The sequence below is a fragment of the Ochotona curzoniae genome, unplaced genomic scaffold, assembly GCF_017591425.1.
Source record: "Ochotona curzoniae isolate NIBS_2020 unplaced genomic scaffold, NIBS_Ocur_1.0 contig_832, whole genome shotgun sequence".
Lineage (NCBI taxonomy): Eukaryota > Metazoa > Chordata > Mammalia > Lagomorpha > Ochotonidae > Ochotona > Ochotona curzoniae.
Genome location: NW_024466580.1, coordinates 7,334,558 through 8,477,066, shown reverse-complemented (window position 1 = coordinate 8,477,066; position 1,142,509 = coordinate 7,334,558). Strand labels below are relative to the sequence as shown.

Here is a 1,142,509-nt window from a genome sequence, read left to right as displayed (position 1 = left end):
GGCAGCCAGGGGTAGTGGTACACTAAACCCACACTTCAGGACGATTCTTCCTTCAATGCTGCAAAAAATCTGAGACGACTTAACCCAACATGTCTGGCAGGAGGGCTGCTAGATAAGCCCTAACTTGAGAATAACTTAATTCTTAAGTTAAGGTGTTTTCTTTAGGCCTTCCCTTCACTTGTACCCAGAAAGCAATTTGTCGTGTGTAACAGAATGTAATTGATATGTAATCAATGTGTAATCAACGTGCAATCCCAGGTTTAACAGCATTTCAGTGGGCAAAGGGAGTGAAAGGCATGCCTCATCATAGAAGGAGAGAGGAAATACTTCTCTAATGTTTACTTAACTTACTGTTCAGGTTGTGAACTTGTTGCTTTCATAACCCCTTCCCAACACACTGCCAGAACAATCCTTTGGGGAAAGTCTTTCCTGAATTTCTAGATTTCATGACTTTGTTTTTGAAGCAACGCCTCTGCTTCGATAAAGATGATCAAGGCTGTCTTTCTGAATTACCTCTCCCTGGGCTCTGATGTCATACTTCCTTCTAGTTTTCTAGTAAGCTTTGGGAATAACTGGGATTAATTTGTGCACAAAAGCTTGCCTTTGGGATCAGTACAGTTCTTCAGAATAGGAAATTCTTTCAGTTAGTTTACACTTTAGATGAATTTTATTCTGCATAAAACACAGTGATTCCCTTCTTTGAAAAGACTGATCCCATTCTCAAACAATTTAAAGCAAAACATGTTCCTTATCAGCCACTAAGGAAAAAAGAAGGGCCTTTTTTTTTTTCTTTTTTGCAGTAACCAAAAACTAAAATGTACCTACTTAAAACTAATTTAAGCACTATTAAGATTAATTCAATATTTTTAAAAATTTTATTAAAAGAAGAGAGAGAGAAGAGAGAGATAGGCACAGAGCTCCCATCCCTTGGTTAACCCCCCAGACGCCTACAACAGCCAGGCCTGGGCCAGGTCAAAGCCAGGAGCCCAGAACTCAATCCAGATCTCGCACACGGGCTGTACAAGGACTCACACCTGCTGTCTCTCAGAACATGAAAATCAGAAGCAAAGCCCCGACTCAAACCTAGATACTCAAACAGTTATCCCAAGTGGTATCTTCACCATTGTGATAAATGTCTCCACCTGCTAAAACCCTGGCCTTAACTTCCATTTTCCAACAACTTTTTGAAATGCTCTCATAAAACATTTGCTTTGGGCAAAACCTTGTGCAGGGTACAAAGACAAGAAAGCTATAATCCCTGTACTAAAGGAATTGAAGCTGAGCTAGAAAAAGAGGAACAGAACATAACTGACTAATAAAGAAAAAAGTCCAAAGTATAATGAGAGTAAAAAATGCTGTAAGAGTTGCAAGCAGAGGAATTCACCTTGTATTCAACATAGACTCAGGGAAGGCCTACTCTCCGTCAGTTACTGTCATACCTTGTGTACTCAGCCATGAACAAGAGACATGAACAAGAGGCAGCATCCCTCACAATGAACCTTACAGCCACATGAGAGGCAAGTAAAATACAGACTTACCTACTATTATAGTCACTATTCAGATGGCATCTTTTTGCTATAGTGGCTCATCCCTCTTGAGGCCGGTGTGACAACTCAACTGGCTGATCTTCCAAAGGGGAATCATATGGGCATCAGTTCATGTCCCACCTCCCACCAGTTCCCTGCTTGGGTCCTGGGAAAGCAGTAGAGGATAGTCTAAAGTCTTGGGACCTTGCACCCATGTGGAAGACTTGGGAGAAGCTCCTGTCTTCAGATCAGCTCAGCTCTGGCTATTCTTGCCATTTGTGGAGTGAACCAGTAGAAGGAAGATCTTTCTGTAAATCTGCCTTTCCAATAAAAATAAATGTGAAAGAAAAGAAAGACAGAAAACAGAGAAAATTGGCTAACTAAATTGTGATGCAGTACATTATGATTCTACTCCATCAAAACCAACAGATGGGGTTGGTGTGATGGCCCAATATCTAAGCATCTGCCTATAAGTGTAGGCATCCCATTCAGGCAACGATTTGTGTCCTGGATACTCCACTTCTGATTCAGTCCCCAAGGTCTTGGAACCCTGTACCCATGTAGGAGACTCAGAAGAAGTTCCTAGCTTCAGATCAGCTCAGCTGTAGCCATTGTGACATTTGTAGAGTGAACCAGCGGTTGGAAGATCTTCTGTCTTTACTCCTCTTTGTAAATCTGCCTTTCCCATAAAAAGAGATAAATCTTAAAAAAAAAAAAATGGACACTGCTTTCACTAAGGGGCATAATTTCAAGGAAATAAAGATTCCCAGGGATTAATGGAGTTTGATGAGGGAGAGGCAAACCAGCTACAGATTAAGCCAGGTACAGATGTTACAGGAAATCCTCAAAGGCTCATCTCAGAGATGTGGGGCACTGTGGCCTTCTGTGAGGAAATGAGGACTAGGTGTCATCAAATGGACAAGCTTTGGGAAGCAGAAAGAGGGACGTGAAGGGAAGGATTCTAAGCAGAAAGAATGCTGAATTTGCAGAATCAAAGGCAGAAAGAGTAAGGCAGTATCTGCTGCAGAACAGGTAAGAACAGGAGGGCAAACTTGCAATGAGAGGGAAGGCTACATAAGCAAGTAGAGATCAGAGCCCAAAGAACAAAAGAAATTCTGCTAATATGTCTGGTTTGTATCCTGAAATGAGTTCTTCAAAATCTTGGTTAAGCCAACACACAGCCAAATCCGTACCTCTGAAGAAAACTGCTTGCTGGACCATGTGGAGAAGGGCTGAAGAGAGGGTAAGTCAGAATGCTGTTGTGAGAGATCCCTGTACCAGGGATCAGGTTATCAATCAGAAGATTGAAATGATTCTAAGATGTGAACAGATCTAAACACAGCAGAACTGGCAGGACTAGAAGAGTGAGTGACTTTGGAATCCATTTACCCACTGGTTTGCATCTCAGCTTCCTCACACATTGACCGTAAGGAACCGAGGCCAGTGTCCAGGCTTCTGACCGGGACGATGCACACGTTCTGAGAAAGGAAGCATGTCTGCAGCAGCAGCTCGCCGTGTGGCTCCTTGCAGCTGTTTGGAGGGCAGTGGAGGGATTGGAAAGATGATACATACAAGACGTGGCGCTGATGGGCTTACGGAACTCTAAGAACAAAATCCAGCCAACAAGCATAAAGAAGCCTGGAGTTACACATCAGGGTGACAGAACTGAGGGCGAGGGGGTACAAGATGTGGAAAGCAACAGCAGACAGAGGGAGTCTCAAATGGGGAAGGCACTTCCAGCTGAATTAAAAGAAAAAACAAACAAAAAGAACATTTGAAAAAGTAAGAAATACTGATTAACGAATTCATTTTCCTTGAAAGGTAGAGAAATAGAGACGGATAAAGAGGCACAGCGCTACCACCCACTGGGTCCTCCTTCCACCTCCCCACTAGCACCAGGCTGGAGCCAGAGGAGCCCAGTACTCAACCTGGATCTCCAAGCAGGTGGCAAGCACCAGCTACTTAAGCCATCAGGTCGTGCGTCTCAGAGTGCACATTAGCAGGAAGCTGGAGTTAGACCCAGGCTATAAGATGGGAACATCCTAAGCAGTAGCTTAACTGCTGTGTCAAGTGCCCATCTCAAAAACTCGGCAAGAACTCTGCATCCCAGATAACAAACACCATCAGTACACTTAGGGAGAAAAATGGTTTTCAGAAAAGGAAAAGATAATCAGAGTTCATGAATGGAATCAAGCCCTCAGACGTTTTACAAATGAATTTTTGAGAGCCTGGCACAGTAGCCTAGAGGCTAAAATCCTCTCCTGGAACATGCCAGGATCCCATATGGGCACCAGTTCTAACCTCAGCGGTCCCACTTCCCATCCAGCTCCCTGCTTGTGGCCTGGGAAAGCACCTGACGATGGCCTAAAGCCTTGGGACCCTGCATCCGCGTGGGAGACCTGGAAGAGGCTCCTGACTCCTGGCCTTGGCTCAGCTCAGCTCTGGCCGTTGCGGCCACTTGGGAAGTGAATCATTGCACTAAAGCTATCACTCTCTGTCTCTCCTCCTTTCTCCTCTCTGTATATCTGACTTTGCAATAAAAATAAATAAATCTTTTTTAAAAATAAGTTTGAAAGTCACTCATTTTTCAAAGTGTTAGACCTTTCAAAGATGTGACACTCTGGGGGGAACAGCATGTTCCTTAACTCTTCACTCCTTCATGATTCTAGAAGAGTGTCAGTGTCCTGGCTACCCACCTGGGGTCTCCCAAAATGAGAGCAACAGCTGGCATCCATCCCTCAGGAATTCACAGGAGGGCAGAGGTGGGGGCAAGGAAAGGAGAGGCAATGAAAGTGTTGTGCAAGTTTAGCAGCAAAAACACAGAACTTAATAGTTTGCATGTTAATCTCTGGGGGCTCTGTGGGTTCTTTTAGCAACTAAAGAATCCCTTGAAACAGTCATGTGCAATTGACAATGATGTTTTCTCTGACCTGCCATAGGGCTTGGAGTCAGAGGAGAAACATATAAATCTTCTACAAATACAGCAGCAGGGTAACCAACACCTAGGTCCACGGTCAGTAAGAGGCAGCACACTTTTCTTGCCAGAGGGAAGCCTTTCCTCTTAAAATTTAGCTGATCACAAAATCCATCTTTTGAGCATGTACTAATAATCGTGCAATCATCCCAACTTTCATTTAAAATAGAAGAAGAAAAAAAACAAGGTTGACACCTCCAGACTTCACAGCCCTTCCCCCGCCCCGTCCAGGCTGGCAGAGTCAGCCAAGCATGCAAAGGATCCTGCTGCTGCGAAAGCATTTCCTTTCACTGTGCAACGCCAAAAGTGGGCAAGAAAATGGAAGTGACTTGGAGTTATGGCACCGAAAAGGCCAAATGAGCAAAGAAATAATCAACTCCACATGAACCACTTCAGCTCCAACACAATGAAAAGGGCCTAGGACTAACCCCAGGAAAGGGCACTGGGTTCAAAGGTCACAGCAGAAAAAGGCAATAGTGGAGGGGCGGCCAGCTGCAATGCAATCAATGTGTTCCCAATTACACACTGAGAACAGGAGGCTGGGGGCAGCAAGCGAGGCTTTATGCACAATATTTGTGTGGGTGGTTTTTTTTTTTTTTTAAGTCAAGTGTTCCTGTTCTACTCTCTTTCTGAGCAACTATTTCTTCCTGCTTCTAGAGCACAGGAAGCCAAGAATTGCAGAGATAAGATAACTGCAGCGTCCATAGGTAGACTGTCCAGGAGTACAGCTGCATACAAATGGCAACAGCCTAAGAAAGTGAAGTTTTTCAAAAATAGTCTTTAAAAAAAAAGACAAAATGCAGCAAGATGCAAGAGGATTACTCTGCAAGGACTGTGGAGTTGGCACTTGTCCCTATTCCAACACTCCTTAGATTTTCAAGTCTGTCCCTGGAGTCAGCTCACGGGGAAAAAATAACAGATGTTATGGTAACCACAAAACAAATGCTAAGAGCAGAATTCTGAAATTTGCTTAAAAAAAAAAAACTGGCTAAGCTTGGACACACTAATATTGTGAAACTGCAGACTTGGGCAGCCTACTTCAGTGGAGGATGAGAAGGGAAAATATGGAAACACTTGATGAAGTGCTCTATATAAGAGTTAGGTCATATTAGTAAGAGATCTGTTTTGGCCTTGCCAGATGATGCACTGTACTATTGTTGAATATGGGATTTTCCCTGGCAGTTACAAACCTTACTCTCATGGGGTTTGGTTTAGATTCCATTTTAATAACCAAGCGAAAACAACCTCAAGGAGCTTAACATGTGACATCTACATTCAAGCATTCAACAAACGAGAAAACATTACAAATCTTGGGAAAGTCTCCTTGCTGCAAATAAACTTGGAAAAGCAGCTGGCTGAATGCTGGATCACGGCTTCTACATTATGTCACCTGTTGAGTGATGTGTTTCCTAGAAACCTGGAACATTTTGATTGTAGGTTCCAAGTACATGATTCCATCTTTAAACTTGGCTGCATAAAACAACTAAAGGAGACTGGATGTATCAACATGCCCCTGCTTTGTTCAAACTGGTGCTGGAAATTAGGCCAGACACAGCTTCAAGCCTGCCATCCGACCATGGAAGAGTGGCTGTGCGCTGACAATAGGACTCTCCAAGTACATTCTTAAGTTGACATACAAGTCAATCACAGATCACTATGTGGTCAGTACCTACTTGGCACAAACTGGGAATTCTAAATGAAAGTAAAAATACACATTGGCCTGTAACAAAGAAAACTGCACCCTAAAAAGCTTTTAATCAGTGATGGGTAACTAAAAGCCAAGTAACAATCAGGAAACAAAGCCCCTGTGAATTAGAAAATAGAAGAACAATTAAGAGCACAGGATCTTTGCAAAGGTAGCACAGCATGGCATGAGGTTTTAGTGCAATCAGAACAGCTCAAGAAATTGCCGTCAACACTAGAGCCAGCCTGCCTACTAGAAAAAGAAGTTTGTTGCACTGACAATGCTAGGAAATGCCATGACACTGAGGAATGGTGAACAGGACAAATAAAACCATTCAGGGACATTCATGGAGCAGAGAGACACAACGAAAACAATCATCTTATTCCAATTACACTTGTCTCTGAGAAACTTCTCAAGCCTTTCACGAACCATAACATAAAAAGCAAGCATAAAAACCACTTGCATCCCATCTGATTTTTAACTTCCCATGGTCTTTACCCCAACAGTAAGACTCGATTTATTCACTAATGGTTAGTCAAAAAGAAAAAAAAAAAAAAAAAAAAGAGGGCCCAGCGGAAGGCCTAGTGGCTAAAGTCCTCGCCTTGAACGCACCAGGATCCCATATGGGCCGGTTCTAATCCCAGCGGCTCCACTTCTCCTCCAGCTCCCTGCTTGTGGCCTGGGAAGGCAGTCAAGAATGGCTCAATGCTTTAGGATCCTGCACCTGCATGGGAGACCCGGAAGAAGTTCCTGGATCCTGGCTCCGGATAGGCAAAGCACCAGCCGTTGCGCTCACCTGGGGAATGAATCATCAGACAGAAGATCCTCCTCTCTATCGCTCCTCCTCTGTATATCTGACTTTGTAATAAAAATAAATAAATCTTTTTAAAAAAGAGAGAAGAAAGAAAGAAAACTGTTTTTAAAAAAAAAGGAAATGGCCCAGAGCAGTAGCCTGCAGTAGTCATGCATCCACCAGGATCATACACAGATGCTGGTTTATGTCCCAGCTGCTCCACTTTCCATCAAGCTCCCAGCTTGTGGCCTAGGAAAGCAGCAGAGGATGGTCCAAAGCCTTGGGACCCTGTATGCAAGTGTGAGACCCAGAAGAAGCTCCTGGCTTCGGATCGGCTCAGCTCTGGTCATTACAATCACTTGGGGAGTGAACCAACAGATGGAAGATATTTCCGTTTTGCCTTCTCTCTGTAAGCCTGCCTTTCAATAAAAAAATTAATAATTCCTTTTTTTAAAAGTGTGCCAAAACAGAAGACAATTCTAAAAGAACACAATATCTTGGCATAGTAATAGCATTATGAGATTAAACAGTTTCCATTGGGCCCGGCGCAGTAGCCTAATGGCTGAAGTTCTTGCCTTGCATGATCCTATAAGGGCGCTGGTTCTAACCCTGACAGCCCTACTTCTCATCCAGCTCCTGCTTGTGGTCTGAGAAGGCAGCTGAGGACAGCCCAAAGTTGGGACCCTGCACCTGCATGGGAGACCCAGAAGAAGCTCCTGGCTTCTGGCTTCAGATCAGCTCAGCTCAGCTCAGCTCAGCTCCGGCCCCTGTGGCCACATGGGGAGTGAACCAGCAGATGGAGGCTCATTCTCTCTGTATCTCCTTCTCTCTGTATATCTGACTTTCCAATAAAAATAAATAAATCTTTAAAAAAAAGTTTCCAAGGTAACATACCCTCTAAATACATAATTCCTATGTGTGTGTTTATAAGCTCTAGTTCTTAAAATGGCAGTACCCTCATCACTTATGGTTATACAACAAGAACCATGACTCACACATGTAGAACACTCTTTTCCATGGTGATACAACTGTGTATACTTGCAGGCTGGGATTCTCTTTGAAAGCTTTGTCACTGCTGACATCTATGCACAACAGGAAGATTTTCTGCTTGGCTTTTTTTAGTGAGATTTTCAAAACCATTGCAACTTTTTTCTTTATATAACATCCTATGCCTACTCTGGGTCTGACAATCAGGGTCCAACCCACAACATTCTTCCCTAAGTTTAATTTCCTAAAATCTTTTCACTCAACCCACTTCCATGAAGAGATGATGAGCAAGGTTGCCGCCTGTAGCCCAAGACCACAAAGAGCAGGTTGTCATTCATCTACCCAGTCCAAATGCGCTGCATGCCAGACCAGAATACTCACACGACCGGGCAATTTAGAAAGGACAGACTCGCTGGCCCGCAGCCCTGAAAGAGCAGGGCACTGCCTCAGGCGAGGGCCTCCTGCTCCGTCACTCATGATGCGAGGGCAAGGAGGCAGCAGGCCAAGAAACCCAACTCCCCCTAATCAGAAACCCACTCCCTCTATAACCACACTCCCGAGACCCTGTGCTAACCCATTAGGGAGGGCATAGGGCAGACTCTGCTCCACAGCCCCACCTCCCAACACTGCGAGTGAAGTTTCCAAACATGAACTCTGGGGGAAAATACTCAAACCACTGCTAGACCTACAGTCAAGGCTGAAGAGAAATAAAGAGGTGCTGGGAGGAGAAGCGGTAGGATCTGGCAACAGACATCTTGACGTCATGTCCCAAAACACTGAATCGTCCACATTTTTGTAAGAAATACAATTAAAACTTTTTTTTGGAATTACACTACAATGTCAGGAACCCTAATTTTTCAGTAAGACATTTAAAGCAAGATCACTAGCCGGTGGTCTACACTGATCTATTTCCTTCCTCAGAGAATGTCAGGACATTTACCAACAGTATGGCTTTGGGTCTGTCGGCAAGAGGGCAAAGGAAAAATCCCAGGCTTTTTACCTAGTTTGGGAACTCTCCGATGAGCATTTTACAACTGCTGTGTTAAAACGAAAAAATGCCTCATACGCTGCAGTTTCGCCTCATCTACGGCACACTCCTAACACAACTGCAGGAATGAAAGAGGAAACTGGGGTAGGGGCAGCAAAGGTGTCCAAAACCAACAAAATTCAGCTTCCAAAAATTAAGTTCAGCACTTCAGTTTGCAAGCAAAAAGGAGTGTTTGTGTTCGCCCCAAAGAAAACAGAGCTACGTTTTAAAGAGAAGAAACAAATCAGGTACAGATCTGAAGTTCATGCTTTCATTGTACGAACATGGGATTTGAGACACAGTCCTTATGCTTCGTAATTGTGGCAAAGGCAGGGGGACGCTTGTCAAAGACTCGTTTGCTTTCTGAAAGCAACAGCCAACTATGCAGGAGGTGGGGACAGAAATCTGCATAGGACACCGTGGAAAAGGTAAGGTCATGTGAGAACTACAGGTCTTCCAAGAATTTATGAAACAATTAAAACACTTCCTACTCCATGTACTCATCTCCTTTTCTCATTCTCACTTCCCTACCCAGCTGAAAGGTCCAGAAGGCAGGTGTGGGTATTTCAAAACATCAGATACTATTTTGTTTATTTGAATGACATTCTTTGAGTGAACAGCCTCCAGGTGCTAATAAAACACAGGACTAATTAAACTAGCCAAGAGCAGTGCTAATAAAACATGCAGAAAGAAGCTTTTAGTCAAGGGAGGCTTTTCAGGTACTTGACTCCTGAGGTCTATGCAACAATGGACATACCCTTAAAACACAGTGACAGACGCAGGCACTGTGGCACAGAGGGTGAAGCTACCGCCTATGGGGCCAGCCTCTCAAAGCAGGCACTGATTGACTCTAGTCCAGGCTGCTCCACTTCCAATCCAACACCTTACTAATGCACTTGGAAAATCAGAGGAAGATGCTCAAGTCCGGAGGCGGGGGAGGAGAGGAGAGGGGGCTGCATCCCTGTAGAAAACTAGAGGAAGCTCCTGACTCCTGGCCTTGGACTTCACACCCACTCAGGCCCGGCCACTGTAGTCATTTGGAGAGTGAACCAGGAGCATCTTCCTCGTCTCCCTGCACAGGGGCAGGGTCCCAAGGCTTTGGGCCATCCTCTACTGCTTTCCCAGGCCACAAGCAGGGAGTTGGATGGGAAGTGACTAGCTGGGACATGAATTGGTGCCCATATGGGATTCCAGTGTGTGCAAGGTGAGGATTTAGCCAGAGTCATTGCATTCACAAGTCCAACTCTAGAAAGCAACTCCACAGGCCGTTTAGTAGGTATTTCCTATTTTACTCCATACAAACAGAAAACCAAAGAAAGACATTGTTTGATTCAAACACCAACATTAAGAAACAACTAAATACAAGTAAGTTTATTTATTTTTAATTTTTCTAGAGGGCCTAGACTAACCACTGGTTTATCATTTCCATGAGAGGAAAAATCACATCTATTTCACTCCTCATTTACAACCAACATCTGGGAAGCACCTTACACAAAAAATAAATGCTGAAACATTTTGATAAATTAATAGAGTCATACTATGAGAAACCCAGCATTATTTTCTGGGAGTGTGAAGCTATTTAACAAACTACTTATTTAATATACATAAAAGTATTCTGGAGCTATTGACCCTCAGTCACAGTCCATGTGTGTTATTATCAGCTCTGTGCACCAAGCCCATTGCTGCAGGACAGCGAACAAGTAGCTCCAGTGAACAGGGACTTAGAAGATAAAAAGTGTGACAGAGACCCCCCACAGAAAGAGGTAATGCTCTTGTCTCTAGAATTTCCTGATGGATCTCTCGAAAAACTACGGGTTCCCCTATGGCTCAGCTGGCCTCAGAAGTGCAGCAGCAGTTCCCTTGAATAGAACACTGCCCCTGGAGAAGATGGAATCCCCAGTGGAACTGCCTCAAAGAACGGAAAAGCTTGACTGAACTACAGATAAGAATGTTCATGGCTGAGGGTTGCTAAACTAACATTCTTTTTATTCCATGACAAGTCAGGGGTGCCCTCTATCTCTCCACCTCTCTGTCTCTCTCCCTGTTATTTTGCCTTTCAAGTCAATAAATCTTTAAAACAAAAAAAAGGGGGGGGGGGAGAAAATGTATACAAATATTCTGATAAACTAATACAGAAATTGTAAGAACAGTCTAACACTAACAGAATCAGCACTTATGTTCTACAAGCTGGCCACTGATTTCATTTGGTCTTGACCAAATAAATTTTTTAAAAATTAACTGCCAATGGTTATACAGATAATTTGAGAACTGAAGTCAAGATGACAAACAGAATGATGAAATATTATTTAAAAAAATGAAAAGAGTTTATTTACAAAAAGAAAAAAGAGGACTCCACAAGTGTTACCAAAGGCACTGTCACTTGGCTCATAGCTGCTAAAGGCTCAGCAGCTACAGAACAGGCCTCATGATCTTAGCAGCTCTGCAGGCATCCATCAGCCACGTATGGAAGCTTCTATGCTTAGGATTTCCCTAAGCATTTATGCCAAATTAATACAAGAGCCCACCTTCACATGCCTCAGGTGCAGATCAGCATTACAGCCTAAAGCACCAAGTGCTTCTTGTATGGAGTCATGTTCTCTGCAACATGATATGAACTCGTGTGGAGTTAAAAAAATCATGTAATAGCAAATAGCATTAAATCCAAATTCCACATTACGCTAGTAAGAATATTTTGAATGTAATTTAGGCATACTGGACAAATTAACTAAGTCAAACCGCAAAGAGTTTTGTAAACCTTCTTAAAATCATCAGGTCAATCTCTGGCCTACCTTTTGCCAATTCTTTTTTATAAGTCTTAAATATGGTAGATAAATATCTAAGGCAAATCAAGCACATTCTTTTAGTAATCTGCCACAATGCTAACTTAATTTATAGACATACGAAGTGGAGCATTGCTGCCAATACCAATCAAAATCAATTTGGTATTTACATAAATAAATGATTTCACCTTCACAAAAACTAAAGTTATATATGGGCCAGTGTTGCAGCACAACATGTTAGGCCACAACTTGCAACACTAGCACCCCATACTGGAGCTGGATAGAGTCCCAGGCACTCCATTTTCCATCGAATGTTCCACTAATATATCTGGGAAAGGTAAGGAAGTACTTGAACCTCTGACACCAATAGAGAAAGCCAGAAGAAGATCCTGGCTCCTGGCTACTGGCTCCTGGTTTTAGCCTGGCCCAGTCCAGACCATTGAGGTCATTTGGGGAATGAAGCAGTGGACTGAAAATCTCTTTCTTTCCATCTCTCCCTGTCATTTTGATTTGTAAATAAATATCATAGTATACGTAAATATATTTTACAGCTATTTAAATCAGTCATCAGAGGAAGATTCAACTGTATGATCAAAAGCTCTGTCACTTGGGCCCAGCACAGTAGCCTATCGGCTAAAATCCTTGCCTTGAACGCACCGGGATCCCATATGGGCGCTGCTTCTAATCTTGGCAGCCCCGCTTGCCATGCAGCTCCCTGTTCGTAGCCTGGGAAAGCAGTCAAGGATGGCCCAAAGTCTTAGGAACCTGGGAGACCTGGAAGACGATCTGAGCTTCTGGCTTTGGATCGGCTCAGCTCCAGCCATCACAGCCATATGCGGAGTTAATCAAATGGACGGAAGATCTTCCTCTCTGTCTCTCCTCCTCTCTATATTGCAAAAAAATAATCTTTTTTAAAAAAGCTTTATTTTATTTTTATTGGAAAGGCAGATATACAGAGAGGAGAGACAGAGAGGAAGATCTTCCGTCCGATGATTCATTCCCCAAGTGAGTGCAACAGCCGATGCTATGCCGATCCGAAGCCAGGAGCCTCTTCCGGGTCTCCCACGCGGGTGCAGGGTCCCAAAGCTTTGGGCTGTCCTCGACTGCTTTCCTGGGGCCACAGGCAGGGAGCTGGATGGAAAGCGGGGCTGCCGGGATTAGAACCAGCACCCATATGGGATCCCGGGTGTGCAAGGCGAGGACCTTAACCACTGCGCCACTTGCGCCGGGCCCGCAATAAAAATAATCTTAAAAAAAAAGTTTTGTCACTCTCCTGCCTCAGCACGGGAGTATGAAAACACACCCCCAGTGGTGACTATGGTCACTTACACAGGATTGGAACGGATAGGACCCTAAAGAAAAAAAGAGTTTTCATCCTGCACCTAAGGATTTATTTGAAAAGCAGAGTGACAGAAAATGAGAGAGACAGAGTGAAAGAGAGATGTTGCATCCTCCCAAATGTCCACAACAGTCAGTGCTGGAGGAGGCCAAAGAAAGGAATTCAGAACGTCCTGTGGTCTCCCATGTGTGTGGCAGGGACCCTGCATCCGGGCCATCCTCCACAGCTTTCCAGGTGTACTTGCAGAAATGCAGTAGCCATGACTCAAAGTGGCATTCCATGTGGGATGCAGGCATCTCAATCAGCAGCTTAGTGCACTGCACCACAACACCTGTCCCAGGATGAAAAACCTTGCCCAATAATGATGATCATCTATGGCAATCCTGTCTCCTGCTTCCACTAGACAGAGACTAATTGCTTTGTGTACGTATATATATATATATATATATATATATATACACACACATATGTGTATATACATAAATACACTTGTGTATTTATGCACCTACGTTTGACCTTATCCCAACCAATAATAATAGCTGCCACTTCATAAGTCTGGGGGCTAATAGGTCTACATATATTATTACTAACTCTCAGAAACTACCTTAGGAAGAGATATTTTTTGCATTTTACTAAGGAGGAAACTGAAATGCAGAAAACTCAGATAACCATGCCTAGTGTCAAGAGCTAATAAGTGACAGGGGCAAGACTAGAGACCATGACCACCCCAGGCCCAAGTCTGCCCAGCCTACATGCATCAGCTGTGGTGCCCTGTATGTTACACTTCCGTGAGAATTTACAGTCACTTCTTACCCTGGAAAGATGCTCCTCAACCTTATCATGTATCTCTCTAATTAGCAGCTGGAGTTTGGGGAAGTATAAAATTCAATGGGAAAAATTTTTTTCATTGTGTTTCTGCATGGCTGACAAATTACTGTGATTATTTCATCCGGCATATTCATCTGTAATATCAGCCAAAGACATACCTTTGTATTTTTAGATAATATTAACAATGAAGGCCAAGCATGACAGAATATTATACAAAGAGATCTGAAATACATAAGCATGGAAGACATGAATTCTCTTGTAGCTGGTGGCAGCACTGGCAAGCCAAACTCAAAATGCACAGAACAGCTGCCTTGAATATTTGGAAGTTAGGACACATATATTACACAGAACCCATATTAATTTGCTTATCAACAGTGAGAAATATTAATACACAAAGAAATTTTTCACTGGAGAGTTTTATGTCTTTGGCACTACCCACATGGGGGTGTACTTTTAAAGTGACTGGCAATGGATTAGGGGCTAAAACAAGTTCAGGGCTTAGCATTCTGGCACAGAGGATTAAGAGTGCTGGTTCACAGGACAGGGGCAGTGGTGGGTAGAGAAAAGGGCACCCAACAGCATGTGTGTGGGCCGGAAAGTGGAGCTGGTTGGGTTGAACGAGGCTTCAATGCCCACTGACATGTATGAGAGTTGAATGGGATGTGGGACAGACTGGACTAGTCTGCTGCACATAATTGGCAAGCACAGGAACCAGGACAGGGAGCGGGCCTCGTGGGGGTTATTGCGGGTCGCTCTGACTAGGCTGCAGCTCCCACTGGCTTATGTGGGCCAAGTGTGTGCTGGGCAGAATCAGGCTGGACTGCAACACCTATTGGTTCCAGTGGAAGACAGGGATGGAAACAGAACCAACCCAGCAATTGCAACCGCCAGCTGATTGGGGCGATGGACTGTACTGGGCCCCGTACTTACAAGTACACACAAGAACCTGGTCTGGGATCACCTCAGACAAAATTTCTTTAGGGATCCCCTCAATCAAACTACCGGACTCAAATCCCTAACCATGAAAAGACAGATGACAGAACAAATCAATCAACTACCTGAGCCATATGTTGGCAGTGAAAAGCTGGGCAAACAGAGACTCTAAGGTGGACTAAGTCAATCAGAGGATTCCTCAGTGACCTCATTGTACTTGGAATAGCGAGATTGGCAGCAATTCATAACTGTTGAACTATCAAAACCACTTGAGCAAGACCCTCGGAGCATGCCCCACATCGGGGATCTGGGATGGGTGGGAGACTGGGTGGGGCTTCTCCCTTTACCTCCCCCCTTTACCCCAGATGTAGAAAAAAAAATGTGGAAATCATAGTCTTACATACTTCATCACTGGCCTTTAACACTACCTGTCTCAGTTAAGTGTTTACATAGTCTGATCATATGTAATCCTAGTGTATGCAATTTAAAAGGGCAGAAAAAAATACTCAGACCTTAAATACAAATTTAAAAATATCTACAAGGCACTAGGATTTTACACAGGTAAACAATGTACTTAGAGCAAGTCTTTACAGTAGTTCCCTCCTTATTTGTGGTTTCATTGTCCAGTTTTTAGTTACCCATGCATGGTCAAACACAGTCCAAAATTATCAAATGGAAAATTCCAGAAATAAATAATCCACAAATTTTAAATCACATGCTCATTTATGAATAGCATGATGTACTCTCTTGTCTTCCACTTCATCCTGCCCCAGAGGTGACCCATCCCCTTAGTTCAGGGTATCCACACTGCATACCCTACCTGCTTAAGGCACCGATCAGCCACCTTGGTTACGAGCTCAAACAACCAGTACTTGGGATCGAGTAATCCTTATTTGATTGTATAATGGTCTCAGAGCACAGTTACAGCAATGCCTGCAATCTGGATTGCCAAAGGAGCCATAAAGAGCTTCCTGTAAGTGAAAGAGCTCTTAATTTGATAAGAAAAAAAGTCATAGGCTCTTCAGACAGATCATACGCCCATCATTTATTAAAGTCTACTGCTGTAATTGTTCTATTTTGATTAGCTATTGGTGTTACTCTCTTACTGTAACTAGTTTATAAGTTATCATAACTACTTATGCATGGAGGGAAAGGCACCCATAGGGTTTGGCACTCTGTATGGTTTCAGACACCTACTGTGAGTCTTGGAATGTATTCCCCCAAAATAAAGAGGTATGCCCCTAATAACAGAAATGTTAGCAAAAGAATCCAACAACAATCTCTTGTTTTTAACAATATGTCAATAAGGACTGGTACTATGGCATAGCTAGCTAGACCTTTGCCTGTGGTTCTGGCATTCCATATGGGCACAGGTTCGAATCCCAGCTGCTCCACTTCCCATCCAGCTGCCTGCTTATATAGCCTGAGAAGACAGTAGAGGATGACCCAAAGTCTTGTGACACTGCACCTGCAGGGGAGACCCAGAAGAACTTTCTGGCTCCTGGCCACTAATCAGCTCAACTCTGGCCATTGCAGCCACATGGGGAGTGAACCAGTGGATGGAAGGTATCTCCCCGTCTGTCTCTCCTTCTCTCTGTTATTCTGCCTTTCCAATAAAAATAAATAAACCTTTTTTTTAAAAAAGTAATATGTATCTCCTACAAAATAATTTTATTTCCCTAGTACTAAATTGAAGTATATTTATATTAAATGTGGGAAGATAAAAAAAAAAAAACCCAGAAGGGAGAGAGTAACAAAAGTCATGGTACTGTCTAGGAATGAGGGAATTTGTCCAAATGTCACTGTATCACAGCGCCCACCAACTGCCCCCTTGGCTAGGAGTCACGTCCTAAACAATCCAAAAAAGATGTCACCAATTCTAGTTTACTCCCACACGTATGACTCTCCAAATTTCAATCCCTAATCTATTTTGTTTCATTAGTCTCTAACTAAGCTCTTACAATAACTAGATCACATTTTTATAAGCATCCTATTTTAAATACAACTATTCAATTATTTATTACAACAAGAGTAGCAATAACTGCTCACATCCAATGAAGCACCCTGCAAACAGCAATCGCTTGCCCAAGGCAACAGTGAGGATAAATATGAAGACCCAACACCTCCAGGAGCCACTATTCCCACTACCGAAGGTCCCCTACTTAGGATGCTTCAATTAATTATTTTTTTACTTTACACTGTGTAGTTAGTGGAAACCATGTCTGAAATTTCAAGTTGAGTCTTTTCCCAAGCTAGTGCCATGGGTCAGATCCTCTCTGTGCAGCTACCCATCCATGATCATAAGGGATCAGGCACTGGCCAGTGTGCTGAGCTGTTGAAAAACTACCACGTGTGGAGAATTCAGTGGAAGTTTAGAGTCTGCCACAATAGCCTAGTGGCTAACTCCTTGCCTTGCAACCTCCAGGATTCCATATGGGCACCAGTTCTAATCCCAGCGGTCCCACTTCTCCTCCAGCCCCCTGCTTGTGGCCTGGGAGAGCAGTCAAGGATGGCCCAAAGCCTTGAGACCCTGCATCCACATGGGAGACCCAGAAGAGGCTCCTGGCTCCTGGCTTCAGATTGACCACTGCAGCCACTTGGGGAGTGAACCAACGGATGGAAGATCTTTTTCTCTGTCTCTCTTTCTCTCTGTATATCTGACTTTCCAATAAAAACAAATAAATCTTTAAAAAGACGGAAAAAAATAAAGTTCAACTCACAATGCTTCCAACTGACAATGTTGTAGGGGGAAGAGGACCACAGCCTTACTATAAATGGAGGTACATCAGGAGTGGGTATTGTAAGTATCATAAGTTAAGCCACCTGCAACTTTGGTCTCCCATACCGGTGGTCAGTCCAAGTCCCAGCTGCTCCATTTCCGATCCTGCTCCCTGCTGGTGCACCTGGGAAAGCAGTAGAGGATAGCCCAAGTGCCTGGACCTCTGCACTTAAGTGGGAGACCTGGATGAAGCTCCTGGCTACTGCAGCTATTTGGGGAGTAATGGATGATTCTTCTCTCCCTGTCTCTCCTTCTGGTCCTCTATTTTTCAAATAAATAAACACATTTTTTAAAAAAGACAAAAAAATTTACAGGCAAACTGCAATTGAGTTCCTAGGGAGCAATAATCCTAATAAATGAGAGTAAAGTCAGAAAAAGGCATCAAAAAAATTGAGGAGCAGTGCTAAGCACAGAGAGCTCCCACCACTGGACTACAGAGGACTCTACTTTTAAGCCGAAGCCTCTGTCTCCACATCCCACCCTGACCTCAACCGTGATAACCTACCACCTGGAAACCCCAATCTAGAATGCCACTTCTACAGAAAGCCTACATTTTTGATTCAACCATTTCATTCAGTTAGAAATTCTGTATGCTAAATTTTCTTAAATTAGAGAATGTCTTCAAATTTTATAGCCACTTTTACCACACAGTCCATCATAATTTTTTTTAAAGCAATGATCATGAGTTGGACTCAATACTCCATGTAATGATTTAAGGTGCTGCCAAGAACATTTAGCACATTCCAGTCACATACTGCATCAACCTGTTGGTAATGAGATAAGGGACAATAAATCCAACAGAAAGGTCAGCAGTAATGCTCAATGGCCCAGATATGCTATTATGATTGTCCAAACCACTTTCTTCAAGTCAGAAAGTGGGGGAGGTTTATGTTAAACTACAGTTAAAACTTCCAAATAATTCAACTTCATTAGAGAATGAAGAAGAAATTTTTTTTTTCTTATGAGTTTGAAAAAAAAAAAAAACCCTCTATTCCAAAGGCTATAGAACTGTGCTCGCTATAGAACTGTGCTCGGCAGCACATATACCAAAGGCTATAGAACCTCAGAAAAAGTCATGTTAAGAAAGATATTAACATATGAAACAAGATCTTTAAAATAGCAAGTGTAATCATTGAAAAGCCAAGTTAATCTGCAAACCTGAAAGTATTATTATTTTTAAATCACTTAATTATACCCTAAAACTAACATACAAATGAAACCTATTGTTCCCTATACAAAAACTAAGTTGCAGAGTTGGTTTATACTTGGTATCAGAGCTTTGAATAGGGATTCATTCTTGTTCACTTTTTTCTCTTTTCAAATTGAAAAAAAAAAAAACCTACAGACAAGCCTCATCAATCATTAAGAGGGTCTGGTTCTGATATTATACGAGTTCTGTCAACCTTAATCAAATTGCTTGCCAGATTGTAGATAAGTAATGACTTGCTTGGGTTCAGCAAGGCCAGAGTTTTCCTTGTGAAGTATATACATCTCCAGAGTGAAAATAAACAGCCTCACACCTCTTGCTGGGAGCTGCTCTCCGCTGCTATTACAACGTAGTTCATGCCAACAAACTTCAGCTTTACCAGTATCTATTTTCTTTCCTTTCTTTCTGTCCTTCTCAATCTCATTATCAAAACCATTTTTGAACTATGTATCAGGCAGTTGAAATCATTAGTTTATACCAAAATAATGTAACTCTTTCTACTGCTTTAGAGGTTACATTGGTCTAGCCAGCGTTACACATTGATTTAAAAAAAAAAAAAAAAGCTAAGGATAGATGAAAGCAGTACTTGAATTACATTTGCAAAGTTTGAATTCATATTCAGACATAGTCAAGAAGTAAAAAAATCAATTTTTATGCCAGCATCCTGGGTCACATAAGGAAAGTACGGGTCCCCTGGAACATCACAACCCAAAGCTCAGATGTAAAAAGAGCTTTGTGTCTAAAATGTACTCTCTGCTAATTTCCTCACTTCACATATAATTAGTTCGGGCTTTCACACTTCATACTCAGCTGTTAGACAATTTCTAAGCACTCAAGTATTCTTGCGGTTTTAAAGAAAGGGTTGAAAGCAAGAGGCCTAGTGGCTACGACAAGAATGAAAATGTTTTAAAATTTAGGATACCATGGAGTCAACTCCATCCTATGCAAAATTGATTTGAACATTTTCCACGAGGTCAATACAACACAGAATGCAGCTTTTGTCGTTTAGAAATATCAAAGGTTAAATCAACCATCTAAGAATGCAACTATTTTATAACCTAAAACACCTCAATAGCAAAACCCTTCCAAGCAACACACTTCTCCAACAGTCAACTGATTTAAAGCGCACCTGACTTTGAGCCGGACAGCTGATACAAATGTTCATTCATTATCTCATGAACATGCTACCACATCATACACTGCTTGGACAAAAAAAAAAAAGGTGAAAATACCCAAGAAAGTAAAAGCTATTTAGGAAATGATAATGGACAGAAACAAAAGGGAAGGAGAAAAATGATCCTGCACTCGGCATAAAAAGGTGTAGGAAAGAAGCCCTGTCATGGTCAGTTACTCCTCTGCAGGGGCGCAGGGCTGGGTGTGCTCCGCTGCTTCCCAGCCTGTCCGCACTCGCAAGGCCCGGCCTAGGTCAGGACTTGGCTTTCCAATCCCCCGGAGGCGCCATTCTTACGAGTCTGCAGGGCACTCAGACAGACAACAGCCTTGCTGGGCAAGAGCAATCCCTGCTCTTTTGTCACCATGTTATTTATTGTTAAACTGCCCAAGTACACACGCAGCACACATTCACTATAGGTGAATCAGACACAAAAGGTGCCAACATTTCTCAGTGGATTCTAAAGAACCTCTACAAACAAATGGGGACTTTGTTTGCCCACTAAATGTCAAGAGATTCTTTTTTCCAGAAAATTCACATTTCAACATTTAAAAAAAAAATCCTTACATGTACATATGAAAAACTGCAAACACGATTTCTCATTCTTGGTAGCCGAGGCCTGTAGCGTTTGATTTGGGAAGTCTGTTGAGTAGTCTCCACCACCAGAAAAGGCCACACTCACATTTGGAGTACCCTGTACACATGTGCAACCGGCAAATCTGGCAAAGTGCTATAGTTTCTGTGCTACAGGGCAAATCACGGTCTTATCTTTTCCCTAATCTGGGAAGAGAAACTTGAAAAATTGTTTTCAAAGAAGTGGGATGCATCAGCCTGGACTTGCTAGGGTTCACATTTAGAAACTCCCTCTGGGGGTTAGCTGCAAGTCTCTCAGAACATCAGTAATAAACACACAGTAAAACCCCTGGGGCTAAAATTGTTCTAATGCCACAAAACACTGATATCAACTCCCTGCACAAGCTGCATTGTATGATTAAAACCCCAGTGCGGCTGCTGTCATAGGAACAAAAATGAAATTATTGTGAGACTAACCACCATGAAAACAGCTCTTTTAAAACATATCCCCAAACACAAAAGAACGAACAAATAACGACAATTATGCTTGGTGAGCTAACAGGCCACAGTTAATAACCAATCTCTAATGATTCAATTTTGGCTTTGGTTAGCTACTGGATTATTTAAAAAAATAAATAAATAAATAAACTTAGCTATAAAATACATGATGAAAGTTACATAAAAGACCTTATAGGTCTACAGTCAAAACATGACCATTGAAATTTCTCTTAGAAAGGAAATTGAACTAAAATGCAAAACAATTTATAACAAAGAGCTTAGAATAGGCACTTGGAGTAGAAAGTTAATTTGTTTTATTCCAAGTTCAAAAAGGACTTGTACAATAAAAAAGGAAATATGCCTAATTTTTATTAAATTGGGGTTGGGGACAATTAAGATACCAGACAGCAGGTGTCTGGTCCCTTCGCCCCCGACGGGGAAGACCTGGACTGAGTTTCTTGCTCCTGGCTCAGAAACCAGCCAGACCCAGCAGGTGTGAACATCTGGGGAGTGAACCAGCCGAGGCAAGCTCATGATCTCTAACTTGCTCTCTTTTTCTTTCTCTCAAATGTTTTAAATACTGGAGAAAGTAAAATAGGAATCAGAGGTAAGTTTAAAAATCGAAACAATTCTATTCAAATTATAATGACTTAAAAATATGCTGTTCAGTAGAGGAATATATTAGAATTAGATTTAAAATCTACTTGAACCCATCAGAACCATCATTGTACAGCATTACTACAACTCTCCTCAATGTAGAGCAAAACCTGTTATTTCGTTTTAGATGAACATCCAAGGTTTAACGGAAGAAGCACCAGAATGGCCTCATTTTAAAATAAAGCATAAATCACACACAGGGTTAAATCACAGGCAGAACAAAAATGCAGGACTGCAAGGCAGGTCTACACTGAAATTCAATCATCCAACAAGAACTGGTAAAACTGTCTCCTCGGGATCTAGGGCCCCAAGGTCTAGTCAGGGACACCACACCAGACCGAAGCCTCCGTAGATGAGCTGTTACTTCACTGTCACCTTCAGAAACGCACCAACAGGAAACGGGATGACACGAGGACAGCCCAACTCCAGCAAGGCGTTCTGATCCGCAATCTAACATTTCCTTTACTGGCGTTTTAGACAAAGCACCTAATAACCTGTGATCATTTTCATAGCCAATCAATTATCAGACGTTTTCAGTATGTCCCAAGCTATGAGTTATCAAGTTGAATAATGAGGCTTAATCCCACTTCCTCGCTGATTCCCCTCACCCAAACTCACCCTCTCAGTCACTGGGAGAGAGGAACAGTTTGAGTTCCTGGAACAGACGTGAGTGATAAACAGTTTCCAGGGGAAAACCCGTTCCTTGTCCAATTCCCACTGCCTGTTATTCACTGTGTTGTTATTTTGTTATAAAACAGCCTTGAGGCCAAAACCATGAGAAGAAGTCAAAAACATCTCTTATCCCCAGCTTATGTGGCTATTTTTCTTTTTATTGCAATTAAAGAAACTGCCAAGTTCTGATGTCACTACAGTAATTTCATAGCCTGATAAAAGTAGCATTTTATCCATTAAAAACATTCGTTCCCCTTGCCAATTTTACTTCCAACCAGACAATGTGTACAATTACTCACTGAATAAATATCAAATTATAGTAAAAGAGAGAATACTAATTATTTTGTTTTGATACCATAAAAAAGCCAGTAGCTGTCAGAAATTTCCATCATGAGACAGAAGCCAGCATGCACACTGCACTCCCTATGTTCCAAGTCCCTATAACACTGCGTATCTAAAACACAGAGAATACATGACATCAGTACCAAATGACATTGCACAGAAAATAGACATTTTAAACATACTGAATTGCTAAAATATTCAAAACAGTTGGCAAGCATTTCAATAATAGTGTGAAAATGGGTGCCCTAGAATCTCCAGCATCAAACTTTTTTTCTTTCAAGCTTTCCTTGGTTTTCTCTCCCAGAACTTGACACTGAGAGCCACTGATCTCTGTGTGAAGTCATTCTCAGATCTGGAGAAGACAGAGACACTTGAACATCCTACTATCCAGATGCTCCACGCAGCGCTCAACATCACTTCAGAACTTGCTAGGGAGAGTCTTCACTTCAGACCCACTTAATCCGAACCTGCGATGGGAGCATGACCATCCCACACCCTCATCCTTGCCAAGAATTTCGAATACATCTTAAAGCAGTTCAGGACATCTGACCCTTTAGTGTGTGAGGCAGAGCGCAGCATGCAGTGCGGAATCCCACATGGGGGAAATCATGGAGCCTGTTCTAGGACAGGAAGAATGATGCATACAATTGTGACTCTGATGATGCCATGAAAGATGTAATCCCAGGCTGCAAGAGACTCGATGTGGAATATTCAGGAATGCAGAGTGGCTAAGGAAGGAGAATGACCCTGTAGACACCGTGAAAAATCAAGGCTCCTCCTCAGTGAACAGCTGAGGAATTCGAAGTGCTTTGAAAGCTGCTGTGAGATAACCAAATGTATGTTTCAGAAAGCGGATTACTCTGGCAAAACACACAAAACTCAATGATGAAGCTCAGGGATGCAGTGTGAGTGGGGAGTGGCTAAGGAAGTCTCATCAGGTATCTCTGGGTTCAGATCTCTTATATCCCAACTGTTGAAAAGAACCGTGGAGGGTAAGGTAACGAGAGACAAGAGGCAAGGGACCTGCTGCTGAGGACTCAGGTGCACACCTAAACATACAGCAGTAAGAACTCGGCAGACTTAAAATAAGACTTCAATGATTCAGGAGTCTACAGTCGCTTTGGTGATTGCCAATAAAGTCATTGACAGAAAGCACTATACAGAGAAATGTATGAAGTGTACACCATTGGATTATCTGTGGATCCCAGAAAAATCTCCTGAACATGATTTTGTTGTTTGGCTAACTCAATGATATCAGCCTTCTCCTCTAAGCTATTTCTCTCCCTGTTCACAATTAGAAAAGTTTAGGTAAAGCAGAGAGAAGCAGGGCACTGGTCAATTTGTATTAGATGTCTAATTTGGTATAGTAATGAATACATATAATTGGGCCAAGAGGCAGCTTCAAGCAGTGGGAACAGTTAGCAAACACCATACTTACATAGCATCGTCATTTCTGATACTGATACGCTTAGACTATTGGGAAAGTTTCAGCATTCTCTTTAAGTAAGAGGGAAAGAACACCAGACATTGACTTCTTCGTGATATACTAAGAATTACATTTAAAGTGAAAGAGGCCAGCAAGCAGAGACAGGATCCACTCTCAACTGGGACTGCTTTGGAAACGTGTATTTCTCCAAAAGTTATGTTGAACTACAACATATCTTCTCTCTCCTAAATTCCATGTGTGATGGAGGAGCCTTAATCCTGCGAGGCCTTTCAGGGTCATGTGACCTAACACCTCTCTGACAGAAGAGAATGTCCGCACACCATCCTTTGCAAACCTCACAAAGGCCAGTACAGTGGCCAGAGCTAACAGGCTCTGGGCCACTCAAAACGGCCTTTTCTCTCACTCTTTTGAAACATAATCTATGTCTTTGAGTGCCCCTCCAGGACAAAAGGTTAATGGGGTATTTCTATTTCAGCTCATCCCCACGCCCTCCTCTGGCAGCTCGGAGAGACCATCCCTATGTGCGGCTGGCGGTGAAGAACGACCCTGTCAGGGAGTACTGCGCACAGCAGGATGAACTAAAGCGGCAAATACTGACAACTGCAATGTCTCTCCAAGCCAAATGGCTGGCAGTGAAGCCCATCACCCGGAACGTCCTGAGTAGGTCCTCCCATCACAGAGGCTCCACCACAGCTTCCTTCAAATCAGAGACGTCTGACTCACCTGTACCATCTCGTGTTTGTGTCTTACTGCCTGTGGAATCAACTGTATTTAGCAAATTAGGAGTTGCAGCAAGGCAAACAGAAACTCTCAATGCATAAGGCACAGGCCGGCAGCAACTGTGATAAAGGTTTATAACCAGCATTCTTCTTCCTGACTGAAGCGTGCAGTCCTATTTTCCAAAATCTTCCTGCAGAAGACACCCTAGCTCCATTTTCTTCCATTTTTAGTGAATGGTTATTTCCAAGAAAAACATTGCGTTGCTCCTTTATACTCAAAAAAAAGAATGCTTAGCTGGTGGTCTCATCAACACAGTTGCAAGTGCTGATGACACATTTAATTATTTAATTTTAAACATGAAGAATACAGGCTACCTTAGGTAAGCCCTTGCCCATACTTTGGAGGAAAAACATGTAAAATATGAATGCCTTTATCACAGGATTCAGTTTATGGAGGTGCAACTGGAATTGACTATATTACTTTCAATCCAATATAACATATAAGTCATGAAGTCATGGCCATTTTTGTAAGATAGCCACTGGGATCTCATTTGCTATAATTTAGGAAGAAGTATTATTTCCTTTCTTCCCACAACGATAAACATGCCAATAAAATGAACTGTGAATTACAAACACACAAGACTCCATAACAACTGAAAAAGCTTGAGTTTGTACCATATACAATAACACAAATAAATCTGGCAAACAATGAGCAGGACAAGAGAGCAGACATAAACGCACACACCATATGGGCTCATTTGTATAAAATCTGAGTATAGGTGAAACTGGTCTATGGCAAGCCCTGTCCCCCCAGGGTTACTGCAAGGAGAGTAGGCTCCTTGGGAAAGGCATCTCGGACACCTCCCAGGTGCAGGAAATGCACCCTCCTCCTGCCTCATTATTACCGCAGGTATGTGCAATTTCAACAATTCACTCAGCTGTTCGCTCCATGCACTTAGTGCATACATTACATTATGCCTCCCTTGAGGAAAATATGCAAAATTGCTTCCAAGTGTCTTCCACATTGCAAAGCTAAGAACACTGTAACATGCTGAGAGTACAACAGCCACATTTAGCTACACTAAACATGGCAAGAATCCTTCACTTTTTAGCACTCCAAACAGATAACTTGAAGTAACACACAAACATGGATACCAAAATTAATAATAGTTTTTAAAACAGCTAACAGGCATAGAGAAATTTACTATGTGCCAAGTGCTCTACTTTCATTATCTCATTGATCCCCACAACAAGATACTATTGTTATCAGCTGTTCTTTACAGATAAAGAATCCAAGGTTTAGGTCAAGATTATTTGTCTCAACTCACTTGAATAACAAGAGGTAAGCCAGTCTATAACAGGCACAGACAAAAAGCATGCTCTTCTCAAATTCTCCCTTTATAAATCAGGGAAATATAAAAACAAAATCAACCACACGGTTCTTGGCATCAAAACACCAGCTGAAGATGTTAACTGAAGCTCAGTAACAGACCCAGTATTTTTTTTTTCTATTAAGATTAAAAGGCTTCTCACCAACTCTGAAGAACTGAGGTTCCTACTCATATTCCAACTGATACACAGCAGACTGCAATGTTGTTCTGGGAAGTGTTTTATTATCTCTGCTCATCAAAATACATCACATTGCAAAGTTACTAAACAACTGTGAACCCAGACAGGCACAATGCTAACTTGTGTGTTTACAACAATTCATTCAAGAGCTCTTTCAATCCGGCCATGCTAGTCAGAGGCACGCCTAGCATGAAGATGGAAAAGAATTCAATCCATTATCAAAAAGGCTGCTCTATTTGCTAAACACATTGTATTGGGAGAAGAATTGGACACAGGGACTATGTGGAATGAAAGGAACTGCGCACTCAACACAACACAATTTTATCAGGGATAAAATCTATGAAATTAACTATTTAAGCATGCTGCTGTGCTGCTCTGCACTAGGTGAAAACCACTGGCGCTCCCACCACGGGAAGATGAAAACCAATCGCCAACCTCAGCCTCAAATCAGAACCAGTCTTCTTGAAAAGTAAGCAAGAGACGACGGAGCTAACATTCAGAAAAAAAGGTGCATATCCCAAAACCGGAGCAGGCGAAGAAGGGCGGTCATGCCTCCCGGAGAGCTCTGCACCAAAGATTTTACAATATGTTTTTAGCAGAGGCATTTTCATTTACTTGGGCAAAGCCCCAAGAGCACAAGAAATCAGAGAGAATTCTTCAAAAAGACAACAGAAAAGGGAGATACACCCTAACTGAATTAAAATGCTATCATAATGTAACAAAAACACGATAAAATCATATCAAAACAAAGGCATAAACCAAAACATGCCTATCCAAACAAGCATTTCATCTCCGCAAAACAATTTGCTCCACATAAAAGTCTTGACTTTCACTCTCACTTCATAAAGTTATTAAAACAATACATGAGCCCTTCCAGGCAAGACCAAACCGTAACACCATTTTACACATTTATCAGAAGATCTTCCAGAGAGAACTCACCGAGTCTGCAACGTGTACGTGCTTGTGTCTGGGAGGGAGAGCAGCGAAGCAGCTCTGTGATGACACTGGAGTTCACTGCAGAGCCTGCAAACGCGTCCCCACACTGCTGCTGGTAACAAAGTCTGGACCAGCGAGCCGCCCTGGGCTTGGGTTTTCTCTTACAAGATAAGCTGTTAAGTCACGCCTTGATTTTAGATCTGCTAACATATGGAGTCTTCTAATACAGCCCTCTCCCCGCCTCCCAACCCCCTCCCCAATCACCACTCAGCTCACTCCCTACACACTCACAGACACACACACACACACACATACTCTCACGCACCCTCATACAAAAAAGGCACTGCAGGGCAGAAATTCCTCAGGTGCTCGCTAATGGAATTCCCAGGGTCTTGGAGCCGCTTCGGGGATCAAGAGATCTCACAGCCCCTGCTGGGGTAAGGAGCAGTGAGTCTGTTCCATTTAATCAAATACAGAATGAATTTTCAGCTCTATTCACTAGCTTGTCTCCAGGGCTCTCAAAAGGCACCAGGCAGCTAGAATCACACACATGTGGCTCTTTTAGGCAAGTATAATTAGTTTGATTTTAAAAAGCCACATTAATAATATCACCTCAGGACCATTATTCAGGGGACAGATGACAATGATACTGTATGTTTTAAGCCTGACAATGGGGAACAGAGCACAAACAATGAGGGGAAACCTGAAGGATTAAAAGAAAGAAAAACCAACAAACCAGCTTTTCCTTTCATCGCAGTCCCTTAGTTTCAAAGTGATATTAAGTACAATCGACACACCATTCCTTAATTTTAATAAGAAGCCAATAGCAACAAAAGCTCTCTACATACTCTCGTGAATTTGTGCCGCACAACAAAGACCTCTCACATGGAATGTTCACATACAAGATAAAAATTTAAGTAAAGCGTTCTCTAATTCAAGCCAAGCTAGCAAAACTGCTTGAGAAAAATGCCAAAGGAGAGGTGGGAATACTGTAAAAGCAATCCTCCCAAACAATACATGTAGCGACCAGACCCCAAGTTCCATTTCTAGTGTAATTAGTTTGTATGAACTACAAAGAGCATTTATCCAAAGAAAGGCTGCGTGGTGGGCAGTTCATCTATAGTTCTATGTGTTATCTGTACATTATAGTCCCATCGTTAATCACAGGTGTCTACACAGTAAAACAGCAATTTCTCAGTTCACTATTTTTTTTTTCATTTTTCTCCCTAATTTCAATGTATCATTCCTGCAATCACTTCCCCAGCATCTTATGAAGAAGAATCACCAAATTTTAGTCGAAATATGCACCCAAGAAACACTGCTAGAGAAGAAAGTCTACTTTCACTTCCATTTGGCAAACCCACAAATGATGTCATTTAGAGTCAGGAAAGTGCCAGAATGTGGGGGAAAAAAAGAGAGAGAGAGAGAGAATTAGCACCTTGAACTGTGCAGCTGCTCAGAAGTCCCTGTCCTACACCTTGATGCAGGGGAAGGGGTGGTCCTAGCTTGAAGTGCCCCAAATTCCTTCCATGCAAAATCAAAGCACCTGCCAAGAAACCAAAGAGTTGGGAAGCTAACCAACGCCAAGCTGGAAGGGCTGCTGCAACTGCTTGGGGTGCTGGAGAGTCAGGGCTGTTGAAGTACTTTACACAGACGAGGTGGAAGAGAACCACAGCCATCAATCAAAGCATCCCAAGGGGGTTACTACGCAAACAATAGCACAGGACCTCTAGGAACTGATTTTCCTGATTGACTAAACTATTCAAACAAAGACAGATTTCCCAAATACTATATCCGAGTTTTTGCATGAAAGTTAAACAATGTACATTAGCGGGCTTTTTTTTTAATAGAAATATAAATGTTTCTGCTCCACATGCTGCCAAACACACACCCAGGGCACGTCTTTACAAAATGAAACAGGTTTTCTCCATCCTTCTCTTATAACTTCAAGTATGTGGCAGTTTACTTCAACATGTGTGCAACAGAAACTCCAGGATCCAATGCGTCGCTGAGCACTTTTCTAGTTAAGCGCTCATTTTTAAATTTCCAGAAATTTTTGGCAGGTTTTCTTTTCATCTTATTCTACTACTTCAACTACGCTCACTGTACATTTTCAACTACAAATGAGACTCCCACGAAAAAGAAAAGGCTAGGAAATGTAGCCCAGTGTCTAGAATGATTGCTAAGAATACAACCATTTTCCCTCCCCAGCCAGGTCCCACTTCTCGCAGGCACTGCCCCAGCGCCATGCCAAACGTCAGATGGAAACCAGGGCTGTGGTGTCACGGAAGCAAGGAGCCAGAATTCCCCGACTTTCATCTCGACTGCCACTGGCCTGAGAACAAAGTGTCATTTTACCTTAGTCCAACCTCTATGTTTTCCAAGGTGTCTGATTGGGGAGACAAAGGCTGGCTTTCTGTTCATGCTGTTTCCCCCAAACGCTGGATCCCAAGGGGAAAGCAGCCCGCCCGAGCACCTGCCACCCTCTGCGGTCGCCAGCAGGAAAGGCAGGCATTCCACCTGATTTGGTGGGGAGAGGGAGAACAATGCAGGGAAGGGCACGGGAGCCTATCTCCCCTCCGCGGGTGATTTATTACTGAAATTCCTAGATGTGGAGAGAAAGCAACAAAGGTCTGGAAGTTGCAGTCTGCAATAAATAGCGGGCGGTAATGTATTTAGCAAATGATAATGCAATCCACAGAAAGCTTTACAGAGGAGAAGGAAAAATATACTCCCTGGGGCTGGGAAGTCTCAGCGTCTGAGAAGGCAGAGAAAGATACATTGTGCAGGAAATTTCCCTGGCTTCTCCCCACACATAAATCACCGTCTCCCGCGGGCGCTCTGCGGGGATGGAGGTGGGGAGCGACGAGGGACCCCGCTCCCTTGGGAAAACGCGCCGGCGGCGCCCCTGCTCCCCCGCCACGCCGCGGCTCACCTGCCAGGGCAGATCACACCGTGTGCCACTGCAGCACCGTGTCACTGACACCTCACCCAGCCTCCTCCCCACACCAGGTGGCTCCCAGTCCCCGGGACGCGGACCGCCAGAGCCCCCCGTCGGGCGGGCATCCGTCAGCTGCGGAGCCAGGGGACCCCCGCGCTCCCCGGGGCCCGCCCGCCCGCCCGCCCGCCTCCGGGACCACCAGCTCTCCAGCCGCGTGGCCCCCAAGCCCCATCTCGCCCTCCCTCCGACGCAGCTGCGGGATCCCCACCCCCGCACCTTTCCGCGGGGCTGCCTAAGCCCCCAGACCTCCTGCGCGGCAGCCGGCTCCGAAAGCCAGCCCCAGGTCATGCCCCCCCCGCGCGCTGGCGGCGGCTACGGCGGCGGCGGCTGCGATCCGAACGGGCCCCTCCATGCACCGGGCAGCGCGGCCGGAGGGCGCGGCGCCTCGCACGCCGGGGCGGGGGTGCTGGGGCCGGCGCCGGCTCCCCGAACTCGTCGCTCCGAGCCGCACGAGCCGGGCTCCCGGGCTCAGGGGGACAGGAGCCGGGGGCGGAGTCTCGCCGCGCGCCCCCGAGCCGCGCTCCTCCTCAGCCGGGCGCGCGCTCGCCGGGGCCGGCGGCCAACACGCGAGCGGCCGGAGGCGGGCCGAGGAGGGTGCGCGCGCAGCCTGCCAGATCAGCGGCGGGGGATGGGCCGTACCAACCTGCCCGGGGGGCGAGGGGCCGCCGCGCCGAGCAGCGCCCGCTCTCCGCCGCCCACCCGCCTGCTCACACCAGCGTTCCACCCCCCCACGGGGAGCGCAGGAGGAGCCGTCCTTTGGTTCGGGGCGGGTGAGGATGAGTTGGCTGAGCCGGGCACGGGGATTCTCCTGACGCGTGCACTCGCTCCCCCCTGAGATGCGGCGTTTGGGCTGGTGCGCGAGTGGCCCTCGGGAAGGGCGGCCGGCTGGTGTCCCGGCTCGCGGCGCTCACCTGGTGTCGGTGTGTCTGCGGCCTTCCTGACGCCCTCCTCACCGCTTCGCCGAGTTTCCAGGTCGCGCGTCCTCTGCATCCGCAGCCCACCCTCTCCCTCGCTCCATGCGGGTTAGCCAGTCTGCTCGAGGCCGGCGAGGTCCCTGTCCGCTGCAGCCTGGCCTTTGGCCCAGGATCTTTGCAAGGAGTTCGTTGGCGCTGGCCAGGTGATTCTATCTCACTGGACTGAAACTCAAAGGGAAAAAAGAGAAAATTGCTTCTATTTAAACGGTGACTGTGAAGCATGAATACAGTACTTGTTGAAAAACATCTACCACCTTGGGCATTTGAGGATCACATCTTCTATATAATTATTATTAATTATTATTATTACCAGCTCATTATTTTATGGCCGTGATCATTACAATTTGTTTAACTATAAAAGGAGCTCTAATAACACTTGAAGTTCAAAAACACACCGTTACTGAACTTAAGGAGAAATGTGCCAGCTTCTCCCCTTTCCTTCTTGTTCCTTTTTTTTTTTTTTTAGATTTACTTATTTTTATTTGAAAGGCAGAGTCGCAGAGAGAGAGAGAGAGAGATCTCCCGTCTCCACTGGTTAACTCTCCAGATGGCCGCAGTGGCTGGGGCTGAGCCACTGACCAGCCGGAGCCAGGAGCTTCCTCCAGTCTCCTGCCAGGGTGCAGGGAACCAAGCACTTGGGCCATTCCCCACTGCCTTCCTAAGCCATTAGCAGGAAGACAGATCTGAAGTGGAGCAGCCAGCACCAAACTGGGCCCAGGTGGGATGCTGGGGCCATTTGCTTGCAGTTTACTCTTGATCTTAGCCAAAAAGCTGAGAAGCGATTCTTGGTTGCATTTTAGTGAGAAATGCTTTACAAGTGTGGTAGTCCCAAGCCTTGGGACCCTGCACCCGTGTGGGAGACCCTGAAGAGGCCCCTGGCTCCTGGCTTCAAACCAACATCTCTGGCCATTGCGGCTGCTTGGGGAGTGAATCAACAGACAGAAGATCTTCCTCTCTGTCTCTCTTTGTCTCTGTATATTTGACTTCAAATAAAAATAAATCTTTAATAAATAAATAAATATTTATTTACTTTTATTGGAAAGGCAGAGTAACAGAGAGAAGGAGAGACAGAGAGAACAATCTTCCATCTGCCCGTTAGCTCCCCAGATCAAACCCAAGTGGCCACTATGGCTAGAGCTGAACTGATCCAAAGTGTGGTATTCTAGTTCAGCTTTCTGCTTTACATAGATTGGAAAGACAGTCTGAATAGAGGGGGAGAAATTGTCCCCCATGTTTTGCTTTTTTAACTTGTTTAGACCAAGAGTCTATATTCCCTACCTAAGGTGTAATAAATGATTTTTCTTGGGGCCTGTGCCATGGTGTAGTAGACTAAGCTTCTACCTGCCACACAGACTCCCCATAGAGATGCCAATTTGAGTCCCAGCTGTTCCACTTCCTCATATGGCCTAGGAAAGCAGGGGGAAATGGCTCATGTCCTAGGGCCCCTGCACGCACGTGGGACACCCAGAGAACTCTCCTGGCTCCTGGGTTCCAACTTAGGATCGACCCCGCTCTGGCCATTGTAGACACTTGGGGAGAAAACGAGCAGATGACACATCTCTCTGTGTCACTACCCCATCTGTCTGTGACATTAAAGTAAAACAAATGAATCTTTTTTAAAAATGATTTTAATGTCACCAAATAAGACCTTATAAAAACAGAGAAAGCTTGACTGAAATGAGAGCTTTGTGTGAGTGGAATGAAGATGCAGGTTTCTCAAGGCATGGAAAGAATCTTCACAGATCCAGTAGAGAGATTTCCCGTCTCTGTAGACTCTGTGCCTTGCCGCTCTGTTAGTCTCTCTGTGCTTACTGTTAACTCCAAATCAAACCTGGTAAGAAGTCAACGTCTGCTGGTAATAGTTATTCCAGCAAAGAAATCATTTCAGGTGCCAACCCATCTTCGCCTGGTACCCAGTCTATTGCATGTCCAGGCCCAGTGCATGGTCCCAAGCTTCCAGGGGCCACAATCTGATCGTGGAACAGACACAACAATGGATACACACATGAAGATTTCCTTGGTGTGGTGTGTTAGTGGAGCCAGGTAAAAGTGAAGCAGTAAAAAGATGGGCTAGGCAAAGGAGAAATTCTTAATAAAGGCAAAGCAAGAACCAAGATGACTTAAGGGAACTGCGAATTCTTTTTCCTGACTGAAGTGTCAGGGGCCAGGTATTAGTACAGGCAGGCATTTGCAGAAAAAAAAAAAAAACTGAACTTAGGTCCAAGATGCCCAGCTGTGTCCTTGTAACACTGGGATCTGACACTGGTTATCAGTGTTTTAAGTAGGAGTATGATATTGTCAGATTGGTGTTTTAAAATCACAATAAGGATTGATGAGAAGGAGCCATGACTGAGGTCAAAATATATGGAAGCCCCTTAAACATCAACAAATACAATTAAACAAATACAATCAAGAGACTGAAGTAAGACAGTAGAAAAAATGAGAGAAAGAATGACATAAATTCCTGAGATAAGAGGAAACTTTGTCAGGACTTGAAAACTGATCGCGTGTGGAAAGTCAAAAAGAAAACAGGTGTGGCCTGAGCAGACGCCAGTCCCTTGCGTGGCCTGCTCTCTTAAGAAGGGTCATGCCTTGCGGCAGACAGAGGGAAGCGATGATGTGACCAATTTTGAGCCTTTTAAATTTGGAACATCAAGCACGTGTCTACTAAGCTAGATCCATCCAAAGTGAAAATATGAGTGTGCAAGTCTTCAGCATGCACGCGGTGGTATTTCCCTCATGCAAGCTGAAGTGACTTCCCCAAGAAATAATGTGGAACTCCACAAAGCTATTGCCAAGGATAGATTTCTACCACTGCAGCAACTAAAGCTCCCAGTGACTGTGATGTGTTTGGAGGAAAGGCTGCTTACCACATTCAAGATGGAGAGCCCACGTAGGTGGGACTAGCTGGCGCCTGCAAGACTGGCATTCCATAGGGGTGTCCATTTTTGTCCTGACTGCTCCATTTCCAGTCAGTTCCCTGTTAATTTTCTAGGAAAAGCAGCAAAAAGTGGCTCAAGTGGTGTTTGTGTCCCTGAAGAAGCTCCAGGCTCCTTGCTTCTGCCTAGCCCAGACCCCACCACCATTGTAGCTGTCTGCAGAATGAACTAGCAAATGGGAAATCTCTCTGTGACTCTGTAACTCTGCCTTTCACATATGTAAATAAACCTTAAACGAGAGAAATAAAACAAATACTGTGAACAAAGTACCCAAATCTTCAGTGACTAAGTGGGAAGGTCGTTAGCTGCTAAATAACAAGGATGGACATTCAGTGCATTCTAGGCCTAAAAATAGCAAGTTTTATAATGCAAAATAAAGGTTAAAACTAGTTCTCTAAGAATGTGAGAGAATAGCTAGAGTCAAATAAGCCTGTATCAAATGCTGGCTGTATCTCTTTGACCTTGGTGAAGTTACTTGAACTTTCGAAGGTCTTGGTTTCATCATTTATAAAGCAGGGGATATGGGACTATCTCACATAGGTTTTTAATGCAGCATATCTCAAAGAGCTGCAGGGAAGATGAATTAGATGACACACATCAGGCATCTCACATGGTGCTTGGCACATAGCAAACTGATAACGCTTGATTCTTACACAGTTCTTGATAGGTGCCAAGTATTATCTTAGGCATTTGTCCCATATTACAGATGAAGCACAGGAATATGAAATGCCTGACTAGGTCACACAGCCGGTTGCATCAGAGCAGGTAGGTATCCAGACCCAGGGAATCTGGGCTCTTAGTTGCTGTATATTAATACAGCCCCACAATAAGAATATAGATTTTTACTAATATCACCTCAAATGCATGATCAGTTAATAATCTCTTTCAGTAGTGGACTCTTGACCGACTGATAAAGATACCTGTGTCCTACATTGGAGTGCCCAGATTCAAAACCTGTCTCAAGCTGCTGCGTCTGGCTTCCTGCTCATGCAGCCCTGGCAGATGGTGCTGGTGGTCCAGGGACTTGGGTTGCTGCCGCCCACCAGGAACCCTGGGTGAGTTCTCTATTCCTGACTTCAACTCCAACCAGCATAGTCCTACTTGTAGGCACCTGGAGACCGTTCAGATCTCAATCTCTCTTCTCAAAAGTTTTGTTTAACTTTTAGAAAGTTTTGGCACATGTTTTAGGTATAAATCACTGTACCTTTCTCATTGCTTTGGAGCAATTAAAAGAAATGCCTGCATAAAGTATATGTTACAGGTATCCACAGATTCTTTGGGCTCACCTGCGGTGCTCTTGACTGCAGCTATACACGCTAACATGTATCATTTCTGACCACTAACAAAGCTCAGATTCTGTTCCCCAGCCTCTACTCAGAGAGCCAAGTCAGGTGTCCATGTTTCATCTCCCCTGTGAGAAGGACCCAGAGGAGGACAATAGAAAGGTTCCTTCTCTTCTGCTTGCATCCATGGATGGTCCAGAAGCTTTATTCCTGGCCAGTTCTGTAGGGCTAACTTCCCAGAATGTCAACCAGCAGAGTTGTAATATAGCCTTGAGTTTGTTCTCAAACCTTTCTTCCTGCTTTTGCCATGTTAAGAAAACAACACTATTTACTATAGGTTAAAATTACTTAGGAGTAATTTAAAGCATAGAAGTGAATGATCTATATACTGAAAGTTATACACGTTGGTCAAATAAACTGAACAAAACGCAAATAAATATACTCCAGGTTCATGGGTTAGAAGTGATATTGTTAAAATGTTCATAATAATCAAAGTGGTCAATAGATCCAATGTAATCCCTGTCAAAATCCCAATGCCTTTTTTTCACAAGGAAAAAAAAGCAATCCTAAAATAACCATGCAACCAGAAAAGACTTCAAACAGCACAATCTTGAGCAGAAAGAACATAGCTTGTACCGTCCCACTCTCTGATTTCAAAACATTAAATGGTTGTGATCAGCAGCATGGTCCTGGCACAATAGACACAGTTACCAGTGGAACAGAGGAGCCCAGAAACAAATCCACACATTAATGGCCAATTGATTTTTGACAAAGGAGTCAAAATACTCACTGGGGAAAGGACAGCCTTCAACAAATAGTGGTGAGAGAACTAGATATGCACATGTACAGAATGAAATTGATCCCTATTTCACACTAAGACCTGAAACAAGGGACTTGTGCAGTGGCTAATCGTCTGCCTGCCAGCACCAGCATCCCAAACAGGCACCTGTTTATGTCCCATCTACTCCACTTCCCAAACAGCTTGCTGCTTGTGGCCTGGGAAAGCAGTGAAGGAAGGCCTTGAAATCTTGCATGTATGTGAGAAATCTGGAAGAAGCTGCTGGCTCCTAGCTTCAGATATGTTCAGCTCTGGCAATTGCGGTCGTGGGAAGTGAACTAGTAGATGAAAGATTTTTTTCTCTGTCCCTCATTCTCTGTAGATCTGTCATTTTAATAAAAATAAGTAAATAAATAAACCTCTTAAAAATAGAGAAAGATGAAGGACCTAAAATTAAACAAACTGAAAGAAAACATAAGGGAAAATCTCCATGACATGGTTCTAGGCTGTGATTCAGTGATTTCTTGGTTAGGACTTTTAAAAGACAGCCAAGCAAGGCAAAAAGAGACAAATGGAAGGGCCAGATTGTAGCACAGTGATTTAGGCCCCGGCTCACAACACCAGCATCCTATACTACAGTGCTGGCTCGAGTCCCGGCTGCTCCACCTCCAATCTAGTTGCCTGTTAACGTTCCTAGAAAGGCAGCAGCAGGTGTTTGTCACATGCTTGGGTCCTTGTCATTCATGTGGTAGGCCAGGATGGAGTTCTTGGTTCTAGACAGTGGCTGGGCCTTGATCTTTTGGGAAGTGAACAAGCAGAAGATCTCTTTATTTCTCCCTCTCATTCTATTTCTGCCTATCTTCCTTAAAAGGAAATGAAAACAAATGCTTTTTAAAAACATGAACAATGAGATTATAGCCCATTGAAAAGCATCTACACGGCACAGGAAATGAGAGCTATGAGAGAACCCACAAAGTGGAAGAAAATGTTTTCAAACCATACATCTGATTAGGTGACAATATTCAAAATATACACAGAACTCAAAAGGAAGAAAAAAAGCAACCTAATTTTAAAATGCACAAAGGATTTAAGCAGACATTCCTTAAGATGCGTGACTGGCTAACAGCTGTGTAAAAATAATGTTTAACATCTCCGACTGAGGGGGAAGTCCAAATGAAGACTATACTGAGATACCACCTCACATCTGTCAGAATGTCTGTTATCAGAAGTATGAATGACAAGGCTGGCATTGCAGTGTAGTGGGTAAAGCTGCCACTTACAGGTCCAGCAGCATGGCCTAGTGGCTAAAGTCCTCGCCTAGAACCCCCCAGGATCCCATATGGGCACCGGTTCTAATCCCGGCAGCTCACTTCCCATCCAGGTCCCTGCTTGTGGCCTGGGAAAGCAGTCAAGGACGGCCCAATGTTTTGGAACCCTGCACCTGTGTGGGAGACCTGCAGGAGGTTCCTGGCTCCTGACTTCGGATCGGCACAGCACCAGCCATTGCGCTCACTTGGGGAGTGAATCATGGGATGGAGGATCTTCCTCTCTGTCTCTCCTCCTCTCTGTATATCTGACTTTGTAATAAAAATAAATAAATCTTTAAAAAAAAAAAAGCTGCCACTTATGATGCTGGCATTCCATATGGGTCCTGCCTGAGCTCCATGCAAATAGCCTGGAGAAAGCATCAGAAAACAGATTAAGTATCTGAGCCCTTGCCACCCGTGTGGGAGTCCTGATGAGCCTCCTGGCTCCTGGCTTCTGCCTAGCCCAGTTGTGGCCATCTAGGAAGTAAACCAGTAAATGGAAATCTCCATATATTCCTCTTTCTCTTGGTAATTCTGACTTTCAAAATAAGTAAATAAATCTTTAAAAGTAAAACCATGAATAACAACAAGCGTTGGTGAAGATACAAAGGACACCCCATATACTGTTGATGAGAGTGTGAATTAGTAAAACCTTCATGACAAACAGTGTAGAAATTCCTGAAAAAACTACAAAAGGAATCACCATTTGACTCAGCCATCCCAGGTATACACACAAAAGAACAAACTTCAGTAAATAAAACAGATATCTAGGAGGAGGTAGTTGGCCTGGAGTGAAGCCCCATCCCATATGGTATTCCTGGGCTCAGTTCCCATAATGAAGCTTCCTGCCAGCGCAGCCCTGGGATGCCTTGGGTGTTAGGTCAAGTGGCTGAATCCCACCTGGGAGCCCTGGATGGCCTTCCTGGTTCCTGACCATCCTGCCTCAGTCCTGACTGGCTAATGCTTTGGAGGAAGGAACCAGAAGGTGGGAGCACTCTTTATATGTCTGTCTGTCTCCCTTTCTCTCAAGTAAATAAATAAATAAGAGAAACTAAGCAAGGAATTGAGAACATATTTTTAAAGGAGAGCTCTCACTGCTATGCTCATGTCTCAGTGTTATTCACAACAGCCAAGACATGAAAGTGACGCAGGTGCCCGTAGGGACGAATGGACAAAGACCTGATAGGTATTCACAGCAGAACACCTTATAACCTTTTCAAAAAGGGAATTTTTGCCATTCAGAACAAGGAATTAGAGGATATTATACTAAATTAAATAAGCCAGGCACAAGAATACAAATATTATATGACCGAACTTACATGGGGAGTCTAAAAGTTGACTTCAGAGAAATACAAAATCGAAAGAAAAATGATTGCCAGAGACTGGTGGGGATGGGAAAAAGAAAGTGTTGATAAAAACATACAGTTTCAGTTAGACTGGAGAAATAGTTTTTAGTGATTTATTGCTCCGCGTGGTAATCAAAGTTAACAGTGTAAATAAAGGTAAACAAAGTTAACTACACATTCAAAAATGATGTTGGTGAAATCTAAGTGTACACAGATCAAAGCATCTTTTTGAACATTACATATATGCACATATATAATTATTATTTGTTACTTAAAAATAAATTGTAGGGCCTTGTGTGGTAGCCTAGCAGCGAAAGTACTCACTTTGCACATGCTAGGATCCCATAGGTGCACTGGTTCTAATCCCAGTGGCCCCACTTCCAATCCAGCTCTCTGCTTGTGGCCTGGGAAAGCAGTTGAGGATGGCCCAAAGCTTTGGGATCCTGCACCGGTGTGGGAGACTCAGAAAAGGCTCCTGGCTCCTGGCTCCCAGCTTCGGATAAGCTCAGCTCCGGCCATTGTGGCTGCTTAGGGAGTGAATTAGCAGACGGACTATCTTCTTCTCTCCTCTCTGTAAATCTGACTTTCCAATAAAAATAAATTTAAAAAAAAAATTAAATAAAAATTTTAAATGGACCAGTATTGGGCCCAATGTGGTAGCCTAGTGGCTAAAGTCTTTACCTGACATGAACGCGCCGGGATCCCATATGGGCACTGGTGCATATCTTGGCTGCTCCACTTCCTTTCCAGCTCCCTGTTTGTGGCCTGGGAAAGCTGCAGAGGATGGGCCAAAGCCTTGAAACCCTGCACCTGCATGGGAGACCTGGAAGAAGCTCCTGGCTCCCGGCTTCAGATCGGCACAGCTCTGGCATTTATGGGCACTTGGGGAGTAAACCAATAGATGGTAGATCTTCCTCTCTGTCTCTCCTTTTCTCTGCAAATCTGACTTTGCAATAAAAATAAATGAATCTTTTTAAAAAAATGGACCAGCAATGTGGCATAGTATGTAAAGCACCAACATCCCACATGGATGCCAATTCAATCCCAGCTACTCCACTTCCAACCCATTTCCAGAGGATCGCCTAACAGTTTGGGCTCCTGCACCCAGGTGGAAGACTGGGCGACCCTGAAGAAGCTCTTGATTCCTGTCTCACGCCTTGTCCAGGCATTGTGACCATCTGGGGAGTAAACCAACAGATGGAAAATTACCCTTCTCCTCTCTCTCTCTCTCACTGTAATTCTTCTCTTCAAATACATAAATATGTCTTTTTAAAAAATATAGAAAAAACTATGCCATACAGTGGAATACTATGCAGCTGGGAAAAGGGAAAGGATGCTTTTAGGGAACTCCTGTGGAAAGGACATACTGCTAAACAACAAAGATGACAAGAAGACAGAGAGAGCAGGAATGAGAGGGCATCTGGGCAGGACAGTGTTTGTGGCATTATGCGCTCTTTTCTTTTGTTTTTTAAAGATTTATTTTTATTATTTTTTCATTGGAAAGGCAGGTATACAGAGAGGAGAGACAGAGAGGAAGATCTTCTGTCCGATGATTCACTCCCCAAGTGAGTGCAACGGGCCGATACTATGCCGATCCAAAACCAGGAGCCTCTTCCGGGTCTCCCACACGGGTGCAGGTTCCCAAAGCTTTGGGCCGTCCTCGACTGCCTTCCCAGGCCACAGGCAGGGAGCTGGAAGGGAAGCGGGGCTGCCGGGATTAGAACCGGCGCCCATATGGGATCCCGGGTGTGCAAGGCGAGGACCTTTAACCACTGTGCCACCGCGCTGGGCCCTATGCTCTCTTTTCTAATTGGAAGAAATACACTTTCAATTGTGTTTATTAATTTTTTACATAAAGAGCCAGGATACCAGGGTATCTTTAAAACTGATTACCAGTGATGAAAGGTGAATAATAAGATTGACCAAAATGCGAACAAAATTGATACTATCAAAAAAGATGTATTTTTAAAATTTGTTTGAAAGGCAGAATTACAGAGAGAGAGAGAGAGATCTTTCATGCACTGGCTTACTATCCAAATGGGCACAACAGCTGGAGCTGGACCTGCCCAAAGACCGGAGCCAGTTAGTTCTTCTGGGTCTCCCAAATGAGAACAGGAGCCTGAGGACTGGGCCATTTTCAGCTTTCCCAGGTACATCAGCAGGAAGCTGGATCAGAAGTGGAGTAGCCCAGACTCCAACTGGAGTTTGTGTAGGATGTGGGTACTGCAGGTGGTGGCTTTAGCCAGGTGCTGGTGCTGGCCCCGGAACTGATACTGTGAATGTATAGCTTTTGAAGCTATTTTTATTTATAAACTGTGTAAATGAGTTATTTATTTGAAAAAAAAACATAAAAATTAGCACGCAAAATAATATCTACCTTTTCAGGCTTAAGTGAGATAATACATGTTCAATTCCTGACAGAATTCCTGACACAGAACAAGGCCTACACAAATGCTGACCTCAGAATAACTTAATTGAAGTGGAAAAAGGGGAAGAAAGGATTCAACCCAAGTCTGGAAACTAAGTAAGACTTAGACAAAAGTAGAGGAATGAGCAGGAGTGGGAAGAGGGAGGGAAACCAAGACATGAAGGCAGGATAGCAGGTGAAGGCTCAGGGCAGATGGCTGCCTGGTAGGGGCTGTGCAGAGAAGGGGTTGAACTGTGTGGATGTGAAGCAGAGTTTTTCCTTTGGGTAGTGATCTTTAACCTTTACATTTGTGTTGTATGTTGTTTTCTACGGAAACCTGAGGCCGAAATCTCATTCTATAGAAACTCAAACCCTATTGTCTGCAGTTGACAGCAACTCAAGTTGATGCTTCAGTCTTTCAGAATATTCTCAGATTGGGCCCAGTATAGTAGCCTAGTGGCTAAAGTCCATACCTTGCACACGCCAGGATCCCATATGGGCGCTGGTTTGTATCCTGGATGCTCCACTTCCCATCCAGCTCCCTGCTTGTCGAGGACAGCCCAATGCTTGGAACCCTGCATGCAAGTGGGAGACCTGAAAGAAGCTCCTGACTCCTGGCTTCAGATTGACTCAGCTCTGGCCATTGCGGCCACTTGGGAAATGAACCAATAGGTGGAAGATCTTTCTTTTGTCTCTCCTTCTTTCTGTAAATCTGACTTCTAATAAAAGTAAATAAATCTTTTAAAAAATTTAAAAAGGAATGTTCTCGGGTGAAGCAATGACTGAGAGATGTGGCACCAGTCAGAAACCATCCCAACGGACAAGGGTGAGCACAGCTGATCACCATTGCACACAGTCTACTAAACATTTGCAAACTAAATAGCAGCACTGAGATTTGCCCGTGGTCAGGGCTTTGGACTCTATTTGCTATGACTAATGCATGAATCAAGTTAAAGCTGAAAAAGCAAAGGGAAAACAATCATAAAAAGTTCAGAGACTCTCTTGCTACTCTCAGCAAAGGAACCCAAGTTCAAACAGCGACTAAAGCCCACAAGGAGTTGAATCTCAAGGGCTAAACAATAACCAAAGTCACTCTGCTTGGATGACTTCCAGATTTACTCAGCAAAGTTCCCATTAATTATGCAGGAAGTTCCGATCATTTATGATGCAATTTAATGTTGACATGCTATTCAAAGAACCAACCTTTTGGAAGCTTATGTGTACTGACTAAGGGTAACTCTCCTACCCAGGCGAAAGGGTCGGCAATCAACCATTTTCCTCTGGAATCTGTTTTTGCCTTCAAACAGAAATCCCGACAGGTTGACTGTATTCCCATTGTCTTGTACATTTCCTGAATTGCGTGCAAGAGGATTTCACGGGGAAAGGGATTTCTAAGGCCTTTTTGTGTTGAATGGGCTAAGCTGCAGAGACTCACTGCCTAAACCTATTACACACAGATCACCTAACTCGGTTCCTGGTTTTGTGATGTTAGATTAATTTACTCCTACAGCAGGTCAGGCAGGAGAAAATGACTTTCCGTATCTTCTTTGCACTAACAAAGGATCATTTTACAGGAAAGAGAAAAGCGCGTCCACAATGGAGCCCAGGGCTGGATAAACACGGTTGCCACCTTGCACGTCATTCAGTTGCGTGCGGCATAACTGAGACAGGAAAGCAAGCCTTAGGGCTTGGAAGAGAATGACAGGGACTTGGGGATATTTGCAAAGGGCAGGCAGCTAACGAAGCTGTTATGTGAGGCTGGATAGTCTCACAGAAAACGCTGTGAACTGGGAAACCTGTCCAGTCCATTTATTCCCGTCTCCTTCATTATCCTCCTGTCTGTTGTGTGGATTTGGGCCAATCATTTACGCTTTGTGCTAAGATTTCCCTTCTTTGTCTCCCGGAGGAAAAAAAAAATGAGCTATGGCATGTCAAGGTCCCTGAACACTGGCATAGTTGGAGCAAATTCTGGCAACTTAGAATGCGCTAGCATTAGTGGCACCAACATCTTAGAATGGCTTGGCTGCTGCTTGAAAGGGTTTGATTTTAAGTCCCCTCAGGACATCTAACTTCCTAGGTAACTTTGGCCAAGCTGTTCGTGGAGGGACTAGAGGTTTTCTTTTGGGTCCATTGTCCAGAAAAGCTATAAGAACTCAAGCAAGTTTCCTTGTGATGAAACAGGCCCAAACACAGCACAGTTGCCAGGTCGTTTTGGGGATTCAAGGTGCTTGATGCGCTTGGTAGAGTGCCTGGTGTGTGGTAGCCATTCCATCCTCAGTCATTCACTTTCATCAGCTTTGTCTGTATAACCATGATTGCTTATCCACTGTGAATGTGTCTACTATCAGAAAGCAAAGAATGCTATTAAAACTCACTTGCATCTTGGACAAATCACTTGATAGGCTTTATGTAACAGTTTTCTCACCTATGAAACAAAGGTGATATTTATTTTCTGCAATTGTTGTGAGGATTCAGTGTTGTAAAGTTGATTTCTGTCGATTATGTTTCTACAATCCGAACATAATCTGTTAAAAATTAACTAATGCTATTTTATCTGCACCATTATCTTCATTGCAAATTTTCCTACAGACCGAAGCTTTCTCTTATTTTCTCAATTGTGAGCAATCTTTCATTTCCTGAGAAATGAAATATGTATATATGTACATTTTATATACATATGCTTAATATTTCTCATTTTCATTTTTCAGGAAATGAAAGATTAAACATACATGTATTACTGCTTTATAATTCCATATTTTACATATTAGTAATGCATATAATATTTGTGCTACATATTGATGTTTGCCCATAAATGACATAAATTTAGAGTGACAGAATCATGAAGATTAAGTAAGCTTCGCACGGGGCAAGCATTGCATAAGTAAGTAAGTGCTTGTTCATAAAGAAAACACCTATATCCATATAACACTTTAGAAAGTTCCAGGAAGATGGAACTGAAAGATGTCTATTGACTGCAAAAAGTTCTAAAGCCCATGCATAGAAGGGCCTTCAAAAACTTTCCCAAAAAATGTGTATTATTTTTAAACTATACATGATTCAAACTTTTTCATCAAAATAAACCTACCTCTTGATTTCATTTTCTGCCAACTTTTTGAAGTACCTTCATATATGTGTGTAAAAAGACCAGGATATCTCATTATCATTGGTTTTGTTTTTTTATGTTAGCACCTGGTTACCAGGTGTTTCTTCTTCTCCAGGACAGTTTGAAAGTGCATAGGAATATCATCACAAGTGTTTCAGTATGTTCTCAGACTGAAGAGGACTGAGTGGACGAATCAAGGCCCGGGTCTGGGCAACTAGCAGCAGCTTTGTGACCCAGGATCCACGAAGATCTCTGCACAGGAGAAAACTTCCAGTCCCTGTGGTGGACACCTTCCCAAATTCCCCGGATGAAGGCAGTGCAGCTTGCCACTGAAGGAAGAAAGGGGAGTAGGGATGTAAAGAATTAAGTTCCCCCAAACTAAGCCAACATAAAATGTTGGGTCAGTGGGACTTCTTGCAAAGCGAGATGATACTTCTTTTTTGGTTTTTGTTTTTGTTAACCATCAGGAGCCATGAACTTGGGGTCCAGTCCTCACCTCCATGCAGATACATGGTTCCTGCATGGGGGCTTCTCTGTTTCTCCATTTTTAAGATCACCAGCGTCCTAAGATGCAGGTGTATCAACAATTCTTTATCAAGTTTCTCCTATTTCTTTATCACTCATTCAGCAACTGGGGAAGGAAACCATCTGGTCTCTGCCCATGAGGTGCTGTGTTTTTAGGGTGATAGATTATGTGCATGAACTAACATAATTCCTAGTAGGAGCCAGTGAATTCTCACTTATTATTCCTATAAAGGAGGTATAATTATTATCATCAGTTTATTGACAAGAAGCCCAAAACTCAGAGGGATTTGATAATTTGTCCAAGGAAACAGAGTTTGATTTGAACTTAAACCCAAGCATTGAGTTTCAGAATCCACACACCTAACCACAATGTATCACTGAAACAATTAGCAAAGCAGCACATTAAACAAGCACGGGTTCATCACGGTACAGAATGAGACTATGAGGGCCTGGCACAGTAGCTTACTGGCTAAAGTCCTCACCTTGCATGTGCCAGAATCCCATATGGATGCCGGTTCTAATCCCAGCAGCCCCACTGTCTATCCAGCTCCCTATTGTGACCTGGGAAAGTAAAGACGGCCCAAAGCCTTAGTACCCTGCACCTGCATGGGAGACCCAGAAGAGGCTCCTGGCTCTTGCTTCGGATTGGTGCAGCTCTGGCCATTGCAGCAACTTAGGGAATGATTCAACGGATGAAAGATCTTTCCTCTCTATGTCTCCTCCTCTCTATATATCCGACTTTCCAATAAAAACAAATAAATCTTTTTTTTAAAAAGAGAAGAATGAAGCTAAGGGCTTCAAGAGCAAAAATGAAAACCATAAAAAAGCTGATTTAAGCTGTCTCTCAGCTAATACAAGCGATCTTCATAAAGTTCATGTAAAATGTACATCATGGGGCCCGGCAGAGTGGCCTAGCAGCTGAAGTCTTCCCCTTGAACGCGTTGGGATCCCATATGGACACCGGTTCTAATCCCGGCAGCCCCACTTCCCAGCCAGCTCCCTGCTTGTGGCCTGGGAAAGCAGTCGAGGACGGCCCAAAGCTTTGGAACCCTGCCCCTGTGTGGGAGACCCAGAAGAAGTTCCTGGCTCCTGGTTTTGGATCGGCATAGCATCGGCCGTTGCGCTAACTTGGGGAGTGAATCATCGGACAGAAGATCTTCCTCTCTGTCTCTCCTCCTCTCTTTGTACCTGACTTTCCAATAAATAAAATAAATAAATCTTTAAAAAAAATGTACATCATGAAACACACTATATGTGGGTTTTATTTTTCTTCACTAAAATAAAATTCCATGGAATTTTTGACAACCCAGTTCATGAGCAGAATGGGGAGGACAACTTGAGATCCAAAGAGAAGCTCAGAGTGTTGATGGGAGCGTTACCTTGGGTACAAATAAGGAAGCTGGGAAAGTTGCTCTGCATGAAATGACAGCAACGGCCGCACCTACTTCATAGCTGCTGTGAGAGCTAGAACAGCGACTGGCCCGTAGGAAATTCCATGTCAGTGTTGCCTATACAGTTACTATTGTTGTTTTTGGATGACTTGTTTTACTTCAGACCAGCTGGAGCTGGGGAGGGGAGCCTGGCTTATATTATGGTGTCTTAGGTTAGTGACTGAAATACACTGAAAATCTTTGTTCCTGGCAAAGCAACACCATGCTCTCATTTCAGTCCCACTTATAAATTCTGCAATGGAAAAAACGAGGCTGGCCCTTAGGGAACTCGCTGTAAGGGCTCAGACTTGGGCCACACTCTCGCTAAAGCCTCTGGCGGAAGACCTCTGGGCCACCCAGCCCCACCTGGAGGTGGAAGGCGATTAAGTGGATGATCTCACCCGTCCCTTTCGTCCTTTTCGGCTGAAGAGAAGGTCTGAGTCTGTGATTCTGTAAACAGACTCCTATGCATTGCACACCATGAGCGTTTTTGTGGATTGTTCTTTGCTCAGAAAAAGTCAGAGCCATTCTGAGCCGCCTGCAGAATGTTAGAGCTGTCACTTCTAAAGTAATATAACCCTGCCTGTTACCCCACCGATCAGCAAAGCAAAGCAAGGTATATGTCTCCATGAGTCAGGGTTTATTTAATATTCACAACCCTGGCAGTTTTTTGACTGATGAAAATGTTTTGCAAACAGAGCCTGGTCCTGTTTTTCTCCACACTCCCTCCTCCTGCCAAGTGGAGAGTGAGAGGTTGGCAGAGGCAGCACTGAACCAGTAGGGCTGACGAGATACTATCTCCATCTCCTTGTAACACAAAACATTTGTTTTGCAGCGAGTGCACACAAAATTGAAAGGGCTCCAAGATTTCTGGGAAGAGGAGGCTTGGTTTTCTCTCCTTAGCTGGGCCGCCTTGTTTGTTATCTTTCTCCCTCTGACACTCCAAGCAGGGCACCAGCTCCACCTAAGGCATAGTCCATTCTGGAAGCCCTGAAGCATCACCACCTCACTCTCAGAGGATGAGAACTCTGCTGCTGGAGGGTACTCTGATGGGCAGAGCAGGTGTAGTAATTTGGTTCCCTGCTCCTGCTCCTTCCCCTCCCTTTGTCTGGGGTCCCATAGTTGAGTGGCACCTGCCTCATAAGGAAACATAGCTCAGGCTGATACAGCAGACAGATGTGGGGCCTAACTTTAGGGATTATTTATAAGTTAGGTACAATACCAACAAAAGAGAACAACTATAAATTGTAGTTAAAGCTACATGAATGTGTTCTTGTTCTTAAAGTAGCTTACTCACCCTCTTTGAGTTGCTGTGAGATAATACAGTGCCCAAATGATAAGATGAAGTGAGGCGAGTGATACAGGCAACGCGGCATAGGATGAGGCTGTCATGTGGAGGCTACTGAGCCCAACACTACAATAGTGACACTTGATCTGACATCCTAGATAGCTATTAACTGGTTAGCATATACAAGGTTGATGGGGTTGGACAAAGGGATGATTCCCATCTGGGGCAGGAAGGAAGAAGACAAGACAGCCTGAGATTTCAACATACTACTCAGAACAGTGTGCAATGTGAAACTTATAAAATGGTTGTTCCTGGAATTTCCCACTTAGTATTTGCAGACTGTGGTTGCGCTCACGTAGCCAAGACCACTGATAAGAGGAGACAAGTCTGGTTTCAGACAGCCTCAGCTGAAGTTTGGTAGATAGGTATCCTTGGACAAGTTAAGTTGTCTCAATTTCCTTATCTGCAAAATGGAAATGATAAGAGTTCTTCCTCCTTGACAGATGTGAGAGTTAGAACAGCAGGAGTAGATGTTAGGCAAGTGCTGTTCTTCTCAAAGGCAACCGATGGGCAGAGCTTCCTCTTGACAATGTCAAGTCCAAGAATGGTGGATACTTGCTTTTGACCACTTTGCTGTGACATTGGCCAGGCCCTGGTACCTTCTCCAGGGCTCTCATCTCATGAATCACCTTTCTCTAACACCAAAGCTGCCCCCAGAAACTTCTCAGATTTGACACTAGGTTAGAGCTTCCCAACGTGCTCTTGGGTCTTACTCCCTGTGTGCCGCCCTCACCATCAGTCCGTGTGATCCGTCGTCCACTTGTACAGTCATCTGAGACCCAACTGCTGTCCAAGTGATGGTGTTAGGTGTGGGATGGGAGTAGCGATGTCAGCAGTGGTAAGTTTATGACAATAACACTAGACTAGCAGACAGCCAGCAGACTCCCTGGGCATTTTCATTTAACAGGGGCTCTGCCACAGTGTTAATCTGGGGTGTCCAGGCGGTTTTGGAGGCAGCCTCGGGGGAGGGTGTGCTCACATGTTTCTTCCAGTTTTGTTCTGATTCCTGACCATCTCCCTGCCTTTCTTGTTCCCGGAGGGAGTGGAGAACAACACTACTACAGGCCTGTAACAGAAAACATGCCAAGTACTTTGAAGGGTTTTTTTTTTTCCGCTATGTAATTCAGGTTTGTTAAGTATTGCTTAGGTCTCAGTTTTTCAACTTTAACACTGCCAGTAAAAAGAGTTATTTATTTGAAAGAGTGATGGAAAGAGAAGAGGAGGAGAAGTAAGAGGAGGGAGAAAGGAGAAAGATCTTCAATCTCCTGGTTCACTTTCAATGACCCCGTGTCAGGGTTTAATCAGGCTGAAGCTAGGAGCCTAGAACTCTATCCGGGTCTCCCTCACGGGTGACAGGAATCTTTCATTGCCTTCCCAGGCACATTTCCAGGGAGCTGGGTTGGAAGTGGAGCAGCTAGGACTCGAACAAGATTTCTACTGTGGGATGCCAGCGCTGCAAGTGGAGATTTCATTTGCTGCACCACCATGCCAGATCCAGTTGAGGTTTTGGAGCTGATGATTTTTTGCCATGGTTTTGTCTTGTTCATGCTTAGCAGCAGGCTAGATAGTGTCCATGTCCCCTGTTAGATTTAGCAATAAAAATATTTTAAAATACATTTTTATTTGCTATTTTTACCTCCTCTGTGGGCAAAAGCAGCCCCTGTAAAAGGCCGCAGATGTGAGTGGTGCATTCAGATCTGCTCATAGGCAAGAGACCTGTAAACGGTGACTGTCAGCAGTCCACGCCCTTACCAGGTGGATGACTCATTTCAGGGCCGTTTCCTTCCTTTTCAGCACTCAATGGAGTCCATTGAGCTGCCACGTTAGGAGCATTGAGGAGCCCTCCGTTCCCACCCCTTCTGTGCCGATGCTCTGGTAATTGGGACACTGATTGTGCGGTGGGCCAATCTAGACATTGTCCGGCCAACCTCTCCATCCCACGCAGCTCTGAAAGCGGCTCTGGGAGAGGAGGGGAAGGAGCAGCAGGGGGGTGCAGGGTCCCCGGCCCCCACCGCTCGGCCGCCGCCGCCTGGAGAGACAAAAGGCAGCAGGCGCCGGGTGAGGATTTCCCCTGCTCTCTCACCCGGCTCAGTGGGGCGTTCTGGATCCCTGCCCTCGGAGCTCGGGCCTTAGTAATAGACCTCAGGGCTTGGCCAGAGCCCTTACCTCACCCAAGAGGGCTCAATTTGCATAAGAATGCCCTCTTTGGGGGAATTATTGCTTAATTAAAGAACAGCAATCACTTTAATTAGCATGTCTCCTTGCTCCCTGGTACTTTGCATGGATTCAAATGAGCTCCTCATTAGGTATTGGCACTCGGACAAATCTGGGGCCTCTAGCTGGGAAGGGAGGCTCCTGGGGCAGGCGGCCCCGGCCAGGCCCTCAGTGGCAGGGAGGCCCAGCCCTGCCAAGAGCACAACCCAGGCTTTGTGAGGAGAGCGGCTGACGGGGGCCTGGGCCAGGGCCCTCCGGGGGCCGGCAGCCCAGCACGCAGGGGAGGACCAGGCTCTGGTGGGTGGCGGCTGCAGGCACCAGCCGACACTGTCCATCTCTCCACGCTGGGCTGTGTCTTTCCTTTGCCTCCTCTGGGCCTTAGAACTTAGCCAGCTCATGCCATCCGCCTCCTTCCATTGGAACGTTCTGTCCTGTGTGATTGACTCACAGTAAGCATATATACCTACGGGGCACAGTGTGACAATTCATCGCATGTATTCCAGGTGAACTGTTGCAATCAGGGCAGTTGGCATTTCCATCTCCTATCCTTGCCCTGTGTTTGGAGCCTTTGAACCCTCTCTTATAACAGTTTTGTTATAGACAAGAGCTGGATAAGTCACACCTTACCCCTTAAGATCACCTGTAAAACTCTCTCACTGTCAGTGCCAAAACCCCTGCCCCGACTGAAAATATCCAATTTGTCTGTCAGCTGCATTCCTGCATGACTATTAGAATATACTAGAATTTCCATGACTGACATTCTTACTCCCATCATGCCCCTGGCATTCATGGCACTTCCAGGATTTATTGTAAAGGCCAGTAAATATCCTGGAAGTCCCACTCCTTGCCAGAAAACTCCACGCAAAGAACCAGCCCCCCTCAGTGCTTCTGAGTCATGTCAGGAATGACCTTGAACCTCAGGGGATACAGCTCACTCTTGAATTCTTAATCTTGCCTGAACTCCATCTTCAATGTGCAGTTTAATAGATCTTTTCCCCCTGCCAAACTTTGCCCCTCATCCTCAAATGCCTTCAAGTCAGAGATGAGAACCTGGCCTCACACACACACTCACACCCCTGAATTGCTTTAATCACACGGATTGTTCACTCCCAGTTTCAGAACGTGGTTTTCTCTCCTAGCTTGTAGTGTAAGAGGATAGCAAGTCAAGCAAAACAAACCAACCAATCCCAGAGGTGTGTCTTTGGCCCTGGGGAAGCCTGTTACATCTCTTCCCTGACATCCAGCAAGCCGGCTGGAACCCACCGCACCCAGACAGGCCCTTGAGTCAAATTTCCAGACACTTGGGCCCCTGTGCACTTGCTCAGGCACAGCTTGTCCTCCCTGGTGCTGCCAAGACCCAGGTGATTTTCAGGTCCCCTGTGCATAGCCCGGGCATCTTCTTGGCTAATTCTCTTTTAGAGGTCTCTTGTTCTTTCCTAAGAGAAGGGCAAAGCCTCCTGACCAGCCTGGACATCAGTGTCCCTTAAAGGCACCTGACCTTGTTCCTCCTTCCTACGTCTCACCCATAGGCATGCACCTGTACAATCCAGGCCTGCATCTGCAATGCTTCCTATTCCACTTAACACATAGTAATAGAGCAGCAGCCCTAGGTTTGCAACCGAGAGATCTGGCTGCCAGTCTGAGCATGGTGTTTAAGACAGAAGCATCTTTCCCCTACATTTTGTAGCGTTTTCAAGGAAAGAGTATCCCAGGGTTTCTACCCGGAGACCAACACACCCAGCCTTTCCCTGAGTTCACCACTCTTTCACCTGTGTTGTCAGGTGCTGATCTGTTCCTTTCCCTTAGCCCCAGCTGGCCCACCTTGCCTCTGCTCTCCAGAGTGGGACGGGCTGGTGCGCAGTTCCCCTATCTTTAGATTTTCCACTTTTGCCCGTGCAGGTGGACAAGGCAGCACAGACACAGGCCCTGAAAGAGAAGGGCAGGGAGGAGGGGAGGGTTGGAGGGGAGAAACAGACGGGCTGTCCATGGCATCATCTGGCGGGAGAGTAACAACAAATCGGAGGTAAATCCACTTCCTGGCAGGAAGCTGAGCCTGAAACCAGATGAAGCCACGGTGCTTCAAAGGCGGAGTGACACCCAAACAAGAGAGCAGCCCTTAATCCCCCATAGAAAGACGAGAATGGAGCACTCCGGCCCGGGAGGGAGACTGCTGGGCTTTGTTTAACCACGATTGAAAACACAGCCCTATTGAGAGGCTGAAACTTTGAGACACAGAGCCTGAGGGGCAGTTGCCAAGTTGAAGGCAGCCAGGGGCTGCCAGCTTTCACCTCTTTAGTTCTGGGCTTGGCAGTAATGAGGCGAAGGGCCAGGACTTTTAACTGGCTGGGTCGAAAAGGTTTCCTTATTAGACAAACATGTAGGGGTGGGGGTGCAGCTGCTAGGGTCTCCACTTGGGACTGGCACTTCCAGAAAAGAGGCAGAGTCAAAACCCCCAGAGCAGATGCTGGGGTCCCTCCGTCTCTGCCCCAACCACAACCCAGCAGGGAAACTTGAGGAAGCATCCAGGGGCAGTGGGTGTCTGGACAGACAATGGAGGGACAAGCAGATGTCTGGGAGGGTCGGGGCCTGTCCTGGACTTGTAGGTCTACATGCTGTAGGTGATTGTGGTAAGAGCAGCCAACCTGCTAGAGAGCTCTCTGTTCTTTCCTGGGTGGCGGTGAACCCCATGCCCATCCCCAACCCTCACTAGCTGCTTGGAGAACAGAGCTGCCCACATCTGGTGGCTGCTTCTGAAGCTCTTTGTCATCCTGTGCTCTGCCAACACCTCAGGTTTAGCTGTGCCTGCAGTGAAGGCAGGTAGAGAGGGGCCCAATGGCCCAAACTGAGCCAGCGGTCTCCTTCTTTCTTTACCCACACATCTCCAGATCAGCTTCTTTTCAGTGACTTGCTGCATCTTCCATTTCAGCTTTTATTTGGAAACACAACTGCAGAAGCCAGAAAGTTTGGAATGCATTGGCTTCCAGGATAAAAAGATGTTCAGTGGGATTTTCATAACAGTATCTCTTAGAGTTGACACCCAAGTGTAATTCATTCCGTAGATGCTTATTATACTCCTTGATTCTTGCCCACTAGATCCATGGAAAGTTTGAGGCAGTGTTTGATGGGAAGCCCTCCCTAAAACAGGGTGAGTAAAAATGAAAATGAATAATCAGTGCCAGAGAAGATAACACCCATACGTGAATAAAATTAAGGCCAGGAAGAGACATTCACACACACCAGGGGCAAATTCTAGATATTTACCATCATCAGACTCCAAAGTGGCAACTGAACCTCTGAGAAGCCAAATCTGGGGTTAGGTGTTGGGTAGGGAGAGATTGAGTATCTAGTTCTTCTCACCAGAATGGAGGAAATATATTAGTTTTGCAGGTTAAGCAACATTTTTTTTTTCCTGCTAGAAATTTCGCACAACAGCCTTCACACAGGAAGTGCTAGGAAACAGAATTAAAGATGTCTTTAACTGTCTCCCTGTAGTAGCAAAATTATGGATGATTTCAGGGTTAGTAAACACAAACTAAAGGCATTAACATTAAAAATACAGCTCAGTGAAAACAGATTTACAAAAGCACAAGATAAAACAACCCAGAAGAGCAGCCTTGAGTTGCTTTAGTTTGGTCCAAGCATAACTCATCAGTCTTCATTTGGGTGACCCCAGATACAGCTCTTGAGAAAAGGATTCAAATGTAAGTCATTTGGGAGATCATCCCAGTAAACACTTCTACAAGGATGGACAAATGAGAAAGAAAAGGAAAAAAGACCCAACAGATGTGCTATCTAGTACTTACTTCTAGAGGAATTAAGCCTGATCTTTTGAAGAACTCTGGAAATGAGGACAAGCCACTCTGTGTCATCCCACCTAAGGCGGGAAGAGAACTGGAGTATTTATACATCAAGTCCTGGAGTATTTATATATCACTGATTGAGAGCTGAACAATTCCTTTTGGTCATTGGTTGATGGCTGAGTAATTTTTATCAGTTATTGGTTGAAGACTGACAAACTACATCAGACTTAAGAACTGACCACTTCCCATCGGTCATGAGTTGAAGATGGACAATTTCTTACTAGTCTTGGGTTGTAGACTGCTTTCCTAGTACTTCTCACCAGCAGATAAAGAAAGCCCTCAGATTAAGCGATAAAGGTGCAGGAAACTGATGTGTCATCCAGCATGTCCCCAATGGTACAGGCCAAGAACAGTTGGCTGGGGTCCTGGTGGCATCTGCCACACTGTCCTGCTCTGGTCACATCAACCTTGGGGGTGGCAAATCCTTTCAGTAACAGTCCCCATAGTCTTCACTCTCTAGTGGGGAGATTCTGAACAGGATTTTTAGTTCTTTACCATATCTCCCCCAGTTATACCTAGGAGAACCCAGGGAGTATCCCACCCATCCAATCAGCTCTCACAAACCCATCCAGTCAGCTCTCCCGTGGCATGCGTTGGACCCTGCCATCTGGGCTGAGAACAACTAGTATGGACTCCCAGGTCAGTGTCTTTTCTTCTGGGCATTGTCAACGTCACAGAGGAACAAGAGTCTGCTCAGCATCATGTCCTGGCTGGATACTGTCATCCTTCTCATTAGAGTTCAGAGTGAGACAAGGTTCTCAGAAAACCTCGAAACAATCCAGTGATATTCACTGAAAGAGAACAAATGTCTTTTTCTCCACTTGAATTAGAGTCCACCAAACTAACACAGTCCTAAGTCCGGACAGCAATCCAAATTTTAAGGAAAACAACTCTTTGGGGTTTATGTAAGATGCCCCTCCCCCTTTACTGCTAGGTAAGGCAGAGATAAACTTACAGTCTGCTGCGCATAAGCTCATACCTCCACTCCAACATGCTGCATTTAGAAATACTCTATCCTCTGCTTTATCTCCAAGCTTTGTTCCTGGATCCAGCTGCTCTCTCTACAGCCTAGGAGGAACCATAGCCCCTCATGAAAATGGATCTCCAGAGGGCTTACCCCACCCAGCAGGTCTCATTTACTCTGACCTCTCCAAGTCCCAACAGTAGGTACAGCTTACACCAGAACTGTGAGCCTTGCTTCAAGAAAAAGACAGGGTAAGTATCATGTTTTTCCGATAGTTAGTCATATGTGCAGCTTTTGATAGATGCTGCATGGCGAATGGTTCAATAAACGGATCCTGAAATATTGATGTTCTCTTGTGATGAAAGAGAATGGTTCGTATGCTGAAGACCTGCAGACAGTTAGCAACTGTGGCAGAAGGTACATCTGAGCTACGCGGTTATTCTGCTCCCTCCCCATCCTCCCCCACACCGCCCAGCAGAGAGATAGCTGTGAGGAGCATCTGCAAGAAATATGGAATTTTTCCAAGAAACTCATCTTATTTTTAAATACATTTAAAATAAATATTTTTAAAAGATTTATTTATTTTTATTACAAAGTCAGATATACAGGGAGGAGAAGAGACAGAGGAAGATCTTCCATCCATGATTCACTCCCCAAATAGGCGTAATGGCCAGTGCTGTACCAATCTGGAGCCAGGAGCCAGGAACTTCCTTCAGGTCTCCCATGCAGGTGCAGGGTCCCAAGGCTTTGGACAGTTCTCAACTGCTTTCCCAGGCCACAAGCAAGGAGCTGGATGGGAAGTAGAGCTGCCAGGGTTAGAACCGGCATCCACTACGTGGGTCCCGGCCCATTCAAGGCGAGGACTTCAGCTGCTAGGCCACCACGCCCAGCCCTAAAATAAATATTTTTTAAAGAGCAGAGGATAACCAAGAAAAAAAAATAGATCACTGTTTGATTCTGGTTTACAGCATCAAAATTATGGTTTGGGGGGCTGGTACTTGGGCACTGTGAGTTAAGTTGCTGTCTGCTGCACCTGCATCCCATATGGTGCTGGTTTAAGCACTGGCTGCTCTGCTTCCAATTCTGCTCCCTCCTGATGCACCCGAGAAAGCAGGAAAAGATGGCCCAAGTGCTTGAGCCCTTGTTTTCCCAAATGGGAGGCCTGGAAGAAATTCCTGGCTCCTGGCTTTAGCCCAGCCCAGACCTGGCTGCTGCAGTCATTTTGAGAGCGAACTACTAGATAGAAGATCTCTTTCTCTCTGCATCTCTCCTTCTCTGTAACTTTGCCTTTCAAACAAATAAATTGAACAACAAAAAAACCGTTTTTTATAATGTATTTGTAACAAAACACTTGAGATTTGTTAATTTAGTTTGAAAGGCAGAGCAACAGATACAATGGCAGAGACATCAAAATTTTCCATCTATTGGTTCATTTCCAAATGGACTGGCCGGGACTGGTCCAGGTTGAGGACAAGAACCAGGAATTTCATTGTGGTCTCCAACCCAGGCAACATGGGCCCAAGTATTTGGGCTATCCTTCTCCTGTGGCTTTCCCAGAAGCAGTAACCGGGAGGAGAACAGATAGGACTCAAATCAGCACTTGTAAGAAATGCTCATGTTGCTATCAGCAGCTTTACTTGCTGCACCACAGCATTAGCCTCAAGAAAAGACAATGACGTTTCTATCAAGGCATCATTCCTTTGGATAAGGATTCTCATTGTGGTACCCAAACTGCAGGTTTTATATGAATACCAGCAACTAGGGTTCTACATTCTTCTCACTGTGGTACTTTACCTGTCCACTGAGTCAAGGCCAATGAAGGGCTAGCAAAAACCCTTGGTTTCCAAAGATTCCTTTACTGTAGAAAATAAATCAGTAAGCAGTAACAAGGTCACTGTGCTTGGAAATACCAGTTACTGCTCTCATAGAAACATTGGTTTAGGAAAATATAAAAGTATAACGAATTAGAAGACAGTGTGCACAATTTTATTAAATATAATTTATGCATTTTGATTTCTCTAACAGAAAGGACATTTCATATCTTCAGATGCTTAAACCAGACTACGATTTTTTTAAAAGGCAAAAACCAGGTAAGATAAACGCTCATATAAGTGGTAGTGTCTTCTTGAGTCTCTGAGCTTTCAACATTCACTTAGGGTCTAAACCTTGGGCTACCTGGAGTTGAGTTCTTCTCCAACTGCTTGAGATGGTTGGGCTTTGGAGAGAAAAGTTGGGGTGAGGCCGGGCAGGGCAGTGTTGGTTACCATTAAAGCTTATGCAATGTAGAGTCTAAGGTAGTCTGGGTTAGTGGAAAACATGTTGTTGGCAAACTCATTTAACTGTTCTGTTCTCTCACTAGCAAAAAGAATAAATAAGCCCGTGCTTAGAAGTGCATGAACTTCAGCAGTAACATAATGGCTGCTCCTCTTGCCCGTTCCGCACCCCAAGGTGAGCTTCAGTATTTAATCAACTCTTTACCTTCTTAGTGAGCTTAAGTTACCCCTCTTGCCTCTCCAGTGTTAGCCACTTCATAGGATTCCTTCTTAGGTTTCTCCGTTTCCCATCATGGAAGGAGAGGGAGAGGATTTGTATTTCTCTTGCCAAAACTGCTGTGCTCACTGTGTACTTGCACAACTGCCCCACCCATCCCCGTTATATCTGGAGCATAATTTTCATTGAATCAGCATTTAATACTTACCCTTATCATGAACATATAAGATTAAGTATTCACAATCAAGTCATGTATATATAATGGCCACCTTTCTTTTCCTGTCAATTTTTCCTCCTAGAGTTAAAACTCATTTTGGTTTTGCTTATGTTTAGTTTTCTGTGTATGCGTCACCAATTTTCAGATTCTCCCCACGTGGGGTCATCTCCTCTCCATCATCTCAGACACTGAGGTGCCTTCGGTGTCTTCGTGTCATGATGTGGAGCAGCTCATTCCTGGGTCTTGTGGCTGGATCACTAGGATTGCTTGCTCTCCTGGCTTGCAGCACAGCTGTTGCCTCATAATCCACCTTCATCCTTCTGTCAGTTTTTCTCCACTCTCTTGTATGGAATCCTCTTTCTGCTAGGATCTGCATCTTCCTTTTTTTTTTAAATTTTTGAAGGACAAAATCACAGAGAGAGAAAGAGGGGAAGGAGGGAGGTCTTTAATCTGCTAGTTCACTCCCAAACGGTAGCAATAGTCAGGGTTGGGGCAGGCCAAAGCCAGGAACCAGGAACTTTCTCTGACTCTCCCATGTCAGTCCAGGGGTCCAAGCATCCGGACTACACCCTGACACCCTGCACCAAAGGTGCACCAGAAGTATCTCCTGTCTGTGTTCACCTTTGATTGAGAGCTCAAGGAAGCAGATAATTCTTGGCTGGTAGTAGTCGGCACTTCTCCACCATCTTCTAGCATCCGGTGTTGGAAGGTCTTCTGCCTTTCTAATTCTTTTGTGTGAAATTTGTTTATCTTCCCTAGAATCTTTTTTTTTTTTTTTAAGATTCATTTTTATTGGAAAGATTTACAGAGAGCAAAGACAGAGAGGAAGATCTTCTGTCCGATGATTCACTGCCCAACTGACTGCAACGGCCAGAGCTGAGCCAATCCGAAGCCAGGAGCTTTTTCCAGGTCTCCCACGCGGGTGCAAGATCCCAAAGCTTTGGACTGTCCTCAGTTGCTTTCCCAGGCCACATGCAGGGAGCTGGATGGGAAGCGGGGTTGCTGGCGCCCATATGGGATCCCGGCACATTCAAGGTGAAGACTTTAACTACTACGCTATCGCGCTGGGCCCTTCCCTAGAATCTGGTAGGATCTTCTCTAATGTGTTAAATCTGCTAATGTGCTAAAAAATGGCATGACAAAATAAACCTTCTTTCCTTTTTTTGATTTCATTTGCTTTTCTTCATAGGTTATTTTAGATATTCAGGGGGCTCTTTTGATATGGAAATTCATGTCTGTAAAATGGAAGAGAATTTCTTGAACTATTCTATAGATTTTGATATGTTTTGTTTTGTTTTGTTTTAAAGAAGGGAGAGAGACAGACAGAGAAAGGAGATTTGCCTTCTGTTATTTTACTCCCCAAATGCCTGCAAGAGCCAGGTCTAGGCCAGGCTGAAGCCAGGACCTGGAAGCTCATCTGAGGTTTCCCATGTGAGCCGCAGGGCCCCAAACATGTGCGGCCCATCGTCTGCTGCCTCCCAGGATACACATTATCAGGGAGCGGGAATGCAGAGCAGAGCTGGAATTCAGTCACTCTGACGTAAGCGTGGAAGCCCCGAACAGCAGCATAATTGCTGTGCTGCACACCTGCCCCTGATGTTTTTGTAACATAATTTTTTTTCTGCTCTCTGTTTTTTAAAATCCTGTAAGCGTTACACTTTTTTTAATCCATCAGCTAAAGTTCTGTTTGTCTTCTAATTTTCCCCTCTACTTTCCGAGTGATTTCTCCCACTTGTTTTTCAATTATCTATTTTTTAAGAAAGATTTAGTTACTTTTATTGCAAAGTCAGATATACAGAGAGGAGAAGAAACAGAGGAAGATCTTCCATTCACTGATTCACTCCCCAAATGGCCACAATGGCCAGAGCTGAGCCAATCCAAAACCAGGAGCCAGGAACTTCCTCTAGGTCTCCCAAAAGGGTGCAGGGTCTCAAAGCTCTGGGCCGTCCTTGACTGTTTTCCCAGGCCACGAGCAGGGAGCTGGATGGGAAACGGGGCTGCCAGGGTTAGAAGCAGCGCCCATATGGGATCCTGATGCATTCAAGGGGAGGACTTTAGCTGCTAGGCCGCCGTGCTGGGCCCCAATTAATGATTTTTTTTTTAATTTTTCTCCTATCATAAACTTAATTCTCAAGAGCTGTTTTTGGTCTTCTGGGAATTATAATTTTCCATTTCTGTTGTTGATTTTTAGATGCAATTGTACATCTTTCAAGTATCAAGAGTTTGAGTCTCCACGTACAATCCGTGTTTTATTTAAGATCTCTTGTCTGCCCTTTGTTCTCTGGGCCTTTGGTCTTCATATTTAAGCTTTCTGAAAATATCTTACGCTCCCTGGCTAACTGATGACCAGTTGGCTACTAAAAAGCCATGTGATGGTTCTTATTCACAGAGCAGGGGCTGGAAATCGGTCAGTTTTTCTATAGAGTGGTCCAACTGGACAGTTCCTCTAGGAAACCCTTGACGCCACTAGGTACAGTGACTTTATCTGTGGGGGCTTGTGCTGTGGCATAGCAAGGAAAGCTGCTACTTACAACTCCAGTGTTCCATATGCATGCCAGTTTAAGTCCTGGCTGCTCCATTTCCCACCCAGTCCATGACGATGCACCTGGGAAATCAGTGAAAGATGAAACAAATGCTTGGTCCCTACCACCCTCATGAGAAACTCTGATGGAGCTAGCTTCAGCCTGGTCTAGCCCTGGTTACTGTGGCCATTTTGGAAATGAGTCAATGGATGGATGATCTCTGTCTCTTTGTGTCTCTCTAACTCTGTCTTCCAAATAAATAAGTCACTCTGCAGGAGAAAAAAAAAGACTATCTACTCGGAGAACATCAACTTAAGCTTTCATCATTCAGAGGAAGAAGGTGGCTATATCAACATTTGGCGGCTATATCAACATTTGGCATTGTTCTGCTGTTTTCTTGTGCCTTTAGTTATATACCTTGAACTCGAAACTGTGCTTACCAATAGAGAACATTTAGAAAGATGAAACCCATGGGCCAATGTGGTGTCTCAACAGACTAATCCTCTACCTGCATGCGCATTCATCACATATGGGTACTGATTTGTGTCCCAGCTACTCTACTTCCAACTCAGCACCCTGCTGATGGGCCTGGGACAGTAGCTGAAGATGGTTCAAGTCCTTGGGATCTCACACTCACGTGGAAGACCTGGAAAATATCTTGGCTCCTGGCTTCAGATTAGCTTAGCTCTGGCCACTGTAACCATTTGTGGAGCGAACCAGTGGATGAAAGATCTTTCTTTGTCTCTACTTTTCTGTAAATCTGCCTTCAAAATAAAAATAAATTAATTAAAAAAAGAGGAAGAAGAAAAGAAAGACAGAAAGGATGGGCTACCTAGAGGACAAGGCCTATCTTTCACAGACAGTCCCGTGTGAGCCCTGGGATGAGGGGCTGTGCTGGAGACAGGCCTGCAGTGTTGATGTGCCTTCACCTGCCCCTGTGGTTCCCTCATCCTGGAAGCTGACCCCTCTCTTGTCCCTCCTGGCCTCTGATTTTATCCTTTTCTTATTTAAAAAATGAATGTATTTTATTTTTTATTTGAAAAGCAGAATGACAGAGAGAGGAAGAGAGATAAAGAAAGAGACCATCCATTTGTGATTCATGTCACAAATACCCAAAAAGGCCAGGGCAGGGCCAGACCAGCACCAGGAACTGGAACTCTATCCTTGTCTCCCATGGAGGCGGCAGGTTCCCAAGCACTCGGGCCACTCTCCGTTGTCTCCCCAGACACATTAACAAGGGGATAGATTAAAAGCAGAGTGATTGGGGCTTGAAACAGGGCACCCATATGGGATGCTGACATTGCAGCTGGCTGTTTGCCCCCCTGTGCTGCAATACCGGCCTCATTTACTTTTTCTCTTGACCAAGCCTTTTCTGTGTCCTAAGCTCTCTCTGTATTTCTTATGGTGTCTGCCTCTGGGTGTCTTTGCCAGCTTAATTCACGGCAAGCTCTGGAGGGACAGCAATTTTATTTCCCTGTACAACTGAGGAAGCTGGGTGCAGAAAGGACCAACCACGGCCGGACTGCTGCAGCTGGGGCTTAGGACAAAAGATCTCCAGAACCTCTGTGCTTCTCCTGCCTCAGCCCCCTTGTCCACCAGCATTTTGTGTCATAGCTGCCTGTCTTATGGGACACATTCTCTTCCCCACCAATCACAAGGCCTTTTCAAATTACTTTTACTACTTGCCTTTCTTCCTCATGAGCCCTTTCCTGCACCAACCTACTGTCTCACTGCTCAGCTTTGCTCCCAGCGCCCAATGGGGCCATCCTACACATTTTGGTTTCAGAAACCTCATTTATAGAAGCCGTGTCAGGACTGATTTTGGTACTGTTGTAAGATGCCATTTGAGACACCCATATCCCATGCTTGGATTTGTGTCCCAACTCAGCTTCTGGCTCCGGCTTCCTGTCAGTGTCCCCCTGGGAGGCAGCAGATGACAGCTCAAGTACTTGGGTCCCTGCCACCCATGTGGGAGACCCAGATGGAGCTCCTGGTTTCAGTCTAACCCAACTGAGGTGGTTGTAAGCATTTGGCTGATAGAAAAGCTCTCTCTCTCTCTTTTTCTCTGTTGCTCTGCCTTTAAAATAAAAGTGAATATAGGGCCTGGCATGGTGGCCTAGCAGCTAAAGTTCTCACCTTGTATGCACCAGGATCCTATATGGACGCTGGTTCTAATCCCAGCAGCCCTGCTTCCCATCCAACTCCCTGCTTGTGGCCTGGGAAAACACTCGAGGACAGCCCAAAGCCTTGGGACCCTATACCCATGTGGAAACCTGGAAGATACTCCTGACTCCTGGCTTCGGATTGGCTCAGCTCTGGCCATTGTGGCCATTTGGGGAGTGAATCATCAGATGGAAGATCTTCCTCTGTCTCTTCTCTTCTCTGTATATCTGATTTTGCAATAAAAATAAATAAATCTTTTTTTAAGTGAATATAAATAAATAAAATTGTTAAGGATGTTGAATGCTGACTAGATACTAGGAAGCCTTTGGGGTATAGTTCTGAATGAATATATAAATATATGGAACTAATCACTATTAACTTTGTGGCATATAGCTCCTCAAGTTTTTGTAAAATTTATTCATTAATTTGAAAGGTAGCATCTCACAGAGACAGAGCGAGAAAGTCACAGAGGCACACACACCATACACACAGAGACAAAGAAGTCTTCCATCTGGTCCACTTTCCAAAAGGCCACAGTGGACCAGAACTGGGCAATTTCGAAGCCAGGAGCTTCTTCTGAGTCTCCCATGTAGGTACAGGATCCCAAAGGTCCCAAGTAGATGGGCCATTTTCTGCTGATTTCCCCGATGCATTAGCAAGGAGTTGGATTGGAAGTGGAACCAGAACGAAGATGAAACTCTATGCACTGGCAATGCAAGTAGCAGCTTTACTCACTACATCATAGCATTGGTCCCAGCTTTTCAAATTTTTAAAGAATGAGTTTCAAGTGCTTGTATCTATAAATACTATGATCTTTTTTGTTTTGTCTTATATTGAAGACATCATGCATGTCGTATGTTCTGAATCATGCTTTTTCCACCTCATAGAGTATATGGACATTTCCCATCTAGAGACATAACAGCTGCCCACACTTCCCTCAGAGGTACCATAACTTATTCACCTGTTTCCCCTTTGATAAGCTTCGAACATTGTGATGAGCTTGCTTTGTGGTAGACGTAATGTGCTATAGTTGCCAGTTAATGACCCACCAAGGGGCCATGTCTGTGATCCTCCTGCTCTTGGGGAGTCCTCCCCTCCTACAGCATCCTTTAATCTGTAGCAGTACCAACCCGAATGTTCACAGGATCATCCTGTTTCTAGGGCCATCAGGACTAATCGCATGATGGCAGCACCGCTCAAACGGGGTCAATGCCAAAACTTTCCCCAGGAACTTTCCCATTTGATCCATGAAAGGGATCCATTTTATTTCTGGTTAGGAATCAGGGATGACAAAATTAGGGGCTGCCAGAGGGCCTATGAGAGCGAAGCCAACACCAAAAGTAGCAGAAACAAGAGCCCATCCCTGTGTCACAAGAAGTCTAGACTATTTCTCAGCCCCCTTGCTTCTGAGGTTTTAAGATTCCGGCAGAAGTCAGAGCATACCCCCGGGGCTCTCTGCCCATCATATTCACCTTCTTGTGAACTTTGGCTGGGACCCTTTGAACTCTTGGAAGACCAGCAACCGTTCTAAGCCTCTTGTCCTTACCTGGCTCCTCCAGTCCTAGAGATTTCTTATACCTCCTTGTTGAAATTGCACTTGCAATGTAAGACTTGACTTATTTAAAAGTTATCAATTGTTATACACAGCTTTTGTCATTTATATTTCAATATGGCTTTCATTCATGCTATCAAGGAACTTTGGTGAAATGCCCCCACTTGAGACTGGGGTAGGAAGATGAGCAAGACGCTTCCCAGCTGCTGGCCTGTGTGTTGTGAACTGCTTTAGCGCTGGCATCCGGCCATCTCCACTGCAGTATTTTGAGACCACAGTATCCTGTTGAATAGCCATCCAGGACCTTTCACTACACTCTGCCTTCCTCTCTTCCTGAGTGCAGGGAGGGGCTTCAGAGTGCAGAGGCCTGGCTTCACAGGCTTTTAGAAGGATCAGTGAGAATATACATGGAATGGCGCCTTGTAACCCGTAATGCAATATCATATGAACACCCCAGAGTACAGCAAGAGCAGGGAGCACCCAGGAAGGAGGAGGAAAGGGGTAGTGGATAACGAGGGCATGCCCGGGAGACCCCACACTGAGTGAACTGCCACTGGGAATGGACGCTGAGACTGTGGAAGGAGACCCAGGAACTGTGGAATGCAAAAGCATTCAGAGGTCCACACCAGAGTCAGAGCCTACAACTTCAACAGTATTCATCTTCCTGGAGGGGGTGGTCCCAAGAGGTTTTCCTGACCTGGTCAAAGCAGAGACTGCCTGAGACCTGTCAGCCTCTTCTGTGGTACAGCTGTCTGTCCATCCATCTATCTCTTCCAAGCCCCAAGGAACAACAAGGGGGCTCAGCAGCTGCCTCCTGCCTGTTTCTCAGTCTTCCAGAGATGGACAAGGAGATACTGGCGCCTAGGAATATTGATGGATTCTTTCTGTTGGTGGGAGGGTGGATGGATTTGTGTTCTTCTATTCCCACCCCACCACCACCTCAAGGGCCACAGCAGGGCAGTCGGGGGCCAGACAGCTTGGGGATGTGTGGCTCCCCCAAGGCGGGGCTGGGATATCAAAGTTGTAAGCACAGGGGCATGTCAGCCTGGCTTTGTGAGCCGGCCTCCCATCAATGCATGAAAGCCTGGCTGTACAAACCGCATTCGCTGCGCTCCCAACCTGCATTCCCGATTGGTCACAGCCTGGCCCCCAGCTGCATTCCTGGGCTAGAGGAGGCAGAGGGGCCTGGCCTCTTTGTTCTTCCCAAATCGGGGCTCAGAACCATGACAGGCTGATCACATTACCCAGCTGAGGTCAGCCTGGCAGGAATGACCCCCCTCTGCTCCTCCCCCACCTCGGGAACAGAGCTGCCCACCCCACCCCATCACATTCTCCTCACCTGTGCTGGCCCCCTATCAACAGGCTACACGGGGTCATTGTGGAGGAAGAGAACTGGGCAAGTCACAACTCTACTTCTGCCTTCCAGAGTCAGGGGCTGGCAGCAGTGCCCAGGCCCTCATTACGGGGCTTGTTCAATGGCAGGCCAGCTCCAAGGGCGTGCCTGCACTTTGGGGTATACCCAACTGCCCTGCTTGTTGTGGGACCCCTCAGAACTCACATGGCATGTTGCTGGCATCCCAGATCTGAGCTGGGTCTCAGTGAGGTCAGCCTTGAAGATGCTTCTCTGTGCCGCTGCTTAATAATTTCCTCTCCTGTGCCTAGTGACAAGAGGGGAAGCTTGACATTTAACCTTCTTGCTCCGACTCCTGGCTCTGCCTCTCACTTGCTGTGTGATCTTTAGTGATTTACCTCACTTGCCTAGTTCTCGGTTTCCTCGCATGTAAAACTAGAATAGCCGTGGAGATTCTGGAAGATTGTAGATCTTAGGCCCATTGCAAGCCCTGGAATCAGTGGCCTCATGCAGTCTTCACTAGGGGGTTCACATCCCTCCCTCCTTTCTCCAGACTCCTAAAGCTCTGGGAGCGAGGGCCACATGATCTGGAGACAGCAGCACATGGAGTTTGATGTGTCCGTGTTTGTATGCCCCAGCGAAAAGCCTGGGCTTGGTTGTCCGTTCAGCACTGAAGGGAGCATGGGGGCTTGTCAGGCGTTCAACGGTGGGGAAAGCAGTCCAGTTCCTGCATTAATGACACCCTCAGCCATGCAGGTGGACAAACGCTGTTCAATCCTGCGCTGAGGTGCAGTGAGATCTTCCCAGGGACGAGGGTCTTGTGACGAAAAAGTCTAGGCCACCAAGAGCACACGGCTGAGAGCTCTGAGAAGCCACCTCTGAGTAATGACCTCTGAGCTGAGACCTGAAGCGCTGGGGAGAGCGAGTGGGAGGCCTTGGCCGAGAGGCCTGGGGGGCTTTACAGCCTGACCAGGACCCTGGCTTGTCATCACAGCCATTGTGTGGATTTGAGCAGGAGCGTGGTGTGATCCAGTGACACTGTTGTCAGGGCAGGCTGCAGCATGATGTGATGGTGAGGGCTCTGTTAGAGCAGAGCTGCCCAGAACAGGCCAGCCCCTGGGGAGGACCATGCAGGAGTCTGCTCCGAGTTACCTAAGAATTGCAAACACCCATGGATGGGCCGGGCTCGCGACAGATGAGCCTTGTCTAGAGTTTCACCACTGAATACTCCTCTCACTGTTCTCACTCTCCCTCGGTGGGGTTGTATTGATGAGTTTTCATCTAATCCATGAAGTTATTCATTTACTTTGTGGCCTAGTGTTTCACAACTCGGGCTACAGTTTTGTTCTTCTGAGCCCCTGATTGCAGGAGATAACTACTGTTTCCACATGGAGATGATTCCAGTCCAGCCCAAGCGAAGAACTGTGGTGCCTCGGTGGGTCTGTGGGGCCTTGTTTACTTACCCCAGCGCAGTTTCCTCAGTGTGTGTGAGCCAACCACCACACCTGCCTTGGATGAGATTGACATTCAGAAGGAGCTGCACTCCAGGCCATAGGCAACTAGAGTCCCCGACTTAAAATGGCTCAGCTTAAGGTCTTTCAGTTTTATGATGGTGCCAGAGGAATATACATTTGATAAAAACCTTGCTTAGAATTTCCAAACTGGATCGTTCCCTGGACTAATGTTATGCTGTCTAATCCTTCCTCACAGAGAAGGAGAGGAGCAGCAAGTGCAAGTTCAGGAAGGGAGGTGAGGGGCCAGTGTTGCGGTGTAGGAGGCAAAGCTGCCACCTGCTACGTCAGCATCCCATATGGGTGCCGGTTCAAATCCCAGTTGCTCCTCTTCTCATCCAACTCCCTGATAATGGGTTATGAAAAGCAGTAGATGACCCAATAAGTATTTGGTTCCCTACCACACACAAGGGAGATCTAGAAATCTCTGACTCCTGGTTTCATTTTGGTCCAGTCTTGGCCAGTGTGGCCATCTGGGGAGTGAATCAGCAGATGGGAGTGTTTTCTCTCTCTCTGTTTCACTCTCTCTGTAAATATTTCAAACAGACACATTTTTTTTTTAAAGGAGGAGGGAACTGGAACCATTGATCCTCTACAGTATGCTGAAGCTAGGATCTGCTGTGGGTTAGGAGTAGTCAATACATTTTCTTTCTCTTTTTTTGCCACATAGGAGAGCTTCATTGCAGTAAGACAGGTGGCCACAGAGAGTGGGAGAGAACATAGGGCGAGGAAGATGGCTGCAGGAAGGGAGGGGAGACAGAAACAGAGAGAGAGTTCTCCTGCCATAGTGGCAGGAGGGGGGGTCAATGTATTTTCAACATACAGATGAGTTCATCAGGATGTAACCTCATCATAACTTGGAGAACATCTGTGCAGGTGAGCTCACAAACTGGATGCTCATCTATCCCACTCGAGAGCTGCATGCAGTGAGTTCTGACTCTAAGGAGTGCACAAACAGGGCTTCTCTAGCCTCACTTTAGCTGGGTTTCTGCCAGTGAGACTCTTGGCAGGAGGAGAGTAATGTCAGCTCCTTCCTGCATAAGCCATCAGGAGTCCGGGTCTGCTGCAGCTGCTTCTCCAGAATGCCGCTGTGCCTGCTCCCCTTCTTACAGCCGTAGGTCTCAAGGCTGTTGTTCCTCTCCCCTTCCCTTGCCCCTGTAGGCCAGGGGTAGATAGGTTTTGCTATGGTTCTTTCCTCGCTGACAATGTGCCTTAATCCTGACAATGGCACTGCCAATGGTCCCACCCTAAGATTCCTGCTGGGAACCTGGCAGATGCAAGAGGTCAAGAAAAGTTTCCCACTTTTTTGGAGGATGGTGAGTCAGTCTGAGGATGCCTCCCCAGGACCAGAGCTCTCATTAATCTCCTTCTTTTCACATGCTAGCCAATAAAGATCATTTAAAAAAAAAAAGTTTCCCAAAGAGTAGACATTTAAAGTGGGCATATCTGAAGGATGAGGAGACATCTGCCTTCTAGAAATAACATGATTACTATGAGAATTTTTTCAAGATTTATTTTAAAATTTTTATTTGAGAGGCAGAGTTACAGAGAGAAGGGGAGATAGAGACTGAGAAAGATCTTCCATCTGCTGGTTCACTTCCCAAATAGCTGTAATGGCTGTAGCTGAGCTGATCCAAACCCAGGAGCCAGGAGCTTCTTCTGGATCTCCCATGTCTGTAGAAGGGTCCAAGAACTTCAGGCATCTTCCACTATTTTCCCAGACCACAAGAAGGTAACTTGATCAGAAGTGGAGCTGTCTGCAGTCGAATCATCATATATATGGGCCACTGGAGCCACAGGTGGAAGCTTAGTTTACTATGCCATAGTGCTGGCTCTGAAAATTTTTAAAAACACTAAAAAATTTCCCAGCCTCCCTTGCCACCTCCAAGGACACTTAAGGATTTGCTGCGTCCAGGTTGGGAATCACTGGCCCAGAGCTTTAAAAGAAGGCACAGAGCCCAGCACGGGAGCCTAAGCATTCTCCTCTGGGCCACCCAGTTATGAGTGGAGATTCTGCTATTTCCAGTCCTTTCCCTGACCCAACTCCTCTGGTAGAGCCAGCCTGTCCTGCCTGCGAGATGTGGGAGCAGGAGCGATGCCTTGGGAAGGAATGTCCTGAGGCCCATCAGGCTGAGAGGGACAGCTGCCTGAAGGATCAGGTTTCAGGAAAAACAGGCCTACCTCTTCCTGCATAGCCAGCCTGGGCTCTTGGCGCCTGGACACCTGCCGGGGGCCACCCCCAGACACCTCCCTCTCCGGAATGGGAAAGAGCTGTGGGTCTGTCATGCTCCTCTTCTCCCACCCTCCCATTATTCCCTCTCCCCCTCCCTGTCACCTCCAATTAGACAACTTGCATTCATGCTTTTCTGAATCCGGCCTTCCCACCAAACTTCATTCAGCACCTGCCCAGGCCCTCCCCTCTCCCCCAGCTTCTGGGCTTCCGTTTGAGATTTCATGCTGACCTCACCCTGGGTCTCTTTGTGGTGCACACACTGCACTCATTCTTGCCTGGTCCCATCCTCCAAAACCCCCTTCTTCTGTCCTCCTAACACTCCAGATTGGAAATCAGCCCATCTCCCTTCCCAACTGTAGGCACCTGTCACCTGCACCCTGGTTAGGAGTACCATGCTCTCTTATTGTCATTTAAATATCTCCAGCTACTATTTTTTTCTCAGTGTCTTCCTTGTGCCAGACACCCTCTAGGGAGCCAGCCCTCACAATAACCTCATCAGGCAGCCATTACCATGGGAGCCTCAGTAACTTGCTAGGCAAGGAAGTGCAATCAGGTAGACTCAAGTGTTTTTACACTGGCTCTTAACCACTACTCCACACAGTTTCTTCTCCCCTTGCAAGTTCTTGGTGCTTTTCACCTCAGGCTGGATCCTGCCTCTTTCTCCATTGAATCCTCCCTTCTTTCTTCTCCTCCTCCCCGCAAACACCAAGGCACCCTTCACATACACGCCAATTCCGATGATCTTATATGCCAGAGAGGAGCTGGAACTCACAGTTCAGCAGCTGGAAATTAATCCTATTCTCTTCTACCAGGGGAAAAGAGGCTTTCAAGAAGCCTACCCAATACCCACAAACACAAGTTGTAAAAAATCCTAACGTAGGTTCTAAATTGGAACCCATCATAAAAATTTCAGGGGCGTGGAGTGATGGCTCAATGGTTAAATCCTCACCTTGCAATTTACAAGTGCCAGGATACCATATGGTCACCAGTTTGTGTCCCACCTGCTCCACTTCCCATCCAGCTCCCTGCTTGTGGCTTGGGAAAGCAGTAAAGGAGAACCCAAAGTCTTGAGACACTACACCTGCATGGGAGGCCTGGAAGAAGTTCCTAGCTTCTAGCTTAAGATTGGCTCAGCTTTGGCTGTTGTGGCCATTTGGAGAGTGAACTAGTGGATGGAACATCTTTCTGTCTCTCCTTCTCTCCATAAATCTGATTTGCCTTCCTAATGAAAATAAGTAAGTAAATAAATAAATAAATAAATAATGTTTTTAAGAGAGCATTTCAGGAATTTGTGAACTTTAATGTGAAAGAGGTTAAAGGTTGTTTTTCACAACCCTCTGAGATATTTCCTTTCCCACACTGGACTGAGTGGATGCTCTGATTCAGCACCTGCTAACGCACATCCTGGAAGGCAGTCGCTAACTGTTCAGGCACCTGGTGAAAGACATGGATTGTGTTTGGGGCTGCTGATATTGGTTTGATCCCGTCTTGACCGTTGTTGAGCAGTTGGAAAAAATGAACCCGTGAATGGAAGAGTTCTATTAATCTCTCTCTTTCTATACACACACGTGCATATACCATTCAAATATATAAAAATTCTAACCAAAAAAAGTGGACACGGGGGTAGACCATTTTCACAATGGTGGAGACACCGTTTGGGATGCCCATATCCCGCATCAAAATGCTTAGAGTTTAGTCCTTACCACACTTCCAACTCCAGCTACCTCCTGATATGTACCTTGGAAAACAGCAGGTTATGGCTCCCTCCCACCTCTGTGGGAGATCTAGATGGAATTTCAGGTTTCTTATTTCACTCTGGCCTAGTCCCAGATGTTGGGAGCTTTGGGGAAGTGAACCAGTAGGAGCTCTCTTGAGCTTTTTATCTTGGGCACTCAGATAAGATAAAAATAAATTTATTAAAATAGAAATTTTAAAGAAAACAAATAAATACTTCTAAGAGTACTGCTGGGCAGGCATTGTAGCATACTGGTAGAGCCACTGCCTATGATGGTGGCATTCCACATGGGTGCCAGTTTGAATTCCAGTGGCTCTACTTCTGATCCAGCTCCCTGCTAATGGCCTGGTAAAGCAACAGAAGAAGGCCCAAGTCTTTGGGTCCCAGCACCCATGTGGAGACTTGGATGAAACTTCTGATTCCTCGGGTCTAACGTGGTCCAGTCCTAGTCATTGTAGCCACCTGGCAAGTCAACCATAGATGGAGGACTTCTCATTCTCTCCCTCTGTACTCTGACTTTCAAATAAATAAATGAATTTTTTAAATTAAAATGAAATAAAGTAAAAGGGTACTTGTATGATCAGTACCTATTGATACCTGTGGCTTTGTCACCAATAGTAGCCACATTACAGTTCTTGCCAATATCACAAAATAATTATTTTCATCACTATTTTAGAATCATGGCAGTTATTAGATCTTGTGATTAATGTACTAATATATATGTAATTTTGTAACAATTTAGTATATTGATAACTGTATTTCAATATAATTGGATTGTCTTGTAAACCTAATGTCTTTTTTAAAAAAGTCTAAGAAAAGGTCCTATCCCTTCCACCAAACTGTGTCTGTGGGATAAAAATGGTTAAGAACCAGGTGCTGGTGTTCAGGCATAGCAAGTTAAACTGCCACTTACTTGTTCACACCAACATCCTGCATCAAAGCTGTGGTTTGAGTCCCAGCTGCTCCAATTTCCTGACAATGAGCCTGGGAAAGCAACAGCAGATAGCACAAGTGCTTGCGTCTCTGCACCCACAGAGGAGACCCCAAAAGAGCCCTGGACTCCTGGCTTTGACCCAGTCCAGCTCAACTGTGGTTTTGGGTACTTGGGGAATGAATGAGTGGCTGGAATCTCTCTCTCTCTCTCTCTCTCTCTCTCTGTATCTCTCTCTCTCTTTTTTCTTTTTCTGTCACTCTGCAAAAAGTTCATGGAAAAGATTCTATATATATATAAAGATTCATTTGTTTTTATTGGAAAGTCAGATTTACCAACTGAGACAAGGAGAGACACAGAGAGAAAGATCTGTCCACTGGTTCACAGCCCAAGTGACCGTAATAGTCCGAGCCAAGCTGGACCAGGAGCTCTTCCGGGTCCCCCACAAGGCATGTCTCTGGGGCCTCTTTTCTAAGGGCACAGGCCCCATTCCTGAGGGCTCATCCTCGCAGCCTCATCACCTCCTCACATCGTCACACAGCCAATTGGCTCTTGACAAAGGAACTGGAGGAGGAGGTGACTCAAGCATCAGGAGTGCCGAACCTGCCGCTATGACTGGAGCTGTGCCACTCTACCTCATTCTTGAAAGTCCCTTCCCTTGATCTCTATAGCCTCCAGAGCCCAGAGGGTCCTGTCTTACTCACCAGACTGACACCCAAAGCCATGTTGTGTCAGTCCCTTCCTTGTCACTTTGTCCTGCCAAGGAGATTGGACCCAAAACAAAGTTGATTTGTTGTACCCTCCCTGAAGCTAGTATTGGGGTTCTAGAATGCTGCTCTGGGGACTCAGCTGCCTGCCTCCAGCCTCTCCCTTCCCACTCCAGGCCCCAGAGAGCTTTGGAGCCACTGTCTGTGAACACTTGTGAGGTCCCCAGTCCCAGTTCTTTGTTCTGTTTCTCCTCCAAGCAGACCCCTGTAGGTGCCAGTGCTACCTGGAAGCCTGGTCCATTTCACTTCTAGATCTACCTTGCCTGGAGTGGGGGGTGGGGTCAGACAAGTTAAGATAGGCCAAGCACAGAGGAGGCACCTCCTCTTGGGTGCAGGCGAACCTCAATGGGAAGTGGCTGGTAGGAGCTGTTCAGACCTGAGCTTCCTGGGTCTAAAAGGAAGCAACACCTGCAGGTGGACAGAGGCTGGGAGCCACCTGGAGTTGCCTGTCAGATGAGGTCTGCTCTGAGCCTTTTCCAGGCTTCTGGTCCCATCCTCTTGCATACTGTTACATCAGTCCCCTCCCTATCGCCTGGTGTCCTATGGAGCCACACTGCTATCTGCCCTGGCTGTGCCACAGCCCTCAGCCTTGGGAGGAAGGGCTTGGATGGGGAAGGCCCACAAGCAGCCCAGAGGACTTGAGAACTCACAGCCTCTGGCTGCCAAGCTGCTCACTCCTTTGCTTCTCTCCTGCCCTTCTTCCTGTCCTCCCTTTTCTGTCTTCCACCTGGTCTCCTCCAAAGTCTAGAGACTTTCTGGGGCCCTGAGAAGCAGAGACCCAAATGTGTACCAGATGGCCATGGTGCCAGATCCCCAGAACCCAGGTGTGCGCTGTGACCCTGGCCGTGATGAGGAACTCCCAGAGAGCTGGAGTGGGGGCAGGAATGTGTTCTGGATAAACGTTCTTCCTGCAGCCCACACCACCCAGGTGTTCTTGGTTTTGCTGGGAACAAAGCTGACTTGTGTATGGTTGTCTTCTCCAAGAGGCAGTGGCTAGACAGTTCCTAAGGTCACCAGGCCAGGCTCGCTCATCTCCAGGAGTTGGGCAGGTCTCGGCAGATTTTGGCTCAGAAGCAGAAGGTATCTGTCATGCCCTTTCTTTCACTTTTGCCCCCCAAATCTGGAGCTGGGTGGCTTAGCTGGGAAATTCAGCCCCTTTTGGGAGTCACACAGAGGAAGAGGCTGGGGGTTCTTTAGGAGCCTAAAGAAGATCCCAGACTGTCCAGGACTCACAGTGAAGTTGGATCCAAAGATCAGACAATGCATCAGTCCTGATCCCTGGGAGCAGGGTAACCCCCAGGACACTCTTATCCCACTCCTAAAGCCAAGGGCAAGGACTTGCATGAGGAAGAAGAGGGGGAAGGGAGGCAAGAGCTGGGGTCCTGGGCCAGAAGGGGAAGAGGACAACATTTAACCTGACCTGTGAACAAAACTGTGACTCACTCTGGGAGTAGAAGGAGGAAAGGGAGAGTCCAGGGAGAGAGCAGTGCTTCTAGAAAAATCCACCGTCTACCCCTGTACCTCAAAGGATCTGGGGAGCCCAGCTGACAGCAGACATTCAAGCTGATCTTTTCCTGCCTTCCTGAAGATCAATGTTATCTGGGTGCCTGGGTTGCCCCTCTAGTTCATGAGCAGAGAAGAACCCATGGCAGGTGGGGTTGGAGCTGGAGGAATGGACATTGTGGTGCAGTAGGTTAAGCTGCTGGCATCACATACAGGCACGGGCTCAAGTCCTGACTGCTCCTTTTCGGATCCAGGTCCCTGTGAATGCGCTTGAGAAGGCAGTAGAGGATGGCTTGAGTGCTTAGAGTCTTGTCATCTATGTGAAAAACATGAATGGAGTTCTTGGCTGCTGGACCAGTCTGAGTCATTACAACCATTTGAGGAGTGAGCTAGCAGTGGCAGATCTCTCTGTCCCTCTTTTTTTGGTAACTCTACCTTTATTTAATTAAAATAAATGTTTAAGTTTAAAAAATGTTCATGGGAAGCCCAGGATTTTTAATCAGAGAACCAGACATTTGGTATAGCAGTTAGGATGCTGTGTGATCGATGTTCTAGGGTGCTAGTCCTAACTCAGCTTTCAGTCCAGCTTCCTGCTAATGTGTACTTTGGGAGGTGCCTTGGGAGGCAGTAGGTGGAAGGTCCCTTCTGCCCATGTGACAGAGTCAGAATGAGTTCTGGGCTCCTGGCTAGAGCCTGAGCCAGTCCCAACTGTTTACAGGCACCCGAGTTGTAAATCAACAAACGGCAACTCTGTTCATGTGTTTGTGCCTTTCAAGTAAGTTGCTTAAAAAATTCAAAAGACTTGACGTGGGAGTTTCTTTGACCTAGAGGTTGGACAGCATCAGGTGGATCCTGTGGTTTCCCGGGCCTGTGCTCTGGCCTCCCAGGGTGGGGCTTGCCATAGTGCATCCAGCAGGGCTTCTGGGAGGAGTCAGTGGCATGGTGCACATGGGACCACTTGGCACTGCGTGAGGCATCGTGTCCAAGCTGTTGATTGCTGTTGTGACTCCAGGCAGGGAGAGGTTGCAGGCTGGGGGTCATATGAGGAGACTCTGGTTTCTCTAATGACATTACACTGATTTTTCCAATTCAAACAAACAGCTTCAGTTGTGATTTCCCAGTTTGGAAAGTTTCTGGGAAATGATCCGTGATAGAAAGGGGTTTTGGGAATGGTCCACCTGGATGTGGCGGACTCTGCTTGGTTTTTGGAGCTGTTCTCTTGTGAAGGTCAGAGCTGAGCCAAGGCCTGGGCAGACCCGAGGGACAGTGGTTCTCCCTCAATGACCCTTGCTCCCTGAGGGATCCAATGGCAGCGTTTCTAGCGTGCACATGAACCAGGTTTGAGAATGCTGTTTGAATGATCTACTGGGCTCCATGAGGTTCCCCCACCAGCTCCCGCCAACACACACACATGCAAGCCAAATTTGCTTCCTCTGTGCTGGAGGAGTGATATCTGTCCCACCCAGCCCGGCTTCAGAGCCTTGCTTTGGTGTCGCCACACTGCGAAGGCGGAGACACAGTGGAGTCAGGCAGGGGAAAGAAAGATGTGGTGGGATACCAGTGACAGCAAGGGCAGAGACAGGAATCCTATTTCCCAGGCCTGGGACTAGGGCAAGATCACTGGAAGGACCAGGCGCACTGGAGCACTTCTTCCTCACGGGTAGCATGCCAGCTGGGCACTCAGGGAAAAGGCAGCCTGAGGCTGGGCCTGCCCCTCCCCCATCCCCTACCACCCAGCAGACCCTGGGAGGACAGCAGGGGGTCTGCTGGCTGGCCCACCACCTCCCCAGCTGGCTGCTTTCTCTAGATCTAGTTTCATACCCTCCCCATACCCCCAGTTTTTCCACACTGATTTCTCTTTGATCCTGGGATGAATTTTCCTAGTTTTCATCTGGTTGTAGTGGCACCATCAGAAAAAGTAGTTGCAAGAGACACGTGTGTGTGTGTGTGTGTGTGTGTGTGTGTGTGTGTGTGTGTGTGTTCAGGGCAGGCAGTGCAGTGCGAGTGTGATGGGGCAGGAGGAGAGGAATGAGTCAGTGGCGCTGAGCCAGCAAGCCTGGTTATTCCTCCCAACATTCCAACATTGCTGAGACAGGACGAGCAGCAGGAAGAGCTGGAGAAGGCGCCAGCAGCCTCATCTCAGCCCAACTCCCCAGGTTTATTTTCTAAAATATTTATTTATTTAAAACAGTAAGAGAGAGAGAAATAGAAAGAGGGGAGGGTCTTCTAACCATTGATTCACTTCCTGTATTCCTAACAGCTGGGGCAACGCCAGAACTTGGCCAAGCTGCATCCAGAACCCAAAACTCCCTCCTGTCTTCCATGTAGGTGCTGGGAACCCAGGTACTTGGATATTTCCCTGATGTTCTCAGGCACATGTGCCCAGTAGCCAGGACTCAAAGCAAGCAATCTGATGCAGACTGCAGGCCTCCTGAGCAGCAGCTTAGCTCACTGTGCCACAGTGCCTATCCCCTGCCCCCAGCGTTGGTTTTTGTTTTTGTTGTTGTTGTTGTTTTGAGAGGCTGGGGAGTAGACTCCAGACTCCAGAAGAGCCTTAACCAAGAAGGAGGAAGCCATTCTCCCTTCCCTACCCTCAAGGCCCAGCTGGTCCCATGGGGTCTGTTGGCAAAGTATGGAGGCACCTTGGCTGCCCACAAGACTTTGGAGCACCGTGTTCCATGGCCCCCCGGGAGGGGCACAATGCTGGCAACCACTTTTCTCTGTTTGCCAAGGAGCTTTCTCCCAAGGGATTAACAGAGCCTTGCTGCCACCCCATCTGGCTGGTGCGGGAGCCAGAACACCACCCCTGGCTGCCAGCCAGCCTGTGTCTGGGGAGCCAGAGCTCTCTTGGAGACTTGCAGATGCATTGCTGGAGCCTTAGGCAGGGAGGGGAGGGTGGTGGATATAGAGAGTGGAGGCTTCTGGGGAGTCCCTGGGCCACCCAGCTGGGAGGTACTGACCCTGAAACCCCACCAGGGCCCGAGGATCTTTCACTGCTTTCCATTCTGTTCCTCTTTCTCCTAAAGACAAGGGTGTAGAACCCACCTTCTACCTGGAAGACAGGGCACAAGGGTCTTAATGGGGCTGACCTTCAGTCTTGGGAAGATAAATGCAGCTGGCCCAGCAGAAAGGTCAAGCCTAAGGAGTAGGAAATGGGACGCTGAGATCAGGGAACAGGACCTTATCTTCCAGGTCCAGTGGATGCTCAGAGAGGAGGCTGGGAGACACCTGTATTGCTAAGACATGGTCCAGCTCCAAGGGATTGATGTCAACCTCTTTGTCCAGGCGACAGGTGTGAGGTCTGGAGAGGGCAAGCCACCTGCTGGAAGCCACACAGTGATGGACAGTGGAGTCAGCCTTGAACCCAATGGTTCTGTTTCATTTTGCTGCCCTTGCCCCTCTCTTCCCCCTCCTCACAGAGCCCAAAACTCAGAAGCCAGGGAAAACCCTGGCATGTTCTTGGGAGGGAAAAAGTGAATCCAGCCAGCTTGGGAGATGGGTCAGGAAATGCAGCATTGGCTAAAGAGGACAAAACACCATAGCCCCCAGGGGTCAGAGCTGGTCAAAATACTCCCAGCAGGCCCAACTTAGATCCAACAGTGGGGATGTCTGGGTCCCACATCTGAGTTCCTGGGCATGATTCCAGCTCTGCCGATGGCAGCTCTGCTATTACAGACCCTGGGAAGCAGCAGTGAGGGGCTCAGGTAACCAGCTTCTTGCTACCCAGGCAGAGGTTCTGCACTGGGTTCCCCAGCTGTGGCAGACATCTGGAAGTGAACCAGCAGATGAGGGTGCTATTGATTTGTCTGTCTCAGTCTCACATAAGTGAATGATCTTTTTTTTTTTTTTTTTTTTTTAATAATCTTACGTAGTTGATTAGGGCACAAAGGGTCAAGGGCTATAGGAAAGCGGGTAAGACCATTGTTTCCACACTAATATCATCACTTTTTTCCCCCTGTATCTGGGATCAGGGGAGAAAAAAAGGGAGAAGTCCTACCCAGTCTCCCACACATTCCGGGTCCCTGATGTGGGGCATGCTCCGAGGGTCATGCTTATGCAGTTTTGATAGTTCAACAGTCCTGAATTGTTGCCAAGCTCGCCGTTCCAATCGCGATGAAACCTATTTAGAATCCGCTGGCTGACAAAGTCTGTTCGTGGTTGGGGTTCTGAGATCAGCAGTTCAGTTGGAGGGATCTCTAAAGAAACTTTGATCTGATTCTTGTGTGTGCTTGCCAGTACAGAGTCCAGCAGAGTCCGTTGCCCCAATCAGTTTATGCACATGCTGGTGGTTGCAATTGCTGGGTCAGTTCTGTTTCCAGCCCCGTCTTCCATGCGAACTGATGGGTGTTGTAGTCCAGCCCGATCCTGCCCACTTCATACTTGGCTCTCACACAAACTAGTGGGAGCTGCAGCCTAGTTGGGGCAACTCCACATAACCCCCACCAGGCCTGGCCCCCACCCTGGTTCCCATGCTTGCCAGTATGTACCGCAGGCTTGTTCAGTCTGTCCCACATTTAGCTCTCGCACATGTCAATGGACGTTGAAGCCTAGTTCAACCCAGCCAGCCCTGCTATCCAGCCCATACACTTACTGGCAGGTGCCTTTCTGTCTAGCCATCCCTACCCCTGTCCTGGTTTTTGTGTTCTCCAGTGGGAGTGGTAACCCAAGAGGGAGGAGCCTACTATCTCCCTACTAGACCACTCCCACTCCTGGACTATGCACTCTCCAGGTGGTTCTAAAGTTTAACTTGACAGATTAAGCCCCAGAGCCAGCGAATGCTGACTGATGCTGTGGCAAAGCCCAACCAACCCTCACCCACTCTAATTTTTGCTTGCACCAGTTGGAACAGTCAGCCCAACCTGGCTTTTTCCTGATCTAGCTCACACGAGACCCACAGATATTGTAGCCCTGTCTGGTCTGGTCTGCCTGCATCCCAACTCACATTCTCCAGTGGGAATGGTTGTCCAGCAGGGTAGCCCACATTCCCCCTGCCGGTTTTGCCCCCTCACTCCCTGGTTATCACATGTGCTATTTGGGTGCTGCAACTACATCTGGTACAGCTCACCCCACGTTGGAATTCTGTAATGTGTACTGGTTTGTGTCGCGACCAAACCTGGCCCAACCCACACTCTGTTCTGGTGCTCGGATTCGCCAGCAGGTGATGTGCACAGGTTCAGCCCGGTCTGCCTCCACCTACGCCATATGTATGCTGGTGGGTATATTTCTCTGGCCTGGTCTGGGTTGCTCCCTATCATGGTTTTTGTGCTTACCTGTAAGGACTGTGTCCCAACAGAGGAGTTTCCCAAGCTCCTCCATCAGAACCTCCCTATGCCAGATCTTGTGTGTACTCATGGAACCACCAGTTTGTGAATGATTAAGAAAAAAAAAAAAAGATTTACTTTATTATTATTTGAAAGGCAGAGTTACAGAAGGAAAGAGAGAGAGAGAGATCTTTCAACTTCTGGTTCACTCCCCAACTGGCCAAAATGGCTGGAGCTGAGCTGATCTGAAGCCAGAAGTCAGGAACTTCTTCCGGGTGCTGAGTCCCAAGGACTTGGGCCATCCTTAACTGCTTTCCCAGGCCATTAGCAGGGAGTTGGATCAGAAGTGGATCAGCCACGACACAAACCATTGCCCATATGGGATGCCAAACCACAGGCAAAGGATTAGCCATCCTGCCACCGTGTGGACCTCAGGTGAATAGTTTTTTAAGTGGCCCCCATCAAGGCTGACTCACGCTTCATGGACCATAAGAGGGCTGTGGCCTGCACTTGTCTCTGCCCTTGTCCTTCCCTGCACTCTGCTAAGCAAACAAACACAGCAGTCAGGCAGAACTCTGTTGGCAAACACCTCTGATTTAGCAACTGCTTTTGGAATAAATAAACACACAGCACACTTATACTCACACACACAGACACACTTGCTCTGGCTCTTTCCCGGAACCAAGGACCACTCCTTGTCCTGCCAGGAGGCCTGGGATTCCAAGGGAGGGTCTGCCTCCAGCAGGCAGTTAAAAGCTTGTGATCGAGGCTGCCACCTTCTGCCAGGGTGTGGGGACAGCCTGGGCCCTCAGCTGCACACAGCCAGATCCCAGGCCCAAGGCTGGTTCTAGTAGCCCAAGAGCCAAGGCAGAGGAAGGCTTTGTCCTAAGAACCCTGGTTCTGAGACTCTGGGTACTCGATACATTCCTGAAACAGGAACCAATAGAAAATGCAAGAGAAGATGACCTATTCCCAGAGTCAGGGGTTGGCCTCGCAGAACCAGGTCAGACCTTGACCTTGGCTCTTTTGGATTCCCCAGCACGTCCCCTGTGCTCAGGATGGTTATAAGGGACCAGCACAGCGGCAGTCTCAAGGGATGGCAACAAGACAGTGAAGTCTGCTGCCTAGATCCAGAATGGTGCTGTCAGTCGGGCCTACAGCCCTCTGTCCTAGCTTTGGCACTTTCCAGGAGCTGCCCTTGAATTTTCCTTAGGAAGGATGGCATCCCGTGGCATCCGCTCTGCAAAGTGCCAGGTGAGAATCCGCTTAAGCAGAGTCTGCATTAAAAATGGGGAAAGGAGCTGTCTTGTGACATTGTAGGTAAAGTCACCACCTGTGCCAGCATGCCCTACGGGTGCCAGTTCTAGTCCTGGTTGTTCTACTTCTCATCCTGGAAAAGTGGCAGAGGATAGCTGGCTCAAGTGCTTGGGCTCCTCCACCCATGTGGGATGACCCAGAAGAAGTTCCTGGCTCTTGACTCTGAATCATCCCAGTCCAGCTATTCGGGAAGTGAACCAGCAATCAAAGATCTCTCTGTGTCTCTCCCTCTCTCTGTAATAACTCTTTTAAGTCATCTTTTTTTGTTTTTTTTTTTAAGATTTATTCAATTTTTTAATTGCAAGGTCAGATATATAGAGAGAGGAGGGGCGACAGAAAGGAAGATCTTCCGTCCGATGATACACTCCCCAAGTGATTGCAATGGCCAGTGCTGCACCAATCCGGAGCCAGGAGCCAGAAGCCTCCTCCAGGTCTCCTACGTGGCTACAGGGTCCCAAGACTTTGGGCTGTCCCCGACTGCTTTCCCAGGCCACAAGCAGGGAGCTGGCTGGGAAGCAGGGCCGCTGGGATTAGAACCAGCAGCCATATGGGATCCCAGCATGTCCAAGACAAGGACTCTAGCCACTAGGTCACTGTGCTGGGCTCTTTCAAGTAAATTTTTTAAATATTTTTTAAAATGTTTACCACGAGAGAGGCTAAGTGTGCTATCCTCTAACCTTTATAAGATAGATAGATGGCTAGATGATTGATAGATAGATAGATAGATAGATAGATAGATAGATAGATAGATAGATAGATAGAATGAACATGGAAGCAAAATCCTAGTAAATGGAAGGGAATGGAGTTCAACTCCAGGACAATGTATGTCCTGGAGCAGGACTAATGGGGAGGTGGTACCCTTGAACCTTTCACTGAAGCCCAGAGTCTCACAGGAGACCCCTGGAGGCAGTTACAGACCAGACCAGACCTGGCATCAGGCAGAGCAGCCCAGCAGAAGCACGTGCCTGTAGCATCAAGCACACCTGGTGTTCAACTTGAGCTCTGCTCTTACTGCCTGGGAGCACAGGACGATTTTTCCAGCCTCCTCTGTCTCTGTCGTAGGGGAAACTCTTGTCTCTGAGGACTGGTGTAAAGATGGCTGGGATGCTATATAGGAAATCTCGGACACCAGCACAGGCCGCCTTCAGCAGTGATGGATCAGTACATAAGGCACTTCCCTGTGTTGTCCCAGACACAGCCATTAACTGGGCCGAAATAAGACACTACCTATCAAAGTACATGTTAATAAAAGTGACTTGGAAAATTGAGCTCTTACCACTTAAAATGGTTTCACTGCTCAGATTGTCCTGATCTCTGTATGTTTGTCAAGTCTAAGTCTTCTTCATCCACAAGTGCATATTAACAATAGTTCATGTAACAATTAGTTAGACACAAAGCAACCATGAACACAGTAACCGGGGCTGAATCCTGGAGACTCGTCCCATTCAGCAAGATCATGTTACTCTTACTTGCATGGTAGCTTTGCCACAGTGAGAAACAGTGACCAAGAAGGAGGCCTGGGGTGCAGGCTCAGAAACCATGGTGGGGAGGCATTGGTAGGCAAGGTGGCCTGGACCTCCCTGGACTCCCATCTGCAGCATGTTCCTCTCTAAGGGATACTGAAGGTCTTAAAAAAAAAAAAAAAGAAATATTTATTTGTTTATTTGGAATGCAGATTTACAGAGAGAAGAGAAACAGGTGTCTTCCATCCACTGGTTCACTCCCCACCCCCAAACAGCCACGAAGGCAAGAACTGAACCCATTCGAAGCCAGGAACCAGGAGCTTCCTTCACGTCTTGCATGTGAGTTCAGGGACCCAAGAACATGATCTATCCTCCATTGCCCTCCCAGGCCACAAGCAGATGGCTGGATAGGAACTAGAACAGCCATGGTATGAACTGGCACTCACATGGGATGCTGGCAGTGCTATGCTTCTGCGCTGGCCCCCAGTGAGGGCCTTTTCTAAGTGGTCCCTCACCTCTCTGAGTTCTTGGCTGTCGGTCCCTGAGCACAGTCAGTGTGAGCCACAATGGACTCTATACTCAGGCCAGGAGGACCTGGGGCAAGACCAGGACGGCCCCAGGTTGGGGGTCTGGTACCTGACTGTGCTCACCCACATGGGCAGCAGTCAGCTCATTGCTGAGGGTATGGACCAGGGTTCGAGGCGTGAGACCAACTGCTGGCCTTACGAGTCTGAGGAAGCAAGCCTGAGCAGAAGGAATCAGAGACCCAGGCATAAGATCCAGGTCCAGCAGCGCCTGTGGGATCCGAGCAGCAAGAAGAGTGGGGTTACTGACTAGCTGAGCCAGGAACACATAATTTTGCTTGTCAGGCACAGGTTCTGGCTGCTCTACTTCCAATCCAGCTTCCTGTTAATGCACACTGGGGGTTAGCAGATGGTGACTTAAGTAATTAGGTCCCTGCCGACTGGGAGGGAAACTTGGGTGCAGTTTCAGGGTCAGGATTTTCAACTGGCCCAGCCCCAACTATTGCAAGCATTTAGCATATAGAACCTCTCTCTCTCTCTCCCTCTTTTTCTCTTTCAAATAAATAAAATGAAGTAAATAGACGTATTTTTAAAAAAAATTCCATTGTAGAAATAGGACAAAAAGCCTGGTACACTCCTCTTCTGGGCCACTTACTATATAAAGAAGTTGTCTAACTTCATCAAATCAAGTTCAAGTTTGCTTATCTTTAAAGTAGGGATAATGATACCCACCTCCTCGGGTAGCTGTGATTGTGTGAACTAAATGACATAGCGGGTGTTAAAGTGCTTAGCACTTGGACTGACTTTGTGAAAAGTGCTCAATGGAAGCTAGGCATTCGGGCTAACTAAACAGTGCCTGAGTGTCTATGCTATGCCAGAGCCTGCACTTGCACACAAAGTTGAAAAGATACGGACACAGCCCTCAGAAAGTTTAGATTAAAAGGATGGCCAAAGCCTCCCTCCCCGCAACCCCCCAACAGGCAATTATAAGATAGTGTGATCACTCTCGCAGCAGAGGTGGCTGCAAAAGGCACGGGAGAAACAGCACTCAAGAAAAGGCCCCAGGAGAAGGAGGCTTAGGAGCTTTTCCTGACAGACAAGTTCATAAGCTGTGAGTCAGGAGAGCATAAGCAAAGACACACAGGTGTGAGAAAACCTGTGTTCTGGGTGGCAGCACCTTGGGCTGGGCTGAGAATGAGGCTGGACCAACCGTGGGCAGGAGAGCATAAAATGTTTTCAGCTGTGCTGAACAATTTTGATTATATCCAGAGAGTGATGAGACACCATTGAAGAATTTTAAGGAAGAGGGTAGTGGACAAGATTTGTCCGAAAGACCCTGAGCTCTTGCTGCCAGGTGCTGTCTGGATGGGGGAGAGGAAGGCCCAGCTGTAGGAAGGCAATCCCCAAAGCAAGAGACAGGTGCAGAGGAAGGAGACTCGGGGCTAGAGCAGATGGATGGATGCCTCAAGGGCAAAACGAACAAGACTTGGAGGCTGATGGATGCTGGAAATAAGGCAGAGGCCCTGAAGAAGTTTGGGCCACTTGTCCAAGTAGAGGTCCTTGGAGGCCTAAGTCCACTGAAAGGGTACCGGGGGGCCTGTTTAAGAATCCTGCTTTATTCTCCTTGATGAATCTGTGGTAAAGTTCAGAAAAGGGAATCAAAGCTGGGAGGGGGGTGGGTAGACCTGGGAGTGTGCACTGCTGAGCAAGATGTGGGGAATGTGTCAAGTGGGAAGAGAAGCCAGCACTGTGCAGCCATGGCCAGCCAAAGGAAATCCCAACCAATATGCATGGAGGTGGCAGGAAGAAAGAGCACAGAAGATACTGTAGGAAAGTCCCAGGGTAGTAGAAAGAGCAGTTTCATGCAGCCTGGAGGAGAGGAGCGAACCACATCCAACTGGCAGGGACCACAGGGCCAAAGGTGCCACAGAGCAGTGACAGGTCAGGGTGAAAAAAAAGACTGTACATCAGCTAGTGTGGTCACTGATGACTGCAAGGGGTGGTATTTCCATGTGGACAACACATGCCAGACCATGACAGGTGGAAAAGTGGATGGGACACAAAGGGAGAACATACAGCTTACTCTTCAGAGAACCTGGGCCAAAACCTAGAGAAGAACTTCAGGTGGAAGGCAGGCTTCACATTTGTTTTCTAGGATGGGAAAGACTTGAATAGTTGTGTATGCTAAGGGCAGGTGGAGCTTAAAGGTTTAGGGAAAAAAAAGAAGGGCTAATGGAACCAGGGCCCAGGGAGCACAGGGAGACACAGGAGCCAGCGACCCCTGCCTCCTACCTACAGGGCCCTTCTTCAGCTCAAGTCGGGTTCCCCCAGCACACAGACTCTGAGACTTTGATTTTCATGCGGGACAGCTGTTGAGATGTGATCCTCAGAACCCCTGTGAGGCACAGGGCTGGTCAGAGAGAAGCTAGAAAGGGTTGCTGCTAAGGTAGCAGGCAACCCTGCTGCTGGGCTAGGCTTCAGAAGGGACCTGACAGAGGAGGGGGTGGCAGAGGCAAGCAGAGGTGAAGAGAGTGATGGCAAACTGGGGAATCTCTTCTGGAGTCTCCTTTTTCTCCGCAAAGTGGGAGATGATTAGAAAACAACAGGCTCTTGAGAAGAGTGCTGATGGTCCCAATGGCCTTGCGTGATAGGATGTGTTGGCTGAGTGATCTTGTTTGAAGATGTATTGACTGATGTGTTCATTTATTCTATAGGCAAAGTGACGGACAGTGGGAGTGATCTTTCATCCACTGGTTCACTCCCCAAATGTCTGCAAAAGCAGAGCTGAACCAGGCTGAAGCTGGGAGCCAGAAGTTCCATCTGGGTCTTCAGTCATCATCTGTTGCCTTCTCAAGCACTTTAGTAGGAAGTCAGATTGAAAGTAAAGTAGCTGGGACTCAAACCAGGCATTCTGATTTGGGATGCTGGAATTGTAAGTGGTGGCTTAAAACACCATGCCAAATGCCCACTCCCACTGAGTACTCTAAGGGCTGCCCCAAAGGCAAGGTCATAAATCTGTGGATTTATTCCCGCTTTGGAGCTAGGTGATTTTCCCTGGGAGTGCTGAGCCTCCCAGAAATGTGAGCAGCAGAAGAAGTGGGGGCTGCACTGATTGAAGGTGCATCTCTGGGTTTTTGGCAAGCTCCTGCCCTGTTGTGCTGTGCTGTCTATGCTAAGCCAGCCTGAAGGAAGAGCCTGCAGGTCATACCTTTACCTGAAGCTTCTTTCTATCCCTCAGGGTTGCTATTTTATGTCTTGGCCAACTCATCCGTTCAAAAGTTGGAAAAAAAAAAAACCAGAGCACATATCAAATCACTCCCAGCATGAGACTTGAGCCTGATTTACAGATCTGTGAGTCAGATACATGTGGATTACATTTTCCTCCAACTACACACTGAGTTGCAAACCCCACACTGGAACTTGGGATTGATGGACCCTGTTTGGGACACCCAAGTTGTTTTAAGGGGATGAGATGCATGTTCACATCCCAGTCCCTCGATTGTGAAAGCCTGGAAACCTCTGCATAAGATGGCATAAATTCCAAATTTGCAGACCACTGGACAAAACTTGTAGGAGGTAACTCCTGCATAGTTATAACCCAATCCAAGCTGCTGGTGGGGCCAGGCTGGGGCAAAACTGGCCTCTGACATTCTTTACCCATCCTTTCTGAATGAGGGCAGTGTGGAGGCCACCAGGTATGCGCCAAAAGTGGCCTGCAGGATGGTAAGCTCAAGGTTAAGTAAAGATCACTCCTCTAGAGCTAAAAAAGCTCAAAGAAGAAGACCCCAGCTTAGATGGCAGGTGTGTTTCTGGAATAGTAGAGTTTGAAATGAAAATGGAGAGGGGAGACAGTCGGGCAAGAGATTCAAGCCTTCACTCTGGCTTTGGGATTTTAAGGTTGTCACTGGCCCCTTCTGGCATCCTCTGATGATGAAAAAGTAAATATTGGTATTAGATACTGAGTAATCTTTCTGGTCTTATCTAGTTCTTGGTCTCTTATGCTTCAATTAAATGTATCCTTATGTTGCCTCTTCTATATTTATCTTTCTTCTTTCCAAAGGGCCTGAGGGCACTTGGTAAACTAAAAAAATGTTGGCCTTCTCTTTCTCTTTCTTACTCAAACTTCAGTCAGTTCTCTAAGCTGTGATCCATGCAGCCATCAAACAGTACTTCCAGCGGTTTAGCCACCATGACCCTAGTTAAAGCCGGCAATTAGACCCAGGGACACCTTCTGCAGGAGAAGATAAGAAATCTCATGGGGTCTCAGGAGTCAAAGAATTGGACAAATACGAATTAGGCTAGAACCCAGCCAGCTCAGACCCAAACTCCCTCCTAACACTACGAAAGCAGTAGTCTTTTTCCAGTTCTCCCTTTTGCTCCTGGATAAAGGGAAGAAACAGCCCACATCTTGCCCCACAGTGAGGGTGGAGAGAGGAGAGTCAGGCAAGGGGCTGAACCTTTGTCAGGTGGCAATAGCCAGCCACTCTCCACACCTTGATCTTCAGGCCACATGTTCTCAAAGGAACGGCAGTAGGAGAGGAACAGAATGCCAGCAGCTTCCTAGCGCACTGGACGCCACAACAGCTGTCCGGCACATGGGGAAGAGCACTTGAACGTTGAGTTTATATTTCCAGAAGAACCACCCCTTCCCCCTCCTCCTCTCTTTCCACTCACTCTCCTGCTGTATTATGGGGTTTTTGTGAGGTTTAGAAAAATAAACAGGATCTAACCATAACTGTCTGAAAGTGCTAAATTACCAAGAAAGACATAACAGATTAGCAGTGCAAATTAAGCCTGGGTGGGAGAGGACCAGCCCACTGGGGAGCTGGGGGCAGCCTCAAGAGCCATGCTTTCCCTGCTCCTGCCCCTCCTGTGAGAAGAGCCGCCCCCGCGGACACCAGCTTCTCCAGCAGCTCTCAGAAGAGTCTACATCTGGAAAGACCGGATGTAGAAATGGATCCTAAGGCCACTTTAAAACTGGCTGCTCCCCGAGCCTTGAAGAGATGCAGCCAGAGCCATCAAGTCCCCTACTCATTCATCTGCTGCTTCACTTCCCAATTGCCCACAAAAGACAGCAAGGAACCAGCAATTCAATCCAGATCTCCCACAAGAGTGGCAGGATTGCAATCATTGAGCTATACCCACCTTGCCACGCAAGGTCTGCATTAGCAGGGAAATAGAGTCAGGAGTGGATCCAAGACTCAAACCCAGCCACTGGGCTGAATGCCTGTCCCTTCTCTTTCGTTGTGAGAGATGAACACAGAGGACCCAAAGTTGAAATAAACCAGGCACAGAGACAAACACTGCATGGCTTCACTGATACGTGGCCTGTAAGAAGTTACACTCATACAGAAGGCTAGTACGTGGGGGCCCTGGGGGAGATGATGGATGGACAGAGAACCCTAAAAAGGAAGGACATGTTCAAAAGCTGTCTTGTATCTCCTGGCAATTACAACTAATATATTGTCTATTTGAAAATTGCTGACAGAGTGGATTTCAAGTGTTCTCATCTCAGTAAGACAAGTAAGTGGGGAGATACATATGTTAAAAACACTTCAATATAGCTACTCCACAGAGTACACTCACAGGACCATCACACAGGACACCATAAATGTGCACAATTGTCTCTTGCCAATTGGAAGATAAATTAGGGGGCCAAAGTTGTGGTACAGCAGAAGCAGCAATTCAAGGCGCGATTGCTCCCCTTCCTTTCTGGCAGATGAGTGACCGAGCCCTGGGCAGAAGTGCCTCCTGGGACAGTCAGCCCAACATTCCACCTGAGAGCCTTGGGCCACCTCTCCTGCTCCTTGCCAGTAGGCTGTACTCAACAAATGTGTATTCCTCCGGTCAGTGTGTAACTACAGCACATGGTAAGACTATTATGGAAATCAGGTAACATGAGTGAGCTCCCCAGCTGCATGCCAGCACACAGCAGCCCTCCAGGAATGCCATTGGCTTCTCCGCTGCTCTTGTGGGAGATGCCCCCTGTGCCTGGTCCACAGCACAATGCAATCAAAGGGGTTTCTGTGCTGCTTCTCTGAGAGGCTGTTCCAGCACAGAGAAAGGGGCAGATTTGCTGCTTCAATTGTATTGCGTCTTCCTCTCAGGGCTGCCTGCTGTGGGCCTTCAGTTCTTTGCTCACCACTACGTGTCTTTCTGCTGGCTCCACTTCCTCCTAATCCAGCCTTGCAAGGAAGGCCACTCTTGCCCATGCAGCCCACACTCCATGACAGAGGAAAAGTGAGATATCATGGAGGAGACATGTCCCAAAGAAAAAAGAAACATATCCCAGCTGATGTGTTCTGAATGACTCGGGATCTAATGCCCCTTCTCTCAGTGCCATCGCAGCCTCTCTGGGCCTTGGTTTCTGTACCTGAGGGGGAAAAATACAAGCTGCTGTTGTGCTGGATTTTGATATTCCCAGAAAATCATTGAGTCTGAGTCGGTCCTAAGGCGTAAAGGTGGTTTATTCAGGTTAACCTGGGTCTCCCAGTCACCGCCCCCACCCCAGGCAGCAGGGCTGGAGGGGGAGGGGCCACTGCAGCCAAGGCTGCTGCAGGAACAGCAGGGCAGGAAAAAGAGTGAGAAAGAGCCCCCCACCCCCCCTAAACAGCACAGGATTTTTATACATTTCAGGCTATTAATTATACAGTCACGATTTAGCAGGCTTCTGTTGGTGGGTTTGAAGCAAGTAACTTTCAAAAAGTACAGATTGATGAGCTAAAGGGCACTGAATCTTATCCAACACCTGGTACCTCTTTTATGAAGAGTGATCTGCCTACGTGTCCTGCCAGGTGTCCTGCGGGGTGTCACGTAGACTATCAGGCCTGGAGTTCACACAGCCCCCAGCCAAGCCATTAAGGCAGATTCACAAAAGCAGAGAACACCTAGATTCTTCACTGCTTCACTTCTTTAAACTTTCTTGTGAAGTTTAAAACCACTTGAAGCATCGCAGGCAAGAGGAAAGGCACTTCAGCAAACTCTGCCATCATTGTTTCAGTTCCCATGCCCTGGACACAGCACACACAGCACAATCAAGCAGCAGGTCCCGGCCCATCCTCCCCAGCCAGTAACAGCCGGTTGGAGCTGGTCCTCCCCTCCCTACCAGAGCTGGAGAGGCAAGAGGTGAGGGTGGACCCCAGAGCAGGAACACTGAGCTCTCTCCTCCTCCACCTATGGGGGAGAACCCTTGGCAAGGGGAGAGCACTCCAAATGCAAATGCCGGAGGGGAACTCCAAGGCTGGGGCCTGGGACCCAGATCAGATGGGGGAGCGTAAATCACTTAAGGCTCCCTGAGATAAGAAGACACAGCCCTGGGCCTGAGAAATGCAGCTCTCCTGCCAGCTGCCCACTTCTGCTGACTTGAAGCTGAGGGCTGTGCTAGGCAGGAAGGCCCCTAGGCCCAGGTCCCTGCTAGAACAGCGGGAGGAGCCTCTCTCCCTCTTTCACAAGTCCCAGCCAAGAGGAGCAACAGGAATTTTTTTTTATTGAATCCCGCTTAACAACAAAAAAAAAAAAAAAAAAAAAGAGAGAGAGAGAGAGAGAGAAAATCCACCACTGAGACTACCCCAGGGAAGGTCAAAGTTATCAAGGTCAGGCAAATGTGTTTTCCACAGGGACATTAATGTTATTTTGTAGACCAATTTGGAAGACTTAAAACGATCACTTCTGAAGCACGCTTGGTCAAGTGCCTGCTACAGAAAACGCTTAATGAGCAGCAACAGAGACTGGGAAAGCCTTTACCTTTCGCACTTCCTCGGCAGCACTCTCCCCTCTCCTGGCAGCTCTCCGAAGGATTCTCCCACCCAAGAAACCCAGCCGTCTGTCCTGTTTGTGGAACGTTGTTGAGAAGTGGGATTTGGTATGGTCCACCCTTCCCGGGCCTTTGTCATGAGTCTTAGCAGATGTGAGAAAGTCCTCTTCTTTTGCATAGCCCCCCAAAAGGGGTTTTAATGGCCTTGAGCTCTTGCGAAGAGGCCTTTGGACCACAGGCAGGCCAGGAAAGGAGAAAACTGTTAACAGATACTTGCAGGCCACACTGGCTTTCAGATAATGAGGTGACACCCAGGAGAAGCCGGGAGAAGCCAGGTGAGACACGCAGAGCACTGCATCGGAGGAGTGGTTTGTTCACCTGAAAGAGGCCCTGCCTGTCCATAGGAGTCTCCGCCACTCTCCGCTCCCTGTCCCCCACCTTATCACCATCTTATAGTCAATCAAGCCAGGAAGATATTCCTCTGGATTTTGAGAGTGAATTTCACATGTTGATCCTTGATCTGATCAGAGAGGACCCAACAAGCCTGTGAAGTGTCAGGGAGTCAGGGGACCCAGCCTTATACTGCAGAACTCACGGGATAGTGGTATGGGACTGAGGGGCTCAGAAAGGCAGGTAAGAAGCACATGGATACATAATTCCAGTGAGGCAGAGCCTATTGGCTTCTTCCACAGGAAGCTATGATGGGTGTAATGTGTGGAGTCTATGGGCTGAGCCAACAGAGCCAGGGCAAGAGAGAACAGGAGCATGTTGAACCCAAGTTCAAGTTTTAGCACAGCCACTGTCCAGCTGGGCAACAATGCTGGCCAGGCTACTTAACTTCTTTCTCGGGTTTCTCACTTAAAATGAGAAAGTGTCACTTTGGGGGTTATGGCAATGCTACGAGGTGACATAAGCAGGGCCACTTGGTGTCCATGTATGGGGTATGATGACAGGATTGGATGTGCTGGGGAAGTGGAGCATGGAGGGGAAGGAGGCTGCCTGGGGACAAGTGGGGGAAGAGAAAGGAGCCAAGATGAGGGTGGCGGGGAAGAGCATCTGAATAATTTTCCTTCTTTTAAAAAAAGGTTTTGCTATTTTTCTAGCTTCAAAAAAAATTCCTTTGTGTGAGAGAGCGAGAGAGAGACAGAGAGACAGAGCTCCCACCTGCCTTTATTCCCCATGTGCCTTCAGTGGCAGAGGCTGGGCTGGAGCCAGGAGTGAGCCATCACCACGGCTTTGCAGTCTGCTTTGGCTGGAAACCGGATTTAGGAGACAGAGTGAGCATCAAAACTAGGTGCTTCACTGAGGAATGCAGGTGCCCTAGCTGGTGGCTTACCCTCTACGCCAAATGCCCACCCGTCATCTTCCTCTTTGCCATGGTCCTCCTGCTGCCCTTGGTGCTGGAGACTGCCTGGAAAGAGCCCCATGGACTTAAACCCTCTCTTGGCCTAAGACCGACAGTCTGAAGCAGACAGCTGAGAAGATCAGGGAGTGACAGAACATGAGTGGATATACAAATAGACAAGATTAACTATTCCCATTGTATACACAAGAGGCTTTCCTAACACTCAGCCAATTAGAAAACTAATCTAAACAGCCACCGTCTCCTGGGTTCTTTCTAACAGCTGTTCTCTGTGCACTTGCTACTGCTCCTGGCAAGTGCCGCGGCCCCGCGTGATGGCTCCTGCTGCCCACTTGAGCTTCAAGGGCTCCTCAAGAGCAGAGGATTGTGCCGCTTCCATTCCCTGAACTGCCTCTTGGGTCCTGCGGCTGTTCTATCCGAGTCACCACCTCTGAGAAGCTCTCCCCAGCAACCGCAAATGAAGGGAGCAGCCAGCATTTCCATGTTGTAATCTGTGTATCCAGGAGGCACACCATGAAGTGGAGAGAGTGAAGAAGCCTTTGAAGGCTAACAGATTGGACTCTGGGACCTCATAGAAGCTTCACTATTATTTTATCAATAACAATTAGTGTCTACTTAATAGGGATTAGAAGCATGTGTGTGTGCATACATATCAGAATACAAACATAAATGCACGCGCACACACATGCACAGTTCCTAACACACTTGAGATTCCAGCCTTGGCCAAACTCGTTTCAGTCCTGTGAGAGTTCCTAAAGCAGAGGACTCAGATGAGCTGTGCCCCCAGGCTCCTGGTCCACAGAAACTACCAGATGATAAAGGGGTGTGCTATGACAACCTGCAGCAGGAAACAAGTGGTTAATACAGCTTCTTTGGGCCCGGCGTGATGGCGCAAGTGGTTAAGGTCCTTCCCTTGCACACCCGGGATCCCATATGGGCGCCGGTTCTATCCCGGCAGCCCTGCTTCCCTTCCAGCTCCCTGCCTGTGGCCCGGGAAAGCAGTCGAGGATGGCCCAAAGCTTTGGGACCCTGCACCCGCGCGGGAGGCCTGGAAGAGGCTCCTGGCTTCAGATCGGCATAGCATCGCCCATTGTGCTCACTTGGGGGGCGAATCATCGGACCGAAAATCTTCCTCTCTGTCTCTCCTCCTCTCTGTACATCTGCCTTTCCAATAAAAATAAAATAAATCTTTAAAAAAAAATTACAGCTTCTTTGTGATCCAGCACAGCATTTGGCATCAGAGTAACAGATAGGTGTGAATCAGGTGAGTGAATGGGAACGAGGAAGCCCATCAGGGCTAGATCTGAGAGAGGGCCCTTTCCAGCACCCACTACCTGAACCCTTTGTCCCCTTCCTCCCTCACTTACCCTCCCAGGCCTTTTCTCCCTTCTCTGGCCCTCAGAACACTGCAGTATTCCTGGCTTCTGCATTCAGTCATCCTTTCTGAATTTTTATTTTCCTCCTTTAAAAAAAAAAGAAAAAAAAAAAAAGAAGTATAGTTTTCTTTCAGATATCTGACCCTAGTGGATTGGAATAATTTCTGATGGAAAGCAGTCTTGTCCAGAAAGACTCTTACCCACCCTGCTCAGGAATGTGGTTGCTGCAGATATGAAAACAGACCTGCAAGCGTCTGCAGGGCGTGGGGCGTCCATGCCAACAATGACCTCACCTGCCCAGCAGGGCTGGCACCTAGGAAAAGCGGCTGCTCTAGGCTGGATCACAACAGGACCCTCCCTTCTCCAAATCCTGCCCCCTCTAGGGACCCCATGCTGCACCAGCTATTTTATTTATTGATAGTTTTTGTTCATTTGAAAGGGGGAAAGGGAGAAAAGAGATGGAGAGAGATTTTCCATCCACAAACTCAGTTCTCCAAATGGCCACAGCAGCCAGGACTGAGCCAGGCCAAAGCTAGGCCAAAACCAGGAGCCTGGAATTCACTACCAGCTCTCCCAGGTAGGTGACAGGAACCCAAGTACCTGAGCCACCACCTACTGCTTCCAGGATGCACAGTTAGCAAGAAGCACAGCCAATCCCAGACACTCTCCCATGCAATGTTGATGTCCCGAGTGATAACTTACTGCCCTATAACCCTTGCACTTCATCCTCTAGTTTAAGCCTGACTCACAGCTTCCTAGCCAAGCCTGGTACTGAGAGTGGAGAGGGCAGTGCCGTGAGGTCTGTGTGCAGGCCCAAAAGAATGTGGGCTCCACCCCCGACCCTACCCATAGGTGGCTCAGGGGCTCCCCTTCAGGCTGAAAGGCATCAGGCTTCCTCTCTCCTGCAGGAAGCACCCTTCCAGGGAAGGCCGGGGCTCCCGGGGCAGACCTGGAGCCTGTGGAGCCTCAGCAGGAAGGCTCTTCACCCCGTAGCTCAATTTCCATCTGGGCCTTGGATTTTGTCCTAGTTCATTTGGCTCCTCTTGCTCAATCTGAGCACTTCTAAGTTTTTGGATTTCCCTCTTCCATTGGGAGGCTCCAAGAATTGGGAGGATCCCAACTCTAATCTATTCCAGCCCCAAGTCAACAACCGAGGCCTGATAATCCCAGTAATCGCAGCAGACATTTCACACAGCATTTGTTTGGCCCATTCCTGCTTACAAAGTATTTTTACATATGCTATTTTTCTCACAAGAATCTTTCAGTTCTTCTAGTCCCCATTTAACAGACGACTACACTGTGGCTCAGGGGGATTTTGTCAAGCTTTCCCGTTTTATGGGGAGCAAGTGATACAGCAGCAACCCAAACTAAGGGTGTCATGCTCTTTGCCCTGCCTTTTGTTTACTTTGTCTGCAATGCTCTTTTGCCTCTCATCTCACATCTCATTCTCACGTTGGTTATTTTATGCTGACATGTCCAGACTACCCTGTCCATTTCCCACTCTTATGGCCTGAATGTTCCCCCTAGGCTAGCCAGATTGAGTTGCCTCACACACATCAGCAATGGCTTGACCAAGTGGTCTTCATGTCTGGTTCCATTTTTTTCCACCAATGAAGGGGCAGAGGCCTCTGTTGATTTCCTAGGCACTGCACCAGAGAAATTGGAGTCACTTTTGGATCTGTGATACTTAGGTGCAGTTCTGCTTTGGACTCTCTTGGGGATGAACAGTTTCCTGCTTCTGTGAGAGACAGTTTTGTCTGTTGCACTGTTAAAGCCATCTGGAGTCTAGGCTGGGCTTAGGGACACATATAAAGATAGCAAGAAGGGTCTGGCCTCCAACCCTGGCCTATTAGATCTCTTCTTGGTTCCTGTTCCCCAGCCAGAGGTCTATTGTGTCCTCTTTTAGATAAGATTATGAGACCCCTGCCTTGGATTCTCATTGACCAATAATCGCTCGGTTAGGTACCAGCCCAGACTGGCTGGCACTTTCCTGATCTCATCAGGATGTCTTTGAGCCCAGAGTGAAGGTTATCCGAAATCCCATCGCTCGGGGAGACCCTGGGGGCCCTGCAGCTGCTGCCAGCTGTCCAGCAACAATGCAGAATCTGTCAGGTCTCTGAGCCCTCTTGTAGCAGGGTATTTGGATTGCAGCATTAATGGAAGGCATCTCAGCTGCTTCCCGCTGTCTGGGTCTCTGCATGGATTCTGCAGCAAAGACAGTCGGTGAGGCCCTGCCTTGACCAGAGCCCTCAGCACCTAGCAAAGGGAGTGGGTTTCACTGTCCTCTCAGGAATCAACCTTCCCAGACTAGACAGGTTCCCAAGGACCACATATCAGGGTCTCAGCTTCCACATGTCAGCCAAACAGAGAGAATGGAGTATCCTCATTTCCTGAGAAGTCCAGATGGGGGACGGTGTGGCCTCCTACATTACCTGTCACTGTGCTTAATGCTCAGACCAGGACCGTCTCACCACTCTCTGGCCACAAAACACTGGTACTCCAGTGAGCAGTGCACTTCAGCGAGCAGGTTCCAAGTGCCTCCATCGCCAAGTGAGCAGCGAGTGCTGTCCTCTGAGGACCTGTGGCCTCCTTTCCTGGGCCAGGATTGATCCTATGAGGCTCTCACAAGCCCCTTCATTCTCACTCACCTTTTTCCCCAGATCCCTGAAGACTAAGTCTTTCCTTGTTTTTTTGTTTTGTTTCGTTTCAGTTTATTATTTTTTTTTTGTTTTGTTTTGGCCAATGTACTTGCCTTTGTGGATATTTTCTTACACTCCTTTTCTCCCCTCTTTTTAATGTCTCTCCAAGCACACTCCGTGAGCTGGGAACTCCTGCAGTGTATGGGGCCAGATCAGCCCCTTTCTTCCGAACTGTGTTGATGCTTGCTTTCTGATGCCTGTCAGGAAGTCCCACCTGAGATCTACCCCTCCAGCTATAGTCGGAGCCCATTTCCTGTTTGGCTGTGATAAGACTTTGGCCAGCTGCCAACATGTTGCTGGTGCCCAAGCCCAGTTTGGGGATGGGAAAAGGGAAAATGGCTCCCTCCCCCAATATTCATAGAGTGTCGGAAGGTCTTTGGGTGGAAACCATCACCCTGGCTGCACTCAAGCATGCTCTTCCACGCCGACCTTCTCTTTGCATGCTGAGGCCCCCACATCCCCACTGGAAAGGCAAGGCAGGGTGGTGAATGCGGCAGTAGGGCAGGCAGGCACAGACACACGTGGGAGGAACGTGACCGCGCAGGGGAACCAGAGATTAACAAAGGCCAGAGCTGAGCCAGGTGTCCAGCTCTGTCCCTGCCACGACCCGCAGGCAGGCTGGTTTCTGTAACATCTTCCTTTAGTTCTAATGAGAAATCCTCGGAGCCCTGAGTAGGCGCAGAGCTGTGAGGCAGCACTTATAAACGCTTGCACTTTCTTAACAGCTCCCTCCTCACACATTCCTCTGCATTTTCCCCTTTTTATTAACGTGGCCTCTTTCCCAGGACACTTTATGGGGCTGTGTGTGTTTTCACTTAGGCTCCGCTTCGATCTAATCAGCTCTCTCTCTACTAAAGACCCTCAGACCTTGCTCAAGGCCTGGTCCCCTCCCTACCTCTGCCGTGGTCTCTCTGGGACTCCTGAGCCACACTTGGAGCATCTCTGCATCAGAGCCATGCTGCTTGCAGATCCCCATGAGACACCCCACTTTGATGACTCACCCCCTCAACCCAGCATGACTATTGGCACTTACTCAAAAATCCAGTCTGCCCCCAGAGAATGAGAGGGAAGATTTGCCACAACTGAAGGTTTTCAAAGGAATGTGCTGTGAGCTCTGAAGGCTCTTGCCAAAGAGAAGCTTGGAAAATGTTTGGCGCCATAGAAGCTCTAAGGGCGCATGGCTTTCTTCCGGGATTGCTTTCAAAGGCTGGGCGGGCGGTTTGGGAGCCTCAAGCTTTGGTGCATTTAGTTAAAAAAAAAAAAACAAAATGTTTGTGTGGTCATCAGGAACTCTTTGCCCTTCTATCTTCAGCTCACGGCAGAGAGGGCCAGGACCAAGTTCTGGAGCTCACTGGCTTTCTCTGAGCTAATATCTGTCTCCTGTTACCTGCTGGATGGCCCTGTGCTGCCCAGAGAGGAAGCAGCAGGTTTTTAAAGGTGGCAACCCTGTCACCTTTGAAAAACACACCTTATAGGAGCTGTGGTTTCTCCTGTGAAATGAGGGCCTTTCCACAAGGGTCTAGAAAATGGAATTTTATGGCATGTGTTTGATGCGATGGTACCCCACATCATGGTACCGGGCTCAAGTCTTACCTACTCTGTTTCCGCTCCAGCTCCCTTCTATTGCCCCCACCACCACACACCCCTGGGAAACAGCACGTGGTGGTTCAGGCACTTGAGTCACTGCTTACATGTAGTTCCAGCCTCCTGGTTTCAAGCTGGCTCAGCCCTGGCCTGCATAGACATTTGGAAAGTGAACCAGCACATAGATTTCTTTGTGTTTTTCTTTTTCTCTCCATCTCACTGTTTCCTTTTCAAGTAAAAATAAAAGCCAGGAAGGGGCTCCTGGCTTCGGATCGGCTCAGCTCTGGTGGTTGTGGCTGCTTGGGGAGTGAATCATTGGATGGAAGATCTTCCTCTCTGTCTCTCCTCTTCTCTGTATATATCTGCCTTTCCAATAAAAATAAAATAAATCTTAAAAAAATAAAAAAATAAATTAAAAAAGAAATAATTTTAATTCTATTTTTAATATTGCTTACATAGTTGAGAGGGATGCATATCCATTTGGGCCTCCAATTAGGGCGGAAAGGGTCAGATATAGAAGAAGGTGGCGGGACAAATATTTTATTTATTTATTTTCTTTAAACCATGGAGGGGAATGGGAAAGGGCTTCTCCTTGCTGACAGTCTACATCAGCACTCAGGCATACGGAATGGTCATTTGATGACGCCATAGCGGCGTAATGTGGGGAAGAATGTTCCAACAGTGTTACTTGAACTGACTGGAGGAAGTTGAGTGGTTTTGATAGTTCTGAGAAGTTGTTGGTTTCGTTGTTTCAGGGCTGAGAAAATACTCCCAAGGTCTATTGACTGACAAAGTCCACCTGAGTGCATCCACAGTCTCAGACACTTGCTGCACAGCTTGGCTAGGGGAGTTGTCCAACCTGTTCTGTTTTCCAGTCTCTAATGAGGCACTCAGTGTCCTCTACTGGCCTAAAAGAGCTGGCTATCATTCCCCATGTACATCTGGGTGTGCTATCCGCTGCATGGGCATCAGCAACTGAGGAGGCCCAGATCTAATACAAGCAATCCAAGGTCAGATCACATACTTTGAGAGTTTTCCTGTGGCCAGAATTTGAGTTCACTGATATAGTTGAGAAGTCCCCCAAGAAACCTTTCCTGTGGGAACCTCAGACTTGACTCCTGCGTGTGCCAGCTAGTTCAAGGTCAGGTTTGGTCTGTCACCTGCATCAACCAATGTACATACTGGTAGATGCAACTGCCCAGTCAGTTCTCCCCTAACCGTGTCTCTCGTGCAAACCAGTGGTGCTATGGCAAATGTTTTTTAAGAAACAAGTTGATTTGGGGGCCAGCACCGTAGTGTAGTGCACACGAGTTAAAGTCCCAGTTGTTCTACTTCCAACCCAGCTCCACATGTGAGAGACCCTGGTGAAGCTTTTGGCTCCTGGCTTGGGTCTAGCCCAGACTTGGCCATTGTGGCCACTGAAGGAATAAACCAGTGGATGGATAGAAGACCTCTCTCTGTTTCTCTCTCTCTCTGTAACTCTGTCTTTCAAATAAATAAAGTAAGTATTTTTTTTTATTTTTTTAAAGATTTATTTATTTTTGTTGCAAAGTCAGAGGAGGAGAGACAGAGAGGAAGATCTTCCATCTGATGATTCACCCCCATGTGACCTCAATGGCTGGAGCTGAGCCAATCTGAAGCCAGGAGCCAGGAACTTCTTCCAGGTTTCCTATGCAGGTGCAGGGTCCCAAGGCTTTGGGCCATCCTTGACTGCTTTCCCAGGCCACAAGCAGGGAGCTGGATGAGAGGCGGGGCCGCTAGGATTAGAACCAGCACCCATATGGGATCCTGGTGCATTCAAGGTGAGGATTTTAGCTGCTAAGTCACCGTGCTGGGTCTGGTAAGTCCTTTTTTAAAAAAACAAGTTTGCTTTGGCATAAAAACAAAAAAAAAAAATAGAAATCCACTCATAGCTTTTTCAGAATATGAGTTTTCCATGAACTTTTTGAATAACCCTCCCTCAGTTTGGATTTCAAATAAATCAGCTTATGTTTTCAATTTATTTTCTATAAACTTCTCAAAGTCACTTTGTGCATATTCTGCAGGGATGTAAGAATTAAATTATGACTGCAAGAGGCCTGGCATCCTAGAAGTCTCACATTCCTCCACGAACACCAGAGATTTTTGTTACTAACATTGAGCAACCAGCCAATCTGGATTGACTTCTCTGAGAATCTGTTTTGCTGTCCTGACCCCCCTCACCTTGTTCACGCTGGCCCACTCCATGGCAGCCATTCCCTTCTGAACATGTGTGGACAGCATCAGACTCCAGGGCAAGCACCCCTGAATCCTTTGGGAAGTGTGGTTCCGGACCGTTGTTTTGTTGTCTGAAGGTTCTGGAAGAGGCATTGGCCCCACGAGGCTCAATGTGGGCAGCTTTGCAGGTACTGCTCATCTGGTGGACAGATGTAGCTCTGCAGCAAGAGACGGCTCTGTCTTCCAGATGGGAGGGGCCCAGAAGTCCTGAGGTTGGGATGGTTTCCCTGCTGGGAGGCAGGGTGGGTATACGCAGGGGGCTGCCCCTCCTCCCTACACCCACTGATCCTCCAGCTAAACTAGGTGTGCCTCTAGCCCCCAGGACTCACATCCTGACAATTAACTGCCCTTCACTCTCTCCGGTCTCTCACACACACATTTACATACTTACATGCATATACTTGCACATGCTCTCACACACTCACACATGCAAAACCGTGCACTGCGTCACACACCCAAGCACACACACCCTGGCAGTCTCACTCACACAGGCCTCCCCTGGTCAGCAGCAATGCATATGCAGCCTTTCCCCAACAGGTGAGAAGTGCAGCTACGCCTGTGTTCTCAGGCAGCTGAGTGGTCCATAGCACCTGAGCATCGCGGAGGGAGGCACCAGCAGCTGCCCCCAGCAGAGCTCTCCTCCCTGGCGACGTCACCTTGCAAGGGGGTGTTCTGTTTCCCAGAGGTCCATCTCGGCATGGATGCAACTGGCATGAACTTGCCCTTCAGAGTGGTTGTCCAACCCTGTCTGAGTTGAGTTTATTTAAGGAATTAAGGTAAAACCCTCTCCTCTTCCCTTACAGGCAAAGTGCCTTTGTTCTTGAGAGAAGGAACTCCATCCATAGAAGCACAAGTAAAAAAAAAAATAGACTACAAGATGACTATTTTAAGGATGAAAAGGTTTCAAATACACGGAAATACCAGGCCTTGCAGTTCTTTCTCCTCTTGAGCTAGAGTCTCTTGGCTTGGCTTTTCTCTGCGCATAATTTGGGTTTGCTTATGGTTGCATAATATGGCCCTAACTCAAGTCCCCGTTGGTCATAAAACTAGTCTCACTCCCTATAACTAAATGGCTACAGAGTCTGTGCTTTTTCTTTTATTACAAAGAGAGAGACGCCGAATGGCTATTTCTATCCAATACATTGGCTGGCCTTGGATGTCTACCCCATGTCAAATTAGCTGTGACCGAGGGGTAGAACATGCGAGACAGAACACGTTCAAGGCAACAGAGGCTAGAAAGTGAAAACACATTCTTGGGAAAGCAGCTTGAGCTGGGAGCCCCTCCTCCAGGGGTATCTACCTGGGGTGTTGTGGGTCCCTGGACTGCGGTCGGGGGGGGGGACAGGCACTATTTTATCTGCAGTGAATCAATGGTCTCAGCAGAGACTGGGGTGGGAGCCCGAATCCTGTGACAGCACAGCAGCTGCCACCTCCATAGCATCCTGGGGTAGCGACAACCACACCCAGTACACATGGCCCTGGACAGGGAGACAGGCAGCCTGGGTGCTGCTCCAGTCCCGCCACTACCCTTAGGACGACCTCAGGAATCTGCTCTTCTTCCTCGAGGCCTCAGAGTCTCCATAAATTATTTTTAAAGAAACAAACAATAATAAACGGGGTAGAATTAAATATTCTCTGAGGTCCTTTCCAATCCCAAAGTTCATGTATCATGCCCCACCCCTGCCCCTACTTGGGCAATTTCCCAGAATGCACTAGAGCAGAGTTTCATGACCCCTAATTCGGAAGGTGTCTCCACCTGCCGCCTCTCTCTCCCAGTACAGCCAGCCCCAGCACTTCGACCTTGTTGGAGGCTTCCCCACAGGATCCTGCAGCCAGCCAATACCCAGGCTCGATTTTCCCAGGGCGCAGAGGCAGGGAATCCAGTTTTCCACTGGTGACTTTTATCTTTGCACTCCACAGAGTACAGGGCAGGGACAAAGCACTGTGGGCTGACCACACTTATGGGCAGGTGGGCAACTGCCCAAATGGGGGACTTTCAGGTGGTCCAGTGAGGCCTGTGAAGACAGGTCCCCGGGTACAGGCCAGTGGGGAGCAACAGTCTCAGAGAGGCAAACAATGCATTGGCTGGAGTTGGAGAGGGAGAGTGGAAAAATGCTGTGGGTTCTCAGGCAAGGACGGCGAGAGCAGGGGAAGAGGATTGTGTCTTTTGGCAAGAAATGAATAACATTCAAGGAATATGCAGAATGCCATACTAATCGGCACCTGTTCGCTTTGGAGCCAGCCGCTCAAGCCCATTGGCGTCTGAGGTTGGGGCTGCTTTGGGTCTCTCCCAGGGAGGAAATGCAACATGTTGAGATCCACTGGGCTGTTGAAAGAGGCTCCGGTGCTAAGTGGGCTTGGGAGAATGAAGCGGGCCTCAACCTCCACTGCTTCTTGCTGGCCCCAAAGGCTCTAGCAGCCCCCCTGCTGAACCCCTGGCAGATGGCTGCAAATTCTGCAGGGGCCTCTGAGCCTTCCCTTGGCTAATAGCCACATTCCAGAGCAGCATATGTTTCATCTCAAGCCCACAAGGTTTGCAAGTGGAGCCAATGAGAAAACCTTGGCCCAGGCTGCAAATGTCTTAGCAGAGGTAGGGGGGTCAAGGGAGGCCCTCTAGGGGGCTGAAGCCGCCGAGCTGAGGTGCACTGGAATTAGTGCAAAGCTGGGAGCAAGATCTGTAACACATTCATTCCTAATTCCAAACTCTTTCAAGAGGCTAGCCAGGAGATGGAGGGAGCAGAGTTGCTGCTTCCCCTGAGCCCTGCAGTGTGTCCTTCCAGCACCCTTCCTGCCTCCCCAAACCGGTGCTGGCACCTTTGCTCCAGTCAATGGTTGCTACTCTAGGACTGCAGGGAACCTGTGGACAGATGGGTGACCCCTGACCTCTCTCTGCCTCCAAAATAACACCTGACATAGCTCCCAGCATCCATCTGACTGCTGGGAGACACTGAGTCAGAGTTGGGAAGGACAGGGCAGCCACAGGGGGAGGAAGAAACGGGAGAGAAGGCAGGAAAAGGTGGGATGGAACTGGCCTGCAGAGGCGGCTGCCTAAGGGTCCGGCTGGGAAAGGCAGAGGCAGGGTCTCTCCTGGCGGGCAGGGACTGGGGGGCCGGTGGGAGCCCCAGTCCTCTGGGAGCTCTGCTCTGTGGCAAGCTAAGGGATTTCTGACAGCAAAGTAAACCGTGGCGCGCTGAGTTTACCCAGCTCCAATAAGCAGTTTGGCGTGTTTAATGTTTCCTTCCCGCTGCACTAGCTGACAGGCTCTGAACCGCAGCCAGCTCCCGCTGCTTTTTGGGGAGGTAGGGGGTGGAGAGGTAAGTAGGGGGCTGTCAGGAATGCCGGCCTCACTGACCCCAACCCAGGATGTGGAGAGCTGGACGGGAGCTGGGAGCGCAGCTCACAGAGGCCCATGTCCCCAAGGAGGGAGAAGCGCCTGAAAGACACAAGGCACCTCCTCCAGTCCCTCACCCCGACCATGCGGTACACGCCAGGCCCGGCCTAGATCAGAGCCTGCTCTCGCACAGTGCCTGCCTCCAGGGGCACAGTCACCAGCCACCACGCCTGGGTGGAGGGGTGCAGAGGACAGCCATACAGACCACCCCATAAATCAGAAAGACACTGGAGCTCAGCACCCAAGGACCAAGTAAACTAAGCTTGGCAGGCTGCCCGACTCCATGCACTGGTGGTATGTCAGGATGAATGGGTTAGGATATGGCGGAGAGTACTTTCCTTTCCTTCTATCTGGGGAGACTTCTGGTGAGAGACTGGCATGTGAAAAGCCTTGAGACCCAGTGGAGGACAAAGCTGGCCAGAAAGGAATTTGGGGAGCAGAGGAGACACAGGCCCAGGTCAGGGATGCATCTTGACAGAGAGTACGTGGAGGGGCAGAGGCCAGCTGGGGAAGGGGAAGTGATGGAAAGTCTTTGGGTACAGGGCCAGCAACTCTCCAGTGGAAGGCTGAAGCCTGGGGCATGCACCTCCAGCAGTGGGGAGCCAGGCCCCAGCATCATCCAGGCTGAGGACTGGGCCTGGGGACCCGCTTGAACAGTGGACGTGGAGCAGGAAAGGAAAGCAGCAATGTTATAAGCATGAGCACAGCTAAATAAATAGTAAACAAAATATATAAAATATTAAAAAAAATCTATACAATTTTAAAAAGTAAAATAAAAAGAAACTTAGGGGTCAATTGCTGCTTGGAAGTGAACAAGGAACAAGAGATGTTTGGGGACACTGGCCACGGTGCCTGGGGTACAGCCAGATACAGGAGGCGTGCCTGCTACAATATTGGTGTCTTTAACCTAGCTGTGTTCTTCTGGGCCTCAGTTCTGTCATTTCTACACAAGTAGCTAAAAATGGCCCTATTTGCCCAGAGAGGTAGGATGGTTCAGCAGTTCTCACAGGCTCCAAGGAGCTCCTCCTCAGCCAGCACAGGGGGAGACAGGAAGGGAGCAGCAGGTGTAGGAAAGCTCACAGCAGGCACAGCCTTGTGCCCAAGGCCCACCCCTGCCCGAGCACCTTAGCTTCACCTGTGTACTCATTTGACATGCACTCCTGTAAAAGGACAGTCTGAAAACCACTCAGGGATCATTTCTCCTGGAAGTTTCCAGAAGCTCTGAGAATGGACATTATGAAAGGGGGCCCGGGGCAAACATTTGCACTGTGGCTAAAACTCTGCTTGGGATTGCCACATCTCCTACTGGTGGAGTGCCTGAATGGAGTCCTGGCTCCACTTCTCATTCCAACCTCCTGCTAATGTATACCAGAAGAGGCAACATGTGGGAGACCGACAGAGGTGTGGACTCCTGGCCCCGTGTCCCGCTGTTGAACATCTGGAAATAGAACCAGTGGGTGGACAATTTCTCTTTCTCTATGCCTTCAAATAAAATAAATAAAAGACTTGCACTGAACACACAAGTTCATTTTAAAACATTCATGGCAAAAGTGGAATTTAAGGCTAATTTTTAAAAAATCAATGCACAGGTTTTTCATAATGTGCACTTCCCGTGAACTTTTTGAAATCTCCCTGTATGTATGTATTTGAAAAAGTTTTGCACTAAAATAAAGGTATCTTTTAATTCTATTTTTCCACAGACTCATTAAAGACCCCTCGTATATAACAACTTTCGGGCACAATTCCCAAATCCAAATATTCTGGCCCGTTGTCAAATGATTTGTTCTCAGTTTTCAGATTCCAGGAAAAAAAATTAAATAAATGGCCAGCCTAGGTATATGTAACTCTGCCCTCTTTGGTTTCACAAAGTAGCGGCGGGGAACATAGTAACATCAACTCCACAGCCCTGAGAGATTTCTAAACAAAGAACCCGGAAGCTACCCCCAATCAGGAAGAATCTGCACGGAATCAGCGCCCATCATCACCATCCACCCAATATCCCGGGACAAGGTGCTAGGCAGATTTCCAATGCAGGCCCCCCGGGTCTGGCTCCAGAGCCACCTAGGGCACCCCGCCAGTTCTCACACCTTGCAATCCCAAGGCTCAGGGCTGTTACCATATATGACTCTGAACTCTAGCTTTATATCTTCATACTGTCCCCATCTGTTTATTCTCCGCAGTTGCTGAGAAAAAGATTCTTAGGAAAAGCTTTAAAGGACTTTGAACTTGTTTAAAGGGGAAGACATAAAGAGGCGGGGTGGAGGGCAGAGATCAAGCCGGACTGCAAAGTCAGAGCTGGCTTGGGAAAGAGCATTCTCCTCCCCCAGGTCCCAGTGATGGGTGCAGCGAGGGGGAGTCTGCTAGTGTCCAGAAGGGGCATAAAAATGAAACAAAACCAAACAGATTAAAGCCTTCACTTGTGTGGTGTGTGAGTGTGTGTGTGTGTGTGGAGGTAAACTGGGCTGATAATTCTCAACACTGTTTTAGCATTACTTTTAAAAATTATTTGAAAGAGAGAGAGAGAAAGAGAGAGAGAAAGCTTCCCTCCACTGCTTTCTCAGGAGCATTAGCAGGGAGTCAGATCAGAAGTGGAACAGCTGGGATTTGAAATACAACACAGAAAAGATTGCCAGCATCTTGGGTGGAAGATTGACTTGCTGTGCCACAAGGTCAACCCGAGTGTTTAAGGTCAGCAGGTTTATCTTTTCAAAAGGACTCTCACTGAGATACTGAGATCTAGCAGGATATATACATCCATGGAAAGCTGCCCTTGTCCAGGGCGGAGAACACGCCTGCCCCTTGGCCCCCAGATTCCAGCTGGGGGCAGGTAGCTCAGCCAGGCTTAGAACTCACTGACTGCCGACTACCGAGTAATGCCTCCCGGCAGCCAAATCCACTGCGTTGTTCATTCAGCCTGTAGGACGATGGCTGACTTGTCCAAGGGTACCCCAAAAAGTTTGTGAAAGAATGGAATCTAAAGACACATCTAGTTCGGTGCAAGAATGGTTGGAAATCCACACACATTTTTCCATAATGCACATTTTCCACAAACTTCTTACAGACTCATCCCAGAAAATCACGTACCCTAACTGCCTTGATTCTAAGCCTCAGGCTCACAGAGCTCTCTTGCAGACGTTTTCAATGCGAAACAGCCTGCTCCCTGCTTTGTGGGTGCTGTCCCATGTGGACCAGCTCCTGGAGAGGATGTGGGGTGGTGGGGGCAGGAGGACACACTGAGCGATGGCTGGTGTGATGTCCTACCTCTCTGCTTCCCAAGGGTTCTGCCCTGTGACTTCCCTGAAGGGCCTCATTCCTGCCCTTACTTGGTCACTGAGCTGCGGATCCAGCCCAGAGACCCCCTCGGTCCTTTGCTCCTCCCTTGCTGCTCTGTGTACCTAGAGCGCAAACACTGGGGACAGCTCTGGAAAACACACCCCCAGAGGAAGCAGAGGGTGCCCTGTGCAAGCGCCTAAGAAGAGAAGGTCCCCCCACCCCACACCCTGGCCCCCAGGCCTCTCTCAGAAGGCCTCTCTTCTGGAAAAAAAAAAACAGGAGCAGATCTACCCCAGGCAGAACGTCAGGACCCCAGCCCGGTGCACAGGCCTGCCAAGGTTGGACCCGAGAACGGTCCAGGTCTCCGATGGCAAGGGAGGGGGTTGTCTGTAGGAGCTAGGCCTGGCTGGGCCTCCAGGATGGCCTGCCCTAGCCCCAGGGTTTAATAAACTCCAAGAAAGGTTTTCAAAGGCCACTTGATCTCCCCCATCAGGCAGCCCCTGTCTCCCTTTCAGAGCCCTGGGACTGGGAAGAAAAAAACCGACTCAATGAGCAAGGCGGCCAGAGAAAGCCGAGCCGCAGGGCACCTTCTATGAATTTCTGATGAGCGCACGGCCCTGACTCCTGGGTCCCAGCCCAGTGCAGTTGGGGATGTTAGTTTAAGTCATTTCGCACGGTTCACTGGCTCTCTGAGAGCAGCTTGTCTCCAGCCCGGCCTCTCTAACAAGCTCTTTTGACTAGGGGCTTCTCTGAGCAGAGACCCAGAACAATAGCAGCTTTCAGGCCTTCCTCTGGCTTCGCTCTCTCACCCCAGCCTCCCTCGGCTCACCCACCTGAAACCTCAGCCTGGAGCTGCACCCACAGCAGCATCAGGAACGATGGTTCTTCCCTCTCTCCTTCTCTCTTCCTCCCCTCTTTCGCTCCCTCTTTTCTTCCTTCCCTCGCTCCTTCCCTCTCTCTCTGTCTCTTTTCAAGATTTATTTATTTTTATTGGAAAAGCAGATTCACAGAGAGAAGGAGAGACATCTGCTGGTTCACTCTCCAATGGCCAGAGCTGAGCCCATCCGAAGCCAGGACCCAGGAGCTTCTTCCAGGTCTTCCACACTCGGACCATCCTTTACTGATACCCCAGACCACAAGCAGGGAACTAGCAGAGAAGTGGAGCAGTCAGAGCACGAACCAGTGCCCATATCGGATCCCAGCAGATGCAAGGCTAGGATTTAGATACTAGGCTATCGCCCCAGGGCCCCTCTTTCCTTCCTTTCTGTGTTCCTTCCATCCCTTCCTCCCACCCCATATCTCTCCAGAAAACGTGAGGAACCCGCCCTCCCCCCCAACAAGCCATCATTTCCTTGCACCCCTATGTGACACGGTGCCCCAGTCAACAGGAACTCAGACTGACTCTAAGTCAAGGAGGCTCCCCTGCCTTCTGAACAGATTGAGAACTCCCTCCTCCCTCTAACGTGAGGCGGGGGCTCTGGAGCCAGGCGTGGTGGGAGGATGGAGGAGCCTTAAGCAAGGGGCCAGCACAGAGGATGCACAGAGACTGAGCGCAGGTAAGGGCTCTGTGTCTTCCTGCCCCCTCGTTTGTTTCCGTTCTCCCTTCAGTCCCTCGGAGTAGTGAGGAGACACATGGTCTGGTCCTCTCTATCTACCTTTGGGCTGCGGGGGCAGTGATGGGCCATTCCTGGGGAGACGTTGATTCACAAGCAGACTACCGTGACTGGCATATTTAGATTAAACCTCTGGCCAAAGCCAACCAACAAACAAGCAAAGTTCCTACAGAGACAGGTCCCTGTAACCACTTAATGAGACATTGGGATCCTTTGATGCTGACCTTTGACCTGGGGAGCTCGGAAGGCCTTTGAGCTGCCACTCTGTGGACATTCCACTCCGGGAGGAGCCGCAGCCCTGTGGCTCAGGCACCTGCCAGCAATTAAAGGTCCATTCTGCTGCAACCTAGGCCTCTGGGGCCAAGGAGTCTCACCTTTCAGTAGCCCAAAGCAATGCTGTCCCCTCACACATCTCCTTGCCATTCTCACCTGCCCCTGTGTCAACATGCTGTCTTCTGCGGGAAACAGTCCCATCCAAAGCAACCATGCCCACTGAGAGAATGGGCACCTGGGAGCAGGAGCTCGGGGCCAACCGGCTCTGTGACCATGCTCTGTAGCATCATTTCCACACAACGGTGCTGCCCCAGCCCTACACTGCTGAAGCATTTAGTCCCCAGGTACCCACCCAGCTTCAGAAATAGGGGCAAAACCTTCACTCCGCAACATGTGCTGATGCAAGGTCTCTGGTGATTAAGCCCAGTTGGCACCCAACACTGCCCAGGGGAGTGTCAGGCCCACCATGGCTGAGAACCGACCCTAATCTGCTCTAAAAAGCAGCTTTAGTAAGAATCCAAAGGTACGCATGCTCTCGGTTTCAGTTTCTTTGGGCTTGTATTCGTGGATTCTTTGACTAACACAGTGGCCTCACCCATAATAGCACCACATTACAAAAGCGGAGGCCCCAAGCCTGGGCCTCGGTTGGTGATTTTTCCTGGAGTCCTTGGCCACTCCTGCCCCTCTGGTGATGAGCTCATCTTCGGTTTCTCTTGCATCTGCTTTCCTTGTTGAGTCTAGCTTTCTTCACACAGTGAAAGCTATACCAGCACCTTCAACAAGCGCAATGGTAATCCAAGGGGTTGAATTTTGATGACCTGTGGTTTCCAGGAGTAAAAACACTTCCAGAAACAGACATATGTGTCCCTTAAACCACCAAGTCTCCAAGCACAGGCTCTGGGAAAAAAGCCTTGTTCAGGGGCTAGCGGTGTAGAAAAGTAGATTTTAGTCCTGGTTGCTTCTGACCCAGCTCCCTGCGATGCCCTTGGAAAGCTGCAGGGATTGACCCAAGTCATTAAGCCCTTGCACCTATTGGGGGACCTGGAAGAAGCTCCTTCTTCCTGGCTTCAGCCCAGCCCAGCTCTGGTCATTGTGGCTATTTGAGAAGTGGACAGTAAATGAAAGATCTCCCCCTCTCTCTACATCTGCCTTTCCAGTAAGTACATCTTACCCTCCGACCCCAAAGCAAAGGCTCATCCCAGCCATTGGAACAAATTGGCAAGTCTAGAAAGTAGGGGCCATCACCTGTGCGGTGGGTGGTGGGGTCCGTGAGCCTTGGGGACAGGAGGTCCTTGGTTTGCCTGTGCAGTGGGTGCTGGGTCCATAAGTCCCATGGGTATGGGTCCCGTGGGGCCTGGGTTGACTGGCTCAGGTCCTTGGCCCACCTGTGAACATTGATCCACCTCAGCGGAAAAGACGGAGTAGTAGACGTTGGGTCAGATCCGCATAGAGGCTATGACAGCCCACTGAGCCCTGCAGGGGACATCTGTACCGTCCCAGAGAAAGGAGAACAGAACAAATTGGACAACTATCACAGCCAACAGATGACGGCAAATGCCTGGGTGAATTGGACACCCAGGTTGACTATGTCAGCCAATGGGCCCTAAAGGGTTCTCTAATCCTTTGTTCAGCAAGATCAGCAACATTCCAAAACCATCAAAACCACCTGAGCAGAACCCTCGAAGCACAGGCCATATTGGGACCCTGAGTTGATATCAGGTGGCCATTCCTCATCCCTGGGTATTGGGGCAGTTGGGACGCTGGATATGGCTTCTCCCCTTATCCCCCCTGCACACTGCCCCCGCTCCACGAAACAAGAAGGAGAAATAGAAAAGTTGGAAATTATCACACTCACTTTTCCCTAATTCTTGATCCATCTCACTCAGATCAACTATGTTAACATCATCTAAAATAAAATAATAATAAGGAAACATTAAAACACACACATAAAAATAGGGCTCAGTTTGAAGCTAACTGGCCATTCTTCACATCAAACCAGATTAGAGTTCAAATCTTTTTTTTATTTAAAAATTTATTTTATTTTATTTTTATTGCAAAATCATACATACAGAGGGGAGGAGAGACAGAGGAAGATCTTCCATCCTATGGTTCACTCCCCAAGTGGGCGCAATGGCCGGAGCTGAGCCAATCCGAAGCCAGGAGCCTGGAGCCTCTTCTGGGTCTCCCACGCGGGTGCAGGGTCCTAAGGCTTTGGGCCATCCTTGTCTGCTTTCCCAGGCCACAAGCAGGGAGCTGGATGGAAAATGGGGCCACCAGGATTAGAACAAGCACTCATATGCAATCTTGGTGCATGGAAAGCGAGGACTTTAGCTTCTAAATTCAAATCTTTAGCTGGCCCTTTATCAGTCAACTGATGGGGGGCTCAGATGCATCTATCATGAAGAAGTCACAGACCTGTAGCTCAGCTCTGTGGTGCAAGTGACTGAAGCTCAGTGCCTGGGTCTCTGCTAACCACTTGGAGCAGACAAAGAGATGTGAAAGTGAGACGTGATTGTTTGGGCAGTGTGTGGGCAACCGGGGCCTAAGCACTTGAGCCATCATTGGCTGCCTCCAGGGATGCATGAGCAGGAAGTTGGATCAGAAGCAGAGGAACCAGGACTTGAAGGGATTCGGGTGGCAGGTTAACCCTCTGCACCATGATACCTGCCCCAGGAGACAATTATTCTGAATTGTCCACCACCCATCATCACTGGCACAGAACAGGGGCTCTGTCTAATCTCCCCCTCTCCTCCTGTGAGGAAACTGTAGAGCAGGGCAGGGAAGCCAAGGGGAAAGAGAACGGATAGGGTGGAGAAAACTCCTCACTTACCCCCTGCAGCCCTTGGCAGTTCAGGGGGAGGAGGAGGAAATGGCATCTGGTTTGAGTGAGGCTCCCAGCAGGGAGTGCAGCCCCTGTAATGAGGGGGAGGGGAAAAGAGGGGGAGCAAGGAGCTGGGATGGGGGCAGGGGAAGCTAGGAGGCAGGCAGGGGACTAGAGCAGACCAGGAGAGCATAGGGAAAATGGTTGGGGTTCAAGAAAAGCAAATAAACAGAGCAGCGGAGACCATAATAATAAAGAGGAGATCATCAAAGTGAGGAATGGAGATGGTGTCACACCCAAGATAAACAGAAAATAAACGGCCAGTAGATCCCACTCTACAGATGTTTGGCACCGACTGAAGACAGATTAAAGATGTGTGGAAGATGCTGAATTTGCCCAAGGCCCCTTTAGCAACAGCTGGAGAGCAGGTGGATGGAAGCCCCAGTTATAGGGGCCTCTACAGCTGAATGAAACCAAGCCTGGAGGCACTGGTCCTGGCCTGATGATGGCCTCTGCTGGCCTGGCCTGATGATGGACGCATTGGGAGAAGCCAAGGAAGGACAGAGCCCTCCCTGGACCAGGCACAGCTCCTCTGTCTGCTGTCGCCTTGGTCTCTCCTAGAACTCCAAGAGGCCTGACAAGAAGACACATAACTTCTTGTATTTTTTTTTTAAGATTTATTTATTTTTATTGCAAAGTCATATAAACAGAGAGGAGGAGAAAGAGAGAGGAAGATTTTCTGTCCAGTGGTTCATTTCCCAAGTGACCACAATGGCTGGAGCTGAGCCAATCCGAAGCCAGGAGCATCTTTCAGGTCTCCCAGGTGGGTGCCGGGTCCCAAGGCTTTGGGCTGTGCTGTACTGCATTCCCAGGCCACAGGCAGGGAGCTGGATGGGAAGTGGGCCGCTGGGATTAGAACCGGTGCCCATATGGGATCTGGTGCGTTCAAGGCCAGGACTTTAATTGCTACGTTATCGCGCTGGGTCTGAGACACATAACTTCTTTGCTAGTTGGGCAATGGCTGGCCACTGGGCCCATTTCCATGGCTCTTCAGTACTCAGTCTTTTTCCTTCCTCATGTCTTTGTTTCTCATCTGCACTATGCCAGTGTGCGGGGCTGGGGATATTCTAGAGAGTTTCTGCTCCCTAAACATCTCACAGCTTACACTCTGTGCCTGGCACCATTTTGGGCAGCTTGGGGTTTAAAGGATAAGATGCCATTCTTTCCCTAGAAATTTCTGCAACTTAGCAGAAAAAAAATTCAACGTTTTTGAGTGTTCACTTTGTCGGATGCCTTCCGATCATCTACTTCATTTAACCTTCACAGTAACCCTGCTTGGGCAGAATTCTTCCCTGTTGTCCTTATAGAGGAGAAGGCTTGAGAACCAGAGATCAGGTGCTTTCTCTGAGGTCACAAAGTTAGCAAAAATGATAAAGCATACAGTGTTCCATGCCCAGTCACCACACTCCTCTTCCAACACCATAAACAATGAAGAGGTAAAGCAAAAGCAAATAACTGCCAAGAAAATAGTACGCTCGTAAGAGATACCAGAAAGGGCTCCCGGATCTGTCCTTGCTCCTTGCCCCCTTAATTAGAAGCAAACTTCATCCTTGTGTTCTGCACTCCAGCAGGGAGGAGCCAACACATCCCTTGCCCTGGCAGGGCCAAGCGCCTGCAGGTGTCTGAGGAATGCTAATGGCCATGAACTGGGGGAGGGGGTGCCCAGCCTCTTCCACACCATTTGCTTCCCATTAAATCCTCTCCCCTTCCTCTCTAGACCGCCCCCTACCCCAGCCACATGTAGCTTTCATGAGCCAATTACCATGCCCAGGTTCTTCTGTTCCTCTGAAGCCACTGACACTGCTAACAAGACACAGATGGGGCAGGGCATGCCCCTGCCATCCACTTCAGAGCAAGGCCTCAGGTCGGAAGGAAGGTTGCATGGTCCAGTTTCAATTCAGTCCCCAGAATAGGTGGAGGGGAGGCCTCAAAGGGGGATTATGGGCAAGTTTATGAGTGGATTCGGCAGGATCATCTGGGTGACTCATACTCTGCCCAGGCTGGGACAGGGCAAAGGACCTGCATAGGAAGGGTAAAACTCAGGTGAACGTGAAGGTGCAGGCCAGGGTAGGATCTTGCTGTAGCTTAAAGGCAGGTGTCACTTCATTGGGTTTGGGTCACTTCATTGAAAACGAATGATGCTAAAACATTCAGACATGAATCATACAAACTGGGTTCACAGATTTTCCTCCTGTTTCTGAGATCTCACCATCAGCCTTACTTTGTTCATAATTCCTTAATATTTTACTCAGCCTTAAAGTTCCAGTTTAGGGAACTTTTCCACGTATTTCTGGACTAGAACAGTATCTCTTTTCATACCTCAATGACACACTTGTATTTCTTGGACTCTAGACTCACCGAGTGTCTCTCCTTGTCCTTCTAAGAACCCTGAGTGTTTCTTTCCTCTGAGGTTGGGTGTTTTCTATCAATTCTGGATCATATTCTTCAACTGCTTGTAAAGGAGGCATGAGCCTCTTGTCTCGTCCTCTATGCCTCTTGGCTTCTCTTTCCTGTCTCCGCTCTCCTTATCTTCCTGTGGCGTGTTATTTTCCCTGATCTATTTTTGGTTCACTAATTTTCTGTTCAGCTTTGTCTAATCTGCTGACAGATCTACGGAGATTTGATTTCCATGACTAGCCTAGCATGCTCATTTCTAGAAGACTATTTGGTCCTCTTATCAAATTTAGTTGCTTTCTCTCAAAATATCTTAATTGTCCTTTAAGGTTTCTATTTCTTTCCTCACCTTTCCAGTCGTTTTAGACATAGTTATTTTATGTTGCTGGAATGCTAAACTACTTTGATATGTTTTGCTGACTTTCCCTGAAGGCATATCATTTCCTTATGTGGTTTGTAACTTTTTTTTTTTTTTTTTACGGCACAGGCAACTTCAAAGGACTTATTTTTGCTGTGAGAATGCTGTTGCTCTGGGCACATTCTTCCAGAAGAGTCTTGCATTTCCTTCTCTTGATACCCTAGGAGTTTTACTGGTCTGGAATCTATTTCTTACATTAACTTCTCAGCGTGGCAATTCCAGCAGTGGAAATTCAGACTCTGTTGTCACATGTGGCTCAGGCCTGTTTCTTGCAGGAGACACTTTTCAGAGAGCAGTAAGAACAAACTTCATTCTCACCACGCTAAGCCTGTGGGTGAAGCCTTTCTAGCACTGATTTTCCTGAGTGTGTATCCTTCAGGATGACAATTTTTTAAAGGTCTTGATTTTAGTTATTTGCTACTCATGGCCCAGACCTGCCACCTGCAGCCCCCATGTGGCTGGCAACTGTGGCTGCCTCTAGTCTGATGACCCCCTTAGCATCACCCCATGTGTTCAAACGTGGAACTTCCCTCTTAGACTTTCACTGATTTTGCATTCTAGTTCCTATATTTTGGCCCTATCTCATAGGAAAAGCTGTCTAATTCGTGCTTATTTTTGCCACTATCCCGAGGCACCATGAAGGACTCCTTCACGGATGCAGAATTGCATAGGACTGGGTGAGGGGGAGACATGCAAAGTGATGGAAGGGGTACAAGGAAATAGGGAAGAGGAGGAAGGGAATAAATGAGCATGTGCCCAAAGCAGGACATTTTCCCACTTCTTCAAAGGTGTCATTTCTCTGCTAGAAGAATGTGCAGGTCATTAGATGAGGTTGGTGCCAAGATCTAAGTCTGTTTCTGATCTGATCGCAAGCATGCATACTCTGGGTGAACTTGGGAAAGTCACTTCACCCTTCTCAGGCATCTAACTGTACAACTGTAAAAGGGAGATGTGGAGACTACTGGCCTAGGTTCTGTCTAAGATTTACCACCACCACCCCCAGCCCCTGCCTTTGGATCTATAAGACAAGAACACAACAACTGGATGCACCTGGCCAGGCCCTCATTGAGCTGTCCCCATCTTTTCCCCACCCCCGACTCCTCCTCACCTCTCTTTCCTCTGTGGCACCTGTGCCTCCTTTCCACCTGCCACCTGTTCCTGTTTCCTGCTGTCCTCCACGCCTGCTTCTGCTGGCCTCTGTCTGTGTCCTGGGGAAAGGAGTTGTGCCAGTAATTGCTGTCCACTGCCGAGGAGGAGCCATGATCCTTGTGGGGGTTCAGAAGAGAAACCAGAGGACACAGCCACCCAGAACCTGGGCATACAGAAGTCTTATCTGCGTCCAACTTCAGGGGTTGTCTGAGCCTTGGATGAGAGACCCTGTGTCTTAATGAGCCTCTTGAGCCAGTTCAGAAACAATGAATCAAAACCAGCTGGAAGCTGCCCTCCGACCCAGCTAATGACTTGTTTATTGTCAGAGCAGCAGTGCGTCATATAAGAGAATTTCAAAGTGTCACTCACTGGCAGAGGGCCAGTAAATAGCACCATATAAATCTGAGTGTTCTTCCACCAGGGCTCAGGATCATGGACCAGACAGAGATAAAGCTGTGGGTAGACAGGAATTGCCAGGCTACGGTGGTGGGTGCCAAGTGTTGTACCCTTACACATTGCTGCCCCCCTCCGCCCTGGCTCTCCATGGCTCTGGCCCCTGTGGATGCTGCAGAGTTTGTTCTGGGACCAGGGGAGAAAAGCAAAGCCCTAGGGAGGTCCTAGTGCCATCCGCCCTTGGTGACGTTTCCCAAGGGACCTCCCTCCTAAGACGGGAGAAGTAATGTCCAGCACCGAGTTAAGGGAGAAGATGTCCTCTTTCTGAGGAAAGCATTCAGCAGCTCCCTTGAATAGCGTGCATGGATTCTGTAAAGCCCCTGAATGCTTTCACTGAAATGTGCCTCTTGGGAAGAACTTTGGTGAGCTCTTAGTCCAGCAGGCCTCTTAGGAACAAAGCTAGGAGAGCCAGGAAGCAATGCCTGATGGGATAGAAAGCAGATCCTTCTTGCTCAGGGTCAACCTTGAGCCCCTTCCAGGACAGCGCCAGAGGATGGACTGCGAGGGGGTGAGCAGAAGAAACAGAGCTCATCCTTGCCCATCTCAACCCCTTTCACATGCGCTGTTTTGCTCTCTACCTCTCATGCAACCAAAGTTTTTATTGGGAAGGCAAATTGACAGAGAGAAGCAAAGGCAGAGATCTTCCCTCCACTGCTTCACTCCCCAGATAGCTGCAACAGCCAGAGCTGAGTTGATCCGGGAGCCAGAAGTCAAGAGCTTCTTCCAGGTCTCCCAAGCAGGAAGGCTTTGCACTATTTTCCACTGCTTTCCCAGGCCTTAAGTAGGGAGGTGAATTGGAAGTGAAGCAGCAGGAACATGAACCAATGCCCACATGGGATGCTGGCACTTACAAGTGGAGGATTAGCCAGTTGAGCCATTGCATCAGCCCCAGAATCCTTAGTTTCAACTCACAGGTAGCTCAGAGAAGAGGAAGAGCAGACCACTAAAAGAGAAAAAGCATACAGTGGAAAAATGAAAGAGGGGTTAGAAAGGAAGCCATGAGGTTGACATTTCAAGTTGCACTAATATAGTGCTTCCCAAAGGCATCCATGCCATCCTTTCAGCCCACACCTCCCGGTTCCATTCCATCCCAAAGCTAAAATGTAGGGGCAGGTCCAGAGAACTGTGCTACAGGTATACACCAGGGCTTCACACTCTGGAGAGTGCAGAGATGGGAAAGGCAAGTGAGGGTCGCTTGCTTGGATTTGATCAGGCTGTATCGAACATGCATAAGCCTGAGGTTAGGACAAGCCTACACTGGCCAGCTTGTAGCCAATGGCATCACCAAGCCAGAGAGAAAGGCAAGAAGGCAAGGGCCAACTTCATTATTGCTCACAGGAAGGTCAAGAACAGCCTGGGCCCCAAAGTGAAGCTAGCATGGAGAGTGCATCAGTCGGTGCCAATAGTGCAGCAGAGGCTCCTAGCACAACCTAGCAATGGCCCACAGGTCAGTTCTGCTAGTGCAAGCCTGCATTACAGATGAAACTCTGAGGTTCAAAGGAGGACAGGGGGACATCTGGCATAGTAGTGAATCTGACACTCAGGACACCTGCTCCCATAAAGTACATGGGCTCAAGTACCAGTTCTCTCCATACCAACTTACTGCGAATGCACATCATGGCAGGAAGCAGTGACGGCTCAAGTCATTGAGTTTTCTGCTTCTGGCTTCAGACCCAGCCCAGTTCCAGTTATTTCAGACACTTAGAGAGTGAACCAGTGGATAGGAACTCTCTAGAGCTCCTTGTTTCTTATATAAATAAAATGAATAAACCCTGAGAGAGAGAGGGATCTTCCATCTGCTGGTTCACTCCTCAAATGCCTTCAACAGCTGGGGCTGAGCTAGACCAAAGGCAGAAGCTAGGAACTCCATCCAAGTCTCCCACGTGCATAGCAGGGGCCCAAGTACCTGAACTGTCACCCACTGCCTCTTAGGTGCACTAGCAGGCAACTGAATCAGAAGTGTGAAAGAGGACTCGTTTGAGCAATCAGATATGGGATGCAGATCTCCCAAACAGCAGCTTAACCTACTGTTCCACAACAGCCGGGGTTGGGGGGCGGGTGGACCAGAGAGAGAGAGAATACCTTTCCCCACTACTGAAACAAACTTGCTGGTCTGCTTGGGAACTTCCCTATGTCAGAGCAAAAAAGAGAAATACATAACCTCTGCTCCACCCTACGACTTGAGATACCAGTGTACAGTGTTTGTCTTAGGAGAGCGGCAGTTAACGCCATGTGCCATAAATGCAGCCTGTCCTGTAATGCTCACAGCGCCCTCCTGGTCAGTCCAGGCATGGGGGCTTCAAAAAGCTATTTTGAAAATAAAATTAAAAGATAAGTTCATGTTGGTGTCAAAAAAAATGTTAAAATCCGCACATGGTGTTTTCATAACACGTGTTTCCCACGAACTTTATGCGTACAAGGGGGCTTCCCAAAAAATGCTCTTGGGGGAATATAGGTTATGAAAACACTATGTGTGGATTTCAAAAATTTCAGTACCAAAATAAACTTATCTTTTAATCCCATTTCCCACAAACTTTGTGAAGTGGTCCCATTTCACTATCACCATCTCTACTCCCCAGATACAGAAACTGAGGTTTGGAAACTTTCTCCTGTCACCAGGTCAACACTGGGATTCAAACCCAGGTCTTTCTGATTGTACCCTGTTGAGTCTTAATCATTACCTGGAAACCAACTGCTTCCAGCAAGAGGCAATGGCAAGTACTTTAGTTGTGGCCAATTGAAGTCCACATAGGACAGAGGAAGGCATGGAGAACCTCTCTCAGTTCTTGCATGCCCAGGGAGAAATACCCACCAGTCAAAAATATGGCAAATTCCTCTCCCTCCCCCCTGCCCCCGAGGAAATCTTTCTTTCTCTCCCAGATCAGAATTCACACTGAATTGGAGGGAAGGAGAGAGCCATTCCAGGCAGGAGAACCCAGGGCACACAGAGAAATTCCTTCCAGGCAGCCTGAGCCCACAGGCCCCTGTGAGCAAGTGTACCCAGGGAAAAGCAGCTCCGTGCAAAGGTGTGAGCTGTGCCTGGGTCTGTCCACCAGTGGCTGCCCTGAGAAGACTTTTATAACTCCTATGTCCATGGCCACTTTGTGCTGTTGCTCATGGGGAGGGGGTCCAGCTGACTGTGAGGAAGGAGGTCAGTGTGTTCCAGCCGCCCACCCGGGAGGGGACTGTGGGCAGACAGGCTTTCTTGGTGTAGCTGGGCCATCACGCCCCGTGGAAATGATTGCGCTAATAAGGAGCGAGGTAGCTGGCTAGAGCCTTGTCTTGGCCCCAAAATTCCCGGTTAATGAGACTTCACAGGGAGCAAGTGCCTCTTGGGGGAGTGGGGGTGGCGGTGGCAGAACAGCTGGAGACCAGCAACTCTGGAGCCTGTTTATTAGGAGACAAAGAAAGAACTTTGCTCCCTGCACTAGGGTCAAACTCAAGGTATCCCAGGGAAGTGGCAGGGGAATTTATGAAATGAGGAGTCAGCCAGCTTGAGCTGTCGACTGGGCCCAGCCTCCATGCTGGTCCTTACCCCACCCCACTCCCACAAAGTCCTAGGAAGCATTCACCTGGGGGGAACAAGAATCCCCCAGCATGTGGGTAAGGGTCCTGGATTCCAGGCGCTTGGGAGACCTCTGGGAAGATGCCCACTGGGCACCGGCAGGCTTTACCTGGGCTGGGCCCTCCCCCAGGTATGTGGACATCCACCCGAGGGAGCATGAGGCAGACTCTGCCACCGAGAACAGGAGCCAGGTCCCAGGCTGAGAACCACGACACAGAAATAAGCAGGACTGTTCTCTCCTCCATTCCCATCAGGAAGTGGCTCGTAACCCAGGAGGTGTGGAGCGTGTCTGGTGGACAGCAGCCTTTGTGGGACTCTGAGCAGGGAAAGTGGAGGCTGTGTGTCTCGGGACACCAGAGAAAGAGGAGGGAGAAGGGACATGGTATTGTGATATCATGTTGCTTATAGAAAGCAAATTGACATTTCAGTTACTAAATGGCCAGGTGTCCATGGAAATTAGTTCCCAATTTTTTTTCAAGATTTTAAACTTTTTTCTAATTTATTCTAATTTTTAAAAAAGATTTATTTATTTATTGGCAAGTCAGATATACAGAGAGGAGGAGAGACAGAGAGGAAGATCTTCCGTCCGATGATTCACTCCCCAAGTGAGCGCAACAGCCGATGCTATGCCAATCCGAAGTCAGGATCCAGGAACTTCTTCTGGGTCTCCCACACGGGTGCAGGGTCCCAAGGCTTTGGGCCGTCCTTGACTGCTTTCCCAGGCCACAAGCAGGGAGCTGGCTGCGAAGTGGAGCTGCCGGGATTAGAACCAGCACCCATATGGGATCCTGGTGTGTTCAAGGCGAGGACTTTAGCTGCTAGGCCACTGTGCTGGGCCCTAATTTATTTTAATTTTAAAAAAGATTTATTTTTTTATTGTAAAGTCAGATATACAGAGAGGAGGAGAGACAGAGATGAAGACCTTCTCTCTGATGATTCACTCCCAAGTGACCACAAAAGTCAGTACTGCACCAATCTGAAGCCAGGAGCCTGGAGCTTCTTCTGGATCTCCCAAGCGGGTGCAGGGTCCCGAGGCTTTGGGCCATCCTCGATTTGCCTTCCTAGGCCACAAGCAGGGAGCTGGATGGGAATTGGGGCCGCTAGGATTAGAACTAGCACCATTATGGGATCCCGGCACGTTCAAGGCAAGTACTTTTAGCTGCTAGGCCACCACATCAGGCCCTATAATTTAAAAGGCAGTTACAGAGAAAGCAGACAGAGAGAGAGATCTTCCTTCCATTGGTTCACTCCCCAAATGGTCACAATGACCAGAGCTGAACTGATGCAAAAACCAAGAGTCAGGAACGTCTTCTGGGTCTCCCACATGGGTACATGGGCCTAAGTTATCCCTGCTGCCTTCCCAGGCCAAGAGCAGAGAGCTGGATTGGAAGTGGAGCAGTGGGGCACGAACTGGTGCATATATGGGATGCTGGCACCACAGGGGGAAGCCTAGCTTACCACGTCAAAGTGCCAGCCCCTCTAATTTGTTTAAGTTTTAAAATTGTTATTATTTGAATGGTAGAGAGGCAGACAGAAGCTCCCATCTTCTGCTTCACTCACCCAAATGCCTGCAACAGATGGGGCTGAGCCAGGTTGAAGCCAGGAGTCCAGAATTTTATACAGATCTCCCACAAAAGGGAACAAGGATCCAAGCACTTGAGCCACCATCTGTTGACACCCAGGGTGTGCCTTAGCAGGAAGCTGGAATGGGAACTCACACCCAGGCACTTTGACACAGGATCTGAGTGCTCTAAGCAGCGTCATAACCACTGTGTCAAACAGCCACCTCCAATGTTTAACGAAGGGAAGAGACATGCACAGGAGAGCACGGGTGTGTGCATGGGAGAGTGTGAGCGTGGAGAGTGTGACTGTGTGCCTTCAGGGTCGGGCAGAGGTGACAACAGGAAAGGCACCGTCTGCTTTGCTTGTAACTCTCATTTAGATGCCATGGCGCCTCAACGCAGGCCCCCAGAAATGCATATGCAAGGCCCTTTGGGAAGATAGGACACACTGCAAGCCGGGCCTGTTGGGCTCTAAGCTCCATCGGGGAACTGCAAGCTGGAAACACCCTGACACCTACCTCTCCCGCGCAGCCACTCCCCTGTCCCCACGCAGCCAACAGTTCTCTGCGCCCCGAGCCTGACCCTGCCCTGTACAGTCTGGGCCTCTGACCCCCAGCAGGATGGCTAAGGCTGCCGCCAGGGCCCATCCATCAGGCGCAGCACAGGCGCCCCCCTGCCGCCCCCCTACTCCTGGCTTGAAATGTCAGAGCGCCCACGGAGAGGACTCCCAGGGTCTATCTGCCGCCACCCCCCTCAGCAGCCGTCTCGGCAGACAGAGATGATTCCTCCACTTCCCATCCTGCTTCTAAGTCTGCCGGCCTCTCCCTCCCACCTGGTGACCCGCTGGGATCCGCTGGGACTGAGGCAGCCCTGTCAAAGATTAAAAAAAAAAAAAAAAAATAGCCTGCTGGCCCTTGACACAGTATGGGCCAACGTGCAACCTGCACATTGTTCACATAACCGGCCAAAAGGACCAGCACCCTACCCACTGCAGCTTTCCTCTGGGCTGACCTTGCTCCCCAGCCTACCCCATCTTCTTCCGACAGCCCAACAGGGACTTAGGGGTCTGCTCTCTGCCCAGTCGTAGTACGTGGCAAGCAGCCCAGAACGCTTCCATGTCCACGTCCCGCGCACATTTTCACAGCACCCTGAGAAAGTCCAAAGCCCAGCTCGCTACCCCACCCCCCCAGCCGCTGCTGGCCCCAGAGCTGTGTTTGGGCAGGAGCAGGGACCTAATGAGAGGCTGATGTTCTGCAGCTGGGCTGTGTCTGAGTTCAGCTCGGGTGTGGGAAGGGCAGCGGGGCAGGTCTAGGGAGCAGAGAGAGGGCACGGGGTTGGAGGTTGGGGGCTGCAGCATGCATGGGCCCGGCAGTCCTGGCTCACACATGACTCTTCTCCCCATAATGTGTCTGCTCCAAGCCAGTGGGCCCCCGAGTCGGAAGCCTCCAGGACTGTAACAAGCTTTAGTTTATATACAAACAGCTGCAATTTCCTACTACTGTTGGCTCGGAGGGGAGCCTCCCAGCTCTGCCTGCCTCAGCAGCCTGCTCAAGCTGGGACAGGGTAGTCCTGGGACTGCGTGCACAGCTTAGACCAGGGGCATCACAGGCAGGCCCTGAGCTCCTGGGTCTGTGATCCGGCCTCCTGCTTGGCTTCCCAGCCTTCTGTGCTTCAGGCTCTGCTCCTTGCCACCTCCTGCTCCTCATCCAGCTGGAAACACAAGAGAGAAGGATGAAGAGTGGGAGAAAGGGACACCAGTGACTCAAGGGAAGCCATCTGATTTGCTTATGGCATCCTCCAGGGTGCAGGGAACAACCCTGGATCTGGGCCCATCCTAGCCCCTCCCACACGCTGCAGTGGGCACTGCTACTCCCAGGATGGCTACACTGAGGAAGCGGCTCCCTGGGAGGCAGGCGTGGAGGGGGAAGGCGGTCAGGCAGGAGCTGCACCAGCACAGCTGAGAGGAGGACGCTCACAGGGCTGCCCTGGCTGAATTACTTGGCCTAATCTAAGGAAGCTGGCTCCCAGCCCCGAGGCTGCTGTGAGGTAGCCAGACTTGATGTCCTTGGGATCTCAGAGCCTGGAATCCCCAACATTCTCCCCCTGCCGCTACCAGGTCTGCACAGCTGCTTAAAGAGGAAGATGCCTCCTGTTTGAAATATATATTTCAAAGGCAGAGTTATAAAGAAAGAGAGAGAGGGACATCTGTTAGTTCATTCTCCAATGGCTGCAATGGCTTGAGCATCGCCAATCCAAAATCAGGAGCCACAAGCTTCCTTTAGGTCTTCAAGATGGCTTCTAGAGCCCAATTCCTTGGGTCATCCTCCCCTGCTTGCCCAGACCATTGGCAGAGAGCTGGATTAAGAAATGGAGCAACTGGGAGATAAACTGGTACCTATATGATATGTCGGCACTGCAGATAGAGGATTAGCATACTAAGCCACAAGGCAGGCCCCTGAGCTTGCCTTTTCTGATCCAGGGTCCAGTTCCTCCTACCCCCTCCAACCATAATTACGTCCTTGTGGAGCAGCAGTGTGTGGGGCAGGGCTCGTGCAAGGCTGTGTCCACTCAGCAGTGAGTGCCAGGACATTAGAGGCTGACATGGGATCCCCTGGTGAAGTGAATACGTTTTCCTCTTAGACGTGGAACAAAGAACTCCAGTGACACATGCAGTAGACGCTCAGTCATGGTTGCTACTGAGATCTGCAGGTCGGGGTAGGAGGTCCTGGGGCATCAGAAGCAGACATGTGGCTGCAGTCTCTATGTACGGGACAACTGATGCAGGTGCGAAGGCTGGTGGCCCTCTTGGTGATCTTTATTCAGAAAAAAGCCAGAGGAAATCCAAGGTCCTTGTTGTCCCTGTGGTCCTCTTCTCTGTCTCTGCCCCTAAATTGTGCTCCCCAGCTGGGCAGAGGAGGTGGGGACTAAAGGAGGCCCAGTTCAAACTCACTTTTCCTGCAACAGGCTGTGTGGCCTTGAGCGAGTGACTCACAGGATGCAGCATCTGTCCCCAGCGCCAGCAGCAGCTGCTGAACCTGCTGTACAACCTGGCAAGGCCTTGCCTCTAAGCGCACTTTAGAGCCAGCAGGCCCTCGGGGTGGGGGACTTAGGGGCCTGGGACAAGCCACTGAGCCTCTCCTGGCTCCACTCAAATGAAAAGCAAAAATGTTTCTGGAGCCTCAGGGCAAGGGCCAGGAAGCCAGGACACCAGCATTGCTGCAGCTTCCACCCAGAGAGCACGCACAGCAGAGCCCTGGCAAGTCCCTGCTTCCAGGCAGACACTTCCCAGGGTGGGCCAGGCTGAGAAACAGCTGGGCCCTGCCGCCAGCGAGTGGGTTGGGAGCAAGGAGCAGCTAACCAGAATGGCATCTGTGGCCTGCAAGGAGAGACAGGTTGACACTTTTCAGGTCTTAATAAATCACACACACATGGCCAGCCCAGCCACCTGGTGGCAGGTGGCCCTCCGCAAAAAGGGAGGGAGCCAGAGCCATTGCATGTCCCCAACCACAGCAACTTTCACACATGCAGAGGCACACACACCAAGGGCCATCCACAGAGGCATGTGTACACACACACACACACACACACACACACACACACACACACACACACACCCCTATCTAAGGTTGGGCAGGATTGCAGGCCGCCTCCCACTCCTGTGGCCCCTGGGGCTGAAGCTAAGATAGACAGACTCCTTGGCCCATCCTCCCTAAATCCTCCCCTGCAGGGAGGGTGGGAGGAGGGAGAGGCAGCCAGAGAAGGAAAACAAACTTTACTCATGATCCCCTAGCCTGGGCTCTGTACACAATTCAAAAGGCCTCTAATCCAGAATGAACAGCAAACACACTTCTTATCCCTGGCTTATTCTAACTAGGGCCTTGGGCCCTGGCTCCTATTTTCAATACAGAGATTCATTGAGACTTTCCTGCAGGTTCCAGTAACTGGGTCCCAAACAAAGAGGAGCAGGCGAGCCCAAACGATGAGACCCACAAGGCATAGACACACCAGGCAACACGAGGCACCAGGTGGATGGGGAAGCCCCAAGGTGCTCCAGAGTGGCCCTGACCACCCAGAAACTTTTTGCTGGGACGCTGAGCCACAGAACTTGAGCCTCAGGAGGAAATGTCTAGAGTACAAATCTTGTCACAGACTGTGCCCATATGTCCTGTCAGCCCTGAGCCACCCGCGGCCAGCTGCCTCCCCCTGAGGCATTGCCCCATCCAAATCAAAGCCCCTAAAAATGGACACCCCGAGCAGATAGACAAGAGCTCTAAGGTCCCCCTGAATGGGACCAGTTCCTGAGCCCTCCGTGTTACTGATGCTCAGCCCAGTCCAGGCTGGGAAAGGAACACGCTGCTCTAGCAAGTCCAGAGACAGCAGTTTCCTCCATAAGAAAAGTCTGCTAATCCTGAGGGCCTTGAAATTCAGGAAGTGCCAAGACAGCGACAGGTGTCTTCCGAACCCAGGGAGGAGGTCGGGGCTAGAGCTCATTCACCGCTCCTGCCCCACCCCCACCCCTTCCCTCTTACTCCCTCTCCCCTCATTCCCTCCTTCACTTTCTCTCCTTCTTCCCTTGCTTCGGACTTAACAAGTGCAGTTGCAAGCCAAGCTGGGGGTGGGGTGAGGGGCTGCAGAAGGAGCCCAGCTGGACCTCCTAATTACCAGCCCCAAAGCTCTCTTGACAGATCTGCCTGACAGTGTGGAATTGACTCCGCTGGCCCAGTACGGGCTGCACCTGGAGGTCTCTGCCCATGACCTCACAATGAAGGACAAGGGTGACTGGAAAAGGAAGAGAAAGGAGGGGCAAGAGGCCCCTTCTCAGAGTGAAAGATAGTTGCCTGGGCAGCTGGATGAAGCTGAAAAAGGATCAACACCCCTGGATGGGACCTCAGGATGATAAGGAGGGCTCCAAAAGTTGGGGCCTTCACTGAAGGAAATGGATCTGCCGGTAGCATTCAACTGAGCTTTCCCTCCCTTGCAAACTGTACTGGTTAGATAAATGGCTGTCTGGGTCCTCAGAAATACAACCTGTATTGGTTGGAGAGTTGACTATCTGGGTTGTCTCCTGGCAGACCTTCTCCAGAACATTGAGTCAACATCTCTGGACCAAACAATGACAAGTTTCCAAAGGAGCTAAGGGCTATGGTTCAGTTCCAAGATGCTTGTCCAGCATGAAACCCAGGCTAGGAGCAGGGGTGGCTTGACAGAAAGGCACCTGCCAGTGGGTGTATGGGCTGGATAATAGGTTGGTTGGGTTGAACCAGGCTTCAATGTCCATTGACGTGTGCGAGAGCTACTTGGGATGTGGGACAGACTGGACAAGCCTGCAGTGCATACTGGCAAGCATGGGAACCAGGGTAGGGGGCAGAACTGGTAGGGGTTTTGGGGAGTCGCCTCAACTAGGCTGCAGCTCCAACTGGTTTGCATGAAGACCGAGTATGAAGTGGGTAGAATCGAGCTGGACTACAACACCCATTGGTTCACAAGGAAGACAGGGCTGGAAGCCGAACGGACCCAGTAATCGCAACGACCAGCATATGCATAAGCTGATTGGTGTGACGAACAGTGTTGGAGTCTGTACTAGCAAACTCACTCAAGAATCAGATCTGGGATCAACTCAGATGAAGTTTCTTTGGATATTTCTCCAACTGAACTGCTGATCTTGGAACCCCAACCATCAAGAGACTGTCAGCCAGTGGACTCTGAATAGGTTTCATTACGGTTGGGACGGAGAGATTGGCAGCAATCCAGAACTGATGAACTATCAAAACTGTATGAGCAGGACCCTTGGAGCGCGCCTCATGTTGGGGATGGGGGATGGGTGGGAGGTAGGGTGGGGCTTTCCCCTTTGTTACTCCCCTAACCCTACATACAGGGCAAAATGATTATATTAGTGTGGAAACAATGATATTACCCACTTTCACCCTGTAGCCCGTGACCCTTTGTACCCTAATAAACTAAGATTATTAAAAAAAAAAAATGAAAGAAGATAATGCAGCATCAAGTATATAAAATATATTACAATAAACTTGTGAACATCAGAATAGACAAAAAAAAAAAAAAAAAAGATGCTTGTCCATAGGAGCCCAAGCAGAGAGAGGTTCCCCAGCCAGGCAGGGCAAAGGCTGCCCCACTGCAGCTGTGGTACCATGTGTGGAGCCCCACTGGTGGGGGGAGGGCAGTTTGGAAGATGCTCCTCATGGCAGAGGCCCAGGAGATGAGAGCAGAGCCAAGAGCTTCCAAGGGAGTCTGGACTTGAGATTTACGAGTCTCTTGTTCCATTAAAAACAAAACCAAAAAGACTCAAGGCCTCAAGTGCTTTGAGAGGACTGTCTTATGGAGCCAAGACACAAGGTAGGAGGGAAGATAGCCTCATTGGCAGGCACCATCTTTTCCCCCCGAGGCCAGCTTGGGTGCTCCCCAACTCCCTTGTTGTGAGCAAGAGCTTGGAACTTCTCTTCCTGTGATTTAGGACTGAGCAAGTCAAGCAGAGAAGGGAATGTCTCTATTTTCCTTGATCAAGGAGACCAAGGAGGAGCTGCAAGTCCTTGGGAAGTGATAGTTCCAGCCAAATGTGCCACTATTCTCATGTCATCAGTTCAGGATTGGAACATCACTTTGTGTAATTATAAAATCTTTTCAGAAAGACTTCTCTCAGTGGTTCCAGAAGTGTCTCCACTGTGACCCCAATTGTGTTGGCAATGCCTCTCCTCCAAGTCCCTGTAGGATTTGGGTCTCATGTAAGTTTTTGGTCTTGATCCCATGTATGAGTCCTGATTTGGGCACTGGATTGCCAGACAAAGCGGATATTGAGCTTTGCGTGGTATCTAGTGCAGACTGTGAACAGGTAGATACCAATGGCCACCGTTGCTGCTCCTAATGATTTATCTGCACTTGTTGTAGAAATAGTTTTGAACTATCCACCCTGCCTACAGACAATCCCAGGTTAACTGTCCCATAGAACAAATGAGAAGTGGTCTCACAGATTCATCCCATCAGTAAACAAGCTAAGTTGGTGAGGGGAAAAGATCAATCCTGGGTGACTATAGAGCAAAAGTTAGATGAACAAAACAGGAGTCAAGTTCTGGGAGCAGGGAAAGGAACAAGAAAGACAAATGAGGTGGAGAGATACACTGGTTCCCAACTGTGGTCTGTTGGAGAATGGACAAACCCACCAAAAGGGGGCCAGAGCCGTTGCTGAAGATTGTTTTGCATGAAAAGAAAACTCTCTGGAGGTGTTTGAAATCCCTAGGCTAGTCAGGCATTACCAAATGCAAGATATATATAAGCATCTTTTCCTCCATAACAGACCAAACCAATTGTAGGAAGAAGTATGTGGATCTGCAGCAGCGCATGGAACCCCACACCTTTGCACATTCAGCTCTGTGTCGAGTGCCCCTGATGTGTTGAATTTCCTGATGTACCTGCTTTGTGCTTCCCACTCCCTACTAAGTTAGGTGGAGCTTCTCCAGGCACTAAGGGTGGGGCAGGGGAGTATGATGAGAATTGAGTTAACTCATGTACAATCAAGACTCAGGCAGAGCCTGGGCCAAAAGCTCTTGGTACGCATTAGCTGGGGTTGTTTCCACCTATCCACAGTTCATGTGAGTTTGCAGTCCTATGCTTGCCTAGCCCATCCACCTGCCGTGAATTCTTAGCTGGCAGGCACTGTTTGTTAAAAGCTCTGTGTCCTTAACAAGGTGTAGGTTATGGCAAGGGGTTATGAGGTAGTTCAGAGGCTGGGATATATAAGCCAGGTTATCAATAAATGCTGAATGAGCATATAAATGAAAAAGGAATGTCTAGGCACTCCTACGATGGATGTGTATTATGAACAAAACATGTGCCTGCCACCAGAGGTGGTCATGTTCCCTTGGACATGTGTTCCTGCACCCTCACCCATGGATTGGGGCACCAGGCCAGCAGTCTGTGGTCCACTCTCTTTGGAGGGAGTTCATTTTGCTTGGCTTGGAGGCAGCCAACATCAACAACAATGCGGAGATGGAAAACAGACAAGGACCAATGAAAGTTTCTCCTTCTCCAACTGAGGTTCCACCCGTTTTAAATCTGTTAATGAGACCCAGCTCAGAGTCATCAGGAAATGCCTAAAATTAGCTCCTTCCATTTGAGCACGAGAGCAAGGGGCTGACTCAGAGAGGGCTACAGTCTCTCGTGGAGAGGGCTACAGTCTCTCGTGGAGAGAGCAGCATCCGACATGCCCACACCCAAGACAATGACCAGAGTGGACAAGTTAAAACAACTTAACAGCTTTTTGTCCCAGAACCAGAGGCCATGGCTGCCCCCAGGACATTCACTGCAGAGCTCTGCACAGAAGGTGGTTTAGGCTGAAGCATCCCAATCAGCTGCCTGTCTGGCTCCATGAAGTTGTAGGACCTCCTCCTTTTGAACGATTCAAACCCAGGATGGTCTAGAGCTGTTCCTCCCTGCCTTCCGTAGCTCCGTCCATCTGGGCTCAGCCCCTCTCCAACCTCATCCCTGTCATTCTCCCTCCACAGCAGCCACTCTGAACCTCCCATCATCTTCCAGACTCAACAGGTGCTTCGCAAGCCAGTGCCCTCACACATGCTGGGGACACACCTTTTCTTTTTCTGCGAGCAGCTGCTTGTCTTTTAAAAACCAGCATTCCCTGACCTCTTCCAGCCCCACAGGGAGAATGAGGCTCTCAGTGCTCTCACCCACCGTCTCATTTTATTTATATCTAAGTTGTGATGATTGCCACACTGTGATGTAAACAACTCAGTTGGACAATTTGACCTGAAAAGCCAAAAACAAGCTGGATTTTTATGCCTGGAAAACCTCCCGGGCATGACTGAGCCCACACATGACACTTAAAAGGATTCATGGAAGTATTGAATTAGAAGATAAGTTTATTGTGGTGCAAAGTAAATTGACCAAATTCGTGTATAGTATTTTTTTTTTTATGATATGTGTTTTCCATTAAAATTTTGATACATGGAATTAAACTTTATTTTTGCACCACAGGAAATCTCTTTTTAATTCCACTTCTCCATGTACATTTTGAAGTACTCTTATATTGAGACAGAAGCTCAGGCTCTTGGTGAAGCAGTGATCCTAGATCCCTTCTCTGGGAGCCTCCACAACCCCCTTCCCTGGCCTCTCATCCTCATCTCCTCTCCTTTCCCTCTTCTAGCATGCAATCAACACGCAATCTACAAGTCAACATCTAAGGAGTTCTCTAATCTGTCCTCTAATCCCTATTCATTTGCTGCCACTCTAGCTCCCACCCACACCTGCTTCAGCTGCCACCGCCTCTGCCTCAGTGGTTCTCAGCCACAAGTCCACATTACCTGGAGAATTTAAAAACCTTCCAGTGGCACTTGGGTTGGCCCCTGTCCTGTCTTCCACCAACTGACCTTTCTGTCCCTCACCTGTGCCCTGCCCTTTCCTTCTGAGGACCTTCTCAGATGTTCTTTCCTCTGCCTAAGGGATTTTTCCTCTACTCCTGCCTGGGTAACCCTGCCTGGGTATCTCCTATAGGCTGTAGAGATCAAAACCATGAGCCCTAGGGGTCAGTGCCATAGCATAGCAGGCTGTCTCTGCCTGTTGCACTGGCATCCCATATGGTGCCAATATAAGTCCCAGCTGTTCTGCCTCCAATTCAGCTCCCTGCTAATGGCCTGGGAAAGCAGCAAAGGCTGACCAAGTTCTTGGGCCCCTGAACCCACCTGGGAGACCTGGGAGAAGTTCTAGGGTTCTGGCTTCAGACTGGCCCAGCTCTGACCATTGCAGACATTTGGGGAGTAACCCAGCATATGGAAGATCTCTCTCTCTCTCTCTCTATCTATCTATCTTTCTGTTAACTCTGCCTTTCAAATAAATAAATCAGTAAACAAACAAATCAATAAATATTACACACATACACCACACACCACTCCATGGGGCCCAGGGCAAGATGCAGATACACAGGGCAACAGCTACTGTGAGAGTGCCTTCCTACATGTTAACCACTCTAAGTCACACTCTTGAGGGTGGTGCCACTCAAGGTGGCAGTGCCTGGAGAGATATGGCAGCAGAGTCACCTGCAGGTAAAGAGCATTACTCTTTATTGTCCCACCTGCCTTCTCCACTGCCTGCGACTCCTCCAAGAAGAGTAACCTTCACTGTGTTTACCTGGAACTATTACCATGCTGGACACCAAGTGCTCTGTGTACATCTTGCTGAGCCAGCAGAAATGTTCTTGTCTGTGCCCCTAAGGCGCACACTGCCTGGAGCGTCCTACTGACCTCTAACATTTGGGGAATTGGGTCTCTCTAACTTTCTCAAACCTGGGCAATTTATGGCCTAAGAATCGCACCTTCCTTTCTTTCCCCTCCATGAAAAAAAAAAAATGCAGAAAGCAAGTTGAACATCAAAAGCCTCTTTAAAACCAACATTTTCATGACTTAAGAGTAAATGAATGAGAAACATACGGCATACATTTCCTTTATGATACACAAGGGTTCTTTCTGCACTCACTTTCCATGCTGCCAAGCTAACGATGAGAGTGGAAGTTGCCCAATTCTCACATCATCAACAGATGGCTCCCCTTATTTGGAAAGTTTTCACGTGGCAGCAGAAGGAAACTGCCAGCTTCCCAGATGAGTACGTGCCTGGTGGCTCTTTTGCCTCCTTCCATACCTCATCTGGACCACAAAGGAAATTCCGTGCCCAGGGTCCCCAGGGCCATAGTGCTTGTCTCCCTGGGGCTGGCAGCAGCACCAAGCAGAGGTCCCACTGGCGTAAGTGCTAGTCCAGAACTTGCTACAAGCCAGGCCATGTGTTCTCCCCTGGGCTTTAGTTTTCTCATTGGCAGATATGTTCCTCATTCTGTCTCAGAATTGTAAGGATAAATGAGATGACTGGAAATACTGAGAATGCAATGTCGGGCACATAGCACACAGTTGGCATTAATCAACTCTGAAAACAAGGCAAAATGCAAAGTCAGTGTTGGGTCTCCCACATTTACTGACTCTGCAAGCCAGGAGCTGACTTCTCTCATTTCCTTCTAGGTGGGGACTCAAGACTGCTTCATTGGGATGGAAAATGCAGGAGACTCAGCCTTTGGTTTTCGTGCTGTGACACTATTGGGGGAAGCCTGTAAGAGAGGGGCTAACTCCCAGGGCACCTTTGACCTCAGAGCAGAGATCATCCCCATTCCTCCTAGGCCCATTCTCATGGTCAATGTCATTGCTGAACGTGTGTCATTTTAAAAACCTTCCTGACATGGACTTGATTTGGCAGACCAAAGCATGCTGGCAGAACTGGCAGCACCAAGCACTTGTTATAAAGCAGAAGGAAAACCTGGCTGCATTGCCAGATTTGTGCCCAGAGGGCACCAGTCTGAACCATGCAGAGCTGCCTTTGCCTTTTCTATGGTGAAAATCAGTCCAAGAATGTGGGGTGAGCAGGGTTGGGGCCTGGAGACAGAAGGCAGAAAAGGATGAGAAGCTGGGAGTGTGCTGGTGGGCAGTCAACTGCCTTTATTAAGAAAGGCATGGGGCCCGGCACGGTGGCGCAAGTGGTTAAGGTCCTCGCCTTGCACGCCTGGGATCCCATATGGGTGCCGGTTCTATCCTGACAGCCCTGCTTCCCTTCCAGCTCCCTGCCTGTGGCCCGGGAAAGCAGTCGAGGACGGCCCAAAGCTTTGGGACCCTGCACCCACATGGGAGACCTGGAAGAGGCTCCTGGCTTCGGATCGGCATAGCATCGACCGTTGTGCTCACTTGGGTAGTGAATCATCGGACGGAAGATCTTCCTCTCTGTCTCTCCTCTCTGTATATCTGCCTTTCCAATAAAAAAAAAAAAAGAAAGGCATGGATTTGCCCTTCTTTTTTCTGCCTCCACCTACTGCTTTCAAAATCTATTCATTGACGATCTGTTGAGAGCATGCTCTGTAGTGTAGTGGATTAAGCTGCCACTTGGGATACCCTGATCCCATGTCAGAAGACTAGTTGAAATCCCAGTTCCTCTGTTTCCAGTCCAACTTCTTGCTAATGCATCCTGGAGGCAGTAGATGGTGGGCTCAAGTACTTGAATTCCCACTACTCACATTGCAGACCAAGATGGAGTTTCTGACTCCTGGTCTCATCCTATTCTAGCCTCAACTGTTGCAGCCACCTGGGAAGTGAACTAGTGTGTGGAAGATCTTTCCTCTGTCACTCTGCCTTTCAAACAAATTATCTTAGCGCAAGCAAGCAGACATAGTGAACTGCTTTGGACAAGGCCAGGACACACCAGGTCCCTACTCTCACTGATCTTAGAGTAGAAACCCGACGAGGAGTGAAACACTACAAATGTGTCAAGCATTTTCTGGACAGGCAAGGTGCTCCAGGGACACAGAACAACCAGGCCTCACTGGTCTGGATAATCAAGTGACTCCTAAGCTAATACTGAAGGATCAATAAGAGTTTGCTAGGCAGAGAGAGATGCAAGTTGGGGCTGGGAAGAGTGAATGGAAAGCTTACAGGGAGGGAAACTGCTTATCATTTGCTTTGAGTGATCCTTTCTCAGGTGCTCTTTTGTGCCCCAACCATGTTTATGGACTTACCGATGAACACACACATACACACATCCAAGTTCTTTCCCATGAGGTTCCCATGCAAACTGGAGTAGGTGGAAGGATGCAGTTGGGACAGACAATGTCACCTTCCTTCACATGCTAGGATATTGGAATTTTCTCTGTGAGATCCCCATTTGCATAAGCATTCTCATACAAAGTCAGTCCTTTCCATTAACCTGAGGAATGAGCTGAATGGGAACAAGGGAGACTATATATAGTAGTGTTTAGGACCATGTGCTGGAGCCAGACTTAGATTCAGACCGTTGCTCCACAATTGGATTCTTGCAACCTTGGGGCAATCAGCCCATTTCTCTAATTCTCAGTTTCTTTATCTGTAAAACAAGGCTGATGAAAACGTTTATTCCAGACAGATGTTGGCTATTTTTCAGAGACTGATGGGCATGAGGCTGAAAGCTACCACAAACTCTAAATGGGAAAACACAGATCTCAGAGGCTTAGGCCCATTGCTCAAGTCAGCCGAGGTACAATGCTATAAGAGTAAATGCTGAAGTAGGTATCCGGGCTAACAGGACACCACTGAGACACCTGCCCCTGCAGAAGGAATGGGATATAGGCAGGGGAAGGCATGCTCTGGGAAGATGGCAGATTTCCCCCTTCTTCTTTCTTGTTTCTTATGCTTTCCCATTTCACACACTTACCAGGACCTGAATAGTCACGTTACCTTCTGTGCTTGGGAAGCACAGTGAACTGCTAGACCCCTCTAACCCCAATTCCTTCAGGATACCAGCCCAAGTGGCAGTGGCCCCACACCCTGTGTCCAGGCTGTCACACCAGGTGACATGGACAAAGGGAAAGTTAGATCACATGTTAAATACTGAAGGAACTGGGGCAGGTGAAAATATAAGGAAAGTCCTGATTATTCCATATATTGATGGTAGGCATCTAAAAGGGCAAAGCAGGACCAGTGGGGTGGGACATCAGGCTAATCTGCCTGGGGTTCGAGCATCACCAGTAGGGACCAGCTTGTGTCCCAACTGCTCCACTTCCCATCCAACTTCCTACTTAAGGCCTGGGAAAACAACAGAGAATGGCTCAAATACTTGGATTCCTGTACCCATGTGAATTGGCCCAGCTTCAGCAGTTATGGCCAATTGAGGAGTGAACCAGCAGATAGAATATCTGTCTCTGTGTATATGTATGTCTCTCCTTTCTGTAACTCTACCTTTCAAATAACATTTTAAAAAAAGAGACTGAAAGATCCACTTCCCCAGTGGACATTCAGCACTAGATGTCCGCTGCACTAGAGTCTCTTCTCCATGTGTTGCTATCAGGAGATCCTGTTGCTGCATTCTCCCATTTGTCTTTGTTCACTGGCTTCCTAGTAAAGTGCTCTCATTTAGCAACGTGGACTCTCCTTATTTCTATACTGAAAGAAATCAATGACCAGGTGGGATTCTCCACCATTACGCACGCATGTTGGAGTGCCTGCATTTGATGCCCAGTGCTGGTTCCTGCTAATGCACACCCTAAAAGGCAGAGGTGATGACTTCAGTAGTTGGGTTCCTGCCGCCTATGTGGGAGACCGAATTCAGTTCTTGGTTTACTTCAAGTAGGACCTGCTGTAGGTATTAGAAGAATAGGTCAGTGGATGGGAGCTTTCTTTTTTTAAAACAATTTATTTATTATTATTATTTTATGATATAGTTCCATAGACTCTGTGCTTTCGCTTCCCCCTCCCCAAGTTCCCTTCCTTCCACCTCAGTGATTTCTCCTCTAGTATTACAATGGGTGGTTCTTCGAGAACAGTCTTAAGTCCATCATTCCACTATTAAAGTGTTTCCCGACATTGTAGGCATGGACAATGGCAGAGACCAACAATGGGATAAGAGCTTTCTATAAATAAGTAAGTAAATAAATAAATAATGTTCCTAAACTCAGATAAATATCCAAGTTCTCTGTTCTTGCTAAAAACCTCAAGTTACTTTACAGAAAAACACTGCTGAGATTCAGGTATGTGGAGTGGCTCTGATGAAACCACAGTGGGGCAAACTACACTGAATACCACACTGAACTGTGCTGTCAGATCTTAGAGCTAGCAACTCGTGGTAGACCAGAAGCCAGGATGACACCAGCTCTGAGAATCATGAAGTTTGAGGAGTGTATGTAGGGCCTGGTGCTTTTGCTTCAGAGGGAAAAGGGTTTCAACATTGCTGTGTTCCATGCAGACATTCAAATATTTCTGGAATGCCTATCTAGGATCAGGTAATGCACTAGGGGTTACTACAGCTATCAAAATGTCTCCTCTTGAAAGCGTTGGTGGTGGATTCCATGGTGCTCAGCCCCCAGCCCTCTGCAAACAGACCCATCCCCCAGCTGCTGGCAATGTCACCGTGTCCCTTGCTGGGAATGGCTTGCCTGAGGTCCTGCTTCCTCGCAGGGTGTGGCGTGCTGCAGGGAGACAAAGGCCTGACCAATGCCAAGGACCTTCCCCACACTGGGGCTCCTTGAGGAGCGAGAAGGGACCTCACTTACAAACACAGTGGACAGGGCTCGCCCCTGCGCCTAGCACCACCCATCTCATCTTCTTACAGGGACGTCCCTAGCAAGGTCTGGCTGCAGAGGGGAGGACACAGGCAAGCGAGCAGGCTACGCAGTGGAGGGAGTATGCGGCACTCTGGATACACCCAGAAGGGGAGTCTAATTCAAACTTGGGTACTGCTGCTGCTGTCACAAGACACCTAAGGCTAGACAGTTGATAAAGAATAGGGATTCAATTACCAGCTGGGTCAGGAAGTCTTCAAGAGTGGGGCTCCCCATGAGGACCCTCTTGTTGCATCACAATACAGCATAGGACACGTTGGGGCCAAGCAGAGCATGCATGCTCATTTGAATCTGCCTCCCATTGCTTAAAAAAACACCAACGCCATCATGGGGCTCCTCATAACCTCATGCAATCACAGTTGCCTTGCAAAGAATCCACCCCCATTAAGGGATGGGGCTTCAGGGATTCAGGACCTCCAATCAGACCCGAAATGAGGCCCAACAGGAGGTGGAAGGCTGAGCAGGAAGGAAGACCCGAGCATTTTGTTACAAGCCCCAGGCTGCTCTGACAGGGCCTCCAGGGTGGGGCTCTGCTCACTCCAGTCCTTCCCAGCTTCCTGGGTCTCTGCCCAGAGCCTGCACAGACCGGACCCTGTCGTCTACAACTGCTGGACTCCACTCACCCAATGGAGGGATCCAGGGAAGGGAGAAACAAGGAGAAAAGGCTCCACTTGGGGGATCGGTTTTCCTGCCTGCAACCTCCACCCCATCCATAGGGAGGTTGAGCTCAGAGATTAAAAACTCATTCCCTTACAGGAAATGAAGAGCTGTTGCCAGGACCGCCCAGTGGAGAAAATATGAACAAGATGCCTCGTGCCTCTGAGCAACTCCCAACTCTCAGTGCCTCCAGGGAAGGCGGGGAGATGGGCCACTCTCCCAGGCACTCCCATGTTTGTTCTCAGCTCCAGAGTGTGGGAAGTCCCCGGCTGCTGTGGCCTCCCTGGCTCTCTTGCTTGTAAGTGCCCCCACAGAAGGGGCAGCAGGATGGTAGAATGACATGGAAACCAATCAACCATGTGATGTTGGGTGAGTCTATTCCCCTACCTGGCCTTCATTTCTCAGTGCCATGAGCCTGCAGGACTGGGGGTGTCTAGGCCAGTTTCCACCGACCTCTAATGTGTGAGGAAGAAAACAGAAATATTCGCCGAGATGACCCAACAACAGAACTCTTCTTCCTCAGCTACCCAGGACTCATGGTGCAGGTGGAAGCTGTTGGAAGCATGAGACGGAGAGGGCAGAGATTATCCTTGTAGGTTTGGGAGCCAGCTAAGGTTGGTATCCATGGAGAACCTCCTGCCCAAACCCCTCTGTGTTCTGAGATCCACAAGCCCTCTCTAAAAGCACGACCCTGCCTGACTCCATAATGCCAGATAAGCTACTCTCAGGTTTAGACGCAGCCTCTTGGTGGTTTCTGCAGTCCTTCATCAGCCCTACTCTTTCTTCTTTTCTTCTTCTTCTTCTTTTTTAAAGATTTATTTATTTTTATTGGAAAGCCAGATACACAGAGAGGAGGAGAGACAGAGAGGAAGATCTTCCATCCTATGGTTCACTTCCCAAGTGGCCACAATGACTAGAGCTGAGCCAATCTGAAGCCAGGAGCCAGGAGCTTCTTCTGGGTCTCACACATGGACGCAGGTCCCAAAGCTTTGGGCTGTCCTCGACTGCTTTTTACAGGCTACAAGCAGGGAGCTGGCTGGGAAGTGGAGCTGCTGGGATCAGAACCGGTGCCCATATGGGATCCCAGTGCATTCAAGGCGAGGACTTTAACCACTATGGTATCATGCTGGGCCATTCTTCTGCTTCTTCTTCTTTTTTAAGTTTGATTTTTGTGGCCAGCACAATGGATCAATTGGCTAATCCTCTGTCTACAAGCTCCAAGATCTCCAAGATCCAAGGCACCAGTTCATGTCACAGCTGCTCTGCTTCCCATGCACTTCCCTGCTTGTAGTCAGGGAAAGCAGTGAAGAATGGTCCAAGTCTTTGAAACCCTGCATGTATGTGGGAGACGCAGAAGAAGCTCATGGCTCATCACCAGTGGTCAATTCCTCAGTGTTGTGCCCTCAGCTAGGGTGGCTCAGGAGACTACGGTTTTCCGGATGGATCAGGCTCTTTCTGACAGCTGTTCCTAAACCAGGGTGTATACATCTGCAGATGATCCTGACAGCCACGCAACTGCTGGTACTGAGGGAACATGTTCCAGTAGCAGCTGGAAAGGACATCCTTTTTTTCAACAGTGATTCCATGCCAAGAAGGACTAACCAGGAGATGCGGGGATCACCCAGGGCTGTGTAACAAATCACAGGGGAGGGTTCAAGAGGACACACAGTGATTGTCTACTGGTTTCTAGTTGGGTTCCTTTACACGGTTGCATTCAAGTTGCTGCCGGGGACAGGGCTCATCAGAGACTCGAAGCAGGGAAGTATTTACCTCTATGAAAGACTGGTGTGGTTTGGTTTCTGGAGGGCAGATTGAGACAACCTTGTGTTCTGGGTCATATAGGTCTCGCCCATGTGTCACTTGTTTCATCAAAGTATGCAATCCAAGAAAGCAATAGAGGGAGTCTGCTGGCAGGGCAGTCATTATCATATACAGCATATGCAAAGAAGTGACTGAGACATGGGTGATTTGGCTAAAGTCTCATGCCAATCATTGTTTAGAAAAAACTATGTGTAAACTCTGGGCTCTTGCATTAAACAACTTAAAAAAAAAAATAAGACACTAAATGCATAAGCAAATAGGAAGAGATAAATTGAACATCACCAAAATTTAAAACTCTGTGTTTCAAAGAACACCATCAAGAAAGGGAAAACACAAACCATATGTCTGGCTGGTGATGGAGTCACAGACACTGAGCTCACAGGTCAATAGGAAAAGTCAAGCAGTTCAGTGTAACCATGAGCAAAGGATCAGAATAGAAAGTGCTCCAATGAGGAGACTACAAACAGCCCATACACACACTAAAAAAAACAAAAAAACAAAAAAAAAATCAGCATCATTGGCAATCATGGAAATTTCAGTTAAAACCACAGACTAGCACTTTCATATCCACTGGGATGTCAAGGAGGTTGTATTTAAACATGACTAGACTTTTGTCATTGAAATGACATTATGACTGTGCCCTCCCCTTTTTAAAGATGTATTTATTTGAAAGGAAGAACATCAGAGAGAGGGGCTGGGATAGAGAGCAATAGAAAATAAGATCATAGAGGAGAATCAAGACGGCAGGATAGGGTAAGGACACGTTTAAACAGATAGAGAAATATTAGCTAGTATGAAGTAGAGAGGGGCACATTCCAGGAAATAGGAAAGGACAGAACAACAGCAGAGGGGTACCAGGAGACCAACAGACACAGGAAAGCAGCGTACACAATGGTGTGGTGTTGCAGTGACTGATACCCCAGCGGAATTTAGCAAGTGGCGAATCGAATCACACTGGCAGATGGAACTACACCAGCAACCAGGTGGGAAGGGATTTTCACCAGGAGCTCCAGAGGTGAACCCAAGCAAAGTACTGCCTGTCCTGCTGGTCTGTTTGATTTGGCCAGGAGCAGTGACAGAGGAGCAGATCCCAGACGGGCAGTGTTGGAACAGGGTGGATTTCAGTCGGCCCCCCGGAGCCATATTGGGTGCCATTTTGTTTAAGGAGGCAAGGGCAATGGACAGTACTGTGCATACACTGAACTCATTAATGGCTCAGTGAAAGGCAACAACGTGGCATTCTACAGGTTCCACCCAAGATAGATTCAAGTAGCCCTCAGACCTGACTGCCAGTAGATCAAGAACTCTAGTAGTGGCACATCAGGTGCCATTTCGTACAATGTGGCAAAGAATTTAAGACCACAGGGACAGCAGTGAGCTGCACATGCACTGAGCTTGACGAGAACTCCCTGAGCTCAGTGCATTTCATTGGTCCCACAGGAAAATAATATCGATTATGCCATCATATTGGTCAAAATAGGTCCGTGTGGCCCTCAGAACAAACAACCAACAGGATATGGCAAGATAACCACCAACAATAACCTAGCTATATAGGACACCTGGTGTCTCCATAATCCTGGGACCCACTCCAACCAGAAGAGGGAGAAAGGTTGCAGAGACAACAGTGCAGCCTCAGCACAGCATCACAGGAGGTGGAGAGTGGTGAGCCAGGAGCTGGGGCTACAGAGACCATGGTGGAAATCTAACATAAGAACCCAGACCTGGAACTAACTGGAGAGAGTGGCACAACTGACTTCCAACAAAGAGCCATGTACCAACTGCAGTAAGTAAAATCACATTGTAGACCTGTGGGTGACAGAGCTTAGAAACCTGCCCAAGAAGACTCTGCTAACCAGAAGTACAATGACCAAGAGCAAAAGAAGAGACAGAGGCATAATGAATATTACTGAAGACTCTCTGCAAAGGAGCAAAACCCTTTGCCAACCTCAGAGTTAACTGAGGAAGACATCGAGAAAATGGGGATGCAGAATTCAAAACACTTGTTATAAAACTTCTTATCAACAACAAGAAGCACGTAGAGCAGGAATTCAAGGAATTTGAGGAATATGTCACACTGGAAATGAATCAAATGAAAGCTGATATAAAAGAAATGAAAAAATATGGCGGAGCAAATTAAAAATACAATGGAGAGTCTCCAAAATGGAATGAAGGAGGCAGAAGAATCTCAAAATTAGAAGATATTTCCAATCATCAGAGAGAAACAAACAAAAAGCTGGAAGCAGATTTCACCTGACCCCCAGCATGGGGCGCCTAGCTTCCCCACGGCAGGACACCTGACTTTGGACTTTGCCTTCTCGCCCCCTCAGGAGGATGGCGGCAATGGCCCAAGAGGGCGGACCCTCGAGCCTGGCTGAGCTTCCAAGGCCCTACCGGTGGGCGTGCCAATTGGCTGGCAGTTGGGCTGGGCTTGGAGCTATGGGGGCTTTCCAAGTGCCCCCTGCCGTACGACTTCTGCAGAGCCATGGCACACTGCACACCACAGCTTGCTGTGGGCCTCGAGGCAGCCTGGCCAGCTCTCAGCCTGAGGGTGAGGCAGGGGCCAGCGTGGGGAGCATCTCTGAGGGGACCTGCCTGGAGCCCCGTGCTGCCTCACCTGGTGACGTAAAGATCGAAAAGAAGAAGCTGGAGCAAAACCCTGAGGAGTCGCAGGACATCAAGGCTCTCCAGAAAGAGCGGGAGCAGTTGACTAAGCTTCTGAAGCAGAAAAGGAACACTCTGGGGGTACACACAGGCCGATGTGGGGTTCACCCTGGGAGTTCTCTTTGGAAAGGTATTCAGCCAAGCGACTATCTGCCGATTTGAAGCCCTGCAGCTCAGCTTCCAGAACATGTGTAAGCTGCGGCCCCTGCTGCAGAAGTGGGTGGAGGAAGCTGACAACAAGAGAACCTTCAGGAGATTTGCAAAGCTGAGACCCTGGTGCAGGTCCGGAAGAGAAAGCAAACACGTATGGAGAACAAAGTGAGAGGCAACTCGGAGAGCATGTTTCTGCAGTGCCCGAAACCCTCGCTGCAGCAGATGAGCCACATCGCCCAGCAGCTGGGGGCTGGAGAAGGACGTGGTCCAAGTGTGGTTCTGTAACTGACGCCAGAAGGCAAGCGATGAAGCAGTGACTGTTACCAATGAGAGGAGTTTGAGGCTGCTGGATCTCCCTTCCTAGGGGCACCTGTTGCTTTTCATCATGCTCTGGTGCCCCACTTTGGTAGCCCAGGCTATGGCAGCCCTCACTTCACCACTGTACTCCTCTGTCCCTTTTCCTGAGGGGGAAGCCTTCCCTGCAGTGCCTGTTGCTGCTCTGGGCTCTCCCATGCATTCAAACTCAGCTGCCTGCCTTCTCTCCCAGGAATGGGGTCGGGCAGAGAACAGAGAAGATACTAGGGAAAGAGCACCTGGTCTGCAGCTGGGGCTTTGGGGATCCAAAGTTCTTCATTCACTAAGTCAGGAATTGGAAACGTGAAGGTTGGCGTAAGGAGTTTTTAGGAGGAAACTGGTTGGAGACAAGGTGAAGTTCAATGATGCACTTGATTTTAATCTCCACATCACTTTGATTTTAAGTAAAGAAGCCTGAAACACCAAAAAAAAAAAAAAAGAAAAGAAAAGAAAAGAAAAGAAAGAAAAAGAAAAAGCTGGAAGCAGAGCTGGATCGAGCTAAAAAAAAAAAAGTATTCAAGAATTGAAACTAAAAGATCAAATATAAGAGTTATGGGGAGTCAAATGTCAGAGTTATGGGAGTCCCAGAAAGTGCAGAAAGAGAAGCTGGGTTTACAAATGTATTTAATGAAATAAATAAGGGAAATTTTCCCTAATCTAGAGAAAGATTTGGGAAACAACATCCACGAGGGGCATAGAACTCCCAACAGGCTTGACCAAAAGTGATCTTCACCACAACACATGATAATCAGCTCTCTTCAGTTGAACATAAGGAAAAGATCCTTAAATGTGCACAGGAAAAAAAATCAACTGACGTATAAAGGAATGCCAATTAAACTCACAGGAGACCTCTCACAGGAAACTCTACAGGCCAGAAGAGAATGGAGTGACATATTCCAGATTCTGAAAGCTAAAAATTGTCAACCCAGGATAACATGCCCAGCAAAACTTTCCTTTGTCTTTGAAAATGAAATAAAATTCTTCCACAGTAAAGAAAAGTTAAAAGAATATGCCTCTTCCAAACCTGCCCTACAAATGATACTTCAAGATGTTCTCTTGACAGAGAAGAGGAATAGCACCCACCAAAACCAAAGGCGAATGGGAAGAATAGCCCAGTAAAATAACAACAGAAGACTAAGTCAATGAACAACCCATTGCTAAAATGACAGGACAAAATTACCACCCATTCATATTAACCCTGAATGTAAACTGCTTAAACTCATCAATCAAACGTCACAGATGAGTGGACTGATTTTAAAAAGAAAACCATTTATTTGTTGCCTACAGGAGACACACTTCACCAACAAAGATCACCAGAAACTGTATCTCATGGATTTTGATTTTTTTTTGTTAGTTTCACCTCTTCAAAACACTTTATTCTCATTAAATTCTTCAATGGCTCATGGATCGTACAGTAGCATCATTTTCTGCAAGAAGGCTCTTGATTTTCTTATTTCTTCAGTGACACATTAGTCACTGAGAAGCATGCTATTTAACTTCATGATGTTGTTAATTTCTTTTTTTTTTCTTCCTGTTGCTGATTTTGTTTTGTGGATTTTCATTTAAGGGGATGTATAGTGACTGTGTAATAGAGACTATCATATGTAGCAGCATATAATTTGACTTCATGGCATTGTAAATTTCTGTTTTTATTCATGTTGTTGATTTTGTGTTGTGGCTTCTCATTTAAGGGGATGTATAGTAACTGTGTAATGGAGACTATCATATCCAGATGTGAGAGGATACAATGCAGTATGCAGCTCTACTTCCAGGCAATGATGACTCCCAATGAAACTGTTTATTATATCTTGATAATAGAATGCTGGACTCTCTGCCATTGTCCATGCCCACAATGATGGACATATGACTGTGTATGAGGAACTATACGATAGTAATGATATAGGGAAATTCAGTGAGGAGGTAGGGAATTGAAGAAGGAATAAGGGAAATCCCAGAGCCTATGGAACTGTATCATAAAATGATAATAATAGAAAGAAGTAAAAAAAAAAAAAAAGAACAAGAGATCATAGACAGATAAAGAGAGATCATCCATTTACTGGTTCACTCTCTAAATGGCCTCAACAAGCAGAGCTGGGCAAGACTAAAGCCAGAAGTCAGGAACGCCATCCTGCTCTCCCTTGGTGGGTGGCAGGGATCCAACTACTTGGGCTATCTTCTGCTGCCTCCTTAGGCACCTTAGCAGGAATCTGGATCAAAAGCAGAGCAGCTGGCACTTGACATGGCACTCTGATACATGTGGCTTTAAAAGCAATGCAAATAGGGCCCGGAGGCATGGCCTAGTGGCTAAAGTCCTTGCCTTGAACGCACCGGGATCCCATATGGGTGCCGGTTCTAATCCCAGCAGCTCCAATTCCCATCCAGCTCCCTGCTTGTGGCCTGGGAAAGCAGTCGAGGACGGCTCAAAGCTTTGGGACCCTGCACCCATGTGGGATATCCGGAAGAAGTTCCTGGATCCTGGCTTCGGATCAGCATAGCATCAGCCGTTGCTCTCACTTGGGGAGTGAATCATCGGACAGAAGATCTTCCTCCCTGTCTCTCCTCCTCTCTGTATATCTGACTTGCCAATAAATAAAATAAATCTTTAAAAAAAAACAATGCAAATACCATATCATAACATCCACCCCCCTCCCCTTGTCAAGGATTTCCCAAAAGGCAGATAATAACAAGTGTTGGTAAGGATGTAAAGAAATTAGCACCTAATAAACTGCTGGCACAAAGATAAAATGGCACATCCTTTTTACAAAACACCCTGACTATTCTTCATAGACAAAGCATGGGGTTACCCTATGTCTCAGAAACTCTACATTTCGACATACACCCAGGAGAAATGATAAGGTATGTCCACAGAAAACCTAGTATATGAATATTGAAAGCAACATTACTCATTGAATCCCAAAAGTAGAAGCAAAGCAAATGTCCACCAATTGAAGAATGAATTTTAAAAAATTGTTTTCCAAAGGAACACCATTTCACAGTGAAAGAAATGAAGCACTAATAGATGCTACAACCTGGGCAAGCCTTGAACACGTGCAAAATGAAAGAAGCCAGTCAAAAAGAACCACATACACTGTGATCCCATTCACACAAAATATCCTGAAGAGGACACAAAACAAAAGCAGAGAACAAGTAACTTCACAGTGTCTTGGACTGGAGGCCAAAAGGGACTGGGAAGGGTGGCAAACAGGGTATGGGGTTGGCGGTTGCTGAAAAATGTTTGAAAGTTTGCTGTGGTGGTGGTTGCACAATCCTGTGAATCTGCTGAAAACCACTAAAAGCACACTTTAAATAAGTGAATTGCAGGGTGCTGCAAAAATTTAATAAAGCTGGGAGCCGGGAGACCTCATTGCCTGAGATAGCAGTACTACAAACAATCCTGGGGAGCACTAGAGTGTTTTCCAAGATGCCCTGCAGCTTTGCTCAGATTCTCCAGAGACCATGTCCCTGCCTGCGGGCTGACCCAGCGCTCTCATGCTCAAGGCAGAGTCAGTTCCCCATCCCACCGCATCCACCTGGGCTGCTGGTGTGGGGGTGGTGGGGCCCAGCCCGGCTCCATGTCAGGGCCTGTTCCCAAATGTTTATTGCGTCTTCATTCATCTGTGTGGAGTCGAGTTAGCCACAGCTCACCCGGAACAGCCACTCTGACCACAGCCCAGAGCCCCAGGCTCTAGCTCTTTCCAGCCCCATCCCTTCTGGAATGTTCTTCCTCCCATCTGTTGCCCCTCCTAGGCCGTTCCTTGCTAGCCTTACCCAGAGATGGACAGCCACTCCAGTCCCTGCCATTGTCCACACCGTGAAGCTTTCCCCGGGAATGGGGACCCCTGACTCCTAAATGTCAATGTCAGAGTGACTCCAGAGCTCAGGTGACAATACTGCCCCTGTTACCTGCTAATAGCTTGCACCTGTTGTCCAGTCGTGATCATTGAATGCCACATGGCTCCTGGCTTGCATGCTGCATTCATTTGTCTTCATTCCTACAGGGAAAGTGCCTGGCTTCCCAGGAGTGTGTAGCACTACAGCTGTCTGGTGTTTGGGGCCCTGGCCGCAGAAAAGGCTGTGGCCACCTCTTGGTGCTCAGTGGCCTCTGCAAGAACACATGGCCACACCTCCATCAAGGTAATCTGTGGTGACCAGCCTTGAGTCTCTGCCCCATGCATGAAATCCCAGTCCCTCAACCCCGGTCCCCTTGGACTCTCAAACTCCCAAATCCCCTGCATTTCATTCTTCTTACCCTCTGTCAGTTCCCACTGACAAAGAGTAGGTGTTCAACAAGTAATCCTTTTCGTTAAAGGAATTCACCATGAATGTATCCCTGGTGAGATTAGGCTGAACCACTGAGGCCTGCACAAGGCCCAGGGCCCTGCAGAGCCCAGGCTTCTAGGCAGGCAGCTTCTGAAACCACCCTGTTGGGCTGGCACCGAGAAGGGCAACCCTTGCTTTGTGGATGCAAGCAGGAGGGCACAGTGTAGAAGGAAGGGGGCGTCTCCTTCTGTCCTCAGAGCTGTGCCTGTGCCCAGCTCAGGCCCAAGGCCCCTCTGCAGAGTCACATGCCTTTTAGCCAGAGGTTTCCTCAGCTCAAAAGAAAAAGGGAACAATCTAGCTGCACCCAGAGGTGTGCCGTCCAGGAGGGGCCTTTACACTGGGTGCCTAGGGCCCTGCTAATTCTGCTCTTTCTGATAGCATTTGCTACCCATCTGATAAGTACTGACTAAGCCCTTCCTAGGTACCAGGTCTGTGCCAGGTGTAAGAGATGCTACGCTAACAAGACAGACATCTCTGGCCCTTCAGGGCTGTCTTCCATGTTCACATGTGACCCAGGACTCTACCAGAAAGGAATGAGATGGGGCCAGTGACTGGCACAGTGGATGGAATTGTGTTCAGGATGAGCACAGTGCATGTCAGCACTCCTGGGTTTGTGTTCCAGGTTCCTGCTAATGGGCACTCTGGGATGGCAGCAGGTTGTAGCTCATATGGTTGTGGTCCTGCCAACCAGGGGGGAAACCCAGATTGAGTTCCTCGCTCCTGGCTTTGGCCCAGCCCAGTTCTGGCTGCCATGGGCATTTGAGAAGTAAAGTAGTGGGTGGAGGAACCATGCCTTTTTTGAAAATAATATTTTTTTTTAAGAAGCAATGGGACAGTGATTTCTTGGCTCCTGGACACAGGGCATTTTCATGCTAATGGTCACGGCTGGCCCTGGAAGCCTCTGTTTGACTTGAGCTCTCTGCTGTTTAATGGAACTCATTTTAAGTCAATCTCAAATGCAAGGTCTCCCCACCTGCCCCATGGCCATTTGTGAAGTGTCGAAGGTGGAGGCCCAATGGGGTGATGGCTGTGAGTCACCTTGCGCTATGTCCAGCACCTGGAAATTTGCCATCTGTGGGCACCACCCATTATTTTTCAAAAACTCTTGGTGGGATAAGGGAGGAGAGGGCAGGGGCTCAGCTGCATCCTGGCTGCATGGCTCACTCAGCTCTTCATTCCGAGCCCAGCATCCCTGTGCATTGCTGCTGCGGTGTCCCTCAGAGTGGGACATCTGCTCATCAAGCTCCCGATGAAAGATGAGATGGACAGGGAGGTCAGAGTTCACACAGACTGCTCCAGCTTGGGTTTCACTCACAAGGGGCAGCCACCTCACTACACCTGGTCTCCCTCCACCCACACCCCTACTCTTGCCCCACAGCCCACCCCTCAAATGCCCACATGTGGTCCTCCCTCATCCAGGGTAGCTGCCACACAGAGACTGGGTTGCAGAGCAAGGGATCCAGAGATAGACGGGTAACCCCCTAGGGATGTCCACCCACACCCCCTTTAGCATATCCATTCCCATAACTCCATACCAGGCATAGAGAATGTACTCGGTGAGGTTTGTTAAACCAAGACCTTCCTAAAGGTAGAGAACTGGCATTTTAATGGCCATATGGGACTTGTCCCAGGGAATTGGTGCTGCCCCCTACTGCAGGTTGGGAAGGCAGGGAAAGCATGCATTCACAGCAGATCCTGGCAGTGCCAACATCCACACCGACGGGACGTGACACTGAGCAGCTTCCACAATAACACTCATCGCTGGGGAACCCCATCAGAGGACGTGGAGCCCCCGGAGGGATGGAAGATAGAGCCCTGAGTAGAGTAATGGAACCTAAGACCCAACGCACACATAGGGACCACTGTGGGGCAGATGGACACGTGCACGCTGGGGAAAGCCTTGAGTGGAAGGGGCTGCCATGCCATAGGACTGGTGACTCTCCTGAGAGGGGGAGCGGGAGAGATGACAGCTGGCCACAGAGCGGCCTCTGAGGCCAGGGTTTGGAGTCTAGACCCTGGTTGTTTGCTCTGAGCGGTGAGGACACCACTGCACTTTTCTCTCCCCCAAGCACTGAGAGCCTCCCAGCCTTAAGGTCCTCCTCAGAACTCTGGCAGGCAGAAATCCATGTCTCTTCCAGAGTCCCCCTCTACTCTCCCACCCCAGAAAAGGTCTGTCCTGCCTCTTGGGACTTGGGACAGGGCTGAGCCCCCTAGGGGAGGGGCAACCTTCTCTCCTGGAGGGCTCCAGCGGGAGGTTGAGGGACCAGCAAGATTTATTTTGGAGATCACATGAACACTGACAGGGCAGCTCCATGGTCAGGGACAGTCCAGGGACCCCAGTCCTAGGACTCCCCTCACCTCTCCTGCCATCACAGCTTGGACACACCAGAGCAAAGCCAGCACTGTTCCCTCTGCAGTGTCCTCAGGCTGGGACAGGGTGAGGGGAATGAGGCTTTAGCTCCTTGCCTCTGCCTGTCGCCCAGCCTGCTCACACAAGATTGGGGGTCTCAGTGGACCCCTCTGTGAGCACCCCAGCCATTGGTCTTCCCCAGTGAAAATGAGGGGTCTGGGGAGAGCATGGAACTGAAGCGGCCACCCAGATGAACACAGTGGAGAATCCCATAGGGCTGTCCAGGGCAGGTAAGAGAAGCTGAATAGAGGGGAGTAGCATATATATATATAGAGAGAGAGAGAGAGCAGGAGAGCAGAGAAGCTGAGAACCTAAACGGAAAGGAGACAGGCATAGGGCACATGTGCTGAGTGAAGACCTATAGGCATTGAGACAGGGACGCCATGCAAGAAAGGATGACGTCGACCAGTGGTCAATGCTTGTAACTTTGTCCCTCAGGCCCTGCAAAATTTCCAACTTGAAAATGAACCTGCTGTACATTTATTGCACATTTGGCCTTTGGCAGGGCCAAACCAAACGACGCCATGGGCTTTCTAGGACCTGCGGACCAGACGTTCCCCACCCTGGCGTAGACGGAGACTTTAACTGGTTACCTTGGAGCTTGATCCTGAGATGAGAATTTTTGACCTCCTTTCATCTGGGATTAGGAGTGAGGAATGAACTGCCCCCTCCCAGATGTTCCTGTACTCGCTGAGGACCCAGGTGCAGACAATGACCTTGAGGCCAGCCCAGCCGGGGAGGCCCAGGAGGTTGTCTATGGAGTGCCAGGCACAAGGGGACCCTGAGACCCAGCCAGTCAAACTAACTCTCTCTGCCCCTTCCAGGGGGCTCAGATGCAAGAAGAGCCAGTGGGAGGGGGTTTCTGGGAGCTTTGGAGCTGAGGAGTGGCTTCCCTCCTGCCTGGCAGCTGTAATCCCATCAGTCGCCAGCCCAGGGTGGCACCTGTGCCCAGGGTGGCACAGGTCTCTGGGGTCCTGTAGCTCTAAGCTCCCTGAGTACCTGTCTCCATGCAGCTGACAGTACAAGCTCCCTTGCCTGCCCATCTCCAATATCATCCTTCGGGTCCAAACCTCTACTCTGTGACAACTCTAAACTCACCCGCAGGAGCCATCCATAAGCCACACTGCTGGCTCCGTGGACAGCCCTCTTCTGCCCTCCACCCAGAAAACTCAGGCATCCTTTGAGCTCCCCTCCCTCTCCCCTCCAGGTTGAACTGGGTTTCCTTGGGGGTCTTGTGGCCATCTGGATGCATTCCCTCTTTATGTACCTGCCACATGGACTCGCTGCCATGTAGTCCAAATGTCCACCTAAACCCAGCCTAGAACCTGGAGCCCTGAGCAAAGGATGAGTGAGTGAAGTGACCCCAAGCCAGGCCTCACCTGACTCCTCGCTCCATTTTCATCCCCCAGATGGCAAACCCATATCCTCTGTTCCTAACTTCAGATGATATCAGGCACAATAGACACGTGCTGGCTGGAGAGGGTTCTCTATCTCGCCGGGTCTCAAAGCACCAACAAGGTAAGGGCCGAGGTTCATGCAAAGCTCCCCTTGTGAATTAGGGGCTTCATGGTTGGAGCACTAGCAACCCAGCCCGGGGCCCAGAGTTTATACCAGATGATGTTAGGACAAGCCAGAGGCAGAGCTGGAGTTGGTTAGGTGGGAGGATCTGGGCTCCAGGGAAATAACGAGGCAATTAGAGGAGGTAGAGAGAGCTATGGATGAGGATTTTACCGCCAGGACAGGACCCACGGGCTGCTAACAAGGCAGCGGTTGGGAGGAGGAGGTGCCTGCTGTTGGCACAGCCACATGTGGCCCCATGCTGCTGCAGTACCTGGCCTAATGATCTGGGAATGAGCGGGCTGTGGTCCAGGCAGGGCTCTGTTTGATTGGGGGCGGGACAGGAGTAGTCAGGCTGTGTGGCCCAGGGAGGCTCTGGGCCAGGGAAGGTCAGGTCTTCCATAATTTTCACTCCTCTCTGATTGGGGCAGGCACCCACTGGTGCTAGGAGATCTGCTTCTGCTTGTCACCTGTGACACTGTGAAGCTCGCTCCTGTCCTCTATGAACTTCCTGGAACCCCTTCCAGGATGCGCCTTCTAGAGATGCTCAGTATCCAGCCCAGAGCAGGTGCTAGGGCAGGGGTGAGGGTGGGGGTGCTTACTATGCACTTCAGAGGTGCGGCTCTAGACTCCCAGGGAGGCGGGAGAAGCTCGGACCCCTCTGCCCTGCCACAGGAAGCAGCCCGGAGCAGGAGGAATCAGGTGCACAAAGGTGCTTGTGTTCCCACTGCCCCCTCCCCCAAGCGGGCCTGGACCCCCGCTCTCTTTCCCAGGCATCCTGAGCAGCCTGCCTTTTCAACGATTCCTGGGACAGGATAGCAGCCCTGACAGCTCTTGTCACAGCCCCCCAGGCCGTCATTCATGCTGGGGAGGCGAGGACAGCTTAATTCCTTGCCTCAACCCAAGGCTGCCTGCCAGATAGGTTGTGAGGCACACTGCCCCTCCCTTGTGGGAGGCAGGCGCCAGAAACAAAGCCTCCCGTGTCCCCTCTGCCCGCCCTCCTGCTCTGATCTCCCCTTCCCATATCTCTGTGCCAAATAGCAGGCCCTGATGGCAGCTAAATTGCCCAGGGATGAGTGACATTGGGCGCTTCAGAGGACGGGGAAAGAGCTTCTTCCCCTTCCCCCCTGAAACCTCAACCCTCCCCTTTTCTTCCCACTCCAATTGCCTTAGGGAAAGGAACAATGTCAGAACAGGGAGACAGGGCTAGAGGGGCAGCTAGCTTCAAACCAGGAGCCAAAGAGCTTGGCTTCCTGCTAGCAGCCTCAAACCATCCGCAAGTGCTCGAGGACCTGCAGCCTCAGGAGCAGTGGGTGATGCCACTTGCCCCTGGCATCTTCCTGCTTCCAGGCTGCAGTCTTGGGGCTGCCAGTTGGTTCCCTGCCCAGGGCCTCTCTCTCTCTCTCTGCAGCTCCATCCCTGCAGGACAATCCTGCTGCGAGGAATACCTGTATTCCTCCCTATTCTTGAGACTATTCCCGAAGCAACTCTGGCTGCTACTCAACAGCCTCTCCCAAGGCTCAGGTACGACCTGATGACTCCCAAGTCAAGGCTTGCAGGTACCTGGCTGGGACTCTGCTCTCAGCACACAGCGGGAAGAGTTCATCCCCTTTCCTTCACATTTCCTCTTCTGTTTGCCCCCAAACTGCAATCCAAGTGATACTGTTAGACATGGCTGGTCTTCACTCCCCTTGGGACTCTTCAGAAACAGACTCTGTGGCCCGCAAGGGGAGAACCCTGCCACCTCTCTTCACCAGAAAACTTGGTAGGAATCTAAGTCTGCTTTTCTAATCAGTGGCAACAGCATGCCTACGCAAGAAGGTGGGCTCACCACAGCCTGGCTGTGTGAGCCTCTGGCAATGTCCCCCACAATCTCATGTGAAATCCTGGCCCTTAGAATGTGACTTTTTTCAGAGACAAGGTGGCAGCAGGGAAAGCTCCCACCTGTGATGCAGGCATCTCAGATGGGCCCCAGGTGGAATCCTGGCTGCTACGCTTCTGATCCAGCTACCTTCTAATGTACCTGGGAAAGTAGCAGATGACCCAAGTGCCTGGAAAATCTGCATTCACATGAGAGATCTGGAAGAAACTCCTTCTGGCTCCTGGCTCCTGGCTCCTGGCTCCTGGCTCTTAGCTCTTGACTCCTAGCTCCTAGCTCCTAGCTCCTAGCTCCTGGCTTTGGCCTGGCCCAGCCTTGGCTGTTGTGACTGAGAGTGTGTCAGTGAATTGCTCTCTCTTCTCTCTGCCTTTCAAATATACAAATAAATCTTAAAAGCACAGCAAAATAAAAACAAACAGGAGCCAGGCCCTTTAATGCTGAAGTTGGGTTGAAATGAGGCCGCTAGGATGGGCCTTTACCCTCTCTGATTGGGTTATTTATAAGAAGAGAGCTTCAGGCACAGAACCCAAGAGGGGCAACCATGGAATGCCATAGGGAATGTGTACCCCTGAGCCAGCTAAAGAGAGGGGCTGGAGACAGGGTGACCCTGTCCACAGCTGAGTCTGACTTCAGAGGTACCACTTGAGGCTCAGGGTGAGAAGGAGAGGCCCTCCCAGCCCAAGCATTGGCAGAACGATGTGGGCTCCACACCCCAGTGCCTTCTAGGAAGCCTTGTTTCCAAGCCGCATCCAAATATTGAGTCAGTCTCCTTCTCAAACAAATGATTAAGAAGGTAGCTCCCTTATACCTCCAACTTTGCAACAGATGCTCAGCTTGCCATCAAGACTTACTCCCACTTGGTGGCTTTGTGCATGGAACTGCTGCCCATCCTGGCCTGGATCTGAGCTGGGGAGGCTGGAAAGACGACAGCTAGGATTTCTTTGTTGACCTGTAAGACACCTGGCCCACTGGAGAAAATGTAGGTACAGAGACGCCACACCTCCTACCCTGTGCAGGGCTCCAAAGCTGGACAGACTTGGGTTCCAAGCTGCTTCTGCCAAGTCCAGGTGTGACCTCAGGACATCAACAGACACCATCAGGAGCCAGGAGCAAAAGGCTGTGACACGGAAGTGAAAATGAGAAGGAGTTGGATATTGTTCATCAAGCTGTAAACAAGCAAGTACGTTGAAGAGGCTCCACGTAGCAGCCAATGTTGGATGCTGTGAGTACTGTCCTGAGGTCTCGGGGTTTCTCCTAGGAGGAAGTGTAGGAGGAGCTGGCATTGGCTAAGATCTCAGGCCCTCAGGTCTCTCTGCCTCCTCCCCTGGACTTATCTCCCTAGGCCAAAGAAGGAAGACAACAGGGGGTAAATATGGTTTAGAACTCCAGAAAATAATTCAACAAAACTTTTGGAAAATCCTGTAACCTTAGACAGGAAAAAGGCCAGACTCCCTGACTCTGGCCAGGATGAACTGGCAGCCTTTCAGGCCCGACTTGGAGGAGGCTGTGCGTGTGTGTGTGTGTGTGTGTGTGTGTGTGTGTGTGAGAGAGAGAGAGAGAGAGAGAGAGTGAGCAAGATCTGCAGGGAACTTGAGGCAGCAATGATGCTTGTCGTCCCCACCTGCTTCCGTCTCCCTCCCTTTCTGGTCTTATTCCGTCTTCCTCATCCTTGAGGCCAGAAGCCCTTAGTCGTTGGGAAGTTCCTTGAAACTGCAGGTGGGTAAGGCCATCCTCGGGCCTCCCTGATTCCCAGGGGAACGTTCTATGCAACTCAGAGAAGAGGCTATCTGGTGCATGAAGTCATGACCACCTGCCTTGTAAAGCTCCTCCACTGATGACGTGGGCAGAGGGAGGCGCTTGGCTACCGAGAACCATTTAGGACATTGGCTGGAGGCTTGGGATGCGGAGTCCAAAGGGGCCTCCCAGGGCATGCTAGGGCCAGGGTGGAGGAGGATGAGTCCGAGTGCAGCGAGAGGAGAGGGGTCAGGAAGCAAAGCTGGTAGATTCCCAGCAACCTGTGATGGCAGAGGAGATTGTGCCCACCCCATCCGTCCCCCTGCACTGACCTCATGCCCCACATCATAGGTAACAAGGATTCCTGTACTTGCTCCACAACCTGGATGGTCCTTGATCATCATTCGTGCTCCATGGAGCTGCTGATGGGCAGTCGGTAATAGCAACACGGGTTCTGGGAGAAAGGAACATGACACTGGGATGCAGGAGGCGGGAGGTGCGCAGGGATGCAGTACCTGAGGGCTCTAAGATCCATGTCAGGCAGGCCGTGGGCGCCACAGAAGGTCCTGCAGGGAGACAAGGCAGGAAGCCAGCCCAGGCAGGGTCACTCAAGACCCAGGGAGGAGACAAGGAAGGACCTCGCAAACATGCCGCCCAGACTTCCGAGCAATCGTCCTGATTTCCCCTCTACTACGCTGTAAACAAGGATGCGTCGGTCTGTGTTCAATTTAGGCAAAAAATAAAATGTAGACATGCACAGTGAGTGAGCCCAGTCACACTTGACACTCAGCCCAAGGCTCTGAGCCACAGGAGATAGCAACTCTCCCACTCCAGACTAATGATGTTCTCGCTGAGCGAGGGTGGATGTGTGTGTGCGTGCTCCCACCGGGCTTTTGATCCTTGCAGCTTGTTTGCTTACACTCCCCACAGTTTAATAACAAGAAGCCTAATTACTTTATAACTCTGTGTGTGTGTGTGTGTGTCTGTCTGTCTGTCTGTCTGTGAATCAGGTCCAATTTCAAGTTCACTTGAGAAGTTCCAGGCACAACCTGCTACTTCACTCCTCCCCGAGAAGACAAGAATATCTGGATTTCGGTGAGTCAAATATGTGGGAGAGCAAGATTTACAATGCCAGAGAAGCTGAAGTTAGGGTTATCGGGAGGTTAGAGAAAGACAGAGAACAGCTCTGGTAGAGGGTGTTTGATTAAAATCTGCAGTCACTTTTTTGAGTCAGGAGTGGGACAAAGTCTGGGTGACTGCTCCCCTCTGGTGGTCAAAAGAGAAAATGCATTTCACCGTGTTCCCCTTAACACAACTGAGCCCTAGGACATTCTAAATAATTGTGTTTAAGCCAATGCAACCTGTGAACATGGAAATCTGTCAAAATCATTCCACCTGTAGGGGCCACCACAGTAGCCTAGCAGCTAAAGTCCTTGCCTTGCACACGTTGGGATCTCATTTGGGCAGCAGTTCGTTTCCTGGAGGCCCTACTTCCCATCCAGCTCTCTGCTTGTAGCCTGGAAAAGCAGTCAAGAACAGCTGAAAGCCTTGAAACCCTGAACCCGCATGGGAGACCTGGAAGAAACTCCTGGTGCTGGCTTCAGATCAGCACAGCTGCAGCCACTTGGGGATTGAATCAGTGGATGGAAGATCTTTCTCTCCGTCTCTCCTCCTCTGTGTATATCTGACTTTCCAATAAAAGTAAAATAAAATCTTAAAACACACACACACAAGTCCACCTGTGAAAGAAAGAGCAATTTCATCAGACGATGCATGGAATGGCTGGCTACTCCCGTTGATATCTTCATTACACTGTACCCAGAAATTAACACAAGTGGACTCAAGATCTAAACAGAATAAAATAAAAAAAAAAAAACTCAGTGTAAAATATTTTCCAATTTTACATTTATTTATTTGTTATTTAACGGAAAGAGAGAGAGAGAATGGGAAAGATGCATCATCCAGCTGCTGTGGCCCTCCATAGTGCCTACAGCATTCAGGCGTGGGCCAGAGAGAAGCCAGAAGCCAGGAACTCCTTTCATGTCGCCCACTCAGGTAGCAGGAACTTGAGCTTGGATCGGAATCTGCCACCGCCCAGGTAGCTGAGGCAGGACTTAATCCCAAGCACTGCAATATGAGCACCTTAACTCATTATAAAGCCACAACGCCTACTCCTAGAAAATGCTTACAAGAAAATCTAAAAGTGAATCGCCACGATGTGGGATTGGGTGATAGTTTCTCACTCATGTCATCAAAAGCAAAAGGAAAATAAACTGGACTACGCTGAATTACGTGACTTTCAGGGAGGAAATTGTAGCATCAAAAAAGTGTGGAGTGCGACCATCTGCAGAAAATATTAGCAAATAAGGCATTGTCCTGTCCAGCAGGACAGTCAACGGGGGTCGCAACCACCTAGGAGAGATTGGGAGACAAGAGACACGAAGAATGGACAGCAAGACAGGATGTCTGATCAAGCTGTCAGTTTATTGATTTTAATTGAGGGTTTTTATATTCTTCAGTAACTAAGGCTCAGGGAGGAAAGGAGAAACTAGGACGCAAGCCATGGTCTCCAGACCGATTGTTCTTGAGCAGCCACCATATCCACAATAGTAACCAGCATATCAACAATAGCATAGGTAATCAGTAACAAGATGTCAGCAGGTATAGCATAAATCACATTCTAAAACAGTTGCTAAAAACAATGGAAGCTAAGCGTGTGATTAGTTTCATAACTTCTTTCCCAAGCATCTAGCCAGCTGAGGGTTTTCCACTGGCCCACAGTTCTATATTCAAAATGGCTTCAGTGTGGCTATAGTACACGGCTCCTGACAAGGCATCTAGGATATGATTGGTATCCAGAATGCATATAGAGCTCTTTTAACCTAAGAAAAAAAGACCAATAACCGAATTTGCACTTGGGCAAAATATGCAAATAAACATTTCTCCAAACAATGTACACAATTGGCCAAAAAAAAAAAAAAAAACCAGAAAGATGTTCAGCACCATTCACTGGAGAAATGCAAGTCAAAACCACATTGATAATCCATTTCACACACTGGATAGTTCCAATCAGAAAGATGGGCTGGGGCTGGCGCTGTGGTTCAACAAGCTAATCTTCCACCTTCAAGCACTGGTATCCCAAATGGGCACGGTGTCCTGGCTGCTCCACTTCTGATTCATCTCCCTGCTTGTGGCCTGGGAAAGCAGTGGAGGATGACCCAAGTACTTGGGGATCCTGCACCCACATGGGAGATGCAGAGGAGGCTCCTGGCTCCCAGCTTCCAATCAGCTCAGCTCTGGCTATTGCGGCCATATGGGGAGTGATCCAGAGAATGGAAGACCTTTTCCCTCTGTAAATCTGCCCTTCAAATAAAAATAGTTAAAACTGGAGAAATGAAGGAAAGAAAAAAAGAAAGAAGATGAAAGGAAAGAAGAAAACAGAAGAAAGGAAAAAGAAAAAGAAAAGCAAAATGGGCCAGAATCAGGAACTCACAATTGTCTGCAACATCTGGGGGTAGGCCAGAAAGAAGCCAGTAGCCAGGAACTCCATCTGGGTCTCCCCTGCAGGTGGCAAGGCCCTGACTGCTTGGATCCTGATCTGCTGCCTCCCAGGTGTGGTAGCAGGAAGCTGGATTCTAAGTGGAAGCAGAACTTCATCCCAGGCACCCTGATGTGGGTCCATTTCTTGGCAATTGTGAATAGTGCCAGAATGAACATGGGAGTGTAGGTTTCCTCTTCAATGTGCTGATTTCATTTCCTGTAGATGCATTCACAGAAGTGGGATATCTGAATTTTGTAATAGATCTAATTTGTTTTTTTGGAGGATCTTCCATCCCAGACTTTAAAATGGTTGTTTTTAGTATTTTTTTTTTTAAGATTTATCTATTTTCATTGGAAAGGTGGATATACAGAGAGGAGGAGAGACAGAAAGATCCTTTGTTTGATGGTTCACTCCCCAAGTGGCCACAATGACTGGAGCTGCACCAAACCGAAGCAAGGAGCTAGGAGCTCCTCTGGGTCTCCTGCGTGGGTGCAGGGTCCCAAGATCTTGGGCCATCCTCGACTGCATTCCCAGGACACAAGCAGGAAGCTGGATGGGAAGCACGGCCACCAGGATTAGAACCGGTGCCCATATGGGATCCTGGCACGTGCAAGGCAAGGACTTTAACCATTATGCTATCGTGCCGGGCCCATTAATATTTTTTTCAACAGTCGAAGCAGGTTTCCTCTTTACTTTCATCACGTGTATTTACTATGATTTTATAAAAGATTAGTTTCATTTATTTGAAAAGCAGAGTTGCAGAGCGAGAGAAGGAAAAACAGAGAGAGGTCTTCCAGCTGCTTGCTCACTCCCTAAAAGGCTGCAATGACTCAGGGATGGTTAAGGCCAGAGCCACAAAGCCACAAGCCAGACACTTCATCTGGGTCTCCCATGTGGGTGCAGGAGTCCATCCACTTGATTCCTCTCCCACTGCTTCCCCAGGTGCATCAGCAGAGAGCTGCATTGGCAGTAGGTCGGCTCTGCAGGCTAACTCCCACCTCTAACACCTGCCGAGTTGTTTGCCTTCTCCCATCTCACGTTTGTGGAGATGCACAGAATGTTGCTGTTGTTCGTAGATTCGTTTACTTGAAAGGCAGAGTTTACAGGGAGAAGGAAAGACAGAGGCAGAGATCGCCTATTAGAGCTGGGCTGGGCTAAAGCCAAGAGCCAGGAGTTTCTCCCAGATCGTCCACGTAGGTACAGGTGCCTTAGCACTTGGGTGATCCTCTGCTGCTTTCTCAGGCATGTTAGCAGCAGAGCAGCAGCTGCATCAGATCTGAAGGAGCCAGGAAATGAACCGGCACACACAGGAGATGCTCGCATTGCAGGCAGCAGCTTAAGACGCTGCTCCACAATGCTGGCCCTATAGTTTTGTTATTGTTGTAACAGTCATTCTGTTTGCATGGCTGTAATTTGCATAGAGTCTCTTCCCATCCTTTCACTCTCAGCCTGTGTATCTTTATTGGAGCAGTGAGTTTCCTGTAGGCAGTATGTTGTTGGGCCTTGCATTTTTTTTTATTCCATTCTGTGCTTTTAACTAATGAATTTAGTCCATTTGCATTCACGGTTTTTATGGATAAGTAAAGATCTCATCCTGTCATTCTGTTTGACTTTGAATACCCTTTGTTCTTCTATTATCATTCTTCTTTGTGGCCTGGTGGTTTCTGGACTGTTAATAGTGGAACTGGCATTGTGCCACTGCCTGTGACACTGGCATCCCATATGAACTCATGTTCCAGTCCTGGTTGTGTCACTTTCCGTCGAGCTGATAAGCAGCAGTACATGACCCAAGTACATGATTCCTAGGGTGCCTCCCATGGGAGACCTGGATGAAGCTCCTGGTTTCAGCCAGGCCCAACCCTGACTGTTAGGGCCACATGAGGAATGAACCAGAGGATGGAAGAATTCTGTCTCCCCTTCTCTCCCTCTCTCTAGTTCTGCCTTTCAAATAAACAAGTAAATCTTTTTAAATGTTTATTTATTTTTATTGGAAAGTCAGATTCACAAAGAAGGAGAGACACAGAGAAACATCTTTCAGCCATTAGTTCACTCCCCATGCGACTGCAACAAGTAGAACTGAGCTGATTTGAAGCCAGGAGCTTCTTCTAAGGTATCCCACGTGGGTGCAGAGTCCCAAAGCTTTAGGCCATTCTTGACTGCTTTCCCAGGCCACAGGCAAGGAGCTGGAAGGAAAATGAAGCAGCCAGGACACAAACTGGCGCCCATATAGGATCCTGGCACATGCAAGCCTAGGACTTTAGCCACCAGCTACTGCACTGGGCCCTCTGGTGAATTTAAACTGTCCATGTTTTCATAGCAGTATAGTAATTGTCTTTCTTCTATTTCTGGGTGTTATTTCTTTAAATATCTCTTGCAAGGTGAACCAGTAGGGATGAATTTCTTAGTTTCTGCTTATTTTGAAAAGTCTTTATCTCTCCATTTCTGAAAGACAGTTTGGCTGGGGAGAGTGTTCATGGTGGATGGTTCTTTCTTTCAGAGCTGACCTTTGGTTATTCCATTCCCTCCTGGCTTGTAAGGTGTCTGCTTAAAAAAAGAAAAAAATTTCTCCAATGGGACTCCCTCCCTCCAAACTTGAATAGCTGTTCTTTTAATAGTGTCCCAACAACTCTATGCTTGGTATACATTTGCAATGAAAGAATCTTGACTGAATTTGAAATGTAATACAGTGACAAGGTGGAGGAATCCACCATAGGGGGAGGGTGCGGGGAGGGGTTGGGGAATCCCAGAGCCTATGAAACTGTGTCACATAATGCAATGTAATATATATATTAAAAAAAAAACTATTGTTCAATCTCCAGCTCTAAAATATTTGCAAAACAAAACTAGTGTCCCAAAGATCTTAGAGCCTGTCTTCATTGCTTTATTTTTCATTCTGCTCCGGGGTACGTCGTAAGATCTGTCTTCAAATCCAGACTTTTCCTTATGTGCTGCGTGATAATCTGTGATTGAGACTTTCAACTGTGTATTTTAGTTCCTCATTTCCAAGATTTCTAAAACATCTCTATCCCTTTGTTGAAAAGTATACACAGAATGTTTCACCTGTTTGCATGCCATGTTTGCACAAAAACCATGCGAATCTCTGTACCCTTCTATGTAGAAATCTTGCCGCTATGTAAGCACACATTGCTTGCTATTATAGAGGTTTTGTAGAGATTTTAGTAGTTATATAATTGTGTCCTTGTTTTAATTTTTATGTCTTGATTGTTAATGATGTTTAGTTTTCCCCCCGTGTTCAATAATTATATTCTGTGTGGGCAAAGTGTCTATTTATGCTCCTTCCAACTCCTCTTAAATCTTCCAACATTAACAGGATTCTTCATTTAAAATAGTAACAAAATAGTTGCTTGGGAACGTACAAAGTGTTAAAGTTGTCATGTGCTGCAGCAATTCTACTCTTAGACATGCATCTAAACAAAGTTAAAGCATACAATTAATAAATGGGAAAAGTCACAAACACTATATTATATGCTTCTACTTATATGCAATACCCAAATAGACAAATCTATGAATACAGACAGATAGAAGATAGATTAATGTAATGCCAAATGGGTTTGAGGTTTCTGTTTGTGGAGATGAAAATATTCTAAAATTAGGTCTTAGTATATAGGTTGAGTATCCTAACCCCAAATCTTGAGACTGGCATGGTGATGCAGCAAATTTAAGCTGCTGCCTGTGCAAAATTGGCATCCAACATGGGAGTGCTGGTTTGAGTCCTGATTGCTTTGCTTCTGATCCTGCAAATGCACCTGGGAAGGCAGCAGAAAATGACCCAGGTGCTTAGACACCTGACTCATGTGGAGATCTAAATGCAGTTTTAGGTTCCTGGTTTCAGCCTGGCACAACTCATGGCCAACCTGGGGGATCTCTCTCTCTCTCTCTAACTGTGCCTTTCAAATAAATAAATCCTAAAAAAAATTAATTACACATTTTATTTATTTTTTTAAAGATTTATTTTTATTATTTTTTTATTGGAAAGGTGGATATACAGAGAGGAGAGACAGAGAGGAAGATCTTCCGTCCGATGATTCACTCCCCAAGTGAGCACAACGGCCGATGCTATGCCAATCCGAAGCCAGGAGCCTCTTCCGGGTCTCCCACGCAGGTGCAGGGTCCCAAAGCTTTGGGCCTTCCTTGACTGCTTTCCTGGGCCACAGGCAGGGAGCTGGAAGGGAAGCAGGGCTGCCAGGATAGAACCGGCGCCCATATGGGATCCCGGGAGTGCAAGGCAAGGACCTTAACCACTGCGCCACCGCGCCGGGCCCAACTTTAATATTTTTAAAGGTTTTTTCATTGGTCCTTAAAATAAATGTCTGCTATAGATAACATTATTATACTCATTTTAGAGATGAGGCTCTGAATTCAGTGAGTGACCCACAGCCATAGCAAAGAGTTGACAGAACTGTGACTTGAACCCAAGTCTGTCTGGCTCCAGAATATGAGCATTTCTCCTTAGGCCACCCAGTACTGGGGATCTTTGAGGGCTCATGAGTGGAGGGATTGGTGGCAGAAGGCACAAAGATGAAAGTCTGGGTGCTTGCCTGCCCAAAACCCACAGTCCCGGAGAAGGCAATATTAAGATGCGCTATAGTGGGGACAGTGCTGTGGTGTAGCTAGTCAAGCACTACCTGTAGTGTTGGCATTCCATATGGATGGTGGTTCAAGTTCTGGATGCTCCACTTCTAATCTAGCTTCCTGCTGATGTGCCTGAGAAGGCAGTGAAGGGTGGCCCAGATGCTTAGATACCTGCACCTGCATGGGAGACCCAGAAGAAGCTCCTAACTCCTGGCTGCAGCCTAACCCAGCTCTAACAGATGAAAGATCTTGATCTCTCTGATTCTGCCTCTAAAAATAAATAATCTTTTAACAACATTCTGCGTATATCCTCTAAGTGAGTTAGGTGTGGCTAAAGAGCTCAGTAGATGTTATAGGCAGGAGTTAGTCTGCAGGGGCTGTGGAGAGGTGACATGAATAGTGTGGGGATTCTGATGTATTTAAACATGTCTGGGATGTATATAGACATCCATGCATATAGACGTACTGAGACGGGCTAGGAGGCATGAGTCAGCTGCGCATTTAGGGTGTGTCTGGGTGTAAATCATGTGAAAGTACTTGCAAGAGCTTCACAGTACTATGTAAGCATTACTGATTAAGATCATATTCTCAGGGCCAGTGCCATGGCATTGTATGTTAAGCCTCCACCTGTAACACCAGCAGCCCACATGGGCACTAGTTCATGTCTCAGCTGCTTCAGTTCTGATTCAGCTCCCTGCTAATGGCCTGGGAGAGCAGCAGAGGATGGCCCAAGTCCTTGGGCCCTGCACATACATGGGAGACCTGGAAGAGGCTCCAGCTTCAGATTAGCTCAGCTCTGGCCATTGCAGCCATTTGGGGTGTGAGCCAGCAGATAGAAGAGCCCTTTTGTCCTTACTTTTCCCTGTAAATCTGCCTTAAGGACATGAGGGAGATAAAGACGGGGGGGGGGGGGGGGGGGAGGGCAGAGAGAGAGAGAGAGAGAGAGAGAGAGAGAGAATGAACTGTGCTCTGGCTCTGCAAGCAGAAAACATGGTGGCTTCGTGTTTGGGACTCTCTCAGACCTCATCCTGGCTTCTCCTTTTTGGCTCTTAATATATATCCTTCTATTGATATAATAAAACAATAATTGTAAGTATAGAACTTTATTGAGTTTGGGGACTCATTCCAGGGAATAGGCCAATCTGTGAGGTCTGTGGGAACTCCTGAACTTGCAGCCAGCTGGCATCTGAAGGCACCTGTGGTGCCCTGTATCCTGGATGGCATTGCCCTGACTGCTTTGACTTGCTCTGAGCCTGCAAACCTTTCCCCAACTGGGGGAAACCTGTCTGCATGCCCACATGACATGATTCACACAGCACCAGTGGAAGGCCATGTTTCTGTCTTTGCTACTAAGCATCTTGGCTAAGAGCACCCAGACAGCCAAGAGTAGCAGGTTTAGAAAACACTTGAGGGACCAGTGCAGTAGCCTAGTGGCTAAAGTCCTCATCTTGCATGTGCCGGAATCCCATACGGACATCAGTTCATGTCCTGACTGCTCCAATTTCCTTCCAGATCCCTGCCTGTAGCCTGGGAAAGCAGCAGAGGATGGCTCATAGCCTTGGGATCCTGTATCCACATGGGTGACCCGGAAGAAGCTCCTGGCTTGTGGCTTCAGATCAGCTCAGCCCCAGTGGATGGAAGACCCTTCTTTCTGTCTCTCCTTCTCTCTACAATCCTGACTTTCCAATAAAAAAAAATCTTGAAAGAAAAAAAAAAAAAGACTTCTCAGGAAAAAAAAAAAAAGAAATGAAATGAATACACTGGAAAGGGTGAGTGGTGACACCATCTGTCTGTTCAGTTCAAGCAGTTCTCCACTGCTCTGATGCCGGAACCTAAGACAGCCTGCACACTCGCTTTGGAGTCTGCTGTCTGGTGGCACGAGCAGTTGCCCAGGACCCTATTCTCAGGCAGGCCTCTCCATTGTCCAGATCTAGCCCGTCATAGTCGGAGGGTGCTCGGGAGAGGTGGTATGATTAAAGTGGAAAGGCCATTCTCCAGGTTTTAGAAGGAATAATGTGGGGAGCAAGTCAGAGACAGACTTCCACTGCTGCGACACACAGCAGCAGTTTCCCAAGTCAGCCCCTCTCCGCTGCTAGGTCCCTTGGGAGAGGGGCAGGCTAAACAGATGGAGCTGGGAGTGAGGAGCACAAGGTTGGAATCCTTCAAAGGAGCTTTGGGAATTCAGATAAGCAGGCTTGAGGACCCCGGATTAGAAGAGATCCAGTTGTGGGTGCCGGTCTGAGTCTTGGCTGCTCCACCTCCATCTAGCTTCCTGTTAAAGGCCTGAAAAAAGCAATGGAAGATGGTTTAGAGTTTTGGACCCAGCGCTCAAGTGGGAAACTTGGAGGAAGTTCCAGGCTCCTGACTTTGAACTGGCACACTCTGGCGGTTAAGAACACTGAGGAGTGAATTAGGTGGATGCAAGATCTCATTCTCTTGTATATCTGCTTCATTGTCCAATGCAGCCCTCTCCTAATGACGTGGGAAAAGCAACAGAGGATGGCCCCTGCCATCCACATGGGAGACTCAAGTGAAGCCTCTGGCTCCTGTCTTGGGCCTGGCCCAGCCCTGGCCATTGTGGCTATTTTGTGGGGTGGTGGAGAAGGAGGAATTCCCCACAAATGGATGATGTGTACACCTGTTTCCCTGTAATTCTTTCAAATAAAGAAATATTGAATACATGTAGATACATCCTATAAGATTTTTATAGATATTTCTTTGAAAGGCAGAGCAAGACAGAAGGGACCAAGGAAGGAGCTTTTCCATCTGCTGCCTTGTTCCTCAAATGCTCACAGTATTCGGGGCTGCACAGGGTCAAAGCCGGAAGCTAGGAATTCCAGCTAGGTTTCCCAGGTGGGCAGCAGGGAGCTGAGTACTTCAGCCATCATCAGCTGCCTCCCAGACGCATTAACAGGAAGCTGAGTCGGAGTACTCTGGCACTCTAATGTGGACGTCATCATTTTAAACAGCAGCTTAACGCCAGGCCACAGTGCTGGCCCCGAGAATCAATTTCCTGAAACGAACAGGTCAGGTTCATTTTAGGCATGTTCAGTTGCTGCATAAGCCTACCTTGTCAGGCCATGCAAACCTCAGGCAAAATTCCTCCTCCACAGCCATGGTGCTGAGGGACACTGCTCAGGCAGAGAACGCCCCCTGAAAAATGCTTAATCCTTTTGTAGGGCCTAAGAGCACACAAAAAAGGAAGAACTTCAACCTTCACCACTGCCCCAACCACCGTAGCAGTGCTGAACATTGCAAGGTTTCTTTGGATCTCCGCAGCTGTCCCCAGCTGCCGTCTGCAGTCCTGGTCTGCTACAGGACCAGACTGCAGCATCAGTGCCACTGCCTGGGCCCCGGGGATGCTTCATTCCCCCCTCCCACGCCCAACACCCACAGGCTTATGGATCTTCTTCATCTCTCATCCTGAATCAAACCTCATTATCATTATTTCCTGTGTCACATTCTTTTCCCTTTAAGGAAGCCTGGTTTACTAGAAACAGTAAGAGCCAAACTACAGCCAGCAGGTCAAATGCAGCCCACCACATGCAGGATGCATAAAATTATGCTTTTTACATTTCTCAACAGTTGGAGAAAAGCATCTGAATGATAATGTTGTTTAGCAACTGATTTATACTCCCTACCCAATTCCTGTGCCCAAGTCCTGACTCCCAGTGAGACTGCATGGAGCCAGAACCTTCAAGAAGTGATTAAGGTCAGATGAAGTCAGGGCAGTGAGGACTTGATGTAATTTGGGAAAGAGATGCCGGGGATGTGTGTGTACAGAGAAAGGGCCATGTGCGGGCCCAGGGCAACTCTCTGCAAACCCAGGAGAAAGTCAACCCGACAACACCTGAGTCTGTACTTCCATCCAAGCACTAACAGGCCTGACCCTGCTTAGCTTCCGAGACCAGACGAGACCGAGCGTACTCTGACAGTGTCACGGTGGTATGACCATAGACCTTGATTCTGTACCTCCTGCCCCCGGATCTGTGGGAAACACGTCTGTTGTGTGGTTTTGTTACAGCAATCTAACCAGACTATTCTATATTTCATGGCATGTGAAATCTGCCTGTAGTTCAAGTTCCACAGCCTATTCAAACTGGAACAGTCTTGTTCATTCGTTCACATGATCTCTGGCTGCTTTCATGTTACAAGGGCTGACTTGAGTCTCTTCCAACAGAGTGCATATGATCTACAAAGTCTCAAGTATTTACTACCTGGACCTTTGTTGAACAACTTTAAGGAGTGTTCATTTTTGGACACAGAAGTGGCTTCCTCATACCTGCTGCCAAAAGCTGTACGCCCATTCCTCTACCCTCGGCCTCGCAACAAGACTCCAAACTCACGGGGGTTGGGTTCTAGCTCTGTTGCCTGACAGCAGATCCTACACCGATCCGTCCCTGAGGATCCAGAGCATTTGTTCACAGGCCAGATCACTCTTGGAAGCCCTGACAGAACACCTGGTCACGTGCTGCAGTTTCCTTGAGAGATGGGGAGAGTGAGTCCCTGAGCTGGTTCACCCCCTCAAATGCTCACTTTGGCTGGGGCAGGACACAGCCTGACTCTGGGAAATGGAACTTAATCCAGTACGCTCAGAGTGGCAGGAACCCCATTCCTTGAACAATCAGCACTGTTTCCTCATGGGTCTATATTAACAGCTGGAATCAGGAGCTAAAACCAGGGAATCGAACTCAGATATTCCAACGTGGGCTGAGGGCATCACAATTGTTACAATAAATCTAGTATCTACTCTGCTGCCACACTTCTTTTATTTATTTGTTTGACTACCAGAGAAATCCTTTAAAGAAAAAAAAGATTTATTTATTTTTATTGGAAAGTCAGATATACAGAGAGGAGGAGAGAGAGAGGAAGATCCTCTGATGATTCACTCCCCAAGTGGCCACACCAGCTGGAGCTGAGCCAATCCAAAGCCAAGAGCCAGGAGCTTCTTTCCAGGTCTCCCATGAGGGTGCAGGGTCCCAAAGCTTTGGGCTGTCCTCGACTGCTTTCCCAGGCCCCAAGCAGGGAGCTGGATGGGAAGCAGGGCCACCGGGATTAGAACCAGCGACCATATGGGACCCCAGGCGTGCAAGGCTAGGACCTTAACCACTATGCTATTGCACCAGGTCCGAGATCCTTTTTTAAACAATTTTAAATACTGTTTACATACTTGAGAGGGATGCATGGCTAGTTGGGAGGATCAAGTATTGAGGAAGATGGGTGGGACACATGGTTCACGTTTGCTTTTATATCCTGTGCCTGCAGCGGAGGGTGAGGCTGCTCCTTACTGTCAAACCACATCAGCATCCGGGGATAGGGGATGGTCCTTTGACACCTCAGAGACCCCGAGTGGGTTAGAGTGTTCTGAGGGTGCTACTGGAGTGGTGTTAATAGTTCTGAGAAGTTGTTAGTTTTGTAGCTCCACTGATGAGAAAATCTGTTCTGCTTTCCCTCCTCTGAAAAGGCAGTCAACAACCCCCTAGATGAGCTGGGATATCATGTCCCCTGTGTGCATCTGGACATGCTGTCCACCACACAGACATTAGGAACCGAGGAGGCCCAATCAGGTCAGAACACACAGCCTATGATTTTCCCTGTGGCTGCGGTCTGAGTTCAGCTGGGGAGTCCTCCAAGAAACCTCACCTGGGGTGACCTGACTTGACTTTTGTGTGTGTCAGTCAATGCAGGATCAGGTTTGATCTGTCTCACCTGCACCAGCCACTACACATACTGGCGAATGTAGCTGCCTGGTCAGCTCTACCAGGACCCTATCTCACACAAACTAATGTTTTCTGTGGCCCAGCCCACCCAGTCTGCCACAGATCTGGTCCTCAGGCATACCAGTGGAGGCCATGACCTAGTTGGGGCAATTCCCAATAACCCCCACCAGGCCTGCCAACAACCCATTTGTGTGTGTGCCAGCCTCTGCTATGGCTTAGCCTGATTCAGCTTGCATTCCATCCAGCTCCCAGGCTCAATGATAGGTGCTGTGGCTTAGCTGAGACGGACCCACGCACAGACATGGCCCACATGCATGCTAACAGTGCCACTGCCTTATCGGGCCTGGTCCACCCCCAGCCCTGGTTCTCATGCTCACCAGTAGGAGGTATAACCTAATAGTAGAGTGCCCACAGTTCCTCTGCCAAGCATATTCCCAGCTCCAGATCTTGCACCTGCCAGGGAGTATTGTAGTCCAGTTGACATGGCTCACACCCAGTCCTGGCACTTACTGGCTGGTGTTATAGCCTACTTGGCTGGTGCGCACCCATGTTGGCTCTCATGCATACAAGCAAGTGCAGCAGCCCAGCCCAGCCCAGCCTAGCCCAGCCTATCCCTGCACCCCCAGTGCCAGCTGTCACCTGTGGAAGAGGCAGCCCATCTGGGGTAATGAACTGGTGGGTGCTATGGACTGACCCTGCCCAACAAGCCTCCAGACTCAGCTAATACACATGCCAATGGGTGTTATAGCCCAGCCTGGTGTGGCCTGCTCCCAGTCCCACCTCCCATACTCACCAGTAGGAGCTGTGTCCTAACAGGCCTCTCCCAGCAACAGATTTCACGTGTGCCAGTAGGTATTGCTGCCAAGACTGACTTGGTCAGTCCCCCCATTCCTGGCACTCATTGGTGGGTATTGCAGTGTTCGCTGTCTGGCAGCAATGGACTTAGTGCATAGAGCCACTAATCATACATGTGGACTACAGACTGATGATCAATAGCTGAAATTTATTAATGGCATCAGGTTTTTATAGACTGAGGCTCACATTGGATGAGGGGACTTTGAGGAGTTTACATATCAACAACAGGGAGTTGACTTGAGATTATGGGAGTTCCCATAAGCCTGTCTATGGAACCCCTCAATTGTTTTCACACCCTTGCCTGGATGTTATCTCTTTGTTTTGTATATCCAATCAACTGCCTCCTACAAACATTATCCAAATCAATTGTTCTACACTGCAGCCTAGTCCAACTGGCATGTACTCATTCCAGCTCTCATCAATGGATGCTACAGTCTATTCCAGCTTGGCCCACCACCAGACCTGGCTGCAATGTGACCTGGTCCATTCTGGCTCTCGTGAACATCAGTGGATGCTGGAGCCTAGCCCAGTTTGCCCCACCCTCCACCCTCCACCCCAGACCCAGCGCCCACACATGCTGTTGGATGCTGCAGCCTTGCCCAGACAGGTCTGTCACAGCCTGAGCTCTTGCACTCACCAATGGGATTTGCAGCACAGCAGGGGAATCCCCTGTTTCCCTACTAGGCCAGTCCTCAGCCCCAGCCCCTGCATGACCTGGCATGGCCCACCTGCAGTATCATCCCTTGCTGGCAGGTGTTGCAGCCTATCCCAGCTGGGTGCAGCTCACACCCTGTCTTGGCTGTCATATATGCCAGCAGGTGCTAATGCCTGGCCCAGCCTGGCCTGTCCCCAGAACTGGCCCACACCAATGTTGACAAGTGCTACAGCCTTACCTGGCATGGCCTGCCCCTGGCCCCAGCTCTTGTTCTCCCCAGTGGGAGCTGTGACCTAGAAAGGGAGTTCCCTGATTTCCTATACTAGGCCTGCTCCCAACCCTGGATCTCATGCGTACTGGCAAGTACAGCAGCCCTGCATGGCACGTTTTGCCCTCAGTACCAGTCTTTTCATGTGCTATTGGGTGCTGCAGTCTAACCCGGCCGGGCCTTCTCCTTATCCCAGTTCTCGCAAGTGTCAGGTAGGTTCCTGTCAAGTGAGTTGCCTGGCTTGGCCCATCACCACTCCAACTCTCCATGTAAACTGGTGGGTGTTGCAGTCCCACAGAGGTGAGCCCACAATTCCCCTGGAGAATCTGTCCTCAGATCAGCTATCTTGCATACTGGTGGGTGCTACCGCCCACCCTTGCTCCAACAATTTATAGTGGGCACTACAGCCCAGCCCAGCCAGGCATGCCCCCACCACAGCCCCTGTATGTGCCAGCAGGTGGCACATGATGCCATTTAGCCTAGTCCAGGTCTCCCATGTGGCCAGGAGCCTTGGCCTGACCCAGACATGTTCTCCAGTTTTTCCTCCTCTAAACTACGTCTCAGCTCCGCTGCCTACTTGCAAATGCAGTGGTCAGGTTTGTGGAAGACACAAGAAGTGATTCCTCCCCATCAAACATGCCCTCAGCCACTCCCACTCCAATACTTCTCAGACCCTCCTCCCAGGGCAATCTGCAGCACCCCTGTCTGGGGGCTAGGGTGACATGTCCTGACGTGGTGTTCCCCATCTTCCCCATTTATTTAAACAAACAAACAAAAAAATGCAGCGGGGCTGGGAGCAGCGCAGTGGCCCAGTGGCTAAATCCTTGCCTAGCATGTGCCAGGATCCCATATGGGCACTAGTTTATGTCCCGGCTGTTTCACTTCCCATCCAGCTCCCTGCTTATGGCCTGGAAAAGCAATCGAGGATGGCCCCAAACCTTAGGAGACCTGGAAGAAACTCCTGGCTCCTGGCTTTGGATCAGCTCAGCTCTGTCCAATGGGGAGTGAACCAGCAGATGGAAGATATTTCTCTGTGTCTTTCCTTCTCTCTATAAATCTGCCTTTCTAATGAAAATAAATCAATTTGAAAAATAATAAGAAAAATTTTAAAAAAACAAGAAGCAACTATACTGGTATACTGGCATAATTAACACAAATTTGGCATTAACCACATTCGGAATGCCCACTAGCTACTGGCTGCTTTTTCTCCCAGCAGAGTTTAACACTTGCCTAAGTATAAGGCAACAAGCAGTGTAACACTTACGCAGGTACAAGGGCAGAGAGAAGATATTTTCTATCCACTGGTTCATTTGCCAATTGCTCACAGCGCCAAGGTGGGGCCAAGCTGAAGACAGGAGTCAGGAACTCAATCTGAATACAGATTCCAACCTGGTAATGTGTAGACAAGATTTACCTCACAAATACTACATCTTTTTCAAATTTTTATTTAGTTGACAATATACTAGGAGATGTAACCAAGTAGATATCTGGGTTTCATGATTCTCCTAAAAAATGAAAATCTTTGTCGTGACATAGTGACAACTAATGGATCTAGTATTGTTACTGTGCATGTTGCTCGGTTTATGGTCCCTATGCTGTCTCAGACCCTGCCACTCACATCTGCTTCCCTTGCTCATCAAACACTCCACCTCCACCCCGGCCAATTACCCCTCACAGGTTCCAGAGTCGCCGGTGCAGGAGGTACGCAGGCAGCAGCTGGACAGAATTCCCGGGTTCCTTGACATGTGTTCAGCCACTCCATTCTTTCCAACCAGAGAACTCTTGACAGGCTGATGAGCTTCCCTGTTGGCTGACCACAGTTTCTTCCTCATAGATTTCCTCTTTGAATCCTTTTGTTCCTGGGCTGTCTCCCATCCCAACAAGGAGCCCCTCGGACAAGCAGCCTTGCAACAAGCTTCAGGTTTTTCCATAGCACAGCCAAGCCACCAGTGAACAAACTGTTCTCTACTGAAAGCCACAAAGCAGCTGAGTTCCTTCAACTTACCCCACCTGGCTCTTCTGGCATCTTTTTACAAGTGAGAAGTTAACAGAGCCCACTAAACAAAACAGAGTTTTTCACTGTGCTCCTGGAAGCCCGGCTTCACTTCTATCATTTTGATCCTGATTTGGCATCTCTAAGCCCAGGCGGCTCAACGAACGCATGAAGAAACGAGGAAGCTTGCAGGTCAAATTGAGTTCCTCCTTCCTGGACCCGAGGGCAGGCAGGATCAGCTGCCGGGCATGCAAGTGAAGCGGGATGTGGCGGGCCTTCGACTGTTCCAGCCCCAGCTTCTTCAGGATGCCAACAGGCAGCTTCTGCAGGGAGACAGCACAAACCCTTGAGAGCTAGGCCAAGGTCAAAACTTGGCCTAACGCTCGCTCCCTAGAAGACTTCAGGGAGAAGTCCAGAAAGGGCTTAAGACCTAGAAAGGAGGTGAAAAACAACCACACCAAGGAAGTTCTTACTGGCCAGTGCGCATCCAAGAGGATGAGGTGTGCCTTAGGCAGGAGGAAGAGTCCATCACAGCCATGGGAAAGGCTGCTTTCAGCCTTCAGGAAGACTCCTCCCTCTCCCCACAGCCTCCCAACAAAACCTGATGCCAAAGCAAAGAGACAATAAGGCTCTGCTAACAGCTTCTGCAGCCCCTGAGGACACTGCCTAAAACATTTCTGTAGAAGCTGGACAGCCAGTACACCATCAGGCCTGAAGACAGTCAGAATGTTCTCGCAGTGAATCACGGTGGGATTTGAACAAAGAGGAAATGCAAGTTCTCTCCCTTTTACTGCACAGTGGATTAAACCAATATTACCTGGGGAGCCAACCTATTCCAGTCTGAGTACTTGTGATCACCAAGGATTGCACAATCCAAACCAAAAGACAGGTGAACTCGAAGCTGATGTTTTACTCCTTGGAGGAAAAAGAAAAGAGTGAGCTCCTGGGGGAGGGGGGGTGTTGGTTCACAGGAATGATCCACTGCTGGCACTTGCTTCAAATCATATTAAATCAAAGCATATTAAACTAGCCAATCAGGTATGAAGAGTAGCATAGCATAACAAGTATTAGCTCTCTGGTGCTAGCCAACTTAAGAAGTAAACAGGAATACTCTAAGTATGCTTCCCCATCACTGTTCCCTCTCTCCATCCTAGATAACCACTATCATAAACCTCACATCTTTTTCTTCTTTTTTTTTACAGTTGTAGCAAATGATAATAAATAGTACTGCTTTGTAAATTTTTAAATTACAGTAAAATGTGCAGAAAATCCCTCACCTTAACTATTTTAAAGCATATAGTTCAGAGGTATTCAATAATCATGCAGTTTTGTAATTTTCACTACCAATCCACCTCTAGAACTTTCTCATCTTTCCAGTGGCTATCTGTACTCAGGGAACAGCAATTTCTCACTCCTCCCCTCCTGTACTCCCTACCCTCTGCCTCCACGCTGTGGCAACACCATTCTACTTGGTATTTCTAGGGTTTTGATTATTTTGATTTACTTCCTACCAGTGGAATCATCGAGCATTAATCCTTTCGTATCTGGCTTCTCTTCTGAACGTCCTCAAGGTTTACCTGTCTCACAGCACGTGCCATTTGTTTGCTTTACTTCTTTTTCTTTTAATATTTATTTTTATTGGAAAGGCAGAGTTACAGAGAGGAGAGAAAAGGAGAAAGATCTTTCATTCATTGGTTCACACCCCAAATGACCACAACAGCCATAGCTAAGCTGATCTAAAGATAGGAGCCATGAAATTCATCCAGGTCTCCCATGCAGGTGTAGGGTTTCAAAGCTTTGGGCCATCTTCTGCTGCCATCCTGGGACACAAGCAGGGAGCTGGATGGGAAGTGGAGCAGCCAGACCTGAACTGGTGCCCATATGGAATACCAGCCCTTGGAGGTGGATTATTAGCCAACTGGGCCATCACATTTGCCCCTCCTTTAGGGTTGAAAATAATATTCTACTGTATGCATATGCTACTCACTTTTCCATTCATTCCTCAATGGATATGGTTGTCTATGCCTTTTGGCTCTCCGTACTAATGCAACTTAGGAACTATTCTTCTTGTCTTCTTTTTATTTATCATTGTTTACTTGAAAGGCACAGCAACACAAAAATAGTGAGAAATAGAGACATCCCTCATGTTCTGCTTCACTCCCCAGACACTTCCAGCAGTCAGGGATAGACCAGATAAAAGCTAGAAACTCCATCTATGTCTCCCAGAAGGGTAGCAAGGACCCACGCACCTGAGCCATCATCTGCTGCCTCCCAGAACACATATTACCAGAAAGTTGTATAAGAAGTAGAGGTGGGGGCAGGCATGGTGGCTTTACAGGCTAGTCCTCCATCTTGAGGTACCACCAATCCTTATGGGTGTTGGTTCTAGTCCCTGTTGCTCCACTTCCTATCCAGTTCCCTGTTTATGGCCTGGGAGGGTATCCCAAATCTGGGAGGATGGCCTAAGTCCTTGAACTCCTGCATCTGCAAGGGAGGCCCAGAAGAAGTTTCTGGCTCCTGGCTTCTGACTGGCTTGGCCCTGACCAGTGTGGGCATTTGGGGAGTGAACCAATGAATGATCTCCGTCTCTCCTCTATAAATCTGCCGTTAAAATAAAAATAAACAAATCATAAAAAAAAAAAAGAGTAGAGGTGGGACTGGATCCCAGGTTCCCCAGCATTGGGATGCAGGTGTCCCCAACAGGGGCTTTACTTGCTGTACCACACTGCCTGCGACATACCCAAAAGTGGAACCGCTGATACATACAGTAATTCAGAGTCACTTTTTACACAACCTCCTGACTTACTCTGACTGTACTCTTTGGCTATACACATCCTGTCTAGCCAGCCTTGGGTTAGCACCATAAGTACATTCTCACACAAGTCAGCTGCATCTACTCAGGCATGGGCAGTGCCCCACTGAGGCCCTGCACAAGGCTTGGCAGCATGGGGTTTTACCATCGCACTGCAGGATGGTGACACTCTCACCGGTAATGGGCTGCAGCTCCACGAGGGCAGCAGACAGCGTGCTGCTGAGCACCTGGTACTGAGTCACAGCCACGTGCGCGTTCCGGCTACTCCGCACTCTTACCATCTTCCCCATATCCATGCGATAGCTGGGGGACAGTGTCATCTAAAGGTCAAGAAACCAAGTTAGGGCTCGCAACAAACAGTAGATCCCAAGCCCCGGTGAGCAGCTCACCCACCTTGTGGTGTTGCTGCTGGCCTTGTACTTCCTTCTCGACGATGGGAATATCCACAACTCCTGCTGAGGGCACGGGGACGCTTGTTGTGATGGCCCTGGGGGTGACACACAGGTCGTGCTATGCTGGGGTCCGCGCAGTGGGTGTGGATGACACGAGGGTGTGATGAGAACAGCTCCCCTGTGCGGCAAGGCCCGGGGGAGTTTCCAGCTGTGTGGCAAGGCCCGGCGGAAGTCTCTCCGACCACCTTGATACTGTTTTACCCCCTGGCTGCATGGACACTCAAGCACCCCACTAAGAATTTTGCAATCTATTGAGGCAGTGTTTGCCCCTGTGGGATGGCTTTTATCACCAACGTGAGCTTGAGAGTTAGTGTCACTGATAATATCTTGGTGAGTGGGCCTTTGACAATTTACACACAGGAACACAATTAAACCCATGCCATTTCTGGACACCTTATTGTGTACCTACCCATTGCCCTGAAATCGGGCCCAGACATATAGCACACCTTCTGGGAAGGGGCTTGAAAATATCCTAAATATTAATACAAGTGATGGGAGTGAGAGCTGAAACTGCTATGGCAATAAATATAGTTATTGTTATCTCAAAGGCTAGCCTGTCTTTGCAATTTTTTTGGAATATAGAAAATGTAACTGTTTTAGCCGCTTTTATAATTTTTAACTAGAGGATTAAGGATGCTTTTATTAAAGAAAAATGCTTTTGATTATTGTCTTATTGTTTATGGGGTTGTAGGGGTCTATAGTTATAGGGAGATTTAACATTTGAAGTTTCTATTTTAGATTTTAGGTTTTTTCCCTTATAACCTATTTTCCCATTAAATGATGGGTAAATTGTAGAAGTAAAAATGTGGTGGGAAAGTACTACTGATTAGCAGATAATCGCATGTGCCTTGGCCTTGGAGTCCTGGCTGTTGCTCCATGGCTACTGTTGAAGGATAAACAATAACTTGCTTTGAAGAATATGAATACAGTATTTTGCAAAATTATCTTTAGGAGCACCTGCTTAGCCTTGAAGTACAGACAGAGTGACCAAATGTCTGTACATGCCCCCTTAATTTTGAAAAGAAAAAAAAAATAGAATAGTTGCTTGTGTAGAAGCTTGAGAAGGGTTTTGAGTAAATAAAAAGGACAGTTTTTTCCTGAGCGGTTGGGAGAATGCACCAAATGTCTGTGTCTGTGTCTTTCTTTATCGCCGACTCCACGCACCCTTCCCGAGCTCCGAACTCGGCTGGAGCTGGACTCCGGCAGTGCTACAACCAGAGAAGGCAGGAAGAGGCTCCTGGGACTTGGCTATTGGAGCTTCAGCATTAAGATGGTCTTTTCTCTTTTTCAAAAAGATTTATTTTTATTAGAAAGGAAGATTTACAGATAGAACAGACAAAATGATCTTCCATCTGCTGGTTCACTCCCCAAATAGCCACAATGGCCGGAGCTGAACTGATCTGAAGCCAAGAGCTTCTTCCGGTCTCCCACGCAGGTGCAGGATCCCAAGGCTTTGGGCCATCCTCGACTGCTTTCCCAGGCCACAAACAAGAAGCTGAATGGGAAGTGGAGCATCCAGGACACGAACTGCCACATGGGATCCTGGCACTTTGCAAGGCAAGGGTTTAGACACCAGGCTACCACGGTGGGTGCCATGGTCATGTTTTATGACTGGAGATCCCATGTGGTTCTTTTGCTAGAGTGTTTAGCTTGAACACTGGCTATTTTTCTTAAAGTATTATTTTTCATTTATTTGAAATGCAGAGTTACAGAAAGAGGAGGAGACAGACAGAAAGATCTTCCATCTACTGGTTCATTCTTCAAGTGGCTGCAAAGGCCAAAGCTGAGTTGATCCAAAGCCGGGAGTCAGTAACATCTTTCTGGTCTCCTATGTGGATGTAGGCACCCAAAGCTTTGGGCCATCCTCCACTGCTGTCCCAGTTGTATTATCAGATAGCTGGATCAGAAGTGGAGCAGTCAAGTTTTAAACTGGTACTCTTGAGGGATGCTGACATTACAGGAAGCAGTTTAACTTGAAATACCCCACAACGCCAGTTCCAGCTGGCTACTTCCTCAAGCATATCTTTTCTACTTTCAAAGTCACGTGTGAATTTTGAATATTTGGGAGAAAAGACAAAAATACAACAATATCATAGTCGAACATCCTAATTTTTAAAAGTAACCAGTTAAGGGCTTGGCGCAGTAGCCTAGTCCTTGCCTTGCACACACTGGGATTCCATACGGACACCAGTTCATGTCCCAGCTATCCTACTTTCCATCGAGCTCCCTGCTTGTAGCCTAGGAAAGCAGCTGAGGATGGCCAAAAGCTTTGGAACCCTGCACCTGCATAGGAGACCCAGAAAAAGCTCCTGGATCCTGGTTTCGGACTGGCATAGATCCAGCCGTTGCAGTCACGTGGGGAGTGAATCAGCAGATGGAAGATCTTCCTTTCTGCCCCTCTTCCTCTCTGTAGATCTGACTTTCTAATACATAAATCTTCAAAAAAAAAAAAAAACACATTTAAAGTAAAATCATGGAAACAGTTTTATATATTATCTTTTTTACTAATAAAAGATGGCATTTTCTGACTGCATGCTAAATGAACAAATAAAGGAACACACAAATGAATGAAGCTGATGAAAAAATTCATAAGATTATTCCTGCCCTATCTAGAAGGCAGGTAAAACAGGAAGAGACAGTGCCCAAAGATGTCACAGGAACTGTAACTCAGTAACTCATGCAAAATTACTTCCTGACAGGTGGAGGACTCAGTGTAATCTGTTCTTCTCCTGGGTACCTAGGCCCTACTGCAGAATCAATGAGACGTCAAAAACCCACTCAGATTGGGCCCGGTGCGGTGGCACAGTGGTTAAGGTCCTCACCTTGCACGCCCAGGATACCATATGGGTGCTGGTTCTAATCCCGGCGGTCCCGCTTCCCATTCAGCTCCCTGCCTGTGGCCTGGGAAGGCAGTCGAGGACATCCCAAAGCTTTGGGACCCTGCACCCGCACGGGAGACCCGGAAGAGGCTCCTGGCTTCGGATCGGCATAGTATCGGCTGTTGCGCTCACTTGGGGAGTGAATCATCGGACAGAGGATCTTCCTTTCTGTCTTTCCTCCTCTCTGTATATCCGCCTTTCCAATAAAAATAAAATAAATCTTTAAAAACAAAACAAAACAAAATAATCCACTCAGATCAAACACACCACTTTACATGCTGTACACATGTTTCTAGTTGGTGACAGTTTGTCTAGTACCCAATCCAGTTTATCCTATTTAAATGAACTAGGGGCCAGCACTGCAGCACAGTAGGCTAAGCTTCTACCTTTGGTTCCAGCGTCACATATAGGTGTTAGCTTGAGGACTGGCTGCTCCACTTTTGATGCAACTTTCCCTGCTTATGGCCTGGAAAAGTAGTGGAGGATGGCTCAGGTATGTGGGCCCCTACAAGCACCTGGGAGACCCAGAAGAGGCTCCTGGTTTCAGACCGGCTCAGCTCCAGCCAATGCAGCCATCTGGGGAATGAACCAGCAGATGGAAAACCCGTTAACTTTGCCTTTCAAATACAAGAAGAAAAATCTTTGGGTAGGGGCCTACCTTTCCGGCGTTACCTCCCTTACCCCTACCCCAAAGTGGACCGCAAGGTATACTCCTTTGTGCAAGTTATTCCCACAATCTAGAACACGTTTCTCCAACTCCCCTATCAAATCCTACTCATTCATCAAGATCTAATTCATTGATGTTAAATCCTCTAGAAGATTGATAAAAAGAATGGTCACCAAGCCTTACCTTCACAGATTACTGAGAACAGAACACAGACCTTCACGGACTTTAAGCTACTTCAATGAATTCCTCCATTATCAATAAGCTCTTATTACAGGTGTTCTTTAATTTCACATCAGAGTATTCTGTCGAGTTTTTAAAGAAAAATCAGGGGCCAGTGTTGTGTTGTAATGGATGGGTAAGGCTGCCACTGGTGGTACTGGCTTCCCATATGGGCACAGGTTTGAATTCCAGCTCCTCCACTTCTGATCCAGCTTCCTGCTAATGCATCAGGGAAGATAGTAAATTTTGGGGGTCTCCCACATGAGAGACTTGGAAGAAGCTCCAAGTTGCTGGCATTTGCCTGGCCCAGACTCTGCTGTCGTAACCACTAGGGGAGTAAGCCAGATGATTCTCTCTGCCTCTCCTCTTCTGTCAACTCTGCTTTTCAAAATAAATTAAAAAAAAAAAAAGGAAGAAAAATCAATGTCAATTTTACTTACGTTAAAGCTGTTGCATGCGATAACAATATGGGTGCTGGTTCTTGTCCTGGATGTTCTAATTCCAAAACAGTTCCTTGTTAACATGCCTGGGAAAGCAGCAGAGGATGGCCCAAGCACTCGGGACCTTGCACCCATGTGCAAGTACCAAAAGGAGCTCCTGGCTTCTGCACAGCCCCATCCTGACCATTGTGGCCATTTGGAGAATAAATCAGTGGACAGATCTTTGTCTCTCTGTCTTTAAACAAATATAGCATAGCTTTAAGATTTATTTAAAAGGCAGAGTTACAGAGAGGTATACAGAGAGGAAGGAAGAGACAGAGATCTCCATCCACTGGTTCACAACCCACATGACTGTGATGGCCAGGGCTGGGTCAGGATGAAGCCAAGTTAGGAGCTCCACCCAAGGCTCCCAAGGACTTAGGCCAACTTCCACGGATATTCCAATTATGTTAGCAAGAAGCTAGCTCAGAACTGGCACTCCGGAACTCAATCTAGCACTCATATGGGATACTGGTGTTATAGGTGGCAGTTTGCTAACTGTATCACAGTGTCAGTCTCACACACAGCCTTTTTTTTTGTGGCCCTTTGATCCATCAATTCCATTTCTAGAAATTTAAAGATACAGTCACATAAAATAATTTTTTTTTTAAAAAAGGATATATTCACATGTTGTTTGCCATAGGCTCTGGAAAGGTCAGAAATCAACTAACTATCCATCCACATATTGAAATACCAAAGACCCATTAGGAAGGAGATAGTTTCTATGGGGTAGGCATTTACTCTAATGGTCAAGAATGGGCAGAGACACGCCCACAGCCCTGGCTGCAGTCTGGACTCTAGCATCCACTCGCATGGACCCTCAGAGGCAGAAGTGATGGCTCAAGTAACTGAGTTCCTGCCACCCATGAGACCCCGACTGCTCTGCTGGCCACAGCCAGGACCCCAGCCCAGCTTGTCATTAACACACATTTGGGGCATGATCTAGCAGACAAGAACTTTCTCTCAATGCTTCTCAGACAATTAACAAAGCAATGAAGGAGAGCTTTTTATATCACATGGGAAAGATCCCCAACACACAGAGTTAAGCCAACAGCCTAAGCTGTCTGATATATGTACATATGTGACAGAAACACACAGTAAATAGCTGCAAGAATGAAACCCAAACTGATCACAGGCGTGCCATGTCAAGGAAAGGAACTGTAGTGGCAGAGTGGACGGGTTTTCTAGGGTTTCATGTTTTTGCTTTATCTTTGTAAGTTTAACTATTTTGCCACAGGAACGAAACCATGAGTATACTTACATAATTAATTTTTGGTGATTTTTATGTATAGCCAGAATTAAGAACTACTATTCTACCAGGCTCTTAATTTTCTAAATACCAAAGTTGTGTCACCAACTTTTTATATTCTCACTAAGATATGGTGCCTTCTCATATTACAGGAGTTCCTCGCACATAGCGAGAATGTATGCAAGGGCTGCCTTCACTAATACCCCTCCTACCTCATCTGTGGGCCACCTACCAGTACTTCTTTGTCACCTGACGCGTTCTGAACAACTCTTGGACTTGATGTGCCATTTCCTTCTCCCAAGTCAACACCATCACACCCGTGGTTTCTTTGTCCAGCCGATGGCACAGATGCAAGGGCTCAGCCTTGTGGCCACGAAGTATCTTTGCCAAGATAGGCAGTACATCACTGATACACAGCCGGACCCCGGGGCCACCTGAAGAGGGGAAAGCCAGGAGGGGTCCTCACGTAACAATTCTTGAGAAAAAAAGTCCTCCCCAGATGAACAGTTCATGTTTCCTTAGTACTATTAGTGCAGTTTAGAGATTAGCACCACAGCTGTGTGCAGGGAGCTTGGAAATGGAGATCTCAGGCTTCCAATCCAGATTCAAACCTGCACGTTATCAAGTGTCCAGATGATTGAAAAGCGCATTAAACTGGGGGAAGCACTGTCCCAGAGCATGTGCTATTTTCAAACACACTTGGCAAGCCCATATGGACCAGCTTAGAAGTCAGACATTCCTGCGTTCTACTTTACGCTCGCTTGTCATTTGATCGTGAACAGATTATTTTCCCAACTGTTTTCTTATCTATAAAATGTAACTATCTAGGGGGCTGGTTCAATGGCTCAACTAGCTAATCCTCCACCTCCAAGTACACATGGGCACTGGTTCGTGTCCCAGCTGCTCCACTTCCCATCTTTGTGGCCTGGAAAAGCAGTTGAGGACGGCCTAAAGCTTTGGGATCCTGCACCCACGTGGGAGATCAGGCAGAAGTTCCTGGCTCCTGGCTTCGGATCAGCTCAGCTCTATACTTTTCCCAGAAGCAACATTTTCCTGTAGCTAAAATATACCTCTCTCTCTGCAATACTCTTTCACAAATCCATTTTTTTTCCTAAAAGTTTTCTCCATACATTCAACACTTATTCAAGCACATCTCAGTATCCATTCACTTTCAAGCACTCTGGGGTTTTTACATTTAGGTATACACTAACCCACAAATACTTCTTTATATATTGTTTCCTCTTAACCAGTTAGGTTGGAAATTAACCTGGAGGCCATCTTAGCGATACCTGTGGGGGGAATACAACGTGGGCATCCTGGGAATTCACTGCTGTCATTGTGTGGAAGGTGAGAGCTGTTTTACTTATCTACAGTGTCTTCAGCGGGATAATATTATGCAAAGTCTTCATCACAAGTGACAGGGCAGTTTCCCCCAACAGCCGAAAGCAGCAACGACTCCCTCTCCCCTTTGTACATGGCCCTTACCATGCACAGGGAGCCCATAGGGCTTATTGATGACTACAAGGTCCTTGTCCTGGTAGAGAATCCCTCGGCTCAGTGCCTTGGCCAGCACGTTTGGGTGGACTCGCTGTAGCTGCTTTGTGAACCGCAGGAATTCCTGCACTCTTCGCTGAACCCGGTTTGTGGGCACCTGAGAGCCAAGAGGCAGGGAGAACATCTGGTGAGAAAAGCTTTTAACAAGGTCTGGGAAAGGCGTGTCCATCTTTGCCTCGCACCTGGCTGGGCAATCAGAATGGAGGCAACTTCGGTCTTACCTGCGTGGCCGCCTGGTGGTTAGGGCTGACTCTGGCAGAGGCACGGAGGACGCCGCGCCCCTGCCTACCTCTCTCCTCGAGGTGTCCAACACGAACTTACTGTCAGAAGACCCTCCTGCAAGCCTCTCTCCCCGCCAAAGAAACCGGCAAGCGAACTGCCTCTTGGGAGTTGTGGTCCTTACCCGCTCCTTCTTTTCTTCTTCCCGTTTCTGGGCTCGGAGTCTCTCTGCTAATTGTTGAGCATCCAGAGGCTTAGACGCAGCAGTAGCCGAACAAAATGACTTTGAAGTGATAGTGAAGAAGCATCCCAAACGCAGACCAATCCCCTTACCCCAGAGCCCCGGCATGCTACGGCTGCGCGCCGCCATCTTGCCCCAGAGGGAGGGGCGGGCCGAGACGCGTGAAGAACAGTGACGTCAGGAAGGCGTGTCCACGGGTCATGTGGGAGGGGCGGTCTGGGCAGTCACGTGGGGCGGGGCGCGCTCCAGTGCGGCTGCGCCAGCCGGTAGCTGCAGCTGGAGCGGTGGCGTTTGGAGGAGACGCGGTGAGTGTGTCGGCAAGCCGGACTGGGGATGGGAAATGCTGGTCCCGCAACCGCTTAACGCTTCTCGCATCCTCAGGACTTCTCTTTCCGAAGAGCACTGCCCTGGGAAACGTTTATCCTTTTGGGACACGATCCTACTCAGGAACACCTCCCCGCCCCCGCGCCCCTGGAGAAGCTGGACCCCATAAACGCTCGCCCCAGAGCCGTCCTGGCCGCTCACTTCGTCCCACTTGGCAACCGCATCTCCCGAGGCACGCGTCGGGTCCCTTCTCGTTCCCTCGCCGCTAGACCTGTGGAGATGCCCGGATCTCGGTATGCTCTCTCCACCTCACCTTCCGACTCGCGGCGTCTTTGTTTGACGTGGAAGCTGCCTCCCTTCCCAGGGTTGGCGGCCCCGTCCTTGTCCGTGCTTCCTCCCCGGGGAGACCGCGGCTGTCCTTCTGTCCATCCCCGGGGGGGGGGGGATCCGTTCCCCGTGTGCTCGCCCAGCGCCTTCCCTTCTTCTTTGGCTTGTTCCCCTCCATAGTTTACGACCTCCCTGAACCCTCTCTTCCTCTCACAAGATATGCGATGTTGGGACTCCTATGCCCGAACTGCAGGCTACTTCCCTGATTGCAGTAAGGGTGGTTGGGAAGAGGAACATGTTTGCTATGGTAATATCAAAAGTACCCTGGGAAACTGCCCCGTGTTGAGAAGGCGAAGGCAGGGTCTGAAAGGATGTCTTGAGGAGGAAGGGGCCTGTGTTGACAGAGAACAGCTTTTAGAGGAGTAGGAAGTTGAGCTAGGTATGCGTCCGGATTTTGCCCCATCTGAAAGAGATTCACAGAAGAGAGCCATATTGAACACAAAACAAGGTGGAACCGTGGTAAGCCGACCTATAGAGGATTTGTGGAAGAGCTTGAATGGGCAGGGGTCTTTGAAGCCTGTCGGGTGGAGACAGACTTCTTGAAATGGGAATTGTGAAATGCAAGAAGGGGTTTGTAGCAGGGACACCAGCTAGGATGCTGTGAGCTAGGTGAGTCTTGAGGTCATGGGCGTTCCCTCGTCGCCCCCCTGCCCCAGCCCTGTACTCGACATTGTTCTATGATTCCTTGAGACTTTTTTGGGCTGGGGGGGGGGTAGGGGTGCGACACTTGATAGCCCCACAAATATTTGTTAAGTGGCTGAAAAGACTCCCGGATGTGTGGTGACTGAGTCTTGGCAAGTTCTCTCATTTCTGTCCACCTAAGACCTGAAGAATGGAGGTAGGGGCGAATCTGTAAGGAGTGGGGAAGGTTTTGTAAATGCTGCTTAGTGAGTCCGGTGACCTGGTGGGCCGAGAATTCCCAGGGAGACTTGAGAAGCAGCCTGTGTTGCTCTTGGTTTATTACTGCCATTTCACGGGTGGGACATGGATTCTGCAGAAATACGGAAATTCCACCTTAAATGAGTTACCCTTTTCTAATATGCCCCAGTTGGACATCACTTGTTCTGTAGGTGCCTGGAGCTCCCTCATCTAAGGGTTCATCCTTGAAAATCCAGGTCGTGGCAGTTGTTGCAGACCTATTTGGGGTCCAGGACTTTTCGTGGTTTTGGAGAGGTGTGGATGCTTGTTACGAAGCAGTACTGTGCAGAGTGAGCCTTTTTTGTTTGTTTGTTTGGTTTTTTTCCTGGAGAAGGAATGTTTATATTTTTTTTCTTGTTGAAACTTGGTGAGAGAAATGTAAGGAAGGCAGAGATTTTGTTTGATAGGATAATTCAGTTTCCTCCATGAGTCTTGGCACTTTGATTAGAGATGCTTTGTGAATCTGAAGAGTTTATGCAAATATCTTGTCCGCCTGTTTGTTTTATCTCTTTTGCCTTCCACTTCTTCCTTCAGCTGGTGCTATTTCAGCCTGTTCCTATATTTACTGCTGCACCAGTCTCCCATCTTCTTTGAAGTTTCAGACTGCTCTGTCTAGTTTGTTTGTACAAGGAAGGGAATTCTGGTGGTGGTGTTGCTCATTCTTACGTAGAGTACATTTCACACATGGCTGATTTATATAGATTTTGATCAAGCACAGTGTGTGTCCCCTTCTGCCAGATACTCATATAATGAGCTTCATAGCTTGTTTTGAAGGTATGTCTTCATTTGTGCAAGATCAAAAGCGTTGCCTTGTTATTTCACAAATGTGAGCAAGCTCTAATAAAGGAACGTGTATTTAAGTGTTACAAATTAAGATTAAATAGTGAGATGAAGTGAAATTACAGGTCCTCAAATAGTGATCTTCTAGTTGCAGATTAACAAGAGTCCATTTCCCTGGAGAGCAGGAAGTACTTGGACGTTGCTTTATGGTTTTAGAAAGATTAAATGGCAGAGTTAGGAGGGGCTGTCTGAAAGTGTCCTGAAGGTCAGTCTGGGAGCCAGAAGAGCCAGTTCAGCTGAAATAAAGCTGGAGAAATAATTTGGGCTTTAGGTGTTTTTGGTTTTTGCCATTTAAAAGATGAACTTTATACCTCTGAGCTTGCATTAATATTTTCCATTCCTAACTTTAGCAAATTTATCTCAGATTTATCTTGAATACTTGTAGCATTGGAATGTAGAGTCCAGTTGTATTTCTGTCTCCAGAGTTTAGCTTTGTGCCATCAAGCTAACAATTATATTTAGGGGTTACTTCATTGAGTGCTATTAGAATGTATCTGGAGATTTCCTAAGTAGAGTATAAAACGGATACAAATTATATATAGCAGAAGTAAGAAACTATAAAACCCCTAGGTGGGACTCAAAATTCAATACATCTGTGTCACTGTCCCGCAGTGATGGACTTGGTGCACGGAGCCGATAATAACATGCATGGACCCTGACTGATGGCCAAAGCTGAGGTTTATTAGTGGCATCAGACTTTATACACTGAGGCTCGTATGGGTTAAGGGAGGAAGTGTTGAGCTCATCAACAAAACCCAGTAACAGTTTCTATGCTTTTGCTTGGAACTCCTTTTGTCTTATATATTCTACCAAGTGTTTTCACACACATACTATCCACTCAACTGGTCTTATATAAATGATATCCAGTCGGGTATACAAAAGGTAGCCATTCAGTTGTTCTCATGCAAATGTTATCCAATCAACGGTAATCCTGTGCTCACTGATCCTCTTTGGTCACAGTGTCCTCCTACACATCTATAGCAAGCTAATTTTTAAGTTGATACTTTGTATGGCTCCCAAATGATGTTACAGATATCTGTATGGGCCCTAACCAAAAGAGAAGCCACCCATCTTTGATATCTGATACAAACCTATAATATAAGTATTACTTCTTTTTTCCACACCAGTGTTTTTGACTGCATTGTAATATTTATCACCTCTGAGTATCCTTGATTAAGCCTCTGAATAATGATGAACAAGGTAGGTCTAGTTTAAACTAGCACTTCCCAAACCTGTTTCATACGGTTTATTTGGAAGTCATTGTTTTGTCACTGGTGAACACTGGAGGTTGTCCCCAGAAGACCACTGGCCACGGGAGCTCTGGTCATCTGTGGTCCTGGAGGCTGCAGAGATGAATGTATCACACTACCCACACTACCCCCACCCCCACCCCCTGTCCTGATCTGTCTCAGTATTAGGAAGGTCAGCTTTACACTTTCGAGATCTTTCACCCAAGCTCTGCCAACTGTGAAGAGGATCTGTGTCATTGGTTTGTTGCCTGCTTTGCACTTTCATGCCTGTGTGCTCTTGGGCAGGTTTTATTTTAAGTCCACACTTGTTCTTACAGAGAAGCCTTTTTTTTTAAGATATTGAATTTCTTTTATGATTTATTTAATTTTATTGCAAAGTCAGATACACAGAGAGGAGGAGAGAAAAACATTCATCCGATGATTCACTCCCCAAGTGGCCAAAATGGCCCACAACTGAGCTGATCCGCATTTGGGAGCTACGAGCTTCTTCTGGGTCTCCCACATGGGTGCAGGGTCCCACGGCTTTGGGCTGTCCTTGACTGCTTTCCCAGGCCACAGGCAGGGAGCTGGATGGAAAGTGGAGCAGCTGGGATACAAACCAGCGGCCATATGGGATCCTGGCGCATGCAAGGCGAGGACTTTAGCCACTAGGCTGCCATGCTGGGCCCACTGAACAGTCTTTAAGAGCATGAACAGTAGTTACACTGAAGATGGGGTAAGCATTGACCATGATGTTTTGACCCTGTTAGGTCAAGTATATTTGTTCAGAAAACATAGAGGAAGATCAGCATGCAAGGAACATGTGAATTTCTTTATACGGTATGCATTTTCCAAAATAAAAATAATACTGATTTTAAAAATGTGAAAAAAGCAGAATGAGGAGGGTAACTGTTTAGCCGAGCAGTTCAGATGCCTTCATCTCAGATGCCCTCCTCCTGGATTCAGTGCTGAGGTCCTGCTGATGGAGGGCTTGAGGGAGTGATAGTGGCCCACGTAGTTGGGTTCCTGCTGCTCAGGTGGGAGACCCCTGGGATTCCTGTCTTTGATCTAGCCCGGCTTTGGTGCTTGTGGACCTTTGCAGGGTGAACCAGCAGTTGGGAGCTTTCACTTTCCCTCCTCCTAATTCTTAAAAAGTAGAATGGGATTAAAAAGTTATTTTTATTGTAAAGTCAGATCTACAGAGAAGAGAAACCAAGAGGAAGATCTTCTGTCTATTGATTCACTCCCCCAGTGATCACAACTGCCAGAGCTGATCCAATCCAAATCCAGAAGCCAGGAGTTTTTTCCAGGTCTCCCACGTGGTTCAGAGTCCCAAGGCTTTGGGCCTCCTTCAACTGTTTTTCCAGGCCACAATCTGGGAGCTGGATGAGAAACAGGGCTGCCGGGATTAGAACCGGCAACCATAGGGGACCCTACCACGTGCAAGACGAGGACTTTAGCCACTAGGCTACCGCTCTGAGCCCAAGTTGTGAAAAATGTTAAACACTTATAGGAATAGAGAAAAATGCTATGATAAGCCCTGTTGTACTGTCAGGCAGCAGCTGCCGTCCTGCCGCAGGGGCTCCGTCCTGTCCTGCAGTACCAGTCAGCCTGTTCTGACCTCCCAGGTGGCTGTGAAACACATCCCACACATCACCTCATTTGTGAAGGAAGAGGATTTACTGGGTTATTTTTTCTTAATCATTATCTTCATTTACTTGAAACACAATGTAATGGAGAGAGAGGGGGAGGGAGAGATCTATCCTGTAGCAGCCAGGGCTGGGCCAGGCGAAATCAGGAGCCTAGGACTCCATGTGGATCTCTCATGTGGAATAGAGGAGCCCGGGCAAACATCCACTGCCCCCAGGACGCATTAGCAGGAACTGGATTGGAAACTGACCCTGACTGCATGCTGGTATGGAGTAGGGGTGTCCTAAGCAGTAGAGTAACTCACTGGGCCACAGTGCCCACCTCAGGGACTTTTTTTTTATGTAGATGTTAAAAAAAATGTTTAAGGATTTATTTATTTGAAAGGCAAAGTTATGAAGAGATACAGATTCAGCCATCTTCCATTTGCTGGTTCACTCTCCAAATGGCTGTTGAGGTCAGGCCTAGGCCAGGCTGAAGCCAGGAACCTGGAACTCCATCCAGGTCTCCCACGAGGGTGGCATCGGCCCAAGCATTTGGGCCCTCTTCCCATTGTTTTCTCAGGAGCATTAACAGGGAGCTGGATTGGAAGTGGAACAACTGGGACTCAAACCCGTGCTTGTATGGGGTGCCAGCCAGTGGCTTAACTTAGTTTTAATTTGGACAGCAAAGTTCAGAGAGGAGAGGCAGAGAGAGACAGTCTTCCATCTGCTGTTTGATTCCTCAAATGGCCACAATGGGCTGGGCCAGACTGAAGCCAGGAGTTGGGCACTCCCAGAGTTCCCACATGGTTGCAGGGGCACTTGGCCATCTTCTGGTTCTTTCCAGGGCCATTAGCAGGGAGCTGGATCACAAGTGGAGCAGCCAGGACTAACTGGCACCCGTATAGGATGCTGGCACAGTAAGCAGTGATTTGACTGGCTGTGCTGCAGTGGCATGCTCCTTGCTCACCAATCCCAAATTGAGTTTAGGCCCAGGAGTCACACTTTCTTGCCTGTCTTCCAGCTGTCCCAACAAGCACTCTAGGGGCTTAGACCAGATGATCCTTCGATTGTGGATATACTACACAAAACGAGAGTTATTGAATAGGTAGAGATGAATGAAAAATGATTTAAAATTGTAAATGCTGCTGCTTTTCCCCTTGAATTAGAGTAATTTGCCAGTATGATGTAAACTGTTAAATAGTCCAAGAGTTGGAGTGAGGAAAGGTAGCTTCCCTCCACTCTGCCTTCTTTATTGTTAAGCCCAATAGGGCGCCACTCAGTTTGTGTCTTCTTTCCTCTGAGGTTATCCTGCTATTCCTACCTCATTTGCTATATTATTTCTTCTTCTGTCACCTCCCCACTGTGCCTACTGGCTTTCTGCTAGTTCTTCCACCCTGCCATTTCCCTGTCTTTCTGCACTCATGGGCCCTGACTTACAGTGTACCCTGGCTCATACAGACTACTTGCATGCAGTTACATCTCTGCCAAATACTGCTCCTGTTGAGCCAGGTGATCTGCCCTACACTCCTTGTATTTACATTGGCCTTGCCTGTAGTTTTAATGTAGCTACTGCTGATTTTTCTCCAAATGTGCCAATGTGTTTGTCACACCCTTACCAATAACATTTTTTTTTTTTATGAACACAAATGTATCACCTAGATTTGTTTATTGGATCCCTGCCTCTTCCTGCTCCTACACTGTGTGTTCCTCCTGGGAACAACTCCCCAGGTATTACTGCCCAGTGCTTGTCTTGAACCTGTCTTCCTCCTTCTGGGCGTATGTCTTTTATTTTCTTAATACACATACTCCAGCTGTTTCCTAAGAAATATTTAAATGCCTTTGATTTGCCCACATGCTGGTTTGGTGGTTTGGCATGTTGAAGAAGTCTAGGTTGGCACTAATTTTCCCCCAGAATGTGCAAGGCATTATTGTGTTGTTTTCTGGTACTTGAATTGCTCTAGCAGCCTAGTGATTCAAAGCTCTTCTGCATGATCTTGCTTTCTTCGTTTTGCCTCTCCCCGAAAGCTCTGACAGTATTGTGGTGTACTCAGCTTTGTTTTTCTCTGGGAGCATTTATTCCCACCACACATGCCACATGCCTTGTTTGCTTGTCTCCCTCACTCCAGCAGTATAAATTCCATGAGCCCAGGGGTTTGGTTTTGTTAGCTACCATAATTCCAGCTTGTAGAACAGTTCCTGGCGCTTAGTGATGTTTAATAATTTCTTGAAGGAGGAAGCAGATTTTTTTTTTTTGTCTTGAGATTTCTTAAATGTCTAATGCCCCTTGCTGGGTTTTGTTGTTGTTGTTAGAAATGAAACACCAGGCTGTGCCTTCTTGGTTGGTGGGGTGTGTGTGTTTATTCGCTGGCCTTGGCAGATGCTGGGACAAGGATGAGGGTTTAGGGAAGCCACCTTTCAGAGTGTATCTTATGACTTAATTCTTACTTCCAGTTTTTCTTTGTTCCTGCTGATGTATTTGATTCTGGAGCCATTTCAGATTTCATTTCGATTATCTCTAAACCTCTAGATTCGGAAGTAGAGAAAGCAAATGAGATTAGGAGGAGATTAAAAGAATTTGTGCATTGAAGAGACTTTATACCAGTCCACATTTCCAGGTCTGTGTTTAAGGCTGGCTTTTCATCCACAAACATTCTCTGGAGATTCTCTCATGTGTTGAGGTCATCACTTAGAAAATTCTTCCCATGTCATTTGAATGCTGTGCTTGGAAAGAGTAAGAGGCCAGCACTGAAGAACAGAGCCATTAACACTTTTCTATTCCTTTTTAGTTATTTGTTTTCCTTTACTCGCCAAGTCTTACGCAGCAAAATACTACCTGTATTAAAAGAAGGATGCAGATTTCTGTGAATTTTCCCATTTTCAGAAATGTATCCTTTGACCCAATTTTATTTGTAGCTAAGTCCCTTAAAAGTCAGCCTTGTGCTGGAGTCACTGTTTTTAACTCTATGGCTAAAGAGCAAATGTGAAAAAAAAAGTTTTAAACACAACAAGTGGGCCAGAGCCAAGGCTAACAGGCGAAGCCTCTACTTGCAGCATCAGAATCCCATATGGGCACCACCAACCAGTCCTTGTCCTGGTTGCTCTGTGCTAATGGCCAGGGAGGCAGCGGAGGGTGACTCAAGTCCTTTGACCCCTACACTCCTGAGGGAGGCCCAGAAGAAGCTTCTAGCTTTTGGCTTCAGATTGGCCCAGCTCCAACTGTAATGGCTGTGTATGAAAGTGATGCAGCATATGAAAGATATCCCGTGTGTCCTTCTCTCTGTAAATGAACATGCAAATGAATAAATAAATAGCAATTGTGATATCTGTTGCCAGCATTTGGAGCTACTTTTTTTTTTTTTTTTAATTCAGTAGGAGTCCTGTCCGTGGGACCCCGAAGGTCAGGTGCTTGCTTCTTCACTGTGCCTTGCTGCCCTCCACTGTTAGAAAGGTGCTTCCCTGTGCCCCTATGGAACCACAAACACAAGTTGCTCTAGTGATTTTATCTTGTTTACTAGGCCGCTGAGGTAAATGAAGGAAAAAGACTGGAAAAGAAACCCTGGTGATGTGGCACAATATATTAGATTACCACCTGAGATACTGCCGTCCCCTATAGGTGCTGGTTCAGATCCAGGCTACTCTTTCCAATCTACTTCCCTGCTAACGTGATGGTCCAGGTGCTCCAGCCTCTGCACCCGCATGGGAGAGAGACCTGGATGAAGTTCCTGGCTCCTGGCGTTGACCTGTGCCAGCCCTGGCTGTTTTGTTTGTAAGCAAACCAGCAGTCAAAAGAGTCTCTCTCTCTCTCTAATATAATGCTACCTTTCAAATAAAATAAGTATTTTTTTTAACAAAAAGATCTACCTTGGTGCCCAATGCCAGTTGCTAAAGTCCTCGCATGTGCCAGGATCCCATATGGGCGCCAGTGTTTGTGTATAATTCTCTTTCCCGTAAAGGTATAGCTGTTTTAATGGTAGGGACCCTATCTTACTCGTCTTAGTGTTGCCAATAGTGTGGACTCTGGAGTTGCATTCCATGTCTATTGTGTAATAACTATGTGACCTTTAGCAAGATGCATAGCTTGTATATGCCTCAGTACCATGATCTGTGGTATTTATGATATATGGTGGCAGTAGTTTCTGCTTTGCTGAAGAGTGAATGTTAATGGCTTATTCTAAGTGCTGTGTAGTGTTTGGTGGAGGTGAGCTGCAAGCAATAATAATAATCTTTTTAGCACAGTGCTTGGCATTCAACAAATGTTGAACATGAAAACTCAACAGTTTGTGACTAACAGAATTCCTATCATTTTAAATTCTATGAGCATATACAGAAACTGTGTGATCAGAATTTCTTTCCATGTGAGTTCCTCTTAGGATAAAACTGGAAGATAAAAACTCCTCCAGAGCATATGAAAATGTAGATGTGTTGAGGTGTAGTAATAAACATTAGCCTAAAACAGGGAACGATAGAACTCAGCCATTTGCTTTGTGTAAAAGAGAATGTTACAGTTGTATTCATTTATCCTGGCTTTCACAGCCCAGAAAATTAGGAGTGATGATCTCTCTTAGACTTTGCATAGTAGGTACACACTTATTGAATCAGCAAATGTCTGAACTGCTGGGGTTGGAATGGTAAGCCAGACAGACTCTACTCCTGCCCAAGGAGCTGCTGTTGTGGGAGAGCCCAGTAAGCACTCATGAGTGGTAAGGGATGCAGATAAGGAGTTGAAGCATAATGGTGAAGTTAAGGTGAAGGGGGTCGAAAAACAGGCTGCAGATGGTTGCATTTTAACTGAGAGTTAAGGGTGTGTATGTGTGATGAATGTTACTTGTAGAATCTGTTGCACTGAGCAGAGGCTGTGAGCAGGACACATGGCTTGTGCAGACACCAGAGAGCCCTGCAGCGGCCAAGGAGCCCTCTGGGTGCAGGAGAGGCTCACGGAAGGCTGAGCGGATCATGCCAGGTCTTGTAACCACAATGAGGATTAAGCACAATGAGAAGCCTTGGAATGGTTTTAAACCATGGCTTAACCCAATTTGTGATTTGAAATCCCTTTTGCTGCTACATAAGCTTTCCTTTTTCTCTAATTGTAAAATACTTGCGAAGGGTGGTAAACAGGCTCTGTAACAAGGTTAATGGAAAGTTTATTGGAGCAGAGTATGAGTAACCTAGGCCCGACAGACTCAAACCCATGACTTAATGAGTCCTGGGCAGTGTTCCAGAGTGGTCAGATTCTATTTGGGAATTCTATTCAGTTATTATCATACAGTAAATATACCTTGGCTTGGTCAGCTGGGGCAAATTCCTCAGTGGTTGACCGTTGCTTTCTTTTAAGGACATGATTGGTTGGGTCTTCAAGAGACATAGTATGCCAAAAAGAAGGCTGATGTTTAACTTAATAAGAGCACTTCTGGGAATGGTTAAGGAATGTATGGATAAAGAACAAAGGGTTGCTCAAGGTTGTTCTTTCCAGATGGGTAAAATGAAGCAGACACTGTGTGTGTGTCAGTCACATCAGAGTGGCCTGAGTGTAGATCAATGGCACCTCTCAGACAGGTTGTAGGGCTTTCTGCTGAATGCTTTGCAGACTTTCGTTTTCTAAATAGTAGTTTATTATCTTACTTGATAGATTTAGTATATAAAACAAGAAAAAACAGTTTCTTAGGCCAACATTTGATAGCTTGTCAGTTACTAGAAAGTTCTTCCCTTAAAAATCTGCTGCAGAAATCAACTTACTTTTTTGGTATCAGAAACTTGAATTATAAAACTGAAGTGATTTATCTATAAAGTGTTGTGTTAGTGCCTGACTTTTTAAGATTTTTCAAGTCTTAACTTTGAAATTCTTCTTTTGCCTGCTATAATCCAGTTTCCATTACTTGTGTTGTAACTGTTGGCTTATCTGAAACAATGGCAATCTGAGTGTTGATTTACTGGTGTATATGGTTTTCTTTCTTGCTCAGTTTAAAAACTAAAATGACTCTCTGGTCCTCCTTGCTTTAAAGGCAGTAATGGGGTGTTTCTCCTAATTGAAAATGCATTACCTGGTTCACGGAAAACTATTTCTTGTGATTTGGATCATGAACATGTTTCCTGAGTGAGTTGACCTACTGTGTGCCAGACAGTACTCCTCGGACAAAAGCTCTGTCTTTGGGATGCCTCCATGTCAGTGGGAGGAGGCAGATGACTAATGACTATAATTGGGGTGTTAGGGGGTGATGTGTGCTATGAAATAAGAAAAGGAGTTGATAGTTTTAAGCTGTGTGGCTAGAATAGCAGGCACTGAAAGAACATGACTTGAGCAAAGGCTTGGGAACTCGTGCACATCATAGAGCAAGCATCAGATGGATGAGGTAACCACTCAAGGCCACAGAGTACCTGGCTTCCTGAGGATATCTGTAAGGGTTGTGAGACCGAGGGAACGGGAGTGTCTCCGTTTTTACGAATTAATTTCTCCTCAGTCAGTTTCAAGAAGTTTGTATGCCCAAACGAACGAACAGGCAGAGAACTTCATCCTGTGAATGTTCGATGGTAATCTGTAAATACCTGGACAGCTATCTTAACTTGAATTAGGTAATTCCCAAGTCATGCCAAGGCTTCTTAAATTCAGTTCACAGGGTAGCTGATACCCTGCTCACAGGGTAGAGGTGATTAAGGATTTTACCATTCCAGTCTCCCCCATCTCCAGAGTAGAAGAGCAGGGCTCATTCAGAGGAAATTGTCCTTAGAAAGGCAGGTTTCAACAAGCTCCTCATTTCTTTCCAGCTCAACAGTATCACATCCTTGTACATTTTTAAATGTATGTTTAAAGATTTATTTGTTTTTATTTGAAAGAGTTACAACTAAGAGGGAAGGAGAGACAGAAAGGGAGATCTTCCATCTACTGGTTCACTCACCAAAATGGCCACAGCAGCTAGAGTTCAGCCAGTCAGAAGCCAGGAGCCTGGATCTTTCTCCAGATCTCCCATGTGGGTACAGGGTCCTAAGGAGTTGGACTGTCCTCCACTGCTTTTTCAGGCTGTAAGAAGGCAGCTGGCTTAGAAGTGGAACAGCTGGAACTCAAACCAGCACTCATGTGGGATGCTGACAGCACAGGCAGAGGCTTAATCTGTCACACCATGGAACCAACCTCTTCTATTTTTATTTTCACTTTACTTGAAAGATAAACACAGAGAGTTTCTCTCCTGATTCGATCTCTAAATAGCCACAACAGCAGGCAGGGCCAGGCCAAACCCAGGAGCTCAGAATTCCTTGTACGTCTCGCAGGGTCTCTCGCACTTAAGCCATTATTTGCAACCTTCCAGGCTGGGCATTGCAGGAACTGCAGTCAGGGAGCAGAGCTGAGACTCAAGGTCCTCCAGTATGGGATGTGGGCATTCCAAACTCTTTCTAAGTTTTTATTTAGTAGTCCACATGCTTTGTTCTTTGTCTCAGTAAAATTTTCCATATATTCCTTAGATTTTCAGTTTTAAATAGGGCGTGCTACTTTTGCAAAGTCTTAACCAGTGACCAAGATAGAAGAACGTTGCCCAAGTGATGTGCGTCGTGCCCATTGTGTCCTATGGACTTGAACATTCAGGGTCAGCTTAGTTTTAGGCACGTAATGCTCTTCATGAAGATGCATGCTCAGTTTAGCCAGTGAAGAACTGCTGTAGCCATACTAGCCCACAGCTGGTTTTTCCCCCATGTTGTTTCTGGATTTTGTTTTTCATACGTGGAGTATGTATTTGTAATGTCTTAAAACTTCTGCCCTGGTTTGTCATAGTCTTTTTACATTTGAATCCTCCTCTCTGATTTGCTGCTTGTTGTTTCTTGTGTTAGTTTCCCATGAGGTTGAAGTTGACATAAGATTACAGAAGAAAATGTGCAGAAACATTGGTCTTTGACCTCCTGGGACTAGACATTCCACCAGTAAAAAAGGACAGTGACACAAGTTCATATAACTACAAGTTGAGTGGCTCCTAAGAAGTTTAACAGACCCTTTTCCTTCTAGGCAGTAATATAGACTTTGAAGACTGCTTCAAAATTATGTTTTTTAATTTATTTGAAAGGCAGAGACAGAGGTAGGCAGATAGAATCTTCAATCCATTGGTTCACTCCCCAGATGCCCCCAACAGCCAGGGCTGGACCAAGCCAAAGTCCAGGTCTCCCATGTGGGTGGTAGGGACTGACTGCTTGAATCATCACCTGTTCCCTCCCCGTGTGTGCACAACAGAAAGCTGGAACTGGAAGCAGAGTCGAGCTTTGAACCTACCTAAGCCTGCGGGTATAGACCAGGCATCCCCAGAGGTATCTTAACTGCTGCATTGTAGGCCTGAACCTCGAAACTAGATTTTAAATATAGTGAAGAACCTATGATAGATATTTTTTCAGTTTTGCTTTGTTTTGTTTTTTTGCCATTGTGTATCTGTTTAAAGTATGATGCCTTTGAACTTGAAAGTAATCTTAATCAGTACATTAGACTTCATGCTGATTTTTGGTATATGTTAATGTTGTGGAACACTTTTTTTGTTTTCGTTTTACTTGATTCTAAGAGAAAATGAAAAATAAATCTGCTTTGTTTCTTGTTTATACTTTGTCCTTTGTTTGGCTTTTGATGGGATTTGAATTCCAGGCTAACAGTAGGGGGCACTCCCCAGCATTTGTCCTGCTGTGCTGCTGGGTTCACCTGACCACCTGATCATCTGTGCTTTGCTGCCTTGAGAGACAATCTGCCAAGCTTCCTGATGTCAAAATAGGACTTTCTAGTTTCAAGGCCATTTTTTATTTTAAAATTTTTAATTTAGAGTGCCCTAGGTGAGAAAACATGAAGGAGGTAGACATTAGACAAGATGTATTGATTAAATATTTTCATTTTTATTATAACAGAAAAGTCTTCCCTTCGTTAAGATTAGTCAAATATCAGCTTACAGTTACCCTGGTAATAATAGCATCTTCTGGGATTTCCCAGATTTGGAAGAATCTTCACCTGTACACAGCATTGTTATTTATATTTTAACTTCAGAAGTGGCGTGACACTGAGGGAAATCTCCCACCTGCTGTTTTACTGCCCAGATGCCCACAACTGCTTGGACTGGGCCAAACTCATCCCAGGTCTCCTGTGTGGATGTTAGGGACCCACCTGCGACCTCCCCAAGTCTGTATCAGCAGGAGGCTGGAATGGAGAGCAGAGCTGAGACCCAAACCCAGAAGCTCGTGTGGGATAGAGGTGTCCCAACCGCTAAATCAAATGCCTGCCCCTGTCCGTAACTTTTTTTTTTTAGATTGTTTTATTTTACTTGAAAGTCAGAGTTGAAGAGAAGGGAGTAGGAAAACAGGTCTTCCATCAGCTGGTTTACTGCAGTGGCCACAGTAGCTAGAGCTGACCTGAACGTAGGGGGCAAGAGCTTCTTCCCCTGCTCCCACATGGGTTCATGGACCCAGTGACTTGGGCCACTCATCCTCTGCTATTTGCCCAGGCCATAAGCAGAGAATAGAGGTGGGGCAGGCAGGACATGAACAAGTTCCCATATGGTATGCCGGCACTAGGAGGTGAAAGATTACAGTGCTATGCCACCATGCCATCCCTTGAATGTAACATTTTTGTGCATACTAGGTTGGCATGAAGAGTGACTAGGTGGCAATAGGATCATACATCACTCACTATTTTAATAGCAGGAATTTAATTCTCAAAGGGCATACTGGAAATCTTGTATTTATGTGATTTCATTTTTAATGAATAGCCTGTCATTTCTGATGGAATTATTTGTAAGATTGTACTAAGTACTTAGGAAATGCTTTTATTAAATGTTTTTGAAACCCCTCCCCCCTTAGCAGCGTATGTCATTATTTTCAGGATAGGACTTCCCAGAGGCTTCAAAGGCGGGAAAAACACTGAGACATTGTTATTCATTTCACAGTAAAATTCTCATGTCCAGCCACCAACTTCTAGTTCATATCAGATCTTAATTTGGTGTTCCATTATTCCTTCCTTAAATGATGTGTTGTTTCAGCTTTATAATTGGGAAATCACTCATAAAAACATCTGCTCTCTTGAGCCTGGATACCAGTAGGGTCTATTTGGGGACATGAATCTCAAATGAGCTTTTAGAGTTTGGAGTGATCCATCTCAGTCCTAAAGGTCTCCTGGAAACCCTATGTGTGATGAGCCCGTTCTGACATTGTTTGGAGAGAAAGTGTCAGGACTGAATAGCACTGCTGTCATGTGTGCAAGCAGATATTCAGGAGGTGACTGTGATAAAGATGTCACCCAGCAGAAGAACCAGGCTGTCAGTCCCGTCTGGGAACTGAAGTAGGAGTACCCTGACTGAGCCATGGAGGGGAGACATGCTTCATGACAGGGTGTGTAGAGGAATGGAGTCCGTGCACAGGCAGGCCTAATTCCTGCCTCTTGTGTACACTTGGGAGCAGAAATGACACCTTGGCTTTGTACATGGAAAAGGTAAGCTGCAGGCTTACACTGGGCAACTATAAACACATCAGCTCCAGCAGCAACATTTTTATTCGTTTTGTTCGTTGTTAGCAGGCTTCTTGAGTGTTCTTTTGTAGAGCTTCATACTGGGTATCTTTTCCTTCCTGTAATTCCTCACAGTTGCTAGAAAACAGATGCATTGGAAGGAGGCCAAGAGCCACAATGAGAGGGGTTTGGTTTCTTCTCAAGTCAGAAGATGACTATCTTTTTCCCTTAGAAAGTGAAGCCAACCCTTGTCTATGTTTACACAGAAGAAATAAATTATTTTTTGTTCCAGTTGTTGCTTGCCCTATTGAAACCAGTGCAGGGAAACTTGCTATAATTACAGTGTATCCTTTTCAGGCATGAAGTATGCATCCTTCTCAAGCTAGTATTTTGGGGATCCTTCCACCCCCTACAAAAAAAAAATAGGAAAAAGGAAGCAAAAACTTTCTCTTCCTTTTATTTATTCCATTTGCCATTCTACCAATGTATGTTGTTATGAGTTCATAAAGGCACCACTTGTTACAACTCAGCAGTGTCTACTTGCAGCATTTTAGCATTCACAGCCGTGAAGGGAGGCTGGGGGCTTCAGCATGGTTCTCCAGTGGAGGCAGGGTTTTGCTGTTTCGGCCAGCACCAGGACTCTAGAAGCAGAAGCCTCTGAATGCTTTGCAAGCCACAGGTCCTCTAGCATGGACTCACTGATACATTTTTCCTTTCAGAATGACAGGTTTCAAAACGGAAGTGATATCTCATGTGAAGACTTTGGCCTTCACATTTTTTTTAAGTGGCTGTCAATTACTTTTCTCAGTGCTTACCAAGAGTCTTACTTTTATTTTGCTGGATTAGGTTGGCATTGAAGGATTTCTCAGTGCTTAGCAGTAATTGGAGTAATGAAGATCCTGCTACGGGTCACTTCCTTCGTTGTGGCAGGAAAACATTTCCGAATCCCGTGTACATAGCAAGTCCTACTGAAACAAATACTCGGCTAGTGCCCATGTGAAGAAATTATTGAGCCAGCATTTTGATGAAACATGTTAAGCTACCACCTGTGATGCCATGTGGGCTCTGATTTGTGTCCCAGATACTTCACTTCTGATCCAGTTCCCTACAAACATGCCTGGAAAAGCAGCCCAGGTGCTTGAGCCACTGCCACTGAGTGGAAGACCCAGATAAAGCTTCTGGCTTCAACCTGGCCAACCCTAGCTGGTGTTGCCAAATGTGAAGTAAACCAGCTGATGGAAGACCTTACTCTCTGCCTTTACAATAAGGAAATAAATCTGGGGAAAAATTTTTATGTGATCTACTTGACACATGTTACGAACTCCAGGTCAGACATTTCACAGTTAGCTTTAGCAGTAGCTACCTACTGTTTAGGGTAAACATGAAAATGGATTTTTCCCTGCCCTGCCCACTCCCTCGGACAGTGCTCCAGAAGGAGTGTGCTGTTGCTTACCTGTGTATACTACTGGGATGTCCTTGTGAAGTCACATCATGTAAGATGGATGACGATAGGATCAGGTACCATGTGGCATGCTGACCTGTTCAGAGCAAGCAGTCAGGAGCTCTTGGCTATGCTTAAATTCCTTAAATGATGGTCAGTGGAGTAGACCTGCAGAAAAATTGACTCAAATATTTGCTTTCTAAAACATACATGATTCCTTTTTGATGGTTTTGGAGTTCTAGTATTTTTTTTTTCTGAAAAGTGAATGCTTGGAGAACTTAGTAATGATGTAGTTTGAGCATGAACTTGGGAGGCAGTGTCGCTATGTTTGAATTCTGAGGCTGTCGAGTACAAACCTTTGTGTGCTCCGTTTTCTGCCTGCAAAATAGGAAAATAATTCAGGTTGAATGTCTCTTACTTGAAATGCTTGTAACAGAAGCATTTCAGGTTTCCTATGTTTGGGGATTTTGGAGTATTTGAGTTATCTTGGGGGTGAAACTCGTCTGAATATGAAATTCATCTATGTTTCATATGCACTGTACATGAATGAGACAAATTTTGTGGCGTGCAATTTGCAGCTTACGGTGTTATGATCTGAAGGTAGCTATCTTCAAAACTTAATGAACAAGAAATTTTCTCTACATTTTACATTAGTGTTGTGCAATACACATTGTTAGGGTGTAATTTGGTCAAGAGATGATAGAACTGTTTTGAAGGAAGAAGGGTGAGCATACTTTTCTTTGTGTACCTTTTAAAACTGTCCTCAATTGAAATGGAAAATGGTTTCACATGAATTAAAACTTGTAAGTATTTTGATGGCAATTATATCCCGCCTGGTGGTACTTGCAAACTGGAAGACATGGATTGGAATAAATTATATGTGCACTTCTGTACATTTTGCATTTAGCAAAATAGTTGGATTTTGGAAAAATTAATTTAAGTGTTTTCTATTTGTCCTACTATCAGAATCCCTCAAAAATTCTGATTCAGTAGGACTCAGAAACATACACCATTTTGTAATTAATTGACTTTAATTTTTAGAATAGCTACCTAATTTATTTTTAAATTTTTAATTAGTTAGTTTCTTTTGAGAGGTAGAAGAGAAAGAAGGCTAGGCCACGCAGAAGCCAGGATCAGAAAGTCATCCCAGGTGTCCCGTGTGGGTAGTAGGGTCTGAGGACTGAGTCATCAGTGGCCGCCTGCTTAGATGTCCTTAGGACTCTAGCCATCTGGAAAGTCTGAATAAAATTTAAAAGAAAGGAAGGGAGGGAGGGAGGGAGGAAGGAAGGAAGGAGAAGAAAAGAAACAACAGGTGCCGCAGATGGTTAAGTTAGGCAGAGTGTGCTAGATTGGGTTGCACTCTTTGTCTGTCTTCTCACCCCCAATTTTTCACCAGTAGATCAAAGATTTGACTAGATTTTCCTAGCTCATGTCAGTCACTTTATGGTTTCTGATTTTCCTAATAGTTATACAATTGAAGAACTATGCATGATGGAAAATGGATTAAAGATTGGAACTTTCTATTTATCAGAAAAATGGATTCAGCAAACTTTGAAATGTTTTATTAAAGGAAAACATGCTGATAAGACATTAAATTTCTAATAATTATTAGTAATTCACTTTTTCTAATTATTGACAGTGGAATATGAAAAAACTGGCAGAAGTATATTATTCTCTGTGTAGTGTTTAAACTACTATTGTTTTTATCAAATGAGTAATGACCATTAGCTTAAGGTTTACTTTAAAGTTTATTGAAGTTTAAAAAAAAAAAAAGTTTATTGAAGTTTTAAGCAACTGAGACTTTTCTCGGGACCGACTTCGTGGCACAGCACATTAAGCTGCTGGCATGCTACATCGTAGTGCGGATTCAAGTCCTGCCTGCTCCACTTCCAGTCCTTCTCACCTGGAAAGGCAGCAGAAGATGGTCCGTGTACTTGGGTCCCTGTCACCCATGAGGGGAACCTGGGTTTGAGAAGTGAACCATGGGATAGACCATCTCCCTCTCTATACTCTGTATAACTGCCTTTCAAAAAAAAAAAAAAAAATTTGGCAAACTCTTTTCTTTATGGTTATAATTCTAATCTGTGGTAACCCTTTACTTTGACTATTCTCAACACCTGAATATAATTAGTCAATGTTTGTCTTTGCCTAATAATCCCTCTCTACGTTTATATGGGCATGATTTGAAAGTGTTCAGACAGAAAGACATGATTTGTTGCTTGTCCAGCAACATGGAATGTCTAACAATCAGCAAGTTGGTATTGATTGTTCTATTCTTACCCTATGCTTGCTTCTGCTGAGAGATATGGGTCATTTTTATCCTATTTCCCCAAACCTGTCTCATGCAGCAGAATAGCAGGTGCTTGCTGAGCTCTGAGGAGTGCTAGTCACCTGGGGACAGCAGCGTGTTTTGGTGGGTGGAGGAACAGGATACAGTGTGAATGCCAAAGTCTGTGATTTTTTTTTTTACTTCCTTCTTTTAGAGTAATTTAATTCCTTCAGTTTGGAATGTGTGTTAATAAATCTCTGTTAAGCAGGGGGACACCTCCAAAACATCATTAAGGGGGTACAGCTTATGAAAACTGTTTAATGTATATGCTCTTGTGAATGGTGTACTTTACAGATCTAATCATGGTCCATGGTGTTTAATCTATTTTAGAAACTGGATGGCTTCTACAGGGAGCCAGGCCTCTGATATAGACGAGATTTTTGGATTCTTCAGTGATGGCGCACCCCCCTCCAAAAAGCCCAGGTAAACAAGAGAAGGGAATGAGAGGAACCGAGTAAATTTCCATTAGTGGGAGATTTAAAAAATAGTAATGCTGAACTCTGTTCACTTGTTTTCGCTCATGTGCTGCTATCCAGCTGATATATGTAGTTATAAAGTCAGCACTGCAGGGCTCACAGTACCCTGTCCCTCTCCGGAGATGGTCACTTGCAGTTTGTGTCTTCTAATAATGATGTCTGTGTAATGTTGTAATATATGTATGGCTACTTTGTATTTGCTTTAGCTTTATTTATTTTCAGTTAATGACTTAAAGATTGTTTGCTTTCATGGCTGCTCCCCTCACCCACGCACCCTTCTTATACCCTGCCAGTATTGTTATGACAATTTAATATTTGCATTGTGATGACTGCAAATTATAATCATAGCTGAAACTAATAATACATATGATTATATTTCTTGCCTACTTACTGCTCTAGATTAAAGATTTTCTCATTTGTTTGGTTGTTGTGTCCCTTTCCTTTCGATTTATACCCAGAGACACTGGGACATAAGAGTAAATGCTTGTCTGTTAAAACATGGTAACGCTGGTTGCTTCTGTTTCTGGATTCTGCCCTGTACTGTTGTTCCCAGTCCTGCTTGCATGGCTCACAGGGTGCCACAAGAATTCCCCCATCCAGCTGCCGTTGGATGACTGCTGTTTCTGGGCCTCAAGTCTTAGATCTCTGATGCTGAAGCACATCCTTGTGTGTCTTCCTTAGTAAAGATAGGAGAAAAAACTTTGAAGATGTTTAAAGGTGTCTTTATCTTACATGTATTTGATGGTTTGAGCATAGAACTTTAGGTAGGAAATTTTCTTAGTGTTTTGCGGGCACCATTTGTTTTCTGCTAATACCCGTGTGTTCCTTCCAACATGGCCACAGTGTTTTTATTCCCAGTCCTTTGAGCTCCAAATCCCTTCCTTCTCAGAGCTTGTAAGAGCTCATGCTCCACTCATTCTCAGAACCTGAAATTTCCTAATGATAGACCTTAAAACAAAGTATAGCTCTCTCAAACTGGCCACCAGTGTACCTTCATGGAGAAGCTGTCTTGTAGGACACTGCCTTTGTAGAACTTACTTACATTTTAAATCTGGGTGGGGAAGATGTCATGGGTTTAAATTTTCCTCTTCCTTCCTGTGTTGTCTCTTATTCCTCCCTATCTGCTACTGTGCTTTGGTTAATTCTGGAATCTGGGGCTTTCCTCAAAATGTAAGTGGTCTGTTCATGTTTAGCAAAAGCACTAGAAAGCCACTTGGAGAATCTGGGTGTGCACTGGGCAGGGCCTAAGTTGCTGATGAGCCTCCCTGGGAGTGTTGGGCATGGTGTAGGCTCTGCTGCCAAGGGTCTCACACCTAGTAGAGGCTGTGGATCTTTTCCCTAAAGAGGAATAAGAGGAATCCTCCTTCTCCTAACTGGATGTAGGGTGTGAGTGTGGCAGGTATAAAAATGCCTCCCGGGAACCTTCTCCTGTAGGCAGAGGATTGGGAGAAGTTTAATACGAGGCTACCTGAAGTTAGTGAAAGGCCATGTTGTTGCACATTTGATAGGGTCACTGCTTGCAAGTTCATCTGGGACTTTGGTTCAAGTTCTGGCTATTCCACTTCCCATTTAGCTCCCTGCTAATCCATGTAGGGAGGTAGCAGGTGATGGTCCAAATACTTTGGCTGCATCACCATTCACAGGAGACCTGGATGTAGTCTGGATCCTGGCTTCATTCCTGTATCCGACCTGGCTTTTATGGCCATTTGGGAAGTGAACCAGTGGATGAAGGCCTATCTCTTTCAACCTCTCTGTGACTTTGCCTTTCAAATAAATTATTTATAAATCTTTTTTTTTTTTTTTACCTAGTGGAAAATGAAATTAAAAGCACATATTCCGTAAACTTGCATTCTGTCTTATCCTTACTTATACTTGATCCCGAGTTCTCTTGCCACAGTTGCTCGAGAAGGCAAGTCCCGAGACAGCAGTGTAACGGCTTCTGATCTGGGAGCTCCTCCTTTGTCAAGTGTCCCTGAACAGTTCCAAGGTCCTGGAAAGGGAATTGGCCTTCATAAATTCTAAGATTTGTTGCTTGTCTTCTGTCGTCTTACCCTACTTTTTATGCATGTATCTCTTCAAAACAATTGCAACCACTCAGTTTCTAGGAAGGATGGCAAATAATACAAAACTGATAATATCCTTTTTGAACTGCAAGTTTTAGTTAGTAAGAATTCTAGCTCAGATGTATATGTGAAAACTTGAGGTAGAACAGCAGTGTAAGGATGAAGTCCTCCCCGCCCTTCCAGAGCCCCTGATGGCTGCCAACTCACAATTCCTCTGGCTCCTTTGTGTGTATCCATGTTGGTCTGTCTTGATTCTTCTGGATCAAAGCTCATTTTGTGTCCTTTGCATCTAGTATCTGTCATCAGTCTTCTCAAGGAGCCTGAGCTTTTGCAGTAACCACTAGAACTTGCCTTCGTGACTGGTATGGGGTTTTGTTTTGTTTTGTTTTGTCTTGTTTTGTTTTGTTTTTGTTGAGTGACTGAATACAGGAGCTCTGGGCATCCGGAAGGCAAGCTTAAACATGATTTCTCCAAAATTCAATCTCCCATGCTTTAAAAATACATTCCTTCCTTGGTTTATGCCACAATGTGATCTTGTTTTCTGTTCATGTTATTATTTGGACAGAAAGCAATGTTGGAGCCAAAAGGGCATGCCATTAGCAAAAATTAAAGTGAAGGGGCATATTTCAAATAGTAGCTTTAACCCATTCTTGGAGAATCAAAGAGGGGTACTAGATTACATATAAGCCTCAAAAGAGAAACCTGTTCTGTACCCATCGTGGTAAGCTTTCTGTCAAGTTTATTGAGTAGTCTTGTGCTTTGTTTGTTTGGATGTCTGAGGCTCCTGTGTTGCAGAATTCTGCTAGCTGATGGGAGGAGGGAGACACCTGGAGCGCTGAGAATATTGGCAATAATCAAAGCTAGATTTGTCCTCATTTTTCACTGTCTCATGCTCATTTTTATATTAACATTTGTAAAATTTGAGATTAAAATTTTTGTTGACTTTGTTTCATCTGCTATTATATATGTCTCAGTAATAGAAATTTAATTTGTATGGCATTCTTTTCTGTCTTTTGGGAGTGCAAATCAAACATATCCTTTTGAAATTTAATTTTGCTATGAAATGTAATTTAGATAGCAGAGTTCAGCTGAGCTGTGAAATGCTCCTATTTGGACCTTTTTCTGGTATTTGTGGGTTTTCTTAGCTCACAGGCCTATGGAGGAGAAAACATGTTTTAAGGTTGATTTATAGGCTTCTTGGAATGGGTTTATACTTTGCTTTTCAAAAAGCAGAAGCACAGTATTCGAGTGTTTTTGATTACGCTACTCTGTGGAGTGTCAGCAATTGGTACTTTGTCATCTTTCCAGCTCTGCAGGTTGCCTCTGACATCCCTGGTTTCAAGCAGACTGTTGTCTTACGTACTTCCAGCCTGCAGAGTGTTCTGATGCTCTGGTTTCTTTTGCTTTCCAGGAAGCTGCTTCCAAGTCTGAAAACCAAGAAGCCCCGAGAACTCGTGCTGGTCATTGGCACAGGCATCAGTGCTGCTGTTGCGCCTCAGGTCCCAGCGCTCAAGTCCTGGAAGGGGCTGATTCAGGCCTTACTGGACGCGGCTATTGATTTTGACCTTCTAGAAGATGAGGAGAGCAAAAAGTTTCAGAAATGTCTTCATGAAGATAAGAACCTTGTGCATTTGGCACATGACCTCATCCAGAAACTCTCTCCTGTAAGTACCTTCGGTGACGTGGCATTGGAAGTGCCCAAAAGCCAGGATCAGCGTGCTGAGTGTTACAGAGATATCCTCTGGTAGCCTCTGAATTTGTGTAACATTTGCCTTTCTGCAAAATGTCTATTTTTACAATTAACGTAATTGTCTTGACCCCATTTCACAGGGTGTGCTTTGAGAGAGTGTATGATGATGCTGAAACCTTTGTACCAAAATGAGACTTCTGTCCCATTATCACTGGGATTTTTATTTAGTTTTTCCACACTCGCAACTAGAAGAGCTGTGTTACAGTGATCCCTGCCTATAAGGAACCTCAGGGAAAATTGGAGATAATCATTAACATTTTGTGGGTGAATCAAAACCAATTTTTAATGTTCTTTTTAGAGTTAATAATCTTTAGAAATTTGTTAAAAATCAAGATTGACTTTTTATATTTGAAATTAATAATACCAAAGCATATTTTAAGTTTTATAAAGTCAATATACCTTCAAACATAACAATAAAAAAAAAAACTCTTTAGAAAGTCAGCTATTGGGGGCCCGGTGTGATGGATGGTTCAATAGCTGAATCCTTCACCAGTATGTGCCGGGATCCCATGTGGATGCTAATTCATGTCCTCATTGCTCCACTTGCCATCCGACTTCCTGCTTATAGCCTGGGAAAGCAGTAGAGGATGGTGCAAAGTGTGAGACCCAGAAGAAGCTCCTGGCTCCTGGCTCTGGATTAGCCTAGCTGTGGCCATTGGGGCCTTTTGGGGAGTAAGCCAATGGATGGAGGATCTTTCTGTCTGTCTATCCTCTCTGTAAATCTGATCCGCCTTTCCAATGAAAATAAAAATCTTAGGGGGGAGGAAAAAAGTCAGTTGTTGGAACCAATGCGGTGGGATAGTAACAAGCAAATCCTAAGCCTGTGATGTCAGCATCCTAGTGGGCACTGGCTGATCCACTTCTGATCCAGCTCTCTTGCGTAAGCCTGGGGAGCAGTGGAAGGAAGCCCAAGGCCTTGGTTCCCTGCACCTACTGTGGGAGCCTGAAAGAAGGTCCTGCCTGCTGGCTTCAGATCAGCTGAGCTCCAGGCAGTTCAGTCGTTTGGGGTATGAACCAGCAGATGAAAGCTCTCTCTCCCCGACTCTCCTTCTCTCTGTTAACTCTTCCATTCTGGTAAAAATAAAATCTTTGCAAAAACAGAACAAAACAAAAAACTGAAAAAGAAGTGCCAATAAGAATCTAAAAGACATCAACATAAAGGAAAGTTCTGTTGATTTATGTGTCATTGCAGAGCCTTGTGGGTTTTCTGTGTTTTTAAATATTTTACTGTTTGAACATATTTATTTGAAAGTTAGCGAGAAATCCTGCATCTGCTGGCTCATTCCCTACATGCTCACAGCAGCCAGAACAAGCCAGGGTGAAGTGTAGAGCCCACAGTGCAATCAGTTTCCCACATGGAAACTGGGTAGCAGGGACACCAGTATTTGAACTATACCTGCTGCCTGCCCAGGTGCACATTAGCAGAAAACTGAAATTGAAAACAAAGCTGGGACCAGAACCCATGTTATCTGCTGTGGAATACAGCATCTTACCCACTGCACCAAGTAGCATCCCAGAGCATTGTGGTTTCTTACATCCTATAATCTCCATTTAATACCATTCACCAGAAATTAGCTCAAAAGTGGATCAAAGCCCTAAATATCATAGCTAAAATTGGAATCAGTTTCCATGCTGATGTTTGTAGTAATTGACAAGCTGGTATAAAAATTCATAGGGAATTGGGCCTGGCACGATAGCATAATTGTTGAAGTCCTCACCTTGAACGCGCCGGAATTCCATAAGGGGTGCCGGTTCTAATCCCGGCAGCTCCGTTTCCCAGCCAGCTTCCTGCCTGTGGCCTGGGAAAGCAGTCGAGGACAACCCAAAGCCTTGGGTCCCTGCACCCATGTGGGAGACCCAGAAAGAAGTTCCTGGCTCCTGGTTTTGGATCAGCATAGCACTGGCCATTGTGGTCACTTGGGGAGTTAATCATCGGGTGGAAGATTTTCCTCTCTGTCTCTCCTCCTTTCTGTGCATCTGCCTTTCCAATAAAATAAATAAACCTTTAAAAAAAATTATAGGGAATTACAAAGGACACAGAATAACCAAGACATTGTGAAAAAACAGCCAAGGAGAAGTTACATGTTATGATTTCAAGCTTACCTCAGAGCAACAGTAACAAGATAGCAAGGAAAGGCATGCTTGGATAAAAAGATAGAAACCTAAGGAACAAAGTAAAAATCAATAACTTTGCATGTTATCTGAATCTGAAACTTTTTGCTTTAATTGTTGCCATTAAGATGGCATCCAAAACCAGGAGCCAGGAACATTTTTCCAGGTCTTCCACATGGGTGCAGGGTCCCAATGCTCTGGGCCGTCCTTGACTGCTTTCCCAGGCCACAGGCAGGGAGCTGGCTGGGAAGTGGAGCTGCAGGGATTAGAACCAGCACCCATATGGGATCCCGGTGGTGAGGACCTTAACCTTTATGCTATCGCGCCAGGCCTTATCTCATGGAGTTTTGAGAGGAATTGATGATATAACAGATAGTGAGCAACTGGTACATAGTAAATGTACAAAAAACAGTAGTTATACCATTGGAGAAAAAGAGGGTGTGTGTGTTGTTTTCACACTACCTGGAACTAAAAAAACCTAAAGAGTTAAAGGGAATGAAATAGCAATAGATGGGGGAAGGGGTAGGAATGTTCTTTGAAGTTGTGTGGGAGTTTGACATTTCCTTTTGACTGTTGAACCCCCTGTTTGTGTTTTCATTCCTTTGTCTTTTTTTCTAAGAAGCTACTGGTGGGAAATTTAGTTATACGGACATGTGCTTAAAGAAACATAAAAGGCTTTATTTGAAATCTGAGTTCAGCTATAAAAGTCCGTTTCCTTCCTAGCTGTGTTGACATAGAAGATTTAATAACCTGGAAAAATAGAAGTAAAAGATGTTTAACCAGAATAAGGGAGTCCAAATTTATTTCTAGGGTGTATATATATATATATATATATATTCCCCCCTCCCAGGGTTTAATCCCTTGTGCTTCTTGTCTTAGAAGCTAGAAAATATATTCCACACTATGATTACATGATTGTTTACCCAGGCCTTTTTGTCTGTGCATAATAACTGAACTGGTGTTAGAATGCAAGGGGATGGGCCCAACGCTATGGCCTAACAGCTAAAGTCCTTGCCTTGAACACACCGTGATCTCATATGGGCACTGGTTCTAATCCCACCAGCCCCACTTCCCATCCAGCTCCCTGCTTATGGCCTGGGAAAGCAGTCAAGGATGACCTAAAGCCTTGGGACCCTGCACCCATGTGGGAGATCGATCGGGAAGACACTCCTGGCTTTGAATCAGCACAACTCAGCCATTGAGGCTGCTTGAGGAGTGAATGTTACTATTTCTTTTAGGATTCATTTATATATATATAATTATTATTAATTTGGAAAAAGCAGACTTACAGAGAGGAGAGAGGAGCAGAGAAAGATCCTCTGTCTGCTGGTTCTTTTTTTTTAAGATTTACTTATTTTTATTGCAAAGTCAGATATACAGAGAGGAGGAAAGACAGAGAGGAAGATCTTCCGTCCAATGGTTCACTCCCCAAGTGACCTCAACGGCCGGTGCTGTGCCGATCTAAAGCCAGGAGCCAGGAACTTCCTCGGGGTCTTCCACACAGGTGCAGGGTCCCTAAGCTTTGGGCTGTCCTCAACTGCTTTCCCAGGCCACAAGCAGGGAGCTGGATGGGAAGTAGAGTTGTTGGGATTACAACCAGCGCCCATATGGGATCCTGGGTGCGTTCAAGGAAAGGACTTTAGCTCCTAGGCCACGTCACCGGGCCCCTGTCTGCTGGTTCTTTCCCCAAATGGTTGGCAACGGCTGGCACTGAACTGATCCAAAGCCACAAGCTTCTCCCAGATCTCCCTTGTGGATACAGAGTTCCAAGGCTTTGGGTCATCCTCTACTGCTTTCCCAGGCCACAAGCAGGGAGCTGGAAGGGAAGTGGAGCAGCTGGCACACAAATCAGCATCTCTATGGGACCCTGGAGCTTGCAAAGGAAGGCGTAACCAGTTGAGCCATTGTGCCAGGCATGAATGTTACTGTTCTTCCAGAAAGTCAACAAACAAAATTCCTTCAACGCCCCAAAAAACTGTTGCTGTGACATACGCTCTTGACTGATCTGTTTCTGCTTTGATCAAACCACTTCTAGTCTTGGTAGCTATTGCTTTGACAGAAACTGTGTTTTGTCATCAGAATCATATTGGAAAGTCATGGCTGAACAGAATAGTGTATTTCAGAATCATATATAAAATTTCCATCGGGAGAGGGGACAGATGGCTGGTGTTGTGGCATCATGGATTAAGCCAATGCTTATAATGCCAGGGTCCCATATTGAAGCACTAGTTTGGGTCCCAGCAGCTCTGCTTCCAATCCAGCTCCATTAATATATCTGGGAAAACAGTAGAGGATGGCTCACGTAGAAGACCTAGCTGGAGTTCTAGGCTTCTAGCTTTGCCCTGGACCAGCCCTGCTTTTAGCAACCATTTGGCGAGTGAGCAATCAGATGGAATATCTCTATCTTTACCACTTTCTGTGTTACTCTGCCTTTCAAATAAATAAAATCACTTGTTAAAATTCCACTGGAAAGCTCTATTGTTGTGAGGCTGACCTGGTTGCATCAGTTGTGGCATCCACTGAGCAGCAAGTTAGCTCAGCTTTAGCCTGTAAACTGCTGGTTTCTGTGGGAACTTCATGTGACGTGTCAGTAACTTGACCACTCTTCCGCCCAGGCTTCACTGTACATTAGCTTCTTGCCTCGGTGCCAGCCGAATTCATGCCGGGAATGATAAGGGAGCCTTTTTAAATGTCTTAGTCCCTCAAAATAAATTCTGTTCGGATTTATTAGAGCAAGTTGGTAGGAGTTTGTTTTTGTTTTTTGCTGGAGATACTACAGTGGATTTTCACAGTACGCATTTCTATGAACTTTTTGATGGTCCCTTTGTGTGGGCGCTTGGCAGTATTACACTCCTCTATATGGTATTTGGCTTACTCCAGGATTCTGCTGCTATGTGATGGAGCACTGATCACGTTGTATGTGTTGTTTCATTTGTTTGCACTTGAATTGGTGTGTATCTTCCCAGAAGTAGAATTGCTGGGTCATAGCAATGGGTTGTAATTTTGATAGACAATAAAGGAAACAACATTTTTTTTTTTTTTTTTACAAACAGAAAAGTTTATTTGCGAAGGGACCAGGGAGCAGGGAAGGGAAGGAAAGGGAAGCACCTCCGGAAGAGAAGCCAGGAGGTGGGGTGCTCTCAAAAGAGGAGGGAGAGAGAGACACCAAAGGTTTGAGGAAGGGTCTAGGGGTTTTAAGCCTTCCTTGACCTCTCCTTGGAAACAACATATTTTTAACAAATCCAGAAAAATCCCTCTAGCTTGTAATGAAACTCACTAAAGTTAGAATTTTTTTTTTGGTAAGTTTTATTTATTTTTATTTGAATAGCAGATTTACAGAGAGAAAGAGAGACCCAGAGAGCTTTCAGTCTGCTGGCTCACTGCAAAAGACTGCAGCAGCTGAAGCTGAGCTAATCCAAAGTCAGAGCCAGGAGCTGATTCCAGGTCGCCCATGTGGGGTCCGGGGCCTAAGTACTTGAGCTGCCTTCTGTTGCTTTCCTAGTTCATGAGCAGGAACCTGGATGGCAAGTAGAGCAGCCAGGTTCATGAATTGTTACCCATATGGGATGTGTGTGCCACAGCTCAGGACCCAAGAAAATTCTTCACTGTTTGTTTGTAACGAGACATTCGTCTGATTATATTGTATTACAGATCCTAGTTGGTTGTATGTGCCTTCTTAAAATTTAATGTAGTTATACCATTAAGTTATGAGAAAGTAACATGATGATATAAAAAGGTGTTTAAACCATGTAAGTTACAGAGTAACCCATCTGTGCACACTAAGGAAGCTTTTTTCTTTTTAAGATTTATTTTTATTATTTTTTTATTGGAAAGGCGGATATACAGAGAGGAGAGACAGAAAGGAAGATCTTCCGTCCGATGATTCACTCCCCAAGTGAGCACAACGGGCCGATACTATGCCGATCCGAAGCCAGGAGCTTCTTCCGGGTCTCCCACACGGGTGCAGGGTCCCAAAGCTTTGGGCCGTCCTCGACTGCTTTCCCAGACCACAGGCAGGGAGCTGGAAGGGAAGCGGGGCTGCCGGGATAGAACCGGTGCCCATATGGGATCCCGGGTGTGCAAGGCGAGGACCTTAACCACTTGCGCCACCGCGCCGGGCCCACTAAGGAAGCTTTTTATTAAAAAAAAAAAAAAAAGAGTTATTTTTATTTGAAGGACAGAGTTACATAGAGGGGTAATGGGAAGAGAGAAAGAGCATTTCCATCTGCTGGTTCCAAATGGCTACAGTAGCTGAAGCTGAACCAATCTGAAGCCAAGTAAGCAGTACTTGGGCTGGTACCCACATGGGAAACCTGGATGAAGCTCCTTGCTTTAGTCTAGGCCAGCCATGGCCATTGTAGGCATTTGGGGAGTGATCCATCAGATGGAAGGTCAGTCTGTTTTTCCCTCTCCTTCTAGTGCTGCCTTTCAATAAAAATAATTAGGAAAAAATGTATATATAAATGCTATGGAAGTGGGGACAGCAGGGTCCAATCTGAAGGAAAGCAGGAGGAGCTAAAAATCCACCCCCTGACAACTACAAGCAGCTGTTTGTAGCTTCCCTGGGAAATAGCAGTGCCTGTGGTGACTGATTCTTGCTCTGCTTTTATCTAATGAAATGATGGTTCTGGAAGCAGATACTCATTGCATTACATTGCGTGGTTACTTTCCCATTTCAAATTATTTGTCAGTGGTCACTTTGCTTTATGTCATAAAGCTAGCTTCCCGGCTGAGGTTAGGCCAATTACTTCCTCAGCATTCTTCAGGGATGCAGTCAGGCACCACTTAACAGCAGGGCCCTAGTCTGAGAAATGTGTCACTAGGTGATCTTGTTGTCCTGTGAACATAGAGCCAACGTACACGAATCTTAGGAAACTATCATGTATGCGTTGGCTGTCATCCATCAAAACAAGTGCGTACGTAACTATACTCGAATGTGAGAATGAACCTGGAAGAGCAGTTATTTAAATATTAACTGGGAAGTGGGAGATCTGTTCAGAGTGATGAGTGTTTGGTGTTTTTTAACTATTGCAAAAGTCACATTTACATTGACAAAATTTACGAAATTTTTTCTGATGACCATATACACATACACACAAGATACTCTTCATAGCAAATTTGGAACAATATTGATTTGGGCCAGGATGAAACAATAGGAGGAAGTCACGTGTTTTTTTCCCCTAAATCCATAAGCAGTTGTATAAAACGCATAGGATTAGAAAAAGAGACATCAAAGCACATTCAGATATTTAAGATGGGGGAGATGTAAAGGAGACTTATTTATTTACTATTTATTTTTTAAAGATTTATTTATTTTCACTGGAAAGGCAGATGTACAGAGAGGATGAGAGACAGAGAGGAAGATCTTCTGTCCATTGATTCACTCTGCAAGGGGCCGCAACAGCTGGAGCTGAGCCAATCCAAAGCCAGGAGCCAGGAGCTTTTTCTGGGTCTCCCACTCGGGCGCAGGGTCCCAAGGCTTTGGGCCATCCTCAACTGCTTGTCACAGGCCACAGGCAGGGAGCTGGCTGGAAATGGAGCTGCCAGGATTAGAACCGGCGCCAAATGGGATCCCAGCACATTCAAGGCGAGGACTTTTAACCACTACACTATCACACCAGTCCCAAGATTTATTTTTGTTGAGAGATTTACAGGAAGAAGGAGATACAGAGAAAGATCTTCCACCTACTGGTTCCCAAATGGCTGTGATGGCCAGAGCTGAGCCAATCCAAAACCAGGAGTCTCTTCTGGATCTCCCACGTGGGTGCAGGGTCCTAAGGCTTTGATCTGTCATTCTCTACTGCCTTCCCAGACCACAAGCAAAGAACTGGATGGGAAGTAGAGCTGCCAGGATTAGAACCAGCGGCCATATGGGATCTTGGCACTTGTAAGGCAAGGATTTAGTTACTAGGCTACCTGTACCAGGCCAGGGGGATTTTTTTTTTATCATAATTACATGCTAGGCATTGTGTTCAGCCCATGGCATGTGTCTTCCAGTTTTTCTCATTACAACCCCACTAAAGAATATTTTAGGCTTCTGGTACAATAGCCTAATAGCTAAATCCTCACCTTGCATGCTCCGGGACCCCATATGGGCACTAGTTTGTATTCTAGTTTCTTCACTTCCCATCCAGCTCCCTGCTTGTGGCCTGGGAAAGCAATCGAGGACAGCCAAAAGCCTTGGGACCCCACATCTGCATGGGAGACTCCGGAGGAAGCTCCTGGCTCCTGGCTTCGAATAGCTTCGCACTGGCCGTTGCTGTCATGTGGGAAATGGACTAATGAATGGAAGATTTTTCGGTTTCTCCTTCTCTCTAGAAATCTTCCTTTGCAATAAAATAAACAAAACATTGGGGGGGGGGGAGGATTTTAGCCCTATCTTAAATGTAATGAAAACAAATGACCTGCCCAGATACCACGGAGTTAATTTTCCTCTTTGACTTCCCTCCCAGCGTACCAGTAATGTTCGATCTACATTCTTCAAGGACTGTTTATATGAAGTGTTTGACGACCTGGAGTCGAAGATGGAAGATTCTGGGAAACAGCTTCTTCAGTCAGTTCTGCACTTGATGGAAAATGGAGCCCTGGTGTTAACTACAAATTTTGATAATCTCCTGGAACTGTATGCAGCCGATCAAGGAAAACAGCTTGAATCCCTCGACCTTACTGATGAGAAAAAGGTAGAATGTACAGAGTAGTCAGATTTTCTATAGGCTAGAGGCTTGTGTCTTCATTAGGAGAGCCTTTTCCTATCTGAGATGTTGGTAATTATGTGCCATTTAAAGGGAAGATTGTTTGCCCTGAGTGTTTTTCGGTGTTTAGAAAAGTGTCTCACTCTGAGCTCTGACAGTTTCTTTGGCCCAGTTTGAAAAGCAGCATAGAGGAAGTGATTTGAAGCGGAGGTCTCTAATAGGTGCTATAATAGAGTTCTCGCCCCAGGATTCAGTGTCTACTGTAAATAGGCGGTAGCTGTTTTAGAGGAAGAACTTCCAGGCCAGGTCATTGCTAGGTGGAGGTTAATATACCAGGAAACTTGAGCCGACTTTCTTTTCTTTCCCACATCTGTCTGTCATATATTGAGTTCAATATTTCAGTCTGACATATCTGAGTGCTTAAGGCCTCTTTTGTCCTTCTCCAGTTTTGTAATTTTCATTTCCTATTTTGTTTTCCTTGGGAATGTGCCTTTGTGGTGGACTTGGAGTCCAGCTGAGCCAAGCTGGGATAAGGGATCAGCCACAGGCATTCATTGCTCCTCTTGCCTCTGCCAGAGACAGAAGGGGCAGGCACAGCAGGGGGCTCTGGTGGTTCTGCTGATCTAGAATCAGATTTTCAAAGGGAGTGGAAATTAGAGAAGTGGTGCCTTGAAAGCTGGCTTTCTCTGGCAGGCGTGTGTAATGCCTCCCCCGTCAACTTTGTGTGGCTAGCAGCTTCTTCACTGATTACTCAGCCCGTGTTCCATCGAGTTTAAATTGAGACTCATTTTTTAGTCCATTCCTTTGTCCATGTCCTTCAGAGCACTTGTTGTAACTTGTAGTTATTTTAAGATTTATTCCTTTTTGAAAGGAAAATTTTACAAAGAGCGACAGAAGGAGAGGTCTTCCATTGCTGGTTCACCCCCCAAATGGTCACAACAGCCAGAGCTGAACCAATCTGAAGTCAGAAGCCAGGAGTCTCCTACATGGGTTCAGGGTCCCAAGAACTAAGTCGTCCTCTGCTGCTTTCCCAGCCTGCAAGATCAGAAGTAGAGCAGCCAGGACACAAACCAGTGCCCACGTGGGACACTAGCACTTGCATACAGAGGATTAGCTGGCTATGCCACCATGCTGGCCTTGGAGCTTGCAGTTTTTACTTGGGCTGTTTCTTCTATTTATTTCTTCTATTTACTTATTTATTTATTTATTTATTTATTTACTTATTTGTTCCATAGGATTAAAAACTTTATTTGGACCATGTCAGCCTTTCAGACTTGTGACTCAGCACCTGACATGTAGTAGGTGCTTAGTATTTTTAAATTAGTGAATAATGAAGTTAAATTTAAAGCTTGGTATCTTGTGCAACTTCCATGCAGTTTATATCACCAAAGATCACAGCAAAGTGGTTGTGGGCATCAGAAGCTGCCAGGGACCTTTTCAGGTGAGGGCTCTGTCAGTCTTGACTTTAGCCTTGAGATTTGCTTTGTGGTTTTAGCAACAATGAGACATATTGAAGTCTCATGAATGAAGCTATTGAGTGGTAGAAATGGTGCGTAGTAATACAATTCCAAATCTCCATGCCTCTGGGCTGTTTCTTAATCCATATCCATGTCTCCCAAAATGTGATAACATGATGACAATCAAGTCTTTTTGAAGACACTCATGTGCAGGTGGCTGTTGTAATTGCCACCCAAGTGATGGCGCCTCGTAGATGGCTCCAGAGTTCCTCAGAGATGACTAAAGTGCTTCTTCTGTTGCTGTCCTATTGTATGGGAAACCACCCTGAAGTTTCATGACTTAGAACAATAAATACCTCATGTTCCCTGGGTAGAATGAATCGGCAATGGGTGCTGGCTCAGCCACCCACTGGGCACTCCTGCTGGTTTCGTGGCTCACTCTCATAGCAGAACTCATCTTCTGACTAGAGTGGGGCTGTATGCTAGGAGATACCCTCTTCCTCAACGCCAGGTGACTGGGCCATGTCTCCAGCAGTCTGGCCTAGGCTTCACTAGGCAGCTAGGTTCCAGAAACAATAGCAGGCTCATCAGACCAGCACTTCTGAAGTTGCTGCTGGGTCATTTACTCGTGCCCCATTGGCCACCAGCCTGGAGACCCTGTGACAAGTGACTGTTCAGGGGCCTGGATTTAGGGAGGCATGATTTCTGGGGACCATCCCTAAAAAAACCATCTTTAGCTCCCTGTTTATTCCACCAATGGAAGTGCCCCTGTTACTTCTGAAAAGTTTGTTAATTTTAATATTTTGATCATTGCTTTCAAAGAGCTATCAGCAGGAATGCTGTCAGCTTTTCTGACACTCATACCTGAAATGGAACTTTAGGCCGTGGCTGATTGTGCAGAAAGGAAAGTTACGTCAGCTGCCTTGTCCTCAGACAGCTTCGTGGGGACACTGTGACCTGAAGCAGGGCTCTCCCTGTCAGTTGGATGAGCTGTGTGTATGTTGTGCAGGTCCTGGAGTGGGCGCAGGAGAAGCGGAAGCTGAGCGTGTTACACATCCATGGCGTCTACACCAACCCCAGTGGCATTGTCCTTCATCCAGCTGGATATCAGAACGTGCTCAGGAACACTGAAGTTATGGTGAGTGCTGCCATCCTGCCTGAGAGGCCCCCTGGAGGTACACAGGTCCTGCAGGGGCTTTGCTCTCCTCATGTTCATAAACGGGAGGACATTGTTGCATGTGCTTCTGAGGCCTTGGCACACATACTGCCCTAGGACATGCCACACTGTGGGTGTCACCCATGGACTCTTTATCTGTGCTCAGTTGTGAAGAAGCTGCTGGCACGCCACTGCTGACAGCATCTTCACATGCAAGAAATATATTACTAGCCTCCTCCTTCGCTTGGTTTATTAATATCCCTCTGTGCACCAAAAATAATTTAGGCAGCTTTTTGCAAACCAATCACTCCGACGGCGCACATTGTAAACAGATTTCTGTTGAAGTAGCAGCAGTCTTATACTAAATTAGCCACACTAATTCACATTACCTGGTCACTGGACAAAAATGGAGGGCAGGGATTCAGCCAGAGGGATGAGATGGAAGCTACCTCCTTTTTGAAAACTCAGTTTGGGATGGATGTAAGTTTTGAACTTGTTGATAATTACTGTATTCCAGCCAGAAGCACTTCCTCACCAGCGGGTATATAGGGGAATTCACTGGTCCCCAACCCTCAGAGACCTATGCACTGGCTTTTAGCAGGACTGGGTCACAGATCTACACATGATGGCACAAAATAAAAGGGGGCAAGAAAAGATGGTGCTTTCTAAAGCCTCAGGAGCTTTCTCCCATGCTTTTCCCCTCACATTTTGCCATTCCTGGGTCCATCAGCTAACCCCATTCCAAAATTTTTTTTTTTTTTAAAGATTTATTTTTATTATTTTTTTATTGGAAAGGCGGATATACAGAGAGGAGAGACAGAGAGGAAGATCTTCCGTCCGTTGATTCACTCCCCAAGTGAGCGGCAACGGGCGATACTTTGCCGATCCGAAGCCAGGAGCCCTCTGCGGGTGCGCCCAAGCGGGGGGTGCAGGTTCCCAAGATTGGGCTGTCCTCGACAGCTTTCCCAGGCACAGGCCGGGAGCATGGAAGGAAGCGGGGCTGCGGGATTAGGAACCGGCGCCCATATGGGATCCGGGCCGATGCAAGGCGAGGACGTTTAACCACTTGAGCCACCGGCCGGGCCAAAATTTTTTGTTAAGTGTTTTTTACTTATTATTATATTATTATTTACTATTTTTTTTAATTACATGACATCATGAGGCACAGTTTTACAGGCACTTGGATTCCCCCCTCCCTGCCCAAAAACCCGCTCCCCCCATGGTTGGATTCTTCCATCTCGTTTTTTTCCCAGAATTCAAATTCAGTGAGATTTTTTTTCTTGCAAAGCATCTACAAAACACTAGATGTCCAGCATCTTTTGTGCTGATAAGTCTCATACAGTTTCGTGGGAGACAGTTTCTGGTCTGAAGTCAGCCGAAAAGAGTATATCCTAATCAATTGAAAGCCCCGACATTACATCAGTAACAATTTATTAAAAAAAAAAAAAAAATCCCTCCTGGGCCCAGGGCCACGGACTCAGTGGCTAAAATCCTCACCTTGAATGCTCTGGGATCCCATGTGGGTGCCAGTTTATGCCCTGAATGCTCTGTTTCCCCACAAGCTCCCTGCTTATGACCTGGGAAAACAGTCAAGGATGGCCTCTTGGGACCCTGCACCCAAGTGGAATGCCAAGGAAAGATACAGTCTATGGACCAGCTCTTATCAAGTTAGAGTAGTAAGAGGAGCTCAGGCTCCATCATAGAACGTATCTGTGCTCTTAAAACTTGGTCCTCACTGTCAGTATGAACCTGCTACTTCAGACACATCTGTGTATGTTCATAATGTCATTAATAAGTTCTTTCTTTTCCTTCAAGAGAGAGATTCAGAAGCTCTACGAAAACAAGTCATTTCTTTTCCTGGGTTGTGGCTGGACTGTGGATGACACCACATTCCAGGCCCTTTTCCTGGAGGCTGTCAAGCATAAATCGGACCTCGAACATTTCATGCTGGTCAGGAGAGGAGATGTTGATGAGTTCAAGAAGCTTCGAGAAAATATGCTAGATAAAGGGATTAAAGTCATCTCCTATGGAAATGACTATGCCGACCTTCCAGAATATTTCAAGCGACTGACATGTGAAATCTCCACGAGGGGTAAATCAGGTAAGAGGCATTGATGACAGGAGGGGAGACAGCTGCTCAGCTTTGTGTGTGATGGGTAAAGCCATTACCAGGTTGAGAAATGCCATCCCTGATTGTGTTGGGTGGGAAGTTGGTAGCCTTCACGTTACTCTAGAGTGCCATTTGGAAAACAAAATTCTGCCAAAAAAAAAAAAAATACCTTCCAGTGTTCTGTTATAGAAGCAGGGAGAATGAACAAGTAACTTTTGAGACCTACAGCCATACTGTCAAAGTACAGAAGACCGATTACTTAAGTTTTGACTAAGGCTGGGAGGAAACAGCCATGTGGTATAGTGGTGGGGAGATAAAGTTAATGTAATTTTTATGAGAATAGGTTTTAGAATATCTGCCAAGAATTTGAAAACCTTTGACCAAGAGATTCCATGAATACAGTTAATCCTAGTGGACATCAGTTTACTTGCTGATGAAATATAATGAAACCATCAAAGGGAAAATGCTTTCATTTCCATAAACAAATCACAAACACGTGTGAAGAAAAAAAGTAAGCTGAAGAAGCCTGCATTATGGCTTAGCATAAAAGCTACCACCTGCAATGCTAGCATCCCATATGGGTGTTGGTTCCTGTCCTCGCTGCTCCACTTCAGATCTAATGCTAATGCACCTGGGAAAGCCTTGGAAGATGGCCCAAGTCATTGGGACCCTTGTACCCATTTGGAAACCTTGACAAAGCTCCTAAATCCCGGCTGTGGTCTGCTCAGTTCCGGCTGTTGCTGCTGTCTAGGGAATGAACCAGCAAATGGAAAATTGTTCTTTCCAAAAAAAAAGAAGTGAGCTGTTAATACCATATGGTCAATCCCATTCAAACATAATTTGTTCTGACCCAAAAGGTTTTGAAATCCACACATAATTTTTCTTAACACACACTCCCCATGAACATTTTATAAACTTTTTATAGAAAGGCATAGCTGTATTTTATAGGTGTGTATGTGGAAAATATCTGGAGTAATGCTTAATTTTTGTAATATACTTAAACAAAACTTTTAAACTTACTTGAAAAGTAAGTCATTACTATATTAATGCTATATATTAAAGTCAGAGGTTGGCATTTATCTCCAGACAAGCAGTACAGGGGAAAATCACAGTGAACTTTGGGCTTGTTATTGACTGCAGGCAGATTCCCAGGGACTAAAAAATGTGAAAGTTTATAGTGCTAGCACCAATGCATGATTTTAAAAACATCCCATGGAGTAAAGCTGTTCTAAAGGCATGACCATTCTTTTACCCACCTGGCCCCACAGAAGCCTGCTGACACAGAGTATATTAATAAATGCTTCACTGCCAATCCAACTGTTTTGGGGGGGCCTGTTGAAGTTCAGCTAATCTATAGCACCGTTTTCCTAAACCTAACTACTCCCAGATTTTCAGATGATTTCCTGGTGAAATTCTCTTGTAATGAAGAAGTTATACAAACTCTTAACGAAAGTTAGTCTCCTAACTAACCGTGGCAGTCAAGATCTACCTCATATCCAGAAGGTGTGGACAAACCAAGCTTGTCTCTTTTATAAAGGCGATTGGCTGTTTTTGTTGGGATCAGTTTATCTAGCATCTTACAGTCCTGGGTCCTTCATTCTCCACATCTGTGACCAGGATTAGGCTTTGCCATTGCTCATGTTCTGCTTTCATTAAAGAGATCCACACCCACACTCTACATCTATTATTTTATCTATTATTCTGAGATTCTTTGGGAAATATGCTAGCATTTACAAATTTTCAATAGCAAATTCCTGCTGGACAGCTGTTTCTATTGAACCAAGTCACAGAAATGTATACATTTTGTTATGTGCTATGTAAGCTTCCTACCCAAGCTACCAGTCATTAAAGTGCTCTGTACTTTTTAAATGATGGATTATCAAGATGGCCCCGGAGCTTTATTAAAATGGTCAGTTAAGTTTCCAATGTAAAATCTGACAGAGCAGTTTTGAAACATTTTTTTCATTTTGAGGTATGTCAGCTTATCTACAATGCTGGGCTGTGTTTTGAGTCTGAGTAACTAGTAAGGTTTCTTGGTGCTTCATCTTTCAGCACTGCTGTGTGCCTTGCAATTGGTGTGTACTCTATTTCACATGGTAAAAATCTTGTTAAAAGACTGTGGAGGATTTAATCACAGGTATTTCAGGAGAAATAAAGCAATGAGAAAAAAGATTTCTCTCACAGTTCATTACCACATAAGTAGTTGTGTGTGAAGATTTTCCTTATGTATTTTCTCAGTTTTAAACAAAGTGTATACTTAAAATTTGGGCACTTTTATTTAGTGGCACATTATATACTTTCCCACATTGTCACAATCCCTGTAATCACTATTTGAGTTGTGTTCTAGTGTGGATCCTAAAACTAATTAACCCCATTGGGTAATTTCTTAAGTTTTCTTCCATTAACATTGCAATGAATCACATCTTCATCCATAGGTGTTTTCTTCCATTGGTAATAGCTTTGACATGTATTCTCAGAGGTTCAAGAACATAATCCCAGTGTGCAGCACCACAGCCGATAGTCACATGAGCTAGCAGGACCATGGGCTTCAGTGCAGATCTTGCCCATTTTGTAGCACAGTAGTGTCTGCTGCTTTTCAATCTTCTGCATGGTTGGGTTTGCTCAGCTCGGCGCTGCTCTCCACCTGCACTTGGCTTCTGATCTACCCAGGAATAGCAGATACCCTTTGCCTGTGTGACATACTCTGCTCATAAGCAGTGTTAGTGCACTAAGAGACCTTTCTGCTGTAGCAGCTAATTGAACAGTCTGAGGACTCATCTAGGTAATCTAACCTTGGTCCCATCCATGTGCACTCCATTTACGTAGTTTTCTTTTGCTGTTGATGGCTTTGGTCTTTCAAGCTAATGTGATCTTCATCCACTTTTCAGCAGGAATGGTGAGAGAAGGTCAGCTAAATGGCTCCTCCGCCGTACACAGTGAACTAAGAGGTATGCTATCCTAATAGTTACTTACCTGCAGACTCTGCCTGAAATTTAGTCAATAATGTTTTACCTACACCACCTATTAAAGTGTGACCAGTCAAGAATCCTAGAATCTCCTGTCTCCTCAAGAGTTAAGATTGACTTGAGTATCTAAAGCTTAAACCCATTTTTGGAAACAATTTCATTCTCTACCTTTTCTTTTCCTTCTCTTCACAGGCTGCAGTACATGAGCAAGCTAGAGAAACTACCACTACTAGACCAAGCTGTAAGACCCTACTATGGACGGTGTTTAACAAGTAAATCTGCAAGAATCCAACAAAGCTCCCAGAAGTACCAATACGGAGGTTGAAGGTTGGGGGTAGAATAGGGGAGGAAACATTCTAAATCCTAATGCTTTACACCTGCTGGTTTCTTGACATTCTGCTGCCTGTTCAAGAATACCCAAGTGACAACAGGACCCAAATGAAACCCCTGCCCCACTCCATGGGCCGGCCATGCGCGTGTCCACCCAGAAGTGTGTGATCCTCCACAGGTCGTGGCTGCAGCTCTGCATGAAGGACTTGAGGCATCTAAAAGCCATGGCATCCTCATGGCTCTTGTTGCAGTTTTGTACTCCATACTTGGTTTTTCAATTAAGCTTAATGGCTTTTTTAAAACATGACTTGAAGCTCTAGTTTTCTAGATCTTTTACAGTGTACAGTATTTTACATTAAAAAAAAAAGCTTGTTCATTTACTTGCCAGGGATCTGGCTCTGCTTGCATCAAGATATACTAATAAGCTTGATTTTTTTTTTATAACTCAATGTGGCAGTTCTGTTCTTTCAGCTTAATGTGGGGTAGGCGTGTTTTTTGCTGTTTGCTTCCTCAGCATTACTGCCTTTCTACCATAAATAAGCCCTACAACCAGTCAGTGTGATATGGGATTTCAGTTTTGAGCCCTGTATAAATAATTCCAAGACCTAAGAGGCAGTTTATTTATGAAATTTATTTTCTTATATAAATTATGTATTTCTCTGGGCAGACAGCCTTTACCTTATTGCACTAATAGCACATCTGTAATACCAAGCTACAGGACAGGTCTTAACAGAGGTTTGTATTCTTCAATGTAGCACTTGTCTACCAGGCACTGTGGAGAGGGATGGGAAAGAGCCAGGACTTGGTCAGGAGGTGAAGGATGGAGCTGGGGAGGGAACAACTGATAGCCTCTGACAGCTTTTTTCCTGGGAAGAACATGCAAAGGTTACACCTGGATCTTAGTTGTGGGATCCAGTTGGAAGGCAACACTGCAGCTTGGCTCCCTTTGTTTCTCAGTTCTGAGGGAAGTGGAGACTCATTATCCATTTAATTTTAAGAAATCACTGTGGCCTCTCTGTTGCTTTGGGGACAACAATGGGATAAGAGTCTTCAGAATTAGAATTAGCAGCAATTAAAAACAGGCCATACACTGCCATAGTGAGGTGGGTGTCACCCTGTGTGTCCTAGGAAGAGGTACCATTTCAAGACCCAGCACTGCTGCCACAAGCCTCTAACCTAAATGTGCTAGCACTGCAGCCTGCTCATTAGGCCCAGGTGATCCATGACCACGCTGAGGAACAAAGTTCTAATGTTTCTGATGTTGGGTCTTCCAACCATTGGTCAAAGCTGTAGTGAGACAGTCTGTCAGCAGAGTGTAAGGGGGCTGCCTGAATAGGACAGGGGAGTCGGTGGGCAGTGATTGTAACATGATTAGGCCCTCCTAGCAGATGGAGGCTGGGTTGGACAAGGCATAGGGTTAGAAGGAGCTGCAAGCCCCTGGAAGTCCCCTTACTCTGCCCTTGTACTACACTGAAGATAAGTTGCTCACATACTCTAAAGCACATTCTTGACACAGGATGAGGGGCTTGGGGAAAGTGGCGATTTGGTATTGAACAAGAGCCATATTAAGCCTTCATGAGGGCAGCCACCACAGCCTTGGCGTTGAGACTGCGTAGGTCACAGTAGGTCTGGCCAGTGCCCACAAAGACGATGGGTTTACTTGTGATGTACGTCATAGAAATAGCAGCTCCAACCTGGAGTAGAGAAAAGGGCAGCCAATCAGTTCAGGCCTGTTTTCACTCCTTCAGAGTCAATGTATCCTGTCTCTGCTCTCTTGAAGGATGCCCACCCCTCTCCAGTCCCACAGTTCTGGGCCTTCCACATTTACCTTGTCGTCAATGGTGTCAAATTTGGTGAGGACAATGCCATCAATTAGCCGAGGTGTTTGAGCCATTGAATGGTCAGCCAAAGCTCTGTTAAACTTCACCTGGAAATAAAAAAGATGATGTAGAACCATGCAGCTGGTCCCCAGCTCAAGGTGTAAAGGGAACTAGGCCAAGCCCTCACCAGCTGGTCCACGGCTTCATTGCCTACTAAGGCCTCCCCCACAAACAGCACCAGGTCAGGTGTATTGACAGTTATGAGTTTGGCCAGGGCAGTCATCAGAGGGGCATTGTCTTGCATGCGGCCAGCCGTGTCCACCAGCACCACATCAAAGCCTTGGTTACGTGCTAGAGAGAGAGAGAAAGTGGTCAACTCCAAGCACCTGCACTGACAAGGCTAGCTTCCTGTCACTTCTCAACAAGTTTGGATCTAACCATATTCACAGCCCATTCATTTCTTGGATTATGGATTTGATTATAAGGTAATAGGAAGGAAAAAAAGGCCACTTGGTGCCTATTACTACCAGGCTTATTTGGGAACAAGTAAAGAACAAGGTAAAGCTGACCCAAATCTAATTTCTTTGGTTAGGATATAATACATATATTAACTACCAAAAAGCAGAGCATGGCAATTAATCCTTTATCCTGTTTTTGAGCAGTGACTTTGTAACAGGGTAAGCCTGATCCTCTTTGCAAATTCCGAGGAAACCAAGGAAGGACAAGGGGCCCCCCGATGTTTCCCATGCACTATATATACCAAAGGCAATGGCCTCCATGGCAATGCCAGCAGCGTCCTTGCCATAACCCTTTTCAAACAACTGCACCATAGTGCGACCACCATGCTTCTCCGGGGGATGTAGGGCACTCAGACGCCGAGTATGTGTACGCAGCTGCTCTACAGCCCCAGCACGAAATGTGTCACAGGCAGCTATAAGCACACTGAAGCCATTTTCTAATAGCCAGAAAGAAATCTGCAAAAGAGTTCAGAAAAATGTTATCTAGAGCAAGGGTTTTAAAACAATAGTAAAAAACATCAGCATCAGACTGGAGAACCACACTGACCTTGGCAAGATTGGTAGACTTCCCCACTCCATTCACACCACAGAAAGTCACAACATAAGGGCGCTGGCGACGCTGGGCATCCATGATATCCCTCAGCATGTCCACACGGCGCTGTGGCTGCAGAATCTGCACCAGGGACTCCTGCAATGCTTGCTTTACTGTGGAAGTCACCGCTGAAAGCACAGGTGGAGGAAGGCACAGCCATGAGTCCCCAGAAACATACCCAAAATATCCAACTCTTGATCTGAGAGGCTGGGATGGTGCTACCACAGGAATCCAAACGATACTGTACTGAGCACAAGTATTTTACCCTCATAATTCTTTAAGGTTCTATTAGAGGTTTAGAAGTCAAGGACATGTGCCAGCTGTCATGTACCTATAAGATGGAGGGCTGCTGTACTGCCTGTTACATGGAAGCATGTTCTGGCTTATGGAGTACTTACTGCTGAATGTTCCCATCACCTTCCCTTCCAGCTTGTTGGCAACAGATTCACAGAGCTGGACAGCAATGTCTGCAGCCACATTCTTAGCTGAGAGAAGGGGAAAGGCTGTGTAAGTTTTATCTCAGCATCTTGATGGTACAGCTGAGAAAACTGTAGGTGCTGTTTGAAACCAGTCCACCCCAAGAACATGAGCAGCCCAGTTCTCAGCGCTTACCAATAAGATGGTCACGCATCTTGTCCAGCACAGATTCCATGTCTTCGCGACTCAAGCTCTTGGAACCCACAAGGCCCTTCAGCATCCCAAACATGCCACCCAGAGTCCCCTTGGTAGCACTGCAGGCACAGATCACAAATACACACAAAGCCAGCAGGCAGAAGTTACAGCTTGCCAGCTCTGCAGTGGTACACACCACTCCCACCTGAAATCGCCCTACCTCGGTTTGGTGGAGTTCTGAGCGGCCCCTTCATCATCCGAGCTGCTGCAGTCCAGATCCTGAAGCTGCCCCCCAGGCCCAGTCCCTCGAATCTGGAGGACATGGGGAAAGGCTTGAGAGGGGATCAGGAACACTACAGGGTTCTGAGAGGGGATCAGGAACACCACAGGGTTCTGAGAGGAAGGAGTCCCAGATTCACAGGGGCTGTGTCCACAGTGGGGGCAGGCTTCCGCTCTAGCTCTGTATCCCTTTACTAGCCTCTGCATCCTTCCCAATTCTTGCTTATAGTAACTCAAGATACCTGTTGCCTCTTACCAAGTTGATGTCCTCAGACAGGGGGGCAGCCTCAGGGGTTCCGTTGGTGGTAGGAGTACTGTAATCCAGGACTTCCTTGTTAGCACAGCCACCAAGTTCCCACACCCGGGGTGCCTTTTTGCCCTTCTCCTTCGGAGCATCTGACTTGGACTTGCTACAGATGGTTACGTGGAAAAGGGAAAAGGATACATGAGTCAGAGATGAGGTGCCTTGCCCCCACCATGCCTCAATTACAGCTTTGGAAGAGTACCAGAGGAAACTAGAACACTCACCTTGACTTCTCCATACCCCTCCCGTGCTTCTGGATGAACTCCTCTCGCTTCCTGCGTATCAGTTCCTCTTTGGAAAGTTCCGCTCCATTCTCTGGCCCCACTGGGAGACCCGACTTGTCTGCTGGAACTGCTTTATTGGTGGTCAAAGGGCCATCAGAACCTGTTCAAGAGAAATCTCATTGGAGAGAAATCCAGTCCCCAAGCAACTGGACAATGGGCAAGGCCTTCCCAATCCTTCAGCTGAACAAATGTGGACCATATGACCTGAGGAATGGTAACATGGTGACTGAAGTGGCCAGCCTCGACCACAGGACAGACCACCTCCACGGGTCAGGTGCTAACTCACCTTCCTTTTTGGTCCCCTTTTTTTTGTTGTTCTTTGCTTTCTCTTTGGGCTTCTCCCCCCGTGTCTCAATCATGGATCTCACAGGTTTTTTGGCCTTTTCAGAATCTTCAAATTTCTTCATGGTAGCAGGAACGCGGATCTTACTGCTCTCCTCCGCTTCCCTAAAGAACAAAAGGCATGGCTGGTATCTCTGCCCTGTGCAGAGCTCAGTGGAAGTCCAGAGGACCCTCCCACCAAGAGCACGGACAGAACCGGGCGGCAAGCAAGCAGTGTCTTTGAACACACAGTTTTCTATCCTTGAAGCACCTTCAAGGGGGGAGCTCATTGAGGCAGGGCAAAGCAATTGATTTGGAGGAGGAAGCCTCTCACCGAAGGAGCCGCAGAAAGTCATTCTGGAAATCAAAGGTGCCATTTAGTAGACTCAGGGCACTGTGCTGCTGGATCTCCGTGCGGTACTTGTCTCGGAAAAGCCGGTGCACATCATCAATCAGTTTGTCTACATACGTCAGTGTTAGGATCTTCTGAAAACCAACCTGTTTTGGGAAACACACAGAGCCAAGAGATCTGCTTACACGCCAGCCCAGGCCTCCAGAGGCAGGCTCGGGCACCTGGCAGGTTTCCCTAGCTGACAGGTGGCCAAGCGCTGCCTGTGCCCAGGAGCTGCCTCCATGATCCTCTCCACCGTGCTAATTTTCTCAACAACTTCATCATTTACCCCGTGTGCAGTTCACCAAGATTCTCTTAATAACCAGAACTACACTCAGAATGTAATCATTCTTCACAAAACACCATCTGCTCCCCCCCCCCCCCGACTTACCACAAACACCAGCTCAAACTGGTTGTCCAGTTTATACTTCAGAGTGAGTGCCTCATGGGTGAAGGAATTGTTACCTCCCCGTTCCTGGGGGGGAAAAAAGAGGAGTAGCCTTGGGGTTCAGGCACTCGGTGGACCAGGGCACCTCCCGCCAGCATTTAACCAGGGACAAACGGAGACAGCAGGCTGGGAGGGAGCAAGATGAGGACCACACGACACGTGGGAGCCAAAAGTCAAGTGGACACATAAACAGCCAGATCTCTGGGCAGCGAAGTGGACAGAAACAGCCAGGCCTCTGGGCAGCGAAGCGGACACATAAGCAGCCAGGAGTACTGGCAGCAGGAGTACTGTTTCTCCAGATGTCGTCCCGGCCATAAGCTCCCCCAGCTTCCACCTAACACAGCCAGGCTGCTGGGGCAGGGGTGAGCGGTGGGGCGCTCAGGGAGGGAAGGAAGCCCCAAAAGGCCCAGGATGCGGCTTCAGCCACAGACACCAGGGCGGACAGAAGGGTCGTAAAGTTGCGGGGCGGCCCACGGAGGGCAGAAACCAAGTCGCCGTTCCGGGACAGAGGACGGCCTCTGTCGGGCACGGACGACCAGCCGAAAGGGGATCGGGTGACAGGGACTTGACCGGGGGTCGGGGAGGGAAGAGCGGGAGTTCTGATCCCGCGGGGGCGGTACCTGCAGCAGGACCGAGCGAATCAGCGCGTTCACGGGTCCGGTGCATGAGTCGCTCACGCCCTGGAAGCACCAGAGCACAAGCCCGCCCTTGGAGAAGATAGTGAAGAAGTCGAGCATGGCGGCGACGGGCAGGCAGCCGGGGCCGGCGTCGGGAACTCGGGCCGCGAACACCGCCGCTTCCTGCTGCGCCAGGCGCGGGACACGTCACACCAGAGGCCCGGAAACCGGCCCTCCGCACTTCCGCTCGGAGCCGGGCTCCGCCCCTGGGCGCGCAGGGCCTACGTAACTGCCAGGCCGGCCAATAGCTGCTGGGGGCGTGTCTGGGCGGGGCTACAGCGACGGTCAGGAGGGGATGGCTTGGAGGGAATGGCATGGAGGGGCGGGCCCCGGCGAGGCCGCTGGCCAATGGGTGCGCTGCTCTGCGATGTTCTGGGCAGCCCTGGGCGCGAAGCCGCAGCTCCCGGGAGTGCGGCTTTAGTGCGGCTTTGCAGCAGCCATGCTCCGGAGGGTGCTGCAGCTGGGGCTGGGCCGGGGCCCTGGGATTCGGCGCCTGGGCACGCGCAGAGGAGGCTCCGCTCAAGGTAAAGTGGCTCCGGACGCCCCAACTCCGCCCCTGTGACCTTTATGATACGGGAGCCCAGTCCATGCTGGCAGGACCTCCTGTCCGCTGTGCGCAGGGTGACAGGCCGCCTGCCAGAGCCTGTAGGGCCTGGGAAGGCGTGTGGATCCCAAGACAGTCCCCTCTCAAGTGACAAACACCACGTAAATGTCAACTCGATGCTGGTAGTGGATAGCCAGGACTGGGCGGCTGCAGCTTGCCCCATCCTTGGATGCCTGGTGGAGGAGCAGGGCGGGGGACGGGCTAGTGGAGATGTTGCCAAGGTAGAGAGAGCTCTGCAAAATGCATGTGTAGTGTCTAACTCGGAGAGTGGAAAGTGTTGACTCCAGATTGGCGAGGCTTGCAGTATGGGGCTGGATGCAGGCAGAGGAAACTGATGGCTTGTTATAAACCACATGGCACGCACTTCTGAGTGCAAGTGGATCCCTATGGGAAGGCATGACAGCAAGGACTGCCAACTCGAATGTCTGTGTACCCCCAGCCCCTCACCATATGGAAAGGGCAAGGCGGGTCATCTGACCATAAACGTGTCCCACAGACTGGGACGAGAAGCTGTCGGAGTTTAAGAAGAAGATCAGATCAGCGCTGCCTGGAGAGGCCTGTAATGTACTGTATAACACCAGCCACCTGCCCCCCGAGCACGCGGACGTGGTGATCGTGGGAGGTGGGGTGCTCGGCCTGTCTGTGGCCTTTTGGCTGAAGAAGCTGGAGAGACCCCAAGGTGCCATCCGGGTGCTGGTGGTGGAACGCGACCACACGGTGAGGTCTGGGGCGGCATGGAGTCACGAGTGAGGCAAGGAAGGTGACCCATGCTTTATGAAGGGCTCTGGGGATGAGGGTTGGGGGAGAAGGGAGACCCAGAGCTGTGCCTTGACCCTTGAATAGTCCCTGGTCCTTAACAGCTTAAAGCAGAGGCCCTGGCAATCAAGCTTTTGCTTCTGAAAGCAGATTCTGCAGGATTGGGTCTTTGGAGGCCTCAAAGCTCTAGCCATGAGATCCCACATTCAAACTAATAATTGTTTTCAGTTTATTCTATTTTTATTGGAAATTCAGATATGCAGAGAGGAGGACAGACAGAGAGGAAGATCTTCCGTCCAATGATTCACTCCCCAAGTGGTCACAACGGCTGGAGCTGAGCCAGTCTGAAGCCAGGAACCAGGAGCCTCTCCCGGGTCTCCCATGTGGTTGCAGGGTCCCAAAGCTTTGGACCATTCCTAAACTGCTTTCCCAGACCACAAGCAGGGAGCCGGATGGGAAGCAGGGCTGTCGGGATTAGAATCAGCAACCATATGGGATCTTGGTGCGTGCAAGACAAAGCCTTTAGCTGCTAGGCTACCATGCCTGGTCCTCAAACTAGTAATGCAAGCAGCTGTCTTGGTCTTCTTTTAGGCCCCGTGACTTGTGGGTTTCCACGTATTAGTTGCTTCTGTTAGCCATTGCCAGCCGGCCTTGAGTCATACTTCTGTGGTCCCTTTCTAACAAGTGGACCTTTGGAGGTGGCTCGTCCTGTCTGCCCTGCAGGTTTACTAGTATTGATGTCAAGTAGCACTATCCGCGGGACCCTGACACCTCTCCTAGAGCCACCATCAGGACTCAGCTTATGACTGCCAGCGTCGCTGCCAGCATTCGGATCGCACGAGGCGGGCTGCACCTGAACTTGTCTCGTCTTTCCCCAGTATTCACGGGCCTCCACAGGGCTCTCCGTGGGCGGGATTCGGCAGCAGTTCTCCTTGCCCGAGAACGTCCAGCTCTCCCTCTTCTCCATCAACTTTCTTCGCAACATCAATGTGCGTGGCAGTAAGTTTTGAGAGGTTGGGTGCTGACCCCTGCTTCAGCCTGTTCAGGCAACAGGGGCACTGGGAGTCTGTTTTCCCAGGGGTGGTGCCTGGAGGAAGGTTCCTCTGGCTGGGACAGAGCTCAGATGCTGTAGATGAGGGTAAGGGGTCTCTCTCTTCTTTGGGATGGCCTCTTTGAGCAGCTTTCCTTTGCACACAGGACTACCTGGCTGTGGTGGATGCCCCGCCCCTGGACCTCCAGTTCAACCCCTCGGGCTATCTTCTGCTGGCTTCTGACAAGGGCGCTTCCACCTTAGAAAACAACGTGAAAGTGCAGAGGTGGGTACCCAGCACGGGCTCTGGAATGGCTGCTTGACTCAGCACCACGTCAGGACCTGGGAGGGCAAGAGTTGATGGGACAGGCCCCTGCTCTAGAACAGCTCAGTCTGTCAGGAAAGGCAGTGCGTAAGACCTTCCATACTCCAGCCCGAGAGCTGTGGCAGATATGGCCTAAACATAGCCATATGTTCCTGCATGTACCCAGTCAGACGGATCATATGCAGAGCCTAGGTCACAGGTCAACATGCTTCCCCTGTAAAGGACCCAACAGCCAGTATTTTAGGCTTTGCTGGCCGTGTGGGTTGTCCACAAGAAGGCAGCAAGTCAGTAGTGGCAGTCCCTGCCCTAAAGTGCCTTGTGACCCATCAGGAGTGGGCATCTGTGGTTATGTTATGGCAGGAGGTTTTTTTTTTTTTCTGTTCCTTTCACAAATATGCTCCAAGTCCTGCTGGTAACATCTGTGGGATACAGATCTTAACTCATTGTAAGTGGGGAAAGTGAGACATAGCGGCTACTAACTGGTGACAGCGGGATTCAGGTGGTCCTGGCTTCTAAGCCATTCTGGGCAGAGGAGTCACTCGCAGTCACTCACCATGCACAACTTGATATGGGGCAGATGGGCCGGGGTATAGAGACAGTGTGTCGAGAAGGAAAGGAGGAGGGCTGTTCCCTGGAGGCTGGGTGGTCCTTGCCCCCTCGGCAGTGAGGCAGCCTCGGGGCGTGTAGGGCAGAAAGGCGATGGGAATGAGCTCGGTGCCCTCCTGTGCAATGGTGGCCTGTCCATGTCTCCACATCCCGTCCGCACACTTGGCCGTCTCTGACTCATCAACCCAGGCCCACACATCTCCCGCAGGCAGGAAGGAGCCAAAATTTGTCTGATGTCACCTGAGCAGCTTCGGAACAAGTTTCCTTGGATAAACACAGAGGGAGTGGCTTTGGCATCATATGGTGAGGCTTGCTTGCCAGGTGGGCTGGGTGTTGGCGGGCTTGGCACCCACCAGCCAAGCTACAAGCAGGAGGGCCTGGCCAACCCTGCTGGTTCTTTGTTCTTCAGTTGTTCTCTGCTCTTGACTGCCAGCTAGGCAGTCATCGCTTAAGTTTACCTTCCTTATAAGCTCCAGGGAAGAGCAGGGGGGATGGGCAGAGAAAACAGGGCCGAGGAAAGCCGGGCCTAGTTTCTTATCCAGAATTCTTTCTCAGGGATGGAAGATGAAGGTTGGTTTGACCCCTGGTCCCTGCTGCAGGGCCTCCGGCGGAAAGCCCAGTCCATGGGTGTCCTGTTCTGCCAGGGCGAGGTGACACGTGAGTCTGATGCCCCTTGTTAGCCTGGGCAGGACCCCAGGGTGGGGCTAAGCAAGGTTGGTTGGGGAACGGCTTGTTCTGGACTGCTCTGTAACTTCAGATCTATGGGACAATTTCGTCACCGTCCTGACCCAGCTGGGGCCAGATTCTTCCCACTTACCTCATCTCTGCCTGCTTCAGTGTCAGGAGGAAAACTCCTGGGATCCCAGCTTTCTCTCCTGGAGAAACTAGAAAGAATCCCCATGTCCTTCCTCTTCAAAGCCTCAAGGTTGTTTTTAAAAATTGTGGGGCCTGGGGCCCGGTGTCTAATGTCCTTGCCTTGAACGTGCTGGGATCCCATATGGGTGCCGGATCTCATCCAGGCAGCCCCGCTTCCCATCCAGCTCCCTGCTTGTGGCCTGGGAAAGCGGTCAAGGATGGCCCAAAACCTTGGGACCCTGTATGCATGTGGGAGACATGGAAGAAACTCCAGGCTCCTGGCTCTGGGTCAGCTCAGCTCTAGCCAGTGGGGCCATTTGGGGAGTGAACTAGCAGATGGAAGCTCTTTTTGTCTGTCTCTCCTTTTCTCTGTAAATCTGCCCTCCCAATAAAAATAAATTTTTAAAAACTTTTGTTTTTGTTTTCTTCCCTGCAGGTTTTGTCTCTTCCTCCAACCGCATGGAGACCACAAGTGGGGAAGAGATGATCCTGAGAAGGATCCACGAAGTCCATGTAAGTTCCCAGTGCAGGCATCTTCCTTCGGGAGTGAGGGACCAAGGACAGAGAGGAGTGTCCTCACTGTGGTCTTGTGGCACCTGCAGGTGAAGATGGACCACAGCCTGGAGTACCAGCCTGTGGAGTGCGCCATAGTGATCAATGCGGCAGGAGCCTGGTCTGGACAGATCGCAGAGCTGGCTGGGATTGGGGATGGGCCACCCGGCACCCTGCAGGGCACCAAGCTACCTGTGGAACCCAGGAAAAGGTAGCACCCCTCGGGACAGTGAGGAGGTCGGTGAGAGGAGGAAAGAAGCACCATGGAAGTTGGTCATGTGTGTTCCGCTGGCTGTGCTAGTCTTGTGATGCCCTAACCTGTGGTCGTGGCAGGTATGTGTATTTATGGCACTGCCCCCAGGGACCAGGCCTGGAGACTCCGCTTGTTGCAGACACCAATGGAGTCTACTTCCGGCGGGAAGGCCTAGGCCACAACTACCTTGGTGGCCGTAGCCCCTCGGAGGTGAGCCATGTGGGCTAGGGGTGCCAGGAACAAGACACAGGCTATCTGCTAGTAGAGAGTCTGGCGTCCAGGGTGGAGTGGGGATCCTTACACTGTTGTGAGTGGGTGGTGTACCCCTTCCATGTTTGAACTGACATCCTTTCTCCCCCGCCTCCTGCTAAGGGGATTGACAGGGTTCAGTGAGATCTGGATCTCTTCTTGGCTCCAGAGCAATATAACCCTTGTCTCCACCTCTCACTCCAGGAGGAAGAGCCAGACCCAGGCAACCTGGAAGTGGACCATGACTTCTTTCAGGACAGAGTATGGCCCCATCTGGCTCAGAGGGTACCAACTTTTGAGAATCTGAAGGTAACTAGCAGCAGATGCTTTTGCACCAAGGACACTGCCATATCCCCCCCCAACCTCACAGCTGCTAAGAAATCTCATAGGCTCACCCCATCCCATCCCATGGGCCCCTAGCCACTGGTAGAGGGTACTCTGAACTGATCCATGACCAAGATAGAGCTGAGCAAGCCAGGCACCTTCCCTAGGACTCTAGCATCTTGTACACCCACAGGTTCGGAGTGCCTGGGCTGGCTACTACGACTACAACACCTTCGACCAGAACGGCGTGGTAGGCCCCCACCCCTTGGTGGTCAACATGTACTTTGCTACAGGCTTCAGTGGCCATGGGCTGCAGCATGCCCCTGCTGTGGGGCGAGCCGTGGCCGAGATGGTGCTGGAGGGCCACTTCCGGACCATCGACTTGAGCCCCTTCCTCTTCACCCGCTTTCACCTGGGAGAGAAGGTTCTGGAGCAGAATATTTTCTGAGCTCATATGGGCAAGGCCAGCACCCTGGTCACAGTCCTCTGAACTGCCCACATCCTTCCCAGCCCTGGACCAGGGCCTCAGCCTTGCTCCCACTGGACAGGACATTCTGCCCCTGTATTGGCTAAGCAGGTGGTTGGGCACAAGCGCTGAAGTCCAGGCCAGCAGTAGCTGAACGTACTGATCTGTAGCCCCGGCTAGTCCCACTGATGAAGGCCACCAGGCTGTAATCCTGAGGAGTCTGCCCAGGCCTGGCTGCTTCATGGTACTAGGCCAGAAACACTCCCTCTGGCCCTCTTGGCAGGGCTGGGAGGAGCCCAGGCCCAGCAGCAGCTTGGCCCAGACTGACTGACTTGAGTCTTTTTTGGCATCACTCAATAAATGTGATTAAATCTTTTCCATAGTCTCTGCCCCTTCTGTTTCTCACTGTAGCAGCTGCTGCCTCCCCTTCCTCCTTCCCCCCTTCCATGGAGCTTTCTGAGACCCCAGCTGGAGTCTCATTTGCATGCTGTTGCCTCCTGGCTCCAAGTCCCTGCAAGGAGTGTGCTTGTAGAGGTGGTGGACGCATCCATCTACTGGCCAGTTGGAGTGCACCAAGATGCAAGGTCTTCACTGGAATTTTCATATCTCTGCTCTCCACCCACCTCCCATGCCCCATTCACACAGGGTCACCTCTGCCGTGCTAGAATAAGCAGGCAACACAGACGCCCCTTCCAGCTCACAGAGTGGAGTCAGGCCTGAATGGAGTTCATCCATGAAGCTTCCCAGGGAAGGAGTTGACCTCTGAGCTGAATTTATAAAAGAATGAACAGATTAGCATTGCAGCTGCAAGAGGGGGTATAGGGAGGGTCCAAGTGGAGGGAAAATCATACACAAGGAGACGTCATAAGCCTTGTGAAATATGGAACTTAAAGTCTTTTTTTTTTTTAAAGCCGAATAGTATTCCATAGAGTAGATGAACCATAATACAATATCAAACATAAAAATTGTACCTGTAAATTGTATCTTATTGCACTTCCAAGCCATCTGTACTATATGCAATAAGATCTTGTGATGTAACCTATTAATCAACAATTCATGAGTGGCTGATTGCAAAAAAGAAAAGAAAAAGAAATATACCCCTTAAAAAAAAGGCACTGATGAAATTATGACTCCTTATGAAGGCCTACACTGTTGTAACAATATGGGAAGAATCTGACGGGGGGGTGGGAGTTTGAGGGGATGAATCCCAGCCTATTCAAAATTATAAAAATAATAATAATAATTAAAAAATAATAAAATAAAGTATTTTTCAGTGCCAGAAACTTTGAAAGCCATGCATAGTTTTTTTTCTAAAATGCATTTTCCATGAACTTTATGAAGATCCCCTTCAACAAAGGCAAGATCTAACTAGACTCTGGGGACTTGTCTTAGCCATTTGGGCTCCGAGAACAAAGTGCCAGAGACGGGCTTTGTGATCAGTGCTGGAGGTGTACTGCTTGGCCTAAAGGGCCAGGGAGTCCAGGAAGGGCTTGCTCTCTGCTCAGGATGGTACTGCTTCATTGCCTCATCACAGGGCTAACAGGGAGGCAGCTCCCTCCAGCCTCTACATGGGCACTCCACCAAAGTGGAGCCTTCCAGGAGACCCTGCCTCTAAATATATCACACTAGCTGTTATCTTCTAACCTAACAGCCCAAAACAGAACTAAAGAAGAGGGACCAAAGGCTGAAGACCCATGCTAAAGAGCTTGAATTGGGAGGCCAGTACTGTGGCATTAGGAGGCTAAGCCTCCACCTGTGGCAGGTTCGAGTCCCAGATGCTCTATTTCCAATCCAGCTCCCCGTGAATAGCCTGGGAAGGCAGTGGAAGATGGCCCAAGTGTTTAGGCCCCTGCACCCATGCAGGAGACCTAGAAAACGCTCCTGGCTTCTGAGACCATTCACTATGGAGAGTGAACCAGAAGGAAGGAAAATCCATTTCTTTCTTTCTGTAGCTCTGCCTTTCAAACTAAATTTTAAAACTTTTTTATTTGAAAGGCAGAGTTAAGAGACAGAGCATGATCTTCCATCTGCTAGTTCACTGCCCAAATGGCAACAGCAACCCGGAGTGGGCCAGACCAAAGCCAGGAGCTTCTTCTGGGTTCCCCACACAGGTGCAAGGACCCAAGCACTTGAGCCAATCTGCAATGCTGTCCCAGCCCATAGGAAGTAGAGAAGTCAAGACAGAAGCCAGTACCACAGGCAGTGTCTTTAGCCTACTATAAATAAAAAGACATATCCTCTTTGTGGAGGTGGTGATTTATTTAGGGGGAAAAATAGTGAATTGTATTAATGGGCAGGTACCACTGTAGGATTCTACCTGTCTCCCTCAAGGGTGGCAGGAAGCCAGATACTTAGGCCATCACACTGCCTCTCAGGGTTTGCAGGAACTGGGACTTAGTCAATGATAACGGCATGCAGGTATGCTAACTGCCAGGCCAAACATCACCCCCCCCTCCAACTGTCAAGTTTTGAATAAGATAGTGACCCCAATCAGGTTTTCCTTTAAGGAAGCCTGTGGCAAATGGGCTGGGACGTCAGAGCAGGGGACAAGGATCCCAGAGAGAGGGCCCTGCTGCTATCCAGCTGGCAGAGCCAGCATGGGCCAGCACAGTGAGAAACTGAGGGTCCAAGAGGTGGCAGTAGCAGCAACAAGAACTAGGGTGAAAGAAGAACTAAGGCTTCTGCCTGGGCAACTAGACGGAGCAATGGCTCTCTGAGATGTACAGGCAGGCAGCACAGGAGGGGCCAAAACCAAGGGGGCGATTCTGGGCGTGCTGCATGAGGGGCATCTGGGCAGTCAGTGTTCAGGGACCTTCCTTACAAGACACTGGGGTCATTGGCATGGCCCTAGGGGCACAGTCTGAGCTGTGGACAAGAGACATTGTGCAGCAGCATGGCATCACTTCAGGAAGAAAGAAAAACAGGAAGCTATGCAAGGAAGCTAGAGGGACGCTACTGACATGTGACAGGTGAAAGAGGATGCTGAAGAGGTGCCCAGACAAGCAGAAGAAAAGCCAGAGTGAGGCTTACGCTAAGGAGGAAGTGGTCAGTGGTACAGAATGCCTTCTGGATTCAGCAGCAAGTGTGGGTCGGCAGTGACCTCAGCGAGAGCAGCTACAGGAAGGGGGAAGTTGAGTGGGGATAGAGACAGCAGGTCAGGGGAGCTGAGCCTCTGGTCAGAGTGCCAAGTGGAGGACTAAACAGGTGAGTGGGTGGCACTGGCACTGTTGTGCGGTAGGTAAAACGGCTGGCTGCAGCCCTCGAATCCCATGTTGGCTCCGATTGGAGTCCTGGCTACTCCGCTTGTGATCCAGCTCCCTGTTAATGTGCCTTTGGAAAGCAGCAGAGGATGGCCCAAAAGCCAGGGCCCCTACACCCACGACAGAGACCCAGAGGGGGCTCCTGACTCCTGGCTTCCAACTAGCCCAGTTCCAATTGCTGTGGCCATTTGGGAAGTGAATCAGCAGAGAGAAGATTTCTTTATCTTTCCCCCTTTCTCTGCAACTTTGACTTTCAAATACATAGAAAAAAAAAAAACATATATTTTTAAAAGGAAGCTGAGGGGCCAGCACTGTGGCACAGAGGGTTAAAGACATGAGTCGAAGAGGAAGAGACCCTGGGAAGCAGTGCTGAAGGGCCTGAAGGAGCCTGCCAGGGGCCCGAGGGTAGGGATGGTCAGGCCAAACCAACAGCCCATGAACCTTGTCAGGTGTTCAGAGTGCTGGCAGCCATGCAGCTTCCCTTCCGTGTGGACACAACCAAGGTGAGGTCAGAGGGGCCTGCGCTACTCACACAGAAGTTTCTCTCCTTAAGACCAAAAACACTGCATGTATTAAGGACACATGGGGTCGGAGGCATTGCCATAGGCTGCATCCCATACCCAGAGCACCTGGTTCAAGTCCCAGCTCCAGCTCCAACCCCAATTCCAGCTTCCTGCTAATGTGCACCCTTGGAGGCAGTGGTGATGATTCAAGTAATCAGATCTCTGCTGCCCACAGCACTGACATGCACTGAGGGCCTGATTCCTGGCTTCAGCCCAGCCTTTTGAGAATGCACCAGCAAGTGGGAGAACTGTCCAGAAATCCTGTGGACACCCTGAGGGTTTCCTCCAGGAACCATGAAACTGTGTGAGGGGCAGGGTTGGTCCAGTTAAACTACCCTCAGCCACCATCACTGCCAGAACACTGCGTGAGAACTGTGTTTGCCCAATGGCAGGCCTCAGGACATAGCAAGATCCACTGTTCTCTGGCCACACTAGCGAGGGAAATGTGGTCAGCTGACTTCTCCAGCATGCTAGGACCTGGCAGCCACAGGAGCCAATCTCATGTGTGGAATTCAGGTCCTAGACTTGTGCCCATTTTGTACTTTCTTTCTTTTTAAGATTTATTTATTTATTGGCAAGTCAGATATACAGAGGAGGAGAGACAGAGGAAGACCTTCTGTCCGATGATTCATTCCCCAAGTGAGAGCAATGGCTGATGCTATGCCGATCCAAAGCCAGGAGCCAGGAGCCTCTTCCGGGTCTCCCACGCAGGTGCAGGGTCCCAAAGCTTTGGGCCATCCTCGACTGCTTTCCCAGGCCACAAGCAGGGAACTGGATGGGAAGTGGAGCTGCCGGGATTAGAACCGGCGACCATATGGGATCCTGGGCGCGTTCAAGGCGAGGACTTTAGCCGCTAGGCCACGCCATTGGGCCACCACTTTGTACTTTTCGTTTGCGTCCTGAAGAACTCTTCGCCAAGTGCCCATTTGGAGTCACCGCCCAGCGGAGCACAACCACAGCCACACCCGGCCACCTCTGTTCCACCACTCAGGGTGTGAGTCCTTAGGGTAAGGAGTTTCACCCCACTCCGTCTTACTTTTCTCAATCGAATAAAAACAGGAACAAGGACAGTTCGCTTGCAAGGTGTGAGAGAGGACGAAATGAATGAACTAAAGATGTTTGTCGTACTTCCTCACCTAGGACAAAGTCGGGGTTCAGCTGTCCATCCGGCTCCCTGCCGAGGGGACACCGTGCCTGTCCAGGCCTCGCGGTGACCTAGCGCCTTCTAGGGTCGAGACTCGGAGCCTGCAGCTCGGAGGAGGGCGGCGCCGGGTCCCCAGAGCGCTTCCGGGAGCCCTGCCTGCGCGCCACTTCCCGGGGAGCCCGCGCAGTGCGCCCCTCGCCGCCCGGGCCGGCGCGCAGGGGAGCCCGGAGCCCGCGGGGGCCGGGAAGGGCTCGGCGGGGCTCGGCGGGGGCACCCCTGCCGCCCTGCGGACGGACGTCGGACTCCAGGGATCCCCAGGCGGCCCATCACGGCCTTGCCCCAGCCTGGGCGCATCTGCCCCACCGACCACCCCGAGGGACCGCCTCCCGCCCGCGCCGACCCAGCAAGTCCCGTCGCCGGGAAGCTCGTCCGCAGAGCCCCAGCTGGGGCCGGCTGGTGGGGGTGCTGCCATCTCACCGTAGGTATGGTTTTTCCTGATTTCCTGCTCTCCCTGGCCGCAGCCTGTACCTCTTACTCTCGACGTTCTCCGTTTTTGTTTTTTGTTTTTTGTTTTTTTTTTTATTAACCTGGGGTGAGGGACCGGTGGCGAGCTTCTGCACCCGAGTCCCGTTGACCTCGTGGAGACAGGTAAATTGAACAGCACGGCAGCGGCGGCGGACAGAGCAGAATTCTAGAGCGGTGCAGACAAGTGCCACACCTAACTCAGTGGACTCAGAGGGAGCCACATCTGATTACTATTATTACTTTTAGTCCTTAGAAAACCGTTCAATATGTGACAGACACATGGGAAAGTGCACCAATCCTGAGTGTCCAGTGTAACCGCTGTCCACGAGGCCTTCTCCGTGCAGCCTGCCCTCAGACACCCAATAATGTAGTCAGCATCCCTCGGGCCCGGTGCACCAACCAACCCAGGATCCAAGGAATAGTAGTGACTTGTTCTGGCTGTAAAAGGTCTCTGCCGGTTTTTAGACTTTTAAGTCCATGAAATCAAATACCATGCCCTCTTGTGCAGCAGGCATCTTCTACCCAGTACCTTTGTAAGGTTCACCTGGGCTTCGGTTGGCAAGAATACATTTATTCTCCTTGGTGTGTGACAGTTCCCAAGTGGCTAGACCCTAAGAAGTTGTTTATCAGTCCACATGGATGGTTGAGCTGATGGACAAGGTTGGTGAGGTTAGTTCCAGTTTAGGTTCCAGTTTAGGGTTATTTTGAGTAGGGGGCTGTCTTTTGGTGTTCGTAGGGGAGCACTTCCACCCTGGGTAGATGTGTGTTCAGCTTCAGTGCAGAATGGCAAACAGCTCGAGTAGTGGTCCTCATGCCATCAAGCTCCCAACAGCCGTGCCTGTTTTCTGCTAGGTTATTTCTCTTTCACTTGCTGGTGTTTAGGGGTTCCTGACATGGATGGGTAAGAGACATTTATGGGACATGTCTTTTTTCAGCTTTACTCTTTCTTGATAGCTTGCCTTATAACTCCCTGAATGATGTGTTTTGAGAAACTCTTCATTTTTATCTTTTCCAGTTTTTCATCGTTCTCCCTTTACACATGTATACACGGTGTCTGTCTTGCAAGCATCTTTGCCTTCCCCAAAGTCAGAAAAGAAAGGTTCTGGTGTTTCCTTCTAACATCTCAATTGCTTCACCCTTCAGCTCGCAGTCCTACCTCGGTATCAGTGGGGGATTGCTCCCAGGGACTTCCTCCCTGAAAGGACACACAAGTTCCTTATATGTAATGCTGGGGTATTTGCATGTAACCTGCACACATCCTCCCATATACTTTATTTGAGCCACAGAGACACGGAAAGACACACACAGGCAGAGAGCACCGTCCATTAGTTAACTCCCCGAGTGTCCACAGTGGCCCAGGGCAGGAATCGGGAGCCAGGGAGTCAGTCTAGGTTTTCCCATGGGATTGGGCAGAGACAACTTTTTGAGACATCCCTTGCTTCCTCCCAGGATCTGTACTGGGTGGAAGCTGGAATTGGAAGACAGCTGGGACTCAGTTCCAGGTACGAGACCTGGGTGCCTTACCTGCTGGGCCAGCTGCCTTCCTTCTCACATATACCTTAAATCATCTTTAGGTTCCTTGTACTATCTAGCACAATGTAAATGCAATAGCAGTAGTTATTATTCTGTATTATTTTTTAGGGATAAAAATGACAATGCATTTTTTTCACCCATGGTTGGTTAAATCTAACAATGCAAAATCCAGGCCCAGGACAATGGCTCAATGGCTAAATCCTCAGCTTGCAAGTTCCAGCATCCCGAATGGGTGCCGGTCCATGTCCTGGCTGCTTCTGGCCTAGGAAAGCAGTAGAGGATGTCCGAAAGCTTTGGAACCCTGTGCCTGAATGGGAGACCTGGAAGAAGCTCCTGGCTCCTGACTTTGGATCAGCTTAGTTCCAGCCATTGCAACCATTTGGGAGACAACAGTGGATGGAATACCTTTCTCTCTCTCCTCTCAATCTTAAAAAAAAAAAAAAAATGCAAAATCCACAAATATGAGGAGCTGACTTTGGGAATTAAGCTGTTCATTGGGATTTAATTTTTAGATGATGCGGAATATGGGTCAAGACTAGTTTTTCTCCAGAAGACCATGGAATTTGCCCTAATGCGAGTTATGGAAACATCATCTCCCCTGCTGTACTTCAGGCTACCGTACTTATAAATAGGGAGAGTGTGCAGGTGTGGCTGTGCTTCTCAACATCCTATGATTCCATCGATGTGTGTGTCTACCCTTGCCTACCAATATCACTCTGCCTTCATTGCTGTTGACTTGCTAGTTGGTGCAGCAAGTTAAGCCTCTCCCGTTACTGGAGTCCCCATTTGAGTGCTGGATGCTCTGCTGCAGATCTAGCTCCCTTCCAGTGTGCCTGGGAAAGCAACAGCAGATGGTCAGACTGCATGGACCCCTACCACGCCCATGGGAGACCTGGATGGACTTCTGGCCTTCCCTCTTTACTTTGGACCAAACCTAGCTGTTGTAGCCATCCAGGGAGTAGACCTGCCAATGAAAGAGCTTTCTTCCTCTCTCTCTCACTGTCTTTCAAATAAATAAAAGTAAATATTAAAAAGCACTTAAATAATGTTACCTTATAATAAATGCTTACTCTGATAGTGCATAGTTCATAGTTTTTTTAAAGATTCATTTATTTTTATTGTGGAAAATCAGATGTACAGAGAGGAGGAGAGACAGAGAGGAAGATCTTCCATCTATTGATTCACCCCCCAAGTGGCCGCAACAGCTGGATCCGAGCCAATCCATAGCCAGGAGCCAGGAGCTACCTCTGGGTCTCCCACATAGGCACAGGGTCCCAAGGCTTTGAATCATCCCCAACTGCCCTCCCAGGTCACAAGCAGGGAGCTGGATGGGAAGTGGGACCACCAAGACATGAACTGCCCCTGAAACAGGATCCCAACGCTTGCAAGGTGAGGACTTTAGCCACTAGGCCACTGCACCAGGCCCCAACATTATTCTTTAAGATCATAAATATTTTTCCCTGAAAAGCCTAGTTGCTAAATCCTTTCATCAGCCAGGATCCCCTATGGGTACCAGTTTGTGTCACAGCTACTCCACTTCCCATCCAACTCTCTGCTTGTGACCTGGGAAAGCAGTCGATGATGGCCCAAAGCCTTGGGACCCTGCACCCATGTGGGAGACCCAGAGGAAGTTCCTGGATCCTGGCTTCAGATCCACTCGACCTTGTGTCGCTGTAGCCACTTGAGTGAACCAACAGATAGAAGATCTTTGTCTCTCCTTCTCTGTGTATATATGCCTTTCCAATAAAAAATGAAAATAAATCTTTAAAAAAATGTATATATATATAGGTAAAATAGTCATTTTGTACATTTAAAGGAGATGAACATATAAGACAAAATGAACATAATTTTTTAACATTTTTCTTTTCTTTTTGATGATGTTTGCATCGTTGAGAAGGACGGGACCTTGAGAAGGATGTGGACCACTGATTAGGGTAGGAAGGACTGAAGAATAGGGGAAAGAGGATGAAACTATTATTTCCATTTGTTTTTTTCTTTCTGTATCTGGAGGGCTGGAGGAGAGAAGGGGATGGAGGGATGGAGGAGAGAAGGGAGAGAAACTGCTCTGGAGCATGTTTCGAGGGCACTGCTTAAGTGGTTTCGAAGGTTCTAAGGTGTTGTTGATTTCATTTTTCCAAGTCTGAGGAAATCTTTCTAAGGTCCATTGGTTGACGTAATTCATCTTAGAGTCTCCACTCACCCACCTTGAACAGGATTGCTGTCCAATTTGTTCTGCCCTCCATGGTACTAGACGTCCTCTGTAGGTCTCAATGATCTGTGATGTCCCACATGTGCATCTGGGTATGCCATGTTGGAGATCAGCAGTCCAATTGGAAGGGTCTCCAAAGAAACTTTGCCAGAGGTGACCCCAGACCTGACTCCTGTTGTGCCAGGAGTCCAGCTCAGTCCATCACCCACATCTGCCTACGTACCCACTGGTGGCTGTAGTTGCCTCGTCGGGTCTATTTCTAGTCCCATCTCATTTGCAAGCCAGTGAATACTATGGCCTAGCCCAACTTTGCCCACAACACACTAGACCCTCAGGCACACCAGCAGGAAATACAGCCTAGTTGGAGCAGCCCCCCAAGACCCCCACCAGGCCCACTCCCAGCTTTAGTTCATATGCATACCAGTATGTACAGAAGACTGGTCCAGTTGATTCTGCATCCCGTTTAGTTCTTGTACACATAAGGTATATATCTATATTTCTTTGAAGGTCAGAATTACAGAGAGAGACAGACAAAGAGAACTTCCATCTGCTGGTTCACTCCTTAATGGCTGCAACAGCTAGGACACCTCTTCCAGATCCCCCACATGGATGCATGGGTTAAAACAGTTGGGTCATCCTCTGCTGCTTTCCCCAGGCTATTATCGGGGAGCTAGATTGGAAGTAGAGCAGCTGGTGCCCATATAGGATGTCAAATTTGAGGGTGATGGCTTTACACATTGTGCCACAGTGTCTTTTGGAGAATAGACTCTCTGATATTGGTGAGGTGATATCTCACTGTGGTTTTGATTTGTGTATTGCCTGATGGCTAGTGAAATTGAACTTTTTTGTCTTCCATGTATTTGTTGGACCATTTGGTTTTTAAAATTATTTTATTTTTGACATTGTTTACAAAGTTGAAAGAGATGCACCTATGTGGGCATCTGATTAAGGTGGAAAGGGTTGAGGCACGGAGGAAGGTAGATGGGACAAATTTTTCAGTTCTCTTTTTCCTATTTTTTTTCTCTTGTGTCCACAGAGAGGAGCGGGCCACTCCTCACTGCCAAGTTACATTGGCACCCTGGGATGGGAATGCCCTAGAAACCCCGACATAGGGAAGAATGTTCCGAAAGTACCACTTGATTAGCTGTGATAGCTGTGATATGTCAGCCTTGGCATCAAGGTGGAGAAAATCTTTCCAAGTCTATTGGCAGACCAAGTCCACAGATACAGACCATTGTGTCAAAGCTTGGCTTGGAGAGCCGTACAACCCGCTTTGCTTTCCACCCTCTGACGAGCCACTTGACATCCTCTGCTGGGCCAGATGAGCTGGCTGTCATGTCCCCTGTGGGCATCCGGGCATGCTGTCCACTGCACAGGCATTGGCAACTGAGGAAGCCCAGTCACAATACATGTACTCCAAGGCTGGACCACACACATTGTGATTTTGCCTATGGCCAGATTCCTACTCCAGCGATTTAGTTGGGGAGTCCCCCAAGAAACCTTGCCTGGGGTGACCTCAGACTTGACTCTTGTGTGCACCAGCTAATTCAATCCCTCAACCACAACAGCCAGTGGACTGCAGCCCCAGCTCACCAGTGGGAGCTACAACCTAGCAGGGGATTCCCTAAAGTTCCCCATACCAGGCTCATTCCCAGGCCAATCTCGTATGTGCCACTGGTTGCTTTGGCCCAGCCTGGCATGGCTCACCTCCAGTCTCAGCTCTTATTGGCTGTGTCGCAGCCTAGCCCTGTCCAGCATGGTCCACATCCCATCCTGGTTTTGCACATGCCAGCGGGTGCTGTAGCCTTGCTTGGCTTGGCCCTCCCCAGCTCTGGCACTGTGCTCCCCAGCAGGAGTTACAGTTTGGTGGGGGAGTTCTCCAAATTCCCCTGCCAGGCCCGCCCCCAGCCCCAGATCTCATGTGTGTTAGTAGGTGCCATGGCCCTGCTTGGCATGCGCTTCCCTCAGTGCTGGCCTTTGCATGTGCTGCCATGTACCGCACTTCCCTGCCTCCTCCCACCGCCAGTTCCGACGAGTGTTGGTAAGTTCCACAGTCCAGGCTGACTTAGCCCGTCTCCACCCCCGACAGAGGCAAGCACGAATCCCCTGTAAAATCTGCCCCAGATCCAGTTCTCTTGCATTCCAGTGGGTGCTGCAGCCCAGCCTGACGTGGCTCACACCCTTGGGGGCAGACACTGTGGCATAGCCCAGCCAGACATGCTTCCCAACCTCAGATTTTGGGTGTGCAAGTAGGTGGCAGATGATGTTACTTAGCACAGCTCATGTCTGCCACATGGGCGGATGCTTTGGCCTGACCCAGACATTCCCTTCATGGTTTCCCTCCTCTAAATCACTCCCTCTCAGCTCCCTGGCCTACCTGAGAGTTCAATGGCCTAGTCCGTGGAGTCCTCCAGAAGTCACTCCACTGTCAAACAGGCCCTCAGCAGACTCCACTCCAACATGTCTCCAGATTGCCTTGCCCAGGCAATCTGTAGCCCCACCACGCAGAAACACAGCGTTCCTAGTGGCCAGAGTAGCATGTCCTGGCCCAGAACTCCCCACCCTTCCGCGCATGTCTTTAAAAACAAAATAAGAGTAGATGACTATGTTGGCACACTGATATAGTTAATACAGATTTGTCATTAACCAGGCCCAGAATGCCTACCAGCTATTGCCTACTTTTCTCCCAGCAGTGTAACACTTGCCTGGATACAAGGCAGCCTTGTCGGCCCATTTGTAATGCTGCTTTTGAAAACTATCTAGTCAGAATTTTGGGGGAGGTGGGTGGGGAAGACAGAGAGACAGAAGGAGCTCCCAGCTTTCCAAGTACTGATTCCCTCTCAGATACCCATGATGGCTGTGACTGGACTGGGTCAGAGCCTGCAGAAAGAAACCCGATCCAGGTCTCCCAGATGGGTACGAACCCAGGCACTAAGCTACGGGAAGCAGAAAGCCTAGTGGGCATGTTAACCCCCAGGCCAAATGCCTCACATACAGCCAGAGACTGTACCTTTGTTTCCTGTTACATCCTATGGGGAACATCACCAAACCTACCCAGCTTCATACAGCGTGCACTTGTCTTGCCATGCTGGGGGCTGTCAGGCTAAGATGGCCTGGCGGGGCTGCATGCCTTCAGGAACTCTAGTTCCGCATTCGGAGGCCTCACACCTACCCCTGCTCACAGCCTCTCTGCATCTGTGGACACAGCTCCTTTTTGCTCTACTTCTCTTTCCTTCCCTTTGTGACAGTCCTCATGACTACACTGGATAAACCAGCATATCCCATCTCCAGTTCCTTAACTACAGGTGCAAAACCCCCTTTGCCATGTAACACAACATGGACATAGTCCCAGGAACTGGGATGTGGACATATTTGAGAGGCCGTAATTCTGTCTGCCACAGGCAGCAACTCCTGCCCAACAGAACTCTACTATGAAGCATAGAAAATGCATATTCTCCTCATATCCTTTTATAGGTTTGGGTACATTTCCTATAAAACAAATTGGAGAAAAGTAAGAAACCAGATAAAACTTAATATACTTGGGATTCTTTTTTAAAAGATGTATTTGTTTTTATTGGAAAGTCAGATTTACAGAGAGAAAAAGAGAGATAGAAACCACCTGCTGCTTCACTCCCCAAGTGGCTGCAATGGCCAAAGCTGAGCCCATCTGAAGCCAGGATTCAGGAGCTTCTTCTGGGTCTCCCACACAAGTGCTGGGTCCCAAGGCCACAGGTCATCCTCCACTGGATTCCCAGGTCACAAGTGGGGAACTGGAGGGGAAATGGAGCAGGTGGGACATGAACTGGTGCTCATGTGGGATCCCAGCACATCCAAGGCAAGGATTTAGCCACTAGGCTAGTGCCATGGGCCCTGCACTTTGCATTTTATGCAGTGAAAATTCTTTCTCTTTTTTAAAAAGATAGTTAAGGCAGAGGGAGGTGGAAGAGAAAGGTCTGCCATCTGCTGGTTCACTCCCCAAATGACTACAATAGCTACATCTGGGTTGATCTGAAGCCAGGACCTTCTTCTTGGCCTCACATGTGTGTGCAGGGGCCTAAGCACTGAGTCATTCTCTGCTACTTTCCCAGGTTATAAGCAGAGAGCTGGATGGCAAAGGGAGGAGTGTGGGCATGAAACAGTCGTGCCCAAGCAGGTGGCAGCTTATCCCAGTAAGCCACAACCTCGACTCCATATCATATGAACTTTTTTTTTAATTTTTAAAGATTTACTTATTTTGGATGTAAGGGTGATCTTGCTGCGACATCTGTCACCCCATTGATCGCCAGGGTTGATTCAGCTGATCTGGCAGGCTAGACGGGTGTCCCCTTCCTCCTCACTGCTCCATGTACGTCCCTCCCGAAGCTGCACACTCGGTCAAAGAGGACGACCATCCCCGCTAGAGGAGGACCGGTCTTAGGTCAAGGTATACGAGTAGCTGCGCTCCCCTGCTAGAACCTCCAAACAAACTCTCAAGATTTACTTATTTTCACTTGATCAAGTATCTCAGAGCATGCCCCACATCCGGGACTTAGGGTGGGTGGGAAACTGGGTGGGGCTTCTTCCTCTATATCCCCCTTTAGGCCTTGAACCTTTTTCACCCCAATTAAATTTGTAAGGATTGTCAAAAAAAGAAATAAATAAATAAAAATAAATGAGAAACTAAAAGCCAAAAAAAAAAAAAAAAGATTTACTTATTTTTATTGCAAAGTCAGGTATATAGAGAGAGGAGGAGCGACAGAAGGGAAGATCTTCCATCCAATGATTCACGCCCCAAGTGATCCCAACGGCTGGTGCTGTGCCGATCCTAAGCCAGGAGCCAGGAACTTCTTCTAGCTCTCCCACGTGGGTACAGGGTCCCAAGGCCTTGGGCCATCTTCCACTGCTTTCCCAGGCCACAAGCTGGGAGCTGGATGGGAAGCAGGGCCTCTGGGATTAGAACCAGTGTCCATATGGGCTCCCAGCACATACAAGGCAAGGACTTTGGCCAGTTGGCTACTGCACCGGGCCCTTGTATGAACTTTTAAAAAATGTAATGAAAAGGAAGTATTTTCAAACCACACAGCAAATCGATGACTAAAATAGGACTAATCAATAGACCCTCCAGCTGGAGATAAGCACTCACTGTCTTATCTGTTTGACACCTACACCTTGATATAGGACAACTATCACTAAGACTTGGAAAGATTAAAGCATGTTTATGGGGTTGTTCCACAGCCCTGGCTGCACAAGAACTATGATGTAATAAGGAAGATGGTTGGGGTTTAAAACTCTAGGAAGTAACTGTGTTTGCGATTACTACCTACTTTCTTGCTCAATGGTCCTGCCAGAGACAGAGTTGGTTCCTGTTTAAACCTTTGCATAACTTTACTCACAAGGGCTTGTCCCACCCCACTTCCAGGGGCATGTGCTATTTATTGAACAGTTGGCTTTCTTCTTCCCCAACAGTGAAAAAGGCAATTACTCAAAATCAGCCTCTGTCGCCAAAAGGGAAAATTATTTTACAAAATGAGAACTGCTAACATGTTACATGTTAATCTTCATGTTAAATTATTTTTTTTTACTTGGATTTTATTTTTAAAAAATCTAGTAGCAGCCGTCCTTCTCCCCTCAGCATTTACACTAGAAAGCCAGCTGCCCTTCCCCAGCTCCAAATGCCCTCCTGGCTGCTAAGCATGACCAGTGGGTACTCTGATGGTCATGCCCAGCCATCCCCTTTGCAGGTGTGACCCAGTCCCAGAGGTATGTGTCCCGTCCCCAGAGGCATCCGGAGGGAACCAGAAGTTGAGGTGCCTACACTGGGCCTTGAGAGTAGCCAGGTTAGCACAGTTTTTGTGACACCCTGTCTCTGTGTCTGCCATAGGATGGCTGCTCCACGGGGTCCAGACTCGTTCTCCTCCCGTCTCCCATTTTCCTGATGCCTCCTGGTCTCACAGGCATGGTAGTGAGCCCCACGTGATGGCATCATCAACCTCCCTTCCAGGTCCTCGCACCCGGCCCAAGAAGCCTCTGGGCAAGATGGCTGGTGAGTAAAACTGCACTGCTGCCAGCAGTGTAGCCCAAAGCCTCTGTGTGGGCTGGAAAGGAGGCTGTCCTGCTTGCAACAATGGCAGTGGGGGGGGGGCGGGTGGACAGGAAGGCCGAGGAGGCCTTAGGCTCCTGGCTTAGTATCCTGCCAGATGCTTTGTGCAGAGGAAGGAGTGAGGCGTGCTTCAGTCACATCTTCAGTCCTGGAGGCACACAAGTATTCCAGGTCTGCTCAGCTAATTGTCCTCGCCTGGGAAGCCTGCTGCCAAGGGCTGAGTTGTGGTTCTTGTCATCTCTATCCTTATTCCAGAACCATTCAGAAGAATGGCCAGAGAAAGAGAAAACCAGTCCCCATAATACCAAACTGTCCTTAGCACAAGCTGTAGAGGTGGAGGGGTCTGCGTTTTTAATGAACTTATTTGCATTTTGTTTGAAAGGCAGAGAGAGGAAGAGATGAAAAAGAGAGGTCTCCCATCTGCTAGTTCATGTCCCCAAATACCCCCACCAGCCAGGGCTGAGCCAAACTGAAGCCAGGAACCTGAAACTCCATCTGGGTCTCTCATATGGGTGGCAAAGATCCAAACACTTGGGCCCGGCGGCGTGGCCTAGCAGCTAAAGTCCTCGCTTTGAACGCACCCAGGATCCCATATGGGCGCCGGTTCTAATCCCGGCAGCTCCACTTCCCATCCAGCTCCCTGCTTGTGGCCTGGGAAGGCAGCCGAAGATGGCCCAAAGCTTTGGGACCCTGCACCTGGTTCCTGGCTTCGGATCGGCGCAGTATCAGCCATTGTGGTCACTTGGGGAGTGAATCATCGGACAGAAGATCTTCCTCTCTGTCTCTTCTCTCTGTATATCTGACTTTGTAATAAAAATAAATAAATCTTTTCAAAAAAAAAAAAAAAGATCCAAGCACTTTAGCCACGGCCTGCTGCCTCTTCGGGTGTGCACTAGCAGGAAACTGGATTGGGAGTGAAGAAGCTGGGACTGGGACCAGGCTCTCCGATGAGAGCTGTGGGCATTCCATATCCCAAGGTTGAGTTTTTGTGCCATTCTAGAATGTTTCCACTACAAGTACCCTGCATTCTCTTGGTTAGCCTGCCACAGCAGCTACAATGAACACATCATACGGAGAAAGGAATGCATACCTAGACGGTGGTGGTGCAGAGAGCAAGCAGCAGGACCAGGTCATTTCATCAGGCAGGGAAAACACTGACAGAATTCCAGAAGTCTCACCTGTTCCCAAAACCTTGAAAAATACCAGGAGCTTTTAGACAGGACCCTGCTGATGTACAAGAATAGCAGAGCCGAGCAGGCTGCCTGCATCCTGTAGCAGAACTCCTGTTTGAGTCCAGGTTCTGCTCCACTCCCAGCTTCCTGCCAGTGCACACCCAGGGAGGCCGCAGGTGATGGCTTAAGTACTTGGGGCGCTGCGATGCACAGATGGGAGACCTGGGCCCAGTTTGGAACTCCTGATTTAAGCCTGGCCCACCCTCGGCTTTTGTTATCTAGGGGAGTAAACCAACAAATAGTAGATCTCTCTGCCTTTCAAGTAAAATTAGTTTCAAAACTGAGTTTCGTTTTTTTTTTTTTAAAGGGGATGGAAAAAAAGTCCCGGTGCAATAGCATAAAGCTTAAAGTCCTCGCCTTGCACATGCCGGGATCCCAGATGGTCGCTGGTTCTAATCCCAGTGGCCCCGCTTCCCATCCAGCTCCCTGTTTGTGGCCTGGGACAACAGTTGGGGTGGGAAATCCTTGGGACCTGCACCCACGTGGGAGAGCTGGAAGAGCTCCAGGCTCCTGGCTTTGGATTGGCTCAGCTCTAGCTGTTGTGGCCACTTGGGGAGTGAACCATCGGACGGAAGATCTTCCTCTCTGTCTCTCCTCTCTGTATATCTGCCTTTCCAATAAAAATAAATAAATCTTTAAAAAAAAAAAAAAGAGAGAGGACAGGTAATGGGTCTTTGTGAGCAGAGGGGAGAGGCCTGGGGGTATCGGGAAGGAACATCAGCTGCTTTTCTCCCCACAGACTGGTTCAGGCAGGCCCTGCAGAAGAAGCGCTCGAAGATACCTGGCTCCCCGGAGGGCTCTTCCAGCGACACCCCGCGAGTCTCCTCCGGGTCAGAGCCTGTTAGCTCGAGCCTCAGCGCCACAGCCTCACCATCAGCCACCTCACCGTCAGCCGCCCCGCCGTCGGAGCACCAGGGCGCCCGCAGCGACACTGGCCGCTGGAGCAGGGACTATGATGTCTGTGTGTGTCACAGCGAGGAGGACCTGACGGCTGCACAGCAGCTAGTCTCCTACCTGGAGGACAGCGCTGCCAGCCTGCGCTGCTTCCTGCAGCTGCGCGATGCTGCCCCAGGCGGTGCCATCGTGTCCGAGCTGTGCCAGGCCCTGAGCAGCAGTCACTGCCGCGTGTTGCTCATCACCCCGGGGTTCCTTCGCGACCCGTGGTGCAGGTACCAGATGCTACAAGCCCTCTCCGAGGCCCCAGGCGCCGAGGGCCGCACCATCCCCCTGCTGTCGGGCCTTTCCAGAGCTGCCTACCCACCCGAGCTCCGATTCATGTACTATGTGGATGGCAGAGGCCCTGATGGAGGCTTTCGCCAAGTCAGGGATGCCGTCTTGCACTGTAAGTGTCGTGGGGAAGGGGTCGGGGGGCTCCTGAGTGCCCTGGTTTGCAGAGCAGGGCTCCAGAGAAGATTGGGTTTGAGTCCTGGCCGCTCATTAACACCATGGGAAGACGTTTAGTTACTTAGCCTCATCATCACCCACCAGGCTCTCACTGCTGTAAGATGAGAGTGGCAGAGCAATAGGTGTCCAGGTCACAGCCTGGCAGGTGGCAGTTATGGACAAGCAGGTGCAGCCTCGGCCCTCAGCAGGTGTCAATGAGCAGGGGTCTGGAATGGGGTTGCATTTCTCGCACTGTGGTGGGAGAGAGGAATGTGGATTTATAAGAGAGAATGGCATCCAGCCATGGGACAGCATTGAGGCCAATGAATGGGACTGGGCTAGGAGAACTGTGTTCTTGTAGAAGTAACAGAAGAGAGGGAAAGATGGATGAGTGCAGGGCATGGGGAGGGCTGCGGAGGAGCGAAGATGCTGCGGAGGGTGACAAGCCGTGTGATCTGTTCTCTTCCAGATCTGCGGACGCTCAGCTGACTCACGCCATTGTGGGGCCCAGCAGGCCCGGGCTGTGCTGGATCTAGAGGCCCCTGCAGGGTCTTGGGTCTAGCAGATACACTAAGAGACCTCAGGAGCCAGGACCTCGTTGGTACATGACCATCAGGCCTCCCTTACTGCGGGCTCCCAGGAAGGCCAAGGGGAAGTCAGGGACTCCCCCGAGGAAAGTGGTGAGGAAGATGGGGCTTCCCCCATCCCCAGGAAGGTCATGGGGAGGCTGGGGACTCCCCAAGGAAGGCCATGAGAAAGCTAGAAGTTGGAGGTGGTAGGGTTGCTTGCGGAGTTTGGCAGCGTTTTTGCCTCCTGGCTCATGGGACAGGAAGCTGGACACATGCCTGTTTTTCTTCCCCTGCAAGTAGGCATTGGTTTAAACAGGCACATCCTCCCAGAGTGATGAGCGGGCTGCCCAAACTGCAGGCCGCAGTGCCAAGGTCTTCCCGTGTCCTGGGGGTCCCTTGAACAGGTGCCGGTCCTCAGGTCCTTCCTAACCACACTACCACTGCTCTCTTTTGAGACACAGGCCCACTCTGAGAGTGGATGTACCATGTCTTATTGCACACGTGTCGCAAAAGACGCAGATCTAAAAGCTATTCTGAATTATAGGAGAGGGGACTCGGTCCCTTCAGTGGGGGATCCAAAGGCCTCCACTCCAGCCTGTGCAGCCCGGGGACCTTCCTCGGAGGCCTGGGTAGAGCTGGAGCTTTCCCCGTAGCCACGTGCACCTTCCGACTAAGGGATCCACGGTCTCTCCTGGCAGTGCCATGCTCCTGACAGGACAGGCACGGCTTCACTTGACAGTTCTCAGCAGGTTTTTTAACTGAAGAGGATTTTATTGTTCGATACCTCTTCTCTCCCTTCCGACCTCCTGTCCGCTCTTTGAGCACACTTGAAGAGTACATGTGATGATGTAAAGAAGGACTAAGGAAGGATACTCACTCCTTAGTGCCTCCCCCACCAGCTTAGGAAGCAAGACCTCATCATTGCCAAGGTGCTCTTTCCTGCCCCGATGACATCTCCTTGCTTTCACCACTGGGAATAGCCACTCCTCTAGATGTTCTCAGCTTTTCTCTAGAATGTTCCTCCATCTGTTTTCATCTAGCCCAGCATCTGGGCTAGGTTAAAGAGTTTTGCAGTGTGTCAGCAGCATTGAGTCTGTGCTCTGTAGGAGCCCTGACTTGGTTTGTCCTGTGTTTCTGGGACCTAGCTACCTGATGGGGTGGCTCCAGCTGGTTCCATTTCAATGTACTAGAAACACACAGATTGCAGTTGACTCACATATTTTCCTACAAATGGATTCTCAGTTGTCTCCAGTGTTGTGCTATTAAAAACAATGGGCCTGTGAACCTCTTTGTACCTGTTTTATAGAAAGATTTTCTAGGTTTAGCCTATCTGGGAAACAGCTGGGTGGTAAAGAATATGCACGCTGTGTTCCACCAGAAGGTGATAAAGTGCTTCCAAACTGGTTGTGCCAATTTATGCTTCTGTATAGTGTTCTCAGATTTTCATGTTCTTGCCTGCAGAATTGTCAGGCTTTCAAATGTTATGATTTCGGGGGGGGGGGGTCAGAACTGGTACCCCTCCATCATAGTCTTCCTCTTAACCATTTTTATGAAAAACTGATTGTACATGCTCATGAGTGCATATTGTATACCAAAAAGGAAAAGGGTTGTTGAGTCACCAAATGCCCACCCCCTGCTTGAACAATTCTCAGTTCATTTGTGCATCTCAGCAAAAATAAGCCACCTGTTTCCCCACTCCCAGCAAATCTTTAGGCATTATTTTGTTTTAAAAATATTTAAGTGCATATCTCAAATTGCTAGAAGTTGTTTTAAAAGAATAATAATATAATATTACCTTTTAAAGAGTAAGAGTTTGTTTAATAATAAGTAGTGTACCTTGTTACAATGGTCTCGTGTGTGTGTGTGTGTGTGTGTGTGTGTGTGTGTGTGTGTGTGTGCGCGCGCGCCTGATGTCCTTTTCTACTCTTGAATTTTCTTCTAAAATATTTCCTTTCCCATGTAAGTCTTCCTTCCGCCTGGGTTCTTTTGGTTTAGACTTGTTTTTGTTCTTGGTATTCCATTTGAATACCAAGCAGTTCATCCGTTCCTCCACTGGCTGTGATGACACCACTGGGCTGTCTTGGCAGTTTTTGTCCCTGGAGTCTCCATCCTCATTCACTTCTCTGTTCATGTATCTCTGCATGCCAACTGGAATATTCCTGGTTTTTTTTTTTAATTTTTAAATAAAGTCAGGGAATGTGCAGAGTGACAGAGATAGAGAGATCTTCATCATAGGTTCACTCCCCAAATGGCTGCATCAGTTACAGCTTGCAGCAGGCTGGAGCCAGGAGCCAGGAAGTCTGTCTGGGTCTTCCACGTGCTTGGCAGGGGTCTAGGTCCTTGGGCCATCTTTGCTACCTTCTCAGACACATTAGCAGGAAGGTAGATAGAAGCAGAACAGCTGAGACTTGAGCCATCATGCCCCTGTACAGGAAGCTGGCATTTCAAGCTGAGGCTGATCCCTACTGATATTTTTTAAATTAGCCTTTATAGCTTTTAGGTCAATTCTCACTTATTCTTCAAAATCACTCTGATGTCTTTGTTCTTAGCTGTTTCATATAAATTGATTATTCCGTTTCGCAGGTTCCAGGGAAAAGTCTGTTAGTGTTTTCATTGCACATACATTAAGGTTGTAAATTTATTAGAGGAGAGAGGTTGTTTTTAGGATGGATGCTTCCTAGCTGTAAAATTGGTGTGCCTCCACTTAGTTATGTTTGTAAAAGCATACGAACAAGGCTTGATAATCTTTTCAATATTGATCAGCATCATCTTTTATCAAACTTAGCACTTAGTGTTTCATATTTTTGGTTATTGCTGAAAAAGGTATTTTAGGGCCCAGCGTGATAACTTAGTGGCTGAAGTCCTCACTCTGCATACACCAGGATCACATATTGGTGCTGGTTCATATCATAACTGCTCCACTTCCCATCCAGCTCCCTGCTTGTAGCCTGGGAAAGCAGTAGAGGATGGCCCAAAGCCTTGGGAACCTGCACCCATATAGAAGACCCAGAAGAAGCTCCTGGCTCCTGGCTTTGGATCGGCTCAGTTCTGGTCATTGCAACCACTTGGGGAGTGAATCAGCAGATGGAAGATCTTTCTCTCTGTCTCCTCTGTATACATCTGACTTTCTAATAAGAAATAAATAAATCTTAAAGGGAAAAAAAGGATTTTAAAAATTATAATACTTTATCTATTCCTTGTATAAAATATTGTAATTTATTTTGCATATTGATCTAATAATACACAATATGCTGTTATTTTTTTTAAGACTATAGATTTCCTTTTATTATTGGAGAGTCAGATGTACAGAGAAGAGGAAAGACAGAGAGGAAGATCTTCCATCCCAAATGGCCACAGTGGTCAAAGCTGTGCCAATCCAAAGCCAGGAACATTTTCCGGGTCTCCCACAGGGGTGTAGGAACCCAAGGCTTTGGGCCATCCTCAACTGCTTTCCCAGGCCACAAGCAGGGTGCTGGATGGGAAAGTGGGGCTGCCGGGATTAGAACCAGCACCCATATGGGATCCTAGCACATGCAAGGCGAGGACTTTAACTGGTAGGTTACTGCACCAGGCCCTAAGACTATAGATTTTATTAGGTTTTCTATAAATAGTCATAATTTGCAAAACCAAACATTTCATTGCTATTTTTTGTCCAATGCTTTGTAGGTCCCCAGTAAAATATGAAAAGTGAGGATATTACTGTGGGTGATCATTTGACACAGTGGGCGAGACACCACTCGGAAGACCTTCATCCCTCGTCGCAGGACCTGGGTTTGTGTGCTGGTTTTGCACCGAGTCCAGGTTCCTGCTAATGTGCACAAAGGGAGGCAGTAGGTGATGAGTCAGGCACTGCATCTCTGCCACCATGGGCAGATCTGGATTGAGTACTGAGCTGTCTGGCACACCTCCGGTTTGGAGGGCATTGTGGAGGTGAACCCGCAGATAGGACATCTCTGTTTGGTCTCTCTGTCTTCCAAGCAAATGCCTTAAGTTATTCTATTTAAACCTTTTATTTTAAAAGCAGAATGACAAAGAGAGAGAAACAGAGAGAGAGAGAAAGAGATCTTCCATTGGCTGGTTCAATCCCCAAGTGTCCACAATGGCGTAGGCTAGACCAGCCAGACATGAGGAGCCAGGAACTCCATCTAGGTCTCCTATGTGAGTAGCAGGAACTCAACCACGTGGGCCCAGAGTCTCCCAGGGACATTAGCAGCGTGCTGAGTCAGAAGTGCGAAATGATCAAGACTTGAACCAGGCACTGGATATGGGAGATGGGCATCCCAAGCAGCAGTTTGGGATGCTGTGCCACCAACATTCCTAAGACACGTGTTTTTTGTTTGTTTGTTTGTTTTGTTAATTTTTTTAAAGATTTATTTATTTTTATTACAAAGTCTGATAAACAGAGAGGAGAGACAGAGAGAAAGATCTTCCGTCCAATGATTCACTCCCCAAGTGACCACAACAGCCGGTGCTGCGCCGGTCCGAAGCCAGGAACCAGGAACCTCTTCCAGGTCTACCATGTGGGTGCAGGGTCCTAAGCTTTGGGCCGTCCTCGACTGCTTTCCCAGGCCACAGGCAGGGAGCTGGATGGGAAGTGGAGCTGCCAAGATTAGAACCGGCGGCCATATGGGATCGCGGAGCGTACAAGGTGAGGACTTTAGCCGCTAGGCCACGTCGCTGGGCCCTTTTTTCATTTTTTAATTATATTTTTGACAATCTTTACATAGTTAATTAGGGTTAAAAGGTTCAAGGGCTACAGGAAAGTGGGCAAGACTATTATTTCCACATTGTTTCTGTTAGATGATGGCCACCGACCGCCCGCCCGCTTGGTGAAATAATATCGGCAAGTTGTTCAGAGTTGAGATGGAAGCTTTATTGGAAAATCCGCTCCTGGGCCCCCTTCGCGCAGAGGGGAAGGAAGAGGGAAGCGAAAAGGGCGTCTGAGATACGTGTGGAGGAGTTTTATACCCCTCTAGACACGTGGGGAGGCAAAGGGGCTGTCTGTGCCCCAACTATGCAAGGAATGTCCATTCAGGTGTGCCATTGGTCAACTGGAATCCCGCCAGGTAGGTGACGTAACTGGCTCCTGTGGCCCCTCCTCCTGTTCCAGGCTGGAGCCTAGGAGATGTGGGGGGCGGGGCAGACCAGACCCTAGTCTCCAGTGCCGTGGGCAGCCATCAGTTTCCTTCATGTATCTGAGGTAAAGGGGGACTTTAAGGGAGAAACCCCACCCAGTCTCCCACCCACCCCAGGTCCCTCATGTGTGGCATGCTCCGAGGGTCTTGCTCAAGTGGTTTTGATGGTTCAACAGTTATGAACCGCTGCCAGTCTCGCCATTCTAAGCATGATGAGGTTGTTGAAGAACCCATTGATTGACATAGTCCATCTTAGAGTCTCTGTTTGCCCAGTTTTTCACTGCTAACATGTGGCTGAGGTGGTTGATCGACTTGTTCTGTCTTCTCTCTGTTCATGGTTAGGATTCTGAGTCCAGCAGTTCGATTGGGGAGATCCCCAAAGAGACTTTGTCTGAGGTGTTCCCAGACCAGATTCTTGTATGTACCAGCTAGTACAGGGCCTGGCACAGTCTAACACCCTAATCATCTGGTGGTTGCAATTGCTGGGTCGGTTCTGTTTCCAACGCTGTCTTCCACTTGAACCAATGGGTTTTACAGTCCAGCCTGGTTCTGCCTAGCACACACTCGGCCTTCACATAAACCAGTGGGAACTGCAGCCTAGTCAGAACGACCCACAATAACCCCCACCAGGCCCGCCTCCTATCCTGGTTTGCCAGTATGTGCAGCAAACTAGTCCAGTCTGTCCCACCTCCTATTCAGCTCTCATACATGTCAATGGACCTTGAAGCCTAGTTCAACCCAACTAGCCTGACTATCCAGCCCACACACATGCTGTTGGGTGCCTTTCTGTCTAGCCACCATAGCCCCTGTCCTGGTTTTTGTGCCCTCCAGTAGGGGTGGTAACCCAAGAAGGAGGAACCCACTATTTCCCTCCTAGGCCACTCCCTCTCCCGGATCATGTACTCTACAGGTGGTTCTGCAGTTTAACTTGACAGAATTAGCCCCTAGTGCCAGCTTCTGCCAGTTGACACTGTGGCAAGGCCCAACCAACCCTCACCCACTCTGATTTATGCTTGTACCAGTTGGAACAGTCAGCCCAGCCTGGCTTTTCCCTGATCTAGGCCACATGAGACGCACAGGTGTTGTAGCCCTGCCTAGTCTGGTCTGCACCCATCCCAGTTTACACTGTCCAGTGGGAGTAGCTGTCCAGCAGGGGAGCACCCCCAATTACCCCTGCCGGCTCTGCCCTCTCACTTCCTGGTTCTCACGTGTACTGGTTGGGCACTGCGGTCACATCCAGTACAGGTAACCTCACCTTGACATTCCATAATGTGCACTTGGTTTTTTTGTTATGACCGAACCTGGCCCGACCCACACTCTGTTATGGTGGTCAGATTCACCAGTTTATGATGTGAACTGATTTAGCCTGGTCTGCCCCAACCCATGCCAAATGTATGCCAGTGGGAAAGTTTCCATTGTCTGTTCTGGGCTGTTTCCTATCAGGCTTCTTGAACTTACCTGCAGGGACTGTGTCCTGCCAGAAGAGTTGCCCAAGCTCCTCCATCAGAACCTCTCCCAATGCCAGATTTTGCGCATACCAGAGGGTGCATGAGCCAGCCCTACTCAGTTCACCTACTGTCCTAGCAATGACTGGCCTTCAACCCAATCTGGTTTTTACTGTTGGATCTTTCAGCCCAGCCACTGCTCATCCATACCCACATACAGCTCACACATGGCTCAGTAGGGGTTGAGACCTAGCCTAGTCCATCCCACATCTACCCTGGTCCTCCAGAGCACCAGATGGTGTTGGAGTCTAGCCTGGTTTGGTGCATCCAGTCCCAGTCCACACTTGTGCTAAGTGAGACTACAACCGTATCCTGATCAGAACACAGCCCCCAGCTGCTTGAGTCATCACCACCTTTCATGGTGTGGAAGGAATGGAGAATCAGGAGCCAGAATTGACACTCAAGCCCAGTACTCTGATAAGCACACAGGTATTCCAACCAGTGCAGAGCACCCACCACTAATGCTTATTGTTCAGATCTATTTAAAAGGTCAAGAGAGAGCCTGAATGTTCTGTCTTCTGGCTCACTCACCACATGGTCCCTCAACAGCCTGGGCTGTGCTAGGCTGAAGTCAGGAGCCAGGAGCTCCATCAAGTCTTCCTTGTGGGAGGCCCAAACACTCAAGCCATCGTATGCTGCCTCCCTCCAGGCTGTGTGAAGCAGGGGCAAGACTTAAGTCCAGGTACTCTGACAGGACTTGAGGCTGTCCAAGTGTGGCATCACTACATGCACCCCAATGGCTTATTTAAAATTTTTTAAATAATAAATTTAATTTTAATCATTTAAACCACATACCATTTCTTCTACTCTCTTCGTTCAGCTTTCTGTATCCTTTGGTTTTATTTATATCATTCCTTCCACTAGTCATTAGCCTTAAAATAGAAATATTTTCTTCAATGAAACACAACATCCTACATGTCATGTAACCTTCATCACCAAAAATACACACTATTTTTCTCATACAATTTGCACATATAATTGTTTTAGTTCTAACTTCATAAGTTAATTACCAGTAATCTCTATTTGCTTATTTGAAAGGCAGAGAAACAGAGAGGGAAAGAGCTTCATCTGCTGGGTCATTCCTCCAATGGGCACAACACACAAGATGGTAAATGATTCTTCCTGGGATCAAAACAGGGACAGTAGTGTGGAGAAGTTTGCTCAGACGTGTTGGCTGAGGTCAGACTTTCCCCTGTGTGTGAGCTTGGCTGCTGGGCGCCCAGGGATGGGACCACAGGTCACTGCTACTGCTTGGGAATGTCTGGACTGCAGGCAGGCAAGGGAACTGCCGAAAACTGCTTTCTGCCCTGGAGGTGGGTGAGGGTAAGACCATTAGAGGCCCTTGCATTCCGAGGCTGCTTTAAAGTCCTGATTTTTAATTGTTTGTTTGATAGAGTTACAGAGAGAGAACAAGAGGGAGTGACAGTGAGGTTTCCCATCCATTGGTTCATGCCCCAAATGACTACGACTGCCAGAGGTGAGACAATCTAAAGCCAGGAGCAGGTGCTTCTTTCCAGGACTCCCACATAGGTGTAGGGCCCTGAGGACTTGGGCCATCCTCCACTGCCTTCCCAAGAGATTGCAGAGAGCTGGATTGAAAATGGAATAGCAGGAACACGAACTGATGCTAATACGGGATGCTGACGCCACGAGTGGAGGATTCACTGGCTATACCACTGTGCTGGCCCCTCTCCCTGCCATTCAAATAATTAAAAAGAAAAGATCCTAGCTGTAGTTAACTGCCTAGGTTCCTTGTACCTAAGCCAAGTGTTACACTACTAGGAGAAAAGCAGTCAATAGCTGGCAAGCATTCTAGGCCTGGTTAATGACAAATTTGCTTTAACTATGCCAGTATGCCATCATAGTAACATTTTTTTTTTTTTAAAGATATGTGGGAAATGCAGGGAACACTTGGTTGGGACACACCACCCTGACCCCCAGGCTGGGGAGGCTGCACACAGCCCAGGTTGGGGTTCTGAGAGCGTGTTAGACAGACACTGAGTGACTTCTGGAGGCTTCCATGGACCTGACCGCTGCATTAGCAGCTGGCAAGCTTGCAGAGACAGAGTGGTTTAGAGGGAGAAACCAGAGGACATGGGTTAGACCAAGGCACTTATCCATGTGGGAGACCTGGGCTTGGCTAAATAGCATTACCTGCTGCATTCCTGGTCCTAGGGGGCATGCCTGGCTGGGCTAGGTGGCAGTACCCATCTACAAGTGTCAGAGCAGAGAGTGGCCCACGTCAAGCTTTGCTGCCAGCAGCCACCAGAATGTGAGAGAACCAGATCTGGGGCAGATTCTGTGGGGAACTTTTGGGCTCACTTCTGTGGAATTGCTGGGGGCTGGAATTTAGACTGAACAATGCTGAATCACAGTACTCACCTGTCAGGAAACCACCTGACACGGGACCTGGGACTTGGAGGACAGCAGGCCTAGCCAGGTCACAGCACCTGCTAGTACATGCAAAGGCCAGAACTGAGGGCAGATCATGCCAGGCACGGTCACTGCCTCCACTGGAATGCATGAGATCCTATGATGTGTGCAGGTCTAGTAGGGGAACTTAGGAAACTCCCCTGAGAGAATGCACCTCTTGCTGGGGAGCACAATAGCTGAGACTGCGGGCAGGGCAGGCCAGGCACAACACCCATTAGCATTGGTGTGGTCTGGGTCTGGGGGCAGGGTGGGCTAGCCTGCAACACCCACCAGTGAGAGCTGAGACTGCAAGTGGGCCATGCAAGGTTGGGTTGAAGCACCCACCAGTGTACACAGGATCTGGAGCTAGGAATAGGCCAGGTAGGAGAACTTTGGGGACTCTGCTAGGCTGCAGCTTCCACTGGTGAGTGCAAGAGACAGATCTGGGGGCATACTGGGCTGAACAAGGCAGCAGCAGCACTCAGCAAGTGTGAGGACTGGGTCTGGGGGCAGGTTGGGTTGGACTGAACTGTAGCATCCAAGGATGCACATGAACACCAGAAGGGATGCAGATGAACTGGGTTGGGCCACACAAAAACTAGGACTGGGTGCAGGCCTGGTGGGAGCTACTGGGATTTGCCCTAATAGGCTGTGCAGCATCTGCTGGTATGTGTGAAGACCAGGCCTGTGGTGGGCTGGATGGGCTGGGCTGCAGCACCTGTCAGTTTGCATTAGAGATGGGGCTGAGTCGAACTGACCAAGCCGCTGCATCCACTACATCATTGGCTGGTGCCAAATGATGGATCAACCCTGACCCTGCACTGGCTGGAGCCCATGACAGTTAAGTCTAAGGTCACCCCAGGCGGAGTTTCTTGGGAGACTCGAACTTCAACCACAGGGAAAGGTCACAATAGATATGATGCCCATGTGGTAGATACCACGCCCAGATGCCCATGGGGCACATGATAGCCAGCTCATCTAGGCCAGCAGAGGATGCCAAGTGCCTCATTAGAGGGTGCAAAGCAGAATAGGCTGGACCACTGTCCTGCCCAAGATTTGTACCATGTTCCTGGGCCTGCGGATACACTAAGGTGCACCTGGTCAGCCAACAGACTTGGCAAGATTTTCTCAACCCTGGAGTAAGGAGGTCAGCGACATCTCAGAGCTAGCAGAGCCATTCAAATAACACCCCAGGAACATTCTCCATATCAGGGTCTCCAGGGTGTCACTGAATGGCTTCCCCATCCCCAGGTGCTGATGGAGTTTGACAGCAAGAAGCGACCACCTCCTTTTCCTTTCCTGAGGACACAAGAAAAAAAAAATCAAAATTTGTCCCACCTACCTTCCTGCATACCTAGAGCCCCCCACCCACATGCGCATACACCCTCTCAACTATGTAAATAACATTAAAAATGAAATGAAAAATGAGCAAAAAACATTTATTTGAAGGTAGGATTATACAGAGAAGAGATAGATCTTTATTCACTGGTTCACTCCCCAAATGGCCACAATGTGCAGACCTTGGCAGTCCGAAGCTGGGAGCCTGGAGTCTCTTTCAGGTCTCCCATGCAGGTGCAGGGTCCCAAGACTTTGGGCTGTTCTCAACTGCTTTCCCAGGCCATTAAGGAGCTAGAAGGGAAGTGGAGCAGCCTGGACACAAACCAGTGGCCATATGTGATGCTGGCCCATGAATGGAGGATTAGCCTGGTTAATGCCCTATCCAGGGACATATCCAGGAAGCCTATGACTATGTAACTGACTTTTTTTTTTTTTTTAAGATTTATTTTTATTACAAAGCCAGATATACAGAGAGGAGGAGAGACAGAGAGGAAGCTCCTCCATCCGATGATTCACTCCCCAAGTGACCGCAACGGCCAATCCGAAGCCAGGAACCAGGAAACTCTTCCGGGTCTCCCACACGGGCGCAGAGTCCCAGGGTTGTGGGCCATCCTCCACTGCTTTCCCAGGCCACAAGCAGGGAGCTGGATGGGAAGTGGAGCTGCCGGGATTAGAACTGGTGCCCATATGGGAGTCCGGGGCGTGGCGCATTTAAGGCGAGGACTTTAGCCGCTAGGCCATGCCGTTGGGCCCGACTTTTTTTTTTTTTTTTTAAGACTTTATTTCAGATCCTAAGTCTCCCCTGAAAATATGCTGTTTCCCTCCTTCCCATCACAATCAGGCTTTTGTTCAAGGCATAACATTATGCTTCTGATAAAAGTAATGCCTCAACTTGATACTGAAAACTTCATCTTGTTTGTAATGTTCAAAATCAAACTGGCCAAAAATCGTGGCCACAAAGGGAGCTTATTGAAACAACTAAAAACAAGAAAAGTAATTAAATGGATGGTAGCACTGGGCCTACCATCACTTTCTCAGCGAAAAGCACCTATTTTGGAGGTCAGGAAAGGCATCAATTGCTTCGGAAATGTAAATAGAAAAGGGTTTAAGTACGCTTTTTTTTTTAAAAATCAATAACGAAAAGGGGCTCCATGGTTTCAAAAACATCCTTCCACAATAACCAGTCAACACTGGCACAAAAAGAATTTAAAATGTCAGCATCGCAACACGGGGTCGGGTGTGCAGTCGTTTCGGACCCCTGCGGTAGGGATGCGACGGGTCAAAGCTCCCCACACACCCGGGGGGGGGGCTCTCCAGGACACCCCCGGGTTCCCACACGCCCTGGAGTCTGCACAAGCCCGGGGTCCTCACACTCCTGGGGCCCCCACCAGCACATCCAGGGTCTCCATACACCCGGGGCCCCCTACACACCGGGGTCCCCCAACATGCCCAGGGTCCTCACACTCCTGGGAGTCTCCACACGCCCGGGACCCCAACATGCCCGGGTCCCCACAGCCCCGGGACCCCAACACCCCCGGGTCCCCTACACACCCAGGGTCTCCACACCCCTGGATCCCCCAACACCCCCGGGTCCCCACACCCCCGTGACCCCAACACGCCCAGGTCCCCACAGCTCCGGGACCCCAACACGCCCGGGTCCCCACATTCCCGGATCCCCCAATACCCCCGGGTCCCCCCACAGCTCCGGATCCCCCAACACCCCCGGGTCCCCACAGCCCCGGGTCCCCACATCCCCGTGACCCCATCACGCCCGGGTCCCCACACCCCCGTGACCCCAACACGCCCGGGTCCCACACCCCCGTGACCCCAACACGCCCAGGTCCCCACAGCCCCGGGACCCAACACCCCCGTGACCCCAACACGCCCGGGTCCCCACACCCCCGTGACCCCAACACCCCCGTGACCCCAACACGCCCGGGTCCCCACAGCCCCGGGTCCCCCCACAGTCCCGGATTTCGCAACACCCCCGGGTCCCCACACGCCCGGGTCCCCACAGCCCCGGGTCCCCCCACAGTCCCGGATCTCGCAACACCCCCGGGTCCCCACACGCCCGGGTCCCCCTACATGTCCGGGGTCCCCACTCCCAGCCCCCTTTTTTCGGCCCTCCCCGGCCGGGTCCCGCGCGAAGCACGCCGGGAGGCGGCGGGCGGGGCGCGCAGGCGCACAGCTCCTCGCGGGCAGCATGGCGGACGCAAAGCCCCAAGCCATCAAGAGGAAGCGTGACTGGGACGCGGAGGAGGCGCAAGCCCCCAGTCCCGAGCAGAAGGAAGGCGGCGTTGGAAACGGCACTTCTGCTCCCGCCAGCTTACCGTTCTCCGGCTTTAGAGTTCAGAAAGTGCTGCGGGAGTCTGCGCGGGACAAAATCATTGTCTTACATGGGAAGGTACCATTGGGCAGACTCTGGGTGGGACGCGGGCTGGAGGGAGCCAATCGTCGCTTTGCAAGGAGGATTCTGTTTGTTTATTTATTTATTTTTGTAGATCTTGGCGGGACAACACCAATCTCGGCTCCCGGGGGAGGCGGGGTTCGCCGCTAGCCTGCAAGGGCGCTGTGGTGTACTTTTACGAATTCCTCTGAAACTAGAAGCATGCTCTAGTAGTTGCAAAGGGAATGGCACCCCAAAAGCCACGCATTAGGGCCCGCCTGAGACGTCGGCCTCACCCAGGGGCACGGGTTCGTGTCCCGAGGGCCCCGTTTCTGTCCCAGCGCCCTGCTAACAGCCTGAGAAAGCAGCATGCCCACTTGGGAGACCCGGAGGACGCTCGTGGCGCCTGTCTGCACCAGGCCGGAACGCGGTGACCGTCTGGGTAGTGATTTAACAGTGGATAGAAGATGAGTGTCTCCTCTCCCCCACATCTAACTATGGCTTAAAAAAACAGAACAAACCCACACTCGTTAAATTCCCCAAGGTATTCATTCACATTGTCTCAGTAACGGTAATTGTTGCTGGATGTCTTGCTAGGTCCTGCTCTAGATGTTACACTATTTCAGCCATGACAAGTCTTATTAAATTTTACTGAAGTCCATATAGTCACTTTTTAAAACTTATTTTTAAAGAAGTATTTAGTTTTGTTTGAAAGGCACAGATTTTTTTTTTTTTTTAACTTGAAAGGGAGATTCACAGAGAAAGTTGTCTGTCAGCTGATTGGCTGACAGTGGCTGCAGTGACCCGGGGCGAACCAATCCGAAGCCAGGACCAGGAGCCTCTTCCTCCTCTCTCATGCACATGCAGGGTCCTGAGGCTTTGGGCGGTCCTCGACTGCTTTTCCAGGCTATAAGCAGGGAGCTGGATGGGAAGTGGAACAGCTGGGACATGAACCAGTGCCCATGTGAGATGTTGGTGCTGGCAGACAGGATAAGCCAATTGAACATCATGCTGGCCCATTTCTATTCTTTTTTAGAAAATATTTATTTATCTGAAAGGAGAGAAATAGATTCTTTTCCATGCACTGGTTGGTTCACTCCCCAAACGCTTACAATAGCTGCACCTGAGTCAGTTCCACATCAGGAGCCTGGATCTGCCATGTTTCCCGTGTAAGTGGCAGAGACTCAAATCCTCGGATCAGCACCTGCTGCCCCCAGGGTGTGCCTGGGCCGATGCTGGGTGATGTGGGTGACATAGCCCTTTGCCGTGTGCTGGCTGGCGCTGTGACGTTGTGAGCCCGGCTTTCAGGATTACAGAGTGTGTCTCAGGAGGCAGGTGCGCACAGCTGCTCAGGTTCTCAGCTCTCCAGCCGACACTGAGAAGGCCCGGCGGAAGACAGGTCCGGGGGCTTCCCACACTGCCTGCAGGAGCTCGCTGTTGTCTGTGGAAGACCTGTGTGTGACTGCTGTTCTGTGAGGGCCTGCTGGGTTTTCTCAGCCCCGCTGATCTTCAGTGTGAATCGCCTGCTGAAGATGGGTGCCCTGAGAGCCTTCGAGTTGGCTGCTGGTTGGTAGACCCAGATCCTGTTTCTGTGTCACCGCTGACCATTTTTGTGACCTTGAAGAAGCCGCTCAATTTCTCTAGATCTCAGCTTCTTCATCTCCTAAAATGGGAAATTTGATAGAGGTCTCGTAAGCGAAAGCTTAAAGTCTTTGATTCTTTCAGAAGGAAGGTGTGAGGGGGCCACAAGGATGTACGGTGAAGGACCTTCCCTGAGAGAAAGGTGTGGGTGCCACTGACTAGAAAAGTTGCAATAGAGGAGATCTCGTAGCATGCCGCTGGGGCCACTCACGGTATCTCTGCCCACAGGTGAATGAGGCTTCTGGTCCAGGCGATGGAGAAGATGCTGTTGTCATCATGGAGAAGACGCCATTTCAAGTGGACCAGGTGGCCCAGCTGCTGACGGGCAGCCCTGAGCTCCAGCTGCAGTTCTCCAATGACATTTACAGCACCTACCACCTGTTCCCTCCAAGGCAGCTGAGTGGTGAGCCAGTGGTGGGTGAGGTGGCTGCGTGTGCACAGAGTGGGATGGTGGGCAATGAGGGGTGTGGTCATCAGGGTACGCGGATCTGATTTGCATAGCACAGTAGCTCTCAGTGAAAGAGCCGGGTTTAACCCTGTGGGATATTTGCGATCTCAGAAGACATTGCTGAGCTGTCCAGACTGATGAGAAAAGTGCTGCTGGCATCTAGTGGGCAGGGGTCAGAGACGCTGCCAGGACAGCCCCGCATGAAGAGAAGTCCATTGTGTCGGAGCTGAGTGACGCGATTTTGGTGTAGAGGAAGTTGGGAGAGGAAAGTATGATCCATGGGCTAGAAAGAACAAATTCATCTATCAGTTGAGCAATAATAACTGTCAACAGTTCAGAACCCTCACTCTTGTACAAGCCAAGATTCCAGCTAGTCTGTGTGGGCCAACGCATATAATCCTCCAAATAGCTGTGCTGTGAGGAAACTGCGCAAGTGGGAAAACGGGTTTCAGAAGGTTAAGTAACTGTATCCAAAATCACACAGCCAGCAGGTGGCAGGAAATACTAAGGGCTCCGAGTACCGGTCCAGTAGTGCTCTGGGTCAGATCAGACCCTCGCTTGTTCATCTCCTGTTAGGGGAGGTAGTAGTGTGGTTGAGTGGGGGCTGGTCTGGGTGAAGGGCAGAGACTCATGGTTGACAAGCAGAGGCGGTTTTTGATTGAGAACATTTTTGTGGTTCATTGGAATAAAGCATATTCCATGTCCAAACGCAGGCGTACTATGCATGCATGCTGTCCTGCACCAGATGGTCGGATTCTGTAGGCGCTACACTGCAGACATGAAGGACACTGCCTAACTTTAAAGTTTCCTTTTAACCAAGAAATTCCGGAATATGTTTTGCAACACACAGCAGCTTTGTTGCCTCCCCCTGTCTTCTCTTTGCCTCCTAGCATGTAAGATCAGTTTGGCTCTACAGATATCCTGCCCCACAGGCTTCTCCACAGTCTTTCTGCACTCCCATGAAAGGGTGCCATTGTCGGCCGTTGGAAATACATGTGAACACTTGATGTCGGACAAGCAAACCTTTCACAGTGGAGGTCAAAACAGCCTGATCCAGTGTTGAAAGAGAGCCAGATTCGTTGGTCAAGTTGATGGAAATGGACAGCTCTATTTACCTTCTCAGGCACTGACATTGCAGCAAATGTGTTCTTGGACCGAGGGGGCAGAAGCATGCCCGGGGTGGCCCCCATGTGGGGCTCGGAGGCCATTGTTTTGTTGCCTGGCTCTTTGCTTGCCCTTCCACACCCTCTCCACCAATCTGCCTCCCCCTCACTCAGATCTCAGCAGCAACAACCTGCGGATTCGCAGACTTGGCTTTGTGCTTTGTTTCCCCTCAGCACTGCCCACATGTGGTGTTGATCACCACCTGTCCCCATCACTCTCTTCCAGGGTCAAGGTAAGCAGGAAAAGAGGCAGTTGATCAGTGGCCTCTGGCCCTCTTCCCTGTTCACAGCCCCACCTGTCCCCACTTGTCCCCAGGCTCACTCCTGCCCACCGGGGAGTCTGGGTTGGTTCGTTGTTTCCTGCCTTCTTAGCACTTCATGCTGAGTGTCCCTTCCCAGACTAGGCCTGGGCATCTGGAAGTCACACAGTTTCTTGAGAGCCTGTACCTCGTCTGTTCAGCTGGAACTTCATCCCAGGGTGATATTCCTGATTGAGAGTCGGTGGCAGTGTGGGTTCGGCTGCCATGTGGGACGCTGGCATCCCGGATCTGAATGCCTGCCATCAGCTCCTGCCTCTGCTTCCAGCCCAGCTTCCTACTGACGTGTACTCTGGGAGGCGGCAGGCAGTGGTTCCAACCCTGGGATCCCCGTCACTCGTGGGGGCCACAGATGGCGCTTTCTGACCCCTGCTGACTTCACCCTGGTTCAGCCTTGGCTACTGCAGCATTTGAGAAGTGAACCAGCAGGTGGAAAACATCTCTCTCTCTCTCTGTTGCCTTAGAGGTAAGTCACCTCGGGATGAAAGAGAGACAGCAAATCTCTTTTATTATTATTATTATTATTTACATAGTTGGGACAGCAGGTCTTTTAAGCTTTGTGATACACAGATGGTCTGCCTTCCCGAGTGAGTGTGTCGCTCTTAGCTTACCATTCATGTCAAGGCCAGGTTTGACTTGCTGCCCGTGCTTCCACCACCCTTGTTGCAGAGTTTTGCCATTCCCTATGTGGTGTGTGGGTATGCTGCATTAACCCTGTCTGGTAGCTTGTTAGAACCAAACTAAGTCCCTATCTTGGACTCCAGAATGAAAATCTGCATTTTAGCCAGGTCCTCTGGCAAGTCACACACACATCCAACTTTAATGGACAGCAGTCTTTAAAAAAACACCAGCCTTGGGGCAGGTGACGTCTGCCTTCATTTCTCTAGACTGACCTCCCCGAGGACTCCAGGTTCCCAGTGAGATGCGTGCCTGCTTGCGTCTCACAAGGGAGAAGCAGGAATCCAGTGCTGGGGGAGGCTGTGGGTGTCGCTAGGCTTCTAAAGCTGTATCGTGAAACATATGAGATTTATCCACTTTATATAGATAAGGAAAATTGACGTTAAAAATATTCAGTGCTGTAACCTCTTTAAAAGCACTAAGTCCATAGTACATGGCAGTGACTACTGTTATTCTGATATGCTGGGCTGAGTGCTGACTGTAGCTTCAGAATAAGTGAGATACTGTCCCTGCCCTTGCCGTGTTGTTTGGGGAGTGGTGGGATGCACAAATGATCACAACGAGAATCGAGTTAAAGTAGGCGGGTTTGGTTGCTGTGTGGACCCAGGGATCAGAGGTCCTTGGAAGTCGGAGCTACATCAAACCCCTTTCTAGTTCCCAATGGCCAGATCCCTGTTAGGACTCTCCAAGGGATCACTGAAGAACGATCCCCAGTAGGAACCTATCTCCCGTTTTTTTTCCAGCGGGCCAGGCATCTCACAGCCATCCACCAGGGGGCAGCATTGTCAAACTTTTCCTACCGCCTGCTTGACCTCAGGAGGAATCAGCCGGTATCTGTCCCCTCAGGCTCAGTCTTGGCCTCATCACCTCAACGTGCACTTCCTGCGTCTCAGTGCCCTGCACATTTGCCACGTTGAGCTTGTCTGCTGTCGCTGGCAGCTCTGCCTACCCCTCTTTCTCAGCATACTGTTTGTCCCTAGGAGTCCCCGCTCCTCATTTCTGAGTTGGCAGCTGTCCTGGGCTAAGCAAACCTTGTGTATTCAGCTAAATTCTTTGATATTTCTCTGGCCATTAGCAAATTTCTTATCCTCTTCCAGTCTGAAGATGTTGCAGTCTCCTCATTGATATGTTCCTTCCAGTGTCTCGGCTGCTCCGGGAGCCACTTGTGACCCCTGCCCTGTGACCTAATGGAGAGACTACGACTTGGGGAGCCAAGTGCAGTGCGTGCTGGAGCAATGCTATGGTTTCTGAGCCTGAGTCGAGTCTGGAGATCAGACAGAGCTAGGCTGGAAGCCTGGCTGTGCAGTTTACCAAGCAGGAGGACTTGGGCAGTTTCTTGATTCACTTAGCAAATCCCTTCAGATGCTAGACCTGCATTTGTGAGCACAGCAGGTGTTTTCTTTCTTTCTCTTTTAAAGATTTATTTATTTATTTATTTTTATTGGAAAGTCAGATTTACAGAGAGAGACAGAGAGGAAGATTTTCCATCTGTTGGTTCACTCCCCAAATGGCCGCAGGCAGCCAGAACTGAGCCGATCGGAAGCCAGGAGACAGGAACTTCTTTCAGGTCTCCCATGTGGGTGCAGAGTCCCAAGGCTTTGGGCCGTCCTCGACTGCTTTCCAAGGTCACAGGCAGGGAGCTGGATGGAAAGCGGGGCTGCCAGGACACAAACTGGCGCCGATATGGGAATCCCGTTGTGTACAAGGCATGAACATAAACCACGAGGCTACTGCGTCAGGCCCATGGTTGGTGTTTTCTCCATCTTTGGAGTTCCAGTCGGGCACATGTCTGCAAGGAACCGAGTGTGAGAGGGGCTTCTCGGAGAGGAACACCGTGCAACACGGCAGGCCCCACGCCAAGGCCTGAGGATGGAAGTGAGCCAGCTGTGCCGGGGAGGGTCATGGGAGCGTTCCGGACTGCGGGAGTGGCACTTGTCCCAGGGAGAGAAAGAGGAACAGAGAGAAGACGGATGTGTCAGGAGCACCAGTAGGTAGCCCGAGAGAGCAGCACAGAAGGTTGGAAACGGAACTTGTCTTGTTTTCTCCGTTAGGTTCCTAGCAGGTCAGCCCTCAGTGGGCGGCTCATGAAATAGATGGGGAAGTGTTTTGCAACGTTTCTGAGCCACAGCGAGGGATGTATTTTACCTTGGAACCTAGTATGAAAAATACACGGGTACATGCATGAGTGAAACAAGTTTCACGAAACAAGGCTTGCCCTTATTTGATGGGCTGCTATCTGGCGTTTTTCAGTTCCATTCCTGTGTGTTTCCTTCTTAAAATGCTCTACTCTGACTTTGTGGCTACAGTTAGGGGTTGCGACCTCTTGAGATAAGACACATAGAGCACTCAGCACAGCAGGTGGCATGGCAGCTGTCTCTGATAAGTGCCCTTGCTGTGAAACCATCACTGTTTTTTTTTTTTTTTTCTACCTTTACAATTATTTGCACCTGAGCCAATTGAGGGGAGATTGGGGGAAAGTCTCAGGCCCTGACCAGGTGAGCTGTCCTTTCCTCAGCCTGGCTGCAGGCCGTCTTTTTGTTGTTGTTTTCTTGTGTGTTTGCTTTCATCTCAGAGAGTGATAAAGAAATCGGGGCTTCACTCCCCAAATGTGCACAACCAGCAAGGACTAGATGAGACCAGAGCCGGGAGCTAGGAGCTCCAGCTGGGTCTCCCACGTGGGTCGTGGGACCCAAGAACTTGAGTCAGTCATCTGTTGCCTCCTGGAAGTACGTCAGTTGGAAGCTGGGTTGGAAGCAGTGATCTGGGACCCACGATGGGGGTTGCAGGCGTCATAAATGGCTGCTGAACTTGCTGCCGCTCCTGCCCGGGCCACACCACACCTTAATGCTTCCTCTGGCATGTGGGCAGGTGGGGGCTGCACCCACCCCTCCTGCTGCCGCAGTTCTCACGCCTGTGGGCTGTCAATGAGGCCCTTTCATTGAGAGCTGGCTCCCTGTTACCTGGGCACGGGGTGCGGCGGTAGTTGGGAGGGAGTAGGCTGTGACTCAAACACAGACTGTCTGTTAAAGACTGATTGTTTTCCTGGACGGAAAACAGGGGCTGAGATGTCAGGTTCAGAGCAGGAGACGGATGCCTGGCAGAGAGGCCGGGATCCTGGGAACCACAGGGTCTTTCCGCTTCAGGGAACTCCCAGGACTTTCGCCACCGGCCAGGGATTTCCTGCACTGACTTTGTGAGAGGCACAGCTGGGACCTCTAGAGGGGAGGTGACCGTGACTCTGCTGGGCTGTGGCGGGGGGAGGAGGCACGGCAGCTGCGTTTGTGTGGCCCTGAAAATGGACTAGAGCTAGCCAGATGTGTGCAGCAGCAGAAGCCAGCTGCCGCACACAGCGCAGGTGACGCTGTGAGGGCAGGAAGGAACCGACGAACCCCGGATCCAGATCCCTGTTCCTGGTGGCTCTGCGACTGTGCGCCCCGCGTGCGGGTGGGTGTTCTCTTTGTCTTGTTCTAGGTGCATAAGCAGCAGTGCATGGCTTATTTTACACACACACACTCTCATTTTATTTGTACAACAGATTTCCCAGTAAGTGTTAAAGGCCAGCAGCTTTCCGGATAGCGGAAACATGTGCTGTTGGTTTGAAGGTTCCATCCCCATCCTCAGTTTGATGTTTGGTCAGTGTGGCTGAAAGTGAAAGTGTTCTGTTTTGGCCTCCTCCTGCTGGACTTCCGGAGTTAGGAGACTTCCCTTTGTGTCTGCTGCCTCTTTCTGCTGGGCAGAGGTGTGGCCAGGTCCCGTTTCTCCCCAGCAGATGGAGGGGGCACTGCAGGGCAGAACGAGGCAGTGTATGCAGGTGCTGTGGCGACTGGAGGGGCCCGGGTACCAGGCTCTGCATGTTCCTCTCAGCACAGCCTGGCACTGGCCTCTTGGCTCGGCCCCCCTGCAGGGCTGCTGAGCCAAGGGTCGGGAGATCTTAGAACACGGCTGGCTGGCTGATCAGGTCTTGGTGGGACAGGCCTAGTGCCACAGTGATTGACGTGAGAAGTCCTGCAGGCTTCCAGCTGGTGGGCTGTCCCTGGGGGAGGCACACAACTCTGAAAGCCAAACCCATCAAAGACAGACTTTATCCTGTGAGAACCTAGAATCCCTGGATCAGAGGTCGGAAGGAAGGCAGCATAAAAACCCCAGTTTTTGTTAGTAAATAAGTAGCTCTGGGCTAGAGTGTTGTGTCAGAATTACTTAAAGAGCTCTCTTTATGTAAACACAAAGTGTAGAATTGAGTAAGTCTCTGGAACAGGGTGGTGCAACTGATCAGTCACATGGTCACATGATCAGCCAGCACTTCGGGCTCCTGGGTGAACCACAACAGGTGCTGGAGCCGCTCCGCCTGCCCCGCTGCCACTTCCGAGAAGCGGCCGCTGTTAAGAATGATCTGAGGTTAGCGCTTCTGGCGGCTTCCTTCACATACTGAATAATGTGCTTAGACAACTCTTTATTTATTAAATTTCAACTTTATCAGTTCCCTCACAGGAAGCACACTTCCTTCCCTTCCCCTTCCTCTCAGTTTTTAAAAACAAGTGAACATCATCAAAGATTTTTTTCCCTAAAGTTGATTTATTCAGGCTCGGCATGGTAGCATAGTGGTTAAAGTCCTCGCCTTGAACATGCCTGGGATCCCATATGGGCGCTGATTCTAATCCCAGCGGCCCCGCTTCCCATCCAGTTCCCTACTTGTGGCCCGGGAAAGCAGTCGAGGATGGCCCAAAGCTTTGAGATCCTGCACCTGCATGGGAGACCCGGAAGAAGCTCCTGGCTTCAGATTGGCTTAGCTCCAGCCGTTGAGGCTGCTTGGGGAGTAAACCAACAGACGCAAGATCTTCCTCTCTGTATATCTGCCTTTCCAAGAAAAGAAAAAACTTTTAAAAATTGATTTATTCATTCTTTTTATTTATTAATTTGAAAGAGAGAAGTATCTTGCATTCACTGGTTCACTCCACAAATGCCTACAATAGCCAGGGATGGGCCAGGCTAAATCAGGGGCCTGGAATTCAGTCTGGGTTTCCTACATAGGCTGCAGGGATTCCCATACTTGAACCATCATTTGCTTCCTCCCTGAGCACATATGATTAGCAGGAAGCTAGATCAGAAGTGGAGTAGCTGGGACTCAAACCCAGGTGCCTTGATGAGGGATACTGGTGTCCCGAATGGTGGCTGAACCACTACAGCCACAATACCCACCACCCTTTTTCTGAATTTTTAAAAAATAAAAACAATGACATATTTCATGTGCATGTTATCAGATTTAAGTACCAGTGTACAAAATACAGCTTTCCAACACGTCCTATTAACAAGACCTACTTGATAAATTCCTGAAGAGCACACACGCCCTTCCTGTCACCCTCGGGAGGCATGTGGGTGCCTGCGCTGGCCTGATGGACTGGACACAGGCACCAGGCCTACATCTGCCCAGAGACCTCCATATAGCCCCATGGGGTGCGCCGCAAAGGCTAGAAGAAATTGAACTTAAATTCTTCCTCAGACGTGCCTATGGTGGCCTTGGCTCTCGGGTCTCGGCACTGGACGGAGCCTGCAGACCTTCTGGCTCTTCCTGACGGCCCCTGCGACAGGCTGCACCTGCGCAGCCCCGAGGGACCACGGGGCCTCCAGGGACTCGGCTTCCATGCGGGCGCGGTAGTCTCCAGACAGATTGTGCATCAGCTGTCACTTGTGTGGCAGGGGCGTCAGCTCACTGCTCAGGCTCTGCAGGGCGCCGGCGACCTACTCCCTCTGCCTCTCCATGGCTCTCCGCGTCCACAGGCCCAGCTCCAGCTGCTCCACGCACCAGGCCAGCTCCTGGGCCAGCTACTCGGCCTGGGCTTAGGCGCTCGGCGGGGCTTACTCCACGGGTGGGTCACTGCAGTCCCCCACGCACGCCGTGCTCCGGACCTTCACTGCCCGCCAGCTGCGCTGCACCCTGCACCGGCTGCGTCCCTGGCAGGGCGTGCTGGGGCGCCATGTTCCGCAGTTGCTGCTGGAACCCTGAGTTCTTGGTACATAGTTTGTAATTGCCTTTGGAATCTGCATCCTGCCCCTCGGGTGAGAATGTTAGTGTCGGCAGACCATTGCCATTGGCTGTTTCGTCGACTGTGGCCGCCCTTTCGTCTCACCTTGTCAGTGATGTGCGCTGGTGTGTAACAGAAGTGGCACCTTACTCTTGGTCTGTCAGGTGGATTCTCAGTTAGAAGCCTGTCAGCAATACTGAAGTTGTTGTGGCCGAGTGGACATTTGCTACATATTCAAGCAGCGTTCTGTTAGTAATGTTTCCAGTTGCCAAAGTACAGGGGTACCTTGAGAAGTTGATGGAAGGTGCAGTTAAGCAATATTGGAACAAAATGGTAATGGAATCTAAGGCACGTGTTTGGTGTAGCAATTAAGGCCTGGGACACCGAGTCCTGTATCAGGATGCCTGGGTTTCAGTCCCAGCTGACTTGTAAGTCGGAGCGTCCCCTGCTGTGTTCCTGGGTGGCAGCAGGTGGTGGCTGTGGTGCTGGACTCCCAGTCACATGGGGGACCCAGGCTGAAGTTTTTAGTGTCTATCGTGGTTCAAGCCTGTTGTGGTCTTTAGGGAGTGAAATTAGCAGAAGAAAGACCTAAGTTTATTAAGAAAAAAAAAAAAAGGACAACCCATTGATAGAGGTGTGTGCAAACGTTTCGTGGAAAATGAGCAAGTTAAGACTGAATAGAATCCAACCTATTTTTGAACCAAAATAACTTTTAAAAATGTATTTACTTATTTGAAAGTCTGAAAGAGATTTTCTTTTCTCTGGTTCACTCTCCAGGTGGCCGCATGGTCTGGGCGGGCCAGTCCAAAGCCAGGAGCCAGGATTGCATCTTGGTCTTCCATGTGGGTAGCAGAGTCCCCAACACTTGAAGCATCCTCTGCTGCCTTCCCAGGCCAGTATCAGAAAGCTCGATAGGAAGTGGAGCAGCCAGGACTTGAACTGGCTCCCACTGGGATGTTGCTGTTTCGTAATGCTGGCTCCCAAAATAAGTTTTTAATTCCATTTTTCTAGGACTTTCTGAAGTACTCTTGTGTAATCTCCTTGCCACTCATAGGAGAATACTTCTGATGCCTAGGCTCGCTCCTTGTTTTTTCTTGCATTCCAGCAATTCCTCTGGTTGTGCTGTGTTGGTTTGTCTCAGAGCTGAACCATTTTTCTCTCAGCTTTTAGTTCCACTTTGGAGTTTCTAGTGACCTGTCCTTTCATTATGATTGAAAGAATGAGGTCCTTCTGTTCTGGGCCCTTGAAGTTGCCCAGCCACTTAGTTAGAGCCTTCCTTACGGGCACTCTCTGTCTTGGTGACGTTGTTGGCACAGTTCTGTTTCCGGCTTCTCCTGTCTGCACAGCCATCCCACAGAGCCACTGGATTCGGGATTTTATGTCTTTTTTTTTTTCTTTCTTATCTGAATCTCTTGATCAGCTCCAGTACATTCTTAAGTAATTCCTCAGAAAGAATATGTGGGAGGTAATCTTTGAATCCCTTATTTTGCTGTCACTTTTGATTGATAGTTTAACTGAATACAGAATTTAAATTTATTTTCCCCCAAAACAGTAAAAGCATTGATCTCTTAGCTTCCAGCATCTGTTGTGTTAATGAGCTATCTGATGCCAGTTCCATTCTTTCCTCTGCACAGGTAATGGGATTTTCCTTTGCATGTGTTTCTTTGTTTCCTTCTTCTGGAGCAGTTGTAGTACACTCTCCTTCACCTCTGGTGTTCGGAAAGGCGATAAGCCTGTGTCTAGGCTTTGTGTGGGATTGTGCCCCTCTGTCGTCGCTGTGGGTACTCCTGGATTCTTTCAGTTTGGTCTTATGGTGGAGGTGGTATGTAGCCCCTCAGTTAAAATTCTGGGGGCCCAGTGCAATAATGGTTCAGTGGCTAAATCCTCACCTTGCACACACCAGGATCCCTATGTACCCTGGTTGCTCCATTTCCCATCCAGCTTCCTGCTTGTGGCCTGGGGAAGCAATTGAGGTCAGCCCAAAGCCTTAGGACCCTGAACTTGCGTGGGAGACCTGGTAGTAGCTCCTCTCTCCTGACTTTGGATCAGCTCAGCTCCAACCCTTGTGGTCACTTGGGAAGTGAACCAATGGGTGAAAGATCTTTGTCTCTCCTTCTCTCTGTATATCTGTCTTTCCAATAAAAATAATAAATCTTTTTTTTTTAAGATTTATTTTTATTATGTTTTTATTGGAAAGGCGGATATACAGAGAGGAGAGACAGAGAGGAAGATCTTCCGTCCGATGATTCACTCCCCAAGTGAGCGCAACGGCTGATACTATGCCGATCTGAAGCCAGGAGCCTCTTCTGGGTCTCCCACGCGGGTGCAGGTTCCCAAAGCTTTGGGCCGTCCTCGACTGCTTTCCCGGGTCACAGGCAGGGAGCTGGAAGGGAAGTGGGGCTGCCCGGATAGAGCCGGAGCCCATATGGGATCCCGGGCATGCGAGGCGAGGACCTTAACCACTTGCGCCACCGCGCCAGGCCCAAAAATAAATAAATCTTAAAAAAAAAAGATGCCATTTAGAATGCAAATGCGCATGGTCGGCAATGGCACTGCAAGCTAATTCTATGCCCTGTGGTGCAAGCATCCAATATGGATGCCAGTTTATGGCCCAGCTGCTCCCTTCTTATGAACTGAGAAAGCAACAGAGGATGGCTCAAGCATTGAGACCCTGCACCCATGTGGGAGAGTGGGAAGAAAGCACCCGACTCCCAGCTTAGAGCAGCTCAACTCTGGCCATTGTAGCCATTTGGGGAGTGAACCAATGGGATGAAACACTTACTCTTTCTCTTCCCTTCTCTCTCTGTAAAATTTGACTTTCAAATAAGAATAATTTTTTCTAATCAAAAAAAAAAAAAGGAAAGAAAAGTAAAAGCTCCACATGTTGCATGCTGGACTGCCATAGTTCAGCGCTAGTCTCTGGTTCCTGGCGCCAGTGTCTGCCCCGGCTGCTCTGGGAGACAGAGGTACGACTCCCGCGTATTCCTGCTACCCCCTTTGGGCCTGGATTGAGCCTGCCTGGCCTGGCCCTGACCATTGCAGGCATTTGGGGAGCAGATGGAACTCATTTTCTCTGACTCTTCAACAGTTGGTTTTTTTTTTTTTTTTTAGTCTTTATATAATTTTTGTACTTACGTATTTCTGCTGCTGCTGCTTTGGTAATTTTCTTCCCTCTGTTTAGCTTGTTCCCTCTCTCTGGAAACCCGTATAGCGGGTAGAGTTTCTGGACTGATCCTGTGTGTGCCTCTGTGTTTTGTCTGTCTATGTCTGGAGGACCCAAAGTATTTCATAACTTGCAGCGTCTTGTTCTTGTTTTACAAGAGGCCAGATAGGGTTGAATCTCTTCGACACACTAATTAGAATTATTTGTAAAATTATCTAGTGACCCTGAAATGCTCTCCTTTGCTCTGGGGTCTGTTGCTGGTTGTTTGTCTTGGTCATTTTTTTTCAGGCTGTTGGTTTTCCCTCGTTGTCTGGGGAAACACAGCAGTGTATTTATACCAAAACCATGAAGCACTGTACCCCGACAGATCGTTTCTCTCTGAGCCCTCGCCTTGACTTGCAGCGCAGTGACATCCACTTGTTACACTGCTGTGTCATCTACCAGGCTTCTGCCCCGGTGTTGGGGCTGTGGGTTGGGGCTTACTGACTGCAAAGCTTGGCTTCCTGTGTGCGCTGTGACACTCTAGGGCCACCAAATTTCCCCTCTCCCCAGCTTGAAGCTCCCTTGTGGCCTGCAGAGCTTGAAATATTTGCTCTCAGGCTCTTTACAAAAAGGTTTGCCAGGCTCTGCTGCGATCCATTGGTTTAATATTTTTGGAGACTGGCCCTTCAGTCTTGTCTTTACCAGGGGTTGCCCCTGGGATGAGGGGGTGACAGCAGACGGAATCGGCACAGTTGTTCTGTAGACAGCCCTTTTGCTGATGCCAGTTTTCAGGTTCGTTTCCTTTACTATCCTTTAGCTGTTATTTTAAGCTCCAGAGTTCCTTGGCCAGTATGGCCATCACCTCCTGGTGGGCCAGTGACTGTAGGCTGCAGCTTGCTCCAGTGCTGTCCATGCATTTGCATTCTGCTGCCTGCCATGTCCATTTGCTACCTTAGGGAAGTGAATGGCTGCCTCTTAATTTATTTTTGCCTCCCCACTCTAGGTCTCCTTATTACTATTTTACTGTCATTGCAGTGGGCTTTTATTTTAATATGTGTTTTGTGTCTTTCTGTTTTATGTATTTGCCATACACAGAGTGTGTGAGAGTACATGTGCTGTGGTCTGCTGGTTCACTCCCCGAATGCCCACAAGGGCCCAGAATTAGGCTGAAGCTAAGAGCTGGGAAGTTAGGCCAAGTCTCCCACGAGACTCAGTTATCTGAGCCACCACTGCTACCTGCTAGGGAATGAGGAGCTGGAGCTGGAAGTGGAATCCAATAATGATGTGCAATTCAGGGGTCTTCACTGGCATCTTGGCCTCGGGGCTGTAATAAGCTAAGCTTCTGCCAACAGACCACCATCCCATATGGGCACTCATTTGAGTCTTGGTTGCTTCACTTCTGATCCAGTTCTCTGTTTATGGCCTGGGAGAGCAGCAGAGGATGACCCAAATCCTTGAACCCTTACACCCACGTGGGAGACCTGGAAGAGGCTCCTGACTCTAGGCTTTGATCAGCTCAGCTCTGGCTGTTGTGGCCATTTCGGGAGTTGAGCCAGTGGATGGACAATCTCTGTCTCTCCTCTCTGTGAATATGCCTTTCCAAAAAATTAAATAAATCTTAAAAATATTGTTTATTTAAAAGACAGAGTCACAGAGTGGGAGGAACAGAGAGAGATGGAGATCTTCTGTCTGCTGACTCATTCCTCAAATGGCTACAATGGCTGTGTTGGGCGAAGCTGCAGCCAGGAGACTGAACTCTATCTGGGTGTCCCACACAGGTGACAGGGGTTCAAGTACTGGGGCTATCTTCTGTTGCTTTCCCAGGCACATTAGCAGTGAGCTGGATCGGAAGCAGAACAGCCTGATCTAGAACCAGTCTTCTGATATGGGGATGCCATTTTGCAGATGGTGGCTTAATGTGCTGTGCCACACACTAGTTCCATAAAGGCAGATTTCGCTTCTGCTTTCCCCCCCTGGTGCTTTAGAACTCCTGACCCCAATGAGCTGGGGCCTCCCATGGTTCTTGGAAGGATGCCGGGAGAATAGACAGAAGGAGAATATCTGCGTGGAAAGATCCCTGGCAGCTGGGACAATTTTTTCTTAGAAGTAGCTATATTTTTTATCTACTTAGAACAACAGAGGGAGTGAGAGAGCTGTCTTGTATCCACTGGTTTACTCCTAAATGGCCACAATAGCCAGGGCTTGAGCAGGCTGAAGCTAGGAGTCCAGAATTCTATCTGGTTCACCCCTCGTAATGCAACCCGATGGTCCCCCGCTCCTGGGAGATCACCATATTGATGCCGAACTTGGTGCGGACACCTGATCGGCATAGCGCACTACAGCTCAAACTCCCGGACTCAAGTGATCCTTTGGCCTCAGCCTCCCGAGTAGCTGGGACTATATGCATGCGCCACCTGGCTAGAATTCCTTCTGGTTCTTCCACATAGATGCTAAGGACCCCAGCACTTGAGCCATTGTCCAGTGCTGCTTGGGATGTATAAGCAGAAAGCTGGATCAACAGTGGAGTAGCTGTGGGGCCTGTGTTTGTGGCATAGCACATGAAGCTGTCATCTGTGATCCCAGCATCCCATATGGGTACCAGGACTATCTCATCTCTCCTTTTCTTGGTGTAACTGTGACCTTCAGAGAAATCAATGCATCTTCAGAAATGGAAAAATGAAGTAGCTGGGATTTGGTCTTAGGTGTGGAGCATGGCATGTAGGATTCAGGTGACACTAGTTGTGCCACAGCACGCACCCCGAGTCAATTTTTGTTTTTAAGGATTTATGTATTTACTTGAGGGGCAGAGTTACAGAGAGAGAGACAGAGATCTTCCTTCTGCTGGTTGATCCCCCCCAGATGGCTGTAACCACTGAAGCCAGGGTAAAGCCAGGAACCCGGAACTCCATCAGAGTCCTGCACGTAGATGGCAGGGGGCCATGGATATGGGCCATCAACTGCTGCTTTCCTAGGCCTAGGCCCACCAGCAGGGAGCTGGACCAAAAGCAGAACAGCTGGGACTCCAATTGGTGCTCCTTTGGGATGCCAACATCACTGGCAGCAGCGTACCTGATTGTGCTACAGGGCCTGGCTCATGAGTTGAATTCTTGACCCAGATCTGTACCTCTCTCGTTGTCTAGTTGGTTCACATCCCTCTTCTCCTGCCCCCTAAGCTCACAGCACCCTGAGTGCTGTCTTTGCTGTGCCCCCAAGTGTCTGCACCAACCAGCCAAGAGCTGGCTGAGGTCCTCTGTGTAGCCCCCATGAAACCTATGATTTCCCCTGGGGTTGGGGGAAAAGCCATTGTGTTTACAGCCTGTTTAGAAATAAATAGTTCTGGCTGCTGAGATGTAGCCACCACCACAAGACTAGTATTTGCTTTCCTACTGCGTCTCAGATGGGGGCAAGATTCCCAGCCTTCGTGGCAGAGTTAAGGGCTGAATCAGCAGAAAAGCCTGCTTACTCAGGACCAGTGGGCACCGGCAGGTTGCCCACAGGAAGGCGGTCCACCTTACCGCTTGGCTCTGGCTGCATGGCAGCCCAGTCTGTTGCCTGCCCCTGAGCCAGAATTCTTTACAAGTGTGCACTGAGAATTCCGCTAGCCCTGGGCTACTCGCAGTAGGGGATTTACCCTGGGGCTCCCTCCCCCTCCTCCTGTCATCCCCCTATACACACACAATATGGCAGTGTCTGCTGATGCGCGTTGAGATGTGGACTGGCACTCCATTCAGAGGGAGTTAAGGAAATGCCTTTAAGCATTTTTAGAGTGGGGCTTTATTTCTGAGTGCTCTAACAGTCTGTTTTTGTAGACTGCTCCAGTCAAGGCCAGAGAGGTTTCTTCCTGCATGTGTGGGAGATGGGGGGGTGGGTCTCAGCTTTGAGGCCAAGATGCCCTCCAGCTGCACCACAGTCTCCTTCCATGCTGGTTTTTGTTGGAGTGGGGCTATTGCAGGATGCCCTGAGCCACCCTCCAGCAGCAGCTCTCCAGCCTAAGGGGCCTTCATGGGACCCAAGCCCACCTGCATCCCAGTTTTGTGGGTATGTTCAGAGTTAGCAGATTTGCTTGGGGTCTCAGAGACCCTGGATTTTTGCCATCAGGTCCTCTTCTCCTGACTGCACTCCTGTCCCAGGAGAGGGAGGACAGGACTTGCCCAAGGAGTCCATCGGCTTCCAGGTCTTGCTAAAGTCAGCGTCTACCTCGAGGAACATCTCTGTTCCCACAAATACAGGTAATAAGTGGGCAGAAGTTTGCTCTGAATTGGTCGAGGCTTTCAGCAGGATGCTGCCCACACATATCCGGTGGGTTCACCCTTGACATGGAGTTCTCCTCAGCCTTTTCACTCTGTAGTATGGGATCGGGAGCATTCCAGCCTGGCCTGATGTTTGAGGATAAACCTCCAGTCTGCTACCACCAGCCTCTTGCACCCCTTGGCCTGGCCTCTCAATACCATGAGATCAGAGGCCAGGGTAAGAATAGAATCACCTAGCCTGGAGGGATTCCCAGAGGAGGCGAGAAAATGCAGATCTGGGAGAGTCTACAGCCAGCCTCTCTACAGCAATCCAGCTCTGGAAGTCCTTGGGGAATGAGCCGCACCCATCCAGCCCATGCCCTGCTACCTCCATCCAGCCCTCGAGGGGCTGTGGGAACGGGTGTCCCGTGGGCAGCCTGCCTCGCTGTTGCATCTCCTTGCTGTTCTGAGCCTGCACATCTGGGTCAAATAAGTGGAAACTGGCTCATCAAGTAAAGGAGAGCAAAAGCCACAGCCTGAGCATGGACATGACCTCATCCTGTAGCAGGCATTGGTCCTGGCTGGGAAGCAGTCCTGTTTGAACATGTGTATGGGAAGGAGAGCAGACTGTCTGTGGTTTGCATTTTCATGTTTAAGGCGCAGCAGCATTTTCCTGGGGATTTGGCTAAGCTAGCTTGGCAGGGAGCAGAGAGCCAGCTGCTTTTAACTCTCCTCTGGACAGCCCTGCCTCCTGCCTCAGAAAGCAGCTGGGCTTTGGGGTCCTGTTGGGGAATAAAGGGTGACCAATTATTGAAGAAGACTTTGTAGGGGCTCCTCAGGGCCCAACTAGGGGCCCAGTGTCTGCTGGCCTGAGCTGCAGAGACAAGGAACATGTGTTTACCAAGCTACTGTTTTGCTGAGCTGCATCACCAGTGTGACCATGCCCACTGCCGGAACATTCCTGTGGATAAAGAACTGTGGCCCTGAGCCCCACAAGACCCTGTTCTGGGATCCTGCACCCCGTCTCATGCCTCGCTGCCCATGATCCTACACTGGTCCAGGGGTTGTGCCACAAGCATGAGTCAGAAGTTGTTGTTTGTGCCATTTAGCCTGGAGCAGGGTCTCCTTCCTTCTCTGTGCCTCCTCCTGTTCTGCTGTGTTCTGCAGTGTCACCCAGTGAGGCCATCCTCACGCAGCCCCCCAGAACTGAGAGGAGCGGGGCTCCGCTTCCGTTTCCTTCCCCCGAGGCACGGCGAGCAGGGCCAGGGGAGAGCGCTGTAGTTACCACCTCTGAGCTCCTACCCCCGCACGCCCAGCCTGTGGTGTCTCTTACTCTGACCCCTCATTATGCCCCTGGGTTTTGCTGACAGCTATTGGAGTGTGTCTCCTGTCTCAGTGCTACATTTGGAAAACATGGCTGCAACATGTGGGCAGGGTGGGGGGCAGGGAGAGGCCCTGTGGAATAGGAAAAGATGGAGTGAACAGAAGACTTGATTGGTTCATTGTTACCAGAAATGCCCGGTAGGTTCTTTCCTCAGCTTAGTATAGAGGTAAAAAGCCGGGAATCTGTTGCAAACAGAAAAGTTTATTTGCGAAGGGACCAGGGGAGCAGGGAAGGGAAGGAAGGGGAAGCATCCCTGGAAAGGAAGCCAGGAGGTGGGGTGCCTCTAGAAAGAGGAGGGAGAGACACCAAAGGTTTGAGGAAGGGTCTTGGGGTTTTAAGCCTTTCTTGACCCCTCCTTGTTGGGCGGGGAACCTACAGGTAAGATGTTTCCCATTGGTGGTCTCTTAATTAGGAAATGGGTGGACAGTGCTGGTGCCGCCCACCTGAAGGTGTGGCCAAGACCTCAGCAGGCCTGGATGGTCTCATTCATGGTCTTCAGCAACTCACTTCTTAACCCCTTGCAGGGAGTGGGGGACTCAGTCATAAGGAGTGACTTATTTTTGTCTTAATTTTTAAATTTTTATTTTTTTAAAAAAGATTTATTTATTTTTGTTGGAAAAGCAGATTTACTGCCAGAAAGACAGACAGAGAGAAAGATCTTCCATCTGCTGGCTTACTCCCCAAATGACTACAGCAGCTGGAGCTAAGCCGATCTGAAACTGTATCTGCCACATGGATGCAGGGTCCCAAGGCCTTGGGCAGTCCTGCTTTCCCAGGCCACAAGCAGGGAGCTGGTTGGGAAGTGAAACAGTAAGGAGATGAATCGGCGCCTATATGGAAGCCTGTTGCTTACAAGGGGAGGATTAGCCAATTGAGCCATTGGACCAAACTCATTGGTGAGACAGAGCTTCCATGTACTGTTCACTCATCAAATGTCTGTGGTGGGCAGTGCTGGGCTGGCGCTGGGGCTAAAGCTAGGTGCACAGTCCAGATCTCCCTGCAGTATGGCAGGAAATTTGCATGGGCAGGAAGGAGTTAGAGCTGGGTATCAAACGCAGACACTCTAATGGTGGGGGAGGGGTCTTCACCTTTAGGCTAAATACCTGTTCCTCTGTGTGTGGGTCTGTGTGTGTGTGTGTGTGTTTGTTTGACTTACTTATGTATTTGAAAGGCAGAGTGACAGGAGAGGGAGCAACAGAGATCTTCCATGTATTGATCCACTTCTCAAATGGCCACACATCCCAGTCTATCCCAGGATGAAGTCAGGAGCTAGGAACTGCATCCTGGTCTTCCACAGGGATGGCACGGGCCAGGCACTTGGGCCGTTACCCATTGCCTTCCTAGAAGCATTAGCAGGAATCTGGACTGGAAGCAAGTATCCAGGTCTCAAACAGGCACTCTAATGTGGGATGCCACTGTCACAAAAGGCAGTGTGACCTGCTGCACCACAATGCCCAGGCCCCTTTTTCAGTATCTTCATTACACAAGTGTTTTATGTTTGTTTTAGGAAACATATGTATGCACACACACACACACACACACACACACACACACACACAGATTCCTTTTAAAATTTGTTTTCACTCACTTAAAAGGTAGAGAAACAGAGATCTACCATCTACTGGTTCACTCTCCAAGTGTCCTCAGCGTCTAAACCAGACACCTGGATTTCAGTTTATTGAATATTGGTGTCAAGAGCCCAAATCCTAAAGTCATTACCCACTGCCTCTCAGGGTGCACATTAGCAGGAAACTGATCAGGAGTACAGCAGTGACTGCAGAGGGGTTGTGTGTATCCCAAACAACAGCTGTGTGTGATGAATATTTATTCATGGAGACAGTGTAGTACCTTAACAGGCTAATCTCCTGCCTGCAGTGCTGGCATCCCCTATGGGTACCGGTTCTACTCCCAGCTGCTCCACTTCTGATCCAGCTCTCTTTTACGGCCTGGGAAAACAGCAGAGGCTGGCTCAAGTTCTTGGCCCCCTGTACCCACTTGGGGGACTGAGAGGAAATTCCTGGCTCCTAGCTTCAACCTGGCTGTTGTAGCCATTTAGGGAATGAACCAATGGCTAGACCTCTCTCTGTCTGTACTTCTGACTTTCAAGTACAATAAATAGTCTTTAAAAAACAGACCTACAATTTGCATGTAACTCCCCCATCCAAAGGTACTGTTTCTGACCTGCGGAGTGTATCCCTTCAGACTTAGTCTGCATGTATTTATGTGCACGTGTCTGCACCTGCACTTCTTTACAAATGAGGTGGCAGATGTCTATGTTGACCATTATCTGCGAGCCTTGTAGAACTCAGCTCTGAAATGAGAGTGAGTGGACAGGCACAGGCCACCTGCTGCTCAGTGAAGCCTCACTTGTCAAAGGAAAAAAGGGACGAGAAAGCGAAGAAGAGGGAAAGGGAGCAAAGGGGAACAGAGGGAAGAGACTTTGAAGAAACAGAAATTCTGTGGAGAGAATGTAATTTTTTTTTTTTAAAGATTTATTTTTTTATTATTTTCTCATTGGAAAGGCGGATATACAGAGAGGAGAGACAGAGAGGAAGATCTTCCGTCCGATGATTCACTCCCCAAGTGAGCGCAACGGGCCGATGCTATGCCAATCCGAAGCCAGGAGCCTCTTCCGGGTCTCCCACGTGGGTGCAGGGTCCCAAAGCTTTGGGCCGTCCTCGACTGCTTTCCCGGGCGACAGGCAGGGAGCTGGAAGGGAAGCGGGGCTGCCGGATAGAACCGGCGCCCATATGGGATCCCGGGCGTGCAAGGCAAGGACCTTAACTACTGCGCCACCGCGCCGGGCCCGAGAGAATGTAATTTTAAAAGATGTTATTGGGCCTGGCTTGATGGCCTAGCGGTTAAAGTCCTCGTTGCCTTGATTGCACCAGGATCCCATATGGGCACCATTCTAATCCTGGCAGCCCCGCTTTCCATCCAGCTCCCTGCTTGTGGCCTGGGAAAACAGTCAAGGATGGCCCAAAGCCTTGGGACCCTGCATCCACGTGGGAGACCCTGAAGAAGCTTCAGGTTCCTGGCTTCAGATTGGCTCAGCTCCAGCCATTGCAGCTGTGGCCGCTTGGGGAGTGAATCATCAGACAGAAGATCTTCCTCTCTGTCTCTTCTCCTCTCTGTATATCTGCCTTTCCTATTAAAAAAAGCTGTTATTGTTAACGCTTCTGAGAGAAAAGCAGCTAATAGCTGGTGGGCATTCTGGGCCTGGTTAATGCCAAATTTGTATTAACTATGCCAGTGTGCCATCATAGTTACCTGTTCTATTTATTATTATTTTTAAAGATATGTGAGGGGCAGATGCTGGCATGTTGGCAGACGGGTTCTGGGAATGAGTGTGCATGGGACCAGGACAGGTGGGAAGGGCCCCAGGCCAGTATGCCACACCACTGGAAGAATGGGCTGGGGGCCTGCATGCACATGGCTGAGGATCTGTAGCTGGAAAGATATAACTAGAAGGCCTGCCTTGCAGGGCTGGGCCACAGCACCCACCAAATGAGTGTTGGAACGGGATGGTCACATTGACACTAACCAGGATGTGAGAAAAATGGGTCTTGAGGCATATTCTGTGGGGAATATGTGGACTTCACCCCTGTGTGGCTGCAATACCCACTGGTTTGCTCAAGAGCTGGGGGTGGTTATGGGCCAAACTAGTCATGACCATGGAACTCACTGACACACATGGGAACTGGGGTTGGGAATAGGCCTGGGTGATCCAGGCTGCAGTACCTGCAGACACACCCAAGAATTGGGTGTAGGGCAGGCTTGGCCATAGCATCCACCAGCACACATAAGAGCTAAGACTGAGGGTGCACTGTGTCAAGTGAGGGTCTAGCATGTGCTGACACTCATGAGATCTGGGTCAGGGAGTGGGCCTGGTAGGAAACGGGCAAATCCCCTGGTGGGCTATATCTCCTACTGGTGAGAACATGAGTCAGGGCTGGGTGTTGGTCAGGCCAGATAAAGTTGCTCCACTTGTTGGCAAGTGTGTTGATTGGCTCAGGCAGCAGACCAGGTAGGGCCAGGCCAAACTATAGCACACTGGCAAACGTAGGAGCCAGATTGGGGTGCAAGCCATGCATGGGTAGGCTATCACACCTAATGGTTTGCATGAAAGTCAGGGATGGGGGAAGGCTGGGCAGAGCCAGGCTCAGCACCCACCAGCAAGAGTTGGGATTGGGCAGGGAGCAGGCCAGGGCAGGCCAGGCTACAAGCATCTGAAGACAAAGGCCAAGATGGGTGATGCACTATGCTGGGCTGGGTTAGAGCAACCACTGGCATGTGCACAATCTGGCCTCAAGTGGACCTGGTTGGGGAGCTAAGAGAATGCCTCAGCTGGGCTGCAGTTCCCACTGGTGAGTGCAAAAGCCAGCATAGAGGTGACAAACTTGGATGGACATAGCTATAGCATCCCTTGGCATGGGTGTGGACTGGGTCTGGCGTGTGCCAGACTGGGATAGGTTCCAGCACCAAGAGCCAGAGTGTATGGAAGCCAGGCTGGGCTAAGACTCAGTAGCTGCTGAACCACGTGAGAGCTGGGTCCGGGGGTGAGCCAAGCAGTGCTGGGCTGTAGCACCCAATGGAAAAGCTGGAATTAGTGTGGGCCAGTCAGGCAAGGCTGCTGTACCTGCAGTTAATGCCAAGACAAAAAGTGGGTCAAGTCAGGCTGGGCCAAGCATCCACCAGTGTGCATGTGATCTGTGACTAGGAGGTGACCTGATAGAGGAGCTTGGGGAACACCTCTGTCAGGGCACATTCCCTGAAGGTGAGCACAAGAACCAAGGCTGGGAGCAGCTCAGACCAGGCCAGGTTACAGTACCTGCCAGCATATGTGTGGCTTAGGTCTGGGGGCAGGCTAGGCTGGGCCAGTTCTTAGCATCCACTGGCAAATATGAGAACCAGGACGGGATGTGGGATAGGCTGGGTTGGGCTGCAACATCAGCCAGTTCACATTAGGGCCAGGACTGGGGGCTACATGGGCTGAACTAGGCTGTGGTACCTGCCAGTATAAGCTGGAACTGGGGACAGGTTGGATCGAGCCAATTTGCAGTACCTGCTAGTGAATGCTGAGGTGAGGAGGGCCATGCCAGACTGGGCCACAGCACCCATCAGCACACATAAGACCCCTTGGCATGAGGTGAGTCTGTTGGGCCACTGCTTTCCCTGGTGAGCATAAAAGCTGGAACTTGGATCAGACCAGGTTGGGCAGTGTTATAAAACCCATTAACCTACATGTGAGCTCATTTAGGGGAGAGACAGACTGGGCTAAATGACCATATCCACTGGTGCATGCATGAGCCAGAGTAAGTGCAGGCTGTTTACACCCTGCTGCAACATCAGCTGGCAAGTGCCAGGATTGGGGGCAAGTTCTGTCAGGCTAGACTGTAGTACCACCTGGAACGTACAAGATCCAGAGCTGGGAATAGGCCTAATAAAGGAACTGTGCATGCCCTTCTGATGAGCTGTAGCTCCCACCACTGAGCATGGGAACCAGGGCTTGAGCCAGGACTGGCTGGACAGGCCAGCATAAGTGTGAGCTAGGTGATTGGGTGACTTGAACTGAGCTAGGCTGAAGCAACCACTGGTGTGTACAAGAGCCGAATAGAATGTGGGTGGATTGGATTGGACCTGTCTGCTGCACATACTGGTATGTGCAGGAACCAGGCTGAGGGTGGGCTTAGTGGGCATTATTGGTTGTCACTCTGACTAAGCTGCAGCTCCTGCTAATGTGTATGAGGGCCGAGTGTGTGGTGGGCAGGGTTAGGCTGGGCTCCAGCATCCATTGGTTTGCATATGAGATGGTGCTAGGCACAAAACTGACTGGACAATTACAACTACCAGTGTATGTGTGTAGGCTGATGTGGATGATGGACTGAGCTGGACCACACACTGAAGACATACACAGTAGTCAGGTCTGGGGTCACCTCAGTTGAAATTTCTTTGGAGACTGACCCCCCAACCCCGACTGGACCACTGAACTCAAAACTCTAGCCATGAGGAAAATCACAGAATCTGTGGTCTGACTGTGGAGTGCACATGTCAGAATGGGCCTCCTTGATTGCTGAAGCCTGTGCAGTAGACAGCATGCCCAGATGCTCCTGGGAAACATGACAACTGGTTCATTGAGCCCTGCAGAGGACATCTAGTACCGTGGTGTAGAGGATGAAGGGCAGAACAGATTGGACAACTCTCCCGGCCAAGCTTTGACAGCATATATCTGGGCAAATGGAGTCTCAGAGGTGGACCATGTGAGCCAATGATCTTGGAAGGATTTCCTCAACCTTGGAGCAATGAAATCAACAGCATCTCAGAACCTTCTAAACCATATAAGCAGGTTTTCATAATGTAGTGGTTCTCAAGTTTGCCTCATACCACTTAAGTAGGACCCTTGGAACATGCTCCACATCAGGGATCCTGGTATGGTATTGAGTGGCTGACCCCTATCCTCCCTGGTATTGATGCTGGGAGTTGCCCTCCCTCCTTCTCTCCCTTGTTCTCCCCGACACAGGAAGAAAAAAAGTGAAGCAATTGTCTCAGCCATTTTCCCCAATGCCTTGACCTTGATCAGTGTATGCATGCATCCTTCTCAACTATATAAACACCATCTAAGGGTCTGGCTCTGTAGCCTAGTGGCTAAAGTCCTCACCTTGCACTCGCCAGGATCCCATATGGCCACCAGTTCTAATCCAGGAGGCCCCACTTCCCATCCAGCTCCCTGCTTGTGGCCTGGGAAAGCAGTCAAGAAAAGCCCAAAGCCTTGAGACTCTGCATCCATGTGGGAGACCCAGAAGAGGCTCCTGTCTCCTGGCTTTAGATTGGTGCAGTACTGGCCGTTGCGGCCACTTGGGGAGTGAATCATCGGACAGAAGATCTTCCTCTCTGTCTCTCCTCCTTTCTGTGCATCTGCCTTTCCAATAAAATAAATAAATCTTTTTTTAAAAAAGTCATAGAGAATTAACAAAGGACACAGAATAACCAAGGCATTGTGGAAAAACAGCCAAGGAGAAGTTATATGTTATGATTTCAAGCTTCCCTCAGAGCAACAGTAACAAGATAGCAAGGAAAGGCATGCTTGGATAAAAAGATAGAAACCTAAGGAACAAAGTAAAAATTGGTAACTTTGTATGTTATCCTACGTGGGAGACCTGGAGGAAGAGGCTCCAGGCTCCTGGCTTCTGATTGGCGCAGCACCAGCCATTGTGGTCACTTAGAGAATGAATCATCGGACAGAGGATCTTCCTTTCTGTCTCTCTTCCTTTCTGTATATCTGACTTTGCAATAAACATAAATAAATCTTTAAAAAAAAAAAATAGCAGCAGCCATGATGGCTCAGTAAGGTTCCTGCTACCCAAGGATGGTGTTTCTGCTCCTGCAGATGGGAGCTTTCTCTTCTTGTCTCTCTGACTCAAATACATCTATCTAAAATATAATAAGAAGATGTCACTCAAGACAGTTTCCCAGGATTGAAGGTAGAATTTGGTTTTTGAGATTAAAAGAACCCAACAATTACTCTGCGTTATAAATGATAATGAGCTCAAAGAGACCAATAGTATGTCCAGGGCATGTGGATGGAATGAAAAGGATCATATAAGGACTGGGAATTAGGGTCACATTCACCAGCTTGGCATTAGCATTTGGCTGTCCAGGATCATTGCTGTCTAGCGTGGAATTCTTCAGCCAAATTCTCAAGTGTGAGTGTAAAATAAAGACATTTGCAGGTATTCCAGAAATCTTGAGTTACCTCCTTTGCAACTTGGGTTTGTGTTTCACTTCAGTGGTTCTGTGTTTTATTGTTTGTTTTAACATTTATGTTATTTATTTCAAAGGTAGAGTTACAGAGAAGGGGACCAGAAAGATCGTTCATCTGCTGGTTTACGCTCCAGATGGCCTCAATGGTCAAAACTTGGCCAGACCCAAGCCAGGAGTGAGCCGCTTCCTCTGGGTCTCCCACGTGGGTACAGGGACCCAGGGTTTGGTTTGTTCACTGTCTTCTCAGGTGTATTAGCAGGGAACTAGACAGGAAGTGGAATAGCCAGGACATGAATCAATGTTTGTAAAGGAAGCTAGCATCACTGGTGGCGGTTACAATGGCTGGCCCCACCCCAATGGCAGTTATTGAGAGGAGGTCCCTGGAGCAAGCAGCAACAATGTCATTTGATGTTGTGAGCAATGCGGTTTCCCTGGCACTACTGCAGGCCCACTGAGTCAGGTGACTGGTGCACACTGGGGTTCTTTGCTGATAAATAGTCTTTATATTGAACATGTTTATTTAAATTCTTAACCTTTACATCTAGAAAATAGAAGTATAAGATAATTTCTAAATTTGATTAATTATATTCAGTTATCCTTATTTGTAAGAGACTTTTTAATCCGGAGTAGCTCTGTTTCAAAATGGCCTTGAGTGGTAGAAAGTTCAGTTTTGAATGTGCTGTTTTAATTTCCACTTTAACGTTGTATTCAAGCTGACACATTTATTTCTCAAAACAGATATACTTTAACAATAAAGTATACATGTGACGCAAATTCACAGACCTGGGCTTCCAGTGGGGTTATGCTGTGATAAACACAATGGAAAATATGCTAAGTCACAAACAGACTTACTCTGGGTAACTTGCCAGTTACCCCACTATAGCCACACAGCATGCTGTTGTAGGGTCCTGGCCGTTTGCCCTCAGGATCACAGGGCTTAACTGGCGCAATGCTCATTGCTACCACTGCTGCCTGTGCTGGCCACCAGCCGGGGCAAAAAGCAAAACTCATCCTGGAAGACTGGTTTCCATTGAATCTGTGTGTACTGCTTTCGTGCCATCGTAAACGAAAGGAAAAACAACAACAACAAAACCCAGCTTAAACCATGGGATATCATTGATGGTTTATTAGTTCCTTTCCTGGGCAAGATTTTTAAAGACTAAATGTATTAAAGTTGCACTCTCATTAAATTTTAGCCACAAAAGTATTTCACTTTTATGTGCTGGTGAAACTTGGAATGCCTATTAATCTGTTTGTCTGGCTAGTGAATTATTTTCATGAAATGGAAATATTTGCATGATTTACAAATGAAATTAAATTCTGGTAATAATTCCAAACTGAAGTTTGAAGGTTACTGCTTCAATCAAATAAGGATATAATTATGCAAATGGAAATATGGATCAGGAGACTAGGTGCCCAGTTTAAGAGAAAGGGGAAGGAAATCCCAGGATGATACTGTATTGAGGTTGGGTACTGGGTGGAGGTTTCTGGAAGGCACGTTGCTCATGTGTCTGATGAGTTGGGTTTTTTTTTGGGGGGGGGGGGTGGGGATTCGAAAACCGGAATTACACAGAGAGAAAGAAAGACAGAAAGATCTTCTGAGCTGATTTGAAGCCAGGAGCCATGACTCCTCTGGGTCTCTCACATGGGTACAGGGGCCCAAGAACCTGAGCCATCCTCTGCTGCTTTCCTAGTCTGTAAGCAGGGAGCTGTAGCAGAAGTGGAACAGCCAGGACACAAACTGGTGCTCATATGGGCTATCAGCTCTGCAGGTGAACTCTTAGCCTATCACACCACAGCGCAGGCCCTGAGTTTGTTTTGTTTATAAAGTTTATTTCAAGAGTGAGGTGATCATGGACATACATGGGCTAGGTTCAGAAATGGAGTGGGCTTAGACGGGACAAGTAGAAGACAGAGAAACTTTGCCTTCCATCCTGTATTCACAGGAAGAGAGAGCACGCCTCTTTGTTCCCTGGCTACATATGTGCCTGGGAAGTAGAGAGGTTCCATGGTGTGCCCCCATATGCCCTGTGGGGGAAGTGTGTCCTGGTGTAGGGTCATTTGATTGATGGGTGGGTCAGAGATGCACAGAGCTGGGGAGGCAGTATTTCTGACTCGTGGCCCTAAGTTAGCTACCTAGCTTCCCATTTCATTCCCTCCTCAGGGATGAATAGGTAAATTAATGACAAGTTTACAGAAAATTAAGAGTTTTGTATATCCCAGATCATATTGAAAGGTAAAATACTCAGTGTAAGCCTGAGCAGTTTTGAATTTACAACATTAACATCATTATAATATGCTGTTTTTTCCAAACGTGTGATGTGATCACAGAGATGGGACATGTCCACATGCCCTTGTGCATGTGTGTGCACCTGCCCACCCATGCAAGCATGGAAGAGGACAGGTGAAAAGAGCAAAATGTGTATCCACTAGAATGGGTTGTCAGATTAAGTCCACCAGGTGTAAAACTGAAAAGTCCTGGAGGAACAAAATAAAAATTAGAGACTGTCACTGACCGAAACCAGTGAAATGTCCAGAGGAATTGATAGCGATACCTCTGAGAAACTGGAAGTTGGGAGCATTGAGGAGTAGAAAAGTTTTAACGTAGGTGTCATTTAACTCTTTAACTTATTGCAAATAAATACACCTTGCTTTAAAAATATAAACAAATGTAAGTGTGACAGGTTGAGCATATGGCAACTAAGGTGCTGCATCCCATCTAGGAGTGGCCGAGTTTTATTCCTGGCTCAGTTTCTGATTCTAGCTTCTACTTGGGGACAGCAGTAATGGCTCAAATACTTGGGTCCCTGTTACCACAAGGGAGATGGAACTCCCGGCTGCTGGCCTTGGTCTTGTCCAGCCATGGGTATTTTTTGACATTTGGGAAGTGAACCAATGTAAGATTCTGACCTACCCCCTATGCTGTCTTTCTCTCTGCCTTTGAAATAAAATGAAATGAAAACTTATAAAAGCATGGCGAGTAGGTTTGTCAAGAGAATCAGGCAAGTTCCTTTAACACATTGCAAAATTAAAATTTTGTTTTGTTTTGTTTTCAAATTTGCTATTCTTGTTTCTAGAGGAAGGAGAGAGAGACAGGGGAAGCCACACCCAGCCTCCCAAATGTGCCAATACCCAGGAATGGGGAACTGCCACACAATATCAACCCGAGGTTCCAATGTGTGCATGTTCTGAGGGTTCTGCCCAGGTGGTTTGGATAGTTCTGAAATGCTATCAGTATCGCCAGTCCAGAGATGATGCAGCCCTCCCAATGTGCATTGGCTGACAGTCAACCTCAAGTCTCCATTCACCCAGATTTTTGCTGTCATAAGAATTTTTTTTTAGCTTATACAAAGTAAATATAGTACAGATTTAGTTGCCATACCCTCTATCCTACCCATGTTCCCCACCCAGGAGATGAGTTTTTGAGATTTAGGATTCTCCTGACCTGCTAGGCTAAGAAATCAATAGGAGGATGGAGCTGGGGAATTACCTTTGCTTCTGTAACCACAGAGGGAATGGAGTTGCGGATGTTGCAGCCATCACTTGTTCTGAACGAGGCACCCTCAGAAACATGAAACAGAGCTTGGCTCAGAAAGAACCTGAGTTCATTGGCCTCATCTGCTTGATCTGCTGGGGTAGAGGAAGGATGGCTGCTACACTGATGCAGAGGGAGCAGGATGTTGCTTCACCACACAGCACTGTGGGGCCTTGGAAGCCACTCTGTGCATGTCAAATAGGATCATGATAAAAAGGCAAATTGGTCCTGAGGCATAAGCAACTTGCAAGCTAAGGTTCCAAAGGTACCCCATAATAAGCCCTTGGAGCTATTAAGGTTTGGCCAGGCTTGCTTTTCCTCTTTCCACATGCACACAGAAGAATAATTATTGTAGAAATGGATAGGGGAAAAAAAGACATGGTGATCAGTTTTAGGGGAGATTGTATTTACACAAAACTGTTATGTAACGTAGCATCCGTTAGTAAATGGTGCCAGCGGTCCCAATGCTGCTTTAAAAGCACGACTCCTCCCGGATCCAGGATCTACTCCAATCCCATTAGTCACGTTTCCTTAGTCTCCTTTGATCTGAGTAATTCCTCGGCCTGACTTTGTCTTCCCTAACCTTGACCCTTTAAAAAGACATTGTTTATTTATTTGAGAGACTAATCAAGAGAGAGAGAGAGATCCCCATCTGCTTTCTCACTCCCCAAATACTGGCAGTAGCTGGAGCTAGGCCAGGTCAGACCCAGGAGCTCGGAACTCAGTCCGGGTCTCCCACTTGGATGGCAAAGACCCAAGTGCTTTGAGCCGTCACATGCTGCCTGCCAGGGTGCTCATTATCAAGAAAGTAGACTTGGAAATGGAGTTGAGACTTGAACCCAGACTCTCCCATATCCTGTGGGGGTGTCCTCACCAGTATTTTATAGCTACGGTGCCCAAATCCTGCTCTGTATTGGCCACTTTGAAAGAGCAATAAGGCTACTTTCTTTTACAGAATGCCCCTGTTGTTTCCTTATGACTGAGTTCAGGTTATACATTTTTTAGCCAGAATATCACAGTCTGTCAGGGAGACAGATCATGTCGGTTTGTCTGATTTGGAGTGATCTTAGCTTGTCTCACGTAGTGGAGGTACAACTTGTTTTCCCTTTGTGGTTAATAAACAATCTCAGGGGAGGGCCTTTTGGAACTCTGTGTGTGTGTGTGTGTGTGTGTCCTGTCCCCCAGCATATTTTAAAGCAACAGTTTGAGTGTTGATCTATTGTGGACTCTTGACCAGGCTCCCCCTCAAGGTCAGCTGCAGCCCAGCAACTATGGATTGGCATTAAGGTAAACACCAGGGTTTATTTGGGGGCTGCCAGTGATAAACTTAGTGTTGGGAAATGGATTGATTTTTATCAAAAGGGTTGTATTCCACGTGGGACAAAAATGTTCTTCTAGGTTTAAAGTTTGACTTATGTGTTGAGTGAGAGTTTGCTGAGTGCTTACTCAGTGTTATGTGCTATTCCAGATGTTGGGATAAATGATTTAAACACCAAATTTTTGTCTCCCTGGAAGTTATTCTGATGGGGAGGTGCTTAGATGCTAAAGCTGTACTTTACTGTCAGGTAGTGACAACAGAAGGAAAAGCTAGCAGAAAGTCAGGTCATGAGCTAGAGTGCTGTTTTAGCCTCAGCTGCTTGAGCTCTGAGGATCTGACCTCAGACACCCGGAGTAACAGTGATGTGTTTTCCCCATTAGGTGGGACTGCAGGGCAACGGGAACTACTCCCACAGAGCCTGCACCTTGGGGTGGGCAGGTGCAGGATGTGAGGTAGTAAAACTGTGGAGTTAGCACAGCCATAGTGACGGATGCAAGGGGGTAACAGCGTTCTGAACACAGTTGGAGAGAGGACAGGGCAAGGAGACCAAGGGCCTTGCAGACCATGGTGGAAAACTCCTGGAGGGGTTGATGGTTTGAGAGGGTAGCTCTTCCCAGGGTGGTCTGAGGAAAAGGGAGTCACGAGGTGCAATGGGCTCCAGGAAAGCCCTAGGAGTGTGTAGTGGGGTTCCTAGGTGCAGGTGGGGGTCTTAGGGAAGTAGGAAAGGCGGCAGGAAACAAACTGTTGTAAAATCAGGCCTCTGCATTTTCTCCTGGCTGCTGAGGGTGCAAGGAGTGGGGGTGGCTTGGAGGAGTACCTGTTTCCCCTGCACCCTGGGTGGTTGAGGCAGGTCTTTGACAAGCCCGGGCAGACAGGAGAGCTTGCGCATCAGTCCTGTGGCTTTCTGATGTGGAAAGCCTGGAGCCCCCAGCGGCCTCCCAGGGCTGCGTATCCACTGCCAGCAGAGTTAGGCTGTTCTGATGCGCATGTGCCGTTGTTCCCAGCCGCCTCCCCACTCTGGAGCAGTCCATTGCTGCAGCTGTGCTTTCTCCCACAGCCCAGCCTAAGCGACTAAAATCAAGAGAGTAACAGCATTTGCAGAGCACTCTGCCTTGTGTGGGACTTTTCTCAGCACTTTCCATCTTCTGCCAACCTTGCAGGATAGGTGCCGTTAATACACCCAGGTCTATAGGTGAGGAGGTGAGCAACAGGGAGGGTTAGTCACTAGGCCAGAGTTACACAATTTGTAAGTGTATGGCTGGGGTCACACCCAGACCAATGGACTCCAAGCTGCCTGTGCTCATCTGTGCTCATCCACCAAGCAAATAGCATGGGATTTTCCTCATGTCCACTGCAGTGATCCTACTCCATCTGTTTTAGGCAATCTAACCCTCTTGAGGTCTTATTGTGCCTGGCCTCTAACCTGGGCTGTTAGGAAGCAATGGAGAGCGAGAGGCTGCTGCTGGGAGGATTATGACCTGGCCCTCAAGTCATTGGCAAGGTTGCATCCAGGAATTCCCAGGGCTTGGTGGATGTTTATTTAGCACCTCTGCGGATTCAAACATGTTTTAGTTAACGTTTAACAATCAGGTGAAGCAGATTGCATGATGACCCTCTAACAGGAGAGGAAACTCAGACCCTGAGAAGGGCTCACACAATAGAAGTGTGGGGAAGTCACGACCATCTTGGGGCCAGAGCCTCTGTGATCTCACTGGGCTGCCTTGTCCCAAAGGCTGACAGGCTGGGATGCTGCACACACACCAAATCCTGTGCTTGCTGTGTCACCTTGGTGCAGCCCCACTGGGCTCTGGAAGTGAGGGAGCACCAACTAAATGGCAAGAAGGCCTGAGCTCCAGTCTTGCATCTGCCGCACCCCATAGCATGGGGCTAGAAAATGCATCCTTTTCAGTGACTGCAAAAGTGGGATTAAACCATCTGCATCCTCAGACTAAATCTGAAAGCATAGGCAGGAAGGTCTTTGCCAGATCTTGAGCTGTATCAGTGAAGATGAGAATTCCCTGGGCTGTGAATCAGAGCTTTCAGGGTCTCCCCTCACGGAGTTCCCTGGGGGAGCAGATCTGCATCCCAGTGAGGGTGCCGCAGGAAGAGTGGATCTTTCAAGAAACATCCCCACTGACTTTGAAGTACCATTTTTCTTTCTTGCCATAAGATTTGTGTTGAAGCCCTAAATAAATGTTAGAGTAATATACCAGATGTTATTTAAAACAGGGGCAAGGAGTTAACCAAAACCAGGTGGTGTTGGACCAAGACATTAACACAGAATCTGAGACCGACTCCCAGCTGGGGACAGTTTTTTTTTTTCCCCTCCATAGGGGATGTTTGGCAAGGTTTGGAGGCATGTTTGGTTGTCACAGTTCTGGGGAACATGTTTATGTTCAACATCCTGCCTGCTCAGGGTGACCTCCTCATCAAAGAGTAATCCAGGCCAGCATGGCAGTGATAAGAAAGTTGAGAAACCCTGGTCAAACTTGCTGGCACTTAGATAGCACTTATTGTGCACCAGACATTGTTACCAGTGCTTCACGGATAATTAACTCACTTAATCCTCCCAGCCTTACGGCATAAGAATTATGACTATCCTTGGCAACAAGGAAGCCGGGGCACAGAGAAGCTGAATAACCGGACCTAGCTATCGTTCAAGACCATGCGTTCAACCTGAGGTGAATGAAGAGCAGAGCCGGTGCTTGAACTCAGAAGCTGCCTGTGCTCTGATTCCAGAGTCCACAGCTTGAGCCCCTGGTCTGTGCTGCCCCTTAGGAAGGGTTGGACCACTAGGTTTCCAATCACATTTTCACCTTTGAGTCCAGAAAGCTGTGCTCCTAGCTGTGTGCCACGTGGGAAGAAGTAAGGCTCTTCCTTCCTGTGCCTGGAAGATGGAAGGTGAAGGGGTGGGGTTGGAGTGATGAGGGGTCTGTGATGCCTCCTTGGTAAGCCTGGCATTCCAGGTCACGTGCGTGGTTCAGCTCATGAATTTCATGGCATAGGGTTCTTACGGGAGTGGCTCCTCCGTGAAGAAACCTTTTGGCCTTGGGCTCCTTCTGTCAAGGGTCACAGTCAGGGTGAGGGTCAGAAGGGAGTGTAAGAGACTGCAGTAAATGGGCTTTGCTTTCCAGTCATGGTCTATATTGTTGTCATTGCAGAAATAAAGACGACCGTGGTCTACCCTGCCACAGAGAAACACCTGCAGAAGTACCTGCACCAGGACCTCCACCTGGTCCGGGAGACAGGCGATGACTATAAGAATGTTACCTTGCCCTACCTGAAGTCCCAGAGTCTCAGCATCCAGGTGACTGATTGCCGTAGCTCAGATGCAAAGTGATGTGCCCATGGCTAGTTGCCCTTCTTATAAGCATCTGCTGAGGTATTAGCAGCCAAGGTGCTGTGCCAGGCAGTAGGGGCACTGCAGAGGGTACAGTGGACTAAGCTCCTACCTTGTGGTGCCTCTGTGGCACAGTTGGTACAAAAGGGATCTAAGGAGCTCTACGGTAGGTGCAAGTGTGAGTGCATGGGCCGGAGTGGACAGAGTCAGAGCAGTGGAGAGTCCTGGGCTGGGCTGGATGCCATGGGGTGGCTGGAGAGGACCTCAGGGAGAAAGTGATCGCTCTGGTCCTAGGCCACACCTGAAGGTACATGCATTTATTATGTATGTTCTCCGAGAATTCTGCAGTATCCTTTGCCAGGGGTAAAGAGAGGTGCTGGGTTGGGTCCACCCCAGTACTGACTTTGCTAAGTAAAGGCAGAGCAGGCTGCAGCAGCTGAGTGTCAGGGTAAAAGAGGCAGCCCTCCTGTCCCTGTTGGCTTCTTTGGAGCAGGGCCTCCATTTCTAGGCTGGCAGCACCTTCCAGCTGGGCCAGAGGCAAGGCTATTTAGCTCAGAGATCCTGACTCCTTCTTGGGCCCAGGCCCAGTGCCAGTCAGGGCCTCTGCCTAGAATTGGCCCCATGTGCATACTCAGAGTTAAATAGGATTGTTGCTTATCGATGAGCCATTTTCTTGCCCTCTTGCTGGCTCTCAGTGGCTCTCACTGGTCCCATCCCTTTGTCACTCATCTGACTCTTTCCTGCTTACTCTCCCCAAGTTGGCTCTCCCTGCTGGGAAGTGTCTAGGCAGGGAGATCGTAGCTGTTTCTCCCTGGCGCAGAAGAGGGAGGACTGAGCGTGAGGGTACTACAGCATGACTTGTACTCAAAGGAGGAAAGAGACGGAGGTTGGCAGGGCCTGGGAGAAAACTGTTTCTCTGGGAGGCCAGTGTTCCAACAGTCCCCTTCCCCGTGGGTAAGGCCAGCCTGATTATTAGCAAGGGACCCCCAGGTAGCATTTGCACAAACTTCTTCTGCCTCAGGCAGGCAGAAAAGAAATATGAGGGTACTTCAAAAAGTGGAATTAAAAGGTGACTATTTTGGTACCAAGCAATTTTGAAATCTGGGTATTTGAGGTGGTTTTTGACAGGTTTGTAGAAAGAATACAAGTTAAAAAAAAAAACTGTAGATTCAGAATTTTTTGCACCAAAATAAACTTTTCATTCAGTTTTCCATGAAGTTTGAATTGGCATTTACTTAATTTTACTTATCTGAGAGAGGAATCTCCCACTTGCTGGTTCACTGGTTCACTCCGCAAAGGTCAGCCATGGCTAGGAGTGGATCATATTAAAGGCAGGAGCCAATACCAAGGACCAACCTTTGCCTCAGGTTTTCTGAAGTGCTCGTGTGTGTATCCACCTTGCTAGGTAGTGTGCGCTGTTTGGGGTCCTAGAGAAACATCCCAGAACATATGATATGCTGTGGTGTTTGCACTGAGCCATTGTACCAGCTTCTTCTCTCTTCTCTTCTCTTCTCTTCTCTTCTCTTCTCTTCTCTTCTCTTCTCTTCTCTTCTCCTCTCTTTTCCTCTCTTCTCTTCTCTTCTCTTCTCTTCTCTTCTCTTCTCTTTTTTCTTCTTTTCCTTTCCTTTCCTTTCCTTTCCTTTCCTTTCCTTTCCTTTCCTTTCCTTTCCTTTCCTTTCCTTTCCTTTCCTTTCCTTTCCTTTCCTTTCCTTTCCTTTCCTTTCTTTTCCTTTCCTTTCTTTTCCTTTTTTCTCTCCCCTTCCCTCTGCTCCTCTCCCCTTTTCTTTTTAAAGATTTATTTATTTTTGCCCTGACACGATAGACAGGTGGCTAAATCCTTGCCTTGTATCCCTCAGGATTCCATGTGGGTGCTGGTTCATATTCCAGTTGCTCTATCTCCCATCCAGCTCCCTGCATGTGGCCTGGGAAAGCAGCAGAGGACGGCCCAAAGCCTTGGGACCCTGCACCCACATAGGAGACTCAGAAGAAGCTCCTGGCTCCTGGCTTCAGATCAGCTCAGCTCCAACTCTTGTGTCCACTTGGGAAGTGAACCAGTGGATAGAAGATCTTTCTCTCTGTCTCTCCTTCTCTCTGTCCATTTGCCTTTCCAATAATAATAATAATAATAATAAAGATTTATTTATTTTTATTGGAAAGACAGATATACAAAGAAAAGGAGAGACAGAGAGAAAGATCTTCTGTCTGCAGGTTCATTCCTTAAGTAGCTGCAACAGCCAGAGCTAAGCCAATGCAGAGCTGGTAATCTCTTCCAGGTCTTCTGCATGAGTGCAGGGGCCCAAAGCCTCGACCATCTTCCATTGCTTTCCCAGGACATAAGTAGGGAGTTGGACCAAAGATGGAGCAGCCAGAACATGAACCAGTACCCATATGGGATGCTAGCATTTGGAGGTAAAGGATTAGCCTGTTGAGCCATGGTGTCGGCCCCTCCCATGTGTGTCTTACTAAAGCAATCATGCAGTTCTAGTTGGAGAAGGAAAACTCTACTGTTTGACCAGCAGCTGACAGAAGCATTCCTAGGTTCCTTCTTGGCTGTTTCTAGCAAGCACACGAGTCTCTTTATTTCCTGAGAAACTATAGTATAGGCCCTATGCTGGGCTCTGCAGGGTCGCCTGGGTGTGGCACCCGTGGTGATGCCCACACAGTGTTTGTGGGTCTGATGGACATGCAGGCAGACAGTGGCAGCACTGGCCTTAGCACTCTGGTGTGTTGTGGGAGCCACAGTGCAATGCAGAGGGATGTGAGCAGCTCAGTGAGTGGAGGTTTCCCAGGCAGAGGACCATTGCCCAGGGGCTTTAGGGGTCCCAGTTGGTTAGCTGGAAGAAGCCAAAGGGAGAGCAAGTGTAGAAGCAGAGAGCCAGAGTCCTCTGACTTGCTTGGGGAACTGCAAGGAATGTGTGTGACTGGGGCCCGGCCTGCCATGGGACCAGGGAAGATGGGACTGAGGGGACCAGCAGGGACTGGGAAGAGGCCTGTAGACCCTGGCCAGGAGGCCAGGAATGCCTGGACTTTGCTGATCAGGATAGCCTGAGAAGATTCCTAAAGACGCAGAGCCTTCAGCAACCTATCCTGTTGTCACCCACTTTCCGAGCACCTGCACCACGCAGGTCCCTGTGCTGGGCTCTGTGCCAGGTGTGCTCCCATACATACATATGCCCCTGAAAAGCCTTGCCATAGCCCCTTGCCATGCGGTCTAATCAACCTTGTTTGCTGGGTGAGGATTTAGCCATTTGCCTGAGGTGACAGCTCATCATGGTGGGGCTGTGAGAAGAGAACAATCATTGGGTCCCAGAGTCTGTTCACTTGCTCCCTATGCCACCCACTGCTCCCTGTCCTAGGCCTTGCTCCTCTGTGGGCAGGAATTCACTGGGTGCCACCATCACCCTCCCTCCCTGCAGTTTCTATGAGGCTGCAGGTCAGCTTCCTGCTCTTCTGCTTCCTCCCCACCTTCCCCCATAGCACAGTGCAGGAGGGAGCCGTGCAGGTCAGGCAGGCAGGAAATGCCTCTGTGGACCTGTCACAGCCTGCCAGCTGTGTGTGGTCCTGCCCCCTGCGGCTGTGGGAAGGGGCTCAGCCAGGCTCCTTTCAGGAAAGACTCCAGCAGTGGGCTGGAGGCCCTAAGTTCTAGGAAGATGCCCTGGCCCCTTCCTCTCCATTCCAGCAGATGGCTGAGGATGCAGTGCCATGTCTCTGACTTCCAGCCCCAGAGCAGGATGCATACGAACCCCAAGCCAGAGTCCAGGAAAGAGGACCATTGCAGTCCGGTTATGTTTTTATGCATTATCTCCCTGGTCCCTGAGCTTGGAGGCCTCTGACTTGGAGGAAGAAGGGGAACAGTGGGACTCCAGCCACACTCCTCTCTGGCTTCCTGGCAGGTTCCTCTGTTGGAAGTGGGCAGAGAGACTGCCATCTGGGAAGGAATTTACCCTTGCCGAGGGCTCTCCGAGCTGGGAAGGGGCACACACCCAGAGCAGCTCTGCAAGCCCGGAGCCCTGCCCAGCCTCCCTGCCCTGCAGTCTGTCTCCTCAGAAAGATTGCTCAGGACCCTGATTGCTCCGTGCTATCCTCAAGGGTACCCAATGGGCCTGGGCCAAAGGGTGGGGTGAAGGCCACAAGCCCGGTTGCCACAAAGGTGTCCAGGAGATCTCCCTCTCTTCCTGGCTGTTGGTTCTGCTTTGTGGTGCCAGCTAAGACCATTGATGGTGGGTGTCCCATGTGGGCGAGAAATTCACATTCCTTAATGCCAACAACCCAAGGCTTTCGCTGCCCCAGTGGGTCACTGGCTTCCTTTGCAGGAAGAAACTCCAAGCTCTCTTTCCAACCTGTCTTTGTACCTTGGTTCTGAATCTAGTGGATGGAGACAGCTCTGCCCAAGTGGGTAGTGGAGAGGCAGACCAGGCTGTAAGCACAGAGTGAAGTGTGTATGTGCCATGCCGATCAGTGTGGGCCTACAGAGCCCAGCTCACTCCAAGCAGCAGGAGCCCATGACAGCTGGGCTGGTCAGGTGTCAGCTGGGGGCAAAAATAGGGTGGAGTCTCTTCTGGACCCCCCAGTGGCAGATGCTTGGGACCAGGAGTGCCTGACTAAATGCACTGAGTTTGGTGGCCTTCTCTGACTCTCTTGCCATTTCTGGACAGAGGGCCAGAGAGCTTCCCTCAACCAGACTGGATGTGTGTGGCGGCGGGGGGGTGGGGAGGAGTGGTTCTCCCAAGAGCTGGTGAGTGGATTTGTGAACCATCTCTTCCCTCCTGCCAGTGGGTGTATAACATTCTCGACAAGAAAGCTGAAGCTGACCGGATTGTTTTCGAGAACCCAGATCCCTCAGATGGTTTTGTCCTCATCCCCGACCTCAAGTGGAACCAACAGCAGGTAAAGTTGGCCCGCTGGAGCCTCCTCCCCCTCCCCCTCCCCCCAGCCTGCCCTTCTTTCTCACATTGACCCTTCTCTCTAAGCGGATTATAGTTACCCAGCAGGTGCCGCTTGAGCCCCTGGGAGATAGTGAGTACCCTTTCTACACAGGCTGCTGTGCTCTAATGAGTCAGTGACAAGCTCCCTGAGGCTCTGGTCCCCTAACGGGTAAAGCAAGTGCCGTTCGCTCCAGCTGGCTGGAGCTGCCACGTGGTTCCGGCAGCACCCAGCCTGCGTTCTCTCTGTTGCCCCTAGACACCTGCAAATCTCGGCAGGCCCTTGTTCTGAAGCACTGGCAGGTGAGACTGTGGCTGCTGACTCTAGGAATACCCTGCCAGCCTTAGCCTGGCCTGCAGGCACCTCAGCGTCTCCTAACCTTAGTCTGAGGAGTGGGTTTTAGAGGCACCCTAGACAGCTACTGTCTCCCATACAGGCCAAAGCTGAGACTTCGCATGGGCTGTCTGATGCCCCAAGAGTGTCAGAGTATAACAGGGAGGGGCTCAGCAGGCAGCCGTGAAGAGCTGGGAGTAAGTATTGTCCCCTCTCCCCTGATCATGCTCTCAGAGTAATCTGGGCTGGGCTAATGTGCTGTTTGACCCAGGAAGGCCTGCTTGTCCCTGGAGGACCCCCTGCTCTCCCTCCTGGGGCCCACCCTGAGGCCTTTGGGTCCTGAATGGGCCCACCTGCAGTTTGTTTAGTTTTAAACTGCTGCTTCCTGGCAATGCCATGCCGCTGCCCTTGCACAGTGGTCTGGGTCCGAATCACCAGGGGAGTGGGTATTGTCTCATTCTCAGCAAGAGGTGCCTGGGCGTTCTGCACACTGCTGGAGGAGGGCAGGTTGCTGAAGGGAGTTTCCAGAAGTGCAGCGTGGAGCGATTATTTATTTGAGCCAAGTGAGATCAAAGATCTGTGTGAGGGAGACTGAGCAAACACCTGCGTGTTCCTTTCCCTACAGCATGAGTCTCTGCCCAGGCATCTGGAAGCAGGCCCCCTGATGGCTCTGCAGACCTCCTGTGTCCCTGGCACTCTGTGCCCTGGGAGGTGGGGAGTGGGTAGGAAGAACTTGTGATTGCAGGGGGTTGTGGTCTGAGGGCTGTGAAGGACTGCAGAAAGGAACTTCTGTGCCATTTAGGAAGTCCTCGATACACTGAGAAGGGAAATTCTGGCCCTCTGACCCAGTTGTGGTGGGGACCTGCTCACTTTCTCTCTCTCTCTCTCTCTCTGTCTCCCCTCTTTAAGACAGGAAGGGCTTCAGGGGCTGTGGCTTTAGCCACCTAGCTGATGGCACTTCCCCTCAAGGCTTGAGCTGAGCACTTAAATGTCAGATGTGGTGTCTTTACACAGTACTGATGTAAGAGTGATCCTTCTTAACCTTTGCTTAATTCCTGCTTGTCTTTTGATGGTACCAGATTTCAGTGCCTCAAATCCTTGCCCTGTGACAGCCGTCATCTCAAAAGCTCCTTCAGATCTGGCAGCAGGAGACACAGCACGCCCACATTTCTGTGCTTTGTCCTTGAGAGGTGCTCTGGCCTGTGCTCTGAGTCCCCACTTGCCAACTTCTCCCACAAGGATGATCTTGCCGCCCTGAAACTGACGGACCTGCGTACCTGCGTAGAGAGCCTGCTTGTCTGTGTAGCCGTTCAACGAGCTGTTATCCAAGGCCTGTGCTGATGCTGATACTGGCTCCTCCTCTGGCCTCACAGATCTCCTGTGTGCCCCCTTTTCCCCTTTGTTCTGTCCTGGTTAATACATACACTTGGCAAAGTGAAAATCATACAGGAAGTTGGTGGTAAAATTGTTTCTTGCACCCCACTGTCCTCCAAACTCCCCACAAAGCAGCCGTCTTTGCTATTTCTTTGTTTCTCCTTCCACAGGTCACTTTTCTGTCTGTCTCACATATACGAGAAGCCTTCAGAAATCCATAGGAAAAGTGTATTATGAAAGTGCTGTGTATGGGCTTTAAAATGTTTGTACTAGGATGAACTTGTTAAGGACACTCATATGAGCATATGCCTCTGAGTGTACATTGGCACGTACACAGAGTTGAAGCTGTGAGGCTTAAGGTTCTCAGACCGGGGAACTCTGCCTGTGTGTTGCTCCAGAGGTCAAGGGTAGCTCTGCAACACTAGCCATTTTCTGTCTGTAACCTTGATTTTACTGAATTTCCTTGAAAAAAGAGTGATGGGTCACCTTTTGGGATGCCATCAGAGATACCCTTGTCTGTCCCCTTGTTTCAACTTTTCTCCGATGATCACAGTGGACCATGAGGCCCCTAGGCCTCTTGCAGGAAGTCTTGGGTTGTGTCTAATAGGAAAGAATAGTTTATCTCCCTAACCCAGCCTGACCCCAATACCAGAAGCTGTCATGCCTCATTCCAGCCAATGGAAGAGAGGTGTTTTTATTTATTTATAGATATATTTATTTGAAAGGCAGAGTTACAGAGACAAGAAGAGGAAGGGTGGGGATTGGAGGGGGAGAGAGCTCTTCCATCTGCTGGGTCACTCCTCAGATTGCCACAATGGCCAGGACTGGGCCAGACTGAAACCAGAGGTGGGAACTTTACTGGGTCTTCCAAGTGGACTCAAGGACCCAAGGATTTGGGTCATTTTCCATTTCTTTCCCAGGCTCATTAACAGAAACCTGGATCAGAAATGGAGCATTTGGGACTCAAACGGGTGCCCAGGTTGGAGCTCTTTTATTTCCCGGTTCTCTTTAGACTCCTGGCTGGTGAGAGAGTAAATTTCTTGAGCACAGACCTTGAGAAGGGAGCGTGCAGAAAGAACTTGGGGGCAGAATAGAGGCCTTTTGGTGCAGCCTAGCCACATGCTGGGTCTGTCTGTGGGTTCCACTGCAGCGTGGAGCTCAGATTCCTAGAGCTCAGGCAGAGAAGGGTTTCTGTGGCAAGAAGAGACCGACCTGGGGCTATTAGCAGTGATGCAGACAACCTCAGGCTGAGTCATCAAGTTGAGACCCATGGGGATTTGACTGGGTGACTCAGGTTCACAAGGAAGCCAGCCACTGCAAATTCCCTGGCTTCTCCTGTATCTTGTCTCCTTGGAGCCCTGGAGTCTTGGGTCTTCCTGGCACAAGGTGGTGACAGCCAGGTCAAGCTGGAGTTTAGGTGAGCGGAGAGGGTGTGGGAGCATTTTCTGGGCAAGAGGAAGAGCTCATTTGCTATCTGGCACAGAATCCTGTTGATTCTGGCTCTTTGCATTATCATGACCTCCAGGTTCTCAGCCAGGCTCCATTTGCAGGAAGGACAGCAGGAAGGACTGCCCATGACCTCTTTGAGAGATGGATGAACATACCGGGTGGAGCTCACTGCTGACCGGCCCCACATCCCATCCTCCCATTCACGTGCACATCCCTTCCACCCCTTCACGTGTCTTCAACTCAAGACAGGTCCTGTTACTTCCTCCTTTACTGCCCTCCACATTCTTGCCTCTGAGCCTTTATACTCACTATTCCCTCTACCAAATGTCTTTTTTTTTAATTCTATCTCTTTTAAGACCCAGAACCTCTGTCTTCTCCCCCAGGAGCCTCTGTTAATAGCCATAGCTAGCCAGAGCCTTTTCTTCTTTCTCAACTTTTTCTTTCTTTTTAAGATTTGTTTTCATTTTATTTGAATTTTTCATCCACTGGTTCACTCCCCAAATGGTTGCAACAGACAGAGTTGAGCTGATCTGAAATCAGGAGCCAGGAACTTCCGTTCGGATTTCCCAAGGCTACAGCAGGCCTTGGGCCATCCTCCACTGCCTTCCCAGGCCATAAGCAGAGAGCTGGATCAGAAGCAGGATGCTGGCACTTAGCAGGTGGTTGATGAGCCTGTTGAGCCTTCACACTGGCTTGCTCCTGGAACTTAGATCAGTCTATGTCTAATGGCCCAGTTTCTTACAGGCATGGGACTGGACTGCAAACTCGTGAGGAAGGAGTTGTCCTTAGCTCTTTCTCAAAGTTCCCTGCTCCCTCCATCAGTCCCATGGAGTGAAGTGTCTTGGCCATTCTGTCTCCCATGGAAAGTAACAGATGTCCTGTTCCTTAGACTGCCCTCCTCTTCTTGGGTTCACGGACACCTCTGTAGCTTGGGGGTCTCCTGGACCAGCCACAGCCTAGCACAGGGGCTCCCAGGGTTGGCAGCTTCCTTGGGCCTGGCCCTGCCCTCTGCTGAACTGGGCACTACTCTCTGGTTTCTGCTCTCTCTCCATGCAGCTTGATGACCTGTACTTGATTGCCATCTGCCATCGCCGGGACATCAAATCACTCCGGGACCTGACCCCAGAGCACCTGCCGCTGCTCAGGAACATCCTCCGTGAGGGCCAGGTGAGCTGCTTCTCCAAGCCAGGCTGAGGCCCACAGCAGTCATGTCAGGCTTCCAGGGTGTTCCCTGGCCCACTCTCCTTCCCTCTCAGAGTCCACCTTACAAAGGGGCTTCTTGGTGGGAGCAATTCAGGCCTCCCCTCCCCGCCCCCCCCCAACCCCCTGCCAAAGCTTGCCATCTCCTGGTCCTGCCTTACCCAGCAGCTCTACTTCCAGACACCTTTGTTTGCCCCCAGCTTGGTCCTTCCAGTCCTTTGCTGCATGTGGCATCTCAGAGGCCCTGCCACACTCCATCCCAGAGGTTCTCATGCTTAAGTTCTGACCCACACCCACCCCCTATACTTTTTCCCTGACAACCTATGACACAGTAGAGCACCCTAGAGGAAGGGTGTATGACTTGGCTTTGTACAGCATGGGCCTCATCTAGATTGTGGGCAGGCACTTCTGCCAGCCTGAAGTGCCGGAATGATTTTTATCTAGGATACATGTTAAATTGATTGAGATTATAAGAGCATTAAAAGAAGCCCCAGGGGCGGGGATTAAGTACCCAGAATCTCGGGTTGAGGACCTGGCCTGCCATGTTGGCCCCAAGCAGCTGAATGGCTGGGGCAGGCCACTTCCCTACTTGAGTGTAGAGGGATTCTCCTGTAAATCCATCATTCTATAGGCAGGATTGTAAAGCTCTGTTGTCATGCCAGGCCCAGAAGGCAGGGGAGGCCCAGCCAGCTCAGAAGCCTGTTCCTCTCTGAGCTCAGCATAGTACAGACCTAGGGGGACTCACCTGCAGGCCAGCTCCCCCGCCACTGGCTCTGCTCCATCTTTTGTCCTGGCAGTTCTGGCAGCCACCCCCTTGTGGGTCCACCCTGCTTCCCCCAGGAGGCACTTTGGGTATCTTGGTCCTGCTTTCCTCCTGCTGCAGAGGTCCCCAGGGTGAGCTCCAGTGCAGAGTGCAATTCTGAGCCCAATGGACCCTGATCTGATTCCCTTCACCCCTGGTCTCCATGGTGGAGACCAGAGGCTCCTGAAGAGGGGTGGGAGGTGGGCAAAGGGAGCCCAACTGAGTCATCTCAGGTCTGCCTGGGGAAGCCCTTTCCTGCCCTTGCCCCTTTCTCCCTCACCAAGTTCCTCATGCCCCACCTCTGTTTCCAAGCCCCACCCTGTACTGTGCTGAATGAACCATTTCTCCTTGGGCTTATGCACCATACTAGGGGCAGGCTAGTACCATAGTCTTAGGAGGCACTGGGCCTCCCCTGGGTGGGGAACCTGAAGCAAGGTCCCTGGCGCTTCTACAGGGAGGAAGAGTCGGAGGCTTGTCTGCTGTATTTGTTGATTTCCTGGAGAACTGTAGAGCAGACCATGGGTGGAGACCTGTTTGGAAGGATTTTGTTAGGCTAGTCTGGGATTAGGTCAGGAGGAGGGGTCTAAGTAGGGGTGACACTGCTTTGTGTGCAGCCCATGATGCCTCTCCCGACTTCTCTTCCTCTCCAGGCAGCCATCCTGCAGCGCTACCAGGTGAAGGGGGACCGGCTCCGTGTGTACCTGCACTACCTGCCCTCCTATTACCATCTGCACGTGCACTTCACCGCCCTGGGCTTCGAAGCCCCTGGGTCTGGGGTAGAACGAGCGCACCTGCTGGCCGAGGTGATCGAGAACCTGGAGTGCAACCCCTCACACTACCAGCAGCGCACACTCACCTTCGCCCTCAGGGCTGACGACCCCCTGCTCAAGCTCCTGCAGGAGGCTCAGCAGCGCTGAGTGCACGTCAGGAGAGGCACAGATGTGCAAGAGGCTGGGCCCGGGGGAGTGTGCATTTTTATCTCCATTTTTTTAAAATGTGTTTTGTACTAGCTTGTTCTGTGTGTGTGTGAATAAAGACCCATACTCATTCAGTGAGGAGAGGGCTAGCTGCAGCTGGGATGACAGGTGGTGAGGGGAAGGCCCTGAGGAGGCAGGAGCCTCCGCAGGGGCTCCAGGCTGCCCTGAGCAGGTGCATACCACCAGCTGCTGTCTTTATTTTGAGCTCGTCTCTTCCTGTTCCCACCCCTTCTCATTCCACTGCCACGTGCCTCCCTCCATCCCCAACAAGGCTCTTTTGAGGAGTTCTCCCAAGCAACAAGACTCAAAACCTTTCCAGAAATAGCCTGTGGGGTCCTGACATTGCTTCTCCCTCCCCTGCCCAGTGCTGAGGTCATACCTCCCACATGTGAATAAACCCTGCTGATAAACCTCTTGCTGACGAGGGCACAAGGAGTCATGCCTTGACGTGGGAGGGTTTTAATAGAAATCAGGTGATGCAAGAACAGAATGCCTGCCTTTGCTCCTGCTGTTTGGTCAGCGAGCCCCTGGCCTTGGGTTTGTTATCTAAGCAGAAAGACAAAACAGACTTAGATGGAGCAGCCAGAAGATCAAGTATGAAACAGTGTTATCAACAAGGGCAAAATGATGCAGCTGCAAAGCTTTGAAGGGGCTCAGGTTTATCCACTCTTGAGGCTGAGAAGGGACTGGTATGTGTCGGAAGGTGTTGGCTAGTAGAAGAACCATAAGGGATCCACCTGGGAAGGGTGAGGTGTGCCACGGCACCACCACAGCAGGGACACGGGCATGGTTGTGAGGGTACACTGTTAGACACGTGAGGCCCCCTTGCAGCATAGGACAGTGGCATCATGGTGCCAGAGAACCTGGCATATGCATGTTATCAAGGGAGGGCAGAGGATGCTGTGGTTCTCTGGTGTAGCCCTCAGGGAAGCAGGCTGGGGAGCACTCTCACTCTGCATCCCCTGGCCTGGCTGCCTGGAGACTTGCATTCAGATCCAAGTCCCTCAGTGGTGGCCCCAGAGCAGCCACCTGCTTCAGGCCCCCGCTGCCTACTGCAGAAAGCTGCACTTGGCACTGTGCCCCCAGGAAGAAAATGCCAGGAAGAGCAAGTATGTGACAGGAGTGGTCCAGAAGACAGCAAATGTGCTCCAGCCTCCCTGAGTCCCAAGGAACCCAGTCTTTCTGCAGTCAAGGAGGTTGCAGGTGGCATGTTGGCCTCTCAGACAAGTCGTCAGGATGGACTTGTGGCCACCACACATTGACTGACTCCTAGGCTAGCAGCACACCCTCATGGGCAGTGCCACTGGTACCGCTTAGGGGTCAGGTTGCTCCCTGAGTGTCAGCTGCTCTCCTGATAGGCACTGTCGGTCTGCAGCAGGGCAGAGGAGCAAGGAGAAGCCTCCTGTTGAATCAGTCCTTGTCTTTGCCCCAACCTGCTCTTCTCCCTGCTCCAACTGCTGCCTGAGGGTCCAGGTCAACAGCTTTGGGGGACCTTTGCTCCTACCCATCATCTAGGGGGTCCAGGCCAATGGAGGAAGGTTGGTAGGGATCTGAAGCTGGTAAGGAAGGAGGAGAAAAGCGACAGAGCTCACCCACAGGGGTCTCCACAGAGGGCAAGGAATGGAGTGATGCAGTGGAAAAGCCTCCTGGGGCTCTGTTCAGGACTCCCCCTACCCTCCCTGGGACAGCAGGCCCCTGACCAATCCCTAACCTCAGTTACCTTAAAGACTGCTCACAAAAGGTAGTCTCCCCACAGAAATACAAGCCCTGCTTGAGCCCCTTCAGAGCCACAGAACATGTGGGCTCCCAGAGCTGACTCCCCTGGGCTCTCCCTTTGGTCTCAGCACCCCAGCTGGCTGATGGCTCCTACCAGGCCCACACTGGAGGTACACTGGGCCAGCCACTTGCTGAGTACTGTCAGGATCCCCAAAGCATGCCTTTTGTGTCTTAGGGGACCTTAGCCAGCTGTGGGGAGTTTCATATTGCCTCTTCTGCTTGTCATTGCTGGTATGTCTGTCTTCCCTGCCTGGCTGCTGGGAGCCTTGATAGCAGGAGCTCTGTGTTAGTCATGGCTGTAGTCCCCAGTATCTCAGATGCTGTCTGCCTCACAAGTCCCAAGTGTAACAGTCATGTTAACATGCATTTCTTTTTTTTTTTTTTTTTTTTTTAAATATTTTTTATTTTAACAATCTTTACATGGTTAATTTGGGTAAAAAGGGTCAAGGGCTACAGGCAAGTGGATAAGACTATTATTTCCATACTGTTTCCTTCATATATCTGAGGTAGAGGGGGATATTGAGGGAGAAGCCCCCCCTGATTTCCCACCCACCCCAAGTCCCGCATGTGGGGCATGCTCCGAGATACTCATTGAAGTGGTTTCAATAGGTCACCAGTTTTGGAATTACCGCTAATCTTGCCTCTCCAAACACGATGAGGTTGTTGAAAAATCCATTAATTGACATTGTCCATCATAGCGTCTCTATTTGCCCCGTATTTTGTTGCTGAGGTGGTTGATTAACTTGTTCCATCTTCTGTCCCTTCATGGTTTGTGTTCTGAGTCTGGCATTTCAATTGGGCAGATCACCAAAGAAACTTCGTCTGAGGTGTTCCCAGGCCAGATACTCGTATGCACCAGCAAGCACAGGGCCCAGCACAGTCCATCACCCGGTCAGCTGGTAGTTGCAAGTGCTAGGTTGCTTCTGTTTTCAGCCCCGCCTTCTACTGGAACCAATGGGTGTTGCAGTCCAGCCTGGTTCTGCACAGCACATACTTGGTCTTCACCTAAACCAGTGGGAGCTGCATCCTGATGAGAGCGGCCCACAATAACCCCCACCAGGCCAACCCCCTACCCTGGTTTGCCAATATGTGTGGCAGACCAGTCCAATCTGACCCACATCCCCCTGGTTGTCGTACATGGCAAATGGCATTGAAGCTTGGATCCATCTACCCAGCTCAACAGTCCAGCCTTCACGGGTGTGGTTGGGTGCCTCTCTGTCTAGCTACCCCAGCCCCTGTCCTAGTTCTCGTGCCTTCCCGTGGCAGTGATAACCCAAGAGGGGGGAACCCACTATTTCCCTCCCAGGTCTCTCACTCCCGGATTGTGCACTTTCCAGGTGGTTCTGCAGTTTAACTTGACAGGATTAGCCCTCAGTGCCAGTTTCTGCCAGCTGATGCTACGGCTATAACCAAACAGCCCTCTCCCATTCTAATTGTAGGTTGCACCCAAGGAACAATCAACCCATCCTGGCTTTTCCCTGGTCTAGTCCACATGAGGCGCACAGGTGTTGTAGCCCTGCTTAGTCCGGTCTGCCCCCATCCCAGTTCACGCTCTCCAGTGGGAGTAGCTGTCCAGCAGGGGAACCTCCCCTTATTCCCCCGCTGGCTCTGTCCCCTCCCCTCCTGTTTCTCACATGTGCTGGATGGGCACTGCAGTCACATCCGGCACAGTCAACCTCCTCCTGGCATTCTGTAGTGTGGACTGGTTTTTATCGCAACCAAACCTGGTAACATGCATTTCTGTAGCAGATGGTTCCACAGGGCACTCACCCTGACTCCATTGTAGGTAAGAAATGGTCTCACAATACCTTGTCCCAAGTTCAAGTCAGCTCCAGGAAACAGAGCTGTGCCATCTATTCACCATTTACTCAGGATTGAGGGCAGTGCCTGGCCTGTAGGAGGTATTCTGAAAATTTGGTGAATGGGAGAGTGGAGCTGGGCTCTGAACCCAGACCTCCTTGTTTCTGGGCCAGGCAGTGCAGTGTGCGTGCCCCACAATAACCCATGTTTCTCTCCTGCTTTCATTTCTGAGACCAGGAGAGCTTTCCCAGCAAGACACAGTACCCTTAGCTCTCCCCTGACAAAACTGCAAACACCAGCCCCTGTCTGGCAACTGTCATGCAGTTGTGCACTGCAGAGGGTGCCTTCCAGGTTTAACTGTGTCCTCACACCCATGCCTATGTCCCCCTGTCACCCCCTGAGCAGTGGCACACAACTTGCTTTCTGGGGAAATCCTGCCCGGTGCTGTGCTGGGTTTTAGCACTTGGCCTACTTTTCTTCCTGGCCTGGTTGGAAGCATGACTGCTATTGTTCCTTGGTTTCATTCTGTTTGCTCTGAAGTTTCCTAATGGAGCAAATTGCTGAGTGGTCTCCATTTGAGAACATGAAACTGAGAACAAGAATGTATTCAAGCTCTACTTTGCATGTTCCTCTTGAATACAGATCCCCAAACTGAGAAGCAGTTACCTACAGAGTAAAGTTGAAAAGGTTACCCTGGTAATAATACTTCTGTGTCCAGAACCTTTAAATGTATCTTTTTCTTTTCTTTTTTTTTTTTTTTTTTTACTTTTCCAAACAAGATGTTTATTTGCTATATCAAACTATCAGGCCACTGGCGTGAAAGACAGACACTGCAGTCTTACTGTGCTGTGTTGTTTCCTTGGCTACACAGGGCCTGGGGGACTAGAATATTCAGTTCTTCTCATCTCCATGCTCCTGATCCACTACCCAGAACTTTCAGGAATCCAGTGCTTTGTTGTCGATTTGCTAACTTTTCAAATAGGACTACCTTTATTTCAGACTGGTGTAGAAGGAGGCAAATGCAACTAAAAGATAAGTTTGGGACTGGTGCAGTGGCTGTACTGGCTAATCCTCCACATGCGAGTGCCAGTATCTCATACGGGCACCAGCTCCCCTACTTGTGGACTGGAAAAGCAGCAGAGGATGGCTCACGTGGGAGACCCGGAAGAAGCTGCTGTTTCCGAGTTTCAGACTAGTTCAATGCCGGTCATTGCAGCCATTTAGAGAGTGAACCCCAGCAGATGGAAGGTCTCTCTCCCTCTCTCTCTCTGACTCTCTTCTCCCTGTAAGTCTGCCTTTCCAACAAAAATAAATAAATCTTAAGGAAAAAAGATCAGTTAATTTTGAAGCAAAAAATTTAAAAATTTTGAAATCCTTGTAAAGGAGAGTCTTCAAAAAGTTCATATGAAATTCATACTCGAAGGACCTATGCATGGTTTTCCAAGTTTTTAATTGCATTTTCCACAAATCCTTTTTACTCTGGTATAATGGCAAATATCTTTTATTTCTTTATATCAGAAAATGGTGATTAATGGTAGCTTCTTAAATAGTCTCAACAAATGAATGTGGCAGCTCTAAATTTGTTGTTAGTGCAGCTAACATCATATTAGAGGCCAAAGTCCATATCAACTTGAAGTTACAGAGAAAACATTGTCAGAAAATAAGCAGGAAATTAATGTCTTCCAATTCAGTTCAATAGGATGGGCAGGTTTTGGGCACCCATCTTGCTGCTTTTGTTTGCTTTTCAGAGAACGGGAGTAAATAGAGTTCATGTGGCGCTTATGAGGGACACAGGCATTAATTATCGAGTAATTGTAGAATTACAGGATGGATGATTGTGCCTTGCAGAAGGAGAAAGGGCTACAGGGGCTTAAGCCAAGGGGAACAAAACCTATAGGCTAAAACTTTCTTTTAATGAACGAATTTATTTTAACTGACAAAAATTGTATAAACTGGGGGCCAGTGTAGTGATACAATGAGTGAAGCCCATTTCCCATAGTGGATGCCAGTTGGCTATTCTGCTTCCAATGCAGCTACCTGTTAATGCCCCTGGGAAGGCAGCAGATGATGACCTAAGTGTTTGGATCCCTGCCATCCACATGGGAGACGTGGTGGGAGTTCCAGGTTCTTGGCTTTGGTCCTGGCACAGCCCTGAACTTTGTGTCCATTTGTGAGAGCGGAAACTTTGGATAGAAGAGCGAGGTCACCTCTTTCTCCCTCTATCACTCTGCCTTTCAAATAAATGAAATCTTAAGAATTGTACAAATAAAATGGCATACAACCTGATGCTTTGTTATATACATGTTATGCAATTGCTAAATGAAGCCAACATGCTACCTCATAGACTTTTTTTTAATAGTGAGAACCTTTTAAGCTCTCTTAACAAATTTTCCAGCATAGAATACATTGTTGTTAACAGTGTTGCACAATAGATGTGCTGAACTTACTGCTCCAGTCTACCTGAAAGTTTGTATCCTTTATACCCTCTCCATTCCCACCTCCTGGTGACCACCATTCTGCTCTCTGCTTCTATTGCTCGACTTTTTTAGATTTCAATTTTAAGTGAGCTCCTGCAGTGTCTGTCTTTTTGGTGCTCTAGGCTAAAACCTGCTGATTGTCAGCCAAAACGGCAAGCACCAGCAAAGACCCAGAAATTAGGGGGCTGGGGCTCAACGTGGCTGGGACTTGGCTAAGAGGAAATTTCACAGCGTTCTTTTGTTCCTCCCATGCTAGCAAAGCAGTCTGATGGCCCCAGCTGCCCCAGTATAGCTTCTGCCATAGCCAAGCATGATCTTGGGCAAGTTACAGAAGCACTGCTAACACAGGCATGATAAGACTACCTCTCCCAGAGGAATTTCACGAGGCTTGCCTAAGAGGATTTTGTGGGACACAGCAATCATTCAGAAAATGTTAGCTGCTACTTTAATGCTGTGAGAATGACCAACAGTGATGCTAGCAGACAACCCCTGGCTGGATACTTGCTATGATCTGAATGTTGGTGTCCTCCTGAGGTTCACACCTTGGGATCCTTCCTTCCATGGTGACTGTCTTTGGGGAGTGATGGGGCCATGAGAGCAGAGTCCTCGTGAATGGGACTAGAGCTTCGTTATAAGCGGTCCCAGACAGCAGCTTGCCCTTCCCACCACCAGGGAGAGGGGTAAAGATGGCCATGTTTGAACTGGAACCAGGTCCTATTAGACACCAAGTTTGCTAGTGTCTTGAACTTCAACTTCCAGCCTCCAGAACTGCAGGAAATTATGTCAATTTTACAGCAGCCAGAGTGGACGAAGATGGTACTAAAAATAGTTTGCTGATTAGAAGGGCTATGACATCCTGGGCCACATAGTAGAGGCAAAACAGCTGGCTGCAAGTGTCCTTTGGTCCATCGAGCGTGACCCTCAACAGAGGCAGGCACGGCCTGCAGTGACTTCTCAGGACCTCTTCCAGTCTAAATGTTCCTGGAATGCACATTGTCCTTGAGTTACCGGCCAGTTCCTAACACAACATGATTTCTGTTGCAATTGAGAAGTCTGGGAACTGCTGTGCTCTATGGTCCAGCCATATAAATCTGATAGAAATAGGAGCTGAAATACTAGCCTGGAGTTGCTATTTTAAAAGCGTCCATGTTGGACTGGGTTTATTCCTCACTCTTCTAATGATATCTTGCTGTTCCCTCCTCCTGCTTGCCAGGATGCTAGCATGGCACACGTGGGGGACAGGAGCCAGAAGCCTGGGAGGCAAATTTGTCAAGCAGCTCCATGGTTTGCTGCCCACACTGCCCCAGGGACAGGGCTTCCCAGGTCTTGAGGTCCCTGTTCCCTCCCTTGTCCCTGTTGTCGCTGTCTCTCATAGACCTCTGGTGACCCTGACACAGGGAAATTATGGGCGAGGTGACAGGGAAGTAGAGGAAGTGGAAATGAAGAAGCAGAGACCTGGACCCGTTACTACTCAAGTTATCTTCAGCCACCCTGAGCACAGTTAACCTCCAGAAACCACAGTCCCCGTGACCTACTGTCCTGCTTGCCCCATCACTGTGCCTTTTGCAGAACAACTTGTAATGTCTTACAGTTGGGCCAGCAGGGCACAGTGGAGTTGGGAGAGGCTGGGAACCTACACCACAGATATGGTTTCTGGGCAGTAAGTTAAGCTTCTGGCTGTGTGGTTAAGAAACTGGAAGGAAGAGGCCATGAGTAAGTACCCCATGGCCTGAAGGGAAATCAGAACTATGGTCAACCCCTGAGCACCTAGGAACTGGACCTAGAGTAACTGGGGTGTGTGTATGTGTGTGTAAGTGTGAATGCAGTCTATGGGAAAGGAGAGATGTTTTCCACAATATGCAAACATTTACACCATTGCCTGATATCATACCAACAGTAATTCTTTGTGAAAATCAGTTACTTCAATTTTGTTTTCCCAGTAAGAAAACTAAACCTTTTTAATGGCAGGGGAAAAACTGAAACTCAGATCTCCAGGAGCAAAAGCTGGTTCTGTTCTGTTTTTTTTTTTTTTTCTTTCCAAGATTTATTTATTTACTATCCATTTGAAAGATGGAGCAATGGGCCTGGTGCGACAGTGTAGTAGTTAGGATCCCATGTGGTCACTGGTTTTAATCCCAGTGGCCCTGTTTCCCATCCAGCTCCCTGTTTGTGGCCTGAGAAAGCAGTCGAGGACGGCCCAAAGCTTTGGGACCCTGCACCCGCGTGGGAGAGCTCCTGGCTCCTGGCTTCGGATTGGCTCAGCTCTAGTCGTTGTGGCCACTTGGGGAGTGAACCATTGGATGGAAGATCTTCCTCTCTGTCTCTCCTCTCTGTTTATCCGCCTTTCCAATAAAATAACAATAATAATAATAATAAATCTTTAAAAAAAAAGATGGAGCAAGAAGAGAGAGAGAGAGAGGGAGGTCTTCCATCTGCTGGTTCACTTCCCCAATGGCTATAAGGACCCAGACTGAAAACAGGACTCAGGAACTCCACACCTGATCTCCCATGTGGATAGACCATGTTTTCTTGCCTTCCCAGGCACATTAGCAGGGAGCTACACGGGAAGGGGAGCAGCCAGAACTCTAGTAATCTAATATGGATGCCAGCATTGATGGTGGTGATTTAACTGGCTGCAGTACAATACTTCTGGACCCAATAGCTGGTTTTTAATTTCAACTTTCTGAAAAGTTTCTTAGCAAGAATTGCAAAGTGTGTTAAGATCCAGTTCATTTAAGAATTGGCCAAGTTGAAAGCCCGAGCTGATTCTTGGGTCAGTGTCGCTGTTCTGCAGTGATGGACTTGGTGCATGGAGCCGACAGTAACATGTGGGGACCCTGACTGATGGCCAAAGCCGAAGTTTATTAGTGGCATCAAACTTTATACACTGAGGGTTATGTGGGTTAAGAGAGGAGGTATTGAGCTTAGCAACAAAACCCATCGACTGTTTCCATACTCTTGTTTGGAACTCCTTTTGTGTTGTATATTCCACCAAGTGTTCTCACACACATACTGTCCACTCAACTGTTCTTATACAAATGATATCCAATCAGGGATACAAAAGGTAGCCATTCGGTTGTTCTCATGCAAATATTATCCAATCAACTGCAATCCTGTGCTCAGTGACCCTATAGGGTCACAATGTCCTCCTACAGGTCAGCTTCACCAGACTCTCGGAGTCCCCTGGGGCCACTGCTTACTCTCTCAGAACCTGTGTCCTAGGTGTGAGACAGGGTGCTCCCCCTCTTCCTCTTGGTTCGCCCAGATTAAGGATTTGGTCATTGTGTCCTTTATGCCAGCTTAGGCCAAGGCCCAAACATGATCCGCAAGAAGTATTTGTTCAATGAATGCTTGACTGAAAAAAAATCAAAGACACCATGCAAACCAAGCAAGATGCCTGAAGCCTTGCCAGGAGTGACTGGAGGTGGGCTCCTCCCCTTGGCATTGGTTGAGTAATGGGTTTTTAACAGATAAGCCCCCAGCTCCAGTTCCAGCCCACTGTGGCCACTTTTCTGACCCTCCTTGCACTTACTGTTCGTTACTCACTCTGCACTTAGTCACATCCTGCTCTGCCTTATTCTTCAATGGAATCCACTGTGAGTCTTCTGCAGCTGAAACATCGACTCCCCAGGGGGACTACCACTGTCATCTTCCTTAGAACACAGGATGCCCCAGCACTCTGCTGTTCATACGAGGGTCCCAGGTTGATCTATGAAAGCTATAACCTGGGTGGGGGTGGGGTAGCTGGTCTAGCTTGGTGACCTCAGCCTATTTTTCCGATTGTTCAGCACCCAAGTTTTCAGGGAGGTTGCCAGTGCCAGGGATCTGATGGGCTCTTCCAGGGGAGACCTTCGGGGAGACGCCTGTACCAAGGTCTGGAAACCAGAGGTCTGCAAAGGAAGTGAGTGGGGAAGGAGCAGCTAGGCGGTGGCCGATGTGGGCTGGGCTGGAGGTGCGTGTAGGATCAGAAGGACCGCTCCGGGAGCAGGGCCCCTCCCTCCTCCCTGCCTTGGTTTCCCCAGGGAGGCCAGGATGCAGGTCAGGGCGTGGGAACGCAGGGAATCCTTTCTTGGGTCTCATTGTTCCCGGGAGAGTAAGGGAGGCTGCGCTGGGCACATGCATCCCGGCGCCACTCGCTAGCAGCGCCCACCCCGGCTCTCCTCTCACCCCAACCGGCTCCCCTTCCACCGCCCGCCGCTTTTCTCACCCCGAGCCTCCGAAGCGTCCGCACCTTCCCGAGCCTGCGGCGGGCGTCCCGCCCACCCGCGAGCAGCTTCACCCCCGCCCTTCCTCCTCTTCTACCCCGCCCTTCCTCCTCCTCCTCCTCCCCGCCGCTCCGGGAGTCGGCTCCCCGGCCGTGTGCGCAAGCGTGTCCGGCCCCTTCCCCGCCCCCCGCCCGGGCCCGGGCCCCGGCCCCCGCTTCCCTCGCAGGCGGACTTGCCCCCTCCCAGGCCGGCTCCGCGCCCGGGACAGGGACCCGGCGGAGCGGAGCGGTTGCGCCAGCGCTGCGCCGCGGGTCGGTGCGCCTAGCGGATCGGAGCTGTGCACTGAACTGTCCTGCCCCGCCCCGCTCCACCCGCCTGGGTGAGTACGCCGCGACCGAGGCGCCTGGGCCCCCGGGAGGAGGACGGGGAGCCGCTCGGCCCCAGCCTTGCGCCGCCGCTCGGGGCGGTGTCGGACCCGGCACGTGGGCGCGCCGCGGCTCAGGCTGGGGTGGGGCGGCCCCAGTCCCGCAGAGCAGCTTCTGGGGTCACTTTCCCTGGACCAGGTTTTCGCGGGAAGCTGGGTTCCCTTTGCTCCTTTGGAGTCCGCGGGCAGGACAGTCCTCTTCGGAAAGTTTCTGTCCCCACCCTGTGCCTGGGCTGGAGAGGCATCCTCTGAACCCGGGTCGCTGGCTGCTCTCACCACTACCCCATGGAGTGCGGCACACGTGAGCCCTCCTTGCTGGCGGTAATGGGTTTTGCAGGGCATGCCTGTGCAAGCGTTGCAAGGTCCCTGAAGCCCAAAGGTCAAGAGTAGCAGCGGGGGCTGGCTGTGCCTGGGCACCAGGACCACCTTGTGTGAGTCTTTGGGCCCAGGCCGCCGCGTTTTCAGCTGAGCTGCCTGTGTGGTGGATAGCTGTAAGGGACAGCGTTCAGAGGCACTTGGCTGGTGTTGGGTGCCCGGCACCTTAGTCTCAGCGGGATGCCTGGGGCTCCTGCTGGCACTGAGGTCCTGGCCAGCCCAGAGCTGCCAACATGTCTGCCAGCACTGCCCTCTCCATGCTAGCCTGAGGGACAGTCCCCTAAATCTGTCCCCTGCTGCTGCTTTTCTTCTCCAGCCTGGGTCCCAAGGGCTTGGCACAGACAGCTGGGGGTGGGGGGTAACACAGGCAGCATTCAGGGGCCCAGCTGTGCCCTGTCTGACCTCATGGCCACCCACAGGCTGGCACCCTCCACGGGCTTCCAAGCCGGTGCTTTCCGCCGCTGGAGGGAGGCACAGCATGGAAACCAAGTTCAGGTTGACGTACTCTTGTGGAACCTTGGAAATGGTCATACCAGGGGCCAGGTTGTCACAAGAGGCACAGACCCATGCCATGATCTCCTGAGCTATATGGGACCAACCCTTCTGCCCTCTTTCCTCCCCCAACCCCAAGCTCTTGCCTCCTCCTGGCCCAGGCCCTGACATCTGCAAGGCAGGTTTGAAATGAGTTGTTAAGTGTTAAGTGCTCTGAAAGGTGTTGGCACAGAGGAAGAAGCCGGTTAAATGTTTGCATTCAGTAATATTCTCCCACACTCTGGCTCCCCAGAGCTGCCCTGGAGAGCTTGCCTGGGAGGCACCAGCAGTTTGGGGATTAGAAAGTCTTGGCATTGCTGCTAGCTGGTCTGGGGCCACTTTTTGCCCAGGCGCAGGTGGCCGGGGCAGCCCAGGATTCTCTGACCTGTTTCTTGCCCTGCTGCATACGCATCTGTCCACAGAGGATGCCCTGTGCTGGGTGGGAGATCTTAGGCTGTTCATTGGGCCCTTGGCTGCAAAGTGACAGCTGAGGCTAGGAGAGGGTATGGATGGAGGGAGTGTGAGAGTTCAAATCCCCTGCTAGGGCTTGAGCTGAGCGGGCATCTGTGGCTTGGGAGCAGGCTGCTACTGCCTTCCCCAAGTATGAGGGCCCAGGAAGCCCGCGGCGCCTTCTGGGCTGCCCTCCCTTCCTTCCCTCACCCCGCTCCCTGCCCCAAGCCGTGACTCATTCCCAACTCCTCAGAAACATTGCCATGGGCTCTGTGCTGGAGCCCCACTCCCCTGGGCCCCCACCAAGCTTTTGAGACTATGTATTTCTGCATAGAATCAGCAACCTGCTCCTTTCTAGGGTGGTCACAAGTCCTGGAGACCAGCCCCCATGGAGAGGGCAGGCTAGCAGGGTGAGCAGGGTGATGCTTACTCTGAAGTGACCCCACACTGGCCTGGCATCCACCCTTGTCTTAGGTGCCACCTCAGGATCCCTGTGGCGCAGCCACCCCAGATCTTGTCCCAGTGGCATTGCGAACTCCTCTCCGAGTGGCTTGCCAGTTGCAGGAAAGGGAGTGTTCCATCTCTGACGAACCAGGTGGGGCATGCTGCCAGGGAGTGAGAAGGCACAGGGAGTCTGCGGGGCATGCATAGAGAGCTTGCACCTCTTGGAATTTTTGAAAATCAAGATTGCTGATTGTGACCCAGTAAGCTTCTGGAGTCCAGCCCCACTCTTGGCCCTCCAAGATAGACCTTGGATTGCAGAGAGCAGGCCAGTAAGGTAATGGGCAGGGATTGCCCTGGGCACCAGAATTTGCTGCCCTGTGTTAGCCATTTCCTGGAAATGAGTGAGTGTCAGTGGCATAGCTCCTGCTGTTTGTCATCTTTGCCCTTGCTTGGAAGCCTGGAGTCTCCATGGGGGAAATGGCTCAGGCAGGCTGCTTTTGGGTAGCCATTGCCTGGAGTTCCCCTCTCCTTTGCTTCTCCTTCCTGCACAAATGTCCTAAGGGCACCCCTGGCTCTAGAGTCACTGCAGTCCTTCACCCTCATTGCCACTACATTCACCCTGGGGGTGGGTGGAGGGGAGGAAGTGGTTAACTGTCACATCCAGCACAGGGCACCCAGGGCCCAGCCTGGTACCCTGCGACTTCCCATTGACCTTGAACCCAGTAGAAGGCTCAACTTGAGTTGTTGTTTTTCAGGAGGGTGTGATTATCCAGAACTATGGTTTTGTCTTGGCCAGTCACTCACCTGGGACTAGGAGCCCAACAGCCAAACCACAGCCTCCTGTCTTCCCACCCCGCTGCCCAAACTGCTATGTGGAACAGGATCGTTGCAGACTCTGCAGCCCTGGGTGCTGGTGCTACTTGGACTGACTGGAGGTGGGGTCAGGCTAGGTCTGGGGCAAGGGGGGAGGCCTGGCTGCAGCCCCGGCACACTTGGCATTGGATAAAGTCTCTTTTCCTGCCTGCAGCTTAGTTCAGTATCATGTGTGGGGATCGGTGGGAGACGCCAGGATCTTGCTTTCGTTTGGAGGCAGGCAACTAGAAGAGTCCTGCCTGCAGTGTGGGAGGCACTGCTTTTCTTCCTTGGGTCTAGACTGTCCTCTGGGATCAGAGTTTAAAGGCCAGCGGTGATGCTCACAACCTGCCCTGGTTCCTCTGCCTGCTGCGCTGTGGCTGAACTTCTGTTGTACTAAAAAGGGACTTAGCAAATCACACCAAGTTACCATTGATCAATCAAGCATTTATGAAGAGTCTGGTCCACTAAACTTAAAGTGCTAGACACTTGCATTTACCTCATGTGAGCCTCACACAACTGTGTTATTAAGCTCATTTGTAAATGAAGAGAAACCGGCTCAGAAAGATTAAGCTACTTGGCCAAGGTCACACAGCTCATAAGCAGCTGGGAACTGAGCTGGGCCTGGGATCCAGGCCTGTAGCCAGAACCTGCACTTTGCAGTCCAGTTCTTGACGGCTCCCCTGAGCTGCTCTCACTCAGCCCCTCCTGATAGGAGCCAGGGGAGGCCTGGATGCAGAAGTGTGAAGGGGCTTGTGCCAGGCCACAGCGTGTCAGTGACAAAGGCGGTAGAGCCTAAAGCTGATCCTCTGTGTGCTGCTGTGCACCCGGTTCTCTCCCACTGTCCTCTAGCCGAGGCGTTGAGCTGGGTAGAACAAGGTTTTCCCGGTCCGTCCTTCCCTCTTTCCCTGCCGGCCCCTCCCAGCCCCCACTTCTCCCGCTTTCCCGCCGGTAATTGCTTCCATCTGGCCCGCCTGTGTGCAGGCTCCTATTCCTTTGGAAATGCGGCTCCTGGCCGCCCACAGGGCTGTGAGGCCTCCTCCAGCAACCGCAGGCAGGGCGACACGTGGGGAATGGGCGGGGCCCTGCCGGGATCCGCGCATAAGGATCCCAGCCAAGGTGGTCACTTGGGCGTCGCACCTGGCATGCCTAGATCCTGCACCTTTGCTGCCGTGGTACCATCCCATGCTGGGCTGGCAAAAGGTCGGAGGGGCTTCTGCAAAGCCTGAATGTCTGCCCAGCATGGTGGGTGCTCCTGCCTTTGTGCCCTGCAGTGGGTTCCTCATTTCCTTTACTGGTTGTGAGAAAGAGGTTACCTGGCAGGAAGGAAGCAGGGGCACACCTGACTTCTGCCGGGCATGGAGGGGAAGGGGCCCTAGGGGTTCCACGCCTGTGAGGAAGAAGCGGTTTCATTTGGTCTTGGGCAATTGACTCCAAACCAGAGATGGAGCAGTTGTATATTTTGTCTTCATAAAAAGCAGAATGTGCATATTTCTTTTAAAAAGTTAATTATTTTAAAACGATTTATTTATTTTTATTGGAAAGGCAGATCAGATTTATGAAAAGAAGCAGAGACAGAGACAAAGATCTTCCATCCACTGATTCTTTCTCCAAATGTCTGCATTGGTCAGAGCTAAGCCGATCCAAAGTCAGAAGCCAGGGGCTTCTTCCAGGTCTCCTATGTGAGTGCAGGGTCCTAGGCAAGGTCACAGGCATGGAGCTGGAAGGGAAGTGGAGCGGCCGGGACATGAACCAGTACCCGTATGGGATCCTGGCACTTGCAAGGTGAGAATTTAGCCAGCTAAGCCACTGCTCTGGGCCTTGTGCCCGTTCTAATAGTATTTTGTTGCAAAGTCAGATATATATATATATAGAGAGAGAGAGAGAGAGGAAGAGACACAGAGAGGAAGATCTTCTGTCCAATCATTCACTCCTCAAGTGACCACAATGACCGGAGCTTTACCCATCCGAAGCCAGGAGCTCTTCTGGGTCTCCCATGTGGATGCAGGGTCCCAAGCTTTGGGCTGTCCTCTACTGTTTTCCCAGGCCACAAGCAGGGAGCTGGATGGGAAGCAGGGCTACCAGGACATGAACCGGTGCCCATATGGGATCCCGGGCATGTTCTAAGTGAGAACTTTAGCTGCTAGGCCACGCCGCCGGGACCTTTTAACAGTGCCGACTGCTGAGCCTGATTGCACAGGATGGGCAGGGGGAGTGTGGCAGGGTCCTCTGATGCCTGTCTGCAAACCTCAGGAGCCCAGACAGTAACCTGGATAGGGACAGTCCAGAAGAACCTACTGCAGCCATGGACTGCTCTGTGTTTGTGGTGGGGAATGGGTTTGGCCATTTTTACTAAGGTGTGTTCTTCCTGAGATTTTAGAATTTTATTATTATTTTTATTTTTTATGAGAGGGAAAAAGAAGGCGCCTCCAGTTACTTTTTAAGTCCTCAGATGCCTTAAATGACCAGGGGCTGAGGTTGGGAGTCAGGAACTCTGTCTAGGTTTCCTGTGTGTGGGTGGCAAAACCCAGCCACTTGAGTCTGCTGCTTCCCAGGAAACTAAATGGAAGCCAGAGCTGGGAGTCAAACCAGGCATGCCAGTGTGAACGCTGACATCAAACTCCTAGGCGAAAACACCTGTCCCAGCTCTTAAACTTTCACTCTTAAGTTCTAGGAACCTGTCTATCTTGTTCCCTGGCATATTAATGATGACTAGCAAATAAGTGCTCAGTAACCATTTGATGAATGAGTAAAAACATAGTTCCAGTATTTTTTTTTTAAAGAATTTCTTTATATGCTTTAGCAGAGTTACAGAGAGGTGGGGGAGAGACAGAAATGTGCTGTCCATTGAGGTACTCCCCAAATGGCCACACTTGTCATAGCTTGACAGTTTGGAAGCCAGGAATCAGAAGCTACCTCCACGTCTCCCAGTTGCATGCAGGGGCCCAAGACCTTGAGCCATCCTCCACTGCTTTTTCAGGCTCCTTAGTAGGGAGCAGGATTGGAAGTGGAGCAGCTGGAACTCAAAACTGGTACCCATATGGGATACCGACACCACAGGTCCCAGTTTTCCAGTTTGGTCTTTAACGTGCCTCTACTCTGATTGCTCCTTTTCCCAGGACAGAGGGAGAAGAATTTTCCTTCTGCTAGGTGAACTATTTGCCAGAAAAGAGCCTGGGCCCTGCCTTGTGCTGTCACCTCAGAAAGGAGTCTCCCTGTCCCCGGAGAGGGCACTCCCCCTTCCGCCATCCCAGGGACAACTGCTCTCATCTCTACACCCGTCACCTCTTCTCAGGTACCTGCAGCTCACTGCACAGGCTGGTCCTCACCTTACCTCCTGCCCCTCTAGTAGTCTGCTGCTTATTCAGAGTCCAAGAGAGGCAGCCCAGTGGTGGGAGCCCCACCTGGTGGGAGGAGGGCTCAGGAGGAAGCTTAACCCTCATTTGCTTCAACCCAGGGAACTCCACTTCTACTTATTGGCCGGTTCCTTGGCTTTAAGAGGGTCTTGCAAGCTCCCATGTGGCAAAAATTCCCAGGGTCAGGTCACTTCCTTGCAGTTACCCCACTGATGGCAGTGACCTTTGACCTTGTGAGTATCCATCAGCATCATCAGCTCATGCCCTTGTTCTGATAATCCGCCCAGCACGCCCAGCATTGCCCTCTATACTGCACTCCTACGTCACAGTGTTCACTCCTCCTAGATCTGGCTCCGATGATGTGGAGGAGATCGTGTGCCCAAGATGAATCCAGAGTGGAGCTTGGTGGGGTGCAAGCTGTAGCAGAGGCAGGTGGCTATGGGGTGGTGCCCCTGGGTGTCAGTGTGGGGCCAGGAGGCTGTGTTCCTAGCGGTAGAGAAAAGGTAGATAAAAGGCTATCCTAACTTCTTTACAAGCCCACAGCTGTTAACTTGGTTTTTTTCTGAGAAATGAGTGGCTCTTGATGAGGTCGCATCCCAACTAAACTCAGTGTGTGGATGCTCATACTATGTCATGCCAACTGCAACTCCAGAGTGGGACTCTGGGCGCAGGGGCCAAAGGACAGTTGGCTGGGCAGCAGGGGCTCCTGGAACTGTGCTCACGTCCTCTCTGCGCAGTCCCTGGTCATGTGATCTTGGTCAGGTCTCAGATGTGACTGGTTCTGTCGTCACATCTGTTAATTGAGGTACACATCACAGCATCTACGCCAATCACAGGCCTGTGATACATCCATGAGATAGGTGGCTTTCAAGCTGAAGAGACGTCAGAGGTTGACTGATCCTCATTCCACAAGAGGGCAGGACTCATGGCTGACTGGTTCATTGCCCTGATATGCACTAGCTGCTCCACATTTAATTCCTTCAACAAATGAGGAAGTGGAAACTCAGAAATTTACTTATTTGTATAGTGACACAATGTCTCTCTCTCACCAGGTGAGGGGGCAGGGGCCCCTTGCCTCACTGAGCTAAGCCTCAGGAATGACCCTGGTTCTCTATGTCCCTCCATGCCACCCCATGCATTTCTCCTTCATCCTACCTGTTCTGCAGACCTCAAGATTTAGAACTTAGAAATCAAGATTCTCCTGGGGATATGCTGAACCTTAGGACTGGGTGGGCTGTAAATGTCCAACTAGATGGACCAGACTGTGTCCAGCGGACCAAGCCTGGGGCAAGGACTAGGGAGTGGCATGTGCTGATGGAGTTGTGACAGGGACCTGTCTCTCAGACTCACTGTCCTTCCTCCTTTTGTTCTCCTTGGTGCTTCCCTGCTTCCTTCCTTCCATCCTGTCTTGCTCTTTCTCTGTTTCCCCTGTAGGGTTTGCACACTTGCTCCGACCTCCCTACTTGCTTCACTTTTGCCTTCTTTTCTCCCCATCTCCTTGTGCTTCTCTTTCATCCCACCCCCAGGTCCCAGCACAGAGGGTGGCTGGGTTAGGCTTCCAGGAGGGCCAGGAGTACTCAGGAGAGGGCCTGCATTTAGAGCTCAAGGGGACTGTGAACGCTGGAAGCCTTCTGCAGTTGGGTTGGTGGCGGGATGGTGTGAGCTGAGCTTTCACACACTGTGATGCTAAGCCCCACTCCCTGGGCCTTCTCTTGCCTTGATGAACATCGTTTGGGGCATGCAGTCAGGATCTTGTCCTCCTGGACAGGGTTTCCCTGGCCTCTGACCTGCCGCCCTCTACCCTCCTTGTTGCAGAGTTGGAGCTCTTTCCCACGGTGGTGCCTGCTAGGATGGAGGCAGCCGGCCAGAGTGGAGAGGCTCTTTCTGCTCAGACCCTTTGCAGGTGAGCACATGATGTCCTGCTGTGCCTGGGCTGGTGCGTGGGTGTGTCCACGCACATGCCTGGAAGCATGCAGGGGAATGTGGACATGGGGGAGGTGTGTGAAAGAGCAAATCCGGGGTGCACTCTCCCTGCATCTGGGCCTGGTAATGCCCCTGGCCTGGAGCATGCCTCTCTGATAACTGTGACCCTGGCTTTGTATTGTGGCTGTGTTTGCCTCAGGACCAGTTGGTCCCTTGCTGTGATTCCCATTCTCCCATCCTCCCACCCCCTGCAGTAATGACTGGTCCCTGGCCACCCATTCAGCTGCCTGGGGCTTAGGGACAGTATTTGTCCCCCAACTCCCAAATGGAGGCATGTAGGGGCTTCCTGCCCGGAGCCTCAGTCCCGCCAAGGCAGAGGGAATGGGGAACAGCTGCCTTGGCCGAGTCGGCTCCGTATGGATTTGGTTTGACAACAAAGCTCCCTCTGTGTGTTCTCAGGCCCCTTACATAACCCGGGGTGGGCAGGCAGCAGAAGGGGGTGGAGATGGGGACCTGGAGATACCAAGATGGAATGACTGGAAAGAGAGAGCCAGAGAGACTCCAGGGAGGAGAGTTGGGCTGGACCTCACAGTTCTACATCCTGCCTCCCAAGAGGGAAAGGGCAGGAGTCGGAGGGCTTGTGAGGGCTGACTTTCTCTCCTGGGTCCTTCCCTTCCCACCCGGCCTGGGGGAGCCCAGGAGAGGGCTGTGGGACCTGTTTGGGAGTAAGGCATTCTCAGGATTGAGGCTGGGCTTCAGAGGTCAGTTCTTGGCCTCACCTTTAACTGAGCAAATTCCATATAAGCAGACGTCATTTTCCTGCCTTGCCCTTGGGCTCCTGTTCCCTTCTGGGCCACCCCATGGCACAGCGCCCAGCGGGCCAGCCCCCAGCCCTTTTCCCAGCACTGGCAGCCAGCCTGCCCTCCAGGGCCCCCAGTGATCCGCCTTCTCCTCTCATCCTCACGACCCCTGCAGCTGTCCAAATAGAGCAAGAGGAAAGTGTTCTCCTTCCAGAACAGCTGGGCTGACGGTCCAGCAAGGCCAGGTGAGCTGACAAGGCCTGGGTGTGCCCCGTGGCTGGGTGAGGAAGCCCTGACCCTTTCTGCTTCTCCCAGGCTGAAGATTGGTCGGGCCTGTGGTGTCTCCTGCCTTCCGTTGGGTCCACCCACTCTGGCTGTTACTTTCCTGGGTTTTGGCAGAGTCTGCCGCTTTCTGTGCTTGGGTTTCTCCAGCGTCTTTTTCTGGCGCTGACTGGTTGCAGGGGCCCTCAGGGGTCATGCTTATCTGCAGTCTGCTGTGGATGATCAGCCATGCTCTTCTGCTTGAGAACAAAGGGTCCGCAAGACACAGGGTGCAAGAGGCACGGATGATCTGGCGCATGGGCTGGGGGCTGCACAGGTGACAGAGAACTGGGGTTCTGGGATTGGAGGGCTTGAATGTTGGCACCAGTTTCTTGGATTTGGGTCTCTGGCCTTGGGCTGTTCCATGGAACTCTGGGTTGTTGCTCTGGGGTGTGTGTGTGTGTGTGTGTGAGAGAGAGAGAGAGAGAGAGAGAGAGAGAGAGTGAGTGAGTATGGGAGAGAGTGGAAACTGCCCAGACCTGCTGAACAAACCCGGGATTCTAGAATCTCAGTCCCCAGGCCCTTGCTGGCCTGTGGCTAGGCCACTCATCCCTTCCCCCAGGTCTGGGTGCTATGATGATTCTGAAATTGTTGAAGCCTCAGGGCATGAGTGCTGAAAGTCTGGGCTGGCTGGCAGGTGAGCTGGAGAAGAGTTTCCTGGAGGTGGCTGCTTAGTGGATAAAGAGGTCCATCCCTGTGACTGGGAGTAGACCCGGGTTCGGAGACTGAATCAGGCACAGAGGATGGTGACTGTGAGTCCTTTGGGAATGGGGAAGGGAATGTCCTTGGCTGGGTGGTTGGGCACCCTGGCTGGGTGTATGTCCTCTCCCTAGCCACCGCCCAGGACACTCTCAGCCTTGTTGGGCCCATCTGTGTGGCTGGGGTTCCTGTCCAGGGCCTCTGCCAAGTGTCCTCCTGTCTGCTGTCCTGCAGCCTCAAACCTCAGGGACCCTCTGAGCATGACAGGAGCTGGATTCTTTTCCTGGGGGCTGGCTTGACCCACCAGAGGGCAGGGAGCTTGGGGCTTCTCTCTATCCAACTTTTAAAGCCCTACAGTTTCCCCAGAGGGCTGGTGTAAGCCACTCCCCAGGCCTCTTGCAGCTCCAAGCTCCCTGGTCGAGGTCTCCAGGGACCTGCAGCCTGACAAACAAACTCAGTCAGAGCCAGGGCTCAAGTTGGATCCCACAGGGGTGGAGGGGAGGCAGGATCCTGCAGCTGCAGTGCCCTCTTGCCCATGCCGCTGCCAGCAATGGAGGAAGAGGACGTCCTGGCTGAGGGGTCCCCGGAGACCCCAGAAGCTGTATGTGAGGTGGGGAGGGGAGATGGGAAGAAGGAAGAGAGCTGAATGTGTGTGTGTGTGTGTGCTGGGGCTGCCATGTGTCTTTGGTTCTGAGTAGGGGCAAGTGTTTGTGCACAGAGGAGGGTGTACAGGTTACTGACCAGGGAGCAATGTTATTGCAAGTGGTCACTGCCTTGGCAAGGGACTCCCTGTGCATTCTAGGGGTAAGGCAATGGCTGTGAGCACTCCTCACCTGCATATTTGCCTCCTGCCGGGGCTGGCCAAACCCTTGGGCCAGAGGCAGCTTCAGTTATCTCTGACCATTTGAGCATCAGCCAGGCCTTCTCAGCATCCCCCCCCCCCCAGCTTACCCAGTGGGGGGGCCATTACTCAGAAGCTGCAGAGGTGGATCTTCCCCAGCAGCGCCTACAACAACGGTAGCCACCACCCAACCCCTTCCTTTCCTCACCGCCTTCTTTTACTTTAAGGAGAGTGTCATAGATGAGGGGACATCAGAAATTTTGTCCATAACCTGAAGTTAAAAGATAAGTGCATTTGGATGCATAAAATATTGAGACCCAGGCCTGTGTGGGAACTTTAAGAAATTTACAGACAACGAGTGTGATGAAAACATTATGCATGAATTCCAGGTTTTTAATTAACCTTTAAAATATTTTTGTCTATTTACTTGTTTTCATTTTATTTGAGAAGTAGAAAGAGAGATTCCTGTTTGCTGATTTACTCCTCATAACAGCCATCCCAAACGAGCACGCCAGAACTCAATGTGGACCCCTGTCCCCCATGTGTGTGACAGGGACCCAAATACCTGAGCCATCACCTGCTGTCTCCCAGGATGTGCATCATCAGGAAACTAGATCAGAAGCAGAGGAACAAGGACTCAAACCCAGGCAACAACTTAGCAGTTGCATCAAATGCCTATGGCAGTTAGATTGTAGTTTCCATTTTCCCACAGCGTTTTATAAGTTCCTTCCTACACCTGACAGCTTTTAAAGTCTTGGTGATAGGAGGCCACCTCAGAAGACCTTCGTATCTCCTTCTCTGTTCCGCCATGGCAGGCTGCTGCAGGAAGAGGAGGGCTTGCCTTTTCTTCACTTTTTTCCCAGGGTCTCCACCCTCAGATCTCACTCCAACAGCCACTATATCCCTCTTGGACCCAGCCTTTTCCAGTTCTGGCGCACTTAGCTCCTGTCCCTCGACTGAGCTCCACTTGGGAACTGGGCAGCTAACCCTCCCTTTCCAGTACCCAGAAACAGCCTTGTTGCTGACTCACCCACCCAGCTCCATGCTGACCAGGTATTTGGGAAGTGGGGTAAAACTAGGGGCGACCGAGAGAGCCTGCTATACTGGGATCCTTGCTGCTCCCAGAGATTCTGCATTGCAGCTGCTAGCCAGCCTACATGGGGTACCACTTCTATGGGCATCCCAGCTCCTTGCACAGCCTAGCAGAAGGGCTTTGAGAGTGTCTACTGCCTTGGGTTTTGAGAGACCACCTATGGGCAGCAGGTGCATGGCAGAGAACGCTGGCCCTGGCCATGAGGATCTGTGGCAGACCCCGTTGGGATGACTGGGTTAGGTGAAACAGGCCAAGGACCTGGGCACTGGCTCTGGGAGGTGCTGCCCCAAGGAAGAGAGGGAGTCAGAGTGTTGTCCTGGGGAATTTTCCAGTGGGACCTCTTGTCATCCAGCAGGGCTGGGTGGGCTGGTCAGGCTTGGGTTGTGTTCTGGATGAGAGGTGAAGGAATGGTATTTCAGTTTTTCGTTTTGTAGCTCTTTGATCTTCCCAGTTCTCTCTAGGTAGGAGGAAGCAGTGCTCGTCTGTAAGTAGTATTTTTCTTTATTGCCACATAAAACAGTTTAAAAATGAAACAAGATTATATACAGAAGCTGCAGAATGCTGCCAGTGATATTTGTGGCTTTTACAATTTGTATTATTATGTTTTTTATTTGAAAGGCAGTGCACATGTGGAGGCAAGAGAGACAAAGTAAAAACAAGATAGGTAAATTTTCCATTCTCTGGTTCACTGCCCAAATGCCCACAACAGCGAGGACTGGGCCATGCCAGAGCCAGGAGCCTGGAACTCAGCCCGGGTCTCCCATGTGGGTAACACTACCACTTCTCAGGCTGTATACTTGCAGGAAGCTGGAACTGAGAACATTTTTACTTTAAAGATTTATTTATTTAATAGAAAGGCAGAGTTGCAGAGTGATGGTGAGACAGAGAAATCTTCTACCCATTGGTTCACTTCCCAATGGCCCAACAGCTAGGGTAGGACAAGACCAAAACCAGGAATCAGGAAGTTCATCTGGGTCTCCCAAAAGGGTGGCTGGGACCCAAGTAGTTGGGCCATCTTTCACTGTTTTCCCAGGTGCCTCTAAATCAGTGGCACTTGCTAGGTAGACTAGCTAAGGCTTGAACTGGTGCCCCTATGAGATGCCCATGTTGCAGGCAGTGACTAAACCTGCTATGCTGCTGTGCTGGATGCCATTCCCCAGGTGACATCTTCATCACTGTGCCAAATGCTCATCATTCTAGGGATCATTTTATTTAATTACTCACTATTTATTCAAGAAGCCGAGAGACAGAAAGAGCTCCCATCTGCTGGATCACCCCTCAAATGCCCACAGCAGCCAGGACTGGGGTGTGCTGGGTTGGAGCTGGGAACTCAACTCAGGTTTCTCCAAAGGATGGCAGCTGCTGCCTCACAGTTTGCCACAGCAGAAAGCTGAGATCAGTAGCTGGAGCTACGTATCTGACCTAAGCACTCTGATATGGGATACAGGCATCTTAACCATTAGGCTAGATGCCTGCATCCCATAGCATGTATTAAAATAAATCCAGGCCTTTATCTGGCACAGTAGATGAAGCCACTGCTAGTGATCACTGCAGTCCATGTCAGGGTCCTGGCTACTGTGATTCCAGTCCAGCTTGGTATTAAACTGAACAGAATTCCCTGGCTTCTAGCTTAGGCCTGGCCCAGACCCACTTCCTGGACCATTTGTGGAGTGAATCAGTGGAAAGATTGAAGGTTTCTCTGTGTCACTCCCTCTTCTTTGCTGTTTATGACACCTAGACCAAGATCCAGGCTCCCAGGTGAGAGGTGGCTGGTAATGTGCAGCACCACCCACAATCATTGTGGTACCTCCTTCAGCAATCATATCACTCAATCTGTCCGTGACAAACAGGAGGCCTTTATGCTCCTCTCAGGCTGCCATCCTCTCCCTTCATATGTCTGCCATCTGCTACGAAGGATGGTCAGAGCCATGTGGTCACCAAGGGGTAGCCCCATCTCTCTGCCCACTGCCCTGTGCTGTTGTCCAAACAGGATGTATAATGGTAGCATCATCTTGTTTGCCATGTATCTGCCCCTCCTAGGCGTGAGTTCCCTGTGGGCTTCTAGTTCAATGCCCATTCTCACCATTGTCCTTGGAGGCCTTGCAATCTGAAGCTTTTATTGGGACGGGACAGGTATCATGGTAGAGCCACCATTCTGAGGAGCAAGTGGGGGAAGAAAGGAGACACCCTTGGTGATTGCACACATGGGGAAAGCCCGCTGGATGACTTCACTTGGGAGTGCTGGGAAATTTCCTGAGAATTAAAAAGTAGGTATGGCTGACCATAGGTGGCAGAGGCCATTCCATAGACACCACACCTGTATATGACAAGGACATCCTTGTGAGCATGGGGAATTGAAGCATAGAAGGGTAAATACATGTTAGCTGGCTCTGCTTGCTTCTTCAGGGGTAATTCTGGCAAGCCCCCATTCTGGACACACCCAGATCTTGGCCTGAGGCTGTTTGTGAAGTAGAGAGGAGACCAAACTGCTCTAAATGGTGGTGTTGCTGCTTGTCTGTACAAAGCTTGTGTGTAACTTAGGAAAAAGAACCGCCTTAGGGATGGACCCAGCCTTGCACTGAGATGTGTAGGCAGAGGGAGAGTCGGGCAGCTCCACTCACCTACCTGGCCAGGGTTTTTGTTCTTTTTTTTTTTTTTTTTTAACGATTTCTTTATTTTTATTGCAAAGTCAGATATATACAGAGAGGAGAAGAGACAGAGAGAAATATCTTCTGTCCGATGATTCACTCCCCAAGTGACCGCAACAACCGGAGCTGGGCCCCTTGGCCAGGTTGATGAACCCAACGTGCATGCTGTGTGATGGGAACTCAAGGAAGTCCACAAGTGCGTGTCTATGAGAGGGCCAGGTGGTTTGTGTTCTGACATTTGAGATCAGCTGCTTTCACTTCTCTGATAATATCTGGAGTTATTATCACTCAGCATCCAGCATATGGATTGTGTTGATTTTCATTTTTATTTACTTATCTGTAAAGCACATGGAAAGACAAAGCTCCTGTCTCTGGTTCACTTCTCAAAGCCCACCATGGCTGGAACTGAAGTGGACCAAACCTAGGACCCAGGAGCTCAATGTAGGTTTCCCACGTGGGTGAAGGGAACCGCGTACTGGAGCTGGCACCTTCAAAGCTGTGCACTAACCGGAAGCTTGATTTGGAGGAGTTGTGTCTTGCACCCAGGCACCCTGACAGGGGATACAGGAATGCCTACTGGTGGCTAAGCCCTTGGATCAGACACCTGTCCTGATAGTGCCACGTTTCTCAGTAATCAACGGAAAAGCTGAGACCTTCAGAACTGGCTTGGCCATACTTACCCATCTGATGCCTGATTTTGAATCCAGTTCCCGGTGTGTGAGACTCTAGTCTATATCCCTCATTTTTCCTTCTTCTTCTCTTGTTTTCATCACTTTTTAGTTGCACATGTACCACATTCACTAGTTTAAAAAGTTGAGTAGTACAAAAATCTATATAAGGGTGTTCACCATCTGGGAGCAATGGACTTGGTATATGGACTATTGATTGATGATCAACAGCCAAATTCTGTTAACAGCATCAGACTTGAAAAGACTGAAGGTCAGGTAGGCATACAGGCTTAAGGAATTTGCTTATCAACCGTAAGAGGGGGTAGACTAGAGACTATGGGAATTCCGGCACCCCTGTCTAGAAGTACCTCTCTCTGTTTTGTGAACTGGATGTGAGGATTAGGGAGTTCCTTACCTATGCATTTCCATATCAACTGCTCCCAGAGCCTATTGTAGCTGGCTATGGATCTACACTGGCAATGTTTCCCAATATCCTCTTTTTTTAAATGATTTATTTATTTATAAAAATAAATTTATTTATTATAAAAATAAATTTATTTATTATTTATTTTTATTGTAAAGGCAGATATACAGAGAGGAGGAGAGACAGAAAGGAAGATCTTCCATCCGATGGTTCACTTCCTAAGTGGCCACAACAACTGGAGCTGAGCCAATCTGAAGCCTGGAGCCCGGAGCTTCCCCCAGGTGTCCCAGGTGGGTACAGGGTCCCAAGACTTTGGGCCGTTCTTGACTGCTTTCCCAGGCCACAAGCAGGGAGCTGGATGGGAGGTGGGGCCACAGGGATCAGAACCAGCACCCATGTGGGATCCTGTTGCGTTCAAGGCAAGGACTTTAAGCTTTACGCTATTGCGCGCAGGGCCACCTCCTTTTTAATTATCTTTCTACAGATTTCAATCAATTGTCCTCCTACAAATCCCCTTTCTTTGTTTTGTAAGCTAGGTCTGAGGGATGAAGCTAGGGAGATATTGGAAGGGTAATGCCGGAGACCAACCAGCTCCAGCAGAGTTCGGGAGAGCTTGGGAAGGGAGCTCAGGAAGGGTGTGTGGAGTCGGGGATAAAGAAAGACACGACACTTGGTGCCCCTCTTGCAACAGCTCAAGAAGCTGTCCTTTTTTATTTTCTCAGACACATTACAAACTTCTACACAAACAACTAATTGTTCTATTTTTACTCCAAGACTAAGGGGGCATGCACAGACATTTGGTCATTCTGTCTGTACTTCAGGGCTAAGCAGGTGCCCCTAAAGATAATTCTGCAAAATAATGTATTCATATTCTTCAAAGCCAGCCATTGTTCGTTCTTCAGTAGTAGCCATGGAGTGACAGCCAGGACTCCAAGGCCATAGCATATGTGATTACCTTCTAATCAGTAATACATTCCTACCACATTTCTATTTTCTACAATTTACCCATCATTTAATGTGAAAAAAATGTCACAAGGAAAAGACATAAAATTCCAAGACAAAAGTTTCGAATGTTAAATTCCCCCTACAACTATAGGCTCTACAACCCCATGAACAATCAATAATTAAAAGCATATTTCTTTAATAAAAGCATCCTTAATTTTTCTAGCTAAGAATTATGAAAGTGGCTCCAAAGAAATTGCAAAGACAGGCTAGCCTTTAAGATTACAGTAACTATATTTGTTGCTATAACAGTTTCAGCTCTTACTCCCATAGCTTGCATTAATATTTAGGATATTTATCCTATCCTTTCCCAGAAGGTGTGCTACATGTCTGGGCCAGATTCTGAGGCAATGTTTAAATACCCAATAAGGTGTCCAGAAATGGCATGTGCTTAATTGTGCTCCAATATGTAAATTGTCAAAGTCTCACTCACCAAGACATTATCAGTGACATTAACTCTCAAGCTCCAATCGGTTGCAAAAACCATCTCACAGGGGCAAACAACAATGTCCCAATAGATTATAGAATTCTTAGTGGGGTGCTTGAGTGTGCATGCAAACGGGGTAAAACCACATCAAGGTGGTCAGAGAGACATCCGCCCGGCCCTGCCAAACAGGGGAGCTGTTCTCTTCACAACTTCGTGTCTTCCACACTTACTGCATGGACCTCAGCAGGGTAAGAAATGAGGAGAAGCAAAACTTTGTATTTTACAAAGATAATTTCACCAGGGACCAGAAACCCTAACTGCCTATTATCCCATTAGATTTAAATCTTTGTCAGAGTAAACGTTAGACCCAGGCTCTTTAGTTTAAGATTTATGAACAATTAACTCAATAAAGGCAATAGAACACATGATGCTTCCCTGAGCTGCACAAAATTGTAAGCTAGATCAGTTAAAAGGCACAGGCTCTTTACCCATCACATAGGACAGTTAAATACAAGTTTAACTTCAAGGTTTCCATGGAGTCACATCTTGCCTAGCATTGTCAGTTCTGTATTAAGAAAAATCTTTTGGGAGAATGGATAGAATTTTAGCCCATAATCATTTGAACTTACTTGAACTTTAGGAAGGTTAAAGCCATTTTTTGCATCTAGGCTAGCAACAGGCAAGTGTTAGATTCTCTAAAACAATTATACTTTACCCTAAGAGTCTCAGGAAGACATGTAGCCTAGCACATGAAGCACAACAACAAAAATATAGTTACAAAACTTATATGAATCATGTTATAGAGGGCAAAGAATTTAAGTTAGTTGTGATTTACAGTAACCTAGCAGTTTATAGCATTCTGGGAATTTTTTACAGAACTTTATACACTTCAGGATAATCAAATGGTTCTGTAGTTCTAACGAGCCTTATATTGACAAGTGGAGAACCAACGTCTTAAGCAGACAAGGAGAGCTATCCAAACTTTTGTGGTTTTCATCTGAATTGATTTGGGGCTCCTGAGAGACCCCAGTTGTCACTGCAAGAAAGGAAAGGGGGCCGAAGCTAGAGCCAAGAACAGAGAAAGTTACTCTTCTATGTTCAGAAGGGAATTAGGGCTTCTCTTTACCATGGGAGCATCCTGGGTTTCCTGGGTGCTGATCTGATGTGTCACCAGAGCCTGTGGAGGACACTGGCTGCCTCAGTGCCGTGTGGCTGACCCCTAAGTTCCTCGAGGGCAGTCAGATATCCAGTGCTGTACTTGGCAGGTGGGATATGACCTTAGCTGTCCTTTCTGACAATCCTTGGAGAAGCGTCACTGCTTCTTCTCCAGTGTAGGCACTTGGGAAGCCCCTGCGAGTCTCATTGGGACCAGGAATACATACCTCCTTTTATCCTCATGTTCTGCTATGGGATCCCTTCTGGGTTTGTGATAAAAGACAATGACGCCACCTTTAAAAGGTTGTCATTGGTGCTTTCAGGTCCTGCTGCAAGTCCCTGGAGTTTTTTTTCCGAATGTCCAGGGCAGTTAAGAATCTGTCATTTATCTTAATGGGATATGCTTAAAGTTTTCCTCAAACATTCTAAAAAGGTGGGGGATTTTCTGAGGTCGTGACCTGTCAGAGATTTGTTCTGGTTGCTTGAACCAAAAAGAATGTTAGCTTAGCAGTTTTCATTTATGAATATCCTTACCTGTAAGTCAAGTTCTCCCACCCTTTGAGGAACTTCCGCTGCAGGTTCCATTTTCTGCAGGGGCAGCATTATATTCAAGGGAGCTGCTGCACTTCCAAGGCCAGAGGAGCCGTAGGGAAAAACTGTAGCTTTCGGGAGGATCCACCAGGAAGCTCTGAAGACACAAGAACATAACCTTTGCCATGGGTTATTAGTGTTCCAGAATACCAACTATTCAGCTGTTTCACCCAGACAGAGATTTGTAAGGCCATGTTAGAGAATGTAAATGTAGAAAAATGTTTGTGAGCAGGAGTGTTAAAATCTCCTTAATGTAATTTTTTAACAGTAAGCATTAAAAATGTTGGAGATAAAGTGTCTCTGGAGAACATGCCCCTTTTTTGTTTTTCAGCAGTTGGCTCTTTAAGTGTGATGTGCACATTCAGTAACTCTGAGCCACCAGATTACTCACTCTCAGGGACAATATCAAGTGAAAACTATCGACACTTTTAGAAAACATTTAACCAAAGGTCGAATGCCTGCTATAAAATTGAGACAAGAGCGCATGTTAAAAATTAAACTAAATTATAAACTTGTTTGATTAGCAAACTTGAACACAAATACATCAGTGGTTTAAAATAGTTTAAAAACAGACTATCACAAATTTAAGTTACATGTACCGAAGAATTTGGTGCTGATTTGGCAATCTTAGTTCAGGACAGAACAGTAAGTCAGTTTTAGCAATAGTTTAAGATATTTAGTCACTTTTAAAAATTATAACCAACTGATTAGAATTCACTTCCTATTCTTAGTAACATAAGTTGGCCGTTTTTTGAAATGAAAGTTATTTATTTTGATTGGAAAGTTAGATTTACAGAGAGAAGGTGAGACAGAAAGAAAGATATTCCATCCACTGGTTCATTCTCCAAGTGGCCAGAATGGCCAGGGCTGAGCTGATCTGAAGCCAGGAGCCAGAAACTTCTTCCAGGTCTCCCACGTGGGTGCAGGGTCCCAAGGCTTTGGGCTGTCCTCTACTGCTTTCCCAGGCAACAAGCAGGGAGCTGGAAGGAAAGTGGAACATGAACTAGTGCCCATATGGGATCCAAATGCATTCAAAGAGTGGATGAGACATTGAGCCACCATGCCATGCCTCCCAACAAGCATCTCTACTATGCCAAATGCAGGCCCCATACCAATAGCTAGATCTCTTTCTGTCTCTTCTCTCTTCTGTGTAACTACCTTTTAAATAGTATTAAAAAGAAAAGAAATAAAACATTACAAGTATAGAATGAAAAACTTATCCTAAAACCTGTTTTGTTTTCCACATCTACCCAGAATATAATTCTAACTTGAAGTTATATATATGCCTCTCTTTTGTTCTTCTGTCATGCACATGAGCAAATACACTCTTTATACACATATAGTACATAGGATTGCTTTTGGATCTGTAGCTAATGTTTCCTTTTGCAATACCTTAACAAACTATCATCATGCTTTCAGGTTTACATAGATTAATTCCTTCAGCCGTGTAATTTGGAGTCTGTGACTATCCCCTAGTTTTTTTTTTTCCAGCTATCATTGGTGTTTCAGTTCCTTGCATTTGTCTGTCAACTGTGTTTACTTGATTTCTTCAAACGGGGTGTACCACACAACCCAAGTTTGCTCTGAGCCATACCTAGGAGGCAACTGCGGTGTTGGTAGGGGTGAGATGCTGCACTGGCTTGTGGTGACACTTGATACTCCTGTCGGTCAGGTGTGAAACAGTATTTGCTTTTAGTCTGCATTCCCTCAGACTAAAATGTCTGTTGGGTGTTTGGATTTGATCTGTGAATTGTCTTTTTTGTGTCCTGTGTCTTTTTATTTATTGATTTTTTTAAAACGTTTTGTGTGTTGGGCTTGACACGGTAGCTCAGCAGCTGAAGTCCTCGCCTTGCATGTGCTGGGATCCCATTTATGTGCCGGTTCTAAGGTGGCCCTGCTTCCCGTCCAGCTCCCTGCTTGTGGCCTGGGAAAGCAGTCGAGGATGGCCCAGGGCCTTGGGATTTTGCACCCGCATGGGAGACCTAGAAGAAGCTCCTGGCTCCGGGCTTCAGATTGGCTCAGCTCCAGCTGTTGCAACCACTTGGGGGAGTGAATCACCGGACAAAAGATTTTCCTCTCTGTGATTCCTCCTCTTTGTATATCTGACTTTCTAATTAAAAAAAAAAAGTTTTATTTGTTTGTTTGAAAGGCAGAGTTAGAGGGATGGGGAGACAGAGACCATCCACTAGTTCACTACCCAGATGACTGCAATGGCTGGAGCTGGGCCCATCAGGAGGCAGGAGCTTGTTCTAGGTCTCCCACATGAGCACAAAGACCCAAGGACTTGCGCCATCCTCCGCTGCTTTTCCAGGCACAGTAGCAGGGAGCTGGATTGAAAGTGTAGTAGCCAGGAATCAAATCAGTACTCATATGGGGTGCTAGCATCACAGGCGGTGACTTAATGTGCTACACCACAGCACCGGCCCTGATTTTTTTTATGGGGAAATAAACATAATGCAATCTTTGCCTCTTAATCATGTTTTATATGTGTAGTCAGTGGCATAGAGTGCATTCATCATGTGCTACAACCCAGAACTCTTCTTATAAAACTGAAACTCTGGACCCTTTAAAAGCTAACGTCCCATTTTCTTCTCCATCATTCTACTTCCTGTTTCTATACTTAGGATGACTCTGGGTACCTCATAGAGGTGGAATTGTACAGTGCAAAGGTACTTCCAAAGGCTAGCATGAAAAAAAAAGGGGTAAAAAAAGAAGTTTAGTGGGAAAAAAATTAGTTTTGAAATTTCTGCATGCAAGGGATCACCAAAAAGTTTGTGAAAATTGCATATTTTGGAAAAACTGCATGTGAGTGGCTTATGCCACTTAGTGCAGTGTCCTCACGTTTCTTTGGTGCTGTGGCATGTGACAGAATGTCCTTGCCTTTTAAGGCTGCGTAGTGTGCACCTCTGTGCATCCTTGGAACTTTGATGGGCACTTGGGTTACTTCTCCATGTGAGCTGTCGCAGGCGCTGCGAGAAATGCAGGTGTGAAAATGTCTCTCTCTCTCTCTCTTTTTTTTTTTTTTTTGAGATCCCTATTTCAATTCTTTGGGGTGAATGCCCGAAAGAAGACTTGCTGGATCCTAGTGTGTCCTGGGCCTTTCTTGTAGGTTCGCTCTTGCTGTGTGGCAGCCATGATGTGTTTAGTGTTTGTAGATCACAAGCATTGATGACTTGTTCAGAGGCTGGACTCACTGAGCCTGTTGAGTAGGGAGCTGCTGTGGAGGGCCTGCTTTGGAGGAGGTCACTGCTTGGGAGAGGGATTTGGTTGGGGCAGGGTGGGGGTGGCTGGGTACCGAGGCTAGAGGTGGCGCATAGAAAGAGAGAAACCTACAAACAGACTTCACCTTCTGTTGTCCTCCCTACCTCCTGCTCCACCCAATCCCAGCCAGGACACTCTTGCATCTGAGTCAGTAGGTGGGTCCTGATTTAATGCTGGGCAGAGTCTAGGAAGCAGTGCTCCTCCCTATTTATCTAGACAGTTTCAGGGTCCTGTTATGACCAGTCGAGTAGACGCAGCATCTGGAGGTCAGGTGAGTGTGGCTGGCAGGCAGACAGGCAGGAGTGGTGGCAGGGATGGGGCAGATTTGGGGTAGAGAGGGGCTGAGGGAGGCTGGAGCCGGGTGTCTGTCCCCTTCCAGGTGCTGACTTCTTGCTCTGTGCCAGGCCTGTATGGAGGCTATGCACTGTAAATACTGGCATCTGTCTTGAGACACGGGGTCTGGAAACTTGCTCTCACTTCTCCTGGATAGCACAGGAGGACTCCGAAGCTCTAAGAGGGTATAAGTGCCTTGTTGCAGTCACCGTCTGTGACTGCAGAGGCTGTATAGGACCTCAGGTATCTCTTTAATTTTTTTAAAAAAATTTATTTATTTTTATTACAAAGTCAGATATACAGAGAGGAGGAGGAGAGAGAGAGGAAGATCTTCCGTCCGATGATTCACTCCCCAAGTCACTGCAGCGACCAGAGCTGAGCCTGTCTAACACCAGGCGTCTCTTTCGGGTCTCCCACACTGGTGCTGGGCTCCAAGATTTTGGGCCATCCTCTACTGCCTTCCCAGGCTACAAGCTGGGAGTAACATCAGAAGTGGAGCAGCCAGGATACCATCTGGCACCCATATAGGATGCTGACACTTGCACTGTGAGAATTTAGCCAACTGAGCCATTGTGCCAGGCCCACCTAAAAGACTTTATCTTTCTAGAAAATCGCTTACTTATTTAATTGGAGATACACAGAAATTAAGGAATCTCCCATCTACTGGTTTGCTCCCAGATGTCTACAACAGCTGGGGCTGGGCATGGCAGGAACCTAAACACTTGACCGTCACCTGTTGCGTCCCTGGATGTGCCTTAGCTGGAAGCCAGAATCAGGAGCAAAGCCAGAATTCAAACCCCGCTACTCCAGTAAGAGATGTGGGCATCCCAAACAGGTGCCTTAAGCACTGTACCCATTTTTTTTTTCTGTTCACAGCTGTTAAGCTTATTTGCTCATTCATTGCAACTTCCATTCATGTAAATACTTTTCACCTACCAAGTACCAGGCATTCAGATTGGTGTTGGAGGGGCTGTGTAGAGGGTCCTGGAGACAGTGGCATGGTGTAAGTGTCATGCAGAATACAAAGCAGGGTGGTGTGGAGATGGAGTTGAGCATGGAGGGGTGAGAAGACTCCTATCTTGGCAGTCAAGGCCTCGTGCAGGGAGGAAGCTGTGGCCAAGACGATGGGGAGTTTGGGAGGGAAGTTGATCTTAGACCCCAACCACAGATTCCAGATTCCTCAACATTTAACACAGTGAACTCTTGCCCTCACATGGACTCAATAATGATACCTTAGACTCTGCATATCACCATGCCCAAATTGTGTGAGTGTGTGTGTGTGTGTGTCTGGGGCAGGTGACAGGAGCAGATCGAAGATGGTTGCATGCAAACTAAGATCCTTACCTTTGGGAGGGGGCAGGTGTGTTTAGGAAATACTGCCAAGGTCTGGGTGAGTTCATGGATGGCTGCTTGTGCATAGGCTGAGTCACCATCTGTTTCTGTGCTTTTTCTCACAGATGGACAGGCAGTGTTTTTGAGAATATTTTCATTCACCCCACACTTGACACATGTAGTTTTGGGATTGCACTTTGTGTGTGTGGGTAGAGTACTGCTAACAGTTACAGTTCACTGAGCATTCCGGGGTTGTCCTGCATGTGTTCTCAATTCACTGCCATGTACCTCTGTGCTAGGGGCAACCTCTGTTTTACACACCAGGTGACCGAGGTTTAGGAAAGCTAAATTAAATCATCCACAAGTGGAGACCAGAGAGAAGCCAGGGTTCCAGTGGGTGCCCACCTAGATGGGCTCTGGGAAGGTTCATGAGGGAGCTGTGGGGCTCGGCCCCAGAGGCTGGCACTGAGGTGAGTTGCAAGGTCAGAAAGAGGCAGGGTATATGGACAGAGCGAAAGCTGGGGCAGAGAGCCAGGGCAGCATCACCTTGAACTGTACTTCCCCAGGCAGGGCCCGCCAGCCTGGGAGGAGAGGAGCTGAGGTTGGAGGGGAATGGTCTGCTGTGCTTCCCTTGGCTGTGAATCAGGATGACCTATGTCCCTCCTCAAGGTCTCAGTGCCCTTGACTGGGTTTTCCCAAAGTGGAACCTGGACAGAGAGTGAGGCTCCAGTTGGCACTCAGGGGTGTTCACCTCTGCCTCCTGCTCATCGAAAGCTGGAGTTGGAGGACTCATGGGAACGGTTTAGCCCAGGGCTGTGCAATAGAAATAGAATGGGAGTCACACATGCAAGTCATGTAGATAATTTTCAGTTTAAAAACATTTCAAGTTGATCACGTTTTAAAACATAAAGAGGCAATTAAAAGTATTTTAACTATGTAACTAAAATATTTCAATGTGTGATCAGATATGACAATGATTAAGGTGACAGGTGATATTATTTGTTTATTATTTATTTATTTGATACTGGCTTTGAAATCCAGTGCACTTCGTTTTGCACTTAGAGCACCTGTCAGTGTGGGTTGTCTCATTGCTACTGCTCAATAGCAATCTGGGATTTGGGGCCACCGTGTGGGTTAGGGCAAGGCAGGTGCAGCCCACTGCTTGCAAGAGAGCTATCTGGGGCCAGAGGAGGCTGGGAGCTGGTCGTGCTGGAGATTTGGAAAGGAGGGAGAGAGCTACTGCCCATGACAGTGAACTCCTAGTAGGTCAGTGTGTCCTGGAGACCCTAAACCCAGCCTGGACAGGTCCACACTACTACTTCATTTCTCCTGGACTTGACATTAGGGTCCCCACCCTTCACACCAGCCTCAGTTTTCTCGCCCTGAAATGGAATTCACAGAGGCTAACCCTCCCAGGCAGATACCAGGAATGTGATGTTCAAGTGACTCTTTGGAGTCTTGTGACTGGCAGCTGACTGGGTGGATGATACGGTGCTTCTGTGCAGGAGTTTGCAGTGTCCAGCTAGGGGAAGCTGCGGAGCCCAAGAGTGGGGAGCAGGCTGCTTGTACACTGTAGAGGGAGGGAAGCCTGTGTGATCGCTTTCCTCTGACCTTGGAAGGCTTGGGAGGTGCACCTGCCCTGAAGCGGCTGCTCAATGACTTTGCCATCTGTGGTCTGTGTAATGAGCCTGGGAGACAGAGCTGTCCCTCCCAGACCTCCTGTGATCAGTGTTCAGTGACGGCAGGAGGCTGCTCTGTGCAGTCAGGGACTGCACCAGAAGGGCTGGAAGGGGGATCTGGCTTATTGTCACTGCCTCTTGCACTGTTGTTCCATCTGCACTGTGCCGGTGATTCCCCAACAAATAGATCCCTTGATTAACTCAACAGGTTGTATTGTGAGCTGACCATGTGCCAGGAACATTGTTGATACAGAGACTGGGAAGGCAACGACAAAGCCTTTTTATTTTGCCAGCTGGGGAGGGGATCTGCTGGGTTGGGTATGTGTTGAATTGCTACCAGGAAGCAGAGAAAATGACTAAAGAGCTGGGTGAATGCATATCCAGTCCAGAGAGAAACACTTCAGACAGAGCTAACAGTAGGTGCTAGGGCCCTTGATGTTCCTGACTAGCCAAGGAGAAGTAATGAGATAATAGATCCATTCTGCACCATTGCATTGCGTCAACCATCTCTCAGTTGAGCTGAATTATTAGCCTGTGGAAGAATCCCCAAGATCTCTGACCTTCTCTTGGCAGAACCTAGCAAGTAGGATTCTTTCCATCCAAGTTGTAGTCCAGCTTGAGTTTTCTCTGGAGTACTGACAGTGGACACGAAACTTGGGACATGAAAGGAATTGCTGTGAGTGAGCTGACACCGTTGAGTCAGCATGTCTTGATGGACTAGTAAAATGTGTGAACACAGCTACGGTGAGGTGGACCACCTCACCATGTGAGAGGACCTGTTCATTTGGAAGGGCAGCCATGCTCCTGGCACCTAGGACAGCAGACCTGGCTTACCCATAGGAGTAAGTGCTCAGTGCCATGCCCTTATGCAAGTCTGTTGTCCAGCTGGTTTTTGTGGATCATCCCATGACTGCAGCCATGTGTACTGAAAACATGCTAAAGAGCTCCCAGAGGAGCGCCAGGGCTGGGGGCCACAGACTGTGTCTCAGGAGCAAACTGGTCCAGAAGGGGCTCCCATGGCTAAGGTGCTGGGGAACAGTAGAGGGCTTTGATGTGCCAGCAGCACCATTTCCACAGTCACTTCAAAAGCCAGCAAGCGAACATTTCACGGGTTTGGGAGCTTAGGGAGCCACTCTTTCATGGGGTAGTTTTATTGAGGCAATAGGGCATGGAGGTTAAACAGCTGACTCAGAGCAATATGGATCCCCTCCCCAGCTGGCAAAATAAAAAGGCTTTGTCGTTGCCTTCCCAGTCTCTGTATCAACAATGTTCCTGGCACATGGTCAGCTCACAATACAACCTGTTGAGTTAATCAAGGGATTTATTTGTTGGGGAATCACCGGCACAGTGCAGATGGAACAACAGTGCAAGAGGCAGTGACAATAAGCCAGATCCCCCTTCAATGTGGGTAGAGTTCCAGTTCATCTCTAGATGTACCACATGGATACGGAGCATACCCTTATCACACTTGAGGGTCATGCTCTGCGATGGAGGTAATTATCAAGACAGTATTTGTACAGCCCTTTGAGAGTGTCTAGCACAGTATCCTCGACGCTTGGTGTTGTCCGAAGACACTCTGTTTGTCACACATGCATTGATGCTGCTACTGCTGTCTAGAGGATGGAGGCTAAAGATGCAGCTAAGTATCCTATCACCTACAAGGAGAACTCACAGCGATGAACTGTGTGCCCCCAACCACCCAAATCAGAGGGGCAGAGGTAAGAGCTGCTGGGCTTACACACAGTAGAGTGCAGTAGATTTTGCTTTACTTTAATTTATTTATTTGAGGAAAGTGGGTAAGAACAGTGTTTCCACATTCTCCTTTTTCATTTCTGTATCTGGGGAAAGGGAGAGATAAAGGGAGAAGCCACATCCAGCCTCCCAAACATCCCAGGGTCCTGGCTGTGGGGCATGTCCTGAGGGTTCTGCTCAAGTGATTTTGAAAGTGCAACAGTTCTGAATTCCTGCCAGTCTCACCACTCCAAGCATGATGAAATCTCTCCAGAATCCACTGGCTGACACAATCCAACTTAGAGGCTCCGTTTGCCCAGATATTCACTGCCAACGCTTGGCTGGGGTAGTTGATCAATTTGTTCTGTCTTCCATCCTCTGTTATGGCCCAGGTGTTCTCTGCAGGTCCTAATGTACTGTCATATCCTCCATGTGCAACTGGCCATACTGTCCACTGTTTTGTCTAAGGCACTGAGGAGACCCGGCTCTGACACATGCATTCCACCACTGGACCATGGACCATGCAATTTTCTCCATGGTTGGAGTTCTGAGTCCAGTGGTTCAGTTGGGGGATCCCCAAAGAAGCCTCATCTGAGGTGATCCCAGACCTGATTTTTCTGAGTGCCTGCCAATATAGGGTCAGGCACAGTCTGACGCCCCAATCAGCCTACACACAATGGTGGTTGCAATTGCTGGGTCATTTCTGTCTCCAGCCCTATCCTCTATGCAAACCAATGTGTGTTGCAGCCCAGCCTGATCCTGCCCACCACACATTCGGCCTTTACACAAACCAGTAGGAACTGCAGCCTAGTTGGGGCGACCCGCAATACCCCCCACCAGGCCCACCCTGCTCTGGTTCCTATGCTTGCCAGTATGTACAGCAGACTGGTCTGATCCAGTCTGTCCCATGTCCCATTCAGCTCTTGTACATGTCAGTGGGCGTTGACATGTACAACCAGCCCCACTATGTAGTACATAGGTCACAGCAGGTGTTACCATCTGTCTATCCATGCCTGCCCCTAGTCCTGGTTCACATGCTCACCAATAGGAATGGCAACCCAAGAGGGAGGTGCCTATTGTTTCCTTAATGGGCCCACTCTTAGTTCTGGATCTTGCACTCTCCAGATGGTTCTTCAGCTTAACTTGACAGAATTAGTCCTGCATGCCAGCTTCTACCAGCTGATGCTGTGGCAAAGTCCAACCCATTTGTACCCACTCTGGCTTGTGCATGCACCAGAAGAAACAGTCAGTCCAGCCTGGCTTTTCTCTGATCCAGCTCACATGAGGCCAACAAGTGTTGTAGCCCTGCCTGGCCTGGTTGCCCCCAATCCCAGCTCTCACGCTCACCAATGGGAGTGGTGGTCCAGCAGGGGAGGCCCCAACAGCCCCCCTTCTGGGTTTACTCCCACCCTTCCCCCTGGTCTGACTTATGCTGGTTGGGTACTGTGGCTCAGTCTGGCATGGCTTGCCTCACCTCGGCATTTGCCAGTGGGTGCTGTAGCCTGGCCCAACCCACCCCCAGTTTTAGCTCACATTGGTGGGCCCCCAGTCTTGGCCCTAATGTGTACTGGCTGGTATTGTGGTCCAACCCGACCTGGCCTGACTCACATTCTATTCTGGCTCTCGGATTTACCAGTGGGTGATATGAACTGGCCTAGCCTGGCTCGCCCCAGACTGGAGCCAAACATATGCCAGTGGGTACTATATACTGGTTTGGTCTGGGCTGATCCCTGTCTGGGTTCTTGCACTCACCTGCAGGGATATGTCCCAACAGAGGAATTCCCCAAGTTCCTCCATCAGAACCTCTTCCAATGCCAGATCTCATACACACCAGTGGGTCCATGGGCCAGCCCTACTTAGTCTACCTCCTGTCCTAGCAGGAATCTTAAAAAAAAAAAAAAAAAAGATTTATTTATTTTTATTGGAAGGTTAGATTTACAGAGAGGAGAGACAGAGAGGATGATCTTCCATCTGTTGATTCACTCCCCAAGTGGCTGTATTGGTTAGAGCTGAGCTGATCTGAAGCCAGGAGCAGGAATCTCTTCCAGGTCTCCCACATGGGTGCATGTGGGAGATGGCTTTGGACCATCCTTGACTGCTTTCCCAGGTCATAAGCAGGGAGCTGGATGAGAAGTGGAGCAGGTGGGACATGAACCAGCAGCACCCACGTGGGATCTTAATGGATACAAGGCGAGGACTTCAGCTACTAGACTACCACACCGGTCCACATTTCACTTTTTAATGAAAAATATGATAACTTGCTTATCTCATGTTATTGCTTTTCAGACATTTATAAAAACATACCTAATCTCATATTACTACTTGCTTGTTAAGCATTTGTAAAGATATCTAAATTACAGGTACTATAATGCAAGCTTGGATTTCTGAAGAAGTCATAACTTCAAAGGTCATGATCGCTTTGGCAAGAAAAGAAAGCACAATGTAATTACATCATATCTTATGCAATAAAGTGTGGTCTGTAGTGCAGCTTCTCTAACAGACCTTGCTTGGAGTAAGTCTCTGATTGCAGAGGCCGTGACATCATGAGCAAGATGAGCAAGCCAGTAATCACATTATATATATATAAATCACATATATACATTATATATTACATTATATGTATTATATATACACACATGTATATATACATATATATATGTATATATGTATATATACAGTTCTGTTACCTGTTACATGCTGAAATCAGGTTATCAGCAACATTTTGTGGGAGCAAAAATGTTGTTGAGAAATATCAGATAATCTTTCCTTGGATGGGCATTTGTGCAGCGGTGAAGACACTTGGGATGCGTTCATCCCGTATTGGAGGGCTCGTTTGAATCCTAGCTCTTCTGCTTCCAATTCAGTTTCCAGCTCATGGGGACTCGGAGAGGCAGGAGCTCATGGCTCAAGGACTGGGGTCCCAGCTACCAGCTTGGGAGAACTGGGTTGCTTTTCTGACCCTTATCCGTGGCTATTACAAGCATCTGGAGAGTGAACCAGTGGATGGGCGATCTCTGCTTTGTCTCTGACACTTGGCCTCTCAAAGAAAGCAAACAAAAAAGACTGTAGAGCAGGAGCCATGAAGGTGGATGCTCCAGGAGTGGGACCATGGGGGTGAACATGGTGCTGTGTAGGAAGGGCTCTGCCTTAATCTGTTTTGTGTTGCTGTGACTAAGTGTCTTGAACTGGATAATTCGTAATAGGAATTTACCAACTCATAGTTCTGGAGGCAAAGAAAGAAGTCCATGGTCAGTGTGCCCCTTCTGGTAAGAGCCTTTTGGCTCTGTCATCCCAGGGTAGAAGGTAGAAAGGGGAGACAGGGAGAGAGAAAGGAACTTGTATCCCTCCCTTTTTTTTTTTTTTTTTTTTACTTTTTTAGAAAAAGATTTACTTATTTTATTGGAAAGTCAGACTTACAGAGAGGAGAGACAGAAAGAAAGATCTTCCATCTGCTGGTTTACTCCCCAAGTGATCGCAATGGTGAAAGCTGAGCCAATCCAAATCCAGGAGCCAGGAGCTTCCTCGGGGTCTCTTATGTGGGTCCTGGGTCCTGAGGCTTTGGGCTGTCCTTGACTGCTTTCCCAGGCCACAGGCAGGGAGGTGGAGCAGCTGGGATTCTAACCAGCGCCCATATGGGATTCCAGCACCCATATGGGATTCCAGCGCCCACATGGGATTCTAAAGTCCTTGGACTTGAGTCATTAGGCTACCACGCCAGACCCAGAATTTGTCCCTTTTTAAAGAGCACCCCCCGCACCCCGATAAGGGTATTAGTTCATTCACAATGTAAACAGCTCTTTCTGGTCCCACCTGCCAACACTGCCACATTAGGGATGAAGCTTCCAAATGCAGGAACATCTTCCAACTGTACCATTCTATGCCAGACCTCCTAAGTTTTTGCCTTTGCAATGCAATGTGCATTTACTCCATCAAATGGTTTCAAAGTCCAGAGCCTCATCTAAATCAGATATGGACGAAGCTCAACCCACAGCTGGTTCTCAGGTAAATACCCCAGTAGCCATGAACTTGCGAAATCGAACATGTTAGCTAGTCCTGTTTCAGGAGGAGTAGCCGGTGAGAAGGAAAGAATATCTGATCCCAAGCTAGTCAAACCCTAACAGGATGATCAGAACTGAATTCTAAATCTTGAGAACTATTTTCTTGGACTTGATGTCTCACCTTGCAGATGTACTGGGGTGGATGTTAAGCCCCCAAGGCCTTGTGTGACCTTGTCCTTGTTGCTTTGCTAGACTCAGCCCGCATAGCAGCTCTCCCACATGGAAGCTACATTCCAGTGTCTGCAGTGCTGATGGCTTACCCTACTGTATCCTTCTTGGCAGCTCTGACCCCACAGGTCTGGTGGGCATGGCTCTGCCTCACACACGAGTCTGTGACTGGGCCCCCACCATCAGAGTTGTCCTTGGAAGTCCAGATAGAGGAAACAGGGCCTCCACAGACTTTGTATTTGCTGCACCTGCAGAAATAGCATGGTAAGGGTGCTACCCAGGTTTACTGCATGACCTGAGAAGAGATAGCTCTTGGGCTAACCCCAAGATTCTTAAGGGTGTTATAGGGTTTTTTTTTTCTTTCCTTTTCCTTTTTAAAAAATATTGTTGTATTTGTTTTATTTATTTGAAAGGCAGAGTTACAGAGACATAGGGAGAAAGAGAGAGATTTCCCCAGCCACTAGTTCACTCCACAGATGGCTACAACAGCCACTGAAACCAGGAGCTAGGAGCTACTTCTGAGTTTCTCACATGGGTGCAAGAGCCTGAGCACGTGAGGCATCCTCTGCTCCTTTCCTAGGTGCAATAGCAGGAAGCAGGAAGCAGAGCAGCTGGGACTGGAACCAATGCCCATTTGGGATAGTGATGCCACAGGATGTCACAGGTGGCAGCTTTACCCACTAGGGCACTGTGCTGGCTTCACCCTGGGTTTCTGTGACAATCTTTCAGGGCTTGCATTCCAGCCCTGCCTTGGGAGGAGCACACCAGAAATCTCCCAGAGGACTTCAGGTTCATCGCACCCTGGCTTAGTCATGACCAAAGTAGTCTCATCCCACTGCTTCACTTCCCATCCAGCTCCCTGCCTTGGAGACGGAGGACGGCCTAAAGCCTAGGGACCCTGCACCCATAGGGAAGATCTGGAAGAAGCTCCTGCTCCTGATCAACTCAGTGTTGGCTGTTATGACCATCTGGGGAGTGATCCAACGGATGGAAGATATTTCTGTTTCTCCTTCTGTCTGAAAATCTTCTCCTTGCATTTTCCATTGTGTAGTTAAAAGAAGCCAGGCAGGAACCTCTGATGCTCAGAGATTTCTTCTGTAAGATATACTAGTTAATTGTTCTTCTGTTCTGCCTTCCATAAACTCTTAGGATACAGACACACTTCAGCTGAGAAGTATGTCCTGTTTGTTGGATTACTCCCCACATGGCTGGAACAGCTGGAGCTGGGTCAGGTCAAAGCCAGGAGCCCCACATCCCATCCAGATTTCCCATATGGGTAGCAGGGATTCAAGTCCTTGAGCCATCGTCTGCTGCCCTCTATGGTGTGCATTAGCTGGGAGGTAGAATCAGAGTGGGAGGCAGGGGCTGGTGCTGTGGCATAATGGGGAAAACCATTGCCTGCAATGCCAACATTCCCATATGGATACTGATCTGTGTCCAGACTACTCCACTTCTGATGCAGCTCCCTGCTAATAGCACCTGGGAAAGCAGCAGATGACTGGCCCAAGTGCTTGGGAGCCTGTGCTCATGTAGGAGACCAAATGGAATTCTGCCTACTCTTGTGCACATTTGGGGAGTGATCAAGCAGGTAGAAGATCCCTTTTTCACTCTGTGTCTCCTCACTACCCGAACTCTCTGCCTTTCAAATAAATAAAGCTTTAAAAAAGGGGGGACACGATGGGAGCTGTAGTCTTTCTGAGGGTCTAGGCTACGGCCTTTATAAAGCTGGATATTCTTTGTGCCCTGTGGTGGCAGAAAAGGACAGATATTTGCTGGAATCAGCAAATGGGGGGAAAGAATCAACAATATTTGAGAACCAGTTGAGAGGGGCTGTGAAGCAAGAGGGGAGGTTTTGGAAGACCCAGTTATTTATGATGGGGTCTTGGGAGAGCAAGAAGAGATAAGTCTAGTGTTGGACATGTATAGATTGAAAAATTCAAAATCACCAAGGCAGAAAATTAGAAATACCAAAATGGGGTCTAGGAGAAAAATTAAAGGTGGAAAGAAAGAACCCGAATCCTCGGTGTATGAATGGCAGTTAAGTCTCTGAGAGTGAATGAATTGAACGTGTGAGGTTGTATGGCCAGGTCAAGGACAGCTCCTGGAGAACACCAGCATTGAAAGGGTGGGCAAGGGGCAAGGGCAGTGAGGAGACTAGAGGTCAGGAGAAAACCTGCAGGACCTGGACATGAGGCCATAGACAGGGCACAGCTCATGGCATCAAAGATCTCCAAGCATGTGGAGATAGGAAATAGACCCCCCACCCCTGTGCGTGGCAGGTAGGAGGTCACTGGTGCTCTCAGTAAGAGCAACTGCAGCAGAATAGCAATAAGGGACTGATGGAGGGGCAGAGGGCAGGGAGGAGGACAGAGGGCACTGCAAAGCAGGAAGTTTGACTGTTGGAAGTGAGGGGGTGGTGGGAGGGAGAGGATGCAGGTGTGTTTATAGTCAGTAGGAAGGAAAGGACAGGTGGAAGACACAGGACGAAGGGCAGGGGGAGGTCACAGGTTGGGAGTGAGTCCGGATGGCACAGGTGTATCTGATGGAGGTGAGTGTTGGATAAGATTCAGGGTGGCACAACTTCAAGTTCATCACACCTGCTGTGGTCTCTGAGAGGCTCACGATCTGGGGGAGAGGGGGTTGTCCCTAGCCAGGGCAGCCCTGCAGGCACTCCTGAGGGAAGGACTTTTCAAACTGATTTCAAAGCACAGGTGATTTATGCCAGAAATACTAAGGATGGAGATGTGCCAGCTACTAGTGAAGATGCATGAACGGGTCCAATGAATTGCACATTTGGAAAAATAAAGCCTTATTAAGAAAAAAAAAAGGAGTGGCAGACAGCTTTAGGTTTGCCCTGTGGAAGTGGGGGCAGTAAGATACAGTGATTTGCTCAGGATCACAGAACCAACCAGGACACCTGGGGCTTCTGTCCCTTCCGCCTGCCCAGACCCTGGAACCTTGAGTTGGACCCCCTCGTGAGTTCAGGGGCTGAGGCATCCTGCTGCTCCCCAGGGGGCATCTAACTGTGTCTCTCTTGATTTCGTGGGCACCTGCTGAGCTGTGGTACAGAATGGGGCTGTGCTCCCACTCCCTAGAGGCCTCATTTCTTCACCCCGTGTCCCCAGTTCTGCCCCTGGGTGAGCTCCCTGGCAGGAATTCACTAGCTCACTTCATGCAGGGATGCCTCAGTTTTTGGCAGAGCACCAAGGGGGCAGACTACTTTCCTGCCTGGGCTCAGCTTTGCCCAGCAGGCAGGAGGAGGCTGGTGCACTTAAGCAAGCATCAGCTGCGTCTGTGCTATCCAGGTTATACTCCTGTGACCCTTCTCACCTGTTTATATACCCAAAGGCTAGGTCCACTAGAAGGCTACACATCGCCCCAGTGGGCAGATAACCTAGTAAGACTGAGCTCCCGGAGTGCCTGGGGCCATTAAGCAGTCACCCTTGGTCTGCCTGACCAGCAGAGGAGTAGGTTCCAGTATCTTGGCACACACCCTGGGCCTGGCTGGTGTGGAGAGAACAGCAGTCATACTGTTTTGGAATAAAGATGTGCCAATGCAGAACTTTCCTTAGAAACCCTAGCTGTGCTGTGACTTGGGGCTGCTCACAGGTGCATGTCATAGTCTGCTCTTCCACCTGGTGCAGCCTGCAGTGGTTGTATTTCTCTGTGCTGTGCAGCAGGCTCTGGGAGTGGTAGCTGCCATCTGGCTGCGTATCGGCAAAGAGAGGGTGTTTTTGTGTTTGTTTCACTGGTTTCTGTTCATGCCTAAGCCCCTCTCCTAACTACTCAAATGAAAATCTTGGGGCCTAGGCACCTGTAGAAGAGGCTACTTGAAGAAAACTTGTGGAAATGGAATGCAAAGGTCAGAAGGAGGGTGGTGCGGGCATTTGGAACAGCAGTTAAAACATCTGCTAACCTGCTAAAGCAGACCCTGGCAGGCAGCAGGTGATGAATCAGGGGCCTGCCACCCAAGGGCTGGGGAGAAGTCCAGATCAATTTCTGGTCTCCTGGTTTCCGCCTGGCCCAACCCTGGCTGTTTCTGACTTTTGAGGACTAAATCAGGGGATGGAAATCTCTTTCATTCTGTTTACCTGTCTGACTTAAAGAAAGACCCCTTAGCTTTCTGCACTGGTGTGCAGCCAGTATTGATGTCACTGCTGGCCACCTTCCATCCCCTCTGGGATGTGGGCTGCTGCTAACTGACCCTCCTGAGGAAGTCTGACTGCTTTGCTGGTATTCCTACCCCTCAATCAAGTATCTTTCAGTGTTCAAGATCTCTAGGTGGAGCCTGGGGGATGCCCAGTGTGGGGAGGAGTGCAGAGCGTTGGTGCCACATCAGCACACTGTACCAGAACACCACCACATTATGGCTGATCAGAACAGGCCTCCTTGAGATGTTGCCCTCCCCTCTGAGAATTAGTTTTCCCTGCATCCTCTGGGGTGACCACAAGCCCAGGCACCTCAGTCCCTCCCCTGTTCAGTCATGACGTCACCTTGTGGACAGCTTGTGACATCTCCATCATGGATCCCTCCAGGCTGACCCAGGCTGGCCGGCCCTTGGCCAGGGCTGTGCAGTGTAGAGGAAGGCCCAGTGAAGGTCAAGGAAATGCAAGTCCTTGGTGTCCTGTGCCTCTTCCTGTGGCTGTGCATGCCACAGCTTTCCTCTGCCGGGATGCAGCCAGGTGGCCCCCGATGAGCTGCTGGCTCTGGGCACTGAGCAGCTGCCCACTTCTCCTTGCCCAATCCCAACCTTGCATGCCTTTACCCTCACTGGAGGATGTCCAAATCCTTTTGGCTTTCCAGACTCTCATGGCTCCCTGCACCCTCCATTCTAGCACCTCTCTTCACTGAGTTTGCCGTGCATCCTTGGTGGTGTGGTTCAGATGTCAGTGTCTAGAAGGCTGGGGGTGGGCCCTGGAGAATCAGCCACCATGTGGCACCCTTGGGCCTAACCTCTGATCTGAGCAGATAAGCTGAGCTGGAGTTCTGGGAGATTGATAACACAGACGGGTGTTGTGAGCTGGCCAAGGAAGGTTGCAGATAGTGGAGCCGTTGTACTTCACTGCAGCAACTAACTTGACTTGTATCACAAGTGGGAGGAGATGTCCATCTGTCAGGCCTCCTGGAGCTGGCCCTGCACCATCGCAATGCAGAAGAGGTCAGCAGTGGGGACCACGCTGAGGAGGAGGGAGTGGGCCAGTCTGGCAAGGACCTGGTCCCTGAGGGCTGGGACCTTTATTTGCCTCTCTCATGGGGGAGGGGGGGCAACTGGATGCCTGATGTTGCCCTTTGATGTGCAAGGGAAGAAAGGCACTTTCCAGGTGCCACTCCACGGAGTAGCTTTGTGGGAAGGGACTGGAGGGGGTGTGTCCTGGTCCTCTAAGAAGGACTGCTTGTAGAGCCAACCAGAGCCTTGTGACTCCTACCTCCTAGGTGGCCCGAGGCAGCCGGGATGACAGCTCTCCCCAGGAACCCCACCTGCTAAGAAACATGATCAGCAAGTCCCGTGAGTGCCACCAGGAGCACCAGCCCCGCACTGCACGCTGGGCCTGCAGAAGCCGTCCTCAGTGGCATCCAGGAGTGGTGGGGGCACAGATTGGGAGCCAGGGACTCATAAGGAATTTGGGGGAACCTGGAGACCCTCGGCCTGTTGTAGAACCAGGAGAGGACCGGGGACAGGAATTGCTTGAGCTGGGGGTGGGAGCGTCCAGGCTGGGGCAGGGGAGAAGCAGACTGTAGCTGTACCTGCCTCTTTCTGCCTCCAGCTCCTCTGTGCATGTGCCCTGCAGGCTGGAGGCTCCTGGCCATGCTGGCTCTGGTCCTGGTCGTCATGGTGTGGTATTCCATCTCGCGAGAAGACAGGTACATTGAGCTGTGAGTGCCCTTCCATTGGTTCCTGTCGGGGGTCAGGGCTCGGGGCAGGAGGGCTCCAAGAGCCTCTCCCTTCTGTGAGGATGGATGTGAGTGGGTGTAAGGGGTCTTGAATGATTCACCTTGTCTAGGGAGTGCAGGGATGAGAAGAGCTGGACCCTCCCTGATTGGGATTGGAAGTAGAACTTGAGTTGGAATGATGCCACCCTGCAAGTGCCCCTCCATTACCTTGGACCTGGGTGCCAGAGGGGCAGCGGGAGGCCCCCTGGGATGTTGGCCCCAGGGCTCTGTGCTCTAACTGGGGCTCCTGCCTCCTGTCCTTTTTTGTCTGCAGTTTCTACTTTCCAATCCCAGAGAAGGAGCCATGCCTGCAGGGTGAGGCAGAGCGGAAGGCCTCTAAGATCTTTGGCAAGTGAGTTCAGGGGACCGGAGGCGGTGGAGTGTCGGGCTGGCTAGGATGGAGAGGGTCACAGATTGTGGGCCTTTGCCTGGCTGGTAGGGGTGGGCAGGGTTGTTGCTGCTGCCAGTCATGGGCTCAGTGAAGCCAGTGAGGGCAAGAGGGGCCTTTTGGAATGAGTCAGAGGGCCTGACCCTGGTTCTGGCATTAGGATTAATTCCTATCTCACCCCACCTATGCAGTTCCTCCCGCGATCAGCCCATCTTCCTGCGGCTTAAGGATTACTTTTGGGTCAAGACACCATCTGCCTATGAGCTGCCCTATGGGACCAAGGGGAGTGGTAAGTCCCGCCAGCCTGGTAGGAGTGGTGGACCACCCTGGACACACTGCTTCCTGTTCCATGTTGTTAGGGGAGGAGCAGTGGGGGTGAGGGCGCAAGCTACAGGCTCAGGCTCTTGCTTCCACTCTTCCTGTAGAAGACCTCCTGCTCCGGGTCCTGGCCATCACCAGCTACTCCATACCTGAGAGCATCCAAAGGTGAGGAGGCTCCCCTCCTTCTCTGAAGGTCTGGCCTTTCCCCTTCCCTGCCCCTGTGTGAAATCTTCTTAGCCTGTCACTATCCCTAGGAGCCTTCCAGAGCCAGACGCTGCTCTCTTGGGGCCAATTTGATCTCCCTCCCAGCATGCCTTTCTTCAGGGGATACAGGTGTAGCAATCCCCACGGCAACCTGGCCTGGGCTTCCGGGTGCCTGAGCAGGCAAGGATTGCCATGGCAACAGGCAGGCAGCCGGCAAGGGGGCTGGACAGTGGGGTTTCTGATTGGTCTTCCTCTCCCTTCGGGCTCTTCTCCATCTTCTCTCCTTTTAAGGCTCAGGGCTACAAAGTCAACACAGCCACATGGCCACAGCACCTGGCCTGCTCCATGGGGGTGGGGCCTGGGGGGAGCCTAGGAAGCCATCCTGAGATGGGTCCAGGCAGGTGCAGGCAGCGAGGGTCCAATGACCGCCTCTCTCCCTGTGACAGTCTCAAGTGTCGCCGCTGCGTGGTGGTGGGGAACGGCAGCCGGTTGCGCAATAGCTCACTGGGAGACACCATCGACAAGTATGACGTGGTCATCAGGTGTGTGAGACTGGCATCTGCTGTCCCAGTTACAGCCCTTGCAGAGAGCCCCGGGGGCTCTAGTGATGGCATCTTCCTTTCTACCAGACTGAACAACGCCCCAGTGGCTGGCTATGAGGATGATGTCGGCTCCAAGACCACCATGCGTCTCTTCTACCCCGAATCTGCCCACTTTGACCCCAAAGTGCAGAACAACCCGGACACACTCCTGGTCCTTGTAGCTTTCAAGGCGATGGACTTCCATTGGATAGAAACCATCCTCAGCGATAAGAAGCGGGTAGGTGGGAAGGTGGGTGAGGTGACAAGGTCTGGGCGCAAGGACCCTGTGGAGTCAGGACCTCAGACCCCACAGTGTGTGCCTGCAGTTCTATAGGGCCAACAGGTGAGAGGAGGATATACATTTGGTTTCCATCAGTCAGCCCCACCTACAGGTTTCCCCCAAGGTCAGTGTCCTACAGAACTTCTGCTAAGCAGCCCAGCCACCAGACAGTCTATGTCCTCCCAGACAGTCCTCAGGAGTTCCCCTCTCTCATTTTGCCATGAGGTCGGAGACGGAACTGTCTGATCTGGCATGTTTTCCAAGTGTTTAGGCCACCTAAAACTCAAGCTCCTTATACCTGGTTGGGTATCCTTGGGATTGGGCAACCCCATCCTAAATGCCCTGTCACCCGGTTTCCCTGCAGGGCTGCCCCATCTCCAGCCCTCTGCTATAGGCTCCACTACCCTCACACCCTATACTCCCGGAGGCATCTACCACCCCTTGGGTTCTCCTTCCTGGCTGAGGGCCACAGAACTGGTGGACTGGAGAGGCAGGTCTTCACCCACTCTGATCTCCGTCCTCCTAGGTGCGGAAAGGTTTCTGGAAACAGCCCCCTCTCATCTGGGACGTCAACCCAAAACAAGTCCGAATTCTCAACCCCTTCTTCATGGAGATTACTGCAGACAAACTGTTGAGCCTGTCTGTGCAGCAGCCACGCAGGATCAAGCAGGTGACTGCTGTTGAAGCCTGGCCTGCGGGCAGGGGTCCTGGGGGTGGGAAGCCATGGAGGACTTCTCTCCTGAGTGGGGAGAATAAAGCAGGCCCAGTGGCTCATGGTTGGTTTCTGGGAGCACCCCTGTAATCTTGCTTAGGCTTATCTGTGGCGAGAACACGCTTGCCCTGGCGAGAAGCAGGGGCGTTCCTATCATGGGTGGTAAACAAGTTTCTGTGCTGAGCTCAGGGGCTGGAGTTACAGGATGAAGTTAGGAGGGGTTGGGCAGAATTTTGTAAACTGAAGAGTTGCTGAAACAACCCGAGCCTGTATAGGATTGTCAGACACTGGGAACACCTTTGTCTGATTGAATTAAAGAGTTTCCCCCTGAGCGGTTGGCATTGCATAGTTTGGTGCAGTGCATTGATCTGGGGAGTCAGGGTGCAGGTCTGGGAGTTATAGTTTTGACTTCAGCTCTCAATGCCCTGGTGGTCTTCCAGTGGTAGGCTTCATCCCACCTTATAATTTCTCAAGCTTCCTGTGTTGGGAAGCCCTCAGGTGCTAGTAGGGCATGCAAAGGAGGAAAGCCAGCAGACTTAGCCAGGACTGTGGGCTGTATTCCTCACTGCGTGGCACTGGCAGGATGTTCACTTGGATCTTGTTCCTGTGGCAGGGATAATTTCATACTGACCTTTTGAGGCCATTGCAAGACCTTAAAAAGGTAATTTTGTAATATGCATATCACAGAGATCAGTATGCAGTGTGTGCTCAATAAATATTTGTCAAATTTAGAATAGATGATTTTATTCTCTGCTCTGTCTATTGTTTTTCCACTTCCTATGTTGAATGCCCGCTTTTGTAGTTGTCCATATCTGCATGCTTGGTGAGTAAGACGTATGCTTTGAGTTTAGGAAACTCAGTCCAGCAGTATAAACATGCAGGTTGCCCTGCAGAGGATTAAAATGCCACAATAGAGGGTTCTTGCGAATGCTCTGAGTTGTCAGAGAAGGTGGCACAGTTCTGCTGATGGCTGTCTGGAAGGCTCCCTGGGGGAAGAGGACCAGAGGGTCCATGAGGCAGAGGACTGGGCCAATAGCATGCCCTTGCTGGGTCAAAGAGCTGTCCGTGCTGAGTTGTCCTGCTGAGACTAGAGTTGGGAACAACAAGCAGTTGTGTGCACTAGGGTGTTAATGAAAAAGCTGGGAAAGAAGGCAAGAGAAGTTAAGGACTTGCACCCACCCAGTCCTAGTATTGGGAAAGACTTCACATGCACCTGACATGTTGTAATAGCTTCCATTGCTGTCCCACCCAACTACTACAAGCTTAGAGGCAGAAAACAATACCCAAGGGCCTGAAGGTTCTTCACAGTATCATGAGGCTGATTACAAGAACTGAGTCTTCTTCTGAAAAGCAGCAGATGCAAGGGAAAGCTCAGGCTTTATACACACACACACATATATATTTATGTGTCTCCTCCTGGGAGTCTTCTACTGGGAGTCAGCCTGGGCTAGGTAGGGACCCTCAGTACTGGAAGCTGCCTGCCCTGCCTTGCCACACTAGCCCTCTTTGTCTTCAAGCCAAGGAGAGGGTAATGAATCCTTCTTGTACCTCAACTCTGTCTGGCTCGTCCCATCTCTGAACTTGACACCAGCCTTAAAGAATTCAGGTGACTGGGTCCAGCTTGTCATGAGTCTCTCCTCTGTTATCATGACATGATGCAATGTAATGGGCCTCATCCTTTTCATAGTTGCCACACTATGCAGGGAAGAGACCATACAAGGGCAACATGCCATTGGCAACCCTCTTAGAACTCTGCCTGCTGTCACCTGTATTGTAAAGGTGGAGCTGGGATGGATGACCAGTTCTAGGTTTTCAGACTGGACAGCTGGCTGGATAGTAACATGGCTAATGCTCACATACAGCACAGGGTGGAAGGGAAGTCTGATGTGGGTGAGGGGCTTGTGTTGGCGCAGAGTGGAGCAGAAGGTGATGTAGTTCATTGCAGTACAGATGGGATGAGAGGACCCAGGGTGGTTGGAAGCAGTCAGCATGGGAAGAAGGCCAGACAGGGAGTGGACACTGAGAAGACAGCTGAGCTCCAAAGAGACACTAGGAGAAGGCTGGCATCAAGAGGCCTGCGCTGCCCAGAAAGTGGTTTACAGGATGGAAGGTGAGATTGGTGAGATCAGAATGTGAGACTACCCATCCGTGTGGAGGATGAGGGCCAGGCTGTAAGGGGGCATAGGAAAGGCACCACTGTTTCTGCTTTGAAGGAGGAGCGACCCAGAGGGTGCTGGAGGATCCTGGTCGTCCAGCTGGAGGGGAGACGGGGAGAGGCCTCCCCTTCCAAGGGGGAGTTGTTTCACCTTGGTCAGCCTCAGTTTTCTCATCTGTAAAATGGGGCTAACAACAGTACCTCCATGCAGGTGCGTTTGTAAGGACTGAGTGATCATATAAGGTCAGGTATTTTATAGAAACCTTCTGAGCACAGTTAAGTTCTCCAGATGTTATTGTAACTATTGTCATCTCCGTCTAAATTGCCATTGCCCTCCTGCCTGGAGACCCAAACTGTACCCCAGACCCAGATGTGTATAGCTATATTATCCGGAATGGTAGCCACTGGCCACTAGCCCCATATGACCTCTTAAACTTAAAACTAGTTCCTTAAAGTGTAATGGAAGGAACAGTCCAGTTGCTTGGTGCAGCATTTCCAGGGCCACTGGACGCTCCCTGCTGGCAGAGCTCCAGCCCTGAAGATAAGGGAGGAGCAAGGCCGCCCTGACGCCTTTCTGCCTCCGTCCTTCAGAAGCCCACCACGGGTCTGCTGGCCATCACCATGGCCCTCCACCTCTGCGACCTGGTGCACATCGCTGGCTTTGGCTACCCGGAGGCCTACAACAAGAAGCAGACCATCCATTACTATGAGCAGATCACACTCAAGTCCATGGCAGTAAGTGGTCCCATCCATGCGATCTGGGTGGAGGGACACGGGGTGACAACAAAGTGTGTGCCAGTGGCCTTGAGGCACTCCCAGCTAGGCCACTGAGTCAGGACTGGACTCTATATTAGGTCACTTGGGTTCTTTCTTCCCCAGAGCCATCACAGGGAAGGGAAGGGCCAAGGGGAAGGGCAGAGGGGCCAGTCCCCTCCTCTCTCAACCCCAGCATCCCTCAGTTTGCCTCCTTGGCTGTCTCCACAGGGATCAGGCCACAATGTGTCCCGAGAAGCTGTGGCTATCAAACGAATGCTGGAAATTGGCGCTGTCAAGAACCTCACGTACTTCTGACCTGGACAAGGACTGTGACCTGTCAGTGTGGCCCACTCTGCTCCTAGGGGGGACTCCCCCTGTCCATGCCTGTGGGGTGCCCAGTTGCCAGCAGGACCACTTGGACTCAGCTTCTCTGTATGGGGGAGGGAGTCCCGAGCCTGGCCGGCCCTGCTGTGAGGCCACACTTCTGACTGTTGCTATGGAGCTCACACCCAGCTGGTGTGGTAGCCCTGTGGCCTTCGGAGGCTGGCCAAGGCAGGGGGCTTGCTGCTGTGGCAGCCTTTCTCTGCCAGTACCATGAGATTATTTAATGGGCTATTTAAGTATGGGGTAGGAGAGTGCCGGGGGCTGGTCCCACGGCATCAGCAGAGGGGCACAGCATGGTGCTCCACCCACTTTTTATAAAAACTTCAGCAATGAGCCCACTGAAGCCTGCCCAGATCCAGCCTCCCTTGAGAGTGGGGGCGTCCAGGGTGGGCTGGTTTCCCCCACAGCGGCTGCTACCTCCCAGCAGGCTTGGGAAAAGCGCTGGTGTGGGGGTTCTGTCCAAAAGGGACCTCGCCAAGAAAAGAGGTTTCAAACCTGTCATTAAACTATTTTTCCTAAAACTATTTTTCCTATTTTTCCCTGTATCCTTTTCAGTTGTGGATGAGGCGATCTCTGATTGGGGTGTGGCCCTGGCGGGCTTGTGGGAGCCAGGCAAGGCCACTCAGGAAGACTTCCTATCAGGCGTGATGCCTAGTGTCCAGCCACCCTTGACCTCCCTAACACAGCACGCATGCAGTATCAAGCACACCCTGTCTGCAGGACCCAGTCTGGCGTCCTGCCTCCTGGTTTCCTTCCCAGAGGGAGGCTGGGAGCTGGAGGATGCTCACTGGGTGTGGCAGAATCCCCTCCCGCTTTCCTTCCTGGTTTCCCAAGCTTTGGTTATCACAGTCTCAGGCTGGGAGGTGTGTGTTTCAAGGACAGGGGTGGGGACAGACAAGGAAAGCCAAATTTCCCTTCTCAGACCAAGCGGGAATCAGAATGGAGTTCACGGAAGGTCCTGCTGGCGGCCCAAGCTGCCAGCACTGGGGTGGGTAGGGCTGGAGGGAGGTGATGAACAAGATTCGGCAGGGTTCATCAGCTAGTGGCCAGGCTGCGGGATGGAGCAGGTTCCCTCCCAGGTTCTCGAGAATCGGAACAGCCCTGTCTTTTGTCTGCCCCTCCCGCCTCTGTCTTCCCAGGCCCTGCTTAGCTGCCAACTGGGCCTCCTGCCACCCCCACAGCTGTTCCTTTACATCTGGGGCCAGGAGGGAGAGCTGGAAGTCCCCTATGGAGATTGGAACTCACAGCTGTGTTCCTGGCTTTCTCGGAAAGAGTCACAGCCTTGAGGTTTTGAGACAAGCCAGGCTGGGACAGGGTGGATAGAGAAGGCGACAGTGATTTGGGAGGGACAGCGCAGGGGGACAGACTGGTTTAAACACATGCACTCCGTCCTGTAGGGTGCTGAGGATGCTTACAGAGAAGGCTGCCTGTGCTTGGCTGGCTGCTGAACCCTGGGAAGGCAGCTAGGGCCTGGCCTCGGCAGCCCCGGGACACCTCCACTCGGCGTGGGCAGGCTTTGTGTCAACAGAGGTGGGAGTGCGTGTTGGGAGTTGGGCTCAACTCTGCTTGTTCTTAGCAGGGCATGCGAGGGAGTGTGTCCATCTCCTCTTGCAGGGCTTTTCAAAGTGGCTGTCTGCATACACGATCCAGCTGTCTTGGATCAAGGCCATTGTCTGTTAAATAAACGTGCCTAAAGTTGAGTTAGAATCCAACACAAAGGCATGGGCTGGCCCCCCCAACTCCAAACACACACACACACACACGTGCACGCGCACACACACACACCTGAGCATCTCACATCTTTCTGTGGTGCTGTGTGATTCTACAGGCAGACTGCCACCCAGGATCAAGCGCACAATGTGTGTGTGTGTGTGAGTGTGGCCAGCAGTGCGGGCAGCTTGGTTCTCTCCTGTGTGTCCCAGTCTGAGGCCATACTGGTGCACAGTCAGAGCTGGGAGTGGAGCTATGGTGTGGAATTGTTGGATGGGGTTCTTTGGTGTTCTGGGAAAAGAGACAGTTTTCAGTGTGCGCCCAACCAACATGCAGGAGCTGCCTGCCAGCCTGCCTGGTACTGATTAAGCCCTGCCCTGAGAAGGAGACAGGATGGGCAGAAGCCCGCAGTGCAAGCAAGCCCAATTATACACTAGGCATGGACACTGAATTCTGTACCTTCCTGGGCCAACGATTCTCTGACAGCCTCCCTTCCTGCATTTCCTGATACCAGATGGTGGCTCCAGCCAAGGTGGACCACTTATCTGAGAATTGAGAATGATTGGGGGGTGGGAAGCGCGGGGGGGGGGCGGTGATTTCATAATGCAGACTCCTGGCTCCAACTCCAGCCCCGGGACATTTTGGAATTTTAACAAGCACCCAGAACTGGCTGCTCTTGCCGTCTAGACGCTAGGATGAGTTCAGGAGGCCCCCCTGCACGCCGCGCGTCAAGGCCGTCATCTGCGCGTGCCCTTGCGCCTTGCTGGTGAGGCGCGCGCGGCTTCCTGGATGAGCTGAGAACCCCGCGCGCTCGGCGCGGCTCAGGCGGACGCACTCGGCAACATGCGCCACGCCGGCTGGAGTCGCTGGCTGCAAGGAAGCAGCCAGGGACGCACTCCCACTGGGGCGTCTGGGGACAGCAGCGGCAGCGCCTCCCTTGGCAACCGGCTCGGAGCTTAGCGACGGCTGCCGAGGGAGGCCGGGCGCCGGGGTCTTGCAGGCGCTGTGTGCAGCCTTCTCCGACTGGCGGGAGTGTCCTTGGAGCGGGTGGGGTGCAGGAGGCAGCTGCTCCTTCTTACTTGCTTGGGGAAAACTGAGACCTGGAAACGTGAGGGTACCCGCCCCGTCTGGGACCACCTGCTGGCCAAAGCCAGAACTGAGGTCTTTTCTCTAGTCCAGCAACGCGTTTAAATGCCATCCTGTATGCCTGTCACATGGTATGCCTTAATTTGGGACACTGTAGGCTTTTATTTACACTTACAGGGGATATAAGTACATTCAGTTGCTTTCCCCGCCGGAGACTGTGCAGAACTTGGAGCTTACAAGCCGTTCTGTCTGGGAGGCAGCAAGGTGTGGGGCACACAAAATGTGGACCACTGGGTCATATTAGTTCTACTAATTGGGCTAACCATCTCTGTTACTCTATCTGGAAAAGGTGGCGATACATGCCTATCTCACTTTGAGGATTTAAGGGTCCGATAGGAATATGATTGGGCAGACATTTTGTAGATTGTACAATAGGATACCCTGGGATAAAAGTTGCCAGTGTGGGGTGGGAAGCTACGGAAGAGCCAACCACACAAGATATAACAGGTACGGAGTCACGGGGCAGGCCACAGGGAAAGTCTTTGCTTTCAGATCACCCATAGAACTACACAGGGGAAGGTAAAACAGCAAAATGACTCCAACTCAACATTGCCTAATCAAGTAAGGGACGGTGAGTTCAAGCTGCTGCTGTCCCACAGTTGTTTTTAAGCTGAAATCAGACATTTTAAGGGATTCTCGGAGAAGAAGGTCTCTTGGGCGACATTATCCATTTCAGTGGCATGTAGCGTACTGTTGTAACTTCCTAAACAAAGGTTGAGAGAGAAACCCTCTGATCTTACTGAAGTCTTAATCACTGCCCAAGCAAAGGGTTAGTCTTGAGCATGCCAGCACTACATTCGCACATCCAGGACTTCAGAACTTGCAACTTCAAAACTGAAGGAGGGATATGCAGGTGGTTTCCCCATTATGAAGATTTGATTGGGAGTTTTTAACTTGATGATGACACAGAAGCAGTGTGCATTCAGCTAAAACTAGATTTTGAATTTTGGATGCTCATCTTTCCCAGGCTGGCGATATAGGATGTGTTGCTGTCTGATGCTGGTGGGGCCATGAGCTGCAGTTCTCATCAGCCACAGTGTCTTAAGACCAATAACCCACACTCCACAGCAACTGGAGTGTGCGAGTCAATCTCAAGATTCTACCTCCTAGGGCTCAGCCTGATGGCCTAGAGGCTAAAGTCCTCGCCTTGAATGCACCAGGATCCCATATGGGCACCGGTTCTAATCCCAGCAGCTCCACTTCCCATCCAGCTCCCTGTTTAAGGTCTGGGAAAGTAGTCGAGGATGGCCCAAAGACTTGGGTCCCTGCACCTGTGTGGGAGATCCAGAGGAAGCTCTGGGATCCTGGCCATTGGTGCAGCACTGGCCATTGCGGTTGTTTGGGGAATGACTCATTGGACAGAAGATCTTCCTCTCTGCCTCTTCTTCTCTCTGTGTATCTGACTTTCCAATAAAAATCAATAAATCTTAAAAAAAAAAAAAAAGACTACTCCAGGGCCTGCAGAATGGGAACAGCAGGTGGGAGAGATGACAGTTTGCTCATGTGGAAGGGTGTGACAAAAATCTTCCGGGCAAAAGTGGACCTGAGGGGAGGGGAGACTTGCCACCCACCAGGGTGCAGTAAGCTAAGGCCCCATCTGCATTCCATATGGGTGCTGGTGTGAGTCCTGGCTGCTCCACTTCTGATCTAGCTCTCTGCTGTTGTCCGTGGGAAAACAGCAACAGATGGCCCAAGTACTTGGGCTCCCGCACCCATGTGGGAGTCCCAGAAGAAACTCTCTGCTTGTGGTTTTGTATTGGCCCAGTTCCAGCTGATGTGACTATTTGGGGAGTGAATCAGAGGATGGGAGATCGATCTCTCTCTTTGTATCCTTCTCTGTCTATGAATCTGCGTTTCGGAAGTGAGACCTGTTTCTTGCCCTACTTCAGGTTCCTAGGGAAGACACAATTTGGAGCACAGCAGCCTCTCAGAGGCTTCGTTCCTCTACAGAAGCTTTGCAAGACTTGAGAGGGTGGAGTCGGGTGGAAAGAATGAGGGAAGGCTCAGATGTTGAAACACACCCTAGGGGATTGGAGTTGGAATTACTGAACTAAACTATTCCAGAACCCTCTATTATTCTGAGCCATCTCAAAATACTGTTTACACTTGTCTCTAGCTTTAACACTTGCCTAACATCTTCACTCACTAAAAATGTGTCTCTCTTCTTAAGGAGGAAAAAAAAAATCTCAGAGTTGGAGAGTCCCTCTGGTTGTGGGCTCTTTCCTCTGGGATTAGTGTGGCATGGGTCTAGCCCTCACAAGGTAGGCGAGCAGGAGGAGGAGAAGGAGGCTAGGGAGTCCTTATCTGAACATCCCGATTCCAAGAGTCCCACGTCTGTTATCTATGTCCCTCCATCTCTGTTCACTTTCTTCTAGGATTTCTGGATGCTGCAGTGCCTGTTGACATCAGGACTAGACTTCCAAGTCCTCCAGCAGAGCCCTGGTGCCTGTATTTCCTTGTGGAGATAGTAGAGGGAATGTTTTTGCTTAGTCCGCCTCAACCTGCTGTTGACCTACCTGGGGGTGATCTTCAATGGCATGGGTCACTTCAAAGTCCCCTTAATGAAGACCCCAGTTTTTCCACTGAAGACCTGAACTTGCTGAGACTTGCTTTCTGTTTTGCTTGTCACACTTTGTATTCACCACAAAGAAGGCAATTGTAAAGGCACATACTTTGAGTGTTCTCACAGAATTCCAACATCTCACCAAGGGCCATGAGTTTGGGGAGCTGCAGAAGCAGACACTTTGGCTCACCTGGTGTCACCCGTCAGGGAACACAAGTCAAGCTCCTGGGCCAAAGGCTGAAGGTGTCCCAGCCCTGTGGGTTGGTGCAGTGTGCTATCTCCTGGAAGAGCTTGGGGAACATGAAGTGATGAGCAAATGTAGGAGAAACATAAATGGAGATTACAGTTGGCTCAGCTTGGCTCATGCATGAATGTATGTTTACTTTGGAGAGCAAGGCTGGGGCTGGTGTCATGGCACAGCAAGCTAAGCTACACTTGTGCCACCTGCATCCCATATAAGCATCAGTTTGGGTTTCAGTTGCTCCACTTCTGATCCAGCTCCCTGCTGCAGTGGAAGATGGCCCAGCTAGGATAGAGTTCCTGGCTTTTACCTTGCCTAGCTCTGTATGTTGCAGCTGGTCGGGGAAATAAACTAGTGGATAGAAGAACTTTTTCTTCTCTAACTCTGCCTTGCAAGTGAATAACATGCATCTTAACAAATAAAGTGCAGGGCTGTGGTGGGAGTCAAACAACAGGGCTGTAGTAATGAGGGCTTTGGGTGTGTGTCAGAGACTAGCTGTGGAAAGGGAAGGGGGTACACCGAGGAGGAAGAGCAGTTAGAAAAGGAAGGAATTGTTGGCCCTGCAGCAGACATGTATTCATCCAGAAAAACAAATCCTTATTTTTAGAAAGACGACATTTTCGTGCCCTCCTGCCCCCCACATAGTTTATGACCTGGTTAGGAGGATGGGAACATAGGGGGTTGGGGAAAAAAGACTTGGAGCCTTACTGGAAATGAGAAAGCCACTATCAGCCAGAGAGAGCCCTTTTATCAGCGACTCCCAGAGACTGCTGTTAGTTTTGATGCTAGCAGTGGCTGGTATGTGGTTACAGCTCCTAAAAACAACTTAGATAAGGGCCTTTTAAAGAATTTCTTTCAGAGAGGAAGGAAAATTCAAGACTTGGTCACTATCTCTAAATGTTTCTTTAAATAGACAATACCCAAAGTTATTTCGAATAAAAATGCATATGACTTTTTAAGATTTTTTTTTAAAGATTTACAGAAATGAGAGAGAGAGAAAACCCCTCTATCTGCTGGTACACTCCCCAAATGACAACAATGACTGAAGCTGAACCTTTTTGAAGCCAGGAGCCAGGAGCCTCCCCCAGGTCTCCCACGCAGGTGCAGGGTCTCAAGGCTTTGGGCCATCCTTGACTGCTTTCCCAGGCCACAAGCAGAGAGCTGGAAGGGAAGTGGAGTAGGTAGGACACAAACTGGTGCCCATATGGGATCCTGGCACTTGGCAGTGGAAGATTAGCCAATTGAGCATTGAGCCAGGCCCAATCTGTAGACTTTTAATAAAGAGTTGGTTCCAATAGGGCATGTTCCTGGAAAAGACTTCTTTGGATCTTCTTTTGTGGTGTCAGCACCAACTGTGCCTGTGTTTCTAGAAACGGATAATGAAGCTATGGATGTGTACTTCATGGTTTCAGTCCGGGACCCTTAACAGCAAATGCCATACAGCAGGAGAGGGTAGTGGTGTTCCTGTTGGCTCCATATCTCCTGTCCTGTCCTTAAATAGGCTTTGTCAGAAATAGATTTGGGGTGGTCTTTTAGCTCTTCTTGCCAGAGTTTGTACTCGGTGGCAGCTCGAGTGATGGAAATAGCCCTGTCATCCGCACACTGCTAGTGGGTCTGAGAATTAGAAAATGGGCTCGCATCCAATGACTTGAGCCAGTAGTGAAGTCTAAAGCTATCAGAAAACTGGATCCTGGCCTTGGAGAGTGGAGGAGGGTGGGGTGTGTTGACATACAGAACTGCTTTGTTTCCCAGCCAGCTGTGGGCTTTCCAGTCATCTGGGGATTTAAATCCCATCTTCCTGGTGGGACTTCTCCTTACCCAGGCAGCCCCTGAGCCAGTACAAATTCAGGGGGCTTTCGTGTGAACAAGTGTCCTCCACATTGGGGGATAACTATTGTGGGGGTAGGCAGCTAGTTCAGGGTCACAAGCTTGAAAGTCACTCCCCTACTACCGTCACCTAGGTGTTCCCTACCTGCCTACCTGATGCTCACCTATCATCACCTGGAACCTGGGAGAGAGGTGGTACTGCATTGTTGAATAACCACTGCCCTCAGAAGCCCCCATAAGAGTAGGGAGGGGCTCTCTGCCTTGGTTTTTGCTTCCATTGCTTTGGAACTCTGACTCTTGGCCTCCTCAGGACCTGCTTGCTCCTTGGCTTCCTGTGGAGGTAGCCCCTTGAGCATGGCCCCTGTGTGTCTGTGTTTTTTACACTCTGTTCACTGCTAGATCAAGACAGTAAACATGTTAATGCTAAGATGCTTTGTATTTCTAATGTGTGTACTTTTACGAGTTTTAGGAGAGGTGAGTCCTAGCAGTAATGGAATGTGGACAGAGAAGCCAGAAAAAGGTGAATGCCTACAGCCTCCTGTGTCCAGGTTGGTCACTGTATGTCCCTTATTTATTTATATTGCTGGGAAAAGTGGAACATAGGTCTTCAATGTAAAGGATGGGCTTCAGGGTAATGACCATTTGTTCCTCTTAGGGTTTTGATTCAGACTGTATTGCTATATGGAGCTGTCATTTACTAATTTCTAGCGGGCCCTATTATCACTAAGCTTGATTAATTAATATACCCTAGACTTGTCTGGTGTGATTTTGCTCACACCCTGCAACATAACATGACCTTGAGTTTGCACTCTAGGCTGGGAATCCTATGTATTTAAATCTGTGCTTGCCACTGGTAAGCTCTGTGATCTTGGGAAAGCCTTTTGGCTTGTTCAACTTTCATCCCCACACCTGTAGAAAATGGTGACACTTTCTAGAATGAAGGTGAAACAAAATCACAAAGGTAGACCCCTCGTTTCAAGAGAGGAGGATTTTACAGCTTCCTGCTAATTTTTTTTAATATTTATTTTTAATTTTTATTGGAAAATCAGATATACAGAGAGGAGGAGACACAGAGAGGAAGATCTTCTGTCTGATGACCCACTCTCTTAAGTGGCCACAACAGCTGGAGCTGCACTGATTCAAAGCCAGGATCCAGAAGCCTCCTCCAGTTCTCCCACATGGGTGCAGGGTCCCAAGGCTTTGGGCCATCCTCAAGGACTTTCCCAGGCCACAAGCAGCAGGGAGCTGGATGGGATTAGAACCGGCACCAGTATGGGATCCCAGCGCGTGTAAGGCGAGGACTTCAGCTGCTAGGCCATCATGCCAGGCCCTGCTGTCTGCTTTTAAAACTCTCCCTCTGCTGTTGTTTCTGACTCCTCTGCAAGGAATGAATAGAGCTCCCCACACCTGGTTCACCTGAGGGTGTGCTACCTGCTCCTTTGTTTTGCCAAGCTCATGCAGACCTGCTGTCTGTCTAGCGCTTCTTTGATGACTTTGTGCATTGGAGGAAACTCAGGGAATAGGGCACGGTCTTGGGCGTTTCTCTGATGCTTCCTTCCAATCCCTAGTATGCCCACATTCTCACCCTGAGGAGTGCCCAGGACAAATAGGAGAGGGGTTCATGTGTTTCCTGTTCAACAGGGTAAGTCCCATTGCCACTCTGCAGTTACTCAGTCCTAACCTTGAACTCAGGCAGAACAGCTACCTCCACCCTCCTAGCTCTGCGTGTGTGTTTGCGTCACGGTCAATGAATATCAGGGGACAGATGGTCCACCCACCTCCAAGGTGAGGAAGATCAGGAGAAATTAATGGACAAATTCCCTTAAGCCATTCTCTTCCTTATTCTGCCCCAGCAGGGCTCTTATTCTGCCATATTTGCATAGGCTCTTGGGTCTGTGTTTCCTCTTGGCAAAGGGAAAGCTTCAGGCCAGCAGTCTGGTGTCCATGCCAGGCTGAAACAGTACCAGGAGCAGAACTGGAGGGCTGGGGTATGGTTTTGTGCTCAGTTTTTCCTCCGTCCTGTGGATCAGGGGACCAAGGCACTGGGAAGCAGGATGGTAGTGCAGACGTTGACCAAGCGGGAAAGCTACAGAAGCACGAATGTGGCCACCTCAGGAGGAAGTCATGGTCTGGATGGAAGTGCTGTCTGCCGCAGCCCAGGTGCCCACAGCGGGTAAGGAGCACAGAGCAGGAAAGACCCCTCACGCTCAGAGTTCTGCCTGAATCTGCTGCTGTACCGGCACTCTGCCTTGTTTCCCTGGGTCTGTCCTGACTGCCGTGACTGCCTCACACATCCTACCACACAAGCCTGCTCTCTGGTTTTCTGAATCTCGCTATAGTAGCAGGGTGCTTGGTGTCTGGACTCCTTGAGAAGGCCTACTCCCCTGACCCACCCAGGAGAGGAAATTTTCCCTGCTGCCCCCTATCCGCAAGTACACTGCAGCGAAGAAAGGCTGAGCATGAGCTGGCCACGGGGCTGAATGGCCACTTGGCCTGGGAACTGTATCTGCTTATTGAATTCTGGCCAGGCTTGTCCTCTGAGTCGGGCACATCACCAAGGAGAGGGCACCCCTCCATGGTTTGAAGTTCCCAAGCCATTCAGGACAGTTCTTACTGTCTTCAGTGCCAGCACTAGCAGACAGGAGGAGGGCAGGTGGCCTTGGGTTCTTCCTAGCCCACGGCCTCTTTCTGCGGGTGTGCAAGAAGCAAAAGAACAGGACAAAGGAGCAGCTGGTGTGTTGGCCCTCGGACTTATTCTTGCCGGGTAGGGGGTGGTGTGAATAGGAGGAGTGAGGTGCAGTTAGGCACGTACTGCCTGGGAGTCTTACAGAGAACCTGGCTGTGTTCCCGTGTGTGGGTCACCTGAGAACATGAGTCTCATTATCTTTAGGACCTGAGCACCAGCCTCTGAGGTCAGCACCTCCCAGCCAATACCCTCTGCAATGAGCATCCACAGAACCCTGGCTGGAGAAGCCCTCACACTCTTTATATTCACGCCAGTTGTGCTGCGGGTTAGGAGCAGTACACAAAGCAGGGGCTAGGGTGGCTGCAGAGATGTTGGGTCGGGGGGAGGCAGGGTTTGGGCAAGATGTTCCTGAAACGCGCACACTCTCCCCTCCCCTCTGGCTCACGCCGAGGACACCGGGCTGTGAGGGGGCCAGTCCCACTGCAGACATCAGAGGCTTCAAGTTCAAGGACAAATTGCGAGAGTATGGACACAGAACACCAAACAAATTGGGAGTGGGCTCTGGCCAGGCCAGTGTGGTGGGAGGGATGCTTCTTCTTCAAGCCAGGGCCGTTGTGGGCTTCTCAGCCTCCAAGGAATGGGCTCTGAACTGAGGGGTAAGCTGGGGGTCTCTGAGGGCCCTCAGCACTGGAGAAACTGCCCCCCTCCCCTTTCTCCCCAGGGCTGTACAGGAGCACAGGCACAGGGGCAGAACTTAGGACAGTGAGGGGTAGAGGCCAGGAGAGACCGGTGAGTGGCCGGAAGATCCGTGAAAGCGAGTTTTCCAGCTGTCTCTAGTGCCTGTGGGAGGAACAGGTGAGAAGCTTGCTGTCCAGGAAAGGGCAGGGTGGGGTGGGGGCGTGTGTCCAGTCTCTGCTGCATCCTCTGTCTGGCTCCCACCCACCCTCCTGCTTCTGGCGCGCTGCAGCTGGGACCCAGATTTGTGCTTGATCAGAGCTTCGGAGGAGGGAGGAGGCAGAGGTGCTCAGAGGCTGTCTTGGAAGCGGCTGGTTCTGGGGTCCTCCGGAAGTACCCTCGGTCACTGCAGAGCCAGCCCCAGCTCCCCTTACATCCCCACCCTAGATGCCACGTGTTTCATCCTCAGACATGAGTCTGCATCCGCCGCTGCAGGGGTCGGCTGGGATCGGAGTTCTGGGAGGACGACTGGGAGTGGTGGGAAGAGGAGGCGGAAGCCTTGCTGGCCTTGTCGAACTGCACGTAGCCGTCCTGCTTGCCGCTGCTGCTGACGCTGCTGTCGCACTGCGTGTCCAGGAAGGAGCTGCTGTCGCTGAGTGAGCCCCGCTGGAACTCACGCTCACACAGCTCGATGGATGAGCTGCCCATGCCCAATACGAACCTCTGTCCGTAGTCGTAGAGGCGGCCCTGGCCGCTCAGGGTGCTGTAGATGTTGGTGAAGGACATGCCTGTGGGCACGCGCTGCTTGCCCGCTGCAGGGCGCAGGTCTGGCTGGCAGCTGGACAGGGAGATGGTGGGCGTCGAGTGGTGCTCTTTGAAGGTATTGACACTGTAGTAGCCGTTGGTGGGGTCCTATGGGGACAGCCAGGCACACATCATCAGTGGGTGGAGCAGGGTTTTCAGTTACAAAAGGTGGGGTGAGCGAGCAGGGAACGAGCAAGTGGGATGAGTGGGAGGGCTGCAGGGAGAAGGGGCAGGGGGCCGAGGGAGGGTTAGCGGTGGGGGAACCAGGAGGAGAGGGGCACGGAGGTGGGGAGGCAGTGTTAGACTCTAGGGAGAGGCTCCGCCCCAGGTTTGCGTTGGAGGGAATGCAAAATCATTTGGAAACCAGACTCTGTGTTTGTTAATCATTCTGAATGTAAGTATTAATTAATTTCTAAATTCATTTACTTTTCAGAGGCTGTGGGAGAGGAACCTGATGGGAAGAGGGCCTCCACTCTCTCCGAACCCTCTCTGTGTTGGGTGGGGAGTGGCCCAGCTCAGGGAGTGGGCAGGTGCTTGTCCCACGCTGGCCAAGGACCCTTCTTCTCTGCATGCTGTCATTCTTCCCAAGGATTCGCGGCCTGGGTAGGGGGCACGGAAGAGCCTGCCCCGGGGCTCTATGCCACCCTCCTCCCCATTGCCTGGACTGCTCTCACCTTCAGGTTCTGGAACTCCTTCTCTTCTTCTTTGAGGACTTCTAGCTGCTTCAGTACTGAGTCTTGTTGGAACTCTCCCCGATCCATCTACAACCCAAAGATGCTGCTCAATGGGGAGGAGATGGTCAGGTCTCCCTTGCCTCCAAGGACCAGACCAGAGGAAACATCCTCAAAGGAAGGGCTCACATGCCTCCTGCCCCTGGGCTACCCAAGGCAGGTCAACGGTCCCTGTGAGATTCCAGATCGCGTCCGTGCTGCTGTCCCCCACCCCCGCTTCCCCAGAGATAGAGCCAGGAGGTGTGTATGTTGGAGCTGGGAGGGATGCTGAGTCTGGGGTGAGTTTCTAAAGGCCATACTTCCTGCACACAGGCCAGGACACCACCTCCAGGGATTTCATGTGGCCGATTCCATTCAAGTCACTTGGTGCACTTTGCAAAGTTCTGGCCAGGAATACACAGATTAAGATATGTGAGGGTACAGCCCTACTTAGGAGCAAGATGGACCCAGAGATAAACGGGGTAGAGTGCTGACCTCAGGGCACAGGTTGGACTCCTCCCAGGCTTGTGTCACCCAGGGATAGGGTTCAGTGAAGGAATCATGACGCGTGACATAGGCCACACCTGTCACTCCCAGCAGTGACTTAGACCCCTGGCAGGTTGCTTTTTTTAAATAGATGCCAATGAGCACCAGAGTGAAGATCACTTCCTACTTCTATTTGGGTCCCGACCACACCTGGTCTGGTGCCCAGCAGAGTGTGTCATTGTCCAGAAGACTTTAGGAATGGGTTTTACTGTTTCCATGGTCTGCTAGGACCCAGCCCGGTGCCTGTCAGACAGTGGGGCTCTCCCAAATGTGATGGTTATGTGGGAGGAAGGGATGAAATGACAAGTGCCTGAAGGCGAGAGTGACAATGAGGGGATAAGCCTGGCACAGACACACAGTGGGTGTGTGGACCGTGCTGGTGAGGCTGTGAGCCCTACGATGGGCGTCATGGGGCTAGGTTCCTGTCTCTGGGAGGAGATGCTTCTCCTCCCTGTGAGTCACTCTCCTGGTCTCCTTATGGAGCTCCTCCTCTGGCTCCCAAATCAGCCAAGGTGTACCCCCACCGCTTGCTTCCTCACTAATAGGATCGCTGCATTTCATTTTGCAACACCTGCCCTTGCCCTGTCTGATCAGACTTATTTTCTCCCTCAGATTTCAATTCTAAGCATGCTTATCTGAGGATGGGGTTGTGTCAGGGCCAGAGGGCACGTAGATGCCTCCAGGGGAGGCCAGCCACAGGGCCAGCAGGCAGAGAGCAAGTACTGTCCTGCTCTCAGCTGACTCCCAGTGGTTTGGGTCCAGGTCAGGGTGAGGTTGTGGGGATAGCCTGGGCCATTAAAATATCCCAAAGGGAGGGACTGACTCCAAGGTCCCATTGGAGGTGAAGGACAAGCCTGATGTACTCGGGGGCAGAGACACACTTCCCTTCTTGGGTCTGGGTTGTGGTTTCATCCACCCGATACTAATCAGACTTTGTGTTAGACCTGGGGTGTGGGAGCAGACAGATAAGGCTGGTGTGGGGGAGGCTAGTCCGTGATGAGGGTCATGTACTGTCAGAGAGGCCCGTGCAAAGAATTTGTGGAGAGCAGCAAGTGCAGGGGAATTGTGGAGTAGATGGCATGAGATGACGTTCAAGACGATCCTTAGAGGAGGGTGTGGAATTCAACAGGCAGAGGGAGAGGTCTCTGCACGGGTCTTCAAGGGAAGGTAAGACCAAAGACCAGGAATGTCAAGCTCCTGGATGTGTTGGGGAGACCAGATGGCTCTGGCTGGCTGGCAGGTGGCATTGGAAGACCTACCTGGCAGCTACCTGGCAATCATGGGCCCAATGGGCTTGATGCAGCAGTGATGACAGGATCAGTGCTGCTCTGGGAAAGGATCAGTGCTACTCTGTGGAGTGTAGACTGAGAAAGGTGGCCAAGGTCTAAAGTGTGAAGCCACTGAGGGGGCTGCTGTTGTCCAAGGCAGTAAGCAGGTGACAGTGGAGAAGAGCTGGGGGCCCCTAGTTGAAGCACTGTTCAAAGGGGAATTGGCTGGCCTTGAAATTCAACTGCATAGGGGTTATTGCTGTGCCACAGTGGTAAAACCGCAGCTGCGTTGGTGGTATTCCTTGAGGGCTCCACTTCCCATCCAGCTCCCTGCTTAAGGCCTAGGAAGGCAGCAGAGGGTAACCCAAGTCCTCGGGCCCCTGTACCCATGCGGGAGAACCGGAAGAAACTTCTGGCTCCTGGTTTCACACCAGCCCAGCTCTGGCCATTGCAGCCATTTGGGGAGTGAAGCGATGGATGATAGATAGAAGCTCTCTTTTTTTGTCTCTTCTTCACTGTGTACCCTGCCTTTCAAATAAATAAATATATTTTTTAAAAAGCTCATATGCATGCATATAGATATATAGGTATAAAGAAAAGCAGTTGGATGGATAAAGAACAGCAGGGGGAGAGGCAGCTCAATTCAGCCTTCTCTGTGACTCCTGGGGGCTACGCATGGCGGTGGCCGCTCACCATCTAGTGGGGGATTTCAGAGCAGCAGGAACGGCTAGCATTTTTGAGCAACCACTGTGTTTTTTTGCAAGCTCCAGGGTCTTCAGGGTTTTGCCCCATTCACCCTCACTGTGACCCTATGTGCTGTTACTTTCTTTTTCTTTTTAAATTTTTACTTTTTTTTTGTGCTGTTACTTTCATGTCCATTTTATAGATGACTGCACCGAAGCTCTGAGAAGGCCAGGCTCTTCACTCCCTGAGCTGGGGCCCCTGCTGCAACATCACCACACACGGCAGGCGCAAGAAGTTCCCAACATAGGTGTCTAGGTTTCTGCTGGGACAGAGCAATGAGTTAAGCCCATGGAGGGGTCATGAGGAAGATTGGGCACTGGAGGATGTGGGGGAGCCCATCGCCATTGGCAGAGCCATGTGTTGAAATGCTCTAACCTCCATGGGGGTGTGTGCGTAGGGCCATATTGCTGAATGGCAACACGGCATGGCCGTAGTGCACCTGCCTCCTCTTTGGACTGGATGGTCAGGTTCCCTGAAGCCTGGAATTACAACCCAAGTGCCATCTCCCAGAATATCACGCCTGATGCAGCAGACACACAGGGGTTGGGCAGGTGTGCAAGGCTCCGCTTGTTGGGAGCATAGAGTGTCAAGAAGGCTCTAGTCCCAGGGCTCTGCAGGCGCAGGGGTTCGGGGCAGGCTGGTGCAGTGGGCAGCATTCTCACCATCAGCTGTTTGATGGTGGGGTGCTCTTCAGCCTCCCGGCCAGAGGCAGGCTCCTTGTGGACAATCTCCACTCGGATATCATTTTTAGCCGACACAACACCTTTGAGATCTGGACATAAAACAGGAATGTATGGGCCAACAGGTCAGTTGTCACCTTCAGGCATCGGAGCCTAAGATGTTGATGTTCAGTTTCCCAGCAGCTCCCTGTCCCCAACCCCATGCCATCACCCCAAGTTGGACCCACCACCGTACCCCACCAGTAGGTCTCCCACTTGGATGGCCTGGACTGATAGGGCCTAAGAGAGGCTGACATGTGGGCTGCTTGGCTTATCCTTGGCTGGAGAGGTTGTCCTCACTCAAGTACCCCCAGTGGGGACCTACATCCTTCTTATCCTACAAAATTCTCCCTTCCTTCTAGAAGTCTCTTCTGACTCTACTCGCAGGCTCTGGGCTCTCCATCTGTGAAACCAGAATGTTGGTGCTTGAAAGGACCTCACAGTTCCCTCATGGTCCCCATGACCAGCCCTTTCCCTGCACCCCCTACCCTGGGCACACAGGGGCCCAGCCACACTTGTTTGTGGGTACAGCAGGAGGCCCATTTCCTGTTGGAGAGCCTGGCAGAAAAACGTTGCTAAAACATGAGTGAGGTCTGGAGACCACATCCTTGGGGGGGTGGGCACAGAAGCAGAGGCTGCCTCACTCACAGTGCAGGAACTGCACCACTGAGCCCACAGAGGGGGTTCATCAAAGCCCTGTTGCTCCACCCCTTGATGGTGCAATCTGGTAGAACTGTGGCTTGCCCAGGGTCACGGAGGCTGGAACACCCTGTCTGTACTGTCTTTACCTCCTCTCTGCTCTCCTAACCCGGACACTTGCAAGTGGAGTCCTGGCTACCCACATTCAAGGGTACACAAATCCCAGGGGATTACTGCCCATGACTAATGGCCTTGACAGATTTGCTCAGAGCATTTTCTTGAGTGCTTCTCCTCCAACCCCCACCCACCCACCCTCTGTGTGGGTGACCTGCCTTTCTGGTTAGACCAGCAGCTCTTGAAGCGCATGAGGGTCAAGCCCATTCTTTTCCCTCCCCTGGGTTTCTGTACAATTCCCGAGCAATAGTGCATGCTTAATCCAAAACTGGCTGGCTGCCCTGCAAGGTGAAGGTCAGTGTGGTCCAGTTCAGCATGTGCTGGGTGCCCACTCAGTGCCGGATGCCCAGCGCATCAGCCCCATCCCTGCCCCCGGAGCTCACAGCGCTGTCAGGACCCCTGGTCTCCGTGCTCCTGCTTACTTGCTCTCCGGGGCAGTCTAAGCCTGGCCTTTTTCTCTGTCCCCCTCCCTGAGATCCCGGGTCTCCCTTCCGTACTTCTCTGGGAACGGGCACAGCAGAAGGCCACAATGGTTGCCATCAGGACGAGGAAGGCCACACCGGCTCCCACGGCCACCCCGATGATGACGGCCATCGGCACGGACTCTGCGGGAGAGACACACATGCACTGGTGAGGGACAGGCACAGCTTGCCCGGGTCCCTCTGGTTCAGCCCCTGCTGCATGGGTCCCCCTCCTGGAAGATGGCTGGGTGGGGCCTGGGCAAGCACAGAGTCCAACAGGGGGGTCAGGTCTAGTGGGACTGCAGAGATGGGAGTGGAGGACACGAAGTGGAGGAGAGGATGGTGAGGAACTGGGGGAAGGGACAGACATAGAGAAGGGAGGGCCAGGGGACAGGAATGTTGCAGATGAGGGGGAGGTTGACACAATTGGGCCATCTTCGGCGTTAAACAAGCTGCTCGCACACGGTGGCTGGAGAGTCACACACCTTAGCTTTTCTTTGAGAAATGGCTGTGGTCCCTGCCCTGTCTGCTGGGTTTGCACCTTTCTTCTTTTGCCTTTCCCAGGTACCTATGGATACATGTGGACTCGGTGCTGGAAGAGTCCTCAGTCTGGGACAGCTCCTGCTTGGACCTGCTGAGCATCGGGGGCTGTGGCCAAAGGGTGTCCACTTCTTAAGGGCTGCTGACATCTGTCTAAGGAGAAGCCTCCCTTTCCCCTGGCTGCCACTAGCCCACTCTGTTCCTCTTCCTTCCAGGCCAGCTCTCAGAACATCCTGGCACCACTACCCCTCAACCTGTCCGTGCTGAGCGAGGAGCAGAGAGGGAGTGGAGCTGCAGCCCCGCAAGCCCTCACTGCTTACTGAGTTTCAATCTCTTGTCCCACCTGAGCAAAGGTGGACATGGGAGTGTGTTGGTGGTGGTAGGGAGGTTAGACAGCCCTGGTGCTCCTATGACTGCACAGGGGGGCCTGAGCACAAGATTTGGGGCTTGGGGACAGAACTAGAAAGATGAGAAAAGGGTGACTTTGAGGTTTCCTGAGTCCAAGGCTCTTATCTCACAGATGGGATGGAGCTCAGATAAGGCAAAACAAGAACTTTGCTCAAGGACACAGAGCTGCAGTCAGGGCAAACCTGGATTTCTGCTACTCCGCCCATCCTTCAGCTCACCCACTCCCAGCTCCCCCAAGTCCTGCCTGCTGCATCCCACAGCATCCCGCAGAGCTTTCACGCAGCCCAGGCTGCTGGCTGCGTCACTTCCTTTACCTCTTATCTGTAACACAGGGATTGAAATGGGTGTCTTCCGCAGAGGGCTGCAGTCGGTACAGGCCCTGGAGGTGACCCTGTACCCAGGGTACCCAGCCCTGTGTAAGTGTAAGCTCTGGGTATCCCATGAGAAGGGGCAACTGTGTCAGGTGAATTTCTTAAAGGGAAGCTTTTCTGAGTGACTGTGGGCATGTGCCACGTAGGGGCATTTGTTCTGCTGCTTGCTTCAATCCCTGGCACCTGGAAGTGCTGCTGGAAGGAGGTGCCAAGAGCTGGTGCCCCCTGCCATTGGTTATCTGTGGTGACATTAGGTGGCTCATCTGCCATCCGAGGACAGGAACTTATCCATTTGCTTGCTGGTGGCCAAGGTCACCTTAGAGGTGACAGAGGTGACATTAGGGGGCTGGGAGGGGAGGTGTTGGGCTGGTCTTGGCAGCTAGCACTGGGCAGAGGGACCTGCTGTCAGAACCACTTCCTTTGATGGAGGAGATTCTGTCTTCAGGTTCCCATGGCAGAGAGGAAGGAAGCTGTTCCGGAAGCTCATCGGCCTCAGCTTTTGGATGGTCACAAGGCAGATTTCATTCAATTTCTCTTTGGTTCCTTGGAAGTTCTGTGGGATGAGTCGGATCTGGTCTCAGCTGAATTCAGGGCCAAATGGTGACCGTAGATGGTTGCTAACTGTCTCCAGCCAGGCCTCATTGTGAAGCACAGAGCAGGGGCAGCTGCACGTGGCCGAGGTGCCTAGCAATCCTCGGCATTCTGAAGCACATGTCCTGGAGTTGTTCATTGCTGGCAGGAGGGACATTGTCCCAGCTGGAGACTGTTCCCAAGCAGGTGGGCAGGGGCAGGGGGAAGCTGTCTGGGCAGGTGGCTCCTTCCTGGACACAGCCTCCTTGATGTCTCCTGGGCAGCACTGCAGGGAGGGCTGCTCTCACTCAGCCACCTTGCCACCCAAGGAGGGTACTGGGCACAGGGGTCAGGGGGAGGGGGAGGCAGGTGGCAGAGAACACTGGATGAATGCAGAAAGATACAGGTGACATGCAGACAGGAGGAATAAGCCACCCCTCAGCACCAGGTGGCCCGGAGGCCAGACACAGCAGGAGGCTGACCGCTGTCTGGGCTGCCCTGCAGGGGCTCCACCAGCCAGTCCCACCCTGCGCTGCTGCTGGGCTTGTTAAAGGGCACAGCCTGACAGGAGAATCCACCCAGAGGATGCCCACATCTTCAGTTTGGCCTTGGTGTGCCCTAGGAATCCCACTGGCTTTGGCCCGAATCTCTTTTCTGGGCCTTCTGCTGGGAGGCTGAGGCAACAGGGGACAGAACAACTCAAACGCTGTGCCTATGTCTAGGGACAGAGGCAGTGCCAGTACTCCCAGTCTAGGGGGAGACGTGAGGCCGGGAATTGGGACAGGGCGGGCCAAGGGATCCAGCAGGCAACATCCTGAGAGCTTATGGCCACGCTGGTTATGATGCTGAGAAGCAGGGAGAGTCCAGAAGCAGATTGAGACCAGGCCAGGGCCAGGATGCAGGGCTCCTGGAGAGAAAGACGCAGCGTCCCAGGGAGGAGGGTGGTTGTGGCCATGGCGGTTGACAGTAGCCGGGTCTCTGGGGTTCGCAGACCCCGGCCGGCCGCAGCACGGCGCCTGGCTGCTCTGACTGCTCTAAGCCCTCATTCTGGACATGGGGGGATGTAAAGATGCTGGAGGCGTCATGGCCTCCCTGCCCCGGCTCGGTCCCCTCCCGCACTATCCAAGAAGCCCCTCCCCTCCCCCCTCCGGGGGCAGTTCTCATCAACTCCTTCCGTACCTGCTTCCAGCCCGGCTCCCGATTTCATTTCCGAACCTGTTTGGAAATAAAGCAAGCGTCCACAGCCAGGGCCTGGCTGGCTGGGGTGGGGCGGGACGGATTGGGGATCAGCCCCTGGAGGGAATGGGGGTGGTGCGTGGTGGTGGGGCTCCCTCCTGGGTCCTGTCTCTGGAAGAACCCTGTCGATCCCAGCTGTACTTGGAGTTTGTTCAGACTCACTCAGACTCCAGCAGGGCGGTGGCGACTAGAGAGAGAAGTTAAGTGTAGGGGTGCGGAGAGAACACCGAGGGGAGGGCACGGGGAAGACAGGAAGGTTAGGCAGCAGGGGCCGGGGGGTCGGGATGAGGTGTGGATGATGTTATGCAAATTAGGTGCAAAGCATTATGCAAAGCAGCAGCTATGGTGTGTGGAGGGGGAAGAGGTGTTGGGAGATACCCTTCACGGTGGGCTGCAGGACAGCGTCCGAGGGGCCCAGTGGGACCCTCCCCTCAGCCCCCCAACCTCGGGCCCTGCTGAACACGAATCCTTGGTCCCTGGAGGCTGAGCATTGTCTGCCAAGGGCAAGATCTGCAGCCAGTTTCAGACAGAGCAGTTGCATCCTCCCCACGCGTACATCTCCTGGGGAACCAGCTCCACACCCTCGGCCTGCTTCCAAGGAGCCATGCACTGTGCCGAATCTTGGGGCTCCCAGTCTGTGCCCAAGAACTCTTGGACAGAGTCTGGCATCACTTGGGCTTAGGAGCTGGGCAGCAGACCCTTGGGGGTAATGTGTGTGCTTTCTCCTCTTCTGTTCACCCACCTGTGCTCTTCCTGGCGCTGCCTTCTGGCCTGGGGCTCCTGGAGAGCCCAAGCCCCCACCCCAGGGTGCGAGACAGGTTAGCACCCTCCTTCGCTCTAGTCTGTGTATTTTCCCAGAGACTTCTAGGTGACTGGTCAGGCCAGGATCCCCACACAGCCATGCCAAGGTGTCCCTGTTCTGCTTGGGCAGACACCTGCTCAGGGAACTGGGCACCAGGCCAGGATCCATAGGGGAGGGCAGTGGGTAGAGAAGTCAGGGTGTGTGCAATCTGTGCTGTGAGCTGGGCTGGGCCTGAAGTATTGTCATAGTGCCCAGCATTCCAGCAATGGTCTCTGTCCCGTTCTCATTTCCTGGTGGAGCCCAGTGGCCCTTCCTTTGGTGGCCTGTGTAGCCAGCCAGGCAGACTAGCGTGGCTTCCCTGGGGACTTGTGATGGGTACTTTTGGCACTCAGCGTTCCTGGGGCTGACCTGAGTCAGGAGGGGCCCTGCGATCGCCTAATGCCTCTGCAGCCCTGCAGCCCGCACCTTGCTCCTTGAGCCGGATGATCTCGGTATCAGAGCCGAAGCTGTTCCAGGCAGTGCAGTTGTAGATGGTCTGGAAGTCAGCCCGCACGATGTTGCTGATGGTCAGCGTGGAGATGACGCCCTCCTCTGTGCTGACCGTCTCCACTGTGTAGCGCCCCGAAGTCCCCGACTCCAGCACATTTTCCTTCCAGGACCAGGCCTGCGGGGTGCGGATGCAGATCAGGAAGCATACCCCTGACCATGGTGCCGCCACCCATGTGCCTCGCCGCTCAGGGCCAGCTCCCGCCACTGCCGTGTGCCACCACCAATCCGCATGCCCATAGAGCTGGCACAGCACACGCCTCCCACCCGCAAGGGCACACTCATGGGCACGTACTCATACCACAGGCTGCCAGGGCAGATACCACGTGAGGAAGTCACACATCCACACGTGGGTGCACACACAGAGGTAGAGCCTGCCACCGAGGGTATTGGCTTCCCAGAAGGGACGGCACATGGAGTCTGCCCTGTGAACTTGGTTTCAGGCCAAGCGAACTATCCTGGAGTCAGCAGGAGCAAGTCGCAGGTGCTCCTGTGGTGAGTACTGTTGCCCCACGCAGCACCTGGTACTGAGCCTCCTCTGCATACCTGAGCAGAACCAGGGGCCATGGGGCTGTGTCTGGGTTTGTTCCTGTGTGTAGGGAGCATATCACCAGCTGTGTTTGCCATCACCTTCCTAGGTTTTGTCCAGCCAGCTGACACCATGCCTGGTTTTCGGAGTTGTCCCATACTCATTCCTGCACCCCACCCTGGCTGGCCATGCAGGTAGGGGCTAGGGACTTCCCTGAGCGGGTACCACCTGTGCCCTGGAGGAAATTGGTGGCGCCCCTGGCCTCTGCTGATTGTGAACCCAGGGAGCGCTGCCTGCCCCAATCCAAAGTGTCCCCAAACTCTGCTAAGCACCCCCTGGCAGAGGGCCGCTGGCTCCAGGTGAATGCAGCCCTTCGGTAAAGAGTAGGGAGGAGGCTGGCACCACGACATGGTAGTGTTTAGCTTCCACCCGTGGGGCTGGTATTCCATATGGGCACAGGTTCAAATCCTGGCTCCTCCACTTCCCCCTCCAGCTCCCTGCTTGTGAAGGATGGCCCAAACCTTGGGACCCTGCACCCATGTGGGAGACCTGGAGGAAGCTCTGGGCTCCTGGCTTCAGATGTGGTCATTTGGCAATATAAATAAACAGATGGAAGATCTCTCCTTTTGTCTTTCAGATAAAAATAAATCTTTTAAAAAGAAGAACAAGGAGGGCTAGGCGTTGTATGGGTGGCTACTTGCGATTTTGCTGTGGATCTCTAAGAGAGGGAATAACCAGAATGCCCAAAAACAAGCGGTGCCCGGCCCCAGCCTCCAGGGCCTGGGCAGCTGACCACTGGCAGTCTCCAGCAGGAATTTGGTTTTTTCCACAGTCAGTGTGACAAATGTCCGTTCTCTCGGTTTCCATGCCTGAGCTGCTGCTGGTGTCAAACAGACTTGCGTACAAAGCATCCATTTCAAAAAACACAAAACCGCACAGCTGCGTGGGCCACACGATGGGAATGAATGTTGTGAGGAAGCAGAATTGGGGGTTGGGGGGCAGGGGGCGATCGTTTTGAAGGAGAAGCTCCACGAGGCAGGGTCGGCCTGCGCCCTCTGCGGCCCTCACCACTGCTGCAGAGCTGTGGGTGTCTGAGCCACACGGCACACGGGTGCTGGGGGAGCACAGCCTGTCCTGGGCACCGGAGCTGTGCAGATTCACAGGCCTTTCCCAGAGAGGCACGGCTGGTGTGCCCCTCCCCACAGAGGAAACGGAGAGGCCAGGCATGGCCACCACCCACCCACCACACAGCCTCGCTCTCGGCAGAGGTGACCCTGGGGCCACTTCCCCTCCCTGGGAACTCACGATGCGGTCAGGTGGTGGCGTGCTCCGGATGAAGCACTTGATCTGGCCTTTCTCACCGTGCAAAGCGTGCTGAGTCTGGGTGCTGGAGATGATGGGGGGTCCTGTTGGAGAAGACAGCCTCACATCAGGAGATCCCGGGAAGCTGGGCCCCAGCGGGTGCCCGCTTAGTGTGGGGATTCAGACTGTTTATTTATGAATGCAAGCCTTCAGTCAACATTTACGCAAGGCCTGTGTATACGCAAGGGAAGTACAAAGTGGGAGGACTCCAAGATGAATGAGGCATTCAGCTGTAGACCTCTCCAGGGACCGTGAGTGAAACGCTTCCAAGTCGGAATGCCCAGAAGACGTACCTAACGGTAATAAAAGGCGGTGAGTGTTAGCACCGCAGGGCGGTGCAGGGAGGATGTTAAAAGACTTCAGAGCGGACTGAATCATTTTACATGGCGCACCTGGAAGCTTCACGACGGAGATGGGAAGCCTTGATAGGGGGTGGGAGGGCAAAACAGCACTGAAGGTCACCTGTGCCTTAGACTCCTGTGGCATCACGCGTCATCTCCAAGATGGCCAGTAGATGGCACTCGAACCTAACAAACTGCGTGTCCCCGGCTGCGTGAGACCAACCGGAGAGAAGGTCCCCCTTAAGCCCGCTTGTGTCAGATCTCAGAGTTGGTTCACCACTTGGTCCGTACACACACACCTATTAGATGGCCCAGATGAGACCACAGCTGCAGCACCGACACTGACCCATTTGACGTGAGATGTGGTTTCGGTGGCGAGTATGCCTGAGTATCTCACCACGTCTGGCAGCCCGGAGTCCACCTGAAGTGAACCCTGCCCACGTCTGCCGGTTTCCTCAAGTCTTCCCTGGTGATGAAAAGGGGCAGGTGGAGCTGCTGGCTTAGTCCAGAGGAGGGGGAGCAAGCGGTTTGGAGAAGATGAGATAGAACGCATTGCAGACATCCTCATTGCTGTGGACGGGCCATCTTCCCTGAAGTCGAGCTGCAGCTCTGTTGGAAGCTCCAGGTCCCCAGGGAAAAGGGGTCCTGGGAGAAGAGTGCTGAGTGACAGCCAAGCAAGGGGGCAGCCACTGCCTGCAGAGGGTGCCAGGAGTGGACTGAAGCCAGCTTCCTCCCTGGAGCCCCTGGGCCCAGAGCCCAGGGCTTGAGGCAGGAGGACTGCGCTGCGTTCAAGGGACCACAGCTCCAAACTTTTCCCGAAAGCTGTCAGCCAGTGCTCACGTGTCTGTAGGCCTCTTACAGCAAAAAGCCAGGACAAAAGGAGATGGTGAGGGACGTGCATTCCTGGTCCAAGCCAGCTCCGACGGGAGCTTTGTCCGCTAGCACCGCTAGAAGGCCCCGCTGGGCGGCTTTTCTTGTTCTAGAAGGGGCCGCATTTACCCAGAGGCGGACTGTTGTCCACTGCTCTCCCAAAGTGGAGACACCTGGTCGGGGCTGGTGGGCTACCTTCCCTAGGACCACAGCATCCAGACCCCGGCCTCAGGGTCGGACCGCCCTAGTACAGCACCGGTAACAGCGTCCTGACTTTGTTCCGATCCTGCCAGCTTTTCTTTGCTTGGCAACCCTAGGGGAGCTCCTGCAGCGAGCGTGGAGGCAGAGGAGGATATGTGAGCCCCTGCGGGAGCACCGATTAAACCCCAGGAAGACACCAGAGCTCAGGCTGTCCCTGCCTTTCAGGAGAAATGTCCCTGCTAGTGTTTCCCTGGGACTGGGGAATTCTTACCTTAAGAAACCTCTTCAGATCTCAGCTGGGAAACTGCTGGAATGTCTAAAGTGACAGCACCTTGGCATCCCTCCCCTTACCCACCCCTCACTCCACCAAGGAGGATGCTGGGGATGCTGGAGGGCAGGGGTCCGTGAGTGTAAGTGAGCTGGCCCCGGTTGGTGGCCGCAGACAAGGGCAGGGGCGGGCAGGGAGGGCCGGCTCCCCAGCGGGCAGCGGGGGCCTGGCGGCTGAGCCGAGTGTCAGACAGCGGCGGCTCGGCAGGGAAAGGCTGCAGCCGCGTTGCCATGGATATACGGAGGCGCGATCAGATGCTGTTATTTTTAGTCCTGCGGTGCCAATTTATTGGTGGCGTCCTGGGGACACACAGGAAAGGCAGGAGGGCTTCAAGTCAGGCTTCTTGCCTGAGACAGACAGGTGCCCCAAGGCCTGGTGGATGCCTCGCCCTTGGGCTGCCACACCTGGTGGGAGGTACAGCAGAGGAGAAAGGCTGGGGTGGCATCCACTGCTGGTCTTGCACAGGCTGTTGTGGGCAGCTTTGCCAGGGGAGATGAGGCCGGAAGGGATCCTTGTGAGACTAGGGAGGGGGACCCTGCTAGGGCCCATAGTGGGCCAGGATCTGGAGGGCCCCCCAGACAGGGCTGAGGGCTGAGCTGAGGTGAGCTGCGGTGGTTGGGGATCGCTCATCCTCTCCGAGCTGCAGCTGTAGTCTCTTTGGGGGTGGATTTCTGTCCTGGCGCTGCAGCCTTCTTAGGTCAGCTGCCACCAAGATGGCTTCACCCATGCCACTGTAGGGGACTGTCCTGCCTCTCAGTGTTTCCTGGAGCAGTCAGCTGTCAGCCCCCAAGAGAACCCCCTCCTGCCGCAGTCAGCTTTATGACCTGTGATGGGATGTGTTTCCTGCCCTCGAGGGAACCTGCACTCCGGGTCTCATGTGGATGGTGACAGGTGTCCCCCAGTGTGTGGCTTCATGCATCCACCCATGGCTGCTGTCACCGTGGGTATTCGCAGGGTACGTATGCGGCCTGTGTTGGTCACCCAGTGCCTTGGGCCCTTTTCTCCAGGCCAGGATGAGATTGTTTGGCTACCATTTCATGGGGGACAAGGAAGGAAGGAGGTGACCTGCAAGCGAGGCAGGCCTTTGTCCTTGCCAACCTAGGCCTGATGGGGCCTCTGAGAGGTGGCCATAACTGTCGCTGGCCCAGAGTTGAAGGTGGCCACAAGGCCCAGGAACGATGACAGCTCCCTTGGTCCTCTCCCAGCCTCCCCCAGCTCTGGCTCCCGCCGTGGGGGCCTCACCGTTGACAGTTAGTGTCACTTCACGCTCCCCAGCTCCCACGCGGGGCACCACCGCCCGACACACGTATTTCCCTGCGTCCTCCTGGCGGACAGACTTGAGGGTCAGGGTCTTTTCATTGCTCAGGACCTAGGAGAACAGAGAGGGTTAGCAGCAAAGATGCATGGATGGCTCACCCTACCTAGGAGCCGGAGGGTTGAGGGGCAGCCACTGCAGTCAAGGCCAAGACAGGGAAAGGGTGCCTGGTGCACAGTTAGGTCACGGCCTGTACCACTTGGACCAGCGCCTGGGTCCAGCCCCTGATCCAGCATGGACGATGGGCTCCTGCCATCAACTTCACAGACCCGGGTGGAGCTCCAGGCTCCCGGCTTCAGCCTGGCTCAGCCCTGGCTGTTGTGGGTACTTGGGGAATGGCCCAGTAGATGGAAGATTCCTGTCTGCCTCTCTGATTCTCTGGCTTTGACAAAAGGAAAAGTGGGCAGCAGAAGGTCGGATGCAGAATGTGCCCTGTGGGCTGCACAGGGGTTCTGCCCCAGCTTTGGGGGGTGCTGAAGTCCCCAGAGGCCAGCCTCCCCAGCCTGGCCGTGGCAAGGCCGTGGAAGGGCAGGTGCTTCCCGTTTGCCCACAGGATGCCATGAGCTTCAGACTCACCACACCAGAGCCGCGCTTCATCCAGACGATGGTTAGGGATGGGTTGCCGGTCCAGGCGCAGCTGAAGACAGCATCCGAGCCAAGGTCCACGAGCAGAGACTGGGGTTCCGAGGTGATCCGGGGCCCGACTGTGGTGGGGAGGAAAGAGCTCAAGGGGGGCTGGGGAGCTTGGGGCTTCTCCTGGCTCCAGCCTCCCCTGGCTTGAACAGGATGAAGAGAGGCAGCAGGGCACTCATGCCCCCTCCATTGTCTTCATCCCTTCTGCCCAGGTGGGCTGGGATCTGGGTGTAGGGTGTGGGAAGTAAGGAGGGGACCCTGTTCTCCTTAGCCCACGGGGGCGGCAGGCAGCCCCTGCCGTAGGAACAAGGTGCTGGGATCCAGTTTATGCTTGAGTTTGTCCCCAGGGCGCCTCCATCCTCTCTCTTCTGCCCTGGTAGGCTTTGCCAGCATGTGGGCAGGGGGGCTTTTCTGCCCTCAGGACTTGGAGTTAGCAACCCAGCTACCCAACACCCCTGGCTTCGCTCCCCCAGCCTTCCCAGCAGCCTTGGCAAGGAGGCTGTGGGGTATGCTGACGGAAGTAGGGCGCTCGCTGCCTGGGCCCCTCCCTCTGGGCTTCCCACATGCCTCCAACCATGTCCTGTTTTGAAACCTAACCTCTTGTAGGGACTGTGGTGAGGCCACCAGGTGGAGCCCTAGAGATGGACTCGTGAGAACTCTCGAGCAGCAGCTGCCAGCACTCCGACTTCCCTTGTTCAAGCCACCTTGCACGGTTGTGCTGCAGTAGCTGGAGCTAAGACACCGCCTCCCTCGGTCCTGATAGCAACCCCCCAAACACGAGAAACTACACAAGGAAGCCTTCCCTAAGTGGGCAGCATTCTAGACCTCTGACACGGCATGGCTACACAGTACATAATGGGTCCAGCCGTGTTCTGTGCAGCCCTCCACGCAGGCCACACCGTGCCTGCTCACCCAGGGCAGCCTGCCCAGCCCAGAACTCACAATAGACATCCACAGTGCGGCTGAGGTTGGTGCTGCCCAGGGCGTTGGTCACCTCGCAAGACACAGGCTCTGAGAAGTACGTGTAGTCCACAGTGGTCCTGTACACCTCCCCGGATGCCTCCTTGATGATCTGGCCTCGCTTGGCCCACCTGTAATGGGAGGCCCAAGGACTGCTGTGTGGGCCTCGGGTGCCAAGGCTGTGCCCCTGGGAGCCCGGTGTGTCCACCCCACCGGGAGGCGAGCCCTGGTATGAGGCAGCAGGTGTCTCAGGGAGTCCCACCCGGGGACTCTGCAGGAGGTGGCTCGGGTCATGGTGGCACCTCCTGGGTTATGTGGCTTGTCAGTCCATCTGCCCCCAGACAGCTGTGTGCACACACACACACACACTTACACACCCAGAAGGGAGGTGCCGGGAAGCAGGGGTTATAGACAAGGCAGGCAGCTATAGGAGAGGTTTAGTGAGAAGTCCCACTTGCCCTTGTCCTCCCACTCACCTCTGTGTCCTGCCCCCACTGCCAGGCTGGTCCCCCATGGTGCCCTCTTACCTCCTGGAATCTGGACACCCGCCTTTCCTGGGCATGGCTTTCATTTCTGCCCACCCTTTGCCCTCCCACCCTGACCTTGGTCCTCAGGCCACAGCTCTACTGGTCCTGGTTTAGGTGGGCGGCAGGCTTTTCCTCAACCGATCAGTGCTGCCCAGCCTTGGAGGGACCTGGCCGTGAGGTGTGGTCACTGCGCTTGGAGCAGTGCCCAGGTTTGCTGCGGTGTGCAGGCAGCACTGAGGCCCTGCACCGGGGTGTGTGTGTGTGTGTATCTGGGTGCACTCTGTGTGTACATGTGTGAGGGCACACGTGTGTGTGAGCATGAGCATGCGTGAAGGTGAGTACCTGTGTGTATGTGTGTGGAAGAGCGGGATTTTCTTACACACCCATGAGGAGACAGAGTTTTCAGCATTCCCCTGGTTGAGTCATGGGGGTGGGTAACACAAAATCAGAAAATTGGGTGTGGTGTGATGGCTCAGTGACTAAATCCTCACTTTGCAAGTGCCAGGGTGCCATGTGGGCACTGGTTCGTGTCCTAGCTGCTCTATTTCCCTTCCAGCTCCCTGCTTGTGGCCTAGAAAAATGGTGGAGGATGGCCCAAAGTCTTGGGGCCCTGTATTTGCCTGGGAGATCTGGAAGAAGTCTGGGCTCCTGGCTTCAGATCAGATCAGCTCAGCTCCGGCCGTTGCGGCCACTGAGGGAGTGAGCCAGTGGACGGAGAATCTTTGTCTCTCCTTCTCTCTGTAAATCTGCCTTTGCAATAAAAATAAATATTTAAAAATATATCAGAGAATTGCCAGCCAGGTGCCCCAATCAAGTCCAGCCTGTTTGAGGTGTCTGCAGAGCTGGGGTACTTCCTTTTCCCGCCCCGCCCCCGCCACCAAGCCCCTCTCCCTGTAACGACAGCTCCCCGGGCCACTGCTGTCTCCCACCCTGCCCTTCCTTCCCTTCTGGCTCAGCCCAGCTCAGGCGGGACCCCCCAAGAGACAATGGCTTCCCTGCGTCCTATGGAACACCTGGGCTGGCCCCATGTGGTTGGTATCAAGAATTAATATCGGGGAACGATTAAGAACACGATTAATAATAACAATTATGGTTTCACAACAGAAGCAACCATAGCTCACTATAGCTCCCCGAGAGCTTAAGAAGCTTCTCTGCAAACCATTATGAGTTATTCATGAGTTGTTTCCATTTCTAACTTTAATTTAATGACCAGACTTAATAGTCAGGCACAGCCCCCGCCTGAGGCATAGGGATTTGGTTCCAAATACACAGCTGGGGATCTACATCCAGCCCCATGCCTTCCACTTGCTGAAGCTGGAGCTGGCGGAGAGGGCGGGCCAGCGCTGGGGCTTGGGAAGCGATACAGGGATACAGGGAGCCGGCTGGGCCCAAGTGCGCTGCGTGTGATGGGCTAGGGTTGAGGGAGCAGGGGTGCCCCACCGGGAGCCCCTCAGTGGCCAGGAGAACTCGGGGGCTCTCCCTGCAGGCCTGGAAACTTCCTCCTGAACCCGGGCTGCCCTCTCCTGAGCCCGGGCTGCCCTCTCCTGAGCCCGGGCTGCCCTCTCCTCTCTTCTTGAGTGAGCTTGAGAACTCCCCTGGTCTGGCAGGAGGGGGGCCTTCACTGATACCGTTTCCCAGGTGCCTCTGGACACCCCACCTGCCAGCCCCCTGCTGGCACCTGGCTCAGCTTCTGTTTCTCCTCTCTAGTCCTCTGTCACACCAAGGACACGCTCAGAGGGATCCCTTCTAGAGAACCCACTCACAGCACCGCACCCAAGTTTTACCCCTACCCCACCTCACTTCCCCAAAACCCAGAGCCCAGGAGTGAATCCTGTCCCCTCTCTTCCCTCTGGGTCCCTGGCCTCCCCCGCCCCCACCTTGCTGCCAAACAGTTGGCTTATGCTGTTCCCAATCGATGTCTAATTTGGTCTGAACAAATGTAAGAGGATTAATTATTTATGTCACAGAATCAGGAGCCTGCGGGGTTGGCATGTCCCAAGGCCACACAATTGTCCGTGTTCCGCTGTTTGCTGGGGGATGCTGAGAATCCTTCCGAGATAGGAACCCAGAAGCACCTGGTACTATTCCTGGAGCCTCTTCTGCTGGTCTGGACTCCTGTCCCTGGAAAGAGCTGAAGTGCCAGGGCATGCACGCTGCCCACTATGGCCCCTGGTTGGGTGTGGGGCTAGCCAAGGGCAGGAGGGTGGTACAACACGAGAGCCATTGGGATGAGCAAGAGAGAAGAAACAGACAGGTCAAAACTGGTGGGGGAAACTGACCTCCTTAAGGGGTGACATTTGCTGGAGGCTTTTCCTTCAGTTCTTGAGGCAGCATGGAGAAGGAGCAGGGGCACTGAACATAGCCCCGTGAAGGGCTGAGTGGGCGTGCATGGGCTCAGACACCTGCTGCTTCTTCTCTCCCCAGCCTCTGCATTTCTCTCTCTTTCCCAGGTTCCTTCTGCCTTTTTCTGGGGCCCAGAAGGATCCCCCCACCAGGAGTCTCTGGAGACCTGGAGGGAACCCACTGTGGGGCAAGGTGTTTTTAAAGTTACTTGTGGGAGACAAGAGGAACCGGGATAGGCTGTTACTGTGCGCCAGGGCTGACCTTGACTCGTGAGCTTCAGGACAGGCTGGCAAGGAAAGGAGTCCCACAGGACACCTGTGGCCTAGAAGTGGACTTTGTCTTTAGTGTGCACAGTAATTAATTTTGTGGGGTCAAAAAGAAACTCCAGGGGCCTAAGCAAATGTGCTGCTTGTGATGCTGGCATCCCAAATGGGTGTTCGTTCAAGTCCCAGCTGCTTCCCTTCCAATCCAGCTCCCTGTTTGGAAATCAGAGGAAGATGGTCCAAGTGCTTAGGTCCCTGGGAGACATGGCTCCTGATGCCATGGCTTCTGCCTGGTCTAGCTCGGGCCATTGTGGCTATTTGTGGAGTGAACCAGTGGACAGAAGATCTCTCTATCACCTCCTCTCTCTTGCTGTCTCTCTTTCAAATAAGTAATTAAATCTTAAAACAAAAAAAGGAGAAATTCCAAAACGATGGGAAAGTCACAAGTATGGCTTCGGACGTGACGAATTCTTCATCCAAATTCTCCTCCCAGGTCACATGAGTTTCGTCATGATTGGCCCGGGCTGGCTGACACCCTCTCCCTCCTCATGTCTGTTCTGCATTTTGGAGGTGGGTGATCTGGGAATATTTGCTGGGTGTGTGAGTAGGGTGTTAGGCTGTTGTGTGGGGGATGAGCGCTCCTGACTCTCCAGGCCTCAGGTGACCTGGCGCTGGGCAGTGGAGGTAAATGGTGGTTGGAATTTGTGCAGCTGCTCTCTGAGGCCCAGTGGGTTTAAGGGGATGGCTGGGAGGGTGGGGGAGTGGTAGGGGCTGTCTGCCCAGGTGGTCTGTGTTGGAGAGGAGTGGGAAGCAGCTCTGGGAACTGGCATTAGAGGTGTTTTCTGAGCATGTTGTGCCTGCTGTTTAAGGCCCCTGAGCAGGGAGCTGAGGGCAGACAAGGGAGAGAAGCTTGGGCCTGGCAGGTGCAGGGTGGAATTTTCCTTCTGCAGCTTCAGTCACTTCTGATGGAGGCCAGATCCTACACAGACTAGACCTTCCCTGGGCCTCGCCGGGACTCTCAGGGCGTGGAGTCCCCTGCTCAGAAGCAACCCTGCAGAGCGCCTGATCTTCCCTCTGTCTTCAGTTCATGAAATGGTTAAATTGGACAGGGTAAATGGGTTCTCTTCTCATTTTAAAATGCCCTAAGAGATAAAGGCTCAAGTCCCCTGCCTGAGTTTCTGGGCCCTGTGTCGCTTAATTATACACACTGCCAGAAACTACTTGTGTCTAACAGGCTTGCAACTCTGGCCCATTTCCCCGCATTCTGCCTGCTGGGGCCACATGGCCTCTTGTCTTCCCACCTCTCCACTCTCCCCATCCTCCTGCCATCCTAGTCTGGGGCCATTAGCACCCTTGACACTGCTGAGGCTGCAGCTAAGTAACTTGATCCATGACTGCACTGTGGAACCTGGGCGGGAGGAAGGGAATGGAGGCTGTGGAGGGAGGACCTGGGAAGTTCCACGCAGCATCAAGGAGATGAGTAGCTCGAGTCGGCCCTTAAGCACCATCAGGGCCACTCAGTGTCTCAGCATCCAGGCGGGGCAGGAAGGAACCCTTAGGAACAGCCTTGCATGCTTATCCACTGTCAGACACATACAAGGAGCACCTCGTGTCCCGAGCCTTTCTCCCTGTTTTCAGAAGTGCAGGGACATGGAGGGAAGGAGGAGTCCACCTGGCCAGCTGGGGAGTAGACATAGGGAAGGGGGAAGGAGCTATGGAAACCTGCTGGGAGCCACGCACTGTCAGTGGTGCTGAGCTTCTCAAGTGACACCCCATGTGGCAGCGACGTGGTGGAGGTTTGGGTGAGCAGGCAGTGCTCTGTACCCGTGACACTCACCTGTACTGGGTGACAGCCGGGTTGGCCTTGGCAGAGCAATGGAATGTGACCACGTTGTCCTCCAGCACTGGCTGTGGTTCCACGGAAAGGTTAACAAGTGGGGGGTCTGCAAGAGAAGAGATACATTTGCAGACTGCCGTGAGAACAGGGCCGGGAGATCCCTGCAGAGCATGGGAGGAAAGACCAGCGGTCCCAGCACACAGGGACCCTCAGGGCAATCCACTACCCTGGTGCTCCCCAGCACACGGGGCAGGGGCTTCGGGGGGGGGTGCCTGCTCCAGACAGTTGTGCACTGGCATCAAAGCCCCACATGGCTGGCCTGGTGTTGAAGTGCCCCCAGGCACTGCCCAACTTCCAGCAAAACTGTCGTAGGAGAGATGGGGTTGTCAGGGTGGGTGCATGGGCGAGTAGGACCATACAGCTTCAAAACTATGCAAACTTTCTGTCCTTGAGACATCTGTTGGTTATCTCTTTGTGGCAAAGGCTCTGGGGCAACTGTCACATTGAAGGTGGCAGTCCCTCTGACAGGTCCCATCATCTCAGACCTGACTGGCGTCACTTGGCTCCCGAGAGCCTGAGCGGGGCTTAGCTTGTCGTTCATCATGATAGGAAGCCAAGCTCTGAAGTGTTAAATGGTGGAAGGGATAGGAGAGAGAAAGTCAGAGAGAGAGGGAGAAAGACTGGGGATGGAACCAGAGACATGGAGAGAGGTCTGTGCAAGAAAGATCGGGGCAGCAGAAAGCACAGCAAGTGGAGAAGTGGAGATCACAGAGGTGTGTGGGAGAGAGTGGTGGAGAGACAGACATACACACACAGGGCTGAGAAGTGCAGAGCAAGGATAAGCGAGAAGCAGAGAGCAGAGGCTGATGGACACATGGAGGCAGTGCCAGGCAAAGATCTCACAGAGTAGACCCAGCCCGTTAGGGAGCAAGTGGCAGCAAGAGGATGAGGAGTAGAGAAGAGAGAGGAGTGGCAGGTGCTGCTGTGAGGCAGAAAGACGCACACAGAGCCAGAGTCCGACAGAAGAGGCACAGAGCGGATGCCGGCTCTGGGAACAGCCTGGACTTGGTTCAGCGCTGTTGCACACAGGGGCAGCCAGCTCTGGACCGCCTCTGAACACTGGGTCACCTGTGACACTGGGCTCCCTGCTACTCCTGGGGGAGGGGAAGGGACAAACCGGAGGCCCATTCTTCCTTCTCCCCGTGGTGCACAGGTCAGGCTGAAGTGCAACTCCAGGTCAAATTAGGAGGGTGGGGTGGGTGTCCTGGTGTGGGACCCTGTCTGGTGAGCATAGCAAATTGCTGGAAGCCACAGGGGGGTTTTCTAGGGCTCATTTGCAGAAGGTGAGGTGCAGAAGGCAGCCTCTCATAGGAAAATATAGATCCTTTGACACCCTCTGAAGTGGACACAGGTGTGTGTGTGTGTGTGGGGTGGGGGGAATGGTAAGAGTGCAGCCTGCCCAGTCTTGCCCCTGGGTAAGACCCAGGTGAGAAACTCGGAGAGTCACATACACCATCCACAACCATGGGCTGGGCCTACCCTACCTTAGAGAAGCACTCTGGCTACTGGTTGACCATACCCCTGTCCCACGCCTCCTGGGGCTCAGGCTAGGCCCTCCTCTCTGCCCAGTGCTGGGCACAGGGCTGGGCCTGGAAGAAACCCACCAGTACTTCCTAGCCTCCACAGACACTGAGAAACAGCATTGAGCTCTGGGCAGGGAACCACAAATCGGGAAACGGGGAAAGGCTGGAGAATGACCAGAAAAGCGATTCACCTTCTCACCATCCGAGCAGGCCCAGGATGCTGCTCACATGATCAACTTACGAACACCCAACAGGACTTGTCTGTCTCCTCACAGGGGAGCACTGGCCCTCTGCAGCTCCTGGGTCTCTCCCTCACTGCTGCCTGCTGGGCTCAGGCAGGTCTGGATCAGGAGGACAGTCCTTCCATGCAGGGCTGGCTGCTGAGCTGGGCAGCTGTAGGGACCCGGCAGGAGCTGTGCCTTGCTGTGAGCTGGAGGTGTGTGCCCTGGCATATGCTCGGGTTGGTAATCGCCATGTGTACAGCTGGCCCATGTCTTGCTGTTATAAAAGCTAATCCCTGTGTGGAGGACCTCAAACTGACTGTGCCAGGCGAAGGGACTCCAAAACATGGTGCAGAGCTTGGGGGACAAGGGCAGGTATGGTGGCGTGGCGGGTTAGGCTTCCCATATTGGAGTGCCAGTTTGAGTCCAGGTTATTCTGCCTCTAACCCAGCTGCCTGCTCATGGTCCTGGGAGGGAGGGAGATAATGACTCAAGGGTTGAGCCACGTGGGAGACCCAGATGGAATTCCTGGCTCACACCTCTGGCTTAACCAAGCTCCAGTTGTTGCAAACATACTGGGAATAATCAGTGAATGTAAGATAATCTCTCTCCCTTTGCCTTTCAAATAGGTAAATATATAAATCTTAAACAAAAACTCTAGGGGACTGTTCTAGGAGACCCATCCCTCATCGGAGTGTCCTTTGCAAATTGTTGAGCTTTTGGGAGGCACAGTGGCGGAGCACACACCTGTTAAACTGATACTTCTGTTGCCTGATGCTCTTTCACACTCCTGTCACCCTCATGCGACCTCGAGGAGGCCTCTCTCCTGCTCCTTTCTTCCCTTTTTGCAACACTCACATGGTCCATGTTATCCTGAAGGTTCCAAGAGAGTGAGCCCCTGGCCTCTCACACCTGCCAGATCCCCTTGCAGAGCCAACTCTCTCCACGGATGTTGAGGATATGAATTTTCAAGAGTCTGCTGAGCTCCAGAGACATAAATAGTTCATGTCATAGCCAACTATTAAGCATGATTTTAATCCCACTTGTGCTGTCGACTGAATAACATGCAACAGGGCAGCTTTGATGTAGCTGGTGGAGCTAAGATCCCAGGGGACAGATGTTCCAGCTGAGTCAGTTAGAGTCTCCATCAGTAGCCTGTGTGTGCATGAACGTACGTGTGTGTGTGTGTGTGTGTGTGTGTGTGTGTGTGTGTGTGTGTGTGTGCATGCTTGGGGAAGTGTTACATGGAGGAAGGGGTAGGGAAGGAGAAACTTCATGACTCAGTGATTTCCTAGCACATCCATTTGAAGCTTGGCAGCTGGGCCGGGAGTCCAGATGTGGCGAGGCTTCGGGGGCGTTATGCCTTCCCTCCCATTACTCAATCTGGGGGCTTTGTCTTCCGTTGGGTAACATAGAAAGACCAAGAGAAACAAACAACAAATGTGCTTTTGCTGAGTTTGGATGCTTCTCGGTTGACTGAGAAAATGAGCAGGTTTTGCAAAGGCAGCTCTAATCCAGCCCATGGTGTCCGCAGTAAACAGCTGGATGCTCGCTGAATGAGCAAGTGAATACATGGAAGAGGAGCGTGGGGGTGGAGAGGAGGTGTGCTCTGGGGCTGGGTAGGCACAGAGAACTACCCCCCCCCCAGGACAGGGGAGACAGAGGGCCGGGGCAAACGCATGATGAGCCCTCCCCTGCCAGGGAGGGCCATGACACACCTGTGGCATGGCTGGCAGCGGCAGCTTATGGGTATCACCAGGCTGGACAGCGATGACTGACAGTCCTCACTGCAATTTGGGAGGTGAGTGTTATCACCTCCCTGCACAGATGAGGCAACAGAGGCCTGCAGAGGTTAACCAAAAAGGAAGAGCTCCCACCATCAGAAAACAGGGTGCCCAGATTGGATCCTGAACATCGCTCTGGCTTCTGGCCAATGCCTCCCTCCAGGTGTGGCTGAGCTGTGCTTGGAACAAAGCTAGGAAGTGTCTGGAGTCCTGGCAGAGCCTGGGGTCTTCTCTGCATGCAGCTGTGGCCTCGTCACCTGTATACACAGTGAGGGGACACTCCTACTGGGATGCGCCTGGAGCGTGCCTTGGAAGGGCGTCTTGGGCTGGGATTGTGATGACAGCTTTCTTGTGCAGGGAGGGGCTTTCCTGGGCAATAGACCCCATGGGAGCAGAATCAATGCCTCCCCCTACCCTCCAGGACCCAGGCTACTGTCTCAAGGAGCCACTTAAGCTGTGTTTGTTGTTGTTGTTTGTTTTTACATGAGTTTGTATAGTGGGCAGAGAGAGGACAGGAGCCACACGGTGGCCATGAAAAGTGGCTGCGGAGCAGGAGGCTTGCATGTCCTATGTCTCCCACTCTCACTCCTTCTGGATTTGACTTGAGTCTGATTCGTGGTCTGTCCTAGAGCCGGAAGAGGCCTTAGACATTCTTTTATCAAACCAGACAAGGAATTGAAGCTCCTGGTAGCAAAGTGATAACTTTGGCCAATCCAGGCAGAAGCAGGGCCAGGGGAGGGAGGATTAATATAGGATGCTACATTTAATGAGCCTCCTCAGTGCTCCCTCCTCACGCCCCACAGCGTGCAGTCATAGAACCCTCAGGGTGAGCACTTCCTTAAATTCTGCAGCCCATCCTCTCTCCCTTAGCCCTAGTCCTAGCCTTGTTCTCAGTAACTTCCTCCATCTCCCTAGTTCCAGGCTTTCACTGAATGAGAAATCAAAGAAGACTCTTCGGTTCTGTATACGTTGGGGTGAGGGCGGTACATGTGCATGGGGGACAGGGGAGCTTGCTAATGGTCTTCCCCAAGAATTCAGCCATTGTGTATGGGTAGCCAGATCCCACCTGTCTTTACAACCTTTTCTTTTTTCCTCTAGAACCTACACCATGTTAGCCAGGACTCTAGATGGTAGGTGGGAACTTCCACTGTCTGGCTGCCAAGATGGGCTCCCAAAGCCCTCTGGACTCCTGATTTGCAGCTGGAGGCCAGGTCCTAGAGCTGAGGTGAGCTTGGTTTCTTAGGAAATGTTCTTAAATGCACCTACTTGGAGGTGAATGCAATGCTAAGGAGGACATGAAGGACAGCTCCAACCTGGTCATCCCTAGCCTTGTGGTCAAGTGGCTGTGGCAGGGAGGGGACCCAAGGGAAGAGGAGTACTTTGCTGAGTGTGGTACTGGCCAGTAGGGGGAGGCTTCTGAAACCTCCTTATTGAATGTGTCTTTGTTCTCGCCAGCTGCCAGATGCTTAGGGAGACTTTTAGAAGGTCTTTAGGATCTTCTCAGGCTGTGTTTTGGAAGCTCATGCTGGTGAAGCTGTAAATCTTGGTTACAATCAAGTTTTGATTACTATAGCAGTCAAGACAGTACAGCTCTTCAGGTGCCCACACACCAGCCGGCTGAGCCACGGAGCTGCCTTGCCTGTACTTGCTTTCTGACAGCCCAGGTTACAGGCACGGATGCTGGTGGTTCCCGTCCCTGGCCTGGCAGGACCCTTCAGTACTCACGTTGGATGTCGATGGTAACAGAGGTCTCCTTCCCTCCAGGGATGGCTTTGTTGGTGGCCCGGCACACGATGCTCTGCCCATTCTCCACGTCACCAGGGGAGATGAACAGGGTGCTGACGATGCTCTCTCGTTTGCCATCGCGCAGCAGGGTCTAGGGGAGGGGGAAGGGATATAAGATTTTATGTCATTGGCCTGGGAGGGCAAGTGGAGGGCAGGAGGAGGATGAAGGAGAGCCACAGATGGAGGGGGTCAGCTCAGCAGAGCTGGGTGTTACCATGGCTGCCTGGACCTGGCTGAACACCCGGGCTATGCAAGGAGAGAGGAATGAGATTGTTATCCTGTAGACAAAGCAGCTGGACACATACGCCAAGGGCACAAAAGAAACCAGGCTAGACTTGGTAGAGATAGGCTTCAGCAAGCTCCTAGGTAGAAATGAGTGCACATCTGTTCCACCTGTGGGCCTGGGTGAGTCTGGCGGATGGTTGGTAGCAGGCAGGTGCTCAGGGCCTTGAGCAGTGATAGTCTTCTGTCTGGGAGGCGGATGATGGGCAGGCTGAGGCATGTGGGGACAGGGGAGGGTTCAGTGCACACTGGCTTCTCCATCACTTATCTGCATCAACCATCATTCAACCTCTCAGGTCATTTCACTTTCTGACCTCATCAGAACCTCAACCAAGCTATAGGCAGGACAGGTGCCATCATCCTGCATCTGACCAGGGAGGAAACAGGCTGGACCACACTTGCCCGTCACATTGGTGCTAAGATAAGTACAAGAAACCTGGAGCCCCAGTTACTGTTCCTGAGCTCATGTCTCCCCAGAACCTCAGAAGATGACTCGGGTAGGATATAGGTTCTTTGTAGATTAGTTATTTGTCATTCGTTAGAGATCTCAAGACGAGCTCATAGTAAATGTGCAGTGGGTTGCAACTCCAAAGGCTGTGGCCTTTTATGAGAAAGCGTAGAAACAGTGGAGAAGGCTTGTGTGATGGAGGAGGCAGAGTCTGGAGCGATGCTGTCCCAAGCCCAGGGATGCAAGGAATGCCCAGACTCTGAGAGAAGCAGAGAAGCGTGTATGCTCCCTGAGCCAGAACCCCCGTGGGAAAGCGGCCCTACTGGCACCTTTGGGGCAGACATACAACGTCCACACCTGTGAGACAGTGAGCATCTATAGCACATGGGTGTGGTGCTCCATTGTGGAAGGCCTGGGAAACATTGCAAGTCCCAAAGTGAGGGTCCCTGTGCTCCAGGCTCTTTGTTCTTCCCACAGGCCATGACGTTGCCTGCTGGAGCTGCACCTCCAGCTGCAATGGGGACCCCAGATCTGGAGGTGGGGATCCCTCAGTCAGAATGGGTTTCCCAGAGCTAGAGTGGAGTACCCCAGAGCTGGAGCAGCAGCCCCTGGGAGGACACGGGCAGGAGTGATAGGACTGGCTGGGCTGTAGGCCTGTGCCCTGGTTGTCTTGTACTTCTCGTTTCTTGCTGACCCTTTCCACTTTTTAAATTCTTTTTTAAAGAAAATATTTATTTTTATTTGAAAGGCAGAATTACAGACAGGGAGAAGATGAGAGAGAGAGAGAGAGCGAGAGAGAGATATCTAACATGTGCTGGTTCATTCCCCAAATGGCCTCAATGGCCAGAGCTGAGTTGATCCAAAGCCAGGAGGCAGGAGTTATCTCGAGTTCTCCCACGTGGGTGCAGGGGCCCAAGGACTTGAGCCATCCTCTGCTGTTTTCCCAGGCAATGAGCAAGGAACTGGATCACAAGTGGGGCAGCTGAGACTAGAACTCTCTCCTATGGGATGCCAGCCATGGCACCAGTCCCATATTTTTTCTGGTTTCTTTTGCTAGTTTCTCTCTTAACTCCCTCTTGCTGGTCACTTTTATCATATGCAAATAAAACCTTTGAACTTGGTGGCCTTGAAGGCACCATCCAGGTGGAAAGTTCTTCTGTTGGTTGATTCCCATCCAGTCTACTCCTAGTCTCTCCTGGTTCCGTGCCTCTGTCTCCTTCTCCCCCTGTCTCGTCCCTTCGCTGAGCTAGGGCTCAGGGGACAGACATGGGCCCCATATCTTCTGCTTCAGAAACTGTCATTGTCATGCATCTCGATTCTGGGGGGCAGGGGTGAGTTCGCTAGGGCGGGGTTGCAGGTCTCTGGCAGCTCCAACTTGGTGGGCACAGTGCACTGTAGACCCCAGCCGGTGAGTCACGGGCTGGTGTCCTGCGTGCGCAGCAATGAGCGCATCTGGGGAACTCTCTGCCTCTCCCTGTCTGCATGCACCTGCCTCCCAGCCTGTGCCCACTGACAGGCCGTGAGGCCCGGCTCAGCCTGGCTGAGGCTTCCTGCCTGCACACCTCCATCTTGTCCCTGAAAGCAGGAGCTGGTGTTTGTCTCTGGTTTCCCAGCAGTGACTGGGAGGCTGGGCCGGCTCAGGGCAAGCTGCATGCTGGGCAGTGAATGGCCAGGCTGGGCCTGTAGGAGCAAATGCAGTAGGTGGATGCCCCAACCCTGGTGCTAAATCTGAGATGCTCATTGCTATGCAAAGAGCCTGGGAAGGCCTGATTGCCTGGCAACCAGGCCTCCGCTCTCCTCCCTCCGTACTCACCTCCCCCACCTGTATTGTCACTTCCCTTGTTTGTTTATTTTACTCATCCATCTCCAGCAGCCCTAGGGTGGATCTGTGTGGGCCCATCATCCTGGGGTTGTGGGAAGGGTAGAGAGCAGCATGGCACCTCTGCCCCAGTGTCAGGAGCCGTGTACTGTAGCCACACTGAAGCCATTTTGAATATAGACCTGTGGGCCAGTGGAAAATCCCTGGCTGGCTAGATGCTTGGGAAAGAAGTTATGAAACTAATCACACGCTTAGCTTCAATTGTTTCTAGCAACTGTTTTAGAATGTGATTTATGCTATACCTGCTGACATCTTGTTACTGATTACCTATGCTATTGTTGATATGTTGGTTACTATGGTTGATATGGTGGCTGCTCAAGAACAATCGGTCTGGAGACCATGGCTTGTGTCCTAGTTTCTCCTTTCCTCCCTGAGCCTTAGTTACAGAAGAATATAAAAACCCTCAATTAAAGTCAGTAAACTGACAGCTTGATTAGACATCCTGTCTTGCTGTCCATTCTTCGTGTCTCTTGTCTCCCAATCTCTCCTAGGTGGTTGCGACCCCCCGTTGACTGTCCTGCTGGACGGGACACCCCAGACCCTACGCCAAACCCAAGCTGTGGGTGGAAGGCTGCTGCCTCCCGGAGCTAGACAGCTGGGACTGTTTCCAAGGTGGGTGAAGTGGGAAGTGTGGCTGTGGGTGCAGGCACTCATCCATTTCCTAGGGCGTGGGAAGAGGTCCCCAGGGCTGCCCTGAGCAGGGGCGCAAGGGAGGTCACAGGGTAGGCAGCAGCTGGAGGAAGTAGAGAGGTCATGAGCTGGTGGTGGTGTGGAGTATTGCAAGATTCTGTCTGGGCAAGGTCAATCCATCCTCGTGCCCTCTGCAGGCACAGGACTCCAGACCTCCCTCCTCTTCCTGCTCCTCACAGCTGGGGAGGTAGCAGGTTGGGAGGGTGCTAGAAGAACAAGAGAGGAGCTGGCTTGTCCACAGAGGGCCTGGGGTCAGATGTCCAGGAGACCTGTAGCAATATCTTGCCTGGGTTCAGGAATTCTGCAGCTAGACACCTTCTGGAAGCTCCTGGTGGGCCGTGCCAAAGACTCTGCCTGACACTGGGGCTCATGGCAGCCTTCATGTCACCCAGGAAGCATCGCCAGCCTGTGCAGGAAAGGGCTAGTGGGCATTTCAGTTGTCTTTTTTCTTTTCCCCCAGGGTAGGAAAAGGGCCTTGGTCCCACTAGAGATCCAGGGATCAGGCTCACCCTCCCCCTGCTGGCCATGCCATGGAGAAGCAGAAAGAATAGTTGACTGTGTAGACTTTCTATGAAAAGCGAACCAACCAGCCAAGCAACCAGCCAAGCAACCAACCAGACAGGCAACCAACCAACCAACCAACCAGCCAATCAGCCAGAGCTATGGCTTTTGTAGCTGCCATTGTCTTCACAGGGCCAGGAACCTAACCATGGGGGTGGAGGGTTCCAGCAGCTCCATGCTAAGGTCTAGGTGGTCCTTTGTCCTCACCAAATGATAGCCACATTATATACTCTGCAGAATATTACCCCTGGTGGGGCCCAGGCTGGCCCAGCTTCAGAGAGGGGTTGCACAGGCACTTGCCTGGGAGGAGAACCCTCCCTTCTGTTCCACGTTCCTGGAATGGTGACTCTGGCTCAGATGTTTGTATTTCCTAACAATACAGCCTGGCTCCAGGCTCCTAGAACACCTTCCTATCCCTCAAGAACCATGTTCAAACACAGGAGGGCTTCGTCCAGGTCTGGGGGCCAAGTTTTGATTGACAGAAGCCCTGGGGTGGACTCTCCTGACCCCACATGCTCTATGGAGAGCAAAGGCCTGACTCGTCTTTCCAGGTCCTAGTGGAAGAGCCAGAAAGCAGAGTGAGGACTGGGGGGCAGATTGTGCCTTGCCCTGCTCTCTGGGGCCCAGGAGCCATAGTCTCTGCACCCTGGGCCATGGCACAGCTCCTGGGTGGTACCCTCAGAATTCAAGGGGCCGCTGCCCATTGTCTGAGCAGAGTTGGGAGCCTAGGACAGAAACAGGAGGGCAGTCATGAAGCTGCGGGTCCAGCCCCAGTGATGCTCATTAGCAGCTGAGGATGTAGCTGCATCTCTGGCAGGTCTCAGATGCAAAAGGTGGGATGCAAGAGGTCCGTATGAAGACTCTGCTTCCTTGAGGGCAGCCCTGGATGGTGGTGGTGGTGGGGATTGCTTCAAGATGTACCCCCCGACACACTTCCTGGCTTTGGTTTTCATACTCATTGTTCCCCAGAGGAGGGGTTTGCCAGGCCACTGAGGGGCAACCCCAGGAGCAGTTGGAGACAGAGAGCAAGGGAGACAAGGGCAGGGCAGGGGGAAGGAACGGTGAGCAGGGTGGCATCAGTGGGTTGTGGGGTGCTCTGCAGCTGCCTGACTCTAGAGAGATGCAGGGCAGGGGCCAGCGCTGTGGATGGCAGGAGCTCATACAGGTGGGGGAGAGGAGCAGGGCAGGCTCTGGGTTGGGGTTCTGTGTGTCAAAGGTGTGCACTGGAGACACTGTGCCACTGGATTGAACTGACCCTGGGCAGGCAGTCCCTTCCTGGGTCTGAGAGGCCCCAAGATGTGAAAGCCTTGTAAAATGAGAACGTATAAGGTGTGACTCACATGGGGCAAACTCAGGGTACTGCCGGGCACTGTAGGAGTGCTCCTGTGGGTACAGCAGGGTATGGGCTTGGTAAGGGATCATGGATGGGATATGAAAGGCCCAGGCACCCTGGACAGGGCAGAATCACCAGCCTTGCCTGGCACTTCTGCCAAAGCTGCCAGATTCTGTGAAGAGAAACGAAGGTCAGAGGTGGGTGTCTGGTGCAACAGTGGACACTGCTTGACATGCTGGGATCCTATAGGGCTGTGCTTGGGTTCAAGCCCTGACATGCTGCACCCTGCCGTGTGCATCTTGGGGGGGGCAGCTGCAACAGCTTTGTGAGTTGGATCCCTGCTCTCCATGTGGGACACCATGGTTGAGTTGCCAGCCTCTTGTTTCGGCCTTGGCCCAGCCCTGGTGGTTGCAGGCATTTGGGGAGTGAGCACGGGTATGAACGTCTATCTGTCTGCCTCTGAAATAAAGAAACAGTGTTTAGAAACGGATAGTCAGACAAGTGGGAGCACTACTGCAGGAGAGAAAAAGTGACACCAGAAGAAAGATGCCACAAGATCTAGAGTGAGAGAAGCCAAAGGCAACAGGGAGGACTCCCAGGGCACAGAGGAGGACTCCCAGGGCAACAGGGAGGACTCCCAGGGCACAGAGGAGGCGTGGCTATGGAGAGGTGGAGCTGGGGACCCCTACCCACCCTGCCAGTCTCAGCCCTTCCCTGCCCCTCACCTTGGAGTAGGTGGCCCCGTTGATGACCTCGCCCTTTCGCAGCCAGATGATGGAGGCGGCTGGCTTGGCATTGTCGGCGTGGCAGGTGAGGTTGAGGGGGTCGCCTGCCCGCAGGCTGATCACGGGCCCTCCCAAGATGACGGGATCATCCGGTGGCACTGTGGAGAGAGCAGAGGGGTCAGGCTGGGGACGAGCCTCCTATGGGCAGGCTGGACTGAAGGTGACAAACAACAGTGACCATGCTGCTTCCATCAACACGGCATCACAACAGTAATCCCAGGCACACACACGCCCTGTTTGTCTCGGACCATGAAGTCCCAGCTCTTTGGGGCTGGCGCCACCCAGGCTCCCCAGACAAGGAAATGGTCAGGTTCAGTTATGCCGCCCAGATAGGATTTATAGTTTCTCTCTCTCTCTCTCTCTCTCTCTCTCTCTTTTTAAACAAAGCCGTGTTACATCTCACACCTGTTACCTGCTTTAATCTCAGGTAAATATCATTATTGTTCCAATGACAAGCAGAATGAAGTGGTATGCTCACGGTCCTGGAGACAGAGCCAGGCTGGAAGCCAGGGAACCAGAAGGGCTCCTGCCCCACCGGGGGACAGGGCAGCCCTTCAAGGCCACGACAGCCTTATTCTACAGGAGCAGTTCCAGCTGCCTCATCCAGCAGCTGGGACTTCCTGCCTGGGCTTTCCCATGACATTTTCTACCAACATTAGTGACTTGTGGCTCATGCCCAGGGATTTGCAGCACCAGGAGGGCATAGTCCCATACTGGCCAGGGATGTGCACTGGCTCCTGTGGCGTTTCCACTGTGGGCCCTGTGATGATCCTGATGGGCTGAGTTGGGCAGTTAAGACAGTGGATGATCCTCTGTCACAAAGACATCAGAGAGGTTGGGTGACTTGCCTAAAGATGCACAGCTCTATGGTGTTTGTGCTCATGCACATCCTGAGGGACCCATGCCTCTCAAGTTCCCTGGACAAGCCACAGGAGGAGCAGGGCTAGCTGGAGGCCACCTAAGGTGGCTGTCCCCTGAGGCATTCCGGTGGCCCTCCCCTGGGTGAAGGAGCAGTTGGATGACAGGCTGGGGGATACAGCCCAAAGGGTCTTATACAGGGTTGCCCTAGGTAGCCTTCTGTACCTGGGGCTTGGGGGTGAATACAGCTTCCTGGACTTCCAGACAGACCCTCTGGGGCCCAGCTTTGCCTCCTTCCTGGTGATGAGGAGCCCCAGTGGGAGCCAGGAGATAGATCAGTTCTTCTCTTGGGATTCCTTCCCTGGCAGCTAAGCCTCATTGCTGGAGGTGCAACCAGGACACCAGGACTTAATGCTTCAGAAAACACTTATTTGAGAGGGGCCGGTGCTGTGGTGTAACAGGTAAAGTTGTCTCCAGTGAGGGCAGCATCCCATATGGGTGCTGGTGTGAGTCCTGGCTGCTCCACTTCCGATCCAGCTCCCTGCTATTGTACCTGGGAAAGCATGAAAGATGGCCCAAGTGCTTGGGATCTTGTACCCACGTGGGAGACCCGGAAGAAGCTGCTGGCTCCTGGTTTTGGCCTTCTCCAACCACCGAATGTGTTCATTTGGGGAGTGAACCATCAGATGGAAGATCTCTCTGTCTCTCTCTCTCTGTCTCTTCTCTTTGTGTAACTGTGCCTTTCAAACAGATAAATGCATTTAAAAAATTATTTGTGCATGTGTGACGAGAGAAAGAAAGAGAGAGAGACAGTACCATCTGTTGGTGTATTCCCCAAGTGCCTACACCCAGAGGCTGGGGCTTTGCTCTAGGTCTTTCCCATTGGCAGGACCTCGACTTCTTGAGCCCTCCCTGGAGGCCGCCCCTCCTGGGGTCTGCATACAGGAGGTGGATCCATGAATCACGCCCAGGTGCTCCGATGTGGGAGGTGGGTATGTTAAACATCAGGCCAGTTGCCTCCCCTCACATCAGGACTCTGTGTCTGGGGGTGTCCCAATATATTTCATGGTCATGCGATCTGGGTTTCTGGAAAAGAGGGGGCTGGGCTTTGCGGTGTGGGAGTACTCAGGCGCACACACAGCCACACACACAAACATCCACCCTCAGAATGGGCCTGATTACATCTTCCCAAATAAGTGGTTATCACGCTGCTTATTGTAGCCATGCATTATTGATGGGCCTTCGCCTCACTGCACACCAGCTGGGGGTGTGGGTGGGGGATGGGCCGGGGCAGGAGGGAGGATGCTGGGGCTGCAGCCTGAGCAGAAACCAACAGCAGCTTTTGGCAGCTGCTGCTTGGATGGGAGGGGGCAGCCCAGCGCTGGGGCAGCGGGGAGGGAGGGAGCAGTCACTGAGCCTGGAGATGCATTATTCATGCCCCCGCCCCACCCCTGAGGATTGGTCATTACCCTGAACCACTAGAGTTTCGTCTCCTAATTTTTAATCACACGGAAGGTGGAAGCGCTAGCCCTTTTGTGATTAATCCCGGAGATAAAAATAGTTGGGTTTTTTTTGTTGTGCTTGTTGTCAGGAAAAATATCGCATTAACTGTTGGGGGACAGGGGCCCTGGGAGAGACAAGTGGGAGTTAGGCAGTACCTCTCGCCAGAGTGAGAGCTGGCCTGAGAGGCCACAGTCCTGCCTGCCACAGGGAGTGGCATGTGGGAGAAGCCAGGAACAGATCCTGTGAAGGTTCCATGGTCGTGGGGCTGGCTGGTCCTTCAAGTTGAGGTTCCATCTATCTTGATTTAGGTGGCCAGTGGGAGACTCTCCCTGCCGTGCCTCTTCCTGACACTTGCCCAGAAGGGTGGGCAGTGCGGGGCACCTGTCCATCTTCGTGTGTGAGTGGGAGACCTGAGGGTCTTTTGTGAGCCCTGCTGACCAGAGGTGGGGCTGGAGCTGGACTCTATCGGCTCTGCTCTGATAGAGAGGAGACAGGACGGAGAGCACGGGAGCCAGGTCTGGGGGTGGCTACAGCAAAGTTAGCACTGAGTGAAGGCCTTGGGAGGGGCATCCTGGCCTCAGCCAGGGGTCAGCTGGCCATGCTCCTGCCCTCAGATGGCACAGCAGCAAATAGACACCCAGCCCTTTGGAGAGCAGCAGCAGGAGCATACAGCGCATTCTTTACAAAGCATCAGAGGGGTCCCTGCAAATGGGGAGCTGGGAGTGGCCCTGGGTCCGAGAGTTAAAGATGCCAGCTGGGACACCCGCAAGCTATTGCATGACTGGGTTTGAGTCCTGACTCGGCTCCTGATCAGCAACAGCCTGCCGCTGTACTCACTTAGCAAGGCAGCTCAAGTGTTTGAGTCCCGGCCACTCACATGGAAGACCTGGATTGGGTTCCCTACTCCTGGCTCAGTCTGGTTCAGCCCTGAGCATTTACAGGCATTTGGGGAGTGACCCAGCAGACGGGACCTCTGTGTGTATCGCAGAGAGATAAAGACAGCAATAAGGACAGGAAGCCATTGGTGTCCTGGTTGTGCTTCAAGCCCTCTGGAGCCTCCCCAGGTACCAAGGACTCAGTCTGAACCCTGGCTTTCCTGCCAAGTGCACAGCCCTCTGGGAAGCTGCAGAGAAGTTCTTGAGAAACAGAAAACAGCCAGCGTGCAGGTAACCCCAGGCTCTTGTGCAGGACGCGGTGATGGCGCACCCAGGATCAAGTTTCACAGGAACAGCAAAATCAGACGAAGAGAAGTACGCTGAGAGTAAGGAGGGAGATAAGGACGTGCTGCCTGGAACAACTCAGGAAGTTCCCAGGATGGTAACAGTCCCAAAGTTCACCACTGCGATTACCACTCTTGTCCCCACTGGTGCTAAAAATACAGCTCATGCCCTTACTCATGACCCAGACTGGGGCCCTCTGGAGTAAAATCAAGGTGATTTCCTTTCCACAGGTGGCCAGTCTCCCTAATGCTCTCTGCTGGGGACCCTGCACCTGTCTTACAGGGAAGGAACCCGGGCGGGGCAGGGCTTGGGGCAGAGGGTGATTCTCAGCCCGTTTCCTTCAGGGCTCTCCTTAGTGGGCCCGGGACCCCAGCCTGCTGGGTCAGGAACGCTGGCTGGGGAGAAGGGGACAGATCAGAGCTTGGAGGCTCAGCTTGGAGGAAGCAGTTTGTGTTTGGCAGTTCATCTTTCTTTGTTTCTGGCGCTTGGCCTGGAGCCTGGGGGCTGTGGGGAGGGGGCAGGCAGCTGGCTGAATCTGTTAGGAGTTCCAGCACTGACTGCGTGGAGGCAGGAACCCCAGAGCCTTGGACTCATGCCAGGGGCACCTCTCCCACCTCCAGATGCTAATGTGCCCAGGCCCTGGCTTCTGCCTTACGCAGCCTGTGCTGTCCTGGCCCCCTGCCTTTCCCACATCAGTCTCTGCGCCTCCAGCTTCCTGCTGGAGCTGATGCTGAGACCCTGGTCACAGGGAGCCAGTGCCTGGAAGCTCCGGCCTGCAGGGATTAGCATTGTGGGAGAGCTTGTTAGAAACCAGATGTTTGTTTTCCACCTGTGGCCTCAGGGGATCAAGTCTGCACACCAGGAGCTCCCAGATGTCCACATGCACATGCTTATTGGAGGCATGCTGCTCTGGAGGGCCTCAGGTGTGGCCACCAGCTGATGAGCGCTGGGAGAGAAAGACAGGGAGGGCAGCAACAGTATGCATGTGAGGCCCGCGGGCTCGTGGGCATTGCCAGTCCCCTTCCTGGGCTGTGTGGGAGAAGGTGCAGCTTTCTTCCCGTGGTCTCTGCACAGGCCTCTTCTGCAGCTGGGAGGCCGGAGTCATCCTTCTCCGTCTCCCTCCCTCTAGACTTTGAGGTCCCCTCTCCAGGAAGGTGTGGCAGACCCTGCCCGCAGGCTGGGCCACCTCACCACTGCCCTTGCATACAGCTGTGCTTCTGGGACTTACACAACCTCTGTAAATGTGTCCTGCCTCACAGGGCATGATGCGGCAATGACATTTCCTGGGCTGAACTTGGGGCTAATTCATTGCTTTATGACGAGTTGCACATGACTCTGATAAGCATAGCTTTCTTATCTGAGAAGTGGGATTATAAAATCCTTACATTACAGATATGGGGATAGCTTTTATATGAGAAAGACGTGACAGGTTGTAAAAGGGCTTGTAAAAGGGTGACACGGATGTTGATTACCATACCCGATATTCAGTTCTTAAGAATAGAAATAGACTTTATGTGACCGTATAACCCTTGGGCTTGTCTTCTTATTTTCAACCTCCTCTGAAAAAGTAGGAACTACCCAGGTCTCTGTCGGGGTTGTAAACAGTTGCAAGTGGTAGGGTTGGAACTCAGACTCAGGTTATGGACGCTTTGAGACAGATTTTTTTTTTTTTTTTTACAGTGAGAGCCCCTGTACAGCCCTGCCCTGCCGTACCTCCTTCCTGGAGGTTCTCAGCCTCTACTAAGTGGGATGGGTGTAGGGGATGTAAGAGTCAGACCCTCTTCTCCCTGGATTTCAAAGCCTGGCTAGTGGCTGGTGATTTAGCGATGTCTGCTAAGCTAAGAGAACGCACAGACAATTTTTTTCCATGCACATGCCTTTCTTGCTGGCTTTTCATTTCCACCCATTCATTTCCCGGCCCTGTGCAAACCTCAGCCTGCAGCTTCCTCACTTACACAGATCCGCCACCTCGTGGCCAGAATGCAGAACTGCCGGTGTCAAGGTAGGAAGGAAGACTCAATTTTCCAAAGGGCTGGTTCCCAGCCCCTGCTAGCTGCTCATTTGGAAAACTTGCGTTGAGTTTCTCACTACGTGCCAGGCCCTGTCCAGAACACTGGGGAACACAGCACTTTCCGCAATGGAGACTCTATTCTAGTGGGAGAGAGATAGTCTAATGGGGTGTTGGTAAGATGAAAAATGGTAGCACACAGACACGTCCTAATTCAGTCTCCTGGCTTTCTCCCTTCCTCTGTAGTTGTGCTGCTTGCTGTGTGTTACGTGTGGAAGCTTGCTAGGTTTGCCCTTGCTGTGTCTGTCTCATTCTAGACACAAGATAGGAAAAAACCTCCCCTGTCCTGTCTCCACTCCCTTCATCCTGGGTTGCTAAGCCTCACGGTGTCTCCCTGAAATCTTGCAGGTGTGTTTGCCCTTCTCCCTCCCCCTCTTCACCCAGCATGTGCTGCAAATCTCTGCTTAAAAGCCTTTGGACACTGCCTCCAGACAACTTTGAACTTTTTGGTCCTTCCCAACCGCTTCAGCCTCACTTTTTCCCCCCCATCACTTCCTATCGCAAATTCTTCTTGTGGATAAGAACCACCTGTGCTCTAAGTAGTTCTTCCCCAGGGGGTCTGTTTACCTGCTTGGCTAATTTGGAGGCCAGGCAGTTTGGGTTCCAATGCTGGGTCCTACATTGGGTGTGGCTGTGGGCAAGCTGCTTAGTTTAGTTTAGTTTCTTTTGCCCCATTTCCCCATTTGTGAAATAGGGAAGAAAAGAACAAAAGGGGAGGTGGCATGGGAAATGCTTCTGGCAGGATCTGAACAGCTGTGTATGCTCCTGGTGCTCCAAGCAGACTGGAGCATCCCATTGAAGAAGGTAGGCGGGATGTCTGGGGCTTACAGGTGTGCTGCTCCGGCCCCTGAAAAAGTCCAAACTTGTCTTCTTGTCTCCTTTTCTGCCCATTAAGAGCTGAGTGATGAACCTAGCTGCTCCTGGGAGTGGCATTGGGCTGTCCTGCATGGCATGGCTTCTGCTGTGTGGCCCCCCAAAAGCATGTGACAGTGTTGGGACGTAAGGCCTCACAGAGGGTGTTTAGGTCATGAGGGCTCTGCTCACCCAATGGATTGATGCTCATTATAACGGGGCTTCAGGCCACGTGTGCAATCTCTCCCTGCATCCCTCTCGCACCCTCTTGCCATCTGCCACGCGTGACCCAGCCCGAAGGTCTTTGGCAGACCTTGGCACCTTGAAGCTGGAATTCTCAGCCTGCGGAAACGGGGAACAGCAGATGTCTGTACTTAATACCCCAGTTGGTGGAATCCTGTGATAGCACAATATGGTACCGGGGGTGGCCTGCCATCTAGCGGGCTGCACAGGTCCCAACCTTGTGTGGAGCAGAGATGTGTCACCTCAGCTGTGCTGATGATATTGTTCACTCAGATTGGCCTGGTGGTTTGTAATGCAGTATTGTGGCTCCAGGATGCAGCACCTTGGAAATGAGGAAAGCAGCAAAGCCAGAGATGAGGATGCTGGGGTATTAACTGGTCAGTTTACTGGCCCATCGTTTCATAGGTAGTTGGGATGCGTGCAGGGCAGCCAGAGTCAGCTGATGAAGGTACAGGACACCCACGTGAAGGGGGGATTGCAGGTCCAGAAAACACCATTGTATAAATATTGCTCGAGTTTGGACACAGCTGGCGTGTGTTCCCCGAGCTCACGTGTTGGGGACCTGTCATGGGAAGCCATGGAAGTTTAACAGTTGAAACTACTGGAATACCTTCAGGCCACTGGGGTGGAGTTAAGGCAGGTCCTGGGGACCCCTGAGAGTTTGTGAACTGTTACAAGTCCGCTCGAATCACTGTCTGGCTTCTCCCTCAGTGCTCTTACATCCGTCACCCACCGTGGGCTCCTATCAGTTTATGTGGGTGCCATGACTCTGAGCATCCAACACTATGAGTGGAATAAATGTCTTCTCTTCACACGCTTAGCTTGCTTACATGTTGTCATGCTTTGTTGTAGTCATGAAAAATGTCCCCGCACCGTATCCTTCTTTAAAACATAATGAGGCCTCCTGTGTTTTGTCTGGGAGTCCCGTGGATGCGCTCATTACCGGCACGTGACTTCATTAGAATTAGTGTGTTTTCCCTGTTTCAGATCCTTCTGATGCCCATTAGGGCGACTTTGGATTTGAGACAGGAAGCAGGCGGGGATGCTTTAGAAGATTGCATTCCATATATTTTGTGGTTCATCTCTTGGGAGGTCAGGGCAGAGGAGAGGGAAGACTCGGGCTTTGGAAGATGGCCTGTGGCCTGGAGGAAGGCATGCACCTGCTGGGGGCTGACTACTGGCTGTACCTATCACCCAGGTGTGGACTAGCTGGCGTCCAAAGCCGCTCACAGAGGTTCAGCACCCTGGGAAGTCCACTTCCCACTTGGAGCTCCTTTTCCGGGGGGAGGACTCTGAGGTCAGAGTGCCTTGCTGTGTCCTAGCTCCACTGCTCACTGGCTACATGACCGCGGGCTGTCTCTGCTGACCCAGGTCTGTGTCATAGATATCTCAGGATTGGTTTCACAGGCCTGCTGTGCTGATGAAGTGAGTTAATGGAAAATTTAATAAAAACATCTTGTTCCAGAGCTTGGCAACAGAGTGAGACCTCAGTAAAGGTTAGCTGTTGGCATTGTTACTGCCTATTCACTAAGCACCCCCCGTGGAGGTGGAGCGAGAGCCTGCTTCCTCTGTGTGTGCTGTGAGCACCTTGTGCTGTGTCCGGCCCCAGACCCCTCAATACAAGGGTCCTTCCCTCACCCCAAAGCACCTACAAGACCAGCACATGACCACAAGAGGAGGTTGTGGACCCAAAAGTAGCATAGGCAACAACATCAGAAGGGGGAGGCCCTGAGGGAGGAGGTGCTGGGACTGGGGAGGGCAGGAGAGACACGAGCTGCCAGAGGGACAGGCCAAACCCCAAGTTAGGAAGACCGAGTGCTGGGCATTTGTGATTAACCTGCAACAGGATCTCAGCCTGCTCACCGGGGAGGAGTTATGGGTGAGGGGACGGATGTGTTAATGATGAGAAACAGGTGGATGGATCAGGACGGATATGGGCAGAGGTAGGGAAGAGTGATGGGTAATGGGCAGTGCTAGTGCAGCTGTCTCTATGCAAACAGACTTGCCCTTGTATGGCCATGCCCAGGTCTCATCTATGTGCACCTGCCATATGTACATGTGTGTTTGTGTGTACTTGCTGGACCTGGATGACAGAAAAGGAAGGTGTGACTGCTATGTACGCCAGCTAGTCCACACCTGGGCAGAGCTTGAGGGAGCCATAGCCTGGCAGGGGAGGGACAGCATGGAGTATGACAGGAAGGAGGGACAGGGAGGGAAAGAGAGTGTATGGTGGACCTCCTGGCTGCCAGCCACACTCCCAGGCCTGCTGGGAAAAGTCTTGCTCCTTTTTCCAGTTCAGTGCCCATGTCAGGGCTGCAGAACATGGAAGAGCCTTCCCTAAGTCAGCCAACCCTACCCGTGGTTCACAGACTCTCTAGCTGGGTCTGACCTTGACCTGATCTTGCCCCACACAGCCAAGTCTGGGGGCTGCCTGCACTTATTTAAACCCAACAGTAGCCTCACGTGGTGAGCCTTCCTAGAATCCTCATTCTACATATGGGCAAACCAAGGTGTGGACTGGATGATCACTTTGGACAAGCTCCATGACTGGCAAGAAAGGAGAGGCATGGCAGGTGGCACAGGTGCCAAGACCCGCCTCTGTTCCTCTTGGTTGCTGTCACAGCTCCCAGGCAGCCATCCTGATCCTGCGAGGGCCTGATGAGTGCTTGAGAGTGTCCCCGCTGGTCCCATAAATAGAAAGCAGAACTGATACGGTTGGTTTTGCTACAGCTCCCCATCTAGCAAACCTGCCTCCTCCAGGAGCTCGGAGGCTTTCAGTGCCGAGGAAAATGAGGCCAGGCGGAAACCTTCCCTGCCCACCCTGGGGGCCTCAGAAGTCTTCACAGAAAGCAAAGGGCATGGAAAAAAGTCACTTCCTTAAGAAGCTTAAACACCAAGCATATCAAATGCCAGTCATTGTCTTTAAACATGGGAGACCAAGAAAACTGCTTCTGCGCGAGAAAAGTATGTACTTTTAGGAGGCTTGGTACTTTTGCCTGCTACCCCTGGCACCCCATATGGAAGTGCCCTTCTAGTCCCTGCTTCTGCACTTCCAAATCAGCTCCCGCTAAAGCACCTGGAAAAGCACCTGACCTATGGGGATGGGTGTAATCTTCAGGCTCTGCTCAGTTCCTTATTTGACCTCCACTAGACCATGACCAAAGCCCTGTCCATGTGCATCTCAGGGCTCAACAGGGCGGCTGCGAGGGGTGTTGAGCCTGGAAGGCGCCGCCTGCTGTCTGCAGAGCTAACTGCAGGAAGCTCCCTGCTGGCTGTCTGGCTGGCTGCCCCTCACTTGGGTGCAGGCTTCCTGTGTGTCCTGACCCCGTAGTGTGCCTCCCAGTCTGTCCTGGCCTGGCTTAGGCCCTGCACAGAGTAGGAGCTCAGCTGGTGAGTGCTGAGTGAGTGATCAAAGCCCTGGAAGAGGTGTCTGGTGGTGGGGAGTAGAGAGCACCACCATGGGTTGAATAGCTGCTGCCTGTGGTTGATGAGCCCCCTTGGATGGACTCGTAGGCCACTTTCGGGAGATGCTGGGATCTGGGGCACAGAAAGGCATCTCTGAGTTTGAGATTGGTGGTGGTGTTTGCATCATTATAAACGTAGGATCAACATAACCACTGACCCTGGCTTTCCTGAGACCTCAGACAAGCCCCTCACCGGCTGCGTTACCCGCTTTCCAGTGCCCTTTCCCTGGGACCCAGGTAGCACCACTGCCTCCTTCCCTTCTATGTGAAGCTCCCTTCCACCTGCCTTGCATGGAAAGGATTCCTTTGTACAGCAGGTGCTGAGAAGGACAGTGGGGAGATGCTGTGGGTACATGGGTTGGTGAAGGTCAGAATCTATGGGTTTAAGTTAGACTTGACATCAGGGAACTTGGGAATGTAAGTCCTGCTCGGATGGGCTGCTCTGAGAGGTGGGCTGTGAGGGTTCCTGGTCAGAGGTGAGATGCGCTGGTGCAGCCTCACACGCTGCAGGCAGCTGCGCTGATGGCTGTGCGGGCTTGTAGCCACAGGCATGGGCTAATCTGAATCTGGTCTTTGATGGAAAACAGCATTTGTGGCTGTGTGGTCTGTGTGTATGGGGAGGAAAGGCAGCTTCTCTTGCTGAGTGTGTTAATTATTTTTTACTCCCATGACTGACAGTCTGCAGGCACGGGGACCGCAGAAAGGCGAGCAAAGTGCTCCCTGAGTGAAGCATCCATCAGCCTGGCCCTGCCTATGCAGCAGGTCACTGAATGTGGACCGGCCAGGCCTATCACCCGAAGTGCTCAGGGCTGGTGGAGGTTGAGAGACTGCCCTGGGGTCTCTCAGGTTGTGCTTGTGGGCAAACCTGGGATGGAATCCTGGCCTTCCAGGTCCTGGCTATGTGGCTTTGGATAAGTTCACCAGCAAGAAGGGCAGAGGATTGCACTTCCTGGGTGGGGCTGGTGGGATGGCCCACAGAACAGCCCTGGGACTGTCCATTTCCTTTCTTCTCTTCTGCACCTACCCCAGGCCCAAAGAATGCTTCTGCCTCTCGACACTCCTGCCAGCTGACTGACTGGGGGCTCCAAAGGGCCAGGTAAGGCCAGCTGCGGTCCTGCAGGGGGCTGGAGGTCACACAGGAAGACATTGCTGCTTCCTGGCAGAGCTGAAGCCTGGGTGGAGATGACCGCTGTCTCTTACAGAAATACAAGGTGCACAAAGGCTGCAAGCTCCCCTGGAGGGTGGTGGAGGGAGCCCCGGGGGACTCCCCTAGGAGAGTGGGGTGGGGCTTTGTCTGGATTTTGTGTCCATCTAAGATAGTGGGAAGGGGCTGTGATCAGAGAGGAGAGTGGGCTTCAGGTAAGTTTGAAACTGGCATCCAAAGGCAGGACCTGAGGCCTGGTCAGTGTGCTCTGCATGGGGAATTCCACTTGTCTAGGTCTCAGTGTTGGCGTCTGGAAGGTGGGTGTATCAGCAAGTACTGTCAGGGTGTCACCAAGGCTGAGTGCAGGCTGGCAAGCATGGAGCTTTGCGCAGGTGTCAGGATGGGAGGTGAGGGCTAAAGGAAGGGGATGTGGAGCTGGGTCCTGTGTACATGCCTTGGAGGGTTACTGCTTCTTTGCTAGAAGGCTGCTGAAAGGTAATTCAAGGCCACCCAAGTCTTGCTGAAGCCTGCTCAGGGTTCTCTGCCCTCCCCACTGCATTCCCCCCTCGCCCGACCCAGCTGTCCCATTCCTGTACGCTTGCTTGCTTGCTAGTCAAGTGCTGTGGCAGGTGTGGCTGTGTCAGAATACCTGCCTGTGTCTGTCCCGGGAAGACCCAGATGTTCTGTTGTGTTCTAGACTCTGGCTGTTAGCAGATCCTGTGCACCTGCCTCCCCCAACAGCCCTCCCATGCATCTGCCTCCCCACAACTCCACCCTGCCCCAGTTGACAGAAGGGGTGGTTGCCCCAGAGGAGCTGAGTCACATGTCCACAGCAACACAGCAGGTGCACTCTCCCTGGGCTTCAGTGCAGATCTAGGGTACAGAAGGAGTGACTTCCTAACGTGTGTTTTTGTCCTCTCCTTGCATGGCCCTCAACCTTGCTTGCCTGTTTCCTTAGGCTCCCAAAATGCAAGGATACTTTACAGATGGCCCGGCAGGCCTCTACGCACAGTGGGTGGTCTCTGTCATCCCTTTGCTGAAGCTTGAGGGAGTGAGGTAAGACATCAGGAAGAACTCCTGGAGGTGTGGCTGGGCAGCCTGCCGTCAGGACTGCCTTGGATGGGACACAGGGTCTGCCCTCTGAGGCAGGGGGCTGGCTTCCATGGATTCTCAAGGCCCTGTCAACTCAACTCCACTTACACGCTTGCTCATCAGTTTTCCAGAAGTTTCCTCCCTGCTCCCAATTAGCCTCTGCCTGTGCAGACCTCTGGGAGGTGTTTCTGCTTGTGGAAGAGGAATGGTGAGGAGTGTAGGGGTAAGGGGCCGGAGGTGGGGGAGGGGGAGAGGGAACCAGGAGGGAGGGAAGGAAGCTGCTAATTGCCCCGTGTCAGGAAAGCGCAAGCCCACTCAGCTGGTGCATGGGAAGCAGCTGCCAGGCCGTTTTTATGGTTTTCTATCAAACTTTGCTACATCGACTCTGAAAGGTCTTTTCTTGCAAAGGTTTATGCCTCAGTAGCACTTCCTCAGCAATCAAGTCGCCGAAGGGGCTCTGGGGTCCAGGTTGGGCTCTGCAGGGGGAGGCTGCCTTCCTTTCTGCCCTGCACCTGCACCCCAGTTCCTCCCACATTCCTGAAGCACTCCAAGCCAGACAGCAACAAGACTGGCTGTCCAGAAAGGAGCCCGGGGGTGGCAGTGGAGGAGGGACGTTGAACAGGAAGCGGACCCTGCTGCAGCCACCAGACTGTGGGGCCAGAGGGGCTGGGGAAGGGGCCGCGTGCTGAACACCGGCTGCTGCACAAACCCTGCAGTTATCAACCCAGTGGGGAGCAGGCAGCTCCTCCCAGCGCCGCCCTACAGCCAACCCGAGGAAAGGGAGGGCTCTTGGGGACCAGGGACTTGCCCAACATCTGTCACACAGGGAGGGTCTGAGGTGAAACTTAAAACTGTCCGCTCATGGTGATTTCCCTACCCTCACCCTAGAGTCCTGGGTCTCCTTCACCCACTGTCCCTTGTTGCTCAGCCTGGACAAACACACAGTGATCAGTCAGGGATGGAGACTGGCCCCCTTCCAGGGCTTCCTCCTCCCCAGCGTAGCTGAACCCAGACACCCTGTCCTGGCCCAGGATGGGGAGAGGGAGACAGGAGGACAGGTGCTTCCACACCTCTGCTCTTCTGTTCCAACGCAAGGCTGGCAGTAAGGGAGGAGGTGGAGGTGTTTGGCTCAGATGCAACCTTTCAGGGGATATCAACCATTATGGCCATGGGGATGGATGGTTGGCATAGCTTAGCATACTTGTGGCCCATGGTGGCATGTGTGGGTTCCAGTCCCAGCTCTCCTGTCAGTTCCGGCTCCCTGCTAAATGTGCAAGTGGGAAGATGTCAGTGATGGCTCAGGCAGCTGAGTTCCTGCTGCCCACGGGGATGCCTGGGTAGGCTTTCTGCATCCTGGGTTTGGCCTGACCCAGTCCTAGCTATTGTGGGCATTTTAGAGAGTGAAACAGTAGGTACATTTCTGTCTTTCACATAATAATAATAATAGAATTTTCAGGAATGGAGATAATGTGTGAATGTAAACTTAGAAAGAAAACCAGAATGAATTTGGAAAATGTCTGTATGTGGGGCCAGTGTTGTGGCACAGCCGGGAAAGGAGTCACCCGTGGCACCGACATCTCATCTGGACTGCAATTTGAGACATGGCTGCTGCACTTCCCATGCAGGCCCCTGCGAATGCATCTGGAAACGCAGCAAGATGGTCCCCGTATTTGGGTCCTGCACCCATGTAGCAGACTCAGAAGCAGCTCTGGGCTCCTGGTTTGGGCCTGGCCCAGTTCTGACCATTGCCACCAGGTGGAGAGTGAGTCAGTAGGTGGAAAATGTCTCTTCTTGAACTTTCAAATAAATAAAAATAAATCTTTTTTTTTTAATCCATGATAAATACAGTATCACATGTTTAAATAAAGTAAAATATAAAAGCTTTAATTAATTAAAAATTATTTAAGGTGGGCCCAGAGACATGGTCAAATGTGGCAAATCTTTCTATTGCATCCATTAAATTCAGTAAAATTAAGCACATTCTGTTTTTGCTGTAAATGAAGTATGTGAACTTAAAATGTGAGTTTTAATGCATATACTTTTAAATATATCAATATTTCTGACCTACGTTGATGCTCTGGAAAATACTGAACCATTAAAAAAACATAAACCATGTGCAGGGTGGCGTGTATTTCCCTTACCTCAGGGTGTATTATGGCTTGGCTCAGCACGGCTCGGAGTCTTTGCTTAACGTTTTGTTCATCATGGTTATTTTGACATTTGTTTTGATGTTTGAAAAAAAACTATTGCATTAAAAATATTTACGTGGATGACTGGTAGCTGTGCTGTTCCTAAGGAGGAGCTGGCATCCCATGAACTTGGCCACGCTCTGACATCCCCAGAGGTAATTCTGCCCTACTTTCCTGGCTCTTGGACCCATCCGGGGGCACATTCAGACCTGGAGTGAGTAATGGGATGGGGGCAGGCTCCAAGGGAAGGGGGGCGGGCTCCCAAGGCCCTAGGGAGAGGCGCAGCTGGCACTGAGCTCAGGTGCCAAGTGCCAGGGATGATGGTCACTTGCATCAGCCCAAGAGGGGCCTGGGCCTCATGGCTTGGGGAGGTGGGGACAAGCTAGGTGAGCAGAGACTCCTGCAAGCTCTAAGCTGGTGCCAAGAGAGGTATGTGGCTCAGCCAGAGTGGCCAGGCTGTGCCCTGATCAATCCCAGGTATCCCCCTTAGCCCCTAAATTTCAAGCTGACCCCAGATGCTCATGCTCTGAGCTCAGGCTGAGTGGGGAGCTGGGGGCTGGGAGAGACTGCAGGAAGAGATGGGAGCAAGCAAAAGCAGGTGACAGAGGGCAGCTCAGGGGAGAGCTTAAAAACTTGCTCTTGTTTGCCTTCCAGAAGCTTCCAGTGGCTTCTCTCCTGTCTGCAGAATGGAGACTGAACTCTAAGCCCTTTGTCACCCATCTCTAGCCTTTCACACCCTCTGTACCCCTTACGGTCCTTCCTATAAGCCTCTCCAAGGCTTCCCACCTCCAGGCCCTCTGCTCTTTCTGGCGGACCACTGAGTGGTTCATTCTTGACACCCAAGTTCTGCTTCCTCCTGGGAGCCTTCCAGGCATTCTCAAAGGGCCTGGCTATTGCCTAGACCTGGGCTTTGCTCCTCAGAGCCTCACACCTCACTGGCAGCAAGTGACTGAAGGGACTCTGTTGTGTCCTTCCACACCTGTGGCTGCCTTGGGGAGGGCCCCTTTGGTGTCACTGGACCATGGAGCAGAAGGCAGCTGGATCACTCAAGCCCCTCTCTGAGCCTGTCGGGGTGCCCCCTGCTCTCCTCACATAAGATAGTGCTATAAGCCAGACTGGGGCGCACAGGACAATGAGATCCAGTCCTGGCACCTCAGCAAATGGCAGTTCCATGCTGTCAGCAGCTCAGGTGTAACATGGGGTCATCCTTGAAACACCTTTGAAACACACACAGATCCCAGCTCTTCCCAGCACCTGCACGGCTACTGCCCCAGGTTAAGTCATCACCACTCACCACCTGGACCACTGCAGGGGCTCCTGGGTTTCCCACATTCATCCCCTTGGCCCCCATGCCCTCAGCCCAAGACAGCAGTCGGAACACTGCTTCTCACACCGTGTCGCTTCTTTGCACGAAGTGTCCTTCTGGGGGTGGGGGGAGGACACCTGCTCTCACACGGTTACTGCCAGTCATTTTCAGGGTCCACAAAATCTGGTCAGATCTGCTGCCTTTGGCCTCATCTCCATCAGACCCTGCTTTAGTCATGCTGTGTCAGCCATGCAAGCCTCTTTACTGTTGCTGGAAAATAGCAAGCACCTCTGACCTCGGGGCCTTTGCACTGGCTGCTGCCCCGTTTGGAATGCTCTGCCTCCAATGTGTGTTTGGCTTGCATCCTCATCTTCTTCAGGGCCTTGGTTCTATGCTGTTTACTCAATAAGATGACCTCTGGTTATCCATGTGAGGCAGTATCCTGTCATTTCCTATCCCTGCTTACCTGCCCTGCTCTGTTTTGCTTTATGCCACGCAGCCCGTGACAGTATTTGCTGGCTCATTTGCTTGAGAACAGTCACTTTGCCTGTTGTGCACACTGGGGGAATGTTGAGTGTTTATAACAAGCCATAGCACACAGTAGGTATTCAGTACAAATTGCTTGGCCACCACTACCTGCATGTCAAATTGCTTTTGCTCGCTTGGCCTCGATTCTTCCCCTGCACCTGTGTGGTGAACAGCACACTCATGGCCTGTCCGGCTCTCATGCTCTGGCTGAAGGCAACCCCTGTACATGCAGGCTGCCCTTGGCAAGGAGCTGGCACTTGATATTTAGCTCTCATATGCAGCTCTCACCCTCAGCATGATTTCATCTTGGCAATCCCTGGCTGGAGCAGGCAGGACTTTACAGGCTTAAGGGGTAAAGTGAGTTTCTGAGTTCATCGGTGATACACACTCTGTGGGGGCCGGGGCAGCCCCAGGCAGCCCCAGCCATGGGAGGTGGCTGGGCGAATCCTCAGCCTGACGGGTCCAGGCGCAGTTCCAGGGTGAGTCGCCGCTCAGTCCCTGCTCTTGTTTATTTTATGATGAAGGATGACTACCGTAGTGGACATTCATCATGGGCAAGGACAGCCCACACTTGGGGTTTCTCCAGTCTGGCTTTTGTTAAAGAGTTTGGGGCACTTCTGTTTGTGCCCAGTGGCCTCTGGTAAGTACAGACAGCTGAGAGTACTTGCTGGTATTTACTGTTAGGAAAAGAACGGCTCAGAAGGGCATGGTGAGCTGTCTTAGGTGATCCCGGTGGTGACAAGTAACGGGATGTTGTAGGGCAACTCTGGTGGGAGTTTTGTGCAGGTCCTCTTTCAGGCACGAAGCTCCATGTGAGCCTGGAGCTTCCAGGATGACTAAGCCATGGTCTGTGACCCCAGGGAACATGCAGGCCCCTGCTGTTCACCAGCCCCCTCCTCAGATTCCCAGAAGCCCTGCAGACAACTGACTCAGGGACAAACGCATGTCCATTCTACAGATGAGCAAGCTAAGGCATGGTGACTTGCTCTTAACCACACTACCAGGACGGCTACCAGGGCTGCTTATCAGGCCCACTACATTACACCAGCCTGGAGTCAGAGGGGGCCAAGCTGGGGTGTCCCTCAAACCAGAAGGCCCCAGGGGTAGGGAAAAGCAGAGGAGAGCCGAGTGTCTCCCGGGGAAGTGGGGAAGGCTGAGACGCAAGGGAAACTGCACACTCCCCGGCTCTGCGCCTCCCCCTCACTAATTGTAATCTAATTTGCTTGTTGCGCTCCTCAGCAAACCGTGGGCCCCCTTGAATAAATCAGGCTCTTCCCCCCGACCCTAAGATTGTGTCCCTAATCAGCCAGTGTATCAGGAAGGCTCGCACTAATTGTCACGAGGCCCCACCACTCTCCTGTGTGTCAGGTGAGGGATGGCAGGGAGAGATAATTATAATCAGATCTAATTAGTAATTATAACAGATCCTGACTAGAAATTGTTTTCAGTTAAATATTCCCAGAGCCGTGCTAATGGTCTCCAGGGCGTGCCGAGTGTACAGGCGCAGGGCAGGCAGGTGGCTTAGCCCTCTGTGACTCACCCTCGACCTTCCTCACGGGGAGCAAACGAGAGGGCAACATCTGGCTGAGGGACCAGGAGGCAGCTCGGTCTGTGGGGCAGAACTGGTCCAGGCTGGTTCCCTTGGGGTGCACTGTCCCAGTATGCACCTGGGCTTGAGGCCTCTCATTGTCCCTGCCTTGAGTAAATGCCACTTGTTCAATGGCTCAGGACCTTGAACATGGAAACTTTTTAGATCGTTAAAGGAACCATCCATTGCTAAGACAGCATGGAGTGTTTGCTGCTGGATTTGTTGATGAGAGGCATCACCCAGGAGTATCCTGGAGAACAGAAACTGAGGGGAGTGACTCTTCACCCACACTGCCACCCCACCTCAGCTTTTGTGCACCCGCCCCTGGACTGCCTCTTTCTTTCTTGTCACCAGCAAGCACTTGTGAAAACTGTGGACTGCCCTACTTTCTGCTAACTGGGACCTAATTAACCAGCACTTTCTGCCTACAGATCCATGCCCTTCAAGGTCTGTTCTTGGGACATGATAATCAGATATTGAACTTCCTCCAACACCTGCAATCGCTCCTCACGGCCCACAGCCACGTTCAGACTCCTCAGCGCACCCCAAGGTGCTCTGAGCCCCATTCTGGGGATCAGGCACAGACCTGCCACCCGTCCTCAAGTGCTGTGCTATACACGCTCTGCATCCAGGGTGGGGCACCTCGGGTGTTGTGCCTTTGATTGCGTGTTCATCCTTCATCTGCTAAAATCCAGCTCCTTTGCCAACTGAGAGTCCATAACCACTTCCCCTGTGGAAAGCATCACTTTCTCAGTATTTTGTTTGTCTATTCAAGCCTTTCGTTCATCCTTTTTTCTCTTGCTCCCCTGTGATAAACTCCAGAGGTGTTTTACTATTTCTGGCTCTCCTCGTTGGATTTGGTCCAATACTCTCACATGCAGTGGGAATTTCAGGAAGATGTGGATCCTACACACGTGAATGAATCAATGGGAAGTTTATGACCATTGACTGTATGGAATCTATGCGAGGCACCTGGGAAGGTGAGCGCCACTTTTCTGGGCCATGGCCGTGAACCCGCCTCTATTTTTGGGTGCTCTTGGGCTGCTGGAGGCTGCTTACATGGAATTTGGCTAGAGGACCCAAGAACGCCTGAATCTCACCAAGCCAGCCTTCCTGTGGCCAGCAGGACTAGTAGGCGACCAAAATGAGGTGGGTGAGCTTTATTTTATTAGAGCTAATTCCAATTTAAATTTCAGTAATGACTTGTGGCTCATGGCTGCCCAGCTGGCAGGCACAGCTTGGACTCTTGGGAGGCCCTGATCCAGAGTCCAGTGGATGTCAACGAGGTTGGCCATAAGCTATTCCAGTGATTCACATCCATGTGATTCAGAAGGTGAGATGCATTTTTATTGTACTCTTATCTCCCTCTGTGCTGATGTGCAAGGCCGATCTGACAGTACTCTGCTAGGCTAACCGGGTAATACTGTGCCCTGGCCATGGTGGGAGGGTGGCGTGGTTTTACTTTACATGCAGCCTCTTGAATGGCTGCTGCTGACCTGTGGCATTGTGCGCCTGTCTGTATCTGTGTGCAGGGCCCACATGTCGCCTTTCCCCTGCGGCCGCCTGCCGCTGCTGTAGAGATGTCTCCTTCTTGCTTTCCTGGATTGGTGCCTTGCTCAGCCTTCTCTGGGCTTCACTTCTTTGCTGTGAGTCTTGCATTCTGAGCAGGTATTTAGCGTGCAAAGGCACTGCTGGCTTGGCCCTGCCGTGCTTCCCTGGCAGTGCTGGCCTTGAAGAGCCAGGGAGGAGCAGGGCGGATCTGCAGAGCCAGGCCACCCCTGGCCCTGGCACAGAGGCTGCCATGATAGCTCATTTGTCTCCTCCAGGGGTGGGCATTTGGTCTGTGGTTGGCTGACCTTGGGACCCATGCTTCCTGCAGTGGAGTACCTGAGCACCCAAGCCCCAGGTTGGCTTCTGAGTCCAACTTCCTGGTAACATACACCTCGGGAGTCAGTGAGTGATGACTCAAGATAGGAGGGTCCCTGCCACCCATATGGGAGACCTGGATTGAGTTCCAGGCTCCTGGCTTCTCCAGCCGCAACTGTTGAGGAAATCAGGAGTGAACCAGTGGATGGGAGATTTCTATATTTCTCTGGTTTCAGATAAGTAAAAAGGAAGAAATTAAAATTTAAAAGCCCCCTCCTTTCCCCTGTGTTGGCATCTGCATAAGGAGAGGCCGAGCCAGTGTGGGGCCAGGAGCCGCTTGCAGGGGCCGAGGGGCTTGCTCGGCTGTGAAGGTGACCAGGAAAGGACGGCAGAGTGGCTGGCACAGGGAGCCAGGTCCGTCCCAGCTGGTCCTGGGTCCTGCTCAGAGGCTGCAGCCACAAGGAGCGTTTTCTACCAGGTAATGAATGCTGCGGCTGGGCTTTGAATGCAGGCAGCTCAGCTCCAAACTCCTGGCTGTTTAAACTACAACAGCTGTTCTCGGGCGGGCATGTACTACCCACTCATCTGTGACGCATCCACTCATTTGTGCAAATTCCACTCTTGCCTCAGCCCGCCCCGGAGCTTGCCCTAGCTGACTCTCTAGGCACAGCTGGCCTGCACCCACCCTCACTGCCATGCCTCCTTTTCCCACACCCTGGACTCTGCCTGGGCTGGCTGAGATCAAGAGAAGCCATCTAAATGCTGGCAGCCTAAAAGCACCGAGGAACCACAGTGAGGTGTTGTAGGGAGGGATAGGCGAGGCCACGTGTTGCTGGAGACAGCAGCCACCACATGAAACAGGCAGATGAACTCACATAGTCCCATCTTTGCAAGATCCTAATGATTAATATAATCCCCCACCCCACCTAGCCCTGCCTCAAAACTTCAGTCATGAAATAGAAGACAAAAAACTGGAAAGATCCTGTGAGTTCCCCAGAACCCCCTGGTGCCTACTCTGCCCTGTGGTTGGCGGCTATTGCTTGTGAAGCCAAGTGCCACCATTGCAAATGGGCTCTCCTTCAGAAGATCCATGACTGCAGGGAGCACGCACTGGGCCCTACTCACTGGGCCAACACACGGGCTAGGGAAGTGTAGGGCACTGGACCCCACCACACCTGTACTGAGTATGTACTATGGCCATGGTGGGACGAGAGGGCAGCTCCTGCAGTCCAGACCAAGCCAGGAGAAGCTAAAGCCTCTAGTTGGGCACACTGTGGAAGGGAAGCGACTCAATTAATCCCTGGTTCATGACAAGTGCTAAAAACCTCCCTCCAGAGAACCGTTCTCTGCTTCGGATTTCGAAGATGGGCTGAAGAATCACTCTGTCTTTTCTCCTTTGGTGCTCTGTCTCCAGTCAATAAATAAGTCGGAAAGAAAGGATTTGCGAGAAAACAGAAGGCAGTCAAAAGGTAAATTATGGGCTTAACAGCCCCTCGGAGATTGGCACAGACTCGGAAGGGCTTCCTGGTTTGATGATGGCTTCTTCTCTAAGCCAGACTTCCTGGCGCTCCCATTCGCCTCTCCGAAAGGTAATCTTTAAAACTGATTTCCCTTGGTTGTATTTCATTGGTGTAGAAACTAAACAGGCTGTTACATTACAGCAATCACATCAACATTTCACCTACCTTTGCCTTAATTATTTTTCTGTCTTGCCAATGGAACCTGTTTAATAAGATTTATAGGTGGCGAGGAGGTGGGGTGAGCCCATGTGTGGTGCAGATAATGGGGCGGGCTGATTTCCCTTCGTTGTCGGATGTCATTGGTGTAGGAACATGAGCGGAAAGCTTTGCAGCACTTCAGTAATAATAATGTCAGCTTCTCACCTGCCTTCCCCTTAATTATTTTTCTCTCTCACTCTTGCCACCTGAACCTGTTTAGATAAGATTGCCACCCAGATAAAAACCAAGGGCTCTCATTCTCTTAGGCAGATAAGCTGCTTTTTCATGGGTTCAGTGTGAAAAGGGAGCTTGTGTTGGCAGAAAAGCTTTCTCTTAGCTCTTCACGGGGAGGCTTCCCGGCCTGTGGATCCTGCATGGACCAAAAGGCAACGTGGAAGGAGCCATGCAGCTGGATGTGAGTGCTCCCGGGCACCCTGGCCTGGGAGACAGGGAGAAAGCTGGAAGCGGGGGAGCAGTTTTAAAAAAAGATTTATTTCACATTTTTATTGGAAAGGCAGATCTACAGAGAGAAGGAGGGACAGAGAGAAAGATCTTCTGTCCACTTATTCACTCCCCAAGTGGCTGCAACAGCCAGAGCTGGGCCGATCCGAAGCAAGGGGCTTCTTCCGGGTTTCCTACATGGGTGCAGGGTTAGGCTTAGGGCCATCCTCTATTGATTTCCCAGGCCACAAGCAGGGAACTGGAAGGGAAGCAGAGCAGCCAGGACATGAACCAGCATCCATATGTGATCCTGGCGCATGCAAGGCAAGGACTTCAGTCACTAGGCTACCATATGGTGCCCCAACATAAAATAAATCTTTTTTTTTTTTAAAGATTTATTTTATTTTTATTGGAAAGGCGGATATACAGAGAGGAGAGACAGAGAGGAAGATCTTCCGTCCGATGATTCACTCCCCAAGTGAGCGCAATGGCTGATGCTATGCTGATCCAGAGCCAGGAGCCCCTTCCGGGTCTCCCACACAGGTGCAGGGTCCCAAAGCTTTGGGCTGTCCTCGACTGCTTTCCCGGGCCACAGGCAGGGAGCTGGATGGGAAGCAGGGCTGCCGGGATTAGAACTGGCGCCCATATGGGATCCCGGGTGTGCAAGGCGAGAACCTTAACCACTGTGCCACCGTGCTGGGCCCTAAAATAAATCTTTAAAAAATAAATGAAGAGGTGGGTTGTTATGGACTGAGTGTTCATGCTCCCCTACTTGACAGACAGATGTGGCGAAGTCCTACCCCTAGTGTGCTGATAGCTGGAGATGAAGCTTTGGAGGGTGATTAGGGTTCGACCAGATCATGAGGGTGGGATTCTCCTCTCTTGATGTGATTAGCACTCTGTGAAAGCGCAAGAGAGGTCTCTCTCTCTCTCTCTCTCTCTCTCTCTCTCTCTCTCTCTCTCCATGTACCAAGGACAGGAAATGCCAGGGTGTCACCTAGAAGCACTCTAGACTGGTGCCCTGTTTTCAAGCTTCTGGCCTCCAAAGCTACGAGGAGTGACTGTTTTGTGAGCTGCCTGCTCTTTTTCCCATAGCTTCCCAAGCTGACTGAGCTTCTGGTCACCACAGAACTAGAAGTTCTGGACAGTGCAATAAGGAAGAGGAGGCATCAAAGGAAAAAAAAACCCGCCTATTCATAGACAAAATGATCCTTTAAGGAGAAAACCTTAAAGAATTCATTAAAAAACTATTAAATCTAAACAGTGAATTCATCCCAGGTTATAGGATCCAAGATCCATATGCAAAAATCAATTGTGTTTCTCTCTATATTGGAAATATATGTAGTTTGAAAGTAAAATTAAGAGAACAATGACAAAGAAACCAAAAAGGTGGTGCTGTGGCTTAGGGCATAAGGAAGCCTCCTACAACCGGGAATCCCACATGGGTCCTGGAGGCTCATTTGCTCCACTTTCAATCCATCTTCTTGTTAATGTGCCTGAGAAACCAGTGGAGGATGGTACCCTTACTTGGACTCCTGAATGGGAGATTCAGAAGAAGCTCTTGGCTCCTGGCTGCAGACTGGCTCAGCTCTGGCTGTTGTGGCCATTTGAGGAGTGAGCCAGAGGATGGAAGATCCTTCTCTCTCCCTCCCTCCCTGTAATTCTATATAGTAGTAAGGAACTATCTGTAGTAAATAATGTTATTTACTTGAATAAACATTTAAAACAGAAAGCAATTTCATTCACAGTAGTATCACAAAAAGCAAAATAATTAGAAATTAGCTTCATAAAAATGTACAAGATGCACACTGAAACTTACAAAACATTGCTGAGAAAAATTAAAGCTCTAAATAAACATAGACATTCCACATCCACACGGGGGTAGACTCAATCAATGTTAACATGGAAATTCTTTGCAAGTTCATCTCCAGAATTCACACAATTCCTACCCAAATGCTAGGGACTATTTTTTGCTGAAATTGATGAGCTGATCCTACAACATATAATGAAACACAAGAGCCCAGAAATCACGGAAAGTACTTTGAAGAAGAAGAGAGTTGGAGGGTTCACTATTGCTGATTTTAAACCTTTCTCTACAGCTACAGAAATGAGGATGGTGTGGATGTGGTCTAAGAACAGAAGTGTGGGTGATTAAGAGTCACTACATGTAAGAACAGTTTATTTCAGACAAAGATGCAAAGGCAGTTCAGTAGGAGAGAGGAGACTATGTTTCAACAAGTGATATGGGACAATTGGCTAGCCATAAGCAAAAGTGATACACATAGGCCCTTATCTCACAAATTACACAGATACCAACTTAAAATGAATCATGGACTAACTGTAAGCAGCAAAACTATAAAGCTCCTAGAAGAAAATATAACAGTAACTCTTTGTGGTCTTCAGTGTGGCAGAGTCCAATCCAATAAAGAAAAAAAATGTAACAAATTAGACTTGAATAAAAGCTTTTTTGTGATTTAAAAGATACACCTGAGGAAAGGAAAAAGACAAACTACAACCTGAAGAAAAGATTTGCAAATTGAGGCCAGTATGATGGCATAATAGGCTAAGCGTTGCTGGTTCAAGTCCTGGCTGCTCCATTTCTAATCCGGCTCTCTGCTTAAAGGCCTGAGAAGACAGTGGAGAATGGCTCAAGTCCCTGGGTCCTGTACCCACATGCGAGACCTGGAGGAAGTTCCTGGCTCCTGGCTTCAGACTGGCTCAGCTCTGGCCATTGCAGAAATTTGGGGAGTGAACCAGTGGATGGAAGACCTCTCTCTGCCTCACCTTTTCTTTATGGAACTCTGCCTTTCAGATAAAAATAAAATAAATCTTTGCAAATCATGTATATGGTAACAGACTTGTATTCAGAGGATATAAGTTTCTACAACGCAATGAGATAAATGACTAATTAAACATGGACAAAATATGGCTGGTGTTGTGGTGTAGTGAGTTAAACTGCCTGTGACATTGGCATCCCATCTGGGAGTTTGAGTCCTGGCTGCTCCGCTTCTGAACCAGCTCCCTGCTCGTGCACCTGGAAAAGCAACGGGAGATGGCCCCAATCGTTGGGCCACGGAGAGAGCCTAGGATCCTGACTTTGTCCTGGCCCGTCTTTTCCAATTGCAGTCATTCGGGAGGTTGTGCCATCAGATGAAAAATCTCTCTCTCTCTCCCTCGGTATTTTAAATAAATAAATGGTAAATAAATAAGTAAATATCTTAAATATCGAAAGATTTGAGCAGACTTTTCACTCCAGAAGATATAAACATGGAAAATCAAATTTAAAATGCTCAACATCATTATCCAGAGGATTGTAAATTGAAACCGTGATGAGATGTCACTTCCAACCCACTGAAATGACTTTTACAGAAAAGACAATGTCGACTGTTGATAAGGAAGAAGAGAAACTGGAAGGTTCACACATTGCTGGCAGGAGTGGAGTAAATGATGAAGTTGCTTGGGAAGACAGTTTGGCAATTCCTTAAAGCATTAAGCAAAAACTTTCCACGGGACCTAGCTCTTCTACTGGAAATCTACTTATGATCAGTGAGAGCAGATCCCCACACAGGGACTTGTTTGTGTATGCTGATAGTGATATAACTAATAATCACCCCAAACTGGAAATAATTAAAATGTTTATCAATTAGTGGATGGATTAAGCATGGATTAAACAGAATGTGTTATGTCCATACTATGGAATACTATTTAGGAATAAAAATAAGTAAACTGTTGATCCTCGCAACACCATAGAGGGATCTCAAAAACATGCTTAAGTGAAAGAAACTGGATGTGAAGAGCTGCACATGTGTGATTCCTTTTGTGAGATGTGTCTGGCACAGATAAGGCCAGAGTGACAGGAGCAGATCTGTGCTGTCGGAGACTGAGACCGGGAGCAGAAGTTAGCTGAGGATTATTTGAGAGTATGCAAAGATCTCATGCTGCACTACAGTGGTGAACACACAATTCTTTTTTTCTAGTTTTACTGCTTTATGTGTTTCTTTGAAAGCCACTTGATTTTTCTGGACTGCAGTTTCAAGGAAGTCTCATGTTATTTCCCCAGGCCCTTGCTACCCAGAGCAGCCCTACCTTCTATCTATGGAGGAATTCTGCTGCCCACCTTCCTTCTCTCTGTCTGTACCTTCAACCTTAGTTTGCCATTTGAATTTGTGGCTGCACTGCTTTCCTACAAAACCATCAAATTGATGATTTGTTTTGAATACACGGTACTCTTGATAAGTTTCATTCAATTATGTTTATGTTTGAAAAATGTCTTACCTATCTTGCCTCCTTTCCAACGAAAAGAACCCTGAACGCTCTGCTATGGGGGATGAAATCCTGGTCTTGGCCTGAGCCACAGCATGGCTCCAACAGTGAAACACAATTCTTAAATGTACTAAAAATAACCACTTAAAATGGACACATTTAACAAGGTGTGCATTTTATCTCAATGAATCTATTATAGAAAAGAGGAAAGGAGAAAACATCCACATTTTCCAAGAAGCCTACCCTGACCACTCAACTCCCCTCCCAGCAGAACCCAATCTCATATTCTCTGGTCCAGTTTCTTGGATTGCATTTATTGTCTCTTAATACACAACAGGATTTTCTCATTGTATTGAATGCTATTCAGTGCCCTCTGCTGGAATACCAGTAGTATTCACAAAGTTCATGGAAAACGTGCTTTCTGAAAGGACTGCACTGAGTTCACATTTTGTATGTGTGTGTGTATACCCAGATGAACTGGAGGATATGAAGTACCCTCATATAAGCATTGCAAAGGCAGGGGCTTTTAGTTTGTTTTTCTAAGAAATATTCCCAGTGCAGAGGACAGGAAGTTTCCTAAATAAGAAGACTCTTGCTTGGAACCCTTCTAATTCTCTAATTAAAGCCGTCTATGGTGGTTAGTAGAACTATTGTTCACAGCTAATAAATATCTGGGGCTGCCTCTTGGGGGTAGATGAAGTCCTGGGTGACTTTGGCTCAGGACTCGGCTTTGTTGATCTGCAGGAGTCAGAGGACTTGGTCTTCCTTGCTGTGCACTGCCTCTAGACATCCCTGGGGGACTAGTTCCAGAACCAATAGCTTCCTCTCTGGCCTCAGATATCAAAATACACCAATGCTCAAGTCTTTCATATAAAAAAGAATAAGGGTGGGCATTTGGCCTAGCAACATTAGAGTACCTGGGTTCAAGTTTCAGTTTTAATTCCAACCCTAGTTTCCTGCTAATAAATCCTTTGGGAGGCTCAATAGTTAGGCCCCTGTCACCCTCAAGGGATGTCTGAATTGAATTTCTGTTTCCTGAATTCATTCTGGCCCAACCCTGGCCCAACCCTGGCCATGTGGACATCTGGGCAGTGAATTAGTGGATGGGAGCTCTTTCTGTGTACTTCTCTCTCTCTCTCTTTGTTTCTCACAAAAATAAGCAAACCTTGGGCCTATGAAACTGTATCACAAAATGATAATATCATAAAATGATAATAAAAAGAAGTAAAATTAAAAAAAAACAAATAAAGCTATGTTTGCTGATGGTTAAAAAAACCAAGCAAACCAATAAATGACATTGTGTTTGCCTATACGCATCTTTCTGCATGCTTCAAACCATCTCTAGATTGCTCATAGTATCTAATTCAATGTAAATGGTATGTGAGTAGTTGGTGATCTGTGTTGTTTAGGGAAGAATAGCAAGAAAAACATATGTACCTACTCAGGACAGGTACATCCCCCCCCCCCCAATATTTCCATGAATGCAGAACTTGTAGATACAAAGGGTTCCTTCTTTTCCTTGTTGAACTCAGTTGATGCACCTGTAAAACAAGTCCTCTCCAGCATTCTAGCACTGTGTGTGATGGGGGGAGTAGAGGCTGGAAGGAGCCATGCATCTAGGCGTGGAGCTTTGGGATGGTTGTGTGGTCACCACCTTCTTCCTTTCTTGCTTCCATCACCAAAACTACCAGGTGATTTCTCAGCTGCTCACACAGTTCCTGACATATTTACATATGGAGAGCTCTTTCTTTATATAAACATTTACAAACACCTTGATCGACTTGTGAAAATGTGACACATTTTTGGAAGCTAGCTTGCATGGGTTGTGGGGCTCAGCTATTTATTTTTGTGAGATGGAGGCAGCTGTGTCAGGTCCTAAGTACCTGTGAACCTCACACTTGGAAAAGCCCCCTCCTCATGGATGGAGTAATGTAGAGGCCCAGAGTGTTGGGGAAGGAAGGTGTGGACAGGCCCCTGAACAGGAAACATGCTGGGTGGGAAGTGTATGCTGTAGGTTTGGGGGTGTTGGCTCCCAAGGTGGGTCACAGAATTTTCAGAAGCTTTCAGTTCACAGTCCAGGCCATCTCTCTGATGAGTGCACCCTGGGACAGAGTGAGGACGCCGGCAGCCCAAGTCCATGATCTTAATGGGGAGTCAGTTACACAAATCTGAGCAGAGTTGGGAAAAGGGATGGGCCATGACTCAGTAGGTTATGGCTTTCGTGTGTGAGCTTAGGAAAATTAATGAGTCTTTTTGTGTTGAGCTTCCTCATCTGTAAAAGGGCCCCTGGGAAACAGGGTAAATGAAGCAATGCGTGTGGATTTACATGTAGTGTGTGGGGTGGACAAGAGTGCAGGCTCACCGGGGTAGCTATTTCCCACCTCTTTATCTCCATTAGTACCAACAGATGTGCTGCTCTTGCTGTGCACAGAAGATGTGCATGGATTTAGTCCTCTTGTCCCTGCCCAGTGGTACCTTGTCAGGGAACAGCTGCCTTGGACTTGGGGCCATTCCAGTCCCAGGAGGGACAGGTTTCAGGATACATTCCATCTTTGCTCCTATTAGCACCTTGTTTAAAGCTTCCCGTGAGTGAAAGCCAGTCTCCTCAGTCACCCACACATGAGCGTTAGAGATGCAGTCAGCTGCCCTTGCACTGACATCTTGCTGTTATTCTCACACTATCCTGTCCGAACCTTTTGCTCCTGCTGGGAGCCCTGACTTGCAAGGCCACTTCCCACTAGACTGAATCTTGTCCCTTCACCTTATATACCAGCAGGCTCGGGACACCCTCACTTGTCCTTCATACTAAATGACATCTCTGCTGCCTCCAACGGTGGCTTCAAGTGGAATCCTCTCGTTGCCTTTGGCCTTTCAACACTCCCCAAGATCTGAGATTTCACTGTACTTAGCATGCATGTCATGAAGCTGAGGTTAGGAGGAACAAGCAGTTCCTTCTTTGCCTTTTCTCAGCCATCATACTCACGCTCATATGTGTAAAACTCCCCCAGGGTAGCCAGGCTTTCCAAGCATATGTGAAATATGGCTTAACTTTGCACTATCCTTAACAACTTCTAATTATCAGGTATTCTTCTCCTTTGTGACAATTCTAGAACAACTAAGACACCACCATGTGCCTTAATTGACCATGTTGCCTAGGATTCTTCCTGGGGTGGCAGGAGTTCCCATGGCAGTCTATGATATACTGTGTGGGAGTCTCTGTCATGGAGAAGAGACAACTTTAACTGTCCTCTCCTCTGCATCTTCCCCAGCCCCCAATTCCTTGCTTGACTTTGGAATTGGAACATTTGCTAGCCTTCTGATCAGGAACTGCTTTCTTCCTGCTAGAAACAGATATGAGGAAAAACTCAGCCTCTGTTCGAATACTCTGAGAGACTGAGAGCCCGTTTCTCTACCATGCTGCTGTTTTATTTTTTTAATGATAGAGATGAAAACCGTTCTCACTGCCCCCAGTTCTGTACTCCAGAGCTCCACAGAACAAATCTATCTCCCTTCCTTAAATATTTGAGAGGGACCCTATTTCCCTAAGTCTCCCCCTTCAGCAAGCAAAGCCTCCCATTTCTTTTAATTGTGTACACTGTCTTATCTTTAGGTTTTGTTCCAGGGGCTAAGTCTGCACCTGAGTTCAGTGCCTTGCTCTGTCCATGGTGCTGACAAAATACCAGTAACTTGGGTCAAGCATTGGTTTTGGTGGTACCAGAGGGTATACTGGCCACTTGATTTTCTCTATGCTTCATCTTCAGGCTAGAGCTAAATCATGATGGTTGTCCTGGCGTCCCTGGGGCAGTGTGCATAGGGAGAGTGGATGGCAGGTTCCTGGAGATCTGTAGATCTTTCCACCACCCTGTATGCACACACCCGTGCACGTATGTGCTCACCTGTGTGTGTGTGTGTGTGTGTGTGTGTGTGTGTGCGCGCGTGCATGCGTGTTGGGGCAGCACAGAGCTGCTGCTATGTGTGTTCCACACCCAGAGCCTGCAGAGATGTCACTGTGGTGTGGGGGTTATGAGGAGGGCATTTTCAGGAGTCACATAGAGTAATCATCAAGTGATGAGAAGGGGTCTGCAGATGCCTCTCGGCACCTGGTCCCTGACACAGGTCCCATCAGAGCACTAAGACAACAGAAGCATGACATTTCCACTCCTGAAGAGCAGTGCTCAGCTCAGAACTTGTTCTCGACTCCCTGCCAGTGGTCCTCTGGCCTGGGGCAAGAGGGGACCTTCCTTAGGTCTCAGCTCCTGCCACGTCTCTCAGTGTGTCACTCTCCCTCCCTGATTTTAGCCTCTGTAAGTCTGCCTTGAGTTGTGTGACTGTATCTCTATGCTTCCTCCTTCAACTACACTCCTCCCTGGCCTGTTGGCTGTAGGGGGAGGCTTCCATTTAGTGGCATTTTCCTTTCTCATTTCATGCTGTAATGGAGATTCATTGCCAGTTTTAAATCTGTAATTTGCCATGAAACCCTCGTCTCAGGCTCAGTCTGAGGTCACAGCAGAGAAGGAGTGAGCTATTTTTAGTCCTGAGAGGGCTCCCTGTCCAGCTCCAGCCTCTTCAGGCTTGTCCAGGCTGACTCTGGACCAAGACCCAAGGCTGACACCCAGGAGACCTGGAAGCTAGAGTGGGGAAAGTGGTGATTTGTCATGGGGCATGGACTGGCCTGGCCTCCCTCCATCTGCCAGGACTTGTTTCACCTCCATTCCATTTTTCATTAGGGGATCCATAGCCAAGAGAGGCCTCACGCTGGTGACACCACGCTCCAGCTACTCTGTTCCTTCCTGGGGCTGACAGTGGATGGCACTCAATGCTTCGATCAAGTCACCAGGAACTTTTCTAATTCCCAAGAGGCACTGAGTCTTGCATCTTGCTTTCAAGAGGGAATGGTGACTTGGCCTTATCATGTATCATATGGTGTTGTGTGTACGTGTGTGCACGTTAGTGCATTTGTCTTCAAAGTGAAGATGTCTGTGTATGTGACTATGACTGACACATGAATAGGGAGCCTTGCACATAGCCTGTGGCTAGCAGAGCTTCCTGACAGAGGATTTCAGGCATAGGGCACTGATTTTCTGTGCATTTTGGGCCACATAGGGATGTAGGAAGGTGCACCAGGCTGAAAGGGCTAGCCCTGTGGGTGGCACAGAGGAGGGAAGGCTTTTTGTGGTGGTTGTGCACTGAAGGCTGTTGGAAAGCGGCTTGGATTTCATGGGCAGCTCCAGAGCCAATCCATGCCTAATGGCAGACGCCAGTGGATCAAGGCCCTGACTTTTGCGAATCTCCATGGTTAGAGCTCACACTCCTCTTTGCTGAGGAGTTGAGCCTGCTCAGCATCTCCCAGGGTCATGCTTGGTTAAAACATCAGAAGGACACATTATCCTTGCTCTCAGGAGCAGCGGGGAGGGACTCTGGGACCATGAGCCTCACAGCGACCCCCAACCCTGAGTGATTGAGGAAGAATTATAGTCAAACTGTGGAGTGGATTTCTACTCCGTCTTTCTAGCTCCTGGGCTTCTTGGGAGAACACAGGACCAGGGAGGTCATGGATAATCCATGTCTCATGGATGGAGCTGGCAGGATGGAGTGAGAATGGGGCTTCCCAGATTCCTGGTGGGATCCTTCGTTGTGCTTGGATCTGAGGACTTCAGGATTGCCCTGGAGAGCTCCTGTCATTTGGTGATGGGAGAGACATGAGGTCAGAGGAGAAGCAGGAGACACCTTATGTGGGCTCTGAAGACCCTCCCTTTCCTAGGTGGCTGTTGAAAGCCAAGGGGGAAGTGCTGGGCCTGGCATAGCCACTGGGGCACTGCCTCTGGCTCACATGGACAGTGAGCACTTGGGCAGCTGCTGTTGGGCTTATAGCTCACCTGAGAAAGGTCACTTAGCTGGACAGCTTGTTGAGCCAGTGCATCCCAGTCACCCTTGGGGTGGTGGCACACCCTTCTTTCCTCAGGTCTGTTCCTTGATGAGGACCTGTCACTTACCTCCAGCCCCTGTCACTTACTTCCAGGGAGGAGCCGGAAAAGGAGAGGCTGAGTTTGACTCCACCCCAGTGAGCCTCTGCCCCCTCTGGAGCCTTGACAGTGCTTAAATACCTGTTAATACCCCTTCCTCCTGCCTTACTTCCTGTCGTGGTGGATAGACCAGGGCTAAGGATCATGGGCAGACTCCTGGTATTCCATGGAAGCTGAGCTGGAGGCGGGGTGGGAGGAAGGTTGGGAGGCATCATGCCTAACAGGACAGGGATGGGGAGAGCAGCAGAAGGGAGCATTCAGAGCCATGTGGCTAAGAAGTCAGATCATCTCAACCTGAAGGCTGTAGGGACTTCCATGAAGACCCCTGATCGCTCCAGGCCTCCAGCAACAAGTTCTGTGGGCAGCTTCTTAGCATGGCACAGGGTATGGAGTCCATGATGTGGACCTGAGAGCAGGTTCCCCCTACCCCTGGAAGACTGACCATGATTGAGAAGAGAGACACTTGAACTAGCTCATGGCTATTTAATGGCCCCAGCTATGGTCTTCTTCTCACCTGTCCTGCAAGAAAGCAGAGTGAAGCTGAGAGGGTAAGGATGTGCAGTGGCTAAAGGGATGGGGAGAAGAGGAGACTAGGAGTGGGCCTGGCCACCAGGCAGGGCAGAGTAGTGGGTGGGAGTGGAAAGGAGAAGGTGGCAGGGTGGGGTGTGTGTATTGGGGAGGGTGTGGGGAGCTCAGAGGAGGCTTCAGGGCTCCAGCAGATAAGAATGTTTGTTTGCTCTTCTCTCCCATCTCTGGTTGGTTTGCTGCCCCTATTTGGGGGGGTGATTGCAGGGTAATGAATGTGGCAGGAAACAGGCACACAGCGCAAATGAGATACGGCACCTAAGACCAGGCTGGGCCCAGGCAAACCATGCTTAATACGGAGATAAGGAAATCAATTCTGCTTGTCTTCCTGGGCGTGCGGCCGGGAGGGGTCTGCAGGAATTGCGGCTTTCGGCCTCGCTTGCTGTGTGGAAAAGCTTCTCCAGGACCTGGGCTGCACCCCTGGGAAGGGGGAGCTGCTTGCTGGTGTCTGTTAACATTGCTCAGTAATAGCAGGAAGAAGCACAATTGGAATAATGACAACCGCTGCTCATGTGCCTCGCTTCAGAGCAGGGCACTGTTCTGAGATGTGCTTTACCTACAAGGGACTTTAAAGTTCATAGAAAAGTGACATTACAAAATAAGTTTTTTTTTTTTTTGGTGCAAAATAATTTCAAAATCCTTGCATAGCCTTTTCATAATGCACATCTTTTTCATGAACTTTTTGGAGACCTCAATGTATGAGGATTTAAAAATGTTTTTGCACCAAAATAAACCTTAAAACTTTTTAGTTTTTGTATTTATTTATTTGAAAGGCAGAGTGACAGATGGTGAGAGACTGACAAAGAGAAACATGGATAAAGGAAGACACACAGCACGATCTTCCACCCTAGGTTTACTTCCCAAATAACTGCAACCAGCCAGGGATGGGCCAGGTTTAAATAAAGCTAGGAGCTGGGAACTCCATCTGAATCTCCCACTTCGGTGGCAGTAGGAGGTGCAGGTGTCCCAAGCGGTGTTTTAACCACCATACCATGCCATCATCCACTGCCTTTCAGGTGAACGAACAGGAAGCTGAATTGACAATAAAGTCATCTGCGGCTATCAGATACAAGCATCCCAAGGGGTGATTTAATCTGTGGTACAATGCCTTCTCCTCCAAGAGAATTTTTATGTATTTGAAAGGGAGGGAGGAAGGGAGGATGAGATAGATAGATAGATCGATTGATCGATCGATCTCTATGATCTGCTGGCTTATTCCTCAAGTACCCAAGACAACTGGTCTGGGGCCCTGGCTGAAGACAGGAGCCCGGAACTTAATCTAGTCTCCCACTTGGGTGGCAGGGACTCAGGCAGTTGAGCCATCCATCACGGCTGCCTCCCAGAGGGGTACACTGGCAGGAAGTTGGGATTGAAACTAGAGCAACGGCTTAAACCCAGCAACTCCAGTATGAGAGGCAGGTGTTCCAATTGGTATTTCAACCACCATACCCACCTATTTACCTTTTAATTCCATTTTCCATGAACCTTTTGAAATGCCCTCAAGTGTTATTAACTCTTCTTTGTAGTCCTAAGAAGACAGGACGATTGCCCTCATTCTACACATGGAAATAGGCACAGAGTAGGTAAATGACTTGCCCAAGTTCACACCACTATGAAGAGGCACATTCAGGTTTCAAGTGCAGGTTTTTAGTAATCTAGTTTGTAGAATCTGAGTTCTGGACCTTAAAGTCACATTGCCTTTTTCAACCCTGCCCTACCCAATGCAACATGACTTTCAGAGGTGCCTGGGTGTTACTCTTGCCAGGCACTGTTCTTCATGAAAACTCACTCCGGTTTTCTCCTAGGACTTGTTGTTTTGGTCACCATGATGGACATTTCCTGAGCTGCTTCCTAATGTGCTCTCAGGCTGCACAAAACACGCAAATGCCCCAGAGAGACCGGGTGGTGGAAACAGACATGAAAAGAGGTAGTCTCTGCAATGTGCCGAGTGTTGTGATCAAGGTGTTTCCAGAAGGAAAAAGATGGGGAAACCACCAGGCCATGTAAAATTCAGGGAGGACTTCCTGGAGGAGGAACTGCCCAAGATAAGTCTGGAAAGGCAAGCTCATGTTAGCCAAAGGAAGACGCTGGGGAAAGGAATTCCAGACAGGAATGCAGGATGAAGGAGGTCCAGGGGTATGGGGCATTGAGGTTGGCAGGGGAATCAGGGTGCTCAGATTCATGCTGGCCAACTGGCCTTTGTCACAGTGATTGTGGGTGAATTATTTGCAAATACATTCTGTATAAGCAGTTTAGAAGCTGGTGATATTGGGGGTTAAGCTGCCACCTGTGATGCTGGCATCCCATATGGGTTCCAGCTGGAGGCCTGGCTGCTACATTACCGATCCAGCTCCCTGCTAATGTGCTTGGGAAAGTAGGGAAGGATGGCCTAAGGCCTTGGGCCCTTAGATCAACATGAGAGATCCGAAAGAAACTTCTGGTGCCTGGTTTTGGCCTGGCCCAGCCCTGGCTATCGAGGCCACTTGAGGAATGAACCAGTGGATGGAAGATCTATCTCTCTTACTACCTCTCTTGCTGTAATTCTTTCACATAAATAAAATAATAAAACCCTGAAAAAATGAGCTGCGCTCTGGGGCTCTTGTTTCAGCTCTGTCTTCACTTGCTAGTTGGCTTTGATTTAGTCACGTTCTCCTCTGGATCCCTGTATCCAGAAGGCTGGAAGATGGAGAGCAGGGGGATGCTACCAGTGCTGTGGACATGATGGCCCACAGTTCTCCTGGCAGGAATGCGGCCAGAGGCACTTGTGTTTTTGATAAATGAGCATGTTGGGCCTGGTACAGTAGCCTCACCTTGAACACACCGGGATCCTGAACGGGCACCAGTTCTAGATTCTAATCCTGGCAGTCCTGCTTCTCATCCAGCTCCCTACTTGTGGCCTGAGAAAGCCGTGGAGGACGGCCCAAAGCCTTGAGACCCTGAACCTGCATGGGAGACCCAGAAAAAACTCTGGTTTCTGGCTTCGGATCGGTTCAGCTCCAGCCATTGCAGTCACTTGGAGAGTGAATCATCAGACGGAAGATCTTCCTCTCTCTCTCTTCCTCTCTGTATATCTGACTTTGCAATAAAAAAAAAATCTTAAAAAATAATGAGGATGTTAAGGCTGCATAACAGATTAGACTTTATCTGTTGATGCCTCTCAGGATTTGGAGCTTGACATAATTTTAAACAATGCCCTCTTTATTTGAGTCAATGTAGTTTTCATCTTAAATACTTCATGCTGATTCATGAAGTCTTCTTTCTTACATGAGCTACAAGGAAGCACAGTTAATATTAAAATGGACCAGGAGGAAGGGAATGGAGAAAGAGACTGGGGAAATGCTCCTTTTTAATTCTTAAATGCTGTCTGACCCCTCTTCCCTCCACTGCCAGCCTGCCCCAGCCCCCGACCCTGTCTTCACTGTTTGCATTTATGACTGCTTAAAGACACACTCTAAGTGCTGATCACTTATCCACCATTTCGCTCCACCATGGCAGGGATGGTTTCTTTCTCTCTCTTAAAAAAATTATTTATTTTTATTGGAAAGACAGATTTACAGAGAGAAAGGAGATAGAAAGATCTTCCATTCATTGGTTCACTCCCGAAATGGCTGCAATGGCTGGAGATGGATTGATCTGAAGCCAGGAGTCAGGAGCTTCTTCCTGGTCTCCCATGTGGGCTCCACTAGGACCATCCTCCTCCGCTTTCCCAGGTCATAAGCAGGAAGCTGGATTGGAAGTGGGACATTCAGGACATGAACTGGCATCCATATAGGATAACGGTACTTATAGCTGGAGGATCAGTTAATCGAGCCATCGTGCCAGGCCCTGGCTTTCTCTTTCTTTCATTAGTGAACCCCAAGTGCCTAGATCAGTACATTAAAATGGAACTTGGAAACTATTTCTTAATTAAACCCTTGGGCTACTCATTTTCCTTTTCTCTTTGCTTCTGACTGGACAGGTGAAGTGCAATACAATCCTCATAATTCTGATCTTGGGACTGCTGAGATGCTGCATTTCTGATACGACCACCAAGAGACTGCAGAGCTAAAGCCAGCCCCTGGTGCTTCTGTAGGTGAGAACAAGAGCAGTGTATGTGTGTATGTGTGTGTGAGGTGCAGGATTCTTTGTGATGACTATTTTTATTATCACCATCTAATGTGAAGAAACACAAAGCCCATTTACTCATTCAATTAATAAAAATCCAAATATCATTGCATGTTGTGTGTGCCCTGTACGGAATTCTAGTCATGGAACTGGACTGCAATGTCCAGTTTCAGCCCTGGGGCCTTGCCCACGGTCACACAGTGGGTCTGCTGCAGGGGAGTCAGCTCCTTGGTCCGGCAACTCTTCCAATGAGACCTCCACTCTGCCTATGTGCACAGGGGTCCTATGATGCTCAGCTGAGCTGAGCCTGCAGATGGCACAGAGAGCCAGGAAGTTGAACACAGAGGGAGCTGCTAGGGAGCTCCCTGGGGTTAAGGCATCCAGCCAAGTCCAGAACCCAAGGACCGGATGGGCCTCTGATTGGGCCCATCGCCAAGCCTCACAGCGAGACGCTGTCAACATCAGTCGCATCCATTACCCTCTATGCCTCGGTCAGCACACCAGTCCAGGTCTCAGGGGGAATGGCCCATTTTCTTAAAATAGTTGGTGCAGCGTGTTGGCCTCCTTCTTATGGAAGTGATGGCCTCTTGGGAGCCGGCCAGTGTGGAGGGGTCATCTTTATCATCACCTCTCATTCTGTCAGTCAGGTCAGCGAGAGCCAGAGAGGCTGAGTATAAGACCCAAGATCACCCAGCTGGTTAGTGGTGGGACCAAGGCCGTGGCTTGTACATCTGCATCACTGTGATTCCTGAGCTGTTCTGTGACACTGGCTTTGCCACCACCAAGGGAACAGGCCAACTGTGGCCCCGGCCTGGGGCTCCCTAGTCTTGCCTCTTTCAGCTTTGCCAGCTCAACCTTTTCCCCAGCCTTCCCTCCTCAATCCCTGGCCCCCTCTCTTCTTCTGTCTCCCAGGGTAGCAAGAGCTCAGCTATAAGTTGCTCCTTGCCTGATTACATCTGAGAGCTGGAAACACAATGCTAATTAATGTGTCTGTGACTGTGGGCCCAGCTGCCGGGCGAGTGCCCACGCCCTCCCTAGGCCAGCAGGCTGTGTGAACTGGCCCTCCAGCTTCTGCGAGCACGCTGCTGGCAGATGCATATTTTAACAATGCACATCTGCTGGCTATATAATCTCTCATATTTGCCCTCCTCACTTGGCGCTTTGATGGAAGACCCCTGGAGGCCTCCTTGTGTCCCAGCCAAAGTGTTTGCTTTGCAATTCTGCTGGAATACCATCTGATTCTGCTCTTCTGTCTTCTGCAGGTTCTAATCAGACTCTTACTTTATTTAATTAAAAATCTATCTCAGGCAAATACAGACTAAATTAGGAAGCTCTCTTTCCTGGGACACGGGGAAGGCAGCTCTCATGGGGACCTGGCTGGGACATTTTTCTGTGGCTGCCATGTCACTCACAATAAAACAGACGAGGTCTTGGTTGGAGTGGGGGAGGTGGCTGGACTGGGGTGGAGAATATCTCTCTCCCCTCTGCCTACCCAGCCCCTATATTCATCTACTGCCCACAGGTGCCACTCCTGCACCTAGCAAAACTCAGCCAAGCCCTGGGTCTACTGGATTAACTTCAGGGTCAGGAGAACTGGGTAGGGGCCAGTAGCCTGGGAGAACTGGGAGGCAAGCATGGGGCAGCTCTCTCTGAGGCTTAGTTGGCTCAGGTGCCGGCATGTGATGCTGCTGGAAAGGGCTCTCAGTGATCCACAGAGGGCATCTTGTGGGAACTCCTGGAGGTGCTCCTTCTGTCTCTTCAGCTGGAATAAACATCTCCCTCCACCCCTCCCTCTGCAACACCTGGCTTTGTGCCCAGAGGGCAGTGCCAGGCCAGGCCACAGGAGACAGAAGGGAAGAATGAATGTCTCTGTGATGCAGCTACCCAAGACAAAATCAGGTGTGCTCAGACTGGAAGCCAAGGTCCTGCTTCGAGAAGCCTGGCTCCTCACCAGCCAGACAGATGCAACGCTGCTGGCACTGGGGATTGGGAGACTGGGTAAAGGGCATGAGTTTGGTTGAAAACTTGGAGCTGATGGCTTTACGTCTCTGAGACTAAATTTTCTGACCAGCAAGATGTGCTGGCTAATGCACATTTTCAGAGCACTGGCCTTTGCTCTCTTTCAGGGTAGTGGAGAGGAAGGAGGGTAAGTGGCAGGGTATGGCTGCTGAGCGAGATGCACTATAAGGACATGATGCAGATCCGTCTTCAAAAAGCCTATGGAAAATGTACTTGAAAGAGAAGTCTACTTTGGTGCAAAAAAACTTTAGGACTGGGTATAGGAAGGGGGTCTTGAAAAAAGTTCATGCGAATGCATGATATAACAAAACCTTGCATGGACTGCATTTTTTTTTTGAAGAAAAATTCATGTATCTTTTAGCTGCATTTGTTTTTCTCAGGAACTGTGGGGGATACCTGCTACTTCAGCGGGAGGTTGGGGTTATGGATGGCACTGGGGGTCCTTTCCTTGTAGCTTTCCCTGCCCCTGGAGCAGCAGGGGCAGGATCTTCCAAGGCTGGCAGGCATCCTGTACCTTAAGTTCTGATCTGATCTTGAGTTTTGCAGCCCTCAAAATCGGGGTTGGCTCCTATAGGCTCCCTCAGTCCCTATGCTCCCCTCTTGATCCTTTCCCCATTCCAGGAGAAGCTGGAGGGCTGCTGCTCCCTGGAGAGAGCCCCTAGGACACCTTGCCTGGCTTACTTACCTTGCTGCACACATGAGGCAGAATGTGTCAGGCCAGAGGGGATGCCCAGGTCAAGGGAGGGTCTGGTCTCAAGAAAGACAGCTCTGTGTTTGCTAAGCGGTCCTCCGAGGCCGCTTGGCTGCAGCGCACAGCCTCCCGTGCCCTGCTGTGTTTGGCCATGTAGATCTGAAGATAACCTGACACCCTCTTAAATATTTCATCTCCGAGCAGTGTATGCTGTACTGACTGGGCAAGAAGCTACGGCCAGCTTCTGACCTGTTGTCCAAGCTTCCTTGCATCTGTCCCAGGCTTCCGTCTCCAGTGGCCCCTGTGCCACCCCCTCCCTAGGCATGCCAGGGAGAGACTGTGGCTGACAGAGATGGCGGAACAGGGCAAGGAGCTCTTCACTTCTTTGAGTCCCAGTTTCCTGCTCTGCACCAGTTTTGAAAGCTAGGCATCTACTTGGCAAATGGGAGCTGATTACTTATGGACAAGGCCTGGTTTCCAAGGCCCTGCTTTTGGACGTTCACTTGGGAGGAGCCAGCCAGGCAGGGGTGGAGTATAAATCACAACCTGGCACACTAGGAGGTCACTGTGAGCAGGCGTGCTTGCCCAAATGAAAGAGCAGGGACCTCTTTGCATGAGGGCAGACATAGGCTTCTTCCCACAGGACCAAGGTACAGAAAGGTAGAGGGGGAGAAGGCTGATTTGCAAGAAGGGCCTGAAGTGGCACTTCCTAGGGATAACCTGAGAGCCAGGCTTCTTGGAAAGCTGGGAGGGAAGGGAGCTGGTTTGGGTCACAGGTGTCCCTGTGTGTTGTGGGGAGGAGCAAGCTTGAGGTTCCTTATGCAAGGGAGGTAGGCAGAGATGGATCTGGTGCCACCTGGCGAAGGGTCAGTTCAGAAACCAGGGACTCACACACCATGCCCCATCCTCCCTCCTGCCCATTGCCTGGTGCTTCTCTGGCTTCCAGCATACTCTCAGTGCCAGGATAAGCACTCAGGAGGAGTCCTCCTTGTCTCTGTAAGAGGCAGTCACACACAGGGGTTGGATGCCGTTGTAGGTCACTTGGCCTTCGCCTTCTGAGTTACTGGGGTGAGAGCATTCATGTTGAGTAGGAAGAGGGATATGTGCTCCTTAGTGTTCAGGGGAGAGTGTGCCTGGAGCCCTGCGGGACGCTGCCCCATTGCAGTCCCTGTAACCCGGCAGAGAGACCCTTCTTGGGGCCGAGGCTGGCACGTCCTGTGTGTCCCATGCACGTAGATGGCTCTTACCTAGGACAGTGAGACGCGCGGGGCGGGACCGGATGGCAGCCTGGATGGCCTGGCATTCGTACACGGCGTCATCCTGCAGTTCTGCCCGCAGGATCTTCAGGTGGTGCTCCCCCGACAGGTGGTTCCCCACCACCAGGTACTGAGGGTAACCTGAAGAGACAGCAGGCAGATGGAAACATCACCACAAAGACCCGCTTCAGAACACGTCCAGGTGGCTCCTCGGGGCTGCTGCAGACACTGGCTGTGCTCAGTAAGCAGGTGCTGCAAGAGACAGGGGCTGCAACACCTGACCCTGAAGGACATGACCAAGGGGGCCCTTGGTGGCTGTAACCCAGGACACTTGATGTACAATAATAAGACAATTCGCTTGTTTGTTTTCTTCCCGTCTTCCCCTCAGCCACTTGTGTCCACTCCTCCTCAGGCCCCTGGTTCGTCCCTTGGAACAAAGCCACTGTGAAGCCTTGCCTGTCTGGCATCTCACACTTAGCGGATGGCTCCAGTGCTACTGCCTGTTAATTTCTATGCTCGCTTACCCCTGAAAAGGTTTACAGTCTCATTTAATTCATAGACTTAAATTGTTCACTGCTTCAGGAAGATGAGAACTTAAACACTTCTCTATGTGGCTCAGGGAGCTGGGCCAGGGTGGAGGAGATATCTGTGAGGAACAGGTGCAGCATAGGAGACCTGCGCAGTGGCCTGCCCCGAGGCTGGCCAGGTGACCGATGGTTCAGGGCCCCCATCGCAGTGCAGCAAGCACAAAAACAAGATCTCCCCCCGCCCCAGGGTTTGTGGCAGTATGTGTGTATTATGTGTGTATGCTTTTCTTAAACTTGTATTTTCCTAAAAATGTATTTTATTTGTTTGGGATAGAGAGTGGGGATGGGACCCACCTGCCGGGTCACGTGACTACTGCTGGGCCAACCTGAAGCTAGAAGTCAGGAACTCAACCCAGGTCTTCCACGTGGGTGGTGGCAGGAAGTCAACCATTTATTTATTTTATTTATTTTTAAAAATATTTATTTTTTATTATGAAGTCAGATATACAAAGAGGAGGAGAGACAGGAAGAACTGCTATCTGCGGATTCACTCCCCAAGCAGCCGCAACGGCTGAAGCTGAGCCAGTCCGAAGCCAGGAGTCCAGATCCTCTTCTGGGTCTCCCACGCAGTTGCAGGGTCCCAAGGCTTTGGGTCATCCTCGACTGCTTTACCAGGCCAGAAGCAGGGAGCTGGATAGGAAGCAGGGCTGCTGGGATTAGAAGCAGTGGCCATATGAGATCCTGATGTGTTCAAGGCGAGGACTTTAGCCGCTAAGTTACTGCGCTGGGCCCAGAAGTCAACCATTTATTTGAGCTATCACCTGCTGCCTGCCGAGGAGCTGGAATCAGGGAGTGGAGCCAGGACTTTGAAAGCCAGAACTCTGCCATGGGATGCGGATGGCCTAAGCAGTGCCTTCACTGCCAAGTCAGATGCCAGCCCCTGTTGCTTTTATATTTGGGAGAGTTGGAGCAACTTTTATTGGAGAGGAAGCGAGAAGAGACAGAGCTGCTGAGCACGGACCCACTCGGGCGGTGAGTACGCTGGGAGGTGTGTGTCAGCTATGGTTTAGCAGCTGGCCTGTGTGTTGACGCTGTGATCAGTGAAAGTGGGGTGCCTGGGAGGAGGGAGAGGGAAATCCGGGTAGAGTGAGATGCACAGAGAGGAGACAGTAACAGCGGAAAGGAAGAAATGAGAGAGAGAGAAGGGAGAGAGATGGAGAGAGAGAGTAGGGAGAGAGAGAGGAGGGAGAGAGATGGAGAGAGAGAGGAGGGAGAGAGACAGACAGCTGGAGAGATGGTTCTGTTTCAGGGTGGATGGCAAGCAGCAGCCTTGGCCTGCAGACCATATCCAGGAGTCCTGGTCACACTGAACCTGAGGGTGCCTGTTCCAGTCCTTCCCACTGCCGCCCCACGCCCCAGGGCCTGGTTAAGCACTTAGGAGGCGCTTGGGACACTCAGGAACTTTGGGGCCCTCATACCGCTGGCGATGAATAATAGATAACTGGAAGTTTGAGGATGATAAATCATTGATCAGTTTTCCTGCTGCTGTGTAGGGCTGAATATAAATGCTCACTTACGCTGGGGCTGGCGGGCAGGCAGATCCCTCTTTCCTGCATGGCAGGGTTCACCAGCCAGTGGCTGTGTGGGTTTACACCCCACTCCCCGCCCGCCCTGTGCTCCTCCCTGTCGGGCTCCCCTCCCCTCCTCTCAGCCACTCCTCTGCGCCTTGCAGTCTCTGACACTGACCTCTGCAAGCTTCTCCTTCTGAAGTTTCCCACAGGGCAGAAATGAGCCATAGGAACAGAGGAGAAGAAAGATTTGGCCATAGTATAATTTAGAAAACAAAATGATGGGAAATAGTTGGATGGAGAGTTCTCATTTACTGATTCGATCTGCAATAGCAGGACCTGGGCCAGGGCTGGAGCCAGGAGCCAGGAACACACTCCAGGTCTCCCCCATTTGTGGCAGGGACCTCAACTCCTGGCTCAATCCATGATAACTCTCAGGGTGTGCATTAGCAGGAACCTGGAGTCAGGAGGTGGAGCTGGGTATTGAACCCTGATACTCTGATATGGGATGTGGGTGTGTCAATTGGCATGGTAACTGCAGTGCCGCATAACCAAACTGGCCTTTTAAAGAGAGGATGGGGGCTTGTGAGTGAGGCAGAAATATGCAAGACCTGTTTTCTATTATTCCAGTCTCTTAGATGGGTGAGATGTCTTCATATTGAAGCAGCACCAGCACCAACAGGCTGGGATATTATTTCAAAAGGTTCTTGACTATTTTAAGGGTTTAATAAGGACCAGGGCTGCCACAGAGGGTAGTGAGGTCTCCACCACCAGCTGGATTCAAGCAGAGAACAGAGGATCGCCTTACAGAGTTACTGCAGTAGCTGCACTGGATCAAAGAGTGGACTAGGTGAGCTCCAAGATTCCTTTTGCTCTCACAGGCCAGGGTCTTTGAAGATGGCGGGGACAGAGTTTCTACAGGGTGAGCTATGCCAAGTGCCATCAGTGATCCCTGCCAGGCTCCTGGGCCTGGTTTGTGGGTGCCTCCCGGGCAGATGAGCCCTCTAGCCTCACATCTTCCTGGCCATCGTGGTCCTCATGTGGCTGCTTGACTCTGTCACTGCAGCCTCGCAGACTAGCCAGAAATACTCACAAGGAATGGGATGCACACCAGGAGCCCAGGTATGCCGCATCTGCTCCCCGCAAGGCTAAAGCCAGGGGCTGGAAAGGGTCTGAGTCCACTGCCTGTCCTGCTGTGGCTGCTGTTCCCAGCATAGCCCCCTGCCCTTGCAGCCTGGCCTCTGGCTCCCGGAGTCCTGTGATGAGTCCTTGGTTTCCTGCAGACATCTTGGCTGGAGCTGATGTTTTTGTTGTCTTGCAAGTGATCAGCAGCAGGATTTCACTCTCATGAGCTGCTGAAAACATCAGTGATGGGTTTGTTTGTATTTGCCTAATTAGGCGGCGAGCTGGGATGTCATTCCGAGGACTGGCGGCAGCCTGGCGAAGCACAGCCTCAGAAACGGAGATCCAGAGAACGTTCTAGCTCCCTCCCAGGTGTCATGACTCTGACTACTCCGCAGGAAGGCTGCACTATTTGAAATCGTGATTCTTCAACTGAATTAGCTCAGGTCAACGGCCAGCTCTATCACTTCTTTTTTTTTTTAAGATTTATTTTTATTATTTTTTTTTATTGGAAAGCCAGATATACAGAGAGGAGAGAGAGAGGAAGATCTTCCGTCCGATGATTCACTCCCTAAGTGAGCGCAAGGGCCGATGCTATGCGGGTCCGAAGCCAGGAGCCCCTTCCGGGTCTTCCACACAGGTGCAGGGTCCCAAAGCTTCGGGCCGTCCTCAACTGCTTTCCTGGGCCACAGGCAGGGAGCTGGAAGGGAAGCGGGGCTGCCGGGATTAGAACCGGCGCCCATATGGGATCCCGGGCGTGCAAGGCGAGGACCTTAACCACTGCACCACTGCGCCACCGCGCCCGGCCCAACTCTATTACTTCTTACTTCTGTTTTCTTGGGTGAGTTTTTCTTTTTAAAGATTTATTTATTTTTGTTGAAAAGGCAGATTTACAAAGATGTTCCATCTGCTGGTTCACTCCCCAAATGACTGCAATGACCACGGCTGAGCCAATCTGGAACCAGGAGACAGGAGCTTCTTCTGGGTCTCTCATGAAGGTACAGGGTCTCAAGGCTTTGGGCCTTCCTCTTTCTCAAGCCATAAGCAGGGAGCTGGACGAGCAGTGGAGCATCCAGGACAGGTTCTGGTGCCCATACAGGATGCTGGTGCTTATAGGCAGAGGGTTAGATAGTTGAGACCACGTTCTGGTCCCCTTGAGTGAGCTTTTAACCTTGACGGGCCTTGGTTTTCTTATCAGTAAAATGGGGATAACACTTGCACTTCATGGGTTATGGTAAAAGTTAAACAGCTTAATTTATGCAAAACACATGACATAGATTTAGCAACCTATTAACGATGATTTAAGTGAGCAATAAGGCAAAAAAAAAAAAGCCAGAAATATCTCTTTTTTTAAAAAAGTCACTTATTGGGCCTGGCGTGATAGCATAGTGGTTAAAGTCCTCATCTTGCATGCGTTGGGATCCCATATGGTCGCCAGTTCTAATTCCGGTGGCCCACCTTCCCATCCAGCTCCCTGCTTCTGGCCTGGGAAAGCAGTCGAGGACGACCCAAAACCTTGGGACCCTACACCTGCACGGGAGACCTGGAAGAAGCTCCTGGCTCCTGGCTTTGGATTGGCTCAGCTCCAGCCGTTGTGGCCTGTTGTGGAGTGAACCATCGGACGGATGGTTTCCTTTCTGTCTCTCCTCTTCTCTGTGTATCTGCCTTTCCAATAAAACTAAATTTAAAAAATTCACTTATTTATGTTTGGTTTTTGTATTGAAGTATGTGTGTATGTGTGTGTGTGTGTCTGTGTGTGTAAGGGGATAGATAGACATCTCCTATCCCTTGGTTCACTTTCCAGAATTTCTGCAAAATGTGGGACTGGGCCAGCTGAAAGCCAGGGACCCATAAAAACCCATCTGAATTTCCTATGGGGGTGGCAGGGACTCCACCACTTGAGCCTTCGGGTGCCTCTGACGGTGGGTGTTAAGCAGGCAGCTGGACTTTGCAGTGGAGCCAGGACAGTCCGGGTATGCAGGTGCCCCGAATGGCGCCTTTACCAGCGGAGCAGCCTCCAAGTTTACGTCTTTAAAGGGAGAGCAGACAGGGTGTCTGTGCTGCTTGGGGTTAGTGCATTGGGTCTGCTTACACCACTGAGTCCCTTTCAATTGTGACTTTTGTATGCCTATCAAATAAAGGGGAAAATGCTGTTTTTCTTCTCTCTCCAATCACTGTAGACTTATGAGATACTGTTTGAGAATACTTTAGTTTCTTCAAAGAAAATGTTCTATCAATACCAGTGAGTGCATTTATAAATAATTTTCTTTGAATTTTCTGGTGTTGGTGACCAGAAACATTTTTTATTTTTAACCTTTTCAAAGGTTTATTTGAAAGGCAGTACTGGAGAGAGAGAAAATGAGAGAATGAGAGAGAGAGGAAGGAGAGAGAGAACTTCCATCTACTGGTTCACTCCCCAAGTAGGCCAGGCTGGACTCAGGGGCCTAGAACTCCATCCATGTCTCTTCTTATGTCATCCTCTGCTGCTCTCCCAGGCGCATTAGCAGGTTGCTGGATTGGAAGCGGTGCAGCCAGCAATCGACCCAACACCATGTGAGATGAAAACATCTTGGGCAGTGGTCCAATTTGCTGCACTACCACACTGGCCCCCAGAAAGACATTAAGGGTTTCAGCAAGGGTGGGATTCCAACGCAAAAGGCCTCAGCCTCAGGTTTCCTGTAGGAAAAGTTCTCTGTGCTGGAAATACTTGCTGCATTAACTCAAGGTGTGGTGCTCACAAGGACAGAATTGGGCAGGAAAGCAGTGTTAAGGGATACTCTGGTATCTTTCATTTTGCCACACTTTCTCAGGAGTTGGAGTTTATTGGCCCTCTAGGTGGAGAGGACTGATCTTCAAATGGACTCTAACTGGATGCTAAGGAGTCAGTGGCCTTCTTGACCACCAACCCAACAAGTCACAACATGGCAGCAGACCGAAGACTGAAAACCATGGACCAGGAGACAGCCTCCTTCACCAGGAACATGGGTAGAACCACGTTCAGAACTGCCCAGGGCACGAGCTGCTCTAGTCGGGGAAGACTGCGATGTACTCACAGTACTTCCAGTATCTCTGGGGAGCTCAAAGTCTCTGAAATGGCTTGACTGCCAGTATAACAGACTTTACAGCAGCCCGGAATGTTGTGCAGATAACTGTGTATTTTATTCACACTCAGCTGGGCTGCAGCATCCAAATCCTGCCACTGTTATTGACCAATGCTATCATGTTTCAATATACATTTTTGGCAAGACATAACTCACATTTTAAAATATTAATTTCCCAGCCAACACAGTCCTGAGTGCACTTTGATTTTTTTATTTTCCTGCAGCTGTGCACCTCATGAGAGGCAAAGCGGCTTCCCAGCTTAATCTGAGTCCTCCTATCTTCCTCCACCCACAGTCATTCCCAGATCACAGGCAGGAGCGCCCAGCTCCGTCCTGAATCCGACTGTTGATGCCAAGCCTCCCCAGACAATCCTGTGCCTACCTGCTCAGGGGCAGAGGAGTGATGGCAACACGATTCTACTATTGTTCTCCCAGAGGAGGAAACAGATGGGATCGCACCTCTTGATAGTTAACAAAGTACCCAATGCAGCACCTACCTGCCTTGGGTCACACACCAGCCCCTAGCAGCCAGGGAATGCCTGCAACTTAGTTCTATGCTGAAGCCAGCCTGGGGAGGCTGGACTGTTGGGCTATTTTTATTTTTTAAGACACGTTCTGCCTTTTCCTTTCTTTCCATACATGCTGATCGCCCTGTGGTCAGCTGGCTTGCTGTGTGAGTTCTTGGGTTACCCGGCTCTCTTCATTGGAAGGTAAGCCTGGTAGAAGCAGGTGGCAGCTCTGTCTCTTTTACAACTGCACCTTGATACATGGGGGACACATTTTGGGCCAAGAAACAGGCTCACTGGAATTCTGAACATCTGGGTAGACTGTGGGCAGAGCCTCCCCGGCAGCTTGGGGCTGTGCTGTGCTTGTGGCTCACTAACTCCTTACCAGAGGCCCTCGCAATCCTGGGCCGCCTGTGTTCTGGGTTTCCAAGTCTGGGGAAGGGGAGCCCTCTGCAGGGCCTTACACAGCTTGTGGTCTCACATCCCCTTGGCCCTGCCAGGCTGACTCTGTCCAGGCTGCAGCAGTGGTCACCCCAAGCCCCATGCAGATGTGTGGGTGGGAGAGCAGTGACAGATGCCAAGCCTGCTGGAGAGGTCTGGGATACTCACTTGAGAGGTCCCGGCCCACGCCCAGAGCCAAGCCGTCCTTGATCCACAGAACGAAGCCATCGTATTCAGGGATGGCACACAGCAGTGTCACCGGCTGTCCAGACACCACCACCTGGTCCTGGGGCTGCTGGCTGAAGGAGTAGGCTTGGCCTAGGAAAGAGACAAAGCAGGTCGGTCAGTTCTGTGCTGTGGAGGCAGTGGAGCAGGAGGCTGGTAGGAGCCCAGACCTGCCTGTGGACCTGGTTTCCTGCTGTGGCGGTCCTGAGAGGCCCTGCTTTGCATCCCCTCCCTCGCCCCAACCAGGCCTGCTCCTCTGGTCTGTGCTCTGGGTTCTGCTGCCCTACTCAGCTGCACTTGCTTGGCTCAGACTTCCATCTCTAGGTATGGGGTGACAATAGGCACAGTGTTTGGTGGGGTTCCTGACTCAGTAGGGCTGCAGGCTGGGAACTGGCATGGGTCTGCTTAAACCTGAGGATTCCAGACATGACGTGTTTGCGTCAGCGTTTCTTAGCATGGGTCTAGGGTAGAATTGAGCATGGTGGCACAGCGTGGTGGAGGGTGTGGCTGAGGGAACAGGTGGCTGTGATGTCACTCTTCCCTTCTTTTCTGCAGTGTATACCCTCCTGCCACCTTGCCATAGCTTGGAGTAAACTCATCAGTGGCCCCCACGCCTCCCATTCACACTTCTAAACAAGACAGCACGGAACCCGTGAAGCTAATCAGTTCATATTTTATTAAACAAACACATGGCGTGTACAAGATGCCACCCTCTGTTCTAAGGTTTTAAAATATTAGCCTATTAATATTTTCATCCTCACAAGAGGCTAAAAATAGCTGGCCCTATTTTCAGCCCCATTTTCCAGATGAGGAAAAGAGGTGGAGGCTGAGCCCGGGAGCCACATGTGTTAGTTATGGAGCACGCACTGTGGGCGCCTGCTCTCTCCCTGTCACAGTGAAGTGCACACCTCATGGCAGGGGCCGGTGTTGTGGAGTCTCAGGGGTCCACGGGGCTGCCCTGGAGCTGTCCAGCAGTGGGGCCAGGGTGGAGAGTCCATGCCTTTCTGGCTACAAGACCATATTTCCAGCTCCCCCACCTGGCCATGGAGGGAACTGCTTATAACAGGGGACAGTGTTCCCTGGGAGTCCACAGAGTGGATAATGGGGCCTTGACAGTTGCTGACCATCTGGCCCACAGTGTGATCCAGGCTTAACATTCCCCCTTATAAATAGCTGGGTTGCTGTCCCTATTTTACAGAAAACAAGTCAGGATCAGAGGGGCACAGGAGCCTGCCCCCATATCACACAGCTAATGAGTGGTGGAGCTGAGATTCACCTCTTTGCTCTACAGATCCTGACACAGCAGGGGCGAAACTGTAACTGGCAGGCCAGCTGCTCCCCACAGGTTCATTCCACCCACCTGGGAAAGCCTGGGATGGCCACTCAGGTGCTGGGCATGGCTGCTGCCCGCTGTGGGGATGCAAAAGCCCAGGCTTGGACCACATTCTGGGCACAGTTCTCAGCAGCAGAGGCCTCAGCCAAGGAGAGAACTGGGGTGTTGACACTGAGGGGGGCTGGAGGTGGCAGCCGAGTGTGTGTGTGTGGCCTACCAGAGGCAGAGACACACAGCCTGTGCCACAGAACCCATGGCCCCTAAGATGGGGGTGGGTGGGGCTGGGTTGGGTTCTTAGCCTGAGAGCTTGGTTGGATCTCACAAGAATCTTATTAACAATGGAATTGGCCTTGAATGGTGGGGGTAACACTCTTTATTCTGATTTGAGCTTTACAAATTAGATTTCATAGGACATTTTAATCAGCCATGAGCAGTGGCCTTCTTCTTTTCCTCCCCTCCCTCTCTCTCGCTCTGTGCCTCTTCAAATTCTCTGTTGTAATTAGTGTGTTCCTGGCACGGAAACAGGAGAGAAAAGGAGGGAAGAAATGAGGGAAGGGGGAGATGAGGGAAAGATGGGAGGAACAGAAGAAGAGTCAAAGAGGGTTGGGGAGGGAGGAGAGGGGGAGAGAGGCAAAGGGAGGGGAGAGGAGGGGAGAGAGGGGAGGGAAGGGTAGGGGAACGAAGGGTAGGGAAAGGAGGTGGGCTGAGGGGTAGGGAGTGCAGGGAGACAGGGTCGCCAAGGGACCTTACTTCCTACTCTAATGAGGATTTCACAGCTCATTCTTTTATCTCAACATCTTCCTTGCAGGAAGGACTACGTCAGTCAGCTGCAGTAGATGCTATCAGAGAGAATTATCAGGTTGTCAGCTAGGAGCTGAGGAGGTTATAATGAGAGGGCTGTAAACCAGGGGGTGCCCGAGCCCCCCTGGACGTGTCCATCAGTCCTGGGATCCTTCACCCCTGCCTCTCGTGGTCCTTCGCTGTGGAGTTGGGGCCAGGAGAGCTCCCCAGGGAGGAGGCATCTGTCACCGTGGCAACCAGCCTCTGAGGGACCGTGTGGTGCTGGGAGGGGGCTCAGAGTGGAGGTGGTGTGGAGCTGACCTCTCAGGCAGTTGTCACAGTGCCACTCTGGGGAGTTCTCCAGAGCCAGGAGCTGGGGCAGGTATGCGAGTCCCCCTACCCCCATACCACCTGGGATCTGGGAGGGGGCTGAGTAGAGTGTCTTCCCTGCTGTCCCCGCAGCTACCCCCAACAGTTTCAACTGTTTGTTTGGACTCTTTTGGTATTTCTGGGGGAGTTGGCTATACAACATAATCTCAGAAACCCTCCTGAAGGACATGACCTACAAATTACTTTGCTGCGGGACAGCTAATGCCTTCTGGATCATTTTCTTTTGCAATATAATTTTAATTTTTGTGCATTATGTTTAAGCCACTAAAATTTCCTTTTTCTTTTAAGCCAGCGAAATGCCTTTTCAAATGGGTCATATGCCGAGTGTTATCATCAGTGTGGGTAGTGCTGAAGGGCTGTGGAGGAAGAGGAGGTGGAAGGAGGTTGCCACGGAACTCACCCAGAGACCTTTTCTTGGGATTCAAGGACTCCTGGGGGGCACCGAGTATAAGTCAAGGGTATTGGTTTATTGCTAGAAAACTGCTCCTTATATATCCAAAACACCTGTTTCACGACAAACCAACATGCACCCCTATGTTCATAGCAGCACAATCAGTAATTGCAAAAACATGGAAGCAACCAAAATGCCCATCAGCAGAAGATTGGATAAGAAAGCTTTGGTTCATCTACTCCATGGAATACTACTCAGCTATTAAAAAAAACAAAATGCAGTTCTTTTTGGCTAAATGGGCCCAACTGGAAACTATAATGCTAAGGGAAATGAGCGAATCCCAAAAGGTTAGATACCACATGTTTGCCTTGATTTAACCTGTAATTTTTGTTTGGTTGTTTGTTACTTTTTGAACCTGTCATTGATACTGTCTCAACCCAGATGTTTTGAAGAATTGAACTTGCATTATTTTTAACATATTGTTTACTCAATACTATGTCAATTAATTCCATAACATTGTATATTGATGCTGATGTTTTGTTGGGGCTTTTAACTGACTGGAACTTTACTCTGTTAGCTCTACCTTTAACACCTGCCACCATCGTCTGCCCCAGGTTGTCCTCAGGCTCCTATTCCTTGTGATGACAGGGATCTCCTGAAGTCCCACAGCTGGTGCCACCTCCCCCTTCCACGTTTTATTTTTGATAATGGTTTAATTTATATTAGAGAGAGACAGAGAGAACATGCAATTCTATGCACTCATTTACTCCCCAAGTTTCCGCAACAAGGGGATTTTATCCAAGTCTCCCACGTGAGTGACAGGGACCCATGTATTGGAACTGTCATTGCTGCCTCCAGGGTCTATCCTAACAAGAAGCTGATGCTTGGGACTGAACCCAAGTCCTCTTTGTTTTTTGTTTTGTTTGAAAGAAATTAACTAATTTTTGAGAGGCAGGGGGGACTGGGAGAGCTGGCCTGTGCTCTGCTTTGGATGTCTCAGCAGCATGGAGGCTGGCCTGCCTTGCCTCACACTCACTCTCATTCCTGCTGCTACCATAGTTCTTTCAGAGCACTGCACACTCCCGACCTCATGCATGGTAAGGCTGCGTAGGGTGTTGTCTCCCCATCCACTTCTCCTGCTCCAAAGTGGGACTCCCCTTCTCCCAAGTGCTCTGCAGTGCCCCCGTGTGGCTGCTCACATCCTCCATACTCTAGGTGGGTTGTACCCCAAGCCCTGGCTTCCCTGGTACCCCTCCGCACCAGCCAGGTACACAAACTTTGAGTGTAGCTCTGTTGGCTGTGCTTGTGTGCTTGTCATTATGACAGTTTCCTGAGAGCAGGAAAGTTGTTTTCGTGTTCTAAGTACTGAGCAGGTGGATACTGCACTGACCATACCTCTGGGAAGGGAAAGCTGAGACAGAGCAGAAGGGCCGCAGGCTCAAAGAGTCTGGCTTCCAGAGGGAACCACAGCTGAGTTATTTGCCAAGATCCACTTGATGCATGCATTTGTGTGCTTGGCATTGGCTTTGCATGTTGGCCATCACTACCCGTATTTTATAGATAAACTGAGGTTCATAGAAATAAGGAGACTGGCCTGAGGCCACGGGGTGAGCCTAGGCGTCCTTCAAATCCAAGAGTCTAGGGGTACATCGACCCTGTTTCCTCCCCTTGCTGGCTGCTTGCTGGAACTGGATTTTGATTCTGAATACCAGCCAGCCAGAAGCATTTGGTCATCTACAGGAGGAAAAGAGCAGGCCCCTCAACTTTCTACGTCCACCTTTGCAGCTATGTCAAGTGCAAAACCTACCCTGCCACCACCCCAGGAGCAACAGAAAGGAGGTATAGTAGTTACTGCTGCTATTAGTTTCACATTTATGTATTGTGTGTCTTCTGTGAGTAACTGTATACAGGTGATTCTGTAAGTAATGTATACAATGGTTCAAGTTGGAATTTTTGATTTTACAACACATTCTGTTGAAATGGGCCTAGGAGGTTTGAGGTTGGCCCTTTTCCAGGCTGGTGCTGTGTGGCCTGATCTTCCCCAATGTAGCAGTGGGCATAGCGCCTGGGTAGTTTCATACCATGAGAGGAACCCCTGGTGCTCTGTGGAGGCTAGGTAAGTCTGGTCCTGAGCATTTCCCAGCTATGAAGGGCTGGCAGGGATGAGGCTTGTCGGAAGGCAAGTAGCATCCGTGGCATAGCGAGTTTCACTACTACAACATCCACAGTAGCTGGTAGGCACTTTGGGGAATTGGCAGACGCTATTCTCCCAGGGGCCACGTGAAGATGAAGCTGTCAGGTCACAGGTACTGGTGGAGATGAGGGCAGTCAGCCCCTGCAGCCTTGCTCCAGAGTCGTATGTTAAGGTCCTTGTGTGGACCTTGCATGATTTACAACATAGCCCTGGCAACTTGGGAAGTCAGGGAAGACTCCTCCAGTGTTCCCATGCTGCTGCCAGTGACCAGTGTCTGCAAAGTCTCAAGGAAAAGCCTACAGGTGCGTGGGGGCTAACTGCCCTCCCCAGGCTTCTGAGTATTGTTCTCGGGCCCATGATGCTCTGGGCAGCTCTGACTCGGCTGGGCAGCAGGAGAACCCCGTGCCAAGGAGACACCAGCCTACAGGTGCTCTGTCTTGCTCTGTCCCTTACAACTACATGGCCCTAGAGAGACCCCGTCCCTTGCTGTGTGCCCTTTAGGAAAGTGGTAGACAGTGGGGTGGTAAGCAGAGGGGCCTGGGACTCGGACTCGCTGTGGGTTTGAATCCTGGTTCTGCATTAAACGTACCAAACCTCAGTCTTTCTATTTGTTAAATGGGTCAGTCCAGAAAGGGCCTGGCTCACACCAAGTGCTCGTTGGGAATGCTCTTCTTGCTTTCCCAAAGCTACTTCTGTTTTGACTGCCAGGCTGTGGCTGCTGAGCTCTGTAGGAGTAGGGCCTGAGGAGCACTACCTGTGACCTTGATGGCTCTCTCTTGGCATAGAAGAGTGGGCTTTTCATTAATGTCCAATGACACGCTGAGATGAGTTTTTCATCACAGATAGGAACAGGGTCCCCTCTGTAAGAGGCTACAGTTTCTGATGTCCTGGCATTGGAACGGAGAAGCACAGATGTGGTCAGCAACTGGTCAGGTATAGTGAGCACACCCAGGGCCAGGGAGGAGAAGTGAGAAGATAAAAGTGTCCTCCATGCTTTAGGGGGCTGCTGGGCTTAATGAGCTTGGTGGGCTTGCCTTTCCAGTAGCAAGTTTTAGCTTCTGTGTGCAGAGAAAGGCTGCATGTGTCCCTGGCGTCTGTACAGGTATGTAAGCTGGGTCTGGCTGCAATAATCTAGGAATTTGCATGGTTCATGCGCTAGGTGTTATAGGAAAGTGTTTCTGCTTGGGTCCTGTATCATAGAGAGAGGAGCCCTGCAAACCTGGCACCCCAGAGACCCTGGGGCAAAGCTAGACCTGACGCCTGAGATGGCTGTGTTGCTGCTGTGGCCTGGGCAATGCCTGATTGGGGAGGTGGGCATCCTGGGCTTCGGAGCAGAGGCAGAGTCTGGGGAAATGCAAATGGGAGTGGGCTTGGTTCCAACAGTCCCTCTGGTAGTGTGCTGTGTCCCAGCTCAGCAGCTGGAAGGAGCGGGGCCAGGGCTCTCGGGAGCTTTCACTCAGAACTGTAGGGAGCAGCACCGGCTTTGGCGGGTGGGATAAATGGGAAGTGGGCTCCCCTGGACGTGTCCCACACAGCCATGTGTGTACTGAGGCAGTGGGGCTGCGTGAGGCTCTCCAGAGGGCAGCAGGTGCTGGTGAGGTTAGTGGGAGTAACACGGAAGTGACAGCAGGTGGCATTGAAAGGGGCAGGTGCAGCCTGGTCCAGGGAGAGGAATGGGGAGCAGGACACTTGGTGGTGTCCTTACCATCCTCAGTGTCAGCACAGCTGGTGGCTGCTCCTCCTACAACCTGTACAGCCATCCTCAGTGTCAGCACAGCTGGTGGCTGCCGCTCCTACAACCTGTACAGCCATCCTTAGTGTCAGCACAGCTGGTGGTTGCCCCTCCTGCAACCTGTACAGCCATCCTCCTCTGCAAGTGGAAGTTCTCTCTCAGGACCCCTCCAGGCTGCCCCTGTACATTCTTCTCGCTGGCTCATACCTTTGTCTCCATCCCGTCCCCAGACCCCCAGCTTCACCATGCTTCCCTTACCTCTGTCTCTTTTTGGGGACTCACCAGCACTCATTTGCCTTGAAGGGACTCTCACCATCTGGTTGTGGAGGTCCCTGCTGTCTTCTAGACATTTAAGATGCTGAAGAACCCTGGCTCCTCTCCAAGCTCACACATTGCCGGCCCCTGCTCTGAGATCATCCCTCAATCCCCGTGCACTTCCGGGGGAGGGAAGCGGCATCTTGCCATGGAAGACTGAGATTGCCAGGCCCAAATCACCTTGAACGATGGGTTTATAGCAGTACCCAGGCTCTGGTTGCCATGGCAGATGCATAAGTATATTTATTTATTTAATTATTTTTGGCAGGGGCTGGTGGTGGACAGAACTGACTTTTGAATCCCATACTGTTCCAGGCAGATTTTTTTCTCCTTCAATTTCATGCAAACCACTTAAAATATTTGTAAAATCTTATTTATCTGAGAGTGAGAGATATCCATTGGTTCGTTCCCTAAATGCCACAAAAGCTAGATAAAACCAGGAGCCTGAACTCAGTCCAGGTCTCCTATGTGGGAAGCAGAACTCAAAGGTTTGAGCCATCACTGCTGTGCGCCAGGGTCTGCATTCACAGGAAGCTGAATCAAGAATCAGAGTCAGGAGTCAAACCCATGAGCTCCAGTACAGGGTGTGGGCATCTCAGCTGTCAGGCTAAGCTCCCACCGTGAGCAGTTATGATTTTGATTGAACAAATGGTATTCTTACAGAATCCTGGTAAGGTTCAGATTTAGAATTTTAGGAAGAAATGTTTCCTTTCCCTCTTGGGCTAAAACCTAAGCCACAAAGGTCGAGGTGCGGATCTCAGAGGGCTCCCTTCTCCCTCTCCACTTTCCCCTCCACTAACCCCTCCCTTCCCTCTCCCAGAACCCTCACCTATCTCCCCTATATCTCTTACTTCTTAACTGACCCAGGTTAATTTTGGGGGACCTCTGGAAGGGACATTGATCTGGCTGTGTTTAAGGTCCAAGCACTGTGGAATGCTCAGGAAAATGGCCCACAGTCCCTTGGTCCTCAATCACCTGTTTTGAAGACCTGACTGGAGGATACCTGCCACCTCTGCTTGGAATCCCTAGCCAACGTGTGGGTCATCTTCTCGGGCCTGGGTCTGGGCCCCACAGCAGCAGCCTAGGACAGAGCTCTGGCCCTGTGATCAGCAATATGATCTGGGGCAAGTTCTTACTCTCTCTGAGCCTTGGTTTCCATATCTAGAAAAATTGGGTGACCCAGCTACATGCCCTGGTGCATGGAAGTGTCTCATCAAGTTCTCATGATGAATCTCTCCTGAGCTCAGGCCCAGGGCAGTACCTGTTGCAAGGGGTTCTGGAGCTGAGATCTTGCAGATTTTCAGGTGAACTGATGCAGACTGTGTCTTCTCTGAAGTTGTGCAGGTGAGAGGTCCTAAGGCTCTGGTCATCCAGCAGCTGTGCCACTAATGCCACCACCTATCCCATCAGACCCTGGGGGTCTCTGGCAGTGGCTGGCCAGCCAGGCAGAAAGGCCCAAAGGCCACTGTCTGCTCTTCTGTCAGTGGCCAACTGAGGAAGGCTTAGGAACTTTCTCTCCTAGCCTGGAATCCTCAGACTGCCCCTAGTGGGATTCAGGGAAGTCTCCCCTGTCCTCAGAAGGCAGCAAATGGGAGCATGGGAAGAAGAAGGAGCCAGCTCCACAGTGAGGATGATACAGCTCCAACTCCACCTGCAGGTCTAATCATTGGCTTCTGATGTTTTCCTGGGGCTTAGCACAGAGCTCTGAGCTCTGGGAAATTTTGCAGAATGTGCTGTTGTGGCCAGCTTGGGGGAGGGTGACTTATGGACTGATGTTTATGGCAGGTCTAAGGGGCACCAGTGTGGCCTCAGGCAGGGGCAGGAGCCAGTTCAGCAGACTCCAAGGCCCTGGGCTGGCCATGGGCATAGAGGTGCCATTGACATTTCTTCTGCTACCAGGAGCTTTGAGACTGGGGAGAGCAGACATGTGCACAGGCACTAGAACAGCAGGAGGTTCATGGATGGAGGCCCTGATTCTACCTGGTCTGGGCTGATCCCTGGTATTGTCATCACAGCTGTGTGCCCTCGAGACTCTGGGTCCCTCGGAGCCTCAGTTTCCCCTCAGCAGAGCAGCTGTCACCTGTTGGGCTACCTCTGAGAACAGAACACTTTGGGTAAAGTGTACAGACAGAACTCTGCCTGCCCTCGTGATGAGGTCCCCACTGTGACTGGCACTTGGTGCATGTGCGTGTGTGTGTGTGTGTGTGTGTGTATGTATGTGCGCGTGCATGTGGATGTGTTTCAAGGACAAAGCCCTGGGATGAAGTGGTGGGTTTGATGGTGCAGACCCTCCAAGGGGGATGAGATCTTTGTGCTTAGGGAAGAGCTGTCAGGTCTGAGCTTTTAGGAATGTCACTGCAGTAATAGCAAAGAGGGTAGAGGACGGAAGAGTTGGAAGTCACGGAGACTGACGTGGCTGCCATAAGGGTTCAGGCAAAAGTTGTGTTTGTGGAAAGATGGCAGTGGATTCAGATGCCACCCATTTGGATTCCCTGAGCAGGGGAGGAGGGAGCGGTGTAAAAGACCCTCGGGCCTGGCCTGCAGGATGATGGCGTGAACGGGAACAGCAGAGCCTTCTGCTCTCTCAGAGCAGGTGTGAATTTCAGACTGTGGGCTTGTTGTCAGGTGTCGATGGAGAGGGCCCTGGCGTGGCCCAGATGCAGTCGAATCTCCGGGTCTGGAGTGGGAAGGCATGAACAGCTCACACTTGCTGAGCACTCACCATGGGTTAGACTGCAGGAGAAGGCTTTGTGTGCCCTGCCACCAGGTGATGACCTGAGAACTCATCTCATGCCGATGTGGAAAATCACAGATGCCGAAGTGACTACCAAGTGGGGAGAGGTTAGGAGCAGTTGCTTTGAGAGGGCACCTAGCTCCCATCTGGGTGTATACAGGCTTCAGGCCCTGCCGGGATGGCTAGGTATCATCTGGCCCCATTCTCCTCTAGATGGAGAATAGCTGTCCAAATAGAAGAACCAAATAGGGGTAGAAGCCAGAGCTCCATCTGCATTGTCTGCTTCTCTTAGAGAGAGAAACTTGGAAACACTTTCAGCCCCAGCATTGCTGTTGACCATCAATGCTAACCTGCCTGTGATACACAGGCAGGAGAACCTCAGGGTTCAGAGTTTGCTGGGGCTTGCAGAGGAAGAACATGCCTGCCTTTCCCAGGGCTGCAAGGAGGGGCAGAAAGCTCAAAGGTTCATTCTTCCATCCTTACTTCTCCCTCAAGCTGGGCAACCGGCGCAACCTGGGGTCCTCCCGGCTTTCCACTGCTCCCTGCAGGACACACCATCCTCCAAGGTTGTCCTGGGCAGCATGGGCCTTTAATGAAGAGCAATCGGACTGGCCGAGGCAGGGTGAGTCCAAAGTCACTATAAATCCTTCGCCTGCTGATTATCAGCCATGCAGCCCAGCCGGAGTGTGCATGGTGCTCATTAGTGGCATGGGGATGGATCCCTCTATCGATCCTGCCAAGGCCTGGATGCCAAGAAGACGCTGATAAGTGTGGCTGGAAATACTGGCCCTTCAGTGCTGGTGAAGCAGGCCATTTATCCCCGCTGGAGGTCACTCAGAGGTGGACGGGGACTGGTGGAAGCGCAGGGGGTGCTGGGGGAAGATGCTGCAGAGAGGCATGGGGCAGTCAGGGAAGCAAGGGCCCCCGGTGTTGTGTCAGGCTGCTATTGGCTGGTCCCTTTCTTGGTCTAAATCAGAGGCTCATGGATCTTTGGTCTCAGAATACAGCCTCATCATGTCATTGCGTGAGGAGGGTGGAAAACAGGAGGGAGAAAGAGGTGCTGGAGAGCAGGGCTAGGGCTGTCACTATCCCAGGAGACAGCAGCAGGCTCCAAGCATGGCATGGAGAGTCTTCCAGTCCTGTGTCTCAGGGCATCGGGTATGGGTCCCCATGGGATAGATCGTAGGCTGGGTTGCAGACTGGCTGGTGCTACGAGACTCAGCACCTCCTGCTCCCTTGTTCTGGGACTGCTCTAGGGCACATGAAGTCGTGCACTCGCTGTGAGCTCCCAGGCTGGCCAAGCAAGTACACATTCTGTGCTACCTGTGTCAGCTCTTGGCTGGGTGTCCTTGGGCTTGAGTCTTCCCTGCCTTCAGTCTCAGTTTCCTTCAGTATAAAATGCAGAGTCTGCACTATAGGCTCATCTGTTGGGACCCTTCCTGCCAAACCCTGATACTCCAGTGTACCCCAAGTTCCACCAACGGGAACACTGAGGTGGAAACTAATAAAACTGGGGTGCAAGGAAGGAAAAGCAAGCTTCTCCAGGACATTGGATCTGTGAGGGGAAGATCCATGTCCTACAAACCATCTTCCTAAAAAACAAAGTCATCATTTTCTGCTACTGTTGGCTTTGTGATGCACGAGCAGTTCTAAGACTTGCATGTACCACCTGGGGGCCTGGCTGAAGTTTTCCGGGTCTTAACTCAAAGATGCTGTGATCCCGGAGGGTTTGGGCTGGCTGAGGAATCTGCACCGTGACAACCTGCAGGCAGCCCTGCACAGGGTCATCTGGCCCTCATCTACAAGTAGCACTGTTGCATGCAAATGTCCCCGGGGTTCCAGAACCTGGGCTGCTTGCAATTTTGTCTGCCAAGGTCATGGCATGGCCTTGGCCAGGTTGCTGTCTCTCTCTCTCTGGGTGTGCTTGAGCATTCTCAGTGCACAGTGATGGCACTTGGAGGGCAGTAGTTTTAACACCTTTTTAATTGCAAGCAACTGCTTTTGTCAATAAAATCACCCATGGAACCTGAGTACATACACTGGATGGAGGCAGGGCTGAGGCACAGCTGGAGGGATAGAATCCTGTCCTTGGTCCCCTATGGAGGACTCCAAGGTCCCTCCACCATGTTCAGGGATTCACAGAGTGGTTGGTGGTCTCTAGATTTCCAGAAAGGACAATTCCAGTACTGAATGTCCCCCAGGAAGGCGCAATGCGGGTTGAGGACAAAAGGCCAAGGTGACTGGGTCTGCACTGAGACTGACAGCCTAAGCCTGGTACTTCTGGCAAAGTCCTCTCCTAGCCACCGGGGCTCTTCCCAACTAGAAGAGCAACGTCCTGAATTTCTTCCTTCTTGGAGACATAATACAATCTGCTCTTAATTATCTTTGTTAATGGAGAAGGGCAGGAGTGTGAATAATCCAAAATGATGGACATCCTAACACAATGAATAGTCCTAACTAACATTAATTTTGACTTTGGAATGCATTTTGATATTCAGATCTGCATATGGATGTGTTTGATGTTATGGGAATTATTAATAGTTAATAAAAAAAACTCCACAACCCAACGGTTGCACTCCCTCGCTACCTCCCACCCAGCTGTTCATCGGCCTCCCCAGCCTGTGGCTCACATCTTTCCCGGGAGGGACGGAAGATGTTCACCCACTTTTCCTGGGAAGGACTATGATTCCCTTTGGACCTCATGCAAATAACAGCAAAATAAGAAGCTGTGAATTGCTAACAGAGGCCTTCATTAAGCATTCCTGGTGATAGCATGGGCCAGGAATGGGGACAATTTGCCAGCAGATAATTGAGAGCTGACTATATTTGTATCCTAATTACAAAAGGGATCTGTTACTCACTGCCCTGGGATTCTGCACCCGGTCTGCTGGCTGTTGGGGGAGAACTTCAGAAAGTCTTTCGCACACATTCTTACACTGTCTCACCGAGCAGCTTCTGACTGCAGCCCTGGCGTAGTAACATGGATGCCGCACTCACCCTGTTCCGCCTCACTCCGCCTCTTCTGCCCCAACCTGGCAGGGACACAGGCTGTTTGCATCCACCTGAGAATGCAGTCTTCCAGTTTCAAATGGAGATATTTATTTTGTGCTTGCAGGCTTCTAGAGGTGCCCAGGTTGTGGGGAGGGGTTTTCTTCCCTTTTTGGGGGGTGCAGTGGCCTGTGAACCCAGGCAGTGGCGAGGACAGAGCCTGCAGGGGTTCTCCGCATCAAGCCAGCTGTCTTCCAATATTGGCTCTCCTGGGAGGCAAGGAGAACTTTCCAGTTTCTGCAGCTTGGGAAAGTCGAAGAAACCATCAAAGGTGGCAATGTATGGTAGACCTAGGATTTGAACCCTGCCTTGCTCGGCCCTTTGTTTATATCACAGTCCTGGATGGGCAGTGCATGTCTTAGCTGTGTGGCTGCCTTGGTAGAAAGCTCAGCCCGACCACAGGGTTCCCAGTTTCCCTACTATGCTGCTGAAACAGGTCAAGGGCTGCAGGAGCATCGTCTTTATGTCTGTTGGGCACAGCCCCTGCACGACCTGCAGATCTGAGGAACTGCTGAGACTCCCACGGTACCTTTGGGACCGAGCCCAGCTCTGTGAACGAGAACTGAGGTGCAGGTGGTGTGCGTGGAAGCCAAGATGTGGCTATTTTCAGCCTTGTCCTGCTACAAGTCCATCTTCTGTACCAGCCTCTCAGTGGGTTCAGGGCTCCATGAATGATGACTTCCATCCTCTGCATTGCTGGAGACTGCGGGCCTTTGCCACATCTAACCTTGGTACTGAGTGCCTTATTCATTGTGAGGTGACTCAAAAAGGGGGAGTGACTGGTGCCTGGAGATGTCTTTTCCTGTGAGGGTCCCGTGGGATCAGGGGGGCCGTCAGACAGGCACTTCTCGGACCATGTGATACCATCCCCACCTGCCCCTGTAGGATGTCTCCATTTTCCAGCCTGGAGAGGCCGACAGCTCCTCGAGTAGAAGAGTTACTCAGAGTTTTGCTGCAGAGAGCAGAGCAGCTTTCAAACCTCCTCCCTTAAACGCTGCAATATTTGGTAACACCCGGCGTCTTGGGGAGAGAATTCATGTCTGTAATTAGTTACTGTATATCACCGTTAGTACTCTGCTCAGGATTTACTGGGCAAATACCATTTAACTGCACAATAACTACAGGTCCTTGCTGCTTATTGGGTAATTTACTAAGGCTGGGAGAATGGGGCAGGAGGGACTCTGAATAGGAGGTATTGTAACCCCTTGAATCAAACTTTATGAGTTTGGGTTTGGCAGGGAGGCAGCTGCTTGTAGCCAGCTCTCCTTGTTTTGTTTGTGGAGTTGGCTGGTGGAGGGCTTCTTTCCTTTTATTTATTGCAGGAGATGTCTGGGACTGGGGTCTGGGCTGCCTCGGGCTGCCTGTGGCTGCGTGAGCTAAGGAGAGGGGCTTCTGGAGAGCGAGGGTCTTTGGCTGAGAGTCTGTCCACAGCAGGAACCTTAGCGGAGGTGTCCTGGGGGCTCCATCCAGCCCTGCCATTTACTCTTTCCATGGGGGCCTCTTCTCCTATCTGGGCCAGCGGGTGGGGAGAGCAGGGAGTGTATCTTGGCTGGCAACATCAAGATCATTGCTAAAGCTCCCTCTTCTCTCACAAGTGCAAGAGTAGCTTGGGAAGCAGCCATTCCTGGACACTTGGCTGACATTCCCAGCCTTAATCTGCTTGAGCAAAGTCTGTCTTTGTCTGGCCATGCACTGTCTAAACTCCTCTAACCTATTTAGGCCACAGGGAGGGGAAGAGGCACAATAATGAAAAACTCAACGTGCAACATTGCCTTACGCAATCTAATAAATTACTCGGTAGCCGGCTGCCAGCTCAGACTAAAGCCCAATATCGCCTGCAGTAATTATTTGGATCAAACGCAGTTTATCTGCTTCATATTTGTGCTTCTGTGCTCAGTGGTAACTTATAAATGTCATTGTGGTGTTTATTTGTTATAATGAAACTTAATGGCATTGGAAGCCAGGGGCAGAGCTGGTGGGGCGGCAGGTTTAAAACAATCTCTTCATCTCTGGAGAAAGAAGGAGTCAAGATAACGTGAAGCTGCCCTATGGGGAGGAGACCTTCAGAGATGGCCTTGTGCTACGTGGACCAGAGAGGGCCAGCAGTGCCAAGCCGGCGTGGAGGGGAGCACACTTGCCTCCAGGGACATCCATCAGGAGCGGGGAAGACATAGCTGTGGTCAGTCTGGTATTGCCCTGTCTGTCCTTGCTCTGTCTTCTAAGGGTTTCTTACGAGTGGGAGGGGCAAGATGCCTCCTGATGGCTGGCATTGACGAGAGATGCACTTGCTCAGGTGTTGGGAGGCCAAAACCGTGATGAGTGGGAACAGAAATTAGAACCTCATGGTGGCTGTGTTACAGACAGATTGCTCGAGAGAGGCTTGAGATTGACGACAGAGTAGGGGATGAAAAACAAGGGAAGAGGTCTTTGGAGAACGAAAGGAGACTAGCAGGGCTTCCTCCTCTGGATCAGGAGGCACTGCTGGTGGTGGGAACACAGGACATGGACAGAGAAAGTAAGAGACTGAGGGGATTGGTGCCCCCTGGCTCTGCAGGAATTCCAGGGACGATGGGTCACTGAGTGCAGATGGTGATGGCCTCCTACAGCCCTGGGCTCTGTCATGTAGCAGTGACATGGCTTTGAGTGGGTTACATATCCAGACTCTCACGATGGTCATGATGATTCGTGGAGTGGTGTGCATGCAGTGGTGAACATGGTGTTCGGCACACAACAGATGATATGCAAGTGGCTGTGGCAGGGGATTGGCACTTAGTAGATGTTCAGTAAACATCTGTTGAGTGAATAATGGAATAATAACCCTTTTCACTGTACACATTACCAAGTCTGCTTGCAAACAGGTGGACCTGGACCCAGACTGCATTGTGCAGGGTGGATTTGGTCCTTATTTTACAGGGTGGAACAGAGACCTAGCATGGTTACAATAGCATGCCTAAGGCTGCCTTACCAGCACATCAGTTCTTCTGCCTCACAGGGTGGAATACCCTGCCCCACTGCACACTTGACAGCTCCTCCCTTGTGCTGGGAGGCTGAGCTCTTCCCTCCTAGCCAGCTGTCCCTGCTCCCTAGGGACCAGGCACAGAGCTTGTGTTGACCTCCCCAGCACACCTGGAGGCTGAGGCAAGCAGGGCTCTTTTTGTTCATTTCAGCTAAATACTACATTGAGCGTTTGCTCATGAAATATTCATTTCCCCCCCTCAGCGACGTGCTCATACAAGACTCCTAACATCATACATATGGATGCAGATTATTAGTCATTGTTATTTCTCCCACTGGCCATCTCCCTCCCTAACACACATCCTGTTTTGATCTCAGCACACATGGGATTGAATTGGGGGTATTAACCTTGGAGCACTGATGACAATGCCTTGCATTTTACGGTACTTCATATTTCTTTCAAAGCACCGGACAACCATGATGCATATTTTAATCTACAACAAAGACATATCCGAAAGAGGACTATTGAGTATACCCATTTTTCAGATGAGAAGACAGATCAACAGCAATCAAGGTCAAGGTCACATACCTGAACAGGAACAGAACTGATTTCCACCAATCACCTATTTGTTTATTCTGATTTCTAATGAAATGTTCTCTGGGGGAACTGAGTGCTTGCTCCATTTATATAAGAAATACTAGTACTGTCAGATGGGAGCTTCAAAAAGTTCATGGAAAATGGGGTTACAAGGCAAGCTTACATAGGTAAGAAAAATTTGGAATTTGTGCATATGAAGGGTCTCAAAAATGTCATGGAGAAAGCATATTATGAAAAGACTTTGGATTTCACAGTTTTTTTTAAACACCAGAATAAATTCATATTTTAATTCCAGCTTTCTCATGAGGTTTTTGAAGCATCCTTTTATTTCAATAGACCTTCACAGTTTATAAAGAATGTTCGTCTGTGTTCTTTTATTGGCCTCCACAAGGCAGGTGAGATTTATTCTTTAAGTTTTTATAAAATAAATCTGAGAGGCAGAATGCCAGCCACACATACACACACTCACACACACACACTCCCAATGCGAGTGAGCCAGGGAGAAGGAGCAAGTTTCCATCTGCTTGCTGATTCTCTGAATGCCTGTAACAGTTGGGACTGTGCAAAGGTCAGAGATGGATCCGAAATTCAAGCTAGGTCTCCTACCTGAGTGGCAGTGACCCAGGCTCCTGACTGGTCACCACCGTCTCCCAGTCTGCCTTAGCAGGAAGCTGAAGGCAGGAGCTAGGTCTGAGCATTGGATCCAGGTACTCTGATGTGGCTTGTTTTAACTACTGCTCTCAATTCTTGTTTAAAGACAAAGTTCACGCAACTAGTTGGTGGGAAATCGGGCCTTAAACCATGACTTCTCCAAGTAGATTCCAAGGAACATAAGTCCTAACTCATGCTGCAGGAAAAGCGCTTCCTGGTCAAATGAGTTTGGGAAACTGCAAGACTCAGTGGTTCACTGGTGTCTGGGCCTCATTTAAGTCTCCAAGAGACACTTGTTTAATTAGGTCTCACCTGGCTTCTTGCCGCCTTACTTAACAGTGGAGGCTGTATTTCACGGAAAAGCTATTAACATGCCACAGGAATGCCGCTCCAGGGAAGTGTGCAGCAGCCCTCCTTCCCGGTGTTCTCAGTGGCCTGGCTGGGAGAGGAGAGGCAGAGGTGGGGACAGAGGAGAGGGCACCTTGCGGGGGGACCTTGAGAGCAACAGAGCACTCTCCAGCACCCTCCTTTCCATTCTGCATCTCCTGGGCAGCACAGGGCAGGTCTTTCACTCCAAAGTCAGGACAGCCTGCATCCAGGCAGTTCAGGGGGATCTTGGCAGCTGAGTGGGGATTCTGTGGTCAGTGTGTGGAGGGGAGATTTGGGGCACAGCAACCCACATCCGTGGGGAGCAGTGGACAGGATGGCGCATGGCTGTGCAGTCACATCTGTCCTTCCTGGCGCAGTTAGAATCTCTTGCTCTTGTGTCCACCGCACAGGCAGCCTGGGGCAGTAGGAAGGAAGAGGACCAGGGCAGGAGTTCACCTGGGCTTGCTAGAGCTGTCTGCCTGCAGGTACATGGCTCAGTGTCTCTCTGGCCTCAGTTTCTCCATCCTAAACATAGCAACCAGGATTCAATGCCACCTCTGACCCCCTTCTGCTTTCTCTAAAATTCCCCAGTGATATCGTAGTCAGAACATATGGCTCTTCCCTCCCGTGTGCCCCAGCAGCATGCCACCTGTGCCTCTCCTCAGCTCTCCTTCTCTTTGCCTTCTGCTGTTTCATTAAATGATTATTGCTTGCTCTCCAGGGAACCTGAAGTTCTCCCAGGGCTGTCGCTGTCACTGTCAGCTCCACCTGATACAAGACAGACTTGACCCATCAGAGGCCACAGGCCAATGTCCCAGTGGCAGTGTCTGTAGATCTCCCCAGGGCATTCTCCTAGACTGTTAAGAACACTCTGTCCTCACAGAGCTGGCCAGGGTGCTGAGACATCCTCCACCTTTGGTAGCTGTCCACACACCGCCCACCACAGCTGCTATGCAACAAGCTACTCCTAGGGTGGCCCAACCTTTAGATGTGCATTCTCTATCACCCTTCAGGGTTTCCCACTGGGCTAAGAGTGAGGCACCCCCAGAGCAGACAGACCCTGTGGTACTCTCTGTGCTGGGGCCCCTTTTTCCTACATCACTTTCCTCCTCTCCTTACGGACACCTCTGCCCCTCCCAGGTGAGAGACTATCTCTGAGACTTTGCTTGGGATCTGCTTCTAAAGTAGGAGAAACTGGCTTAAGAATGTTTTCCGTGTGTGAATCCTCTCCTGTTCCCCACGAAGCCAGCGCAGAGTAAGTGCTTAATACAAGGAATGAAATGGAAACGTAAGAACAGACACATGAATGCTGGCAACTAGCACGGCAACGTCGGCAGATCGGCCAGCGGCTAGAGGGGGTGCCTGCTACTCTCCACACTGGAGGCTCCCATAGCCTCACTCTCTCCTCTGTACCTACTCCACTTTGCTCCTGGTTAAACCTTGGTGGGTGCAGAGGAGCCACGGTCCAGAGTCCTTCCTTGGCAAGAGGGCAGTAGCTGGGTGTGGTGTTCTGAGATCCTTTCATGAATAATGGGTGGGAAGCACTGCTCTTTAGTGCTAAGAATGGTGGTTATTCCTCGTGCATTTGGCTCAGAGGTAAGACTATTACGTAGCTCTATTTATCCCACACTCCGTGCAGATACTGAAACTGTCACCATGGCCTATATTCCATAGGCCATTATGTGTATTTCAGACCATTATATAAATGGACTTGATTTGGTATTTCTGAATGTCATTAAACTCCTCCCCTACCAGTAACAACACTGTTGCCATAGAAACAAATACATTTCAGGAGGGAAGGCACAGGGGACAAGCTGACGGAGCAGGGGGAGATGTGGCACTGGTGACTACTTTCAGAGCATTGGGCCGGCGCCGTGACCCGGCCTCCCTATACAGGTAGGGTGAGCTCCCTTAGGTATTTATTGGCTGTTCTTTGATGAAAGCCCTGGATAATTCATCTCAGTCTGCACCTGCTTATTCCAGCACACAGCTCTAAAATCTCACAGTAGGCCACGAAGCACCCTCATTTGTTCCCATCCGCTGTGCCCCCCTTCAGGCTCAGGGGAGGGGACAGTGGGCGGCTGTCAGCACTGAATGCATTCCATGAGGTTGACTGAGGATGGAAGGAGAGAGAAGCAGAGGAGAAATGAGGCCTCCTCAGGACACAGCTGGCATTCAGGGAGACCAGAAGTTTGTCAATGGCTGCTGCCCAAGTCACTCTGTCCCCTTGTCATTCTAGTAGTCAGAATGTAGAGACTGTGGGCTCTTGAGGTTGAAGTGGCATTATGTTAGGAACAGAAAAACACGGAGAGCCTGGCTGAGGAACTGGCATGGTCCTCGTGGGCAGGGTGTTTCCTCTGTTTGGAGTTCAAGAACAGCCACTCTACGGGACCAGCTCAGCAGCACTGCCTCCAGAAGCCACCCTGGACAGTGCTCATCTGCTCTACAGTTTGATAAGTTTCTGCCTCTGTTCCTGAAGTTCCTTTAACTCACCTGTTTACAATAACTGTAAAGCCTTGTGATTGCTTATGTGTCTGATGTCCCTGGTGTGGGCACTGGACACAAGCCATGCACCTAACACAACATGGGGCAGGGAGTAGGCAGTGCAACACAGCTAGGGAACAAGGAATTACACACATCTGTAGCAGGCACTGGGTCTTCCTAAGCCCTGGCATCCTCAGCTGAACATCAGAAGAGAGTGGACCTGGCAACCTTGGACTCGTTTAGCCTCTAGAATCTTGAATGATATAACTTCAACTCTGCCTGATGGATTCGAATTCAGATTTCCCCAGCTCCCAAGCTATAGTGCTTCACCGTGAAGTATACCGGACAAAGCATGCGAAGGAAAAGCTCCAACCAACTCAACTGCAAACACAACAGGTATGAAACACTTTGTCTCTTCTCTCTCTGAATGGAGGGAAGCATCGTTGAGGGTGAAGATCATACCTGAAGAGCCTGTACCTGCTGGGTGCTGGGCTCACAGAAAGGGATGACTCATTGTGTGTGCTTGTCCATGTTCATATCCCAACAGTCTACTTCCTTTCCCGTGCTCTAGGACTCCTTGCCTCCTTGAAAACATGGCACTCGAGGCAGGTGGATGTCCCTGATGAACTCATTCCATGACATGACTCACAGGTTTCAAGGACTTAGCATAATGGAGTGGCAATAGAACAAGGCTCATGCTAAGGGTAGGATATGAGGGTCCAAGTCCCAGCTATAATGCCTACTGGATGTGCTACTTCAGGCAAGTTTCCTTCTCTCTAGGGAATGGGTAATCCTTCTTCTAAGACTCTGTGCTCCTCAAATTTCCCATCCTAGTGACTTGGAGTCATTGATCAGAGTCCAAGAGGTTACTCACCTCAGTATTCTGTCAGTGTCCACTCAAACATTGGGCTGCTCGAGTGTCACTGAGACCAAGCAGAGCCTACTGACCAGGAGGGGCGAGGTGAGTAGTTGTAGAGGAGCACCAAGAACGTCTGTGCACAGAGTTAAGCACTCTGAAGAGGGGTGGCGTAACTCTACAAGAGCTAAGCACCCTTGAACTTGGCCCACATGTGTCACTGCAGAAGGTGCCAAGCTGAAACTTGAAGGGTGAGGAATAATGGCTATGCTGATGGTTGGGGCTGGGAAGTGGTGAGGAGTCAGCAGCCCCCACATGGGGACCAGGGCAGACCAAGGTCTTTTGGCAGATGGGGGCTTGTCCTGCATGAGGAACAGAGAGAAGGCCCTAGAGACTGAGGGCTAAGAAGAAGTCAAGGAAATAGGCAAAAAGCAGATCACATGGAACCTTGTAAAACATGCTAAGGATTTCACTATTTTTCTTGAAAGCAATTGAAATATTTTCTAGAGGAACACAACATGACCAAATTTCCATGTTGAAACTCTGCTCGAGCTGAAACATGGGGAATAAACTGGGGGGAGTGGAGTGAGTGGGCCAGTTGGAGAGCCAATGAGAGAGGATGGGGACAGAGACAAGGGTGATAAATTGAGAAGCATCAATTTCTGGGACCTGGTGAGGGTGGGATGTAGATGTGGAAAGCAATCTGATGGGGTCTGCAGCCTGGGAGACTCCTGCCTTAGATGGACAGGTCTCCTTGTAGGAACAGGAGTTGAAAGGATGGGCCTCTGGAAAAAATCCAAAATCTTCCATTCGATCACGGCAGGGGGATGGAAACAGCGGGCCTTTTGTTCCAAGACACAGAGTGAATTAAATAACAATCATAAAGTGCCCTGGAAATCTGAGTCTTGCCATAAATAATAAAGAGGGACGTTATACAAATAACCAGTTTTGTAGCCCCAGTGGAAGGAAACACATCAGTAAGAAAAATGAAACAAGAAAAAAACACACCCCAAAGCCCCAGCTAACAAAATGACAGTATTAGCTAGCATCCCGGGGGCCTGGCAGGCAGTGGAGGGATGGTCTCCGGAAACTGACTGTGGGCCCTTAGCATGAGCCAGGCTGTGGCCACAACAGAGCAAGCAGCTACGTGCCTCTTGGAGGCTTGCCCTTGCTGTCCCTGAGCCTCTGCACTCCTGTTTTCCCTCTGCTCTGGAGGACATGCAGCTCAGTTGGCATGCCTACCTCACCACCCAGGGTATAGCTGACATGGGCCTCAGTTCAACAGGAGAAAGGACACGAATGTGTCTTCAGAGGCTGCTGGACAAAGCCAGCCAACCTCCTAGTTCTGGTTGCTTGGGTGGCCAAGGCCTTTAATGCCGTGGAGTGGGCAGCGAGAATTTGGAGATGGGCAGTGTGTTGAGAGCCAAGAGAGATTTTTGAGTATCTGGTGCCAGAATCTTCTTATTCAATGCTAATCAGTGATGTTTGGTGACTTGGCCAACAACATGCAGGTGGGCATCACTCTTGTCACCTCGGGTAAGGGATAGGTGGAAAACCGAATAAGCTTCAGATTCCTTTTTGTTCCTATTAGGGCTTGTATGCAGAAAGAAAAAAACAGGCTTCATGCCACCACTAAGTGCTTCAGAGGTGCTGAGGATACCAGTTCCCCACCCTTGCAGGGCTCTGTCCCCCTCACAAGGTTAAGGGGTGAGTAAGGGCACCATGGGGAAGGAGCACCAGCACTTAGCCTGGACAATAATGACCTGTGGGCCACTTGCTATAGTGGCTGGCCCTCCATGGAGCTGGCTCTCTCCTTCCTGGGTGCTCTAGCCCCTCCCAAGAGATTTCTGGGCAGCATTTCTTCCTGGGAAGTTGAGAGGCAGGGCTAGGATGCATTCCTGCTTTCCCTCCACTGAGCTGAGATAAGCAATTGGTCACCGTGGCGGTGACTGTGTGGGAAATCCGCTGCCCACCTTAGCCTGCAGTGAAGCGTGCACCCTGTGTGGGAAAACTTGGCTTGGACCTTCAGGGCTTGGTGGGAAAGAGAGGCCAATGCCTGTTGGCTTCTTCTGTCTCCTCTAAGCACCCTTTTCCTCATTGTTCATACTGTGGAGTTCTGTGACTTTCCTGATTCCAAGAGAGCTGTCTTCCCTGGTATGTGTTCCTGGCTCCAGGTCTTTCTTGATTTTCTCCATTATCTTGAGTCTCCTCTCTTCTCCCTGCCTCTGTCATTTTCCTTGTCTTCTCAGCCACCTTGAGATACCAGATGGTGGTAATGCGTTGGGACCTGCTTCTTTGTTTTAGCCACTCTGTTGGAACTCCAACAGTCCTGGTTACCTGAAGGCTGGGGCTGTGGCCCTGGTTCTTCCCACTACCTGCTGGCTAAGTCAGTGCTCACAGGTCCTGCTGAATTACTGGGTTGTGCTGTCATCTCAGGATTGTTTGCAGGTGTGACCAGAGGGATGAGAGCTTTCTGAGGGGCAAACAGAGCCCCTCACCTGGGTGAAAGCCTTTGATTTAGCCTAGAAATAGGATCAGCTCAGGTAAGCAAGGTTCCTGGAGAAGATGAAACGGGTCACCAAGAAGAGCTGGAAAATGGAAGGCAAGGTGTGTTTGTGCAGGTGTGTGCGGGTGCCCTGGGAATGCAGGGACAGGTAGTACTGGGAGTTGTCTAGAGAGGCCGCTAGATCATGCTGGGCAGCTGACTGGGTGAGAAAGGAGAACCAGTGTACAAGGAAGGAGCTCCTTCCTGGGAAGATCTCCTCCACTACCAGTCCTGCTCTGCTGACCTGCCTGAGCCCAGGCTCTCCAGGAAAGAGCTTTGTGCTGACATGGAGGGAAAACATGGGGGTCGGCACCAGGGAGCACATAGAGGAGGGATGAGGGATACATGCTCCATGGAACTGCCTACATGGCTTACTCAAGACCCGTGTGTGTCATTCCTCCTCTATGTGCCAGGGCACCGATTAATCACTTTAGCAAAAAATGGAGCGACCACCCCCTATGTGCAAGACCCTGTACAAAGGCTTAGAGGGAATAAAAGAAAAGGGAAGGGCAGAGTCTAGTGCTCCCACAGTACATAAGCAGTCCCATAAAAACACACACACTAGGTCTCACCAAAACCGTGAACTGGCAGCCATGGCGGAACCTATGAAATAAAAGTTAGGGGGGAGAGGGACGAGTGCTGGGGTCCATGCAGTGGGTGTGGATGACATGAAGGTGTGAAAAGAACAGCTCCCCTGTTTGGCAAGGCTCAGAAGAGTTTCAAGTTGCTTGACAAGACCTGGCAGATGTCTCTCTGACCACCTTGACACAGGACACAGTCTCACCCCCTTTTGCATGGATACTCAACCACCCCAATAAGAATTCTGTAATCTTTTGAGGCATTGTTGTTTGCCCCTGTGAGATGGTTTTTGCAACCAATGTGAGCTTTGGAGTTAATGTTGCTGACAATATCTTGGTGAGTGGGCCTTTAACAATTTATGCATAGGAGTATAATTAAGCCAAACAATTTCTGGACACCTTATTGTGTGCCTAACCATTGCCTCAGAATCTGGCCTGAACTTGTAGCACATCTTCTGAGAAAGGGCTTGATAAGTATCCTAAATATTAATGAAAGTGATGGGAGTATAAGCTGAAATTGCTATGGTGATAAATATAGTTGTTGTGATCTTAAAGGGTAGCCTGTCCCTGCAAATTTTTGAAGCATAGAAAATGTATCTGTTTTAGCTGCTTCTATAATTTTTGGCTATAGGAATTTAAGGATGCTTTTATTAATACTATAAAGATGTGCTTTTAATTATTGTTTGATCACTTATGGGATAGTAGAGCCTGTAGTTGTATGGGAGTTTAATATTTGAAATTTTTATTTTGAATCTTTATGTCCTTTTTCTTGTGACATAGTTTTCTCATTAAGTGATGGGTAAATTGTAGAAACAGAAATGTGGTAGAAATGTATTGCTGATTAGCAGGTAATCGCATGTGCTTTGGCCTTGGAGTCCTGGCTGTCACTCCATGGCTACTACTGAAGAATGAACAATGGCTTGCTTTGAAGAATTTGAATACAGTATTTTGCAGAATTATCTTTAGGGGCACCTGCTTAATCATGAAGTAACAAACAGTATGACCAAATGTCTGTGCATGCCCCCTTAGCCATGAAGTAAAAATAGAACAATTAAATGTTTGTACAGAAGCTTGTTTTGGGGCTGGGTAAACAAAGAAAGACAGCTTCTTGAGCTGTTAACAGAGGGCACCAAGTGGCAATGTCTGTGTCTTTTCTTTTTCCTGGCTCCACACACCCTTCCTGAGCTCTGAACTCATTTGGAGCTGGCCTCTGGAAGTGCAGGGTCATCCAGTTTGCCCAAAGGGCTGCGTGGGACCCCTCTGTGAAGGGACCCCTCTGTGAAGGGACCCCTCTGTGGAGGGATCTTACACTGAGAGGTTCTTACGTGTTTGTATCATGAATTCCATGAGGGCAGGACTGTGTTTTATTGCCTTTGATAGCTCCAGGGCTTACAACAATGCCTGACACTTATTCTGAAAAATGTATGATATTTTTATGGTATTTAATGGATATTTGATGAATAAATAGATAGGCTCCTTCCAGCATTCCCTTAAAGCACCTTGTTTTTAATCACATGAAGACAATTATGTCAGACTAATCTGATATTTTGCCTGGGCTATCTTTATTCCCTTCTTTACCTTTGTTGATTCTTGCTCTTAGCTCTCTTGATGTCTCAGATGTGTTGAGTCCAAATAGGAACACACACACACACACACACACACACACACACACACACACACACCCTCCCCATTCACCACATTACCAACCACCTCCATTCCTGCAACTGCAGCAGATTCCGTCCAAGAAGCTATTAAGACTCTCAAACAGAGCGAACCTCTCGTTGACTATCACATGCCTCCTTAAATGATCTTTGAACAGCATTTTCTTTTTATTGCTTTGTGTAGTTTAACAGCACAAATTGCGATTACTCTAACTTATGATAAACCCCAGATCTGTAAAGTGACTCTTCACTCATTTTCCTCCAGTTCCTCCGGTTCCTTCTCAAGCTGTTCATTTTTCTTTTTTTTTTTTTTTTGAATGTGGCAAGCAAGGCGGAAGAGGGAGAAAAGGGAGAAGGGAATAGAAAGACACCAAATTATCAAGGAAGCAAATAAAATAGGAACCACTTCTCACCAGGTGACAGACACCCTACTAGATATTGTTAAACAGAACAAATATGCTTTCTTATAGCACGAGTAGATCTTTTATGTTTATTCTAAATATGATCACTGCCTCATTGTTCCTAGAAGAAGCAGTTAACTGTTCCAATATCTCAATAATACCAACAAATGGAAAAAATAATTATCTTTCTTTGTGATTTTCCCAGTTGTTCAAGGTGTGCTGTGTAGTACTGACATAAATTTTTTGCTTCATGATCAATGTCATGGCTGCTTTTGTGGTTCAAATTATTAATATATGGGAAGAAATAATTATTTTGAGTGTTATTACAAGATAATTACAAAGCATAAAACAGCTACTCTACTTGCTAATGCCTTTTCTTATCTGCAGAAATGTTGGGGTTTGGGGTAGGAGAACTTTAGAAAGAGGAAAATGTATAATGTGAGTCTTGTTTGGTAAGGTTGGCTGCAACAGAGGCAGAAAAGCCTCCTGGATCCAGGTCCCTCCAGCCCCTTTACCCCAACCCAGAGCCAAAGTTGACCTACTCAGGGTCTCTCCTTCTGTTCCGCTGTTTCAGCTTTACCCCTACCTCATGTCCTCATTGTCAGTGGAGACTTGCAACTCACCACAAATGTTGGGTCAGCCTTTTGTCACACCCTTGTCACCTTGATGAACTACAAGCTGTGACAGACATCAGAGTATGCGGTTTCAAATGCAACCCTGCTCCTTTCTTTTGGGCTTTTCTATTCCCTGTGAATCTCTTTTTGGTTTCTCTAATGAGCATCACCAGTAAGAAGCTGTGTTTATTTAGCACCATGGACAGAGACTTACTGGCTGCTCCCACAAATGAGTTCCTGCCTAGCACTGCTCTTTGTGTTAGGAGGGGGTGGTGAAGAGAGAGGAAATGAGTGAGGGAGAGATGGGCACTGGCAAGAGAAAATGCAATCCCAACCCCTGGCTGTGCTCCTACAAGTGGGAAGTGACTTCTTATTGCTTCTGCCTTTTCACCCAGACAGGTGGCAAATGAAGAAGGCTCACTTCCTGTGCTTAATTGCATTGGCCTAGCTCTTGTCACACTGTCACAAGATGGATTTTGGCAGCAGACCCATACTGGCAAGGCTGAGATCTGGGGCATACATGGAGGTGTGAGGGTCATGGGCGTTAGAGGGAGAAGGAGCCGACAAGCATGGGAATAGGGCACTGGGACTAGGCTGTGGCCTAATTCTGAGACAGCGGTGCTAGGGTTGAACAACTTCCTCCTTCTGGCCTGGAGTGAGAATGGTACTACAGGACCCTTGGGCCTTGAAAAGGGAGGGACTCAGCTCATGGCAAGCTGGGCTGGTGAGAAGCCAAGGCTTCATTTGTCTGACTTTAATGAATAAATGGCATACACAGCCATTGTTTATCTACTTTTGAATCCTGACAAACAGTCTGTGGCATCTGATGGAGAGGGTTATTACTTGCATGGAGACAGATGGCCGGGGATGGAGAGGATTGGTTCTTTATTACAGCAGGCCTGTAAGTGACAGCATGCCTCTTACATGCCAGCCTCCACAGTAATGCCAAGACCTCCCCCCAAGCCTCCTGTGACCCACACAAACCTCGAAGGAAAGACCAAGTGCAAAAGAAAGGCAGAAAGATCTGGGACTAAGAGACAGAGATAATGCTGCTGGAACTGCAAAAGGCAAACTTTCTAACATAAGTTCTTTGGTAAGAAAAACGTGATAGATTCTTCTTCAGTCTTCCCTTAGATTCTCTGTAAGGTGCTATGTATTCACTAGACATTCAAAATAGTGAATGATTGAAGAGACAAGCAGAGGGGACTGGATTAGAAAAGATGAAAGGAACAGATTTAATTGGACCTGGAGGTGGTTAGGGAACAAAAAAGAGGGAAGAGGTAAGAGTAGTCAGAGACGCAGGGAAGAAGAGAGGCAGCACAGGAGAGCGTGCCGTGTCCCAGGCACCTGCTATTCCTTCTGATGCTGTTTGTACTGGGGACTTCACGGGGCTCAAACTGATCAACATTCTTCCTGAGGTGTCCCAGGCTCTGCTTTCCGATTCCTCCACATCACAGTTATAAGGCATAAACTCTTCCCTCCACATACTCCACCCCTAAGAAGGGAGTTGTCACTGACCTTCATTCATTCTCCGAAACTTGTCCTTGCCCATGTAGCCCAGCACCAGACAGCATCCTCTTCTTTGGAGGCCCAGCTCTGAAAGAAAAACACAGGAGAGTGAGTTGGGAGTGGGTCAGGTGTTAGAGTAATACCTCTGTGCAGGGTCTTGTGTTGCTCTTAGAAACAGTTTGCGGTGTATACAAGCATTTGTATAGCGCTTACTATATTTTGGGCATAATCTTAAATCAATAATTATCATTCAACTCTCATGACAATTCTGTCAAATAGGTGCTATTTTCTTCATTGTATATGGTCCCTGTTTAAAGCAACAATAGGTGAGTGACCTTAAATCAAAGAGCTAGCAGGTGGTTGGGTCAAATTTTTGAACCTAGGCAGTCCATGCTCATCATAACCATCACTTTATTCATTTATTTCAAAAGATTAATCTTAAATTAACCTTGAAATTGATCATAAAAGGCAGTATTACAGAGAGAGAGAGAGAGAGAGAGAGAGAGAGAGAGCGAGAGAGAGAGCGCTTACATCCTTTGGTTCATTTCCCAGAAAGCTGCAACAGTCAGGGCTGAGGTAGGAGGAAACCAGGAGCCTGGAACCCCTGTTGGATCTCCCACATGGGTGGCAGGGGCCAAGAATCTGGGCAGTTTTTCTCTGCTTTCCCAGATGCTTTAGCAGGGATCTGAATTTGAAATAGAGCAGCTGGGACTCGTTGGTGCTCATATGGGATGCTGGCATTGAGGTAGTGGCTTAACCCTCTGTGTCACAGCGCCAGATCCCCGCCTAACTACTTCTTTCTATTCCAGGCTTAGAGGCCTTGTCTCCCCTCACTCCCGCTCCCCGCTCCCCACACCTCCTGCCCAGGAATGTGTCCAGGTCTGCTAGATAAGAGGTAGAGTAGCCAGGGGGTCCTGTACAGAACAAGGTAACTGAATACAGTGGGTGACTTCAGAAGGACATAAAAGGGACTGCATGAGTTTGTGGGTAGACCCAGGGATTGAAGTATGGGTAGAAGGACTCTGCCAGCTGGAAGAGCCAGTTTTTGGGACTGCAGCTCCTTTGTCTTGAGGTACAATACCATCATGTAGCACTTCCGAGTTGAAGGCTCAGAGCTCAGGGTTGGGACAGTTAAGAGACACAAGACTCTACAGAGCTCAGACCGTATTGGAAACATGACAGAACGATGAGTTTGGGTGGCAAATGCAAGAGACAGTTTATTTATTTGCTTTCGCATCGTATTTGGTGAATCTGTGGCCATTGTTTGTGAGCATTGGATTGAAGTGAAATGCTTTACAGGATGGCAACTTTTTCTCCTTGGCATTTCTCCTGTAGTCTTGGTTTGTCTCAAGCACTTCATAAGTTCTGAAGCATTTCCACACTGAATTTCTCCACAGCCCCCATGAGGTAGGCAGGTGGGCCAAAACTTATCATGTTGCACAGATGGAAAAGCAAAGGTGCCATGTGGTGAATGACTCCGCCTGATTACTACAGAGTTCCCATGCATCCCTTTGCTTGGAAGTCACACACCTAAGCAGCTGGTATAGAACGAGAATAGTAGGTGAGGGACATAACTTCTGGAAGAGGGTGCATGGGAACAGCTCCTCCCAGGCCCCACCTTACAGGAGGGTGTGTCCCCCAACCCTATCCAGGATATGCCTGCCCTGGATGGGAGACAGGCAGTGTGAGCTCATCTTTCCTCCTCCTCTCCTGTTGCACAGGCCCACCCTCCCAGGGGAACAGGATGAAAGGGAGTGGAGGGTTCGTGAGACACAGATAAGTCAAACTTGGGTGCTTGAGCCCTCGAGAAAAGCAAAGTGTGGCAGGCGATGGCAGAGTGCCAAGGCCCGGGAGGTCGCCTGTTTTGATCTTCCGATTCTGCAAAGGGGCTTATTGACTATCAGTAAAGAGCAGGGAGGCAGATCTGAGGGTACGTTTCCAAAGGCACTCACTTCTCGTCCTTCCCTTCCACGCTGGCTCGCTGGCTCGTGTGCTCGTCTGAAGGCCCTGCCAAGCCGTTCTCGCTTCAAACAGCCTCACATCTCAGGCGCCTAAATTGACGATGTTAAGTTCCCTCATCCAAGGCCTTGGCCCTTTCTTTGGGGGCTCCTGCTCTGTCGAGGGCCGTGTGGATCAAAGCCCCTTTGATGTTTACTTACTATATTTGTGGATTCTTTATAACAACCACCTTCAAGAGACAGGAATGCGGCATGCCAGGAGGGGGCCGGCGGAAGTACAAGCCAGGAGGAGGCACGGAGCTCCTGCCAACAATAGCCTTTGGCTGGAGGCTGTGTTGAAACCTCAATATGACACACATATTGTTCATCATCAGAGCTGTACAATGGCTGAAGGTTCCTATTGTGTTTGCCACCCACTTCTTTTTGTCCACCTTAGCAGTTTTTGTTTGTTTAGTTTTTTTTTTTTTTTTTTTAATGGGAGCGGAAGTCTTGGTTTCTGGAGTGAGTCCAGGAAGGACCCTGGCGGGTGGTAGAGCAGAAGGTATGGGGTGGATCAGACCCACATGCCCATGGGGCTGCTGGACAGTTCCTCAAACTCTCAGGCACAGGGAAGAGGGACTAATTCCCCTCGCAGGTCACCTGCCTCTGGGGGACCACCCCCAGAGAGTTGGCCCGTGCCAACAGACTGTAGGAGAAGTCGCACTGACCATGTTTGATTTTCGCAAATGAACAGGAAAAGAATTCACTTTTTTTTTAAAAGAAAACCTGATTAATAAAAGAAATTGAGGATGAGGCAATTTCTCAAAGTACTTGGCTCATTTAATTTGACACGTGCGGGTTAGTCTTAATTATTTAGGCGGCTACATTACGAGGCGTTAATAAGCACACTGCAGAAATGTATGAAGTGAGAGGGCTCTCTGAGTTTTTGCTGATAAGTGTGGAGAGGCCAGGGGCTTCTTTGCAAAAATGAGCAGCTTGGATTTGTGGTGAAGTGAGAATTAGCTGGTTGTCCATGAATGAAAACTTAGGGCGTTCTTCTGAGAGATTTGTGGAGCTTGGAAGTTAACGAATGCACATAGGGAAGCATGTCTGAGGGGCTGAGGTAGGCGAGGGTTAGAATTTGGAGATCCAGACAGAAAGGTGGGGAGTTTTCAGACACTGACTCCAGAGAGAACCAGGAGGAAGCGGCAAAGGAGTGATTGTCTTGAGGGAAACCCTGCTAAACCAAATGGACTGTGATATAAGTGGGAGGTAATAGAACATGACACAGAGGTACCAGGAGTTTGTCACTTTGGGAGGTAGGCACAATGTTGAACTGTCAGCTTCTTGTCACATGACACTGAGATGAATGGAAGAGTCAGATCACAGAGACCTTCTTGGGAGCTCTTGGGAGCTGTCAGTAGCCTTTCTGCCCAGTCCTAAGTGAGCTCTGGGGTTTTCTTCTTTGGTTTTCTCGGTAGTAGAATCACCCAGATACATTGAAGGTAATCACAGTACATGGCAATAAGAATGAGGCTCTGACTTCACAGGGGAGCTCATGGAAAAGGGCCCAAGGTCACCTGCAGATGTTGTGGGGAGGAGGGCACAAAGGTTTGGGAATTGCTGCATGGGTAGTTTGCAGTTATTAGAACAGGGCAGGTGTCCAAGGTGTGGGATATTATACCGTTTGAAGTTCCTGATCTCTAGACTGTGAGTCAAAAAACTCTACTGTGTTGCAGCACAGAACCCTAGGGCCATGCCCAGTGGTTGGTACCTGCCAAAGGGTCTGTAGAAGTCCACTGGCTTAATGAAAGGGCTGCTGGGAAATACGGGGTGCTCCAAGTCAGTTCTCCCCAGCCCCAATCAGAACAGAAACAGATGTGCTTAGAGATGGTGCATGCATTCTGGCTGGGAAGGCTCACTGGAGAGTGAATACAATTTGTCGGTCCTTGGAGCAGGCGCCCAGGAAATGTGGGCTTTTCTCTTGGGAGGAATCACAAGGGATGACCCCATGAGAGGAGTGACTTTTCTTCCTTCCAGGGTGCAGGCGAGACTAACCCTCAGAATCCTTTTATTTCTTGCCAGTGATGTCAAGACTGCAGCGCTACCATTCTAGGTTTGTGAGATGCTTAGTTTTCATGATGCTGTTATAGTTCCTATTCCATTTGATGCTTACCGTAGCTCTGTGAGGCACGCAAGGCAGACATTATCTCCTCCACGTCGGTTTCAGAATGTGGAGCACAGAGAAGCAAAAGGACAATTCCAGACCCATGCTCCGGCTGCTGCTAGCCTCAGGCTGGAGCCAAGCGCTGGCTTCCAGCTCAGTTCTCAGGGTAAGGTATGTGAGCCAGCCAAGACCCGCAGAGCAGAGACAGGAACCTCTGGTATGGACTGGGACAGTGTTACAAGTTTAGTTGTATCCTCCTTCCCCCAAAGCTCTCTTAAAAATGTTGATTTGGGGCCTGGCATGATAGCCTAGTGGCTGAAGTCCCCACCTCACATGCGCCGGGATCCCATATGGGTGCTGGCTCTAATCCCGGCAGCCTTGCTTGCCATCCAGTTTCCTCTTTGTGGCCTGGAAAAGCAGTAGAGGGTGGCCTAAAACTTTGGGGCCCTGCACCTGTGTGGGAGACCCAGAAAAGGCTCCTGGCTTCTGACTTTGGATTGGCTCAGTTCCAACCATTGTGGATGCTTGGGGAGTGAATCATTGGATTGAAGATCTTCTTCTCTGTCTCTCCTCCTCTCTGTATATCTGACTGCCCAATAAAAATAAATTCTTAAAAAAAAAATGTTGACTTTTAGCGGCCAGTGTGGTGGTATCACAGGCTAATCCTCCCTCTGCTGGTGCCAGTATTCCATATAGGCGCTAGTTTATGTTCTGGCTGCTCCACTTCCCAATCCAGCTCTCTCCTTACTGAGAAAGTAGTGACTGGACTCTCAGGAGCTCCAGATGACAGAGTGCACTGCTCAGCTGGCCCTCACTGACTAGACAGTGACCACCAGGGTTGCTGAGATAGGGCTGTGGGATGAAGCACACAGAGAGCTGTGAGGAGGCAAATTCCATGTATGCCTGACTCAGATGCAGTCCTGGGTGCCTCGAGCATCCCCGCCTCCATCCCTGGCTCCAGTGTGAGTAGCATCTTGGTAAGGATAGCAATTGATTCTGGCCTCATCCAGAAGCCAAGGAGCTCTCAGGCATCTGCGATTGAAGCTGGTGACAGCAGACAGGCATCAGCCTCTATGGCCTACCTACTTCTGAGACTGTCCAGTGCATGTGGACGGCCACTTGTAGGAAGCTTGCCTGTCCTATCCTCAGATCACCTGATCTCAAGAGTTCAGGATGCTTATAATCACCCACCCAAATCTGCTACTGAGCAAGTCTTCCAAACCAATCAGGCAAGAAATTGTATATTAGTGGCTAGTTATTTGGTGTGGCCATAGCAAAGATGAGGGGACTAGAGGGCCAGGGATGGGTTCAATACAGGTGCTGGAGCAACTGAGGCTGGCCTGGGAGCCAGGACTTTCTCTTGCAGGGAGAAGTGGTTTGTAGAGATTGTCAAAGGGGAGAGAGGCCAGACTTTCATGCTTCCTAAAGATCATCTCAGTCCTGGGCATCCATGGATGGAGAAGATAGCATAGATAAAGGGACCTGCTGGGGGTATGGTGCTTCTTCCTGGTGATGGGTGATGAGTTCCCACCTGCTCCCTCTAGCTACTCACTGCTGGCAGCCTGACGGCAGGACACAAGTGAAAGGATCCTAAACTTTCCTTAGGGAACCTTTAGAGCCGGTAGATCTCTGCCAGTTTAACCCAGAGAGCAGCAGAGGAACTGACAACTGCTCAAATGCCCCCAGAAGGTGCACTTAGATCTGGCTGGAGTCACTGGGCGAGCACGGATGCTTCAGAGCCAATAGAGCTGGTGAACGTCAAGTTCCAGCACTCACCCTGGGCAGTCTGTGAGGCTGAGCTTTTGGTTTCTCATGTATAAATCATTGACACTGGTCCTAAGAGTCTCTTACATGTGAACATCAAATGAACCAACACACAGTGCAAAGTGCCTTAAATAAAGCATCCAGAAAGAGTGAATTCAATGCATGCAAGTAACAGGGTGGGGTTTAGACATCATGTTTCTTACAGATGTCAGAGCACAGAGAGGTGCCCCAGGGAGGGGCACTGTCACCCCGGGCCCTGATGGTGGATTGGCTTGGGGTTTGCCTTGTAGAGGTCTGTCCTGAGGACCTTGCACAGGTGATTGTCCTGTGAGAGTTGTCAGTAGCCAGCAATGCAGGGTGCTCAAGTCTCAGGTTTGGAAAGTTCCCGTCTTGAGTCTGTAAAGCTTCTGCTTTCTGTCCTGGTTCTGCCTCGTGCTGTTTTCAGCATAATTACTCACATACCAGGCAATAATGATGCCTATAAATCATGCAGAGATCGGCTTTCTGATCAACCTCTATAGCAAAAGGGCTTGAAGAGAGGGGTAGAAAAGGTTTATTAATCTCGACAACTGCCTAGCTCTGGCCCTTTAGGACGAATAATAAATGTTTAATAGCCCAATATTACCTGTTTCATAATTTTTGAATCTCATTGCTTGCTAATGTAAGTTTATTAAGGAACTATAAACTTTACATTGTTGTAAAGACATAATTGCTATTTCATAGCTTATTTAATATGAGTTAATTATATTAGAACTGAGTTTCTCCCCATTCAGATTAACTATCAATTAGTTGTTTTAAACTATTGATTTGTATTTGGTTAACTATGCTATTACATACCAATTAAATTCTTATAAGAGAAACTTGAAACAGCTGGGGTCTTAAATTAAGGTTTTAAAATAATGAATTATGTAAAAAGCTCATGTTGAGTTATTGTCTTTTAGGAAGAGCTGAGAGTCATTCGTGATTATTCCCTGAAGGTTCTGTGACCAGCAGCCCATCCGCTGCAGCCCCTGAGGGAGTCAGTGGCCCTCAGAATTTACTGACAGGCACCGAGCAGCTTTACCCAACAGTGACCAGTGCTGCCCTCGGCCTTTGCTGGCCCTGCCTGTCTCGGCTGTGCCATGTGCTGGTTGGCCAAGCCACGGAAGGGACTTGGCCAAGGTGGGCAGTGCTGTGAACAGCTTTTTGTAACCACCTTTGAGCTCTGGATTGTCTGTTGTTATTGGCTCAGATTCCACAGGCCTGCAGGAAATCTGGGTGGCCAAGCAGTCACGGATTCTCTGACTTCTCCAAATCTCCACTCCCTTTGGCCTTCATCTATTCATCGTGGGGAGAACAAGGCAGCAGCAGTTTGCTGAACAGCACTGCGACTTCAGCCATCCCTCAGCTTGTTTCACCCTCGCAGCCACCTTATGAAAATAAGATGATTTATAAGGGTCTGACATTTTGGGGGGCTGGGTGTTTGCCCAGTCCTTTGGCTTGTGAGTGGTGAAGCCTGGCACGTTTCTGCCTGCCTGCAGCCTTGGACCATCATGCCGTGCTCCGGCTCTTTTCTCTGCAAGATGTGACTCCTCGCTGACTCTGAGTCTCTGCGCATTGGGCTGGCTCTCTGAGACCTTCCCTGGCTCTTCTTTTCTTCATTGGTCATTCATTTGTTCCTTTCTTCCTTTCCTCCTTCCTTCCCTCCTTCCTTCCTTCCTTTCCTTCTGTTGCAAAACTTACTTATTTGAAAGGCAGAGAGAGAGAGAAGAGAGAATATATACTGGTTCACTCACAATGGCTAGGACAATGGCCAGGCCAAAGACAGGATCCTGGAATTCTAGCCAAGTTTCCTAAATGGGGGTTGAGATCCAAGCCATCGAGTAGGTAGCTAGATGGGAAATAGAGCCTCTGGGAATGAACCAGTGATTTCATATGGGATACTGACATTGCAGGTGCTTGCTTCGCTCACTGTACCATAGCACCAGCCCCCTTGTTTAACTCTTATTATTCTTCTTCGGGAAGGCTAGGATCCTATTTTTTACCTTCACACATTGCCTGTGGCCTTTCTCCCAACCCGCGAACTACCTAAGACTCCAAAATGATCAGCAACTGACTCAGGCTGTAGCTCTCCTCTGGAGCACTTGGCCATCAGGATGACCCAGAGTTGGAGTCCAACACACCCTTCTGCACACTAGCAGATCCCCACCTTGGAGAATGGAGACTTCTCAGCCTTCTCTGGTATCCCTAAGTCTTACTCACTTGGGTTAAGTTCACTTCTCTCACCATTACACTCCGAGTGATCAGGTGCTGACTGCAGGCAATCCACTAAGTCCCTGGAATGGATGCTTTGCCTGTATTATTCCTCTAATCCTCATAAAAGTTGCTGGGGGTAAGTACAATTGTTATTTACATTTGACAGAAGAGGAAAGTGAGGATCCAAAGAGGTTATATAGTGCCGTGCCCATTCAAGCTGATTATAAACTATGTTATTTGTGATATTAATATAGCCACTTTGGGAAGAGACATAGGGAAGCTGAACATGTTGGTTGAAAAATGTGAGGAATGGGCTCATCACATGTGCAGGTACACCCCAGACAATCTCTGGTTCTCCAGTCTAATCCCAGTGGGTTACCTGCTCTGTGGGCGAACGTGGCAGAGAACCAGGCTCATGGAGGACATATTCTCCACCCGCTAGCCTGTCCTGAGCCAATTCCTCCTATGAGGAACAGGGGCTGATGGGGCCATCTTGCCTAGGAGGCTTTCAGACTTTTCGTAAGTTGAAAATCAGTGACTGATTGGGCTTGATGCTCAGCAGCTGGGTACCCTGCCCCAGCTGGGAGGCAGGGCAGGTGGAAGGTACCTCTGTTTTCCTGATAGGAATGACAAAGGCCCATAGAGACCAAGGTTGAGGGCACCAGGGAGGCCCGCCAAGGCCCACACTGCCACCAAGGTCCCTATTGCATCCCCTGCAGCTCTTCTGGGCTCAGATATCCGGGAAGACTGAGGTCCAAGGTGAGCTGACAAATGAAGCATCTGTTTGTGAATTGACTCTTCACCTGGAATGATGGGGATGTTGGGGACCAGCCCATGCTGAAGTAGGGGGGCATGGGGAATTGGAGCAGTTTCCCTGAACCCACCCAAGTGGGAAGTAAAAGAGGATTATAAACCAGGCTCATTTTGTTTCCCAAGCTCATGCCCAGCGGTCCTTCCAGGAGCAATCCGAGCAACCTGGGAAAGAGGCGGTACAGTAGAGAACCCACTGGGAAAGGGCACTGTTAGATGGTGTTGGCAGATGGTCATGGGCATCACTGCCATGGTAGGGGGCAAGGCCCCTGGAGAGCCTGTGCCCCTTGGGCCATGGAGCAGGATTGCGTGCCTCCTGGGACAAGTGGGGATGAGTGGGGGATGGGTACAGGGCTGCTGTTAGCAATGTGCATGCAGACTACCTGTTGACTCACTGAAGGTGCAGATGATATCCCAGACTTGAGGACACACTGAGAGGGACCTCAAAGCTCTGGATGCTGACTTGAAAGGATTTGCCACTACAGGGAGGCAAGGATCCTCTGCTGGGAGGCAAGCTGCTAGAAGATTCTTCTGCCAGCCAAGACACAGTCACAGCCACTGTATTCACTGTCTAGGTTTGCAGAGTGGACCTTGAGTGTTGCATGCATGCAGCGTCTTGGCTCCACCTCCTCCTACTTCAACATTTCCTGAGCTGGCACCATCCACTAGGGTACCTCATTAGGGCTACCCTGGTAGGGCTGAGGCCTGTACTGTGCACGTGGCCTGGGGTTGGTGCAGCAGCATCCTCTAGGGTGCAGCAATTCCTTTGTAGCAGTCTGCCTCCCCATGGCCCCCGGCACACACAGCAAGGGAGGCGCTCAGGCTGCAGAGTTCAGAGGCGACCTAGCAGAAAAGGCAGGGAACCCCGCTGTCCTCCCATTTACCGGAATCCTCCTTGAGCTGCACACACTCCATTACAACTCTGTGTCTTATAATTAAATCGAATCTGCCAGTTACCTCTCAGCACGGCGGCAATTCAGGCTCATTGGAGGCTTTCTTTGTTTATTTTCATTTATTTATTTATATAGTAATTATTTATCTAGCTATCCCTATAGCAAGAAGGAGGCTCTAGTCCAGAGTGGCTTCTGCCTTCAAAATCAAAAGGGCTCACATGCAGCCTCCCTGGCTCTGGGAGTGCAGGGGAGAGTTGGCAGGATTGCCCCACCTGGCACGAGGTGAGGGTCAGGGCTGCAGGGGAAGCTCAGAGCCCTGCTACGCCTGACTCGGGTCCTGCCCTTGATTCTCCCTGCCCTGGGAAGATGCCTCCAGAAGCGCCTGTAATTCCTGAAAGCAGTGAGAGGGCTCAGCCCCAGGGACTGGGAGGAACATGGGTGCGCAAACCTGGGAAGCAGGTCGTGACCAGATATTATCAGACACTCACACGCTCGCGGGCTTGCCCTTTGAAGCAGCATGTGCCAAATACACGTTTTTTTCCTTAACACGCTCACCACCACCCGTGGCACTCATGAAGCATCAGAGGGACTTCGTGCCCTGCCCAAGGGCGCCAGCTGTTAATGGCAGATGTGGGATTTGAACACAAAGCTGGGGAGAAAACCAAGTCCCTCCTGACCTCACAGGTTCTCATCCAAGCTGGCAGACCAGCAGCAAAAAATCAAAGCTCCTGTGTTCTTTTTGGCGATAACTTTCCAGCAGGGAGGGGCGAAGGGCAGACTGATAGTTTTGATTAAAGGAAGCGGCCGAAAACAGGTCTAGGGCAGTGATCTGAACCCCCCAGCTGCAGCTTCCAGAGAACTTGAACTATTACTCAATACAAGGCCAGCCTGATGGGAACTGGCTGCTAACAGGCACACCAGGGACTGTATCGACTTTACAAAGCAATGACTGGGTGCCAGAGAGGTAGCCCTGATTGGGGTCATGCCACCTAGAAGCCCCACTGGAGCAGAAGATAGGGCATCAGGGATGGAGTGCATGTGTGTCTGTGTGTGTTCACGTGTGATAGTGCAGAGTGAGAAGTAACCCCAGACTCAAGTTGATCGTTAGACTTAACTTTCTCCTGGAAAGAGGCATTGCTTGCCCTTCATCCTTGCCCACCAACCCCATCAACCTGTGCATTGGGTCATGCGTGAGCCATCTCACAATGGGATGATGAATGAGTGGCACCCAGAAAGCCATGTCCCCATAGGCTGCTCCTGGACCTGCTTAGAAATAATGGGGCTTGCAGGTACATGTGGAAGGTGGGGTTCAGTGTGCTTCTCTTTGCCCTGACTCAGGTTCTAGTCAGTCCACAGAGATGGTCATGGCAATGGGAAAGTGGTGCCAGAGCCTGGACTACAGGAGAATTTCCACTTCTTGTCTATCTGGAGAAAATGCTCTGGCCAGAGGATACAGCGAGGGAGCCTGGGCTAAAAGGAAGGACATCCAAACCCAGGGGCCTGGTGAGGAGAAGGTCTCACACACGACAGGCTTGCACCGCAGAGCCATGTTTGCTCAGGATTCCCGAGACCAAGAGAAGTGAGGCGGGTGGGGAGAGTTTGTGTCATTGAACCCAACACCCTGGGACTTCTCAATTGAGGCCTGGATCTGGTAACTAGCTCATGACTCTGGTTGGGGTTTCCTCTCTCAGTCCCCTCTGTTTGCAACATGGAAAGAGCCTAGGTTGTTGGGGTGGATTAGGTGACATATGTGAAATCCTGGGAGTCCAGGAGAGGAATCCTGTAGTCCAGGAGAGGGATGCTCTTGTCCAGACGTATGAAACTGTGGCTGTGCACATTGTGAATGTCCTATAAATGGTAAGGCCTCATGCAAATAGCAACACAATGTATTCTTATGAAGAACAAAGGTATGCTAAAGACAGAGCAAGATTAAAATACTCTAAGATTAGCCAGAGGACTCTAATTCTATAGTTTGAACAGAAGTTCCTATCCTATTGTACTTAAGGTTAATAGCCTAGCAGATCAGAGACCCTCTGAGCTTAGATATAGTGAAAGCAATTGGCTGGTAGAGTCCAACTCAGGCCTGCAATTGTTGGCTTGCATTGGTCCCTAATGCCTGCAATAGTCAGGGCTGGGTCAGGCCGAATCCAGGTGTGAAAAATCCCATTGTGTCTCCCCCATGTGTGGCAGGTACCCAGGTACTTAGGTCACTACTTCTGCCTCCCGGGGAGATTAGCAGAAAGCTGGATCAGAAGCAGGAGAGCCAGGTCTGAAACCAGGCACTCTGATGAGTGGGTGACTTCATTGCAAGCCCACATGCTTATGCCAAGGCTTGTGTTTTGTGGTAACGGAGGAGCAGTGGGTCCTGAAAATGGTCACTGCCAGTGTCACCAGCAGTTTTTGAACTGTGAAAGTGAGCACGAGGTACCTAGTGAGCAATCGGGTAGAAGGAAGGTTAAGGCCAACTCTTGGAATCTGATAGTCAAGGAGTTGGAATGAATGCACAGAAAAACTAACAGTAAGCCTCCAGTAACAAACCCAGTTCAAGCAGGCAGTGAAGGGTTCTACCTGACATTGCTCAGACTATGTGGAGGTGGCACCCAGGACCATGCTCAGAGCATCTAGAAGACCTCAGAGCTCTGACCAGAAGAGGCACAGGGAGGGAGCTACAAGTAGCAGAGAAAAGGCTGGCTACCAGATGATAAGGCAAGGGTTAGGACCAGGGTGGTCTGGGACAGGTCTTACTCTTTGCAAGGATCAGGGATGGCAGTATCCTGGCCCATCCTGCTGGGCATGGGTACAAGCTATAGTCAGGGCCATGGTGACCTGGCACCAGGTTGGAGGAGCCTGTGGTTTGCATGTTCTCCCCTCTCTACATGCAGTGATGTCACATACCAAAGCCAGTTTGATCCACTGTGGTGGGAGATCCACACTAAGGAAATTGGCAAGGCCACAGTCAACATTACCTGCCTGCCAAACTTTAACACCTGTGGGGATGGCCATTAGCCATGGTCTTGGCTTCCAGTGCTGTCCTAAGCAGGACCGAGGCCCACTGGAACTGACCACTGAGCTGGTGCTGTGGAGATGTGGCCAGAGAAGGCTGCAGGTGGATGGCCAGAAGAGCTCAGGCAGCTCCTTTCCCAGGTCCCTGTCCAACCATTGCTTAAAGATCATGTTTGGTCTTTGCCTTTGAAGTCTCCAGAGAGGGCAGACTAACAGCTCTGCATGGGTAGCAGCTGTGAAAGACAGTGCATTCACCCAAGGTTGCACTTCTTGCAAGCACTTGGAGGGGCAGAAGACTGATTCTCTCCTATCAAGGTAACAATCAGAAGCCAGACGTGGGATTGTGAGTGAGCACTTGCTGTCTGGCAGTGTGGCAAGACAGCTTGAAATTTGTTGGGTGTTAAGCTCTTTGCATGGATTGTCCCATTTAATTCTGAATACTAGTCCTATAAAGAGGTGCTATGGCCATGCTAATTGCACAGATGAGGAAACCAAGGCTTGGAAAGGCAAATGGTGGAAGCCTACCAGCTAAGCCCAGCTGTGAATCTGGGATGAGTCCTGACTCCCAGGTGTGGAGTTTTGCTACTCACAGATCCACTGCCCTGTTCACTCAGTGGGGATGACAACAGGGGTGGTCCTAAGAGAACCAGCCGGGAGATCCAGTTCCTTGGCTTTCATTAAAGGGAAGGTTCTGTGTGGTGAATGGAGTGAAGCCTGCTGGCTGACCAGGTCCCTGCTGGCTGAGGCTACAGGCAGGTTGGAAGTCATGGACAGAGGTAGCAGTGAGGAGCCGGGCGTGGTCAGTTAACAGAGACAGTATGCCTGGCAGCCAAATCTGGCTGCTCCCAGCCAGAGGCTGAGCTCCTGGTCAGGCCTGGTGACCTGGGGTTTCCCGGACTCCCCCTGTCTGGGCAGATGCTGGCCTACTCTCATTAACAATGACCTCCACCTGCCCCCACACACCCTATGGGATCTCAATGTCCTCTTTTGCACAGTAGAGTTGAAACCTGGGGAGGAGACATACAAAACTGTGTGTGCCCTGTGTTTCCGGGGAGAGGCCTATAGCTTACAGCACATCCTCAGAGTGCCTGCTTCCTTGGTCTCAGTCCACTTGTGCTGCTGTGGCCCAGTATCACAGCCTGTGTGATTCACAGATACAGATGTGTTTTCCCCACCATTCCTCAGGAAAGGAAGTTCAAGACCAAGGCCGATTTGATGTCTGGTGAGGGCTGGCTCTCTGGATCACCATATCCTCAGATTGTGGAAGGGACAGAAAGGCTCCCTGGGCCTCCTTTATTGGGCCATGGCCTCCACCCACGAGGCTCCATCCTCATGACCTATCCATGTCCCAAAGCCACTAACGCCTAACACTATGGGCTTGGGAGGTGGGTCAGAATTTTAGCAGATGGACCTTCAGGCCACAGCAGACCCCTGTCCTCAAATCTGCAATCTCCTTTTGAAGGTTTCTCTAAAAATCCTACAGCTTAGGTTGTTTCTAAGATTCTGCTGTGATTTGGGTGTAGTTCACCCTCTTTGGTCCATAGGGTGGTAGGGAGACATTTAAGGCAGGTTGGTTGGAGGGGGTTAGGTCACAGGGCTCCACCTTTGGGAATGATCTCAGCTGATCTCGGGCCTGGGGGTGGGCTGATTTTGCCAGGAGTGGGCCAGTTCCTGCCAGAGCAGGTGGTTCTGAGAGCCATGCCCTTGCCAGGTGGCTGGTTGCTGTCTGGCCACACTCCCACACATGCTGCTGCCATTGGATGTAACCAGTCAGGTGGCTTCCCCAGAGCCGAGCTGATGCCATATCACACTCTTAAGCCTCCAGAACTCTTGAGCTAAATGCACTTTTTTTTTCTTTTTAAATTACTCAGCTTCAGGTGTAATTGAGTGTCTGGAACCTGGATGCTTTTCCTGCTTGATGACGGAAGCTTAATTACAAAGTTGACCATAGGAAGTGGAGGTCGTGGCAAAGCCTGCTACAGCTTTCCACACAGTGACCTTTTTCGTGAGCACTGGGGTTCTGTGGGGTGAGGTGGATTACAGTTTTGGCCTAGCACAGAGGCAGGGCAGGAGCAGGAGCCTTCCCGCAGGACCGCCTGGCCATACTCTGCTTCCTTGAGGGTTATTTCTGAGTCTTGCCAGTGTAACCACCCTGCTTGGGCCTTATGTGGTTTGCACTGGATTAACCCCTGTTTCTTTGTCTATATCCTTATGTCTCTGGTGTTATGTACAGATCTGATCTGGTACATTAGTCAGAAATGTCACAGGATGTTGGAAGCAGGAAGGAGCTTAGAGGATGCCCCACTCAGTTCTGCTCTAGGCTCGGAGGAACCTCCCTCCTCCTCCCCAGGGGACAGGCCTGTGTTGTTCTGGCCCATGAGGGCCTTGAATAGCAACAGGACTACCTGTCCCACTCTGTAGAGTGTCTGCATGGTGGGAGCTGACACTGAGTCCTGATGATGGCTATACTGCATCTGGGCCTCCCTGTTCCTCCCGTCAGGCATTTGTGTCCCTCTCCATTGAGACTCCTCAGGAACGCACCCCTCACCTTCTGCATTGCCATGCCTCTCTCCGCCCTGCAGACGAGGGTGTATCATACACCCTCACATATATGCATGTCCACACACTCCTTCCTGGGGCAGTCCCACCCTTTGTTCGGAGCTCCCTTGTGCAGGTGGTCACAGTGTCTGGGGTCATTTGTCCCAGCCTCCTAAACTGAGATGGGCACATCTTGAATAACCTTGGCATCTCTGGTATGTATCTCTGAACCTGGCACACAGCAGACTCTTCCCATGGGACGAGGGACAAGGTGGCAGGGACAATCTGTCATGTGACTTAGCATCTGGGCCTCAGGGCCCAGATCCCAGGGTGTCTCAGGGGGTTGGAGGATGGGACACTGAGCATAAGGCCCACCTGACAGCTCCCACTCCACCAGCACTTGCCAGTTGACAGAACTATGCCATCAGTCAGCATCAGCAATGGGCTAGCCTCCCAGGGCTACCCTTCTAGCCATTCAGATTTTTGTCTTTGAGTTTTCCCCCATTTTCAGTCATTCAGCACTCACTATGTGTCAGTTCTGGTTGCCATGGATATTGTGGAACAAGAGATGCAATGATTTTTGCCTCCCTGGGCTGCTGTTTCAGGCAGTATCTATTCAGCTGCCTTCTCTGCAGCGGACCTCAGTGGCGGCACGTTTCACACTGGCTTGGATGGGTCGGAATTGGGCTGCAGCCTGTCCCTGCTCAGTGTCCTCCTTGTGGCCCTCCTCAAGCCGGCAGAGTGTGGTAGCACCACAGCCTGGCCTGCTGGTGGTGCGGGCTCCACACTGCTCATGGCTTGGGACATGGGGTACACTTGTGTGTGTGCTTATTCATTTGCTTCCTATCTTGTCTGGATTTTTTTTTTCTAGGTTGCACACTAGGGGGTTCTTTCAGAAGCAAGAGATTGATTCCTGTCCCATGAGTGGAATGCTGTGTGTGGGATGTAAAAGCCAGAACAAGGGGACTGGCATACACACTAAAACAGACACATGCTCACATAAAACACCTCCCCTACCCACTCAGATTTGTACACAGCTCACAACTTACATATTCACATACACACATTTACTACCCTCACACACATATACCCATGTGCCCTCACACCCACACCCTTACACTCATGCCCCCTCATATCCCAGATTCTCACACATCCTCACACGTGCTCACACACACACTCACACACACTTTCACACACACAAGCTCTCTCTTTCACACACACACACATAGTTATGCCATTCACTCCAGAAAGCCACAGGCTGAGCATCCAGTCCTTCCCTGCTGGGGGGACTCTCCTTCCTTGTTGGTTGGGGCTCCAACAGTGAGGAAGGCAGAGGGGGACTGAGTGACTTGGACTTTGTTTCAATACAGGGCTCGACGACGTGTTTGTCTTGGCAATATTTCCTATCGACCCAGTATGTGGCACATGGATTAAGCATGCAGTTGGGTGGTCTTTAAAGGATGAACATTTTCTCTGGAATCAATAAGCCCAGTGAGTTTAGGTCTAAATTCATCAAAATGTCACCCAGAACAAATTTAGTCTCAGGACTTCCACACTCAGGTCAGGTCGATGGTAGGTGGTGGGACAGAATGCAAGAAGCAGCAGGTCTCTTAGGATGAAAGTGAGGGGGCACCTGTTGTGACAGCACAGGTTCAATAAGTTCTCAAGGAGCAGATTCTGATGTCCTAGGCTGAGGTCCCTGGGTCCTGGCCATCATTCTCGCCTTCAGGGACAACAGCCAAGCCAGAAGCTGGATGGCAAAGTCCAAGTCCAGATTCTTTACAGAGAGAAGGCCCTTCAGGTAACACTGTAGAGTCTCGCTTATACAGTGGCTCTGACAAGTAAGTAGTCCTTCCACAGATTGAGCTCATAGCTTCACAAGTTGTACGGTGCATTTTTGGACAAGTCAGATAATTGTAAATTTCTTCTGTATTGAACATACACACATATCTTCTACTGCTTTGCAACTTGATCTCACAGTCCCAAATCTGCACCCACAGAGTGACACCCCTCTCTCTTCCACCTGAAACCTCAAAAGCTTAGTTGATGACCCCATCTTCTGCACGAGAAACAGCCCTTGGAGTGTCCTGGGCACGGGGTGCTCTCAGCCCAGAAAAGTTTGTGCTGAGCGTTTGAGGCCCTGACTTGCTTCACTGGCCCATCCTTGCCATATCATGGAGAAGGAGGAAAAGGACAAATGTGAAGTTGCTGGAGGAGATTCCTTGGCTCACAGCCTAGGAAAGGCCTGGGGGTGGTCCTGGACTAGCTGTGGATTTCTATGTGGGCATGACACTGGTGTGTCCTGCTGCTAGTCTACAGTGGGAATGTGTATGTGCATACGGGAGAGGACTGGATGAGTCATGGGGGTCGTGTGTGTGTGTGTGTGTGTGTGTGTGTGTGTGTGTGTGTTCGTCCTTGCTTGGGCTAGTCTGTAGGCAGCAGGGCTTGGAACCTGTTCCACCTCCAGGGAGAGGTCTCAGTGTGCGAAAGTGTCTCTGTCTCATAGTGTGCTTGGCCATGCAGGGCCCAGCCTGTTGTATCACAGCTAATTGTGGAAGGGACTTCTGGACCACCCATGGGTCAGCATTACAAACCCTCTCATTTGCTCCTCACTACACTCAGACACAGGAAATTGTCCCCATCTAATTTGTGGACACACCAAGGTCCTGCCTGTAGGCATAGTGATCTGAGGTCACTCAGCCAGAGAGCAGGAGGTACAGGTCATATATTGACCACCAGCCATGAGTGGCTTCTGTACCAGAGCTGGCCAAGGTCTCCCTTCCGCCAATGCCCTGGCCTTCCTGCAGTGGACTATGCTGTGGGCCCTGGGGTGTTCCACTTGAAGGTCTTCCTGGATCTCTGAGTTAAGGCAGTTATTACCCAAAGCACAGGTGAGCGTGAAATCCAATTTCTTAAATTCTAACCAGGGCCAGGGGAATTCAAACTGGTCTGTCCACTGCGACTTCTTCAGGTACCTTGTCATTTTTCTAAATCCTCCTGCTTGTTGTTCGGGCTTTTCTGCTTCTGGTTGACCCATTAGATTTCTCCTGGGCCTTTCCTCAGCAGCGCCATCGACAACTCTGGGTTAGTGAGCAATGTCTTTCATGCATGGAATCTTTTTAGGCTTGGGGTCAAGGAGGAAGCCAGTGGGAGAGAAGAGCTGAGAAGCCAGAGAGCAGAGAGGAGGAGTGGGCAAATCGGGCCAGGACATCTCAGGACATGGAGGTGCTGTGTTCCTGGAAGGAGGGACTGCAGGAGCATGGGGGTGTGCATGTCTTCTTTCCACATCTGTATTTGCACTTGCATCTGGACAATTTACATATTTACATATTATCATTGTTGGCACCAAATTCCTCAAATCACCACCCTCCTTGCCTTTGTGCTGTGTGCCACTGATCTATTTCTGTATCTTTGTGCTCCTGGGATTACAAGATCCTTAAAACCAGGAGTCAAGTCATTTTTTACACCTTGTATTGTCACTGTCTCTGGTGCCCACCAGGAGCTTAACACGTTCTGGCTGGTCACAGAGGTGGGCTGAGAGTATGAAGATGTGTTCCTTTGGAGATTCACAGGAGGAAGGCAGACAGAGCCACCTTGGCTGATCTAGCCCAGAAGGGCTTCCTGGAGGAGGTGGCATGAGACTGGGCTGCACAGCAGCTGGGGACCTGTCACCTAGAGAGGTAGGGCATTACAGGTGGAAGGGATGTCTAGAACACAGGTTCATATTGCCATGTGCTCTGAGTGGCCTTAAGGCAGGTTAAGTAGTGGAGACTAGGAAGGTAGGCTAAGGCACACGGTGGTGGGCTCTGGCTGTGGGAAGTGGAGCCTGAGATTTCTCCTCCTGCAATGACCAGGTCTTCATTCATTTGCTGCAGGGAGGGAGCTGGCATGGATGTGTGCCCACAGGACAGGCCGGCCCTCCTGTGGGGTAGGGCGGCAGAGCCCTGTGTGTTCTTGTGAGTCAGGAAGAGCCAACCCTGCCCCCTGGCCTGAGGGGTATCCTTCTCTTCCTGCCTTCCTGACAGGACAGTTCTTAGACTTATTCCAGCTTCAGTGAGCTCCCTTTTCAGTCTTTGTGTGTGTGCTGGCCAGTGAGTTGTGCAGATCCAGCACCTGTTGTGAAGAGGCCCCTGATATAAACGCTGTGTTAGCTCCTTGGTGAGTGAGTCAGACAGCCATTCTCCGACTGGGCCCCAACAGAGCTGATGGAAAAGGCAGGCAAGACACAGCCACATGAACCACGGCTGGGCGAGGATGACAGGGGCCGGAGAGAGATTCTGCATTCTCTGTTCATGGGATAAATCATTGAATGGAGTTGTCTGTAGTCTGTGGGTTTCACGGCTAGACATGTTAAAGTCACTTTGTAACAGATTTATTTACTTTCAGGTTTAAAAAATTAACTTATTAACTAAAATTTGGGGAACATGGTGGGATATTTGACATCTGCACTTGGAGCTGCTACAGCACTGGCATTCCAGAACAGAGTAGCAACGGGAGTCCCAGCTGCTATAGTGCTGATCCAGTCCTGCCAATGTTCCTAGGAAAAGGGCAGAGGATGATCCTAGAACTTGGATCCCTGTCTCTATGTGGGATACATAGATGAAGTTCCTTGCTCCTGGCTTCATTTTAGGTATAGCCCTAACCATCGTGGCCATTTAGGAAGTGAATCAATAAATGGAAGATTCTCTCTCGTTCTGCCTTTTAAATAAATAAATCTTTTTTTTTTTTTTTAAGAAATCTTTACTTCTAGTAATGTCAAGTGTAGGGTTGTTAATAACCACATCACGACACTGTATAGTCAGGTGCATCTCCCGGTGGCCCACAGGAGGAGACTTAAACTCTGTCACGGAAAGCCTCAGGCATTCTGAGACAGCAGAAAAGGAGAGGGAGATGTGGGCAGATGCATGGGGGAGCCACCATGCCTCCCGATGCCCACCATGCTGTCCTCAGGGGTCCCTGGGTCTATGACAGATGTTCATAGCTCCATTTCACAGACAGGAAAACAGAGCCCTCTGGGACTTAGGCAACCTGCCCACAGTCCATTGCAAGGTTCAGAGAGAATGGTTGGCACCCCAGGCTACCACGCCCCCCCAGCTTGGCTCTTCTCTATAACTTGCTCTTGGTTCTGTCTGTGTGATTGGTTCAGCCTGCCTCGGGGGATCTTGTACAGGTCATCAGATATGTCTGTAATTTTTGTCTCTCAAACAAGCGTGTAGACTTGGAATGGGGCGTCTCAAGCTAACTATCGTCCCATTCAGCCACACCGGGGCCTGCACTTTCCCTCACAGCCACTCAAGGTTGCCTCCACCAGCCTTGCTGAGCTCTGGTTTTTGTCTCCCTTTTGTATTCCACCTGTGCGGGTTGGTATTAGAACATACCCTCCTGTACTGCTAGAAGTGATAATCCTGATGGGTTCTGGAGTTAAGTGAAATTCCCCCTCTAGTGAAGGAAGCAGTAGCTCATTGCCCGTGGGGTACACTGCTGTCTATTCCTGGAGGCCAGACCCTGTCCCTGCTTCCTTAGCAACCCCGACCCCAACAACTACAGGCAGCATGGAAGGTGATGCCACAAGGACAACCTGCCCTCTCCTGTGTATTCCTGGAAGCCCCTCCTCTTTTGAGGTCCCAGGCACTCCTGATTCCTGCGGAATCGGCAGTTCTAGGGCAGCAAAGCTATCTTCTTTGGTGCAGCTGCTTGGCACGGCTGTGAAGTCCCTGCTCAGGAAACCAGCACCCCATGTCTGAGTGCCTGGTTTAAGTTCCAGCTCCTCTGCTTCCAATTCAGCTTCCTGCTAATGCACACCTTGGGTGGTGCCAGCAGGGAACAGCTCAAGCACTTGGGCTCCTGCTGCTCTGGTGGGAGATCTGGATGGGGCTTCTGGCTTCTGGCTTCAGCCTGGCCATTGTAGGTATTTGGGGGCTAGGTGGGGAGCCGGGTGGTGAACCGGTAGATGGAAGATTTCCCGTGTCTTCTTTCAAGTAAAATGAAAATAAGCAAATGGATTTTTTTGAACAAGGTTTCTCTCTCTCTAGCAAGGTTTCCTATTTTAGAGACTTTGAAATATCCAGGTCTGCCAAACTGCTGGTCTCTTTTCCAGCCTGGAATAGCTGGGATCATGGCCAAGGTTGAGCTACTCACAATCCCTCCACCCCCTTCACCAAGCCAGTGATAACAACCTGTCGAGGGCCTCAGTGCTAGGTGCACAGGCCAGCACACACCAGAGCGTCTCTCTTCCCCATTTTCCACGTACATATCCAGATAGCAAACGGATACACAGAGGAGTCTGCCTAATGAGCAGTCTGCATGCGCTGTGGCATTAGACACACCTACGTTCAAATCGCAACTCCATCGCTTATTAACTGAACCACTGTGGGTAAGACACTTAACTCCTGTCCAAGCCTGCTCCCCGCTCTGCAAAAGGGAAATAAGAATCTCACCCACCTTCAGGAGGCACTATGGGGAGCCAGCACTTAGCACCGTGCCTGGCACATGGCAAGAGCGCAGCAAGTGGGGGCTCCTGCCTCTGCTCTGTGCCCCAGGAAATTCCTGTCTACTCCGCTTTGGAGAGTGACAGCTGACGGCAGCCCAAGGCTGCCAGGTGGGGAGGCTGCCTGTGTGCAAGCCTGCCGAGGAAGCTGCTGCTGACTGTAGCCTTTCAGAAGGCATTATGGGCCATTGTTTTAATCAATATGATATTATTTCCTTTGCGGCGTCTATCCCCATGTTTATTATGTGTAAATAGGGTTTTTCAGTGATGGGAATGTGTTAGCTTAATGTAGCTGACATTCAGCGTGTGCAGTCTGGTGGCTGCCCCTCAGGACCTCCAGGAAAATGAGATGATGTATCCGCTACCAAGCCATCCTTGCTAGTGGAATTTGAGAAATAGAATGTGGTGGTGGCCAGCAGGGCACACGGCATGTGCTTGCAGGTGTGGGCTGTGTACCTGAGTGAGAAAACAATGAACTTGAGCCTGGGAGCACAGTCCACTCCTTGGGGTGGGGGGAGAATGCCTGGGGAGCAGGGTGAGGGACTCCGCTGATTTGGCAGGTCCATGTCCTGTGTTATTCCACCTCATCTGCCATTGGCACATTTGTCTCCCACCTGTCCCTGGCATTTGGCACACTTTCCCCTCTCTTTCAGCTGCTTGCCCCTCTCCTGGATTCCAGAATGCTCATCTTCCTCTTGCCCTGGTGAAAACTCATTCCGCTCATGCTTCTCTGGCTTGGGCCCTGACCTGTGTAGGTGTCCGGGCAGGAAGCAGAGGGGTCATTCTGAATATCACAAACCACTTGGGCGCCATTTTCTCTTCGTGGGGCAGGACCCCAGGATAAGCGTCAGCACTGCTGGCTTTTCTCCTTGGACTCCACTGATGGAAATTTTATTTCATATTTAGAGGACACTTTCCCTTCATGGCATCCTTAAAGTTGTAGGTTGGCTATAGGTGGATCACAATCAGCAGGCAGGAACGCTAGTAAGGGGCATTAACTCCTTCAAACCTGATGTTGGACAACTTGGAGGTCTCTATAGTACCTTGGAAAGGAATTAATTCTTTTCCTTGTAGAGGCATTTAAAAAAAAACATTTTTTTTCTGTTTATTTGAAAGGCAGGGTTACAAAGAAAGAGCAAGAGACAGATCTTCTATCCTCTGGTTTGCTTTCTAAATGGTTGTAACAGCCAGGGCTGGGACAGACCAAAACCAGGAGCCAGGAGCTTCACTGAGGTCTCCCATGTGAGTGCAGGGGCCCATTGTTCTCCACTGCTTTCCTAGGTACATTTACAGGGAGCTACTGGGTCAGAAGTGGAGCAGCCAGAGCTTGAAACAGTACCCAAATGGGATGTAAGCAACTGAGGCAGTGGCTTAATTGGCTATGCCACAATACTGCTCACAAGGAACTTATTTCTATCAAGATAGCTTGTGGAGCTCTGTCAACAGGATAAGTGCCCATCTCCTATTTTCTCAAGAGGGTCTGGAAGCAGAAGACTGGTTAGGAAGACCACTTGATTTTCTACCTTTCTACTAAATGGCAAAGAGGGCCCAGGGGAGGCGGCAGTCTACAGAGAAAAGCTGGTGCCTGGCCCTTCTCTCCAGCATGCCTGTCACTCCCAGGGGACTCCAGCGCACTTGAAGTTGCTGTACAAATGTAAGCAGTCACCTGTTGTCATCAGGGTCTGTGTACCTGTCTGGATTCACAGTGCATGGTGGTTGGAGCTGGGCTTGTGCTTCTCTCTGCTGCCCGAGAGGGATGAGGGAGGCGTTTTTCTTGGCAAATAAATATGATATCACCAGCCTTGGCAGGAATCCAGCCTGAGTAATGGCCGTCTGCCTTCCTAATTCCCCCAGCAGCTTGCAACAGGAGCATCATTCTTGACTTCTTCCCATGAAAAACAAACTCTCTTTTAGAGTGCATTACTCAGCTGCAGAGTCCCTCCCCAGCCGGGGCCGCACCCCCATGACGATGAAGGCATATGAGCGATGAGCTCAGGTTACAGCAGCCCTGCATGTGTTTGGGGAAGACACAGTGAGTGGCTGGCCCCCGTGTATGTGAGCAGCCACTCTACGTGTTCAGCAGGCACACAGAGCTGAGATCAATCAGAATCACATTGCAGGGTAACCGGGTAACTGGGTCATCCAAGGCCAGCCAGATTGCTACAACACTGTCTCCTTGGGTCCTTCTTCTAGTATGTGAGCTGGTAGGGGGGAGGCCCATGGCTCCCTGATTCACTCAGGTTGTCTCACCCTGCAGGGGACTTCTAAAAATTCAGGGGCAAAATGGAATTGAAAGAAGGGTTTATTTTGATGTCCCCAAAATTCAAAATCTGTGAATTGCTCTTCATAATGTATCTTTCCCATGAACATTTTGAATCCCCTGCCCACCCTCTTGCTCATCATCATTTCTTGATAGCCACAGTTATAAGGGGAGCCATTGACCCCCCTCTGTTCTAGAAACCTGAAAACAGAAGCTCACAGAGATGAATTAGAAAGCATGTTCAGGGCCACAGGAAACATGTTGCAGAAGTGGGGGCTGAACACATGTATTTTGACTCCAAATCCAACTTTCATGATGATGCCACCTCAAGCCCATAACTTGTCTTGGGCCAAAGGACTTTGTTGCCACCACATGACCACATGGCCATGGCTATTACAAAGTGGCAGAGTGAAGGCATCGAGTCAGGAGCTGGATTGTAGTTTTACCTCCATTAGTCACCAGTCTGTTCAGGGCTAAGGGCCAGTTGCTCAATTGGAATATAGAGTGGAAGGAGATGACCTCTGGCTAGACTCACAGGAAGGTCTGGGGACAGGACTCTGAGAATCTTAGGAGAGGGACAAAGCAGCATGCAAGGATTCAGGGTTGCTGACACTGCCAGTCCACAGTTGCTGGGTACCTACTGTCACGAAGCTTAGAGACACAACGGTAAGTAAGACAGTCTGGTAGCCCAATGGGCCACACAAGTTAGCGTGTACGGATTCCGGGTAGCACAGCCATGTGTAGGGAGAGCCACTAATCATGGCAGATCTTTGAAGATATTCTCAGGGCACATGACATCGAGGCTAGAAGCCAAAGGACCAAGAGGAGACATGCAGATGAAGGTGAGGCTGGGGGTGTTCCAGGATGAGGAAGCAGCACGTGCAAAGGCAAGGAGGTGGGAAACAGGCTCTTATGTGTATGTGATAGCAGGTAGGGTCTGGATTGGAGTGGATAAGGAAAGAACAGTTAGCAGAACCCAGTTGGGTGTCTTGAGAAGAGAGTCCCTGAGACACCAGGTCCCCTTAAGGCACTGGCTTCCCCTGCTCCAAGTCTAGCCTGAAAGTCTTCATTTTGCTCTTGACTCCTTTAGCTTTCAACTTCGCATGAAAGAGGAGCTGACACTGAGCCCAAACTGGAGCAGCAGCACCAACCTTGAATGAAATTTAAAAAAAGAAGAAGTCCGGCTGTACTTTATCTAACCGAAGGACTGTAATCTGTGAGATGTTCATTTAGCATATTTCCGCTTTCTGAACGGCTTTTACTTTTCGCTAAATTGAAACCACAGTACAATATATGTGAATGATTAGGTTGTGTAATACATTCCAGCAAATTTAGATTAGGAATGATTATGACTTAAGTAAAATAGTTGAACACAATTCTTATTGCCATCTATCTTTTCTTTGCTTTTTTTTTTTTTTCCTGTATTCAGGAGGCGACTGAATGTGAGAAATGTGTAATTCCGAGGCAGGCAGGAGTCTGTCTTTGGAAGGCTGCAGTCTTGGGATCTGAAGCATGGGGACAAAAGCCTTGGGCCCTGAGGCAGGTGGTGCTAAGTTCTGGATTAGCCACTGATTAGCTATGTGATCTCAGACAAGTACTTAAGCTGAGTTCTACTTTTCTGACAATGCAATGGGCTTCATTATTGTTAGTTTATAGTTTCATTGTGGGAACAGAATGAAGTCAGGAATGAGCGATAAATGTTCTGTTATGGTGGAAGCTTAGATGGGAAGTGAAGTTCATGGCAAAGTTCTGATTCCACTACCTGAGAAAAGCTACATCACCTTGGCATTCGTAAGCAGCTCAGAGCCTCAGTCTTGTAATCTACAGAATGGGAGTGCTGTGCTTGGCCATGAGCATTCTCAGAGAACAGCGTAAACAGGACTTTCTCCCATATGAAAAGGGCTGCGCTGGCAGGTAGGAGTGGGAACAGGAGCCTGGGGGTCTTTGCTGCTTGGGGAAGAGCAACTTGAAAGGAAGTGGCAGAGTGAGCTGGGGCTCTGGGATTGGAGGGGAAGAAGAGTTCTGGGGTAAGTTTCCCTTCTGAGTCCTAAGGAGTCTTGCACCTGTTCCCGGCAATCCCCATTCTCCTCAAATTCTTTTTTTCAGAGTTTGCCTCCCTGGTTCCCAACCAGTCTACAAGGTCAGGGAGCTGTCTCATCACTTGCTGTTCATTCTCCCAGCACCTAGAGCACAGCCTGGTGATGAGGAGGTGTTCAGAAAACAGCTGCTGAGTGCGTGGACTTAGGAGTGGGGCTAGAATTCCACCTCCTGAGAATAACAGGCGAGATTGGTGAGCCAGGTAAATCTAGAGTATCAGTCACTGCAGCAGGGAGTTGGCTGCAGGGCCATGGAAGCAGCAGCAATTTGGTGAACAGAGCCTGCATCCATCTTTCCAGAGAGACACAGCTCCCAGGATTTTCCTAGGGCCTTGGGGGCACCTGCGCTGTGTTGCATCTCCCCCTTCCTTCCCAGCAACCCATCAGAGTGCCTTCCAACCAGAGCAATTACTGCCGCCCTGGAGCCAGCCAATGTCTCTCCTGGTGCCGGCTTCCTGCAGCTCCGGCTGGAGACAATAATTCTCTTCAGTTTATTCTGATGAGAGGGACAGCACAGAATCCCACAGCTGAGGAAGGGCCAGCCACGCTGCCTGGGGCTGGAGTAGGCTGGGCTGTTGGCAGTGTTAGTGTGGAAGCAATAAAAGTCACAGCTTGCAGAGGCATGGAGCTGGTCTGGGGCTCCTCCTGGATAGGGGGACTGCATGGCTTTGTCCCCACCCAGGGCCACTCTTGGCTAAGGCAGGTAGGGCTGCGGCAGCCACCTGCACGCACTAACAGAGGCCTTGGTGTTACTAACAGAGACACTGAGACTGTCTTGGGAAGGACTCCTCATCCCTGTAATGGAACTACTCTTGTGTTCAAATGCAGGAATGGAGACTTATGGAGTTTGAAGGCAGTGGGAGTGTCCCCCCCCCACCCCATTTGTGTATTCCATATCCAAGGATTTATCCCACAGGAATGGAAACTGTTATGAAAAGAATCGCCTCTGTAGCTAATCTGTACAGTCTTTTTTTTTTTTTCTTGGCCCATTCCCTAGCCAGTGCAATATAACAGCTATGTATGTGGCATTTATGTTACATTAAGCATTATAAGGGACTTGAGCATCTGCAGATTTTGGCATCTTTGGAGCTCCTGAAATAGAAGGCCCATTGGGCTGGGGAGTAGTTTCATAGCTTGTTAAGTGGCACAGCACTGGGATATGCACTCTCACATGGCCGCACTCAGAGCACTCTCCAGCTCACTTGGTCTTCTGTGATGTCGATACACCCCACGGGTAAGGGAATGGCAGTTCCTGACCTCTCAGACTCAGTTTCCCAGCCAGTGTACTAGTTAGGGATACCTGGGTGTGGCACCTACCCTTCAATGCACTTGATCCTATCACCTTGCCTCACCCTCCCATGGTCCTACTCCCTCCCCTGCACTTGTTGCCACAGCTGTCAGCTCCATTTCAAGTCCCTTGTCCTGAAAACTGCTCTTTCTGCTGCTCTCCAGGGCTCACTGGTGGTGGCACCAATACTGCTGCTAATTATACCTCACACGGTTGGGCACGGAGGTGAGCCCAGGACCCATGCATGACCTATCTCTTCCCCCTGGATCTTAACAGGCTGTCCCTGCAAAGCCTGCCCCCGGCCATACTGTGGGTCCCAATGGGTATATAGCTGAGAAAAAAAAGAACATGGTGTGGGGCAGGGAGGGAGTGAACCCACCTGTGCAGGTCACCTGTGTGGGTGCTGAGCCTGCTTTTTCAGCCTTAGTGGGGAGGTGACGGACGGTATAAAGAGCACCTGAGGTGCTCCTGTCAGGGCTGCTGTGGCAGGGTGGGGGAGCACAGTCCCAGCTTTGAGGACCGTCCCCTTGCTGGACACCAGGCCTGTTCTCCCTACTCTTTCTGCTATCACAATTCATTCATCCTGTGTATCTCATTTCACACCATCTCCCCTAGAACTTTATTAGAAAGTGATTGGTCTTAAGGTGAAGATGTTGAAGACCAACAGTTGACTTGATGCTCTCACCCACAGCTGTGAATCCTGGAATAGGAACACTCCTTGACTGAAATCCCACGTTGTGATGGCCAGGCAGTACAGGTCAGGCCCTGGCTGATTCTCATCGCAGGGCATGTCACCTGCACTTCGTTAGCAACAGGATATTGAAGCTCTGAGACCCCATAGCTACTGGGCAGCAGAGCAGGGATTGGGATGTATGTCAATTGCATTGAGTGATATCCTCATCTTGTCCAGCATAGTGCACCACAGCCATACACCACACTACCCCTGCACCTGCGGCCATCAGCTCAGGGGCTCCATCTGGGTAGTAGCTTTACTAACAGATCTGAGGAGCTTGTGATGCGTTTTATCAAGCTCTGTCTTATCTATCAGGAAATGGGCTCAGCAGTTTCAGTCATTTACACATAGTCATCAATTAGGAAGTGCTGGGAGGAGTACAGGCAGTCTTAATTCAGCATTGGGTGCCTCATCACCTTGGAACCTAGGCAGCCCCTACCTCCTCTCATCCCATACTCTCAGGATACCCACTGCTGTTTGGAGGACTGAAGTGCTAGGGCTGGAAGCTTCTGGTCTTTAGACTGTCTGGAGAGGAGTTCCCTTGACAGCTGAGGGTTTCCTGGTGATGAGGGGTTAGGGAAGAAGAATGATAAAATCAAATTCCAAAACCTTCTGTTGGGCCCCAGGATGGGGACATGGGTGTACTGGGTACCTGTGATGTCCCAGATCCTGCTCTAGGAATTTTCCCTTTCAATGCTTGCAACAACACAGTGATGTTGATACTGTCATTCCTTATACACGGGTGAGAAATAGGAAGTTGAGCCAAATTCAACTCCACATAGCTGAGGGGTGGACGGGGCCAAGGTTATGATAGTTCCAAGTGACCCTACCTCACGCTGTTTCTCATACTACAGGTGCCTCCTAAGTAAGACTTGCATCCAGGGCTGGTACAGTTCCTTCATAGAGCCCTGAGATGGGAGAGATCATGGTGCCTCATGGTGCCCACTGCACGAGGGGCAGTGCAGTGAGAGCTGTTCAGTTTGTGCTGGGAGCTCAGGGGGTCTGTCGGGATGGGATAAGTGAGTTTGGCAGTAGTCCCAGGTAGGGACAGCCTTGTTTTATGTGCCCGGGGACATGAGAATTGCAGCACTGTGGCCAGTGCAGGAAGTGGTCTGGAGTGGGAGGCTCAGCTCAGACAGCGGAGGCCTGATTTGAGCACGGCATAGGGCTAGATGCCCAGCACGCCCTCCTGTGAAGGGCACATACAGACTGGGGCTGGGAGGCCTGGTGGAGGAGCAGTTCATCACACACTGTGCTAAGTGGTCAACACACACAGCCCCTCGGCCTGAAGTCCCTGGGCCCACCCGTTTGGCTGATGCAGGCATGGCTGAATTGTTCCAACTGGAAGATGACAGAGACACTGTTATGGGCTTGGCTTCCCATGGAGCTGGGCGCTGACTGCTTTCTGCGGGTCTCCCTTGTATGGATGTGGGCCACGGGTCTCAGAGCCATTCTCCTACAGCTTGTGCAGTAATTGACTGACTTGCTGGTCACTGCTGGTGCGCTCAGCCATTGTTAACCAGTGGCTTGAAAATTACCTTTATTTAGCACCGCTATCGGAGGCTGCAGGGGTGCCAGCATTTCCACTCCACTAGCTCTTCCTGGCTGATGGCGGTAGGCGCTCTTGTCACACAGTGTGCAGCCCTTAGTAGCCCTCGGCTTAGGCATTCCATTTACTGTGGGTGTGAGAGGCAAGGCACTCCAGCTAGTCCTGCTTCCTATCTGCTGGTTCCCATGGCCATGTCATTCTGCTGTGGGAGAGTGTCTAGCCTGGGGCCCTCGGTAAGGACTGGACACGCACCTGGTTTAATTGAGGATGTGCAGGCAAGGGTTGGACAAGAGGACACTCACGTCCCTCAAGCATGCAGCACATTTCCAGTAGGGTTTGTTGGATACTCCAGTTCTGAGTCGGGCTCTCAGACCACCTTTCCCAGAGGCTGCTCCCAATAGCCCATTGCACAGCTGCCAGGGCTGCAGTGACCTAGGAGGGCATCAGGCAGGACAATCTGACTGTCCTCCTCTTTCCAGAGGGCAAGGCCAATCTATACTCTGCCCAGGTGAGGATGCAGGTGGGTGCTTGCTCACGGGCACTTCACAAAGGAGGCTGAAGACACTGGGTATTAGGGGGTCCTCCTGCCCTTTACCTTGTGCCCAATTGGGTTTCCTGGGTCTCCTGGCCCCCTCAACTCCTTGTGGGGGTACCAGGTATGTCCCTCCTACCCACTTCCACTGGCCATAGGTCCTGGTTAGATCCTGCACAGCTCAGCCTACAATGACTAGTGGGTCTGGGCCACTCTCATACTCGCTGGCCTTCAGTGTGGAGGAGCGTCTTAGGGTGCCCTGGAGCAGAAGCAAATACTATCTCTAAGGACTTATCTAAAATTCTTGGAAATTGGCCAACTGTCCTCAGTGCAAGCATAGAGCCTCATGGAATGACTGAGACTCTGAACTGACTGTACAGGATGCCATTGTCCTAAAGACTGCAGCTGGCACCTATGTCCAGGCATCCAGCATCCTCTGTGCCGCTCCCTGGGGAACAAGTGCTGCCCACTGGCACCTGCCCCCTCATAGCCCTCTACCCAGGGACTGTGCCTGAATCAAATGGCTTCCCCTGCTCAAGCAGGCACCACATTTCGGTACAGAGCTGCCCAGGCTGCCCAGGGCTGTTTCCGTGCAGCTGTGGGGGATGATGACAAGGTTTGTGGGCTCTCAGCCCAGCTGGAGGGTCCTCGAGAGACACTTCACAGACTTTCTCTTCTCTTTCCAAGGCTCTCAACCTACTGGAGCAGGGGGAGGGGCTACAGGGGGTTGGCGCCCACTGTGGGAAGACAAAGGAACCTCTTCCCGCTGGGCACTGGAGGTCTGGGGGCAGCAGCAGGGGGCCAAGGATGCTGGCAGGGCCCCTTGGGTAAGACTGAGTCAGCAGGCCTGGGATACGGGAATGGGGGGAGGCTAAGGGAGAGCCTCAGAGGAGGGTACAGGAAAAAGGATGAGCAAGAGCCAGGGGGAGGCATTTGTTCTGGCCTTTTCCTCCTGGTCAGCAGCTCTACTTTCTTCCCCTGGTTTGTAGTCTGAACCTCCCTGTGAGATGTGCATTGTGAGTCTCCCTGTGGCTCAGAGAGGGTGAGTACTTCCCCCAAGGTCACACAGCTAGTCATAGACAAAAACACAACTGGGATGACTGTGTCCTTTACCAAGGAGACCCATTGTACCGTTAGCCAAGCCACATTGCCCTCTCTGGGCAGGGAGAGGAACAACAGGAGTTGATCGGGCCCTGATGGTGGTACCTGATGCCTCCAGGTGACCAGCAGTGATGGAATTTAGCCAGGGCCTCCTTCCAGCACCTTCTTGGCTCTGCTGGCTCAGGCACCCTCTGCATTCCTGAGGTTCCATGTCGTGAGTGTCTGTGCTTGTGAAAATTATAATCAATGATGATCCAAGGGCCGCAACCCTGGGCTGGCACTGTATTTCTGCCTCTGGGAGCCAGCAGGAGTGGCTTAGGTCATGGGCCCCAGAGAGGCAGGGAAGACTACCAGGGCTCCAAGGAAGCCACACCAGCCAAGGTTAGGAAGCACTTCAGAATCCATTTGCCAATCTCAAGAATCACCTGCCTTGAGGAAGCAACCCAGCAAGGACGCTTTGTTCACCACCTTGTTACAGTGGCCGGCATGTAGTGGATGGATGCTCAGAGCATTGTCAAAGGAAGGACTTTGGTGAAAGCAAACCATCATCTGCACACATGCTATTACAACCGTACTTTATGGAGGTGGTGCCTGAGGCCCAGAGAGGCCAGTTAACATGTTCCAGGCTATCTGGAGAGTAGCAGGTAACATACTGGGATATTATTCCATTCCTTCTGAAGGCAGAAATTGTCACATGATGGCCTGGGTCTCAGACCCCAAAGCTGACCTCTGAGATTTGTTTTCTATGTTTCTTAGCTGCACTGGGCCTAGTTACCTGATACAGGTGTGTGAAGAAGACATGGCTTTTACCTGGAAATACTTTGACTCTCTGTGGCGGGTGCATGCAAGTGGGGAAGGTGGGTTTCTAGTACCTTGCACTCTCTCTTGGAAGCACGCAACTCTTCCCAGCTCACCTGCACAGCCCAGCTGTCCTTTTCCAGGAAGGGTGAGGAAAACTCACCATAGGCATGCTCTCTATAATGACATTTCTGTCAATCATAGATGATATATGCAACAGGGGGGCCCAGAAGGATAGTCCTATGAGAGAGTAATGAGCTGGAAGATTCCTAGGGTCTAATGACGGTGAAACTATTCAAAGGCCACGTGTTTGTGATGCTGATAAATGCACCGACTGCTCTCCAGTCTCACAGCACACATAGAGACGCGTAGTATGCAATGCTGATAACAATAAGACACGACCACAGTGCTGGCTTGTGTGGTTACTCGGCCATCGTGTTCACTGAGTTCGCTGAGTTTCCTGTAAAACAGGAGGGTGGGTTCCAGCAGCAGCTGCCTCATGCACTGCATGTTGTCTTACTCATCAGTGCCTTGGAGCACCAGGCTACATGGTAGGCATGCTCGCCAGGTGTCCGTGTGGGGCGTGTAGGCGTGGGTGAGCATCCTATCATATGGCACAGTGGCAGACTCACCCAGTGCCATATTCCCTTGTTAGACCCCTTTGTTAGGCCATGCACGAATGAGCTCATCGAGTAAAACACGCAGGAGCAACTGCCCAGGCTAACCTGCCAGATAAATCTAACGTTCTCTACGGGGGTCTTGGTGGGAGAGACAGCACATAGGCTGTGGTAACCAGGTACAGGGATGGTGCATTAGCCTGCTCCTCTGCCAGCTCCTAGACCCTTGTGGGAGACTGGGAGGAAGAGCAAGCAGCATAAGGTGTTCTGTGAGTTCTGGTGCCTCTGCTACGTCACTCAAAGGAAAGCAAGGGTAGGAGGGAGTTTTGTGGTGCAGCAAGCTGACCTCTGAGAAGACCTTGTTCTAGCCAAGTCATCACCAAAAACCACACAGTCTCCATTCTCTTCATTGGAGGCCTCCTGGCACAGCTGGCTGGGAGCTGCCCTCCCTGGCAGGGCCCCGTGCTCTGTGTAGCTGGGAGCTCTTGGCGCTGGGAGCACCAGGGGTTTCTGGAGCCTGGGCCAAAGCCACCTATCCCTTGGTGGCTTTGCAGTGCTGGGACAGCAAAGGGCAGTGGCAGCAGCCCAGTGTAAGTTGACGAGGCTGAGCTCATGTCAGCGTCGAGGAGTCGACAGGGCCGTCTGAATTAAGTGGCCAAGTTTAGTTTTTAATTAAGCCCCCGTGGTCTTTTTAAAAGGTCGCGGATGACACCATCTTCTTTAAGGCCAATATGAAAAGACATTCAAAGTCAAGGTTCTGAGACAGGAGCCTTGTAACTCGAAATGTCACAGAAAGAAATTTGGGAATGGGGGAAGTGGAAGCACAAGTGGGAAGGACAATCCTGTCACCTGGTCCTGCTGTCAGTGGCAAGGCTTCTAGTCGAAGTGTCCAGAAAAGGTGAGGAGCTCAGCCTAGCTCTCGATCCTGCCTTCTCCCATGCCTGTCCTGGGGTTCCTTGCTTGCTATGCCAATGGAAAATGGGGCGCTTATGTTGCCCAGCATGGAACAAAAGTTGGCATCTGAGGGCCGAATGTGACCACTTGTCCTTGATTCCTGGGGAGGCACTAACGGCAGGTGCAGCAGGCTGCATGCCTCTGCACCCACTGCTGCTGAACTTCTTTGCTTACGGGCTCTGGTTGGAAACGCTGCTCTCCAGAGTACAGCATGGCGGTCCCGCCCCTCCCCGGCAGCCCATAGTGACCCGACAGTGAAAGCAGAGTCCTGGGTTGGCTTGACACAGGCCTTAGGAGGATAAAGACGTCAGCTCATGTACATGGAGCGCACAGCACCATCCAGAGAAGAGATGGGGACTGGCCAAAGGCTAAGATGTGGCAGGCACAAGAAAGTTTTCCTGGCAGCCTTAACTCAACATCGGTGCCTGGGCAGTTGGTCTGAGTGGTGAATATTCCAGCATAGCCAGTGGCTTTGTGCAAGGGTCAGGGGTTATGGGGGAGGCTGGACACCTGGACCACACTGTGCTCTGTTCTGCCAGAACAAACATTGGAATTTCAATTCAGGAAAGTTTGGTCTTATTTTGTTTGCCAACAGAATATACATTTTCTGGTTAATTTATCATGACAACACTTCCATGATCGGGATGGGCATGTAGCGATGTTAACATAGTGTGGATTTTTAAGTATCTTTTGAAAAACTAGAGGTGGCTAGTGAAATCACTGGATGAGACTCTTTAAAGATGGCGATTTTCACCTGGAATGTGTGCCTCTTCTACACGTTCCTTCTTTCTTCTTCCTATCTGAATGTGGCATTGGTGGCTGGAGTCTCAGCAGCCCTCTTATGTCTACGAGACTGGAAGCCCAGTGCTAAGATGGGCTCTCAACCTACTCTTACTCTTTATGATATGTAAAAGAAAAGTTAACCTCTGGCTTATATGTGCCATTATCACTTTGGGACTCCATTACAAACAATTAATTGAATGTCAAATGGATATAGGTTGATTGCTCCTTTGTCATTTACTCCCATGGGTGATTCATTTAATGTCCTTGAGCTTCTCCAATGGGAAGGATAATTCCTGTCCTGCCTTGCAAACGTTGCTTCTGACTTCCAAGGCCCAGGAAAGAAAAGTCCTTCACCCTAGTATAAAGATTGCGTGGCTTTTGTGTCTGAGCGGTGGCTGCCTTCTTCCTATTATTTGGCCAGATAATTGTTGCTGAACTAAGAGATGTGCCTGCCTTCCAACTTCAATGCTTGCTCAGGGCTGTTAGAAAGTCTCTCGAGGGGTCCCACCTTGCAGACACAATGGCCGCTCCTAGCGTGCCAGGCCTCACCTCTCTTGGCTCGGTGCAGACACATGTGCTGTTCCAAGCAGCTGAAAAGGAGGCTTCAAAGAGCCCACGTGGGCCCTGCTTAGGCCCTGTCTCACAGAGACATTTCTGGAAATCCTCAAAAGCCTTATTCATCTGTGAAGACGTCGCAGAAGCAGGCGACCACGTGCTTTCTTCCTGGTGCTTTCCAGCAGGTTCCATTGTCTCAGCCTATTGTCCTTGCCCTGTGTCTTGGCCCCTAATGGACTCTCTCTGAGGCAGGCAGGCTTTTGAATACACCTGCTATTTCATTCTCTGGCTCTTTTCTTCTCCTTCTCCAACTCTCTTCCCTTTAACTATTAAAATGCAAAAGCCCAGCTCCTCGATGACTGCTCCTTCCTCTAACTCCCCCATAAGGCTCTCTACTTCCCACACTCCCTTGTTCTTTCCCAGCAGTTGGCTGGATCTGGGTCAGGCCTGCAAGGGGCTGCAGAGAAGCTGGGGCCTGCTTGGTGTTGCCTTCAGAGAAGAACCCACACTTGCAGGGGCTCTGAGGCAGCCCTGGGCAGCCCTTGACCATCACTGCCTCCAACCAATTCCCAGCTGGTTTCCACTGTCATGGTCTCAACTTGGGGGTCCTGATAGCAATGTCCTGTGGCAGGTGGCTTTCTGAATCTTGTCCTTGGGTTTTGGGCATTCTCCTTGAGCACGGGCTGCACTTAGAGATTTCTAACCAATGGAACCATAGGGAGTGATGTGGCTTCTGTAACTAACCAGAGAACACAATGAGAATGATGTCATCGCCTCTGTAAATAACCAATGGAACACTTGAGAGTGATGTCATCACTTCTGTAACTAATCAATGGGACACAGTGAGAGTAAAGTCAACTTCCGTGATCAAGTTAAAGACTGACCTGTATGTTCTATCTTGCTCTCCCTCTCTCTTTCTCTCTTTTTCTTTCCCTCTCCTACTCAACTGCTTACTTTGATGAAGAAAGCCCCATATTGGAGAAGCCCCTGGGGCAAGAACTGAAGGTGGCCTTTGGCCAATACCCACTGAGTGACCTAGATCTTCAGTCTCACAGCTTGTCAGGAACTGATGGACCAGCCACGTTGTATGTGAACCTGGAAGAATGTCCTGCTCCAGGGAAGCACCCCTGATGGCTACAGTGCTGGCCAACACCTTGATCATGGTGCTAGAGGAGACCCGGAGGCAGAGAACCCAGCTAAGCCATCAACCTTTTGACCAACAGACATCTGGAGACAGCGTGAGGATCATCTTCAGCTGCAGATTTTCAGAGAGCAGTCGCTAACTAAGCAGGATCTTATAAGCCCAAAAGAAATGTTTCTTTGCTTTGCTCCTCTATATTTGTTTCTTAAACTTCTTGAGATTGTCCAGGCCCACTGAAATCTTGTGTCAGGTCCAGGGACATGCCTTGTGAAGCCATTCTGAGCCACCATTCCACCACCACTTGTTGGCACGTACTACTTATGATTAGAAAAACCGGATATTATTTAAATCCCAAGAAGCCAGACACCTCAGTGAGAAGGGAAATTTGCTGTATGTTGGGAAGGCTGTTGTTTCTCCCTCACCAGGTTGTTAAGCTGTCAGGAAAGTCACCATTTGTCCCACACCAGGTGGCCAGGAAAATAACACTGTTCAGGTGAGTGGCTCAGGAATTGCTCAGCCACTTCCTAATTGAATAGAGACTGCCAATGGGGAAGGTCTTCTATAGGTCCGCCCAGGTGGGCATCCAACAGAGGGACCCCTACGCAGTTCATTGACACAAGGAGGGTTTAGGAAGCCCTCATAAACCCAACACACTTCCTGGAACCTGGTGTCTCTCTCCTTTCCCAAGGCACCACATGGGGATTCCCTCCTATGAAGTGATTTCACTAACTTTTTCTTTCACTTACCCATTCATTTTGCAAATAAAACTCCTATGCCTGCAACTGATTCCCAGGTTTTTATTTATTGATTTATTTATTTAAATTGGAAAGGCAGATTTACAGACAGAAGAAGAGACAGAGAAAGAGAGCTTCCATCCTCTGGTTCACTCCCCAAGTGGCCATAATGACCAGAGCTGAGCTGATCGAAGCCAGGAACCAGGAGATTCCTCTGGGTCTTCCACATGGGTCCAGGTTCCCAAGGCTTTGGATTACTACTGCCCTCCAAGGCCACATGCAGGGAGCTGCAAGTGGAGCAGTGGGACATGAACAGGTGCTCATATGGAATCCTGGTGCAAGCAAGGTGAAGATTTAGCCACTGAGCTGTCGTGCTGGGCTCCACTCTTTATTTCTATACGAAGCTGAGGAAAGGACGCATGAAACCTTGTCAATAACACATCCTTAGGTCAGCCACTTTGATGGCACATGTGCACACACATATCTGTACACACACACACACACACACACACACACACACACACACACACACACACATTCTAATCTACAGCCAATCAAGTTATTTCACTCCCCCAAAAATCCAAATTCAGAAAAAAATGGAGGACCTAGCTGAAATATAGCCCCATTAAGGTAACTTCTGGTTTTGATTGGGAATACAAGTCATGTTAGAACTCCTACAAGAACCCAAAGTGACAGAAGGAGCTTGAAACGACAAGGGCTTGGGGGTCCTATGGCCCTCTGATGGTTCATTTCCATGGCATCCCTCCCAAGTCTGGCTCACACGGTCTCTTTTCATTATTTGCATGCTTCTTCTTCGCCTTCTCATGCCTGGCCAGTTCCTACCTCGGGAAACTCAGTGCCGTACAGGAAATCATGCAGGATTTCACAACCTCAGTCAGAAGCAGAATTTAAAACCCTTTGTCCCCTTTCTTTCCCAGCCCCGTGATGTTCCAGGAAGCCAAATCGCAGAGCTATCTCTCCAATCTAGGAAGCAATAAAGAAATGTATTTACGAAGCAGCCTCTGTCTAAGGGAGGGAATTTATGTCTCTTCATGCTCTTGTTGACAATAATAACTGATTGCTGCATCAATGTGATGCAATATAATTTTAAAACCCTCTAGCACAAGGATCAGAAAACAACTGGCAGAGACTGCGCAGCAGCCGTGGGCACCGTCTCACTTGGGCCGCCACCGCAGAGCCAGGGCCTGCTAACGCACTGAGGCAATGGGAACGGGGCTCCTGGAGCATCTGCAGCCTCATCTTGTTTCTTTCCCAGCACCCGGGAAGAAAAGCAATTTGTTTGCTCTCATACTCTAAAGATGAACTTCCCGTGCTCAATCAGACGTTATTATCCCAATGTAAGTCAATTTACCTTTGAATTTGAAGGCTATTTTCTTCCTAAATGGCTAATTATGGGAGATAGATGGCTGTAAACAGAAGCCTGCTACTCCCCCAGGCTTCTAAGAAATCAGAGAAAGGAGGCCTTCACGGGGGCTCTGCCTTTTCCACCTGCCGGCGCCAGCACCCCCTGCATGGTCCATTCTGCTCAGCTATCCTGCCGTACCCTCCTCACCTCCAGGCCTAGACACCTGTGTGGGGTTTCGCTCCTGGGCCTGCAGTTTCTGGCTGTCCTCCATGTCTCAGCTTCCCTGTCTTTTTGGGAGCTACCCTCCCTTGTGCCATCGGCCCTCCCTCTGGAAGGACTCTGTCCCAATGGTGAACATGCAATGTGTGCAGCTGAGCTGTCATGGGACAGCAGGAGCGTCAGACGATGAATGATTCTGTCTGCATCTGCAAGGGACCCTGTACATGCCTGAGATGAACAAGGTTACCCGAGGCTGCCTCTTTGATTCGCCTGGCAGAGCCAGGGGCCCGCTGGATGCAGCAGGGCTACAGGCTGATCAGCAACCAAGCAGAAGCTAATTGAATGGCTAAGTTTGTTTACCGAGAGGAGGAGTAGCTCCCCTCCTTTCTTCACTAAACAAAAGTCCTCCCCCAGGAGCAGAGGCAAAGAGGTCAGCCCCAGCGGCATTTCTGTTTGCCTTTGATGAATGCTGAATCTAGCTTCTGTGAAGCCAGGAGCTCATTGTGTGTGCCCGTCAGAGGGGGCTCTAGCAGGGAGATCTTAACCTGCAGGACTCTTGAGGTCTTGGGGTTATGGAGTCTGGGGTTATCTGGTGGAACAGAGCTTTCCGCTGCCCCTCCCTGAGGCTTGGCCTCGCGCCCCCTGCACACGCAGTCCAGTATTCAGGTGTAGGATGCTTGTGCCCGTTCTTGCTCTACCACATGGCAGGTACAGGAGAGGCTCAGAGAGGTCAAGTGCTTGGTTTGAGGTCACACAGCTAAGGAAGTGACAGAACTGGCCCCTGTGCTCAGATCCTTTAACTTCAAAGTCTCTGGGGCAGTTGTTTGTTCAGAGACCTGTCAGAGAGAGGAGGGGGTGAAGCCTTGCCTTTGTTTGTGTCCTTTGAGCTGGGTTTCCAATCTGGGTTTCTCACCTGGACACTGGGTCACGCTTGATAACCCTATCAGCCCTGAACTTGCTGTTGGGTTCCAGGCAGTTTTTGGCATCATAGCACAGGCAGGCATGAATGTCCTGGGAGAGTTTAGGTTCAGGGCTGAGTCAGCTCAAGGGAGCAAGACCACGGGAGGGCAGGTGCTTCTCTCAGCCATGCCTGCAGCGCTCTCAGGAGCTCATCACTGGAGGAGGGCGGGGAGAGCTGGGTGAGCTTAACCCGGAGAGCCCAGAACCTGTTTTCCCTCCCACCCCAACCACTGCAGGGGCGGGGTCTGCAAGCTGGTGAGGGCACCTGCTGTACACTGGGTGGGCTATCATTCTGAGGGTCCCCCACTGACTACCAGAGCTGTAAATACCAGGGTGGGCAGACAGGGACTCCCTGTTTGCTCAGAGCTTTGGCAGGCTAGTGGGCAGGCAGGTGGAGCTCCTGCCAACTTGGGCTCCCTTGCAGCAAGCCACAGTGTCACAGTAGTGGGTTTGGAGAGAACTCTCTGCCCCCCCTGTGGTGAGGAGGCTATCTTGGGGTGGCCTGTGTGGACCTTGATAACTCAGGGGGGGCATTGAGGGTGAGAGGGGGTGTCGCGGAGACCTCAGTGCTTGGCCTGGCCTGGTCCCTGCCTCTCCATCATCCTTTCCTTGGATACACCATCTGGAGCGGAGGTGCTGGAGCCAGGCAGCCAGCCCCAATGCAGTAGTGGCTGTCTGACAGTCCAAGGCACATGCTCTCTGGGCTCCAGCCGATGCACGGCAACCAGATGCCTGGCAGGTGGGCTGGGACTGTCACCTTTCTGGCGGCTGGCAGCATTGTGTTGTCCAGGCCTGCTGATGAAGGCCTGGCAGGGAGAGAGAGCTCATCCTCCTCCTGTATAAAGGATTTAATTGTGTCCCCTCAAAAACCTGGGTATCGGGCTGGTGCAGTGGTGCCACAGGCAGTCTCTCTCTGCGCTCCATATAAGTACCAGTTTGAGTTTCTGCTCCACATCTACTCCAGCTCCCTGGTAACATCCTGGGAAGATTGTGGAGGATGGTCCGTGGCCTTGGGCCTTGAAGCCATGTGTGAGACCCTGAGGAAGCGCCTGGATCCTGGCTTCTGATTGGACAGCTTCTGCCTTTGTGGCCATTTGGAAAATGAACCAGCAGATGCTCTCCTGTAATTCCGCCTTTGTAATACAAACAAATATCTTAAAAATTACTAGGGTATTTCAGGAAGATTAATGAAAATGGAATAAAAAGATATTCATATATATCTTGATTTCAAAGGAATTTATTTTATTTACTCTTATTTATTTGAGGGGCAGATGAACAGAGAGACAAAAGGAAACAGATGAATCTTCTTTTCAACTGACTCATTTCTGCAACAGCCAGGGCTCGGCCAGGCTGAGGCCAGGGTCTGGAACTCATTTGGGGTCTTGCCTCTCCAGGTGGCAGGAACCCAACCAAGGGCTTGACCTCAGAGGCAGAGTTGGGATGCAAACCCAGGTATTCCCATGTGTGATGCAGGAGTCTGAAGCAGCAACTTAACCACAGCACTGAGTACTCAGGTCAGGTGTTCAAAAGTTTTTTTTTTTTTTTTTTTGCATCAAAATATACTTATCTTGGAGTGGGCATTTAGTACAGTCGTTGACATTTCTTGGGATGCCCCGCAACTCATATTGCATTAGAGTCCCTGGGTTCCAGTTCCAGTTCATGTACATCCCGGGAAGCAGCAGGTAACTGCTCAAAAGTTGTTGGTTCCCTGGCACCTGCATGGGAGACCTCGATTGAGTTCTTTGAGTGAACTACTGAATGGGAAGTCACTATGTCTATCTCTTTCTGTCTCTCAAAAGTTAAGAAAATTGAAAGCCATGTGTGTGTGTGTTTTTTCTATGATGCATTCCATGAGCTTTTTGGAGACCCCTCATAGATTTCCCCTCGCTCTTGCACTGGGATCAACCTCACAGTCCTGTCTTGATGATAAACTTGGTCTGTATGGGGGTGGCCGCACAGCGAATGTAAGCCATGATTCCCCTTCCTCCTGTGTCTCTGCCTTCTACCCACCATCAACATGTGTTCATCACCCTTCATAGAAGTGGGAATAACAAGGTCACTGAGCTACAGCCCCTGTCCTGGTGCTGTCTCCCTAGAGTGCCCAGTGTTACGCCCACTGTATTTCTGACCCAAAAATGAGGACACGGAGCTGACAACACTGAGAGTACATAGGGGGACAGGCAAGCAAACCCACCTCATAATCTCTGATATTCTGCTACCAGGCCAAGATGAAGACATAATGTTCACTAAATCCCAGCTGTGTGGTGTTCAGATCTAGCAGCTTCACTCTTGCACTTAATAGGAAGAGGCATCGTTTGATGAATGAGTGTGATGTGTCAGGACTGCACAAGACAATGTATACATGGCATCTCATTCAGTCTCTATCACAGTCCATTGCACAGATAAGAAACTGAGGCTTGGGTGTTTGTTTCATAGCCACCATCAGCCGGCTGTGACACCTGTACTACTTCAGCAGCTGGAGGCTTCTGGTCCATTTCCTCACAGCTCAGGTGGGTGGATACGATGGTGTCATGATGATGGGTGTGGGGCTGCATAGATTGGCACCTGCCTGCACGTGCATGTGTGGCCTCTGCCAGGTCACTCCCTCTGGAGCATGGCTGAAGAAGTCTTTAGGATTGTGCAGTGGAGGCGCAATGCCAGATGCTTCCTGGAGCCGTAACCCACTGCTCATCAATCAGTGCAAAAGAGAAATCAGGTGACTGCCCTCTATTGCAGGAGGACTTAGGGAAATGGCGTATGTCAAAGTGCACTGCAGATTGCCAAGGGGCTGTTACGCTTGTTATGAACACTTCATGCACCTCCACAAAGACCCACACTCACAAAGTGAGACGGGACTCAGGGTCCGCTCAAGCCCCAGGAACACTCTTGGCCCTGCCCCTGCTACTCAGTCCCTCCCTCCTCTTACTTCTACTGCATCCCTGATCTCCTACCTGCCCCAGCTTGGGCATCCATGGATAATCCTCTCTAATGACAAATCCCGGTGGGCCCAGATTTAATGTGCTGCAGGCTGTGCAGTTGGTCAGGGGCTCAGCGGGCAGTGGTGGTAACGAAGTGCCCTGGATCTGCAGGCCTCAGGCTACCTGGGTCTCTGGGATTTGTGGCTCAGAGGGACTCCAGAGGGAGTGTGTGGTGGTGGACAGGGGGGTGTCTCAGGATGGGGCCACTTCCTGGGAAATGATGGGTAGCTGCAGGGTGACATGCAAGGAAACACAGCCTGCCCTCGGCAGCTCTGAGCAGGCGAGCAGGGGCTCGGCTCGCAGCTTGTGTCAGAGACTTCATTTCCCAGAGACAACCAGCCCGTTTTAATAATGTCTGCTTGGGTTAATGAAAGTTGTCAGTTTCACTTAATAAATACATTGCCATTCTTGGCTGTAGATATCTGTCATGCTGGGCCTAGAGCTGCTCATCCCAGCCTGGGGTGGAGCGGGGGTGCTGGGAGTTGGGGGAGCAGGAGGAGCAGGCATGGGCTCAGCAGAGGAGAGCCAGGGCTGGGAGGACAGACAGTGTGACTGTCATTGCCCCCTTTCTTCAGAGTCAGATCCAAAATGTACAAGGCAGGAAGGAACATCACCACTTCTTCCTGTCCTTCTCTGGCTTTGGAAAGGAGACAGAGATGGGATCTGTCCGAGGGAAGTAGCGAGCTGTGATGGTGCCCGAGGGGACACGGACTATGGACTGGAGGGAATCTCAGGTGCCTCTGCACAATTGCTGCTATTTCCAGCCAGTTACTTAATCCCGCTGAGCTGTCCTGTCTTCCTGGGCCTCGTAGGGCAGTTGCAAGTGTTCCCATGTAAGGTGTGTAAGGCCCTTGGATGCAGCATTCCTTTTATTAAGCCAGCTTTGTGTGATGTTTATGAACCTGGGCGCTAGAGTCAGCTGCCTGCACTTGGGTTTCAGGACTATCACTGGTTAGCTGTGTGACACTTCACAAGGTACTTGATCATTCTGTGTCTCACTTCCCCATTCTAGGATATGGGAGAACAATAGTGCCTGTTTCACATGGTTGCTGAAGGGACTGAGCAAGTGAGGATGTCGACAGCCTCCAGAACACAGCCCGGACATGGTAATGACTAATGAACATTAGGAATCCTGAGTGCCGTCGGGTGTGTTGGGGGATTTTGCGGGGCTGTGTAGAATGGGAGTCCAGGCTACCTGGGAGTCATCTGTTGCCTTGTCGCACCCTAGGGGGTCATGGGGCCGTACCCCAGGTAGCTCTACACATTTTGGGCTGCTGCCAGATAAGCAAGGTGAAGGCTGCCATTGAAGCACTCCTGAGCCACACAGCTTAGTTTGAGCTCAGCTGTGAGGGGAGGGCAGCAGGGTCATGCTTAACATTCCAGGGCCACCCACCGCCCTCGGAGCTGTGTGGAGGCCTTGAAATCTCCCCAAACGGCTTGCCTCTAACTGCTTGCTTTCCTCTGCATTCTCCCCCCTCTCTCTTTTCTTTCCTTCTCCTTCTGAAAACTTAGCCTGATCAAAACTTGGAAGAGCATCCGCGGTGGGGAGTGGAGGGCCCCAGGTGTAAGGAGCAACTTACAGAGGATGGGAGGGGCTTGGGTAGCTGGAAGATAATTTCTAGCTGAAACAAGCAGTTTCGGCCCCTGCCTGTCCTGCGGTCTAGAAACCCAGGGTTTTTAATTGCAGGCCACGTGTTTACCTCATTAAGTAGGTATCTCCTTTCAAGGGGCTGTGTGTGTGTGTGTGTGTGTGTGTGTGTGTGTGTGTGTGTGTGCTCTGTGTGTGTTGTGTGTGCGGGACGGGGCAGCTGTGAGTAGCCAGGGCTCCTATTCTGTAAGCCCAGGAGGTGCCCAGCTGAGACGGCCTCACTTCACCTCATACAGAAGATACTGGGCCGGGAAGCCAGGCCATGCGCTTGCTCTGACACCATGGCGAGGTCCAGGCAGACTGGGTAGCTTGGTGAGGGTTCCAGGTAACACCAGTGCCCTTGGTGGGTGAGGAGAGGCGTGGGGGGGGGGGGGTGATGGGGATGAGAGGCAGCCTTTTGCTGACCGTGACCAGCTCCGTCCACTGGAGGGAGCAGCCTCTCTACAGGTGGGGCTGTCCCCTGGGGAAAAGGAACTCTGCGTGGAGACCGGCATCTCTCTGTGGTCGGAGAGCTATCATCGCTATTATTAATTGCTTGTTTGTTACTATCAGAGACGCATTAAGTGGCTTCCTTTGCCCTTAAAGTGGGAACACGCAGAACAGCTTCTAAGCAAGGTCAAAACAAGGGCACACAGGACGAGGCTGGCTCTGGTCCCCTTGCCTGTGCCTCCTGCTTTCTTCCTCACCAATTTCACAGGCAGTGAAGACTTAATGCCTGCCACAAGGGCTGCATCTGTTCAGGATGGACTACTCCTGTCTTCACCATCAGGGCCTCTAGCTCTTTACCCCATGGGGTGCACAAAGGAGCAGTAGCGAGCACTTGCAGCCAACGGGTGTGGTAAGGCAGGGTTGCTACTGTGCAGCTGTGGAGCTCTGGGAAATGAGCCCTACCCAGGCACCGGGGCGGCCTCTGCATAGTGATATATATATGTCCACTTCAGCTTGTCTCACCACAATGTGGGGCTGCAGAGACTTTTGTTTTTCAATTCGGGAGGCAGGGAACATGCAGTCAAAACCTCACCGTTTGGGACAAGGGCTGGGGCAGGGGCAGGAGGCGGAGTCTGAGCTGGATGCCAATTCCAGGATCGCTGTTAGGAGGGGAGGAATAGGCGGTGGTGCTGGGCTGGAAATGAGCAAAAAGGCCAGAGGCAACTGAATGGGGGTGGTCTCACAAGCTACCACCCAGAGCCGCCCACCAGCCCCTTGGCTAGCCAGCCAAGGTGCTGAATAACAAAGGCGTTTGTAGAAATCTAATTAGTACAGACCTAACTTCTGACTTCCGCATAGGCTCCTCCTCTAGCCCCAGGCTTTCGAGTAGAATTAAGCTGCCTAAGATCACCTCATTAAATTCACTAACCTAGCTTTTCCACTACGTTTAGCCCCTGGTGCCCTTCCTCTGGCTGTGGGAGGTGCTGTCTGGTGTTAACTCCAGTGCCTTAATAGGCAGGCGATGTGGGGGCTCTTCTCCAGGGCCCCTCCCATCCACTCCTCACCTGGCTCCCTGAGTCACAGAGCTTCAACCTTGGCCGTTGGGGCACAGTAGTCTTCAGAGCGAAGCCATCAGCACTCTCTAGGTCTATACCCTTCCCTGGCTAAGGGGACAGTGTTCCCCAGGTACTGGGAATTCGACCTAAAGAAAGGCGAGGAGCCAGGCACAGGTGCCTTACGTTTCCTGGGGCTTGACTGCCTGTAGTGTGCTTTCAGGGCAAGGAGGATCAGGAGGAGGGATGGGGAGGAGTCTGCCTAGGGCAGGAAGGAAGGCTGTGCTGCTTTGCTCTGAGTCTTACTCAGTCTGATCAACCTAGGGGTCACTGTGGATTGGATTCCGTAGATACTGGAAGCATTCAAGCCCAAGGGGTGCTGGCTGGGGAGAGAAACGTAATGCAATCAGTATTCTGGACTGACAGGAAGCATCTAACTTTGAGACAAGGCTAAAGTTGCTGGTAAGGAGAGGGGGCTGGGGTCCTGGAATGGAGGGCAGGAGGTCCTGGCCTCTCTTGTTTAGCCCCAGGCAGATCCCACCGCCTCCTCTCACTTTCAATTTCTCTTTTTCTCTGTCCTCTCTCACCCAGGGCTAGTGCAAGTTTTCTCCCCTGAGGCTGGTGGTTGGGTTAATTGGGTAGTTTATGTCCCATCTATTATTTATGATTTCCTTTTGTCTACCCTGAGTGTGACAAGGGTGGCTAACTGCCAGGAGCTATTCCTGCCTTGGGATGTGTGTGTGAGTACAATTTCTTTCCCTAGTCAACAAGAAGTGAGTTTTGGCACCAGCAGAGGCTTCTGAAAGGCAAGTGGTGGGTGGGTGGATGGTGTGAGGGTGGGGGTGGGGACTGAAGCCAGGGTGAGAGACTGCTCTGCACTTAGTACCTTCTGGCAGGAACCTCTGCTGTTTCTTAGGCAGCTAGTTCAGGGTCAGGAGCTTGAAAACAACACCTCCGTCACCTACATGGTCCTTTCTGCCCACCTGTGACACTCACCTACGGTCAACTGGAACCTGAGAGCGGGCAGGATTGCAATGTTGCATAACCACTCCCTTTTCAAGCCCCCCCAAAGGATTTCAAGCCCCTCCCCCCGTAAAGGCCTGTGATAGGGAGGGACTCCCTGTCTTGGTTACCTGCTTTTGTTGCTCTTGCACTCTGACTTTTGGCTTCCCTAGTACCTGCTTGCTCTCTGGCTTCCTGCGGACAGACTCCTAGGACACATAGCCCCTGAGCATGGCCCCTGTATGTCTGTATTCCTCACCCTCTGTTTTCTGCTTGGGCAAGTCAGAGAAAATGTTAATGCTAAGATGCTTTGTATTTCTTTTTTTTTCTTCTAAAGATTATTTTATTTTTATTGGAAAGACAGATATACAGAGAGGAGGAGAGACAGAGAGGAAGATCTTCCGTCCTATGATTCACTCCCAGTGACCACAACGGATTGTGCCGCACCGATCTGAAGCCAGGAGCCAGGAACTTCCTCCAGGTCTCCCACATGGGTGCAAGGTCCCAAGGCTTTGGGCTGTCCTTGACTGCTTTCTCAGGCCACAATCAGAGAGCTGAATGGGAAGTGGGGTTGCCGGGATTAGAACCAGCGTCCATATGGGATCCTGGAGTGTTCAAGGTGAGGACTTTAGCTGCCAGGCCACCAGTGCTGGGCCCGATGCTTTGTATTTCTCATTTGTGTACTTTAAAAAGTTCCAGGAAGGTGAGGCCTAGCAGTAATGGAATGTGGGTGGAGAAACCAGGAAAAGGTGCATGTTTGCAGCCTTGTGTGTCTAAGGTTGTTGACTGCATGCCTCTTAGAATAATTTGTATTGTTGGGGAAGCTGGGACATCAGTCTTTAGTCTGATGGTCCTCATGGTAGTGATCATTTGTTCTTCTTGGGGTTTAATTCAGATTGGATTGCTATGTGGACTTGTCAGTTGCTAATTTCTATTGGGTCCTGCCATCACAAGCTTGGTTAATAAAGACTCCTTAACACATGGTAGACTTGTCTGGCGTGATCTCTCTCACATCCCATGACAGATGTACACCGCCTTGTATACAGTGGTCTAGAAATAACCAGCGGCTCTCCATGTTGGCTACATAAGGGAGTTATCTGAGAGAGCTTGGGAAAATATTGGCAACTGGTTCCCTCACCAGTGATGATGACGTGATTGGTGTGGGGGAATGACTTTTAGGTTTATTGTCATTATTTACTTATTTGAGATAGAGAGAGGGAAAGAAAGGCATAGAAATAGAGCACTGCTATCTACTGCTCACTCCCCAGATGCTTGTCATGGCCAGGGATGGGTCAGTGCCAAGGCTGGAACCAGGGAATCAATCTGGGTTGTGGGAAGACTCAAAGAATTAGGCCATGACTCTCACCTCCCACCATGTGCATTAGCAGGAAGCTGGACTTGAAAACTAGGGCTCAGTATGGAATCTGGGTACCCCAGTGTGGGTGGGACACTGGTGGCTTCACCAGAATCTTAACTGGTAGGCTGATACCCACCCCTGCCTTTGAGGGTTTAAGCTCCCCAGGTGTTTCTAATATTCAGTAAAGGTTGAGAACCACTCATAGTTCAAGTTCCTTCCTACTGTGAACATTTTTTTCTAGTTAATTATTATTACAATAACAGCTAACACTAATTGAATATTTACCATGTGACAGGCATAGAGATAAGAATTTTATGCAAGTAGCTTAAATGAATTCTCAGAACAGGCCAGTGTTGTCAGAAGATACTATAGTTACTTCCATTTTACAGATGAGAAACTGGAGCTCCAGCCGGTTAGGCTCCCAGGACCAAGGTCACACAGCTGCAAACTCAGCTTGGACCCGAGTCCAAAACCTTGCTATTATTGCTCTACGACACAGACTCTCACTTCAGAAGAACAGGAGAATAATGCAACAGGTCTGGAAGGAATGCATGATGGTATTCCAAGCTATGCTTCCTGGGCATACTGGGCCTAAGGACAAATGAATCCTATGCTAGATGACAAACAAACCCAGGCCAGCCTGTCTCCCTATGATAGGGCATGATGGCCACTGTCCACTTGGCATGTGGAAAGACTTGCAATGGGAATAATCTCTCTGTGGGGTGCAGAGCACTCTACAAATTCAAGGCTCAGGTACTACTGTAAAAAAGAGCATGACGGGGCCATCATGAAAGTCTGGAAGGGGCATAATCTTCTCCCTCAGGTGCCCACATTTTAGATGGTACCAGGTAGGAACATGGAGAGGGTGGTTAGAGAAACCAACTTTTCTCTAAGACCCCTGGCGGGGCTCTCTGTCTGAGAGCAGTTTTCTTGTGGTGCAGGTGAAGCTGTGTCAGTGACTGCCAGGTCAATGCTGGTCTGAGCAGATGCTTCCCACCCAGAGAATGGAGAAGATCAGGTCCTTGCAGAAGTCCAGGTGGGACTCAGACCAACGTGCTTTGGGCCTTAGCACCACGACTTTGGGACCTCTTTTCACACAGAACCACAATCCAGGAGGAAGCTAACCCCCTCTGAAAGCCAGGGAACCCATGATGCCCCAGGTGCTGATGCAGCAGGTACAGGAGTGTGAGCTCTCTTCAGCTAATTCTTCCACCGAAGATACCAAGTCCTGTCTGAGAGTGGGGATGATAATAGGACCTCTTGCAAACTTAAGTGAAATGAAATTAAGTGAGATGACAACCTTAACAGTGCTCCATGAATACCAGATGCCAATACTGTTATTGTCATGGCTGTTGTGTCCTTCTATGACGTTCCCTCCACATCCCACTGTATTTTTGGCTTAATGTCTAGTGCAGAATGAAGTTTCTTTCAAACTTGATGGGTGGTTTTGATTTATTCAAGCATCTGTGTTTACCGTGTACATAGCCTCATCCATTGCAGCTCCATCCTTTCTCCCTGTGTTTCCTTAGCATGATCTTCCTGCATTCCACTCTACTTGCTTTTTACTGGATTGATTTTGTTTTTTTGAGGTGCTCTGGGCAGCCACATGCCTGCATCCAGGTATAGTTGTAACTTAACCTGCCCAAACTTGGTTTCTGTGCCTTTCTCTAACTTTCCCATGGTTGGTTGTTCTCTGGGCCATATGCATTTTGGGGTCATTGATCCCAGGCCCTTGTTTGGTCTTCTTGGTATTTACTGAGGCCTAACCTGCCTGAAGGTCAGGAGCAAATCACACCCCAGCTTGACCCATTGTCAGCTTGGACTCAACATCCAAATCCTTCCCTGGACTGCAGGCTGCCTGACCACTCACTGCCTCACTGCACTGCTCAACGATTCTGCCACACAGATCTTCAATTCTTAAATGTACACGCTTCTTTTCTCTCACAGACTACCTTCTGAAGACCCTGTCCCCCAAACCCTGTCTTCCCCTTACACACTGCCACATCACTGGCTTCTCCAGTACCACACACATCACTGTTGCACCTGCACAATTTGGTGTGTATGGGGTGGGACTATTTCCCTCTGGCTGTAATTTCAGCTTCAAGTGAGCAGGGAGTCTGGTTTGCTCACCATAGTACTGCAGGGGCTGCATACCCCTGGCACATGGTTAATGTTCCATCCATATTTGAGTGGGCATTTGGAAGAGTGTTCAAGAGGCCACTGGTGTGCCTGTATCAAATGTGACAGTGCCTGAGTTCAAGTCCTGGAGTTACTCTGATTAGAGTTAGCTGCTCATGCACATCCGGGGAGGTAGCAGGTGATGAGTTGAGTACTTTGGTTCTGACACCTCTGTGGGAGATCCACACTGAGTTCTGGCCTCTGGTTTTGATTTGGCCCAGCTCTCACTATTATAGGCATTTTGGGGGGGCTGAGTTAGCTGAAGGAAAATCTCTTTCCCTGTCTCTTCTCTCTTCCTCTCTTTTCAAATCATGTGGCATCCATTTGGATGAATTTTCTCCCCTTGTACTTATGTTCATTACGGGTTCTTATTATCTGGCTCTATTACTGTCTTCTGAAATTATAAATTATGGGAGATACTGTTTTCTTTTAAATGCATTCATTTAAAACAATGAGACACAGTTCACCTAACATGATAGTTGCCCTTTTAAAGTGTATAGTTCAGTGCTTTTCAAGTGTATTTTCAACTAAATCCACTGTGGATTTTCAAAGAAATTTCAACATCCTTCACCCCATCCTCAAATAAGCCTTGTACACGCTGGCAGTCACTTCCCCTTCCTGTCTGCTTCCAGCAACCATCCTTGTAATTCCTATCTCGATGAATTTGCCTGTTCCGGGTATTTCATATCGATGTGATCCTATATTCCATGGCCGTTTGTGTCTGCTTTCACTCAGCCTAATGCTGCCAAGAGTCATCTATGTTGTTGCATGTGTTCCTACTTTATTTCTTTTTAGGGGTGAATACTAGTCCAGTGTGTGGATAGCCCACACCTTGTTCACCTGGTCATCATTTGTTCGACACCTGTGTTGTTTCTATGTTTTGGCTATTACAGATAATGCATCTGCGTGAGTAGACATTCTCTCCTGGTTATTCACCCTGTGTTTGATTTATTTATTTTTTATTTTTTCAGGGCTGTCCTGTTGTTTTCTGGGGTTGCTTTAATTTTTATTTTGTAAATTAAGGAGGTGGACCCTTTTAGGGACGCTTCATGTTTAATTTTTATTTATCTTTGATCAAGAAGCACTTTGAAAGCATATTAAAAAACATGGGGGTCTCTGTCCAGATGACTGGCTATGTGTGACTATGCGTTGTTCAGGGGTCTGCCAGCCACCAGAAGCTGGCGCGGGGTCCTGAGCTTCCTTGGCTACAGGCTCGCACACAGCAGCATTTTAAGGGCAGCTTATTTTCTCCAACACAGAACTCCATTTACATTTTTGGCTTTTCCACATGGATATAGGAAATGGATAATTTGACTAATGAGTTCCGACCCATGTTCTGATTTCCATCTGGGATTGGAATGTTCAGCAGCCAATCAGTCGCCTTAATTTTTTCCACCCACTCTGTAATCATCTGATTGATGTGCAATTACCTCCCCCTGCTTAGACACACGCTTCCTCCTTCTCATGTTTCCCATCCAATGCCAGATAACCTTCATTTTTTTCCATTTATTTTGTGTGTATTGGCCACTGTGTGATATAATTATTTTTGCAATCATCTTCTATTAGGTGAAAGAATATTGCAGTAGAGAAAGAATGAAAAAGAAAATAAATGCCTTCCCGACAAGTTCTAATATTTTATGTTCACAAATAATCTCCCAATATCAGAGCAATAATATTATTTTCTCAAAGTGCATTTATTAAAATGTAAAGTAGCTCCATTACATTGGGAACTAAAACCCTTGCGTTACCTTGACAAAAAAAAAAAACTCTCAAAAAACACTTATTTATCTCAGATTCCATTTCTGGAATTTTAATATTGGTGCTGTTTTACTCCCCTCTCCTGTAGCCTTTATCTAGCTGGGGACTGAACTTGACAAGTTTGATTTCTAAAGAGGCATTGCTGAATGCCCAGCACCTTAATTTGGTTTTAAGAATTGCTTTTGCCTTTTGATTTACGATGAGGTTCTTTTCTGTGTAATTCTTTTGGCTGGAAACTGAATAGAAGTCTCCTTTTGTGGCTGGCATTTTGACACTGCGTTTTAAGACAGAGTACAGACGGGAGGACTAGAGAGAAGAGGAGGGGGTTAACATGGTGGAACTTACAAGTTGGAGTTAGAATTAGTATCTGTCGGGTTCCTTGTGGTATTAGCAGCATGTACCTTAGATTCCGATTTGAAGTCAGAATGCTGATTTCCAGTCAGTGCGGTGAAAATTGGACTATATTGGAAGTCTGAAGACAAGAGTGCTAATCCTGTTTTCCCTCTAAGTAACTTTGTGGCCTTGGCCAAATCATGTCTATTCTTGGGGGCTGTTTTCTCAGGTGTGAAAGGAAGTGAATGGAGGTGGATTGGTTTGATTCCTGGCTGTGTGTGAGACCACCTTGGAGAGACTTGAGAGCCATGTTGATGGCCAGGCCTCTTGACCTATGAAGTTAGGACTTGCGATGGTGTCTTTATTAAACGTGGTTCAGGTGACTCAGTTAGGATGTCAGAGCTGAGCACCCCTGGCCACCTGATTTCAAGTGTTCTTCTGGATTTATGGTCACCCAGCCCTATGAGCTGAGCAGTGATCTCTCACAAGGCCAGGTTTGAGAGAGCTGTTTGCAGACTGGTGGACCACAAACCTGCAGCTTGTGGGGGTTGAGGTGTCTCAATGGGGGAAGTCTGGGGAGACTCTGAATGGAATTGAATTTCTCTCAATATCAAGCCTGGATTGGGGCAGGTACATCATTTCTTCTTTGTGGGCCCACGGCGCTGAGAAGACAGATGAGCTGGAGCTGGTAAAATAGCTTTTGTTCCTTGGAGAAAGGCATGTAGAGAGATAAGGCAGGCTTATTATTTTTCAAGTGGAGCTGGAGCTGTTTAGCCCAGAAAAGAGGGGACCGAGGGGGACATGATTGCCGTCTTTAAGAGGCTGAAAGGCTGTCATGTGCAAGAGGGATTGGAGTGACTTCCGATGCTCCAGTGGGTAGAGAGTCAGGGAGGCCGATTACAGAGCTTGGCAAGGAAGCAGCACTGTAACATGAAGCTGGGCTGTTTCCTGGGCATACCTCTTAGCACCTGCTTTGATGACCATCTTCTCTACATGGAGATCAGATCTCTCAAATCTGCCTTCTCAGCACCTTATCCAGTTCTGGACACACTTGCAAGGCATGTTTATCGTTTCTATGGTTATTAATGACTGTCATTAATACCCGCTATGCAAAGGTCTCTTATTGCCTTTCCTCTTTTAACTCTTTCCTTGCTACAGAAGGTATCTGAATTTATTGCTGCACTCTGCAGTTAAGGGAGCTGGAGCTCAGGGAGATTGAACAATGTGAAAAAAAAAATCACAGCTGGCAAGTACCAGAGACTGGGGTTGAACCTGGGCCCACCTGACTCAAAAACCTATGTCCTCAACCACTGTACTTCCACACCTATCTGGACCCTGGCTGGGCTATACAAGAAGACAAAAGACCCCCTCAGCCCTGGAGTCACTCAGATTGAAGAGAGCATTGATTTGCATGGCATCTAGCTCCAGATGACTATGAAACTGGAGGAAAAGTATATTCTTTTAAGTCGTAGGTCCCCTAATCACTGTCCCATCAGCCTCTTACCCCAGGCACCAGCAAGGTGTTAACCTGATGCAGAGGTGCAGCCTAACTGGTTCTCAGGTGGTACTGCTCTATGGCAGGTGTGGTCATCTGTAGGTGATGGGTATGTGGTCTCCTCTGCCACCTGCTTGGATGTCTCATTCAGCCTTCAAGGTCACATGACTGGGAAGCAGACACCTTTGCATGCCTCTTGTGATAAGACAGGATGGAAAGAGAAGTCCTGCATGTGTGTATCTGTACATGTGTGTGCCTGTGAGGGGATGTGACTGTGTGGCCATGAAACACCACGTTAGTGCCTCTGTCTACTCCACACAGGCTCAGTGACCATGTTGCCACTCTTCTCCAAGCACACAGCAGAGGGTTGGATGTGGTTGGGGAAGTTGTGGGTGCTCATAGGAAAGCTTTCATCAAACTGATGGCATAGCTCAAGGCTCAGAAATAACATTACTGAGATGGCCTTGCCAATTAGGGTAGCTGGGGAAGATGGATGGGAGAGGGGGCTACAATGGGTGGTTAGGGCTAGGAAAAGGAATAAGGGAATGAGCAAGTTAGGCTGTGGTGATTCCTTTACAGTGGAGTATGCTGCTTGAAAGTATGTGCCATTCTTCATAATCATGGCCCTAATGAAACCTTAACCTGAAAGAGGGAATTAAGTCAGGCACAATGAGTTTGAGCATTCTCCTGCTAGACTGGGTAGGCAAAGAGATGGCCCAGAAAACCCCAGATGGTTGTGCGGGGCCCAAGGGCTTGGCAGTAGTGGGCAATAGTGGGCTGTATTGGACTGGGCAGGCCAGAGAAAGGAGCAGACATTTGCAAATCAGGTACTTAAAGCTTATTCCCCATTTGTTGCTCATAATGATCATATGGACTAGGTTATAGGATTTCCATTTTATAGATGGGAAAATTGACACTCCTAGACTTTTACATTTTATATTTATGTGAGAGACAGAGGGACACACACACACACACCATCTCTACTAGTTCATTCCAGCTGGAGCTGGACATGTGTTAAAGCTGCGAGCGAGGAACTCAATCCAGATCTCCCACAGCGGTGGCAGGCACCTAGTCCTTGAACCATGACTACTGCCTCACAGGGTCTGCATCGATGGGAAGCTAAAGTCAGGAGCCAGACGTGGCGGGGGAACCTTGGTATTTTCCTACGGGACGTAGGCGTCCTAACTGCTGGGCTAAATGTGAGCCCCCTCACAGGTGCCTTGGAGATTAAATTAGAGACAACCAACGAGTGAGTCTTAACTAACGTGACTCACAAACTTGTGTTCCTGTCCTTATATCACACTGAATTCCAATTTGCCATCAGGCGGGGCCGCTTGGGAGGATGCTAGGCACACAGAGCTTTGCTAAGGGGCTTAGTGAATTCTGGTGGGGTGGGGGCCACCTCAGGTCCTGGAGGTCCTCCTGCCTGGCTCGGATGAGGCTGATGACCCTACCCACCCAACAGATTGTTGGAAGTTGGAAAGGTGTTCCTGTAACTGAATAAATACATTGGGTGGGCGTGCCCAGGAAATGAGACGACAGCCTGCATAGACACGTGACCCCTCCCTTGCTAGAACTACCGCGTTAGGGAGAGATGAGGATCACTAGATCCACTTCAGAGAAGTTCAGGGCTCTACCCAGGCTGTGGGGAAAGTGAAATTCAAAGCTGGACACTGGACACTCATTTTGATTTCCACTTATAGAATATACACTTAGTTTTGAAAAGACTTTGAAGATGCAAACTGTTTTCTGTGGAGAAATAGAAAACCACTTCCTCATTAGTCTTTTTGCTTAAAGATTGCTAGCAAATCGCCTTTCTTTTTTTTTTTTTTAAATCAAAGGTTGGTGGGGGTGAGCAAATGAAGAGCGTGTAACTGTCATGTGTCGGGTCTCTGTAAGGTACTGCTCTGTGGGAGGCCCATTACACGCATCATCTTCACACTAGGAGCTTGCCTTGCAACTTAACAAGATATGCTGATTTCATTCCCATTTTCTCAGATGACAAAACTGAGGTCTGGAGGGGTTCATGGACTTGTCCAGAGAGTCTTTCAAAAAGCACGTGGAAAATAGAATGAAAAGATCATTTTGGTGTAAAAGTAAATCTGTGTACAGCAATGGTCTTCAAAAAGTTTGTGGAAAATGTATAAAAAAAAAACTATGCATGGGTTTAAAAGGTCTTACACCTCAGTTAACCTATCTTTTAATTCCCTTTTCCATAGACTTTTTGAAGCACCATGTATAAAACTCAGCGTTGAACCCACGGCTGTAAGATGGTAGAAGCGGAGTGCTCTTTCTACTCCTTGATATGAGGCTATGAATATGCAAATCTCAAAACAGAGAACCAGAGTTCAGCTCACCTTACCTATTTAATGCAAAAAGCCTTCCTAGAGCATTCCTGAGATAGGCTTGTGATTTGATTAACCCACCTCTATTGATGGAAGACTCCTTAATTGCTCCACAGGGCAGCAGTTCCACTGTTTGATCTTTCATTTGTTCACCTAAGGAATATTTAATAAATGTCTACAATGTGTCAAACACTATTCTAGAAGCTAAAAACCCAAACAAGAGCCTGGCTCTCACGGATCTCAATTTCTAGTTGGAGAAACAAGCGCTAGAAAACAAAGGAAGTAAATACGCAGGAGTTTGAGGTGATGGTGGACATCCTGAAGATGTGGAACACAGCTGCAGGAATACTTGGGTGTGGAGCCCATATCCACTTAACAAGTAGGCGAAATGCTAAACTGGCAGCAATTGGATGAGAACTAAAGGACAGGAGGACAGCATCTTCCACAGACTGAGGGGGAGGGCATTTAAGGCAGAGGAAACAGGAAACAACTAGGCTGGGAGGAGAGACTAGGACTGGCACACTAAATGAGGCGAACAGCCGGGAGTACCACCAGCTAGGAGAGGAAGGGAGGAGAAGTACTCAGGGAGGAGGCCGGAAGCCAGATGGTGCAGGGCCCACCTGCCACAGGGAGGGCTTTGGAGCTTCTCCGGAATGTGGTGGGATGCCGTCAGCGTGGTTTGAATGGGAAAGTGACATAATCTGATTCATATTTTTAAAAGGTTGCCATGTGGAGACTAGATAGCAGGAGGCACTGTAACTGTTGGTGAGCCAATTTTCCCTTCTACTGGTCAAACATGATTCTTTTAACAGGGACCCTTGCACTGAAAGCTAAGTGAATTGAAGAACAAGGCCACTTCCTCCCCTCTTCAGATTTTTAAAATTGGCTTATCAAGCTTCCTTTTAGTTATTTTTAACCTCCTTCATTCTTTCAATTGATCTTTGGAGTTCAGGTCCAAGGTGGATTCTAGACCCACCATCTTAGTTATTCTTCATTATCTGATCTCTTGTTTGCCTATCTTATTAAAATGCATCATCCACCATCAAACATGCCTTTGTTCACCCTGAGATCCAGGAAAGAAGAGCCTCAGTAGGAGTTCTCAGTGTGGGGCTCTTGGGCCTAGAGAATAGTGAACCCCTTCTGCTGCCAACACAATAGTGTGTGTGTGTGTGTGTGTGTGTGTGTGTGTGTGCGTGTGAGAAAGAGAATGAGAGAGAGAGAGAGAAATGGTGTGTGCATGTCTGTATTGTGCATACATTTCTAGGAAAATGCAGACTCATGAAAGTCTCAAACAGAACCTCACCTTTCAAAGTCACTGCCCTGGGACATGGAGCCAAGGCATTTTGATCCTACACAAGCTACTAGCAGTTTCCTCTCTAGCTTCATGTTCATTTTCTTCCTGCCTACTTCAAATCCCTTTGCTGTTGCTTGATTTCTTCTTCCTTCGTCATATCCCACTTTACATATATTCTGTAGCCTCTTATAAATCATTGTAAGTCAGGCAAGACTTGTTCTTTCTTCTCAGAACAGAGACTGGTGTACCCAATCTGGCTGGATGAGAACAGGAGAAGTGGGTATAGTGCTAGAGCGCTTTCCTTGGCATGCCTTTGCAGTGGACTCAGAGCTTTGGAACTGGCCTCTGTGTTCCCTGGGCAGACTTCATTAAAGCAGGGCACAGGCCTGGAGAGCAGTTTGCCTGGGAGCTGAGGCGCAGGACAGAGTCACTTCAGAGAATTATTATTCATTTCCCATTGCAGTTAATTTTGGCACCTTCATCAGGGTTTAAATTCCAGTACCATATCATATCAAAGGGAAAAAAAAGGTTTTGATGTACGTGTTAATTACTGCTAAGATGTAGCTACTTAAATCAAGAGATTAATCCTCATTTGACTATTCAGAACTGCTCTGAGAGTGGGGGTGGAGAGGACCCCCTTTGATTTGGGTTATTTAAATAGGTGATGAGAACTTCAAGCAAAATGGCTTCCTATTTTCCAAACCAGCATTTGGATGTTTTGCAATTAGTACCCTGCTAAAAGAAAAAAAGTTAGCAAAATCTAGCTCATCAGGGCTGGTGCTATGTAACACAGGGGTGCTGGCTAACGTTCTAGGTGTTCCGCTTTAGATCCAGCTCCCTGCTAATGTGCTTGGGAAGGTAGCAGAGGATGGCCCAGACACTTGGGACTTTGCACCTACATGGGAGACCTGGAGGAAGGTTCTGATTTCTACTTGGCCCAGTCCTAGTTTTTGTGGTCATCTGAGGAATGAACCAGCAGACAGAAGATTTTTCTCTCTCTCTTTTTCTGTCTCTGCCTCTCCTTCCTCTAACTCTGTCTTTTAAACAAACAAACAAATAAATAAATTTTAAGGAAAACAAGATCCTCTAGAATTTTCAAGTCTTTATCTGTCTTGGAAAATAGGAGAAGGGTTGGAATAATATAAATTTTTTTTTAAAAAGATTTTATTCTTTATTGGAAAGACAGATATTCAGAGAGAAGGAGATATAGAGAGAAAGATCTATTGTCTGCTTTTTCACTCCTCAGTGGCTGCAATGGCCAGAGCTAAGTCAGTCAGAAGCTAGGTAGCCAGGAGCCAGGTGCTTCCTCAGGATCTCCCACACAGGTGCAGGATCCCAAGTTTTTGGGACCTCCTCTGCTGTTTTCCCAGGCCACAAGCAGGGAGCTGGATGGGAAGTAGAGCAGCTGGGACAGCAACTGGCACTCATATGGGATCCTGCAGTTGTAAGGCAAGGATTCAGCCATTAAGCTGTCACAAGGGACCCTTGAATAATATAAATTTATGTGTTCCAAGTCTTGAGAATTTGCAAAGTGATAGCCTAGTAGCAGGTGATATCTTTGTTTTTAAGATTTATTTATTTTTATTGGAGGAGTCAGATATACAGAGAGGAGGAGAGACAGAGAGGAAAATCCTCCATCTGATGATTCACTCCCCAGTGGCTAGAGTTGATGGTCCAAAGCCAGGAGCAAGAGCTTCTTCCAGGTTGCCCATGTGGATGCAGGGTCCCAAAGCTTTGGGCCATCCTCGACTGTTTTCCCAGGTCACAAACAAGGAGCTGGATGGGAAGCGGGACCACCGGGATTAGAACCGGTGCCTGTATAGGATCCCAGTGTACATAAAGCAAGGACTTTAGCCGCTAGGCTGTCGTGCTGGGCCCATGATATCTTAAAAGCATGTAAGAGGCTTAACAAGTAGATCCATGTAGAAAATAATATACTGTGGTTTAAAAGCACAAACTGTCAAAATGATACCACTTTCGGATACATTCTTTATAAGAACTATCTTGGATGAATCCTAAATGTACCTTTTTTTTTTAATATCAGGAAACTGTAAAACCCATCAAAACACCAAGTTATTTACCAAGTGATTAAATAATAGTCATTTATTATGGTTTTACAAGAACATTGTTTTCTTGCATTTCCAAGGCTTTATTGCCTCAGATAGAACACTTTGCTCCTAATAATCCCTATTGATTTTTACTGTATTACCTTGTATTTTTAGATTTGTTTTACTGCTCTACACTAAATTCTGTCTTAATGTGCTATATAAACTCAGATACATTGTGAGGGTTCTCAGACCTTCTGAAGATAATGAACCTGTCCAACATGGATGAAAAAATAGTCAATTCTGCAGTGCTGAGAGGGGACCAGTGGAGGAAGAAACATGATGGTTTGGGTGACTTGTTTTATTTCTGGACAGTTGAGGTGTAGGGAGGATGTGCTGGGTGGTGGTGGGAGTGGAGCTTCTTTACAGGTGGGAGGAGTCTCTGGGATTACATTGAGGCCACTCTTCTGCTGTGGTTGCTTACCTGTCTTGGGAAGCATGGCTCACATTGCATCCACAAAATACTTGGCATGCAAGAATTGCTCATTTGCAAAACCAGCCAGTGGAGGAGTTGGTGTTCTTGGAGAAAATTATTGTATCTTTGAGTAATATGTCTTTATTTTATTCTTTTACAATTTATCTATTTGAGAGGTAGAAAGATGAGAGATTCTCCATTTGCTGGCTTGTTCTCCAAATGCCCCAGATGGACTGCACAGGGCAGAACCAAAGCCAAGAGGCAGCAACTCAATGTAGTTCTCCCATATGGGCAGCAAGGTCTCAATTCCTTGAGCTGTCACCGATGGGAAGCCGGAGTCAGCAGGCAGACCTGGGCTGGAAACCAAGCCCAGTACTCTAACATGGATTATGGTGGCTCAACTACCAGGTTCCCTAGGTGGTGTTTCATGGTTTTTCAAGGTGCCTTCTGAATGTTGTTGAAAACAGTGATATGTTATGTTGAAAGTTGGACTTGCATTTCAATTCTCTGGACAAAGGTCTTGAGGGTCTGGAGGAAGGAGTGTCAGGGTGCTTCTTGCTTACGAGCGAAGCTGCAGCTAATCCAAGTGAAAAAAGAGCAGCTGTTGACAACCCCTCCCCATGGTAACCAAGGGTTTCTAGAACTACAGCAAGATGGTGCCTCCTCCTCCTGTCTGCATGCCCTAAATGTACTTCTGTACCACTGGACACTTGACTATCTGGAGCTCAGATCCTGAAAAAGAAATAACTACAAGAGCTATAGTTTTTAAGTGTTGACTGCATTTTTATAGTGGCAACTACAGCATTCTACATTAGTTCTTTTCATTCTTAGAATGGATCTTATCAAGCACATACATCAATTCCATTTTACAATGGAGATACTGACGCAATGCTAGGTTAAATATTTTGCCCAAGGTGACACACACAGCTAGTGATTGGGGGCTCCAGAATTCAAATCCTTGAATCCTGACTCCAAGCATCCAAGGTTCCTTCCTAATTACATATGTATATCATATTTATCATTGACAAAGCACTACTCCCTAATTGCCCCCATTTAATTTTCCCAGTAACCTTTGCCTGTCTTTTTGAGATAAGAAAGCAGAAATAGGCAATCATTTATCTACAGTGACACAGCCACAACCCACAATGGAAAGCTTTTCTCCCTCTCTTAAGCACACCTATGTTGACTGGAAGATTTGCCAGCATGTCATGGGGAAGGAGCACCTCGGAGATAAGTCCCTGAGGATCAACCTTCTGAGTGGCAAGTGATCTCAAGCTGGCTGATGAACGTGTGGATAGAGGGAGCCCTCGTAACCCTCCCCGTTGTCTAAGTGTCCCCTCCACATGCTCTTGTCAGCTCATTACTCTTTCACTTGGATCCCAAGTTCTTTGAAAGAAGGGACTGTGTGGGTATCTATGATGTTGTCTCCTTGATGGGCTGATGCGATTTTATAGCCACTGCAATGACCAGAAAAGCATCTGTGTGAGTGCTGAGTGATGAAAGTGGACAGCAGGAAAGAGTGGGCCAGTTGGAAGGTGGGAAGGGCATGCCAGGAGGGAGATGGGGTTCCTGCACTCAGGGCCAGACTACGTGCAGGGATACCCCTTCTGCTTTCTTAAAACAACAGAACAACCTGAGAGAGGTGAGCAGAGAGTCAATGAACAAATATTAATGCAGCAAACAAAGACAAATGTTGAAAATCTGATACTGAAGAAAGTGAACAAACCAGCTGAAAAATTTGCTTTCCTTGTGTTGGAACCCTCTGCTGAACCCAACAGTAACAGTGAATGTTTTACTCATCCCCTGGTTCAGAAGGGGCTGTCCAGTAGGCATTTTATCCCACAGATAAAGCGATAGTGAGTAGTTCTCTGAATTCACCAAATAATGTTGGCACTAGTTAGAATGCAAGGCACAGTAGCTCAGATGAGGAAGGCCCAAGAGCAGCTCTCTGCTTGCCCTACAGCAGCTGTGGTCTGGGAGGGACCATCCAGGCTGGTGATGGATGCTGAGTTAGTGCTTTGAGATCGCTGGAGCACAGGTCAGGCCACTAACAATGAAAATGGCATTTGGGGTCAAATCAATAGAAATGGCGCACCAGGACACCTAGATGGGAAAGCAGGGATGAGCAATGGGAAGGTTAGAGCATGGGATAAGTTTGTACAACTGGGATCATCTGTTCTTTCCCTAAATAAATTATTCTTTTCACTGATTTCCACTAGGAAAAAAATCCCCCTAAACCCAGGGTCTGTCTTAGAAACATGAAGCATAAATCACTTAGAGTAGTAAGATGAGGAAAGCGCCATCAGGTGCTTAAAATGCAGTTATAATTGAAAGAGCAAGAATTACTAGTTCCTTTCTAGTAGATGAACACATATATTTATGCCCAGGTGAAAAGCCAGCCTAGTCTCCCCTTCCCCTTCTGAGTGCCTTTAGAGCGGGAACTCTCCCAGGTTATCCACCTGACAGATTAAGCTCGGCAGAAGCAGGCTGCCTGGGCACGTTGTGTAATTCAGCATTAAGTATCCTATTGATTCACTGAAGTGCCGCCATGGATGTTAATGGAGACAGATATTGTGGCTGTGATTTTTCAAAGGGCTGAGTAATTCCCAAGCATCAATAACATCTGTCATGATGTAATGCAGGGCAACCTCAAGATGCTTGACTTGAGGCCAGCCTTCAAGGGTGGGGCTGCTGAAAGGGGCCCTAGGGTAACAACCCAGGCCTTGGGTTTGTGCTTTCTCAAGAGCTACCAAGCTGAGAATGGTTGGAATTGGAGAGGGGGGTGTGGTAACCATCAACAGCATCCCCTAGTCACTCATCATAAAAGTCATTGATCAGCAGGAAGTAAGGCCAACTCCACCTCCTACCATGGGACCCTTCTGGACCCTGCAGGGTCTGGCTCACCATGTTGTAGAGAATGATATGGATACTATACAAGTCTGATGGTGAGGCAGCGGATCCACTCTAACCCTAGCAGCTCCCAGCCTGTGCCCTGCTGGATTGGAGCACTTGGCCATGTCAATGCTTGATTTCAGTGCTTTCAGAAAGGTTAAGTGACACGTTCAAGGCCACATAGCAGGGTGTTCAGAGACTAGGCTCGATTCCAGATCTTCAGGATTTCTCCTCTAGGTCTGTTCTCCATCACCTTTGGATAGCAGTTCTGGAAACCATTTGAAATTTATGGCCTGAAACAAGTGCTTTTTCCTTCTAAAAGGGCTCCGTAAAAATCTTAGGGTTGGTAATTGTAAGGAATCAATTACTCTCAAGCAAATCCCATTTCAGTCAAATTCTGCAGGCTGTCCAATCTTTCCTACATTCCAATTCATTCTCCATGCTGCTACTCACATTATCTTGCTACAAGACAAATCCGATCTTGTCACTTGCTAGCATGAAGACCTCCATCACCCTCTCTCTGCTGACGGGTTAAACTCACAGACTCAGCCCCTGGCCTGCAGTGCTGTGCTGATCTCTCCTGTTCCCAGCAAGCTGAACACTGTAGAAGTCCCATGCCCTTTTATTCTCTGCCTGTTTTGTACAGGGGATTCTCTGGGTTTGCTGCCTGACCTTCAAGAGCCAGTTCTGCTTTCTGTCCCTGGGATCTCTTCCCCTGCCTCTCCTGGGAAGAGCATCACACAGAACACTGCGCATCCTTGATTTCCTTTTAGATGTGATGGTCTTTTCTTGTACTGTATTCACTCGTTTTCCTGTCTGTCCCTTCCATTGGAATTCGAGTTTCTGTGATCAAGGATGTGCCTTTTAAACTTTGGTAGTTCACTTGTTTGCACACAGCAGGTGCACTCTATCTGCTTGGATTGTGGAATTTGAAATGCATTGGTGTAGGAGCTATCATGTTGGCCCTATGAGATGCATGCTTCTAATGTCATTCTAGAAGTGCCTCTCCTCAGCTGCACGGTGAGGATGTTGGGGAGGGAAGTGATCTGCAAAGCTGGCTGTGTGTTAACCTTCATGCCCCTAGAAAATAGTGGCTCTGAATGTCTGTGTAGCCAGGCACCCACTTGAGAAACCGAGTCTGATGTTTTAATGGAGAAAATGGTTCTTTGGACTTTGTTGGAGTCAGAATGGTGAGCAACACTGACATTCAAATATTCAGTGACTGGCAGGGCATGAACACAGTCCAATGACAATGCACACAAGCCACAAGGTTTGGCAGAGTGATGGGATCCCCTGTGTGATCCTTGCTAGTTGCTGGGTACTACTGAGGGTCTTGGAGGAATATTTGGGACAAGTAGAGATGTAGATTGGATGAAGGAGCTTAATAGTGACTATTGACAAGCCAGTCTGAAAGTGCTTCAGTATTTTAACAATCGGCCCTGGATTCTGCTGACCTGGTACACACTGATCTATTGATAAAAAGCAATCACAATTTTGAATCCTTACGTGTATGTGTGTGCATGCACATGTCCATTTGCATGAAGGGGAATGAGGCTCAGCTTTCATAAGGCAGCCTCTGAGCAGAAACTCTTACTTCATGTACTCAACATGAGGAGGAGAAGGTGAATTTCAGGCTGAGGAATGGAAGGAGCATGGCACAGAAGTATGAACAGGCCTGTTTAGTGTAGGTTGTGTGTGATGCTTGGGATGCTGGGGGAAATGTGTTTTGAGAAACAGAATGGAGCCAGTCTGTGAAGGTTCTTGAGAGCCATGGTGAAGCCTGGTTATTGTGCTGATATTGCTAAGGGCAATCCTATAGCCAAATTTTATGCCTAGGATACACTTTAGGATGGCCCTTGTTGGGACAAAGAATGGCACTGTCTTCACCAAATCTGAGGTTGTCACCTGGCAATGGGATAAGCTTTTCCTTAATTAAGAGTGTCATGGAAGTGTCCCTGGCTCCATAGGGACTGACACAGCCAGTTGGGTTGCCACGCGGCCGACATGTCCCACCATGCTACATCATCTCGTAATTAACACGTCTTGTCAGGTCCAGCAGTTGGCTTCAGTAAACATGCTCTGAGCAGCTGTCACTGGGACCCTGCATGGGGCCTGCTGCCTCATTAGCTTGAGAGAACGGAGATGGAATTGGTAGGAGGAAGGAAAAGACTGTTCCTTGTGGGGGGTGCTGGCAGGATTAGAGTGATGTCAGATGCGCAGAAAGCACTCACAACAGAGGTTAAGATCTCAACTCGGAGTGCCTTAGGCCTTTTCCACTTTGCTGCAGCTAGAGATTAGCATGAAGTTCAGGATGGCTGGAAGCAGCCCAGGAGTCAGGAGACCATTTTCTTATCTTCTGCAACCACCTTACTAGATTCCATGTCCTCATAGACAGTAAGCGTGATCCCATCTCAACTCAACTCTGAGGCTTGTTGACTAGATTGAATGAGAAAATGGCCTGTTACTCTTCTAAGTGATAAAAATCTCTAAGTACTATAGAACTGAGACCAGGGCCTCTCTGACTGGGGGATATCAGGAGGAATTCTTTGCTCAGGCAAGACTAGGTCTGTTCTTCCTCCTCTTGTCTTAGGTTTTCCACCTGCATCCTTCACACACTGCCCATCACTCATTGTGCCAAGCCATGTTCTCTGGTCCCTACTTTTGCTCATAGTCCACCCCTACTCTGAGAGACCATCCCTGATGGGGGTGGGTAGGCACTATCTGAGGTTGTGACTGACTAGACATGATAGAACCCCATCTCCATCTCCAAGAGCTAGATTTGGAGCACATGTCTCAACTTTGTGAGCATCCCATTGGCAGTTGGCAAGTGTCATTCGTTGAGCAGCAAAAGCAGTATACCTCCCTCTCCTAGCTTTCACAGCTATGACTCATGGCCTCCTACTTTCTTCCTGTAACTTGTCCTATGGTCAGCATTTCATGAGCCTTCTCCTGAGTCAAACTCTTGTTTATCTTGGGGGCAGTGCATATCTGTTTCCTCTTTGTTTCAGCAGACAGTGGATGCTTGGTTGCCATTCTCTCTGCCCGAGTTCTAATGTGCACTCCTATCTGTCTTCCCATTTCTCCATATCAGTTAGATTTCCTGAAGTCCAGACTTCTACATGGAACCAGTCCCCTCCAGGCCTGCTCCTCCTGTACAGGGTTTGTGCTGGGTGAATTCTGAGCAGTTGCAGAGGTTGTGGAAGCCTCTGGCAGCAGCAAGGAGGTGGAAATTTCCAGCCCAGTGGAGATGCCAAACCCATACAATTTGTAAATTTTTGATAATGAATAGTTAAAGGGCACATCTGAATCAAGGGGGCTGGGACTAACAGATCATAAAATGCTGACTGAGGATTTTCATTAAAATGGTTCTGTCTTTTAAATTTTCTACTTCCTTCCACCCTCAAGGATGTTTAGGTCTTACTTCTGGACAGGCTTGTGCACAAAAAGTGTGCCTTCTATTTCCCTAAACACACTGTTCCCTGGTGACCCAGGGCCTCTTTAGCCTGGGCACATCCTGGGGGTTGGTTTGACAGGAGGTGTCACATGCAGATGGAGGCGGATCAGTACTGTGCTTCTCATGCCAAGCAGATGTCCAAACCCCAGGAAGCACAGTGGGGTTCTATGAGGGCTCATGATGAGTGGCAGCTGCCAGCCACATGAGCTTCCTGTGGTGAAGGCTGGGGGACCAGCTGAGAGACATGTGGGCCAAAGGGGTGTTCCTTGGGCCTCTCATGTTACTTTCCTTTCCAAGTGGCCCCATGGAGTGGGACGCCAAGGCAGCTGTGAGAGGTCTTTGCACAACATTCCCCATGGATGACTGAGTTTGCTTCTCCAGATCCATGTCCCTCTGTGCTGCATCAGGGAACCTAAGCTGCATAGATTCCATCAGGAGAAGTCTTTGCTTTACATTGGTCATGGCTAGTGAGGAAGCCCTGACAAGGTATTAGGTGGAAAAGGTTGAACTGTTTACTTCCATAGCTCTTTCTCTGTGGGATCATTTTAAGTTTGGTTGTGTCTCTGCTGTTTCTCTGGAAGGAACTCCCTGGTTCTGTTATTTATCCTTCCTACATCCCTATAGCCCCTTGTACTTGGTGGGTGGTACAGTGGGAGCTGTCATTCTTCCAGCCCAGGGTACTGTACTGTTACTCCCTGAACACAACTTTTTACACAGTCCCACAATGAAACACTCCCCACATGACTTGATTTGATTGTGTTGTGTATTTTCTGCTAGGACCCAGAGGCCCAGATAAAGCCACCTGTTCTCTTCTAGGAATGTGATCAGAGAGGGTCCTGTTGGCTTCAGGAGACTCCTTGGAAGCCCAGTATTGTCTTGTGGATGGTAAGGTCCCTGTTTCCACATGGATGTGTTGAGTTGGGAGAAATGATAAATGAGTTTGCCTCCCCGGAACCTGTGTTAGTTCTTGGGCTTATTCAGAGGTCCGCATAGAGTGAACCAGCAGCCCTCCCTGTGTGCAGAGTGGAATGAGCAGCAGTGGGGGCTCCTTCCTCTCCTGGACTATTGTGCTTGTCTCACTCTGTAGCTTAAGTCACTGAGCTGAATAACTTCACCTGGATTTCACAAGCATGTTCTTGTGAAACAGTATTTAGCAAAGTTGTGAAGCAGACACTCTAGCAACTAATGGGAATATCTCCCTCCTTTGTTCCCTGACCCTATGACTATCTAATCCCTGCTTTTTATGAAGACCTGTTTTTCAAGGAAAAAATGAGCTAGATAGACCTTGACCTTGGGCTGGGAGAAACACCATTGAAAAAGAGCCTGCTACCCAGACTTCCAGGCTTACTCTTACCCTTATTTATTTTCATGCTGTTCTGGAGCTGCTTCCTAATTAGGGTTTCTGATCTTGGTCTAGCAGGGTAATTACTTCCTGCTTATGTCTTATTCCAAGTTTCCAAACTTTTAGAAGTATTCTCTACTCTTAATGAGGGAGCTTGTTTTTCACTCCTGATTGGACCGTCTGCTTGGTATTTTGGTTGGTGTTTTCAATCCTGCATGGTACTGGACTCCCATTAGTACTGCCATTCAAAGTAAGGGTCTCCTGAGGGATGCATGAGTCTAAAGAGCATCCCTCTTGGACTGGCACTGAGCCACTGCACTGTGTGCCTGGCTACTCCTCCACAGGTTCTATGCTGTTTCCCTCCTTCCACCCAGCTTCACCCTCAGGGCCCTGGCCAACTGCAGAGACAGGTGGTTTCTTCTAGCCCTGATACCCCCAACACATCAGTTTTCTTCTTTGCCCAGAGTCCTCTGTACCAAGAGCCAGTCCCACCCTCTCACACATAATGACACAGCAGCCACTTGAACTTCACTCAGTTGTCTGTGTCATCGGTCAATATTCATTCATTCATTCCACCATTAATTGAACAGCCTTGAGCTAACTGAATTTTGTAAACATCATCTGATTTCGGCCTCATGGAATTCTAGCAGGAATACTCTATTGTGGTTACCATTTTGCACATGAGGAAACTGAGTTAAAGAGTGATTATGGGGCTTGTCGAGAGTCACACAGCTGGGAAATGTTGGAGCCAGTGTTGGAAGAACTAGCACCCAGAGTTTAAACCCTTGCACCATGTAGTTAGTTATTTATAGGCATCTTTAGTGATTCACATATAAAATTAGAAAGTCCTGAGAAGGGTCCATCTTTCTCCAGCTTATGGTGGCTGTGTGTATGAGAAAGAGATGGAAATAAGGAAAGAAGACTCTGAAGGAGAGGGCAAGTGCAGGCAGAACCGGTTCTGAGATGATTTGCATCTGAGGCAGAATGGAGTAGTGGCAGGCTGTCACAGTCTTCTCCTGTATTGACATAATAACAATCCCCTACTTTTGTTAGCACTTTGTAGTTTTCAAAGCACTTTCAAATCCATTATCTCATTTTATCCCCACAACAATTTTGCAAAGAGCCTGGAATTGTTGTCCTTATTTTGCAGATGAACAGGCTTAGTGAGGCCATGAATGTGTTCTAAGTGGGACATTTATTAAAAAAAAAAAAAAAAAGGAAGACCCAACAAAATACAAACTTGGATCTCTGACTCCTGATGCCATGATCTGGGTGTCAAATTCTGCTCTTCTCATCATTGCTTTCTGATTTGGAGCCAGGTGGTAGGAAGGGATGGCTTCTCAGACTCTCTGAGCTCCCTACCTGTTGGATGCCAGGCTACCTCTAGACTATACCAAGTGGTGATGCTCAGATTTTATTTGGCATCAGTACCCTCTGGGAGACTGTCTTTCAGATTGCTGGGTCCTGCTTCTAGTGTTTTCAAATTAGGAAGACTGGATGGGACCTGAGAATCTGCATTTCTCATGAGTTCCCAGGTGAGGCCGAGGTTGCTCTTCTGAGGACCACGCACTTTGAGAACCGGTGGTACAAAACAATGGCTGATGGGTTTCCCTCACCAGGGCTCATATTCTGAACTAAAGAATCGCTAGACACAGAAAGAGTTGCCTGTGTGGTCTCTCCCTCACGGGAAGCATGCGTGTAGGTTTTGCTTCACTGACTGACTACTGTGTGGCCCAGAGAATGGGAAGAAAACCTTGGGCTTTTTGGTTCAGACACATAAAAAGGAAAAATGTCCACACATGAGATTATTAATTCATTGTTCAATTAAGTTATGATCTCTAAAATTATCACAATATTTGGCTCAGAGGAAAGCAGCATTGAATAGCTTGTTCCACGTAATGTGTGAATAATGTAACTTTATTACTTTTCTCGCTAGTGAGTAATTGTGACTGACACATTGGCAATAACACAGATTACCTTCTTGCCCTCCCCTCTCCCTACTCCCAGCACTGAGCACTCACTTTCCTGTCTCTGCTCTTCCTCAGCCACTGTCCTCCAGAGCCATCCAAGGAAGGAAGGGACAATGAGTGCCAAGGACTGTGGGTGAGCAGCTTTTCTGATTCCCCAGTCAACCTGCTGCTGGTGGTAGTGTGGGGGCTCAAACAGCTGCTTAAACTCCTTTTCCTGTTGGCTCCTTTACCTTCTGCTTCTCCAAGTCCCTGATCTGGTCATGCAGGGACAAGATACCCCTAAGTGTAGATGTGTGCTCACAATAGGTATAATCTAACCTGGACGCATTGTTCTGGCAGTTTCTGGGACAGCATGAGACAGGGGTTATTGTGCCAAAGACAGGAGTTTTTGTGTTTCCTTACTTTGAATTTCTCTCACTTCTGTTTCCAGGCCCTTATTTCTGCTCCCAGGTGCTCTGGGCAGTGAAGCTACAGGCAGCTGCTGTCAGAACCATGGACAGCTCCCTGTCCCTACTTGCCTGCCTCCTCCCACCCTCTTCTCCCTACATGTCTGCTCAACACTTACTGGCCACTAGTGTAAGGACTGATGTTTGGGTTTGTGTCCCGAGGACTTGCCATCAGTCCTTATCTCCCCATACCCAGCACTTTGAGTCTAAATCTTTTTTTTTTAAGTTACCCTTTAGCTATTAGGATGGATTTTAGCACTATTTTATCTTCCTTTGTCGTCATCTATTAGTGTATGTTTCTGAGCCAGAAAATGTGTTTATTCAGGCAGAACTGGGTGCTGACAGTTCTCTACAGGGTAGACATGGAAAGGACAGTGATTTTGTTTCGAATGATTTGGCCATGTTCCTGCTGTAGTGTCCTTGTTTGGATTCCATGTTTTGCCTCCTTTTGCATTTATAAAGAACAGTGTATTCCACATGGATGAGCCCCTCCTTCTTGTTCTGGAGGTATGGTTTGGTGACTTGAATTGGCTCTCACCAAAATCCAGCTGAGGGGGAAGTAGTCTCCTTTACTGGGGTGATCCAGTATCAAAGGCTAATTTACATACAGAACATGTGTGTTGTCTAGAGAAGGAATCATGGCAAATGGAATTAAAAGAGAAGTTTATTTAGATGTAAAGAATTTTCAAGACCCACACATATGACAGGTCTTCAAAAAGTTTATGGAAAAGTGTTGTATGAAAAAATAGATGTGGATCTCAAAGTTGTTTTTTAAAAATACAAACTGTATGTTCCCCAAGTGGTAACAGCAGGTACCTTCAACTGAGCAACCAGTTTGTGTCAGATGCCGTGATAATGCACTTTACATGAATTACTCCAGGTGATTTTCACAGTAATCAAATGTCCCCTGCCTTACATAGATGCCAAGCAACACAGCCAGGAGTCTTGACTCTAGAAGCAGTTCACACAACAGTACCATAGTTGTCAGACCTAGAGTGAACATCTGCCTTCTCTCCTGGTGCCCAGGGTATTTTTGGACCTAATCAAAGTGAAGTAGTATGTGGGCTTGGGAGCTTCAGCTATAAGGGAAAGGGAAGAACAACTCTCTGTGGAGTCTAGAGGAAGGACCCTGAGAGATGGAGGGGTTTGGAGAGCTTTAAGGTGGCGATGAGGCCTAACTCTTGCATTTCCCCGTCCAGGGCTTAAGGTTTGCCCTTTTTCTCAGGAAAGCTTTAAATGCAATCAGATCCCTTTGGTTACTGTTGCCCTGGGCACAGGTGGCAGGGAGAGGACTGGGTGGAACACATGTTACTTTTATAAATCCCTCCTCACACTATACTTTTACTCAGCCAGTACCACTTGTTTGCTGTTCAGCAAGGAATCAGATTTCCTGAAGAGATCACTCTCAGCTCTGGGCTACAAGTTGATGCCTTCCTGGTGGCCCATGATGGGGACCTTCCCAATGTGCCTCACTACTTCCTTGGGTTCTCAAGGGGCTCAATGTACTGGGAAGCAATGGGGAGCAATGGGGGAAGCAATGGGAAAAGAGTATGCGTAGCCTGAAAAGGAGGTCAGTACTGTACCGTATGAGTTCTGAACTGTTCTTGATCCACTCAGGGAGGATGTGAGAGCAATTCCCATTTCTGGGACCTACTTATCCCTAAACTTCTCCTAGATCAGGAGTAATGCTGTTCCTTTTAAAAACAATTTATTTTCCTTTGACTCTTCTGCTCAGCAAGCTGGGTCTTCAATAAAGGGTCCTGAACCTTTAGTAAAGGATCTGCAAAGAAGTTGGCCAAACAGCTGGACCTACAGATAGACACAGCAGGTGCATCACCTGAAAGCCCCTTCTTCTTGTTCTCAGTCCAGTATTTGGACAATCAGGTGCTCCTCTCAGGGGCAAAGGTATTCCCATCCTGGTCCCAATCAAATTTCCATTTCTCACTTTCTCTCTCCCCACCCCAGGTAGGTGAATGGTATATACCAAAGTTAGACTTGGGGGTTACATTACAAGAAGGAGCTTCCTCAGTAAAAGGGATAGTCTGGATGGGCGGCTCCTGAACCTTGGGAGAGTAATTTAGGAGGCTGAATAATAACCAGTGCCCTGGAGGAGGAGACTAGTGGAGTGAAAGAGGTTGGCCTGCACCACCGACCATGAGCACCTGTGCTGAACCAGAATGACCAGAGACCTTGGGTCATCAGTCAGATAAACTTGAACCTGAGTCATGGATTTGATATCAACTGGATACTAGGTAGAGTCATCAAACCTGTTGGGACTGCTGCTTCCTGGCCTACAAAATAGGGGTGTAAACATTTGGGAGTTTGTTTGAAGGCCTTATCAGGTGATGGGTATAAACATTTCTTGCTAAGAGTACAGTGTGGCCCAAATTGAAGAAACCCTGCCCTTCTTCAAGACTTCCTCAATGGGAAAAAAGTATGAAGCAGGTGAAGTTGATAGTTTTTAAATCACAAGAAGGACCAGCAGAGAGTGGAAGAATGGAAGCAAAGGTTGGGATATGACTCCTGTAAGACTCAAATTTCCTCCATTTAAAGTCTGTATGGTGAAGTCTTTCATTTATGTGTATTATTTTTAAGACTTTTGAAAATGCACTGAAAACTCTGAATTTCATCTTCCCGATTTGTGAACATGGGACTGATCATAGCATTAGCATTTTGCTTAGAATTGTGACACTCAGGGTACACCCAAGGCAAGGTGCATTGAGAAATCATTCAGTATGGACCCTTATTGTTTTTGTTCTTGAGATATTTCTCTTTGCTTATGATAGAGAGAAAATAGTGATTTCAAAGAGCTAGGATGGTGAAATAAGGAGATGGGTGAGTTGCATGTGAGGAATGATAGGTGCCTTAGGAATGTGTGTCTTCTTCCTTCTCCCTTTTGGTTCTCTCTAGAGGGCTTTAGGAATGTCCAAATCCTGGAATTAATCCTGATGACAAAGGGCACGAAGCCATTGGGCATATGGGAGCTCTGCCTTCATGTGGGGCTGTTATGACAGAACCCATTTTTCTTTCCAGATCCATTGCTTGGATTCTTACATTAGAGCCTTGGCTTTTGTGCAGCCCACCCACGCCAGGCTTGGGACCCTTGCTTTGTTGCTGTTTTTAGTTCATGGCCTGATGGTCTGCATAGAACCCTTTGTGTCTCCTCAGAGCCCTGCAGGGTACAGGAATAATAGTAGTGGGGAGTCCAGATGGTCCAGGCTGAAATTTGAATCCTGGTTCAGCCACTTGCTGTGTGACCTTAGGCAATCTGCTCAATGTCATAGATCTGTGTCCTCATTAGTAACTGAGAGTGATGCCCATGGAGTTACTGAGGGACACAAAGTAGTGTCCTGGGAAGTACCTGGGAGAGTATCCCCTTTCAGCTGGGCAACCTGCTTCCTTCTTTCTCTCTGTACTCCTCCTGCCCTGGGTCTGTCTGCCCAGGGGGAGGGTGGAGGGTAGGGTGGGAGTTGCCTCCCCTCCAAGATGACTCAGCCCTCATCCCCTACTCTGTCAGCCTTGTCTGCTCATTATATTCTGGAAAACCTAAAGCAGGTTTTTTTAAACCTATTTTTGGGGGTAGAGAACAGAATTTCTTCACTGGTGTGCTGAGTTTTGATCTCCATATGGGCTGATTTCAGAGTGACTAGAAGAATTCAGTAATTAGCAGTAGCAGCGTTAGTGAATCATGTTGCAGCCACCCTCTTGTCACTTCTCACTTTCTGCGTGCTCCAGATGCTATCGCTAACACGACTGTACCCTCTCCTGACCCACATCATATCCCCACAGCAGCTGGCATGATTCCTGTCCAGCACAAGGCTAGCCTCTGGCCACTTGCCATCCTTCCCTTTTCTAGTTCCTGCCCATGGAATTCACTTCATGTAGGAATCTTGGTGAGCAGGTTGTTGCTGTAGGGGGAACTTCCATCTTAAAGAGCCAGGTGGTGACTGATGCATCCAGCACCTGTGCTCCGGAGAGCCCCTTGACAGAAGACTCAGGGTGTGGGTATTGGTAACCCATCCATCTGCTCTTCTAGTCTTTGTGAACTTTTCTTACTACTTTCCCTCCCAGGATTTGGACAGTGCAGTGTTAATGACTTTTGGTTAGATACATTAAGATTCGTGAGTGACAGAAGAGGAGTCTGCTTGTCCTGCCCGTGTCCCTCAGTATCCTGGACTGTGTTACCCAAACCTGCAGTTTCTTCATGACTTGGCCAGCCCCCAGTCGCTCCAAAGCCCACTCAAGAGAAACATTTCTGAGCTGACGGGTCTGCAACTTAAGCTCTGGAGGGCCACTAGTCAGATGAGATTTGCCTTCAAAGGCCACTGGCTCTGACCTTTTGATAACATTTAAAAAAAAGAAACCGTATGTATTGACTGAATCAGTCCTATCGCCAATGAAGCTCTAGGCAGCTGTTTGTGCTTCTATTTGAATTTCCTGGTTCTTTTCGTTTTCTCCTTTTGGATGAACATAAAAGAAGAAAAGTTTCTTTGCTTGACCAAACCTCATTTAAAAGTTGTTTGTATTTTTTTTTAATAGAACCCACTCCCTTAAGCCTTTGAAAGTATCCTCCTCTGAGTTCAATAAACCATTTCCAAAGTGGTAGCTTCTAATCCAGGAGAGTTCAGAAGGCAGCTGCTAAACAACCACCAATTGTGTCCCAGGACATTTGCTGAGAAGTCTCAGGGCTCTGCATGTGGGAGATGGAATCGGCTAATCCTGGCTGCTCTTGGATCCACTCTGCTAGCAGACTTGACTTGTGCAATTAGTATTCTCCCTGGTGTTGATTTTGTTCAAATATATTGGTCCCATCAATCATCCACTTTCCAAGTCATCTGTCTGGATCAGTCAATTACAAAGTTATTTTTGAGCCACCAGGATTCTTGTGAAATAGACACAAGAAGGAGCTAAACTCATTTCAGGTTTGACCTCTGCGGCTGGGATCTGAGGAGGCTTAGTTTGCTTACACTTCATGGCCATCCAATCCAATCTGGCCTGTAGAATAGAAAGGCCACTTGCTTAATTGGGAACACTTTAATATAGATATCCATTAACTTATGCTAAATTACAGTAAAACATCTATGGGGGAACTTGATGTGACATCTGCATGAATACTAAATAACTTCATTATGATCAGTGCTGTGACAATGAATAGGAAATGAACGTGCCCGGCAAAGACAATTAATCTCCCACCTTCCCAAGCCAGTATTATCTTATTTTCCCCTGCACTCTGCTATAGAAATAAGGCACAGGAACTCTACGGCTTTCTGAGTCTGTCACTTGCCTTTAGCAGCTGAGTGGTCCCTGAGAGCTCTTGTCATTTGCAAAGTGGAGATTGGCTTGGGACACTCTGTCCATAGCTATCCTCAGGTCCTGCTTTGCTTTTGGAAAGGAGGCTGTTGAGACTGACTGAAACACACATACACACACACACACACACACACACACACACACACACACAGAGAGAGAATTGGAAGGCATCCTCCTCTGGAGCTAGCAAACAGACTGTCAGTTCAGATTAGCAACATCAAAAGCGTTCCAATCTGCTCCCTGCATACATTACATGCATAGATCTGAGGGAAGAATTTGGCCTCTGAATTAAGTCAGTTTTTTCCTCCTGGGCTGCCTGTACCTGAAAATGGTGGCTGAGGGAGTCCAGCAGTCAGATGAATACACCCCACAGATTTAGTATGGATGGCACAACTCGGTCTTAAAGATACACCCTCTTCTATTACTTGCTGCTATTTCATGTTGGATGTTTCTGGACCTCAGGCTGAACTGTGGGACATCTGAATCCAGGATCCTTCCAAACTCTGAAGAAGGAGAACCCTGATATGGATGCAAGTGTGACAGAACATTCCTGGGATCCCTCTCCACTCTGGTCATTTTCCTTCTAGGTTGTGGATCTCTTGGCTGGCTTGAGGGTAATTGAGTTTGCATATTTCCCCTTATTCTTGGAGCTAGCTTCATTTTCCTATAATGCAGCAATTCTTTTCTCTCTTCCTGATTCTCTGTCCAGAATCCCTACCATATTTCAGTTGTAGAATCCATTTACAGATTAATTTAGAGAACAATTTAGAAGTCAGAGTCCAATTCTACATAGGATCATGTAATATCTACTGAAAACTCCATTGCAATCCCCTTGCCTAATGTTTCATATCCCCAACTTCTACTCCCTGTTCAGGCAGGAGTGTCAAATCTGCAGCTCCAAGTGACAGTTTTAAAAACATTTTCTGTCTAGCATGACAAAAAGCCAGAGTCCAAAGGAAGGGATTTCCCTCTGACCTGTTCAGGAATGGGTAAACGCCAATGGTGCTTCAGATGGAGCCTACATCCCAGTGGGAGGTTGCTGGACTCTTTATGCAATCACAGCCCTTTGTAAAGGGCAGATCTCCATAGCCCATGGGAGAGGAGAGGGCTCAACCAATCGTTTTGTTTCTTAAAGTCAGAGTTAAAGAAGGAGAGACAGAGAGATCTTCAGTCCTCTGATTTACTCCTAAAATGGCCACAATGATTGGAGGCTGGGCCAGGGTGAAGCCAGGAGCTATGAACTTTTTCTAGGTCTTCTACATGGGAAGTGTGGGCCCAAGCTGTGGGCTTTCTCTTGCTGCTTTTCTTAGGCCTTTAGCGGGAAGATGGATCAGAAGTAGAACAGCCAGGATATGAAGTGGTATGTACCTAGTATCATAGGCAGAGTGGATTTATCCACTATGATAGCCCTTCAAACAATCTTGTTAGCCCACTAAATAATAGACCTGTGGCGAATGCTCTATTTCCCCTCCCTGGCCTTCTAGTCCCAATTTCAAATCCTTCCTATGCTGGTCTCATTGACATTGATGATTAGTTCTCACTGTTCCCCCTTCTGAGACCAGCAAGAGGCTCTATCTGTGCCAAGCTGTCTTGTAAATGCTGTGGTTATGCCCACACAAGGCAATGCATTCCTGGGAGATAACATTGCATTTGCTGTAAGACTCCTGCAGGTAACAACAGGAGAATGAAATTCCCTCTCCATGAAAGCGCATTACAGTACGGCCTAACCCAAGCTAGACTCACCATAAGGTTAATACACTTTCCTTTCCTTCACTTTTTCCTAGCAAATCTGTAGTCTAAAAAGACGTTCAGCCCTCTTGGGTGACTACCATCTCCAAGAGAATATTCTAAGAAAAGGACAGAAACAAAGAATGAAGCTTAAAAAGTCACTAGCATCTTAAAAACAGTGGGTATAGACGGATTGGGGTGACACAAAAGAGAAGGCTAGGACCAGAAAGTTGTACTGGAGCAAGCAAAGGAATGGATGAAGTGACATCTTCTATGTTCGTTTCCATTAAGGTTTTGCATATGCAAAATTCTAAACTGTATGTACAGTTCCAGGAACCCAACATTTATTAAGTATCTCTTCTATGACAGATTTGTAATAAAGAATTCAAAGGAGAACAAAGCAGGGTTCCTGAGTTTGACAATCCTACCATCTAAAAGGGCAAAAGAGGCATTTGGGTCTGCTTTCCTCCTTCCTTCCCTCCCTCCTTCCCTCCTTCCTTCCCTTCTCTCTCTCTCTCCCTGTCTTCCATCCTCAGTGCAAAGCATATTCTACTAATTCAGAATCAACTCTGGGCTGATGCTAGAAGTGTTGGAGACAATGTCGAAACTGGTTCTATGCCTTCCCATGTCTGTGATACCAGGCTTCTATTTTTTTATTTTTTAAAACAAGAATAGCAACACTTACTTCATAAAGTTAAAAAGAGGGTTAAGTAATATAATGTATGTCAAAGTTCTGGACACATAGTAGATGTTAATAAATATCAAGTAAGCAAATGAATTGCAGATACAAACATTAGGGAGACACAGATAACTTCAGCAATAGCTGGAGCGATTGAGCTTAATTTTATGAGAGGGACAGTATTCAAGATGGTCTTGAGGGAGGGGAGAGAGTTTTAATGTTTGTAGAAGAAAATTATTTCAGACAGAAGGAAAGGTATGAATATTGAAATGGAGAAGAGAAGGCTGCACTTCTGGGTGGGTTTGAGTAGGAAAATGATTGAAAATGAAGACTTAGGTTGTATCGCTCTAACATTGATTGCTTTGCTAAGGACAGACTTGATCCCTGGGCAAAATGAACCATCAGGAGTTTCAGGGAAAAGTATGTGTGATGTCTAGGAAGATCAGAGTGACATTTAGCTGAATAGGGCTGTACTGGAGATGGCTTTGATATATACAGAGGAGTATGGAGGCAACAGTCATCTCAGAATAAATGAGGATCTTAATAAAGCTGGGGACAGGAGACAGTGAAGAGGAGCTGCTGTCCAGGTGGGATGGAGGCAAGGAAGGAGTGAGAGTGTGCAGGAGGACAGAGAAGAATTTCTGATGTTTGGATGTCAATGTTCAGTACTGAGTTGCGTGAGGTAGAGACAAGGGCCCACCGCTAACAGCTGGGGGACCAAAGAGGTCAGAGGCTTAGGAGGGTCTGGCATCTACAAGGATGACAGATATGCAAAGGTCAGAGTGCAGAGGCTGAGAGCCTGACTTAAACTCCTGGAGGGGAGGTTGTGTTCAGCACACTTGGAGATGAGGAGAGAAGAACAAAAAAACGAAATTGGTGGGACAATGAGCTTAAGTTAAAGTTTGAGGAAAACAATACACAGGATGAACTAATTGATGTCTTCCTAAATTCTCCAAAGTCTTAAGCTGGAGGGACAAAGAAAATCTATGAAAGAAATAATGTCGCTGGGTCATAAAACAAGAAATAATTTTAAGTGCCAACATGCAAGGTGCTGGTCACATAGAGCTGTAGACCAGTCCTCTTGATAAGGCACAAACATTTCATGTCCTAGTAGACAGCACTGCAGATGAGGTGTACTTGGGGTGGACCTTGAGGGAGATAGAAATTCTGAAGGGCAAAATTTCAAGCAATGAGAGAGTAAATAATTAGGCAAAACAAAGCAAAACAAAACAAAAAAACAAAAAGAGAAGAAAAGAACGAATGCAATACAGCATATTCTGAAGTTAGTGTGGGATGGATGTAGTCTGGGTACTAATGAAGGAAGAAGCTGAGGCATACACTGGGCCTTGAGAAAGGAGATATGCTGCCTAATGTGGTGAGAATTCCAAAGCCGCCAAGAAACTTAGACTTGATTTTCAGCACAGGCTAATTGTACTTGTGTGTGTGTGTGTGTGTTTAACCTGGATCTTGCCACAGTTTAAATATGGTCTGTCCCTGAAGTGTTCATGTGCCAATATAAGTTTTGAAACATGGTGGGAGCTTTTCAAGATGGAACCTAGTGGGAGATGTCTTGGTTATTGAGGCACTACCCTTGGAAGGGATTCCTGTTTGTTCTGCGGAATGGGTCAGGTCTCCCAGGATGGGATGAGTTACTTGAGAGTGGGTAGTAAGAGAGCCAGGTTACCCCTGATGTTTCAGCACCTTTGCACAAGGCACTCTGCCATGTTGTGGTGCAGCACGCTTCAAACAGCCGGTCACATGTTGGCACTGTGTGCTTGGGCTTTCACACCTCCAAATAAAATCTTTCCTTTTTAAATCATTCATGTATGTGTTATAACAACACAAAACCAACTTTGAAAGACCTTGTGCATCTCATCTGTGATTTAAAGATACTGAATATGCATTTCTGTCTAGCATTTGCCACATGGTGCCAATATTGATATGCCTGTCTTCCTTATTCTAATGAGCCATTCAGTGGCAGGAGCCAGACTACTCTGGCCATCCCTTCAGGCTATAGGGTGCCAACCAACCAATGAGTGACAGTTGGGCATGAATCAGCAAACATGCATTTGACCTGGGCTACTGTCCTGGCTAGAGGCCTCCTGTATCAGAACAGGAAGCATCATGGCACAAGGTGGAATTCTCAGTTTCTAAAAACTCATGCAAGAAGGATGCTCAAAGCCTTTGTTAATTAAAAACACACACACAGCTCTTCAGGGAACATTCCTTGCCTCTCTTTCTGCACTGAATGGCAGATAAGGTGGTATCTTTACCTGTGCTTGGGACCATATTTAATTAAATGCCTACATTCACTGCTTCCTTGCATACCTTGTTTTATTTCCTTCCCTTCCTTCCATGCTAAAGAGGGCCAGGGCTAATACTAATGCATATGCTGTTAAACCTTTTTAATTAACTTCAACTTCTTCCTGAGATTTATGTTTAAACAGTAAATTTTTTGTTGATACTCAAATACATAGGCGGCACTCGGAATGATGTACGAGGACTCTTGTCCTCCAAATGATTCTTCGTGAGTTACCACCAGAGACGTTTTCATGAGCCTCTTTTATTAAAATAATAATACTCAGCAAGGCAATAATGCTTTACAACCAGCAGCTAATTAACCTGCCCCGCCCGCCCACAGGTCAGCATTAGCATCTGCAGGTTAGCGATATGATCGCCTGGTGGGCCCCCCTCATTCCTTAGAGTCAGCACTGAATCGGTCTGGGTTTCTGCTCCAGCTTCTGTGAGTAATGATTTTCATTTAAAACGCATCTTTGTTCTTGGGCTGCAGCTCCATCTATTATCATCGTTATTTATTTTGTGCTCATTTGGTGCCTTTCCTGCACTGAGTAGCAAGCATATCTGATCTGTGGTTGACCCTTCGAAACAGAATTGAACAATGCCTTGGGAAATCCAATGGATTAAAAACTCTTGTCTAATTGCAAACTCCATTTATTCCCCCCCAAGTCTAAATTGGTGCTTCAAGTGTTTTTAATCAGGACCTGGGCTGTCAGTTGTAACTGTGACATTGCAGCACTTTGCCAACGAAACCCAATCTACCTACTTGAGTAGATTCCCGCACCATTCTTCTTGTGGAGATTACCCCTCCCTATACAAGCTGGAATCGTTATATTCCATGTTGCACCACCGACAAGCCAATTATTTCAATTCTGGCATCGAATTCAGAAGAGAGTTTAATGATTCTCAATAGTATAAACTGGATTTTTATTCCTACAGCAATTTAGCACTGATGATGACACTTAAGCACTTACAAAGTATTACTCAACTTCCAACCACTGACAAACAGGAGGCCAGAGGATCATTCTGGATACTTTTCTGGGCAGGTCTAATGGGAATTTCAGCATCGGTATGATTTTGCAACATTTTGGGAAGCTTGGACTATACTCCTGCCATCCTACCAGAGGCCGTGGCAACAGAATCCTCAGACTCAGTAACTACCTGCTGCTCCTTCTGTTGGAAGTTAGACAAGGTCCCAGGTCTTGCACACACCCATTTTAATTAACTCGTTTATTCACTTATTCAACTGACATTTAATGAGCTTTTTCTAGGTAAGGGAGCTCAGCCCAGGAGAGAGGCTGTGATGGATGAGGCATACATTTTTTTCTCTCTAATCAAATTCAGTCCCAACCCCCTCACCAAGGTCCAAATTATTTGAACACTTCATTTATGCATGGTTGCTCCATTCATCCAGCAGGAGCATATCAGGCACCTCTCAAGCATGGGGGACTCTCCAGGGACCAAAAAAGAAAGAAAGAGAGAAAGAAACAAACCTACAGAGAACTTCTAATGTGTCAGTAAATCCCATTGGCCCTTCCTTCAAAGTAAATCTGAATTTGGTCATTTCTCACCCATCTTCAGCTCCACCCGGCTGACCCTGTGCCCGGCAGTGGCCAGAGCCTCCTAATTGGTCTCCCTGCTTCTGCCCTGGCTTCAGGCTCTCTGGCCTCTGCACTGTAGTCTGAGGGATGCTCTGCAGCACCCAGGTCAGGTGGTGTCATTTCTCTGTTCTGAACCATCCACCAGCTTCCAATCTTAGAGGAAAAGCCAACATTCTCTCTGTGGTGTGCAGCATCTCTGGGGTTCTGTTACCTTTCCAACCTCACCCCCTCTTCTTCCTCACTCATACTTGACATTCTCCTGCCTCAAGGCCTTTGCACGTTGGCAGCTCCCTTGCTGGGCTGTTTTGCCCTCAGTTATCCACATGTCTCTGTTTCTGATTTCCAAGGGCATGGCTTGGTTTTCAATTTCTTGGCGATGATCATCCTTTTAAAGACATGTGCCCCTCCCCTGTGCTAGCTCTCCCTATCCCATCCCTTGCTTTATTTGTCTCTAGAGTGCTAACGCTGTTGGTCATACTATTTATCTTACTGGTTTACGTCTCCTCTGCCAGGAGGTCAACTCCATGAACTCTTATTTGTCTGTTTTATCTACTGATGTATCAATGCCTCACATACAGGTTTTATTATATGGGCATATTTATTTCACCTATACATGTAGATGATGAACACATGTAATAAATTGAGCTGTTATGATCGTTAAGAAAAATGCAGTCAAGTAGGGGTCATATCTAAAATGAACATGGGCCTGTATCTTAAGAAATAACCATTATAGCTCAGAGAGTAGAAAGTTTATTCTCCCTGGTTGCTTGAGCCTGTTATTGTCTGACTCCCAGTGTGCTGGGTTAGAAAAGGACTGCAAGCCATGCTCAAGAGAGGAAACGGTTCCTTGCTACTGGGTGCCTCGATTAGACCAGGAAAGGCTCTTGGGAAACACACTTCAAAAAGTTCACGGGAAAATAGAATTAAAAGATAAGTTTATTCTGGTGCAAAATAAAAATTGAGCTCCATGCACAGCTTTTTCATGTGTGCAGTTTCCACGACTGTTTTGAAGACCCCTCGTGTGCACAACGTGCAGCATTGCCTTGAGCTTTGGCGGCTGTTTCAACCCAGATCTCTCGCCATCCTCCCCACATCGCACAAACAAATGCCAGCAAAAAGTCAACTGCATGCCTCCAGCAGAGACGGTTTCTGAGGACGTGGCTGTCTTTACAGATGTCAGTGGGAACATCCGGGGGATGCAAAGTTGGTGTAATATTTTCTGGCTGATTTTGACAGGAGATGTCAGGTTGGCGCTAGTTATCTTGGAGCCTCACTGGATCTTGAGGATAAATCTCTTATTTTGGTAGCACTTTAAAATAAGTGGCAGCAGTTCATGCATAATTACTTCTGAATTATCTAGGGGATTCATCAGGTTTGGTTATAGATGCATAATGAATTTACGAAATTTGTGGGTATTAGGGAGTTATTAATTCCATATGAAACATCACAATTCATTCATGTGCCATTTGTTTTCATTCCTTTTTTATAATAAGCTAATTAGTTTAAATTATTTGTACTTGTACAAAGTCTTGCAACAAATATAAGGAGTGATGATACCAGAGAACCCAATAAATGAGAAGCTTGGGAGACAGCATTAATTGTGATAAAGGGTTCATAAAGCAGTAGATGTTCAATTTTCCCATTTGGGGTGGTAATAATAGGTCTAATCATGACACCTCCATAAAGTCGTGGGAAGTCCCTAATTAACATTTCTGAATTCAGATACTTAGAAGAAGGTGGGGGAAGTCATTGTGCCTATTGGAGAATGAGGCAGAAATGGGTGTTCGACATAATGCTATCCAAAGACAAGAAGGGATCGTGAGGGCCTGCTGGTTCTGGGTCAGGGAAGACAGCGCGGAGGTCCTCCCATCTGTCTGTGAGAGTCCTTTAAGAAGAATCCAAGGCTGTGGGGTCACCTTCAGCAAGGAAGTTGGGCTTCGTTGTTGCAAGCCGCATCAGTATGCACTGGCCACATGCCGTACCCAAAATGGCACCGGCCGGAGAAGCCACACCTTAGTGCCTGGTGGCTTTCGCAGTACTGCGCAGGTGCCTAGCGCATGCGCAGTGAGCTGCGGTGTGGCCGGCACGTGAACACTGGGGACTGACGAATCCGGTCGCCCAGGACCCTGCGTGATCATGACGCCGACCTATCATCGGCAGAGGCGGGGCCAGTCAGCACATAAGAGCAGGCAGCCTGCCGGGGTCGGGGCCCTTTCCTCTTCCTCATCTTGGTGTGCACAATAAATTTTACCGCAGAAGGCTTCACTCGCGTCTGCCTTTTATCGCTGGGCGATAAGATACGTGGGCGCGACACTTCGTCAGGCTGCTTCTCAGCAGCTCAGAGCATCCTCTGGCCAAGGAGTATGGGCAGGTGAGTCTGGGTTGGTGAACACTAACTACCTTCTTAGGACATGGGGAAGAACCGAGGCCTGAAGGGTGCCATAGTGAAGTTTGTAGTGAAAGCAACAGGAGCTACCATGTGTTGGGCAGGTACTAAATCTGAGGCACTTTCTTTCCCATCGGCTCATCCTCACACAGCCGTATGATGGCCACTGCTATCTCCACAACTCAGGGGATGGTGACCAAGGGGTCAGGCAACTTGTTCAGCACCATCTCTTCAGTCATCAGGTAGCAGAGTTGGAGCGCTCACACTTGCTGCTGGCACTACGGCTTCCTTTATTTTTCATTGTCTTTCAATGCTGCTGCCACTGTTAATATGAACTAACCATTACTACCCTCATCATTATCACTCCAGATGGGGAACTTGGAAGAGTTAGTCTCTTCTAAAATCTTAATCTCAGATTTTCACTCCCTAGGCAATCCCCCAGGCCAGAGACCTTTGGATTTGCTTCCCAAAGGTCCCTCTTCATGGCACAGTGAAACAGCAGCCACCTTGCTGGTGCCTCAGCAGTTTAGAAGCTTCACAGGGGTTAACGTAAAAAAAGTTCTGCTTTGGATGAGAGGATGAGACACCAATTTAATTTATATTTGATTAAAAAAGTCATTCATTCATGCATGCAGCAGCCGGTATTTGTTAAATGTCTCCGACACTCTTAATTGGGTTTTGTTGGAGTGGTGGGGGAGTAGGCAGAAGAGTGGGTATAATAAAGCCAATGCCAGACACCTTGTTTATAATTTTCTGGTGAAGAATATATGTACACACCTGAAAAGTTAAGTAAACAAGAGAGTGATTGAATAACGTTAGGCAACTGAGAGAGGCAGATAGAGGGAGCTTTCACAGTAAAATGGAAGAGATGGCCTGGGCCCTGCTGGGGCCTAGGAAGGTATCAGAGAGAGATCTGCATGCAAGCGACTTAGGGAGGGACACACAGGGACAGGATGGCAGAAAGGGCACCAGCTGGGCCACATCCCTGCCCTGCCTCAGCCGGGAACAAGGTGTGGGACCTTGGGGTAACCTTTCTTCAGGGTCTCACTTCCACCACTGTAAGATGGAGATGATGATATTTCACAGGGTCGTTACAAAATTTAAGGTGGGAAGCCAGCAGAAAATGGCTCTGGGGCGTCGTGCGCATTGAGGGCACGTGACAGCAGAGGAGGCGCTACTCTGCTCAGGTCATCTGGGAGAAGCTTGGGGGAGACGTGACATGAGTTGATGCTCGTGCTCTCCTGAGAGCCCCATGGGTCCAGGCAGTGAGGAACCAGAGGTGTGCATCAAGCGTGGTCTATGCTGTTAAGTGGAAAACAAATTTTGTCCCACCAAAAAGGAGGTTCAGAAAAACTCCCTGTAGATGCTGACAGGTGATGCAGGGGGAAGGCTGTCTGGCTCCTCCCTAGGGGGTCGTCTTTTGGGAGGAAGTGCTGAGCTCTCTGCTATTCCAAGCCTCAGGCCCAGCATACACCCTCAAGCCCCTATGAGGCCACTGCCCTGATTCTAGAACTTGATGTCCCTGAATCTCTGTTCCCCAGGGGAGTCTGGCCACATTAATTTCTACTCTAAGAATCTGTTTGATGTCTGCATTTGGTTTCATGAGGTTGATGAGGTTTGGATATTGGAAAGACCCCCGGGGTACCTTCTTCACTGGGCACACGGATTACAATGCCAAACGTTACTGAGCAAACACATTTTCACTTTAGCACCAAGTCTTTCCGTTCAGGCTAAGAGGAGGGATCCGGGGGTGCCTTAACCGAATGGGATTTTAAGTAAGGAACATGTCCTTTCTTTCTTGCCTCCAGGCAGCTGCCTATAAAATATTGAAGAATGAGATAGGGCTTTTCTGGGAAGACCTCCAAGGCAGCAGCTTCTGCCAAGGAGAAGAAACAAACCATTGTGGCTGCTAAAGAAGAACAGTGTGTGATCTAAGGAGCTCCATTGGTTTGGGATACACTCCTGCCCCATGGCCCTCAGAACACCAGGACCCTAAAGTTCTGGCTGGAAGGGTCTCTAGCCTGGCCACACACTGAGTCCTCTCCAGATAGACAACCACAAGCACTGTGGGAGGTCTGAGCCCCCCAGGCTCTTGAACTTCAATGGAATCTTGCATAGCTGAACCTCCACTCCTTCAATTTCCAACTGAAATGTGCATTTGTCTATTTTTCATTACTATAATGAAATGCCTGGGGCAAGCAAGCTTTATAGAGAAGGGAGGTTTTTTTTTTTTTTTTGGCTCACAGACTTGGAGGCTGATGAGGACCTCATGGTTAATGACATCATAGCGATGGAAGCACAGGTGGGAGTGAGAGATTACCTTGCTGGTCAACACCCAGAGAAGAGCTGAAGTCACCCAGCACCCTTGGAGGGCAGCTTCTTCTCCCGTTGCCTCCCCCCCCACCTCCCGATGACCTAAAGACCTTCCACCCAGCACCACCTTTCAATAATTCATGGCCACCCAGCAGCACAACACACAAAGCTCCCTGCCTTGCCCCCACACAAAGCCTTGGAGGACTTACTCAGAGGTGTTCAAAGCAGAGCAAAAACACGTTTCAATTGTTTTTAAAACCTTAAGTGTTTGATGGATTTACTTATTAAAAGGTTTTGCCTCCTTTTCCTCAATACCATTCCCCTGCTGGGTAATAGGCCAGGAGTCCACATAGGAACCTTTGTGATCCACAGAGGTTACTCCTAGCTCCTTCCTAGCCTTGAAAAGCCAGCTCTGAGTGCTCAGTGCATGGAGAGGAGTGAAGGCACGGAGGGACCTGGCTATCCCAGTCCCAGCTCTGGCTCAACCCCACTCTGGCAGCTGATGCCTGCAGCTGCTCCACCTGGGTTTCTATGTCGGGGGTGGTTTCTGTGTAGGGGGCATATGGATTTGGCAGTTCTATTGCCGATTTGTGACAGGGGAGGGGAAAGGGCTAAAAAGATTGGTCATTGAGTCAGGATGATTTTTTCTGGTGTTGAAGTCTCACCCAGGAGAGCTTTTGCAGTTGCTCACTGTTACCTGGAAAACAACTCCAGCGGCATCTCTCAAAATTAGGTCAGGGCGCAAAGCAGAGGCTGTTGCCGTGCTAACCGCCTCAATTCCCAGGGGGTTTCTCCAGCTCTCTGTGCTGACAAATGTGTCCTTTGTTTCGCGGATAGCTGGGACTTGCTGGAGCCCTCCTCTCTGCTCCCCATCCTCTCCCCTAATACCTGCATTTGGAAGGTTAAACATCACTTCACCTGTGAACTCTCCCACCCCCTTCTCAAGCTATTTCACTTCCTGCTTGGGGAGACAGCTGCTGTGCTCACTCTGGGGACTGGAAGCTACTTTGAGGAGAGTGTGAATGTAGAATTTCACCATGCAATTGTCATGTGGGGAGCAGGTTATACCAATCTGTTCTGTGAGAGTCCTGTGGCAGCAGTGTCCCCATTGGGCTAGAGGGCCACAGAATGAGTCCTGGGGGCTTCATTCCTTGCTGCTCATCTGGGCTCAGGTTTCTACTTGGCAGTAACAAGAAAAAACCTCATCTGCTCTGCTAGAATGGGACAAAACTACCGCAGAGGCTGTAACAGCAAACATCAATTCTTGTTTACATTTTGAGAACAACATGACTTTCTCTTATTCTGTTTGTTCCTGGCATTGTTTGTACTGGCTAAGGGACTCCGATGATAAAGCACTGTAATTCTGAAGGTGGATGGAGCTGGGGAAGAGGCAAGAGGAGGTGTTGGAAGCTAATGAGAATCCTCTAGAAGTTGGCAATGAGAACCTGGGCTAGGAAAGTTTTGTGAATTTACCAGATGCTGGGCCTGCCTTTTAAAAAACATTTATTTTCATTATTTGAAACAAAGATAGGAAGATACATATACATAGATTGAGAAAGAAAGGAAAGAGAAACATGCACACACAAATACACACACACACACACCCCACACCCCCCCCCCACACACACCCCACACACACCACACACACACACACCCCTCACATGATCTACCTGCTGGTTTATTCCTCAATTGCCCTCAACAAGCAGGGTTGAGCCTGGAGGAAAGCAGAAGTCTGGGATGCCATCTAGGTCTCCCCTGTGGCTGGCAGAACCCAGTTACTTGAGCCGTCACCAGCTGCCCAGCGTAAGCTTTATCAAGCAGCTGGAACTGGAAGCAGAGATAGGATTCAAACCCCGCCACTTCCACATGAATCTTAAACGCCTGGGAATTTGCTTTGCTTTATCTATGCAAAGGAATAAAATATGAGACATGTGTCTGTAGCCAGAAACACAAGGGTGCTCCAGGCTTTGTGTCTGAAGGTGAGTGAGGTCAGGGAATGCTACGGAGTTAAGTCTCAGAAGCCAAGACGATGCTGTGGGGTCTGCAGTTTATACCAGTGACATCTCAACCTAGCTCCTTAATCACAGTCTTGAGTTCCATTCCTTCATTTGTAAAATGGCTTCAATAAGACAATGTATTGAAAGCCCTTGACAACCGATACGCCTCCAAAACTCATTATTATGACTGTCTTGTTATGTGTTGAGGAAGACGTAGAATAAATGATTCTGTGTTGGTGCGAATGTGTCCCTCCCAGATTTCAGTGTTGTTAATGTGATCACATTAGGAGGTGGGACCTTTAAGAATTGAGTAGGTTACTGGAGCCTCTGGATGAGATTAGTGGCATTTATAAACAAAACACTTTGGAGGAGTGAGCGTGTTCTTTTTGTTTCTGCTCTTTGCTTTTTGCTGTTTGAGGATGCAGCTGGGACATCTCTTTTCCTGTCAGTCTGCATTTCAAGCAATACAACAGAAAAATTTAAAATGATATCTTACATGGAAATCCCACATACAAAATGAGTAATTGAAATATAAGATAGGGAAGGACAGGTTGGGTCCTGGGCGCTGCTGTATGACCCCTCCACTAACTGACTGTGGAGGCAGCGAGGCCCTCTAAGAAAAGCCAAGGCTCTGAGGATCTCAGTTAGAAACTGCTGGATTGGAATATAAAGAAACAGTGGGTCATTTCCCAGAAGGTAGAACCCCACCTAACATGCAGCCAAGTTTTAATGAACCAAGCAGACAAACACAGAACGAAATGGCTCAGGACGTTCTCTACCCACGCCCTCCTCTGCTTCCCACAGCACTACACTGGAAGGACTGGGAGGCAGTGAGAGTCGGCTGGGCTTTCTGTAGTGAGGCCAGGTGGACCTGAGCCACTTCATTGTGAGCCTGTAGAAACCTATGCTGTGCTGAGTCCTGATTAGGCTTTACTAGTTTCTCTTGTGCTTCCTCTTGGTTTTCAGTAAAATTCTAGTCTGGCTTTGTGATCACTTCGTGGTAAACACACAGAAGTTGTTTGGCCAGGTCAAGGTCAGTGAAGTTGGCATGGACCAATGAATGGCAGGTCAACAAAGCCAAACAAAGCTTGTTCAGTCCCTCTGTGGCTCAGTCACAGCTCTGTGATCCCTGGAGGAATCCAGTCAGGTCCTCCTGCTCCCTTAAGATCTGCTGGCAGGGGTGGGGAGAGGAGGTAGGGGTTGGGGCAGGGGTGAGGTGTGGTAGGTGTCGGGGGATGGAGTATTCTGTAAGACTCACAGCATTCACATCCAAACACTTTTACATCCATAATGGTGATGTCCTGTGCAGGTACTAATGACTCTTTCTTATTCCTCATCCTAGAGCTGGAGGTGATTCAGGCATGTGCCTGGCAGTTTTGAGGATGCACTGGAGTCTCAGTAATGAATCTTCACCACCGTGGTGCCCTCATTTAGCCCAATAACCTCAGTAAGGTAATATTTGATTTGTGCTAAGTATCTGATTAAACAACATAAAGTATTTAACCTATTGATCTCTTTTACCTTGCCAGCCCTGCATTCCTGGATATACTTTAATTACTGACTTGGACAGCTTTTCAGAATGGGATTTGCATCTTGTTAAAGCCTTTTGTCTTGAGGGTTCCATGTCAACAGTTCCCTTTCCTTGTGGCCTCTAGGCCTTTCTTCTATCCTCCTCTCCACCAGTTCCTGCTTCATTCTTGGCATTCTGACATTTGGTTTATCTACTAGTGGTAGGGTCCTTTAAGTGACTGTGAATCCTACTGCTTATTTTAGAAAGTCAATGACCACATCATTTTTGCTTTGTTCACCCTGATCTTCAGGGCATGGGAGCTGGTCAGAGTGACAAGCCCATTTGAGGCTGGTGGTCACAGCTGTTGGATTGACTTGACCCTCACGTCACACAAGGAGAACGCGCCAGTGGGCATCCATCCAGAGGAATCACAGGAACCCATTTACACTGGCCAGTTAGTTACCTAATTGCTCTAGACTAAATCACTCCTTAGAAAACTACAGAAAAATCGTACTTTTCCCTATTGCCTGTAAGGATAGAGGCATGAGTGTTAATAATAATTAGTTGATTTATATGCTGTCTTTCCTTTAAGAATCTCAAACATGCTGAGTTTGTTTATTTTTTCCTGCAATTTTAAAATTAGCTCTACAGAGGCTGAGCTAGCTTCTCTCCCATTCCTCCCAAAATGAGAATAGCACCTCGTCTCATTGGATTAAGAGAATTCCATCAGAAAATGCATATGGGAACTTGCCACGCTTGCCACCTCCTAAGTGCTCCATCAACGAGGGCCATTATCACTGTGTCACCGCAAAGTCTGTGCCTCATGTATGTTGCACAGTGACCTCCAGGGAGGGTCAGGCTGGGAAGGGGGTAGATCAGAACTAAGTATCAGCCTGGCACATCTGGTGAAGATGTTCTCTCCTACATCTTCACATCTTTGGGTTTCTACTAACCCAACTCCAGTCGGTCTTGGATGGAAAATCATGGTTTCTGGAGGAAAATGGGCCTGAAAGGACAAATGTTTATTTTTGACCAAGCCACTGCTCAGATCAGAAGCAGAGCTTCTCAGCTGTCTTCCAAGAGCTGATGAACTTGAGAACAGTGCAAAGGAGAAGATGTGCCCTAGGCACATGAACTGAAATTTCTGTGATAGAACCTTAACAAACATCTTGGTATTTACCACATTTAAAAATGTTGAGATCTACATCCTACTAAATCAATCCCCAAACTTGCAATACACATCCCAGATTGCCTAAAGTATTTTTGGTGCTGAAGGATGTAGTGGAAATTTGTGGTTGCTACCAAGTTGGGGCAAGTGAGCAGCCCATAGCCCTGCTGACACTTGGGCAGACAGTGGACATCGGCTTACTTCAGGGGGACCTTCAGGGCTAAGTGGGACCTCTGGGAATTGGGGGAAAGGACAGTTTGAGACCAGTGATGCCCACAGAACTGCTGAGACAGAGCTTTCTGCTTCTCTGTTGTCTCTGTCAATCCTCTTGGGGTTCATTTTTACTACTCCTGGCTTCCCTCTCCACACAGTGGAGATGCTCACTCCCAGTTCCAAATAATGCTACTCAAGTCGTGCAAACACCTAGGCACATAAAAGCACAGGCAACCCACAGAAGGCATGATGCTGGCGAGACACACTCCCTTACCCACACATTATATGGACTGCATGGCTGTGTTTGTTCCCAAGCAAGTACAAGCGATTTTCAGATAATCTGCTATTTTGGGTTGTCTGCACCACTGCTCACCTCCATTAGCATGACTAATTGAGAGCTGACTGTGTGTCTTGGATCATTTCCAAAAGGGAGCCCATTGCCTGGATGATATAGGATCCCTGGGAGAGCCAAGTAAAGGCTGGAAATATCAGGCTGAGTGTTCATCGGAGGAGGGTCAAGATTTTAAGAATGACCCGGCCATTCCTAGACCAGAGAAGCAAGCTTGTTCAGCATGCCATGTTGATTGCCAGTTCTTCTGGCCATAAGACTGGCCCCCAGCTAGAGTATGCACTGACTCTGAGATGGTTGAGGCTTGGTTAAGAAACAACGAAGCTATTCCAAGACGAATGAAAGACACAAGGTGGTTTCCCTGGGCTGTGCATCAATGCCATCCCAGCAGCCATGGTGCCAGAGGCTTGGTAAACAATAGTGCTTCTGTTTGGATTTCTGCATCATGAGGACAGCACAGTGGTCAGCGGGTCAGGCGGAGACTTGAAAACCTCATTCCTAAATCAGCAGCATTTGTGTGCTCTAGCACTCTCTGTCATAGAACATCCATAAGGTGAAAGATCCCATATAGTTCTCATAATCAAAACACACTAAGAAAAATGACAGAAAGTGAAAAAACAAAAAAAAAGCACTGCCCCCTGGGTACCCATGTTTTGGATGGTGTCATTTTTCTTATGACGTGAGTTCCCAGATGGCTCTGACGCTGTCTCTTAGGATAAATAGCAACTAGCAGAGGGTCATGCCTCATGTGGGATTCCGATAAGTAGTGCTTGGTTGTATGTGGTTTATCACAAAGAGAACAGATACTCTTGTCAGACAGGCTCATGAGCTGCCTTGCACAAGAAGAATGAGAGAAGTCCGTACAACTTTTACAGTTTTGTGTTCTGTCTGTCCCCCTTCCCCACATATACAGAAATGAATGACCTGCACTGAAGGGCAATTAAAGGAGGAGGAGGCACATGATTCAAGAGGGTTAAAAACTCGATGTCCAGGGTTAATCAGTGCTCATAGTGTCTTCTGTGTGTTTTCTGTAAGCCAGAGGGTTTCCTGGTTCTCTTTAATCCTGGCAGACTCTTGGCCCCACTACCTAATAAGAGCTAGAGGATAGGAGCTGGGCACATTGAATGATGATGTTCTGTAGAGTAGCTTTCGCTAGCTTTGGGGCTACACACAGTGGCTAGTGCCATCAGTGGCTCATAAGAACCAAGGCTCTAGGTACCCCAACTTCACTACCAATGATTGTAATTTAATTGTTCTGGGGTGGGACCCTAACCTAGGTCATTAAAAAAGTGTGTGGGAGATTTTATGTGCAAGCAGAGTTAAGAATGATCAAGCAGAGGCCTCTTCTGTGGATGGAGGGACAACAGGAGGCTCTAGCACATCCAATGCACAAAGCTGAGGCTCAAACCCAGCCTTTGATCTTCATTCTTCATCTTTCCAGCATGTCAGGAAATGAAGAGCCATGGGGGACAGGTGTCAATGGCAAAGAAAGATGGGCAGGGAAAAAAAAAAGAAGCCAAAGTGTGGCTTGGAGGAGGGAATGAAGATGGATTGTTGTGCAGTAGCTGTTTTTGCAACCAGGGTTGGAAATATTAGAGTTGTGCTCAGTTTACCTGGGGAAAAGATCAAGCAGAAAAATCTGGTGTTACTGTTTGCAATCACAGAGGAGGCAGGTGAAGACAAGGCTATGACTACAAGCTCATTACCATAGCAACTATAATGACCTAGGGAAAATCTGCTGCTTGACCATGAAAGAAGCCAGAAAGCGTGGGTAGGGACCCCCTTGGAGAACACCAAAGGCCGATGAGAACTGAGCACTGTGAAGTCGGAGGCGGCAAAGCAGAGCCTGTAAGGCTGTCACAGGAAGTGACATGGGGCCAAGAACTAAAGAGACTGAGTGAGTCACCCAGCTTCAGACAGGTTTCCAACATCAGCTTTCTAGAGTCTCATTTTAGTTTGTGCAAAGTCTTTTTTCTTTTTTCTTTTGATACTCTTCCTACTTGTGTGTCTCTACCCAGAACAGGAGCCAGGAACCCATGCCCCTGCCCACTGTCCTCTGCAGCAGAAATACCAGGGAGGCACACATGGGAAGAGAGCAGGGAGCCCCCACACACTGTCCCCATGAAGACAAGGAGGGAGGGGAGAGCACAGAGACCGGGGCAGCTGGAGAGGTTCTTATATCACAGGCCCTGCCTTTAACAAGACAAAGCCATTGAGGCCTGCTCTCTGGCATGGCCTGCTTTTCCCCCCAGGGTGGTGCTGGTTTCTGCTACACGAGATGGATCTGCTTGTCATAATTAAACCTCTCACAGGAGTGGATGCTTCTGATTTCTCTGTTAGATGGACAAGTAGCTTCCCAGGAAAGTGGCACATGACATACCACCACTCCCCGGCAAGAGAGAGGCACAGCAACAAGGCCTTTGGGTTTCTACTCTCTGAGCCCATTGCTTCAAGGTTGTCTGAACACCCAAAGGAGAGTGAGGGACTCGGGTGCTCCCCTTGGAGCTCCCTAGCAATTCTCAATTTCCGAGGGAGGAAGTCAGGGAAGTCAGGGAATGAGGAATCTGGCTTCGTCGAAGTACCACAGAGCCTGCTCCGAGAAGTATGAGAGAGCAACCCCAATCCCACAAAACTCTGCAGCTGGGCCAGCAAGAGGAAGGCAGGAGGCCTGGGGACCTCAGGGATTTGCTTGAGTGTGTGTGTGTCTCCGCTTTGAGCCCAGGCCCTTGTCACAAGGGAAATTAAGTAGATTCTGCATGTTGTGGGAATTTTGCATGGCAACCTAATCAAGGCTTAGTTTTTCATTAAAATTTCCATTAATAGTGGAGTTGTTTAGCACATACTGAGTGGGAATTCCTACAGCTCACTTTGCATTCTGTTGCCATTCTGAGCACCAGAGGGCGGGGCATGCTTTGGCTGGGGCCATTAACGTTTTTTTCCCCACCATGATTATTCTTATCACCAGCACCTGTTCTACTGAACTGGCAAAGTCCAGAGAGGATAACAGAGAAGAGGTGTGTCAGACTAGATATGCATAAAAAGGAGGCATGCACAGGTAGAGAGTGAAGGACCGTGGGAACTCTGGGGTGTGGACTTCACACTTTCAGCTGTGACAAGCTTTCTTCCACTCCACATCCATGCTCGAAATGGGACCTTTCTGATCTGGGACACTGGAGCAATCCCAGAGGGAGGGAAGGCATAATGTTTTCTGCTGTGGCTGCAAGTGTTGGAGGGATGAAGGAGATCAGGCTTCCCCACTGGAGGTTATTTCTATAGCACAGCTCCCCAGATGTAGCCATCCGTTCCTGTCCCACTATCCCTTTCTGCATCATCAAGATCACCAATTTCTTGCAGATGCCCACCGTGGCTTCCTGGGTGGTTTTCACTTCAGAATACTCCAAAGATGGTTCAAAGACACCTCACTGTTTTCTCATCCTGTGCCCTTAGCACTTTGTTTTGAGCCCATGTGTTGGAAACTTAATCCCCAAAGTCATTTGGCCATGGTGATTGGAGAGGCGGCCTTTTGGCGTTCATGAGGATTAGATGAGGTTGTGGCGTTAGTGGTCTTTTAAGAAGAGGAGGAGAAGCTCAAACTGGCACATGTGCTCTTGTTCCCCATGCCGGCTTCCACCACGTTACATTATAATAGGAAAGCCCTTACCAGAGGATGACCTGATGCTCTTGGGTCTTCCAGTCTCTAGAACAGGGAGCCAAATAAAACTCTACATCATCTAAGTCATGTGGGTTCCGGTATTTTTGTTATGGCAGCAGAAAGCAGACTGAGATAGGTAAGGATGCTTTACTCACACTTAAACCAAGCTCATATTTCAATGTCCAGAATGAAAACCACCAGCCTGTTCCTCTGGGAAAAATCAGCTAGGAGCTGGCTTTAGGCTTCTGCAGTCCTTATCATATCGTCCACATTGGTTGGATAGTTTGGGAGCTTGTCTCCCCTGCCCGCCAACAGCAGAAATCTGTCTCAACCCGTGCCTTTTTTGTGTAGTGCAGGGAAAATCATAGAGTAACTCCTTGTAAAGTTTCTGAAAACTATCATGAACATCACCAAATCGGTCTGGTGGGAACCCTATTGCTATTACTGACAAAATCATCACATGCAGAAAAAACAGACCCCACTATCAAGCAAACCTAGATAGAACCAATACAATCTACATGCGGTGTTGATGGAGTTGATGTAATCTGTTTGTGACACGCCTGTGTGTTATCATCTGAGATCGCTAGCTCTGAGGGAAAAATCCTACTTGGGGACTATCTAAAATAAGATTCAGTACTGTGGCTCTTAGCCAGGTATGAGTTTCAGGAAGTATTTTGATGAAAAAAAATTGCTACTTTAGTCTGAATGTCTGCACCCCCTGAAGCCCATGTGTTGAAATCCTAACTTCTAAGATGATGGGATTAAGATGTGGGGTCTTTTGGGGATTTGAGCCTACTGCCCTTCTTAAAGAGACCTCCATGAATGGGGGACTCACTGAGAAGGCAACAACTATGCATTAGGAAGATGGTCTTCACCAGACATGGACTCAGCAGGTCCTTGATCCTACATTTCCCAGCTTCCACAAAGGCCAGGCTTTATTTAAGAGGTACTTATTTAATTGAAATGCAGATTTACAGAAAGAGAAGGACACACACACTCTTCAGTTAAGACACATATCCAGCCCTGGTACTGAGGCACACCCTCTGGAACTATGTTGCCTCAGTAGATGTGTGAACCTGGGAAGAGTTTCTTCTCCAGTGCACATAAATTTCTTCTTCTCCAAAATGAAGGTTGTTACAGAGCCTATCACATCATGCAGTTGTGAGGATTGAATGCAGTGATGCAAATAAAGAGGCTAGAGCCATTGATACTTATACTACATATGCATGCTCCCACAGATGGTGCTATTTCTGGAGGTTCTGATTGGCTTCCTTGGGTTGGCATGAGTGACCTGTTGGGTTGTTTGTATGACATGCAGAAATGGAAGGAGTCATCAATAATAAACAAGTGTTTTCAGGATCTTGGTTAGCCAGGGAGAGCAAGGATTCGTGGAATCCAATTCTCATTTGCCTTGTGATTTCAACACATCTCCTTTCCTACTGTGTGTATGAGGAACCATCTTGGGTTTCGCTTCCTGTCTAGACACCTGCTCCTCTTCTAATTGGGATGCTATTGAGTGAAGAAGTGCTTGAGCGTGAGGGACAGGGGAAAAAAAGAAAGAGTGTGTGTGTGTGTGGTGGTGGGGGTGGTGGTTAAGCCACAGGCTGTGCCATCAGTAAGAACTGAGGGAGGACAGCCTTCTCTTACAGAATTCTGAGGGTTGTGGAGACACAAGGTGGCACAAATCTAATGATAAAAAAGTTACAGCAAAGATTATTGGACAATAACCCATTTCCTTCACTTAGAAATGATGAAGAAACATTTTTCTCACTTCCGTGGCAGGAGGAAAACAATATCAATGATTTGTGCAATCTGGTTGTTGAGTCTCCTTACCAACTCCGCTCATTTTCTTGCTGTGTGATATTAACGCTTAGGGTGGAAGGCAGCTTTCTTTTTCTCACTGGTTTTCCTCTCCATTTTAATTTGTATCAGCTCAGAGATTTTTCCTTGGAAAAATAAAAGACCAGGTTTTTGAGAAGCCAGTCAGTGAACTGACGTGTGGGTTAATTGGCATGGCTGGTGCTGGCTGGTATGTCCACTTAGGGTCTGAAATGGGTAAGTACCTGCTGGAGGATGAGATGGCTCAGCCAAGAGTCTCAGGGTAGAGCATCCTCATCCCACAAGATGCAGACCCCCGTGGGGATCTAAGGAAATGCTCCAGGGACGAGGATATTTTTTTGAACAGGGCGCTTTAATTTGCCAATAGCTCTTCATCTTCCTGTCCAATTTATTTCAGGAAGAGATATCACTGTGAGCTAGAAAACAAAGGAAAAAAGCCCTCGACTACTCCACGATGGAGGATAAAGCGTCTCTAGGAAATAACTTTGAGAGTTGAGAGTTACAGCAAATAAAACAAGTCAGAGAATGTGCCACTAATGAATTCAATCACAGCAAAAGTCCATTTCCATTGCCTTGGATTCTACACAAACAATTTCCAGTTGCAAATATCTTTCAGAAGTACTGTACACACATGGTTGGTTATTAAATTGCTTGACAAACATTTCGGATCAAAACTGCCTGCGTAGAAATGACTGCTGCGACAACGATAATGTGGCTTTAGGCAGAGCTGGGCTGTTTGCCCATAGGTGTAGCCTATGAGTTTAATGGGGTTTTTGCAGAAGGGAATTGCCTGGAAAACAGTGGGATTTTAAGGATGAACTTTTGACTCTCAGTGTGAGGTGGAGGGACGACTGGGGGAGAATAGAGAGAGAAGGGCAGCCTCTGTGTAGCCTGTTTTCCCTGGAGAGCCATGGCTATAATGACTTCTACTTTCTCGTGATGGACTCAAGTAACAATTCGGTCCGTGTTCTGCTCCTAGACACAAGCTCAACTGAAGTCAGTCCCACTGAATGGTCATCCACCTGGATGGGAGACCTGTCTGGGGGGCTCATTTGGGATATTCATGATTTCCATTACTAAGAAGCGGTGTGTGTGTGTGTGTGTGTGTGTGTGTGTGTGTGTGTGTGTGTGTAGCTGCAAACAAGGTTGGTGATGTTTACAGAAGCCTCTTCAAGTGGGGCGGGAGCAGCGTGACCCTGAGGAAGGCTTCACAAAAGGCCTTGGACCTGGCTGGTCTGGAGAAATTGGAGTTTCTAATGTTGGGACAAAGCAGTTGAAAATCTTGGAACGTCTGCATCCTGCAGCTGATAACTCTGGAAGCAGATATGTGTGGTGACACTCTTTATGATCCCTGTATCTATCTGCACAGTTTCAGCACTTCCAGGGGGGCCAACAGAGCAGCCCCTGTGTTTCCGGGCTTTTGGGCTGCTATGAGGAAACACCATGATGGGTGGTGGTTTATAAACAGAAATGTAGTTCTCAAGTTTTGAGGCCAAGGTCAAGGTGCTGTTAGGTTCAGTGACTGGTCAAGTTTTGTGTCCCCAGATACAGGATCTACTGGCTGTGTCCTTATGGGGTTGGGTGGGAGGCAGTGGGAGATCCTTTGTGCCTTTTTCATAAGGGCACTAATGCCATTCATGAAGTCTTTACCCTGAGGATTTAATCACCTCCAAAGGATCCCACTTAGGGTAGAGCTGTGATGACAGCTGAGGCAGAAGCCCTGTTGACCATCTCCCATCAGAAGGGAAAAAAAAGTGTGAACAGTGTGAACAGTGTGAACAGCTCCATAGTCACACTATCACCTTCAGAAGACCTACAGGGATCAGGCAAGAGGCCATAGTGCCTTGTCTTGTTGTAAGAAAAGCCACATTAAAGAAAGCAAGGAGGAGACACGCAGAACACCACTTGCATAGCTTCAAGGAGCATCATGGAGACTCATCTCTCAGTGGTGACAGGGAGAGCAAATGGAATTTTAGTGACAGAGTTCAGAAGAGGCCCCCCTGTATTTTGTCCTGGCTGCACACCTGTGGATGGCCCTTGCCACTCCTCTGACGACCAGCAGCAGAAGGTGAAACTGCAGCTACTGAGGCCAGGGATCATGCTTTGGAGCTCCAGGCTGCTCTGTCATGCTAGACTTGGCACCTAAGCCTGTGCTACCCAGACTGTGCCTACATGCTAAGCCTGTAGATAGGTGTGGTGTCAGACAGTCACCTGCACTATGAGGATTGAACTCATTTTGGTACCTGTCACGGCAAGTCTTGGGTGGACCTGGGGGATGCATTAAGACTTTGTGTTGTTTGTGGACAAACAACAAAGAGTTAGAGGAGTGTTTTGGAACTCGGTATCAAACTGATGCAATACATGCAGTCCTTAAGAGATTCTCAGTGCCCAGGCTGGGGGCCACAGACAGATCCTATGGGCCTGCTTCAATCTGATGGAACAGTCTTGTACCCCAGGCAGCGTCACCAGTGGTTGATGGGTACAGCACTGGGCAGTGAGCCCACCTCAACAGCAGACCACTTAGAATTTCAGGGACATCCACCAACAAATCCAGATGACACAGACTAGTCCTTCAGTGCATAGATGATGTCACACTCCAACAAGCACTGGGAGCTTCCAGGGAATCATGACCTCACCTAAGGCACAAATACGGGGTTAGTGTTGTGGCACAGGGTCAAACTGGCTCTAGTGACACCAGCATTCCATGTTGGGAAGTTACCAGCATTGCATATTGGAATGCCAATTTGAGTCCTAGCTGCTCTGCTTCTGATCTAGCTCTCTGCTAATGTTCTTGGGAAAGCAGTGGAAGACGACTCTAGATGCAGTGCTAGGCTCTTGGTTTCAACCTGGCCCAGCTCTGACCGTTGCACCCACTTGAGGAATAAACCAACAATGGAAGAGCTCTACCTCTGTCCCTACCCACCCCTCACCCTGTCACTCCAATTTACAAATAAATAAATGAATTATAACATTTTTTAAAAAAGTAACCATCTAGGGATTGAAATTTTTTAGGGCTTAGATGATTTCAGAATATCTGTCTTAAGGGAACTTCATAAAATCCAGAAGAACACAAAATAATGGCTTCTAACAGAAATATGACAGATGAAAGTATTAGGTAAAATCAAGACTAAATCATTCAACTAAAAAAATTCACTAGTTGAGATTAAAAATGCAATAGAAGGTACTAATAATGGTTGCATCAAACTGAAGAAGTCAGTGAAATTGAAGATCAGTTATTTGAACATTCATATTCAGGAAGGAAAGGAAAAAAATTGAGAGGAATGAAGCAGGCTTATCGGAAATATCAGGTAGTTTGAAAAGATCAGATATCCAAGTTACTGGAATTTAAGAGGGACTTGAGAATGCCAAAGGGATAAAAAGCATATCCAAAGAGAAATGACAGGGCCCGGCGTGGTGGCCTAGTGGCTAAAGGCCTCTTCTTGAATGTGCTGGGATTCCATATGGGTGCTGGTTCTAATCCCGGCAGCCCTGCTTCCCATTCAGCTCCCCTGTTTGTGGCCTGGGAAAGCAGTCCAAGGACAGCCCAAAGCCTTGGGACCCTATATCCACATGGGAGACCTGGAAGAGATTCCTGGCCTCTGGCTTCAGACCAGTGCAGCACTGTCCATTGCGGTCATCGGGGAGTGAATCATCAGACAGAAGATCTTCCTCTCTGTATACCTGACTTTGCAATAAAAATAAATAAATCTTTAAATAAAAAAGAGAAATGACAGAAAACCTCCCAAACCTAGGGGATGGTACACATATCCTAGTCCAGGAAGGTCAGTGTTCCTCAGCCAGATTCAATCCAACCAAATCTAGTCCAAGACTTATTATTAGTAAGCTGTCCAAAATTAAGAATACAGATTAAGAATAAAGGTTCTCAAATCTGTGAGAGAGAAGCTAAAAGTACAGAGGGGTCTTAATTTTCCTGAATTCAAATTTCTCATTAGATGTAAGTCAGGATGAGTAGGGTGAGACTTTTAAAACACGGAATAAAAAAATCCTATCCAATAACACTGTGTCCAGCAAAGATATCATTTAGCTACGAGAGAGAGATTAAGACATTCTTGAACAAAACGGAGAGAATATGTCGCCATCAGCCTTATGTTACAAGAAATGTTCAAAGGAGTTCTTCAAACGGAGAGATGCTAATAAGAAGGAAAAGCTCAACTGAGAAGAGTAACTATACTCAACAAATCTAGTACTGCAACCATGGTGTGTAAATTGTTTGCATCTTTACTGTGAAGACAAAAGTTATAATTAATGCACTAAAATATACAGAGACAGGCAATATAGAAAGAGGTCAAATGTAATATCAGAAATTCAAAAGGTGGAGAGCACATATGGAGAAGGCTTAATTAGAATTTCTTACCCCCTTGTCTTTTGTCTTTTTTTCCTGTTTTTATAACAATTAAATTGTAATTTTTTTAAGATAGCTTATTACAGTGAACATTTTAAGCCTCAATGTAATCATGAAGTAAAACCTACACATAGATTTACCAAAAAATAAGATAAGAAATCAAGGTATAGCAGTAGAGAAAATCATTTAACCACCAATTAGCTTTGTAAATTAGCAACTTAGAAAGCAAGAAACTACAATAAAAATAACTAGTATTGAAATGGCAGTAGTAAGACCTCACCTGCTTAAAAAAAAAAAAACCTTAATTATCAGTGAACTAAATTTTCCACTTAAAAGGCATTAGAGGGACCAAATAGATGAAAAAACAAAATCCAATTTTATACTGCAAAAAATTCACCTCATCTCATAGGGCATCACAGTCTGAAAGCGAAAGGATTACACAAGATACTCCATACAAGTGGAACACAAAAGCAAGCACAAGTTCTATCAGAGGCAACAAAGTATAAATATAAAGAATTAAAAACAGGAAGGTCATTACATAATGATAATTGGTTCAATTCATAATCCTTCAAGAAATTACATATACTGAACACTGGAGTCTTCCAATACCTAAAGCAAGTATTAATATATATTAAAGGAGAGTTAGAATCTTAGAATCCAACACAATAATATCCAGTGTTCAGAAATGAGCGGGTCATCTAAGCAGAAGAATCAATAAAGAAACAGCAGAGTTAAATTTCATCTTAACAGTCATCTACACAAACTTCCATCCTGCAGCTGTAGGCTGTGCCTTCTCTATAGTATGTGCCACTTTTTCCAGAATGGAATATAGAGTGCATTCCAAAGAAAGATTCAACAAATTTAGAAGATGAGAAATTATATCACGTGTTTTCTGACCACAATGCAAAAAAAGCTAAAAATAAATAAAAAATTAAACACTACATAAATCCATGGAAATTAGACAGTGTAGTCTTAAACAGCCCTGTGAATCTAAGAGGAAACTAAAAAAAATTTTTTTTGAGTGAAAATGGAAAAACAACATACCAAACCTATGGGATCCTGTAAAAGCAGTACTCACACAGAAGTCTCTAGTAATCAATGCCTGTATCAAAAAACATCACAAAAACCAAAAACCAAAAACAGGAATATTTCAAATAAATGGCTTATTGCTGCACCTCAAGGAACTAGAAACACAAGAACAAATCAAATTCAAAATTGGCAAAAAGAAAGCCATAGAACTCAGAGCACAAATAAATAACATAGCGACTAAAAAGAAATATATAAAAAATGACACGAAGTACTTTTCTTTTCCTTTGGAAAAGTAAACAAAATTGATAAACTCGTAGTTTAACCAGGAAAAGAAGAGAAGTGTCAAACAGAATCAAAATGAAAATGGAGACATTACCACTGACACCTGACTACAAAGGGATGTTACAGGTTACAAGAACAATTACATGGTAACAAATTCAATAACCTAGGAGAAATGGAAATATTCAGTCCTTGCAGAGATGGAATCATGAGGAAATGACAAATAAACAGACCAATAATGAGTAGTGAGATTGAAGCAGTAATCAAAGAAAGCTTCACTGCTGAAGACTACCAAACCCTTAAAGAATTATCAATGAGCCAAGTGATTGAAAATAATTTAAAAGGAGGCTGGGCTTCCAAATTCACGAGACCAGCATTACTTTAAATACGAAACCATACAATGTCACAAAATGAAGAAGAAAGCTTCAGGTCAATATTCTGGAGGATCATAGTACTAACAGAATATCAACAAAGTACTAACAAAGAGAATTCCACAGCATAGCCAAAGATCATCATTACGATCAAGAAGGATTCATCCTAGAGATGCAAGGATGGTTTAACACAATCAGAGCAATAAATGTAAAATGTCACATCAACAGAATCAAGGACAAAAATCAGAGTCCTGGCACGGTAGCCTAGCAGCTAAAGTCCTGAGATTCCATATGGATGCCAGTTCTAGTCCCGGCAGCTCCACTTCTCATCCAGCTCCCTGCTTGTGGCCTCTGAAAGCAGTCAAGGACAGCCCAAAGCCTTGGGACCTTGCATCTGCGTGGGAAGAAGCTCCTGGCTTCTGATTGGCTCAGCTTTGGTGGTTGCCGACCACTTAGGGAGTGAGTAATCTGAAGGAAGATCTTCCTCTCTGTCTCTCCTCCTCTCCGTATACCTTACTTTTCAATAAGAATAAATAAGTCTGTTTTTTTTTAAATAATCAAGACAAAAATCAAGTGATCATCTTAATGGATGTAAAAAAGGCATTTGATGAAGTTCAACAGCCCTTTGTGATAAAAACTCTGAACTAATAAAATTAGGTATAGAAGGAATCCACTTCAACATATTAAACATACAACAAGCCAACAGGGAATATCACATTGCATGGGAAAAACTAATGATTTAATAAGACAAGCCAAGAATATCTATTTTCGTCACTTTTACTCAACATAGCAGCGGTGCTCCTAGATAGAATAATTTAGGCAAGAGAAAGTAATAAAGGGCATTGAATTAGGAAAGGAGGAAGTCATACTGAGACTGTTTAGAGATGACATGATGTTATGTATATAAGTACCCCAAAGACCCTCACAAAAGCCTATTAGATTTGATAAATTAAAAAAATTTGCAAGACAGAAACTCAGTGTACAAAATTCAGTAACAATGTTATCTATCAATCAGTTATGGCCTGGGAAAGCAGCATAGGCTGGCCCAAAACCTTGGGACCCTGCACCCACATGGGAGACCCCAAGGAGGCTCTTGCCTTCAGACTTTGGATCTGCTCAGCTTCAGTTGTTGTGGCCATTTGGGGAAATGAAGCAGTGGATAGAAGATCTTTCTGACTCTCCTTCTTTCTGTGAGCCTGTCTTTCCAATAAAAATAAATAAAACTTAAAAAAAAAAGAACATAGGGAATACATTTGCAGACATTGAAATGGACATGAATTTTTTTGCATCAATCCCAAATGCATAGGATATAAACACAAAATAGATAAATGGGATTTCATAAACATGAAGAGCTTTTGTGCAGCAAAGGAAACCATTAACAGTGAAGAGACAACCTGTAGAATGGGAGATAATATTTGCAAGCTACACAATTTGACAAGGGGTTAATATCCAGAATACATAATGAACTCAAGCAACTTAATAGCAAAAAAAACCAAACATCCCATTTAAATAGACTTAAACAAAGATTTCGCAAAGGGAGTCATACAAATGGCTAACACATGCAGAAAACAGTGCTCACATCAAAGTCATTGGAGAAAGACAAATAAAAACCACAATGAGATACTATCTTATTTCATTAAGATAAGCTATTATAAAAAAATGAAAGATAGCAAGTATTAGTGAAGATACGAAGAAATGGGAGCTCTCACACTCACTGTTAGTGGGAATAAAATAGAGACAGTGGTGGATAACAGTATTAAATTAAATTAAAACATTAAATTAAAAATAAAATTATTCTATGATCCAGGAATCCCACTCCTTGGTATGTATTAGACAGAAAAGAAATCCATCTGCGCTCCCATGTTTAATGGAAATATCTTAAATGTGCATTCAGTAATGATTGTGCAAAGAACACACAATGGAATATTACTCAATCATGACAAAGGATAGAATCTTGTTTGCAATAAGAATGAAACTGGAGGTCATTATGTTAGGTGAGGTAAATCAAGCACAGAAAGATACATATCAGATGATGTCATATACATATGGGATCTAAAAATAAAGTGATGTCACAGAAAAAAATGATAATAATTACCAAAGGCAGAGGAGGGAAGTAGGGATGACCAGGCAGGAATAAAAAGTTCTTGGGTCCTGCTGACAGTAGGGTGAGCTAGATAATGTGAAATTGACTGTGCAGCTTTTTCTTTACATGAACTTAGAACATATAATTTTCAGATATTTTTGCTGTAAATAAATATCAGATGCTAGACAGCTTCCTTTGTCCCTATTCTGTCCAAACTTGAGGAGCAGCCCCGGCAATGAAATATTACGTCATAATCCATCATGTGTGCAAGTGTTAGCTGTTAATTTTTTAAAATGAAAGATCATGTTATGGAACTATTATTAGTAATTAAAAAAAACCCTCACTCCTTATATCATAGCTCCTATAACATAAGGATTTCATAGGAACTTGAGCATGCAGCCCAGAGCACCTTGGCTGCAGGGCACACTGCACTTCATCTTCCAGACAGCTTGCTTTGCCCAAAGCTTGGGGAGCAGCCCCTGCCAAGAAGAGTGCTGTCAGCTGGGCTGGGGGTGTGACAGCCTTCCTTCCCGCCCCTCCCTGGTAGCTTCCCACTCTGCAGTGTGACAGCAGGGGTCTTCTCTGTTTTCATGACAGCCGAGAGTCAGCAGATAATGTGCTGTTTGCCATCTCATATCTATAAAGGGCTGCATACAAGTCACTTACTTTATTAAAAAAATTTAATTCCTCTAGCAGCTCACCTGGGCTTTTAATAACGTTCAGCTCCATTTTAAACTCATGTCCTTGAGTGTGATGCCAAGATCGACTCCTATTTTGTTTATCGTAGAATTAAGGAAAATTCCAACCTTTCCTCCCCTACGTAGTCGGGGTGGGAGTGTGCAGAGACTGAGCGAGCAGGATGACGGAGAATATTGCAGGGATGGCCTGTTGTCTAACTCACCTGTTGGTGCTGTCCAGCCAGACTCCTGGCCAAGAGTTAGGCAAGTGTGAAGCTAACCAAAGCGTTTCTCCTTTGTATCTTACCTGCTGCTCCTCTATGTTTTGCCTCTCTGGAATGTCAGGGGAGTTGTTACTCCCACGGTAGGGATGGAGGGAAAAACATCATGTTGGCTCTCAGAATCCCGCTTTGAGGCAAGCTTGCTCACAAATGATGCCCAGGTTTTTCTCATTCCCTGGACCACTGGCCTTTCCTTCAGCTCTTGGACAACTTGCATCTACTTAACCCTATCTGTTTTCAACCCACAAACATTTGCTCCAGTGTTTCCAGAGCCTCGGTTAACTTTTGCAGTATCGGTGTCTTTCAAGCATCTTTGTAGGGACAGGGCTAGCTAGATTGTTAACTCCTACTTTGGGGCTTATACATCTTTTCCAGCACACGGCTAAAGATCTCAGAAATACGCACAGAGTGCTTGCTAACGTTCTTTCTGACTCATTCAAGCCATCCCCTGAGTCAGATTACTCAGTCAGCCAGCAAACGTAGGAGCTCTCCTGGGCTTCCTTTCGGGCTTTCTTCTCTTCTCCATTTACATTGTTTTTTCTCCCAGTGTCATGAAATTCCAAGACTTTAAATACCATTGAGATATAGATAATTATTCAAATTATAAATCCAGCCCTGAGCTCCAAATTTGGAGATTCCATTGATTTCCTGAATCCTTTTCTCGGGGATCTAACAGGTATTGAAAACGGTAGCAGGTTTGTAGTCTCTGCCCCATCTGCCTGCCTCTTTTCCAGTGTTTGGCATGTTACTACTTGACAACACCACCCTTCCAGATGCTGAGGCCTCATCTCTTAGAGTCTGCCTTGGTGCTTCCTTTTCCTTCTCACCAATTCAACTCAGCAAGACCTAATGGTTCTTGTTTCAACTTCACTGCCTGTCTGTTCACTTCCCTGCCACCATTCCACCACCGCAGCTGTGTGAGCACCTCTGTTGATCTTCTTCCTTGATCTTTCTCCCTCCTTTTCTGTTCCCTGAAAACCCACATCTCACACAGCAAGCAGGAATGAATTTTTGAGAAAAGAAGTCAGCATTTTACAAAGTTCAATACCCATTCATGTTATAAGCTATCAAATTCGCTAGAATGAAGGAAGCTTCCTTGCCTTAATCAATGTAATGTAGGAAAATTCCAGAGCTAACATTGCACCTAAAGGTGGGAGACTGAGTGCTTTTGTTGCAGGAGCAGAACAAGTTGAGAATGTCTGTGCTCAGCATTCCTCGTCAACACAGGTATACAAGACTTCCTAGCTATTGCAACAAGTTGCAGGAAAGATATAAAAAGGATATAGATTGAGAAGAAAGAAATCAAACTGTCTTTATTCACAGTAAAATGATGATCTAAGTAGAGAAATCTTAAGGAATCTACAAAAATGCTTTTGAGTAAGGAGCTAATAAGCTAGGACAACGAAAGTCCAGGTCAAAAGTAAACGCACAAGTTAACTGTTTTCAGTAGAAAGGCAGTCATGGCAAGCTTTCTTCCTTGTTCCACCATTGGAGACTGTATTTTAGCTTTTATAACATGGAGCAAATGACCGAATGGAGAGAAGTAAAATTTCATGTCTTTAATAAAGAAAAAAGGTAACTGCTTTCTTATATGCCAACAAATAGCATTTTGAATTTAACAGTAAGAAAACGATAGTGGGCAGGCATTTGGGTGACTGGGGAATGCCAGCATTCTTTATCAGAGTGCCTGATTTGAGTCCCAGTGACTTCAGGTACAGCTTCCTGCTCATGTGCACTGTGGGAGGGAGCAGGTGATGACTCACACACTTGAGATTGTGTCTCCCACTTGGGGAGCTGGAGGCAGCTCTGTGCGCTTGGCTTCAGTCGGACTTAGCCCTGCCTGTCATGACCAGCTGCAGGAGCGGACCGCTCACTGGTGGATGGGGAAGCTCGATTTTTACATCTCTTTCTTTCCAAGTAAAACGACAACCCACCAATCAATAAATTCAAAAGGAAAACAGTATCATTAAAATAATACTTAGGCAGAAACCTAATAAAATAGGTACTGTGTGTGTAAAGCTATAAAACATTAAGGAGAGAAATCAAGGATGATTTAAATAGAAAGATATTTCATATTCATGGACTGAAGGACTCAAAATTATTAAGATGTCAGTTCTTCCCAATTGATCTTTAGATTTAACACAGTCTCAATCAAAATCCCAGCAAGCTACTTTGTAAATATCAGTAAACTGATTTTAATTTTTACAAGGAAAGGCAAAACACTGATAGTCTCCACAATATTAAAAGGAACCAAATGGGAAGACTCACACGTCTTGAAGACTTATTGTAAAGTTGCAACAAAATAAACATCAGGGGAACAGAACAGAAAGCCCATATACACATACTTACATTAGGAAAGGGAACTGGAGGGGGGGTGCTAGAGGCCGGGCTGACTTAGGCAGCCTGCGCACTGCCTGCCTCACAGTGCGGACCTGAGTGGCCCACGAGCCTCCACACTGCCATCAAAGCATGTCCCAGAACTCTAGGTACACCAGGGGTTGGGAAAACTACACCAGGCAAAGAACTTGCCTCGAGATCAGAACTGAAATACATTCATGTGGGTGATTTAGCTAGAGAAAGGGTTATATGATGGCTTTGATGAAGAGTGTGATTGCCCCATGTTAGATGAAGACAGAGTAATAGATGGGTTAGATAGCAGATGAGAGAAGGAGGAGTTATTGTTGATTACCATGGCTGTGATTTCTTTCCTGAACGTTAGTTTCATATAGTTTTTTTGTGCTAAGAGCAGATACCAGTATGTGGTACAAGACAGGAAACAAGGGGTTGTAGAAGAAACTGCAGAAGAAACTAAATCGCAACATTCAGTGTGAGATTTTTAAGTTCCTTGCGAAGAAGCCATGGGGTCATACAAGGAGGAAATTGTGCATAAGTTACCCAGCAATAAACCAGAACTAGAGAATAACCTAGGTCAGATCCTGCAGTGCATCAAGGATTACAACCCTTAACTCACAAATTTGACCACTTCTTATTGCTGTCTGCCCGTGCATAAGCAAAACTTATAAGAGATGATGTGAAGGTTTCTGCCTCAATTTTTTTTCTCCATGAAAAAAACTGAGCAGTCTTAAATATCATGACTATAATATTAAGGATTGAGAATGAAAATTATTAAGTGTTCAGATTGTCCAATAATAAGCAAATATGAACCAATGATTTGGGTAACTTAAGTTTATAACAAGAAAAGTGATCTGTTAATAAAACTAAAGATAAAGCATCAGAAAAAAGAAACAAGGGGAACTGATTTTGTAAATAAAGGAACGAAGGTAATTGAATGGATACAAGAGTGTTTTCAACACTTTTTTAAACAAAAAGGAAAGTTAGAGATCTTTTACCCTACAGAAACGTGAACTCAAAGTTGATTATAAAACATAAAATATAAAGTACACAACTGTAACATTTCCAGAAGAAGAAAGCATAGGGATAGAGTGGAAAATATTTCTAACTTCGATTTTGCTGATGAGTTTCTAGAAATGACACCCGAAACACCAACCGTAAAACTCAAAATTGTTAGTGTAAGATTTTATTGTTAACAAAATTTTGCTCTGCTAAAGACACGTTTCAGAGATTGAAAAAACAAATCATTGACTAAAAAAAAAAACCTTTTCAGATCATATTCTCAGATAAAGGACTTGTCTACAAAATAGAAGATGAACTCTGTTGCCGTGGCACAGTGGCTAAAACCACTGCCTGTGGTGCTAACATCCCAAATGGGCCCCAGTTTGAATCTGGATTGCTCCACTTCTGAACTAGTTCTCTCTTAACGTGCCTGGGAAATCAGCCAAGGATGGTTCAAGTATTGAGGCTCCTGCCATCCATGTGGGAGAACAGCAAGAAGCTCTTGGGCCCTGGTTTTGGACCAGGCTGGCTCTAGATATTGTGGCCATTTGAGGAGTGAACCAGCAGAGGGAAGATCTCTCTGTCTCTCCATCCCTCTGTCTCTATAACTCTGCCATTCAAACAAATAAAAATATATCTTAAAAAGAATTCTTAAATCTCAGCCATATAAAAGCAAATAGTCCAATGAAAAAATGGGCAGATACTGTAACAAATAATGTATGTATATACATGTATATGGAAAATATGAGTATTAAAATATACTCAACATCATCTTCATTTGGGAAATGTAAATTAAAGCAACAATGTGATACTGCTGCATACCTGTTAGATCAGATGCAACCAGGGTAGTGTGATCATAGACCGCACCTGTTGGAATAGCTAAATTCCAAAAGCTGACAACACTGGCAAGAATATGGAGCAGCTAGAACTCTCATTCATTGTTGATGGGAATGAAGAACAGCATGTACATTTTGGGAGACAATATGGGAATTCCTTTAAAGCCAAACAGTCTTACCACACGATTAAGTAATCACACTCCCAGGGTTTTCCTGGTTTGATAACTCACATTCACACAAGAACTTACTTGTGAAGGTTTATAGCAACTTCATTGAAGATTGTCAAAAAACTTGAAGCAATCAAGATGTCCTTCAGGAAGTGAATGCGCAAGTTTGGGTAAACCCTACAACAGTGTAGTATTAATAAATGAAAATGCCATCCATCAACATACGACATGGATGAATCTTAGATATACCTCGCTAATTGAAAGATGCTATTGAAAAGTATAATATGCTTTTTCATTTCATTTATGTGACCCAGGAAATGCTACAACTCCCGAGAATGTAGATGAAGCAGTAGTCACCAGGGGCTGGGGTAGGAAGGAGGTTGAAGTGTTGGGGATTTTGAAGAAAGCAAAACTATTCTGTAGGATCTTGCAATGGTGGTGTGTTATTGTAACAGAAATGCATTTAATCTCTTTTCTTGGTTCCTCGTGCAGAGGTCAAAAAAGAAAAACAACTCCAAGGGAATTGAGGGAATTGGTTTCCTAGTTGGATATCTTCTCTTGTATGTATACTGGGTTCCTCTCTTACATCAATCTACTGAAACCAACACATTGGCTATTTTTTTTCTTTTTTTGTGGATTTTGAAAAAGAATTCTTTTTGTTTGTTAGAGACATAGGGATAGATAGACAGACACACAGGGATCTTTCATCTCTTGATTTACTACTAAATGGCGACAACAGGCAAGGCTAGTCCATTTTGAAGCCAGGAGCCTGGAACTCCATCTGACTCTCCACTATTGGGGCAAAGTCCTAAACACGTGGACCATCTTGTGCTGCCTTCCCAGGCACATTAACAGGGAGCTGGACTGAAAGCAAAGCAGAGAGGTTGAAGCAGCATTCTGACAGGAATGTGGCACAGACAGTGACTTAACTCACTGTGCCAGAGCGCTGTCCTCAGGACTAATCCTAGCATCCCTGCTTTGATTGATGTTTTAATTGCTTCCTGTTAGCCTTAAGTCTCAAACATTTTTTGGTTGGTCAGTTTTCTTTGGTAATCTTTCCTTTGTCAAAAAGTTTGAACATATTTGAGTTTTCTCCCCTTCTGTCTCACCTGGCTTTCCGGGAGAGTGTTACAGACAGAAGCTGTTCTCTGGGACCCAGCCGGAGCCAGAATGTGGGAATGGGGTTGGGGACTTGGCTCATGAAATGAGAACCAGGTCTGGACAGTGGGCAGTTGGTTACATTTAGCTAACTCAGACAGCCCCACCTGCAAAGACAGGGAGCAAAACAGATGATCCAGACAAATAAAGTTCAAGGAAACAAGGCCACATGTGGCTGGGAAGGGCAGGGTATTTGGCGGTTCAGCAAGAGCGCTGTGCTGCGTGTGCAGAATCCGAGCCGGTTCCATCTGTTATCTGGTCAGGACAGGCAGCTTGAAGTCAGAGTTTGGGCTGAGGCGGGAGGTACTACAAGGAAAATTTATGAATAGACCTTGAACTCTGGTCACTCTGGAGCCCAGCAGCTCTGGAAATTAGATCCAGATGGATAGTATTTTGATAGCTTCTCCTGACCAAGGCATTTTTGCTAATTCTCAGGACCCGAGGGGAAGCAGAGTATCTAAAGCCGAGGAATCCATCACTGCTTCTTAAATGTTTCCAAAACTCATCTGTGTTTTCACTCATCACCGCAGTGGGGGCTGAGGGGAGGGAAAAGAGATGGCCGCCCAGGGTCCTCCTCATCACCTAAATGCCTGCTATGAAATGTGCTGGAACAGAACAAAGGAGTTTCTGGAATATTCTCCCAATCCAGGAATCACTCTGGGTCGCATCTGGGAAATTTATACAATGTCCTGCTTGTAGAAGCATTTAACGATATCCTAAACACCAGGGCAGATTTACTCCCTCCACATTTAGTTTTTTGTGAGTTAAGTGATAGGATGGATCAGCAGAGAAAACAAAGTTCTGTCTAAACCAGAGTGGCTTATCCAGGTGAAGGCCTGGCCTGCTTCTGATCACGTGGTGTGTGCTGGGGACCTCCTGTCTTCCTCTGGGCCACTACACCCTCACCCTTTAATGGAGTGGTTCCCTTGAGAGGCCTGCCAGGGCCCCATTTCTCACTGCTCCAGGAGCTCATTCTGATCTGCTGAAGCATTATGGAGGGAGGTGAGGACCGGGCTCATGTTTTGAGGATTGGGCAGCTCTCTCTGTGAGATTTTTGCTCCTGCTTTCATCTCTTTGGGCTGCGATGAAAAACAGAAACCAATTGCTCCATGTTCTGAAGGCTGGGAATCCGGAGGTCAAGGCCCCTGCAGATTCCGTGTTTGGTGATGCCTTGTTCCTCATTGATGGTGCATGTGTGTGCTCTGTGGCAGAGGGATCTCCTTCATAAGGGCACCACAAACACTTACTAAGGCCCCATCCTCATGACTTGATTATCTCTGGAAGGCTCTGTCTTCTACTACCACTACTTTGATGGTTAGGTTTCGCCCTAAGAATTCTGAGGGCCATGAGTATTCAGACTAGAGCAGTTTTCCATTTAGATCTCAAAGGGCTGGGACTTTTAGGGAATAGTGAATAACCTCCACCTGCCTGGGTTATGACAACCTCTATAGGTTGTTACTGAGTGGATAAGATGACCAGACCTTACAATAGTTTTATGTTGATTCTATACTTTGACAACCAGACCAAGAAGTGGAACAGAGAAAGGGCTTGAATTGATTAGGCGGTCAACAATTAGGAGAGGGGTTATGCAAATCCTCCTGAGATAATTTCCAACCCTAACCTGTCCTGTTGCCCTAAGGATCCCAGCACTGGCTCAGTCCAAGCAAGAAATCATCATCTGATGGTTTACGTATAGCCCTTGCATTGCTTGAGGAAATGCAAAGCATCTCAAGGAAATCCTCACCCTCCAAAGAGATCCTTTCCATTGCTCTTGAATGTGGCAGAGCAAGGACACTTGAAGGAGCTGGCTGGGAAGGGTGGTACCGTTGGGGACAAGCTAACGGCTTGCTCCATTAGCCCCTTAAGATCTTTCCATGTTACTTGAATTGTGTTTGTGTGTGTGTGTGTGGGGGGGTCATCTCGAATCTCCAGACATGCACTGAAACCGTGCTCTCACTGCCCCTCACATAGGCTAAGTAAACAGAGACCCATCCTAGCACTCACTTGCCCTCATTGTTCACTTGTTACAGATATTAATGGACTGTTGGCTTTCCTGGATCACTACCCAGGTCAGCGGAAGGCCTTTAGCTGGAGGCTTCCTGTCCGCCCTGGCTCCACATCATGGGTCCTGAACTCCCAGGAGGGGTTGGGGGATGAGATCAGCACCACAGTTTCCTGCTGGCTTCATTTCTCTCTTAACCAAACCATCTCAGTATTGAGGCCTTTGTCTACAGAGTAGTCACATGTAATCAAGTCCAACCTAGCCCATGATCTGACCTTTCATGTTTCAGCTCCTGTTGATGTCTTTAGAAATGGATTTCTCCTCTTTGGTAGCATCCAGCATGCTTGACCTCATGGGCCGGGTCTTCCTTGCTTTGCTCTGTGATTATGTGCTAAGGATGTTGTTAATTATTCTTCAATTCTATGGTTTAAAGGTCTGAAATTTGGGGTTCAAGGCTACAATGAAAACATTTAGCATTGGCTTACATCTGCCTTCATTTGGGGGCTGGTGAAGGATGAGATAGGAGAGTAGGGAGTGAAGATTGATATGGTAGAGCTAAAGCTCGCAAATAGCAGTATTAGATAATTTTCCTCTTGTTGAGGCTGCAGGGATGGTAGGGACAAAGAGGTCAATCACCAGCATGTAATGTGGGGACATCCCCATGCCTCCTGTTTTTGTCACTTCTTAGAACAAAGAGCCTGTTTCCTGGATGACTAGGAACTGGCCACGGTGGAGGCAGAGAGAACAGAGGCAGGCTCATAGGGTCAGCTCATAAAAGGTTTTGTGAGCCAAGCATGGAAGTTTGAACTTTTTTTCTGTAGACAATGGGAAGCCATTTGAAACAGAGGACTGATCACTTCAGCAGCTGATAGGTAACGGATTAATGAGGAGAGTTGGAAGTTTGGAGATAGCTTTCAGGGTGCTGTGCAGCCATCCAAGCAAACAGGACATTATTGATCAGGGAGAATTCAATAAACTTGTTGACTGGGAGATGCAAAGTAAGGGAGGTGCTGATGACTCCATCCATGCTTTTGGTTTGAGAAAATAAGAGGATGATGATGCTAACATCCAAATGAGAAATCCAGTGGGAGCAAATGATTTGAGAGAGGGAAACAATGACAGCTATGACTTGGGCCATCCTGGATTTTTAATTGTTTGGTGGAGTTGTCTAGGAGGTTGTGTGGCCACATAGGTCCAGAGTCCTGGAGGGAGGCCTCACTGGACATTACACACACCAGGACTAAGGTTGCTGTGACCACTGATGTCTGCCACATCATGAACACCAGCGTGGGCCGTGGGACACAGAGAGATGGCCCGTTCCCAGACTCTAGCCTCACGGAGCATCAGAACCCAGGCTCAGCTGCTTCCGCTGCAGGGAACTTATCATCTCATTACAGAGGATAAGGCATATTTTTTTCAGTATGGTTATATGCGGTAATGAAGCATGCAGAAAACTGCACAAGATAGATGACAGCTTTCACTAGTGAAGCCAAAAACTTGGTTAACTTAATAGTCTATTTATTACATTCACTCTTTGAGCTCACAGCACCTGATTAATATCTCCCCTCTTCCCCCATGCTACACAATTAAAACTAGTATATGTGATTGCACAAGCTGACTCGAGCATAGATAGGTACAGCATGGGAGGTTGAGATAAGAAGCAGAGAAGTACTTTCCTTTCTGTATCATGGTGGTCCTTCTAGCTTAAATGTGAATGACTTCCTGCTCAGGAAATGGTGTTAAACAATTAAGTAAGCTTGAGGGAAAAGGACTGTCTGTGGGCTCTCTGCTTCCTGATCCTACTCCTTCCCTTCCTTTGGTACACGTGCTCCTATGGCAGGCTTCCTGGAGGTGGCCATACATGCTTTACTCAGCCAAACACAAGAAGGCTGGGCATATCCTCATCCACCAGCTACCAAAGTGTTGGGTATTTGACCAAGATTTATGAGATATAAGAAGAAATCCACTAGGGGTTTCTGGGGAGAGATGTTTTCTCTTTTGGAAAGAATGGCAATGCACCCTCTGAGAACTTGGTGGTGCCCCTTGATCTTCCTTTCTGGATGTGTATGTGATGCCTGAAGCTTTGGCAGCCATCTTGTGAGTTTGAGGACAAAAAAAGCGATGTATTGTAGATGGCACAAGATTAGTAGCATGAGTCTAGGGTGTTGATAACACGACTTGGGTAACTAAACAACCTTGAGGCCATCAAACCTGAATCATTTTCTGAAGAAAACAAAATATGGCTCTATGGTTTAAAGAACTGTTAGAAGTGGTACAAGTAAAGAGACAATTTGGGAAAGAGTGGAAGGAACTGTGTTACTGCACCCTTCCCCAGGGCTGCCTCTAAAACCCTTCCCATGACCAGCAACCCAAAATAGCTGTTATTGCAGAGCCTCCAGCCAGGGCCAGCACCAGCTGAAAAATACCTGACATGGCTAATGACTCCATTCCTACAATGCCCTATAGCCTATTATAAAATCATTATAAGAGAATTCTTGAGGCTGATACCCCTACTCCCATCATGCACCTGTTTCCAGGATGCTTCTCAGACTTCCCGAAAAAAGCCTAAAATTGCACAGTCACAGATTCCTGGGAATGCAAAGCCTTTCTAGAGAACTCCACCAAGAGCATTGCCCACCCTCCCCGCACCCCCGTGCTTCCACATCATGGAAAGGGATGATCCTTCACCTCATGGGTTGCCATGAGGTAGTAAGTCTTACTGCTCTGCCAACCATTGTCTGTATCTTGCCCTTGAATCATTTTGCGCAAGAACCTGGACTCCCATCTCGCCCCGTAAACGTAAGGATAGTTGCTTGTGTTTGCTCGCAACCGAAAACCTTTCTTCATCAACAAGCGTGGTTCCTACTGATGGAGCCCTGTGTGCCCACCCTTTGTGAAAGGCTGTATGTTTCTTTGGAAACTCTGCAGCATGTCTTGAACACGCAGTTACTACTATTCTTTATAAGAAAGGACACCTGGTTTAAGTGTATAACATCACATATCCATGAACTGGCAGCTCTAAGGTTTGGACCCAAGTCTGTCTGCCTCTAAAGTGTAATCAATGTCGGTCTAATGATACGAACTTTGCAGACAGATCACTCGAGCTCTGAACCTGGGAATGAGTGTTACTAAGAATGTAACTGACTTGATTGTACTCAGTGTAAATCACAATGTTTATTCACTTGTACCACAGAAATAAGGCAAAATTTTATCTAAATGGGGAATTGGACATGGTGTACTACTTTTCACCCCACATCACTACAAATAGCCCCACCTGCAACCACATTTATTACAGGTTGAAATTAGTTAAATTGACCTTATCTTCCCTTATCATGAGATGATCACAGAAGGTGTGGGTGTGAGAAGTCCGTGAGAGAGAGAGAGAGAGAGAGAGAGAGAGAGAGAGAGAGAGAGACCGATTTTGAAGATACCTGAGCTGAACCCACTGGGGCCCATCAGAGTGCGTCTCAGCTTTCAAGCACCCAGTAGTACCTATCTTCTTCCGGGACATTTGACAAAGCTGAGACAGATTAAGAGGGCTTTGAAATCTGGCTCCAGTTCTCCCCACCGCTTTCCTGTGGCTTCCTCTAGCTGGAATCAACCAACCAATTTTCAATTGTCCCTTGATGTGAATTCAGCTCTTCCCCACTGCACCCTCCTCCCCCAATTGTGTGAACTATTTGAGACTGCTTCCGATCTTTGGAGGTGCCTAGCCAGTGCCAGCCACCCAACAGGCACTCAGCAAATACCCGTTGCCTTGGCGACCCAGCCAGGGTAACAGAAGAAAAGATGTTCTCTTAGTGACTATGATTCATCCTTCTACTCTCCAGGGAACAGGCAGAACCAGGCTGCTCTCGGGGTGACATGCCAACTGCTGGTGCCTACTGGGCTGGAGATCACTTGCTGATACTTTCCCATTAGCCCGCTGCCCATCACTTCTTCCCCAGGATCTAAACATGCGTTTGTAGCCAGCAGCCAACAGAGGGACTTGGTCATACAGTAATTCTTTCTCCCCTCCTAGCCCACCCAGACTGTGATTCAGCAGGAGGTAGAGAAGCCCTTCGTTTACTCCCATCCCCTCCCTTCTACCCTCTCCGGGGCAGGAGCTATCTGGAGGGGGAAAAAATAAAAAATCAACATATGCAAGAACTGGGCCTTAAACATCCCATGAAGATTAACTTATCTGCAGTAATTGCCTTAACTAGGGGATTTTTAATGCTTTTCAAAGTTTCTTAGAGGAGGAAAAATCTGCAGAGGGAGTCTTGTAGCAAGCAACAGAAGAGATACTTAGAGCAAAAAATGAAGAAAGGTATCAGCCACAAGAAGCCCATAGCTAGGAAATTTTTAAGGCACTGATTCTAGGGGATTTAATAAGAATGTAATTTGTATAATTAACCATTCATCAATGTCAATTTCATTAAATGAATGCCAGAAATATTACCTTCAGCAGCACGACCTAACAGGATTGGAATATATTATATGAAAAATGAACACTTAGTGGTTTCCCCCCCTGCTCAGTCTGTCACAGCAAGATTTGCAAGGCTGAGAAATAATTTAAAGGGTAGTAAATGAAACTGGCTAAGGCAAATGTGTGCATTTTGGTAACTAACCTCAGCTATGATATATGGGAGTTCATGTCAAAACGTTTTCCTGCAGCAATGACTAAAGGGACTTGTAGCTCCCTCCCAGGTGGCAAAATGGGAAAAATAATATCAGGAGCTTCCCCAGGGTCCTCCTTGTCCTCTGCGCACGGATACAGCTTACCCTTTTCCTAGATGGATTCTCCAGGGTCCAAGATCAAAAGCGCGGTTTTTGGAGTCCAGAATTTGTAGATGTTCCCTAACACCTCTAGGGCAGCCTAGCGCCTGATCCCTTGCCTGTGTGTCTAAGAAAAGCGATGATTGATGATCAGGAGAAAGAAATCATTCTTAGTTTTATTCATGTTATTGCCTGCAGTCATCAGGGGAGCACGGGGCTGGAGGTAGGTGGGCTGATGAAATATTTGTAAATAGGGCTTCTTTCCAAGGTTGTTGCACACAAGGAGGCAGTTTATGGGGATTTCTTCATTTCAGTTCACTGTGGGAAGAGTGGAGGATGGAGGGGACAATGGCCAGCCCCTGCGTGCTGACCTGCGCGCACACACGCATCCCAAAACAGAGCTGTATAACCTGGAGGTCAATGCTTGAGATGTGCAGATTATTGCTGCTGGTGTTGGCACAGTCTGAGCTCAATCAGTGCTTGCTTAATTGAATTTCTCTGAATGCTAACCCCACTCCTGGTCTCTTCTGTCCCAAGACTCTGTGAGGCTAGGCATATCGGATCAGTTATTCCCAAGGAATCTGCTTTTCTGAATTCTGGGTCCTGAGAGGAGTGCAATATTTTGCAAGCAAATCAAATGTACCTTAGGCAGAACGGGATCACTGCAGCAGGCTGATTTTGGCTGTCTTTTTTATGCATTAGATTTTGAAAAGTCACACAGTGCAGAAGGAAGGAAGAACATATTGCTTTGGGAATCGGGAGACCAGATTCAAGATTCGGCTCCACTTTCACAGGGACTTCTAGAGGTAAAATTCCATGCTATCCATTACCTTACGCAAAAACAGCAAGGAAGACCTTCTTCCTTGAACCACAGAGGAGGTCAGAATTAGGAACCCGATGACTGAAGAGCTGATGTGGAAGCAATTTTTTTTTTTGGCTGAATCCTGCACACTGCCTGGCTCAGAATTGCTTGCTTTCCTTCCTGAAGAAACTTACGGATGTGTCCCCTGCTCTTTATCCTGCAGTCACTTTTTTTCTCTGCTTGGACTGGGTATCGCTGGGCCGGCAATTTGTTGTCCCCATTTGTTATTCCCAGGGTGGTTCTGAAGACTAAGATTTGGGCCGGAAGCAGGAGGCGACACGGAGCAAGGGTTCAACCACAGCAGTTTCCCCTCCCACTCCCCTTTCAGGTCCTTTCCCCTAAATAGGCAACACTTGTCAGTCTTCTTCCAGAGGACAGGAGATCTGTCCACTGAATCTGCCCTATCGTGTTAGTAAGGTATGTTGTTACGCTCCAGTGTTAGAATCTCAAGAAAATGAAGCAGGGAGAAGTTAGGACTTAGGATCAGAATAGGACTTCAAAAGTCTTCCTTTGATTTTAGAGATGAGAAGTGATGTTAAGTTCATACCATATAAAGCCTTGGGACATAGGATCCGACAAGAGTTCTTGGGACAACTTCTAAGGGGATGGACTGAGCCTAGGGGGAAGGGGGAGTTTGATTCTGGAGTGCTGCAGACTGGGGCTGGTTTAGAGGCCTGGGCATAAGCAGAAGGGAACACTTCCACACCATACACAGAGAAGCGGGTCTGGAGCATTCATTGTTATTTACATTCCGAGTCTCTGCAGGCCAGTGTCCATGCCTACCGCAGCCTTGGTCCCTGCTGTCTGGAAATGGGAAGGAACCCCAGCCTTGGTCTTTGCTGTCTGCAAATGGAAAGGGCAACAGCTTCCATCTAGAAGGTGTTGGGAGGAGAGCAGGAGATATAATTTCTGATACACAATGAAGGTTCAGCTGATATTAGGAGCTCGCAGAGGAGAAAGAACAAGCAGCCTTGAAACACTGGCCAGCCCTCAGCCTGGAGTCTGCCTATGGTGGGCCTCTAAGTGCTCAGCAATCCAGCTGGGCCCTGGCAGAGGCTGTGGCCTCAGGGAGCCTGCATAGGAGGCTGGGAGTGGAAGCCCAGGATTTGCCTCCAGCTCTTTGGGTCTCTTCATGCTTGTTTTGCAAGTATGCATTTGGCATGGGCTTGTCTGCTGCCCACTCTGGGGTGGGCTATCTGAGTTAGGCTGACCTGACACCTGGCGAGCCCAGCTCAGCTCAGGGCAGCTACTCAGAACCTTGGAACAGGATGCTCCCTGGGCAGGACTGAGTGTAAGGACATGCTATGTGTTGGAAAGAGCCAGGCCAGTCTGCAGCCACAGAGTCTATGGATGGTAGGGTCATTGTAGTGGCATTGTTGGCTAATCTTCCACTGATGGAGCCTGCATCCTATTTAGGCACTGATTCAAGTCCTGGCTGTTCCACTTCTGATCCAGCTCTCTGCTTATGGCCTGGGAGTAGACAATGGTTTAATGCTTTGGGACTCTGCATCCATGTGGGAGACCCGGAATAAGCTCCTGGGTCCTGCTTTCAGACTGGTCCAACTCTGCCCATTGCAGCCATTTGGGGAATGAACCAGTGAATGGAAAATTTTTCTCCCTCTCTATCTTTTTTGAGGAAAGTAAACAAAACCTTTAAAATGTATTTTAAAAATAATATTTGGCTTCTCCTCACCCCAAAGTCATCCTGAGAAAGCTCTACAGAACTCCAGGGCCCTGGGGAACCATAGGGAAGCTGGCAGAGTGCAGTTCAATCCTTTAATGACCTTGTCTGGCTTCAGGATCCAGAAGAAAAGCCCCAACCAGACCCGTCTCACCAGACCAACTGATGATCAGAAAAGAATGATTGCTTTAGCTTGAAATTCATTTCTTCTCCTTTTCTGTTTGCATTTTCCAACAAGGCATTTATGGTGTCAGTGTGACTTATTGTTATCCTGGAAGCTACTGAAGCTTGTAAAGGCCACCTAATCACACTGCACTGATACTCATTAGTCACTTTACACATATAAAGAATGGAAGGAGGAGGCAGGTTTTTTTGGGGGGGAAGTAGGGAGTGGGTTGACTTGGGTGTGGAGCAAGTGGTGCTGGCACCCACAGGTGGAGACGTTGGTGTGCCTGTCACTCACAATTGCCTATAGGACAAGTCATTTATCCCCATCTCACTCCCCACTGAGTCCCCTTCTTCTTTTCCTCTGTTCTCCCCTGGTACAGATGTCATATCAGGCACATATTGCTGTAGATACTGAGAGAGAGTGAAGGACACACGGCATCTTTGCTGGGAGGATCTCATGGGAGGGGCCTTGAATAGCCGTTGGCAGGTGTGCCAGGTGTCCTGAGAGCTCAGCAAGGAACTAAGGGGGCCAGAAGCACACGACAGCATGCTCTGGAGTCCTGGAAACTCACAACACAGCATGAAGCCCGCACAGGGCCTCTCTCGCAGACCATGCTAAGCACATCTCTTGCAGGAGAAGGTCTGGAAGGAGACCTTGGGAGCATGCATTCTACCAGGAGAAGATAGGGCAGCTGTGTGTGGAGGGAGCAGGGTTTTCAGGCACTGCTATTCTGCTTCTGCACAAGCTGGTGAGGCTGGCTTCAGAGAGGGGCCTGCCCCCGTGCATAATAATAGCAGTGACAATTAATAATCTATACTTAATGAGATCAAATTAATAATTATTTTAATTATGACATGTTTTCCTCCTCTCTTCCCAATGCCAGGGCAGGCTTGGCACGTCTCAGGATTACAGTCATAATGGTAACAGATAAACCTTAATTAAAACATCCCCCAATACAATAGCTGAATTAAGATGCTGTGACATGTCGCTTCCATCTCCGTCGAGCTCTTGTTCCTGATGGTGTCTCCCCAAGGCTGGCAACATCCTGACTGCATAGCGTCCATGCCCACACAGACTCCAGTGGTTTGTCCCAAGGTTGTTCTTCATTCTGTCCAGTACAGATGGCAAAGCCGCTGCACCCAGGGCCACTGAAGTCTTCTGCTTCTGCTTGCCTCTTTCTGTGCCTGACAGAAGCCACCTCTACTTGCACAAAGCCTTGGCCCTGCAGGTGCCGCCTTACCTTTGTCTCCTCTGCATGCACTCACTAGCTTGTACTCAGGCCATCACAGACTGCTCTACCTCCTTGGGTGTTATTTGTGGTATTTGAGCAAATTCCCACCAGGGCTCCTTCTCTTATTGGCGGATGCCTCAGTTTTCTGCCTTCATTGTGAGTTTCTCCTGAATGGTCCTTCTAGTTGCAGATGCTTTCTGACTCCTGACTTGAGTCTAAAGGCATATTTTCATGGCCCACAGTGCTTCCCCAAGGCTGTGTCCAAACTGATGGGCTTTGTGCAATGTTTAGCACTCTCGCATTCATTCAGCCATGAGTTTGCACTCAGTGGTGAGTATGTGTGGTCCCTCTAGCAAATGTTGGGCTACAGAGCTGTGCTAGCCTACTAAACCTCACAAGACTTAGAATGGAGAGGGAGACACGTAGAGTGAGGAGGTTCTGGCTGAGTGTTCATTGATGGTTAGTGCTGGTCTGTGTCAACTGCAGAAGTGGGGTGGTGGCCCAACTTGAGAGAAGGTGGGGCAGGAACAGTGTCCTGGCTATGTGGCCCTCTGAAAGATGAGGAGTTACCCTAGGATCACTAGGAACAGAAAGCCATACTCAGAAGTGTGAAGGCTCAAAGGTGCATCCCACTCCTGAAACTAGACACAGGTGTGTCTGGAAGGCAGGATTTAACAGCCTGAGAGATAAGAGGTGGTGTTCAGGGTCAGTGCTGTGAACTCACCGAAGTGCAAGAAGACTCAGGTTCATGAAGGAGTGCACCCAGAGCTGTGCCACAGAAAGAAGCTTAGTACAATGCTGCCACCAAGCCTGATGAGCCTTGTTCGGTGCTAGGCTGGGGGCCTGGCATCAGTGTTGCCCCTGGATTACTTGCTAAAGCTAATTCATCAGTTGCCTTCAGATTTACCTGCATTCCAAGATCTATAGATTGTCATAGAAAGGAAGAATTCACACACACACACACACACACACACACACACACACACACACACACACACACACACACCCTTAGCTTCATATCCCCCCAGTTTGCCCAGCCTGGCTTTTATTTAAAATATTTTAAACATTGAACCATCAAGCCTGGGAAGCAAAGGCAATCTCACCCAGCTAGAAGTCCTCCAGAGGAGAATCCACAGGGAATGCACAGAGCCCTGGGCACTCCCTAGGCCCTTCTGGAGGCACAGTTGGAGGGCTGTTGTTGAGAGCATCAAGGAGGTTTTACGTGCTGTGCCATTTTCCTGCTTGCACACTCTGTTAATTGACTTGATTCATTCATTAATGCTCCATTCCTCCATTTCTTAAAAAAAAAAAAAAGAAAAGAAAAGAAAAAAAGAAACCCACTACTTTGTACCCTTATGTTTTGGACGCTAGAGATAAGAAATGAATATTCCAGGGCCTGAATTGCAAAGCACTCATGTCTAGTGAGAAAGCCAGAAGCCTGTAGAGAAGGACAGGAAAAAAGAGAAGTTATGGAGCAGGTGCTCAACTGGCTTTATCTTCCTCTTGCAAGCACCAGCATCCAGTATGGGTGCTAGTTTGTGTCCTCGCTGCTCCACTTCCCATTTAGGTCCCTGCTGTGGCCTGGAAAAGAAGAGGAGGATGGCCCAAAGCCTTAGGATCCTGGACCTGCATGGGAGGCATGGAAAGCATTCCTGATTCCTGGCTCTGGATTGGCTCAACTCTGGCCATTGCTGCCCCTTAGGGAGAGAACCAGCAGGTGGAAGATCATTCTGTATCTCCTTCTCTCTGTAAAATCTGCCTTCCAATAAAAATGGATGAATCTTAAAAGCGAGAGAGAGAGAGTGGGAGGGAGGGAGTGAGATAGAGTAATGGGATGTCCATGTGCACACAGCCTGAGAGAGGGGCCAAAGGAGAAACAGGCTGCCTGCCAGCAATGGAGACAGTCTTCCATCCACCCACCAAAGAGAGAGGCAAAACATCTAAACAAGGAAATTGAAGGGTTCAGTGCCTATAAAAGTTTCTAGGACACTAGTTAAGTTTCAGAGATAAATAATTTTGTTTATGAAAATGTCAAGGGAAAAGAGAAGTATAACTTTTTTCAGAATAACTGCTGCCTGTGTCAGTGCTCAGGAGCCTAAAGTGATTTGGGCTTGGAGATGACTGAAGCCGGAGCACTCGCTCCTACCGTCAACATGAGAAATGAGCATCAGAGAGAGCTCTGTCTCTAACTGGTCCCCTATATGTTCTCTGGCCACCTCCTCACTCAGCTCAGGCCACGGTCGGGTGACCTCTGATGAGCACATTGAATATCCTTCCTTTTGCATTTGGGACACAATTGTGGGCTTGTTGAACATAAGAGGTATTGATTGCAAATAGGCTGCTGACTGAAGACTCTGAGGCTCAGAGGACGTGTCGGAAAAGGGGAGGGAGAAACAAAATTAAAAAGAGAGTGAGAAACACCTTTGGCCCCCAGTTAAAAACTGCTCACATAGATGAAGCTAACGATGTTTTGGTGGGTTCTAAATGTCAATATTGCATTTACAGCTGAAATAAACTAACATCATAACAAATATAATAAAAGGGGAGCGCCTGCCTCAGCTTTCTGTACAGAATGGTTGGCACTTTGGAATCCTGGTTTGGTTCCGCCTTTGTCTCAGCAATGTCAGCTCATAATTAAACAATAACGGAAAGGATGGTTCCTTGGTCTGAATATAGATGTATATATCCATACACATATAAATGTATTTGTATTTATATGTAGTGTTGTGCAGGGAGGGAGCAGTGTGTGTTTTATGAGTTCTGTTGCTGTCCTAGTTTTCTGGAGGAAGGAACTGTGTTTATCTTATAAAGCCTGGCTTGTCTCTGTCAATGCTGAGAGACTCAGAGAAGACATGATAGCTGTCACAAGGAATTCTTGCTTAACAACCTCCAACACTAACCACCCAGAGCTCTCCAGGCCCTCAAAGCAGAGTAGGAGAATGGCGAGGGAGGAGGAGACACATGTGTGAAAGTGGTTGAATGGGAGATTTGTGATCTGCTTCTAATCTTGTTTTTGTTTGGCTAGCTATGAGGAAGCCATGTAGACTCTGTGTGTGTGTGTGTGTGTGTGTGTGTGTGTGAGAGAGAGAGAGAGAGAGCGAGCGAGCAAGCAAGATTGTGATGATTCATTGAGCACCAGCTGCTTCGTCTTCACCAGGTGATAAACCGACCTCCTGTGATCCTGTAGGAAATGTCTGCAATCTGAGAATTGCTGCGTCTGCAAATGGAAACAGTCCTACAGACAGTTAAGAGGGATGATCTTTCAATGAGCCACGGTGTTCTCATGGCCTTTAGATTCTCATGTGATCCAAGGACTTGCCACACCTAGCTTTGGGAGTGAGTGAGCCGCTGAAGCCAGTGGAGCTACTACTTGGGAATATGGAGGTCCCGGTCTTGCATCTCAGGATCTGCCACGCAACACATGTGTCCACGGAGTGTGTCAGAGATCACAGGGCCAGACCTCCCCAGCGCTTCATGTGCTTCAGAGAAGAGCTTGCCTGTGTTCCAAAGGAGCAGCCTTCTTGTCATTCAGTTTATGTGACCTTGGCCCTTTCCAGGAGAGATACATCTAATCATTTCATTCATACCCTACTGGGAGATTGGAAAAGATCGCTTGCTCACCACCTCTCCTGGGAGGATCCAGCTTTTACTGATTTCACTTCAACTTGGTGCAACTCTCTACCTGTCCACACGTCACTTCTCTGTGGCTGCCTGGGTTTCAGCACAGGCTGTTGTAGGACTGACAGGTCAGTACTGAAGGCATAACTGCTAGTCAGATTTCACACGGCTGTGAAGGGACTAGGTAGACTTGTCAGGAAACAGCTAAATATGGGAAGACGTTTGCTATTAACTGCAGATGGCAAGAAACACCTCAGAGAGCCTATGAGTGAGAGGGGGGACAGGCTGTGCGAGTTGGCTCCTGTTGGGGTCCCTTTTTATCTCTTGCCTGACACTGTCCTCCCAGCTCCTACCTATCCTTTCCGAATGCTCCCAGGCTGCTGGAGAAAGCCCTGCACCAGCTGTGTGGCTAAGATGTTTTCCTGGCGTTATTTCTGAACCTGCTCTGTTTACACTGTGCCACTTCGGAATGATACCTCTTCCGGCTTTGTCTGCAGGGCAGACTACATCCGTCACCATCAGTCTGTGCTGTGCCTCCTCCTTCATTCATGTCTTTGCCCACAGCTTACACTCTGGGTCTTCCTTCCTTACCACCAACCCACACCCATGGCGTGGAAGTTTTTGGGAGCCTGTGTTCTTACCCATTTCTCTGGCTTCTGAGAATGTTCGAGAGGGATTAGCTCTGAGTAGATTATTTGGGAGCAGTTTATAACAAGAAAAATGATCCCCTTTCTTCCACGGACGGACACTGATTGACTGGAGACCTCTGGTTGAGGAAAGACTTTCTCACTCTCTTTGCGATGGATAGTTGTTTCCTTTTCCAAGTTCTAAGGGTTGTCAGAGTGCCTTCCGTCAGCATCTGTATGTCCACCTCCGGATTCGTGGCTTTGTCTCTGAGAACCCCTCATCTGTACTCTGAGAAATTCTCTGTTGGCGGGGTCAGTGTAGCAGGCTAAGGTGATACCTGTGGTGCCAACATCTCACACGACCACCTGTTCAAGATCCCGCTGCCGCATTTCTATGATGATGTGTCTGGGAAAGTGACTGAGCCCTGCCACCCATGTGGAAAACCCAGATGGAGTTCTTTGCTTCTAAGTGTGACCTTGGCCAGTCCCAGTCATTGCATCCATTTGAGGAATTCCATCCAGGGACAGATTTTCTGTCTCTTTTGTTCTTCCTCTTGCTCTCATTCTCTCTTCTTTTTCTCTTTCTAACTCTGTTATTAAAATAAATAAAAAAATATAAATCTTTAAAATTCTCCAGGTGGCAAAGGAGAAGGAGAGAAGGAGTAGTTTTTTTTTCCCCCCCGAGGGACCTCTGAGCCAGCTAAAGACAAAGGCTTTTGAAGGTGCGTCTACATGAGTAGCAGCCCTGATGTGTGGACACTGAGCCTGCAGGACTAACCGATGTCAAGAATACAGACATACCTGTATAGAAATAGCCAGAGGATCCTCAGTGAGATGCGTGCAATGGCTTTTGCTCATTTTCTACTAACTGAACTGCCCTCTTCCTGCATATGCTTTTTAGGTGATTCTTTGTCGGCTGTGTGTGTAGCAAAGGATTCATCTTGGTAGTAATTTATTACCTACTTTGCAAAGTCTGGATGAACAGACACTATACTTAATTTCATTAAAGACACTAATCTGGACAGTAAACATACAAAGGGATATTCAAACTCTCGAATAATGTGGAAAAGGCATGTCAAGGGCAAGAAGGACACAAACCTCATCCATTTGCCTCTTAAGAGAGAAGTGAAACATGCCGAGTATTGGAAAGAATGTGGATTTACAAAACCTTTCCTATGTTGCTGGTATGCATGAAATTGTACAGCCATGTTGGGATCATCTTATAAAGCTGACCATTCAGTAATCTGACAACCTAGAAATTCCACTCCTCAGAACACATGCAAAAACAACTCGATGCGCATCCAGGAAGTTGTGTATGAGACTACTTTGCATTAGTACTATTCATGAGAAAGCAAAACTGGGGATAATCCAAATATACTCTGACAGGAGAATGGATAAATATATTGTGGTGTGTGTATATAATACAATAATAAACTTCAGTCAAAATGAATGAGCAATAGCCACATGCAGCAATATGAATAAACCTCAGGAATAGAATTTGAGTGAAAAAGAAAGTCAAATAAGAATAAATATTGCATTACACCCCGTGAATAAACTTGAAAGTCAATCTAAATTGTAAAAGTCCTTTTTAATAGAACATACGTAGTTATATTAAAGCTTTATTTAAAAAAAGAATAGAATTCAGTTTTGACTATAAGATTTAGCTTAGTGGTTAATTATTTTGCACAGAAGGAAAAAGGGGTATAATACAGGTTGATGTCAATACTCTACCTACTGGTTTGTTGATTTTTAAGAAGATTTATTTATTTTATTGGAAAGTCAGATATAAGGAGAAGAGGAGAGACAGAAGATCTTTCATCTGCTGTTTCACTCTCCAAGTGGCTACAATGGCTGGAGCTGAGCCAATCTGAAGCCAGGAGCTTCCTCCGGGTCTCCCACGTGGGTGCAAGGTCCCAAGGTTTGGGCCATCCTCGACTGCTTTCCCAGGTCAGAAGCAGGGAGCTGGATGGGAGGTGCAGCTGTCAAGTTTAGAACTGGCATCCATATGGGATCCTGGTGTGTACAAAGCAAGGACTTTAGCCGCTAGGCTACTGTGCCTGGCCCTTGTTGGGGATTTGATGATATTTATTGTAGTATTGACCAGAATACATAAATGTAGCCACAAAAAATTAGACAATCTTATTTAAAAGGAGGCAAAGAATTTGAATAGGCATTTCTCAATAAATGTTGTGCAAATGTTCAACAAGCATGTGAAAAGACACATCACTAATCAGAGAGGAATGGAAATCAACACCACCATAAGCTACCACTTCACACTGGGAAAAAAAAAAGCTGATCATTAAGAAAAAAAGAAATGAAATACAAAGTGTAAGTATCTGGAGACATTGTAACCTTTGTGCACTGTTGAAGAGACTCTAAAATGGTGCGACTGTAATAGGAAGCAGGAATGAGCTTCCTCAAGAAATTAAAAGCACAAACTACGTTGCAGCAATTGCGTTTGTGGGTGTGCAGCCACAATGACAGAAGGCAGAGTAGCAGGTAGATATTTGCACATGCACAGAGTCGTGGGTTTATTCATTCAGAGCCAGCACATGAAAGCAGCCCAAGTGTCCATCAGTGATGAATGAATGAAGAAAATGTGACAAACACATGTCATGAAATATAAAGCTTTTCAAAAGATGGAAATCCTGTCACACACTCCAACACGGATGAACCTGGAGAACATGATGCTAAGTCAAGTAGGATCCTCATAAAAGGCTGAATATCGCATGCTCCCACTTGTCTGAGGCCCTAAGGTAGTCCAAACCATAGAAACAGAAAGCAGAAGAGTTGTTTCCAGGGACTGGGGGAGGGTGAACAGGGACTTGTTGTTGTACAAGTACACAGTTCTTTATTTTCAAGATGGGAAAGTTCTGGAGATGTGATTTACAACAATGCGAATATACTTGACATTAGGGAACTGTGCACTTGAGATGGTTAAGAAGGCTAATTTTATGTCTCTCTGTCTCTTTTTCTGTAACCACAACTGAAAAATACATTCACAAAGAGGCAGAAGTTACAGGGACTCACCCAATTGTTGCTGAATGCTCATGAGCATGTCAGGTGCAGTTCAGCAGAGACAACAACAAAAAAAAACACCTTCCCAAACTACAATGTAACAACCTTGCTTCCACCAAACCTTCAGCTAAAATCACAAGAAAGGTAAATTAACAAACAAAAAATTTGTAAGTAAATGAAAATAACTGTTTATGAACCGAAAGTAAGAGTGTGTGGTTAACGGTAATATTAGTCCAAGCATGTCCATCTTGGACATCTAAAAGTGGGCAGGGCCACAGGTAGAAACATCCCAGCCTCTGAGACACAAGGTTATTGAAATTTATCATGGAGCAGATATCCTGGCTAGGAGTCCAAGGCCACAGTCCCTTTATATCTGTCCTCTGGGTGGTGATCATGCCAGCATTTTTGGTCAAAGAAGATATGAAATTTGCTTACTAATAGAAGTCATGAAACTTAGTGGATCTGTATTTAATTCACTCCAATTGTATGATTCATAGGTTGGCTGATCTAACAATGGATGACATTGATCCCTTGATCCTGCTCAGTTGGATGATATACTTGGCAATGGCACCTTTCTTCTCTGAGCTGAACCTGGGAGATGAACCACCACGACCAGACCGGGAAGGGATCAGAACTAGATATTAAAGAAGATGAAATTATAGGGATGGATTTTATTATAACAGAACTGCCTTTTTATTCCTTAGCAAGTGTGGTAGGTTAACTGCAAAGTCATCTTCAATTCTCTAGCCCTGCTGGAATCCACACCCTTTGCATTGTGACATGGTCATTCTTCCTGTTAAGGGGTAGAGATTGCTTCTGCACTCCTTGCGTTTGAGCTGGCTATTACTTGCTCTTATCAACAGAAGTAAGTGTGGTTGTTCTAAGCCTGAATCTCAAAAGACCTCAGGAGCTCCTTGTTCCCTGGGAAACCTGCTGTCCTTGTGTGCCTGTCCTCTGAGCCTGGGACAACGTTGAGTGATGAAAGACATGGGGCTCAGCATCTCTAAGTACACCTCTGGTTGTAATGACAGCCAGACCACTACCACCGGACATGTGAGTGAGACTTTCATAGACCAGCCATCCCCTAGGTGACTACAGGGTGAGTGAGTCCAGCTAAATCCCTCTGGGCGCAGTCTAGACCAGCAACCTTGCATAACTGACACATGCAGAGCTAAGCCATAGGGAACCTTTATTGTTAAGCCACTGAGTTGGACCTTGTTTTTGTTGCAGCAATAGCTAACCAATACTGTGAATGTGGCTGAGAAAAGTCAGTGTGTGTGTGAGCGTATGGTTTGTCTTCAGTTTACTGGAGTGTTAGCCATTAAACACTGGGAAAACATTTGGTGATAATATAAAGTCAAATGTTAGGTAGTGTGACCCCCTGTGACATGGATCTGAAGTGTGAAAATTAACAGAAATCTCACTGTATAGAAACTGCTATGATTCTGTACTCATTGTATTATCTGAAGAAGGACAATGAGCTTGGGGGAAACAAGAAGAATGACTCATTAGCAAAATCAGATTTTGGCTATAGCCTATGTCTGGGTTCAATTATGGCTGGGTTCAAGGTTAGGATCAAGGTCAGAGAGACTCAGTTTATCTGCAGGCCATGATCAGAAGATAGGGTGGATCATGCTGGGGTGGATTGTAGGGAGTCATAGCAGGGAAGACTTCATGTGGAGAGGTAAAGAATGCATTTAAAAGTGAACCAAAAACCAAGGGATTGGGTGGCATTCCATAGACTGAGGGCATCATGACATGGGTACATCACAGGCACCGAAATGCACCTGTGTGTGAAACCATATAAATAAGCACACACAGAGAGATGAACACGCAGTCACAGAGGTCTCAAAGCAGGCTGAGTTTCTAAAGGGAGGAATGTCACCCATTATTGTAAATGGAGGAAGAGTCACATCTGACACTGGAGAAAAAGTGACAAGAGGCAGGCATTTGCGGCCATGCTCCCTCCACTCCATATCCAGATTTACCTTCATTAAACTTCGCTCACTGTAGGGCTCAAACTCCTAGTCCTCTTCCTGTTGCAAGATCCCATCTTGTCTCCCCGGATACTTCAAACTCCAGATAGAAACCTGAGCTGATTGGTAAAGGCAGGGCCACAGTGACCTCAAAGAGGTAGAAGGAGGAGGCCCAGATACTGAGCAGCTCCGGGCCTGTTTGCAAGAAGAATTTGGCAGGTTGCAGTGGGAGAGGGGAGCATGGGCTCCATCCCGAAGGGAGCCACATCGCTTTTTTCCCTCTCAAAGTCATCAGGCAGTAAAAGAAAATTGCAGGGATGGGGAAATAATGAAAAAGGCTCTTTGTTCTCCCCCCAGTCCGAACTCCTAGCTCATCAAACCTTGGAAATGCTCACTGCAAATGGCTGTTCCTGTTTTATTGCTTATTTATGGGAATCTATTTAAAGTGAATTGCACTTTTCCATTGTATCCTAGCGAGCATGTTGCGGGAGTTGTGTCTCCCCTGGCTGTGGGGCTGTCTGGACTGGGGATTCTGTCTGATTGTGTCAGCATCACGCTCTGTGACATTTCGAAGTGGGGAAGGCAAATACTGCAGAGACAGCAAGGAAAGTATGGAGAGTGATAACTCAGGCTTCCAGCAGTTGGGGGTCAGCGCAGAAGAAGCTGCTCGGAGGGCAGGCTTGGGGGTGCTGGCCAGGCCTGGCCATGAAAAGAAATTTGCTTTTTGGATTAGGAATTGGGATGTTCCCCTGGAAATCTCTGTGCTTTTAATCTGCTACGATTCTGAGCCACACGGCTTTAGGGCAGTTATCTAACCTCTGTGAGCCATATTTTGTTTCCTTTTTAAAAAAATCTCCAAAAAGTTATTAATAATGGTGATAGAGATTTATTATATATGTGGGAGAGCTTATTACTTGGTGTATAGTAATTGCTCCCTAAAAGCAAAGTTGTGTTTTAAAGTTGGCAGACATTGGGGTTGGAAGTTGTCCTCATATTCTTGTTTTAACGATTTATTTCTTTTTATTGGAAAGCAGATCAGATTCATAGAATGAGAGACAGAGAGAAAGATTTTCCATCTGCTGACTTGCTCCCTAAGTGGCTGCATGACTGGAGTTGAGCTGATCTGAAACCACGAGCCAGACACTTCTTCTGGGTCTCCCACACGGGTACAGAATCCTAACGCTTTTGGCTGTCCTTGACTGCCTTCCCAGACCATGAGCAGGGAACTGGATGGGAAGTGGTGCAGTGAGGACATAAACTGGTGCTCATATGGAGTCCTGGTGGTTTCATGGTGAGGATTTAGCCATTCAAACATCGTGCCAGGCCTTATGCCCATGTTCTTTTCTATAAAAGATTTGTTTACACTCCCTCTCTCTCTCTCTCTCTCTCTCTCTCTCTCTCTCTCTCACACACACACACACACACACACACACACACACACACACACACACTGGAAGAGATCTTCCATTTGTTAGCTTACTCCTTAGATGGCTGTAGTGCTTAGAGATGAGCCAGACCAAATCCAGGAGCTTCGTTCAGGTCTCTCCCATGGAACAGGGGCCCAAGCACTTGGAGTATCTTCTGTTGTTTTTCCCAAGCCATTAGCAAGGAGTTGGATCAGAGGTGGAATAGCCAAGTACTACACATACAGGGGTGTTGGCATTGCAGGCAGCAGCTATACCTATGGTGTACAACAGTGGCCCTTGTCCTGATGTTCTTAACCCAAGCCTTGGAGTTTTAAAAGGATGAGCCCTCACTCCTTTGCTATGATAAGAAGTTTAGAAGCAAGGCACGCCAACCAGAGTGCTCTATATCATAAGGGGTGGGCAAACAATGACCAAATTTGATCTGTGTTTCTGTAAATAGAGCTTTCTTGGAACATAGCCATGTCTGCTCGTTTGTAAACTGTCTGTTGTTGATTTTTGTGCAACCACAGCAGAGCTGAGTAGTTGTGAAAGACACCGTAGAGCTCACAAAGCCAAAAATACTGTATTGGCCTTCAATGATGTCACCATGCTTGGCTCTAAGGGATTGGTCTTTTGGCTCTCTGTTCTGCGGGATCTGAGGAATCTGTGGCATAATGTCCCAGCAGGAAAGGATCTGAGTCTCACTGAAGGGAAGTGGCTTGTTCCAGACCAGAGTCAGGGTTTAAGTTAGAAATACAATGGGGTTGCCCCACTTGTGATCTAGTATTGTCTCATTATTTCACTACCATTTCACAGGTACCCAAATGCCATTAATGTCAGCTTTGAAAAGAAAGTCTCTAAGTACCCTGGCACCAGGGTTGCATGTGTCTGGCTTGAGCTGTTCCCACATCTCCCACAATCCCACTTTCTGCACCCTCATAGCTGTAAGTCCGTCCCTCCAGGCTGTGTGAGCACTTGATGTCTCCTTGCCCTGGACTCTGTGAGCCAGTCGTTTTGCTCAATGCTCCAGATTGGGGATTGATGGACCTGCTGCTGCTCAGCATTGGGCTCTACTTCTCTTTCATGTCTTTGAAGCACAGCTGTGTTGTAAAGGGAAGCTGGGACAGGATCTTGAAAGGGTAAGGAGGCAATGGGGCTGGGAGACTATGATTCCAGGGGAATCCTTCCTTTTCCACAGAGACCCTCAAGTTAATGCTTGCTGTAGAACTGTACAGCTTACTTTTCTTGCTAAGGAAAGGAGTTAACTTATCTCTAGTTCATGATGACACCCCTGATTTCTGGAGCTGCTGCCTCCTCTGCAGCCTTAGTCAAGGCAGCTTTGATCATTCAAGGCTTTCTTCTTGATTAATTTGCCCTTCTCCCACTTCTTCTGATCCTTCTCCCCTCCACAGTTCCCTATCATGGTCAATGACAGCCTTACCCATTCCTTAGGCTGCAATTTACAAGCTATCCTTGATGCTTACTGTTTTCACACCACAACCACCAATCAGATACAAAGGTCACACATAGGTAGCAAACATCACACTGATTGAAATCCTTAGGAGTGTGGCTGGCACTGTGCCGTAGCATATTGAACTGCCTCTTGCAACACTGGCATCCCATATTGGAGTTCCTGATTGAGTCTGCTGCTCTGCTTCTGATCCAACCCCCCGCTAATGAGCTGGGGAAGATGCTGGAAGTTGGCTCAAGTATTTCAGTTCTTGCTGTCCATGTTAGAGACCTGGAGATTGCCTCTGGTTCCTGCCTTTGGCCTGGCTCAGCCTTGGCTGTTGCAGTTATTTTTTGGGAGGAACAATCCTGCAGCTGGAAGGCATCTCTCACTCACTCTCTCTCAATCTTTCAAATAAATAAACAAATAAATCTCCACCCCCTGCTGTCCAGAAAAAGAATCTCAAAGGGTGCATCATTATCCTGACAGTAGTGCAAACTCCAGTGCATGTTTCATGAGGTTATTTATTTTTAAGATTTAATTTAGTTTTATTGGAAAGTCAGAATTACAGAGAGTAGAAGAGATGAAGAAGAAGATCCTCCATCTGTTTATGCATTCCCTGAGTGGTCGCAATGGCCGGAGTTGAGCTGATCTGAGGCCAGGAGCCAGGAACCTCCTACGGGTCTCCCATGTGGGTGCAGGATCCCAAAGCCTTGGGCCGCCCTCCACTGCCTTCCCAGGCCACAAACAGGAAGCTGGATGGGAAGTGGGACCACCAGAAGTAGAACCGGTGACCATATGGGTTCCGGCACATGCAAGGCGAGGACTCTAGCCTCTAGGCTATCGTGCTGGGCCCTCATGAGGCTCTTGACCTTGAGATGAGACTCCTGTCCCTACTCCAGAGTCCATAGGCACCGGGTCCTGGCACATCAGATAACTCTCATGGTCTGAACACGGCATAACTCTCTCCAGACCAAAGACCTGAGCTACATTCTGGATTGACCAGGGACTTCCCTGTCCTTTCGAAACCTCAGTTGTTCCAGTGTACTTGTGGAGACTCTGTAAGGTCGGCCCTTTGGATTAAATGTGATGGTGCAGTAAGAAGGTCCTTACCAGATGCCTCTGCCATGCTTTGAAGTTTCCAGCTTGCAGATCCATAGCCGGATAAAACCTCTCTTCTGTGTATTTGCCCCTGCTTAGGTTTTGTCTGAGACAGTATGAAAATAAAGTAAGTTGCTTCCTCTTGTTGTTTCCCAAGATCGTTAGCATCTGACTCTGGGCCCTCCTCAGTGAACCCTGTTGACTGTGCGTGTGCTTGTTTATCCAGACAATTATGGGTTCACTGATGACCAGGGACTTCCTGGGTTCCCCAAGGCCCGGGTATTCTGCACACAGCAGTAGCTTTGCAGGGCCACTGAGCAGGGGTGATTCAGCATCTGACACTGTCTCTGACCTGGAAAGGCAGCTTGGCATCTTGGAATCTGTCCCTCATCCAGGTGTGGGGACAGTTCCAACTTGCCAGAGCACCTGCTGATAAGAGGAGACATTCTCCTTTCTGCTTCCAGGGTCATGGCCCCCACTGGCACATGGAAGCTGCTCGGTGAGTCTCTGTTGAATGGAGTGACAAATGACAAGATCTGAGAACTCAGAGCTTTAAATCCACAAGAAATCAGACCAATCCAAACAACTCAGGGAAAATAGGATGGAAAAAAATGTGCCGGCTTTTTCCTCCCATTCCAAGTCACTGTTGCTAGATGTTCTTCCAGCCTTGCTTTCCTGGGGCCTCCAGGGAGGCCCCCAGAGAAGAAGGCCACGTTTTCAATTGCTCTGATCACCTGCCTAGTTTTGCATATTAGCTCATGTCCTACCTGGTAGCCATACACTTGATAGACACCTGAGAATCTGAGCTAGGGACCCTGAGATGGGAGGAGGGGAGGAGGAAAGAAAAAGAGATGGGAAGGCTGAGAGGGGAGAAAAGTCGGAGAGGGGGAGGGAGGGAGAGAAGTGCCAAGAAGAGAGGACGGCAGTCCTGGTGAAGGATGAACCAACGCAAAGTCAAGCACAATAATAATTTGGGCAAAATGGCAAATGGCACAGCTGAGGAGGAAATAGCATTGTGAATGTAAAAACTCCTAAATGGAGCGCAGATGGGAGGGAAAAGTGTAATCTTCTGGAAAAGCCTCTAATTGTCTGCCCACACTAATAATTTCAGCAAACGCTCCCTCTCTCCCTCCTGCGTATAATTACACCATTCCATCTGTCTATCAGCAGGTTTTTTACTGTGCCTTACTGCTACCGCGTTCACAGGCTCACAGAGAGGCGAGGGGCTTTTGAAGATTTAAGAATCCTTCTGACACATATTCCCAAAGAAAGACACTCAGGAGAGACAAATCCCTCTCTTAGGCTCGCTCAGACTTTGCAAAAGTTGTATCATTTCTGCAGTGCCATTGTGGAGTCAAAAGGAGGCAAGTCCACTGGGCACCCTACTTTGGATGCCCTCTGTCACCTTGTTTGCACGGTCTACTCAGAAGGGATGATGGGTCATGGGCTGCCACTAGGAGTCACTGACCTGACATGCTGTAGGGCACACCTGTAGCATGTCTTGGGCAGCAAAACCAGGGTTGTGTTGGGCAAGTGGGAAGAGGAGAGGCAAGTGGGGTGGGACAAGGAGTGTCTGAGGTTCATGCCAGTTCAGCTCAGTGGAACCACGGGACTGTCCCTGCTCTGAGCAACTCCAGCCACACTTGCCTCCTCTCTGCTCTGGCACAGAGAAGACAGATTATCTGCCGCCTGTGGCTCCATAGGAAAAACTCCAGGTTCCCCCTTCCAAGGCCCACCCTGCTGGTGTTCCATGGTGGGAACTTCCATTTTCTGATGCTGGAGGTGTCTGCAAGGGCTTGCTCAGAAATGTTGCTTTCACATGAAGAGGCATACCCTACATCACCCCTCTCTCTCACAATAAATGGGTTTCAGCTAGTTACTGGGAGGGGTGCTGTGGGCAGAGGCAGAGACAGGTGGATGTGGGTATGGAAGCTGATGCCCCAGGGATGTTGGAGAGCTGAAAGGGGTGGTGGTGGTGATGACATGAGGTGTAACTTATTTTTCAGATTGGGGCAGCACAGAGCCAAAGTTCCTCCATCAGCTCATCCTCGCTGTAGCCACAGTCAGACTTCACCCACGACTGCCTAGTGCGCTGAGGAAAGAGCTTACACCACAGATCATTGTACGAATAGTGGAATAGTGATGGTGTTCTCACAAGGTGCTGTAAAAGATGAACATAACTTATTGCTCATCCAACAGAAGCATATTGTGAGTCAGAAGTGCCCTTGTAGATTTTCCAGTAGTCGTATCCAGTGAGTCAAATGCAACCCGTGAAATTTACTTCAATAGTATGTTTTATTTAAGTGACTGTGTCTGAATTACTAATTCTGTAAATGTAACTATAAAATTAGTGATTAGGTAGCTTTTCTTGGGTCCTAAATCTTCAGGGTATGTTCACACTTACAGCATGTCTCAGTTCAGACTGCCTGTAGTTCAAGTGTTCATTGGTCACATGGGGCTAATGGTTGTATTGCACCAGACAGTTCAGATTTAGAGAAGTATGTGTAATTATAATTTTAATATGTGCACAGTAATTATTATAGCTTAACTTCAGGCAATCATTTGCTAAACACTTTCACATACATTATCTCATTTGATCTCAGCAATTTTGCAAGATGACAGTTAATATTGCTACTTTTTAACTGATAAATAAAAATGAGATTCACAAAAATCAAGTGATTTGTGACCTCAGAGAAGGAACTTAATACCCTCCTTTCCTTCTTTCTTAAACACACATGGACATGCACATCTTCCTGGAATGACCCATGACATCTCCTTGAAAGACTTGGGGACAGGTACGAGGTGTTTTTCTTCAGGGACAGGAAGAAGGTAATGAGGAGGTCATTTCTCATTGGAGGAGCTGTCCTGATGGAGGTAATGTAGGCTTTGCTCCATAGGAAGAAGCAATGAGTCAATTCTCTGTAGAGAGGGTGAAGTGTAAAAGAGTAACTGCTGATGGGGCTGAAAAGGTGATCTGGAACTTGGCCGTAGAAAGCCTTAAGTGCAGGGAGAGGGATTTGCGCTTGGCTGGCTGGGCAGCATTGACCCTCAGAGGACTGCCGCATTCATGAAACATTTATTCAGTGTGTATGGTGTGCTGTGTTGGTTTTGGTGGGGAGTGAAGTGGTCAGAGATTTGCCTTAAACTGAATGTCCTCATGGGACCAGGTGGGGTAGACTGCATCGGGTGCGAAGGGAGAAGAGGGAGGCAGAGAAGTCTACAGGTGTCAAACAGCACAGCAGCGGTGGCGATGGGAAGGGAAGGGTATATGTGAGAGCTGTTAGCATTGGCTGTTGGGACTTTCAGGATGCAGGGAGAAAGGAGAAACCAGGAAAGACTCCAAGCAGCTGAGCCAGGAAGTCTCAGAAGGGCTCCCTCCCTGCTGTGTTGCCAGGGAGCAATTCCCTGGGAGCTCTGAATGAAGATGGCTGTAGGTAGGAGGGTGGTTGCAATAACTTCTTAATATTCCCTTTGCTGCTCACAGTTTCCAGGACCTAAGAGAAAACACTTTAAAAAGTTGAAGATTGTCAGGTGGAGTTTATTTCCTTTTTGAATCAATAGAGAGGATATCTGGGCTAACTTCTCTCCCTCACCTTGGCCTTATCCTCTTGAACCCAACCCAGGGGAGAAGAGAAGCTGTAGCTCCCATTCCTGCTGCCTCTTCCCTTAGCACTCTTCTTTGTGAGTTATGCACAGAGGCTCATCACAGATCTGTAGAATGGGGATGGCAGCCACAGATGGTTTTGAGAAGCAGATCAAGTCCTGCATGTGAGCCCCTTGTGGGTGGAGTGCAGTGGTCAGGGTGGCTCTTGCCTGCTGCACTGAATGAACAGCATGTGCTGAGAACACGGCTGTGAACTTGCCTCTCTGGCTTCTTGGCTCTCTCTCATCCCAGGGACTTTGCAAGTACTGTCCCTTGTTTTCAGGAATATCTCCCTTTCCTTTCTTCCTTGACCACTCCTGTTTATCTCTTCTGTGATGATTTCCAGGTCCTCTGTGATCCAACAGTACTTTTTAAAATCATCATCTATTAGAATACAAATTTCCCAAAATGTTATGGAAAATGTATATGATGCTGAAAGCTTGTGTGATTTCAAAATCTTTTGCGCCAAAATAAATATCTTTAAGCTTTCTTTTCTTTTCTTTCTTTTATTTTTTTGGTGGACACTTGTATAATTTGCCGGTTTCTCATACCTTACATGTCCCTAGACAGTGAGCTCCTCAAGGACAGAGCAATGTCTTGTTTGTTCATCAATACAATGTTCACTCCCTAACACGGGGCCAGGTACCGGCTCAGGAAGTGTTTGTAGGATAAAGGAAGAGTAGGGTTAGGAACCAGATGCCCAAAGTGTGGCTCCTAGGGGACTGAGCTGAACCATCTAGAACTCCTTGGTTCCACTGCCAATGTCAACCACCACCCCGTGATGTAATTGAGGAGTATGAGCTTTAACCCTGAGCCCCGCAATCCTCATGTAGCTCAAGGGTTGACAGAGCAGTTCACACTTGTGGGTGGGAAGAGTTGATAAGAGTTAAGCCCATCCTACTTCTTGTTTGGGGCTGTTATGACTTCATCTGACAGATGCCCATGTCCTTAGCTTGCTCACCTCTTGTTTTGCAAAATTTCTTCTTTGTTACAGCATTTCTCTTAAAGAACCTTCTAAGCGACCAAGTCAGAAAGCCACATAAAGTCACCATTTGGAGTCCCATGCCCCATGAGCTCCTTTTTCTCATTTCTTTCACTGTCCCTAGAGCAGCTGAGGCCCCTCCTCTTGCCGGCCCCTGTCCCTCTGATGAATGTCTCTGACTTAAGCTGAAGAGTTGGCTTTAGGGAGCTGCCAGGAACCTTTGGGGCTAAGCATTGCCTGCTCTGTAAGACTCATCCCATTGTTCAGCCTTGCATCTTTTTCTGTAACCTCTTCCTGTTCCCAGCATCCACCGGGTCTGATTTTGTGATGGGCAAATGTTGTTCTGAGATTGTCTTTAATAGGCATGGTATTCACTCCTGTACCATTCCTCAGCAGTATTGGGCTAATGAGCTCAGTTCCTTTAAAACCAGTTCCTGCATCCACCCTTCCCAGCAATGCCATGCTTTGCAACCGGACAAAGCCCAGAATTAAGGCCTCTAGATTCATTTCATTTAATAAGAACCCTCAAAAGCCAGCCCAGCAGCCCATTCATCCCAAAATAGCCTCTGAAAGCCTGGGCATACGTCAGTGTCTCTTTGCGGAAATCACACTGCATTGTCATGAAAGGGCCATTGGAACTGAGGAGCTACAATGAAATGATCTCAGTGCATTGCCATTGCTGTGCAACATTGGGGTTCCTTTCTCAGTCGCAGTGTGGGGTTCATTTCTTAGTCACACAAGTGATGTGTGTGTGCCTGTGTGTGAACCCCTTCACGATGAATCCCTACACATCATAGGGGATTGCTTCCTGCAAGCGTCTCTGCACATAGGTGCCAGGCATCCCCCCCATGACATGGTGAGCAACACTGAGCTCCCTGGGTTCTCCAAGTCCTAATGGGAGAGGCAGTGGGAGCTGAGTTCATGCTGCTTCAAGAGGACATCTAAGGGAAGCAGCGGGAGGGGGTGGGCACAGCACTCCGAGTCCACGGCTCTTTCTCCTTGGTGACTCAGAGCCTGCAGCCGTCAGCCTGAGGCCCATCATCCTGAAACTGAAGACTCTTGTGGAAGTCTTCAGGTTGGGTTCTTTTGAAAAGTGGCTTTCTGTCCTGCTCTGCTTTGTAGCATGCTAAAGAGCAAGGGTGTGTGGAGGCTCACGGGACTCCTTTACTTGGGCATGGAGAAAGTTCAGGAGGTAGAAAAGAGGGGGCGGGGTTCCCTGGGCTGCTTCTGGCAGGAGACCTGCAGAATGCTCCGTGTGTGGTGGGGGAGCCATGATGCCACCACTCACCCCAGGAGTTCTGACAAAGCCTTCTCTGCCTTACACCTCAGGCTCCCATCTGTGCAGGTGGAAGACAGACATCCTGTGATGGTGCCGTGAAAGATTCTTAGGAGTTTTAAGAACTTGCCATATGGAGGTTCCTCAGGAAACTAAAAATATATTTCTCATAGGACCCAAGTAACCCACTTCCGGGGCTGAATGCAAAGAAAATAATATCAGTATGCGAAGCAACTAGTGTTCCCACACACTCCCATGTTCATTGAAGTACTAGTTGTAAGATACAGCATCAAGCTAGACAAGTGGAGAAAGAAAATGTCGAGCATAGACACATAGAATATTATTTAACCACAAGAAAGAATGGAATCCTTTTTCAGAAAAATGGATGAAATCGGAGTTCATTGTGTTGAGTAAAATAAGTCACATATAGAAAGATAAATGCTGCATGCTCTTTGTCATCTGGAGAATCTAAAACAAGTAAGTCTGATTGAGCGTAGTGACTACCAGAGACTGGGAAGGGTGGAGTGAGATTGAATAATAGGTGCCAACACACAATCAGAAATAACAAGTTCTAAGTGTCTGCAGCACAGTGGGGTGTCTAGAGTTCACCATAACACTTTCATACCAAATGAAGAACAGGAAGAAAGGAGCTAGTAGACTCCAAACACAACGAAGTAATGAGATGGGAATGCCAATTGCCTAATTTGATCTGCTTGCACTATATATATATGTGTCGGCATACTGCAGGGTACCTCATAAAAATGTGCAAATATTACATGTTAATTAACGATGTAATAATGAAAAAAAATATGTAACCATATAAAGTGTCCCAGATTAGCCAATGTTAGTGAGGCCTGGGATTCCAGACTTGCCATTAACTTGCTGTGTGGCCTTGGCAAGTTGAGTGGGATTTGTTAGACCTCAGCTTCTTTTTTCATAACAGGGGAATGCCTGCTTCTGTATTTAACTGATAAATAAAGTGCAATGGCTGTGAACATGGTCTTCAAACCAAAGGCACCTCATTTTGAATGTGAGCCCACTACATCGTCATGGGAAGCCTCTCAGGTTATTTTCTCATTCCCAATCCTGTTGTGCAGATGTGGCATAATATCTACCTAGGAGATTTGTGGTGAGAACTAAATGATAATGCATGCAAATGCTTCCCATGGGCCTATCACACAGAGAACTGGCTCACTCCCTTGATGGTTGCAATGCTTAGCTCTGGGACAGGTTGAAGCCAGGAACCAGGAAGTTCATTTGGGTCTCACAAGTGGCCCATCTTGCACTGATTTACTCAGGTTATCAACAGGGTGCAGGATTGAAAATGGAGCAGTGAGATACAGAAACCCATACCTGTATAAGATGTCAGCTCACAGACAGTAGTCCTACCTATTCCATCATAATACCAGTTTCAGTAATTTCGAAATCTATGACACCAGAAGTCCTGGGATCACCTGTGTTTTTTGCACACGTTCATGTCAGATCCCGTGGAAGGCCTTGGCCTCAAGACTTAGCCCCAGAAGCATCCTGGACCAGAGCCTGACCCACTGAGTGGCTGATGTCAGCGAGTGCTGGAGAGAGGCTTGGCTCTAGCCTTTGATCAGCTCCTCTCACAGCAGAGCCCTGGAGCCTCAGCACAAAGTGCAGCAAAACAAATCACCACGGTTGGCTGTCGGATAGAAAACATTTGCGTTCTCCAGATGCTGGCAGATTCCCTGCCTGTCCAGCCCCGACAGCTCTCTGCCTGGCCCCTTCCCCTCCTTCTGTTTGATCACCCTGTCAGTGAATGTTCACCCAGGAGGTGGGTGCAATGCCGAATGCCCATGTCTGATGTGACAAAGAGGCCGATTAGCCCTTGAAGCAAGAGGGGCGGGACTGGAAGCTGTCCTGTGCCCAAACCATCCCCAGGAGAGAAATGAGCCTAGGTTTGTCTCTTTCTGCTGATGGATTATGCCACCTGCCATTCTTCTAGCTGGGCCCTTGACAGATAACTGCTGCTTTTTCCACTGGAGGAGTCTCTTTATCATCAGGGTGTCCAGCAGGATGTTAGTGGAATGTGTGGGACAGAATGAGGATGGTGGGAGGCTGGCATGTCCTCGGAGTGCTGAGTACTGCTCAGGTGGGAGGCACAGTCTTGAGCAAGGCTAGCTGGAGCTTTTCTGGCCATGTTACTTCTTTCTTGTTGACTCTGGCTTACTTTACAGGCTGGGCCACACGCGCAATTGGGCAGGTTGTACAGTACACAACACCAAGGGTCCCATTTGCACAGGCAGCAGATGAATGCTGTACTTTGGAGTTGTTTTATGTAGCAGTTTTTCTCATGGAGGTCTTAGGAGAAAAAGCACCATTGTCATCCTCCTTTTCCTCCTCCCTTTCCTCCTCATTGTCTTTGCAGATTACTGATGCCCTCTGATGCCCCAGACTCTTTATCCTCCCCTGCACATTGAAAGGTAAGTACTGTTCTTATCTCACGCCTGTGTTAAAGATGAGAACATGAGGCTGGAGAGATTAAGCAGCACTTCATAGGTCAGTCACACAGCAAGGGATGGTGCAACTGTCTGGACACAGGGCTGGCTCATGCCAAAGTCCTTTCTTCTAATTGTTTGGTAGGCAGGATCCATGTCTGTTTTCCTGAGCAGTGGAAGTTTATACCACAGGCCCCATGTTTTGGAAGGCAGGAAGGAGAATGGGCAGCCCTTGAGGCTTTCTGATGTCCTTTCCTGGGGTTTCTCCCTAACACAGATGACGAACTGCACTCAGGAGCTGATGTTGGCAGAAGCTGGGCTGGACGCTCCAATGCTCCTAGATATATACCTCTTTCTCCAATGGAAGAAGAAATGGAGCTAACTATTTGTATTAGCTTTATAGAATCACCATGTTTGTGGTTTCAGAGACATATTTTTGGCTTTCTCTCTCATGCTTTCTCATTTACACACACACACACACACACACACACACACACACACACACACACACACATACATGGCTGGATATAGCTCCATACTCACACATTCACCCACTTTACAACTTGAAGTTAACATCTCCCCTTGAAATACAGATCCATGTGGTCCTCCACACACTGTTAGAGTACAAAGAAATTACCCACACATACACATGCCTGCTCACACATGTTCATGCACATGTGTGAGCCATCTCACTACAGAACTAAATGAGCACAGCTGAGCCAGCATTATGGTGCAACTGGCCAAGCCACTGTCTGTGATATCTGCAACCCATGTGAGCCCTACTTCTTGTTAATGCATTTGTGAAAGCAGTGAAAGATGGCCAAAGTGATTGCACTCTCCGCCATTATGTGTGAGACAGGAATGAGACAGACATCCTGGCTACTGAGGGTTCTAGGGGAGTAACCAGCTCTGTGGATATGGTGGAACCACAGGACAGTTTTATAGGCCTGTGTTTAAAGGGCAGATGCTAGATTCAAATTGTAAAGTGGGCATATGTGTGAGTACTGAGTTCTCCCTAGCTCTGTGTGAGAGTAAAAGAGGACAGAAACCACCAGAGAGTGAGAGTAAGGGGATGAGGGGATGACCAGCCGGTAAGAGTTCATCTAAACCAGTCCTGAGGCTTGTGGCAGGACTGATGACAACATGTGCCAGGAATCCTCCAGAAGTCACCATGGTGGACAGCAGGATGACCTTCAAAGGGGAACCATACTGTTCTCTGTACTGTGGGACAACAGCCTCCACCCCTTGGGGTCGGCTACCTTTCCAGCAGCTGTGTGCCAGCTCCTTGGAGGGTAGAGCTGTCTAACAAGGGTGAAAAGAATCCAGGGATAAATACTCTGTGCGGTGCTCCTTGACTTCAGATAGGGTGTGCATCCCGGTAAACCCATCCTAAGGTCAAACTACTCTAAGTCAGAAATACATTGGATTAATTTCATCCACTAACACTGCATGCTGTGGACTGCTTGTCCCCTTGCGATTGTGGGTTCATGGAGCCTGAGCTCACTACATCACAAGCGAGGATGGGACCAGACAGCATTAGCTTGGGCAAAAGCCAGAATCCCAAATGCAAAGTTGGGTTTCTACTGAGTGTTACTTTCACGCTACTGTAAAGTTGAGAAATGAGAAGGTGAGCTGCTGCTGCAGTTTAGGAGCTGCTGGCATGTAAGTGGTAAATTTATAGCTCTTTCATTGAGGGTAGTTTGGCTCAGTAAATGGGTTTGTTTCCTTTAAGAATGATTTTGAAGTGGAAAAAAAAGTGCCTTCACAATAAAAGCAGAGAAGTACTCAGAAGTCAGCCCTTTTCTATTGGTGACAGGTTGATAAGGTTTCTTTTGTGAAATTCCTTTTGTATGTGCACATTTCTACATGGATCATGTGTATGTGTATTTAATGTGCATCTGTGTCTAGTGGTATATTACACACAACCACCAAGACGTTGCTACTTCTCCCACAGACAAGTGATATCTGTTCTTGCAGTAATTTGATGGCCCTGTGATTTGCTGAGTACTAGAACGTGGAAGATGTGACGCTGTGCAATTTCCAAGACGAACTGTTGGGGTACTTGGAATGCTCGCTCTCTGAAACTGCTCACTGTGCTTTGAGAAGACTGCACTACACAGAGAGACACATGGAAGGAAAAAGAGGCTCTGACCCACAGTGCAAGCTGAGCTCCCAGCCAACACCCAGCACTGGCTGCTGGCCCTGTGAGTGAATCATCTGGTGGTGGGCACCCCAGCCCATCCTGGGATGACCGTGGCCCCAGGTTACATCTCACAGAGCAGGCCACAGAACCAGGAAAGAGAGTGCATACATACTGGTTCGGGTTTTAAAGACATGGGGGCGGGAGTGGTTTGTTACATAGAAATAGAGAACTGAAACATTTAAATAACTACCTAGTAATCAACTGATTGTATTGAAAGGTTTTTCTTTGAAAGAAAACAATAAACTTGTTTTGAAACACATGTTGTTTCTGTTGCTTTACAAGTATACAGCAACAAATATTGTGCACATGGATTTCAAACTTTGATGGATATTGCCAAATTATCCTCCAAATTGTCTCTTGCCAAAATGTATGACTGTACCTGATTCCCTGTCTTCTTGCCTGCAAGGGCATAAGAACACAATCAAACTTCCAATCTTTTCTTGTCTAATAGATTTTTAAAAATCATTTATTTTGCTTTTCTTCCACAGTGACTGAACTGATTCATCTCTTGATATGTTTACAATCAAGCTTTTCTTTTTCTGCCAAAGTCCTTTGCCTATTTTTATACTGATTCATAAGAGCTTTTCTTTGTTGATATTTAAGAAGCCTTTTTTTTTCTGTGTGAATTGTGAGAACTCTCAGATGACAAATGAAAGAAATTAATCCTGTCATTTGTGTTATAAGTATTTCTTCATGGGTTATTTTTTTTACCTTTGAATTTGTGTATATACTCAAACACGTGTGCGCACACAAACCTCTATGAAATATTTAATTTCTCTCTTATTTTGTGGCTTTATTTGCTTACCTTTTATCCAGGTAGAATTTGTTTTGTGATAAGGAGTAAAGAAGAGTCCTATTTAGTTTTTTTCTCTCTGTAAATGTCTAGCCAGCTTCTTGTTATTGACTGATCTGTTTCCTTGATTTTGAAACAATAACTTATCCAATGCTATCTTCCAGTGTGTATGTGTGGGTCTGTCTCTGGGCTCTCTGTTAGGGTGCCAAGCTCCTGGGCAGTTCCAGGCTGCATTTCCCCTGGGAGCCCGAGGCTGAGGTCCTGGGCCTCACTGACAACCTGGACACAAAGCCTCCACCCCAATTCTAACCCATCCCACTCTTCTCCACAGACACCCCAGTTCCTTTTCTATAAAGTCTCCCTCCTCTGCCTCATTTCTCCTTGATCAGAGAAGCTCTTCTTCCTCATAGACATTATGACAAGGTTTTCTGCCTTTTGTGGAGTCCACTCCATCCTGGGTCAAAACCTCTCCCATCTTGCCTCCTTGGGGAAGCAAGGCCCCCTGAACAAGGGAACTGTTTCTTTAGGTCCCAGAGCATCTGTGGGTCACTGGACCATCAAGTTCCCCACTGCTGTATGTTTCTCATACAAGAAAAGAATCCCTGGTCAGGGAGTCAGAAAACATTTATGCTGCTGGGGAACTCATCTCATCTGCCTGCGCTGCCTACCTTCCCTCCCTAGCTTTTGGCAATGCTGTGTTGCTATCAAAGCAGGCGAAATGAGTATGTGAAATTGAGCATCTGAGAAGACCCGGCAGTTTGAAATAAACAATACTGGAATAACAATGTCCTACTCACCAAGGACATTTAGCCAGAGAAGTGCTCCTGCTTAGGAATCCTATTTGTTTTCCTCTTGGAAAATGGGAATACAGATCTGTAATTTAGCTATGAATAGTACCCTATTTTCTTTTTAAAGGGAACGGCTGGAGGGGAAGACTGGTAATAGAGTCCTTTATCTCAGATCTCAAAGCCCTGGCCCAGGGCACACAGGCCAGGAGTCATCACCATCAGTAATAACGGCTTAATTAGCAAGTTGTGGTGCCCATTTGGACTCCCTATGGAGATAAAGGAAGGCTCATTGCCCAGGAGCCTCACCAGAGAGCTTCAGAGCCAAGTGTCCAACCTCAGTTAGGCTGATGGGTCTAGCCCTCCTCTTCCACCGCTTCAGAGCCCCAGGGTCTCTGTCCCCCCACATCAGCATGACCTCTGTAGAAGTTGCCAACACCCCTTCTTCCATTCTCCAACTCCTCATTTGTCAAAAGTTCCATTCTCCATTAAACCAGTTCTAAGAGCGTGAGATCAATGGTGATTCTTTTTCATTTTTCTATCCTTGAGCCAGATTTGTTGCTAAACTTTGTATTCCATTGCTTTCCTTAGCATTTCTTCCATTGCTTCTCAGCCTTTTTGGCTAAGATCAAGTGTAACATTTCTTCTTTCAGGGCATTGCTTGCATCTGTTTATTCTCTGTCTCATATTAATCCAACAGTCGCTGCCCACATCTGGGATAGTCTGTACTGTCTTGGCTGAGTGAAACTTTCCATAATACTGAACTGACTGAGACATTAGACTGGTGCTTCCATTGTAAACATTCTGTGCTGTGGCACATTCACATGTAATATACTTCATTATCTTTAAGCAGGAAGATCAAGTAATGGGGCCTGTGATGCAGTTACGATGCTCCACTTTAGGTCCAACTCCCTGCTAATCTACTTGGGAAAGAAGTAGAATATACCCAAGGCCTTGGACTCCTGCACCCACATGATAGGCCAGCAAAAAACTGTGGGCACCTGGCTTCAACTTGGCCCAGACTGGGTTGTTGCAGCTCTTAACGGAGTGAATCAGCAGGTGGAAGATCTCTCTTTTCCCTCTCTCTCTGTAACTCTGCTTTTCAAAGGAAAAAAGAAATAAGTAAATAAGGAAGTTATCAGAAAATGATATGCGAAATTCTCAAACATGGCTCTGAGTTGACTGTTTTGCTGTCCACAGACCCTCCCGTCTATCCCAGGTCAAGAGGATGGTTCTAATCAGGAATAATCAGACTGGCTGCTCCCCTGGGGAGCATCGCAGTGGGCCACACAAGAAGTTCCCATCTGACTGTCTCAAGTGCAGAAAAAAGCTGTTAATGAGTGATTGTGGTGATAGTGGGGAGCTGTCATGGCTGAACTGTGTCCCCTAATCCTCAGTTCCTCAGAAGTGACAGTATTTGGAGATCGAGTGTCTCATTAAGTGAACATTAAGCCATTGTGGCCTGCCCTAATGTAATGCGACCGATGTTCTTACAAAAACAGTGTCTGGAGAGAGAGGTTTAGAGAGACCACACAAAGACCAGGGAAGAGGATGGCTTTCCATAGGCTCAGGAGAGAGGCCTTGGGAAAAATCAACACTGTAGTTAGCTTGAAATTTCTGTTGTTTAAGCTCCACAGTCTGTGGTATTGTGTCCCGGAAGTTTGTACATGCCAAGACAGGAGGTGGAACAGGCATTGTTGAAAGAAGCTGGGAAAATTGGGCCTTGGGGCGGGAGCATGGGTAAGAACTCAGCTGCCTTTATGAAGTGTCTTCTACACACCACGCATCTTGCCGAAGCATTTCCTATTCATTAACCCTGCAAGGGAGCTACTGTCCTAGCTTGTTAGAGACGTGAGATTCAAAGCTCAGAGGGGGATGGCTACTGTCCCCAGGAGACAGCGATGATGAGCATTCAATGTGTAAACCTCAATCTCTTTCCAGCTCAGCTGGCACCCCTTGTGCCATGTAGCATTGTGTCTGTCAGCAGGGGCAATGGTGTCAGTTGACTCCAGATCTGTCCAGCAGGCGAGTTCTAGGAGCAGCTTGTACCCTGCTGTGGATGGCAAGCTCCCCAAGCTCTGAGGTCAGACACACAGGTGTCCATTAAGCCAAATTGCTGTTCTGATTCCTATTCAGCTTGCCTGGTCCTGGAAGTACCTGAGTGGGGAGGCAGTTTTAGCATCTGGAGACACTTCCTGCTTCATCCAGGGACCTGTCCAGGGTGTATTTGGCAGTGTAAGATGAAAGCACAGTTTTTACAGAGCTAACAAGTGTGCAGGCGAGAACTCAGGGGACTATTTCCCCAAATGATGCTCTATGTGAATAACTGTCTTCCTTCATACCCACCGAGCAGGCACCCCTCCTCTGTCCTCAGCTACAAATCCCCTCATCCCATTCAGACCGAGTTCCCGATGCCCTGAGGGGAAGCAAATTAGTCTCGCTTATAATTAAGCGTATCAAATCAAGGTTTGATTCAGGCTTAATAAGAAAAGTGATTCCAAGTCAAATAGATCACAATAGATGATTCAGACTAGAATTACTGAAGTTCAACAACTGCCACAAACACGGATCTTATTTCGGACCTGACAAACCTCAATAAATACCACTTTGATAATTAACCAGGGCCCGGCGCGGTGGCGCAGTGGTTAAGGTCCTCGCCTTGCACGCCCGGGATCCTATATGGACGCCGATTCTAATCCCGGCAGCCCCGCTTCTCATCCAGCTCCCTGCCTGTGGCCCAGGAAAGCAGTCGAGGACAACCCAAAGCTTTGGGACCCTGCACCCGCGTGGGAGACCAAGAAGAGGCTCCTGGCTTCGGATCGGCATAGTATTGGCCATTGCGCCCACTTGGGGGGGGGGCGGAAGATCTTCCTCTCTGTCTCTCCTTTCTGTATATCCGCCTTTCCAATAAAAATAAAAAATAAATCTTTAAAAAAATAATTAACCAAGCCTTACTTAATGAGTGACAGCAGTTGCAGCCCACTTGATTGTTCTCCAATGTGCAGGTTGCACTGGGGGCAGGGGTATGGGAAGATTCATGTCACTGAAGGGGCAAGTGACCTGCTAGGTTCTAGGGGCGATGCCCCCCAGACAAGGAAAACAGCATCTGCCTCTGCTCTACTCAGGAGGACCTGGCTGCATTCACCTTCCCCCAAGAGAAATGTGTGGTCCACGCAAATTCAGCCAGGTCACTGGCAACCCCTCCCACCCCAAAGTGTCCAGTACTCATCTTGAGAGACCATGGAGGGCTCCAGATTCATGGAGAAAATTCCTTTTGAGGATCAGGTGTCAGGCAGGAAGCGTGCAGCTACTGTGGATCTGTGAGCTCCACTGTGCCAAGCACCTGAGCACAGAGCCACTCAAACTCAAGAAAAATCTTTGATGTAATTTATTAAAACAGTGGTCCCCAAATCATTGTCAGGAGTGTCACATTAGCTGTGAACAGGAAAAAGAAAAGTAAGGAAGGAAAGAAGAGAAAAAGGGAAGAGAAGGGAAAAGGAGCAGAGAGGAGGAGGAAAGGAGAGAAGAAGAAGGGGAGAGGAGAGGAGAGGAGAGGAGAGGAGAGGAGAGGAGAGGAGAGGAGAGGAGAGGAGAGGAGAGGAGAGGAGAGGATGTTCCCATCTTATTTCTGGGGCCCCTAGAAATTCTGACTTAATAAGGGTGGCTAAAAGATCTAACTTGGGAAAGTCGAGCAGGCTCAGGAATCTGTCCTTAATGCACCCTCCGCCCCCGAGGCTGCCGTGTCAGCCAAGGCCAGCGCTTCTTCCCATTGCTGTTTCTAAGTGCAGTGGTACCCTGACTTCTGCCATTCTCCCGATGGTCATCTTTGGGCATGAAGGGTGCTCAGGAAGGGAAGAGCAAATCAGGCAGCTGTGGTGTTTCCTACTCCAGCAGAATTTTCTTTCTGAGTGTCTGGTGAGTCAGTTTGTTTGTGAATTATGTGCAGTTGTGGAAGTGGTCTTACAGCTGGCTGCCGGGAGCCCAGAAAAGATATGTGCTGGGTAAGGAGGGAGTTGGGGATTGTGTGAGCGCAGGGGTACACATGCGTGTGTACATTGTGGGAGGCGAGTCTGTCCTCATTTACCATTGTAGTCTCTCCAGGGGCCTGTCTGAGTAAGGCAAGGCTGAAAGGATGAGATCTGTAGAGTTTCCTGTGTCTGTCACAATAGCACTAGACCAGGATTCCATCAGGCTGGAATTGCCACTGTGGCCTGTCCTGTCTTGCCAGGTTGGGTGCCAGTCCCGTCTTCGCTCATCCTCTTATTTGCTAAGTATGGGAAGGACTAAAGCAGTGGAGGAGCTTGCTGTGGTCTCTTAGCCCCTATTATCTGGGTGCTAACAGCACTTTTTAGACAAAAGCCTTTTTCTCCAACCTTGCTCATCCCAGGAAATGAAAGGCCCCAGGACCACTCCCACCCCCATTGGTGAGAAAGCACAGCTCAGGCGTCCTGAAGGCATTTGGCCATTTGCTCGATATTTGCCAAGGGCTTCCTATAACCTGGCATGGCATTAGGGGCTGGCAACCAGTACAAAGTGCTGCTGCCAGGCTCTGGGTGTTGGGTTGCCGGCTCAGAGAGCTCACAGTCTGATGAGAGTGACAGACAGGTAAGTTCCTGTGAGAAACAGGAAATCAGGTAAGTGTGGGGAGTTGTGGAAGCCAGGGTGCTCGTTTCTTTTCAAGCCTGGGGGGAGTTGGGATGTGAGGACAAGTGGAGGCCAAGCCCGGATCTGACCAGGAGAGGTGGCCCTCTCAGTAGAGGCTGCAGGATCTGCAAAGGCCTGGAGTCTGGCAGGCTCTGTGCAATTCACAAAGGTTGGCTGGAAAAGCAACCGGGTTGAGGCTAAGGGAGGTGGCTGAGGCAGAGAGGAATGAGCCCTGGGTTGGCGTGAAGGGCCCTTCACATTGTTCCTAAATGTTTGGGTGCGCGTGACAGGACTAAATATCTTTTTTTAAAAAAGATATTTATTTGAAAGGCAATGTTACAGAAACAAAAGAAGAGACAGATTTTCCATCTGCTGCTCATTCTTTAAATGATTACAGCATCCAGAGCTGGGACAGCTCAAAGCCAGGAGCCAGGAACTGCCTTTGAGTCTCCCATGTGGGTACAGGGGTCCAAGCACTTGGGTCGTCTTCTGCTACTTTCTCAGGTATATTGACAGGGTGCTGGAATTGAAGTGGCACATCTGGGACTCATATGAGATATGAGATTGGATGCTGGCAGACACTGGATGTTTTTAAGGCAAGGTTTGGACATCCAACAAGATTAACCTGGAGGTCATTGCTAAAGCACCAGGAAAGCCTGGAGAAGGAGGTAGTTTTAATAGACCTTGGCAAGTTAGACAGTGCACACGATGGAGAGAGATAGACTTTAACCAACTAATTACACAATTAGTTATATGATTATCACTGTGATAAGTGCTCTGAAGGGGTGTGGAAAAGGAGGGCTGGGGGCAGGAGGGAATCTGACCTGACCAGGGTAGGCAAGGCTTCCTGGAGGAGGTGAGCAGAAATGTCGAGAGGAGGGGAGTAGCAGGGTGAGGGGAAGAGTTCCTAGGAAGTGGGTGAGGAGCAGTGTGGGTCTTTGAGGATGCACGGGAGTGCTCTGGCCAGAGTGCGTCAATGGAAGCTCTTGGCCTGGTGTTCCTGGAGTATAGCTCCAATCACTCCTGGTGGCTTTTATGTCTCCCAGGGCAAGGACCAGTGGTGTCCGGGATAGTGGAAGAAAAACTCACTCCCTGTCGGGGTGCACACGCCAGCCACAGCCTTATAGCTATTGCCTCCCCTGTTCTACAGCAGGCACATGAGACAGCTCCTGGCCCTCCCTACACACTATGGAATCACAGGAGGAGCAACAAGAGAGACCAGCTGGTTGCAAAGCCTCAAATATTTACTGTCTACCTCTTTGTAGAGGTTTGCTGGCCCTGGGCTGATGCAGCATGAAGTTGGTGGTGTGGGAGGAGACTGAGCAGAGATGCAGCCCAGGCTGGGTCCTGATGCCATGGCCATTCTGCCCACAGCCCCTTAATGTCCAGTGTGCAGAGGGCACTGTACTAACATGCTGGGATTCTCTGCGTATGCCAGGGTTCTGCAGCGGGGTGCACCCTGTAACATGTGGAAATGTGCTTAGGACATCCATGGCACATGATGGGGAGTTACTGCCCTGAGGGGGGTGCTGGTGGGGACCAGTGCTCCTGTTTCCTCCCTGCTTGGTGTAAAGGACACCATGTCTCTGATCGGCCCATCAGGCCAGCGTCGCTGGACATGGGGCCAGGCTCGGTGAGGACTCCTTTGCTAGCTTGTGTCGTGCCTTTTCTTGTTCACTTCTCCTCTGCCCCACCGAGGTCTCTTCGGGTCACCCCTGAAACGAACACCTGACATCTGAACCCTCAGTTCAGGATCTGCTCTGAAGGGAGCCCCATCATCCAGGCATGACCAGCAGTTTCATTTGAGAGTCCCCATTCCCAGATCTGAATTCCCAGGGTGAAGACGTGGCTTAATCCTTTGCTCTGATCGATTCTGGATGCACATGCCATCCTCCCTGCTCTGTCTGCCCTATGTGGGGTATTGCATGCCTAGTGACGGAGGATTGAGTTCCCCTGCACATCTGTTGGCCTCTCACCCTGGGAACAAGGCCCAGACAATGAGAATCTCTGTCTTGTCACCTGATGAGCTTGTTTCTTCCCTCCTCACACAGAGCTGTGCAGGGAAAGGAATTGAGAGGAGTGACAGTCCTGGCCTGCTAGTCTACCTCCACAAGCTGCTGTGTGCAGGAAGAAGGCATGGCTGGTCAGTTACTTCCACTGTACTTTCGTTGGTGTGCAATCCCACCTGGTCTGAACCCGGGTGGCTATGCATCCTGTGCCTGCCTCTCAGGGGGGATCCAAATTAAAATGTAAGCTTTAAGTAAGTGCTGTCCTTTCCTGAGGATTGCTGACGGCTGGAGAAGATGCTGCCTCATCGATGGGAACATAAAGAGAGGGGGAATCTGGGCAAACTGCCTCATAGAGAGACACAAAAGCTTGCTTACAGAGACAGGGAAGAGACTGTGCAAGCTGCAGTTTGGGAATACAGGGAACCATGGACCATTCTGCAAATCAAAAACAAGAGGGAAGGAACACAACACAGAGAGAGAAACAAGATGAGATAAGAAAGAGCAGGCAAGCAAAGGGAGGAGGAGGAAGTGTGAGGCTGCTAGCGCAAGGGAGAATTCAAAGGAGTGGGAGGAAGGCTGAGCGCGTATGTTCAAGTATGGCACGGATGATGAAGGGGCAGAGAAAGCCTGTTCCGCAAAGCATGCAGAGCAGCTGTCTGCTGCTGGGGACCATCAGAGTAGCCTGCGGCGTTACCAGCTAGCGGAAAACGGTGCTCTCACTTGGCAAGGGATTTTTGGCTCACTCATGTTGGGAGCGAACCCAGGAGAGGTTGGTCGTGAGAAGGGAGGGGCGAGAGGTGTGGAGCAACAGGTGGGTAAGGACGTGAGAGGGCAGATGGGAGGTGCTAGGACAAAGGAGATGGGAGAAGAAAGAGAAGACAAGGGAGAGAGAGCAAGGGGCGGTGTGGGCCGGGGAGCCAGGAAAGACGCAGCAGGTGGTAACAGGAGGCTGTGTGCAGGATGAGTAGAGGGGAGTCAGGAAGCTGGCAAGAAAGATTTTGAAGCTTATAAGCTAAGAGCAAAGCAGCTGATATTTCTGCAGAACCTGGCAGGTGTCATGCGCTGAACCGGAGGTCATTTGTTATCTTATTTAATCCTAACACCTAGCTGGGATCACCCTTATTACGATAAATGAGGAAATGAGGCTCTGAGGATTTTAATAACTGCGCAAAAATCACACTAGGGAAGCAGAATTTGGAATTGGAACTCAGGAATAAAGGAGGCTTCCAGGTGACCCAGGATTGGCCCCCTCCCAGGAATAACAGTCAGGTGCTTGCCTTCAGGGTCTCTAAACTCCTGGAACGTAAGAGATTCCCGGGATGCTTGAGCAAGTAGAAACTTAGGCCTCCAACCACCAGGGGGAGCTATCTCCCCAGTTGAAACAGGACCCAAATTCATCCAAGGACTAGAGACCACAGTGGGCAAAAACGCATGAATTTGTGCGGGAATTTCCTGAGTACCAGGGAAGGCAAGAGCTGAAGAAGTGGACTTGTATCCATAATTTCCATTTGATCATAGTTGATCCGTTTGCTTCCTTCACCTAGCTGGTGGCTGCGGCCTTGTCTGAGTGCTGCGTATGTCTGTCTGTCTCCCTGGAGAGGGAAGGTGTGCCTACTTCACCTACACCAACAGGACTGGGGCTGGCATAGAGAATGGGCAAAGGGGAGGTACAAAGGGATCTCGAAGAAACACCTTTTCCCATTTGACGCTGCTCAGACAGGAATCTCAAATGCCCCCTGGAAGAACTCCAAAGAGCAAACTGTCTTTGTTTTTCTACAGACCTACACGTTGGCCCTCACCTTCATTACTTAACCTCAAGGGAGGCATTTGGGGCAGTGGTTAAGATGGGGTTTGAACGTCTGCACCCCATAGGGGAATGCCTTGATTAGAATCCTGGTTCAGCTTCGTGTGACATGCACCCTGTGGGAGGCAGCAGACAGGGTGCCTGGCATCGGGGTCCCTGTCAATGACGTGGGAGGTCCGGTGGAATTTGGGGCTGCTGCCTTTGGCGTGGTCCAACTCCCTGGATGTTGCAGGCATTGGGGGTGCAGGGAGAGCGGAAACCAAGATCTGGGTCTGCTTCTGTCTTTCCTGATCTTAAACCCAGTCGTGATCCTTGTGGTGGCTGAGGACAGGGAGTCAGGAGCACGGACAGGCATTCTCTGTGTCCTGGGAATGACAGTAACAAAGGCTGCCTTCCCAGGCTCTCACCATAGTTCCCGAGATTGTGGATGTGTGGTTGGCGTGTGTGAGCTCAACACGGTTTGATGGTAGCTGCTGTTCTTCCAGCAGCTGTGTGCCCCAGCAGCTGTGCAGTGTTCGAGCTGTTGACTGTGTTTCACCCTGGACCTTCCAAGCTGGCATCTCTGAGGTTTTCTTTGGAGAACTGGTCTTGATAAAGCCTCCATGGGCTTGGGCTGGCTGTTCTCACATTCCCATGCAGCCCCACTCATGTCTTTAGACTGTCCAATGACACGAACCTTGTGGTTCCCATTTTCTTGGTGAATTCAGGGTCATTGTCAAAGTAAGAAGTCAATTTTCATCGCTGCTATTCTTCATTTTGAGCCACCACATAAAACACTTTATTGCGATTACTAAGAGCGAAGTTATTTTCTGCCGAGCCTCAGCATCTGAACTTAATAGCATGCTGTAATGCCACCCTGTGCTGATGTGTGGCATATCTAATATCCATCTTTCTTAGAAATAACAGTGTTCAGAAATTAGAAGGGACTTTAGCAGTGAAATAATTAATGTGGATAACCATCATAAATGCCACAAATGGAACAAATTCAGATGGTAGTGAGCCATGATTGCTAATATGCTAACCTGTTTTGACAGAACTTTACGTTTCTTTCCTTGGGAGGTTCATGGATGGACGTTATAATGTCCCTCTCCTTGTGACAAGAGCCCTGGCCTTTTGGGGTCAGAGATTCTGTGATCTCTTCCCTGGGGAAAGCAGCATTACAGAAATATAGACCAAAAGCCAGGGTGGCAACCTGGGACAGGGCCCTTCTCCTGCTCTACCTGCCTAGAGGCTGGGTCAGGATGGAGACACTGCCCCCAGCTCCTGCACGACCTTTTTGCCTTCCTCTACTTGAGGTGCAGGCAGACTGGGCACCCCCTGGAGCTGCAGCCAGATGCCCACCTCTCCAGCTCTGGGCCTGGCAGGGAGGGGCCACGGCTCCCTGGCCTGGTGCCGCTCTGCAGGAAGCAGTTCTTTGAAGCTTCTGGCTGCACACAAGGTGCAGAACCCAGCTCCAAAATGCGCTACGGGAAGCTGACCCTCTCTTGCAACTCCCCCTCACTGAATGCACAGGCCAAGAGCTGAGGGCACAGGATCTAAGGAGGGACTGCTTGGGGGAAGCTTGTGGCTGCCGCTGCTTTCAGGCCAGTGGCTTTGCAAAGCACAGGACAGGAAGGGCTGTCCATGTTTCTGCAGCTGAGAGGCCCCCGGGTAACTGTCGTGGCGCTGACTGTGTGAGGGAGAGCAGCCAGGACCCAGCCCTGACTGCCATGTGGCCTCCACCATATACATTATTTTTTCACTCCTCACAGCCATCTTCTGAGGTGCACATAGTCACCTTGTAGTTTAGAAGAAGAAGCAGCTTTGGACAACAGGTGATTTGCCAGGTCTACCCTGAGCAGGAGGTAGCACCTCGCGCTGTGGCACCAGCCTAGCTGCCATGAAGCTTCAGCCCTCCTTGTCTGTCTTTTACAGAACTCAGAAGAGCCATCTCCATCTCCTTCATTAGGGTGAGTGAATTTCTCTTGCAAACACTTTCCTTCAGGTTCTGGCTCAGATTCTGCACTAGAATGCTTCTTTCCTGTGTAACTGATGGCTGCACGACCCACTCAGCGGCCAATTCCTTGTTGACACGGTTGGCTGGCTCTGCCTACTGGAATACGCTCTCTTCTCTTGGCCCCCAGACAGCCATCTCCTGTGGATCCACTCCTGTCACCTTAGGGCTACTGCTTGTCCAGCCACCTGTCCTGGATCTTCCCATCTCTGTTGATCCCAGAAGCTCCAATCCCCTACATCCCCGCCCTAGGTTATCTGACTCAGTGCCCTGGATTTCAGCTCCACCTGCATGCCTGACACCTTCATGTGGATGTCCCGTGGACATCTGAAATGTAACCCACATTGAAACCCTGACTCCTTTTCCACTTTCCTCTTCTGATGTGTTCCTATTCAAATCATCTGTATCTCAAAGGCAATTTGGTTCTTATTCTGCTCAGGCTCCATCATCAGGAACCATCTCAGTGCCTCTATTTTATCTAGCACTCTCCTTCCACCTTTTCTGTAAAATAACCACCTCTCATCGTCTGTGCTTCTGCTTGACAGCAGCATCATTGCACTGGACATGAGCATTTGCTTTGAAGAGATGCTTACTTCTTATCCTGTCCCTTCTCATCTGTTCTCAACCCAATGCCAAGGCCTCGCCGTACCTTGTAGGTGGGACCGTTGCTGCTCTCCTCTGGCCCTCTGTGGCTCAGGATGGAGATCTCAGCGCCTTCTCAGCTTCACTCTGTTCACTTTGCTTTAGCTCAACTTACCTGCTGGTCATCTCACAAACCCACTCTCACCAACTTCTGCAAGCTCTTGTCCTTGTCATTTTCATTCTTCCTGGTATCCCCTTTATCTTTAACGTCATCGAGCTTCTCACAGTTCAGGTGTTTCCTGTGAACTGTTTGTCTCCATTTACTTGGAAGTGAGCTCTGTGAAGGCAGGAACTGGGTTTGCTTACCCACTACTTCATCCCCACTGCTCAGAACAATAGATGCCTATAGTGAATGCATAGCAAGCATCCATGTAATATTTATTTAGAGGATGGATCTAGAACCAATGTGATTCTAGTCCCTGCCTTTCCCAGCAGGCTCCACGATGCTATTTGCACACAGGGAGCACAAGTGTCTGTCTCTGGTGGTACTGAGTTCTCAAGGCCAGTGAGGCCCCAAATCTCGCAGAAGGATTTTACTATAGTAGTTGAAAATCACACTCTGAAGGAATATGCTAAGTCACACAATGTAGGCAAGGAAATGAAAGTACTGATGCAATAAAAAATGTGACAAACTGAAAATTATTTTTGGTGTAGATGGAAAGAATTTACTCCTAGCCCAGGGTAGGTGAGGCACTTTTGTGAGGGAGGAGGCATTATCAATGATGTTGCCAGGACAACAGAGAGGTGCCACTCTATCCCAGGCAAACCAGCCCTGCACAACTGACTGACATGACTGATGGAGAAGGGCTTGGCTTGTGTCTGCACCAACGCTAGAGAGCTGGAGCTGGGGTTGAGGGAGACTGGGAGAGAAAGAAAGGAGTCAGAGGGAAGCTTGGGATGAGGGCAACCAAGAAAGGAAGAAGGATGGAGGAGATCTGGTGTCCAACATTCAAAGGGCAGGTGGTGGGAAGAGTTGGGGAGAGGGCTCAGCTCTATATGCCAGACAAAGGGAAAAGAACAGGTTCCTCAGGACCCAGGTAGGTGGGGACCAGACGAACAGAGAGGGAGCCATGCAATGACAGCAGTTCTGGCTGAAGGCTGATATTCCCTTGGACATAATGAACAGAAAACACTGTAGTCACCTGGAAGGCAATTTGGGTACAGACTGACTTGTTCTTTTTTTTTTTTTAAGGATTTATTTATTTTTATTGGAAACTCAGATTTACGGAGAGAGAAAGATCTTCCATCTGCTGGTTCATTCCCCAAGCAGCCACAACAGCTGGAGCTGAGCCAATCCAAAGACAAGAACTAGGAGTTAGGAGCTAGGAATTTCTTCCAAGTCTCCCATGCAGGTACAGGGTTCCAAGACCTTAAATTATCTTCTACTGCTCTCCCAGGCCACAAGCAAGGAGCTGGATGGGAAGTGGAGCACCCTGGACATGAACCGACACCCAAACGGGATCCCAGCAAGGGTTTAGGTGTTAGGCTATTGCACTGGGCCCCTGACTTGATCTTGAACCCTGACACTCATTGACTTTGTGGGGCTGTCACTGACTATATTCAACCCCAGTTTTGCCATTTCTATAAGCTTCTTCTTTTAAAAAATTGTGAGGAATAAGCAAAAACATCCATAGAAGATGCCTACCACAATACAAGGCATATAGAGATGCTTCTCTGATAGGAGGCTGTGAGCTCGCTCTGGAAAGGGCAGAGATATAACTGCAGAGAGACGCTTGATCTTGGCTTCCAGTGAGAGGCCAGTGGGAATGAATCTGGAACCCCACCATTATACATCCTGCAGGGGTCCAGCTGGCATGCTGAAGGAGGTAAGGTGGCATGGGGCTTGGAGAGGGGCTCCTGCAGCTCCCTGTGCACAAAGGCTTCCATGCCCTGATAGAAGACAGCTACCTATGAATGGCACTGGGATGGCATCTTGCAGGGGAATGGCTTAAGCTACTTGTACATACTGTGGTAAGAAGACAAAGATTCTGGCAAAGTCCTTCTTTATGATCAAACTCATTGGTTGCACCCACTGGGATGCTGAAGCTCTGCAGCAGTTTCTATTTCCAGCCTCACCTCTGTATAGGATGCTGTTGTGTGTACCTCACACTGCTGACACGCCACTCTACTGGCCTTCTTACTGTCCCTCAAGCACCTGCTATTGCTCTGTGTTCCATGCCAAACCCATCTGCCTGTACACATCCTTCTTCCAGATGTTACCTTTTTGCTGGCATCTGACCGTGGCTCATTCCATCCTCCAGGGCTCTGGGCTTGCTGCTGACTCCCCATGGAAGGCTCCCTCCTGGCTCTCCACCTGCTGCAGGAAGTCCCGCCCACAAACTTGGGGATGTTTTCCCTGCTAAAATTCCTCATCTTTCTACGAGCAATTCTTGCACGTGTTATTCCTTTCCTAATTTAAGCTTTCTCCTTGGCACTGATAACTATCTAACACACACTAGGGCATGCCAGGGCCTAGGGCCAAGCCCAGCCCATCCTTTGCTTCTGTAAATCAAGTTTACTGGAAAACAGTGATGCCTATTCAGTTATGCATTGTTTGTTTGTGGACTGTAGTAACAGTGTTGAGTATTTGAGACAGAGACCATATGGCTCACAAAGTATGGAATATTTAAATGACCGAAGTCTGGTCATTCCCAGGAAAAGTTTGCTGACTCTCACTCTAGCTTTTGCATGTGTGCACGTGTACACACACACACACACACACACACACACACACACACACACACACACACACACAATCTTATGGGAAACCTCACTAGATTGTAAACTCCATGAGAGTGCAATTCTTTCCCCAAGAACTACAGAGTAATAGGGAGAGACATAGAGAAAGAGAGGTAGGGAGAGAGAGAAGGAGAGAGACAGGGAGAGATGCACACTCATTCCACTGGTTCATTCTCAAATGTTCACAACAGCTGAGCTGGGCCAGGCTGAAGCCTGGCAATTGGGAACTCATTCCAGGTCTCCCACATGTTAGATGGGTGCTCCTTGAGCCCTTATTGCTGCCTCCCAGGTTCTGCATCAGTAGGAAGCTGGAGTCAGAAGCCGGGACTGCGTAACCAGCCCAGGTCCTCCAGCGCTGGGTGCAGGTGTATTGATTGGGATATTAACTCCAAGGCCAGATGTCCTCTCCAGAGAGCAAAGATTTCTTCTAAATGATTGCATTTCCTCTAACAACTTGGGAAATATCTACTGAATGAATGAATGTTGGACATTCTACTCCTTGTTGAAGGTCAGCTCAAAGACCATGTGTTAAGGAAATGTTCTCTGTCTTCTAGCCAAGTAGCTTCTTTTTCCTGCCTATTCTCACAGTGCCTTGCTTTCCTTTGTACTGTAATTATTTCTGCCCAAGATATATTCCTCTCACTATAAGGAAAGCTCCACGTGGTATCTCAGTCATTAAACCATCGTGTGTCCCAAGATGGAATTGGTCCTTCTCCCCTAGATTCCTCTCATGGCCTCACATTGCCCGTGGTGCTACAGCACTTAGCACATGTCAGACCACTCCCTTGCCTGAGAGCCACTGAGCAGGAAGTGTGCTTGGCTCGTCTCCATACCAAACATCTAGCTCAGGACCCGCAGCACTGGCACACAATAGGTGCCCTGTGAACTGAGACCTCAGCAGCCCTCCTGGCAGAGGTGGTACAGGTTTAGAACAGGGCAGAAGGCAAAGGGAACAGGGTTGCACTGGGGAGTGCATAGAGCTGAAGGTTGTAGAGAGATGGACAAAGAGGGGAAAGCCCACACTCTGCTCGCCTCTGGCATGGAGAGGTGACGGTGATGAAATCCTCTGCTTGGCCTCCGGTTGTGCATGTACTATGGCACCAGCATGCAGTCCAGGCCAACATTTACCTTGTGCCTCTTTCAGCAGGCAAGTGGGCATCTCTGGGACCCTTTTCTGCATTTCTAATAGCAAAGCCCTACGGATCCCAGTTCAGGCAAATGGTGTCGTGAGATTTTCTATCTTACAATCATGACGATAACTGATTTGTTTATATACATAGTACTTAAGCCAATGATTACATAGTAGATGTTTAGTTAATTCCTTTTAAATTCCATGAATGACATGATATGGAAAAGGAAAGGGGGAGGGAAGGAAGAGAAAAAGGAAGAAAGGGAGTGACACATATGTTGCACTTGGTAAACAAACCCAACAATCAAGAAAATACTCAGAGTATTTTAAAAGAGGGAGTAAAAATCATCATGATTTTCTTCCTGCCTAGAGTTCCTTGGAATTTTCATCTATTCAAGAACATAATTGCAGAAACTAAAGTGATGATCTGATTTCTTTCATAAAGCTCTATGATAATTAAAGAAATAAACAGTCAGTAGGCTACACATGATAGAAGGAGAAATGCTGAGCTGTCCCTTTTGGGCCTGCCTCGTTGTCAAATTCAAGTCTTCTTCTGGAGATGCAGACTATCCCTGTCCCCGACCAGCTCCATGCATGACCCATAAGACAAGTAAGTACAGGGTGGAACATCACTGCCACCTTAGGTGGGCTGCTTATGTCATGCCAGGAGATGATAGCTTTCTGTGTAAGATTTATCAATATAGTCTCATTAAGGTCAGCTCATTCCTGCTGTACTTTAACCATGGGGGTTGTGATACAGTAAGCTGCCATGGGGCCCTGATCCAGCGCATGGGCAGAAGTCACAATACCTACTTTGCATGCACTCAGGCAGACTTCCAGTCATGGCTCATCTTTCTCACATGGACAAGATGCAGAAGGAGCAAGCTGGCAGACAGACACCCTGAAGGTTCTGGGCCATGTCACTCCCCATCATGCCTCTGCACAGATCCTGGCCCCAGCTAGGAAGGGCTACTGATGAGGTGGGCGGGCTTTGTGAGATTCCAGCAGCAGCAAAGCCTTTCACTGCCCAAGTGCTGCAGAAATGTCAGCAGCCCTTCTGTGGATAGGCCAGGCTGGCACTGAGCCCAGGTATGGGCTTCAGCTCCCTTCATTCTTGTGAGCTCTAAGATGGGGATATACAAGGCTGAAACCTGCTTCTGTGCCAGCAATTCTTACTAGACTTTTGTTTGAAAAAGATTTATTTACTTATTTGAATGACAGAGTGACAGTGAGAGAGAGAGAGAGAAAGAACAAGAGAGAGATCTTCCATCTGCTGGTTCACTTTCTAAATGATCACAACAACCAGGCTAGGCCAGGAAGACACAGAAGCCCAGAATTCCAAAACTCCACTAGGGTCTCCTGTGTGGTTGCCAATGACCCAAGTATTTGATTATCTTCCTTTGCTTTTCTAGGCATGTTAGTAGGGAGATGGAGAGTAAACTGAGCAGATGGGACTTGGACTGGAGCTCCCATGTTGGACTGGGTGACTGATGGGCCACCGAGTGGTTACAATGCTCTTGCCTTCCTTCTTGGCACAGATCAGTGGGTCAACTAATCCTCCATTCATCCAACAATGCACCTTGCTGTGCTAAGAGGTAAGCTAGATGTGGAAGCAGCTACTTTCATTTATTTTCTCAGATGAGAAGACTGAAGTTTAGAGAGGGGAGTGGTTTGCCTAATGTAACTCATCTAGGCAATGTGTTGTCTTCTGGCACCTGCCCAGTGGTTTTCCCAACGTGCAGACTAGGTGAGGGGAAGCCAGGAAAGGGAGAACACAGGGACTGTTGCCCAAGCCTGTGGGTGCCCGTGGAGGAGGCAGGCCAGGAGGCTACGTGGCCCAGAGTGACAGATGGGGGAGGACAGTGTAGTGCTGACGGTGCCACAAAGCATTAATCTCAAGGAGATGCCACTGCGCTGCAGAGACTTCCCCTCAGTGCGGGGAGATCAAAGATACTTTGGCAGAGTGTGCTATCAGGAGCGATCAAAGCACAACAAAAGGGTTCATCTCAGGGCCTGTGCATTAGCAGCCTGACTGGCTGAGTGTGGGCGCGAACGACACCTTTGTCCTCAGTCCTGCTTTGGGACCTGGGCTAGCACTTGCCTGCACATGTCATCTGTTTCTGACATCTGCTTGCATCTCACTGTGGCTTGTCCATAGTTAGCCGCTGCTCATTCATGAGCTGGCCAACTTCACACTTTCTTCCCCACGTGTGCTCATGTCACACAAGCGGCGGTTTTTGTGCCTGCTTCTGCATGGGAGCCATGCTTGTCGGGAGAAGATGCTGCGGTCACCTGCCACAGCTCCTGTTGTAGAGATCATGGAAGGGCAGTGAGGGCATGTGCAAGGATGGTGGCCTTCTGTCTCCTCAGGTCAAGCAGGGCCAAGATGGTACGGGGCCATCTCAGGCTGTCTCACCTTCCTCACCTATCACCTTCCCTTTGATAGTGGGAAATTCTTTTTGGTGTTCTCAGTGAGTGAGGAAGGTGAGAAGAAAGGTGCACAACTTCTAAGTACATGAATGTGTTCAAGTCCCCTGGCTTAGTGCTGACCTATCCCTGGAGGCCTGGGTGTCCATGCTAAGTCAGAAAGCTCACAGACCACGGGGCTGCTGGCTGTCCATTGGGCATGTCCTTGTCCCCCTGCCCTTAAGAGTAGCTGGCCATCCAGCCCTCGGGGAGCTTTGTTTTTCTTGTCTTCCTTCTAATCTCTCTGTCTGCCTCACAAGGTAGAGAATTTGATTTTCTCCTCCAAGGAAATCAGATTTGCCTCCATTTGATGCCTTTTCACCATTGCTACTGAGACACACATGGGCTCTGTGAGAACAGGGGCCTAGCAGGGGCTTGCTGAGGGCATGGCCCAGGGACACAGCGGTGCCAAGCACCTGAGGTGGCATCTACGCAGCTGGAAATAGCCACAGGCGGCATGGTTCTGATGCTGGACTTGGGACTGCAGTGATGCGCAGACCCAGAGGGGAGTGAACATATCTCATTATAGCTCCGAGCATTTCTCCACCTGGGAGCCCACCATGAGCCACTCTGGGAAATTCACATTCATGTCGAAGCAGAGCTCTAGAGTCTGTTAGTGGGGTTGGGTGGGAAGAGGGTACCCAAATGGGATTTCAAAAGATCCACAAGGAATGCAGGTTTTAGAAACAGTATGTGTGGATTTCAAATGTTTGTGCACCAAAAAAAAAAATTTTTTTTTTCTACTTCCCCACAAACTTTGCAAGGTATTTGCATATCCCCAGGAAAGATTTCACTGTCCTCAGGATGCTCTTTTTCTTACCAACTTGGCTCCCTCTGAGTCTTCACTAATTGCAGCTGGACTCAGGTTGGACTCAGCAGGCAGCCGCTCTGCTGGCCATGATGGGAAGAAGCCTGGCTTCTGTTGCCAGCAGCTCTGAGAAGAGCATGCAGCCTGCCATACATGGCAGTGGAACACAGCAATCCATTATTGGTTAGAGCCCTGAGCAACAGGGCAATGATTCTGCAAGGTCATGCCTCAGGTGAACAAGTTTTGGCTGTCATAGCCACGACTGCCAGCCCTGGAGAGTCATTAGGACTATAGGGGACACCAAGACAGGTGACTCATAAATAAATTTATAGCACTGGGCTGCTTTTGTGAAGCCACAAACCTCAGTGTTCAATCTGCACAATGGAGAGAAATAGCACCTACCTCTTGTGGGTGCTACGTGGATTAGTGCTGACCGTAGCATGGTGCATGTGTTCTTATGGAACATGCAAGCACATGTCCCATTATGCTAAAGTGCATTGTGCATGGATGTATTTCTGTCACTAGGGTGTAGGCTTTTAGAAGGGGCAGGGACATGTCCTACTACATAAAACAAGTGGCAAGTGTCCTAATCCTTACAGAGCTCAGCGGAGCCCAGAGGAGGAGTGTTAGACTACTGGCTGCTGACTGCAAAATGACTGATAGTTTTAGGCTGACATGAGTACCAGCCTAGGTCCCATGAGAACATGGGCAATCTTGACTCTTTGTAGGGAGGGGAAGAGAGATAGGAGAAGTTCTGAGAGCTTATTGGTGAAGGGAGGCCGTTAAGAAGGCAAGGGGCAGACCTAATGCAGTAAGTACCTTGTTCTCTGTGACTGAAGGCTCTGGACCCCCAGGACCTTCTGCTCGACTGGGTGATTGCAGGGCCTCTCTCCTTCCTGCACCGATATAAACAATGCAAACTAGGTTTACTCCTCGGGACTCTCTGCTTCTGGCAAACGCTGCCCTGTCCTCAGGGAGCTATTTGTAGGGAAGAGGGATGAGATCTGGAACATCCAAGGATAGGGTTGGCAGGGCTGTGAGCTGTCCAGGTGCTGACAAGACACTGGGGGAGGTGCCTTTTGACAGCAGGCCTGGGAAGTTACAGATGCAGAGTGGGCGCAGGTCAGGAGGCAGGAGGTGGGCCTCTCCCTTCAGATGTAGCAGAGTGTCTGCTTCCAAGTCCAACTGACGTCGGGAAGTAGAACTAAAAGATGCTAAGTGGATCAAAGAGGTGACCAGAAAGGAATGTCCAGGGAAGTCTGGCAAAATCTTTCTTGGGAAACAGGAATTTGGAAACTCAAGAGTGCTGGTTTAATCATGGACCTGATAATTCTGGGGGAAGAAGGGTAGTACTTAGAACACATGAGAACAGAGAGAAGAAGAAAGCGAAACAAAAAGAAGATGAAAGCTATCAGCGAGGGTCACTTCTGGGATATCTTGCAGGAAAAGCAGGAAGTCGGACATGGGGCTGTTGCACCAGAGGAGCTGCAGCTGGAGGCCGCACAGAGCTGGAAACACAGAGGGAATCAATGTGCCAGCAGGTGTTTCTCGTCCTCAGCACTGGGGAGTGATTAATCTTAATGTGTCAGGGGATTATCCAGGTAAACCACTGACAGGTGAGATACCAGAAAGCGCCCTGGCATTTTGCTACTGGAGCAGAGATAACAAGGGAGTTCAGGGGTAGGTGTGGGCCTGGACGGCCCTCCCTGGACTTTTCTGGGGCCCAGGACCCTCTCTTAGAGAGGCAGGAGCCCAGGCCCTGCCACACACGCTTGGTGTTCTGTGAGCTCAGGAGGTCATTGCAGTTGGAAGCACAAGGGAGGAACTGCTGATGAACATGAATGATCCTGGTGAACATGTCTTGTGGTATGGCTGGAGCCACCTGCTCTCAAGTCAGTCCTTTGAGGGACTTGACAGACGCCACCCTCCCTTTACTTCCTTGGTGTTTCTGCTAGCCTTAGCTCTGGGTGGCTTCCTTCTTCCAGAAACTCTCTTTTGTTGTCTTTCTTTCAGGACATCCTCTCCTGATTGTCCCTCTTCAGATGCCCATTTTGGCATCTTGTTGAAATCCCTGGATTCTACCACACTTAACCTGCTTCTCTCCATCCCCTTTCCCTGGGGTAGTCTCTTTGCTCTCTGATGTCCCCACCCAGCCCTAGATTCTGACACACATATCTGTGACACCCTCTCCACGGGGTGTCTCTACTCCAGGGCCTAAGACACAATCTAAACCCCCCACAGTTTGCACTGCAAGTCTGACTCACAGGCTCTTCTCACTTTCTCTGCCCCAGGGCCATCCTGTCATGGTCCATCCTCAGCGGCTGCCCTGGACTCTGGGCTCTCCCACCTCATAATATCTATTTCCCATCACCCTGGCTTCTCAGGGTGTCTTCATTCTGGTCCCAGCTTCACATTCCTGTGCACATCCTGCCTTGATGATTTTCCTTAGCTCAGTGGCTCTTGGTTAGGGTGATGTTGCTGCCCAGAGGACATTTGGCAGTGTCAGGGGAAATTTTTGATGTTCGTGACAGAGTGGTTGCCCCTGATCTCAAGTGATTAGAGGCCAGAGCTGCTGGTGGACATGGCACAACACACAGAACAACTCTGCCAGCTGAGCAGGAACAGTCACAAGTGTTGATACCACCAAGAGAAATGAACCCAGGCCTAGAAAATGGACTATTTGCCGACTACTCCCTCTGAGAGCAGGTTCCCCTTTAAGCCATTCTCTCCACTGCCTTCTGAAATAAGCCAAACTGGTCTGCACAGCTTTGTTTCTTAGCCGCTCAGCAGATTTTGCCAAACTCCATTACCTACCTGCCTTTCCACCCTCACCTTTCTCCTCAATCCTATGCCCCAGCAAAACCAGCTAATCTGTAGTTGCTAGAGAAAGTCCTTCTGTCTCATGCTCCTTGACTTTTGCCCAAGTCTCAAATGACCCTCTGGCCAGGGCCCGCCCCACTGTATCCACAGTCTGTTATCTGGCTGGAGCTTGCTCAGGCCTTCAAGACTGAGCCCAGACATCCACTCCAGGGAAAGGACTTCTCCTTGGGTCTACTGTAAGTGGTGAGTCTTCGGGGCTACCTCTCCCATGTCTGCAGTCATCTCGAGGTCATGGAGGAACGTTGATTGTCTATCAGTGCACAGCAAGGGTCCAGCACCATGTTCAGTGAGTGAACTGTATTACAGGAAGGTGGCTTTGCCAGTTTGCACATCTTGTTGCTGGCAGGGCCTGATTTGGCATTTAAGTCTTTCTGTTTCCAAGCTGTACATTGCTCCCAAGCCCTGATGGTTCCAACGAGATCACCTTTGTGTCCTGAGCCACTTGACCATGGAGTCCACAGTTAGAGGAGAACAAGAAACTAATCATCCTTGGCTGCTGCTGCTGCCTCCCTAAGTGTTTCCATTTATTCTCCAGCTGAAAGACAAGAGCCTGGCCCCCCAGCATATGCCGGATCAAAAGCACAAGAACAAAAAGGATTGTAAAAGGAAGATGCTGGAAACAGTAGCTACTTTGATGCAGGCAACTCTTTGAGGAAGCAGCTGAGGACTGTGCCCCCAGCAGCAGGGAGATGGAGAAGTCACTGCTGGAAGGTGAGTGACAGGTGGAAGGAAGGCAGGGGCCGCTTGCTGCACTGGGGGCTTCCGGGAGCCGCAGGAAGGGGTGGGGAAGCCTTACTAACATCATTTCTTTCTGCCCTGCCTCAGGCATTTACAAGGCGGCTCCTCTAGGAGCCTAAGGATTCCTATAGGACTGGCCATTTGAGCCAGAGGCTGGAGAAAGAGGATTATGCACCATAGCTAGAACAATGTAGTAATTAATGAGAAACTACCATTAGCAATCAAATGATTTCATATTATAATGTGATATTTAAGAAATTGTTGTACTGAGACCAGAGATGCAGCAATGTTGAAATCCTATCTGTGAAATAACTACTCCTCCTTGTGAGGCCCCCTGACAAAAGACTGAAACAATGGTCTGTTGCTGCCTGGGCTTGGCCCAAGTCTCTAGAACTCTAAGGTTAGAGAGACTGCGCTCGGTTTTCTATCAGACCAATGAGGACTGCACAACTTCATAACAATAACGAATCCAATGCATCTGTCAGCTCCAGGATAGCTGTGACCAGAGACAACAACAGAATAAATATTTCCCTCTGATTCCTGATCTGCACTTGAACCTGCATAACCTCTGGCCTGGCTGTCATCTCTGGGGACGCACAGAGGAGAAGATGCTGTTACGAAGGTGACCTCCTAGTTCTGGGGAGAAAATTTTCCCCACAGAATGTCATGTGTCCCTGGGGAATGTAGAGCAGAAAAGTCAGCAACAAGAGCCCCTATGTCCCCAGAAAACCAAGCAAAGCAGAAGATGGCATGAGTTTGGGATCTTGTCTCAAGAATAGCACTTAGAGGGTAGGTATTAGGCCTAGCAATTAAGATGTCTGCATCCCTCATGGGGTTTGATTCCCAGCTATGGCTCTTGAATCCGCTTTCTGCTAATGTAGACCATAGGAGGGTCAGAGCTGGTGGGTCAAGTAATTGGCTTCTGCCACACATTTGGGAGACACGATAGGTTTCCTGGTTTCTGAGGTTGGCAGATCCAGTCCTGACTACGGAGAAAAGCATTTCAGGAGTGAGCTGGTAAACAGGACCACTGCTATCTGTCTCTCACAAAACCAAACCAAACCAAAAATACTCATGTGTTTTGTTTTAGACCCTCAATAGCTTACTCATCCATTGTACAGTGCCAAAGACTTTCTGCACAATGCAAGAGGAAGCTTCAAGCTTTGCTGTGGCTCCTGAAGCCCATGGAAGCGTGTTGAGATCTTCTGAGCCTTGCATTTGTGAAGAGGAAAGCCTTCCAACTCCCAGGGGGTAGTTTCTAGAACCTTTGCTGAAAAGTCAGTTAGGCTATTTTACTGTTTCACTTTGGCTTTGGGATGAACTTTCCCAGATGCTTCAAAGCAAGATGGATAAGTCTTTTCAGAGGTGGCAGCAACTCCCGGGGCCATGCACACAGTTGGAACTCGGCAGTGTCTTCGAGGAGAAGGATGAGGGCACAGTGAGGGCTGAGGCACCCTCTCTGAATGGCCTCTCATCGTTCAGCCTCCTAGGAAAGCTGAGACCTCCACTCGGGACACCTTCATCATCTTTCTGGGCCTCCCTCCGCTCCCTGGGGGATGCAGAGTGCTGGGAAGATCAAACGGATCTGCGCGTTCCCAAGGATCTCCATTCTTTTCTTCTCCCTGTGAGCTGTCACTTGCTGTAAAAATGATCATTGATATTCAGCCATTATACTTCCATAATCATTAATATTCCTAAAAGGCTCTTGGAAGCACATTTATACAAGGCTACATGATCAGTTCCTGCATTTACTTTCAATTTAAATAACGGTTTTAGCCAGGGTTTTGATGTGCTGTTTACTTTAATTATGGTTCTGCCCCTATCTGTGTCTTGACACAGTGTCATTTAATATTTTATGAATTTCCCTTAGTCCTTTCCTCTTCTGATATGTGTGATTCTAAGGGGCTGCTGATATAATTTTTTTAAGCTTGCACTTTTAACTCTTCTGAAGCTCGCTGTAAACAAGATGTGGCATGTCCATGAGTTCTCTTCCCCGGTGATAATGGCAAGGAATAAATAAACCAGCAAAACATCTGCCTCACCAAGCTGGCACAGGGATGCCAGGGAGCTCGGTGCCTGCTGGGGCTCAGAGTGACAAGCCAGTACCTCCAGACAAAGTAGCGAGCAACCTAGAGAAATCAGAGGCTGTTTCTCAAGTGTGATGCAGTGGCCCGGACCCTGTGGGCCCCCAGCAGAGAACTTCCAAGCAGAAACCTGCATTTAAAAATATTTTTATTTAGTTCTATTTTACTTGAACGAGAGAGAGAGAGAGTCTTCCATTTTCTGTTTTACTCCCCAAATGCCTGCAAAAACCGGGGCGAGGTTAGGCTAAAGCCAGGCACCCAGAACTCAGTTCAGATCTCCCACGCGAGGCGGCAAGAAACAAATGTTTGGAGCCATCACCTACTGACATTTGGGTGCATTAGCAGGAAACTGGATTGGAAGTGGAGCATCTGTGGCTTGAGTTGGAACTCTGATAAGGGATGCAGGTGCCTCAAGTGGTGACTTGATTCGTTGGCTACAGTACGTGCCACAGCATTTACATCTTAACAAGATGCCCACCTAATTTGCTTGCACATTGCGATTTTAAAATATCTGTACTGAAGGAATTCAGTCAGTGAGTGTGAAGAATGTAGTCTCTTCTGAGCTGCTGTCCCTCAAATCCCTGCCTTTTATGGGGAAAGAGCTTGAGTTCAGAATCTGTGGCAGATTCTTGGGACCATTTCTAAACTGGTGCTTCAAATATTGCCTTCTTTACCTGTCCTGAGAGTCTCCTCCCCCCCTTTTTTATTGCTCCATTCATTCATTGATTCATCATGGTTTGTTTCCTTGACCTGATGCAACAAACTGACCCCCAAGGCCATACAGTAATGGTGCTAAGAGGAATGGTGTTAACAGGGTGAAAACTGAATCTGACTCTGTTGTGTATGATGGAACTCCCATGAATGAATCCTGGCGACTTGATAAGCAGATGATAAAGGATACACAGACCCAAACAGACACACACGCTTCCTGCCCATGGCCCCATGATGCCCTGGGCCACCTCTAGACCATTGTCAGATGAGAATCCTAGACCTTGCATCTCCAGAATTGTGAGTTAAAATAAACCTCTTTTCTTTATCAAGTAGGCTGCCTAAGGTATTCGATTATAAAATAAGAAAGTTGACTCAACAGAGGACCACCATGTTATGGGTGCTATGGACAGGGAGAGCTGGTGTGACATGTGAAACACGCAGAGATATGTCAACGTGCTAAGCATCACATAGCAGTGGATACAGTCAAAGTAGTTGACATTGGAGAGGTCGTTCCTGAACTGATTCTTGGAGGGTGAATAGCTTTTCATTGGGGAAGCAGAAAGGGTGGTAGGAGACAACAAAGCTAATTGAGGCAGCATGGAGTGTCTCCTGGGCCAGCTACGACTAGACCTGGTGGTGAACAGGGCTTCTGGGGGTGCACTATCTGGAGCAATCCCAGTGTTGGAGAGGAGGCTCCGGTTGGAATACTCACCCATGCTTGGGAAGAAGGGGATCATGGTTGACTGCTGTGGGTGAAGGGACTCACAATGGGACTTGGAGTGGTGGGGGTAGGGGTGGTAGAATGGGCATATAAACGTAGTTCTAGTCGCTGCTGGATGTAGCCTTTAATTATGCCTCTTAGTGAATGCTGAGGAATGCATTTCTGGGAAATCTCCATGAGATGAAATAAAAAAGAGCCTGGTGGTTAATAGGTATGCTGTAATGAATCTGAACTTCGTGGGTGGGTTCACTAGTTATGGCAGAAGGCAGGAGAAGAGCCAGGGCAAGTAAGTAGCACTGTTACTCCAGAGCAGCAGGGACTTGAGGATGGCCAACCAGAGAGAGAAGGGGAGACTCTCCATCAGTCCGGTGTCCAGCATCTTCTACCTGTTCCATATTGACAATATAGAAACCAGGCCTGTGACTGGTGCCAGATCAATATTTCTGCTGAAGAATAAAACCTCTCCTGGAGCAGGCCAACCCACCGATGTGATCTGAGTAACGTGCATCAGGGAATTGGGGCTTATTGGAGAAGGTAGCTGTGGAGGCAACAGGCAACTGTCAGGTCCCAGAAAATGGGAAGCAAGAGAAATAGAAATCGAAACCTGTAACTCAGGCTTAAAGACAGATATTATTTCCTTGTCTCTTTCTGTATGAACTGAAGTAAATTGTCCTTTAGGCAGAACCAAGCCAAAGGGAAGACATGAACTTAATGTAAGTGAACAAATCCAGCTCAAAATTACTTTTTCATTGCTTCCTCTCTCATATATGGCATCTGTCATGGGTAACAGTGGATACTCCTAAATTAATGGCAAAAATAAGAGAAATAATTTTTGACACCGTACAAAATATCTAGGGTGCAGGCATTGTGGGATTATGTGTTAAGCCATCAGTTGCAATGCTGGCATCACATATAAGAGTGTGGTTCTAGTTCTGGCTATTCTATTTCTGATCTAGCCTTCCACTAATGTGTATGGGAAAGCAATGGAAAAGATGGCCCAAATACTTGAGTCCTTGTTACCCATATGAAAGAACTGGATGGAGTTAAGGCTCTGGCTTTGGACTGGTAGAACCCCAACTGTTGCAGCTTCCAGCCCCCAAACACATATATGCCACCAGTCACAGTGGGCAGAAAAGAGGCAAAGTAGGACACTCCAAACTCCTGCATGATGGCTTAGGTAGTACCCCCAGACTTGGGAGCTTAGAGAAGAAGGTGGAGGAGAGAGACAGAACTCTTAGGTCACAAATGGGGTCAACTTGAACCCCACTTGAAGGTTTGAACACGGAATGTGGGGCCAACACACAGGATCCACCAATACCTATTCACTTCTTTTCCATCTCTGATTTTCCAATGGATGAGGGCACGTGTGGCCATGCTGGGTTCAGGGAAGTTTCTGTAGGCGGAATATGGGGCAGGGCAGAAAACTTCAAGTGCGGTAACTAATGCCACTGTAACTTCCAGGTGAGAAAGTATGTGAAACCAACAGAAGGAACAAACCCAGCACAGCTTTCATTCACAGGAGAGAAGACTCCAACAGCCCCCATGCTGGGGTGTGCCCCACCCCACCTGTCTTATCTACTCCTTTGCAGGAGAGTTCATTCTGACCTTATCATCCATAGACTCCCAGGGATGACCACAGACACAAGGTAAGTTCTTGGCAGGTTTGGGGGTTGGCGTGATGCTGCCTAAGCCTGACTTGGCTTCTTAGTGTCTGGGGAGACAGCACATCTGATTCAGGTTTTCACAGGGCACTCATGGAGTCCTTTAGTATTCAGGCTGGGTTTCCTGATACTGTTTTTCCTAAGAGTGCAAAATTGCAGTTCAGTATTTGCTGGGTGGTAATTAATAGCACTTAATCTGTAAATTTAGAGCTTGTTTCTCATTTGTTAAGAACTGACTCTACCACAGCTATGCCTTTTGGGGTTCCTTCCTTCCTTTTTTTGGTCTTAGAAATGGCAGCTCTGGCAACTCTTAGGGAGAGAAGGCCAAAAAAAAAAAAAAAAAAAAACCAAACAACAACACTGAGAGGGCCCAGCGCAGTGGCCTATAGGCTAAAGTCCTCACCTTGAACGCGCCGGGATCCCATATGGGTGTCAGTTCTAATCCTGACAGCCCTGCTTCCCATCCAGCTCCCTGCTTGTGACCTGGGATCAGTGGAGGACAGCCCAAAGCCTTGGGACCCTGCACCCGTGTGGGAGACCCAGAAGAGCTGCTGGCTCCCAGCTTTGGATCGGCACAGCATCGACTGTTGCAGCCACTTGGGGAGTGAACCATCTAACAGAAGATCTTTCTCTCTGTCTCTCCTTCTCTCTGTATATCTGACTTTGCAATAAAAATAAACAAATCTTTAAAAAAAACACTGAGAGAGGAGTTTGCTGAAGCATCAGCGATGCAGTGACACACAAAAAAAGGAGCTGGAAGGCCAGCCTTCCCCTGGAGGCCTGATCTGGGGTCAGACAAGAAGAGTGCAGGTGGAGATGTCTCCTAATTCTTTCAGATAATGACGTAAACAGAGAACCCTTGGGATAAAGCTACTATTACCCAAGTACCTACTGTGTTCCAGATGTTCCAATGTGTGTTTCCTTTAGTTCTCTCAGCACAACAGGTGTATGTTGAACTTACTCAAGGCCATACAGCTTGAATGTGGCTTAGTGGGATCCCAAGTACAGATTGGGCTGACTCCAAAGCCGGACACTCCGCACTCTGAATAATGTAGACTCTACTGGCAAGAACTGCCCACCGTCTGCAGGAGGCTTTCTTATGAAGCACAGATGGGCCTTATGACGATACTAACTTGATCTCATAGTGATGGGAAGTCTCCATACATCACACTGTCTTCACCCACACAACTACCTATTGTAGTAGGTAAGGCTTGTAATATTCTCAATTTACAGATAGAGAGATGAACACTCTGAGGCGTTAAGTGATTCAGGCAAGTTCTTGAGTGGTACTTGGTCTGTTGGCCAGGTTTTGGGTAGCACTGGAAGTCCCACCTGGGTCTTGAGAAGCGACAATACACAGGCAGCACATGCTCCCAAGAAGCCTACACTCTCCCAAAGGCCTCTCCTGACTCCAGTACTTTGTGACAGCATGTTAGCAGCATCTATGTTTCAGTCAGAGTACTGAAAAGCACCTGATAGTGAAAAGTGCGTGTATGTATGGTGTGGGCATCTGGCCTAGCAGTTCAGACTCGGATCAGGATGCCCTCACACATGTCAGAGGTTTAATAGTCCTAGGGTGAATAGTTACCTCTGGCTTCTGATTTAAGTTTCTTGTAAATTCAGGAAGCAGTGGTGATGGCTCAGGTAGTTGAATTGGTGCCATCTGTGCAGATAGGTACAGAACCCTGTTATCAGCTTAGGTTGTCCGGCTGTTGTGGGCATTTGGGGTGTGAACCAAGTGGATGGGAATTTCTCTCTCTCTCCACCTACAAATAAGCTATAATTGAATAAATATGCAGTAATGAAATGACAGCATTACTGGGTGCTTGGAAGATGAGTCAATCAACCCCATGTTTTGAAAATGAATGGATCCTGAACTCAAACAAGAGTCCTGAGTTAATGGCACCAAGAGAGTAGTACCACAATCCAATCACAATATTTAGGAAGTGGACCTGATGGAAGGGCTTTGTTCAGCAAGCAGTAGCCCTGGAAGGTAGCTTTGGTGAGAAGGTTGGTTGTAAAAGCCTGAATGGAACTCAAAAAGACCCTCTCTCTACTTTCTACCTCACAACACATCCAGTGCCTGCATCAGATACCAAGCCAACAGGACCACTTGAACCTGAACCTCCAGAGTTGTGAACCACAATGAACTTCTCTTGCTTTCCTAAGTATTTCAATATGGAAATGAAAAGCTGACTAATACAACATCCACAGCAAATGCTTCTGCCAGTAATTCTGATAGTGGCGGACAGTGGAAATGCAATGAACACTGCACATCGGGCAACACGTGTCAGCTCTGACCAAACCTCAGAGAGTTTGGGCAAGAAGGACTACTTAGACTTTTAACACTACACTTTGATCAGTTTGACGGATTTTGCATTATAGAAACACTTCATTGTTTCAACAAAGAGAAGAAAATTTGATCATTTCTCTGAGTGAACTCTGGATTTGTCATGATTCACTGGAGATTGGGGAGGGGGAAGGGAAAAGTGGGGGAGAGAAGATGGGAGGAAGAACATGGGAAGGGTAGAGAGGAAGAATGAAAGGAGGGAAGAGAAAGAGAAAAATTAGGGAAAGGGAGGAAAGAAGCAAGCGCTGATATAAATTTATTTTAACCTGAGATAATTTGCCCCATTAGTTCAAATTGTGTGTTTTTCCTCTATCCTTTTTTTTTTTTATTATTTAAGCCATTGCTCTATTTTCAAGATAATATTTTTTTAAAGTGGCATCTAATTATGTTTTCTTTTCACATTCATTTTGGGTAAGTAATGAAGGCTGCGGTGGGGAGAGAGGTACAGTGATTAATGGAAGCAAATGCAGATGGGGCCGAAGTAAAGCAACAATGTAAAATATGGTTTTATAAAGAGGGTTAAACAAAATTAAAGTGCTCCATTGCTAAGCTTGGTGGAGATGGCATATTCATTTCCTTTTGGTGCTATAGCAAGGAACTGTCTGGAATTTGGAAGAGTTCAGGAAATACCAGACTGGCCTTTGGTGGTCACTATGTGCTCTGACTTGGGAAGCGGGGGCATGACATAAAAGCCTAGCCAGCCTCAACTTGCTGGTCTCTGTGCTACTTGGAAAAGACATTGCTTGTTCTGGTGATTTATTTCTGTGGGAAAAGCTTTGCTGTTTTCCAGGATCCCTTTTTATCTGGGGGTAACAGTTAATATGACACTAACCTCTCTTCCGGCCTGAGGCTTCAGGAACGGGGGTCCCTTAGGATGAACACTCACTGCCATTTAGTGAGTATGAGAGGTGGGGAGAAGACCAGAGGGCAGGAAGAGGGACTGAAAGACAATTCAGTAGTCAAGTTCTCATTTGGGCACATCTGGGCTCTGCCAGGCACCCTCTTCAGCTAGTTCATGGAAAATGCATCTTATGAAAAAAAATTCTGAAGAAATGAAAGTAAAAGCAAACAGTGTGAAAACCCATGAGATGCAGTAAAAACAGTATTGAAAAGGCCATTGATCTGACTCATAGGTCATACACTAGCGTCGTTTGTTTCAAGAAGGTTTTTTATTTTCTTTTCCATTTCTTTAGTGACACATTGGCCATTCAGTGGCATGTTATTTAGCTTCATGTAGTAAATTTCCTATTTTCCTTCCTATTGTTGATTTTGTTTTGTGGATTTCCATTTAAGGGAATGTATAGTAACTATGTCATAGGGCCTATCATATCCAGGTGTGAAGATACAATTCAGTGTGTAACTCTACTTCCAAATCAAAGATGGACTCCCAAAGAAACTGTTAAATATACTTGACAATAGGATGCTGGATACTCTCCCATTGTCTATAGCTATAATGTTAGGATAGACTTAAATAGCAGAATGGCAGACTTAGGACTGTTTAGGAAGGACTATACTATTGGGATAATATGGAGGAAAATCAGTGGTGGGGAGAGGAGATTTGAGGAGGAAAAAGGGAAATCTCAGAGCCTAAAGAATCATATCATAAAATGAAAAATACATAAAAAATTTAAAAAGTGCATTTTATGATAAAACAGGGCAGGAGTTTCAAAAGTTTTGTACTGAAGTCAACATATTTTTAAGTTCTATTTTCCCACAAACTTTCTGATGCATTGTTCTTGGGAGCAGGAAGGTGACCCTTGTGAGATTTACATAGAAATGAAGTCATGCTTCTTGGAAAAAGCCCGCCTCACTGAATGGGAATGTGCATTGTTCCATGAGAGTCCCCTATGGTAGAGCGAGTGATGAAGCTCTTGGAAATATCACCAGACAGTGCTGCCTTTGGGGTTGTATGAGAGTGGGAAGAAGCAGCAGACCGGGGAGAGGGTTTCACTACAAGGAACTTGGGTCCATGGTCCTTGAATGGAAAGGCATCATCCAGCATCATGTGTTTAACCTGGGCCAGCTGGTTCTTCCTGAGAGTAGCAAGAGATAGTTCAGGTCAGAAGCAGGCTGTCCTCCCCTCCATCTGTACCTCCTTGACTAGTATCTTCTTCCCCATTTCTACTTTTCTGTCCTGGGAGCACAGATCCGCATTCTGGTCCAGATCCCCACTCTGCCACTCAGTCACCCCCTATGCAGGCCTACAGATGCCAACATGCATATCAACGTCATGAAACTACATAGCTTCATGCTGGGTCCCCAATTTCTCTGTTAGCTCCCCTTGGATGAGCACAATCATGCTTCCAGGGGTTCCATAATTTGCAGGAAGCCAGATTCAGGGTGTCACACTTCTGGGAGCCATCTTGCCGTGTGAAGAGTGAAGAAGGATGGTTTTATTCCTCCAACTAGCATCCAACAAATCCATCATGAACTTTCAAAGAAATTACCAAGTGTTTACAGCAGGACCATGGCAAAATGAAAACTTGGAGCACATGCAGATTTTTGAGGCAGGGAGGGAAACACAAGTGGAAAGGGAGCATTTGTCACATGCAAAATCTTGACAGTGGGAAACACGTGAACAGCTCAGATCAGGGGCTTTGTCCTTGAAGAGTCTTTACTCAGCAGGTCAGGAGGTCCAGAAGCTGCTCTATATTGCAGAAATACCAAGGCTTCTAGTGAGTCCTCACTGCAATCGGAGCCCAGAAAAATTCAGCTACTCATCCAATACCACACAGCTGGCTAAGAGCGAGTGAATTAGACTCTTGCCATTATCCCTTACTGCCAGCAATGAGTATTTCACTGGTAGAGAAGCTCTGTGGGTCTGGGGGTGCCAGGAGGTTGAATAGAGGGCACTTGGGCTAAGAAGGGAGAGCTATTTAGAACACACGCAAAACCCTATTTACGCTCAACTTTAAATTGAACTTCCCACTTCCCAGCGTCAGCTTGCAGAATGCAACCTTAATCTAGTTCATTTGCATAAGCTTTAAAATAAGCCTTTAGAACAAATGTAAATGGATCTTCAAAGAACAATATTATGATGGGTTCAGTGTAAATGACTCAAAAACATATGGACGGCATTTTTTGAGGATTTCCTGGGGAGTCTTGCTGTCTGTCTGTGTGCAGGGTGGTTTATTACCAAGGCTCAACTGGGGGCCTGGTTCATGCAAAGACAACGCATCCCAACCCCTCAGTGCTTTTCATTTGTTTCTATGAAAGTGAGCAAGATCAATAATTTGGAATGCCCACCAGGCAACCCAACCATTCTCTGCATCACTATGGGCAGAGGGCAAGCACACGTCTCAAGTCAAGGGATACACAGCAGGGCAGGCACGAGCTGGGATGCCTGTGGCTCCCACTGGAGTGGGACGTTTGAGGACCTGGCGTTGGCTCCTGATCCCAGCTTCCTGTCTATGCAGGTGCTGGGAGTCAGCAGTGATGGCTCAGAGACTGGGCTCCTGCTACCCACGTGGGAAACCTAGATTGAGTTTCCAGCTGCTACATTTGGCTTGGCCCTGCCTTTGCCAGTGAGGGCATGTAGGGACAGAATCAGTGGTTAGGAAGTCTGTCTTTGTCTCTTTCTCTCTACCTCTCAAATAAAAAAAAAAAGTAGAAAAAAAAATTGGGATAGGACTGAGGTCAGCAACTTTTTTGATAGTCACAAAGCATACATATTAGACCAGAGATTTCCATAAAGCTTTTCTCCACAGACATGAGGAAACTGAGACTGTCAGTGTTGTCAAAGCATTGTTGTCAATGTTACCCAGTACCACCTGGAGCATCAACCATAATGTGTTTACCTCTAAATCTTCCTTTCTTTTCATTTTATTATTCAGCTGCTAAGTAATCAACAGCTTTCAACTTACTTATTTACTTTCATTTTTATCTGAAAGGTTGAGGGATAGAGAAAAATCTTCTACTCACTGGTTCATTCCCTAAATGTCTGCAACAGCCAGGGCTGGGCTAGATTAAATCTAAGAGCTCAGAATTCAGTCTGAGTCTCCTGTATGGCTGGCAGGAACTCAAGCACTTGACGCATGCAATTCCCAGGGTGCGCCTTAGCAGGAAGCTGGGTCAGAAGTTGGAGAGTTGGACTTTGAAACAGGTGATTTGATGGGGATGTGAGTTTCCCAAGCACCATCTCACTGCTGTGCCTTATGCCTGTTTCCAACAGTGGTTTTTAGAACTGGGCAGGCAAACAGCTTCAGGAAGTGGTGAGAACTTTATTGATCAATAGCTTTGCCACGTCACTGATTCACTGGTTGCTGGGCAACGTGGCTTGTCTCTAAAGAGGATCTACATTAAACAAAACCTAATCACATATCAAAAATGTGATTTGGAGTTTCTAGGTCATCTGTAGAGAGCTTGTCCCCTCCTCAGTTTATCTGTGATGAGGTCATCAGGAAGGACCTACTAAGGGAGCAGAATCAGGAAAACCAACTGAAGATGTCCTTAGCCAGGGTAGATGGAGACCCAAGCTAGCTTTATTCCCAGTGTTCATGTTGTATATTGTGTTACAGTTAGGCTGAAACTCAGAGGAGTTGGCTTTAAAAGGGGTGCCTGGGGTGGGCGGTGGGTGTTGCCGGCCTTTTGCAGATCACTTGATTACTGTGGGTCTCATTTTCATTCTTTATGGACTGGTGGGCTGAGCTGAGTATCAGAATATCGGTTTGTGGACAGGGGCCAGATGACTATATAAGAAGTACTTGGAATATTTGTTAAGGCAGACACATCAACATTGTGGCAACAGGTGTTAAGCTGCAACTTGCAATGTAGGCATCCCATATAGAGAGGTCTGGCGTAAGTGCAGCATCTCTGCTTTTGATTTGGTTTCTTGTTAATGCACTTGGGACAGCTATGGAAGATGGCCTAAGGTACTTCTGCTCCTGCCTGACACCCATGTGGGGGACCTGATAGAGATCCTAGCTTCAGCCTGGCCTGTGGTAGACTGCCTTTCAAATAACTAAATAATTCTAAGACACACTTATATGTATACATACACTTTTTGCTTTTCTGACTTAGGAAGTTTGATGTAATAGTACTTAACCGTAATTGTATTCTGTCTTATAATCACAGGTATTCATGGCATCTACAACATGTTCTGGATTCTGTGGTGGGTATTGGGAATGTAATTACGAAGGCACTATGGTTACAAATCACATGTAATACAACTAGAACCCGTAGTTGTTTTAGGAATTCTTGTGTGTGATGCATGGCTATGTACTATTACATGCATAAGATTTGGTTAAAATTGGATTTGAGTCTTTGTTTTGCCACTTGCTGGCTGCATGAGCTTATTTATGCAATTCACCTAAACTCTTTGATTTCATCTGTAATATGGGGATTTAATTATGGGACCCACATAAAAAAATTGGTGGTGGTGATTATATGAGACCATCTGGGCTGACCTGCTTGGCACAGTTCCTGGAGGATAGCTGGGACTCACAGATGGTGGTGGAACAGAGGTTCATCACTGGCAGACACATACACAGCTTCCCAGGGGTCTTCTGGAGGATTCATGTGTGGCACATGTCTGTGAGTGTGTGGGAAGGACACGGGCATGCATGTGTGTGCAATGTGTGGTTCCAGGTACTAAATTCAGTGCTGACAGAGGCTACTTCTATGCTTCTTCTTGCTTCACCAGGGAGGGCCTCAAGGAAGAGGTGGCATTAGATGTAGACATTGGTGATGGGTGCAATCCTGATGGACAAAAGCACCAAGGGACAGGAAGTGTCTTAGGGAATGGAGTGCAAGTCATGGGGCAGAGGGCCTGGGAAATTAGAATTGTGTTTGAGAAAGTGATGAATGTCTTGGCGTGAACTAGGGAAGCTGACCTAGGGGGAGGGTCTGGATGCCAAGCAGATGAGGTTGGACTTCACAGTAGCAGTCAAGGAACATAAATGCCATTTATTTCTGTTTGCAAACGCACACATTGAGTTTTGACATGAAGGTAACTCTTTTGGTAAGTATTGAATAAGTGACAGGAAGCTCATGTGGAAGCAGTGTATAGGCCAGAGAGGAAGGTAGGAAGGCCAAAGGCAGGGAAGTCGGGCTAGCAGGGACTGGATGGGGGGGCTGGTGGACTGGAGAGGAGGAAGATGGGGAATACATCTCTATCAAAGCAGCAGCAAGCCCTGACAATTGATCAGTGGGAGAAGAAGGAAAGAAGAGACTTCTGATTTTAATGTGTGCCTCCAGAAGAACCATGGGGCTCAAGCAACAGCTAAGCGGGGCTAAGAAAAAGGCCTCGGGGCCTTTGCAGGCCCTCCTGTGTAAGTTGGACCTTCTGTTCTATGTCCTGTGATGCTGTGAATGGTGCCTGGCAGGCATTAAGTACCTGACGAACCAGAGTCCCCAGTCTACATTCTAGGTTTCTGGCCAAGGCCAAGGCCTGAAACCATGAGTGATGCTGAGTCCTACAGAGACTGTTTCTTCCTATGACAAACTTAATCTAAGTATCAGGTGCAGTAAGAGATCAACAGCAACAACTAATACTAAGACAGTAACGCTTATATCCTGCTGGGATGAAGCTTATTTAAAATTTACACTTTGATTGTTTCTAGACTTCTTCATTTAACATTTTCAGACATTGGCTGCCCTTATATTACTAGAACTACAGAAAGGGGTGTTGTATGAATACTGATAACACCCACATGGGTCTCAATCATTGGATGTTGCTCATCCTAGCTAGGGCTTCGTGAAGCAGGTACCGAGTCTGCCTTGTGGCTGGCTGAGCCCTGGCACCTGAAATTGTGCCGTTCACTAAGGAGACCCTAAAGACAGGTGGGAAGTATTACTGAGCAAAGCAGCAGACTCTGCCTGAACTGTGTCAGACTGAGATTGGTGTGGAGGGAACTAAGGTAGTGAGAGTGTCCACGGAGTCATTGTGTATCCTTGGCTACTTGTGCGGTTTCAACAGGGAGATCCTGGGCACTCCTTCCACTTCAGCCATTTCCCTGCCTCTGGCTCTTCCTTTGAGAGCCTCTCAGGGCTTCCCCCTCCCCACCCAACACACACACACACGCGCGTTCAGCCCCCTTCCTTTCTAGGTCCTATGTCCTGGTTTCTCCAGCAGAGACTTTGAATTTGAGCTATGGTGACATCTCTGTGATCCAAGGTAGATTCTATTGCCTAAAGAAAACCACTCTGAAATTGTGGGCTTCCAAATGAAGCTTTGTAGTACATCCTATAGCGATTCAAAAGGAAAGAAAAAGAAAAAGAAATCTGAACAATTTCCTAGCTCATTAAAAACAGCATTTGGTTCACATTTCAACATCTGAAAAAAAGACAAAATGGAACTTAACAATGTGGCCATATGAGCTGAGACTAGTGAAGCAAGATCAAGTCAGGAAGGAGGGGAAAAAGAAAAAAAAAAAAAACTCCAGCAAGAATCCCAGACAACGGGCTGCATTATTGTGGACTTTTGAAATAACTGTTTCTACTGGTTTCCTGTTTTCCCCACCAAATCCCAATAGGCTTGCTTGAAGGCAAGCCAGTGAGGCTGAAGCCGGGGATCACAGAGGTCAGAAAAGGGATCCAGGTGGCCTCAGGTGGTATAACCCTGGACTTCACTTTCCTGGGACATCTAAAAACTTAGCTGCAGTGACTCTCCCAGCTGCCTCAGTTTCTTATTTTCACAACCTTGCCTCATGATGCAAAGCTGACTGGAATCCCATGGAGAGAACCATCTGAATGCGTCTGGGGTTGGGTGTCTACCTCTGAACAGGGGCTAGCCTTGATGGTGAAAGGGCCCCCTCCCCCAGACCTGACCTCTTTGCAGCAATACGTGCTGTCAACTGCCCTGTTGTTCCTGGCAGGTTTTCTGTCTCCTCCCACCTTCATTTCTATTTCCATTTGTGTCTCTTAGTTTTGTCGGCTTTCTTTATTCTCTTTCACTGACTTAGCAACTTTTAAGACAGTCAGCCATTGTCAGCCATTGTCCCGGCCGTTTGGGGGCTCTGACATAAGTGATGCATTCTTGCCCTTCATCAGTTTGTGGTTTAGTGGAAGAGCAGGTACATAAAGCAAATAAATATGTCACAGGGAGGTATTGGTTGTAGGAGGTGTTACAGAAGTGTTACAGAGGAGAAAGGGATTAACGCCTCTTGGTGCTCCAAGATGCATTTGGTGTAGGAAGTTGCAATAAATCAAGAGTTCCCAATTCGTATCTCTAAGGCAAGAACTATCCCATGCATTCTGAGCTCCACTGTTGAGTTCCAGAGAATTTGTCAGACAAATCTGCTGGCACGGCCTGTAGATACATCAACTCCAACTGCTCAGATCATCTCACCCTCTTTGCTCACCCATCATCCAAGCTGAAAAAATCTCAGAATAATCTTGAACCACTCTCCTTCCCTCACACAACATCTGATTCTAATTCTACAGAAATTTTGACTTGCGAACTTCTACATAGCCATGAACTCTGCCCAAGTTCATGAACTTACACCTTTAACCTGGTATTACAAATGTTAAGGCACTTTTCTGATGCATTGGTCTCCAAATCTAGCATATTTCACAAAATCTCCAGTCCCTTCCTTGGAGATTCTGGTTCTGGGGGTCTAGGAAAGGGGGATTGAGGGTGCCCGAAGAGGAGTGGCCCGTGGACCTTGCTGGGGGTGCTGTTTCCTCATCAGTCCTCATGAGTTCCGGAGGACATTCAGAAGCACAAGCATTCTCACATCACACCTTGGCTAAAAAAGCCGTGGGTGCTTCTGGCCTTCTTAATATGACATTGAAAATCTCTCCTAAAATGCCCGCATCCTTTTAGCTGTGGAGTGAACTCATTTTCCTTCCCTACCAAATGTTTCAACAAGTTTCAGTTATAGTACAGAGTGTGGTGTTTGGCTTCACTCCGTCAGCCATCAGCCCTCACAGTCCTGCTCTGCCCAGAGCAGTTCTGACCTTGGCAATGACACGGTCACTGTCTAGAGAGATTGCTGTGTGAGAATTAAACACAATGAGCAAAAGTAGGGCTGTCAGCTTGTTATCCAGCACACAGTCAGGCCTTAATATTGAAAGTTAACAGTGGAGCTGGTGGTGTGGTGTAGCGTGCTAAGCTGCTGCATGTAATACTGGCCTCCTATATCCAAGTGCAAGTTCAAGTCCTGGCTGCTCTGCTTCTGATCTCGCCCGCTGCTCCTGTGCCTGTGAAAGCAGTCAAGGAAAGCTGGAGTGCCTGAGTCCTGACCACACACTTGGGAGCTCTGGGTGGAGTACTTGGCTTCTGGCTTTGGCTTTGTTCAGCCTTGGTCATTGTGGCCACTTAGGGAGTAAACCAGCAGATGGAAGATTTGCTTCTGTGTCTCCCTTCCTTTCGAATAACTAAATATATAGAAGAATGTTAATATTATTGTTTCATGTGCTGCCCCTAGTAGGTACCTTATATCACAATTGTCCTGGACTTTTTACCATGCTCTGATTAAGTCATGTGTTCTCATGACCATTCTCAATGAGAAAACTCCTATTCATCCTTAAAGGCCTGTTCACCTGGCTGCAAAAGACTATTCTCTGCTGTGGCTGCTGTGTTCACAGGGGAGATTTCACATGTCCCTCCCTTGCAGTGTTACCGATCCAGTATGACTGGGAGTCTCCCTTACAACATGAGGCTACGGACCCTTTCATTATTCCGGTCTCTTCAAATGTGGCAGAGTCTGACACAGAGTAGGGAGGGGATCTGGAACAACTGTGGACGAAGTATCCCAGTGCTCTTTCCTCTGCTTCCAGGGCTAGCCTTTGCACCCTCATCCCTTTAAGTCGCGTGGTCACCCCAAAGTCCCCCAGCAAGGCCTTACCCTTTTTGGCTGTCCCTTAGGCCCTGGATGTACACTGTGGTCCCAACATAGGGCCAGTAATTACTGCCTCCCTGGTGGCTGATTGACCTGCTCATTGAATCTGAAGAGGTTGGCTTATTAAGCTGAACATGGCTAGTCACCATAAAGGTTCAGTGTTTCCGTGCTGTCCCAGTTCCTGTGGCTCCAAGGAGGTTGAGGCCCCCTGAGCCCTGGGACAAGATGCCCTTGAAGCAGTCGGCCATGCAGACCAAATCACTGGGCCACTGCCTTTTCCTTCTTCTCCCAGCCAGGCTTCTGTGGTAGAAGACAGTGTAAGCCCCAGGAAGCTGTGAGAGCAATAAAACAGTCCGATGTTTTCTAGGTCACTGCCTGATCAAGCCCCCACTTAAACAATAATCTTGCCATTGCATCTGCAAAGCCCCAGACTCAGGCCCCCAAAGGTTATTTCATCAATAATTCCTGAGCTTGCCTTCGGCGAGAATGATCCCCAGCAGGTGCTTCGGGCCATTTCTAAACAGGCTCTGTGGAGGAGCTGCCAGGCTCCTGGTAAATACTTGGGCTGGAAGCATTAATACTATTGAAGGGAAGGGTGGGTAGGGAAGGGTGGAGGTGTGTGAAGTGGAGAGGGCTAGGGAAAGGAGAGGGAAGACGGCAAAGCCAAAGTGGACCCAACCTTTTAGTCTGGCTCTGCAGAAGCTGTGCATTAACACTTGTGGACTAAATCAGGACAAGTGCATGTGTATGTGTGCCTTCAATGTGATGATCAAAGATGTCACTGACCAGTGACACTGAGCATTAAATCTTTCTGGAATCTGTAGCCTTCAGCCTCCCCTGGCTCTTGTTGTTGGAAGCAGCTTCTTTGATTTACTCAGTGTATTTACCAAGCAATTTGCAAGAGCAAGTAATTACTCCTCAGTTCATTGACTCCTAGGTGGGAGAACCATGTAGGTCCTCCTGTTTGACCTCCACGTAGCCTTCCTCAGGCTGCCTCCGATCGTATTCGTATTAGCATCTTGTCTCTGATCCCCTGGTGTCCCCAGGCAGGGCTGTCTCCCAGAAAGCCTGCTCCTCTGTGCAGTCCTTCTCTCAGCCCTGAGCTTTATTCTCTGCTATGCTTTCCATCTCCGGCCCCAGGTTGACAGCGATTGTACCTTGCCTGTTGGCTTTGGGAGCCGATGATTAATTTCCTTCCTTCATTTATACTGTTTTTGTGGAGGTATTTATAGACTATGATTGTGTTCCCTCTGAGCCGGATCCTTTCTCAACTACATAAATTTGCCTCTCTCAGTCTCTGCTGGTACGACTTATCTGCTAATCCCTGGAACATTTGTTGGTATTTACGTTTTGCTTGGGTTTTTCTACAGTTTTTCTAAATTGCACAGACTAGGGTTGCTCAAGATACATATTCCTCAGAGCTGAGGAAGGCAAGCTCACCTCTCCCTTATCACCGACTCTTTCCCGGGCAGCCCCTGCGCTGGGAACTACAGAGATCACACAATGGGGAAGCAGGTTCACAGATGGCTCATAATTATAATATACACAGGCATCTCCAAAGGACACAGGATCATTTTTTTAGTGTCTTTTTTTTCTCTAAATTTTCACCACCCTACCACCAACCTCAACAGAAAGCCCTTTAAAAAAAACCCTAAAATAGTCAACCCTACTTCCACAAGAATTAGATTGTAAAATGTCCTAAGGAGGACAGGGGAGCAAGTGACATGGAAACAGGCTGCGGTGATCATTTCGGTAACTCTGCCTTTAACAGGGCCACTTGGCTGCTGAAGCCAAGAAACCCAAATTTAGATTCACCAACTTTCTAGGATGAGATCATCCAGCCCTGTTGAGAGGTCTTGGCCATATCTTCAGGTGGGCGGCACAATCATTGCCCATCCATTTCCTAACTGGTTGAGAGACCAACAATGGGGAACATCTTACCTGTAGGTTCCCACCCAACAAGGAGGAGTCAGGAAAGGCCTAAATGCCCCAAAACCCTTCTTCCAACCTTTGGTGATTCTCCCTTCCTCTTTTGAGAAGCAGTCTACCTCCTGGCTTTCTCTTGGGAGGTGCTTTCCCTTCCCACTCCCATCCCTGCTCACCTGGTCCCTTCACAAATAAACTTTTCTGTCTGCAACAGTTTCTCGGCTTTTTATTTCTATAATAAGCTGAGGAAAGAACCCACCGGTGTTTTTTTTTTTTTTTGGTAACATGGGCCACAGAAGATCCTGGAGATTTTAACCTCTACAATAGAAGACCAAGTTCAGTGCTGGGGAGGGAAACAAGTGCGTGGATGGCTTGATGTCACACATTGCTGTGGTTTGATATTGGTTTGGGTATCCCCCAAAGAGTTGCGTGTTATTAAAGGCTTGGTCCTCCAACTCTTATGTTATTGCTGATGAGGCTAAGGTCTTAATCCAATTATGGTGTGTGAATGTGGGGTCTAGGGAATTGATTGTATTGGAAGAGGCTGTTGAGTGAAGCCCTCAAAGTCCAATTGGAGAGACTTCCTAAGGAGAGACCACACAAACCCGGAAAATGAGATGTGGACAGTGAGTGTGGTCTCTGCTTCTTGACACACAGTTGGTCCTTCCTCCACAAGTCTTCCCCCTTACTATTCTCTAGCCTCCCTAGACAGCAGAATCAATGAGGCAGGCCCAATCTTGGACTATGACAAAAACTGTGAGCCACAATGAACCTCCTGTCTTCATAAGGAACACTTGGTCATAGTGACGAAAAGCTAGCACAGTTGTCTTAGGTTTCAACATGTGCTCTTTTGTCTATCCACTATCATTGGTCTTTGATGAAGTCTCCCGATTTGACTGACTCGTGATTCAGTTTTCTCATCTGTAAAACCAGGGTGATACAGCCTGCTCTGGGGTTTCCTGAGGATGTTGGAACTCATGCGTGGAGCAATTCGGTACCTAACACAGATTGGCAGAGAATCATCATTCTTTCTGTTGAAGCACAACATAATGAATGACTTGGTCAACCCAGGGGCTTTATTTATCAGTTCAGGGTTTCTATTCTGTCACATCCACCTCACAATCTGCCTCACGTTCAGAGGAGCAGTCCATGGAAGGGACAATGGTCTCAGTTACAGTGCACTGGCTCAAGGAGTGTGACACTCCTGCATGTATGATCTCACAGCCTGCAGTGAGGCTTCCGGTTAGGTGAGCCAGGCAGCAACACCCTGATCTGCTTTGGAATCGGGGGCCAGGATGGGGGACTTTGGAGGAGAGAGTCGTTGAATGTCATGCAAACGTGTTTATGAATGTAGTAGCTGGACCTTTCCGTGAGAAATTGAGCTGGGATGGAGTCAGCAGCCAGTGTAGGAGCTGAAGAGATTCCTTGGAACTTTCTACCATGGAAGAACCAACCTGCATTGCTAGATAGTCTGTTGTGTAATTTACAAATGCCATCTAATGTACCTGCTTCCCGTACAGTGATAAGACACCATGCTTTTCTTTCTGCAGGGAGAATAAAGTGGAGAGAAGGCACTTCTAAAAAGTTGTAGAAAGGGAATAAAAAGATACATTCCCTTCAGTGCAAAACATTTGAAATCCTTGCATGTTCTTTGTATAACAATCATCTTCCAGAACTATTTGAAAATGCTGGAAATGAAAGGGTTTTAATTTGCGGGGCATGAGGACACAAAAATAAGCTTAGTTTTAAATTTCATTTTCCATGAACATTTTGAAGCCCCCTTGTATATTACCAGAGAGTGTACGAGGCAGGAAATGTACAGCAAATGTACATCACCCAGACTCATCTGTACATGCTATTTTCACGAGTGAGCTAATTTACAGGGCACCTGTTTTATCAACACATTTTTACACTTTGATAAACGTAATTGCGTTTCTTATCTTAGCATGAGGTTGTCTAATCTGGATCCCTTTGACCAGCTACATTTTGTGTCCATCAGTGCTACGACTTTCCCAGGAGACTGAGGGAACTACCTCACCATGTCAACAGTGTAGACAGCCAGTATGAATGTATCCTGTGAAACTGGGGAGCTCACACTGATGTCCAGTCTCATCTCATTGACTCCACTCCCCTTAAAGACCAAATGTCCCAGGAAGCAAAATCTTTTTTTTCTGAAAGGCCTCAAGGACAATCTGCCGGGATGTACCCTTTCCTTGTCTAACAGCCCGTCCCAGCCAGAGAGTTCTCATACATAATCAGAATGTCTATTGCTCTGAGCAAACCACTTTTCCTTCTGTTCCATTCTTGCTGGAGCTGGAGAGCATCTGGGATGCGTTCAGAGTCTCTGTTATAAACTTGAAAGTGGTGTTAAAAACACTGCTCAAGTTTCTCTTCTGCCAGCCAAATAAACTTGATTTTTTTCAGCATTTGTCACACACAGAGAGATGATTTTCTACACATCAAGCCATTTGCTAAGAGAATTAAAATAATTTTGGTATGTGAGTTCTTAGTGGGTAAGAGTGACCATGGGTTAAAAAGCTGTGCAAGGTAATTATCACAATGTCTGCTGCATTGTGGATTCTTAGTAAGTTTGTTTTTGAGTGAAAAGGAGAAAATCAAGACTAAGAATCAGTAGAGTTTAGTGTCTAGGTAAAAAGAGGACAGAAAAAGCCAGAGGAGTAAACAAAAAGGGTTAAATGAAAGAGGATAGAAGCAAAAAAGAAATAAAAGAGAAAACCAGACACAAATTCATGTCCCCCAATTTATGTTTCTCTTTTTAAAGATATATTTTATCTATTCAAAAGGCAGAACATGAGAAAGAGACAGAAAGAGAGCTGGGGGTAGAGGGCGGGGAGGCAGAACTCACTCCCCCAGATGGCTCCAGTGCTCAGGATTGGGTCGGGCTGAGGCCAGGAGACTGGAGCTCATCCTGATCTTCCACCTTGCTGCTAGGGAGCCAAGCTCGGGGGTCATCCTCTGTTGCTCTTAGATACATTAGTTGGAGCTGGGTCCAAATGGAACAACCAGGATTTGAATTGATGCTCTTGTACAGACTGCTGACATCACAGGCAGCTGCTCAACCCACTGTGGCACAACACCAGCCCCTGTTTGTATTTCCCTGAGTGCCTGGACCACAGAGTACTTCCCAAATAAAACAGGTCAATATGAATGCGGGCTCTAGGGGAGGAGAGAGTTGGCTCTGTTTCACCATGTGTCTTCCTTTTGTGTAAAATAGGGACAATGAGACCATCACTGGGTTAAGAAGACGGGTGGAGAGATTGTGTTTAAAATACTCCCCAGGTTTATGGGAGGAGCTCATGGAGCTACCTCTGCATCTTGGCTTTTGAAATCATCTTTAGGCACCTCTTCCTTTTTGGATTTTGCAGTTTCCTTTCCTCAAGAATTAAAAAGATGGCTTTAAAAGCTGTCAGGATTAGTTGAGCATTTAAGAGTTCAAGGGATCCTAGATGCTAACTAGCTGATGAGTTAATTATGTAGCTGTGGAATTAACATTATCATCACTGTGCTAATAATAATGATTGCAGAATAGCATTATCCCTATAGCTGAATATGTCCTCTGGGTGTTGTACCTGAAAGCCAACACAGAACCAGAGAATATTTAACTCTGTCGAGTTTGAGTACAATTTGCAAGCATTCATGGTGTAGGTTACTGTTGGCACTCTCATGGGTACTGAACTCCCCCAAATGAGATTTACATGGGAAAGAATGCAAATTCCATTTCTCCTGTAAAGAAAATAGGAATTCATGGCTCTTCCTAGCTGTACCCCTGGACAAGGAGGACTCTCCAGAAAAGGAGAGCGTGAACAAGAGAACTAGAGCCAGGATGGGTGATATTGGAGGTGATTGGAGGATGTCAATGGAGCTACAGCGCTTGTTCCTCTGAAACCTGTGCCTTTTGGTGATGGAAGCTTCAGTGAGCCCTGTTTTCTGAGTTCTTCCAGTATCTCTTATAGGAAAATTAAGTTCTGTTTTGTCATGGAGGCCTTGGGATTCCCACGTGACAGGTGAGTATGAAAGTGACTGGAGGTATCAGCCTTCCAAAAATAGCTCTCCCATCCTCTAGTCAGTATTTAAGGACATACGCATGATAACTTTCTCTGGAGAACCAGGGGGAAGCAAGGGCCCATGACTATATTTGCTTGCTACTCTCCACATCACAAGTGGTCCCTCAAATCACAGCAGCCTGTCTCAGGACATTCAGGAAATCCCTCTGCTGCACAGCAGTCTTGCAATCTGTCCAGAACCAGATGGAAGGGTTGTCCAGTCACTCTGAAGAGTCACAATCTCTGTCTCTGAACTACTCAACGATAAACAAACCTCATATCTAGATTACTTGGGAAAATTTGCAAGCAAAAAAGGATTCTTGTACTTCATGAAGAAAACTTTTTTGAAAATATTTTTATTTATTTTAAAGACAAAGTGGCAGAGAGAGAGGGAAGAGACAGATAGAAAGAGATTTTTTCCATTTGCCAATTTACTCCCCAGATAACTTTAACAGTAAGGGCTAGGACAGGCTAGAGCCGGAAGCCTGGAATCCCACCCTATTCTCCCATGTTGGTGGCCAAGACCCCAGCACTTAAACCATCTTGTGCTGTTTTCTCAGGCACATCAGCAGATCAGAAGTAGAGTAGCCTGGATTCCCAGTGGCTCGCTGATAAGGCATCCCCATGTTCCAAGCCACAGGCTGATCATCCGCACCACTGAATGATTTTGTTCTGAATGATTTTGATAAAAGACAAATTGTGTGGGCCAGGAATCCTTTGTCCAACTTTTCAAATATTTTGAATGGTACAGATCTAATTCAAGGTATTTTAAAGTCTGGGTAGGGGCTGCAGACTGAGAGCCTGTGGACTTGACCCAAGTGCCTGCCACTGTCCCAGGTTACCTGTGTAATGCTTGCTCCTCTCCTCAATACCCGCCTCTTCATCAATGAAATGAGAATCACCATTTCTGTTCCCCCAGGAGGCTCTCTGTATCTTCATTACATGCATGGAAAAGATCAGATGGAAGGGTGCACGGGTAGTGTCAGTCCTCCTGCAATGGCCTCAATAAATGTTTATGTTGCTCAATGAGAGAGCGTGTGGTGTTGGAAAGGTTTGTGTATGTTCTATTTAAGACAGCGCCTGGGAAATGAGGAGAAGTGCCTACCTTGTCACTATTTATCAGTCTTAGCTAACAATGTGAGATGGATGATGGCTGCTAAACAATTCGGTGGCAGAATATCACAAATGGAGTCTGTTTTCCCTAGAAACTGCATAACCATTTGAATTAATTTAATTTGAAATATCAAATTAAATTAAACTGTAGAATAATCCCCAAGGGAGAGCATATTTCATTTGCAATGTCTTTTGATAGAGTATTCCCTGCCAAAAGTTTTGCTTTGCATATGGCTACAGATCTAAATTTATTGCATTAGCTTTGAGAAGATTTTTAATAGAAAGCAAGATTAAAAGAAAACTTGATGGAAAATGAAGATGTTCCGTACTAAAAACAGCATTCCCCAGGCCCTGTGTCTCCTGTGAACTCCGTGTGTTCTGTGTGTCTGTCTCTAGGTTTGAGATCCCAGACCCAGGCTGGATGTTAGGGAGCTGCAGACAACACAAATTAACAGGTACTGACAACATTGGAATGGAGCAGGCAAAGCTGACTTCTGACTGACAGGGCCTGTGAGCAGGATAATGTTCTCCCCAGACACCTGCAAGGGGGATCAGCCTCATTGGAGAGGCAACAGATGGAGATGAAAGACCACCCTGGAAGTCACCGGGGCGTCTGTGCATATTTAGTGGTGTCAGGTGGCCGTGCTGCATTCTTCCTCCATAAACTCTCAGCTAAGAGCTGTTCTCTATTAGGGCCTTGGGCCTACAGGTTGGGAGGAAAGGAGCTAATAGCGAATCCTACAGTTTCCTAAAATATAGGTCACTCCAAATCACCAGTTAGGAAATGACTGGTCTTTTTTTCCATGGCAAGACATTGAAGAAAATTGCACCGAGCAGCTGCCTGCACGTTGATGCAGTGGGAAGAATCTATTTCCACTTCCCCGTGAGCAAATACACAGCAGGGGAAGCAGATGTGAGGGGAAGGTGTTTGCTTGAAACAAACAAGCCTGGCCCTTTAAGGAGGGTTTGTGAGAGCTTAAATTGGGCCCAAAGAACCCAGATAAGAGTATCTTAATCAAATTTTAAAAAAAGCACTAGGCTTCTATCTCCTGCACTTTGGTAACCTCTTCGTTTGTTTTAAATCTTGATTGCAAGAATTACCCTGACAAGAAAATTAGTAGTAAGTCAATAAGTCCCTGGCCCAAAGACAGGTTATTAAAGTCACCAGAGTGGGGGAAATGTATTGGAGTCCAAAGCTCTGGCCTGTCCTGCTCAGCCACAGACACGGCCTATGGGCAGCAGTCTCTGGATCCGTGTATTGCAGGGGGTGGGGATGTCCACTGTGCTTTTAGATGTCAAGCCCTGATGTGCAGGTAATCATGTTTAAAGATAGGGGACACGGCAAGGAAAGAGCCCAGCTTTGTGAAAACATTCTAATTTCCACCAGTCGTGAGTGGAAAATCAATACCATTCTGCCATGCAAACTGAACCCTGGACTCGATACAGCTGCTTCCCCTTTTCTACTCTCTCCCAGACAGAAGCATGCCATAAAACAAAACAAAACAAAAAAACAAAACCGAGCCTGTGGCAGGGAAAGGTGGGCATGCCTCCATCACAATATCCCCAGGTGACTGTGGCCCCTGCATCCCTCCCATGTTTTCTAGAAGGAGTCTTTTCCAACTATACGCCCATTGTAGCTCACCTTGCCAAGCCCTGTCACCCTGGCAGCTTAAAGTGAACCTTCCCCTGCCTTCTAGTTGCACTTTCCCTGCTCCTGCCCTGAATGCTTACTCCTCCACTCAGAGAGGAACCTGCTCTCCCCAGCGCTCAACGTTAGCGGCGTCTCACTCAGGAATAGTCAAGCTCATCCAGTTGTTATCTTGAAATAAAGAAAGGTGTCATTAACTGACAAGCCTTGGAATAGGGTTTTTTTTATATCTCATCATTAATTTAGGTGGCAGTTGTAGACATATCAGGAGATTTCTGTTTTAATCACCAATTATGTATTTGGCCAATAAAGCTCATATTGTTAACATTAATATATACATATTTATAACTCAATGGAGCTAGACATAATTAAGTAGAAATGTTCAAATTAACAATGATGATAATCATTCAAAATAAGATTCCCTGATGTCTTCCAGCAGACTACTCCGCCCCCAGCACTGCCATGGAAATTGTGAGCTACTGAATACGGTTCTGCCCACCCAGTATTATAGGCAAATCCTTTACAGTGATCTGCCAAATGTAGCAGATAATAAATAGAATGGTCACGAATGTCTTAATTGTATTAAATGGAATGTCAACTGTATTCTAAGACCTCTAGTTTGGTGACAGTCCCTGAAGAGGCAGGAGCTTCCAGGAGGGCTCAGGGCACAGCAGGGCCGAAGCAAGAAGGGCAGCCCCCACTGGATGGTCATGTCCTCTGTGTGATCAGGCCAACAGCTGACCAAGAGCAGGACAGATGTAGCATCCATCCAAACCCATGGAATGCCAGTGGCATTATCTCACATCGCTGGAAGAGAGTGGTGCCATCTGCTCATCTTGGCTTCAGTGGTGACAAGCAAGATGCTCTCCAAGGAAGAGGGGGGCTGCAGCTCTTCCGGCAGCAGAGTAGATACGACAGCAAAAAGATCATTCTGATGGATCCGTCCGACATCTGTCCTCCATCCCACCTCCGCTCCTAATGTGCCAGCCTGGCTTTCTCCTTCCTTTGCTTTATGTTTTGGAGGATGCCTCCATGTTTCTCCCACACTCACGGGTGGCGCTGTGCTTTTTCTCCACAATTAGATTATGAACTCCCTCAGGTAGGGCTCTCCTGATGCTCCCCCCATCACAACCATGCAGTTCTACGGATGTGGGACTCTGAAAATGCTTGCTGCAAGCACAAGATCAATGGAAAGCCCCTCTAGACTCTCTGGAAACTTGGTGGGACAGTGAGTGAGCTGACTTGGGACTGAAATCCATTTCTGAAAGATATTACTTGTCCTGATGATACTGGTTCCTTTCAGTTCCTGACCAGACACGTCTACCGAGACTTGGGGGTCTGCCTTCCAACAAATGCGGCTCCAAGTGTCACATTTTCTATATGCCATGTTACACACATCATTTCTGAACCTCTCAGAAGCCCATGCATTTCTGAGCATTGGCAATCAAGCATAAAGTTCTGGGGCAAGCTGTGAAATCTCCGAAATGAAAATCAATTCCATCTCCATTTCATGGAGACTAATGTGGCATTTACAACATAAACAATCACTTCTGTTATGGAGGAAAATTAAAAGCGGTGCTACATAAAGGCACAATGTTTAAAGTTCTGGTGGAAATGAGCACTTTGCTTTGAGATTATTACAAAGGGGATTGGAAAAAGAAAGGAAAAAAGAGGAAGAAAAGGAAAGAAAAGGCCAGGCTTGACAATTCAGAAGCCCAGAGGTTTTGCTACAGAGATTTGCTATGACTGATACCATGGATCTTGGCTCAGACCTCTGAGGGGGAAAAGAAAAACCTTGGCTATTTCTTAAACAAAGTGGAAAAGGTGTTTCAAGGGCTCATGAAAGTCACATCCATTCCTTTTTCTGATGATGTTAGAAAGCACAGGGATTTTTCTCCCTTAGGAAGAAGGCTAAATATTTATGGCTTGGGAAGAAGCCTGGAGATTGTAGGAATCCTTAAAAGAGAGAGAGGGAAGAGAGACAAAGAGGGAGAGAGAGATATTTAAGGTCCTTTTAGTCCTTGTTCTGATGATATTATCATTATATCAACCTTTATTTCTTTGTTGCTATAGTAGAATCCCAAAGTTTACAACTTGATATCAAAATTAGAGGAAGAAAATAAGTCCATCTGAAGTTGAAACACATGGATGATACTCAGCTGTTCCCCTAGCTAACGAAGAGGCTGTAAGCAAGAATCTCAACCATCGAAGACTTCTTTTCCTCTTCTGTAAATTCAGATGCTAGACCATGTGGTGTCTACAAGGGGCTAGCTCTATGATTTTATTATTCTCTCATTCTACACTGGAGTATAAACATTTATGTTGGCCTCATGGCAAGGGTTCTGGGACAAAGGATGGAAGCTATTGTCGGTCAAGACAAATTCACCGATCAACCAGCAAAGCTTCCAGTGCGAGGTTCCTACTGTGACGTTACTGACTGAGCTCTCAAAGTACTAACCAGTGACTTCCTGACTTCTATAAAGCTACTCAGGCAATTAAGAACATGTGCATGAAGGAATTTTTCTCAATTAGCTATTTTTAGAGTGGGTTGGAAATACTCTGTTTGAAAGGTTTTACAACAGTGCTATGTTTGTTGTATTGCCACTGTCAGATGTATGTTTTTCATTCTGCATGAAATAATTTGTAGTGATGCTATTTTGAGGGGTGACTATTTTCAAACCATTTGAAGAGGAGTCAGATGAATTCCTGATAAAGGCAGCCCTTGTTCATCCCAACCTGAGTGTGGGACAAGCAGAAGACGGGTTGGAGCCTTATGTCAGCCAATCATCCCATCAGACATCTTGATTCCCCATGATCAAAGAAGCAATTTGTGAGACATTCCCTCCCCTCTCCCCACCAAAGTGCTAATCACCTTTTCAAGGCAGAAGATAGATGGGAAACACCACACAAATTGCTTGCCATAGCCCCAAAATGCTAATCACAAACATTTAAATGATGAGTTGAGACCTTGCATGATAAGGTAAGAAAACTGTGTCTGTGCATGCAGAACTATTACTTACCAGAGTCAAAAATAACCATCCCATTTGCATAACTGTGTGGCTGGTTGACAATTTCTCCCTCAAAACTGCTCCTGTGGCAGAAAAGGCTTTGACCGATATGAAGTATGACATGTTGTTATTTTTTTTAACCCTTACAAAATGGGCTGAGACCTTTTAGAATTCAATGTTTGAGAGCTGATTCAGAGAACAGGAGCTACCTGAGAAAATCACTTAAAAGGTGTTCTTTGATTAAATTTCCTTTGAGTGCATTGGGTGATGCTCTGGCTCCCAAAATGGGTCAGGTGCCACCAGGAAGTGCTTTGACCATTCGGAGTAGAAAGAAATGATTTTAAGCTCTTACTTCTGTGCTATCATAATAAGCAGAGTCTTAATACTACTTTTTGTGAAAATGATTATCATCCCTCTTATACAGATGAGGAAACTAAGGCAGGAATAGGGTTGACAGAGACTTGGAGCCCTGCAAGGCCTCAAGCAACAGGGATGTCATCAGCCTGTCAGACCTCTGCATCTGGCCCAGACAAGGCTGTTTACAGATTTCCCCAGAGGCTCAGCACAGGAGAATGGGATAAATTGGCTTCTCAGGAGAGCTGGGGGCCTGTGGACCATGTGATTCGCTTGCAGGTCAGCAGGAAAGGACACTGTCAGAGCACATTGCTCCTGCTTCCTCCTGGAGGAGGAGCAAGACAACCCCAAACCCACCCTCTGTGCTTTGTTGGCAGGTGAATGCTGTCAGGTCTAAGATGAGGAAATGGGACAGGAATTGAGAAAGTAAATGCATGTCTAACTCCTAGAGTAGATGCTATGGCTCCAGTCATTATAGCAGGGACATAGTTATGGCTAATGCCTACTCCTTTTGTAGAAATAGAATTATTGGACGGATCCTGCATTATCTGATCTTATGAGCTACATTGGTAGGTCCTGCTCAGCACCTGGGGCTATAGCAGACTTAGGATTTGCATTATTTGGTTTTGGTTTTATCTCATTCCTGTAAAACTTCTAAGGGAGGCCTGCTCACAAAATTGTTCCATACTTTCCACCTCATTTTCCGATGCTCAGTTCTGAATTGCCTCTAATTGAAGGCGGTGTGGATCTCCTGATTTTTCTTCTGGGCTTGTTCATCTTTCCATTCCCTGCTTCCCTGGTGAGTGCCATGTCTTGCTTCAGGACCATGTGGCCTGGGAATTGGATTAGGCGGTGATTGCCAAAGTATGTGCGTAATGTTCATTAGAAATAATGTCCACTGAGACAAAAATTACTGCTACTAAAGGACACCTAAATGTTAGTAGAAAAAGTGGCTGCCCATCATTGGATCTATATTTCCTAGCCTCTCTTGCAGATAGGTGATCAACTCTTGGCTGCATACAAGTTCTGAATAACATCTTACCCTCTCTGTCTCCTTCTCAGTGAACAGCATTGGTCAGTGACCTCACCGGTAGCTGGAGCATGCATTGTGGACCAGACAGAAATCCTAGCTGTGGTGCAGAAACAAACCCGTTGTGGATTACAACATGAAGCTTTTTTGACACAAGCCTAAATGGAGACTTCTGCTGTGGAAAGCTTCATCAGTGGAAGAATTGAGAATTTACTCATGCCATGTTCTCCTTCTTTAATCTGCTTGGCCTTTATACCTCCTGGTTAAAAGCTAAGAGGGGATTGGCGCAAAACTCTGTTAACTTGAGGGTCATCTCTGCTCCAACCTGTTCTGGGACCTGTGTTTCTCCTTGACTTCTTTGTTTTGTTTTGATTGTGGCTGGTAACTCTGAGCATGCCTTTCAGATGCAACTCCTCGTCAGGTCTCTTGGGATCCAAGTTTGACAGTACAGCAAGACAGGTGGAGAGCGGCTGTACCTGGAGAGTGGGTTCAATTCCAAACATATTCCCATCCTAGCCTATCATGGAGGTGAGAGTTCTGGCCCTGTCCATGACCAGCTGTGTGATCTTGAACAGCTCCACTCCTCCCTGAGCCCAACGAGGGGGTCAGATATGACTGCTGGAGTGTCTTCCAACATCCCTGTAATGTCACAGCTCTGCGACCACCAGCCTCCAGTACAGAAGGCTTGACAGAGCTGCTCCAGCCACTTTTCCTCTTCTACTCATCACCAAATGGCATTCTAGGGTAGTGGGAAGGGATGGGCAGCATCACAAAGCTGACAGATGACAGGGATTTTTTGGGGTGGGGGATTCTGTGTCTTTGGAGTGACAATACGCACACCTTGAAAATGACAATAAGGTGACAAGAAAGCCCATGTTGAGAAGCCAAAGCACAGGCAGGGTTAGGTGAGAGGTTAGCCAGGATGGGGTGTGAGCAGCACAGTGTGGAACCTGTTCTTGATTTTTGCTATATGACCTTGAAGAAATTTCCATGCCTCAGTTTCCCCACTTGTGAAGCAGATACAGCAGAACCCCTTCATCCCACGCCCTAAGCAAATATGGGGAAAGAAGTCCTCCCAGAGCACCTGCTACAGTATGTTCCAAGTCACTTCTAGCTCCCTGGCTCCCTGCCATTGCTTTTCTACTCTGCAAACAGCAGGCTCCGATGACGTGTCCCTCCAGGGCAGCTGACATGCCATCTCCCTCTCCTCATTCCAGATTTTCCCTCTCTTTTCCAGTATTTTCATTCCTGAACCACTGCTTCCCTCTCCCCAAGTACAGCCAGTTCTCCCATCATTGCTTCTGAGTAGAGAGCATGGAAAGGTGGGGCCACACAGATGCCCAGTGATATTTCAGAAGCTTTAATTATGGGGAAGATTATGCATGCCATTTGGGCTTTAAAAGGGACTCAGACCAGAGGGATAAACTGCTAACTTTTCCTGTCTAATCACCTCACTCACATTCCCTGGGGGCAAAGGGAGAATGCGGTGTCTCCATGAAAGGCATCTGACAGCAGGTTATTCTGATCCAGAGGTCCCCCAGCGCCAGTGCCCACAGTCTTGGCAAATGTCAGTCCTGTCATGTGTCCTGTTTTTCACCCCTCCTTGTTAGCTACCTGTGGCTAGAAAAAAGTGACTGCCCCACGCCAGTTCCTGCCTCCAGTGGAAGCTGCATGCCTGTACAGAGGTGACCACGGGAATTTAGAGCTGTACAGAGCGGCAGTTTTTCTGGAGATATTGAGGATCTTCTTCCACGAACATTCCGGATGCTCACTGCTTCCATCTATAGTGCACTCCCTGCTCCCCACTGCTTCATGGGTTCCCATTACCAGCTCACTGTTGACAACTGGGTGTCTCTTCCCTACAGGGCTTCCCATTCCTCCTATGAAGTCTTTTATGTGACTTTTCATTAGCACGCGCGCGCGCACACACACACACACACACACACACACACACTGCCGCATTAGCCTCATTCTCCAATACTCTGCCATTTCTAACTCATTGGATGCTTCACCCAGCTGTACTATTGGCTGCCAGGCTTGACTGTTGTGCTCTTGGGAAAATAACTGTATCACTCGGAGGGGTAACTCCCTGTTAGAGTGGGTTTTAGCACAACAGTCCTAGATTCTTGGATAAACTGTCCAGTTGTCAAGCGTGTCAAGTTTCCAGCTCTGTTTTTCAGGGATGAAAGTTTCTTGCTACAGTTTGAGGGATTTTGGTCTACTGACGTTATATAGGTGGAAAAATAAGTATCGGTTTATAGGACACAAAGGTGACGTGCCAATGGGTGAAGCAGAGATCAGTCACTGCTGGAGGGTAATAAAATATGATTAAGAGTCTGTTTCACGGGCCGACATGGTGGCGCAGTGGTTAAGGTCCTCGCCTTGCACGCCCCGGGATCCCATATGGGCGCCAGTTCTATCCCGGCAGCCCCGCTTCCCATCCAGCTCCCTGCCTGTGGCCTGGGAAAGCAGTCGAGGACAGCCCAAAGCTTTGGGACCCTGCACCCGCGTGGGAGACCCAGAAGAGGCTCCTGGCTTCGGATCAGCATAGCATTGGCTGTTGCTCTCACTCTGGGAGTGAATCATTGGACGGAAGATCTTCCTCTCTGTCTCTCCTCTCTGTATATCTGACTTTCCAATAAAAATAAAAAAATAATAAAAATAAATCTTAAAAAAAAGAGAGTCTGTTTCAGGTAACTACATTCTGTGTTGGAGTACCTGGGTTCAATACGTGGCTCAGCAGTGAAACTTAAATAACTGAATCCCTGGCACTCATTTGAGAGACCTGGATTGAGTTCTTAGTCTAACTTGGCTTTGCCTACATTTGAATCTATGCTGGAAATGTTTTGTCTGTCTCTCTCTGCCTTTCAAACATGTATCTGAATCTTCAAGCCACCTGTGATTCCAGAAGATATTTGCGAATCCCTGTGTGGTCACTAAAATCCTCCTGGCCCAACCATAGTCCATGATTCTACCAATTCTTTCTACTGAACAGATGTCAGTTCCCCACCTGTAAAACGGGGACCAGGAGAGTGGACAATCGTCTAGCACTGAGGTAAGAAGAGTCTTGTTAAAACTATTTTCAACTGTGTCTGCAGATGACTCAAGACCTCATTAAAATCCTACAGTGCAGAGCCCCTTTGCTTTTGTTCACTCTCTCACCAGGCCCTCTCTTACACAGAGCAGCTCCAGGCTGTTGACGCTGTCAGTGGTTCTTGAGATGGCAAAGGAAAAGGGCCACGAAGCAAACCAGTTGCAGCATTGGCTCTACCAACCCTTGCAGTGCATACCGCTTTTAATCTTCCTTATTATAGGTGTTCGTAATACTGTATCTCATCAGGTCTGCAGCACCTGCATTCAACTGTGGAATAAACAATACTCAGATAATTGCTGGGTCACCATTATTTACTTCTTACAGCGATTTCTAGTTAAGAAAGCCCTTTCCCTTAGGGCTCCAGTAAGAGAGCAAAACCATAATTTTCTTCACTGTCTCCCTTTAATGAGGTTAAAGGTCAGGCAAAGGGAGGCAGGCAGTTTTAGAAGAAGTGACCCAGCAGCCAAGCTGACCTCAGCCAGAGGAGTTAAGCATAACTCACTCCTCCAGGAGACTGATTGCTGCCGGCTCTCTCTCGCAGCCTGGCTGAAAGGTGAGAAAGTGATTATAGCCAGGTCCTCCAGCTAGATTCAAGTTCACCATTTCTTTTCTCAGTTAAGTTCTCTCTCCTCCAGCTATTTGCTACCTGGGAAAGGAAGTACCCTCTACCCCTGAAGTCCCAGAGTCCAGTGCTCTGCCATTTCCACTCAAGCTTTATGTTTCTGAATCCATCATCAGCAATCTGAGCTTGGCCAAACACAGGAAGGATGCTTTTAGCAGAGCAAGCTCACCTCCTTGTTTTGCTGTTTATTTCCAATTTCTCATAAGCCATTGCTTTTGCCAGCCCTCCAGGGATAGAAACTAGTATCATTTCCTCTCTAATGTTGTGAGTGGGTAAAAACGACCTTCTCTTAGGGTGGCTAAGCTAACCGGAGTCTCCTTCTGCCTCCCCACCAAATCCACTTCCTCGCCTTGTCTTCCTGGCCCTTGGTTGGTTGAAAACAGTAGGAGCCCATAACAGACAGCATGCCATCCATTTCTGACAGCCTTGGTACTGTAATGTGGGCCTGCCAAACACATTACAGTAATGACAGCATTGCAGAATTAGAACACTCACTCCTACATACACAGAAAAGAAAAAAAATTGAGTAGAAGAGGGTAGATTTAGCATTTTGTGCTATTTTGTTTTCTCTTTTTCTTTCTAAAACATGACATCGTCCTCTTTGCTTTCTCTTTTATTTTGTTAAAAAGATAAGCAGGCCTGCAACCCTATATCTCTAACTCATGAATAAGTTTTTTTGGGGGGGGGGGAATGTGATGGTATCAGCAGGGTCTTAGGAAACCATCCAAAAGTGATTCCTAGGCCTCATAGTGGAGCTGGTAGTGTCTGTCATTCCATTATTATTTCCTAAAGCCAGACATATAAATGCAGAAGATCTTTGCTAGGGCTTAGAAATTCTCTATAGGCACTTACAGAATTAACACTCTGCCTTGGGCTGGGGGAGAGGGTTGAAAAACTTAACGATCATCTTTCTGACTTGGGATCATAAAATGCTGTTGATAATTGTGATAATTAAAGTGATTTGCTTACAGTAATTAGTCCCTAGGATTCCCTTGTGGAGGAGGTAAGACAAAAGGATTGCTTTGTCTCACATATGGGCAAACCGAGGCATCTAGGAGGGCTGGAATCAAAGCCCCATCACTAATCCTGTTTAACCATGGGAGACTAGTCCTGGCAATGGCCTTGAGATTCTGCACAGCAGGTGGGCTATGTGATGGGGTGGCTGCTTTGTGGTTAAATGGGCATTCAATGTGAAAGGCCTAGGCTGACTTAATGAAACAGAAAGAGATGCCCTGCTTAGAGGCTGCCAGAGTTCCAGCTGGGAGTGCATGCTCAGGAGCAAGGCTGTAGGCATCTACCAGGGGAAATCCTGGGCTTTCCATGGGGCATCTCACAAAGAGTAAGACAAAGGGATGGAAAGATCACAGAGGCATGCAGAGGAGACAGTGAGTTCTGGAAGTAGCTTTATTCACCAGGATCCCAGGTCAAAGATTCAAGGATCTCTACCAAATCTGGCAGGATGGAGCTGATGACATTTTTGGGGTGAGAAGCAGAGCTCAAGTTGTTAATGATCAGGCTGTAGAAATCCAGGAGAGCCCTTGAGTCCTTGCCTCTAATGATGACTGAGTCTACTTTTGGGACCGAGATAATCAGGGACTACTAAGGCCAGAAATGCAGATGGGCCATGAAACCAGGGATGCATGGAGCAAAGCAAGGATCTTGAGCCTCAGATGTGACTCCTGACCTTGATGCTGTGGGCCATGCAACCTTGAGCAGGTTGTTCACCTGTGAGTGTGGACAATGACACACACTGCAAAGGACCATGTTACGCACTGACTAGGTGGAGTAGTGCAGTGCCGGGCACATGAGAGTTTCCTCTTTTTTCACTCTTTTATTAGACTATCTCAGCCACTTAAGATTCAACGCTATCTATGAGGGACTTAAAGTATGTTCTATGGATGTTTGAGAGAGGAAACTTATCAGAAGAACCCAGCAGAACAATGGACCTTGAATGACAATGTATTTCTCTGCAGAAATTGGGTACTGCTACGACAGGTCTCCACAAAGTTGATGGAAAATAAGCACTGTGAAAAAAAAACTATGCATTTTAAAATTTTTTTTTGCGTCAAAACAGACTTATCTTTGAATTCCGTTATTCCATGAACTTTTTGAAGTTCCCTTGAGTGTGCCTGACAATTTGTTTGGTGAGATAAAGCTATAAGGCTTAGGCATAAGACACTGTTAGAAGCCAATGGTGGGGGAGAGAGATAATCGCATGCTAAGTTGTCTGGTGAGCGTGATAATTCCTCTAGTGTCCCTATCAGCCACAGAATGAGATCCAAATAATCTTCATGGCATCCTGTGTGGTTGGCTCTTTGAACAGCTCTCTATCCTTAAAGTTTTACTGTTCTTCATATCAGCCTTGCCCAGAAACTATTGTGCATTCCTTTATTCCCCTCATCCATTCAACCATCCATTCATCCACCCAACCTAATATTTGCACACTATGTGTTCCAAGTATCTGATAATGACTTTGAATCAGTCAAGCAGGCTGAAGTTCTTATGAGCTTATGGTTCAGTGTGTATAGAAGAGACATAAACAGGTTTCAAACAGTGATTGCAAGGGAGGGAGTAAGACAGGGTGAAGAGATGTGGAGGGGCTGGAGAAGGGCTGAAGACAGCTTTAGATTGGGTGATCAGAGTGGGATTCTCTGAGGATGTGACTTTCTGAGACTTGCATGTGGTAGGTAGTGGTGATGAAGCCAGAAAGAAAGTTCCATGTGAATGAGCAGCAAGTGCAAGGATCTGGGGGGCTGGGCGAGGATGCTTCAGGAGCTGAAGGGAGCTGAAGCAAGTCCTTCAGGAGCTGAAGGAAGTCAATGCAGTTGCAACTTTTTGGTCCTGGGGAAAGAGTGGTGGCCTGATTTCTGGGCAGATCAGAGGTGGAGACCAGAAGTGGAGGGCCATCAAGCAAGTCATAGCAGGGAAGCCAGAAGCTTCCTGTGTGTGTGTGTGTGAGTCAGAAAAGTATTTTAAGGAGACATTCTGCTTTGTGTCCCAGCATCTTTTTAATTGATCACTACTTGGAGTTTCCAAAGCACACACTTCAGTGATGCACTGCCTCTGCCCAGGCAGTTCCTGAACTCTCCTTTGTGCGTTTTATATGTCTGTCAGGCTCCTCATGGCTCCTGAAGTCTAACTCAACTCTCTTCCCTTCCTTTAGTAGACCTTCCCTGCCAGGAACTCCTCTCCTAACTTATACACTTTTTGCACACCCAACCCACTGTCGTTACCTGGTTCTACGTGTCTCTCCTAGCAAAGGACCTGGAATGTGGTAGGGTCTTAAAGATTTGATAAGGGCCAACAGTCAGGGTGGGCTCCATGAAAGCACATCTTGAAAGCAGAGAAGAACTTTGGTACATGAGAAAGAGGCTGGCGTCACACAAATCCTGCAAAATCTACCTGAGCCATGATGGAAAGACAGGGTCATGAGGAAGGAGAGCCCACTGTTAGTGAAAACCATGTGTCTTTTAAGACCCTCTTCTTTCAGCACAACTCAAACACAGGCAGCTAATGAGGATGATAAATGGTGATTTGCATATGATGCTCATGCATTTTGCATATTTTCATTTACTATTGAAATGCATGGATAGACTTCTCAATCCACTTCTTCCTTCAGTTAACAACTTTTAATTAAGTTAATATCCTGCATGATGCTCAGCCCTGTTAAAGGCAAAGCAACTAGAAATTTGTTCATGATGAGCATCTATGTTAAAGGTTCCAGGGGTGAGGCAGAAGGATACGGTGATTTCCTGATGGGGTCTTGAATCAGATAACCGGAGGGGGGACTCCATGTTCACTCTGATGAGTTGTACAATCGTGGAGCCTCAAAAGCCTCACTTACACAATAATTCCTATGTGTAATAGAGACATGCCCCTATGTATGGGCATGTATTCCAAGACTCCCTTTACCAGCTTTAACTACTCAATAACAAAAATCCAAGGGGCTAATGGATGGGTAGTATACACAGTGTGATATGCTCTGCAAAGGACTGATTCATGTGCTGGCTAGCACAGAATAGGGCACTGTGAGATTTCATTGTGCTACTCAGAACACTCTCTAGGTAGGAGTTACTTTTGGAATTTTCCATTTAGTAGTTAGGGGCTAGAGTGGGTCTCAGGTAACTGAAACTGTGGAAAGGGGGCTTATTGCTAAAGCGGACTATGGTACAAATGCAGTAGGGCTGGTGCTGCTCAGGCACACAGAGCTCTGTGGACAGTGGCTGGTGCTCATTGTTTTGCCCAGTTTCTGTGTGGGAGAATTTGCACATTCCATTAAAATAGCCTGGTTAGGGCCCAGCTCAATAGCATAATAGTTAAAGTCTTTGCCTTGCATGCACTGGGATCCCATATGGTTGCCGGTTCTAATCCCAGTGGCCCTGCTTTCCCATCCAGCTCCCTGCCTGTGGCCTGGGACAGTGGTTGAGGACGGCCCAAATCGTTGGGACCCTGCGCCCATGTGGGAGACCCAGAAGGAGCTCCTGGCTACTGGCTTTGGATTGGCTCAGCTCCATCCATTACGGCTCCCTTGAGGGGGAGTGAACCATTAGATGGAAGATCTTTGTTTCTGTCTCTCCTCCTCTCTGTATATATCCACCTTTCCAATTAAAAAAATATTTTTTTAAAAAAATTTATTGCATTGTATTATGTGAAACAGTTGTAGGTACTGGGATTCTCCCCAGGGTGGATTCCTCTACCTTGCTACATTGCCACAGTTCAAGTTCAGTTGGGGTTCTTTCTTTGCAAGCTTATATCAAGCTTAGGGTCCAGCATCTTATTGTCCAGATAAGTTCAACAGCTTCTTGTGGAGACCATCTCTGGTCCGAAAGTAGAGCCAGCAGAGTGTCATCCTGACCAATCAAAAGCCCCAACATAACATCAGCAACAATCCACAACATTATGGAATTAGTGGACATAGTATTGAGTAACACTTGTGTTAAAAATAAAGTAAAATAAAATTTAAAAAAATTACATTTTATAGGTACTATTTTTCATATTGACATCATTTCATCTTGAATTCTTAAATTAAGGCAAACATGTGATATCTAACCTTTTGGGATTGGCTCATTTTTCTTAGCATTATGGCTTCCAGCAGGGCTAATTTGGTCACAAAGAGCTGCATTTTGTTTTTTTTAATAGCTGAGTAGTATTCCATAGAGTAGATGAACCATAGCTTTCTTATCCAGTCTTCTGTTGATGGGCATTTTGGTTGCTTCCAAGTTTTTGCAATTATTGATTGTGCTGCTATGGCCTGGTTAGACTCAGCAGAGATGTATCCTACCCTTTCCTTCCCTGATTCCAAGCCTTAAGAATCCAGATAAACATCAGTTCAGTATGGAACAGACTGAGCAGGTAAGTGGGAAGGTGAAGCTGAATGAGGGCCTTGGGAGCCTTGCTTTACCTGTCTAGGATACACTTCTGTTTGTTTATCCAGTTACAAGTGGAATACACCTATTTGCTTTTTTTTTCTTTTTTTCCTGCCTTATGCATGCTCCAGAGAGGTCACGAACTGATCCTCCCAACTCAGACAAGCCTCCCACGTTCCTCAAAGACTTGTACTGTCTCTACCTGTCACTTCTGTCTCTATAGTCACAACAGCATTAGGGTCAGTGAGTGAGCTGAGAAAGCTTAGATGTGACATACATTGTGACTCATTTGTGCCAGGGGGTCCTAAACAGATAATAATCATCTGCAAATGGCAATTAGCAGAATCCTCTTTTTTTAATATAAATGCTTGATGGTTATAAAATGGCAGACAAAGCTCATTGTACCTGCTGATGTAAGTAATGATAGTGATGACCTGTGATGGCCAGGTTGGGAACATCTTGATGCTTCCTCCCAGTCATATCCAACCATAAACCTTTCCCCCATCCTCATCTGGGAGCCTGTGATCTCGGCAAGGACTGTGTTGCTGAGATCATCTGGACTTGTCCCTCAAGTGGAGTCCTTCCTAGGCTAGGAGAGAGAATTGAGAATCAGTACCACTCGGAATGAGTGGAGCAGAGAGAGGGCCTCACTTGATGAAAGTGTTGGGTTTACACTCATTTTCCCAGTTCGTCCTTCGACAGCTGGCAAGCAGGGAAGGTTGATAGATCTCAGGGCTAGAGAAGGCGGATGACTCACCAGAGGCCATTGCAGAGGTGAGATGAGAACTTGGAAGGGCTTGTACCCAGAGTCCATGTTCCCATCAGTGTCCTCTGTATTTCTCCTTCACAGTATTTAAGGTGGTTACTGATCACCCCTCTGCTGAAGTGTTTGCTTCCTTTTTGGCTTTGTAGAGGTGTGCCAAGGTCAAGGAGACACTGTCTTTCCTGCTCAGCACAGTATCATCAGTATCTGTTCAGAATGACTGAATGACTGGCTTTGCCCAGTGGTGACAATTGTTGGAGATGAACATCAGATAACATCTGATGCCAATGAACAGACTTATTAATGAAATGTCTTTAAGAGAGGCAGTAGACTTTTGTCCTGGCCAATCTGGGTACACACAGACTTGGTCAGGGAAGGGTCTGTGGAGACCTGAAGCCTCTTTACAATTGCCTGACTCACTGAACATGTGCCAAAGGAAATGCGTATCTTTATGCCTTTGCTGTACCCTAATATCCTCATATGTGTGCCGGCTTCCCTAAACTGCCTCCTTTTCCTTTTCTAGGAAAGCCAGGATTGGAGAACAGGGATGTAGTGGCTGATTCTCAAGGCAGGTACAGCCAGCTGAGGCAAGCTGTCACTGATGGATGGAGCAGGTTGCAACCGTTTTGACCCAATCTCAGAATGTTAGTTGGGAGGAAAGACATGCTACAGATTAAAAGCAACAAACAATGGCAAGACTTTGGAAGAGGAGTTTTCAGGAAGAAAACAAATTCCATCCTGTCCAGTTTTGGTGAGGCCAGAGCCCCCTATACTGGAGGCTGCTGCATGGGTTTCTGCAAGAAAGAAGGGCAAGCAATAGCCAGTGGGTGAAGCCCAAGGCAGCAGCTCTGCCCAACAGAACTGCCTTGGAATTTTGGGAGGAGGTTTAGACGAGGAAGCCTGGCTGCTGCTTTTCTCACCATCTGCTTTTCTGAGGGCCTGCCTCATTCTTTCTGGAACCCGTCAAGGGCAAGTGAGTAGATGGACAGATTGGATGCTCACTGATGGTTTCCAGAAGCTTCCTTTGTGCTCAGCCCAACCTCTCTGCCTCAGCATTGTCACAGTCTCTGCAGCCTCCACGGGGCGCAGTCGCAGGGTTCCGTCTCCTCTCACCTGGGAATCTCCTGACCTCAAGGAGCTTGCTCACCATTAGGTTTCAGGGCCTTTGTCACTGGCACCTAGGGTGGCCCCAGTGTAATCTTCGCAGTTGGGCTGAGGATTTGCTTGGTTGACGAGCTCCCCGGGGTCATTCTTAGGGATGGTAGAATGCACTTAGGGACTGAGGTTTTGAGACCTGGAGCAAAGTAGCTGATGTTCATGGGGAATATTAAATGATGTCACCACTCCTGGGGGATCATTCATCCCGGGGAAACTCCTGACGATCTTACTGTTGTCTAAAATGTCTCAGAAATGAAAGGACTACTGGCATCTCCCTAGGCAGACCTGTTAGACTCCTAAAATACTGAAGTGAGCGAATCTTTGAAATCCTGCACTTCCTCTCTTGATTTTATGAGCCTGTGATTAATTTTAAGTGTCAGCTTGGCTGGGCCAGCTGCCCGGATGGTCAAACATTCTGGTTGTTCCTGTGAGGGTGTTTTTTGATGACAGGAACTTTCGGATCGGTGGACTAAGGGAAGCCGACTCCTCTTTGTTATGCGGATGGTCCTTGTCCAATTAAATAACCCGCTGACTTTGCCTGAGAAGGGATTCTGCCTGCCCTTGGCATTGAATTGCAATACCAGATCCTGCCTGAGATCTAGCCTGTGAACAACCCACCATGTGGAACTTGGACTTTCCAGCCTTCAGCCTACTGTGTGAGCCAGGTCTGAGATAAATTTCTCAGCACGGCACATCATGATGGTATTGTTTATCTGGAAGATCATGGCTAATTTGAAGCCCCAAGGGTGCTAATGTGGGGTCTAGATCCTAGGACACTGCTGAGATGAGCAGGCAGTGGACATAATCCACAGCTTTCCTGGCTTCTGGATTGTAGGACATCAAACTCCCTGTGTGTGAGAGTGCTACTGTAAAGGTTGTTTCCTGTCACTTGTTTGGAGGTTGGCACCCACACTGCTTATTAATTTCTATCATTCCAGGTACTAATCTGGCACATAGTAAATGGGGAGTGTGCAATGACTGGGTAAAGAGTGGGAAAAGTGTTGGGAATCTAAACTAATTTAAATACCTGTGGAAACTTTTCCAAGCTCCAAGTTTGTATCCTAGGGAGAAGGAAGTATTGTACATTTGTCCACTCTGTAGTCTCCATTTGGATATATTTAAACTCAAGGGATCTGAGTTTTTCATTATGATTGTTACTATTTTATTATTATTACTATTATATGATAGGCAGAAAGAGTAAGAGAGAGAGAGATGTAGAGAGGGGGTTTTCTATCCACTGGTTCATTTCCCAAATTAAAACAGTTCACTTCTAAAACAGTCAGGACCAGTCTGGGCCAAAATCAGGATCCAGGAACTCAATTTAGGCTTATTGCACAGGCGAGGCAGTAGAGACCAGCAACTTGATCAGTGACTTGAACTCCGCAGGGTGCACATTTGCAGGGAGCTGCAACTGGGAGCAGAGCTGGGCCTCTATCCAGGTGTTCTGGCACAGGGTCTGAACCTCCCAGGTGACGGTTTAGCCTCTGTGCCAAATGCCTGTCCCCTCTTGAATATCTTGACAAACAGGAGCAAGACCAGGGATGTTTTCTCTGACTGGAGAACAATCTGATGGCATCCCTGGAGAGGAAGTGCGAGCAGAAACACCTCCTCCTGGCTGCCACACCACAGGGACCTGTGTGTAGGCAGCTGCATTTAATCTTCATGTCAACATGAAGAAGTAGGTAGTAAAGTTGTTTTATTTTAAATAAATGAAGAAGGCATAGGAGATAAAGACGGGGTTAGGGACAAGGGCGCTCACCCAGCAGGAAAATAGGCACAGAAAGGATCATTAGATGGGTGAGAGGAAGAAGTTCAAGTACATGTGAATGGTCACCACAGTCTCCCTAGCAGGTGCCCAGGGTCTGCGTGTTGGTGCCTTTATACAGCAGAGTGGTTCCTCTCAGGACCTTGACATGAGCTTTGTGCTCTGATTCACAGACAGAGGAGGCTTTAGGAGAATTTGGCTTGATTTCAGTCTTGGAATTCTGTTTTGGTTTAGGAGAATCTGGCTTGATTTCAGTCTTGGAATTCTGTTTTGGTTATCAGAGCTCGGGGCCAATATTGTCTGATTGACTCTACCCTGGCCCAGTGCAGTGCACAGTGTGCAAATCATGGGGCTGAGAGTGGTTTGTGACTGTCCACTACTGTACCCTGACACTGTATTTCCGTGACCTGGGCCTCCCCCGGGGCAGAGGAAGAATGGGGCTCCTGTCAAGTGCTCTCAACTCCAGCCAGAAAAAACTCTCCTTTGGACAGCTGAGTCCTGGGGCTGGGTTAGTTTCTCTAGGGCAGGGCCGTCTCAGAGATGCTGACCCATCTTCTGAGCCAATTGGTCTGCATCCTAAGTGGAAACCAAGCTGACAGCCTGGCTTCTGCTGAGCCCAGCTCCTAACTCCCCCAAGCTTCTATTTTTAAAGCTACTGCTCCTGCTCCTGGCTGCTCTTTAGCCAGACTTGGGCAGTGTCTGTCAACAGCTACCCCCAACAACACTGCAGAATGGATCCTTGCTGAATCCCCAGAACTCTTCTTTGTGGTCTACCTTTATAAAATTATAGCAGAGTTTCCCAACATGCTCATGGCAACCACTTGGCCACTAGGTGTTCTATTTCCCAAATAGTCAAACATTCTACAAATCCTCAATTCCCTAGGCCCCAGAGCTGCTCTCTTTCTCAGACACCATGGTATTGCATCTCTCAGATTTTTTCCTAAAGAATATGCAAGCCATGGGAGGCCAATGCAAGGAACTATGTGCCAGATGCACTCACTTAAGGAGCTGATTGATTTAAAAATTCAGATAAATGTGTTAGAAGTTAGTTCCAGACAGCAAAATGGGATTCTCTCCAGTCCCACTGAGTTAAGCACCTAGTTACATATCTTTCCTGCCAGCATGGACGCTTCCAACAAAGCAGGGGATCTATCCTGGTACCTCCTTGATGAGGGAGCCCATCTTGACCCCTGTGAGAAAAATGTGAGTCATGGGCCATACTCACACCCTCTTACTCCAGTGCCAACCTTGGCTTTCTTTGTGCCTCTCCTCTCCAGCTTCCCTACCTTACCCTTCCAGATAGGTCTAAAAAGTCCAACTCAAGACCTGTCTAGCTTGCTCACTGCTGGGTTCTAGCAGCCACTGAAACTCTTATTGTGTAGCATGTGTGTAAAAAATCCCATCCCTAAAGGATGCTTTTTATGTTACAGGTATTGTAAAACTATCCTTCCTCCTTACTGTTTGCATTAAAATTTTTTTAGCCTAACACAGATTTTTTTTTAAGATTTACTTTTATTGGACAGTTAGATACACAGAGAGGAGGAGAGACAGAGAGGAAGATCTTCCGCCCCTTGATTCACTCCCCAAATGGCTGCAATGACTGGAGCTGAGCCAATCCAAAGCCAGGACCCCAGAGCCTCTTCCTAGTCTCCCACTTGTATTCAGGGTCCCAAAGCTTTGGGCTGTCCTTGACTGCTTTCCTAGGACACAAGCCGGGAGCTGGATGAGAAGTGAGGTATCCAGAATTAGAACCAGTGCCCATATGGAAACCTGGCGTGTGTGACACGAGGACTTTTAGCCACTAGGCTACTGAGCCTAACACAGATCTGAGAAGGGAAAATCTCTTGTTTGGTTGAGGGAACCCTGCTAAGATTGAAATTTACATTTTTCCAAACCACATGAGGAGGTCTTTCACTTTTCACAACGGTCACGTTCCTGCTCTCTTTGAGCAGCTCAGAGAGACTGTCTCTGGACATCTGACTCCTACAGTGAGCAGTGGATGGTCCAGGCCAAAGGGCAACAGCTCTTCTTGCTAGCTGGGGCCTGGAATCAGGTGCCTAGCCCTTGCAATGCTCAGGTCAAACATGGTGCACTTCCCTTAGAAGGCAACCAGTCACAGGGGACTTTAGGGGTGGCTCTACTTGGGGGCTCCATCAGTCATTGCTGGGGTTCCTGGCATCTAAAAGCTGGTGCAGGGAATAGTTAAATTGTTGAGTAAGATGCACATGTCCTACACCATATGTACTGCTTGGCTTTGAGTGCTGGTTTTAGCTTCCTTCTAACACAAACCCTGGGAGGTGGTAGTGATGGGTTGTGTTCTTGCCATCCAGGTGATATACTTGGATTGAAATTCTAGTTCTGGCTTTTGGCCTGGCTCCTGTGGACATTTGGGTTATGAACCAGCAGCTGGGGGCAGGGGTCTGTCTTTCTCCATTTCCTGCTCTCCCTCTTAAGTAAGTCAATGGATAAGTAAGGAGAAGGCTATTGAAAAATCAATAAGAGTTGACCCAGGCTTGTCAGTAGGCTCTTTTGTGTGGTACAGGAGGAGCCACACTCTCCTTGACCTTGTACAACTCTCCACAGTGTGGTGGAAGAAGCTGCAGACTGAGAGTCAAAGCATCTGGATTTTCCATCTGGCTTAAACAAGTCATGGAAACTTGCTGACCTATTGGCAGAATAAAGGCACACCTCTTTTGGGAACTATGAGACTTCACTGAGATGGTGCCCACAGCTATAACAAGTCTCTGCAGAGGTACGGTGCCGTACAAGGTTGCTGGTGAGGCCAGTCAATACTGAGTTTCAGTGTCAGCTGAGCCAGCAGGGACTCAGTTCTTCCCTAGCCATAGACCTATAAAATCACCCATGGAGAGGAATTTTTTCCAAGTTTGGAGAAAAACTTTAAGAGAACACATCTCTGGGATGAACCAATCATTTAGAGTTCACAGAAGTCAACTGCTAAGACTTTATGGAAATCCAAAGAGCACAGAGGGATGGCTCATGAATACCCTTTTACCCTCTCCTCTGCCACCTCCTCTTCCTGCTGTTCTTCCATGGAAGTGTTTTCTAATGAGCCCTGGGTGATGAGAGCACACATTTAGCCAGCAGGGCCCCAGTTTCATGGCCTGGCATGCAGTAGACTGAGTGAAGTTTAGAAGAGCAATATCCAAGTTGGGGCTTCGGGAAAGGTCTTGAAAATGTGGATTTGCAGCCACAGATGGCCCGTGTGGCTTCCTGCAAGGTGTCAGCCCTGCCATCTGCCAACTGTACCAAACCTCAAATGTAAAGAGAGAAACTGTCTCCCTTCTGCAAGGCCCTGGAATAGCCTCCCCAGCTGGGCAGCAGCACAGGAATGCTCAGAGCTGTCCCAGGGCTGGACCCCAGGCATACATTGCAATGTATCACTTGCTAATGACTTGATGTGTAATGGATTTTGTCTCCTTGGCAATTCTAGAGAGCTGGGGAAAAATGTTTTCCAGTACTCCTTTAACACATAGCTCAGAGTTGAGCACACAGAAGCCTAGTGAATACTGCTCCACTGACTGAACTGTGGCTTTTAGGGTCACAAGGATGAGAGTTGGTGTGTATTTCCATGGCCCAACTTTTTGGTGACCTAGACTCAGAGATGTTACCGAATCTTTCCAGGTTGCATGGTTGGGTATTACGGTGATTTTCAACAGTAGTAGTTATGTAGTCTTCCCAGGTGATTTTTGGCTGTGACTAGAGGCATTTCTGGTGGTCCCAACCACAGAGATGCTACTGGATCTAGACAGTGGAAATCAGGGTTGGCACTAACATACTGTCATGCACAGCACAGTCTCTTACAACTGAGACTTACATAGTCCAATGTGTCATCAGTACCAAGGTGAAGACACCCTGGATTATTGTTAAAAGAAATAACATGTATAAAGGCGTGCAGTTTATGAAGGTCTGCCAGGATTGTAGAATAGTGATAGCCCAGGCATGAAGCAAAAATACGGTGTTCATGAAGTCATCAGCAGCAGACGAGCCCATAAGTGTAAGCTGGAACCAATGAGAGAAGGGTCTTTATGCCTAATGACAAAGATTTGCTCCACAGACAACAAAGTTGTCTTGAGTGGGATGACGGGTCAAAGAAGAGCAGTGACTTTCAGCTTGGTATCCATTCTGTCCTATCCTCTGCTCTATCCTGCCACCTATGTCCTCCCATTTAGTTAGATAAGACAAAAAGATACATGGAAAGCTGCAGTACATACCCAGAGCAAGAGACTTTGTGTGCAAGCCATGGTTGGGAGCGTGTGTGCTCTAGATACTCAGGTGCCGGGAGCTTGGTCCCCTGTTGGTAATGTAGAGCAGGTGGGACCTTTAGGAGGTCAGACCTCACTGGAGGTTCCAATTTTGAATAATGCCATTCTTTGCTATTATTTTATTTGATTCCAATGTACTATTTTATAGTATTAATTACATCTTAATATTTTATTTTATAATAAGCCCTTTCTGTATAAAGCATGCAGCCTTGGTTATTATGTCAGTATAACAGAAAAGAGACTAATGCAATCATCAATGGAATAACATCAGACCCTTTTTTGAACCCATCTAACCCTGTGCATGTTTCTATCCCAGGTTTACCTACAGCTATACCATGTTACACCTATCTATGACAGAGCAGCCTTGCCATTAGATGGTCAGCTCTTTGAAGACAACACCCATCAGCCTTATATTTCTGGTACCTTCTGGAAATCAAAGGTACATCAAGCATGGTGGTTAAATAAATGAAGCAACAGGGATAGGTGCTTGGTGCTAGCTAAGACATTTATGGTCCCTATTGGAGCATGTGGGTTTGAGTCCCAGATCTGCTCCCCATTCCAGCTTAGTGCTAGTGGAGACCATGGGTGTAGCAGCTGATTGTTCCGGTGGCTGGGTCCCTGACCTCCAAATGGGAAATCTGGATTGAGTGTCTGGCTCTACACTCCTGTCCTGCAGGCCACTGTGGGTGTTTGAGGAATTTCTCTTTCTACCTCCCTCCTTTTCTCTTTTTCTCTCTCTCCCTTCTCCTCCTCAAATAAGTAGACAACTAATTAACTAAATTTAAAAAAATAAATGAAGCTACAAAAGGGTACTGACTAGCCAGATGCATGTTTCTCGGGATAAGAGTGGGCTTCTCTCTGATCTCCTTCTCCTGATTTATAAGAAATGTATGCTGATTGTATAAAAACAGAAACAACTACAGATAATTCAAAAGATGAGAAAAACTATCCTGTTGTCACTATCTCCACACCCAGTGACATTTACATTTAACATTTAGTGGAGACCTGACCCTCTTTCTGAGGTTGTATATTCATGAAATTCACCTGCCTGTTCTTTTCTTTCTAACTAAAATGGAATCTTTTAATACATGCTCTGTATTCTGCATCTTCATGGGAAAACATATTGGGAACTAGTGTGAGAGTAGGCCAGGGGATTGGTTTTGAACTTGTGTTTGCATAGCAATCACTGATTTTTATGTAGACTTCATCTTTGGAGAGGGACTTAATCGGTGTGAACATCTTTCCACTTCTGTAAATGCACTTCCACGCTGCTGCTCCGAATGCTGCAAACGATGCCACTGCACACTTGTGCCATAATGTATTAAGCCAGTCCTCAATTGTTGGAATGTGAATTACTTTTATGTTTTTGCTATGACAACAATGCTGCAATAAATATCCTTTCAGTGAAATCTTTGCCCACATTTCCAATTTTTCCTTAGCTTGAATTTCTGGAATAGAAATTGCTCTAACAGAAAGTGCACATTTTACAGTTTTTTTTGAAAAGCACAGCCACATGGCTCTTCAAAAAGGTTGTACCAGCATACAACACCGTCAGTGGAGTAGGGAGAGGGCCTCGCTGGCTCTTTTTTGAATAAAAGCTACATCGTAGGCCCTAAACAAACATCCAGATAAGCTATTTGCATTCCATTCCAGGACCCATCTATGTCCTTTTATCATGGAAGAAATGTGGTTCTTATTGTTCCACAGTCTGCCAGATGTGTGCATCTGGTGTCAGTGTGATGAGCTGTTCAGTTGTTTACACTCTGCAAACACCAACATGAGTACGATATGTACAAGCACTCAGCACAGAGCCTGGTACACAGCAGAAACAACTGAGAGCCACTGCCATCCTTTCCCGCAGTTGCCACTGCAGTCAGAGACCTCATCACCCCGATCAGGGATGGCTGTCTCCAACCCCCTGTCTTAGAAATCAGTAAGTCTATCTATACACCTGCGAGAGGGATTGATCAAAAATGCAAGATGAACACACCTGTTTCTTGCTTAGACATCTTCACTTGCTCCCTGTTGCCCTACATTCAAGTCTCTACTCCCTGGCAACACAGAAGGCTCCATAACTTGAGAGCCTACAACTCTACCTCGTGGTCCTCAGATCTCTCTGCCCACCCTTACCCAGTCCACGCTCCACTAGTGGGTTCTCTCACTAGTAGATTAGTCCTACGTACCTGATCCAAGCAGTGCTCCCTCTTCCATCTTCCTAGAAAATCATGTCCAATCACTACTTAGAGCACGCATCCCCATTGCATTATAATTGATATGATCTCCCACGTTGCCCCAACTTGCACTTGAATCTTATTTACCTAAATCCATATTCTCAATACTTGGCACCAAGTTTAGCATACAGTAGAAGCTTAATACATGCTTCTTGCACTAATGGATGAAATAATAACATTCTCCTTGTGGCCCTCCTTTCTTCTCTTGTCTCTGGCCATTTGCAGGTCCTCCACAGTGGTCACTACTGATAACAGCCTAGAGTCATCACAGTGCTGTGCCTTATACACCTGGTCTTCGCAGCTTTGTGAGCCATAACATTCCCATGTTAGAAGCAAACAGAAATGGCTGAACCCAGTGCTTTGCTGCCATTGGTACCTTTAGGAGGAGACCCAGCTGTAGAGAACATAGAGAATAAGGTCCACCAGAGACAGAGCAACTGGGAGCAGCTGGAGGAGGAGTGGAGCCTCAGTGGGCACCCCGACTCCTGCCTGCGGCAGGGAGCACCAGGAACAGAAGGCATGGAAGAGAGAGACAGGGTTAGCAGAGGCAGAGGGCTGGGAAGCCCAGGGAGAGACAGGCAGGGATGGATTCAGATTCAGGGAAGGGAACTAGGAGAGGCAGCAGAGAGGAAGTAGGAGAATGGGAAGTAGTATCAGCCTAAGCGGGCGTGGGAGGGTGTGGTGCGATTGTGTAGGAACAGCATCCTCTGCCCAGCACACCCAGGATGGGCCACGCAGAGGACAGCCTTAGCTTTTTACCCAATGCGATTAATTACTTTGTGGCTTTAAATAAAAATCAGCTATTCTTGAGGAAGCCTGACAGGGTTTCTTTTAACTTAATGTTTGCTGAACCATCCCTTCTATCTCACTTACCTGATGTGGAACATATGCTAGGATCAGAATGACAGAGAATAAATCACCAGATTTGCTTGGCTTCTTTGAAAAATGAATTTGGGGGCTGAGATTTCTCATCAGCATATATCTTCCCCGAGCAGCCTTCTGACAGGGCAGCAAGCTTAGGGGATGTCCTGTGCAGAGGGATGTGGGTATCCAGAAGGGTCCAGATGCCCACATCTGGCAACAGATCCATCACCTTGGGACAAGCCACCTGTGCTAAGCTAACAGGTGCAACCAGGGCAGGATTTGGGAGTCTGCTGTGATCTCAGAACGAAGATACAACTGTGGTCTTTCCATGACTCCAGGGCACACTTCATAGCATTTCATACGCACCAGGTACAGGTGAGAGCAGGCAGGCTTAGGCTTGGTGGTGTATGTAAGATGGAGCCCAGGCCTGAGGTCAGAAAACCTGGGATGAATCTGCCTTCTGGCTTTGTCACTGACAGCTATGAGCATGCCTTAGTCTCGTCAACCTTCTTTACGGCTATTTTGCGATGATTGTAAATATTAGTCATTCTCTCTCTACCTTCACTTTCTTATTTCTGTTGGATTTCATTGAGTTAAGAAGTCCCATCACAGAAACAGGCCTATCATAAATACTATATCAATATCTCTTCCCCTTCCTGGAAACATTTAGAAGGATTAAGAGCTTGGTGCCCTCTCGGCTATAACTCAGGGATCCAGAGCAGTTTGAACTCTGGAAATTGGCATTCAGCCTGAAGACAGTAAATGTGGACGTGATGTGAGAATAAGTGAGGGTGGTGCATCCGCAAGTGTTTGGTTGCTTAACTCTGATCAGAGCTGTGAGAAACAAGTTGGGCACTGGTACATGGGCTCTTGAACCTTCAACTTCCTAACTGTATGATCTCAAATAAATCATTTAGGGTACAGCACTATGGCTTTTCAGGTAAAGCTGCCACCTGAGACACTGGCATCCCACATAGGCTTGGGTTGAACCCCACTGCTCCACTTCTGATCCAGTTCCCTGCTGATGTGCCTGTGAAAGCAGTGAAAGTTGGTCCAAGCACTTGGGCCTCAACACTCACCTGGCAGAAGCTCCCTGGTCTGTTATTGAGGTCATTTGTGGATGAACTGGCAGATGGAAGATATCTCTCTCTCTTTCTCTCTCTCTGTCTCTCTCTCTCACACACACACACACTCTCTCTCTCTCTCTTTGCTTTCTCCCTTTTCTTTGTAATTCTTCCTTTCAAAAAATAGATAAATGAATAAAAAAAATAAACCTAAAAAACCCCCAAATCATTTAGCCTTTCTTGCTTGTTTAGCTCCACAATGAGGAGGTGACTTGAAGTGGGCACTTGTACAATTTTTTTCCCTAGCATTTCTTTTCAGATTACAAAAGCCAAGAATACTCATCATAAGGAGCTTGGAAAACACACACAAGGGCACCTTAAAGCATTCATGGAAAATGGAATTTAAAGGTAAGTTTATTTTGGTGCAAAAATTTTAAAATTCATGCATAGCTCTTTCATAATGTTAATTTTCTCTGAATCTTTTGAAATATATATATATTTTTTACCAAAAAGAAACTTATCTTTTAATTCCACTTCCATAAACTTTTGGAAGTATACTTATATGAAACTATAAACAAGATTATTATTCCACCACCCAGAGAAAACTACACTTCATATTTTTCTGTATTTTACTTTCTCAATGTGTTAGAGTAGAATCATATTGCATATGCAATTTTGTAGCATGCTTGTGCATTATTGTTAAATTATTGCAAGCATTCTCTCTGTCATTAAAAATATTTAGACCTCATTTTTAAGATTTCTTCTGACACTAAAATTCTGTGAATAATGGGGTTCATCTCCTTCACCATTGAAATAATTTGTTCTCTCGCCACAGCAGCAATCAAATGGAGGAAGGTGCCCTTGAACATGTCTGTCAATTCTCTTTGGCCCATGCATCATGCAAGGGCAGCAAAGGATTCCATGCACCACCTGGCTCACCCACACTGATTTACCATCTTAGCTCTAGAGAACAAAAAGAAATGTGGAGCTGCTTTTGATGAGTCATCTACAAGCCATGATGCCTTTAAAAAAAAAAAACTAAATATCAAGAATGACTTCATATGTCGGTAGAAAAAAGGGCTACCGGGAAGATAGATTTTTTTCATGGATCAGGTTGCTAAAAATTTCCCCAAACCTCCTTTCTTCCCCCCCCCCCCGAGTAGAAATGTTCAAATTCCTTTATTGTGGAACAAAGACCTTTTTATGCAAAGTGAAGATACATTTTTAAACAAAAATGATTTGGGGAAAATGACACACTAAGATTCACGTGAAGGTTAAGGCAGAGATGAAGCTCTGTACTGCATAGCTGCGTCTCTCTCTGGGCTCCCAGGAAGGCTGTCATTGACCAACATTCTTAGACACAAGCTTTGGGGCTGGTATTGTTGCATGGTGGATAAAAATAAACAAACGAAAACCAAACAAGATTCAGGCCACCTGACTTCTGGACATGGCCCTATAAATAGAAGGAATGGATGGTTATGTCAAAAAGTTGTTAAAAATGAAGTTAAAAGAGGAGTTTTATTTTGTGTAGTTAATTTCTGAAATTCCCGCATAACTTTCTTGTAATATGCACTTTCCATAAACTTTTTGGAGACCTTTCATTCACATACATGGATTTGAAAATATTTTGCACTAAAACTAGCCTTTTAATTCTATTTTCCATCAAGCTTTTAACATAGCTTTGTACAAGTGATTTCTAGTCCTGAGATATCTTTGTGCTAGTCCAAGTAAGTGAGGGTAAGCTCACTTAAATAAATAAATGTCTAAATAAATGTCAGATTTAGAAGCCTTTTTGGCAGCCTCCTCCGCTGCTAACTTTGTCATTTTGAACTTGTGGCCCCCGAAGTTGGGACAGGAGGAGAGAAAATGGAAATGTCATGAAGGGTTAGTTTGTCGACCAAGTTTCTTCTATTGTTAGGACCTGTGTCAGTACTTACGCTGAAACTATAAGGATGCACACTTGCTTGCCTGTCCCTCCTGTCTAGCATTTTTTTCTTAAGGTTCATCTATTTGTATTCAAAAGTCAGAAATATAACGGAGAGAAGGAGAGAGAGGGAGAGAGATCTTCCATCTGCTGGTTTACTCTTCAAATGGCTGCAACTGCTCGAGCTAAGCCTGTCTGCAGCCAGATCCAGGAGCTACTTTTGAGACTTCCACTTGAGTGCAGGGGCTCCCACACTCGGGCCATCCTCTGCTGCTTTCCTAGGCCGTTAGCAGGAATGGATAGGAAGTGGAACAGCCTGGGCTCAAACCTGTACCTGTAAGAGATATCAGCTCTATAGGTGGAGGCTTAACCTTTTACATTATGGTAGCTGCCCCATGCCTCATGTTTTTGGGGGCAATCCTTGGGCATTCTTTAGCTCCTGAGTGCCTCTCTCTCAGCTCTGTTGCAAGGTGTGCCTATTTTGTTCTAAGAACACCAGCCATTTCGAATTAAAGATGTTTTGCTCTAGTGTGACATCATTCTCTCTAGTTATATACTGCAACTCTATTCCAAAGATGTCATTGTCAGGTATTGAGGTTAGTATTTCAAGGTACCATTTTTGGAGGACTACAGCTTAATTCATCATATATCCCAGCAAAACAAAGACCAAACATCATAAAAAAAGTGAAGAAATCAAAGCGATGCAGATGTCAACTGTGAGTTCCCAGTGGCCAAAAATGGAAAGCTGAGTGACAAAATAGAGTAGTGTTGGATGATAAACCAATGTGTAAGCCCATATTGAAGTAAATAAAAGACTGAAAAAATATCAGTATAAAAGGAAAACAAAAACATATACCAAAACAAAGGGAGACAAATAGATGAGCTTCCAATGCATAGGAGTCCCAGGGAGAGACCCTGCACTCAGGAGGTGGGGGGACAACTCCCCATTCCTTACGTGATCTCCTTCTAAAGAGCACACCGTGACAAGTGAGGGGACAGAGTTTCCAGTTGTGGGACAAAGCCCAGCCAGGTGACTGAGGCGTGTGTGAGCAGTGACAGTTCTCTTGGCTGTGTGCCCTTTGAGCCCATGTGACGGACACACTGTGTCACCTCTCGGACCTTCCTCTCCTAGAGCGACAATCCCAGTTCAATGCTAATAGGACATCCGATAGCTCCTAGAGGAGGGATATGCTTCAAGAGACCTGATCAAGCCTACCCAAACTATAAAAGTTATACAGAGTAAACTTTTAGAAATGGTCCCATCTCAGTGGAGCTTAAGGAGACAGGTGACGGAAATGTAATGCGGGATCCTAGAGGGGTTCCTGGGCTGGAGAAAGCACAGGAAATAAAATCCAAGGAAATCTCCATGATGAGTGGCTGTTAGTTAATGTTAACGTGTTAGTCTTGGTTCATTAACTGTAATAAAGGTAAGGTACTGTACTGATACAGGTATTAACAAGAGGAGAAGAAATTGGCTGGCGGCGTGTGAGGACGCTAATATTTTGCAATTTTTTATATGCCAAATCTAAAACTAAATAGATAGTTAATACATATTAAAATGGCAACATGGAATGATAATAATAATGATAATAATAATATGAGCAGAGCCTCATGCATGAATACAAGGGGCTAACAGGCTGGATATGAGCCCTTGTTAACAATGGCACAATTCCATGTAAATGCATGAATGTCAGGCTTGCTATCACCATTTTTTTAAAAGTCTTTATTTACTCTTATTGGAAAGGCAGAGATACTGAGAGAGAATGAAAGAAGAGAAAGATCTTCTATCTTCTGGTTCACTCCCCAAATGGCCACAACAAATGGAGCTGGGCTGATCCTATGCCAGGAGCTAGGACCTTCTTTTGGGCCCTCCGTGTAGGTGTAGGGTCCCAAGGACTTGTGTCAGCTTCCATTGCCTTCCCAGGCCACCAACTGGAAGCTGGATTGGAAGTGGAACACCAACGACTTGATCCAGTGCCCATAGGGATGCCAGTGCTGCAGACAGAAGCTTATTTTGCTATGCCACCACACTGGCCCCATCATCACTTATTGCTAACACTTGTTCTGCATCTGAACATGGCACTAGTTGATGCTGTGAATAAACAGAGAGCTGTAACACAAGTGTGTGAATTACAGAGGGATACCAGTGAGAGTCTAGCAGAAATAACTACCCTGGTCCTTGGATCAGTTCATCTTTAAGAAGCTCTGCACATAGGGGTGGGCATTTGGTACTCTGCGTAGCAGGCTGCCTGTGGATATGTCTGCAGCCTGCATCTCAGTGCTTGGATTTGAGTCCCATCTCTCTCTTGTCCTAGCTTACTGCCCATGAACATTCTGGAAGGCAGCTCAAGTGCGTGGGTGCCTGCCATCCAAGTGAGTGACTAAGCGGGTGGCTAGTTTCTGGCTTAGGTCTCATGCAGCGCTGGCTGCTGTGCTTCAGGAGTGAATGCGAGATGTCTCTCTGTTTCTCTCTCTGTGTATTTCTGCTTTTCAAACAAAATAAAAGTTTAAAGAAACCCCTCCCTTCAAAGCAAAGCAAAGCATGGCCTTCAAAGATTAATGAGTTTACAACTCTGGTTTTCTATCTGTCTGCAGTAGAAACGCCAACTGGATTAAAGAAGCTGGTCTTGCAGGAAGAGATCCTCAAATTACTTTTTGCCTTTAAAGAAGGGGAAAATCTTAGACCCACCAAATTCTGCTGAGCTCCCATGGGGCAGAGAAGCCAGCAGGGCGTGGGGATGCTGAGCCGGACACTGGGAGGGAGGGGCCGTGCCCAGAGCTCTGCCCTCGGAGCTGTTTATCATCACCTACAGGTAGCTTAGTGACAGCGAGCCAGGTGTCTCTGGATGGAAACCTCTTACTCTAGCAGAAACAAGCATCTTGAGTTATGTATGACAAGTCTGACACTAATTATTCTGCTTTTTATCCTAACAAAGAAATGTACTGGTCTGTTTCTTCCAGAGACTACTGCCTCCACCTCCTGTGAGGTCGGAGGACTCACTTGTCCCTCCTCCTCGCCCATCAGCTGCCTGGGAATGTGAAATGTTCCAGGGAGAGGAAGAGGTGTTCCCAGAGCCAGGAGAGCCCGCCAGTTACCATGTGAGCTCCTGTGAGGGCCTGACCATGCCCCCTCAGAACATGAAGCAACACCACTAATTACAAGGCCCCCAGAAGGGGCAGGACCTGCTTTAAGGCACCCGCATCCCACGCAGGCTCTGTTTTGTGTCCTGGTTACCCCACTTCTGATCTAGCTCCCTGCTTGTGGTTTGGGAAGGCAGCTAAAGATGGCCTGAGTCCATGGGACCCTGCACCCATGTGGGAAAGCCAGGAGAAACTCTTGGCTTCCGGCTTCGGATCAGTTCAGCTCCGGCCATTGCATCTATCTAGGGAGTGAGCCAGTGATTGCAAATTTTTTTTTTCTCATGTTGTCTGTAAATTTGCCTTTCAAATAAAAATAAAAAATAAATCTTAAAAAAATTGAGCCTACAGAATACGGCTAGGCTAAAACATGGATTAGAAAGCAATTCAGCAATGTGTTCTAGTGATCAAAAAATGTTCATATGTTTTGACTAAGTAATTCTGCTTTTGTCAATCTGCTCAAAGAAAATAATCCTAAACACTAGAAAAAAAAAAACTCCATGTAATAGGAAGAAAAAACCTAAATATTCAACAGTTGGCAAAGGATTAAATAAATGTTGTTTATAGATTTGATGGAATCTTATTGGAATCAATAAAGTGATTATTTATGAGAATTCTGTGGAACAGAAATTGCATTTGATAACTATACTAAGTGAAAAAAGGGAAGATAAAAAATATAAGTAAAGATAATTTCTACCATGTTAAAATATGCATAAGAAAAAGACTCAAAGGAAATTCACCAAAACACTAACAGTATTTGTATTAGACTGGTGGGATTTGCGTTAATTTTTTTCCTCTTTTCTCTAGTTTCCAAATTTTCTGTGATGTGGTAATATTACATTATAATGGAAACAATTATTTAAAAAATATGTCAAGTTCTGTCCCCCAAAGCAAATAAATAGCAGATGAGGGCACCATTGTGTGTATAGAAAAACGCAATAACAGTCATAGAAAATAAAAATATCCTTAACAAATATTAATAATATTAAAAGAAACACAGCCTGGGTAAGCGTGGTGTAATGATTTCTTAACATAAACATACTGACTTCCTCCAGGAGCAAGTTTGAGGCCTTTTTCTTACCAAAGTGATTGCAGTTTTGTCAACCCAGGACTGATTAGGGAAAATGAGCCAACCTCCAGGCTTGCATGCTGCTCATAGATTGGCAGCTGGGCAGAAAAAGCCCTGTTTGACTCTCTGCCAACATTGGCCACACCAGAGTTTCTCAGCTGAAATGCAAGCATGGTTGGGATGGTTTGGACATGCATGCTGGTCTGCATTGGGGAACAATTTGGATGAAACTCTTCTTTAATTTCCTCTCTGGGCTAGAATTGCTGGACAGGCAGACAGTTCTGATGGAAGGCCAGGACCACAGGAGGACAGAAATGGTGCTGGTCTCCCCAAATGGGCCATCAGGAACTGCTACTCCTGCAAAGAGTAGTCTTGAGGGAGAAGCATGGCTTTCTCTGCATCCCTTCTCTGCAGTTAAGGGAATTTTAGCTGATGAAGCATGGTGGGCTTTGAGCCTTTGCCTGCATTAGTGACAAGGGAAGGAACACAGGGGGGCAGTTGTCAGTCGGCATGTAGGCTGCATGTAATTTTAGCTGGTCCGGGGGTCACTCACGAGAAAGAGCAGCTGGTAGAATGAACGAGAGAATGATGAAGTGAAGGAGCTAATCAGTCTCCTGTTGGGTGGGTTTGATCATCGCCCACTGTACATATTTTCGACTTTGATTAGCAATGTGTGGACCACAAGGCAAGAACCTTCTCCATGTGCAGAGTTTGCACCAGTAACAATATTATAAATGCCAGTAACCTGGTGATTTTTATCATTCACAGAATTGAAATCCTTGCCAAATGTTAAAAACAACCCGATTCACCGCACCCAAGACAGCACCAACATCCTAGTAGACGACAGGACTTTCTCCATGCTGTTTTCTTGCCAGAGCTGAAGAAAAAGGAGATCCTATAATTCCTGAAAACTTCTGGCATCTTCTGTTCATGTTTCTTTTCTCACTAAAGGAAAAAAAAAAACTGGCTTTCTTTTTTTTTTTTTCCTGGAAAGACACATTTTTAATGAATGTAAATGTTCTTGCAGTCCCTTGGTTGCTGGAGGAGATGGTGTTGCATGGACAGCTCATCTTAGGAACATAATTGAGCGGCTGCTTGGTATTTCTGCTGCCTTTCACTAACCAGGGAAGCAGAAATGCTCTCTGCGGCTCCTTTTGTTTCGCAGCTTGCAGCATCCTGAGCCAGCACAGACAGCTTGTCTCAGAAGGAAGCACTGTCCTCTGGCAATGGGAGCAGGTCTGTCCTGATGTCTCCTTCCCACCCAACTGCCCCCGGCATTCTTTAAGCTTTTATTTTACTAAGTATCTATGATGTGCCACACATTCTTCTATTTAAGTCTCACATTGACCCTATGATAAAGCAATTACCATTTTCTCTATCTCCATTTCACAGATGGGAAAATTGAAGCACAAGGTAGTCAAGTGACTTGTCAAACTGGGCAGTCTGGCCTAGAGCTCAAGCTCTCACCCACGGCAGTGTTTAGACTCCCGTAGCTCCTAAAATCTGCTAGGCATTTGGTGTTGGGGAGAAGGATATAGTATGGATTAGGACAAAATGGCAACTCCACAATCTAGAAGGAAACCTTTTCAGAGTCTCTTGTTCATTCCTATGAACACTGTCCCCCAGGGCTGTTCCATAAATTTTATTCTTGCTTTTGTGAAGATTTTATTTATTGATTAGAAAGACAGAGTCTCTCTCCCTCCTTCTTTCTCTCTTTTTCTCACACACATACAGGGAGAGATTCAGAGAGAGAGAGAAAAAGAGAGAGAGAGACACCGATCTTCCATCTGCTGGTTCAGTTCCCAAGTGACTTCGATGACCAGGAACTCCATCCAGGTCTCTCATATGGGAGCATCTGGGCCATCTTCCACTGCTTTCCCAGGCACATTAGTAGCAAGTAGAGTAACCAAGACTCAAACTGGCACCCAAATAGGATGCTGGCATTGCTTAACTCTCAGCACCACCATGCTGGCTCCTAGATCCCAGTTCTTTTGCATTCTTTGTGGTGCCACTGAACTTTAACTTGCCGTGAGAGGGTTTTTCTCATTGTGCTATGTGGATTGCATGATGTAGCACTTAGCTTTGAGACAGAGGCAGGGCTGTGCTCCTTATTGTGACTCCCTGCCACTTCCTAAGAAGAGCTGTACTAGAGCGTGGTGTGCATTCCTGTCAAAGAAACTTAAGGGGACAGCATGGCCGTCACCATGCATTGTTTTGAGGAGACGATTGTGGTGTCATGCTCACCTCTGAGAGGTCTGTTAGGAGGTGGAGGGATGACCTGTGTTCTGCCAGGCTGCTGGCAGCTTCTGTTATTGTGTAGGTTTAAAGCCTGCTTAGCCTCACTGCACCCATCATCACCAGCTCTCCGCATTGTTGATCACAAAGGCCTGCCCAGCCCTATCAAAGGAGCAGATGGGCTTGATCTGGAGACAGGCAGAGTTCAGCCCAGAGTTGCTCAGGCAACTACATGTCCCATTATCCACATGATAGGGCAAAGACAGAGAAATAATGGATTCGTCTGTAGATTCTACTTCTCAAATCATGACCTCTATTTGTAGAAAATCAGCATTCTAAGGAATCATTCTCACCAAAAAGGTGCTATTAAGCACCTATTGCAGAATGCAGCTGGGCACACACCAGCCTGTCTGGGAGCTAAGAACTGTTGGGGACACAAGCATCCTAACCCTAGAGAAAATTCAAACCTCTTTGCCATGAGCTGCTTTAGCTGGGAATCTGAGGAGCACCCTTAGGTCCTCTCGTACTCTCTACTGGAGTAGTCCATTTTCTGAACTCACAGATTTGTTCACTTGATTCTTATCCACTGGCTTCTTTCTTCCTCAGTACAAGATTGCTAAACACTGCCCTGGATCCTAGGCACACTACAATTGATTAAAGTGATTGGATGCACATCTTTCAGTATATATCTGTCAGAGGAACAAGTGGCTTGGATGCATCTTGGATGAATGGTGAAAGGAAAGGCCCTGAGGCTTAGATTTCCACTCCTCTTGCCTGCTTAATTTAGTGACATTGGTCATCGAAATTAATTTTTCTGACATCCAGTTTCTTGATCTAAACAGATCAGTAGTATCTAATGAAAGGGTTATTGTACACATTCAGTAGCACAATACCTATCATATAGTTAGTGCTCAATTAATGCTAAAAAGCAACACAAAAACAAATGAAACCAAACCAAATGAACAAAATATTCACAAGCAAACAAGCAAACAGCTCAGCCCTCTGACTAACCATTTCTCCCTTTTATTTTGGCACATGCCACATCAAGCTTAAGGTAAACTTCAACAATATACGAATGAATGAATGAATGAGCATGAATCATCACTAGTGAGTCAGAGCAGAAAGGGATGCCAACCATGGTTCCAGATGTGGAGCGGGGAGAAGAGCTTTGCTGGGAGTGCCTGGAGCTCAGCTTTGCAGAGCAAGCAGCCGGGGTGTGGGCAGGACTCTTGGACCCTCTCTGGGGATTTAGACAATGCAGGCCTGGGCTTCACTTCTTGCTGTCTCCCATTCTTGTTCTCAGGGGGGTGAATGATGGATGGAAACATTATAAGCAAGAACAATGCCTATTGTGCTCTGCTAACAAGTGGCCCGTGTTCTCTCAGAAATTATGATTAAAATAATATACTGACTAAACGGGGAGGGTGGAAAAGTTGCAAATGAAAATGCAAATGAGAATGAGGTCATTTCTGAGGTTTGGGAGGACAAAAAAAAAACCCAGTAATTGTCTCTGATGTGCTTTTCTGCTGTTGGGACACTGAAGAGAAAAACCACTATTGCTAACTAAGGATCAGAAATTGCCCCCTCAGCACTGCCTGCCTGTCTGTAAGAAAGATCTTCATTTGGGACAGTGTCTATTGAGCAAAGTTTTGGTGGTCTGTAGTGCCCGTTTGGCTGGTATTTGTTGACTTGATGGGGTGGGAAATACTTGAGACATCCAGCTCCTAAGACAGGAGGAAGGTGTTGTGGTGAAAATCTTAATTTATCCTCCTTGGCCTGGGTCTGACACAGCAGCTACCAATTCCCCAGGATTCAATTCACAGGAACTTGATCATGGCCTAAGCTTGTGGGAAATGAAACTGAAACCACTGCTGATGTTTATGGGATTTGCAGAAAATGGTGCACATTGTTCAGATCTATTGGTTTTTTTCTTGCCTCTTTCTTTAAAAGGAGTGACTTCTTTAGGCATTTAAGCAACTGACTGACTGGAACTGGTCTTCTATAGGCAGAGGGATCCCAAGCAGTGACGACACCATGACCTTGGAACATCTAGCCCCACTTGTTCATGGTGCTGCCAGCCAGGCAGCACTAAGTCTAAGCTTGCCAGGTGGGAAGAAGCTGCAGGATTGTGGATGCAGCACGAATTGCCACAGAGCAAGGGAGGAGAGCTGGTGAAGTTCACTTCTGATGTCCTCCTTCCTCAGTTCCTGGGGATCCTGTTGACCTCCCATCTTCACCTGCTTTTTTGGGTGTGTCTTGCTAGAGAGGAATCAAGCCAACATACTTTCTAAAAGATGGGAGGTGGCACAGTGTAAATGTAGCTCTCTCTAGGTTAGTTAGGCCAGAAGTCAGAGTCCTGCTCTACTACCAACCAGCTAGCTGAACTCTCTGAGTGATTTATCCTTGGTGCTTCTCAGTATCGATAAAACAGTCCCAGGTGTGGCCATCTTGTGGGGTTGTTGCAAGCATTAGGTGAAATCACAAGTGACATTGGAAAAGTTGCCCTAGTTTCCTGTTTAAAACAACTCTGTGACATGGCACTGCTATGACACCTCATTCATAGTGTAGAAGAACAGACTCAGAGAAGAAATTTGTCCCAAAACACTTAGCTGAAAGTGAGAGAACCTAGACTGATATCAGTTTGTGCGAATTTGGTACCAAAACCAAAGTGCCAAAGCCTTTTCCCCCATTAGGTTGGAAATCATATCTTTGTTTCTAGTTTTTATCTATTTTATTTACTTGAAAGGCCTACAAACATAGAGAGAGGGACAAAGAAAGAGAAGTACAGAGTGTGGGGGAGGGACAGGGTGCAGGGAATCTTTCATTTGCTAGTCCACTTCAGAGCCAGGATTGGGCTCAGCCAAACCTATGAGCCTGGAACTTGATCCAGGTCTCCTATGTGTGTCAGGGTGTCTTCCAGGTTGACCTGCTGTCTTCCAAGGTGTACATTAACCGGAAGCTGGAATCAGGGGGTGGAGCTGAGGCATAAAGCCAGACACTCTGAGATGAAATTCAAGTGTCCTAAGCAATGATTTAACTGCTAAGCCGAATGCTGGCTCTGGGAAACTGAATCACAGCAGGTAAAGCCAGGCTGATGTCCCAGCAGTTCTTTTAGGATTGTCTTTAGTGCCTCAGAAACTACATCCAGGGGGGTTGACAGTAGCATTGTTCAAAATACACCAAAGCTGGGTATAGCTCAACTGCCACTAGTAAGGAACATATAAATAAATCAGGAACTATGTGTGCAATGATATCAATGACAGTAACTAGCAGCAGCAGCACAGATAAATCTTAGAAGATAATAGTGAGTGGAAAAAGCAGCTGCAAAGTAGCCCATAAAGTCTGAGTCCAGTTTTGTGAGCTCAAGAATAGTCCAAGCTAAAATATATTACACAGGAGTATGCATATATGATAAAGCTAATGGGAGAAAAACGTCAAGAGAGGATCAAAAAACACTACCCCGTTTTTTCTGGCAAGGAGAGAGGATGACGCTGGAGGGGCTGGGAGCAAGTTCTTCTTGCCTTGGGGTTCATGGATGGCCACTTTGCTGTTAAGCCTTTCTCTTTGTGTGTTACATCAGAAATTTCAAATATTCCACAATGAAATTAAAGCATCAATATTTCACATGAATAAATTGGTACCTTTGTAGCTCCCCATTCCTGTCCATTTCCAATATAAACACTTAGAAGTTTTATTGCCCCAAGGCAGCAGAGGGCAAAAAAAAAAATGAAATAACCTTTTTCATGAAACAATAGACCAGAATATGTGGAGGATGATCAAAATTTCTTCATGCTAGTGATCCCTGGCAGAGCCAGGGCTCAGGCGGAGAAGGGCTTAATTTTGCCTTTTCAGATCCCTCTTAACTCCTTTGGATATCAAGGCTGAATCAAGGGTCTGGTGAATTAGCCCATGAGGGAATGAGAGAGAGAGAGATGGTTCAGGAACCCAGGATATCATCAGGGCTCATGGCCATGCCTGGCGCTAAGAGGCCTGCATGGTCTGTGGCAGTGACATCCACAGAGGAATCAGTGTAAGGTCAGGGTAAACACTTCCTAGCAGAGAGGGGGCTGGAATCTGAGAGACAAAACCATTTCACCGAAAGAGACTGCAAATGAACTATGGGAAATGTGTACGTTATTGCATTGGACTGAATTCACTGAAGTGGATCAAAACCTGTTCATCCTCAAAGGCAGCTTAGATAAGGAGGGTACTGATATGAATAATTCTAGTTCCTTGCTCTGCAGTTAAAAAAAAAAATACACTCCAAACACATGCTACTCCTCTTTACTCTCTTTTAGTATCAAAATGAAGTCAGTTACAAAAAGGCTTAAATGAGTGCATGTCTAATGGTTGGATTCACATGTTGGTTATAGGTTGAGATATCTTGGGTGGGAAGAGGGCACAACTTCATTGAAATATACAAAGGATAGGGCCCAGTGTGGTGGCCTAGCGGCTAAAACCCTCACCTTGATCGCGCCAGGATCCCATATGGGCACCGGTTCTAGTCCTGCCAGCTCCACTTCCCGTCCAGCTCCCTGCTTGTGGCCTGGGAAAGCAGTTAAGGACAGCCCAAAGCCTTGGGATTCTGCACCTGCATGAGAGACCTGGAAGAACTCCTGGCTCCTGGCTTTGGATCAGCTCAGCTCCAGCTGTTGTGGTCACTTGGGGAGTGAATGATCGGAGAGAAGATCTTCCCTTATGCCTCTCCTGCTCTCTGTATGTCTGACTTTGAAATAAAAATAAATAATCTTTTTAAAAGAAATATACAAGGGATAGGAAACATTGAAATCATTCTATGGTGCCTTCCAACATTACAAATACCAAAATGGTGGGGAAGACCATAAGATTCTGATATTTTTCATGATTGCTAAAATTAAGGGCCTTTTTTTTCCATTTAATATTTGTATTATACATTTTTTGAAATTGTACCTCTTAAATTTACATTTAAGTTAAAGCTTCTAGTGATTCTACAAAAAAAAGGAGTTCAACAAATCACAAAACTCCATAGTCCAGCAGGAAAATCAGGTTATTCACTGAAAATATCCCACTCCTATAAAGTAAATTTTGCAACAGTCACAAAATCATTAAATTGTTATCAGTTTGTTATCAATTTGTTTGACAAAGATTACAAAACAATGCTTAGCAAAGTGCTGTATTTGTAGCAAAACCGATCTACACAGGTGTTTCTTTTTAAGATCTTAGCTGTCATTTCTAAGGGAGTGCATGCGGTATTAGTCTGTGTGTCTGACTTATTTCATTGAACAAGATGCCCTCAGTTCCAACCATTTTACTGTAAATAATAGAGTTTTATTCTTTTTTATTGCTGAATAATATTCCATTGTGAATATATATTATAGTTTCTTTATCCATTTATCTGATAATGGACACCTTGGTTGATTGAATATTTTTGCTATTGTTAACAGTGCTGCTATAAACATGGTGTGAAATTGATTTTTTTTAAAAAAATACCAGATATCAAGCATTTCCTGAAAGATGCATCGAATGTCCTTGGGGTGTGCTTAGTCTGTCTGCCAGGAAGGAGTGCTTGCCTTGGTCTTTTCTGCTTTGCCTCTATGAAGCTGGCTTTCCCAGGAAAAGCTCAAGGGGACTCTTGCTCTGTGCTTGGGATACTAGATTCCAGATCTGCCCTTGGCACTAAGTGTGTGACCTTGAGTTTTTTGATGTTATTACCACTCCAAGCTTTGGCTCTGTATCTATAAAATGGGGACAATAAAAAGATTCCTCATAAAGTATTAACAACAGAGAGAGTATTGTGAACATGTCTAATAGCAGCAGAATATACAATTACAAAAATATCCTAGCTAGGGTGTTTTTTAAAAGTGACTTATACTCAAATGCTGGTGAGGATGGAGAGCAACAGGAGCTGCAATCACTTTTGGCAGGCATGCAAAGTGAGACAGGCACTTGCAAGACAGTTTGGCAGTTACTTGCAAAACTAAAGCATGATTTTGCTGTAGGTTTCACCAAATTGTGCTCCTAGGTATTTATCCAAGAGTTTTAAAACTTATGTCTGGGCCTGGAGTGGTAGCCTAGTGGCTAAAGTCCTCACTTTGCACACAACAGGATCCCATATGGGTGCCGGTTCATGTCTTAGCTGCTCCACTTCCCATACAGCTCCCTGCTTATAGCCTGGGAGAGCAGACGAGGACGGACCAAAGTCTTGGGGTCCTGCACCTGTGTGGGAGAACCAGAGGAAGCTCCTGGCTCCTGGCTTTGGATCAGCTCAACTCTGGCTGTTTCAACTACTTGGGAAGTGAACCAGCAGTTAGCAGATCTTTTTGTGTGTGTGTGTGTCTCTCTGTAAATCTGATATTCCAATAAAAAAAAGTTAAAAAAAAAACAAACCCTTATGTCTATCGACCTATAAAACTTCATGCAAATGCTACGGCAGCTGTGTGTATGATTGTCCCCTGAACTGGAAGCAAACAAGATTTTTTCAGTAGGTGAATGGATGAATAACACATGGTGCATTCATGCAGTAGAATACCAACCAGCAACAAGATGAAATGAACTTCCAAGTCACAAGAAGACAGAGTTCCAACTAAGTGAAAGGAGTTGCTCTGAAAATGCTGTCTACTGTGCGAGTCCACCATGTGCCATTTTGGAAAATGGGACATGCACACGTGAAAGATCGCAGGGTTGTCAGAGTTTAGGCAGGAGGGGAGGGAGCAACAAAGGTTTTCAACCTTAGGGCGCTACAACTTTTACAAATGGTACTGTACTGGTAGGTGAGTGTGATTATATGCTCATGCACGCTCATAGAATACACAACACACACAAAAAAATTACTCTCATATAAGCCAGGGCCTTTAAAAAATTGTATCAAAATTGGATTATCAATGCTAGCAATAGTAGCTGACGTGCCACCCTAATGTAAGATGCTAATAGCGGGGGACACTTCAGGGTCGGGGTTGGGTCAGTGTAGAGAGGCAGAGGGAGTATGTGCGAATTATCTGCACTTTAGTTCAATTTTTTTTTGAAAAACCTCAAACTGCTCTAAGAAATGCAGGCCTGATGATTAAAAGCACAATAATTACAGAGGTGTAATGATTACAGAACCACTGTTTCTTCATGATGTGATCCGATCTCTGGTTCTCTCTTAGGAGCGGGAGCATCCCGTGTGTCCCATGCCAGCTCACGCTCCGTTGGGCCTGGCTCCTTTCCACTCTGGGTAAGGACTCGCGTTGGGAAATCATGACTCCAAAATGGCAGCACATTTTCACACTGAACTCTTACTTGTCTGGCTGCTTTGCTGTTAATACAGCCAATAACACACCAGTGCACCATCACATCTGTTGTTACTGTTGTTTAGATTAATTTATCACACGACTGTAATAAAGTTGGAGTTCTGAACACACTCTTTGGGCTCTAGAGGGAGTTGAGGCTGGAGGTGGGAGGAGAAGTCAGAGAGACACAAGATAAGATCAGGCTGATCCTGTATTTAAACAAGAAACAGAAACCAAAGACCTGGCCTTTGCTGTGAAAGAGAAGGGGCTTGTTCAGATCAGTGCCCTGGCTTTGGGCTCTGCCTGGGCTGAGCCAGGACGTCCAGGCTGGAGACTGCCCTGGATAGACAAATCTCCTGCTGACCCTCACCAAGTCAGGAGGGCAGGACAAAAGTGTGTGGAGGGCTGATTGATAATGGCTGGAAAAGCAGAATTCACAGCCGTGGGTGGTAGAGCTGACCCTGGTTTTCTACAAGGTGTTTTGTGGCTGTAATAGCTACTATTGTTGTCAGTCCAAATTCTCTTTCTTTGTGAATCTCCTTGCAGGAAATTACTGCCTAACTGGGCATTGGAGATGTCGGTGTAGCATTGCTTTCTCCCATTGCTCGCTCTCTCTCTTTTCAATATATAGGAGAGTGGGGGGGGGGCGGAGAGAGAGAGAGAGAGAGAGAGAGAGAATGAATCACACCTTTGTCTGTTAACTCCTCAGGTATCTGTGACAGCCAGGACCGGGCCATACCGAAGCTATGAGCTTGAACTCCAATGGGGTCTCCCATTGGGGAAGCAAGCAGCAAGCCTAGTACTTGGACCATCACCTGCTCGGAAGGCACAGTCACCTGCTGCTTCCCAGGATGCACATTAGTAGGAAGCTATATCAGTAGAAGAGGAACTCACAATTGACCCCAGACAATTCAAAATGGGATAGTAAGCATCCCAAGTAGCATGTTCATCACTGAGCCAAACCCTGCCACTGCTCCCTTTCAATGCTGATGCTCTGAAGAGAGAGTGTGTGTGACTTACCAGCTTGTCTGTAGGGGTGAAGGAGCACAGAACAAGCTATTGTTCCTCAGTTGACACTGTGCACATTCCCGGTACAGTGCAATGCTGAGGCTGGTTCTGGCCAAGGAGGGTGAGGAAAGGCATCAGACACTCCTGAAGGCAGGCCATCACAGAATTAGCAAATCAAGATCTGCAGGAGTGGGTGTTGTAGAACCACTTGGAATGCCTGCATCTTAGAGTGCCTTTGAACACTAATCACCCTGTGTTTCTAATCCAGCTCCATGATAAAGTATCTAGGGGGCAGCAGAAGATGATCCAAGCAGCTGGGTCCCTACCATTCACATAGGAGAGTGGATGAAGTTCCTGACTCCTGGTCTTGGTCTGGCCTAGTCCTAGCTGTTGCCGTTAATTTTGGTATCATCCAGCAGTCGGAAGAACTTGTTTTGTCTCCATCTCTGTGTGTCACTCTGCCTTTCAAATCAAGCTGTATATAATTTTTAGAAACCCCAAAATTCTGTGGATACTCCTTAAGATTTCTGAACCCTGGGGGCACCAAATGTTGGAACTATGTTTCATGTGGGGACTATGAGCCCAGGCTCTGAATATCAGACCAATTCAGATTTAGATTTTGCCTGTGCCAGTCTCTGGGACTGATGATAAGCCTGGTTTGTGGAGCCGTTGTGAGATATGATGTGTCGGGTTCTTAGCACAGTATCTGGCACAGAGAAGTACCGTCAATCGACAGTGTTCATGTGCCATAGTTGCAGGTTGGAAGAACCTGTGGTCAGCATCCAGAGGCCCCTTCTCCCATGCACCTGCTACCTGCTACCTTCTGTACCATTTCCTTCTTCCCTTTTGTTCCCCAGAAGCAAACCCTGACAGGCACTGCAGCTTTATTAGTGGGTATTAAAGAGCTTTGGCCTAATCCACCCAGTGGCCTGTGGCAGCTGGGGTTGTATGATGGGATGCTGATGGAACCCTGGCGGGGAGAGTGTCTGCATCTAAGCACAATCAGTGCTGAGCTCATGTATATGAGGGAAGCACAGAATCATATGGTTGAAGAGAACTGTAATTGTAATGGAAATTCAAATCACTCCACTGAACCTGCTTTCTGCATTCGCATTTTGTCCTTGCAAATCAGAAGCACTGGGAGCAATTTATTTCTAAACATCAACAATTCAGAATGGGAAGGAAAATGAAACAATTGCATTCTGACTGGCTCAAAACAATCCATCTGTGTGTACATGCTGATTCTGAGGGCCTAGCGACCCTACAAAGTCACACACAGGGCTGCTCCTGTCTTGTCCAACTCTTGGGTATGCCTGAAAAAGGAGGAGGGAGCCAATGTCTTTGGGCCAGGTGGATCCTGCCTCCCCTGCTGCGAGAATCTGATGACTGTGGAAGTGAAGCCTCATTGCACTTACCACACTCAGGTAGAAAGGAAAGACTTCCTTGGGACCATGGGCACGCATCTGGATAATCCCTTCTGTTTTCCTAATTCATGAACCCCACCCTCCTGCAACCCCATGCCCATGGGTGGCCTCGGGAGACCCCGATGAGGTCACAGATGCACAGACAGCTCTTCTCAAAAACATACACTTACTTTTACTTTTCTGTCTTGGCCTTCTCTGTAGCTAGATTCTTAACCTAGCACTGGCTGGAATTGCTGACTCACTGCTTGAAGATCTGAGTATCTAGTTTCAGAAGGCTTGCACAGACAGTGGGTGTGTGGTGGGAGTGGGGGAACCAGCAGAAATGGATCCTCTGAGCCCCAGAAAAGCAGAGGAAACTATAGAATCAAGAAAAGGTGGTTTTTGAGAGAATTTACCATGTTATATGTCATGCAAATAATTGACCTCAGCATTAGGAAAGGCAGAGCATTGCTGATGTCCTTGTACTGACTTTGCCAGTAAGCAGTATTTCTCAGTACGTTTAGCCAGGAGTTCAGGGACCCATGGCCCCAAAAGTCAAGAGCCTTGGTGAATCTCACTGTGGCCTGGCACTTCCTGGTCCTTATAGGCCCTTTGGATTCCAGAGTTCTAACTGGTGGGCAGGTACTTACTTGAGTTGGCATATGCGGAATCTCTTTAAGGAAACTGTGAGGAGATTCAGCTTAAGAAACACCCTGTCTGGAAATTCTAAATTTATTTTTTGTTTATTTGAGAGGCAGAAAGAGAAACAGATGGAGTGCTCCTATCTGCTGGTTCATTCCCTAAATGTTTAGTAACGGAGGATGGGGCAGGTCAATGTTAAGAACCAGAAATTAAAGCTAGATCTCCTATGGGCATGGTAGGACACAAGTGCTTTAGCTGCCACCTGCTGCCTCTCAAGGTGCACCCAATGAGGAAACTGGAATCAGCAAAGGAGCTGTGCCTTGAATCCGGATGAGATTCACCCATCCCATAGATCAACCACTAAGCCGAATCCCTATCCCTAAGAAACATTTTTTTAATGTTGGAGGCAAGATGCCCTGAATGGAAAGAGATTTGGTGTCTAAAGCTGAGGATTAATCCCTACTGAGTCTGTGCTTATAATCAGCCTCAGTTTCCCCATCTGTAAAATGATGGTTATAACAGGCCTACCTCAGGGAAGCACGTGGAAGGCCTCGCATTAAAATATCTTGTGAATTTTAGAATGCGCACACATGCACATATATGTAGGTGTGTATGTATGTCCATGCGTGTATGAACACGTATGGGCTTGCTTCGTATGTGCACAGTGCATACACAAGCAATTGTGAGTGAATGTGTGTATGCATATATTATATGTGTAGGAGTGAAAGAAAATGTATTACGTCTACAGCTGCTCCCATGATTTCTCTCAGGCAGGTGTGTTATCTGATGGAAAAGTAAAATTACGTTTTGAGGAAGGGAGACAAGACTCCTCGGGACTAGAGCCTTGGTGATAGTCACTGTTGTGCAGAAAATGAGGGAAAGGTGTGATGAGAGGAAGGAAAGAGAGGCAAGAAAAAGTTTGTTCAGGGGCAGGGGGCGAGCTGGAGCAGAAAGCATGTTCTCTCCTTCCTAGGAAACCCTTCTACGCCCAAGGTTTAGGGATTTTTCCTGCAAGAGTAGGGACTTTTGTGAGTGGTTTCTTATGGAAACACTAAAAGGAGCCAATTCTGCTTTCCAGGGAGTTCCAGGACAGATAGCACCGAAGAACTCCAGTGCCCAGCTCAGAAAGTGGCCTGTGAGGGGCGACTGCAGCATCTGAGACCTTGCAAACTAACAGACATGCAAAGACATGGGCTCTGCTGCAGCTCAGCTCACTGCGCTGGTGTGGGTGGGCACAGAGCACTGAGGCTTTGCCAGCAGGCTCAGAGCACTAGGGCTTTGTTGAATTCCACCCAGAGAATCATCCCATGCAAGATCATGGGCTACGTGGAGACAGACCGCAAGGGGCTTGAACTCAGACTGCACAGGAGCCATGCCAGCTATGGGTCTAGCATTTCTCAGAATTCCCTGGGGATCTCAGGAAAGTGGCTCAGATCACGTGGGACTGAGCACTGCCCTCTGGGACTCAGAGCTGCAGCGTGTGGTCAGCCCTTGCATCCTTGCTGAAGCTCCGACCACTTGCCTGTGTTCCTGCTCCACCTGCTGTCTCCCAGGTGTGCCTAGGCAGCTTTTCCTAACACAGGAGGGGCTTGCATTGTGATAGCTTGGGTGGGGAGGAGGAGATCTTGGCCAGAAAAAGTGAAGTGTCATTAGGGCATTGACACAAGTAGCCCAGGGAAGGGCCGGGGTCCCCAGGGAGGGATCTCTTCCAGGATTCAGTCTGCTGCTTTGGGATATCAGCAAGTCTATCCCTCTGGTGTATGCAGGGAATAAACAGAGCTGCGACTCCAGACTCTCTGCTCCCCTTCCTGCCTGAAAACAGCACTTGTGGTTCTGCGACCTTCAGGACTACTTTAGGAATAATGAGCTCCAGGCACCATGGCAGCCCCATTAGTGTGTGAGACGCAGCACTGTGTGTCTCGGAGACTACAAAGAGGCCGACTGAGTCCAGGCAGGAAGTCCCGGCTTCCAGACTGACCAGAACCATTCAACCTGCAGACAATAAGGGAGCAAATGGGGAGCCCAGGTATCATTAGGCAGTGCCAGCTGCTGTGATGGGTATAAGGGAGGGCAGAGTAGAGGGTCTAGTTCAGAGCCACAGCCTTAGGAAGCTCTTGTTAACAGGATGCCTGCTGGCTGTCGGGTGGATGAGCGTCAGGGAAACTTAGGTGTGAGGACCCGGGCACACTGCCTCAGCAGCTAATATCTCTGGTGCATGTGTGGCCACAGTCCTGACATTTGCACAAATTCTACCCCAGTGGACTCTCTGATTTCTAGTAAAACCTTGATTAACTTGAGTGCTTGAGAAAGCTGTAAATTTATGGTGAATGGAGTGTACTCTGCATAATTGAGGATTAACTAGGAACTCCGCCTGTTTTATATTTTATTTTTTTATTGGAAACATTTAAAATACACCAGCTTTGTTCTTCTATACTAAGAGTTGTAATTGATGAGAAAGAGTCTTCAGAGAGAATAGACACATCATGTATCCTAGATTCTCTGGACTCAAAATCAAACACCAGTGAAGCTGCTGAAGGTGTGAAGGTGGAGCAAGTCCTCCCTAAACACACATCCTAAGACCAATCTCCCTGCTTGTGGAGCCCTGAGAGCACTCCAACTATTTGTGGAAAATGAATATCCTGCACAAACTATGCATGTATCCCACACACAAATGACTTTGCATTCTGTTTTCCATGAAGATCTTGAGGGACCTTCATGTTCCTGTGATGGGTGTCCAGGCCTGGGACTCTAACAGTTGAGAGCATAGCGTGAGCCAGGCCAGCTCGAGCTGCCATGCTAACAGTATAGCTTTCTGAGTGGGAGGATCAGATTCCCCGCTCTGGCCTGCACTAGCTATGAAACCTGACTTGGCAGTATCTCTCCATCCCAAATCTTTATTTGAAAGGGGTGGGGAGGAAAGTGAGCATTCCAGCACCAGTTTGAGTCCTAGCTGCCGTGCTTCCAATCCAACTCCCTGCAAACTCACCTTCTAAAAGAAGCAGCTGCTGGTCTAAGTATTTGGGCCCCTGCCACCCACTTGGGAGACCCAGTGGAGTTCCTAGCTCCTAGCTTTGATTTGGCTCAACTCCTGAAGTGATAACCATTTGCTCAGCTTCCGTTGTTTTCTAAACCAATGAAGGGAAGATATTTCTGTTTCCTTTTCTTTATCTCTGTCACTTTGAAGCTTAACACTTCTCTTGCAATCTAAGCAAAGGTAAAGCAAGATTCCAGTTCGCTGTCTTTGAACACTCCGAACCCCAAATCGGCCGCTTGTAAACATGTTGGTTGCTCATCTACAGGTGAATGATGCTACCTTTCAGTGGTTTGTGACTGGAAGGCAGAATAGCCCAGACAGCAGATATTTAGAAATGGTGACAGTGCCATGGTGATAATTCGCACCTATGGCACAAGCAAGTTGCTTCAGTGATCTGCCTGGGGCAGTTTCTTGCCTTTCTTTGTCTTTTGCCCTACCACATGTGAAAAGAGAATCAATGAGAAGGTATCTGCCCTACAGATGGGGATAGCTCTGGTTAGGGTAAGTGAGAGCAGAAGCAAAGAAGGGACAGACTGGAGAGATGGTGTCAGCAGCAGAGGGCTAGCCACCAGCACAACATGCAGAACGAGTCCTGTAGGCACAGCTCTATTCTCTGGCTTTGCTAAGTGGGCAGTGCTGGTATCTAATTGGCTCCTTCATTTGTTATGGCAGAAACACTGGAGACATAAAAACTAAATGCCAGCTCTAAGGGGTCCAGGGCTCTAAGAAGCAGAGAAATGATGGTTGGGTGTACCTGCTTCTCTGAAGCACCTGGCCCAAAGAGCCGACCTTAACTGGTTATTGCATCTTTTACTACGATAGTGGTGGGCTCATTGTGCAGTATGATGGCAAAAAAAAAAAAGGCAGCATCTATTAGCATATTGAGCTTAGCATAACTGAGCTGGGCTCTGGACACAAGAAACCGCAGCCAACAAGGATGGAAGGAGCAGCGGTGTGACAACAGGAAGAGCCTGTGGAAAAGTGGGCAAGTATAGAAGACTTGATCTATTGTTGGAAAAGCTCCTTGCCCCACAGGTGTAAACAGAGGATGGAAGTTGGGAAACTTTGACTGTCTCTGACCGGTTTGGAAGAATCCACTGCTAGATACGTAGAAATTAAAAGTATTTGGCTTTGCTGGACTTTTTCTGTAAGTGATGACATTACCAGGATAGAATTAGCTGGAGTAGAGGACCTGTTAATGTGAGTAGGCCTCCCATGATCTGGTTTACTCTCTGACACCCACTTAGGGTAACTTATTAACTGAACAATCTTTTGGGTAGGACATGGGGCTTTTACCTCTCTTCTAACCTGCTTGTTTTATGTTCACTTTATTTCTGCTGTCAGCTAGATACACTCAAGGGTAAGAGCTCCATAGGGACCTAGGATGTTGCTGCCACAGACATAACATCTATATCTGTTGTCAAGGCGATGGTAATAGCATCAAATTGGAAGAGGGCCTTTGCAGCAGGACATAGTTGAGCACTGTGTTGAAGTCACTTAAACCGGGGAGAGAAAGCAAGGAATGTGTGTGTGTGTGTGTGTGTGTGTGTGTGTGTGTACACGTGAGTGTCTCTGTTTGCTTGTTTGCTTGGGAGAATGTTTGAGGGGACTTCAGAAACTTCTTGGAATGGAATGAAAACATTAGCTTGTTTTGGTGGAAAAATTTTGGACATCTATATGCATATCTTTTTCATAATATGCACTTTCCATGAAATTTTCAAAGACCTCACATATATGTCTTTGTATGAGTGAAGGTTTCAGATGCTCTGGCTGTATGTCAAGAGGAGCACGTGACATATGGTTTGTACCACAGTCAACAGCCAGCAACATGCAAGGAAATGAACTGCTGAAACAGAAATCCTGACCCCATTGAGGTCTTAATCTGTGGAGGAAACTGCAGTTTAAGAGGGTGTGATTTCTCTACTTTCTGTCAAGAGTCTCTGAGTTCTGTGGCGTGCAAAGTCTGAAGATGACCTTTCCCTGGCTGAGCTGAGAGTGGAGAAGCCTGTCCGGGAGCAGAAACCATTTACTTTGTACAACTAAGTGCCAATTTTCCTGCTTGAATACATTAGGGTATGAGGCAAATGTCTAGAAACGGAGTGACAATCTCCTATGGTCAATCTTGTGTTCTGTGTGAAATAAAGGAGTGTAACTCAGTTAGGGCTTAGGGAAAGAAGTCAGAGGAAGCCAGGCACAGGCTGCTGGCAAATTTCACCTTGAGAACTCTTCCTCAGGCTGACTAGGTTGAGGAGCAGAAGGAGATGGTGTGTGGGTAAACAACTTCCAGCAGAAGCATGTTAACGAAGGCAAAAGGAATTATGAAACATGAGTCGGCTTCCCTGTTTAATTTACCACTTCTTTTTGTGTGAGAAAAAAATGCATGGCATTTGTGGGCTGGAAGAAACTGGAAGTCACAGACAGATCGTCCTCATAAGCATGCTTACCGATGGGAAGGGGGAGGCGCTGCTCTGTAATGCCCTTTTCCCCACGCGGGGACTCACAGCTTGAGGAACAGAAACATTCCTGAAACCATGTTATGTGCGGGGTCCCAGGGCTTCGTTCACTTTTTCAGAGGCATTGCTGGTAGCAGAAAAGGCAAGGGTTACATGCTAGTGACTCGTTCCGCATTTCTTGGCAGGTATTGAGAGCAAAGAATGGAGAATGTGGAGAGAGGGTGGAATGGTGATGGTGGTGGGAGAGGTAACTGGCATTACAGCTCGAAGCAGGTGGTGCATCAGTGAAGGGACACACTGGCTAAAGGTCTCAGGAGTTTGTAGCAGGCAGCTCTTAGCCTGTAGGGGAAGAATTCTGTGAGGGAGGGGGCTCCAAAATGCCTGTGGGAAATGGAATTGAAAGTATGAGGTTATGTTGGTACAAAAAATTTTCTTTTTACAATTTATGGAAAATACCTAGGTGAACAAAATTGCACATGGACTTCCAAAAAGTTTTTGCACCCAAATAAACTTGTCTTTTATTCTTTTTTTTTCACAAACTTTTTTAAGTTCCCTCATATGTATTCATACACCAATGAATTAAAATAGCATCTTTCTATGCAGATTAACTCCTTCATAGATGAACTTATAAAACAATGCCGTGATGACAAGTGTTTTATAAACCATAAGAGACTCATTTATGAAATTAGGTCTCCTCTCTGAAGGTCAGGAGAAGAGTTACCTCTCATGAGCAAGTCTGGTCTGGAGCACAAGGCTGCACGTCAGACATTCTACTGGGGAAGGAGCTTTAATGACACATCTGCTTCTTTCCTCCTCCTCCTCACAGGTCTTCTTGCACCTGGGCGTTCAGTCTCCCCCGCTGGTCTCATCCCATTGCACCCATTGGGCCTGAACTCCAGTGTTCAGGCAGGTGTAGTGTCCCACCAAAGGAAACAAACGTTGAGTCTGATTGTTGCATGTCCCTAAGTTGTCATTCATTTACTAATACTAGACAATACTTCTCCATACCGTCATTTTGTCACCTGAAGAACAGTTACTTTCAGTGTGGTTGTTGATCTCGACACAAGCCTTTATAATAGATATTACATATTTGTTTGCTATGTAAAAGAAAGAGAAAAAAAAGGAGAGGGAAGCAGAGGAAAGCAGTGAGGGAAAAAATCACAGAAGAAAGAAAGGAGAAAGGGAGGAGGGTAAAAGAGAGGGAGAGAGCAATGTTTTTGTATTCTTGATCTTTCACAGTATTTTCCTAGATTTTCCAACCAAGCCCCCACCTCACCCACCAGACCAGGAGCTCAAAACTGACCTCTTGGGCAGCAGGTGGAGGCAGTCTGCTGGGAGATGCCCAGCCACCCCTTACCCGTCCTGGTATGGTCTGTGCAGTCTGCTCACTTAAATCACACTGACACATTTTGAAAATTCACAGCCAACCTTTCCTGTGTCAAACTAGAGGCTGGGCGATCAGTAGCCTGGTAGGGTTACAGACTCTCAGACCCTGAGTCTCAGTTTGAGCTCAGACTGCAAAAAGACAAAAAGAGAGAGGTTGAGGAATGAACACACTGAAAGCCCAGCTAGGATCTTCAGGGAGAGCTGTTGTCTTGATTTTTCAGCCTTGATGAGCCCCATGGAGATAATAAAAGCGTGAATAATATCCTCCCACATGTGTTCCCAACAACAATATGAGTACTAACAGTGATGGAAATAAAAGGGATGTATCGCCTTCAAACACCATCCTTTGCTTAGCACTGCCCGAAGTCATCTTGGGGCCCGGGGCTGGCAGTCACTTACTCCTGCAAATCTCTGCCTGCAATCTGGGAGGGGTGTTAGGAGATTCAGGCCTTCCCAGTTCTAAGCATCTATAATTCCATGACAAGGAGAGCTCAGAACATTTTCACAACTGCAAGGCTATATTGTGCAGAAGCCAATCTCCATGAGTTACTGAATGTCACTTTCTGAGCAGAACTCCCATTTGTAGCATGCACTTGCTGTATCTCCAGCTCCTTCCTTACAAGTTAGGGAGAATAAAAGCATTAACAGGTAAGGACCAAATATGAACCGTATTGTCTTCTGCAGACAGGACACAACTGAGAGTCTGAGAGAGTTTCTACCATTTCCAAGCCCCCAGATGTGGGATTGCTCCAGTTTTATTTCTTTTGAACTCACTGATTAAATTTTACATATCTCATGTATTTGAGGAACTTTCACACTATAATTGTACCAGAAGCAGAAGGAGCTGTCGGGTAGCTCAGGTGGCTTATAATCACATTTCCGTGAGTGGGAAAAATAATAGGGGAAGGGGCATTCCTGGTGAATGAGACTATGATGTACATAAGTGTTCTAACTTCTGGAGATTGAAACGTTAGCTATAGCTTAACTTGTCATTACCTTATATGATTATTAACAATTAAAACATGGAAATATGAGCATTTAAGAAGTCACCTCAACAGGTTACACCATGATGGGGAATGCAGGCTTCTTCCGCTAACGGTCCATGGGACCATTCGCAGGTCCCCAGTGGTGCTGTGTTTGTTCCTACCTTCGTCCCTTTGACTTGGCACTTCCTCTGCCTGACATGTCTGTTCCTCTCGCCCTTCATCTGGATTTCAGAGAATGGGATTTGACCCATTTCTGGAAGGCTTTTGAGATTGTTCCACACCTGCTCTGTGATGAGGATCAAGAGATCTTTTGTGAGTTCCCACAGGTTTTTAGTGGCACAGCTATGGTTGTCACTTACTTGGTGTTCACTGAGTGGCACGAAACTCTATCAGCTTGCCTACATATAGATGATAGCATGTAATGCTCTCTGTAACTCTACATGGAAGGTGGGAGAAAGAAACCCAAGCTGGGTCATGTGAATAACTTGGCCGAGGACACAGGATGCGTAGATGTCAGGAACTCCACGAATTTCTGGTCCTAAAGTTTCACAGTGTGACAAGTGCCTGTTTGTTTATCTACTTCCCTCCCTCTCCCCAGATCCTGAGGGCAGAGGCAGTGGTCTTCCGATTAGTGTCCCTGAGTGCCTGGCACGGTGCTCGGCCCACAGTGAGCATTGCGTGAATATGTAGTGAATGCCCGCTAGTGTGGATGAGCAGGAAGATGAGCAAGCAGCAGTCCCTGGGAACTGCAGGGGCACTCTAGCACACAGTGCTGGCGCACATGCAGGTACCAACCTGCGAATGGAGGAGCAAGGACATCAGAGTTTAAAGGAAAGGAGCATCCAAGGAATTAAGACGTCCACGAAGGGGAGTATCCACAAAACACAGCAAGTTGTAACTTGAAAGCGAACTTCCTAAATTCTCTTTCAGGAAACCCCATGACCAGCTGTGATGGGAGGGCAGCTTGCTAAGGGATTACTCCTGCCACTTCAGCCTTGGCCTTGGGCTGACTTCCCACCCTCTCATGAGGAGGTTTGGGGAGGACTACTAAGATGCAACTGAGTGATTAAGGTCTTAAGATCAAGGCCATTTTCCATGGAGTCTGAATCTCCCCTTGTAACTTCCTGAGGCAATAGGACTCTACAGGCTCTCTGCTACACTGTCCAGGGAGGTGTGGTCTGTCCTTAGTGTTATAAATCCATTTTAATTGTAACAACAAAAACATCAACAGCAAATAGAGCCAAACGAACAGGGACCCTTTTCTGCTCTCTCTAACTAGCTCAAATTAAATGCTGAATTGTATTTCAGGGTCTGAGTTTTGTCATGCAAACGAGGAAAAACAACTTGCTTTCCAATTTCCACATGCAAATATAGAATGAATTGTTGAGACGGAGAATATATTTTGCCATCTCAGTGGTTCTAGAAATGATAAGGGGCTCTTGCAAAAAGTTCCACAATGTGTCAGCTGGCAGCTTATTAAATACCCAAACAAATGTTTATCTAGCATTAAAGGGACACTGTCAAGGTCGGGAGGTTCCAGAATGGACTAATTCTGCTTTATTCATAGCTGTTTGCAAAAATTCTGTGCTCTTTTGACCCCCCCAAAACAAATGCAAGTATTCTGTTTTCTTTTTTTGTTTTCTGCCTCAGGATAAGAATAGGCAAGAAGCCAGGCCTTGTGTATAGGCTCCCAATAATAAACCCTCCTGCATGGCTACTTCCTGAGCAGTGGTGAACAACTTGAAAATAATCGGGTCACAACCTGGAGCATTCAGCCACTACAGAACTTTCCTTAAGAGCTGTTGGAGGAGAGGAGGGTCACCCAATCTTGCAAACATGTTCTGGATCTCCTGCCCGGGGAGCCAATGAAACTGAGCAGATGACTGAAGAGAAAATGGAACATTGCCCAGGCTGCTGAGTAAGCATTACAAAGGCACAGGTCTTTTGGTCAGGTGGGACCCTTATGTAGCCCCAAAGCCACTTACTGAGGTGTATAGTAAGTGTAATGTCCCAGAGAGTATTAGGCCTTGAAATGAGCCTGTGAGAGCTATATTATGGAAAAACTATGCATGGCTTTAAAAATCTTTCACACCAACAGAACTCATCGTTTAATTCCATTTTCTACAAACTTTGGGAAATTCTGTCTTATATTAAAGACAGACCAAGCAAACACCGATCATGGCCCCAAAAGGATCCTCTAACCTCTAAGCAGATAGAGGAGACAGGTGACTGAGTAACTGCAGTGTCAGGGAGAATGGTCAAGGATGTCAGTAATACGTAAATTTAAAGGAAGGAGAAGCAACAGGTCACAATTAGTGGCCTGATCTTTGGACTTGAAACTGTAGATCTGCTAACAACCCAGTTTGAGAGATCTATTTATTAACTAATTAGTCAAGCCATTATGCTAACTGGAGAGGTTACAGGACCCAGCCAGAGGTTATAAACTAGAGACCAAGGACTCTGGGTCTGGGGTCTCCCCTGTCACCCCTGTCTAGAGAATGTCTGTGCCAGGTGTGATATCTCAGAGGCCGGCTGATGTGGAGCACTGCTAAGCACATCTGGAGCAGCGACCCATTCTTCGGCAGTTCTCCCCTGTCTCCTCCACCACCCACCCTCTGACATCCTTTCTCATATCATCAGCTTGACAGGGTTGGAATTTTGGCAAAGAAAGTTTTCCTGGGGACCTGGGAACTTAGCTGTAAAAATGTTCTCTCTCCGTGATGACAGGTCAGTTGCCTCAGCTTGTTTTGTGAATAAGAACTGATTTCTGTCATTCTTAATAATGGCCCCAATCGGTTTGGGAGGGGCTGCGTGTTGAGTCACTGACCACAAGGGGCACTCCAGTGACAAAGTTGACAGAAGGCGAGGGTGAGCAGAGATGTCAGTGCCTGGCTCACACTAGACTAAAAGCATGTAATTCAAAACTTCTGCATGCTTGGAAGCTGTTGTTTGGAAGTTGTTGCTCTAGAGGACCCTGACAGTCTAACAATACAAAATAAATCTTCTGTTCACACCTCCCAAGCAAGTGGGGGCTCCAAGAGTGCAGAACCAGTATGGAAAACAGTGATAACTTCCTTGTTATGGCCTGAAAAGTTCCAGGGGCTTCATGCCACTTTGATGATCGCATTTTAGATCCACACGGACTTTCTGGGTTGCTGGCTTTCAAACTTGCTCTTCAAGACTATTTTGCATAAATGCAAATCACGTTGGTTACTACAGAATGTTCTGATTTTCAGTTTTTAAGCCAAAGCACCTTTTCTCTCGGTAGATTAATCTAGCTTGCAACTTCCCGTGCATGGGAGGATGGAGTCAGTGACTCCAAAGGTCTTTCCTGTGCTCAAGACTTGTATCTGGGCATGGCTAGCAGGTGAGAGGGCTGCTGAAGTCAGAGGTGTTTATGTTCAGGACAACAAATTGGTTCCCAGGGAAAAGGCTCAGGAATGGCTCATAAAGCAGACATCTGTTTGGAAGAGGAAATGAAAGAGAAGAAGACCTTGTGGACCACTGAGTCTGGAACATGAAATTAATCAGGAGGCTAAGCTAGGCGAGCAGTTTCCACCTATGTTCCAAGTGTCGGTGGCTGCCCCGAGAAGTTGATGGCTGTTCTGGGGGTTGTCCAGGCCTTTTATTCATCCCAGACAGGTGCAGTGTTTGTGTGCACGCTGATGTGTCAGGGAAAAGGCAGCACAGCAATCAGCCCTGAAGCCTGTCTGACAACCTCCTGCTTCTCCATTCTATTGTCCACCCAGAACTCTGCTGGTGCCAGCTGTACGTCTGGGCATCCAGTAGTCCCTGCTCAGGATCAAATGGGAGAGCTGAAATGCCCCATTCTAAGCTCCTATTGCTACAAGGCTGCCATGTAGCAGCGGGTGAACCTATACCCTGCTGCCACACCCGAGAGTTCACGTTGCCTCCTTCTTGCTCGGAGACTCTGTTTTGCTCCCTGTGGTCCCCTCTTCCTCATCCCCCCATTGTCCTTCCACTAAGGAAGAACTTTGACTCAGAAACCAAACAAGTTGGCTACGGAGCTGCGAGATCCTCATCTGAAATTTTCGTAAGGTTGTTGCCTCTAAACTCCAAGAGGGTAGGGCGCAGGATCTGGGCTGTCTAGAGCTCCATTCTCAGAACCTGGCAAAGTGCTTGGTACACAGAGAATTCCCACTAAAGAGCTGTGCATGGCATTTGTGGATGGATGAATAAACAAGTAGGAAGTTGTGTACACTCACAGGAACAGTGCTGGTGACACTTTGTTTCACAACTAAACAGTCAACATTACCAACACACTTCCCAAAGTCAGACCCAACCAAAAGCAGTATGTCAGAATCTGTTGAAGTATTTTGAAACCTGCCTTCTCATTCCTTCAGCATTAACACTGGCTTGCTATAGAACTTTGATCTTCAGTGGCAAACACTAGATGGTTAAGGCCCTTTTCAGGATTAGATAATCTTCAGCCTTAATTTACATAAAAACCATTTATCTGGATGGCCATATATAATAGGTTTTGCTTAGTAAGTACACTGTTTACTAATTGCTACTATTTAACCTCTTGTGATTGTAAAAACTAGAAGGTCTAAGACCTTTGCTCTCCCTATCTTGGAACTGTTGGGCATTTGTGATTGGTGCTTGTTAATGTTGCTGCGTGGATGTAACTGGTGTTGAGTATTGGAATGGTTGGTGTGGTGGAATGGAACATGGTCTCCAGGCTCACTGTCTCTAGTGTAGGTTGCATAAAGCTTCTTTTTACATTGGATTTACCTTGTATTTACATTGGCTCTGTGATCATGCTTCCTGATGAACCCTGTGGCCACTGCACAGTGAATAGATGAAGCACTCTACACCTCCTTCCCACTGGAAAGCTCAGGCAACATGCACAAGAGTCAATTCTGCATCTCTACCACTCTGCATAAAATCTGCCATGTAACAGTGCATCAATGCAAATGCCTGGATTGCCACTTGTGGATTTCAGATGCTAGGTAATGGTTAGGTTTTCTTAGCTGCCCCTGAATTGGCACCTCTGTCCCTGTAGCACTCCATTGCAAGTTAAAGCTTTTTGGTTGAAATGAGCAGCTCTGTCATTATTTCACTAAGACCTCGATTCAGGTAGCTGACGAATGCATTTTGCTCAGCCTTCATGGTATTACAGGCCCTGCACTGAATGTTCCTTCTTTCTGTTCCTGGCCTGAAAACGTGGCTACACCAGGAGAAAGAGGCCTGCAGGAATCTGTATCTGTGCTGTTATGGGGAAGCTGGACTTTCCCTGGAGGGTCTCATGCTGCCTCTCACAGCCACATGGGGCCACAGTGCAGAACAAAATGAGCAGATTGGGGCAATCATGCCTGTTTCTCCATTTCATTAGCTGCAGTCCACTGTGTTTGGATCTGTTTTTCCTAGTTCAGATTCAGAAACTGACTTCTACAGTTGAAACAGGAATTGCTTCTCCTTGAAGTAACTGCAAGACTTTAGGGACATGGTGGAAATTGAGTGAAATAATTCTGCAACTTGTTTGAGCCAAAGACAATATGATTCAAGGACTGTGCTTTCAGATACCTGGGTCTCATGAAGATGAAGGCATTTTCAGCCTTGTTTTCCTTTGTGATTTGAGCATTAACAAGGCTTTGGGATTCACTTCAAAAGCATTAAAAACATGCTCATTAGTCCAAAGCACCTCTTGCCACCTGTGTATGAAGCAAATAAATTGGTGGAAGCTCTGATGCCTGTGGCCTGCTGCTCTGGGCTAGTCGCTCATTTATTTCCTTAGCGCACATTCACAGTGCCAAGATGATGTTTTTGGTTAAAAAGTTATAAATATTCTGGATCAGCATATCATCCCGAGATCTTGTCTATGTGACCTCAACTGTAGAAAGTGGGAATTTTGCCTCCGAAATGACTTTAAGTGAATTTCCCAGCTTCTTGGGAGTGAAATATCTCCATAACTACTTCGGTCAGGATTACCCCTTGAGCTATTAGGACTCATGAACATTGACAATGAGTACTGAAGTTCACATGGAAAGACATTCTCAAGAAAAATAAATCCTCTGATTATGTGTGAGCAGTACCTTTTTCAGTCAAAGCTTCAGAATCCACAATGTGATGAAAACAAGAGGGAAACAGAATGGATTCTTTAAGTCACCGTCCTATATTTATACCCTAAATCTAGAAGACCAATCATTGACTCGGAAGCACCTACTCCTATCAGTCCATTCTTTTGACTATAAAGCTTTAAGATAGAAAAAGTCGACGCTTAAAGTGTCAGCTTACTTAAAAACAGAGAATGTATTTTTCCTGATGCGTAGGCCTGCCTTTATTTTCTAAAACCCTCAGGATCCAGGGATTCTTCTGAGCTTGCTTTGGTTGGGTCTCCATTTGTGTGTTTGCCAAAGGTATGCATAGAGTAGAGACTTGATCCAGTTAAGGGGTTCAGGAGGTGGTCCTTGTTGGAGATCCTTAAGTCACTGAGGACATATTCATGGAAGGGAGTTCTTGTGAGAAGACTGGTTACAAAAGCTGACTTGGACCCAGATGTCTCCTCTGCTTCCTGCCTCGTCAATGATCCTTCCTCTGTTTGAGCTCTACCATGGCCATTCTCTGGAGACCCAGGGGGTGAATGGTCATGGGACTTGTAGGACTGTGGACTGTGAATCTCAGAACAAAGTGCCCTCACAACTATATTATAACACGGTGGGCTAAATAGCTTCCTGAGGCACTGAAATTCCATAGGAGCACTGATTCTTGTCCCAGCTTCACTTTGGATCCAGCTCCCTGCTAGCTCACATGAAAAAGCTGTGGAAGATGGCCCAAGAACTTGGACCCCTGTCACTCACATGGGAGATGGAGTTACAGACTCTTGGATTTGGCTAGGACCAGCCCTGGCCATTGCAGACATTTGGAGGGAGTGAATCAATGGCTAAAAGCTCTTTCTCTTTGTGTTTCATCTGTCTCCCTTCTCTGTAGCCTGTCTTCAAATAAATAGATTTTTTTAGAATAAACCATAAACTTCTCTACTTCATAAATAGCTTGTCTCTTAAGTTTAGTTGCAGTTATAGAAAGCTGAATAATGTAGAGTTCATTTCCACAATTCTTAACATACTGCGTTTCTGGATTAAGTCAAAGAAGGGAATAGCAAGCTTATCCATGGCTAAGATGATTTGGGTTTATTCTTGGTTTTGTATGGAAGAAACAATGCTATGGGCCCAGACTGATCTTGCTTCTGCTGTTCTGTCTAAGCCTTCAATCTACTCTTCTGTAACACAGGAGAGAACAGTAAAGCTCATTTTGTAAAGTTGCTGAAAGATAGGACTGTTGTTGAAACCACACACTACCTGGCACATAAAAAAGCATTCCATAAATGTGCCCTATTACTTTTATTATGAGGTATACATCTTGTTTTCATTTCTCTTTGAGATAGCTTTTATTGACTCTCAAGAAAACCATATAATAATAGAGTTTTAACTGGCTTAAGTAGAATTCTTACAAAACTCAATGCTGAGTTCATGTACTAGAGGAGAGGAAGAATAAATGTGTGTTTTGCATGTTAATGAATAAGTGACCTCTTTTCTTGTTAGTATCTGTATTCAAAATGCCACTGTTCATTCTAGTGATAATTATTGAATTTCCAACATTTATACAAAGACAGCACATACAGTATAGAGACAATTGCCCTATTGGATTCCTAAGAAAGGGTCAATTTCCTATAAATACAAAATGCAGTAATTATTACTCCTTGCAACATGTTAAAATTAGAAAAAATGTAAATAACCAATGAGAGTAGTATTTATTCATTATAATTCAAATGCCTGTTAGCTTAATTATCCAAAGATTGCACAGACAATGGGCAAATCATTTTCCTCCTTTTGGGGGAAGCCTTTTTTTCTGAGTTGACGTGTCCTGAGGTTGAGTGAAGAGCCTGTTGTGTGACAAGCCAGCAGTCTCCTAACCGGCATTGTATTTAGGAGTGATGGCAAATTTTCTCTCTGTGCTTGAGACTCACTGTGTCTGTTCTGAGCTAAGTGTGTTACAAGTGCCCAGAATTTTAAAGTTAGAGACCCACAGTGGGACAATAAGTCTTGGCTCCGTTTCCATTTTATAATCCCTTGGGCTCAATTTGAAGGTCGAGTCTGAACACAGACCTCTAAGCTGAAGATCTTTGAGCGCTCACAGAGATTCAGGGGTTCTCTTCCAGCTGTTTGCCACCTCCTTCTCCCTCGCCGGCAGGGAGCATAGTGGCCACGCAAAAGCCAAATAGAAGACTCTTCCTGGCTGCCACGCTTGCCTCTGTGTTGTTGCAGACTGAAGCCACTTTGGGAGCTGAGGGAGACTCCTTGCAATTCATAATTGTCCAGGAAACAAACTCGGAGAGGAGGAATAAGTGATTTATAGAGAAGGCACCCAGAAATGGCACTGGCATGGCCCTGCTTCTAATCATAAGCTAGGGACCTAAGACAGCAGCTGAGCAGAAGCTCGTTGAACAAATTTGGATGTCCTGGCACCGTCAAAAACAGTTATTTGATGAAAGAGAGAGATGGCTGCCTTAAAAAATAAGGCTAAAGTAAAGAGCATGTCATTGTAAGGAAGCCAAGGCAGAAAGACAAGCCAACTCCATTGACATGAACAGGAAGGAGAAGAAAAAAGAGCAGAGTCATGGATGCATAGCAAACAGCCAAGTACAGACAATAGCCCTGCTAAGAGTGGGCCGAGGGGGACAAACAGTTCACACTGTGCTGATGATGTTTGCTTTTGTACCTGTCAATCAAGAAGACAGGAGATGCAGACACACCTGAATCAGAAGGAGATGGGACGCAGCATGCCAAGGGTAGGGACTATGATGCAACAAGTTAGCTAAAGCTGCTACTGACTTAGCTGACACACTGGAGAAGGGCTGCAGATGACCAAGGGTTTGCCACCTGAAGAGGATGTGGACAGCAATGCTGCTGGCAGTTGTGAGCTTGTCCACTGTGCCCCTTCCTTGGAGCCCCTGCTCAGAACCCCCTGTCCTAGGAGGAAAAGCCTGGCTTTCTCATCCTTCTGGCCTATGTGGAGGTAAAATGATACATTAAATGGCATGTAGAAGAGCAAACAGACCCAAGGCCAGGTTTCAGTGAGGCCAGGAAACCCCACCAAGTTTCTCTGCTTGCCCATGTCCCAATCGTGTAGAAAATGGCAGTACTTCTGGGATACCTGGTCAGCAAGTGATGAGCCCATTTGTATCTCAGGCTGCTTCAACCTTTCCCTAATCTGAGCAGAGGGGGTCATGATGTAACCCACAGGTGGGAAGCTCTTGGGGTTTGCAGCGCAGTTCAACAGTGCAGAAAGCCTGACTTGAGGTCTGGACACCTTTCTGCAGGGCTCTGATGCTTACCCAGACAGCTCTGCCGAGCCAGTCAACTCTCAGATCAGTGGCTTGGACAGGAGGAGCTGTGCAGAGGAGCCTAAGCTGATTAAAGACAGTTGCCGCATTCCACAGAAGAATGGATCAATCTTGATTAGAGTATCAGAACCTTTAGAGGATGCCTTGACTTAGCGGACAGCTGGCACGGCGGCCCTCGCAGGTGGGCAAGAGCATCTGTCAAAGATCAGCTTGTGAGGCACATCTAATTGTCTAGGACTGGGGACCTTGCACATCCAGGGAGCTGTCAGCCACAAGCCAGATGAAGAGTTTGCAAAGCGGGGTGAAAGAGAGGCTCAGGTGTAGAACTGCTTTTTGTGATGGCTTCTGGTTCATCAGAAAGGCAAAGAAATGACAGAGCAAGGGGAACAGGGAAGACAGTGAGTGCTTCTAAAGAGGCAGCACGGGAGAGAATACGAAGTTCAGCAGGCTCGGGAGAAATGTAGAAGGAACTGGAATTCTTCTGCCATTGGCCAGCTGAGTGGCTTCAGGAAAGTCCCTAACCACTCCAATGACATCTGTCTCACTGAGTGGCTGCCCTAACAACCACTGCATATGTACAAACATCTAGAATGGTACAGGATTTCGAAATGTTAACCAGTGCATTTTACTACATACATTGTTTAATGGAGAAATTGTGAGCAGTAGTGTGTGCTTTAGAGTCAGCTGAAAGCTCAGGGAATAGGAAAATGTCCTGCTGATAGATAGGTCTACCTCTGAGAACACTGTTTTCTCCCCCATCATAAAGGCTCTGTGCAGTTGAACCTGGGTCTATCTCAATGGGGAGTCCATTACTTGGTCTCTGGTTTCCAAGTTGGGCTGTGACACAGCCAGTTGTGGGGATGTAGCTCCTACCTTCTTACCCTCACAAGGAACACTCAATACACTTTGTTGAAATGAGCAGAAGCTGGTTTGTGGCCAGGCTGTTAGGGTTAGAAAGCTGAGGCAAGGGTGTGATGAAAACACAAGAGTAGCTTTAAGCATCTGGAACCTCCACAGTCCAGGTGAAGGAGAGGGAGAGAGGCAGAGCCCCATAGAGGTGACATTAACAGACAGGTGACCAATAAATCTGGGGTTGGTCTCTGTCCTGTGGGTCAGCCTGTGGTGATGGGTCAGCGGGCCAGGCTTAGCAGCCACTGAGTTCTCTCCCAAACTGAGAGATACTAAAGTTTTCTAAGAAGAAGGCCACTCTTATGTGCTGCTCAGGGGAATATGCTCAATGAGGACAAAGAAACAGGAAGCGGTTACCTGACCTCATCCCACCCTACTGATTAAGACAAAAGGACATGAATATTAATTTATTGGCATAATGAGGTGTGGAGGAGCAGGGGTGGGCAAGCTCACTGTTTGGGAGGCTGCTCTTTCCTGCCATTTGTCACTGGTAGGGTTGATAGATGGCTCTTCCAGGCAGCCTCCCAATTAGACATGTGCGGCCTCCCCCGTTAAGAGCACTTCAGTGACTCTTCCCATCCCCCACGGACAATGGCATGAGGTCCTTTGGGCGGGGCTCAGGTTGGACTCGGAAAAGATTGAAGAGACCTTGCTGGGAAGGACCTCACATACACACTTCTGTGAGCAGCAGGGTGAGGGTGCACCCTCTGTATCTATCAAAAAAGAATGTATCACAGGATATAGAGAGCCTTTTCTAGTCTCAGAACTACCAGTTAGCAATTCCATAAAGCAGTGGCTCCTACATTTTGGCAAATATTGGTTTTATTCAAGCAACAGGTTAAGAACAGCACTGTTCAAGCTTTACTTCAAAACTCCAGAGTTGGGCCTGGCACAGTGGCGCAGTGGTTAAGGTTCTCACCTCGCACGCCCGGGATCCCATATGGGCGCCGGTTCTATCCCGGCAGCCCCGCTTCCCTTCCAGCTCCCTGCCTGTGGCCCAGGAAAGCAGTCGAGGATGGCCCAAAGCTTTGGGACCCTGCACCTGTGTGGGAGACCCGGAAGAGGCTCCTGGCTTCAGATCGGCATAGTATAGGCCGTTGTGCTCACTTGGGGAGTGAATCATCGGTCGGAAGATCTCCTCTCTGTATATCCGCCTTTCCAATAAAAAAATAAAAATAAATCTTTAAAAAAAATAATAAAAATAAATCTTTAAAAAAAAAAAAACTCCAGAGTTGAACTCTTTGCACTTGATAAGGGTCCAGTATGCCAGGTTCCATTTAACCATGGCTAATTAAGTTAGTCTTCTCATTTACAACTCATTAAGGCAGTCCCGTGAAATTTGTTTTTGAAGTACATTCAACAATTTTCATTTACTCTCTCATTTGTCTATGGGTGTTTTTAGAGCACCCATCATGCACCAAGTGCTGTGTTAGTTGCTGGAGGTGGAGTAAGAAACAGCAGACAGAAAACCTGCACTCTTGATTTTTGGAACAGTGAGGGGGCTCCACAGTGGTAGGCTGCAGTGTAGCCTTGGACTGGACAGTGGGTGGGTCTGGACATGCAGGAGCGATGGCCATCTCTAAGAGCTAACATGAGCAAAGCATCAGCAGGCAGAGCAGGTGGGTTAGAGGCAGCAGAGACTTAGGTTGGACATGGAACAACCCGAGTTGAATCCTTCTTTAATAGTCAGTTTTTTGATACTATAATCCAATGTCTAAGACAAGTTACTTAATGGAGATGGGTTTATTTCAGCTAATGGTTATGGACGTCCACTGGGTGAGATTGGGCAGCTCTGTATGTTCAGCATCTGGCACAGACCCAAGGTGGCACAGAGCTTCACGTGGGAAGAGTGTGTGGGGAGGAAGGATCGCAGAGTGAGAATAACTGGGCCCAACCTAAGCTGACATAACCAGCCCTTTGACAAGCACACAGTCCACTAAGTCCACTTCCTAAGCTACCATGATCAGACTAACCTCTCAGTACCTTATGGTACTTGAAATATCTTTATATGTTCAACCCATAACCCCACTTGGGTCATTTTCTGACCACTGTGTCTTGGGTAGATCTCTTTCCCATTCCTTAGATGCAGAAATTATGGGTGAGGAAACCTAACAGCTACGGAATATGCAATGAACTTTGCACTCATTTGGATTTCCAAGGAGGTATAGGGAAAATCTTTTGCCACCTTTTCACATTCAGGAATTCCTGTGGGGATTGAGGGTCATGTATTTCAAGTGCCTAGCATGTTTTGGGGCTCAGTGTACAGGCACCATTCCCATGGTGCACACCATAGAATACAAAGGGGAGAATGTCTCTGTGGGACTTGGGATCTTACTCTGAGGGCAGAGCCAGCAAGGTGCTCTATGGGATGTGACTTTTGATTCCTGGATCCAGGATATCTGGGGCATATAAAATAATCTTAGGGAACTCCAGAATGTTCCTTCCTTGTGTCTGTTGGGACTGAAAGGGCTGATGCAGTGGAATGACTTGTGACTTCACTGTGAATGGAGTTTCCTTATCACTGAGTTTGTTATCAGAAGGCTTTAGTGGATATGAGAAATGCTGTTTCTTCAATTCGGAGGGACAGATAAGCGAACAATCTCAGAGGGATTTTCCCAGACAAGGTTTCCCTCCCTTTTGTTAGGGTTGGAGAAGCTGGCTGGGAGGGAAAAAAAATTCACCATATAAGTTTCTCACCACAGCAAAGCTGATAGAAAATGCCATTTTCATGGGTTGGAGAAAAGGCACAGTGATTATTTTCAGTTCACTTCCTAACAATATTGCAGGTCTCTGGGAAGGGATACTCCTGCTTTTCCCCTTGTGGGTTTCAGGGGAAGTAATAGTTGAGGGTGTGTGACCTTGGGAAGGTGGTGTAACTACTGCGGTCCTGAACTCCCTGAAGGGGAGCTGACCATTCCTTTCTTAGAGGCTGTGGTACCTGAATGGGAGTTGATAATTCCCTTCTTATAGGTTGTGGTAGGCAGAATAGTCTCCCTCCTCAAGACGCCCATGAACCTATGACTGTGCTGAGTCTCAGGGCAAAGGGAACTGAGGTTTCTGATCAGCTGATCTTGACTTATCTGAGTGGCCTGGTGTAATGACAAGATTCTTCCAAACAGGAGAGGGATGCAAGCAATTTCATTTGAGGATGATTAAGAATGAGAAAAGCTTTGGTGTCATCTCTGAGATATACAGCTTGTTCTTCTGACACCAAGAATTGTAAGATAATGAATTTGTGTTGCTTGAAGCTACCAGGTTTATGGTAGGTTATTACAGGAATAATAGAAAACTTATACACACAGGTAATGAGAGAATGAGCCAGTCTGATGTGCTCCTGGTTATAGAACCTTAGTAAGTGTTCAACTTCTTTCTCTCTTCCTCAGTTTTCCGAAGTGCAAAACAGATGGGATCTACAGCCATTCTACAAGGTCATCAAGACTGATGGCTGACACTCAAGAGGTGTTTGAATGTGATATATGGGAAAGCCAGGTAAATTCCAGAGAATAGTATGACAATTTCAAAAAGTACATTGGTTACATAGCAAGGTCTCAGCCATCCTAATTATGATTATTTTTGTTAAGCATTATATTGGGGAGGAGAGGGACAAAGGGGCTTTGGGACTGACTTGGGATGTCTGTCACCTCATTTTAGTGGCTTCAGAGACAATGTACTTATGGAAAATTCCAAGAGGCCTGTCCTTGCTCATTTTAATGGTCATGCATCATTTTTAAAATATTTATTTTGAAAGTCAGAGTTAGAGAAACAGAGACACAGAGGGAGAGAGAGACAGAGAGAGGGAGAGAGAGAGAGAAAGCTTTTCCATCCATTGGTTACTCCTCAAATGGCTGCAATAGCCTGGGCTAGGCCAGGCAGAATTCAGAAACTTCAACCAAGTTTCCAATTGAGCAGCAGGGGCATAAGTACTTGGGTCATCTCCCACTGCTTGGTAGCTGGATTGGAAATGGGGCAGCTGAGATAAAAACCCGTGCCGATATGGAAGGCCAGAATCTCAGATGGTGGTTTTACCCACTATGCCACAATGCTGGCTCCTCATGTGTCTCTAAAGAAAGATAATTTGACCTTGGGTACTTCATATACCTCATGCGTTATTGCTGTTTTCACCTGTTGCACAACAAATGTCCCAAAAGGTAGTGATTGATATCACAGTTTTGATATGGGTCATGATTTATGGGTTGGGAAGCCAGACATGGCTTGGTTGAATGCTGCTCCATGTGATCTCAGCTGAGGTTGCTCAATTATTCAGCTGGTCCGAGGTAAAGAATCAAAGCCAGCTGCACTCACGAACCTGGTGTAGTGCTCTCTCCATGGCCTTTCCAGGAGGCCGACTTGGGCTGACTTGGAAGAACAGAGCTCCCAGAGAAATTGTATTCAGACAATGTCTTAATGACTGAACTGGAAATACATATAGTCCTTCATCCACTACATCTTGCAGGTCAGAGTCATCCAAGATTCTGCCTAGATTCAGCAGGACTCAATGACCCCCATCTCCTAATAGAATTGTCAAGCAGTTGGTGACTATCTGAAATCGACTGCACATCTCCAGTATTCACGAGCGATAACTCAGAGAAGCAGAAATGGGGGCTTGATGTGAGGAACTAAATTGTTCGTCTATCCTAGGACAATTCCACAAACACGTAACCAGCCAGCCAGTTTCCTTCTAGCCATTCTGGGTTTAACTAACATGTATTGAGTATGTACTATTTCCAGGGCACTGTGCTATGTGCTTTCAAGCTCCCGGTTTCTTTCTGATCCATTGGATAGAAAAGTCTCATGCATCGGCCAAGGGATAACCAAAGCCAGGAGGGCTCAGGGGCCATTGAAAGTTGTTCATCTAACCTCCAGGGCATCTGCTTTTCATTACAGTCTCATCTCACCTGGGCTCTGTGCCTCCATTCTTCTGGCTTCAGGCAGACGGAAAGGCCTCTGCAGGACCATAGCTGTCTTAGACACCTGTGTCCCAGGAGGATCCTGGGGCATTTTTGAATCCAGGTCAGAATGGACCCGACATGAGCTCATGTTTCTAAAGTGCTTTGAGCTCCTCAGTCAGCACAAGCTATTTAACCCTGGCGCCTGGTTGGTCTCATTGGAGGGTCCCTGCAATGGGAAACATGCTTTGTCAGCGCTAGCGCCAGGCTGATGCCTTGGATAAATAGGGGCAAATCTGTCTCCAGGGTTCTCTGCTGTCTTTTCAGCCAGAATCAATTAATTTTCAGAAAAAAAAAATAGAACTTAACAAAAGACATGAGAGAAGGAGAGAAAACCCTCCCATCAATCTGACAAGGCTGCCAGGAAAACAATGTCTGCTATGCATTGTCCCCACAGGTGGCACGGAAGTTGAAGATGCCACTTGTGTCTGGAGATCTGTCGAAGCCACAGGGGGCTCCAAGAAGGCATGGGGAGATAGGCAGAGACCAGAGGAGTGGGACAGGGTGGGAATCTGCCTTGATCTACCTGTGGATTTGCTGGATTCATTAGCATCTCTCAAAATAAGATCAACTTGATGCTGATTAAAGCCGAAACCCCCCACAGGCCTGGCAGCTGAGTGTCTGACTCTGGGCTCCTGAACAAATTGTTTTCCCTTTTCATGCTGATCCTTGTGAACTCTTTTGCTTCAGCCCTGCTCGCCCATGGGGACAGGGTAGGAAATAGAAGCCCAGATTCCTCCTGGAACCAGGCTGTCAGCGCTGCCCCCAGCACCCCAGCACCCCAGCACCCCAGCAGGCAACGTGCTTCCATCCTAGGAGCTGGTGTTACATATGCAAACAGACAGAAGAGCTCACAGTCCTGAGTGAAAGTCAGGGAACACCAACTGAGTGTTTACCTGTGTCTGGTGCTTTTGCATAAATGGTCTCATTTTGCATTCAGGGCAACCCTGTGAATAAGCTAGATGTTACATAACCCAACATTGGTTATGAGCAGACTGGAGTTCAGAGAGGGTAGATAGCTTAGCCAAATTCACACCTCCTGCTGTGATACTTCCCAGCTAGGGAGCCTAAGCTGACTCACAGCAGAGGGTGCTATCCATCACCCAGTGACTGCACCTCACTTGCTCCTGGTAGGCCAAAACAATCCGCAGAACGATTCTAGGCAGGCTAACATAAATGGGGGACTTGGGTCCCCATGACCCCTAAAAATTATACTTAGTATGTGGACATGTCACTGGGAACAGGAATTCTTAGTTTGACAATCCAGTGACTCTTTGGAATGCTTCTCAGAATCATGGCTGTAGTTGCAAGGTATTTTCACAAAGTTCATGGGGAAAAAAGCATATAATGATAAAACTATGCCTGGATTTCAAAAATTTTTGTGTCAGCATAAACTTATCTTCTAATTCCACCCTTCGTGACTTTCTGAAAGTACCTCCAGGCACAGGAAAGGCACAGGCTTATGAAAGAAAACAATTACAGTGATATACAATTATAAAAGTATTAAAAACCAAACCTGTGGCATAGTAATGTTCATGCTTCTTTATTAATACAATGAATAACGAGGCCTAGCAAAGGTCTAATAACTACTGTAATTTCAAGTAGCAATGTGCATAAATAATACTTTAAGATTTCTGCAAAAATTGCAATGTGGTATGAAAATATCTGAGATCTTAATTGGTGGCGGTGTCACAAGTATCTGCTATTAACACTGAGTCTGGTATCCTTATTTATAATTAAGAGAGTACTAAGTTGTTGCTAGAAATTAGTGAAAATAAAATGTGGTTTTCCCCTTCCCCCATTCAAGTCCCTTGGTCTCTTTGAATCAGCTAAGGCTAATTTTACACACTTAATCCTCATAGCGACTGTGAACTGTTATTCTTTAATTTATTTTTTTTATTACTAGGGAAGTAGATACTTTTTTGTATTTTAAAAATGGGGATGCTGGGCACTAAGAGATTCACCAACTTGTCTGAGGCCACGGAGTTGATACCTGCCATCAGCTTCTTGTCTCCTTTCCAAGTGGGATTCTGCCACAGTCTCGGAGAATATCATTTGAAGAAGACTTTTCCTATTGGGTTTCCCTCCCTGGAGTTCCAGGCTTTTCTAGTCACTCTTTTTCCTGCATACTCTTTGGAGAGTGGGTGTCTTCCTTGACTTACCCCAGTCAGTCATGCGTCTTTCTTAGAGAAGCCCTCCCCAGGCAGAACCCACAGATTTCACTCCCCCGACAGTATTCATCTCTAGGGCCAGTGGACTCCCTTCTGTGTGACTGAGTTAATGAGAGAGGGAAAGAATGGAGCAGAACTCTGTCTGGCTTTGCTCATCTCTGTGCCCTCAAGAGCGAATCATGTACCCAGCACTACGTGGAATGAATGAATGAATGAATGAATATGCCACTAGAGAGAGAACTGACTGCCTCCCTGTGATTTCTGTCTCACTTGGCATCCACCAACCCACTGTTAAGTTGCAATCAGTCATCAGTTGCCTTCTTTCATTGCTGTTTATTAAATGGGTCTCTTTGTCTTGCTGGCCTTCGCATTATCATTCATTCTCTCCTCTGAATCTCCTCCAATCTTTTCAAACGTCATTTCTGCTTTGAATTTCCAGGACTCAGATGTTCTGGGAAATATGTGTTTGAGGCATGGGGAGACATCATGCAACGCACAAGCTGGCTATCTTCCAGAGTCACGTGTGCTGGGCTGCTGCAAGGTGGCAGCTTGGGGGTTGCAACCTGGTGCCATCATTTCTCCTGGCCTCTGGGAACACAGCTGCAGGCAGGTAGCCATCATGATGCCTAATGTGCTCTCCACATTACAAAATGCTTTCATGAGGACATTTCACTTCTAATGCTGCCAGGGAAGGACTCTCTGCTTTGGTTTCCTTATGATTAGGCTAAAATGAAGCCCCTCATCAGGAGTGGCCTTTCTTTCTCTGTCTATAGGGGTGACAGAGGGGACAGCAGCTCTCCCCTGTCTCTTTTATGGTGCTCACCAACCAACAGGCTTTCAGTTTGTGTTTCCGGTCCCACTGCATGACATTTAGATAAATAACAAGAAGAACAAGATGCCACGTACCTCTCTCTGCCCCCAAAAGTTGAGAATTGTCATGGAGGTTTCCCCAGGTTCAGTTGTTTTAATACCTTCCCAGCTCATGTTGCAGGATGGTAATGGAGGGTAAGGAAACCAGGAATGCACTTCAGAGGGTATTCTTTAAAGAAGCCCTGCAAATAATTCTGCAGGGATCCTGAAGCTGTGTGAAGGTACAGCTGTCTCCTGAGTAGGAGAGGGCTTCCCGAGTGACTACTTCCCTGTTGACAACAGTCACCTGGCTGTACAGGTTCAACTGTGCATATTTTTGTCTATGATTCATATCTGAAGGTATTGCCGGGGTCAGTTGTAGGAAGGAGTGCCCCCAGTCACAGGGAACAGGGAGGAGCTGTTTTCTTCCAAGAGGAAGCACCATTATCTTGCCATTTGGTGTGGTTGGGTTTTGGAGTTAGAATGACCTGGCTGTAGTTTCAGTTGATCTGTCATGTTGCATGTGCCCAACTTACTGTCTCAGACACAGTTTCTCAACTGCAAAATGGGAAGAACAGTACTTCAAAGACTATCATGGACCTTAAATGCAGGAAAACACACAAAGCATTTAGTAGCATGCACGGCATGTGGTAAATGAGTATTAAATGGCAGCATTTTAAAAACGAGTAATGCATTCCATGCTCTTTCGCCTGTTTGGGTTTATTTGTTACAGGTGGCTAAGTGCTTTAACATGCAGGATCCCAGTGAGTCTTGAAATCCTCTTCACTGAGTGGGACACTTTTGTAGCTGAGGGCTAGTACTACAAGGCAATGTGGCCAGGAGGACAGTCCTGCAGACGGGTCTCCTGGCTTTACTTGCAGTATCTTTCCCCACATAGCCTTGCCCTTAAAGACTTCTTGGAAATCACTGCATGAAGGGTCTAGATTTCTTAATGTATGATGGTTCAAAATAAAATAGGATTCTAAAAATCACAGTAATTGTCTAGTGTGATTTGTAAACAGAGTTAGAACCAGGAGAAGGCAAATGAGAAGGCAAAGGAGCACACAAACTTGTAGGAGGTGTTGCTGTCAGGGTGCTGGGTACCATTCAGTTACACCACCCTACAGTCTGTCTTGGCCAAACACCTGGACTGGGACCTGAGGGCAGGTAGCTGATTGAGAAGTGATTCCAGGGTGTGGATGTGCAGGGCCAGGGAGAGCAGATATTACTGAGGCCACTGCTCTGTGACCTTCTGGGAAGAGTGCAGACAAACTCATACGTCTATCCGAAAGGGAACTTCATCTGCCTGTTCTTGATCTCACGGGATGAGATAACTTCCAAACACTTCAAAGGTGAACTTGCACGCATTCGGGCGAGATGGCCACAGAGTTAGCAAAGGCTTGGAGGTGGAAAGTAGTCAGACAGAGCAGAAGACCCAGAGATCTTGATTAATCTTTACACAGACTCATCTGCTCAGTTCCTTGGCATTGAGGATCTGTCTGAAAGGCAGGGGGAGTTGCTTGCTTTCAAGATGTGATGACAAAGGCCTATAGTGGTCCCCTGACCCACAACATCTTCTTACCAGGCCTGTAAGTATTTAAGATCCTTGGGCTTGCAGGTTGTCTCCTTGCATTGGAAGGCTATTTGTTTTTGTGTTCACTCATATTGTCATTCGTTAAGAGACAGTTAATAAGAAGCTACTAAGTATGAGGGACCAAGCTAAGGGTGCTAAGATGGAGGAAAGAGGTAAGATTGAACATCTTTGAAGAATACACATAGGTAGATAGAAAATATATACGTGAAAGATTTTATAATAAAAAGGTAAGCTTAAACTTTTGTTCAATAAGTATAACAGCATCATACAAACATTGTGGGAACTTAAAGGAGGCTGTCCTAGAAATTGACAATGCCAGGAAATGCTGCTGGCAATTGTGTCTTGATCTGAACTTCAAATATGGGCATAGTCATTCCATAATTCATTTATCTAAACACACAGACAGTTCTCTTCTTATTCTTCTAGACTAATCCTTGCAAGAGGCCAAAAGAAAAATGCTAAGAATGTGGCAACAATAGCCAAGTTATGATCCTAAATTTTTGGTTGCCTTACAAAAGAAGGAAGTCATGCTGTTCCTGGTGGAAATCAGATCACTAGTTTGCTAGAAAGTAGCTCATGAATTAACCACCTTGGCTAATGACTCCTGGTTGCTATTTATCATAGGTACATTTTACAAGATAAATTCTGCCACCCACGCCAGCAGCTTTTCACCAAGTCCCATCAGCAGCTGCAAATATCATTAGTGATGTTTTGTCCGGGCTCCCATTTGCTGCTTTCCATCCTACAGCTTCATAAGCATGAACGGCCCCATTACCAGGTCGCACCTACAGAATGCAACGCAAAGGCAACTTGGAAACTGTAAATGAAAACAGATGTTGAGAAATGCCATTATCCCATGCATGATACAATAAATAGCATTAACATTTTCAAGTGACAGGCCTTGGAATTGGACTGCGAGGAGTTCACATTTACAATTAAATGAAGAACTTATCCTTTTGCTTCCCTGGATTCTACAGGTGGCTTGGTGACAGTCATCTTTTAGTGCTTCGATTTTACTGTGGCTGTTGAGAGCTAGCTAAGCCGGGATTGGATCGGCAGGCAGTTAGAAAGGTGTTAGTGCCAGATGCATTCATTGTCTAACTGCCTGGATACAAAGCTAACTTAGCATAGCAGCTGAATGGGAGAGCTCTTGAAATGATTTCCTCTCAAACAGAACATGCCCTGTGCCCAGGAGTGGCATTGGCATTTATTCTGCTAAAGACAGGACCCCAGGTCTTTATGCATTTGGTAAACTTGATCTTTCATTAGAGCTATCAGTGATGATCATATCATAATTACCCGAATTGCTTTATGGACAAAGTATATGCCTACATGTACCTTTATATATGCAAATAAGACCACCTTGGGTTTCACTCAGGTGGTACAGATGCTAGCCCTCAGCATCGTTGGGGTTGAATCCTGCCACTGCACTTCTCAGCTCTCTGGTATTACTTGGTATTGACCTCACTGTCTGCATCTGGGCTGCTAGATAAGTAACATACATTTAGCATGAGACTGGCTGAGACTCTGGGTTAGGCTCAAGTTTGAGATCTTTGTTATCCTGATTATTCATTTAATAATGTGAGATGTCCTTCACTGGGCACTGTTCTAACACAGGAGTGATGGCCAGGAAATATTGTGATCTATAAATTAAGTCAAGGCACTTCTTTCTTGAAGGCTGTGTGTCCCTCAAATGTTAGCTGGATCTCTATCTTTTCCAATATGGGTAGCTACTTAAGCATTCTCTTGAACTATTTTCTTCTGACAAATAGTTAGATGTGAGTCTGAGGTTACTAAGACATCTTAGAAGAAATAAATGCAACACTCATTAATTGACTCAGCAATTACTAAATGTGTCCCTGGATGATTTTTACCTTAAACTTCTAAGTTGGAAAAGGGCTATATATAACAGCAAAATATGTATCTTCCGTGATTTTAAAGGTGTATAGGGTCTGCAATTTTTCTTGAGGGATTCCCGATTCCTTCTTATTAAAGAACCAATCTGAAATAGTAAGTTCAGGGGAACAACTTAAGGTAATGGTTAGACACAGAAAGTTGTCAAAGGGCTAATGACAGGCTTCATAAAGATCTTATTATTTGTAACACATTGCTTAGAAATTACGTCCCTGACAGGAAGGTGTCATTGCATGTATCTATCTATCTTCCATCTAAGTAATTTGCTCCTTAAGCATTTATATGTGTGTTGTTTTTTAAAGATTTTTTTAAAGCATTATTGGAAAAGCAGACCAGATTTATGGAGAGAAGGCAAGAAAGAAAGATCTTATGACTGCTGGTTACTCCTGAAATGGCTGCAATGGCCAGAGCTGAGCTGATCTGAAGCTGGGATCCAAGAGCTTCTTCCAAGTCTCCCATGAGAGTACAGGGTCCCCAAGACTTCATGTGATCCTCCACTGATGTCCTAGGCCACAAGCTGGGAGCTAGATGAAAAGTGGAGCGGCCAGAACATGAACCAGTGCCCATATGGGATCCCAGAGCTTGCAAGACAAGGATTTAGCCACTGAGTTATTGCACTAGGCCCTACATTTAACTGGTTTTATTCTATTAACATGTTAGAAATTCTAAAATATCAAATGTAATTTCTCCCATCAATCTACATAATACATCCTGAAGCAAGTGTATTCTTATGTTTACTTTTAAAATAAGGAAAATGAGCCATGTGTGTCAAATTCTACAGCGAGCGAGATTCCAAATGGGACAACAGGATCAAGTTGTTCTCATGAATGAATCATCCTGGGTGCATGTGCATACATTTTACATAGATGTTGATCCTTGTGGCTCAGGGCTCTGCTGACTGCATAAACAGCATCTACTAACGTGAGGCTGAGCGGCCAATGTACATTTGTTTTCAAAGTAAAGCTCTTGCAATGATTATATGCTTGCGAGATAAATGTGATGCAGAAAATAAACAAATTTAGGTGGCTTTTCCTAGTGAGTAGCACCTGTCCTAGTGCTTAAGATACCAATTAAGATGGCTGTGTCCAATGCTGGAGTGCTTGGGTTCAACAGCCAGCTGTTGCTCCCAAGTCAAGCTTCCTGTCAGTGTTGACCCTTGGAGGCAGCGGTCATGGTTTGAGTAATTCTGTGTTTGCTATCCTTATCTAAGACCTGGACTGAATTCTGGTTTCTGGATTCGATCTCACTCAGACCTGATCTTTGCAGACATTCGGGGAACAGACAACTGGACGGTAACTCTCTACCTCTGTTTTTGTGTCTTTGATACAAAATTACAAATTAAAAAGAGAAAAAAATTATGATTGCTTTAAATTAAGCTTGCTGCTGTCAGATCTTGGAAGTGAGTGAAGACAATCACCACCCCGCTCCCCATAGCTGAGATCATGCTGAAGGAAGCTGAAAGCCGGAGTGCCTTTCAAGACAGCAGGATCCTCACCTGCTCAGAGGTAGGGCTCCCCATCTCATTACCTTAGAACCAGATTGAGAGATAAACTTGTGGTGCCACACTATTACTTTTGCAAATGCATGGGTTTTGAACAGCTCTGCTGCCAGACGTGGCAGTGGACTTGCATGCCTGGAACATCTTAATGAGCGGATGTGGAGTCTGAAAGTGTCAGCATGGTCCAGGAAGCGACAACTGGGAAAGAGAAAACCTATTCCTTTTTGTGCTGGACTCCTTCGCTGTGCTTTTATCCTTCAAGGACCTAACAGTGCTTGTTTTTGTGTTTCTGTTTGGTGCCTGGTTGGCATATCCTTTTAATGTGGATTTGTCCGCGTAGACTCCACTGTGATGCAACGGATCAAGCTATGTTAAAATAATGTTAAAGGCCTCATTGAAGCAGCCATGAGCTGAGAATCCTGAGTTTCAGGCTGCCATGCCACTTTTAAATCAACCAAATGTGTCCATGTACAGCTGTCCATAGACTCTTCACACTGCTCTTATCCTTATAATAGGATCATTCAAGTTCTCTTAACTGGTCTCCTAGATACTTGGCTCCAACTATTTCAGACAGAAGTGATTTGTCACATGGCAGCACCTTTCCTACTGCACACAACACAGGGGCGAAAACTGTGCGGGAGCCCAACCTTCTTCTTTCTCAGTTAAGTACTGTATTTACAGAGGCAATAATCCCTTGCAAGTAGGAGATACTACATATTACAAAAGGACACAGATGAGTGTGAGTTAAAATAATTTATGGCAAACTGTGGTCACTGGTGGTCCTCAAACCACTCTGCACAGTGCAGGTCTCTACAGCCATGTTCCTGGTGATGCAGAACAGTCTTTAATTGCCTTTACAGGGACTTTGGTGGCTGTATCAGCCAAATGTGTCTCCCTGTCATCCACTGGTCTGAGGTTCACACTTTATCAGCACCCTTTCAATATCTCTGCATTCTATTCGGAGAGCTCCGGGAAGAGAGAGCTCCTCCCATGGAAACATGCAAGTTGGAATTCCATTGTGAAGACAGCTGGTGACACGCCAGCATGTGGGAAGAATATACACCCTCACACCTTTAGCCCCAAGTCTGGCACGTCTGCAGGCAGAGAGACAGGTTGCCACCACGTGGGGCCTTCTGCCATTGTTCAACAAACCCTGATTTGAAGCTATATAGAGATAGCTCCATCTTTCTGCAGTTCACCTTTCTCTGTGTTCATTGTTACCACAGGTCTGGTTAGGTCTCAAACTCTAAAGATAAAAGTCAGTGTCTACCTGACTCCAGACCTGTGAGGAAGAATTAACACTTTCAGCTTCCTGAGATTTTATGCCATGTTTTGTTTCAGCCTTTGACATTCATCACCTCTCCTCTAGCAATTTCTGTTGCCCTCAGTGCCAGAGATGCTAAATGCATCCACGCACATGTGCAAACCTTTGGGATAAAGTTTTTGTTGTTATTGTTGTTGTTTTTGAAGAGTCCTTCCCTCCAACCCCGTTTTATAATTACGTACTAGGGAAAGTCAGAATACCACCATTGAATCTGCAACAGCCCACACAGAATTTTAAAATGCTGTGTGAGATGGGCTTCCCTGTAACTCCTGGGACTACTCTATAGGGCCTTGTGATCCCAGCCCCTGGTCTCCATTTGCAGGCTGGTTACAGAGGGCACCATTGCTCATGGGACCTGGGATGGGGAGAACATTGGTTCTCTCCCAAGGGTTCCATTTTCAGGTGACTGTGGTTCCTAGGACAAGTCAAAGCTGAGGTGGAACTACTAATGAGAGTCATGGTGAAGCTCTCATGAAACTTAGAGCTAAGAGGAAAGCTCACACTGCAAATACAATCTGAAAATTACTTTCCTTTGCAAAAGCCCAAGAATGCTCTCTATCAGACTCTGCTGTCTGGCAAGAGAGAGATCAAACCAATGACACCATAGACCATTTCAGCTTCTCACCATAGAGCCAAGATTAGGAAATGGATGACTCAGGAGTAACGTGAATGCCAATACCAAGCGTTGCTTTGAGGTACAGTTAGTCTGAAATTCTGCCATCCAATAATCTCCTCCTATCTCAGTTGGAAAGAAGAGATTCCTCATGACAGAAGTCTCAACCACCACTTCCTTACACTTCTTCCCCTCTGCCACGTACCATGCCAGGCTGTAGGGCACTGCACTGCCCACAGCACTCTTACTGGCACAGCTGGCAGAGTGGCCCCTGAGCTGTGCCACCACCCAGACACATTAGGAACATCCACAGCTGGCGCATAATTAGAAGCTCAGAGCAAGCAAATCATTGCTCTTTTTTGTTGTTGTTGTTAGTGTTCCTCCTACTGATCATTGTCAGAGCACAGTGGCTCCACCCACATGACAACAAACAGATGACAACAAACAGACATCAGGGCCGGAAACAGGTGCATCCAGTTGTGCGTTTTGTGGAGGTTTTGCTGCTACTTCCCTACTGTCCATTATTTTGTTTGAAATCTTCTACTTCTATCATTATGGAGTTTCCCATCCAAAATCCTGTGATTAATCCTCAGCAGGCTGAAATCTCCTGCAGACTTATCTTTAATAACGTCACCACACAGAGAAAAAATAAAAAGCAAGGAGTAGCTGCTCTGAGCTCTATGCCTGCCAGGAATTGGAAATAATTTTCTCCTATGAGCATTATCCTCATGTTTGGGGAGGTAGAGGGCATTTTCCAGGGCTTAAGAAGGTTCCTGGCCAAGATGCAGCCCAGGGGGTTATGGAGTGGGAGGAACTTCAAAAATGTGTGAGGTCTGGACTTAGATGTAAGGAAAGACTTACATGAAAACAAACGAAACATCAGCCAGGAATAAAAGACAGAGCTGCTAGGGAGATCCAAATTTCTTACAAACCCAATGAAATATGGATTTTCCTATCAAATAAAAAATTCAACACAACCAGGATTTAGCACTTATTGGGTGTTTTTTTTTTTAACTGAAAGAGAGAGAAAAAGAGAGATCTCATCCACTGATTCTTTGTTCAAATGACTGCAATAGCCAGGAAGCTAGGAGCCAGGAACTAGTCACTCAATCCAAGGATTCCAGAATGAGCATTAGCAGGCATTTAGAAATGGGAGAGTGATGCCAGGATTCAAACTCAGGCACTTCAACACGGGATGTAGCTGTTCGAAGCAGTGTCTTAGCCACTGCTTTAGTTGTGCTAACCACTATGACAAATGTTCATTCCTACACACATATTCGCTTTTGCCCATAAAGCTATCTGGGTGTTACAAAGTAAGTTTCAGATGGGGCTCTCAGTCCTCAAGAGTTGGCAATGTCATCAACAGAAAGAGAGACGTGGATAAAGAGGGAACACAGGTCCCAGAGGGAACACAGTTTTTGTACAAGGGAGCTCGGTATTGGAAGATGGTATTTAGAAAAAACATAACCTTGCCTCAAAAAGGCTTGGTTATACAACGTCTTTATTAGTTTCTCTAATGTTGTTGCTTGTTGAAGGTGCTTGATTCACACTTGGAGAGTACAACAATGTGATTCTCAAGTAAGGGCTCTTTGGATCACATAGCATCAGTGGGTACTGAGATCAACCTTAGCACTCAGTTAGTCAGGTCTGCTTAACAGTGCCTCAGTAAAAACTTGGCACATTGAGTTTCAGGTGAGCCCCCCTTAGTTGGAAGCATTCTGTGTCTATATCCATTGATACCAGGAAAATAGTGTGCCCTGACTCCAGGGGAAGATGACAATCAAAGCTCTGTGTAACGTTCTTCGCTAGACACTGCCCTATGCTCTTAAACCTTGACTATGAGTATAATAACATTTCACAAGTCCTTCCAGAAGATTATCACACATGAGAGTGGTTCTGGGAACTTCCTGAACTTGTAGTTGATGTTGAAAGACACCTGATCTCTTGCGGGCACTGTTCCTTTTGTTGATTTAGTTGGTGTAATCACAAAAGGATAAATTTGAGTAAATATGCTACAGGGGAACTATTAAATCTCATATCCTTAGGGTTCTTGCCTGACATAAAGCTTAATTCCAGCAAATTCTTGATTAGTGGTCTGTTTTTCCTGCTAGGACTCTATGTGACAAGGATCACAGACAAGCAGATACAAGAAAGATGAAGAGACTACCCAAACTTAAGTTAAACCAAGCAGTTAGGGAACTCTTTGTTTTATTGACAATCTGGTTAGAGACGTCTGAACTGCCTAAAGGATGGGGATGCTTTCCTTTTTCGTTTTCAGCAAATAGAAGAATGTGGGAGCAAGAAGGTCACCTTCTTTTTTTTCCTATATAGCTTATGGAATGAAAAGAAAACATTTAGAAAATAAATGAGTCTATCAGAGTTGGGGCTACTAGTGTACAAGATGGGCATTACTTAGGGGGAGTATCCACAAAAGTGTTTCATGATGAGATTAAGGAAGATCTTCCTTACCTGGTGGTCACAGATATTTCACTTACATCCTCATGACACCCTGGCATACGTCTGCTTTACCTTGTGCAACAGAACAACTAAGTTGGCTGTGTGCTGCCTGCTGAGCACACCCAAAAACCCTGGTGCCAGGGTCATTGACTCCTTTCCTCAGGACCTCAGACACAGGTGGACTCAAACCAGGGATGATGCCTAGTGAGTACATACTGCTCAAATGAATGAACCAGAGTAGGGAGTTATACAGAAAGAACAGAGTTTTGGAATAACAAACAAACAAATAAAAAAACCCCACTTGGATCTAAATCAAATTTTGGTTTTTAATGGGTATGTCGTTGTGGGCAAATGACAGCTTTGTCTAAAAACCAGCTTATTCAACTATGAAATGGGTTTAATATAAATAACCAGTCTTGTGAGACAGAGGAAGACAACATAAGTAACAACATTTGTTCAGTGTCTGATACTCAATAAATATTAATTCCCTTTATTTTTCCTTGAGTGAAAATGAATTTTCTAACACACTCAGAAAATATTCAAATCCACAAATCAAAACACTACAAACCTATTACACAGGACACTCTTGGCTTGTGTAAGAAGAGAAATCCAGGGAGGTGGAGGGTTGGATTCTCTGTGATGGGCTTACTTCTATCAGTATTACGGATTTATTGTATTTATTTGAAAGGGAGAGAGAGAGAGAGGCCCTCCGTCCTCTTTTTCACTTCCCAAATGGCTGCAATGATGGGGACTATGACTGGTTGAGTCCATGAGACTGGAATGCCATCCAGGGAATCACACATGGCTGCCGATTGCCCAGGTACTCGGGCCGTCCTTCTGCTGCTTTTCCAGGTGCGTTACCAGGGAGCTGGATTGGAACAGAAACAGCCAGGACTTGAATCAGAACTCTGCTGTGGGATTGTAGGAGGCCCCGTGTCACGGTGCAGCACGGTGGTATGATGCAGCTGGAGCTTGTCTGGGACATGGATCATGACCTGAAAGAACTCCCCTCCCCGGCTTCCTGACCCTAGCTCTCATCCAGGAACTGACTCTTCTGTGAAAGCATCTCAGCAACATGGGGGAATGATGTCTCCATTACTTGGAACTGAAGCCCTGGCAGGCTAACTAAATGTAATTTCACAAAGAACATCAGTGGTCTGGTGGTAGTATCTCAATGACAAACTCCTGTGACTAAAGGTAGTTTTGTCAAAACACTCCACCACCTCTCACACTGGAAGCTTTGTTTATTTCACCCGCCACAGCAACTTGCTATCCATTTCTAACAACTCGCTGTCTGTGATCAGGAATTTATCTTATCTCTCTGCACTTCTGAAGCCTGAAAGAGCTGCCATTTACAGAAGTACATCTAGGATATAATCTGTAGTAAATGCACAGTTGATTTATCATTATCTTGGGTTATTTGGAATTCACATTATTTATGTTTCTAATCCTGTTCCTAGACCTCTAATTCGTTGCCCACCATTTCTCTAACAAATAATAACACAAAAAAAAATCTTAGTCAACGTTATATTTGGACATCATCTGTCTGAAAGGTAATAAGATACAGCAACTAGCATGATTGAAATGAAGGGAAAAGATTGTTAATATAATAGAGGTTTCTTCTGGGCATGCTTTAAATCAATGTGCAGAAGCAATTTAAACAACCCATGCTGTCATCATGTTTAAAACACATTGATTTCTCTCTTTCTTCCTTCCCCTTGTGGTTGCTATCTCATAAGTTGTTTTTCTCCTTTCCATGGATTTGGATAGCGAGCTGGAGGAAAACAAACTGCAACCAAAAGTCTGATTGCAATGACCTGACCGACACACTGCCCCTTCTAGCACATTCCTAATAAATCAAAGGGAAAAGCAAATCTCTGCCTTCAGCTGCAATTGACAAATTGAAAGTAAATCGCATCAATGTGAGAGAAACCAAGATGACCTGTTTTGATAATTCTGTCCTGCTGATGGGTTACTGGTAAGAGGATGTTGGAAGGCTTTATTTTTTCAAAAAGTCCCATGAACTTTGATCAAACTATCATTCTAAACACCAAATCTGCATCCATTATGGAGTGTGAATTCAAGGGCTAAAAGCAAACATAGGTACTTTCATATATTGTCTCACCTGTGTTTTTTCTTTAATTCTAAAATTATTATCTTGGAGAGCAGTAAATGAAATTCTTTCCTAACAGTGAATTTTCAGTGTTATCAACTCTCAGGTTGGAAAAATGTATGATGGTAATGAAGGGTGGGGGGCATACGATCCATAAATAAAGAAAAGTGGCACTTGTTTAGTATTATGAAGTTTTAAAGTCTGTAGATCGTAAAGACTCCAAACAAACCTACTTCTTTAAATCTTTCCTTGTCTGCAGCCTGTGCCTTATATTCCTGCTGTAAAGCCCATCAATGGTGCTCTGACTGGAGACTCTGAATACCAACATGGAAAGGTCTCCTCTCAGCCAACTCTTTCCCAAGGATCCGGGTAACAGGCATGACAGGCCCACAATCAGTGATCAACTGTGAGAAGCTTTTCCATGGAAACTACCATCCTGGGAAGGTGTCTATTTCAGTCTATTTCCATGATGATACAGGTACCAATGCATATTGATAACAATACCACATGCCAGGATCCAGCACGGGGCCGACAACACAGAGGTGAACAAAATACGCCACTTGACTTCAGAAAGTACTTTCTCTTCGGGGGAAATAAAGACCAGGCGTCTTATAGTCATTATGTGCATTCCATGGGAGTGAATATGCGTTGAATGAATTTATGAAGGAACGTGACTATAAGCTCTATAGGGCTGGCATTACTTAACTGTGGGAATGTAGTAGATGTTTAAAAAGTTTTGTTTAGTGTGGTAGGGGGGAGTGCCTAGTGGCAGCTGGACTTGGAGGAAATGACCCCTGACCAGAAAGGAGAGAAGAAAATATAGTAATTCCAGAAAGCTGTTTTTCAACCTCACTCTCTATCATATACAGTCTGTTCTCAGTGAGAAAATAGCCTTCGTTAAAACAATAATGATGATTCAGCAAGTTACTGGCCAATGCTCCATAGCCACTGTGGGAAGGTCTTCGCTCTGGTGGAAACGTGTTATCTCCCTAAAACAGCTGGGCAGTTCCACTGCTGTCACTGTACAATTTTCATGCTTCAGTAATGTTTTATGTATGACGCTACTTACACGCTAAAATGTACATGCACGCTCCTGGAAATTTAGGTAAATTATGAATAAATTACATCTTATCTAAATAAACAAGTGTCTTTTTGAATCAAAATGCAAGCTGTCATGAATATTTAAGTAGACACGATGGTTCCTTTTTCTGCTACATTTCTTACAGAGTGCACCGTGTAGCCTTGGTTTCAAGGGGAAGTGGGCACAGCCTGAGAAACAACACTGATTCCTCACTAGGGACGTGAAACTCTGAGAAAGCTGGTATGGATGAGCCATGCATGAAAACATAAACTCCATTATGGTGATGAAGGGATATGGGCATCTACTGACATGAGGAATTGCAGCCTTTTCACTCTGAGGGATGCTGAATGTGGATGGTTACTGTTATCTTTGCATCCATGGAAAGAAGAGCTCACCCAAATGGCAGCTCTGGGGCTCATTGAACTTCAGATGCATCACTCCTCAGCCTGTGTGGAATGGAGTCTTGTGGATGGACCCTCATCTTAATGTTTTAAGAGCTTCTAAGACTCCAAGGCCATTCCTAACAATCTCAGTTAACTTTTACATGCTACATCTCCATAATAGAGTCTTACTTGCCATCAGTCATAGGATCTGAATGGAAAGGACAGATGGGAGTAGGGTGACAAAATCATGAATTGGGAAGTTGAAAAAGCCATGCTTCCATGCTAGGTCATCTTGTAGCTTCTGCTCCTTCTGACGGAAGAGCCCTTCTATCCATTGTGTGACTTAGGAACAACTAACGCTCCTTTCCTCCAAGATTCTTCTCCCTCGCAGAGTTTTGCCCGAACTTCTCAGTCAGAAGGCGTGTGTTGGAGGTGGGAGGTAGGTATACAGGGTTCAGTTCTGTCTGAGGGCAAACATTCCAAGTGTGTCCCTGGAGTGACTTAGAATGCATCTCCCATAGATAGGGGAGGTGAGCATAATTCATTTGTTTTAAACATTAGTCCGGCCTGTGAGTTGACTAGGTCTTCAAAGGCACAAATTCTATCATATTGATCTTGTATTCCCAGGACAAAGTACCATGAGCATTTGATAAATGTTTGTTTATTGAAAGAAAGAAAGTTCTATCCATCACAATGCAATGAATTGCAGCAACAAGCCTGAGAGCTGTGGCTTCATTGTACCCTGCAGTGTCTTCCAGGTCCCTCCTAAGCATGCTCAGTGTCTAGGTTCCCTTTTCATTATAGTTGAGAGTAGTAGTATCCCGAAGTCTCCCTCAAGTTTGTCTGAATGTTTTCCTTTCAGGCACACCTGCCTAGCAAGCTGCCTTTCCTATTCTACACAGACATGATAGAAAGATACAAAGTCTACATGTATGGTCAAATTGGGTTTTTCAGTTGAAACAGGGAAGAACAGAGGCATTCACAGGGGGTAAGCTTCCCCCAGCTCCCAACCTTCCCTCTGAGTCAGGTGAGGATAGCACAGAAGGAAGCATGGCTCTGCCACAGGGAATTGTGGAAGTTGAAAGAAAAGGGGTACCATGGGAGAGGAGCTGGTGGGGCGAGAGGAGGTCACTGAGCCTATTTTGGTAGTTTGCTGGGTCATCTATGTCAGGAACTGTATCCACTCAGGACAATGGACTGAGAAAAACACATCTGGCACAGGATGCTGGATCCAGTTTGCTCCTTGCACATAGACCTTTCTGTCCAGTTGGCTATGTATATAAATTTGTGAAGCACCTCCATGAACTTATTTAGGGACCTAACTCGCTTAACTGTGAAAAATCTGCCCTTGAATCCTTCCAGACTCCATAGGTCCTTTCCATCTACTTGTGTTCCTTCACTTGGGATCTAATCCTGGAAACACAGGAGTGGTATGGGCAGGCAAGTCCTCCTTCTTCCACAGAACAATCTATTGAGTTTCTTTCCCAAAGCTGGCTCTGGCTGCCTTGTGACAGTTAGCATACCATGTACAAGACTTTCCACAGGGATGATGGAGCCAGAGCTGGGGGCTGTGATGGGTACAATATTATTATCAGCAATGAAGATTCATATTTATCCCCAGAAAGTACACTAACACCTGTCAAAAGGCCAGTAGTCCTTTCATCTGCATCCTAGACAGAGCATTGACTGACCATGAATTTGACTCAATATGACATCCTCTCAGAAAGATTGAGAGTTGGACTCTCAATCTGGAGAGAATATGGGTCAAGTTCAGAAGAACTAAGCATCGTAGACTTTGTTTCCTTTCTGCAAATTCAAGTCCTTAGCTATAGGAACTTGAGAGTCCTGAGTTCATCTGATCCCCAGCCTCCCTACCTAACTGCACACAATCTGAAGCCATTTCTGTTGAGCAGTGTCCTTGTTCCTGCCTGTCCTTCAGGACAATATGTGCATGATCAGAGCAGCAAGGGATGACATGGTGCAGCATTCTGGGAGGAAGATACGGTCTCTGAGCAAGACAAAAGCAAGAAAAAGCACTAATGGAAAACCCACTGGTGCAGTTCAAACTGTGTCCCATCAGGATGAAAGGCAAGTGTGCCAGCCTGGGGATATGCTTTGATCTTGCCTCACAGGAAAAGGGACTTTGGAAGACCTCCAAGAGCAAAGGTGCTTGTGAAATGCATACGGCCAGAGGCATTCCACAGGAGGTGTGGGAATGATGAGCTTTCTCTTACCACCATTCTCTGGAAAAGAGAGAAACTCCAGCTGCAAGTCCTCCTGCATGCCATTTGATCTGCCCCAGTCTCACTCCACAGCTGGTCAGTTGTGCACAGTCAACACTAAGTGTGTAAAATCAGTCATAGGAGTGCTGGCTATTAGTGAGTACAACCTGGCAACCTAGAGAAAAATAAAGGATCCCGAGATCAGCCCACTCTTATAAGTCTGCCTATTCACCCAGTCTCGCCTAACAAGTTGTCAGCTGTGAAAGGAGACAAACTTGCAGAGCCCACGGATGTTGTCCAGTCACAAGCACTTGACTCAAGGGAGGTATTGGAAGAGGAAGAGCTGGAACATGGTTCACGGTGTATGCTACAGAGGAAGGAGAGAGGCCACGAAGAGGAGAGACGCTTGGATGGAAGAGCAAGGTTCCAGGATGCGTCATCATCACGGTGAAGTCAGCCGTGAGGTGCATGTATTATAGGGAGACTGACAACACACTGGTTGCCTGTCTCAGAATTTTACTTACTAAATCAAAGTTGACAACTCCTCCCAAATTGATATGAAAAGACCCTTTAGTCTCCATGACCTGCATATGTTTTATTCATTTCACTTTCTAAAATAGGAGGTGAATAGTGATCGCAAACAATATGTTTTTGTCAGGAAGCTACAGAACATCTTTCTTTAGCCACTGGTCAGAGAGGCCTGTGAAGTCTGGCACGGCCTTGGCTGGGGTGCAGTGGTCAAGCAGCAAGCCATTTAGTGACAATGGCTGTCATCCGCAGAGCTTTGTGGAATCTCTGATGAGACTTCATCCCCATTATCTCATTGGAGCTGTTAGGCCGATTTTATTATCTTTGCTTTTCTAAAGGGCTCGTAGAGGAGGAGAGGGTGTCCCTGTGGCCACCCCTGCCTTGGGGAGCACCGTGCAACAGCAGGGCCTTGCCCTTTGGAAGATCATGGCAGAGACACCGAGGGATTGGTAGGCAGATGTAGGCCTTGGGTAGGTTGGGGGCAAGGCTACCCTAGATCATCCTCATGGGGTACTCCTGATCCCTCCACTATTCAGACTGCTGTCTCCTCCTGTTTGGGGGTCAGACCTCCCAACTTCCACCATAAGTTAGTGACAAAAGCCAGGGAAGAGGACTTCCCTGCCCTTGGTTGCCATGGCTGCTGTCAATTTTAGAAGACAGCTTTCAGCCACTATTCATTTTTTTTTACCCTTTTTCTTAAAGTTACGAAGAGATGGAGAGAAAGAGAAAGCTTCCATCTGCTGGGTTACTTCCTAAATGGCCACAACAGCCAGAGATGAGTTGATCTGGAGCTGGGATACAGGAGCGTCCTCTGGTTCTCCCACATGGGTGCAGGGGTCCAAGCCCTTAGCCCATCTTCTGCTGCTTTCCCAAGCCATTACAGGGAGTTGAATCAGAAGTGGAACAACTGGGACTTGAACTGGTAGCCATAGGAGCTGTCTATACTACAGATAGTGGATTAGCCATGCTAGTCCCTCAGCTATTGTTATTCATGGAAATTAACATCAGATCTGGGAATCCAGGCCACAAGAGGATCTGATTGAACAGGGAAGCTGAGGACTGAAGATGAGGATCCTGGAGTGCTCAAATTTGGAGGAATCTTTGACTGGCTCATGAAGAAAGACAGCATGTAAAGTCTTGGCAAAGAGGCCATCAGATCATAATGCAAGCAGAGAAAGTAGACCTTGAGCCCATCTGATGGAGTCAGGAATAGTAACACTAACTAAGAGAAGTTGGGATGAATCATGTGGTCAGACCTTACTCATTCACCTGTTCGCCCTCTGGAAATGAAGCAATCTTGGGTCTCAGCAGGAGTTCTGCAGCAAGAATAGAAGGATTCTATGTGAAGATTTTTTTTTTTTTTTTTAAAGATTTATTTTTATTATTTTTTCATTGGAAAGGCGGATATACAGAGAGGAGAGACAGAGAGGAAGATCTTCCATCCGATGATTCACTCCCCAAGTGAGCGCAACGGGCCGATACTATGCCGATCCGAAGCCAGGAGCCTCTTGCGGGTCTCCCACGCGGACGCAGGTTCCCAAAGCTTTGGGCCGTCCTCGACTGCCTTCCCAGGCCACAAGCAGGGAGCTGGAAGGGAAGCGGGGCTGCCGGGATTAGAACCGGCGCCCATATGGGATCCCGGGCGTGCAAGGCGAGGACCTTTAACCACTTGCGCCACCGCGCCGGGCCCTATGTGAAGATTTGATCTCTAATCCCTTTGTCGATATCTAGCTGCACTTGTGCAACAGTGCTAGCATGTGTGTCATGTTTTTCCGTGAGCCATTGACTGACAGTGCTGAGTATTAGATGTCTGAGCACTTGATTCTCTAGGCTGGGGCACTCTGGTCCAGTGGTTTATTGAGGAGGACCTGGACCAGAGATCAGACCATTTATCTGTAAACTACTGGGCCTGACCAGGTTGACCAGCGCATAGGGTGCACTGGGACAGAGTCCTTGCTGGGGAGGAGCCCCTCTAGACGCCTGCACGGAAGCTTCCCTGGTGATAGCTCTTCTGTGCTACATATGCAAACATGTATATTTAAATTAGAGAAGTGATTCATTGTTGAAACTCCTGAGAAAGCTGGGGGAGATAGTGTGAGCACTGCGGGCTTTAGACAGAGAATTCCCTGGATCCCCTCTCTCATCTGGCCCCAGGAAACCACAGCCCTTATCCTGGTCACACCCAAGGTGCCTTTTTTAGGTCACCTGCCCTGTCTTCCCAGTGTGGTTCTCTTGCTTTTCCTGACTGAAGGATGCAAACTGTAGACTCAGGCCCCAAGTGAGAATGTTTAAGACATCCTGGCAGGGAGGCAAGCTCTTTATTTGCTCATTTTTGATGGGACAGCATAAAGCTGGATTGTTTTTCCAAGCTCCTTTGAGGCCATCAAAGTCCACACAGGCAGGTGGCTCCAATGAACAGCCCAGCCAATTCGCCAGCTGCTGGAAGACAGGCCCTAGCCTCTGCCCTGCAGGAAGAGGGCTGTGGGAAGGTGTAGGGAGATTTATGTAGAGTTGGGCACCTGCCTCCTGCTTGCCTGATCCCAGGGGCTTTCCATTAGCCACTCTTTCCTAAACATACATTTGTAAGAATATTAGAGCAAAGGGAGGGGATAAAAGAAGCAAAATACATCCAGAGTTTGGCTGAATCCTGAATGTGATAGTTCTAATCTCAGCTCTGCTCTTTCCTACCTATCTAGCCTGAGATGAATCATCTAGTCTTCCTTAAAGCCACATACATGTACTATAAAATGCTACTCATACTATTTGCATGATAGGAAAGGAAGAAAGATAGCTGAGTGTGTACTCTGAGCCAGATACCACAAGACATGTGTAATTTTGCTTCTCACCAGAATCAGGAAACAAAGCAGGTTTTGCATTAGATCCTCCCGCTTTGTGACTCCAAAGCCCGAGCCGTCTACTTGAGCACAAGGAAGTGACAGCAAAGCAAGATGTATTTGAAACCCATACACCTTTAAGGAGTGACATCTGAGTCAAAAGATGTGTTATGCTTTCATCACCTGAATATTCAAAGGGGAAACTGAGGATGATCACCCAGCCAATGTCAGGCTCTGCGACCACAACTCCTTGCCCAGTTCTGCAATACAGATTCATAGAGCACCAGCCGGGCACATCCTGGCTGCATTGGAAACGAGAGCCTCAGAGGATGACCTGGGAGCAGTGGCTCTCTCTAGTCTCTGCCGTGTGTATTTGTGAACAGAAAAGACCATTCTGAGCAGGATGACTCCTCGGGCGGGACCTGACTTCTCATCCTGCAGTCAGGAAAAGCTCCCTGGATAACAACGACTTCATGTGATGCGAGGTTGTCTGTGTTGTTGCTATTTTTTTTTTTAATGGGAAAGTATTTTTTTTTCCAAATGCTTTCAGTTTCAATCAAGTTACGTATATTGCAAGGTGAAAAAAAAATTGGCTCTTAATCTTGAGTGTGTATGTGTGTACGTGTGTATGTGTTTGATGTTTTCTTTCAATTTATTTCAGTTCTTCCATTTGACTTCTTAAAAATGAAGGCTTGGTCCTTTCAAATGTAAATCAAACAATTTATAAAATATGTATTTTGGCATGTGGGTAACTTGGCTTTCCAAACAAAATCTCAGTTTTATTGATTCTGTGAACTTCCAACATGGTGTGCTCTCGTGTTCATAATGTAGCTCTCCAGTAGAAGTATCTGCATTTTTCCTGGGCAGCACATTGCTGAGTAAAAGAAGTGATGTCAGACTTGGACTTAGCTTTTCAATGCTGTTTTGATCATTTTGCTCCATTTATTTATTAAGACAATTTTTGATACCACAAAAGAAACTAAAACACAGACAGCAACACCCCCTCCACAGCCTGGCCAGACAAAAGCACTTGCCCTACCCATGGCTACACTGAGTTGTTGTCCTCATGTGGGGGTGTTCACGGGACAGGCACAGTCTGTAAAAGTAATTTTCAACTAAAAAAAAAAAACCTTACACTTTGTTGACCTCCTTTGAAAATCTCTGGGTCTGTTTTGCAGAACACTTGTCTGTTTCCTCCTAGAAGACTTTACATTTCATCAAGAATACAGATCTCAGTCTTTACAATAGTCACAGTGGGGCAGGAAATAAATATAAGGTGATTGATCTGCAAGGTCAATTATGCAACTGTCTGCAAAGTACACCTGAATTGGCTCACACTCTCCGAAAAAGAAAGGGCTCTCATTTTTGCTTGGGGGTCCTTTTCTACTAAGACAAGTTCCACCTAACATATGGTCTCAATTCCTCCTGCTGTCACTTCCTTCCTGTTTTGCTTTGTCTTTTTTTAAGATTTCTTGAGATTTTGTTCAGATTTCTGTTTTTCTCTTTAATGGTTGATTTTTAAAAAAGTTGTGCTCAAATACACTAACATAAAATTTGCTATTTTGAGCATTTTTCTAAAATATGTTATTCATTTTTATTATTTAAACTGAAACGTCAGAGAGTGGGAGTAAAAGAGAAAGGAGAGAGCTTCTGTCTGATGATTCACTCTCCAAATGCTGGTTCACTCCCCAGTCAGGGCTGGGCCAGAGAAAAAATTCAACCTAGGAATCCCATGTAATGAGCAGGGCTCCAAGCCACTGATTCATCATCCGCTGTTCCCAAGGGGGTACAAGCAGGAGGATGGATTGGAAGTGAGGTAGCTGGGACTCAGACCAGGTTCTGCCATGTGGGATGTGGGTGTCCCAGGTGGTGTCTCGACAGGTGTGTTGGATGCCCACTCATTTTAATGGTGTTGTTTAATGGTAAGCTTCAGTAATATTAAATATATTTGCTCTGCTGTGCAACCATCACTACTCTGTCCCCACAACTCCCTCACCTTCCCCAAGTAAAACTCTGTGCCCACTGAGTGATCACTCCCCTTTCCTGACATGCTTCCTCCAAGCCCCTGGCAGCCACCATTCCATTTCCTAATTAGGAATCATTTTGCTCCATTTATTTATTAGTATACATGACGTACTCAGGTATATCACGTAAGTAGAAAAATCATAGAACATTTGCTCCTTTGCATTTGGCACATGTCACTCAGCATAGTGTTCTATAGGTTCATGCATGTTGTAGTTTATATTAGAATTTCTTTCCTTTTTGAGATAGAATAACATTCCATCATATGTATAAACCACATTTGTTTATCAATTCAACCATCCTTTTAGCTACTATGCACAATAAGGCGTTACATGGGTGTTTGTGTTTGTTCATTTGAGTCTCTACCTTCATTTCTTCGGGTATGTACCTAGAAATGGAATTGCTGGACCATATGTTAATTTAATTTTTAAAAATACTTTGAGGAACATCCACACCATTTTCCACAATGATCAGACCATTTTATTTTCCCACCGGCAGCACACAAATTACTGATTTCTCTTCTGCAGCCCTTTCTATCTCTCCACTTTGAACCACCAGCTACAGCCCTCATTAAAATAAGATCTATCCTTATCCTTATCCTTATCTCTAAGTAATGTTCCTGAGGAGTTTGAGGCTGGAGATGTCTAGCCCAGTGCAAGGGCCTGAGTAGCTTGGAGGCAGGCTTCTTGCCTAGAGCTTGCAACCATCATCATCATCATCATCATCATGGCGTCACATTGGTGCTCAGGGCAACTGTCCTCAGGGTGAACCTTTTTGCTGCCTTATCCTCCATTGGTGCTCTCTTACAGCCAGAACTACTTCATGGAAAGTAGTGTCCTACCGCATCATTTATAGTGACCTCAGAGGCAGTGGGCTTTGAAATAGGCCAGGGGATCCTACTCTCCACTCAGTCCTGACCCCAGCCTTTGTGGGTCTGGGGGTTTACTTGCCACAGCTTCTCTAGCCTCCTTTGGGCGAGGTCTGACCACAGACAAGTCACAATCAGCTCATACCTCTGCCTACTGACCCTGGGCTGTCTTCCTTTCCACTGCCATCTCTCTGCTTTCTGGGATCATCCATTGGCACGTCTCAGGGACCAGACTGTGCTGGTCCCCATCCAGACTGCAGGGGAGACAGTGCCTGTGGACAAACAGGTGCCAACACAGGGTAATTGGGGAAGATGTCCTTGCCCCCAAACTTGAGAGTCCTACCTTATTTTTACTTGTTGGTTGGTATTTCTTACACCTGGTTCCTAGGATCAAAGTCGCTCAAATGCTCATTGAACACAGAGGTCTAGGGACACAGCAGGGTATCACCAAGAAAGTCACAGTGCACTTTAATCCATTGAAGACTCTGGAACATTAGACAATAACACCTAGTTGATGACACCTGTGGCTTGAAGCTAGCGTAGGAATTAAGAACCTAAAATAACATCGATCTGCCCATGACCTTGCCTCTGAATCTCAGTGTGCGAACTGGGAACGATGGAAGACAAGATGGCCTTTAGATTTTTCTCACAGTATTTAATTAAGCCACTTGATCTGCCCAAGCTCTGCTGTTTTAAAAGTGTATTTTAACATAAAAATAACACTTTCCCAAGATAGGAAAATCACAGAAGTACAAAGATAAAATGGAAAATCAGTCACAGTCCCAACACCCAGAGATAATCACCATGAATGTGGGAGGTATTTTTCTGATAATATATAAGGATATGCTTTATATTTTTATCAAATGGTTAGCACACCAGGGACACCGTTTTATAGTCTGATCATTTCCCCGGCTAACATGATGGCTTGCTTTAGCATTCTGCTCTGTTGCTGAGAGGGGATGACATAGGAGGTTGGGACCTGGAGATGCACAAGGAAAGGCAGAGAGCTGGCATGTGCACCGCAGGGCGAGGGGTCATTTGCATGTGCAGCTACTTTTTAGTCTCACAGCAACTTCATGGGATCATGTGGAGGGGCATGAAGTTTAGTGGGGCTAGCAGGTAAAGAAGACATGATTGGTGTCTACCTAAATTCCCTGTATCTCTTCTGCTGGTCCTGGATACTGGCTCTCCTGTGTGTGTTGCTTTTGATGGAGCACACCTGGGAATCTCTTAGTTACCACCCATGAGCCAGATGAGTGCTCAACCATACTCCATACTGCCTGCACTGACCTGCAGACACAGAAAGGGTTTGGGTCATCACTTGTCCATGTCAGCTTTTGGGAACACAAGTATTTGTTGAAGTCAGACCGCCTCTAAGGTGTCAGTTACATTCCAGAAAGTCTCCACATCCCTAAAGGACCAAGTAGAGTCTTTGGCTTCCCTGGGAAGCATGCTCTGGTATGGCTTCCTCCCATTGGCCTCTGCTCCTCCTTCTCCTCTGGGCTTCTCCTGGGAGCCTCTGCCCACGAATCCTTGCTCGGGGTCTGCCTGTGGGAATTTGACCTGAGATAGTTCCTACCTTCTTGCTGATTCCCAGAGAAAGAAATAATGGATTTTTTCCAGGTCCCAGAGTGGGCTGTTTTCCCTCAAACCTCTTCCTGTTTCCAATGGAGGCAGGCACACGTGGGAGGGCCACCTGCGGCTGCCTGGGATGTGGATGGAAAGGAAGGAGGACTTAAGGGATCCTATGGCTGTGGGCTGCAGAAAGCTGACAGCAATGTAAAGGATGCCTCGCAACCATATGCATATATCTAGGGGAAGCTAACCTGGTTCGGTGCCCCAGCCCTGCCCTAGCAGCCAGGGGCATGGAACTCACGCTGAAGACGAGAAGCTACATATTTGCCACTTGAGTACACTGACACCCAGCCTGGGCTCCACTTGCCACAATGATCACCCCCAGCCAAAGCTGCCAGGAACCTCATGCACAAGGGCCAGTGAAATGGGAGCATCAGCACGGGGTCTGCTTCAGCTCTCCCGTGATGGCAGCCAAACGCAAAATGCTGACCACGTCCATCCAGAGCTTCTCTTTCACGAACCTAAAAGGCACACATACAGCCCCCCCCCCCCCCCCCCACCACAGCTGCTCCAGGACTTGTGACTACGAGGAGTCAGGTTTGATAAAGCAGGAGGGCTTAAGCCACAGACATCAGGGATGCCGAACACACTGCCCTCTCTTAAGGCTGGGCAGATCTATCACAAATACTGAGATGCGGGTGTGTGGGAGGGCAGGAACAATGAAATGACATGCAAGGGGCATGCTGCCTGCCCTTGGGGGCTGTTTGTCAGCAACAAGAGATTAATCTGGTTGTTCTGACCTCCTAGGTGGTTAGCAGCTCTCTCTCTCTCTCTCTCTCTCTCTCTCTGTGTCTCTTGATCATACACACACACACACACACACACACACGCATAGGGAATCCTCATCTGTCAGCCACAGGCAGACTCATTTTGGCTTTGATCTCACAGGTTGGTGAAAGCATGTATGGTGGGGGAGGGACGGGGTGTTTTCTGCATGGGAGGTGGGCAGGTCTGGCTGGGTTGGAGGCTGTGCAAGAGACTGCCAGCAGACAGGCACTTCTGCAAGATGATGTTCAGGGAAAGGCTGTCCTCAAAAGCATCCCTGCCCTAGTTCTATTTATGGCTGGAGTGGCGGGGCATTCTCCAGTGAGACGTCTGGCTGCTACAGAGCTCTGGCGTTTCCTGGGGACAAACAGGCATGGGTGGTTTACTCAGGGCTGCAGCTCTGTTCCTGCCTGGGGTTGTCAGGACAGAGGCATTGGTGAATGAAGGCAGGGGCAGGTTAACATGTTCTAGTTTCTTCCAGACTGTTGTGATCAGCTCTGGAGGTACAAATAGCCTCTACAATTCTGCAGCCATAGAAGTAGACCCGGGTGGAGCAACCTTCATAGCAGAGACTTCTAAAGCTTTTAGAACAGACCCAAGTTGAAGGACCCCTGCCCCTGGTCCTTAGCATGGGAGGTAGAGAGGGACACAGGCTGACTGCAGGTGGGAAAACAATGATGGAGATCGGCATCGTGGCACTATGGCTGGCACAGTTGCATGTGATGCCAGCATCCCATATCGGAGTGCAGGTCCGAGTCTCTTTTTTTCCCCCAATTTCTCTCCCTGCTAATATGCTCTGGAAAGCAGCAGAAGACAGTCCAGGTTCTCAGCCTCTTGCCACCCACGCGGGAGTCTTGCATACAGCTCCTCTAGTCTGCTCCACCTCCTTTCCGTCACTACAGATCTCAGTGGTTGAAACACATCTTTTTCTTGCATAATTTAGGCTTTCCTGCTGTTATTTACCTTTGAGAGCTGCATTTAGCACTGACAGTGTACTCTGGTATGAGATGCTCAACTCAAAATAAAGCTGCGTTTGTGTCATCTGCTCCATGGCGCCCTTGCCACCCGGATGCAGGGACACTGCTGCTAGGACCCAGCAAGCTACGAAAGGGAATGGATATTTGTGGCTAACTGTCAAGTGGAGGAATTCAGGATGACATTGGAATTCAACTCAATGCAAGAAATGTGTACCAAGTGCTCCTTGTGTGCCAGTTGTGGGCTGCTGAGAATATGGAAGCCAAGTTCTCACACACCAAGCTGTGAGCTCTCACAGTGTGGAACTGACACATGAATGCATAATGCTGTGACAGCTTGATAAAATTTAATGGGAGTGTGGGCAACAGGTCTGGGAGCACAGAGAATGGGGCCTTTATTTACATTTCAGGCAGAGGTGCCAGAAATCTTATGCAAGCAGTATAGTTTAGCAGACTTAATAAGGGAAGGAATTTGCTAGATGGAGAAGCAGGAAGAACATGGTAGGTAGGACAGAGAGTTTGAACAAAGGAGGAGAAGGACACGACTTAGTGGATATTTGGTGATTGCTTCAGGAGTGGACAGACAGAGGCTGTGTAGGGATCGAAGAACCAAGGCACCAAGGGCCTGGTCCAGATCCAGGACTTGGGACTCAGGACCCATCCTAGAAGCCACAGAGGGTGTCGAGGTTTCAGGCTTGAAGGATGGCTTCCCGGGGCAAATGTTCTCAGAAAGTCTTCCTACCAGGAGGGTGGAAAACAGACATGCAGCTTTGCTTTGTGCCCAGGGAGGCACCTCTCAGAAGGTACCGACACAAGGCGGCTCACCCTGTCATTTTGTCATTTCACTCGGTCCTTTTAGGAGGTTTTGCAGCTACTCCTGCCTCCACAGCAGTTTTGGTCTAGTCATCTGCTACCTGGCTTCAAGGGTCCATCTCCCACAAGCCGCCAGCTGCAAGCCGCTCTGTCGTTTGGGCTCCTTTGCTCAGTGTCTCTGCTTTTCTCCTCAGCTACCTCGAATCTACATCATTTGGGGTGTTGGTTTTCTTTGCTTTCTCATGTGTTGGGGAGAAACCTGGAGTCTGGGAGTTGGCAAACTTGTTCTGTCTGAAGGTGCAGCACTGAGTATCACCTTGCCCTGGGCATATTAATTTGCCTCTCTAGAGGCTTGGTTCCATCCTTTCTGGAATGTACTGTGCAGGCTGCCGTTGGGAACAGAGCCTGGGTGGGGAGGCTGAGTGAGGCAGAAGCACATTGAAGGTCAGCCAAGAATGGACTGTCTGGACGGGGTGAGTACTCCAGGGAAGGAGACAGCATTCCCTGAACTTGGAAGCCAGAATCTTGTAGGGCAGCTGGGACCACCAAGGAGGCCCCATCCCTACCTCAGAGTCCACCCAGAGCACGAGTCTGGTTGGGGCATGAAACACTGATTTCCCCCTCCCTCTCTCTGAACCTAGCCAGAGGCAGCAGGCAGAGAAGCCAAAAGGCAGGGAAGTTGAGACAGATGGCTTAAACGACAGGTGGAGAACAGTTTTGAGTGTGCAGGTGGCAAATGGCCAGGTAGCAAACACAAGCTCTGGCTCTACTTACTTCATGGGATATCGATGAGACGGAAATGAAGTGAAATATGTGAAAATCTCTTGTAAATTACACAAAGTGATTCAAAACACATGTATGTATGTGGAAGTCTTTACTACATTTAACTGTTCATCTGTGGATTCTCCTGCTGTCCTGGTCCGGAGGGTAGCAGGGAATGCATCTTTCCCTGGCGTGCCCATCTAGCACTCAGCTACAGACATCCGGGAGCTTGCAGCCTGGAGCAGGTGATGAGAAACTTGGCTGTGGAAGATGAGACAATGGATGCCCATACTGCCACCTTGCCATCGGATAAGGAAAAAGCACATAGGCACGGCTCATGGGCACGTGATCTCAGAAATAGCCTCCCATTTCTGTCCCTCCTGGCTAATGCAGCCCTGATGAATGAAGCCACAGCAGATCCAAGGTGCCAGGCATTCCCAGGTGATGAGGGTCATGATGAGGGGAGAATGGAGAGGAATTTCCATTCTGGAATGGAATTTCTGGGGAATTTCTTGAGTAGCAGATCTGCCCTGCTCATGCAGGCCACCCTGCACATGTAGTTTGCTTAGCAATACAGGGGATACAGTCAAACATGTCTGTCTCTTCAGCCCCATTAACCCACATCCACCCAAATGGATTCTCAGCCAGTCCCATTAAGATATCCTGTCAGAACCATCCCACGTCCTTCGCAGAATGAAGTGAATATCAATACAACTGCAATGAGTAATTTTCCCAGCTTCACTGACTCTTACTGGAAGTCCAGCCGGCCCTCGGCTGTGGTATTGACAACAACTCTATTCCTTCTGGGAGCAAGCTGCTTCCTTGCACTGGCTCAGTCTGGACCCATCTGGGCATGTTCCAGGTATGCTGGGTTGGCTTCATGGGCACAGGAGCAGCAAGCATGGGGAGGGGACTCTGGCCTTTATCTCCTCTTGGTAGTGAGCAGCCCTGGTACCTGCCATACTGGGGCACTCTGAGCATGGCACCTGGCTCCCTGGGTGACTGCACACCATTCCTGCTTAACTGCAGGGCCTCGTTATCCATATGGAACTGTCCAATTGCCTTGCAGTTCTTCCCATTCCGTGATTCCGGAATAGAGAAATTGACCTCCCAGGGAGTGAAGCATCCGGCAGCGTGGAACCTTGAGGCCGGGTCTGCACTACCAGGCATTCAGAAGCAACCACAGGGTGCCTTGCTGGCAGTTCCTTGAGGTGGCTCTCTGACCATGGGAAGTCTGCTTTGCTGCCATGATAGCCCACACTGGGAGACTGGAGCTGCAAGTGATAAGGTGTTAACTTCAAGTGTGTTGGTTAGGGACTGGCCCATCCTTCTCATCTGACGGGCTGTCAGCAACTCCTGCTGCTGATTGGCCGTGGTGGCCTTGCTGCTTTCTTTCCTTGTGTGGGCGAGTTGGACAAAGTGTGGAGGTGTTTGCACAACAGCTGGGCTGCTGCATGGGGGAGAAGACTATAGGACTGCTCAGCTGCTGCTGCTGCATGCTGGGGCCCTAGCCTCCTTTCAGCTGTCCTGGGAAGACAGCACCCAAGTTGGGCTTCCAGAAGTACATGTGTATGGGGTGCATGCCTGCACATGCACATGTGTGTGCATGTACACGTATATTTGTGTACATGGCATGTGTGCTAGTATTGTAGAAGTAGAGGCAGAACTAATAGAAGTTGGTGATTCCCAAATCTTTGAATTCATCTCATGTTGGGTTTTCAGGGGTGTTCACTGGCTTGGGGAGGCAGCTGGAGGTTCCTCCACCCTGACTCCCTTCCGTGCAGAAGCTCCCATCACAGCCACAGGGATAGGCTGCACATCTTGTTTGTTTGCCGAAGTGCTCTTGGAATTGGAGCTGAGTGCAAGTTTTGCAGGGACTCCCTCCCCACTGTAACCACACAGCCACAGCAGGTGTTGAGCGGTGACAGAGGAGGGGGGGTAGACACTGATGCCTTCTCGGGATATCCTGCTGGCAGCCACACCCTTGGCTGAAGGAGGTCTGATCACACAGTACATATTGCAGAGTTAGGGCACACTGCAGCTTATGAATGCCTTTTTGTTATTTAATTTCTATGTGAAGTCGAGATGGTAAAGTTATTATCCCCCACTTCGTAGATGAGGAAACTGAGTCCCCCTCCCAAGGCTCCATTCAAAATAAACACCCCATCCATGCTAGGATCCCTGTCTCCTGCATAGCGGGACAGTAGCTCCCAAAATGATTTGTCTCTACTTCGTTCCTTTTTAATTTGGAGATCTGCAGTTGTGTGGGGTTACATGCCCCATAGTCACCTGCCTGGCTGTGGAGACGGGTGATGGAGAGGTGACAGTCAACACCGAGCATCATCATTCTTACTACCTGGAGAGGCATCTTGCTCCTCTCCTTCATCTGAAAGGTAGATTGACAGAGGCAGAGGGAGTGACTGAGAAAGATCTTCCACCTGCTGATTGACTCTCCAAATGGCTACAACAGCTGGAGCTGGGTCAGGTCAAAAACAGGCATCTAGACCACAGTTTGGGTCTCCCACGTGGGTGGCACAGGCTTAAGCACTCAGGCCGTGTTCTGTTGCCTTCCCCTGTGCATTAGCAGACATCTGGATTGGAAGAAGAGCAACCAGGTCTCAAATTGGTGTCCATATGCGATGGTGGCACTGTAGGCAGTGGCTTTACCCCCTACACCACAAGCATGGTCCCTCCTCTCCTCATATACAACTTTAAGACTGTAGTGTGTGAACTGCTATGCAGAGAATGCCTTATCATGTACTCCACTCTGGATCAGGGACCACCCTGGCCCTACACATAAGCAATTGTAACCAACACTGGACCACAGTACTTATCCTATGTGTGTTTGCTTCCCCATCACAGCCTGTGAGTTTGGAATAGAATTATCCTTGTCTTCAAAGTGAGAGAGCTGAAGGACAGGGGGCCATCCAATTACCTTGAGAACATACCCCTAAAGCAGGTGGATCCAGGACTCCAGTCTAGGTAGCATGAATCCCACTGAACTTTCCACACTGCCCTTTGCGTGCTGTCCATCCGTGTTTTATCCTTGCTGACTATTGCTACTGACCTGTAGGCCTGGACACAGTGCACGCTGTTCTCATGACTGCATACACAGAGCCTCATGCCATGCACCTCCCTGGCTCTCTCTGCACTTCCGCTCATCACACAGATTGAGAGGCCCTTGGGAAGAGGCTCAGGAAAGTACAGGACCTGCCTCCCAGCACTGAGCCTGCTCCAGCTCTCACTGGCTTCCTGGCTCCGAAGACCTCTTTTTCTTCTGCCCCTAGGCCACATTGCTAAATATATCCCCGTATGAACCCGTTTACCATCTGCAGCTGAAATGCCTCTTGACCATTCAGAGGCAAGTTCAGTAGTCCGTTTGCAACGCCAATGATTATTTCATCGGCTAAAAGCACATTGATCAGGCTCATCCTCCCTGCAGACCATGTGTGGAGGCTCTCAGTCTATTTGTAGCCTAGTCTGATGTTCAGGAGACGGCGGCTCGAGTCCAGACCGCCTGCTGATTCCTGTACTGATGGTGTGCACAGAGTGGGTCATTGATGTGTTTGGTCTGGAATCAGCAGAGGCTGTGGTGTAGGGCAGGTGGGCTTCTTACAACAGATTCAGCTTATCGAAGCAACACCACCCTTATGCCTGCACATCCTACATGGTTATGTGGCGGCGGGGGTGGGGGTGGGGGTGGGGAGCAGGTTAACTTAAATAGAGTCCTTGAAAAGCCATCAGAAATACTCTCAAGAAACGAGACCCTGAAAGGTTTGGCAAAGCCTTTGTTTTCGTAAAGTTAATGAATGAGAACCAGGACTAGAGTGGGAGAAAAATGCAGAGAAGTTAAAAAAAAAAAGCAACAACAACTTTTCCTTTCAAAAAAAAAATCAGTTGAAATTAAAAAACAAAAAGGAAAAAGTAGGAGCCAGGGAGAAAGGCTCTCCATGTTTTGGTAGATATCAGTAAATCAGTTGCCTTTCTTTCTTTTCTTTTTTTTTTTTTTAATTTTGACTTTGTTTTTCTTTGTGATCCCAAGCCTCTCGCTTCCACTGAGCTTCCGGCGGCCTCCTCAGAGCTGAATAATACAGGCATGGGCCCAGTGGAGATAACCCATCGCTAGGCAGGGGCTCCCAATACACAGGGAAGGGATTTTTCATTTCATCCATCATTGAAAGGCTGCTGCAGCGATTTACCAATGTCAGCCTGCCTTTGGAACTCAGAGAGAGAAGAAAGAGAAATATGTATGCTTGTGTTGTGTTTGTGAATTGGGGTCCTGGGAGAGCGAGGGGGCGGGGGGTAGAGGGAGGCTGGGCTGGGCTTTCTGCCTGGTCTACACACGATGGAGAAACCAAAGGTTCCCCTAGCATTTAGGTGAAAAGAGACCGAATGTGCTGGGTCTTGCAGAAAGACCTTGCTTTCCTTCTCACCTGCCCTGGCTAGGCAGAGCAGCTGTCTTCCTCTCCTAATAGCCTGTGCAGGGGCTATTCATTTCCCAGGCCCTTGCATGTCTGTCCACTCTGCATCCCCCAAAGAGTTATCTTCTCCAAACCCCATGAGGCTACTTTTGTGTGTAAGAACTTCAAACCTCTTCCCAACAACAATCACATTGCTCCTGGCTGGTCATGCCTGGGCTCTGACACTGCCCAGCCCACCATCCTACTCTCCCTAACCTGCATTCCAGTCAGTGCCTGTGCCACAACTTCCACAGCAACCATCTTCTGTCACAGCAAGATTTCTCCCCTCTCTGATTCCTAAAACTCATGCAAAGCACAATTTCACACTTGCTTCATTCATTGCCTTTTTCTGGGACCAAGGCAGCCCATTTCTGCTTCTTTGAGTCCCATAATTTTTATAGCACTATGAGTTAGCAAGGACTGGAATTAGGCAACAAATACTACAAGGACCAGATTAGGACAGTAATAAATCTCATGGAGTGACTCATGCATGTTGTGCAGTTTGCACATGGCCCCCCTCCTCACTCTCACCATTCTCCGCACCATTTTTGTGCTGCTAAATTTTCAGGGGTGGAGGAGGTCGGGCTCAGCCTCTCCTAGGCAAACTTTTAAAGTGATGTTCAGCTAGGAAGCTGGCCAGAATCTGAACTCAGACTCGCTACCCTCTTTTAATGATCCTTAACCGCTATTTTTATTGTCTCTCCATCCAGTATTACTTCTAAGGTAATTGATTTTTAGGTTTCAGTTTAGTTCTGCAATAAAACTGTGAGCTCTCCAAGGATGCTATGCATGTCTCATATAGCTGTATCCCCTACAGCACCTAACCTCTCAGCTAGACAAGAAATGGGCATTCAATATAAACTTGATCATGCATTGATTGGTCAGATAACCTCACATTGGGATACTTCTCTTTCCTCTTGCTATGAAATGGCCTGAGATGGCTCTCAGGGCACAACTGGTGGGTGAAGGTGGGAAACAGTACCCAGGCTCTCTTTAGCAAAGCCTGGGCTACTCCAAATGAATCAATCAATTAGATGATTCTCAAACATCTTCTGGGCCACGCCGGGCACCACGAGGACAGGAGAGAACTAAAAACCTTGTCATGAAGGCAGCAAAGCTCTGATCAAGGGAAGATGCTACAGAGAGCAAAACAAGGAGGCCCTAGCTGATGAAGGAGATGGGAAAAGGGCGTGGAAAAAGCCTGCAGACCAGTGAGGGTCATTGGCATGGCTGGGAAAGCTTTGGGAGGAGGTGGGGCTGGGGAGCTTTGAGGGTGGGCACTGTTGTCATAGTCGGATAGGAAAAGATGAAGGATGTGCTGTCATAAGAGGCTGTCCCTAACTCATCCCCCTTGTTCTTTGGTGGCCATATGATGGAGAGCTGGGCTTGTTGAGTCTTTACCACTGTTCCTGATGGCTTGTAAGCTAGGGTACTTGCTCGATCTTCTGGGAGTTGGTGAGGTGTCAGTAGGAGTGCAGCACAGAAAGAGAGGCTCAGTGCACACACAGGGTCTGATCATTGTTTGATGCCATATTTTATTGGCTGTTATTGCTCTCTTGTATCCTTTAAGCATAGTACAACCTTACTGTCTTAGTCTTTTTTTAAGCTGCTATCATGGAATATCTTAGACTGGGTAGCTGATCAACAACAGAAGTCTGTTTCTGACAGTCCTGAAGTTTCAAGTTCATGATTAAGGCAATGGTCACTGTGATGTCAGCTGAAAGCTCACTTCCTGGGTCATGGATGGTGCTTTTTTACTGTGTCTTCACCAGGGGTGGGGGTGGCTGTCTGAGATCTCTTTAATATGGGCACTGACCCCACTCATGAGGACTTCACCTTTACGGCCTGTTTCTCACATGGTCACTCCATCACCACCACAATTATCTTTCACATGAATTCTGGGAGAACGTGAAATTTTATTCCATTGTCTATATACAGGGGGCAGCTGTGGTAGGTGGTGTGATTTTCTGCTTGGGGCCTTTGCTGCTTTGTAGCAGCAAGCGAAAGCACCAGCCTTCAGAAGTCCGTCCTTGCTCCAACAGCAAGCTCCATCCTGATGAAGTGCAGAGATGAACACCCCATGGTCTTGTCCCTTGGCTCGGATAGTTCTGGGGTCTGTTCTGTGCAGCTCTAAGCCTGGCTGCTGAGGGTGTGACCCACCACACAGCAGCTTTCAGACTGTTATCTCTCGTTTGTTCCTGCACAGCGTTTTAGGGTCAGTGCCCATGTAAGTTGCTTGTACTAGAATCCCAGCGTCTATTTCTGGAGGAACTCAAAGAGGCATTCCTTCATGTTATTTTTATTAATTGATTATGGTAATATGTATTCTTGCTTCATTGGCCTATTTCCCATCAGATGACTTTCCCAAATTGTCCAAATGAACCCTGCTCATATTGGATCATGGTGGTTCTAGACTCACAGCTCTTAGAGGATCTCTAGGAACTGACTGCTCTCTGTCATGGCATGGTCATCACCCCTTAACATGCTCTTCCTCAGTCTGAATGACAGCCTCTTCCACACCTGGGCCCTACTTCCTTGTAAGTCCCTCACACAGAACAACACCCACTGACTTGTCTTTAAGCCACAGGCCACCCACTCTGTCCAAGGGGAAGCAAATCCTTTTGCCTTGCTGTGGTTTCCAAAGCAATGAATTTGTTTCCAAAGCCTGACTGTTTCACAAGTCTTGCATTGCATCCATCCTATCGTACCCATTGCCTAGTGACATCTCCACTATCAGTTTAACTGCTCCTAAACAATCCTCTCTACCTCTCAAGCAAGATCTTGAAGTCCAAGTGTGGGGCAGGGGTGGGGGTAGTGCTCCTGGGACAGCGGTGCTTTGAGCACCACGACTACCTGGCAGGAGTGTGTACAGGCCAGGGCGTGCACAGGTAGTTACAGTTCCTGGGGCAAGGATCCTGCCCACAATCTAAGGCCATGCCCCATTGCCTCTCTGCCCCAGCCTGGTTCATTCTTTGCCCTTCCTCTACTCTGCTTTGCAGCCACACAGTCCACATTGAAACGTCTTTCTTAAGATGCCGGGGATTCCCACGCCATGTACTTGACAGTTTGCCCAGTAAGATGGCTGGTGGCTGCTGAGTAAATGATGATCAAAAGCAGCACCTGAGCCAGGCCAGTTTCCTGCGCGGAGGGCAGCTGGAGGTCCCATCAGGTCAAGTGCATCTTCTCTCAGAAACAGCTGGATATGAACCAAAGTGCTAAAACAGAGCTGGAGAGTTTTTCCTGAGGCAACTGACCCTGGTCATAGAATGTAGGTCCTTTTGCCACACATCACAGGCCACCTGGTGAGAGGTGAGCCACTTGTTAGAACCCAGCCTCCCAACCTCCACCCCAACAGGCCCTTGTATCACCAAGTTCCCACGGTCAAATGCTCCCTCCAACTGCTCTTCCAGCTCCACTTACAGCCACATCTTCATTTGCACAGATCTTCAGGGCAAGACAGCAGTGACAGTGTGAGCAGGAACTCCAGCAGGCTTTAAGGACTGCTCAGTCCTGCCCTAGCTTGGGGAGAAACCTGCAGGTGCACATCCACCAACACTCTGGACTTCCAGAGGTTCACTGGAGGGTCTTGGAGCAGCACCCATCTAGGGCAAAGCTCTGCATCGTGGCCAGACGAGGCCTTTCAGACTCAGCACTGTGTGTAGTGCAGGCTGGGAGATGTGGTCTCTTGCCTAGGAGAGCAGGGTTTGTTTTCTTACCTGAACCCCGTGCCTTAATGAGCAGCATGGAGCTCACTTGTCCCTACTAGCAGCTGCCCAGGCCTGGGAGTCAGCCTCATGTAAGCAGATGTCAAGAGCATTGAGGGAGACTCCTTGGTAGAAGGAACAGGTGGTACCCAGGTCAGCGCAAAAGGACATTTCAGGAACAACACACTTTCAGATATCTGTGTGTTGCCACTCAGGGAAGGTTGAGCCCTGCTACCTGTGTGGGTCATGACTTCTTAGGGAGATAATAGGCAGAAACAAAACTTGAGGTGTGTGTGTAGGGGGGTGATGGGAGGACATACAGGGTTATCTTTCAGAGGAAATTAAGAGAGAGGCCTATGGCACAAATGGCAGACCCCAAGGGTGGCTGATGCCAAGCTGTGTGACTCTGAGTGACTTACCCTCTCTGAACTGACTGCTGCAGATAGAAGACTCTTCCATACCTTGCAGGGTCAGGGAAGACATAAGAAAGCAGGGAATGATAAATTTCTGATAAAGTTTGCAAGGCTGGTTCTCCTGGCTTCCCTGCAGGATGGCTGAGCTGCTCTGTAGACCCACGAAGGTGGCTAGAAAGGAAGAAACCTTACTGTGGCTCACATCAGCCCCTCCCTTGAAGAATCAAGCATGGCCTGTGGCATGTGCAGGGCTGTTTTCCCAGCTATGTGAGCAGGGAACACGGCTCCTGGGTGCTAGGCAGCAGTGCAAGAGTAAAGCAGATGCTGACCAGTTCTCAGGGTTCACAGTGGGCTCAATAATGTGCATGACAATGGCGGCCCAGAGTTCTTCAAAAACTTTCCTTTAAGTTATTATTATTTTTTTAATTTTAAAAATTGGTTCATCTAAGAGGCAGGGAAGCAGAAAGAGCAGAGGTAAGAGAAAAGGTAAGTAGAGAGAGAGAAAGGGAGAGAGAAAAACTTCCATCTGCCATGCCCTCCCCAAATGCCATTAGTGACTAGATCATTTAGGTGAGGCCAAAGGCAGGGACTGTGAAGTGAGTCCAACTCTCTCCTGTGGCTGGCTGAGATCCAGCCACTTAAGCCAACAGCTGGTGCCCCCCGGGGTAAGCATCAGCAGGAAGCTTGAATTGGAGTCAGAGCTGAGACTTAAACTGAGGTGTTTTGAAGTGGGATGCAGGTGCTCCAAACAGCATCTTTACTGCTACACAACATGTTGCCTACCTGATGCAAGTGTTTAAGCTGCCCCGAGTCAAATCCTGTCCCCGTGATTACATGGATGGAAAATTAGAGCAGCTTGTTCGCCCTGGGAATCCACATTCTGGTGTGCAAATTAACAAATTTCCCCAGAATCCATACTAGATACATCCTCATTCAACCAAAGAACTTTGATATCAATTGTGACTCTGTCAAAGGTGTAATATGTCATGGAATAGCGGATACAGGTTCAAAAGTACATATAATAATATAATTAAGATAGCTTGACAAGAATGTATTTTAAAAGTATAAAATACCTGCAGGTATAATAGCTTCATAAAGTCTGTCAGATTTACTTCTGCTGTGAAGAAATTTAAAATGTTTTACTTTAATGTGATGCAAATGAAGGCTAAAGTATGTATATAACACAGTCCTTAAGAAATAGGTACGAGGAAAAGAATAAAAGTCATATTTCGGCCAAACAAGACGCTCAACTTTGTAGGTGACTGAATAATAGATCAAGCAAATAGATTGGGGCATGACACTGGGCTGTTTGCAGAAAACACCAGTTTCACATTTCCCTCCCTTGTTGGCTATGCCAAAGTGTGTGTTTTTATTCAGAATTAATGATTCCCTCTGTACATTTTTCTTCTTGTTCCAAAGGCTCCAGCAATAATTCTTGTTTAAAGCAAAAGAGATTTTTATACAATTACCAGCTCCTAGAAAATTATTTCCAAACACAGTAAAAGCTCAGGAGAGGTGTGGATGAATCCCATGAAGCACAGGGACCTGTGGGGCACCCCAGGTACTAAGGCTTAGCTGCCTCCAGGTGCACAGGAACCAAGCACCCGACGGATCCCACCCCTTCCACAAGCAGTGGTGTCCCTATCTGGGCTACCCGCCTGGCAGGACAAAAGGGCTTCCTCACACCAGAATATGTTGTGATACTGCAGAATTCATCCAATCAGCCACGTCCTACAGTGCTGCACTCAGATCACCTGCCCAGCTAAAAATATTCCTCTAGGAATCCTGTCACTGTAGCCTGCAGGTTGGCACCATCTGTATTCACCCCTTGACTCCTCCCTGTGAAGACCTGACTCATCAAGGAGACACGGGGTACCTGCCAGAATTCAAACTCTTTGACCTCACAGCATTTACCAGGCCTTCATTTCGTATTCAATTTCTTATTCCCAACTAGTGCCTGTTACACTGAACTCTGAAATTAAATTGATCATCTGGCCTTGGGACCCCAAAACCTCTTAGAACCTTGGCCGTGTTGTAGAGGTTGTGGCTTAACATGAGGGTAGAAGGTTCTTTCCCTTGAGACACAATAGAACATCTTATTTCAGCTCTCCACCCATGATTTTGAGAAAGGATAGATATGTATTCAAGGAAAGATGCTCCAGAAAGGTTGGCAACAAAAGGCACCGTTATTCAGGGCAAAAATTACAAGCAGAGATCATGAAAAATTTCAGCACTGCCAATGCGTCTGTGGTTGATGATGGCACTGAAAGTGGCATTGAAAGAATTTTCCAAGCAAATGTGCTTTTCACCATTATATTGCTCATTGGCATTCTACTCCATTTGGGCCCTGAAACTTGCTGAGGCACTTTATTTTCAGGGTAGGGTGGCACGATGGCAAACAAACAGTTTGGGAAGGAATTAGCCATATGGGCTTGGGCATTATTTTCCTAATGTGGGAACTGGGTCAACCTCACAAAATGTTTCCTCAGATACTTAAACTGGCACACTCAGTTTGTGAGAGAGGAGGTTTTCAGAATTAGGCATCCCCACTGGCTGCACTTGGAATCATAGCTGCGTGGCATTCTGCAGAGAGGCTCCAGGAATGTTAAAGCATAAATGTTATGCTCAATCTTAAACATCACATGTTCCAAACTCCATGGGCTTCCAGAAATGACACCGAGGCCAGTGATGGGAAGTGCCTTGAATCATCAGTCCTGGGTTATTCCACCTTGCCTATCTCTCAGAGTCCCCAGACTGGCAGAAGTCTGCAGCTGGCCTTTCCTTTTATGCCTAATCTCTGGAACACCTGTGACCCTCGAGGGAATCATCCCAGTTTTTTTTTTCCCAGTTCTGTACTAATTCAGATATAGCCAACTTACATCATCAACCAACTTAATGGGTTTGTTGATCAACTAGTATAGTCTTCAGAGGGTGGGATCACTGGTTCCCTTGCCCCTTGTCTTCAAATATGTGGCAAAACAACAGGGCACCAATGAACCACTCTTTTCCCCAAGCAACTAATGCAAAGTGCAATGTTGGGAGTGACACTGTCGCTTGTGCTACAAGTGAAGGATAACAATATGGGAAACAGACCTTTTAAGGGCAACCCATTATTTTCTTAATTTGCTGAAACAAAACCAAGTGACTCTTAAACTCCAGTTTCCATCTGGAAATGTGATGTTGCTATCTCTTGTTTCTGTCTGGAGTTGTGGCAATAATTTTAATGCCAAGCAGAAGGCATTAGACGTTAGAGGTGAACCAGTCAGAGAAGGTTGGCTTTTATCAGATAATTAAGATGCTACCAAAGTGAAACCTTTATCAACATTAGACTAAAAATAAGCTACTTCCATCTGAGGGCCTTTTTACAGAGCATTCAGAGTGACAGCGCTCTGCATAACGGATAACGTTTAGCTTTTAAAAATGGTACATTGTTTTTCAACTTTTATTGGCAATCCATTCTCATTATGCTCAATGCATTTGTCTTCATAATATGTACTTCACAATTACAATATCAAAGAGTTTGTATCTACATAATAAAAATGATCTATAGAAGAGTACAGGGAAAACATAATAACACCGTGTGATCATTAATGAAACGGAACACTTTGAGAGAAAATGTGGAGTCCCATGAGGGACCTTGTCCTGATGTCAGCAACAGGCAAAGGCTTGGAGGTGAAATGAAAATTAAATCTCAGATTCCCTAGAGGTAGTGAACACAGCATGGAAATGCTTGACTTTGGTGATGGGAGGGGTGCCCGGAGGTGGGGGTGTGAAAGGTGACCTCACCTAGGAGACAATCACTTCCAAGTGCATGAATTTACTCAGCTGAACTTTCTGCCCAAGTACAAGCAGTTTAAGGGACAAACAAAAAAAAGGCTCAGGTGCTTTCTCCCATGAAAAAACCTTGACAGGTTCTTTCCATTAACCAAGATTTACTACAGTGGCCTGCAGAGGTGCTGAGGGGGCAGAAGTGCACCTGAGGGATGCACAGGGCGCTGGACTCAGTCTCCCACGCTAATGGCATTGGATAAAGAAACAGATGTCCATGTGGTCCAAAGAAGCCTGGAAATTTCACTGGATGATTTTATCCCATGTCACATTCAGGATAAAACAACCCAGGTAGCTGGAGTTAGGACAAAACCTGCTCTCATTGTTCAGAACTGTACCTTCAGTGCCCATGTGTGTGTTGCATAGTATACGCCCAGGAATATTTGAATGGGCAATTTAAATAACTTCTTCCTTAAACCGAAAACTTCCATAATGGATGACCTCTACAGTAGATTATGGAACATTTTAAGGCAGACTAATCCTGAAATGTCATAAAAGGGATTGTTTTAAAGGAGCCAAGGAGAAGCAACAACAGGGACAGAGTGGGTGGGTGGCTGCTTGAATTGGCATTTGCACAAAAGTGGACGGTGGCACCTGCCCAAGGCAGGGCGGGGAGCCCGTGCTGGGCAGCTGTTCCTAATGGGAAGAGGGGAATCCACGCAGATGTCCAGCTCTATTAAGAGACCACTGGTTGAGAAGGAATACTGTCATGCTTCTTGGCTGATAGTGAGAGACAGAGGTTGGCCACTGAGAAGAGCGTTCGGCTTCAGATCACCAGCCAAGGGCTGACTCAGACTTCAACAGGACTCTGATGGGAAATTCGAGTTTCACACTCCAGGGTTCTTTGAGGGTGTGTGGAAAAAGTAAAATGAAAAGTTTATTTTAGGGGCTGGTACCCATAGTGTAGTGAGCTAAGCCTTGGCCTGTGGTGCCAGCATCCCATATGGGTGTCAGCTCATGTCCTGACTGCTCCACTTTTGATCCAGCTCCCTGTTAAAGTGCATGGGAAAGCAGCAGAGGATGGCCCAGGTCTGCACAAACATGGGAGACCTGAAAGAAGCTCCTGTTCCTGACTTCAGATGGGTTCAGCTCCGGCCAATGCGGCCATTTGGGGAGTGAATCAGTGGATGGAAGATTTTGTTCTCTCTCCTTCTACTATGCAAATATGCCTTTTAATAATATTAAACATACCTTCAAGAAGTTCATTTTAGTGCAAAAGTTTTTGTAGCTGGTTTTCTCAAAGTATACATTTTCATGAACTTGTTGGAGTTCCCTCATGTTTCCAAATAGTTTTTAAAAATATTTTGTTTATTTCTCTGGGAGACAGGGTGATAATGAGGGATGGAGAGAAGAAGCTCTTACATCAGCTGGCTTACTCCCCATATGATTACAATGGTTGTGCTAGAGACCATCCAGGCCTAGTACCTATGTATCAGGGGCCCACATATCATCTGCTGCTGCAGCTTTCCCTGCTGCCTTGGCAGGGATTTGCATGGATGGTGGAGTTGTCACTATCTGAATCAGCACTGCCTGAGGAAATGCCAGCATCACCAATGGCTTGATGCATTGTGTCCAGAAACCAGTCTTGGGCTTTTCCAAATCTTCCAATGGTTCCAGTATGGCCATGTCAAATGCAAATTTGCATGAAATGAGTATGGTTAATAAAGCGACAGCAACAGCAGATCATCTGATCTGAGATCAAGGCGCGTCTAGTGAAAAGTCTACAACCCTGCAAAGGAAAGTCTGTTTCTCCTTCATTTATCCTCCTCACCCCATCCCGCATACACAAGGTCTGTTCTCCACAATGCAGTAAGTCCATGTAATGCTGAAATAATTTCAACACCAATTGATTTGGAGGTAAGCATTTTTGACTGGGCTTACTTGGAAAGTTGTCCCCATTTATCAACTGTATCTAGTTAGCACAACTTGCGTACGTGCAACCGACACTCTGAAAAAGGAGGGATCTTGGTCAAAATCTCTCTGGGCATAGGACATTGTGCATAAATAGCAGTCACAGAAATAGCACCCGAGAGAGGAGGAGGGCAGGAGTATCAGCGTGATCTTGAATATATTATTCACGTTATATTAATAATGCAGAAGCAGAATATTAACAGACTAGCTACAAAACATTTGTAGTGTATTGAGACTGACATTTTGTTTTTCAAAGAGGTGGAATCCAAGTTTCTGAATCCTCAGAGCATGGGAGCAGGGCTCAAAGAAGTGGCGGTGACTCATCCAAGGTCTTCGAGCTGAAGCCTGACGTGCCTTCACCCCTTATTCAAGGCTGTTTCACTCCGTCCTATGACCTTTCATTCACGGAGAGACAGATAGGCAGGTGAGCGGTTGGGAGACAGACAGAGAAATAAATACCCTCAAGGTAGTGTTAGTTTTGAGACACAATTATTCTGTCTTCAGATTAAACATCCCATAGGCACATCAAAAATTCCCTGTAGGACATTTAAACTTTACTGCAGAGCTAAAAACTGTGGAGAGTTAGAAGTCCCTTGTAGCTATTAAAACAGTGTGCAGTAAGAAGAGTTGTGTTACAGGTGACTAATGGGGTTTCACTGTCTTCTATAAGAAAGATGTCCAGTATTGTTACTCCTGGGTGGGGGTGGGGTGCAACTGCTGACCGCTCCCCCCCCACCCCCTCCAAAGTTGCATTAAAACTTTCTTTTGTAAGAAAATTGAGAGAAAAAAGATCAATAGAGCATGAAAGGACGTGAAAAATGCATTTTAACCCACGTATTTTTTCTAACAGTGCAATTTTTTAAAGCTCTCCAAAAAAAGAGTCAATGCGATTCTCAAGGGGAAACAAAGCAGCAAAACTCTGAAGGCAGGAGCAAATGCATAAAAACAAGAGTAATGAAGAGCCAAACATCTGGCCTAGTAATCTGAATCACAGGTGAAAAATGGCAGCCACCTTAGCCACCTCTCAGATTTGTGGGTCAAAGGGTGCATTAAATATGACAGGAAACACGCTGTTTTTGGATGTTTCTGCGTACACTCACTTAGAAGCTTTTAAGCCTCTCAACTCGGTGAAATTACTCCTGAGGAACCAAGTGTTGCCATGTGGACCTCCCTGCCCTTCCCTTTTCTTCCTCAAAGCAAGGCCGTGTGGCATTGAGGTGGCCTGGCACACGGTGTGAGCTATCCCTCACAGGGCTCAGGTGAAAAGGAAAGGAGGGAAAGAGAGCAGGTTAAATGTAATATTAAAGAAGATCTCTCTTAATCAGTGCATCTTTCTTCCTTGCAGCTAAGCAATCTTTGTCAATTACAGGGCATTACTCTGCAGGCCAACTGGCAATTACAATGGCATCTTTCTTCTCATCACTGACAGCAGAAGCAGGCAAGCTTCTGAGTCCAGTTAAATGTAAAGACGGAGACTGGAGCTCATTCTGGAGGTAGCACACAGGAAACCTATAAGCAGGATGCAGATGCTATATGCAGCTGTTATGTGAAGAAGTCCCTGTTCTTGGAGCCTACATGTTTATTTAGACTAGCACTAAAGCTGAGTTAATGCTAATTTCCAGAGAGGATTAACATACACTAACGTGGAATTGTTGAACTGTCGCACACATCTGGAAATGCATGTTTTAACTATTTCCTTTTTGTGGCTGCCAGCTGCACTGGAGAAACAGCTGATGAGGCTGCCTTGGCAGTGGGGGCCCTGCTTAATTGATGTCGTGCTGTCAACAGAACTGGGGACCCTCTGGTGCGGAGAGCGGGCCTCATCCCCAGGGAATCCGTTCATGGCTCCTCTTTATCTTCACCCCAATGTGAGAGCTTCCATTTCTCCCCAACTCTCTCACCACCAAGTCACTTCCTATGCATTAGGAGATGTCTGCCTCCTCAAAGAATGGAGAACTAGAGATTCAGAAGGCTTTGCAATTCACCACATTGTCTACAGTTCAGCCATGTCCATTCGAGTTGATCATGGGAGAGCATTCTTTGGGAAGGGGGCACTTAGAGGTGTGGTGTGGTGAAGGATATGTCAAGGGCTCAGCTGATCGCATGACGCAGGCACTTCTGTCTCTGTAGACCTCAGCACCATGCCCCTTGCTGAGTGGCTGGTCTGCTTTCGTACTTCCTTTGGAGGACAGACCCCTTGCTGCCATTCTTCTGCCCTTGTCTAGTGTCAGTTCCTGGGGGGGGGGGGGGGGGGGAAGGAAGCCAGAGGATGGCCTGGGAGGCACTGTGCCTAGGCAGGAGCCTGGAGGGAGGCTCAAGGGAAGAGATGTGGTGAAAGCACACCAGCCACCTGCTCCTCCACATCCTTCCTCCGAGCCTGCCTCGTTCCTGGGAGATGGCTAATTCAGATGTGTAAATCACCACCAGTCATCCCCAGCAGGCTGTGTCCTTTTCACCTGGGCCTCTGTCTGCAGTAAGGGTTTTTCTTCTTCAAGAAGGACAAAGCACAATGGCAATTCCAAAGTTATCTCCCAGTGTCACTCGTAAATGCAAGTTTGGGTTTGAAATTCTGCTGGGGGCTCTTCCACAACTGCTGGCTTCGCCTCATCACCCCTCCTCCCCTCAGCCTTTTACTTCCTAGACATCCAGCTGTGCACAGGGACCCCACTGAGCCAGTATCAGTCAAGCCCTCAAATCGTCCCTTCGTCTCCGGTTCCCAAGTACCCTGCAATCATGTGTGCTTTCCTTCAGAATACCTTTCAGTGCTACATCAGAAGAGCTCTTTCAACGCTAACAAGATCCAATATTTTAGATTCTACAGCTAGGCGCTTTAGCTCAAGTCACTTTATTGTAAAATTAGATGTCATTGTGAAAAGCATGGATATAAATATAAGAGCAAAAGGCCCTTTTCTTAATGCGGAAACCAAGGTAACAATATCCCATTTTTCCTTGTCGTCAGAAAGTTCTCTTTTCTTCGTTGATAGCTCAGTCAATATAATGCCCTGCATATTTACGCTTAGCATTAAATAACTATTATGCCGAAGTACTCCACAGCTATATCTAAGTATATTTATGGAAAGCTAAATTATATTGCCAAGTTTATTTTAGACCAAAGAAGCCCCTGGGAAGGGATATTGTGTATTTTAAAGAGTGAATGTAAACTATTAAATAGAGAGAAGCTTTCTGGAATGTAACACATTCTACCTAGGTAAATCACAGAGCAATTACACAGTAAACTTTTCTTTGATGAAGCACTGAAGTGATGACATGTAATTACTTTTCCAATGCTGCACCGTGTGTTTATCAAAATGTTAATGCAAGCATAATAACAGGCTGCATGTTTGTGCCGGGAATGTCAGAGCCATCCAGCTGTCAATCACATCTGAAAATAAAATGGCAAATAAGCAGGCAGCTTGCTAACAGGAATGACAGCCAATGCTCACTCAGCTGACAAGTCCTTTGCTCTCCTCCACCAATCACAGTGTCACTGTAATGTACCTAATAGGGAGGAGTAGATCTTTTATTAGCTGGAATGTAACCAAGTGGCATGCACGGGTTTCGTGCCGGGTGTGTGTGTGTGTGACTCCCCTTGCCTGTATTCTGTTTCCTCCAGAGGCCAGCACACCCTGTTTCCTTTCCTCACACTGCTTTGGAACAGTGCCCTTCGGAAAGACTTAAGAGCCCACACATAGTCTGGCATGATGGAAACTCGATTCTGACCAGGTTGCCAAGCCAACTGGTCTGGTTCAGTCACAGGATCTTTTTTCATAATCATTTCCTTGTCCTGCAGAGTATCTAGGAAACGAGCAGCTGGCTTTGGAAAGTTTGTGTTCCCTCTGACTCATGCCCTCTTGACTTTCTCTGAGAACACTTTGCACTGAAGGATCCTTTCAGATGTATCTAAAAATTGCCAGCCACTTGTTAAAGTGTGAGCAGGTGCAAATATCAGCCTCTCCGTTAGGCTAGTAATTGCAGAACTTTTGTTGGAACTTGTTTTAGAGTTTTAGAGTTTCACTTTGCCTATGTGGGACCATGATGCAGGACTCAATCCATTCCAGGGTTTCCCTCTTTTCCTTAGTGTTACCAGATTCACTTCTGTGGGTTAGCTGAATTTGCAGGGCAGATCACACCCACACAACAATGTATATGTATTTCGCAACTACAAATCTCTGGATGTCTTGTCCACCTGATCATTTGCATGTGTATGTGATTGTAACCAAGGACAATGCTCTGGTTCTTGCTCAAAAAAAAAAATAGGGCAGAAAGAAATGTAGCGAGCAGGAAGCAGGAGAAACCCCACCCAGATTCCCTCTGCTCTTCCACAATCTTATTTTCACTATTTTTCATGCTTTCTGGTGATGCCAAAAATGTTGCAATGGCAACAGTTGATCTTTGCCATTCCCGGCTGCCTGAAACACAGCCAAGAGTTGATTTCATTCTTCTAGTGTGATTGTGGTAAGTGCAGGAAAATTTCCTATCCCTGCTTGGACTGACTGAAATGAGTGCATGTTGAGTGACAGCCTTCAAGGCTACAGAGACTATGAAATTCCCCTGAACACAGAAACCCTGAACTACCTAGGTTCAAGAAGCAGCAATTTAGAGACCCTCACCTCCTAGGAGACCACCTGCTGGATAGCCAATGACTGTACAGCAGAGATGACAAGACAGCCTGTTCAGATAGATCATGCGAAGTTCTGCCTGCTTAGCCATCTGCTAGTAGTGTAAGGCCAATATATGTGTAGAAATACGCCCATTGTAGCTAATTGTAGTGGAAAGTATCTAAATCTCTTCTTATGGAGGTGAAAGTACGTAGAATTTGTTACTTTATTTTGCCCCTTTCTTCTAAAAAAAGAAATAAATCGAATACTGAGTAGGGCCTAATTGCTTGACAGCTGAGCAAGAGGCAAAAGAATCATCAAATGCTATAGGGAGTCCTTGAGGAGCCAGGAGGAGTTGAGAGCAGAGTGAGGCAAGTTCGAAAGGCAAAGCAGGTTACCTCAGAGAGGATGAGAGAGATCTTCAAACAGCACAGCAGTTAGAGCCCTTCCTAAAACCCTGTTCCTAACCAACACTTCTAGTCTAACTTCCTTCCAGCTCCGTCGCCTGCATTCCTGTTTGCTCATGAGGGTACTCCAAAATGTTTGAGGAACAAAAAATTAAAGGAAGGCATTTTGATACAGAAAAAAGAGTTTGAAATCCTGGTAGTGTTTCCAGACAGACACTTGTCATGCACTTTTTGAAGATCCTTAAATGAATGGACTTCAAAAGTTTTGGAACAAGATAGCCTTACCTTTCATTTTTCCACCAACTTTTGGAAGTAGCTTCTTAGCATTCTATGCACACAGAACTTTGCACTCATTCAAAAGTGCTCGGCCACTACCATGCTTATGCTGGCATCTCTAGTTGGAATGAGCTCTATCCCCCTACTAATTCTCCTGGCTTGGGAAAAAAAAATAACACAACAGATTTAGGTTTCACAAAGTTTATTTAGTCTGTGGCACCTTTCTCCATGCTCTAGGAAGAATTTATTGCTCTCAGTTTAACACTCTCATAACACTTCTATTTTAGCATTTGCTTCCCTACACATACAGTTTTCTCTTCCTCACATTGTTTTACAAGAATCTCATGAACAAGCATTAGGTGCAAAACTTTTGTCTGGAATTTTAGTGCTGAACACAGGGTGGCTGATAGATTTATGAAAAGTGCTTAGACATGTTTATTGATCTGAATTAAAAATCCAGCATTAAAAATATGCTATGCAAAATAAGAACCATCACATATTTATTCAGAGCCAAAACTAGAATGGAAGAGGAAGATCTATGTTTGGGATCAATGCAAAGTGAGGATCTGGGTTTTGAGTCGATGGGTGTCTCATCAGTGCAGCAGTTCACTGATGGAAGTCTGGAAAGCATGAGCTCCTTGTCACTGCAGGGACTTGGATGTGGGATGTCTGGCTGCTTGGGGGAAGAGTGTAAAGATGACCTTACTGATCCTTATGAAACTTGCTGGTCTTATGACTCAATGAAGCACTAGGTCTATATGGATGGGCGAACAAAGCCACTCACTTGCATTCATTAGAAAAAGTTCTCTAGAACCACAGTTCTCAGGGTGTACAAGATTCAATTCAGTGCATGAGCGTATAGCTTACAGACTAAGATACTGGTTCGAATGCCCACCTCCTACATTGGAGCATCATGATTTGAAGTTCAGCTCTGACAGCTTCCTGTTAATACAGACCTTGGGACAGAACGGTGATGGCCTGAGTAATTGGGTCTATGTCACTTATGTGGGAGACTTAAATTAAATTCCTCGCTCCTACCTCTGGTCTCGGCCCAGCCTTAGCTTCAGACATTTGGGCAGTGAACCCACAGATGAGAGGTTTCTCTTCTCTCTATCTCAAACAAACAAGCAAACAGACAGACAGACAAACATATTTAAATAGATCCCTTTTGCCAAAGCAATCACAACATGAACAAAAATTTGTGAACTTATTAAGATTCTTGTGTAAGATGCTAGCTGAGATATCTGCCCTGCTGCCCAGTCCTCGCCTCGTCACCCCTCACCCCCACTCCACCATATCAGAGTTTCAGGGTTGGAGCCTAGGTTATGCTCCAGATTCTAGTTTCCTGCCTATGCATACCCTGGGAGGCAGCAGGTGATAGCTCAAATAGTGTAGTCTCTGCTACCAACATAGGAATCCTGAATCATATACACAGCTCCTGACTGTTGCCTGGTGGGCGTTGTGGAGTGAACCAGTAGGTGAGAGCTCTGTCACTCAAATGAATTAAAAATGTATCAAAACAAACAAAGACATTTAAGGCTCCATCCCAGCAATTATGTGCAGGGATATGGAGGTGTTTTCTGGGGACCAGCTTCTTTAATGATCTCCACTGGGAGTAGTTCTCAGTGCGTCATTGTTGATGTGTGACTTTGTTACCCTACATATCTGCTACTCAACACATCTTCATGCTGACATGAAGTTGACCTGATCTGTAGAATCTCCTGATACATCTTATACTTTGGACTTGAAATCCAAGTACAGAAGAGAACTGCAACTCGATGGAGCCCGGTTGCCAGGATTAAAGGCCATCCTAGGGAAAAGGCACCTCAGGGAAGAGTGAGCAGATATGTGAGAGACACGGGCACTGAGAAGATCCACGTCTCAAACCTCTGAAATCAAAGGCAGGAGGGAACTCCATGGGCTAAATAAATGCACAAACAAGCAAGCGCCATGACCCGGAAAACTAATTAACAGATCCACTATATGACAGGTTGTGAGGCATCTTCCCAGAAAAACGGGACAAGGATTTGCCAAGATTGCAGCAGAATTCTGAACCAATGATGTCACCCTCTCAGTGGAGGCTAATGAAGTGGAAGCAATCAGTTGGGAAAGCATGGCAGTCATATTTCAGCTCAGAGCTGGAGTGGTTGAGGAGATAATCTGAGAACTACAACCCATGTTTGCTTGGCAATGAGGTATCATCATATTAGACAGCTAACACATGGTAATGTTTGCAAAGCTTTGCATCATTTGGACTTGATAATTTAATCCAATCATCTGCAAGTAAATGTTGGGTAAAGGGACAACAAGTTAAAGTATTTTAGTATTGTTTTTTACTTATGAAAATCCTCCCACAAACTCAACTTATGGCAAAAGTCCTATGAATTGAGGCTGAATAGTGAGATTGACTAGTGAAATAGAATTATTTCAGAGACAGCTAAGGATTCAAATATGGTAGAGAAATCTGATGCCAATACATGACTGTGAGTACCTCAGTCTTCATCTACAAATAACTACTCATTTGTTATTTTTACCTTTCAGCGGTGAGGAGGATTCAAATGCAGGTGATGTGTGTCCAGATAGAATAGATGCCCTTTTTAGAGTAACTGGATTCCAAAACAGAAGTATGTGGGCAACATAAGAAATTGTAGCCTGGTGACATTTTCTAGTGGCATCCTTGGTGGTTTCATGACCAGCTCAGCCTTCCCAGAGAGAGAAGAGAAGCCATATAAAAACATGGGTTCTGTTCTTGAAACTGCAACTGTGAAATATTTTCAGACACATTCTTATCACATGTATGGGGCTTCTTAGGAAAGACAGCTGAAGTGCAGCTCACCCTAGTGCCCCAGCCACCCTAACGTCTATATGAGTTAGTGTGAATTACTTGTAAATGCTGATGATCTCATGGACCATGATCATCATCATTGCCATCATCATCGTCATTATCATCAAAATTCTTCTTACTGAGAGAAAATCAGCAACCTTACTCTTCTTACAGGCAATTCTTTCCTGGTAACTGCAAGTCCCTTCTCTTCTGAATAGGGCAGTATCAGTTAGCTGAGAACTGAGCAGAGGGTAGTCGCTGACTTGGGAGTGATCTCAGGTGGGGTTTCTGGCGTATGCCCCCTTGTGCTGTCTAATTCTAAAGCAGCTCAGGCTTTGAGAACAGATTCCATTTTTCTGTTAGGTGACAAATGCTTCATCTCAAAACTTGTGAGACTTACAGATGAGTGCAATTTCACCAGTGTCTGAATTCACTGATGTTGGGCTTTTAAACCTAATTGGTAACCATGAGGAACAGGACCAAGGAAAAGTGTCAGTCTTCCCATGTTCAATCTATTCCTGCCTTTCATCTTGTGTTCTCTCAGTGCCTTCTTTTGCTACTCTGCCCTTATCTGGCTCAAGATGCCATCTCTTTCTCCTCATCGCTGTGACAATCCCTACTTCCACCATACTCGGGCTGGTCCCTGAAGATGTGTGTGAAGGAGCATGTGGTCTGACCCATTAGTGACCTTTAGATGCTGGTGCCCCAATTCTGAAGGAACCTGATGCGAAGGCTGCAAGAATGGGTTGATGTTGGATATAGCCCTGAAATGTACAAATCCATAGCATTACTTCCTCCACAACAATTAAGTATGGTAGTTTTTAGTGTCTCTCTTCATTGGCCCCAGGCTCCCCCTGCAGAATGTCTACTGTTATCTAAGTATGTGAATATTCCTCTTACTGGCTTCATCTTTAGAGCTGCAATCCCCACTATACAGACTATCAGTGCCAATAAACGAGTGTGTCTCATTAGACAAGAAGTGGGCTTCACTTTGCTCACTAAAGACCAACATTTTTTCTTAAACTGAAGGTCTTCTACCTGAAAACACAACCATGATTCAAGACTACACTCCCAAGCAGGTGCTGGATAATTCAGTAATTAGCATGCATGTCTAACTCCATGCAGCCTCTGCTGATCTCTCAATTACAGTTAGCTGGGTCCTCTGAAGTTTGCAGTAGTTAATTAGAGAATTATTGAACATTTGGACTGGAGAGCCAGTCTCCACGACAAGTGGATAGTTTGGTCCTGTGCACCAAAAGCTGGGTTGGTCCTTGACAGGAAGTGTGGTCTGCAGGGTGACCAGAAGTCTTCGGAAAAATAGCTGGAGGGAGACCTCTTTTATGAACACAGGATAATGGTCCCATTTCTTATTCTGTCCCACCCTTGACAGGAAAATTCACATTCTGGTGGTGATCTCTTTCAGAAATGTCTCCTCAGGGGAAAAAAGAAACCTTCAATGCTGAGGAGAAAAAACTATAATGGCTTGGAGTATGCTCAGGAAAGTCAAAATCTAAGGTTGCCACTTAAGAAAGATAGAGGTCACTTCCTATGTCCTACGTTGCTTAACCTTGATCAGTCTCCTGGAGACTCCGAGGGGACACACAGGGATCCATGCAAGGTAAATGATGCGCACAATTATGGAGAACAATTTGGAGATGACTGTATCGAGTCATCAAAATCTCATGTCATCTGTAGGGTGTGAAACTGAGTGCCCAAAGTACTGGTCATGTTCCAGTTCCATTCTGTATATGGCTCATTAAGAGGAAACATCTACACAGGTATCCTTCTTAGACAAGTCTTTAAAGATGTGTCTCATCATTGACTGATGGGAGACGTTTTCAGGATAGGATGCTAAGGAGCAAGGAGTACTTTTGATCACAGCAATGGCCAGCAGATTCTACAAACAAGATTCCTCTTCATTCATTTTCCCAATTCATGGAGTCAGAAGGGGCAAGACTCTGTCCTCAGCAAGCTATGAGTGGTGCTATCCAGAGACCCTTCCAGCATCCCACAGATGGGTTGGCAGAGGCCCAGGCTGACCCGCCAAGTAGCTTTGCATTCCCCAAACCCCCCACATTCACTACCACCACAGAAATATGTGCCCAGAAACATGAGGGCAACGAATTTATGCACATGGCAAAAGTGATGCTTAAACTAACCAAGCATCAGTGACAGAAAGGGTACAGTAGAAAGCAGGTGGCATGTAGTATAATCCAGGCTCTTCCCAAACATTGTGTAGCCTTCTGTAAGTTATATGACTTGTCCTAGGTTTATCTGACAAATGCAGTTTTGGAGCCAGTTAACTAGAGGTAGGATCATCAACTCCCTGGGGAGGGAAGGGCCCTGAATGCTGCATGAGGAAGAGAATGGAAGAGAGCAGAGAAGACAGACAGGAGCCCCTCTTGATGCTTTGTTCAGTGAGTGATCTTGGGTGAATCTTACATTGATGCAGAGATATTGATTCCTTTAACACTAATAGTACAACAGTATCAAGGTCAGAACTACCTGTGATAACAACGGAAAAGAACCTGGACTCTGCAGAGAGTAATAGAAACAGCCACAATGAGTTCTGGAAGAGGTAGGCTCAGGATCAGGTGGGCTGGGTGGAGAGCCAGAGGTTGCAGGACAGTTTGAGAGTTAAGAAGGCTGACAACACCCAGTGACTAATCAGAGTTTTCTGGGGTCTGGAAGGTCTTCGGCCTGAGGGTGATTTGTGCAATCCTTCATCTCAGTGCCCTGCACTGCTGTGCTATGAACTTAAAAGACTCTCTTTGCATTCTTACTGATGGATCCCTGCAGTGGGAACGAACATGTAGGAACGCACAGGAAACCTCTGGAACGCCAGCCCTCTACCCACTTATGACTCTGTCCTTCATTCTTCTTGCTTTTCAAAAGCCAGTCCAGGGGTCCAGAATCAGGGACCTCACTGCCTTGTGTCTCCTCTACGTGAAGACGGCACTGGATACCAAGGCTCTCTGCGGTCTTCTTATTTCTAGAATGTGTCATGTAGAGATTTCATGGTTCACAGTCAGAGCACAATAATAGATATGAATTCGACTCTGCAGAACCAGACCAAATTACTAAGTGTCCTCCTTCAGTTGAAGTCAATACTGAGGACTTCCCATGTGGAAATTTTCAGACCAGGCCCTAGGAAAATAGCCTGAACCCAGGACCAAACATGATGAATGTCCATCAGTAAATGCTTCAGTGTGCGTACTCTTGCACTGCTGTGGACTTTACTTTCTTACGTAGGTGTCTGAAACAACCCTAGGGGGTAGGCAGAGGCAGTTTCACTGTAGCAAAATGACAGAGAGGTTGTGTTCATAGTTAGATAACTGGTGGAGTCAAGGCTTAAGGAAGAGATGTGTGTCTGTTTTAACAGGCCTACTGGGGCACACCTGAGCATACAAGATAGACAATGTCATGCTTCAACCTGTGTGCTCTCAGGACATCATTACCTCCACTGGGGCATCTTCCCATCTGAAGCTTCCCCACACCCCCATGAGACCCTTCCTCTGTGTTCTCTCACCTATTTCTGGCCCCTTTCCCTAATTAAGTACCCTGTGACCTGTTTTTTGTTTTTTTTTTTTTTTGGTCTCTAAAAAATTAGCTTGTTTTTGTCTAGTATTTTATGTAAATGCAAACACATGGTGTGCATCCTTTTTTATCTGGTTTCCTCACATGGCAGAATTATTTTGAGCCTCATCTACATCCCTGCGTGTGTCTGTCGTTCATTCCTTCTCACAGCTGAGGAGCAGGTTCACCGTGAGGCTACACTGTAATTTGTTTTGATTTGATATCCCATGATATTTTTCTAACAGTTTCTCTTACAAAAAAAAAAAAAAAGAACAAGGAGAAGAAAAGGCAGAAAAAAAAGGTTAATTCTCTTTTCTCCTGCAACTATAAATGATTATGACTCAAGTCTTGTTTTCAAATATTTCCTGATTAAGCAGACAAACCTATCAGGGGCTGTGCCAGTCTTTCTGTACGCAGCACCAGGACAAATCATCTCAACTTGGTTTTACTGAGACCTGTACATCAAGATGGAAGCGCCTTTGCTTGAAGACAAGGGGGAGGCATGAAGGCATAAACAATAGAGAGCTTGGCAAAAATTAGAAGAGCGATTTAGGAGGGGATAATTAAATGTATTTTGCAGAGTGTTTGGGAAATTAAATTAGCTTTTTGTTAGATGAAGGTTTGTGAAGATCACTTCATAAAAATATTGCTGTGACTGATGGTTTTTCTAATATTTTTCACTTTTATTCCTTGCATATCCAAGGAAATTGGCACTTCCAGCACTTAGCTGTGGCAACCAATCATGGTGTCTAATTGCAGTTACTGCATAGATTGTCAGTGTCAGGAATAATGAAATCAGTTTAAATAACATCCCCCATTCCCCCCCCCCCCAAACCCCATGACCACAAACGCTTTCAGGAGGAAGAGTTCACATCCTCTCAGTCTAGACTAAAGGATCAGTGTCATCTCCAAACTAAAATGAAGATGTAATTAGCAGAGTAGGAGTGGGGGACAATGAGTGGCACTGGACAGGGGTTCACACAGGAAGCTGGCCTCCTCACTTGGCTGCCTGCAACAGCAGACAGCCGTGGCCAGCAAGGATAGCCAGGCAAGCTTTGCACTAACCAAAGAGTTGGGGTCTCTTTTCACACCCTGTTGCAGCATCAAGCAACCTTGACCAACTTCTGTACTTTCCATGTGCTGGCCTGGGACCGTCATCTGCTGGTGGGTTTCCAGCTGGATCTTGTCCACAACTCTGCTGGCACTGGAATCTCCCACATTTCCAAGGCTGTGGACACAGGATAGGCATTGCGAGCCCCAATCAGACTATTCAGCTGAGTGACTCTGAATGATGGCAAGTGGCTTCAGTGCCTTCAGCTTGGTGGCCAGGCCATTTCTTTCTGCTTCTCTCTCTTTGCAGAACCTTCCCTACACCTCTGCCTTCTGTATACTCTCCTGAAGATCGTGAAGTTAGTACAAGAGCAGCCAGTAGTCCTCAGGGTTAACCTATGTGCCACTCAGCCCAGGGTGCCCTGCATGGCTCTGAGTCCAGCCATTTACCTTGACTGCCTGCCTCTGGCAATGCTCCTCTGTCAAGAGCATCATGTTGGTTGAAGTCATATGCTCTTCCAGAGGCTCTGCCAGCGACCTGCCACAGCCCATGCCCAGGCTGATGCTAGCTAGTCCCTCGCATCTCTCACTTGTCTCCTTGCATTTCCAAGGCCACTCTGCCGACTTTATTTAATGCGGTTTATTGTTTGTGCTTAATAATTTTCAAAGGCCCATCACCCTCTCTGAGTTCACCCTTAGATCTCCAGCCTGCCAAAGAGGTGGGTTTTTGAAGTTGCCTTCATTAATTCTGCACCTAGCTTCTGCGTTTAACAGCACATGGGTTTGAAGTGTACAGCAGCCGCAGTGGAAACATCTGAGAAGCATCCCAAGATACTGCAAATTATAAAGGGTGATTAGGAAATAGCACGGCTCTCTATCTGTTCATGCCTTAGAACTCTCTTCCTTATATCAAAAGGATTCTAGGATATCAAAATATCACTGTCTGACTCTGATAATGACTTCTCAGAGTTTTAGACATTGGTGGAACAAAGATTGGATTTTAATTATCAGCAGCTCCTTTTTTTTTAAGGCCTTCTGCTGTTGTAAAGAAAATGGGAATAAGAAAGGAGGGCAGAGAGTAGGTGGGGGAACCAAATCCTGTATGGTGGCTGTTGTTTCAGGGGCTCACCATCCCTATGGCTGGAGGTGGGTGGGATGTGCTGTAACTGGGATCTGTCCTATTGGTATTGCAGGAGCCTATCTCAGAGCACCGAAGTGACTGAACAACCTGGACCAATTTGCAGACCTCAGAAATCGTGCCCAAACAATTCAACTGCTCTGCTGGATCCAACCCTGGTCTCAGCCTCCTGAAGTCACCCTGCCTAGGGCCCGAGCTAAAGTGCTCACATCTGGGCAGCAGGGTCATCATCTAACCGCCCTCTGGCAGGACCCTGCTCTTGTGAAAGGTAGAGAAGAGCATGATCCCTAGGGGAATCCTCTTCAGCCATGTATATGACTATCTGCAAGGATATGGTTGGGGATGGTTGTCCCTTAGGATGTTGCTGCTACGAATGCTAAGCCATCATTGGTTTTGGGAGTTGTTGGTGCACCAGCTTTTCCCTCCATACCCAACCTAAAGACAGAACATTCGACTCAGGCGTCCTGAATTTCAGGGCAGACTCTTACAGGGCCTCTGCAATTCTGGGACACCTCACAGCCTCCCTAGGACTCTGACCTCTCTGTGATCTTCTAACGCATTTCAGCAAAGGAAGCTTTTGGCCTGGACCTGTGTGTGGAATGTAGCTACAAGGAGTCGTCTTGGCTGGAGGTGGTTCCTGCCTGCTCCTTTTCCTTTGTGTCTTTTCTACATGCTTCCTCCTGCAGGGACTATGGGGACTTCCCAGGACATCTGGTTTCTCCTGGGAAACCAGCATGGAAACAATGTTTTTTTTAAAAAAATTAAAACATGTTTATTTCAGTGAAAAATATAAATGTATGATTTTTTTTCAATTTTCGATATGGTAATTGTTTATTTTGAATTTTATGCTACAATTACATAAGGTTTGGGATTCCTCCCCACCCCACCACCAGGTTTCCACCCCTGACTGATTTTCCCCATGTTGTTACAATAGTATAGTCCTTCATAACAAGTTGTAATTCCATCTGTCTGTTATTTAAGTGTGCCCCATCATTGCCAGTACAGACAATGTCAGACAGTCCAGCATCCCATTGTCTGTGTATGTGCAACAGTTCCATTGGGAGTCGACGGAGTCGATCTTTCATTTGGAAGTAGGGATGCATATTGCATTGTCTCTTCATGTCGTGATATGGTAGTCTATATTACTCCATCACTATGCATTCTCTTAAATGAGAAGCCATGAAATGAGGTCAACAACAGATATGAAGTTAAAACAACAACAAAAAGCAAAAAATGAAAACAAAATATAGCACCATAGAATTGAAAAAAAAATCTGCGCCACTCAATAACCAACACATGGATCATGAAAGGAAAACTCAAAAGCCTAGTTTGTAGGATGATTTCCTATATTAGAGAAAACATATAGTATTTGTTCTTTTGGGATTGACTTATTTAACTGAGCGTAACAGTCTCTAGTTGGGATCACGTAGTTGCAAATGGTATGGTTTTATTCTTTTTAATGACTGAGTAATATTCTATGGAGTAGATGTACACAGTTTCTTTAACAATTGCTTCTGGCTTTAAGACTTCATGATTCAATTTTAATGTGTCCCATTGAAAATGCATTTGGGAGGGGCCCTGTGATGGGCTCTTTCCTTATTTGTTTCACAGCTTTATATACAATTCTGAACAGAGGTGAGAGTAAGGCTGGCTGTGCGGGTGCATGTATGTGTTTGTGTGTGGGTAGGTAGGTATGCATACGTACACGTATGTGTGTGTTTGCTTGCAGCTGTGTGTTTGTGCCTGGATTGCCCCGTGCATTTCTTGTGGCTGGGTGTGACTGCTGAACCCACTGCTTTTTAAAGATTTATTTTTTTATTATTTTTTCATTGGAAAGGCGGATATACAGAGAGGAGAGACAGAGAGGAAGATCTTCCGTCCGATGATTCACTCCCCAAGTGAGCGCAACGGGCCGATACTATGCCGATCCGAAGCCAGGAGCCTCTTCCGGGTCTCCCACGCGGGTGCAGGTTCCCAAAGCTTTGGGCCGTCCTCGACTGCTTTCCCAGGCCACAAGCAGGGAGCTGGAAGGGAAGCGGGGCTGCCGGGATTAGAACCAGCGCCCATATGGGATCCCGGGGGTGCAAGGTGAGGACCTTTAACCACTTGCGCCACCGCGCCGGGCCCGAACCCACTGCTTTTTGCTGTTGATGATTTCATCTGCAGTAACAGGGTAGAGAGACTGCAACATGATCTGAGTTTGTCCCCATTATTATGGCCACGGCTGCCCTGGCTGGGAGCTCTGACTTTCATTGCCACAGTTGAATAGGCAACTCATGGCACTTCCTAAGAAGTGAACCAAAGGAAGATCAGAGAGAAGCTTATCAAGTGGCCAAATCTGCTTCTGGACCCACAGTGCTGCCTGCTAGCCTCACTGATAGCCGATTCGGGGAGAGATAGTGCTGCGGATTCTAATGGCCGGCGGGATCTGATCTCACCCGGCTGCTGCACAGCTGTTCCCACCTTGGGGTTGGCGCTAGCAGCCTTGTGTTGTCCAGCATCCCGGCATGCACATTAGAGAAGGGCAGGAGAAGAAAATCTCCTCATTTAGGATTCATGCAAATCATCCTAACGACTGCTCAGCTCTCCCACTTTCCTCAAACCACTCACAACAGCTCAGATACACACCTCAAATGGCTCTTCCTCTACCATTTCACTTCCCTTTAAAAATAACCAGGAGTTTATATCTGATGCCCCGGAATGCCCATCACACATTTATTTCATCTAGCTGGGCAGCAATTAGCAAAGGTAACACTAATTAGGTTTTACAGTGTTATATGGGTCCCTCTAAACTTAAGTCATAGCATTTTAAGCCTCTAACGATTGCAAGGTCATTTTGCTATTCTTCATAATAGCAGAGATGCTAATGAGTATATTTGGTATGCATGGGGATGCCCCTACTTCCTCTTGGGGCTCATTAGCATTTATTGGGGACACTTTACTTAATTTGTTGCTGAGCTCATGCCCTAGATGTAAACAGTGAACCATCCACCTGAAAGCCTAGAAGGTTTGGTCTCTAAGTGGAAGCAGTTCTATTCACAGTCTGGCTATCTGGGCTCCCATGAGATAACCATTTGTTTTCCTCCAAACTTATAAGGTCTGGAGCCTCCTCATCTGATGTCCTTGGCTGACCCACCGTCCTCTCCCACCTCCAACTGTGCTTACGTGTGTTTTTTCACATGGGAAAAAAAATACGGTTAATGCCATGGATTGAAAGTATCTCCTAAAAGTATCTCCCCAAGTCATAGGGTCCTGGCATTTGGAAGAGAAACCCTTGGAAGGTGGTTAGGATTAGCTGAGGTCCTGAGCATGGAACCCTTGATGGCAAAGAGAGTCCTTGGCTGTTTTCCCCAAGGAAAGCTTTCGTCAGGTAATGATGTGACAACAGGGTCCTTGGTGGCTGCTGTAGCCATACTCCAGGTCTCTTCATCCTCCTGTGAGTAAAAAAGGTTTATGTCCTCTATAAATAAATCAGTCTGAGATGTTCAATAATAGCAACAGAAATGAAACCGAAACAATTAGTAAACTGTATACACTATAAATACCTTAGCATCCACAGTTTCACGTTTCAATCTACCAGCCAGCATTATTCTTGACTTGTTTAGACTATAAACCTTCTCTCTTTAAATATGTACTAATTTTATTTGAAAGGGAGAGTTAGAGAGAGAGATAGGAGAGAGTGAGAGGTCCTGATCTGCTGGTTCAATTTCCAAATGGGCACAATGGCCAGAGCTGGGTCAATCTGAAGCCAAGAGTCAGAAGCTTCCTCTGGATCTCGCATATGGGCTCAGGATCCCAAGGGTCTGAGCAATTCTCTACTGCTTTCCCAGCCCACAAGTGGGGAGCTGGATGGGAACTGGAGCAGCTGGAACACGAACCAGTGCCCATACGGATCCTGATGGTTGTAAGGGAAAGATTAGCTAATTTAGTCCCTGAGATCGCCTCTGTAAAATGTATCTGCCACATGTGATCAGCATTTTATGTGTTTCTTGGAGGGGCTGCAGATAATGAGATGATAGACAAGATGATAGCAACAGCCAAGCACATCCTGGAAGATTCTCCCATGGTGCAGCTGGGAAACAAGACAGAGGATATTTCCACTACCCAAGAGTATGCATTACCGTGTTTGGGTAGCTTCATAGGCTGGTGCGGTCTTTTTTCTTTCTTTCTTTCCCAGGACAGCAGCATGGAGTTGGATGGAAAGTGGAGTAGCCAGGACACAAACTGGCACCCCCACGGGATCCTGGCATGTGCAAGTTAAGGATTTTAGCCACGAGGCTGCCATGATGGGCCTGGGCAGTTTTAAGAGACCCTGTTAAGAAGCTGGTTTCTTGCCTCTTTTTCAAAGGAATGGAGGGATGTGATTAACTGAGGCACTAAATGCAAACTAATGAAAGCCTGGGTTGTCTTCACTTCATTTGTTTGCTCTGTGTCCAGAATCCTGAGCTATGAAGTCAGTACTGTGTCAGGGGCCGGGATAGGCTGGTGAAGAAGACAGGCATTAGCTCTACTTGTTGTGCTGATGCTCCGTCCAACATGGGGAAGTCATAACAAACCTTAATTCCCTGATTGAAAATAAAGAGGTATAGGATGCTATGGGAGAATCCAGGGACTTCTGGGGGCAGTATGCACTGCTGAGCTCTGGGGGTTGAGTGACAATGGTGAGGCTACAGGGAAGGGTGCCATTCTAGGAAGGAGTGACATATGGAAAGGTCCCAGGGCAGGACGCAGCAGAACGCTAACAGAGTCAGCCAAGAGTGCCACTGGAGGTGGCTGGGCGGCCAGGTTGGTCTGAGTATGAATGGGGAGTCCTGTGCACCTTATTGAAAGCACTGCCTGTGCCTCTAACGATGGGAGACAGTGGGAGTGCATTAAGCACCAAGGGGACATGATCATCTCTGTCTTCCTGGCACAGGTGTTTTTCTGGACCAGTGATGAGAGAAGAGCTCTTGGGCTTTCTGCATCTGGGAGTACTTTTCTCCAGCAAGAGTGGGAGAAGCAAAGGTCATTCAAAAGGGCTCCATCTTCCCTGAGCATCTGCAGGGAGGAGACTCTGAGCCCTCTGTAAGAATGGGCAAATTGGCCTGTGAAAGATAGAACTCTCTGTAGCTCCCAAGAACGAGTATTCTGCCCAAGTGATGCAGCTTGAGACTACACCTCATGCTTCCAGCATGCCTGGCTTCCCACAAGGAGCTGCTTCTGTGCAGGGAAAAAGCAAAGGGAGGAAGGAAAGCAGTGAGGACCTGAGGGGGCAGGGGCAAGGAGAGCAACTTGGGAAGCAATGCTGTCAGACAAGCACTTCTCATTTCCTTGCTACCTGTCTAAGAGAACACTAGAATATGAAAGGATGACACTCCTCGGTCTCAGATTGAACAAACACCAGAATTACAACTCCTGCGGTTGCTGCAAGGTCTTGTATACAGAGTGCTGGGTTCCTGGGCCCCTGGAGCCACTGAGGGTAGGACAATTGCACAGGCTACTCTCTACCCTCCCTGATGCTATGACCCAGAGTCTGATGGAGAGCTCATTCTGTCAGGAGCCACAGAGGTCACATCACCCAGCTGCCCACATTGGGCTGAATGCCTGAGACCCCAGACAATAAATACTCCTTGCAGCACATACTTAAGATGACATTCTGAGAGGAAACTGCAGTGTTTTGTCACCAGAGCGAATGGCACATTCTTATAGCCAGATAATGCAGAAATAAAGTGCATTTGTAATAGACAACAAAAGGATTATCCCCCATTCATTTCAAAGCACCCTTCATCCCACTCAGGGATTACATTTCTCTTTACTTATCTTGCAAATAGTTTTTCTTTCATTCTTATTTTCCCTAAGGAACACATGCATGGCTACAGCAAATATAAGACGTAGCTGTGCTTTTGAAAGACCAGGCCTTCATCAATCAGACAGAAGTCAAACTCCAGGACCTTGTACGTTCTAATCCACTGCAAGGCAGCTGAGTCTCTGAGACAGCAACCTCATGCTATCCAGTGTTAGTCCCTCGGGAAGAAGTGATGCCCAACAAATTGCAACCTGGGAGCTCCTGTTTCCTGTCTCCTTCCAGGACCATTGGCAGCTTGCTTCTTAAACACTTCTACTGAGATGGGAGGAAACATCAGAATCTTAGAAGCAGGCAGAACTAAGGTGTTGAAACGATTGAAAAGATGGCAGAGATGCCCCAGGAAGCTGGGTAGAGGATCTAGTCCATGGATCTTGGAGTGCCCCAATCAGTTCCCAGGAGACTGAGAGAACCAATCAGGACTCTAATTTTACAGAGAACCCTGGCTGGGCTCAGCCCTGGGTCTGTGCATGCAGCACCTTGCGGCCAGCACACTGCCATTCCCCCAGCAGGTAGGTGTGCACTCTGGTCTCATGTTCTCTCATTAAGTATCCTTTGCAATCGTGTTTTCTTTTTCCAGAGAAATCTTTTCTTCCTATTACGTGCAAGGATACTTCAGAAAGTTCATGGAAAATTAGAAGGTAAGTTTATTTTGGAGCCCATCAAAAAGAGAAATATATTTACAATTTTTTACAATATGCATGTGCCATGGACTGTATAAAGATCTGTCACATGCATGGATTTCATTTTTTAGTGCCAAAATAAACTTTTGCTTGCATTCTATTTTCCTTGAATGATTACATGTCCCGTACACTGTGAGCACCCTCACAAGCACTGCCTTCTCTTCCACTTGGGACTTCTGTTTTTCATAGATTGCTGTAGCTTAAAGGCAGAGTGACACAGAAAGAGAGACAGAGCACTCCTCCATCGTCCATCTGCCATTTCACTTCCCAAGTGCCAACACTATCCAGGGATAAACCAGGCCCAAATCAGGAGTCACTCATGTGGGTAGCAGGCACTCAAGTACTTGAGCCAGCATCTGCTGCCTCCCAGGACATCCATTAATAAGAAATTGGATCAGAAATAGCACGGCCAGGACTCAAACTTGCACTCCGATATGGGACATAAGTTTCTTAAATGGCAGTTTAACCCACTGCACTCCAACACTTGGTCATCTTCATCCTCACTTAACTCAGTGTTTCTGACTCCTTTTTCTTGTTAGCCTAAGACTTCTTGGAATCAAAAGATTCTGAGAGGAGGTCAGGGGTGTAACAGAAGTGGTCCGTGCCCCTCAGGGATTCTTACAGTGCTGAGCAACTCTTAGCATGCTCTCTGGGTCGCTTTCCCCCTCTTTACTTCCAGGTTATCAAGGTAAAGGAAACAAAATACAAATCTCATGACTGTGGACTGCAAACCATGCCACTCAAAGGGACCCTGCTTACACCATGGGTCAGATTAGCACTTGTGGCTGCATGCAGAGCTTGGGTTTGACTCCAGGACTCCAAGAGAGAAGTGGGATCTGTCAAATATTTTCCCAGGTTCCAACAAAGTCATCTGAGACCTTTAATTTTTCAAGGTGAGAGATGACACTTCGGGACAACCTGCGTTTTAAGGTATTCAAACTTTCAAAAAATTATAAGCTTTCCTCCAGTGTTATTTTGGGAATATATATAAATCAGATGACTGTGTATGAAACCGGTGCCCTTCCCCAGCCCCAGGTTTGTGCCTTTGCCACTGCCCTCCGTTTCTCATGACCAACTGCTTCCCCCACAGGGAGGAGTGTGAAACCTCCCCTCCAGGCACGCACATTCACAGCCTCCTGCTGTTTGTATATAACAGCACCATTAGGATATTTCCATTTCTTCTCCCTCGGTTGCGCAATACCACATCAAAAATACATTCGCAGTGGAGCTTATTTTCTGAAGACAGATAATTTGGTTAAATCTCTTCCACTTTGATTTCATCTCCAGTTTTGCACGAGCAGCAATATAACACACAGCAGCAAAAGCCCATTTTATTCTCATGAAAAGGAATTTAATGACCCTCTGATATAAAACTGATCCTCTGATAAGATGGCATTTGTGGGCTCCTTGGGCGGAGGTGTTAAGCCGAGTGAATCTGCACACGTCCTCTGATGCAAGACACCTGCGTTCTGAGTGGGCAGGGGCTGGGAGGGCACGCGACCTTGCAGCTGCCTGGGAAGGCGAGCAGGCGCTTGGCTCTCCCTGGTGGATCAAACACCGCTGATGGTTATGTTCCTGCAGAATCATAGCAGTCACGGTGTGACCTGCTGCCCACATGGGTTAGAAATGTTAAGCAACTGCCTTATAGAATTAAGCATTTTACATCATCCATTGAAGCCAAGTTGTGTGTTCTCTAACCCCACTCTCCAAGTCTATTCCTTCCTACTTTGTTGAGATAGTGGAGAGCAAAGAGAGAATCAGAGTTCTTAGTCAAGAGGCAACAAGACTCATATTGAAGAATGGCATTATCCCAAATGGACCAGCAAGAGCCAGACATGTGGAGAACATCAAGGGCTGGAGAACATGTGGAAAGACCAAGAGTCCCACGAGGTGATGTTGAGTGTCAATTGGACAGTTATTTGAAAGCACTTACTAGAACAGTGCATGCCTGTGTCCTGGCTAGATGATTTGAATGAGAGGATTCTACCACTGATCCCCAAGAGTGGGTAATTAGTAGCCATCTAGAGATCCATCCAAGGGGAAAGAATAAAGAAAACTGAATGTAGCAGTCAGAAATAATGAACCAGATGGCAAGTGTTGTGATGCTTTGGATATCTGCAGAGCGTATCAGAATGTCAATTCCAGTACCAACTACTTCGCATCCAATACAGCTTCCTGCTGATATGCATTGGGAGACAGCTAATGATGATCTAAGTGCTTGGGTCTCTGAAACCCAAGTGGGGGAACTGGATTGAGACAAATCCATCCATCCATCCACACATACATATATAAAAACAGCAAACTGATTAGAGATCTAACAAGATCAATAATTCTTAAAATCAGTGGTAGGGATAAGAAGAAATTAAATTATAACTGCAGGACAATGTTAATCAGAAAATCAAAATCATTCACACAGAAAACATTACAAATCTTACATATATATTCAAAGACCTACATGAAACATATTTACAATAGTTAATCTGTGGAAAGAGGAAGGGAAACTGGAGTGAGGGCCAGGGATTAAGGCAGGGTGATAAACTAGAGGCTGCTCAGGTAGGTGTTGAGGTGCTATTAGCTGAGAAATATGACGAGCTCAAGTCCTTGCAGCTTGGGTTCAGTGATTTTTGTTTTGGAGTGTGTGTGTGTGTGTGTGTGTGTGTGTATGATACAGCACACAGTGGGTGACCGTTGTAGTAAAATAGATTAAGCCTCTGTCTGGGACATTGGTATCCTATACGAAGCAGTGGCTTGAGTTCCATCTGCTCCACTCCCACCCCAGCTTCCTGTGGATGCATCCTAGGAGGCTCATGTGTTTGAGTCCATGTCACCCATATGGGAGACCAGGATACAGTTCCTAGTTCTTGGCTTCAGGGGTCCCAGCTTTAGCTGACTTGAACATTTGGAAAATGAGCCAGTGGATGGAAGATTTTTTTTTTCTCTTTCAATCTGCCTTTCAAGTAGATGAAATTAAAGAAACATTTAAAAAATAAAAAAAATAACACATGGAGCTATCAAAAAATTGAGCAAATGCCAACATAAGTGGTGATTCTGATGGTTACAATCCCCTTCCCAACTGTCTTGTGAGGCTCCTTAACCTCTTCCACAGTCAGTGAGGATGATACAAGATGTTGAAATTTAAAAACTGGTGAGGAAAAAAATCTTTCTCACTCTCAAGGCCCTATGACTATGGGTGATAAGGACTAACAGAATATGGAAGATGAGTTAGAGTCAATTACAGAGTAATTGATCCAAATAGGAAGGGGACTACCTGGAAGATGAACTACAATCTTGTCAATTGAAATTGTGTGTGTGTGTGTGTGTGTGTGTGTGTGTGTGTTGCTAACCCGAGAAGTGCTCTGACTTTCTGACTTGTTTGATGATTGTCACAAGAGGCTAATCTGAATAGGAGCCTCCCTGAGTTCTTACAGCCTTTACTCCTGTAGACACAGAGATGGCGCAGAAAAACTGAATGCAGAGCAAGCAGCTGTTTGGACTTACAAATGACTAAATGGGGTTAAGGTTAGGCTTAGGGTTAGTAACCCAGTAACCCAATAACCACTCAACACACAAGCTTTGATAGTAGCAGAAAAAGAAAGTATCACTTAACTGACAAAGCAGAGAATTGAAAAGTCCTACTTGGAATTCCTATGACCTGTTCCAAAAGAATCCATGATGCTTACTTCTCTCTTCCAGTCTGAAACATTGTTCATCTTGGCCACCCTTCAGTGCCACTGCAACCCACTGATGTAGTTGGACCTGGCAGGTGGAGGGCCTGAGAGCATTTACTACCAAAGCTGATACCAAGCGAAAGGGCTGAATAGGAAGCTTGGTTAAACCCAGAGCTGGTGCTGTAGCTGCTCCTGATGTGCTATAACAGGACAGAACTCTTGTTGCCATGTTCCCCAAATTTGGCCAAAACCATGCCAGAGAGCCTAGTGGCTGAGTCTTATGTAGCACAACAGAGTAAACAAGGGGATGTTCCTGGAGAGGCCCCATGCATGGCATTTTCCGAGAGTCTCCCAGCATCAAACCTTCTTGGATAAAGTCAAAACCACTCATCAGTTCAGCAAGCTTGCTAGAGGAGGAAGCAATGAGCAGTCATATGAATTGCTTGGTAGCTGACATTTTGTGAAAGAAATAAGTTGCTCAGCCGGGTGGGGACGGATTGCTTGGGCTGGGAAGTTAAATGTGGAAGTGTTTGTTCATATGAATGTAAAGATGGAGCAACCGAAGTAATACCAAAACATTATCCTGAAGGTACAGATCTCTGAAATTCTTCAAATCAAAGAGCCTTCATCACCCGTGACCAAGTCAGGGTTCGGAGCTACTCAAAGGCTTCTGCATGTGGGAAATGTGGTGAAATCTAGGAATAAACATGACGAGGGAAGAAACACTGCAAGCCTTTCTATGGCAACCTGATAGGCATGCATATTCATTTTCCAATAATGCACACCCTTTCCGTCTTCTCCTGGAAAGGGTTAAACAAAAAAGTAATTAAACAATGATTTCTTTATAAGTACTGGACTTCTGAGGCCTGTTTTCTCTGTTGGAAAAAAAAATAGATTTAAGATAATGGCCCTATTCTCCTCAGAATAAATTAAGCTCAGAGATAAAGAATTCCATTACTAATGCCTTTCAGCAAAGCCCAGGCATCCTTTAAAGTCAAACTTTAAAGTATAATGTGCCGTGATCTTGTTGAAATCTTTCCTGTAATGATATTTAAGTGATGGGCAGGGGTATCAATGGTTCAGGCGAAGTATTGATCGTCTATCTTCAGGGTTGCTGGGCTCTCTGAGAGTCTTCAGTTGGAGGAAAGCACTACACTTATTTAAACACATTTTCAGGATAGTCTCAAGTTAATTCATGTAAGTGGCCTTCTTGGGGGATGGAGTGCTAGGAAACAAAGGCATGCAGGGCGGCGAACAGAAAGAAGAGATGAAGCTGGAGGAGACTCAAGGTGGAAATCAGTGACAAAGACTAACAACCAGGGCCAACAGCTTGGCTCTGGAACATTGGCTCACCAGCACATGGCCTATACTTCAACTTTAAGGTTTTTCTTGAAAAAAAAGTATTTGCGGGGCCCGGCGCGGTGGCGCAAGTGGTTAAGGTCCTCGCCTCGCACGCCCGGGATCCCATATGGGCGCCGTTTCTAATCCCAGCAGCCCCTCTTCCCTTCCAGCTCCCTGCCTGTGGCCCGGGAAGGCAGTTGAGGACGACCCAAAGCTTTGGGACCCTGCACCCGCGTGGGAGACCCGGAAGAGGCTCCTGGCTTCGGATCGGCATAGTATCGGCCCGTTGCGCTCACTTGGGGAGTGAATCATCGGACGGAAGATCTTCCTCTCTGTCTCTCCTCTCTGTATATCCGCCTTTCCAATAAAAATAAAATAAAAATAAATATTTTTTTAAAAAAGTACTTGTTTATTTTCATTTACTTTGAAATGAAGAAAGAGAAATATTCCATCTGCTACTTTGCTCTCCAAACGCTCACAACAGCTAGTGCTGGGCCATGTTAAATGTAGGAGCCAGGAGCTCAATCCAGGACTCCCACTTGGGTGAGGGAGACCCAGCTACTTAAATCACCAACTACTGAACATTAGCATGTGATGGATGTTGCAGTGCCTACATTAAAGATCATTTATAGCATTCGGCTCCTGTTATTTTTCTTTGCCATGGGAAGAAGTGACAAAGGAGGCATCTTCACCCTTGTGGCAAGAAGTGGTGCCCTTTCCCCTGGGGAGCAGGAACTTCCTGCAGAGGAGACAACTTGCTGCTACTCTGAAAAATCTGTACCATTTCAGCAAATGCAGCTCTGTTGTCAGAAGGAGTCAGAGAGACAAGAGCAACAAGGATATCAACTGGGGAAAGAATGTGTGATGTCTTGGGAGTGTGGAGTTTTCCCAGGGGACACTGGGGGCCTAGCCTTGGGTTCTGGTAGGGAGCTTTGCAATACAGCTGAAAAAGCTGGAAGAAAGAGCAGTAAGCTTCTTCACTCAATCCAATCAGCTGATTTACTAGCTTAGATAAGTTGCACCTTCAACATCTGAAGTCATCATGCAACACTGACACACTGGTACCTAGCCCTGGACATGGCTTTGTCATTCAAATTCATCTGTCTTACACAATCATTTCCAGAGCAGAAATGGAAAAGGTCTTTTCACCCATGGTGGTCTCCACAAAAGCCATGCCTCTGAAGGGTGGTTTGTCCAAACTCCTTCAAGAACTTGTTGACACAAAGAAACAACCAATGAGTTTGTTGGAATTGACAGCATCTTAGAGTTTCTACAAAGGTAATACCAGTCAGTGGTTTGGTGGTCTCAGACATTCTCATATTGGAGCACAGAAAGCTCAGGGGGGGGGGCGGTTCCGGCATGGTAGCCTAGTGGCTAAAGTCCTCATTTTGAATGCGTTCTGGGAAGCCATATGGACACAGGTTCTAATGCTGCAGTCCCACTTCCCATCCAGCTCCTTGCTTGTTTCCTGAGAAAGCAGTTGAGGACTGCCCAAAGCCTTGGGACCCTGTACCCATGTCAGAGACCTGGAAGAAGCTCCTGGCTTTGGATTGGCTCAGCTCTGGCGGTTGTGGCCACATGGGGGGTGAATCTTCCTCTCTGCCTCTCCTCTCTGTATATCTGACTTTCCAATAAAAATAAAATAAATCTTAAAAAAGAAGGGAAAGGAAAGGAAAGGAAAGGAAAGGAAAGGAAAGGAAAGGAAAGGAAAGGAAAGGAAAGGAAAGGAAAGGAAAGGAAAGGAAAGAAAGGAAAGGAAAGGAAAGGAAAGGAAAGCTCAGGGGGCAACAAGCAGGGTCTTGCTGCTCCATTTTTCTCTTTCTCTTCCACAAGACTGACTAACACTCCCTGTGCCAAGTAGGACACATCCTAGCTCCACAGTGTTACTCTTCAGTCAGAAAGACCCATGCAGCCTTAACCCAGTGGTGTCACCCATCCGGAACATGCACAGATGTATTGGCGTGAATTGGCCAAGTAGTCAGTCCAGGTTTTTGTGCTACTCTTGATGTCAGCAAAGGAGCATCCACTGTGAGCAAGGGCCTTAGGTCATTGATAAAAGAAAGAGCCAATTCTCAATCAAAGGGAGCATACTTTGTACCACAGAGAAAGAGGTTCCTGTGGCTTACATTGTTTAATTTGTGCTTAGTCTAATTCTTCGGATTGAATTCATCTATTTGCGGTAAATATACGAAGGGGCTGTTGTTGTGGTACAGCAAGCTCAGCCACAGGCTACATCAGTATCTCTGCAGTCCCAGCTGCTCTGCTTCCAATTCAGTTCCCTGTGAACGAACCCGGGAAGGTGTTGGAGGATGACTCTAGTACTTGGGCCTCTGCCAAGCTTAGGAGAAGCAGCTAGAATCCCAGGCTCCTGGCTTCAACCACACCCATCCGTAGCCAGTGCAATAATTTGGACAGGAAAACCAAAGATCTTTTTCTACCTCTGTGTTTCTCTCTCTTTTTGTCATTCTGCTTTTCAAATAAAATAAATATTTAAAAAGAGTGACATATGCATACACATACAAGAATATTCCAAAAAAAAAGTTTGTTCATAATGGAATAATAAATTTTTGGTACAGAAGTTTTGGAAACGTATGCATAGTTTTTCCACACTATGTATTTTTCATGAATTTTTGAAGGCCCCTCATTTATACATAAATTTGTATAATATTTGCTCACAACTTGAAAATATTTATTTCTTACAGAATGTGTTCCAAGCTTTAGAGAAAGGCATCTAAAGCAAATATACTTGAAACTCCACTACCCTAATGCAGCATTTTTTCCACATTGTTTTGGTATCTGTCATATGTCAGGTCGGATGATAACTTCCGTGAAGACACGGGCAGGAAGCACACCCCTGCCTGGCTGGAGATCACGGTCCTCTGAGGCTGATGAATGAGAAGGCCAACAATCCCACTGCAACATTCTAGCAAGTTGACAGAATGCAGGGAATGTCCTGGGCTTCTGCACCTTTCCAGTATTCTAGGCGGGAAAAGCTCACTCTCACTTGTCAGAGATGACATTTTCCGTTTCTTTCTCCCTCCATTTGTGTTTTTCATTTAAAAACATTTTCTTGAAAAGCTTTATTTATGTATTTGAAGGTCAAAATTAGAGAGATAGGGGGAGAGTGGAAGAGCAGGAGAAAGAGAAACAGAGATCTTTTATCTGCTGGCTTACTCCCTGTGTGCCTGGGCCAGGCCAGGGCCCATCTGGGTCTCCCACATGGGCACAGAAACCCAAGCACTCAGACCGTCTTCTGCTGCTTTCCCCCGGCTGTTAGCAAGGAGTTGGAGCAGCCAGGAACTCACCAGAACTCATATGGAATGCATGCAACCCAGGCTGTGACTTTACTCTCTGTGCCACAATGCCAACCCAAAACTGTGAGTTTTAAGAAACATCTGTTTCTGCATGTATTTGAAAGGCAAAAGGACAGACACAGAGATAAAGAGAAACAGAGACAAAGAGATCTTTCATTGGTTGGTTCATTTTCCAAGTGTCTACAACATATCAGAGCTTGCCCAGGCCAAAGCCAGGAGCTTAGACATATATCCATGTGCCCACGGGGCTGATAGGACACTAAGTACTTGAGTTATCATGCTTAGCAGGCAGGCCGTCTGGGACTTGAACCTGCACTCAAATGGGATGTTGGCATTGCAGGCAGCAGTTTAACCCCTCTGGATTTTAATCACATTTCCTTATGAGGCTGTGTATATTCACCTGCCTCTTCTCAGAAAGACTTTCTGGAAATAAACAGAAATCTAGTTAGCAAAATGCTGCTACCCAATGTGTTTTTTTATATTTATTATATTACTTCATCTGGCTAATAATTTTTGTTTTTGGAAAAAGAAAGCCCAGGGTTTCCCAACCTTGTGAAATAAGCAGAAAATAGTATCATTTCCTCTGCAACATATTGTACCTCTGCCTGTTTTCTTGCTTGTCTAATTATTCGAAGAAGAATGACTGTGGTGAGACATTTTTTGTCAGCAAATACGCTTTTGATTTGAGAAATTATTATAGAAAAATGCTGGAAGCTTTATAGTCCTCCTTGCTATATTTAGAGGGAAATAATGTTCCTTTGCAATTACCATTTGGTATGAAGTTTAGGCATTCACATTTTTCTTTTCACTTTCTTTTTCTGCGATTTCCTCCTCTTTTTCTCTAGGTTAACAATGCAGGGATCATAGCTACACAATTATTAAAAGGAGTCCACTTAAATTGAGCCCTCCATAGATACAGTGGCTATGGCAGTGGTTAATTAGAGATTAAAACTGAGGAATTGAATAATTGAGGTTGCTAATGAATTGGAAAACTCAGCAAAGCAAGGCGAGCCAAGCATTTTTCTAGCTCTGCTTTTCTTTCCCAAACCTTTTTCTCATTTGCCACTATTATCACATCTCCGGCCTTGACTGCTGAGTTTATTACTACCCATAACCCTGGCCTAAGTGGGAACAAAAAAGCAGTAGCATCTTTGCTGAGCTCCTGGAGACATTGGCTGTATTGGATTTATGACATGTTCGGAAGCGCGCAGTTGCAGGAGGCTGGCAATGATGACAATGAGATATGTTGGGCCACCAAATACTTGCTGTAATCACCTTAATAGGTTAAAGTAACAATGGAGGTTGCTGGCTAGAAAAACAAGAAGATGGCTTTAAACCAAAGAAAATTGAATATATTACAAGTCTGACTGCTATTCCCTCTAGGGGACTGGATTATTTGGGTGCCTTTCTTGGAATCTTGCATTAGCTTCAAGTGCCCAATGAGGAAAATCATCCTTTGGATACCCAAGGATCAGAATCTGCCTCTACAAGGTGGCTGCTGTAGGCTTGTCTCCCTGGACAGCACACTGCACACTAGCCTGGAAATACTCCTCAAGCAGGAATTTGTGCACGGGGAGGAGGCTGGACCTTAAGACCCTGAAGGGCCTCAGCAACTTAAAATGCTATGATCTTGTCAAGGTGGCATTGAGCTAACTGCCTGGTTCTATGAACACCATTCCCTTTGAAGCTATTTTTTTTTAATATACAGAGGTAAAGATTTTAGGACTATTTTTATTCTTTGGACACCGTATTTCGGATCATACATTTCAGGCTTCATTTGACACAAAATCTAGAGGGTTTAAATCAACATTCAAGGTAAACGTCACATTTTATGACCAAAGGGCCACAGAATCCTGCTTACGGGCTCTTTACAATTGCTGATTACTTTGTGCCTACATATTGACTACATCTCTGACTCCAATCAGACAGATTAGTAGCAGGGAGATGGCAGCTGATAAACAGGACTTGCCCTGAAGCAGTGTTAAGAGCAGGCACTTGAGCATAAAATGTTTTATGAATAACAGGCCATTCCTAACAGCATTTCTTTAAAATTTCCTAGCTGTACTTCTAGCTCTGCTAGTGCTGACTTCCTACTGATGGCTTTAAATGTATGTTTTTGATGTTGGGGGGGGTGGGGTGTGAGGTGGGGAATGAATCTTTAGCCGTGCAAGACTGTTTTTACTCACACCATCAAACCTCTGTCTCCTGCCTCTGCTTTGCACAGCCATAGCTTAGGAGCATGGGGGTCAAGGAAGGAAGTAAGCTGATTGTACATATTTAATCTTGTCTTACCTATTTTTACCCCATTTCCCTCAATATTCAGAATGTTCCCTTTGTGTTTGTAGGCATCAGTGCTATTCCTTGGAGACAGGAAGAGCCCAGAGAATAGAAACTCTGAGAATGCTGTTTGAAGATATCTAGGACATCCCCAAGAACAGCTAAGGATATAATGAATAATTGACCGCAGATGGTGATGGTGGTGATGATGATTCCGAGACAGAGAGTAGGAGGTCTCTGTGACAGGCAGTGTGAGGGAGTCTGGATCACCTTACGGTTTGGCAGAGAGGGCAGTGGCAGGCTCTGTGTCGGTGGAGTGTAGCCAGTGCTCTCTTCCTGTCTGTTTCATGTCTGTGGATGGAAAGTGTGGAGAGGCTGATGATGGCTGATGATGGCTATATTTGCACTGAAAGGGGTAGGCATTTTTAGTCCCATCCTTATATCGCAGTGTAGCAATTGTCTACATTATACAGGCATTACAAGTAGTCTAGAGATAATTTAAAGTAAATGGGAGAATGGGGCAGGCATTTGGTGCAGCAGTTACACCTGCGTCAGAATATTGGGGTTGAGACCCAGCTCTGCTTCTGAGCCCAGCTTCCTGCTAATGCGCACCCTTGGAAGTGGAAGGTGATAGCTCAAGGAGGTGAGCTCTTGCCATGCCTAGCTGAAACCAGGATAGAATCTTGGGCTCCTGGCTTCTGCCAAGCCTACCTCTGGCTTTTGCATTTCAGTACTGAAATAGTAGATGGGTGATCTCTCTTTCTCTGTATTACAAATAAGTAAAACAAATAGTAAAAACCAATTAAAGTATAGGCGAGGAAGAGCTTCAGCTATACGAAAATATGGCACCCTTGGGATTGGTATCCCAAGGGGATAGGCACCCTTGGGATTTGGTATCCACAGAAGTCCTAACGCCACAGATAGTAATTCCCACAGACAGCAAGTATCATAAAATAGCCATGCATCATCCATGGACAGCTTTGCTGCCATAGGCTTCTGCTGATAAAGAAGGACTGCAGCTTGATTCTGAGACATCTCTCCCAAAAGTCAGGGCAGACTTATTTCTGCATAACTCCCATGCATGGGAAGCTGTGGGAGGAATACGGTGGTGGGGGTGTGGTGAGAGGGCAAGGATGGGTGTTTATATGGCAAAGGGACTGCTCCTATAGGGGGTTACAAATAAGGGGCTGCAGCAGCCACACAGGCTTCTTGTGAGATGACAGAAAACTTCTGTCACTTGCCTGGATTCCTCATTCACAAAATATCATTGTGATACAAGCAACTCTAAGTCATTGCCATGCACCAGATTAGCAGACAGGTACCCATTGGGTAAATCTTTTCATAATGTCCTTCTCATTTGAATTCTCAGTGACAGAAATGCCTCCGGGCAAACGGCTCAGGGGTCAGCAGTTGGGGACAGGGACCTGTTCTTTCCAGGCCTTATCAGAACTCTTGCACTAATGATCATGCCACATTGGAGTGGCATGTGATTCAGTGTATTCAGAGACACTCACCATTGTCCCATTTGTCTGGCCATGAACCCTCAACAAAACACCTAAAATGTCTGTGAGATGGAGTTATCGTCTTCCACCACAGCCTGACAACATGCAGCCCTATCTGCTGCCTGTCAATCCATGCTGACGGCTGCCAAGTGTACTGTGGGGAGGCAGCCATGGGAACAGGGCTCCCAAGAGCTCCAGGGGTTGTCTTGCACACGCCTCACTGAGCACAGTTCCGGGGACCTCAGAGCAGAGAGGATGTGCATGGAAGACATGCAACAGGCTGACAGGTAGAGGCATCTTGTCTGGGTTTGCGCCACGGAGTTGTCAGTTCAGGTCCCCAGGTCACAAATCATTTTATCTGCTCCAGCAGATGCTTTGTAGAACAAAATGCCAGGTTGACTTCAAGGCCGGGGACGTGCGCAGAGCCCTGGGCTGCCATGGCACAGCGGCAAGCTCCTGTCCCATCCAGCACCCCTCTGAACCTTTCCCTGACAGTCAGCCTCTTTTCTCTCCACGCACTCCACTCCCTTTGAAGACCGGCTGCCCACTGACCACTCAAGAGGCCCAATGTTCAAAGACGAGGTTCCTGGTTACTGAGATCAAAATCATTCTACCTTGCTTGGTAGCAAGCTGCTTTTGTTGTTGTTTGCTTTATTAGAGGAGCGTTCAAAAGGAGGAAGATGAGGGAGAGGACTGTCATCTTTAGTCTTTTATTAAGCAAAGGAAACTGAGGTTTAGGAAAGGAAGTATAGCTGTTTCTCGACTTCGGGTGCACCGTGTCCTAAATAGCTCGCCTTACGTTGAACCGATCATAAACCACAAAATGCATGTAACTACTAGATCCCGTGACACACTCCAGCCCCTGGACATGGTGAAGCAGGGGTGTGGGGGGATCTTTTTGTGCCTTCAGGGTTCACTGGGAATTGCACTTGCTGCCTCTGCCCAACTTCACCAAAAAACTATCAGACCACAGGATCCTAGTCTGGGAAAAAAAAAATCTAAAATCAAAATTCAAAGTAGGGTTTATTTGCATCACTGTAAAGTTAAAAAGAAAACTGCAAGTCAAGCCAACATAAGCTGGGTCAACAGTGCGATGATTCCCAAAAACTCACACTGCAGTCCTTTTCAGATGCAACCCTTATTCCTGCTGCTCCTGCCCCATATCCTGAATCTCCTTGCATCTGATGCATGAACAGGGCTTGTCCTGCAGTGGAAAACTGTTTTTGCCTCAGCCTTCATTTCCTTTCACTGCTTTTTTTTTTTTTAACACATACAGGAGAGTTGTATTCACTAAAAATAAGGAATAGTATTAAAAAGATAAGACAATAAAACTTCATAATCCCCTGAGACTGCAACATAAACATAAAGGCTGCCTTTGACTACTTGCCAGGGCATCTATCTGTTTGGATTTATCTGTCTTTCTGGAATCCACAAAGAAAATTCAGAGTGGTTGGTTGAACTTTGAATTTTTTTTTTCCTTTGAAAGATTCCATTCATAGAGGAAAAGCATGAAAAGAGGTTTACCATTTGATTATCCAAAGGGATAAGCAAACCTAGGAAAAAAATTCTTAAATTCTTTGTTTTGTCACAGAAGCACATTCTTGCATGTCCACCCACTTTTCAGAGTGTCCACTACACAGTTGAGGAGTCATTCAGTAAGCAGCATCACTATTCCATAGAAGGTACGTGATTTGCTCAAAATCACTCATTCATCCGATACGTATGTAAGTGCCTCCTATGTGCTACAAATGGAAGGTTCTTTCACAGAAGCAATAGATTACTGCTTGCTTTTATGCAATGGTAAGCCAGGTAGAGAGGGACCTACACAGTCGTAAGGAAGATACATAATTGCAGTCTGGATAAGTGTGAGGAAGACCCTGAGAAAGGTAGGAGATTTAACCCACACACTCAAGGAGTTGAGGGGAGATGGGAAGACTACCCCGAGGAACTGATATATTTCTTGTAGACTTAGGCTGAGGGGTATCAGCAGATCAGGGAAGGGCTGGAGTTGGAGAAGAAGTTCATGGGAGGCATGGCAGTAAAACCCGGGTCCTGATCGTGGCATGTTTCTGTTATCCATGAGTTGGCCACGGAACTGTGCACTTCTTTGTCAACTCAACATTTCCTTAAAGCAAGAAAGCAAGGACTCTTTCTCAACCTCGGGCACAGTGGTTGGCACCTGGGGAGACCACAGTCAGCTGTTCCTTTAGCACCTGCTCCTTGGTGTAGCACTGAAGGTGAGGGTGCTGGGTTCAGAGCTGCACCCTCATTCCACCCACCATAGGTAACTGACAGCTGAGACAGGGCTTTGCTGAGTCATTCCCAACAGCACTGCCCTGTGTGGTGCCTTCTCCTTTGCACTCAGGCCGGAGTCTCTTGCTAAACCCATCAGAGAGGGGGATGCCTTTTGCTCTCCATAAGCCCTGGAGAAGTAGTGTCTTGACCTCAGAGATGACCTTTGGCTATTCTTTCTGGGCACTCATGCGAACGTTGTACATGGAATATTGCCCTTATAAAACACTAGGTGAAAATATGGATTAATCTCTGGGAGAGTGTTATGCAAGATTCAGGTATACGGTCTATGATATGGGTAGGATATATATATATATATATATTTTATTGCAATAGTAAGTTTCTCAACTCCTAATGGATCTATATTAACTGGAGATGACAAGGAGTGCAGGATGGAAAGCCAGCGATTTGTTAAGGTTGTGGAGTAACGGTTCCAATGGTTGTAAAAGACAAAACATTTCAGAGTCATTAAAATCCAGCATGAATTGTCTATCTGAACAGAAAACAACAAAGCTTTGTATTGGGCCAGAGGCTATCACCAGGCAGCTTTGTCTTTATGTCTTTTGACTAATCTAAACCTAACACACAGCTCAGTCTCCTTCTCCTACAAGTACTGGGGCTTGAGAAGACCATTCCCAGTCCTTCCCAGAGGAGGACTTCCTCAGGAAGGGAGAGGGGAAAGTGGGAAATGATTGGAGAATCCACAGCCTTTGTGTGAATTCTCCTCATCATCTCCCACAAGAGCATTGGAAAGAAAGCAGTTTTAAGGCATTGTGGTGGTAGGATCTAGCAAATGGGAAAGATATTTGAACTCCAGATTATCATGTTGTAGTGGTCTGCATAAGCAATGAGGGGGTGCAAGGAATGTTTGAGAAGGACTAGCACAGGCAGTCCTGAGTAGGTGGGTCATTCTTTTTCTTTTTTAAAGATTTATTCATTTTTATTACAAAGTCAGATATACAGAGAGGAGGAGAGACAGAGAGGAAGATCTTCCATCCAATGATTCACTCCCCAAGTGACCACAATGGCTGGTGCTGTGCCGATCTGAAGCTGGGAACCAGGAACTTCTTCCAGGTCTCCCACACGGGTGCAGGGTCCCAAAGATTTGGGCTGTCCTCCACTGCTTTCCCAGGCCACAAGCAGGGAGCTGGATGGGAAGTGGAGCTGCCGGGATTAGAGCCAATGTCCACATGAGATCCAGGTGCGTTCAAGGTGAGGACTTTAGCCGCTAGGCCTCGCCGCCGGGCCCATAGGTGGGTCATTCTAAAGTCTGCCTGTTGTGTGCTGAGAACTTATCAAGGCCCATGCTCCACAAAGAGGAGGATTCATAAAGGAACTCATTAGATTCTCACTGCACTCACTTGAGCTAAATCATAATATCCACGTTTAATGGATTGGACAGGTTTCTTAGTCACTACAAGACCAAACTCACAGAGCAAATAATGCAAATGGGTTAGGATTCAAAACTGAAATTCTAACCTACAATAATGTATAATCGTAACATGTCTCTAACATGTCTCTCTTCCAAGGAAATACTAAATTATGAGACAGGCAGTCAGTTCAATATGTCACTCGCACCTGCTGGGAAAGAAAACCCTTCTCCAGGAGGGCACTGTGGGTATCTTTACTCCCAGTTGCAGCCAATGGCCGAGGAAGCCTATTAGGGAGTCTGGACCACCCCTGAGCCACACACACACACATACACACACACACACACAATGGATGAAGGGGCTTCAAAAATTCATGGAAAATATGTAGCTTTAAAAAAACATTTCCAAAGTCTTACACACCCAGAGCACTTCTCTTTTCATTCCATTTTTCTGTGGACCCTGTGGATACCCCTTGGAGGTTTCCATGACCAGGAGGTAGGAAAAGTAGCTTCGCAGCAACCTCTCTAACTGCTCTGAACTCAGTAACTGTTCTTGCATTTCACTCTCCTTTGGGGAGTAAGGAGGAAACAGGCATAGTGGGTGGGAGGCAGCACGAAGCATGAGGCGCCAAGGAATAATAGGGTAAGGGTGTCGGCTGCTGGTGATGACCAAGACTCTCAAATATGTTCAGATGAGGCTTCTCCAAGCAGAAGACATGAGGCAAGAAGGAGGCCGGTTAGCAGAGAGTCACCATGCCGGGATTCTTGTTTGAAAATGGCAGTGTTGTCAAACTGAGAAAACAGTTTCCCACCCCAAATAAAACACTGACATTTGTCTAATTAAAAAATCTAATGGAGATTTTGCAGACAGAAGGAAAGCGCCAGTGCATCTGCCAGTACAGACTCCATATGGCCCAATCCAATGTGTACTCTGTCACAGGGGCAGAGTAGGACTCTCCAGCATTAAAATTGTCCAGCTATTAAGTTACCTCCATAGTCTTGCTGGCCACTGACAACCAGGAAAGACTGGGCCCAGATTCTGTCAGGTTCCTCTTGCCTCCTACGAAGAGTGATGATCTGGCAGGCGAACAAATCTCTGGAAGTATAAGAGGTAGTTGGTGGGAAGGAGGTGGGAAGAGGAGGGAAAACTGGGAAAGACTGTCCTCTTCTGATCCCAGTGGATGTTGAGATGTGTTATTGAGGACAGCATCTGGAACGGCTCAGTAGAGTTTGGAAAAGAAACCAGGAAGAGCTGCAGCCAGCCCAACATCAAACAGGCCTGACATGTCCTAGGCCAAGTCTACAGACCTAGAGCAACAGACCAAGCCCCTGGCAATGTAAGTTCAGAGATTCACTAATAGAGCAGGATGAGAGCATGAGCAGCATTTAGCATTGGGCTCTTTCCCTGAACATGTCCATGCACCGTGTCTCCAAGCAAACTGAAGGTCTATAAGTCATGCCCATAGGTGCCTCAATCTCATCCTTCTTTTCCTCCCCTGCTGTCCTGGCACTTCACTGAGTCCTGTCCATCTCTATACCTGGCATTTCTTCACTTCTCTGCACACTAACCACAACCACCCCTGTTCATTTCACAATCTGCCGACAGGGTCAGATAAAGATTTTAGCACTTCTGTTGGCCCCATCCCTGCATGCCTCTCACCCTAGGCATTGACCATTTACACATCACACACATGCAAAACAAGAAACCCACCATGAGCCGTGAGACAGAAACAAGTCAACTTATTTATTAGTTTGGAATAAGATCCTGATGAACAGAAGAAGGAAGAAGAGCTCTGCTCTCCTGCAAGAGGCCATGCTGGGTAGCTATGGGGCCCCTACCTCTGCCATTCATTATGTTTCCAGAGTTTTTGTTTCCAACCGAGGCACCACAAAGCATCCTGCAGTATCAGCCTAATTACAGGCCTCTTCCACCACTTGTACAGGCATGGCAGGTGAACCATGGCCAAGAAAGCCTCATTGTGATAATGAAATTTGGTGATGAGCTTCGTTGGCCACAACTGGCCATTCATTATCATAATCACGAAAGCTATCTTATTGTGATGGCATGAAAGTGATGCTGAGTCATTACATTTAGGGTGCACCAATCAAAGCAAGCAAGAAAGACAATGTCTTAAGGAATTTCCAGCTGTGTAGTTAACAGAAATACCTTTTAAGCAAATAAAAATTTGGTTCCACTTTCCACCAGCAATTGGAATAGAGATTGCTGGTTGAGCTCACCTCTCCATTGTCTGATGTTCTGTCTCTGTGAGAGAGCTGGGATCAGTGGTGATTAGGGTGATGCTAGATTTGGCAAATGTGGCTAAATGATGCTGTTCACTCCCCCAAATTCACCCCACTTTCCCTCCGTTGAAAAGCAGCGATGCTATTGAGGGAAATGATCAGCTTGATGGATAAGCCTGATCGATCGATAAGCGGTTCAACTCCCTCATGTGTGGTTGGTTCAGAATTGCACCAAGTGGCCTTACTGAGAACGGTGAGGTACAACTCAGGATTGATGAGGAGTGCCTGAAAACTCACCAAGTCGAAAATATAGAATGGAAAGGAAGCACTCTCTTCGTCTGGATGTAAATCCTGAAGGTTCCACGTGTAACACACCCCGGCTTATTTTTTGCTTTTGTTTTTTCATGACCCACAGTCATGAGGAAGGCAACTAACGGCAGATGAAAGAGGAAAGAGCTAACAGAAAAAGGAATCCATGGCCTTTTCTAAACTGGACTTCAGTTATGTTAGGCAACAAAGCCTTAGATTGCTTTAGGCATCTGGTATCAATTACTGACATTGGAAAATGTTTCATGTTAAAAAAAAAATACCTTTTCTCAAGTCAGCTTGGGAAGAGACCATACTATGATGATCTATGCTTTGCTTTTGTGGGTTTTTTTTTTTTTCACTTTGTTTGGAAGGCAGAGAGACATAAAGGCAGACAAAGAGAGATCCTTCATCTGTTGATTCTTCCTTCAAATGCCACAATAGCCAGGGCGCAGCCAGGATCCTGGACTCCACTGGGTCTCCCACCCAGCTGATAAATGCTCACACCAGAGCCGTCACCAGTCGTCTCTCAGGCTGTGTGTTAGTAGGAAACTGGATAGGAAATGCAGAAGCTGAGACTCAAACCAGGGACTCAATACCAAATGCAGGTGTCCTGTGTGCTGTTCTCATTCACTGTCCCCAATGCACACCATCATTTCTTTGCTTCTGAGGTATGAATGAACATGGTGCCATACATAAGTAGATGATTTGAGTGCAAGTGTTTGATTTGGCTTGGCCCTTCTATCCTCCCTCATGAGAAAGGAAAATCTCTGATAGGCACTGTCTCTGTCCCCAGGATCCTAAAACAAAATACATGTTGAGTAGACGGCTGACGCAGCCCACTCAAGAGATGAATGAGAAACACTTCTTGTCTTGTTATAGGCTACCGATTTTTAATGAGCAAATATATACCAGCCATTATTCTCTTCTATTACTCTGCACAGTGATTAAAATGATACAGAAATCTGTGGCACCAGAAAGAATTACAGATAGTGCAGGGTTCAGGGGTGCTGTATGCACACAGACTGTGGTAGTCCTGGGCAATTAGAAGGAACGACTGTGCCCGCTGAGACACCCTTTAAGCCTTGGAAGATAGTTCAGAGCATTAGTAAGAGATTGGTGGCCTGTTCTAAACAGCTGAAGATGCACCACCAACATCGTCAGCTGGTCTGGTGAAAAGAGGGGCAGTGCGTGTGTCTGAAATGAGGAAACACCATCTCACTTGTCCTCCTGCTCACTGGAGACAAGAAAGCCAACTTCCACTTTCATGTCTGAATGAAAATATCTTAGTGTACAAATTATCACTTTATAATTAATTATGCAGAGCAAGGAATACACAGTAGACCTCAATATTATGACAGCTTGGAAATTTACTGTTTTCGAACTTAACATGCAACAAGTCTTGCCAAATGTATGTTGAAGAGTATCACATGATTTGACAATTAGCATTTTAATTGTGTGTATTTGCAGCACATCTGTGGGTCAGCGGAAACATCACAGGCAGCGTGGCATATCACATCTTGACACCCCTTCCTCCAACCTCAGAGAACCTGACCTTAAAACCAATGCTTCCTAATTAGGCCTTGCTTTCATTCTGGCTTTGGGGAGAAAGGATTGTTATGAAAGATATGATTACACCATATTGGAGTTCAACAGGCATCTCAAATGGCTTAGGTTTGATAAAATTAAAAAAAAAATACAGCAGATTTCATTGCTGGAATCTTCCCTCCAGAATCTGTAAGCACCATGTGGATATCAAGGGGAATTTCTTCAGTATGTTTCTGATTCCATTACACTTAAATCATTAAAAGATTTTTGAGGGTTTTTGAAGTCCAATAACTCTCTCGAGCCTCTCTTTCCCCCCCAGCACATTTTTTCATTTCTTTTCATAAAAATTAGGAAATTGAATTTTAGCTCTAGAAAAAAAAAAATGGGGATAGCCGCTTGTCAATGATAGTGTCTCAGGATTAAAACCCTAATTCTAAAAAAGTTTGTCCTGTCATCCATCAATCTGATGAATGGTTGTCTATTCTCAGTAGGGGTATATCTCAGATGGTAGAGATTTAGCCAATTATGATTCAAGAAAAGAGTTCAGGAGTTATATACTTGACTCTTCATGGTGTGTAGCTCTGTTCATGCAAGTCAGAATCATTGACTAGCATGGAGAGGGCAGAACTGCAGTGTTAGAAGCTGGATGTGATCTTGAAGACCCTCATGCAGGTTTGGTTTGATCTTCAAGGCAAGACCAGGGCTGAGTCTCTCCCCAAGTCTGATATCGTTTTGTCACATGGTGGCCAACCTAGTCTTTGCTGTGCCAGATACAATGTGATCTCACTCTTTGTTGAGAGCATTTCCCATTTCCAGTTTTCTTGGTAGATCTGAATCTTACCTTGGAATGGCTCACAGAGCCATCTTCGGATATAAAAGCAGGTATATCCCAGTCTAGATGTAAGCTTCATAATGGGTGGTACCTCTTCTAACCACCTTGTGTAGCAACTCCAGACCTTGCTGGTATCTGACTCAGGTCAGATGATGAATAAGAGCAAGGGATGAATTAATGCAAACTTAGTCATATGTAAAGTACATTCAACTCTTCACAGCCCCATGCATCTATTGGTTTACCATTGTGATCATGCTCCTAGTGAAGCACAATGGAGAAATGGTCCTTAGTTTATCCTTTATTGCAGACGTGATCCAGGGATCTACTGGAGTAGATTTTAGATCACTTGATTTTCTGTAGAAGCAGTTTTCACATAGCTTGTGAAGCTTCAGAAGGATTAGCACACACCACATGGATAAGTTTGGGGTCAGCATGGAGGTTTACAGGCTGATCCTCCAACTGCAGTGCCAGCACACCACATATGGGTGTCAGTTCTAGTCATGGCTCTTCCACTTCCCATCCAGTTCCTTGCATATGGTGTGGAAAAGCAATGGAGAATCGCCCAAGTCCTCAGGCCCCATACCCAGAAGAAATACTTGGAAGGAGCTCCTGGCTCCCAACTTTAAACTAGCTCAGCTCAGGCAATTTCAGACATTTGAGGAGTGAACCAGAGGCCAGAACATATTTCTGTTTTTCCCTATCTCTCAGTAACTCTGACTTTCAAGTAAAACAACAACAACAACAACAACAACAAAATTTTTGAAAAACCAGTAAGGATCTATTAAAGCACAAATTGTGGAGTCCATCCCCAGAGCGTCAATTCAATAAGTTCAGGGCCCACAATCCGCATTTTTACAGCAAGTTTCCTGGTGACAGTACCCTGGTCTTGGGACCACCTGCTGGGTCCCTTCCCAAGAGTCATAAAGGTATAGGACAGAGATGCACACTTGCAAGTATGCACTCAGGCTGTGACTAGAGTTTTAAGTTTCCTTGCTTAATGTAGAAAGCCAGGCTGTATGGTTTAATTTCAAAAGACTTTGTTCTTCATTAAAAGATAAACAGACCTACTAGTGTATATTTTGTGCTCTGAGAACTCAGTTTAGGGAAGTTTTAACCAAAATTGAAAATAAACAGGCATTTTTTTCTTAGTATAATTAAAAAAGTTTTTTTTGAATAGTGAGGAATGAGACACAGGGCAGGGGCTCCCACCTGCTTGTTCACACCCCAGGTGCCTAAAGTGGCCAAGATTGGACATGGACTAAGCCAGGAATCCAGGTCTCTCATGTGGGTGGTAGGAACTCAGTTACTTGAACCATCATTGCTGCCTTCCAGAGCCTGCGTTAGCAGGAACCTGGACTTAGGAGTTGGAATTTAGCATTAATCCCATTTACTCATATGTGAGATGTGTGCCTCCTAACTAGATTGGTTCTTTTAAGGCCTATTATGAGAAAAGCAGAGAGATGGAGAAAGAAAGATGTTCCCATTGCTAGTTCATTCCCCACATAGCCAAAACAGTCAGATCTGAGCCATGTCAAAGCCAGAAGCCAGAAATTCCTTCTCAGTCCCCAACGTGAGTGGCAGGGTCCCAAATGCTTGGGCCATCTGCTGTCCATCCAGGCATGTAAGAAGGAAGTTGGATCTGATGTGAAGCAGCCAGGACTCAGATTTGTGCACAGTATGGGCTGTGGTACAACACGTGGTGGCTTAACCTAGCTGTATCACCACCCCAGTCCCTCCCCAACAAATGGCATCTTAGCTAAACACCCGTCCCATGAACTGAAGTGCTGCATGAAGATCGGGGAACTGTAAAGGGCACTAGAGGATAACTGAGGAAAAGCTCTCCTTTTCACTGCGACCAGCAGAGACTGAAAGCTTCAAGGGGTCATTACGTGCCCAGCATGCTGGGTTCACCTTGGCATAGTCCTCCAGCTGCAGGCCACGCACAAAGGAGGCAGGATGTCCCCAAGCCTGCTTTTCCCATGGTTTCTCCTAGAGGGACAGTGGGTCATCTTGTACATGCAATTCTGATGTCTTTCCTTTGTTGTAATTTGTATATTTATGCTTATTGCTGCTGTATCCACAATAACCAAAAGGTAGAAACAATCCAAGTGGTAGACAGATGAATGGAGAAACAAAATGTGGTACATGCATGCAGCTGAATATTATTCAGCCATCAAAAGGGATAAGCACCTGGTATATGCCACATTAAGATGAACCTTGCAGGGCCCGGCGCAACAGCATAGTGGTTAAAGTCCTCGCCTTGAACGCGCCGGGATCCCATATGGGCACTAGTTCTAATTCTGGCAGCCCCACTTCCCATCCAGCTCCCTGCTTGTGTCCTGGGAAAGCAGAGGAGGATGGCCCAAAGCCTAGGGAGCCTGCACCTATGTGGGAGACCCAGAAGAAGCTCCTGGCTTCAGATTGGCTCAGCTCCAGCTGTCGTGGCCGCTTGGGTAGTGAACCATCGGATGGAAGATCTTCCTTTCTGTCTCTCCTCCTTTCTGTATATCTGCCTTTCCAATAAAAATAAATAAATCTTTTTAGAAAAGATGAACCTTGCAAATATTTTGATCAAATCAGCCAGATGTAAGAGGATTGCATGATGTCACTGACCTGAACTATTCAGAGTAGGAAAATGCTTAAAAACAGAAAAATGGATTGCAGATTACCAGAACTGGAGGGTAGGAAATAAATAGGAGTTACTCCTCAAGGAGGACAGACTTCTCTCTAATGAGGAGAAAGTTCTGAAGATAGACTGGTGAAGGTCGCGCTGCACTGTGAATGCTATGAGCACCTCTGAATTAGACACTTAAACATGCCTACAAGTCCATGTTATGTGCATTTTTCCACAATAAAAATGCAAAAAGGTAAAGAAATAAAAATTTAAAATCCAGAAATAACTACATGCTTCTGAACCCTCTTGACATCTCAGCACCTATTCTGCATCCCTCACAGCACCAGTAAGCTACAACCTTTGTGGGAATGATATCAAACAGGCAGGCGCAGTCTGCTTTCCAGAGGGATATTATTGGTGGTGGTTGCGCTTTCTGGTGTGGCAGCATCATTACTTATTCTGTAATTCTAAGGGCAAATTGCAGAATTGGTGTGAAGTTTCTAGACAAATGGTAAGGTGGAATTGGCAGGGTTCCTAGGACCCAAGCAAGTGTGCCTGACTGCTGCTGGCTGGTGCTGAACCGGCTTCACTCAGTGTGTGATTACACAGCTGACAGTGAGGGGGCAGATTTTAGATTCTGTGACTCATTTCTCAGAGCTGAGCGTCTGTAAGACTCTGCACTGATCTCTGGCAGGTTTATTGCTGCCTGGGAAACTTGTTTCGTGAATTCTGAGAGTTATGAGGTTAGTGCATAATGATATACGTGCCTCTCCGGGGAAGGCAGAGCCTCTCAGTGTTGCAGTTGAAGGACACACGACATGAGTGAGTGAGATGGATGTTGTGGAGGCAAAAGAAATGTTTATCATCTTGCTCATGCTGGCTTCGCCTCCCCCTGCATGTGTCCAGTTGGGCCTTCGTAATGTTCCTGGATCTTGAGGAGAGCTGGTGAATTGCAAGGAAGCAAATAAACATGATTTAAAGGCGGAGGAGACAAATGTGTCACATCACAAAACTTCCCCTTTCATTTATTTTGACAATTTGGTGTCTAATATTTATGACAGCGCTTTAGACTATCCAAGTAGTTTTAGTGTAAGCAGTGAGTTCTTTATAAACTGACTGCTTACTCTCTGACCAGGTGATGAGCAAGCTTACGGGACATAGGGCAATCACCAGACCACAGTTAAAACGAGTTTAATCTATTTCTGCCCAATTGTTCTTCACTCTTATCAACAATTCATGACATATGTTAGGCATACTTACAAAGAGAGCTGAATGCCATATTCCTTGCCGCCTAGAAGTTTATGCCATCCCGTTTTTTGGCAGACATTACTAATTGAGTATAGTGCCCATTTTCAAAATACTTTTCTGCACTGAATGCTAGGTAGACATCACCAACAGATTTTTTGTGTGCAAGGCCTTCCTGCTCTTATGCACATTACCAAGAATGGAGAACTATCATGCAAGATATTCTTCTGAGATCAGATGAAGTATTATAGAACAAGGGAGATGCCAGCATATGCCTTCAGTTAGGTTTTTATACCTTGCAAGTAGGAAATACAAGTACCTGTGTCATTTGTAGAATTAAATCTAAAACTTGCATAGGTTAGGGCAAGTCTGATTCCTTGGCGTGGATGCTCAAGTGTTGTGTGTGGGAGTAAGCACCATGGCAGGTACAGCCATCATTGATGTTTTGCTGCTGAGACACCAGAAGCCTGGACCACTTGGTTAAATACTGATCACAACCACATCCTCTCCTCACTTTCTCTTTTCTGTAGCTCCTGTGTATAATTAAAATTACTCCTCTTAAACTAGCGTGGTTGACTCAATAAGCCAAGGGCAAGTTTTTGGGTCTAGAGAATGGAAACTACTTTAAACCCTGGCAGTCCTGGTTGTGGAGAAGAATAACAATTAGAATAATTGATAACCAGGTCCTTGAAGTTGAGTCACTACCCAAGGGCAGCAACATATCAGCGGTGAGCCTGACTGGCTGGAGCAGACCACAGAGCAGGGGTGGGGCTCTTCTGGCTGTTGACACTGCAGGGACTGAGAACCGGTGTCCTTTAATGTGCCAGATGTGCAAAGACTTTCTGAACCTGTGCAGCCAGTTGAGCTCTGTGCAGCCTGGAAAAGCAACCTTTTCCTTACATGTACATGAATATGGGGCTACAGAGTCGGGCCCAAGTTCCCTATCAGATGCAAAGAGGTTTAGAGTTGAAGAATTCTAAAGAGGAGGTAGGCAGGGGCTTCTGGAGTAGGTTTAACGTAGAAGATGTGTGGGGACAGGCTTAAGCTGGTGATGGTGAATGCAGACATGACATTGATTTCTACAGATTCCCCCTCTCTAACTTATCCTTCCCATTTAGTTGCAACAATACTAACCATCACTAATCCTAAGTGTCTTATTGAGTGATTACTACATGCCTGACATGATGCTAAATGTCTTTATAATGATATCATTTAATTATGTCATTTAATCTTCATATCACCCAGGAAGTACTTATCACTCTCCCTATTGCATAGCAGAAAGTTTTGAAAGATTGAGTAACTTTCCTAAAACCATAGACTGTAAGTTGACTCGCTTAAGACTCTGACTCCAAGACTCCTGCTTCTAACTCCCATGCATTTTCCCCTTTGCATAGTCTGATCTGCTCTGTCCCTGGTTGATTCTACCTGTAAAGCTCTTTGTCTCTTATTTCCCCAGAAATGCCTCTGTAGACCCACAGATTACTAATTAGATCAACATAGACACACATCTCTGTAATGTTATGGAGCCATTACACCTATTAACAAAACATAGTGCTAAATCTAAGTGCAAAGATTCTCTCTGTGCTGTGGAGCTTGGTCCATCTTAGCTGGGTGTGAGATTCCAGTTACAGATGGCCTTAGATGAAGAGATGTTGAGCTCGTTTTTTGCTCACAGGGCTATGTCAGGACCCTTTCTTCTGAAAGGATAAATCCAGACAGTTTCCTTTCTGCTCATAGTTTCCTGATTGCCATGATTTTGCTTGGCTATTTCTTAGAATACGTTTTAAGATAGATATTCTGGATTGAGTCAGGCTACTGGTTTCTTTGGTTCGACAGTATGCAGATGGCCCATTGTGGGAATTCTCAGCCAGTTCTCTTAATAAATAATGTGCTCGCTCTTTCCTTCTCTCTCTGTCTCTCCTATCTACACGGTTATATACCATCTCTCTATCTCCCATTACTTCTGTTTCTCTGGAGATGCCCAACCAATACAGTGCAATTTGTAGTATTTGAATTCCCTCCACATTGACACCAGTTATTCTGCATTTCTGTGCCCAAATTGTCTCCTTCTCCACAACAGTGAACTTAAATCCCCCCTAGGTTTCTCAAACCTTACTGGAGTTTTCCCTGCCCCCCTACCCTCAGCAGATGATCTGTTCCTACTTTGCAGAGTAAACGGAAGCCAACAGACAAGTGTTTTCTACCCACAAATCCACCATCTGGTACTTTGTCTGTACTCATCCATTTCTTCTTAGTTCCTGTCCCATGAGAAGAGTGTAACATCTCCTCCCAGATGAAGCAACCCCCTCCCTCTGTGCTGTGGATTCCTGTCCCTCCCATTTCTCATGGCCCCCTTTTTTCCCCAATAACATTAAACTGCATACACATTTCTCCCGTCCTCAAACCCAAGGAGTCAGTGGCAAACTGGCTTTTTTACTGTTTCCTCTGCCTCCACTGCAGCTACCTCCCTAGTTCTTCTCTTTATTCACTAGCAAATGCCTTGCTTTATTGGTCTCACTGTTCCTATTTCTTGCCTCCTCCGTCCCAGTCCATGCATGGTGTCCCAGCTCTTCCTCCCAAGTAGCATCCCTCTGACCCCTTTGAGGTCACCAGAGACCCCACTCTTCTGAATCCCAGTTGCCACTGTTCAGTCTTACATCGCTGGTGTCAACATCTGAGGTGATCTTACTCTTGGCTCTTGAGTCTGCCAGCAAGTGCAATGTCAGGTTCAGTCCATCACCTCTCCTGGCCGATGCACATACTGGTAGATGCAACTTCCTGGTCAGTTCTGCACTAGACGCACCTCTCATGTGAACTGATGGATGCTGTAGCCTAGCCCAGTCAAGCCTGCAAAAGGTCCTATTCTTACACACACCATAGGTTGCCTTGGCCCAGTCAGGACAACTTCCAATAACTCCCACCAGGTCTGCCCCCAGCCCTGGTTTTTGCATGTACCAGCATGTGCTGTGGCCTAGCCCATCTGACTCTGGGTACTGCAGTTAAGCGCAACCCAACCCACCCCAGACCCAGCTCACATGTAAGCCAATATATGCTGAGCCTTTGTTCAGCCTTGCATGCCACCAGCCCTGGTTTTCATGCTCACTAGTGGATGTTATAGACTAGCGGAAGAATGCTCATAGTTCCCCTACCACACCCACTCTTAGCTCCAGATCTTTGCTTGCCAAGGTGTTCTGTAGTCTAGCCTGACATATCTCACATCCAGGTACCTTCTCATTGACACATTCTTGCTTAGATTTTCAAGCAAATGTGCTGTCCTGGCTTTTTTGCTGTTTTTTGAACGTTGCACCTTGATTTACCTTGTGGATCCCTCTGCCTATTTTCTTAAGTGTTGCAGTGAGAGTTTTGACTGCACTCTTTCCACAATTCCAGAGACATCTTCCCAAATATCATGTGCAGCTTTCCTTAGAAGCCTCGGTGTGCCCAAAATGGATCTCTTGGTTTCCCCCAAAACCATCTCTCCTCCACACAATCTGAGTCCCATGAGTGACTCCTTCATGGGCTCATTTGTTCCTTTTTTCAAACTGAGACTCCAGCATCGTCCATGGATCCCAGCTTTCCCTCATCCCTCTTGATCAGTCCATCATTAAGGTCCCTGTCCCTTAGTCTAAACATTGTTCCTCATTCTTCCGATAGCACTTGTCACAGTGATTTAGAGATAGTGGGTACTCAGTAAATTCTGGTCTCAGAGGTTTGTAGATCGAAGTCTCCTGTCCGCTTTGCTCCTTCCCTGTGTTCTTAGTTCAGACCAGTGTGATCTGTGCATCCTGCCCCCTCTGGCTCAGCCACCTTCCATGCTACAGAGCAGTGATGTTTCAATCACAAGCCAGGACTTCTCATTCTCCCACATGCACCCTTCAGAGAGCTCTCCCAATGTAACAACAAGTATTTATTACAAAAATATGGGCTCAGTTGGAAACCATAGTTGGGGTCTAAACGATAGAGGGGTTACAGGTGTGCAGGAAGTGTAGCACCCTCTCCTCTCTGTTCCTTTGCAGCAGAGCCCATTGGGCTTTGATGCTCCGACCCTCATGCTGCTCTTCAGAATCTGACCACTCCTCACCAAGAAACAAGCCTCAGAGTGGTGTTGATTAAAGATAGGGCTCCTGAGAGATTCAGAATAAGGGTTCAAGAAACAGGAGCATCTTCGCTGCACTAAAAGCACTGCCTCCCCAAGCAAACATGGAGGCTCCTGGGCTCAACATTGTGTCACGAGTGCCTGGATGTCCACTGTATGCTCAACACTGCTCTGTGGCCACTCTCACTCCACACCCCCAGCCTTGCTATGTAGCTTCTCTGATGTGGAGGATCAAGGTTGTATGACTATGATTCATTCCTCCAACAGCACAGGTGTCCCGTGAAACTGTGGTCAGTGTATGTGGGGCTGGAGGGCTTGGAAGCTGGGTAAAGGGTACAAAATGATTCCTGGGACTACTTCTCTAAAACAGAAGCTTATGGAGTTCACTCTTATCCTTATAGAGAGGTGTACCCCTTCCCACATGTCTCTCCTCTCCATTATTAAAAAAAGGAATAAATAAATAACAGAGGGGGCCATGCAGGACTTCGTAGCCTTATGTAGGTTTGGCTGCTGTATTTTCTCAGCCGTGCCTGCGCCTGCCACACTCAATTACTGTTCACAGGTCTCTGTAAGGTTGCTCCCTCTCCCATCAGCTTGCTGATGGCCCTGGAATCGAAGGCAAAAGTGTTTCGACCAAGTGAGTTGGGCAGGCACAATGGAGGAGGGCTCCTGGCAGTGCAGAATGCGAGTCAGTGGGGGTTGCCTGGGAGTTAGAAAGGGGTGCAGTGACTGTCCCTTGGCACAGGTATGGGGTCACAGGCTGTCAGAGGCAGGGGGATTTGTGGATGAAGTGGAAAGGGCTGTTGTGTTGGAACTGAGTTCAGCACAAAATCTGAACAGATGTCGGGGACTGGGAACTTGTCCAGTGCTAGCCTTTGCTGCTAGCCATCCATTCCTGTTCTCTGCTGGGCCATACATGCCAAACAGGAAGCTCCCAATGTGTTCTCCCCGGGTCCAGGGCCCCAGACATTATATTTCTTTTCTTCTGCCACCCTACCCGTCAGGGTGCAATCCCCCTCAATCTGTAGTTTTCAGTGTCTGTCTTGATTGACACCACACAGAAAACAGATGTAGTTGGGTCTGTGACATGGTGAAGAATCAACTTCCCTGTACATGCACGTTGTTTGGGACTCTGTCCACCTGGTAATATCCGATAGTTTATCCTCCTCGTCCAGGAGCACAGGGCATTAGTAGTGAGTAGCTTGGGAGGTGTGCACCACCAATAATGATGGACAGACAATGGTGTAGGTGGTGGTGGTAAAGGGCAGGGGAGTGGCCCACCTGGATTTGAAATAAGCATTGATCACCCAAGAGGTGTGTGCCTCAGCTAAACACACCTTCTCTGAGAGGAGTAGAGAAACATCCAGACACTGGGTTGAGATACAAATGTTAGCATTAATCATTCCGAACACAGGAGCTAACTGATCATCAGATGCTTGTAGTCCCTATGAATATTTTCTTATTCCGTGATCATCAGGGCAGCTCTCTTTGGAGCTACACCAAAAATCTTGTGCTCCCCTCCCTCCCTTGCTCTGTTGACAACACACGTCCCAGCTGGACAGAACTGTAGAAAGACCTACCAAGAGCTGGAGCTGTCAGGGGTGATCTGTCCTTAATCTGATTTTCTCCACTCCCTCTCCTTCATGGAATCCCCACAGGCACACTCTCTCTGCTCCCGAAACTCATGCCAGAGTCTTCTGGGGAGTGTGATGGAAGCCACCAGCTACTGGCTTGAGAAAAACTGCAATGTCTTCAACAGGCATCTCTTTTCCCACTCTGGTTTGGATGCTGTGCACTGCTAAGTATCACGGAAACCTCTGATACGGGGGTGGCTTCAGAATACTAAAGAAGGTAGCAAGAAAATGAAAGGAAAGGGAGAAAGACATCTCAGTCAGGAGGTTTTCTAATCGCTATGGCTTTTCCCCATTTTAGTGGATTTGCAAGAGGGTGTAGGAAAAGGAAGGGAAAAAAATCAAAAGCAGATTATTAGCCTGAGCTGCTCTTGCTTTCTCCCGCTGAGCTGTGCCAGCAGCTCTCTGTTGCCCTGTCTGCATGCTAAGGGCTGGGGGATGATGCAGGCAAAATATTGACAGTGGAGATGGGATTATAGGTTACTTGCATCTTGAAAGATAAAATCAATTAAAATGGACCTTTCCACTCACCAGATAAATTAGCTTCCAGGAAAAGAAAATTCCGTCTCCCCTCCTGTGTTACTAGAATTCACAAAAGACCACTGAGATGGATTGCCCCAATGACAGCTATGGGGAGCCCCTACCTAGGCACACTGTATATGCAGTACACAGGGGCTAACTACTCCACAAACATTGGCCAAATGCAGGTCTATGTGTGTGCATACTCCACTATGAGTGTTTGTGACAGATACATTATTCTGTAGTTGTTTCTATTTTGCAATGTGAGGCACGCCACCTGTCAGATGTTTACAGAATTCTACCAGGCTTACCCTTTTCAGTCTGTATCATAAAAATAATACCTTATTTTAATAAATGATAGAAATGAAAGCTGTTCTTAAACCAAATCTTTCTTGAGGCTACTTTTACAAGGAAAGTTAAGTGACCTTTCCTACAGAACCCTACCAAGAGGGTTGAACAGAAACTAGAGTTTCATGTGTTTTATTCTGCTCTTACTCCTCACTACACTCCAGACCCCAGACAGCAACACTTCTGATAGGAACAGGCCCAGGGGCCTCCAAGGTCCAATGAGTGATCTTGGAGAAAGAGTTATCCTAGAAGACTGCCCTGGCAGTGTATCCAGTATCCAGTACACGTCCTTCAAAGACCACTTAGGTTTTATCAGGTGGGGAGGGATCTGCAGTTTTCAAGGCCATGATGAAAACTCAGAACTTTTCCATTTGTACTTGCAAGATGCAGTTGAGGAGTTTCCCATGCTAGATGTTTCCTCTTGAAGTGCTCAGAATCTGAGGTGAGTGATTAAACACCAAGCACGGTGGCCAGAGCTACAGTCCTTGTCGTTTTCAAGGAGATCATGGAAGGTAACTTCACTCTGCCCAAAGGCCATGGCTTTGAGGATGCGCAGGTGTCAACTTGGCAGAGAAGAGGTGGATGGATCTCAGCCTGGGGTAGGGGCAGGAGCTTAGATGAGGGAAATGCACAGAACATTTATAAAATGAGTGGCAGATGAATGGCCAGATTATCAGGTGGGAATGGGTAGTCAGAAACGAAGATTGCAACATCCACTGGGTCACATTCTGTTGGCCCTTGAAATACCTCTCATTTGATCCTTTAAGCAATAGAAAGCTAATGCATGATTGGGGCTAGGGAGGCTGCAATTGGGGCTGTGTTGGGAAAGAAAGCTTCGAAAGCAATATAGGAAGGGATTAAGAAGAAGGTCTTGCAGATAGTCAGTGTCTGTGACAGAGCTGGGAATGAGGCAGGGGAGAAGGCTACAAGCTCAGCATGGAGGGAGCAGTGGCAGATGGAGGGTTCTGGTTATTTCAGACATGGGGGAGAGCAAGGTGCCACAGGGCGTTTCACTTGCACCCCTCTCTGGAAGAGGTACGGTTAAACAGTAATAAGGAACACAAGAGAGCTAGTGCTTCCTTTTGGTTTTCCTCTTTATTGTTGTTTGTCTTGTCTATTGGTTTGGGAGGGTGAAAGGCCACAAAGACAAGGGAGAATATTGAATTTAACTATGTAATAAATAGGTTTGTGGTGCTGAGCTGAGCAGATGGTGGTATCTAGTAGGTCCCTCTGAGCCAAAATAAAAGGTCAAGGTTGAATTATGGGTTTGGGAGCTAGGAGGAAATGCATGATTGCCGAAACTATAATGATTGGAAAAATGAATGAAATAAGTCAAAATGGAGACACACACACACACACACACACACAGAAAGATAGAGAGAGAGATAGGGAGAGAGATAAGTCCCTTGGAATTCTTAAAGAAATGTGTTCAGGGAATGAGGCTCGGACAACAAGGAAGCTGCACATTCAACTGGGACTGAGCTTGGTCAGAAAGAGAAAATGCACAAGAACGAAAACGATCTTACAAGGCAAAGAGGGTTTTACGCAGGACATGGCAGTTGCCATCCCCAGGGAACCGGCAGCAAGACATGGTTGTAGTGTGGCATTTAGTCCCCACATCTCCTCCCAAGTCTAAAATGCATGTCATGATGCCAGTGCTGCCCAGACAGGGCATCAAAGGGAAATGCGAGCGCACAAAGAAGGGGGCGGTCAGGTGAGAGGGAGACCTGTCTCAATGGAATAAACCATGGCAATTCCACTTCGACTCCGAGATGCTGGATGCTCTGAGTTACTCCCAAACACGCAAAGTGACACCAAGCAGTCAAAAAAACAAAGAAATCAGACAACAAAAAGAGAAGTCAAATAAGACCAAATAAAACCAAGCAAAGCCTTTTGGACATGGAGCTGCCTGACCCAGTTTTGCAGCAGCGGCGGCAAGAGCCAGGGAAGCCGGCTGCGGCCGTGAATCAGCCCAGGCCCAGAAAGCACCCCAGTCCGCTTGGAGTCCCCCTGGGTACCAGAGCTCCTGGAGAATCTATTCACGGCCTCCAATTTCCCCTCATCAGGCTGTGCATTTGCCTAAGAGCAATTGCACGCTAAACATAACTCAGCCCGGAAAAAATGGCCCTCTGTGCTCTTTCCGTGGCTGGATATCAGTCTGGCTTCAGCAACGCTGCGCGACACACATGCTTATCCTAATTGCATCAGAGAGCTGTGGGGGAGCTGCCCCGCCCCCATCCGCCACTGCCTAACTGCACTTGAGGGAGGCGGAGGGAAGGGCGTGTAATTTGTTCATTTCTTACATTTTATGGAACACTTCACTTTGCTTTCAGCATAATTATTGTTGTACTTTTTGCTGTTTCCCATTTGCTGTGTTTAAAAAAAAACCTTCATTCCCCCTTGAACACTTTTCCTAATGCATTAAAATTAATAACTCGTAACAGTGACCTAATTTGCTTTGAGTACTGTAACACAGGGGTTTTGTTTTGTTTTGTTTTGTTTTGGGTTTGTGTGTTTCTTTTTTTTCTTCCTCTGAGGTCTGCAAAACCTTTGATATGTTACTGTGGTAACAGGGAGCAACTTGGTAAGTTCATGAATGAACCCCATTGTGTGGCCACGGCCTTCTTTTCCACCAGCTCTGTAGTAGTTGGATCTCCCCTGGCCTCATCAAGGCATCGGAACTGGGTTACTCCCTAGCATCTCCAAACCCATGCTCAGTGCGCACCACCTCGCTGCTCGGCAGCAAACCTTGCCGTCTGCACTTCCTCCCCACGGCTCTGGGACAGGATCTTTTTCCTTCTCCCTCCAAGTCACTTCAGGAGCAAGCCCTTGATGCAGCAGGTAAAGTACCAGGCACGACACCCCACATGTCATGGCAGTGGAGTGCTGGGTTCCTCTTGGCCCCACTGCACTCTGGATTCCAGCTCTCTGCTAATGTGCCTGGGAAAGCAGCAGATGAAGGTTCAAGTACTTGGGTCCCTGCCACCCATGTGGGAGACCCAGATGGAGTTCCTGGCTTCTGACTTCAGCCTGGCTCAGCTCTAGCTGTGTGTATGCCCATTTGGGGAATGAGCCAGAGGATAGATTTGATTTCTCTCTCTCTGTCTCTCTTTCTCCCTGCCTTTCAAATACATACAATTAATTAATTAAAAAAATTCAAATGTTGCCCCAAACTTGAGGCTTCCCCTGCCACATGTGGCTCATAGTTGAAGTCGGCTATCTTTCCCTACCTTGATTGTGTGGATCCCAGCTGAGGAAGCCTTGGGGAGTGAGGGTTGTGTTGCTAGATGTTCTCAATCCTCAGGCTACCTCCTCTGTCCAGGCCAGTGCTTTCTTCCCAACAGCCTCCCAGTTGACCCTTGCATTCTGTCCTGCTTCATCCTTGTCACAGCCAGGGCCATCAGTGCTCATTTACCCTGTGCTAGGTTGTGTTGCTCTCTTACATAAAACCTCCCGGCCCCCTCCTTGCCCTCAGACACATGTCCTGCACCCTTCACACAGCCCATCTGGCTCTCCAAGAACTTGTAGACAGGCAACCACACCCACACAGCTTCTTCTGCATACCCTTGTGCCCAGTTCTCTGCAACAGCTTCAAGTCCCTGCAGTGTGCCACAGTTCTTCTCTGGGCTCAGCATGTTTTGTCCCTTTGGTTTGCATCTCCCCCACCCCCCAGCACTTGGGCCATGTCCCTCTCACACAGGGTGAGTGTAGACAGCACCCACTGCCAGGAAGCCTGAGGAGCTCAGCTCCCTGACAGCTCCCTGTCTGCAAGCTTCACAGCCCTCTGTGCTTCCACCAGCACAAATCTTGTTCACTCTTATAACTGTGTTCACATCAGCTGCCACCCCTGGTGCCCATAAGCTCCTATAGGGGAGGGCCCATGGCTGGATGCTTGCTCTATCTGTGGCACCCATCACAGTGCCTGACACACAGTAGGTGTTTATCTTGATATTAAATGAATGAACTACCATATGGACTGGTATTCCTACCCTATGGGAGCTTACAGTGCAATGAGATCTAGGTTTGAGGACAATCTTAGTTTTCTTCTGAATGTTCTTTTAAGTGAGCCACGTAAGATGCATCCTAGACAAAGCAGCTCTTTCATGTCCGAGCACTTTTTTGTAGCAAATGTGAGAAGGAAGATTCTGGGTCTCAATCGCTGTCTGTATCACACCAAGGTGGAACAGAAATCACTGCTCATCCCCAAAATACCTCCTTCCTTACAATCATCCTAGGAAAGATTGCCACTGCTTTGCAGATGGCCACAGCAAGGCGGGAGAGCCAGATCCAATTGCCTTCTGACAGAGGCAGTGATGGATGTGGTGGAGAACTGAGGCCGAGGTGCCCTGGGAAGGAGCTTGCACCCCCACCTGGATGGCATGGCTGGACACAGCATGTTTGCACCAAGGTGAGCATAGGTTTTTATTTCCACAAGTACCTGTAGGAGGAGGAAATTCATCATCACCCTCAACAGACAGCAAGAAAAGAAAAAGAACATGAATGTTCAAGGAGGCTCGGTATTGATTTTAAAATCCCAGTTGATAAGAAAATGATTCGAGTCCATTTCCATCTTTCTGCTGATCCCTGGCTCCATTTCTGACTGTGTCTTACCTCCTAAAACGAAGTCCATGACAAACCCCCCACCCCCTGATGACATTCCCACCCAAGTTTCCAAACAGCTGCTTGCCTGTATGTCCAGAACAAACAAGGACATGTGTGTGAGGGGCAGGTGGCTTCCTGGGCCTCATCTGGGGAGCAGTCAAGCAGACCAATCTGGGGTGCCCTATTTCAAGCCTGATTTGGAACAACACATTTTACAGCCTGCTTAGTGGCACACGGACACAACTGCCAGCATTCCTGTCTTTACGGATGGGATCAGCCAACCTGAAAATGGGGAGACTCATTGCATCCGGCCTGGCAGGGAGGCACCAGGATCAGGCCTTGAGCAGTCTCTGCCACAGCCTCCCCCTCATTCCCTGTGGAATCTTCCCACTGGGAGCTGTGTGTTGGCCAGGAACTGCCTCTCTCTGCATGGCTGGAATCCTAAGGGCAAAGGCCCATACATTTAATGTACTTGCAAGTGAACAGCTTCTATATGTTAGAAAGAAGTCTGCTCCAAGTATGAATTTGTAATTGCTTGAGATTTCACCTCCTGGCCACGCTTCTCTTCCTATGGAGTTATTAAAACCCACACAATATGGTCTAATAATTTATTAATAGTCAACATAAATAGATAACAGCTCACATAGCCATAATAGCCCCTGCATGTTAAGTAAGTGGAGATTATTCAACAGACACATAGCTGCAAAGAGGAGGATGGTTATTAGAGTTTGGATTTACTGTGTGGGGTAGACAAGTTTCAACTGGCTATCTCTGTCACTCTGTCCTGCTACCATTTGGAGGGGTGAAGGACCAGCCAGTCCTGCTCAGCAGAGAAGGACATGCTAATGAATGGGCAAGGACCGCACAATTACTTCACAGAACAAAGTCCAAGCACCAAGCATTTCATGTTTTTTGAAAGAAACCCATCAGTCACACATCATCAATCTCACCTTCAACGTCCCTGCCATCAAACCCGGGCAAGTCTTTCTCCTGCCACTTCCTTTATCCTGCTTCCTGCAGAATTAAGGAGTCTTAACTCAGTGCCGTCCTAGCGGGGACTCCCACTTTGCAAGCCAGTTCTCTGGATCATCACAGGAGCTGCTCTGTAGCAGTGTTTTTGAACGTTTTATGAAATGTCAAATGTGATAACTGATGCTTGCAACCAGATGAGAAGGAAGATGAAGGAAAAACTGTGTTTATTTGGAGATGAGTCTGCAAGTTAAAAAATACAAAAAAAAAATCTACAAAAATATTCCTAACAGGGTTGATGTTGCGATATAATGAGTTAAATTGCCACCTGGGACACCAGTATCCTAAATGGACTTTGGTTCGAGTCCTGGTTGCTCTACTTCTGATTCATCTTCCTGATAATGGACCAGGGAACATAGCAGGAAATGACTCCAGTGCTTGGGACTCTGTCATCCATGTGGGAGACTCAGCTGAAACTCGTTGTTCCTGGCTTCAACCCCGCCCAGCCCTCGCCATTGTGCCCATTTGGAGAGTGAACCAGCAGATGGAAGGGCTCCCTCTGTCTCTCCCTTTCTCTCTGTAGCTCTGCCATTCTAATAAATGAATTAATCTTTTAAAAAGTTACAAGGAGTGATAAATTAGTTCATCAAGGTACAATTTGTGAGATTAACACACGAAGTTGATTTTGTTGCTATAGATAGGCAATATTTTAAAAAGTGAAGAAAACAATTTCACTTATCAAAATTTAAAATACTTATAAGTAAAGAAAAACAAATGAAAATATCAATATGCTATATCCCCACTGAATTCACTGCTGTAAATCTAAGATTTTATGCAAATACAAAAGACCCAAAATAGCAACAACAAAGACAAAACAAAAAAAACAGAAAATAACACAGTTGGAAGCTTTCCATTTCCTGTTTTAAATTATGTTATAAAATTACAGTAATTCACACAGTATGGAACTGGTATAAAGATAGATATATGGATGAATGGAACTAGAACTGAAAGCCAAGAATAAAATCCTATACTTACAGTCACGTGATTTTTTTTTTTTTAAGAAAGTGCCTAGGAAGATCAATGAGAGGAGTCTTTTCAACAATTGTGTTGTAACAGCTAGGTACACATACACATGAACTTGGACTCTTGATTCACCCCTCATAACTCAAAGTAACCAAGTTTTAGTTAGACTTAGATGTAAAAATTAAAACTTCTAGGGCCCAGCGCGGTGGCGCAAGTGGTTAAAGGTCCTCACCTTGCACGCCCGGGATCCCATATGGGCGCCGGTTCTAATCCCGGCAGCCCTGCTTCCCTTCCAGCTCCCTGCCTGTGGCCCGGGAAGGCAGTCGAGGACGGCCCAAGGCTTTGGGACCCTGCACCCGCGTGGGAGACCCGGAAGAGGCTCCTGGCTTCGGATCGGCATAGTATCGGCCCGTTGCGCTCACTTGGGGAGTGAATCATCGGATGGAAGATCTTCCTCTCTGTCTCTCCTCTCTGTATATCCGCCTTTCCAATAAAAAAATAATAAAAATAAATCTTAAAAAAAAAATTAAAACTTCTAGAAGGAAATCAGTAAAAATGGCTGGGACCCTACTTTTTGCTTTTTGTTGTTTGTTGTTTTTGTGCATGTGTGTATGTGTACCAAAGCTATAAAGGGGCATATTAAGAATTTGGACTTAATCAAGATTACAAAAAATTTGTACTTGAAAAAAACACTATAACAAAATAAAAATAGAATCCATATATTGAATGAAAACAATCAGTAAGGCATATAACAGATAAATAATGTATATATAGAACTTGAAAAAATACTTAAAACTCAACTATAAGAAAGCAAACAACTCAACTAAAAAATGAACTAAAGTCAAGAGAACAAGAAAACAAGTCATACACTGGGCGAAAACACTTGCAGACGTGAGATCCGAAGACGGACTTCTTCAAAATGCATGAAGAATTCTTCAAAATAAATAATAAAATCAACAACCTGATTGTTTTAAATGCCAAAAGATTTGAACCTCATAAAGAATGATACACACTGGGCCCAGCGCGGTGGCACAAGTGGTTAAAGGTCCTCGCCTTGCACGCCCGGGATCCCATATGGGCGCCGGTTCTAATCCCGCAGCCCCGCTTCCCTTCCAGCTCCCTGCCTGTGGCCTGGGAAAGCATTCGAGGACGGCCCAAAGCTTTGGGAACCTGCACCCACGTGGGAGACCCGGAGGAGGCTCCTGGCTTTGGATCGGCATAGTATCGGCCCGTTGCTCTCACTTGGGGAGTGAATCATCGGACGGAAGATCTTCCTCTCTGTCTCTCCTCTCTGTATATCTGCCTTTCCAATGAAAAAATAATAAAAATAAATCTTAAAAAAAAAAGAATGATACACACATACATGGAAAAGAAGCATATGAAAAGATTTCAACATCATATGCCTTCAGGAAGCTTCAAATTAAGACAGTGAGAGACCCTAAGACATCAGTCAAGAAAGAAAATCTGTAACACAGACAACAACAAATGCCTACAAAGTTGCGAAACAATGGGAACTGTTAATCCTGCTTGGTGAAAGTGCATTATGGCATTATAGTCTGGCCACTTTGAGGACAGCTTGATATTTTTTTGTAAGACTAAATATACACTTAACTATGTAATCGAGCAATAATGGTTCTGCTTAGTATTAATCCAGAGAAGTCAAAATTTTTATATCCACACAAATTTTATATCCATGTGTTCTATTCACACAGGAGTAAGGCAACTTACTTTACAAATACCAAAAGTTGGAAGCAACTGAGATATGCTCTAGTGGTGAAGGGATAAACAAACTTTGGTACAGCCAGAAAATGGAGTAGACTGTAAGAAAACAAACTAAAGAGTCAAGAAGAAAAATTAAAAAAAAAAAGCTTAAATGCATATTAGTAAGCGAGAAAAGCTAGTCTGAGGAGATACATATTGTATAATTCTATCTCTGTAACATACTAGAACAGGCAAAAATATGGGGACAGTAAAAAGATATGCAATGGCCAGGAGTTGGGGTGGTGAATAGTGTACACAGAGAGTTTTGTTTTGTATTGGACAGAGAAACCACTCTGTGTGATTATAATGGTGGACGAGTGTCCTTCATTATTACAGGTGTCCGAACCCATAGAATGTACAACATCTCGAGTGAACTCTGGTTTAAACTATGGACTTAAGCTCACAATGAGGTGTTGGTGTTGGCCCATCAATCATGAAAAAATGTCCCTTTCTGAAGTAGAAGATGTCATTAGTGGGAGAAACTGTGCATCTATAGGGGTATTTTCTGCTCAATTATCCTGTGAACCTAAAACTGCTCTAAAACAATGAAATTCACTTTTTAAAAATAAACAAAATCCTTGTGAATTCATTCTCCAAAGAAGATGTACAAATAGCTAATGAGCACATAAAATGCTTAATGTCATTAGTCATTAAGGTATCAAATTAAAACTACAGTGAGATACCACTTTATACTCAATAGAATGGCTATAATTCAAAAGACAAATCGCACCAGGTGCTAGAAAGGAAGTGAGGAAACAAAGTTTCAGACATTGCTGGTGAGAAAAAGGTTATAGCCACCGTGGCAAGCAGATTTTCATTTTCTTGAAATGATCCAGCAATTTCACTGTTAGATATCTACTCAAGAAAAACAAAGCCATTAAAGGCCTTACGAAGACATGGACATGAAAGCTCACGGTAGCATTATTCATAACAGCCAAGGGAGTGGGGAAGGGGAAACTAAACAGCCATCAGCCTGTGGGAGGATAAACAACATGTGATATGTCCACATTAACGTACTGTATACCAAAATGAACAAGCACTGATCCCAACACTGATGCTACAGAAGAGGTGGACCTCAGAAAAACACTGAGTGAAGGGGTCAAATATAAGATAGGAAACGTCCAGACAAGACTAATATATTAGAGAAAGTGGAATTCTGGTTGCCCGCAGCAGGGTTGGTAATAGGGTTTGTGTGCAAATGGGTCTGAGGGATTTCTCTGGGGAGAAGGAATTGTAAACCTGCACTACAGTGATGGTCAACACGACAGTGCTGAAATCCATTCAATTGCAAACTTAGAATTGTGAGCTTTATGCTACAGAAATCCTACCTCAATAAAGCTGTTTGAAAACAGGAGATACTTATTAAGGATGCCAAGAGGGTTCATGCATGGGGAGGGCACATGTTAAGGAGACTATGATCGATTTTATGTAACCCTGTCACTGGTGAGTCTCTCAGGAATGTTTCCTGCTGTTCCTAGAATTCACTGTGTTTACCCAGGGCACAGCCTCACTCTTACATCAAGCAGAGTCAGTTAAAGTCACCAAGCATCATTCGCCTGGCAGAATGTAACTTCCCACCTGGCCAGAAGGAGGGCGAGACCTGCCAGCTAGTACTAAAACAACCATCACCTTCCAAATGTCTTCAATTTATCAGCTGGGCAATGGTGTCACCATTTACCAGCTGGCTGACCTCTCCGTTGTGCAAGGGCTTGGGTGAGGATAATGACTTCCTTTTGTAAAGCACTTACAAAGTGCTTTAACATACACCCTTCTCATAGCCACTTCATCAGTCCATGTGGCAGGCATCAGGGGTTGACAGGTTCCCATTGTCATCCCCATTTTTGTGAGGAGATGTGAGCACACATTTGCTGGTAGATCTTGGGGGAAAGCTTCTGCTTTTCTTGATAGGAAGAAGCAAATACTTTGACTCTTCCTCTTTCTGCTTCTCCATGCCTGGAATAAGGATGATTCCTTGAAACGAACAGTAGTCATTTTGGGACTGCCAGAGGGACAGAGGGAAGAAGATGCTGTGAGAGCCCCAGGGTGTCTTGGCCATGATGATTCTCACATGGGGAAGCTGCTGGACCAAGCCTAGCAGCAACTCCCTGGAACCTGGGGAAGGAAGACAAGAACAAAACCCTGCCTATCTCACTCCTTGGTTCCAAGGCCAAAGGCCAGAAACCAGAAGAGCAGGGGCTTTACTTGGATTTGGGATTTAATAGTACAACAGGTGCAACAGCCACAGCAACAAAATCTACCTTTCATGCACAGATCAGGCGCCATGTCTCTGCCTCTACCAGGGCCTTTACTTCTTAGTCATCTTGAATTCTGATCATTCAGCAAGATAGGCATTGCTAATTCCTAGTTTATGGATGAACACACTGAGTCTAAGCAAGGTTAAGCAAATTGTTCCAGGCCACAGAGGCAGTCGGCGGTGGGGCCAGTGTTCTAAACTGATGTGTGTCTTTGCTGCTATCAGAGAAGCTTAAAGGGATAAAACATACTTTCTAGGATTAAGGGACCAGCTGTTCCAGGTTTTAACTGATTGAGATCATTACATACTAAGAAAATGGACCTGATTCTTTAAGCCATAACAAAGTTTCTAGACATAATTTCAACCAATTATATACTTTAAAATTGATCTCTTCCAGGAAGGGAACTACAATGAAGACACCCTGCTCAGCCACACCAGGCCCAGAGATAACTGCCGAGGTCGGGGGGCAGGATACAGAACAAGTCAGGGTAAAGCCCAGCACTAGTGGCTTCTGGGGCAAAGACTTCGTGCAGAAGGAAGCTTAGGGCCCAGGCACCAGTGGTGGCTATGACCACTAATTTCTGGAATGGATGGGTACATTGAGCCATGCTTGAGCTTCCACGGGGGTCCATGCGTGCCAATTTGCATGCAGAGGAGGGTGTTGAGGGACAGTGAGAGGGATTTGGAGATGTTAATTGAAGCTGCCATCTCTCCCCAAGAAATAACCTTCCTTGTCTGAGATGGGCAATAACATTGTTCACCTCCATCAGCCCAGATGAGTTGCTCAACCTTCAGGAGGTTAGCAAGTTTTTCTTTCTTGGTGCTTTGCCTACACATCAACAGCGACTGGAATGACTAATTCGCACTCTGAGGTGATGGAGAGGGCCTTTGGGGGCTCCCATATTCCTTTCCCAGGAACACAGGCCTCTTGAGGGCTCTCAATGGAGCCTCCAAGAGGCTTCCTTAATTGCACAACTTGGCTCCAAAGGAGTGTTAGGTGTGAAATAAACCAGTTCTCGCATCAAAAGCACCATAATCACTTAACACTAAGGATATATATGATTATATAAATTTATACAAACATGTATAAATTCTTTTTCCATGACTAGAAAAACAATAGTTGTTTCTTTTGCCTTTTATTTCAGCAGGGTTCCAGATAATGAAAAGATTTATAATTAAGCCAGTAGATTTACTTTTGCTATGCCACCCTAGATTATGAAAAAGTATAATTATATGCAATTAAAAATGAGCAGTATTTCTTACCCGAGTGAAGCTTTAAAAGTCATTATGAATCCATTAGCTCAGCAGACCTTACAAATGGCCCTCACTTCTCTGGACTTCATTTAAATTTACAACAGAAGGAAGTAACTTTTCCCTGTTTCTGTGGCATGTATGTGTGTGTGTGCATGTTCCCAGGCATGTCTTTAGTCTCCTCTGCCACAGCAGAAACTGGTCACTCATTTTTTTTTTTCCATTGTTTGTAGTACTGAACTTGCCGCATCATGATACCTAAACCACCGTCTAGGATGCTGGCATCAGCGGTAGAGTGTCAATACAAGTTCTGTTGCTCTGCTTCTGAGCCAGCTTCCTACTGGGAAAGCAGCGGAAGATGTTCCAAATACATGGGCTCCTGGCACTCACGTATGAATCCTAAATGGAGTTCCCAGCTCATGGCTTTGGTCTGGACCATGAGAGGAGAGAGAAGTAGATGGCAGATTTCTGTCCCTACTGCTCTTTGTTACTCTGCTTTTCAAATAAAATGTATAAATATCTTGAAAAGAAAGTTGCCCACTATTAAGAATACTGAGGAGTGGCCTAACAATTCTAACTTAGCCTCCCGTCTACTTCTCTGCTACCACAGTTAGCAATTCAATCCTGATATGCAGCTAGCCCCAGAAGGAGCCACAATGCTCGTGCAGGTGCACTGGATTTTGCTTTTAGTTACCTCAGTCAAAGCTTGATCAAAGCTTGATTCACTCTTCACCAGGGGACAACACATACAGAAGAATCAAACTAGGTAATTCAGGCATCATTCATGATTGCATTGCAATTGAGCTTTTATGAATGACAAGAAGTTGTCGTGGTTGAATGCATCCTCAGCCTGAAAATAATGGGTCTAATGCAGAAGTCCATTTTCTCCCATGCTTCAGTGTCAGAATCATCTTGGTGTTCTCCTTGGCAGTGGTCCAGCAGTTACGCACATATAAACAAGCAGATAGCTCTCATTGAGCTTGTTGATGATATTCTAGCCCTCAGCAGTGGTTCCATGTTTGGCTGATAATCAGAACCGTCTGGGAAGCAATTAAAAAAAAAATTCATACATGAATCCTGACCCAGACTTGATGATTAGAAATTCTAGCAGTGGGGCTTAGGAAACTATGTCATTCAATCACTCTTCAGGTGATTCTTACGCAGTCAGCCGCGCATGATGCATAAATCAGCATTTGCAGAACTCCTGTCCAGGACCTGGGCACACTCAGGTGGGTAAGAGAGAAGGCTCGAGGACTGGTCATCTTCCTAGACTCTTCTTCATTTTTCTTAGTCTTAGTTTTCAGTGGCAGGCCTGGATGGACACACATATCAAGAGAGAACTCTACCTTTTGGCGGTCTCCCCAGAGTCTGGGTGGACGTGGCTGTCCCCAGGATAGGTGATGTGTCCATGGGAAGGGTAGCAATCTCCCAGGAATCAGACTCAATATAATTAGAACTGCCTAATGGATCAAATACTCCAAGCTGAAAGGCTGTGAAACACAGGGTCGGCCAATGAGAAAAGGACAAAGGGCTGGTGAATTCTTGAAATGCTAACATTTTCCAGCGGTGTAGCCTTGGTAGAAATTGCTTCATTTTTCTAGGCACAGGCTGTTAAGAGAAATTGGACTCAAACCATCTAAGCTTTCTGGCTCAAGCATGCTGGAATAAGGCACATTCCAGGGGAGTTCTGCCTTGATTCCCAGCAATGAATACATTTACATGCCACATTGCCAAAACACTTTATGACCATGATCAAGTTCTTACTCTCTCCAAGCCCTAGTTTACTCATTAATGAAACTGGAACAACAGTTGGGAAAAGATGAAATGGCAAGTACACCTACAACTACTAGTGTGATTCCTGGTACAGAGTGAGCATCGAGCACCTGTTACATGATCTCAACATCTTCATCACCAGCATCAATACCATTGACGTCATCATCATCATCATCATCATCAAAACCATTATTCATAGAGTTCCAAGGAACTCAATTCTCTCTGGTGTTATAAAGGGTAACAGAGTGACTTCAGAAAATCAACCAAAGAGTCAAACATAAATCAAATAGAAGGTTCTTGAAAATATGGGATGACCTATTCTGTGGAAGGCCCTGAATCAGACCCATACATGTTTCTGCTTTGCCAGATACAAGGGTCATTCAGCCATCAAGGAGTAGCTACCAGACAGGCCTGGCAACCTGCATTCCTCCTGGAAGCTCGTGTGTGTGTGTGTGTGTGTGTGTGTGTGTGTGTGTGTGTGTGTGTGTGTTGGAGGGAGCTCTTTGTGTTATTGGAATAAGGTCTCAGAGTTCCACAGTGCGGCCTTCATCTTTGCTGTCTTTGTGTGGCCAGTCTCCCTGGACTTACAGGGAACAGCCCCTCTCTCCTGGGTTGCTGTGCAGTGTCACTCCACCTTCCTTTTCATGGCAGCATCTCAAAGTCAAGTTTTAAACTCCTCTGCACCCCCACTCAGTCAAAAAGCTGGGTTACAAGGCTCGGTTCATTAACATGCAGGCAGTAAAGGATGGCAGAAGCTCTGATTTGTCATATTCAGGAGGCTGTATTGTTGTGGAGAGACACATTAAAAGATTTCATTCTCTGATATCTCCCCCACCCACCCTCTTGTCTGGCAGAGTCTCCTGGGCTGCGTCTCTGCTTGGGGGCCCTGGTTTGCACAGATTTCCGATCTATGTTTTCATCCAAGTCACAGCCCTCGTGCTGCTCCAATGGGCATCTCTCTGGGTTGCTGGGTTGGCTTCTGAGATTCCTCTGGGGCTTGAGCAGCTCCCACAGTCATAGAATTCATTTTCACTCCTTCTCTCCTCTCACACACCTGCTGGCAGTTCCTCTCTGCCTTCCTCAGTGCCCCCTCTGATAACAGTGTCACTGACACCATCAAAAGATGGAATTGTATGCAGAGGATTGCCCAGATATGTCTGATGTTGCCTATCAGAGTGCCCAATCATATTTACACAATACCATGAAGAGTGGGTGAAGGACAAGTCCAGGGCAATATTAAATCAGTGGACCAGGAGATAAATGAACAGGAACACATTAACATCAAGTACATCTCAGAGTCTAAGTGCCATCTCTGGTGGGAGGCAGACAAAAGGGCACGGCCTTGGGTTCACTGGGGCCAGAATGACTGATGCAGCAGGTCAAGGGCAGGCATCTCCTTTGAGAGAAGTCTTGGAGGCCGATTTCCATAAGTCAAAGGAAGGCTGACACTTCCCCCTATGTCCTTTTTGTTTCAAGAGCACCTCCTTTGAATGAGTGAAAAAATAAAGTTGAGAAATGGCCAATTCCTGGACCTGGGCAGGGTGATGATGAAGGGCTGCACATTATTATTTGATATAGGCTACATGGAGAGTTTTCAATTTGGGCATCAAGCGTCAGGCAAGAGAACTTTGTGCAGGGCTCAGGGACGGCAGTGGGAAGGTGAGAGAATGAGGTTAGGCTCCTTAGTCCCAGAAAGCTTCTGGAAAGATAGAGACCTCCCAGTCACCACCAGGCCAGAGCTCCACCTGCCTGTCCTGCTGGTCATAAGACCAGTATGGCTGCAGCACAGGCTCTATGAATTGAACTGGGGTGCTTGTGCTTCCCTTGTCTGTATACCTGGAGTGAAGGCCAGCAACTTCCCCCACTCTTTCCTCAGTGTAGGCTGGAGGTGCATGGAGAGAATTGAATTCCCTCCTCCACTGCTCCCGGGGTTGCTAATTCCTAGTTGCATTATCTTTCATTTGGATAACAGCATGGGGGATTGTGAGATATTGGCTCTGACCAAATTTAATCTGCAGGCGGTGCTCTGCCCTCTTTCACTCGCCTTGCATTCAAGACCCTAATGAAGAGATTTATCTGATTGGTTTACCAGAGTCCTACCTGGAACAAATCACTCCAGCCCTGCACGTTGCCACCTCTCTGCTGTCCACTCCAATCAAGAACCAGGGCCCTGGCAACTCTCTTGGTTCTGAAACAAATTAAATCTCACTGACAGACTCTGTCTGCTCACAGTGCTCCATTATGCTTCACTTTTGGTTTGCTTTGGCAATGACAAAACTGCTTTGACATGTTCGCAGATTCTCAGGCCGTGTCCTTGTCCCCTGCCCCTGGGTCCCCACCCTCAGCTGTCCGGTGCGATCTCTGCAGTGACACAGGCATCCACATCCTTCTTGGGCAGTCCAGCATCTGCAGCTTTTCAGCTACAGATTTGCAACTTTGAGCGGCAAGTGCACCTTGACATGCCAGGCAGAGGTGGGAGAACGCTTCCCTTCATTTGGTGGAAAGATTGTGGGAAAGGCCTCTAGAGCGACTGTTCTCACCTTTCCTCCAGCCAGTGCTTTCAGTGCCTTTGCAAGAAGTCACTTTCTTCTTTATGTCTCCACAGGTCCCTAGGAGAATGTAGCCTGGGGCTCTCCTATCACTTTTAATGTTTGTTTGCAATTTAGCATATCCTCAGATAAGTGCCTCTGGGCTGTGAGGAAGCAGGTCTTAAGTTATCTCTGGTGCCTTCAGGGGAAGTCACTTACCTATTTTCACCCTAATTACCTCATTACACTCACAAGAGATGTTGCCTTCTCTACCCAGGCTCTTCCTACCCTTTCTTTTCTTTGCATGGCTGGAATAGAGAGGGGAAGAAAATCCCATGCAGGTCACCCACCATGACAATAAATATGATTACAGTTATAAAGTCTGTACTTCCCAGGTGGGCATTTGGTCCAGAGGTGAAGACACAAGGTTAAGATACTGGCAGCCCAATTCCAGCTTCCTGCTGATGTGGGCTACTGGAGGAAGTCTTGGGAGACTTGAGAATTGGAAACTTGAGATGAGATGTTGGAACTCTCTTGTGTGGAGAGCTGTGGTGCCTCTCCCTACAATGGCCTTGAAGCCACTTGCAATGCTGTAGATGTCAGTTTGGATGTTGACCGTTCCCAAAGACCCATCCATGTGTTTAAGGCTGAAGTCCCAGAGGACAGGTGGCTGTTTGGGCGATGGGACCTACTCACAGGTCCCTGAGTAATTGGGGTTGTCCTCCCAGAGGGAAGTTCATGTAAGTTACAACAGCCAAGGTTTGAACTCAGTCACTCTCCACGTCCTGGCTCCTCAAGTGGTCCTTCCTTCACACATCTCCACTACCACCATCCACCACTTTTATCAGAGGCTATCGGATCTTGGAATTGAACTTCCAAACCATAAGCACAAGTGTATTACAACAGTGACAACAAGGTGACTAACACATCCTTGCAACTGTAAAATGAGTGGTTATGTCTCATGCTGCAGTTTATTGATTTGGAGGTGAGCCTGTTAGCCTTTCCTTTTGGAAGTGAAGATTCAACTGATACAATATGACGCAACCTGAGAGTTGTATGACTTGGACTACAATTCTGATTCAATTCTTGTGCATCGAGTCACCTTGACCACGCCAGCTAATCTCTCTAGGTCTCAGCTTCTTCATTAATACATTGCTTTTCTACTGTATTTATAAATAGATAAAAATGATGAATAGGCTGTGCCTATAAAGCTTCAGAGTAACTAGTTATTCAGTAAGGTGACTTTCCACTCCAAATTTCTGTGAATTAATTGATTCATTTCTACAACTTATCTTGAGAACATGTTTTATGTCAGTCACTAAGATAAGAGCACATAAAACACTTCCCAATTTCCATAACAGAAAGGACATTACTCAGGTAATATAATTAAATGGCTATAGGAAAATCAAACGCTTGGGTATCCTAATAACAGGTAGTGATAATGACTGCTGTCATTAGTGTTGTTCTTATCGTATACTAGGCAATACATCCAATGTTCTATATGGCATTTTTCAATTTATCTGTGCAAATCAACCATGTAAGATAGATGCCACCGTAAACATGTTGTTCAACAGTATTTATTGTGTAGCTTGATGCAGTGGGTCTTGTGCAAAGCATTTGGCATAGCCATTCAGATATTGCATCTCCAGTAACAGTTTCCAGCGACACAGCTTGCTGGTAAAGAGCAGAAGGAGCCAGAAACCCAGTCTGCCAAGCCTTAGATCCAAAGTTTCTAGCTGCTAATTCTCATGCTTATCTTAGCATGGCTTAATGATTTTCATAGCATCAGCTAAAGCCAGTGTTTTCTGACTCAACAGCTCACTCACTCCCAGAATCTTTTTTCTACTCAGCTTCTCAGACTCATGAACTGACATTCTGCACATGCCCTTTCCTTGGGAAATGGCCATTTTGTATTCTCTCTGCCTCTCTGGTTCTCAATTTCAATTGCCACCTGAACACGGCTATTTTCTTTTTGTCTTCCACTTTTTGCTCTCTCCTACACCTCTCCAGTAACTCTGTAAAATATCTGTGAATTGGCTAAGCTGAATGACTCCAACCTGCTCTGATTCCAGAGGAGCAAATCTAGCTGCACTTGATGAAGCCCGGGGCAGATGAGGAGACAGGGAATCCAAGACCAATTTTCAATGGAGCTGAAAATAGGGGCATGCTGAAAGATTTTGAAACTCTTCTCTTATTTTGAATTCACATTTGCTTCAACAACACAGTGACGAGGATAAGCATGAAAAATAACTGCACCAGGCTCTATGCCCACTCAAATTCTTTGACATAAAGATCTTTGAGTCTGGTTCTCACCAGTTGCATGGGAGATGGTGTGGACAAGCAATGGGGAGATGGTCTCCATAGCTGGGTGGGATTCCAAATGGAACCTATGGCTTTTCACTTATATAGGAAATCTGGAATGCTAAAGCCTTAAGGCCTAACATCATTTTATGAATTTCTCCAAAATAGTTACCATTTTTTCAGACCAATCTAAAATCAGTATAGTCCGGACCTCAGCCTAGATAGGTTGCTGTCAGAAGCTGTGTGGTCATTTATACCGCCAAGAGGCATGATGGTAAAACAGAACAGCACCCAGCCATTACCAACCACTGTCACAAAGTTGTTGTGTGCTGTCTGATAGAATATAGCGTCAGGTTCCTCAGGAGTTAACTGGGAAGTCCCAGCTGCTGTTTGGCCACTCTAAACTTTTACTACAATACAGCTCCATATTTTCTAAGAGGTGCTAAAAATGAGATGTTCATTAAAACATATTATTGGGGGCCTGGCATGGGAGCCTAGCTAAAGTCCCTGCCTTGCACGTGCTGGGATCCCATAAGGACACCAGTTCTAATCCTGGCAGCCCAGCTGCCTATCGGCAGTCAAGGATGGCCCAAAGCCTTGAGACTCTGTACCTGTGTGGAAGACCTGGAAGAAGTCTCTAACTCCTGGGTTCGGATTGGCTCAGTCCGACCATTGTGGGCACTTGGGGAGTGGATCATGGGATGGAAGATCTTCCTCTCTGTCTCTCCTCCTCTCTGTATATCTGACTTGCTAATAAAAATAAATAAATCTTTTAAAAAAACATATTATTGGATGTTTAGCTACCGTGTAATTGATTTTTCTATCCATGGTCTAGTGGTTAACCCTCAATAAATACTTTTTATAATCAACTTAAACTACAAAACCTACTGTATTTAATATAGTTCTCCTTTGATTGAATAACAAGCCAATTCTGTGATGTTGTAATTTTATTTGATAATTTAAAAAATTTGTCAAGATTTAAGAACAGCATAAAAAGAACTCTGTGGGACTCTGTTCCACTTTGTAAAGACTCTTGGTACAACTGAGAGCTCAGTAGAGTTTGAGCCTTGGCCCAAGTACTGGATGTTAGCTAAGGCCCAGAGAAGTCAAGTGCCAAGCTCCTAGCTTCAGATCCTGTGGAACTGTACCAGAAATATTATGCACGGCCCTTGATCCCCAGTCCCATGTTCTGAGATGTACTACAGCTCTCCCCAAGGAGTGAGGAAAGGAAAAAAAAAAAAAAGAGAGAAAACCAGTAGGGATTTCAGACTTCCCAATGAACATCAAAAATACTTCAAGCCTGGTGTACATTTATAACACCCATGGAATTCAATTTCTTAATAGTTTTAACAATAGCCCTTTCTCTCCTTCTTAAAATATGCTCTTTGGACAGAATGGGAATGTGCAAATGATTGTCCCAACTAGAGACAGTTAAGGAGGGGATGGTACAATGCTTTGTTCAGTTCAAGGGAGGTAGACAAGGAGAGAATAGCAACTTGGGAGCCCAAGATCTGCGAGGGAGGAAATAGCCTCAATTTGTCCTCAAAAACTCTGTGAAGTGCTCACATAATCCCCAACCCCTCCATCAAGCCTCCGAACACACACACACACACACACACACACACACACACCCCACCACCACCACCACCACCACCACCACCACACTACACTACACCACACACAGAACACATAGAGGAGAGTCAAGAACACATGTTCATATGTGTAACGCTTTCAGTAATGGGCTTGGCACAAAGTAAGAGTTGCAAATATTAGCTCTTAATATTTATTACCATACAACACAGTTTTTAAAAACACTTTTTGATAGGCAAAATCTTTCTCCTCTCTCTCTCTCCTTCTCTCTCTCTCTCTCTCTCACACACACACACACACACACACACACACACACACACACACACAAAGAGGGAGTGCTAGTTCACTCCCCAGATTTCCACAGAATCCAAGAATGGGCCCAGCTGATGTCAGGAATCTGAAATTCCTCAAAAGTTTCCTAAGCATTTGAGCTGTCATCTGTTATCCCCTAGGCACATTAACAAGAAGCTAGCCAAGAAGCAAGCGAGCCAGGACCACAGGCAGCAGCAGTCTGATATGGCAAGTGGGCATCCCGAGGAGTGATTTGGTCCACTGCACCACAAAACCTGTCCTTACAATGTCAGGTTTGATTCCCTCAAAACAAACAAACAAGCAAACCTTTTAACTGGATGTAGAGAAGAACATGGTTCTGTGATTGATTTATTCATTCCCTAAGATATGTTCCCAAAAGAAATTTTCTGGGTGTGTAAGTATGGTTTTAGCTGAGTTTTAAAAACACACACTCACTCTTTCTAGAAGTAGCCCACGCACTCATTAAGGGCTATAGATTAGAAACCTCCGTGAGGTGCTGAACTCTTCATCAGGGGAAACTAGCAAGAAGAAACAGAATGACACATTACTAGAACTTCTGGAAGGAAAAAAACATTAAAACATAAATGATTTGTAGGCAGTTGGAATCTGAGGTCCCTTCTAGCTGTTAAGTTTTATGAGTTGGACTCTTCTGGAACAAGGAAACAGTGATACACATTCATCTTTATGTGGAGCAACAGGCAGGTATATTTCAGCCTAGCAGCAAATAGGCTGCTCAGCTTTTCCCTAAGAGGCCCTTGCAAAGCATCTCCCCATGTAGCCACTGACAGAAGAGAATGAGGGCCTGCGTAGCACACTGTGGTCAGACAAATAGGGGTCTTTTCTAGAAGGGCATTCTCTTCTGTAGAGTGAATGGAAAGTGTGCTGTATCTAGGACACATTCCTAAAATAAAATCCAGTAGCCACCAAGTGACTCAGTGTAGGAGGTTTCATTCTCCAAGAGCTGAGGACTGCTAAGAATGGTAGGAACCACCCACAGATGGTCTGGGTACCAGTTGCATCAACAGATGCATACACAACACAGCCCTTTTCTCCAAAGCATCCCACCAAACTCACATCGAGTTCTCTACTGTGTACACTGAAACCAAAATAAATAACCCAAGGAAAATCTGTACTTGTGTGTGTGTGGAGGGGGGATGGACAGCCAAGATAAATCAGGCAATGGGCCCAAGAGGAACGTAAGGCATTTAGATACTCTTCATCTACTGCTAGTTTTTTTTTTAAATGAACATCTAAACACCAGATCCCTTTCCAACTTTAAAATGCACAAGGACACATAAGGCCCATTACACCGGGGCTGAAGTCCTTTGGCTAGTGCATAACAATTTTTGGAATCTGGCATTCAATTAATTTCATGTTTCATAGTCAGGCTGGTCTTTTCACTTCCATAGCTTTCTCCCATCACTTATTTCTGCCTTCAGGCCTCTATTCAGGTTTGGTGCATTACGAAAGATCTATCATTCTCTGTGGTCCATTTGAGAAGGTCTTCCACCTGAATTGCCTCCTGTTTCCTCTTATCTCACATTATAAAAATAAGGTTGTGTGTGGGGACCCATCATCTTTATGCTTATCTTAGGAAACTGGAAGGCTGAGATGGCTTATCAAGAGTTCCATTAGCATACAACATCTAAATTCCTTGGTAGTTAAAGAGACATAGCAGACCCAGGTTGAAAGTCAGGTCTCTTGGGAAAGGGAGATTGATTTTGTCAAAAAAAAAAAAAACACAAAAAAACAAATAAACAAAAACAAAGACAATTCCTAAGACCACCCCAGTTAGAGAACTCTTACCCATAAGGGTAAGGGACTTACTTCAGAAATGGGAGGCAGCTCACAAACCCAGCTTTTACATGTAGTGACAGAATACAATGTCCCAAGTTCTTACCTTACTTGCATCAGCCTAATTCATTTGCAATGTAATGTAACTCATTCACAGGCTCTGGAGATAAGAACATCTGTGAAGCCATCACCTGCCACCTACCCCAAGAGGTAACACACATGTCCTTGTGAGGACAGCCTTGGGAGAGGAGCCATATATACCTTCTGATTTAGGACAGAACAGGAGAAATGGAAAAAGTCCAACGACCAAGAGACGAGAGGCTGAGAAAGAAAGACAGGCACATCAAGCGATGCTCTAGGTGTTTGATAATGGACTCAGGCTGTCGAATGTTCTCTAATAGGAACATAAACCTCAAAAAGGAAGAAAACGTGTCTTACATTTTCCAGTTGATTTCCTAAAGCATCTGGCTCATTGGAGAACACACAGAAGATGTTCAGTAATGCCTTTCCGGCCCACGTGAGTGGCAAGGAGGAGGAAGAAGTTGCGGGGGTAGCTGCTACTAGCGCCACTAGAAGATGTCTGTGCTCTGCTCAGGAATGAGACAGCAGAGCAGACACTCCTGCACGAGAAGGTCTGACTGTGTGAGGGGATCCAGATGTGAGGCTGAGGTTCCTCATGGTAGAACAGCTGGCTGCACTTGAAGTGGCACGCGTTCTGTTCAGACAGTTGTGCCAAATGCTTTCTTAGCATAGGCCAGCGTTGGAGCCAAGGCAATCAGAAAGAGAATCAAGCTTCTGGAAGAGGAAAGAGGCAGGAGTCACAAGTCTGACAGTCTGACTAACCCTGCAAAGAGCCCGGGGAATTGGCCAGATGCTCTTTGGGCATCCTCTCTGCTTTGCTGATGAACTCTTCTTGAGGAAAGAAGCACTTCGCCAAGAGGAAAGGGGGAAGAAGAAACAAAAATGATGCTTTTCAAGAAAGTCCAGTCATGAACCGCAAGTTGGAACTTAGCTAGAACAAACACACACACACATATATATGCAAAAGGTCTTCAAAAGTTCATGGAAGTGTGTATTGTAAAAAATCTCTGCGTGAACTTGAAATTGCATGAAAATAAACTTCTATTATGATTTCATTTTTATTGAATCTTTTGACATTCTGTCATATTTATCCTATTCAGTTGTCCTCAAAAATGATGAAAAAAAGATAGAAGATGGAGGGAAAATGAGGATTTGAAAATAAATGGCGTTTGTTCTATTTGTTTATGATTTAAACATGTTGCCAAAGAGGCTGTAGGAAAGAAGATCAACAATGCAATTGTGGGTCAAATACACACATGCGTGCGTATACACATACACGCACTTGGAGCAAGAGAAAGGCAGAGGAGAGAGTGAGCAATGGAGTATAAGAGAAGCAAAAGGCTGATTGCTGACAGAAAATAATCAAATTGGTCTTCAATTTTTCACAAAAGAGTCATTCTTGTGCATTGAAACTACAGACTAGAAGAAAAGAATTTCTGTGATTTCTGCATCTCAGAGGTCTTTCCAACAGCTTTTCTGATATACTGTTTTTATATCAATTCTGCAGCGACTTTCTCCCGGTATTATAGTTACCAGGTTTTTTTCACTGCCTGCCATAGGGTTATTTATGTTGCCCTCATTTATATCTTTCCTTTCTCTCTTCCTTTCTTTGATCAGACTGGGAACCAGTGCAATTTGCCTATTGGCATACTGATAAGTGGCGCATCTGCCAGAAGTGTGAGCATGTGAGTACGTGAGAGTGGACATGTGTGTACGTGCAGGTGGAACACATGCCTCAGTACGCTGTATGACTAGCTGAGTGCAGGTAAGTGATGTGTGTGCATAGGAGCACATATGCATAAGACATGCATTTGCATATGCATGATTGCACATGTGCATATACATAGCCTTATTTCTCCTTAGGGATTGTGAATGTCCCTCAGATTCCAAGTCATTCCTTGATTCTTTGTTCCTCCACAAGGGGAATATTGAGGTATTCAGATCATCACAACCTGTGCCAAGTTGAGATTAGAGAAGAATCCTGGAAACCTTCCAATAGGCCTTTTAAAATTTATAGATATCCATAGAAAACCTGGCTCAAAAAATTTTTGGAATGCTTTATTTATTTGAAGGTAAGAGCAAGCAAGGGATAGCAAGAGAGTGAATCTTCTCAATCTTCTATCTATTGGTTCACTCACAGTCAAGCATGTGTCAAAACAAAGCTAAACACCAGGATCTCCACCTGGGTCTTCCCAGGGTTGGCAGGGTCTCAGGCACTTGAACCACCTTTCGCTGCTTTTCTCAGGCTGTCATCTGGGAACTGGGTTGGAAGTGGAGTATCCTGGACTTAAACCAGCACTCATAAAGGATGCTATACCGCAATGTCAACGGCCTGGCTCAGTTTTGACATTTTATTTCAGAGTTACATTAGAATTGAGTGAAAACTTACTTTTTGCAATGATAACTAATCATTTACCACTTCAGTGGAGAATTCATTGATCTACTTAATATTCATTGGTGATAACATAATACATCTGGAAATTACAAATTTCCTGGGGACTCGGAAATTCTATTTTTGTGCTCTGCCTTCTTTACAGTTCCCTGTCTATCATACAGCCCAACCCGCCGCGTCTTCCTCCAGCTCTTTACCTGACAACACAGAAAGGACAGCCCGGAAGTCCATAGTCCTCTCTGTGTGAGATGGAAGTCAGATGGCTTTCCTGAATCTTGCAGCATGGTTAATTTCAACCTAGGATGAGCCCTGACAGGCCATCTAGCTGACTCTCACAGGCAGTTCACTGAACAGCCGTCAAACATGGCGGATGCCTGCCGTGTGGGTTTCTCCTCATTACGCGGCTCAGCTCACCCTTGAATACGTCTGTCTGTTCCTATATGGCGCAGAGTTTTTTCTCCCAGAGAGCTCACTTATGGCCATAGAGTGAGCAATTGTTAGGAGATGGCGGCAAAAAGCAGAGTTAACTGAAGCGCATTGTCGGGGAGACAGCGTGTTTGCCTCCTGGCTCCTTGGCACACCTACACAATGATGAACAGAAGTCCGCGAGCTGTGTCTCAACTCAGCAGAAGCTGAGCACTTGGTATGAGCTGCGGAAAATGCTGCTCCCGCCCCTGCGCGCGCGCACACACACACACACACACACACACACACACACCACCCCGACGTTGGCCTTGCTCTGGATTTGGCATCGGTGCCTGGAGAGTCATGTCTGCCTGGGGGCTGCTTCAGCAGGCATGTGCCCTTCCTGTTGCAGCTGGCTTGAGGCAGGGCTTAGCAGAAGGGCCAGCAGGGTAAGGCAGTAATAGAAGGTATAGGAAAGCAAAAAGCACGTAGCTTTAACCCCTAAAGAAAGCATTTCTCTAGCAAATAGCTATAGCTTTGAAGGCAATCGACAGAAAGCTGGCTTAATCCATGTTCTGGAGAAACTTACAGCTGCCTGCAGTTTTTAATTAATACACTGGGCTCTCTGACAAAGGGGAGGAGGTCTGGGATTATTAACAGATTTACCCACTCAAACCTGAGAAAGTGTAGCGGAATAGAGGCCCTGGCTGCGTGTGGGCCTGCACCTGTCTTGGCTTGTCCTTCTTGAGAGTCAAGACCCTTAGTGGTCTTACATGAACCTTGAGCACAGAAAATCATCCTGTGGTTTGGGTGGGCAAGGAAGACTTCTCAGCTACATCTCATTCTACTTTGCTGCAATCTATTTTTTTTTTTTCTTATAGCACCACCCGTTGCTTCACTTACTGAATGGCCACTACTCACAGATCAGTCAAGGGATCCAAACGGAGGAATGACCTTGCTACCCAAGGCTTGAGTGAGGTGTTCTCATGGGGTATATAAGCTTCTATCACTATCCTTGGCTCCAGGGTGTCTAGCTGCACTTAGAGATGTATTCAGGGCTGATGTGTTATGGTTGTGCTGGGTTTCTACCACCAGTGTCCATTCTGATTCTGCTGGCTCTGTTTGGTCAGTGTCATCAATATGTTGATTTTCAAATACTTTCAACATTCCCCTGGAAATACGAATTGAATAAATATACAAGGAAATGCAAAATGGGCAAAGGTCCATGAAGAGTCAGACATGGAACCTTGGGGTCATCATGTGGCCAGGCTCGCAAGGGGAAGCCCACTTGTGCTCCCAGGATTCCCTCTGTGGTCAAATACCCTATTTGTCCTCACCTGCTTATAATTCCTACATCCTGTTGCTGCCAGTTTCCCAGTCCTTGTCAGCCTGCCTACTTCTGTTGTCCATCTGTCCTGTTCACTCACTCAAACAACAGATCAATCAATCAATCAATCAATCAATCAAGGAACACTTGCTGCAGACCACACAGGAAGCACTGTGCACAACACAACGTCTTCCCCCATTTTCAGACGTTCCCTGCCCCCTTCCTTCTCTGGCAGGATCCTTCTCTTCTGGTTAGTGAATCCGATGTCAGAGTCATTCCATCTGACAAAGTCTCTCCTCGTCTGAAACTCCCTGTCTCCTCATATCTTCATCAGTCCATTTCCACATGTCTAAGCATTTTAATGGCATATGGTTCCGGGGGGAATCTCCAAATGAGAGAAAATTAGCAACTGTGCTTATTGGGCTAAAGAAAACGACTGGAGGGGAAGTTTTCTTTAAGAATACCCACAAGAAGCAGCAGCCCAAGGAGATGTGACTGCAATAAAAATGATGATTTTTGTTAGGGGTGGTGGTGGCAGTGGATTATCAACTGCTTTTTCTTTTCCCTGGAATGCGTCACAGTCATTAATTTGTTTAATTTATTTTTTGCCTCTTCCCTAGTGGAGCGGCCCCATCCACTGTCAGCCTACCCATCAGAACAAATTACACTTTGGAAATATCCGAGTGCTTCAAATTTCCATTAAATATAATAAGAAATCACAATGCATGGTTCTGGCCTGATGAATCCTTGCCAAGGATCTACAAGCACTTTTTATAATTGCTGCTAAGCAATTCCAGCGTCACCCTTGGTGATACAGAAGTAGAAGAACAGGCCCAAAACTACCAGGCCCTACATTAAGTTGTACTTATGTGCAAGCCTATTGGGTGGTATTCCTCAGCCTGTTTCCATGTATATGATCTGACATTTGCAACACTGAATTTGCAGGAGCCACATTTGTTGCCTTGTGCTTTCTGTCCATTGAATCCCAGCTAACTCCACTGTGCCTGAACTGGTGTCTGTTGTTAACTGATGAAGCCACAGTGCTCTGCCTGGTGAAGACAGAGCTGACTCATGGCTTCTAGAAGTGAGATTTACAGCTTCTTTCCAGGCTCAGGAGTCTCAAAGGCTTGTCTGCATTCTTCCTTGTCCTCTCCTGCTGCTCTCTGACAGTGGACCATTGCGCAGGACATGGGAACCGCTCCCCATTGCAGGTTGGCCATCCCAGAGAACATTGCTAATTGATGATCACATTCCATTTTCAGGATGTTATCTTACTTGCACAGATTGGAAATTGAAATGTCTAAGGGTTATACATATGGTAGATATGGCTCTTTCAAGTCAGAGATAAATTGTCAAATATTAATATTTTATTTTTATCTTGTAAAAGCTCATCAAAGGTTGCCAGAGGAAGGTGAGAATGCAGATTCATCTTACTAAAGTTCAGAATTCTCGAGAAAAGGTCTTTAGCATAGCCCAAGAAAGAATGAGGGGTGCAAAGAAAGGTTGGACTGCAGTGTCTTCATGAGTTCTTGGACAAGAGAAGGTTCTTAGAAGCTGTAGGGAGCAGGTTGCCTGCTCAGTCAATGCTGTCTCTGTTTGGGTTGGAGCCTTTTTAATCTCTGCCTATGCAAGAGGGAAGGACTAAGCAGAGTGCCAGGGTGATGTCAACAGAACTGGAGTTTTGGAGATTGGGGTCGGTACCAGCACTGCCAGTCGGCAAATGAAGAGCTGTTTCATTCTCTGTAAAACAAGTGAGGTATCATCTATCTTCAAGGCTTCCATGCCATTCAGTAATAACATTGAACATTTGTGGATTACTTTGTAGTTCACAAGAAATAGTAAAGAATGGGGGTCTTCTGTTGTCTTAAAAAGCCTTGCCATTTCTTATGATACTGTGTAGCTTTGTTGCCCTACTCTCGAAGAATTGCCAGAAGAGTTAAGGAAGATAATATTTGTGAAGCACAATGACTGGTAATCAACAAATGTTAACTCACTTCATTTAGTAGTTGCAGTTTAGAGTTTAAAAATAAAATAAAAGGACATCTGGGATTGTGACTGGAAAAGAGTAATTGTATGATTGTAATCATTCATCAAGCACAAAGACAGAATGCTGCAAACACAGGGACATCCCTAGAGGAGCCGAGATCCTAAATGAGTTTACATGAACATTTTATCTTGCTGAGTTTGGACAAGCATTTTTAAGACTCCCTTATAGGCTGTCCTCCAACTCCCATCTTCTGGTTTTGGGCACCCTCTCTCATCAAGCACAGAGTTTAACACGGATCCTGAGACTAACCAGGCTGATGCTCCGCCCCACACCCTGCATTTGTACAGCCAAATTGACACCCCATGACCATTCTCATTCATTTTCCTGTTTCATCCATGGTTTGCCTATGTCTTTCAATATGTTTTGATGGATCACAGAGAATTTTCCATCTTTCACACAGGTCCCCAACCATGGGACCATTCCTCTGACATGCTCTAAATCCCACCAGTGTTCAAGGACATCAGACCCCACCTCTGTGACTTCAAAAGCTTCCCATGCAAGTCTGGTGGCACCTGTCAGAAGTGTACGTGGTGCATGTTTTTGTTTTACTTGTCTTTCTAAGCTGGAGTCTGTGCTTCTCCTGGGCAGAATCCTGATGGATTCGTTCCTTTTATCCCTTAGTTCCCAGCAGTGCACTTGGCTCTCAACAAATATTGAATAAATGTCTGATGTCTAAATGAATGATTGAATGAATGAGTGATTTCCTTTGGAAATCTGAGAGGTACAGAGGAAAACCTTGACCTAACATAGGAGACAAGACACAGAAAAACAAGTGAATTTGTTTACCAGAAATAAAGGACAGGCTCATTCTCCCTGATTCAATGTGAAATGAGGGAGTGAAGAACAGCAGTTCTCTTACATGCAGGTGGTTCACATCCTGACTACCTGCCGCAGGAGGGGAGAAGCTTTGCTAACAGAAGGCTTTGCTTGTTGGTTTTTGTTTCTGTGTGCCATTGTTAGAAACCCAACCAAGGACACTGAGGCAAACCCAATCTTTCTAAAGAGCCCCTGGAGTGCTTTTCTAAATTCTCCCGACACTCACTACCTGGGATCTTAAGCTTTGGCTCGAAGGATCAGCACAGAGCAAAACTTCAGAAGCACAATTAGTTTTAACTCATCAAATTGGCTGGATTTGATTTGAATTGTGGTTCCATGCAACCACAGACCGTCCAGAGACAAGATTGCTGAGTTGTCTGCCGGGTGGAAAGGATGCAGCTGAGATACCAGCACCATGCATAAAAGCCGGCCAGGAAACTAACGATCACACTGCATGGACCCCACTTGTATCCTGAACCCCATCTCTTTTCATCTTTGTTTTTTGTCAGTGTGTTTTTCTCAGCTGTTTAGAACAATTTAAACAAATGAAAAATAGTCTTGGGTAGACTGAACTGCTGATAGCACTGATAAAATGATGGAGTGGAGAGAAACAGTGGTAGAAGAGATATAGCCTTCTAACACTCAGTTTTCTGAAATAAATGAGGTGCTTTCTCCTTACCATCTTTACACACACACACGCGCGCACACACACACACACACACACACACAACATCCTTGAAAGTTTGGATGCACTGCTGATTGCAAATGGGCCCATTAAAAGCAGATAAATCAATGGGAGATGCATAAAAAAGTCTCATTTATCATAAGATGTGTTGGACAGGGTTCTGAGTTTTACATACATTTATTTTAGAAATCTGTTTATCTGTGCAACATTTCTGAACAAAATGCTTTGTGATGAACCATTCTCTCCACTTGAATCTATATGGAAAGCAATTAAATTCAAACCCCAAAGACAAAACGTGATGAACACAGCAGCCATGCTATTGATCTGGCATTTTGCAAATGTCCTTCTCTGTTTTTGGATACCATTTTTTCCATACACCGCACAAGGAAGACCTCCTGCTTTTGGGAAATACATCCCTTGGGCCATCAATCAAGGCTAATCCCTTGACTATTGTCTGAAGGCTATGCTGTGAGAACCAGAAACGCTGCCCTTGGAGCCAATAACCTTGCTTAGTCTCCAGGATGGAACTCAGGGCTAATGGTGTACATGTGAGCCAGTCCCAGACTGTAATTGTTCTGGTCAAGAGGTGAAGAAGATCTGGGGGGTAAAAGTGACAGTCACTCCATGGTGTCCCTGTCACATGGGAAGCTCCTCTAGGGTTAGAGGTCTGTCAGTCATTCCTGCCTTATCCCCTAGCATGGGACCTGCAGCTACAGATTCTAAGAAAGAACAAACCTCCACCTGTGCCTAGGGCAAGTTCTAATAAATATTCAATAAATACATGAATCTTGGTAAAATTTACACTCTTGTTTTTGAAAGAGAAAGAGAGAACAAGAGAGAGCACATTCTCATCTAAGGGTTAACCTCCAAATGCCTACAATAGCTTATAGTGACCAGCACTGGGATGGAAGATGAGGCTGGGAGTGAAATACTCAATATAGATGTCCTAGTGGGTAGTAAAATCGCAATTACTTGAGCCATGACTGCTACCTTCCTGAATCCGTATTTGTGGGATGCTAGAACGATGGAGTGGTCACGGACAGGCAACAAATTCAGATATTATGCTGTGGGATGCTAAAACAGAAAGGCTGGAACAATGGCCCAAAGTTGGACCATTTCAGATGGGTCCGTGACTTGTGGTGAAAGCCACACGTCCTGCTTGACAACAGTGTTCTTACTACAGAAAGACTGGTGTTCAATGTCTACAAGTCATAAGGCTGAGCAGCATGTAGGCAGCATGCTCTCCTCCAAGACAAATGATTTATAACTTTCCAGCAAAGTCAGCTGCCTATTTTGACAGACTCTGTCAGGCATTTGCCTCGTTTGTTTTTCATTCCCTGTTGGGTCAACCCTTCACTGCAAGTAGAAAAGTAAGAACAGAAGATGTGAATTCTCTGAGAATCACTGCGGTAATCTTACTTCAGCATTTCTACACAAATGTCCAGGGAGGCACCCGGCAGCTCACCCTTGAGGGCATGCCAACAGATTCTGTTATAAACTCCTGCAAATAAGGATTTATTAGAACAGAGTCAAGTGACAGATTCAAAACGAAAGCTGCACAGACAAGGACCCTGTGGAGATGTTGACTTTTTTCAAGGTCAACACTGAGATTTATTGATCTAAGAGGTAAATATTGGTGGAGGCTCAGGAGGTCAATATTTGCCCCAAGGCAAATAAATCTTACCAGTGACCCCAAACCAAAATCTGTACACAGTAGATGTAGTTCCAAAAAGAATTAACTGTGACATGATTAAGATATCATTTCATTAGATTGTCCAGGGCAAGCACTATTAATGCTAAGCATTTCAAGTTCAAAGTTCCTTCTAAATATCCATTCAAGTGTACTACACCCTGCTAGAGAGATAAATTTGCTGGTCTCCTAGCTCATCACATGGAATAATAAGGCCAAGAATTTTAGACTTATACCTAAGTCACAGTCAAAACCCACAGGGTGGAGCAGACACTTGATACCTCTCTTGGGATGCTCATATGCCATACTGGAGTGTTAAGGTTTGAGTCCCTAACTCTGAGGTTCTGATTCTAGCTTGCTGCTAATATGGAACCGAGGAGGTATCAGGTGATGGGCCAAATAGTTCAGCCTCTGGCACCCACATAGCAGATCCAGATTAAGCTCTATGCTTCTAACATCAGCCTGGCCCAGTCCAGCTGTTGCCGGCATTGGGGCAGTGAACCAGAAGAAACAAGATCAGTCTGATTCTGTCTCTGTTGCTGTCTCTTTGTCTTTTCAAGAAAATGAAGGTAAAAAGAGAAAAGTTTTAAAGACTACCGTAAGGGTATGTTAGTTAGAGAGTATTGTGAGCACTAGAAAGGGTCGCTAGGTTAGTAACTCACTTGAAGTTCCTGAAAAAATTGATAGTCCACTTGAGTTAACTACCTTAATCCACCGGATTTGCTTCCTCTTCTTCACACACGTACTTGGGCTGGTCTATGGTGTTGCTTATTTACGACAATGGGTTGTGGTGTTTATATATCATAAGCTCTAGCTTCAAAGGCAGGCATTTGTTCAGAAAAGGTGAAGACTACCAGTGGACACAAAAAAGGGAGTGGATCCATGATCCATTCTTTCAAATGCACGATTGATATCATCAGGTTCCAATTCTCAGGAATTTCTTGGCTTTCACAGGGGACCACTGGTGTGTTGGCACTGAGAAATGCTACAGAAAAGCTAACATATAAGTCACTGGCATCTGAATGCATGGATCTAATTATCCTTTCTCTGGCATTATCTCAAAACTAAATTTTAAATGCTATGAAATTTTGGGTACTTTGCTCATGGACAAGATAGAGCTATGGATAATCAGAACTTCGGCCAATCCAATATTCTTATTTCTTCCTGACGTGGGACTATATTGTTTTACTATGCATTGTGTTGGGCTTGTTATATTTTTCTCTGGATATTTAACATTAGGAAATAATGAGTGATTCTCGACAGCAACAAATGGCAGCCAGAGACAAGTGACAGAATTCAACACATCCTAAGTATCCAGACAGTTACTTCAATGCTGTCTCTATGTCATCTACACACTGGAACCGGAGTGGACTGGCCTCAGCCTTTATAATTAAGAATTTTCAAACTTATTTCAATTGGCTTCAAAACTGTAGGATGTAAGGAATGGGGTGTTAAGGAAACAATTTGATGTGAAGAGATGTAAACAGCCCATGCCACAGTCTGAGATGAGAACCTAGCAGTCCTGACCATAGGCTGTGTAGAGGTACCTATGGCTTCCCTCCCTAATGGGGGGCGAGTCTGGCAATTACCATCTGCGGAAGGAAGAGACACCAATATGATTTGGTGCTGTTCACAAGGATAAATTTGACTGACAATATGGCACAGACAAATGAAAGTATATGCAGGGTTTAATATTTAATCATGGGAAATGAAAAAATCGGCAAATGAAGGCTGGTGATGAAAAGATCTGTATCAAGTCAGGATTTCTGCTGATTGCGGGAGCAGCCCACATCTCCTGGGAGGCTGAGTAAGCAAGGAGCCGCTCAACAGATAGTTATCCTGGGCATATTGATTGTGTGTGAAGCTGTCAGCTTTTCCCTCCTACTTCTCTATTTTGCTTTGTTTTGTTTTTTTACATCACGCATCCTCCTAAACCCTCACACGTACCGTGGGGATCTTTGACCTGAGGTGCCTGAATGGTGCTGTAGATTCCTGTGCTGCGCCCCATGCATGCAGCACTTCACCAATTCTTCCCTCATGTACTCACAGGTTGGGTCCCCAGTACACAGGGTGCTCTGAGTCCTCACACAAGTCCAGGGCAACCTACTCTTAATTGGCTGAGCTGAGATACTGATCAACTTTATCTACGGCAAGTTACTGAGCCTGTAAGTGCCTTAGTTTTCTACTCTGAAGGACAATTGCATGAGAACTCCAAACAATGAGCCCACTCTGTCTCATGGAGCAGTTCTGCATAAGCAGTAGATACTGTGGGTACAGAAACAAATGGAGTGTCTGGAACCCGACCGCCTATTGCAGTCCCAATCTCCGAATTCTAGAGGGCTCTTGGGAAGCTAGCTCACCCAACCACCAGCCTTCCATGACCCTTCAGCCTCTTGAACCACCTCTCTCTTTCTCTTTTAAAAAATATATTTTATTTTTTATTGGAAAGTCAGATTTACATGGAGAAAGATCTTCCATCCACTGGTTCACTCCCCAACTAGCTACAATGGCCAGAGTTGAGTTGATCTGAAGACAGGAGCCAGGAGCTTCTTCAAGGACTTCCACATGGTGCAGGCTCCCAAAGCTTTGGACTTCTATTGCTTTCCCAGGCCACAAGCAGGGTGCTAGAAAGGAAGTGGAGCAGCTGGGATAGGAACTGATGGCAATATGAGATCCTGGCACCTGCAAGGCAAGGATCCACTACACTACCTCTTGGGCCCTGAATCATTTATTTACCACTTTAAAATAGTAGTATTGTTTTTTTTTTAAAGATTTATTTATTTTTAAAGAATTACACAGAGCAAGGAACAGAGAGAGAGAAAGAGAAAAATCTCTTTTTGGGTTCACTCCTCAGATGGCAGCAATGGCCAGCACTGGACCAGATCAAAGCCTGGAGGCAGGAGCTTCATCAGAGTATTAAACATGGGTGACAGGAGCCCGGACACTTGGGCCATCATTCTATACCTTTCCAGGTCATTAGTAGGAAGCTGGATTGGATGTGAGCAGCCAGAATATGAACCACTGCCAATAAGAGTGCTGGTATCATGGGAGATTGCTTTACCTATCACACCACAATGTTGGCTTTAACATTTTGTTTTAGGAAAATCCATTTTTATCTATTATCTATCTATCTATCTATCTATCTATCGATTTTTTAAAATATTTTTAAAAGATTTATTTTTTATTGGAAAGGCGGATATACAGGGAGGAGAGACAGAGAGGAAGATCTTCCGTCCGATGATTCACTCCCCAAGTGAGAACAACGGCCGATACTACGCCGATCCGAAGCCAGGAGCCTCTTCCGGGTCTCCCACGCGGGTGCAGGGTCCCAAAGCTTTGGGCCGTCCTCGACTGCTTTCCCGGGCCACAGGCAGGGAGCTGGAAGGGAAGAGGGGCTGCCGGGATAGAACCGGCGCCCATATGGGATCCCAGGCATGCAAGGCGAGGACCTTAACCAGTGCGCCACCGTGCCGGGCCCTATCTATCAATATTTTAAAAGCACACACACACAAACACACACACACACACACACACACACACACACACACTCCCTCCACTCACTCTACAAATTCCTGTGTCTGAGTCAGATTGAAGTAGCTGGTCTATCTTCCACATGGGTGGCAGGGACCCAGATACTTGCACCACCATTGTTGCCTACCAAGGTACTCATTTGCAGGAAGCTGGGATGGGAAACAGAGCCCAAACCTGAACACAGGCACTTATGTCCCAAGCAGTGTCTTAACCACTGGCCTGTTGCCTTGTATTTGTAAATGACAAACAATAACTGAATATATTTATGGGCTATAATATGATGCTTTGACAGAATCCAAGGACATTAAAAAAGATTCTGAAATTTTCTTAGACATGGCGTCTAAGGTCTCTATTACTCAAAAGTAAGTTGAGTAACTCAAAGACCTCTGGCCCCTGGAGGAAGCCGTAGGCCCTTCTTGTCTCATGAGTGTGCAATTACTGCACTCTGATTAGCCTACCCGCTGCAAGTCTACTCTCCCCAGTGCTCTCACTGTGTCTGATGATGCTCTACAAGCACTGTAAGTTCTACCTGCCCTTTACACTGTAGTCAGAGGATATCCCTGTGCCAAGAAAGTTACAGCAAACAGGCTGTTTCCTAACACGAGGTTCCCACAAGCTGGGCTATCCCACGACCTCCAAACTGCAGCGTCTGCTCCCCAGAGCCATCCTGCAGACTACCCTTCATCATGCCCTTTGCCTCATGAGAGAAATCCCTTCATCTCATGTGCTGTCCCAGCAGCCCTGTGCAATGCCATCCCCAGACTTGTGACATCCCTCTCCCAAGGGAGGAACCTGGCAAGGAGGAAATAGAGGATCAGCCAGGATCACGTGCTGAGCATGATCAAACGTCCACTCACATTCCAGCCTGCAGTGGCTGGGCCCTAGGCTCTTTTCTTCACATTACACAGCAATGAGATTGAGAATGACAGTGGTTCTCAATTGAGGGCAATGTTGCCCCATGTCCTGCCCAGGGACACTGCTGACATTTTAGTTGGTTGCAAGTAGTGGAGGGAGTGAATGCTGATGGCATACAGTGAGCAAGGGCCCAGAAATTTTGCGACACATATTGCAATGCACAAGACAACCTCTCACATCAAAGATTCACCCTTTCTGAAACACAAGATGGGACAATGTTGAGAAATCCCAAGAGGACAAATGGCAGGAGACAGTCTCCTGTTAACCTGGTCTTGATTCCTGCCTCTTCTCCAGAACCAACCACCTTCCTGCAAAGACATTTTGCAAAGGACTTTGGGATACTCGCAAGAAAGTTAATAGCTAGATGTGGAGTTGTTGGATTGTGTGGAGCTGCCGGGAAAGTTATTTTAATTTTGCTTTTTAAATTAGTTTGGGAGTTGGTGTTCTTTACATAATTACAAGCTGACAAACATGCTTCTGTATTTTTTTTAATTAACAGATATTTGTATTCAAGTTCTCCAAATTACACACTGCAGCTTGCACATTACAGGACAGCTGCCACGCTCCAGATGTGGGCAATAACCAGAACATGGTAATGGCACAGGCAAGGGGAAGGAAGCTAGGAAATAAACAAGAAGGGAAAGTTAACATATCTGGGTGGAGAGGAGTAATTTTAGTCAATGAGTTTGGGCCTTTTGTGGCCATGAATATGCTGGCTTCTCCCACATTTTGAGATTGGTTGGAGCATTTGGAATGAAGCCGCCTGGGTCATTGGTGGCTGCCATCAACAGCTCACCGGCTCCTTGTAAAAGCAGATTACAGATGAGACAGGGCACATGTAATTCTATGACAGGCACGAGAGACGACTCGGATCACCCCTGTTTACAAGCATGCTATTAAACGTGCTAAACCGCTCCTGGAGAAAACTGCTGTATGAGGGCAACCTGTTGAGTTGATTTATAGAGCTCGTGACATGACTGCACCCTTCTTTGGTTACTCCAAACCAGAGCAGGCTCACTCAGGAGCCCATAAGCCAGGCACAGGACACTATGGGGATCCAGCACTCCAGCACTAGGAGAAGGAGCTGAAGAATAAAATTCCACTGTCAGGGCTGCCAGCAGGCTTGCTGTGTGTCTCCAGGAAAATACATGCTCCTCTCTCTGCCTTAGTTCCTCATTTGTTAAAAAGAGTGGGTATGACTGGGTGATTTCTAAGTCCCTTTAGCTCTCAGGGGGCTACAATTAGAGATTTTTTTTTTTTAAAAAAGGCTTCTTTCCTTATTTGAAAGGCAAAGTTACAGAGACGGTGGAGGAGAGGATGAAGGAAAGTGGGTGAGAGAAGATTCCATTAGCTAGCTGACTTCCCAAATGAATACAACAGTCAGCTCTGGGCCACAACAAAAGCAGGAGTCAGGAACTTCATCTGGGCCTCTCATATGGGTTCAGGGGCCCAAACACTTGGACCATTTTCTGCTGCTTTCCTAGGTGCATTAACAGGGAGCTAGATTGGAAGTGGAACATCCGGGACTCTAACTAGCATCCATATGGGATGCCAGCAAGAGAGGCAATGTCTCAGTATGCTACACCACAATGCCAACCCCAGAGGTTCTTTTTTTCTTTTCTTTCTTTTTTTTTTTTTAACAATTTTTAAGATCAAGAAAAGCTTTTCAATATCATTTAGTACATCTCCACAGGACTCTGTAGCCCATAATTCAGAAAAGTAGGCTTCAGTGCAGTCTCCTTTCCTGGGGACAGGAGAGGGCACCCAGGTGCCAGGTGATGGACTCCATTCACTCAATCTACAGACCGTTCCTGGGTGCCTCTCCAGGGTACAGGGCATGCAGAAATGTGACTGATTTTTCTCTTTATGATGCCCATCTTTCAGGATGGTCTGGGGCAATTCTGCAAAATGGTTCCCATATTGAAGCATAGAGAGAGTGAAAGGGATGGAGGATGGACCCTGCGCGGGAGCCTAGTGGGCTAAAGTCCTCACCTTGAACACACCAGGATCCCTGTGGGCAACAGTTCTAATCCCAGCAGCCCCGCTTCCCATCCAGCTCCCTGCTCGTAGCCTAGAAAAGCAGTCAAGGATGGCCCAAATCCTTGGAACCCTGTACCCATGTGGGAGACCCAGAAGCAGCTCTGGGCTCCTGGCTTCGGGTCAGCACAGCTTTGGCCATTGTAGCCACTTGGGGAGTGAATCATGGGATGGAAGATCTTCTCTGTCTCCCCTCCTCTCTGTATATCTGACTTTCCATTAAAAATAAATCTTTAAAAAAAAAAAGAAAGGGATGGAGGAGGTGACAGAATCTGGAAGACCGTGAAGGTGTGATCCAGGAAGGAGGGAGCAGGAAGGTCTTGCCCAGGTGAGGACAACAGGTGATGAGCACATCCCAGGGTGGGACACAAGTCATGTTTGCATGGGTGCACTCCGGGGCAGACTGAAAACAAAGACCACGGGAAAATCTGGAGGGCATGAGTGCTAATGGCACCTATCATGCCCTTCTCTGCCCTTGCAGATGCCAGGTATCATGTGGGTGAGTCATCAGTGGACACTCCAGCCCTATCCATGGTTCAATCCTGCGGGTCCAGTCGAAGCGGAGCTGGATGCCTTTCTGATTCTCCTGTTGGGTGGAGGAGAGAGGGTGGCTGAGCTCTTCTCTTCTTGTGCTTTTTCCCTGTACATGCTGCGGATCCAGATAATGTGCCACGTATATGGAGGCCAGGATGGAGTTCCTGGCTGCATGCTTTGGAACTGCCCTGACCCCTGCTGCTGTGGCCATTTAGAGTGTGAACCAACAGATGCCAGCTCTCTCTCCTCTAACCGTGCCTTCTCATTTAATGACTAAGTGAAGTGTTTTTTTTTTTTTTTAAGATTTTTTTTTTTTTTTTTTTTAGCTGACAGAAGAACACAGAACACCTGGCAGAAATCAGTCTTCCTTTCATAAGCCACAGGGCAGCCAAGCTGCCTAGGGATGGGAGGGGAGAACTGCAGCTCCTTCCCCACCCCCACCGGCTTCCTCACTGTCCACAGCTCATCCACTTCCGTTTCAGACACTGCTCTCTCTGCTCACACACATTTTTTTTTTTTTTGGCTCTCTTTGTTTTTTGTTTAATTTCCACAGGATGTTCTATTCTCCTATTTTCCCACCTTCTCTTTATTAAATAGCACTCTAAAGATCGCAGGTAAATAAGTATGAAGCTAATTGACACAGCTGCACAAACTAAATGGAAAAACATAGGTCTAGAGCAGTTTCAACGGAAGTAGCCAGCACTGTGAATCTTTGAATCCCTCATCTGTGCTAACACCACAGCGGGTTTCGAGAGTGCTATTTCCTCCTAGGACGTTCATGTCTAAAGAGATCTGATGTCAATCAGTATCGTTTTTCGTGCCAGTTTTTATTTTTATCTTTGCTTAATCAATTACTGGACACTAGTGAGTTTTTACATATATTGTGACAAATTTTCAATTATATATAGAATAACAGACATGAGAGTATTTCAGAAATGGGATAAAGAAAAATGGAATAAAAAGTTAAGTTGTATGTGAAATGAAATTGAAATCTACGCATAGGAAGGATTTTTAAAAAGTTCCTATAAGCACAGGCATTGAGCCTAATTACTAAGGCTTCAGCCAAACACCCTTATCATTTATCAGGATGCCTGGGTTCACTTCCCAGCTCTGGTGTCCAATGCTAGCTGCCTACCAGAGAGGACCCCAGGAGGTAGCCATGATCATTCCAGCAGCTGGATTCCTGCCACCAGTGGTTCTGCCCTGGGACCACTGTAGACATTTGGGGAGCTGGGGAGCGAGCCAGCGGATGAGATTTCTCTCTCTGTCACCTTATCCCTCTGTTTCTGTCGGTCTCTTTGCCACTCAAACACATTTTTTAAAAGTTTATTTTTTTATTGGAAAGTCAGATACAAAGAGAGGAAGAGTCAGAGAGGAAGATCTTCCGTCCCATTATTCACTCCTCAAGTGGCCACAACGGCCAAAGCTGAGACAATCCAAAGCCAGGAGCCCAGAGCTTCTTCTGAATCTCCCACTTGGGTGGTAGCTACCCAAGGCCTGCTTTCTCAGGCCACGAGCAGGGAGCTGGATGGGAATTGGGCCACTGGGATTAAAACCAGAGCCCATATGGGATCCTGGTGCATGCAAAGCGAGGACTTTAGCCAGTAGGTTACTGAGCCAGGCACTCAAACACTTTCTTTTTTTTTTAAGTTCATGGAAGGGGCCAGCACAGAGGGTTACACCAAGCCTGCAGTGCCAACATCTCATATGATCACCAGATGGAGTCTGGCTATTCCACTTTCAAGCTAGCTCCCTGGTCATGAACCTCATAAAGCAGCAGAAGATGGGCCAAGAGCTTGGGTACCTGCCACCCAAGTGGGAAACTCAGACTCCTGGCTTCAGCCTGGCAAAGCCCTGGCCATTGTGGTCACTTGGGGAGTGAGCAGTAGATGGCAGATCTTTTACTCTGTAACTCTGCCACTCAAATGCATATGTAAATGTTTTTAAAGACATTATTATTGGAAAGGCAGACTTACAGAGAGGAGAGACATAGAGGAAGATCTTCCGTCTGCTGGTTTATTCCCTCTGGAGTGACCACAACGGCCAGAGATGAGCCAATCTGAAGCCAGGAGCGTCTTCTGGGTTATAAGCAAAAAAACTAAACTGGAAGTGGAACAGTTGGAACATGAACTGGTGCCTACATGGGATGATGGTACTACAAGTTAGAAGGCTGAGTGTTAGCTTACTGTGCCACTCCATCGCCCCTGTAAATAAATAAATAAAATCTATCTGTCTATCTTTCTATCTATCTATAGCTTATGGAACACATGGCTATGAAATAATTGTGCACAAAATGCAAAAACTTCCACACCAAAATAAACGAATCTTTTCATTCCATCTCACGTAAGTTTTTTGAAGTACCCTCATGCATCAATCACTTCCACAACAATTCTAATTAAGTCAAATTTTGTGAGTTGAAGAAGTCCCGTTTAATTCAGAACACTGCTTCCAAATAAGTGACACCTCAGGGGCTGTGGAACCTTTGCAAGCGAGGCTCTGAGGAAGCCATTGCCTCCAGACATCTACATGGCAAAGGGACCACCATCAGAAAGATGGAGCAGTGCCCATGGCCTTCCCCCAGCTTCCAGCCCCAGTCCCTTCCCTCATCCTGGCTGTGAAGGGCTCAGGGAGTTTCAGGAGCTGACATATTGAACAAATATTTCTTTTCATTTCTCTCTTTTTTATTGCTCCCCTCCCATCTGCGTAACAGTTTTGCCTTCCTTAATAGCTCTTTCTTGACATCGCCCCCTAAGCAACAGATTCTTACTGGGATAGCTTTTGATTATTTATGCGCAGGAAATACTGTCTACATTTCTGGTGACATAAATCCCAGAAACAAAACTGATTAAACGGTATGCAAAGTGCTATGTTTGGGAGGCTAGACCATTAGTCGAGAATCATCAAGGTGTGACTGTGATTCCTGAAAGAAGGGAGGGTTTAGAGGCAGCTCATTTTGTGCCCCAGTTTCCCCAGCTATCACCTGAGAATAATGATCTTTATCTAAAAGATTGTAATCGTTGCAAATTGCTTCGCAAGTCTCGAGTGGCAACTGCTAGGTGTGAAAAAGACAGATGTACGAGTCACCGGGAGTGAGACGGGCTTTTACATTCTGTTCCAGGTGCTGTCTTCCTTGCTGTCATTTGACCTTTGGCATCACCAGATCTCTTTTTTAGTGAGTTGTGCACCCCTAAAAACAGGAGCATGTTACCTAAACTCAGCGATCCTGGGAAGACACGTTACCTTAGTAAAGAGCTCTGGAAGGAACCTGGCAATGAATGAAATCACAAGTCTGATCCTTTGCTTTGAGCTCCATCTCAGGCATTACAAGAGAAAGCATTTATCATAAATCAACATCTCCATTCCAGAACAGCCAGCAAAAGGTCTTGAGGTCATTCTCTGTGTCTTTCTTATAGTTCCTCCTGCAAAGCTGGCAAGAAAATCTTTGGTTTATTATTTTACAAGATTAAATAATCACTTAATTTTTCCAAATATGTCTGTACCAGGTCACTTGGCCTTGGCACATGGGACAGACTAGATGACCAGCAATTGAATTCAATGCGATAAGGGCAATGTGGAAACATTTAGGTTAGGACAGACAGGTGAAGGGCTGAGACAGCCCTTTCTTAAACTTGGGATGAAAAACCCATTGCTACTAAAGTGCCACAGCAGCTCGTCTGGCGTCTCTTATTTGAAAAATTGGAAAAACTGGAAGGCATGATTCAGTGGTGCCTTTCACACTGAAAAATGTCATGAGGCAAAAGCAATCTGTGTGCCTTCTCTAGAACTGGGGCCTATGCAGAAAGGTCTGGCTGAGAGAAAGGGAGAGAAGGATGGCCATGCATGTTCCCACATGCTCCCAGGTCTCTCGAGGACAGGGGAGATGTCTGCCAGGAATCCCTGCCGTGTTGTACCTTTGCTGTCTCTTCTGGATGCCTGGAGAAGCAACCCTTCTGAAGTCTGATGCAAATTCCTCCCTTGGAGAATCTTGGTGGAAAACACAGACTCTTCCTGCAGATGTAGGAGCTGAAAAATTAGAACTCCCAGTTTTCCCAGCCTCCTTTGCAACTAGTATGCAGGTCTATGACCTAACCATGACTAATCCGACCCACTTCCCAGACCCAGCTGTGGGGATTAGAGGTGCTGAGAAGGCTTGCTTTCTAGCAGGCCTGGAGGCTATGTCAACAGCAATGTCTGCTTGTGTTGCAAAGACAGTTACTCTGAAGATGGTTTTAAATAATATTCAGACAATCTTGATCCTGGTTCCTGGATCTTTGTCTCTTGAAAATTCCGTGACAGGTTCAATGTTCTTTTCTAAAGATATCAGCCATTTGGCCTCTGTGCTTGCCGTTAAGGGTCCCAATCAGCACAGTGTCCACCTTCATGTGTGTGTATGCTACATATATGTACAAACTTCTTTTCTTCCTTCTTCAACACGTTCCTTCTCTTAGACAATGTTACGGCATGGCCAATTGAAAGCAATGGCATACGAGTGAATTTTTTGCACAGCAGTTAAGATGCTATTTTGAGTGCCTGAAACCTATATGAAAATGCTTCTGTTCAAGGCTCAGTTCCAGTCCTGCTTCCAGGTTCCAGCTAATGCACACCCTGAGGGACAGCAGTTGATGCCTCAAGTCCTAGGGTCTCCATGTCCCATACAGAAAAATCTGAATTGAGTTACCAGCTGCTAGATTCAGCCTGGCTTAGGCGCAGACATTATAGGAATCTAGGGAGTGATTCACTGGATGGGAGATTGGTTTGTCTGTCTTCCTCTGACTTTCAAATAAAAAAAAATTAAAAAAAGAAAAGAAGGAAACTTATTATAGAATCAAAAATAGGGCCGGGCGCAGTAGCCTCCACCTTGCATGCACTGGGATCCCATATGGGCACTGGTTCTAATCCTGGCAGCCCTGCTTCCCATCCAGCTCCCTGCTTGTGGCCTGGGAAAGCAGTCAAGGATGGCCCAAAGCCTTGGGACCCTGAACCCACATGGGAGACCTGGAAGAGGCTCTCGGGCTCCTGGCTTTGGATTGTCTCAGCTTTGACCATTGTGGCCTCTTGGGGAGTGAATCAGGGTACGGAAGATCTTTCTCTCTGTCTCTCCTCCTCTCCGTATATCTGACTTTGCAATAAAAATAATAAAATAAATCTTTTTAAGAAATCAATAAATAAAAGCAACTGCAGAAGAGTGAGAAAAAGCTGTTAGTTCATTTCCCTCCATCACCCACATATAAAGTGACAAAAAGAAGGAACAACACCCTGCTCTGATTGAGCTGATCCTCTTAAATTCCATCCACCCTTGCCCTCAAGCTGGATGCTGGCCAAAGTCAATGGGAATCATGTTTGTATAACTAAGGGCATGGCTGAACCTGGGGAGACTGGAAAACAATTTCACATGCAACTTATTCCACTGCCAACTCTAAGTTTTAAGAAAAAAAGAGGATGGAAATTGAGTCCTGAGGCCAATCTGCATGAGCGTGTTAGTCATGGGCTTCTGAGTAACTGGCCGAATGTCCCCTGGCACACAACTGTAATCATTTATATGATGGGGGAGGCTTTCTAAGGCTTCTGTGTCCCCGAGATTAGCACCCTTCCACTGCCAAGTTTAAACAGACCCTACAATGTTGACCTAGCCTCAGGAACCATTGCTAAGTTTCACAACGCATGCGGCATTTCTTCATGTGAAGGCTATGTGTCTGCAGGGGTTGGTAGGAATGAGCCAGTGTCAGGGCAGGTCATCCACTCTGAGCTGATGAAAAATTCTTCCAAGTTGAGGTCTAAACTATGCTACAGACTATCACCAAGATTCCAAGGAAGTAACTTCTTTTCTCTGAACCTACATTCCTTTTTTCTGAAGATAGTACTAGCCCATTCTGACATAGGATATATGGCATGCATTTAGAAGACAAATATCTCAAGGTCATTAACTTCAACGCTATCACTTGCTACTTTTGTGATCTTGGGCAAATAAGTCAATATCACTCATTTTTGACATTTGTTTACAAAGTTTGGGAGACTTAAGATAAGGATATATACACAGTAGGTGCTACACTGCCTGGCAATGTAGGGTCAGGCAAGGAGGGACTCATAAACGCTGGCTTCACTCATCCATTCATCAAGCATGTATTGATACACTCACTGTGCCATGCACAATTCAAAGTGCTCAAATATAGCAATTTATGTGACACATAATTTATTTCCTTTGTACTCAGTTTCCACTCCCTGTGAGAAGAGTAAGGTTCGTGCTTGTGATTCTGAGGGTAGAACTGGAACTCTGATATATTCAGCCAACAGTTGAGTTCCTAGGGCAGGGAGGGGCTGGGGTTGAGTTTGTCCTTGCTTTATGTCTGTGCACAGTGGGTGGAGAAGGCATGCATGGGATTGAATTAATCGAAACATTGTGAACAAACTCTAAATCCACAACTAAAACACAAAAGCAAATAAACAAAAACCCTCCTTCAGACTAGAGCTTTTCTTTGTTTTCCAACTGTTTGTTCCTTGAACTTGTTTTTAACACTTTTATTATTTATTTGAGAGGAAGACAGATAGAAAGACATCTCCCAGTCGCTAGTTCCCTCTGTGAATGCTTTCAACTGGCAGGAGTTAGAAATTCAATCTGGATCTCCTATGTGGGTGGCAGGGACACAACTACTTGGGTCATCATTGCTCCCACCAGGGCTGCGGTAGCAGTAAGCTGAATTCAGAAGCTGGAGCCAGGGCTGGAATCCACACGCTCTGGAAGGAGACGCAGGCACCTCACAGGCAGCTTAAGAGTCAGGCTAAAGGCATGTCGTCCCCTCACCATTACTTTGTTCGTCGATGCTTGATATTGTTTTCAGTCCTTACCCGTATGTCTCTGGCTCCATTATCACCACTATGTTACAATCAAGTATTCTTTTCCAATATATTGTGTTTCGTCAACTGAGTTTTAAGCATATGGAGAGTTTTGGAGGTCACCTTTGCTGAACCTCTCTTCCAATACAACCATTTCCTCTGTGCTACTCTAAGGCGTTTTAATTCAATTTCTACATAAAGATGGTGTGGAGGGCAGGCTGTAGCCTAATGAGGACACCAGTTTCATTCTTAGGAATCTTTCACTGTTGCATGTTTCTTTCTCTCATTTCCTTGTACTTACAATTTGATTAGATCAGTATTTCCTGACTACCTATTGTATGCCAGACATCATGCTCAGAACAAGGAGCAAGCGCATATGTGAGAATACCAGTGATCTGCACCCCTGCAACAATTCACAGTCAGCTTGAGGACAGGTAGGACAGGAGTCTGTCCTGTCAATAGCATGGAGCCTTGATTTTAGCTCCGAGGACACTTCATGTTTCAAGCAACTACTTCTTGAAGTGTGGGCTTTGGACCCCTGGAACGGAAATCACCTGGGATGTTTGTTTAACTGCAGCCTCCTGGGCTCCTCTTGCAATGAATGAATCAGATTCTCTGGGGACCTTACAGCTAGAGTCTCAGAATCTGCAATGTGCACAAGCAGCCCAGGAGAGGCTCATGCAGAATAAAACTAAAGAACCCTCAAGCCCTGTTTCTGCCTCAGTAATTCTAATTTCTTCCACCCCTCCTAAAACTGTATAAGCCCCAGGCTTTTCAGCATCTTCAACCTTCTCCAGTGTCTCAGCTTGTTAATGGCTCTTTAAGATGTGGCCCTCATCCCAGTGTGCCCATTCCAAGTGTGGGCACATCCAGAAGTGGTCACTACCTTGGACCATGAGTGTCTTCAGTATGAGCATGATGCCTTCTGTAGGGAAAGCCAAATACTGTGTTCCTTGTAATCATGTTAAGCTGTCAAGATAGCAACAAAACAGAATAATACTCCTTTGGTTTAGACTCTGGAATGCACCTGACAGAGGAAGATTTGTTTGTCAAATTGGCGAATAACACAATATCGCAAGAAGAGATAGATAATGCAATTATAATGAAAGATTTCTTTTTTCCCCTTCAATGAGATGTTAGCATGACTTACCCTTAGCAAACTTAAGCTAGCTTTCAGCAACCACAGATAATTTCTGGTCATTTATGGGTCATCAAATGAATCTTTTACATATTTATTTTATGGAGATCTTTATTAAGTCTACTTGTTCACTGTGTCCTAAATTGATCACCATGTACTGCTCCACTTAAACAAAATTATGATCTTGTTCTGGACTCTTCTTATTTTCTAGAAATTCTGAACCATCATTTGCTCAGAATGGCTCCAAGGTTCTCTGTCCAAATTGTTTCAGTCTCCAGGAAAGTGGCTTTCTTTAGTCTAGACCTAGTAAACAGGTTTGTACCACATGTTCTCGTCATCGTCATCATTACTGACATTTACTGACTTTTTCTGTGTGTCACATCATAAGTGTTTGGCTCACAACATCTTTTTAAAAATTCACATGGCAGATGACTGACATATGTACTCCAATGTGTCTGTTTCACGCAAGAGGAGGCTGAGCAGTTGAGGTTACCCATGACACAGGGTATTACTCCCCGGTGAAACTGACACTTAACCCTTATCTGGATGATTCAAAACAATTGCCTCTTGTAATCTCTTACCAGCACACTGGTTGTCAGATTTTGGTTCTTCTCAACCAAGCTTATTCTCTCATGAGTATGAAGAGCATTATGCAGGGTTAAATGCCACAAGTGAAGGATAGCTCTCCACTGACGCGCCGTGCTGCACTCCTTAAGGACCGGTCCAGTTATGTTCTGCCTTGTTCTTGGAACCTGAAGGTCTCATTGTTCTCTTTTCCTTTTTACTTTTTCTACAAGCTTCAGCTCATTCCAGGTCTGTATAAGCTGCTGCCACAGGTTCCTGCTCCTCTTTTGCCTTAATTTCTTTCAAGGGCAGTACCTTGCAAGCTTTGTTTATGTCACTGTCAAACCCAAGTATCTCGGAGTGTTGCCTGTGCAGTGGTAATTTTTCCAGATTAAAAAATGCAGTCTTTCTTTTTGTATCAGATTAATTGGTATGATACTATGAAAGGACATGCTATTTCCTGAAGCTTCTGTGTTTCTTTCAAGAAAATATTTATTGGGGCTGTGGTAGTGGCATAGCAAGCTAATTCTATGCCTGTAGCACTGACATCCCATATGGGTGTCAGTTTGTGTCCTGGTTGTTCCACTTCTGATGCAGCATCCCTGATGATATCTGGGAAGGCAGTGGAGGATGGCTCAAGGTCTTGGGCCTCTGTACTCAGGTAGGAGACCCAGACGAAGCTCCTGCCTCCTGGCTTCAGATTTTCAGATTGGCTCAGTTCTGGCCCTTGTGAGTATTTGGGGAGTGAACCAGTGGATGGAATCTCAGTCTCTCTCTCTCTCTCTCTCTCTAACTCTGCCTTTCAAATACAGTTTAAAAAAATACAGAAGAATTAAAATCTGGAAGTTGGGAACTCCACCCAGGTCTCCATATGAGTGGCAGGGATCCAATTGCTTCAGTCATTCTCTACTGCCTCCAAAAGCACACATCAACAGAAAGATGGAATCAACAGTGGAGCTGTGATTCTACAATATGGGATGCAGGCATTGTAGCTGTTAGGCTGTATGCCTGTCCTAATTCTATCTTTCTGAAGCCCTTTTTATATATTGTGTTTTTGATGGACTCTGGAGATTATCTTTATGCCCAAGATAGGTGTCTGACAATGTCCAATCTTTGGAATGATCAAACTGCCTATAAGGCAATTAAAAATAAAGTCAAGACTCTATTTTGGAAAGGACTAGGCTTCCAGCTAAGTTCTAAGAGCCAAATGCCCCAAGAGCTGATGTTTCCCACCCTGGTTGTCATTGACTTGCTTACCTGTTTTATAATCTGGGTTAGGACAGAGCACCATATTCTACATAGGCAATCACCTCCCTTCATTGTTCTTCTATCCTCACTTGGGTTCTGCCAGCGACAAACCCTCCAGTCTGGAACACGGATTCTGTATGAATGATCACACTTCCTTGGTGCCCGGTCTAGGGACAATCACACTGTACAACATCTCGCTCCCTGCCCCCACCAAGTGCCTTCCTCCAAGCTTACAGCACTAAACCTGGGAACAACTGTTAGAAACACTTGTGTTTGCATTATTAGACTTTCCCAAGCTATTCTGATCTACTACTCACTGTGCACAGGGAATCAATGACGTGATTCTCTCATTGCAGGTTCTGCCCCTTTGCAATGCGTTTCTGGAAAAGCTGCTGTGGATTTCCTCCTGTGAACTTTCCTGCTGCCCTGCCTGATAGCTTTAAAGGTGGGTGTGTTCTTCCTCCTTTTTCTCCCTCAGGAGTTAACCACCTGTAATCTGCTCAGGTCTGTAATCTCTGTAGGTAGCATCCTACCTTCTGTTCCCCTAAGCTCCTGCAGCAATGAAACCCTAACAAAAACACTCCAGCAACCTCACACAGATGATTGCTCCTGTCCTTTAGGTAATTCACACTCCTTGGCCAGGAAGTTCCCCGACTTTGTGCACAAGGCATGAAATCCTGGGTGCTGCCCATGGTCTCTGTGAGGGGCTTACAGTCTCTCATTCTTCCACAAACATGCAATTTCCAGGCATTGCTACCCCAACCACACCCTGACTCATCCTTGCAACTTTGCTTCACAGAGGAAGCCTTCTCCAAGAACTCTTCCCACGATGTGGGCTAGGCATCACTGCTGCTGCTCCCACACAGGGAACTGCACATTTCCCCCGGGTGCCCACCTTACTATGCTCTGTTGCTTGTTTACTCATCTGGATTCCTTTCTCATGGAGATACCAAGTATACTTACTTGCCTTTTGCTAAGTTTGGCAAACTTTCCAGTGTGTACTAAGAAAACAACAGGGGCCTTGCCAGAGGTGGAGGAAGCAATTTCAAAGGGGAGTGTGGAGAATGAGCAGCTGTCAAACAAAAACTCAACTCCCCAAACACCGGCAAAAGCGCAAACTCCCCGACAAGCAGTGATTAAGGAACCTCAAGCCCAAATTCACCCGGAACAAAGGACCCATCCATAACCATTATTTATCAAGCAGCAAACACTGTCTTTTTGTTCCATTGTCAATGTTTCACAGACCACATCTGCCTTTGGGCAGACAGGGAAGAGAGAAAGGGAGAGAGAAATGAATAGAAATGAGAGTATGAGTTCCATTTTATTTATTTATTTTCCATATAAATCAGCTAATCTGTTTAACATTCATATTAAAGTTGTAATCACCTTTGCACACATTAAAATACAAACTAGCACAAGTAATAGGCCTTAAGAACAACATTACAATAGCTATTAACATAGAACAGCTACCTTATCAACTTACAACATCCCTATAAAATAATAACTGCATCCAGGATTGATTTGAGGGAAATTCATTCTCCCGGAGCACTGAAGCCTGACTCGGAGTCGGGGGAAGGTGCGAGTCTGGCTGTCCTTGGCCGGCACAGAGAGGCAGTTTTGGGGGAGTTTAGAGCAACTGGCATAGAGACAGCAGACTTGCTCTGTAATTTTGACTCTACTATTCCCTACAGCGGTAACGTGGAGCAAGTTTCTTAACGAAAACTCAGTTTCCTCACATACCAAATGAAACAGAGATTTTTCATGAGAGTATTTTGGTGAAGAACTTTGTGAGATGCTGCGAAAGCACATGGCAGACAGAGCAGATACTTTAGGGGCAAGGGTCATCAGGAAGGGTCCAACTATAGCCTAGAGAAGCCATACACAGTGTTGCATCTTTTGTTTGCTGACTTATCGATCGTTCGTGGAGCATTGTCAGGGAGGATCAGATGATACAAAACATGTTCAGAGTGTGTCTCCTGTGGGATTCGCAATGGGGGCTGGGGATACTTGAAGTACACAACAGGCTGGAGAGAATTGCACACATGATGCAACCGAATACCCAGAACGGAGGGAGCGAGGAGAGGGTCGCTCTGCAAGTAGGAGCGAGGACACACCCTCACGGAACAGGGGACATTGCAGCCAAGTCCCGAGGTTTCAGGATGTCTTCAACAAGCAGAGAGAATGGTATTTCAGGTGCAAGGAACAGCATCTGCCATGACCCAGGGCATTCCACATACAGGGAACAGCAAATGTTCTGTTTTCAGCTGAATGGCAGGCTGTGGTGATGATGGGGTTGGAGAGAGAGCTGCTGCCTGTGGGAGGAGGAGCTTCAGCACCAGGCAAAGGTGTTCCAGGTACCAGGGGAAGGCATGACAGCTCACAATCCTGCTTATCATAAAAATGGCTAGGAGGGAACCTCCCAGTTCTCAACACAAAGACATGCTCAATGTTTGCAGCACTGCACATGCAGATCTGATCATTACTCAATGTATTCATGCACCAAAACATCACATTGCAAACCATGAATATTACTCTGTATCTGTCATAAATAATGAAATAAATAATAAATTTGAGCCCCTAGAAGTAGAGAGTAGAATATGGGGAGTGATGGATACCTACATACAGTTAGTCAGAAGGAGTAAGTGCTGGTGTTTCATAGCGCAGCAGAGTGACTGCAGTTTGTAATTATTTATTGTATACAGTTCATATGTTTAAAGAACTAGAAAAACAGAGTTTAAAATTCCTCAATACAAAGAAATGATACATGTTTAAGGAGGTGGAAATGCTAATCATCCTAATTTGATCATTGTATTTGTTATAAATATATGGGATTATCACACTGTACTGTATCACTTTGCATCAACTGTAAAATAACAATAAATGTGACACATGTTTAGCCTAATGGTTAAGATGTTTATATGCCACATTGGAATACGCGGGTTCAGTTTTTTTTCTTTTCTTAAAATTCATTTATTTCATTGGAAAGACAGATTTGCAGGCAAAAGGAGAGACAGAAAGATGTTCCAATCACTGGTTCACTCCCCTAATGGCTGCGATGGCTAGAGCTGAGCTGATCCAAAGCCAGAAAGCAGAGCCTTTTATGGATCTCCCGAGTGGGTGCAGGGTCCCAAGGCTTTGGTTCATTCTCTGTTGCTTTTTCAGACCACAAGCAGGGAGCTGGAGGGGAAGAGGATCCACCAGGATATGAATCAGTGGATTGAGGGATGAGGAGGTTCTACCTGCTAGGTCAAATACCTACCCAGATTTTTCTTAAATTGGGGAGATATTGCGTATTTTGTGGCATTTTGACAATCACATGTTTGGAAGTCCAAGGAGATCTTGGACCACATGTGCATGGTGGGTGGAGGTGGGATGACTTCAGTCAGCACAAAGCCAAAATAGAGTAGGCTCCAACTTGATACCCTAGGGGCAGGAGGAAGCCTCTATCTGCCCCTTGGAGGGTGCCCCTCTCTAGGGTGCCTTCCAGGTCTGGCCCGGGGGCCTCTGGTGGCAGTACCTGGAGAACATCTCTGAGTGTGGGCACTGCACATTTGCTTGCTGAGGGAGTCTGCCAGGAACAGCCGCCTTTAACCACCTCATTAATATTCAAATATGTTCAAGTGATTTCAATTTGAATTCTATGCATATTATCAGATAGAACAAAATGCAAATATATACAAATTCATCCATATGAAGAAATAAATAGGGGAGCTCTGCATAATGGGATTATAATCATTCTTGGGGCACAACTCTCTTTTTTAATTCCCCAGAGTCAGCAGCCCAAAAGTGAGCCTGGTCTGGGGACAGGTTGTCTGAGCTGAACTCCTGATGTGCCTATTTGTAGCTGTTCTTATTTTCCATGTGTTTGTCTTCCCCTGGGTTCTTTAGCTAGAAGAGGGGCAGATTGTGGCAGTGTGGTGTGAGGGTAGGGGTAGATTTAACATATTCTCTGACTGTTTTGGAGCTGGCCCCAGCTGGAGTAGTAGCTCTGGTCCTCAAGTATGCACATTGGTTTTTGGGATTCCAGAAAAGGCTCTCACATTTCTAACCTGTCTATGGGATCTTTAGAACCTGGGTTAGGGGGAGATGGGAGGGTGAGGAGGTGCTAAGCTCCAAAACATCTTACATTGTCTCTAGCCTGAAGGACCTTTGAAGCACACTGACTCTGCCAAGCTAAGCCTTCGCAGGGGCCTCTCATTCTCACACAGGGTTGTTTTGGTGCATTGTAGGACAGGTGAGGAAGGCACTGTCCAGTGGGCGTCTCTCCTTCCCTGCACTCAGGCTTTCCACCTACTTCCTCCACACCCTATCCAGATTCATTTCTAGCCAATCCAAAGTCAAATGCCAGAAGCTCAACCATGTAGGGAGACAAGGGGAGAACAATCAAAATGGGCAGTAACTGTCCTACGCTCCAGCAAAGCAAATGCAGAAAAGCAGAGGACGTGTGTGTCCTTCCTTGTGTGCCTGTGTTATCGTTCAACGGCAGGATGTCAGGAGTACTGTAAGAAGAGGTCTCATACTCTCCGCTAAAGGAGTTAAAGTCCATTGCTAATATGAGTACGATTTACCTTAAGAATCTAATAAATGGGGCCTTGCATGCACCGGGATCCCATATGGGTGTTAGTTCTAATCCTGGCAGCCCCACTTCCCATCCAGCTTCCTGCTGGTGGCCTGGGAAAGCAGTTGAGGACGGCCCAAAGCCTTCAGACCCTGCACCTGCGTGGGTTCCTGGCTCCTGGCTTCAGATTGGTGCAGCTTCAGCTGTTGTGGACACTTGGGGAGTAAATCAACAGATGGAAGATCTTCCTTTCTGTGTCTCCTCCTCTCAGTATATCTGATTTTCCAATAAAAATAAATAAATCTTCTTTTAAAAACGAATCCAATAAATGCACCTGCTAAAGTCTCCAGTGCTGATTCCATCTATTGGTGGTTCTGTTGATGAATATTAGCATAACATATACCAAGTTGTTCTATAATAACCACTTCTTACCAAATACCTTGGCTTGATAATCTCCACGTGCTTGACAGATATGTGTGCGAGTGAAGGTCATTTTCTCTGACTTACAGGGAGGTTGAGGCACAAAGAATACCTACATTCTTTGTAAAAGGGAGTGATCATCCAGCTTTTGCCTTGGGTAGCTGTTGTAGACAGAATAAGCCACAACTCCCTAAAATGTTCATGGTCCAATCCCTGAACTGACTGCTTGACATGGCAAAGGGGACTCTGCAGATGGGATTACATGAAGGCTCTTGGAAGGTAGAGAGTGTTCTAAATTCCTTCATTGGGATTGGTGTAATCACTGGATTACTTACAAGACTGCGGCAAGTTCCTTACAAGATAAGATCAGAGCAATGTGAAGAAGGATGCAAGCAGAACAAAGGGAGTAAGAGATCACCAGCCAAGGGGTACCAGTAGCCTCCATAAACAGGGAAAGGCAAGAAAATGGATTTCCCTCCTTAGCCTCCAGAAAGAACAGCCTGTGAACACCTAGACCTCAGCCCTGTGAGACTCATTCTAGACTTCTCACTTCCAGATTTGTAATATAATACATTTGTGTTGTTTTCAGCCAAGAAGTGTGTTGTAACTTGTTATAGCAGTCAGCAATAGGATTTATTATGATAGACTTTTGCAGCCTTCCCAAACCGAGGTTCCTGTTTCAAACAAGGGAACTCAGAAAATAACACAAGTATGTTCTTTGCACGTTTCCTATGGAAGATACTCAAATAGGATATTTTAGATGCATAAGGAATAATTTAATATAATACTACAGTGATGCTTTGGTGGGCATAAGAAGTTACGTCTAACAAACCCAAAAACAAGGTTTCTCTCAAAAAGACACATCGTAGCCCACCTTGAAATGAAACTGAAGATGTTGAACAAATTTATTCTGATCCTGGGCACCAGGATCTGGAAACATCAGACCTGAGTGTGATAAACACCTTACTCCTGAAGGGTGTCCTTCAGAGCATCTCAATGTTCCCTCAAGTAAGCTCTGGGGATATCAGCTGGTGAGGCAGGCAAGAGAGAAAACCCACTCCCCAGGCCACATGCAGAGCTACCCAGCAGGTGTGAGGCAGCATTGGTGGCTTCTCACCTCAGGCATGGGGCCTGTTCTACTGCTTGGAAGATGAGGAGTTGTGTTGGGTGCTGTGCACTTAATGCAATTTCCTTGTTGATTGACAGACCACGTGCGGACACGTCACAGCAAGAGCTGTACGAGGGAGGTCACGGCCAACTGCCCTGGGGGAGTTTCCAACCCACTCTTGCTTGCTATTGCTCCTAAGAGTTTATTATAATGGAGCCACAATGTCTTCTTCACCAAGCCTCATTTACTAGATCGAACCTCAAGCAAGTGCAGTTTTTACCCAGTCTGTGTCATGGCTGGAATCAGCCACTGCTTTTTTTGTTTGGAATTTGTCTAGGCTCTGAACCTAAATCTTCCTTGTGCTCGACCACACTCCATGTGAATGTATTGGGTCTACTCTGCTGAGTGCTTTCTACATACACACGTGGGGACTTGGAGGAGAAGGGATAGAAAAACCACTGGGACGGGTTTGACACTTGTGTGGCCTTAGGCAGGTCATGTGATTCAGCTTGGACTCACTGTCTTCATTTCCTCAAGTGAGGATGGGAGTTTACCTGGGGAAGAAGGCCTGAATAGTTGTGTGAGTGTTCAAGAAACTATAAAATACTCCCCAAGTGCAAGCAGGTTAAATTATTATCACCTTTTCCCACAGGAGTACTTGGTGCTCATAGGTACTCCAGTTGCAGAAAACAATGAGCATGATAAGTAGAGCATATTCTCTGATAAAACACTTTCACAAGGAAGTAAGGGAAATGCCAGCTCAGGGAGGTAGAAGGGAGCTAGATTCTCTGGCACCGAATGTGCCGTCTGTGTAGCTGAAACACCGTCTATGCAATTATTTTTGCATCCTGTAATGACAAAGGCACTGCCCACACAGGTCATTAGGACCCAGCCCTGACCTTCTAGAAGTTTGCACTGTCGAAAGGAAGGCACGCAGGAAATAAGTCACTTAAATATACGGTGATGTGAAGCATAAGACATTCTAATAGACAGCTGAAGACAGAGAGAAGAAAAGCATTTGAATTAGCTGATGGCGGAAGTCAAAGAAATGCCACATTTGCTCTGTGGGACAGAGCAAGCTGAGTCCTTAGGTTAGAAATTCACCAGAGCAATCTGGGGAGAGAACATAGTGATGCCAGAGAGAAGAAAGACCAGAGGGGGCGGAACACATTCAGAGTGGCTCAACAGCCTGGTTTAGCTGGAGGGAAGGGGGTTTGTGGGGATGGGTGGAGAGGTACGCTCTGCTCCCACCTGACAGTCTGTATCTTGCAGGTGTAAGAGCAGCACCAGAGGAGCACAGGGCCGTGCAGCGGGTGGAGGCCTGCGTGCCTCCATGTCTGCCACGCTGTGCTGCGGTCATGGATAAGCCACTGAAGTGCATCACCAACGAGTGCGGACTTTGAAGCCTTCTTGTGTTTAAGGAGCGGACTCTCGTGTTTCACGGTTCTTTGTCTGGATCAAGGAACAGCCGAGACTGTGGCTTTTGAGCCCTCCGATCTCTGAGTCTTCCAGAGGTTACCCTGAGTGTCTCACACATCAGCTCGTTTGTCTGTCTGCTGTTAGCCTCCCTTCTTCCGGTCTGTATAGCACTGCTGGGGTCTCTCTGCCCTTCGTCTGCCATCCCTACACTATTTGGATACTTGAAGACATGTGCAGGACATAAAAAGCAGTCACTGCAGGGCTCGGGCTCGCTGTGAACCTGCCGCAGGTGCCCTTCTCTGGTCTCTCAGTCACTGGGCTCAACAGCTCATGTATTTCTCTTCCCTTTGGTGACTGTGGTTGAAGAAAAAGGCCCAGAGGCATGGTGATGAGAGCATCACTGTTCTGTGAATTGAAAAATAAAATGATAGTAGCAGTGAGCAGATCCCAGTTCACAGTGAAGTGAATATCAATGTCTGTGGTTGTATTGACCTTGAAGGTTTAAAAAATAAAAAAGAATTATTTGGGGGCTGTATGATGCTATACATCTAAATCTCTTTACTTTGCAAAGCAGAATATCTACATTCCATGGACACAGGCATCTCTGCTGTACAGTACTGACTTTCAAACCAGATTCTTGTTTTAAAGATTTATTTTACTCTTTTATTAGAAAGGCAGATATACAGAGAGAAGGAGAAACAGAGAGAATGATCCTCTGCTGGTTCACTCTCTAAGTGGCTGCGATGGTCAGAGCTGAGCTGATCTGAAGCCAGGAGCCAGGAGACTCCTCTGGGTCTCCCATGCGGATTCAGGGTCCCAAGGCTTCGGACCATCCTTGACTACTTTCTTGGGGCACAAAGCAGGAAGCTGGATGGGAGCTGGATTGCTTCTAAAATGCAAGTGTGAGAAAATTCACAGCATGATTAGCCTGTTCTGTGTTGAAAAAAACAAATCAAACAAACAAACAAACAAACAAAAAAACCCGATGGTCACTGGCAAAGCTACCACAGGGTTGGTTTTCTAAGTTCAAGACTTAGTGTGCTTCTTGCGTCCATTCTCACATTCTATGCAAGTCATCCTAACTCAGAAGCTCCCATGGTTCATTGTGAACCCTCTGGCAGTCAGACCCTTCCAGACTGAGCATCTACAGAGTTCACATGCACGTGAAGATGTTGTGTGTGAGTTGAGAGTGAAAGAGCAATGTCTTTCAAGTTCAGCACGAGCCTTGGAGCGAGCTGGGGGCTCCTGAAAGCGCAGGTTGCTGGGATGAATCCCAGAGTTCCTGATGCAGGAGGTCTGGGCTGGGACCCAAGAATGTGAGTTTTTGAACCATTTCTCAGCTGGCGCTGATTGAAGATCCATTGTGAGAGTGAGTCCATGAACTCAAAAACCCAGGAAACACACAAAGACCTTAGCCCTGCCTTGATAAGGAAACACCTCTCAAAAATGCACAAGTGAAGTCCTTGCTTAGGAGCTGAGAGACAGATTGGCCAACTAAAATTACTTTCCCATGAAAACTGAATGCAAAACTCCAATAGATTCCACAACTGAAGTCAACAACGCAACAAGACTAAGATCATGTAACTCCGAAAACACAATGGCACATATGCTTTCATCTTCCTGGGCATGAACTCAGTGGTATAGATTGATGTGGATTTTATAATACATGTTGCTGTTGAGAGAGACATACTGGGTTCTTATTATTGCAGCAGGAGAAAGGAAAGGAGAGGGAGCTTCTTGGGGTGCTTATTCCAGATGGTGAGCAGCTCCACGATTTTGTAAAGCAGAGAGATTCCTCTCTGTGAATACCTCTGCTTTGCTTTGGTGGAGACAAAATGCAAAGTAAAGCCCATGGCAGGAGCAAAGGGTATCCATGTGGATTTGGAGCCTGGGCAACGGCCAACAAAGCACTGCTGATTCAGTCCACGTGTTCCACCCAAGGGCTCAGACTGGAATAAGCAAGCAGGAGGTTGCCGTCTTCCACGCCGTGATCTATCTGCCTTGCATTTTCCCTCTGTATTCCTCTGATTCCGTATGAAGGAGCTTGGAGAACTTCAAAGAACTTTCATGTCTTGCTATTTTATCATAAGTTGCTATCTTAAACCAATATTACGATGTTCAGTGCGGCCTAGGCAGATGCATGCCATCTTCTGGAATGATTTCTGACACAAGGCAAGTTGTACCTGCTGAAGCCAAGGTGAGAATTACAGGCTGAGCGCCATTCACACTCTCTTATGTTCCAAGAGCCTTTTTGATTTCTCCCTGACGACCACTATTAATCATCTCAGAACCATGTAGTCTCCTGACATTTTTACTATTCTGTACTTGACAAAAAAGGAGGGTTTTGATGTCCTGGAACGCTTTTTTATGTAGAGGAGTTTCCGCTCTCCTAGCACACAGCTAACACCACGCTAACCTGTCCCTGAGCAGAATGAGGTTTACTCTATTTTTCTTTGCACAAATTCACAGAAGGAAAGTTAGGGTGGTGACGTGTTCTTGTTAAGAAATCGGCGTTTGGCTCTCACCATGTTAGGCCAAACTTGAATCCGTTTGTGGAAATGAATGGCAGGTGGTGGCCACAAGGAAAGCTCCTTAAATTTTAACTGAGCTTCTGTAGCAGGGAAAGTTTGCTTCCACTTGCAAATCAGTCCTTCTTCCCCAACCCTGCCAGTCAGGCTGGAGGAGGAGCAGGGTCTGGCTAGGTCGGACATCTGTGGGGGTACCTGTGCATCTGGACTTCTTCCTGACAGGGCACAAAAGCGTTGGCATCTGTACACAGCTGTCTCATTGGAGACCCTGTCACTTAACAGCTGAGGGACCCTCAGGTGTTGGACGATCTGTCTGGTCTTCAGTAGTTTTCATTGGCAAATGGGTAGGCCATTTGTCACCAGCTCTGCTTTATTGGATTGTGAGAATGACATAAAGGAACAGCATCGCAAAGGGCTTCACCACAGGCCTCGGGGGCATCTCCACCACAGGCACCTCCCACAGCCAGCCCCAAGTCAGCAATTACCAGACCTCCATACAAACAGAAACAGGATGAGGCCTGTGTGCCACAAGTTCATGCCAGGCTCTAATTCTTGCCTAATCTCATTGCTCCTCCCCCATCCAAATTCAGCTTTCTCCAAAGGAACATCAGTGGAGACTCTGTATGGGAGAGAAGAAAGGGGAAAAGGCTACTAAACCAGGGACCAGGAGGGCAGGTGCAATACATCACAGCCCTTGTCGCTACTGCATCACACCATGGAGTGAGCCCAGCCCCTAGGATTGTTTTTTTTTTTTTTAAACAAATTCTTAGATTATACAGCTCTACTTTTCTGATGTAGGCGCCACCTCAGACTTCTGATTGGAAATGAGACTTTGTAAACCTTATGCGAAAAGTTTTTCTTCTCTGACTGGAGGTGCTCCAAAAGTGCCCTGCCATTTGCCAGCAGAGCCGGCAGTCAAGCAGAGAGTGCAAGCCTGTCTCTTTGCAGTTTCTCTGCCTCTCCCCAGGAAGGGAAACTGTGGGAGGACCGAGTGGGGCAGCTGGCTGCTCCCCTTGCACCGGAGAAAGCAGCAAGGTGCTCTGATGGGATGTCATAGGCACCTTCTGGAAGAGCCACTGGCATCCAAGACCTAACGAAAGGTCACTTCATGTCCGATGACTTTTGGCAGCACACACTGCCGGTTCTGCCAGCCAGTCAGGCCACACAGGCACGGCAAAGGAATGCACAGCGTGGTGGTGACCCATCACTTCCATCATCCTCGTTCTACTCTCTCAGTTGTACTTGGAATTCTCAAAGGATGACTACAGGGAGCTCTAAGGAGAGAGAGGAAGATCCAAGCATTGATGGGTCCCTGGACCACCAGGGCTGTTCTGCTGTATTTTCTACACTGGGAACAGAATCTACTTCTGCACGTGCCCTCAGTATGCGCTGGCCTCGCCGGCAAGGTTGCATTTTCAAGCAGCCATGGCTTACGGTGGTGCTTTTCTAATGGTGCCACTAGAAATGAGTATCTCCTTACAGAGGTGCAAACAGAGAAGTGTTTTGACAGCCTGCCCGGAGACGAGCAATACTGCAGCCCCATTTTAGCACCTGTTTGTTTAGCTTCTTCAGCAATGGAGGGAAGGTCAGTTCAGCTGTAACACTGGTTTCTGATGGAGGGTGAAAGTGGAGGTGGGTGCAGGTTCAGCACGGGAAGGCTGTGGGGAAGCAGCAGGGGGCTGTCCTGGGGAGGACCCATATGCAGCAACCCCTCCCCCTTCATCTTGGATGAACTTCAGCCCACTTGGAAGCCGCACTGAGCTGAAGTTCTCACCATCTTTGTGTAGCTCTTAGCTCCGGTGAGCATTTTTAATCACGTACATGTTAGCCCTCACATCCACACAACCAGGAGGGCAACCCAGTCTGTCCTGGGAGAGCTAGTTCCTACTAAGACGACGCCCTTATTCCTCCATGCCCACCCCCTACCCCTCTTTTCCTTTTCCTGATCCCTGCATCCCACCGGGCTTCACACTGATCTGCAGCTCCCAGCAGCAGGCTTCTTCCTCCAGCCCAGGGCTGCGCTCACCCAGGGCTTTGCAAGCGCTGCTGCTGCCACCATCAGGCTAATTTAGGAATGGCAGTTTTCGCGGGGCTTCAGATCCCAGCACGTGCCTCGCTCCGCAGCAGGTACTGCTTGCCACTCAAGGGAATCAGTTGGGTCTTCAGCTCCTGGAAGCAATGCAAACCCCTGAGGAGGTGGGGTGGGATGCCAGCGTTTTCAAGCAAGGTGCAGAAGGGGCCGGGTGTATAGGAAACACAGACTCCAGAGAGTTAATCGGTGGTTTATCTTTCTTCACCTTGGGGCCGGTGTGAAAGTCCCACTTTGCGCGCTGCATCCAGATGGAGGCTGTAAGTTTCCATCCCTGTGTGCTTGAGCCTACCTGCCTCAGCGTCACTCTGAAACTGTCATAGCTCCCAGCATCGCCAAGGGTGACAGGAGGACTGTCACACTGCATCCGACTGGAGTCACCTGTGACACCTGCACATGAATGATGGAAACGGGCACTGACGTGCATGAAAGCACAGAAGGGCACGGTGGCTTCTTGCTGGAGCTGAGAGTGCATGGCTTGCCAAAGGGCATTATTCTTGGCAGTGACCTGGGCAACCCAGTGGGCATTCCAGGCCTTCCTCAGAGAGAAGCAACTCCTCACTGGGCGAGACTACACTTTAAATAGTCCAAGTCCTTGCCTCTGCCTCCTGGGGTCCCCCCCCCCCAGTATCTTGTCACAGGCACTGCTTTCTACTCCTTTCATTATTTCTAGTTTCATCACAATATGCCAGCAGTTACTCACAGCCTTCTATGTGTCCCATAACGTGATACCAGAGGCAATATCAAATGGGTATTTTAGTCAACCGATTAAGGAAGATCTCTGCACTTTTTGCTTTCTTGTTCTCTCTCTCTCTTTCAGGCTGGGGAATGGGGTGAGGGAAAAGGGATTGGTCACAATAGGGGCCACCCCTGCGGTCCCCTTCAACCTGACAGGGTGGCTGGACACTGCTGATTCTCGCCAATTGTGACAACGTAGCTCCTCCCAGGACACAGCTATGAGCTCCTGCAGTTTTAATGCTGATGGCCTGGAGAACTGAGAACACCAACGCCTTGGAAAACATCAAGAACTTGAAGAAGTGAGCCAGGCTGGCTGTGTTGTGGAAAGTGACACGCAATCCTGGGCAGCTCTCATTGTTATCATGGTGATGAAGCGAGACAGTGCCTGCAAGAGCCTCTCTGAAGCCTCTGAAAGCTTATGCAAACGCTAATTATGGCCACAGTCATCACAGTAAGAAGATAATTACTGTCACTACCACCAACAATAAGACAACAACTGTAAGAATTTGCTAGGTATCTATAAGAAAAAAATGTGCTGGCAAAAATCCCTCGAACTCCTCATCCACCTTTATCCAAAATAAAGAGTTTGTTGCTAAGAGATAGATAATAATCAGAGAATCTTAGAGTTGCAGAGAATTGGGATGAAATCTAATGTAGTCTCTAACCCATTTCTTAGGAATTGACTCCAGATGGCCTAGATTCTACTCTTTGCCGAACATGAGCAGCAATAGGAAACTGTCCCATGAGCCGACCGTAGACCCAGACTTAGATTTCCACAGTCTTGAGAATGTCACTGTCTATTTCTTGCAGAGCGCTTGAGGGTTTTGCTTCCCCACTGAGCTTGTCTTGCCAGCCCTCACCAATTCCTGAAGGGAACAGCCCACAGGGATGGCTCTAGTGACATGCTCTACTCTTGAATGGAAGCTAGCTTAGTGCTGGATCCTTTTAACACATTTGTAACATCTCAGGAGAATCATCTGACTTGTAACTTTGTTTCCCCCAAAGCTAACAGAGCTCAGCTTCCTCAGGAGAGCAGGCGTACCTGTCTGCCCTTCAGGCTCATCGATCATCCTCAATGGCACAATACGAGGAGTTTTCAGAAACTGGCAAAGTCCATTCTTTAATGTGTCCTGCTGGCCTGGGGTCCAGCGTGCACTCAGGGATCCCTGCATTTGGTCCCTGCCTACTCAATATTCATGCGCATCTGTCTTTTGACTTTCCTTCTCCACCTTCCCTCTGGAAGACAGACTGCTAAGGTGGGTTCCAAACTCCTCTCTTACTCTCTTTCATCCCTTTATTGACCAGCTAAGAAACAAAGATGAACCAGAAAGAGCAAGTATATTCTCATTCTGTTCTACTAGTTTTAAACCCCTTATGAAACACAGAAAATATTGAGAACACACAATAGCATGTCGATACTAAAGTCCACTATATACAGAGGACCCATGCTTTCAAAATATTGACTAACTTCTATCACCTCATCCTGCAAATGTGCCACATGCTGTTCATGGCTATTTGCAAGCTAGTCCCTCTCCACCCAGGCATCCTCTTCCTCTCCCCTAACACACCAAGATTCTACCCATCACATTATCCCCTGCCTTTGACCATACCACTTTTCTGTTCTGCCTTCTATGTTTATATGGAGGATTCTTCAGTATCATTTAAATTGAAACAGAAAGCTCCCCTCCTCCAGGCAACCTTCCGTGATACCTTTGGCTATAGTGGCTGCTATTGGAAGGCACTGACAGTTGTGAGCCCATCATACTGTTAGTGTGAACTGCAGTGTCTGCTCCCCAGTCAACCTGACTGCAGATATGCGGTCTCAGACATCCTTGACTCAGAACTCCTGGCACAGTGCCTACCTGCTGCCATGAGTTCTAGCCAAGTGGCGGAGGGCTGGACTCCAGTGTCAACAGATGCCATTTGATTACAAAGGAAGAAGCAAGAGATTTGGCCCAAGCAGCCCCCAGTAGAGCCACTGGGGAAAAGTATGGCATGATAAAAGGTGACATGTGTTTTGCTGAAATTCCCAGCATCAGCTTCCAAGTTCCCATCTTGCAGGAATAATTGGAAAAAGTTGGAACATGCAACAACTGTCCAGTACATACAGTGCAAGGGAAGGCACCATGGAGATAATCCACGCTGAAGTGCTCACATCATGTTGAATGCAGACACATGTGATATTGCTGTGGCTTTAATTTAACAACCAGCCTTGACTAGGAGGACACAAGCAACGGAAGGAAGATTGAGATGACAGTATAGTTTCCATTGGAGAAAATGAATTTACTCTACATTCTGGAGCCTCCAGGGCACTTTAGCAACAAGTGGTGTGTGTAAGGGAGCGGGGGAGGGCAAGCAGCCAGGGAAAAAGCTCTAGGCTGCTGAGGACAACCTCCCCCAAGAATGTAGCTACCTTTGCCACATCCCCACTACGTCCTTGGTGGCCATGACTTCCAGGGAGGAGGTGGACAACTGCCCCGCTTCCACTCTCCACAGCCAAATGGATTGGTCCCGGGAGAACTGTGGGAGGAGCAGGGTTCAGCCTGCTCCAGACCTCCAACTTGTTACCAAATGTACCCCTGGGGAGGCTGACATTTATTTAATCCTCATAGTGGTGTTGACTTCGTATTCATCGAAACATTGTGTGCTTACAGGAGTCACTTGTTTCCAAGCAGCTTATGCTAAATTGCAGTGATATAAAGAAAACACTTATCCAATATTGACATTTACTGACTTCTAGAAAAATACAGTCAGGATCTTCATTTTTAGCACTGGAGAAGGTGACGGGGAACGGCATCATGTTTGATCCCTAGCTCCTTCAATGGGTTAGAACTAGAAAATGAATGAAAATTGATGTTACATGCAGGGCGAGGGCATGGCCAAGACTCCTGACCTCCTAGTGATCCTGGACTGTGCAGTGCCGGTTGGTTATGAGGGAGGGAAAGACTAAAGCCCTACCATGCTTTAGCAGAAAGCAGGGCATAGCATCCTTTGTCTGGTGATGTATAAAGATTTATATTCTTGCTTGACATGCACACTTACGTGGGTACATCCTGTCTTTCCCCTGGGAAAAGGATAATGGCCTGTGATGGTGCGGTCCTGCGTCTCAGTGCAGGCGATGCTCTTATCCTCCTCCCACTCATCCGGAAGGTCACGCCAAGCTGTTAACACACAGGCCAAGATGCTGGTTGGCTTTGCTCCTCACTCCCGTGTGGACGGTCCTGATAGCACAGGACTGAGGGAGGGGACAACCAGTAGCTAGGGCAGCAACTCCAGCAGCACTCTACTGCTGTCCCTGGGCCTAGAGGGTAAGGACTGGGGCCTGAGCTGCTGTGCTGCAAGTACTGCTGAAGTCAGGATTGCTGTGGCCGTGATAGCCCAAAAGTGGATTTCAGTCTGCTCCTTAGTTTACCTGACTTCTTGCCTGCCAAATCGCCACAGGACAAGTCCACGGCCTCTGCTTCTTGACTGACCCCAGCAGAAGTCATGTCAACATCTTACAAGGCCAAGGACTGACTGTAGCTAAAAAGCACCCCAGACTGCATCAAGATCCTAAAACAAGTGCTTTGGTCCCCTCCTGCTTCCTGGTCCTCCAACATGAGCAATTTTCTGTTCCTCATTCACGTTTCCAAAACAGTTTATCTTTTTTATCTCCTTGGAAGACAAGTACTCTGCAAATCAAAGGTATCATTAGTATTGTTATTATTTTGCCATTGAAATCTCTTGAATTCATTCTGGATTATTCATGTGCTTTTTTTGGGGCTGCAATACAATGCTGCTAAGTCACCCCCACTGGGCTGAACAAAAAGAAAAATTGCATCTTCAAGCCTAATCCCCTGCTCTCTACCCCATCTCCTGCTGGTCCTGGCTTCCACCAACACAGGCACCCACCAAGCAGGGCTGCTCCCTGGTTCCCTGCCTCCATCAGCACTGCTATGCTCAAGCCAGATCCTCCTTTGTGCACCCAAGAGGGGGCCCCATGGTGTCCTCTTAGTGCAATGTGAGGGCGTCCACCCCACCCCATCTTCAATGGGTCTGGCAGGCAACTAAGGGCTCCCCTCCAGGCAGCAGACACTGCAACCACCCCGCAGTTGACAAGCCTGTCTCTGTTCCTCACCACAATCATATGGGAGGTTCCTTAAAGAAGTGGTTCCACACCCTTGGCAGCTGCGCCTTGGCCTTCCTGGACAAAAGCTCCTTTAGATAAGATGTCATACCACTTGCCGAGACAGGAAGAGCCACACTTAATTCTTGCCTTATCTTCTTCTATATGATATTCCTGGGTAAGGAAAAATATTTCCAAAGTTGCTGTTGATTCCCAGTTCCTTTCTCTGATGCCTTCTCTACCTGGACCCCTATGGTCCTCTACCTCCAGTCTTTAGTGCACTCCCTTGAGATCAAGCTCTTTTCACAAGCCCCCTCCCATCTCTAAGACAGTTCCTGGAAAATCTAAGGTTTCTGCAGAGCTTCTTCCCATTCCAGGCTTCTTGACATCTTATGGCTTCCTGCACCTGCTCACTCTGTTTTTGTCCCCCTGCCTGCTTGGTGCTTTTCCGTCCTCTCAGAAATTCAAGTCACAAAGAACCTCTGCCCTCTGATGGCCACCTGACAACTTCTTTGGGTGTTTCCTGCCAGTTAAGAGAGCAGACGAGTCACTTAGATTCTTCCCAAGAGGGAGACAACATCTGAGCTCAGATAAATGCAAATTTTCCCTTTTACCCCAACATAGTCAGAGCAGCACGGTACACATGCAAAGCCAACAGGACCTCTGGGTTTGCTGGAATTGGAGCCTACAGAAACCCATAGCCCCTAGGCAGGGCAGGATGCTGTGTGGATGCCAGAGCTAAAGGCTTGACAGAGGGAAAGAGGACATCTAGCACAGAGCCCTAGAAGTGCACAGCACCACATTTGTACCATTGCATGTTCCCCAAGCTTTCCTAGCACTTAAGATCTGTGGGAGGCAGGGAGTCTTCAACCCTGCGAACACACTGCTCCTTTAAAGCTAAGTAAGGTGTAAGCAGGCTGGCTGGGGCAGAGCTTGAGAGAGGGCATGGAAGGAAATAGTTGTGGGTGAACTGAAAAGATAAAGGGGAAAAAATATAGCAAGTTCTAAGTTTGTGGATGACAAGAGAATCGATTCTTTTTCACCCAGGGGCAGAACATGTCTTTTCTCTGCAGGAGGCAAATTGTGCTGTGACATTATCCCGCTCGGTAAAAAGCACGACCATGGTGACAGCCAAGGGAAGAGGCAGCCCCAGTCAGAGAGCAGCCCGCCAACATCACACACCGTTGGCTCTCTATTTCCTTGTGGGGATCTGGTCCCATGCATGTTGTCAGGGGTGGAAACATAAGGGTGTCACTTAGCCTTTCTACTGCCACCTTCACAAAGATAAAGAAACATTTGAACTCAATCTACATGAAAAGCTCAAACTTTAAAAGAATAGGGCCATGGCATATTACTGACATTAATTATACATTAATTTCTGCTCCTCTGTCTCAAGAGTTATGAAGAAAGTAAAGATGAATACATATTCAACAAATCATGAAAGAAAGGAGAGTTGGAAATGACTTAAACAGCTCACCTGTAGTTTTATCTTTTTGGCCAATAAAGTACCCAGAGCAATGTGTGCAGCATTCTTTGGCACAGGGACACTAAAGCACATGGAACAGCCAGCTTGGGAATTGTGTTCCCCAAAACTCTATAAAGGGTATGTAGGTTCCCATGGTGGAAGGCACTGGAGAGCAGATGGCAGTGCCACCAGAGTGCCACAGGAGGTCCAGAGAAGACATGTGGGGAGAGGGCAGTCTGGACTGAAGCACTCGGGATACTGCTTTTCTGTGAGGACAGGGCCACCTTTGAGTCTCCACATATTTCCCTGGAACAGCATTCCTGGCATGCAGCAGGGGCCAGGCAAATGGTTCAATGGTGGATTGCCAGGCGAAGTTGCAGCCTCCATCCTCAGCAAGAAGGGTCATAGTAGGGTTCCCTGGAGCCATGTGGGCTTGCTCTTTCATGGCCTGTTAGAAGTGGATTATAGCATCTAATAACCCGACTATGGTACTCAATGCCTGGTAGGTGTGGGGTGTGGTATAAAAGCCTGGGGTATGCAAGAGGATTCACAATACTCAAAACCACATCCACATCAACAACAAAGGTCAATGGATCAGGTCCAGAGGTCTCCGTATCACACTGGCATAAAGTCCTCAAACGCCTTCCTACCGTACCCAGACAACCTGTCTCATCTTGTCTATTCAAGAGACTGACAACAACCAGGGATGGAAAGACTCCTTATTAGTTGCATCTGCTCTGGCCTCCTGGTTTTTCTGGAGACCTGTTTAGGAGAGCTGTGGATTATGTGTTTATCATTTGACGGGGTGGGCAATGCTGGTCCAGCTGAGAACACTCAGGAATAAGAAGGCACTCTGTAATGCATGTTGCTGTGGTTTCTTCCTCGGGGCTAAGGGTAGACAGAGCAGGGCATTTAACCTCCATAGGTGAATCTTTAAAAATTCATACGAGGCAGTCAAGAAGTAGCTGCGTACAGAGACAGGAACAAGCCTGAATAGAAGATGCACAGTGTAATGGCTCAGACAGCTAGGGAGCACTTATACACCTATTATGCCAATCCAGAGAAGAATCACAGATCAAGCTTTTAAAAACACAAAAGACTGATTAAATTTGTGCACTGGTCCCATGCAAATGTGTATCTGTGTGTGGGCAGAGGGTTGGATTGGAAAATTCCCTCCATATCTCAGAGATTTTGAATGCAACTTCGGAGGGCATTCGTAAGAGGCACAGAAGTGAGTGTGCGTGTGTGGTTGTGTGTGCCCACAAGCAAGCACACCACACATACACACACACGGGAAAGAGGACAACCTTGCAAAGTGGTAATGTAATCGCACCTACCTATATCACAGTCCTGAGATAGTTCTTATTCATTCAGTCTGAAAACTCTGGGCAAGGCAATTTGTCTTCCTGCTGCCGTAAGGAGCCCCAGTGAGACATATACAACATGTGAATACGTAAGTGTGAGTGCATGCTGTAAGTTAACACAGACACAGTAGACACAGACCTAGTTTTGGGGCGGGGGAGAGTAAGGTGCTCAGGTTCAGCCAGGAGACTCATAAGCCAAGTTTGGGCTGCACAGACAAGGAACAATCTGCAGTGACCACAAGTACCAATGGAAGAGCCGAGACAGCAGGCGGGTTTCATTTACAGGTGGCTGTTCCCTGATGGGGGCAGGGCTGGAGGGGTAGACGCATGCTTTAGCTTGGAGAAGCCAGCCACCCGTGACGGTGCTCTTCTTTCCTCAAAACTTTTACCCTTCATTTAATCAACAGATGGACATGCTCTGTTGTGGATTTTTCTGCAAATCTTGCCCCTCTGAGAGCCAGGCTGGCCAGCACAAATGCTGCCTCTGATGACAGAGGCAGCCTTGGCAATGCCCAAGGAGTAGGAAAGGGTTGATTTCCTTGTCCCCTGCAGGCTCAGTTCCACAGGTGACTTGGAACACCTTGTACTAAGTCGACACTCACCATCTCTCTCCCAAATCCTCTCCCTGCCTCAGACCCAACCGCCTTCCCCTCCAGGACTACCAGTCCCGAGGAAGCCCAGAGCAGGGCAAAGTTCTTTCCAGAGAGTCCACCTGGTTCCCTGCTCCTGCCATGCTGATAGCAACAAGCTGCAGCAGGGTAACCCTTCCATGCCTCAGCCTGCATCCACTGTGCGGGCTTCAGGACCCAGCCTTCAACGGGAGGACCTTCAATGAAACCAGAGGCAACCTCCTCCCAGCAGTTGCGAATTACCCATCATGGTACCTTCCATGATTTCAGCCCGTTAAGCAACTGTGGCAACGGCACCGGTCGCCTGCCGATACGCTCATACAAGCCAGACCTTGCTCCAGCAGAAACACCCACCTAAACAAAGCTCCCCTTCCCGGTGGGCTGAAGGAGAGGGGGCATCCAGAAGTTCAGGGAAGCACAGCCATAGACATAGACATACGCCTTAATTAACATACCGGGAGCATAAAGAACTGATTTGCATTGGAGAGTTTGAGCTGGAGGTTGACAAGTGAGAGAGGGAACCGGACCCCCTCCCCGGCCGGCCCCTTGGCTTGCAAAGGGAAAACACACAGTACCATTTTGTTGCATTTGCCCAGGCAGAGAGAGGCGCATCAACCAGTCCGAGTTTCCGAAGCCAGCCCACATTCCTACCCGCAGCCTCCCGCGCCCTGACAACCCAGCCCACTTTCTCCAACTCCAGCAGTGTCGGGCTCCTTCCTACCTTGGCTGAAAAGGAAGAAGCAGACGAAGAGCAGGTCGAGCTGTGAAGGTCTCATTCCTCAGCGCAGCCCGGGGAGCCGGCGGGGCAACTTGGGTGTGCGGTTAAGTTGCTCTTCCTCCGCGGCTCGCTGTGCCGGGGCTCAGCCTGTGCGTGGTCCTCTCCAGGGTTCGCGCCCGAGACCATCCGTCTGTCCGGCGCTCCTTCCCTCGCGCGGCGGCGGTGGCGGCGGGCTCTGGGCGCCTCCGGGAGCCTGCCGCCGGCCGAGACGAACTGCCTGCTGCTTCTAGCAGCCGCGGGAAGCCGGGATCCTCAGCGACGTCCCCACTCGCAGCAGATCCATTCTCTGGCTCTTGGCATCCCAGGCACACTGCTTCCTCCGGCGGGCTCCTCCCACTTGCCGAGCGAGCGAGCGAGTGACGAGTGACAGAAGGGCTCCTTTCACTGAGGCTGGGGCGGGGGAAGAGGGAGGGGAAACAGGTCATAATTAAAGAGGAAACACTTGGAAAAGGAGATCTATGCCACACGAAAGGCTGGCGGCGGGGGTTGCAAAGCTGTCCTTTCTTTCTTTCCCCTAAATTGGGGGAAATTTAGCTTTAGTCACCATTGTTGGTCAAAACACATCTTGAGCACGGAGCGGAGCTGTGACTTTCTGACCACACGATGTAATGTTGTCTAACGGGAGTGAAGTTAAGGGAGATGGGATGCATGCACATGCGTTAAGATATGCACAAGGGATTGGAGACCGGGCTGGAAGGAAACTAGGAAGAAGCTGGGGGAGAGGGGTATGCATCTTCCTCTAGGACGAACTAGGCTGGTGCTGGAGAGGAGCTAAACATGCTTTGCATTTCTGACACTTTGGGAGGGTGGGTAGTAATACCCCCCTCCTAATATAGGAATCTCGGTTTGCTGTGCAGTGCTCCTGGAAGACAAAATGCAGGAACTGGTGGGGGGCAAAATGAGATTTAAGACACATATCCATTTCTGATTATTATCCTGGTTTGTGCATTTCCTAACAAGGACAGGGGAACAGCCTGCCCTTCCACTGGAAGCCTGCCCTCTAATGAGCACCCCATCACTCTGAGAGTGGCTCCTCTTCAAGAGGTACTGGGAGTCCAATTGCGAAGGAGAGGTCAAGGTCATAAGCAAATGCCTCCTAAGAACTTCTACATGTCATGCAATCCACACTGCAAGCAAATTGCCTTTCCTTAGGACATCAACACGGATTGATCCAAGTCTGTTTACCTGATAGACACTTGGGCATGCATGGTACACAAGGGCTGTAGGAGCAAGCAGACTGTGCCTTCCTGAGCGCAGACCCTAATTAGTGTGGAAGCAGAGCATCCACACGGGGCAGCAGCTATGAGCACCTCACAAACAACACACCCAAATAGGCAATGCTTACATAGAGTAAACACAGGGGCGCAGAAAGTGAGGAGAATGAAAGCTGCTCTTCACGGGGTTCACTGGCAAAACTCCTCAACCTTTCCTCCGTTCACATGACCACGTGGCATCTCCTCTCTAAGTATGGTATATTTGGGTGTGTATGTGTGTGTGTGGGGGGGAGCTCAGCTAGCTGCAAGGCACTTTCCAACTCCAAGTTTCCTTGCCAATATTAACTTAAAACAAAAACAAAACCCTCCTCCCTTGATATTCTTGAGCTAGAGGGAAGGAGGCTGGGGCAGTGTGTGCCCTGCAGGGAGCTGACACCTGGTAGCTGACCTGGTAGTCTGAGATTCTACAAATTAGTAGGTATTTGCTCTGTGGACTTCGTTATTCTGAACCTAATAGTTTGCTTAACAGCATCCTTTACAGGCTGTTAAACATATCAAAGGGAGATGGGTAAGCGAGCTTGGGGTGGTGTATGGGGGCGGGGGGGGGGGAGGAAGAAGTGCTGAGTGGCACAAACCAAGAGAACCCATCAGCTAAATTAACAAGCAAGGTAGAGTTGCAGAGAGCAGCCCAGCCTTAGTCCATTAACTTGGTATAACAGACAATGTAATGAGCCAGAAGAGGCAAATCACAAATGCTCACAAAAGATGAATGATATTGTAAACAACATATGCCAAATAACATATTAAGACTGAAAATATGTTACGTATGGCGGCTGCAATGTTGGTGGTAGCTTTCCACAAAACTGACAGGAGTGGGGAGAAATTTCAGTCTGGTTACCATTACCAAGGCCAAACCTCGTAGGGAATAAGACTAATATAAGACTGTAGATGGCACCTTACCGACCAACATTTGATGTTTTAACTAAAGATTTATCCTTTAAGCTGTTGTTTAATTTTGATGGCTAATTCCCAAATGGCCCAGGGCCCAGATTTGCTTAATTCAGCTCCCAAGGGAAGTCTTACAAAGCCAGGGTCGCCAAGTCGGCGAGCTGTGCAGCGCAGTTAATCAGGCACGCCTAAGGGCTTGTGCACACCTGCTCACACTCTCGGGGTTCAGGATGTGAGGAAGGCTGAGGGGCTGGGAAGAGGCAGCGGGAATCCGAGCTTGAGAGCGCCTGTTTGCGCTCCCGCAATGGTTCCCAGACTGGCCTTAAGAGCTTCCAACCCCTCAACTGGTCCCAACCTCTATTTGCAACCCTGCAACCTCCACACAGCAGAGTTCCTCTTTCTGTCCCGCCCCCCCCCCCCCCCGCTCCCCCGCCCCAATCTCGGGTCTCCGGCAGGAAAAAAAAAAAAAAAAAAGAAAAAGCTTGCATTAAGTAATGCACTGCTCGCCTTGCTTCTAAAAGAACGAGGAGTCATTTCAGCCCCCGTACAGGAAAACCCACGGCAATCTTAGGCAGCGACCACGTGGGGAAGAGAACCTGAGCGGTACCTGCACGGCCCACGTCCGGTCCGGCTCTGGCGCCAGCCCCGAGGGCGGCCTCGCCATCTCTGCCGAGCCAGCCGCCAGCCTCACCTCCTCCGGGGGTTCGGTAAACCTCCTGGCGCTGCAAGGTGGCCTGCGCGCTGCTCGCTTTCGGGGAGGGAAAAGAAGGGGGCGAAGAGCTGACGGCTCCACCTGATGGAGAAGCACCGAGCGTCCCCAGACCTCGCAGCGCTCAGCACAGCCAGGCCAGGCGGAAAGCCACCGCCGCCCTGGCCAGAACGCTCCGTGTCTCGGGGAGACGCGAGTGGACCAGCTGGTCTCTGGGCACAGCCGGCGGAGGTGGCGACCCTGAGGAGACAGCAGAAAACCAACAACTTGGGAAGTCGCCCCAGTTCTGGTTTCCTGCCCATCCAGGCTCCCGGACTCTGCTGCACCCACCGTGCAAGCCAGGGTCCCTCACCAGCAGGTGGCATCCTCCTCGGTGTTTCTCCTCCTGGCGTGGAGCCCAGGAGGCCAAATTCCCCTCTCCAGGCCCTTCACGCTAAGGTGTCCTTTTGCCCATCCCGCTCCCTACATTCCCTATCCCCATCGGATCTAGGCAGGCTGATAATCAGAGCTGGATCGCGGGGGAGCTGCGCGGATCCCGCAGCGAATGAGGATTGGTTCCAGATCCTGCTACTTGCTGGCCAGGAAGTTTCAGAAGACCAAAGCTCCACAGGACAGTTTCCAAGACCTGCTCTCGGGACAGCAAGCGACTGGCCAGGGTTTTCTTAGTGTGGGGCTGGGAGTGAGGCACTGGGTTCCAATGAGTGAGTAAGAGGAGCTTCTGTTAGACTGATGATCCAGCATCCATCCCTGCAGCCACGTGGCACATCACCTTCCCAAGGGACTGTCTGTGGCTGTCAATCCAAAGTATTCCCTAGGGCTGGTGCAAAGGCAGGCTGGGGCTATTTAAACACATGTGGGATGAAGACATGGGGGGGGGGGTCTTCTTTTGAGAGAGTTGGCCCTCCTCTTTGGGGAGGGAAATGCACAAGTTCATATAATGAAACATTTCGTTGGCTCAGTAAGTTTACATTGCCCTTGAAGTCGTCAGTTGGGGATCTTGCCTTCTGGTTGGTTCCTTCTTGGAGGGCTTGCCTGAGCCTGGGAAGGTGTAGACAGGGCTGAGATGCGGGTGCAGCCCCCACTCCAACCCAGCCTGGTGCTTCTGCAGCCTGCCCCTCCCCTTTCCCTCTGCTCCTGCTGAGCTGCTGGGGCATCTTCTCTCAGTGCTCAGGAGACACCATTAACCGGGGAGGGGTGGGATGGAGAGAGAGTGGCTCCCTCATGAGACAGGTCATCATCCCGAGCAGAGAACTTGCTGTTAATACCTCTTCACCAGCTTCATTGCACAGATACATTATAAACCACATTCTCTTTTTGCTTTGCACGCATCCTGCCAGTACTGGGTAAAAACCATCTTGTCTGGGGGATTTAACACATTTTGAACAAGCCTCAGCTGGGAGTTCAGACTCACCTGATTCTCTAGGCCTGAGCAAGTTAATCAGGACTGGCAGCAAAAACCTATGTCCAGAGACCAAGTAGTGTTCAGAGGTCCCTGCTGGGTGGCAGCTGTTCTGACCTGTGCTGTGACAATTATATAGCTAGTTTCTGTGTTTTGTTTTACTGACCCTGATTTTTTGGCCCATGCCTGTGTAGGTGAGTTACCAGATCTTCACCCCTGTGCATGGAAACTGGTCCTTCCATTGGAGAAGGAAAGGGCCTAAAGGACCACTACTGGGAAGCAGTCTCCAAAGGGCAGGGCGTCTGCCTCATGCATTCATCCATGCCTAGGACCAGTTGACAGGGTAATAGTGGGTCTGAGCATGGTCACTGCTAATTGTTGCCACCAATTCACGAACCTGGGCACATCTTTCTTCAAAATAACTGGTTTGAGATGACCTGACATCCCTCCTAAATGCCAGAGGCTGTGCATCTCAGTGGCATTCATGGTAAGGTACTTTCTTCCCGTAGGTTGATTCCCACTCCCAAGAAAGCCACTGCTGGCCCTGAGACCTGCAGAGACCCCTCTGCTGTCAATAGTTTGGACTACCCTGACTGCTGCTTCACCTTCATCTTATTGTCACTTTTCCTAGTCTACTCACCTTGTGTCTTTCTCTTCCCCGGAACACGCCCTTCTCCCCACCCCCCACCTCCCTCGGCTCCTTCTTCAATGCACATTCTGCATTGTACTAGATGAAGCACTTTAGAGAAAAGAAATGAGGAGGGCAAAGGAGCTTATGGGAAAAGACTCCCTCAAAAGGCAACAAGGACTGTGGTGTTTTGTCTCAATCTTATGTAAAATGTGTCTGATCACGTATCTTTTTGGACATCCTGGTGTCCCATGAGGGTGTGTAGAGGGTCCCATGGTTCACAGTTTTGCAGGCAGCAGGACTTTGGTCCTTATTGCTGAGTGGTTGGGGGAAGCTTTACCTAGTGCCACACATCCCATTTCCTGTTTTCTGAATCCAATTGAACTGATTCTTCCCTCTGTTATTAAACCATTGTCAAACATCTGGCATGTGCCTGCCACTGCTCTAGCTGTATTTGATGGGGGTGGGTAGTGAATTGAGCCTATATATAGCTTGCAAAATGTAGAGCACACTTTAAGATGCATGACACTATAGAAATGAAAGATATTTTTATCTCTTCAGCATCATTCTGCACAAGGATGAGACTCTTGGGCAGTACTGTTGAAGAACAATAGAGCCATTTAGCCTTGACACACTCATGCATACAGGCCAGTGGGTTCTCAGCTCCCACGGGAGCTGCATTATCTCGCTCAGCAAAGGTCTGAGAGTGTGTAATTTACGGAGAAGAAAAGATAGCAGAAGCGCCAGGGAAAGAGGTGGTAGGGTCCACATGCCTTACCTCCTTGCTGGCTGAGTACACAGCTTCTCTCCTCCGTGCTCGGAGCAGGTCTTACGTCAGTCCGGGATGTGCTGTGTGCTCCTTTTGTGTAAGTGAATAGGCTAATTATGTGTAAAATATTGGAAGACAAAGTGAAACTCTGGTTTTGTGACTCATTGGTGGTATTCAAAGCCTTGGAAATCACACTGTAGTTATTATTTTGCCATTATTGTTTTTCATATCCCTCCACACACTTACATGCATACACACGCACACACACACTAGGCCTGTGCTCTAAATTAGTTACTGTTTACAGCACCCAGGAAAGCTACATCTCACTTGAAATCCTGCCTTGTACTGTGACAGACGTTACTTTTTCTTGTCTAATTATTACATATATATGTGTATGATAAGTATTCTATGCACAGACACTTAGAAGGAGTTCCTATTAACCTGCTAGCTAGGTTTCTCCTATCCGGAGATTCTAAACTTCTCAGTCCTAGACATCAGCATCCTGGGATCAGTGGCTGCTCTCTAACTGACAGTCTCTCCCTGCTGCACCACTACTTATATGTCAAATATCCAGTTCTGCAATATCTAACTTGTACTTAACACTTCTCTCCCTCATCCTCCAGATACAGGAAGAAAAAAAGAGATTGGGAACAATTGTCTCATCCACTTTCCCCCATTCCTCAACCCTCCCTACCCTAACCAGTGGCCCACTTGGCATGCATCCTTCTCAGCTATGTCAGCATCATCAAAAATAAAACAAATGTGGTAGTTTAAAAAACCAATGAGGATGGTTGCTATCTTAGTGTACTCAGGTTGCGGTATCAGAATATCACACTCGGTGGCTGCAACAGTAGATCTGATTATAGACAGCTGGCTTGTAGAAAGATGCCTTCTCACTATGTCCTTCCGTGACCTTTTCTTGGCTGTGAAGCATCTCCTCTAAGGCCATCCACTCTTTTGGATTAGGAGTCCCTCCTTGAGACTTAATTCAGCATTAATCACTCTGGGAGTTGGGGCTGTAACACATGAGTTTGGAGGGGTGGGGATAGAGGACAAAATTTAGTCCATTGCAGTTCCCAAGATAAAACAAAATCTTCTTACCCATACAGTTGACATGTCAAGCCAATATATCTTTTCTCTTTCATTGCTATGTCTCTCTTCAGTGCAGCAACTTGGTCTTGCCATGTTGCTTTTCACTGACGAAACAAAGTCACATGCATTTTCTCCTAACTTCCTGGCATGCCCTCCCCCATTTGTCTCCTCACTCGGGAACCGCCCAGAATGACCTCCCTGAGAAGCTTGATTGGCCTCTGTAGCTCCCCTACCATGGTCAAAAAGCACTGTCATATTCACCTGATTTCCACAACATTCTTATGATCGCATATTATAAAGTTGCTCATATTACATTCTAAACTAAATGTGAGATCTTCAGGTCCATGACTCATTTTTTTTTTTTTTTGGAATTTCTCAGAGAGCATATAGCTTCATGCTTGTCATTGAGTAATTATGTACTAAATAATGTGACCACCCAATCTCAATGTTGAAACTGTTTTTTTCATTATCTGGTGCCTTTAGATTACACCTGGGTACAGAAAATTTCATCTCTACCTCCTGGAAATAGAGGCAACTGGAGGCCCAGGAAGGAAAGTTACTGACCACATGCTTTGAACCTAACCCGAGTCTCAGACAAATGTAGAGAGTGATTCCATTAATATGAATAAATCACAACCTAACTCTGGCTCTTGTATTTTCTGCTTACTACTTGTTGAACTCTTCATTTACTGGAGTGTTAAGCCTGTGATTATAAAGTAAATTGAAAGTAGGTCATTGTAAACATTAAAAGAAAAAGAAGAAGGGAAGGGGGAGGGATGGTAGAATAGGGAGGATCCTTCTGTTCTTGAAGTTGTATATACAAAACACATGGAATTTGTACCTAGTATGTAAACAAAAAAGCCCCTGGGGGCTTGCATTGGGCTTTACTGCACAATTCCAATCAGCTGAGAAACTAACACACTCCGTAAAAGTTGTACAGACACAGGTTCAAAGTGAATGAGGAAAACCAGCACTAAGCTTTCCCACATTTCAGTCCGGTATGCACCGAGTTAACTGGTCCAGGGTTTTCTTGGGGTCTATGTATTGTCTTTGTCATTTTACTCTGAGACTGTAGGAATATAAAGAGGCCTTCTCCATCCCCTTGTTTGTTGTACCATCCCAACACAGCCCCTCGTGACTTTGATCATATAAAACTAGGCGGTAAGGGATAATACAGCAGTTCTCAATGTCTAGTCCCTGTACAGTTCTCCTTGAGAACTAGCTGGCCATTTAAATGTCACTCTAGCCATCCAAAAAACAGGGCTCCTAGAGGAGCCCTCATATCTGGGCTTCAGCAAACATTTCAGATCGTTCTGGTGGGTGCCAGCATTTGTGTCCCACTGCTGTTAGAGCCCTCAGGTCCCTCATTCAGCCTTCACAATTGTTAAACTGCGGCCAAGATTTCTTGTCTTTCTTCCATACTTCCTCCATGGCTTACTTTGAAGCAACTTCATATGTTATGTCTTTTCATTTGTGATTATTTGCATATATGATAAGGACTTCCAATATGGGTGAAAATATTGCTATGTACTCTTCACTGGGTTTATATGAGGGCCAGATCATTGATCCTTAGACCATTTAGCCTCACTATGGTCGTTTCTGCTCAAAAAACAAACAAACAAACAAACAAAAAAAACCACTCAAACCACTATCATAGACAAAGATCTTTTTATTTTGGAAATTAAGAGATTGTTATTTAGGTGAGAATGAGGCTGATGGTTAGGATGCTTCTTTTAGCAAAAAATCATAGACTTTAAGCAACAGGCATCTACTTCTCTTAGTTCTGGAGCCTGGGAGTATAAATCAAGACCCTGGCAGATCCGGTGCCTGGTGCAGACCTGCGTTGTGGCTTGCAGAAGGTCCAGCTTTCTCATTTGTCCTCATGTCAAGGAACAGAGGGGACAAGCATTCCTGTAATCCCCATTCATGAAAACTATAACCTAATTACTTTCCAAAGGCCTTGCTTGCCAATATCATCCATTTGGGCATTGGGATTCAACACACAAATCTGGGGGGCAGTGACAGATATTCTTTCCATAAACATAACGGGAAAGAAAGAGGAATTTCTGAGAAGCTAATGCCTACTGAAGCCTAGATGAAGCTGGTAGGAGACCTATTCCTTAAAGATTGTGAAAGCATTGTGCTGTAACCTCCTTCATGGCGTCATAGGAGTTGATTGTTTTCCAAGAACCATGATAATTTCACAATCTTTAACCATACTTTTCTACCTGATCTTTACTCCAGTTCTCCTTGCATTTGAATGAAAATCAGCTAGAGTTCAGATGTAACCTGTGACCTTGACCAAACACATGCAGTAAACCTGAGCCCCTGCTCTCAGCAGCTGAGTGTGCAAACTCTTTAGCGGAGCCAGTCAGCATCAGGCTGTCACTGCCTGGCCCACGCAAGTCCTATTACACCTCAGGAGTGCTTCATAGACGCTGAGAAACTCAAGAGCCTATTTGCTCCCCTCTCCAGATGTCTGTGGCAAAACTGACACTTGCATGAAGCATGATTTGATAGCAATATCTGCAAAGTGTCAGAAAGGGGAGGGGATCAATATACTTAATTTACTTGGAATAATTCATTGCCTAACTGGAGTTTTCAGTGAGGGGAGACAAATTCCACACTAAACTAACTTACCACCTGAATCGAGAGGAGCCCAGGGAATCCATCTTTCGAATGAAATGGGAACCTGAGCTTCCTGCTTTTGTTAATGACTCCCTTGGCCCTTATTCCTTGTCATGGGGTGTTCATGCAGCCGGCCGTTTGACAGAGTGGGGGCTGTGGACTCCGGGCTGCAGACCGGGAGCTGTCTAGTTGCTGCTAGCACCGCAGCTGACTGCTCTCACTCTCTGTCCTCACCTTCGGGTGTGGTGGCTTGTGGTAAGCCCATCGGTTTGTGAGGTTGTGGCTGCATTTTGCTTAGAAGGAAGAAAAATATATAAAGTTTTTCTGTGGCGGAATGGCATGGGTTTTCAGAGTAAACCAATAGAAGCCAGTTTTTCCTGGAACTAGAAGGCAGAAATGAGTAGACATTGCACATGGTAGTGGCAGGCATCTTTGAAAGATATACTGAGGCCACATAAGTCCCTTGATTCACATATTCAAGAGGCACGTCAACTGTGAATGTGTCACATGATCTTCCGATTTCCCACCTTATTTATCTGGCACCATGAACAAAATGGCTTGAATTAGTGTACACTCTGTAGTAGCAAGAATAATCTATGAGTCATCAGTATCCGAGAGAGAAGCCAGATGCCAGCAGATGTTGAAAGTCACTCAGCAACGTTGACACGGGACAGGAAGAGACCACACACTGGAGATCCCAGCTGCAGCAAGTGAGGGAGCCTGGGGAGGAGGGACGTGATTTTAAAGTATTTTCAAATACTTATGCTCTTGCTATCTAATTACCAAGTCTCACATTCTACTTCACCCGCAGTGCAGGGATCACCTGGCAAAGCACTCTCTTCTGAGCTTTGTCCTGCTTCCTGAATGGGGAGGAAAAGTGCATGGTAGGAAAGCACAGGGCTCTTGAGGGGGACAGAGGGGTCCCTCCAGAGGAGCCCAGAGTGGCCAGGAAGTGAATTTCCATTCTCTTCTATTGCCAAATTTCTCATCTTTTTGTGACTCATTTGAGTTATCTACAGAATGAGGAAAACTGCGTCTCCCCCTCCTCTTGCTTGTCAGTAGGCTGGCAAACAAATGAAAGCATAAATCTCTGAGAGCATTTTTTATCACGGGAAATTGATCAACAAACATTCGTTGAGTGCTTGTTTTCTCAAGTCTCTCCAGAGGACGTGGAAGGTTTAGGAGACGTCAGTCCGTTCCAGTGTCTTCTGATCCAGTTGAAGACATAAAACAGCGCCCTTGATGGTTTGCGGAAGCCAGCTGTTAACTCATTCATGCGCGTGTTCCTGCTCCACATATGTGTTGAGTATGATCTCTGTGTCAGGCACTATGTATAGGCATTGAGAACACAGGTGACAAAAATACAAATTCTGTCCTCCAGGGATCTGTTTCATGCGCGTGAGATGCAAGGGACCACAGTAGATACTTTTGAGAAACTGAGAGTGACCCAGTGATGGAGCCTTTCTGAAAAGGGAACAAGGGCTATGGGCCACAAGAATCCCACACAGGGCCCCAGCCAGGAGGGACGGAAGCGAAGGCTGACATCCATTGTCCCCTTATTCTCCACTCCATTGATTCCATCTCCCCAAGCACCAAGCCATAAAACCCGATGGGAGAAACATCACAGCAGTAAGGCAGATCACTTTGTAATGTTGGCTTCCTCTGGACTGGCTTTAATTGACTCACACTTGCTCTGGAAGCTGATTCATTAGTGTCCATTTTAAACAATGGTCAAGAAGCATATTGACACCCCAAAAAGCAGGGCATGGATCTCAAGTGAAGAATTTCTTAATTAAAAAAAAAATCCTGTTTGAATAATTTGTTTCTTTCTTGTAGAATATAAGAGAAAGAAAAGACCTAAACATTTGTTAAATAATATTTCCCTACTGGTGATAGACTCCATATATAACTTACGGAAGGAACAACTAAGAAAGATAACCTCATCATAAAAAATCAAACATTATAGAAACTCATTGAAGTAAATGCAAATATATTCTTTTGCCCTGCTTCAGCCCAAATCTGCTCACATAAAAAAAAAAAAAAACACTACTAGCAGTGTTGTGTGGAACATTTTTGTTTTTCATTATAAGCACATAACATTACAAATAAATATATATATATGAATACATACCTGTATATCTGCATAAATGTGATCACACATAACCTGATTTACCATCCCCCTTGAATTCAGAAATGTGTCTTCTAGGTTTCCACCCAATGACTGTGTTTTAATGTGCCTGAAGGAGATAGTGGTGGGAGCATTCCTTTCGTCTTGTGTTCTGCCCGTCAAGGGTTACCTTGTTCCTTCCATCTGCCTCCCACTAAAGCAGCCCTTGCTTTTCAGGCCAAAGGAAGGGGAGAAAAGGGAAGGATGCATGGAATCATGTGGCCACGGGAACCTCTAGGCTTTTAAAGCCTGCCCAAAGAGGGGGAGTGAGGACAGAACTAGACATTAGTTGTTGAAACTTTAGGCAAACAATAATCAGTCCAAACCAGAGAGTAAGGTAGTCCTTACCGCAAGTGAATCACTCACAGGGTCCCGTTTGTTCATCACTTAAAAAACTGTACAATTTCCCTTCAAAGTCTCTTTGGTGTGTGTGTGTGTGTGTGTGTGTGTGTGTGTGAGAGAGAGAGAGAGAGAGAGAGAGAGAATAAGGCAGGAGAGGAGAGGAGGAGAGAAGAGGGGAGAGGAGTGGGAAGGGGAAGGAAGAGGTGAGGAAGAGGTGAGGAGAGGAGAAGAGAGCTGGGAGAGAAATAAAACTTGGACCCAACTTCTGCCCATGGCTGGCTTGCAGTTGAATTTTTATGGTGCCTATTTTGGGGAGAGCTTCTCCCCCTCAGGAGGCACAGGACAAAGCAGGGAAGTATTGTTCCAAGGGGACAGTGTGGTCCTCGGACACTGATTAGAACAGTCTCCTGCATTTGATTCTTTCTACCCTGGAGTGGAATGGTCCTCAGAGAAGCACACCTTTTTTTAAGATTAATTTTTATTTTATTCCATTTAAAAATGATAGTTACAATGAAAAAGGGACACCACACACACACACACACACACAACCACACACACACACACACACACACACACACACACACACACAGAATCTTTGTCTGTTGAATGGCTGTAACTCCCCAAGTGGCTGCAATGGCCTGAACTGGGTTATACCAAAGCTGGAGCTCCTTCTTGATCTCATATGTGGGTGCCCACAAATTTAGGCCATCCTCCACTGCTTTCCCAGGCTCATTAACAGGGAGTTGGATTGGAAGTAAATCAACTGGGACCTGAATAAGCTTCCATATGGAATGCTTGCACTGCAGGAGATAGTTTCACCTGATATGTCATAGCACCAACCTTGAGGAAGCACTCTTAAATTGACCAGGCTTTAGATTCAATTAACCAGAAGCCTTGGTGTCTATTTGACCCTTTTCCCGCCTCCATCTCTCCAAACATAATTTATCAAACTTTGTGGGAGAAGCATAGATGGATCTTTCACTGCACAGGACATGTCAGTGCAGTTGCAGAAACAAACAAAACACTGAGTCTTTGGCGGAGACTCAGTCCTCAAAGAACCCTGCCCATGGGCTTTTCCGGAAGCCATCATGAAGAAGTACAGGTAGAATGAGTTAAAGAATTCAGACTCCTCCTCAATGGAACAAGTTTTACGCAGGTGTGGCATAAGGGCCTTGACAACAACAGACTGAAGTCAGTCTGACCATACAGACAGGTTGGTAGGTATCATATGGTTATACATTTCTGTTCTCTAAAAAAAGATTTATTTATTTATTTGAAAGGCAGAGTTACACAAAGAGAGGATCTTCCATTTGCTGGTTCACTCCTCAAATGGCTGCAATGGCCAGAGCTGGGCTGGTCTGAAACCAGGAGCCAGGAGCTTCTTCTGGGTCTCATATGAGAGCTGGGCCATCCTCTGCTACATTCTCAGGTACATCAACAGGGAGCTGGATTGAAGTGGAACAGCCAGGACTCAAACTGCTGCCATATGTCAGTGCTACAGGCAGCAGCTTAGGCAGCTAATCCACAGTACAATGTTGGCCACAAATGTTGTATATTTGCCTTTATGTCCTCAGAGCTTCAAAGATTTAGATCCTAACCCCAAATCATAGACTCTATGGCTTGGAGAAGAGCTTCAACATTCATAACCTTCAGCTTTTTTTTTTTTAGTGTGGTTTTAGTTTCACTTAAAATTGTGAATTTGTCCTCATGGTCGGAGAAGCATATTGTGACCTAATTCTCACCAGCTACACATAAGTAAACACCTACCACTGAGCTTTTTGGAGTCACTGTCTTATGATTGAGATGGACACCAACTGCCTTGCCTTTCAGTCCTCTCTCAACCTCTTGGCTAGAACATGTGTCTATGTGAGGGGCAGAGAGACAGCAGGTGTCTTGTCACCTTGAAGCGAAGGCCCGTAGTTGGGGGACAGAAGAGGAGTGAGCAAGCATTTGAGCTTTCCTCTGAGCTCCCGGAACTGCAGCAGTGTTCTCTAAAAGCCTCCCTTCTGATCTCTTCGCACCTGGGAAAAGCAAAATATAGTAGCTGAAGCCTCAACAGACACCTCTCTGGTGACGGTGTATGTACTAGTCCAGTGCTGGAGTTTACGCTATTAGGAATGTTGGACCACCGGAGCTTGGTGAGTGACAGTGCAGACCTGTTTCTACAGACTCTGCTTTCAATTCAGGGTTACTTGTGATTGCGAGTCAAATCACCCGGCTTTGGGTGGCGAGGATGCCTCTAGTTGAGCTTTACTGGTGGCTGGGGTGGCTCTCGGTGACTGACTCAGCTTTCCTGGAAATGGTGTCCTCTTTTGGAAGACAGAGGTTTTCTAAGAGAGACCTCGAGGGACGGTGGAGGCTGGTGTCAGAGGTTAAGAGTCTAGAGCAGGTCTTTCTATTGAAGAGGCAGATGGTCATGAGAAGTTGCACCACAGGCGCAGAGAGGCAGGGAGAGGAGCTGGCTGTGGCATCAGTAGGTCTCCTAGATCGACTGAATGAAGGGTGCGTGGTGCAAAGCAGCTGTAGCTGATGGATTCAAAGGGTGGGTTAAGCATGAGGAGTGCAAGAAGATCGAGTATTCTTCAGCATTACAAAGATTTTTGAAGAGCTCTTTGGAGATACAGAAATAGTGTGTGGCCTTATCTAACACACTTAGGAAATCATAGATGCAGAAGCCAACAATAATAAAAATAACTTCGATTCATGTCACACTTTCCCCCTCGAGAACCCAAAGCATGTTTATAGAGTTGCTGTGAGTTTATCATTGCCGTGCTCTGCACAGTGGAGGCAGGAGGCGTGTGCCATCTCTCCCCGTTAGACCGACAGAGGAACTGCCATCTGAAGGAGGAAGCATCTGTCCCAGTGCCAAAGCAAGGCAGGGGCTGAACTGGGCTGGAGTTGAGATCAAGTCAGTCCCAGTGCCGATCCAGGCATGCTCCAGGCCTGTTAGATGTGCCTTCCCTCAACACGCTGATAATTCTGGAATGCAATCTCTAATCCTTGTTCTTTCTGCTGCTTCTTATTTCTCTTTGTGTTCCTGTCTGCAGTCAGATCTGGACATGCTGGAGGACAACGGGCCTAACCAGAGCCTGAAATTCTACGAGCAAAGCAAGAGCAACACGTTCCTGCCTCAGTTTCCCATACAAATAAGGAGCTGAAACACCCCTGGGCTCCCTGGAGGTATTTTTTTTTCTGACTTTGCTCTCACTTCCTCACCTGTCAACTTGGCCTATTCTGAGCGTTCAGTTCTCTGTTCCTAATTCGTTTTAACCTACATTTCCTTTCTGCCCAATCTAAGACACAATTCCTCTCCGAAGTCTCCCCTGCAAACAATGGGACATAACTGGTGTATTTTAATCCCAAAATGGCATCCGAAAGCATTCTGCAATGCCGCCAAGCCAGCACTTTCAGAAGCATCTGATGATATTAATTTCAGTCTATTTCCTGAGGTTTGCAGGAAACTAAAATGTAGAAAGCGCTGTGGCAAAAAATTAAAGCTTCGTGAAAAAAAAAAGGAAGATTGACAGGAAATGAGGCTTCAATAGGACAGCTTGCACTGAGTGGTGCTGTCCTCTTTTCTGCATATCAACATATGCGTGGGGAAAAATAGCTCTTCTTCCTCTTGCAGCTCTGTGATTGGAAATGGGCCGTGCCTATACAAGGTACATGTGCAGTGATTAGGGTCAGTGTAGGCAAGAGGCCAAATTCTGAGTCCTTTATCCTGAGTTGCAAATAATTGCTGGTGGCTAGACTTTCCCATACAATTTGAGTCCAATTAAAAAAAAATTCTATGGGGAGAGTCAGACCGGTTTTTCTAAAACCTATGCTTATTTTGTGATTCTTGATTTCCTTACATTTATTTTTTTTAATACATTCAAAAATGATGCTTTAAATTCAGGCCTTTTGGAAACCAACTCCCTTCTAAATCTTCCATGTTTATTATGTTAATTCAGAGGAAACTCAATGCCCAAACTTACTTTTTCTCCACAGGCATCTTGCATTGCCTGGCTCTCTTTTTCTTGGGAGTCTGGAGACCTGTTTTCCTGAGTGTTTTGTGGCTCAGCCCTAGCCCTGCTCTGCTGGGCAGCTGTAGAGGGTCTCTTCTGTTTCTCGCCAGCAGGTGGACACAGTCCTGCTCAGCACACACAGGATTGTGAGCACTTAGCCTGGGAAGGCCCCTCGCCGTCTTCGGAATCTTCAGAATGAATTCACAAGTGAGTCATCTGTCAGTTAGCTCCAAGCCGGTGAAGACAGGAGGTGGGATGGACAAGAATCCTCTGAGGAAAGAAACAATCTATTTGCTCATCTCTGCGGTGACATGATGTTCTTATTTTGAAATATCTGGTAAAATTAACTAATTTATTTTGCTTTTCCATTTTTGTAGGGGGACCGTGTTAGATCAGTTCATATATACAGTGCAATGATCATGTCAGGATCATGACCATTTCCATCTCCATATGAATGTCCCATAATTCTATGTACATCTGTGATATTTTAATATGCACACACAAGGTGTATTGGTCACACTTGAGCCATCACTACTGACCCCAGTCTTGCCCTGCACTCCAACACGGATGATCTGTGCTAGTAGGAGGCAGGAATCAAAGGTTAGCAGGTCCTGTGACCTATGAGGCAGACCTCTGAAACCCGAGGTTAAACGGCCACTCCTTGGTTCTTAAACGTTGATAGTCATTCTGTCTTTTCTCACTTGTCGTTTGTCGTGATATTGGCCAGAGGAAGGATAACAGGACCTTGAGGTTCCCATGGGTCTATGGATTAGTGGATGCCACTAACACACCTTAGATTTAAAGACAGGCTAAAATCCAAGAGACATCTGGTCCACCAGGGTGGTCCCACCTCATGGTGCAGGTGACTTGGTGAGGATTTTAGTCAGGGGCTTGGGAAAGGAGGAAATGCTAAAGCACCCAGGCATTTTGGATGGAGACTCAGCACATCTGAATTCTCCCCCAAACAAGACTTACTGCTTCTCTTTTCTTTCCTTTTGCTGCTTTTTCTTTTCAAATCTCTAAGTGCAAGACATTCCTGAATGCTGCCATGGGTAGTGTTAAGTCTATTGTGATCTGTTGTTACTGAGATGAGGTGAGAGATGAGGTAGTGAGAAAACAGTTCCACTTCACTCCTTGCTGTAAGCTTTAACAGACATGGAATCAAGTCTTGTCTTGGGGGGTCCCTTTCAGGACATCACAGGAGGTATCTTCAAAGGCTTCCTGGACATGGTGGGCTGTGAGAAAACTCTTCCCAGATTTCCAAAACTTTTCACTAAAATAAGCATCTTCTAACTCTTTTCTTTTTCCACTCTTTTTGAAGATTCAGCTCTTCCAGTATGCAGGTGAGATTAGTTACTGCGGTTAACCCTGTGGAATGGATTAGAGACAGATACAAAAGTACAACTCTACAAATGTCACTTGTTTGCACATTTTCTGATGGTAGACTAGCATGCAGGTGAGGAACAACCCAGGAAATGGGCTGACCAAGTGAAAAATGGGGCTGGGCAAGACTTTGGAACAGCTGCCTACTCCCCAAGACGTTGCTATTCTGTGATGTGAGGATCTGGACCTGACATCACCGTGACAGCTGCAGGGACCACAGAAACAGAATCAGGGACACTTCCGTCCTGCCAGTGGGTATTGGCACCAATGGTGGAGTCCATCAGGAGCAAATGAGAAGTCTTTTCCTGAGCTATAAAATAAGCGTAGGCTTGGCCCGCTGGCCTAAGCACAGCGGATTGTTCTTATAATTTAATGTCTGTGCTGTGATCCTCACAAAGACTTTTGCTCAGTCACTGGCACAGTCAATATAAATGATATGGAAGCTTCTGAGTGGCGGGAGGACACTGCAGGACGATGCCAGAGGGGGCAGCTTAGGTTCAAAGGTTGTTGAAGTAGCTGTTAAGATTCTAAACACCCTATGACTATAGTTAACAATAGTATGTTGGAAACTTGCACATTGCTAAGAAAATTGATTTCAAGTGCTCTCACTACATAAAAAGAACTGTGAGATAATTATATATTAATTAGCTTAGTTCAGTCATTCCATAAAGTAAATCTACTTCAAAACATCTACTTCAAAAACTATAAACATACATGATTTTTATTTGTAAATATGAAAAAACTGAAAAGCAGAGTTTACTGATTCTCTTTATTTTAATCAGAAGCATCATAAAAAATCCTACAATAGGGAAATGAATGTTTTTGTAAACAACAGAATAGAAAGGTACTTAAAAATATTTATGGGGTTCCTGTGTGGTAGCCTAGTGGTTAATTCCTCTCCTGGCATGTGCTGGGGTCCCATATGGACCAGGTCATGTCAAGCTGGTCCACTTCTCTTCCAGCTTCCTGCCTGTGGCCCGGGAAAGCAGTCTAGGACAGCCCAAAGCCTTGGGACCCTGCACCCACGTGGGAGACCCAGAAGAGGCTCCTGGCTTTGGATTGATTCACGCTCCAGCCATTATGGAGTGAACCAGTAGATGGAAGATCTTTCTTTCTGTCTCTCCTTCTCTCTGTATATTTGGCTTTCCAAGAAAAATAAATAAATAAATCTTTGAAAATTACTCATGGGATTAAAAGATAAGTTTATTTTTGTGTTAAAGATTTCTGAAATACGTGCATACTTTTTCATGATGCCCATTTTCCATAAACATTTTGAAGACTTGCTGAATGGTAATTTTGTCTTTTTAAAACAGTTTTTTTTTTAAAGATTTATTTTTATTATTATTTTTTTATTGGAAAGGCAGATATACAGAGAGGAGAGACAGAGAGGAAGATCTTCCGTCCAATGATTCACTCCCCAAGTGAGCGCAACGGCTGATACTATGCCGATCCGAAGCCAGGAGCCTCTTCCGGGTCTCCCACGCGGGTGCAGGTTCCCAAAGCTTTGGGCCGTCCTCGACTGCTTTCCCGGGCCACAGGCAGGGAGCTGGAAGGGAAGCAGGGCTGCCGGGATCAGAACTGGCGCCCATATGGGATCCCGGGCGTGCAAGGCGAGGACCTTAACCACTTGCGCCACCGCACCGGGCCCTTAAAACAGTTTTATTTGTATATTTGAAAGACAGAGACACAAGGGAAGGAGGGGGGAGGGAGGGAGATCGAGAGAGATAGAGTGAGCATGCATTCACTGGTTTATACCCCACATACTCACTAAAGCTGGGGCTGGGCTAGGCCCACGTCAGGAGCCAGAAATCCCTTCTAGATCTCCCACAGCCGTGTCACGAATCCAAGGGTCCAAATGGCGTCTACTGCCTCCCAAGCACGTTAGCAGAAGCAGAGTAGCTGGGACTAGATTTGGCACTTAGATACAGGATTCAGGCATTCCCAGTGGGGGCTTCACCCGCTGCGCCAAGACACTTGCCCCGCTTCACATTTTTCCATATTTGGTTTTGCCATTATAAAAGTAAATATATGCCTTAGAAAAGTTGAAAATCAACACCTCTTCTCCCAACCCCCCAAAAAAGTTCACCTGGAAGATAATTGAAAATAAGATTACTACCCGAAGTGCTGGTATATTCTAATATTTTCCTATGTAAAGTTTTCAACGTGATTTAGGTAAAAAATAGTTTGCTTTATATTATGAATATTTACCCATGCTATTAAATATTCTTCCATGTGGAAGGAAAAACAATTCTGAATATCTCATCTAAAAACCGGTCTTTTCAAGCATGCTGTTGCAGAGCAGATTGGGACCACTCTGTCTTCTGCTCTGATCAACATCATAGAAGCATAGCCCCCATTAATACCTTTGAATCTGTTCTCTGAGTAGGGAACCTCGGAGGGCTCAGCTGAGGCAGGGACGGAATCCCCTGTGCTTCGTGATCTCTGCCCTTGAGCCGCTCCTGTTTGGGAACTCGGGGAAAGTGATTTTCAAAGCTGAACCCTTTTGAAGTAACAAGTGGCTGCTGCTTTCCCTTCTCATTTCAAGCGTGCTGAGTTTCAGCTCAGAGTGGCTGCAAGGGGACCTCTCCATCATAAACCTGGAAGCTCTCTATCTTTAAGGATTATTTCATGGATTTACTGAGAGCGAAAGAAAATTGAGAAAGGTGAAAACGTTTCCTAAATGCTTGTCTATTGAGGCGTATGCTAGCCCCGTCCTTTCTATACTGCGATTCCTTCCAAAGCTCTTCGCTGCCATCACTCCTTCAGTGTCATTCTGGCTTCCTGATACCCAGTCCCAATACAGTCAAGCATCCTTTGGAATTCTGGAGTGAGCTCCAAACTTCCTTTCTTTTTCTTTTGAGGATGCTTCATATACCTGTTTAGATTATGGGGAGATTTCGGTTACCTGTGCCTAATGTCTGCGACCTATAAGCCCGTTGTTACAGGGGAGAAATCAGTGGCTGCAACATAAATGCCCCCGACCTGTACTGCCTCATGCAGGACCTGTTACCCACATGTGGTTGACTCCCTGTAGATGAATTACAATGAAAAAAAGCTGAGTTCTTCAGTTGTACTACTCACTAGCCGAGTTCCAGAACCTCATGTGTCTGGAATGACTGTGTTAGTATGGTCTTAGAGATCCTCTTGTAGCCCTAGTGGACAGAGCTGGTCTAGTCTCTACACAATCAGCTTTAGGCTGGCACTGTAGGAGATAACAACTGTCGATCAGGGTTTGTTGCTGATGAATTGCAGTCACAGAAATGGCCAAGTGTTGGTTTAACAATAACGCCTTTCAATGGAGTCAACCAGAGACAGGATCTGCAGACCATTAATGATATTCCTCTCCATCACCAAGCCCCGATGAAAGATGAAGAAACTCAAATCCTTTTAAAAATAAGTGAGTAAGTACCAATCTCCAGGATGTCTTCTAGAGATTCATTCATGCTTCTCCCCTCATCACAAATGCCTATGGTGATGCCCAATCTCACTGGGACCGCATTTGGAGATAAGGGCTGGGAGAGGATTATTAAAGGCAAACGAGCTAATGAAAATGGGGCCTTGATCCAATAGAAAGAGTGCCTTTATGAGAAGAAACTCCATCTCTCTCTCTGTCTTCCTCTGTCTTCACATGGAGAGCACACAGACAGAAGCAATGGGGCATCCCCAAGCCAGAAAGAGAATCCTTTCCAGAAGCTACTCCTGCTGGCATCCTGCCATAAGTCTTCCAGCCTCCAAAACTTTGAGAAACGTTTCTGTTGTTGAAACCACTTGAACTGCTGTGTTTTGTTAGGTCAGTTTGAACAGACTAATACAATGAACTTATAGTTGGTTGCTACCGCTCACAAGGACAGCATTTGTATAACATTTTGTAAGATGGTTTCATGCATCTCATTTGGTTTTTGTCGAAGCCCTTGAGGCTGGTTTAATTTGTGTGTGTGTGCACACGTATGATGAGAGAAATAAGAGGCCTGAGGACACCCAGATAATCCTGGTCCAGCTGAGCTTGAGAATGCAGAGTTCCAAATCTGAGTCCCATACACCAGCCGTACCACTGTGATGCTTTGAAGATCCGCAGTGATTGCGTGACACAGAGTGCCCCTGGCTTCCCCGAGCAGGAGGGCTAATCCATGGCTGTTCTCACATACGAGTTTGCTCAACAGAAATAACAGAGAGCTCAGGATCATGGAAATCAATCTTACATCATTTACAAGGGATTAGTTTCATTCCTAGAATATTAAGGATGAATTTCTAAAAATGTGTTTCAAATAACAACAACTAGAGAGAGATCAGCAAGACAAAATGGCAGAATCTACAGAAGAGGAAATCCAAATAGCCAATACGCATTTCTTTTCTTTTTTTCTTCATTTTATGGCACAGTTTAATAGGCATTAGGATTCCCCTCCCCTTCTCCCCTCTCCTCCATCTTTCTCCTCTCCAGTCTTTCACTAGGTGTCTCCCGAGTGCCCTCAGAAGTCCAGCATACTGCCATTGAGGGTCTCCCGACAATGCAGGGACTTATCTGTAGTTTCCCTGGGAATCCATCCTTATCCAGTACACATTTCTAAGCAAGTGAAAAAGACAGCATTTGTGAAAACAAGGAGAGGTCACTACTACACTATTTGGGCAGGAAAAAAACGTAGGTCTTACAGTATCAAGTAAAACAGTAGATGTCTTACATTGGGAATAGTGACATATATTGGGGCAGCCTTTTGGAGGACCAATTTGTTAATACCTAGTAACTTTGAAGATTATACATACACTATATTCCAGAAATTGACTTTTATGAATATATTCTAGAAAAATCTTGTACATGTATGCAGATAAATGTAATCAGAGGTGCAGTCATTGAAGTCTTATTAGCAATTGCAACAAATTGGAAATAAACTAAATATCTCTCTATAAAGCAATGAATAAAATGTAAATCCATTTACATAAAGAAGTGGCTAGTGTTGTGACACAGTAGGTAAAGCTGTGGCTTGTGATGCTGGTATCCCATGTTGGAGAACTGGTCCAAGGCTTGATTGCTTTGTTTCCAATCCAGCTTCCGGCTAATTCTCCTGGGAAAGCAGCAGTAAACAGCCCAAGTGTTTGGGTCCCTACTACCCATATAGGAGATCAGGACGGAGTTCCTGATCCCTGCAGCCTGTGCTGCCTGGTCCTGGCTGCTGCAGCCATTTTGGGTGTGAACCAATGGTTAGAAGATCTCTCTCTCTCTTTCTCTCTCTCAGAAACCCTTTCAAAGAAATAAATTATAAAAAGAAGTATCTTCGGGTCCAGCGCGGTGGCCTAGCAGCTAAAATCATCGCCTTGAATGCACCGGGATCCCATATGGGCACCAGTTCTAATCCCGGCAGCTCCACTTCCCTCCAGCTCCCTGCTTGTGGTCTGGGAAAGCAGTCGAGGATGGCCCAAACCTTGGGACCCTGCACCCATGTGGGAGACCTGGAGGAAGTTCCTGGCTTCTGGCTCCGGATTGGCGCAGCACTGGCTGCTGTGGTTACTTGGGGAGTGAAACATCGGATGGAAGATCTTCCTATCTGTCTCTCCTCCTCTCTGTATATCTGACTTTGCAATAAAAAAATAATAATAAAAATGAAATATCCTCTAATAGTTCTGATGAACTACATTTAATGGCATCACTGTATGTACTGTAAAAACATGGTGAGTGGAAATGACAAGTTACAGAAACATATGTGTAGATATCTACATAACATTTGGTGACAAGCTGATGTTATACATGTATTGTTTATGAATATGTATGCATTGCAATATAAATAGGGTATGTATAGAGCTAAAATCCACCTTCATGGGTCAGGGTTGTTGTAAATCAGGTGAAACCACTGTTTGAGACACTGGATCCCTACTGAAGCACTGGTTTGAATCCTGGCTGCTCTTCTGATCCTGGTAATACACATGGAAAGGCCACAGAAGACAGTCCAAGTGCTTTCATCCCTGTCACTCAGGAGGGAGACCATGATGGCGCTCCTGGCTCCTGGCTCCTACCTGGTCCAATTCCAAACCATTACAGCCATTCAGAGCGTGAACCAATGCATGAAATACCTGTCTCTCCTTTTTCTCTGTCACTTCATGTTTAAAAATAAATGAAATAGATTTAGAAAATTTGTCTTCATGAAAACAATCACCTTTGAAGGAAAAGGGAAGTAGTATGTAGAGGTCATTTATAACTTTTTTATGTCAAAATTATTTTCTAAAGCAGATGGGGAAAACACATCAGGATGGTACATGGGTATCTGTTCAAACATTATCTTATTTTTATAATTATATTCAGTTTTCATCATGTTAAGTCTGAATATATTTCTCAAGATCAGTATTTTCCTGAACCATTGCCATTCACACTTGCAGACCCTGTTTACAACTAGAATCTCCAGAGCCGACAGTGTAAGGCAGAGAGGGCACCTGGAGACACAGCCTTCTGGAGGTCTCCAGGAAGCCATGGCTAGACCAGGGTCTCACGGCCTGTACAAGGCAAAGTCCGAGCAATGCGGCTGAGGTCCTAATTCCAGCTCTGGAAACCCATCGGCTCTGCTTCTCTTCACCCTAAATGAGAAGTACCTACTGAATTTATGGCTTGACTCATTCAACACTCATTTAACAGCTTGAGAAAGAAACTCAAAGCTCAAAACCTACAACTAATTTTCAAAAGCAATTAATGTGAAACTTGAGCAATTATTATTATTATTTTCATAGCTCTAAAAATCCCAGCATTGCTGAAAGTGGGTAAAAAAAAAAAAACAACCAATAAACTCAATTAGTGCTTCATGAGTCACCCTGCTGACACAAACCTCTTCCTTTTGCAAGCAAACAAGTGAGACGTCTTTGATTTTAAACATCTTTCTTTTTTTGCTCCCTCCATTCTCCCCACCTCTATCTGAAGCTCTCTCAGACTTTCAAAACCCCCATATGATTAGACATGCAACATTCCAAGTCATTTTCTTAAAATGCGTATTTTCCAGATTTTTTTTCTGATGTCAGCTGAGCTAACCTGTGTTTGTTAGATGTCTGCTGATTGCTTTTTGATTTGACACTATTCATTGCATCCTGGTAACAACCCTGTGTGATGGTGGAGTCATTACCAGTACCTTTAGGGCATGATGAAGAGAACTAAACCTTATGAAGCAGAGTGACAGAGGACACGAAGCTGATGTGTGATGAGAAAGTTTCAAATGTGTCAATAGAAGCATAAGATAGCAATTGAAAGTAGAGATAATGGCATTCGGCCACTTGACTTCAACTCTGGCTCTGCCACTTACCAGCTCTTGCCAATTCATTTAATTGTTATACTTTAGTTTCCTCATTGATTTTATTTGCCTGCTATGGCTTAGGGATAGCTTAATTGTGTCCCCCAAGGGTTCCTGCATTGGAGGATAGTTCATCAGACTGACCCTGAAGAGTTGCGAATTAAATGTGTCATTGGAGTTATCATCTTCAGAGGGGTTTGAAGTTGTTCCCAGGGGAACGAAGTATCTCTTGTGACATGAGCTATGGTAAAACAGTGGGTTTGCCCCTCTCTGCTCTCTGGTCTCTTATCTCATCCTGTGACTGTTCTTGCTTGTCTCTGATCATGACATTGTCCACTATGAAGTCTTTCCCAGAGTCACGCCAACGCCAGCACCGTGACTTTGAACCTCCAAAACTGTGGGCTAACTAAATCTCTTTCTTTGATATATCACGCAGTCACAGATGCTTGGCGAGAACAATGTAAAGTGAATCGATATGTGTTTTCATGCATTTGTCAAGAGGATTAGAGAAGAAGTGTCCAAGTCTTTTAGCACACGATACTCAATGAAAGTTGGCTATTATTAGTTGGAGGTTAGAGAGCATGGGAGTTGCCACCAGAGGAAGCTGTTGAAAGCATACAACATGGGAACGATGATGCTGGGGCAACTGAATTTAGATGGAGGCTGGAAAACGGTTTGAAGGTCATTATGATGATTTGAATATGAGGTAATTGGGTCATGGCATTGGCTTGAAATGATGCTAATGAGAAAAAAAGGGCAAATGTTACAGACATGTCAGGTTTTAAAATCTAATGAGCAAAGAGGACATGAAAGAGACAGGAGTCAAAGAGGAGAGGTAGATGCTGGACTCAGCTTACTGGCATCATTGGACTGCTGTTAGAGGAAAGTGGCATCTAGGATGTATGCTTAGCTACTCATGTGGAGGGTGTGGTGGGCCATCCCATTGGAACTCTCCAGGTATTAGTGAATTGACTTTTTTTTTTTTAAAAAAAGCTATTTATTTATTATTGATTTTATCCACTTGGAAATAGAAACAGAGTTTTCATCCCATGGTTCATTCTTGTAAATATCTGCAAGCATAGCTATGCAGACTGAAGTCAGGACTTCCTGACAGATCCACAACTCCCATTTGGGTAGCAGAATTCCAAACACTTGAGCCTGTAGCTTCCTGAACATATTAGCACCAAAGTCAATCAAGAACGTGGCAGTCAGGATTTCAGCTGGTACTTTGATGTGGGATGGTGGGCATTGTGAACAGCCACTTAGCCTGCCATGCCACAATGCCATAACCTGCATTACCTATAAAGGTTTATCCATATTTCCTAAATTTCATTTGTATCCTGATTTATATTGTTCCCTATCTTGTACTTATTATAGTATGTTTATTTAATATTTTACTTTAATTTGACTCAAGCAGATTTATTTTGCTTTATCTGAGCAATAATATCTGTGAAATCTCCAGTTTTATGTGCAAATTATGTTTTTCTTAATACACATTAACAGAAAAATCGTAACTGTTAAAATCAAAATATTCAACCATATACCTCCTAAAATGATTTCCACCATTACTACTGCTAAACATACATTTCGTGAATCAGGAATAAAAATGAAAATTAAAGTCTTATAAAGTATGGATTTTCTCATGGAAATAGAACTGCAAGAAGACCAGGGAACTAAAGTGAGGGAGCAAAGTTGAGCAGAAGACTGCAGGAACGCAGGAACACAGGAAGCAGAGGGAAGCCAGGGGTGTAATGTCATGCCAACAGGTGCAGGCAGAGCGACAGGAGAGGTCGGGAAAAGATTTCAAAAGAGGGATGATTAAAAATGCCAATATCTAGAGGGATAACTTGATGAAAAAGTCACAGTGTCTAGAGTCAGAGAAGCAAGGTGACAGGGTGAGAGGCTGGATATTTTAAACGTCAGCTGGCACACATGAGTTGGCTGAGGCAGGATGTAGGTGAAAGCAGAGACAAAAATACTGTATTTTTTGGTCTTATCAACAGAAAGACTGTAACTGAAATGAACTAAGATATGGAAGACAGTGGTACTCCAAGTTTGGGTATATGGTAGGGGGAGATTAGAGATTGCAAACATGTGTAGTACATTACCAAAAGAGGATTTTGTGAAGATGGTAGTCCAGGTCAAGTGTCAGGACAAGCCAAGAGATAAAATCTAGCAACTGTCCAAGTGCAGATTTTACTGAAGCCAAATTTGCAGGAATAGAATGTTTTCATTGCACTGGTGCGAATGCTGTGATAACAAAACATGTTCATGTTAGTGATTAATCATTTCAGCATTTTTCTTTCTGATTTGTGCTGTAAATTCCTGTAGATGCATCACCTTCCTTAGCTCAGGACTCAGGCAGAAGGAGGAGAGAACGCAGGAGAAATTTGTACAGTAGTTAAATAACCTGGTTCTGAAGAGCTCCCTGTCACTTCTGCTCCCCAATCCTGGACCAGTCCTAGCCACAGGACCTACCCATGCCTGAGAGTCAACAGAAAGTGTGGTGCTAGTGTGTGCCTGGGAGCCAGGGAAGATGCATCTGGAGTATGGGACAACACTGGTCACTACAATCACAGAGGAGATGGTAAGAGGAGGGGCAAAAGGTTCAGTCTCAAGTACTTTAAGATTCACAGGTGGAGCAGGAGAAAGAAACAGCAAAGAGACCAAGAACTGAGTTCCTTTGACATCTAGGGAAGCTTCTGTCACTTGTATTGAGAAGGAATGTTGAGGGTGAGTAATGTCATCCAACCCTACGAAAGGAAGCAAAGCAGAAGGGGGAGAGAATGGAACCTGGGTGCTAGGTAACTGATGATGTATTTGTAACTGAGCCAAGTAGTCAGGGGCTGCACAGATAGCGTTTAAGAGCTCCAACTTTCAGTGGATGAAGACTCGGCTTGGGGCTGCACCTGCCACCTGTGTCACGTTGGCACACCTCATGACCACAGTGTCTTCATCTGAAAGTGGGCCTGTTATGAAGAGTAAGGAACATTGTGCCTTGTCTAGGCCATGGGGGTGGCAGCCAGCATCAGTCAGTGGTGGAGGCATGAATCATTACAGCCACTTTAAAAAATGTGACAATGATTTTGAAAGCTGAACAGAGGCCTAAACCAATGTTTCAAATTAGAACCCCACATTTATACCAAATGGATCATGAACATATTTCACTCAAAGGTATGTTCTGGAATGCTAACAGCAGCACCACTTGTTAGCAGTCCAAGCAGCAAACCATTCAAATACAGTAGCAGAATGCATGAACGGTGGTTGCAGAGTCACACAACGATATCACACAGCAGTTAAATGATGCAAGTCAAAGTCTGCATGTGTGATAATGCAGAGGGAAGGGACATATTTATGTAAAGGGAAAGCGTTTTCTTTTAAGATTTATTTTATTTTGGGCCCGGCGCGGTGGCGCAAGTGGTTAAGGTCCTCGCCTTGCACGCCCGGGATCCCATATGGGCGCCAGTTCTGATCCCGGCAGCCCCGCTTCCCTTCCAGCTCCCTGCCTGTGGCCTGGGAAAGCAGTCGAGGACGGCCCAAAGCTTTGGGACCCTGCACCCGCGTGGAAGACCCGTAAGAGTCTCCTGGCTTCGGATCGGCATAGCATCGACCATTGCGCTCACTTGGGGAGTGAATCATCGGACGGAAGATCTTCCTCTCTGTCTCTCCTCTCGGTATATCTGCCTTTCCAATGAAAAAATAATAAAAATAAATCTTTAAAAAAAAGATTTATTTTATTTTTCTTGAACAGGCAGATTTACACAGATAAGAAGAGACAGAGAGAGAGAGAACCCCTATTTGCTGGTTCACTTCCTGAATGGCCACAATGGCCAGAGCTGAGCTGATCTGAAGCCAGGAACCAGGAGCTTCTTCTGAGTTTCCCACATAGGTGCAGGGCCCAAAGACTTTGGGCCATCCTCGACTGCTTTCTCAGGCCTCAAGCAGGGAGCTGGATGGGAAGTGGAGCAGCTGGGACCCATATGGGTTCCTGGCTCTTGCAAGGTGAAGATTTTTAAGGGTAAATTCTGTATGATTCTATTTACTGCAAGGAAAAAGTCTGGCAAGAAGAAGCTTTACTGGTAGAAGATAGGATGGCTATTGCTCTTGGGATAAGGCTGAGTTACTGGACTTGTGCTATGCTGTGCCAGTGATTATACTCAGTTTTGGGGAAACTGATAAAGCTATATATCTTTCAATGTGCAATTTTGTAAAACACATATATTTATATTTTATATATATCTACTACTTACACAGTATATAGAAAAACAACACTCATCTACTAAATAATATATAATTATATTTAATATGTATTAATATATAATATGTATTTAGCATATTAATATTAATAAAATGTAATATAAAATAATACTAAAACGTATAAATTGCATATATGTGTTATATATATACTAAAGAATAAGATGCATTTTAGCGTCCAAATAAAGCAAAAATAAAAATTTTCATGATTTGTGGAGACACTTGTTTTTTAATTACCAGCTACTGCCTCCTCTGCCAAAATGGCTGATTCCAGCCATGAAAGTAAATATTTGTATAAATAGGATCATATCATTTCAGTGTGATTGGCAGTTTAATTAAGTACAAGTCCTTTTACTGCCATTGTAATTAGATTGGTAGAGAATCCAAAAATTCCAGTTTTTTTTTTTCCTTTTGATTGCTGGATTTTTTTAAAGTGCTTATTGTGATTATGTGCATAATGGTGGTCTTGGCATGGAAGCAGCTGTGCTCTCACTTCAGGCAAGGCTGATGTTTATTATGCTAAAAAGAAAATTGCAGCACTTGGGTCCAGCACAATGCCTAGTGTCTTAATCCTCCCCTTGCATGTGCCGGAATCACATATGGGCACTGATTTGTGTCTTAGCTGCTCCACTTCCCATCCAGCTCCTGCTTGTGACCTGGGAAAGCAGTAGAGGACGGCCCAAAGCTTTGGGATCCTGCATTCATGTGGGAGACCCAGAAGAAGCTCCTGGTTCCTGGCTTTGGATAGGTTCTGCTCTGGTCATTGTGGCCACTTGGGGAGTGAACCAGCGGATGGAATATCTCTCTTTCCTTCTCTCTGTAGATCTGCCTTTCCAATTAAAAAGAGGGTGGGAGTGAGGGTGGGAGGGGGAGAGAGAGTTGCAGGTGTAAGCAAAGAGTTAAAATGGAGGAAAATGGAGGAAAATATCCCCTACGCATTAGTCAGTAGCAACATAGGAACTCCTGGATCATTAAAACCAACCTTGAATTTAAGAGTAGTAATCAAAAGCAAGTGAGAGGCCTTGCCAGTTTTACAAGGCCAGCTCCAGCTTTTTGTTTTGTTTTGTTTTCTTTTACTACAACTAGTTTGAAGCAATCCTATAACCCTATTGGTTCTTAGGAATGTATGAAACCCAGATCCAGGACGGCTTACTCATCCAACACATGAGAGCAGACACAGTCAGCTTGTTAGGGCCACCCAATTCATACCCCTGTCTCAGGGAAGAGCTGTTGGAAGCCAGCCACCATCAGGCTAGGGGGATGGTGACAAGAGTTTGCTTTCTCCTTTCACTCACCCTGATTCCTCTGGATTCAGACTAAATGGCCAAGGGAAGTTAATTTTAGTTTTGAGAATTTAGGAATTAGGAAGTGTCTTTTAAAAAGAGTTTTAAGCTTTAGTTAGGAAATGTAATTAGAATTTCATTTTTTTCTTTTTTACAGAATGAACTAAAAGGAGTTTGAGTACAAATATATGTATGCATTTGGAATTTTTGTGATCAGTTCAACTCAAAACTACACATTTTATAAGTACATAGTGTTTAGACATTAGTTACAATATATGATACAAAAGCCAACTATGACAAGCCATGTATATTAAATTAGAGCCATCTTTGGAGGTTATAACATGTAAATAAATTTATAATATGAATTCTTAGGTATATCTATTGCATCTTAACATAATTCTGATCTGAATGATCCTGTCTCAACCACTCTTGGCACTGAGTTAAAGACAAGGCAATTGAAACAATTAAATGAGCATTTACTGAGTGATTTCAATACACTGGGCATTGTGTTTTATACTAGAAGTGGAGGAAAATGAATAACAAATTAACCCTTTCTTAAAGAATCTCACGTAGACAGAAGGGCAAACATAATACCAGAATGCTAATGATATACTTATGTAGCAACAATGAAGTATGGTATGGGTGTAGGGGCAGATGGCTTTAATGGAGGTAGGACTATGGGAAAATATTCCTAAGAAGAAACATCTGAATTGGGTTTTGAAGAATGAAGAGAAGTTTTCCAGATTTCTAGACAGAAGCAATGCCATGAATACATGAGACTGCTTGGAATATTAAGGATATAGAAGTTTGACTGGTAGGTAGGGGAAACAATAGTCAAGGCTTATGTCCAAGGTTGACGTTGTGGTGGTTCATGAAAGGACTAAAGCTGAACTGGGAGATGGAAATGCTACCACTGTGAGAAGAACAATTAACTTTTGCATTAGTTTGGCTAGAGATAATGAGATGATGAAATAGTAGGACATACGGAAATGAGAGGACTTTCGAAAAACATTTTGAAGATCTGGTAACACTTGGTAAAGAGATAACCTCGGTTGAACATCTATTCTGTAGTACAGTTCACAACCGAAGCAATATTTAATTGGTTCCCCTTCTGTGGTTCTGTGATATGAAGGTACTTCAAAATGTTCATGGAAAAATTGATTGAAAAGATAATTTTATACAGTTATAAATATTAAGCTCATGCAAACTTTTTCATGGTTATGCATTTTACATAAATATTTCTGAAGAGCCCTTGCATATATGGATTTCAGATAGTTTTGCACCAAAATAAACATCTTCTAATTCAGTTTTCCATGAACTTTTTGAGGTACCCTTGTATAGCAACACTACCCAAAAAATGAAATTTTCAACTTCACTTTCTTCAAACCTAGAAGGTTTTGTAGGCACTTGTTAGAAGGTGAGTACAACAACCTGGATACAATTTTTCTCTCCATATGCTCTTTGAGCTGCTGGCTGGCAGTTGCTAACTAGGTGTAACATTATTTAAATACTTTCCTAAGAACATCTTGAGCCTATGATCTCACTTACTTTATAGAATCTCATTTATATACTTAAGACATGTTAGACTAGAATCTCTAAAAAAAAACCACTTTTTTTTTTAGCCGAGCAGAAAACTGAGTAATATAGGAACTGATATCAATTAGTTTATTTGCTTTAAATCACAAATGGAATGTTCTTGAAAAATCAATTTGAAGTGCATCAACTAGGACTCTAAATTGCAAGTGACATAAAAACTAACTGAACCTGGATGAGGCTCCCCGGGGCACTGTAAGCACATGTAGCCGATTGCAGTGTGGTTTCATTCAGGAGAGCAGTGTCTTCTCACAGCCACTGCTTCCTGGCTCTGTTTCCCAGGTTGACTTCTTCCTTAGCTGCCATGGTTGCCCACAGGCTGGCATCCAATAGGCAGAGGCTGTGCTGCCTTAGGCTGCACATTTGGAATGTCCGCATCCCATGCTGAAGTGACCGACTCAAGTCCCAGCAGCTTCCTGATAATCTGCCTAGGAGTGCAGTAGATGAGGATGCAAGTACATGGGTCCCTGCAACCCAATATGGCAGACTCAGATGGAGTGATTGGCTCCTGGCTCTGACCTGGCCCAGCTCTGGCCACTGCAGATATTTGGAGAATGAACTGGTATACGAGAAACTGTGTGCATCTCCCTCTCTACCTATCACTGTACCCTTCAAATAAATAAGTGCATTTCTAAAAGCAAATGATGGTCAATAGTTTTATTTCACACATATACTGGTTTAATGCTTAGAGTAATAATTTACACACACAACACTCATATACAACATATAAGTATACATATGCATAAAGGTAAGACTTCTCTGCTGGGAAATTCTGAGATGACCATGAGATGCCAAGTTTTTCACATCTTCTGCTTCATTTGTAATTTACTCAGCAAGCAGCTTGATGACAGGTGCATGGCTTGTGCTGACCATTTATTTGTGGATTGAGCAAATGGAACAATGGATGCATGGATTGAGTATGCTCTTCTTGTCTCAACTGCTATCTGATTTCCTGAGAGATGTAATTGCACATGATACTTAGGGTTCTTTGCCAGCCCCTCACACATGCCACAGCACCAGCACAGAACCAGCACACTGTGGCTCCTTCGTCTGTTTCCTCATCTTTGTCTCTCATGCCAGACTAGAAACTCTACGATGGTAGGAGCTGTGTCCCTCCTCTTGGAATTGTAAAGCCCCAGTACAGCACTGGCATAATGCGTGTCCTAAACAGTCATTTGTTTCATACATGCACACTTGTGTGAATTGACAATCACTTGAAAAGCAGCTCCAGGTACTGTTCCACCTCATTGCCTGCATCCAATCCATATACACTTATAACAGTGATTCCCAAATAGTTGGTACGTAAGAATCAACCAGTGGTCGTTGAAAAGAAAGGTTAAAGCTCTGAACTCTACATCTCAGCCCAATTAATTTGTAATACTAGGGGATCAGGCATTAGCGTTAAATTCTTCAGGTGACCCCCTAAGTACTGACCAGTTTAGAAAGCAGTGCTTACAGGTTTATGCAGTAACCCAGTGAGATATGAGACATATCATTATTGCCTCATTTAATAATGAACCAAATTGCAATTAATAAGTTTTATAATGGAAAAAGTCACAACTTGTGATGTTGGCATATCACACAGGAGCACCAGTTTTTGTCCTAGCTGCTCCACTTTCCATCCAGCTTCCTGCTAATGCTATGGAAAAAAGCAGTGGAAAATAGCTCAAATGTTTGTGTACTTACTACCCCTGTGAGATACTCAGAGAAAGCATCTGCTTCCTGGTTTCGGGCCGCTCCAACCTTGGTTGTTGCAGCCATCAGGAAAGTGAACCAGCAGAAGGAAGATCTTGCTCTGTCTCTCCCTCTCTCTGTAACTCTGACTTTCAAATAAGTCAGTGAATCTAAAATGTAGTTACATTTCTACCTTTTACTATAAAGCTTAATATGTGTGTCTGAGTCTGCTCACATTTCCCTAGCCAGTACCACAGGCTGAGTGTCTGTAACAGGAGAAGTTCACTTCCTCCGAGGCCTGGAAATTCAGTCCCAGGGTTGGCAGATTGGTTTTTCCAGGGCCTCGTTCCCTGCCCTGTTGTGTCTTTGAGGGACTTTCTCTCTGTGTATGTCAGTATCCAACTTCCTTGTCTTATAAAGACATTAGTTTCATCAGGTTAACACTCATAACTAACTAATAACTCCTAATAACCCCTATAATGATGATAAAGGAAGCCTCACCTTCAAATATAGTTACATTGTGAAAAATTATAGGAAGAAAGGGAAGGGATCTAAAACATTAGCTGGTATTGTTTCCATTTCATGTATGCATACGTTGAAACCATTAGAAAGAAGTAACTCACGTAGTTCCAGTATTGCTGCCTGCAGCTAGAACTCATGTTCCCTGGAGCTTCCCACTCCTTTCTCCTGTTGCAAGTTAACAAGTGGATGGCTTTCAGGGGAGCACTCCCCACATCTGAGTGTACACACAGGTCACCGGGGAGCTTGTTAAATGCAGGTTCTGGTTCTTTGGAGTGTGAGGTAAGGCTTATGGTTCTCCACCTGCAGCCAGCTCCCAAATGCATGCTAGCAACTGCTACTCTTGCTGCTACTCTTGTTGCAATAACGGTCCTCTAAATGTGGGCCTGGACCAGAATCTCCTAGGAACTTCCTGAAAGCATAAATCCTTAGACTATACCCCAGGTGTTGAAACCAAGCAATTTGTGCTTTAATAATCTTTTGGAGTGGAGACTTTTGCAAGCACAATTATCTTGTTCTAGAAAAATTTTCTTGGCATAACTTTGTGTCAGAACCACACCACAGGATTGTTGAAATGCATCCCCACTGAATTTGTATCTATGGTAATTGCGTGTGCGCATATGTGTGAGGTGAGAGGCGATTGTGAAAAGGTTGAAATATCTGCATTTTTTCTGAAAAAGTACTTAAGGTAAAATAGTAATGCAGTAAGGGTTGAGAACTACTATTCTTGACTGTCCCCTGGAATTATCCAGGCTGAAATAAATCCTTACAAAATGCTCTATTTATAGCCAAATGTTCAGTGACCATTGTGATTAACTCAGGAACTTCCTTCCTCCTTCCTTCTCTCATTTGTTATGCCCTCAACTGTCTTCTTTCAACTGGGTCATTCTGGACTTCTGGCAACACCTGCCATTAGCAGATTGACGATGAGGTAACTCTTATTACATCTTGACACATTTGCTTGGAGAATCCATTCTCTACTTTCCATTAAGCTAGTTCTCACCCATGTGAATATTAATAGCTATTCTTTTGCTTTTCTTTGCTATTTGCCATTCTGGGAAGCCCCGTCCCCTTCTACATGCACCTCATCCCCATGGATTTTCAGGCTGGGATGAGTTGTGTTTACAATGCATATAGTTAAGATACATCATAACAATTTCAGACTGGTAAAGATGAAAAGTTTGCTATTACTCAGTTTTGGCAAGGTTACAAAAAAAGAAAAGATTCCTCTTATTCCCACAGAAATGTAAACTAATAAGATCTGTTTGCAGGATGATTTGATAACACCAATTTCTTAAATTACATATTTTCTTAAAATTACATAAAATTATGAGTATGTTCAATGCATATGTTAAATTCTACAAATTAATCCTGCAGAAATATACATGTGTTATATAAAAAATGTGGATAAAACATTCATGTCTACATTATTTATGTCAAAAATGGAAGCTACTATAATAGCCATCATTGCAAGTGTAGTTACCTAAACAGTGGTGTATGTATGTACAATGGAATACGTAAACTAAGACAAGTAGCTCTATAAGTGCTGGAGAAGGCTGACAACTGAACCTGGAGCTCCAAAATGTAGCCTCTCCAAGCAAAGTCAAATATGGGGAGTTGAGGTTTTATGTAGTGTCCCTGGAGTCCCAAAGAGTGTTGGTTGAACAAAGATGCTTCACGGCCTGTAATGCTGCAGTCTAGGTAGTCACGGTGCTGCATCTATGGGTTGGGATAGTTGCAAGCTTACTTTGTATTTGGTGAGAGGGTTACAACTCCAGTTTTGGGGAGAGAAGTGTCAGAAATTTGTGACCCTGGTTTATAACCATCACACAGTCAGTCCTCTAGGGAGAAAGAGAGCTTTTGCTTTTTCATTTTATATTCCTCTGCAGTATTTGATTTATGTTCAAGTTGCCTGCATTGAGATTACAGGATAAACATAAGAATGAAATAATTGGAAGACAAGAAAGGCCAGTGGTAGGAGTTTGCAAATAGAGGGGGGAACAGAAAGCAGGAGAAAAGGCAGGTAGATCCAGGAAATGCAGGGTAGCTGACAGACATGTGTGGCATTGTGGGATTGGTGGACACGGAGTTCAGTTTGTGCTTGTGTTTGTGCTGGATACCTGTGGGCCAGTTTCCTCCCAATATCATCTGCCTTATCCATCTGCCCTTGGAAATTCACTCATTTTTTTAGGGGGAGAACTTGAATGCCATCTCCTTCTTGATCACCTCCCACACAGAGCAGTTCCTCTATCCTGTGCATTGCGTTTATTTGAGTAGACCTTCTTGCAGCTCCTGCTAGCAGGACTCTTTTGATTATTTGAGTGTACTTCTGTCCTCCTCCAGAAACCATCCTACAAGGATGACATAATGTTTTGTGAGTTCTCTGTGTTCACACAGTGCCTAACAGAATGTTTTTACAGTGGGCAGTGAGTGTTCTATAAATACTTCTCAGATTAAAAAAAAATCCCTTATTTAACTAACACTTTATACATGCTTTACTATATATAAGATAATGCCCTAATAACTGACTCATTTACTCTTTCATAGCTACAGATAGCAGGAAGAAGTTAACAAACCACTTACATGGAAGAGCTTGGAGTCAACCCAAGTAACTTGGCTCTTATCATCTTGCCACTGCACTTTTCTTCATCCGTGCATAATATCACACATTTCTAGGTTTCCCCATTTGAGAGTCAAGAAAAGTGTTTCACTGTGTTCTGTAAAATGTAGCAGCAGTGTGATGGAAATTCCACATACAAATCAACCCCTGCATGGACATGCAATAAAAAAAAGTAGAATGGCATACAGACTGGTTTACTAGCATTAGTCATTTAAACTCTGACTCCATTGGTTCAAGTCCAAGACAACCCAGAAGGTATATGAACTCAGAAGAGGGATAGGACATGAGTAGAAAGACAGTAATCTGAAAACAATATTCTTGGGCAGAGGGTAAAATGAACCTGTGGTTGGAAACTCCAAAACAATTAGGTCACGAATTTATTTTTATCAACCTACTCTTCCAATTATTGCAGTGTTACTATTGTATGAGGAAAGAATGTAAGTAATCAATTTCAGTGTTTGTTTTCATGCCCTGTACTAAAATAGAGCAGGGATTTTGAGCAAGCTTCAAATTGACAAACTATTACAAAGTTGGAAGGAAGTAGGGGAGTCAGACAGTTTCAGCGAACCCAATTCAGCCTCATTTGCAAGAGACTTTGCTGGAAAGGTAAGGGTGTGCCCAATGATTACCTCAAATGTGGAAGGTTTGTGTGAAGGTTTATTTCCATGTTGTCCTAGGATTCCACAGATAGACCGTAAAAATACAGAAGGGTTGCTTACTGACTGCTTTTTATCATCTAAATAACTTGGTGCTAATTTCTAACATTCAACATTTATGGACTTCCAGGAACTCATAAATGTCACATCAGGCTGCCTCTTGGTGAATTTTTAATCAAGGGAGGGGGAGAATTTCAGCTACAAATAGACCAAGAATCAAGAGGGCCTGTATTGATCGGTCAAAGTGGCACTTACGAACCTGAGGTTGAAGCAGTTTGGATAAAAGGATGCTGGGCTTTCTATAGCCCCAGAGACATCTTTTTCCATCAAGTCCAGGTGAGTATCAGATATCCCATCAGAGGTATTGAATAGCAGCAGATAATAGGAGGTCTACTAAATGGCTATACTAATAGCTGTGAATATGAGAAGTCAGGCTTCACTTCTGACCCAGGACAAATATCACGTTGGCCAGAAGCTCTCTGGAGTTACATTCCAAGTCCTCAAGTGGATGCTACTGGTCCCTACCCCCGTCACACACATCTTGGGTGGACAGACCTGGCCTGGATGTTCTGGTTATTCTGCACTGGATAGGGTCTGTCCTCTAAGGCTGAGGCCTTGAATTGTCCCCATCAGAGAAACAGAGCTGTGCTTATTATGCCAGGGATCACTCAGCCAAGTGAATGCTGTCTCTCACCACTGTGAAGCCATGAATCATTGGTCTGTGGTACTGTAAAATTAACATGCAATGCTATAAATAACTCATTTGTAATGGGCTGTCATTGATGGCTTTTTGGAATGGTTTGACTCAGGAGTAAGGGTTTTAATGACTATAATTGAAATTAGATGAAAAGCATCAGTATTGGGCTTTTTGCTGACCCATGTGAGGACACATTCTATCATATGTCAGAACAATTACTGTGTGTCAAACCTGAGGGACAGGATGCCACAGCACCTTTCCTCTTGCACCTTCAACTGCTGTCTCCTGAGACGTCACCTGGAGAGTGACAGGGCACACACAGTTCCGCTCCATGGCGCTACTCCCTCTCAAAGGGCTCTGCAGTCACAGAGACCTGCACTCCTGGAAAAGCAGCATCCCCCCTCCCAGGCTAGAGCTATTATCAACAGGGAGAGCCATTATTATGAATAACAAGAACTGTCCTTTGAGTAGTAGAACGTGGCTCACAGAACTCTTCCACTTCCATTATCCCACTTGATCCTCATCAAGGCCCTGGGAGGTAGGTCAACTGCTATTGCTATGATCATCCTTGCAGAGATGATGTGATGGCGACTCAGAGAGCTAAATGACTTGGCAAAGGTCACCCAGTCAGTGAGTGAAGGAACAGTCACCCTGAGTCTCTGTTCTAAAGCATGGCATTGTCTAACCATGGCTTGGGGTTTGGGATCAAGGCTCTTTCTCCTCTCTGACAAGCCAGCTTCTCAATTCTGTGAAACCCTAGATCCAAAAGTGATCCTTGAAGATGTTCTTCTTCATCAACAGGGAAATCAAGGTATCTGACAAACGATGGCCACATGGTTCCACACACCATTTTCCACTACAGTTTGAGTTGTGAGTGGAGGTTCCAAACAAGCCAGTGAAGACAAGCTTGAGCCAAGCAACAGTCCTTTCATCGTTTTGCCTGGGGTGTAACAAGAAATTTCAGGTGTCCTGCTGCAGGTGCTGCTGAGTGGTTGAAGGGGGGAGGGGGTCACATTCTCACAAAGGAAATTTCCAGGAGCAGGGCTCAGGGACTCAGGACACTAATATTGTCCAAAGCCAGCTGCCTCTCTCTTCCCTAAAACCAGAGGCAACTCCATGGATCGATCTCTCAGTCTTCTACCTGTGTCTTGGAAAGTTCAGGCTCCAGAGTTCCTGGCAGGTTCTTTGGCCCTGTGGTGGCTGCTGCCAGTCTTGTTCTCAGGAGGCAGAGAGCCTAGCAGCAGCAGAGATCATATGCTCCAACCATTACCTTCTGCATGGCCAGGCCCCAGACAATTGGTTGTAATAGCTGAGCCCACGTGTGTCTTCAGCACTAACATCTCCCCAACCGAGCTCATACCACACCAGTGGAGGTTTGCAAAGGCACACATAGCATACCTTTGTTCCTATAGCATGTTACCATTCCCCACCTGGAGACGGCTCGGCAATCCTCCTGTGCACAAATAACAAGTCCCACATAGGATTGAGTACATGGTCTAATTACACGTAACAAAACATCGCCTCTCAGGAGAGAAGGAGTGTTTGGTAGTAAATTAAGAGACGCAAAAACCACTGTGAGCCGTGCTGATTAATCCAGCTCTCCAGAAATAGGGAAGGATCCTTGAGAAATGGGTTTGCAGCTGGATGATAATTATATGCCCACCATGGGGGCTTTTCACGTGCCCTAGCTTTTGTGTCTTGGGGAGGGAGTGTGGCTGGGTTAGAAACTGCAAAGCTGATTCATTCAGTGCTATGTTGACCAAAAGGATACTGCTGCAAGATCTACAAATACTTACTAAATGGGTGAAGCACCTGCTCTGAATGTGTCACAACCCCCTCTCAGGTGGGACTGCATCTGTGTACACCAAAGCCTTCATCTAGCTTTGCCCTTAAGCATTGTAGGTTTACATGGCTTTCTTTACTCCTTCCAGTCTCAAGCTCAAAGAGCCACTCTGGGTGCTAGTCTATGGGGACCTTATTGATTAAAGGAAAGACAGAACAAACACTGCTGAAAAACTGAGAAAAACATGCCTACAACTAATTACAAGTATAAAGAGACACTGTGTGTGGGTGGAGTGGAGGAGTGGAATAGGCATAAAGCTTTCTGGTTAGTACAATTTTCATGCATTCAGACACGATCTGGGCTTCTGTTTTTGGCTTTGTTACTTTTTGTTAGAGTCACTGGGATCTCCAGACCCCTGTTTTCTCACCTGCTTTACTGGATTTGTAATTATTTCTGCCCTTTCTACCTTGAAGGTTATTGTATAAAGTAGAGAGTGATGTGACAATACCTTCCACCCTGTAAAGTATTCTACAAATGTCACTTTTCTTGACACAAGCACAATGTCTAGCATAGAGCAAGTGTCTAATAAACATACTATTGAGGAATTGGAAGACAGTTGCTAAAGGGTGAGAATGGCGTGATTTGAACCACTTGGAATATTTAACAGTGGTTTCTTAATATAAATCATGAATTTTTAAGAGAAGTTTTAGATAGGGATGCAGGATGAAACCTTGCTAGGAAGAGCAGAGGAACATTCCTGATTGGAGAGATAAGATGTGAATAGGAGTAGCATATTTCCTTGGCTAATACAAGGAGTATAACTTCTCAGAAGAAAATGTAATTTCAGCTGGAACTGGAGAATGGGCAGGATTTCTCTTGGAGCTAACAGATGATTGCATGACAATTTGTGCACAGATGAACCTCATGCAATGATGGGAGTCAGTGTGAAGAAGAGCTTTTATGCGAAAACACTCATCTGTGCAGAGGGAATTCTGTGTCAACATGGACATGTATGTAGAGATAGGTATGCATGCTGAGATAGGCATCTGCAAAGGAGGGATTCAATGCAAACAGGAGAATTCATGTACATATGGACATCCACTCCCAGATGGGTAACCATGAAAACATGGACATTCCTATAATACAGGTATCTGTGCAGAGATGGCATCTATGCAAAAGTGGGAATTGATGCAAACATCTGTGCAAACATGGACATCCGTACACAAAGCAGTGTCTGCGTTAAGACGGACCTCTGTGTAAGGGTGAATGTACAGGCCGAGATGGGCATCCATGTGTGACAAGAGAAGTGAGGGTGGAAGGTGGGGGACAGAGAATACAGATTGCCAAGTTCAGGATACAGAACCTCGGATCCTAGTGCCTCCATGTGGTGGTCATGAGCTGGGTCGTTTCCCAAGGAAGTGTCTATCCTAGTCAAAATTCTAGTGCCTCAAGAAAGGAAGTTCAAGACTTTAGTTCAGAAGCAGTAAAATCCTCCTGAGACTAGAAATCAGCCCGTTGACTTTCTAGGTCACCACTCTCAATATTTTAACATGTGCAGAGTCCATAATTCCTGAAAAAGAAAAAAACTACATTTCCACTACAACAGAGGGAACTTCTGAGAGAACAGAGCTGTGTTTTGAATGTTTTAAGACACAGAAATTGACACCCATCTACTTCACTATTCAAAACCCCTCTCTCCGGAATAGCGTAACAATGCTTTCTCCTCTATATTTTCCTTGCATGCTGCCAGGAACTGCTGTTGTGAAGCAAATCCTTCTGTTGTAAGCCTTTATTTTGCCTCCCCACCCCCTCCTTGTAAATCTCTTTCCTCCTGTAAAAGATTGAAGTGTGGCTAAAACTGCCAAGTGACTAAGAAACAGCCCCTTCTGAGTCAACAGATCTGCTCCCCGTGTATCTTTGAGTCAGAGCTGCTAAGGCTTCTTGACACAATCCAGTTTTTCTTTTGATTTTTTCCTCCTCTTGGTAGCAAGGCTTACAGAGCAGTTTAACAGAATTCGGGATGGGAGATTTTGCCTTCACAGTCCTCTGGAGCTCTCTGTCAAGTAACACGTGACTTGTTGATTTCTTAACATCATTTGGTTGTCCATTGGCTCCTATGACCGATTCACTTTATAGGGGGGGCAGGTACACCTTTCAACTCAGCTCTTAATGTGCCTCCTAGAGTCCTAACTCTGGCAGGTGGTGACCACCCACGTCATGGTGCAGAGTTGACAAGGTAGATTCATATCCAGATCCTTTGCTAATTGAGATCTTTGGATGAGTCAGTCACTTTACATCTCTGAGCCTTAACTTCATATTTGTAAGATGAAATGGTAATTTAGAAGCCAGAGGCATACTGGAGGGTGATGTGTGATACTGTGTGCATGTTTGCACACAAGGTCCTTCACTGATTATTAAGTCCTGTTGGCCTCCTTGATTTAAAGTCCCTTACAACTTTAATCTTCACAAGTAACATGTGCAGAGTGACTGGTTTTCCTTCTTGCTAGACAACATTTAAATTCAAAATTCGAAACAATTTATTTAGAAATTCTGAGTTTTTAGTATTTGCTCTCTTATTATGGGGACCTCTCTGCGTTTGAGGTTTAGCGATACGGTACTGAGTAGACACAGAGAGACAATTGTGCATGTGTCGGTCCCTGTTTTGATTACCCTGTAGTGACTAGAGGACTTACTGAGTCTTGAAGATCTCTTTTTAAGAAGGTCTGAACAAATGTTGGACTTAAAAATAATAAAAGGTTGGGCAACTAGATGGTCACTTAGGAAAAGGCAAAATGCATTTGTTTCTTCCAGCCTATCCTAGAATAAACTCTACGTATATCAGAGATTTGTGAAGAAGAAATGAAATTATATGAGTACTAAAAGAAAGCATTGTTGAATTATATTGTGATTTAGGAGTGCATAAAGCTTTTCTAGTCATGACTGAAAGTCTAGACTGCGTAAGAGAAAAAAGTATGACAATGTTGATTAGGTTAAAAAACAAAATTTTTTAATAGGGGAAAAAAAACCCACAAATTCCAAAGACCAGCAAGACATTCAGACAAAGTATATGTAATACTATATTATATGAAAGGCATTTGAAAATAAATACATGAAAATCCAACAAATTTTAAAAAAAGATTTATTTGCTTTTATTGGAAAGTCAGTTATACAGAGAGGAGGAGAGACAGAGAAGATCTTCCATCCGCTGATTCACTCCCCAAGTGGCCGCCATGGTTGAAGCTGAGCAGATCTGAAGCCAGGAGGCAGGAGCCTCATCCATGTCTCCCATGTGGATGCAGGGTCCCAAGGCTTTGAACCGTCCTTGACTGCTTTCCCAGGCCACAAGCAGAGAGCTGGATGGGAAGCGGAGCTTCCAGGATTAGAACCGGCACTCACGTGGCATACTGTGTGTGCAAGGCGAGGACGTTAGCTATCAGGGTACGGAGCTGAGTCCCATCAAGAATTTATGCGGAAATAGATATTTTATAGATCGGCAAGTGTAAGTGGTCATTATATATGTAAAAATCACTTGAGCGTATTCAGAATATGTGAAATGCAAAATAAAACCACACTAATGATCCAGTTTTTCCATAGGGTATGTTCAGCTTATTGCATCCTATTCCAGAGAACCTGGGGTCTATCTGGGCTCCAGCTTCTGACTCCAGATTCTTGCTAATGAGCACCAGGGAGGCATTAGTAGTGGTAATTGAGTTCCTGCTATTTACACGAGAGACCTGGGTTGGATCTCCAGACCCCAGATTTGGCACTGCTGTCGTCTTGGTCCTGGTCATTGAGGGCATTTGAAGAGTGAACCAGCATATGAGAGATCTTTGTCTTTCTGGCTGTTCTCCTGCCTCTCAAGTAAAAACAAAACCCTTTAAAGAAATCATTTTTTTTTCACCTCTCAGACTGATAGGATTTTAGAAAATACAAATTTTCAACTTTGTTCGTGAGACTGTTGGGGAACTTTTACAAATCACTTTTATAAATCACCAAGTAAAGGGTTAAGTGGCTTAAGAGTTAACTCTTAACTTGTGGCATAGCTAGCAAAAGTGTGTTTATTCTTTGATCCAGAGGTTCTTGTTGTGGGATTTACTCTGAGATATATTTTTAAAAATGGGACCCCCTGTGCTAAGGTTATTCATGAAGATCATTATTGTAACAAAAACACTGGACATAATTGAACGGCCCTTCTGTAGCAAGTGTATTGGGTGATCGCCAGTACATCGGCCGGATGTCAGAAACAATGATTATGGCCTCTAGCAGCTGACAGTGATTTTCAAGATACACTTTTAAGCCAAAGAGCAAAGGACAAAGGAATGCATATAGTCTGCTATTTTGGGGATAAGAGAAAAGGAATTAAAAGAAGATTCCTATTTGCTTATTATTACAGAAAGAAATGTAGGGACAGAAACTAATAAGAAGTTGCCTGTTGGGTGTGTAGGCATAAGGTGACAGGGATAGGAATGGTAGTAAGATTTCTCTGAATATACCTTTCAATATATTTTGACTTACAAATCATATAAATGTTTCATATATGTTAAAATAAAATTAAATCAAGTCAGTAAGGGTAAATGCAAAGCAAATCTTCAAGCTGAATACAAAATGAAACAAAAGAAACCAACCACATATCAAACTGACAGCATAACCATACAGAAAATAAATAATATTTCAAAAAACTTTGAGCACAGTCTTCTGACGGTACAGCCTTAGTGCTTGATGGCTTAAAAAAAAAGTCGAACTGTAAATGCATCTTGATATTTCTTAGTAGGTTGGTTACTAGTAGTGGTAGTGGTACAGCAATTCCAGAGCTATTTTGGATACATGAGAGTACTTAGTAATATTCATGGAAAATGGAATTAACATAGAAGCTTATTTCAGTCAAGAAATGTTTTGAAATCCATGCCTCATTGGTTAACTACATGAGGTTTCTGAAGAGGAGACCCCAGAGTCAGTATGGATTTCTAAGTATTTCTCACCAAAATAAACTCATCTTTTAAGTCAATTTTTTTTTTAAGAAAAAGGATTTATTTATTTTTGTTGGAAAGGAAAATTTACAGAGAGAAGGAGAGACAGAGAAAAATCCTCCATCTGCTGGTTCACTTTGCAAGTGGCCACTATGGCTGGAGCTGGGCTGATCTGAAGCCAGGAGCCTAGAGTTTTTCTGGGTCTCCCATGTAGGGTCCCAAGGTTTTGGGCCATCTTATTTTTTCAGGCCAAAAGCAGGGAGCTATGTAGCAAGTGGGGCAGCCAAAACTGACACAAATCAATGCCCACATAGGATCCAGGTGCATGCAAGGCGAGGAATTAGCCACTGAGCCATTGTGCTGGGCTCTCCACTAATTTTTTTTTTTCCTTCTACTTTTTGAAGACATTCTTAAGACTGGGCAAATGAGTTAAACTCACCAACAGTGTTAAGAATCAGGGAGAAGGGATAAGCGAATATAGAACGGGCAAAATAGAGGAGGAATTCTGGTGCTGGATCAGAGTAAGAGTTTTCATTCTAAACTAAGACGTGTCAACTGAAAGGGCCTAGAAGCGATTCCAGCAGCAGTTAGCTTACCTAACATCCAGATCCTAGATTCTTAATGCCAGTCCCCACTGAAGGCCATCGGGGCTCCTTGGAGAAATGGCTAATTACAGATCCAAAGCCAGGAACATCTTGTACCAGAAAGCAAAGAACAGCTCAAAGACAGATGTTGGCCTAGTAACAGGAGTCATGAGCTGGCTTAGGAGTTCTCACCAGCCAAAAGGGAGACACTGTGAGTATTAAAAAGAATCATGATGGTAATAGATGGTAACACAAAGAAAAATGTGTAGCCTTAAATGAACCCCCCCCCCCAATCTTGATGTATATTTAAACAGTGATAAAATGCCAGTAGAGTCTGTAGTGTGGTCTATCTCATTACTGTGTGCTAACATCAGTGTTCCAGATTTGATAATATACTATGTAAGCTACTATCGTGGGAGAAAACCTGGCTCAGGACACCTGTCTACAATATTTTTACAACAATTTATGCATCTGTTATTATTTCAGGATAAAAACATAACATAAAGGGTAGATACTTTCAGGAAGGTAGAGTGATGTTTTTGGAAGGATACCAGACATAAACACATGGCATGATCGAATTATAAAAATCACTGTGTGCAGCCACTAAGTACACAAATGATGCGGGTAAAGGTCATTCGTGTGTGGTCAAACCAGTGGGGAGTCCTGTTAGGAGTGGAATTTTCACATGTTTCATCTCAAAAGTTGTTTGTTGCTTGCAAAATGTAAGAGTCATGATGGCCAAGAGCTCTGCCAGACGTCATCCCAACAAGACAAGGCGAGAAAATGAGAGTTACAGTAATTCTTGCTCACGAACCCGCAGCTCCATGAGGAAGCACTGTCAGTATTGAATCAAAGTGACCTTTTCAACCTCCTGTATGCTAGGATGTGAAATACACAATCACAAGATGACAGTACTCATGCCCCAAATGTCTGAACAGAATCCGACAATGAAGAAACACACATGCAAATCCAGAAGACGGGGCATTCTGTAAGGCCACTACCATGCAAGCCAGACTGTCGGCCAAAAAAACATGAAGGTCTATAAGTCATATGGAAGTTCTAAGAAAAGATACCCATGAGACTTAATGAATGACAATTGCATGAAGTACATGAGGTTTTCTTTTTCTTTTTTTTTTTTTTTTTTTTAAGATTTGAGGGCCTGGCACGGTAGCACCTGGTCATCCAACACTCCTTTCCCAGCTATACCAGCAGGCAGCTGAGTCAGAATCAATGTAGCCAGGACTTGCATGGGGATGCCAGCCAAGCAGCAACTTAACCCACTGTACCATCAATCCCAATACATGATATTTGATTGGATCTTTGATCAGAATAAAGTTTATAAAAAAGTTCTTAAAATAAGTGAAAACTTTATATGGGTATATAAAGAGTATATTAGACAATAGTATTGTGTTAATATATTGGCAGTCAAATATCTTGGGAGTGAAAAAAAAAAGCATTTATATTGTCTGAGTGTTTGAAAAAACCATGCTGAAGTATTTCATGGGTGGAGTGTCATGGTATATGTACTAATTTTCAATTGATTTACCAAAAATATCCCATTGAGAAAGAGAGAGAAAAGGGAGATTTAAACAAACAGAACAAAACTGTAGTAATGAAGATGAAAGTTTTACCATGCTATATTTTCAACTTTCTGTGGGTTTAAAAATTTCCCAAATGAAAACTTGAGAAAAATACAATAAACGGACATTTGTTCATCCATAAATTATCTCTTTATTTTGTATCCAATTTGGAATTCTTTGCTTCTCAGTTCATGTCTCTCCCCAAATCCCAGCATGGTATAGCAAGAATTGCTCTGGACCTCCTCACCAAGCAGGGCCAAAGCCTCCACCAGCCCATGGAGAGGCATTATCACCTGTCACTCACCTTTGGGTTCTGCTGTTGCACCAGCCTGGGTTGACAGTGGAAGCTGTTTGGCTCATCACAAGCCCTCGGAGGACGTTTGGGGAGCTCTGGAACCACAGTGGCCTATGCTTGCTGAGTCTTCTTCTGGTGCCTGAGCCTGAGACCGGGGGTAACCTGAAGGGCTGCCCCTCCACAGCAGCTACTGCGGTAGACTTGCTGATAAGATGGGGATGGCAAATCCAGCAGACTGCTTGTGGGAAAAGGGTCTATAGCACTTGTTTTCAGAGCAATTCATTTTTTTTTCCTGTAGAATGGGCAAATTGTGAGCTGCTGCCATGTCACCAGGCAGAAAGGCAACCAATAAATGTTCTCATTCATGCCTGAGTCCCTTGCTTTGTGCCTTACATTGGGCTGCATAGATAAATAAGGCACGGTCCATGCCCGCAATCCATTTACTATGCATTGGGAGACCCTAGACCACAGATAATCATTTCAAAATAGCGGTGGATGGCAGATGGTGATTTCCACGTCACAGCACTCAGCTGGTGTAGTTCACCGAAATTAGGAGCGAGGAGGCAGAGGAAACTTCCAGTAGAGAGTGGAATAATTTCCTTCAGTTGTAAAACTATTTCCTTTTGTCCACAAAGTTGGAAATAAATCAGGAAATAGGGCCACAGTAGGGATAAGATGGAAAGTGCTTCTCAAAGTATAATCAGGTCAAGTTAATTCTTCCCCTGCAGATCCAGGGTAGTTATCTAATCCTGCATTACATAGAACATCACAGGTCTTAGCTCTGAAAGTCTCAAGTCCTAGAAGCTACTCCATCGTAGGCAAAGTAGGACAATTGGTCTCCCTATGACCCTCTTGCCCTCCATCAGAATGCTCATTTATGAAAGAGTACGAGGGGAGCCCAAGTCATGTAATATGTTGGCCTTGAAGATTCGGTAGTGGGTGCCCAGAAAAAGAATCCCCTCCATTACTGCATCTTCCATGCAGATCAGATACTACCAGGAGAGGCAGCAGGGAGATGCCCTTTTCAGCCATCTTCCCTTGTTGTGGCTCTGCTCTCTACTGGGTTGCCTTCCTGTGTGTCAACCCCAATCCTACCCATTCTCCTGGCCCAACTATATCACATTTTATTCTTAAAAACTTCTCCAAACATTCATTGACCCCACCCTGTTAAAATGTGTTCCCCCCTGTGATGCAGATGTACAAGTGGGATGCATACATATCTGCTTTCGTATGAGAGAGCATCCAAGAGAACTCAAAGGGGATTTAGAGATTCTTGCATTCATGTCTCACTCTATTTTTCCGTCTGTACACCACCAGCTACCAAGCACTGTAGTGGGCACTGGAGTTTCCAAGATGACTCAGCTTCTGAGACTAAGAAAATCCTGGTCTGCATTATGAGATAGGCAGGTATTTGAGCAAGTACAACACTTACAAAATAGGTTGTGACAGAGCCTAGATACTGGAGAAGCTGTTGAAGGTGGATTCCAACACTTTTTAATATCCTAAGACAAGTGGTGCAAAAAGGTCTAACCCAGAGTCTCTGAGCCTGCAGATGAGGGACGTTGAGTGAAGCTGGAGGTTGGGATAGGGCTATGAAAGACATTACACCGAGTTGACCAGTTGATGGTCTGTTGTGTGAACAGGAAACAATGGGCAGATTAGAGACACATTTAGCAGAGAAAATCAGTATAGCATGATGATTGATTGTACATGCAGAGAAAATATTCTTAGGCATTCTTGTGTCTTCTGAGAAGTCTCACATTGCGTGGGGGGTATTGTCATGCATGTCTGTTGATTGTGCCAGTCACAGTGTCTTGGAACCAGTGTTTCCTGAAGTTTATTTCTGCGAGAAGATCTAAGATAAAAGGTAAGGCAAACAATCTCTCCCTAAGCTGAGAAATATGAGAAATACTATTTAAGTAGTGTGTGTGTGTGTGTGTGTGTGTGTGTGTGTGAGAGAGAGAGAGAGAGAGAGAGAGAGAGAGAGAGAGAGAGAAAGAGAGAGAGAAAGAGAGAGAGAGACAGAGAATATTATCCAATGGAATATATTCTAGAAAATGCTATAGATTCTTGGGAGATACTTATAGCATGAGGGAGTTAGGATCCAAGCCCTATTTTGCTGTAGTTTTTCTTTATTTTCAAGTCTATCCTCACTCATATGAGAGTTATTAAGAGGTAAAATCATGTTAGTGTATGTCAGGGTCCTGTCATCCCTTTCCTTCTCTCCCAATCCATAAGTAACTGCACACACATGCATGTGCACAGCCTAATTATTTGCATGCTCTGTCCTCTGTGTTGAATTCCTCCAGGCTCTTTTTCCTGCAATTGAGGTACTGGAGACTTTCACACATGGGCTTTAATAATCTGCTGCAGTGTGGATCTCCAAAAACATAGCCTCCATAGCCTGGAATTGAAAAAGGACACAGGCAGGACATCGCTAGCTTCAAATGAACAGCTCCAATCTCAAACTCCTTGTTTCTCTCCTTGAAATGCTGGGAGGGGTTGAGCATGGTGAAGTCTTCCCTTCTGCTTTTGCATCTGTGCCGGAGGCTTCCCAAAGCCCTTCTCAATCTGTTCTCTCGTGTGTGTGCCTCCTGCACACCTGCCTGCTAGGTGCTGCTGCAGTGTCAGCAGTGCCAGAGGCTGGGCTTCTGCAGATGCGGGCACAGCAGCTCTGAGCTGGGGTGAAGGCGGGTGGCGTGGTTGAGAGGAAGGTGGTCTGTGGCCAGAAACAGAAAAATCAAGGACAGCAGGAAGACAGAGGACTGTCTCTAGATGCTGTAGCATCTGCAGGGTTCTTGGGCAAGTGTTTCCGTTGGCTTCTCTTGGCTTCTGCGCTGGGAAGTGCAGGACTCCTAGGTTGCTGTGGTTGTTACTGTAACCCTTGCATCTTGGCATAATGTGGTTCGACCATGAGGGTCAGCCAGAAATTAGCAGAAGCCCTGTGTTCCCTTCAGTACAGGCCCTGGTTTACTGTACTTGGTCATAGGCACCAGAGACAATACCCATGTAGTGTTAGCCAGTGTTGAGCTCTTTCAGTGCACCATACACATGTCATTTCATTTCATTGTGCTGATGCTTTAAGGTGGCCGTGGCTGTTCTTGCTTTACAGATGAAGAAATCCAAGAGATTGAGTCAGGATGAAGTCCAGGCTGGCCTGGCTCCAGTGCCTCTGCCAGGTGGAGGACACACTCCAGGCTGTGCAGGACTGTGTTCTCCATCACATGTCTACCTTGTGGATCCAAAGAGATGGCAAACTGCTTGAGAATAGATGCCTTATAACAGGTTTTTGACCCAATCCCATCACCTGTGAAATGGTGATGCTTTTCCTCGTTTCTTCTGGAATGAGACAAATCAAATAATGGCCATGTAGGCGTGTGGCATCTGGGGGAAAGTGGGATGGAAGCTGCAGGCTTGGAGTTGAGTGCAGGTGGCCCCACAGTAGCCCAGCTGCATCCTCCTGAAGGTCCTGCTAGAGCTCTCTCTATTCTGCAGACTCCCCCTGGAGTTCAGAGCTAGACAAACAGGCTCTCAGATGTCTCCCATGTTATGAGGCATTGCAGATGACTGTGTATAATCAAATATGCCATTCCACATCTCATTTGTAATTTCACAATTTAGCTCTCTGCATCATTTAAGCACATATAAAGCCTCTAGAGAAATCCTTATTTTTGTGCTAAAGCTTTTATATGTGAGCTTTGTGCTGATTTTGGTTTTTGCTGTGTCTAACAAGATTCTCACAAAGTTTTCTCACTAGGAAAGCCTTTACAAAAATGTAAGAAACCGTGGAAATAAGCTCTGGCCTATTACAAATCAAGGCAGGCCAAGTGAGTATCAGGTAGGAGGCTCAGATGAGGAACTCAATGTCCCTTTCCTCCCTGTTTAACCCTTCCGTGTTTGATTGGATGGAGTCTTTGAAGGTCATGATTCCTTCAGAATGATGTAGCATGTGATGATTTAGAACATTTATCTCACACGTCTGTTGATTTGAGCGTCACAACTACCTGATAATCATAGTTACTCCCATCTTACGGTTGAGGAGACTGAGGCTTGTAACACATCAGTAACTTACCTGATTCAAGGTGTGTGTGACAGGTTTTAATCACAAAGAAGCAAATACGGATCTCTCACTTAGAAGTCCTGTGCAGACCATTGCTTCTCTGCATGGTGGCTTATTCTTGCTGAGCCTGGGATTCTGAGATTGGGGAGGGGAGATCCTCCACCCAGAGTCCACCTCCTTCTTTCCATCCCAGTCCTAGGCACTACCATCTCTCACTTCAGTTGATTTGCCTGCTTCTGGTCTTTTCCCATTTGGGTCTAATCTTAAAAACCCAGCATAAAAGACATTGCTAAATGACAAAGTACATCACAAAGCTCGGCTATACAAACAGCATTCGCTGCTCCCATGATCTTCCCGAAAGCATCTCAAATTCTGGTGTGATCCCCAAGGGTCTGTATGACTGATGCTGCCTGTTTCTTTACATCCATGTTTGTCAGCCCACATACAAAATCTGAAAGGCAGCCCCTGTCCAGTGCAGGACTCACCTCCTAATGTCTTTGTCTCCCTACTGATTCTTGCTTTTTTCCCTGCGTTCTATTCTCCAGTCACATGTAATAGCAGCCTGCAACCAGCTCCAAAAGCGCCCTGTTTATATCTTACTACTCTTATCAGTAGTCATCGCCTTTATTTTTGCAGCATGACTTAGAGTTTATGAAAAGTTCCAATAATTATCATAATAGCTATGATGAGTAGGGACCACTATTACAAATGGAGACACAGAAGCTTGAAGGTATTAAGACATTCGCCCACTTTCATGTCATGGGTAAGTGGCAGATTCAGCACTTGGAAAGCAAGTCTTGAGATTCTAATTCACACAAAATCATGCAACCTGTCTGCATCATTTATCAGCTCCTGTAAAGTATTTTGAGATGCAGAGTATGAGGCGCCATAGAAAATTCAGCTGCCTCTCACAGTCTAGAAAGATGTTCAAGGGAAGCTCTTCCAGGCAGAAGGAGAGGCAAAGAGAAGGAAGAAGCATGCTTGCTGTTGGAACAGCTAGCTCAAGAGCTTATTAACATCTTTCCAACATCTCTCTGCTGATCAGAAACAAGTCAGAGGGGATTTTATGCTGCAAACTTCCAACTGCAGGGACTTAAACTCTGGGGAGAACTAAACCATCACTAGTGGGCAGAGTCTACTCTTTCATGCTGAGTCATGGGCTGGTTCATTTTTTTTTTTTTTGGAATAATTAAGACCCATTCTCCTGGAGATAGTAGCAGCATCCCCAATAGTTTTCCAGCCCAAAGGACACAAATGCTGAGGGCACTACAAGTTAACATTCAAGTTAACATTCCCTATGTACCTAAAGCCATTCCAACTGACTGAATCATCCCTTTCTCATGTCACTCAGTGAAAAATGGTAACACAGAGCAGAGGAGGCAGAGAAGACCAGCATAGAGCCCTTGAGGTTAACAGTAATTCATAGAAGTGGTTAAGACATCTGTATATTGTATCAGAGTGTCTGGGGTTGAGTCCTGGCTCCACTTCCACTTTCAGCTTTTTGCCAATGCACACTGTTGGAGGCAGCAACAACGGCCCAAGGGTGTGAGCTCTTGTCATCCATGTGGGGGACCTAGCTTAAATTCTTGGCTGCCAGCTTCAGTTGGTGTTAACCAGCTACTGTAGGAAGTTGGGATGTGAGCCAGTGGATAAATCTTCTTTTTGTCTCTTTCCTCCAATTAAAAAGACGTAAATGGTTGAAAAAGAGTGGTTAAACTACTTTTGCCAAGATTTACAAAAAGTTGTATGCGAAGACCCACAAAGTAGCTGAAATATAGGCAGGTTTTACAGCAATTGAGAAAATCTAATGTGTATTGAGTTGCACGAGGATAGAAAACAGATGAGGAGATTATCCCGTGGTGTGTGTTATTGTGACAGTTCATGAGATGAGGATCAGAAAGCCTGTTCTGGGGCAAACGTTTAGCCCATCGGTTAAGATGCTAGTTGGGATATCCATGTCTCATGTTAGAGTACCAGGGTCCAAGTTCCGGCTCCAATCATGGACTCCAGTTTCCTGCCAATGTGGACTCTGAGTGACAGCTCAAGTGGTAGAGTTCTTATCACCTGTTTAGGAGACCTCAGGCGTGATCTCAGCTCCTGGTGCTGAGTTGGTCATGCCCTGGTCAATGCAAGCATCGGGGGAAAATTAGTAGATGAAAGATCTCCACCTGTTTATGTCCTCTCTATTTTCTTCTACCTTTCAAATAAACATAATTTTTAAGAAAGCAAAAACAACTCAAACTTATGAGTAAAGAAGAAACAAGTATTTTCCTCCTTTCTTTCCCTTGCTTTTGTTTTGTTTTGTTTTTCAGCTAGATGGGCAGAGCAGGTCAGAACACCATGAGTTCTAGATATCTTTGGATGTTTGAGTCTGGAATGTTGAAGATGTAGCTCGTACATCTAAATATGGATATGTAGATTTTGGATCCCTCAGCACCCAGATGATCACTGCAATTGTGAGGTGGATGAGATCACCTGGGAGAGAGCCCAGCGTGGGAAGAGTCTTACCTGAGGTGGTTGAGCACACACTGCTCATTCCCAAGTCAGAAATAGAGACAAGAGAAACTGAAGCTACAGAGTTGTAACTGGGAAGGCAACAGAGTATGTCAGATCCAATGGGTGAATCAAGGACAAAACCATGCACTGGGACAATCGGAGCAGAGAGAACTAGCTAAGTATCCAGGAGAGAGGGGAAGGTCAGGTGAGAGGCAGGTGACCAGCTGAATTCAGCAGCTCAGCAAATGGTCCTTAAAGAAGCTCTGGACTCTAGAGGGCCTTTCCCACAATGCCTTGTTGTGCTTGGAAGGGGGTCATGTGTACTTTGAAAAGCAGTGCAGAGCAGGACACTATTATCCCTATCATTGCTCATGGATCCTTTTGTGACTAGCTCACAGGGATAAGCCTCCAGCTTTGTCCCCTTGGGAACACCTGTGCTATCAGTCTTTGGGATCCTGTTGACAGAGGTCTTTGGTGGTATTCAGGAGGAAAGGAAGCAGCAGGCCCTTTGATCCCTTGGGAGTCCATTTGCAGTCAGAACTCGGCACAGGTTAAACATATAGTAAAGAGTTCCCTGCTTCTGGCCTGTGTAGAGTTGGGGATGTTTCTTGGGAGCAGCATCCGTTCTACACACCTTGATGTTGCACAGTGTGCTTACTCGTCAGACCACTATGACTTCAAATGCAGTTCTTAGACTTGTGACCTTTGGAAGTGCAAGGATCAGCAATTCGAAAGGCTGTTCAAGGTCTTTGCTGCCTTCTGGATCCTGCTGTAACAAACATGTAGCCAGATCTAAGTTTCTTAACCCAAAGTTAGTTTATTTGGCTAGGGCACTAAGGTGAGAATATGGCCCACAGACCAGTAACGTTGCTGTTATCTGGGAGTTTATTCAGACTCAGGATCTCAAACCCAAGCCAAATTGATTGAACCAGGGTCCACACTTCCCCTGGGTGGGTGAGGAAGGAAGCTCTACTGTCAAAGAGAAAGGAAAGAAACAGGCTTGATGAAATAGGTAAGGGAGAAAGTAAACAAAAACTTCCCATTTTACCTAATGAGAAATCATGCAGTTATGCCTGTCAAGTCCATTCCTAAAATCCCAGCAGCAGGTACCCAGGGCAAGGACTGTCGGGGGAGCTTGGGCTCTTGACCACATGATTATTGGTTAGTCTTTTCATCTTGTCTGCTTGTTATCTGTGGTGACAGACTCAGGGCAAGCTGACTTCCAGGCCTTATCTTTGCGATTACTGCTGGGGCAAGCAGACAGAAAGGAGGGAAGGTGACCAGCCACATTTCAGTCTATTTGTAAAATGGGAAAAATCTAGTACCTGGTGGTTTTCACATGGCACCCCAAAGAGCGACCATTAAGGGGGTGATTACAGGCCCTTTATTATTCTCATTTCAGTGGAGCTGTTTTTTTCACCCCTACACCTATGTTCAAGGTTAATTCTGTGTGATTTTCTCCCTGTAGGCCTGTGCAGAGTGCCACAGGGAGCAGTGTTTAGCAGCACCAAGCAGAAGAGGCAGAGGGAGCAGCATTCACTCCACACAGGTCTCAGAAATTGGCTTTGCTTTGTGGGATGGCAGGAGAACGTGTGTTTTTGTGGTGTTAACTGTGAGGCGTGAAAGCAAGCCAGCCCCCTCCCAAGAGTCCTGTAACTCCACAGCCTCCTCAGAGTAGCTCCTGGCTGTGTCCCCATTGTGGGGGCTTCTACTGAGAAGCACAATAACAGAGAGAGAAAGGAGAGGTGCTTGGTTCAGGAGGATGGTGGATCTTGGGGAAGGGTAATGAGTGAGTGTGTGCAGAGCTTGGGCTGAGTGGGTGCCTGGTGTATCAGAGGCAACCAAGAAAAGGAGCACAATGCTTTCACCCCAGGGATTGCTGAAGCCGGAAAGGTGGAGAGGCAGTTACACAACCGGTCTATGGTAGCTTTGCAGTTACTGCTGCTGTTCCCTGTCCTTTTAACTCAGATTTCTGGTTTCCCACCCAAACTTTAGTCTCTTGTCATACTTACTAAAGAAACCGAAGACCAGTTGCCAAGTACAAAGATGCAGCCTCCCTCACAGGTGGGTATGGTCCATTGGACATAAACAAAAGTCAAGAGGTATGGTTATGAGAGGAACTTTTCCAGGAACCAGTAGCTGGGAGGCCCTTCTTCACTGTCCCTTCTTCCTGCCTAATATGTAGTCAACTTTTTTCATCTTGAGACAAATTCAGTGACATAATCACAAACTAAAGATATTTAAAAGGGTATTTAGATATTTGATACACAAAAGTTTAGAAGGACACTATCAGGTGATTGCCAGGTATGTATCTGCCTGCCTCTGAATGTGGGCATTAGATGCCACCTGTTTGAATTTCCTATGCATTCAAGGAACTCAGTTCTAAATGATACACATTTCTTCCCATACACCTGTATTTGGTAGGGCAAGTAATTATATCTTCCAAATCGCATTAACTTAATCCAATGTAAGTTTGGCATTTATGCAAAGTCCGTTGCAGAAGAAATGGATGGCTGGGTGAGCAAGCTGTCTGAGATTCAGAGTTTGGGGCTTCTTCTATATTGTGTTTCCATCCAACTGGATGCCTTCCACATCCTTTTACTCAGGCAGCATGTGGGGAAAGAAGTAAGAAGAGCATGGGAATGATGCTGGGGGCTATGGTCCACAGAGGCAAAATGACTTCCTCTGAAATCTCATCTCAGTCGCATGGCCGCAAAGGGAGTTGGCATGTATTAGTATGATTTTATGCTCAGGAGGAAAGTAAATGAGTTATCGTGAACTTATCATTGTTTGTCAAATGCTGCCAAAGAAGGAAAGGGAAGAAGCAAGGAAAAGTGGAAAAAAAGGAAAAATAAATAAAAAAGGACACAGAAGAGAGGAAAAGGGATAAAGCAGAAAAGAAAAGGGGCAGAGGAGGAAAGCTCTGTAGTGGTTTTCTGGGGCATCGAATCAGCCAGTGAGTGATGAGTGAAATGAGTCCTCGCGACTCCAGTATGGGTTAGCCACTTAGGCTTTCCTTCCTTCGGAAGAGTTCCCCCAGAGCCTACTGGTTCAGAGCCACATGGCTATAATCTGTGGTGGAGTGGATTTCTATGGAAGCCAGCATGGACTCACAAGTCGATGCCCCAAGCACTAGGGTGGGAGGGATGGTCTGGTTCTCTAAGGCTGGGAAGTTAGAGAGATCTACACTTGATTCTGCAGTACGGGTCATGACGATCCTGACGGCTGGACCTTGGACTACTTGCTCTTGCTGAGTTTTGGTTTCCCTGTTTCCTGATTTATAAAATGGAAATCACCATAATTACCCCAAGCCTGCCTTTCCATGTCAAGAATATAGATGAAAAAACTGGCAGCTTTTTTCATCCACTCCAGCCTTTTCTGTAATTGGCTGTTTGTTATCTACAGGTCAAAACTTTAGTGTAGCAGATGAGACTATTTTGGCTCAAGCCTCTATTTCTAGTTAAATCTCCTGCCGCTTCCTTCTTATCTTCCATATTTCTGCCACACATCTGTAACTGCTCCTGTTCTCTAGGCTGGACATATACACTTGTAAAATTTAATACCTTGGTACACATTGTTCGCTTTACTTTTACCACGGGGCCTCTCAACTTTGACACAACACACATTGTGAGTGAGGTAAGTTTTGAAGGACTATTCTGTTCTTTATGGGATATTTAGCAACACTTCTTACTTCTGTCCACAAGTGCCACTGTTTCCCAAAACATCTCTGGACATTGGCAAATGCCTGCTGGGGACTGAGCCTCTCTTGTTGAGAACCACTGGTCTGATCAAATTGTTTGCACTCCTTTCTGCTGCACTATATGTTACTCTATTCCTGCCAATAATATTTGTGTCCATTGTAAAACTCTTCCTGGCTTTTCCAGAAGCAAACACCAATTGCTTTGTCCTTTGTGCTTTCCTGGCACTTCATTTTTATTTACGTGTTAGTATTTACTTCTTTCATTATAATTGATCCATCCACAAGACTTGCCACGTCTTGTTCATCTTTTTATGTTTCCCATCTAGCACAGTGTCTAGCATGTAGAGAATGGAAAAAGAAAAGTTAAGCAAATAAATCAATGACTGCCAGGTAAATAAATGCTTACTCAAAAGATGGATTATTACTTGCGATTAACTTGAACAGGAGGACCAGGACCATGGCCTGGTGGAAATCAAAGCTAAAAATGAAGCACTGCTGAGGACTTGGATGAATTTGCAGGGGCAAAGGTTCTGGAGGACCTTCACCTGCTTTGGTTGAGAAGACATATGATAACACAGATAAGGCTAGCTGAGCCACTTCAGGCCAGACTAATCCAGGACTTCCAGGAGAAAGGGCTTCTCATTTGAACCTCTTCTACTTTATCACCCATATCTATTGCTATGAAAACACCTCCCCCTCGGCTCCCCTACAATGGCTGCAGTTCAACCAAATCTGTTTTCTTGCCATTTCGTAACACCTACCCACCTCAGGGTCCTTGTTAGTCCTGCCTTTGGATCTATTCCCATAATGCTTAACTTGCGCCTTCATTTCATTCAGTTGTGTTTTTAGATATCAAGCCCCCTGGCAATCATATCCTTCCCAGTTCCTCTCTCCCCAACTCCACACTTTATTTTTATTCATAGTATTGAACATTTATCTACCTCCTGATTGAATATGCATTCCATGAGAACAGGGATATATTTTTCTGTCTTACTCACTGTGCTGCCTTTGGTACCTCAAGCAGTACTTGACGTACAGCAAATGCTCAACATTTATTTGCTAAATGATCAAGTGGGTGAATGAAGAACTTAGGCTGGTTTTAAGCTGTGGACAGAAGGGTGCAGGTGGAGGTGGGTAAGGCACAGCAAGAGAGTGGCGACAAAAGTGGTTTCCAGCTCTAGTCCCTTGCAGTGTCAGATCCTCTTGATCCCCTCTCTCGGTATAGGGAGCATCGTACTCCTTCCTCCAAAGCTGGCAGGAAGAACGGGGGGACAGAGGGATTTACGTTTGGCCTGCTACTAATGCTAAGGCAGATGCATTAGCAAAGATAATTGCAAAATATCAAGTGCCATGGAAACACTTATTAATACCAGGGGCTGGGGCTGGGATGGAACTGGAGGCTTGCTCTGGTTCTGATGAGCAGCCAGCAGTCCTGAAGCTCATCCAAAATCACAATCCTCAGTACACAATGATTTAGTGCCTTCTGTCACAGCATCTCAAAACATGTCACCAGCAGTCACCCTGCCCACGTCCTTGTGAGGAGGTGGCACCAAACGGTAGGGACCCAGTCCAGTTTGCTTTCCGCTGAAATGTTTGTGGAAGCTTTGGGCCCTCTTTCCAGTTCTGCATGTACCTACCGAGCTCCTCTGACTTTCACATCCTCTGGGTTACCCATTTGCCCCTTACAGCCAGGATCAGGGAGTTTGCTCTACCTGCTACTAGGAACATGTGCTCCTTATCTTGCCCCAATAGGGCAAGGGAAGAGACATCAAGCTGTAGCCCTCAAACTCTGATCCTTGCATCACCAGGAGGAATAGTGTGTGGTACAATGGCTCAGGAAGCGGAGGGAAGGACAAGAGCACAAGGAGGAGGCTGGGGTCAGCTTTGCTGCGTGGGCTGCACGCACACACTTACGCCATCTCTAGGCAGGCTGATTTGCTCTCAGTGGAGTGGCAGTAGGTGGGAGCCTGAAAGGGTAGGCGATGCCAGAAATAGGAGAAACTGAGGACAGCAATGAGTCATAGCAGCCTCTCATCTCGCTCCTCCTCGAGGAGGGAAGGAAGCCGAAGTCACGGAGGCCCCACACTCAGCAAGCAGCTCAGTTCTTCCCGTGGGGATACCAGTATCTCCAAAGGCAACCCCTGGGTTCTCCTGCTCTGCTGGATCCAGAGTGAGCCCGTCTAACACCTTTCATGAAAATCCTCTAGAGTTTCAGAATGACTAACTCTTTGTTCCCTGGTACCCATTATGAACCTACAGGGAGCATTCCCCTGCCCTTACCAGTCGCCCCTTCTCTCCAAACAAAAACCAACATCTCCCTGATTTACCTTGGCCTTGATTCAGTTGTGCACCCTGTAGGGGCATTCTGCTGTACCCCTCCCTGTGTCTGCTGGGCACTCAGCTCTGCTTAGAGACACTGGGAGTTAGATGCTTTAGTAGTAGAAGTGGGTGCAGGAAACCCGAGACTCTACATCGGCACAGAGCAGCTATCTGTTCTGTGGGAGACCCTGGGCATTCCTGGGCACGGACGGTGCTGGCTTGAAGGTGGTACTGCTTGAATTCTTGTTATCATCTTGGCTTAAATATTGGAGATCTTGGAGAAGTTGAAGGCCTGATGGAGGCTAAGTGGGTAGAGGGTACTGATGATCTGACTTGCCCAGTGAAATTTCCTGCTCTGCGCCTGCCTCCTCTTCTCGATTCCCTAGCCAGTACTTTCAGCCTGAGAACAATTCCCCGGCCCTGTGCTCCTCACCCACTCCACCTGCTGCCAGACCCATCCCCTGCTATGCCTTTTGATGACTTCTCCTTAGTTGCCATGAAGAAGTGCTCATATCAGCAAACAGATGGTGGCTGAGGCATGTAGCATAAAATATATTTATCAAGGCAAACAGCTGTAGCCCATTTCATTCCACAGATTTCTATTAAAAGTGCTCCAGAGTTACAAGCCACTCTAAAGCAGCAACCTGAATGCAGCCCAGGGAGCGGCCGCTTTGTGCACCCAGCTCGCGTCCCAGTGCCTTTCGTTTTGGGACCCAAGAGAAAGCAGTCGGTCTCCCTATTCTTCTCCGTCGGGTTTAATTAAAAGGCCATAATCATGTTGGCAGCCTTGCCCCTCCTGCCTGGTCGGTGCGTGTGGGCCCTTCCAGAGTGCTCCCGCTTTCCCAGGGCCTGTGATAACGCTGAGTGCACCATTGCAATGACCTTGTGCTGTTCAGGCAAGGTGGGAGACTGGGCCTATTCCAGGCTCTGTCGTTACTGTGACTTGAACAGTTGCATCACTTGTCTGTTTTGTTTTCTCCTAGTGAATGAATGAAAGGAGCAAACGAATGTGTGTTCAAGGTTTTGGCATTAGCATAGGTGTGACAAGGCCAAGTATAGATAATGCAAACATGTCTATGAGGTGACTTTCCTAAGAGCGGTTGCTCTCCGTCAAAAAATGAGAGAGAGTTATGTTTGTGGCACAGATTTGGAATATAGGCCTCTGTTGGTTAACATCCCATCAAGCTCTAGGATTTTTTAATAACTGTAAAAAGGCACTTGTGACGAAGTTGAACCGTATAGGTGGAGAATGGGTATCAACCAGTGGTTTACAGAGACTCGCACGTTTGCTTGTGTTAGCAGGTAATGGAACCAGCGATTTGAGGGCCTGGACATTCTACCTGTCGGTGTGAGGACTGACCATCACCTTGAGAAATCAGAGATGGGGGTCTGGCACCACAAAGTCTGAATTGGAAACCCAACTCTGCTCGTGAGAGTTGTGTGAGTCTTACGGGATGCTTTAAGTTATACCTGGGTAATTCCTCCAACTTGAAAATGCCAATAACAGTAGTTTTGTTTCACAGAGCTCTTGCAAGGCTTAACGTGATCTATCTGGACAATCTGGATTTTTTTCTTGATGCAGATTCAGTGTTAAATAAACTATAACTATTCATTACTGAGATGAATTTCCAGCTTTGGTGTTTTGGAATGAAACAGGATGAGTGTGCAATGAGTGGTTTTGTGAAGTTGAGAGTTACAAACCCCTGGCAGCTGTGGCAGGACCTGTCTCCTCCACTATATAAATCATGCTCTGGCTTTTGCATGTAGACAAAGCAGCGAGCTGGAAACTCCCAAGAAGGTCTACTTTTCTGTGCACCATCTAATTGAATTCCTTGGAGGAAAAGAAGCAAGGAGCACCTTCCTTATTTTACCAAGGCAGAAGGTCAAATTCAAGAAAGCAATGTGATGTGTTCAAAATCACCGAGCTGGCAGATGTTAGTCTGAATCTGAGTTTAAGACAGCTAATAGCATGCATGGTGGTCTTTCTACTACATGAGACTATTTTTCTTTATTTTAACCAGTTTTTATGATCATTATTAATTATTATGTTATGGCTGGGGCAGCTCTCTTGAGTCACAGGTTTTCCTAAACTTATTTGAAGTATGTCTTCAAGTTTTTGGGTAACTGATTTCTCAGCTCCCATCAAAGCTAACTGAATCAGAATGTTCAAAGGAGGGATTTAAAAAATTTTATTTAGCAGGACCCCCATTTGATTTTCACGATCATCTACTCAGCAAAGGCAACACTAATCAGCTTTGCCTTGGTCGGATCAAAAGGGCTGTATCAGGAGCATCTGAAAAGGTCATAAGAGGGCATGGGCCGAGCATGTGTCCAGCCTGAAGGACTGCCAGAACAAACAAAATCCATGGCTTATTAATTCAATTTTCCAAAGAGGTACCAAGTTCTTATTTACAAGCAAGGCATCTTGTTAGGTCTTGCTTGGTGGGTCAGGAATGTCATGGCAGAAAACAAAAGCTGTGAGCAGTTAGCGCTTCCACCAGTCTGCTCCCTTTCCTGTCCTACTTCCAAGGAAAGATATTGACCACGGCTGCTATCCTTCAGTGTCTGTTAGATGTTGTTTGTCCAACTTTGTCATTTGCTGTAAGCTTTTCTTTCTTAGTAAGGGAATCTTGTTAAGAGTTTGGGGTACAGAGGAAAGGCCTTGCCCAGCTGCAGGGAGTGTTTAGTACAGTAGTGAAGCAATAACTGGGACATATCATTGCAAGATGAAATGCAGGACAATTATAATACCATTATTGCAGTGCTACAGGGAATGGTTAGCTCCTTCTTTGGTTAATGGCTTGTTGACACTCTGCAGGGGAGAGGCAAGGCTCCTCTTAGAGACTGCAGGCTTCCCAGAGTATGCCCTGGGTTCATGCTGCTTTTAGCTAATGTAATATCCCTCATAGTCTCTCTGTACTTATGAGAAGTCTGCCAACACCTCAAGGCTCAGAGTAAATCACAGTATCACAAAATGACTTCTGCTCCTTCCAGAAGGCTCTGACTTGCCCATGCTTGGCCACATCCCACGGACAAGGCACTATTTGCTATCTTGAAGTTTATCCTCTGTGTTATTTCCCCATTTCTCAACACATCTTGGACTTCTAGAGCCTGGATTGGTCTTACTGGAGTTATCACCAGCAGGATAGGTATTACAGAATCGTAGAGACTATCAGAAGCCTAATTCTGGGAGACAGATCTGATAAACATGAGGCTCTGGTCTTAGAAGTCAGTCTGCATCAGAGCTGGGCACTTAAGTCTGCACCCAATGGAAGCTTAATTCAAATCACTGAAGTGTTGAAGAGGATTCCATAGCTCCTACAACTACAGAACCTGTGGGGGTAGTTTTGCTAGCTTCACACATGGGAAGGTATGAGATCAGGTCAGGAATCTGTCCACCTCATCACTTAGCAATGCTTTCTCCATGTTGATCTGATTAGACCTCTTGCCCTGTGGAAATAGAGATGGCTCCTAATATTGCTGGGGTTTTGATTCTCCTGCTCAGAGAACTCTTTACCCACTAATCCTGAACAAAAAATCCTATATGCTCTTCACTGTCATCTGATTGCTCATTCCCAAATCCAAAGGTGACAGGGCACTAGCCTCCAGTTGTCACAGTGTGAAGTGGGGACAGGTGTGCCTCTTCCACAGAATAAGGAGAGATGAATGCTGAGCACACAAAATCAACAGATGTCTCATCCAGCGTCAGTTCACATTGCACAGAAAAACACTCAATGACCAAAGGATGCTGCAAAACACTGATTTTATTTTTGACACGAAATGGGTTGTAAAAATGCATGAGTCAATCATTGAATGAGACAGAATGGAAGCATGTGAAAAGCTCAGGGAAACTTGCCTTCACCACTGAATATGTACCTTTAAGCCACAAACCATACTGACTCCTCTTAAAGATGCATACAAGGTGCATACAAGGACTCTCTCTTGCAGCAATATTTACATAGGGATAGCAGCAAAATTGTAAATAACATAGATATCCAAAAGAAAAAAAATGATTAAAAATCTTATAGTGTGGCCATTAAAAGCAATGCTACTGAAATGTACTTGTCATAGCAAAGTGCTTTGGGAATTATGACACAACGTAAAACAAAAATGCCAACACACCGAAGTATTTATGTGTTACGATCTCAAGTTTGTGTGAATATACACAGTTAAAGTAAAGGTTGGAAGGAATACTCTGAGATGTTAAGAGTTCTCTGAGTGGTAAAATTACCCATGTATTTTCCTCCCTTTATACTTTTCTGTTTCTCCAAATCTTGTCCAAGAACAGTATATTTAACAATTGAAAAAGCACATGCTTGATATTTTTTTGTGCTTATCTCTCAACTTCAGTGCAACTGAAAACGTATTTCATTCAATTTATGGTCACTTCAAAGTGCATACCTGTTCTGTCTGGGGTGGAGCCTGGAACCCTGTGGGGAAGAGATTTTCTGCTTGCTCAGCCCCAGGCCAGGCCAGGCGAAAGGGCGAAAGGGCTGCTTCACCAGTTAGTGACATAGCTTTTGGAACAGTATCCACCCTTCCTATCTCTCCTAATGCCTATCCCTATTTTCTCGTTCAATAAGGAAGTGAAGGGGGTAGGGGAGGGGAGGAAGAGAGACATACACACACACACACACACACACACAGAGAGAGAGAGAGAGAGATCACACACGAGAGAGCGCTCTCTAAACTCTTTTTCCCATAGGACTGCAATAAAGGAGCATATGTATCAACTAAAAAAAAAATCCTTGGCAACAAAAGCTTTTTAATTGAACACAGTCTCTTCAGCCAACTTATGTAAATTTTATCCCAATTTTGGGCATCTATTTTGAGCATGAAGAGAAGCGGTATGAATCTTGCCCTAAAATTGTGCTTAACAGAAGGGGTGACGCCATATGGGTGCCATGTTATGAGAGCCTGTCACCCGCTCACCAAGATGAGAAACCACAGGTTGAAATTGCCTTCCTTCTGGCTCAGGGGCTCTCCAGGGTGGGCAGTGCTTTGGGCTTCAAGGGACAGAGTGACAACCTAACATTTGCATAGGGCTGGGTAGCCACAGGTGTCTGGAGGAAGTATAGGATGAAGGAGAAGGGAGGAAGCTGCTGGTAGGGGGTGGCAGAGTGCTCGCTTCTACCCCTGAATGAGCTGGAGTCCATACCAGCAGCAGTGGGAATCTGACCCATCCTAGGAAACTAGTGCTAGCAGTGTCAGAGGTGTCCATGGCAGTAATCAAACTAACCCTGAACAACTGCCTTGTGCAGGAGTTGGGCACAGGAAGAAGTGTGATGACCTGATTTCACTGCTCCTATTAGCAGAGGTGACTGGGGAAGAGAACTAGGGAAGACTGGGGCTCGCTGTGAGTAAGCTCATGGTGCAGAATTCTGAGTACACCTGGGCCCGTTCTCCCTCTGTGTATGAGGTTTGTCCTGCAGTCATTACCTTCTGCAGGATTTTTGCTGCAAGTCAGGAAAATATGGGTAGAAAGGACTGCAGATTGCATGGCTATATGCCACAGGTAACCTCTAATAAATCAGAAGATTTCTCTAGTATCAAATTAACCATAAATAAAATGGTTGCTAAATGCAATACAGGTAAAAAATAATTATGATAGATACATTTATTTTTATGTATGACTCTCCCTCCCCCAGAAGCCCCAGTCACTCTCATTCATAGGCTAAAGCCACAGAGTAGTTCAAGATAAGGTGTTTGTTCATTCTCTTTCCTTGATACTTCAGTATGTCTGAAAGCTGTGTTGGCTACTATTGAGCACTGATGTGCTAACCTAAGAAGGCTTGGGTTAGAGCACGCTTAAAGATGGCAATGCATGGATCTGTCCCAAAATTCTGAACTCCTAAAGGGCAGGGCTCTGTATTCCCTGTGCATAGTAGAAGACCTGGAACAGACCTGACAGTAAGAGATGTGATCAAAGGGTACACAATTGCCCTACACACATTCATTCAGAGAAATAAAGTACATGAGAAATCAATGGGATTGTATTTGGGAAGTGTTGTGTCAAAGTGGCTAAGAAACAGTCTTGAAGTAAAGCAGTTCTTTGTCTAAAGTTTATTGAGAATGAGATAGCTTTTCACCTGGACTCCTTGGAATTTTCCCTGCAAAGTGAAGATAGTTGATATATAGCAAGTAATTGGTTAACTCAGTTGTTCCAACAACATCATTGTGCTGACTGAGTTTGGATTTTCTTTTGCCTGGCTGAAGAGTATTTGTATTTTATCCTTAATCACATTTTCAAAATCCAAGTGTCTCTCTCACCTGGTCCTTGACAGATACTATTTCTCCCCTTCTTTCCTCTCTCTTCCTCCCTTTCTCCTTCCACTCCTCTCTTCTATTACACATTATTCATTGACCAGTTGCTAAAATCTGTGCATGACGAGCAAGGCCTGCTTGGATTCAAAGAATTCAATCTCAACAATGAGTCAACCACACGGAGAGTTATATTGGATTGATACACACTCATATTTCCATATGCAGGTGCTATGGGAAGACAAGAATGAGACACGTTGAACATATTATCAGTTCCTAAAAATAGTAAATGAGGTTCTAAGATGGCTTATAAGACTGTGTGTGTGTGCATGCGCGCGTGTGTGTGTGTGACAGAGAGGAGACAGAAGCTGGCTCATTCAGAGAGAGAGAGACACAGAGACAGATGGGGAAAGTGATCGTTCACACCATACAGTCGTTGTGAAAGGTGTCATTAACCAGCAGAGCTGCCTGGAGTCCTTCTCACTTTCCAAGTTGTTTTGAAGAAAATTGAAGAGATGTATGCAAAGCATCTGTAATGTTTGGGACATAAAAATTATCAAAAACATCAACTATTGCTGGTGGTTATAGTAGCATTACTGTTTTACTTGCAACTCGATTCAATGGGTATTTGAGAAAACCTTGTTAGGTAGGGCGCTAAATTAGGTATTAAAGACACATGTGGCCTTGTAAAATATACGAATACACAAATTCATTAGTATATACAATATTAGAAGTGTGAAAATGTAAAGAAGTCATATAGAAAGGAAAAAAGTTAAAATGGCTAGGGTGGTCGAAAAAGGGTTTTAAAGGATGAATAGGAGTTTTCTATATAGACAAGAAGCAGAAAAGGAAGGGCATGGCAGGTGAAGGAGCCAGAGAATTTCCAGAGAATAAATGAGAAGAGGTGGGTAGAGGTTGAGAATGGAAAGCCTGTCAGCACTGGAATAACACTTTTAAACAAATTACTCTGCAGTAAAGAGACACTGGATGTATGTTTCTATTATCAAACTCATCCAACTGTACTGAAAGCCATATACATTTGTCTTCCCTACAGATTTGTGACTTCCTGGAATGAAGAGATGTGCCTTACTGTTTTTTTAACCCTTGTGCCTAACAGATGCTGGGTACTCAATACTTGTTGAATTGCTACTCAATTCAAATCATTTCCAATCAGGAATTCCTGACTTCAGCATTAGACACCCCTACAGGGTTGGTCAGTGTTATAGGGTGCTGAGTGGCTCTTCTCCCTGTGCATTGAGAAGCAGACCGGAGTGAGATGAGAAGATCTTATGGGGTACCAAACGTAGGGTGTTTGTGGTCCTAGGATCATTTTCTCAGCATTATCTTTTTATGAACAAAGGATAATTTTGTTGAGAAGACTGGGCTGAAGCATCATGCTAACTAGAATGTTTTTGCTAAGACATGGAGGGTACGTTGATGTAAGACAGTTTTTGTTCTTGTTGCTCAGTTCTTAACTATGAGGTTAATACAGGTTAGTTTCACTTTTGGCCTGAGGAAGCAGCTTTGACACTTGGTGTCTTGGAACATCCCAAAGAAGGTTCAGGGAGAAGGCCCTTCCCCTGCCTCTTGCACAGCACATTGGTTTGAATTGGCTTCTTCCTTTGACACATCATAGGGCAGGTTTCTGGGCCCTGGGAAGGTCCCTGCACAGGCCCACGGCCTCGGTCCGTAGACTCTAAGTTCATTGAGGCCAGAAAGGAAGTATGATGTTATTTACGTATCTTGTATCTTGACACTTAGGCATTCAAAGTATTCATTGAGTTGAGTGAATAAAAACTAAAAACAAACACATTGATGTGTAGCCTGTTACATGCCAGCCACTGTTTCAGAGGCTTTGTTTAACTTCCACAACAAGCCCATGAGGTGGATACTTCTGTAAATACATGCCAATGACATGAGGGTAGGCAAGGCAGGCAGAGTCAAATCTGTGCCCAGCCACGAAGCTGGGACTTACAAACTGGGCTTTCTTTTGGGAAAAGAGCAGTAGGCATGGGAGATGAGTCCTCTATGATTTCTCCATGTGATCAAGCCGGGAGGCTTCTCTAAGGGCTGACAGTCATCAAGTCCAGGCAGGGGAAAGTTCCCCATCACTGTGGCAGAGCCAGGCAAATCGCAGGCTTCCTGTGTCGCCATCACATCAGTGGTAAACACGTTCCTTTCCTTGAAAGCGAAGCCATCTCTGAGCTGAGTCACGGGCTGGGCATGTACAGGAGCCCCTGGGGAGGCCAGGTCACTTGAGGTAGTTAATGCAAACACAGCTGCTATTCCCAGTGGAGAATAGTCTCTTAGTAGCAATTGCTGGACCCACAGCCCAGTCAGTCTCTTGCAGTGCAGCTGAAGGGAAAGTGTCAGTTGTCCCAAGTGTTTCCCCCTCCAGGATGAGCTCTGGGTTGGCCTGTGCTTAGAGTTCTCAACAAAACGCAGACTCCAGTCTTGCACCTGCTGCTTTCTCCCCAGGAGATCAGTGGAGCATGGGGAGGCTTGAACCATTTTTCTTTGTCACCAATATTTTCTCCTGTGGCTGATGTCACCGTCATTACCTCACTCCGGCAGACAGTAGCGATGTACTGACAGCCGTTCATTGTACGTGCTCAAGGTGGGAAACAGAGGTGGGTATTCCCTGGAAGAGCAAGCAATTCAAAACCAGTTTTGATTTGGGGATGCATTTCATTTTATTTCATATATGTAGCACTTGTGTTTACAATGCCAATGAGACCATAGAGGTGAGCTATTCCACAACCATCTTTTACAAAGGAAAAAGTGAGTGTGGGAACTGAATGAATTTGATAATGCCATGCCACTGGGTAAGAGCTGACTCCCAGTCTGTTGCTCACTCCAGTAAACTATTTGTTGTCCAGATTAAAACAAATATGCTTAAAGTAATTATGAAACATTTGAAGAAGCAGGTGCTTCATGCAATGGTTAAGCAATCACTTGGAATGTCCAAATTATATTTTGAAGTACCCAGATTTGAGCCCCGGCTCTGCTATCACTCCCAGCTTCCTGCTATTGGGCATCCAGGGAAACAGCTGGTGAAGTTTCAAGTAATTGAGTTTCTGCTATCCTCAAGGAAGACCTGAGATGAGTTCCTGCTTTTGTCTTGTACTAGTCTACCTGACTGTTGTGGTCATCTGGGGAGAAATGGTTAAATGAGAGCTTGCTCTATCATTTATTCATCTGTCTTCCAAAATAAAAAAAATAATAATAACAAATATTAAAAGAGGAAGATGTTTTTGGAATCCCTGATGTATCTGATTGGGGCAAAGAAAATTGAATCATTCATGCAGACAAATACACATGCCTGTATTTTCCTCTGACAGAATTCATCTTTCCTCAGGCTTGCTGCCTGGGCAGACTGGTCAAGGGATGGTGTCTTGCTCTTCTAGCCCTGATTGGAACTGCTGAGGAGCTTTGGAGCCAGCTTAGCTGAGGTTTCTAGTCTAGGTCTGCCATCCTGTTAGCTACTATGTGCTAGGTGGTAAATGGTTCCTTTTTGAGCTCATTCTGCTTTCTTGAAAAAGCCAAGAGCACAAAGGTCTCATAAACAGTGCCAGGTACAAGATACAGAGTTAGTTTGTCTCATTTGTAATTCTTACCTCATCTTCAAAATCTTGTATAATTTTTTAAGTGTATTTTGATTGGTAAGCCAGTTACAAAGACGGAGAGACAGAGAAATCTTCCATCTGTTGGTTCATTTCCCAAACGGTTGCAATGGGCAGAGCTGGGCTGGTCCCAAGCCAGAAGACAGGAGTCAGGAATTTCTTCCAGATTTCCCAAGTGGGTATAGTGGCCCGAGGACTTAGTCATCCTCTGCTGTTTCCCAGGCCATAAGCAGGGAGCTAGCTAAGAAGTGGAGTAGTTGAAGCACAAACTGGCACCCACATGGATTATTGGTACTGCAGGTGAAAGTCCATCCTTATCTGCCATTGAGCTGGTACCTACTTGTATAAATTTTGTAGTAAAAGAAACACAATCTGAGATACACAGATTAGGAGCACCCATGATTTTAAGAGCTTAAGGGCAGAAGTAAAGTTTCAGTGGTAGACACTCATTTGGGTTTTGGTGCTTCTGTGGTACACATGGGAGCCCTGTGCTGAATGACAAGGTGGTATGTTGGAGTAACTCACATTCTGGCAAATTCTGGATGTGTCGGCAAAGGGTGGTGGCACAGTGAAAGTGAGTGCTTGTCCCTGTCTGGAGGACCAGATGTGACTTCGAGAAGTGGGTGCCTTCTCTACTGACGTGGAAGTAGAACAGAAATCGTGCAGACACTGAAAGTATGGCAGTGGAATTCCAGATGTTGCAGGAAGAAATCAAGTTTCAAATACATAAAGGTGAAGATCAGCTTTCTACCAACTGTCAACCTAGACACAGGGCCTGCTGCAATGGCTCAGTGGCTAAAGTCCTTACCTTGCAAGTACAGGTTTCCCATAAGGGACATTTGTTCATATCCTGACTGCTCCACTTCCCATCCAACTTCCTGCTTGTGGCCTGGGAAATCAGTAGAAGACAGCCCAAAGCCTTGGGACCCTGCACCTGTGAGGGAGGCCCAGAAACGGCTCCTGGCTCTTGGTGTCAGATTGGCTCAACTCCGGCCATTGTGGTCACTTGGAGAATGAACCAGCAGACAGAAAATCTTCTCTCCATGTCCCCTTCTCTCTGTATATCTGATTTTCCAATAAAAATAAATAAAAAATTTAAAAAGGAAATATAAAATAAAAGATAACCTAGAAACAGCCATGTGCAATGCAATAGGGGTGGGAATGAGACGGAAGTGTGAGGAGAGTTAACCCAGAGTCTGAGCCCCAGGTTCATATGGGCCAGCCTGGATCCTGAATCATGAGGGACCATGGCATTTCTTAGATGTCACATCTGATCTCGATGTTAGAGCACTACCTGCCTAATAAGCCTGCAACAGGAATAGAAATGGACAAAGCAGTAAGTGTTTTAGAACATGACTGAGCACAAAGCCTTGCAGGCTGCTAATCGACAGTGTTTCTAGCCTCCTCCCTGGATGTTTCAACCTTTTCTACCAAAGTCCTCGCATCCCTTCCTGGTCGCATCATATACACAAAGTATGCTCTGAGTGCCCATGTAGTAACGCCTGGCTGGAATGGGACTGAGCAAGACGGCAGAGCCCTCATTCCACCTGCAGGGGGCAGCGCTGTGAGCTTACCAGCTAGAGGTACAGCTGTCTTGCTTAATTGAAGTCTCACCTTTGTGAAAATATATTTCTTCTCTGTTGCCTAGAGGCATGCAGGTAATGGGTGCATTTTTAATAAACCAGTAAGTAAATAACTGAATTTCTCCCCAGGAAATCAATCCAGAGGGACTAGGGTTCTACTGAAGCTTTGAAAAGAGCAATGCGAGCATCGAGACAAGGAGGCATCCACAGGCTGAATTTCTGACTGATTCTTAGTTGCTCTGAGGCTGGAAGAGGTTCCATCCGCAGGTGTCTGCTGGGACTCAGACACCTGCGTGTTCACATGCTGGCAGATATCCTGTGTAATGTCAGCTAAGACAGAGCACACGTAACGGAGCAGCTCTGATGAACAGACCCTGCATGTGTGCAGGTCAACCTGCGAGAGGGCATACCTGACTCTACCTCTCTGATCCAAGGATGATGAAACCCTTCCAATGTGCACTGGCCTAAAGCCGACCTTACAGTCTCCATTCTGCCAGGTATTTTCTGTCTTTGTTTGGCTGGAGTAGTTTTCCACTTTGTTCTGTTCTCCTTCCTCTGCCATGATATCAGATGTCCCGTGTAGGCCCCCATGGGCTGCGGTAACCTCCCTGTGCAACAGAGCCTGCTGTATGCTGATGTCTTTTCCACTGAGGAGGACCAGTTCTTGCAGGCTTTGTACTTAAAGCTTTGCCAACGGTCATGCATTGTTTTATGCTGTAACTGGCCACATTCTTCCTGAGTAAAAGAAAGAATGGCATCTCAACCCCGATAAACCGCAAGGTTCTTCGTAGAAAGATTCTTTTGGACTGACCCTTACAAGATAGCTTAGATCCATTTCACAGGTGTGCCATTGGAGGCAGCCCTGCCCAACCTGTTTCTGAGGACGTGAAGTAGAAATGCAGAGCTATTCAACTGCACAGGCTGTGGCTCGTATTTTCTGGATCCTGAACTTTTACCCCTTGTGGTTTGCTCCTGAAAGGTTAATTTGAAGTCACAAAACTTGCCCTCTTTGCAAAGGAGTGTGGCCTGTGGGAGAATTAAGGTCTTAACAAACTCCTTCTGCTGGGTAAGATGTGTAGCACCTTTTGAAGCCCTGGACTCAAACCCCCGCCACTGTTGCTGGTGCTATCAGCCCTGGCTCTGCAGAGAGCTCCAAGCACATTTCTTTGGAAACTTTTGCCAAACACTTACACATTTTCCCAACTCCCCCAACTTCTGCCTGCCACCACTGATTCACATTTTAACCTTCTTAAATTCCACCTTGCCTAGATTCAACCATGCCCCCTGGACCCCTCCATCTGAGCAGAAGCCAGCAAGGGTCAAGGTGCTGGGAGTCACCACCTGCAGAAGCTGCTCAGCTGCACCCCAGAAGAAACCCTGCTGATGGCGAAGTGATTTACAATCCCAGACACTGTTTCTTTCACTGTTGGTTCCGGTTTTCTGCATCACAAATTGCTTTGCATATTAGCATTACATTGATGGCATTCAAAACAGGTGCAAGTGCCTATAGAACAGCTGCCTAGGCCCCATGAAAGCACCAAGCCCAGACCCCAGGTGTGTGAACCCTCCTTCAGATAAGCTGCCGAGCAGGTAAAATCATCATCAAAGGAAAATTGACTTGTAGGGATGTACACGATTCTAGTCATTGCGCCTAACCACGGAGAAAAACGAGGCGGCTGTGGCAGTGGCCGAGAGAATCTTCTTTAAAAAATGCATTCAATTGAACAACAGAAAGAAATTGCTATTGCAGGAAAGCGAAGCAACTTAGCTTTTTAGATGCCACGAGAGCTGACTCTTGGTGCACTGTGGAATGGGAGGTACAACCTAGAGCCAGTGCCCCAGAAAGCCTGCGTGAGTCAAGTCCAAGGTCCCACTTTAGAAAAAATAAGGAAGAGCTTGTATCAAGTGGGGGTGAGATGGGTAAGGAAAGAGCCCTAAGCTCTCTGACTTAACTTCTAATTTGACTAATACTGGTTCTTTTTATGTCACCAATCATAATTTTGTTCCCTGAAAGATAATCTTTCAAAAATCTTTTATTTCAAAGAAAGCAACTGAAGATATTTCACAGAAAAAGACTGAACTCTGAACAGGCTACAACTTGGGATTGTGATCTGACTTTCACGTTCAGTTCCAGTCCCTGTTTTTCTCCCTAAGGCGCCATTTACAGAGCACTCACAGTATAGCAGTGACCAAGGGTATCATTTTGTCTTCATCATGACCACATGTGTATAAGCATCATCTGACTTACAAATGAGTAAACCGAGAATCAGGGCAACTACTATTTTGTCCCAAATCATAAAATCTACGAGAGGCAAAGTTGGGTGTAAACCCTGAAAGTTTGAGCTTCAGAGCCATGAAAAAACAAAAGAGCAGGGCATAGACCAGACATCCTGCAGAATTCACTTCTTTCTTTCGCTTGTGTGCAAATAGGAAAACTGGAGACACTAGTGCATGTTCTTAGCACAACCTTTACAAACCATAGTATTTTTAATTTTAACAGTGGAATTGGGGTGCACCTGATCAAAAGGAAAGGGCACATGTACGAACCTAAGAGCTGCAATCCAGCACATGGGAAGCCATGTTCCCAGCTCCATGGCTCCAAAGGATTCAGACCCAAGCACCCAGCTACGATGCCACCTTCATTGCTACCTGAGGGGATCTTACCCAAGGTTGGAACAGTGAATTCTGCAGAAGTGAGGTCCAAGGAATGCAGCAGCTGGGCATAGGGTATTGAGACAAAAAAGGAGAGCACAGCTCACACAGAAGATCAACACTTGCCTTAAGGTCTTCTGGATGAAGCAGATGTGGGCACAAAGACACAAGGAAGTGAGTTGTACACAGCCAAGGGTGTCTCAATGATCTTACTGTGTATGAGAGAAGACAAGGTACCATGCGTAAAAAAATACTGACAGTGCATTGGCACAGAGGTACCATTGTGTGGCACCCAGAGTGTGTCCCTGCCCTCTTGGAGAAGGAAGCCAGAGCTCCTGGTGGACTGGGACTCCAGTCAGGGTGAGGGGCAAGGCATAGGAAGGTGCACATTCTTATGATCTGGAAGCAGGACTGAGAGGTCCTGAGCTGTCACTCTCTCAGGCCCTCTTGCCTGGCTGTCACTAGAGAAACTCAATATTAACCCAAACTTTGCTTCAGGAGGGGACTCATGCTGTCTTATTCCATCCACCAAGACTGCACTGTGAATGATGGAGCTGTTGAATCGATTTTCCCATTCTCTGGTGTCTCCCGGGGCTGTCCTGATGATGGCATCTGTGAAATGATTTGGGGTTAAAGGATCTTTAGCATCCATTGCCATAATTCTTCCCCTTATTGCAAGCGCATATGGTGGGTGGTGCAGTGCCATTATTCTAACAGTCAAGGACGATAAGGTTAAGTCGCCCAACTGGTAGTAGATAAAGCTAGCCTTCAATTGTGTTTTCTGGGTCATTGCAAGGGGTTCTACCCCCTCTTGTCTCCCTTCTGGGTACTGATGGGCATTGCATCTACCATGATATATGAACATGTGAAACCTGAGTCAGACCCTCAGATGCTGGATCATCAGGAGACACAGACCCTGGGTTGGAGCCTGGGGACCACACAGTATGGCTTCCCCTGCCAGACGGCTGCCCCATCACAGGGGCACATGGAAGCCACATCTAGGGATTTAATGAGAAGCTGAATCAAATTTGCATTTCTAATAATCCCCATATTAATTAGTGTCATTTGCAAAATGACTCATTGCATACTTGTTTCTGCTGAAGCCACGGCTGCAATCCTGGAGGCTGACATGCAGCTTCTCCGAGCTGCAGGAAAAATGTAATTTTGCTTCAGAACCTTGGGGAGGTCTCCAGGCTCTCTGATGGAAAGGAAAACAAAAAAAAGAAGATGGGCTACAAGCTTCCTCCTCCCTTGTGCCTTGGCCTAATGGCAGTAATTACACAGATTAGAAGTCGTGGTTACAAAATCTTTTTAGGATGGAGGCTTGGCCTGGTGGTTAAGCCACTGCTTATGACACCTGAGTCCCACATGACAGTGCATGCCTTCAATCCCTGGCTCTGCCTCCTGATTCCAGATTTCCACCAATGGAGAACCTGGAATACAGCAGCCATCACTCTGGCAGTTGGGGTCCTGTTACTCATGGGGGAGACCTGCAGTGAGTATCTGGTTGCTAGTTTGGACCAGCTCTTCTTCCACTGTGAATATAGACATTTGGGAAGCAATTCAGAGGGTGGTTGACTTCTTCCTTTTTCTTTGTGTTTCTTGGGCACACCCATCTCACTTACCAGGGTTCTGCTGGTCTCCTGTGCACAGTTTGTGATAAATGACATAATCTGGGGCTCAGCCTCAGAATTGTTCCATACGCGCCTCACTGTGGCTTCTGGAGCCCAACTCAGCTTTCATTAATTCCTCTACTTAGGAGTTTCCTGGATCCATTTCCAGCCCTAAGTGCAGTCTCTGAGAAATCTTCAACTAGGAACAGGTTAACAGCAACGTAGGGCTGAAGCGAGCAGTATGAAATCATTGTATTAATGAGATACTCCAAAATGTTTGTGGAGGGACCCTGCAAGTGAGGTTGCAAGTTGTGATGCTAGCATCTTCTGTTTGAGCACCAGCTCCCTGGTTATATATCTGGCAAACAGGAGAAGATGGCCTGGGTGCTTACACCACTGCCACCCTGTGGGAAATGAAGTTGGAGAGCCTGGCTCCTGGGATCTCCTTGGTCCAGCACTAGTCACTGTAGGAATCAGATACAGATCCAGGAGATAAAAGTTCTCTTTCTCTTTCTCCCCCTCCTCTATCTCTACATCTCTGCTACCCTGCATTTCAAAAAATAAGTACATCTTTTATTTTTAAAACATCTGCAAAATGGAATTAAAAGGTAAATTCATTTAGGTGCAAAATATTTTGAAATATGCACATTTTTGTTTTGTATGTCTACTTTTAATGAGCTTTTTGAAGATCCCTGTGTACTTTGGTCTTGCAGAAATTTTAGGTATGGTCATGCTAAATGTTCCCAGTTGAGGAACGAAAAAGTTGAATCCCAGAGAAGTTGGGAACTCTGCCCCAAGTCCCACAGTGCGATGGGACCCTGGTTCTGATCCCACACCCCTTGTTTACATCCCTCGGTTGGGTACTGGGTATGACATCCCCCTTGCCAGGTGTGCTGATCTAACCCTCTGACCTAAACCCACTCTTTTCTAAGCCCCAAGCCATTCATTTACTGCAGGGTCCTTGCCATGCTTCCAGGTGGGAGGGTCTTCTTTTTGGACCTCCTGCCGGAAATCAACCTTTTAAGCCTTTTGCTGTCCTCTTCCACCTTAGCTCTGATCTGACCGCCTGCTAGAAGCATAAGAGTTCTCAGATGAGGAAGCTAGCACCTTCCCTTCCTCCCCAGGAAGTGTCCGCAGGTGGGGCTGGGATGCAGCACTGAGTGGGCAGAATTCTATCCACAGCACCAAGACGCTTGCAAGTGTTTATTTCTTTTAGCTTTTATTTTCCCCCACTACTGAAAGCAAATATAATATATATGTGCTACAGAGTGCTCAGGAATTAACCCAGCTCTTATTATCAGCGTTAACCATGAGGCCCACCCAAGAATTGCTTGCCTTGTAGCAGATTCCTTTTGTTTAATGAGGCAGGCAAAGAGAAGTTTCGTTTGTCAATTTCAGTACTTTGGCGGATCCCATACTCAGTGGTATTCATGGTTATGGGGAGTTTGAGTGTCCTGAAAATCACAAGCCCTGGGTAAAACTGTGGCCGGCTGTCACCATGTGTGGTGTGTGTACGCAGAGGGCAGGTGACTTGAACAGCTCTTTGCAGCCTCATGATCTCAGCTGGTAGACTTGGATCTCTGTTTACTGTCCTGGGAGGCTGTGGGCACACACGTGCGTCCTCCTGTCTCTCCTCAACCCTGCTGGTCACCTGAGCTATACATTTCCACCTTGTCAAGGAGAGAGCTTCAACCATATAATTATGACATCCTGAGGGTAATCTTACCTTTAAGTCATTATTCTAAAACAACCGATGCAATCCCCATTTGCTGGTACAAAGAGATGATTCTCACTAGCCTGAACTCCCTGTCAAACATGCCAGGAGAAATAAAAAGGTGCTAATGCAATAGAGCCCAGAAATAGAAAATAAGATTAGAAGCGATGCTTGAGGTTTCAGGCTGTGGGTTGGGTGTGCGTGGGGGAGAAAGGGGGAGCAGGTAACCCAGGATTTAGTTACCAGCAGAACCGTCAGACAGTAACTTCTGAGGTCATTAATACCAGAACCTTCATGAAGACTGGTGGATGGAATGAAAGGGTGTTTAGTGAGGATATAACATTTACTCCCCCCCCGGAAGATTGGCATCTCTGGAGGGCATTTGGAACTGGCTATGAGTCTTAGAGAGCTGGCCTGGCGTGGGGAATCAGGATATTGGACTGTCACTCCTCATCACCCCTTGAGGATGCGCTGTGTGAGGGCAGTCTGCTCAGCACTGAACTGCTACGAAACCAGCGTCCTCTGAAACTGACACTAACCATGTTCTCTGAAACAAGAAGGTTGATCACGGCTCAGTCTTGGCAGCAGTAGGCTAGTGGGAGAAGGAGGGGTTTGACAAGGAAACTCTGGCGGCCATGTGAATTCTGAGATGAGTAGGGACTCAGGATTATCCAGGAGGTACCCACAGGCACATGGGAGCTGGGTTGCTTTTCTGAAAAGCTGGGGTGCAGGAGACAGCAGTCTGTGGTGAGGTCTCACTGGTGCCATTAGGCGGCTTCTGTTACCCTTGTGCCTGTCCCTCACTCCCTCCAGCAGGCCCAGCAGTGCCTTAGTGGCAGTTGGTTGTCACAAGGAACTTAATGCATAGATTTCCTCAGGGCTGGTAAACATGAGGGTTCAAAGGTGATGCACAGTTTTTCCAACAATGATTACAGTTGTACCAAGAATTTTATGAGCTGCTGAGGACTTCCAATCCCAAAGGAATAGGTTTTCAGCGATGGAGTGCAGCTGTTGCGCCTGGTCAGTAAGGAAGGGTAAGGAAACGGCTCTTGCATGCTGCTCTGGATGCTACCGTGTGCATTCACAGTCATGCTGTTCTAGCTGGTCTTATCTTACTCCTATAAACTTCCCCTTCCTTCTCCACAAAGACTAGAGCAGCAGCAGGATTGCCTGCGCTCTTGTGAATCCTAGGAGGAGGCAAAGGCGATGACATGTGTATGAAGGTCTTGAAGGAATAGAGAGTCAGGTTTACCTTGTGTGGTTTTGCAAGGAGCTTCCTTGTTCAGAATCTTGGGCTTCCAGACCTTTTAGTGGCTTCACTGGAGCCAGACCTATCTAAACATGGAGTCTTTACCAAGCTGCTTCAGTTGGGAAATAGCTGGGGAGCAGAAGGAGCTGTATTTCGATTTTGCAACCAGAGAGGGGTGGGTACCTCTAGGGGAGACACTGAGTTGGGCATTTCCTTTGAGCTCATCACATCCCTGGGAGCTGCAGAACATTCAGTCCTGACTGGGATCTATTTGTGACACAAAGCCTAGGATTTTACTTGTTTCAACCATGTCCTGTCAAATGAACAGTTTGTAATCTGGCATTGATAGAGACTAGCCTTTCAAACTCAGCACCCAAGGATATGGTATGCAAAGCTATGTGATCCCAAACTGGCAGTGTCAGGCTTACTCAGAGCTTGTTAAAAGGCAGAAATTCCAGCCCCAGCCCACGCTGGCAGAGATGGAGTTAGAAGCTGAATTTCAATACATGTCTTCGCCAGGTGATGCTTACATGAAAGCCCTAGAAGCACTGGCTCAAAGCCCTGGATTTGGTGTAAAGGAGATGGATGCCAAACTGGGGACCTCTTCGGTCCCAGTTAACTTCTTCGGTACAGGGTGAGTAAGAGCCCCTGTGCTCCACTCACTATGCTGTTGGAAGATCAAATGACGCAATTTATGGGGAAAAGCACAGTGTTTGGGAGCTGTGTTGTACAGTGTGTTCACTCACCTTGGCAGCGGGCCCAGTCCTGCCCCACCAGTCAGGGAGTCCTCTCAGCTCTCCAGCCGCATGAATCTGTTTCTATGCCCTTGTTCCTCTCCCCTCTTGAAACAACATCAATTTTGGTTGCTTTCATCCAGGCTGCAAAGAGTATTTGAATCCACATTATTGCTTTTCGTGACTCTCTCTTCCTTGCTTCCATTTTACTTCTACTTATTTATTTATTTTTGACACACATTTGCTGTGGTGCCTGGGACTCAGTACAGAGAGATTAGCTCTGTGTTCAGCCACTGGCCATGCCTCGGAGGAGCAACACTTTCTGTTTATCTCTTAGAAGCAGATGCTTTGGATTTTATCCCTGGGGGGATTTATCAGGGTGCCCTGAATTCATTCATTCATTCACTCTCATATTCCTCCCCACCCAGTACACACACACACACACACACACACACACACACACACACACACACACCTCTGCACTTCAGGCCATGTCAATGTTATTTGCTGTATATTTGGAAAACTGTTTTCCATACAGAGCCATTTTTGTTCATTTCCCTCTAAGCCCATTCTATGGGATGGTTCTTTACCCCGTCGATAGCAGTGTGGGTTGGCCCTGGTCCTTGCTCTCATATCTATCCAATGCATGTGGATTTCTTCCAGTCCCAGCAGCTCTTTCATGTGGCCTGGCATTTTCAGAGCAATGCTGGTGTTTTCATTTTCTTCACACAGGTGCATATGCTCAGGATGACTTGCATTACGCAAAGCAAGTCTTTGCCCATTTGTTCAAAGGACTCGTTATTCTATCTTTTTCAGCACGAGCGCACATGGGTATGCAATTATAAATGCACAGTTCTCACCATGAGCACATTGTAAATGAGTGGTTAAATAATTAACTTGTATCATGCTTGATTCGTGTTTTTGTTGCCATTCATGGCTGCATGCTTAGTTGGCAGGTCTGAACATGTATACAGGTGTGAGTGCAGGGGTACATGCATGCAAACATGAATAAATTTGTTTTAATTTGGTACATATTAAACACTTACTGTTTTGAAAGAATAGGCTAAGCATCATGACAAACATAAAGGCATTAATTTTCCTTTCGGAGAGTTCTACAGTTTCCTGAAGGAGCCGAAATATGATCATGTGACTCGAATGCAAATTTGAAAGTGATAAGGGTCATGGGTTTAACATATAAAGTGATATCAGATGACTATATTATCACTTTTATCCAGAAGTCAGGAAGAACTTCTAGGAAAAGGTGGCATTGAGCAAATAATTTGCAGTGTGGAAATTGGCAGTGCATTGAAATTCAGAGTTCCAGAAACAAGTGTGTAAGACATAACTGCTAGCATATGATATGCAAGGAGTCCAGTCTGGCTGAAATGCCCAGGCCTGAGGGAATTAGTGAGAGCTGTGGCCTGCGGGAAGAATGGTCTAGATGCAAGGTAAGGCATTTAAATTTCTTTCTTTCTTTTTTATTTAAGATTTATTTATTTTATTGGAAAGTCAGATATACAGAGAGGAGGAGAGACAGAGAGGAAGATCTTCCCTACGATGGTTCACTCCCCAAGTGACCGCAATGGCCAGTGCAGAGCCGATTCGAAGCCAGGAGCCAGGAATTTCCTCCAAGTCTCCCATGCAGGTGCAGGGTCCCAAGTTTTCGGGCCGTCCTGTACTGCTTTCCCAGGCCACGAGCAGGGAGCTGGGTAGGAAGAGGGCCTGCCAGGATTAGAACTGGTGCCCATATGGGATCCAGGCGTGTGCAAGGAGAGGACTTTAATCACTACGCTATTGCGTCAGGCCCAGGAGTTTAAATTTCGGACCCAACAAATTGGACATGTGAGGTTTCTGAGACAATTAAGTAAGGTGATCAGAGTTGTGCTTCAGAGAAGTTCGCTATGGATTTGCTGGAGGAGTTTGGAGGTGTGAAAGACTAGAAGCATCAGTGTCAATTATCTACTACAGAAATGCCGATAGACAATGAATATCTGAATTAGGATGGCGGCAGAGGCAAAGGGAGGCAACATCATGTAGTCAACACTGACACTGCTCAAAAATGAACCTACCACTGTGGAGAGAGGATGATGAGGCTTTGGGGCCTGAGATGGAGGAAGAGTCCTCACAGACCAAGTTCATACAGGCTGGAAAGCTCATTTCTTTGTGGTGGGATATAGAAGAAAAGATTCATTTCATTCAGAATACATTGGGAATAAATATTGAGTGGGAGTGTCCAAACAGAGAAGCTCAGCAAGACACTGGACTGGGCATGTGGGTATGACACTGGGAGTCACTGTGGGACTGAGGTTACATTTGAAAGTCATATTTTTAGAAAGGATGTTGAAGCCTTTTAAGTGGATGAATTCTTGTTGAGACAGCACACAGAGAAAAGAAAACAGGGCTGGTGTGTTTGTGGGGAGTAAATGCCTATATTCTGGAGAAAGGAATAGAGAAAACAGAATAAGGGAAGAGAAACATATCTGTGTATTGTTTCCAGATAGCCTGAGCACATAAACATAATTCCAATTTAAATGGATACCTAGCCAGATTACGGGTGCGATGAATTCAGCGTCGTTAGAAGAATACAAGAGAGGGAGAGATCCAGTACAGCCAAGGGAAGTGGGGCAACTGGGAGCATGAAATTCAAGGAAATGAACAAAGGAAATGGATGGAAAAACAGTTGATGTTGTATATGAGTGTTGGACACTCACAGGGGCATGCATCTGTGTTTGGGGAGAGGAATTATACAGCAGGGGGTAGGGAAGATTTGGGATGGCGCTATTTACAGGGAAGCATCAATGAGCAGAACTGCCATGTATCAGAACAAATACATACATACATGTATTTGTATATATTTACTGTTGATTCGTCAAACCTTGGATTTGGAACCTTGATTAGAGTCCGTGAGTTGATCCGGCTTTGGTTTAGCACCTTAGTCTTTCTTCACATGCAGAATGTTTGGTCACTTGTTTTTCCCTGATTCTCTCTCTCACGTCAGTGAGAGTTTTTGCGTAGTTAGGATCTTGATTCTGAAATTCACTTTGAATGGAATGCTGGTCAGACTATTTAGCGGGTTCCAATTTGTTCACTGAACAATGGGATTGCGCTCAATTGCCAATTTGAATTTTCCCTTGAAGTCAGGGAGGCTGTGTTCTGGTTATTTTTCTGGGTTGAAATCTCTTTAACTAAATTTGGTCAAATATATATCTCATGTCGAATGTGGAAGGATCTATTCTGAGACAAAAGAAAACCAAGGCAAAGGATTGTTATTAGCCACAAATAGGATAATGAGCTTAATTCTCCATAATGTCCTATCGTTTTTCCTTCATTCTATTTCATCTGATTTCATTTATCTTTCAGACTCTCATTTTCTTAAAGTTTAGTTAACATTACACTCTCAGAGCCAAATCCCAGTGAGGAATGGCTCAGGGGATACCATCCCAGCTGCTTCTCCAAAGTCGATCAGAAGTCAGAAGACGGTGAGATAATCTGGCTTATGTATTGACTCTGTGTGCTTTCTCTCATGATAATTAGTTTAAATTTAATAGCTATTTGTTCAGTTTGCACTTCTTTATGTCTGCAGAAATCTTCCCTTCCTCCCCGCTCCATTCTTCTTTCTTTCCTCTTTTTCTTCTTAAGTCACAAAGCAACATGCTAAGTATTCTGGTCGTGAAATCTCATTCTAGTTCATAAAAAAAAAATTCAAAGATCCTTGTTCCCCCCACCCACCCCCTTCAAGGACTTTATCATGAATTTGTAGCTGATTTCCCTTGTTGCATGTCAGGGCTATGTGGGGTGTGTGTGTGTGTGTGTGTGTGTGTGTGTGTGTGTGTGTGTGTGTGTGTGTAGGGAATGAAACGGGCTTTTGTATGGAATAGGTATGGTGTTTCATAGCCTGCTGACTGGTAATGGAATTCTTCTCTCAGCAGCTACTTTTCTGGATCCTGAACTCATTAGCAGGTGCAGATCTTGCGCTGCATGCTGATGGAACGCAACCACCCATGTATGTGCAACTCTGGCTGGTATGCACACATCTGTATCATTGCTGCATTCACTTCTATGCATTTAGAAAGCCTCCTTTTGGCAAGTTAAAAAAGCTCCAGGCAGGAGCTCCTTACTAGAACAAAAGAAGTTTCTGAAGGACCAACATTCAGGAGGGGGATTGGAATTGAAAGTCATTTTCCAAAGGAGAGCAGGCTCTGTCACCCATGGAATGGGATGATGGTCTTTCCCACCATCCCGATCTCCTGCCTCTCTCCAGTGCATGTGTTTCTCTAAGCTCACACTGATGCTTTCTTACAGAGCCTACTCCCTTCTTCAACGTAATTCCTTCAGTAGTTCTATGTCCAATCATGGCTCTGTAATAACTCTTCTTTGGAAAAGCGAATTTTCAGAGACCAGGCCATTGCAACAGATTCTGTAGACTCTTAAGGCCCACATAGGTGAAGGGTATTTTCTATTGTTATTTTTCTGCTGGACAAATTCAAGGAAGACACCTCTGACTTCAGCTTTCCCTAACTGTATTCTCCCTTCCTTCGCTGAAGCTTCAGCCTCAGGTGCAGGCATCTCAGTGACTACAAAAGCCAGTAAATGAGCCATAAGCCTCATTAGTAAATGGCAGAAGGTCCCCAACTGCTTTGAAAATAAATAGGATGTTATGGTCAGTCAATCCCTCTCTTGGGTGTATATTAGACGGAAGTGCAATCAATAACCCAATGAGACATCTGCACCACCATGTTCATCACAGTCTTATTCATAGTAGCCAAGGTGTGAATATAGAGTGAGTGAATATAGACTGATTTCCCCTATATTATCACAATAGTCTAGTCCTTCATAAATATTCATAAGTCCATCATTCTGCTATTTAAGTGTATCCTGACATTGTAGATATGGACAATGACAGAGTCCAGCATCCTATTGTCAAGATATGTTTAACAGTTTCATTGGGAGTTTCATCTTTGATTTGAAAGTGGTGATGCATACTGCATTGTATCTTCATATCTGGACATGAGAATCTTTATTACACAATTACTATATGTGCTGTTAAATGAAAACCAAAATGCAAAATCAACAACAGGAAAAAAAATAGAAAATTTACAACATGAAGTTAAATTACATGCTACTGAATGACCACTGTGTCACTGGAGAAATGAAAAAGAAAATAAAAAACCTTCTTGAAGAAAATGCTGCTGCTGTATTTATTACTGAAGAAATTAACATGAAAGAAAACTTCTTTGAAGAAATAAAGATAAAAATACAAAACCCATGAGGTATAGCAGAAAAATATTGAGAGGGTCATTTATAACATCAGGTGCTTACAAAAAATAGGAAAAAAAATCTCAAATAAATGATCTAATTATACAGCTCAAGGACTTGTTAAAAAAAGAAAAAAAAATGAACAGGAAAGCAAGAAATGATAAAAATCCAAGCAAAAATTAATGGAATTGAAACTAAAAAACTACGCAGTGCAAAAAGAAAAAGCCATTGTTTGAGAATATGAGCAAAACAAACTTTTAGCCAGACTAGCAAAGAAAAGCAAGAAAGAAAAGCCAAGTAACATTATAAATGAAAAAGAAAGCATTGTAAGAAACTAATAAAGTGATCTCTTCTTGCTGAATGGATCCTTTGATCATTATGTGGTGTCCTTCACGTCTTTTGAAAGGTGAACAGATGAAAATAAAGATATGAAAAAGAAGGAAATCCTGCCGTAGTGGCAACATTGATGGACCTAGAGGACATTATCCACAGAAAGACGGGCTCACTTCTATGCAGAATCTAACAAAAGCAGAACTAGAGGCAGAGAGTAGCAGGTCCAGAGAGTAGGCCGGGTCCAGGAACTGGGGACTTGGACGAGATCAGAGATCAAAGGGCTGATACAAAGATCAAAGGCTGTCTGATCAGCAGCACAGGGGTGACTTGCTGTGTTAACTTGATTTGTGGTCATCATTACACAATGTATACATGAAACAAATCATTAACATTGCACGCCTTAAATATATGCACTCTTTGTTGCCAATTAAATTTTTTTTTATTTTTAAAAGGGAGGCATAATAAGCCTGCCAGAGAAGCTTTTCTACCTATGGAGCTGATGCCCAGGCTGGAACTTTGGAGCCTTTCTCATGACCTAGAGTCTCTTTCATACTTCTGTTCTACTGATTAGCCATCATAGATCTCAGCAGCGCTTGGCACAATGTTGTTTCTTGTGGGGCCAACAGCTCAGAATGAGTCATTCTTGTACCCTATAACCATTTTAAGGTTTATAGCAGCTAATTGTGTATAAACTATAATTGAAATGTCATTGAAGTGGTTACAGGATGTGGTTAAGAACTTGCATTTTCTAACATATTGGTCACTCAATATCACGTCAATTATCTTCATGATGTTGTGAATTGTTGCTGAAGTTGTGTAGTGGCAGTTAATTGGAGAGGATGATATTCTGCTCCACTTTCAGACCAAGGATGGTCTCCCAATGAAACTGTTGATTTATCTGGACAATAAGATGCTGGACCTTTTGCATGGTCCATGCCCACAATGAAGGAATCATGACTGGATATAAACTGTACTATTGTAACAATATGGGGGAACTCAATATGGGGGAGGGCTTGGGGAAGGGTTGGGGGAATCCCGGAGCCTATGAAACTGTGTCATAAAATGAAATTTTTAAAAAATGAGTCATTCTTGTCATATGGCCAGCCCAAGTTAATGCATTCGTTAACAGAAGGACAGAAACTTGACAGAGAAGGGTCATTTTTATTTTCTGTTATGATAGAGCACATACAAAGCCATTCACATGTTTTAGGGAGATGAGCCCAAACTAGATCTCCTTCTACACATAGGATGCTGAAGAGATGCAAAACCATTGCAGTGGGAATGGTCGAATAGACTGAAGTGCCTGATGTCACCAAGGTATTGCCAAATATCAAATAAGCTGACAAAAGATTATCCATGCTCCTAGGACTCCATGGGACAAGAGTTATGGTGTGGAGGGGAGCAGGGAAGGAGATACCCCCAAAGGAAAAGATTTAGGTTCAATAAAAGAAGGATTCGTAAGAGTTGGACTGCTCAGTGGTGAGATACTAGTAGTGTGGCTTCTAGGGGCAGTTTGTAAAGACAGGCTGTGTGGCCACTGGATGGCATTAGATGAGTGTCCACTCAGTGGTTGGGCCAGGAAGTCTTAGCATGTTACTTCCAATCTTGGAGCTATTAACCCCAGTAGCCAACACCTCCCACTCTAATGACGGGAGTGCATCTACTGTCTCTGCCTCAAGGTCACCCAATATTAGAGCAAACGATGAAATTCTCACTCCCTGGTAGTTCAGGCCTGCATTGAACCCATAGCAAAGATTCTGATCTTTTCAGACAAACCATTTGCTAGAGAGCTGGAACAAATATTACTGAGAAGCAGGTACCACCCCAGAGGGGGAGGCAGCATAGTCTCTCCTTTCATTAATCCAGATTCCAACACGAGAAACCCAATTGCAAATCAAAGCAATTAGTCTTTGCTCTAGCATGTTCTCAAAGAATGACTTGAAGAAGCCCGAATAAATATTTTTTAGAAAAGTGCAAATTAGCATTAACCCAAGGAATGCATTTAAGTACAATTAAAGTGAATACCTATAAATAAATATGTTGCTGAAGCAATGAAATAATTAGTGTTTAATTACTATCAATTACTAAGATCACTGTAGGATTGCTTGTAGAATGTATTGAATTTCTTGCTCCCATTAATATATTCCATTACTAATTTCATGCAATTGTATTTTCTTTTTCTCTGAGTGCATCGTACCAGGGCTAACAGGAGGAAGAAACAGCACAGTGAACACTGACACGGATTTTTTGTTTGGCCCAGTAAAAAGCCAAAAGTGGTTGGGAAAACATCCACCTGATTGTCAAAGCACACGTGAGTCTGGAAGCTATTCAGGAAAAAAGGTGTCCCCATGGCGCCAGCTGACCTGTACCACACTTCTTGGTGAGAGTGAGCAGCTGGGGTTTGTGGTAGGGCCTAATGCAGAGTTCTTTCTCTTTCTATCTTTCTCTTCTGTCCTCTCTCCCTACCCTCTCCTCTCTCTCTGCCCAAAGATGATATAAGTTGGTGTTTGGCATCTCAATGTCTGAACCCATTCCTAGCAGGCTTTCTATTGGCCATGCATTTCTACCCACTGATGCTGCCAAGTACAGGAATGCAGCTGACATTTGCCTGGAGAGCTGAGTATACCACCTACTAGCTTCCAGCTAAGAGTACTCTTGATGACATAGCCACTAACAGGTCTTTATCTGGATTGTGGATGGGAGACAAATTCATGCCATAAGAGAATGAGGGTAAAGGGATTAGTTTCCAGGGAAAGCCAGGCTATCCACTCCCAAATGTTGTTATTTACTTGTTTATAAACTTTAACTTTGCTTTCCCTCTTCTGTCTTTCAAGGCCATGGACTTTTGACCCAGGCTACCTGATTTTAATTTCAGATTTCCTTACCTGTGTGCTTTGGCAAATTACTTACATTTTCTTTGGCTCGGTTTTCTCATCTGTAAAATGGAAAGAATAACAATACTTTGAGAACTCCTTTCAGTGTATAACACATGTAAAGCTTACCCTCTATTTGTTCTATTAATTTTATTGCCACATTTTTTTTTTTTGTGAAATAGTTGAGGAGCTGCCTATGCTATGGGGAGGTAAGGATTTGCAAGCAACAATTTGGGAAGAAAAACAACTTGTTGAAGAGGAAAAAAAAATGATTCTGAAAGAATTTCTATTATATCAGGGTTAGCCAGAGAAAAATAAACATTTTAAATAGGGAAATAGATAAATCAATGGCAACTGATATTTGATATAGAGTTACAGAGGTTGAGAAATCCTCCATGCAAACTGAAGGTGCAGAAAAGTTAATGCTCACCCCCAGCAGCCCAAGACCTAACAGCGCCCACTCCAAGAGCGTAAGGAGATAGCCAGGCTGGCTTAGAGCCCCTGCAAGCCCACCCTTCCTTTGCTCGTTTGGCTCCTTTTGGGCCCCTGATGGATTGAGTACTGTCCACTCACATTGATAAGTCTTTACTCAGTTCACTGGTTCAAATACCCAACTTCTTTGGGAATACTCTCACAGACACATCCAGAGATCATGAGTTATCAGACCTATGGACATCCCCAGCCAAGCTTGAGACAGTAGGGTAGTATGGAGCTGAGGCTTGAGAGAGATGGAGAGAAGTAGGTCAAACAGCACAAACTTTCAGATATAACATGGAAAATTCTGGAGTGCTTTGTGCAGCATAATAGCTACAATTGATAATGTCGCATTGTTTACTTGAGATTTGTGGAGTGGATTTTTTTTTTACTGTTTATTTGCTTTTAGTGGATTGTCAAATTTACAGAGAAGGGAGACAGAAAGATCTTGCAACCACTGGTTCACTCCCCAAGCAGCCGCAATGGCCAGAGCTGAGCCAATCTGAAGCCAGAAGTCTCCTCTGGGTTTCCCATGTGGGCACAGGGTGTCAAGGCTTTGGGTCATCCTCTACTGCTTTTCCAGGCTACAAGTAGGGAGCAGGAAGGGAAGTGGAGCAGTTGGGACAGGAACAGGTGCCCACATGGGATCCTAGTGCATTCAAGGTAAGGACTTTACCATCTAGGCTAATGCACCAGGGCCATGTGGATTGAATCTTTTTCTCTCTCTCTCTCTCTCTCTTTCTCTCTCTTTTTTTCTTTATTGATTACATTGTATTATGAGACATAGTTCTATAGGTACTGGGATTCCCCCCACCCCTCCCATAATTCTCCCCCTATGGTGGATTCCTCCATCTTGTTGTGTAACTACAGTTCAAGTTCAGTTGAGATTCCTTCATTGTAAGCATATACCAAGCATAGAGTCCAGCATCTTATTGTCCAGATAAGTTCAACGACTTCTTGGGGAGACCTTCTCTGGTCTGAAGGTAGGGCCAAAAGAGTAAAATCCCGATCAATTAAAAGCCCCATCAGCAACAATATATAACGTTATAGAATTAATTGACACAGTGTTGAGTAAACAATATGTTAAAATTACATGTAAGTTCTTAACAACATCCTGTGACTATTTCAATGACATTTTTAACAATTGAGGTGCAAAACAGTTTTAGGATGGGTGTGCAGAGAAATCTTTCATACCTTGGTGAGGAGTACTTGCTCTTTGTGTTCTACCTAGTAAGGTATGTCTGAGTCCATGTTGACCAATCTTTCCTTGTTGTTCTCTGCTTATCTATTCCAATTTGTCTGTGTGTGTGTTTTTGGGGGGGCGATCTGGAGTGACCCTGATGGTCATTGCAGAGGGTGGGGACCCAGAGTTGGAACTAAGTAAGGACCAGAGAAAGCTCCTCTCCCTTGTCCCGAAGGAAGTTTACTGTTCTTCTGATTCTGAGGACCGCTCAGGGTTCCTGGCTGTTGTTCCGATGACCTTGGATCCTATTAGGAAGGATTCAGGCTTCTTCCATCCTGTGTAGTAGGTCCAAAGGGGGAAGGGATGTCCTCTGAGTTCTCGGCCTCCGAAGGCATTCCTGTTCCCTGTGGTCTCTTAGGCAGTTGTGATGTAGTCCTTGGTGCCCGTACTGATAGTCCTTGGTGGGAATCTGGGAGTCTCTAGGGTTGGGATACAAGCCTCCTCCCGTCCTGCTGTTCCACTCTGGGACCCTCCTCCATTCTATGCATGTCACCTCCTGTTAATAGATTGTTAGGGTCGCTCATGATTCCCCGTGTATGTCTTTGTAGTTTTTACTATTGTCTAATGCTGTTCTGAATCTATTGTCTATAAGTTACCTGTCATGTTCCTGATAGATTACACTATCCGCCTTCCTCACACATTCAAAGGAGATAAAAGATTTCTCTGTGCTCCTGCCCCATTTCTGAGTATCACAAGGTTTTGAAAGCATATTGGGTATTACAATTATTCAAAACACATGGGTTGAGACCGTATTCGTTGCAGGTTCATCTGAGGAAGATTTACCGTCATTGGAAATCTTTAGGATTGTTTCATGCCCCCAAAGCACTGCAGGTTCGGCATGGAGCTATCTGAGCAGCAATCAAAGAACCAAAATCCCAGAGCTCCCTAACTGGGCGGCCAGCAGGTGGAGCATAGCGTCAAATGGCACACTGGCCACCAGGGCAGCTCCCCATGTGGAAGTGGGAGCTGCTGTGGTGGTTACCAGGCATGAAATGGCACGTCCTGGGGCCCCCCAGGCACCATGCTGTGGCTGGAGGACCAGCCCTCCCAGGCTCAAGACCTGCCACTTCCTGGTCTTGACCCCAGCTCTAGCCCTGCCCTGGGCGAGCAGTAGGACTGCCCGTGGATTTAATCTCAAGTGCTCTCACCACCCTCTACATCTTCCACAGGTAACTATGTTTGATGATGGATGTATTGAGTCATTCAATTATACTCAGCATTATACAATTTGTATGTACCTCAAGTCATCACATTGTGCCCTTGAATTTATACATGTATATTACATATAGTTTAATTGTCAGTTCTAACTTCATAAAGGTAGAAAATACAGAAAGCTATGGGAAAGATCAGGAGGAGTGGAGAGAGGTCAGCCATTGCTAGGCACTGGTCCTTCATTCATTTACATCACCAGTATGCAATCATTTCTCCTATGAGCAACCATCAGCATTTAATTCTCTCAGCTCAACTTCAGACATGGGCTAGGTCCACATAACAAGGCTACTGTGGGAAGGTGGAGATGTTTCTAAGTTTTGCAAAAACAGAACTTGGAAATGTGACTCTCATGCCCTGGGTCAAGGCTAAGTGCTAAGCTTGCAAGAGTTCCCTAGAGTAGGAGTCCCTCAGAAATCTGAGCCCCATTTTACCCTTTATTTCCTCTGTGCTGGCTCAGAAGGAAAGTAAGCCCCAAGCCAGCAACCCTTCCTTTGAAATGTCACAGTGCAGGAGGTTAGGCCAGGGTGCCGCACACCAGCCTCTTGGTTTCACCAGCCTTGGGCCTGTTATGCAGGCCTGCCTGCCTGGGAGGCTGGGTTACCTCTTCAGGTGCCATGGCAATTGGAAGACTAGCAGCGGCCATTAGTTTTCATTTGTTGCAATCAGCAATTTAATCCTATCCTAACGGAGTTTGAATCTTCCCCATCGCTGGCAAAGGCCCTCCTTAGGTAAGATTGAATTTCACAGAATGCAATAAAACAAAAGATTTCTGCTGAATCAGCGCAAGGCTCTCCACCTTGTAAATCAGCCCTCTTGTTCTTCAGGTTGGAGCCCTCCCCGCTGAGGTACCTGCTCTCCCCACAAAGTCTGCTACAAAGGGGATGACCTCAAATTCAAGTGTGGGTCCTCATTCTTGTATCTGTGGTAGCAGGGAGTTGCTGTGACACGGATGCTACCCCTAATTGCCACCAAATCTGGCTGGTCTTAAAATATCCCCAGGCTATCCTTTGCTGCATGTACATTGCCCGAGAAGGGCACGTGTGGAAAGGAAAGGAGACCATCCAGCGCAATTCCAGTCCAGGTGTTCCAGAGACTCTCGAGCAGGATAGCAAGGGTTACACAATCAATTCTCCAGAGACCTTTAGCTTAGCAGGGTGTGTTCAATAAAAGCTACTGGTTAGGATCAAGCAAAGAGCTAATCAGTCGAGAGATTTCCCTGGAATGGGAGTTTTCAGAATCAGGTACTTGGAGGATGTCAGATGTGGGAAAGAGGTAAGATTGACAGTCGTTAAGACCAATGAATCAGTGCTTTTCTGTTTAGTCCCAGTTTGTCCTGATATATTATACATACTACCGTCACTCCTCTCTCCCTTAAGAAGGCCGATTTTGTGTGTTTCTGGTAAGCTCCTGCTGGGGAGATGCAGGGCACTGGACATGGGGAACAACATTGGAGTTCCTGCTTTGCCTTTCCCTACAGCCTAAGTTGAGTTGGACCTTAATTCCCTTCTTTGTAAGCTGGGCAGAGGGAGGACTAACAGAGCCAATTATTCTGCATTTAAATGCTTCATCACCTTTGTGTGGTAGAAAGCCTGGGCAACTGTGAGAGGCCAGGGAGTGAAAAATCTGTGCTGCTCTTGGACCCAGGACCCAATCCAATCAGAATACATGCCAGGTGTTCAGGTGTAGCAGCCAGAAGCAGCACTCAAAAGCCACGAGGCAGGAAGAGTTGCAACAGCACAAGGCCCCTTTCTCTCACTGCCACAGCACTCTGGAAACCCCTAGACACCACCTTCCACCTCGCTGGCTGCCTGTTTTCAGCAGGCGGCCAGGAGCAAGAGCTCTGACTGCAGAGAGCCAGCTTTGAATTTGTGTTTTGGCAACCTGCGTGACCTTGGGCCACCTAGGATCTGCCTTGAGCTGTGCTCTGAATTCAGATAAAAGAGGGCACATCAGAAGGTTTGTGGGGGGAAATATAATTAAATGACTGGTTTATATTAGTACAAAACAATTTTTGAAACCCATGCATTATTGTTTTACAACATGCATTTTCCAGGAAGTCTTTGGACGGTCCCTTGTACCATCTGTGAAGAAGGAAGGATGGTGCCTGGGGCTTGTTGCAGGACAAACGCCTCAGCGAGAGAGGGTGATGGTCTGTGGGAAGTAGGACGTTTCGGCAGGATAGGAATTCATCCCAGTTATCCCTGTGGCCCCTAATGGAAGCGACATCACTGGCCTAGCAGCTGTGCTTAATACGAATGAGTGGATTTCTTCATGAATCAACACAGTCGGCATGGATTTCTGGCACCTGTCTCTAAACCGAGATGACTTACAGGAGATGACGTCAGAAAAACACCCTGTTGACTCCAAGAAAAGCTGATTCTGAGCGCTTCCTTCCATCTGCCCTAGGTCACTAACCCTGAGCAGAAAGCCAGAGAATGCACTTGTCTTCACCTGCCAGCAGGAGAGAAACCTTTTTTTTTTTCCCAAGGGCCATTGGACATTTATAAATAGTTGGGGGCCACACAACTATTTATAAATGTCCAATGTCTCAACCTGAAAAAATAAAAATTAGCCTGCTACAGTTTTACTGAATTTTGCGTCTTGTTTGTGTTTGGTCTGGTTTGGGCCAGACCAAATGATTTTGAAGGTCTTATGAGACCCATGAATTGGACATTCCCCAACCCTGGACCCCACCCAGAGACAGTGCCATGGCGAGGAGGCAGGATGGCACAGCTCCTGCTGGCTCTGAGGGGCCTTGGAATCAGCACTGAATCAACTGTAAAATGGAACAATCCTGTTTGGATCTTTCTCACCTACTTGTAATCTGCATTATCTGTGTGTGAGAAGTGGTCCAGGCCCTGTTCATGGACGATCAAGCTCCAGCCTTGAATGTGATGCTTCTTCCTGGCAAATGCCTGATCTTCACCTGCTGCATTAGACAGTCCAGAACAGCATGGCAACCTTCCCTGGCCATCCACATGGACTTGTGCCACCAAACTCTCCTGATTTCAAGCCTTCCCCCATGTAGGATGCTGAGACGTCTCTACCGTTTTCCAAGTCCTGTAGTTGGAGACATAACTGCTTCTCCAAGTGGGCCCTGTTCTGTTTTCTTCTGCTGGCGTGCTGTGCTTGCAGAATCTAGTCACACAAACATGCTCTGTTCAGAGTGTGTGGCCAGCCTTTCTCTTCCATCACCTTCATCTTCAAGTTTTCCCCCTTTGCCTTTAAAAGAGACTCGGACATTTGATGGGGCCATCTTGACATCCAGATAGTGCAGTCTGCTATGTTGCCAGCTCTGAAAGTCATGGAGAGCATATATCGGGTGGGACTGACCATCTTTCAACAGCAGGCCAGGTGTCAGTCCTGTGACCCAGGCACCTGTCAGAAGCAGAAACAATCTTAATGAAAAGTCACATTTCTTGGTCCATCTCATGCTGACCCAGCAAAACGGAGGGAGATTTTAATAACGTGGAATTCTGCTGTTAGAGTGAGGGTGCGGGTGGCGGTTGGGGGTGCTTGCTGGAGATAGAAGAGACAGGGGTGGTGGTGGGGAGAAGACAAATTCTAATAGGTTCACAATTCCTTTGCTCTGCTTCCTGGTTCTCCTCCTCAGTGGTAGCAAGGATAAGCAAAGAGGTGACTCAATATTCTTGGAAATCAAACAGGGAACCATTTTTCAGGAGCAGTACCCATCTATGATAAAAATGGAAATTCACAACATGTCATAAAAATGTGTCTTTGGAGCTCTTCCAGCTTTCTGTGTACACTCCTACCCTTCCACTGGGCCCACTCCGTTTTCCTCTCCCCTGTGTGTCCTTGTGAATGTCTGCAGGCTGAGGCACCGTTGCCCATCAAGGCATTCCGAGAAAGTAGCCTGATGCCCGCCTGGCTGTTGCTGCTTCTCGTATATATTTGCTAAAGCAAGGAGCACCTCTTTTCAAAGCCCCCGATCATACTGAGATATAAACGGCTGACAACAGAGTTCTTTGCCTCTCCTCCTGGGACATCTGTGTTTTAAGAACAGATCAAAGAGGCCTGGGAAGAAGCGCCACTCAATTGAACTGCAGAATTCTGGAAAGCAGTATCTGCTCTTTTCCTTTGAGCGGAAACCCCTCTCCATCCAAGAGACACAATCAGAGAGGCCTATGGCCTAGCAGGGCCTCGCACAGAGCCAAAGGGAGCACAGCCTTCTGTGCGTGCCAAGAGTGGCTGTCAAAGTTAATGCATCCAGGGCCTCCTCCTCTAGGAGGAGGGATGAAAAACCTGGGCTCTAGTCTGTGCTTCCTGAAATCATTCCATTTAAATGCAGGTTGGGAGCCTTCCTCCCTCCAAGTGGTCGCAGAGAATACAGAGCAAAGTTAAAATGATAATTTCCTCAAGAAGAAAGGGAACACTTTGGTTCGTTTCCCCATGCACCTGCTGTCACTGCTCTGTACAGCACAATTTGCATCCTTTCTGCCCCTACCCTACCTATGGATGACCTCCCTCATCCCCAGTCACACTGGGCTTTGCATCTCTAGGCTCCTACCACTGAGTAAATCCCTCAAGCAGCTAACATCTTCCTAGCTGAAAAGGAAAGAATTCAGCCCGAGAATATGCCTTTCCTCCTATCTATTGGCCCAGAGGGAAGATGAAAAGACCAAGTTACTGGGGAATTAACGAGAGGGAACCTGAGACCGTTAAACATGTTTTTAAAAGAGACATTTGAAAATTTCTCATTTGGGACAGCTGGTCCAGGCAAGGTGAACCTGGTCCAGATGAAACAAGCCAGAGCTTGCTCTTCCTGTCTGCGCTATGTGTCTAATTGTCTGATCTTGTCCTGGAGTGGGTCCCCAGTGGGTCTCTACTAGCTGCTTCCATTGTCCAGAGAGGCTGATTGGGCAGCCTGATCCCATGTTTTCCAAGATATAGTGTGGATTTTGACACACGGGATCCTAAATGGGGACACCTGTGTGTCTCCAGCTCTCAGGCTCACTGAGGTCATGGCAGAAGAACTGGATAGGTATCTAAGACCAGAGTTTATTAGTTGTGCCTTTGACTTCTATATCTGCTGTCAGCTCATACCTCTGGAGGTGCAATGGCTCATTCCAAGGAAATTTTCTCAAACAGCTTGCTCCAAGGCCTCTTCACCTTGAAATCTGTTTCCTAAGATGTAAGATTTCTGACTCCCTGAGAAGCAAAAAGTGCCCAGATCTAGGAGAGGGGACCAAGGTAAGACCTTTCATGCTTCTATCTTCTTCCATCCTAGTGGCTGCAGGCTCTGCTGGGACACACATAGCTGAAAACAGATACAGTTTCTAGACTTCAGACAAGTTCATGGATTACAGATCCAAGCTTGAATGCTGAGGGGGAAATCTGGAAGATTCAGAGCTACATCTTTAGATGGTCAGTAGAAAGCACACTCAAGGTACTTCAGGTGCTTGAATCAAGCTCATCTTTGGTTGGATTTTTGTAACTTTAATTTTTTTTTCTTCTTTGGGTTTCAGCCTATCTGAAATGAGTGGTACTGTGGTTTATGTGATTTTTGTACCTATTCTACTCAGACTGTGATTTCCAGGTCTGAGAAGTATATTTGTGTGTGTGTGTGTGTGTGTGTGTGTGTGTGTGTGTGTGTGTGTGAACTGCTGCTTGTCTCCCTCTCTCTCCCAAAAGAAGAAAAAGGCCCTAAAATCTCAGAAAATGGATGCAGACTAGTTTTCAGCATGTCTGCTTTTTCTGCAAATGTTTTCTCCCATTCTCCCCCCCTGCTCCTCTCTTAGCTGGAAATCCAACCACCAGGTTTGTGAAATAAAGAAAGAGGAATGAAGATGCCCTAAAATGCTTATTTAGACAGTGCCAACATATCAAAAGAACATTTGACACAAATGGGGTATCTGGTTACCATAGATCTTATGAAGCTCATTCAAAGAATGTAATGAAAAAAAAATCAAATAATGAATCATTCAGGGAGATGCAAAGGATGGCTCCCATTTTCATTCTTTTGTTCTCCTTACTATCTCAGGAGAGAAAAATAGATAGGAAATGAGAGCAAGAAGGAGGGAATATTACAGAAAGAAAAGGGGCAATGGTGAGAAGGAAGACAAAGAGTTCTGAAGTAAGAAGAAGAGCACAAAGACCAAATGCCTCCAAAAAAAATCCAACAAAAAGAAAATGTTGATAATGAAAAAGACACATGAATATTTCTCTGCTAATATGCCTGCATCTTCCCCCCAAAAAGTGTGCATTTGTATGTGGTGGGTGGGGGGGCGGGGAGGAGAAGGAGATGGCTGCAAGCTGGGGTGGGGAAACCTAGGCCATAATTTCTTGCTTCACTATCTTGTTGAAGGCAGGAGGAGCTGGGTCACACATTGGGATGCTCCTGGGACCTTGCTGGAGTCAAACCATCCTGGGTCATTCCTTCAGCTCAGTGTCCAGCTGTGCTCAACACCTTTGAGTTTGCCTGTGCTGTGGATGTGATTCATCAAATCTGCACTTCCCTAGTATCTATTTCTCAAAATGACTTTTGTTGAAACTTTCTTCGAAAGTGACATTGCTGGGCCCAGCACGATAGCAGAGCAGTTAAAGTCCTCACCTTGAATTTGCCGGGATGCCATATGGGCGCCGGTTCTGATCCTGGCAGCTCAGCTTCCCATCCAGCTCCCTGCCTGTGGCCTGGGAAAGCAGTCAAGGATGGCCCAAAGCCTTGGGGCCCTGCACCCGTGTGGGAGACCCAGAAGAAGTTCCTGGCTCCAGGCTTTGGATTGAATCAGCTCCAGCTGTTGCAGCTGCTTGAAGAGTGAACCATTGGACAGAAGATCTTTCTCTCTGTCTCTCCTCCTTTCTGTATATTTGCCTTTCCAATAAAAAAATCAATAAATCTTTTAAAAAATGGCATAACTTCAATCTGCTTGTCTCTGTTTTCTTAAATTTATTAATTGTGCTTGCTAGAAAGGCACTCAGGGAGACAGAAAGAGGGAATTTGAGAGAGATCCCATTTCCTGGTTCACGGTGGCTGGAGCAGGGTCAGGCCAGAGGCAGGAGCTCAGCCAGAGTCTCCCACATGGGTGACAGAGAATCAGCTGCTTGAAGCATCACCTTCTGCCTATCCTAGTACATGCTGGGGGGAGGGAGTCAGAATCAGGTACAGAGCTGGGATGTGAACCAGGCGCTCTCCTGTGGGAGGTGGGAACCCCCTGCAGCATCTTAGCAAGCTTCAAGTGTTCGCTGCTCATAAGACTTTCTTCACGATAAAGTCTGTTCAGAAGCATCCTTGTCATCACAGCATGCTGCTATGTCAAGATCTCGGGCATGGGTCAGGTTAATATACCCTTGGGTAAAACTCCTAATAACTGATTTTTTGGCAAGATAATTTGTTTCTTGGAAAAATAAGGAACATAAACTATATTATGTACCTTGCGGCCTAGGTGGAAGGATTGAATTTGAGTAGGAATGTGGGAGGAAGAGTTCCATGCAGGGAGGTACCTCAGAGCACCCGGGAGGCAGGTCCTGCATAAGCCAGAGCTAGCTGTTGAGGGCAGAGCATAGCAAAAAGGTCTGTGAAAATCAGAATGGTGGCAGAATAAGCTTGGATCCACAAATCTCCATGTTGGTCACTGCTGTGCTAATGGCTTCCTGTAGCGTTTGTATTTATAATTTCTGCTTTGGATCCAGCCCTCTGTATTTTCCCATCCTCTTAGCAGATCTTCAAGTTTTTCTATCAAATTAAATTTTACAAAAAATATCCTATATGTGTACTTGAGGAACCTGAGAAATTGTTTTCTTAGAGGTGAAATGTGATTTGGAAACAGGACACCTTGATCAAGGGAGTTTGACAAGCAGCTACCTGGGAAGTGTTGAAGGACAAGGGCATTACACACAAGTGTGACGGGCTTGAGCAGGTGCAATAGCACAGCTTGCAGCCCGCTTGCTTACTGACCCCTCCCTTCTTTGATGAGGGCATGAACTGGGAACAAGAATGCAAAAAGCCCTAGCCATCATTCACACTTGTTTTTCTTGCCATGATTCTGATGGTGAGGTTTTGGGAGGGAGGCATGGCAGCCTCTAGAGTGGCAGTTATAGCTAGGAGCTCAGGAGTGAAGTGCATACTGTGTGTTATCTACAGATGACCTTCAGGAAGGAACAGCATATTTCCCAGAAAAGTCCTAGAATGTATTGGTTCTGTTGTGTGGCACAGTTCATTAAGCCACTATCTGAGATGTTGGCACCTCAGATGAGTATTGGTTAAAGCCCTGGCTATTCCACTTCTGATTCAGCTCGTTGCTAATGCACTTGGGGAGGTAGTGGAAGATGGCTCAAGTGCTTGCAAGTCCCATGCTTCTGCTTGAACCTGATCCAGCCCCAGCCATTGTAGCCAATTGGGGAAAATGAGTCGGTAGTTGAAAGATCTCGGCCCCCTAACTCTGCCTTTCAAATAACTGAAGTCGATGAATCTTTGAAGCACTTTCCACAATGCTTTATTTTTGGGTATAAAAAAGATCCCTCATATTTTCAAAGAGTGGGGGGATTATTTGTAAGCAAAGAGCAAAGACTTTATAACTATGTGTCCATGAGTTGGATTTCAGGTCTTGCTCATCCAAACTATATGATTTAGATCAAGTTACTTAACCCTTCTGACCACCTGCAAGTGAGGTTAAATAAGGCCTACCTTGAGAGGCTGTTGAGAGAATTAGAGATCACTTGTGAAAGTTCTTAACTCTGCTTGGAAGATAGGAAATGCACAGTAGTACCCATTGGTATGAATAACTTTGCAAAGAGTGCACATCAATTGTATTGATGACTTATGTCCACACTAATGAAAGCAACAAATGCAAGCATCACTGGCATGAAGACCTGGACATGCCCAGAATCCTTGATCCTGGTTTCATTGTGTAGATAGTACCCCTGTTTTCTCTATAGACTTAACTGGTGTCCCCAATTCTGCTCTCCAGGGGGAGCCATCTGGGAAGCTGATTCCGGTCTGGTCCTAAGAGTGAAGATCAGAGCTAGAACCTCTTGAGGGGTCAGCACAAAAGGCCCAGACTTTCTTCTCAGCCCTTGCTTATTTTTTCCATGACATCTGCTCTTATATCATGGAATTTCTCTCCTGTTGCTCTCTATTTAAAGACTCATATAGGAAATAAATCTTAACAAGGAAATAAGGCAAGACAGTGACACATTCTCTGAGGAATGAGGGACTGCTGACAACACCCTGTTCTCCAGTCTAACTGGCCATGCTGCTTTTCTATGTGGTACCCACTCTAGTAAGTTAAATCGATTCCTGGGTGACAGAAAAACAGATGCCATATTTCCATTGTGGAAGAATCTGAGAGACTTTTTTTCTGATTTTCAAGATTCTGGTCTTGCAGACCAATTTCCTCTTATCTGTGTATATATATGTGTATATATACATATATATATCTATTTAACATCTTTTATGATTAGGTTTGATCTTCTTAAGGGCTTTGATTAAAAGTCTTTGCACTTGCCGATGTGCAAGTTCATCATTTTCTATTAGAAGATGTCTTGATGGCTTGTGCGGACTTCAGAATGGAAATGTTCTTTCACCCTCCATCCATAATGGGTTTTTATCATCAACATTATTATTATTATTACTTTGTTTTTTGACAGAGAGACAGGGGGAGAAATGCCTCTCCCCGCCCAAGTGGGCCCTGGTGGCACCCCTACGTAACCCCGAGGCGGCAGGCGGAGGGCAGCGGCGATTCGCGGCCACCTTTGCCTCTCGGTTTGACCCACAAGATCATTAATGGAAGGACGACGGCGAGAAAGTTCACGAGAAAAAGCACGCCCTCCCTACCGGAGGCCATCAGTTCCTTACTTTGGTACGTCTAGGCGTTCCATCTGCATCTCAGAGGGGTCATTGGCCATTCCCAGTATGTAGGCTTGTCCTTGTGGTGTTCCCGATGTAGGACACCAAGGGAGATGGGGTCGGAACACCACTTTCCAAGTCTCAAAAGGGAAACCACACCAGGCCGTAGTCTATGAGAAGTCACAGCAGCATTGCTATGGTGCAGTGTGCACATCCCAAGCGGTTCACTTGTGACATAAAACAAAGAGAGAAAACAGGCTGCTCAGGTGTAGTCCACACCTCAACTCTTGCATAAGGGTGACATGGTGTCCTATTTTCTCCTCTAGTTGCTTTGCATATGCAGATTGTTTTATTTCTTAACCTAAATGTGTTAGACACTGATGAGGTAGGCCTGAATCTCCTATTTTCTTGGTATGCCTGCTGTGTTGGGCACACAGTAGATCCATATTTGACATTGGGATATTAATGTACTGGGGTGATGGCTCCTCTGGTTCAGTGACTTCCTCTGAGGTTTTACACCAATGGCCACTTCTGTTGTTGGTGCTCAACACGTATGAAATCAGCATCAGAGCATTTCACTTGTCTCACAAGGGAACTGAAGCTGCATGAGCTAATGTCTTGGAAGCACTTAGTGCATTACACACACACACACACACACACACACACACACACACACACACACACACAGAAGCAGGCTATTATTGTCTCCACCTCTCAGGCTATGACAACACTGGTTTTTCAAACTCTGCGCACTTCCTTCTGGAAATTGTCTGAGGATGTTCCTTGTCCTTCGTTCAGCTTATAGCTTCAAATTTCATGTCTGAATTCATAAAATTAGGGTCAGAAGTAATGAAGAGAAGGTTAACCAGAGTTTGTTGAATCTCAGATAATTAAGAGATCGAGGTATGAGGAATTATTCATCTGCCTGGTCTCCATCCAATACCAGTGTGTGTGTTATTCTGTGAGTCTTCCACTATTAGTAGCTAAGCAAGGATTATTCTCTTTCTAGGGTGGAAAACTGTGCCAAGGCAGAGGTTGATGTGATTGTGGCAAGGGCCAGGTGAGTCTACGCCTCTGCTGTCCATGGATTCTTGAAGGAACAGCCTGAGTCTGCCCAGTCACAGAGTCACATCGGTGTAAGGCTCCTGGAATGTGTAGGTTGAATTTTGGAAGCTTGACTGTGCCTGACCAGTGATGGGGTAAGTGGGATCCCTGGGAGACGCTGATTCAGCAGGTAACTTGTGTTCCCAGATGTGATCAGACCTGGGGTTCGGATTTGATTGTCAGAGAAGGTCAAGAGCACAGGTTTACCAAACTCACATACTTGTAAAGCATATGCCATTCAGCTCAATTCCTACTCTCCTGTGTGTGTGTGCGTGCACGTGTGTGTGTGTGTGTGTGTGTGTGTGTGTGTGTGTGTGTGTGTGTGTAAGAGAGAGAGAGAGAGAGAAAGAGAGATCGCTGGTTTTGAAGCAATACAAAGCCCTGGCCTTTTATCTACCCTGTTTCATAGCACATTCCAGCTGTTAAGAGCCACAACTTGACAGGATGTGCTGATTGAAATGCTGACTTATGCTAGACAGGCAGTAAGCCTCGTACAATTAACAAAGAAAAGGGCCCCTCCTTGCTAGTCCCACTGTTCTTATTTTTCCCAAAACGATTTCTTTCATTCCTGAGAAAAGGGAAATGTGCAAAGAAGCAATTAATTATAATTATATATGAGTTGGAGTTTGGGAGAACTAGTCACAAAAAATTTTCAAGTCCCCAAATTGTCTAATAAAAAACCATCCAACAACGTCATAATTTTTGCAGGAAGTTAATTTTTTTATGGAGTTTAGTGATAAGAAAAATTTGCTAAAAGCGAGCGCTCTTAATCATTACAATGTCACTTTGCTAAATAATTGTAGAATTAGGAATAATTATATCCTAAAGAAGGAAAAGGAAGCAATCTGCCTTATGATCTTTTAAAATAGAATTATGATTCTGATTTGCTCCATAAAACAAAGAGAGGCAAGGGTTAGGTAACCTTTAGAAACCGGGGTTTAATGCGTAAAGCGCTCAGTGCTGGGCTTGGGCTGACTGTTCCTAAGAGAAAATGTAGAGTTTCTAGGGCAGAAGTGTAGAAGACATGGGTGCCTTCGGGCATTTAAGAATCAGGAGAGTGACCCGGAGAATGAATCCTTCTCTGTCTAAACAATCTTCGTGTAGAGTTTTCAGATCTCTGCCAATTTAACTAGATTACAACCAATTCCAGTCAATTCAAGATGATGAGTCAGGGTTAGAACGGGGCTTGAAATCACTGGGAGGGTCCCCAGGCATAGGCATGTAAGTTTCATTTGCTCTTATACAGTGAAAGTGACAAAGCTGATGTTATGGGATCTATACCTAGAAATATAAACCCACAGATGGCCCTGGCCACGCCTGCAATTACGGAGTGAAGACCAGGGAGACTTAAGAAGCTTGGTCAGCTCCATTCACCTCAGGATGCTGTTGCCTGCGATGCTAATTTGGTCGGCAAAACACAAAGGGTTATGAGTGGACAGTCGGTCTATGGAATGAAGGCCTGGTAGGAAGTAAGAGACAAAAATACAGACGTTAGGGGAAGAAAAGTGGAATAGTAATAATAATACATTATGTCAGCAACAGTGACGAAGGGAATACTAAATGTATTTATGGAGCTAATACAAGACAGATCCAGGTCCCACGTTTTGACTCTGAACAACCTTCTCAGTTGGATTTTGCTTCTGCCTAAGGATTATTTTGGAAAGAGCTATTATTATCTGTGATTTATCATACTGCACGAAGGGGAACTCATACTTTCCACAGAGACAATTATTGAATTTTCACTGGAGGCTCTTAAAGATGCCAAGACTGTTTCTGAGGGTTCAAGTGGAAAAGATGCTGGGATCTCGCACTAGTGGTCACATACACTCCGACCCCTAACTGTACCAGGATGCCTCGGAATTCTTTCCCATGCAATGTTACCCTTCGATCTCATTATTATAAAAGGACCGAGGAGAGGAATCCGCCATCTATGTCGGGTCCCGCAAAGTGGCTTTGACAGATGCAGCGCATTCCAAAATGTCACTGAGGTAGCAACCAAGTAAAGGCAAAGCCATGGGCTGGAAAGACAGGAGTCTGGGCAGGTTTCTGTAGGTAGGAAAGTCATTGTCACCATGAGAAAAGAGCTCAGAGAAGACTTGCAAGGTCAAAACTACAGTACCATGTCTGAGTAACAACTGTGAAAATAAACAGTGATAAATACCATGTTAAATCTGAACAGTTGTGTTAATAGATAATAAATAAGAGAGCTAATAACTAGACATTAACGCAGGGTAATTTGTTATTTAAAGCATTTATTAAGATTTAACAATAGTCGAATAATTTTTTTGCTAAGAGGTTATCAAACTGAAACCCTGCATGCATTAATCAACTGGTATTTCTCATTCAGCACGTATCACATCGTATCAGAAGGGATATATGCTTCCAAACAAACTTCGAGATTTGAAATGAATTGTTGTTCATCTTTAGCAAATGTGGACGTGTCAAGATTATTGTGTCTGTCAGCTGGGTAGCTAGGCAGTCAAGTGGACTTGTCTAATTAGGAACAATTGCTGATAAATCAATTATTTCCTTTTATAGGACAATTAGATTTTTTGTGTGTGTATGTGTGTGTGTGTGTTACATTTTAATTGATTTTGCACATACTTATGCAACCAAGTTAATTCCTTGAAGCCCTTCTCTTAGAGATGGTACAAATTTTCCATAAGAGATAAATAGAATTATTGTTATTTTGTCAGCATGTCAGATAATCCAACATCTATCAGTTCACACAATTCAGGCTTAAAATGCATGTAATTGTTCATAGATGCCTTCAATCTGGCTTGTATATTGATCCGAAATATGACCTTAATTACTTGTGTGCAATTATATTTTTTCCTCTCCTTCTTTTTCATTTTTTCTTGTTAGACTCTTTCCTGATCTTCCAGCATAGTTCATAGATCATTCTCCTGATTTTCTCCTTTCCATGTGATCTTTCTAACACTTGAATCTCTGCTTTCATCTCTCGTTGCATGCAGCATAGTGCTTTACAGTGTGACATTGAAACAACATGCTTTTCTGAACAAATGAGTGGTAATCCAAGTTCCCTGAGCACAAAAGTATCTGACCTTCCTGCTCCCCCAAAGAACACAGCACCTGGCACAGGGAATAAGAGGGCAAGTGCAAATCCAAGAATGGCTAAATCAACTCAGGGGAGGGCAAGTGACTCACTAGGGGAGGGTGGCTGAGAGGTCATCTTCTGCCTTCCTAAGACCTTTGGTTTGATTGGCCATAATTGCTGGAGAGAAGAGTATTCAGTCTGAGGTTTGCAAATCTTAATCTTCCACAATTAAGGAGGAAAACATCTGCCACCCGCAGTATGGGGCAGTAAGGTCTCCACGTGATGGATTATGCACGGGATTTTTCTGTTCCTGCCTGCTCACCAGAGGTGGGGGTGCAGGGCAACCTCAGCTGGCCAGCCCAAGTCAGGAGACTGAGAGAGAGCCTGCTGCCCCTCTGAACAATTAGGCTCCCAGCACCCCATGCTGTACTTTGTCCAATTAGTCTGTAAGAGAGCAGAGGCCTGGAGCTGTAATTGCACCAAAGGCCTCTTTGTGCACAGTGTGGGGAGAACTTTGCAGTGTGGTTTCTGGATAGTTGAACCTTGAATTCTGTGTGAATACAGTTTTGAGCTTCTCATCGATACAGACAGTGAGATATATCAAGGAAGGGAAATATACACGTTGGGTTTCAGCTCTACTTTCTGGTTCACTCCAACCAAGAATCACCATCAGAGGGGACTTCAGTAGGGCTGTCCTTGTCTGCTCTGACACTGCGTTGCTGGTTCCTTCTGGTGAGGCCTTCTGTTATGAGAATGTCCATCAGCAGTTTGATCATCCCCTTGTTAGCTCACACCATCCTAGCAGAAAGGAATGCAGGCTGAGCTCCATCCTAAGAGCTGAACATGCATAACTTGACTGCTTCTGCCTGCAAAATGGCGTTACTCAAAATGATGAAGCATACAGAAGCTGTCAAATCAACTAGATTGTATCTGTAAAATGCCTCTGTCTAAAACACCTCAGCCTTGATTTTGTAGTGTCCCTCTTTTGTTTGGGACAGATTACCTCTTGCTGGAACTAGTGACATAAGCTTGGCTTGCTCTCCCTATAACCTGACTTGCCTTATTCAAATCCAGTCTTTACAAATTTGTCCACAGCTTCTTCTTGAGTAGCAGCAAACCCCTAAGAACCTCTCTGAGATTTTCGTGCTGATCCACAGCATGCTTTGTTACTCTTCTTCTCATTGATGTTGTCTCCCTTGCCTTGACTCCAGACACTGAAGTTAGGCTGGTGGAGCCAGTCCACTATTCCATATCATTAGCTCTGCTCCTTTCTTAATTTGTGTTCGACTTGTCATGTGTAATTCCTTTTTCTGTGTCTCCATCATACCCTTAATCTATCCCTTACATTTCATTTCAAACCATGTCTCTCCCAAATGCCTCCTCAGAATCCCACCAGCTGGAATACTTGGTCTCTCTACTCACTTCTTGTGACGCACTGACCTTCATTTAATCTGTTGCAGAGTCATTTGTATACTTGCTTTTGTGCTCTAATTCAGTGTCTTCCAAAAGTACTGTATCCACAAAGTCCTGCATTAGGAAAAATATGGTGTAATACATTCAGAAGGTTTGCAAACATTTTTTTGCCACTCAGAATACTGTAAAACTTGCCAACATTATATAGGCTCTGGGACATTGTATGGTCAGTTATCCTGTTTGAGCTTCTGACATGCCAAATTCCCACATACAGTAGGTGCTCAATAAACGTTGATTGAAATACATTTTGCTAGCACCATCTAAGCTCCAGAGGGTTACCCTTTACAGTCCCAGTTTTGTGATTTATTTAGGTGCCTTGGATAACCCTGTTTTCATTTCTGTTCTTAATTCTATAGCATCATTTTCTGCGTAAGCTAGTAGTGGGGTTGTTATAGTCTAATAATGGGCTAACAAAGGAATGAAAAGGTTACATCGAAAGAGTAACGAGAGAAGCTAAGGGAAGCATCACGACGTGCATCACCTTTCACTGAGATCATCTGGTGTTTTTGTTTTCAGTTTAGTGATGATAGCAGTAGCAACTGTTAACAGAGCGATTGTGATGTGCCTGATATCGCACTGAGGATTTTATACATATATCACATTCTCTCTCCAAAATGCTCCAAGAAGTAAGCATTGCCATTCCTGCTTTACAAAGGCAGACAACAGACCCAGACCAGGATGAAGTCATTTCAAATCCCAAGTCCAGTTTCCCAGCTGCAAGCCAGACTCACTGCCGGGTTGAGCTCCAGCCGGCAGAGGTTCCTGCTCTCTCCTTACTTGTCACTCTGTTGGGAGCCCGATTGTTGACATGAAGTCTGTCAGTGGATCCACTGCTCACCTTTTAGCTGCTTAGGTAACCAGTGTTTTCATTCTGCCTATTTGCGATTCAGTGCGCTTCTAGGAAAGAATTGGTGCTGGGAAGCACGGACTTTGTGTTCCCCCTCCTCCCTCCAACCAACTCCTGTGTTGAAAGCTGAGGCCCAACTGGATGGCATCAGGAGGTCAGACCTTTGCGAGGTGATGAGGTACTGAGGATGGAGCCCTCAGGAATGGCATTAGAGCCCTTCCAAGAATACATTTCTGCTCTTTATATGCATCCAGTCTGTGTGGTTCTTAGCTGTAGCAGCCTGACAGAACTGGGCTTTTATCATGTCAGCATATTTGAATTGTAGACCCCTATGTGATAGCCTCAAGTCTGCGAATTTACGCACAAAGTTTTATTTTGTGATATGTACAATGTATGTAATTTGGGGTAACTCTGCTAGAAGTAAAAAAAAATGGGACCTGGCACGGTAGCCCAGCAGTTGAAGTCCTTGCCTTGCATGGGTCAGGATTCCATATGGGCACTGGTTTGTGTCCTAGCAGCCCCGCTTCCCATCCAGCCTCCTGCTTGTGGCCTGGGAAAGCAGTGGAGGATGGCCCAAAGCCTTGGGATCCAGCACCCATGTGGGACACCTAGAGAAGGTTCAGGGCTCCTGGCTTTGGATAGGCACAGTTTTAGCCATTGCATCTGCTTGGGGATTGAATCAAAGCACAGATTTTCCTCTCTGTCGTTCTTCTTCCCTGTATATCTGACTTTCCAATAAAAATAAAATAAATCTTAAAAAAAGAGAGAAGACATGAACATCATAAGCATAAAATCATTTCTAGGACTTAAGAATGGGTTCTTGTATGTAAGAGGGATTGGTGTCTATGAGTCACTGTCATTTCAATAGATTCACCTGTGATACCCAAACGTCTGAGTCGAGTCCAGCACTGGGAACTAAAGAGGGGTTTAGAAAGTAGCAGGCACTGTGCCTGGCATGGTAGCATAGTAGCTGAAGTCTTCTCCTTGCATGCTCCCGGGATCCCATATGGGTGCAGTTTCATATCCTGGCTGCTTCATTTCCCATCCAGCTCCCTGCTTGTATCTTGGGAAAGCAGTCAAGGATGGTCCAAAATTTGGGACCCTGCACTTGCATGGGAGACCCAGAAGAAGCTCCTGGCTTCAGATTGGTGCAGCTTCAGCCATTGTGGCCACTTGGGGAATGAACCAGTAGTCGAAAGATCTTTCTCTGTCATTCATTCTCTCTGTAAATCTGCCTTTCCAATGAAAAATTACATATATATTAGAATGAAAATAAGTTATATATATATATACTTATAAATAAATAAAGTAGCAGACACTTTATACACTGCTTCTCTAATGTAAGCCTGCTTCAAGAAGGGTTACAAAGCAAATGGCCACTGAATGCATTGACTTGGTGCCCCCCAAAAAATGCTGAAAGAAAACTGGGTCATTTACCAGATTAGATGATCCCTCCACTAAAAACAAAGTTCAGCAGTTACGGACACAGGTGATCACTGATCTAAGAGAGAACCTAAGGGGGAAGATGCCTTACTCTTGCTCATCTGTAGTTTTGTGCTGGCCTTCCATACTTGTAACTGTTGCATTTGAGTCCCAGTGGGAATATACAGACTTGACCTTTGATAGCCTTCAGAGCACAGTTTTGCTTCAGGGAGAGGTACTGGGACTGAGTTTCCATGTCCTATCTGTGGAAGAATACTCAGAAGATGCCTGTGGGAGTTCCATGACCTACTTAGAGGATGTCTCTGAGTTATCCTGTCCTGCCATCTTGGGGTTCTCTTTCTAAACCATACATACTGGCACCCATCTAGTGAACCAGAGGAGCATCTCCAGGCACTCCTGCAGTTATTTCAAGAGGCCACCAGTAGCAACACGCACCAGAGATGCCTCAAAAGCAGGCTATCTGCCATATTAGTTTGACCCAATCCCCTTCTAAATCTCCCTGATCTTTCTGTAGGTCATGAAAATGTCATAGAAGATAGCTCAGATGCAACCAGAGGGTACAAACAACTGTTCCCACTTGGGAAAGCTTGGCTCTGATCTTGCTTCACCAGCAAAGCTTTTTTGGAGTATGCTCCTTATAGCCTTAACATGTATTCTAAGGAATTTTATTCCTATTTGTAGGATTGTTTTAATATTAAAGGGGGATAGATGGAGAGATTAACTTCAAGATTATGGGCTCATAAAACATTCAAGGGAACTTGAAGATTGCCTGGTTCATACTTTATTTTACTTTTTAAAAGATTATTTGATTGTTTTTATGCTAAAAAGATGCTAAGTTCAGTCTGGTCATGTTATGGAATTTCTGAAAATGGAGAAATTAAAAGGAACATCATTCATCACTTTAATGTCCCACTATTGCTAATGTTGTCAATTACCGCAAACACGTTTAACCAACCCAAAATTGTAATGAACAGACAAGTTTGCTTCCTTTTAATTTTGTTTTGAGCTATGAAATGGATCAAGTCACTGAGGCCCCAAATTCCACAACATGCACGGTATATTTTTGGTTCTGAACAGAAATACGCATTTGTTTTCTTTTGCTTCTCTCCTAAGGCTTCCTCCACTAGGCTCACACAATGGGCAGATTCTGGAATAAGACTTCCAGAAGCTGTGCATGGGATAAGATCCTGAAATTCGGTGTGACCCTTGCTTTCATGTCTGTAACACAGGACTGGTAAACACATGTAGTGGAGTCTCCCCTGGTCCCATGCCCTTTGACCTCTTACTTTCATCAAGAAGGGGCTCTGGCAGATGATGGAAGAAGGGAGGAGAGTGAGGTCATGCACTGATCTCCCAGGCTCTCTTCCTGCAAGGTAGCCTGGAGCTGCCTTTGTCCTGTCATCAAGGATGACTGCTTCTTTCAGGCCAGCTGACTCTGCTAACAATTAGCCCTCCCCAGACTCTCCTAACGATTTCTTTCTCTTCTCCTTCCTTCTGGACTAGGGGTGATATCAGCTTAATTACTAATAAGCCCCAGGTTGCTGAACTATCCCTGGTGGCTTCTCCAACACTCACACTTGGTAAACAGTCCTTTTGTAAATGAACCCTTCTAGAACGTTCCTATTTTGAGTGCAACATCTGTTTCCTGTTGGGACCCCGACTGATACAACATGTGTTCCTTCATCATCCCCTTTTCAATGAAAAATGAAATTACAGGTTTTAAAAGACACAAAATTAAGATGGTCTATTTAGCACTGGCAGGACTTGGGATCAAAATTACTTAAAGGACAGAAAGCTGGATATGTAGGGAGCCAAGTGTCCAGGGCCACTACCGTTTTCCTTATGTTCCCGGGGGGGGGGGGGGGTGGGTGGTGAGGATTTTACATATGTCCTGCACTCTGCATTTCTACACCCCTAGGGAGCTTGTGTGGTAGGTATCAGCATTATTTACATTTTGCAGACACAGGCAAACCTGCCACATCAACAAGGGGCAGAGATGGCTTCTTTATGGAACACGGGCTTTGAACCAGTACACTGGGGGTTTTCAAAATGGCATCCTGGTCAGCATCAGCTTCATTTTGGAAATCATTTCAAATGTAACTTCTTGGCCCCGTTCCAGACCTGTGGGATGAGAAACTTGAAGGTTAAGCCCAGTAATGCGTGTTTTGGGAATTCCTTTCAAGTCATCCTGAGCAAGATAAAGTTTGAAAACCACTGCATTATATAAAATCACCTGTCAGAGGTAATGGTTCCCCAATTTCTGCTTCAATTTTTTATATTGATTTGTTTTATTTATTTACAAGCCAAAGAGAAAGAGAGAAAAATGGACAGAGATCTCCCAAACACTGGATCACTCCAGAACTGCAGGTAACAACCAGGGGTGGGCCAAGTTGTAGCCAAGAGCCAGATACTTCATCCAGATCTCCCACACAGCTGGCAGGGCCTCAGCTTCTTCAGCCATACCTGCTGTCTCCAGAGGTGTTTATATCCAGGAAGCTGGACTCAGGAACAGAGCCAGGGCTTAAAGTCCAGTACAGAATGAGGGTGCCCCAAGTGGTGTCTCACCTGCTGAGCCAAACAGCAAGCCAGAGTTTGTTTTGAGGGGTTTTTTTTGAGCCTGGAATTATACTCAAGACACCACATGTTGATAAAGACAACACAAATAACTGTTTTTGTACAGCCCTTTAGATGAGCAAAATGCCTTCACACCCATTACCTCATGTCAAGCAGTGTATTCCATGGCTAACTGAACATGGCTCCTCTGAACTGTATTAACCAGAAAATGAATTCTGTTCTCTTGGGGGTTAGTTCTTTAATCTCTGTAAACTTCAGCTTCCTCATCCGTAAAATGAGGATATTAACAGTGTGAGCCTCTGTAGAGTTCCTGGGAGGATTAAATAAGAAATCTATACGGCACATATAGCACAGTGCTTGGCACAGAGTAAGCCTTCCGTTCATTATTAGTTTTTTAAGCACTTTAAGGAGTGGGTATTAGTTTATATGAGGAAATGCCAGCTCAGGAATGTTGACTGCTCTACACTGGAACTGGGATTCAAAACCAAATTTTCTAACTTAAAATCCCCACTTTTCCCCTTGTATTTCCTAAGTTGCCTTGAAGATCCAGTTTTAGGAACATCCTCAAGTGATGGGTCACGACTCTGAAGGATAGTTGGATTTCCTGGTCCAGGGGAAACAGTTAAGTATGTTCTCCAAAAATGAGAATAGTACCCCTGGGATGCTTACCCCAGACCCTGGCACCCCAGCCCAGAAGCCCCCTGCCAAGAGTCTGTTTTCTCAAGTACTGTCTTTATTCCCTCCTACCCTGTGCTCTGCAGCGACTTCTCATAGAAGTGCAGGGAAATGGTTACTGTTGCATCGCCTCTGAGCAGAAGCTTCTCAGGTGTTTTGTCCCCAAAGGATTTCCAGAACCACTGAGAAGGCAGCCAAATAGGAATGTAAAAAGTTAATAACTTGCTTATTTGAAAGCTAAACCTTTCCAAACCTGTCACGTGCACCTTTCTTCACAGAGAATTAACGGCCTGACAAGGTTGAACTTTGAAAGAAAAGCTATTTGTGACTTATAGGGGAGCTGGGAAAAAAGGTCTTGACTTTTTCAAAACAAAACAACAAAACAAACTATGCCTGAGCAAGCCATACCTGCTCATTTTTCTCAGGCCTGCAACCCGGGAAGGGCATCTCAGCTTCGGTGCAAGGTTTCAGCACTGAGGTTTGGTGCTCGGAGTCAGGATAAGGTGGGATCAAGGGACATTGTGGAAGAACTGGGCAGGTAATATTTATAACATATTGAACATAAAGGCCCAGATGGGCATTGTTTTCAAAATCTAAGTAATGGATCCCTTTCTAGCAATTTATTCCTTTATTTCTAGCATTGGCAGGCAGTTATGGCAACATTTACCAATGTTGATCATTTTCCTTATAAATTCCTAATTTTGCAAAGGGGTCTGAAATTAAGTCGACGTAGTTTTTCTTCTTTTTTTAACTTAAAAAAAATGGGATTGGCTTGTGACACAGCGGGTCAACTCTGCTCAAGGAGCCTGAATCCTGTATTGGAGTTCCTGGTCCCAGTACTGGCTGTTGGGCTTTCAATCCAGTTCTCTGCTAACATACAACACAGGAGATGGAAGATGATGGCTTAGGAGCTTGAGTTCCTCCCACCAGTGACTCAGATTGACTTCTAGCTCTAGGCTTTTTTTTTTTCTCGCTCTTGCACTCTCTCAAACACGTACACACATACGTACTCTCTCTCACACACACTGATAAATAAAATGCAAATAAATAAAAAAAATGCATGCCTACTTAAACTTATTTATTTGAGGGCAAGGAAAGAACTTGAAAAGGGAATTCCTACCTCCTGATTCTTTCACTGGATGCCTGTAACAGCCATGATACAGGAACTCAGTCCAGAAATCCTACACTGGTGACAGAGACATAAGTACTTCAGCCATCTCTACTGCCCCCTCTTACACTGCATTAGCAGAAAATCCAAGCCCAAGCCAGAGCCAGAACAGAACCCAACCATTCTAATGGGAGACACAGATGTCCCAACCAGTGACTTAACTACCATATCGAATGCCCACCCCAAAGTTTGTTACGGAGATTTCAAACCAAAATTAGAAAAGAAATGTGGCCTTGGGAAATAAGGTTAAGGAGAGGACCTCTGACCCTAGCGTTTTGACCCAAAATGTATTAGATATTAATACCTGGGTAAATTTCTTCTCAAAATCTCTGCCACTTTTTCAATATAATATTTATTTAATTTTATTTATTGAAAAATTAGAGAGACAGACAGATGTCTTATCTGTTGGTTCATACTCCAAATGCCTGTAAGAGTCAGGGCTTCTCAAAGCTGAAGTTGGGATTTGGATGTTCAATTTGAATCTCCTACATGGATGGTGGTAGACAGATGGATTGCTGATAGATAGGTACAGCGGCATAAATACACACACGTATATATTCATATATACACCTGCAATTTTTCTTTGAAGAGAATGGATTGGAAATCATAATCACTGCTGTTAGGTTTGGGATCATGGACTATGGGAACATCAGCATTAAGTATCTGATAAAAGGCAGCTGTTTGCTATATTACTTATGAAAATAATCACTGCTTTGCAATCAAGAATGGAATGTTTTAGAATTACTTTTATTCAGCAGTTTTACTTAAGCTATTAAATTACTAGAGGAAAACAGAGGGGAAACACGGCAAGACATTAGCCTAGCAAAATACTTCTTGGATAAGATTAAAGAAACACAGGCAATAAAAGCAAAAATAGACCAATGGGATTATATCAAGCTAAGAAGCTTAGGCTCAGCAAAAGAAGTTCTCAATAGAGTGAAGATACAACTGACAGAATGGGTAAAAATATTTTAAAACTATACATCGAAAGAGGGATTAGTATCCAGAACATACAAGGAGTTCAAGAAACCCAACAACAACAAAGCACACAGTCGAATTTAAAATGGTGTAAGGATATGAAGAGGCATTCTTCAAATGGCCAACAGATTCATGAAAAGGTGTTCATAATTAGTAAATATCAAGCAAATGCAAGTAAAAACCACATTGAGGTGTTATCTCAGTGCAATTAGAATCATCATTACCAAAAACTCAAAAAGCAGCAAGTTGTGGTGTGAAATTCGAGACACTCTAACCCATTGATAATTGGATGTAAGCTAGTACAATTGGGAGGGAAGATACTATGGAGATTCCTCGCAAATCTGACAACGGATCCACAGCATATTTATAAAAATGTGAAATAATCCAATCAGCATATGAAAGAAGCACTTGTAACCCTATGTTTATTCAAGCTCGATTCACAATAACTAAGATGTGGAGTCAATCGAGATGTCCATCGACTGATGACTGACTAAGGAAAATGATGCACACACATACACCATGGAATACTACTCAGCCATAAAAGCATAATGAAATTCTGTCTTTTGCAACAAAGTAGATATAAATGAAGACCATTTTGTTTAGTGAAATAAGCCATTCTCACGAGACCAATATCGTATTTTCCCACTTGATGGTAACTACTAAATACAGTCTAAAAACGTAATACATATGAATGAAGTTGACATTTTGAGATTTAGTTTTTATAGCCCTTTTCTATAATTCTGAGAAGCAACGGTTTTTCTGCTTACTAATGTTGAATTTTTTATTTGGTGGTATATTAAGCTTGTGATTGTACCATAAATTGAAACTATGTCATCACAAATAAAGAAAAATCAGAAAAGAAGGAGGAGCTGGAAGTGTCTTTATAGTCTCGAAACTGTATATATGAACTCCATGAAATAAGCAGGTCTTTATTTATTAGAAAGCTGTTATAAAGTAATAAATCATCTTTTGATCTATCGCCAAACAGCAGCAATGGCCAAAGTCCAGCCAGACTAGAGTTCTAACTATCTTGAGCGTCCAAGTGGACGACAGGAGTGCAAGGACTCAGGTCGTCTTTCACTGCTTTCTGATGTGAATTATCAGGGAGCTGGATTGGAAGTGGAGCAGCCAGGACTGAAACTCCTACGCTCCTGTGCTCCTATGGGATGTCGGTGCTGCAGGCAGCAGTTTAGCCTGCTTATGACCAACTCCATCATCAGCGTTCCTAACGGCGTTGTGCAAGGCACAGTGATTGCCTCTGATCCCATGAACCATGCAACAAGAATGGTAGACAGAAGAACCCAGCATGCGTTGGCACATGGTTCATACGAGTAGCACACAGCAGTTAAAGAAGTTGTTGGATCAAAGGAGGAAACAGAGTGGGGTTCTTGGTTTGGATAAAGTCTGTGTGGCCAGAAGGTAACTGAGGTTCCAGAGGAGGTAAGCGACCTTAGAAAGGGTGTTGTTGCCTATTTTTCAGAAATGGTTCACAAATTAGAAGATGCAAAGATCTCTCAAGACCACGCTTGTTTTCTTATGACACCTGTCTACAACCTATAGCCAGAATTAATTCAAGTCTGGTCCTTACAAAAGAGTTCATATTTGATCACCTGAAGTAAAACTGAGAAAGGAAACAGCGCCCTGGAAATAGTAGTAGGGAATGGGAAAATTGTGAGATTTGAAAGGTAATGGCACTCCAAACAGTGGAACAATCATAACTGGTGGCTTTTTTTTTTATCTAAAGTGCTTGAAATAGTTTTATAAATTCACTGGAACCTCATCATTTCAGCACATTTTCTAAATTTGGATTTTTTAAAATGCCATTTTGCTGTTTTCAAGTGCTTGACATCCCTGGAATAACAAACAGAGCTATCCAAGCAGCGAGTAGTGGAGTGATTTTCAAACTCCAGACTGCATTTTGTTGTGGGCCACAGAATCTATATGTATGGGTTTTGACCAGAATATTCCTTGTCTTACTTATCTGGGATTGTTTCCACATTTCCCTTGATATTTGATTGTATTAGCATGTTTTTAAAAATATTTATTACATTTTTACTTTATCATTACTATACAAGTAGGTATAATTTTTTGATTTTTTAATGGATTTGCATAATGCATCAGGAATGCATAGTGAAATGTAATCTAAAACATATCACATTTCTTATCCTGGGTCATGGTTAAAAGAAAACAAACCTAAGTTTCTTTATTTAATGAAATACTAAAAATTAATTTATTAATGATTTGTATAAACAGAGTCCCAATTATTGAAAAAACAAGGCTGTATTACTTAAGTATTGCCCTTGTAAGTTTGTTTTCATTGTTGCTATGTGCCCTTGGCCCAGCCCTGTGCTATGCTAATGGTATAAGAATCACCTGGGGGGTTTCTTCAATGGTTACAATTTAAAATATTTTATTGTTACATTTTGAATTAACAAGTGACACTTGCAAATTTTGGGGGTGTATTGTGCGATATTCCATCACATACAAGTGAAAAATGGCCATACCAGGCACCCAGCCTTTCCATTTCCCTATCTTTGTTTCTGTTTGGCACCTAGTAACTCCTCTTTTCCAGTTCTTTACACAGAGTACTACATGTTGTTTTGAAATGCAGCCACCCCACTGCACTGTGAAACACAATCCCTGTTACCTCCTTCCAACTGTGCCCCGGTGCCCGTGATCCGACTGCCCACCTCCCCTTCCCGACATGCTTCCCAGGCTCTAATAATCACTGTTTTATGTTTGTGTGGACTATTATTTTTTGGCAGCTTCCACATATCAGAGAGAACATGAGGTATTTATCTTTCTGTATCTGGTTTATTTTGCTCAATGTAATATTTTCTCTTCTGCCCATTTTGCTGAGAATGTCTGGATCTCATCCTTCTTCATGGCTGAATGTATTTCATTGTGTATGTAGACCATATTTTCTTTATCTATTCATCCACCGATTGGCTCAGAAATTGATTCTGCATTTTGGATCCTGCGCATAGAGTTGTAGTTATATGGGAGTGTGATGTCTTTTGTGTGTTGATTGTCCTCTGCCTCAGCTCTCAGCTACATACCTGCAAGTGGAATAGTTGGGTTTCAGTGGCCCCACAGCTGGACTCGCTGTCTTAAAAACAAACACCTCAGGTCATTCTCAGTCTCCTCAGGTAGTGCTAAAGAAAATGTCCTGTCCAAATTTTTATAAACTTGATTTATGAATGTCCAAATTAGGAACCTGCCTGTGGCACAGCAAGTTAAGCTGCTGCCTGAAACACCAGTATTTCGCATGTGCCAGTTGAGTCCCAGCTGTTCCACTTTTGATTCAGCTTCCTGATAATGCACCTGCGAAAGCAGCAGCGGATTACTGAAGACCGCATGCCCAAAAGCGACCCATGTCAGAAAGCTGGATGGAATTTCAGGCCCCCAGCTTCAGCCTGGCCCAGCCCTGCTCATCGCAGACATTTGGAGGAGTGAAACCAGATGAAAAATTTCCCTCTCCCATTCTCCCTTTCTGAAACTTTTTAAAATAAACAAATATATTTTTTAAAATGTCCAAATTAGTAAGTATTAATTTGATAGTGGGCACCACTTATAAGTAAATGATGCAAAACAGAGAGATGAGTTTGGGATTGGGGAAAAAAAACTTGAATGATCCACAAGGTATTCTGAAAAGCGCCCTGTATTTGTACTCATTGGCAAGTCTTTCCATACCTTGCTCCAGTCAACAAGTATCCAGTGACTTGTTGTGAATGATCTATGTTTTTTTATAAGTTCTATGGGAGGGAATGATGACTATGAGAGGGGTAACAGGCTGGGCATAAAAGAGCAGTTTGTACAGAAAATATAATGCAAAGAAACTTAAGAGGTCTTAAACAAACATGTCACAAAACCAAAGGCAGGGTCTGAATGATCCGAACTGTGGTGTCTGCATTTATACACGAACATCTGTCAAAAGTTGTATTCTTGTTGAAGCCTCACAGTGGCTACTGAGGGCTTTTATTTGGCACCCGATCCCTCCCTGTCCCCCTTTCTTGTGTGTGTTTGTGTTTATTTTCTCTTTAGTCCATTTAGATGGTAAAGTCACCAACTTATGTCAAAAATAGCAATGCTAACGTATGCATTGATGTGATTTAAGAAACCTATAATAGTTAAAACATTTCATTAATATAAAGGGAACAAATTTCATGTGTTTCATAAGTACAATTCTCTGAAGATATCCACACTTTACACCCCTTTTCTCTCCTTCAGTCTCCCTCTTTCATTCTTTTTTTTTATTTTGTGTTTTTTTCCAAAAACATAATTTATGTCCACTGTATAATTCTAGTCTTAACACATCAACAACTATAATACTCAATAGTTAAAAAAAAACAGATCACTATCATGTGGAAGTATAAAAAGGACTACTACGAGTAATACTTAACTTCGTGATACTTGTTTCATTCCTACACATATTTTTGTATTGTATATGTATCTTTTGGGGATTGCTTTATTTCATTAAGCATAATGCCTTCTTTTATGGCCTAGTCGTATTCTATACTGTATGTATACCACAGTTCCTTGTCCAGTCCTCAGTTGATGGGCATCTAGTTTGATTCCGTTATCTTGACTGATGCGAGTTGAGCTGCAATAAACATGGGGTTCCATGTAGCTGATTTTATTTCTTTTGGTAGCTCTCGGGATGGCTGGGCCATGTTGCACACATAGTTTCAGATTTGCGATCAATCTCCTTACTATAGCCCATAGTGTTCACACTAATTTTTCATTGCCACTTTCAATATACTAGGATATATATTTCAATATGCTAGGTATATTTTTCTCTAGATTCTCACTGACACTTGCTAAATTTTGATGTTTAGATGATAGTCATTCTAACTTCAGTGAGGTAAAACCTCATTTTGATTATTTGCATTTTTTCGCTGATAATGAGGCATCTTGAATATTTTTTCATGAGGCCAGTTGTATCTCATCTTTGGAAAAGTGACTGCTTTACTTATTTTTTGTCCATTTCTTAATTGTGTGATCTTTTGTTGTTGAGTTTCTTGAGCTCCTTATATATTCTGGATATTATTCCTTTACCAGATGTAGAGTTTTCAAACATTTTCTCCCTATCAGTTGACTCTTTACTGAGTCCTTTGTAGTGCAAATGCTTTTCAGGTTGATGTAATCCCATTGGTCTATTTTTGCTTTTATTACCTGTGCTTCTTTAATCTTATGCAAGAAGTCTTTTCCTCAGCCAATGTCTTATAGAGTTTTACTCTAGTATTTGATGGTATTGTGTCATAGATTTAGATTCTTGATTTGTGGGTTGATTTTTTAATAAGGTGTAGGTAAGGGTCTTGTTTCATATTTCTGCATACAAATATTCCATTTTTCAAGCACCATTTTTAAAAAAGATTGTCCTTTCTCAGGAATTGAGTTTAGCTTATCTGTTCCTACTTAGTGCTGACTTGCAGTGAAGTTTTGCCAAGCATATGCTTTGTATCACCTTTGTTAGAATGTAGAATAAATAGCATCGTGAGGTCCCAGCATGCACAGTGCGCGCTGCCCGTTTGGGAAATAGGAAGCAGGGTAGCAGTAGATAATGGTGACCGTGTGGAAGGCACCAGAGAGCAGTCTGGGAAATCTCCCAACTGCACAATTGGGTTATTAACAGAAGGAAGGACTGGATGGAAGGATTTGTACACAGAGGTTCTCATTTACTGTTTTTGCTTCTGTCATCCATTTATTCAGTAAGTGCTTGCAGCTCAGCCCTCAGGGCAACTTGAATATGGCATGGCAGTCCAGTGTTGAGCAATAGTCATTTGAATCTCCAGTCAAATGCTGACAATGAGATGTGAGCAGCATGCTGAGAGAGGAGGGGATGGAAACCCAATGGAGACAAAAGGATTAGGGAGACTTCAAATGAGGTTGAGTTGAACAAATGCGCAGAAGGATTTTAGGTAATGGCAGTCTCATTTTTCACTGTCAATGATAGAAATAGTCAATAAACAAGTGACAGAGAAAGAGTATAATGACTTTCTGGGGGCTAGATTCCTACCAGAGATAAGAAGTATCAATATTGAATCATACAGACACACTTAAGGATCCTGCAAAAAGTCCATAGAAAAGGTGTATTAGGAAAAATGTTCATGGATTTTCATGGTTACCAAAATAACCTTATCATTTAATTGTATTTTCAGTGAACTATTTGAAATAACTTCTTTTGTGAATACACACACACACAGATATGTATGCACATAGGTTAATCTTTTTTTTTTTTTTGTACTTTTTAGCTTATTGAGATGGGCCAGAAGCCATGATAATCAAGTAGCAAGGAATACACTCAATACTCAGGTATTAGCTTTGTATTCTGTTTTTTTTTTTAACAAATGAGATAAGACTCCTTGGAGAAATAACTGCTAGGACAGGGAAAATACAGGGTGAACTTACAGTGAATAACAGTGCCAGAAAGTTCAAAACGTGCTAGAAATATTAAAAAGAAAGTCATGAAGAAATGAAGGGAGAGTAAAGAGTGGAGGCAAGTCAGAAAGCAAGAAACTGAAAAGGCTGTCGGTGGCCAATATCTTAAAATGTGGAGCAAGGAAAGAAATAACATTGTCTTGAAGTATATTCAGGATACCAAATATCCATAGGTTTACATTGGTATAAATAAGTAAGTGGTGGGGAAGGAGCAAATTCTCCTTGCAGGAGGATTCCAACTTTCAAGAATGGTGTAATCCTCAGGAGGTGTAGATTAAGTCTGTTCTCTTGAGTTGGACTAGACTGAGTTAAGAAACAGAATACGAGAACAGAGAAGCTGTAATTTTACAGCAGAGAAAGTGAAAAGGCTACCCTAGCCTAGAAGAAGCTCACATGAACACCCCCAGTTCCAAGTTCTTTGGATACTTCCCCACTTCTGCCACCAGTCACCGTCCTGTGGTTGACATCCAAAATGCCCCAAAACCCCAGTCTAATAGTGAACAAAACTGTCATGAAAATACAAACTGAAAGATAGTCCGTGAAATATCTGCTTCTCTTTAAAGTGGTCAAGGTCATGAACACGGAGGAAAGACCGAGTGAGATGTTATAATAATAGAGACAAAGGAGATGAAAGAGCTAGATGTAGTGTTGCATCTTTAAACAGGAAAAGAATATGAATGGGAAAATGGGTGGAATCTGAATGGAGTCTATGGCTTAGTTTATGGTGGGGGAAAAATGAGAAAGAAGAAAATATTGAGAAACAGATGCATCCTCAGTAGGAGTCATGACATCAACACGTCCTTTCAAGGGGAAACCAACCTCCAAATAACACTCACAAATCATTACAGGAGTAAGCACCTTCCCCTTCTATACTCATTGAACAGGCCAGCAGGGGTGCCCTCTTCCAAATGTGCAGAGGCCTCTGAGTCAGCCCAGTGCAAGTGAGTGCAAGACAGGTCCCGGGGCCAAGCTCAGAGCAAGGTAGGAAGGAGCACAGGTGTTAACACGCCTGAGCGGCATGTGAGTGTGCAGCCAGAAACAAGGCGCTCAGGCCGATGTCCCACTTCGGTCAGCCCTGCTGTGTCTTTCCCATCCAATACTCGCATGAACAGACGAATGCCGTGGGGCTGCACATATTTGCAAGTAAAAGGCCTAATGTTAGTTATCCTTTTCCTGCTCGCCTTCCAAAGAAGCACACAGCTCTTACAGGGAAAGAAAAGTGTACTGCCAGGCCGGGGTTCTCTTTGATCCTGAACAGTTTGTGTATGCGATGTTCTGACCACATGTCCCAACTTGGTTTTGCCAAGCTGATCACTATGTAGATTTTTCTAAGATCAATATTTATCTCTATGGCCTTATTGAAACTCAATAATGATTTGAGTATACAAATTTCTTTATGTTTTGCAGCATCTTGAAGATTCTGGGACCCTAAAAAAGGTACGATGCAAACACTTCACAAATAAGTGATGAACAAACTCCAGAATGGCTACTGAAATACTATCCCCACCGCCAAACATAAACAAAAACAAATACAAATCAAAACAAAACCATTATCTACTTATTTGTCACATTCATGGAGAGAATCATCTGTCTTCCCTGGTGTTTCTCTGTCTTGCTTAGCTTACTGACTTCAAAGACACATTTTTTTTTTCATTTTTAAAATATTTTTGACAATCTTTACATAGTTAATTAGGGTAAAAAGGTTCAAGGGTTTTAGGAAAGTGGGTAAGACTATTATTTCCATATTGTTTCCTTCATATATCTGAGGTAAAGGGGGATATTGAGGGAAAAGCACCACCCAATCTCCCACCCACCCCAGGTCCCGGATGTGGGGCATGCTCTGAGATACTTGCTCAAGTGGTTTTGAGAGTTCACCAGTCATGAATCGCTGCCAATCTCGCCACTCCAACCATGATGAGGTCATTGAAGAATCCACTGATTGACATAGTCCATCATAGAGTCTCCATTTGCCCAGTATTTCGCTGCCAACATATAGCTGAGGGGGTTGATTGACTTGTTCTGTCAAAGACACATGTCTAGTAGGAAGAGATTAAATGTTGCAGGTTTCCCATCCCATGGCAGTCTTCCAAATATTCAATGTTACTAGGGGCAACAATAGTCATAATGGTGATGTCCGTGGTGTTAATAATGGAGCTCAGAGAATGCTGTTCCTAAACCATTGCCAGCCAGGATTATTCTCCTATTTGCTGCACAGCAAAATGGCTTCCAGTGCTGTAGCCAGGGAAGGTTTTGCATTCTCTTTCCACTTTGAGGATGCAGAGAGAAATCTGACTGAGAGATGTTGAAAAGAAGCCCTCCACATGATCCCACAGCACAACACAAAACTATCAGGCACTTATCTCAGACAATTTTCACATTCATCATGTCTCCATAACCAAGGCATTCTTAATACTGCAGAGCAGAAACAAACAAAAAGGTGAAGGGAGAGAATGGTTACACGTGGTACAAACAGCAGATGCCACACTCCTGAGACCTTAGGCACATATATCCTTTCTTCTCACTAGTTGGAGCAAGGCCCTCCACATTCCAGCATAAAACACACAACTTGCTATGTCCCACCAAGTGGTTCTGATCTATCTGGTGGTTCCGGACAGATTGTAGCAGGGGGTTCTACAATCCTGTAGGGAGTACCACTAGGTGAAAAGATAAGAGAATGAGCAGACACCAAGAATTGCACACCAGCTCATAGAAGTTTTATCTGAGACTGACACACATCACCTCTCTGTGCATGTTATTGACCAAAGCAAGTTACCTGGTTGCACCTGACATCATGTACTGGGGAATACTATTTTAGGTATAGCCAAAGGGATATGAATTGCAAATGTTTTCCAGTGGTAATCATGGCTAGCCAACTGTTTATCCTGTGTGTCTAAGAAAATAAAGTGACAGGGAAGCAGAGGTGGAGCCTTCATTCCAAGCCCTTCTATCTTTGACAGATGTTGTAGTACTTTTCTGAAGAGACAGGAAAATGGGAACTTGATTTTCCACTCCTTTGATACCCTCGGGTGGCCAAGGGTTGCTTCTGGGGAAGTGAGACGTAGGTAGAAGATGCGTGGCAGAGCATTTATTTCATTGTTAGAAAAAGTGTCAGGAAGAGAAGTTTCCTGGCTTGTTCTCTCTCTCTTTTTTTTTTTTAATGGAATGTGAATATCATGTCTAAATGGAAGTAGCTATGATGGAGAATATCTATTAGAAATAGAAGGGAAATAAGCACCCCAGAAAACCTCCCAAGAATGATGGATAATCTCCAGCTATCTGTGTGAAGAAAATTGGTGTAAGGGTTTGAGGAAGGAGTGGATTTAGGTTTTTAGGAAATGTGTCCCTCAATCATTTATGGACTCCTTCCATGCCCCATCTTCTTAAGGCTCCAGTTTTGGGCCTGGCGCGGTGGCGCAAGTGGTTAAAGGTCCTCGCCTTGCACGCCCGGGATCCCATATGGGCGCCGGTTCTAATCCCGGCAGCCCCGCTTCCCTTCCAGCTCCCTGCCTGTGGCCTGGGAAGGCAGTCGAGGATGGCCCAAAGCTTTGGGACCCTGCACCCGCGTGGGAGACCCGGAAGAGGCTCCTGGCTTCTGATGGGCATAGCATCGGCCGTTGCGCTCACTTGGGGAGTGAATCATTGGATGGAAGATCTTCCTCTCTGTCTCTCCTCTCTGTATATCCGCCTTTCCAATGAAAAAATAATAAAAATAAATCTTTAAAAAAAAAAAGGCTCCAGTTTTGAGTGTGGGAGAACTTTGTGCTGTTTGAACTGAGGTCAGCATCCACTTATCTCTGGTGACACAAACAATCCTATCGGTTCTGTTATTCACTGCAAAAGACATCTCTGGAGTCAGATGAGTCAGCAAGGACACAGAGTCAAAGGATCACAAGGACTTCATCTGACACAAGTCAACTGCCAAATCCAAGACTCAGAGGAATCAGTAGAAATGTTGGCCTGGAGATTAGGAAGTTTATGACTCTTTGATGGCACTTGGTTCTTGTGTTTTTCTCTAAGATTTATTTTTATTTGGAAGGCAGATTTACAGAGAGGGAGAGGCACAGGAAGATCTTCCATCTGCTGCCTCACTCCACAAATGGCCTCATCAGCCAAAGCTGAGCTGGTCCAAAGTCAGGAGTCAAGAGCTTCCTGTGTGTATTCCCCATGGTGCAAAAGGTCCCAGGGATTTGGAAAATTCTCCAGTGCTTTCCCAAGACCATAAACAGGGAGCTGGTCCAAAGTGGAGCCGCCAAGCCAGAAATTGATTCCCATATGGAATGCTGGTGGTAGCAGGCAGAAGATTGGTTTGTTGAGCCACCACTGTGGCCCCTGTCTCCAGATTTTAACTAGCTTTTTTATAACACTGGCTGACATCTCTGCTCACATTTCATGTGGTTTTTGCATGTCTTATTCCACCTTTAACCTCTCCCAGCCCAATATGTCCCCCCTCCTCTGCCCTCTGAACATTTCAGTCTGGTTAAAAATTCATCTTCTAGAGAAGCCCTATCTTCCCTGTCATAAGTCAAATCATTGACGGGCTGTATTTCCACCAAGGCAATCCACTTGGCCTGACACAGGAAGTGTGTCATCCTGCAGGAAGTTTTCTACCTTCAAATCACCATTCGAATGTCAAGCGCAAGAAGAAAAGACATCTAAAGTCAATGTGCTGAGGTGTAGCCCATGACACAATGGCACATGAAACATAGCAGAGAATCATAATTGATTTCTAATGGCAGGGAACACTTAACCTGGCCATGCACAGATACGGGAATGGCGTGAGAAGGAGAAAAGCAGCCGAGCTCCAGCTCCCACTTAAAAACTTCTTGAAGTCTAAATTAATTTGGTCCTATCTCACTTACAGGGAAAGTATCTATTTCACTTGCAGTTAAAGTGAGCATTTGTTTAACCTCTTGGGGGATAGGCTATAGCTGCACATAGACCTCTGCAAGAAGTGGCACGGTTATCCAATTTCCCTCTAATTGCTCTAACAAGGATGAATTAGGACTTTCATCAGCAGGCCTGAGTGATCAGTTTGGAGTCAGCCATGGGCAGTGAAGCCAGTTATTAAACAAAACTACAGTGTTAACTCCTAATAATACACAGTGAGGGCAAATTAAGCAAAAGACAAATATGCCGTACTGGTGACACTGGAGAATATGTTCTCTCGACTTTATGTTTTAAAGTGATGCTATTATTAGTGCCATCCAAGTTCATTTCTAAGGCATAATAGGGAAGTAAATGTTCACTTGGGCTTTCCATGCAGTTAAAAAAGACACTGCCTGACAAGGGAATGCTGTGAACTGTTCAAATATCCACTTGGACTTGGCTCCACTTTGATATGCATTAATTATTCCAACAGCACCACGACAGGAGAACTCACAGAAAGCTTATATAACACAATGTTTCTCTGATGATTATTGTTGCTAAGAAGGCTATGGCTACTCCTGACATTGTTGCCTTTGCTCACAATGTCTCTGTGCTTACCCAAAGCAGCATCTGAGAAAACACTTGTATTTCTACCTACTTTGTCTCCATCCATGCCACCCAGATCCTGGCACCAGCTCCCTTTCTCAAGGGTAAGTTATAGCATATATGCTGACTTTGGAGAGAGCGCTATTGAAAATGCAATTTGGAGTTAAACAAATTGATCATTTATCATGATAGTGGAGGAGGGGAGAGTGAGCCATCCTCATATCTCATTGAAACCTCAGAAAGCAATGCTTCTAGGAGCTCATTAATCTGAGCTAAGAGCTAGGTGGACTTGAGGAATTGGTGTGAGCAGCATGGCTTACAGTGTACCGGTACAAACACCAATTCAAAAGCTGATATGTTGCATCATATACACGGATTTTATTTCACAATTAAAAATCAACTCAAACCCTGACTGGGATGAAATTCAATACCCAAATAAGTTCTTCCCAGAGTATGAACTGGTGACACGTGTGATGTCTTTGGGAACCAGCACCTTGACATACTAGACTCTGAATAGCCACTGAATCTGTCGACGATTCAACAATGGTACACCTTTTCTGAGCCTACGTTTTATATTTTTGTGGGGGAACAGGTGTGCATAAACCTCTTTTCAATCCACTGACTCTATAGCGTGCATGAGTTAATGCACAAAGAATGCTTTAAACCTGGCTAAGTCATGTACATGCAAGAGGCCCCTCCTCATAGCATCTGTTTTCCTTTTCCTCTCTTTATTTAGTTTTTTTTTCTGAGTCTCAGAGACATAGGGATTACAGTTGTTTGTCTGATTCAGACACACCTGCTGGTCATTCAGCACCTGAACCCACACGCAGGTATTTGGACACGGCAGTGAGCCCTTGCCACCGAGGCAGTTAGGATGCAGCGGCAGAGGATTAGCTTTTCAAGTGGGGAAAAACAGCAGGAGCAGATGGAAATCCTAAGTAGCTACAATCTTGTTTTCATCTCTGGAACTCAAATCACAAAGGCCAGTGGCAGTATTTTTGTTGGTATCTATGTCTTGGGGGTGGATTACTCTTCCCCAAAACTTTTCAGTCATATTTCAGCAATGGCTGTCAGCATCTTCCTCCAGCTCTCTTGCCCATGCGTGCACACACACTCAGATCATACAGACACCAAGAGCCAGGCTGTCTTACAGACACCCAGTCACTCACTCAGTCCTGTTCATTCACTATGTCTTAAGCCTTGTGCCAGGCCAGAGCCTGGACTTGGGCTATGTGATAAGCTTCCTGGGAATAGGTGTGACCTCCACAGGTCTTCTTCAGCGTACACAAAGTACTCTGGGAAGCTCGCAGGTGTGTTGGTATGGTAAATGGAAAAAAGATGCTTTAAATCCATGTTACGTTGCTGTGGCGGTGTTCGCTCCTTCTACTGACTTCAGGCTTGGCTGTATGGCATGCGTTGACCAGCCACTTGTCATGTAACACTGCAGAGGCTTTTAGTGTCTTTGGGTGACTTGGCCTGCTCACATACTACCCTGCTATTCAGAACAAGAAGAATTTGCCTCCAGGGAATCACTGTTTCTTCAGTCTGAGTTTTAGACAGACAGATCTGTGGAGCAGATCTGACTCAATCATAGCCCTTTGTCAACCTCACCAGTGAGGAAAATCACTGTGATTGTTCTGGGCCAGTGAAACTGTGTGCATATTCATTATACATCATTAGAGAGGCAAACCAACAACTAAAACATGATCTGTAAAATTCACCCTCAAGGGAGCCAGGAAAATAATGCCAATATCTTTACTAGTAAGTAAGAGATAAATCCTTAGTGCTCCAAGGAAAGTAATGTAAGGCAGAGGCTGCTTCCAGGACATCAGTGGGGGTGAGGGAGGAGAAAGAGTGGCAGGGGAGGCTTCATGGTAGCCTTGGTACCCAATTGCAGCTTAAAGCTCCATGGAGTTTAGGTTTGCAAGCACAGATGCAAACATGCAGAAAGGGGAGAAATGACAGTGCAGAGAGGTTAGCATTTACACAGAGAAAGGTACAAAGGTAAGGAATTGATGAAGACTGTGACTGCTGGTTGGATTTTGTCAAACTCAATGTAAAATTGTCTTAAATGATGAGATTCAAATGGCCAACAGACATGAAAAAGTGCCCAGGTTCACTAGTCATCAGGGAAATACAAATGAAACCACACCGAAGTTTCCAGCATCCCACTTAGAATGACCATCATCCAAAAATCAAAACACAATGAATGTTGGCAAGAACATGGTGCAAAAGGTACTCTCTTCTGCTGTGGGTAGGGATATAAATTAGTGGAACCCTTGTGGAACAGAGTATGGATATTCTTCAGAAATCAAATAGATCTGCCATACAATCCAGAAGTCTCACTCCTGGGAAATTAATTCAAATGAAATAAGTCAGCATATGAATTATCTGTATGCTCATGTTTATAGCAGCTCAATTTACAATAAGAAAGATGTAGAAACATCTTATATATCAATTAATGACTGGATAAAGAAAATGTGGCATAAATACACTTTGGAATATTACTGAGCCACAAGAAGAGTGAAACTTTTTCTTTAGCAAGTAAATGTAATTGGAAACCGTCAGACCTAGTAGAATAAGGTGGCCTCAAAGATAAATATTGTATTTTTTTTATAATTGCTGTTAATCAATATACAGAGTCCAAAAAAAGTAGTCTGTTGATCTGTAGGTACAAGAGTGACATTCTGGGATTTGATTATTGTGTACAGCCTTTGTTTATACACCAGGGAAGAAATAGGACTTCTGTTTTGCTTTTGCTTTTTCATTCATTCTTATTATTAATTTCTATCTGGCTTCTACTTGTTGGTTTCCTTAACGTTGTGTTAAACCTGCGATTGCAAAACAAAAGGAAAATACGCTGTTGTAAAAGCTAGAAAAAAAACATGCAAGGAGGGAGACAAGTGGGTAAGAAATGCGAGCAGGACTGGGGAGTAGGGTGGGAGGTATCCCTAAGTAAATACGTGACATTTGTCCACGTTGTATAAATAAATTTTTAAATAATTTAACACAAGACAGTGGTTAGTCTGTAGCTTTTCCTTCCTTAAAAAATTATCCGCTTATCTGAAAGGCACATGATAGGTGAAGAAAGAGGTGGGAGAGAGAGAGAAGAATTTTTCATCTATTGGTTCACTCTGCCTATGGCTGAGCCAGGTCAAAACCAAGAGCCAGGAAATCCACTTTGGTTTCCCACATAGGTGGCAGGGCCCCAAAAGCATCTCCCACTGCCTTCCCAGGCACATTCGAAGGAACCTGTATTGGAAATAGAGTTAGCAAACTAGTGTTCATATGGGAAGCCAGTATCGTTGGAAGCAACTTACCCAGCTAGACCACAATGCTTGCCTGAATCTGTAGGTTTTCATACCTAAACATGCAATGAGTCCTCCAAAAAGTTCATGGAACAAGTTATTGTTGGAAAACTATGATGGATATATATTTTTTTTGCACCATAGTCAATTTTAACTTTTAGTTTACTTTTCCCACAAGCTTTCTGAAGTATCCTTGTCCATGTCCTTTGTCGCGGAAGTTTCCCAAATGATCTCCCAACTTGCAGCCCAGGTCTTGCTGAGATGGAGAATTGAGACAAACACGGAACATTTTAGAAACTCAACTCGTTATATTTTTAAAGAGAAGTACATTTCTGCCTTCCCCTTTGTTCACTATCTGGAATATGAAATTCATCTCAGAAAGCCCCAGAAATGGCTCTATCGACTGTCCTTTAAATAGAATTAAAATTGACTCAAGACATATCTGCGAATCTATTGAATTACATAGTCCACAATTGAGCTGCAGCAGGTCTTGCAGGAGGAAATGAAACAGACGAGGGAGAAACAAAGTGGACAGGCTATCTCTGACCTTCTTTGGAAGGGCAGGTGTAGAGAACAGGTTGTGACCAATGTGAAACTTGAATCACACCACAAGACCATAGCTGATTCCTAAGCTACTGGAGCCAAGTCATTTTCCTTCATTTATGAGAGGAAATACAGCATTCGTTACTTTTGATTTTTACCCTCAGACTTCAAAATGTGTGGCTGATTTTTGAATAGAGACCCCAAGATTCTCCATTTGTATTATTGCACACTTACTGTGGCTTAACGTCTGTGTCAAGACCAGAACCCAAAGGAGACCAGGACCCAAGGAGGACATAGCGTCTTCTGCCATTTGTTTTCTTCCTCCTTTCTTCCTTGCGCTCCTACTCCATGGTGATCCTTGCTTGTTAGGCTTTGTCGCAAGAAGGATTGAACCTCCTGAATTAGACGCATGCTTAGGCTTGTATGTCATGTGTCACATGGCACTGTTGGGACAGAACTTCATTGCCTGGAATTGAATCTACTCCCTCCCCTCCAGAGACTGAGAATGCAGGCCGGACGCAGAGCATGCCCCAAGATTTATTTATTTTTACTGCAAAGTCAGATATACAGAGAGGAGGAGAGACAGAGAGGAAGATCTTCTGTCTGTTGATTCTCTCCTCAAGCGGCTGCAATGGCCAGAGCTGCGCCGATCTGAAGCCAGGGGCCTGGAGCTTCATCTGGGTTTGCAACAAGAGTGCAGGGTCCCAAGGCTTTGGGCTGTCCTCGACTGCCTTCCCAGGCTGCAAGCAGGGAACTGGGTGGGAAGTGGAGCTGTCTGGATTAGAACCACTGCTGATATGGGATCCTGGTGCATGCAAAGTGTGGACTTTAGCCACTAGGCTATCATGCTGGGCCCCAAATATCCTTTTCTATAACAATGGCAATTGCTCTAAGACCAAATTAATGCTTTACCTTAAACTTTATTATCATCTAATAAATAATTAGCTTTTCTTAAAGGATTATTTATTTTTACTAGAAAGGGAGATTTATAGAAAGGAGAGAGAAAGAGAGAGGGAGAGATTTTCCATTTGCTCCTTCACTCCCCTTATGTCAAAATTGCTGGCAACAAACCAGTCTGGGAAGCCAGTGGCCAAGAGCTTCCTCTATGTGTCTCATATAGGTGGAGAAGCCCAAGGAATTGTACCACCATTCACTGCTTTTCCAGGCAACAAGAAAGGAGCCTGATCCAACCAGCATCTGTATGGGATACAGGTGCTTGCAGGCAGAGCAGTAGCCTGCGTCCCACTGTGCTGGCCCCAACATTTAACACTCTTATAGCTATTATTATTATCAGCACTAATGTACTCATGGGGAACTAAAATTCAGATGGGCTTCTGAGAAGGGAAGTTACAGTTTTGTCTGTGAAGAAGTAACTGTGTGTTCTCTGCGGTGCCTGTTGGATGAAAGGGGGATTCCGTCACTAGGCAGGCTCCAGTGAAACACTCACTGAAACCAGACCACAACATGCACAAGGTTTTCTCAACTTGTTCATTTAACTAAGCTAATCTTTATGGAATTCAGGTTGGGGCCCAGGTGCTGTTCTAGGCATTGGATAGAAAGCAGTAAGAACGCTTGCGACTGGCTCCCTGGCCTTCGAACCCTTACCGCAGCAAGTGATAGATCCCAAACAAGCAACCATGAAAAACAAATCACAAACTGCCACTCTGAGAAGTGCTGCAAGGCTCTGGCTTGTGAAAAACAGATAGAAATACAGACAGCAACTATGCATGGTATTTAAGTTTCCATAAATAACCCAATATGGAGAATTGTGTATGGTAATCCAAGAGGAGGATGGGGATAAGTAACTGTTCCTTACAGGGACGCTAACAGCATATTGCCTATTTTGACCTTCTAGATGAAGCAGTTTTCATTGCAGCAACATATGTGCTGGAGGGACCAAGTGTCCCGATTTGCTTAGGCTCCGAGTCTTTTAGTGCTAAACCTAGGACAGGCCCAGACAAGAAAAGAAAATTGGTCAGCATAGCATGGTGTGTGCATGTACAGACCTGCGTGTAGACACTGATGTGCATACATGTTTATGCATAGGGATTATAATTCCCTAATGTGTAAAATGGAGATTGGGCAAAGTAAGCTTGCTTCTAACTATAAACAGCCACACTGCCTTTGGAGTACCCAAGGATGGTGTGTAAGTTTCATAATATTCCCTATGCTGACTGGGATAGGATCTATAGAGCTGTGGGTGTAGCAGCTGAAGAGCTGAGCATGCTCTGCCCCACAATGGCTGAGTGTGGTCTCCAGAGTGTGTGACATAAAACACAGCCCTCCCTATCATTTGCTATGAATTACTATGGAATATAATTTCTATGAAAGCTTTAAGCCCAATGCTAAACAGTTTAGCTCTCTTTGTGCCATGCTAATCTACTGTACTTGATTGAAAATGGGCTGCCATTAGCCTTGTTTTTAGAGCTAAAGAATGTGGGTAATTGCTCAGTAATTTAAAAAAAAAAAACTTGTGAATGGTGGGTATGCATGTGGGGCTGTTCAACGCCCATCTACCTATAGGCTGTCTAATGGGTTCCAGTGGGAGTGTGCCTAACAAACATCAAACCTGGCAACTCACAAACTCATCAGGGCTTCAGGCATGAGTGGTATTTTAAAGGACCTTTATCATGAGTGGAATTAGCATACACCATCCCACTGGAGCCTGTTAGTTTTTCAATTCTGACCCCCACAGTGAAAAATAAATGCATGTAATTTAGTTGGGAAAAAAATCTTTTCAGGGCATTTGTGCTTCTTGGTTTTGCTCTATAGGACAGAGAGATATGCTCTTTCTTTCTTTTTTTTTTTTTAAGTCAAGTCCCCAGATGGCAGTGATTGAAGCCAATCTAGGTCACCAGCATTGCAGAAAACAGAGGTTCCAGGCAGTGCTGCCCTGTGCCAGGCAACCCACAACGGTCACCAGCTTCCTCACGCACAGATCTCGGCCAGCATCTTCCTCTGCTACATGTGTAGTTTTTGAGGCAGAAGGATGCTTAGCTTTAAAAAGTATATATATTCTCATAGAGGAACTGTCTAACAAAGACTAGCACATAGGGAAGATACGTCAATCGGTATCCCTACTTTTGCATAAAAAGAAGACTTTCAGTGAAATAGTTAAATATGCCTTGACAATAGGATATTACATTTTCTATCATTGTCTATAGCTACAATTCTATGATGCACTTAAATAGCAGAATGTTAAACTTATAACTGTTACTAAAGGAATATATTACTGTAATAGTATGGGCGGAAATGGTGGGACAGGCAAATGGGGAAAGAGAGAGGGAGGGAAATGGGGAATTTCTATTCCTTACAAAATGTATCATGGAAAATAATAAAAACAATAAAAAATGTTTAAAAAGAGGAAATGCATTGTTTCCTGGAATCGCCTGAGCTGACATAGGAATAAGGTTTCCGAGGACTGGCACTATGAACTACTGTTTGGAACACAGCTCCCCAATCCCATATTCTCTTTCCAGTTCCCAGTGTGCTTTCCTCCTCTCAACTCATGATGTGATTGTACTGTTTATTTAGTGTATCTTCATACACTAGCTCGTATCAAGTCACTTTAAGTTCACATTTGGCATTTGCAATGGTTAATGGTGGGCATCCGTTTTGCACAGAAGAGCATGGATGATTCTGAAAGTGTCTCCTGCCTCCCACCTACCATTCTGGAGAACTGGGGTCATCTCATCTATTCCACTGCATTTGTGACTTCATTATTTTACTAATATCTCTTTAATGGATGGCGGCAGTGTGGGGAAATGCCAGGTGGCAGATATTGCACAGTTTGGAATTCGCTGGGACAAAGCCTTTACTGAAATGTGTGTTCTTTACAACTTTCTATGCTATTAAGAAAAAAAAAAAGTCACCACCAAGCTCTGATGGTATAGAATCCTTGTTAGCTCAGAATCCATTAGCACAGTCAGCAAGATACGTAGGACTTATACATGTATCTGATAATTTTGCACAGATTATGCCAAAATGGCTTTCCCTGGCTACACATTTTTTTATGAATTTTATCAATACTTTTATTATGTCTCCTCCTCCAAATCCCTTTGCCCCCATCTGGCCTTTAACGGAGGGAAACAGGCTAAGATTACAATGCATCTAGATTTATATCCAAATACAATCTAGTTGCATTTGGAGCCCCAGAGAGTCAGTCAAGGCTATTATTGGCTGCCAGGATTTTTAGAAAATACATAAATCTCCCTTTGTGCCATAAATACATTTCTGCATTCGGAGCTCAGAGAGAGCCCTCATTATACCACATCCTGGGAGAGGGAGAAGCACATCTCATTCCGAGTGACAGGTGACATGTTCTCTAGAAACATGTAAAAGGATTGCAAGCTAATTTAATTCCCTTCTCATTTTTAACCATGGCTGAAATAATTGTCATTGTGCAAATGATGCTCAGTAGCTTGGAACATGAGAGTTTTGAGTCAGGTTCTGTCTAAAGCCAAGGTTGACTTTGTCTCCGTAACTTTGTGGCGTTGGACATCGACAACATGGCCCTGTTTCTAAGTGCCCTGCTGGTTCACAGATGGAAATTTTCCAGGAAGTCAATGAGAGATGGGTGTGTAAAATGAAAATTATTGAGCATAAGGGTTCACAGCCATTGCCTGCATAGTAAAGCTACCTGGGGAGTTTCAAAAATGACTGAGGGGTTTGCACCTCACCCAGAAGGCTTTTGTTTTAATTGGTCCAAGATGAGTTTTTTTTTTTTTTTTTTTTTTTTTTTTTTTGCGGCATGGCCCCTGCACAAGTCTAATGAGCACTGATCATATAAAAATGGCTCTTACATTCCTGGTGCCTCTCTCATCTGCAGAGCTTGCTAAAGTGCATCGCTGAGCTCTTCCCTGGAGATGTTTGCTCTGTCTGTGGGTCAGGAGTCTGAGGATTTGCACTTCTGGTGAGCCTCTGAGAGAGGCTGCTATTGCTGGACTGGGGGCTCACACTTTGAGGACCACTAACATGCTGAAAATAGTGCTTTTAATGAAGACAGAAATCTGGGTGCACAGTTGGGCTCAATTACAAAATATCTTGAGAATTTTCTACTTTGCATTGTAAGTGATGCCAATCTATTCTATTAGTAATGACTCTAAGCAAATAATTAGTCATTTTCCTAAAAATGGACCTTCTGGAACATGTCTTCCCACTCTAAATATCAAAACAAAATCTCAACCTTCCAAATTTCTCTATTTGCTTCTGAATTAGAAAATGAAGATGACAAATCCTGTGCTTTTGGGAACATGTATGCATGAAGTTCGTAAAAAAGGCAGTGATGCTGAAATGCTAAAAACAGTTTTCTTGCCTCACCTAGAGCTGAGGAAATTTCCCTGGAGAGAAAGGTGATTTTCTGAAACCTGAGGTCAATTCCTTTTGATCCCTTGGAAAGCCTCAGCATCAAGTATTCAAAGGTTGGAAGAAACTCAACTGAAATATGCAGCCTTCTAAGTCACTGCCTGGCTCTTGCTACAGGTGTCTGCCCTCTTTCCAGTTCCTCCTTCAGGGATCTGTGCAACAGACAGGGCGGTCATGGGAGCTGTTCTAAATCCTGAACCCTCTTAATATCTTTGTGAAGTTCCTCCAGCATGCTTAATGCTGCCAAGCAGCAGGATCCTCCAGCATGTGTTAGCTTTAGCTAAAAATTATAATCTTGATCAATGTTGTAATGTTTTCAGTAATTGAGTCTAGGGGCTAGAACTCAATGATACTTGTGAATAAAGTCGTTGTGTCTACAGCCTCACCTCCTAAAAAGTTAAGTATTAGTTTGCAAACCATTGCAGGATAGCTGGGAACTGATTCCCAACTTAAGACGCATTGATTATCATTGGGTTTCTTACCTACTTTGCATCGAGGTTACTAATATCACAGTAAAGAGAGCATGTTCTTTAATATTGAACTAGTGTTTTGTTTGGTGTGTATGTGTGTGTGTGTGTAAATCTCTGATGTTCTCCCACATCTGCTCAGGGGCCAAGGTAATGGACTTGAAATAACCGGGCAGCCTCATTTCAAGTTCAATGACTCACAGTTGAAATTAAGTTGATTATTAGCAATTGTCAAACTAAGAGGAGAATCACAGGCCATTCATCTCTTGCTCCATATATAACTTAAGGTTCACAAAAAATGAGCTGCCTATGGTCCCTACTGTCCTTTGATCCATGCAAGTCAGATCTATGTCATGTTCCACATACTATCAGCTCACTTTTTTTAAATTGGAAAGTAAGATATATAGACAGGATAAAGACAGAGAAGAAGATCTTCCATCTGCTGATTTAAAACCCAAGTGGATGCAACGGCCAGAGCTGAGTTGATCTGAAGCCAGCAACCAGGAGTTTTTTCTGGGCTTCCCACATGGGCACAAGGTTTTGGGCCATCCTTGGCTGCTTTCACAGGCTACAAGCAGAGAGCTGGAAGGGAACCAGGGCTGCCGGAATATGAACCGTTGCCCATATGGGATCCCGGGCATGTAAAAGGCAAGGGTTTTAGCTGCTGGGCTCCTGGGTTAGTCCCCCCCCCCCACACACACACACTTCTTAAGTATCTAGTTTCCCACGGGACCTTGTGAAACTGCCAATTCTAAATTTCTCAGGTGATGTGGCTCGTACCAATCCATGATTTACTTTCTGAGGAAATGGAATATCCTACTTCTCCCATGTGTAAGAATCCTGTGGGGCTGTGGGACTGAGAATGTCCCTGAGCTCGCACCATTTTGTAAGTTATGCTATGTGTACATAAGCTCTCCAAATTCTCCACTCCCGTGTTTCTTAGCTTGATCACTCTGCCTGGAGGAGCTTCTTCCCTAGTGTTCCTTCTAAGGATTTTCCGGGATACTCACGTGCCAGTAGGCCTGCAGGAGCTCCCGCAGGTACCGCTGGAGCCTGTGTTTGCAGGTAGTTCTCGAACTTGTGTGGACCTTAGCCGGCACCAGAATGTCCACGTGTACAGGTACTAACTCCCATCCTCATTGCCTTCTCAATGGAATTGTACAATTCAAAATGCAAAGTGACTTTTCAGGTCATTGTGAATTGTGTTTACCAGTGTAGGAGATATACATAGATTTTAACTAGTAGCCTACTAAAGCTTTTTGTTAATTTTCATTATTTTCAATGATATGATTTTGTAGATATAGGAATTTCTCTCCTTTCTTTCCCTTTTTTTCTTACCTATTTTCTCCTTCCATCATTTTCTTGATATTATGACAGTTGCACAGTCCTTTAGTAATAGTTACAAGTTTAACATTCTGCTATTTGAGTGTATCATGGCATTGCACATACAAAGGTAGAAAATCTAGTATCCTATTGTCAAGACATATCTAACTGCTTCATTGGAAGTCCTCCTGTTATCCAGTTTAGATGAATAACACATAGGACTTGGTTTAAAGCTTTAGTGCACCAGGATGACATAAGCTTGGGTCTTCTTTTCCTTAGAACCCCAAAAGATTGAAATAGGCAAGCCTACTTCAGGTTGACAGCATTTTGTCATGCATGCGTTCCTGTGTGTCAAGGTGGCATATCAAACTAGTATTTTTCAACTTAGAAAAATAAAATAAACTCATATTTTCTGAGTTGTATACATGACACTTACCGATACAAAGCTCTCAATTTTTCCACTTTGAAATCATCCTTATTAATTTGTCCCTAAGGCTGTTCTCCAGACGACTAGCCCAAGATGAGAGGCCCTCTTTGTTCTTGTTGTTTATTAATTTTATTGGGAAATTTGATTCACATGTAGGCACAACAGAAACACAGTTTAAAACAAACAAAACGTCAAAAGTGAATCTGTATCTTTTTTTTTTTTTGTCCTTTTAAGAAAAGGGGAGAGAAAGAGAAGGAGAGAGAAAACATTTAAGACTGCTGTGCTCTGGGTTATCTTCATGCATAACCAACAAAAAGGAACTGACGAAGTATTGTGAACAAGGCAGCCGAGTGACAGGCAGCAAACTGCTGGAAATTATCAATGAGCCAAGTTGGGATAGATTTCCAATGCTTCCAAAAGTGTCTTTTCATTATGGTGCACAGTTCTACTTATGACTGCTTTAAACACATTTGTTCCTTAGCACATTAATAAAAGATCATCTAGCAGAGGTAAGCTAGAGTCACATCAACAACCCATAAATACTTTCCTCATAAAAAATAATAAAATTCTTATTTGCTGAAGAATTCAGGGAGTCAATAAAACCACCATATTTATCTGCCTTAGCTGTGCTCTTCCTAGATGCAAGGCATTCATATGCAGGGTGCCACTGGGTCCTGGCAACAGTTTTACTGTAAGCATCCTCTGTCGTACCTTGTTGGTTCAGAGAGGTAGAGAGCTTTGGTGAATCTATCTCCTCTCTCCCACTCTAGGATGGCTCGCTCCTGGAGGGAGGGCAAGCACTAGCTTCTGCTACCTTTGCATCCCGAAGACCATGTTCTGCTCAATAAATAGTAGCTGAATTGAGTTAAGAGTAGAATTTGTCTCTACTTTTTCCCTCTGGGCTTACTGACAGAGCTAATGCTTCTTCTAAATTCCCCTGAGATCATTCTTTCTAAAGGCAGTTCCCACGAGGGAATCAATGACTCCAGGCCCTGTGGGAAATTGATGACTTCCTAAGGATTTCTAGGACTGAGACCATCCTGCTGTAGTGGCATTCTGTTTTGTACAAGACAAGACTATGCTAATACAGAGGTCTTGTCAAAATCAAATAAAGCCAAATGGAAGATAAGCAGATTAAAAAAAATCTCTTACAGCCATTGTACAATAGATTCTAATTGCCCCAAGTAGAAAATGCCTACAGCCACTTCCCTCTGCCTAAATATAGCTGGATTCTGCCCCCGCCACATGTGTCCATATAACTACTGCCTATTTGATTTATACAGCATTACCATCACAAATCTTGCAGTTTACTTAACATGTATCAAAGAAGGAACAACAAAACTAGGCTGATGCTTGTCACAGAATGCTGTTGTAAGGATCTAGTGAGCTAATGTATCAAAACTGTCTAGCTTAGGGTCAGTCTAACGAAAAGGATTGTGCACTTATTTGTACGCGATTGTTAATCAGAGAGGTTGCTAGTCATTAACACCTAGCATTGTGGTATCAATTCATACTTTGGAAGTTCAGCTCTGAGTAATAACCAACTTGCTGATATTTGCTAGTTTCTTCACATCACAAGGTTTTAATGGGTACTGAGACAGGGCTAGTTAGCACTTTGATTTAAGCCTTTTATTGATGTAGTTCAGCTTAGCATCGAGTGATGTAAAAAGGTCACTATTAATCTAGGATATTTGTAATGCATATACTGTCATTCTGGGTAATTTAGATTCCTTTTACCATCACCATTACTCTCCTCATACTGCTTGATATAAAACCATCTGAAATATTTTGGACCAAATAGCTTAGGAAAGATTCCAATACAATAAAATAGAATCTGGCTTCAAGAGCCTGTTCCATGTTTTATCTGTGTAATTCTTGTTGAGCCTGATCTTTAGTTTTCTAATCATATAATGAGAAGAATGGCAAGCTTAAATTCAAAGAATAGCTTAAAGAAGACAGAAATAAAATATATGTTGTGAGAAAGTGTTTTGTAAACCTTGGTAAGGTGCTAAAGAAAATGTCAGGTTATTATTGTTGCAAGTGACATTTGTCAGAGATGAACAAATCTTTAAAAGACCTTGATATGGCTGGAAAAGAGGTTCAGAATCAACACAAACTCCTTTCCGCTCTTGGGTTTGGGTCAGAAAAGCATCTGATCCAAAGCTTATTTGGGGCATTTGAGAACCCAGCCAATTTCTGTCACTAATTGGTCGATGTCACTGTGCTATGAAATTTCACACTTTCGCAACATTCCTGGCAGGATGAGTTCTCTGAATCTGATCAGAATCATTTAGAGAATGTACACACAAAAATGCAAATTGCTTCTAGTGTTTTAAAAAAACCCTCACATTTATTCAAACCTTTGAAGTGACTATTTCTAATAAAAGATGATTCCCTTGGGAAAGCATGAAGTTTGAAAGTTTAGTCTTGTTTGAATTATTTGTATGCAGAGATCCCTATGGGTGAAACAGAAAAGCAGCTGTTTCTTTGCTTGTTATCAGAGGGGAAGTGGGTATAATTTCCATACATCAAAACCAACTGATTACACATAAGAATTCTTTTATTTAATTTATTAATTTTGTTAGGGTTGGTCAGCTCCACAGCTTCTTAGCACCTGTCTCTGAACTTTCTGGACAGGAGACACTGCATGGCTTCCAGGTTATAAAATCTTGCTGGGCCCCGTAGTTGCTCCCAACCTCCTTCCTCGTGATAATGACAGTATTAATGATGGAGCCAATTAAACAGCATTATTAAATAAGAGGTGCCTGAAATTAGAATAAGTGTGTGAAATTTAAAAAAAAAAAGAACTGGGAGATTATTTGGTAGATTTGTTTAAAAACTAAGCTCAAATTTTCAAGGAAAGAGTAGTGGAATTGTCTCTCAGTGAGACTGACATTCTTTGAGTGATCGTTTCTCCTGAACCCTGCCAAGAATCAGGCTCAACGAGGAAGAGGCCGGAAAGAGAATTTGGAGTTGACAGTTTTAACAAATGTTTGTGGACGGAGTTGATTTATGAGTAAATGTTCAATGATGTCCATATCTCATGTTTTTTTTTCCCTCCATTCTCCCACCACCTTCAAAATAAGCTATCACTAATCCAGTCCTGAAAAAACAAAAAAAACAACTCAAATTATTTCGAATGTGTCCTGTGTGTATCTGTATCCATGTTTATGCCCCCTAGGTAAGCAATGTCAGGACTTTTGGTAACCTGCAGGGATATTTGCAAGAACAGGTATGGTCTCCATAGGTTACTCTCAGAGGTATGGAGAGAATCTAATTGGCAGAGATAAGGCCCTGAAATTGCACGTGAAAAGTAATTCAACAGGCAAGGTCAACAAGGCCAAAATGGTCTAGATGAAAACGGATGCTTCGGGAGTGCAAGTAAGCTGGTCAAACACGCACCACAGGGGGGTTTACCATCCGTAACCTCGTTAGAGATGGTGATGATGATGATCTCTTCAGAGAGGTCGGTGTTCCTGGAGACTGCTCCTCTGGCCTCTGTGTCATTGTTTCACAACAGAAAGTCTCAGATGCAAACAGCTCACCGATTGTTCCCCTGTCTGTGGGGCGAAGGACTGTGTGTGCCTCAGTTTAGCTTTGATTGACACCAATGATGAAGTCAGTACCGGGTACCCCCAGGCCATTTGCCTGAAACTCAATGTCATGTGTAGATATCCAGCAACGTTCTGCTTTCACCAGTTCTTTCTATCTTTCCTCCCTTTTGGTTCACTCATCAGTCCTTTCCCTATTGACAATGATATCCTTGGCATGTCTCTGAGCTTTATCATTTAGCAAGCACACGCATGCGCACGCGCGCGCACACACACACACCCCTTCTCTTTTTTAGTCTTCCCTGGGAAACCAGTCCTCAATCCTTGGTGATTTTACAAAGTAGGACTCTCTCTGTGGACTGGCAGAATAACCTCTGGCCAAGTGAAAGCTTGTGTCTCTGTCCGCCTCAACCACATAGAAGCTTTATTGATTTTTTTCCTCTCTTAAAAAGCACTTTTCAATTATTGAGCGAGAACAAAACAAAAACAAAACAAACAACAACAACAAAAGCCACGGCTCCGAGCTACAACAGGGCTGCCACTGCTATTATACGGGCACTTTAAGCAGAAGGTACCTGAGCCCTGGTGACTATTTACCTTTTGAAGTTTCTATGCTTAGAAGGAACATTTTCTTTCAATGTTAATAATTAAAGTAAATTCCAAGTGCATAATGCAAGCTCTTCAAATAAGCGTATGCAGGCAGGGTTTTTAAAAACTTTTCTTGATGACTTAGTTTTTTCACTTTCCCTTTTTTAGTATTCTATGGAGCACTCTAATTTTTGTACTGCAAAACAGTTCTCTTTAAGATTCAGAACTTGCCAACAGTCGGATAAGATGTAATAAAGACTCCTGTTGTAAGAGTACCCTGCTGACAGGACCACGGACCTGAAGGGATGATATGATTCAGGTCCGCTGGCAGAGGGCTTACCTCTTCCGAAAGTCGCAGTCAGCAGCACAGACCCATCGGGGCCTGTTACTTTCTGGAAGGAAAGAGAAAGCCCTAAGCTGTCTTGTCCAGGTGATGGGGTGAAAAAGGCCCCTAGCACACTGTTTCAACTCTGCCTTGTAGAAAACTCACCTTATTGTCATCGTTGTTAGAATCTGTTCATGAACTATCTCTTGAAACAAAACAAAAGGACATGAGGGAAGTCAACCTTCCCAAACGCCAAATTTCCCATCTCAGAGAAGCAGAGAGAGGAACCTCTGACCCACTTTCAGTGGACTCCCTGCTGTTGATTGGGTCAGGAGCGGAGAGGCTCATGTCCATGACTTTCTTGCCTGGTATCCTTTGATCCTCGGTTTAGCAAGGGGAGGGACACCCAGGCCGTTCTTTTCTGTAGGTCTACAAGAAAATTTTACACAAACCAGACCTGTATCAAACAAGGTCTTCCTTCTGCCATTTTGTCTTTTTTCCCATAGAAACCTCTTCCTATAAGCTCCCATATGTGAAATTTTGGCACTATCCTTGCAAGTTCCACTTCAAATCTGCGTGCTAATTTATTTAAGTTCTTTACCTTGCGCTGGTCCTCCAGGCCTCTCCTTCCCTTCCTACCAGTCTCCTATTCCATCCCCCGCAGTTTCATACTGGGATTGGTAAAGCAGTTTTCTACATTTTTAACCATTCTCATTTTGAATTTCCCTCATTGTGTGGTCTTGAACACCATCAGCAGCTTCGTTTGTACTTTGTAGATCGTCCCCAGAAGGGGCCCGCAATGGTAACTTGAGACCTATAACGAATGCTAAGACCTTTGTAATATATATATTACACTAACATGCAGAAGTATCCTGAGTAGAGGATTTTAAGGGAAGTCCTTAGTGACCCCACCTGCTACTGTCTCTTTAACGGTCACTGAGATCCTAAGAAATCCTGATAACTCAGGATGATGTGGTGTGGATTAATCCACGGACTATCATACTGCCATCAAGGAGCAGAGAGTCAATACTTCAGGTTTGGTAGGCCATACATCTATTCATTCATAGTCTCTCTCTCACACATACATACATACCACACACATAAACACACACAATCAGCTCTCAATATTCATAAGTTCCTCATTAGAGTCAGTGAATCATGGATCAAAAAAGTTCACAAACATTTGTATCCGCACTTAACATGTGCAGATACTCTTCTTGTCGTTGTCCCCTAAACAATACAGTCTAACAACTATCTAACTAGCATTTACCTAGCATTTATTAGGCATTCTAAATTATCTAGAGATAATTGGAAGTAGACAAGGGGATGAGCATAGGTTGTATGTAAATAGCATTTTATATAAGGAAAGTGAACATTTGGTGTCCGTGGTGTTCAGGAGTGGTAGAGACAGGCTGTGAGGCTGGAACCCATCCCTTCCATCAAGGGACAATTTCTTAAAATGTCAGAGCCATCCTTAGATCATGGCCTATACCAAATAGACTATCATTTGCAAACTCCTGCGGAAGATAATCCTAAGCTCTTTGAGGCACAGTGGCCTTAGGGTCTGCTTCTGAATTCCCATGGCTTTATCTGTGAGAGGCAGATGGCTCAAAGCCTAGGCTCAGGAGAGAGTGTGCCTCTCCTACTTACTGCCCTCGTTCCTCTGGGTGAGTTAGATAGACTGTGTGCCTTGGTGTTTTTCTACACAAAATGGAGCTAGCATTACAGACCTCCTGACAGTGTTGAGGAAGACACATGCATGGCTGCCTTTAGGGCACTCTGAGCAGTGGATGGCATATTAATATTGATACATATTGTACTCTCAGGATTGCACTACTGTTTCCCTGTTAAACTTTCTCATCTAGTCATATTGCCCTTCTCACCAAATAGCAGCAATCTTGCTGCTGCGCTTCTTTCTCTCCACCTCTTGGTTCTAGAGACATCGAGACATCGTGTGTGGTTGAATGTGTGAGCCTTGGAGTAGGTGAATCTCTTATGCAATCCTGCCACAGGTGAATGACATGGGACTCACCAAGGATCCATTTTCCCAGAGGGTCCTGAATCGGAGCACATGACAGAAACCAGGCTTCCCTGCCTCGAAAGGGAGTGCCTGCTGCTGCGTAGGACGTGCTATGTGGACTCGGAACCTATTTCCACCACCCCCACCCCCTCGCCCCGTAGGTAGAAACCACACCCATCCTGTCCAAACAGCAGTTTGGCTTAGAGCAACAAGCTGAGAGTGTATCTCACTGGATCTACAGGTGATAAATAGAATGATTCCAGAGGATGCCCAAGACCACAGACAGCACTACTTTTTTCCCTCCATGAACACATATCCAAATTTAATGCCTTTTCTGTCTTAAGTAACCTTTGCAATATGAGATGTGAAAGCAAACCAGTGCATTTTCATTCCTTCCTCACAATTTTGCAGATAAAAGATTCATTCTGGCGACAGTTCTTAGCCAACTCAGCAGATGAGTTTTCCTTGTCTTTGTATCAAGCCCTTCTCCTTCTTTATTTAAAGGAAATGCTTAATATCTTTTTTTTTTTTTTTTTTTGGAATTTTTAAAGGAAAATAAGAAGCTGTGACCTGGAACAGTCTTCCTGATACCCAAGATGGCTGCAGGGCTAATGGGTAGCTAGTATATACACATCGGAAGAGGGACAGTCATGTTCTGGGTGGGAGGCAGTGGGGGATGCTGGGTTTCATCACACCACTCAGAGCAATGTGAAACTGACAGCTTGGGAGTTGGTTCCTTCTGAAGCCGTCCATTTACTATTTTCAGCCGTGGTTGATTCTGGCTAACTGAAATCACAGAAAGTGAAACTGAAAATAAGGAGAAACAACTGTGCCCACGCATTTCCTTCTCCTCTGATCTCAGCAGATGAGAAGCACTACCAGGAGCTCCCCGGGGAGTCTGGGGCACCTAAGGACTGGTGTTTCATTACTCTTTCTTTTTTAAGATTCATTTAATTTTTATTGGAAAGTCAGATATACAGAAAGAAAGATCCTTCGTCTGCTGGTTCACTTCCCAAGTGGCTGCAATGGCCAGAGCTGAGCTGATCAGAAGCCAGGAGCCAGGATCTTCCTCTGGGTTTCCAACAAGAGTGCGCGGTCCCAAGGCTTTGGGCCATCCTTCACTGCTTTACCAGGCCACAAAGCAGAAGGGAGCTGGACGGGAAGTGGAGCAACTGGGACAAGAACCGTTGCCCACATGGGATTCTGGCGTGTGCAAGACAAGGACTTTAGCCACTAGCCTACCTACCTGCCAGGCTCTGGTCTTTCTTTTCTGCCTAAGAGGAACTGAGGCTGCAGTAACTTGATGACCACACTCAGACTCTAGGCAGTTAGCTCCACCCTCTGTAACATCAAAGGGACTGTTTCCCAGAGGTCCCTCCCCCCCATGGCAAACTGACCTCTCCCCCAAGAGCACTGGGTGGCATGGTTTCTGGAAGGAAGATCCTGAATGGCCCTGCAAGTAGAGAATTTGCTCAGATGCAGCCAGAGGCAGTCAGTGGTCTCAACAGGAGGCTTTTGCCAACAGAACACAACACAAACAAACAAGGGAAAGGCCAGTGAGTGTGCATCTGCTGCCCAGAGGGTGTCCATCTCCAGGCCACAGCAGTACCTATTACAAGTGCTGTGGGCTTTTCCTTCTATTTCCTTCTCTCCCTGGGTTGGGGCAGAAGAAGGGAAATAGAACAGAGTCAGGAACCATTCCCCTACCACACTCCTGGCCTGGAGCCCGAGAGAGGCCAGACTTAGGCTGAGAAGAATCCTCAAGATGAATCAAGCTGGTTGGATGATCATCTTGGACAAGAGGTTTTCATAAGTGCTTTTGTGATTAAAAGAACTCAGGCAGCTTTGAGACTTTCTTGAAACTCTATCCCTCACACAGGGAGGACCAAATCCATAGTCATTGGGTAGGGACTGTGGAAGAAAGAATCTATTTACTGTTTTTTTTGACCTTTACCAAGGTCAGATCACACAATAAAAGAGTTGCACATATGGCCTGGTTTTGAAGTAATGTTGTCACTCAAGTACAAATTCAGTTCAAAGTGTGTTTATGGGTATGTGTGTATGCTCGAATGGTGAAGAAAAGAAACACAGCAGTTTTAGAACTGGTAAGGTCTTGCAGGCTGCTTTGCCTCATGTCAATCATTCTGAGCTGAGGATTTATTCCTCTAGCTATAAAATGGACATAATGCTAATGCATTGGAAAGGCAGATTTACAGAGAGAATGACAGAGAGAAAAAAATCTTTCATCCTCTGGTTCACTCCCTACATGGCTGCAACAGCCAGAGGTGAGCAAATCTGAAGCTAGGAGCTTCTACTGGATTTCCCATGCAAATGCAAGGGTAGGTTCCCAAGGCTTTGGGCCATCCTCTACTATTTTCCCAGGCCTCAAGTAGGGAGTTGGATGGGAAGTAGAGCAACCAGGACACAAACTGGCACTCATATGGGATGGTGATATATGCAAGGCAAGGATTTAGCCTCTGAGCCATCGTGCTTGGCCCTAATGTATGTTTCTTCAGGGGCTTTGTAAGGATTGAGATTTTAAGAGCTTATGAAGCCTTTAGTAAGGAATCTGCTGAATGGGATGCTCTTATTAAATCAGAGCTGTTACTATGATTATCTACTTCTCAGCTACCTTCACCTCCAATATTTCAATTTGGACATAGGTTCTCAGCTGCCATACACCCCCAATGGTTCCCTCTGACACGGACCTGATTTATTTCCATTCCCTATGACTCTTACAACACTTAGCATCCAATAAATAGGAGTGGAATGAGTGATAAAAAGATCAACCAAGCACACGGTCTGCTCAAAAGGCCCCTCAATAATAAGTTAAAAATAGCTCCAATAAATCAGAGTGACAGCAGTCATTGACGATACAAGCAACGCTCAGAGAAGAGGGTTGGTGTTGCATCCAGCTCTGCTCAGATGGGCAATCCGAGGTTCCTGGAGTGACTCACAGCTGCACATCATGGGAACAACCCTTTGCTTATTCATTCATGCCTTTCACCAAAAAAATAAGTGCCTCATCTGCGTTTGCAGTCTTTTAGCCACTGAGTATTATCGAGCTGGTCAGATCCAGGTTGCTTCTCAGGACCTTGATGCTCAAGAGGTGCGTTAAAGGAGAACATAGCTCAGAGACCATAAATTCATGGTGAAGTTCACGCTTCTTGAGCATGCCAGGGTCAGTGAAGAGAAGGCAGGAATAGATCAAGGCCTAAGTTGGTCACAGGATGACCAGTCAAGCAGTTCATAGCGGTGTGCAGGTTGTGAAAGTCCTGGGACAAAGTCATCCCAGCAAGACAGCCTCAATCTAACCAGCGTGGAGAGCAAGCAAGCAAGCAAGGGCAAAACTCCAAGCACAGCAAATTCGTTGACTGTTTTGGAAGGAAAAACTGTTCATTCCTCTTTTATTTCCTTTGTTTCCTTTAAGAGACACGTGGCTCCCTTTCTGAAAGTGCTGATGGATGACAAGTGAGGTGGCGGCACTGGTGTCTGAGCTGTCAATCTGTCAACCTGTGTGACTGTGCGACCGACCGGGGTCTGCCTAGGCTGGATTGAAGGCCTCCGAAAGTGGGTGGTGGTGGTGGAGAGGGTCGGCCACAGCAGTCAGTGGAACAAATGACCTTGACAACTTTCACTTTGCTTCTTAACCTGTCAGGTGACCCAGCACCTTCCTTGTTTAGCTCTACCCCCTCAGACTTAGGAACACCTGTGGCTCTAGCTGCATCTGTGTTCCCTGCAGCTGCCTTGCCACCTGTCCTTAAGCTTAAACAGCCTTTCTTTGAGGAAGAGGAGAGTTTTCAGGTTAAGACGTCATGTTCTGTAACAATCTAAAGCTATTGACCATTAGGCATAAAGCAAGTCTTTCTGGTGCCAAGCCAGCTTGGTGGATAATCATTTTTTTTCCCTGCCATTTAAATGTGTTTTAGGGAAATGCACAATTATCGACTCTTCCCTCAGTAACAGGTGACATTTTTGTTTAAAAGGTGCACAATCTTTTTTGGAGATTAGCATCTACCTTACATTTTTTTTTTAAGCAAGTAGTTTTAACCAGAGCTGGAGAGTAGCTATTAGAATGTCTGTAGTGCCACCTCAGAAGCTTCATGAAGCTTTCCCCGTTGGCAAGAAGTTCATGTAGGGTGGCACTCCTTGGTCTGGGACACCTGGCTTTATTCTCTGTTCCTTTTCCTAACTAATTAGATTTGGAGCATATGAAAAAGACAAGTAACCTCATGGTAAATAATGAAAGTGATTCATTGGATTCTAAGTTGTTTTTCTTTTTCTCCCTTTTTCACTATCCTAAGGCACCCTTAGCACCTTTCGTCCCCAATCTCCAAGAATATGGAGTGGTTAGTTCAGATAATTCATTAATTATAGTCTGCTACTTAGTTTCCTCTTTTATTTATCCACGCATTACTTGTGTTCCCATTTAATTATTCATTCATTTGTCGATTTGGATTTCAAATATTTCTCTTTTTGAACAAACAGTGAAGGTGCACATAAAAGGAATGCTATGAGATCAGACATGTAGGCAAGTCTCTCGCTTTCCTGGGAAGCTGCTTTACCAGTGCAGCCCTTAGGTCTGACCAACACACACTGTTAGGTCTTTAATGAAGCTCATCTCTGTAACATGTGCATAAGTACCCTATAGCGTTGGCATTATAAAGGCTGTCTAGGTAAAACCACCTAATTAACAACAAGAAAAATAGAAAAAAAAAACTAAACTCATGACTCATTGGCAGAATTTAGTTGCCAAGGTAGGTGCCTAATAGGTAATTCCAAAAATAAAGCCAGTCAAATCCCAGGCTCTTTCTTGAATACAAGTATTTGCTTGAACTGAGATTTGACAAAGGAAAACAATTCTTTAGATCCTTTCAAGAGTAATAGACTTGAATTGAGATCAGGTGATGAATTGTGAGAGCAGAGGACAGAAAAGGCGTTATTACCTTTCTTACCACCCTGCAGGTTTGATGAATGCAGGGGAGGTCACAAGGACCCAGATGGAAAAGTTCATTCAGGTGTCCAGGATATTTACCGCGCGCTCAGTCTACAAAGGAACAATGCCATCCCCAAGCAAATACGAGGTCTGGAATGGGGCTATCAGAATTTCTAGGTAGGAAATGATCCAATTCTCAGTATAGAGCAGAAAACCCTGAGGAAAGTCAAGAAATTGTATAGGTCTTTATTTACCCTAGAGGAGGGGACATTTTACCATGTTAGACACCTTAAAAGAGGAGCATCTCTGCCCCTGACCTTCTGGGTCTTGGTGCCCTTGTCAATGCCATAAAAAGGACACAGAGTAAAATCATAGTGGATAACAGGCTTGAGTGCCCACCGTGCTCTGCAGAGCAGGTAACAGACATTGTAAGAGGGAATGAAGGGGCATATGTTTAGGGGACTGACAAGTGCGTACCTCTTCTGATGACATTCAAACATGTATCAACTTGAACACAAGTGGGAGCCCTTTCCAGGTATGGCCCTGCACATTCGTTTATAATCCTTGGACTAAATTGCTTTAATACACAAATGTTGATTTTTATCCGTAAGCTTCCCTACTTATCCTAATTTTCTGTCATTAGAAATCTGACGAACCCCTCAAAGTTTAACAAGGTGTGGCCGTTGCCACATTACTGAAATAATCTGACTGGAGTCCGTTTTGCTGAGCCACTGACAACTTCTCTACAGCAGTAGCTTTCCTCAAGAACGGCAAACTCTAACTCCAGCATGTTCCATACCCTTGACAAAGGACCCCGAGGAAGGTTCTAGATAGCAATGCTAGAGGCTCAGTGACTGAATATTCATTAGGAAAGGGCATTTGTCTCCCTTAAACCATCTCGGAATCTAAGTTGGAGCTCTGAGTCAAAGCCTCAGGCCTATTCCCCTTCCCCTCAACAACCACAGTGCCAGATGATTCTTTTAAAGAGTTATTTATTTTGTTGGAAAGTCAACTATACTGAAAGGAGGAGAGACAGAGGAAGATCTTCTATCTGCTGACTCACTTCACATGTGGCTGCAATGGCAGGAATTGAGCTGATCCAAAGCCGGAATCCAGGAGCCCGGAGTTTTTTATGGGTCTCCCACGTGGGTGCAGGGTCCAAACTCTTTGGGCTGTCCTCGACTGCTTTCCCAGGCCACAAGCAGGGAGCTGGATGGGAAGCAGGGCTACTGGGAAACAAACTGACACCTGTGTGAGATACTGGTGGTTGCAAGGCGAGGACTTTAGGCACTAGACTACCACATTGGGCCCCGGACAATGTTTTGAGTGAAACTTCCCCCTTGTCTCCCCCTCTTCCTGTTACTGGTGTGCTCTTATGCTGCAGCCACAGCCTTTTGGTTAGTCCGACCTCACTCACTGGGAGCTGAGTAGCAATTCCACTCACCTGGACCAAGGGCCTGGAATCCCGTTGGATGTGGACACAGCTTTTCTGGCACTGCCACTGTCCTAGCATGCATCCAGGCCTGTAACAAGACTTGAATCTCTCCCATCCTTTGCATCCCTTTGCTGGAGCTGCTCACCTTGCCCAGGAGGGAGCCTGATAATCTCAGACCAGGCTGAGGAGCCTGCCTTCTGGCCTTTAGAGGTGTGGGGTCACAGGCTGGGAGAGGTTGGTTCCTAGCCACAGCACTTTTGAGTTGGAATTGCATAGACTTTCCAGTAGAGCCAGTAAGGAGGCCCAGGAAGTTTGGCATGGAAGAACCCCAGAAGACCACCAGCTTCTCAGTGAATGACCATTTTCCTCAGATTCTAGCATAAGCTCAAATGGCATCACCCTGCCTTGGATAGAATAGACCCTTTTCTTTACTCTCCCGTCAAAACATAATTTCTTTCTTTTCCTGGCTTGGCTGGCAGCCACAACATCTCACTTTTCACCTCCCTTTTCTTTTGAAAAGCTCAGAGAGGCAGGAGGAAAAGCTTGGCTCTCTAACCTTTTTCTCACATCCCATCTTTCCTACCAGTTTGGAAGTGTGGAGGCTGAATGAGTGAAAACATCCATGGAGTGTCTTTAGCTTCCTGGCAGAGAGAAGGGTGCCAGTAACGTGACTACAATGGGGACCCAAGCACCCGTCAGATATGCAAAGTTCTCATTTGCTTCCTTAGTAGGAAAACCAGGGAGTTTTACTTTTTATTAGAAATATTTGCTTAACAATCATTTATCTATTTTTTTTTAATTGAAATCTGGGATGTAAATGGTTCTGGAGAAGACTTAGAGAAAGGTCTCTCTTCTGCTGGTCCACTCTCCAAATGCGAAGAATTATTGGGCTGAGCTAGGCCCAAAGCTTAGGATCTCTCTGCTCCATGGGAATCTGTTACATCATCAGATAGATCCATGTGCTCCTCAGGGAAATTTCACAAATGCGCCAGGACCATTGTCAACTGTGGAATGCAGAGGCTGAGTGTGCAGGATTGGCCAATGGAGAAATTTGTGGGTGGGACCCTGGAGATACTTGTCTCTCCCTATTAAATGGGAGTACTATACTGTCTTCAAAAATGAATGTTTGGGAAGAATACTCTAGAATAACCTTGCTTTGCATGTACTACACATACACACACACACACACACACACGCAATCACAATGTTCCTCCTTATAATATAGAGCCATAAATAAAGGCATGAGCAGCTACTCAGCTGCTGACTCTGGTAGCAGTGCGGATAGCTGAAGTATCTGGCATTAGGCTTTCACCCAGAAACTAAGGAACTTTGTTTTATGGTAAGCCTCCCTGGGTATGAGGCCCTTCAGTCCCTCTACTCAGTGCAATCAATAGAGAAGACAGAAGCCCACGTCCTAACAAGGCTATGTTCTGAAGTAACTCAGGAGAGGTGGATTTTATCCTAACAATGGGTAAGTCTGAGCTTAAATGACATTTTAAACTCAACCAAGTTCTTATTACATGAGCTTATGGCTTATTAATAAAGTAAGCACATTAGAAATGATCTAGTCCAGTCACTTCCTTTTATGAACAGAAGAACTGAGCCCTGGATGAGTGTGACTTTATTGCCGTTGTGATTGCTTCTAACAGCTTCAGTTCGCGTGTCCCCTGGCCCCTAATGCTCTACGCACCCAAGTTCTTGGGGCTGACTTTATACCGAGAAAGAAGCCACACAAAAAACCAACATTTTAAAGATTGAAGTGTTTCTCTACTCAGAGGCTTTGTATTTGAGCAGATCAGAAGCAAGAGAGTGAATTTCTCAACAAAAGATATTTAACTGGAATTTTGATTCAGTAAGGAAGGCATGTTTAAACAGACAATCTCTCTAGGTGTCCTGGAAGTCAGTCTCTTTTCTCATGAAAGATCAATGGTGATGATGTAATTTACTGAAACTAGTCATCTGTGCTGTTACCTAACAAACAAATGCTAATTGGACATTGCCTATGTGTTAAGTGTTGATATTAATATATGTTTAAGCTTATTTAAGAAATTGTAACAGTGAGCTTCGATGGCTTGAGGATTTTCATGGACCCTGTTTAAAGATGAGGAAATGCAGGCACAACGCTAGGAGGTGGCAGGCCTGGGTGCTGTACAGTAGCAATGTGCCATTGCATTCTTCTGGGCACAGTGGTCCCTGAGACAAGAGACAGAGCCCCTATCCCTGTGGAGCTCCTCACCCACGCTGGAGTCTGAGGATAGGAGACAAATTATGTGCTCGGCTGACCCTATCCCAAGTCTGTGGAGCTTCCAGGGTTGGGTTAGTAGGAAGGATCCTGAGTGTACTTGGGGTGATGCACCTGTCTTTGCTCTCCTCCTGCCCCTTTCCCCCTGCTTCACCCCCAGGGACTTCTACTCTGCTCCACAACCTTGTCCTTAATTTACAAGAATTTCTCCCAGTTTCTTTGCCTTCAGTCAGATCATGGTTTGAAGCTGAAATGAAGCAGATCTATCAGCAAGGAACTTCTGTGTGTAGCAGTTGCCCCTTTCCATTCTTTCCATTAGGAACCAAGTGTGTGTGTGTGTGTGTGTGTGTGTGTGTGTGTGTGTGTGTGTTTTAAAGATGTGTCTATCAGATGTTCAGCTGGCCATGACTTCTTCCTTGGGGTGTCTACCTGCTTTCTGCACCATCTCACTGGGAGCTTTTCAGGGCCCTGTGGTCCAAGGCACCTTGGCTTTCTTTCACGTTACTGTTGTTATGGCATTTTGTGCTGTTTTTCTGCTTTCTGGGAACTTTCCAGAGGTTCTGAGCTTCCATTTGTTATGATTTCATATGTTGTGATTTGGACTAACAAGCCTTTGGGTGTGAGCAGCTGCAGATTAAGATTCATTATGCCTATGTTCTAGTGCATCACATTTTAAAGAGGTAAGCAGGTTTTCTTTATGCCAATGTCCGAGTAAGAGCCAAAGAGAGTGGCCTATGGCTAAAAACAGTAGTTTCCTTTTGTTTCGCTTTTTCAGGTTAAATAAGTATAAGTTCCTATAGCCAATCCATGGGGATATATTTGCAAGTCCAATATATTCAGAATTGTAGCTGGAAGAAAGAAAAGGGCAGGGAGAGAGAAAGCAACTTTTCTCAGTCTGGTATTTGTTCCCTTCCATTAAATGTGGAAGACTAGGACTAAGTTTTACTACATGCTGATGAGCAAACTTGATACTTTGAGAAATTTGTGCAAGAGAGATATTTGGGAGCATTACCTTTATTATCTAGCCACTATGAGGCACAATTAGTGCAGGAATAAATTCCTCAAAAACGTACTGTGTCATAGTATAAACCATGCTTTTTATTTCGTTTTACAAAGTTTGAAATCGACTTGGATAATACGATGTGCGTACGCCGTATACACAACCACGGCACTTTCTAATTGATGTGTTATGAAAGTAATAAAGAGTAGAGTGGGCCAGGAAGCCTGAGCCACATCTGGAGGGATGAATAACTTTGGGTGCATGTTCTACAGATAAAAGAAACGGTGTGCATACATCTTAGTGCTAATTAGTTGATAGGCTTGTCAATTTAATTTCTGCAATATCACTCAGCCTATTATTACATTTATGATTTTATGTTTTGTTTTCATTTCTTTTCCTGAGTCTGGGCCCTATGCATTCTGGGTAGGGTGAGATAAACTTGGAGAGACACTATAATTATTCTGTCTTGAGTTCAAGGCACTGGTCATTACAGGAATGGGAAAAGGGCTGGGGAGGGAGGAAGCCCTGAAAACAGAGAACCACAAAGCAGAACCCCACATTGTATGGATAAACAAACATCACTCAGATCTCTGATTGATCTCTGAAATACGTATGCATGAGCAGATTTCAAGCAGGTCAGCTGCAGAGTAAAGAAACCAACAGAGATTTTACTGCTGCAAACCAAAAATTGATTGAGCTTTGATTCTAGGTGCAGTGAAGTTAATTGGTTACTGAAACAAAATAATTAAAGTTCCTTCAAAAGATATTACTGAATGCATCGTTTCAAATAATTCACCACATGTAATGTTTAGAAGACCATTCAAACTTGCCAGGCAAAGTGAGAGTCAGGAAAATGTGACAACCTGTGTTCAATCAATGGAAACTGACCCAGATATTTGATTCAGCAGATGAGGATTGTAGAGATACTATTGTGACAATGTTCAGGAATATAAAATAGAAAGAGTTCATAGCTAGTAAACAAGTAGGGAATTTCAGCAAAGAAGTCAAGAATGAAGAAGGACAAGGTAGAGGTACGTGGGTTAAAATACAAGGTGGGAGAAAACTTCAGAACAAATTTTAATAATATAGTGCTTATGAAAGGTAAATGGAAGAGCTAGCATGCAAAAGTTCATAAAAAATTATACTGTTTAAAGGCCAGTGAAAAAGGTAATTTTAAAAAGAAAACAAGTCCTCAGAGGCACATATAATAGCATCAGAATTGCAACATATATGCAATTGAGACTCAGGAGAGGAGGGCTGGCATGATGGTTCTACTGGCTAATCCTCCATCTCTAAGCGCCGGCATCCTGTACAGAGGCCAGTTGGTGTCACGGCCACTTCAGTTCCCATTCAGCTTCTTGTTCATGACCTGGGAAACCTGGGGAGGATGGTCCGAAGCCTTGAGATCCTATACCCGTGTGGGAGACCTTGAAGAAGCTCCTGGTTCCTGGCTTCTGATTGGCTCAACTCCAACCATTGTGGCTTATTTGGAGAGTGAACCAGCAGATGCAAGACCTTTCTCAGCTTCTTTTTGTAAATCTGTCTTTTTGAAAAAAAAAAGAAAGAATAAATCATTAAAAAAACAGAGGAGAAGATGAACGTAACAGAGCAGTAACTTGAATGAATAAAGAACAAATGATTTTCAGGCTTGATTAAAAACAAATTTCTGAATTCAAGATTGTGCAAACCCTAAGAAAGATAAAGACCCAGAAAAATCAAATTTAAGATCAAAGTCAAACTACTGAAATCCAAAGGTTAAGGGAGAAGCTTGAAAGCAGTAAGAGCAAAATGATACAGCACTTGGGGCAACACTGATAAAGTGACAATAAACTTGTCATCACAACAATGGAACCTAGAAGATAGAAGAGTGACAAGGTTAAACAGCTGAGGCAGAGTCTGCAAATCAGAAATCTGCACTAGGAACAGTCTCCCAAGAGGAAAGCGAAATAAAGATTATTTTCAGATAAACAACTAAAAATTCATCACGACAGATACTAAGTAGGCATTAAGCTTGGTACGGTGGTTACACACGGATGAGGGCGCCCACATCTCCCATCAGTGCCTGGTTTCCATCTGCAGCTCTGGCTCCCATTGCAGCTACCTGCTAAGGAGCATGCTGGGAAGCAGCAGGTGATGGATCAAGCCATTGGGTTCCTGCCTCTGACATAAGGGAACCTTGAACTGAATCTCTGACTCTCAGCTTCAGCACTCTATGCCACGGCAGGCATTGGGGAATAAATCAGTGGATGAAAGCGCATGCTCTCTCTCTTTCTTTCTTGATCTCTCTGCTTACTAAATTAAGAAAAAGAAGTACTAAATGAAGCTTCTCCATGTGAAAGAAAATTACATAGGGGGAAATTTATATCTTCAGGAAGAAATGAAGAATACTGAAAATGACAAATATTTGAATGAAAACATAATTTTGAGTTTTAGTCTAAGCTTAAATATAACGTATATCATTGACAAAATATTATGATATTATAATGTGCCTTTATCATATATGCATAAGTAATGTGTATGGCAAGCAAAGGAAAAACTAGAGCACTGTAAACATGTTCACTTAATTGCCAAGTTCTTACATTTTCTGTATTGTGATACAATACTGATTAATATACCTTAAAATTAAATATATATTATAAACCCTAGTAACTGCTAAAAATGAAAAGAGATATGCCAAAGAATTGACTGACAGGGCCTGGCACAATGGGTTAGTGGCTAAATCCTTACCTACATGTGTCAGGAATCCATATGGGTGCTGTTTTTTGTGTCCTGGCTGGTCCGTTTCCCTTCCATCTTGCTGCTTGTGGCTTGGGAAAGCAGTAGAGGGTGGTGCAAAGCCTTGGGACTCTGCACCCACATGGAAGACCCAGAAGAAGCTCCTGGCTTTGGATCAGTACAGCTCTGGCTACTGTGGCCACTTGGGCAGTTAAACTGTAGGTAGAAGATTTTTCTTCATGTCTCTCTTTCCTTCTCAGCAAATCTTAAAGAATCAACTAGTGGACTAAAATTAAATCCTAAAGTAACACACTGCCAACAGATGGAAAGAATAAAAAGATAAAAACAAAAAACAACAATAGGATATGAAGAAGATAAATATATTGATAGATTTGAATCTATTTACTAGTATTTCTATAACATGTCAACAGGCTTTAAATATTTTAGTTACAAGGCAAATGGCAGGCATGTGGTACAGTGGTTAAGACATCACTTAGGGGTCCTGTGTGATGGCCTAGCGGCTAAAGCCCTTGCCTTGAACGCACTGGGATCACATATGGGCACTGGTTCTAATCTCAGCAGCTCCACTTCCCATCCAGCTCCCTGCCTGTAGCCTGGGAAAGCAGTCAAGGACAGCCCAAAGCCTTGGGACCCTGCACCCATGTGGGGGACTCAGAAGAGTTCCTGGCTCCTGGCTGCTCCTGGTGCAGCACTGGCCGTTGTGGTCACTTGGGGAGTGAATCATTGGGCAGAAGATCTTCCTCTCTGTCTCTCCTCTCTGTATATCTGACTTTGCAATAAAAATAAATCTTAAAAAAAAGAAAAGACATCACTTACAATTTCTATGTTTTACACAAAGATGCCAGGATTTGAATCCTGGGTGTATTTCCAATCCCAACTTCCTGCAGACAAGCAACAACCCTACCCCGAGCAAGAGGCAGTCAATGATGGCTCATGTGTGCAGATCCCTTCCATCCACATGGAAGACCCAGATTTAGTTGCAGCTCTGGGCTTCAGTGTGACCAGGCCTGGTGGTTGTTGATACTTGAGGAACGAGGCTGTGCATGGGAGATCTCTTCCTTGCCGTCTGTTTTGCCTCTCCGCCTTTCAAATAAATAAAATGACAAACCAATGAAAGGACATGACGCATCTCCATGCTATCTGACATAGATGGGATTTGTTTGTAAAAGGCAGAGATAACTTGAAAGAAAATTGATGGGAAAAGGTGCTGCAAGGATAGGTTTGAGAAGACTAGGCATTTAACATCTGATAAAGAGGACTCCAAGACAAAGAATATTATTAGTGATAAAACAACACATTTCAAACTGATAAAATACTCACCTCATATACAACATGATATATAAAGCAAATATAAAATATTACACATTTAGTAATATAATATAGTTTTAAAATACACAAACACAATAATAATAGAATTAATGAAATGTATGGAAATATTCACAAACTGAGCCTGTAATCCAAAATCCTTTTGTAAGTTCCTGGTAAAATTACTTCAGCAAAAAAGGAATCACTAAAGACCTAGAATACCTGAAAAATGCAATCAACCAAATGAATTTTGCTTATATTAATAGAATACCACAGCCAGCTCCAGTGAATAATAATTTCAAAGTGTACATGATGTGGGTGCACCCAACTGTAGCTGATATGTTGGGCCATAACATAAGTTCCAGTACTTTAAAACGATTTAATTCATGTTGAGCATATATTTTTGATTGTAATTGGATTACATTATAGATCAGAAAGGTAGGCAAAAAACGAGTATTGGGAAATTAATTAGAATATTTCTAAATAAGCCATTGTCAAGCAAGAAATCCCCAAAAGCATTAGAAAATTAAAATAACAAAATAACAATGAAGATACATTAAAATTTATTTGCAACTAAAGTAGTGTCTATAAGCAAGTTTATTACAGTAACATATTCTCAATCAAGAAGTAAGATATAATATTAACTACCTAAAGCTGTATTTTAAGAAGTTAGGATATAAAAGAGGAAATTAAACCAAAATTAAGAAAAAAAAATCAAGGCAGAAATCAGCGAAAAGGAAAACTGAAAATCAGAGAAAATTAATAAAGCTGAAAGTTGATTCTATGGAAAAATTCAGAAAATTGATAAACCACTAACTAGATGCAATGAGAAGAGAAAAACCAGTCAGCACTACAAGAGATGCAACAATGCAATTCCCATCATGGATCAAGGTCAAACGAAAAAATATCCTGGGAATCCCATAACTATTAGGGTATTATTTCATTGTTCCACCAAGAAAACACAAGATCTAAATTGGAGTACTAGTAATTTCTCTCAACATTTATGCAAAAAGCAGTACCAATCTTCACGTTTACGAAATATATGCAAACTTTTATTGAGTGCTTATTTACCATGATTGTATTAAAATTTTGCACATATGAGAGTATTTCAGAATAGCTGTGGAAAAATGGAATTACAATATAATGTGTATTTTCTCTGCCTGGTGCGATGATTCAATTGACTGATCCGACCCCCCCCCGCCCCCGCAAGTGTAGGAATCCCAAATGGATGCTGGTTGGTTCCCCAGCAGCTGCACTTCCCATCCAGCTCCCTGCTTGTGGCCTGGGAACCTCCAGCAGTGTCTGTCTCATCTTCTCTCAGTAAATCTGCCTTTCCAATAATAAATAAATAAATCTATTTTTTAAAAAAAAGATAATGTGCATTTTCTATGAATGATTTTTAGTATATTTGTATTATATGCAGTAAATATTCTTTCTTAAAATTTATTTATTTTTTATTGGAAAGGTAAGTATACAGAGAGGAGGAGAGACAGAGAGGAAGATCTTCTGTCTGATGATTTACTCCCCAAATGACCACAATGACCAATGCTGTGCCGGCCTGAAGCCAGGAGCCAGGAACCTCCTCCAGGTCTTCCATGTGGGTGCAGGGTCCCAAAGCTTTGGGCTGTCCTTGACTGCTTTCCCAGACCACAGGCAGAGAGCTGGATGGGGAGTGGAGCTGCCAGGATTAGAACTGGCGCCCATATGGGATCCTGGGGCATTCAAGGCGAGGGCTTTAGCCACTAGGGCACCATGTAGAACCCTTGGAGTAAATATTCTTGTTAGTTAAGCATACTTAATCTCTATTTTATAAATGAGAAAGCGGGCTTGGAGCAGCTAGATTATTTTGAATCATGTAGTCAGTAAATGGATCAAGCCAAATGTGATCTTGAGAAGTGTGACTTTGATTTGCACTCAGCAAATGTATCATACTACAGGATGGGCCTTTAGCCTCGCAGAGAAGATGTTGCTTCAGATGCTTTCATCTCATATCTGAGTGCCTGGGTTCTTGCTAATCTGTCACCTTGGGAGGCAGTGGATGATGGTTCACATGCTAGGGCTCCTACTGTTTAAATAAGAGACCTGGATTGATTTGGGAAGTAAGCCATTATGTGCAAGCTCTCACTGACTTGGTTTCTTTGAATCTCAAATAAATATGTTTTAAATACCCAGATATACCATAGAGATTTCCTCTAGTTCAAACATACTATACTGCCTGACATAGTACATCCATAGTGTACGTTTGCTATGTGAATGAACAATGGGCACAAATGAGTTTTTTTTTTTTTTGACAAGGAAATATTTGTTTATAACACTTAAAAATTTATTTGAAAGAGAGAAAGAAAAGACATAAACCACCACATGCACATACTAGAGGGAGGGATTGGGAGGAATTTTATGCACTGGCTCACTTCCCAAGTGCTCACAACAACCATGGTTGGGCCACACTAAAGCCAGTAGCCAAGAACTCATTCTAAGTCTCTCCTATGGGTATTTAAGACTCAGCTAGTTGAGTGGTTATTGCAATCTGTCTCCCACAGTGCTCAAGAGCAGGAAGCATCCCAGCAATCTACTTGTCTGCATGTTCAAGTCTTACAGGACAAGAATGCAGAAAACTCCAGGAGAACCTGGGATCATCTACTGTGGCTAGCCTTTGTCTCTTGGCATGTAGTCGTCATTCCTGGCATTCAGAATCTTATTCCCAGGATGCATTTGGCCCTTTCATCTACTTCTTACCAGAACGTAAAAGTTGCTCTGATGATTGTGGGATAGCCTTCCTCTGCCTTGTTCCCGCATCCTCACTCCACATGCTCATGTTGGGAAAACTGCAGTTTAGAAACTGATCTGCTTATTTCTAGTCAATCATGTACAGCACCTGTGATGCCATGTGTCAGAAGTGGATGCACCAATTCAGAAATTTATCTTTGCTATTTAAAGCAAAAAGGAAGTGATAAAATATAGGTTTTGCCACGAGAAACACCATTTACTGGAATAGAAGATATTTTTACATGCTATTGCTTAAAATCAGTTTCTGGGCATCTCTCACTCATCCTGTGGGCCTTATGAATTACAACAACAACTCATTTATGCCGTGTTTGTGTTACAGCAACAGAGGTGCCAAGTGTCAGCAAAAGGCAAAAGCTTAACAGCTGATGAGCTAAGCATGATATTGCTGGAAGCGGGATGAAAGAAGGGTTGATTCCTTACTGAAGTAAATATTTATTTAGTTTTTTCATTAGCTGCTTCAAAGTAAGGAGGGGGTATTACGTTTGGCATAATGATCAGGATGCTGCCTTAAAAAGCTGTCCCAACCAGAGTACCTGGGGTTTGGGTTGTGGCTCTACTCTAAACCATGGCTGCCTGCTCATCGGCTGGGAGGCAGGAGCTCATGGCTCAGATAGCCAGGTCGCACTCACCTATCTGGGCAACTGACAGTGATTTCCTGGCCCCTGACTCCGGCCTAACACAGTCTTACTGGTTGTGAGCCTATGGGGACTGAACTAATGATACATCTTTCTTTCTTTCTTTGTTTCCTTTAAAAAAAATATTTATTTTATTTTTATTGCAAAGTCAGATATACAGAGAGGAGGAGAGTCAGAGATCTTCTGTCCAATGGTTCACTCCCCAGGTGACAACAATGGCAGGAGCTGAGCCGATCAGAAGCCAGGAGCCAGGTTTCCCACTTGGATGCAAGGCCCCAAGGCTTTGGGCCATCCTTGACTGCTTTCCCAGGCCACAAACAGGGAGCTGGCTGGGAAGTGGAGCTGCCAGGATTAGAACTGGTGCCCACATGGGATCCCAGCATGTTCAAGGTGATGACTTTAGCCACTAGGCCACCGCGCTGGGCTCTTTTTCTTTTTTAAAAAAGGATTTATTTATTTTTATTGGAAAAGAAGATTTATAAAGACAAGGAGAGACAGAGAGATAGACAGAGATCTCCCATACACAGGCTCACTCCCCAAATAGCTGAAACAGCCAGAGCTGAGCTGATTGAAAGCCAGATGCCAGGAAATTCTTCCAGGTCCCCTACGTGGATGCAAAGTCCCAATGCTTTGGGCCATCCTCTGCTGCTTTCCCAGGCCACAAACAGGGAGATGGATGGGAAGTGGAGCAGCTGGGACACAAACCGGCACCCATATGGGTCCTGGCACTTACAGGCAAAAGGCTAGCTAATTGAGCCATCATGTTGGCCCTAACAGTATAACTTTGTATTTCAAATGAAAATAAATAAATTTAAAATATTTTGAGCCAGGAATACTTTATCCATATCCCTAGACAACATTTGAGAGTGATTTTCAAATGCTTCCTGTCTCTCTCTCTTTTTTTTTTTTTTGTACAGGGCAGCTACTGCAATTTGTTTTTTCTTTTTAAATGTCATTGATGAGTGATTTATATATTGCAAATTTCATTCAGTTTAAGTGTACAAGCCAATGAGTTCTGGTGTGTTTGCCCATCTTTGCAATTATAATAATCCAGTAGTAGAATATTTTGTTAGGTGATGACCACTGACCGCTCGCCCGCTGGTGGAATAATATCGGCAAGTTGTTCAGAGCTGTAATGGAAGCTTTATTGGAAAATCTGCTCCTGGGTCCCCTTCACGCAGAGGGGAAGGAAGAGGGAAGCGAAAAGGGCTTCAGAGATAGTGTGGGGGAGTTTTATACCCCTCTGGACACTTGGGCAGGCAAAGGGGCTGTCTATGCTTCAACTATGTAAGGAATGTCCATTCAGGTGTGCCATTGGTCAACTGGAATCCCACCAGGTCGGTGATGTAACTGGCTCCTGTGGCCCCTCCTGTTCCTCGCCAAAGCCTGGGAGACATGCCAGGTTCAGAGCAGACCCGCCCCTGGTCTCCAGTGCCCTGGGCGGCCATCATATTTCATCACCCTAATAAGATTCCTTGTCTCTTCATAGTTAATTCCCATTTCTACCCTAACCTAGCCCAAGGCAATCATTAATCTGCTTTTCTTGTGTAGTTTCATCTATACGGCTAGTTAATATAAGTTTAATCATATAGTATATGTTATTTTATGCCTAGTTTCCTTCTCTTAGTGTCATGTTTTAAGGTTTTTCCATATTGTAGCATGTATTACTTTTTTGTTCCTCTTCATTGCCAAGCAATATTTCACACAATCGACACACAACATTTCATTTATCCATTTGCCAGTTAGTAGATATTTGGGTTATTTCCATCTTTAGCTGTCATGAATTTCTTACACTGCAGTTTTAAGGTTATTTGCTTTCCAGGCTAGAAGGCCAATGAAGCTCAGACACAAATTTAAATATAAGTGAACATGAACTCAAATTTGGACAAGACGTGAAAATTCCTTCATCACACAGCAGCCAAGACACAGCATTCAGGTATTACAATGTTGAAAACACCATCCGATATTGTAGAGAATGCATGTAAGAGACAAATGGCCCCTGTTTATGTATGATTTGTGCTTTGTATAGGCAAGCTATCCAGCAAGGAGATGGGGCGAGAGAAAAAATGTAAGTAGATTGGGAAGAAGGGAGAGAGGGAGGCAGGGAGAAGCATGAGGGAGGGATTTTCATAGGGAGAAATGATGACAAGTATTATGGAAACAATAACATTAATTAAGCTTGATGAATAGGTGGCTGTTTTACATTGTGTTGCAAAGGAAAGTGAAATTTCGTTCAGTGGAAAAGTGATGAGAAACGCAGTGTGAGGGATAGTGGAGCTGAGAGCACATGGGGCTTTATAGAGCAGTGTTCAGAACTTGGATTCTATTCTAAACTCAAAGGGAGATGGTTGGAAGACCTGAGATAGGGCAATGCCATCGTGTTCTTTAGGTTTGCTGTTTTATCTTTGGATTCCATGTGCTCTGCGGACTGCAGAAGAGGAGAGAGAGACCAAGAATTGCAGAGAAGACTTCCTGAGTGGCCCAGAGGAGACATGGGCTTGGACTTGGCAGAGGTGATGGAAGTAGAGTTTTGGATAGGTTTTAGGAATGGGGAGGAGCCAGCACCATGCTTCAACAGGCTAATCCTGTATCCTACAGTGCCAGCATCTGATGTATGTGCTGTTGTGGTAATTTAGTGATTGAACCAGTGGAAGGAAGGCATCTATTTCTCCTTCTCTCTGTAAGTCGGCCTTTGCAATAGAAATAAACACACCCCCAATCTAAAGATAAGTAGAATAGGGAGAACTTGTTTATCATGGTATGATTTGGGTGGATTGGGTGAATAAAATAATTTAAAAATCTTCTATTTTAAGGCTTGAGCAATTCATTGCATAATAATATAATTAATTTTAGTAGGGAGGAATGAGGTTAGGAGATCAAGCTCTGTTTGGACACCTTGTACCTAATGCGGCTGTTGGTGTCTGTGGGGACATCTAACAGGCAAGTTGAAATGTGCATCTGGACTTCTAGGTGACACAGATTAGGGAATCCCTGGTGGTTGAAGGCTACTGGACACCATTATGATCTCTAAGGAGTATAGGAAAGTGGGAGAAGGGGGAAGAGAGGAGGAAAAAGGAAAAGGAGGTGAGAAGAAGGAAGGAGATAGGAGGGGAGAGCAGGGAGACAGCCTGACTCTACCTTTGACAAGAGTGGTCTTTGTATTTCCTCCAATGAGTACACTCCCCAACATCACACCGTTCTGTACTCATTCATCATGGTCCTAACCATAACGTTGCTTCAGAAGAATCTGGTATCATTGCTCCAGTTCATTCACAACTTGGGACAATTAAACATTTACTTTTCTGGTTGTGAGCAGACAGGGCTGTGTGATTCCAGCTACAGGGATTTCTAAGTCCCCACAATGTGGAAGGTCAGTGCCTTTATACTGAAAGCTAAATAATATCCACGGAGGTAGCACTGACCTGGACCTGGGTCACTCAATGAGATCATCTGCTAGGAGATGGTTTTACCTCACTTTTCTGACTATTGCCTTGAAAATTGATTTCCATCATGAATTAGTTTGTTGTACATTCACCCTTCCACTTATTTTTATGTTTTGCTTTTTAAGCTGTGGTAAGCTACACGTAGCATAAAAAGGACTGTCTTAGCCATTTTTGCTTGCATGTTTCCCTGTGTTCTGGCTATCACCACCATCCATGTCCAACACTTTCTCATCTTCTCAGACTGAAACTCTGTAGCCACAAAATATTTATTCCTCACCATCTCTTCTAGCTCCTGAGCCTCATGACTCTGTTTTATATCTATGGGAATTTGATCTTGAACCCAAACAATCATAGAGGAGTACTTCAAAATTCATGAGGTTTAGATCTTGAGCAGAGCACTTTAGATTCCAGTTAGGGGGCCCACATCGTCTATCAGAGTACCAGGGTTCTGTTTCTAACTCTGGCTCCTGACTCCATCCGCATGTTAATGTGGAGCCTAGGAGACAGATTCCTGCCACACACAGGGGAGACATGGGAGGAGCCTCAACTTATAATTTTAACTTGGCTTAGTCCTGACTATTCCAGCATCTAGGGAGTGAAAAGCTCCACCTACCTGTCTTTGCATCTCTGTCTCTCAAATAAAACTGCAAAAGTGCACTTCAAATATATTCAAATTTCATCTGAAATATGGAATTAAATGACAAGTCTATTTTGTTATAAAAATTGGGGATACATGCATATGTGTAGTTTTCAAAAATTTCATGAGAAGTGTATAACTCTAGGCATGTATTTTAATGCTTGTACAAAATTAAGCATCGCTCAATTCCATTTTCAGTATAATATTTGTCCTTTTGAGGCTGACTTGTTTCTTTAACATAATGTCTTTGAGGTTCATCCATGCTGCAATGTGTGTCAGAAATTCCTTCACTCTTATTTCCACTCATTGAACAAATTTCTGTTTATGGCTGTGGTTAAGTGCCTATGCTTGGAAGCCAGAGTGCTGGGCTTCAGACCTCTTATGTCACTTACTAGCTACTTGACCTTGAGCAAGTTACCGAGGACTAATTCCTCTGTAAAACAGAGTAATAGCAATAACATCCACAGTTTGCTGGAGGATGGCATGTGTGTGAGAGGGACATGAAGCAGTATCTAGAAAACAGAAAATGTTAAATTCCCATTATTACTATTTTTAAGTGGTGTGACAAGGATCGAAAGGATAAAAATGAAATCAACATGAATACTACTCTCAGGAAGCTTCTAGATGGAGAAATGGAGTACACTGTGCCTAGAACAGGCAATGATGCAAGGCTAGCAAGGTGGTTTATCAGGCGCATCTTCTGTCTGCAAGTGTCAGATCTCATATGGGTGCTGGTTCACACCCTGGCTGTTCCAATCCGTATACCCAATCCATATATCCCTGGCTTGGAAAAGCAGTGGAGGATGGCCCCAGTCCTTGGGGCCCCTACAGCAGTGTGGGAGACCTGGAAGATGTTCCTAGCTTTGGGTTGGCTCAGCTCCGGCTGTTGTGGCCATCTGAGGAGTGAACCAGTAGCTGGAAAATCTGTGTCTCTTCTTTCTATAACTAAAATCTGCTTTTCAAATAAAGATAAACAAATGCTTTTTGAAAGTTTAAAAATAGCAGTGATGCGAAGAAGAAATTGTTAAGAAACTGAAGATGTCTATAGGAAAATATGCTAGGTAGGGTGTGTCACTACTGCTTTGACATATAAGGATACTGCATGTAAAAGCTGAATTTTCAGCTTTTTAAAAAGGATTTATTTATTTTTATTGGAAAGGCAGATATAAGGAGAGGAGGAGAGACAGGAAGATCTTCTGTCCGATGGTTCACTCTCCAAGTGGCCGCAACCGCTGGAAGCTGAGCCAATCTAAAGTCAGGAGCCAGGAGCTCTTCTGGGTCTCCCACGCGGGTGCAAGGTTCCAAAGCTTTGGGCCATCCTTGACTGCTTTCCCAGGCCACAAGCAGAAAGCTGGACAGGAAACGGGGCAGCCGGGATTAGAACTGATGCCCATATGGGATCCTGGTGCGTGCAAGGTGAGCACTTTAAACACTACACTATTACGCTGGGCCCTGAATTTTTAGCTTTTAACAAAGAATAAATAAAGGGAGAATCTTGAGTGTAAGAAATGTGCAAAATAACAGTGAAACCCACTTATTTATGTTTCTGTCCTCATTTTCTACCATAGAGCACCTAAATTCTTGTTGGTGGGGTACTAGTATAATTTGTTCCATTATTTGTTTTGTCACCCTTGTTCATGACACTGAAACACAAAGACCTTTGTAATTTTCTGAGTGATGGGAACATTGGACCACAGAGCTAGCTTGTTTATCCTTTTTCTCTCTCTTTTCTTTTCTTTTCTTTTCTTTTCTTTCCTTTTCTTTCTTTCTTTCTTTCTTTCTTTCTTTCTTTCTTTCTTTCTTTCTTTCTTTCTTTCTTTCTTTCTTTCTTTCTTTCTTTCTTTCTTTCTTTCTTTCTTTCTTTCTTTCTTTCTTTCTTTCTTTCTTTCTTTCCTCCTTCCCTCCCTCCTTCCCTTCCTCCCTCCCTCCCTCCCTCTTTCCCTCTCTCCCTTCCTTCCTTCCTTCCTTCCTTCCTTCCATACTTTCAAGTTCCTCAACCCATCAGATTTTCCTTGCTGAAGGAACATCTTCTGAGCTCATGAGGTAACTCCTGTAGGTTTCTGGCAGCCTCAAAATGGGGCCCTTTTTCTGGGAGACCACGTTATGCAATGGGAAGGTAGAACTTGACATTCCACTGTCATTTCTGACATGCAGCTAGCAGAGAGGGCCATAGAAGTGGCTGAATCACAGATGGCCAATGGTATGTTTCACTCTGCCTCCTGCAATAAAGCTTTTTTGTGAACCCAGAGTGCTCAAAAGCTTGCAGGTTGGTGAGCATGTGGAGATCTTTGCCAAGTGATATTCCTGGAGTGGGCACAGAAGTTTTGTGCCTTTTCTTTAGTGCATCTACTTATCAGACGGTTTATTTGCACCTTTGTGATAGCTTTTCTAATAACCAGCAGACATCAGTGTGTCTTTCAGTTCCATGAGACATCTGAGAAATTAATTAAACTCAAAGAGAGGAGCATGGGAATCCTGAATTACAGTTGATCAGTTGATTGGTTGATCAGAAGTATAGACGGCATTTTATTACTTGGGGCTGAGGAATAAAATTGGGGACACTCTCACGATTTTGAGTCTTCAAGCTGTAGCCTTGTTTCTATCTCCAGGTAATGTTAGATTTGACTTAAGTTATGTGATGTCTAACTCTTGTCCACCAGAGAACTGGTCAGTGTGGGGAAACCATTATGCATCAGTGACCAGAGGTTAAGTGTTCTGTGTTGAGTACGAAGGTAGAAGAAAAGAATTTTTTTTGTTTTGTTTTTAAGAATGGAAGAGCATAAAGCATGATGATCAGAAGGCATGAAACGAGTCAGGGTTGTCATATGAATCAATGCATTCCAAAAAATTCATTCAAGAGAGTTCAGTGTTTTGTGGCTGTAGGCAGGGAAGTCAGCCTTGGCATGCTGGCAGTCATGATCATTCTGGAACTTGAGGGATTCATACTACATGTTTAGTTCTGGAGAGAGGAGCTGGAGCAAGACCACTGCCTGGGGGTATAAATAGCTCTGTATTCACAGTGACATGCCAAATGGTATCTGGATTAGAATCTACTGCCATGTAGGCCTTACGCAGTCTACAATATGAACAGATGCCATCCTCGACTCTGTATAGAAGCTAAGCCCTCCCCAGATAGGGTTCTCTGCTTTTCTCTTTTCCTTTATTTCCTTCCATACATTTAAGAGACAAAGGAAAAGATCTTGCATCCTCTAGTTCACTCCCTAAATGGTCAAACAATCCAGGCAGAAACCAGGAGCAAGGAGCTAGGAATTCCATGTTGGTCTCCTAGGTTGGTGATAAGTGTCTAAGCAATTGATCCTTTTTTTTTTTTTTTTTTTTTTTTTGCTGCTTTCCAAGGCTACTAGCAGGGAACTGGATCAGAGGTTGGATAGTTGGGATAGTTGGGACTTGAATCAGCTCTCTCTTATGGGTTGCCAGCATTGCAATCTGTAAACTTTTAATGTTTTCTTGTCACTCTGAATTTGCTCAGTCATATGCTTCCAGGAATGAGGGTACTTCAAAGCTCTCATGGATTCTTTTTGCTTTTCTACCCAAACACTACACTGGACATTGAAGGACCTTGATCTATTATCTGCTCTTGTGTAGCATACTCTTATCCCACAGATCTAGAATTGGTATTGTCATGGTCCCAAGCTGCTTAGTCACCACCTGTCCTAAGGCAGCATTAGTGTTTATTTGAGAAATATCCATGTTACGGCAAGTCAGGTGACCTATACCCTTCTTTCTCTTTGCAAGCCTGTGCTCTTCAAATATATCCGCTGACCCACAAGTGAATATGGGTTTCTCAGAATTATTCCAAATACCCATTACTGAATCACCCTGGGTACCGGGAAGACCAGATGGGTGCAAATTACTGAAACACTGTAGTGGGTGAGAGATGCATTAAGGGGTTATGTGTAAAAAATATGGATAAACTTTAGGAAAATCAACATAAGATGGCTTTGTCCTGGGTCTCATCTGAAAGACAAAGAGAGGGAAGAGCTATTAAAGAATGAATAGAAAGTGTCTATGGCTTTTACAAGAGGGATATATATTACCAGGTCCTAATTTTTCTCCAATTTTCAGATCTCTTGTCTGTGTTTTATGATGACTAGACCCAACTAGAAGCCAGATAACAGCTCAGTCTTACTGGATTAGCATCCTAGTGCATAGAGTAATATAGAGAATGCAGATAATGCATTGGGCAATAGTATGTAGATACACAAAATAAAAAATGTTCAGAAGAGCAGAGTAATCCAGTTTGGCTTGCAAATAAATTAATGATAAGTGTAGTGGAAAGTAAGCTTGTCAAAATAATTGGGGATTAATATTCAGAGCATGTGAAATACCAAACATTCATGTGTCCTACTCCTGCCTTTTGAAGGCAATGGGTATGAAAGGCTTCTGAAATGGAATAATTAGAGATATGCCCTTGATAAATTGATGTAGAAACATAAGATGATGTAATAACAGCTTAGAGATGGGGTAAGGGCCATTATTGGAGGCTACTAGAGTGGCCTAGGCAAGAGTTACAGGTGACCTCTCCCATGGTAAAAGAAATAGACACAGTAAGTATATGTAAAGGCAGAATTAACTAGCATAAAACACTTACTGTTTGTAATTGGGAATAAAGGAGAAAGAGTCCAAGAATTCTTTGATGCAGTCTCAAAAAAAAAAAAAAAAAAAGGATGGTTTGGGAGCTAGTCTGATGCACAGTGTGCTGACTAAGTCAGTTGTTAACATGCTCATTAGGAAGAAAACTGAAGTCTTTACTAGACAAAGTTAATACAGTTTGATGGGAAATTTCTACCAGCTTAATTTGATTTTCCTATCACATTATTAAGATATTAAAGAGCATGATTAATAATAGAGAATCCTATAATGTGAAAGACATCTCAGCTTAGAGGAAACATTCACACAGATATTAATCTCTTGACTCAGAGATGACATCTCTTCTAGAACTGAGTGAACACACTCAAACAAGGGCTATTAATATTTGACACACCAATTGAAGCATTTGCACCCTCTGCCCTGAATATGCTATGAATATATGATAGGCTCTGAGCATTTTTCTAGTTTAGGAGCCCCATATGTTCACTGACATTTACTGGGTCTTTGCCTAGGTCGTTCAGTTTTAAAAGTTAATGGACCTTTTCCAGCAAAACTTCCTTCTTTGTCTACATTGTTGATGTTGAGAAATAGCAAAACAACAACATTAAGACCAATGGGAAAAATTAGTTAATGCCTGTTGATTCTACTACCTGACAGGTCCTGTACGAAAGAACTTTTTTGTCTAATCCTCACACACTCATATAATGTAGGTTCTGCTCTTAGCCTAAATATAGTCATGATGAAATCAAGGCATACGGAAGTTTATTAGATACTCAGGGTCACACAGAAAGCAAGAGGGAAGCCTAATTAACAACCTTTGCACTTTGCTTTATGCTACTTGATGGTAACATGCCTACAGGACACGAGGCCATAGACTGTACATGGTTGCAAGAGACTGAATGCCGAGAACTGATTTTTAAGTACGGGGATATAGTTCATCGATGAAGGGAAGTAGGGATAAAAACACTCTGGCTACAGTCTTCTTCCCTCTGGATGTTTTTTCTAGTTCTTTCCATTGGCTAAACCCAACCACAAGCTGGAAAGGTAAGGCAATGATTGATTGCTGGTACAAGCCATGCAAGTTGATGTACAATAGAACAAAACCACTTTCAGTGGGTTCTGAAAAAATTTGTACTTCTGATTCATTTTCCTTCAGCACAGTTCTGCCACTATGTTACTTACACAATTATTTATTTTACTTGAAAATCAATTACATGGAGAGAAGGAAAAAGAGGAAATGAAAGACCTTCTCTCCACGGGTTCACTCCCAAAATGGCTGTATTTTAATATTTTCATTACAATAGCAGTGAAGAAGATGCAACTGACTGGCAATATGATTTAATGGATGTAGAGGTACTTACTGTCCCCAATTATTACCTCAACTTTGGGCAAGCAGCACAGAATAATGTAATGTGGGCTTTTGGGTGAAAAGACATTGGTTTCAATCCTAACCCAACCATTCATTAACTTTTGTCACATAGAATAAGTTACTTGAATTTTACTATATCATAATTCTCACATTGGTTAGTATTGTCAGAAGTTCGCCACCAGTCTTACATATTTCTGCACATTCTTGCGGAGATACTGTCTTTGCACTAGACTTTTTAAAAATATTTTAATAGCAAACATAACTCTGCCAAAAAAAAAAAAAGATTGGATTTATACTGCTAAGCACAATCATGTCCTTTTAAAAGCAGACAGACATGCTTCAGGTTAATTATAAAAGTTTAGGTTCCTGGACCTGCACAGTAGCCTAGTAGCTAAAGTCTTCCTCTTGGATGTGCCAGTATCCCATATGGGCACATTTCATGTCCTGGCTGCCCCACTTCCCATTTAGCTTCCTACTTGTGGCCTGGAAAGGTGGTCATTGATAGCCCAACGTCTTGGGACCCTACACCCATGTGGGAGATTTGGCTCAGTTCTGGCTGTTGAGGCAACTTGGGGAGCGAATCAGTGGTTGGAAGATCTTTCTCTCTGTATCTACTTCTCTGTAAATCTGACTTTCCAATAAAGATGAATAAATCTCAAGAAAAAAGAGCTTAGCTTCCTTAAGCTTGATTTTTATTCTTTAGGATAGCTTTGGCTATTCATGGTCTCTTGTGTTTCCAGATGTACTTTTGTATCTTTTTCTATTTCTGAGAAAATGTTTGCATTTTGATTGGGATCACGTTAAATCTGTGTATTACTTATGGTAATATGAACATTTTGATGATATTGAGGCTATGAAACCAGGAACATGGTAGGTTTCTCCATCTTTCCATATCTTCTACTATTTCTTCCTTTTTTAAAAAAAATGTTTTATAAATTTCATCATAATGATCTTCCACATATTTTCTTAGGTTAATTTCAAGGTATTTAAGATTCTCTCCACTATGTTTTTTAAAGATTTATTTTTATTATTTTTTTTATTGGAAAGGCGGATATACAGAGAGGAGAGACAGAGAGGAAGATCTTCCGTCAGATGATTCACTCCCCAAGTGAGTGCAACGGCCGATGCTATGCCCATCAGAAGCCAGGAGACTCTTCCGGGTCTCCCATGTGGGTGCAGGGTCCCAAAGCTTTGGGCCGTCCTCGACTGCTTTCCCGGGCCACAGGCAGGGAGCTGGAAGGGAAGCAGGGCTGCCGGGATAGAACCAGCGCCCATATGGGATCCTGGGGCGAGCAAGGCGAGGACCTTAACCACTTGCACCACAGCGCCAGGCCCTCTCTCCACTATTTTTAAAAAATGGTTTATTGGAAAGTTGGATATGCAGAGAAAAGGAGAGACTAAGAGAAAGATCTTCCGTCCAATGGTTCACTCCCCAAGTGGCCCCAAAGGCTAGAGCTAAGCCAATCCTAAGCAAGGAGCTCTTCCTGGTTTGCACCAGGATGCAGGAACCCAGGGCATTGCGCTGTCATTGACTGCTTTCCCAGGCCGCAAGCTGGGAGCTGGATGGGAAGTGGGCAGTGGGAATTAGAACCAGCACCCATATAGGATCCCGGTGTGTTCAAGGTGAGAACTTCAACCATTAGGCTACCACTCTGGGCCCTCTCTCCACTATTTTAAAGGTGACAGTATAAGTTCTTTCTCAGCCATGGTGTCATTTGTGTGTACTAGAACCATTGATTTATGTACATTAATTTTTTTATCCTGCTACCCTGTCAAATACTCTTATGAGTTCCAGCAGTTTCTTTTGGCTCTCTGCAAACAGGAATAATTTTAATTCCTCATTTCCAAATTTAACTTTAATTTCTTTTTCTTTCCTAATAGTTCTAGAAAGGACTTCCAATGCTGTATTAAATACAAATGGTAAAAGTGGAAATCCTTCTTTAGTTCCATATTTTAGTGGAAAATCTTTCAGTCTTCTCATTTGGTATGGTGCTGGTATTGGTTTAATTTGTATATTTCCTGATTGTGTTATAGAATGGTCCTTCAGTGCCTATTTTGTTTAGGAGTTTTAGCATTCAGTGGTGTTGGATTTTATCAAATGCCTCCTCTGCATCTATTGTGATGATTATATGTTTTTCTCAGTTTATTGATGTGTTGTATCACATTTATTGATTTGTGAATATTAGATCATCCCTGCATGCCAGGGATAAATGCCACCTGCTCTGTGTGACCATTTTGCCTGAAGTACTATCACATTCAGTTGGCTAGCATTTTGTTGAGGATTTTTTGCATCTATGTTTATTATGAGCATCAATCTATACTTCTTTTTTCCTGTTGCGTCTCTATCTGGCTTTATTAAGGTGATACTGGATTCATAAAAAGAGCTTGGAAGGATTTCCTCCCTTTCTCTTGTTTGAAATAGCTTGGTGAGGATTGGTGCTAGTTCTTCTTGAAACATTTGGTAGAATTCTGCAGTGAAGCCATCTGGTCCAGAGCTTTTCTTGGTTGGGAGGGATTTAATTACTGATTAAATCTCAGTCGTTGTTATAGGTCAATTGAGATTGCTAATTGCCTCATGATTAAGTTTTGGTAGATTGTATGTGCCCAAAAACCTATCCATTCCTCATAGGTATTATCATTGGTTGGCATATAGTTGCGTGTAATAGTTCCTGATTATTCTATGTGTGTCTGAGACCTCAAGACATGCTACAGAGCAGTGGTCATCAAAACAGTTGTTACTGGCACAGAAACAGAGAAGAAGATCAATGGAATAAAACAGAAACTCCGTAATAGAGTCCACACATGTATAGCCAACTAATCTTCAACAAGGGAGCTGAAAATAATCTAGGGGAAAAGCCTGGTCTCTTCCACAAGCACTGTTAAAACAGTTGGGCAGCACCTGCAGATGTAAGAAGCATGACCCCCATATATTACCTTACACAAAAATTAGCTCTAAATGAATCAAGGACTTAAAATTGAACCGAGAAACCATCAAACAATTAGAGAAAACATAAAAAAAATTCATAGCATTCTGTAAGAAATAGGAATTAAGAAAGTTTTCTTTAAAGAATCATCCAAAGCACAACCAATGTCAAAATAAACAAATAGGACTACATCAAACTAAGAAGCTTTTGCACAGAAAAGGAGATGATCAACAAAGTGAAGAAGCAACCAACTAAATGGAAGAAAATCTTTGCACACTACACAAGTGATAGTGGACTAATATTCAAAATTTAAAAATAGCTTTAGACTCTCAATGGCAGCAAAGCAAACAACCGTATGAATAAAATGAACAGACTTTTTCGAAAGGAAAAATTCAAATGACTAAAATTGATCTACTGAATCACCCAGCTATCCCACTTCTGAGAATATGTTCAAAGGAAATGAAATCTGCATATGAGAAAGTGGTTTACTGTGGGGAGCGGTGTGCTACAGCCGCTCCTGGGATTGGAAGGGGCCGTTGCAAGATGGCGACTGGCCCAGGGCTAGGAGGCAGAGCTGGTCTTGCTAGCAGGTAAACAGGAAGTCACAGGGATAGGCTAATGCCCCCGCTGCGATTCCTGGCCTATTACGTAGCACCAAGTGGACCCATGGGGACAAGTGATTGGTGGAGAATGATATAAAAGTAGCCAGTAAAAGCTAGGGGATGGACGGACAGGGATGGACGGACTGATGAATGACAGGACGATGGACAAATGACAGGATGGACAGATAGACAGATAGATGAAGATGGAGGAGAAAGAAAGGTGGTGGAAAAGAGACAGGGAAAGTACAGGAAGAAGAACGGGAGGAAGGGTGGTGGAAAGTAGGGCCAAAGAAGCAGGGAGGAAAGCTAAGGTCAATGGGGACAGGACCAGCGGAGAGAAGGATTTCAATGCAGCCACTTTTGGCAGTGAGCGTGCCTTGTCATTTTAGTGTCGCTGCTGCTGCTGGATGGCAGCGACAACTTACAATGCTTTATTTGCAGCATCACAATCTATAATAGCAAAGATATGCAAACAATCAAGACTGTAGGACTGAATAAAGAAACTATCGTACATCTACCATGTACTACTCTATAGAATACTACTCAACCATGAAAAGGAATGAAATTATACCATTTGTAACAAAATGGTTCCAACTAGAAACCATTATGTTCAGTGAAATAGGCCAATTCCAAAAGAACTAATATCATATGTTTTCGCTGATGTAAGGAAACCTTTATGCAAAATACAAGATCAATAGATATATAGGTAAAAGTGTATATACATACAATCATCTAGAGGAACAGTACAATAGTGACTATCATATTGAGATGTGCAGATACAATGCAGTATGCATCTCAAGGATGGACTGCCAATGAAACTGTTAAATATATCTTTGTTTTTTAAAAAAAGATTTATGTATTTTGATTGGAAAGGCAGATATATAGAGAGGAGAAGAGACAGAGAGGAAGATCTTCCATCAGATGGTTCACTCCCCAAGTGGCTGTGATGGCTGGAACTGAGCCAACCTGAAGCCAGGAACCTCTTCCAGGTCTCCCATGTGGGTGCAGGATCCCAAAGCTTTGGGCCATCCTCAACTGCTTTCCCAGGTCACAAGCACGGAGCTGGATGGGAAGCGGGACTACCAGGATTAGAACCAGTGCCCATATGTGATCCCGGGCATTCAAGGCGAGCACTTTAATCACCATGCTATCGTGCCAGACCCAACTGTTAAATATATCTTGGCAACAGGATGCTGGACTCTCTGCCATTTTCCTTACCTAGAATGTCAGGAAACACTTAAATAGCAGAGTGATGGACTTACGATATGACTTTTTAAAAAGGCTTTCATTGTCTTAATAATCTAGGGGAAATCAGTGGGGGGAGGAAATATCAGGGAAGAAGGAAGTGGAAATCCCAGAGTCTATGGAATCATATCATAAAATAAAAGAAAATCAAAAAGAAAAAGAAGTTTATGCTCCCCATACTTACAAGATCATGAGTTATCTTGATGGACAGGTGTTATGGGAACTGGAGATAAAATGCTGTAACTGTGACAAGAGCTATGGCTGTGAATAATCCCTGAAATAGGGGTTTCATGTTTGCGGCCAGCATTCAAAGACCATGGCAGTACAGTAAAATAGGCTCCACTTAGTGTCTCAGTTTTTGGCACTGAGCAGCTAAAAATGTCATGTGATACTGTAGCACAGAGAGTTCTGAAGCAGGAGTCAGCACAGCTGGGTTTGATACAAGCAGTAGAACCTTGCGCACGCTGCAGAAGCTTGCTGAACTTGAGTGTTTTTTGCCATCATTTTAGGGATAGTGAAACGTACACTACCTGTTCCAGAGTGTTTCTGTGAGACTCAAATATAGTAATCGCTTTATGTAAGTATGTTAGTAATGAAAGCATACTTTTTAAAGGAACATACCTTTCCTGGAGTAGATTTTGGGAAGAACCACACTAACTGCTATGTGAACACCAACAACTGGGAAAACTTACCATCATTACATTTGATTTGTTTCCTGTGAAATTTAATGACAGTGTCCAATTAATTCAATAGCCATGGAAGTTCTGATGGATGATTTTGAAGAATAAATATAGGTGACTTACACAGGAGACTTACAAATGAGAAAAGAGACATTTTTCAATTAATTGCTTGTATTTTCTAATGAGAACATCACATGAGTATATTTCAACCTATGCAAGTAGTAAGTCATCATACACAGGACCAAAGGAGAAGTAGATTTCTTAGAAATCCAAAATACATCCATTTTTGAGTGAAGGTGAATGGCATGGGGTGTCACATTGAGTAAGTCACTTACTAAGAAATAATTCTAGAAAAGTTTTACTTTTTTAATTGGTTTTTTAAAAGATGTATTTATTTTTATTGCAAAGTCAGATATATACAGAGAGGAGGACAGACAGAGAGAAAGATCTTCCGTCCAATGATTCACACCCCACGTGACCGCAGTGGTTGGTGCTGAACAAGTCTGAAGCCAGGAGCCCAGATTCTCTTCTGGGTCTCCCACGCAGGTGCAGGGTCCCAATGCCTTGGGCCATCTTTAACTGCCTTCCAAGGCCGCAAGCAGGGAGCTGGATGGGAAGCAGGGCTGCTGGGATTAGAACCGGCGCCCATATGGTATCACGGTGCATTTAAGGTGAGGACTTTAATCGCTAGGCCACCTCGCTGGGCCCTGACTTAAAAAAAAAAAAACAATTTAGAACTGGGTTAAAGATAATTTAGACATGGAGAAACAATTGAGAGAGTATTGTGATCAAACATTATCTGTGCTCTCCATGTTGGTTCCTCTGTTTGTAGGTACAAGACACACTCACCAGTAAGTTAACCAGATTAAAGAAGTTTGTTTTGTTTTTGTTTGTTTGTTTGTTTTTGTCCCTAAAGCTAAAAATAGGGGCTGTTTTCATTTCCTATCTAGGACCAATTCTAACATCAGATTGTGGCTCCTGGATTTTGCACTTGTTCATGCATTACATGGCTCTCTGATCTTTATTTGTTCACACAAGAGACTACATTTCTGGATCGCACAGATTATGCTTTGTATTTTGCTTATAACTCCTCAGAAGGCTTGCACAACAGTAGGCATACAGGAAGCTCTACATTGTGTAGTGGAAGTGAATTGTTTAAAAAGAAAAGCTTCCAGGACAGTAGACGCTCTTCAGAAGCTCAAACAGGAGAACTGCTCTGAGCTATGTTAGAGAAGATACTAGAAAAACACAAAGGGATCCCAGTGATCACAGGAGTGTTGACTTTGGCTCCAGTCCAGTTTGAGTAATTGCATCCTGTCTACCGGCAGCGCCCTGCAGTTCCAATCAGATATGGTACTCAGCTTCATTTCTTTTCTAATGGCTGTGCTCTGATAACTAGGGACTGCGCTGGAGGATTGGTGGAAAGTCCTGGATAGTTGAGGAATGATAACAGAGTCTCCATGGTTCCCTATAGCTGCCTCCATCCCCACCCTCAGATGGCATGTCTCAACTTCTCATTCTTATATTCAGAGAGGTGGCTTGCTCCAATCATTAACAACAGGGAGTAAATCAAGGGCGAGTGCTGTTTAAGAAACGTAATTCTTGGTTAAACAATTTCCTTGCTTGCAAGAGAAGACAGAGCAATGATTTGATGAACCATAAGCCACAACAACAGATTTTAGATTTTTGAGATTTAGAGACTACTACTGATTGACTTTTGCCTAAATTATTTAGACCCTTCATACAATTCTGGTTGCAATGTTGCTCTGAAAGAGATGGAAGCAGGAGATGGGTAGCTTGACTCTCCCACCCTGGTAATATCCCCCATTACACTTGGGTCCATTAAGAACATGCTCCTCAATGATTTCCTCTTCTTGGCCCATAATGAAGTCAAATTGACTATGATTGTCATCAATAATTGATGAGTCCAATGGCTTTCTGCAACTCCGGGCCATTTGGCAGATGGCACTGTCGATTTACTACTGTGCCTGGCATTCTGGAAGCTTCTCAAAATGGTTTATGTTGTGAAATCTATTTACGAAAGCCTTTGCACTTCAGGCATTCCCTGTTTTTGACATTCTTGGTGTTGCTTTTTCTTCCTGTGACTACCGAAGAGAGGAATAACTGAGTTATATTGTCAGAGTTCATTTTCCTCTGTCTAAAGCAAGGTGAATAAAACAAGAAAACATGTATGTATTTACAGCCAATGTGAAAACACACTGGTGAAGATAAATGGCGTTGTAGGAAGGTATAAAGCAACCCGTGACCCAATGTCAAAAAGAAAGATTTATTCTGAAGGTTGAGACATGTCCAAGGAGCAGTATTCACCTAACTTTGAAAGCTTATAAGCCTAAAAACATTCTTTTTGGAATCCAAGCCAAGATAAATGGCTTGGGTATTAGTGAGACCTGAGCAACCCAAGATAAATTTGAAATAAAAATAACACACCAAAAGTAGTACATACAAGGTATGAGATTGCCTAGAGTAAAGTGATCACCACATCTTTTATCACAATTGGGAACGAGATTCTGATAGAGGAATTTTACTAAATGTTTCTCATATTAATTTAATATTAGGAAAAAAAAATCCCATGAGGTGGGAGCCCAATGTAATATACCTTACATACAATTACAGCCATGGAACTGTACATGAGTAGATGAGAAGGTCCCAGAATCAATTCCAGGTCTGTATTACAAGTTGGGACTCACTTTTCTTGTGTCCTTAGGAAATGAGTACTTGCAAAATCCCAAAGACATCAGGATATATTACCTAAGATTCTCTAGTGTGGAATTATTGTTTTGGTTAAAAAGTCTGAGTCCAGACCTAACATAACCTTAGCAAATGTTCTTTGGGTAGAATTTCAGAAAAAGCAGAACAAAGAATGGATTTTTTTTTCTGAATACATTATATCTATAGGGAACAGAGAAATACGGGAGTCCAACAAAATTATCTTTGTCTTCACAGCCCTTAAATAACTTTGCCAAGGTACACTTTTCCAGGAAGTAGTTGAACTACTCTTTAACTCACTTCATGGGTATCCTACTTCATGACCATGGTCTTACATTGTGGTTGTACCTGATTCAGCCCACCATGGCTAGAAGGTTTTAAATATATGCATTTTTTCATTAGATGAATATTGTTGTATACCTTCATTGAAATCAACACCTTCAGTACAATTCACCAAACATAGCAGCAGTTCCAATCAAATGATGGAAGGCCACCCCCAAAAAAATCACAAAACCCAGATGTTTGGATTGTGAGGGCTGTCACTTTCTAGTAACAAAAATATCTCTTTGGAAAAATCATGAGTCTAGTAACTGGTGAGTTAGTGTTGGGATGGATATTGTATAATTTCGAAGAGTAATCAGTGGATTAAACTACAGCTTTTGCATAGAAAGAATGTTTCCATACATTTTCCTTTCTTTTCTACTACCAGGTGCTAACTTCTAGCCATGTTTTATATCTTTTGCGCAACTTCACTGAGGCCTTATAATGCTGGGAGAATGGCAGGCTATGCTTTCTCTGTGGTCACTAAGCATGAACTAGTAGAAATGAATAACCTTTGGATCTAAGCTATCACATAATTGAGAGAAGACATTAGGAAGGCCTCATGAATTACGAATGTAGACACCTCCTCCCCCTCTGCCTTCAATGTCTGCTATCCCATCTTTATACTCAGTAACTAACATGAAACCTCAATCTAAATTTTCTACAAGCAGAGTTGACATTCTCAGTGTTTGAGAGAAGGAAGGTGTCAGTATTAGGTATGAAATCCTCTAGATAAAATAATTCACATGCTTATTGGCTTGCTTAGGTTTTCTGTTTCCACATTCACTCTTTATCTTAGAAGAAATCTGTAACATTTGGGTGGTGGGTCTGAGGTGGTCCACATAGAGTTGTTCCTGGCCACTATAACTTTGAAATTGCATTTTTTGAGTCATGAAAATACACTTAATCATTGTGGGAAAATTGTAAAAGACAAAAATGTCAATATCAACCATAATTTCATTCTCAAAAGTTGCCAATATTAGTAATTAAAACTGATAATACTTAGTGACATTAATATTTTTAAATAAACAACGAGTCTATAAAATCTATGGAAAATGCATTTTGTGGGAGAAGCATATTATGAAATAAACTATGCATGAATTTCAAAAATTTTCACACTCACATAAGCTTATCTTTCAATGCTATTTTTCATGGTTCTTTCAAAGTGCTTTTGTATGCATACATAGCACAAATAATTGGATTCATGCCACAGAGTGAGTTTTTAATCTTGCTTTTAAAACAATAATATACCAAGAACATTTTGTCAGGCCACTCCATCTCATTAACAAAGTAATTTTAAAGGGAGCATGGGAAGTATTTCATTGTAAGGCAGTAGCATGTTTTATTTAGTCCTGATCAGTTTGAGAAATGGAAGAAATGGCTATTGTCGGAGTGAAGAGTTAGGGTGAGAAGGATGGAAATTCCACTCAGTATATGAGTTATGTATTAAGGCTATCTGTTGATTATGGGATCATGGCTTGTAAAGCTCATATGTTGTCCTCAAAGAGGATTCCACATGAGGGCAACCACTGCTCAAAGTGGTCATTATTTGACACATTAACTTCCTGATCTTGCAATTAAGTTAGAGATTAGAAATCGAGGGGATTGGAAGTTTGTAGTCATAGTAAGTGCTGAGCTACATGAATTCTAAGAGGCACGTAGAGTTTATGATACCCACTCTACAGATCTGGCTTACAGAGTTTATTGATTTGTAATAATCTACTAAGTAATCCTGGGACAGAAGCAGTCTTCTCTGTCCTAGGACAGCTTTTGTTCGTTCGCTTTTCCGTGTGCTTTGCTTTCTCAAAGTCCTGTACTCTGTTCTTCCCAGTACCCTCTCTCCAGCAGGAGGCCTTCTCTGCCCCTAACTCCACTTTTTACTGGCTTTTCATCATCTTTTGCCTCTGGCTTTGCGAAGGAAAAGTTTATCTCTTATTTCCTGTGGTCTTCATTCATCATTACTTCACTATGCCTTCAGGGTGTGGTTCTATTTGAGAATTAATACTATCTAGGCCTTTGGAGGAAAAGACTTAAAATGGTCAAAAGAACCAGAGAGGGGCAATGAAAGGAAATCCTTCAGAGAAGGTGGGGAAGGAAAGAGAAAAGAGGGGATAATGAAAGGAGAGGAAAAGAGAGTAAGAATTGGGGCACCAAAAGAAGGAAATAAAAATATTGAGGAAGAGACACAATAAGGGACTGATTTGGAAGGAAAGATTGAAGTAGCTAAAAACCAGAAATAATGAGAAAGAGGGCGAGGACTGCTTTATGCTAACTCAGCACTTTGAGCTTTGGGTTATTTTCTTGCTGTATTTTAATGGGCACTTTTTCTCTTTGTCTCTCACTGCATTAGTGGCACCATTCAGATGAGAAAGGAAAAAAGGAAAGTAGTAATAGTCAATTTAGTGGGAAAAAGAAACCACACACAGAGCGAAAAAATTACCAGATGCCAGCACAAAGATGCATTCACCTTTGTGAATGGGGCTCTGCCTGCTGCTAGGGAGCTGACGCAGCTCTCCTCAAAAAGCAGCAAAACCCAGCAGTACAGGGGCCTCTATGGGGAGGACAAGTCAGGAGACAGGCCCAGGGACCCCAGGGGGAGGAGACAGGGCCAGTGGGATATGCGAATAGAGACCTCCGAATTTAAACCATGGAGAATATCTCTGACTGCCTTCTATCATTGGTGCAACACAGAGACCTCAGGACCCAGCTGGCACAAGAGATTCCAGCAAGATGGGAGTGGCCAGACACCTGCCCCAATGTCCTTCCTGTCTGAACTCTCGGTAGTTGTCCCTGACTTGCCCTCCATGACTGACTGCATTAACTGCATTAATGGCACTGCCATCACCTTTTTTCCTTCTACTGCTAGAAACTTCCATTGCAGCTTATTTATCCTCGAGATGCCTCACGCCCCAGAGGGATCACACTGTGTATTGCCTGATGTTAATGTCTACTCTTAGAAATAAGTGGACAAACAGAAAGGAAGGCACAATTCCCAATTTTGCCTTTTACATCTCAATACAATGTACAGACACAATTATTAATCCCATTGGTTTCATCTATTATCAATGTATGCATGATAATGATGACAGGTTACATTTTTTAGCTTTTACAGCATTGCAGAAGCTTTCCCAAGCAAGTAACAGACATTACTGTTTTACTTTTCATAATTATTCTGTGGAATAGGTTCCATTAATATCTGCATTCTCAGCCACATAGGTAGAGTCATGTAAACACTGGTCCAGTTACTAAGCAGTATTGGAAGACAGTGGAAGGCTCTGAACCGAATAGTGAGATAGTCAAAGGTATTTGAAAAGAATCACTTTGGCTGTTGTGTGGACTATAGACTGCAAGGACAGACTCCCAATGTCATTAAGGGAGGCAAGGACTGATGGTGATGGGATCAAGGTGGGGACATTATTGCTTGTCAACAGTGGTCACATTTTCACTAGTTTGATGGCACACAAAAGTTCTGATAGATTGGTTGTGAGGCATGTAAGAATGGACTCATGGTTGAATCCATGTTTTTAGCCTGAGTAAGTAAGGAATGAGTGGTCATGGATTTAGACAAAAATAACTTAAAATAAAATAAAATAAAAGTAGCTTTGAGGAGGAAGATAAGGATTTTAGGTCTGGACACAGGAAGTCTGAGACACAGTTTTGTGGAGTTAGACGTAGATGTTATAGGCAGACTGATCATACAAGTTTAGAGGTGTACACATGAATTTTACTTTGAGAGCCATGATGTCTCATGGGATCACCCAAGGCATGAATATAAATAAAGGAACAGGAAGGGAAAAAAAAATCATATTCTGGGCCACTGTAATCCTTTCATGTTCAGAGATTTCAGAGCTTAGAAAGTAAGAGAAGAAATGAAGGAAATCTACTAGTGAATACAATGAAACCCACAAAGTTTTATGAGTTTTGTAAGCCACATGAAGAAGGCACAGGAAGGAGGAAGTGATCAGTTCTGCCCAGTGGATCAAGGAAGATGAAGACTGAAAATAAGAAGTTGGATCAAGCCATGTGCTGGACACTGTTTACCTTGACAACAACAAGTTTTATTGGAGGTGGGCAGAGGGTGTGAAAGCCAAACTAGAAAAGCTTCAAGTGGGAATAGAAGAGAAATTGGAAACAGTAAATATAGAAAATGCTCCCAGAGAATTTGCTTATAAAAGTGTGTACAAAAAAGTGTGGCAGTTGTTTGAAGGAACTGTGTGCATAATCTTGGGTCCATTTTTTTTAAAGATGAAGAATGACAATATATTTAGATGTGAATGGGGATGGTCTTAAAGTAGAGAACAAAGGAAGATGGATGAGAGAATTGTTAAAAAAAAAAGCCCCACAGATATCCAAGGATAGGAAGAGGTCATGAACAAAACAAGGTGTTCACTAACAGGTTTCAGTTCACTAAAAGTGAACAGAAATGGGAGCAGAATAAGGACTTAGATAGGAAGATATGGAAACTTATGAAGATACTCTAATAGCTCTCAGAGAAATAGAAGACAAGTTTCTAATGTTACTGAAAGTTCTCTTCTTGCCCCTCACACTAAATCAATGTAATAAGGAAAAGATTTGAGGGTGCAAGAAAAAGAAGGTTTTAGATCTGTTGATGTATCAGACAGTAGCATTTCTCCAAGTCTCAAGAACTACCTTTCATTAAACATTTGTTTATTTTAAAGGCAGAGTTATGGAGAGGAGAGATAGGGAGGGAGAGAGAGAGAGAGTTAGCGCCCTTCCAATCTCTCATTCATTTCCCAAAGTCTTCCAAGGATGGATCAAACTGAATCCAGGAGTGAGGAGCCTCATCTGGGTTTCCCGGAGGCATGGGCAGGAGTCCAAGCCACAGGTTCATCTTCTGCTGCTTTGCTCAGCCCATTGGTAAGGAGCTGGTTCAAAAGTCAAGCAGCCGGACTTGAACAGGTTGCCCATATGGGAAGCTGGCATTCCACTGTGACACATTAGGGACCCCTGTTTTGAGTTTTCAAAGAGGCCACAAGGAAGAGGGAGGTGATTTGGAAAACTCCAAAGAAGCCACAAGTGTCTGTTGTCAGGTATTGAGACTCCTAAGCTCCTTCTGTGTCATCGTTGACATCCACAGGTGGTGAGACAGAGAACAAGGCAATGTGTTGTTTAGGACATGAGTGAGCAATGACAAGCCAGCAAGTACAGCTCTCAAGCAGAAATGAGATGCTTTTGTTGTGTGGGTGGTTTGAGGGCAACGTTGACTTCAGCCCGTCTAGGGGCTACAAGAAGGCAGTTGCTGCCTCCTGCCATGAAACTGGAATTTCCTCTGCCCTGGACCTGAAATTTCCCTAAAGAAAACCTCTGGAAACAATACTGGCCACCAATATTGTTGTCCATTGGAGAAACAGATAGCCTCAGGAGTTCGGTGGTTACACCACTGTAGGGCTAGCTTTATCAGGCCCTCAACCCAGTGAGAGTGGCTGACAGGGTGGGTCCTGATGGAATCAAGTACCTTCATGTGAGAAACTGATTTGGGAGCTTGATTTTAATTAGCTCAGAAAAAGCAAAAGGAAGAGGTTGGAGGCTTTAGGGGAAAAGCAATTAAGAGTTAACCTCCCCTCCCCTCTGTCTGATCCCCTGTGTTTTTTCATCCTGATGCACAAACACACTAAGCTGTTCTCTAGGGGACACCAATGGGGGGAGGTTTAAGAGTTCAATTTAATTCTGACACAATCCACCTGGAATTGGAGTCAATCTCACACACTACACGTTCAGTCCATAATATCGCCTTTGACTTCAGAGGACACTTGCAAGTCTGGGCCTGTGATCTGATTGGCTGCCTTTAGACTGGGAGATCCCATGGCCCCTTTGGATTTTATCCTTTGGATCAGATTACATTTGGATCATATTCCACCTTTTGCTGGAATGACTCACAAACTCAGCACTTGACTTAGGTTTACCATAAACAAAGGACACAGATGAATGGCCAGATGGAAGAGATGTGTGGGGCAATGGGAGCAGATGGGAAACGGAGCTTCCTACGCTGGGCAAGCCTCCCGCCCACTATCATTACAGGTGCAACAGTCAGAACCTCACAGAAACCTGTTCCTCTAGGTTTTACCACAACTTTCCATAGGAATATTTGATTATGTCATCAATCATTGGTTAGCAACTTCAGCCCCTCTCTCCTCCATGGGGTGAGGGAGTGTCAAGAAGTTCCATCTCAGAAATCTCCTGGTTGGTTCTCCTAGCAACCAGCTCCCACCCCAAGTCCCCCTGTCTGTTACCTCATTAGCATACAAAAAGACACTTATCACTTCAGAGATTCCAAGGGCTTTAGAAGCTGTGAGGCAGGAAGCAGAATGTAGACCAAAATATATATTTCTTATTATAAATCACAGTATCATAGACATTACTTTATGGCATGAAACATACCATGGAAAAGAAGCATAAAGTTTTTCTCTGTTGAGTCAGATGCATTTATATATTTTTTTCCCAATGGTAAGCATATGTAGCTGACATATTGTGTTGCGTTTCACTACATGCCACTGGCTTCTTATAGGGCCCAAGTGTGAAGCTCAATTTGATTGCATCACAGAAGAGCTCTTAAAGATACTGCTGCAAAAAACAGCTCTTGGGGAAAGGGTCTTCAGAGTCTGGGTATGTAAGTTGTTCAACATTCCCTTGATCTTTTTTTTTTTTTTTTTTTGCCTTTTCATTAAATTTATTTCTGGGTATTTTTTTTTTTTTTGGCTATTTTTTAAATTTTGTTTTATGACACAGTTTCATAGGCTCTGGGACTTCCCCATGCCCTTCCCCCATGGTGGATTCCTCCACATTGTTGCAGTAGTATAGTTCAAATTCAGTTAAGATTCCTTCATTGGGAGCATGTACTGTACATTGAGTCTAGCCTCTTATTGTCCAGATACGTTCAACAGTTCCCTTGGGAGACCATCCCTGGTCTGAAAGCAGAGCTGGCAGAATATCATCCTCTCCAATGAAAGGCCACAACACAACATCAACAACAATTTACAACATCATGAAATTAATAGACATGGTATTGAGTGACCAATATGTTAGAAAATGCAAGTTCTTAATCACATTTTGTGATTACTTCTTTGACATTTCAATTTTAGTTAATACACAATCAGCTGCTATACACCTTAAAATAGTTATAGGGTACTATTCAACTGTCTCATTCTATTTTCACTTGTATATTAGCAGTTTATAGTATTGAAACATGATTTTTACTGAACTTGGCAAATTTTAGGATAGTCCAAACAGGCTTGTAACTCTAACAAGGCATATGTTAGCAATTGAGGCACAGAACAGTTTTAGGAGGGGTGTGCAGAGAAATTCTCAATGCTTTAGTGAGGAGTAACTTATCTTTGTTTCCTACCTAGAAAGGTATATGTGAGTCCAAGCTGACTGTTTCCTGTCCGTTCTAAGCTTTCCTTATTGGTCTCTGTCTATCTAATCTAATTTGGGGGGGTGGTCTGGAGCGACCCTGATGGTCATTGCAAGTGAGGGCAGGAATCGAAAGTTGGAACTAAGTAAGGACCAAAGAAAGCTCCTCTCCCAAGTCCTGAAGGAAGTTTACTGTTCTTCTGTTTCTGAGGATTGCTCAGGGCTCCTGGCTGTTGTTCTGATGACATTAGATCCTGCAAGGAAGGAGCTGGGCTTCTTCCATCCCTTGTGGAAGATTCGAAAGGGGGTGGATGACCTCAGAGTTCTTGGCCTACAAGGGCAGTCCAGTTCCCAGTGATCTGCTTGGCAGTTGGGATATAGCCTTTGGTGCCAGTACTGATGGTCTTAGGTGAGGATCTGGGAGTCTCCAGGTTGGGTTACAAGCCTCCTCTAGTCCTCCTGCTCCACTCTGGGGTCCCCCCCTGCTCTGTGCATATAACCTCCTGTTAAGAGGTTGTCAGGATTGCTCTTGATTCCCACTGTATGTTTTTATAGTTTTGTTAATGTCTAATGCAGATTCAAGTCTGTTGTCTATAAGTTACCTGTTATGTTCTTGATAGGGTATAGTTAATATGTTCCACATACATCTGCTCTCCAGACCCATTACAGAATAACAGGATACTAAAAGCATCTCAGGGTTTTCAGTTCTTTGATGTAGATCATAAGCAGTCTGACTCACACTGATTATTGGTTCATTGGTTACATCACCACATCTTATTGCATGCGATACAGGTTGTTTGAGGTTGAAATAATATTACAATTTACAGATACTATTTTCAGATTGACCACATTTCATCCTAAATTAAGGCAAACATGTGGTATCTAACCTTTTGGGATTGGCTCATTTCCCTTAGCATAATGGTTTCCAGTTGTGCCCATTTGGCCACAAAGAATTGCATTTCTTTTTTTTTTTTTAATAGCTGAGTAGTATTCCACAGAGTAGATTAACCATAGCTTTCTTATCCAGTCTTCTGTTGATGGGCATTTCAGTTGATTCCAAGTTTTTGCAATTATTGATTGTGCTGTTATGAACATAGGGGTGCATGTAGGTTTCTGATGTAACAGGTGTTTTGGATAGATTCCTAGGAGTGCTATTGCTGGATCATCTGGTATGCAGATTTTCAGTTGTTTGAGTGTTCTCCATACTGATTTCCACAGAGGCTGTGCCAATCTGCAGTCCCATCAACAGTGGAGCAGGGTTCCCTTTCCCCCACATCCTTGCCAGCATGTGTTGTTGGTGGTTTTCTGCATGTGAGCCATTCTTACTGGTGTTAGATGGTATCTCATTGATGTATTCATTTGAATTTCCCTTATTGCTAGGGAACTTGAGCATTTTTCATATGTTTTTTTCCAGTTGGCTTTGTTCCTTTGTGAAATGTCTGCCCATTTCCCATGCCCATTTCATGAGTGGTTTGTTTGTTTGGGTGTTTTGGTTGTTCTGGAGATCTTTGTATATTCTGGAGATTAGCTCCCTATCACCTATGCAGTGTGCAAAGATCTCCCATTCTGTGGGTTACCATGTTGATTGTTTCCTTTGCTGTGCAAAGGCTTCTTAGTTTGATGTAGTCCCATTTGTTTATTTTGGTCTTGATTGCTATTGCTTGTTGTGTTGTTGTTGTTTTTTTTTTTACACCTAAATTTTGCAGGGTGTTTCCAACATTTTCTTCCAAAAGTTTGAAGGTTTCTGGACGTAGGTTTAGGTCTTTTATTCATTTAGATTTGATCTTAGTGTATGGTGAAAGAACATTCCCTTGGTCTTACAGCTCTTTCCTTCCTTCCCCTTCTGATTTTGGCTTGGTTTTGGGATTTCCTTTCTTGGAGTTCTGTGGACTTCACAATGGCATATATGAAGCCGTGCTTCAACAAGGATGTGAAAGGCTGTAGGGAAAAGTAAGAACTGAGAACCCAAATGCATCACAAGGAGACTGCTGGGAGCAGCTTGCTACTGCATTTTAGAGAGCCACTTACCTTAATTGAGGGGCAATAGGCTAATAATACTGTACAATAATGCTGAACCTATGTGAGACTCTTGGAGCCTACATGTGCATGATGTAATGTTGCTCCACATCCTGAGAAGAAGGAATTAGGTATAGCTACCTCATTTTTTTTCAAAACAAATAAAACTGGGTCACAGACCGAGCATGCCTTTTCCAAGAATATTTTGCAAGAGCCATTCCTCTGGATCCCAGATGTGGCAGTTGAAGCAAGAATGACCATGAAGAGACAGTTGCTTCAGAATACAGAGTCAGGACAGCAGTCAGTTATGCATGTAAATTTGTCCCCAGGAAAATAGCCCAGATGGAAAGGGGATATTATAGATCAGGGAAAACATGAGAAAATTAAATCAAGAATACAACCTAGAGAACTATGGCATTTTAGATAAGAGACCTTGCTGTGATCTAATTTAGGTCCAGTTCATATCCCTTTAGCCTTTTGAAGTGTGTTTCTGAAGCCCAATTGTTTCACCTCAGCTATGGTCTCCGATATATGTTCCAATAAAGAAAAAAAGTTGACTTGGATTATGGTGCACAAACTGACATGAGCAACTGACTGACTGTGATCCTGTGATGGGTGAGGGTAGGTAAAAAGAATGGTGGATCCTAAAAGCCATCTTGGCCCAGCAATGTCAAGCCAAGTTCTTCCCTGACAAGGTGAATGCATGATTATTTCAACAACAAAATAATTTCCTTTCTGAATTACTCTGGACCAGTTCTCCTCAAATATTAATCTGCATGTGAATCACCTGGGCATTTTGTTAAGATGCAGCTTCAGACTCAGCAAGTCAGCAAGTGGATGTTAAGATTGTGCATTTTAGGTGCACCTGGTGGCCATGATGCTGCCTGGTTGAGGAGCACGCTCGGAGGGTCAACACAGAGGCCCTTGCTTGGATTCCCAATTCCATGTTGATTGCCATTTACTCTCCTTCTGCTTGTTAGTTATATTTCATCTACCCTCAAGAAAATTCATCTGCAGCAGACATTTTTTAGCTATAAAACTCCTCTTAATGAAGCACCAGTAGGGATATTTCCCTTTCCATAGGAAGCACATGACTCGGAGGAATCAGATGTTTTGAAATGGATACGGAATCAATAGCCAGCTTCATAACACAGCTACATGACCTTGTATGACCTTGAGTACAGCGACCTCTCTAGGCCTCAGGTCCCTCAAGTCCCCATGTATGTGGAAGAAATGAAAAACTTACTTTACAGAGTATAGTGGTCACGTTAAATGGTGGGCATGAAACCATTTCACAAAATGGGAATGCAGTCTACAAAGAAATGGTAACCTAATCAACCTGTTATACAGGCTCAGGATGCAAAACCCAAATCCCTTTTTACGCAAAAGCTCTTGGTATGTTTGTGCTACGTGCTAGCGTTAGGCACATGTTTTCTGGATATAAGCCCATTTCCTTTGTTTGGCTCACTCCTGCTGTTGGCGATACAACATGTCTTTTCCTGACCCCGTTCCATCTGGTTCTGTCCTCTGTATTACAAGATCCCAATCCAGCATGACTCAGATCTCACATTTAGGACGGGACTGCAATCATGTAGCTGTCACTTTGGGGTCATGAAACCAATTGTTGAATGTCTTATGCATGGAATTTGCTAATATCTCAGACTTGTAAGTATTATTCCCATCGCAGAAAAGAACATCACTACTTTCAGGTCACACAGCTGATACTCATGACTACAGAATTTCATGTCTCGGCAGGCGAGACTTCAAAGCATCTGATTCCATTACGACAAACTTTTGCCCCTTCCTGTTGCTGTAGGATTGTCACAGTGTACTTGAGCCTTGATTCTGTTACCCTTGTGCAGGTCAAGCAGCAGGCACCTGGGGAAAGATGGGATAGTTGCTGGACGATGTGTGCCATATTTAGGGTTATCCCTTTCTATGTCATGAGGCTGGATTTTGGAATATGAGGGCAGGGATCCAGATTTTTTTTTTTTTTTTTTTTTTACCACAGAAGAAGTTACAATGGCAGGAGGAGAGCAGCATTTCTTTTAAGAGACTCTGGGCAGATGTCACTTGCAAAGGAAACAAGAGCCACTGTTAGAGAGGGGAGAGGTGACCTCTGTCCATCCATGCAGTCAATAGAAGAAGCTGGAGAGTGAGCCAGGAGCAACAGGAATAGGATTCACCAAGGAAGTCAGGGCAGTCAGCACTCGTGGTATTTATCTTCCTAACAGCGGCTTCCATCCTTGTCATTATATCTGTATTTTTTAGTCACATTGCATTTGTCTTGCTCTCACAGTCTTACTTTGTGGGATGTGCTTTATTTCCAATAATTCTCAGAAGTGTTATTTCTATGATTTATCACCCTTTGGCGTTTATCTCACTCACCCTCTTTTACTTTTCCTTCAACCATGGTCTAACATTTTAGAGTTTGACTTTGTATTTCTGTAAGAGGAAATTTGTCTTCTTTTCATATTTATTTCAGCATTTATCTTGTTCTCCCAACATGTTGCATTTTCAGAATTTATCTCTTTTATTCTGAAACCATGTTTTGGAATAAAGTGTTTTTCTTCTCCCTACTCGGTCTTTATTTGTTTTAAAATTTTACATCTTTGCTGTGTTTTGCTGTATGCTCAGAGCCTGGGCTTTCCAAGGGGACAATCTCGCTGTATAGAAGTGTCCCTGGCTGCCTACAGCAGGGGAATTTGGTGCAAGCTTCATTCTGATTCCTTGCACCTCAATTTTTCAATCCATACAAATGGGGGATATTAAAAGCCCAAGAGATAAACTGTGATCTCTGCTTTGTCTCAGAATAGCTCTGTGAGTTGGCACAAATGAATATTTAGTTCTGAAACAAGCAGAGAAACTTTCTTGCTGAGGATGGAGTCTGGTTTTCATTTTTCTTATCAGCTTTAGAGAGGGCAGGTCTACTGGAGTCATGTTTCTATAATTTTCTTTTTTGACAGATCTAGAAGGCTACAGCTTCCTCGTTGGTGACTTCAGCTATAACATCAGCATTTTTCATAGCCTTTAATGAATATGCAAATATCTGTGACAGAATCACCTTTTTATCAAGCATGATGATGATGCTAATTATGGATATTAACATTTGATGAGCTACATGTATAGCTTACTAGGCACAACTGCAAGTCTTCTCTCCTTTGATGTTTATAATAATCAGGTGAGTTGCTATTATTATCCCATTTGCTGGAGAGAAACTGAGACTAAAAATTAAGTAGCAGCTAGGAGACAGCAGAACCAGAATTTCAAAAAAGATATTTCAGTGCTCAGTTTTATGTTCCTTTTCAACATCATGCTGTAATGACATTTATTTTAGCCTGTAGTATTGAAGGGATTTTTGTAAATTACTTCTCACTTCTTGGACTTTCTTGTATAGAGTTGCTGATCTGCATTCACTCAGTGTAATTGTTTTTTCTTCTAGCTGCCCCTGTTCAGACCCTTCTGTCCATCCTGGTAACACGTACTAAAGCGCATGACCTGCAAGGAAGCTGGGGTGGGTGAAAAGCGGTTGCTCCTGCCTTCCACTTTTCCCGAGTTCCCATTCCTGCACTGTCTTCTCCAGGAAAGGTCCCATCCATTCTTAGTTCTCTAGGGCTCTCTACGATGCCTGGGTATAGAAAGAGGCACATAGTAAGATCTCCCATTATAAAAGCAGAGTGCTTCCTGGTTACCAAGCTCAAAAATAGGCAACCCAATTTGATGGGGATAGTCGTTTTCCAGCTGTGGTTCCTTCTTGGTCCTGTAAATTGAAGATTCCCCCAGGCTAGATACTGAACTTTCTTAGGGGTTGAGATTATACTAGAGACCCCTGCTGATATTTAATAAATATCACACTGCTGCCTTGATATCCCAGAGCAACAGAGAGAAATAGTTTCTGTTGTCAGTCAGACCTACCCTGGGTACATTTTAACTCTTGACCAGACTCTTGAAACAGCTATTTAGGGGTACCCCAGGAGTACACCAGCTGGGCAGTGCCCCTCCAACTACTAGCACATCTGTCTAACTCTCCTTAGAGTGAACTAGGCTGTGAGGATCCCGGGGCTGCTTCTGTTTTTTCTGGTTCCAAGTTGCAGCCACACTTGGTGTTTTGATGTTGTATCTTGAGCCTTGGTGGCATGCCTCAATGCCCACTGACCTTATACACAACCCAGATTCCCTGACCAGCCTGTTGTGACACAGCAACCTATATGGGACTTCCTGTTTCCCTCTTCTCAGCTTGCCGCTGAGTCTTTTATTTCCTCTCTATTTCTAGAAAGGTGGTACCAAAAAATGCAACCCAAACAAATAAAAACATCCTCATTTAATATATTTTGCTTACGCCTGCAAAGACTTCCTTCCCTAAATCCATCTTCCAAACATATTGCTGTACTGTCTCACTCCAGGAGTTGGTGCTGTATATTCCTCTTCATGTCGTCTGTCATCTTCATGCACTCACGATCCAGCTCCAAGTTTCATTCGGAATTGTCCCGTGGGTTCACAGATCTCTCCACAGAAAGATCCTTCCTGGAGTTATCTTTAGGCTAAAGGGCATTGAAACCTCAGCTACACTCTTGTTTCACCCTTTCTTCCCCCCTTTTGTTTGTTTTCTTTCTTGGTTCCATTTATACACTTGTGATTCTCTAGTCTTTTGTGGAAAAATTGATAATCAAAGCTTTAAAAAAAGCTTTGTAAACTGCCACATGCTCTATAAATATATAGAATTATAAACTCAATGTGTTATTATAATCAGGATACTTCGATCTGCTTGAGCATAATCCCTTCAACAGCACAGCTGTACGTCACTGAAGAAAGACAAAGAAATACAGCCACATGCTCTTAGGAGAAATTAATAGCTTATGAATGGAGTTTCTAGCCATCAGGTTAGGAAGCAGATGATGGGGACTTCATTGTTACTAACAGTAATTTTGAAGATATTTGTTTGAAAGGCAGGAAGACAGGAGAGAGAGAGAGAGAGAGAGAGAGAGAGAGAGAGAGAGAGAGAGAGGGACAAAGAGATAGACCCATCCATCCACTGTTCACTTTCCAATGTCTGCATTGTCTGCAGCAGTTCAGGTTGAGCCAGTTTGAAGCCAGGAGCCTGGAAAGTCATGTAGGTGTTTCATGTTGGTGGCAGGAACCCGAGTTCTTGGTCATCATCTGCTGACTCCTAGTTGAATTAGTGGAAAGCTGGATCAGAAACAGAAGTGCGACTTGAGCCCTGGTAATCTGGTATGGCATGTGGGTGACCCAAGTGATGGTTGAGCCTTCGGTGCTACAATGCTTCTTTCTCCCTCTGGAAGAGATCGATTTATTTGGGGAAAAAGAAGTTGTATTAGATTCTTTCAAATAACAAAAATTAGAAGCACTTGCAGGTTACCTGAGGCAATGAGATACTTGGAAAAGTGAGAAAAAAAGAACAAACAGGAAACTATTTTCCAGATCTGATGTAAAACCAGAAAGAAGTTTAGGGTATGAAAATTGCACAAAAAGATCTCATTGGGAAATTCACCTCTACTGATTTAAAAAAAAAATAGTTAATGTTACCATCCTATTTGGTAAACACTAGCTATTTGTTATGTTTTATCTATGTCTCTTATGAATCTAATTAGGTAAGTATTTTTTTGTTGTTGTTATCATTCCTATTTAGCAGGTGAGAGTACGGAAGCATTAGGGATAAGGGAATGAAGTTATAGTAAGAGCCACGACGATCTTGTTCCAGAGAGATAAAGTGACCTGGCAAGGTCATGTGAGCAGAATATGAAGCAAAATATGAACCCGGGCACTCTGCTTTCTCTGCAATAATTGTACAAATGTGTCATTCATTTGTATCTTTTTAAGTATTGTTTATTTATTTTGTAACAAAATTATTTACTTTTTAATTCATTGCAGAGGTGAGGGGAATGGGGATTGTAGCCCCATGTGGGCCTTATGGTAAGGATACAGAGGGTCAGGGAAAGGGAAAGGGTGAGATATGTCCATGGTGAGTGGTGAAGGAGCATCTCCCAGGCCTGGTTAGCAGACTACACTATTGGTGAGGAACACCTCGGGGACTTTGGTGAAGGGGAGAATGCTCTGGGTGTGTGGAGTGGTCATTGTGCAAGAGATGACATGGTCCCTGCTCTCACAGGGTCTTTTCCTAGTTTTCTGAAATAAGTTCTAATGCCTGTTATATCTGCCTTGGAGTGTCCATAGGCCTAGGTGCTTTCAGTAGAATACAGCCTGGGTTATGTACCACTTGCTTTTCTTTCCACCCTTTGGGGAGGTACTTGAAGTCTTCTGTTGGATGAGAGGATGCAGTTGTCTTATCTTTCATGTACGTCTGGGTATGTTCTTCAACCCTTCTCTGGAGTCAGCAGTAGGGGTTGCCTGGTCTTAAACGAGCTCTGCTGTTGGACAATGCATCCATGGGATGCTCCCTGAAATTAGGGCTGCTGTCTGTCCAAGGTACTCAGGAGATCCCGGGGTGCATTCCTGGCCAGTTCACTCTACCTAGCCTGCCCCCTTGCTCCAGTTCCTGTGCTCCTTGTCAAGTGCTATAGCTTAGTCCAGACAGCTGCTTGCCTTAGTTCTTGTACATTTCTCTGAGTATGTCAACCATGCCTCTTTCTTCTTAAGACTTTGTTGGCATGCGTTGTTACCATGCTAGATTGATTTCTTTAATTGTCTTGTTCAGTGGCCTCTCTAACCCCAACCAGCTGTACAGTGTGACTTTGGCTTTGTTGGATCAGAGATGGAGGCTATTTCCTACTCTGAATCCTTACTGGATTTGTGACTTGCTCTGTTAGCAAGGTGCACTTGTTATGACAGTGTGCTAGTTCAGAGTCCAGTCCTTGGGGGGGGGGGGTTTCCCGATTCCTCTGTTGATTTCTGCATTATCATTAATATCAAGAACATATATCATTACATGTGTGTACTACCCTGACAATAAGTCTGGCCTGGCTTAACAGAGCAAGAGGGAGCAGACTGGGCATCCAACACCCACACATGTGAGGGAACCTGATAAAGAGCAACAAATCACAGGTCTGGGTTCAAGAGTAAACTTAGCTGGGAAACATAGAATTTCCTACCTGGCCATCCAAGCCAGGCAGAATTATTAATGCTATTACAGAAGCAGAATGATTAATGGTAGGCAGCTAGATACTTCACACAGGGAGAGCCAGGGTGTGGGGTAGAGAGAGAAGGAGAGATACTGAGATTTTAAGAAATCGGTGTATCATTATGATTGGCCGTTCTGAAATCTGCCGAGTGGGTAAATCCATGGGCAATTCAGGCAGGATTTGTACATTGCAGGTGTGAAGCAGAAATGCTTCTTTTTGAAGAAAACTATCTTTCCTATTAAAGCTCTCAACTAGTTAGATGAGGCTCAACCCCATAAAGGCGGGAATTTCGCTTTATCTTGAAATGTTAATCATTTGGCAGCAAAACTGCACAGTGATATCTTACCTGGGATTTAATGAAATCTCAGAGCACCTGACATAGTCAACATGATGCCTAAAATATGCCGTCTCGTCAGGTGCCTGTGAACATTGATAAACGTTTAGTTCATATCCCTAAATGTGTTCTACAGCAATTACGTAGGGATGTGACAAAGACACACTAAGCCAACACATTTCCTTGTTTCTGATGAGCTGTGTCTCGTGAAGAGGCTTTTCCTGGCTGACATGGTTTAGTGCAAAGTCTACCATAAAGTCACATCCCTGTGTAAACTGTGACTACTAAAACTGGGTCCCCCTCTGAGTCAGAGGGGAAAATTTACTTTTGAGCACAAGGGCAGGCAGCTGGCTTGAAGTCGTAGTGAACTCAGCCCATTAAACAGTGCAGGAGCTGTTGGACTGGCGTTGGTTATTGCCTTTCTGGCACAGTGTTTGCCAACTGTCTTTCTGATCTGCAGTACCTTATGCCTATATTCGATCCTTCTTCTTGCTTTGGCCACAATTAGCTTCTAGGAAAGGCTGTTTTCGGTCTTTAACACTTTACAAAAGCACTCATAAGCTGTTTTGTCTTTATTCTATTGAATATTTGTCTTTTAAACTTTATCCCTAATTGTTTCCTATAATGCAATCTCAGGCAATATGAAGAGGGCAGTCTTTTTATGAAGGTAAGAGAGAAGAAGGCTTTCTCTGGGCCCTTTCTATGCCGAGGTCTGCAAGGGCAACTGTCCTCTAGCAATGCCACCTGTTGTTTATGATCCAAATACCACCTCTGCTTTTTGGGTCACTGAAATCAGTTTCTATGGAAATGCTCACAAGTCAACCTCATTATAAAGCTTTATCTCATTTTCTCCAGCAGAATAAATCACTCCTTCTGAACTAATGAGGAATGATTTTGTAATTCTACCTGACCTTGATTATTCTGTTTTAAGCTGTAGTTGTTGGCATCATACCTGGTCTTCCGCCAGATGGTAAGGAAATTAAGGGCAAGGGTTCCTCCCTTTCCTCCTTTTTTTCGTCCATACCCTTGGAGAAAACTTTCTCCTGTAGGCTGGAGCTGGGTTTGTCCTCAAGGATCAAGATATAATGGAGTCCTGTTTTAAGAAGCTCATTTATCACTAGGGGGAGAGACTCGTACATAGAGTGTCATAATGCATTGTGATGGAGGTTGTTAATATTGACTTGAGTTTTATCACCTGATAGCAAAGTGCTTCACTCATTCATGAGGTTCACCCTAGGAAAACAATTTACCACCATAAAGACTTTTCCTTGCTTTTTTTTTTCCCTTAAATCCCAAGTAATGCTTCTCAAGTAAAAATAGTATTTTTATCTCCTTTAGATAGTAGTAGAGGTAAGTTTCTGGGTTTTTTTCCTTTGCACAGCTTGTCTATTCTTGCCTATAGAACTTGATGTGTGGCTAACTATCTTATTGACTCCTGGTCACTGAGCTATTCACGTGATCCATACCAGGTCAATCCGTCTTTCGCAAGAATCTTATTTTAACATGAATCCAAACAATGAGATTATCTCCTACTCTAGATAGAAATGATGTCAAGACTGGAGTTCTCATGACCAAAGCTTTAGGCTTACAGAAAAGCCCAGCATGAAAAACAGGAGGTGACATTTCTAGCGAGTACAGTGAGAACAAAAGCCAGCTAACAAACAGGCAGAACTTCTAGAGAAACAACGTGATGGACTGCTTTATTTTCTGACTCATCAGTCATGCTCCTACTTTGCCAACACCTCGTTTATATTTGGTTTTATTTGTGTGTGTGTGTGTGTGTGTGTGTGAGAGAGAGAGAGAGAGAGAGAGAGAGAGAGAGAGAGAGAGCATTATCTTCTATCTGTTGGTTCAGTCCAGAAGCACCTACAATAGCCACAGCTGGGTCCAACTAAAGCCAAAAGTCAGGAACTTCATCTAGGTTTGCCACATATGTGACATGTGTCCAATGCTTGAGCCATCAACAGCTCCCCCTGAGGGTGCTCATGCATTTGAACTACAAACGAGATAGGTTCATCCTAGGTTGTGGACTAGCCCTCTGTTCCACGGTGCCTGCTCCACAATATCTTACATTTTTCTGAGAGCTCACTTCATGCCTTACATGTCAGAAGACCTCTACTTTCTTTTTCTTAAAAGATTCATTTTATTTATTTATTTTTATTTAGACAGCAGAGAGGGGGAGAAAGAGAGAGAGAGAGAGAGAGAGAAAGAGAGAGAGAGAGAAAATAGCTTCCTTCTGCTTGCTCACTTCCCAAATGCCACAATAGCTACAGTTGGGCCAATTCAAAGCCAAGATCCAGGAGCCTCCTCTGGGTCTCCCACATGGGTGCAGGGGCCCATAGACTTGAGCCATCTCCTAGCGTATTCCCAGGCCACACACAGGATTCCGGATTGAAGTGGAACAGCTGGGACACTAATCAATACCTAATGGGTTGCTGGTGCTGCAGGCAGACATTTAACCTACTATGCCGTGATACTGGGCACCCTCCTATCTGTTTTTAGATAGAATAGGTGAGAGAATGAGTATTTTATGAATTCTGTTTTTCAGACTAATTTAATCAGTGCCTAGATTAAATGATGCATTATAAAATCTATGAATGGTCATCTCTGGGCAATTAGTGAAACATGGGTAAATGAGCAGAGGAGTTTTGGGTTTGATTTGTGCATTTCAGAAGAACCAGGCTTTGTGGCTTAGAAGACAACATTCTGAGAGCAGAAATACTGTCACATCAATGCGCTTCAAGACCCAGCAATGAAGAAACACAGTACTGGCCATCTTAGGTTGATACTGGAGAGAAGAGGAACTTTAAGAAAAAAACTGCATTTCAACAATAATATAGAAGTATCAGAAGTCAATTCTTTTCTTTAGCTTTAATAGCTATCAATTCTTCAGAACCATGGAGTGTTTTTATAATAATTTCGATGTCCTAGCTTGAACATTAAGTGTAATGCATTCTGAATTTGTGATAACATAAATATAACTTTATTGTTATCATCTTCAAATTACTAAGTTCTTATTGTTTACTTAGTTCTATTTCAAGTATGATCCTATATGAAGAAATACAAGGCTGGCATTTGCTGGGGTATCTTTTCCAATAGTATTAGAAAGACCAGACAGGTACAGTAAAAATTAAAGGGAATTGTGAGTCAGATTAAACTAAATGACAAAGAGGTTTTATCTGAAAAGCTGTTAGGAAGAGTGGTCCAAGGAAAGCCATTGGAGGTGGGCATGAAGAGCTTGGCTTTGCTGGTTGAAATGCAAGGGAAACACTGGGTCAAACAGGAAATCAAAAGGAAATTAAGAAAAATCTCAAGATAATTAGAAATGAAATATAAATGAAATATAGTTGAAACACAAAAGCTTCTTTTTTGTTTTTAAGAAAAATCTTTACTATGGTGAAGTCTTTCATTTCTAGAGTAAGTCCCCAATTCAGAGATGAAGGACTTTGCTGTAACAGTGATAAAACCCAAATCAGTACTGATCACATTGCATTATGATTTTTCTGTGTAGAAAAGTCTCTTCCCAACGTTAACTAATCCCCTTACACACAGGCTCCTATTGTACCTTGATCCCTGAGGCCTAACCCAGCAGCAGCATACAGGAAACTTTCTCTAAAGATTTTTAAGCAAAGAGACAGAAGGAGTGAGAAAGGAAAGACTCTTGCATTCAATTTGCTCACCATCTAGGTAAGACAAGGCATGATACAAGCAACTACAGTTTAACACAGAATAATTGAGTCCAGATAGAATTACAAGATCTTTCCTCATTAGTTCAAAAGAAGTACTTTATTTTGCTGGGGACAATTAGATAAAGAAAGCTTCATAAGGAAGTTGACTTGTGAGCATTGCCATAGAAACTGATTTTAGTTAAGCCAAAAAGGAGAGTAGGTGTTCAGATCATAAACAACAGGTGGGAACTCTGCGCCACAGCCTTCCATTGCTAAAAAACAGTTAGTTCTTTGATAAAATAAATAAAATCAAAAACCCCTAAGCCAGATGAATGAAGATAAAAAGAAATTTTAAGTAAATCAGAAATGAAACATTATTATGGTGTTTGACTCAAAAACAGAAAGGATTGCAAGATATTCTTATCAACAATTATGTAGCAATAAATTGGATAACCTAGAGGAAACAGATATTTTCCTAGAAACATCTAATTTACCTATAATTAACCTATATGAAGCAGAAACAGATCAGTAACAAATAAGGAAATGGAATTAGTAAAAAAGCCTCTCATCTAAAAGCACAGTAACAGATGGCTTCATGGCTGAATTCTACCAAACATTCAAAGGAGAATTAATGCCAATCTTCAAAAAAATTTTTTTCTGACACACACAAAAATAAAACACAGTGGAAGAGAGAACACTTTTCTAACTGATTTGATGAAGTTAGCGTCATGATATGAAAACCAGGCAAAAACAAAAGAGGAGCAAAGTTCAAGCTAATATCTTAAAAACATATATATGCTATAATTTGGAGGTCGGTTCAGGTGTCCCTAAATGGCCCATGTGTTCAGTTTTGGTCCTCAATGACTTATGTTAATATTTAAATGATCAATGTTAATGGATTAAAGGTAGCGGCTAGATCCAATGATTTTGTCTACGAAGTGGCAGATACATCCAAAATGTATAAGCAAACAAGTCAACTCACCTCAACAGCAAAAAAGCTGCTAATAACTTGAATTCTAAACATCTAAAGAAAAACAGTCCCTCAATGTGCCTATGAATGGTAGGGGATGGAAGCTGTACACAATTGTGAATAATAGGAGGAAAGTTACTAAAAAAATTAAAAAATAGAATTGCTGAGTGATCAAGCAATTCCCTCTTCTGATAAGGTACTTATTGAAACTGAAATCAATACATAGATGTCTATGTTTCCAAGTCCACTGCAGTATTATTTATAATGCCCGTGATATGAAGAAATGCAAATAACTGATGAATGAAAAAAAAGAAGACAAGATGCATGCACACTTGTGTACGCAAGTTGTGTCTTTGAAAGGTTCATGACAAATACACACTATGGATTCCAGAAATGGTTGCACCATAGAAATCTCTCAGTGTATTTGAATATTATTCATCCTTAAACAGAGAGAGATCCTGCCATTGGGGACAACTTGGATTAGCCTAGAAGACATTGTCCTAAGTGAAATAGGCTAGTCACATAAACCAAAATAGTATATGATCTAATTTATATGTGGAATCTAAAAAGAAACCACTGTCTGATCCCAATCTCAGGCAGTACAGTGGAAGAAGATTTGATCCTTTGGGAAGTGGGGCAGAAAATTGAGCACAGGACCAGGTGTTTGCAAAGAGAAAAGACAGCTAATGGCCTTTTGAAAACAGGAACTAAGCCTACAACATTTGCTGTTCGATCTCTTGAGATCAGCCTTGGATGCAAAAGGTCCTTCATTGGTGGTAAAAGTATAAGCAGGAGGCCTCTGTAGTCCCCACTTACTCCATGCTTATCTGAGGCACTTTGATTGAGGAACCTGTGGTCCTCACAGGTTCTGAGACTTATTTAGGGACCTACTGAGTCACTGCACAACTACACTGCCCAGAGAACAGATCAGTCCATATTGTGCTCCACCCTCAAGGGTCTTGCTGCAGGCAGCCAGTTTGTGACCCCACCCAAATACCTTTGAAGTAACTGCTTCCAGCAGCTACAGAGACCCAGGCCTGAGAACCAGGCAGGAAGTCCTGGTCACTCACAAACCTTGGGCAACAAAATTTGAGATACTTGGCTTGAATAAGCTTCCAGAAAAACATCAATAGCTTTTCTCGTCATTGTACTACTCTAGAAGCAGTGGGGTGGTCCTATCTGCACAGTTTTGGTGTTGTAAAACAACTGGAAAAGCAGTTTTTAGCAATTCAGTTCACAGTTCACAGAGGCCAAGAAAAGATATTCCCAGGCAGTTGAGTGATCTGTTCTTAGAAATTCAATCACTGAGGATCTTAGAAGTAGGTACTTGGTCCTGTCCATGCATGCTGCTCTTGGCCCCAGGAAACAGCCAAGCAGCACTTTCTAAACAGTGTGGCCATGTGAAGATAACTGACAGTGGGCTTGCCCCTGTGTAATGCTCAGATGCTGAAAGGTGTCCCATACTGCTACTAGACATGATGCACCACACACACCTGGGCCCTCTCACTTGACCTCAGAAACCAGCTGGTGTCTCAGGCTTTCAACCAGACAACGTACTCAGAGCTACCAGTGAACCTGCCAAAGCTAAAGGAGTTATATGATGAGTGAATGTGCAATATAACAATATATAAAACCAAGACCATCTACTTATATCATAAATATTGATTACAGCTGAGGAAACTGGATGCTCCATGAAGGAGCCCATCTGGGAACAAAGCCAACACAGAATATCCAACCAACCCCCTAGGAGCATATTAGCAGCAGAAAGTCATTAATGATACAAGTCACCCTATAAAATTGGTGGAAGCAAACTGACCCAATAGATACACAGATACTAACATAGAGGCATGAAGACAACTAAAAATTTTCCCGATGGTTCGAAAGGAACAGGATAATTCAGTAAGAGACCACAGAGAAATAAGAATCGACAAACTGCCTGACAAAGAATTGAAAAGAATAATTTTAAGGCAGTGTGATAAAACACAAAAAACTGACAATTCAATGACCTTCAGAAGGCAATTCGTGATATGAATTAGAAACTAAGCAGAGATAGAGATAATAATAATTTAAAAAGAATCAAGCAGAACTCTTGGAGCTAAATAACTAAATAAATGAAACTAAAAGTATAGTTTAAAGCCTCAACAGCAGATTTTAACAGGATTTCTTAGCTTGAAGACAGGTTTTTTGAAGTGTTCCACCCAGTCAAAACTAAAATAAAAGGAAACTATTTAAAAGAAGGAAGAAAGCCTTTGAGGCATATGAAACACCATTAATAGAACATTCACATTACAGATATTCCCAGAGGAGAAGAGATGGGAGGAGGCACAGAAAAAAATCTATCCAATGGAATAATTACTGAAGACTTTCCCAATTTTGGAAACTCACAGGCCCAGGTCCAGAAAGCCTAAACCATTTCTAACAGAATGAACCAAAAGAGAATCATTTGCAAAGCACATTACAGAGAAATTCAACAAAGCCACACAAGAAAAACTAATCAGACAAGCAAAACCAGACTGAATTCCAGCTATTAGTCATTATATTAGCTACTATTGCACAGTTATTAATTATCTATTTTAGTTTTAAAGCAAATTCTATGAAGTGACATTGTGTCCCAGTAGGTTAGACTTCAGCCTTCAGTGCTGACAGCCACTATGAATATAGGTTCAAGTGGTGGCTGTTCCGCTTCTCATCCAGCTCCCTAGTGATTTACCTGGGAAAGCATTAGAAGGTGGCTTAAGTGAACAGAATCCCTGCCATCCACACGGAAGACCCGAGTGGAGCTTCTGGCTTCAAACATTGGCTTTGTCAAACCCCAGCTGTTGAAGCCGTTTGGAAAATGAACCAGTAGAGAATCTCTCTCTCTTCTCTCTCTTTTTCTCTTTTTTCTCCTTCTTTCTATCTCTCCCTTTCTCTGCAACCCTGTATTTCAATAAACAAATGAGTCTTAAAAGAAAAAAGCTTCCTGACAGGAGAGAAAGTGATTCAAAAACTGAAAGAAAAAAAAATTGCTAACCAAGAGTACTGTATTCAGAAAAGGTATCCTTCAGAAATAAACGAGAAATACTGAATTTCCATGACAATCATAAACAAAGGAATTTATTGTCACAAGACCAGAAGGAACTATAAAAGAGTTTTGATGGAGTTCAACAGTAGAAGTGAAATGTAAAAACAGAAATGAAACACATATAGAGAAGAGAAAGAGAAGTCTACAATATCTCTTATTTCATTTTTACTTTTTAATGGATCTTCTTTGCTATGTAGTTAGTTTTATTAAACCTGTGTTAGGACTATAGTTCTACATGGTTTTTGTTGTATTCATTTACTCATTAGGTCTTAATAAAGGGTTATGTTTATCCCTTTAACATGATTTAGACAATCATACTCATCATTTTTTGACAGAACGAATTACGGTACTGTTTGTGATACTTTAGATGTTTAGAATTCACCAGGGAGATTATTAATGCCTTTAGCTATCATTGGGAGAACATTTTAAAAGAAATGTGATGTTTGTGTACATATGGGACAATTTCAAATTTTTCCTTCCATGTCAGTTTTTTGAATTTATGTTTTTAAAGAAATATGTGCTTTTCACATAACTTGCCAAAATTGTTGGCATAAAATTGTTTAACATCTCTAAAAAATTAAACATATAACTGTACTATGATGTAGCAATCATACTACTGGGTGTACATCCAGGGCATCCAACAAGCATGTCCAATAGACATCTGTACCCCATGTTTATTGCAGAGCTCTCCCAGTAGTCCGCATATAGCATCAACCTAGGCTTCTATCAACAGAAGAATGGAGAAAGTGAACGTGGCATATACATACACTGGAGTACTGTTCGGCTTTAAAAACATTGGAATGCTGGCATTTATGTCAACATGGGTGATTCTGAAAGACATCATGTTAGGTAAGGCAGGTCAGGTACAGAAACACAATCTGATTTATATGTGGAATCCAAAAAAGTGGATCATCTGAAAGTGGTTGCCAGAGGATAAGGCGAGGGAAAGCCAGTTATAGGAGGAACAGAAAAAGAATGTCAGTGGCAAAAATGCTGTGGTCAGAAGGAACAAATTTAAATGTTTTATTACACAATAGAGTGAATGTAGTTTATGATAATATACTACATGTTTCAAAATACCGAGTGTTAGGAAAGTGACGCAGAAAAGTGAGGGACCAAAGGCTAATGAAGACGTGCCGGAGAAGAGAGAAGAAACGGAGAATGAACACATCATCATATTGAACTTACGCGTGATAAATTTGAAGAGGGCGGCCATCTGTCTGGGCTTCTCTGGAATGACAGAAGCCCAATTCCTCAGCAAACTGAGTCTGTTCTAGTTTGGGCTCCCATGGGAGAATTCCTAGTATCCGGAGGAGTGGGAGAGAGCCAGGACAAGCTCCTCCTAGCATTTCAAGCTTCGTAGGTCTTGTTCCTTGGGGTCAGGTCCGTATGGTATTTTGAAATTCAGTGTTAAGAGCCCCTGCTGATCCTCTATTTCCTATCCTAGGGCATAAGGCACACACTGTGTTCTTCTCTTCACCTGGGAGAGTATTTTTAATGTTCTCACCACAAAGAAATGGTCAACATTTGAGGTGATAAATGTGCTTACTTCATCTGTACATGGCTGAATCATATAATAAAACAAATAAAGCATAGAATAAAATATGTCTCGTAATTTGTGTCAATCAAAAAGTTTTGAGTGAGTGAATAACAAGTTGTTCCTGATTTCTTCTCTTCCACCCAGTAAAACAGGATGAGCCCTTTTGGTTCAGTATACATTATTCATTTGCTTAACAGATTTGTCTCTTCATAGGTATTTTGCAGGCTGCCAACACTGGAATAGTCATGCATCCTTATTCAGTGGAACTGAAATTCAAGGTCTCAACAGTTTGTTAGAATCTGCATCCTGTGTGACTCACAGCATTACTCAATATCTTCTAGTTAGGTGTTTATAAACAACATCTCACGTGCCTGGAAGTTTCAGGGCAGAGAAAAATAAACCTGGCCCTTGAAGTTGCACATCTGAACGTACATCCTAGCTTACTGACAACCAGAGAGCTGCACTCAGCTTATGCTCCAGGAGCCAGCACTTGGCACAGGGCCTGGCTGGATGGGCTCTTGGCTGCTGCAGTAGGGATCTGAAGAAACTGAAGGTACATCATGAGTGTAGATGAGCATTGAATCAACATGGGTGGGGGGATGCTAAAGTGACAAATGCATGAGACCAGAACCAAGATTCACTGCAATTAGCTGCAAGCTAGACAGGACGAGGGTTTTAGAGGGTAGGTAGGGACGAGGTATTGGAAGATGAGAGTGGATTGCTCGAGAAACAGAAAGTTTTTTGTAGGGCTTTTGTGGGTATCCTTTTAGAAGAATACCAGTTGTTGGGCAGCTCAGCCCTGCCTCTGTCCTTGTGTGTGCAGACCTACTTCATAGACCCCCGATGAAATCAGCTGCCACATAGTAGGTGTTCAGATAAATAAATGCCCTCAACCCATTCTGCATGGTGCTTCTCTACTCTTCTCATTTGAGAACATGCCTGCATGTGCATCTCACTGATGATAACCTCGCTGAAAATCCCTCAAGAGGCTTGTAATGGCCTGGATCTGTGCACTGCCATTGTTGCTGCTATTTTTCAACTCATTGGGCACAGGTTCCTGCTCCAAGTGTCTTCTGTGTTTCCAGGACTTTCCTTTTATATTTCTTTCTTAAACTTTTCACCCTCATTAAATTAAGCTCCGTTTTTTCAGCAAAACCCTATTCCTGGGGGGATTCTTTAAAAGTCCCATGTTGAGTTAAGATAAAATATTTCTTCTGTAAGTACTCTGGTAGCAGCCCTTGTCTGCGCTGAACGACCTGCAGTCTGCACAGCCTCACCCAGCCGCGGATGCCTCGGTTTGATATCTGAAATTATCCTTTCACTAAAAACTCCAGGGAGGCTGGATTGTAACTAGTAGGTTCTTTTAAATCTGCTTTACTTCTTGGACAGAAGCAGCTCATTATAAACCCATTCCTTGTCATGCATTTGAAGGCAAGAGGGAAAGATTGTGCTTTCTTTTCTTTTCGTCATCGGAGCTGTCTGATGTCCTGTCCTGTGTTTGCACTGGTACCTGCCAGAGCTGAGAGAAAGACCAGCCTTGTCCCTAGGATAACAAGGCCATGCACTTTCAAGCAAGCCTCTCTTCATATCTGCAGCTTCAGCCTTTCTTCTTTGTTCCCTAGTAACCCTGATTTGACCATTGTATTGGCTCAGGATCTTTTGTTTCTTGTTTTCTGTTTAATACACACTTATCTTGTGGCAAGGGAGCTTTAGCAATGAATTGTTAGTATTACAATGCTTTATTAGGTCACAAAGCCAGCAGAAATCTGTATGATTGCTAAGAATGTCAGAAACTAACTACCTCTGTACTTGTAGCCATGGAGGGTGAGAGGCTGGGTCTCTGTGTTCCTACTCCTCTCCCGAACAACTCCTCTGTTCTCTGCTGGTGTCTGCTCACTTCTAAATACCTCTTTTTCTTTTGGAGACTCCAGCATGTGACATGGACACAGACTTGATTTTATTCAATCATCCATTCTCTTACAAACTTCCCAAGCATGAGCATTTGCTTAGCTCGGTGCTGAGGATACAATAAAAGGTAGCTATCTCTCATTCTCTTAAGAAAATGAAAGTGGATTTCAGCATGATGCAATCGCTTGGAGGAAATTTTAATTTTTCTATGGAAAACAGTATTCTGGAATGGAGTGATAGGCAAAGGTAGGTCTTTCTTTTTTTCATAGAGCAGGTGATACTGAGTTGTCTTCTGGGGGCTGGATGAGCGTTGGACATGTAGTTGTGCAGATGATTTGTGACTGAGATGCCTAGCAGCAGGTGCCCAGCCATGTACATAATAGCGCAGAGACTCTCAAGCTTGAGAAATACAGACAAAGAAATCATTTGGGGCTCTTGTTAAAACACAGGCTCCGGTTCAATGGGTTTGGATTGGCACCTGAGATTCCCACTTAAAAAAATTCATCAAAGAGCCATGTTGTTTTCTTCCACAGATCTTAAATTTCTATGAAAATTCTTTTATTTAAATGTTCAAATTTTTAGTTGACAAATAAGTGTATGTACAAGGGTCCTTTAAGACATTCACGGAAATTGAATTTAAAGGTTTATTTTGGTACATATTTGTTATTGGTAAACCATGCATAATTTTCTTATAATATACATGTTCTCTGAAATTTTAAAAACTTCTTAATAAAATGTGTGATAATAAATCAGGATCATTAGCACATCTATTGTTTGAAACATTTATTAGTTTTTTTGTTTGGGGATCTTTCAGAATTTTCTCTTCTAGTATTTTGAAATATGCAGTAAATTATTTAATATGGTCACCTATTCTGTAGAATTCTAGAACTTATTCCCTTTATCTAACTAACAATAACAATAATTTTTTTAACCAAACTCTTTCCCCTCCCCATCTCCCCAGCTTCTGATAATAGTGATTCTTTTTCATAATTAAAAGCCAAACAAATATTGAATCTAATTTCAATCTTACAGAGATGTTATCAGAACACCACAAGAAACTATTGTGTGCTTAAACTCAAATTCCCATCCACCAACATTTTTCTTTAATAGTTTACCATTCTCTTTCTTTTGTATTTATGCACAATTATGATTTTAGTGGAATGCTTGGGAATCAGGTAGTGATCCTGGGTTCTTTAGTCTCAGAATTTCTCAGTGTGTGTTTCCTAAGAGCTAAGTCTGTTTCATTCTTCAGAATCAGGAAAACGCACTGTTTATATAAAATGTTATTTAATCTTCCTTCTATATTAAAATACTGCCAATTTTCATGTTGATGTTCTTTATCGCAATTTTCTCTCCTTGATCTCAGATCTAAACCAAGATCAGACCTTTAATGTGGATGATGTTGTGTCTCTTGAGTCTCCTAATCTAACCCAATTGCTGTACTGTTTTTAAAGTCTATCTTGACCTTGAGAATTTTTTTTTCATCATCCAAGGAAATTATTTTCGAAAACGTTTCTCAGTTTGAGATGGTCTCATGTTTCCTCTTAATTAGATTCAGGTACATACTGTTGGCAGAAATAATACTGAGGTGATAGTGTGTCCCAGACCACATTCTGAATAGCAAGAAACTAGTGGGAGGAGAACTGGACACCATTGCTGTCTACTGATGTGTCTACCAAGGGCTGCCTCTCTGCCTGGAACTTGGCGCTTTCCACCTTTTCGGGACCCACCACAGACACACACTGTATGTTAGATTCGCTTTGAAAGCAGTGCTTACATGAAGTCGTTTCTGTATACCTCCAGACTGGCCTTTGCATTTTACTATTATCATGGGACCCTGTTTTTATCTACCTTGGCTTCTTTTTGCAGTCTATAGGTCTAGTGGTCAGACCTCATCTTTATCTTTTAGTAATCTAGCCCTGAAAATGCTATTAGGATGTTATTGTTATTAGACCAAAAGTTCTTTGTCTTACTTTCAGATAACAATTGACAAGAGGCCAGCATGCCACCCAGGCAAGGTCTTAGAGTTTATATTGCATTAGGTATGGTGAGTAATCTGATTTAAAACATAGCGGAGGGGGCAGGAGTTTGATGCAGAGGCTTAAGTCACTGATTGGGCACATCATCCAGGTTCCATATTAGATGTCTGGTTCAATTTCTAGTTACTCTGTTTCTGAATCTCAGCTGTTGCTAACATGAACCCTGGGAGGCAGAGGATGATGATTCAAGTATGTTTGAGTCCCTGCCATCTGTCTAGGAGAGCTGGATTGTGTTCCTGGCTCCTGGCTAATCTTGACCTTGTGACCATTTGAGGGACTGAAGTTTCTCCCTGTCTGGATCTCTTACACACACACACACACACACACACACACACACACACACACACACACAATAAACACATTAAAGCATGCAGGAGCTTGTGAGTAGGTTACATAGAGCACTCCTTCATTCCATATACTGGCTGGAGCATCTTTGGATTTTGATATCGAGGGATATCTGTGCGACCTGCTTTAAGGATGAAGTGGGCCTCTTGTTTAAAGACTTTCTGTTGCAAGAAATGCGATTAACATGGCAATTGTAAAAGCCTGACCAAGACTGACCCAAGGGACTTGCATTTCATCTGATTAGGGGCAGTTTCAGTTTCAGAGCTCAGGTCAGCATGTTCTTGTAGATGTTAAGCAACTGGCCTGATCTTAATGGCTCAGGGATGTCCACAGTAAAGGAAATATCCCAGCTCATTTGAGATGGTCAAGGTGTCCCAGGGGCAAGTGAATGAGAGCTGGGGAACACACGTTGCAGTATTTTGGATCAGAAATGCAGTGATAGCAGAAGCATTACAGCCGGACAGTTTCCGTCAGAGCTCCTGATAACTGAGACGATCTATGGTGAGAAGAAACTTCCTGCAGTGCTGAGAAGGAGCGTAAAAGAAAACAATCCCAATCAGAACCCAGATTCCTTTGTCGACAGGCATTTCTCTGCAGCACACCCAAAGGCACTTTGTAAAGCAGCAGCAGCTTGTGAAGGGAGGATTTGGTTTGGGTACCATCAGCTCACTCCCAGAATGGCTTTCGTAGGAAGGCGAACATCGAAATAGAGAGGCGAGCTGGATCCACTCACATGTCAGCACTTGATGGAGAAAAGAAGAAAATCAAATGCTTTAGTGGCCTTGAATACCGCAACTCTCGACGTGAGCATTTTTAGCTCCATTTGGTTTTCTCAGACTAATGGGGTTATAAAATCATTCTGTAAGAATGACACCATTAGTGGATACAGTACTATTCTGCCTTGAAGACTGGAAGTATATCAATTAACAAATATTTACTATCTATTATATGTCAACACTGCTCGAAGTAGGGAAGGAGACTGGAAATATCTGTAAAATGAGTGGAAGTTAGTTGCAACGATACTAGCTACCACTTAGGCAATAAGCATGATAGGTCACTTCGAATCATCAGGCAATTGCATCCAAGGTTGAGAACTCTAATTCCTGCTTCAATTGCGAGAGAACTGAGGCACGAGGAGGCAAAATAATCTGCTTAAGATGAAACAACGAACATCTGAGCTGGGATCCTCTAGATGTATCTGCGTTGTCGCTACAATATGCTGCCTTGGAAGAGGCTCTACGGCACATTGTTGAATGAAGCCAAGAGATTGGAGTGTTACGCTTAGTTGTGAAGGAATGGAGACCGTTCTTCTTTTCTTCAATTTGGAGTCAGTCTTTCTCATCGATGGAGAAACTGAAGTTAGCAGCTACTGCTTGACTTGAGGTAGTTGTTCCAGGAAGAGAAGAGCTCAGACACTTTGATGCTCAGGACTCCTTCCCGTTAGCCCTTGTCTCCAAAGCACTGTGCTTACTCTGTGGGATGGGCCCTCCACTTTCTCGACATCTCTGTCCCACGCAGATGGTTTCTGGCATATCTGGAGTGACTTCCATCAGCTACAGTTTGGAGGAGGACAGCATCATCACTCATTCTGGGTGGCTCACCTCCTGCCAGGGTTACTGGAGGAGCTGCAAGCCTTGCCGGAGAAAGACTGTCTGCATCACAGTGGAGTAGAGGGAAACTCTGACAGGATGGGAGACAGGCTGCTGGGAGACTGATGTTTGCTGTCTGCCCTGCACAAAGAAGAATGGCCTCCTTGCTGCTATGCCTTCCTGCCTGCTCCCTGATGAGTGTAGCTGGCAGATTGGAGTGGCATTGAGGGAATGCAACCGGGTTGCTACCGTGAGAGACATGATTTAGAATGAAAACCTTTTTGTCTGAAATGTACGGGAGAGGAATGTCCTGGAGATATGGGAGAGCCGTGCCACTGTAGAGAGGGAACCAACACTGAACACCTTATTCTTCCTTATAATAGAAAAGAGAATTCAGGAGGGGCATTGGGTTGTGGGAAGGGCAGGCGAGAGGCTGCAAATCAAGAAGAGTTCCTTGGTATCTGGAGTGGTCTGAAGTAACAAAATCAGAGCGGCTCACTGGATTCCATCCATTTCCATTTCATGCTTTCAGAGCCTGAAGACAGACTGATGTGTTTGGCAGGCAGACTTCGTGCTTGCCTGCTCAGGCTAGCTGCTTGATTTACCCTCCTGGAAAGGTGGAGTGTTTGAGGAACCTGAAATTAAGCTGAAGAGACCAGCTCACTGGGGTTCCACATCCTTCTAAGGGTGTCAAGTGAATAGATGTTGGACACTTCAGTGACCACCTCCGACCTTCAGCCTTCATTGTGCTAGCTGGGCTAGAATGATGCTGTCTCCAAGGGCATTGCCACAGAGAGCTCCCTGTCCTGATAAGGCCATGGCATCATTATGGACAGGCTGCCTGTTGCTCATTCTTACCTGAAAGCATGGATCTGTGTGGCCTGTGGCAAATGCATGCCCCCTCACCTTCTGGGACAGAGGGAAAAGGTCTGTCAGGTATCTCCTGATCATTTTGTAACATTCAGCCAACATTTGAATTCCACAGCCCAAGGAGAAATGAACAATAACAATAAAAAAAGACAACCAAATTGTTTTAATCAAAGTGTTTGAAAAGACCTGACATGCAGTCATTGTGCTCCAAATTTATGAGGACAACAGACCCTGCGTAATGCTGATTAAGTAACAAGCTCCCAGAAAACAATGCACTGTGTTTGGAAGCACAGCTTTATACTTCAAGGAGAACCTAACGGACCCAGGTCAGGGGAAGGGCCGTAAGTCTTGAGGGTTTCCCTTGCTCTGACTTCCGCATCAGACCCAGGACAATGTCAGTAAAGTAAAGGAAGGCATCCGTGCTTAGGAAAAGAATGGATCAGGGAACTCATGCTACTACCATTCATTGAGGGATTGCTGTGAGAAACAATTTACAAACTGCATTGTATTCCGTCCTCATAGTATTTCCTTCATTCTAATCTTGCCAATGATGTAATTCATACTCATAGAAAATGAATGATTCTTGCTTCATACCATATAACCTACAGCTGGATGGGATCGTGAGCCTAGTTTTAGCAAATATACCTTTATATTGCCCTTCTCCCACTCTACCTACTGGACAAATGTTAACTTCGGTTCTAGATTTCTCAGTCTCCTTTGATAAAGAAATGAAATATTTCTTGCGAACCTCATCCTATTCCCTACTTTGTGTGCCGGTGACTGAAAAAGGAAATCTTTTTCTCCAGTCCCCTTACATGCTGGGTTTCTTTCTACATGAATGACAGGGTTAATTAGCTAATTAATTAAACAATTAAACAAATATTATTGAGTACCAATTATGTGCTATGCACTGTGCTAAATGTTGACAGTGTCACAGAAAGGAAGACAAATACAGTCCTGTTCTGGGAAAGGAAAAAACAAATTAAAAGGGCACAAAAACCCAATCAAAATAACTAATTACAATTTATGAGAAATACTACATAGAAAATGAAGCAACAGAATACTGTAATAGATAATAGTAGCAGCAGGGAAAACATGTTTAAATGAAAAGCTTAGGAAGCCAGGCCGAGGTGTATAGGATGGAAAGGTGCCTAGACATTTGTAAAACACATAGGCCCAAAGATGTGGCAAAAGATACAAGAGCCTCAAGCTGGAAAATGACTTGTCATGTTGAAGCCATGGGGAAAGACCCAGGAAGCTGGGACAGAGTGAATCAAAGGGAGGGTTGCAGAGTCCAGCTAGGAGATAGAGACCTGATGTCCTATTGGCCCTTGACTGTAGGTCTTGGGGCTTGTGGTTGTTCATTCCAAAATGCCATGGGAAAAAGTTACAGAAATGAATGCAGGAAAATTATATCTGCTGACTTAATTTTTAAATTGTATTTAAAAAGAAAAACATGCTACTATCCAAAATTTTAGAAATAGACGTTTCATGATAAAAGTTCCCTTATTTATGCCTTTCAGTTCCTCAATTTCTATTATATATATCTCTGTATCTTAAGTCTATCTCTATGTATACACAGGCATGGATGTACATAATTAATACCCTTTCATGCCTTTCTGTGGTTCATATATAGATGTGTGTGTGTATGTCTATAACTGATAGAGAACAAATCATGGAGATCATTGTATATCAGAATGTATAGAACCATGTAATTCCTTTAAGAGCTGCTGAGCAGTCAGATAGCATGGTAATTATTTACACATATTCTAGTGGCAGAGTGTGTGAGTTTAAATTCTACTTAGAATGATCTTGGGCAAGTTACTCAACCTTTCTTTACTTTGAGTGATAGCTAGTAAGTTAGCACAGTGAACAAAGAGGAAATGACTCACAACATGTCAAACACCTAGAGCAGCACATGACACTTGTGGAATGGAGATGTTCATGTGGTTATGCACCCAGCAAAGAAAAATGAGTCCAGTGCTGATACTCATTAGCGCGCTCACGGTGCTTGCTATTACAAACATGATAGGGAACGGTAATGAGTTAGCAATAATAGTTGTTTGGTCAAGGAAGGTGACTTTGAGATGTGGCCTCAAATTGTATTTCACAGGGACCAGTGCAGTACCCTAGTGGCTAAAGTCCTTGCCCTGCATACACTCGCAGGGATCCCACATAGGTGCTGGTTCTTGTCCTGGTTGCTTCCCTTCCAGTTCCCTGCTTGTGGCATGCGGAAGCAGGAGAGGATGGCCCAAGGCCTTGGGACTATGTGCCAACATGGGCGATCCAGAAGAAGCTCCTGGTTTCTGGCTTCCAATCAGCCCAGCTCTGGCCATTGCTGCCACTTGGGGAGTGAACTAATAGATGGAAGATCTTTCTCTCTGTCTCTCCTTGGCTCTGTAAATCAGACTTTTAATATTAAAATTGGATTAAAAATGTATTTCCTGGGTACTAATTCAGTTTTTAAGTTTACCCAAAGTAGATGAAAACCATCAAACTTTTTGATATGTCAGATTATCAAATAATGAGATCTGATTGCAGCTTTACCTTCTGTTGTCTGTAATGTGATCAAATTGAAGCATCTACACACACGTGCGCACACACACACACACACACACACACACCTGTGTTAGCCGGAAGCTGGAGTCAGGACCCAGAGCTGGGACTCAAATCCAAGCCCTTTGATGACGATTGAAGATATTTTAAAATCTGACTAGATGGCCTGAGTATTAATTTTTTATAATAAAGAATTACCGAGCCTCTCTTTCAGAAAACTTTCTGCTCAGGTTATTTGCTTGTTTCATGTCACTGACCTTTTTTTTTTTTTGCCTGTGTAACTAGTATGGGGAGGAAGGACCTGGAAGGGGAGTCACCCGGTTTCCTTTTACTAGCTATGTAAATGTCAACATGTTAATTAACCTCTCCGGGTATCAGTTTTTTTCTGGATAACAGTATTTTTGGCATGTAATTGTTGTACATCTCGAATGAGTCATGGAGAGACGGATATACAAATGACAATGGCTAGACTGTATATAAAAATAGAACCCCGACTCCTGCTCTGCAGGCCAGGATGGATGCCAAGCCTTCACCTCCATGGCAATTGGCCTCAAATGGCCAGGACGTAATCAATAGCTGCTGGCTTCGCTTATTTCTGCTTCCAACTCAGGACCAAGCAGAAGAGGCAGATATGCTCTTTTTTTATATCTAGTTTTTGTTTGAATTATAAACAATCAGCCTTTTATGAATGCTGATTAATGAATTACATAATAAGATCTTATTACTAAAGGTACATTCAGATATGCTCTTCTTTCCAAGCACAAACATGCCTTAGCTGATTTTTGTCTTGTAAATACCAACTTCCTGTCAAGATTCATGAGACACCTTCCATTCCCTCCTCAACAAGGGCTTCCTGCTTCTCTATCCATGCTTGAGTGTCTTCAAACTACAAGTGACGGTGACTGATGGTCTTGATCTAGCCAGCCATGAAGATGTTGCTTGTTCTCCTTTGGGTAGTCTTCATTTATTTCTGCAATCAATACACATGGAAAGCTAAGCAGGAAGTTTTATGTATCGTAAGCACAACACACCCACAGTATTGCAATTGGTGGTTGTCTTTGTCCTGTGGGACGTGGCATTACAGATATTTCTTTTCTCGGGTGGGCATCTGGTGTGGTGGTTAAGACCTTGGTAGTGCTTGGCTTGCATCTGCTTGCTCCCTAATTCGATCTAGCTTCCTGCTAATCTGTACCTGATGAGGCCTCTGTGATTGTTCAGGTGGTTGCATTCTTGCCACCTATGTGAGAGACTGGATGAGTCTTTGGCTTCCGGTTTGGCCTAGCCTATCTTTGGCAATTGTGGGCATTTGGAGAATGAATAAACCAGAGCATGAATGCAATTTCTCTCTCTCAGCATCTCTCAGCATTTTAAAATAAGCATATAAAAACCCACAATGCTTTTTCTTACTTTGTTTTTCTAAAATGGTTGTTCCTTTAGAACACAAACACTGCTAGAATAGCTTGGACTCTTCCCCAAAGTCCGAAATCATGCCTGACACGGTGCAAGGTGTAGGGATTGGGCTCCAGTAAGTGTTGCAATTTAGAGGCTGATGACAATGCTATAGTTAAAAGATGGAAATCAAAGATCATTATATAGAGTCAGGGATAATCACTCTAGTTACTCAAAGCAGGGACAACAATAGGTGAGCAACACTGAAAAAGTAAGGTATTGTAAATGTTGTGAGACCACTGATAAATCATAACTACCTTGAGTTACTGCTTTTGTAAGTTAGGATACAACTAACTGCATAGAGGTATTCTGAGATATGGGCAAGATTATCAAGTGGAAAAGTCTCAATAAGGTCATTTTTGTTTGAATATTTGCTATATAGAATACATAATTTTACTAAGCACTTATCTGTACAAAAAGATCTTAAGAAGTTCATAGAAAATAAACAATTAAAGGATACAGTTATTTTTTGTGCAAAAATATTGAGATTAATGCATAGTTTCTTCATAATATGCATTTCAACAAATTCCTGAAGATCCCCTCCTATGCATGGCTTCTGATTATTTTTGCAGCTAAATAAAAATCTATTAATTCTGTTTTCCATGTATACACTTTTATATGCACTCACCTGGTACTCAACATATATAGTGTGGGTAGCTAGGGCCAGAACTGTTTTCAAATTCAACTTGTTAGGGGAAAAAAAGCTCTAAACCATTATAGCATGTCCTAGAATCTGAAAAACTAGCATATATAGATAGAATCAAGTGTTCATCTAAGTATTTTGATCCTACATTTTATGTTTAGTTCAATACTCTTGTAATGTTTCATATATTCTCTTTGCTTCTTTGTACTTCTTTTGGAGAATAAGAGAATAAATGTTTATTGGACTCCCACGGCACTCCTGCAGAAAATGGAAAGCCTGAAGTGCTAGGAGCTATGTCCAGCCGTCCCGGATGTCTCTTCTGCACTGGCCATTATTGGCCGACAGAGACAGGTCTGCAGAGCCTGTCTGTGTCCACCACTCTTCACCCCCCGCCTGTGTGATTCCTCTGCACTCATCCCTGCCATTTTCCCCCAGGCCTTTGGCCATTGCAAGAAACAGCAGCTGTGACCATCTAGTTCATGCCACTAATTAAATGGAATTTATGTTTCAAATTTGGAAATGAGCACCTTTTTGCCAAGGCATAACAGCTATCTGAAATCAAGCAACTGTGATTCAAAGACCCTGCTTTGGCCACACACTCTTCATTCCATTCCAATCAGCATTTATTGATCACGTGCTATGTGCCAAGGATCCAAACACTGGTTTTCTTTGCCAAATCACCCTCCATAAATGTCTCCCAAGCACCATGAAGTGTAAGTTAAAGCCATGTGTTTTGTTCCTATATAGGAACTGTAAGAGAAAATGGCTGAAGAAACTCGGAATAAAGAAAAGCAAGGTACACTTGACAAAAAGCAAACTCCTTGAAGGCCAAACAGTGGGATGTGGCATGGCAGCGAAGGTTAATGAAGTCAATAAATGTCGTCCACCCATGCTTCAAGAAATCTAATAGAAATGCAACTCGCCCGTTTCCATAGATCCACAGACTCTGCTGCCCCCACTTGCCTTTGAACCTCTGAGGGCCATTCCAGAAGGAAGCCAAATTATAGCAGAATCAGAGATACTAGAATTCTGTCCTACTCCTGACCATTGGCAGAACCCAGACTATTTTCTTACTTGCTTTCCCATTTCTCAGGCATTTTGCCTGCAGCATGTTGGGACTGCCTATCTGGTCTCTTCATGGGTATGTCACTCTGCCCTTCCTCATGGGACTGCTGAATGGTAGACAGACCATTTTCCTTGGATGTCTACACTCTCAACAGGACTTAGTGTATTAATCCGATCCACGGGAGGGTGGAGGAACATGGGTATTCCTTCCTATCCTGCCGTTCTCAAGGACTGTAGCGCTGCTCCATGCTGTCTGCTTTGGTGAATAACTGCAGGGCTTTAAATAGAATGCTGTGGGAATGGTGCCTTTTAAAGGGAAGTTGAAAGAAATTTTACTCAGCCAGTCCTCAGCATCAAAGATACGTGTTGCTCAGTGGGGGCTGTCTTCTCAGTCTTGCTCTGGTCAGAATTAACCACAAATGCCCTTTCATTAAGTGGTTGTTAAAAGTCACCTTTCTCAAAGGGTGGGGGAAACAAAGATAAAGAAGAAAGGAAACAAAGAAGTCTGAAAGTTTTCTTCAGAAACCATGTAATCCCAAAATGATAGGAATACACTCTTGAAATTATGAGAATGGAAGGACAAGAATGAAGGTAACTCAGGTAATTATAATTCTCAATGTTATCTCTAAAGAAACATAACTTGGTTACAATCCTTGTTCATTCCATCCTTACTTTGTAACTTTGGGGAAGTATTTCAACATCTCTGAGCTTCAATTGTCTGTAACGTGCCAAGCAAAGGTAATAACTTGAACCGCTGCAAAGATTACTGTGAGTAGATTTGATGAAATGTATGTGGCATTGTGACACTCAGCAAATCTTCAATAAATGTTGATTGCTCATTATCATCATCATCACCTTTATTGTTGTCATTGCTGTCAACATTTCCATTCTCATTGTGAATAGTTGTGTGGCATACTTGTTAGCCATTATACTTGGTTACACCAGCATTTAAAATGAATTCTATATGGTTCTCTCCCTGGAGCAATTTGGCTCTAACAGAGATAAGACATTTACAAAAATGACATTAATAAAAGACAGAAAAGAAGAGCACAGGAAGTAGATATGAAGTGCAATGAGAGACCAGGAGTGGGAAGGCTTAATTTCAGCTGGCAGTGGAAGAAGTACTGGGTATTTCTGGGAAAGTTCGATGGAAGAGAAATGTTTGCAATGCATCTTGTTGAATAGATATGTTATGAAGTAACAAAAGGAAAATGTGATTTTATTATGGAAGAAACAGCATGAATCAAGCCATGAAAACTCCGAATTCATTGATAGAAAATGAAACAATCCAGTTGGGTTAATTATGGTTGCTTAATAAGAAATGAATAGTGAGGCAAAATAGAGAGGTAGATTGGAAACAGAACACAGAGGCTCCATAAATTTTTTGATGCCGTATTCCCACCAAAATACCTTAGATGCTATACAGACATGCAAAGTGCTTGGGGTCAGGGACCCTAGGTTAAGGTCCAATCCACTCTCTGGATTTGTGGGAGAACCACCTCTACAGCCCTTAGAGGTGAACTAAGCCATGTCTTTCCTAGGCACTTGTTCAATTGTATTAAATACTATTGAGCAGGTGTCATTTGGCCTACTTCACTGAAATACAGTCTTACTGTAAACAGGTAACAGATCTTCCTGGTGCTCCTTTCTATTCCTCTTTGTTTTTCATAGGACATTGAAAGGAAAAATAGTGTTTGTTGTTGACGTTTAGAGAGGTAAAAGCAAGGGAATAGAGTTGCTTAACTCTCATTACAAGACAGGTCTTACCTTACAACCCTTTTTGTGATAAAGTATTTAATTTTCATAGTTCTTCAAAGATACATTATATACCAGTATTTATAGATAATGAGGCAGGTGTTCTGAATAGTGAAGCTCCTAATTTTCTTAATGTCTTTTATGTTAAGAGTGGTAAAACACAGTTTCATGTGGATACCTGCTTGTTACTAAACATGAAACCACTCCACTTAGAAGTCTGTCTGGAGTCCTGGAGGGCTGATTGCTTTCTTCAAACGATTTCCAGTGCATCACATCATTGTCAAAGCACAGCCCAGGTGAGCGTTGGGGGACACTCCACTGTCTTCCTATAATTTATGGCTCTTTAACAAACTTACCTAGGGCAACAATTATATTTGATTTGTTTATCATTGTATATTTAGTTTCTAACATTTACTCAATCAATATTAATAGAAAAAAAAAGATGGATCCAGGTCTCAAGCCAGATTCCATAGTCCAGAAAGCAATGTGAGACACTCCTAAGTGCATTGACTTTGCGACAAAGTCAGTGGGTTCAAGTCCCAATTTGACTATGATCTATCATGCACACTTGAGGCATTTTTAATCTGGCAGAGACTAGATGTTCTGTTCTGAAAAATTAAAAACTCCTAATCCTGTATGAGGGTTAAGTGATATAATCTCAATCAAAAAATATTTTCTTTATATAGGATTGGGAATAAACAATGACTATAAACGATGGAACCTGTGAGGAAATTTTTTTATACAAATGAAAGTCAAAGGGCTATTATTACACAGGTCATCATCAGCTTCATATCACAAGAATCTCACCCCCAAGACCTAACTGTGTTCCCTACAGGATTTTTTTCCTCCCTGTTGAAAAATTGAGCACATTCTTTTTCTCATGACATTTCATCTAAATCAAGTTGTCAGGAAGGTGTAATTTCTTCTAGGTGTGCGTATGAAAATAGATAGGCTGCTTTTTCCTTGGGGTCATTAGCACTTACCTATTTTCTGGATCCCTGGTTTGCTGAAAGCAACAATGGATGACATTCACAACCAGAATGGCTGGGTGAACGTGCTCTCTGCTGCTGTCATGGCTTTGTCCCTAGGCATTCCTTGGATATAGCTACACCATGGGTCCACTAGCACAAATTTTCTCATGAACATGCACATATTCTTCTGCTTAAAATTGGGCCATGTCTGGGAATCAACACTAAACTGAAAGCTAAAAGTTAGGTAAATACAGGTATAAGTTTCAGAATTAGATCAAATCTCAGTAAATTTTTTTTTTTAGTTCAACTGTCTGATTTTACAGAACAGGACTTCTCTATTTGTCCATCTTGCAATCCATGCATGCATGCATTTACCTACCACTTAATCACTAATGCAAACCACATTTAATGAGTTTAAGTTGTGTATCAGGCAATGAAAGGTTCGATAGTTCAGGCCATCAATGCACAGAAATTTGATGACATTTCATTATTTTTTTCTAAAGACTTGTTTATTTTCATTGGAAAAAAACAGATCCACACAGAGAAGGAAAGACAAAGATCTTCCATCTGCTGGTTTATTCCCCAAATGGTTGCAATGGCTGGACCTGAGGCAATCTGAAACCAGGAGCCAGGAGCTTCCGCCATGTCTCCCATGTTTGTGCAGGTTTCTAAGGCTTTGGGCCATTCTCCACTGCCTTCCTTGGCCACAAGCAGAAAGCTGAATATGAAGTGGAGCAGTTGGGACACAAAAGGGTGCCTACATGGGATCTTGGTGCTTTGCAAGGAGAGGTTTAGCTTATTGAACCATTGCACTGAGCTCCATCCGAATGTTTTAAAACCAGCAATATGAATCCTTTTTGTGTGCTCAGTATGATCCAGTAGGGTTTTTTATTATTATGTTATTATATTTTATATCCAAAAGCATATATGAGGCATATTTTTTTTACTATTTCTGTTCTAGTCAGAAGCTTAGGAAGATTGAGTAACATCCAAAAATCACAGAGTTAGTATAGTGGAAAAATGTCAAGCCAGCTCTAACTCCATACACATCTTTGACATTCTATAGTGAAGCTCTGTTGTCCAGATTACTGGAATGATTAGTTATAAGATCACAGGACAACTTATTATTATGGGTCAAACTTCTCAGAATAATTTTTATTACCTGTGCAAACATTAAGCTATGTGCTTACGTGTGATCTCCTTAAACACTGTTCTTCTAATTGGTTAAATAATTTGTGATTGGTACCTGTGCTAACTCAATACTCCTTTATTTTTAATTTCAATAATATGTTAAACAATTCAAATTTGTCATTTGATTGTTGAAAAGGAGAGTTTGAATGTTTGGGTTTATTAAATTATAGCAGATAAATATTTCTATAGGAAAATCACCTAAGACTAGAAAGTCACAGAAGGCATAGAATGGGCAGACGCAGTACCACCTTTGAAAATCTGTGATTGGGTCAAATACAGCTCCATCAATAGGGCAGATATAAAGCAAATAAATAATCTAGGAGTTTGCAATCTTGCAGGAAAGCATAGATTCTTTACAAAAATCATCTAGAGCAATGGTTCTGAAATATAAATGTGCATGTGAACCCTCAGGATCTTATTAAACATAGATTTTACACAGCCACTCTGAGGTAGGGGTTGGACTTTTGCATTGCTAAGGGGCTTCCAGAGGATGCTGGTGTTGCTAGCCCACTAACCATACTTTGAGAAATATGACCTCAAATAATTTCCTTTCATAACTCTTCTGTTGAATGTCTTATTTTAACAATAGATTGAAAAGTCATGCCTTAATTGTTGAATGAACCAACCTTCCCAAGATCATTCCAGGCCTTGCACGATGGCCCAGTGGCTACATCCTCTTCTTGCAAATGCTGAGATCCCATGTGAGCATGAGTTCCTGCCCCAGCTGTTCCATCTCCTATCCAGCTCACTTTTTGTGACCTGGGAAAGCAGTGGAGAATGTCCCGTAACAGGTAACTTATGGACAACAGACTTGAATCAGCATTAGATAATAGTAAAACTACAAAGATATACAGGTGGAATCAAGAGCAATGCTGACCTCCTCTTAACAGGAGGTCATATGCACAAAGTAGAGGGGGATCCCAGGGTGGAGCAGGTGGACAGGAGGAGGCTTGTATCCCAACCCTGGGGACTCCCAGATCCTCACCAAGGACTGTCAGTATGGGAACCAAGGACTACATCCCAAATGCCAAGCAGACCATGGGGAACTGGAATGCCTTCCAAGGCCAAGAACTCTGAGGTCATCCTCCCCCATTTGGATCTACAACATGGGATGGAAGAAGCCCAAACCCTTCCTTGCAGGATCTAAGGTCATTGGAACAGTAAGCTTCCCTGCTTTCACATCAGCTCAGCTTCATCCATTGCAGCCATTTGAGCAGTGAACCAGCATATGGAAGATCTTTCTCGCTCTCTCTTTCCCTCTCTCCACAAATCTGATCTGTCTTTCCAATATAAATAAATACATCCTTTAAAAAATAAATTAAAAAATCATTCTAAAAAAGGCAGTTAGTATCCATTTGTAAGAAGATCAGAGAAAACTTCTCTCAGTCCTGGTTTTGTGGACATCTGGAGAGTAAGCCAGCAGATAAAAACTTTTCTCTCTCTTCCCATCTTTTTCTGTTGTGCTCCCTTACAAGCAGATGAAAAATAAGTGAATAAAGCTTAACTTGAAAACTAAAACTCTTATTAAAACTTACAAAGGAGAGGTATAAATTATAACATCTAAAACCATATTACAAAAGCATAAGTGTGAGATGGAGTAAGACCAGGCAGTGTTGAAGCTAAGACCTAAAGGACACATCTAATTGCACGCAATAAGATATTACAGTGAAATAGAAATGAAAGTATCAAGTTAGTGTAAAAGTTTAAACTAATATTTCCACCAGAGCTTGCCCTGCATTATTAGTATTTCAAATATAAAAAATTTAAAGGATATATAGAGGAACAAGAGATTTAAACTACAACAGCCTCATATTTCTTTGGATCTGAGTAATTTCTTCCACTCATGGAGAATCAAAATTTTCCTCTTAGATCAGATAGTTTATTCTCTTTCTTTTGTCATTTACAATGTTTTATAAAATTGAGCTGTATTAAAACAGCAATGCAGGACCCAGTGCAGTAACCTGGTGGCTAAAGTCCTTGCTTTGCATGTGGCAAGATCCCATATGATTGTTGGTTCATATCCTGGCTGTTCCACTTCCCATGCAGCTCCCTGCTTGTGGCCTGGGAAAGCAGTCAAGGATTGCCCAAAGGCTTGGGTCTCTGCACCCACATGAGAGACTCAAAAGAAGTTCCTGGCTTGTAAATTTGTAACGGTTCAGCTCTGGCCATTGCGGCCACTTGGGGAGTGGGCCAGTGGATGGAGATCTTTCTGTCTCCTCTTTACTCTGTAAATCTTTTCAGTAAAAGTAAATATATATTAAAAAAAAAAAAACACCACCACCACCAACAACAACAACAAAAAAGCAGCTATTCCTTAGGAGCCACTACTACTTTTAGACTATCTATCCAATGCGTGTGTCAGAAATCTAATTTATATGAACTGTTGAGTTTCCTATTCTGCCAGTGCAAACAGTTTGAGATGTAACACACTGAGTTCATCAAAACAAAAATTGGTGTTTGTAGTTATCTTACTACAATAGAGAGGCTAGAGTTAGCCCTGTGCTTCCAGCAGGTTGAACCTGGGAACCAGTCCGTCACTGTCAAAGGCTGAGTCTTGATATTAAGCTATGACTTTTGGCCCAAAATGTTTTAGTGAACAGAGGTACGTTGAATAACTGGAATCTCTATGGAAAGAAAAATCTCATGGGAGAGCTGAGGGCTTCTGATAGTATTTCTTGTTTTAAATTTCTTTTAGTCCTGTTCTGGGTTGTTATTGGGTCACCGTGTTGGAGCAGTAAATGATCTGGTAGGTGAAAGCTTAGTGGCTGAGAACATTTAATTTGATTTCAAGTAGCAGGTGTCAGCGTTATCCTGTTGATTGTGATACAGCCAGAAGTCCCTTTGGGTGGGTTTTGTACTAATTTCCTCCTATGAATAAAATTATATGGATTACAAGGTATCTGAAGAAATTTCATGATCATTTGTCTATAGAAGACTTAATTCCTTCATTCAGTCACCTGAGGAAAATAATTATCTGTGGAGTTTCTCTTCTGAATAGGAAAAACATATTTCTATCTACATTGGAAAGTATTTTCTTTTCTGAGAGAAAATATGGACAGATTGATCTATGGGGGCTCTGAAATTGGTTCTTCAGGTTTGATGACACCACCAGAAAACGGGCTCAGTCATCGCTTCCGATGTTCCTCAGTTTCTAAAAGGCAGCCGGTGGGTGGAGACCCTGGACAGATACATAAATGCAACTCAGCTACTGTGCTAGAAGCTTGCATGCTACTTCCTCTTTTAGTATGCTCAGGATCTATGAGAATCTGTACATCAATCCTCTTCATTTTGTTCTTAGGGATGTTGAGATTCAGAGAAGCTTTCCATTGCCCAAGCTCGTGTAATGATAAAACTTAGATACTCATGTTGTCTCATTTACCTGCCCTTTCCTTTCACCCTCTCTCCTTGCGTCCCTCACTCCCTGCTTTTTCTCTCCTTCTTTCCTTCTTCCTTCCTTCCTTGCTTGCTTCCTTCCTTCTTTCCTTCCCGTCTTCCTTCCTTTCTTTACCTCTCCTTCCTATTACTGATCACATCATAACCTAGACTGTTCATTAATGTAAATGAAAAATGATGACATTCACCAAGCCCTGCAGGAATTTGGAGTCTAGTGCCGAAGGGAAGTACTATCAGAATATTGTAAGCACTACTGTGGAAGGTTACAACATTGTACCAGGCCCTTCCTGCCTCAGCGCTCACGTCTGGATGTGGCTCTGCTCTCTGACTGCAGATCTTACCTAGCAGCCCCTTTCCCTGCTACCCTGGTGCGTTCTGTTCAGCGGTGAACCTCACTGCCCCTTTCAGCCTAGGTCCTGACAGTTTCTCATTGTCGCTAGCTCCTGGTCTCCTCATCAACCTTTACTTGCTTCTGTAACCTGACTTGCACCTTTGTAAATAGCTCCTTTGTAAAATTCTCTCATCCACCATCTGTTTCTTGTGAGGATCCTGATTGATACACCCATTGACCTTGAATGTCGATTACGTATTTCATTACAATATAGCTTTATAAGTACAGTCATATAGAGGAATGTTATCCTTACAGCCTAGTAACACCATAAATGGAAAATAAATATAGCACTAAGTGCACATGAAACTAACACGAGGAATGGACATTTGGGCTGGTGGTGGAAATACCATTTGGGATGCCTACACTCTGTTGTCTGAGTTTGTATCCCAGCTCTGCTCCTCAACCCATCCTATAGGTAATGCACATTCTGAGATGCAGAGGATGAAGGGCAAGTATTTGAGCCCTTGCAACTATCTGAGAGACCCAGACTGAGTTCTTGCCTTCCGACATTGGCCTGACCTGACTATTGTCGATATTTGAGGAGTGAACTGGCAGATGGAAGAAGTTCTCTGCCTCTCCACCTGTCTGCCTCTATCTCTATGCACCGAGACAGCTACAATTTAAAAACCAAATCTGGAAATTATCAACGAATAAAAAACAGATCTACATGCATATTCATGTGTTGAACCGGGTTATTTTCCTTAATGAAACTGCAGTTCTGGTCGTTTGCTGACTGCCCCAGTGGGTGCCTGAGCTTGATGTACTTCCATTTCCATGTTCAGGGGGATGACTCAATTCTTCCACCCTCTCTCTCTACAAATTACTGGGAAATCTCCATTCTTACCATGAACGTTGAGGTCATTTGACCTTCATGGTGAAAAGAAAGCATAATTTATGTATTTACTCAGCCTCTCTTCTTTTCTTATTAGCTTTTGGTACCAAACAAGTGCAATCTGTCACCTTCACTGTTATGAACACAAACACAAACCCAAGTATTTTGTTCTTCCTAGGTGAACATCTTATGCTAATTTATATGTTTATTAGAAATGAAAGCATAGATTTTTAAAGTACCTAAAATTGTTGCAGTACCACTGAGGACTCTCAGCTGACACCTTGAAAAGCCACTGAAGGTCAATATGCAAGGAACCACAAAAGTAAGAGGAGACAGGAAGCAGAAAAAAACAGTAGAACAGGGCTTGTTCCCAGGCGCCTCTGCTGTGGTTCTAAACTGTGGTTGAGGGAAAATTTCCTCCTTGAAGTAATCAGGACACACTTTCATCTCCTTCCTGAGAAGACGGGGAATATTACAGATAAAGAAGCAGAAATTTGAGGGTGACAACTGGGCACCAGTACAGAGTATGAGAGTGGGAACAATGCACCTTTAGGTCAAAAGCTAACCAGAGAGGGAAGAGTGGGGAACAGGGAGGGAGGGAGGAGAGATCCATTCAACAACAAAGGAGTAAGAATACTTCTTATAGGGCACCTCCACTTACCTCTCTACAACTTTCACTGCTGGGTGAATGTCAATAAAGCATTTCACTATGAAAAGCTCACGTCTGTATTTATAACATGGAGTAGGAGGGGTGAACTCAAGGTACTTTAAGATGTGGCTGAAACATCAGTACCAACGTTTCAGATTCTTATCAAAAGAGAAGGGGTTGCATGTGAGCACAAGTGCACATCACAAAAGCTCTCACTAAAAAGTAGTCTTAACATTGGCTCCCAAGCAAACCTAAACTAATTTGGCATCTCAAAGTCTTTAGAGCAGTTCCTGTGTCGAGGCACCCCTTCCCCGTGATGCTACACTCCTTGGCTTCAGAAGGGGGAGTAATGAAAGCTGCCAAGCAGGTCACAATTCCCTAAAGTGGTCCCAGGAGCAGTAAGCACTCCCCAGCATTCCATCTGAGAAGCGATCTTGGAGAGAAGCTCTGGGTGAGCCCTCACTTTCAGAACCGACCCAACAATTTTCACTACCAGTGTGTACATAGGCTGATATGGGTGATGGACAGAGCCGGACCACTTACTGATAAGCACACGTGAGTCAGGTCTGGGATCACTTCAGACAAGGATTTTTGAGGGAATCCTCAAAGTGAACCACTAGACTCAGAACTCCAACCAGGGGAGAAATTTCAGGAGCTATGGTCTGACCACAGATTGCATGTGTCAGAACTGGTGCTCCTCAATGGTTTAGATGGAGCAGTAGATGGCATGCCAAGATGCACATGGAGGATATGGCAGTCCAATGGGCCCTGCAGGGGACATCTAGTACCATAGCAGAGGATGGAGGGCAGAATAAATTGGTCAATTACCCCAGCCAAACATTGACAGCAAATTTCTGGATGAATGGAGACTATGTCAGCCAATGGACCTTGGAAGGGTTTCCTCATCTTTGGAGTGGCGAGATCAACAGAAGTTAAGAACTATCAAAACCGCCTAACCAGAACCCTTGGAGCATACTCCACACTGGGGACCCTGGGATGACATCAGGCGACCTTTCCACATCCCTGAGTACTGAGATAGTTGAGAGCATGGATGTGCTTTCTCCTCTTATCTCCTCCCTTCCCCCGGATACAAGAAGAAGAAAAAAGAAAATGTGAAAAGAATGGTCTCATCCACTTTCTCCTAACCCTCGACCCTTCCCACCCTAATCAACTATGAAACATCATCAAACATAAAATTTAAAAAGAAAGCAATAGCTAAATCAAAGATTCAGAGATTGAGATCAACTCCTTACACCTTCTGGTGAGTGGAGCCAAGCACCAGGAAGTAGGGGCCAGTTCAGTTGAATCATGTTCCCTGAATCCTGGTTTCTTCATGAAGTACAGTCAGTGCTTAATTTCTTATCTCTGCAAGACAGCATAGGAACCCAGATTCACTTGACTGTGCCCATCTTCATGGGCACTTGCCATCCTACCCTTTGGGTAATTCTGTAACTTTCAAGTAGCACCTTACCCTTCAGGACATCACCAATCCACAGGATAAACAAGCCTGATGCGTCTCTTCTCTGATGCTTGAAGTGTTATCATTTCATAGGAAAGCCTGGTAGAGCTCTGGTTAACCATGACGTAAAATTCCTTTTTCACCTGTAAAATTCTTGTTTCTTCTGCTTTGGTATGAGAACCTGCTCATTCACTCACCCAAACTGATGATGCTCCTGTCTATTATCCCCTGAGAAGTGACGCCTG

The 1,142,509-nt window shown here is 46.7% G+C and overlaps 8 protein-coding genes and 1 long non-coding RNA gene across 24 annotated transcripts; 6 read left to right on the top strand and 3 right to left on the bottom strand.

Annotated features, from left to right (window-relative positions):
* Positions 1-170,218: 170,218 nt before the first annotated feature.
* RPUSD4 (RNA pseudouridine synthase D4) lies at positions 170,219-181,678 on the bottom strand. Of its 3 annotated transcripts, none has more exons than XM_040992700.1 (7): positions 181,491-181,678; positions 181,019-181,184; positions 179,766-179,967; positions 173,982-174,075; positions 173,764-173,908; positions 171,594-171,691; positions 170,219-171,099 (listed from the first exon to the last, which is right to left on the bottom strand). In XM_040992700.1, exons 1-7 carry the CDS (start codon positions 181,674-181,676, stop codon positions 170,860-170,862), a joined length of 1,131 nt encoding a protein of 376 aa, XP_040848634.1. In that variant the 5' UTR covers positions 181,677-181,678; the 3' UTR covers positions 170,219-170,859. The 3 variants fall into 3 exon arrangements, with proteins under 3 accessions (XP_040848634.1, XP_040848635.1, XP_040848636.1); XM_040992701.1 differs by having other exon boundaries at positions 170,219-171,096; XM_040992702.1 differs by having other exon boundaries at positions 173,764-173,836; positions 174,003-174,075.
* Positions 181,679-181,790: 112 nt separating this feature from the next.
* FAM118B (family with sequence similarity 118 member B) lies at positions 181,791-222,174 on the top strand. 4 transcript variants are annotated; one of them, XM_040992705.1, is made up of 8 exons: positions 181,791-181,852; positions 201,427-201,519; positions 205,047-205,299; positions 213,950-214,177; positions 216,656-216,784; positions 218,618-218,903; positions 221,801-221,860; positions 222,071-222,174. In XM_040992705.1, the coding sequence occupies exons 2-8, from the start codon at positions 201,434-201,436 to the stop codon at positions 222,082-222,084; spliced, it is 1,056 nt and encodes a 351-aa protein (XP_040848639.1). In that variant the 5' UTR covers positions 181,791-181,852; positions 201,427-201,433; the 3' UTR covers positions 222,085-222,174. The 4 variants fall into 4 exon arrangements, with proteins under 4 accessions (XP_040848639.1, XP_040848638.1, XP_040848637.1 ...); XM_040992704.1 differs by lacking the exon at positions 181,791-181,852 and adding an exon at positions 181,926-182,164 and having other exon boundaries at positions 221,804-221,860; XM_040992703.1 differs by lacking the exon at positions 181,791-181,852 and adding an exon at positions 181,926-182,164.
* Positions 222,175-222,819: 645 nt separating this feature from the next.
* On the bottom strand, positions 222,820-228,673 carry SRPRA (SRP receptor subunit alpha). 3 transcript variants are annotated; one of them, XM_040992697.1, is made up of 14 exons: positions 228,398-228,611; positions 227,721-227,804; positions 227,273-227,436; positions 226,904-227,064; positions 226,558-226,717; positions 226,286-226,439; positions 225,971-226,083; positions 225,751-225,869; positions 225,537-225,623; positions 225,094-225,266; positions 224,789-225,002; positions 224,216-224,379; positions 224,037-224,135; positions 222,820-223,902 (listed from the first exon to the last, which is right to left on the bottom strand). In XM_040992697.1, exons 1-14 carry the CDS (start codon positions 228,512-228,514, stop codon positions 223,774-223,776), a joined length of 1,938 nt encoding a protein of 645 aa, XP_040848631.1. In that variant the 5' UTR covers positions 228,515-228,611; the 3' UTR covers positions 222,820-223,773. The 3 variants fall into 3 exon arrangements, with proteins under 3 accessions (XP_040848631.1, XP_040848632.1, XP_040848633.1); XM_040992698.1 differs by having other exon boundaries at positions 225,971-226,062; XM_040992699.1 differs by lacking the exon at positions 227,721-227,804 and having other exon boundaries at positions 225,971-226,062; positions 228,398-228,673.
* Positions 228,674-228,856: 183 nt separating this feature from the next.
* On the top strand, positions 228,857-234,849 carry FOXRED1 (FAD dependent oxidoreductase domain containing 1). 3 transcript variants are annotated; one of them, XM_040992695.1, is made up of 11 exons: positions 228,857-228,978; positions 229,555-229,775; positions 230,693-230,803; positions 231,012-231,130; positions 231,984-232,078; positions 232,331-232,432; positions 233,067-233,143; positions 233,233-233,393; positions 233,516-233,645; positions 233,889-233,993; positions 234,184-234,849. In XM_040992695.1, the coding sequence occupies exons 1-11, from the start codon at positions 228,894-228,896 to the stop codon at positions 234,454-234,456; spliced, it is 1,479 nt and encodes a 492-aa protein (XP_040848629.1). In that variant the 5' UTR covers positions 228,857-228,893; the 3' UTR covers positions 234,457-234,849. The 3 variants fall into 3 exon arrangements, with proteins under 3 accessions (XP_040848629.1, XP_040848628.1, XP_040848630.1); XM_040992694.1 differs by having other exon boundaries at positions 228,858-228,978; positions 234,202-234,849; XM_040992696.1 differs by lacking the exons at positions 228,857-228,978; positions 229,555-229,775 and having other exon boundaries at positions 230,293-230,813; positions 234,202-234,849.
* Positions 234,850-239,723: 4,874 nt separating this feature from the next.
* Positions 239,724-253,845, top strand: LOC121164549 (TIR domain containing adaptor protein). Its single transcript, XM_040992693.1, has 4 exons — positions 239,724-239,923; positions 249,569-249,730; positions 251,759-252,361; positions 252,872-253,845. Exons 2-4 carry the CDS (start codon positions 249,664-249,666, stop codon positions 252,889-252,891), a joined length of 690 nt encoding a protein of 229 aa, XP_040848627.1. The 5' UTR covers positions 239,724-239,923; positions 249,569-249,663; the 3' UTR covers positions 252,892-253,845.
* An 11,705-nt stretch (positions 253,846-265,550) lies between these two features.
* DCPS (decapping enzyme, scavenger) lies at positions 265,551-312,162 on the top strand. Of its 2 annotated transcripts, none has more exons than XM_040992692.1 (6): positions 265,551-265,765; positions 267,617-267,791; positions 300,548-300,693; positions 305,500-305,613; positions 309,862-309,972; positions 311,458-312,162. In XM_040992692.1, the coding sequence occupies exons 1-6, from the start codon at positions 265,565-265,567 to the stop codon at positions 311,722-311,724; spliced, it is 1,014 nt and encodes a 337-aa protein (XP_040848626.1). In that variant the 5' UTR covers positions 265,551-265,564; the 3' UTR covers positions 311,725-312,162. The 2 variants fall into 2 exon arrangements, with proteins under 2 accessions (XP_040848626.1, XP_040848625.1); XM_040992691.1 differs by having other exon boundaries at positions 265,560-265,786.
* A 10,079-nt stretch (positions 312,163-322,241) lies between these two features.
* On the top strand, positions 322,242-365,446 carry ST3GAL4 (ST3 beta-galactoside alpha-2,3-sialyltransferase 4). 4 transcript variants are annotated; one of them, XM_040992689.1, is made up of 13 exons: positions 322,242-322,421; positions 330,290-330,377; positions 331,373-331,442; positions 359,062-359,134; positions 359,418-359,502; positions 359,834-359,911; positions 360,139-360,236; positions 360,373-360,433; positions 360,919-361,014; positions 361,102-361,291; positions 361,860-362,003; positions 364,792-364,935; positions 365,185-365,446. In XM_040992689.1, the coding sequence occupies exons 2-13, from the start codon at positions 330,325-330,327 to the stop codon at positions 365,269-365,271; spliced, it is 1,179 nt and encodes a 392-aa protein (XP_040848623.1). In that variant the 5' UTR covers positions 322,242-322,421; positions 330,290-330,324; the 3' UTR covers positions 365,272-365,446. The 4 variants fall into 4 exon arrangements, with proteins under 4 accessions (XP_040848623.1, XP_040848622.1, XP_040848621.1 ...); XM_040992688.1 differs by having other exon boundaries at positions 359,394-359,490; XM_040992687.1 differs by having other exon boundaries at positions 359,394-359,502.
* A 10,977-nt stretch (positions 365,447-376,423) lies between these two features.
* Positions 376,424-914,453, bottom strand: KIRREL3 (kirre like nephrin family adhesion molecule 3). Of its 3 annotated transcripts, none has more exons than XM_040992684.1 (16): positions 914,009-914,432; positions 486,245-486,322; positions 458,041-458,190; positions 450,599-450,748; positions 409,527-409,684; positions 403,549-403,699; positions 398,236-398,341; positions 393,248-393,396; positions 392,249-392,376; positions 391,600-391,726; positions 388,561-388,661; positions 386,646-386,844; positions 382,290-382,397; positions 380,923-381,032; positions 377,667-377,753; positions 376,424-377,100 (listed from the first exon to the last, which is right to left on the bottom strand). In XM_040992684.1, exons 1-16 carry the CDS (start codon positions 914,061-914,063, stop codon positions 376,654-376,656), a joined length of 2,304 nt encoding a protein of 767 aa, XP_040848618.1. In that variant the 5' UTR covers positions 914,064-914,432; the 3' UTR covers positions 376,424-376,653. The 3 variants fall into 3 exon arrangements, with proteins under 3 accessions (XP_040848618.1, XP_040848619.1, XP_040848620.1); XM_040992685.1 differs by lacking the exon at positions 914,009-914,432 and adding an exon at positions 385,322-385,357 and having other exon boundaries at positions 376,585-377,100; positions 486,245-486,318; XM_040992686.1 differs by lacking the exons at positions 376,424-377,100; positions 377,667-377,753; positions 380,923-381,032 and adding an exon at positions 385,322-385,357 and having other exon boundaries at positions 381,986-382,397; positions 914,009-914,453.
* Positions 379,303-383,694, top strand: LOC121164545. Its single transcript, XR_005885123.1, has 3 exons — positions 379,303-379,415; positions 382,268-382,422; positions 382,818-383,694. It is a non-coding gene; the product is annotated as an uncharacterized LOC121164545 (long non-coding RNA).
* Positions 914,454-1,142,509: the final 228,056 nt, after the last annotated feature.

Bases quoted from the DNA above. Each gene is read 5' to 3' on its own strand.
- RPUSD4 (XM_040992700.1), bottom strand. From the start codon at position 181,676: ATGGCGGCGCGCAGCCGTAGCATGCCGGGGCTCTGGGGTAAGGGGATT. The intron at 181,185-181,490 runs GTAAGGACCACA...CTTGGCTCTCAG, and splicing joins AAGAAGAAAAGAAGGAGCGG to GTGCCCACAAACCGGGTTCA. The intron at 179,968-181,018 runs GTAAGGGCCATG...TCCCCTCTTCAG, and splicing joins CTATGGGCTCCCTGTGCATG to GTGGCCCCGGGGTCCGGCTG.
- FAM118B (XM_040992703.1), top strand. The intron at 201,520-205,046 runs GTAAACAAGAGA...TTTGCTTTCCAG, and splicing joins CCCCCCTCCAAAAAGCCCAG to GAAGCTGCTTCCAAGTCTGA. The intron at 205,300-213,949 runs GTAAGTACCTTC...CTTCCCTCCCAG, and splicing joins TCATCCAGAAACTCTCTCCT to CGTACCAGTAATGTTCGATC.
- SRPRA (XM_040992697.1), bottom strand. From the start codon at position 228,514: ATGCTCGACTTCTTCACTATCTTCTCCAAGGGCGGGCTTGTGCTCTGG. The intron at 226,440-226,557 runs GTGAGTGTTCTA...AACCATCTGTAG, and splicing joins AGGGGTATGGAGAAGTCAAG to CAAGTCCAAGTCAGATGCTC. The intron at 224,136-224,215 runs GTGAGGGCTTGG...TTTTATTTCCAG, and splicing joins ATGAAGCCGTGGACCAGCTG to GTGAAGTTTAACAGAGCTTT.
- FOXRED1 (XM_040992695.1), top strand. From the start codon at position 228,894: ATGCTCCGGAGGGTGCTGCAGCTGGGGCTGGGCCGGGGCCCTGGGATT. The intron at 228,979-229,554 runs GTAAAGTGGCTC...CGTGTCCCACAG, and splicing joins CAGAGGAGGCTCCGCTCAAG to ACTGGGACGAGAAGCTGTCG. The intron at 229,776-230,692 runs GTGAGGTCTGGG...GTCTTTCCCCAG, and splicing joins TGGTGGAACGCGACCACACG to TATTCACGGGCCTCCACAGG.
- LOC121164549 (XM_040992693.1), top strand. From the start codon at position 249,664: ATGGCATCATCAACCTCCCTTCCAGGTCCTCGCACCCGGCCCAAGAAG. The intron at 249,731-251,758 runs GTGAGTAAAACT...TTCTCCCCACAG, and splicing joins GCCTCTGGGCAAGATGGCTG to ACTGGTTCAGGCAGGCCCTG. The intron at 252,362-252,871 runs GTAAGTGTCGTG...GTTCTCTTCCAG, and splicing joins CAGGGATGCCGTCTTGCACT to ATCTGCGGACGCTCAGCTGA.
- DCPS (XM_040992691.1), top strand. From the start codon at position 265,565: ATGGCGGACGCAAAGCCCCAAGCCATCAAGAGGAAGCGTGACTGGGAC. The intron at 267,792-300,547 runs GTGAGCCAGTGG...TTGTCATTGCAG, and splicing joins CCCTCCAAGGCAGCTGAGTG to AAATAAAGACGACCGTGGTC. The intron at 305,614-309,861 runs GTAAAGTTGGCC...CTCTCCATGCAG, and splicing joins TCAAGTGGAACCAACAGCAG to CTTGATGACCTGTACTTGAT.
- ST3GAL4 (XM_040992687.1), top strand. From the start codon at position 330,325: ATGGAGGCAGCCGGCCAGAGTGGAGAGGCTCTTTCTGCTCAGACCCTT. The intron at 361,015-361,101 runs GTGTGTGAGACT...CCTTTCTACCAG, and splicing joins AAGTATGACGTGGTCATCAG to ACTGAACAACGCCCCAGTGG. The intron at 361,292-361,859 runs GTAGGTGGGAAG...CCGTCCTCCTAG, and splicing joins TCCTCAGCGATAAGAAGCGG to GTGCGGAAAGGTTTCTGGAA.
- KIRREL3 (XM_040992684.1), bottom strand. From the start codon at position 914,063: ATGAGACCTTCACAGCTCGACCTGCTCTTCGTCTGCTTCTTCCTTTTC. The intron at 398,342-403,548 runs GTGAGTACTGAA...CTTCTCTTGCAG, and splicing joins TGTTACCATCGACATCCAAC to ACCCCCCACTTGTTAACCTT. The intron at 382,398-386,645 runs GTGCGGGCTGCA...TCTCTCCCGCAG, and splicing joins CATCCGGCTCAAGGAGCAAG to AGTCCGTGCCGATGGCCGTC.